Source organism: Eumetopias jubatus, unplaced genomic scaffold (assembly GCF_037043125.1).
Source record: "Eumetopias jubatus isolate StellerSeaLion01/CBP00866 unplaced genomic scaffold, mEumJub1_p1.0 scaffold_3, whole genome shotgun sequence".
NCBI classification, from domain to species: domain Eukaryota; kingdom Metazoa; phylum Chordata; class Mammalia; order Carnivora; family Otariidae; genus Eumetopias; species Eumetopias jubatus.
The window spans coordinates 118643894-119764595 of record NW_028274809.1 but is presented as its reverse complement, the minus strand read 5'-3'; the positions used below and the strand labels follow the sequence as shown (position 1 = coordinate 119764595).

Below are 1120702 nucleotides of genomic sequence, written 5' to 3'. Positions count from 1 at the left end.
TTATGACCCTCGTTGGTTTGTGTTCCAAACAATGTGCAAATAATGCTCGTGCTTTTCATAAATGTGGTTTTATTTACATTCTAAATTTAACATCTCCAGTCTTAACATGCCTCCCAAACACCAGCCCCACATTTCAACTCCTCCTGTTCAGCCTAAGGGAATATTCTGCTGTCATCTCAAACTTAAAATTTCTGAAAATGATCATTCCGTACCCCAAACGTCCCAAATCCAGTGAATAGCAATGCCAAGAGACAGACATTCTGTTGTTTTACTGCCAATCCTAGGAGTTCAGGCCTTCATTAGCTGCACATTGTCCTTCATACTCATGCCAAATATTCTTTTGTCTGGCCTGTCCTCAGAGGCTGGTTGCTTCCTCATACCATCTCTGACCTTTGCAGTCCTACCCATCCTCCAAGGTACAACTCAAATGCCTAACTTAGTTATGAAGCTTTTCCTGGTTCTTACAACTGAATATGAACCCCCTCCTTTTTTTTTTTTTTTTTTTTTTTACTCCAGCCCTGGTGCCATTATACTTTATTTGTAACTCATGTAGAAACATCACAGCTACTTTGTATTTTAGTCATTTCTTTTATGTACTTAAAAAAATACGTCCTTTAATGAACACCTTAATGGCTGAGTCTCTGACTTACTCATCTCTGTATCTCTTAAAGTGCCCAGAACATAGTTTGCATAATTATATTTGATTAGCATGTGTTGAATAGATTGATTCCTATAAAGGTTGAAATGGACCTTAAGTTGGGGGGGGGGGGACAGTCATTTTAAAACATTTAACATCTTACCTCTGTCTTGCCTCTGAATGTGTATTTTTTTGCAGTGTGGAAAAGAATTTGGTGCTATATATATCATGATGTATTGATGTGAAAGCCCAAGTGGGTCTTCTCAGAGTTGCTCACTTCTCAATCCCTACCACTTTTGTTTTCTCGCTCGATATTAGAGTGTGCTTTAAGCAGAAAGTTTCTAACCTTCCTTTCTGCAGGTGGAATATTCATCATCTTCATCATCAAAAAGCACATATTAAACATCTACATTTGAGTAGTGTTATACACAAGAAAGAACAGGTTAGGTCAATCAACACTCTAGCCTTTTAAATTTTTTCAAAGAAAATACTGATGCAAAATTTCTCAGTTAACCCCATATGCATCCAGAATATAATTTTAAAACTTGGAAACAACCAGAACCAAAAAGCACTTTCAAAAGTAACTTTCTTTCTCCCCTTCATCATATGAATGTTATTTGTTCTTATAGACTCATTTTCACATGACTGGAAAGATTACCACGAACAGTTGCTGAATTTGGCATCAGACACCTATCGTTAGAGAAGAATTGACTCTGTTTCTCAACTCCGGTTCTAAAAATCACAGGAAGAGCTCTGATCCAGCTAGGTCAGGGGCCCATTCCTGGATCCATGAAGTGTGCCCATGGGGGCAGGGTCATATAAGAATATGAGAGCTCCTTCATTCAGGGGGATGAGGAAGATGGGGTGGGGACTCACAGGAGAAGGGAGAAAGCTCTAAGTACCATGGAGGCTCTGAGACAAAGCAATGTGATAGAAAATGAGCCCGAAGGAGATTACTTCAGATTGGGTGGCTGGTCAAGGATTCTCTGAGGTAATGCTTAAGTGAGACCTGAATGATGAGGAGAAAAACCTGCTAAGGTGGGAGCTCAGGGTAATCCACGTGGTGTATGGTGTACAGCAAGTGCAAAGACTTTAAGCTAGGAAAGGAGTCTTGTTTGATAGGAGTGTCACGAGTAAGGGGGGAGGTTGTGTGAGATGAATACAAAGAGGTAGGCAGGGACCAGATTATACAGGGCCTTTCAGACCATAGTAAGGGCTTAGATTTTATTTTTAGGACAACAGGAAGTCATTGGTAGGTTGTAAGCAAGGGAGCCACCAGATGTGATCTATACCTTAAAAAGAATATCCTGGCTGCTATGTTAACAATGGATTGCAGGAGACAAGATTGAAAGAGAGATTGACAGACAGATGGACAAGTAGGTATGGGACTTGCTGCTCAGTTGGATGGGAAGAAAAGGAAGGAATCAAGATGACTCCTGAAGATGGTACCACTTACCGAGATGGGAACGACTTTGAGAGGAATGAGTTTAGGTCAAAGCAAGATATAAGACCAGCCCAGATTCAAAGAGGGGCAAGTATACTCCACTTCTCAGTAATAGGAAGAGTAAAATACTGTGGCCATGTTTTTCAGTTCTTTCATGGGTACATCTGAATCTGTGGATTTGGTGAAAGTTGAAAGAGTTCCTTCTCAAATGGCTTTGGTTTTCTCTGTAAGGTGCAAGACAAGTTTATCTCTGTGAGTGAGGAGACAGGAGTGGAAGGAGAAAGCAGTGAGATCTTTTCATGTCTGAAAAGACTACCGGTTTAAAACACGCTTTGGGCAGAATGAAAGAGATAGCTGGCAGGACATCATCGTGGGACTTCTAGCCAAAGTTGCAGGTCCATTTGCAGGTGCAGCCATGCATTTATATCAATATCTATCTGCCCTGTTGTGAGATTTTCATCACCAGCACTCAACAGCCCAGGTGGAGGCCTGGCAAAGACAGATGTTAGATTCATCCAGGGTTAGAGCGTTGCCAGCTGGGTTTAATGAAAAGAAGATGAGGCGACAGAGGTTAGAATTATTGGCAATAGAGTAGTTAAAATGACAGACCATGACATTTACGCCGGGGAAGGAGGAAAATGAGAACAGGATCCCTTTTACAACATAACGGTAGCTTGAAATTTTTTAACTAAATTTTTTGTAGGATAATTTAAAAAAGAATTACCCTCATTCCTGGCTTCTTTAACATCTATATATGGTAGCAAGACCCCATCAAATACACACTAAGTAAAACAGCTGAAGAAATAATATAAATAACAGGTTAAAAATGATTTCTTCTTTCCTTAGCTAATAGATTCCCATTACAGAGACTGATAAGGGCATCCCAGACGGAAAATGTCTCATATTTGTCAATGATGAATTCTGCTCTTGTATTCTATAAGTATTAAGGAAAATTTACCTCTTTAAATTGATAAACAATATTATCTTTTTTTTAAGATTTTATTTATTTATTTGACAGAGAGAGACACAGCGAGAGAGGGAACACAAGCAGAGGGAGTGGGAGAGGGAGAAGCAGGCTTCCCGCAGAGCAGGGAGCCCGACGTGGGGCTCGATCCCAGGACCCTGGGATCATGACCTGAGCCGAAGGCAGACGCTTAATGACTGAGCCACCCAGGCTCCCCAACAATATTATAGTCTTGTCCTTTTTTCTTCTATTGGATGCCTTTTTTCTTGGAATAAGCATAGTACTTCCTGTTTTTCAGTTCAAAATATATTTTGCTACACAATGGTGTAGCAAGTAATCTATAGGAACACAGTTTAGTTTGTGTTCAGCTTTTCAAGGCCTAAAATATTATTCTGGCTTCTCATTCCAATATGCTTCACCCTCTAGCTAGTTAGACTGTTACTCAGGCCCACTCACCAGAAAAGCCAAGTTTCTTCTGGCTGGTTCCTGTACAAACATGGCTCTCCTGTGAGCCACATAGCTCCCTTTCTCACACATAAACATGGTTAGGTCACCTCTGCAACCACCTGATACTTGATACCCGAGGCTATTTGTTTCCATGCAACTCCATGCTCAGAACCTCTGGAACTTTTTCCCCTTTAGTAGCCCTTCCCCCTACCAGCCAAGGTCAAGTTCCATCAGATATTGTCCTCCTTGCTCTAAAACTCTACATCCTGTTTAAATTTTACAATGTTGTTTTATTTACATCATTCTTGTGCTCAAAAATCTTCAAGGACCCTGCGTGACCTTTCATTGCCGATAGCATAAAGTTCAAACTCCTTCATCTAATGTTCCAGGCTCTGTATTTACTTTTGCCTGACTTAGGAAAATGCTTTAAGGCAGCTTGCAATAGAAATCTTAGAGTGAGATTGAAATAATTAGCTCCACATAGCCAAAATTTCCACAATCTGAGCTCTTCTGTATCTCTAGTATAGCTCCTAGCCAGTTTCTCGTAAGCTGTTTCCTAGCCAATTTAAAGCAATGGTCCTTAGCCTTGGGTGTCCATTGGAAATACCTGGGGAATCACCCCAGCAATTCTGACGTAATTGATCTGGGCTACAGCTGGGTATTGGGACTTTTAAATCTCCCTGGTGATTCTAATGAGCATTCAAGGTTTAGAACTACCACATTAGAACAAGTTTATTGATTCTCCCTGAAACATTCATCATTCCACTCCTTTCCTCATCAACACCCCCCGCTTTTTTTCTTTACTTGTCTACACTCTACCCACTCTTTAAGATACAACTGAGGTACTACTAGCATCTTTCCTTGTCACCCAAAGCCGATATACTCGTAGCCAGTACCTTGTTTACACTTATTTGGCATTTAGCACACACTTCTTATACCTTTGTGTATTTATACTGTGCTTCAGAAGAAATCTAATGTGTAGAGGGACAGGGACTGTTTTTTTTTTTTATCCCCAGAACATGACACAGTGCCTTTTAAACTATATACAATTGTGTATCTTATGGGAGGTAGTGATGATGATGATGATGATGATAATGATGTTGTAGCAGATGCCAAGTGAAGCAGATGACCTTATCCTTTCAGAGCACTGACTTGGGGCTATATGTGGGGCTACTCTTAGGCTACTGGAACCCATCTTACTTTTCACATGCAAAGCTGAAGTACCTGGGAATTAAGCCACCCCCACCTTAACTTAATAACTATAGGTGCAAGTATGAATGCTCTAGCTCTCATAGCCTCTGACTGGGACAGTGCTGAGATGACCTACATTGTCTCCTGTGTCCTCTATGAATTTAGGTCAAAGTTGAAATACCATCCCTTCCTTAAGCTCCTTTCATTCCCAGTTTCACTCCCCTATTCCCTTACTGGTTTTTCCAGGGAACACTTCCTAAATAAAGTATTTTTACATGAATCCTTATCTAAGGTTTTCTGTTTTCTGTGGGGGGTGGGGGGGCATAACCCACCATAGACAGACAATAATATGATCATAGAAGTAGCAGCTATTATTTATTGAATATTTTCTGTGTGCAAGACATGAATTCATTTAATCCTCAGAATTAATTAGGTCCTACGGTTATCCTCATTTTACAGTTTAGGACATGGAGCCGTATAGAAATTAAGTAATTGGCCCAAGGTCACAGATGTAAAAGAAGAGGACTGAAAAAAAAGAGATGAATAAGCTTACAGGGCAAGGACAGTAGGGGAATCAAATCAAATTTTAAAAAATTAATTTCAACAATTTACCAGTTAAGCTCTGTGGGTAAACCACCATGTATACTTTTTTTTTATGAAATGAGTTCTGAGTTCTGATAAACAATTTACAAATTTTCAAACGCAATCAATTTTTATTTTTTTAACTTTATTTTATTATGTTATGTTAGTCACCATACAGTACATCATTAGTTTTTGATGTGGTGATCCACGATCCATTGTTTTTGTATACCACCCAGTGCTCCATGCAGTACGTGCCCTCCTTAATACCCATCACCGGGCTAACCCATCCCCCCTCCCCCCTCCCCTCTAAAACTCTGTTTGTTTCTCAGAGTCCATGGTCTCTCATGGTTCGTCTCTCCCTCTGATTCCCCCCTTCATTTTTCCCTTCCTTCTCCTAATGTCCTCCATGTTATTCCTTATGTTCCTCAAATAAGTGAAACCATATGATAATTGACTTTCTCTGCTTGACTTATTTCACTTAGCATCATCTCCTCCAGTCCCACCCATGTGGATGCAAAAGTTGGGTATTCATCCTTTCTGATGGCTGAGTAATATTCCATTGTATCTATGGACCACATCTTCTTCATCCATTCATCTGTCGAAGGGCATCTCGGCTCTTCCCACAGTTTGGCTATTGCGGACATTGCTGCTATAAACATTGGGGTGCAGGTGCCCCTTCGTTTCACTACATCTGTGTCTTTGGGGTAAATCCCAGTAGTGCAATTGCTGGGTCATAGGGTAGCTCTGCTTTTAATTTTTTGAGGAACCTCCTCACTGTTTTCCAAAGTGACTGTACCAACTTGCATTCCCACCAACAGTGTAGGAGGGTTCCCCTTTCTCCACAACCTCTCCAACATTTGTTGTTTCTTGCCTTGTCAATTTTAAACGTAGTCAATTTTTAGATTAGAAACTTCATTTCTGGGGCACCTGGGTGGGTCAGTCAGTTAAGCATCTGCCTTCGGCTCAGGTCATGATCTCAGGGTCCTGGGATTGAGACCCGCATCAGGCTCCCTGCTCAGCAGGGAGTCTGCTTCTCTCTCTCTCGCTCCCCTTGCCCCACCCCCCCACTCATGCTGTCTCTCTCATTCACTCTCTATCAAATAAATAAGTAAAATCTTAAAAAAAAAAACAACTTCATTTTTAAGTGAAGGTCAGAATATCCCCTTCTTCTCCCCACTTCTCTCCCTGCGATACTTTATGGTATGTACATCTGATCACAGGAGGTAAAACCCATATTTGGACAATTAATAATTTAGATCCATTACAGACTAAATGTGTATTTTTGGACTAGGCTGGGAATTACCATGCATGCTTTCTCTAGAATATGCATTCTGAATCATAAACAATGCTTATTGAAATGAAGCACTTCCAGATTTAAGTTCTTGTCTCCTATTCTCCTTATTCCCAGCCCAGTTCATTATAGTTCTTTCCAGATATGACGTCGTTCATATCTTAAAGATTGATTTATTTTAAAGAGGGAGGGAGGTGCAGAGGGAGTGAGGGAATTTTGAGCAGACTCCTTACTGAGCTCAGAGCCTGATGCAGGCCTCCATTTCACAACCCTGAGATCATGACCTGCGCCAAAATCAAGAGGCAGACACTTAACTGACTGAGCCACCCAGGGGTTCCCTTCATATTTTAAAAAGACAGTTCTCAACAGCGCATGTGTGGACTATTTCTTACACAGGAGTCATTCCCCCTCCCACCTACCCTGTGCTCCATCCTCCCTCCATTACTCCTCTGACAATATTTACTGAGCTCCTATTGTATGCTGTGCCCTTCTGGCTGCTATGAAAACAGCTACTGTGGTGTCTGGAACATGGTGGGTACTCAAAAATGTTTATTTCCTTTCCCACTGACATTGACCTTCTTATGAACTTGTCCATCCCTGTGCTCTTGCCTCTTCCAGTAAAATAGATATGCTTTAATCTTCCACTTGTTTGCCAAAGCTGTCTTTTTATAAGCCTGAGTAGAATTTGGTAACTTTTAACCTCTTCTGGGGATATTTGTGACCACAGGAATGGAAAGTTTGCTTAGGTCAACTTTATTTATAAATGTGATTTAATCTTGTTAAATGTCAGTTTGTGTCATAAATAGGGAAGAAATTGCACTTATCTCTCTACTCTTTTCAATCATTCATTCATTTATTCAATATTAGCGTATGGCTTCCACAGATACTGAGGTAGACCCTGGAAATATCAAGAGGAATAGGACCAGAAGCCTGCCCCATACACATCATAGTCTAGTTCAGTGCTTCTCAATCCTAATTGCACATTACAATAATCTGAGAGCTTTAAAAAGAAATCACTGATGGGGCGCCTTGGTGGCTCATTCGGTTAAGTGTCTGCCTTCGGCTCAGGTCATGATCCCAGGGTCCTGGGATCCAGCCCCGCATCGGGCTCCCTGCTCAGCGGGGAGCCTGCTTCTCCCTCTCCCTTGCCTGCCACTCCCTCTGCCTGTACTCTCTCTCTCTCTCTCTCTGTCTCTCTCAAATAAATAAATAAAATCTTTAAAAAATAAAAATTAAAAAAACCACTGATGCCCAGATCTAATCCTAGACTAATTAAATCTGAATGTTTTGGCAGATTTTAATCTGCCATACCAAAAATTTTAATAGCTCCTTAGAGGAATCTAATTTTAGCCAGAATTGAGAACCGCTGGGCTAGTGGATATGAGGGGATTTAAGGTAGAACTATAAATATATCCTAATCACTTGGAGAGTTAAATGTATGTATGTATGATATGAGATATGTATATTACATACCTATATCTATTCTTACCTACCCCCCCTCACCCTAAGGCAATATTAAGACCCTCAGAGAGAGGAGTACCACGGGTGTTTTGAAAAGTGCTTTTGTTTTCTCTTCCTCAAACAAGTAGGAAGACAATTATGTGATAAGTCACTATGGGTTACTATCAGATCACATGGAAGGAAAACATAACCAAGGTCAAAGAGTCAGTGAATTTTCTCCAGAAGTGGAGATGTCAGAGCTTATGAGTCCTAAAAGAGTTAGCCTGGTAGAGAGAGATAGGATTAATTTTTCCCAAATGAAAGAACCAAGCTAGGCTAGACATTAGCCCATCTTTGCTCAACTTTTCTCCCTTTCCTGTCTTTCTTCCCTCACCACTGAAAGGTTTTTCCTGGAGAATACTCCATCAATAAATCACTGACTCTTGCTCTGTTGCTAGGGAATCCAACCTAAGATAGTTGATAGCTGGAGGAATCCCAATAAGTAAGGATGACCTTTTGGAGCTGCCATCGTCTGCTAAGGGACTGGCCACAAAGCCCTTAGTGGAGTTTTGACAGTCCTGGCACATGAAAGAGTGCAGCAGCTAAGGTTTTGCCCTGTGGGGAGTTGGTGTGTATTGCAGGTGGAAGAGAATGCCCTGGCTGGTTGTCCGGTATTTGAGAGGTATGGAGGAGGTAGTTATTATAAGGGCTGTGGAATGGGATGGCTAGTGCTGGGCACCACTGATGAACCGAGGAAAGAAAATGGAAGGTGCAAGTCACTTGATCATGAATTAAAAGTGAAATGTGAGAGTCAGAGGCCACTCCCTGACAGCAGGTTTAGGTCTAACTTGCGGGAGCAGCAGAACTGCAGGGAAGGCTCAATGCTTGGTCAAGGCAGATCTGTTCTGAGAGGAAGGGAGTGGAACTCTGAGGATACAGATCTCATACAGACATAGCATGTGAACCCCCACCCTCCCCCTGAATTAATGGGCCTGCAGAAGTAGTTCTCACCCCTTGCTAGGAAGGTTCTATCTCCTACCTTCCTTCTCTTGCTGTGCAGGAATCTCAGATGAAGGCAAGGATTTTCCACTGCCCACTTCTGGATACCAGACCAAAAACCTGGGGTCACATTTCACCATGATTCAATTAGGGATGTGCTTGTTGTGCTATAAGTAGAGAGTAATTGGACCTAAATAACTTTTCATCAGCAACAATAGGGAGAAAATGTCTAGGAGGGGACCACAATTGTGCTTGAGCAAAGCAGGTAGACCAAAAAGCTGGAGAAAAGAGGATTTGTCAGTATAGGGGCATTTCCCCATGAAATAGGATTGAATTCCTTGGAAAGCACCTCGTTTCTGTTATGCTGTTGAATGGCTCTTGGAAACTTGGAAGAAACAGTGGTTTACATTAAATGCAGTAGAAACGCCAGAATTGCCATGAAAGGCTGTGGAGGAAGAGATCAAAAGGCTCAGAGAAGTGGGCATGTGTCTCAGTCAGCTCGGGCTTCTATAGCAAAATACCACAGACTGGGTAGCTTATAAGCAACAGATATTTATTTCTTACAGTTCTGGAAGTTGGAAGTCTGGGATTAGGGTGCCAGCATAGTCGGGTTCTAATGAGGAGCCTCTTGTGGGTTGCAGAATGCTGACTTCTTGTATACACATGGCAGAAAGATAATAAACTAGCTCTCTAGCTTTTTCTTATTAGGGCACTAATCCCATTCATGAGGGCTCTACTTGGTGACCTAATCCTCTTCCAATGGCCCCGCATCCTAATACTCCCACGGTGGGGGGCGGGGTTTGATTTCAACATACGAATTTTGGAGGAACACAAATAGTCCATAACACCATGATAGAATGGATCTACTATAGAAGATCAGAAAGCCCACCAGCTGATTATTTTTTCTCAAGAGGTCCCAGGGAAAACTAAGGCAATAAGAAATTCACAGGTAAAAGGGCTACCAGCATCCTCGAGAGACCATTCTCTGGAGGCTGAGGCTGATAATAAGAGATGGTGTTACAGAACTGGGCTTCCTGGTAGCAAAGGGGATTAGAGAATTCCAGAACAGCAGAGGCCAGGTGACAGCACTTAGCCATCAGAAGCACTAGTCCATGGCCTCAGTTACTTCCCTGGTTCCCAAATGTATCATCAGAATTAGAATGCTTAGCTGTTGGCAGAATCCTCACATTGGTTCCTTGAGCTACTATCGTAGGAAACTCCAAGGAGTAGTCCCTAAAACCACCCCTCTTCCACCAAGATAGTAAATAAAAACCTGTACTCCAGGCCAGGGGAGATGGCAGAGATTAGTACCATCCATGAAGACTTTTTAAATGAAGATATGTTGCTCCTTGTCGTAGCCCTATTTAATTTGTGAATCTGACCTTTGCAAAAACTTGATGGATCATGACATAGGACAGTGGAGTACCACAAACTTAACCAAGTATTGGCCCCACTGCAGCTGCTTATATATATATATATATATATATATATATATATATATATATATATATATATATTTACTAGAGTCTATTAATACAGCCTTGGTACATGTATTCAACTATTAATCTGTAGATATGTTCTTTTCTATATTCACCAGGAAGAAGGATCAGAGGCAGGTGGCAACCACATGGCATGAACACAGGAGACCCTTGCCCCAGGTCAATGTTAATTATCCTGCTCTCTGTTATAATAGAGTTCAAAGGGACCCAGACAACCTGGACATCCAGAAGAATATTACGTTGATCTTCTACATTGATGATACCATGTTATTAGAACTTAGAAGCAAGAAATGGCAAGTACTCTGCATGCCTTGGTAATATATATTCGCAACAGAAGGTGGGAGATAAAGCCTACAAAGAGTCAGGGGTCTGCCACATCAGTGAAGGTTTTAGGGGTCCAGTGGTCTGGGCATGCTAAAACGTCTCTAAAGTATAGGGCAAATTATTAGACTGTGCATTCTTACTGCTAGGAAAACAGCAGAATGCTCAGAGGTCTCTTTGGGTTTGGGAGGCAGCACATTCATTACACTTGGGAATATATTTATCAAGTGACTTAAAAGGTTGTTATCTTTTAGTAAGGCCAGGGCAATAAAGGGTTCTATAGTAGGTACAAGCAGCCCTCCCACTGGGGCCATTTGAGCCAGCAGATCCCATGGTGCTAGAGGTATCTGTTGTAGAGAAAAATGCTGTTTGGTTGCTCCTGGCAAGCCCCAATAGGCGAATCACAGCACAGCCCCTGGGTTTTTGGAGCCAGGCCATGCCATCTGCAGCACAGAAGTATTCAGCATTTGAAAAGCAGCTCCTGTCATGCTACTGGGCTCTGGCAGAAACTAAGCATCTAACATGGGATGCCAAGTGGCCATGAGACACCAAGTGATCCTAAGTTGGGTTCTGCCAGACTTACTGGGTCAGAGGGTGGTCTGATGGTTGTAGCAGCAATGTGGTGTAAAGCCATTTCATACATCTGGGATTAGGCTCAAACAAGTCCAGAGAGCACAAGTGAGCTGTGTAACAGGTGGCTGGGAACCCCATGTCACCTACCACTGTTGTACCAATGCTTCTCCCTCAACACATAGCCATGGCCTCAGGGTGGGGAGGAGGGTCCCTGTGACCAGCTGACACAGAAGGAAAAACCTAAGCTTGGTTCATGGATGGGTCATCTTTGTATGGTTATAAGCTGAAAATATCTGCTACCGTGATTTAGCCCAACACGGGGGTGGTTCTGAAAGGGAGTGGTGAAGGGAAATCTTCCCAGTTGGTGGAGTTTCAGGCAGTGCATTTAGTCAGCAACTTTGTTTGGAGACAGAGTGGCCAGGGTAAGGGTGTACTCTATAGTGACAAATGTTAGCTCAGCTTATTGGTCAGGAGTTGGAAGAAGAAAGATTGGGGAAGGTTGGGGAAGAGACAGATGGCTGGATCTATGGGAGGGCACAGGATGTGAAGATCTTTTATAGCACATAATGCCCACTATAGAGTGTCCACTGCAGAAGAGGCACTAACCAACCCACCAGATAGGTTGAGTAGGCTAGCAGATGTCGGTCAGCCTATGTCAGTGGCCACCCAATTCTCACACAGCAGGCTAATGGATGGAGCAGCCATGGTGGCAGAGATGGAGGGACGCACGAACCCAACAACTTGTACTCTCTCTCCAAAGCCAACATAACTACTGCTGCTACTAAATACCTATCAACAGCAGAGACCAACGCTGAGCTTTTAAGGAGGCCAAACAGCTGCTGAGTGGCAAGTTGGTTACACCAGGCCTTCCTGATGTAGAGTAATATTTCATCCTGACTGGGTTTGACCTGTATTCCAAGTATGGGTCTGCTTTTTCTGCCCACAGCCCTTCATCTGGCACCACTATCCGAGGACTCTGACATGGAATCTCATATAATACAGCCTCAGATCAAAGTCTGATATTCTGACATGGGATCTCACATAATGCTGCCTCCAACCAAGGGGCTCACTTTACAGCAAGAGGGTGTGGTGGCGGGCACTCCGCCAGGGGCTCCACTGGTCATAACACATCTCACACACCACACTGCGAGGGAGCTGTCAGATTGATGGAGTGGACCTATGGCTGGTGAAGGCACAGCTGAGGCTCTAGGTTTGAAATGACCCCTTGTGAGGTTGGAGCATTATCCTTCAGGATGCAGTATACTTCCTAAAGCAATGGCCATAATATGGGTCGGTGTCCCTAGTAGGTAGAATACATGGGTCCAAAGATCAAGAGATAAAAGTAGGAGTCGCCTGCTTGCCATAACTCCCAGGGATCCATTTGAAGACTGTGTTTCCTGTCTGCAACCTCAGGCCCTGCTAGCCTAGAGGTCAGATGTGGGACGCTTCCTCCGGCAAAAGTCCCACTAAACTTAAAGCTATGGTTGCTCTCTGGTCACTTGGGGCTCCTAATGCCAGAAGACTGACAAATCATCAGGAGTTGGGGCTACTGCTACATAATGGAGATGGAGAGGTATGGTGCTTGGCACTCAGGAGGTCCACTGGGGGCATTTCTTGGTATTCCCATGCCTGGTTGTAAATATAAACAGATAAGTACAGCAACCGCAGCCTGATAAGAACATGATAACCAGGATATGAAACCACTTAGGGAGCAGTGCCTGGGTTAATCCATCAGTCAGACCACCTATACTAACAGAAATGATAGCCGAAGTGGAGGGAAATCTAGAAATGGTGGTGGAGGAGGAAGATAATGACTCTCATTTGTGAACTTGAGATCAACTACAGCAGTAGGGACTGTAGTTTGTCCCATTACCCTCTTCTTATAAAATTCCCCAGAAATTGTGACGCATAAGAATTCTGGAAAAAATTGTGCTTGGATGGAGTAACTTAATGGGAAAAGTAAGGGATCTACGCATTACAAAGGGCAGACTAGAGTGAATTCTGTGTGTGCTTTGCCCAAATCCACTTTATAAGATATTTCATCTATATTTCAGCTTCTCTGAATGTTGGATAACAATTCAGGATGCCACCTTCCCTAGAGGATTGTTGACCTCCCCTGCAAACCTCATGCAATGGCATGGGGACACACAACAAAAATTGGTCTTCTTGGATAACACTTGCTGGTGAATTTTGTGGGGGATCAGTTGAGGTTCATTCTTATTTCTCTGTCTTCCTGGCCAGTCCTGCTTCCTTCACTCCAGAGAGCACTTCCCTAATAAATCACTTGAACAAGAATCTTTGTCCCAGGCTCTATTTCTAGAGAACCTGAACCAGGACACAATCTCTGGCCTAATTGGATAGGTGAAATTGATAAGACTAGTCCTGAATACCTTGGATTTCCTTGCTCAACCTCCATTCTTTCCTCCTTCTAGCATGCCATCTTGTACAAAGGCAGGAACACTAAGAGTAACCTCACCCAGACTTTTCTACAACTACAGTTCTAATGCAAATTGGATTCTGCCAATTAAAATGTATTCACCAAGATGTGGAAAATGGAGCCAAAGCAAAGGCCATATTTCAACCTACTTGGGGCTGTTTTTCTGACGGTAAGCAAGGTATAGAGAAAGGAGGATTTTCTGCAGTAGGATTCAGCACCCAGTTACCAGCTTTGATGGTGTTAAGAGACAACCGATGGTTGTGGTGGCAGATGTTTTTGGATGTTGGCTTCCAGACCACTGTACTGCAGCAGTGGACGCAGTACCTTCTTGACTCAGGACTTTCAGGGGCAGCCTGAGAGGTGGTAGCTCTCCTCTTCAGTAGGTTCTGTACGAAATGCTCCTTCCATAAGTACTTCAAGTGTTGGATTTAATGCCTTCAGTGAATCCTTAAATAATAATGTTAAAATTAATTGTAAAAATTTATATGATGATCCTGAATTTCTCTTAGTTGTTCCCATACTGTCTATAAACTAAGTAAGATTTCAACCAAAACTTAGATATCTAAATCAACTATTCACTTTTGCTTTTTAAATTTCAATTAAGGCTGCCATTGTAAGAAGCCAAAATCATTTAAACATTATAAGAACACAAAACACCAAATATACAGAGGACCTTTTTAATGTCATGGTTTAAATTCTCTTAACACTATTTTTTTTAAGATTTTATTTATTTATTTGTCAGAGAGAGAGAGAAAGAGAGAGATGGAGAGAGAGAGCGCAAGCAGGGGGAGCGGCAGGCAGAAGGAGAAGCAGGCTCCCTGCTGAGCAAGGAACCCTACGGGACTCCATCCCAGGACCCTGGGATCATAACCTGAGCCAAGGGCAGACGCTTAACCGACTGAGCCACCTAGACATCCCTGCACCTTTTTATTCTTAATAAGGGCGCCTGGGTGGCTCAGTCGGTTAAGCGACTGCCTTCGGCTCAGGTCATGATCCTGGAGTCCCAAGATCGAGTCCCCCATCGGGCTCCCTGCTCAGCAGGGAGTCTGCTTCTCCCTCTAGGGCACCTGGGTGGCTCAGTTGGTTAAGCGACTGCCTTCGGCTCAGGTCATGATCCTGGAGTCCCAGGATCGAGTCCCACATCAGGCTCCCTGCTCAGCAGGGAGTCTGCTTCTCCCTCTGCCCCTCTTCCCTCTTGTGCTCTCTGTCTCTCATTCTCTCTCTCTCTCTCTCTCAAATAAATAAATAAAATCTTTTTTTTTTGTTTTTTTGTTTTTTTTTTTTAAGATTTTATTTATTTATTCATGAGAGACACAGAGAGAGAGAGAGAGAGAGAGAGGCAGAGGAGAAGCAGGCTCCCAAGGAGCAGGGAGCCCGATGCGGGACTCGATCCCAGGACTCTGGGATCATGACCTGAGCCGAAGGCAGACGCTTAACCATCTGAGCCACCCAGGCGCCCATAAATAAAATCTTTAAAAAAATATATTCTTAATTGTAAAAAGTCCTGGAGTTAAAAGATGTATACACACTAAAAAGGCCAGGTGCCATTTCAGTAAACTCAGACTCATTAGAACAGAGATTTTGGCAGGTTATGAGACCTGGAATGAAGATGTCCAGAATGATTTGTCTCTCTGTCCCAATTACCATATCTCATCCCCCTTTATAGTCACTTTGTCTTGGGCTATAAAAACTGAAGGAAAGTGTTGGATTCGGGTTATATACATTATCCGTTTACTCACAAAAATCTGCAGCTTCCCACCAGCTAAATCACTTGACTGGATTTTACATTTTTTGACTATTAGGATATATACATGTCTTTCAGTTTAAAGGTATTTGCACTTGATGGACTAGTACTCTTTTTAAAAACTCGGTAGATATTTCAAATGATTTCTGCTTGAATTCTGGCCATCTCACCTGTGGCTTTCTCTGACTTGTACTCACAGTTTCTGAGGTCATTGTACTAACATGCATTAATCCTGTTTGCAGAAAGTTTGCATTTTTCTCTGCTCATCCATGCAGTAAGCTGAGGACAATGTGCCAGGAGCTGCGCTGAATTCTGGGAGTATAAAAATAATAAAACTATTTGTTCAAATTTATGGATTTTAGAATCTTGGAGGAGATGCATAAATTAACAGAAAATCATTGTGAGTACTTGCTCAGTGGCTGTCTTTTTCCATTGAAAAGGAGGGCAAGGACCTTGTTTTATCCTCTGCTGTTATCACTAGCACTTAGTACATATGGCACCCCATATTTGTCAAGTAAATGAATATATGCTAAAGTAGAGTTATATGGAGGGAGCTATGGGAGCCCTCAAAGGGACATCTGCCTGGTTTTATGTGTGAATTTTGGGCTGGAGGGTGGAGTGAGGGTGTCACTTCAGAGATGTCAGAAAAAGTTCCTTAAGATGGGGAATGAGCTGGGTCTTGGGACTGCATTATTTATATATTTCCATCTTAGTATCTATATGATTTTTTTTTTAACTTATCTACCCCTACTAAAGCCATAGCTCGTCCATGCTTAAGACTACATCTTCTACCGAGGTGCTCACATAATTGCTGGCAATAGACTAGCTCTTCAAAAATTAAGGCAGGAATGAATGAATGAGTTAATGAACGAGCGAATGAAGAGTAACAGCAGTGTGAGCACTGTGCAATGATTAAGTCTTCTGGATGGTAGGGTTGTTCGGAAAGGAACCTACACCAGGTTGGGCAGAGCCCTACTCAAAGGCTTAATTAATGGTGAAGTGAGTTTGGTTAAGTGTCACGTCTCAGCAGTAAAACTAGGGACATGTAAGCGGGGAGTTTCCAAGTGCATTCCTATCGGGAAAGTGAAGAAATACAAATAAAATCACTTTAGAATGATGGGGATTTGTAGTTTCCAGGTGCCCGTGAGCAATAAAGGGAAGAGCTTGGCTGATTAGTTACGTGGTACCCGGGCAGTAAAGAGATAGGAACAGACTGCTGCTGGGTTGCATGCACTCCGTAGCCAGGCTCGGCAAACAGGCCACAAGAAAGAACAGAGTAGGTGCTACTGCTTCCCAAGGGTGGAAAGCAGGCTGTCCCCAGAACTATGCAGCTGCAGGAGCGCTGAGCGGCCCGGTACTTGGCGCTCCAGAAGGAGGCCCTGGGACTATCAGCCCTGGCCGCGAGCACTGACGGGACGGAACGCGGAACGCTAGTATCCTAGATCCCGCCGGACGCAATTTTTAGTAACACCGGCGAGCGCCCAGCTGGCTGTGCCGCGTCTCCGCTCGTTCGAGGGGGGACCTGGCTGTGAGAAAAAGGACTGGGGCATTCGTCCCTCCTCCGGGGCCGCCAGACCAGCTGGACGACCCCAAGCTGAAGCACGGGCTTCCGGCTTCTCCCTTCAGCAAACGATTAGAGGGTGCAGTGGCCCCTCCTGCCCGTGGGTCACAGCCTTCCAGGACCCCAGAGGAGCGCCACCCGCCACAGACTTTCCTCCGGGGAGTAGGAGGACGGCCCGACTCCCGACGAGGTGAGCTGCGGGTAAGGCGCCGAGCCCGGCCACTACTTCCGGGAGACGCTGAGGAAAGCCAACCCTCCTTGGCCCCCGTCTCTTTTCCGATTGGTTAACTGCTCTCTGAATGCGCCCCCCCCAACTGGTGATTGGCTCAGATGCGCCGTCTGTCACCTGCCTCCCTGTGGGAATCCAGGTCGCTAAGGGAAGCGTTACTTGAGGCTCGGTTGGGAAGAGGTTGGTTTGGCCCTTGAGCCCAGTTTGTTTATTGGAGTGCGAACCGTACTCCGGCGCGAGCTCCTGTCGCAACGGCCAGGAAAGGAACCAGTAGCGGGACGGAGGGCGGGGGTGGCAAGAAAGTGAAGGTTCAGAAGTAAACTGGAGACACCTAACCCTGGTAACATCTGAATGGGAGCAGGCTAGGAAGGAAGGCCTTTGAGAGGGGAGTTGTAATCCCAGGAGCTGTGACAGTGTAGGAGGGAAGGCCTAGTTTCTGTTGTGGGAGAAAAGGGCCTTGTGGGAGGTTTTAATGACCTAATTGTTTGGGGATCTAATTTTCTAGGTGAGTGTCTAACAAAATCCCCCGAAGATTTTTGCTTTGACTTTGCAGCAGAGCTTTGACTTTGCTAGCCATTCCTGTCCTTCAAAGAGACAATTTATTTAATAATTCCGTTCTCTCTTACTGCTTCAGATGGGCCGCTCTCAAAAAAAGCACAAACAATTGAAGGATGGATACCATTGCACATATTAAAAGCATGTTGAAAGGAAAATAAGGTACTCACTTTGTTTAATTGTGGTTAATTGTATAAGAAAATCACCTTTGAGGTGAAGCTCCTAAAGTTTTGAATAATGGTAGGGTAGCTTGATTTTATTATAGCTTTCAATTTTTATGATTGTTTAGTACAAAAATCATATTACTGCTGTACCTACCAAATGTGCTCCTTGCTAATGATGGTCTAGTCCTGTTTATTCTGAAAATGGACAGAAATCTTGAGTTTTTAGTAACGTTAATTTGTGTTTGGGTAGTGCTACTAAATCTTTCCTTTAAAAAACTGTAATAATCACTGTAATAAAATCCTTGAATGTATAACCTAATGTTAGAATGTAAGTGAAATTGAATAGTTGCTTACTCGTACATAGTTTAGACTTGTAGACTAATGTATTTTGTATTTAAAGTAGTTTGCTTAAACACTGAGTCAGAGTTGCAACAATTGCTTCACTGGTCACCAGGCTATTTGATCCTCCAGCCTCCATTAAGTCATGTGCTATATTACACATACCCTTCATTAACATCCAGAAATTGTCAAGGAATAGTTTATTTCATCCACAGAATACCCGAATTAGCTCTTAAAGATAGACCTGGGCCCTACCTTGGAAAATTCTGATTTAGGATTGGAGATGAGATCTGGGCATCTGTATTTTTAAAAATTTCCTCAAGTGGAACTAGAGGGTATTATGCTAAGCAAAATAAGTCAATCAGAGAAAACCAATTATATGATCTCACTCATATGTGGAATTTAAGAAACAAAATAGGATCATAGGGGAAGAGAGGAAGAAAAAAGATGAAATCAGAGAGGGAGACAAACCATTAAGAGACTCTTAATCATAGGAAACAAACTGAGGGTTGCTGGAGGGGAGGTGGGTGGGGGAGTGGGGTAACTGGGTGATGGGCATTAAGGAGGGCACGTGATATAATGAGCACTGGGTATTATATAAGACTGATGAATCACTGAACTCTACCTCTGAAACTAATAGTACATTATATATTAATTAATTGAATTTAAATTTTAAAAAAAATTAAAAATGTCCTCAAGTAAGTTTGTGCATTCCCAAGTGAGAAATGTTAACTCACTAATACAGGTGTTTAAGAAATTCTAAAATATTTATGAAACAAATAATTTTCTCCGTTGATTTCTTTATAGTTTAAAAATAAGCCTCTAAGGAATGATGTTTAAGTATAATCCAAAAATAAGGTTTGCCTAGGCAAGGTCAGAAAGTTTCACTGGTACTCAAAAATCTCTGGGACTAACCATTCCAGGCCTAAGGATGAGATTTGCTATGGGAAGACACAGAGTGCTCTGCTGTACATTCACAGTCCTCAGAGCCATGTGTTGAGTACTGTTTCCTGTTAGGTTTAAGAAGAGACCAACTCCAAGTCTGTTCAGTAGATGTAGTCGGTTAAATTATTTTTACCTCAACAAAGTACAATGGAGGGTAATATTACAAATAAATGAGTTTTATTTTGGAAAGAATACATTTGCTGGAAATAAATGTAAATCATAGCCTCCCAGTAGCTCTTTGCTTATTAAGTCAGCTTAAAATTTGTATGCTAACATCAAGTACCCAGATATTTGAAACATCAGTGAGGGCTTTCTGATCAACTTTACCAGAGAGTGAAAGAGGTTAAAAAAAAAAAAAAAAAAAGTGAGATAATCACTTTGGTATTCAGGAATTAGAAATGAGTGATGAAACCAGATCCAGTCTGACTTAAACAATGGCTTTGAGCAAAGAAGTAGGTCCGGTTATAGTCTTATCTCCTAGAAGCTCTTTTTCATTTTATATGTGAGTTCTTCACCGCAAGATTTGGCATATGAAATATATGAGTAGAGGACGAAATTTATTTTATTTTATTTTATTTTTTAAGATTTTATTTATTTGAGAGAGAAAGAGAGAGCACCGGAGAGGGGGGAGGTCAGAGGGAGAAGCAGACTCCCCGCCGAGCAGGGAGCCTGACATGGGACTCAATCCCAGGACTCCAGGATCACGACCCGAGCCGAAGGCAGCCGCCCAACCAACTGAGCCACCCAGGCACCCGAGGACGAAATTTAAACTGAAAATAAAGAGGGTGCCTGGGTGGCTCAGTTGGTTAAGAGACTGCCTTTGGCTCAGGTCATGATCCTGGAGTCCTGGGATCGAGTCCCGCATCAGGCTCCCTGCTCGGCGGGGAGTCTGCTTTTCCCTCTGACCCTCCCCCCCCCCCATGCTCTGTCATTCTCTCTCTCTAAAATAAATAAAATCTTTAAAAAAAAATGAAAATAAACATGAGTTAAAAACAGGAAGCCATGTGTAGTCCATTGACTAACAGCTTGAATCTAATGTATATTGTTTGAACAGAAAGCGAGGAATCTCAGTATGAATCCCTCTAGATCTAGATCGCATGATGGTAGTGAAGAAGTCTCATCTCAGGACCATAATCATCGTGAAAATGAGAGAAGATGGCAGCAAGAGCGTCTCCACAGAGAAGAAGCCTATTATCAGTTTATTAATGAGCTCAATGATGAAGATTATAGACTAATGAGAGACCACAATCTTTTAGGCACCCCTGGTAAGAGATGGGTGAAAGAGGAAACACCTTTTTTATCATTATAAGAGGAGTTTCAAAATAAGGAGGGTTTTTTCCCCTTCTTCCCTCTCCCAAAATATAATGCACTATTTATTAAATTTAAGAACTTTTTAATATAACAAAATAGAAAATCATTGGCTTACTTCTGTATTTGATAAGTAAGTATGAATCTTGGACATGGAGCACTGTTATACAAATGCCAAGCTAACAAATAGCTTAATGTACATAATAGTGTCAAATATTTACATATATGGTCCTATTTCTCTTTTAAGTAATATTTGTACAAATAAAATATTATTTAGAACCCAATTTTAACTCATTTGAGGTATTATAATTTATTTATTTAGCTGAATTAATAATACTCCAAAAGTCCAGTGTGCTTCATGAATTTTGTACAGTCATTTCACAAATGAATTAATTAAAACTTGTATGTTTGTACAGTATATATTCGTATATTGCATATTTGCACATTGTATATTGATAACCCATATAGTGAACTACTGAGGTAAAATTCAAACAAAGATTCAAAGTTCTCTCTAGAAATCCAACCTTTTAAATTTCTTTTTATCTCTGACAAAAATCTATGAACTAGAGCTTCTAGATTCCTAAGTGTATCAATTGAGAGGACCTTTTAAATTTTTCAAATTAAATCTTATTTTTTATTTACTAAAACATAAATGAAACACAACAAAAATGATACATACCTGTGTCAATTAAATATTTTTAACTGTCTTCAGTTTAACAGAACGTGAAAATGATAGAATGTCTTCTACAGATTGCTGAAGATTAGTCTTACCCTTCATGAGTTCTCATAAAACAATAGTTTAAAATATTTACTTTCAGTGAGCAATTTTTTATTGTTTTAGGAGAAATAACATCCGAAGAACTACAACAGCGGTTAGATGGAGTGAAGGAACAACTAGCATCTCAGCCTGACTTGAGAAATGGGACAAATACCAGAGGTACTGTGGACTCCTTTCCATTTGAAGCAGGTTTGATTGGAGCAATTGCGAATATGAACTTACTGTATCTTGTATAATATGTTTGTTTTTAATGTTTTCCAGTTTTAATGTGATGTTCAGATAGCATTTACCCATTATATGCAAAGCAGCATACTTAGGCAGCATAGGACAGGGGTTGAATACAAAGACGTTTTTACACACAGATTGCCTTTGGGGAGCTCATAGTATACAATTAAGTTAATTACCAGCATAGTTCTTTTTAATCTTAGAATGTACACACTACTTTTTTTTAAAGTAATGGAAATTTATACCAAGCGATACAGAAGGACTGAATGAGGAGACCTGCTTTATTGTTTTTAGTTTTTTTGTGTTTATCATTTTATTGAACAAACACTAAGTCATAGTATAAGAAGTTTTTAAGAAAAAAAAGTATAAAAAAAGAAAATTCAAACTAAAGAGAAGTATACAGAATTAAAAGTAAAGCCAACTTAATGTAGCCCTTACCAGTTCCATTTCCTTCCCCAGTGATATTTATTATTGGTAGTTTCACTTTTTTTGGGGGGGGGGTAGTTTCACATATTATATTTAAGATTATTGTATCAGTTAGGGCAAAGACTATTAAAAACTCAAAAATGTAATGGTTCAATAAGATAGAAATTTATTTTTCTTTCGTGTTAACAGTCCAGGGAAGATAGGCAAATTTTACTCCATAATCCTCCTGGAACCCAGCCAGCCAGCAGAGTAGTTCTACAACTGTGCCATCCAGTGCAGGAGCTACTGACCACGTGTGACCATTTAAACATAAATTAGGTAAAATTAAGTAACATTTAAAATTCACTTCTTCACTCCTATTAGCCACATTCAAGTGTTCAGTAGTCACTGCACATGGTTAGTGACTTCTATATGAGACAGCACAGATGTAGAATATCTCCACTACTGCAGAAAGTTTCACTGGACATTGCTGCTCCAGTGTTGTTTTTATGATCATGTTAAGTCACAACCACATCTAGGTTCTACCTGGCAGGTCTAGGTTCCAGAAGGAGGTTCAGGCACCAGCCCGGAAGTGAGATACATCACTTCCATTCCCATTCCATTGATGAGAGTTTAGTCACATGGCCACACCCAACTGCCAGGCTGTTCATGTGACCATTACAATGCATTTACAATGGGAGAAGGGCAGGACAGGTTTTGTTAGATAATTAGTGAACTCTTTTACGTATACACATCATCACTATATTCTAGTAATTAAAGAAGGAAGTATCCTTTAGAATGCTTTTTACCTGCCTTTTACTCCTGTCTCTTTCCAAATTAAAATGGAAATTGGATATTAACCCTTTCTCCTCTCTATATGTAGGTATGAGAGTTGTACTATATTGTTATAGCTGGTAATACTTATCCTTTTATTATGTCTTAGCTTGTATCTTTAGATATGGCTAAAGTTGCTCTTTATTTTATTGACACCAGAAGCTGATTAATAGCTTTAACATATAAAAAAAGGTTTTTATAAGAGATTGCAGTATGAAATGAAATCAAAGCAATCTCATTTAACAGCCGTTTTTGTGTTGAATAAATGTTAAGGTTAAAGTCTGTGTAGTTCACGTGCATTAGAATGCTTTTCATTGAGTTTTGCCCTGTATATATTCCAGTGGTTAAAAATGGAAAACAAGCTTCCCATAGTAACAGAATTGTCACCAAAAAAGTTTATCAGGGGCACATTTACTTCTAAATTGATTCATTCAACAATATTGGGAGTCTGATTTGTACCAGATACTGTTTTAGAGGTTGGGGATTTAACAGTAAATAAAACAAGACAAAACCCTTCATCTTCAACAGAACTTACATTCTAAATGAACAGAAAATATGTTATGCGTAATGGCTAACAATTATTGAATTCTTCTATGTGCCAGGTATTGTACTAATCATTTTATATGCAGTAACTTATTTTATTCTCATGATAACCCTATGGCATTTATACTTTTATTATCTCCAGTTTATAGATAAGGTTACAGTCATTAAGTAACATGCCTAAACTTTCCCAGCTTCACATAAAGACATGATGTAGTTCTAATATTGTATTCAGAAAGCCGTATTTCTTGAGATACACATTTTTGGCAGTTCCTGAGAAATAGGATAAAATTCCCAAGGTTACAAAAACATGTAATTGCAAAAATGCTGAGTTACCTTTACCAGAAGGATTCCACGAATTCAAGGCGAATTATATATAAGTTTTGCCACTATATTTTATTGATTTTACCATATGAATAAAGCATTTTAAATGTACAATTTTAGTATTGGATCTGTTCCTCATTTGCCTTAATATTTGCCAGTAACAGGCATATAGAAAGTAAAAGTGAGGATTTCTTCAGGGCTTTGCATAAACAGTATTTATATTTTTATAATACATAAGAATGTATTATAATATGCTTATAGTATGTACCTTTCTTTGAGAAAGTTCAGTTTTTTTGCCATTTTTGATTCCTTAAAATGCAGATCCTCTTAAATATAACTTAATTTAAGAAAAACTTTTATCTTGTAAGCTTTTAATAAAAGTCAAACCATAGATTTTAGGAATTGATCTTAAGTTGATTTGGTTTGCTTTCCAGACTCAGAAGTCCCTAGAGAAAATTCAAATGAAGATTCTCTGCTAGAATGGTTGAACACCTTTCGACGCACAGGAAATGCAACTCGAAGTGGCCAAAATGGGAACCAAACTTGGAGAGCTGTGAGTCGAACAAACCCAAACAGTGGAGAGTTTCGGTTTAGTCTGGAAATACACATAAATCATGAGAATAGAGGAATTGAAATTCATGGTGAAGATCATACAGGCATTCCACTTTCAGACATTAGCAGAGATCATACTACAAGTAGGCAACAAAGATCAGCTAGTCCTGTGGCTAGGCGAACAAGAAGCCAAACCTCAATGAATTTCAATGGTAGTAGTTCCAATATCCCAAGGACTAGGCTTGGTTCAAGGGGGCAGAATTCAGTAGAAGGCTCTTTCTCAACATTGGGAAGATTAAGAAATGGAATTGGGGGAGCAGCTGGCATTCCTAGAACTAATGCTCCACGCGCTAATTTCAGTGGTCACACAAACCAGTCGGGTGGTAGTGAACTCAGGCAAAGGGAGGGGCAGCGGTTTGGAGCAGCACATATTTGGGAAAATGGGGCTAGAACTAATGTTACAGTGAGGAATACAAACCAAAGATTAGAACCAATTAGATTACGGTCTACTTTTAGTAGTCGAAGCCGTTCACCAATTCAGAGACAAAGTGGCACTGTTTATCGTAATTCACAGAGGGAAAGTAGACCTTTACAGCAAAACATGAGAAGGTCTGTTAGGAGGCGAGGTATAACACGTGTCTTTTTAGAGCAAGATAGGGAACGTAGAGGTACTGCCTATGCTCCATTCTCTAACTCAAGACTTGTGTCAAGAATAACAGTAGAAGAAGGAGAAGAATCCAGCAGATCCTCAACTGCTGCACGACGACATCCAACAATCACACTGGACCTCCAAGTGAGAAGGATTCGTCCCGGAGAAAACAGAGATCGGGATAGTATTGCAAGTAGGACTCGATCTAGGGTAGGGCTGGCAGAAAATACAGTCACTATTGAAAGCAATAGTGGGGGCTTTCGCCGAACTATCTCTCGTTTAGAGCGGTCGGGTATTCAAACCTATGTTAGTACTATCACCGTTCCTCTTCGTAGGATTTCTGAGAATGAGCTTGTTGAACCGTCATCAGTGGCTCTTCGGTCAATTTTAAGGCAGATCATGACTGGATTTGGAGAATTGAGTTCTTTAATGGAGGCCGAATCTGAGTCAGAAATTCAGAGACATGGTCAGCATTTACCAGAGAGGCACTCAGATCTGAGTAACGTAGGTGCAGTTAATGACATCAGCCAGCGCAGTGAGGGTGCCTCTCAAAACAGGCGGGCCCAGGAAGACAGCACTGCAGTGCATGGCGAAAACCAGACCACCCAGCCTCCTGCCCGAAGCAGTGATAATAGAGGTGGCAGGCAGTTGCGAAATTCAAATAACGTAGTTGAAACTGGAACGCTACCTATCCTTCGCCTTGCTCACTTCTTTTTACTAAATGAAGGTGATGATGATGATCACATTCGTGGTTTAACCAAAGAACAGATTGACAATCTTTCCACCCGGAACTATGAGCATAACAGTATCGATAGTGAACTAGGGAAAATCTGTAGTGTGTGTATCAGCGACTATGTAACTGGAAACAAGCTCAGGCAGTTACCTTGCATGCACGAATTTCACATTCATTGTATTGACCGATGGCTCTCAGAGAATTGCACTTGCCCCATCTGTCGGCAGCCTGTTTTAGGGTCCAGCATAACAAACGATGGGTGAAGTGTTGGGTCTATTCAAATAGTACATTTTAGTAGAGCTGAGTATTTAAGCGCTCTTTTGTTGAATCATTTGTGATGAGCTAACCAGGATGAAAAAGAACAGATTATTATAGTTTGAACTATTTTTTGTGTGCTTTTTTAACTTGTTAAAAAGAAAATTTATATAAAACTTAAAATGGCAAATGTTAAATTATACACAAGTACAGAATAGTTAATATTGCTAGAACCAAATAATCTTTAAAATGTTTTTATTTTGGTAATTTTGTCATGCTAAGCACTTTTGTATCTGCACAATTCAGTAGGTTAAAAGTCAATCTTTTCTTAATAGCACAGCAGACGTTACTTGGACTTTCATGTTCCATAGGCTTAGTACCATGTGCAGACATTGGTGTCTAAATAAGCCTTTCATTCACTTTTTGTTCTAAGGACAATATCTTTTCACGAAAGTGTGTTTGGCTGAATGTTTCCTAAATATATTTAAGTTACTTGAAATGTTAAATTTAATATGCAGCATACCATATATGTATATATAGATATATAATTTTAAGGTTAAACTATTCAGTCTAAAAACTACAGTGTGGTTCCTATTTAAGCTTTTGGCCTATTACTGCATATGGCACAATGTTTAACATTTACAGAATCATCTCTGGGAGGAAGTAGATTAAGATATTTAAAAATAGAGATAATTTACTGAAGCGTCTCTGACAATCTTACTAGACAGTAAGCAATATGTAATACTGAACAAGTATTTCTTCACTCAGAAATGGAACATGGACATTTTAGTACATATAGATTATTTAACTTGAGTTCAGCCTTTTTGTGACTTTTTTGAACGTGCAGACAGTTCTTTGGATTATATTAAGTAAGGTATACAATATGCATGGTTCCTTAAATTTTCTTTTAAAATCTAAAAAAAAAAATGTCTATGAAGAATCAAATGCATAGATAATATGTTAAGTTCACTTGGAGGCCAAAAAACTCCACATAATACAAAAAAAAAAGAATGTAGAATTTATATAAACACAAAGTATGCATTGAAGATTTATTTCTACCAATAAATATTAAAACTAAAGCTGTATGTGAACTATTCTTTTCTATTGGTCCCCTGTGGTTTATTTACTCAAAAAAAAAAATTTTTTTTTGCACCTACAAGGTGCAGGCAGTGTTAAAGGTGTTGAGGATTTAGCTGAGGACAAAGTTCCTATCTTCATAGGCAAGAGGATATTTGCTCTTAGAAACTGAAAATCAGTTGATAAAATGAATTACTGAATTACATGACTTCTGTGTTTGTTTGTTTTTTAAAGATTTTATTTATTTATTTGAGAGAGAGAATGAGATAGAGAGAGAGAGAGAGCGCGAGATCCAAGAGGGTCAGAGGGAGAAGCAGACTCCCTGCTGAGCAGGGAGCCCGATGCAGGAATCGATCCCGGGACTCCAGGATCATGACCTGAGCCGAAGGCAGTCGCTTAACCAACTGAGCCACCCAGGCGCCCAACTTCTGTGTTTGTTTATGAATATCTGACAATAGTTCAAATCCTGTGGTGATACTGCTTGGGCAAAATCACAAAAACAAATACCTCAAGACCAGATTCTGTGAGATTTACATGTATCTCAAGATTTAGTTTTACTTTCTGATTAGTAACTGTATTCAATTCATCATGTAAGATGCATACACAGGAATTTTTAGGGAGTGCATTTAACACCTGGAGTGAAAGGTTTAGTAAGAGTCATGACTTTGTCTGGAGTAAGTGGTTTATATAGTTCATTTATGGGGCATGGGACTGGGATGTTTGAAGGCTTTAAATACCAGACTAAGGAATTTTGCTTTACCTTACAGACTTTAGATGTCTCTTGATGAATTTTAGTGGTGAATGGTAAGACCATCTTTCATGTTCCAGGAAAATTGGTGTGGTGTAGTGTTCAGAACACAATGGAATGGGGGAGGAGAGCAAAAGAAATAATAAAGGAATTGTCATTTTTATTATCAGTTATCATCATCCTCAGTTCTCTAACCTAGGGCAATGGCAATGAAACTGGAAAGAAAGAGAAGGGAGAAAAATGTTGGGGAAAAGGACATTATTTGGTTTCTTGTTCAGTATGAAAAAGTGGGAGAGTGATATATTCACAGATGGAAAATCACCCGAATAGAAGAGGGAGAGGTGTTACAAGCTATGCCTATTTATCTCAAATATAGCCTTATTTGTGTATCTCACTCATTTCAGTGTTACCATTTGTTCCCAGTATGACAAGAGACTAAATCCAGTATTTATTGCTCATATGGAATATTCTTCAGGAAGTTCTACCTCCCCTGGGAAATGAAAACAAAAAGGGGGGGGGGATAAAGAAGAAAAAGTAAAAGCACATTGATTCTTTGTTTGACTTACTCCTTTGCAGGACATGGTAGGACCAGCATGTAAAGGGATCCCAAATAGGCATTTGAAATAGAACCAAATCCTATACTATGTGGAAAATTCCCTGAAAGCAGCAGGAAAGCTTAATGTATTTTGTAAATTGGTATCCTAGTTGGGAACAAAGAAGTGTCTTCTTTAATATTTTCATTCGTTTCCCAGTAAACGAGGCTGATGACAAATACAAAGGCTTTTTATTTATAGCCTCTATTTAGCAATGATTGTACCCCTTATGGTTCCAATATAGAAAGGAACAAATAGTTTGAAACTCTTCATTTGAATATTATGTTCCATGTCATGTCCTTAGAGCTTGTTTTTTTATAGTATGGATGTCTTGCAAACTTCTATTTCAAAACTGTCAGCTTCCCAGCTGCTTTCCCTCTTGCATCCCAGATTTTTATCATTTCAACTAGCATTGACCCATACTTGACTATCTTTTATTCATTCTGGGGTTATTTTTCTTTCAGTATTTAAAATGAATTTATAATTTAAGCCTCCCAAGATCTCCTTGAAGTATTACTGCCACTTAACATAGTGGCAGAGTTTAGAGTCAATCACAGGACCATTTTCCTCCAAAGCTTCTGCTCTTCCCACTCAATTCCATTTTGGAAAGCAGAAATGTTTTGAGAAGTTTTCAGTCTAATTTACTCCTTCCTAAAGATATTTTTCTGATTTTCTGACTTTGTGATAGCATGTCTTTGTGATTACTCTAATTTCCATGTGCAAATACATCCTTTCTGTCTCACAAATGATGAGAGGACTGCTCCTGAAAGTTATAAAGCAGAATCTGTATTGTAAGGATGGATCCAGAAAAGAGGTGAATGAGGCATCTCTGTTAAGGAGCATGGTTAATAAGCTGAGTTTGAGGCTTTTTCATGAATATTACTCATAGACAAGAACTTCTAATGAATTTCCAATCTTCTTGCACCTCTCCATTTGAATAATGTCTGGCCAGAGGAGCAAGAAATTGTGTAGAAGTAGTGCTCCACATGAAGGGGGTAATTATTCCCTTTGCAGTGGCAGTAGGCTTATTTGGGGTCTCTTCTTCAATCCTGTGTCAAATTGGAAGTCAGAGAGCTGGTCTATCTGTTAATACAGAAGATGGTTTCCCAGCAAGCCAGAGCCATCCATCACTGAGAAGTCCAAATGTTTGATGTTCCAGAGGACATGACAGCAAGTGTCAGTGGTGACTGTTTCCTCACTCTCTACAGGCAGGTTGTGAGTTCTTTTCAGTTACTATGGAGGTATTAGACCCTGAACATCCCTGCCCTTATGATAATTAGGGATCAATTACAATAATTACTCTCAGCGAGTTTTTTGTTTTATTTTGAGCATTAAATCTGAAGACTCTGAGTTGGCCCCTATACTTTTCTTTTTCTTTCCTCCTTTTTTTTCTTTTATAATAATATCCTATATCTTCTGCAAAGTAAAAAACACTTTCAGGTGTATTTTTTCTCTATTGTATTAATGTCTCATTTGAAGACCAAGAAAGCTCTTGGTTGCCCAGTATATATGGACCCTTCCTTCTCACACATTTAACCGAAAAAAGTGCCCCTACTTAACCATAATCAAACTGTCTTCTATGCAATTGCAAAACATTTTCACATTCTCCCCAGTGGGAAATACTCCAAATTCATATATAGTTTCTGTATTGTGAAGTGACACAATTCAGCCACTCTTACGTGTTCAGCTTCCCTGCATGGTGTCCATTCTTCCATTAGCTTGGATTTGATCAGGTTTAATTGTGATCCCTTACCATCCAGCTTATGGGATAAATGATAAACATAGCTTCTATCTACCTGATAGAGTGAAGTGGAATAAAAAACTAAAAAGCCGGGAAGACGTGTCCTTGATTACATTGATTACTGGTAGAGAATGTACACACATCTTGCTGAACAAGCTTAGTAGGATGAGTGATAGAAATACTGAGTCTTGTAAACATCTCTTTGTTGACTCCCTTATCAGAATGTAGAGTAAGTTATTTGGTCAACCAATTTGGCTGGCCCTGATGCTGAATTAGGGCCACTTTCAGAGAGACATCCAGAGAGAATTTCCCTATTGGTGCTGGGAGTGAGTGTGGGTGGTGGCTCAGAGGTTTGAGGAGATACTAGTGACCAGCTTTGATCTTAGCACTTTGATGTGAGTACTTGGTTCAGGGACTGCTATAATGTTGAACAGTCCCGAGTCTTTGTATAACAGGTTAGGGGCTTTTTAGACAACTTCCTTAGAACTTTAATCAGCTCCTTAACAATTTCATTTGGGGTCTTGTATCACATGCCAGAAATCTTGTATCTTTGATTTGCTAGAGGGAATAGCCATGGCCCTTAAAGCACTTTTAGGGAATCTTACCGCTCTAACTCTTAGCAAAATAGATGTTGCTTCTGGCGTAGTTGGGAGCTTTTCTTTTTTTTTTTTTAATTTAATTTTATTATGTTATGTTAATCTCCATACATTACATCATTAGTTTTTGATGTAGTGTTCCATGATTCATTGTTTGCGTATAACACCCAGTGCTCCATGCAGTACGTGCCCTCTTTAATACCCATCACCAGGGTAACCCATCTTCCCCACACCCCTCCCCTCTAGAACCCTCAGTTTGTTTCTCAGAGTCCATATTCTCTCATGGTTTGTCTCCCCCTCCGATTTCCCCCCCTTCATTTTTCCCTTCCTACTATTTTTTTTTTAACATATAATGTATTATTTGTTTCAGAGGTACAGGTCTGTGATTCATCAGTCCTACACAATTCACAGCACTCACCATAGCACATACCCTCCCCAATGTCTATCACCCAGCCACCCCATCCCTCCCACCTCCCACCTCCCACCAACCCAGCAACCCTCAGTTTGTTTCCTAATCTTCCCTTGAGTGTTACCTTGTCCCTTTGCTGCACTTCAGACAGTGTGCTTTACAATAGGAAGGAGACATGTTCATTTTTGTCTGTAGGATGAGGCAGCGTGACCATTCCACTCTGACCAGTTGGGGTCAGGTCACATGGCCAGTCCACTGCAAGCATGTAGCTTGGGAGGGGTTTAATTCTATTTTGAGTCCCAGCATTGAAGTACCCAGTGTTCCTGATAACTGTGTTGGAAGATCCCAAGACCATCCCCAGGTTAGACTCAAGGGATTCCACATATATAGTTGTGCTCACAGCTAAGATTTACGATAAGGGAAGGAGACAAATCAAAGGGAAAAGGCACATAGGATGAAGTCTGGAGGAAACCAGGCAAGCTTCCAAGAGTCCTATCCCAGTGGAATCACTCAAGACACACATTCCTCCAGCACCAAATGGGACATGGGAGAAGTGTTGTCTGTGAGGGAAGCTCATTACAGACTCAGTGCCCAAGGTTTTTACTGGGGGTTGGTCACATAGGCACTTCAGCCTGGCATGTTCCAAAATTCCAGACTTCCAGAAGGAAATGTTAAGCATAAAGCACACTACACAGTTTAGGCACATTGAGACACTTTTAGCAGTAAGGGAATGGTAGAAGCAGTCCCCGAATCAAGTGCCTAGATGCCAACCAAGAGTCAATCTTGCCTGCAGACCTTTCTGAGGATAGCCTAAGGCTATCTTTTCTGCACACACCCACATCTCCATCCATAGCTCAGAACATTCTCCTGAATTCTAGGATCACATTTGTGTGTTTTAATTTCTTTTAAAATCAGAAAAAAAAAATCCAAACTCTATTATATTTATCTTTAATCATAGTAATAGAATATAATTTTAATATTTTTTATGGAGGAAGGGGCCGCCAAGGCAAAAGTGCTAAGAGCCCATGAAAGTAATGATGTGGCCCCGCTCATCTCCCCATTATGCACTTCAGCTACACTATGTCTTCTGCAAAGAACTGTGAGTTCCTTGAAGTTATCCTTAGCACCTGACATGATGCCTGGTACATACAGTAGGTCACTCAGTATATTTAATAAGTAAGTGAATAAAAGTTCCATATATAGGTGGGCTCTGGCTTACAAACAGCTCTTACATTAAAAGCCTGTAAGATTTTTTTTTTTTTTTGAAACTCAGAACACATTTACTGTATACAATATCGTATGTTTGTGGTTTGAGGCAAGAGGGGAAAGGTTCCCAGGCAATCCCACAAAAATCTACATTACCCAGAGTGTTTCTGAAATATGATTTAAGTATAGCCAAAAGCAGAAAAACCCAATATTCCTGCAAGTTAACAAAGAGAACAAGAATGAAATTGAAGAAATATTCTAAAAATTTATCTTGAATGGTGGTGCTTGAGACTCCATAAAGGATGCCTTCCTCTTTTTTTCTTTTACTTTTTTTTTTTTTAATGAAAGCTCTACATCCAAGTGGGGCTTGAACTCATGACCCCAAGATCAAGAGTCACAAGCTGTACAGATTGTGCCAGCTAAGTGTCCTAAGGATGACTTTCTCTAATTTCAAGTTGCCCTTTCCTCATTGGCCTGTAGCAGATACTCTGTTTACTTACCACAGTGGCTAAACCAGGCCCCAATTTCTGCCTTGGGCCACCTGCTCTGTAAATGGTGGCTTTAGTTTTGTGTGCTCTGCTTTTCTTGTCTCTCACTACTTCCATCTTCTCTCTCTCCTGACTCCCATCCCCAAAAACCAGGAGAGGGCAAAGGGCCCTCCAGCCGAAGAGCAGGCAGACAGGCTGGGCATTTGGACTGTGGGGAGAACCACACAGCCAAGTGGAAGAGGGGCTTGGTGGTTGCCAGTGCCTTAGTAGAACAGGTTGACCCTTTTACAGCTTAATTCTGAATGTGTCTCACCATTTTCTGTACTCAGATTTTTTTTTTCCTTGCAAAGAAAAAGGTTTTGGGTTTAATCTTAAAGAGTGTTTATTCTGTGTGACTGTTTGTATCTTGGGAACTGATGATAGCAAACACCTTCTTATTCAATATAACATTATCATGTTTAAAAACAGTTTGTTCAGGTAAGAATAAAGGTTTAACCTTCTCAACTCAGTATACAGAGAGGGATAATTACCACATCCTCCTAAGGGAAGTGTACTATATCCCTATGAAAAGGCATTTTCTGAAATGGCCAGTCCTCATGAGAAACAAAGAATAACCTTAACCTCTTAATAGGGGGTGAGGATTACAACTTCAGTGATTTTATAATGTTGGATCCCCAACATGCAGAATCTGTGTGTGTGTGTGTGTGTGTGTGTGTGTGTGTGTGTGTGTGTGTGTGTGTGTGTGTGTGTGAGATCTGGACAGATTAAATAATTTATCCAAGGTCACACAGGTTGTTAGAAGCAAGACATAATAGCCTTGTAACTTTAAAAATGTCTTACTTTATTACGAAGAATTATTCAAAGCGCTAACCCCATATATTCACTGCCAAAATATGTTTAACTATGAGTCTTACAAGGCTAATGACTCAATATAGGGAAAGGCCTCTCCTAACCTAGTCAGGACAAATGCTGAGCCATGGGCTATCTGACTCTTTGGGACTTTGGGGAAGTTTGAGCTGAGTCATGCTGCTCCAGGGATTCAGTAGAGTTCCAAAGCTGGTTTTTGAGGGCTCAAGCCTCAGATCTGCAGCCGTCTGTTACTAATGAGTATTGTTTTCGATTAATTTTATTAATTTTAATAGCATCTGTTAGAGCAGTGCAGATTTCAGATCACAGATGGTGACAGGTGCAATGAAGATGTCATTTCAGGCATTTCTCATAATCATTCTGATAATACCTTAAGGTCATAATTCTTACTTTCATAATGCAGTGAATTTTTTTTTTAAATAAAGCTGAGAACATTCAGCCTGTTCTATTTATGCCCCAAATACAGACTCATAGAATTTTAGGCCTAGGAGAAGACGGACCATCTTCTAAGCACATCCTCTTTGGGCCCTGGGAGCCTGTACTTAAAATTTCTCAGTCACTAGTTGCCACGCTTGCTTTTAAAGACAAAGGTATTATTTCCCTTTCACTACACACTCAATATTGTATCAGTTTGGGTCTCTGAGTAGTGAACACCAACACAGGATTATATGCAAGGGATTTACTGCAGAAACACCTGTTCAGGAGAAAGGGGAGGGAGCAGGAGTAGGTGAGGAGAACCTCCAGGCTGGGATATAGGTATGCTACCTAACAAAGGAGCGGGGTTGAAGGAGGCTTAGGGAGGAGAAGCTTCAGACTGCAGTGGAGTTCTGAGACTCTCAGGTGGGAAGTCCAGGCTGATAGGGGAGGAATGAGCCAGTTCTTGTACCTCTTTGGGCTCGGTCATTGGCTAGGGGCAGCCTGGGGGAAGCATGGCATGGGCCTGAGTGCCAGGGCAGACCCAAAAGTGCGACACCTGGAGGCTGTCAGTCACTTATGCTCCCCACACCAGCTTCTATTGAGTGGTGCATCTTCGTGACTGCCACAAATTCTTAATACTCTTCACTTCTAGAAACCGTCACGATTTAATCCTGGTTTTCTCTGACTTCTTTGCTCTCCAAAACCACCCATACTGGTTTTCCATTCCTTGATCCCAGTTGCCATCAGATAAGTTTACATTGCCCTGGATCATATCTTAGCTTTTCTCCAGATTAAATAATCGTATTCCTTTCACTGCTATCCTTTGAATCCTCATAAGGTTTGCCAAGCGCCTTTGCCAAAGCCCAGAACTGCCACCCGTGCTCTAGTGTTCTGTGTGAGCAGCGTGCTCTTTGGGAGTCGATTTACAATACTGGGATTAGAAACACAGAATTTGGTGACAGATATCAGCTCAAGTCTCAGATTTGCTACATAAGGGCCAGGAAAACTTGTGGAAATACTTTAACTTTCTGGTCATCATTTTCTTCATCCGTGAGATTGAATAAGAATCACACCTACCCAGTGGGATTAAATGCATGTATACACTAAGAGTCCATGGCATATAGCAAGTGCTTCATAAACATTAGGATAAAATATTAGCATTGTATTCAGTCTTGAGCTTTACTAATAAAAGGACTTGGGTTGCTGACTCATATCCAATTTGTGATCCATTTGGCTAAGCCTTGGTGTACTTTGGTTCATTATTTATTCTCAGTATCTGCCAGTGTGATAATGAGGTCTCTATTTTTCCTTTCCAAATGTACCATACTATTTTTATTCTTGCTCGCTGACCCTCTCTCTCCTCCAGCTTTTCTGCAAAGTCTGTGCTTCTGGGAATCAGTTAAAGGTTTTCATTTCTGTTTTTGTTTTTGTTTTAGTTATGCTGTGAGGTAAGAAGCTGCCTTGCATCACTGTTAAAAAATCTATCTCTGAGTTTTAACAACTAATGCTTCTTCTGGATTCATAGCAGTTCCTGGGTTTTCAAGAAGCTGGCATAGCCATAGAACTCTTTGATCCTTGTTTCATGAATAGCAACATATTGAAAGGTCATTCTCTAAATCCAAACATGATCCTTATTTGATCCTCTCCCATTGCCAATAATCAAGGGGAGGGTGCCAGCCCCACGCTCTAGTGCTACTAATAATAAGTAGCACATCATCGTAATTTTCTATGACATTTCATTTTCCCAAAGAGATTTCATGCTTATTATCTCATTTTATATATGAACCAACCTGAGAATAGGTTGGGTAAGAATAACTTATGCTTATTTGGGAAGAAACTGAAGTATAGAGAAGTGAATAATTTTCCCAAGTCAACCAAAAAGCCAGTGGCAGTGCCAAAAACAGATCTTCGTTCTCCAAACTTACAATGGAGGCGCTTCAGTTTGGGCCAGACTGCTACGCATGGCAGGATAGAGCTACACCCTCAGAATAAGGGCCGAAGGACACTCTTTCTTCCACCATGCGTGGGTCTAGTACCACACACCTCCATAGGCAGCTTGTCTTTGTCCTCCCAGTAGGGGATAAGTAGTCCGTCCCCAAAGCTTCTAGACAGGTCCCACAGTTGGGTCACTGGGTATCAGTCAGCTGGCTCTCAAGGTATGAAACCAAACTTCTGGGTAGCAACATAAAATCTCAGGCACTTAATGGGCCTCATATGAATTATGAATTACTATTTTAGGAATCTGAGCCCAAGCCTGCCTCTTAGTTACACTACTCTTAGGCACAATCATTAATAACTCTGTAGTCCTAGGGACCAGTGGCCCATATGTGTTTGATCCATGTTTGGTTGCCTCAGGTGTAATTTACAAGCAATTCTTTGCAGAAACCAGTCATTTTTCTAGATAGTGTCTTAATATAGGCTTAAATCCAAGAAAGGATTGAATCAAAGCAGGAACCTGAAATCTGAGCCCTGCCATCTATAATAGAATATTCTCACTTTTCTCTCATTTTCTGCCTCCATTATTTTTGCTTGCTCAGCATCCCTTCTCCGTTCTTCTAGGGGAATTACTCTCTCTCCATTCTATGTGTTACTGGTAGGGCTGCCGATCATAAGATCTCATTCACTTTCTTCAGAAGGGTACAAATGTCTTCAACTTAGCCACCTTCTCTTTCCAGGTCATGTAGTAAATTCATGGCTGACTTTACAAAAAGTCATCAAATTGTTTTCCAAAATGGTCACACCATCTACATTTCTACCAGAAATGTATAAGCCAGAGCCAGCTGCATAATTTGCTGGATCCAGTGCAAATCAAAATATGTGGTTCACTGTTCAAAAAGCAGGAAATATAAAGCTCTTTTCTTCTACAATCTCTCTCTTGTCATGGTGGTTTTTATTTTTTGCTCATGTTATTAATTATTAGCATAAAGTTTACTGCTATTTCATCTTTATGTTGTATAATGTCAAGGGATTTAATATATATATGGAAAATGTTCTTTGTATTGTGATGTTTGGACATCTCAAAAGCCTTTCTGGCTGGGGAAAGACTGCTCCCTCTTAGGCTAGCCAATTTATACTCTTCCAGGACCCATTAACCATAGACTATCCCCTGGGCCAGGCACCTGCCATCTGACATGAACGTAAACTTCCACAAATACAAAAACAAAACACAAAACACTGTTAAGTCTTGATCTTATTACTTCTGGTCTGGGTGCTTTCACTCATTTACACTCCAGTAAACATTTGTTTCAACCAAATGTGCCAAATGCTGAGACCCATATCAACTCCAGTAAGTACCCACTTGAGAAGAATGCCCCAGTCCCACATCCCTGACCCAGGAGCTCACTGCTGGAGATGACATCACCTCAGATGACATGGTCTCTACCCAAGACTCGCCACTGGAGACGACTTCGGCCACTGTGTGTGAGAGATACTTCACCCTGGATACTAAGATCGCCACCCGAACAATGCCCCTGGACTACCTCTCCTTAGACACAAATTGGACGCAAGGCATGTTTGTTTTTCTTCCTTTGATAGTAGGAATTCTATTATGTTTCTGAGCTCACTGCTTAGCCCATGATCCTGGTATATTCCTTGCTCTCTTCTCAAATGTGCATCCCTACATTCCCATGCCTAATGAGGAATCTGGTAGAAGTTATTGCTATCTGTGCCATCCTAAAAATTAATGGACATTATTGTTTTCCCCAGGAGGCATTTGCCTCATATTAGTCAACACTTTGACCTTCCCACTGCCTTCTACTATACACCTCCAGCTTCCCACCACGATCTCCTACCTTGCGTCTCAGACCCTGACCACCAAACCACTGTTTCCCCTTGGTTAGAACCGTAAGTCTTAATATATACTAACTTATCATTTCATACCCTTTTACAACATTAACTGCTAGACCTGCCACCTTCATCTGAACATATTTCTAACAAACTTTATAACTCCTCCAAGATATTATTTAAAAACTTTAAAATTTTGGATCTGTTTTTCTTGGCTAATGTGTTGATGGGAAATGTAGTTATGGACCAGCCTGTGGAGACTCCTTGTACTTCTACTTCTGTTCCTCCTCTCTACTCTCATAATAAAATGTTTTCTATGCTGTTTGGGGCAACTTATGCCCCTAGTCTAAAAATCTCCATTACTATCACCCCAGACTTTCCTTAATATCATGTTAAAACATCAGAAGACCAATTGCATTGTGTGTGTGTATGTGTGTGTGTGTGTATTTTCCCCCTGTACATTATCACATTTTGACATCTTAAAAATACTTTCTGACTAGGGAGAGCATGCCCTCCTGGGCTAGCCAATTCTTAAAGGTAGCAAGGAATTCAGCCTCAGCCTGCTGTTGATACACAAGCTGTCCAATCCAGAGCCATAGCTCCTCTTCCTGGCCCATGCACCCCCAGTAGGCTATATTTCTCTGACTTTATCATCCCAGGTATTCAGGTAACTAGGGACCACCCCTGTAGTCTAAAGCCCGTAGAAATTATTCAGATTAGTCTATCCTATGTTGTTTTCTTGCCATGTCTTGACTTCTCCAAGGAAACACCAATAAAGACCATGGTCTAAGTGCACCGTTCCCGGCCCCACCCCTGCCAGCACATATAACTGCTCCTACTCCTGTTTTCTGTCTCTTGACCACTCTGGTGTCTTTCCCATATGGCCTTGTGTGCCTCCTGTCTCTAGGACCTGTTAGTATAATTACCATTGTTTTGTCTTGAGCCTCTCCTCTGTCTTCTCTTGTGTCTGCACCTGACTGATGGTCTCATAAAAGAATCCAAAACCACCAGTTTTAGGTGCAAATACAAGAGCTTTTAGCTTGTATGTGGAATCACTGAAATTACACAATTCATAGCTCATACATTTATTTAGCTTTTAGGAAAACAATAGAAATACTGCACAAAACTAACTCAGCTGTGTCTATTTCTCTTCTCGACACATGTACGTTGTAGCAAGTCTACTTTAGGCTTACTGATGACTAAGGAAGAGCTGAAAGGAACAGGAACTCTAGGTTGCCTGATCTTTTTTGTTCCTTTTATGTCTCAGGTCTTTATTCTCAGTGTAAGTAGTTGGCTAACACAGGGGTAACACAAGTGAAAAAGGAAATGGTGGCATTCTTTGGTGTTTCATGTTTCTTGGAATGCTATTGCCACTTTCTTCATTCAAAGCAAGTTCTGGTTCAAACGGCAAGTGTGGCCTCTTGAGTAGGATTGCCAGTTTTAGCAAATAAAAATCTGATATGAGCAATTAAATCTAGGTCTCAGACAAACTGCCAATCATTTCTATAGTACGAGTACATCCCAAATCCTGCATGGGACGTACTGGATTTTACCTGGCAACTCTGTATCTTAGGGCTATCAGTGCCCCCTGCTTCCTCAGTCATACATGTAACATAATTACTTTTTAAAAACTGGTAAAATCCATGGAATCATTAAGCATTTTTAAGCGTCCATTCAGTGGCAGTAAGTACACTTAAATTGTTGTGCAACTGTCACCCACGGAACCCTTTTCATCTTGCAAAATGGAAACTCTGTACCTTTAAACACAAACTCTTCATTTCCCTCTTGTCCCCCCAGCCCCTTGGCACCCACCATTCTACTTTCTGTCTCTATGAACTTAGCTGCACTAAGTACTTCAAATGAGTGGGATCATGTAGTATTTTTTTCTTTTTACAGCATTTTAAAGCCCTTTTGCAACTGGCTATTTCACTTAGCATAGTGTCTTCAGGGTTCATCCATGTTGTACCATGTATCAGAATTTCCTTCCTTTTTAAGGCTGAATAATATTCCATTGTACATACATGCCACATTTTGTTTATCCAGTCATCCATTGATTGATACTTGTGTTTTTTCTACATTTTAGATATTGCAGATAATGCCGCTATGAACATGGGTGTACAAAGTCTCTGCTTTCATTTCTTTTGGGGTATATACCCAGAATGGGATTGTTAGATCGTATGATAATCCTATTTTTAATTTTCTGAAGAACAACATGATTAGTTTTTATCTGCTTTGTGTCTTGCTGAATACCCATGCATTGTGCTCAGCAGAATTCTGTGCTCATGGGACACTGCAAACACCATATCTATAAGAGGTGGCAAGGAACAAACAGGCATATTATGAGCATCTCCTCTGCTCACATGCATTTTCCATCGTTTCATTGGACTTCACTTAAAAAACACTAGTTCAAAGGTAAAATTGTTATCAAGAATGTCAGGACAGTGACAGCAGAGCATTATTAATTCAAGTGTGGAGCCCTTCTGAGCATGGTGCCCAGGAAACCAGTCTTGTATGAGAGTTCCAGTTGCTCCATATTCTCCTTCACATCACTCTTGTCAGGCTCTTTGATTTTAGCCATTGTACAGTTGTGAAATGGTATCTCATTGTAGTTTTAATTTGAATTTCCATGATGGTTAATGATGTTGACCATCTTTTTCTGTACTTGTTTGCTTTTTATACATCTTTTAGTTCTGTCTTTATATAATTATATATGTTTGCCCATCCCCCCCAATTGGTTTATCTTGTTATTATTGAGTTGTAAGAGTTCTTTATGTATTATGAGTATCAGTCATTTGTGATCCATATCTATGTATGTGATACTAGATACATAGATACTACATGTGTATTGACATACATACATACTATATACAGATATATACACATTATAGATGTTTTTCCTCCTAGTGTCTGACTTGCCTTTTCATTTTCTTAATGGCATCTTTGAAGGAGAATGTTTTTAATTTTGATGAAGTCCAAGTTATCAATGTTTGTCTTTTATCGTTTATGCTTTTTGTGTCTTACCTAAGAAGCTTTGCCTAATCCAAAATCACAGAGATTTCTTTCCTCCTCCTTCTCCTCTTGTAATTTGTCTTCCTCCCCCAACCCCCTTCTCTTTCTTTTGTCTTCTTTAGCTGTTATATTTAAATATGATCCATTTTGGGCTTATTTTTTAGTGTGGTGGAAGGTAAGAATCCAGGTTAATTTTTTTGTTTGTTTTTTAATATGGATACTCTCTTGTTTCAACACCATATGCTGAAAAGACTATCCTTCCCATTGAACTCTTTGGTGAAAATTAGTTGAATGTGTATGTGTGAGTCTACTGCTAGGTTTTCTATTGTGTTGTTCTATATATCTATTTTTATGCCATTATACACTCTTTGGCTATTTTAGATCCTTTGTGTTGCATATAAATTTTATAATCAGCTTGTTAATTTCTATGTAAAAGAATGTTGTGGGATGGAGGGACACCTGGCTGGCTCAGTCAGGAGAGTATCTGACTCTTGATCTCGGGGCCATGAGTTCAAGCCCCAAGTTGGGTGTAAAAATTACTTAAATAAAAAACTTTTAAGGGCGCCTGGGTGGTTCAGTTGTTAAGCAACTGCCTTCGGCTCAGGTCATGGTCCCAGGGTCTGGGATCGAGTCCCACATTGGACTCTCTGCTCCGCGGGAAGCCTGCTTCTCCCTCTCCCACTCCCCCTTGCTTGTGTTCCCTCTCTCACTGTGTCTCTCTCTGTCAAATAAATAAATAAAATCTTTAAAAAAAACCCAAACAAACAAAAAAGACTTTCAAGTCCCTCTTCCCCAAGGATGTCGGCATTTTGATTGGGAATGCATTTGAATCTATAGATTAATTTGGGGAGAAATGAATCTTAAATAATATTGTATCTTTCAATCTATCAAATTTGTATATATCTCCATTTATTTATTTTTTTTTAAATATCAGCAATGATTTGTATTTTTTGAGTGTATTTTGTATATTTTGTTAAATTTATGCCTAAGTATTTCAGGTTATTTGAAGTAATTGTAAATGTTATTTTTGTACAATTTTAATTTCTAGTTCCTCATTACTAGCATATAGAAATGCAATTGGTTTTGTGTATTTTGAGCTTATATTCTCTGATTTTGCTAACCTCACTTATTCTAGTAGCTTTTTAAAGATTCTTAATTATATTCTGTATACCAATCATTTCGTATGCAAATAAAGTTTTTTTTTCCCTTTTCGATATGTATGCCTTTTTTTTTCCCTTGCCTTGTAACACTTTGGGATCCCCATTACTTTTAGTTATCTGAAAATATTTTATTTCTCCCCTATTTCTGAAAGATCCTTTCTCTGGACATAACATTCTGGATTGATAAAGTTTCCCTTTCAGCACTTTGGAGATTTTGTATCTTTGACTTCTGGCCCTACCTATATTGTTTCTCATCAGAAACAATGTATGTTTGTGCTATCTTCTTTCTCTTGCTGCTTTCAAGAGATTTTCTTTATCTTTGGTTCTCAGCAGTGTGACTACAATGTACCTAGGTAGTTTTATTTGAATTTATTTTATTTGGTGTTCAGTGAACTTTTTGGGTCTGTGAGCTTTAATCAAATTTTGGAAAATTTTGGTCACTGTATCTTTAAATAGATAGATATCTATTTAAAGATAGATATCTAAATAGAATCTCATTCTAATTCTCTTCTTCTGGGTCTCCTATTATATATATGTTAATCTGTTTGGTATTTTCCCCCACAGGATCCTGGGTTTATCTCATCAGGATTTGACTGAAAAGAATAACTCATATAACATTTCCAAGGAAAATTAAGTTCAAATAAATAAGGTCATCTTTAGAGAAATTACAAAAGATGGTCCTGTATATGAGTGTGTGTGTGTGTGTGTGTATGTGTGTGTAACAGGGGCGATGATGGGGGTTTGCATATCACCCCACGATGGTACAGTGGTTTGGACTATTAGCTCTAGAGACAGACACACTGGTTTTAAATTGTGATTTTGCAACTGAATAATTGTGTGACCTTGAGCAAGTTACTTAGCCTCTTGAAGCCTCAGTTTCTTCATCTATAAAATGGGGACAGTATTAATATAGGCATACCTCAGGGGGAGATATTGTGGGTTCAGTTCCAGACCACTACAATAAAGCTAATATTGCTATAATTATAATATTGCAATGAGTCAAATGAATTCTTCGGTTTCACAGTGCATATAAAAATTATGTTTACACTATGCTGCAGTCTATTAAGTGTGTAATAGCATTATGTCTAAAAAAACAATGTACATATCTTAATTAAAAATACTTTATTGCTAAAAAATGCTAACCATCATCTTTCAGTGAGTCATAATCACTGATCACAGATTACCATAACAAATATAATAATGAAGGAGTTTGAAATATTGCAAGAATTACCAAAATGTGACAGAGACACAAAATGAGCAAATGCTGTTGGAAAAATGATACTGACATACTTACTTGATGCAGGATTGCCACAAACCTTCAATTTATAAAAATTGCAATATCTACGAAGTGTAATAAAATGAGGTATGCACGTACCTACTTTATGGAGTCATAAGAAGGAAAAAAGGCATTTTGTTGTTTCAATTAGCATTTTTTTTAAATCAGGCTAAGCATCTTTTAATGTATTTTTAGGTCATATTTTTCCATGTGAATTGCCTGCTTGTATTGTTGTGCATTTACATATATTCATTGAGTTAATATTCATTGGGTTATGAGTTTTTTCTCATTACTTTAGATATATTATGAAGTTAAAATATTAGGATGTATTATTGTAACTATTATCTTACTCATATTACTATTTTGTCGATTATATGTGTTATAAATTCTTATTCCTAGTTGAATTTTTAAAAACTTTATTTTTTTCTAAAGAAATTTTAAATTATTATAAAATAAAACCTGACAATATTTCTCTTTATAGCTAGCTGTTGGACTGAGGGCCTCCATTCCCAGCTAGCAATTGGCCAGAGGTCACCCTCGGTCCCTTGCCACATGGGCCTCTCCAACATGGTGGCTTAGTTCATCAAAGCTTGCAAGCTAAGAAGGTAATAGAGAGAGTCCGCTAATAAGAAAGAAGTTACAATATTATGTAATCTCCTCAGGGAAGTAACATCCCATCATCTTTGTTATCTTCTATTGATTTGAAGCAGACCACTGGATCTAGCCCACTCTCAAGAGGAGGGGATTACAAAAGGGTATGATTACCAGGAGGCACGGGTACTTCTCTTTTTCTTTTGCCAGCATATCCAACCCATCCCCACAAATCCTATTAGCTCTGCCTTCCTTATATTCAGAAACAACCACTTCTCACCGGTTTCACTGCTACCACCCTGGTCTGAGCTATTGCTCTCTTTCAGCTGGAATACTGCAATAGCCTTCTAACAGGTCTCCCTGCCCCTGACTTTGCCTTCATTAAGTCTATTTTCAAAACAAAAATTAGAGAGATTCCATTAAAATTAGATCATGCTACTTCCTATCTGACTTGAAAAAGCCAAAGTTCTTATAATGGCCATCAACCTTTGGTCCCTGGCTACCTCTCTGGCCTCCTTTCCTATTATTCTCCCCCCACTCACTGCACATCAGCCACTCCTTGCTATTTCTGAAACAAGTATGCTCCCATTTTAGGGCTTTGTATTAAATGCTACCTCTGCCTGAATGTCCCCCCACCATAACTACATGGCAACCTTCCCACCTTATTTAAGTCTTTACCCAAATGTCATCTTTGTAGTGTTGCTTTCCCTAAACATCCTATTTGAAATTGCAAACTCCTATTCCCTATTCCCATTGCTTGCTTTGTTTTTCTGATAACACATATTCCTACTAATATGCTTACTGTCTGTCACTCCACAGTAGAATGTAGCCTCCATGAGAACCAAGATTCTTTTTTTTTTTTAAGATTTATTTATTTTAGAGAGAGAAAGCACATGCATGCACACAAGTGAGGGAGAGGGAAAGGGAGAGAATCTCAAGCAGGCTCTATGCCCAGTGCAGAGCCCATGCAGGGCTTGATCCCATGACCCTGAGATCATGACCTGTGCCAAAACCAAGAGTTGGATGCTCAATTGACTGAGCCACCCAGGCATCCCAAGAACCGAGATTCTTGTCTGGTTTACTGCTGTATCTATAGCAACTTGACCATGGTAATGTTTTAATACATATTTGTTTAGTGAGTGAGTATATTTACATATTTAATCCACCTGGACTTTTGATGAATGTTTGGAGTTAAGACTGTACTTTAATCATTCCCCCCCCCAAACAGGGCCAATTATTCCAACATCTTGTATTTAATAATCTATCCCATATACCACCCCTTCCCCCCGGCTTGAAATAGTCTAAATAGAGCATAATGTTCCATAGAATATTATCTATTTCTCTACCAGCTTTTTAATATTCTAGCTTTAGGGCATCCTTTAATGAGGCTTGGCCTCATGAACACTGGAGCTAGATAATGATTCTGTATTCTCAGAAAGAATTTGTAGATTTTCACTCTAGTTCTCTGACATTTCAAATGACTCAATCCCCCTTTGGATTTCTGGATTTTTCCGTTTCATGCTAAATGAACAATGAATCAAAATGTTGGTGATGATGGTGATGGTGATAATGAAGAAGAACCCATGAATCCACCAGCCATGAAGTGGTGAACAATGACAAATCAGATAAAATTGACAATAGTAAACCATTTCATACAGCCCTTACTTTCACCAGCTAGTGCATGATTTCCAGCTCCTCTCAAAGTCTTCCTGCTTCTTTCTGTGAGACTCCTCAGAGTATCTCACATGTGCTTACAAACAAGTTCTCTCAGCTTCCACCTACTGTCAGTAAGGATCTGATATTGTAGAGATCATCTCTTAGATCTGTCAATCCTGGAGCTGCCCCCAAGAAATAACTTCCTGTATAAGAGTAGACTTTGAGGTTTGGAATATTTTCCATGGTATTTGTAGACATTAAGTAAGCAGAGCTTGGTTTGCTCAAATTGTCTCAAACATGTACATCTTTAAACAGCTAAACCTCTGTACAAATAAGGAAATAAACTGAGTCATAGTTGGCTGCCCCAGCAAGATGACACTTCGCCTCACAGGAATGGGAACCACTGATCTTTGCTACTAGTTGTGCCCAAGTTCCCAGGGGTGATACAGGTAGTAACAGAATGGAGTGACCAGAGTTTTCCAGAACCTTGTCAAGAACCAAAAAAGGATAAGATGCCAGTGTCATACCACTATTTACTCAGACACTGAATAAGGTAGCCAGCACTGTACTACCCTTTCTTATTTTAGACCCTGCGCACTTATAGTGGAATTTTTAGTTTCAAGTGAGCATACCCTCTTAGGGACCCAACAAAATTTAAAAATAAGAAACACTGAGAACAAGATTATCATCACAGGATACAAATTTGGTCCCAACAAAAACAATGCCAGAAACACTTCCAGCAATCATTAAGAAGGTCTTCAGAACTATGACTGATGTCATTCAGTAGCCAAACAAAAGTCAGAATTCTTCTGAGTCTTAAAGGCAGACATGCCAAAATGAATACACAAACTTAAACAATCATTTAGCAACAAAGCATTCTAAAAGAAAGCTAAATTGAAGGAGAGACCTCAAATGTTAATTACAAAATGCATCACTTTCCCAACAATGGAGAAGTTGTGTCATCAGATAACTCAGTCCAGTGAACTTTCAATATTATCGAGTCAACAGCAGAGCCTCTGGGAAAGCCAAATTGAAAATAAACAGATTTTTTTTTCATTTTCTATGTCAGGAAATTTGAATGAAAATTGGTTAGGTTTATTTTCATTATTTCAGTTACATCTAGAAACAGCAGCACAGCATATGAGTAGAAATGGCATGTTCCTATTACCAGCTCCGAGAATGCATGTGGAGAGGCTGAATTAGATGAAGAGAAAAGAGTAAAATTTAAGTTAAATGAATAAGAACAAATGCCTTGATGACCTCACCCATTGGAGCATCCTCTAGCTTTTGCTTTACAGGTTGTCACAGCCTGGAGTTCTGAGTGACTCAGGTAAACTCAACCACAGCAAGCTAAAGGTACTTAGATCTGGATTTTGTAGACTGTAGAGAGGGACACAGCATGAAATGGCTCTTGTGCTCCAAACACCTTCACATTATTTCTAAAGAGCCCATTGGTAGGCTCAAGTGACCTTCCTTTTGAGCACTACAGAGTCAGACTTCCCCATTCTGATGTGTTGCCGATCATGTGAGAAAATATCCTCCGACTGGGGAGTCCAACCTCCCAAGTGCCTTGCTTATCCTCCATGTCTGACTTTTGGTTCTTTCTTCCTTTACAGGATCTTTACAGATAGTATGGGGAAATGCCAGAACTGTGCTATCCCATTGCCACTGAATTCCTAGTCTTCTCTGGAAAACATCCAGATTATGCCCTATCCTCAGCCATATGTCCAAACTAAAAGGCTTATCTGCCCTGATTCTCCCTCTCATCTGGCTGCCTTGGTGTAAGTACAAATCTACAGAATGTCTCTCTGCTAGTCTTTGCTTATTGAAATCTTGGAAGGTCATCTTGGAAGGCTCTACTTTTTCCAGGAAGCCATCTTTGCTAATTCTAATAGAAACTGTTCTGCCTCATTTATAATTGTTTCTCCCTCAAGGCTAGAGTAAGATCTTCAGAGGACCATGGCTCTGAAAAGGTTTTGGTATTCTTCCATTATTCAAAATGTAAACAATTCTAAAATATAAAATGTATATAAAGGTCTAACCAGTTCTACCCACCCCCTCCATAATTGCTTGACAGGAGATTTTTTTGGGGGGTAGAGGAGCAGAGGGGGAGAGAGAGAGAGAGAGAGAATCTTAAGCAGGCCCCATGCCCAGCACAGAGCCTGATGTGGGGCTCAGTCTCACAACCCTGAGTTCATGACCCGAGCTGAAATCAAGAGTTGGACACTTAACTGACTGAGCCACCCAGGTGCCCCAACAGGTGATTTTTAAAACACACATAAAATTCGTTCAAAAATTATTTTGGTCCCCCTGATTTGGTGGTATTCAAGGTGATGCTACGGCTGTCTATTGGATTATCCACCTGTTTCCTTCACTAGAAGAAATGCATTATGAGACTGGGGACTTTGGCTGATTAATCACTATATCTCTGAAGCCTAGAATAGCATCCACATACAATTGGTGTTCAATTTGTTCAACTAATGAATAAAAGGAAAATCTTCTGGCTGTTTTCAAATATATTAAGAACTTCATGTGGGGGATGCGTAGGTGGGGGTACCAGTTTAGGTTTTCTCCTGTGCTTCTTAAGACAAGGACCTATGCATGGGCCGTACTGGGACTGAACATTAGAATTCTGTGACATTTAGAGTTGGTCAACATTACCCTTTTGTGGCCTTGTGAAGTAATAACCTCCCCATCAGTGGAAGTACTAAGATTAGAGGAACATCTATCAGGGAATTCCTTCTTCTAGAAAGGAGCTGGAAGAGATGCCTGTGATATATGTGGAATGATGACCCCCGATGACGTCTATGTCCTAATCCCTAGAACCTTTGAGTGTTATCTTACAGGGTGGAAGGCATTTTATACATGTGAAGAAAGTAAGGACCTTAAAATGGGGAGATTATTCTGGATTACGGGGGGGGGGGAGACAATCTACGTGTCCTTAAAATCAGACGTTTCCTGGCTGACATCGCAAGGGATGATATGAAGAACAGTCAGAGAGGTGCTATGTTGCTGGCTTTGAAGAAGGAGGAAGTGGGCCACAAACCAAGGAATACGGTTAGCCTCTAAAAGGTAGAAAAGGCAAGAAAAGAGTCCCCTGCCCCTACCACACATAGCCTCCAAAAAGGAACACAGCCCAGCTATCACTTTGATTTTTATGACTTGTGTTGAGTTTTTGACTTCTTTTGGAACTCTAATGTACAGAACTGTAAAATAATAAATTTGTGTTTTAATCCATCAAGTCTGTTGGAAAACTAATACAACAACCTTTAAGGTTGTTTTCCAGATCTAAGTTTCCATAATGCTGAATTGTTGGAGGAGGACCTGGATTAGAACCAGGAAAGCAATTCCAAAGGTGAGGGTTTTTAAGCATGGAGGTGGTTTATCAGTAGATTGTGAAATCCCTATTTCCCATGAGCTTAAAGATCTGAATGGGTGAATGTGATCTGTCTAGAACTCAGTCTAAAGTTCTATTACCCAAGAGTTCTGGGATAAGCTAGATGAATTCCTACTCCCTGGAGTCTGTAAAAGGGCTCAGAAGTGAAAATGTAGGCTTTCTATAAGATTGGGGCAAACTGCATTCATTCATTCACCCATTCATTCATTCATTCATTCATTCAAATGGCCTTTAAATAGAATTTCCCTTCTGAATGCTTTGGGTTTTAGGTAAAAATGTCCAAACTGAAGCAATTTTAAAATCTCTATTTCCTATTTGGAATGAGATATAAAATTTCACCTGAACATATACATAAGTAACACAGCCATTGATACTATGTTCAAATGAGCCTGCCATTTGATTTTGAGTGATTGAGCAAACCTGCTTATTTCCATACAAAGGTCTGTTACAATAGGAACCATTTTGATTATATCTTACATTTAAGAAGACTCCCTTTGGCCTCAGGGGAGTGCAAGCCTTTGAGCCTGCAAATTAATTTTCACACAACCAGAACCCTCTCCAGGAATCTGTTCTGACTTGCCAACTAAGGTCCCCACGGAGAGGGAGAAAATAGCTGCAGATTCCACTTAAAACTCCCCCAGTCTGGGGCGCCTGGGTGGCTCAGTTGGTTAAGCGACTGCCTTCGGCTCGGGTCATGATCCTGGAGTCCCGGGATCGAGTCCCACATCGGGCTCCCTGCTCGGTGGGGAGTCTGCTTCTCCCTCTGACCCTCTTCCCTCTCGTGCTTTCTCTCTCTCATTCTCTCTCTCTCTGAAATAAATAAATTAAATAAATGTGTGGCTTGAAAAAAAAAATGAAATAAATAAATTAAAAAAAAAAAACAACTCCCCCAGTCTGTGCTTTTCATGTGACACTGGCCTCTGGCTTCAAGGAAGTCAGCAAGCATACCTTAAGCAGTTCCTGCTCTTTTTTGAACAGTTGCATTTGTTTTGGAAAGTGAAATGTAAATTGAGCTGGACTGTTGATAATTCCAGGAGGTACTCAGCCATATGTGATGTGAGGGATCTCTCTGAAACTTATAAGTGGCATTTGGACTACAGGTCACTGTCTCCAGAATCAGCCTCCCTTACCCATGTGGCACAGTTAAGTTCTTGTCCATGTCTGTTTGAAGGGAGGCGGAGAGGGAGTGGATGTAGGTGGCAGCTAGTGTCATAATTGCCTCCTTTGCACCCTCAACATTTCTCATCTGTCCTTGTGCACCAACCAGTTTAGTGGTAGGAATCTAGTTTTGCATCAGCGATCATGAGGCCACTTCACCTAGGAGCAGCTGCATCTGGGCTTGAAAATCTGTCAGCCAGGAGACATCATTATGATGGGCTGGATGTGGCTTTCAAATGACCAGTTACACTCCCTAGAATTCCAAGACCTTGGACATTAACCCCATTTCATCCAGAGGAAACTGAAGACCAGAGAACTATAGAGTCTTGTTTCAGGCCACTTCTGACTTGCAGTCAGTGTGCTTTATGCTTCATAGCACTGTGACCCAAACTGGTTTCAAAGAGGGGTGAGGCTAAACATTTCATAAAGAGATATAGCATCTTGGTTGAGAGTACAGCCTCTGGAGACCAGGATATCTGGGTGTGAATCCTGCCACTTACTGGCAGTGTGATCTTGGGTAAGTTACTAAACAGTGAATTTATCCAGCAAGTCAGAATTTGGCCTAACCCCTGGTAAGGGGACTGGGGTAATTTTTATTTCTTAACCAGCCCATTCGATGGGGGCAGGTGGATGTGGTTCAGAGGAGTCAGAAATTGACTGAGACCCAGAAAATCAAGAGGCGTGACGTTTCTTGCTTACCAGAGTTCCCTGGCTGACATTCTTACCCGCCGCTACACCACAAAACCCCAATAATTCTCACTTCTCCGCTATCCCAAAGGTTATTAGCCCGGTCCGACCATCAAACAATCACCCTTCTTGAGCCGGCTTGAGTTTCCAGGCCTTTTTCTGTCCCGTTGTCTCCTGCCGGCTTTCCAGTCCGAAGGCTGGATCTCCCACGCTGCCAGGGCCAGAGGAGCCCACGGTGGCCGGACAAGCCATGGCTCCGCGGGCTGCAGAGACAGAAGGCACGGAGACCTCGCCGTCCCGGAACTTCACCCCAGGCAAGGCTCTGGAGCCCAAGGGCGGGCGAAAAAGGAGGGCTCAAGGGACAGAAAACTGATTCTTCCGCCCCCTCCCCGCGGTGGGCAAGCTGCGATCCTGGGATGGATCGTCAGCACACCCAGCGCGCTGCGCATGTTTGGGAGCGAGGCGCCACGATACCAGTGACAAGCCGGGGACCACAGAGCGGGCGACGGCGGCCGAGGAGGCCCAAGCCCAAGGCTTCGGCAGATCAGGGTCCGCACTGACGGGTGTGCGCGTGAGCGCCTACGTATAGTCCCGGATCCAAAGCTCGGGAGCTGTGGGCGCGTCTGTGGCATGCGTGGGCGAGGCCCCGAGCCGGATTGGGGTGGCACTGGGCGCAGTCCCGGAGCCTGCGGTGCGGTGCGAAGCCAGGCTGCGGGACCCGGGTAGCCCACGTCGGCCGTGGGCGCGCGCGGCTCTCCAGCTCTGCATTCCAATTAGCCAACTAGTGCCAACTGCGAGCACTCTGCGGACAAACGCGGGCGCGCGAGGTAGTGGCTGGGCACTGTGGGGACCGAGCAGAGCTGGCCAGACCGCTTCAAGCCCTGTGACTGGCCAAGGCCCTTCTGGCACGCGCTTCATCTGTTAGCGGGGCATAGTGCTAGCACTCCCCTCACGGGGGTGTGGCGAGGGCTGGATGAAGAGCGAGAAGCAAAGAGGATGTCTTTCTACATCACCTGCAACTGGGAAAAGCAACCCCTGCATTCTTGTGGCAGCTCGTGTTGTTGGCGCTTCATCTCCCTCTTTGGAGGGTCAGCTTCTGGAAGGTTGTGTTGGGGACAGCTTTACTTTCCCAGAGGCCAGTCATTTACGAGATGTGCTCTGTTCTTTTAAGCTACACATTTCAAAAACATTTCTTCCTAAGGCTGTATACTGTTTATAATGTATTATTTTCACTAATTACTATGCTAGAGGAAAGGAAGGTAATCAAAGATATGTATGTGTATATATATATGTATATATATATATACATATATATATATATGAAGACTCTTCAGGGAAGTGTCGGGCCAGAAGGCAACTCACCAGACAGCCAGCATTGTTGCATGAAGAACCATGGGAGCAAACATTAGACTCTTTTAGGGATCATGGTTGGGTTTTCAGGCATTTCCTGTTAAATCATGGTAAAGAATATATACTTGTGAAAAGAGGGGCCCATTTTATGTCTTAAAAACAAGCCCAATGGAGTACCTGGATATCATCTTTTAGGAAGTATGAGCCCATTGTGGTAGGCTGAAAATGCACCCACCCCCAAGATATCCACATCCTAATGCCTGGAACCTGTGAATGTTACCTCATTTGGAAAAAAGTTTGCAGCTGTGATTAAATAAGGATCTCCAAATGGAGAGGTTTTCTTGGATTAGCTGAGTGGGCCCTAAATGCAATCACAGGTGTCCTTAACTAGAGAGAGGCAAAGAGAGATTGGACACGGGAAAAAGAGAAGGAGGTCATGGGAAGATGAAAGCAGAGATTGGAGTTTTATGGCCACAAGCCAAGGAATGTTGGCAGCCATCAGAAGCTGGATGGGGTGAGGACGGGATTCTTCCTTCGAGCCTCCAGAAGGAGCAAGGTGCTTTGTGGACACCTTGATTTTTTTTTCTTTTTTAAAGATTTGTGCATTTATTTTAGAGAGAGCGAGTAAGTGGTGGCAGGGGGAGGGGCAGAGGGAGAGAGAGAATCTCAGACTCCCTGCTAAATGCAGAGCCCATGGTGGGGTGGGACTGGATCCCAGAACCCTGGGATCATGACCTGAGCCAAAATCAAGATTTGGTTGCTTAACCGACTGAGCCACCCAGGTACCCCATGGACACCTCGATTCACTAGAACTAATTTTGGATTTCTGACCTCAAGAGCTGTGGTAGACTACATTTCTGTTTTAAGCCACCAAGTTTGTGATATTTTGTTACTGTAGCCACAGGAAACTAATACTCATTATTAATTCAGAGAACTAATAGATCTCCAAGTCCATATAACATGGAATTCATTGATACTAGCTTTGTCCTATTTTCCCTCTGTGGAATATCTTGACTTTGTGGTTAATGATATAGAGAATGACTGGGTGACCTTGAGTAGGGTGGCTTTAGCCCACCTATCCGGGTGTTTTCATTTGGTGTTGGTTGCCAGGGATAGCAATATAAACCATAATGTCCCTATCAAGGCCACAAGGTCAACATTAGCCTGTCAATGTCCATGTTGGCTTCAGAATGTTGAAGTTAATTGCTCACCGTGGCTCTCCATGCACTGTGAGACTTGGATAAGCCTCACAATCTCTGTGTGGTTATAAGGTGAGCCAAGTGAAAAGAAACAAAAAGGAAAAAAAAATACTTGGCTGTTTATATTTAGCATTGTGAGCAAATTTATGTTGTACTGGGTTTATAAATCATAACCCTTAAACAAATCCATGAAGTCAAGATTGATTCAGGAGCCCAGGCTCCAGTTCTAGCTCTTCTTTAGGCAATTTACTTAACCTTTCTGGAGAGATGAAATGGCATGAGACATAATAACAATACATATTATTTAACAAGCACATGTATCAGAAACTGGGCTAAATGATATGCATATACAATCTTATTTCATCTTTGTAACAACCCATTGCAATAACTTATCTTTATTATATAGATGAAGAAATTGAGTTTCAGAAAAAACTAAGAAAACTTGCCCAAAGCTGCAAAATCAGTGGCTGAGCTGGGATTTGGACACAGAGATGTGTTATTCCCAAGTACATACTGTTAATCACCATTGAGTAGTTCTTAAGTGTAGAGACAGTGGAAAGGTGCCTCATTATGCATTATAAGTTAGAGTCTTTATTGATGTCATTATGATTTTAATTTCAGAGCATCAAATGTCCACACAAACTCTAGATTCTGTTGCTCCTAGAATCAGTGTTGGATGTCCTTGCTCTGAGTGGCCCCAGTAAACCAGTGAGGAGGATTTCTGGGAGTCAGGGCTTTGATAGTATATTTATTTTGGGAAAACAAGCTCAAATCCCACTCTATCAGTGAAGGATTCTCTCCTCACTACTTAATGTAATGATCTCTCATGACCTGAGGATTGCTATAACCGCAGCCCACAGGTTTGGAAACCAAGGAAGTTTCATTCACTATGATTATCCTAAATATGTTATAATTTCTTATTTAATTTCTCATTTAATGCAAGTTACCCAGGAATACATTTTAAAGTTTCTGAGCATTTGAATTTATTTTAAGCTGCAAATCTTAACAGAGCTCTAAATGTGGATTTCCCGCCCCCCCCCCGCCAAAGATTTACAGATCCAACTGCTAAAACCACTGGGTAACAGCTCTGAAAGCATGAGTGAGGGGCAGGGATGATGTGACCATGACAGTGAGGAAGAGCCAGTATAACAATGTGGTCTGAAAATCACTACTGTGGCCAGTGGGAGTTCAATTCCACTGGCAATGTTCCAGATGTTTTCTAGAACTACTTGTTTGAAGGACGGGAACCTGCTTTCTGCCAGTGGTATAGGTTTGCCCTTAGCAGGGGTGTGGAGAGGGGTGTGGGGAGCAGAGGAAACAGCAATCACTCTCCCATATTTCTGGGCAGAGCTCAAACAGGCCAGTGACCTTCCACTGCTTCAGCTTCTGAGAAGGCTCTGAGGCAGGACACCTACAGACGAAAGCACGCTCATTCCTGTATTTCACAAGTGTTGAATACCTGCAAATTTCAGGCATTGGAGATAGAATGTTGAATTAGATATGGTTCTTGTCCTTATGGGAATTACAATCTAGTGAGATATCATGTACCAGAGTTTATATAGTCAAGGAAGTGACTTGAGCGTGTAGGGACCAAAAAGTTGTTCAATATTCAATCTAATTGGAACATAGATGGTGAGGGGCAAGACTAAATAACTAGGGGTCAGGTAATAGAACACTCTTGTTAAGAAGCTTGGGCTCCATTTTAAGGGCAGTCGTGTTTTTAAGCAGAGAGTGACATCATCATATTTGTATTTTGAAAAGAAACAAGCATTGTGGAGCAGGACATGACTAGAGGTAGCAGGATCTTGCAACAGTGCCGGTGAGAAACAGGTGGCTCACAGGAGCCTTTTGGCAATAGTGGTGGTTGGGGGGGAAGGTATTTAAGAGGAAATTGTTTATCAGTTGGATGTGGAGAGTAAGAGAATAAGCTGAAGTTTGGTTTCTGGCGGCAGGGTAGATTGTAAAACTATTGCTCAAGTTATAGAAAATATAAGGTGGAATAGGTTTGGGGTGATTAGAATTTGGGCCTCTCTCATGGCTATGATTATCACCTGGGTGTTGAAGAATGGATGGACTCTCATACCGAGAGGGCTTCAAACAAGAAAAGAAAGGAACCAGGACAGAGTTCTGCTGCCCACTGATGTTTAGGAAGTGGGAAGAGGAAGAGAATGCTGCCAGGAAGTGACACGGGGGTCTAAGAAGAGTCTGTTGGAGCAGTTGACAAGCAGGACATTGGTGATCTTTGCGAGCAGTTTTCGTGCAGTAGTAGTAGCCAGATTTCATCAAGTTGAATGGTTAATGGGTATTGATAGAGGGTCTGCTGGTGTAGACACTACTTCCAGGAGGTTTGTCTTTATATCAATTCCTTAGAGCTGCTCTATCCAGAAGTTTTCTGTCAGTTTCTTAGAGCAAAACAAACCAGGTGGCTTAAAACGACAGAAATGTATTCTCACAGTTCTGGAGGATACAAGTCTGAGATCAAGGTATCTGTAGAGCTGGGCTCCATCTGAGGTTTTGAGTAGAATCCTTTCTTGCCTCTTCCTAGTTTTTGGCAGTGGCTGTCAATTCTTGGTGTTCCCTTGCCGGTAGACACATCACTCCAATCTCTTTGTCCATCATCATATGGCATTCTTTTGGTGTGTTTCTTTCTTTTTTTTTTAAGATTTTATTTATTTATCTGATGGAGAGAGAGAGAGAGCACAAGCAGGGGGAGCAGCAGAGGAAGAAAGAGAAGCAGACTCTCTGCAGAGCAGGAGCTCGATTCCAGGACCTTGGGATCATGACCGAAGCCAAAGGCAGACGCTTACCTGACTGAGCCACCCAGGCGCCCCCTCTTGGTGTGTTTCTGTCTTTACACGGCACTTTCTTATAAGGACACCAGTCCTATTGGATTAAGATCCACCTAATGACATCTTCTCAGCTTGGCTACATTTACAAAGACCCTATTTCAAATAAGGGCACATTCCCAGATACCAGGGATTAGGGCATCAACATATCTTTTTGGGGGACACAGTCCAATCCATAGCAGTCTTTCAAGGGGAGGCTGGGAAGAGCGTCCTTAAAGTAGAAGTATAGACTAGAGAATACCAGGAAATGAAGACAAGTTTCCCTACATGACAATGGCCAGTCTTTTTTTTTTTTTAATTTTTAATTTTTAAAAAAATTTTTTTGAGCGAAGAAGAGAGAGAGATTTGGGGGACAGAGGGAGAGGGAGAGAGAGAATTCCAAGCAGGCTCCACACCCAGCGCATAGCCCGACGTGGGGTTCGATCTCATGACCCTGAGATCGTGACCTGAGCCTAAATCAAGAGTCAGACGCTTTACCGACTGAACCACCCAGGCGCCCCAACAATGGCCAGTCTCGAACAGAAAGGTGGAATTTCAGTTCAGAGTTTACTAGCCAACCCTTCTTTCTGTGTCACATCAGGCCTCCCAACCCAGACAGCCATCATTGCCCTTCAGTGATTTCACCTCCTCTTGGTCAGATCTTTGTTTCACTTCTAAAGAGTTGACAGACAATTTTGTGTCCTAAGACTGATGGGTTTGTCCAGAGCAAGTCCGCCACTGGCTTTCCCTGGAATATGAGAATACTGTGTTCCTACCTTTTCCTGGTCAAACACATAGACACTATGCCTTGAGAAGCGTAAGTTTTAAAAAAGTGTGAGAGGACTATAAGAAATCTAGCATTTTTGTTGTTTCCCATGCACATTTTCTTTTTTTTTAAGATTTTATTTATTTATTTGAGAGAGAGAAAGAAACAGCATGAGAGGGGAAAGGGTCAGAGGGAGAAGCAGGCTCCCCGCTGAGCCGGGAGCCCGATGTGGGACTCGATCCCAGGACTCCGGGATCATGACCTGAGCCGAAGGCAGTCGCTTAACCAACTGAGCCACCCAGGCGCCCTCCCATGCACATTTTCAAATTGGAAATTGCCTTGCATCCTGCTATAACTTGGAAGTGCACACTTCCATACAGGGAGGTCAGTGCAAAAGTGAAGGGGTGGCAGATTAGTTTCTGGCCCACCCTCTCTGACTCCCTCATGGCACCTTCTGATTCTCCCACCCTCCCCAGTGTTCCTCACTTTCAGGCTGCTCATGGCCTGCAAACAAGGTACATCTGTACATACTTTATTAGGACGCCAGGAGCTGTAATGGTAATCAGGGCACCAAAGATGAATAAGCCAAGTTTTATCTTAGGGAGGGCAATGTGATAAGCCCTAAGGATATCCTGGAGAAGAGGAGTTGATGAGTATGCCTGGGGCCCGGGGACTGGAGAAGGAAGCTCCTTATTCTCTGGGTCAGGGTATTCTCTTGAAATACACCTGATTCAGAAAATGAGCACCTTGGGGCGCCTGGGTGGCTCAGTTGGTTAAGCGTCTGCCTTTAGCTCAGGTCATGATCCCAGAGTCCTTGGATCGAGCCCCACATCGGGCTCCTGGCTCAGCAGGGAGCCTGCTTCTCCCTCTCCCTCTGCCTGCTGCTCTGCCTACTTGTGCTCTTTCTGTCAAATTAATAAATAAAATCTTAAAAAGAAAATTAAAAAAAAAAGAAAAGAAAATGAGCACCTCGGTTGGTACTCAACCCCTTGGCTGCTAAAACATCGAGAGGCACCTGATTGTGAGCAAGACCTTTTGGAAATTGTTATGGATGGAATTATGTCTCCTCAAAAAGTCGTATATTGAAGTCCTAATCTCTAGTGCCTCAGAATGTGACTGTATTTGGAAACAGGGCCTTTAAAGAGGTAATTAAATTTAAATGAGGCCTTTAGAGTGGGCCTTAATCCGATATGACTGGTATCCTTTTAGAAGAGATTAGAATCCACAGAGAGCCTCCAGGGATGTGTGTCTACAGAGGAAAGACCACGTGAGAGCACAGCAAGAAGGTGACCATCCGCAAGGCAAGGAAAGAGGTCTCAGAAGAAACCTACCCTGCCGGTACCTTGATCTTCTAACCTCCAGAACTGTGAGAAAATGGATTTATATCATGTAGTCATGTAGTTTGTGGCATTTTGTTTGGGCAGTTCTACCAAACTAATATGAGAATGGGCACTATTAATTCTCCTGGTTTCTTTATACTGTGACCCATCATCTGATGGTAGCATCCTATGGAGAGCTGGTAAGGGGCTCTAAGCTGGGTGCGGTAGGGAGAAGCAAATAAGGTTGAGCAGACTTACCTCTTCTTGCCCAGTGTGTTCAAGGAGTTGCTTTCTGCCACCTGGGCTTATGTTACACTTCATCCAGTTAACATCTTTGCCACTTTAAAAATACAGGGTTAGGGGAGGGAGGCTAACTCTGTTTTAAGTGCTGATTTCCAAGTACAATGAACTCATGAGATGTTCCCTTTTCAGATTCATCCAGGGAAGCAAACCTTCTACATTTCAGATGATAATAGTGAATCAGAAGCAAGCTGTTTCATGGCACATGAAGCACAGACATCACTTCACCAACTGATATTCTTATTTATTTATTTATTTATTTGAGAGAGAGAGAGAGAGAGAGAGAGAGAGAGAGATACAGGGCTCCATCCCAGGACCCTGAGATCATGACCTAAGCTGAAGGCAGGTGTTTAACAGACTGAACCACCCAGGTGCCCCACCAACTGATATTCTAATAACTTAAATGTGGTGGTAGGAAGAAATTAAAAGTGTATATGCACATGTGTGGAATTTACCTGGGAATGATGAGGCACAGGAAGAGAAGGATGAAAAATAAACCACCTATTTATTTTTGTTTTATTTTGTTTCGTCTTTTTTTTTAGAAGGGCTGTAAAAATTCTCCTGTCCATCTGTGGCAGACAGCCTTACAGAGTAATCCATCCTTGGATTTCTCCCTCTCACGAGCAGTCTTTCTTCATCTGTCTGCATTTCCATACTTCTCACTCGCTTATATATTTAATGTTTGTCCCCCACCCAAGCCATCTTGCCTATTTTGAATATATTTCCTTGAAAAACTATATAATAATAGTTATTTTGTATACATTTTAAAATTTTATGTAAAGGATACTGTGCCATAAATCTCATTCTGCTTTCATAAAATGTTAGGTCTTCAGGACCTATTCATGTTACTTTATATGACATGCTTCTGTTTGGCACATATTACTCTATTGCATTCCCATAACATAGCTCTTTTCCTGTACTCATACTTAGGTTATTCCCAACTGTTCCTGCTTCTATGAACTTTTACGTGGTTTCTAATGAACCTGCCCTGTAGTGGTGTTTTTTTTGGGGGGGGGCGGGGTGGGTACATATGTCCTAGAGTAGATGTCAGAGGTTTTGGGCTTATGTATTTCATTTCAGTAAGTAATGCTGGATTGTTCTCAGAAATGGTTGTACAAGTGTAATTTCTAATGGTAAATATTAGTAGTAGATATAAGCTACATAAACGAAGTTCCTTAGGTTCTTTGATACTTTTTAAGTCTGAAGCATTCCTGAGACCCTACATTTTGAAAGCCAATGATTTAGTCTACAAAAGTATTGGTAAAAATCATCAATTATCAAATCTACATTAAGTTCATGTTTCCAGGGGTGCCTGGGTGGCTCAATCGGTGAAGCATCTGGCTTCGGCTCATGTTGTGATCTTGGGGTCCTGAGATCAAGCCCCTGCATCGGGCTTCCCTGCTCAGTGGGGAGCATGCTTCTCCCTCTGCCTCTGCGACATTCCCCCTGCTTGTGCTCTCTCTCTCAAATAAATAAATAAATAAATAAATAAATAAATAAATAAATAAAATCTTAAAAAAAGAGAGACATTACTGTTAAAAAAAAAAAGCTCATGTTTCCAGTGAGGTATTGTCTTATCTTCAAGTGTTCACCTATTAGTAAGCATGTTACCTACTTTTTTTCACCATTTGGAAGAAAAGCAAATTAGCTCCCAAGTGTGAAAGGTCTCTTTTATCCTTCTAGGCTGGGTTGAAAGGAGGGAGGTACTTCGGAGGGCAAGGAAAGCAGGCTTGGTGAGTGTGGAAGGACAGGAAGTGTGGCAAGCCCCATCCCAGGAGCACAGTGTGAGGGCAGTGCTGAGGCCTCAACTGTCAGAACTTCCAGAGGCAAGCTGGGAAGGTTTCCGCTCATTCCAGGCCAGGACCAGGGGCCACCGTCGGGACTAGGGCTTTTGGTGTTGAGTGAAGACACTCAGGATATTAACCATAACAGGTCATTTTCCAGTCAAATGTGGTGTCCCCAGCCTGACTGGTGAGTAACTAGGAAGCCCTCTGTTTCAGTGTGTGGTCCCTTTAAGCAGCAGCTGTGTAACTGTTCCAGTAACTGAACTGGGGTCCATTCTCAGGTGTCCAAGGCTCACCCAGGGAGCCTGTCCTTTTTCATTCCAGGGTCTGACCCTTGAAATTTTGTGGAACACGTGTCAAGAGGCTGGAATCAGTGCCCTGTACCCTAAATGGCCAGAGAAATAATAAACCAAAACAATAGATTCATATCTCATTTACCAATTGCCTAAAAACTTTCTAGTAGTTTGGACTGTCACTGTTTGGTGGGTGCCTATGCAGTCACTCTGTGTGATGTGTGTCAGTGCACGTGACTAAAAGTCAACAAACACACACACAAAAACATGTTCACCATACAGAGAAAACAACCTTTATATATATGTATATATATGTATATCTATATTTTGTTATATTTCTTGTTTCTAAACATTTTATGTTTTTAAGTTTTTATTTAATTTTAATTTAATTTTTTTCCTTTTTCTTTCTTTCTTTCTTTCTTTTTTTTTTTTTTAAGAAATCATTGGAGATAAGGCAAAGCAAAAATCACCTTTAACATTACCTCCAGGCTCGGGTGCCTGGGTGGCTCAGTTGGTTAAGCGACTGCCTTCGGCTCAGGTCATGATCCTGGGGTCCCGGGATCGAATCCCGCATCAGGCTCCCTGCTGAGCAGGGAGTCTGCTTCTCCCTCTGACCTTCCTCCTCCTCATGCTCTCTCTCTACCATTCTCTCTCTCTCTCAATAAATAAATAAAAATCTTTAAAAAAAAAAAAACATTACCTCCAGGCTCAATCCCCCGTCTCCCTCCCTTGGGCCCTGCTCCAGGCAATTACTATGCTGAGTGCGTTGTGTATGATTTCAGTCGTTTAGTCTAGTTAGCATCTGTCAGCACACATAGTTACAAATTTTTTTCTTGTGATGGGAACTTTTAAGATTTACTCTTAGCAACTTTCAAGTATGTAATACAGTATTATTAACTATAGTCACCATGCTATATGTTATATCCCCAGGATTATTTATTTTGTAACCAGAAGTTTGTACATTTTGACCTTCTTTACAATTTTGCCCACTTCCCATCCGTACCTCTGACAATCACCAGTCTGTTCTCTGGATCTATGAACTTGTTTTTTTTGTTTGTTTATTGTGATTCCCACATTTAAGTGAGATCATAAGGTATTTGTCTTTCTCTGCATTAATTCAGTTAGCATACTGTCCTCATGGTCCATCCATGTTGCCACTGGCAAGATTTTCTTCTTTTTTTATAGCTGAATAATATTTAATTGTATATATATATATATATATACACCAGGTTTTCTTTATTATTCATTCACCAGTGGACACTTAGGTTGTTTCCATATATTGACGATTGTAAATAATGCTGCAATGAAATGGCTGTATATCTTTTAAAGTTAGTGTTTTCATTTCCTGATTGGTACATAGGCCCTCATGTGGCAGTTTTTAATGTATACAAATATGTATAGTCTTTCAGGACCCTGAAGTTAAGCCCCACTGGCTACCAGAGCCAGGCAATCTAGAGGTGTCCCCTGGGCAACAGTCACAAAAATCAGGGTGCCTAGATGAGGGTGCCAGCTCCTGTCTGGGAATACTGGCAACCCAGAATGAGGTAGAGGGAGAGCACACAGCTAGTATCCACTGGCATCCATCCCTAGAGAATACTCCAACAGCCGTTAGTGTGCCTGCCCCTCAGGCTGAAGCTCCAGGACCAGCTAATAGGCCTCTTCCACAGAAAGACTCAGGGGTGTTTCAGTCGGCTGTCTGTGACATGCCCTGCGGGTGGTGCTGGCCAAGAACCAGCTCTCTGATTGTTGCAGTCCCATCCCACCAGACCCAGGAAAGTGAGCCCCACTGGCCCCCAGAGCCACGCAAGCAAGCAGCGTCCCCTGAGTGGCAGCCATAAAAACTGGGGCATCAGCTGAGTGTAAAGGCTCCCCTCTGGGAGATCCTGGTGCTCTGGTGGCAGAGTACAAAGACAGTGCCCACCTTCCAAGGTTTCTGGAGAGTATGACTGAGGGCCTTCAGATGTGTGTTTGACTAGAAGCCTGCTCCTTAGGTCAAGCCTGTGAAGATAAGTTAATTGGCCTTCTTCATAGAGAGCCTGGGCTCCTCAGTCTGTTGCGTCTCTGCTCTGCCCCATAGAGGGGGGTGCAAGCTGGATGAAAACTCTTTCTCCGTTGGTTAGATTCCAGTGGGACTACAGAGCATAAGCCCTGTCAGCTGCAAAATCAGGTCACTAGATGGGGGTACAAGCTCCACTCCAGGAGATACCAGAGGGCTGGAGGGAGGCATAGGGGAGTGCAAAGATGGCGCCCACAGGCCTCCGTGTTTGGAGAGAATTTCCGCAGATCCCTAGATGTGCATTAATGTAGATGCCAGGCCCTCAGGCCAGTGCTTTAACATGAGAAAATAAGTCTCTTTCACAGAAAGTCTGGGTAGGCACTTTTCAGTTGGCTGCCTCTGTGCTCAGTCCTGGGGTAGGTGCATTTGCATGTGAACCCTTTAAGAACAACTTCTCAGTTCACCATAGTCTTGTGAGTCTTGTGGATGCAAGCCCCATTAGATGTTTTGGGGGCTCATTTCTAAGATGCAGGTAAAAGTCGGGGTGCCACATGTGGGGTCAAAACCCTGCACTCCTCGGAGAGAAGCTCAGGGTTTTGAGTTCCCTCCTGATTGGGGGTTGCCACACCTCTGGTGGGGTTCACACCTCTGGTGAGACTGAGTCCGCCTCTCGTACCACTCTGATGTGGGTTTTTTTCATTTTTATGTGTAGGAGTTGCTCAGCTAGTTTTTAGCCTCCCCTTTCCCGCCCCTGGAAATTGTTCCATATGTAGCTGTGGATTCAGTGTGTATTTTGGTATCCCTAGAGACTCCTTCTTAAATAGGTTATTAGTTGGTTCTTTCAGCTGTACTTAATTCCCTCTTACTGTGCAGGAACCGTATTCATGTTGTGGTAAGTGCAGGAGAGGGCAAGTGTTCTATAATCCTCTGATTTGGTTTTGTTCTTCACAAGGACTTTTTAGGTTGTTTTTGTTTTTGTTTTCCTGTTAAGTGAGACAGGAAGACTAAGACTAGAATGAGCTAAAGTTAGGCATTTCCTTTCTTCCACGTTGATGAGGCTCTGGTAAAATACTTTTCCTTGAGAGCAGGCCTTTGTTGAGGGGAACAGAATGTGCTGAACATATTTTCTAATGGTCCCTTTCCCCAATCTCTTGCTGGAAGCATGAGGGGCCTTTTCTCTGATTTTCACCCTGAGAACCTGGTGGTGTTCCTTAAGGTCCCCCTCTTGGGCCATGTCCCCCAGAGATTTTTATCTCAAAGCTAGTGCATGGTTCAGCCTTCTGCAATTAGTCAATTACCCTCTGCATGTTTCTACCAGTTGCTGGCTCCAGAGATAAATTGTGATTCTCTGTATTCACCCAACTCTTCAGTTTTTGGGGACACAATTCGCCTTGTGACCTGAATTCTCTGATGGATCTAAGAAGAGTTGTAGATTTTCAGTTTAATCAGTTTTTTTCTCTTTATGAGGATGGGAGTCTTAATCTCCAATTATTTTTACATGTTACACCAGAGCAGTTTTTTAAAATAGGTTCTTTGAGAGTATTTTACATTGGCAATCATGTAGTTTGTGAATAGAGTTCTATTTCTTTCTTTTCTCTTTGCTTTTTGTTTATTTGTCTTGCCTTATTGCAAGAACAAAACCCCCAGTGCAATATTGTATACACGTGGTGAGTAAGGACAGCCTGCATTGTTGCCAGTCTTAGGAAGAAAGCATTTGGTCTTTTGCAATTAAGTCTGATATTTGCTGCAGGTTTTTCATAGATATCCTTCATCAGGTGGAAGAACTTACCCTATTTTCTTGGCTTGCTGAGAGTTTTTATCAATTGATGTTGAAATTTGTTAAATGCTTTTGTATCTATTGAGATTATCATAGGGCTTTTTTTTTTCCTTTTATCTTTTGAGATGACAAATTGCATCATTTTATTTCCAAATGATGAGTCAAACTTCCTTTCCTGGAATAAACCCACTAGATTATTATCAGTTTCCTGGGGTTATGATAGGAAACCACTACAAACTGGGTGACTTAGAACAACAGAAACCTATTGTCTCAGAACGCTCAAGGATAGAAGTCTGAAATCAAGGTGTCAGCACGGCCATGCTTTATTTGCAATCTGTGGGTGAAGGATCATTCTTTGCCTTCCCCAGCTTCTGGGAGCTCCAGATGTTCCTTGGTTTGTAGCAGCACGGTTCCATTCTGTATCTCCATCTTCAGGCATTTCCCCTGTCTCTTCACACTGTCTTCCCTCTATATGTGTATCTGTCTCTGTGATCAAATTTCCCGTTTTCATAAGGACGGCAGTCATATTGGATTAGGGCCCACCCTTTGACATTATCTTAACTTAGTTAACTCTGCAGGGAACTTAAGCTATGGTCTGAATGTTTGTGTCCCTCTCCCCCAATCCATGTGCTGAAATCCTAACCACCAATGGTGAGGTTATTAGTAGGTGGAGCCTTTGGGAGTTGCTTAGGCATGCAGGTGGAGCCCTCACAAATGGGATCAGTGCTGTATAAAAGAGGGCCCGGAGCTCTCCTTAGCCCCTTCCACTATGTGAGGACATGATGAGAATGCACCAGCTGTGAACCAGGAAGATGACCCTCACCAAAACCACCATGCCGGTGCCTTGACCTTGGACTTCCCAGCCTTCGAAACTGTGAGAAATAAATTTGTTGTTTAGGAGCTACCTAGTCCGTGGTATTTTATTAGAGCAGCCTGAACAGACTAAGACAGCTTATTTCGAAATAAGGTCACATTCTGAGGTACTGGGGGTTAGGACATCAATGTATCTTCTTTTGTGTGAAGATGCAATTCAGCCCATAAAAGTCACGATGTGTGATCATTTTAAATATTGGTAGATTTGAGTTTGAGTATTTTGCTAAGGATTTTTGTAATCGTGTTTATAAAGGATTTTAATTTGTACTATTTTTTTTCTTTTAATGACTTTGGTTTTGGTGTCATAATGTGGTTTCATAAAATATTTTGGGAAGAGTTCCTTCCTCTTCTTTTTTCTGACTGCTTTTAAGATTTCCTCTTTGTCTTTTGTTTTCTGCATATTCATTATAAATCTAAGTGTGATTTTATTTTTTATTTACCTTGTTTGAGATTTACTCGTTTTCTTGCCTTTGTGAAAAATTCATAGCCATCGTCTTTTCACATGTTGCTTTTGTCCTATTTCTCCCTCCCCGCTTCCTCCCCCTCCCTCCCTCTCCCCCTCCCTCCCCCCTCCCTCCCTCCCTCCCCCTCTTCCTGCCTCCCTCCCTCTCCCCCTCTCCCTGCCTCCCTCCCTCTCCCCCTCTCCCTCCCTCCCTCCTTCCCTCTCTCCCTCCTTTCCTCTCCCCCTCCCTCCCTCCCCCTCTCCCCCCTCCCCATCTCCCCCCTCCCCCTCTCCCTCCCTCCCCCCCTCCCTCGCTCCCTCTCCCCCTCTTCCTCCCTCCCTCCCTCTCCCCCTCTCCCTCCCTCCCTCCTTCCCTCTCTCCCTCCTTTCCTCTCCCCCTCCCTCCCTCCCCCTCTCCCCCCTCCTTCCCTCTCCCCCTCTCCCCCTCTCCCCCTCTCCCCCTCTTCCTCCCTCCCCCCCTCCCCCCTCCCTCCCTCCTTCCCTCTCCCCCTCTCCCCCTCTCCCCCTCTTCCTCCCTCCCTCCCTCCCCCTCTCCCTTCCTCCTTCCCTCTCCCCCTCTCCCCTTCTCCCCCCTCCCTCCCTCTCCCCCTCTTCCTCCCTCCCTCCCCCCTCTCCCTCCCTCCCTCCCTCCCTCCTTCCCTCTCTCCCTCCTTTCCTCTCCCCCTCTCCCCCTCTCCCCCTCTCCCCCTCTCCCCCTCTCCCTCCCCCCCTCTCCCCCTCTCCCTCCCCCCCTCTCCCCCTCTCCCCCTCTCCCCCTCTCCCCCTCTCCCCCTCTCCCCCTCTCCCCCTCTCCCCCCTCCTTCCCTCTCTCCCTCCCTCCTTCCCTCTCTCCCTCCCTCCTTCCCTCTCTCCCTCCTTTCCTCTCCCCCTCCCTCCCTCCTTCCCTCCCCCTCTCCCTCCCTCTTTCCCTTTCCCCCCTCTCCCTCCCTCCTTCTCTTTCTCTCCCTCCATCTCTCTTTTGTTCTCTCTCTCGTTCTCTCTCTCTCCCCCTCCCTCCCTCTTTCTCTGTCTCTCTCCCTCTCATTCTCTCATCCTCTCTCTCTCTCTCTCTCTCTCTCTCTCTCTCCCCCCCCCCCCGCCATCAGGACTCAGTTGAAATTTTGCTAGATCTTCTCACTTCGTTTACTTGATCTCTTAAGCTCTTTTATGGATATTCTGTTTTCCTGCTTCCCCGTGCTGTATTTTGGGTAATTTCTATCACTATTATTTTCCCTCTCAGCAGCATCCTATCTGCTGCCAAATCTGTCCATTGAATTTTTTTTAAGATTTTATTTATTTGTCAGAGAGAAAGAGAGAGTGAGCACAAGCAGAGAGAGAAGCAGGCAGAATGAAAAGCAGTCTCCCCACCAAACAAGGAGCCCAATGTGGGACTTGATTCTAGCACCCTGGGATCATGACAGGAGCCGAAGGCAGATGCTTAACCGACTGAGCCACCCAGGCATCCCTGCCCATTGAATTTTTAAGTTTCATTAGGACTTACCCCATTTTAGAGATTTTATCTGGTTCTATTTCAAATTTCTGGGTCACTTCCCATAGTTTCTCTCCATATAGTTACTTTATTTTACTTTTTTAAAAGATTTTATTTATTTGACAGAGACAGACACAGTGAGAGAGGGAACACAAGCAGGGGGAGTGGGAGAGGGAGAAGCAGGCTCCCCGCTGAGCAGGGAGCCTGATGCAGGGCTCGATCCCAGGACCCTGGAATCATGACCTGAGCCGAAGGCAGACGCTTAATGACTGAGCCACCCAGGAGCCCCTCCATGTAGCTATTTTAAAGCATGTTTTTCTTCATACATAATAAACATGTTTATTTTCTTTTAAAGAAATCTATAGTGGGTATTTTTGGTAGTCTTTTGTTTGTAATGGTTCTTACAATTTTTGTTTCTTTTGTATAGTACTTCTTTCCTTTGATAATAATTTTTGGGGGTTCCTTGAGGCCTAGGATGAAGGGATTTTTCTTTGGAGAGGATTCATATTTGCTTTTACCTCTAGCACTACCAATTCTGTACCATTTTGAACTGACAATGCTTGAGATTTCTTGGACAACTCTGGTGATGCCAATTTGGGTCATTCTGCTAGAAACCTCCCTCCTTCCCATCATTCTGCCTCTCATTCTGCGTCTCTATGTCTGTCTCTCATTCTGCCTCTCTGTCTGTCTGCCTCTCATTCTGTCTCTCTCCTCTCCTTCCTCAGAATGATACCAAGGCAACTTTCTCCAAAGCCCTGTGGGAGTGGCTGAAGGATAATGGAGCAGCATTCTTTCTACTTCACTCTGGCCCTGAGATGAATCTGTTTGACTATGGGGTTTCTCAGAGTCTCCGTCTTGGGCACAACCTGAGCCTTTACTTAAATACCACCTGTTTCCCCACAGCTAACTTTAGTATTAATTGGCAAATTTCTTCAGGAGAAAAGTGCTTTTTGAATTTTTTGCCTACTTCTCTTGACTTTTGTTTTAGACTTGATAATAGCTACTATCTTGCCTAATGAATTTAAAAAGCTTTTTTTTCCCTTAAAAGTCAGCATTTGAAGCTATTTCAACAGAGTTTGGTCACAATAAGATGGCCTACCATTACCTAAATCCTTATTTTTATATCCAGAGAAATCACTGCTTTCTACATCTCATTTATCAGCTTTTCATTCATTTCTTGATAGGATATCTGGGTCTCCTGCTTCTAGCTTGAATACTTCAATGGTGACATCTGAGTGTGGCCCCAATATTCCCTCTCTCTCCAACCTTCCAAAGTGATTTGATTTGTCTAATAATGATTTTTTTCATTATTCTTAAAGTCCAATAAACTTTGTCAAGAAGTGTCTTGGCATTTATTTTGTGTCAGATCTTTCTTAGTCATGTTCTCATTAAAGAAAGCTCTATTTTACCAATATTTTTATTTATTTTATTCTTTATTTCTTCCTCAAGGACAACAAATATACATATATTGGATATCCTTTGTCCCACATCTATACTTTTTCTCCAGTTCTTTATCTTCTGTGCTCTTTTTCATTTCATTTTGCTTAGTTTTTTTTTTTTTTTTTTAAAGCTTTTATTTATTTGAGAGGCCTGGGTGGCTCAGTTGTTAGGCGTCTGCCTTCGGCTCAGGTCATGGTCCCAGGGTCTTGGGAACGCCCAAAAATTATTTATCAAAGGAAAGAAGTACTATACAAAAGAAGAAACAAAAATTGTAAGAACCATTACAAACAAAAGACTACCGAAAATACCCACTATAGATTTCTTTAAAAGAAAATAAACATGTTTATTATGTATGAAGAAAAACATGCTTTAAAATAACTATATGGAGGGGCGCCTGGGTGGCTCAGTCATTAAGCATCTGCCTTCGGCTCAGGTCATGATCCCAGGTTCCTGGGATCGAGCCCCACATCGGACTCCCTGCTCAGCGGGAGGCCTGCTTCTCCCTCTCCCACTCACCCTGCTTGTGTTCCCTCTCTTGCTGTGTCTCTCTCTGTCAAAAATTAATAAATAAAATCTTAAAAAAAATAAAGATTTTATTTATTTGAGAGAGCGAGCACACAAGCAGAGGGAGCGGCAGGTAGAGGGAGAGGGAGAAGCAGGCTTCCCGCTGAGCAGGGAGCCCGAAATGGGGAGGTGGAGGGGTGGGGTTCAATCCCAGGACCCTGGGATCCTAAGGAAGCTGCTTAACCAACTGAGGCACACAGGTGCCCCGCATTTTGCTTAGTTTTCTACAGTCTGTGCAGGTTATCCCTCTTTTCAGCTGTCTGTTGTGTAGTTGCTTCTAATGTGGCTTTCCTTTTTCTTAATGTATTTCTCTTTCATTTCTTTTCTAAGCTCTTTCAGATCACGTTAAAAATTCTTCTGCAGTTTTATTATGTTAAAAATATTTTTGTATTTCTTTTTTTGACCTCTTGTTTCATAATGGCCATATTTAATTTCTTTTACAGGAAATGCATTTTCTCTGTGTTTTGTAACAATTCTTTTGATGTGCAAACAAGAATTTCCTTTGTCTTTTGTTCCTTATACTGTGTCATTTTTTTGGGCAAATGGCTGCATACTTTTTCATAGATTCTGTGCTGGCTCATTTTTTACTATTACTCAATTTAAGGGACCCACTCTAACAGACCAGTTATTTGCTGAAGAGACATGTTGGTGTAGCGGGAGACACCTAGTGTGTGAGCTGGGACATTAGCTTAGGCCTTAAAACTGGGATTCTTGGTCACCGGCACTCTTCTCTCAGGTAGCTGGTTAGCAGGTAGCCTTGAAGATCACAGGTCTCTAGTCAGGTGATTTGAGCTTTATTTATTTTCATCAGCAGCTCCTTAGTTAACTATCACTCACCTTTTGTTTCTTCACCCTCACACATGGATGGGTTGTTAGGGAAATGCTTGAAGAGAAATAGCTAAACTAAACATAAATGATGGTGGGAAAGTTCCTTTACTCCAGAATCTGAATATCCATGTCAATCCTGCACTACAGGACTTTTGGCAAGTCTGAGGAAATTTGAGCACGTGGACTGGCACAAAGATGCTTGTTACTGTTGAGAGCATACTAGCCTCTATTTCTCATCAGAAACAAATGGGACTTTCCTTGGCCTCTTGGTCAAAAACCTTATTCATTTTTGGGTTAGGAGATATCAAAGCAAACATTGCCTGGGCAAAGTTAACCAGGCAAGGAATACTTGATTAAAGACTATTGCAATAGGGAGAGAAACTGAACTCACCTCAGCTGAAACAAAAGATGGGAGAGTTTATAAGAGCTGGGGTGGGGAACGTGGGGATTGTCATTGGCCATTTGTGTCTGCTAATTGGCCTTGCCCAAAGAATAAGTACATTTTCTCTTATCTTCATGACAGGAAGGAGTTTTATACTTGGAGCAAGGCACCCCCTGAAGTTAGGCTCCTACCTTACCATGGAGATCTTCTCTGATGATTACATTTCAGAGACATCCCAGGTCCTTGAGAAAGGCATTCCCTGGATCTTAAAGCTGGCAAGGGGCTTTTAAGGAGGTTTATATACATTTCAAAGGGAGTAGAGTTAAGAATTTATGGTTAGCAGTTCGTATTTGTGTTACGTGTCGCTGGCGTCTGAGCCGTTGGCTGGCAGGCATCATGGATCAGGTGTTTTGTATTTGTAAATTAAAACAATTCAAAATAAACTTATCTTTTTTCCATCATAAAAAAAAAGAATTTATGGTTAGGTATTCTAAGGTAAATGTTTTATGTTAGCAAAAAGGAAAGGGAGTTCAGGGGTCTATGGATAAGACATCTGTTTAAAATTAAGTCGAACTGAGGGGAGTGTTAAGGCCATCATGGCCAGGGGGTGCTCTCTGGTCAGGAAATTATTGCTCTTCAGCCAAGACACTCTCCCCTCCCTGTCCCCCAGCCCTCTTCACCTTCTCCCCTCCCCCTCCTCTTTCTGACCCAGCTGCTGGATCCTATATCACTGCTTGGTTCCCAGTGTCCTCCCTGGGCAGAGTGTCAGTGCCCACCCAGAGCCTCTGGGGCTGGGGAGGGGAGGGGAGCAGGGTGTGGGAGCTGTGAAGGAAGTAGAGCTGCCTCCCCCAATGCAAGGTGGCAGGGGAGGTCTAGGGGGCCCAATCCCTGGAGAAGTGGATTGGGTAGATGAGGAGCTGGGGGCTAAGAAAGCAGTCTGCCTCCAGGGGACTCACAGAGGCTGAAGTGCCCAACCAGAATACACAGTGCACTTGTACTGTCCCTGGAGTCTGACTTCATTTGCATTTCTGTGTAACATCCCTGTGCCTTCTTGATGTAGGACCTGTCGATTTCTCTTTGGGCTGTCAGAAGGTGGAGGAAAAGATGGGCTGGCAACAATCTCTGCAAGAATCAGATGTGTCCAAAGTCCGCACCATTTACCTCAATGAACCCCTTAGGAACAGTTTCTGCAAAAACTCAATCAGGTGAGAAGTGTGTGTAGCTGGGAGGAGAGGAAGGAGGAAGATGTGGTCCTCACCTGCAAGAAACAATTGGTGTGGATGCTTCAGGCTATAACAGTTGTCTCAGGCCTTGAGAAACTTTGAATTCTCAAGTTCACCACCAAGAATAGGCTGTGTTTTCATCTCACGTTCAAGGTTTCTTTCTGAGTTGGCCTCTCCTCTCACTTGTGCCTGTTCATGGCAATACCAAGCAGCACACTGCCATTTGGGAGCTCTCTTTAGTAATACCTACCTATGACGTAAAGTGCTTTCCAGTGGAATCTCACCGATCTGCTGAATTGTCCACCAATATCCTATATTAGGGAATTGAGCATTTGGCTTCTTTTTTGTTGTTGTTGTTGAAGTTTAGTTAACATACAGAGTTATATTAATTTCAGGATTACAATATAGTGATTCAACAGTTCTATACATTACTCAGTGCTCATCAAGATAACTGTACTCTTAATCCCCTTTACCTATTTCACCACCCCCCCCATTCACCTCCCTTTGGACAACCACCAGTTCATTCTCTGCATTTGAGTCTGTCTCTTTTTGTTTCTTTTTGAAATTCCCATATGACTGCAATCATATAGTATTTGTCCTTCTCTGACTGACTTATTTCACTTAGCATTATACCCTCTAGGTCCATCCATGTTGTTGCAAATAGAAAGATTTCATTCTCTTTTATGACTGAGTAATATCCTGTTGTATATATGTGTTATACCTTTACCCATTGAACTATGGATGGACACTTGGGTTGCTTCCATATCTTGTAAATAATGCTGCAGTAAATATAGGCGTGCATGATCTTTGTGAATTTAGGTTTTCGTTTTCTTTGGATAAATATCCAAAGTGAATTACTAGATCATATGGTAATTATATTTTTAATTTTTCAAGGAACCTCCATAGTGTTTTCCACAGGGGCTGCACCAATCTGCATTCCTACCAACAGTGTGCAAGGGTTCCTTTATCTCCATATCCTTGTTATTTCTTGTTTTTATTTATTTTTTTATTTTAGCCATTCTGACAGGTGTAAGGTGATATTTCATTGTGATTTTAATTTGCATTTCCCTGATGATTAGTGATGTTGAGCATCTTTTTGTGTATCTGTTGGCCATCTGTATGTCTTCTTTGGAAAAATGTCTAGGTCGTCTGCCCATTTTTAATCAAGATTAATTGTGGGGAGGTGTTAAGTTCAATATTTTGGATGTTAACCTCTAATTGGATATATCATTTGCAAATATCTTCTCCCACTCAGTAGGGTGCCTGTTTGTTTTGTTTATGGTTTCCTTCACTGTGCAAAAGCTTTTTATTTTAGTGTAGTCCTGATAGTTTAATTTTGCTTTTGTTTCTCTTGCCAGAGAAGACATATCTAGAAAAATATTTCTACAACCAATGCCAAAGAAATAACTGCTTAGGAGTTTTATTATTTCAGGTCTCACATTTAGATATTTAATCCATTTTGAGGGTTTTTGTGTGTGTGTGTGTAGTGTAAGAAAGTGGTCCAGTTTCATTCTTTTGCATTTAGCTGTCCAATTTTTCCAGTACCATTTCTTAAAGAAACTCTTTTCCTCATTGTATATTCTTGCCTCCTATGTCATAGATTAAGTGATTGTATGTGTGGGTTTATTTCTGAGTTCTCTATTCTGTTCTATTAATCTATGTGTCTATTTTTGTGCCAGTATCATACTGTTTTGATTACTATAGGTTTATTGTAAATCTTAATCTGGGACTGTGATATGTCTAGCTTTGTTCTTCTTTCTCAAGACTGCTTTGGCTACTTGGGGTCTTTTGCAGCTTCATACAAATCTGAAGACTATTCTAGTCCTATGAAAAATGTTGGTATTTTGATAGGTATTGCTTTGGGTAGTATGGAAATTTAAAAAATATTGATTCTTCCAAACCATGGGCATGAAATATCTTGCTATTTGTTGGTGTCATCTTCAGTTTTTTTCATCACTGTTTTAGAGTTTTCAGAGTACAGGTCTTTCACCTCCTTGATGATTAAAGTTTATTCCTAGGTATTTTATTTTGGTGCAATTGTGAATGGGATTTTTTTTCTTGATTTCTCTTTCTGTAACTTCGTAATTAGTGTATAGAAACACAACAGATTTCTGTATATTAACTTTGAATTCTGCAACTTTACTAAATTCATTTCTCAGTCCTAATAGTCTTTTGGTGGAGCTTTAAGGGTTTTTCATATATCATCATGAAACTGCAACTAGTGACAGCTTTTCTTCTTCCTTATCAATTTGGATACCCCCCCCTTTTTTTTTTGAATTGCTGTGGCTAGGACTTGGCGGTACTATTTTGAATAAAATTGGTGAGAGTTGACACCCTTTTCTTGTTTTTGATCTTCGAGGAAAAGCTCTCAGTTTTTCACTGTTGAGTGTAGTGTTAGCTGTGGGTTTTTCATATAAAACCTTTAGTATGTTGAGGTACGTTTCCTCCAAACCTATTTTGTTGAGAGTTTTTATTAAGAATGGATGTTATATTTTGTCAATTGCTTTTTCTGCACCTATTAGGATGATCATATGTTTTTATCCTTTTTCTTATTGATATGATATATCACACTAATTGATTTGCAAATATTGAACCACATTTGCATCTCTGGAATAAATCTTACTTGATCCTGGTGAATGATTCTTTTAATGTATTGTTGGATTCAGTTTGGTACTATTTTGTTGAGGATTTTTGAATCTATTCTCATCAGGGATATTGGCCTGTCATTTTCTTTTTTGCAGTGTCTTTATTTGGTTTTGGTATTAGGGTAATGCTGGCCTTGTAGAATGAATTTGGAAGTTTTCCTTCCTCCTCTTCTTCTTCTTTCTTTTCTTTTCTTTTCTTTTTTTTTTTTTTTGGAATAGTTTGAGAAGACTCTTTTTCAAAAGTTTGGCAGAATTCACCCGTGGAACTATCTGGTCCTGGACTTTTGTTTGGAGTTTCTTGGTTACCAGTTCAATTTCAATATTAGCAATCTGTGTGTTCAAATTTTCTATTTCTTCCTGCTTCAGTTTTGGAATATTGTATGTTTTTAGGAATTTATCCATTTCTTCTAGGTTGTCCAGTTTTTGGCATGTAATTTTTTCATAATATTCTCTTATAATCCTTTGTATTTCTGTGGTGTTGGTTATTTCTCCTCCTTCATTTCTGATTTTATTTGAGTCATTTTTTCCTTGATGACTCTGGTTAGAATTTATCGATTTTTATCTTTTTTAAAGAACCATTCTTCGTTTCATTTGTTTTTTCTAATGTTTTAGTCTCATTTTATTTATTTCTAATCTAATCTTTATTGTCTCCTTCTACTAGCTTTGGACTTCATTCATTCTTCTTTTTCTAGCTCCTTTAGGTGTAAGGTTAGGTTGTTTGAGATTTTTTTTTAATTTCTTGAAGTAGGCCTATATCACTATAAACTTCCTTCCTTAGGTTTTACTGTGTCCCAAAGATTTTGGACCACTGTGTTTCCAGTTTCATTTGTCTCCATGTATTTTTTGATTTCTTCATTGATTAGGTGCATGTTATTTAGTTTCCATGTGCTTGTGTTTGCTTTTTTTTTTAAGATTTTATTTATTTATTTGACAGAGAATGAGCACGAGTGGGGAGGAGGGGGAGAGGGTGAAGCAGGCTCCCTGCTGAGCAGGGAGTCAGACAAGGGGCTCAGTCCCAGGACCCTGGGATCATGACCTAAGCCAAAGGCAGAAGAGTAACCGACTGAGCCACCCAGACACCCCATATTTGTGTTTTTTACAGTTTTTTTTTTTTTTTTTTGTAAGTGATTTCTAGCTTCATATCATTTTGGTCAGAAAAGATGCTTGATACTTTTTTTTGCAAATATTAGCATTTTGCCACATTTGTCTTATTATTCCTTCTGTCTCATACATATAAAATTTTTTCTCTATGTAGTCTCTTTCTCATACACACATACATATATATCACACATTTTTTTCTGAACACTTTGAGATTGGATTGCAAATACGCCTATTTACATCAGTGTGTATTTCCTGAAAATAAGACCATTTTCCCTTATAGACATAGTATAATTATAAAAATCAAGACAGTAACAATTTGATATTATTATCTAATCTATAGACCTTATTCAAATTTTACTAATTACTCTACTAATGTCTTTTTTATGTTGTGTTAATCACCATACATTACATCATTAGTTTTTGATGTAGTGTCCCATGATTCATTGTTTGCCTATAACACCCAGTGCTCCATTCAGTATGTGCCCTCTTTAATACCCATCACCAGGCTAACCCATCCCCCATCCCCCCCCCCAGAACCCTCAGTTTGTTTCTCAGAGTCCATAGTCTCTCATGGTTTGTCTCCCCCTCCGATTTCCCCAATCTTCTAAATTTACAAAGACTTGTTTTATGGCCTAACATATGATTTACTCTAGAGAATGTTCTATGTGCACTCGAAAAGAATGTGTATTCTGCTGTTTTGGATGGAATATCCTGTTTATATCAGGTCCTTCTGGTCTAATCTGGTTCACAGCTACTGTTTCCTTGATTTTCTCTCTGGATCATCCATCCATTGATGTAAGTGGAGTGTTGAAGTCCTTTACTATTAGCTGTATCACTGTCAGTTTCTTCCTTTATTACTGTTAATGTTTGCTTTTTGTGTTTAGGTGCTCCTAGGTTGAGTGCATAGATATTTACAATTATTATATCCTCTTGTTGGATTAATCCCTTTATCATTGTGTAGTGTATTGTCTCTTGCTATAGTCTTTGTTTTAAGGTCTATTTAGTCTAAGTATTGCTACCCCAGCTTTTTTTTTTTTTTTTTTTTTTTTTTTTTTTAGCTCCCATTTGCTTGGTATGTTTTTTCATCTCTTCACTTTCTGGTCTTTAGGTCTGGAGTGAGTAACTTATAAGCAGCTTATGGATTATGTTTGTTTATTATTGTTTGTTTTTATCTATTCAGTACCCTATGTATTTTGATTTGAGCATTTAGTCCATTTACATTTAATTATTGATAGGTATTTACTTCCTGTCATTTTTTCCCAATTGTTTCTGGTTGTTTTCTGTTCTTCTCTGTTCCTTTCTTTTCTTGCTCTTTTTCTTTGTGGTTTGATGGCTTTCTTTAGTGTTATGCTTGGATTTCTTTCTCTTTATTTTTTGTGTAACTATTATAGGTTTTTGATCTATGGTTACCATCAGGATCATCTATATGAAATCTTATGTATTTAGCACTCTATGTTAAGTTGATAGTCACTTAAGTTCAAACACATTTTAAAAGCACTAAATTTTTACTTCCCCCTCTGTTTTATTATATGATGTCATATTTTATGTCTTTTTATTTTGACCAGTTTTTTTGGAAGGTAATTTTACTACTTTTGTCTTTTTTTTTTTATAAAGTATATATTTATTTATTTTATTTATTTATTTGAGAGAGAGAATGAGATAGAGCATGAGAGGGGGGAGGGTCCGAGGGAGAAGCAGACTCCCTGCTGAGCAGGGACCCCCCCCCCCCGATGCGGGACTCGATCCCGGGACTCCAGGATCATGACCCGAGCTGAAGGCAGTTGCTTAACCAACTGAGCCACCCAGTCATCCCCTTTTGTCTCTTTTTAATAAAGATTTTATTTATTTGAGAGATAGAGATAGAGAGGAAGCACAAGCAGGGGGAGGGGCAGAGGGAGAGAGAGAGAGAGAGAGAGAAGGAGAAGCAGACTCCCCAGAGCCTGACGTGGGGCTCAATACCAGGACCCTGAGATCATGACCTGAGTCGAAGTCCAATGCTTAACCAACTGAGCCACCCAGGCGCCCCACTACTTTTGTCCTTTAACCTTCATAGTCACTTTATAAGTGACTACCTTTACTATGACATAGTAAAGGTAGCTTTACTATGTTTGCTTTTACCTGTGAAATTTTTTCCTTTCATATTTTTAATTACGGCCTTTTCTTTCCACTTAAGGAATTTCCTTACACATTTCTTGTAAGACTGCTTTAGTGGAGATGAACTCCTTTAACTTTTGTTTGTCTGGGAAACTCCTTACCTCTTTTTCTATTCTGAATGGTAAAACTTGCTGGATAGAATATTCTTAGTTGTAGGGTTTTGTTTGTTTGTTTGTTTTAGCATTCTGAACTTTTGGTCTGCAGTTTCTGCTGAAAAATCACCTTATAGCTCTTTATGGGGTTTTCCTTGTATGTAACTCTCTGCTTGTCTCTTGCTTTTTAAAAACTTCTCTTTATCATTACTCTTTGGCATTTTAATTATTATATGTCTTGGTGTAGATATCGTTAGGTTCATCTTGTTAGGGACTCTCTCTGCTTCCTATATCTTGATGTCCCCAGATTAGAGTCATCTTCAGCTATTTCTTCACATAAATTTTTTGCCCCCTTCTCTTTCTCTTCTTTTTCTTTCCTTTTTTTTTTTTTTTTTAAGATTTTATTTATTTATTAGAAAGAGAGAGCAAGCACAAGCAGCGGGAGTGGCAGGCAGAGGGAGAAGCAGGCTCCTCGCTGAGCAAGGAGCCCAATGAGGGACTTGATCCCAGGGCCCTGGGATCATGACCTGAGCTGAAGGCAGATGCTTAACCAACTGAGCCACCCAGACGTCCCTCTTTCTCTTCTTTTTCTAGGATCCCTATAATGCGAATGTTATTACACTTGATGATGCCAGAGTCCCCTTAACCTGTTTTCATTTTTTATTATTGATTTTTCTTTTTTTTTTTTTTTAAAGATTTTATTTATTTAACAGAGAGAGACACAGCGAGAGAGGAAACACAAGCAGGGGGAGTGGGAGAGGGAGAAGCAGGCTTCCCGCGGATCGGGGAGCCCGATGTGGGGCTTGATCCCAGGACCCTGGGACCATGGCCTGAGCTGAAGGCAGACACTTAACGACTGAACCACCCACGTGCCCCATTATTGATTTTTCTTTTTGCTGTTCAGCTTGGTTGCTTTCCATTACCCTGTCTTTGAGATTGCTAATCTGTTCTTCTGCATCCTCTAATATGCTTGTGGTTCCCTCTAGTGTATTTTTTATTTCTGTTATTGAATTCTTCAGCTCTCACTGGTTTTTTAATTTTTTCTGTCACTTTGTTGAAGTTATCATTGAGTTCATCCACTCTTTTCTCAAGTCCCATGGGTATCTTTATGATCAGTACTTTGAATTTTTTTTATCAGGCATATTATTTTTTTTTATTAATTTTTTTTATTGTTATGTTAATCACCATATATTACATCATTAGTTTTTGGTGCAGTGTTCCATGATTCATTGTTTGTTCATAACACCCAGTGCTCCATGCAGAACGTGCCCTCCTCAATACCCATCACCAGGCTAACCCATCCCCCTAACCCCCTCCCCTCTAGAACCCTCACTTTGTTTTTCAGAGTCCATCATCTCTCATGGTTCGTCTCCCCCTCTGACATACTCCCTTTTTCTTCCTCTCCTGTTATCTTCTTCTTTTTCTTTTTTCTTAAAATATGTTGCGTTATTTGTTTCAGAAGTACAGAACTGTGATTCAACAGTCTTGCACAATTCACAGCGTTCACCGTAGCACATACCCTCCCCAATGTCTATCACCCAGCCACCCCATCCCTCCCACCCCAACCACTCCAGTAACACTCAGTTTCTTTCCTGAGATTAAGAATTCCTCATATCAGTGAGGTCATGTGATACATGTCTTTCTCTGATTGACTTATTTCACTCAGCATAACACCCTCCAGTTCCATCCACGTCGTTGCAAATGGCAAGATTTCATTCCTTTTGATGGCTGCATAATATTCCATTGTGTATATATACCACCTCTTTATCCATTCATCTGTCGATGGGCATCTTGGCTCTTTCCACAGTTTGGCTATGGTGGACATTGCTGCTATAAACATTGGGGTACACGTACCCCTTCGGGTCCCTACCTTTGTATCTTTGTGGTAAATACCCAGTAGTGCAATTGCTGGATCGAATGGTAGCTCTAATTTCAACTGTTTGAGGAACCTCCATACTGTTTTCCAGAGGGGTTGCACCAGCTTGCATTCCCACCAACAGTGTAGGAGGGTTCCCCTTTCTCCACATCCCCGCCAACATCTGTCGTTCCCTGACTTGTTAATTTTAGCCATTCTGACGGGTGTGAGGTGGTATCTCATTGAGGTTTTGATTTGGATTTCCCTGATGCCGAGCGATGTTGAGCACTTTTTCATGTGCCTGTTGGCCATTTGGATGTCTTCTTTGGAGAAATGTCTGTTCATGTCTTCTGCCCATTTCTTGATTGGATTATTTGTTCTTTGGGTGTTGAGTTTGATAAGTTCTTTATAGATTTTGGCTACTAGCCCTTTATCTGATATGTCATTTGCAAATATTTTCTCCCATTCTGTCGGTTGTCTTTTGGTTTTGTGGACTGTTTCTTTTGCTCTGCAAAAGCTTTTTATCTTGATGAAATCCCAATAGTTCATTTTTGCCCTGGCTTCCCGTGCCTTTGGCGATGTTTCTAAGAAGAAGTTGCTGCGGCTAAGGTCGAAAAGGTTGCTACCTGTGTTCTCCTTTAGGATTTTGATGGACTCCTGTCTCACGTTTAGGTCTTTCAACCATTTGGAGTCTATTTTTGTGTGTGGTGTAAGGAAATGGTCCAGTTTCATTCTTCTGCATGTGGCTGTCCAATTTTCCCAACACCATTTGTTGAAGAGACTGTCTTTTTGCCATTGGACATTCTTTCCTGCTTTGTCAAAGATAAGTTGACCATAGAGTTGAGGGTCCATTTCTGGGCTCTCGATTCTGTTCCATTGATCGATGTGTCTGTTTTTGTGCCAGTACCATACTGTCTTGATGATGACAGCTTTGTAATAGAGCTGGAAGTCCGGAATTGTGATGCCGCCAGCTTTGCTTTTCTTTTTCAACATTCCTCTGGCTATTCGGGGTCTCTTCTGGTTCCATACAAATTTTAGGATTATTTGTTCCATTTCTTTGAAAAAAGTGGATGGTATTTTGATGGGGATTGCATTGAATGTGTAGATTGCTCTAGGTAGCATTGACATCTTCACAATGTTGATTCTCCCAATCCATGAGCATGGAACGTTTTTCCATTTCTTTGTGTCTTCTTCAATTTCTTTCATGAGTATTTTATAGTTTTCTGAGTACAGATCCTTTGCCTCTTTGGTTAGATTTATTCCTAGGTATCTTATGGTTTTGGGTGCAATTGTGAATGGGATCGACTCCTTGATTTGTCTCTCTTCTGTCTTGTTGTTGGTGTATAGGAATGCCACTGATTTCTGTGCATTGATTTTATATCCTGCTACTTGACTGAATTCCTGTATGAGTTCTAGCAGTTTTGGGGTGGAGTCTTTTGGGTTTTCCACATACAGTATCATATCATCTGCAAAGAGTGAGAGTTTGACTTCCTCTTTGCCGATTTGGATGCCTTTGATTTCTTTTTGTTGTCTGATTGCTGTGGCTAGGACTTCTAATACTATGTTGAATAGCAGTGGTGAGAGTGGACATCCCTGCCGCGTTCCTGACCTTAGGGGAAAAGCTCTCAGCCTTTCCCCATTGAGAATGATATTCGCTGTAGGTTTTTCATAGATGGCTTTTATGATATTGAGGTATGTACCCTCTATCCCTATACTCTGAAGAGTTTTGATCAAGAAAGGATGCTGTACTTTGTCAAATGCTTTTTCTGCATCTATTGAGAGGATCATAGGATTCTTGCTCTTTCTTTTGTTAATGTATTGTATCACGTTGATTGATTCGCGGATGTTGAACCAGCCTTGCAGCCCAGGAATAAATCCCACTTGGTCCTGGTGAATAATCCTTTTAATGTACTGTTGGATCCTATTGGCTAGTATTTTGGTGAGAATTTTTACATCCATGTTCATCAAGGATATTGGTCTGTAATTCTCTTTTTTGATGGGGTCTTTGTCTGGTTTTGGGATCAAGGTAATGCTGGCCTCATAAAATGAGTTTGGAAGTTTCCCTTCCATTTCTATTTTTTTGGAACAGTTTCAGGAGAATAGGTATTAATTCTTCTTTGAATGTCTGATAGAATTCCCCTGGGAAGCCATCTGGCCCTGGGCTTTTGTTTCTTGGGAGATTTTTGATGACTGTTTCAATTTCCTTAGTGGTTATAGGTCTGTTCAGGTTTTCTATTTCTTCCTGGTTCAATTTTGGTAGTTGATACCTCTCTAGGAATGCACCCATTTCTTCCAGGTTATCTAATTTGCTGGCATAGAGTTGCTCATAATATGTTCTTATAATTCTTTGTATTTCTTTGGTGTTGGTTGTGATCTCTCCTCTTTCATTCATGATTTTGTTGATTTGGGTCATTTCTCTTTTCTTTTTGATCAGTCTGGCCAGGGGTTTATCAATCTTGTTAATTCTTTCAAAGAACCAGCTCCTAGTTTCGTTGATCTGTTCTACTGTTCTTTTGGTTTCTAGTTCATTGATTTCTGCTCTGATCTTTATGATTTCTCTTCTCCCGCTGGGTTTAGGCTTTATTTGCTGTTCTTTCTCCAGCTCCTTTAGGTGTAGGGTTAGGTTGTGTATTTGAGACCTTTCTTGTTTCTTGAGAAAGGCTTGTATTGCTATATACTTTCCTCTCAGGACTGCCTTTGCTGTATCCCAAAGATTTTGAACAGTTGTGTTTTCATTTTCATTGGTTTCCATGAATTTTTTTAATTCTTCTTTAATTTCCTGGTTGACCCATTCATTCTTTAGTAGGATGCTCTTTAGCCTCCATGTATTTGAGTTCTTTCCGACTTTCCTCTTGTGATTGAGTTCTAGTTTCAAAGCATTGTGGTCTGAACATATGCAGGGAATGATCCCAATCTTTTGGTACCGATTGAGACCTGATTTGTTACCTAGGATGTGATCAATTCTGGAGAATGTTCCATGGGCACTAGAGAAGAATGTGTATTCCTTTGCTTTGGGATGGAATGTTCTAAATATGTCTGTGAAGTCCATTTGGTCCAGTGTGTCATTTAAAGTCTTTATTTCCTTGTTGATCTTTTGCTTAGATGATCTGTCCATTTCAATCAGGGGGGTGTTAAAGTCCCCCACTATTATTGTATTGCTGTCAATGTGTTTCTTTGCTTTTGTTATTAATTGCCTTATATAATTGGCTGCTCCCATGTTCGGGGCATAGATATTTACAATTGTTAGATCTTCTTGTTGGATAGACCCTTTAAGTAGGATATAGTGTCCTTCCTCATCTCTTATTACAGTCTTTGTTTTAAAATCTAGTTTGTCTGATATAAGGATTGCCACCCCAGCTTTCTTTTGGTGTCCATTAGCATGGTAAATGGTTTTCCACCCCCTCACTTTCAATCTGGGGGTGTCTTTGGGTCTAAAATGAGTCTCTTGCAGACAGCATATGGATGGGTCTTGTTTTTTAATCCAATCTGATAGCCTGTGTCTTTTGATTGGGGCATTGAGCCCATTTACATTCAGGGTAACTATTGAAAGGTATGAATTTAGTGCCATTGTATTACCTGTAAGGTGACTGTTAACTGTCTGTTGTCTGTGTTCGTTTCTGCTCTTTGCTGCTTTTAGGTTCTCTCTTTGCTTAGAGGACCCCTCTCAATATTTCTTGGAGGGCTGGTTTCGTGTTTGCAAATTCCTTTAGTTTTCGTTTGTTCTGGAAGCTTTTTATCTCTCCTTCTATTTTCAATGATAGCCTAGCTGGATATAGTATTCTTGGCTGCATATTTTTCTCGTTTAGTGCTCTGAAGATATCTTGCCAGTCCTTTCTGGCCTGCCAGGTCTCTGTGGATAGGTCTGTTGCCAATCTAATGTTTCTACCATTGTAGGTTACATATCTCTTCTCCCGAGCTGCTTTCAGGATTTTCTCTTTGTCTCTGAGACTCATAAGTTTTACTATTAGATGTCGGGGTGTTGACCTATTATTATTGATTTTGAGAGAGGTTCTCTGTGCCTCCTGGATTTTAATGCCTGTTTCCTTCCTCACATTAGGGAAGTTCTCTGCTATAATTTGCTCCAATATACCTTCTGCCCCTCTCTCTCTCTCTTCTTCTGGGATCCCAATTATTCTAATGTTGTTTCGTCTTATCGTATCACTTATCTCTCGAATTCTGCCCTCGTGATCCTGTAGTTGTTTCTCTCTCTTTTTCTCAGCCTCTTTATTTTCCATCATTTGGTCTTCTATATCGCTGATTCTCTCTTCTGCCTCATTTATCCTAGCATTTAGTGCCCCCATTTTTGATTGCACCTCATCAATAGCCTTTTTGATTTCGATTTGGTTAGATTTTAGTTCTTTTATTTCTCCAGAAAGTGTTTCTCTAATAACTTCCACGCTTTTTTCAAGCCCAGCTAGTATCTTTAAAGTCATGATTCTGAACTCTAGGTCCGACATCGTACTAATGTCCGTATTGAGTAGGTCCCTGGCTGACGGTACTACCTCTTGTTCTTTTTGCTGAGGTGATTTCTTTCGTCTTGTCATTTTGTCCAGAGGAGAATAGATGAATGAGAGAACAAAATGCTAACAGGTTTACAACATCCCCAGCAAATATACTGTATACAAATCAGAAAAGACCTGAAACCAGGGGAAAAGAAAGGGAAAGAAAGAAAAAAGAAAGAGAAAAAGAAAAAAAAAAAGAGAAAAAAAAAGATAAAAACAAAAACAAAACAATACAAAAAAGGCAGAATATGATCAAATATGATCAGGCTAGTGCATAGATCAGTGCCACACACTAGATTTTGGGCGTATTTTGGTCTGTTAGAAAAAAGTGCCTCCTAAAATTTTAAAGGAAGAAAGACATATATGTACAAAATAAGGGTTGATACAATGAAGGGATGGAAGATGACTGTAAAGATGAAAATTATAAAAGATTTTATAAAAGGACTTGGTAAGATAAGTTGTTTGAAAAAAGAAAGAAGATTTAAGAAAAAAAAAAAAAGGAAAAGGGAGAGAATGTGATCAGGCAGGAGACTAGAACAAAGCCATACACTAGTGATTTAGGGTATATTTTGATCTGTTAGAAGAAACTGTACCTCAAAATTTTAAAGAGAGAACAACTTATATATATATGCCAAAAATAAGGGTAACTTACTATGAAGGGATAAAATATGACTCTAAAAATAAAAAATGTTTTTTTTTTTTTTAAAAAGGGATTTATAAGATGTTGGTTGAAAAAGGGAAAAAGAAAAATAAAAAAAAAAACAGTCAACAAAAATTAACTTTGATGAAATAAGGAATCATGGTAAAAAAAAAAAAAAAAAAGCCATGAATCTATGTGCAGTATTCCCCTAGCGCTGGAGTTCTCCTATTCTCCTTGATTGATCAACTTGGTCTTGGCTTGCTGGCTGTTTGTGCTGATCTTCTGGGGGAGGGGCCTGTTGCTGTGGTTTCCAAATGTCTTTGCCGGAGGCGGAATTGCCCCGCCCTTGTTGGTCCGGGCTAAGGAAGCTGCTCCGGTTTGCTCTCAGGAGCTTTTGTTCCCTGCAAGCTCTCAGTACAGCTTTGGAGGACCAGGGCAGAAATGGTGGCCTCCCAATCTCCACTCGGAGGAGCTGAGAACTCGGGGCCCCGCTCCTCAGTGCGCCCCCAGAGAAAAGCAGTCACTCCCGTGTCCCCGGTCTCCGGCCGCACTCCGTGCTCACCCGGCCTGTGACTGAGCGTTTCTATCTCTGGCACCCGACCCCGCGCGGAGTCTCCAAACCCAGCAGATCCCTGCAGTGCGTTCCCGCACCGCTCCTCCCCGGGAAGGAAGGGGAGTCTCCCCGGATCTGCTGCTTGTTGGGTCCCTGCTGGGGGAGCCGTGCCCCGACTGGGCCACAGATCACAGTTTATGGCAACCCCGAGCTGAGAGCCCGCGACTCTGCTCCGTATCTGCAGCCGGCTTCCCTGCTCTGATACCTGGGAGCTCTGGCGCACTCAGGCATCCCCGGTCTCTCTGTGACCCCCAAGGGTCCTGAGACCACACTGTCCCGGGAGGATTCCACCCCCCGCTTAGCCACTGCAGCGACGTCCCTCCGCCGAGCCAACTTCTAAAAGGTCCGATTTTGTGCTCCGCGGCTCTATCACTTGCCAGAAGCCGCCGACGGAGGCCCCTCCCCCGCCGTCTCTCCTCCTGAATATCGCCTCGGATTCACTTCTCCGCACGCCCTACCTTCCAGTAAGTGGTCGCTTCTCTGTTCAGAGAGTTTTTGCTACTCTCCTGTTCGATCTCCTGTTGAGTTCGTAGGTGTTCAGAATGGTTTGATCCCTATTCAGCTGAATTCCTGAGACCAGACGAAATCTAGGTCTCCTACTCCTCCGCCATCTTGCTCCGCCTCCCTATCAGGCATATTATTTTTGTTTCATTTTGGTCTTTTCCTGTGGCTTTTGTCTTGGTCTTTCATTTGTGACATATTCTTCTGTCTCCTCATTTTGTCTAACTCTGTGTCTCTATCTATGTATTAGGTAGGTTGCTTACATCTCCTGGACTTGAACATACTGGCCTCTGTAGAAGAGTGGTGCCCTATAGTGCAATCTCCCTTGGTCACCAGAGCCACATCCTCCAGGGTTGTCCCCTTTGTGGGCTACTTGCACCCTCCTCTTATGGTTGGGCCTCAGTTACCCTTAGTTCAGCCAGCTGCAATGACCCACCTTTCCTTCTGTTTGTGCACAGGACAGGGTTTGCTCCCTGTACTGTGGAGAGACCTGTCTGTGGCTACTGTGGGCTTGCTGGTGGGCAGGGCCAGAAGTCAGCCTAGCTGTCTGCAAATAGACTCTCTGACACAGCTGCAGATGCACAGTAGGGCAGGGCTTGCTTTCTGCATAGCCAGCTAAGAGGCCTGGCTGCAGAAACTGTGGGCATGTTGGTATGTGGGGTTATCTCTCCCTCTTTCCAGAGCAGGAGTCACTTTGAAGTGGTTCTGGTCCCTGTGGGAGTTGCTTGCAGGGTGTGGTGGGGTAGGAGCTGTTTTGGCAGGATGCCTGCTGAGGAATCAAGCAGGTTGGATGGGGTGGGTCCACAGGGGAATGCTGGGGTGGGGCATCCTAATGCTAGCAAGGTAGATGAAGAGTATTTCTAGCTCCCACAAACATCTGGCTATCTAGGCTGAGGAAGGGAAAGAGAAATGGCCTCTGCCAGCACTCTTGTTCCTAGAAAAATCTCATGCAGCCTCCTGCTCCTCCAGCACACATTTTAACATTAGTAAATAAATCTTTTCCTGTATACCCCATGTGCTTTTCAAACTGCTGCTTCTGTGTTGGGTCTTGGGCTGAGTTTAGTATACTGGCTCTTTAAGGGCAGGAACTCAGCTTTCTCTCAGTCTCTGGCTCTCCCACAGTTATGCTTGCCGAGTTTTACAGCTCTTGGATTGAAGCCCTGCTGGTTTTCAAAGCCAGATTTTTGGGGACTCATCAGTGTGAGTCCCCAAGTCTGGGGGTGCCCTGTGTGGGATCAGATCCTCCTGCTTCTTGGGACTTGTGCTGCCCCCCCCCCCCCGTTTGTGGTTAGTTGTACCAGGAATTTGGTTCCCAACTGCAACTCTGCCCCTCCTGCCCTTTTTGGTGTGGCTTCTCTGTGATGGAGCTGTTATCTTGGTGTGTTTGTGGGACAAGTTGAACTCTGGATCCTCCTATTCTGTTGTCTTCCCAAAACTCCTGGTCTTTCTGATTTTAAAATATAGTAGATTCATTAGAAAACAAGAAACACACCTGTGTCTATGATGTGGCATAGGCATTGGGGGGGGGTTGATGGATTTAAGATAACTTAGTGATAAAGAACCTGTGAGGGAGAGAAGGGAGAAAAATGGGTGACTCTTATTATCCTTGAACTCTAAGATGAATGTTTAGAAATTTTGTTACAAGAATTACAGGCCATTAGAAAATGTGGAATACATCTTGCTTATCTACTATATTCATAGTACTTAGTTCCTGAAATGGGGAAAATTCTTTCTTTATCCTGACATTGTTTTCAGATAATAATGTTTTTAAAAATAGCAAAAAAATCTTTAGAAAGAGTCAGTGTTTTATAACAATATTTTATCTACTTCTGGGTTTTCCTTTGGTGTTTTTAGAGTTCACAGTGTTAACTGATAATGACATTTTTCTTTTTACTTACAGCACAGCCAAGTACAGCATGTGGTCATTCCTCCCTCGATATTTGTATCTGCAGTTTAGCAAAGCTGCTAATGCTTTCTTCCTGTTCATTACTATATTGCAGGTAATATTTCTGAACACATTATTAGAGTAAGCTTTTTAGAAAAGAAAATATAAAAAGCTCATTTAGCTGAAATAAGAATTTGATGTAGAGAATAAATTCAAACACTGTTAAGAAGAGAATTCTCTTCTTATAATATTTAAGTTACTCAGTAAGACCCATTTTGGGGCTGAAAAACATGTTTATGCCCAATATATGATTTGGTCCACAGTTCTTCCTGATTTAGATCACTAATGAGATATTATTGGACCAACTTCTATAATTTATGCCGCTTCCATGATAGGATAATTTTAATATATTTAAAGGAATAGTTTAAAGAAAGTCCAAATGCTAGTTTAAAATAGCTAATTTTCTTTTCTTTTCTTTTCTTTTTTTTTGTATTTCAGTAAGAACACTTAATGTGAGATCTACCCCCTTAACAATTTTAAGTATACAATATAGCAGTGTTAACCATAGACATCTGTTGTACAGCAGATCTCTAGGACTTATTAATTTTGCATAACTGAAACTTTATGCTCATTGAATAACAACTCCTCATCTCTCCCTCTCTCTAGCCCCTGACACCACCATTTTACTCTGATTCCATGAATCTGACCATGTTAGATGTCTCATATAAGTGGACTTATGCAGGATTTGTCATTCTGTGGGTAGTTCATTTCACTTAGCATGATGTCCTCAAAGTTCATCCATGTTGTTATGTATGGCAGGATTTCCATCTTTTTGAAGTCTAAATAATATCCCATTGTATATATGCCACACTTTCTTTATCCAGTCATCCATTGACAGACATTGAGGTTATTCCCATATCTTGGCTATGGTGAAAAAATTATGAACATGGGAGTGCTGCTATGTCTCCAAGATCCTGATTTCAACTCTTTTGGATAAATACCCAGAAGTGGGATTGCTGATCCATATGGTAGTTCTATTTTTAATTTTTTGTAAAAGCTTCATATTACTTTCTATAACAGCAGCACCATTTTCTATTCCCACCAGAAGTATACAAGGGTTCCAATCTTTTCACATCCTCACCAACACTTGTTATTTTTTTGTGTTTTGCTAATAGCCATCCTAACATGTGTGCAGTGATATCTGACTGTGATTTGGAATTTCATTTGCATGATGATTAGTGTGATGTTGAGCACCTTTTCATGTACCTCTTGGCCATTTGCATGTTGTCTTTAGAGAAATGTCTATTCAGGTCATTTGCCCATTTTGATTGGATTATTTTTTTTTCCTATTGAGTTGGAGTTCCTTATATATCCTTATCAGATGGGGGGGCTTCAAATATTTTCTCCTATTCTGTAGGTTGCCTTTTCATTTTATTGATGGTTCCCCTTGCTGTGCAGAAGCTTTTCAGTTTGATGTAGTCCCACTTGTCTATTTTTGCTTTTGTTGTCTGTGCTTTTGGCGTCATATCCAAGAAATCATTGCCAAGACCAATGTCTAGAAGCTTTCCCTCTGTTTTCTTTTAGGAATAACATCTTCTCAAAACAGTTAAATTCAAGACTTTCCATATTTTGGTTTATTCCTGTTTATTCAAACTTATTTTCATCATGAACCCTACAATCCAGCACAACCCAAGAGGCAAGCCTCCTCACAATTCCCCAATTTTCTTCCTATCTCTAGACCTTGGTTCATTATATTACCTAACCCAGAAGACACTCATCTGGCTATAATCTATCCATTCTCTTAAAGGCGCAGCTCAAAAATAACCTTCCTTCAAACTTCACGAAATTCCATGCTCCATCTTCATCTTCTGTAGCAGTGATCTGTGCTGTATGTTATAACTGATTTTATTTTTCCTGGAAAACTGAAAATTCCTTGAATAGAAATAGTGCCTTCAAAGTGGCCAAGCTTTGGGATAAAAATTTAGTGAATTTGTTGAATTGAACTTAAACAGAAGACTGGCATTAGTGAACATTTATAGAGGTCAACATAAGTGTGTACCAAAATTTGTGCATGGAATTAAGAATTCAAGGATGAATTATTAGACCTAGCTCCTACCTTTGGAGAGCTGGTAGTCTTAACATACAAATACTTTAAGAAATATTTATAAAGTGTTAGGGGAACACACCATCCTTTGGGCTTGAGGGTGAGTGGTTCAGGAAAAGCTAGTGAAAAAGATGACCTTTGAGCCAAAGATTAGAGGAGGAGGAGTCTAACAGTAAGCAGAGAGGCAGCAGAAGGAGAGAGGCCTTTCAGGCACAGGAGACTGTGTGAGCAAAGGCACAAACAGGAAGCACTGGTTGCCTTTTATAGGAAACAGGGACAAAGAAGGGGGGAGGGAAAGAGGTAGAATTTTCTCTGAGAACATTTTATGTATTTTGAATTGTGAAAATTGCAAGTATTAAGATTTTTTCTAGTGTATGAAATGTTCTATGAAACAGCAAAATTTTTGTTTGGAGCATAGGGTAGAAAAGAAGCTAAAGATGTCAGCTGAGATCAGGTTATAAGAAGCTTAGTGTGCTACATTCAGAAGCTTGGACTGTATTCTAGGGATAGGAAAAAGGCAGTGACAGTCAGGAGCTAGAGTGAAGTGACCAGCTCTGGTTAGGCTTAACTGAGGGAGAGACGAGAGAGGCCTGCGAATGACAAGACTGGCTTGGAGGGGCCCTGCAGAGAGAGATGGAGAGGAGGGGCAGATAGGAGTTATAGGAAAGAGATTTAATTGATAGCCTAAGCAATCCTAAAATTTCTCCCCTTCCTCTTCTGGTTCTCGAATTGTATTGCATTGTATGTATTTTATTTATTTTGTTTATTTTTATTTTATTAATTTAATTTTTATTATGTATTTTTATTGTGTATGTATGTAATTTTATTTCTTAATGTATTTGTTTATGTAATTTTTAATGTATTTATGTAATTTTATTTCTTATGTATTGATGTAATTTTATTTTTTATGTATTGATGTAATTTTATTTAATTTTAACTTATTTTTATTATTTTTTAGAGATTGTATTTATTTACTTGAGAGAGAGAGGGAAAGAGCATGAGCAGGGGGAGGAGCAGAGGGAGAGGGAAAAACAGGCTCCCCGCTGAGCAGGGAGCCCCACTCTGGACTCATCCTAGGACCTGAGATCATGACCTGAGCCAAAGGCAGATGATTAACCAACTGAGCCGCCCAGGTGCCCTCTCAGATTGCTTTTAAAGTAACTATAAGAATCATCGAGAGTTTCAAAATAAACACTATTTTGCTACACAGAGAGATAAGCAGGAAATAAGGCAGCATAGAGAGTACACACAGGCCCAAGTCTGGAAATACAGGGCTAAGAACTGGTCTAAATCTGGAAAACTAAAGGGGCCAATCTAGGACCTCACCTACCCTTCTGTCCATCAGGAAACTGCCACGGCCTGTTTATCACTTTATTTCTCATTTTATTTATTTAGAGAGTGTGAGCAGGGGTGAGGGGGGCAAGAGGGGGGCAGAGAGAGAGAGAGAATCTAAAGGCAGGCTCCACGCTCAGTGCGGAGCCGCATGCAGGGCTCAATCTCACAACACTGAGATCATGACCTGAGGCGAAATCAAGAGCCAGACACTTAACTGAGCCACCCAGGCGCCCCACTTTATTTCTCATATTTTAAACAGTAGTGGGTAGACCCAGGGTGCTTTCCACCGGAAATTATAAGAAATGTTATTCGCCTGTGCCTCCAAAAAAATTTTCTCTTTTGCCTCAAAAAGAAGATTCAGTTAACTGACCTTCTGGATTTAACTATTTTGAGAGGATGGTATTTTAGACATTTTAAGTTTTGAACTATTCTCTTCAAAATGTAACAAAAGTATTATATTGGAAAGGTGACATAATGACCAAAGTGTTAAGAAGTTGCACTTTTGCATAATGTAATGTTTAGTGTCCTGCTTCAGGGAGGGTTTTGATATGCTAAGAGTCTCCCTCCTCTTTTTATTTAACACTGTGGGTTGTTCTTATGTCCCGGGTATGCCACTAGTAGCCTGACTTTTAGTGTTAAGCAAAATATAAGAGTCATCATAAGATTCATGGTCACTCTGTTTTTGCAGCAAATTCCAGATGTGTCTCCAACGGGAAAATATACAACTCTCTTGCCTTTGATGATGATTCTTATGGTTTCAGGCATCAAAGAGATTGTAGAAGATTATGTAAGTTTACTGTTAGTGAAATGTTCTCAAAACTACTCCCTTGAGTAGAAGAGACATAGTTGTTGTTGTTTTCAAGCTTCTTGTTGGAACTGGTATAATTTTTTAAATCTGTAATTGATGTGAAAAATCAAATTAAGGTTTTAAGATTTCAAATCTTAAATTGTGTGTGTGTGTGTGTGTGTGTGTGTGTGTGTATTTGAGAAACCAGTAGGACTTAATTGTGGTCATAAGATATATCTTTGAGGCTATAATGGAACCAGAAAATCCTAACGGGCTAAAAAGTTCAGGAATTGTGCAGTGACTTCATTTCTCCTTTAACCTTATCACAGATACAATTTCTTTCTTTTTTTTTTCCTCAAGATTTTATTTATTTGTTAGAGAGAGAGAGAGCACAAGCAGGGGGAGGGGCAGAGCAAGCAGAGGGAGAAGCCGACTCCCGGCTGAGCAAGGAGCACAACGTGGGATTCGATCCCATGACCCTGAGATCATGATCTGAGCTGAAGACAGATGCTTAACCGCTTAATCTGGCTCAGACAGACTGAGCCACCCGGGTGACCCCACAGATAGAATTTCACATGAGCTTACATATTTCAGCAGTGAAGGAAAAGAAGAGAGATATTTAATATTTTCTGTTTGTTCTTACCCAACCTGCTACAGCTGGGGTCACTCTAGTAGAGTCCCCTTCCTCCTCACTCACAATCCTAATGCTCATTTTCCAAAATTGCTAGCTATTGTTAGTCCTATGATTCTGCCTCATTCCTTCATATCTTGAAAAGATAGGTCATCAGTAAGATCTATTTGGTTGCTGGTCTTTTGATTGCTTTATAAGATGAAAGAATTTTTCAAACTTAATCAAAAGCCTTGAGCTAAATTGGGGCATAATTCAAGATTAATTATGTGTTTAACTAGAAAGATAGTCATTGAAAGCAATGTATAATATGCTGACATTTTAAGTAGCACTTCACTGTGTAGGAGGCCCTGTATTGTATGTATTTGTATGCGTGTGTGTGTGTGTATTCAATTACACTGAGGCACATACTGGTCCGTGACCTGACATGGCTACATTCATAAGAGGCAGAGCTGGAATGTCAACCAAAGTAAGCTGTCTCTAGGGACCACATGCTTAACCACTTTGCTATACTCCTTCCCTTAGATCACATCTTAATTTAGAGAGTCGGATAAGAGCAAAACAAAATTGAAATTAGTTATAGCCAAAAAAACCCCCACAAAAAAACAACCCCCCCAAAAACAAACAAACAAAAAACCCAAAATCCTTTACAATCAGGTTTACTGCCTCTATTCTTTCCTAAACCTCCTATGACTTGTATTATGATGTGGATTATTCACTTTGAACTTTTAACATAATGGATTTTTTTCTATAACAGAAACGACATATGGCAGACAAATTAGTTAACACAAAGACCACGATAGGTAAGATATTAGATTAAGCTTTTATTCCCTTTCACTATAAAAAATATCCAAATTGACCAAATAGATATACGTACTATGTTTCATAATGTTTCATTATTTAAAGAAATATAGAAAACAAAGAACAACCATTAGGAAACTGTTTTCTATATGTGACAATCATCAATTATGTTAATTAGAATAAAATAAACAAAATTGGAATATTTGGGATATGAGCAATTCTTATGTCCATAAAAAAGATCTGGGTGTTACATAGTCTCTCTCAGTCCTAGTTTTGATATGTGTTATCTTTGTAATTGATTAGAAATATATAATGTTGCTTTCGGGCTATCAGCCAGTATTTTAGCATGTAACAGCAAACTGTTTTCTCTTTAGGATCGGAAGTAACTTAACATAGCTTTACCTAACAGTCATCTATCTATCCTTATGTTAAGTTACATTATATTATACATATTGCTCTATTTTGGTGCAGTGATGTGAACACAGTTTACATATTTTTCCAGTTTATATCAAGGTTAAATTAATAAAGACAGTACTTTATAAAGAAACACATTTAGTTTTTTGGAAAAATATCTTCTATTATTTTGGAATTTACCTAATGCAATTGTTACAGTTAATACATAGTTCTGTGTTTTCCAGTGTTAAGAGAGAATGCGTGGAAAATGATTATGTGGAAAGAGGTAAGAATGTATTTTAAGTTAGTAATAAGCACCTACCATATTTAGAGTTACAGATTTTTATCTCTGAAACATGTCTTCAAGAACTGTCAAATTATCCTATTTTGTAGATGAGGAAGGAAGTAGAGGGTCAAAGGGAATAACTATTTTGCTCAAGCTCACACAGCCTAAAAGTGGTGAAAATAGGCTTTGAATTTAAGTCTGTTTGGTTGGAAGTCTACATGCTTTCTAATGTGCCTCAGTGTTACTTTTGTGTCATTGACTGGAATATTTAAAGATGATGCTTCACAAACTGTTGCTCAGGGTACAAGGCAACCTTTATATGGAGACTACCTCAGGGAATATTTTCATGTATATTTGCCCTTGGGATAGAGGTTAAAGGCATAGTGGGTTAAAGGCAAAGTATCAAAAGCATTGATACTTTGTCTTCATCAATAATTCATTACTGACCAGTGTAAAATTCCTTTGAACACTAGTTGTAAGAGTGTTTTGATTTCTAAGTATTATCAGTATGTCTTTCCCTGAAAGAGCTAGAGCGGGTGAGTCAACCATGATTACGTTTTGCTCTTCTCATTGGGACTAAGAGGAAAAAGTCCCTGAGAGATCCACTCCATTCCTGGTTGGCAGAGTCTCAGGGGAGACGGAGACGGTTGGTGAGAGACAAGAGGAGAGGAGTGAGGCGGCAGCAGGGGGAGGGGGGCTTCTTTCTGTGCAGAGGTGATTGCATGATCTGAGCTTTAATTTACTTACCCCCAGTGTCTTCCACTGGAAGAACGAGCCAAACAGCTAGAGCCAAGGACCAGGAATTCTTATCCCTCTGACTCATTTTACCACCTGTACAAGCAAACAGAGCACATTGCACATCAGGTGCTTACAAAAGGAAAAGGGAGTTGATTTGGGGGTCCTTTGGGCAAAAGAGAAAAAGAGTTTGTAAGAGATGTGCTGGTCATGAGCACCCTTAGAGTAACGACTGCCTGCTATCAGTTCCCTGGGTGCATAATCTGCATCAGTATTGTTTCTTGGTGGGAAGTCTAGTTTTAATTACAAAGTCTCAAACTTATCTCATTCTAGTCATTGTTAAATCTTGCTGTAAGTTAGTTGTTTATATAAGTTACAAACCCTTTATCGTTCGCTGCATTGTGACCTTGATATAAGTTGTGAATGTTTAATTGTCAATCCTTTTTTCTCCCCTACTGTTGCACGTGTTCTCAGCATTTATAGACACTTAAATAGCATTTAATGTTCTCTCCTCACTTTTATCCAGAAGTATTTAATTAAACTTTGTTCAATTAATGAAGATAGAAATGATCTGTATAATCATATTATATATAAAAAAAATAGTCTCCTTGTTCTCTTCCTCCTCCTCAGAAATTTTTTCAATATATGTCCAGAAATTGGTTTAGGAAAGAATTTTTACCCCCAACCTACCCGCCGATCCCACTTTTCTAGCTGCCCAGGAGGGTCCTGCCAATTTTAAGTGTCCTCAATACCTAGCATGGTGTAAATGCTCAAGGGGTTTGTTAAAGAAAAAGTACACAGGAAGAAAGCATCAGAAACTCATATTGCTGTCTTCAGGTATTGTTCCTAGTATTTACATCTCTCTTAGTTATAAGTTAGAATTCATTCATACATTCAGTCAACAAATTTTGATTGATTGATTGATGGAGGGAGATGGGCATTTTTTCTGTTCTACATGGACCTCACAGAGCAGCAGAGAAAAGCCCACCATTAAGCAAGTGATTACAGCGTGATAGTGTATGAACAGCACACAATTGCAAAAATAGTACTACCAATAGGTCTGTTCGGATTTCTCAACCTCGGCACTATTTACATTTTGGGCCAGAAAATTATTTGTTGTGGGGGGCTGTCCTGTGCATTGTGGACTGTTTAGCAGCATCCCTGGCCTCCATCCACTTGATGCCAGTAGCATCATCCCCTAAAACCCCAATGCAAGTTGTGACAACCAAAAGTGTTTCCGGACATTGCCAAATGTCCCTGGTGGGAGGGGAGGGCAAAGTAGCCCCCGGTTAAGAATAACCATTTTAGAGGGATGATTCCCTCCAAAAATAAAATTGTTCTAATGTAGCTGAAGTTTCTTAGCATGGCTCCAGGATTTTCACATCATAATTTTTCTTAAGAATATTTGACACATTTTGACTCTATTTTTGCTTTTTTTTAAAATTCATGCTTCTGTGATTTCTCTCCTGGTCTTATAGGTAATTGTGGGCGACATTGTGAAGGCTTCAAATGGACAGTTCCTTCCTGCAGACATGGTTCTGATTTCTTCTAGGTTGGTTATGATAGTGGGCATTTAAAGAACTTTTTTTTTAGATTTATTTATTTTAGAGTGTGTGGGGGAGGGTGGCAGACTGGGAGGGAGAGTCTCAAGCAGACTCTGCGTGGAGCCCCACTCAGGGCTTGATCTCACGACCCTGAGATCACAAGCTGAGCCGAAACCATGAGTCGGGAGTTTAACAGACTGTACCACCCAAGCTCCCCCACTTAAGGAACTTCTATTCTGAATTAGAAATTTTAAGAAAACCAAAGGCCTACCCTTCTCACCGCTTTCTGCATCCCTCTCTCTCTTATTATAGATCAGCAAAGTTTTACTGCAAAGTAAAGTTGCAAAACCTGCAGTTTTACTGTGAAAGGACTGATAGTAAATATTTTCAGCTTTGCAGGCCATGCAGTCTCTGTTGTAGCATCAGAAGCCACCATAGGCAACATGTAAGCAAATAGGTGTGGCTGTGTTCCAATGAAACTTTATTTGTAAAAAGAGGATTTAGCCTGGATTTAGCCTGTGGGCCATAGTTTGCTGACTGTTAGTCTATACTTTTATTATCTTTTCTTTAATTTCCCTGGACATATTTTCTTCTAGCCTAATTGTTAGATTAATTCTATCCCTCCTGTAATTTCTACAGACATTCAGCAAAATTAAAAAAGTATGCTTATTATCATATTTTAATCTCATGGCAATTCTGAGATGTTCCCATTCTATAAATAAAGTGACTCACACAAGAGTAAGTGATCTTTTCAGTACCATTAGGTGGGCTCATGTGAGGCCCAAGTTTAAAAACACAGCTTCTGTTCTTTTTGTAGAACTATATTGCTTTATTCATTGGCCATTTTAGAGGAAACTTACACAGAGACTCCCTACAATGGGTATTTCCTTTCCATTAGGTCATGTCTGACCACCTCTCCATATGCTTCTATGTTGGGCCCCCTGGGGAGCTCAGCTGTCCCCTCCTTCATGTTCTCTGTAAGGAGAACATAGTCTTGGGCATCTGTGGGTAAGGGTGGCTATAGTCATGAACACAGCTGCATTTGACATGTTGGGTAAACTGTTTCCCTAGATCAAGTCATAATCATCTCCAAGTGATAAAAATGTTCCTAGCCTTCTGGACACACATCATCTTGGAGCATGGAGAGATTTACTGGGAAGAGATATTTGTTCTAGAGCCATTGTCTGAGCTGGAAAAGCAATAATGCCAACACTAGCTCTTATTCCTACCAGATGCACTTTGTTCTTTTGCCATCAGTGCATTAACCCATTGGACAAAGGAACTTACTGTTGCTGATAGGTTTCTCTCGGGTTTGGTTAGGAGTATGGGGTTGACCACAGGAGCCAGAGATGTACCATAAAGGGCTTTGTTTTTACAACCTCTACATCATTTGTATGTGTGACTTTCTTTGCCTCTTTCTCTCAAAAAAGTACTACTTATATGGAAACCAATCTTTTTTTTGGAGTAGGAGAGAAGTAAGGGGGAGATTAAAAAAATCATTGTTCTTGGACTTTTTTCTGGCAGTTTTACAGATATTTTCTAAGTTTTCACCCTGCCCCCACTAAACAGCTTAGATACAAACACACACACACACCAATGCTTATTTGATTGGGCATAAAAGTAAGAAAACCACACTGAGTCCCAGAATGAAGTGAGATCCTAAGAACACTAAAAGGTAATACTGTGTCAGTATAGGCTTTTTCCCTGAGTGTTTCTGCCAAACCCCGAAGACCATAAGCTTCTATTTCATTGAGCATAGGAAGTAGGCGATTCTTGCATAAAGCTGAGAACTACACCCTTAATTAAGGGAGAATGAAGAGTAAAAACCACCATGCTGTAGGGGGCAATAGAGAAATGTGCTTGTCTTGACTTTGGCATAGGGTGGAGGGAAAACTGAGATTCGAGTTGGCTCATGCAGATGTGATCTCTGAATTCAACTTGCCTGTGTGCTGAAAAGAATTTTAAGCAGAGAATTTAATGTGATCCTGGAAAATAAAGAAGAAACCTCTAATTAGAAAGAGATAAAACAGACAATGGAAAAGGTAACAGTCCAAAAGAAAATGGCTGACATTTTCTCAGAATTTTTGGAAGTCCGTCCCTTAGATTCATTGGGTTTCCTGGATCTGCAGCTAGAACTAAATAATAGGGAACATCAGAGTAATTTTGAATGTGATAATCAGAACTATACCAAAGGTGTTCATATTGTTCAGAATGAGAGTGAAGATATCGATTGGTTAGAAACCTTAAACTCTGGATATTTGTCTAAAAATTTACTTTAATATCTAAATGATTAGACATAGAATATATAGCTTCCAGCCATATCATGGGGGAAAATTATTTGAGAAAAAGGAAAAGCCCTCACAAGTAACTAAAAATAGAAAAAAGGCAAAAAGAGGGAGAAATAGAATGCACTTAATCAGGTAGTAGAATAAATAAAAATACATCAATAACAAAGCAAATAGATTTCAGAAGTTAAAGAGAGAAGATTATAAAATTGTCCAGCTATATGTTGTTTACAAGAATTTCACAAAACACAAGTGCTCAGGAAGATGGAAATGAAAAAATACATACAGAAATAGTAAAGAAAATAAGTCCAGAAGAGATGGTATCACCATTAGATAAAATAGACTTTGAGGCAAAAAGCATTATTTGAGATAAAGTGTCATTGAAGAAAAAGAAAAAAAGCCATTTCATAATAACAGTTTTAATTGTTATTAAATGATATGGGTTAAACATAAAGAAAAAACTTAAACATCTACAAGAAATTTATAAACCTAACATCATACTGGGATGTTTCAGTGTTTGCTTTCAGGAATTGATCAAATGGAGAAAAAAGTCAGTATGGAGGTAGATTTGAAAAGTACAATGCCAACCTTGAAATAATGGCATGTATAGAAATTTTTGGTGTATTGTACCAAAAAGCAATATATACATACTCTTCAAGCACAATTAGGAACATTTGTCAAAATTGTTAGGACATAAGAAAGAAAAGATTCTAAGGGACTGGTATTCCACAGGCCACTTGCTCTGACCATAATGCTATGAAGTTTGAAATCAATAATAAAAAGATAACTAGGAACTTTATAAGTTGGAAATAAAACATGCCTCTAAACAATTCGTGGGTCAAGGAGGCAATCATAATGGAAGTTGGAAAATACTTAGGTTTTAGTAGTTATGAGAATACATAAAATCTCCTATGATACAGCTAAGTTGATAGACATTTTTAGCTTAAAATGCTTTCATTAAAAAAGAAACGCCAAAAAAATAAGCTAAGAATCTAGTCTAAGAAGTTAGCTCAGTACAAAAGAATAAACTAAAATCAGGCATAAGGAAATAATAAAGAGAAGTAGAAATTAATGAAAAAACAATGGAGAAGGTCAAAATGGGGAAAACTTGCTTCTTAGAAAAAGACAAATTAAAGTTCTGGTAAGATTAATCAGGGAAGAAAAGGAAAGTCACCAATACACAATACTACAAAATTGAAAAGTTGATATAAGTATAAATGCATCAGAGATTAAAGAAATGAGAGGATCTTATGAAAGTTTTATAATCACATTTTAGCATTTAAATGAAGTGCATAAATCCATAGAAAAATATAACTTACCAGAACTTATTCTAGAAGAAATATAGAACCTGAATGGTCCTATAATCATTAAAGATACTATGTAGGTAGTAAAAAAAAAAAAATCCCACAAACAGACTCTCAGGACCAGGCATCGTAACTGTCAAATTCTATCACACTTAATGTAGAGAAAATACCAATCTTCCAATAAACTGCTCAAAGAAACAAAGAATACCCTCTGATTAATTTTCTGAGGCTGGTGTAATCTTGACACAAAAAATTAAAGACAGAATGATAAAGGAAATTTACAAGCCCATTTTGTTAATTTAATTTTTATTTTTTAAAAGATTTTATTTATTTGACAGAGACATAGTGAGAGCAGGAACACAAGCAGGGGGAGTGGGAGAGGGAGAAGCAGGCTTCCCGCTGAGCAGGGAGCCCGATGTGGGGCTCGATCCCAGGGCCCTGGGATCATGACCTGAGCCAAAGGCAGCCACCCAACCAACTGAGCCACCCAGGCGCCCCTGTTGTTAATTTTAGTATAAAAATTTTAAAACCTGGCAATATTTAAGATGGTAATATGATCAAATGGGGTTCATCACAGGAGTGTAATTTGTTTTTATAATAAGGAGTCGGACTCCATTTTTGGATGTTTGCTGACAAATTTTAAACCTCCCCTTCTCTTCCCCTCCTGCCACACATCTGGGCTGGTTGACAGGAAAGCCTCGGTGTTCCCTCCTTTGGCACCTTGTAAATAATAAACCTTCCCCCTCTTTTGGTGTGTTTGTAGCATCATCAGTTTTGACACTCAAAATCTTGGGTTGGGGGGGTAGCTTGATCCTGCTTCTGAAGGGTGACCACAACAGTTTCATTATTAGGAAATGAAAGGATTGCACTTTAGTGCATTTTCACTTTGGTAGATTAAAAGGTAGAAAACATGATCATATCAATAGAAGCATTTCAAAATATACAACATTTGTGATAAAAACGCCTAGAAAAGGGAGAGCCTGGGTGGCTCAGTCATTAAGCATCTGCCTTCGGCTCAGGCCATGATCCCAGAGTCCTGGGATCGAGCCCCACATCGGGCTCCCTGCTCTGCAGGAAGCCTGCTTCTCCCTCTCCCACTCCCCTGCTTGTGTTCCCTCTCTCGCTGTATCTCTCTGTCAAATAAATAAAATCTTAAAAAAAACCTCCTAGAAAACTACCAATAAAAGGGAACTATCTTAACCCAATCAAAGGAAAAAACTGGTATATAAGGAGTAAAAAAATTCTCATTATTTGGAGATGACATTATTGTATACAAACCCCCCCAATTTTTAGATTATAAGTGACCAATATATTGCTTAGTGATACACACAAATGTAGTAATGAAATTATAAAGAGAAGGGAATGATTATCACAAATATTAATATAGTAGTTATCTCTGGGAGGAAGAGAAGAAAATGCAATTGGGGGGCCTTTCAGGTACTATAAATAGTCAATTTCTTCTCTTGTAATATATATAGCAATAAAACAGTATTTTGTTCTCAAAATATAAACATTCATTATATAAACTCTTGGATATATATTTCCCACAAAATATAAAATTTTGTTATCTTTCAAATCTGTAAGAGATACATATAAAATTTACTAAAATTCACTGTTTGAAAAATTAGTCTTCTGTATTAAAAATAATTTAAAAGTGGGAACCACCTTTATGGTATGAATATCATCAAATTTAGAGACAATTTTTTTAAATAGGGGCTATTGATCTAATGGAAAAGCTTTATCATTTGGAACAGATCTTTTCTATTTGTGTTCTTGGTTCACACTTCTCTCAGGGAAAGAAAAAAGCTTATGATTCCCACATGGTAGTTGTAAAAATAGAAAGATAAGAAGAGTGAAAATATGCTTTGAAAGTAGAAACACCAATATAAAGTTCTAAGCCAGTTGGGGCTTGAACAAGATCATGGTAATATGATTGCTATACTGAGTACATTTGAGTATTTCAGATTTGGAAGAGGAGTTTCACAGGCTCTTAAAAATTAATTTTTTAGAATAGCTAATTCACATATGTGTTTCAAGTTTTAAAACGTAAGAAAAGACATCCAGTGACATCTCCTTCCCTCCTGTTTCCCTGCCATCGGACACTCAATGCTATTATTATGTTCCCGTGTATACTTCCAGGGATCTTTTATGTTTATAGACAAATACATCTACCTGTGCCCCCCTCCTTGTATTCTGAAAACTTTAAGTTTTCTTTATAAGTGTATCTAAAATATCTTCTTTTCCTAGCTTTTTAAGGTGTAAAGTTATTAACTTGAGATTTTTCTTCTTAATTTTTTAAAAATGTAGACATTTACAGTTATAAATTAGACTCTAAGCACTGTTTTAGTTGCATCCCATAGGTCTTGGTATGTGGTATCTTAACTCTCATCCACCTCAGAGTATTTTTTAACTTCCCTTTTTAGTTCTTTTTGATCCATTGGTTATTTAGTAGTGTGTTCTTTAAATTCCACTTATTTGGGAGTTCCCCAAATTTATTTCCCTATTAATTTCCAACTTCATCCTATTGTGATCAAAGAACATACTTTCATGATTTCAGTTCTTTAAATTTATTGAGGCTTATTGTATGGTTTAGCATATGATCAATCCTGGAGAGTGTTCAATAGGCACTTGAAAAGAATGTGTATTTTTCCAGTGCTTTGAATATATCATCCTCATGCCTTCTTTCCTACAAAGTTTTTTTTTTTTTTTTTTTAAGATTTATTTATTAGAGAGAGAGAGAGAGCAGGGGAAGGGGCAGAGAGAGGCAGAGAGAATCTCAAGCAGACTCTGCGCTGAGTGCAAAACCCAATGTGGAGCTCGATTTCATGACCCTGAGATCATGATCTGAGCTGAAACCAAGAGTTGGATGCTTAACTGACTGCGCCACCCAGGCACTCTGATCCTCCAAGGTTTCTGCTGAGGAATGATATATAGTCTTATTTAGCATTTCTTGAAAGTGGTGAATAACTTTTCCCTCTTGCTTTCCAGATTTTCTCTTTGGCTTTAACTTTTAACGGTTTGATTGTCTAGGTGTGGTTTCTTTGAGAATATTTTACTTGAAGGCTTATTTTGTTGAGCTTCTTGGATGTGTAGATTAACGCTCTTCATCAAATTTGGGAAGTTTTGGGGAATCATTTCTTTAAATATTTTTTTCTGCCCCTTTCTCAATTCTCCTTTTGGGACTCCCATTATATGTATGTTGGTATGTTTGTTCGTGTCCCACAGGTCTCAGGCTCTGTTTATTTTTCTTTATTCTTTTACATTTTTGTTTCTCAGACTGAGTTATCCCAATTGACCTATCTTCAAGTTTGAGTCTTTCTTCTGCCTGCTCAAATTTGAGCAATGAATTTTTCATTTCAGTTATTATACTTTTCAAGCCAGAATTTCTGTTTGGTTTCTTTTTTATCATTTCTATTTCTTTCTTGATGTTCTCTATTTGATGGGATATGTTCAAATATGTTATTTCTTTCAACATAGTTTCCTTTAGCTATTTGCATATATTTAGCATATCTGATTTACATCTTTGTCTAGTAAAGTCAATGTCTGGATTTGCTCAGGGACACTTTCTATTGATTGCTTTTTAATATGTGTATGGGTCATACTTACTTGCTTCTCATGGTTTTCATGTCTCATGGTTTTTGTTGAAAATTGAACATCTTAAGAATATAATGTGGCATCTCTGGGAATCAGATTCTCTCTCCTCCTCAGGATTTATTTAAAAAAAATTTTTTAAAGTAGATTCCCTGCCCAGCATGGAGCCCAATGCAGGGCTTGAACTCATGACCCTGAAATGAAGACCTGAAGTGAGGTCAAGATTTGGAGGCTTAACCGACTGAGCCACCCAGGCACCCCACCCAGGATTTATGTTTGTTGCTTTTCATTACAAGTTTTTCTTTTAGGCCTTTTGGTTAGTCTATTGTTTCCCCTAACTATTATACATCACCTCAGACAACTGCAATGTTCAAACACTTTCCTGTAAATGTTCTCAACAAATCCACACCACTGTTTACCCAGGATTTTAGCACTGGGTAAGCTCTGGGTCAGGTCAAATAAAAACAAACCCTTTAAGTGGGACCTTCCAGAGAACCATCAGATAGGTGAAATAATGACTATGGGAACAAGGCTTTGAATGAGGTCTTGCTCTTTTATGCTCCCTCCAGTACTGGGATTGTGGACTATTATTTTTTAAAGCTGTCACTGAGCCAAAAGCAGGAAGTGGGAGTAGGGCAAGTTAAAATATTACAAAGCTCACTTTTTTAAAAACCAGTATTCAGCTTTTTTTTCTTGAATAAAATCTCCCTGGGTTGATTTAAGTATTTAGTTAATTTTTAAGAGTTCTGAAAAAGTTGATTCTCATAATTTTTTCCGGTTATCTCATTGTTTTATAGAAGAGAAAGTTTTTGGACATTCTTACTTTGTTATCTCACTGCATCTTTAATGAAGATATATATTTATTTTGGGGGTATATGGTCTTGGCTGGCAAGATTGATACAGATTGTTTTACCTTAAACTTGTTATTCAGTAAATGAGATACAGTCAAAAGAGTAAGACTAAAATCAAGACTAAACTTTAATGACAATTTTTGTTATTCTTTGTGGCATTTCCCCCTAAACAATTAATTTTCATGAGTAAATTGCATTTGACATGCAGTAAAATCTGGCAAGGCAAATGTTCATTAATTCAGTGTCTTGATTTCTTAACTGGTGAGGTTAGATAGAAATAGAGAAGCCCAAGTGTAGTGTTTGTCTGAGAGCCTCTGCTCTGTCCAGAGTTATCCTGAAGATTTTATTCTCATTATAAAGGCCATAGAGGGGCACCCAGGTGGCTCAGTCAGTTAAGCATCTGCCTTTGACTCAGGTCATGGTCCCAGGGTCCTGGGATCGCGCCCCATATTGGGCTCCCTGCTCAGTGGACAGCCTGCTTCTCCCTCTCCCACTGCCCCTACCCCCCCAGCTCATGCTTTCTCTCTTAAATAAATAAATAAATAAAATCTTAAAAAAAAAATGAAGGCCACAGAACCTGAGCCATTGGGAACTACAATGGACCCATTTTAGAAAATAACAGAATTTTAGGTTTGACTTGTTGTGACACTGTTTGTTCTGAGCTATATAACATCTTCTATTCACCCTCAGCCATTTCTCCTTTTGGGATTAAAGAATAAACACACAGCTTTGTCAGGGTAGTTTTCTACTACAAGATGAATTTTAGGCTGGTAGTATCAGACTGCTAATTTCTCCTGAAAAAGTAATTGTAGTTCTTTTAGTTTTGAACAGTCCTTTCAGCTGTTGATTTAGATCCCATTTCATTGTTAACATTATTGGGAAATTAATTTTTGGAGAGATATTAATTCAGTGTTATTTGCTTTATCTTCCTTAGTGAACCTCAAGTAACCTGTTATGTTGCAACCTCTAATCTGGATGGGGAGACAAATCTAAAAATACGGCAGGTAAAGACACATTTTTAAATCCTAATTTTGTGTCTAAGCTCACAATGTCAAAGTTTTGTCAGGTACCAGTTATTATTATTTTTTTCATGAAGAAAAGTATGTCACTACTGTTATATAGAAGTAATTCATCCTCACCAGTTATTTAGAGGGTACTTTAAAAAAAATAAGTAGGAACTAGATGATACAGTACTAGTGTAAGAAAAAAAATGTCCTATAAAATTCAGGTCATATAAAGGATAACATGCCTTTGTGCATATTATTTTGAGGATATTTTTGTTAGTGCTTTGGTGATAAAACTACTGTCATGATAAATATCATAACTAGATCAAAGGGGTATAAAGGAGCTCTGAGTATATACCACTGCTTTTTATTTATTTATTAAAAAAATTTTTTTATACCACTGCTTTTTAAACTATCATTTGAATTTCAGAGTAACTTGTGATTGTGAATGGAAGGAGAGAGTTTTCCAATTAACTTCCTATTAATGGAAAAAAGACAATCTTTACGATAATTGACTCTTTGCTTTATCACTTTGCTTCAGTAAGGAAGTCCCTGAATTTACATTTGACTATTTATATGTCTGCTAATCTTTTTTTGCAAACTTTAATTTGATTGAAAATGAAAAAAAAATATTTAGAATTTATTGAAGTAATATATTATCTTCATAAAAGCAATATAAGTAATACAGAAACTTATTAAACCTTATCCCCACCTCCCAAATCCCACCTTTATTCCCAGTACTAATTGTTGTAATAGCTTGGTGGTACCTTCTTATTTTTAAAAATGCAATTGTAGACTTCTTCAGGGGAAATGAAGTAGACATACTTTCTTCTATTTTTCCTGCTAAGTACAACTAAAATGTTTGGTCATTATATAGGAAAACAAATATGAGAAGACACTGAAAGAGTGATAGAAGAAGGTAGATTGTGGGACCCTGGAACCCAGGGAACAACATGGTGGTGAGTTCCCTGGGTTTTCCTTTTGTCATATATACCAGACTTGGAACTGAAGAAGTCAAAAACCCAGAAAAACCAATGGACACAGACCAAAAAATGCCCCAACAAAAGCCTCCTTTCTTTAGTCAAAGGACCAGGAAAGGGGCAGCCAGCAAGACAGGAAGTTTGAGACGATGGCCACTCCATCCCAGCCAAACACCAGAGTAAAAATTTGGCCCCACTCCCACTGATACCAGCAAAGGTTGAGTGTGGAGCCTAGAATTCCACCCTTACCCAGCTGTGATGAGGCACCCAAATCCCCAACAAGGATGGTGTCAGAGAAACCAAGCAAGAAGCCAAGACTGTCATTTTGTAATAAGGATGGTAATAAGGCCCTCCTCTCTTTTTGCTGTGTCAGTGAAGACTACATGGACAGCAGCACTCCAACCCTTTAGTCCAGGGAGGTAATGATGGAGGCCTACAGGGGAGCCAGAACTCCCACTCCTGCCCAGCTGTAACAAGGAGCCCCTCCATTTGGTTGTCAACAGAGGCCAAGTGTGCAACTTGCCTCTCTGTCCGCCATCTTGCAGTAATGAGGCCACACCGGCTTCCCTTGTCAGACTAGTGTCAGAGGAAGGCACCTAACACAGAAAGTTTAGTGATGTCCAGATCTTATATTACCCCAAATATCCAGATTCCAATAAAAAGTGATTCATTATGCCAAAAACCAGGAGGATCTCAAACTCAGTGAAAAAAGACAATCAACTAATGCTAAGATGAAGATAATGAGATGTTAGAATTATCTGACAGAGATTTTAAAGGCTCCATCAGGAAAAGAGCTTCACTGAGCAACTATACACATGCTTGAAACAAATGAAAATACAAAAGTTCTCAGCAAAGCAATAGAAGATGTAAAGATGATCCAAATGGAAACTTTAGAACTTAAAAGTACAGTAAGTACTTAAGGCATCAAAAACTCTCAGGGGATGAGCTCAACAGCAGAATAGAAGGGACAGAGGAAAGAATCCATGAACTGAAAGATAAAACAATAGGAACTTCCCAACTTGAAAGCAGAGATAATAGGCTGAAAAGGAAATGGACAGAGCTCCAGACACCTGTGGGAATATAACAAAAGATCTAACATTCATGACATGAGATGCTGGAAGGAGAAGGGAGGAACTGAAAAACTACTAGAAGAAACGGTTGCTAAAACTTCACAAATTTGCCAGAAGACATAAACTACAAATTTAAGAAGCTGAGCAAGCCAAAAAAGATAGACCCAAAGAATCCATACCAAGACACATTATAGTAAAACTTCTGAAAACAAAGAAAAAACTATTTTAAAGCAGTGAGAGAAAAAGGACCCTACCTCTAGGGGAAAGACCCTTTGTGTAATAGCAGATCTCTCGTTAAAACCCATGGAGGTCAGAAAGAAATGGCATAACATTTTTAAAATGCTGATAGGGAAGAATTGTCAGTCCAGAATCATGTATCCAGCAAACGCCTTTTTCAAGAGAGAAGAGAGAATTAAAATACTCTCAATTGAAGGAAAAATAACAAGTTGTTGCCACAAGGCCCACTGTCAAAGAATGGCTAAAGGAAGGTCTTGAAACAGAAAGGAAACCATAAAAAAGGAATGAACATAAGGAAGAAGGAACATGATAAGCAAAAATAAGGCTAAATACAGTAAGCTTTTTTCCTTTTGAGTTTCCTAAATTACGTCTGATGGTTGAAGCAAAAATCATAAGATCTAATATGGTTCTAAATGTGTGAGAGAAAATATTTAAGATATATAACAGGGGAGAGTAAAGAGACATAAGAGGAAGCAAGGCTTCTATATTTAAATTTGTAAAATGATGATACAAATAAACTGTGAGAAGTTGCTTATAAATAATGTAATGCCTGGAGCAACCACTACAATAGTTATACAAATGAAGATACTAAAAAACACTATCAATAAACCAAAATGGAATCCTAAAAAATGTCCAAGTAACCCAAAGGAAAGCAGGAAAAAGCAAAAAGCAAAACCAGAGAGGACAAAAAAAAAAATCAATAATTCTATTAAATGTAAATGGTATTAATATGCCATTAAGTTTTGGATTAAAGTAATATCTAATGGATTAAAAACATGATCCAACTATATGCTGTCTATTCAAAACTCATTTTACTTATAATGGTATAGGCAGGTTAGAAGTAAAAAGATGGCACGTGGGTGGCTCAGTCGGTTAAGCGTCTGCCTTTGACTCAGGTCATGATCCCAGGGTCTAGGATCCAGCCCTACGTGGGGCTCCCTGCTCAGTTGGGAGCCTGCTTCTCCCTCTCCCTCTGCCTCTCTCCCCTATTCATGCTCTGTCTCTCTCAAACTCTCTCTCTCTCTCAAATAAAATCTTTAAAAAAAAGTAAAAAGATGGAAAAAGATATATCATGTAAAGATTAATTAAAAGAAATCAGGAGTGGCTATATTAATATCAAGTAGACATGAGAGCAAATGAAATTGCTAGAGACAGAAAGGAATATTTTTTTCTTATCATTATACAATGATAAGAGAGTCAATCCACCAATAAGACATAGCAATGCTACTGTGTGTATACATCAAAAAATAGAACTGCCAATATGTGAAGCTAAAAGTGATAGAACTTAAAAGATAGACAAATCCACATTTATAGTTGCAGACTTCAGCAACCCCCTCTTGTTAATTGACAGAACAACTAGATCAAAAATTCTTCAAGATACAGAACTATATGCCATTAATCAACAGGATCTGTTTGATAGTTATACAACATTCAACAATACCCAACAAAAGAAAAACACACGTTCTTTTCAGTGTGCAAGGAACACACACCAAGATAGACCATACCTGTGTCATAAAACAAGCCTCATAAAATTAGAAGAATTGAAACCATGGAGAATGTGTTCTCCAACCACGGTGGAATAAAGCTGGAAATCAGTGACAAAGATAACAGACAAACCTACAAACACCTGAAAAAGGTAAACTGAATAGCTCAGTAACTACTAAGGAAGTTGAATTTATAATTTAAAAACTCCCCGAAAAGAAATCTCAAATCTCAGGCCCAGGTGGTTTCACTGGAGATTTCTAACAAACACAAAAGAAAAATTAAGATCAATTATACACAGTCTCCTCCAGAAAACAGAAGAGAGGGACTACTTCCTGACCAAGCTTTTATTACCCTGATACCCAAGCCAGACAGAGACAGTGGAAAAAAACAAAACCAAACAGTCCAATATTCCTCATGGGTATAGACACCCGAATTCTTTAAAAGTATTAATAAGTGGAATTCAGCAATATATGAAAAGAATTATAAAGGTTTATTCCATGTACTCAAGGCTTGTTTAATAATTGAAAAATCTATCCATGTAATCCACTATTTTAGGCTAAAGAAGAAAAATCACATAATATTAATAAATGCAGGAAAACATCTGACAAAATTCAGTGTCGATTCATGACAAAAACTTAGAGAAATGTAGAAATAGAGGGGAACATTCTCAACTTGGTAAAGAACATCTACAAAAAAACTTAGAGCTAATATTAAAATATATGTGGTGAAATATAAGTGGTAAAGACTAAATGCATTCCTCCGAGACAGGAAACGGGCAAGGATATCTGCTCTCACTATTCTTGTTCACATAGCACTGGAAGAGTTAAAAAATACAATGAGAGGAAAACAAGACATACAGATTGGAAGGGAAGTAATAAGACTCTCTATTTGATTTTGACATAGTTGTTTACATAGAAAAGTTGTCTACCTAGATTCCCAAGGAATCTAAAATAAAATGAAAAAATGTGTTTTTAGCAAGGATATAGGATACCAGATAAATATACAAGCCACTTTTTTTTTTTAAAGATTTTATTATTTGACAGAGAGAGACAGCGAGAGAGGGAACACAAGCAGGGGAAGTGGCAGAGGGAGAAGCAGGCTTCCCACTGAGTAGGGAGCCTGATGTGGGGCTTGATCCCAGGACCCCAGGATCACCACCTGAGCTGAAGGCAGATGCTTAATGACTGAGCCACCCAGGTGCCCCTACAAAAGCACTTTTATTTCTGTATAGTAGCAATAAATGTGTGGACCCTGAAATTAAAAATACAGTATCGGGGCACCTGGGTGGTTCGGTCGGTTAAGTTTCTGCTTTCAGCTCAGGTCATGATCCTGGGATTGAGCCCCACATCAGGCTTCCTGCTCAGCAGGGATTCTGCTTCTCCCTCTCCCTCTGCTCCTCCCCCTCTCCTGCCCCTGCACATAAAATCTTTAAAAAAATACAGTATCATTTATAAGTGCTCAAAATGTGAATTAGAGGGCACCTGGGTGGTACAGTTGATTAAGCATCTGATCTTGGTTTCAGCTCAGGTCATGATCTTGGGGTTTTGAGATCAAACCCTGCATAGGGTTCTGCACTTGGCGCAGAGTCTGCTTGAGACTCTGTCCCTCTCTGCCCCTACACTTTCTCTCTCTCTCTCTCTCTCTCAAATAAATAAATCTTTAAAAAATATGAGTTAGGTGTAAATCTAACAAGATAGACAGGATCTGTATGCTGAAAATTTCATTATAATGTTGATGAAAGAAAAAAGATCTAGATAAATGGAGAGAAAAACAGTGTTCATGGATTGGAAGACTCAATACAGTAAGGATGTTAATTCTCCCCAAATTGACATACAGGTTTAATGTGACTCCTGTGAAAATACCAGCAAGGTCTTTTGTAGAGATAGATGAGCTTATCCTAAAATATGTACGGAAAGGCAAAGAAACTATAATAGCTAAAACAATTTTGAAAAAGCAGCATAAAATGGAAGGAATCAATCTACCTGATTTCAAGTCATTTTTTAACTACATTAATCAAGAGTATGTAGTTTTGGTAAGGGACAGGCACACAGCTCAATGCAGCAGAATAGAAAACCCAGAAATAGATCTACACAGATAGGCCCAAATGACTTCGTCAAAGGAGCAAAAACAATTCATTGGAGAAAAGATAAACTTTTCAACAAATGGTGCTGGAGCAATTGTATGTTCATAGCAAAAAAACAAATTAAAAAACCCTTGACCTAAGTCTCATACTTTATACAAAAGTTAACTAATAATTTATCATAACTTAAATGTAAAACTATAAAACTTTTAGGAAAAAAAACTGGAAAAAAATCTTCAGAATTTAGAGTAGGCCAAGATTTTCAGAGTCAATACTAAAAATGTGATCCAGAAAAGGAAAAATTGATAAATTGGACCTCATCAAAATGAAAAGCTTTTGCTTTTGAATAATATGAAAAGATAAGCTGAAAACTGGGAGAAAATATTTGCAAACCACATATCTGACAAAGGATTGGTATTTCAAATATATAAAGAACTCTCAAAACTCTACAGAAAAAAAAAATAGCCAAACCAAACAATTCAATTAGAACATGGGCAAAAAGAGACAGTTCATAGAACAGGATATAAAAATGGCAAATAAGCACATGAAGATATTTTCTACATCATTAGCCATTAGGGAAATGCAAATTAAAATCAAAGTGAAATGTTACTACATACCTATCAGAATGGCCAAAATTAAAAATAGTTCCAACACCAAATGCAGGTAAGGATGGGGAGAAACTGGATCAATCAAACACACTGAATGGGAATATAAAATGATACAGCCACTTGGGAAAACATTTTGGTGGTTTTGTATAAAATTAAACATGCAAATATTATATGACCCAGTAATTGTACTATCCCAGAGAGATGAAAACCTATGTTCACAGGACAGACAAACTTTATGCAAATATTTATAGCAGCTTCATTAGCAATAGCCAGCTATCTTCTAGTGGATGAATGTTTAACTGTGATACATCTATACTTATTTTTGTTTATTGATCTTAAATTCAGATACCTTACTAAACTCTCTTATACATTTTTATGATTTTTAAGTCAAGCAGATAGGATTTTTGCGGTAACAAATTCTTTCTATAAAGTTGGTTCATTTCTGGTGCTTACTTTTCAGTAATCATACTTAGTTTCTTTTTTCCCCAGTCTTATGGTATTACCCAGAAACTCCTGAGCATTTGCAAATAAATTTGATGATAGAACCTAGTCTCTTCTTGATCCTGACTAACATGGAAATGCTTTAACATTTTATAGTTAAGTGTGGATAGTTGCTTTTTGTTTGCTTTTATCAAATTTGTGAAGTCTTGCTAAGAATTTTTTTTTCTAGAATGCATGTTAAGCTCTTTACTATTTTTTCTGCCTCTATTGATAGGATAATGCTTTTTCTTTTTTAATTCATTAATATATCACTCTTGAGCATCTATTTTTGAGCGTACTGGTAATACATATTTTCTTTTTTGGGAAAATATTTGTTCATGTTGTTTGTTCATTTTTCTATTGGGATATTTATATTTTTATTGGTTTATAGGATTTCTTAACATATTTTTCTTACTAATTATTTGTCAGTTATATGTATTATAAATGTCTAGAAGACATTTACCCAGTTGGTAACTTGGTCTTACACTTTATTTAAGGCATCTTTTGATTAACAGAAGTTCATCCCAAACTGTTTTGATGTAGGTTTCTGAGTGTCAAAACTTCCAAGACATCGTTTGCATGCCTGAAAATATTTGCGTTAAACTTTCACATTTGTTTGATATTTGGGAAATTTAAAGGTCTAAATTTAAAGGTCTTCTATTTAGATAACTAAAAATAAAAATTCACTGTCTTCCTATATCTTGTATTGTTGTTAAAAAGACTGATGACAATTTGATTCTTTTTTTTTTTAAAGATTTTATTTATTTATTTGAGAGAGAGAGAGAGCACGAGGTGGGGGAAGGTCAGAGGGAGAAGCCGACTCCCTGCTGAGCAGGGAGCCGCATGTGGGATTGGATCCTGGGACTCCAGGATCATGACCTGAGCCGAAGGCAGTCGCTTAACCAACTGAGCCAAACAGGTGCCCTGACAATTTGATTCTTGTTCTCCTGAAGATGATCCGCTTTTTCTCTCTGGAAAGTTGAGATCATCTTATCACAATGAGCCATTCTCTAGATCAATGTTTCTCCAAGTGTGATCCCTGGACCAGCACCATCACCATTCTTTTGGAAATACAAATTCTAGTGACCCACCCCAGACCTACTGAAAACAAAAAACAAAAAACAAACAAACCCCTCAGGGTACATCTCAGCAGTCTGTATTTAAAGACTTCCAGGTGAATCTGATGCATGCAAATCAGGTGATGCATGGAATCACTATTCTAGATCCTTGCTACTCTAAATGTGGGCCAGAGTTCAGCATCATCAGCTACATCTGTAAATGTATCAAACATGACATGATGTTTGGTTACAGTGACTACACTTTCAAAAACATTATTTTCATATCGAGATGATGAAAACTTAACTTTCCTACATCTTTCAACCTTATTAAAATTATTTGCCAAATGCTGTCCTGGCAAAGTTTTCTAACAAAGTTTATGTTAAAGTTTCATGTGCATTATTTGTTACCTGATAAGTGCAGTACATTTTTAGACCCTGATTTTCATAATTTTCTTTTATTAACTACTAGAGACATTGAACTTTGCTATTAAAATTTAATTTTCATATTTTTTAACTTTGCCTTTATTTTACAGGCTTTGTTAGAAACAGCTGAAATGCAAACAGAAAAACAATTATCAAGCCTATCAGGAAAAATAGAATGTGAAGGACCTAATCGTCATTTCAATACCTTCATTGGAACCTTGTATCTAAATGGTAAAAGGTATCATCTTTCACTTCTCAAACCTTTTTTTTTCTTAATGGAACTTTAAAAAATGGCAGTTTTTATTCTCTTGGTTGATAACATTTTAAACCTTTATACTTTTTCATTTTTTACTTGATTTTGAAATACCTGAGGCATCAATATATTGTTTTTAAAAAAAGGAATTCTTAAGTATAGGAGGAAAGTGTATGACATTTTCTTAATCAGTTTACTTGCAAATGGAAGGACTAGAGAAGTCAGGTCCAAGTTCCCATTGCAGACAAGCACTTAGCACATCCCTTAGGGTAAATTAGTGGAAAGAACAGATTTTGAATGTCATCCAGGGAGAGAAGCCACTAAGGATTTAGTTTGATAACGATGAAGGATTTTTCCTAATTTCTACTCCATTTCTACTTAGCTTCTACTTTAGACTTCCACAAAAACATCTTTTATATGGTGAGTTGGGCTGTGCTGGAGGGGACAAGTAAATATGGCAGACTGATCTTGCTTTGTATACTCTGAATGACCACATGTAGTCTTTTCTATAGATTACCAAATTGGCACACAGGTATTTATTCCTCCACCTAATCTTTCTTGACAATAAGATTTATAGTCACCCTAGGTATCAGAGATATTTTCTCTCCAAAATTTTAGTCAGCATACTTTTTTGGGTTAGTGAGAAATGGATGATAAAACATTGTTTTTCCATGCTCATTTAGAAGGAGGTACTTTCTATGAAGACACATTTGTTTTTATTGCTATTTCCCCCCAGTGTTGAACTTGACAAAAGGAAATATATATAAGGTGAAAGCTTAGGCTTGCTTTACGTTGTGAAAAGAAAAGAGAAAACTTTTTGGTTAATTTATAAATGCTCTCCTTTATTTTTAGCCCTGTTCCAATTGGGCCTGATCAGATCTTGCTAAGAGGCACACAACTTAAAAATACTCAGTGGATCCTTGGCATAGTTGTTTACACTGGATTTGAAACCAAATTCATGCAGGTAAAATAATTTGTGATGACAGATAGTATTGCCTCTGGTTTTTTCTTCTTTTAGGAGGTGAGGGATTTAGTATTTATCTCTTGAATTTAGGAAGCTTATTTCTGGGGGCACCTGGGTGGCTCAGTTGGTTAAGTGTCTGCCTTTGGCTCAGGTCATGATCCCAGAGTCCTGGGATCAAGTCCCACACTGGGCTCCCTGCTCAGCGGGAAGTCTGCTTCTCCTTCTCCTTCTGCCCCTCCTCCTGCTCCTGCTCTCTCTCTTAAATAAATAAATAAAATATTTTTTTTAAAAGGAAGCTTATTTCTGTTTATTAGCCTGAAGTTTGGAAGGGAGGTCCATATTTCATTTTAGTCTATATGGCTCCCATTTATGGTAAAATTATTTTGGCCAAATGACATCAGAAATTCTATGTAAATTCTTACTCTCATGTACCATTCCTCTCAATCATCTTTCTTTCTTTTTTGAAATTCTATAATGAACAAATATTTAATAATACGTGTACAGACATACATATAAACGTGCAGAAAACATTTTGTGTTGGCAAAAATGGTATCAATCTGTACAGACTATTATATGAATTGCTATTTAAGACTTGAAATTACATTCTATGTTAACATATGGAGGGGTGCCCGGGTGGCTCAGTCGGTTGAGCATTGGACTCTTGATTTCGGCTCAGGTTATGATCTCGGGGACGTGGTGGGATTGAGCCCTATACCGGGCTCCACGCTTAGAGCAGAGTCTGCTTGAGGTTCTCTCTCTCTCTCCCTCTATCCTTCCTCCCACTTGTGTGCTTGCTCTGTCTTAAATAAATAAATAAATCTTTAACATGTGGAAATGACATAGTTACATTAGAGAGTCTAGGGGAGAGAAACTATTATAAATATTGCTGCAGTGAACATGGATAGTTGCTTATTTTTTTCACAGAAGAAAAAGCTCTAGCATTGAAATTGTTGAAACAAAAGGCGGCATATTTTTTAAAAGTTTTTATTTAAATTCCAGTTGGGGAGAGCTGGTTGGGGGGATGGGTTGAATAGGTGATAGGGATTAAGTGTTGTGATGAGCACCAGCTGTTGTGTAGAAGTGCTGAATCACTAAAATGTATGCCTGAAAATCAATCGCCGTCTTTGTTTTGGAGTAGGAATTTTTGCATGTTTATTATTCATGAGAAGTAACTTAACAGTAAGTCTACCCATTATACCATCTGCTAAAATACAACATTTGGCTTTGACTATTCCTTCTACAAATATCTCTTTAGTACTTATGTAATGCCAGACACTGTGCTAAGACCTTGGGGTGTAGTAGGCCTGTTGCCTGTCCTTGAGTTACTTGCAGTGTGTGAAGGAAGACAGTCAAGGTAACGTAATAGCAAGAGGTCACTCAGGAGGGGTAAGTATAGGATGCTCCATGTCTGCAGAGGCGCTCCATCCAACCCGATGCTGAGGCTGTTGTGGGGAAGTAGCATGTAAAGCAAGGCCTGAAGGCTGAGTGGAATACATGGGAGTGTCAAGGGTTTGGGGAGGTTCAGAAAGAAAGGGAGGCAGGTGGGACAGCGCCAGGCCAAGAATTGGCATGAGCCCTACTGGGCAGTGCAACTCCGCGTGACTGAGAGCAGAGAGAGAACGCATGGAATGGTGACAGACTAGTCTGAGGAAAGTTGGAGGCTGTACGACTGAAGACCTGGGTACGTTTTCTTGCAAAGCTATGACCGGTCTGTGACATTCCCCTGTGTTTGCTTCCCAATTTCTTGTCTCACTTTTCTTTTACCTCTCATTCTTCCTGCCCTGGGATTGTACCCTGCAATAACGCCTTAATGGGTAAGATTTCCTTACACTCTGTATACTAGAAACCCCAGACTAAGACAGCGATATAAACACAGCCTATCCCCAAATAGAAGTTTGTATTTGGACAGGGAACCAAGGGCAACGTAGAACACACATAATCATGACCCATGATTCAGTTGTAAACTGCTCCACCCTCAAACAGTACACTTCAAATGATCGTGCTGGCTTACTTAATTGTCCACCTGGTAATACAACACTGCATCTCAGATTTCACTGTCTACTGTTAATGGAAAAAGCCCACTCCATTACCCCCCAGTATGGCTTGTCTGTGCTGCAGCTCATTGGAAAGTGCATCCTTCTTTATGATATTTTGTGGATGTAAATCACTGCACAAGTTGATTATACATGTTGATTGTGTCATTTAAGAATAACAGAAATCTCCAGGAGAGGAAGAATGAAGGGGAGTAAGTCAGAGGGGGAGACGAACCAGGAGAGACGATGGACTCTGAAAAACAAACTGAGGGTTCTAGAGGGGAGGAGGGTGGGGGATGGGTTAGCCTGGTGATGGGTATTAAAGAGGGCACATTCTGCATGGAGCACTGGGTGTTATGAACAAACAATCATGGAACACTACACCAAAACAAATTATGTAATATATGGTGATTAACATAACAATAAGAAATTAAAAGATTAAAAAAAAAGAATAACAGAAATCTCAAAGAGTGCTTTTTCATGACTTCAGAAAAGAAAGAACTAGTAAATGTCAGTATTTCCTTATTGAAAGATTTTAAGTACAACACCCTTAGCTGAAAACTGTTTTATATTGTATAACATTTGAAGACATTACTTATACAGGTTAACAAAAGAGAAGGAATGACATGATTGCTTTGGAGATATTATACATAAGTATATATATATTTATATATATGTATATATATATATATAAATTATGTGCACACACACACGGACGTTCTCTAATACTAGGCTTAATGCAGTTAAACCTAGATTTTAAAAAAATCTTATTCATATGCTTTGTAAAAAAGTTGAGTAATTTAGAGTACTAACTCATATTTTCATAACTTGTAGACTTCAAGAATTTATGCTTCTACATTTAAAAAAATGTAGAAATGGTAAACTTAATCTGTCAAAGTGTGATTGAAAAGTTAAATATCTATATCTACCTATATCTGTATATATCTATATGCTTGCCAATTATATATGTTATATATTAAAAAATTAAATACACACATATTTGCCAATATTTCAGTAGACCTCAGCAGACAATTATCAGAAATTTATGGGCAATTCTGAAATGCTAATAGAAAATTATTATTTGAAACTCTCACTGTATCCCTAACCCAGAGCTTTGGTTTCCCTAAAATATGCATGTGTCAGAACAATTATTGTACTGGTAAAATCTTGAATATTTTCCCAACAGACTCAGATGAAAGGTATCTTCCTATGGTTTTTAAACCAGAAGTAATTCAATAACTATAAATAGTAAAACCAACAAATTAGTACGGTTTTTTATTGGGGGGTTCTGTACAGAAGATCACCTAGACTGATTTACCACATTGGATTTTTTTTTTAAAACCCTAGAACGCTGGGGTGATAGATCATCTGTGTGAATATGTTCTTTGTGAATTAGTAAAAAATGCTTCAAGGACCGAAGTGGAAAAGCCATATCATTCAACAATATGGCACACTTTTAGTCTTGGTAGTTATTTGGCAAAAAAAAAAAGTGTGCTATTTTTCAGCTGTTGGGATTTTTGACCTCTTCTTGCCATTAGAGTATTCATGAGTTATAATTCCTTTGATTGTTTTTCATTCTTTTTGGTGTGTGTGCATGTGCTATTATGCAGAATTCTATCAAATTGCCTCTCAAGAGATCAAATGTTGAGAAGGTGACCAATGTGCAGATCCTGGTGTTGTTCCTGCTGCTCCTGGCCATGTCCTTGGTGAGCTGTTTGGGAGCCATACTCTGGAATGACTGGTACAGAAAAGGCATTTGGTACATCAGGACAAAGGGTAAGTGTCCAAGGGTGGTAAGAAGCTACCATTTTGGGAGCTGTAATGCTGTAACCCTGAGGGTTAATGAGTTTAGAAACAATGTTTCCTTCTTAAGATTGTTCTGCCCGTTCCGCATAATCTTGGCATTCCAGAAAAAAGGAGAGGGAGGAGTCAAGGCAGAGGAATGAGACTGTGAGCCAGACAGATAAGGCCCACATCTCTGCCTCTACCACCTAGTCACCAGGAGAAGTTGGACAAGGCTTTTTACTTGTCTGGGCTTCTCTTTTTACTTCTTCTTCCCTCATTTGAAAATAGCGATAATACCCACCTCACTGGGTTAGTACAGTGCTCTGTGGACAATGAATGATGCCAAGAAAATGATGACAAGGGGCCCCCCCGAAGGGGATTCAGTGGTTAAATTGACCAGAAGGTCAGTAAGAGATTTAAAGGTAAACTATCCTTGGCATTAAAAGTTCAGTCTTTTTTTTTTTTTTTTGGCTTATGTCTTTCCATGTTTTCAGAATTAGCTGTCGTACATCCTTCTGCCTTTTCTCATCTATCAGCTGAGGATTTTAAAAATTTTTCTAACTTCCTTTGAGAGGATCTGTCTGGGAGCATCTTAAAAATAAAGAAGCTAAGATAAAGACTTTGTAGATTGGATAAAAAAAAATCAAAGATTCATTCTCACGCAATCTGGATTTCTAGATATACCTATTCAGTTTTTATCTCAAGCTTTTAGATTTTCAATGATTTCAAAAAAGTAATCTCAATTTAAATGTGCTTGTTTAATTTGTCCAAGCCCGGGGCTGTGAATATTATATTTTGAAACAGACATAAATTCTTACAGAAGTCACTGATATTTTGTTGCGGATAAAATGTGTCAAGTTCTACATACCCTACAAATGACCTGTTCTTTCCTTCTTGATCAGATTTCTTGAAAGAAGAGACAACCCTCATTGTTTCTATTTTCTTGCATCCTGGTCACTCTTGGATCCATTTCCATCTGCTGTCCACTTCAACCAGTCCACTGGAATTGTGGCTCAAGGGAAGGATCAATTCCTAATTGCCAAACCCAGTGGTCATTTTTTTAAGTGGGATCTAACTGGACCCCTGCCACCCTCTTCTGATATTTTTTTTAAACCATCTCTTCCCTATTTGATTCATAGAAACTTTGATCCACCTTTTAAAGGCTGGTATTTTTCAGGACCCTAGGTTCACCAGGAATGTCTCAACTTGAGTCCATAAATCCTAAAAATTTTGTGAGAACTTCATTCATATATGTATATGTGCATGTTGTTTTCCTGCAGAAGGGCCTTCACTGGCTCCTTAGGGATTACCTTGTCCAAGAAAATCCTTCTAAGAGAGCTCACTTGCTCTAATAATTTCACCTGTCATCCATCAGTTGATGTCTTCTACCTGTTTGCCTCAAGCTCAGATCACTCTCTGAATTATTAACTCATTGTTGTCTGGACATTGCTTTGCAGGTATCATGTAGACTTCTTTTTTTTTCAATTTAATTTAATTTTATTATGTTATGTTAGTCACCATACAGTACATCATTAGTTTTTGATGTAGTGTTCCATGATTCATTGTTTGCGTATAACACCCAGTGCTCCATGCAGTACGTGCCCTCCTTGATACCCATCACCAGGCTAACCCATCCCCCCACCTCCCCTCCCCTCTAAAACCCTCAGTTTGTTTCTCGGAGTCCATAGTCTCTCATGGTTCATCTCTCCCTCTGATTTCACCCCTTCATTTTTCCCTTCCTTCTTCTGATGTCCTCCAAGCTATTCCTTATGTTCCACAAATAAGTGAAACCATACGATAATTGACTTTCTCTGCTTGACTTCTTAATTCAGCACGTACAAAATTAAATGCATCTTTTTTCCCCAAACCATTGTCTTTTTTCAGTATTCTCCATGTAAATTGTAGGTACTCCATCCAACCATCATCCAAGCTAGAAACATAAAGGTCACTCTTAGTCCTCCTTCTCAGCTTCCTCCTCTTTTCCCGACTCCTACCCCTATGGCCTTCATCATCCAATCAGTCCCAAAGTCTTATTCATTCCACCTTTTCAGTATTTTCTCTGTGTGTACTCTCTTTTTCATCCCTGGACAACTGTCACAGTTTTCCAACTGGTTGCCCAGCCCTCAGTCAAGTTCTACTCCAATTCATTCTTCATACAGTTTCCAGAGAGATGCAGATAAAAAATAGGAATACATGCAGTAGCTTCAGTGTATCCTGTTGTTTATACTGGCATGGTAGACTACTGCCTGATGGCCCACTGCTTGTTTTTGTAAATAAAGTTTTATCGGAGCACAGCCATACTTATTTATTTATGTATTATCTGTGATTTATTTCAGTGCTACAATAGCAGAGTTGAGTAATTGAAACAGAGACTATGTCCTGCAAAACCTAAAATATTTACCCTCTGGCTGTAAACTCCTGGCCTACAGGGTCAAGATAAATCTCCTTTAGCATGGTATATCAGGACTTTTATAATCTGGTCCTATCTCCATCACCTGATACCTCCCCACTTCTTCCTGAGCACTTGGTCTCTATTCACAGAAGATTGACTTTTGTTCTATTTCATGATCCTTCCATCCACCAGTTGCTTCAGCATCCCCAGGCCTTTCATTTTGTGCTCCTTTCTTCTGCTTCAAATGCATCTCTGGTCCCTTCTTGACTGGATACCTGTCACTTCTCATTTCGGTCCAAGATGAGGTATTACCTTCTCCAGTAGCATTTCCTATATCTTATCTTCCTCTTTTCATTTAATGAGGAGCCCTCTTGGCTCTATAATGATATCCTGAATAGACATCATTCCATTTCCATGTTTTACAATTATTGTTTGTCCCTCCCCCCAGCTAGACTGTGAATTTTTGAAAATTGTGAATTTTGGGGAATCACTGTATCTTTAACTCCAAGAACAGTGCCTTTTCATAATAGGAACTCAGTAATTTTTTGGCTAAAAGAAATAATTTTATATTTAGAAACAGAACTATATAGTTTTCTAGTCCAGCCCCTTGTTTTATGAAAGTGAAGCAGATTCTGTATATTTCCCAAAAAGCACAGAGGAACTTAGTGGCTTATTTGGAATGAGAATCCATAATTGGCTCTAGACTACTACACCACTCTACCAGGATATTCTAGTCCAAAAGAAGAAAAAGGTATTGGGTAATTAAAGTATAACTGTATTTTTAATAATTAATAAATATATCAAAGCACTTGATCTTGTCTCCACTTCTCTGTCCATCAAATGGTCATAATAATATCTGCCTCTAGTATTCCTAAAAGAATAATTTATGACCACAAAGTAGTACAGTAAGTATAAAAGTATAAATATGGCAAATAGGGGAAAGTTCATAAACTGAATGGTGACAAGAGTTTGAATAGATATGATAGCGAATTAAACTTGACTTTTGTTTTTATTTTTTTATTTTTTTAAAGGCTTTGTTTGTTTATTTGACAGAGAGATAGAGAGCACAAGTAGGCAGAGTGGCAGGCAGAGGGAGAGGGAGAAGCAGGCTTCCCACCAAGCAGGGAGCCCAATGCGGGGCTTGATCCCAGGACCCCGGGGCCACAACCTGAGCTGAAGGCAGCTGCTTGACCGACTGAGCCACCAGGCGCCCCAAACATGACTTTTAAATTGATGGAATTTAGAAATCTAGATTTAACTACTGTTCTAAATTACAAGTGTGCTCCCTTTTTAGGAAAAATGGATATAAAGTTTTAACTTAAAATTATTATTTAATTTTGAATTTATATATACATATTTGTGTTTAATTACACTTTACAAATCAATTTGTGTTTAGTTCTTTTCAGTTATAACCCCACCTCCCATAACTCAACATATAAATTTAATATTTAAGGTTGAGATGTAAGTTTTGAGAAAGACATGTATAAAGCAGCATGTATATATCCCCTGAATACCTTCTAGATATTTTTCAGTGCATTTCTGTGAAATTAGATTGAATTTTTATTGGAAAATTACTCTCTCAAATGTATCCATCTCTTTAAAAAGGAGGATATCAGGGGCGCCTGGGTGGCTCCTGGGTGGCAGGTTAAGTGGCTGCCTTTGGCTCGGGTCATGATCCCAGGGCCCTGGGATCGAGTCCCGCATAGGGTTCCCTGCTCAGCAGGGAGCCTGCTTCTCCCTCTCCCACTCCCCCTGCTTGTGTTCCCTCTCTCGCTGTGTCTCTCTGTCAAATAAATAAATAAAATCTTAAAAAAAAATAAAAAAATAAAAAGGAGGATATCACTAGGTTTTACAAAGTATATTCATTTTCTTTTCTTTTCCTTTTGGCTTCACTTTCCTTCTTTCCCTGAGTTTTAAAAATCATTCATTATTTGTCTTCAAGCCATGTAGTTCCTGCTAAATAAGATGTCATCCCCATTCTCTTCCCCTCATCTTCTCCATTTAACAAACTCCCTTCTTCAAACTTTGCTGCACCCTCTTTCTGGGCCCTCCACTTTGTGCTGTTGTTGTGACTCTCCGTGGTCAGTGCTAGCACGGAATTCATCACGCCGTGCTTCCTGACTCATCTTCCCTTCTCAAGCTGCATCCAAAGCTCCCTGAGGCCGGGGTCTATCTCTTGCTAGATCTTGTACTTTGATACTTGCCATCCACCCTATTACACGGTTGGTGCTTCACTGATTCTTTAAAACCCATTTTGATGTGTCCATTTTCGTTATACTTTTAAGAAGTTTCATGCAGAAATGTTCACAATTGTAAAAAGTAATAATGCAAACAAAGATGAAAGCTATTGCCTGAAGCTGTGACATGATTCCTCTGCTCTTCTTCCGCAGATTACAGCTCCCACAGTTTAGGGTTTGACTTATTGGTGTTCATCATCCTGTACCACAATCTCATCCCCATTAGCCTGCTGGTCACTCTGGAAATTGTGAAATGTGTGCAGGCCATGTTTATAAACTGGGTGAGTATTGAAATCAGAATGTTTAAAAAACAGTTCTCTCTTGATCTGTAGCTTTGGTTTTGAAAATCAGCATAGCAGTTCTCACCATGGTGCTAGTACGTGGGCCAGTTGTGCTTCTGACAGGAAAGCCAAACATTGGTGTCAGCCTGACTCCAACATGCCTGGGCCTCTCTGTGTCACTCTTGAGGACACCACTGTTTCATATGTTTATTCTAACTGAAAGGGAAGATTTAAGAGTTAGTGGCTTAGTAGCAACTGTGAAGAGATAGCCCATTAAGAGAGAACCCATTCAGCGGGAAGCCTGCTTCTCCCTCTCCCACTCCCCCTGCTTGTGTTCCCTCTCTCGCTTTGTCTCTCTCTGTCAAATAAATAAATAAATAAAACTTAAGAAAAAAATATAAGATCCTCGAGAGGAGTCCAGTAGACTTATAATAGATTTACATATCTTGGCAAGAGTGACAGAAACAGCTATTTCAGAATCATTTCACATTAAGGAAAAGATATCTTAAGTGAAAGCCATGCATTCACTTAAGTAAATACTTAATAACATGTGACTGAATGAATTTTCCAACTTGAATGTATGGTTGCAATTTTCAGTTCTGTTTTAAAAGATTTTTCCTGGAAGTAAGATTTTTGCTAGATATCTCATTAAAATGATCTCCCTATGCCAATAAATTACCACCACTTGAAGGGTACTGTTATTTTTAACAACCACAAAATGAGACAGAGTGCTTTTAAATGTATTCCCATAATTTTCATAGGAATGCTGGGAGATCAGTGTTATTGCTCCCATTTTACAGATGTAGTAGCTGCAAAGCACCCTCAGGATCCCACAGAGTGAGAGCCTGAGGCAGAGCTGGGATTTGGAAGCCAAGTCTTCCAGTACCAAACCAACGATACACTGACATTTGTTTCTATATAGCATTGCCTCTCCTGAATCAGCTCTGCCAACGTATGTGAGACACTAGCACCCGAGACTCTCCAAGTATTCTAGACTCGCCATTTTGAATTCTTTCTCATGTCAGCCATGTCAGAAGACCAGTGGCGGTACAGTCGACCTGAAGAAATTTTGAGCCTAGTTCTGACTGTGTGTCTCGGCTATTTTGTTCATGTCTTGCAGGATGAAGATATGCATTGTAAAGGAAATAATGTCTATGCCATGGCCAGAACATCCAATCTTAATGAAGAGCTTGGGCAGGTGAGGGCCCCTTCAGGGACTGGGTACGTGACAGGAACTTTGAAGAAGGTGGATCTAGGGAGAGGGTGAGCAAAGCCGGAAGTGCTGAATTCAGCCACAGGCTGTAGTTAATATGATACCTATATGGAGCTTCAAAAGTAGGATTTGTTAAAAATATTGATAATGCATCCTGGGTTGCAACCTAATACAGGTTATTAATGTGCTTAGGAAGAGGCAGGTAGGGAAAGCTTCAGTTAGCTCTCAAGTTTTCACTTAGCTTTTAGGGAGTCACAGGAGCTTGGAGACCTGCTACATGTGGCCATGCTCCTGCTTCCCTAAGGCAGATGACCCTTGGGGAAGCTTCTGGAGCTGCTGTAAAATTTTCCACCTGCCTAACCCGTGTACCCTCAGGCCTTTAGTCCCTGCAATACACTACAAAGGGGCAGAAATGATGCCAGGTTACCAACAGACAGTTGGTTACCTTCTAAATGACAGTGGCGTGGTTACAAGTAGAAATTGTTTTTAAAAACTCCCACAGTTATTTGTCAGTTATACCACAGGACAGCTGGAAGAACCCAACGAACTCCCACGGTTGTGTGGTACCTGACAGGAGGAAGACTTCTGATTGTTATTTTTCTGTAATTACTTTTTGTTCTTAATATATTTTTTTACAAGATTATAATTTTCCCATCTTTCAATTAATTGGAGGCAATATGTAAATTATGGTAAAAGCAGAATTTTGGAGTTAAGCTTCCTGGGAGTGAACCCTGATTTCACCCATTTATAAGCAAAGTCACCATGGGCTTCTTAGGTAACTTGTTGGCCTTCATTCCTCATCTGTAAATCAGGAGAGATGATAGCATCTACTTCAGAAAGTTGTTCGGGGGATTGAATAAGATAATGTATTTGTGGGATGCCTGGGTGGCTCAATCAGTTGAGTCTGCCTTTGGCTCAGGTCATGATCCCAGGGTCCTGGAATCGAGCCCCGCATCTGGCTCCCTGCTCAGCGGGGAGCCTGCTTCTCCCTCTCCCTCTGCGTGCCGCTCTGCCTACTTGTGCTCTCTCTCTGTCAAATAAATAAATAAAATCTTTAAAAAAAAAGATAATGTATTTTTGATATACTCAGCATAGTACCTAGTATGAAGAAGGGATTTAATTAATGCTAATAATTATAACCAGCAATTTGCATATATGCTTTCTAATTTAGGGTCACCTTGTATAGTATCATTTGAATAGAGAGTTCCCAGTAAATAATTATTTTAGAAGGTTTCTGGTGCCTGGAAATGCCTGATAAGAGAACATGAACAGCATTTTTACCTTGGACAAGTAAAGAAGGAGGATGGAATCATCAGCATTCTAGCAACTTTTCTGCTTATGAAAATCTGATTACTTGCTAATCCTCTAAACATATGTTTTCTGTTGACAGTTAGGAAAAGATTCCTTTATCTACCTTGCCTTGTCAGTTGACTCTAGCCTCTTTAGGGTGGTAATTAAATATAATAAAACTGGCTGTGGAACTCAAGCTTTAAAAATTAATTATATTGTTTATGTAGGTAATACATAAAGATAAGGGCAGAAATCAATGAAATTGAATATTGTCTTATTAATTAATTAATTAAACCCTATAGAGGGTTTAATATTCAGAATATATCAAAAAACTACAACTCAATTGCAAACCACAAATAACCCAATTCAAGAATTGGCAAGGGATTTTAATAGGCATTTCTCCAAAGAATATATATAAATGGACAATAAGCACATGAAAAGTGGTCAACATTACTAATATTTAGGGAAAAGCAAATTAAGACCTCATTGAGACACCATTTCATGCCCACTAGGATGGCTACTATAAAACAATAATACCAACAGAGAGCAACAAGTGTTCATGAGGACGTGGAGAGAATGGAACCCTTGTGCACTCCTGGTGAAACTATAAAATGATGCAGCCACTGTGGAAAACAGTATGGGGAAACCTCGAAAAATTAAACTGAGGATTACCATATGTTCCAGCAATCCAACTTTTGGGTATTTTCATGAAATAATTGAGAGTAGGGACTCAAAAACTGTATGCAGGTGTTTTTAGCAGCCTTACTTACAATAGCCAAATGGTGGAAACAACTGAAATTCCCATCAATAGGTAAATGGTTAAACAAAATGTGGTATATACATGAAATGGAATATCATTCAGCCCCGAAAATGATTGAAATTCAGAAACATGCTACAACATGGATGGACCTTGAATCTCACACTAAATGAAACATGCCAGACACAAAAGGACAAGTAGTATATGATTCCACTTATATGAGGTACCTGGAATAGTCAGACTCACACAGAAACAGCATAGTGGTTACCTGGGGCCACGGGACAGGAGAGAATGAAGGGTTAACTATATCGTTGAGGTGATAAGAGGTTTCAGTTTGGGATGATGAAAAAGTTCTGGAGGTGGATGGTGGTGATGGTTGCACAATTATGTGAATGTGCTCAATAACATTTAAAAATGGTTAAAATGGCAAATTTTATCTAGGTACATTTTACCACAATAATAAAAAATGCTTTAACACTGCCTCTTTCCCTTTTTTACTGAGCTATAATTGACACATAGGATTATATTAGTTTCAGGTGTACAGCATAATGGTTTGATATTTGTAAATATTGCAAAATGACCATCACGATACATCTAGTTAACATCTGTCACCATATATAGTTACAGAGTTTTGGTGATGAGAACTTTTGAATTTGCAATAGAGTATTTTTTTTTGAAAATGCAATATAGTATTATTAACTGTAATCACCATGCTCAGGATTTATTTTATAACTGGAAGTTTGTACCTTTTGACCCCCTTTGCCCATTTTGCTCACCCAACACTCCCTGCCTCTGGCAACAACCAATTTTTTCTCTGTAGCTATGAGTTTAGTTATTTTTTTCAGATCACACATGTGAGATCATGTGGCATTTGTCTCTTTGTCCGACTTATTTCAGGTAGCATAATGCCCTTAAAGTCTTTTAATGTTATACAAACGGCAAGATCTTCTTTCTTATGGCTGAATTGTGTGTGTGTGTGCACGTGTGTGCATAATTATGTATCATTATATATACACCACATTTTCTTTATCCGTTCATCCATTGACAGACACTCAAGTTGTTTCATCTTGACTATTGTAGATAATGCTGCCATGAACATGGGGGTACTTACATTTTTTCAAATTAGTTTTTTCATTTTCTTCAGATAAATACCCAGAAATGGAATTGCTCGTAGTTCTATTTTTAATTTTTTGAGGAGCTTCCATGCTGTTTTCCATAGTGGTTGCCTCAATTTACATTCCCACCAACAGTGCACCAAGGGTTCCCTTTTCTCCACATCCTCACCAACACTTGTTATTTTTTGTCTTTTGGTAATCGCCATTCTAAGGTGTGAAAGTGATATCTCATTATGGTTCTGATTTGTAGTTCACTGATGATTAGTGATGCTGAGCATCTTTTCATGTGTCTGGTGGCCATTTGTATGTCTTCTTTGGAAAAACATCTGTTGAGATCCTCTCCTCGTTTTTTAAGTTGGATTGCTATTTTGCTGTTGCATCATATGAGTTCTTTATATATTCCGGATACTAACCCCCCTCACCAAATATATGATTTGCAAATATTTTCTCCCATTCGTTGTGTTGCCTTTTTATTTTGTTGGTGGTTTGCTTTGCTTTACAGAAGCTTTTTAATTTAATGTAGTCCCACTTCTTTATTTTTGCTTTTGTTGTCTTAGTTTTTAGTGTCAAATCCAAAAAAATTCTCACCAAGACTGATATCAAAGATCTTACTACCTATGTTTTCTTCTAGAGATTTTATTGTTTCAGTTTCTTCTGTTCAAGTCTTTAGTCCGTTTTGAGTTACTTTTTCATATGGTGTAAGAAAGTGGTCCAGTTTCATTTTTTTGCATGTAGTTATCCAGTTTATTGAAGAGACTGTCATTTATTTATTGAATACCATTTTTTGAAGAGGCTGTCCTTCACCTAATGTGTATTTTTGGCTCCTTTGTTATAAATTAATTGATGATAGGTGTGTTCGTTATTTCTGAGTTCTCTATTCTGTTCCATTGATCTGTGTGTCTGTTCTTATGCCAGTACCATACCTTTGGATTGCTATAGCTTTGTAATGGAGTTTGAAATCAGGAAGCATGATGCCTCCAGCTTTGTTCTTTTTCAAGATCGCCTTGGTTATTTGGGGTCTTTTGTCATTCCATACACATTTTAGGATTGTTTGTTCTAAATCTGTGAAAAATGCCATTAGAATCTTGATGGGGGTTACTTTGAATCTGTAGTTGGCTTTGCGTAGTATGGACATTTTAACAATGTTGATTCCTCCAATGCGTGAATGTGGAGTATCTTTCCATTTGTTTGTGTCTTTTTCACTTTTTTTTTTATCAGTGTATAGGTCTTTCCCTTCCTTGCTTAAATTTATTCCTAGGTATTTTATTCTTTTTAATGCAATTGTAAATGAAATTGTTAATTTCTCTTTTTCTGGTAATTCATTATTGTATAGAAATGCAGTATTACACCATATGTTAACTAACTAGAATTTAAATAAAAATTTTTAAAAAATTAAAATTAAAAAGAGTGAACCATAACGTAAACTATGGACTTCAGTAATAATGATAAGGCAGTGTAGGTTTTTTGACTGTGACAGATGTACCACTCTGGGGCAGGATGTCAATAGTGGGAGAGGCTAATCATGTGCTGGAGCAGAAGATATATGAGAATGCTATACTTTCCACTAAATTTTGCTGTTAACTTAAAACTGCTCTAAAAAATAAAGTCTATTTTAAAAAAACTCAAATAAAAAAAATTAAAAAGAAAACAAATGCAATAGATTTTTGTATGTTGACTTTATATCCTGTAACTTTACTGAATCCATTGATTCTAACAGGTTTTTGGTGCAGTCTTTAGGGTTTTCTATATATGAAATGTCCTCTGCAAATAGTGACAGTTTTACTTCTTCTTTTTTAATTTGGATGCCTTTCATTTATCTTGCCTAATTGTTCTGGCCAGGATTTCCAATGCTATGTTGAATAAAGTGGTGAGGGGAGGCACCCCTTCTTGTTTCTGATCTTAGAGGAAAAGCCTTCAGCTTTTCACCGTTGACCATTGGTGTTAGCAGCAGGCTTGTCACATTGACCTTTATTATGGTGAGGTTTGTTCCTTTAACCCCACTTCATTGAGAGTTTTTATCATAAATGGATATTGAATTTTGTAAAATATTTTTTCAGCCTCTATTGAGATGGTTGTATGATTTTTGTCCTTTATTTTGTTAATGTGGTATATCACATTGATTGATTTAACTATTCTTATATCCCTAGAATAAATTCTACTTGATTATGTTGTGTAATCCTTTCAATGTACTGCTGAATTCAATTTGCTAATGTGTTGTTAAGTATTTTTGCATCTATGTTCATCAGGGATATTGGCCTGTAATTTTTTTTCTTGTGGTGTCTTTGTTTGGTTTTGGGGTGTGTGTGTGTGTCTATATATCTATTTAATGTTTTCTAGAGACTTTTGATGAGATTTCTTGTGGCAAAAAAATGAACTTGGACTTCTGATTTTCTTAGGTTTGATGGCTTGAAATTTACTTTGCTTATTAGCATAGAAATTTCCCTGCAGTGTAAAACAAAGAAAAGAGAATCTCTGAAAGAAGTATAAATATTAAAGGTAGAATTTTTATAAACTGAACTTCCTGTTTCCTAAAAGTCCAAAGATTTTGAGGATTTGAAGAGAAAGAACTTGATTTTGTCTTTGTTCTCTAAATATAGTTTATGTTGTTTATCATGTTTGTTTTTTCTTTGTTTAGGTAAAATACTTATTTTCTGATAAAACAGGAACCCTCACTTGCAATATTATGACATTTAAGAAGTGTACCATCGCAGGTATAATTTATGGGTAAGTGTTCTTATTGCCATACTCTGTTGAAAATTCTCGTTTTTGTCTTAAATTAATTAGCCTTTATTTACTTCAAAACTTATATGAATTTCTAATAACATAGCTATATCTGAATGAGATGCCTGGGTGATAGACATTGGGGAAGGTATGTGCTATGGTGAGTGCTGTGAATTGTGTAAGACTGATGAATCACAGACCTGTACCCCTGAAACAAATAATACATTATATGTTAAAATAGTAGGAAGGGAAAAATGAAGGGGGGGGAATCGGAGGGGGAGATGAACCATGAAAGACTATGGACTCTGAGAAACAAACTGAGGGTTCTAGAGGGGAGGAGGTGGGGGGATGGGTTAGCCTGGTGATGGGTATTAAAGATGGCACATACTGAATGGAGCACTGGGTGTTATATGCAAACAATGAATCATGGGACACTACATCATCAAAAACTAATGATGTAATGTATGGTGATTAACATAACATAATAAAAATAAATAAAACTTACTATAACCCAAATGAAAATTTGCAGTTGTTAAAAAAATAAGGTTTATATTTACTTTTATATGCGCTTAGAATTCCTAAAGCATTTTATATCTATAGTCTTAAAACCATTATATTTCCTCCCTCATTTTCCCTCAGAAATCAGTCAGACAGAAGTGATATCAATTTGGAAAAGTTAAGGTAACTAGACAACATTCTTTTCTACTTTGTCCTTGCTCCTCCCTTCCCGCGCCCCCCCATGGACTTTTTATCAGTATTGGAGTTCTGATATATGATAACACAGCTGTCCCTTGTCAAGACCTACAAAGGCAGTTCCCAGAAATCTCCCCTGGATAGATCTTTCCCATGTGATATTCAAAGAACCCAGAATCCAGGCTTTGATTTGTTGCTTTTATAGTTACTCTGTCTTAAATTCTGTATAACTATATGGAATTTCACAAAAATTTAGGCATTTTCTAATGCCATTTTGCAACCTGAGTCCTGATAGGATTATAATTTGATAGAACTTTAAATATTTACTATATAGTTTACCCTTGAACAACACAGAGGATAGGGGTGCTGACCGTCCCCACGCAGCTGAAAATCCGTGTATAGCTTTTACCTCCCCAATTAACTACTAAAAGCCTACTGTTGGACCAGAAACCTTACTGATAATATAAACAGTTGATTAACACACATTTTGTATGTGTATTATATAGGGTGCTCTTACAATAAAGCTAGAGAAAAGAAAATGATAACTAAGAAAATTACAAGGAAGACAAAATACATTGACTGTATGAGAAAAATCTGTGTATAAGTGGATCTGCACAGTTGATACCCATGTTATTCAAGCTCTACAAACTTGATACTGTAACTTACTGAAAACGTGTTCACTTGAGGTCCATTTGATTGCTGACTGGCCCCATCAGGAATTTTAGTTACAACAAATCTTCTCTGTTCTTCCTCAGTCTGTCACCCTCTGTCATCACAGAGTCCTGTGAATTTAATGACCCAAAATTACTGCAGAACTTTGAAAATGACCATGTAAGTCTGCTATTTTCACTTAAAGCCAACAGGGGTAATGCTACATAACTTTAAAAAATATATATGGTTTATTAAAAGGTATAATTTTCTCAGCCAGGACAGAGTCTTGAAATTTTTTTTTGATGTTAATAAACAGTGGACTTCATACTGATATTAGGAGGAGTGTGCTACACTTGTTAGTGTCAATGAATCCAAACATTAAGAAAGAATATTTTACTATGTAGCAATCTATGTAAGAAAATCTCTAAATGCTTCTAAGCTATTTGGTTCTATTGTATGTTACCAATATCTTCACTTACCAGTTTTAAGATACTGATCTACTTGATTTGAAATCTTGATCTTCTCAAAAATAAAAGTGATCTTTTAAAACATAAAGCTGTACATGCCCTTCCTTTGCTTAAAAACCTTCAGTGAACTGACACCCCCTCTTAAGATAAAATCCTAATTCATTACTGTGACTTTCTCTCCATCCTCATTCTGTGTCATTGTTCTCCTTGTTCAAGATGCTGGAGTCACACTTGTCTTGAAGTTCACAAACCTATGAATCTGTTTCCTGACTCAGGGCCTTTGAAAGTGCTATTCCCTTTGCCTAGTATGTACCACAGTCACATGTCAGTGAACACAGCTAACTAACCTTTCCATTTAGGTCTTAATTTAAATATTATCTCCTCGATGTATTCCCCCCCCATCACCTCCCTAAAATAGGTCCCTCTATTCTCTGTAACAACCCCTATTTTTTCCTCCAGCTTTGAGAAACCTCTTTCCCCAGTGAGACTAGAAGCTCCAAGAGAGCAGGGTCATCTTCACTGAGGTCTCCCCAGCCCTGCACTGTCTCTACCTCGGTGGCCACTCCACAAACACATTTTGAATGCATGATATGGTTTTTAGTCAGTGCCTGACTCTGTGTACCTGAAGTGAAACCACAGTTGATACAAATTGCAGACTATATATTAAGTCTTATGTCACTGGTCTTGGAAGAGACTCATTAGCTCTGTGCCTTTTTTATAGCCCACGAAAGATTATATAAAGGAATTTCTTACCCTGTTATGTGTGTGCCACACTGTTGTTCCTGAGAGAGACGGAAAGAATATAATCTACCAGGCTTCCTCCCCAGGTAGGTGCTGTGTGCCCCTAGAGCTCCTGGTAGGTGATGAGCCTTGAGAAGAGGCAATATACTCCTGCTGATCCCTGGATTGCTCCTGTGTTTCTCCTTCCCCAGACTTCTCACGGGTCAGGGGTACTCATGGTACTGGGTAGTTACTGGGGCTCTTCCCTACACCCCCAAAGACTGCCATAAGGAGGCTGGTCAGGAGGGCTCTCTGAGCTGGGGTTCAATAGAACATTTACTTATAACCAGTAACAAGGCAGGAGTAAGGTTAAGGCACTGCACCATGTTGTGGAGATTCTCTTAATGGCTTTAGAACAAAACCATAATGAGTACTAGGAAAGAACTATATCTGAACCCCCCTAAAAAAGGCCTATTTAACCAAATTTCCTCTTTTATGAATGCCTTCTGGTACCTAGATAAGTGCATTTGGATCAAAAAAAAAAAAAAGGCCAAGTTTAAAAAAATATTCATGGTGTTTTAGTACTGGAGAATGGAAATCTGTTTCAATTAAATTCGGTATTAACGTATTTGCTCCATCTCCATTAATAGACTTTTTATTGACAGATGAAGCAGCTTTAGTGAAGGGAGTGAAGAAGCTTGGCTTTGTTTTTACTACAAGAACGCCAACCTCTGTCACTGTAGAAGCTGTGAGTAACGTCTTACATACTTTCTCATGGTTTACACGCCCCTTCCAGAGAGACAGAAGTAGAGTAGTTGAGCGGAGAAGCTCTGGAATCTCAGAGCCTGGGATTCCCACCTGGACCCACACTTTTTCAGCCATATTCTCAGGCATGTTCCTTAACTTCTGTGTTTGCCCCAATCTTCTTATCACGCATGTCATAGGGTTTTTGTGAGGATTAAATGAGTTAATATATGTAAAGCAATTGGAATTAGTGCTTGGAGCAGAGAGAGTGCTCAATAAAAGTGAGCTATTTAAAAAAGAATCATCAGATCTTCAAGAAATATACTATTTTTTAACGAAAAATTAAAAATTTTCAAACTTTTTTGGTGAGTTCTCTTGTGTTGATTTGTTCATTATATGTAATATATGTTATGTATCTGTTTTTCTTGTTTTGTCTTGATGACCACTTACCACAAGCCTTTGATACTATGGGGAAGAATTGAAGCAATGTGAACATGGTGCCCAACACACTCAGTTTTTTTCCTAGTAGTTAAGGATGCCTACTAGACATTCAGTCCTTAGAATGGACTGACTGATTCATCTTTATATCTGTAGTATGTGCCACATGGACAACTCTCAAATTATTTGAAATTCTGAATTGCCTTATTGGTGAATTGATCATGGCTACAGGAAGTCAAGAGGCTGTAACTGGAAAAATTTAGAAAAGAAAGCAAGTTTAATTGATATAGAATTTTATAGCATGCCATCTCTTTCCCTGGGTACCTCTTCAAATTAACGATTAAGGATTTTGTTTGATCTGTGCAATTTTATGAAAAGACTTGTTTTCCCATTTCTGCTGTTGATTGTCTCACTTACTCCATATAACCTTGCAACATGAGAGTATTCATAAAATGTTTCTAGTAGTGCTGATTTTATATTGAAAGAGGTGTTTTAGTCTTAAATCTGCCCTTTGAGAAGTATTTTTGCCAATAGTCCCCCAGTTTGCAAACAATGTTCTTGCCAGAAGAGGGCACCATTATTTCATCAGGTTTGCAAGGAAATGTGTTATTTTGAAAAAGATGTGTAGTTGTAGGGTAGGTAAAACTTTTTTCTGATTGGGAGAATGAGCTCTTTTGCAGGATGAGTACTTTTTTTTTCCCCCCTCGGGTAAGAAGATGTTGTCTTATCTTCCTGTAGATGGGAGAAAACTTCACATTTGAAATTCTTAATGTCCTGGAGTTTTCTAGGTAAGATACCTTTTCATTCTGTTCATGTATCCCCCGGGGCTCCTTCTGTGACTCTTCAGTTAAGATTTGGTAATGCAAATCAAAACTTTGATATAGAATCACAAAATTCTAGTTAGCTTCCATCCACTCTTTAATCTGAGCCTGGTGCTCCCTTCTTTGGGTATCATTAGGCCAAATCCCTTTTTGTAGCTGAGAGGAGGTCCCATACCTCTCCTTCCTAGCACTTGTCAGAATCAGACTTGAGGTTTACATCTGGGTTACTACTTACTGACTGTGTTGCCAACTCGACTCTCAGTTCCAGGAGGGCGGGAGTCACCTTCTGTGGAAGTAAGTGCTCAATAAATATTTGATGAATGGATGAACATTGGATATTATTTTTCCAAATAAACCCAACACTATTTCTTTAAAAAGAGATAGTGAATTAATTCCTTTTTGTCTCCCCCAAAGGAAACAATGTGCATACAAATCCTTCTCTCCCCGGAGACTTCAGAGGGCCTCCTGGTCCAGCCGCTGTGGCCTGATCCCCAAAGCCTAGCGGGGGAATATTGGTGATGATTTTATTTTCATTGCCCTGTTTTGAAGATTCACAAAGTCTCATCTCTTAGACCATCTGAGCATTTCTAATGTAGAATCTGAAAAGTTAGAAAAGGAAATGCTAGAAATTTAGAAAAGGAATAATTCATTCTTTTCAAAGCCAGATGACTTTTTTAAATCATGTTTTTTTAATGCCTTGTTGGCCAATGACACATTAAAAAAAAAAAAAACGCTTTGAACCTCAGTAAAGTTGTTGTCAGCTTCTCTTTTCTCTAGGAAAGCTTTTTCTCAAAACTTTTTTTTATAAGAAAATGTATCTTAATGTTCATTTTAGCTTTCCCTACTACTGGAACACTCGTTTCCTGTCCTTAAAATAATGAGCTCCTAGTTAGGTGACACTTAAATAACTCAATTGCCTTGAGTAGTGTTCTAACAGCTAAGTAGGTAAAGCAATTGCTAGTCCCTGTCCCTTTTGACAAGTACTTTCTAGCTCAAGGGCTCAGGTGTAGGATTACTCACTGGGATCCTCCTTGGATCGTACAACACATAGAGTTGTGGGATATGACGATTATCTGAGAAGGTGCTGAGTGACTGTTTGGGTCTCTTAAAAAGTGGTTATAGGCCATGGAGAGCCATTCAAGGGTTATGGTCAGGGAGTGACAAGATGTGGAAGAAGGCAAAAAAAAAAAAAAAGAAAAAAAAAGAAACCAAACCTGATTGAGCCCCACATCGGGGGCGCCCCCTGCTTGTGCTCTCTCTCTCTGTCAAATAAGTAAATAAATCATTTATTTGACAGAGAGAGACAGCGAGAGAGGGAACACAAGCAGGCAGAGGGAGAGGGAAAAGCAGCCTCCCCGCTGAGCAAGGAGCCTGATGCGGGGCTCGATCCCAGGATGCTGGGATCATGACCTGAGCCAAAGGCAGATGCTTAATGACTGAGCCACCCAGGCGCCCCTCTTTTTTTTTTTTTTTTTTTTTTAAAGAATCTCAGTTTAAAATGTAGGTAAATCAGAAAAGGAGAAAGAAACACATTGGCCTTTTCACTAACGGTCAGCTGAGGACTTGTAAATTTGGTTTTGTGTGTGTGCCTTAGCACCATGTACTGAGGAACATAGAAGCTAATAATAATTCTTATATTGTTTTAGTAATAGAAAAAGGATGTCTGTAATTGTCCGAACTCCTACAGGAAATCTCCGGCTCTACTGCAAAGGGGCTGTGAGTATAGGGATTCATTATTCATATTAACTCCTTCCCTCTGTTTCAACAACTTGTAGGAAGCCTTTTACAACTTCACAATATTTTTAAATGGTGTTACTTTGTGTCTGCTGTTGGGCTGGTTGTTGAGAGATTTATCCAAGACTGAAACAGAGTAGCCCCAAAGCTTCCCCAACAGTCAAGCCCATTGAAATTTATGGTGGTTCACACCAGAGTGTTTATTAAGCTTTAATGTCAGTGACAAATTTGTTGTCACTCAGTTGTTCTGTGGAGAACTAATGGTTAGATTGTTGAGGCTAAGGGTTTATTAGCAGGAATTTTGATCCCAGTTTCCAGCCCAAAGTGTTTGGATTTGGTAAATCTCAGGAAATGGCTTAACCTCCGTAAAAACCTTTTTTTTTTTAAGAACTTATATATTTGTTCACAGCCATAGGCAATTAAAAGAAAAACAGCTTTATTCAGGTAAAAGTGACATAAAATAAACTGCACATATTTAAAGTGTACATTTTGATAAGTTTTGACACCAATGTGCTTTTTGTCACTCTAGACTCATTTGCGTTTACTAAATTTTATATAAAGTCACGTAGGATATATGGCTTTTTGTCTGGCTTTTTTTTACTCATAATTATTTTAAAATTCATTCATGTTGTAGCTCATATTAATAGTTCATTTCTTCATATTGCTGAGTGGTGTTCCATTGTATGGATATATCAGTTTGTTCATCCATCACCTGTTAATGGACTTTTTGTTTGCAGTTTTGTCTACTACAAACAATGCTCCTATAAACATTTGTGTACAAGTCCTTGTATGGGCACATAGTTTCATTTCTCTTTGGTAAATATCTAGCAGTAAAATGGCTAGATCAATGGTAGGTGTATTTTAACTTTTTAAAAAACCACCAAACTGTGGTCACATTTCTACCAGCCATTGTCACCAGCACTTGGCATGGTTAGTCTCTTTAATTTTAGCCATTCTCATAGGTGTGTATCTCATTGCGATTTTAATTTACATTTCCATGCCATGACTGATGATAGTGAGCATCTTTTCATGTTCTTATTTGCCATCTGTGTTGGGGGTTCTCAAGATTACCCATATGTTTTTAGTGGATCTCTAAAAGGATTCATGATTATATGCATGGCTAAGATGTATTATAGTAATGTAGCAAGGACACACAACCAGATTATAAGGGAAAAAGACAGGCAGAGTCTGGAGGAATCCATGTGCAGGCTTCCCATGGGTGTTATACAGGGAAAGTTTCTATCAGCTCAAAGAATTGAATACCAGCCAAGTCCCTTAGATGCTATCCAAGAACCAACCTTGTAAGGAGGTCTTTCTAAGGATAACATTCTCTGACCTGCTTTGGTAACTCTTTTCTGTGCACCATCCACTTATTTTCTTTGGTGAAATGTCTGCTTAAATATTTGTCCCTGTTTTTATAACTGTTTGTGTTTCTTTGTATTGAGTTTTGAGAGTTCTTTTTTAATTTTTGGATATAAGTTCCTTATTAGATACATGATCTGCAAATATCTGTGGCTTTTTTCATTCTCTTAACAGGTCTCTGAAGAACAGGAATTTGTAATTTTGATGAAGTCCGATTTAACAATTTGTTCCTTTATGGGTCATGCTTTTAGTGTCCTAGCTAACAAATTTTTGCCTAATTCAAGGTCACAAAGATTTCCTCCTGTTTTATCCTCCTTTTATAGTTTTAGGTTTTACACTTACTTCTGGGATCCATCTTGAGTGATTTTGGGATATGGTATGAGACATGAGTAGGAGTTCTTTTTTACAGATGAATATCTAATTTCACAGCACCATTTATTAAACTGTTTATTCGTCCTTCACTGAATTGCCTTTGCACTTTTGTAAAAAATGAACTGTTTATATATATGTGGGTCTATTTCTGGACTTTCTGTTTTCTATCATTGTTTCGTTGGTTATCTTTACACCAATACCACAGTATCTTGATTATATTACTTTATAATAAGTCTTAAAATCAGATATCATGAATTTTCCAACTTTGTTCTTTTTCAAAGTTGTTTTGAATGTTCTGGAACCTTTGCATTTCCATATGAGTTTCATACTTTTTTTGAAGATGCTTTTTATCATATTAAGGAAATTTCCTCCAATTCCTAGTTGGCTGAGATTTTAAAAAAATCAGTAATGGATGTTAAATTTTGTCAAATAGTTTTCTTGATTTGATTGAGATACTAATATGATTTTGTGCCTGTTAATATGGTAAATTACATTGAATTGATTTTTTAATGTTAAACCTATCTTGTATTCCTGAGATAAGCCCCATTTGTTCATGATATATTATCCTTTTTCTGTATAGTTGGATTCACTTTCCTAAAGTTTTATTTAGAATTTTTGCATCTACTTTCAAAAGGGATAGTGATCTTTAATTTTCCTTTCTTGTAATGTCTTTGATTTTTAATGCTGACCCTATGAAATTAACGGGGAGGACTCTTTCCTTTTCAGTTTTCTGGAAAAGTGTGCATGGAATTGAGATTGTTCTTTAAATGTTTGCTAGAATTTACCAGAAAGCCATCTGGACCTGAGGGTAGGCTAGCTAGACAGTTATTAGTTTTATTTATTTTTTCACTTATAGGTTTTATTGATCTCCCTAAAGAAATTGCTTTCAGATTTGATTTTTCTTGAATGTTTCTCTGTCTTCTGTTTCATTAATTTCTACTCTTTATTATTCCCATTCTTTTGCCTACTTGTGGTTTGATTTGCTCCTCTTTTTCTAGCTTCTTAAGGCAGAACTTGATTTGAGATCTTTCTTTTTAATACAAATGTTTAGTGCTATAAATATCCTCCAAATCTTTGCTTTAGCAGCATGTCACAAATTTTGATATGCTGCATTTTCATCTTCATTCAGTTCAAAATATTCTAATATTCTAAGTTTTCTTTTGATTTCTTCTTTGGCTCATGGGTTATCTTGAAGTGGGTTAGTTTTCAAATATTTAGGAATTTTCTGGAAATATTCCTTTGATTTATAACATAATTTGATTTTATTAGAGAACACACTTTATATGACGTGAATTTTTAATTTAATTGGGACTTGTTTTATGGCTCACATTGTGACTTATCTAATGTTAAATGTTTTGCATGCACCTAAAAAGCCTGAATATTCTGCTGTTTTGAGGTAAAGTAGTTTATAACTATCTGTTAAGTCAAGTTGATTGATAGTGTTGTTCAAATCTATATCCTTAATGATGCTTCGTTTACTTGTTCTATCAATTATTGATAGATAATTGATAGGGGGATATTGAAATCCCCACTGTCATTGTGGATTTATGATTTTCATCTTGAAGTTCTGTTAGTTTTTACGACATTGCATTTACTTCTATTAGTTTAGCTTCATTTTGAAACTGATTTATTAGATGCATAAGCATTCGGAATTACTAGTTCCTCTTGATGAATTGACCCTTCTGTCATTCCAAAATGATTTTCCTTATCCCTGGCAATTCTCTTTACTCTGAAATCTCTATTGTCTGGTTATAATATTGCCATTCCAGGCTACTTTTGATTAGTGTTGGGTAGGGTATATCTTTTTCTTCCTCTTTAACCCATTTGTGTCTTTATATGTAAAGTGTGATTCTTCCAGGGAGCATGTAGTTGGTTTGTGTTTTGGAAATCTCTGCCTTTTAACTGGATGTTTAGACCATTTACATGTGTGCTTACTGATACAGCTAGGTTTAAATACATCATCCTTCAATTTATTTTCTATTTGTCCCAGTTCTTTTTTCCTTTATTCCAAGAATTACTTGAGTATTTTATAATTCCAATTTCTTCCTTTTAAAAAAAAATTTAGTGGTTGTTAGTAGGCACCTTCAATTTATTACTTTCTATTTTCAAGTGGTAATATACTATTTCATGTGTAGTATAAGAATTACAATTCTGAACTTCTATCTGTCTCCTCCCAATCTTTGTGCTCTTGTCAGACATTTTAATTTTACAAATGTTATAAACTTCACACTACATTAAGTTTGTTCAAGCAGTTATCCTTTTTTAATAAAATATATAACAAGAAAAATATTGTATATATATCCGTATACGTATATATGTGTATATATACACACATAGACTCATGTCATTACCATTTTCAATGCTCTTCAGACTCATATTTCCATTTGCTATAATTTCCTTCTGTCTGATGGATTCCCTTTACCATATCTTATAGCATGGATCTGTTGGTGATAAGTTTTTTCAGACTGTTTATGTCTGAAAAGATTTTTTTTTCATCTTTATTTTCTCTTGCATTCATTTTGAAATTTTTGCTGAATATAGGATTCTAGGTTGACAATTTTTTTCTTTCAGTTTTTTAAAGCTTGTGCTTCACTTGCATTCTCAATGAGCAATCTGTTATCTCTGTTCCTCTGTATGTAATGTATCCTTTTTGGAATTGTGCCTTCCCTGGGGCTTTTTGGGTTCCTTCATATCTATTAGATATAACAATAAAAATATAATGCAGTATTTAGAATTTGGATTGTTAGGCTTAGGTAAGATATTGGTCACAAGAACTTTTTTTTTTTTTTTCCGGATAGGATACAGTGATTTATGAGAGACTTTCAGAAGATTCTCGCTTTATGAAGGAGACATTAACCCACCTGGAATATTTTGCCAAAGAAGGTAAGTGAACATTGTTTAGAATCTTGTTTCTTTTTGAAATGCTATTCTTAAATATTAAAATTGTAACCTGAATGCATGTCACTGATGCTTGGCCCATAGGTGGGCAAGGGGAGCTCATTCCTATATGTGACTTTGTAATGCCTTCTGTTTGCTTAAAAAATAAATGGTTCCTCAAACACACCCTGTTGAGATATTATTTTTCCTTTCTTCCTCTCTCCACCAGCAAATGTTGAAAAGTATGTTTTTACTGTGTAGTTCTTCCTTCATTCCAAAAACAGTGTCTTCAAAGACATCTATTTTCTGTTTCTATTTGTTGTAGTAGGAACTTGGCCCCTAATGGAAAAAGAGAGGTTTTTCCAGTATGTGTTGTATATTTCAAAGTTAATTACTTTGTGCATATAACTCAGAAACCTGACATAGTTGATGTTTTCCTGTCATTCTCTTCTTATCCTTCTGATTTTGACTTGTCACCCACCTCAAGAAATAAAATTCCATGAGTGAGTTTTGAATAAGAACAACACTCACTAAAAAAGTTTATAGAAGTTTTGAAAAATTGAGGTGTAATATCACATAAAAGTAAAGCTAATAATACCTGGAAGCAGTCGCTCACTTTGTCCTTCCAGTTTGTAAGCTGCTGGATATTTTGCAAGGCTGCACTTTGGGCCTTTTGCTGCCATCTTAAAATATAAGTGAGCTGTAGGCAGGTTACAACAGGTAGAAGCATATAGGAACTGTATTGTAACGGAGCTCAAAACAGAATAACAACTTCTATAGCTTATCTGTAGAGCTTTAATTTCTAGGGGAACCTCAACTATTTGAATGTTTTGCAGGAGTTAGTCTAAAATATTAGGATACAATATAATTTCTAAAATTTTTTCTTTGCAAAAATGGGACTTAAATTAATTTTCTGTTATTTTAATGATAATTTGGCTTACTTTGAAATTGAAAAACTAAAGCCTTATTCAATTCTTTCCTTCCTCCAACAAATAATTATTGAGTATTTATTGAGTGCTGTGCACTGTTCTAAGCTTCTAGGACAGAAGTGAACAAAACATAGCTCATACCCTGAAGAAATTAGCCAATAATAGATAATGTCAGGGGGTGATAAGTGCTATGGAGAAAAATTAAACAGGATAAGGGGAACAGAGTATGATGGGGGTGCTATCTCTATAGGGTGAGTTAGAGACTAAAGGAAGAGAAGGAGAATACCAGGTGAAAGTATTCCAGGTCAAGGGCAGAACAAGTTCAAGAGTCTAGAAGCAAGAGGATCAGCAGAGACAGGACCGTAAGCAATGAGGAGGTGGCAGGTGGTGGGGGGAGTAAGATCAGCAAGGTAGCCGGGGACAGAGCAGGTAAGGCTGTGTGAAGGACTTCACATTCCCATGACCTCTACACTTTTGGATTTTGTTTTCAAATTCTGTACTCCTCTCTGATCACTGGTGGCTTGATCAGTTTACATTCCATTCTTTCTTACAGGGCTGAGAACTCTCTGTGTTGCCTATGCAGATTTAACTGAGGAAGAATATCAGCAGTGGTTGACGCAGTATGAAAAAGCTAGTACAGTTATCCAAGACAGAATGCGGAGTTTGGAAGAATGTTATGATAATATTGAAAAGGTAACATACCCGATATGTATTCTACATGCCTAGTTAAATATGTGAAAACATACACTTAGCAATGTTTTCATATCTTGATGTCATTTTAAAAAACTCAGTTAAAATGGGGCGCCTGGGTGGCTCAGTTGGTTGTGTCTGCCTTCAGCTCAGGTCATGATCCCAGGTTCCTGGGATCGAGTCCTGTTGCCCGATCGGGCTCCCAGCTTAATGGGGAGTCTGCTTCTCCCTCTCTCCCTGCTTGTGCGCTCTCTCTCTCTCTCTCTCTCACTCACTCTCAAATAAATAAAATCTTAACCAAAAAAAGCTCAGTTAAATTGTTTTTTTTTCCTTCAGAAGTATAAAGCTATCTTATACTGAAAATTCATAAAATGGGTTTTTTAAAATATTCAAAATATTTCTTTCATTTCTGAATCATATCCTAATCACTTCAGTTTTGTTACCCCTTTTTATAACTTTTCCCATCCAAAAGAAATACATGTTTATCACACAAAACTAAGCCAGAATAGTAAATAATAATCATCTGTAATATTGGGCTAATGACTAAATTCTGGTGTATAATCCTCCAACGTCTTTCTTCATATATGTGTATTGTCTATGTAGTATTCCATTGTAGGTTTTTAATACACATACATACATTTTTCCCATAAAAATTTAAAAATCTCCCCCCACCCAAAATCTCTGTCAAATGTTCCCTATAAAAACACTGCTCAGATCATAAAATTTTTCACTCTGCAATAAATTGGTAATATTTTCCATATCACTGAATATTTTTCTGTTAATTGCATAGATTAGTCATGGTATTTCATTACTTTTATTGTGCTATTCTCTGGTGCTTACTGTCCCAGGGGATCTCGTGCCCCCTAGACTATTGTCGTTGGAAGGTCATTGTGAATTTGTTTGTGGTGGCCTCAGGGATCTTGTGGCTCCTGGGCCAATTCTTATCTTAGTTTCTTGGCTTGGGTTCTTTTGTCATTTGCTTCCATGAACTCTGCATTTCATTTCTGCAGGAACATGGCCAGAACAGATTTAGACTGGGGGATTTTCTTTTCTTTTTTAAGATTTTATTTATTTATTTGAGTGAGAGAGAGAGAGCATGAGGTAGGGAGAGAGGGAGAAGCAGACTCCTTGCTGAGCAGGGAGCCCGATGCGGGGCTCAATCCCAGGACCCTGGGACCATGACCTGAACCAAACTCAGATGCTTAACTGACTGAGCCACAGGTGCCCTGATAGACTGGGGGATTTTCTTGACATCATGGGGTTCATCTTTTTTTTCAAAGTCATCTTGTTGAGAAATTAGGAACCTAACCTAGCTTCACACCAAGTGCAGGAAGATGCTGCAGGAGCCCTCATGGGTGATTATTCAGCATCTGTTGACACAGCACAGCGAAGGGACAGACTGATTTATGTAACCCTCCTCTTCCTCATGTTCCCAGCAGGTTGTTTGTGAAGAAATTTGGGCAATGGAAAATTGGCCTCTAGGGGCGCCTGGGTGGCTCAGTGGGTTAAGCTTCTGACTCCTGGTTTTGGCTCAGGTCATGATGTCGGGACTCTGAGGTCGACCTCACATCAGGCTCCAAACTCAGCGCAGAGCCTGATTGAGCCCTCTCCCTCTGCTCCGCCTCCCCCCCACCGCCACACACCCTCTCTCTCTCTCAGAAATAAAATCTTAAAAAGGAAAAAAAAGCAAGAAAGGGAAACTGGCCTCTGGAACTTGAAAGATTGTATAGTTCCTTTTCAATCAAACTGATATATTTTATATTTTAGTTTTAAGTTTTAATCTGGAAGTCATAGGTGATAAGGAAGTCAAAGAGTAAGTACGTTTGCCTTTGCCAGGTCATGTGGGTGGTGGCAAGGGCAGGGCATGGCATGGCCTTAAGCTGACTGGTTCATTCATCAGTTGAATGCTAGTCTCCAGCATGTACACAGTGCCTGGCACACAGTTGGCGTTCAGCAAGTATTAATTGAATAGATGAATGAAATATTGGGGTTGAATGTTTTAAGATCCTCTGCTTTCCAAGGAAGGTAGATAACTATGTATAATTGGCAGGGCTTGATGTTGATTCTTTTTCTTCAACTTCAAAGAGCAGTCATAAACGGTAGAAGGGCTATCATGGGCCAGTTTTTCCTATCTGGTCTTAGAGGTTTTTGACCTGGGTGAGTGCCACATTACAGATTGTCTGTATAGTCAGAGTGAGTAATGAGCAGCATACAGTGCTTGGAAGGTCTGAATGGAAATCTAATCAGTTTTAGATACTTTAACAAAGTACTATTGTACTGTTTAATAAACTACTGCATTTTCTCTCCATGACTATGAGGTTAAAATTGCAGGCATCAAAATACTCAGTGTCTGTGTTTAGTGTGACTAGGATATCTCTTTAGCCTTTGTCATTTATGCAAATGACAGGCTCTGTGATGTTAAAATCACATTGAAAATTGTCAAATATATTCATTGGTGTCCCTTTCCCCCACAGGATGTTTTCCAGTTCACCCAGGAGCGATGAGCTCCTGGGTGTTGAATCACGTGGGCCAGACTTCTGGGGGGCTGGGGACTAGACCTTGCTATTCATTACAACTCTGTCAGGGGAGACCTATCTTGAGAACTAGGTACCCCACTGAAGAAGGGTACTTCATGAAAAATGGACCCATTAGGAGGGCAAATGATACATGAGAGGATTGTTGTACATAGGTTTTGATCAGAGGGAATTGGATTTTTTTTAAAAAGCTGTATCTCTCAAGCTGTAATGGCCTGAAAGAATTTTGTTCTTCACTTTTTTTCTTTTCTTTTCCTTAAGTCTATGTCATCAATTCTAGTTTTCTGGGCTTGGAACAACTGTATGCCACCTAGAAAAACTTGTCCTTCCAGTTGTCCTTCAACTGTTATTTTTCTTACTTTATATTAGCCACCAGAGCATCTAATCTTCTGCTTCATGACTTGTGTTAATTTCCACAGTTCTAGCTGATGTTGTATTAGTTATAACTATTGTTGCAGTTAAATGGCTATTCTCTGCAGACTGTTAGGTAAATATTGGAATCTGACACCAAAGACGGGTCAGGGTCAACTAATTCTGTGAAATGATTCTTATAGATAATTCCATGTACGTTGTTATGATCCTACTTGTTTTCAGTTCTAGGGAGGTATTTTCTGATCATCTTAGATCTTGAGGCCAGGAGTACTTCTTTATCTCTTGAATATATTTCCTTTGGACACTCATAGATTTAAGTTTCTTTCCTATTGGGTAAGAGTAAGAAAGACAATGTCTACATTTGTATCAATAGTCATTAAGTACATCATAACTTAGAGCATAACTGCTAAAGTAATTAACTTACTTTTTTTTAAGATTTTTTATTTATTTATTTGAGAGAGAGAATGAGATAGAGAGCATGAGAGGGGAGAGGGTCAGAGGGAGAAGCGACTCCCTGCTGAGCAGGGAGCCCGATGCCGGACTCGATCCTGGGACTCCAGAATCATGACCTGAGCCGAAGGCAGTCGCTTAACCAACTGAGCCACTTTCATGTTGCCAGGGTCACTCTATTGGTAAAACATAAATTTGACATACTGGCTGATTGAATTAGACTTTGAAGCATTCCTTGTTTATTTTTTTTTCTTAATACAACAGCTTTATTGAGAGATAATTCACATACCCTACAATTCTCCCATTTAAAGTATATAAGCTACAGTTTTTAGTATATTCAGAGAATTGTAAGACCGTCACCACAGTTAACACGGAATATTTTAAACATACCCCCCCCAAGCCCTATATCCATTAGTCTTCACTCTTTGTTACCCTCCTATTCTCTCCCCCAGCCCTATGCAGCCACTAATTTACTTCTAGTCTCTATAGATTCACCTTCTCTGGATATTTCATATAAATAGAATCATAAAATAGGTGGTCATTAGTGACTTGCTTCTTTCACTTAGCTTAATGTTTTCAGGATTCACCCATATTGTAGCATGTACCAGTGTTTCATTACTTTTCATTGCTAAATAGTATTCCATTGCATAGATACCTGATTGTTTATCCATTCTTCTTTTGAAGGACATTTGGATTGTTTCCACTTGGTTATTGTGAATAATGCTTCCATAAGTAATCATACAAGTTTTCATGTGGACACATTCTTTAATTTATCTTATGCATATACCTGGGCGTGAAATTGCTGGGTCATATGGCAACTCTATATAACCATTTGGGAAGCTGCCAGACTAGTTTTCCAAAGTGGCTGCACCATTCTACATTCCTACCACCAGTGTTTGAGGGTTCCATTTTTTTCACATCCTTGTCAACACTTGTTACTATCTGTAACTTATTATAACCATCCTAGTGGGTATGAAGGAGTATCTCATTGTGATTTTAATTCACATTTCTTTAATGGTTAATGATGTTGAACATCTTTTCATGTGTTTTTAGATTATTTGTATATCTTCTTTTGGAGAAGTGTTGGCCATTTTTCAATTAATATATTAATATATACCTATAATAGTACATTCATCTATTTCTCTTTGCTGTTCCATGAGTTCTTGTCTAATATATTTTGATGCTCTGTTGTTAGGTGCACTGAAGATTGTTACATCTTCTTAGAAAACTGACTCCTTTATTATCATGCAATGCCTCTTTTTATTCCTAGTAATTTTCCTTCATCTGAATTCAGTTTTGTGTGAAATTAATATAGCTACTCCAGCTTCTTTTATTAGTCTTAGTATGTGTATCTTTCTCCATCCCTCTATATTTTTAATTTTTATTTATTTAAATTCAATTAGCCAACTCCATCCTTTTATTTTAATCTATCTGTGTCTTCATATTTAATGTGTGCTTCTTATGACAACATAGAGTTGTCTTTTTTTTTAATCCACTCATACAGTGTCTGTCCTTTAATTGGTATATTTAGATCATACATTTTTACAGTTATTACTAGTTTAATACCTTTCATACTTGTAACTATTTTCTATTTGTACCCTTTCTTATGTTTTTTCTTTGTCTTCCACTTTTTTTTCCTGCCTTGTCTGGTTTTTAACTGATCTATTTTCTCTCCTTTCTTAGCATTTCAATTATACCTCTTTTAAAAATGTTTTTAGTGGTTGTCTTAGAGTTCGCAATTTACATTTACCACTAAATTGTCCACTGTCATATAATACTATACCATGTCATGGGTAGGACAGTTACCTTACAACAGTATTTCCACTTCCTCTCTCCAATCTCTTATATTGCTGTCATACATTGCATTTGTCCATAGCCCATAATCACCTAACACATCATTGCTATTATATTTTGAAAAAACCATATCTGTTAAACCAATAAGAAAAATAAAATATATCATTTAATCCTTATTCATTCCTTCTTTAATGTTATTCCTTTCTCTTCTCTATGTATATCTGAGTTATTAATCTACATTATTTTACTTCTCTTGAAGAACTTTTAACATTTCTTGCAAGGCAGGTGTGAGAGCAACAAATTTCCTCAATTTTTGTTTGTCTGAGAAAGCATTTATTTCTCCTTTACACTTGGAGAATAATTTCACTGGATACAAAATTCTAGCTTGGTGTTTTTTTCCTTTTAACTCTTTAAGTATTTCACTCCACTCTGTTCTTGCTTTCATAGTTTTGAAAAAGAAGTCCAATGTAGTTATTATCCTTGTTCCTGTAGAGGTGAGGGTGTTTTTGTTTTTGTTTTTTTTTATCCTCTCTGGCTTCTTTCAAGATTTTCTTTTGAAAACAGTTTTCACAGGAAATGCCTAGGTGTAGATTTTTGGGATTTATCATGATTGGTGTTTTTTGAGGTCTGGGTCTAATTTTGATGTCTGTGATTAATATTGGAAAATTCTCACCAATAATTATTTCACGGATTTTCTGTTCCTTTCTCTCTTCTATTTCTGGTATTCCCAATCCATGTATGTTATACCTTTTATAATTGCCCCACAGTTCTTGGTATTTTATTTTATTTTTTTCATTCTTTTATCTCTTTGTTTTTCATTTTGGGAAGTTTTTATTGACATATCTTCACATTCACTAGTTATTTCCTTGGGGATGTTCAGACAACTGATGAGCTCATCAGAAGCATTCCTTATTTATGTTACGGTGTTTTTTTTATTGCTAACATTTCCTTCTGATTCTTTCTTAGAGTTTCTATCTCTCTGCTTCCATTGTCCATCTGTAAAAAGTAAACATGTCATTTACTTTTACCACTAGAATCTTTAGCATATTAATCATAGTTATTTCAAATTTCTAGTCAGGACATTCCCAAATTTCTGTCATATCTGAGTCTGAGTCTGATTCTGATGCTTGCTCTGTCTGTTCAGACTGTGATTTTTGTCTTGAGCTCCCCTGTAACTTTTTGTTGAATGCCACACACGATGTTTTGGATAAAAGGAATGAGGCAAATTGGCCTTTTGGGTGAGGTTTCATGTCTCTCTGACTAGAAATGAGGCTGTGTTTACTATTTGCTGTAGCTGTGATATTAGAGGCTAAAATTGCATCTAGTATTCTTGTTTTCATCCTCCGGCTATCTTCAGGTTTCCCTAGAAACTCCTTCTTAAACAGGGTCTGAGCCTTACACTTCTTTCATCAGCAATCCCTTATATTCATGCAAGAGACAGACCGATGTGGTAAGGTGAGGGAGAGGAGATCTATGGTTTAGCCCTTGATTAGATCTCAATCTTCTATGAGTCTGAGTTCTGTATTTGTCTTCCCCCATGTCGAAAACTAGAAGGTGCTGGAGATGAGTATTTCCCTTCCCTCAGATTGACAGGCTCTGGTAAGTCCAAGTTGATAAGCCTCTGATAAGATAGTTTCCTTTGAGTACAGGCTTTTGTGAGAGAGCAGAATAATCTGGGACTATTTCAAATGTTTACTTTCCCCCTCCTCTTGACATAATCAGGAAGGGATCCCTTCTATTCCTAGTTAGCTGTGTGTTTTTATCATGAAAATGTTTAAAGCATTCTTTTAAAAATCCATGTTTCATACCCAGAAACATAAATCATTATTGAAAATACTTTTTGCTAGCTGTGGGAAATTTTACATTAAAATCCAAAGTTTTAATACAGAAATATCTTGAAAGTATTATAGTAGAAATAGCCCAAAAATAGAATAATGAAGATAAAGAATGTCTAATAAGATTGATATACTTGAATATTTAGCACTTAAAAATTCAGCTGGTCATTGAGAAGACTAAAAATTTTATGGTTATTTTAAAGTTTAATTTATAGTTTATATATGATAGTATCTCAAATTATTTCAATTCTAATTATCAGCACAGAATCAGCTTACTTTATATCTTAATTTCATTTTAACAACTAATAGCAATGTAAAAAACCCTTGAATGTTTAGGTTGTTCTGGCTTCTGGGAAACAACTTATGCTTTATAGAAACCTTTTTATCTACCATAGAGCTTCTGCTTGAATCTCCACAGTGATAGGGAAATAATTCACATTAGGAACAAAAACTATAAACTATCTGATGCTATGAAATTTATGGAGAAAATATGAAATTTCTTGTAAGGACTTACATAAGTGGATAGGTGTATTCAATATATAGAAAACCGCAGTATAATAAATGTGGCAATTCTCCTCAAAGTCATTTATAAATTCAGTGTAATACAGGAAATAATAAAGGAAATGCATATAATTCCCAACAGGATTTTTATAGAACTTGAGCAGTTTGTTCTAAAATTCACACAGAAGTAGGAGGAAGCTGAGAATTATCATGATACTTTTTTAAGAATAATAAAGGAAGGGGGCTTACCTCTCTAGATTTAATTGCCTAATTATAATCTGCTAGATACTCTTTTTTAAGATTTTATTTATTTATTAGAGAGGGAGGGTGGGGTGAGTAGGGTGGGGAGGGGTAGAGGGAGAGGGACAAGCAGACTCCTTGCTGAGCAGGGAGCCTGATGCAGGGCTGGATCCCAGGATCCCGGGATCATGACCTGAGCAGAAGGCAGACGCTTAACCAACTGAACCACCCAGGCACCCCCATGAGCCTATACTCTTTAACTATCATGCTACACTGCCTCATGCTGTAGCAAAATAGGGACAAATAGACCAGTGGAAGAGACTAGGAAGAAAGTGTGTGTGTGTGCGTGTGTGTGTGTGTGTGTGTGAGACATGTATGGGACTTTACATAATAAGTAGACTGCATAACATTTGTCAAAATTTGCCCATTTATGCCATATTAAAATGTTTTTTATCTTTTTTTTTAAAGATTTTATTTATTTATTTGACAGAGAGACACAGCGAGAGAGGGGACATAAGCAGGGGGAGTGGAAGAGGGAGAAGCAGGCTTCCCATGGAGCAGGAGCCTGATGTGGGCTTGATCCCAGGACCCTGGGACAATGACCTGAGCTGAAGGCAGACGCTTAACGACTGAGCCACCCAGGCGCCCCATTTTTTTTTATCTTAACTAGTAATAAAAAATATCTCTTTCAAAAATATATCTAGAAATTTCTGCTTCTTGGAGCCACAGCCATTGAAGATCGCCTTCAAGCACGTGTTCCAGAAACAATAACAACTTTACTGAAAGCAAACATAAGAATATGGGTTTTGACAGGAGATAAACGAGAAACTACAATTAACATAGGTAATAGATATAAAGTTTTAGAAAATCTGTTTGGACAGGTATTCTAAATATATCCTGGTATCAAGAATGAATGATTGAACTTCCTTCAAGTAGTTGTTTTATATGCCTTTGGGTAAATGGAGTGCAAAGGAATCTTGCCATCACATGGCAGGAAATTTGAGCAAACTAAGCAAAGCAAAGAGTCTGTCTCCTTCACACTGTTGAAATATAGACTGCAGAATGCTTACATGAGTAATATGTATGTTTCTTGTTCCTTTCCTTTGATATTTGAAGTTATGGCATATTTTCCCTATAATGTATATACCTATATTTGTATTATGTATGTTTATTCATAAACATTTTGATTATTAGTGAGAATATTCAATTGTTTTTTTCTTTTTAAATTTAAATTCAATTAACCAACCTGTAGTACATCATTAGTTTCAAGTGTAGTGTTCAATAATTTATCAGTTGCATATAACACCCAGTGCTCATCACATCATGTGCCCTCCTTAATGCCCATCAACAAATTACCTCTTCCCTCCACCCCCTTCTCCCTCCAGCAACCCTCAGTTTGTTCCCTACAGTTAAGAGTCTCTCATGGTGGGTTGCTGGAGTGGTGGGGGGTGGGAGGGATGGGGTGGCTGTGTGATAGACATTAGGGAGGGTATGTGCTATGGTGAATGCTGTGAATAGTGCAAGACTGTTGAATCACAGACCTGTACCTCTGAAGCAAATAATACATTATATGTAAAAAAAAAAGATAACAGGAGGCGAAGAATGAAGGGGGGGAAATCGGAGGGCGAGATGAACCATGAGAGACTATGGACTCTGAGAAACAAACTGAGGGTTCTAGAGGGGAGGGGGGTGGGAGGATGGGTTAGCCTGGTGATGAGTATTAAAGAGGGAACGTTCTGCATGGAGCACTGGGTGTTACACGCAAACAATGAATCATGGAACACTACATCAAAAACTAATGATGTAATGTATGGTGATTAACATAACATAATTAAAAATATATATATAAAGAGTCTCTCATGGGGGGAAAACTGAATGGGAAGTCATCAGAGAGGGAAAAAAAGCAATTGTTTTTTTTCAATGTCTTTTTTTTTTTTTTGCCTTTTTTCCCCTTTTACTGTATGATTGTATCTTAGAGTTGAGATGTGCAGAATAGGAGTTGAAAAGTCAATTGTTAGCTGTGAATATTCATGTTTTGATGGTGAGAAGGAATTGAAATTATTATGTTTTTCATAATCATCATGGTAGTCAGCTCCAGTTAGACTAACATATATGATAAAACAAGTCTGTATGTGCCAGACACCACCTTTAAATGTTGTCTCCACTCATTTGTTTATTCTACATTCATTCATTTAGTGAATATTGATCACTTGCTAGGTACCAGGAAAATCTAGGAGCTGGGAATGAAAACCTGAGTAATAGTCTCTGTCCTTATGAAACTTATATCCAAGTAGAAAAGATAAAATTAATAAGCAGATCACTGTGTTTTGTAATATTGCAATCAGTGCTAAGAATAAAAACACAGCAAGGCATAGCAAGAGGTAGACAAGCTAATCACATAGAACACCTCTAAAGAAGGTGACTTTTGAAGCAGAGACCCAAATGGAAAGAGGGAGCAAGCATTGAAAGGATCTCTGGGATGAGTGTTCCAGGCAAAGATTATAGTGAGCACATTGGCCCTGGTGTGGGGATGTGCATATTCGAGGAACAAATGAAAGGCCGGAGTGGTTGGAATATGGGGAGGAAAGCAAAGAAGATAGGAAATGAAAGCTTGTCAGGCCACAATAAGAAATGTGTATGGTTTTAAGCAAGAGAGTAATATGATCTAGTTTATATTTTAAAAACAATCTCTTGGTTCTTGTATGGAGACTAGGCTGAATGGAAGTCAGGAGATCAGGTAGGAAGCCTTCATAAAAGTCTAGACAAGAGATGCTGGTGACTTGTACTAGGATGTGATGGGGCATGTGAGAGAAGGACTAAATTTGGGGTCCATTTGGTAGGTTGATCTGTCAACCCTCACTGATGAGGGTGTAGTGAGTGCAGATGAGTCTTTCAGAATTTTGCTGTGAAGGGGAGCAGAGAAATAGGGTGTAGCTGGAAGAAAACAGTCAGTGAAGGGTTGGCTATTTTTGAAGGATCTGCTTAACCTCTCTAAACATCAATTTTCTTGTCTGTAAAATGGGGATAATAATAGTTTTGGCCTCATATCACTGTTGTAAGGACACCTTGAGGTAATCCCTGTAAAGAGCTTAGCTTGGTGTGAAGCACTTACAAGTCCTTCATGAATGCTAGATGTTAACATAACTATTAAGGACTCACCAAAGGAGTCCAACCATGATGTAGTCACTCATTTATCCCCCTGGCAAATTTTGAGAGCATACCATGCTCCTTTTGCCAGCTCTCCCCTATTTCGGCTTTAGTGTGACTTGCTATGCTTCTTGGTAATCATGAACTCAGCAACCACTGTAACTTGGTGTATATCCTGTGAAGGGGCTCAGTGGACAGAGCACCACAGAGGAGGATGATTGCTCTCTCATCACCTTCCTAAATTGCTCCCAATCCCTTTTTCCAGACCCACAAGCAGAGGATTGTTTTTCCTGAGCCTCTGGCTGTCTCCTCAGCTGGGGACTGAAACCCAACCTAGATGAGACACAGCCATTGTTGTTGGTAGGGGAATTTTTATCCTTATTGAATGAGACCTATTTTTGTTAGTAGAAGTCTCTAATTCACTTGAAGGATTCTTTGCTGAGAATAACTGGATTCTTAGATAACTGCTATATCTAATTGCACTCATTAAAAAAAATTGTTTAGTAACTGTGGTGGACTTGAAGGAAGAAAGGAAACAATCTCTCCAGTTTCTTAAAGCAGGGCTTGCAAACATCTGGGAGAACCAGGCAGGACAAGAGTGAAGGGCAATGTCCACAAGGGGATGCTGGTCCCTGAAGGGGCAGCCAGTACATCCTTGCCTTTTGGAAATGTCTGCAATTGGCACAGGGTTTTTTTTTTTTTAATTTTTTAAAAAAATTTAGGGTGTAGGGGGCAGAGAGAGAGAGGGAGAGAGAGAATCCTAAACAGGCTCCACACTGGGCGTGGGGCCTGAGGTGGGGCTCAATCTCACAACCCTGAGATCATGATCTGAATGGAAATTGAAAGATGGACACTTGACTGATTGAGGCCCAGGCAACCTAGGTTTTTAGTTTTTAAGAGATAATTGGGAATTCTGTCTCTGATATGAAATATCCTGATGCACAGATGTTGACTTAAATGTATAAAACTTTGTAAGGGCAAAGCAAAACATGTCTGTTGGCTGAAGGCAGCCCACAGTCCCCTGACCTCTTTTGAATACTGGGTCCCAGCTTAAATTTTATCATCACCCCTTAGAGGCTACGCCTGCAGAGACCAGCTAAAAGATGGAGTCCATGAACTTAGTATAAACTGAAGACCGTGCTGACATAATTTGTTTTCTTAGAAGCTCTCTGAGCTCTAGCTTTTTCCAAGAAAAACAATAGCCTTTGGTTAGAGAGCTCTCATGTTACTTTCATGGTTCAAATGTCTGGGGAATGGATTCAAAAATAAAAAGATTGAGCTGTGTCTGAGAGCTGACATCTTTATATCTTTGGAAGACAATGTAGAGCACAGTGGTTGAAAATCAGACTGTAGAGTTACCAAGGACCCTGTTGTGAGCCTGAATCTCCTGCCTCTATATTTATGAGCTTGCGCTTTTGTGGGCTTTTCTAACCCTCAATTTTCTCACTAATGAAATGGAGATAACCATGATAACTCTGGTGGTTGTGATGATTAAGTGAGATATGTATGTGAAGTTCTCTCTAAAGTACTGGACACAGTAAGGGCTTTGAAAAGTTGGCTGCTGCCTTTATGAATGTGGTGACAGTTATTATCATCAGCTCTCCTGGAGCTCAAGTTGGCTAATGTTTTTGTGGCTAAAAGACTAAACATAGTCTTGATTCTGATTACAAAATTTGACTAAGGATTTGGCAGGAGGGTGACTTTTAGCAATCAGTATGTCAAGACTGGTTTTTGACAATGGTCACTAGTGACTATATAAGGACCACTGTCACATTTTTGCCTATTTTCTAAGACTACTAGTTCTATTAACTTCTGAAACTTTCTGACAACATGATTCAACATGATCTGCTGCTTCTTGACCTCAGCAGCATTTATACTATTATATTTCACTTACCAATATGCTGGGTTTTTTTTCTTTTTTGCATTAGCTTTGATTCCTTAGGTTTTAGAGGCTTATCATATATCTGTTGTAAATCTTCATTTGCACCCAACATAATGCTGGGTACGAGCAAGCACTCAGTGCTTGCATAGTGACTGGATTTTCATCATAATATATGGAGACCTTTGGCTTTGTCTATAGAGAGCCAGCAGCAGCAACAACAGCTTCAGGAGAAAGGAAGTTTCCTCGTGGGGGCAGCTCGAGAACCCACAGTGGGCTGGCTTGTCTGTGTCCAGCACAAATATGAACTCTCCAACCTGGGGGTTGGTAGAGAAACTGCCAACCTTAGACAGTTAACTTTGTCAGTAACTTACCACAAAATGAAGGTGGACACATGAACATTGCAATAAAACATATCAGGAAATCTTTAGAATTCTTTGAAAAGTTTAGAATCTCTGGTTTTGAAAAACCACTGCAATAGGGCAAAAAAAATCCACAGGCTTTGAAATAGAAATTAAATTTAAAGACCAGTACATTCTGGGGGCAGGGGACACTGTTTAAATAGGAAGCATCAGATGAACCAATAATTGATGAAGAAGACCATTTAAAAAGTGATTATCTCCTGTAATTGGATAGACTGCAATAGAATACATAAATAGGTATTTTGAATTATATAAAAATCATGAAGCTACTTTTGCTTTTCTGTATGATGTCCACAAGTTTCAGGAAATTTCAAAGGAAATATTAAAATGATAGTGTATAAATTTACATTTAAATTAAATTCCAATTTACATGAAACTGATTTATATGAACAGTTAGTTTTAGAAAATTTGTTCCATAGGAATCATCAGTTACAATTGTACAAAAATTTAATTTTCAAAATAATATATCAGAAATTCATCATAATATCCTCACAGCCTATAAAAAAATCTTAAAAGCTCTAGTAATAGTTACATCAGAAAGATGATGCTCAAAATTAAAAATGGTCAAAAATTACTGACAATCTTACATTTTCCAAGAGTGACAAACATTGCTTTCAATTACATATATTGTTTGAAAATAAAGTTGCTAAAAGTATAAGTTTTGATGATCGAATAAATGAATTTGCAGAAGTGTAAGAGAAAAATCTAATGATCCAACAAGATATCACATTAATAAAGTTTTATTTTTATCGCATTATATAAGATTATGGCACCAAAACTATATATTTTTTGCAATTTGTAAGTTTATGTTGTTTTTTGTCTATCACCATTACCCCTGTTACATTTTCTAAGTATAAAATATTTTTAGAGAAAAACTTTCTATTTTAGAATCTATAATGGCATTCTGTCCTCCCCCTCCCCCTGGTTTTTGAATAAGGGACCCCATACTTCCATTTTGCTGAGAGGATGGCTGGGGTGAGAGAGGAGAAGATGAACCAGCACTCTGGAGAGCAGGTCTCCTGGACTTGTGGACAGATGCCGAATTAAACACCCACGCGCTATCTTCTTAGGACAACCATTAGTTCTCAGAGACAAAAACTGAACCTGTAAGAAGGAAGAAAAATACTATCCTAACTCACTCAACATTTGCAGGGCTCTCTTCTTACACTCAAATCACTACTTCCTATTATTTTCACAGTGGGGTTAATTCCTTTCATTTATCCAGCAGCCTTCCTACTGTGCCCCTTTGAGCCTATAGGAGGAAAAGAAAGTGACATTTTTGGACTGTTAGTAGATGTTTCCTCAGCTTCATAGAATTTAAAATGACTGCTTTTACAAAGACTCAAACTTTTTTGATAAGGGTTCATCTATCTCAGAGATAGTTTCATTCTTGTAGATACAGATGTGATTTTCTATTTGCGCCCTCATAGGCTAATCCCGTATTTACAAAAATATTCTCAGTCTAATTTCTAAAGTGAGAATGACTTAGTTTTCAAACTGGAAAATGCTCTCTGAGGTGTCTCACTGGATCATCACATTGAACGTTATTATGAGCATTGGGTGAGTTTATTTCCTTCAATCCTACCTAGGATTTTATGAGTACGGTAGACATAATGCTGTTGATATAGCAGCTTGATACAACAAAACTTGATACAGCAGTCTTCCTCAAGCCTTGGAATTGTTATAAAGCATGAATTGAATCTCATGTCATATAAAGATAATAAAAATAAAAATCCACAGACATTTAAAAGTACAGAGTTAGCCATTAGTTATATGCACCTTCCCAACCATTTCTATTTAGGTTGCCAATTAAGATTAAATGAAGCAATGTTTCAACTTTTTCAATCTACAACCTTTTGCTCAGTATTTGAGATGAGCTACTAGGCTTTGACCTAGTCATAAAGCAGAGATTCTGATGAAGAAAATGTATAAATAGATGTCTTACTCTAAAAAATGAACTCATGGAAGGCATTGAGTCTTCAGATATGTGACATGTTTATTTCTCTCTTGATAGCATATTCCTGTAAACTGCTATCAGCTCACATGCCTCATATTCAATTGAATTCAAACTCATTTGAGGTAAGTGATTTTTAAAAATTTGATTTAATATGAGTGTAACCAATTTGTTACTTCAGTGTTCCCCCATACCTTAAAATCTACATAAGTTGCCTTGAACTCTCAAGTCCATTAGAACATTACCTCTGGTCCCCATTTCTTGCCTCATTCTTAGGCTAGTCCTTTATCACCCCTGCTTCTGACATCATACCAAATCCAACACTCAAATCTTTGATTTTAAAAATGCAAAAAAAAAAAATATGTGTAAATAGCAGTCTTTATCAAAAGTTTGAGTAGATAGGTGGCATTTACATTGAAGGAATGAAAGGATTTTGTAATCCAATATTGAACCTCCTTGCCCTTAAAAATTAAATGGTTACAGCCATTTATTTTCTGTTAAATATTTTTTACTGTGTAATTTTCTTATCATTTAAAAAATTTTAAATAGATTTCATCTATTCCTTTTCAGTCTTCTTTTTTAAAATGTAGATCTCAGTTTCTGACATATATCATAATTATTCTCCATGAAAAACTTTAAAAATATTTCTTATGGGGCAGATCAGCTGGCATTGAATTTCCTCAGTTTTTGTCTGAGAAAAATCTTTATTTCTCTTTCACATTTGAAGGATAATTACACTGGATATAGAATTCTAGGTTGGTGTCTCTTGTTCCTTCAACACTTTCTTCTCAACTGTATGGTTTCTGATGAGAAGCTTGCTGTTTTTTACTTTATTCTTCCCTTTAGCTTCTTTCAACATTTCTTCTGCCTTTGATTTTGTGGTTTGAATATGATATGCATAGGTGTAAATTTTTTGGTATTTATCCTGCTTGGTGTTTTCTAAGTTTCCTGGGTCTGTAGTTATGTGTTTGCTATTAGTTTGGGAACATTCTTAGTCATTTGTACTTAAAATTTTCCTTCTGTTCTCTTTCTCCTCTCCTTCTGATATTCCAATTAGCTGTATGTTAGACCTTTTAAATTGTCCCACAGTTCTTGAATATTCCATTCTGGGATTTTTTTTTCTAATTCTTTTTTTTCCCCTTTATATTTCAGTTTGGGAAATTTCTGTTGATTTATCTTTAAGCTCATTAATTTTTAGACTTTGTGCAGTCTATTGTTGGGCCCAATAAGGGCACTCTTCATTTCTGTTAAGTGTTTTTTTCTTTTTTATTTCTAGCATTTCATTTTTATTCTTTCTTAAGTGTTTCTCTCTGCTTATCTTCCCCATTTGTTCTTTTATGTTGTCTATTTTTCCATTAGAGTCCTTAACATGTTAATCATAGCTTATTTTAAATTCACTGTCTGATACTTCAAAAATGTGTGTTATCTTTGAATCTGGTTCAGATGCTTGCTTTAGCTCTTCAGACAGTGATTTTTCTTGCCTTTTAGCAAGTCTTGTAATTTTTGTTGAAAGCTGAATGTGATGAATGTGGTAAGAGAAATTGTGGTAAAGGCCTTTAATGTGAAGTCTTATGGTAATCTGGCTGTATTTAATGTTTGCTGCAGCTATACACATGAGAAGCTCCAAATTCCTCTAGTGTCGTTGTTTAGTCCCCCTTGTTGTCTTTGGGTTTCCCTAAGAACTCCTCCTTAAATAGATCCGCACCTCACAGTTCTTTCATGTGTAATGCACTGTTACTATACTGGGACCCCATTGGTGTGTGGTAAGGTGTGTGGGAAGAGAAGTGATCTTATGATTAAATCTCAGTCTTTTAGTGAGCCTGTGCCCCTGTGTCTTTATAAGCATTTCTTAGCATCTTTCTCCCCTTGGGTGAGACAGGGAGGTTAGAGGAGGCTAGAATTGGGTAAATACCCTTCCCTTTAGGTGGGATAAGACTCTGGTAAAGTTTTTAACTTTGGAGACTAGGCTTTCATTATGGAGAATGCTCTGAACATATATCAAAATGGTCGCTTTCCCCCTCCTGCCTGAACCATGAGGGGAATTTTTCTTGGCTTTTCTCCATAAGAACCTGGTGAGGTTTCTAGAAGTAAATCCACAAAAATGTGAGTCTTTACCCATCAAGATTGCAACCCAAGGAGTGTCTCATTTTCGTGATAACCCATACTCAGCCTACATCAGTTCCTCAAAATTACCAGTTAAGTGTTCCTACCAGTTTTTGACTCTAGTATTACCTTCTGCTCCAGTTAAACAGAGCTCAGCTGTGATTCTCTGTATTCCCTTGTCTCTTCAGATTTCTGGTGGAAGTTTGTCATGTGATCTCACCTATCTCTGATAGGTCCAAAGAAGGTTGGTTTTCACTTTGTTCAGCTTTTTTCTATAAGGATGAGAGTGGTGAATCCAAGCTCTTTATGTGTCATTGTTGAAATTTCAGTGCCTTTGACTAACTTTTGACTTTTAAGTTTGTACAAGGGACAGTACTCAAGTTTTTGAGAGGAATAAATTTGCATAAGTAATTAGATGAATGAGTTAGAATTTTCCAGAAGCTAGTCTTGTTAGTGAAGCTTACTATGGAAAACTCTGTCACTTACATATTGTGATTTACCTAGTGATCCTGGTACATTGTTTCTCTAAGATTTTCTCTATGTTTTAAGTTCCTGTTAACTTTAGAGTCATGTCATTTTCAAAACTCATTATTCTTAAATAATCATTACTTAGTTACTGATAGACTTGTTTTACATATGAAGCATATAATGCAATTTTCCCATATAATGTGCTACAAGTTGTGCTGCAGGATTTTACATAATTAATGTTGGCAAATGACTCAGGTACTCATGTTCTAGAGTGAACCATGTTGGAAGAATTACCTTTACCTTCTGTTAACATTGGCAACAGAAGGACTGGTAAAGAGAACCAATTTAGGAGTAGAAGAAAAAAATAAGACATTAAACTAATAGCTTTAGCTCCAAGCATTTACTTGTTTTAAGAAGCTGTAAAATTGAAAACAATATATTAGCTAGAAAAGCACCAAGTTTTGTGTTCACTAACCAAATGAAATATGAGAAGAATTATTAAAGTGAGGAAAACTTCAATTTTGCCAGATTATTTTGGGGCAACAAAATAGTCACTTGAGATCATTGATGGGATATGCAGTCCACTGTGTAGAAAAAGCAGAAGTAGAAATGTTTAATATGATATATATATATCACATATATTATACACACACACACACACACATATATGTAATACCTCATAGTTCCTACACAGCATGAACTCAAATTTAAAGTGTTTGAATTCCATCTGTTATTAGACCTTCAGGTTTATAAAGCCTTCAGTAATTCAAGGATTATTAAAGTAACTTTATTTTTGGGAAAAACAGTTATTTCATTTGAGTAATGAGTATTGAGTAATGAAGACCTTCTGAGAAAAATAGGGAGGAGGATTTTTTCATTAAAGGTTTTGGTGCTTGATGCCTGTTATGCTTTAAAAATTTTCCCCAGGTGGCACATTTTCTTAAAATTTCATTTATTAATATGTTTAGGGGAGATCATAAAAAAAATCTCTGATTTCTGTAGATCATTGAATATACCTGAAAATTATAGTTAAATAAAATAAATAAGCTTTTAAATATGATTTAGTATTTTATGGCATTCATTTCACACAGTCATAGAAGTAAAACAGAGTTGGTAAGAATCAAGATATATTTTGGCAAACTTATTATTTCCCTAATGTTTCAATAGAAAATGGTAACTGATATATTTTATTTTACTTGTATTTGATGAAGAAATTTTTTTTAGCATTAATCTATATAACTTAAAATTTTATTACATATTTTCCTTAAAATTCCTGAATTTTCCACTCTGCTACTGGCATGAGGAGTCATTTCTCTAAAATTTTGAGCTTCCAACAGTTTATGTGAATTATGAAGGAAGGAAAATTTGGGTGAGGAAAATAAGCTAAGGGAGGTGATGCCCACACATCTTAAATTGAGTGATGAGTCTTTACAACTTCTTTATTTCTCCCTTAGGAGGCTGAGACTCAGTTTTGTAGAGTACACTCATTATTTTGTTCCCACCTTTGACATTTTTCTCAAAAATTTTCTGAACTTTCTGATATGCTATTAACATCCATCCATATTTTCCAACTGATATGAATTCACTCTTCTGTACCTTTTAAAAAACAGCTTTATTGAGATATAATCCACATCACATAAAATTTGTTTAATGTGTACAATTCAATCTGTTTTAGTATTTTCACTTATATATGCAACCGTCACCACAGTCAACTTTTAGAACACTTTCATCAACTCTAAAAGAATCTCCCTGCTTTTTTAAAAATTTTTTATTGTTATGTTAATCACCATACATTACATCACTAGTTTTTGATGTAGTGTTCCATGATTCTTTTTTTTTTTAAGATTTTATTTTATTTATTTGAGAGAGAGAATGAGAGATAGCACGAGAGGGAAGAGGGTCAGAGGGAGAAGCAGACTCCCCGCTGAGCAGGGAGCCTGATGCGGGACTCGATCCTGGGACTCCAGGATCATGACCTGAGCTGAAGGCATTCGCTTAACCAACTGAGCCACCCAGGCGCCCTAGTGTTCCATGATTCATTGTTTGTGCATAACACCCAGTGCTCCACGCAGAACGTGTCCTCTTTAATACCCATCACCAGGCTAACCCCCACCCCCCTTCCCCTCTAGAAACCTGTTTGTTTTTCAGAGTCCATCGTCTTTCATGGTTCGTCTCCCGCTCCGACTTACTCCCCTTCATTCTTCCCCTCTTGCTATCTTCTTTTTGTACAGATCTGTGATTCAACAGTCTTGCACAATTCACAGCGCTCACCATAGCACATACCCTCCCCAATGTCTATCACCCAGCCACCCCATCCCTCCCACCCCCCACCACTCCAGCAACCCTCAGTTTGTTTCCTGAGGTTAAAAATTCCTCATATCAGCGAGGTCATATGATACATGTCTTTCTCTGATAAGAATCTCCCTACTCTTTAGTTAATCATCTCTCTCATCCTCCTTCCCCCACCCTGAACAAACACTAATCTATTTTTTGTCTCTATGGGTTTGTTTATTCTCAACTTTCATGTGAATTGAATCATAATAGCATACAGATTTTGTGACTGGCTTCTTTAGTTACCACATTTTCAAGGTTCCTTCATGTCGTAGCATGCATTAATACCTCATAACCTTTTTATAGCCAAAGAATATTCCATTATATGGATATACCATATTTTGTTTATCCATTCATTAGGTTGTTATAACTTTTAGGCAGTTGTGAATAGTGCTGCTATAAACATACAAGTTTTGTGTAGACGCTTGTTTTCATTTGTCTTGGGTATATATATGTATGAGTGGAATTGCTGGGTCATGGGTAAACTCCATGTTTACCCATCTGTGGAACTGTCAGACTATTTTCCAAGGTGGCTACACCATTTTACCTTCCCAACAGCAGTGTATGGGAATTTTGCATTTCTCTATATCCCAATCAACACTTATTATCTCACTTTTTGATTCTAGTCATGTTAATGGATATGAAGTATTATCTCATTGTGGTTTCAATTGGCATTTCACTGATGACAAATGATGTCAATCTTCTTTTCATGTTATTTACTTTTTAATTTCAGTGAGCTATTTGAAGGAAAGAATGAGGTAAAAATATGCCTCAGTTTACCATCTTGATTCAGAAAGTGTTTTCATTTATATTTAAAATGAGAAAAATAAAGTTATTCCCTCCCCCCACCTTTGTTTTAGGCAACACAACAAGCAGTTACTCAGAACTGTGAAGCTCTTGGAACCCGGCTAGGTAAAGAAAATGACCTGGCCCTCATCATTGATGGTGAAACACTGAAGTATGCCCTCCATTCTGAAATTAAGAGGAGCTTCCTCAATTTGGCCCTCTCATGTAGAGCAGTATTATGCTGTAGGTAAGGATATATTCACTGTTCTTTTTCCCTCCCTGCTATCTTTAACACTGTTTATATAAAGAAAATGTGGACATGGAAATACAAGTTTTTGTAGAAGCAAAGTTACTTATTAGTAAAATATATGCTGAAATTGAAGAGAGATATCTGAATTTAATTTTAATTGTCAGGCTTAAGATGTTACTAGAAAGCAGATTATAATTTTTCAGTGATAAATTGTTTAGTGATGTATTGACCAGATGAAAGATGTCTTTAGTAAGAACAAAAGCCCTCTATTTATAGTGAGGGGCAAATCTGAAAAAAATCCACCGATGTCTAGAGGAAAATGAAATTATCAGTATTAGTGCAAGTTAAAACATCAATTTAAAAAGGCAAAACATGTACAAGAAAGTTGGCTGGAACTAAGAAAATAATGAAACTAGGTACAGAATAGTTGTTTCTTGCTCCTGAATGAAAATATTAAATGGACCAATTATTAAAACATCTTGATGCTTTGAACTTCTAAGTATTAATATAGATTTGCTCCTCAATCGAGTTCCTTATATGCTTCAAATGTTTCCCTTAGATGTCCTCCTGCGTTCACATTCATTCAGCATCTGCTACAAAAATTCAGCACCTTCTGTTCTTCACTCCACCCTCACTTGTCATGACTGTAGTTTAGCCTTTAGGATTCTTTGTGATTTAGTCTTCCATCAGTTAGAACTGAAAAAAAAAAAATAATGGATAACTGAATTCAAGTCCAGCTTGGGCAAAAAGGGAATTTATTGGCTCGCATAACTGAAAATTCTATAGGTAAAGCTGACTTCAAGGGAAGCAAGAAAATTCATCAATAGTCAATTCACCAAATTTTTTGTTTCTTTTAACTATTTAGATTTAATTGCCCAGTTTTCATTTTGCATCATACCAATATTTTAAGGAATGCTCACTTTTTCTTACTCAAACTTCCTACTCATGCTGGAGGAAGCAATGAGAGGACCTACTGAAGAAACAGAGAGGAGAGAACATTTTGCCACCAAGGATGGATATTCCAGCAGTTGGCTTGCAATGAACTATTAGTGGTTTGTCCTAAATCTGGCTTTACTTGTGGTTTGATGTAGAGTTCAAATGGTGTCTCCCTTTTGATTCACCTGGTGCAGGCTTTATCCCCAGGCCAGATACCCTTTTGGCAGCAAGTTGGGGGTTGAGAGACCCAAGCTTCACAACCTCAAATGATTGCATGCAGGAGAAGATTCACATATGCTTTTTCCCAGAAATCTCAGCAAATGGGACATCATGTTTGGCTCTGAAAGATACTTGCTTTCAGGAGCCCAAGAGGAAAACAAAGGGATTATATACATGCTGGTAACAGTGGAAAGAGCCGATATACCCCTAGGTCCAAAGGGATCGGAGGAGGGAAGTAGTCACTGTAGCTGCAAAGAGAGAACCCTGCAGAGGGGACTGCTTCTAGAGGAGCCTCGAGCTGTGGTCGATAGACATAGCCCCCTGGAGAAGACATGGCAGGGAGGAGCAGGGAAATGTCCAACTTGACCTCACTCTCCTCCCTGTCCAGCTTCTGCAGGGGTCACTCATTGGCCAACCATGACAGCAACTCTCAATGATCCAGGTTTAAGTGGTTCATTGCCTTAGTTTCTCCACTTAGTCACTTCATCCCTTTAAGTCATTAAAGGGACTGTTCATCCCATTAGATGAACAGTAAACATAAATGAATACAAAACTGAAGTCTGTTGACTGAGCTATATCCTGAACTGAGGAAAGCAATTTGGTATGGAACTGGTTGAAACTGTAACTTACAAAGGGAGTGGTGGTAGGGGAGGAGAGCAGAGTCTGTTTCTAACATTCTTCATGGCTTCAAAATTTTATGAATTTTATTTTTATTTCTTTTTTTTAAGATTTTATTTATTTGAGAGAGAAAGAGAGAAAGGGCAAGCACAAGCCGGGGGATGGGCAGAGGGAGAAGCAGACTCCCTGCTGAGCAGGGAGTCTGACCCCAGCCTCAATCCCAGGATCCCATAGATTGTGATATCTCAATCTCAATCTCAACACATTTGGGTCTTTCCTATATCCCTTTCTCTTACTGATTTCTAAGTTAAAGCTATTTTCAAATAAAATACTAGGTTTATTTTTTTTTTCCCCTTGGTACTTTGTCATTCTGTTGTCTTCTGGCTTCCTTGTTTCTGATGAGAAGTTTGCACTGTTGTTACCCTGTATGTGACGAATCATTTTCCTCTTCCTTCTTTCCAGATACTTTCTTTGTTACTTGGTTTCAGTTGTTTGGCAATGCTGGCTCTATACATGGTTCTTATTATATTTGTTCTCCTTTGGATTCAGGGGATCCCTAAATTAACGTTTTGTTTTGTTTTTACTAGATTGGAAAATTTCAATCATTATTTTTTCAAGGTTTTTTTTCTTTCTACTTTTGATTTCCTTTACTTTCGGGACTCCGATCATATACATGAGTGAATGATTGATGTTGACTTGTGGCACCGCCACTGCATTTTTCTTTAATTTTCCCTCTTTTCTTTTTGTATTGCATATTTTCTATTGATGTGACTTCAAATTCACTGATTCCTTCCACTATCTCAGATCTGATGTTAAGTTCATGAAGTACATTTTTCATTTCATCCCTAGAATTTCTATTTTTTAATATAGTTTCCATTCTTCTGCTGGGATATGCTGTTTGTTGACTCATAATTGTTACAATTTTCTTTGATTCTTCGGACGTATTTTATTTCAATTCTATGAACATATTTATAATGCTGCTTTGAAGTTTTTGTCTGCAGAGTTGAGTCTTCACCCAATTACTTGGACAAGTTTGTGCCTCAACAATTCAAACTCTAAGACTTCTACCTCTGCTGCCAGGGCTATATGTGGTTGGAGCAATGCTTTCAGAAGTCTAACAGGTTGCAGCCTCTCTAGGCTGTTCCCTGCATATCCTTAATTTAGTGGTCCATCCAGAATATGTAGAAAGTTTATTATCTCAATGCTCCCATGATTCTTTTGTTGCAAAAATCTCCCTGTTAGATTTCTATCTGATTTTTTGCCCTCCCTGAACTAAGAGAGCCACCCCAGTTGATAAAGATGTGGGTGATCATCATCTGCTCCAAACCATATCCACCATGTCCAGATAGTAAATCTGCAGATTCTTGCCCCACTCCCAGGTCAGGGGAATACAAACACCTCCAGGAAAGGAGGTCACAAACTTGCTGCACTTACCTGATACAGTAATATCTTTTCATGAATAAACATGTCTCAAGTTCTTTTCCACCTTTGGTCATTTTTCTGGTGAGATGAAATACTTGCTTTTAATCATTTTTTCCAGTTCCACACTTGTTTTCTTATTGAAGGAAATTGTCCAGTGTCCTTATATGCCTTATATTAACAGGTATAGAAAGTTTTCTTAAAAATTTAACCAACAATTTGCTTACTGAATGTCACTTAGAAATAAAAAAGTTTAGATAGTTGGAGGGTGTCATACAGTATTTGTTATAATTGCTTCATCAGTGGCACTCAGGTGAACATAATTAAAAGAGAAAAATTATTTTTTAAAAGTCAATTTATGAAGCTGTAGACTTATTTTCCCCATAATTTTTATCACTATATGCCATAATTTTTGTTTTACTTACTTGGTTTATTGTCTGTCTCCTCTCCACTGCAATGTAAACTTCATGAAGGCAGGGATATTTATATATTTTATTTTCTGCTCTATCTTCTCTATCAAGGATTGTGCCTAGCTCATAGTAGGGACATAAATATTTGTTGAATAAATAATAATTGCTGAATATGAGGTTACCTTTAAGTAGCTTACTCAGCAAATTGCAAGCACAAATATAGCAAAAACACTTGTTTATATATCTAAGAAAACATCTGTGCCGTACAATATGTTGAATCTATTTTACAATTTTTAAAAGGCTTTTATTTAAATTCTAGTTAGTTAACATATAGTGTAATACAGTTTCAGACGTACAATATAGTGATTCAACCCTCCCATACATCAGCCGGTGCTCATCACCTGTGCACTCCTTAATCTTCGTCACCTATTTAACCCAAATTTTGAGTGGAAACCATTTTATTTTTTATTCCTCACACTGATTATATTGATAAAGAAGTCAATAGTATGTGCCCATGGAAAAACCATGACATTATTCCAGCCAATTTGTTTATTTATCTCTGTATATTTTTAATCCATGAAAATAGATGATAAAAGTACTGCAATTTTTGAATTACTCAAATGGGACTCGAGTATTTTATAGGTTGGAATCTATTATGTGTTCTTTATAAATTATTGTTGAATTTGTTATTTGGTTCCATGTTATAGATTAAAAATCAAAATGAGAGTTGACATGTAAAATACTATTTTTGGAAAGTAAAGATGTCCATTCGGATGAGAAGAGTAGAAATGAACTGTTTAATGTCTGTTTTGAATTCCTAAAACTATTTTTTAGGGCTGTGTTTTCTTATCACTTTTGTGCTCTGAAACAGCATATTGACTTTTTTCCTATCCTGAGTAGATTTCTCCCCTTTCAATTTTTGTGACTAGATGGCTATGGGACTTCTATGTTGTTTCAGTCAATAGAATGACAAGATGAATTTGGCCAGACATGAGTGTAAATACCATCAATTGGATATAACCCTAAAATTTCAGGATTAGGGAAATTTGTCTTAATGCCCATACATGGACACATGACCTAAAGTGTTTTATTAATTGGAGCTCAATTAACAGATGGTTATTAAAAGACTAATATTATTTTAGGATTTATTTTCATATATGGTTGGGGAGGACCCAAAATCAGAATAGTGATGATCCACTTCTGTTCTTAACTGGTCAGAACTGACTTGGAGCTTTGGTGAAAGGCCTAGAACCACATTACCAAAGGACTGAAGGACTCAGTGATGTTTAGCAAGGGGAGAAGAAGGTTTAGTGGGTCCCTGACAGTTCTTTTCTTATATTTTGGAGAGCTTGGTTGGCCCAGAGGATAGAATTAGGATTTGAAAGTCTAAAGAGTGAAATTTGGGATTAATATGAGGTAGTTTTTCTTTTTTCCACAAATATCGCAGTCTGAATATAAAAGTAGTTGCCAGACTAAATGGTGAAATTATTATCATTGTCAGCATTCCAGCAAAACAACCAGCATCTCTTGATGGAAACGAAACATACAAATGGTTTCTGGAACATCCTCTACTTCAGTAACTTTTCATACTGTGACGACAAAGTAATGTTAATTCATTATATTTTCTTCATTATGAAGCAAAAGTTTTTCCATCTGTGCTTCTGTCTTAAAATTTGGAGTGTGAGCTAGTCAAGGAAGCCTATCTCCTCAGTTTTTAATAATCTCACCTAAAATTTGAAAGGTTTAAATTTAAATTAGTTTGTAGGAGCTGTTTTGTGGGAAGGGGGATGATCATTCAATTACTAGAAAACAAAACCTTTGTGTGTCTCTTATTTTTTGGATAGAGATGTGTATCCAATTAATTTAGTGGATGAATACATAAGTGATGAATAAGAGATAAAAATTTTTGCTTCTCTTTCCTTGATATATCTGTAAGTATTTTGTGTAGACAGGGTCTGTTAGCCTGAAATATTTTAGGAATACTAAATTTGCTTTTGTAAGCTCATCTGAGGGGGGGAAAAGGATCAACAGTATTCTCATTTATTGGACACATACAATGGAAAGAAACAAACATCTGTTATGTTAGGTTACTTTGCTTTTGTTTGTTGTTACCACAGACTCGCCTGACTGACACCTTCATGTTTTTACATCTCCTTGTATTTTTCAAGTTCACTTGAAGGTACTTTGATTTTCATAGGCTAGTCTACAGGCTATCCTTTGGGTAAATGCCTTCATATAGTTTCAGAAATCTTCACTTCTTGCTCTCGTTTAGGTAGATGATATAAATTAATAGAGCAGACCAGTGTTAGGCAACAGGGAGTGATGGGGAGAAAGGCAAACTGAAGAGTTTATCTCCATGTAAACTGGGCAACTGCTATTGTGTATTTCTTTTGGATGTTAAAGAAGTTACTGTGTGGTTTCTTTGCTTTTCTTTTTATTTTGGGTACGGGTGGGAGGGAACTTTTTAGGAAAAATGGAGTGTAGTTGACACACAATGTTACATTAGTTTCAGGAGTAGGACACCGTAATTGGACATCTCTATATGTTATGCGATGCTCACCACGAGTGGAGCTCCCGTCTGTCACCAGACAACACTATTACAGTTTCACTGCCTGTATTCCCTGGGCTGTGCCTTTTATCCCTACGACTTACTCATTGCATAACTGAAAGCCTGTACCTCCAGGTCCTCCTCACCCATTTTGCGCATTCCTCCATTCCCTCCCCCTCCGGCAGCCATCAGTTTGTTCTTTGCATTTGTAATTCTGATTCTGCTTTTTGTTTGTTCATTTGTTTTTTTCGATTGGTGGGTGGAACATATTTATATATGTAAAAAGCTTAATTAATGACTTGGGAAATGTACCGGTAACTGATATTTAAAGGTGGTTACGTGTAGATCATTGTTGACTCCTTGTTAAAGACTTTGTGAACAAAAACAAAACAGTAAAAAAATGGTGGTTTCTGTCTTCTTTTTCAGGTTATCTCCCCTCCAGAAGGCAGAAATAGTGAACTTGGTTAAGAAGCATGTAGGGGCCATCACTCTTGCCATTGGGGATGGTGCTAATGATGTTGGGATGATCCAGATGGCCCACGTGGGTGTGGGAATCAGTGGGAATGAGGGCGTGCTGGCCACCAACAACTCAGATTATTCCATTGCACAGGTCAGTAGTGTGGGCATGAGATTATTGGAATATCTTGAGTCTATCCCCGAGGCCTACCCCGCTCTTTAAGCTGCTTTTCATATGAAACTACCAACACATTTGGGGTTTTCTTTCGTTTTGTCCTTATGCACTTTGCAGCAAAAAAAGTTTTCCTTGAGCAGTTATGGAGTTGGTCATACTGATGCCACCAAGAATCTATAGCTCTGCTAATACAATCTCTAAATCCCCAGTCTCCTTAGTCTGTAATGTGTGCTTTTCTTTGTGGTGTCTCTCAATGGAGATTTCTTAAAGACTTATAATCTCCCCATTTCTGCTTTTTAAAAAGTAGGCATTGCCTCTTGGCAGGCATTTAAAAAAAATAGACTGTATTTTAGAGCAATTATAGCTTCACAACAAAATTGAGCAGAAAATATAGAGTTGCCATATATTCCCTGCCTTCCTCCACAAACTCCCCCATCATCAACATCCCCCACCAGAGCAGTATATTTGTTATAACTGATGAACCTACATTGACACATCATTATCATCACCCAAAGTCCACAGTTTACATTAGGGCTCACTCTTAGTGTTGTATATTCTATGGGTTTGGAGAAATGTATATTGACAAGTATCCACCATCACAGTATCATACACAGTAGTTTTACTGCCTTAAAAATCCTCTGCACTCTGCCTATTCTTCATTCTCTCCATGCATGAACCCTTGGCAACCACTGATTTTTGTACTATCTCCATGGTTTTGTCTTTTCCAGAATGTCATATTCATATAGTATGTCTTCTTTCACTTAGTAATATGCATTGGAGTGTCCTCCACGTCTTTTATGGCTTGATAGCTCATTTCTATTTAGTGATGAGTAATATTCCACTTTCTGGACATACTTTATCCATTCGTCTACTGAAAAATATCTTGATTATTTCCAAGTTTGGGCAATTATTAATAAAGCTGTTATAAATATCCATATGCAGGTTTTTTTGTGTGGACATGAGTTTTCAACTTTGGATTTATACCACAGAATGTAATTGCTAGATCATATAGTAAAAATATAAAAGTATGTCTAGTTTTGTAAGAAACTGCCAAACTGCCTTCCACAGTAGCTGTACCATTTATTGGAAGGCATTTAAGCAGTGTGTGTGGTCTGTGATTTACAGCCTTTGTATATTTATGTAATATCCTAGGCTGTTTAACAAGAATACCTCCTCCTTCTACATATTAATATTTTGACTTTTGAAGAATATTTTAATCAGTAATTTAAGATTAGCTTTTAATGGATCTAGTATTTTATCACAGTTGAACAACTAAGAATAACACTTTTCAATTTTGCTGAATTCAGGAGCCACCTGTAATTCTTGAACATTCCTTAGGAATAATCCCATACGCTGAGTAGGCCTTCCCTGCTGGGGCTATTCTTATGGTGGCTGTCCCTGAGGGGCTAGATGATTTAGTACCCTGTCCACAGGTAAACAGATGCCTGAAATTGGAGTGGTAACAAAATGGATTCCTAGGATTTTACAGCATAGATGAAGAGCATATTACCCCAGTGTTTGAATCAGATCCATTCTGAGACCCTTCTTCTTACTTACAGGTTAAGTGTTCTGGTTTTATAGCAGGGAAAACTAAGGCTCCTCTGTGCTAGAGTATTTGTGTTGGGTGGGGAGAGTGTCAGTAAACCATGATCAGAGCACCTGTGTCTGTAAATAAGCAAATGGCCACCAAATTCACCTAATTGTGTCCTAAACTGCTACATGCTATTAGGATACATACTTCCAGTGATCTCAGCAATTATATGTGACATAAGCCTTGAACTACTAAACACTGTAGACACACCAAGCTGGCCAGTATCAGGAGTCCTGGGGATCCAGAAAAACATTTCTGGCTTTTTTGTTTGTTTTTTTAGATTCCACATTAGAAGTGAAATCAAATGGTAGTAATCTTTTTCTGTTGGACTTACTTTACTGAGCACAATATCTACTAGGTCCATTCATGTTGTCGCAAAAAGCAAGATTTCATTCTTTTTTATGGCCAATATTCCATTACACACACACACACACACACACACACAATCTTCTTTATCCATTCACCTATTGATGGACACCGAGGTTGCTTCCATATCTTGGCTATTGTCAGTAATGCTTCAGTAAACATAAAGGTGCAATAATACCTTTTCAAGTTAGTGTTTTTGTTTTCTTTGGGTAAATACACAGTAGTGGAATTACAAGATTATTCGGTATTTTTAATATTTCAAGGAACCTGAATACTGTTTTCCTCAGTGGCTGTACCAGTTTGTATTCCCACCAAAGTGCACGAGGGTTCCTTTTTCCCCACAGCCTCACCAACACCTGGTATTTCTTGTCTTTTTGATTCTAGCCATTCTGACAGGTGTGAGGTGATATTTTATTTTGGTTTTGATTAGCATTTCCCAGCAAATTAGGTGATGTTTGGTGCAAATTAGGTGATTGGTGATGTTGAGAATATTTTCATGTGTTTGTTTGCCATCTGTGTATCTTCTTCGGAAAAATATCTATTCATGTCCTCTCCCCATTTTTTAAAGTTTTTATATGAATTCCAGTTAGTTAACATACAGTGTAATATTAGTCTCAGGAGTACAACATAGTGATTCAACACTTCCATAAAATACCCAATGTTCATCACAAGTGCACTCCCTAATCCCCATCACCTATTAAACCCACCTCCCCCAAACCTCTGCCTTTTTAAATTGGATTATTTACAGTTTTGGGGTGCTCAGTTGAATAGCTTCATTATATATTTTTAATATTATCCCTTATCAAATATATAATTTTCTTTTTTTTTAAGATTTTATTTATTTGACAGAGAGAGACACAGTGAGAGAAGGAACACAAGCAGGGGGAGTGGGAGAGGGAGAAGCAGGCTCCCTGCTGAGCAGGGAGCCCGATGCCGGACTCAATCCCAGGACCCTGAGATCATGACGTGAGCTGAAGGCAGACGCCCATCGACTGAGCCACCCAGTTGCCCCATCAAATATATAATTTTCAAATGTCTTCTCCCACTCAGTCAGTTGGTTGCCTTTTCATTTTGTTGATGGTTTCCTTAGCTGTGTAAAAGATTTTTGTTTTGATGTAGTCCCCATAATTTATTTTTACTTTTGTTTTCCTTGCCTGAGGACATATATATAGAAAAGTGTTGCTAAAGGTCAATGTCCAGGAGATTGCTGCCTTTTTTTTCCTTTTTCAAGTTTTTATTTAAATACAGTTAGTTAACATACAGTGTAATATTAGTTTCAGGTGTAGAATTTAGTGATTCATCCCCTACAACACCCAGTGCTCATCACAAGTGCCCTGGAATTCAGGTCTCACATTTAGGTCATTAATTCATTTTGAGTTTACTTTTCTGTATTATATAAGAAAGTAGTCCAGTTTCATTCTTTTGCAGGTGGCTTTCCAATTTTCCCAACATCTTTTTTGAAGAGACTTTTTCCCCATTGTATATTCTTGCCTCCTTTGCTGTAAATTAATTGGCCATGTAAGTGTGGGATATTTCTCAGCTCTCTATTCTTTTTTTTATTATTATTAACATACAATGTATTATTTGTTTCAGGGGTACAGGTCTGTGATTCATCAGTTTTTTTTTAATTATGTTAATCACCATATATTACATCATTTGTTTTTGATGCACTGTTCCATGATTCATCGTCTGCGTACAACACCCAGTGCTCCATGCAGTACGTACCCTCCTTAATACCTATCACCAGGCTAACCCATCCCCCCACCCCCCTCCCCTCTAGAATCCTCAGTTTGTTTTACAGAGTCCATAGTCTCTCATGGTTCGTCTCCCCCTCTGATTTCCCCCCCTTCATTTTTCCGTTCCTGCTAGCTGCTGCTGTTTTTTTGTTTTTTTTGTTTTTTTTTTTTAACATATAACGTATTATTTGTTTCAGAGGTACTGGTCTGTGATTCAACAGTCTTACACAATTCACAGTGCTTACACATAGCACATACCCTCCCCAATGTCTATCACCCAGCCACCCCATCCTCCCACAACCCCAACCCTCCAGCAACCCTCAATTTGTTTCCTGAGATTAAGAGTCTCTTATGGTTTGTCTCCCTCTCTGGTTTCATCTTGTTTCATTTTTTTCTCTCTTCCCCTATAATCCTCTGCCTTGTTTCTTAAATTCCGCATATCAGTGAGATCATACTAAAATTGTCTTTCTCTGACTGACTTATTTCCCTTAGCATAATACCCTTTAGGTTCCATCCACATTGCTGCAAATGGCGAGATTTCATTTTTGATGGCTGCATAATATTCCATTGTATATATATACTACATCTTCTTTATCCATTCATCTGTTGATGGACATCTAGGCTCTTTCCATAGTTTGGCTATTGTGGACATTGCTGCTATAAACATTGGGGTGCATGTGCCCCTTTGGATCCCTACATTTGTATCTTTGGTGTAAATATCCAGTAGTGCAATTGCTAGGTCGTAGGGTAGCTCTATTTTCAATTTTTTGAGGAAACTCCATACTGTTTTCCAGAGTGGCTGCACCAGCTTGCATTCCCACCAACAGTGTAGGAGGGTTCCCCCTTCTCTGCATCCTTGCCAACATCTGTTGTTTCTTGACTTGTTAATTTTAGTCATTCTGACTGGTGTGAGGTGGTATCTCATTGAGGTTTTGATTTGTATTTCCCTGATGCCAAGGGATGTTGAGCATCTTTTTATGTGTTTGTTGGTCATTTGTGTGTCTTCTTTGGAGAAATGTCTGTTCATGTCTTCTGCCCATTTCTTGATTGGATTATTTGTTCTTTGGGTGTTGAGTTTGATAAGTTCTTTATAGATTATGGATACTAGCCCTTTATCTGATATGTCATTTGCAAATATCTTCTCCCATTTTGTCAGTTGTTTTTTGGTTTTGTTGATTGTTTCCTTTGCTGTGCAGAAGCTTTTTTATTTAATGGATTCCCAATAGTTCATTTTTGCCCTTCCCTTGCCTTTGGAGATGTGTCTAGCAAGAAGTTGCTGCAGCTGAGGTCAAAGAGGTTGCTCCCTGTGTTCTCCTCAAGGATTTTGATGGATTCCTGTCTCACATTTAGGTCTTTCATCTGTTTTGAGTCTATTTTTGTGTATGGTGTAAGGAAACGGTCCAATTTCATTCTTCTGCATGTGGCTGTCCAATTTTCCCAATACCATTTGCTGAAGAGACTGTCTTTTTTCCATTAGACATTCTTTCCTGCTTTGTTGAAGATTAGTTGACCATAGAGTTGAGGGTCAATTTCTGAGTTCTCTACTCTGTTCCATTGATCTGTGTGTCTGTTTTTGTGCCAGTACCATACTGTCTTGATGATTATAGCTTTGTAATAGAGCTTGAAGTCCGAAATTGTGATGCCACTAGCTTTGCTTTTCTTTTTCTTTTTTCTTTTTTAAAGATTTTATTTATTCATGAGAGACAGAGAGGGAGAAGCAGGCTCCCTGCTGAGCAGGGAGCCCAATGTGGGACTCGATCCCAGGACCCTGGGATCATGACCTGAGCCGAAGGCAGACGCTTAACCAGCTGAGCCACTCAGGTGCCCCTTTGCTTTTCTTTTTCAACATTCCTTTGGCTATTAGGGGTCTTTTCTGGTTCCATACAAATTTTAGGATTTGTTCCAGTTCTGTGAAAAAAGTTGATGGTATTTTGACAGCTCTCTATTCTGTTCCATTGATCTATGTGTCTGTTTTTGTGCCAGTATCACACTGTTTTGATTATTATAGCTTTGTACTATATCTTGAAATCTGGGATTGTGATACCTCTGGCATTTTTCTTCTTAAGATTGCTTTGGCTACTTGGGATCTTTCGTGGTTCCATACTAATTTTAGAATTATTCTATTTCTATGAAAAATATTGTTATTTTGACAGGAATTGCATTGAGCCTATAGATTACTTGGGGTAGTATGGACATTTTAACAATATTAATTTTTCCAATCCATGAGTATGGAACGTTTTTCCATTTCTTTGTGTCTTCCTCAATTTCTTTCATGAGTGTTCTATAGTTCTATAGTTTCCTTTGCCTTTTTGGTTAGGTTTATTCCTAGGTATCTTATGGTTTTTGGTGCAATTGTAAATGGGATCGACTCCTTAATTTCTCTTTTTCCTGTTAGTGTATAAAAATGCAACTGATTTCTGTGCATTGATTTTATATCCTGCCACTTTGCTGAATTCCTATATGAGTTCTAGCAAGTTTGGGGTGGAATCTTTTCCACATAGAGTATCATATCTGTGAAGAATGAGAGTTTGACTTCTTCTTTGCCAATTTGGATGTCTTTTATTTCTTTTCATTGTCTGATTGCTGAGGCTAAGATTTCTAATACTATATTGAACAACAGTTGTGTTCCTGACCTTAGGGGAAAAGCTCAGTTTTTCCCCATTGAGAATGATATTCACTGTGGGCTCTTTGTATATGGCTTTTGTGATATTGAGGTATGTTCCCTCTATCCCTACACTTTGAAGAGTTTTAATCAAGAAAGGATGCTGTACTTTGTCAAATGCTTTATCTCTACTGAGAGGATCATATGGTTCTTGTTCTTTCTTTTATTAATGTAGTGCATCACATTGATTGATTTGCAGACACTGAACCATCCTTGCAACCCAGGAATAAATCCCATTTGGTCATGGTGAATAATCCTTTTAATGTACTGTTGGATCCTATTGACTAGTATCTTGGTGAGAATTTTTGCATACATGTTCATCAGGGATATTGGTGTGTAGTTCTCCTTTATGGTGGGGTCTTTGGTTTGGGGATCAAGGTAATGTTGGCCTCATAGATTTTAGAAGTTTTCCTTCCATTTCTCTTTTTTGAAAGAGCTTCACAAGAATAGGTATTAATTCTTCTTTAAATGTTTGGTAGAATTCCCCTGGCAAGCCATCTGGCCCTGGACTGTTGTTTATTGGGAGATTTTTGATTAGTTTCAATTTCCTTGCTGGTGATGGTTCTGTTCAGGTTTTCTATTTTTTCCTGTTTCAGTTTTGGTAGTTTGTGTTTCTAGGAATGCATCCATTTCTTCCAGATTGCCTAATTTGTTGGCATATAGTTGCTCATAATATGTTCTTATAATTATTTGTATTTCTTTGGTGTTGGTTGTGATCTCTCCTCTTTTATTCATGATTTTATTTATTTGTGTCCTTTCTCTTTTCTTTTTGATAAGCCTGGCCAGGGGTTTATAAATCTTACTAAATCTTTCAAAGAACCAGCTCCTAGTTTTGTTGATCTGTTCTACTGTTCTTTTGGTTTCTATTTCATTGATTTCTGCTCTAATCTTCTGATTATCTGATTATCTTCTATCTGATTACCATCTATCTATCTATCTAATTATCTTCTGATGATCTCCAATATGTCTTCTTTTATTATTTCTCTTCTCCTGCTGGATTTAGGCTATATTTGCTGTTCTTTTTCTAGCTCCTTTAAGTGTAAGGTTAGGTTGTGTATTTGAGACGTTTCTTGTTTCTTGAGAAAGGCCTGTATATACTTCCCTCTTATGACCGCCTTTGCTGCAGTCCAATGGTGTTGAACAGTTGTGTTTTCATTTGTTTCCATAAATTTTCTAAATTCTTCCTTAATGTCCTGGTTAACCCATTCATTCTTTAGTAGGATGTTCTTTAGCTTTCACGTATTTGAGTTCTTTCCGACTTTCCTCTTATGATTGAGTTCAAGTTTCAAAGCATTGTGGTCTGAAAATATGTAGGGAATGATCCCAATCTTTTTGTACCAGTTGAGGCCTGATTTGTGGCCCAGTATGTGATCTATTCTGGAGAATGTTCCATGTGCACTTGAGAAGAATGTGTATTCTGTTGCTTTAGGATGGAATGCTTTGAATATATCTGTGAATTCCATCTGGTCCAGTGTGTCATTCAAAGCCCTTGTTTCCTTGTTGATCTAATGCTTAGATGATCTATCCATTGCAGTGAGTGGGGTGTTGAAGTCCCTTACTATTATTTTATTATTATAATGTGTTTCTTTCATTTTGTTATTGACTGGTTTATATAGTTGGCTACTCTCATGTTGGGGGCATAAATATTTGCAATTGTTATATCTTCTTGTGTATAGACCCTTTAATTATGATGTAGTGTCCTTCCTCATCTTTTATTATAGTCTTTGGTTTAAAATCTAATTTGTCTGATATAAGGATTGCTACCTCAGATTTCTTTTGATGCCCATTAGCATGATAAATGGTTTTACACCCCCTCACTTTCAATCAGGAGGTGTCTTTGGGTCTAAAATGAGTCTTGTAGACAGCATATGGACAGGTCTTGTTTTTTTGTTTGTTTTTAGTTTTTTTGTTTTTTTATCCAATCTGATTCCTCCTTTTGACTGGAGCATTTAGTCCATTTACATTCAGAGTAATTATTGAAGATATGAATTTGGTGCCATTGTATTACCTGTAAAGTCACTGTTTCTGTATACTGTCTCTGTTCCTTTCTGGTCTATGTTACTTTTGGGCTTTCTCTTTGCTTAAAGGATCCCCTGTAATATTTCTTGCAGGGCTGGTTTAGTGATCACAAATTCTTTTAGTTTCTGTTTGTCCTGGAAGCTTTTTATCTCTCCTATTTTGAATGACCCTTTCTGGATAAAGTATTCTTGGCTGCATATTTTTCTCATTTAGTACCCTGAATATATCATGCCAGTCCTTTCTGGCCTGGCAGATCTCTGTGGATAGGTCTGCTGCCAGTCTGATGTTTCTACCCTTTTAGGTTATGGACCTCTTGTCCCAAGCTGCTTTCAGGATTTTCTCTTTGTCTCTGAGATTTGCAAGTTTCACTATTATATGTTGAGGTGTTGAGCTATTTTTATTAATTTTGAAGGGGATTCTCTGTGCCTCCTGGATTTTGATGCCTGTTTCCTTTCCCAGATTAGGAAGTTCTCCACTATAATTTGCTCCAATATACCTTCTGCCCCCCTCCTTTCCTCTTCTTGGATTCTAATTGTTCTAACATTGTTTCTCTTTATGGTATCACTTATCTCTCAAATTCTCCCCTCATGATCCAGTAGTTGTTTATCTCTTTTTCTCAGCTTCTTTATTCTCCATCATTTTGTCTTCTGTATCACTAATTCTTTCTTTTGCCTCATTTATCCTCGCAGTTAGAGCCTCCATTTTTTATTGCATCTCATTAATAGCTTTTTTGATTTTGACTTGATTAGATTTTAGTTCTTTTATGTCTCCAGAAAGGGATTCTCTAGTGTCTACTATGCTTTTTTTTCAAGCCCAGCTAGTATCTTTGTAACCACTATTCTGAACTCTAGTTCTGATATCTTATTTACATCCATACTGATTAGGTCCCTGGCAGTCAGTACTGCTCCTTGTTCTCTTTTTTTTTTTCTTGTTCTCTTTTTTGAGGTGAGTTTTTCTGTCTTGTCATTCTTGCAGAATGTGGTAGCTTTTCTATTTGTAGAGTTTCAGCTAATCTTTTCTCAGATCTCTGATTGAGTTCGCAGGTGTTCAGAATGATTTGATAGCTATCTAGCTGAATTCCTGGGACCAGACAATACTAAGATCTTCTACTCCTCTGTTATCTTGGACTATCTCCTCCATGTATTTTTTAATTTCTTATTTGATTTCTTCATTGACCCAGTGGCTGTTTAGTGCCATATTGTTTAGTCTCCACATGTTTGTGCTTTTTCTGTTTTTTTCCTTGTAATTGATGTCTAGCTTCATTCATACCAGTTGTAGTCAAAAAAGATGCTTGGTATGATTTTAATCTTCTGAAATTTATTTAGGCTTCTTTTGTGGCCCAACATGATGTATCCTGGAGAATGTTCCATGTGCACTTGAAAAGAATGTGTATTCTGTTGTTTTTGGATGGTATTTTCTGTATATGTCAAGTCCATCTGGTCTAATGTGTTGTTCAAAGACGCTGTTTCCTTACTCACTTTCTACCTGGATGATCTATTCATTGATATGAGTGGGGTGTTATAGTCCCCTACTATTTATCATATTGCTATCAAGTTTTCCCTTTGTGTCTATTAATATTTGCTTTATTTAGGTGCTCCTATGTTGGGTACATAGATAACTACAATTATATCCTCTTGTCTATTGATCTCTTTATCATTGCTGGTCCATTCTTCTGCATCCTCTAATCTACCTTCAATTCCCTCTAGTGTATTCTTTATTTCAATTATTGTATTTTTTTTCTAGTTTTTTTTTTTTTGTATTCTTCAACCCTGATTGGTTCTTTTTTTATATTTTCTTTGTTGAAGGTCTCACTGAGTTTATCCACTCTTTTCTCTAGTCTGGTAAACATCTTTATGACCATTACTTTAAACCCTTTATCAGGTAGGTTGGTTATCTGTTTTGTTTAGTTCTTTCTCTCTTTTAGGTTTTTGTCTTGTTCTTTCATATTCCTCTGTCTTCTCATTTTACTTGGTTCTCTGTGTTTGTTTTTATGAATTAGGGAGAACAGCTGCTTCTCCTAAACTTAAGGAAATGATCTTGTGTATGGTTGTCCCTTATGTAGACTATGTGTGCCTGGTCACTTTGGCTGCCTGGCTGGAGCTGTGCCTGGCGTGGGATGGGATTCCCAAGGCATTCTTTGCTAGAGCTACCCTGGTGGGATGGCCTGAGCTGAACTAGGCATGTAAGAGGATGTTCCTAAGTCTCTCTATGCTGAGGGTGTCCTGGAAGGACAGCTGAAGCTGAAGTGCGTATAAGCTGGCTGTCTTTGGGTACTCCACACAGGGAGCACCCTGGCAGGTAGCTGGTGCAAATGCAGGCTCAAGCTATAGGTTCCTAGGCTTTCTGTGTAGGGTGGTTGGAGCTGAGGTGTGTATGGCCCAAGGGGTTCTCAGGGCACTCTGCTCAGGGTATACCCTGGTGAGTGGTGCAGAACCAAACTGGTGTGGGCCAGGAGTGTTCTGGGGTGCTTTGCTCCTGTGTCACCTTGGTGTGATGGCTGGCATTGTAGTGAGTGCTGACCTGGGTTGTCCCGGTGTGTGCCATGCTGGAGCCACCTTGGTAGGACAGTTGGGCTGATGTGGGCTAGGGGCCTAGGGCTCACTGAGGTCGTAGACTGGCTAGGGCACCCAAAGTATTCTCCCATCTACACTATCAAGGTGGAAAGGGAACAAACTGTGGCACTCAGCAGTCCCTCCAACTTAGAGTTTTCTAGCAGCTCCCCACACTATTTGTCAGAGTTTTAGGGTTGGCTCTTTTATATTCTAGTTGCTCTTTTAAACTGTGGCTTTTTTTTTTCCCCACACAAACGATGGTATTCATTAGCCCTTCTAACTTGGAGAGAGTTCTAGGGGCTCCTCTGCTGTTTGGGAGGGTTCTGGGGCTGGTTCCTTTATATTCTAGTTACCTTTTTAGACTGTGGCTTTTTTCCTGCACCCCAGGGCAGATGAATCCACTCATGGTCCTTAAGTACTGCTGTTGCTCCCCACTGCCGTTTGCAGTGTCAGGGGTGGGGATTCTTTTTCGTACCGTGTCTCCATCTTTTGTGGTGCAGAAGCTATTCAGTCAGCCCTCCGGAGGAATTCCTATGTAAATAGGTGTAAATTTGGTGTGTCTATGAAGGAGGTCTGAGTTGAGAGTCTTCCTGTGTCACCGTCTTGGAACAGACCTTCCAAGTTTTCTCTTCTTCCTTCCACCCACCCCTAAAGTGCCACACCAAGACAGCTACTAATGCAGGAGATTGATTTGATTTGACCCAAGAGCAGCTTTGACTGTAGAGGGGGAGAAGGTATTCTGCCAGTGATGTGTGCCACCTTATACTTTTGCAGAATGAATCTTATTCCCAGAACTGTAAGTGGAAATTTTCCCATTTCTGCCCCATCTGCCTCCAGCCTTTCATATGTATTCTGCAGCAGTGGTCAAACAAATGTCTTTTACTCTGCTCTTTCTGGGTAATGAAGAAATTTCCCTTTTCAGAGTATATCAGTATAACATTCTACTCATAACCCGGATCATTTTATTCTCTGAAAAGTGTAAATTATTCACTTCCTTCTCCAAATTTCTTAATATTTTTAAGTCATCCCAAGAAATGGAACTCTGACCTTCAACCACTGCAAAGCTAAACACTGAGGCAATAGGAATGTTTTCTATAGTGACTCAAGTTTAATGTCAAGTTCTGGTTATAAACGAACAAAAACCTTTCTTTAATTCACTGAGCATCTTCTTCCCTATCCTGCTCTCTCATGATCCAAAATCTTAAGTGCTCTTTTTTTGAAAGTTTAAGGTTTTTCATATGTACTACCTGGTGCCACTTTGAAGTGAGTATTTAATTCCAGGAGTCATTAAATTACTGAATTACTTCATTTTGTGGAATAACTCTCCTGAACAGTCATTCAAAAAAATGTTCACTGAGCGAATACCATATTTTGGGCATGTTTCTGGGTGTTTAGGATTCATCAGTAAAGTCAACAATGAGACCTACTCTCTCAGAGCTTCCATTGTAGGAAACAAAAATATACAGTAGTGCCTGTCGTTTCTTAGAAGGTAATAACTGCTATGAAAGTATGTATGTAGATGAGGGTAAGGAGGTTCACAACACTGCAGAAGCTGCATGTAACCTTCATTTTTAATTTTAACTTTTTATTTATTATACGAAGTGGGGAACTGATTCCTGTAAGACTTTGTTACTTACACCTGATCACACATTAAAAAAAAAAAAGATGAGTGATTTAGCCTGAGTTCTTGTTTCTAATAGGATGTTCCTTTCATTAAATAAGTCTGTCCCATTACTATGATTAAAGTCCCAGATGTGCATCAGATTAAAAGTCTTGCATGTTCCAAGTGAAAATCTAAGCGGCATTTACTGGGCAAAAAAATATGTTAAAAAGATTTGTTTTAGTGATAAGAGAGGTGAATTTTATAAAGCTTTAAACAAATTTCTTTATAGAGAACTGCCATGTCAGGTTGTGAAACTGGTTTCACTCTTCTTCCTTCTGTGTTATATTTTCTAGAGTGGAAACTGAAATGTGAAATGCTGAGAAAATGACGTTTTGTGGGTTTTGTCACTAACTGGTAGGTCCCTTTGAACTTGCAAATGACTGTTGTTTCCTTCTTTTAGTTTAGCTACTTGGAGAAGCTTCTGTTGGTTCATGGAGCTTGGAATCATTTTCGAGTGACGAAATGCATATTGTATTGTTTCTACAAAAATGTAGTGTTATACATTATTGAGGTAAGAAAAGAGATACACCTTCTTTCATGGAAAAGTTAGGTCTTTCTTTGACATCAGGCTTGGTAGTTTAGGGTTTTTTTCCCCCATATTTGTATCACTTAAATTACCATTACCTAATTCTGTTTTAGGTTTTCACTCTAAGTTATTCAGTAAATTTGAATCTTCTAACCCCACCATCCTGACTTAAAAAATACTTGTTAAGCCTTTAATTTGGCTATGGAAATATATTTTTAAATATTTTATTTTGAAATAATTATAGATTCAAAGGAAGTTACAAAAATATTTTTAGGAGGTCCTGTGAAACATTCACCCAATTTTCCCTAAAGAACACCTTGAATAACTCCAGGACAATACCAAAACCAGGATATAACCAACAGAGTTTTTTCATATTTCACCAGCTTTACACATACTTGTGTGTGTGATTCTGTGTACTTTTATACACACGTAGACTGATGTAAACACCATAGAAATCAAGGCAGAGGCCTCTTGCCCTCCCCAACCCTCCCCCAATGATATAGACCTGTTCCCTCACCACAAGGATCCCCCTCATGCTATCCCTTTATAGCCACATCCATCCCTAACCCTGACAGTGACTAATCTGTTCCCTATCCTGGTAAGTTTGTTCTTTCAAGAATGTTATGAAAGTGGAATCATGTAGTATATAACCTTTTGAGATCGGATTTTTTCAGTCAGTATAATTCCCTTGAGATCGATACAAGTTATTCCCTGTATCATTTGTTCCCTTACCATAACATTTATCATCCACCTGTTGAAGAGCATTTGTGTGTAGGTTTTGTGCAAACACAAGTTTTCACTTACTTAGGACAAATATCCAAGAGTACAATTGCTGGTTCATATGGGAAGTGCATGTTTAGTTTTAAAAGAAACTCCCAACTATTTTCCAGAGGGACTTTACCATTTTCAGTTCCCACCAGCAAAGCATCTGTTATCTTGTTTCTCTGGATCTTTACCAGCACTTGATGTTATCACTATTTTTTTAGCCATTCTGATAGATGGGTAGTGATACGTCATTGTGGTTTTAAACTGCATTTCCGTAGGGGCTAATGATGTTGAACATCTTCTCATGTACTTATTTGCTATCTTCATATCTTCTTCTGTCGTCTCAATAGTCTTTCAGAGTACAAAAGTTTTTAATTTTGATGTGGTCTGATTTATATATTTTCCTTTTATGGATCATGCTTTTGGTTCTATGTCAAAAAACTCTTTGCCTAGCTCTAGATTCCAAAGATTTTCCTCTATGTAGTTCTCTAAAAGTGTTTTACACTTAATGTCATGGTTCATTTTCAGTTAATTTTTGTGTGCAGTGGAGGGTTTAGATTGTCTAGTTATTTTGCCTATGTAGATCCAATTACTTCAGTACTATTTAATGAAAAGGTTATCCTTCCATTAAATTGATTTTCCACCTTTGTCAAAAATCAGCTGGGCAAATAATGAAGAAATAGAAAATATGAACAGACTATAGTAAGGAGATGAGATCAGTAATCAAACACCTCCCTGGAAAATTATACCAATCATTCAAAGAAAAATTAACACCAATCTTCCTCAAACTCTTCCAAAAAGTAACACTTACAAACTCAAATCCATCCATGCTGTTGCAAATGGTGGAATCTCATACTTTCATTGGAGATATACATATATATATGTGAGTGTATGTAACCTCATTATCCATTCTTCTATTGATGAACACCTAGGTTGCTTCCATATTTTTGCTATTGTAAATAATGCTGCAATAAACATAGAGGGGCATAGATCTTTTTGAATTAGGAGGTCTCCTTTCTTTGGCTGGGCCATTTACAAATATTATTAGTTGCAGATGCTACAATTTGCTGAAGCCATAGACAAAATCATTCTGAACCTTTACAACTCAGTATCATTCTTTACTGAAGCAATGCATTATTGGACAATGAGATCTAAATATTTCATTGAAATTATTTTTTGATAGAGACAGTACAGTAACAAAGAATGAAATAAAAATTCTAAAATAAATGGACTGGCTTTCTGTTAGGCTCAAATACTCAAGCTTGATTTTGTTTACATTTTGGTAAAATCCCATTTGATGACATGGAAAAAAAATGATAAAGTACTTCAGTGAATGGAAACACTTAGGTCAATATAAAACTTCTTGAACTTTCTTCTCTTTCAGCTTTGGTTTGCCTTTGTTAATGGATTTTCTGGGCAGATTATATTTGAACATTGGTGCATAAGCTTGTACAATGTGGTAAGCATTCTCCATCTTTATTTGATAGCATGCTGTTTATGTCTGGGAAGTGTATCTAAGTCAATCATCTGCACATAGCAGGCAGCACAAATACATCTTTAGAGCCTTTGTTGCTACAACACATCTTGCAGAAGCCCATACTCTCCACACATGGTTTCAATCATAGGAGATCATTCTATAGCAACTACATTAAATTTCTATACAATGCATTTTGATAATATGTCCAAAACCTCCTTACTATATGCCTGTACAATGTTTTTAGGCTTTTAAGCCAAGTAATTATTATTGAACTCTACTTCTTTCCATTCTACTTAATACATATAATACATTTATTTATATCTGTGTATGTGGGTGTGTGTTTATAGTGTAGTTCCCCAGCCTTTTAAACCTCCTGGTAGAAAATTTGTCCTTTTGTAAATATTTTAACCCTGTGTTTGTAGGAAATGATGAATTTTGATATGAAGTCCTATAATAAATAAATGGAATCTTCTGAAACTAACAATCCCATACCATTACTTAACTCATTTTAAATTAAAAAACTAGAAATAAACAGTATGGTTAAATGGTTTTTTAATTCACCTTTAAATTTTTTGTTTGTTTATTATTCCAGTTTAAAGATTAGAGGTCAGGGAAACCTAGCATAAAAATTAGGCTCCCAGTGAATGTATCATGACCTTTCTTTTGTACTGCATTATCTTAACATATTAGAATCTGGATCCATAACATTCTGTCTTCTAGCAGCTTGAATTCTGAAACAGCACAGACAAGTCATTGAGTGTCCAATAATATAAAAATGTCTAGTGCTATGAATAGTTACAGTTGTGTACATGTCAATTCTAGACATATTTGCCTAGAGCACTATATCAGTGAACCTGAGGTCATACACATATTTGTCTCTACCAGGTGACAATACTCAATTTTTTTTTTTTTTAAGTTTCCTGGGCTGGCAGAATCTGTGTGTGAGAAAATTCACTATGAATGCATAGGCCACAGGTATTGGTCAATAGAATTTTATATATACATATATATATATATATATATATATATATGCAGTAAATGATGGCTTCAGTGGGAAACTTAAAATTGTGGACATTTTAGGATAATATGATGACTTAATATCCACTGACTTATTAAATCTTATCTCATTACATATATATTTTACAGATGGGAGAAAGATGAAGCCTCGGACATCAAATAGTTACTGGCCATAAGAGAGCTAGATTGCTTATTTAATAACTACATTTAAATAGGTATTCATACTGTTTCTGGAGGTCCTGCATTATTTCTGCTTCTGCCCATGCATGACTAACTGCTATAGGAATTACCCTCCTACCAGAAATAACCTACAGTGTCAGCCAAAATATATAAAACAATGGTTTTCAAAAATTAAACAAAAGGCTGCTCATGGCTGTGATCCTTGAGAGAAGGACTATTTCCAAGCCACAGTGCAAGAAGATGGATCCAAAAGAAAGCCCAGGTGTCTTAATGAGTTGAAGACACAGAGGTTGGAGCTCAGTGGGCCCAGGTAGCTAGAATGTCAAAGAGGAAACTGTACTGAGAGAGAGACAGAAAGAATGACTGAAGATCTATAGAGAGCCCCCTTGAGACTTTGGTTCTAGTTTGTGTATGCATGAGAAAAATCTACCCAAAGCTAGGGAAAGAACTACCAGAAAGCATTAGGATGAATTCTTGGAGTTAATTCAGGGCTAGGAATAACTAGTTACATATGATATTGGGAAAACTTAATCAAGTTACACTTTTAAAAATAAGGATAAATTAGACCTATAATAAACACTATTCTGGGCCCATCATAAGAAAACTTAAAAGCAACCTTAAAAAAACCATCAAACTAATTTGCAAGTCACTTACCTGCAAATCAGACACAGGCAAACAGTATTTAAAGAGCTGAGCTGTCCTTCAACAGGTGATGGATAAAGAAGATGTGGTTCATATATACAATGGAATATTACTCAGCCATCAGAAAGGATGAAAACCCACCATTTGCATCGACATGGATGGAACTGGAGGGGATGATGCTAAGTGAAATAAGTCAAGCAGAGGAAGTCAATTATCAGATGGTTTCACTCATATGTGGAACATAAGGAATAGCATGGAGGACCACAGGGGAAGGGAGGGAAAACTAAATGGGAAGGAATCAGAGAGGGAGATAAACCATGAGAGACTCTGGACTCCAGGAACCAAACTGAGGGTTACAGAAGGGAGCGGAGTGGGGGGATGGGGTAATCGGGTGATGGGTATTAAGGAGGGCACATGTGGTGATGAGCACTGGGTGTTATATGCAACTAATGAATTGTTGAACACTACATCAAAAACTAATGATGTACTATATGTTGGCTAATTGAACATAAAAAATAAAAATAAATAAAAAAGAAAAAAAAGAAATAGAGGCTAAGGGGGCTCCAAAGCCACAGAAAATATCTAATATATACAAATAAAGAACAAAATTAAGTACTCAAGAACACAGAATTCATAGTTGTGCATCCAATAAAAGATATCGGTCATGCAAGAAATAGGAAAATAAGATCCATAATGTGAAAAATAAGTCAATGAGAGCAGATACAAAAATTGTTGTTGGAAAGAGTAGGTAAGAACTTAAAACAGGTATTTTAAATCTTATAAACATGTGCAAGAATATAAAGGAAGAAATGAACATAATGAGAAAAACAGAAGATATAGAAAAGAACCAAATAGAACCTTATGATGAAAAATACAATAGAAAATGGACATTTTTCTGGATGGGATTAAGAGCAAATTAGAAACTTCAGAAATAGGATCAGTAAATATGAAGACATAGCAATTATAGAAGCACAGAGAGAAAAATCAGAAAAACACACAAATGTTCTTCTTAACCTAATTGTTGCAAATCTGTGACCAAGAGAATAATCTTTAAATCAACCAGGTAAATATTATGTATAGAAAATAAATGTAGGAGTAAAAGCAGATTTCTCATTGAAAACCATGCAGGGCAGAAGACAATGGAATATCTTTAAAGATCTTAAAGAAAGAAAAATCCATTAACCCCAAATTCTATATCCAGCTAAAATGTCTTTTGAAAATAAACCAAGAAAATGAAAATATATCACCAGAAGACCTATAATACTTGAAATGTTAAAGGAAGCTCTTCAAACAAAAGGAAAAGTATACCAGGATGAAATTTGGATCTATCCAAAGAAATAAAGAGGAACAGAAATGTTAATTATATGGGAATTAATAAAAGACTTACCCTTTTCCCCTCATTTTCAGTCATGATGACAGATAACTGTTAAAGCAAAATTCATTATGTATTCTGGGATTTGTCATTAATTTAGAATAAAAATGTCTGATAAGTATAGCACAAAGAATGGGAGGAGGGATTTGAGAATGTACTATTATTTGAATTTTGTGATACATTGCATATATATATACTGTAAACCTTAAAGAACTAAAACCCCCAAAAGTTATGGCTAATGAATAATGGAGATAAAATCTTAATATTTCAATTACTTCAAAAGAAGTCAGTAAATAAGGTAGAGAGGAAGATGAAATGCAACAAATAGAAAAAATAGGAAGATGGGAGATTTAAATCCAACCACATTTATAATTACACTGAAATGTAAGTGGTCTAAATATTTAATTAAAAGGCAGATATTGTCAGATTGGATTAACAAAATCAAAACCTACTTCAAATATAAAGGCACAGATAGGTAAAAAGGAAAAGGATGGGAAAAGATTTACTTTGTAAACAATAATTTAAAAAAAAAGCCAAAGTGGCTATATTAATAACAGAAATAATAGCCTTCAGAAAAATAAATATGGCTAGTGATGAAGATTGATATTTCTTAATTATAAAGTGTTAACTTGTTGATAACACAGAATTCTATGTAAGAATAACATAGCTTATTAGAAACTAATTAGAAATGAAGCAGATATTGATATAATTAAATGGCAAGTTAAGTAAATCAACACTTACATTCAGAGACTTAAACTCTCTTTAATGAACAGGGTCTGGGTGTCCTAGCCAACCTACCACCTCCACGAGCCCTGGGACCCCAATCTACACCAGCACCAGCCATTGGTTTCTGATGAGCACTAAGTGCTTCTATGAAAAACCTACAGCTAACATCATACCTAATGGCAAAGCCTGTTCCCTTAAGATGAAGAACAGGAGAAGAATGTATGTTCTTACCACTTCTATTCAACATCATCCTTAGGTCCTAGCCAGTGTAATAAGACCAAAAAAAAAAAAAAAAAAGGATTGACAAAGAATAATGCTTGCTTTAGTTGCTGTCAACATTCTGTATAAAATTCTAGAAAATCTACATAGGTCATATGTTGTGTTAGATTGTTATAATAAAGTCCCCCAATTTGTCCATGCCCTTCTGTATCCACATTTTTGGTGTACCCACTCACACTGACTCTGAGTTTGGTCATGTGATCGATTTAGCCAATGAGACAACAGCAGATACAAGAAGCCCAAAGATGTGAAAAATGCTTGCTCATTGAAGCTTGCACCATCTTGTTGCTCTTTGTGAAGAATCCCTGGTTAAACTGCCATAGAAACAGAAACAATATGGAGCAGAAATATGTCACTTCTATCTTCCTGCTATTTTCCTCTCATTTTCTCTCCCCTCTCCTCCTTTCCCCTTCTTTCTCCTTTTTTAACTTCTCCCTTACTTCACCATTTTTTTTCTATTATTATACCTACTATTACAAGGTTCCCTCCTTGACAAGGTCCAGAGGGAACTTGGATCTTAAAGGTTCATGTATTTTTCATTTAATATGGTTGCTAGCATAATGATTGTTAGTAAAATATTTGAAGAGTAAATGAGTAGGAAACATCCCTTTGTTTCTGATAATAATTATCAAGATAAAGAATTCTTGTGTATTTTTTTTTAATCTAACATTCACAACACTATTTACTGAGTAACTACTACCTGCCAAGACCTGGCAAGTGAACTAGCTTATAAAACCAACTGGTTCTTATGAGGGATACAGATATCATTATTGGTAGATATATTGGTCAGTACCATGCCTATTATTTAAATATCTAGATATTCAATTTATTTTTATGCTCATTAAATAGAAGAAATTTATTCATTTTATGCTCATAAAGCAACATTTACAGTTTCAAATCAGAAAATTTAAGTCATGATTTGTTAAATGTGTTTAAATCTATGTGACTCATTAATATCGTCTTTGTAAATAATTTTTGTTTTTAAATAGCATAAGACTTACCAGAATATGCAAAAACAGTTCTGTGTACCCTTCAACCAGTTTCCCCCATAATGATATCTTAATAGTTGTAATACATTATCAAAGTCAGGAAACTGACATTGCTACAATATTAACTCCATTACAGACTAAAAGTTCTTTTTACTAAATCCTTGTTTTCTATGTAGATTTTCACTTCATTACCCCCTTTTACTCTGGGGATCTTTGAACAGTGTTGCAGTCAGAAGAGCCTGCTTACACATCCACAGCTCTACAGGATTTCTCAGGCAGGGAATACTTTCAACACAAAGGTAAACAGAAGATTTATTGCAGGCCTTTCATCTCAACGCCAAAGTTACCTTTGGTCTTTTCCTTTTCTGATGCTTAAAAAAATAATTTACAAACCAAGGGATGCAGCCCTGTGCAATCATTTACCTTGTAGTTTAGTTTATCCAGGAAATTGAGGTTTAAATAATAATATGTGGGGAAGAGAAGCCTTAAAGAGAAAGAAGCAAGGCACCATGTATGGTCCCACAAATTGTGCACTGAGCAGCTTCAGGAGGCATGTTGTGCAATGGGGCAGTCCTGGAAAATACTTTTCTTCGTCTTTTTAGATGAGACAAGTGATTCTTTTGGAATGATTTCTTCCTGGGATCATGGAGTTGAGATTTAACAGGGGAATTAAAGGGATTTTATAGGCCATAAGAGTAAACCTAATTGCATCTCAATCATTAGTGAAGCTTTAAAAAAATATAGACACCTGCAAGTATCTTTTCAAATTAGTGTTTTTGTTTTCTTTGGCTAAATACCCAGTAGTGCCATACTAGATCACATGATCATTATATTTTTAACTTTTTGAGGAACTTCTATACTGTTTTCCATAGTGGGTGTAGCAATTTGCATTCCTACCAACAGTACACAAGGGTTCCTTTTTCTCTACATTCTTACCAACACTTGTTATTTCTTGTATTTTTTATTTCAGCCATTTTGACAGGTGTAAACTGATATTTCATTGTGGTTTTAATTTACATTTCCATGATGATTGATGTTGAGCATCTTTTGATGTGTCAGTTAATCATCTGTTAGGTCTTCTTTGGAAAAACGTCTATTCAGGTCCTCTGCCCATTTTAAATCACATTGTTTTGGGGTTTTTTTGGTTATTGTTTATTTTGTTCTTTATATATTTTGTTCTTTATATATTTTGCATATTAATCCCTATGCACTCCTGTATTTATTGCATCATCTGCAATAGCCAAAATATGGAAGTAACCCAAGTGTCCACCAATAGATGAATGGATAAAGAAGATGTGGTATATACATATATACAATGGAATATTACTCAGCAATAAAAGGAATGAAATCTTGCCATTTGCAATAACATGGATGGACTTAGAGGGTATAATGCTAATTGAAATAAGTTAGAGAAAGACAAGTACCATATGATTTCACTCATATGTGGAATTTAAGAAACAAACAAGTGAACAACAACAAAAAGAGTAAAAAAGTAGACTCTTAAAAACAGGGAACAAACTGGTGTTGCCAGATGAGAGCTGGATAGGAGGATGGGTGAAATAAAAGGAATCAAGAGCACACTTATCATGATGAGCACTGAGTAATGTTTAGAATTATTAAATCATTATATTGTGTGCCTGAAACTAATATAACACTGAATGTTAATTTTACTTTGATAAAAAAATATAGACACCTGGAAAAAACATGGGCCTTTTAAATATATTGCTTCATGGCTCAGAATATGGTCTATCTTATAAATATTTTATCTTTGTACAGAATGATTAAATTAGGTCAAATTCTTATTTTCTGTCCATTTATTCTATCAATTATGGAAAGGAACTAAAATCTCCCAACTGAAAGTATGGATTCATCTCTATCTCTTTGACGTTCTATCAGTTTTGCTTCACATACTTTGAAGTACTCTTATTAGGTGTATAGATGTTTAGGATTGTTACATTGTCTTGATTGATCGCTTTTTCACTAAGAAATTACCTTTTTAAAATCTGTTTTGTCTGATACTAGCATGACCGCTTCAGCTTTTTTAACTGTTTCTGTATCTTTTTCCATCCCTATAACCTATTTGTGTCTTCATATTTAAAGTGTATTTCTTGTAGGCAGTTTATAGTCTTGCTTTGTTATCCAATCTGATAATATCTGTCTTTATACTGAGTGTTTAAAGCATTTATATTTAATGTGTTTATTGATGTGTTTTGGTGTAAACTTACCATCTTTCTATATATTTTCCATTTTTCCTAATAAAATTTGTTTCCTTGTTTTCTGTTGTTCTGATTTCTTTTGGAATAATTTTTGTGAATTCTATTTCATCTCCTTGTTGGCTTCTTAGGTTTAATTCTTTTTTTTTTTAAGAATTTGTTTAGGTTTTATACATCTTCAGGTTAGTATAGTCGACCTTCAAGTGATATACTAATTCACACACAGTATAAAAAACTTAATGGTATACTTCCATATCTCTCCTTCTGACTTTTGGACTGTCATACATGTTACTTTTACACCCCATACTATATTCACATTTGTGTTTGAACATTTTTAAAAGTGATTTAAATAGCAAAATAAATACTTTTGGGGTTTTTTTTAAAGATTTTTGTTTATTTATTTGTCAGAGAGAGACTGAGCAAGCAGGTGGAGCGGCAGGCAGAGAGAGAAGCAGGTTCCCTGATGCAGGACTCGATCCCAGAACCCTGGGATCATGACCTGAGCCAAAGGCAGACGCTCAACCAACTGAGCCACCCAGGTGTCACAGCAAGAGAAACACTTAAATCTTTACCCATATATTTATTATTTCCAGTGATCTTCTATCCTTTGTGTAGATTCACATTATTATTTGTTGTAATTTCCTTTCTGCCTGAAGGACTTCCTTTAAAATTTCTTGTAGTGCTAATCTGCTGGTGATGAACTCTTTCAGCTTTTATATATCTCAAAAAAATCTTCATTTTACTTTTACTTTTTAAAAATTTTTTATTGTTATGTTAATCACCATACACCATTAGTTTTTGATGTAGTGTTCCATGATTCATTGTTTGTGCATAACACCCAGTGCTCCATGCAGAACGTGCCCTATTTAATACCCATCACCAGGCTAACCCATCCCCCCAAACCTGTTTGTTTTTCAGAGTCCATGGTCTCTCATGGTTCGTCTCCCCCTCCGACTTACTCCCCTTCATTCTTCCCCTCCTGCTATCTTTTTTTTTCTTAACATATATTGCATTATTTGTTTCAGAAGTACTGATCTGTGATTCAACAGTCTTGCACAATTCACAGCACTCACCATAGCACATACCCTCCCCAATGTCTATCACCCAGCCACCTCATCTTTCCAACCCTCCACCACTCCAGCAACCCTCAGTTTGTTTCCTGAGGTTAAAAATTCCTCATATCAGCGAGGTCATATGATACATGTCTTTCTCTGATTGACTTATTTCACTCAGCATAACACCCTCCAGTTCCATCCATGTCGTTGCAAATGGCAAGATCTCATTCCTTTTTATGGATGCATAATATTCCATCGTGTATATATACCACCTCTTCTTTATCCATTCATCTGTTGATGGACATCTTGGCTCTTTCCACAGTTTGGCTATTGTGGACATTGCTGCCATAAACATTGGGGTGCACGTACCCCTTCAGATCCCTACATTTGTACCTTTGGGGTAAATACCCAGTAGTGCAATTGCTAGATCAGATGGTAGCTCTATTTTCAACCTTTTGAGGAACCACCATACTGTTTTCCAGAGTAGTTGTACAAGCTTGCATTCCCACCAACAGTGTAGGAGGGTTCCCCTTTCTCCACATCCCTGCCAACATCTGTCATTTCCTGACTTGTTAATTCTAGCCATTCTGACTGGTGTGAGGTGGTATGTCATTGAGGTTTTGATTTGGATTTCCCTGATGCCGGGTGATGTTGAGCACTTTTTCATGTGCCTGTTGGCCATTTGGATGTCTTCTTTGGAAAAATGTCTGTTCATGTCTTCTGCCCATTTCTTGATTGCATTATTTGTTCTTTGGGTGTTGAGTTTGATAAGTTCTTTATAGATTTTGGATACTAGCCTTTTATCTGATATGTCATTTGCAAATATTTTCTCCCATTCTGTCTGTTGTCTTTTGGTTCTGTGGACTGTTTCTTTTGCTGTGCAAAAGCTTTTTATCTTGATGAAATCCCAATAGTTCATTTTTGCCCTTGCTTCCCTTGCCTTTGGCGATGTTTCTAGGAAGAAGTTGCTGTGGCTGAGGTCGAAGAGGTTGCTACCTGTGTTCTCCTTTAGGATTTTGATGGACTCCTGTCTCACGTTTAGGTTTTTCAACCATTTGGAGTCTATTTTTGTGTGTGGTGTAAGAAAATGGTCCGGTTTCATTCTTCTGCATGTGGCTGTCCAATTTTCCCAACACCATTTGTTGAAGAGACTGTCTTTATTCCACTGGACATTCTTTCCTGCTTTGTCGAAGATTAGTTGACCATAGAGTTGAGGTCCATTTCTGGGCTCCCTATTCTGTTCCATTGATCTATGTGTCTGTTTTTGTGCCAGTACCATACGGTCTTGATGATGACAGCTTTGTAATAGAGCTGGAAGTCCGGAATTGTGATGCCGCCAGCTTTGCTTTTCTTTTTCAATATTCCTCTGGCTATTTGGGGTCTCTTCCGGTTCCATACAAATTTTAGGATTATTTGTTCCATTTCTTTGAAAAAAGTGGATGGTATTTTGATGGGGATTGCACTGAATGTGTAGATTGCTCTAGGTAGCATTGACATCTTCACAATGTTTGTTCTTCCAATCCATGAGCATGGAAAGTTTTTCCATTTCTTTGTGGCTTCTTCAATTTCTTTCATGAGTATTTTATAGTTTTCTGAGTACAGATCCTTTGCCTCTTTGGTTAAATTTATTCCTAGGTATCTTATGGTTTTGGGTGCAATTGTGAATGGGATCGACCCCTTGATTTGTCTCTCTTCTGTCTTGTTGTTGGTGTATAGGAATGCCACTGATTTCTGTGCATTGATTTTATATCCTTCTACTTTACTGAATTCCTGTATGAGTTCTAGCAGTTTTGGGATGGAGTCTTTTGGGTTTTCACATACAGAATCATATCATCTGCAAAGAGTGAGAGTTTGACTTCTTCTTTGCTGATTTGGATGCCTTTGATTTCTTTTTGTTGTCTGATTGCTGTGGCTAGGACTTCTAATACTATGTTGAATAGCAGTGGTGAGAGTGGATATCCCTGCCGCGTTCCTGACCTTAGGGAAAAAGCTCTCAGCTTTTCCCCATTGAGAATGATATTTGCTGTAGGTTTTTCATAGATTGGCTTTTATGATATTGAGGTATGTACCCTCTATCCCTATACTCTGAAGAGTTTTGATCAAGAAAGGATGCTGTGCTTTGTCAAATGCTTTTTCTGCATCTATTGAGAGGATCATATGACTTTTTCTTTCTTTTGTTAATGTATTGTATCACGTTGATTGATTTGCGGATGTTGAACCAACCTTGCAGCCCAGGGATAAATCCCACTTGATCATGGTGAATAATTCTTTGAATGTACCGTTGGATCCTATTGGCTAGTATTTTGGTGAGAATTTTTGCATCCATGTTCATCAAGGATATTGGATTGTAATTCTCCTTTTTGATGGGGTCCTTGTCTGGTTTGGAGATCAAGGTAATGGTGGCCTCATAAAATGAGTTTGGAAGTTTTCCTTCCATTTCTATTTTTTGGAACAGTTTCAGGAGAATAGGTATTAGTTCTTTAAATGTTTGATAGAATTCCCCTGGGAAGCCATCTGGCCTTGGGCTTTTGTTTGTTGGGAGATTTTTGATGACTGCTTCAATTTCCTTAGTAGTTATAGGTCTGTTCAGGTTTTCTATTTCTTCCTGGTTCAGTTTTGGTAGTTGATACCTCTCTAGGAATGCACCCATTTCTTCCAGGTTATCTAATTTGCTAGCATAGAGTTGCTCATAATATGTTCTTATAATTGTTTGTATTTCTTTGGTGTTGGTTGTGATCTCTCCTCTTTCATTCATGATTTTGTTGATTTGGGTCATTTCTCTTTTCTTTTTGATAAGTCTGGCCAGCGGTTTATCAATCTTGTTAATTCTTTCAAAAAACCAGCTCCTAGTTTCGTTGATCTGTTCTACTGTTCTTTTGGTTTCTAGTTCATTGATTTCTGCTCTGATCTTTATTATTTCTCTTCTCCTGCTGGGTTTAGGCTTTATTTGCTGTTCTTTCTCTAGCTCCTTTAGGTGTAGGGTTAGGTTGTGTATTTGAGACCTTTCTTGTTTCTTGAGAAAGGCTTGTTTGTATTGCTATATACTTTCCTCTCAGGACTGCCTTTGCTGTATCCCAAAGATTTTGAACAGTTGTGTTTTCATTTTCATTGGTTTCCATGAATTTTTTTAATTCTTCTTTAATTTCCTGGTTGACCCATTCATTCTTCAGTAGGATGCTCTTTAGCCTCCATGTATTTGAGTTCTTTCCGACTTTCCTCTTGTGATTCAGTTCTACTTTCAAAGCACTGTGGTCTGAAAATATGCAAGGAATAATCCCAATCTTTTGGTATCGGTTGAGACCTGATTTGTGACCTAGGATGTGATCAATTCTGGAGAATGTTCCATGGGCACTAGAGAAGAATGTGTATTCCATTGCTTTGGGATGAAATGTTCTGAATATGTCTGTGAAGTCCATTTGGTCCAGTGTGTCATTTAAAGTCTTTATATCCTTGTTGATCTTTGGCTTAGATGATCTGTCCATTTCAGTTAGGGGGGTGTTAAAGTCCCCCACTATTATTGTATTGTTGTCAATGGGTTTCTTTGCTTTTGTTATTAATTGCCTTATAAAAGTGGCTGCTCCCATGTTAGGGGCATAGATATTTACTATTGTTAGATCTTCTTGTTGGATAGACCCTTTAAGTAAGATATAGTGTCCTTCTTCATCTCTTATTACAGTCTTTGTTTTAAAATCTAATTTGTCTGATATAAGAATTGCCACCCCAGCTTTCTTTTGGTGTCCATTAGCATGGTAAATGGTTTTCCATCCCCTCACTTTCAATCTGGGGGTGTCTTTGGGTCTAAAATGAGTCTCTTGCAGACAGCATATTGATGGGTCTTGTTTTTTAATCCAATTTGATAGCCTGTGTCTTTTGATTGGGGCATTTAGCCATTTACATTCAGGGTAACTATTGAAAGGTATGAATTTAGTGCCATTGTATTGCCTGTAAGGTGACTGTGACTGTATATCGTCTGTGTTCCTTTCTGATCTATGCTGCTTTTAGGCTCTCTCTTTACTTAGAGGACCCCTTTCAATATTTCTTTTAGGGCTGGTTTTGTGTTTGCAAATTCCTTTAGTTTTGTTTGTCCTGGAAGCTTTTTACCTCTCCTTCTATTTTCAATGACAGCCTTGCTGGATATAGTATTCTTGGCTGCATATTTTTCTCATTTAGTGCTCTAAAGATATCATGCCAGTCCTTTCTGGCCTGCCAGGTCTCTGTGGATAGGTCTGTTGCCAATCTAATGTTTCTACCATTGTAGGTTACATATCTCTTCTCCCGAGCTGCTTTCAGGATTTTCTCTTTGTCTCTGAGACTCGTAAGTTTTACTATTAGATGTCAGGATGTTGACCTCTTTTTATTGATTTTGAGAGGGGTTCTCTGTGCCTCCTGGATTTTGATGCCTGTTTCCTTCCCCAAATTAGGGAAGTTCTCTGCTATAATTTGCTCCAATATTCCTTCTGCCCCCCTCTCTCTTCTTCTTCTGGAATCCCAATTATTCTAATGTTGTTTCGTCTTATGGTATCACTTATCTCTCGAATTCTGCCCTCGTGATCCTGTAGTTGTTTCTCTCTCTTTTTCTCAGCCTCTTTATTTTCCATCATTTGGTCTTCTATATCACTGATTCTCTCTTCTGCCTCATTTATCCTAGCAGTTAGTGCCCCCATTTTTGATTGCACCTAATAGCCTTTTTGATTTCGTCTTGGTTAGATTCTAGTTCTTTTATTTCTCCAGAAAGGTTTCTCTAATAATTTCCACGCTTTTTTCAAGCCCAGCTAGTATCTTAAAGTCATGATTCTGAACTCTAGGTCCGACATCGTACTAATGTCAGTATTGAGTAGGTCCCTGGTTAACAATGTCCCCAGCAAATATACTCTATACAAATCAGAAAAGACCTGAAACCAGGGGAAAAGAAAGGGAAAGAAAGGAAAAAGAAAGAAAAAAAAAACAGAACAAAACAAAAAAACAGAATATGATCAAATATGATCAGGCTAGTGCATAGATCAGTGCCACACACTAGATTTTGGGTGTATTTTGGTCTGTTAGAAGAAAGTGCCTCCTAAAATTTTAAAGGAAGAAAGACTTATATATGTACAAAATAAGGGTTGATACAATGAAGGGATGGAAGATGACTGTAAAGATGAAACTTATAAAAGGTTTTATAAACGGAATTGATAAGAAGTTGAAAGAAGAAAGAAGATTTAAAAAAAAGAAAAAAATGGGAGAGACTGTGATCAGGAAGGAGACTAGAACAAAGCCATACACTAGTGATTTAGGGTATATTTTGATCTGTTAGAGGAAACTGTATATCAAAATTTTAAAGAGAGAACAACTTATATATATATGCCAAAAATAAGGGTAACTACTATGAAGGGATAAAATATGACTCTAAAAATGAAAAATAAAAAAATTTTTTTAAAAAAGGGATTGATAAGATGTTGGTTGAAAAAGGGAAAAAGAAAAATTCAAAAAAAAAAACAGTTAAAAAATTAACTTTGAAAAACTAATGAATCATGGTAAAAAAGCCATGAATTCTATGTGCAGTATTCCCCTAGCGCTGGAGTTCTCCCGTTCTCCTTGATGGGTAAACTTGGTCTTGGCTTGCTGGCTGTTCGTGCTGATTTTCTGGGGGAGGGGTCTGTTGCCGTGGTTCCCAAATGTCTTTGCTGGAGGCTGAATTGCCCTGCCCTTTTCGGTCTGGGCTAAGCAAGCTGCTTGGGTTTGCTCTCAGGAGATTTTGTTCCCTGCAAGCTCTCGGTACAGCTTTGGAGGACCAGGGTGAAAATGGTGGCCTCCCACTCTCTGCCCGGAGGAGCTGAGAACTCAGGGCCCCGCTCCTCAGTGCGCCCCAGAGAAAAGCAGTCAATCACTCCCATCTCCTCGGTCTCCGGCCACACTCCGCACTCACCCAGCCTGTGACCGAGCGTTTCTATCTCTGGCACCCGACCCCGTGTGGAGTCTCCAAACCCAGCAGATCCCTGCGGTGCACTCCTGCGCCGCTCCTCCTGGGGGAGGGAGGGGAGTCTCCCTGCTCTGCTGCTTGTTGGGTCCCTGCTGGAGGCGCAATGGCCCAAGTGGGCCGGGGATCACAGTTTATGGCAACCCCGAGCTGCAAGCCCGCGCCTCGGCTCCGTCTCTGCAGCCGGCTTCCCCGCTCCGATACCTGGGAGCTCTGCTGCACTCAGGCACCCCCCGTCTTTCTGTGACCCTGAGGGTCCTGAGTCCACACTGTACCGCGAGGTTTCCACCCCCCCGCTTAGCCACTGGAGTGACGTCCCTCAGCGGAGCCGACTTCTAAAAGTTCCGATTTTGTGCTCCGTGTCTCTATCACTTGCCGGTAGTGGCCGACGGAGGCCCCCTCCCCTGCCATCTATCCTCCCGAATATCGCCTCGGATTCACTTCTCCGCACGTCCTACCTTCCAGTGAGTGGTCGCTTCTCTGTTCAGAGAGTTGTTGCTACTCTCCTCTTTGATCTCCTGTTGAGTTCGTAGGCGTTCAGAATGGTTTGATCCCTATTCAACTGAATTTCTGAGACCAGACGAAATCCAGGTCTCCTACTCCTCCGCCATCTTGCTCCGCCACCCATTTTACCTTTACTTTTGAAAGTTATTTTTGCTTGGCATAAAATTTTAGGTTGATAGTTTATTTCAGCAATTTCCATTATCTTCTTACTTGCCTTGTTTTAATGTAGAATTACTGTTATCTTCATCTTTATGACTTTAATATGTCTTTTTTCATCTGGCTGCTTTGAAGATCTTTTTCTTTATTACCAAATTTGAGCAATTTGATTGTGATGTCTCATTTCTTCATGGTTCTTGTGCTTGGGGTACTTTGAGCTTCTTGGATCTGTAGGTTGATAGTAAGAAGATCAGCAAACTATGGTCTATAGGCCAAATCTAGTCCTCTGCCTGCTTTTATAAACTTTTATTGGGAAGTAGCCATGCCCATTCACTTAAAAATTCCCTGTGATTACCTTAAAGTTACAAGAGCAGAATTGAATAGTTGCAATGGAGATCAATGTGGACCCCAAAGAATATAAAATATTTTCCATTTTGTCCCTTACAAGAAAAGTTTCCTGGTTTATAGTCTACATCAAATATAGAAAATTTTTAGCCATTGTTTTTTCAAATATTTTTTTCTGGTTGACCTCCCCTCCTTCTGTTGCTTCCAATTATACATATATTAGATCACTTGAAGTTATCCAAAACCTCAATGAATCTATATTTTTGTTTCATACATTTTCTTCTCTGTTAAATTTTGGGTATTTTTAGAAATTATTTTGTCTTCAATTTAATTCTGCATATCTATGTCATTAATTTTTCCTTTTGCAGTGTTGAATCTGCATTACTGCCATCTAGTAAATTTATTATCTCAAAAATTGTAGCTTTTAATCCATAGAATTTCTATTTGGAAATTTTTTATATCTTCTATTTACCTACTTACCATTTGAACATAAAGAATAGAGTTATACTTTTCAACATCCTTATCTGCAAATTCTAACATTTATGTTGGTTGTGGGTTGGATTTAATTGATTTATTTACTTCCTTATTTTGGGTAGTATTTTTCTGTTTTTGCATGCCTGGTAATTCTGGATTGGATGTCCAATATCATGAAATTTACCTAGGTGATGGATATTTTTATAACTATGAATATTTTTTCTTTACATTTACTTTTAAAAAACTTTTTAGTGAAGTAGTTGACACACAATGCTACATTATTTCAAGTGTAAAACATAGTGATTCAACAAATTTATACATTATGCTATGCTCACAAGTGTAGCTACCATTAGTCACCATACAACACTATTACAATACCATTGACTATATTCCCTATGCTGTACCTTTTATCCCCATGACTTATTCATTCCACAACTGGAAGCCTGTATCTCTCATACCCCTTCACCCACTTTGCCCATCCCCCTACCCCCCACCCCTCTGGAAAACTTCAGTGTGTTCTCCGTATTGATGGGTCTGTTTCTGCTTTTTGTTCATCTATTTTTTAGATTCCACATATAAGTGAAATCATATGGTATTTGTCATTCTCTGCCTGACCTATTTCACTTAGCATAATACCCTCTCAGTCCATCCATATTGTTGTCAATGGTGGATCACATACTTTTGTTTATAGCTGAGTAATATTTCATTGTGTGTGTGTGTGTGACACACACACACACACACCTTTTTTATCCATTTTTCTATGGATGGACAGTTGGATTGCTTCCATGTCTTGGCTGTTGTAAATAATGCTGCAGTAAACATAGGGGTGAATATATCTGTTTGAATTAGTGTTTTTGTTTTCTTTGGGTAAATACCCAGTAGTGGAATTATTAGATTATACGGTATTTCTATGCTTAATTTTTTGAGAAACCTCCATACTGTTTTCTACAGTGGCTGCACCACTTTGCATTGCCACCAACAGTGCACAAGTTTCCTTTTTCTTCATATCCTCTTCTACACTTGTTTTTGTGTGTGTGTGTTTATGATTTTAGCCATTCTGATAGATATAAAACGATATTGTGATTTTGATTTGCATTTCCATGATGATTAGTGATATTGAGCACCTTTTCGTGTGTTAGTTGGCCATTTGTATGTCTTCCCATTTCTAATCAGATTATTTTTTTGGTGTTGAGTTGTAGAAGTTTTTAAATGTATTTTGGATATTTACTCCTTATTGGATGTATCATTTGCAAATATCTTCTCCCATTCAGTAGGTTGCTTTTATGTTTTGTTGATGGCTTCCTTTGCTGTGCTTAAAAGCTTTTTACTTTGTATTACCATGACTGTTCTTGAATTTTGTTCTGGAAAACAAGCAAGTTAACTGGAAACAATTTAATCCTCGTGGATCTTCATCTTAATATTAGGAAGAACAGGAGTTGTGCTAAGTCCAAGGATAATTTTTCTCCAGTACCAAGACAAAAACTTCTATGTATTCTACCCAGTGTTCCATGAGTCTTGAGGTTTTCCAATTTGGCATTAGCTGCGTTTTTAAACCAGTTTCTTACATTCTTTCCTAAAAACAGCTTTACTCCAGGAAATTTAGGTCACAGGACAAAATATGCTTTTTCCACATTTTTTTCTTCTCTAGTCCTTTATCTGTAAGTCTTCCTGGCAAGCATAAAAATAACTGATATATTTAGAACCAAAAGAACAAAGATTTGTTTTTGTTGTTCAACCATCTCCTAACCCCAAGGTGTACCTTTTTTTGACCCTAGGGATTTTATATTATTAAGATTTCCTCTAAGAAAATTGTATGTGGTTTATTAAAATTTATTTTGACTAGAGTCTGGGTGGAGATGTAAAGATGCAGAGTTTATCATATGAAATAAGGTATGAAATTATATTTAAAATACTACAACCTAAGTATTGAAAATATTTTTATTTCTTTTAAAAATTGCTTCTGGTTCTTTTTCATTGGATAATTTTGGTCTTTATAATTTTTTATAACAAATATTCTATATTTGAGTTCTACACATTTATATTTAATGAGTTTTCTTTTCAAATAATATCCCATACTTTCACAGTCATTTCTTTTAGAAGTAGAAGAAATGGAATTTTTCCATCTCTAGGAAAACATTTTGGCTTTATAACTGTTTCAAACTACAAGCATATTTCATAATGTCACGTTTTTAGGTTTAGAACAATGTACTATCATAACTTTCTTGCCTTGCTTTCTTCTAGGTGTTTTGGTTTCAATGTTTAAATGCTTTGATCCATTCCTTCATTCTCTTCTGGATGCCCATGAAAATGCTGGAGCATGGTAATGGCTTCATTGTTTCATATATTCAACAAAGAGCATGTTTTTCTCACTGGGGCCAATATTTCTGTGTTTGTGTGTGTGTGTGTGTTTATGTGTTTGTCTCCACAGAAAGAACTCAAGGCAAAAAAAAAAAAAAAAAAAAAAGGAATTTAAAAATATTTACCTATATGTAATATTACAATTTAGTTGAGATTTAACGGTTAATCTTTAGAACACATTTTCTTTGTCTTTGACATATATAAATTGAAAATTAGTGCTTTTGTTGTTAATTTGTAATAAATATTTGAGTCAGAAGGTTTGATGGAAAACACAACAGTTCTAATGAATTATAGATACCTTCTGTAAGTTTGAAATTTATGTCTATTTCTTGTTTCACTTCCCAAACTTAACACTTCAATTTAGACTATTACACAAGTTCAGTATACTTTATTATTAGACCAAGTCTCCTTTTCCTGATGTACAATTAAAAAAAAAACAAACATTATGTGTGAAGTTTTTCTACAGACTGATCTGGGTCTAACACATCTAAATGTAGGAGACATACTTCTGAAGTATGCTATTGCTGTATAATGGGTTCACAGCCACAAATTAAGGTATAAAGTGTAATTATTTTTCTTTAATCAGATTTAATTTTCATTGGGTATTACTAGCGATATGTCCTTTATTGTGGACATATTTTTTTAAACATTGAGTTTGAGTTGCATGTGTTTGTGTTTGTTGGTATTTAAAAGAATGGATCTGCCATTAATATAGCTAAAGCCCTTCCTTGTAAAGAAAACGGGCAAAACTTTCAAATGATGACAAATACAGCAAATCACAAGCTTACAAAAAGTTCCTTTTGGTATGGAAGTGTGTGGGGCTCTTTGGATCTGCTCTCCACCCAAATAAGCCAAACTGGTCAAAACTACAAAAGCACAACTCTGGATATTGTCCTAAAGACAAATGAAGAAACATTTATTCAAGCGAATCTACTGCAACTCAGTAAGAATGTCAAAAGCCTGTGGCATTGTAGCCATGACCTACTCCTTCTCTCTCTTACTCACAACCTGCTTGATGGAAACTCCACTGCAGGCAGATGTGGTAAGGGTGTAGGACTACTAGTCTTCTCAATTATCAATCAGGGTTACCATATCTCACAGGAGGGGCAGGCTACCAGCATTTCTCATACCCCCAAATCTGAGGTAAAGAGGCAAAATTCCTGATGAGTGTGTCCAGGAGGTTAGAACTCCCCTTTGCCAATCAACTTATATCCATCTCTACCACAGGCATTACAGGCTAAGAATATTGGGTTCCTGATCACTTTCACCACAGCTTGCTTGTAAGGCAGAGAATCTCTAAGAGATTGTTGGGAAGGCAAGCCAAGAAGACCAGTGACTACAACTTCACTATCACCAAGAGTAGTGGCAGTAAGATTTTGCCTATGGTGAGAGGTAGTACATAAGAAGAGAGAGCTCCAAAACTCTTCCCAAAGGAAGTGACTATTTGAAACAGACTAGGGGGAGAGTTCAAGTCTAGGGATGTTCTCAAAAATACCAACTCTTCCTCGTTGAGACTGATAAGCTAAATCATAGGCCTACTAATTTACTAGAATGAAACAGAGACAGAGACATAAAAATAGCTCTCCTGAGGTGGGAACAAACCTCAAAGACTTGTGTCAAAATTATCCAAGCCTGAATTTAATTGTCTCAGCCTGATGTACAATTTATGCCCCAGAACACTGTCAAAAACCATAGACTAACCCCTGGGTAATTAGTGGACCTTAACAACTGGTGTAATGCCAAATGAGTCAGATAGCTTAATGGAGAAATCAGCAAAAAACAGTCAGGACAGACCAGATAACGCCAAGGGGGCTTTGCTTGCCCAGCACTGCACCTTCCAAGGTGCAGTACCAAGGTTTAGCCCTGGGGAAACAGACTTCACTAAAATAGCCAGCCGAATCACAAAACAAATAAACAAGCATCAAAGCAAATATACGCCTTAAAGGGAGGGGGGGATTAGTATCCAGAGTAGCTATAATATATTGTGTAAAATTTCCAGTTTTCAACAACAACCAAAAAGTACAAGACACACAAAGAGACAGGACTGCATGAGCCACACACCAAGAAGCAGGTAAAAGAAACTACTTGTGAGAGGCTCTACATGTCAGATTTAACAAAGAGTTTAAATTAGCCAATATAAACATGTTCAAAGAGCCAAAAGAAATGCATAAAGGTATGAAGGCATGGAGGCACATCAAAGATTGCCAATTAAGAGAGAGAAATTTAATAACCAAATGAAAATTCTGGGGTTGAAAATTTTAATTAAAAAAATTCATTAGAGTGACTCAATGGTAGATTTGAACTGGAAGAAGAAATTATGAAACCTGATCTTACATTAATAGAAAGTATTCAATTTGAAGACCAGAGAGAAAGCAGAATGAAGAAACATGAACACAGACTCAAAAAATGTGAGAAGCCTTTAAACACACCAATCTAGGCATATGGGAGTATAAGAACAAGAGCAGAAAAAGAATGAAATAGAAAAAATATTCATGGAAATGGTAGCTAAAGAGCTTCAAATTAGCTTAACAACATTAATGTGTACATCCAAGGGGGCTCAGTGAACTTTAAATGAGATAATTGCAAAGAGATCTATATCCAGACACATTGTAGCAAAAATGTTGAAAGCCAGAAACAATGGGATAATAGTGAAAGCAGCAAAAGAAAAATGACTCAGGTACAAAGGAGCTCCAAAAAGATTTTCAGATGACTTCTCATTACACACACAAAAAATGGAGGCCAGAAGGCAGTGGGATGACAAATTCAAAGTGCTTAGAGAAAAAAATACCTGTCAACCAAGAAACTTAAGCCCAGCAAAATAATCTTTCAAAAATGAAGGCAAAATAAAGACATTTCCATATAAACAGAAAAATGAGAGGATTTCTTACTATAATACAAACTTTTCAGGAAATATTAAAAGGAAGTTCTTCAGATTAAAAATAAGTAAACCAGTCCACAAAGAGCCTTGGCAAAAATCTTCATCAAAATATCAACATACCAAAACTAGAAATATATATAAGGTTATATATAAACACCAGATGGCATTATGCCAAGAATGCAAAATTGGCTTAACATCCAAAAATAATGTAATACATCATAACAGTAAAGGATAGAAACTACATGATCATCTCTATAAATTCAGAAAAAGCATTTGACAAAAGCCAACACATCTTCAGGATAAAAGCAGTCAACACCATAGGAATAGAATGGATCTTCCTCAACTGATTAAAAAAAATCTACAAAAAACACAGTTAACATTTTGCTTAGTGGTGAAAGACTGAATGCTTTCCCCTAAAATCAGGAACAGGACAAAAATATCATTTCCAACATTCCTATTCACTATTGTACTGGAAATTTTAGACAGTGCAGTTGGGCATGAAAATGCAATAAAAATCATCCAGATTAGAAAAGTAAAAGTAAAATGATCTCTATTTGCATATGACATGATATATATATATATATATATATATAAAATGCTGAAATTATATGTTATATATATAAAATGCTAAAATTAAAATACTATTAGAAGTAATAAATTAAGGTTTCAGGGTACAAGATTAATATACAAAAATCCATTTTATTTCTTTTTTTTAAGATTTTTATTTATTGAGAGAGAGAATGGTAGAGAGAGAGCAGGAGAGGGAGGAAGGTCAGAGGGAGAAGCAGACTCCCTGCTGAGCAGGGAGCCCGATGTGGGACTCGATCCCGGGACTCCAGGATCATGACCTGAGCTGAAGGCAGTCGCCCAACCAACTGAGCCACCCAGGTGCCCTTAAAATCCATTTTATTTCTATACAACAGAAATAAGACAGAAAATGACATTAAGAAAACAATTATATTAACTACTGAAGAAAAATGAAGAAAATACTTAGAAATAAATTTAACAAAAGTGCAAAATGTATACTTTGAAAATTGCAAAACATTGTTGGAAGACGAAAGAAGGCTTAAATGAATGTAAAGATAGCCCATGTTTGTGGATTGGATGATGTGATAATGATAAGCTGGCAATACTTCTCAAATCAATCTAGAGGCCCAATTAAATTCTTTTCAAAGTTCCAGCTGACTTTTTAGAAAGGAACAAGCTGATTCTAAAATTTGTATGAAAACATAAGTGACTCAGAATAGCTAAACAACCTTTAAAAAGAAAAACAAAGTTGTAGAACTCACACTTCTTGATTTCAAAACTTACTCCAAAGCTGCAATAATCAAGACAATGCAATATTGGTATAAATGTGGGTATATTTTATATATATATATATATCTCCCAATGAATAAAATTGAGAAATAAACCCTCGTATTTATTAAGTGATATTTAGCAAGTACAACAGTGCAATTCAATGGAGGGTGGGAAAGAATAGTCTTTTTGAAAAATTGTTCTGAGATAAGTGGATATTCATTTACAAAAGAATAAATCTGGATGTGTACCAGACACAAAACACAAAAGTAAACTCAAAATAGATTATAGAACTAAATGTAAGAGCTAAAAGTATAAATATATCTTAGAAGAATGTATAGGGATGAACATTTTTTACTTTGGTTAGATGAAGATGCTTAGATGTATGACACCACAACACAAACAACACAAAAATAAGTAAATGGGACTTAAAACAAAACAAAACAAACGTGCATCAGAAGACACCATTAAGAAAGTAAAAATATAGACAAAATCAATGAAATCAAGAGCTGGTTCTTTGAAAAGATAAACAAAATGGATAAACCTTTAGCCACTCTTTAAGAAAAAAAATGAGAGCACTCAAAGTCCAAAATGGAGAAATACCACCACCACCACACAAATACAAAAATGTGAGATTATGAAATATTATATACCAACAAATTGGACAACCTAGAATAAATGGATAAAGTCCTAGAAATATACAGTCTTCCAAACTGAATCTAGAATAGAAAATTTAAACAGACCCATTACTTGTAAAGAAATTAAATCAATAATCAAAAATCTCTCAACAAAAAAAAAGTCCAGGACCAGACAGCTTCACAAGAGAATTGTACCCAATAAAGAAGAGTTAATACCTATTTTTTAAAAAGATTTTATTTCTTTATTTGACAGAGAGAGAGAACACAAGCAGGGGGAGTGGCAGGCAGAGGCAGAGAGAGAAGCAGGCTACCTGCTGAGCAGGGAGTCCAATGTGGGACTCGATCCCAGGACCCCAGGATCATGACCTGAGCCGAAGGCAGTCGTTTAACCAACTGAGCCACCCAGGGGCCCTAATACCTATTTTTGTACCCAATATTTAAAGAAGAGTTAATACCTATTTCTCAAAATAGTCCAAAAAAATAGAGGAATAAAACTTCCAAATTCATTCTATGAAGTCAGTATTGCCCTGATACCAAAACCAGAAAAACACACTACAAAAAAAGAAAACTACATAACAATAGTAACCATCAACAAAAGGCAACCTAGTAAATGGGAGAAGGTATTTGCAAATGATGTATCTGAAAAGTAGTTAATATCCAAAAAATATAAAGAATTTATGCAACTCAACATAAAAAAAAGCAATCTGATTAAAAACAGGCAGAAGACCTAAATAGACATTTTTCCAAAGAAGACATACAAATGGCCGACTGACACATTAAAAGATGCTCAACATCACTAATCATCAGGGAAATGTAAATCAAAACCACAATGAGCTATCGCTTCATACCAATCAGAATGGCTAATCCCCAAAAGACAAAATATAAGTGTTGGTGAGGATATGGTAAAAAGGGAGCCCTATGCACTGTTGATGGGAATGTAAATTGGTGCCAGTGTGGAAAGCAGTATGGAGGTTCCTCAAAAACTAAACATATAAATACCATATGACACAGTTTTTCCACTACTGGGTATTTACCCAAAGAAAACAAAAACACTAATTTGAAAAGATATATGCACCTTTATGATTATTGCAGCATTACTTATAATAGCCAAGATGTAGAAGCAACCCAAGTGTCCATTCATAGGTGACTAAAGAAGATGTGGTACACTTACGTACACACAATGGAATATAACTCAACCATAAAAAAAGAACAAAATCTTGCCATTTGTGACATCTGGATGGACATAGAGGGTGTTATGCTAAATGAAATAAGTCAGAGAAAGACAAATACTAGACGATTTCACTTACATGTGGAATCTAAAAACAAAACAACTGGACAAAGAAACAAAAAAGCAGACAAATACAGAAAATAAATTCGTGGTTGCCAGATGGGAGGAAGATGGGGGATGGGTGAAATAGATGAAAGGTGTTTAAAAGGTTCAAACTTCCATTTATAAAATAAGTCATAAAGGTGAAATATACAGCATAAAGAATATAGTCAATAATACTGTAATAACCTTGTATTGTGACAGATGGTGACTAACCCTTATCATGGTGAGCAGTGAGTAATGGACAGATTTGTCTAATGTTTTATACCTGAAACTAATAAAACATTGTATGTTAATTATATTTCAATTAAAAATGAAAATACAACCCACGGAATGGAACAAAGCATTTGCTCATTATATTTATAACAAAGATTTCTATCTGGGATATATAAAGAATGCTTACAACTTAACAGTAAAAAGACAAAAAGACCCAATTTTTTAAAACATACAAAAGATTTGAATAGACATTTCCCCCCAAAGGATATACAAATAACTAATAAATACATGAAAAGATGCTCATCATTAATCATTAAACAAATGTAAATTAAAACCACAATGAGGTACTACTTCCTGTCCATTAGGATGGCTATAATCAAAATGACACATAGCAATAAGTACTGGCAAGGATGTGGGGACTGGAACCCTCATACACAGCTGGCAGGAACGTGTGGCCGCTTTGGGAAACAGTCTGGCACTTCCTGTAATGGGTAAGCATTGAGTTACCATATTATCCATCAATTACACTAAGTACATGCCCAAGAAAAATTAAAATCTATGCCCACAGAAAAATTTGTAAACATAGCAGCATTAATCATAACAGCCCAGATGTTCATTAATCAATGAATGGATATACAGTTGATGTGTGCTACATCCATACAATGGAATAGTGTTAGTTAATAAAAAGGAATGAAGTACCGATCATGCTACAACAGTGATGAATCTTGAAAACATTACACTAAATGAAAGAAGCCAGTCACAAGGACCACGTAATGTGTGAGTCTATTTACAGGAAATGTCCAGAACAGGCAAATATATAGAGACAGAAAATAGATTAGTGTTCACCTAAGGCTGGGGGGATGGAGGGATGGGCAGTGACAGCTGAGGGGTCTGGGGTTTCTTTCTGTGGGGGAATGAAAGTGTTCCAAAATTGATTATGCTGATAGTTGCAAGACTCTGTTAATATACTAAAAGCCATTGACCTGTACATTTTAAGTGTGTGGATTTATGGTATGTAAATTATATCTCAATAAATCTGGTAAAAAAAAATGAAGACTTAACTTCATACTATATCAAAGAGTCCAGAGAAAAGAATGCTCACTATACAATAAATAAAATATATTTGGGGGATCATAGATCATCCTCAAAATATAGAATGGGATCTGAACCACTGTAGTAATAATGAATGCAAATCCAGAACCAGAAATACCATGGTTTTACTAAATTAGTATTTTACAGAAATTGTTGTTAATGTCAAGTATTAAACAAGCTAATTCTTTTTAAGACATTCATTTTTTAGCATTTTTCTCTGAGATTCATGAAAATTTTCCATCTCATGACACTTAACATGTTCCCCAGTGCACACACACACATGCGACACCCTCATATTCTCTATAAGGAATAAACAATTACTGATTATTTGTGCTTTCTGGGTGGGACAGAGAACTAATTTAAATAATCTTTGCCAATTTCCTTAAAAGTTAATGGGACTGAATTATTTAACTGCTCACAACACCTGGTGCAGTTTTTTTTGGCACTAACAGGTTTAACACATGTTCAAATTTAAAGGTATTTTCTACACAACAGGCAAGCAAACTACATAATCACAAACTCTCAGTCACCATTGTGAAGTTATGTGAAGTGACAACCAGTGTTTCCAGGTTCCTACTTTGTAAATTCAGCCTAAATGTGTCATACTAAATGTGACTGACCAGGTATACGTTATCTACATAGTGTTCTTTATGTTATAACTTGTATCACATGAAATCTGTTAATACAAGACATTAATAATGAGAGAGAGAGAGAGAGAAAATCCATCTTCCTTACCATTTTCTACTAATTACAGCAGTTCCCAAACTTATCTGTATGTTAGAATGGGTGGAAGATTTTTTTTTTTTTTTTTTAATTCCAAAGCTCAGACCATCCCCAAACCAACTGAATCACAATCTCTGTGGTTAGGCCACAGGCATCAGTAGCTTATGAAGCTCACCAGAATATTCCAAAGTACAGACAAGTTTGGGAATTACTGCTCTAGTACAAGTGCAAACAGGCAAGGAATGATGATTTTCCATATTTCAAAAATGTTCATTTTTTTAATGCTTTACTATGCTTTGTATTCTATAGTATTAATTATATTTCTGGTGATTTATAGCTAATGAAAATTTTATTCTAAAAGGTCATTACAATTATTTAAAATTTAGGATGTATTTTCCATTTTTAATTTACTTATAACGGTGTCACTGACCTGTTCAATATCACATTTTTTTTTTTTTTTTTTTTTTTTACCCTCTTTGAGTTCTCAGAGATTGAGGTGGTCTTATGCAAGTTGCAGCTGGGTATCTTCTCCAGCAGCTGTGGTAGTATAGGCTCTTAGGGCAGGAAAATAGGAGTGGTGATGGGGGCAGGGATCAAGACCCAGGCACGAGATCCTCACAGAAGTGTCTTGGAAAAAGGTTCTGTTGCCATAGAAGCCCATTATATAGGGAGGCCATTTGCAACTTGGGTATATATAAATCAGGGCCTGTAATTTTACTTGTACGATGGTTTCTTATCAAATAATCTAAAATTAGAAATTCAGTGTGAATAAGTTTACCCCATTTTATCCTGTATCACTGTTTACATCACTAAAATATTTATACACTAGCTCTTTATTTTATTTTGCATTCTTCTGATGACTAATGATATAGACCCTCTCTCATGTGATCGTTTGTCATTTGTATACCCTCTCTGAAGGAGTTTTTTTAATTCCTTTGCCCCCTTCTTAATTGAATTATTTTCTTAGGGAGTTGCAAGAGTTCTTTCTAAATAAGAGTCCTTTTTCATGTGTACATTGTAAGTTTTTCCCTTAATCTATGCCTTGACTAATATTATTAAAATCAGAAGTATTAAATTTTGAGTACAATTTACTGAAACATTTTTATGGTCTGTGCTTTTCTTTTTGTCCTAAGAAATCTTTGCCCACCCCAAGGTTACAAAGACTAATGCTGTTTTCTTTTAGAAGTTTTCTCTTTTTAGGTTTTATGTTTAGTTTTCTAATCTATTTTAATTTTTGTTTATGGTTTGATGTCAAAGTTGAGATTTATTTGTTGCATATTGATGTCCAGTTGTTACAGTACCTTTTGTTGAAAAGATTATGCTTTTCTCATGAAATTATGTTGGCATCTTTGAAACTGTATGTATGGATCTATATCTGAAATCTGTTTCACTGATCTAGATGTCTATTTCATTGATCAACATGTCTATTTTTGGACCATACTGTCTTGATAACTGCACTTTATATTTAAATCCTGAACCAGGTAGTATAACTTCTCTGAAAAAAATTTGGCTATTCCATGTCCTTTGAATTTCAATATAAATTATTAAAAATCAGCTTTTCAAATTCTAATTAAAAATACTGGGATTTGGATTGCAATTGCATTTAATCTATAGTTTAACATCAGGAGAATTGGAAAATTGACATTTCTAACATTATTGAGTCTTCCAGTTCATAAATATAGTATATCTCTCCAATGATTTAAGTTGTCTTTCATTTCTCTCAGGAATGTTTTGGAGTTTTTAATGTACAGTCTTGGCACATCTTTTGTTAAACTTATCCATCAGTATTCAAGTTTTGAATGCTACTATAAATGGCATTTTTAGATCTTATTTTCCAATTTTTCAATGTTACTATATAGAAATACCTTTTATTTCTTACAATAACTTGCATCCTGTGTCCTTGCTAAATTCACTATTTGTTCTAGTAGCTATTTTTTTTTGCTTTATTGGGATTTTCTATATATAAAACCATGTTGTCTGTGAATAAAGAGAGGTTTACTTCCTTTCCTTTCATTTATTTTTCTTGCACTGATGCAGAATCTACAACCTCCAGAACAATGTCAAATCAAAGTAGTGAGTGTGGACATGTTTGCTTTTTTCCTCTTAGGAGAAAAAAAAAATTTTTTACCATTAATCATGATGTTAGCTTTTTCATAAATGTCTTTTTCCTCTCTTCTGGGACTCCAACTACACATCTGTTGACACTTTTGATATTTTCCCACCTCTCTGTTCATTTATACCATCTTTGTTTTCTCTTTTGGTTCATTTTTAGTTTCTTTTGCCATGTCTTTAAGTTCACTGATCTTTTATTTAACAGTCTCTCTGAAGGTAATATCAAACCAGTGACATTTTCCTTCCATATGTTAATACTCTTCATCTCTAGAAATTCTAATTAGTTCTTCTTTACCTCTTTCCTTTCTCTTTTTTTTTCAAATGCCTGAGTGTAATTGTGATACTTATAATAGCTATCTTAGAGATTTTTCTGCTAATTCCAACATGTCTGTTATTTCTGTGTTGGTTCTATTACCAATTTTCCCCTGCTATGGGTCAAAATTTTGCTTCTTCATATATCATAATTTTATAATGGAGACTGGGCATTGTGAATTTTATGCTGCTGAATGTTTTTTTGTGGTATACATTTAAATATTGACTTTGTTTTGGCCAGCAGTTACATTCCCTATGAACAGTTTGATCCTTCTAAGATCTGTTTTTCTTGAGTCTTGTAGAGTATCTTTTACTATAGAAGTAATTTAGTTCCTCTACAAAGGTTCTCTCTTCTTGGGTGTCTACTGAATGCTTCATATATTAATGATGTCTCTTTATTTTGGCCCATGGAAATTTGAGTAAACCCTAGCTTTATATTAGATCTGGCAATTTTCAACTTGCAGTTCTGTGGTAATTTGGTTTTCCACAGTAATTGCTTGTTGGTGACCTTGTGAAATTTCTCAGTACACGTATGCAGATTGGCATTCAGCCACTTATGAAGATCCCATGTGACTTTCTGGAGCTCATTCTCAGCATTGTTCTCTCATTTCCAGTGTTCACTTCTGCAAATTCCAGCCATCTTGGCCTGTCTAAAGTCCAATCTCTTTCTCATCACCAGAAATTGCCTCCAAGTATGAAGCAAGGGCAGTGGTAGGTCTCACCTAATTGTTTACCCTTCTCTCAGGGATCACAACCCTGTGCTTTTTAGCCAGTGTCTGAAAAAAATATTTCATATGTTTTGTTCAACTTTCTAATTGATTATAGCAAGAGGAAAATTACTGTTGCTTCTTCATAGGTAAAAGAAAAAGTCCTGATCTTTCTAATTTTTTTTCTTTTGTCACTAGTCTGTCATGTACTGAGAAAGGTAAGGTAAAGTCTACTACTACTAACATATTTGTTTCCCTTTTAATTTCTCATAATTTATAGTTTAGAAATGTATGTTATTTGTTGCACCAGTATTTCTAGTTGTTTCATATTCATTGCAACCTGTACCATTTGGCATTACAAAGTTCTCTTCTTTGTCTGGCTTCGTTCTTTTCAGCCTCAATTTCTTAATATTAATATCATTTTTGTGCTTTGAATTTGTATTTTTCATGCCTGTAATTTACTTTTCAAACTTTATGAATTACTTTTTTTAGGTCTGTTGCTTGTATACAGCATAGAATTGGGTTTTGTTTTTGAGACACAATTGGAGAGTCATTTTTTAAAAAATGGGTTTTTGTTTGCAATATCTCATTTGACTTTGCATTTCCTGTTTTAATATACTTTTCTAATCTTTATGTGCCTGGCTTTCTTTGTGGGTTTTTTGTGTGTTGTCTTGTGGTATCCAGGAAGGTTTGAATTTTTTTCCTTATGCTTATTTTTATTATAAGTTTATATAGACAGTGCTGTTTCTTTGGACAAATCCATTGGTTTCCAAGTATGATAAAATTATGTTTCCCATCTTTCCATCTCCCTTCCCTCTAGCAACCCATTATCTTGAACATGGCATACTTGTATACTTTATATAAACTTATAATTCCATTACTTGTTAGCTTTGAATATTTTTTAGACTCCCAATTATAGATGAGAAAATCTGCAAACTTACTCTACTTCCCATCTAAATAACCTGTATCCCTGGATCTTATAAAAATTGCATCATTCCCACAGTGTCTGGCATTGAATAATTATAATCAGATTGATCGTTTTAGCACCGTATTTTTTGTTTTTGCTTTATTTTAATTCTATAGTTAAATATATAAAATGCTCACAATAAGTCTTTTTGCTCTGACTTCTCCAATCATTTCTTTGTTGGCTAGTTGTAATAGTTTTTTTTTTTAATCCCTTGGTGAGTATACTTTATCTAATAAGTTTTGGTGCTCTTCTTTTAATTTGCTTTCAAACAATTTTTTTTCAGTTTAAAGATTTTATTTATTTATTTATTTATAGCATGGATGGGGGAGGGGCAGGGGGAGAGGGAGAGAGAGAATCTCAGGCAGACTCTGTGCTGAGTGCAAAGCCCAATGTGGGGCTCCATCTCACGACCCTGAGATCATAACCTGAGCTGAAATCAACAGTGGGATGCTAAACTGACTGGGCCACCCAGGAGCCCCTGATTTCAAACCAATTTCAAACACATACATTAGGCAAATTTATAGTGTAGTGAACAGTAACCACACAAATCACATAGAATAGAATACCCTGCCTTTTTTCCTATAGTCTCTTTTTATGGATGCTGTGCCTACTTTTATATTATTCCTCAAGAAATTAGATTTTTATTTCCCAGCTACTGGAGGAAGGTTCTTTCAAGGAGAGTATTTTTGCTGATATTTCTGAGGTCTGCTACCATCAGCCAGCTTGGTATTTGCTTTGCCCTGGTGCTTTTATCATCACCAAGCATAGTTTCTGCTCACCTTAGCTGCTTGGAAGCCCTCATTAGCTTTCTGAGACTGTGGATTTTTTGTCTCATAGTTTCCCTGACACAGATTCTGTGGAGGTTTTCTCTGTTTGCATCATTGATTTTGCACAATATCCGGAAGGAAAAGAATTTGTTTCACATCACCATGTGTAAACTGGAAGTTTCCCTTTTGTCCCAACAAAGCTTATAATTTCTCTCTTCCCTTTGAGAATATGCATCTGGACAACATAACTCACTACTATGGGCTTTCTATGCAGTTTTCTCCCTGTTTCTAGTCAATTGCAAGATTGTTCTCATCTATACTATCACTCTGTTCCCATTAAAACTCAGCAAGTTAAGTCTGTACACAATTCAGGCTCTTGATTGTCACTTCCCTAGCTGGTCTAACCTGGCCCACATATTTACCTATAGTTTCTGGCAATGAGATGCCTTAATATTCCACTGCAGATAAGTTTAAGAAAGAGTATGAGCTTTGTGTATTTTAGTGGGCTCTAAATCAAGAGAAAATGGAATATGTGAGCTTCTGAATTGGTATTAGGATCAGGAATTTGCACCCCCACATTTCCATATCAACCAGGACCAGAAGCACAAGTATATATTTGAGAATTTTAAAAAGTGAAAATAAGTGAAAAAATCATCCTAATCTTGAGATAGTTTTCACCCTTTATACAGAATGAAATTCATAAGTTATAGCAGACTTAGCAATAATAGAATATGAAATTCCATTGTAAATTTAAATTATCTGTTAGGTTGATTATTTTAGTAATCCTGGAAAAGAAAAAGAGTGAAAAGTGTGATTTTAAAATGCTTAGAATCCTAACCTTGTTTCCTAGCATCACTCACGAGATTGTTTGGGCTTTCAATTTGCCAGATGGTTTATATGCATGTAAAACTAGGTTTCATAATCACATTCATGTACTCCTTGTAATTTATTTACTCATTTTTTGCTCAGTATGTCTTTGGAGAGAGTAAGAAATAGAAAAATGTCACAATTGTGACAGGCAAAGCAAGCATTGTTGTCACTTTAGAAATATGACCAATTATTGAGAAACATTTTTGGTGGCCAGTATGGGTTCCTTTGATAAAAATAAATTCAAATCTATGTTTCAGACTCTATAAAGACAAAAAAATGACTTTTTCCATTTTTCAGATATGGTCTTACAAGGGGGTCACACTACAGACTATTTGTTTCTTGGAAATTTTATTTATACGGTAAGATCACCCATATGATTCAATCACTTTTTCTAGTTTTTAATTGAAAAATTCAAGCATTATAAGAATTTCATAAATTTTAATTCTGCCTCATGCTCCAATACCTTTTCCAAGAAGGAACTATTACAGTGGTTGTATATGCATGTGTGTATATGTGTGGGAGTATATGTATAATTTCTAGAAATATGAAATACATTTAACAAATGTATATGTCCTCCCTTTTTTGTACAGGTAGGGAGGTGCCTTCTATATCTTGTTTTTTCACTATACAATATGCCTTGGTGATGGCTTCAAGCCAGCCCATAAATATCTATTTCATTCTTTCAGGTCTGCTTATATGACTAACTCACCACTATTTATTTAGCCAGTCTCCTATTAGTGGACCTTGAGATTGTTTGGGGTCCTTTGCCATTGCCAACAATGCTGCAAAGATTATCCTTTATGCCCATGAGTAAGTATATCTGTAGGATAAATTTCTAGAAGTGTAATTGCTGGATCAGAGAGTATTGTGAATTTTGAAAATCATTACTAAATTATCCCCTAGAGAGGTTCTTCTTATAACAACTAGTTATAAGAATATCAGTTTCCCTAAGCCCCTATGGGTGTAGTCTTATCACACTTTTTGATCTAGTAGGTAAAATGGTATTCTATCACAGTTTTTGCCTTGAAGAAAAGCATATTTTCATGAAAAACCACTTTCATTTCTTCTTTTGTGAAGGCTTATTGAATTACTTTAGCAGTCCTATTATTTTGTTGGTCTTTTTATTATTATTAGTAGATATTTATACGTTAAGGATGTTAATTTTTTTCCTCACATTTGTTACAAAAATATATTCTGTTTTACATTTTCACTTTTCATGGCATTTTTGTCACACATATATTCTTCCGATTAGTTTTCTGTAGTTAAATTTATTGATATTTTGCTTTATGGCTTCTGAGTTTTGTGTCTGCCACTAATTTTTTAACTCATAATTCCTAAAATTATAGATGTGTATTTAACTGTATGTTATCCCTTTTGTATGCAAGTAGAAACATATTCCTCTGCATGTTATTCCTTTTCATTTAACAACATATGTTGGAACAAGAAAACTACAAACCATTTTTCCTCATGTTTTCTTCTATGTAAGAAGCAATTTATTGGCATATTGCCTCTTTTCACTTTAGCTGGTTGTCTTTATTATTTCATGTCATTGGGTGTGGCTTTTAACTCTATATTATATAGTCCTAAACATCAAATGTGGTTAGATAGTAGTGTCTTATTTATTTGGACATACTCATACAGCAAATTTCTTTCTTTTCGGACCTCCTCACATACAGACATGCATGCATATATACAAATGTACAAGATAGTCAAGATGCCAGAGTAAATTGATCTCATGGAATCTCTATCTCCCAAGGCAAAAAAAAAAGTATAGATAGTAAAACCACCACCAACAAATTACAGCAAAATAAATTTAGCGTAGCAATTAAAGAAGGAAAGGGGACTAGACCAATGCTAAATATGAGATGCCAAAGGAGAGATGGTAGAGTTGGCAGGGTCAGCATGGTGAGGTCATTAACTCAGCCTTCATGATACACTGTTCCCAGTGCCAGTGGGTTTGAGGAAGTACTAGGCCCAAAGATAGTGCCTGGAGGAATACAGTAAACCTCCAGGGAGGTAGAGTCCACCCTAATGCTTTCAGAGAATTAAAGAAGGCCAATGGAACTAGAGCACAGTGTGAACGTGTGTTGGGCAAGGGAGGTTCAGGATAATGGCGAAGATGAACTTGGAGCAGTAGGTAGAGGCCAGTGCTTGGGCACCTTTAAGGTTTTGGAATAGTTTAGATGAGATGATGGAGGCTAGCTGGGATGCTGAATCTAGAGCTAGGGAGTGGACATAAAGTCTGCTTCAAAAGTAGGACTTTAAACACTCAGTGTATGTCACACATCTGTTGCACAGGAACCCACACTGTGACAAAATCATACTTAATGAAACACTTAGAGCTTTTTTTTTTTTTTTGAGATTAAGAAAGTTGCTCAGTATTACCGCCTCTCTCCAACACTGTGGAGGAGTTACTAACCAACACAATAAGAAGATGAGAAAAGGAGCACAAGTCTTAGCAAGGGGAAAAATTGGTTTTAAATCAGAGGTGATACAAGTGTACACAAAAAATACAAAAAATTCTACAAATAAAATATCACAATTAATAAAAGAGGTTGGCAATTTGCTGGATATTGGCCAATGTTTTAAAAAACCAATTATATTTCAACATACCAGCAGCAAATATTTAGAAAATAAAAAAATTTATATACTATTTTACCATAGTATCCAACAAAGGAAAAACATAAACAAATTTAACAAATGATGTCCAAGACCTCTGAGGAAAATTAGAAGACTTTATTGGAGACATTAAGAACATCTAAATGGAGAAATATACCATGCTCATTAGTTGGAATACTCAATACTATGAGGAAGTCAGCTCTCCTCAAATTGATTTATAGATTCATTATAATCCCAGTCAAAAGCCCCAAGTGCCTGACGGGCTATTTCTAAAATATGTATATATGAAATGCAAAAGGCCAAGAATAGCCAAAATGTTCTTTATGATGATTTCAATCTACCCTGTTCAACTGTGCTTTTTATCAATAGCACTTGGATTTCTAATGAGAAAGAAATCTTCCGTGCTATTTATAAAAAATATAAATATATATATGATATAAACATGATTTTTGTCATATGTTAAAAGGGCTTCTAAATATGAAACATTTATTGAAAAGTACTACATTCTGTCCTCAATTAAAACCTAGCAAAACCTATGAAACCGGAATTCACTGGACATGGAGAACAGGGATGGATGGGAGGAATCAGGAAGGGAGTGAGGTAACATGGATTCTAGTGGAAATTTTAACACATTTTTCCAATCTGTTTCCCCTTCTCATCTCCGTGCACAGTATGTAATTGTTACTGTCTGTCTGAAAGCTGGTTTGGAGACACTATCTTGGAATAAAGTGAGTATTCTTGAGGGTATTTCCTTAATCCAGTATAGTTGTTTGCATGTTGATTTACTTTTAAGGTTTAGAAAAGTAGTAAGCATTTTTTTTCCTGGTCTTCATATTTTACCTTCTTTTGTTTTGCATATTCAAGTGATTTAAACTGGATGGTGGCATATTAGCAATCTAATGTCTTTAAAATATTCATTTCCCTGCCTTACATCTTAGAAATAGATTCAATTTATCATGACATTAGAGATTCTTACGTTATCATTACATGAGATCCTTAATTCATTGTTATTATCAAGGAACAAAATTATAATGGAAAATTTAGCAAAAACAGAAAAAGAAAGAAATACAAATTACCCATACCTTTCTGTATCAGTGACATGGACATTTTAGTTTTTGTTCTATTCTTTCAGCCTTTGTTTTACATGTGCTTGGTTTGGTTTTCTTTTCATAAAAAGAGAATTCTAAGGTACCTAATATTTTGTAATTTGCTTTTTTCACTTAATACTAGATCTTTAACATTTTTCTATATCTTTAATATTTATATCTCACTATATAATATTTTATCACCTGGATGCTTATTATTTACATTACTTTTAGAATAATTGTTTTAATTTCTGTTACTATAAATAATATATAATCAGTACTGTTATGAACACAAATATGCGTGTACTTACAGACATGAGTAATAATTTCCCTAGGATACTATTAAAAGTAGAACTTCTGATAAGTAGAATGTTTTTATGAACTGCTGAATAATTTAAGTGAATCTGTATGTAAGTACATATACACACATATACCCATAAAAATAAGTTGTTTTCCAAGTTGTACTCAAAAGTTTATGAGACAAAATGAATTTTTATCAGCCTGTCACCTTTGGAGAGCTTAGATTACGTAGCATATCGTGTATTTCTTCTCCAATGAATAGAGTTCTCACTGTCCCTCTCCCTAATGCAACATCAACACAATGTTGGGACTGAAGCATTCTGAACAAAAACATTTTATTAGCAATACATAAGACACACCAGTTGTGTGTATTATACTGCCTTAAGGTAACATAAACGATGATTTTCTATTCCTTTTAATTATTGTTAAATTCTCTTCGGTAAGAGTGTTTGATCCATGATCACCTACACAATCTGCATATGGTGAATCTCATTTATGAATAAGGTAGTATTTTAAGGCCAAAACAGACTTAACAAAACTCTTCTGGCCTATGAGCTACCAGGCTCCTGCCCTCCAGCTCACATGCTGGTTAGGAAGGAACCTGGGAACTGGGGCAGGAAAGAAAAGGGACTGGTTTTCAATTTTGGTCATAGGCTACTCTACCCCATGGGGAAGGTCAAGGAGGGAGCCCGTACTTCTTCACTGGAGAAGAGTGCTGGCAGCCACTGTTTAGTTCAGAGAATGAGCCAGGGCAGAGAGAGATAACAAAATATATCTCAGAGCAGCAATGGTGGCTTGCTGCTGCCCCCAAGGTGATGGTCCTGACGGAAACCGACCTGAAAATTCTTTTTAAGCCGCAAAAAATGCCTTGCATTGCAGCCCATGTGTTAATACCAACAATAAGGGAATGGTTACATGAAAATACACTGAAGTGCTTGAAAAATTTAAAGCTCACAGTCTTGAGCTGATTCTCTTCTCCATCATCTCCTGCATGATCACAAGAAAGAGCCCTCAGGAGACCAGTTCTATTTAATGAGAGAGAAATCCTCTAAGAGATTCTTTTTTTATTATTATGTTATGTTAATCACCATACATTACATCATTAGTTTTTGATGTAGTGTTCCATGATTAAGAGATTATTTCTAAAGAGTATAAAAAACTGCCTTTGAAAATGACTCATAAAGAAGTAAAAATAAATACTCTGAGAAAATAGCAGATCGCGTTTTTTTCCTCCATATTTTTGTTTTTCAGATAGGATTAAGTAATGAGCAGTACCTAACAGGATGAGAGCACTTGAGCTCTTAAGAAATCATCTTGTCTCTCAAATCACTGATTTATACACAGATGGTAACAATGAGGTGCCCAGCACAGCCAGGTTTAGAACAGAGGTCTCCTATTCATTTTCCTTATGATTCCTCTGCTAACACAAATCGTACAAGGCAACAGATCAGATCAACAGAAGGACCTACCTCCTTAGCATTAACCATTAAGAATTTGTCACAGTTCCCAGCCCCAGGCACAGACAGTGATCCTTCAGCCAACACCCTCAATCTGAATGATATACACACTTGATATGCACAGAAAACCTTCCAGTTTCAAACTAAGAGTCACAACTTCTGCCATTGTCCCAGAATTATTCATGCAGAACAGATACGATAGGGTTAAATTTTTAGCCCTCTTAATGATTTCTGTTCAAACTTTTTTTTCTGAAGAGATCTTTGTTTTAATAAGTGGGCAGAAGCAGAAGTCTCTTTGAATAACCTATCAATTGTATGAACCAATTCTGATTGAGAGTTGACAGTTTCACTGAAGACACTAAATATCACTTGGCTTAGGTGACAAGGTACAGTTGTTTTAGATACTTTAAACAATGGCTCCTTGAATCCACAGCAAAATATTCTGAGAAGGATGTTAGAAAGGAAGTCTCAAGTATCAAGAAATCAAAAGATTATAATTTTCTTCATCTGAATACATATGGCCTAGACAAATGATTTTGTCAGTTGATAGTTATTTTTTTCTTTTAAATGGAAAAGCTTGAAGTGTTTCTGTAATATTTTTCTTTCTGCAGTTTAGTCACTTGGCCATTTGGGGAAGCATACTTATATGGCTGGTGTTTTTGGCAATTTACTCTTTCGTATGGCCCACCATTCCTATTGCTCCTGAAATGAGAGGACAGGTTAGTTTTATTAATTGTCAGTGGTGAGTATACTATACATCCCTTTTGAAAACTTACGTTTGTTAATAGTAAAAGCTTATGTTATCTGCTCTCAGAGTGATTTGGAAAGAGAAGAAAAAAATCAACGCAATTAGAAATAGTTGGTGATCCAGCTAAATTCTGGTTGATGTTTTAAGTATTATTTTATCTAAAATCTCATTACCTCAAACTATATATGTTAACCATGGTTTCCAAACTTTTTATCTTTTGTGCATAACTGATAAAAGCTATAATCACTTCAGGATCATCCAAAATAGCTAATACTGTAATTATATTTTTTATGTAATGTGCTATGTGCTATTTGGTACTTGGAAAGGACACATGACAAATAAGAAAACATTTTTTTTAAGATTTTATTTGTTTGTTTGACAGAGAGATAGAGAGCACAAGTAGGCAGAGCGGCAGGCAGAGGGAGAGAGAGAAGGGAGCAGGGAGCCCAATGCAGGACTCATTCCCAGGACCCCGGGATCATAACCTGAGCCAAAGGCAGACGCTTAACTGACTGAGCCACCCAGGCACCCATGAAAACATTTTTATTTGAAATGTTTAACCAGAATTCACATTCCTTGGAGCTCCAGAAGCTCCAGCTTCTAAATATTTAGTTTCATGAAACTGTTACTTTGCTTATATCAAACCTCAGAAGTGATATAGTTTTTAGACTTTTACAATTTTTTACATATTTCTAAATTCTACTTTGTCTATACTTATAATGGAGGATTAGGCCTGTGATGCTTAGATATGAATCACAGAATCACATGATTGTAGGACTAGAAATAACCTTGGTCCAAAGTCAGTCAGTTACTAACTAGAGAAACGTAGGTCCAGAGTTGCCCAGTTCAATCCCTGTCTGTCTGCCTATCTGTCATACTGTCTTTCTCTGTGGAAATAAGAGATGATCCTTGTACCCCTGGCCTGTGTCAGCCCAATTCTCAGGAAATAAGAATTTTAAGAGACTTCCTGTTTCAGCCACGACTAAGTGTCTAGTATTGGAAAATCCTGACAAAAACAGCTCTAAAAACTAGAATATTTCTTCAAATAAGAATTATTTGAAGACATTGGCTAGCAACCAACAGAGGTAATACTTGAGGATATGATTCTTGAATGAAGGGAAGCCTTTCCCTTCCTTATCTTGGCATCTTCCCTATGAGTATTTCTCAACTTGCAGTACAAGAAAAGGAGCCCAAAGTTAATGCAGTGATCTTACTGGGAGGAGGAGGTAGAATTTAGAGTTTCAGGCTGCTGAAATGCCTGTACTTGAGGGACAAAACCCTCAAGAAGATGTAGCCATAGAGAAGTGAGAGGCGTAGGCACAGAACCAGGGAAAGACTTTGATAGGGCCAAGGGTAGTTTGAAGCTTGGTTTTGCCCTTAACTATCATGGCCTTATTCCAGGGTGTAGTACTTTCTTCTAATTTGAGGCATTTAGTTCTAGGGCATGGCTTTTCTGGGATCTCAAGTAGACTGGATATTTACCAAGAGCATTCCCACCTGACAAGATTTAAACTACAATCTCTATCTCCCCAACATTGGGTGGGCACCAAATCTTGCTTGGTTTTTCAACCTGCTATCTGTTTTCTGCTGAGTCTCTGAAAGTCTCAACATACTCATGCACTGCTTAAAAGTCAGTCCAGGGGTGCCTGGGTGGTTCAGTCAGTTAAGCATCTGCCTTCAGCTCAGGTTATAATTCCAGGGTCCTGGGATCAAGCCCCATGTTGGGCTCCCTGCTCAGCAGGGAGCCTGCTTCTTCCTCTTCCTCTGCCTGTTGCTCCCCCTGCTTCTGCGCGCGCTCTCCCTCTCTCTTTCAAATAAAGAAAATCCTTTAAAAAATTTAAAAGTCAGTCCAGGAGTTAAGGGCAATTGCCATACTTCATTTATATGTCAGAGAGGAAATTGGACATTATGAACTAAATGAAAATGAAAACATGATGTATCAAAATTTATAAGATGCAGCTGATGTACTTAGAGGGAAATTTTTAGCACTATATCTGTAAAAAAGAATGTTTTCAAATAAACAGCTCTAGCTTCCACATTAAGGAACTAGAAAAAGGACAAATGAAACCCAACTGAGAAGAAGAAAGTAAATAATAAAGATAAAATGACCAAAGTATACAATGGGCAAAATATTCAAATAGATACTTCACCAAAGAATATATATGAATAACAAAGCAAATGAAAAGATGCTCAACATCATTAGTTATGAGGTAAATACAAATTAAAACCAAAATGAGATAACAACATGCAACTATTAGCATGGCTAAAATTATAAAAATGTCAACACCAAATGTTGCTGAGGATGTGGAGCAATCGCAACTCTCATATGCTGCTCATAAGAATGTAAAATGGTACAACTGATTTGGAAAGCAGTTCGGCAGTTTCATAAAGGTGTAACGTACATGTACATAAGACCCTGTCATTCCACTTCCTGTGAAGGCATATGTCCACACAAAGACTTGAACATGAATATTCATAGCAACTTTGTTTGCAATGGCCAAAACTAGAAACAACCCAAAAGTGCATTGACAGGTGAATGAAAAGACAAATCACCATACAATAGACTATTATTCAGCAATAAAAAGGAAACAAAAAAAACTATTGACCCATACAACGACATGGATGGCTCTCAAAATAATTATGTTAAGAGAAATAAACCAGGCCAAAAAGTTTGCAAACTGTATGGATCTGTTTATAAAAATTCCCAACAAATTTATAGTGGCACAAAGCAGACCAGTGGTTAACTGGAGACAGGGTGGTGGGTGGTATGTGGCAGGGAAGGGCAGGAAGGAATGCTCACATTGCAGGATAAGGAGACTCCTGGGGTGCTAGATATATTCTTGATTGTGGTAATGATCTTATTAGCATAATGTATGTCAAACATGTCAAATTGTTCACTTTAATTTGACATGTTTGTCAAATTTTATGTTCAGTATATTGTAAGCCAATTATGCCTTGCTAAGCTTCTTTAAATAATATTTAAATGAGCCCTAATTCATAAATGTGGTGAAGTAAGTACTCTAGTAAGGGAATGGTGATAAGCTCATTTTGTTCCTATTTTAGGAGAGAATATTTATATTGTCATAAATTCTGCATTAAAATTGAGAATTTTAGTGAAAAACAGAGCTTTTTCCCTAAGATCAGGAATAAGACAAGCATATCCACTCTCACCACTTCTATTCAACATAGTACTGGAAGGCCTAGCCACAGCAATCAGACAAGAAAAATAAAAGACACACAAATTGGTAAGGAAGAAGTAAAACTGTCACTATTTGCAAATGACATGATACTATATATAGAATACCCTGAGGACTCCACCAAAAAAAACTACTGGAACAGGTAAATGAATTCAGTAAGGTCACAGGATACAAAATTAATATACAGAAATCAGTTGCATTTCTATATGCTAATAATGAAGTAGCAGAAAGAGAAATTAAGAAAACAATCCATTTACAATTGCACCAAAAATAATACCTAGGAATAAACTTAACCAAGGAGGTGACAGGTCTGTACTCTGAAAACTATATAACATTGATGAAAGAAATTGAAGATGACAAACAAATGGGAAGATATTCCGTGCTCATGGATTGGGAGAACAAATACTGTTAAAATGTATCACCCAAAACAATCAGCACATTTAGTGCAATCCCTAACAAAATAGCAACAGTATTTTTCACAGAACTACAACAAATAATCCTAAAATTTGTATGGAACCAGGAAAGACTCTGAATAGCCAAAGCAATATTGAAAAGGAAGAACAGGGCTACCTGGGTGGCTCAGTTCGTTAAGCGTCTGGCTCTTGATTTCATCTCAGGTCATGATCTCACAGTTGTGAAATCAAGCCCCATGTCGGGCTCCACACTTGGTTGTGGAACCTGCTTAAGATTTTCTCACTCCCTCTCCCTCCCCCCCAGCTCTCTGTCTTTCTCTCTCAAGAAAAAGAAGAACAAACCCAGAAGTATCACAATCCCAGATTTCAAGATACTACAAATCTATAGTAATCACAGCAGTACGGTACTGGCACAAAAATAGACACATATATCAATGGAACAGAACAGAGAACCCAGAAATAAACTCATGATTACCTGGTCAATTATTAATCTTCAACAAAGGAGGCAAGAATATGCAATGTGAAAAAAGACACTCACTTCAACAAATGTTGTTGGGAAAATTGGATGGCTACATGCAAAAGAATGAAACTGGACCACTTTTTACACCATACACAAAAATAAACTAAAATTGACTAATTTATTTATTTATTTATTTATTTTTAAAGGTTATTTTTTCTTTTGAATGGGCCACACTTTCCTATTTCTTTGTATGTCTTATGAATTTTTTGTTGAACACTGAAAATTTAAATCTAATAATGTGGTAACTCTGGAAATAAAATTTTCCCTTCTCCCCAAGTTTTGCTGGGTTTTGTTATTTTTGTTTGTTTATTGTAGGCTGCCTCTGTGCTGAGGATCAACTTGAGGCATACATTTACTGTCCTCTTAGGTCTTTTCTAGACTTCTCCCTGGGCATAAGTGGTCACTTTTTAATTTTACTTGTATATATAGCTATTTTTGAATGTCCTAGTTTTAAATATGTCTGGCTCCTAAAAGGGGAAAAATGAAAAAAATGGAGTGGAAAAAGAGTTCTGGTGCTTTAAGGCCCTCTGAAGTCACTTCAGCCAGAGGGGAGGGGCTTGGAACAATGCAGGGATGTACAACACTTGCTGTCTGCCTCTTTGCACCTCTGTGATCAGAAGCAGCAATCAGTGATCAAAGACCTCCAATATTTGGATAACAGCTTCCTTTCCCCCAGCCAGCTTCCCCTAACCTGTATGCAAGATGCTCCAGAAATATGTGACTGGGAGTATATGATGGGTAGCTGCTACTACTGGGTAGTGCTAAGAGCTGAAATTGACCAAAGCTAAACACAATTTACCATGCAAGTCACCCCCTGGAATATGCCAGCCTTCAACGGATTTCAGAGTCCAAAAACAGACACATTCTAGGAGTGCAGTTTTGTTGTCTAGGGGGGAGACAGATCCCTGTTGCTGCTTATTCTGCCATCATCCTAGAATACTGTTACATTTATTTCTGCTCTGGTATTTATTATTGCCTTCCTTTTGGCTGTGGGCTTAGTTGTTCTTGTTTTTCTAGTTCCTTAAGTTGTTAAGTTAGATTGTTTGAGATCTCTTTTTTCTTGATATAAACATTTATTGCTATAAACTTCTTTCTTAAAATTGCTTTTATCATATCCCAATTTTGATACATTGTGTTCTCATTTTTGTTTGTCTAAAGATACTTTCCAATTTCCTTTTCTGTTTCTCAACTATTTTTGTTGAGCTTTGTTTTTTAATTAAAGTATAATTAACCTACAGTGTTATATTAATTTCAAGTGTATAACATAGTGATTCAACAACTCTATATGTTATGCTATGCTCACTTCCAAGTGTAACTACCATCTATCACCATACAATGCTATTATGATATCCTTGACTATATTCACTGTGGTATACCTTTAATACCATGACTTATTCATTCCATTAGTGGAATTACTGGATCATATAGTGTTTCTTTTTTAATTTTTGAAGGACCTCCATACTGTTTTCCACAGTGGCTTGCACCAATTTACATTCCTGACATTGCATGAGGATTCCTTTTTCTCCACATCCTCACCAACATTTGTTATTTTTTGTTTTAATTCTAGCCATTCTGACAGGTATAAGGTGTGGTTTTGACCTGCCATTTCTCTGATGATTAGGGATGTTGGGCATCCTTTCATGTGTCTATTGACTGTCTCCAAATCTTCCTTAGAAAAATGTCTATTTGGGTCCTCTGCCAATTTTTAGTTGAAATATTTGTTTCTTTTCTTTTTTTTGGTGTTGACTTCTATAAGCTCTTTATGTATTTTGGATTTTAATTTCTGATTGGATATATGATTTGCAAATATCTCCCATTCAGTAGGTTGTCTTTTTGCTTTGTGGCCCAAGATGTGATCTATCCTGTAGAGTGTTCCATGTGCACTGGAAAGGAATGTGTATTCTTGTGCTGTTGGATCAAATGTTCTGTATGTGTCTATAAGGTCCATCTTGTCTATTTTGTTATTCAGGTAAGCTGTTTCCTTATTGAGTTTTCCGTCCAAATGATCTAGCCATTGTTAAAAGTGAAGTATTGAATTCCTACTATTATTATATTGCTCTGACTTTGCCCCTTCAGTTTTGTTAGTATCTGGTTTAAATATTTAGGTGCACCAATGTTAGGTGCAAAAAAATTTACAATTCTTATATCCTCTTAACGAATTGACCCTCATACTATACAGTGACCTTCTTTGTCTCTTATGACCAATTTGGCCTGAATGTCATTTTAGCTAATATGTATAGTCACTCTTGCTCTCTTTTGGTTACCATTTACTTGTAATATATTTTTCAATAACTTTACTTTGTGCCTAAGTGTCCTTAAAGCTGAAGTGAGTCTCTTATCAGCAGCATACTGTTAGATCTTATTTTTGTTTTTAGATTTTATTTATTTGAGAGAACATGCATAAGCTGGGGGTGGGGAGGGGCAGAGGGAGAAACAGATTCCCCACTGAACAGGGAGCCCAATGCAGGGCTTGTTCCCAGGACCCTGGATCATGACTTGAGCTGAAGGCAGATGCTTAGCTGACCGAGCCACCCAGGCACACCTGGATCTTATTTTTTTATCCATTCAGTCACTCTGGGTCTTTTGATTGGAGAATTTAATCCATTTACATTTGAAGTAATTACAGATAGGTAAGGACTTACTATTGCCATTTTAACAAAATTTATCATTTTCACAGTTCCTAAAGATAAAGCACAGAATGCCACATAGGGCCACAAGGGAAAGATAGCAGGGTGGTCAGGAGGCAGAACACAGGAGCTGGGGAGCACTTAGGCCTTGCCTTTATTGGGGTTTCCATCAGAAAAGCAAGGCAGAGCAGGGTAAACAACCCAGGAATGGCTAGTTTGAGTGATTTTTGCAGGATTTGGGCTAGAGGTGGTTTCTAGTTGCCTGGTCCCTGGTTCTGGGATGATTACGGCAGAGGAATATTGCCTCCTGGGGTGTATGGGCCAGTTAGAGGAGATAGGGCTGTGGATTTAGCCCTTGAGTTTGCAGATCAAAAGCATCCTCCCAGTTAAGATCTTACTATCTCTAAGAACAGACTAGCCCTGGGAGGGGCAGTCTCCAGATAGAAAGGTTTTTTAAGATGTTGAAATATTAGAATATACAGAAAATTAAAAATATATAAATAGTACAGAGCCTTACCCAGTCTCAAGTCAGTACAGTTCTTATTGAATTAAAGTGATCTGTTAGTTACCAATTTGTCAGGCAGAGAGAAGAGTGAATTTTTTCAGGGGACTATAATGGCAGAATTGCCTTACACACAATGTCTGGAAGTTAAAGTTGTATTGCTAGGGAATATTGCTAGGTAATACTCTTGCATTCCTGAGATATGACTTATTTGATCAAAATATTTAGTTGGTTGTTTACAGAATATACTATTAAATTAAGCTAGCTAATACTATAGTTAGGCTTTATGTACTCACATTGGTTTAGTAGTTCTAGACTCTTTGACTGCATCCATACCTGCATCTCCAGGTTTTTGTGGAGGAGAAGGTAAACTGAAATTTGCACTTTCTACACAATACTGACAAACTAAAAGATTCCTATTTAGATATTCTTTATTTCTGTTTATTTGCAGGTCAATATGGTCCTGGTTTGTCCACACTTCTGGCTGGGTTTTTTCATAGTCCCCATTGTGTGCCTGATTCTAAATTTAATATGGAAATTGTAAGTTGAAAAATGAAGTAGTAACCAAAAGATACGTTGTCATGGTTAATTGTCCTTTTCCAATTATACGGTTTTCAAGTTAAAGTAAATTTAAAAATCTGTCATTTTATGAATATTAAAAATCATGGAACTTTTAGAGGAAGTAAATGCCCTCTGCCTTTGCCACTGACTTACCAGCAATCAATTTAGGGGGAAAAAAAAAGATGGAATCAAAATTCACAAGAGGTAAAATTTGTAGTGATATTACCTCGTTTGTGATTTTTTTCTGAAAGGTCATCCATTTACTGTTTAGAAGTGGGAATTATATAACTTCTCTCCACTTTAGAGGAACCAAAACCTGATATCAGAGGATCATAGATTAAAAGCTAATAATAAGAAATAGGAGGGAGATATTCTAATTAGAAAGACATTCTTCACTTTTTAAAAACATTTGGAATAAGAATCTGTCAAATATCGTTCTCCCAGAATATGTAACTATTAGGTTACAGAATTCTCCCACTTTTTTTTTTTTTAACAAATCCAACAGGAAAAAAAAGCTTTAAACTAAGGTGCTAGAAATCCCTGCAATCCCTAATGTGGGACAAAAAATCCATGAAATTACAAGATTTCAAATCAGAAATAACTTACATAAGATCATTGTACATAATCTGCAACATAAACAGAGATCTGAAACATTACAAATTTCAAACTAAGAAGCAGAGAAAGGAATTTCTAGAAGGGATAAAATTAATTTTGCTTTTTAATGTCCAATTCTTCCTTAATCCTTCTATGTATCAGGGCAAACACAATTATTTGAGAAAATGTGCCCTTAGATCCAAAAAGATGTACAAATGAGCATTTGGACATAATTTGTTTAGAAATTGGGTACCACCTCCATGAATTTAAATGGATTCCTCTGGAAGTGAGGGCTGAGATGCATCTGCCACTACTGTTTTCCAGGAAACTTTGCCTAGTAAATTCCATAGTTATGTAAGGATACCAAATTTTTGCTTGATAATGTGTAACTGTGAGATGGCAAAAATTTAATACTAATATCCCTGAAAAATTTTTGGAAAGTGATCCATGTTATTGAATGAAGGTCTTAACTTGGATCTTTTAAAACCTATGGTCTCGCTCATATGTGGAACATAAGGAACAGCATGGAAAACCACAGGGGAAGGGAGGGGAAACTGAAGGGGAAAACAGAGAGGGAGACACACCATGAGAGACTCTGGACTCTAGGGAAACAAACAGGGTTTTAGAGGGGAAGGGGGTTGAAGGGATGGGGTAACCTGGTTATGGTTATTAAGGAGGGCATTTGTGGTGATGAGCACTGGGTGTTATTGTCAACTAATGAATCATTGAACACTACGTCAAAAACTAATGATGTTATTATAGCCACCACTAACTGAAGATAATAAAAATAAATAAATAAAAATAAAATTGGGGGGGAGGAGCAAGATGGCAGAGGAGTAGGAGACCTAAATTTCGTTCTGGTCCCAGGAATTCAGCTAGATAGGGATCAAACCATTCTGAACACCTACAAACTCAATAGGAGATTGAAGAAAAGAACAGCAGCAACTCTCTGAAAAAAGCGATCACTTTCTGGAAGGTAGGACATGCGGAGAAGTGAATCCAGGCGATATTTGGGAGGATAGACAGCAGGGAGGGGACCTCCGTCAGTTGCTACCAGCAAGTGATAGAGCAGTGGAGCACAAAGTTGGAACTTTTAGAAGTCGGCTCCGCTGAGGGACGTTGCTCCAGTGGCTAAGCAGGGGGTGGAACCCTCACGGGACAGTGTGGTCTCAGGACCCTCGGGGTCACAGAAAGACGGGGGTGCCTGAGTGCGGCAGAGCACCCAGGTATCGGAGCAGGGAAGCCAGCTGCAGAGACAGAGCCAAGGAGTGGGCTCTCAGCTTGGGGTTGCCATAAACTGTGATTCGCGACACAGTCGGGCCATTGCTCCTCCAGGAGGGACCCAACAAGCGGCAGATCCGGGGAGACTCTCCCTCCTCCCCTGGGAGGAGCGGCGCAGAAGCGGGCCGCAGGGATCTGCTCGGTTTGGAGACTCCACACGGGGTCGTGTGCCAGAGATAGAAACTCTCAGTCACAGGCCAGGTGAGCACGGGGTGCGGCCAGAGACCAGGGAGATGGGAGTGACTGACTGCTTTTCTCTGGGGCTCACTGAAGAGCGGGGCCAAGTTTTGGCTCCTCCAGGCGGAGATTGGGAGGCTGCCATTTTCACTCTCGTCCTCCAAAGCTGTACGGAAAGCTTGCAGGGAACAAAAGCTCCTGAGAGCAAACCCAAGCAGATTACTTAGCCCAGACTGGCAAGGGAGGGACAATTCGGCCTCCAGCAAAGACATTTGGGAACCATGGCAACAGGCCCCTCCCCCAGAAGATCAGCAAGAACAGCCAGCGAAGATCTAGTTTACCAATCAATGAGAATGGCAGAACTCCAGCAGTAGAGGAATACTGCACATAGAATCGATGGCTTTTTTCCCATGATTCTTTAGTCCCTCAAAGTTAACTTTTTTAATTTTCTTTTTTTAATTTTTCTTTTTCCCTTTTTCAACCAACATCTTATCAATCCCTTTTTTAAAAATCTTTTTTATTTTTCATTTTTAGAGTCATATTCTATCCCTTCATCGTAGTTAACCTTATTTTTGGTATATAGGTAAGTTGTTCTCTCTTTAAAATTTTGGGATACAATTTTTTCTAACAGACCAAAATATACCCTAAATCTCTAGTGTATGGCTTTGTTCTGGTCTCCTGCCTGATCACATTCTCTCCCCCCACCCTTTTTTTAAATTCCTTTTCTTTCTTTTTCAAACCAACTTCTTATTAATTTCTTTTATAAAATCTTTTATACTTTTTATCTTTATAGTCATATTCCATCCCTTCATCGTATTTACCCTTATTTTTGTACATATATAAGTTTTTCTTTAAAACTTTAGGAGGTACTTTGTTCTAACAGACGAAAATACACCCAAAATCTAGTGTGTGGCACTGATCTTATGCACCAGCCTGATCATATTTGATCATATTCTTTTTTTTTAAACTTTTTTCTTTTTCTTTCTTTCTTTCCCTTTCTTTTCCCCTGGCTTCAGGTCTCTTCTGATTTGTTTAGTGTATATTTTTCTGGGGTCATTGTTACCCTGTTAGCATTTTGTTCTCTCATTCATCTATTGTCCTCTGGACAAAATGACAAGAAGGAAAAAATCACCTCAACAAAAAGAACAAGGGGAAGTACCGACTGCCAGGGACCTAACCAATACGGACATTAGTAAGATGTCAGAACTAGAGTTCAGAATGACGATTTTAAAAATACCAGCTGGGCTTGAAAACATGGAAGATATTAGAGAAACCCTTTCTGGAGAAATAAAAGAACTGAAATCTAACCAAGTTGAAATTAAAAAGGCTATTAATGAGGTGCAATAAAAAATGGAGACTCTAACTGCTAGGATAAATGAAGCAGAAGAGAGAATTAGTGATATAGAAAACCAAATGATGGAAAATAAAGAGGCTGAGAATAAGAGAGATAAACAACTACTGGATCATGAAGGCAGAATTCGAGAGATAAGTGATACCATAAGACAAAACAATATTAGAATAATGGGGATCCCAGAAGAAGAAGAAAGAGAGAGAGGGGCAGAAGGTATATTGGAGCAAATTATAGCAGAGAACTTCCCTAATTTGGGGAAGGAAACAGGCATCAAAATCCAGGAGGCACAGAGAACCCCTCTCAAAATCAGTAAAAATAGGTCAACACCCCAACATCTAATAGTAAAACGTACGAGTCTCAGAGACAAAGAGAAAATCCTGAAAGCAGCTTGGGACAAGAGATCTGTAACCTACAATGGTAGAAACATTAGATTGGCAATGGACCTATCCACAGAGACCTGGCTGGCCTGAAAGGATGGGCATGATATATTCAGAGCACTTAATGAGAAAAATATGCAGTCAAGAATACTGTATCCAGCTAGGCTGTCATTGAAAATAGAAGGAGAGAGAAAAAGCTTCCAGGACAAACAAAAACTAAAGGAATTTGCAAACACAAAGCCAGCCCTACAAGAAATATTGAAAGTGGTCCTCTAAGCAAAGAGAGAGGCTAAAAGTACCATAGACCAGAAAGGAACACAGAGAATATACAGTAACAGTCACCTTACAGGCAATACAATGGCACTAAATTCATATCTTTCAATAGTTACCCTGAATGTAAATGGGCTAAATGCCCCAGTCAAAAGACACAAGACCCATTGATATGCTGTCTGCAAGAGACTCATTTTAGACCCAAAGACACCTCCAGATTGAAAGTGAGGGGGTGGAAAACCATTTACCATGCTAATGGACACCAAAAGAAAGCTGAGGTGGCAATCCTTCTATCAGACAAATTAGATTTTAAACCAAAGACTGTAATAAGGGATGAGGAAGGACACTATATCCTACTTAAAGCATCTATCCAACAAGATCTAACAATTGTAAATATCTATGCCCCTAACATGGGAGCAGCCAATTATATAAGCCAATTAATAACAAAAGCAAAGAAACACATTGACAACAATACAATAATAGCGGGGGACTTTAACAACCCCTGACTGCAATGGACAGATCATCTAAGCAAAAGATCAACAAGGATATAAAGACTTTAAATGACACACTGGACCAAATGGACTTCACAGATATATTCAGAACATTCCATCCCAAAGCAACAGAATACACATTCTTCTCTAGTGTCCAGGAACATTCTCCAGAATAGATCACATCCTAGGTCACAAATCAGGTGTCAACCGGTACCAAAATATTTGGATCATTCCTGAATATTTTCGGACCACAATGCTTTGAAACTAGAACTCATCACAAGAGGAAAGTCGGAAAGAACTCAAATACATGGAGGTTAAAGAGCATCCTACTGAAGAATGAATGGGTCAACCAGGAAATTAAAGAAGAATTTTAAAAATTCATGGAAATAAATGAAAATGAAAACACAACTGTTCAAAATCTTTGGGATGCAGCAAAGGCAGTCCTGAGAGGAAAGTATATAGCAATACAAGCCTTTCTCAAGAAACAAGATCTCAAATACACAACCTAACCCTACACCTAAAGGAGCTGGAGTAAGAACAGCAAATAAAGCCTAAACCCAGCAGAAGAAGAGAAATAATAAAGATCACAGCAGAAATCAATGAAATAGAAACAAAAAGAACAGTAGAACAGATCAACGAAACTAGGAGCTGGTTCTTTGAAAGAATTAACAAGATTGATAAACCGCTGGCCAGACTTATCAAAAAGAAAAGACTAAGGACCCAAGTAAATAAAACCATGAATGAAAGAGGAGAGATCACAACCAACACCAAAGAAATACAAAGAATTATAAGAACATATTATGAGCAACTCTATGCCAGCAAATTAGATAATCTGGAGGAAATGGATGCATTCCTAGAGATGTATCAACTACCAAAACTGAACCAGGAAGAAATAGAAAACCTGAACAGACCCATAACCAGTAAAGAAATTGAAGCAGTAATCAAAAATCTCCCAAACACAAAAGCCCAGGGCCAGGTGGCTTCCCAGGGGAATTCTACGGAACATTTAAAGAAGAATTAGTACCTATTCTTCTGAAACTGTTCCAAAAAATAGAAATGGAAGGAAAACTTCCAAACTCGTTTTATGAAGCCACCTTGATCCCAAAACCCGACAAAGACCCCATCAAAAAGGAGAATTACAGACCAATATCCTTGATGAACATGGATGCAAAAATTCTCACCAAGATACTAGCGAATAGGATCCAACAGTACATTCAAAGGATTATTCACCATGACCAGGTAGGATTTATCCCTGGGCTGCAAGGTTGGTTCAACATCCGCAAATCAATCAATGTGATACAATCCATTAATAAAAGAAAGAACAAGAACCATATGATCCTCTCAATAGATGCAGAAAAAGCATTTGACAAAGTACAGCATCCTCTCTTGATCAAAACTCTTCAGGGTATAGGGATAGACGGTACATACCTCAATATCATAAAAGCCATCTATGAAAAACCCACAGTGAATATCATTCTCAATGGGGAAAAACTGAGAGTTTTCCCCCTAAGGTCAGGAACACAGCAGGGATGTCCACTATCACCACTGCTATTCAACATAGTATTAGAAGTCCTAGCCACAGCAATCAGACAACAAAAAGAAAGAAAAGGTCTCCAAATCAGCAAAGAAGTCAAACTCTCACTCTTTGCAGATGATATGGTACTTTATGTAGATAACCCAAAAGACTCCACCCCAAAACTGCTAGAACTCATACAGGAATTCAGTCAAGTGGCAGGATATAAAATCAATGCACAGAAATCAGTGGCATTCCTATACACCAACAACAAGACAGAAGAAAGAGAAATTAAGGAGTCAATTCCTTTTACAATTGCACCCAAAACCATGAGATACCTAGGAATAAATCTAACCAAAGAGGCAAAGGATCTATACTCAGAAAACTACAAAATACTCATGAAAGAAATTGAGGAAGACACACACAAAAAAAATGGAAAAACATTCCATGCTCATGGATTAGAACAAATATTGTGAAGATGTCAATGCTACCCAGAGCAATCTACACATTTAATGTAATCCCTATCAAAATACCATCCACTTTTTTCAAAGAAATGGAACAAATAATCTTAAAATTTGTATGGAACCATAAGAGACCCTGAATAGCCAGAGGATTGTTGTAAAAGAAAAGCAAAGCTGGTAGCATCACAATTCTGAACTTCAAGCTCTATTACAAAGCTGTCATCATCAAGACAGTATGGTACTGGCACAAAAACAGACACATAGATCAATGGAACAGAATTGAGAGCCCAGAAATGGACCCTCAACTCTATGGTCAACTAATCTTCAACAAAGCAGGAAAGCATGTCCAATGGAAAAAAGACAGTTTCTTCAACAAACATGTTGGGAAAATTGGACAGCCACATGCAGAAGAATGAAACTGGACCATTTCCTTACACCACACACAAAAATAGACTCCAAATGGTTGAAAGACCTAAATGTGAGACAGGAGTCCATCAAAATCCTAAAGGAGAACACAGGTAGCAACCTCTTCGACCTCAGCCGCAGCAACTTCTTCCTAGAAACATTGCCAAAGGCAAGGGAAGCAAGGGCAAAAATGAACTACTGGGACTTCATCAGGATAAAAAGCTTTTGCACAGCAAAAGAAACAGTCAACAAAACCAAAAGACAACCGACAGAATGGGAGAAGATATTTGCAAATGACATATCACATAATGGGCTAGTATCCAAAATCTATACAGAACTTATCAAACTCAACAGCCAAAGAACAAATGATCCAATCAAGAAATGGACAGAAGACATGAACAGACATTTTTCCAAAGAAGACATCCTAATGGCCAACAGACACATGAAAAAGTGCTCAACATCGCCCGGCATCAGGGAAATCCAAATGAAAACCTCAATGAGATACCACCTCACACCCGTCAGAATGGCTAAAATTAACAAGTCAGGAAACGACAGATGTTGGCGGGGATGCAGAGAAAGGGGAACCCTCCTACACTGTTGGTGGGAATGCAAGCTGTTGCAGCTACTCTGGAAAACAGTGTGGTGGTTCCTCAAAAGGTTGAAAATAGAGCTACCCTATGATCTAGCAATTGCACTACTGGGTATTTACCCCAAAGATACAAATGTAGGGATCCAGAGGGGCCATGCACCCCAATGTTTATAGTGGCAATGTCCACAACAGCCAAACTGTGGAAAGAGCCAAGATGTCCATTGACAGATGAATGGATAAAGAAGATGTGGTGTATGTGTGTATACACACACACACACACACACACACACACACACACACACACACACACACCCAACGGAATATTATGCAGCCATCAAAAGGAATGAAATCTTGCCATTTGCAATGACGTGGATGGAACTGGAGGGTATTATGCTGAGTGAAATAAGTCAATCAGAGAAAGACATGTATCATATTTTTTCACTGATATGAGGAATTCTTAATCTCAGGAAACAAACTGAGGGTTGCTGGAGTGGTGGGGGGTGGGAGGGATGGGATGGCTATTATTTTGGCTATAGATAGACATTGGGGAAGGTATGTGCTATGGCGAGCGCTGTGAATTGTGTAAGACTGTTGAATCACAGACCTGTACCTCTGAAACAAATCATACATTATATGTTAAAAGAAGAAGATAGTAGGAAGGGAAAAATCAAGGGGGGTGGGGAATCAGACGGGGAGATGAACCATGAGAGACTATGGACTCTGAGAAACAAACTGAAGGTTCTAGAGGGGAGGGGGGTGGGGGGATGGGCTAGCCCGGTGATGGGTATTAAAGAGGGCATGTATTGAATGGAGCACTGGGTGTTATACGCAAACAATGAATCATGGAACACTACATCAAAAACTAATGATGTAATGTATGGTGGTTAACATAATAAAATAAAATAAATAAAATCTGTGGCTTCTCTGAATTGATTCCTCAGTGATCTTCATCTAGGTGTAGAGTCCAGATTTCCAAAAAGAGATAATGGTGCACTGGGTATTGAGGGGCTTATGTTAGAATCATCCTATCAGTATGTTAGCATCTTCTACGTAACAGTATAGCCAAGGTTGTCTGCAAGTTCCCAACTGCATTTTCAAGGCAAGTAATAATAATCTTGAATTTTTTGTTGTCTTTGTAATTACGTGAGACCTCTTTTTTCCTGTGAGTAAAGATAATTTAGTACACCACTTTTTTTGTTTTTGTTTTGTTTTATAGTATGGTAAATAGAGGTGTGAAAATTTGTAAGTCAAGGGGGACTGTGAAATCTTTGAAATTTATACTTTGGTGTAAGTGCTATGTAGCTCAAAAAAAGTATTTTAGTAGTATGTACAGTCTTTTAAAATCCAAGTCACATGTACATTTGAATTATTTCATATTTTTTAAGTTCAATTAGCCAACATATAGTACATCTTTAGTTTTTGATGTAGTGTTCAATGATTCATTAGTTGCGTATAACACCCAGTGCTCATTACATCACATGCCCTACTTTAAATACCCATCACCCAGTTATCCCATCCCCCACCCACTTCCCCTCCAGCAACCCTCAGTTTGTTTCCTATGGTTAAGAATCTTATGGTTTTTCTCTCTCTGATGACTTCCCATTCAGTTTTCCCTCCCTTCCCCTATGCAATATTTCTTATAGTCCACATATGAGTGAAAACATTTGGTTGTCTTTCTCTGACATATTTCACTGAATTATTTCACATTTTTGCTTAATTTTCACTTAAGTGTCTTCCTGGGATTGTACCAAGATTTTTAAATCATTCTAGATCATAGAATATTTTATAAGCAGGAAGTAGATTAGTAAAGGAAACAGATATATTGAGGCTAAAAACAAAATAGAATTGAAAGAACTGCCCCTCAAAGGCCAGTGGCTTTCGAGGTAGCATTTTACAGCAACTTTAACAAATGAACTTGGTTGTGCTGTGAGTATATGGCAGTTCATTTAAAAATGCCACCTCAGATAAATAATTCAACATTACTTCAGCTATGTGGGGTCTTTTCCGGTTGTATACAGATTTTAGGATTGTTTGTTCTAGCTCTGTGAAAAAATGGTGGTATTTTGATAGGGATTGCATTTAATGTGTAAATTGCTTTGTAGTATAGACATTTGAACAATATTTGTTTTCCAATCCATGAGCATTGAATATTTTTTCCGTTTCTTTGTGTCATTTTCAATTTCTTTTATAAGTGTTCTATAGTTTTCAGAGTACAGATCTTTTTACCACTTTGGTTAGCTTTACTCCTGGGTATCTTATGGTTTTTGGTGCAATAGTGAATGGGATCAATTCCTTGATTTCTCTTTCTGCTGTTTCATTATTGGTGTATAGAAATGCAACAGATTTCTGTGCATTGGTTTTATATTCTGTGACTTTCCTGAATTCATGTATCAGTTCTAGCAACTTTTTGGTGGAGTTTTCCAGGTTTTCCACATAGAGTATCATATTGTTTGCAAATAGTGAAAGTTTTACTTCTTCCTTGCCAATTTGAATGCCTTTTATTTATTTCTGTTGTATGATTGCTGAGGCTAGGACTTCCAGTACTAGGTTAAATAACAATGGTGAGAGTGGACATCCATGTCTTATTCCTGACTGTAGAGGAAAAGCTCTCAGTTTTTCCCCATTGAGGATGATATCAGCTGTGGTTCTTTCATATATAGCCTTTATGATGTTAAAGTATGTCTCATCTATCCCTACTTTGTTGAGGGTTTTTATCAAGAATGCTTGCTGTATTTTGTCAAATGCTTTTTCTGAATCTTTTGAGAGGATCACATAATTCTTATCCTTTCTTTTATTAATGTGGTGTATCATATTGATTGATTTGTGAATATTGAACCAGCTCTGCAGCCCAGAAATAAATCCCACTTGATTGTGGTAAATAATTCCTTTAATACACTGTTGGATTCAATTTGCTAGTATCTTGTTGAGAATTATTGCATCCATGTTCATCAGGGATATCGGCCTATATTTCTCCTTTATAGTGGAGTCTTTGTCTAGTTTTGGAATCAAGGTAACACTCATCTCATAAAATGAGTTTGGAAATTTTCCTTCCATTTCTATTTTTTGGAACAGTTTGAGAAGAATAGGTATTAACTCTTCTTTAGATGTCTGGAAGAATCCCCCTGGGAAGCCATCTGGCCCTGGACTCTTGTTTGTTGGGAGATTTTTGATTACTGATTCAATTTCTTTGCTGGTTATAGGTCTGTTCAAATTTTCTATTTCCTCCTGTTTCTGTTTTGGTAGTTTATATGTTTCTAGGAATTTATCTATTTCTTCCAGATTGCCCAATTTGTTGGCATATAATTATTCATAATATTATTTTATAATTGTTTGTATTTCTCTGGTGTTGGTTGTGATCTCTCCTCTTTCATTTGTGATTTTATTTATTTGGGTCCTTTCTCTTCTCTTTTTGCTAAGTCTGGGTAGGAGTTTATTAATTTTATTAATTCTTTCAAAGAACCAGCTCTTAGATTCATTGGTCTGTTTTTCTGGGGGGGTTGTTTGTTTGTTTCTATATCATTTATTTCTGCTCTAATATTTATTATTTTCCTCCTTCTGTTGGCTTTAGGCTTTATTTGCTGTTCTTTCTCCAGCTCCTTTAGGTGTAAGGTTAGGTTGTGTATTTGAGATTTTTCTTGCTTCTTGAGGTAGGCCTGTATTGCTAAGTACTTCCCTCTTATGGTCACCTTTGCTGCATCCCAAAGGTGCTGGACTGTTTTCATTTTCATTTGCCTCCATGTATTTTTTTTTTATTTCTTCTTTACTGTCTTAGTTAACCCATTCATTCTTTAGTAGGATGTTCTTTAATCTTCATGTATAAGTGGTCTTTCCAATTTTTTTCTTGTGGTTGACTTCAAGTTTCATAGTGTTGTGGTCTGAAAATATGCATGGTATGACCTCAATCTTTTTGTGCTAGTTGAGGCCTGATTTGTGACCCAGTATGTGATCTATTCTGGGGAATGTTCCATGTGCATTCAAAAAGAATGTGTATTCAGCTGCTTTGGGATAAAATGTTCTGAATATATCTTTTAAGTCCATCTGGTCTAGTGTGTCATTCAAAGCCATTGTTTCCTTGTTGATTTTCTGCTTAGATGATCTGTCCATTGCTGTGAGTGGGGTGTTAAATTTCCCTATTATTGTATTATTATCAATAAGTTTATGTTTGTTATTGATTTATATATTTGAGTGTTCCCAAGTTGGGGGCATAGATATTTACAATTGTTACATTTTTTTTGGATATACCCCTTTATTATGATTTATTATGATATAGTGCCCGTCTTCATCTCTTGTTACAGTCTTTGGTTTAAAATCTAGTTTGTCTGATATAAATATGGCTACACCGGTTTTCTTTTGATGTCCATTAACATGATAGATGGTTCTCCATCCCCTCACTTTCTATCTGGAGGTGGCTTTAGGTCTAAAATGATTCTCTTGGGCCTCCTGGGTGGCTCACTTGGTTAAATGTCTGCCTTTAGCTTGGGTCATGATCCCAGGGTCCTGAGATCAAGCCCTGTGTTGGGCTCCCTGTACCGTGGGAGCCTGCTTCTCCCCCACCCCACCCCCTGGCTCATGCTCTCTCTCACTCACTCTGCGCTCTCAAATAAAATCTTTTAAAAAGTAAAATAAAATGATTCTCTTGCTGGCAGCATATAGAGGGGTCTTGGTTTTTTTATTTCTTTTAACATGATGACCCCATGTCTTTTGACTGGAGCATTTAGTCCATTTACATTTAGAGCAATTATTGATAGGAATTTAGTGCCATTATATTACCTATAAAGTAATTGTTTCTGGAGGTTTTCCCTGTTCCTTTCTAGTCTTTGGTGCTTTTGGTCTTTCTTTCCCAGAGTTCCCTTTAATATTTCTTGCAGGGCTGGTTTAGTGGTCATGAACTCTTAGTTTTTGTTTATCTGGGAAACTCTCTCTCTCCTTCTATTGTGAATGACAGCCTTGCTGGATAAAGTATTCTTGGCTGCATATTTTTCCCCTTCAGCACATTGAATAGATCATGTCACTCTCTTCTGGCCTGCTAGATTTCTATGGAGAGATCTGCTGCTAACCTGATTTGTCTTCCCTTGTAGTTTAGAGATCTCCTTTCCCTTGCTGCTTTCTTTCCTTATCTCTGTGTTTTGCAAATTTTACTATGATATGTCTTGGTGTTGGCTGGCTTTTGTTGATTTTGATGGGAATTTTCTGTCTCTCCTGAGTTTGGATGTCTGCTGCTTTCCCCAGATTAGGAAAGTTTTTAGCTATAATTTACTCAAATAAACCTGCCCCTTTTCTCTCTCTTCTTCTGAGACTCCTATGGCATTAATATTATTACATACTATGGAGTCACTGACTTCTTTAAGTCTACATTCATGATCCAATATTTATCTTTCCATCTTCTTTTCAGCTTCATTATCTTCCATAATTCTATCTTCTCTATCACTTATTCTATCCTCTTTTTTTTTTCTATCCTCTGCTTCTTGTGGTTATTACATCCAGTTGGTTTTGCATTTTGGTTATAGCATTTTTCATTTCAGCCTGACTAGTTTTTAGGTGTTTTACCTCTGCAGTAAGGGTCTCTATGGTTTCTTCTATGCTTCTCTCAAGCCCAGCTAGTATTGTTATGATTGTTGTTTTAAATTCTGGTTCAGGCATATTACTTATATCTATTTTGATTAGCTCCCTGTCTGTAACCTCTTCTTGTTCTTCCTTTTGGGATTATTTCCTCCATCTTGGCATTTTGTCTAGGTCTCTTTCTTTGTGTGTTAGGAAAGCCTGTGCTTGGCTTTATTTCCCCTAGAGTTAAAGCTTTGCGGCACTCTGATCAGGTGACCTGGTGCATGGGGTGGGGGGGGGGTGCTGGCTGATCCCTGCCTTCACCTTGTCTGTGTCCACGCCATCTGCCTGCCTTGCAGTGCTCCTGTGTTTTATCTCAGGCATGCAGATAGGTTTCAAAACTCCAAATTTTTGGGACCAGGCACAGTGCGGACCTCACTGATCCTCTCGGGGAGGCTCTTGCCAGGCTGTGGTTGGTGCTGGTTTGTTTCACAAAAGCAGTCCCACTACCAAGTAGGGGCTTGGGTTTTATGGTGAAGCATAGCAAAAAGCCAGCATCCAGTTAGCTGCCCTCAGGTGTCTCTACTCATATGCTAATGAATAGGACAGCTCAATGGTGCCTGCTGGCTCTTTTGTCCCTGAGAAGCAGTGTTACCTCTCCCAAATGCACTCCAAGAAGGGGAACTGTCTCTCCCAGCATGATCCAGGGGATCCTCAGAGCACAATGTCTGCTCCTGGGCCTCTGCCCTCCTTCTCCACAATAACACTGCTATGCCCACCAGGCTCAAACCTGGCGATGGCACAGACTTCTAAAACTTCAGATTTTCAGCTCTACTGCTTATAAAAACTTGTGATAATTAGCCCCTCTAATTTTCCCCATCAGTGGTTTTGGGTAAGTGTTTTTCTTGTGTAATCCCCGGTGTACTGCTCTCTCTCTCTCTGATAGGGCTCCCTGCCCTCTACAGAACCTATGATTCTTTTCTCCCCCAAGTCACATCACCACACCTCCTACCTTCCACAATGTGGCCACTTTCCTCCCTCTAGGTGTGGAGATGGACTTTCTGGGTGTTCAAAATGATTTGATAATTATCTAGCTGTGTTTAAGGGACAAGGCAAACATAAGGTCCTCGTACTACTCCAGCATCTTACCTCCTCCCTGATAGCTTCCTGTTTTTAGGGAGCAACTTAGAAAATTCCTAAATTGAAGCATACCACTTAGATAAATGTGTTTTTCTTCAGGTGCATGTTAGAATTTAGGCTTATTAATTCTTTTATAATGCAATTTTGAAGTGTGTGGCATCACATTTTTTTACTTTTTGTTCTAAAATTTGACCACTGACTTCTCTAATAATTTCTGCCAATCACCCAATCTTCTTCCCATAATTTTCTGTCTCAGCCAGCCTAAAATTTGTAAACCAAGTCTTACTATCATCTTAAACTCTTTTGCACTTTTTTATTGTACGTACCTGGGGGTAAAAGCAGTCATGATTAACCAAAAGCCCGTGAGCTGTCCTCTGTGCCACTTCTTAACACCTGCCAAATCCCTCCAGTCCATCTCTCTTACCTCTCTCAGACCATGCTCACTGTGCCTCCCCTCACTACAGGGCTCTCCCGTAGGAAGTTTCTTCTGTCCAGAATGTTCTCCAACACCCCCCTTTACTTACTTCCTTCTCCTTTACCCCAGCTCAGACTCCACTTTCCTAGAGGAGCCTTCACTAAGACTCTTAACAAGCTTCTACCTCTGCCTCATACTGTAATGCTGCCATCTAGGGACCCTTGAATCATACCTATTTCCTTCTGACATGGCTCATTCGTTTACTTGTCTGTCGTCTCTCTATATATGTTGGAAGTTTTATGAAAGTAGAGATAATGTCTGTGTCTTTGACACCTAATTGTGTCTCAAAAAAATTTAAGGAATACATGAGTGGATGAATGATGAGTGCCTGAATATAGATAGTGATAGAGACCCCAATGAAAATAAGTTGCCACAGAAATGGAGAGCATCTGTCTGGGTTGCTTTGCATGTTTCAAGTCAAATATGCACACCTGATACATGAAGCTCTGACACATCCCCTCTGCCATTATAACTGCTATAAATGGCACAGTTAGTCCTAGATCTCTCTGACTAAAGTGAAGATTAGAGGTAGCACACAGCTGAAAATTTAAGAATCCAGATTGTGGAATAGTGACCATGGTAGAAAAAGTCATACAGAATCATGTTAGTCCTATGAATCTTTAACTGTCTAGCTGCATTCATGCAGATTGACTCTTTCAGGGTCAGGGCCCTCTGTGGCTTAGACACTCAGATCTACAGACATGGAAGTCTGTGTTTGGGGTGGCTGGCTACTAATGGGCACTACCCGGCTCTGTCCAGTATCCTCTCTGGTAATGCTTCATAGCTACTAGGAAAACAGAGTCTGGTTTCACATGGAGACTGGGTCTGCTGCATTGCATCCCCTCATATGGCCTGTAGGTAAGGGATGTCCAGAGTTATCCAAGAGGGGAGAAATTGTTGCTTAGAGTGTGTAATGCTCATGTGTTATGCTCTATCTTTCCCACATAATACAGGATTATAAATACCTGCAACAGAACATTACTAGAGGAGATTCGGGAGCTGGAAAGTAGCAGAGCTCAAGGACTTTATCCTCCTAAAATGTTTAAAAGGAGGTGAGGCTGTTCCCTTTATCCTGACTTTTGTTAAAAAGCTGTTCTCCTCATTCTTTTTTTTTTTTTTTTTAAGATCTATTTATTTATTCCAGAGAAAGGGAGAATGAGCAAGTGGGGGAGGGGCAGAGGGACAGACTCCCCAAGCAGACCCCCTCCACCCACTGCCACTGAGCGTGGAGCCTGATGCTGGGCTCCGTCCTATGACCCATGAGATCATGACCTGAGCTGAAACCAAGAGTTAGATGCTTAACCGACTGAGCCCCCCAGGTGCTCCTGTTCTCCTTGTTCTTCCCACCTTTCCCTCCCAGGTACTTCCATACTTTCCATGATTTCTCCAAGCTTATTAAGCACATGTCAACCAGGCATCTTGAACTTCATATCCCCAGCAGCACAGGCCCCTATTCTGCCACACCAGCTTCCCCTAAGTTCCTCCTTTCAGTGGATGGCAACTTCATTCTTCCAGTTTCTCAGGCCAAAAATCTTGAGGTCACTCTCACATCTTCTTTCTGCTATCCCATACCCATGTCATTAAATCCTATTGTTCCTACCTCAAAGTAAAACTGAGAATTAGATCACTACTAACAATCTGTACCATCTTGCCCTGGTCCAGCCCCTATCATCTTTCGTCTGGATTATTTCAGTAGCCTCTTAACAGATATCTCTGCTTCTGGCCCTTCCCATAGCAATCAGAGAGAGGACACTTCGGCAGTATAAATTAGACATCACTCCCCGCTCTCCACCTTCCCATTACCTCCCCTTTCACTCAGAGAAAGATAAGACCCTTTCAGTGGCTTAGAGTGCCCTACACACTGTCCCTTCATACACACCCACACACAACCAGTTTGAGATATCTTATTGTTTTCTTTACCAATTTTTTTTAAATGACTCATTTTGGAAAATCATGTTTCCATTTCACCTCACATGTTTTTAAAGAAAGCTTTGTCCTTTTCACAACCTTCCTTGCTATTATTTTAACAGATGGCGCATCAAGTTTGTATATCCTAACTTTATATTAACTTCTGGTGGTTGGTGGACAGACACCCAAATATCTGTCTTGGGCCAGAGAATCTGCTAATTTCTGCCACTTTTTCCTGCAGATTCTTGCAAAAAGGTTTAGATATGCAGGGTCTGTGTCCTCCCCACTAGATGAAGCTATGGCTACTGGAGGTCAGGGAAGTGCACTGCAGGAGAAAAGGACCAGGGCTTCTTCTAGAATTGCTCCCTTTCTCCCACTGCCTTGGAAGAAGACAACAAATTACATTGTTTACTTTCACAGTTGCTGCCTTGTTCCCACTGGTCCTGATCTGATGGCTTTGAGAGAAGAATAGGCCAAATGCTAGAAATTAATGTGTATTAATATTTTTAATCTCTATACCCAAACTATCTCCAGGAAGAGGTCATCTCCAATGGTCTGCCATAACCTGGGTGTTCTTCTGAGTGAAAGAGCCATGCTCCTTCTCAGTAACAACAGACTTCTATTTCAGACACTTATATGAAGCCTGGTATGTCCTGAGGTTTTAAGCGGGCTTTATCTGGATCTGGACTATTTATACAGGAATTATAAGGCAAAGAATCAGTCTTTAACTATATTGAATGCCTGCTATATTTGGAGTACTTTGTTAACCATGAAGGAAAGGGTCAAAAGCAACTGATGGTGTGACCTGGGTAAAGAGGCCCAAAGGTACTTTTTAAAATTTAAATTGGAAGCATGGGCAAATCTAAAGTAAATGAATGGATTAATTATCACCCCCATATTTGGCACCTACTGAGTACTCAGCACTGACAGTACCAAGTGTTGGCAAGGATGAAGAGCAACTATAACTCTTGAACAATCAGTCTGGGCAACTGACCATTTCTAATCAGTTTAAAGAAATGCTTATCCCCATGACCCAACAATTCCATTTCAGGTATTTACCCAAGAGACTTTAAAATATGTGTCCACACATCCAGGTACATGATGCTAAAGGATTCCCAAGTCAGGTACAACCCAAAGAAGACTTCAACAAGATACATTATAATGAAACTGTCAAAAATCAAAGACAAAGAATCTTGAAAGCAACACAATAAAAGAAGCTAATCACACACAAGGGAATTCTATGAACAGATTTCTCAGAACAAACCTTGTAGGTCAAGAGTGGGTAGGATGCTATATTAAAAATGCTACAGGAAAAACAACCACCAACCAAGAATACTGTATCCAGCAAAGCTGGAACTGAAAATTTTCCAGACAAACAAAAGGTAAAGAAGTTCATCACCACTGACCTGCCCTTACAAGAAATGTTAAAGGGACTTCTTTAAACTGAAATGAAAGGACGCTAATCAGTAACAGAAAAACATGAAAGTATAAATTTCATTGGTAAAGGTAAATTATAGTAAAGTTCAGAATCTAATATTGTAAAGGTGATGGATAAATCACTTATAAAGCTAATATGAAGCTTAAAAGACAAAAGTAGTAAAAATAACTATAGTTGCAATCATTTGTTAAGATACACAAGATAAAAAATATAAATTGTGACATCAAAAACAGAGTGGTGAGGAGGGTAAAAATTCCAACCTTTAGATTGCATTTGAACTTTAGTTGTTATCAACTTAAAATAGACCTAAAATATAATTTTATGTAAGTTTCATGGTAACCACAGAGCAAAAACCTATAGTAAATACACACAAAAAATAAGTAAAGAGAAAGGACTCTAAACATACCACTGCAGAAAATCATCAAATCATAAAGAGAAGAAATGAAGGAACAAAGCAATTACTAAACAGCCAGGAAACAATGAACAAAATGGCAATAAGTATACACAGGCATATCTTGTTTTATTGTGCTTTTCCTTATGGTACTTCACAGATACTGCTTTCTTTTTTTCCCTTTTCTTTTCTTTCTACAAATTGAAGGTTTGTGGTATACCGTGTCCACAAATCTGTTGGTGCCATTTTTCCAACAACATTTGCTCACTTCATGTCTCTGTCACATTTTGGTAATTTGCACAATATTGCAAACTTCTTCCTTATTATTTTTTATGGTGATCTGTGAAGAGTGATTGTGACATGCTGAAAGTTCAGGTGGTGGCAGGCATACATTAACAATAAATTATTTTTAATTAAGGTATGTACATTGTTCTTTTTAGGCATAATGCAATGATACACTTGAGAGACTACAGTATAGTGGAAACATAACTTTTATATGCACTGGGAAAGCAAAAAATCCACTTGACTCGATTTACTGCAATATTAGCTATATTGTGATAGTCTGAAACCAAGCCTGCAGTATTACTGAGGTATGCCTATGCTGATGAGTAATTTCTTTAAAGGTGAATAGATTAAACTATCCAATTAAAAGACAGAGTGGCTAAATGGATTAAAAAACAAAACCCATCTATATGTTGCCTACAGGAGACTCACTTTAGATGTAAGGACATGCAGAGAATGAAGGTAAAGGAATGGAAAATGATATTCTATGCAAATGGAAACCAAAAGAAATCTAGGGTAGCTATACTTATATCAGACAAAGTAGACTTTAAAATAAAAACAAGAGAGAAAGAAAGTCATTACATAATGATAAACGGGTCAGTCCAATAAGAGGATATGACATTTGTAAATATTTATGCACCCAACATAAGAGTACTACATGTATAAAGCAAATATTAACAGACCCAAAAGGAGAAATAAACAGCAATATAATAACAGTAAGGGACTTTAATATCCTACTTTTTTTTTTAAAGATTTTATTTATTTACTTGAGAGAGAGAATGAGAGAGAGAGAGAGAGAGAGAGCACATGAGAGGGGGGCGGGACAGAGGGAGAAACAGACTCCCTGCTGAGCAGGGAGCCCACTGCAGGACTCCATCCCAGGACTCCAGGATCATGCCCTGAGCAGAAGGCAGTCGCTTAACCAACTGAGCCACCCAGGTGCCCAATATCCTACTTTCATCAATGGATAGGTCTCCTAGATAGAAAATTAATAAGGAATACTGTCCTTAAATGCTTCATTAGACAATTGGCTTAACAGATACATGCAGAACATTCCAACCCAAAGCAAGAGAATATACATTCTTCTCAAGAGCACATGGAACAATCTCCAAGATAGATCATACATTAAGCCCCAAAACAAGTCTTAGTAAATTTAAGAAGACTGAAATAATATCATGCATCTTTTCTAACCACAATGGTATGAAACTGGAAATCAATTACAAGAAGAAAACTGGAAAATTCACAATGTGTGGAGATTAAACAACATACTACTGAACAACCAATGGATCAAAAAAGAAACTGAAAAAGAAATAAAAATACATCTGGAGACAAATGAAAATGGGAGGGCAACAATGGGGTGCAGCAAAAGCAGCTCTATGGAGGGAAGTTCATTACAATAAATGCCAACATTGAGATACAAAAGACATCTCAAATAAAAAACCTAATCTTACACTTTAAGGAACTAGGAAAAGAAGAACTAAGCCTCAAGGTAGCAGAAGGAAGGAAATAACTAAGAGCAGAAATAAATGAAATAGAGACGAAAACACAGTAGAAAACATCAATTAACAGCTGTGGTTTTTCAAAAAATAGACAAAGTAGACAAACTTTTGGTTAGACTCATGAAGAAAAAAAGAGGACTCAAATCAGAAACAAAAGAGGAGACATTACAGCTGATAACACAGACATACAAAGGATCATAAAGCACTACTACAGAACCAAAGCAATCTTGAAGAACAAAGCTGGAGGCATCACACTTTCTGATTTCAAACTATATTACAAAGCTATTCTATTACATTTTACTATAAAGCTAATATATATTGCTGTAGCAATCCAAACAGTATGGTACTGGTATAAAAAACAGATCTGGGAGATTGATACATAGGTAAATAGGTCTGTTAAAATTCATCACACTGTACTTTTAAGATCTATGCATTTTATCACATGCAAAATGAACCTCGGTAATAAGAAACCAAACCAAAAATATAAACAGTATAAATTGTACAAAAAGAAAATTCACATAACAAAGTGCTAGCCTCCCAAAAAGATAAATTGTTTCCAGAAATCAGCAAGACCAAACACCCAAGCAATAGAAAAATAGGCAAAGTATAAACACACAGTTCACAGAAAAGGAAATACTAAAGATTCTTAAACATATGAAAATATTCTCAACTTTATTCATAGTAAGAAATGAAAATGCTAAGCACACAGGCAGGATATTTTTCATCTATCATTGTTGGCCACCCTTGGCTGGTGAAAATATGGGAAAGGAAAGAATTATGGTAGTTAATTTGGCAATATCTATCAGAAATACAATTGCGTATGGCCTTTGACTCAGTAATTCCATTTCTGGGAATGTACCATCCCCTCTCATCCCCCAAAAACTCACATATGTCCCAGTGTTAGGGACTGCAGCAGTATTTGGAACTGCCAACGTTTAGGAACAACCTTACTTGTGTGGTACATTCACGCACTCCAGTACTCTCTAGCTGTGAAAAGCAGTCAGGAAGCTGTGTACTGAGGTGCAAATGATTCCAGGATATGTTAACAGAAAAAATCAGATGTTGAACCCTTTGTACAATATGCAACCTTTAGTGCAAAAGGGCAGGAATAATAATATGCAAGCACTTTTTCTTATAAAGCACCTCTGCAAAATTAGCTAAGAAACCACTATGAGTGATTACTGGTAGAGAACAGAGGTGAGGAACAAGGAAGTTGGGAAAAGGAAGTCGAATGTTTATTCTCCATCTTTACATATTTTCTCTTTAAATTTTTAACCATGTAAGTGATTTATCTGTGAAAAATTTAACAGAAAAAGAGGAAGAGGGAGAGAGGGAGAAAAAAGGAGGGAATGCAAATGAGTAAATGGATTCTGGAAAGCCCAGAGCCAAATGTTCTTCAGCTCCTGGATATACAAGCAAAAGTAAAATCCTAATCTGAGTCTTTCAAACGCTTTGGAAAACCTCAACCTTTTTTTTTTTATGATTAACTTTTTTTTTGTTCTGGTTCAGAACATTAGCAATGGGTCACTTTCATTCCGGGGAGCAATGGAGAGAGGGAAGTCAGTAGTCAGTTATTCCCAAGGCCACGCCCCTTGTGTAATAACCTTTGAGCCGCACCAACTCAGGAACTGTTCCTTCAGGCAGTCCTTAGAAAACGTCCTCTGAGCCACCAAAGGGAAGCCTTCCCACAGGAGGGCATGGTATAGGGGTACAGTTGTGGTTGTTGAAAGCAACTGCAGTTTGTCACACCAGCTGTGAGCCCCTCAGATCTCTGGAAATACCAGGATACATGGCGAATCCCAAAACAGCAAAAGGCTCCTATAGCCTGGTGACATCTTAGAAGTGAGAAAACAGAGCAGGTTAGGCTGCATGGGTTTTTGTTTTGTTTTAACCCTATTTTCAGGCTTATAGAGAGAAAAAAAGAAGAAACAACCATGGACTTCCCTAATTATGCTGCTGTGTTTACCCACAATGGCCCCACACTCTTTGAAATTTAGAAAGTATTGAACTTGGGGCGTCCAGTGTGGTCCCCTTGGGGTTTAGAGAAGGTGTCTCTTGTGCTTAGAGCTGACCCTTCCTGATGCACGGTATTCAGAGTCTTGAACCAGGAAATTGAGACAAAGATTTTTAAAATACACACCATAAAATCTCTAAGGTGCTCTGGGAGGCCAGAGGACTGACAGGACATGCATTGTTCCATTCAGCTCCTGGGGAGGGACAGTTAGGAGGGCCGTATGTAAGAAATGTTCACAAGCAAAACCCCTATTTTAGAAGAAGCACCTTGTTGAGTATCTGGATAATATCAATTTTATTTTAAATATACAAACAGTCCCTAAAACATGAAGACTTTTTTCTTTTACCTTGCAACTTCTTTTTTGTCCCAATAAATTTCTTTGAAATCTGTTCCAATGAACTAAAGTGAGGCTATGATTGATTTATTCACAGAGTGGAGGCAACAAAACTCAGAATGTCCGTAGCCAGCACACTGCACAAGATTGTCTTCCCAAATGAATCTTTTGATCAAAGCATCCCACGTAAGTAACATGCTGTAAAGTAGGCCACAAACTGAGACTCCACCTACTGACATGAAAGATGAGCAATTCAATGTCAGGTGCTTCTTGAAGAGATTAGGCCAAGTGAAATGAGCCAGACACAAAAAGACAAGGACTCTACGATTCCACTGATATGAGGTACTTAGTCAAATTCATAGCGACAGAAAGGAGAATGGGGGTTTCCAGGGGGTGGAGGTGGGGGGTGATGGGAGAATGGGCACTTGGTGTTTAATGGGTATGCAGTTTCAGTTTGGGAAGATGGAGAGGTCTGCAGATGGATGCTGGTAATGGTTCCACAGCACAGTGAATGTACTTAATGTCCCTGAACTGTACACTTAAACACCATTAAGTGGTATATTTTATGTTACATGTATTTTACCACAATTTTTTTAAAAGGAAACTACCTGTGGTATTTTATATATATTTTTTAAAAGGTAAGGTAGTTCTCATAGGGCAGGAAGGCTCACCTGGATTCATCAAATTAATGTTCTTGGCCTAAAGCAAGTGCAGTTTCAAAGACCGCAATTCCTGGTCAACCATTCCTGAATGATAACCTCCTTAAATCTAACATCCTCACGTTTTCAAGATCCTCTTACAGACTCCCAACATGCCATTTAAGATGGAAAAGTGGTATTTGGCTCCAAATAATTTTTACCCTTAGAAAACTTGTGTACACTTTTTGGGGGTATGATGTTAACATAGCCCATGTTGGACATGGAAAACCTTTAAAAGTTATTTCATTTTCCTGTCCTTTAATAAGAAATGCATCCGAGAAGTGCCTAGATGAAAGATTTAGGTCCTATGTGATTCATGTCTGATAATGTGAGTGCTGATTACTATCCTGAGAAAGGAAATGAGTCAAACATAAAGGTAGTACAAACAAAGGAACGTGGGATATTTGCATGGAATGAGAGCTAACTGTCCCTCTTTTCTGACCAAGGTATTCACTGAAAGTTGTAGAATTTTAAAAATTCTAGATTCTTTTATTGTCTTTTTTTCATATCTCTGAGATTTGTGTGTCTCTGGATTGATCGCTAGTTCTCCTTTGCACACACACACAGTTACTTCTTCCTGTCCTGTGCCCAGCACTTTGGTTTTCCCCCCTCCCTAGATATATTTAAGCAGAAGCAGCGGAAAGGTAACCAAAGGTAAAAAAAATGAACCAGGACAAGAAAATAAAAAGTACAACAGATGTCTTAAGGATTTGGATTAACATCTCTCCGATCTTCTTTCCCAAATGATGACCTTGATTTCTACATCCCAGAGAAAAATGGGCCAAAAATGAACTTTCAGTCACTCTCTCCACCACCTCACCTGTCAGCTACTTCCACCCACACACTCTGTCTTCCCACTTATTTCCACAGACTGGCTCTTGTGCCAGTGAGTGGCCACTGACTCCATTTGCTCTTGTGCACCCGAGAATCTCATTCCCATCTTTTCTTTGTCTCCTAGGTCACCACTTTTTCACTCTCCGCTACTAGATCATTCTCACCAGCACACAAAAGTAGAACTTTCTCTGGACCGTCCATTACCCATTAGAATGTGCTTCATTTCATTGAACTCCTTTGCAGGAACAGTTCTTGGTCAAATGGTCTGTATCCATTTTCTCAAATCCCCTTCTTTCATTCTCCCTTAAACTCACTCCCCATCAAGTCTTCACGCCTACCACCTAACTGACATTTCTCCAGTCAAAGCCACCAATGATGTCCAAAACTGAGCCCCTGGTCTCCTCTCCCACCAAGCCTGCTCCACCTACAGCCTTCACTTGAAGACAACTGCATGCTTTCAGTTGCTCAAGCCAAAATCCTTGCAGTCCTTCCAGTTCCTCTAACATATTAGATGGCTCTGCCATCACATTATATTCAGAGACTGACCACTTCTCACTCAAACCCCTGTTGGCACCCTGCTTTGGACCACCACCACCACCACCTGTCTGAATTTCTGCAACAATCTCTTAACAAGTCTCCTGCTTCTACCCTTGACTCTTGTACAGCAGCCAAAGTGATGCATTTAAGATCATGTCAGCACAAGCATATCAATTTTCTGCTCAAAATTCTTCAACAGCTATCTATCACATTCAATATAAAAGCCTTACAATGGCCAAAAAAGACTTATCTGGACCCTGTTACTTTCCTGATGTCATCTAATCTTCTTCCTCCTTCATTCCACTCCAACCTCTGTGCTCTTCTTATATCAAGAATGCTCCTGCCCCGGGGCCTTTGCACTGGATGACACTTCAGCCTAGAAAGCAAATCTTTCATATATCTGTGCTGCTCAATCTCTCACTTCCTTCAAGGCTTTGCCCAAATATTACCTTCTCAATGAACCCTACCTTGACCACTCTACAGCTACACAACCCCACCCCTGATTTCAGTTTTTTCTTTTGTTCATAGCTCTTTAGTATACTCTTGGATACTATGATTAACTCTTTGTTTTGTGCTTATTATCTTCATATGCTTACATAATTCATCTTTATTGCTAGAATGTAAGCTCTGTAAGAACAAGGATTTTTGCTTTGCTAATTTATTCCAAGAACACATGTACATAGTGGACACTCAGTACAAATCTTATGGAATGAACTAATTGACTAATGAAGTGTCCAGGCAGAATTATGTATATTAACAAATAGCCATTTCTTCTTCCAACTGTCCAACGTCAACCATTGGAAATGGACAAAATGGAACCAATATTTATTGAGCACATACCGTGATCTTGGCCACTGTTAAAACACTGGGTCTTTATTGCACTAAATATCTGAAACCACTATGTAGAGACAGTTATTAAATATTTGTTGAACAACAAGTTAACTGAATGAATCCTCATTTTGCAGGGAAGGAAATGGTTCAGCAAATTTCATCACTTGCCTTAGATTATATAATTAGAAACGGGTGGAAGACAGACTGGAACTTCAGTATGTCACATTCCAAAGTGCCACATAGTTCAGCTCCATGGGAATTCGGTTGATACACAGGAATCCGATGGTCAACTGCATCCCAGCTTTGCCTCTTGACTTGCTATGCGACCCTAGGCATGTCACTTATCATCTCTGAGCTGCACTATCTCTATCTTTTTGGTACTTCATGCTATTGGGGTCACTGTAGATAATATGGAGTGTTAAAGGACATATGTAACTGGATTCAAATAGAGGGATAAGTGCTTTATGCAGGAATCACATGCTCCTGAAACCACTACCAAACATTTCGTTAATATATGAGGATATGAATGACTTTAAAATATCATTGAATATATATGAGAAATAGAAAAGTATATTTCAGTTACTTTAAAAATATTTTTAAAATATTGTATAGAAAGAAATTATTTTCATGACTCACTTTTTAAAAACGTTAAAATAGAGAATACTATTGGAGGGTTAGAAATCGTATAGGATTACAAGAGATTCTAAGGTGTGTTCTCTATGACATTATCTTTTGTTGCTGGAGGTGAAGTGCCTCAGCCAGTTTGGAGGTTTTGGGGTCCTGTATGTTTTTCTGCATTTCACCACAATGTTAACTTGAATTTGTAAAGTGCTCTGAGCTCCTCAAATAAGAAATAGACAGGGAGGTTCTCTGTTAATTGCAACTAACAACTCTTTCTTGAGCCAGAAAATTCTGACTTTAAGATGTTATCAGACTCCCAAATTTATAATGAAGTGAATTAAATGAGACAGTTATGCCAAAATAATGAGAAATGACATGGTTGATTCTGAAATCTGCTAAACGTTTTACCAGGTTGAAGAAAAAAAATGACTTGGAAATTCCTTCATCCTTCACCTCTACCCCCCTCCCCTTACCTCCCTTGCCTCTGTCCCCCATCCTCCCGGATTCTGGCTGCAGCTGAGCATTTAGGAAGCAGATGCACTGGGAAACCAACCCGGGGAAGTTCAGGAGTTGGGTCCATGGACGGCTTTCCCCAGGCCCCCATCATTACTTTGTGGCTGTCAGGACTTCCTGAAAGATGAATGAAAGTGGGAAAGGCTAAGAACTGGAAGCTTCCCCTTAGCTCCCCATTTGGATGCAAATGGCAGCTAAATGTTCATCAGGCAGAAACGGGTGACCTGATGGTGTATCTTTGTCAGGCTGAGGGGTGTAGGCTGGACAGGTGGAGGGTCATGGTCCAGGTTGTCCCTCTTCAGCTCTCACTCCTCCCTGAGAACACTGCAGATAGGAAAACCAGCCCAGATTTCCAAAAAGATACCATTTATCTCTGAGTAGCAGTAGAATCCTGGTTTTCTGAGGCCAGATCTTTATACAATTTGGGGGACCTTTTTAGGAAAATTAGGTTTAAACACAAATATTTAGATGAGTAAAAAAATAAAATCACAACAAATTACTAGTATACAAAAGAAAATTCTAAAACCTTACCCACCCTTGAATGGGGGTAATGTGGCTGAAACTTCATCAGCTCACAAAAGATCTTCTCTGTGTACATGTCTTATAAGAACTAAGGAGAAATATTTTTTCAGGCCATATCTGAAATATTGTTTTCAGACCCACCTGCTCCCTGGAGGTTAAGGCAAGAATTAAAAACAGAGGGGGAAAAAAAAAGGTTTTATGTCTCCATTTGAGCAGGGAAGAGACAATTTAAAATGCTAACACATCTTCCATTTAAAAAGAAGGTGGGGGGCAGTAAATAAAGAGGGCGGGGCTATGTTTTATTTGTTCATTTACAGCCCTCCTTGTTTTTATGATTAGAACATTTAATATAAAAATGAATGGACAGCTGTTTTTCCACCTTTGGTTGTTTGCGTGGCCGACATGAAGTGGGCCCACTCTCTAAAAGAGGCGGTCTCTGAATGCTCAGAAATCCTGCCTCTGGGTTTTCCTGCCACACCTGCAGGCCCTGTCCTGCAGTATTATGTTCTTCATAGCCACTCAGAGCATCCATGGATACACATGAGAAACATTTGGGTGGTTCTAAAAAATGCGAAAGTTTCACCTTGAGATTATGATCTACTTCCTCCAAGTGGGAAGGAAAGAGATAGAAGGACATCGTGAGGGGTTGAAAGCTATTGATACCAGCATCTACCCACAGGTTGTGGTTCAATTGGCCTAAACAGTGGTTCTCCATGCCTTGTATTTAGGCCAGCAGCAGGCGCATCAGCCACGAAGTTATTAGAAATGTCAGTTCTTGATCCCCTATGGCAGATTTACTAAGCCAGAAATTCTGGAGATGGGGCCAGTGGTCGCCAAGTGAATTCTGGTGCCCACTGAAGTGTGAGAACCACCGGTCCAGTGTTGGTACCGGATCCTGGGATTTTACCAGGTTTCAGGTGATGCTACTGAGGAGAGAAGTCTGGGACCACTTGTCTTTCCTTCCACACAGAAGCACTGCAGTAAATCCAATATAATCAGTATATACCACATAGATAGAAGTTACTTTCCTTCTTTCAGTTGCGGCCCCAGAAATGGGTATGTTTAAAGGGCTCCCCTAAGTCGTTCTTTAATACCGCCAAACATGCAAGGTGTTCCATTACCATTCTCTCAACATACCTCACCACTTTCCCCTACCTCTGTCACTGGCCTGGCTGATGTGGCCAATGCGTCTCAGTTGGATAGGACTCTTGCTTTCAGTCAGCAGAATGCTCCCTGTACGTCAGTGCTCCTAACAGATTCCCCCGTCCTTTATTTACTCTTTCAGATGGGTACGCATTTTCTCAAGTAGAACAAGCTGTGATTACTCAGGAAGAACTAGTCCGTTCTTATAACACTACTAAAAGCAAAAGCAGTAAGATAAGTTTGGACTCTTCTGACTCCAGATAGGAGTGAGGTTTGGACGACATCCTGTGTTCTCATGTCCTTCCCCAAGGCTGCAGAACATGCCAACACCCCCGAACACTCATTTCTTGTGGCTCTGGGCAGACAGTTTGTTATTTATGTATCAATTGAGTCAATCCTTGGATATAAATAATGGGGGAAGCCTATTTTTCTTAATTTGTCTTTAATGTTTTACCTAACCTGTTTACTTTTCTGTTGTTTTGAGATAATTTATCAGTTCAGTCTAAAGTATAAAATTAAAAACATTTTGTTTCACCAAAATTTAAGCTTTGGTACAAGTTGTTTTGGGAGAAAAGGTAAAGAAGGTCATGATGCATAACAAGCCTATCTTAGTTGAAAAGGAGTCACACAGAAACTTTGTATTTTGAAAACTCACAGATTAAGGCAGGCATATAAAGGCAACATATAAAATATTTTTCTAAGTAGGCTGTCCTGTCACTTTGAATCATACCTTATTTGTAGGAAATTTGCACAGTATTCTTGATTTTTTAATGAATTCACATAATAGGTGTAATATACTATAATCTCAGGTTTCAAAATCAGTGTGCAAAAATCAACATATCTCCTTATTTTCTGTACATTGATTTATTCTCCATTCTGATTCCCCCATGCATTAGGACTTAGTGGGAAATTCAGCCACAGTCATTCTTGGGACTGTGCTTTAGGCTTATACTAACTTCCCTGGGTTTCACACAATGCATAGCATTGGGGCACCATCTATTCTTCTGTCATCTTCCCACACAGGTCACCACTAAAACAAATGATTTATTTTGGTCACTTTATGACGCTTCTGTACCAGGTAGGGGAAACTGGAACCTCTAGGGAGGTTGGAAATCCCCATGCCTATTAATGATTCTGGGTCACTAATTCTGATGTATGGGAGGGTTTTTCCCCATACATACAAAGAATTCTCAGACACCAGCTGGGTGCCCTACAATTCAACTCAATTCTGACACTATCTACCTGAAGATAGCATCAGACCCCACAGGTTAAGGACTCAGTCCCACAAGACTGCCCCCCATCCCCACATACACAGTTCAGATGCCAATCCTGGGCCCAGATTGTCACCCGTGCTTCTGACCAACTGATTATAAGTCAAAGGTTCCCATGACACCCTCCTTGGATTCAATTAATTAGCTCGAGCAGCTCACAGAACTCCGGAAACCCATTTACTCATTAAATTACCAATTTATTACAAAGGATATTAAATAATATGAAAGAATATGATTCAACAGCCAGATGAAGAGATACACAGGGCAAGGTCCCAAACAAAGCAGCTTCTGTCCCAGTGGAGTTTGGGCCCAGCATGGTAACACATGGAAACATTCTGGTTCACCAACACAGCTTTCTAAAACCCTTCCTTTTGGTTGGTTATGGAGGCTTCATTACATAGGCATGACTGATGAAATCTTTGGCTGTTGGTGACTGATTCAACTCCACTCCTTCACCCTCCCCAGAAAGGGGTGGGTGGGACTCAAAGTGCCAACCCTCTATTTATTGGTGGTTCCCTTGGTAACCAGGTCCCATCCTAAGTTTTTTTTTCCTAAAAGTTACCTCATTAACATAAATCCAATTGGGGTAGAAAGGGACTTAATAGGAATAAAAATATAGCATTTCACCTTTATGTGTCTGAAGCATTTTCAGGTACTGAAGACAAGAAACCAAATATTATAACAAAAGATGTTCTCATTGCTCTTATCACCCAGGGAATTCCAAGGGTTTTTGTTGCTGTGAGCCTGGAACCATGGAAAAAACCAAACATATATGAGAAGTATTTTGGTCATTCAGATGACCTTCTTGACCAAATATAGATTTCTTATAAATCACAATATTGTACCTGTGGTCTAACATTGCCAGGAAAGCCATTCCTCTCCTGGAACACATCATCATCCCAGTGTACAGTGAGGGGATGAGGAGATAGTTTTTGAATTCCTTCTGTAGTCTGAAGTCCCCTTTCTTACACCCATTCTACTTAGTTTTTTAAAGCAAAAGTAAGAATTCTTGAAGACAGAATCCTCTATTTTGTCCTTTTTTTAAAAAAAAGATTTTATTTATTTATTTGACAGAGAGAGACACAGCGAGAGAGGGAACACAAGTGGGGGCGGGGGTGGGAAAGGGAGAAGCAGGCTTTCCGTGAAGCAGGGAGCCTGATGCAGGGCTTGATCCCAGGACCCTGGGATCATGACCTGAGCCGAAGGCAGATGCTTAATGATTGAGTCACCCAGGCGCCCCTATTTTCTGTCCTTCTATCCAAATGACTCCTCTGAGGAAATAACCCCAAAAGCCTGATAACTGTTTGGAGATAAAGCAACGAGAAAAACATGGGGGAAGAAAAACCTAATCAATTAAGATAAAAATGTAATGATCCAAACGGGCACATGCACCCCAAAGTTTATAGCAGCAATGGCCACAATAGCCAAATTATGGAAAGAGTTGAAATCTCCATTGACAGATGAATGGATAAAGAAGATGTGGTATATATATACAATGGAATATTACTCAGCCATCAGAAAGGATGAATACTTATCATTTACATCCATGTGGATAGAACTGGAGGGTATTATGCTGAGCGAAATAAGTCAAGCAGGGAAAGACAATTATCATATGGTTTCATTAATTGGTGGAATATAAGAAACAGTACAGAGGATCATAGGGGAAGGGAGGGAAAACTGAATGGGAAGTCATCAGAGAGGGATACAACCCATGAGAGACTCTTAACTATAGGATACAAACTGAGGGTTGCTGGAGGGGAAGTGGGTGGAGGGTGGGGTGGGCATTAGGAGGGCACATCATGTTATGAGCACTGGGTGTTATATACAACTGATCAATTATTGAACACTACATCTGAAACTAATGATGTACTCTGTTGGTTAATTGAATTTAATTAAAAAAAGAATGCAAGCCTAAAAAAAAAAAAATCCCAAATGTATCCATGAATGGAAAAACAAAATGTGGTATGTCCACACAATGGAGTATTATCTGACCATAACAAGTAATTAAATACTGATATATGCACAACATGGATGAACCTTAAAAACTATGCTAAGTTAAAAAAAAAAAAAGCCAGTTATTAAAGGCCACATATAATATGATTTCATTGGGGAAGTTCATAAGCAAAACTATAGATATATAAAGATTAGTAGTTGCTTAGGGTTGGTGGGAAGATGAAGGGCAAAGGTTTAATATGTAAAGGGTACAGGGCTTCTTTTTGAGGTGATGAACATATTCTAAAGTTGACTGCATTAATAGTTGCACATATTTGTGAATATATTTAAAAAAACATTGAGTTGTGTACTTTAAATGGATGAATTGGTGACTTAAATCTCAATAAAGCTATTTTCAAAAATTTTCCAGGTGAATTCTACTTCTAATCATAATGTACTAGACGTGCCCTCCTGCTTAAAACTATTAGAAAACTGGAAAAATATATGAAAAAAATATTTTCAGATATTGAACAAAGGGCAGCATAGGAATATAATCCCCAAGAGAAAAGAATTAAAGTAAGTCATACTATTTCCCAGGCTTTCTTCCTAGAGGCACTTTCCAGGCCATGGTGCAGAAAAGTAGCACCCAAGCAAAGTAGTCTTGTCAGTGAACTGGGGAGACTAAGCTAAAAGTTTGGGGAGGCTGAGGCAGCTGATATTTGCTGGGTATAGTACCATTGAGAAAGGAGCTGTACATGGAGTTCTAGACATTTATTTAGGGATATTCTAGAGTAAATAGCTAGATGTTAACCTACATATATGTGGAATGAAACTCAATGAAGTTGGGCAAATCCAACTACCAGAGACATGTAAGCTGGACAATTCACAGAACTTTCACAGGATACAATATTTAACCAAATAGGGTGGAAAGGGTTTGATGAATACTTGAGATATTCCATAGAGACCCCAAAAGACCCATACCTTAATAGTATGGCTAAGCTAGCACTATAGCAAGAACTACTCTAGACTCATGATCTTATTTTAGCAAAGCTTATTTTAGCAAAGCTTGAAAAGAAGTATCCAAAGCATCAAGGGGATCCATAGTTAATTTAGCCGCCTGTAGGAAAAAAACAAGCCCTCTAACAGAAGAAAACAAATCCAGACACTTCAGTGTAATAATAACAATGTCCAACATCTAGTAAAAAAATACTCAGAGATTCAAAGCAGCAAAACTGAATCCATAAGCAAAATAAAAGTCAATGGAACAATCCAGAACTGACAGAGATGATGGAATTAACAGACAAGAACTTTAAAAACTTTAAAACAATTATTACAAATATGTTTAATGAGTTAAGGACAACATGAACACATTGAGGAAAAAAATGAAAACCATAAACAAAGAAAGAAATGAAACTTCTAGACCTGAAAAAACTACGCTAAATGAAAATTTTATTGAATAAGTTTAGCATATTGGACACTGCAGAATAAAAAATAACCTTGAACATAGCGGGAGAAACAATCCAAACTGAAACACAAAGAAAAAGGCTGAACAAAAACTGAAAAGCACCAATTACCTGGGAGACAAGATCAAGCAGTTTTATATGCATTCTTTTGAGTTGCAGATAGAGAAAGTAATAGAAAAAAAAATCACTGAAGAAACAAAGGCAGAACATTTTCCAAAAATTATCTGAGAAGCATAGCCAACCCAGAGTAGGCTAACCCACACCCCTCCCCCAGCACAACACACACACAGCATAATCAATTTGCTGAAAATCAAGGATCAGGAAACAAATCTTAAAATTAGCCAGAAGGTAAACACACACACACACACACACACACATACACACACACAAAATGATGTTAAGAAAAAGCAAATTGAAAATGACCACTAATTTCTCAGAAAAGACAAAAGGAAATTTGCTGAAAGAAAAATATTTTCAACCTGAAGTCTATAGCTAATGAAAATATCCTCCAAGATGAAAGGGGAAGATAAGGCATTTTTCAGACAAATATTGCAACAGTTTACCACTAATAATCCTGAACTAAAAGAAGATATTTTTTTTCTTTTTTTTTAAATTTTTTTATTGTTATGTTAATCACCATATATTACATAATTTGTTTTGGTGTAGTGTTCCATGATTCATTGTTTGTTCATAACACCCAGTGCTCCATGCAGAATGTGCCCTCTTTAATACCCATCACCAGGCTAACCCATCCCCCTACCCTCCTCCCCTCTAGAAACCTCAGTTTGTTTTTCAGAGTCCATCATCTCTCCTGGTTCATCTCCCCCTCTGACTTACTCCCCTTCATTCTTCCTCTCCTGCTATCTTCTTCTTTTTCTTTTTTCTTAAAATATGTTGCGTTATTTGTTTCAGAACTACAGATCTGTGATTCAACAGTCTTACACAATTCACAGCGCTCACTGTAGCACATATCTTCCCCAATGTCTATCACCCAGCCACCCCATCCCTCCCACCCCCGACCACTCCAGCAACCCTCAGTTTGTTCCTGAGATTAAGAATTCCTCATATCAGTGAGGTCCTATGATACATGTCTTTCTCTGATTGACTTATTTCACTCAGCATAACACCCTCCAGTTCCATCCACGTCGTTGCAAATGGCAAGATCTCATTCCTTTTGATGGCTGCATAATATTCCATTGTGTATATATACCACCTCTTCTTTATCCATTCATCTGTCGATGGACATCTTGGCTCTTTCCACAGTTTGGCTATTGTGGACATTGCCACTATAAACATTGGGGTGCACGTACCCCTTCGGGTCCCTACATTTGTATCTTTGTGGTAAATACCCAGTAGTGCAGTTGCTGGATCGAATGGTAGCTCTAATTTCAACTGTTTGAGGAACCTCCATACTGTTTTCCAGAGTGGTTGCACCAGCTTGCATTCCCACCAACAGTGTAGGAGGGTTCCCCTTTCTCCACATCCCCGCCAACATCTGTCATTCCCTGACTTGTTAATTTTAGCCATTCTGATGGGTGTGAGGTGGTATCTCATTGAGGTTTTGATTTGGATTTCCCTGATGCCGAGCGATGTTGAGCACTTTTTCATGGGCCTGTTGGCCATTTGGATGTCTTCTTTGGAAAAATGTCTGTTCATGTCTTCTGCCCATTTCTTGATTGCATTATTTGTTCTTTGGGTGTTGAGTTTGATAAGTTCTTTATAGATTTTGGATACTAGCCCTTTATCTGATATGTCATTTGCAAATATTTTCTCCCATTCTGTCGGTTGTCTTTTGGTTTTGTGGACTGTTGCTTTTGCTGTGCAAAAGCTTTTTATCTTGATGAAATCCCAACAGTTCATTTTTGCCCTGGCTTCCTGTGCCTTTGGTGATGTTTCTAGGAAGAAGTTGCTGTGGCTGAGGTCGAAGAGGTTGCTACCTGTGTTCTCCTTTAGGATTTGGATGGACTCCTGTCTCACGTTTAGGTCTTTCAACCATTTGGAGTCTATTTTTGTGTGTGGTGTAAGGTAATGGTCCAGTTTCATTCTTCTGCATGTGGCTGTCCAATTTTCCCAACACCATTTGTTGAAGAGACTGTCTTTTTTCCACTGGACATTCTTTCCTGCTTTGTCAAAGATAAGTTGACCATAGAGTTGAGGGTCCATTTCAGGCTCTCGATTCTGTTCCATTGATCTACGTGTCTGTTTTTGTGCCAGTACCATACTGTCTTGATGATGACAGCTTTGTAATAGAGCTGGAAGTCCGGAATTGTGATGCCGCCAGCTTTGCTTTTCTTTTTCAATATTCCTCTGGCTATTCGGGGTCTCTTCTGGTTCCATACAAATTTTAGGATTATTTGTTCCATTTCTTTGAAAAAAGTGGATGGTATTTTGATGGGGATTGCATTGAATGTGTAGATTGCTCTAGGTAGCATTGACATCTTCACAATATTGGTTCTTCTAATCCATGAGCATGGAATGTTTTTCCATTTCTTTGTGTCTTCTTCAATTTCTTTCATGAGTATTTTATAGTTTTCTGAGTACAGATCCTTTGCCTCTTTGGTTAGATTTTTTCCTAGGTATCTAATGGTTTTGGGTGCAATTGTAAATGGGATCGACTCCTTGATTTGTCTCTCTTCTGTCTTGTTGTTGGTGTATAGGAATGCCACTGATTTCTGTGCATTGATTTTATAGCCTGCTACTTGACTGAATTCCTGTATGAGTTCTAGCAGTTTTGGGGTGGAGTCTTTTGGGTTTTCCACATACAGTATCATATCATCTGCAAAGAGTGAGAGTTTGACTTCCTCTTTGCCGATTTGGATGCCTTTGATTTCTTTTTGTTGTCTGACTGCTGTGGCTAGGACTTCTAATACTATGTTGAATAGCAGTGGTGAGAGTGGACATCCCTGCCGCGTTCCTGACCTTAGGGGAAAAGCTCTCAGCTTTTCCCCATTGAGAATGATATTCGCTGTAGGTTTTTCATAGATGGCTTTTATGATATTGAGGTATGTACCCTCTATCCCTATACTCTGAAGAGTTTTGATCAAGAAAGGATGCTGTACTTTGTCAAATGCTTTTTCTGCATCTATTGAGAGGATCATAGGATTCTTGTTCTTTCTTTTGTTAATGTATTGTATCACGTTGATTGATTTGCGGATGTTGAACCAGCCTTGCAGCCCAGGGATAAATCCCACTTGGTCGTGGTGAATAATCCTTTTAATGTACTGTTGGATCCTATTGGCTAGTATTTTGGTGAGAATTTTTACATCCATGTTCATCAAGGATATTGGCCTGTAATTCTCCTTTTTGATGGGATCTTTGTCTGGTTTTGGGATCAAGGTAATGGTGGCCTCATAAAATGAATTTGGAAGTTTTCCTTCCATTTCTGTTTTTTGGAACAGTTTCAGGAGAATAGGTATTAATTCTTCTTTAAATGTCTGATAGAATTCCCCTGGGAAGCCATCTGGCCCTGGGCTTTTGTTTCTTGGGAGATTTTTGATGACTGCTTCAATTTCCTTAGTGGTTATAGGTCTGTTTAGGTTTTCTATTTCTTCCTGGTTCAGTTTTGGTAGTTGATACCTCTCTAGGAATGCACCCATTTCTTCCAGGTTATCTAATTTGCTGGCATAGAGTTGCTCATAATATGTTCTTATCATTGTTTGTATTTCTTTGGTGTTGGTTGTGATCTCTCCTCTTTCATTCATGATTTTGTTGATTTGGGTCATTTCTCTTTTCTTTTTGATCAGTCTGGCCAGGGGTTTATCAATCTTGTTAATTCTTTCAAAGAACCAGCTCCTAGTTTCGTTGATCTGTTCTACTGTTCTTTTGGTTTCTAGTTCATTGATTTCTGCTCTGATCTTTATTATTTCTCTTCTCCTGCTGGGTTTAGGCTTTATTTGCTGTTCTTTCTCCAGCTCCTTTAGGTGTAGGGTTAGATTGTGTATTTGAGACCTTTCTTGTTTCTTGAGAAAGGCTTGTATTGCTATATACTTTCCTCTCAGGACTGCCTTTGCTGTATCCCAAAGATTTTGGACAGTTGTGTTTTCATTTTCATTGGTTTCCATGAATTTTTTTAATTCTTCTTTAATTTCCTGGTTGACCCATTCATTCTTTAGTAGGATGCTCTTTAGCCTCCATGTATTTGAGTTCTTTCCGACTTTCCTCTTGTGATTGAGTTCTAGTTTCAAAGAATTGTGATCTGAAAATATGCAAGGAGTAATCCCAATCTTTTGGTACCAGTTGAGACCTGATTTGTGACCTAGGATGTGATCAATTCTGGAGAATGTTCCATGGGCACTAGAGAAGAATGTGTATTCCGTTGCTTTGGGATGGAATGTTCTGAATATGTCTGTGAAGTCCATTTGGTCCAGTGTGTCATTTAAAGTCTTTATTTCCTTGTTGATCTTTTGCTTAGATGATCTGTCCATTTCAGTCAGGGGGATGTTAAAGTCCCCCACTATTATTGTATTGTTGTCAATGTGTTTCTTTGCTTTTGTTATTAATTGCCTTATATAATTGGCTGCTCCCATGTTAGGGGCATAGATATTTACAATTGTTAGATCTTCTTGTTGGATAGACCCTTTAAGTAAGATATAGTGTCCTTCCTCATCTCTTATTACAGTCTTTGTTTTAAAATCTAGTTTGTCTGATACAAGGATTGCCACCCCAGCTTTCTTTTGGTGTCCATTAGCATGGTAAATGGTTTTCCATCCCCTCACTTTCAATCTGGGGGTGTCTTTGGGTCTAAAATGAGTCTCTTGCAGACAGCATATGGATGGGTCTTGTTTTTTAATCCAATCTGATAGCCTGTGTCTTTTGATTGGGGCATTGAGCCCATTTACATTCAGGGTAACTATTGAAAGGTATGAATTTAGTGCCATTATATTGCCTGTAAGGTGACTGTTACTGGATGTTGTCTGTGTTCCTTTCTGATCTTTGCTGCTTTTAGGCTCTCTCTTTGCTTAGAGGACCCTTTTCAATATTTCTTGGAGGGCTGGTTTCGTGTTTGCAAATTCCTTTAGTTTTTGTTTGTTCTGGAAGCTTTTGATCTCTCCTTCTATTTTCAATGACAGCCTAGCTGGATATAGTATTCTTGGCTGCATACTTTTCTCGTTTAGTGCTCTGAAGATATCTTGCCAGTCCTTTCTGGCCTGCCAGGTCTCTGTGGATGGGTCTGTTGCCAATCTAATATTTTTACCATTGTAGGTTACATATCTCTTCTCCCGAGCTGCTTTCAGGATTTTCTCTTTGTCTCTGAGACTCGTAAGTTTTACTATTAGATGTCGGGGTGTTGACATATTTTTATTGATTTTGAGAGGGGTTCTCTGTGCCTCCTGGATTTTGATGCCTGTTTCCTTCCTCACATTAGGGAAGTTCTCTGCTATTATTTGCTCCAATATACCTTCTGCCCCTCTCTCTTTCTTCTTCTTCTGGGATCCCAATTATTCTAATGTTGTTTCATCTTATCGAATCACTTATCTCTCGAATTCTACCCTCGTGATCCTGTAGTTGTTTCTCCCTCTTTTTCTTACCCTCTTTACTTTCCATCATTTGGTCTTCTATATCACTGATTCTCTCTTCTGCCTCATTTATCCTAGCAGTTAGTGCCCCCATTTTTGATTGTACCTCTTCAATAGCCTTTTTGATTTCGACTTGGTTAGATTTTAGTTCTTTTATTTCTCCAGAAAGGGTTTCTCTAATAACTTCCACGCTTTTTTCAAGCCCAGCTAGTATCTTTAAAGTCATGATTCTGAACTCTAGGTCCGACATCGTACTAATGTCCGTATTGAGTAGGTCCCTGGCTGACGGTACTACCTCTTGTTCTTTTTGCTGAGGTGATTTTTTTCGTCTTGTCATTTTGTCCAGAGGAGAATAGATGAATGAGAGAACAAAATGCTAATAGGTTTACAACGTCCCCAGCAAATATACTGTATACAAATCAGAAAAGACCTGAAACCAGGAGAAAAGAAAGGGAAAGAAAGAAAAAAGAAAGAGAAAAAGAAAAAAAAAGATAAAAACAAAAACAGAACAATACAAAAAAAGCAGAATGTGATCAAATATGATCAGGCTAGTGCATAGATCAGTGCCACACACTAGATTTTGGGCGTATTTTGGTCTGTTAGAAAAAAGTGCCTCCTAAAATTTTAGAGGAAGGAAGACATATATGTACAAAATAAGGGTTGATACAATGAAGGGATGGAAGATGACTGTAAAGATGAAAATTATAAAAGATTTTATAAAAGGACTTGATAAGATAAGAAGTGGTTTGAAAAAAGAAAGAAGATTTAAAAAAAAAAATGGGAGAGAATGTGATCAGGCAGGAGACTAGAACAGAACCATACACTAGTGATTTAGGGTATATTTTTATCTGTTAGAAGAAACTGTATCTCAGAATTTTAAAGAGAGAACTTATATATATATGCCAAAAATAAGGGTAACTACTATGAAGGGATAAAATATGACTCTAAAAATGAAAAATAAAAAAAATTTTTTTTAAAAAGAGATTGATAAGATGTTGGTTGAAAAAGGGAAAAAGAAAAAGAAAAAAAAAACAAAAAACAGTTAACAAAATTTAACTTTGATGAACTAATGAATCATGGTAAAAAAAAAAGCCATGAATTCTATGTGCAGTATTCCCCTAGCGCTGGAGTTCTCCCGTTCTCCTTGACCGGTAAACTTGGTCTTGGCTTGCTGGCTGTTCGTGCTGATCTTCTGGGGGAGGGGCCTGTTGCTGCGGTTTCCAAATGTCTTTGCCGGAGGCTGAATTGCCCCGCCCTTGTCGGTCCGGGCTAAGCAAGCTGCTCGGGTTTGATCTCAGGAGCTTTTGTTCCCTGCAAGCTCTCCGTACAGCCTTGGAGGACCAGGGCAAAAATGGTGGCCTCTCAATCTCCACCCGGAGGAGGTGAGAACTGGGGGCCCCTCTCCTCAGTGCGCCCCCAGAGAAAAGCAGTCACTCCCTTGTCCCTGGTCTCCGGCCACTCTCCGTGCTCACCCGGCCTGTGACCAAGCGTTTGTATCTCTGGCGCCTGACCCCGTGTGGAGTCTCCAAACCTAGCAGATCCCTGTGGTGCGTTCCCGCGCCGCTCCTCCCCGGGAAGGAAGGGGAGTCTCCCCGGATCTGCCACCTGTTGGGTCCCTGCTGCAGGGGCAGTGGCCCGACTGGGCCGCAGATCACAGTTTATGGCCACCCCAAGCTGAGAGCCCGCGCCTCAGCTCCGTCTCTGCAGCCGGCTTCCCCGCTCTGATACCTGGGAGCTCTGGCGCACTCAGGCTCCCCAGGCCTTTCTGTGACCCCAAGGGTCCTGAGACCCCACTGTCCCACGAGGGTTCCACCCCCTCTTAGCCACTGGAGCGACGTCCCTCAGCGGAGCCGACTTCTAAAAGGTCCGATTTTGTGCTCCGCGGCTCTAGTACTTGCCAGAAGCGGCCGACGGAGGCCCCCTCCCCTGCCGTCTAACCTCCAGAATATCGCCTTGGATTCACTTCTCCGCACGTCCTACCTTCCAGTAAGTGGTCGCTTTTCTGTTCAGAGAGTTGTTGCTATTCTTATCTTCGATCTCCTGTTGAGTTCGTAGGTGTTCAGAATGGTTTGATCCCTATTCAGCTGAATTCCTGAGACCAGACAAAATCTAGGTCTCCTACTCCTCCGCCATCTTGCTCCGCCCCCCCAAAAGAAGATATTTAAAGGAAGTTGTTTAGGTGGAAAGAACATGATAAGAGATGGAAAATCTGGTCTACAAAAATTTCAAAAATGGTAATTCTTGGAGAAATATAAAAGAACTTTATTTTCTAATTAAAAAATGTTTCTATTAATGCAAAATTAGTAACAATGTATTGCAGGGTTTATAATATATGTAGAATAAAATATATGTCCACAGTAGCACAAAGGAAAGGAGTGAGGGAAGGAAAGAATTATACAGTTTTTACATTATATGTTATATGATTTACTATTGTTTAAATGTAGTCTGTGGTACATTAAGGAGGTATACTATAAATTGTATACAACCGCTAAAAACTTAAATCAAATGGTATGTCTAATAAACCAGTTTATGGGATAAAAATAGAATACCAAAAATAATTAACAGAGAGGGAGGCAAACCATAAGAGACTCTTAAATACAGAGAATAAACTGAGGGTTGCTGGAGGGGAGGTGGGTGGAGGATGGGCTGGGTGGGGGATGGGCATTAAGGAGGGTACTTGTTGGGATGAGCACCAGGTGTTACATATTATAAGTGATGAATCACTAAATTTTACTCCTGAAACCAATACCTCACTATGTTAACTAATTTGAATTAAAAAAGAAAGGCGCAAGAGAAGTGGGAAAAATAGAAAATAAAAAGAATAAAAAATAAATAGAAAGCTGGTAGGTTTAAACCCAATTATATTGATAATTACATTAAATATAAATGGTTTAAATACTCCAAATAAAAGTCAGAGGTTGTCAGACTCAACAAAGAAGCAAGATCCAACAATATGGTGTTGGCAAGAAATGCACTTTGAATATAAATACATAAGATGAAAAACTTCTAGAGATTTGTTGCACACTGAATACACTTAACACTACTGAACTGTACACTTTAAAATGGTAAATTTGGGGTGGCTGGGTGTTCAGTTGATTGAGTGTCCGACTCCTAATTTTTGCCTCAGGTCATGATCTCGAGGTCATGAGATCGAGTTCTGCATTGGGCTCCATGCTGAACATGAAGTCTGCTTGGAATTCTCTCTCTCCCTCTCTCTCTGCACCCCCTCTCCCCGCTGGCCCACTCGCTTTCTCTCAAAAAAAAAAGGGGGTAAATTTAATGTTATGTGGCATTTTTTACCACAAGAAATATGTACATTAGTAGTTTAAAAGGATAGAAACACACCTAAACCATGGAAACACTAATAGAAAAGGTAGGCTGCCTATATTAATATCAGAAAATTTAGCGTTAAGGTTGATTAACACTAATAGAGAGAAGGTACATGTCATAAGGATAAAAGGGTCAATTTATCAAGAAAATTAGCAATCCTAAGTGTATATGCACATAATTACAAGTCTCCAAATACATAAAGTGAAAATTGGTAAAACTGAAAGGAGAAATAGACAAATGCACAGTTATAACTGGAGACTTCAGCACTCCTCTCTTAGATTATAAAATAAGTAGAAAGTAAAGATATAGAGGATTTAACCAATACTACCAGTTAAAGTTGATCTAACTGAAATTTATAGAATACTAGTTACACCAACAAGACACAGATTCTTTTCAAGTGCGCATGGAATATTCACCAATATAAAATATACGCTCAGTTGTAAAATAAGCCTCAATAAATTTAAAAGGCTTGAAATTATATAGAATATCTTCTCTGGTATTAAATTACCAATCTCACTTGAAAGACAGATAATCTAGCTGTAATCCCCTAGATATTTGGAGGTTAAATACACATATTACTAACTCATGAGTTAAATAAGAAAAAAATATTTTTAATAGCATGATTGTGAAAAGACAACATATTAAAATTTTGTGGGATGCAGCTAAGGGGTGCTTAGAAGGAAATTTATAGCTATAAATGTAAATGATACATGAGATAAGAAGTCTAAAATCATGAATGAAGTTTCCCAGGAAAAAAAGAGCAAATTAAAGTTGATTAGAAGTTTGTTAAAATAGAAAATGGAAAAATGTAATATAAGTACCTAACATTAAGCTTTAGATTGACAAGGCATCCATTTCAAAAGATGTTCATCTTGAGTAAACATTGTCAGCTACTAGCAAAACAACCAGATAAAGAATTAGGTTGCCCCCATGCATGAAATTCCCTTTTTCAGAAAGCCCAGATAACCTATACAACTAACTACTTGAGTGACTCCACTTCTCACTTTCTGTGCTCTAATTCCCACTTTTATGTTTTAAATTAGCCAATAAAGATTGAACCCTCAAAACCTAGACATGCCACCCTCAACCCTAATAAAGGCAGAACCTCAGATCCTTTCTCTCTCTCTCTCTCTCTCTCTACACATGACCTCAGTGTGTGGCCCTTGGTCATGCTGTGTACCCTCCAGGACTTGTGAGTAATAAATCTTGTTCCTCAAAGTTCCCTGATGGTTTTTGCTGTTTTGCATCCCACAATCACAATAAGAACCACTAGGGCTGATCCAACCACATTTGCCTGGGTTGGGGAAATGTCTGTGGGGGTTCACTGTGGGTAATACAGGCAAGTGCCTCAGGCATTCCTAGCTGATAGCATCACTATCAATAGGCTGGAACTGGCACAACACAGCAATAGAAAAAATAAACAAAAAACCTAGATCATTGAAAACATCAATGAAATAAATGCCTAGTTTGACTAAGAAAAAAGTGAAGACACTAATTGTCAATATCAGAAATGAAAGAGGGGACATCAGTACAGATCCTACAAACTTTATAATGATAATAAAGAAATATTAACAATGTTAAGCTGGTAAATCCGAAAACCTAGATAAAATTGATAAATTACTGGAATAAAACATTACCAAAATATGCACAAAATAAAAATCTTAATGGTCTTTTATCTGTTAAATAACTTGAAATTGAATTTATAGTTTGAAACCTTCCCCTAGAGAAAATTCTAGGTCCAAGTAGTTTTACTGATGGAAATATATAAAATATTTAAGGAATAAATATCAATTCTACACAAACCCTTTCTAAAAATAACAGAGTGGGGGTACCTGGGTGGCTCAGTTGGTTAAGCATCTGCCTTTGGATCAGGTCATGATCTCAGGGTCCTGGGATGTATCCCCATGTCAGGCTCCTTGCTTAGTGAGGAGTCTGCTTGTCCCTCTCCTTCTCTCTCTCTGCCCCTCACCACTACTCATGCTCTTTCTCTCTCAAACTCTCTCTCTTTCTCAAATAAATAGAATCTTGTAAAAGAAAAAAGTAAAAATAAAAGAGAAAGGAACTCTCCCCAACTTATTTTATGAGAACAGTATTTTCCTGATTCTCAAACCAAAGAAAGAAATAATAAAACTATAGGCTAATATCTTTCAAAATTATAAATACAAAAGTCCCTGACAAAATATTAAATTCAGCAAAATATAAAAAGTAAAATACATCATGAGCAACTGAAATTTAATTCAGGAAGGCAAAGTTGAAAATCATCACTCTAGTTCATCATTTTAACAGACTCAAGGAGAAAAAGCATATGAACATTTCTAAAAATGCAGAAAAGTCTTTTCACAAAATTCAACAACATTCATGACCCCCCCAAAACTTTAAACAAAGAAAAAACTTCTCAAACTGATTTAAAAAATCTATAAAAATCCCACAGCTAACAATAAATAGAAAAAGGCCGAACTCTTTTCCCCTGAGATCAGCTACAAAACAGCAATGTCTGATCTCACAGCTTCTAAGCAACATTGTTCTGGATGTTCTAGCCAGTGCAATAGGAGGGGAAAGAAAAATACAGACTGAAAGAAAAAAGTGCAATTGTCTTTATTTTCAGATAATGGTGTATTTACAAATCCCAAGAAGTATGGCAAAAAGCTACTAGATCATAAAAAGAAATGAAATACTGACAGATGTTACAAAATGGATTAACTTTTAAAACACCAAGGTAAGTGAAAGAAGCCAAACAGAAAAGGCCACACTTGTGCCTTGTGATCCCACTTATATAAAATAACCAGAATAGGTGAATCTGTAAACATAAAGTAAATCAGTTGTTGCCTAAGGCTGGGGGAGGGGAGGTTGAAATGTAATGAAGAATAACTGTTAATGAACAGTGTTTCTTTTGAGAATGATAAAAATGTTCTAAATTTAGATAGTGACAGTTGAACAATTCAGTGACTATAGTAAAAACCACTGATTTGCACACCTTAAAAGGGTGAATTTTATGGTATGTGAACTGTATCTCAATAAACCTGCTAAGTTTTAAAAAATCACTTAAGATATTAATAAGTGAATTCAGAAAATTTGAAGCAACACAGTCCATACACAAAAATCAATTGTATTTTTATATGCTAGCAATAAACAATTAGAAAATGAAATTTCTTTTAAGATAACATTTACAATAGCACAAAATGACAGAAAATAAGTAGAAATCCAAAAGATGTGTAAGATCTGTATGCTGAAAAATTAAACACTCATGAGAAAAAATTAGGAAGACAATAAATGAAGGGATATCATGTTCATGGATTGGAAAACTCACTATTGTTAAGACATCAGTCTCCCCCCCGCCAACTGATCAACAGGTTCAACACAATCCTAATCAAAATCATAAATAACAATACAATTTAAAATAGGGATCTACCTTTAGGTAAATTTAGGAATAAATTAAAGTGCTTCTGAATACTGCACATTATAAAATATTGCTGAGAGAAATTGGAGATGATCTTAATAGATATACCATGTTCATGAACTGGTTAATTCTTACTAAAAATCATTAAGATGTCAAGAGAAAGAGACAAACCAATAATTCACCATAATTCTAAATAACACTCCATCCAGTTTTTGTTGTTTTTTTGTTTTTTTAGGAAAAGTTGATGGCTAATTCTAAAATTTTTATGGAATATCAAAGACCTAGAACAGTGAAAACAATTTGGGGAAAAAAGAATAAGTCTGAAGAACATACATTACCTAATTTCAAAACTTACTCTAAAGCCACATACAGTAATCAAATATAGTGTATATACTTAGACATATAGATCAATGGAACAGAAGAATCCAAATATAGACCCACAAAATATATATATATAAGGTCAATTGATATTTGACAAACATTTTGAGGTAACCCCATACAAAAAATGAGTAACCCATTAAGGATTACCTTTAAATGCTTTCAGTAAATCTTGCTGAAACAACTAAATACCCATATGTAAAAAATCTGAATTTCAACCTCTACCTCATATCAAATGTGAAATTAATTTGAAAAGTAGACAGACATAAAGGCAAAAGCTAATCTATAAAATTTCTAGAAAACATTATAAGAAGGAAGGAAGGACCCATGATTTATAATAATATTTGCAATTAACAGGGAAAATAAACCTTAAACTCATCAGGAAAATTAGATTTGAAGAGACACGAGAGGAAAGCAGGATAATGAAATGAATGAGTAAGGCTGAAGAAACTTTCCCTCCTTTTCATCCTATCCTAGAAAAGAGCAAGTTTGGTCTGTTGGTTGGTTTTAATGCTAAGTAATTAATAGCCATTGGGTCAGGCAATTTGCTGATCATTTAGAAACATCTGTTAACACTTTTGTAGAGAAATTATAATATATTCACGGTCAACAATAAATCAACATGTGTATTTATATGCATATGCATATTCTAGAGCTGTATTAAACATATTTACGTGAGAAAACAAATTGTAACAAAGATCTTAAAAGTCTACTTTTGGAGATATTTTTAGCACTGTAAATATTTTATTTCATTTGTGGATCCAAACCATTTGAAAAGTGAGCCAAAATTCGATTCTTTTTCAGACACTCAGCTATTTTCAGAACTTGATTCTGACCAAGATAAATCCACAAATCAAACTTTTTATACTCCTTACTGCAGTTCTTTTTTTCCTTATTTTTCAGGGGTTGTACTCACCTGTTAGAGTGAGTTCCAGTACTTGCTGTGATGAAATTCCACAGTCATTGGGCCATTAAAAAGCTGAAGGCTGATTTTGTGTCGATTTTTCCTCCAAAACATTTGATTGATGTAATTTTCTTTTCTGACAAAGTCCTGTTTCCTATTAATGCAAAATGAAAACAAATTTGTGGGAGACCATAAATTAAATTAAAAGGCAAATTGAAGTTGGGTAAAAGATAAGTTATGATAAATAATTAGAAAAGCAATACCTCACTAGATAAAAGGGGAACAAAGAACATAAATGATTTACAGATGCAGGAAAACACAAATGACCCTTAAAAATGAAAAATTAAAAAGTTAACTTCACTTGTAATCAATGGGAAAACAAGTGAGAATGACAGTGAGCCACGACTTTTCACTTAACTGGAAATGGCTGACAAAGGAAAGCCAGTGTTTATGAGTGTGATAAACCAAACAATTTTATTCACTACTCATGAAACAGCAGAGCAAAATGTCTAAGTACGTCAGAAGTTTCAAAACTGTACTTTCCCTTTTAACTATTTAATGTACATGTTTACTCTGACCATATAATCAAATTTGCCGGTAAAAATCCAAGTACAAGGATGCTCAGTTGAAAATAGTGTAAAGAAACAGAAATTGGAGAAAGATCTAAATGTCCTGCAGTAGATCATTGATTAAATAAGTTATAATATATCTTATGTTAAATACCCAGAAATCATTTAAAATCATGTTATAAAAGAATATTTACCCACATGGGAAAATGTTCATATTTTATAAGGTAGGGGAAGAAAATGAGCTTCCAAAATAGCATGTTTACTATGATCCTGTTTATGCGTATGTGAGCACCTATACATCTGTGGATACATCAGACAAGACTGGAATAACATGTCCCAGACGTTAACATTGAAAGGTTAACAATATTTACTTTGGGACGGTGAAAATACAAGCAAATTTTAGTATTGTCCATATTTTCTACACGTTCAATATGATTCACATTAGTAAGACACTCGAGTATGAGCATTTCAGTATTGGTGTATGTTATGACTATAATTCTCTTTTTATAAGTTCAAGTTCAAATTTTTGCCAGCCATCAAAAGATCTTATAATGTTGGACTTTTATATTTTCTATTATCAAAGACTATTCTCAGAGGCATAATGATGCTTCCCTTCTAGTACCTCAGGGTAAACTGTCACAGGTTTATCTAAAGAATTGCCAAGATAACAGGGACATACTCTTACCCTGGCCCCAACCCTAACCCTAGATCTGAAGGGGAAAAAAAAAAAAGTGCTGTGTGTGTGTGTGTGTGTGTGTTTAATGGAATATTACTCAGCCATAAGAAAGAATGAATCTTGCCATTTGCAATGACATGGTTGGAGCTAGAGAGTATTAAGCTAAGTGAAGTAGGTCAGTCAGAGAAAGACAAATACCACATGATTTCACTCATATGTGCAATTTAAGAAACAAAACAAATGAGCAAAGGAAAAAGAGAAAGAGACAAACCAAGAAAGAGATTCTTAACTATAGAGAACAAACTGATGGTTACCAGAAGGGAAGTTGGGGGAGGAATGGGTGAAATAGGTGATAGAGATGAAGGAGTGCACTTGCTGTGTTAAGCACCAAGTGTTGTATGGAAGTGTTGAATCACTGTATTGTACACCTGAAACTAATATTATACTGCATATTAACTAACTGGAATTTAAATAAAAACTTAAAAAGAATTGCTAAGAAAGAGTATAATGTGCCCAGATGGGTTATTTTTAACTGCAAAAGAAATCATATTTTTCAGAGTAAATGCTCCCACCCATTTTAAATTATGTGACATTTTGTCAAATAATACTTTTAGTGATCATTCTTAGAAAGGCAAAATTACTTGTTTGCCATCTTGAATGGCATTTTTATATAAATGGCTGCTGTATCAGTCCCTTTTATATTGCTACAACTCACTTTTGGAAAATAACATTAGTCAAAACTTACCGAATTTTTTAGGTGATTAAAAAGAAAGGCCAATCCCCTTATATAAATAAGTCCTGCGGATATAATGTACATGATATAGTTAATATTGTGTATTTGAAAGTTGCTAAGAGAGTAGACCTTAAGAGATCTTATCAGGGGCACCTGGGGGGCTCAGTCAGTTAAGTGTCTGCCTTCAGCTCAGGTCATGATCCCAGGGTCCTGGTATGGAGCCCTCAGCAGGGAGCCTCCTTCTCTCTCTCCCTCTGCCCTCCCCACCCCACCCCCCACCCCTGCTCATGCTCTCTCTCAAATAAAACCTTAAAGAAAAAAAAAAGAATTCCTATCACACAAAAAATTGTAGCCATGTGTGGTGATGGATATTAACTGACTAATAAGTCAAAATAATGGTGATCATTCTGCACTATGTATAAATACTGAGTCATTATGTTGTACACTTGAAACTAATATGATGTTAGGTCAATTATATCTCAACTTGGAAAAAGGAACAGGATTTAGATGTCTCCAGTTATTTGAACATCTATAATTTTATTTTCTCATTACAGGAACGTTTATTGGACTTCCAAATTGGAATAAATAAGAGCAATCTTACTCCAACAAGTTTATGCCTCTAAAACAGAATAAAAATCTTAAACCCAGAAAGGACATTGATAAGCCAACTTAGTCACTATTTTGTTTGTTTGCCTTAAGGTGAAACAACACCAAATCCTTCTTAGAAAAATTAATCCTTCTCCTTCTGTATGTGTCATTTGTATTTAGAAAGTTGTAATTTTCCTTGTTAAGGAGAACAAGTGGAGTGTAAACCCCCATGCTGAGCCAGGCAGGGAAGCTGCTCAGATGCTGGTCCACCTGACCTTGCCTTTCCAAATCTGTTCTGGGCACGAGCGACAGGGACTCCATAAAGCTCATGCATCTGCAATGCTTCCAGGAGGAGACCACCCCTTCAGGTATATCAGTTTTTTCTGCTGACAAGAGGCCCAAATCTGTGGCCATGGCCATAGGAGGCCCCTACTCATGGACCTTGGATGATGGAAGAAGGGAGGGAGTGCCACTGTGTTTTCCATCTCACTGCTCAAGGTTATAGTCCTGGGTGCTCTCACCTCCTCCAGCTGCTCAAATCCTTCCTTCCTCTGATATTCACAAAAAAGCGGCAGAATTCACAGCCAACTATGGAAAACCCAGCATCCTTCTTCAATTTGTCTAAGGATTCTCAGATCTTATGTTTCTCCTATTCATCTCAGCTCCAATTTCCTACCTCAAGTAGATCCTTGATTTCTTTTTCTTCACCTTGAAGCTGTTTCCTTCTCTCTACCTTTCCTCAACTTAAACTTGGAACACAGCCTTTTTGTTCTGATTTGCTTAAACACCCCGAATACAAAACAATTATGGCTTTTTTTTTTTTTTTTTTTTTTTTACTGAGTATTTGAAATGAGGAGTGAAGATGGGTAAAGAAGGTGAATTATATTTGCACAAATGGTAGGATGACCAACTATCCCAGTCTACCTGGGACTGAGGTTTTTTCCTGGGATGTGGGACTTCAGGAGAATTCTGGGTAAAGTGGGATGAAATGATCATCCTAACCAAGTTTGACTGCTAAAGAGACAGGACTCAACATGACAAAGCTTTTGCATTTACAGTTTATTGCATGAAAAGGATGTACTCTAACAAAAGCACTAAAGTAAGGTGATACATCACAGTCAGATGTTACCCCAAGCAACAGGGTCACAGAGGCCAGGCATCAGCTCCCAGAGTCCTCCTGCTGTGAGGGCCGGTGCAGACACCCTTTCTCTGTCTCGGTTCAGGAACCACTGACCTATGCATGGAATACCTCAGAACCAGAGTCCAAAGTGTAATCTCAGCTGTTTCTTATACCCTCTAGGCATTTTCTTGTTATATAACCAATCTAAATGGCAAGGCACCCTAGGGTCAAGAGGGTCTCATTGAGACAAAGTGCAGATCATCATTCTTACTGTTATCCATCAACAATGCTGACAAGCTGGTACAAACTCAGCAGATCTACGGTTACAAAGAAACACTATCACTCAGTACATTCCCCCATACATTGACCAGGGGTTAATGCCTTGCATGGAATTAGTAAAACAGTTCAGGTCAATTCCAGGTCTGCTGGAGTAAACCCTCACAGTTCATATCAAATCAGCGAAAGAAGAGACTTAAAATAGAAGGGAAGGTGCTTTTATCATTATAAGTCTTTTGGCTTTTCCTGCCAAAGGAAGCTTCCATTTGGCCTCTTCTTGGGCTCCTGCTTCCTTACCCGCAAACTCGGCCCAGTTTGTCTTCACTTCTCATTTCCAACCCAGCCTTCCTTTTTACTCTACTACTCAGGATGCTGCACAAACTAAAAATTCTTCATATTTTACTTTGCAAAGCAATTTGCTTCACTTTGCTGTACTCCAAGTTCTCACAAGCAGTGGCCCACCTCTTCATCCTCCTCATCATCATGATTATAATTACTACAACATCAACAGGAGTGGCAGTAGCAATGCTTAATATAGGCCTTACTCTGTCCCAGGCCCTAAGCATCTTACACATACTATCATATTTAATCATCACAACAGTGTTGCTAAGTAAGGAGTATTAATACGCCCATTTTACAAATGAAGAAAGTGAAACAAAGAAGTTCAATAATTTTCCCAAGGTCACTCAAATTGTAAATGATGAAGTCAGAATTCTAAGCCAGGCACTCGGACTGCCACATCTGTGCTTTACTTCACTGTACTCTCCAGAATGGCCCATCAGGCAATTTCACAGGCATTTCTCTCCAGTAGTATCCTGCCACTTGTAATTAGTATTTTGGAAAATCAACAGCATAGAATACAAAGTTTTTAATAAAATCACTTCTAAAAATACACCAATTAGGGCGCCTGGGTGGCTCAGATGGTTAAGTGTCTGCCTTCGGCTCAGGTCATGATCCCAGGGTCCTAGGATCAAGTCCCGTGTCGGGCTCCCTGCTCCTTGGGAGCCTGCTTCTGCCTCTGCCTCTCTCTCTTTCATGAATAAATAAATAAAATCTTTAAAAGAAAAAAAATAAAAATACACCAATAACTAGCAAAATAAAACTTTTTTTTTTTTACAAAAAACTGGTAATTATATATTCAGATATTTTTGAGAACACATCCATAAAACAAGAAAAGAGTGCTATGAAAACGACAAATCAAAGAACATGAAAGTGTTCTTAACAATTACAAATATTGCTAACATAAAATAAAACACACCCTCCAAAAGGGATTTATAAAGTTTGGACAGTGTCCTAGAATGTAGAGGAAAAGGAAGAATCAAATTATGAAAGAAGAGATAGAAGATACAGAGAATTAATCTAGAATGTCCAACATCCAACTAAGAGGAGTACAAGAAGGAAGAGACAGGACAATGAAGATGGGGAATCTAGAAAAAGCCATTTGGAAGAATATCAAAGCTGGAAGAAAAGCACAATCTTCACTGAAAACAACTTACTAATAGAGATCAAGATGAAAAAGAAAAGACAGTTGTATACACTACTTCACACATTAAAGAATAAAGAAAAGATGCTGAAAGCATCCAGAGAGGAAAAAGAGGTCATCAAGAAATAACTGTTAGAGTGGCACCACCATGTGACCTAACTAGTTAATCTCTCTGTGCCTCAGTCTCCTGATCTGTAAAAGGAGGATAAAATAGTATTTTCCTCAAAAAAGTGTTGTGAATATTAGCAAGAATTTTGGGAAGATGACAAAATAGAAGGATCCTTACCCCATCCCACAAACATACCAAAATAACAGCTACATGTCGGTAACCACTCTAAAGACAACCTGAAGACTATCCAAACAGACCTTCCTTAGCTAATCATGGAGAGGAGGCCACATACCAAAGGGGTGGTGGGGCAGAGACATGGTTGAGAACTAAACCACCCAGTGAGACCAACCACAAATGGGAGGGACATTACAAGCATGAAGAGGTGAGAGTGCATCTCAGCACTGGAGACCTGCACTGGGAAGACAAGTCCCCATAATGTCTGGCTTTGAAAACCAGAAAGACTTAGGGAGTTTTTAAAATCAGCAGGGCTTAACTCTGGGTATTTTAATATCAATGGGCTTAACTCTGGGAAAGCCAGAGGGCAACAGGAAATGGAGTCCCAACCCTGAAAGAGCCAGGATACAAAATAACTCAGCCTGAGACATAGCACAGAAGCACTAGTTTCAAAATGCCTGGAGTATACATGAAAGAGATTTATTGAGTAATCTTAGAACATGTTCTGGAGGGGCAAGTAATCTTAGAACATCTATGGGAAATTTTTCCAGAAACAAAAGTGCTGGTGAGTGCCATTTCTCTTCCCCTCCTCCCAGTCTAGGTAGCTGGACACTTGTGGGAGACAACACCATACTCTCCATCTACCCTGCTAGCACTACATGCCTGCCAAACATTCCCCTGTGGACCTGCCCCACCAACCCCACCTGACTCTGGAGGTTTCCTTCCAAAACAACTTCTCCCTGCCATACCCAGCAGGAGCCACAGCCAGAACCAGTGCCACTCCAAAGTGACTCCCGCCTAAGGGAGGGGGAGGGATACAGCCCCACAGCTAGGCCTCTTGGCTGGCTATGCAGAAAGTGAGTTTTGCCTTTCAGTGCACCTGTAGCTGTGGCAGAAAGGCTAACTGTAGACAGCTAGGCTGGCTGACCACTGGCCCACCAAAGAGATGACAGTGGCTGCAGACAGGCTTCTCAACAGCATAGGAAGCAAACCCTGCCTATACACCCACAGCAGGAAAAATGGGACATTGCAGTCAGCTGTGCTGTAGGCAATCACAGCCCAGTCACAACAGGAGGGTGTGTGCTGCCCATACAGGGGGCACCCTGGAGCACCTGGCTCTGGTGATAGGATTGTGTTATAGGGCATCACATGACCTCTTCTACACAAGGACACTACTTTTAATACCAGCTGTAGCTGACCTACCTAATACATAGAAACACAGAGTTAGACAAATTAAAAACATAGAAGAATGTGTCCCAAATGAAAGAAAAAGAAAATCACAGTAAAAGAGCTAAATAAAATGAAGATAAGCAATATGCCTGATAAAGAATTTAAAAGTAGCAGCCATAAAAATATTCACGGGACTTAAGAAGAGTGGATAAATTCAGTGAAAATTTCAAGAGAAAAAAATATTAAAAAGAACCCAGCTGAGCTGAAGAATTCAAACATTGAAAAAAACAAACACACTAGAGGAAATCAACAGCAGATTAGAGGATGCAGAAGAATGTATCAGTGACCTGGAAGACAGGGTAATGGAAAGCAACCCAGCTGAACATCAAAAAGAAAAAATAAAAAATGAGAATAGGTTAAGGGAACTCTGTGACATCATCAAGCATACTAATATTCATAGTTTACGGATCCCAGAAGGAGAAAAAAGAGAAGGGGGCAGAAGACTTATATGAGGAAATAATAGCTGAAAACTTCCCTAATCTGGGAAAGGAAATGAACATTCAGGTCCAGGAAGGAAAGAGGGGGCCTTAACAAAATAAAACCAAGGAGGATCCACATTGAAACATAATAATAAAAATGGCAAAAAGTAATGGTAAAGAGAGAATTTTTTGAAAAGATTATTTGAGAGAGAGAGAGAGCATGTGTGCATACGAGCAGGGAGAGTTGTAGTGGGGAAGGAAAGGGAGAGGTAGAGGTAAAGTATCTCAAGTAGACTCCCTGATGAATGTGGAGCTGATGCAGGGCTCAATCCCAGGACCCTGAGATCATGACCTAAGTTGAAATCAAGAGTCACTCAACTGACTGTGCCACCCAGGCACTCCAATAAAGAGAGAATGTTAAAAGCAGCAAGAGAAAACAGTTACATACAAGGGAAACCCCATAAGGCTACCAGCTGATTTTTCAGCAAAAATTTTGCAGGCCAAAGGGGAGTGACATGATATATTCAAAATGCTGAAAGGAAAAAAAACCCTACACCAAGAATACACTACATAAAGTTATCATTTGGAATAGAAGGAGAGATAAAGAGTTTCCCAGATAAAGTTAAAAGAATTCATCAAAACTAAACCAGCCTTACAAGAAATGTTAAAGGAATTCTTTAAGTGGAAATAAAAGGCCATAATTAGAAGAAAGTTATGAAAGAAAAAATTTCACAGGTAAAAGCAAACATATAGTAGAGGTACTAGATTAATCACTTATAAAGCCGGTATGGAGGTTAAAACACAAAAGTAGTAAAATCAGTTATATCTACAAAAATCAATCAAGGGATACACAAAATATAAAGATGTAAAATATTACATCATATATATAAAATGTGGAGGGGGGAGTAAAAATTGAGTGCTTTTAGAATGTATTCAAACTTCAGTGACCATCAACTTGATATAGACTGCTATGCACATAAGATGTTATATATGAACCTCATGGTAACTACAAATCAAAAACCAATAATAGATACACACAAAAAGAGAAAGGAATCCGAGCATAACACTAAAGGGAGCCATTAAACCACAAGGGATGAGAGCAAGAAAGGAACAGAGACCTATAAAAACAATCATAAAACAAAATGGCCATAAGTATACACCTTTTAATAATTACTTTAAATGTACATTGCCTAAATGCTCCAATCAGAAGACATAGTATGACAGAATGGATAAAAAACAAGACTCATCTATATGCTGTCTAAAAGAGACTCACTTCAGACTTAAAGACACAGACAGACAGAAAGAGAAAGGATGGGAAAATATATGCTATGCAAAAGGAAGCAAAAAAAAGAAGTGGGGTAGCAATACTTAAATAAAATAGACTTTAAAACAAAGACTGTAGCAAGAAACAAAGAAGGTCACTACATAATAATAAAGTGATTAATCCAACAAGACTGTAGCAAGAGACAAAGAAGGTCACTACATAATAATAAAGTGATTAATCCAACAAGAGGATAGAACAGTTTAGATGCCTATGCACCCAACACAAGAGCACCTAAACACATAAGCAAATATTAACAGACATAATGGTAGAAATTGACAGTAATACAATAATAGTAGGGAACTTCATCATTCCATTTACATCAATGGATAGGTCATCCAGACAGAATGTCAGCAACTGTGTCATGACTATGAATGACACATTAGACCAGAGGGATTTAACCAATATATAGTCCATCGAAAAGCAGAATACACATTCTTTTCAAGTGCACATGAAACATTCTCCAGAATAGATCACATTTTGGACCATGAAACAAGTCTCAATACATTTAAGAGGACTGAAATCATATCAAGTACTTTTCCCAACCATGATGGTATGAAACTAGAAGTCAAACACAAGAACAAAACTGGAAGAAACACAAACACATGAAGACTAAACAACATACCTACTGAACTACCAATGGCTCAGTGAAGAAATCAAAGAGGAAATAAGACTCATAACTATAGAGAACAAACTGATGGTCACCAAAGAGGAGTTGGGGTGGGAGGGATGAGTCAGGTAGGTGATGGGGATTAAGGAGTGCACTTGCTGTGATGAGCAGCAGGTGTTGTATGGAAGTGTTGAATCACTATGTTGTACACAAATGAAATTAATATTACACTGTATGTTAACTGGAATTTAAATAAAAACTTAAAATTTAAAAAGATGAAATAAAAAAATACAGGGAGACACATGAAAATGAAAACACAATGGTTTAAAATCTTTGGGGTGCATCAAAAGCAGTTCTAAGAGGAAATTTTATAGCAATATGGGCCTACCCCAAGAGAAAAGAAAAATCTCAAACAGCCTTATATCTGAAGGAAATAAAAAGAAGAAATAAAGCCCAAAGCTAGTAGAAGAAATAAAAAGTATTAGAGTGGAAATAAAGGAAATAGAGACTAAAAAAAATGATAGGAAAAAAAATCACCCATTTACAATCACACCAAAACCAGGAGGTGGGTCTTTGAAAAGGTAAACAAAATTGATAAACCTTTAGCCAGACTCATCAAGAAAAAGAGGATTCAAATAAAGTCAGAAGTAAACACAGAAATACCAAAACCACAGAAATACAAAGGGCATACTCCTTTTGTTATTTCAATACTATTTATTTTGAATCCTTATTTGAAAAATTATATGCCAGCAAACTGGACAACCTAGATGAAATTGATAATTTTCTAGAAACATACAATTTTTCAAAACTGAATCAGAAAGATATAGAAAATTTGACCATATTGATGACTAGTAATGAAATTAAATCAGTAATCAAAAACCTCCCAACAAACAAAAGTCCGGGACCAGATAGCTTCACAGATGAATTCTACTAAGCATTTAAAGAAAAGTTAATACCTAGTCTTCTCAAACTATTCCAAACAATAGAAGAGGAAGAAAACTTCCAAATTCACTCTATGAGGCCAGCATTACTCTGATACCCAAATGAGATAAAGATACTACAAAAAAAGATACAGGATAATATCTCTGATGAACATGGATGCAAAAATCCTCAACATAATATTAGCAAACTGAATTCAACAATTCCTTAAAAAAATCATTCACCATTATCAAATGGATTTATTCCAGGGATGCAAAGATGGTTTAATATTTGCAAATCAATGTCATACCTCACATTAAGAGGAAGGATAAAAACTGATCATCTCAATAGATGCAGGTAAAACACTGAAAAATTCAACACCCATTCATGATAAAAGCTCTCAACAAAGTGAGGTTAAAGAGACTATAGCTCAACATAATAAAGGCCATATAGGAAAAACCCACAATTAACCTCGTACTCAGTGGTGAAAAACTGGAAGCTTTTCCTCTAAGATCAGGGACAAGACAAGGATGTCCACTCCTACCACTTTTATTCAACACAGCACTGGAAGTCCTAACCACAGCAATCAGACAAGGAAAAGAAATAAAAGGCATCCAAAGCAATAAGGAAAAAGTAAAACTTTCACTAATATGCAGATAACATGATACTATATAGAGAAAACTCCAAAGACTGCACCAAAACATGACTAGAACTGATAAATGAATTCAGTAAAGTTGCAGGATACAAATTTAACATAGAGAAATCTGTTACATTTCTATACATTAATAATGAAGCAGAAAGAGAAAGTAAGAAAACAATCACCTTTACAATCACACCAAAAAGAATACCTAGGAATAAATTTAACCAAGGAGGTGAAAGAACTGTACTCTGTAAACTATAAGACACTGATGAAAGTAACTGAATACAACACAAACAAAATGGAAAGCTTTTTCATGCTTATGGACTGGGAGAATAAATATTGTTAAATGTCCATACTACCCAAAGCAACGTACAGATTTAATGTAATCCCTATCAAAATGCCAACAACTTTTTTACAGAACTAGAACAAATAATCCTAACACTTGTATGGAACCACAAAAGACCCTGAACAGCCAAAACAATCTTGAGAAAGAAGAACAAAGCTAGAGGTAATGTAATCCCAGATTTCAAGACATACTACAAAGCTATGATAATCAAAACAGTATGGTAATAGCACATAGATAGGTACATAGATCAACAGAACAGACTCCCAGAAATAAATCCAAGCTTATATGGTCAATTAACCTACAACAAAGGAGGCAAGAATATACAGTGGTGAAAGTAAAGTCTCTTTAACAAATGGTGCTTGGACAACTGAACAGATATATGCAAAAGAATGAAATTGGACCACTTTCTTACACCATACACTCAAAATGGATTAAAGACCTAAGTGTGAGACCTGAAACCATAAAACTCTTAGAAAACATAAGCAGTAATTTCTTTAAGCAACATTTTTCTAGATATGTCTCCTAAGGCAAGGGAAACATGCAAAAATAAACTGTTGGGACTACACTAAAATAAAAGGCTTTTGCACAACAAAGGAGACCATTAACAAAACAAAAAACCTAGTGAATGGGAGATGATATTCACAAATAATATATCTAATAAGGGTTTAATATCCAAAACATATAAACAAGAACTTATACAGCTCTACACCAAATAATAATAATCCTACTAAAAATGGCAGAGGTCCTGAATATACATTTTTCCAAAGACAATATATAGATGGCCAGCCGACACATTAAAATATATTCAACATCACTATTCATCAGCAAAAATGCAAACCAATACCACCTGTTAGAATGAGTAAAATCAAAAACAAGAAATAACAAGTGTTGGAGAGGATATGGACAAAAAGGAACACTTGTGCACTGTTAGTGGGACTGCAAACTGGTGCAGCCACTGTGGAAAACAGTATAGAGGTTCCTCAAAAAGTTAAAAATAACATTACCATATAATCCAGTAATTCTACTACTGTGTATTTACCCAAAGAAAATAAAAGCACTAATTCAAAAAGACATATGCATCACTACATTTATTGCAGCATTATTTACAAAAGCCAAGCTATGGAAGCAACCCAACTCTCCACTGATAGATGAACTGATAAAGATGATGCAGTATATATGTACAGCGGGATATTACCCAGCCATAAAAAAGAATGAGATTTTGCCATTTGCAACAGCATAAATGCACGTAGAGAGTATAATGCTAAGAGAAATAGTCAGAGATAGACAAATACATGACTTCATTCATATGTGGAATTTAACAAAACAAAACAAAGAAAGACAAAAAAATAGACTCTTAAATATAGAGAAGAAACTGCTGTTTGCCATAGGGAAGGTGGATGGGGAATGGGGATTAAGAGTGCACCTATGTTATTTAATAGTGTTGTATGGTGACGTGTGGTGGCTACACTTGTGGTGAGCATAACATAGTGTATAAACTTGCCAAATCACTATGTTGTACACCTGAAACTAATGGAATATTGTCAATCAACAGTGCTCAAGTAAAAAATTCAATTAAAGGTAAAAAAATATACTTATCTTCATGAACACTGAATAATGTATAGAATTATTGAATCATATCGTACACCTGAAACTAATATAATGTATTTTAATTTACTTCATTGAAAAAGAAAAAGACAAAAACTAGTTAACTATATCTAAAGCAGAACAAAAATGTGAATGACCACAAATTTGATAAATCTGAAACCCTGATGGAGTCCTAAGTGAGGCAGCACAATATTTTTCAAGGGCTGAAAGAACTCTACAATCAGGGAAAATATCCTTCAGGGATAAAGGTGAAATAAATTCCAATGTGCATGCTCTAGTCAGAGCTCTTACAGGTGGATTTTCTCTAAGCAGGGACCCAAAGATCCAGGATCCTTCCATCTTATGAGACACCTTCAACATGTGTGATCTAGCCCTGGGTATATATTCTTACTATTCAAAATATGTGGTCCATAGACCAGGAGCATTAGCTTACCTGGGAGCCTCTTAGAAATGCTTCTGAGAAATCTGAGGCCCTACCCACACTTACTGAGTCCAAATTTGATTATTAGCAAGATCTCCAGATCATTTTATGCACATGTCACTTAGAAGCACTACTGTGTATCAGTTTATCACCCCTGCCACCATTCAATTTTGGCCAGACTGATTATTTGGCACTACCTAAATGGACTATGTAGGCTCTTGAAATGTAGTCCATGTCTATGGCTAGGAGGAAAACAAAACAATTTTGTGAACACATAATACTGAACCATTTTGTTCTTTTTCCTACACAGAGAATACACTTGCTTCTCCTCAGAGGAGAGGACTCAACTACATCCACCGATATTAGTTTTCTCCAAGTGTTCAACTTACTACAATAAGTATAGTAGGCAATGTTCAGTTTCCTCCATCAGTTCCAGACATGGCCCCATCCTGCTATGGTCACCATACTGTTAATTGGATCTTTGCCATGAGGCTCAGTCACTCTGTACAGCCAAAAAATCTCACTAAGTCCATGCCAATTGAAGACTTTTAAATCCCATGTCTCACCACTCAAAGTTAGCTTTCCAGTCCTTTAAGATCCTTATAATCTTTGCATCTCATTTCTCTTTCATATCTGCTTGCAAAATGGCCAATTTACTCTGAACTCCTCTCTTTCTTGCAATACCTTGCCAAATGCATCAATGACAATATTATTCTTTCCAGTCACATCCTCTAGAGCCATTGGCTTACCAAGCCCATGACCTGCTTGCAAAATTATTACCGGTGACACCTCTGTCAGACATGCACAACATGAGCCTCCATCTTCTCACAGCCTGGTATCAGTTTTCTTGCAGCTCACAAGTTGACCATTGAGCCAGTGCTGCACGTGTTAGCCTGCAGTACTATTTTGCAGCACCGATCTCTGAACTAGTCAGGATTGGCAACTGCTGTATCCAACAACTTCCAAAAACCATAACATTCATTTCTCAGTCACACAAAGTTCATGATCCCAGGGTCATTGAGCCCAGGTAGCTTTTGTACAACTTGCTTCTCAAAGCTCAAAGATCTAGACCTCTTACATCTTGTGACACCACCTTCAACACAGGGCTTCCAAGGCTGTCGTGGAAGATGACCATGTGTAGGAATTCCATTTGGACTACAGGAGGAAATGGTGTATATCACATCTGCCCACGTTTACCAAAACGAGTCACACTGGCCAAAACTAGATGCAAAGAAGCTAGGTGTAAAAACAGCTGCAGGAAGCACGGGAAATTAAAAAGCAGCAGCAGCTTGGAAAATATCATCTTCCCTCGTAACAAGGATAAAACTCACACAGTATGATGGACAAACTCACACAGTCTGTATTAGCTTTCCCAAAGCAGATACAGATTGGAGCAGGAGGTCATAATGTTCTGAAAATCAAGACTTAAAGAATTAAGAGGATTTCATACAGTAGATACTATGATTGAGAAGTGGGATTACATTGAAGACATGAAAAAGGCATGTATTTCTTCTATTAAGAAAAAAAGAAAGGCAATTAGAAGCCTCCAGAAAACCCAAAAGCTATAGAAGAAAATTATGCTCTAAATATGAAGGAAAATTAAAAGTTGTATGACCTTGAACAGTTGATGGCATATAAAAAGAGATGGAAAGAATAGAGAGAATATGTTTGTCCTCAAAGCCTGTCAGTCATTAAGGAAGACACAAGGCCAGTGAAATTGAACACAGAGAACTGTAGAGAAGAAAAGTTAATCCTAGAATATGACTTGGTTCGGTAGGGAACGTATAGAATAAAAAGAATGTAAATACTGTTCATTGGCTTTCAATGTACAGACTCAACTTGCAATGAAGCACACAATGCTTAGAATACAAATATTAACAGCTATGAAAATGCAAAGCAAAGGTGTAGTTAATAGAAGAGGAGATAGGTATAGTGAGAAAAAGGTAAAGATATATAGCTAATAGAAGGAGGAAAATACAGAAGCATTCATTTATACAGTAGAGTTGCTATGGACTGAATTGTTTCCCTAAAATTCATATGTTGAAACCCTAACCCCTGGTGTGACTGTATCTGGTTAGGGTTTTTAGGGAGATAATTAATGTTAAAGGAGTTCAGAAGGGTGGGGCCTTAATCTGATAGGGCTGGTGTCCTCATAAGAGGAAGAGACCCCACAGATCTCTGTGCACAGAGAAGAGGTCATGGGAAGACACAGTGAGGAGGTGGCCATCAATAAGCCAGAAGAAAAAACTTCATCAGAAACCAAACCTGACAGAACCTTGATTATGGACTTCCAGCTTCTGCAACTGTGAGAAAATTAATTTCTGTTGTTTGAGCTTCCCAGTCTGTGGTATTTGGTTACGGCAGCTCAAGCAGACTAACATAGGAGTCAAGAGACTAAAGTTGATGGAAGAAGAGTAGAGGTTTAAAAAAGTTATGATGAATCCACTAAATTATACTCCTGAAACAAATATTACACTATATATTAACTAACTAGAATTTAAATCAAATTTTGGGAAAATAATAAATATAAAGTTACGAAGGTAGGTAACCAAGAGAAAACTTTTAAATAATATAATTATCAAAAATGAGACCAAAAAAGAGGGATAAGTATCAAAATGCATGCTTATCTCAAGTAGGCAGAAGAAAATGCCTTAGGAGGGAGAAGAATAATTGGTCCTGCTCTTGGGCAAATTCCTCAGAGCTCTGCAAGGAAATGGGGTCCGTGCATCCTCGCCCAAGACAGACATGGTGATTGGCAACTTCTAAGGTGTTATGCAGTTGTCCCTGCTTCCTGGTATTCATGTACTTGTGTAAATTTACCCCTTTGAGTATAGGCTGCAGCTAGCACCTTGCTTCTAATAGAATATGGTCAAAGGTACGTGGGATGTCATGAGGTTAAGTGACAAAGACTCCAAATTTCATCTGGCCATCTTTCTGGTTCTCTCTTACTTGCTCTGATCAATGCCAGCTACCATGTTGTGAGCTACCCTATGGGAACAGTCAGTCAGAAGGTTGCGAAGGGGGGCCTCTAGCCAACTGCCAGCAAGGACTTGTGTCTTTAAATCTGATGGTGTGTGAGGAACTGAATCCAGAGAACAAGCACACGAGTGACACATCCTTCTCTGATTGAGCCTTCAGATGGGATGCAACCCTAAACGACGCTCATCTTGATTGCAACCTCATGAGAGACTTTAATCCAGCTAAAGCACACCGAATTCTTGCCCCACAGATTCTGAGATAATAAATGTTTGTTGGTTTTAAGTCTCTAATATTTGGAGTAAATTGTTATATGGCAATAGGTAACTAATAAAAATTTATCATTTGTAAACTTAAAATTTGATATACTTTTCTCATCCAGAGTTGTGGCCAAAATCACTGCACGATACTCTAACATCTGTGGCAGAGACTGCCACTTGTCTACCAACAATCACTTTCCTCATGTACCCTATTAACAGTCTGATTATATTTATCACATTTCCTAGCTTCCTTTGAAGATGTCTTCAATTTAGGCTAAATAATCTAAAAGCAGATTAGGGGAGGGGGCAATCCAGGATAGACCCTTAAGAGAGGACCATACCCAATTGGCACATCTGTTTTACTGCTTGCCCTTTCTTGCTTCATTCCCACATGGGCCTGATGTTGGAGTCACAGCAGCCATGATGTACCATGAGGCAACAAGCACATCCTATAAATGAATGAGCGGAAAGACAGGACTCCAAACTGCAATGGCATCCTGGAAATATATACCAGCCCTGATCTGAATACTATAAAGCTACTAACTTTGTTAAGCCACTGTTTGCCAGCTTTAAGTTACTTGCAGCCAAACTTAGTTCCTAACTCATACACAGGTTGTCATGACTGCTGCTGAGATATACATACTGCAGCCTGAGCTCACCATTTAAAAGCATTCCCTATGCCATACATAACAAATCCATGGTTATCTACTGATATCCCATATGAAAGAGGATTTGTCTCAGAAGAAACTTATTTTCTATTTTTCCCAAATTCCTGTTTATAATAAAAAGCATGATTATTCTAGAACATTTAGTATAGGGGAAAATAATAGACTCATGGACCATCAGCGTACTGTAGCACAATATAACACCCATTATAGTCCTTAGCCAATAATTAATAAAGGATTAAATTATTTCAATACATATCAATACACATGTATCAATACACACACACACACACATATATATATATAAACCTTCAGCACAGCAACTCCCCTTGCACTTTTAACCTAAGGAAATAATTTGGTAAGCAGAAAACACAGGTGCTATCAGGGAAGTTTTCAGATAAGCCATGGGAATTCCAAAAGACCTTTTGAACTTCTGTTTGACTTAGAATAGCCTTATTCTGCTTAAAATCTTTGACAACTTCCTATTGCATTTAGGAATAAATACAAATCCCTACACTAGTTTCCAATCACAGTCATGGGGTCCAGCTCCTCCTTTTCTCCCCACTTCGTCTCTTTTCTACTCTTCCCCACTCAAAAGTTCCTATTCATTTCTTATACACAGCAGAACCATCTCCTTGTTTATGGTCTCTTTTGAGCTTCCCAGTCCGTGGTATTTGGTTACGGCAGCTCAGGCAGACTAACATAGGAGTCAAGAGACTAAAGTTGATGGAAGAAGAGTAGAGGTTTAAAAAAGTTATGATGAATCCACTAAATTATAACTCCTGAAACAAATATTACACTATATATTAACTAACTAGAATTTAAATAAAAATTTGGGAAAATAACAAAGTTATGAAGGTAGGTAACCAAGAGAAAATTTTTATATAATATAATTATCAAAAATGAGACCAAAAAAGAGGGATAAGTATCAAAATGCCATCAAATCTTCACCTTCCACCACCAAGATATTATTTACCTCTCTTTTTATGGGTGCCAGCTATTCATTTTTTGTCCTACTGCAGTTCCTAAGGTAACCCTGTTGGTGGATGTATCATGCCATTCTTTCTTATTCAGAAATACTAAGTCCAAGCTCTTCAGGATGGTATTCAAGTTCTTTCACCACCTGACCCAACTCACCTTTCTAGGTAGGCTCATGGCTGTTGTTAAATTAACCTTAATGTAAGCAGTTTGAAGTGCTGATTTCTATGTGCTTTTTCTAGTTATAAGGAAGAAAACCATGAATATGTGGGTGTGTTGGGAAATGTGATCGCCAACTGACCCATGAGCTGGACTGGGGCACTCAGAGGCTCCTCACGCCTTCCCCTGTCCTTGGAATGTGGGTTCCACTTGTCTTTCCCACTGCCAGAGGTTGCTCCAAGGACAGAGCCTTGAGATGGTGATGTGATGTTGAAAACACCTGCATGGTATACGTGACCGAGCCCAGTTAGCGCCTGTTTTTAAGCTTTCAAAATTTGGAGGCAGGTGCGGGGATCCATTCATCTTGCTGCCACCAAAGACAAGCCTTGAATGTATGTTCCCTGTGCTATTATTAAAACCGCCACTGACCAAGCTGGAGTGGCCCACCTCTTTGGTCTCTCCTGCCCTCTGTGTATGGGAGGTTTCAGATTACCCCAGGAAAGCTCCCAAGAGGGCTGTGAAGCTACAGATGCAGAACCCTCACGGGCCCACCATGCCAATGTGCCCGAGCACACAAATCATCCTCAGGTTAAGGTATATCTCAACAGTGGCCAGGATCATTCTCGCTAACTCTTCAGACTTGTATTCACTATTAACATAGACAACAACAAATCTAACCAATGTTGATCACTCCCCTCTCTCTATATATATATATTCCTGGAAAATGCTGTAAAAAGATGTGATGAAGGGAGCCAACCAGAAACCAAGAAATGGCAGAACATATTGAAAAGGGATTCACCTTTTGTCACAACCTACTGAACTCCCTCAGTTGTTGCCATGGCTGCAACCTCACAAGCAGCCAGAGCCTACAAGGGTCCGGGCACATTCCAGCAATAACTCACTATTTCAGGTTTTGCCAAAGATACACTAAGTATGAGGAGCCTTTTACAACAGTCAAAAGGAGCTTTAAGGGAAGCAGCTGAGCACACAGGAGCGCTGAGAAAAGGGGCTTCAGGTGGAGATCTAATCTGGTCCATGGTCTCCATGGAGATAGAAGATCTTGCTTAGGGGACAGCGGAGTGAAAAGAGAAGGAAGCTGAGCCCTGCATCTCCAGGGGGATCTTAACTTACTGTCTCAACCCCCAAATCTTGAGTAAATGTCTCAAACACACTACTACCTTACTAGTGTTTGGGGAGTCAGGTGCAAATGCCTCGGTTCTGTCTTGGGGTCGGCACACACAGAGTGACTTTAAGTGGAAAGGAAACTTGTTCAAGATCAGCAAGAACACCTCACTGAAATCTCTGAAAGGGGGGCCGTGCTCCCAGCAGGAGGTGGGGGGGGCGGGAGGATGGGAGAGGATTGAGTCAATGTGAACTAAATGCCAACAAGTACGGAAGGTGCCCCCAGCTGCCATGGGGGTTACACGGGTGATTTTCAGGAATGCTGGACTCATCAATGCTTTTACATGCCTTTGTAGTAAATATTTATTATGCAGCCCCAACCGGACACCCATTTTCCTTGGCCCTAGGGTGACAGCAGGCAACCTGAAAAGCCAGTTGGCTGACATCATACAGGTCACTATCTGGTTAGGGAAAAATTATTAAATACCTGATTGACAGTCTTGCCTATTCCCTAAAAACTATCTTTTCCCAGCCGCTGAGGCTCATTGAGAAAAGATTTTCTGACATACAAACTAGCCCAGCTGTGTACCACCCTATGTAAATCATTTGGGAACATTTTGTGTCCCAAAGCTCCCTGTTAAAATCTCATTTCCACTCAGGACATCTTTTTTGGAGGCTTTCTTGTGTAAAGGAACTTATGAGAGGCATCTGCGGTCTCTTGCCAGACTGCATCTCTCAAGGCTGATTGCTCAGACTTTCTGTCTGCTGTTGATTGGTTTAAGAAATAGGACACTAGGTGGAACCTGTGTTCTGTCCATGTCCTCACAAAACAGGCTGGCCACAGCTACATGTGGCTTCCCGTGTTCCACCTGCTTCCAGTCCACTACTGGCCCCTAACCTAGATAGAATGAAATGCAATATTCACCAAGAAATAGACGATAGCACATAAATGATAAAGTTTTCCCTGCATTCATTTTATCCCTTAAGTCAGGGTTTTGTCCTGTTATCCTAAAGATTCTATTTGTGCCACCTTGTCCAGAGAGATCAGCCACACCTAATGCTTTGAAAGCTAAAAACAGGGGCACCTGGCTGGCTCAGTTGGAAGGGTGTGCCACTCGATCTCTACGCCATGTTGGGCGTAGAGATTACTCAAATAAATAGAACTTAAAAAAATACCAAAGGCAAACAAAAACTGATGAAGATACCCTTAGACAAGGCTCTTTTCAAGAATTTTGTCTCAGGGGCGCTCGGGTGGGCTCAGTCAGTTAAGCGTCTGCCTTCGGCTCAGGTCATGATCCCGGAGTCCTGGAATCGAGCCCCACATCGTACTCCCTGCTCAGCGGGAAGCCTGCTTCTCCCTCTCCGTCTGCCTCTCCTCCCCGCTTATTCTCTCTCTCTCTCTCTCTCGAATAAATAAAATCTTTAAATAAATAAAGGTAAAAATCTTCTGAAAGGTATAATAGAACTTGCTTGATTCTGTAGATTTGGTTTACTGGGGACACCTGGGCAGCTCAGCTGGTTGAGCGTCTGCTTCGGCTCAGGTCATGATCCCAGGGTCCTGGGATCGAGTTCCGCATCAGGCTCCCTGCTCCGCGGGGAGTCTGCTTCTCCCTCTCCTTCTGCCTCTGCCCCTCCCCCTGCTCACTCTCTCTAGCTTGCTCTCTCTCAAGTAAATAAAATCTTAAACAAAACAAAACAAGAATTGTGTCTCTCCGCCCCTAGGGTCTCTTGGAGTTTTACCATCTAGGAATCTACATTTCAGTGCAGATAGGCGTGGGCTCTGGAGAGACACCGGACCCCTGAACCTGGGGACATACAGCCACAACCAGGAGCCCGCGCAGCACCTACCAGGGTGTGTGTGTGAGCTGGGCCGAGGAAGAAGGGAAGCTGGCCTGACGAGGAAGGTGGTCCTCTACGGATATAGAATCAAGGACCATTTCCTTCGTGCTGAAGCGTCCTTCAAGCGTACGTGATTTCCTCCACTCAGGCTACCTGTCAAACAGCCCGAGAAGCTGAATACCACACCCAAGGGGAAGGAGCAAGCCTCCTGAAGCGCCCCCAGAGCTCAGGGCAGGTTGAGCCCCCGAAAGCACCCACTACCCCAGCTGCTGCCAGGCCACCAGAGTGCGCGGTTCCCACTCCTTTTAAAGATCCTGTGTTCCTCTCCGACCCTCCGGCCAGTGCGGGTCTGAGTGAGGACGGAGCCGGACCAAGGCGGGGCTCAGGGGGGAGGGGCAGGGCAGCGCTGAGGCTGGGCTCGGGCGGAGGCGGCTGGGCGCAGGTGGGGAGGGGAGGGGCAGAGCAGGGCCTGGGGGGGCTCGGCGGGGCGCGGGTCCAGAGGGAAGTGCGGGGCTTGGGCGGGACGCAGGTGGAGAGGGGCAGGGCGGGGGTGCCAGGCGCCGGGAGGCGCCCTCGCTCCACGTCGTCCTTGCATCTCTGGTGGGAAGGTCCACAGTGGGGCGCCAGGGTGAGCTTAGGTGAGTTTGGCGCCTGCGTGGGCTTAGGTGTTTGCGCCGTGCCTGCCAGTCAATCCGCTAAGGAGAGGAAAGTGCCCGAGAACGCCGCTGCGCACCGTTTGCTCCTGGCAGCCTGGGGATGGGTCAGCTCTGTGCAGAGGGTTGCCTCGGAGCTCAAAGGGAGATGAAGCGTCACGGGGAATGTTCTAGACACATCCAACCTTCTCCTTCCTCACCCATCCAACCAGCTCCTCAAAAATTGCCTCACGCAGCCGTTCTCAGGGCGGGCTCCAGGGTGGCCAGGGAACTTGTTAGAAACGCAAGTTCTTAGCCCCACCGCAGATCTACAGAATCGGACTCTGGCGGTTGACTCTCCCACCCGATCTATTTTATTCAAGGTCTCCAGGTGATTCTTAGGCACGCTGGGAGCGCAAACCGGCGCCCACAGGGACCCACCTTGGGGTTTTATCGCTACATGCAGAGAACACACGCAGGGACTTCAAATACGGACCCACAAACTGGTCACACCTTTATGTATTTCGCTATTTACCAGTTTAACCAGCTATTTAGATGGAAGTCCAGATCTTGCTGAGCTGTGAGTGTACAGAGCCATGCCCTAGAAACCCCTTTTCCCAGAAACTTGGATAATGAAAAACTCGAAAAGAGAATTCTTATGTCTCCAATCACTGTACAGGAGATTTGGCTTTCAAGGCAACAGGTAAACCAATAGAGTCACCGAGCCAAGTGTTCTATTTCCTCCCCCGCCAAAAATCACATGCCTGAAAAATATTTTTCCAAACCCTGTTGTCTGGTCTTTGATTCGTTCATGTTCTTTAGATATTTAAATTTTTTAAACAAATGTCTGAAGATTCTAAGTACAACTGGTAGGAGCAAATGTATATAAACCACTTTCTTCACTTGTTTGATCACATTATTTTGATTATTTCTCTGAAATGGGATTTCTTCCCCCCCATGGCCACTTTTTGTTTTGATAGATGTTTATTTGATTGTCTATCTTAGATCCAAATTAGATTGGAGCAACATTCAAAATTCCAATCCCTTCATGTTTTTCTTCCTCCCGTGGTCTAGTCTGTGTTTGTACTTTCCACAAAATTCCTAACTCGGGTTCTCCTCTTGTAGTCGTGATTTTATTCCTTGGCTATGGTCCCTTTGCTTGACAAACTTTATTGCTTTTTATAGCCACTCAGTCCTCGTCCCTGTCCCCTGCTAGTAATTACTTCAGACATGTGTTCAGTGTTGGCAGCCATCTGGAGGACCTCATGCTCTTAGCATTCTTATTTAGCCCCATTTTATAGCTGGAGTAAACTCAGTAACAGTCATCAGCAAACACAGGGCCTTCCTTTCTCTCATATTTAGATAGATATTTGAATTACTTTTATAGATAATAAAGTCTCACATAAATAAAAACAGGGACTCAGAATTCATTCACTGTGATGTGAATTTTTCTGCATTAGGAGACAATCTACAGGAATCTTTTCCGCTGAAATACTCAGTCAAGAACTCTGGAATACTGCAAGTCCCAGCAGAAGACACCAGGGAGCGTGAGAGACTTTTTGTTCCCCTCTGGTCAGCTCAGTCACCTAGTTTATGAAGAAAGATCACACTTCCCTCCAATGCTATGTTTGTAGCTTTTCCACCTAGGAGACCTGTATTTGTGTTTTTTTCATAGTTTATATATTTTCCTATTATGAATCTTGCTTCCCTCCCCCCCCCCCACACACACACCCTGCCCAGTGTAATAATCTATCTGGCTACATATTAACTGAAAATAAAATATCTGGGCCAATAGATTAGTATTTGTCTGTTTCACATAACTTATTCCCAAAGCAGTAGCTGAGGCCCAGGCATACATTCTCTCCTGTATCAGGCAACATCCTTCTACTTCAGCATATTAGGATGTTCAAAAGGTGCTTTAGGGAAAAAAAAATAAGGTAGTCTTACTCATGGAGTAGGAGGTTTTTCCTAGAAAATAATGGGAAAATAATTCCACCAGCAACTAAAACAAAATGTAAATGACAGGCATTATATGGTTTTCAATAAATATTAGTTACCTGGATGCATTTGTAAGAGGTGTTTTAGGATCAGTAGTATTCAACATTTTGAACCACATATACCCTAGGATTAAAAATAATTTTTCTGTCCTTTCCTGAAGGATATTGGAAAATTTCAAAAGTGATGTGTTTGTTTCATTTTCCAAATTGTCAGTGCTCTTATGAGTTTTTTTTTTTTAAGATTTTATTTATTTGACAGAGAGAGACACAGCGAGAGAAGGGAACACAAGCAGGGGGAGTGGGAGAGGGAGAAGCAGGCCTCCCGCTGAGCAGGGAGCCCGATGCCGGGCTCGATCCCAGGACCCTGCGGTCATGACCTGAGCCGAAGGCAGATGCTTAACGACGGAGCCACCCAGGCGCCCCAACAATGAGTTTTATACCTGCCCCCTCCAGAGACTCTGAAGTTCTTCCTGCTTTGGTCAGGGAAGTATCAGCTTAGGTAGTTAGAGCAGCTAGGATGTATCACGTAACGAATAGGAGACAAATGACAAATGTTCCATTCGCTTCTGTTTTCATCTCAGATCAAACTCTCTGCCCTCTTTATCCACCTGCCCAGGTGGTCTTCGGACTTCTGGTAGAGTTATCGATCTTCTAACTAACCTTGGCGAACTATGGGGGTGGCGGTTGAATTCCCTTGCCCCACCTGCAGAATCCATCCCACCTGACCGCTCCTCCTTGCCCCAGTCCCCAGCACCCCTCCTCATGCTCTTCCAGGCACAAGGCCTTCTCATAGGCTGTTTTCAGACAGGTTTGCCTTCTCAGAGTCTTGTCTTCCCGCCTGAAATATCCACTGCCTCTTCTTCGCTCAGCTGAGAAGCCTTCTCTCCAGTGTCCTCATTGGCTTTCTCTTCTGAGATCCACTGAGCAAGATTTGTTTCAGCATTTAGCACATCTTATCTGCATCCTCTAGACTGACTTCTACTTTTCCATTCCCAGTGCTTCATGCATGCCTTCCACATGATAGAGCCTCGATAAACACTTGCTAGGTAAATGAAATGATGGCTATATTAATGGAATCGTTCATGGCTGAACTTTCCCATAGGTTTAGTATCCTTACATCCCATGAATGGTTCACAGCATTTAACTGGACCTTTACAACTCGTTCTTACACAGAGCCATGAATTTAAAGGGAAGAATTCCAGATCTGAGTAATCACTTGAATCCATCATGTCTATTATATAAGGTGCTTTTGATTTCTGTCCCATATTTTGGACAGTGTTCCTGAATACATGCACGCACTTCACTCCAGCCAAGCATTCAGCAAGGAGCACACCTTTCTAGAATCTGCACCGGCTGATTTTTCATCTTCTAATTCCACAAGCTCTCAAGTACATACAAGCTAAATTTCTTGAGACTGATTTCAGAAGTAGCTTTGTAACAATTAACTAAAAATTATTCCAACAAAAAACTCCAACACAGACATTAAAATTACGTTGCATTTCTTCTACTGGATGTGTCATTCCTGACCTTCAGGAGAAAAGGGTATCTTAAAACTTTTTTCCTGTCCATAATACATAATTTTGTCCTCCCTCATAAACTCTTTTCTTCTGCAGTTTCAAAATAGCAACTACAGCTGCTAATAGAGATTCTTCCTCTGGGATTTTGAGGCCGCTACTCAATTTCACAGCTGGAGGCAAAGCACTTGGCTGGGAAATATTTTTTGCATGACATACAAAGTGCTCTGACCTTGTGGGGCAGCCAGAGGGTTAAGCTTAAGGAGTAAGGGAAGCTGGAGCAGAGTGAGGAGGCCACAGGTGGGCTGGGGCTCCTCTCTTAGTTGCCTTTCCCCTGCCTCCGTTCATTGTTCACCAACCGAGCTGGTGAACAAGGAGACTCCAGTGCCTCCAGCAGCCTCAGGGAGCAGAGAGCCAGGAGGGTCAGAGCTGCCTGATTCCACCTCTCTGAACTATGTGCAAGACCCAAGCTTAAAGTGTATAAGGAAGAAAAACCCTCCTTTTGAATGACACCTTCCTATTCTCTGGTGGTTCTTCACCTTCAGTGGGCATCAGAACCACCTAAATGGTTTGTTGAAACCAAAGACCCGAGGATGGGCAGTTCTAAAACATTCTCCAATGATGCCAAGGCTGCTCACCCTGCAGCCACCTTGCTCTTCTCTGTCCAAGTGATATACTGTCTTTCCCTCAAATATTTACTCACAAGAGAGTTTCCTGCTCTGTGTTTCTCCTACAAACACACTGCTTCACTCCCAACATCTTTCTTCAAATGTCAGTTTCGTCCAATCGGAGGAGGGAGGTAGACTAACCAGGCATATGGTCAAATAATTGGTCTTGCCTAATTTCGGAGTAAATGTGTCAGGAGAATAACAGAAAGGACTGTAATATAAAATCATAATTTTAACAGATTTCCTTTCTTTAGGCTGCAAAACATATTTCACCGATAAGGAAATTTCATGAACTCAGTACACTTTTACTGAGCATCTGTGCCAGTCTGTGGTGGGTTTACGGCATTTCCTTCCATCCAGACTCTCTTTTCCCAGAAAATCAAGTTTGTTTTCATGCACAGATATCAGTTCCCAAATGGAAGGGGACTTCTTCATTTCCTACCCAGGATAAATCGTCATCGGGCCATAGGTTGACTCCTGTGAGTGAACATCTCCATTCTTGCTGAGCTCATCCCAGGCACTGTGCAACTCAGTGGTTAAGAACACCGTCTGGAGGCAGATAGATCTGACTTGGACCTGAGAAATCTTCCAAACCCTTGGTTGTGTGCGTGTGGGGCTTTTAAGTTACACATTGGAGATGATAATTCTTAACTCAGGGAGAAACATCAAATCCATACTTTGGTTGAATATTCTTTATGGCCAGGTCACTGAAGCCAAATCCAAATATCACCATCATAACATGGATTTCTAGAATAAAAGTAACATTAACAGTGTCAGTCATGCATTGTCATAACATGGCTGTGCAACCACAAACTTCAGTGGCATACAATAATAAACATTCATCTTTCACCACCATTCTGTCAGTCAGCTGGGTTGCTGTGCTGCCCCGGGTCAGACCCAGACGATCTCAGCCAGGTTCTGCTGAGTGTGAGTCTGAGTGTGAGTCTGCTCACTCACACGGCTGCAGTCACCTGGCAGGTCAGCTAGGAGCTGACGGGTCTAGGCTGCCATCCCCTCTGACAACCAGTCTCTGCTCTCAGTGGTCTCTCCTATTCCCAGTAGACAACTGAGCCAGTTCTCAGGGCACAGCAGGGTTCAAAGAGTGAGAGCCAAAGCATGCAAACCAATGAGGTCTCTAGAGATTAAGCTTAGAGCTGGCATTATCAGTCACTTCTGCTGTGTTCTGTTGGCTAATATAAATCACAAAGCTGCTCAGATTCAGAGTGGGAAAACAGACTCCCCCTCTTCAAGGGAGGGTCTTCAAAGTTACATTGCAAAGGCTAGCTATGAATAAATGTTGGGGTAGAGAATTATTCTTTTTTTTTCAGTCAATATACTACATTAACAAGTTTTATTAATAAGATTTTATCAGTCAAATGTTATACATTTTTTTTTTAAGATTTTATCTATCTAGAGAAAGAGAGCACACATGACAGGGTGTCGGCCAGAAGGAGAGGGAGAGAGAATCTCAAGTGGACTTTGCGCTGAGCACAGGGCCCAATGCAGAGTTTGATCTCATGACCCTAAGATCCTGATCTGAGCTGAAACCAAGAGTCAGAGCTTAAGCCACCCAGGTGCCCAAATGTTATAAATTTAACATTATGGGAAACAATTTCTTCACTGTCAACTACTAGATTTCTGGTAGCTTCCTACGTTTTTTAAAAAAGATTTTATTTATCTGAGAGAGAGAGAGAGAGAAAGCGCACACAAGCAGCGGGGAGGGACCGGGGAGAAGGAGAAGCAGACTCCCTGCTGAGCAGGGAGCCTGCCCCGGGGCTCCATCCCAAGACCCTGGGATCATGACCCAAGCTGAAGGCAGACATTTAACCAACTGAACCACCCAGGTGCCCCTAACTACCTACATTTTTCAATACTAGATAGAACCCATTTTCACCTTTGACTGGTAAAGAAGCGAAGTATTTTTGGTCATTTTTTTAAAAAAAAGATTTTATTATTTGAGAGAGAGAGAGAGAGAATGAGAGAGAGAGCACATGGGGGGGAGGGTCAGAGGGAGAAGCAGACTCCCCACTGAGCAGGGAGCCTGATGCGGGGCTCGATTCCGGGACTCCAGGATCATGACCTGAGCCTAAGGCAGACGCTTAACCAACTGAGCCACCCAGGCACCCCTGAGCAGCTCATTTTTAAGTAAATATTCTGTTCTTCTTCCTTTAGTTTTTACTATGTCTAGATCAGAGATGATTTATCCTGGATGTCGCTGTAGAGTAATTTAAGTGATTTAGGAGTTTTTCCTGTGAAATTTTTAGTGGTAAGGTTAACATGCTGATTTTAAAGCATCCATAAAAAGGTTGAATTTCTAAATAGTATTTTTCCTTAAAAGGATCATGGCTTACATAGAATGTAAAGAAATGAAAAAAGAAATACAGTTCTTACTTGTCACTTTATTTAATTTTAAGAATGCTAGTACACAAAAACAATTCTACAAATCTACAATTATGATATAATTGATAACCCTTATTATTCTGCCTCATATTATCATTTCAATTTGCGCGAACATTTGTTGACTCAAAAAAGGATGTATCTAGAAGCTAACATACTTTCTTTTACATAATCTTTGTGATTTCCATACTCAGCATAGTCTTACTATAATAAACATAATTTTATACTTCAACTGACTGATAGAATTCCAAACTCTAAACGCACAAAAGTGATTTTCGGTCAAGTTTCATGTAGAAACACTTACCTATATTTGAAAGTAAGTGCTGTATTTCAATATTAACAACTCATCCAAATGCCACACCATGTTTGCTTTTCTACAAACATGTTATGATGATTAGATATGATGGTAGCTTATGCAAGAAGATGACCACTGACCGTACAAGTTCAGGGATGCTGGAGAGACTGTCGAAGCAAGCTCCCGAAGCTGACCCCAGAGGCAAATGGTAGATTTCAGCTGGACAAGGAGGCCAAAGCTGAGCTCTGTGTGTAACTATGCTCCCAAATGGGTTTTGGGAGTGTAAATGAGACAACATATACGAACAATCTATGGCACACAGGAGGTCTTCAATAAATGACATATTATTTTCCACGCTTTGTGCCTTTCGTTGGAACTATACTATTGCACCGTATTTTGACCCCGAGGGAAACTTACCGGCAAGCCTTCTTAAATCAAAGCAGACACGAAGTTAAGAATGGGGGATGTTTGTGTAAAAAAGATCTGGTCCCTTGGAGATTTTAATTTAATGTTGTATAAAAGGCTGTCTCCATGTTGCCTTAGTTAACCAACGCCTCCATGTTTCACTCTGGTGTGACTGTCAGTACACGGCATTATGACAATTATTTTGCCTGTTTTAGGGATATGTTGCAAATATGATTAAACCCAGAACAGGCTTTCAAAGGGTATGGGATCTGTAGATGGGACCTGTAGAATTATTTATGATCATGTTCCAAGCCCAAACGGATATTGATTTTGGATGTAAAGTATACACCTTTCATAGCCCATTCCAAGTCGAGAATATTAGGATTCTAAGTAGAAAATTAGTTTCTGGTTGGATTGAAATTGAAAAAATGACTAAATAGGTATATATAACTTTGGCTACAGAAAAGCTATTAGTTCCTAGATATTTTGCTATTGTGTACTGTAATAATCTATTACTTGAATATTTGTATTTCAGATTAAAACTTTAACAGCATGCCTGCATGTATTAAACAAAAGCAAAGAAATTAGTTTACCATTCTTCACTCATCCGACAAGAAAATCTACAGTCTATGGATGATACAAAGGTAAACTGGACTCGGTTCTTGCCTTCAAAGGGTTTAGATTTCAGAGCAGTGACTTGGAGAAAAGTTACCCAAAATTTAAAGTAAAATCATGATGATCAGCTGATTGTTCCCCATGCCTGTTGTCCGTACTTCCTTCTCCCCTACCTTCATCGTGCACTGGGTCCTCAAACCCTGGAGTGGGTTTCTGGGATTGACATTCCAGGTAAGCAGGGGTGCCATTTCAACCGGTAGTCATCTTCTTTCTTATGTATTGCTGTTTTTCCTGTGGATTCAGTACATTTTTGCTGGCACAGTATCAGTGTTTCTCTTTTGGTTTAATCTTGTGCCACAGAGGCTCTGGGCTAGGCAATTGATTGTAACGGTTGGTGTGCTCAACTCAACTGTCTCACAGCCAACTTTTAGCCAGAAGATGGAGTGCAAGAGGCAAAGACAGGAAATCCTGGGACATGTATGGCTGTCACAGATTTTCCTCTGTACTGAAAGGCTTGAAATGATATTCTTCGCTGTGACACTTAGAGCCCAAAATTTAGCATCGTGATACATGTAAAGTTAGGCAAGCTGTTAGGGGCGGGCTACCCAAATAAGTGTGTTTTAAGAAGCATATCATTTGGATTTAATAATTTGTTAACAAGGGGGGGCATGTATAAATCAAAGACCAGCATCAGGGAATGGTTTTGGTTTTGTTTTAACAAGCAAGGTACAATTAGTACTGTTCGTGCTTTTGTCTACATGTCTGTAGGACAGAGAGTCCCAAATCAGAAGAAGCAGGGTTAAGCCATTTTTATGAGTCATTGTTTGGACATTAAACAGATTTCCCAAATGTTAACAATTGACGAACATTGTGAAGGGGTACACGGGAATTCTCTATATGATTCTTACCCTCGCGACCCTTTCTCCAAGTCTGAAATTGCTTACAAGTCAAAAGTAAAAACAAAAACCTCCCAGATTTCATAGTTTATTCAGTCAACCAGACATGGCATGATTTTATCAGCTGGTTAAAAACAATTCTTACATTGCCTGATCCTACCTCTTAGGGAAAAAATAGTCAAATACCGGAGTTTGCCAACATCTACAGCCAATTGTGAAATTAAACACAATGAACATTAATTAAGGGAGTTGGAAGATTTGATGGGTCAATTATCAGAATACCAAGTTTTCATTATCCTAGGAATCTTGGAATCTCCAGTGAGCTGGAGACATCGCAAATAGTGTCAAAATACCTCCATAGAGAGGGAGTGTTCACTTTCTGTGACACGTGGAAAGGGTGAGGAGACTGCTATTGGACTTCTCTGCTCGTGTTTTAGAAAGAATCTTCGGTTTAGTGAGCTTGCTCTATGTTCATGACTCAGCCCCTGTAATGTTGGCGTGTGTCAGAAGACCCTGCTCCTCGCACTGGAACTCAACAAGTGGGGGGCTGTGCTTCTTATATTTATTCCAACACTCAGACTTTAAAGTAAACCAAGGCCTGATCTTCAGCATCTCCTTCCAACACTACCAAAACAGGACCCACCATAATGAAAAAAACAGCAGTGAGTGCTGTTTCTTGGAACCAGTTACCCATTTTTTTTTTTTTTTTTATTACTTGGAGGCTGGCTTAATCCTTCTCTTCCTATCAAGCAACATGTGGATTATATTTTCCCCCAAATTAGGCAGAGTTTGGCAGCCTCATATAAATTCTGGAAATGTATGAATGAGTTTAAAAGGAAGTGTTTTTTGTTTTGTTTTGTTTTGTTTTTTGCTTGTTTGGTTGCATTTTTTGTTTTGTTTTGTCTTGTGTCTTAGCACTTTTATTCATTCTCTACCAAGAGGATATTGAATAGTCAAGTGCATCTGAAATAGTACTACAGAAGTTGAAAGTTCGATTTAAAGAGCTGAGTTCACCTCTCCTGTGGTTTTAGCACTCAATATCATGACCACGCATTCAATCCGGTTGGCAGGATTTCTCGAAGTGAAGTGAGAGATATGGGTTTTACTGCACTCTATAAATATAACCATTTATTGGCCCCAGCATATTTATGTTCCCATTCATTCAGTACTCACTTAAACTGTCGAATTTGCTTGACCCAGTCTATAAATGTAAATTGCCTACATCTGAAACTCACCCCGGATGGCTTTTGAGTGTGCAGGGGTTGGAACCGTGTGACTTCCACAGACCAGACCAGGTCTCAAGGTAACCTGCAGGCAGCAAGTCACTCCCCGCCCCCCGCTCTCCCTTTCCTCCTGCTCAGAAGCACTAAAATGCATATTATTCCAGACCTTTAAAATATTATTGGAAGGTAATACATTAATAGAGGCAATAATCTTGTCTTGTTTTAAAATATTTTATTTGCTTGAGGAAGTCAGGAAGCTTGGTCAATGTCAAAAAGAGCAAATGTGAACCTTGTTTGCTGTTTCCTTTATTATAAGCCTAAAAGTTTTATGTGGCATGGTAAGATTCAAGGAAGACTAGTAAGGAATCTCAAGAATTTAACTAGTCCTGGCTGTGTCCATCGGCACAGTTATCCTGAGACACCCCTCCTTCTTCCAAGGCTCCAGTTTATCGAACAGGTTCCTAGGGAAATAGGGGTTGGGAGTTTCCATTACTTCCTTCATCATCCACATTACAGCTTCTTCATCCACGCTGGTTAGAGAGTGCTCTTTAAAAATCACTTTCTGAAATGTGACTCCACTCCCCCTGGTCTGTCTTCTCTGTACTGGAGGGCTAAGCGCCCTCCTGAAATAATCATTCACATTGAAGGATTTTTGAAACAACCTCCTTCACCTTATTTCTTTAGGCATAATATCCTCATCATCTTGGACCTTCCTGTACTTTTCTACTTTCTATTTTTCTAATATTTTCTTCTCGGCCTCGTATCTCCAAAGTAAACTGACCTACTTCCAGAAATAAAATAAAAATATGCGCACCTTATAAAATCAAACCACCATGTGCCAAAAAGGAAATTGGTAACAAATTAAGAATGCCAGTGATTTGTGTATTTTTTCTAAGACATTTCATCTCATTTGTGTAACATTAGAAGTGGGATCATTGAAAATAAAAGCTGGGAAAGGAATACTAACAGTGCTTGTATTAAAATTAATTGGATGACATTCTGCATAGGCTTTCTTTTTTTAACTCATTAGGAAATTTAGAAAGGTGGATGAATTTAAACCTTTTTAGCTTATTAATAACATATTCATTAGAAGAGACACTATAATGGTATCAAAGAATTTAGCACAATACCTGTGGCACATACCAGACGCTCAATAAGCAGTAGTTATTAACTGATTCGGCTTCAGTCTTAGAGCTATTCAAGCATATTTCCTGACATGAAAACATTTGAAAAAAAAAAAAAACAACCTTTCCTTTTAATTAAGTAATGAAGACTAGTAAACTGGAGACCCTCCAGATAACTGTTACATTGTATAAGAACTTATAATTTCAAGCAAGAAGTATCTGAATGTCGTAAAGCTCTGAAGTGGCCCAAAATACTTAAACAAGTCTTAAGGTGTTATCAGAACGCTAACATTTTTAGGAGATGGAATTCATTACACATTTTTCTGCTCATTTGAATACTACACAATGCAGAACGTTCTTTCTTTCTTCTTTCAGTGGAGACGTCTTGAGGAACTGCAGATGTGAGGCACTACCCAAGGACTTTTAAACAAATATTAAGTTTAATTCAATTGTTTCCTGAGAGATTGACTTTTGCAAAAGCCAAAGAAAATCTCTTACTAATCCAAAAGTTACAAAAAGAAGGTTGAAACCATAAAACGGGGGAGGGCTTGGTTCAGAAAAGTTAAAGTCTTTGGACAGGGATAATTACCAGGAGGCTGCGCTGTGAATTCCGTCATTCCACTTCTGTTAAAATAAGCAGCACAATGGTCCTTTTATCTTTTTATGTTTTTACCAGGAGACTGGTGAGGCAGCTTTGATGAAAGAAATTCCTATTTACATCAAATCTAAACACCCGGGATAAATGGGCTTTTTTTTCCCCCCTATGACCGGGTCATAAAAACGATGATCTTCAATAATGTGAAATCCTAAAGAACCTGTGATCTAAAGTGTCTTCTGAATTATTTTCATAAATAATATGAAACTAGATTCAAGGAATCTAGTTTCTTAGACTGGATGTGAAACAACATAATTCCTTACTAGGTAACAAGATTAGACATTTCTCCACCCTCTCTTGCTCTGCGGGGAGGAGCCCCACCCCACTCAGAAATTCCTCTTAGTTGTGAGAATCCCCCCAGAGTGTCCTCTTCTCAGGCTCATTCTTCTGGTGCCCACGAGGCTGGTGCTGTTGACTTGCGTCTCCTCTAGCTCTCAGCCATGCCGCCTCATATGCTGGGGACAGAAGTGATACCCTCAGTGCCTGCAGAAGGTGCTGGCAATGACATTGTCCCGACCAAACCAGGCACTGAGGCAAAGTCAAGACCACCGATGGAGGCACAATGGAGCTTCTCCTGCCATGCACAGACCAAAGCTGCCGGCACAATTCTGTGCGTGGCTTACGTGTTGATTTTCACATGGTGACATCCAGAAACAGCCTGTTCCTTTCTTGCATCTTCTCTCATCGCAAAACATCTCTCACCTTAAGTCTCAAATGAAGGTCCGTGCGGGTGGGGCCGGGGGAGGCTCTGACTCGGAATTATTCCCTCCCTCTGAACTCACTCACTGTCCAAGGATTTCTTCCTAGGCACCACTTTTTTTTTTTTAAGCCTAATCTTACCAGATATTTTATATCCAAGCTTTGATACTCAGAATGGCTTTAATGTTTAGGTAAGTTTTATAGGTTGTATTTTGGTTTTAAAGATTTTATTTATTTGAGAGAGAGAGCGAGTGAGAGTGCATGAGCAAGGGGAGAAGCAGAGGGAGAAGCCGACTCCCCGCTGGGCAGGGAGCCTGATGCAGGGCTTGATCCCAGGACCCTGGGATCATGACCTGAGCCGAAGGCAGATGCTTCATCGACTGAGGCACCCAGGTGCTCCAAGTTTTATTGGTTTTAAATTCCTTACAATTAACACTTCAATTCAATACTGAGTATTTTTGTGCCTGGCACATACACATGCCCAATAAATGTTTATTGACTGGGTAGCCTGAGCCCCCTCTATGTCCCACACTGTGGGGACTCAAAGATGAGTAAGATTTGATTTCTGCCCTCAAGGATTTATTTCTAGAAAAGAAGGTGAAAGGAATCATAATTCCAGTTAGATCAATAGAGAATAAATAAAATGTTTTGGGGGTAAATTGAACATGGATCTGTGGGATAGGCCACTTTCAGCAATCAGTTAACTAATACTCCACCTTCCAACCATTTTGAATCAGCACACATTTACCGTATCTTATTCTAGATGGACATGCAATTTTCTCAAACTGTTTCTAGCACATATCCCTGTCACCTCGAGCCACCCCTCTCTGGTCCAGAGATAGAGCTCTTACCCAAGCTGCCTCGCATTTTAAGGAAGACCTCACAGTTGTCTTAGGGCATTCCTGTTGTTAGTCAGTTGGAGGGAGGTGGGGGGAGCAGGGTATATTAGTATGCTCCGGCTACCACAACAACATACCACAGACTGGGAGGCTTAAACAACAGGAATGTATTTCTCACAGTTCTGGGGGCTGGAAGCTTGAGGTCAAGAGCTGGCTGGATTGAAACCTCTCTCCTTGGCTTGCTGATAGCCGCCTTCTTGCTGTGTCTTCACATGGTCATGCCTCTGTGCACACCTATCCCTGGTGTCTCTTCCTCCTTCTATAAGGACACCAGTCCTATTGGATTAGGGCCCCCCCCTCTTGTGAACTTTAATTATCTCCCTAAAAGCCCTATCTCTAACTACAGTCACATTGGGATTAAGGCTTCAACCTATGAACTTGAAGGAGCGAGGATGCCATTCAGTCGGTAACAGAGGATTTGCAACATTAATTTAAGGGCTTGGAATTACACTCAAAAGTACCTGGCCATGTCACAGGTCTTCTTAACTGATAATCTTTCAGTACTATTCATTTCTAAGAGAATAGAGACTTGACATTGATGTACCTGCTTCAGGATCTTTGTGTGACATCACGGGCAGATGACTAGTTTCACAGATGGAGGCTTTTTTCTTTTAGTTCTAGATTCTTTCTTTCTTTCTTTTTTTTTAAAGATTTTATTTATTTATTTGACACACAGAGAGAGCGAGAGAGAGAGAGAGAGAGAGGGAGAGAGCACAAGCAGGGGGAGCGGCAGGCAGAGGGAGAAGCAGACTTCCTGCATGAGCAGGGAGCCCGATGTGGGGCTCGATCCCAGGACCCTGGGATCATGACCTGAGCTGAAGGCAGCGGTTTAACCAACTGAGCCACCCAGGCGCCCCAGTTCTAGATTCTTTCTTACTGTGGTAAAATACACATAACATAAATTTTACCACTAGTGACATTTGGTGCATACACAGTGTCATGCAACTATCACTAACATCTAGTTCCAGAACATCTTCAACCCTGGAGGAAAATTCGTACCCATTAAGCAGTCACTCTCTTCCTTCCCCCACCCCACCCAGCCCCGGCAACCACGAATCTACTTTCTGTCTCTGTGGATTTCCCTATTCTGGACATTTCCTAGAAATGCAATCATACAATATGTGCCTTTTGTGTTTGGCTTCCTTAACTTAGCATAATACTTTCAAGATTCATTCCGGTTGTAGCAAGTGTCAGTTCTTCATTCCTTTTTGTGGCTGAATAACAATTCCAATTGCACGGATACACCACGCGTTTATCTGTTCATCAGTTGATGGACATTGGATTGTTTCCACTTTTTGGCTATTATGAATAGTGCTGCCATGAGCATTTGTGTACAGATATATACAGGGACATAGGTTTTCTTTCTTTTTTTAAAATATTTTATGTATTTATTTGAGAGAGAGAGAGAGAGCATGCTAGTGGGGGTAAGGGAAGAAGGAGAGGGAGAGGGAGAATCTCAAGCCAACTCCTTGTTGAGTGCAGAGGCCAACATGGGGCTCTATCCCACGACTCTGAGATCATGACCTGAGCTGAAATCAAGAGTTGGACACCTAACTGACTGAACCATCCAGGCGCCCCCAGAGACAGGGCCATATGTTTTCAATTCTTCTGGGTATATTATTTTGAGAAACTGTCAGGCTATTTTGTACAGTGGTTGCACCATTTTATATTCCCACTAGCAATGTGCAAGGGCTCCCATATCTCCATATCCTCTCCAATCCTTATTTTCCGATTATTATTGTTTTTATTATTGCCATCCTAGCAGGTGTGACATGGTAACTCATGTTGAGTATCTCTTCATGTGTTTGTTGGTTGTTGGAGAAATATTTATTCAAGCCCTTTGCCTGTTTTTTAATTGGGTGGTTTGTCTTTTTGTTGTTGATTTGTATATATACTCTGGATACTAAACTCTTATCAGTTATGTGATTTGCAGATATTTGCTGTAGGATTTTGGTGCCCGGTTGATTTTGTTTATGCTACCCTTTTAGATATTCCAGACTTACTGGAAGAAGTCCTGGCTGGCTTGTAACTCTATATTTCCAAAAAGAAAATATAACAATAGTAAACATCAAAATCAACATAAAAAATGGTTCATTAAAACTCTGGACTTAGGGGTGAGGATGGGGGAGGGAGAGAAGTATGTCAAATGTTTAAAGTCAATGGTAGATGAGAAAAAAACATATTTTTAAAAGATTTATTTATTTGTTTATTTATTTGAGAGAAAGGGAGAGCATGAGCCCGGGTGGGGTGGGCAGAGAGAGAAGGAGAAGGAGAGAAGCAGACTCCCTGCTGAGTGTGGAGCCCTGATACGATGCAGGGCTGGAGGCAGGTCTCAGTCTCACAACCTTGAGATCATGACCTGAGCCAAAATCAAGAGTTTGTCACTTAACCAACTGAGCCACCCAGGTGCCCCGAGAAAAAAAGAATTTAAAATACAGAAATTACTTGGCTGAAAGTCAGTATATTAATTACAAGGAAGAAAACCAGGAGGATGAAAGATGAGAAATTTAAAAGCAACAAGAAAGATTTTTTTTTTCAAAATTTTATGACCATTTTTATTTTCGGATGAGGTTAGGTAACCACGAGGCAAAATTAAAAGAAATGTAAATTAGCATATTTGTTTGGGTTTGAGGTCTCATTTGTTAACGCAAACACTTTAACTTAAAAGAACTTCTGGTAAACCAAATGTGAATTTTCAATACTACTCCTATTTATAAAAGAGGAAGGAAAAAAATGAATGAACCCAGCAAAAGCCATTCTTCCTACAGACTGCCGACTGGTGTACAGATGGTAAGAACCTTCTGCTCTTGCTGAAGCTTGCAGAACAACACTGTAGATCTTGAATCGTTTAGAACTGCCAGCCAAATGAAATATGATTACCTCCATACGATTTGTGTCAACTCCAGTTAGCAAAGGTATAAGTAATCATTTCTTTAGTTATAGGACTTTCTACTTGTACTTTTGAAGATATGTCAGCAGTTTGCATTTAAATCAATTGCATTTTATTCATATACACAGGCACAGACTGAAAGACAAAATTACCTGAAAATGTACTTTGCAATGAATGTCTATAGAATTAAGCTTTTTGAAAGGGAAGAGGGCACTCTTTCCTATGTGTTTAAATATGTTTTGGCAGACTGCCTGACATTTAGTTTTGATTATAATAAATTATTATTACCACTACTACCTATATGTTATGATTTCTAGTTACAGTTTCTCAGAAGAGACTAGTAAAATTAGTTTAGGCTGTCTGTTAAGGAAAGCAAGGGAATTTCTTTTTATTTCTTATCGAAGGAACAAGACCAACTCAATATCTCTCAGCAGCATCTCCCATAGAGAAGCTCAATAAGTATTTGGCAACTTATTTTATAAAATTTTAATACAACATACTAGAGACACAAGTTAAAAGTTAAAACAAGCCAGAGAAGAACAGAGTGATTTAAAGGATCTGAACCTTGATGACAATCAAATCAACCACCACAAGAAACAGGCCTTTCCTTAAATTTTTTTTAAAGATTTCACTTATTTATTTATTAGAGAGAGAACATGAGAGAGCACAAATGGGGAGGGGGAGGAGCAGGGTGGAAGGGAGAAGGGAGGGGAGAAAGAATCTCAAGCAGACTCCTGGCTGAGCACAGAGCCCAACACGGGGCTCGATCTCATGACAAGGAGATCAGGACCCAGAAGTCAGGACCTGAGCCGAAACCAGGAGTCGGAAGCTCAACCGACTGAGCCAGTCAGGTGCCCCAGGCCTCTCCTTAATTTTCAAGGAATAAAGGAACACAGCAATAAAAAAGAAAATGAATTTGTTATGAACTCTGCACTTCTAAGTTTACTAACAGTGACTAAATTGTGAACTGTTTGGGAAGAATGTATTGTGTTGACACTGTGGCACTACTGGGTCCACCCAGTCAATTCTAATATGAAAATGCTCAACGTTGCTTTGTCTTAAACGCTGGCAAACTGTCGGTGTCTTGGAGAAGAGGATAAATGGGTGATGGAAGAAGAGTATGGTACCGGTACTGTTTGGAGGTATGTACAATCGTTTTGCATTCGTTTTTTTCCCCCTTTGTATTAGCCCTCTAGACACCACCCTAATCAATTTATGGTGCCGTAGAAAAATAATGATACCTAAGCATCTGGTGATTGGCATAGAGTTCACAGTTAATCCTAGGCTTGCTGCAGTGGAGATTGTGGGGACTGGCAGTGTGCTGCAGTGGGCCAGAACTTGGTGCAGTCCAGGCAAATTGACAATTTCTATCTACATGAATTGAGCAAGTTATCCTCACTAGTAAAATGGAATAGTGACTATGTCTTTTTCATAGGGTTGTTGAGAGGATTCCAAGAGACTATGCATGTAAACCTCAGCACAGGGCCTGGTACAGAATAAGCCCTCAGTAAACTTAGCTAATAGGATTTTTTAAGAAAATGACTCAACCCGAGGGGCACCTGGGTGGCTCAGATGGTTAAGCGTCTGCCTTCGGCTCAGGTCATGGTCCCAGGGTCCTGGGATGGAGCCCCGCATCGGGCTCCCTGCTCAGCGGGGAGTCTGCTTCTCCCTCTTCCACTCCCCCTGCTTGTGTTCCCTCTCTCGCTGTGTCTCTCTCTGTCAAATAAATAAACAAAATCTTAAAAAAAGATAAGAAAATGACTCAACCTGAAATAAATGGGTCTTCCCTCACTTTCTTCTGGTCTAATTTAATGCCATTCTTCTGATGATATTTCTGACCTCCCCACCCTCCTCACCCCCAGGTTATGTGCTTAAATTGACCCAGTACACCACCAGTCACAGCTTTTATCAGACTTATATCATCTTTGTTTATTCAACTCTTTGTCTTTCTGTCCAATTTGTTTTACCCCAGAGACCTTGAGCTCTCTTTGAAGGGAATGTCCATGCTGTTTGGATTCTTGATGAATCCCCAGTACCCCACACAGAGTACAGTATACTTACTGTAAGACTTCAACATGTGTTTGTTGAATGAATAATTTGACACTGAAATTTTGTTAACATACTGGGTTAAGAACACTTGGTGGCTGATGCATTTAAAATACATAATTTTATGAAGCTGAAAATAACCCCCCAAAAGCCATGAAATTAAGTGCAATCCTTGGAGAGAGGCTTAGTGAAAAGAATGAGGTGTTCATTGGGGGTGGAGAAGAAGATAGGTTTTTTTCTTTTGATTTGATTTTGTTGGGCTGAGTGGAAGACTATCAACCACGTCTGAGTCTATGCATTTACCAGGCATACACAAGTGCTCAGTGGTTGTTTGAACAGCAGTGTCTTTGCTGGGAACGCAATTGCCTTGTGTTCTACAGTTCTACAGTTAAGGACTTGGAAGGGACCTTACTGGTCATCACATCCCAGACTCCACCTTAAAGAGGAAGAGAAGGGGTGGCTGGGTGATAGACATTGGGGAGGGTATGTGCTATGGTGAGCGCTGTGAATTGTGCAAGACTTGAATCACAGATCTGTACCTCTGAAACAATACAATATATGTTAAGAAAAAAAAAAGAAGAAGCTAGCAGGAGGGGAAGAATGAAGGAGGGGGCTATCGGAGGGGGAGACGAACCATGAGAGACGATGGACTCTGAAAAACAAACTGAGGGTAATAGAGGAGAGGGGGTGGGGGGATGGGTTAGCCTGGTGATGGGTATTAAAGAGGGCACGTACTGAATGGAGCACTGGGTGTTATGCACAATGAATCATGGACCACTACATCACAAACCAATGATGTAATGTATGGTGATTAACATAACAATAAAAAAAATTAAAGAAAAGAGTAAAAAAAGAGGAAGAAGAAACCGAGGCCAACAAAATGCAGTACTTCTTTCCTGATGGGGCTGGGCCGAGATATCAGGTCCGCTGACTTCCAGACCGTGTCGGAAGGGTCACTAGTTCTTTTAAAAATAATCACTGCTGCTTTAATAGCATCAGCACCTGTTGTTTTAGCTTCCGCAAGGGAGAAGCTATTAATTTCTCCTTCATCAAAGCCGCATTTCGGGTCTGTCTGAACCTTGTTTGCTTCCTCACTGCAGCTGTCTGCACCCGTAAGGCCAAATGTTGAACGGAGGCACCTTTCTGCTTAAACCCAGTAAATCGCCACGGCCAAATATGGAAAGAAAAAATTCGACACACATCATCTAGACAGTGGCCAAATTTATAAGGTTTTTCCTGAAGTCTCTCCATTCATTCCACCTGGCAGAAGCCCGCAGCCCACCAGACGCAGCCCCTGGCGCGCGAACCCTTCCACAAGCATCCTCGTTTGTGGTCTGTGACCAGCCGTGGCCAGGGCACGAGCTGGTGGAAGCTGAAAGAGGCAGTTAATCTGAGTGGCAATTTCACTGTCTGTAAAATGGGAAGTAATTATAATCCTTCCTTGGGGAAGTTTTGAGAATCAAATCGAATGCCGAGGATCTTCCATAAGCCAGCTTAGTTCGCTTTGATTACCATTACTACCGTTCTTGTGTTAGCAAGGCCCAGATCGTTTGAGTTCTGTTTTCTCCCGCGCCTATCCCAGCTGGCGGCCCGCTGCCCCAAGGGCGTCGGAAAGCGAAGGGCTCCGGGCGTCTCCGGGCGTCCCGAGGAGGAGGGAAAGCCCGCGCAGCGCGCATGCGCATCCTAGGAGCCGCCAGCCCCCTAATAAGAGCGCCGCGCAGCGCGGGGGCAAGCCCAGTCGGAGCTGGCTTGGTACTGGGCGCCGGTAGTGTGCGGGCGGCTGCAGCGCTCGGCTTCTTACGCAGCCCCGAGGACTGAAACTTCCGTGGGAGGCTCCCATCGGTGCGCCCATCCCGGGGGAAGCGGCGGCCAAGGCGAGAGGGAGAGCCGGACGGACGCTGCCCGGCGCCCGTGGGAGCGAGCTGCAGCCGGAGAGGCGGAGCAGGGTAGCCCGGGGCGAGCGGCCCGCCTGGACCCGCGCCCAGCAGCAGCCGCGGCCGCCGCCAGCCAGGCAGGCTCCCGGGGCTGCGGCGGGGGCGCGCCGGACCGTCGCTCGCGTCCCGGACGCCGGCGTGCGCTGGGAGGATTGGCTGTCAGCCCCGCGGAGGGCAGCGCTGCCCGGGCGGCGCGGCCGGAGCCATGCGGACCGAGTTCGGAGCTGGGGAGGCTGAGCACGGCCGGCCGCTGCACTTGCTGCCCGGAGCCCTGTGCGCGCTGCCCGCCTTCTTGGCCCCTTCTCGCCGCCCGAGAGGGGAATAAAGGAGGGGAGACGCCCCCCGACTCGTGCGCGGGACCCCGAGGCTTAAACTCCGCGGCCGCGACCTGGCTTCAGGTCGGCAGCGGGAGTGAGCGTCCCCTCGGGGATGCGCAGGGAGGCTCCTGTCGTGGGTGAAGCCTCCAGGGGCTGCGGGCCAGCAGCTCCGGCGCCCCTCTGACTCTGCGCCCAGAGAGTTCCATCAGCGACGCTCTCCAGGCAGCCCCATGAGGGACCGGGCCGCCCGGCCGAGGGAGGGATGGCTTAGGACCCCTGCCCCGGCAGCCCAGCGTCGTCAGCTCCTGGACGTCGCGGCAGAGAGCAGAGGCAGGCTTGGAGAGCGCCGCGGAAGGGACACTCGGGCGTCCAAGTCCCGGCCTCCGCACCACCGGGAGCCGGGTCGACGGGTCGTCGGGACCCCGACTTCCCGGAGACCGCTCTGCGCCCCCTGGAGCCGCGCCGCCCGCGCCCAGGGTGGTGCCATGTGGGGCGGACGCCGCTCGCCCGCCGCCTCTCCTCGGAACGCCGCTTCGCTCCTGCAGCTGCTGCTGGCCGCGCTGCTGGCGGCGGGGGCGCGGGCCAGCGGCGAGTACTGCCACGGCTGGCTGGACGCGCAGGGCGTCTGGCGCATCGGCTTCCAGTGCCCCGAGCGCTTCGACGGCGGCGACGCCACCATCTGCTGCGGCAGCTGCGCGCTGCGCTACTGCTGCTCCAGCGCCGAGGCGCGCCTGGACCAGGGCGGCTGCGACAACGACCGCCAGCAGGGCGCCGGCGAGCCTGGCCGGGCGGACAAAGACGGCCCAGACGGCTCGGCAGGTAGGGCAGGCGGGTCCGGGCGCGACGGGGCAGGAGGGTTAGCTTTGCCTGGGAGCCTGGAGACGGGAGAGGAATCAGGAGCACTGGAATTTCAGAAAAGGGCTTGGACCAGGAGGTGGTGTCTGCACCCTGGCCCAGCTGTTAACTTGTGCTAAGTGGAGCGCCACTTCACTGCCCCGAGCCTCAGTTCCCCCATCTGTCACCTAAAGAGTGGGTTGGCTTGGATTTATTTTCCGAAGAAAACCACATATGTAAGGCAGTGTGGGGTGCAGACAGTCCCACATTCCTCCTGGCCAGGGAACCTCTGTTTCCCCTCCCACACCTCCTGTCTCCGCGGGTCTAACTTCTAGTAAGGGTGAATGTCTTGATGGTACCCCAGGAAGCCGTGAGGCGCGACCCCAGCGAGAGGGTTGGCGGGGGGTGCTTTCGTCCATAAAGGCTCCGCAGAAGGCGGGCATCTCCTCGGGGCCTTCCCGTGGGTGATGCACTCTTCCAGACCCCGAGGCATTCTCATCGTCTGGAACATTTGGCTGCACGGCCTCTCTGGTTTTTGGACGGTTCTCCTGACCACGTCAGACTTAGGAGGTGTGACATTAGAGCCATGCCCAAGCTTGCTCTTTGTGGCTTTGATTTTTTTTTTTTTGATTATATTTTTTTCAAGTTGCCAAAGCCAGAGCTGGAAACATAACCAAATCCAGGAACGAATTTGATAGGTTCCATTTCCTCCGTTCTTCAGAAACCTCACAGACCTCCTCCCTTGAGGGTCTACACCAATGTGTGTACGGGAGGGAGATGTATCACCCAGCTGGGAATAGAGGTCAAATGGCAAACATGTCACAGAATGGCTGTCTCCTCCTTCTGCAGCTGGTTGTGTTAAGGAGAGGACTGTTTACCAGCACCTTGAGCCAGGGCTTAAGCTACCTGAGCTTTGGCACTGAGTGTTTACAGAACTGTCTCCCGGGCCTGGTAAGAGGCAGCTCTCTTCAGTGCCGTTCCCTTTGCCGGCAGGCGTTTTATGAGTAAGCTACTCCTGTTGTTCCGCTGCCTTGAATCTTGAAGAATGGACAACTGAGGGTAATAATTCCAGAAGAGGTGCCATCTTAAAGCTCGAGCTCGTGGCTGCAGGGGTGTGTGTGGACTAAGGCCTTGAGAAATGAGCCAAAGACGGAACTGCTTCCTTGATGTATCTGCTAAGTTGGGCTCATTAGTGATCTCTAAAAAGTTGGGTTGACTTTGGACAAATCCTCATGGGGCCGTGTGATGTGCATGGGTGCCTTCTTCACTCTACCTTTAAATCTTTTTTCCTAAAAATTCTCTTCCCTCTCACTTCTCTTCTGCAGTCAAGAAGGACCACGTGCCTAATCAGGCAGTGGGGAGAGTTTACGGGAGCACAACATTCTTTACTTCTGTGTGGTTATTTACCTTCCCAATTAAAAACCTGGAAGAACGGTTTTCTCCCAGAAACTCCTTCTGTGGACTTATCTTGCTTTCGGCTAGTTTCTGCTATAATGTTTGGAGTATTTTTTTTTTTTTTACACTTGTTTACATCCTAATGACATATTTAGGGCTGGTATCTTAATTTAGAGAATGAAGTATTTATCACCTGCATCCACTGTTCCAGTACGTTGTCTCTCCCCCGTTATTAGAACAGTCCCATCATCTGAAGACCCGCTGAGCTCACCGCAGGCTCTGGAACAAGTGTTCCTACCCGCTAACAGGCACCATGTAAATATAGTATTTATTCTTCAGCAGTGAAGGTTTAGGAAACCTTCAAATGTCAGCCTTTGGTGAAATGCCTATAAAGTATGTTTTACTTCACAAGGCCTGATTCTTCCAGGTCTCCATGTGGCACTGTAGTCTAACACCCCTGCCATCAGGAATATCAGAGCCGTGGACAGGAGCATAATTAGAAAGGCCACTGCTCTAGCAGATAGTCCAAGGGTTTTTCACAAATTTGACCTCAGAGGTGAGGTCAAGGTCTCCCTCAGGGGGAGAACTGGGCTTTTTCCCCAAGTGCTGCCCTGTACCACTGCGCTGGCCCTGGGCTTGGCCAGGACTGGGGAGCCCTAGTTCCTGTCCTTACATATTTTCCAATCAGATAGTCAAGGCAACAGGCAGGAGCACATCAAAGAACCCGTTCTTGGTAACATGGGGTGGAAGTCCCCAGAAGTGGCTCTGAGGCATTCTGCAGCCTCCTCTCCCCCCATTCTTTGTCCCCATCAGCCAGTGTATCTAGCTCCTGAAAGCCCTAGAGTGCCAGCCCCATGGCTTCCAGAAGCTTAAGTAACACTGTGTAAAAATGGAACCACTACCAACTAGAGGAGAGTCGTTCTTTTCATCTTTCACGTTATTTTTCAGAATATACCTCACTTGTTAAAGATGATGCCCACTGCTTAATGGTCTGCAGGCTTTCCCTGTAGTTCTGCACACAGAACCCAGTGTTAAGTCCAGGTGTAACTGCCACACCCCAGCCACCCTCGGCCCACCTGGGGGCCTTCTTGAACACTGGAGGCTGCTCTTCTTCCTGGAACAAATGTCTGGTTGCTCCCAACATTTGTTCTTCTTGATACCTTGCTTCATGCTGACCTGCGGCCTGGAATAGCTTCCCTTTTCATAAGTCACTTCATCTCTCCACCATCCAGTGTGTGGGGTGGGCCCGAGGTCCAGCCCTCAGCTAAGCAAGTCAGTGTAGAGGTGGTTTTTTATCTTTTTTTCACCCTTTTTTGACCTTTGTGTCTTATATTACAGATTTGGAAATGGTCATGGCTAGATCTAAATTTTTGGGTTTTTTTTTTCAAAGATTTTATCTAAGAGCGAGAGAGAGAGAGGGAGAGAGAGAGCGCACAAGCTGGGGGCGGGAGGGGCAGAGGGAGAGGGAGAAGCAGACTCCCAATTGAGCAGAGAGCCCTATGCGGGGCTCAGTCCCAGGACCCTGAGATCACGACCTGAGCTGAAGGCAGACGCTTAACATACTGAGCCACCCAGGCGCCCCTCAATTTTTTATTTATTGGCCTGTGAAAAAAAGAAGAGTTCAAAAGTGGCAAAAGAATATCATTTTCAGGGGGAAAAAAGACTCTTAAATCATGTAATTCACTTAGATGCAGATCCTACAACTATCCATTAGGGCAGACTTAAGTTCAGGCAGTTCGGAATCTTAGAAGTCTCAAAACATTAAATTCATATTTTTGCTAAATCGGACATTTATCTCAGCCAGTGTTGCAGTTGGCAAGCCTAGCTGTGAATGTTAACCGTTTTGCTTTGGGGGCGCTGATCCGCCCTGCCTAGAGGGCCCTAGCACCCTTCCTAAGTGCCTGATAAAGGACAGTGCATGCTGTGGGCTGCTAATAAGCGCACAAACCTGTCCAGCAATGCGAGGCCCGAAATTGGTCCTTCAGTCCAGGCGTGGGCGTCGCTCACTTACGGATCTCCACTGCCAAGCACGGATTTTTCACTGCATTCTGAGAGTAAATCCTAATGATGTGTTTTCATCCTTTAGTCCCCATTTACGTGCCATTCCTCATCGTTGGGTCCGTCTTTGTCGCCTTCATCATTTTGGGGTCGCTCGTGGCCGCTTGTTGCTGCAGATGTCTCCGGCCCAAGCAGGAGCCCCAGCAGAGCCGCGCCCCGGGAGGGAACCGCTTGATGGAGACCATCCCCATGATCCCCAGCGCCAGCACTTCGCGAGGGTCGTCCTCCCGCCAGTCCAGCACAGCAGCCAGCTCCAGCTCCAGCGCCAACTCAGGGGCCCGGGCGCCCCCAACAAGGTCCCAGACCAACTGTTGCTTGCCCGAGGGGACCATGAACAACGTGTATGTCAACATGCCCACAAATTTCTCCGTGCTGAACTGTCAGCAGGCCACCCAGATTGTGCCCCATCAGGGACAGTACCTGCACCCCCCATATGTGGGGTACACGGTGCAGCACGACTCCGTGCCTATGACTCCCGTGCCCCCTTTCCTGGACAGCTTGCAGACGGGCTACCGGCAGATCCAGGCCCCCTTCCCTCACACTAACAGCGAGCAGAAGATGTACCCAGCTGTGACTGTGTAACCTGGGGTGCTGGCCGGGTCCCTTTACGAGACCCAGGAGCCCAGGGAAGCTCTGGACTTGGAAAGGATTCTCTAAGAGGAAGTCTGCCCGCCTTGCTGGTGCAGACAGCCCCGTTGTTTTGGATGGCTTCCTTTGGCCCCCAAGTGTATGAAAACATTTCTTCCCGATTTAGCCTTTCTGGATATGTTTCATCCCACTGCATGATCGATTTATGATGGGGAAAAAAGCATCATCTGGAGATGACTGTGTTGTTGCCCCTGGTTGTGTGACAAATGCTTGAGGCCTTAAGTGCTCTTGAGGTATGGCTGTCAGGGGAATTTTGTAACCGGGTAGACTAAAGGTTTTTATTATATCCTTATTAGTGTTTCTTTTTTGTTTTTTTACTGTGCAAGATCAGAATACCTGTTCCCTCCCTTGGACCTGGAAGAGTTTTATAAGCATCCAAGGTTCAGGGGAAGACGTAAAGAAACAACTATGATGAAAGGAAATCCAGTTGGAACTCCCTGAGATTAGTCCTTGATCTCATTGTTTCCCAGGCACATCTTAATTTCATTGTAAAAAAGTATATATATTTTGTCTATTTTTGTGTTTTTTTTTTTTTTTTTGGTCTATTTTGTGCTTTTTTACCTTGTGTAGAGATCTTATTACAAAGTGATTTTCTACATTAAAAAGAGACTGAAAGAAATTGTATAGTTAACTAATGATATTTCAGAACTCTGGGATTATTTTAAGCTTGGAAGTAGCAGGTGGTGTAGTAATACAACCATTCATCTCATTTCTCGATCATATCGTCTAATTTGCTGACTTTACAGTGACATCTGAGAAGAAGCAATTAGAATGTTTTTATATTGAAATCGTAAACTGTCACCTGCTCCTTCTCCAGGTTACTTTGAATTTTACCATGTGGTATGGCTTGGCATTCGTTCTGTTCGGCTTTCAGATCCCCATGTCTATGTAGTACCATGTGCAGGTAATTACTGTTATAAATGAAGGTCAGCATTTCGGCCTAGATCTGATAAAACATTTTCTTGTTTTCCTATAAAAATTCGAAGAAATGCTTTACAAAGATACTTCATCCAGCTTCTCAGCCATAATCTGAGATTTGGGATGAAATTTAAACCACAAATAGAGTTTACTTTGCAAATCATAAGGCTTTTTATACTCCTCTTATCAAAATGGCTTATTTTTCAGGCAGTGAGGACTGTTGAGTCAAGAGAAAAGCTTTTCAAAGAGATATTGCCTTTCTTCCCCCACAAGGTTAGTTTTTGTTTTCCTCTCTCTTTTAGTCCTCAACAAGCACTGTATTCATTACTAATGTTCTGAATTATGAAATGCAAGTGAGCCTGTATTGTTTACTTAAAAGAAGTAAGCCTAAATATGTGCAAGCAAATTTGCAACTGCTGACAACACCGAGGTTTACAATTAAACATTGTAAGGTGCAGTCTTTCACACGTTTGTGTCTATAGTTTATTTATCCACCCACCCATTCATCATCTGTCTACCCTAGTCTCCTCGCCCCTCCCTACATCTACCCATCATCTCCCTCTCTCTCATGACTGAATGATGTAAAAGCATTGTTGGCAAGTGGTATCAACGAAGATGCTCAGATTTTTTAAATAGCAAAGGCAGGGGAAATCATTTTACTTATTAATAAATATTTTATGGTATGAATTCCAAGGGAGTTGGGTTTTTTTCATTTTTGTTTTACTTGGTAACTTTGCAGATGGTCTATTAAGCCTGTTAGTGTCATAAAATTGCGAAAAATGGTAAATATCGCTTTCTAGAACCAAAAGCCTACCTTTAAAAGTAATCCATACCTGGGAAGTTTATGTGTATATTCTAGGAATGAGTATTATTTTACGTATTCCATGGGAAGTGTTGACAACATGAAAGAGACAGTCTTTGGGGATTATTGTATTATGTGGCTAATGCATGTTCCATGCCTTCTCTTTGAGGGAGGATCCTGGGTTATCTAAAGAAGTAAAATTCCTAGAAATGTGGAGGTGAAAAGGACCTCAGAGATCACTCAGCCTAGAGACTGGCAAACTTTTTTTTGGCTTTTTTCCCCTTGGAAGGAGCCAGAGAGTAAATATTTTAGGTCTTGCAGGCCAGATGGTCTCCACCAGCTATGCAACTCTGCCATTGTCACACAGAAGCCACCACAGGGGCTACAAATGAGTACAGCCGTGTTCCACTAACACCTTACTGGTGGACACTGATGTTTGAATTTCACACAATTTTCACATGTCACAAAATACTTGATGTTTTTTCTCAACGATTTCAAAATGTAAAAACCATTCTGAACTCTTGGGCCATAAAAACCAGGCAGTGGGCCAGATTTGCCCATTGGTCTTAGCTCACCCATCCCTAATCTAGTCCATCCTTACCTGATGCAGGAGTCCCTCTGTGACATTTTTCACAGCCTTTTCTTAAACATGGAGGGATGGGGAGTGCTTGTTTCTCTAAGACTAACTTTTCCTTCTTTTCTATGTGGTATTAAATATCACGATTAAAGCAAAAGTGCACTTTAATAAATGAGTTCTTCACTTTAGTGCTACCTGGTCTTTCCAAAAGTATAAATAACATCACTGGAAGTACCCTCAGACCTTTTTAGTTTTGGTAAAAACTCGAGAAGTTGAGCTGTCAAAGTAAAAGGTCAGACAGCTGGTTTAAGGGTATCTTCCTTACTATCGCGAAATCAGAATCTGTATGGTGTAGTATGCACCCAGTAGGAAAATTTTAAAGTCTGCTAGAAAAAAAAAAAAAACAGTTACAGATAGGAAAATAGTTTGCTGCTGTACATTTTCTTCTGTATCTAAATCTTTGGTTCATGATGGTTCTGGGGATTTCTGAATCCCTCTGTGTGGGACAGAAAGACCCTCTGATTGTAAGGAAGAAGAAATTAACCAGCTCTTTCTGTCCATTTAAGGGCCCCGGGGAAGCAAAGCATCTCCTTTCATTTCTGCTGTGGCTGGAAAAGTTACAATTAATTACACAATAATACCAACATCCAAAGTGGCAAGAAGACCATTAAGACAAACACGCGTGGGTCTGGCATATTTACTCTGCAATACTCCTGGTTTCAGGCTAGCATTCCATTTTTGATTATGTTCCTAGATGCTTGACTAATATTTTCTATATTAAATTTACCTTGAGCTCGTTTTTCTCAGACTGCATGGTTTTATTTCGTGAATTTTATGGCTGATCTTTTCTCCTTGTTTGGATACATATTCGGATTTCAGTTACCTTCAGAAGTATTTTCTGAAGAAACCATGACCATCAGAACTAAGTTGGCGAGGAAAGTTAGGGCAGATGTCTGCAAATGGACTGGACACAGAGGAGAAAAGTTTCAGAGGTGCTCACAATTGGGACAGGGAAGGGTTTGGCCCCTGCCTGGTAACAGCACTCACACTACTCCCTATCTGCATCAGAGGCTTTCTGCAAATTCACATTCTGTCTCGCTACCACGCAGACCCTCAGTGACTCATTTAAAAGCCATTTAAATGAATGAGCTGCATGCTGGCTTTCCACTGCTTCAGCTTTTCAAATGCTTAAAAGGAATACGTTTGTTTCTCTTTAAGGGATTTCGGTGGACTTCTCACTAACTTAGCCTGGGCTCCCTCAGTCAGAACTGCCCCGTTAAAATGTGTAATGTGTATTTTCCTACACTGTCCACTGCAGACCTCTGTTTGAGCTATGTGCTTGGCAGAGCTTGGCGGAACTTGGCGGAATTTGGGGAGAGGGGTTATTATGAGCAGACAGAGAAATCTAACTCTGTCGGTCATTGGGATGGACAAGGAGTGGCCCAGGAACCCGCCCGCCCTCCTTGACCTGCTGAGTTCCTGCTAAGTAAGTAATGGATCAGCGGTAACGGCTAAGGGAACTTTCTAGGATTTTAAAACCTGTGATCCCTTCCCCATCCCGCTTCTTTCCCTTGCTTCTTGAGCAGGAGACAAATCAAACCATCCGAGCAGGCTGTACGATCTTGAATGGAGAAAGCTCACGGCAGGCAGGAGGACAGTGGCTTTAACAACCCTGGTGTGCGGGCTCCCCGGGGCCTGCCTAGGGAAGGGCCCAGGAGCCCAGCAGTGAGTCTGGACCTGGCCACTGGGGAAGGCACACCCTTTGCGTTCAACTTTTAGAGCGCCTTTCATTTTTAAAAGGAGCAGCCTAAATATTGCAGGAAGAATAAATCATGCATACAAATGAGAACACCATTCCTCATCACTCAACCTTAATCCTACTTTTCTTTTTCTTAGATGCTAGAGCCTTGAGGACATTTCCACCCTGTTACCCCTCGCCCTTTCTCTCTGTTTTTTTTAAGAGCCGGAGATCAGCTCTTTTCATTCAGGCTATTCATTCCAAAATACTTATATAGAAAATTTCTTTGCCTTCTGAAATTTTTCTCTTAATTGAAAACATGAATGTTACTGGGCTTCAAGTGCCTTGAAAGGGTTGAGTGGGGAGAGAGGACAAAGAGTTAGAAATTGTTAACTCTTTCCCTGAAAATTAAAGATAACGTTAGGTAAACATTGTTTAGCGCATGATTTGCATTTGCTTTTCCTTGCCCTCTGTTCTTCCGGATAGAATCCTTTATCAGTGAGAAATGGGAGAATAAAATCCTAGAGAAAGAGTGACTCCTGCCCAAGAAGTTCAGTATTTTTGACTGTTAACTATAACGCCAGGGCACCATGACAGCATGACTTTGAGATAACATTACAGTTTTACGGAGGGAGTTGGCGGTGAGCATCCTTGTGCTTTTCACAGTGACATCTTCAGAATGCCTTCAACATTTATTCCCCAAATTGAAGGAACCAGACTCAAATCAAGAATAAGAAATTTAAAATTAATGCTTAAAAAAAAAAGCTTTTAAATGAGGGATGATAAAAGGGGTAAAAAGTGTATGGTGGCAGCCTTAAGATGGATTTTAAACAGAAAACTTGCATCTCAGTTTCAACCATCTTGAAGTGTAGGTCTTTTCATTTAGAAAAATCATAGGTTACACAAGACATTATTTACTCAGTAGACATAATAGCTGTGGAAGACTATTGCCATCTGTAACATGTATATAAAATTACCACGTGTGTATACGTATGTGTGCCAAATGATCACAGGAAAATTTGAAACAGAAATAACTTATTGTATGAGGCTATCTCATCCAAGACTCTGTTCTCAATTCTTGACTGATTTTTTCAAACTGGAGCTGGTTTGCAGCCCTCAGCTCTGCTCATCTCAGCTGTAACTGGTTCTAGTGGACTTCCTCTGGAGTTGGATGGGCCCAAGTTAGAAGTCATCTCTACCACTGATGGTGTGGCCTTCAATGTGAACTTTCATGTCTGAACCTCAGCATGCCCTCTGGGAAAGGACATCGTCTACACCTACCTCCTCCGGTTAGTGTGGAGATAAAAAACCTACCACAGTGCTAGTGGCATCTGATAGGTTTTTATAATACATACAGAATTTAATTTCTTTTCAGATATTTTTAACCTGCCCAATTCAAAGAAATACAAAATTTATATTGACAAAATATGTCAAATATAGATAGATAGATCCTTAGAACTACATTAGGAGGTTCTCCTTATTTTTGTTTCAATAACCAGTTTTACCTGGGTTAGTCTACATTTCTAGTGTTTTCAGGTTGCCTAAGAGACTTGCACAGAATTGGCTTTCTCTGACCCTCAAATCAATACCACTCTTGGTGATGCCCTAAGTGGCCTGATTTCTCTGCGCTGTTACTTTGAAAAGTCACAGGATTTCTCTCCTCCCTCTGTCGCCCCTAGGTTTGGCTTATCCTACGGAGCCTTTCTAGTCTGCCAGTTGGCATCTCTCTGAACCAACTGGGCTTCGGTCAGAAACACACACTGAATCATCTTACACACACAGGAAAGCACACAAATCTTAAATGTACAGCTCAATAAACCATCATCAAGGTCAAGAGACAGAAACAATCCTGTTGATAGTTCCCTTCAAAGAGAGGGGCTCTGCTGATCTCTCTCACCATAGATTAGCTTTGCCTGGTTTTGAACTTCACACAAATGGGATTACACAACACGGACTCTTGTGCCCGGCTTCTCTCACTCCGTTTTGTGACTGCTACCGAAGGGAGCTGCAGCCCCTTTTCATCGCTGTGTAGTAGTCCATCATAGAAAAGTACCACAAATGGACCGTATTTATCCACTCAACTGTTGGCAGACATTTGGGTTACTCTCAGGTTGGGGCTGTTAGGAATGATTCTAAACGTGTTTTGGTGAACACAAGCACTCAGCTCTCTTGGGTGGAATTCCAGGAGAGGAGCTGCTGTATCCAAGGCTATGTGGGTGTTTGCCTTAGTAGATTATGGCCACTGTAACAGAGAATTTGTGAAAAGAATTGGTTAAACAGGTGTTAGGGAACTGAAACAGCAAAAGGGGAAACAGGCAATGCAGAGCTAGTGATTACCTGAGGCAGTTACTACCCCTAGGGCCAAAGGAACAAAGGGGGGCGTTAGAATCCAGATGCCTGAAGTAAAGGCCCTGTCATGCTCAGAGAGGGGGCACCTGCTGACCGGGACCCCAGGGGGACACAATGTGGTTGGTTCTGGGAATGCCAATTTTTTTTCAAAGCTGGAAACTGGTGCCAACTGCCACCAGGGTGAAGGCTGTGTCTTTGGACACAGACAGGTCAGGGGACAGACAGGACCTTGCCCTTCTACTCCCTCAGCCTCTTGGGCTCCCTGTAGCGCCCCCTGTTGGCAGAACCAGCAGGCAAAGGGTAAGGTGCTTGGCTGCCCCACCACAGCATCACAGGGCAGGGTTGGAAGGGTGGGGTTGGAAGTCAATAACTGGCATCTTTCAAGCTGACACTGTGATTTGTGACCCGAATGGCTCTTAGGATTTTCCTCATCTTTCTGACGTGTATGTTGCAAATGTATTGATCTACTTAGGACAGCTGTGTACCAAGTCGGTGACTGAACTCGGGAGTATTTCGTATGTCTCATTTCAAGGCAAAAATAAAAACTAAATGTTCCATCAGAGTGGGGTTTAAGAGCATTCCCTGGGCAGCTGCATTGGTGGGGCCTTTGCAGGCGTCCTTTGGAGACCTACTTTAGCACAGTCCTTTGAGGTAAATAAAGCATGGCCTTGGGAGGAGGTGGAGGAGTTGGATTCGAGGTCCTCTTCCAGCCCTAACAAGTGTGTGACAAATCGAGACACCTCTCGGAGCTTCACTTGGTCAAAATGGGACTCACCATCACTTCTGCTCCCAGGGCAGTTGTGTGGCGTAAGTGACAAACTATGACAGTGATGGCTACCTCAGCTTTCTCCCAACATGGCATTGCTTTCCAGCAGCTCTGGTTTTATGGAAGTGAGCGTTTTTTGGCTAAATGTTAAACTATCTTTAAAACCTCACCTAGCCGCACTCTTTGTTGATCCTTTGTTGTTCCTCTGTTCTCACGTTACCCAATATTCCTGAGATTGGCCTAAGGGAACCAAGAGCAGTAGAGACCGGGGAGGGGGCAGTGCTGTTCTCTGCTCCTTTCACACACTGGGTGTGATACCCCTTTGTTCTCTACAGCACTCGCTGCACCCTTGGTGTGCTGCTTGGTGCCATGTTGAATCGTGTACATATACCCTTAGATGCCGAGTTTCTCAAGGATTGAAACCAAGACTTCAGCTCTCAATGACGCCTTGGCACCTAGCACAATGCCTGCGTACAGTACGTGTAGGTGTGCAGTTAACCTCTGTGGAGGTAGAAAATGTATTTGGACATAAAGATTTTAAGTATTTCAAAAGGAATCTAATAAGAGACGTCCTTAGGCCAAGGCAATGCCACATTTCCCGAAAAGTGGCATCCAATAAACTTGACATTATGTGGACTAGCACACAGATTTTTCTTCGCTTACAAAAATTTTCAAATAGCCATTCAGTTAACGATGCCCGAGACAGAATAGAACTTTAATCCTGTTTGCTTTGTTCTCGGACCCTTCTCCTGGTGACCTCTGCAAGAATGACATTTGCTGCTTCTGTCTAGAGTTTTGTCACAGGTTGACTCCAAATATTTGGCCCAACAGAACTATGTGAGGATGGCAAAAGTGTGAAATTACTAGAGCCATCTTAAAGCAATTTCTCCTGATAACTAATTAGAAGACTAAGAGCGATCTGAAGTGATCACTCTTATTATTAAGTTTTCATTTTCTTCTTTTTTAACCAGTCCAGTATTTCTGTATTAGTTTTAATTTTAAGAAACTTTATATCTAATGAAAGGTGTCTTGGAACAGAAAGTCGCCTTTGTTGAATACCTAAGGATCAATATTCATTCAGGAGTCCTTTACTGAGAAGTCTCAGGAACTCATGAGATTCAGTGACTCCTCTTCTTCACAATGTGAAGGTAGCATTCAATGTCAACAACTCTAATAACAACTGCTGGGACAGACCCTGCCAATTCACAGGTCTGGCCAAGGCTGTGGCTCTCAGGGCCCCTGTGCAGCTTTCTCGAAACTTCCATCATTCTGTGGTCTAAAGTCAAGGAGAGTGCAGTTGCTAGAAGAGGTAAATCGCTGAAGGTAGAGCTTTGGGACCCACCCTCAGGAAACATAAGTCATTTTAGTTATGTGTATGGCCTATTTCAAGTAAATGAAAACTTAATGTTTGTGAGCTGCACTGTGTGGGTTTGGTGTTTCTAGCCTTCGTGGGTGAAGGGATTTTATTTTGTCCTCTTTCGGAAAATATGAAGTCCAGACCTCACCTGTAGTCCCAGTTACAGCAACAGCTGGCTTTTCAACAATTGCTGGAAAGTTCCCTTGAAAGATTCATATGTGGTGGGATGCCTGGGTGGCTCAGTTGGTTGGGCGGCTGCCTTTGGCTCAGGTCATGATCCCAGGATGCCTGCTCGACGGGGAGCCTGCTTCTCCCTCTGCCTGCCACTCCTCCTGCTTGTGCTCTTTCTCTCTCTCTCTGACAAATAAATAAAATCTTTTTTTTTTTAAAAAAAGATTCATACATGGAATGGAATGTAGGCAGAAGATTAGAGGCTAGAGTGGGCTCCTGTTGTGTGCCCTGTTGCTTTGATATACATTTCAGTCCTTCACATTCAATATGTCTCTTACACAAACATGTTGAAAATAAATAGTGGAATCTGAATGATTTTTCAAAGTAGCCAGAGTCTTTGTCACAGGGAAAACTATTCTAAAGAGTATTGCTGTAGGCAGAAATGTAGGGTCTGCTCTGTCTTCTGCTAATGGCCTCTCAATGATTCGAGTTTATTCTGGTGAGCACAAGTGAAGGATGACATTTCAAAAAAAATCACTGTAGGGGTACCTGGGTGGCTCAGTTGGTTAAGCATCTGCCTTTGGCTCAGGTCATGATCCCGGGGTCCTAGGATCGAGCCCCGCATCTGGCTCCCTGCTCAGCGGGAAGCCTGCTTCTCCCTCTCCCACTCCCCCTGCTTGTGTTTCCTCTCTCGCTGTGTCTCTCGCTGTCAAATAAATAAATAAAATCTTTAAAAAAAAAATCACTGTAGCAGCAAAGGCAGAGTTGTAGACACGACCAAGAAACAGCACAGGTTTGGAATAGAACACCTTGCTCTTGACTGTATTAAATCATTTTCAGTTTTGCATGATTTAAGAAAAATAAGTCCAGGCCTATGGAGAGCAGAAGGAAGTCCTTCCCCGTTCTGCCCTAAGCTGCGGAGCTCTGCCTGGAATGAGGCCCGGCCTCCTGTCCCTGCCCTTGCCTGGGGATGTAGCTACCAAGGTCGTGACTGCGCTATCCTGGCCAAATTCAGCTGTGATCTGACTATCTGGGAGGAATCAGAGTCGGCTCTGGGAATCTGCAGTAAATCTGAAGTGGGCCGTTAAGAGGCTTTGGGGCTCCAGACAGGGGCCTCTGCAGGGAACGATCTCTCGCAGGCTTTCTTTCCTTCCTGTTCTCCACCCCCAGAGTCACTCCTCACTGTGCACGGCTGAAGTGTAGAGCTGCCCACACAAAGCCAGGCAAGCAGGTGATACACCGAGCCTGAGGCTGGTTTCCCCTGCCTCCGTGCTTCCCAGGCCAACGTCCGGGCCCTCCAGCTCCCGCTTTACCCCAGGCTCAATGTGGTCTCTGCCGTGTGACTTGTGCATCCCAGGGAACCTCGAGGCAGTGGATGCTTACCTAAATGTGACTTAGGGTACCTACAGGGAATGGGAGGGTGATTCTTACTCTCTTTAAAATAACATAAGGGAGAAGAAACTTCCTTCTTTCTACCCTCTGAGGTTCTGTGGCTGGCCTAAGAGTTTAACTGACACAAGACAAACAGGAGAAAAGCATACAAGTTTATTTAATATTTTTACATGTACGTGGAAATCTTCAGAAGGAAGATGAAGACCCCAAGAAGCCATTAGATCCAGAAGCTTATAGTCCTTTTTACACAAAGAGAGATAAATTGGGAATGGGACCGGACAAAGGCGATTGGGCTGGGGCAGTAAACTGTGGGGCAGTCCTTGGGAAAGATACAGGGGAAACGAATGGAAGGTCAGGGTTATTTCAGTAGGTTTGTTTGTACCGGTCCATTCCAGCACCCACCCCCAGTCTCCAATGATAAGAACATTCTCTTCCCAGTATGGGGAAGGTACTTTTCTCAGTGGCAATGTTATGACCTGCTTTTAGGTAGAAGGGGGAGGTCAGAGAGCCTTCCCTGCATCTGCTGTTTCTCAATGGCCTTCAGTTCACAACAATCAGTATGTCAGAGTGGCATCCTTTGGGGTGGAGTGTTCGGCACCCCTTCAATGACGGTCCTGTCATCTCATGCGTGACAATAGAATTTGAACTTTTCACATCTCAGTTTGCAGGGAAACTGAGATAAACCAAGGGGAATACAGTAATCAATGGGGGAAGCCCTTCGATGCACAGTTCTTTCCATTGTGTGATCCATCCAAACTCAGTGTGGCCTCCTGGACTCTGCTCTCATGAAGGGGCCCTGGACTGGCGGAGCTCATGTTAATCTACAATTCAGATTCTCCTGAGCTCCTGCCACTGAGCAGCGTTTCCTTGGCCATCAGCTCTTGGGGCAGAGCGTATACATAGCCTGTACCTGCTGACACAACCTCTGTATTATTGTCCCAAGTCCCTATGGCAGCAACTGCCTATTAGTGCAAGAGAAAATTCCAAAATAAAACACGGTCCAATCATTTACTTTAACAAAAGATTTATTTGAAACAGGTTTGTGTAGACATATACCAGTCAACAGGATTGATCAAAGCCACAAATCACTACATTTTCCAAAACCTCTAAAAATACAAGTAAATGCCCTTCATTTGTATTCACTCCAGGAGGGAACCCAGCTCTGCTATAATGTGCGGCTGTAATTTAACAACCAGAGGACATTAATAGGACATGAAAATGGTAACACTTCTAGAGGGAGGGAACAAAAACCCCACACTCCATAGACATGCTCACTACTCTGCTGGGAGCCAATTAAACGTGCCCCCACAGCCCCGCTTCCCTCTGCATAACCAGATTAAAACCTCCCTGTCGCAAACAATATTTAAGCAATCGGAGCACAGATGTGACAGCAGACAGGAGGGCACATGGCTTTGCTGGCATGAGAAAGACACCGCAAAGATGGTGCATTCAAACAGCAATTCAGTGACCTGCAGGAAAGAGGACACATGCAGGCTGCAGACCTAGCTGCTCCTGGCGGAGCCCCCGGGGCCCCACCCCTGCAGCGGCAGGGCTGCAGCTGGTAGCAGGGCCCTTCAGAGGGAGGCTTCCTAGGGAAGCAGTGGGCACACTTCTGAACTCAGCAATCACCGGCAACGTGAGAGAAGGAAGGCGGAGGAATGCACATGTCAGCACACACACTGACTTTATTAATGAAAAGCCCGCCAAGTATCCACTTGTGCAGGGATCCTGTGGGAAGGACAGAAGTCCTAGAACAGGGCGGATTTTCTTTTTCCACTTTTTAATTGGTGTTTACTGATCGACCTGTAGTTGTGTGGCGGTCTTCGGGGGTGACTGAATCCAACGCCGTCGGAAGTGGGTTCACATTCCCACCTTCAGGCTGTCCCCCCTCCTTCTGGCCCCTTCTCTGCGGCACAGAAGAGCTTGCCTATAAAAGGCTCTTGATAAGCTCTCTTGACCCCTCAGTTTCCTGGGCAAGGTTATTTGGATAGCGCTATTACCTCAACTTTCTTCTTCCTATTTCTGTCATAAATCAAAGCCACCTGACACTTTGTTCCTGACTTTTAAAAGGAACAGGTCTCCTTTCTTTCGTTAGCCAGGTCAGAAGAAATGCCGATGGGCTAATCTTGGGAGCATATTTTTCTTGGTCTGGAGCCTGAGAGAAAGAGCAGAGTGGATGTCTCTAAGGCAACCAGGGCAAGAGATTGTCATTGACAATGAGCCAGCCCAGTGTAAAAGAATCACTCTTTTGTCTCCCCTCAGTGAGGGGAGCAGAGGTGTTGGTCAGAGTTAACAGCTATGGATTATGCTTGGGGTGGGGTAACAGGGTGAGCTCGCCCCTCTTTTCTGCCCCCTTTTGCTTCACAGCTTCTGAACACTATGTTGGCTCAGTAGCCTTTTCTTCCCGTTAAAGACTGCATGCTGGTTGGTCACACTCAGACCCCACAAGCTAAGAGAGAACTTTCCACACAGTGCCAGTGGAACCTTGGCATTCAATGAAGCTCTTGTAATGTCAAAGGAAATGTGTACTGTGGGACAATATGGGATGCTGAGAAAAAAAATAAATGAGGAGTACAACACATCAAAGTAGAGTATTTCAGGTCTATTCCTTTCAGGGATACTTATTAATATATTCTGGGGGACCTTGGACTCTCACCTCTACGACCCACTGGAAACCCTTCTCACCAACCTCTTCGCCTCTGAGGATGGGAAAGTGTCCAGGATGAGGCTAAACAATCTCCCCCGAGGCTATACTGAGACCAACAACTGTCTTGAACCAGTGGAGAACCAGCAACAAAGCCAGCTGATGTATGCTTTCCCTTTGAAGGGGGATGGCTGTCTTTTCACTATCTCCATCATTACTAAATTTGCTAATACAAGCATTGGCATGATGAAAGTATTTAACGAATATGATGGGGGATGCCATCTTTTACCTTGACCTGATAAACTCATTTCTTTGCCAGGTTATTATTTCGGGCTCTGCTTAACCACAGTTTCCCTGTTTCCATTTTTTTATGGATCCCTGGAGATGAAGTCTACATTTCAAATGCTGAGACTGAATTGCTCCTTGAATTACCTTGGGACAATGACCCTTGGTAATAAGCCAAATGCCAGCTGAAATGTGTGCACTTTCTTCCCATGTTCAAGACGAAAGACCACCTTGTCCTCTTGCAGAGTTTTGCAAACATTCTATTCAACTTACGGTCTAAGACATAAACCCCTAGGAACAGAAATAGGATTAAAAATTCTCTTCAAAAAATGAGATAAAGGGTCATTGTTATAGCAAACGGATTACAGACTCTAGCTTTCTTTAAAAAAATTCAGTCGTAAAGCCTGTAATATATACATCTATATGCATTTTCAGACATTAGTTACTCATATTCACTTCTTTTTTTCATTATTCACTGCTTCTTGACAAGTTATCACTGATTTTCACTGCCAGCTCCCTACAGCAAGACCTGAAGCCTTGTCAAGGAAAAGAAAATGTCAACAGAGTTCCCAGCCATGCTTTGCTAAAACTCAGGTTCACGTTTTAGGGTATTACCCCACGGATGTTAAAGCAACAGCATCTCCTTTCTCCAAAGGAAGGTTTTGTATGCTCTACTGATCCTCCCCCCCCCAAATGATCACATGTGTGCTGGGAGATGGGAGAACATAACACTGGTCAAGAAGTCCTGAATATTCCACAGAGAGGCAGGATGGACACATCAGCCACACCCCAAAATTATTACCAAGCCCATTCTGATCAGCAATGAAGTGCTAATCTGGACAACCAGGCAGAAATGGTTGGTTTATTCTGTTCTCCTATCCCGCCTTTTCAATGGGCACTTTCCCCAGCCCCCCTTGCTGGTCCGTGCTGGTGTGTAGTGGAACTCAGAGCTAATGCATGGAAGGGCTGCTCTTTGCCTTCTGCAGACTCAGCCAGAACAGAACACACACTCGTAAGTAAGAGTCGGCAGTCTGTGTACGACAGCAGACCAAGGCTGGCCCTCAGTGGATTCTGCTACTTTAGCCCAATCCAGAGTCCGGCCCTATAGCGCTGACCAAGTATGACCTGTCAGACTGTATGTCACTTACCATGTGGCCGAGTGACAAGTCCAATGTGGCATTTCCACTGAGCTGACAGCCAGAGTACACAACTTACTCCAGCCCACCCTGCTCCCTGGGGAGGGGCCTGTGTGACACTCTGACCTCAATTTGAAGATAGGACAAATGACACAGCCCCTGAGCTGGCCATGGCTAAATATCATACATCACTCATGGTGACAGCTTCTCCTCCTCGAAGCCCAATTTAGTCATTTGGCCACCAGATAGCTTGATCGCATACGACAATTAATAGACTAGAAACGTTTCCCATCTAATGTTTCTTCTGAGTGCACATTTCATTATTGCAAACACTGTTCAGTTGTCAAAAGAATCAGAAAATATACTTAAATCTCAGAAAATGTGAACTGCACTTTAACCTAAAACATAAAATAAAAAATGAAAAGCCCAAAACAAAACATACACACACTGTAATTCACAAATCTAATTCAGAAGACTTCAAGTTTAAGAAAGAGCTAAGTGTCTGACAAAGAATAAGCCTGAGTTCCCCTTTCCAGAGGCTTAGTTCCAAATGGAACCAAGGAGTCAGGATGCCAAATGCACACTCGATTCAAATTTTCATTTCTCCTCTATACTTAGGACATCATCTCTCTGGGTGTCCAATAAAGACCTATACCTCAGTCTGTTATGGTAATTCCAGGCACATTTGTAGGGGGGAGGGGTGTTGTAATTCCTGCATTCAGACAGTCCTTTAGGGACTCATCTCACTGGGCGCTCTAATATTTAACAATGGTTTTCCACCTCGGGGAGGAAGGAATGGCAATTTTCTAAGCCTCACCTGTTCACTGCATTGTTCTGCTTCCCCTTAAGTCCTCCCTGGATCCTGGTCACGTCATAAGCAAAGGATTAGTTTTGTCAATGCAAATCATACTTTAAGTTATTACAATGCCCAATTAAATGTGGATGCTCCAAAAATAAAGGATAAGGAAGCAAAGTGCACTATTGTTTTAGTTCCCAATTTAGCGCAGCCAACCCTCAGAAGAACGGTGCCATTTTAAGCAGTAACAGCTGCCCAGAAGTATTTATGTTAAGCCATCCAAAAATCTGGTTTGGCAACAAAAGTCAAGAGGAGAGAACGTGCCTCCAGGCTGGCCATTTATTAAGGGCTCCAGGTGCTCATATTCATGCCCGAGGGCACGCAAGTTCCGTCCAAATTTAGAAGGTGGGACTCCACAGTTTGGAAAGTCAGTGACGAAGCACTTCTCCTTAGAGTCAGGACACTTTCTTTTCAGAGGTGCCTGTGTCTACCACCGACTGGATTAGGACGGAAACCTCACCCATATAGAAAAGGGCATTTCCGTAAATGTTTGGAATTCTTGCTGATAAAAACTGCATGTCAATATCTTGTTTAGCCTCCTGCATGCATTACCACAACTGTCTGGGCTTCCAGGCTTGATTTCGGTGTCTACTGAGCAGATTTGGCTAACCCGTCCTCTCTGCCTCCTCCCCGGGGCTCTGTGCTCCTTGCCTCTTGCTGTCCCCTTTGATGGTGATCTTCCTCCACTAGCCTCAGGGGCTCCCTACTCTCCCACCGGGTTCACTCATCCTGCCTGATTTTAGAGTTACAAAGTGACAGGCGTGTCCCTCCGTGGGACGACATGCTATACATTCACTTGTTTCCCAGCAGTGAAAGTCCAAAATGGGCTCCGAACTCCCGAGAAAATACATGAGGGTCTCACTGAAGTGAATGCCCAAGGTCCAATACTCATTGGGGAATGAGTATTGAGAACCTGACCAGAGCAGGAGTGCCAAAGCATTCTACCACACACGGACCTGCAGGCTTCCCTGTCATTGGAATGCGGCAGAGAAACATTTAGAAAATAGCTATGCTTCTTTTTTTTAGTTCTAGGAGGTGAAGGGTGGTGGCAGAGGGGATTTCTTGAATCCATATCTGAATGTGTGCCAGGACAAGAAATAGTGCACATTTGGGTTGGTTGCCCACCAGCTGCCATGCGCTGAGCACAGCGGTCAGCCATGCAGAAGGTTTGAGATGAGAGAAGCCCGGACAGCCCAGAAGGCACCTGGGAAGAGTGCAGGAGAATGCTAGAAGACCGACCTGCCTGCCTTGCTGGGAGTGTGGCTAAGAGGTTCAGAGAAGCGTTCTCAGGGTCACCACCCTGATGATAGACATTTTTGTGATTTCACTGCAATCAAGAAGCTTATGCCCACTTCATACAAACAAGATAGGAATCAAAACAAGACATAAACCTACCTACAATGAAGTTTACATGCTGCCTGGTGGACTTCATCTGTGAGTGAACAAAAGAAGAAGGAAGCGTGCCCCCGCTCCAATTCCACAAGATGGGTTTCTCACGCAACATAAAACTCTCTTAACTTTCTCCCAGAACTAGTCCTGATGTTTAAATATTGGTGAAACATAACGTTTTTAATTTCACACCTCACAGAGCACAGTTGAATGCTTCAGAACAAGGTAAACAGAAGTTAGGCCAAGCACTGCGGATGAACTGAAAGGGAACAAAATGGCTTCCCCTGCGGTATCTACTCCAGGTTTGCGAGGGAATGTGGAACTAACAAACTGGTTGGCTAAGGCCACAGAAATGGGTTTTATGGTGTTTTGGCTGCTGACACCAGTCTCTTCTGACAGAGATGTGTTAACACTGGGTGCAACAAACTGCATCTCTTTCCTGGGACCAATCAAGACGACTCACGTCTTATTTCTTCCTCGATTTCTTTTTGGTGGTGTCATAAGCACGGACAATTTCTTCCTGAGTAACAGCTCCATGCTCTTCTTGAGAGAAGGCATACCCATCTGCAAGAGGAGCACACACAGGGATCAGTGAGGAGGAGAATCAGGGTAGCATGCTGGATTTAGAAGAAAAGGCCTTTGTGGGAGACAGCAGCTGACCTTTGCCACACTGGGCTCGCCAGCCTCAGGCAGGTGGGGCACCCGGATGGACAGACCTGTGGCTTGGAAGGGAAACGTGGGCAGAGTGTGGGGTGGGGTGGGACAGGGCCTGACCAGTCCTGGCTGCTGATGCCGAGGCTGGGATGTGAGGGGCTGGGGAGGCGGGGGAGGGTGGCCTCCCTGCAGCTGAGCTCAGCCTGGGAAGCATAAACAGTGGGTCACTGGTCCATGTCTGCACTTTCCCAGCGCCAATCAAGAGGAAAGGCAACTTGCTCAGCTCCAGAAGTGTCCCAGGCTGCCCAACACAGCAGGCTGGCTGGGTAATTTATAGCTGTAAACAGGCCGGGGAACACACACACAATGCTAGTAGGCAAAACTGGCCATGTGCGCGTGGATGCTTGTGGCATTCCTGCGCTTATATGGGACTGATATGGACTGGTAATCAGAAATTACAGTGGGTTCATTTTTGTGGAAATAAAGGAAAAGATCACAAGATAAAGTCAAGAGGCCACAGGAAGACCGGGTCTTATCAACAGTTCCAACAAGAATAATGCTAGCAGCAGGCGCAACAAAATCAGATGCTATGTGTATGGGGCCTGTTCTATGTACTACACACAAACAGCTCATTCATTACCCCAGCAGCCCCATGAGGCAGGTGATAGTATTCTCCCCATTTCTCAGATGGGGAAACTGAGGCACAGGGTGATTTTTTTTTTTTTTCCCCCATGACTTGCCCAAGGTCACAGACCTAGTGAGTAGTATAGCTGGGAGCCCAACCCAGGCAGTGGTTCTGCAGGACCCACACTCTCCCTGCATCTCCAGTTCTAGAGAGAGATTCAGCATTTAAAAGCCCACAGTAGGGCCCTCCTTCCTAACTGGTCCTCCCCGCCGAAGGAGCATTTATAAGACTCTCTCTCTCTCTGTTGGCTTACCTTTCTGGGTCAGGGGTACGGAAAAGTCTCACAGCTGGATTAGACATTCTGGCCCAAAGACAACAACAGTAAAATGTCTGACAAGGGTGACTCCCATCCATGTGTATATATGACTTGTCAACAGACATGTTTGTTCACTGTCACGTTCTTTAAAGGGGAAAATGAAATCAGAAATTGTGCCCATGTACCACCTCCTGGATTGCTAATTATTTTACTCAGACCCCTGGCTTACAAAGGAAAGTTTCTGAACTATAAAGACATAGAACAGCAACGTATCTGGTGGGGATGGTGAGGAAGGCGCTCCGCTAGAGGATGCTCAGGGTGACTTCGTACTCTGCCTGTGCTCATAAGCCAGAGTCTCTGCCCCTGGGCTGGCGTCCCAGCTCCCCTGGCCCCCGCCTGAGGAAACTCCAGGGCTCAGGAGAGCCAACCTGGGAGGTGAGGCCTTGTCTGCACGGGTGGCCTGGGAGGCAGTGACGGCCCCGGGCTAGGTAGCGGGGCGGGTGGGAGCTAAGGAAGGACTAGTGAAGGATAGGACAGAAAGGAGTCTTCCCCAGGGAGATGTCCATCCACTGGCTCACCTCCGTCTCTAACAAAACCAAATCCAGTGACCAAAAAGCAGCCGGGGCACAGCAGCCCCCAGGCCGGCGCGGGCCCCATCTGGCCGCGTCCGGGAGCGGGCAGTGTCCCTGGGCTGCCCTGCGGGAATAGGCCCAGGGAGGGAGGCCCTGGGGGTGCTGGGTGCAGGGCACTTGAAGTCCTCGTCATGGCTTTCCACACAAGGAGCCTTCAGAGGCCTCACAGGATCTGAGGAGGAAATGCCTCTCCTCCATTCCTCTGAGAGCTTTTAGACTTTCCCCGCATGAGCTGCTTGATCAGTGAGGCCCCAGGGACGAGGAGCCGTCCTCTGTCCAGCTTCGGAGGGGCGGCTCCCTCCCTCGCCTGTGCTGTGGTGGCCCCTCTAGGACAAGGTGCCCTTTGTGCAGCTTTCTGAATGCCATCCGAGACCAGATGCCTTTCCCTGGGATGGTTCAAAGCAGAATCTAGCAAACGACACTGTCTCCTCCAGTCACAAGGCTGTGTTCTGTGGTCGACGTGGATAATCTCTATTCTCCGGTCTTTAAAGGTAACATTTCTAGTAAACAACTGATGTTTTCCCGTGGGAGCCACACAGTGGTCGTCTGTGGCCTGCCGTGCCACCCCAGGTGGACGCTTCTCAACCTGGCAGAGTGTGGCTCTGATCCCAAGCAGTGGGGGGCCCTTCTAAGTGCTCTCCATGAGCCGTTCTGGCGGCAGGCTGATGACTAGGGAGCTTTCCACCCTGAAGGCGGCTTTCTTTGCCTGCTCTGCTTTCATCTTGGATCCGGGGCCCAGGGCCTGAGGCAAGAAGGATGCTTCTAATCCTTGCCTGGCAGTAACTTGGCCACAGGACCATGGTTTCTTTAAGTTCTCTGGGTCTTCTTCATTTACTGTTCTGTGAAATAAAGGGCCTGGACCAGGTGGGGTCCAAGTTCCAGCAGAGCTCCCACCCTCCCAATGGGCTCCAGGCTTTTCCATGGCCAACTATACCCAGGCCACAGAATCCTCTCCTTCATTCAGGGCCAATTCACACTCAGCACCAACGGAGGAAGCCTCTACCTCCATACCAGAGAAGAAAGGAACCTGTCGCAACAACCCATCCAAAAAGAACAGCTGCAACTTGTCTTTTTTGGTGAGCTTTTTGGAGGGGGCTCCCGGGGGAGAGGAAGAAATGAAGGGGACTCGTTGAGACAAAAAAAGCAAACATTGTTTGGGAGTGTCCTTGGGAAAGGTAGCTTAGCATCTGGAATTGTCTACTCCTTGGTCAAGTGGAAGGAACAAAAGCCTTGTCTTCCTTTTTCTGTTTTTCATGCACACCCTGCCTATGCCTACTGGGACAGAACCATAGCTGAGAGCTGTGAGGCATCCGTGGCTTGTATTTGACTCACTGGCACGAGGGCCTTCCACTGGGATTACTCAGCCACTCCAGACTGCGAAGGGCTTCCAGGTGTCCACTTGAGAGGACCTTCCCAAGCAAATCTCGTCTCAGGGTAAGTTGAGACCCAGAGGTCATGACCAAAGGGCTTGTCCAGCAGTTCCCATGTTTGCAGAATGTTACACATTAAGATTTCCCTCACTAGACTTTCTTAGCCTCCGCAGAGACTTGAACTCTGCAACTCAAGAAGGGAAAGGAGGATGGCTTGGTAGGGTTATCCTGGGGCAGGGGTGTCTCCCTGGTTCAGATATAATATTTTCCTCTCAGAAACCAGGCCTGGTGGGAGATAGGGCTGTAATGGGAAAAGTTTTAGTGGGGCAAAAGAGGCTATGACCACCCAACTAGCCTTTGCCTGTCCAGCCTACATCCCTCAGCCTGACAAAGATGCACCATCAGGGCACCAGCTTCTGCCTGATGAACATTTAGCTGCCATTTGCATCCAAATGGGGAGCTCAGAGGAAGCCTCCAGCTCTTAGCCTTTCCCACTTTCATTCATCTTTCAGGAAGTCCTGACAGCCACAAAGTAATGATGGGGGCTTGGGGAAAGCCGTCCATGGACCCAACTCCTGCACTTCCCCGGGCTGGCTTCCAGGGAAGCATCTGCTTCCTAAATGCTCAGCTGCAGCCAGAATCTGGGGGCAGAATAGGGTAGGTGAAAAGGGATGGAAGGGGAGGGGAGTGTCTAAGTTGTTTTGTATTCTCCTGATAGAACATTTGGTGAAGTCCATAAAATCATGTCATTTTTTTTCATTATTTTGGAATAAAACTCCCCTTAAATAGCTCTGATAACATCTTCATGAGAGTAGAAGTTTCCTGTCTGGAAAAAGATTCCTAAAAGCAACAGAAGTGGGGACAACCATGAGGACGACAAGGAATTAAGACTGTAGGAAATGCTGATCTCAGTTATACATACTGTGTGTTGGTGTCCTGGTGTCCTGCAAGGGACTAAAAATGCGGCCAAGGTGAGAGTTGTCCTTCCGGTTTTCTGGGAAGACAGGCCCAGAACAGTGGAAGGACAGATCCAGGAGGGAGAGCTATGCTGGAGGCTGACAGAAGAATGCAGAACTTCTCACAGGCCACGACCACTTCCGGTCTCCCCATGGCCTTCTCTAGTTACTGACAGAACGTTTGGTTATCGATCGGTTTCTCACTATTAGTTGCTGGGTGTTTTTAAAATGTGGTGTGATTTTAGAGGCTTTTTTATCTCTTGTACTTGCTCATTCTAATTTTCTTTTGTCCTTCAAAATCCCAAGTTAAGAAAATTTTTTTAGTAGTTTTGAGACATTTTATGACTCTCCTGTAAAAGTTTTTACTCGGTCTTTGATCTCAATATATGTATCCTATATATTCTTCCTAGGGTTATTGTGAAATATTTATTAGAGAAGCAGCAGGGCTCCATGGCATGAACCCCACTGTTTACAGAATCAGTACTCATTTTCTCTGTGTCTGCTAGAAAGAAGGTGCTTTATATACATCGTCCTAAAGCCTCACAAAGACTGTGTAAGATGTGTATTATTTTTTTTCCCTCTTAGATGTATATTATTAGATTTCTTTTTTCCCCTCAGTGGAGGAAACAGAAGTTTAGAGAAATATGTACATCCCCCAAAGTTACTCAACTAGTGGCAGAAAAAACCTGGTAATACCTCACATTTTTTGGACTCCATATCATCAGGTGCTATTCCAGGCTCTTCGTATAAATGATCAAATTTAATTCTCCCCCCAAACCCAGTTCTTAGATCATCTCCATTTTACAGATATAGAAATGGAGAGGTTAACTTACCTAAGTGCACAAAAAAGTGACAGAGCTGGAACAGGACCCCCAGGCAGCCCAGCTCCAGAAGTGGGGCCCCACAGACCTCACTCCCTGGACTGTACCATCAAGCCTCCTGACCGGACCTCTCTCCTGGCTCAGAGAGACCACGGCTGACCCAGATCATTGGGGCCTTGCTGGGCCAGTTACTATACTACACTGGCCTGAGCCTCTGCCACGTGCTCTTGGGGCTGACAGCACCTACTCCCTGGGACAGGACGCGAAGCAGGTGAGGTGCCACATGGGCTTGGTCTCTGCCATGTTGGTATCCCACGTGGGAAAGTGAGGGGAGGGAGTCCTTCCTTTCCTTCTGTTAGAAGATCTGTGACAATCTGTTGATGGGTGGAGCTCAACCGAGCCTGACACAGACCCCTCAATACCTGTATTATGGATACAAGGATTCTTCACTTCTAAACCACTCTAGTTTCCTTCTGAACACGTCAGGGAGAGAAAGGGAAGCAGGAAGCAGTGTTGTTGAAGAGATGCGAAGTGCACGTGCAAGAGAGGGGGTTCTGGAAAAAGAGGTGGGATTTGGAGGGGCAGAAGCAGGTGACAGGCCACGACATGCCAACAGGCCTCACCTTGGGGAAGGCAGAGATAACCCCCTCCCGAAGGAAACCAGTGCTAACAATGCCCCTCAGTGGGGAGTCAAGTGGCTTAATTGCTGAAATAGCCCCACAACCCCCATTAGCTCTGCTACCCATCTTTCTTTCATGGCCTCCTGCCCCCTCCCCTGGGGTCTGGCACATCCCCACTGACCCCGGCTTAGGTTTGGTCCTTTCAACAGAAACCAGGCCTGGCCTCTGGTGTTGAGTGGGGCACCAATGCTAGATGCGGGGCAGCCTTCCTGGGAAAAGTACAGAGACTTTTTCCCCAGTGATTGTCATTGTTTTAATTAATAAGCTAATATTAACGAACTATCTTTGTGGGCAATAATCCAAAAGTAAGATCATTTCAGCCTTAGAACAAAATCCTACTGGGAGGCTGACAGAAGGATCTCGACCACATCAGGATTTTAAGTTTTAGGATTTTGTCATTCAGGCATTTGATTGGGTCCCAGGGAATTACCTGCACTCAAGCTATGCTTGCCTGGGGCCAAATACACAAATTCCACTTCCAAATGTGGGGCTCCGGCTTGGCAGTGGTCTCCAGACATATCAGCACCAGCATGCTTTAACGAAGCCACTGCCTTCCCTGCGTGGCCGGGGCTACTTACGGGGGACACACTGCTGGATGGAGCCTCCCCGGAAGAGAGTGGGGGGTGTCTTCCTGCTGAGCCTCTTCAGTAGGCGGTCACGTTCATTCATCCTGCAGGTAGATCAAATGCAGTCAGTCCTGGTTCATAGAAACACCTCTCAAAGGGCCTCACCCAGTGACTTGAGGTTGCAAAAATAAAACGGACAGGGGAAAAAGGCTTCCTCATGTCAGGAAAAACGTCCAGGTTGGCAAGCAGCTCTATTATTTACAGTAGATGCTATCTCGACACCTTGAGTGCACTGCTCCCTCTTCTAAAAGGTGCTCTGTTTCCAGTCTGTCCTGTCCGTAACGCCTCTCAATGCGGCCTTCCTCTTAACTGAAGCACACTACAAGTGCCCTTTCATACCAGGCTCACCCTTGGCTTTCCAGATTGCTTATGCAAGCAGTGATTTGTTTCTAGGGAAATGTCTTAAAGCCTCCGTTCCACCTGCAGCCGCCTCTCCCCGAGCCAATAAACTCTACCAAGGGCGAGAGCCTCCCCAGGGGCCTTGGGTCCCCAGCAAGAGACTGATTTCTTTTTGCACAACCTGATTGTTATTTTGAAACAGTGAAAACCAAGGTGAGTTTTCTTGGAAAACACAAGGATTAGGAGCTCTTCTTGCCTTCCCTGAAATGATTGCCTCCAAGTCTGGCATCTCTGTAAGGAAATATGGAGCACAGCTGATGTTCATTCCTATAAAGCAAAAGGGGGATGCTTTAAAATTGCCCAGGTAGGCAAGAGGGCTTTGATTTCTTATCATTACAATGTCACTTTGCTTGCCCCAGGAGATTCCTGGTGTGTGGGAGTTTGCCAATGCCCTCTGATATGGGCTGAACTGTGTTCCCCACAGATGCATATGGTGAAGTCCTAACTCCCCAGTTACCTCGAAATGGGACTGTATTTGGAGACGGGATCTTTAAAGAGGTCATTAGGGTGGCTCTTAATCCAAGATGACTGGTGTCTTCTTGAGGAGAGGAGATTAGGACACAGACACCCACAGAAGGAAGTCCATATGAAGACAAAGAAGACAGCCATCTACCAGGCTCAGAAGGAACCAACACTGCCAGCACCTTGATCTTGGACTGCCAGCCTCCAGAAGTGTGAGAAAATAAACCCTGCTAAGTCACTCAGTCTGCGGTACTTTGCGATGGCAGCGTAGCAGACAAATCCCCTGCAGATCTGCTGTTTGTGGGAACGTGAGGCACAGAAGCTGCAGCTGCCTGCCGTCCCGAGCACATCCCCCACCATGTCTGTGGGCCTTGAGCCTGAGGAGGCTGATCTCCTGATCACAGTCCACTTCACAGCGACCTCAAGGGCCTCAAAAGAACGGGGCCCAAGGTATTCTCAATAGTTCTCTGAGCTGAAGTTCATTTTGCCCTTGAGTTTCCAGAAGAGAATATTTTCTGATTATGTCAGTTGAAAGGACAATGTTTAATTCATCACCAATTAAAGGTGAGCCTCAGCTAGCTAAGCTTGGCAAAATGTCTGATGGCTGTTGAGGAAAAACACTTTTTCTATCCCTTCACAGGCTTTCCCTTCTCTGTCATGTCTTTTTCTTCCCTGGGCCAAATTAATCTCACTGGGCCCTGCTGAGTGACTGCCCCGGCCAGCAGCCGACAGGAGCAGACGACCGAGGAGGAGCCTGTGAGTGTGCTGGGTGCCGTCCGGCTGGTAGCTCGCTCCCTGCTGACAGTCTGCGGTTCCCTGTGCTGGCTGCTTTCAGGACAGATGGAGGGTAATGAAGGGCTGTCCTCCTGTGTGAGCCAGCACTGGCCAGGATGCCTCCATGGAAGGCACTGCCAGGCTCTGCCCAGGGCATGTGTGAAGATGGGGCACCTGAGGGCTGGGCTGCAGCTCCCTAGGGCAGGCTCTCCAGCCAGGTTGTGGCAAGGAAAAGGCACTCCCTCCCCAGGAACCTAGTGGACAGACTCAGCCTATGCTCCGCCAGCACACCCGACCTCTGCCCTGGCCATCCCTGTGCCTCCACACTCAGGTCCAGAAGCTCTGCCAGCGGTGGGGCGAATGAGAACTTCACAGGACCACACAAGTGGGAAATCCCACATCTTGGTCTCTCACAGGGCAGGTGAGGAGACTCGGCTGTACCAAACACAAAGGTCACAGGATGCATTACTGGCACTGTTCCTGCCCCTGCCTTTGCGCCGTGCAGGCATCCCTAATTCCCTCGTGAAATGGTGTATGCTTCTTTTTTATAACGAAACACTCCAAACGCATAGAAACTAATACGGTGAATGTCCACCAACCTGCTCAGCTTTAGCAAATGGTAGCTCCGCCGCTTGACCCCTTGTTTCAGAGGGACCCACTCTGTCCTGCAGCCCTTCCTTCCAGGTGGCAAAGGCTCCATAGGGCCAAGGAGACATGTCCACCCAGAGCCCATGCCTGTCCCCCAGCCCAGGTATTTGGGACACCAGAAGTCCCTGTTGAGTGACACCTCTCCAAGCTGGCATCCAAAGCCAACTTGACCTCCTCACTATCTTCCTAAGAGCAAGACCCTATAGCCAGTGTGCACTCTCCTAGGCCTGTGGGTGGCCAAGGAGTGGTTTTTTGCAAGGGATATGTATGGATGGGGATGTCCAAACACATGTGTGCAAACTCCTTCACAGTTTAGGACAGAGCTGGGGTCTGCTAACTCTTCTCCATGCCACCACTTTCTGGCTCCAACCCCCAAAGAATCTGGGAATCACAAAGCACCACAGTCTTTTGGAAGGTATATTAATCAAGGTATATGGCTATTTGTTAGCTTGACTTATAACTTTCACATACCCAGACATGGTACTTGGTCTCCATTTGCACTCTCACACCAAGTCCTGTCCTGCTTGTGAGAACTACTTCAAAAAAAATTTTTAAGTGGATTTATTATTATTATTATTATTATAATCTCTACACCCAATGTGTGGCTTGAACTCACAACCTTGAGATCAAGTGTCACATGCTCCTCCGACTGAACCAACCAGCCCCACCGACTTCAATTTTAACAAAATGATAAAATCTCAAATATAAAGTCCCTTATATTCCTCCCAGATCCCATTCTTTTTCCTTCTAGTATAATAAGGTTAGAAATAATCTTCCATCTATATGTCATACTTTTGTTTTACATATATATGCAACACAACTAATACTTAATCATGTTCTAAAATACGTCTAAATAGTGTCATTTATTTTATCCTTCTCTTGTATCACATTTTTCTTTGCTCCTTTTCTTCTTATATTCTTTTTAATTATCTACTCATTTAGAGGAACTAATTCTTTGCAGGTAATCTTTTTCCTTCTAGATACTTTTATAATTACTCTGTCTTTGGTGCTGCAGTTTTGTTACAACACTTAGTATGACTAGGTGTAGATTTGGTTGTATATCCCGCTCGGTTACTCAGGCCTGGAAAGCCACTATAACTCGAAAGTTTACCTTCGTGTATGGAAAACACTTTGAATACTGCCTGTCCCCAGTTCTCTGTTTTTTCTTATTCAGGGGCTTCTTACATATATAATTCTATCTTCCACATCTCTACATCTCCTCTACATTTTCCATTTCCTTTCTTTCTTTGGCTTTATCTAAACTATGATTCAGCTGACTGGCATGCTTTAATTTCAATTAGGACCCTTTTCATGTTTATCTTCCAGACCCACCTGGTTTTACATTTTTGCATACTGTCTTACTCTTGGTTTTTGATTTCTGTATCTTCTTTCTTCAGTACTTTATAGATCCTTTCAGATAGTCCTTGCATCTCCCATTCTTGGGGGGATGGGAGGTGGACTAATAAATGTCTGCAGTATTCCACAACTCGCCTTCACTGTGGTTCATTTACTGTGTGTGCTCTAGTTATGAAATCATTCTTCAGAATGATTTTCTTTTGCCTCTGCCAGGATCCTATGGTTTACATCAATTTTTATATTATCTTAGCTTAGTTCCTATAGCATTGGGAATAGTCTAAAATTGGACCTCATACATAAGCATGGGCTTCCAGTTTCTAGTGGGTAATTCTTTCCTCCGCATTGCTGCTTTGTCAATCTAGTGAGTAAAATGTTTCTAGTTTCTATTTCATTAAAATAGCAGCCCTACCAAATTTGCAGCTTTATGCATAGTGTTCTCTTCTATCTCACATGGGACTGAGGTTTTATCTTCTCTCCTTACATTAATCTCTGAACCGTCAGTCCCTGAGCCTCTTATGCGGTCTGATGTCCCTTCTTCAGCTTCATCTCCTTCTTAGCCTACTGGCTTTTGTGTCTCTCCATTTTTGGCACCTAGGTTTCTGTGTGCTTCTTTTGAACTCAATTACGTATTAAAAGCCTTTCTTTGTTCATATTTCACTGAGCATATCTATGCATCTGGAAAAGTTCGAGTCAGCTCAGTCTACCATATTGACTTTATCTGGTTTCTGTGAATAATTTATGTTCCCCTGACCCAATTACTGGAAAACATTATGGCTACAAAACAAAGTCATAGAACTGTTCTTTCTCAAGTCCTGCCATCCTCAGAAACAACCTTTTCTGGAGACCCTTAAAATAGCAACATGTTTGACAAAGCTTTGGGTAATGAAAAGGGTCCTAGAGCTTATAAAACACTCTAGTGGAGATGTTTGAGCCACTGACTTCTCTATGTGCTCCAATGTCGAAAATGCAAAGGAATATTATATTCCCAATTTCCCTTTTTCTTCTCTGTGGAAGAAAAAAAGTGTTATGAATGAATATTATTAAAATTTTTCATGAACGATAATATTGAAAAAGCTCAAGATAGAAAGGGGTGATAATAACATTTGCCCTTCATAGTATTCTGTCATCTACATATGTCTTGGAAGCTATCTACTCACAAAGACATAGGAAAGAAGGTGAAGGAAACACAAAACAAATATTTGGTTAATTTTGAATAATGAGAAGAAGAGAAAAAAGGAGTACAAATTAGCACAGCGGAGGACAATTTAAGTCTATGAGATTTTGGTTTAAAAAAGGAGAGAGAATCCTCAAGAAAATACTGGCAAACTGAATTCAGCAGTATAATAAAAGGATTACACACCATGACCAAATGGCATTTATCCCAGCAATGCAAGGATGGCTCAACATACAGAAATCAATCAATGTAATGTACCACACATTAACAGAATGAAGGAAAACATCACATGATCATCTCAATTGATGCAGAAAAAGCATTTGACAAAATCCAGCACTCTTTCATGATAAAAATACTCAGCAAACAAGGGATAGAAGTGAAATTCCTCAACATAGCACAGGTCATTTATGAAAGACCCATAGCTAACATCTTACTCAGTGGTGAAAGACTGAAAGTTACATCTCTATAATCAGGAAGAAGAAAAGGAAGCCTGCTTTCACCACTTCTATTTGATGAATTTGTTGGAAGTTTCAATCAAAGCAGTTAGACAAAATTCCAAGTCTTTTTTTATAAAAATGGAAAAACTTATCCTAAGATTCATAGGGAACTGCAAGAGACCCCCAAATTGCCAAAATAATCTTGAAAAAAGAACAAAGTTATAGGACTCACTTTACTGATTTCAAAACTTAATATAAAGCTATGGTAATAAGAACAGTGTGGCACTGGCATAAAGATAGACATATCAATCAATGTAATGCAATTAAGAGCCTAGAAATAAACTCATATATATCTATGGCCAATTTATTTTTGGTTAGGTTGCCAAAATCATACAAAAATTAACCAAATTTGGATAAAAGACTTAAATATAAGAGTTGAAACTATATAAATCTTAGAAGAAAACAAAGGCGTTGTTTAATGTTTATAAACAACTATACATCTTTATAACCTTGGATTTGGTAATGGTTTCAAAAATATGAAGCCCAAAGCACAGGCAACAGAAGAAAAAATAAACTGGATTTCATCAAAATTAAAAACTTTTTCTCATCAAAGGACATAATCAAGAAATAGAAAGGCAACCATAAAATGAGAGAAAGTATTTGCAAGTCACATATCTGATAAGGGTCTAGTATCCAGAATATATCAATAATCCCCAAAACTTAACAACAAAAAAGACAAACAACCCAGTTCAAAAATGGGCAAAGGACTTAAATAGACATTTATCCAAAGAATAAATACGATGGCCAACAAGGACATGAAAAGATATTCAACATCATTAGTCATTAGGGAAATACAATTAAAACCCACAAAGCGACAGCACTTAACATCTACTAGGATGGCTATAATTAAAAAACAAACAGAAAACAGAAAATAACAAGTATTGGAGAGGATGTAGGGAACTTGGAAGCCCAGCACATTATTGGTGGGATTATAAAATGGTGCAGCCACTGTTCTTCAATAAATTCCACACAGAATATCGCATCACCCAGCCATTCCACTCCAAGGTAAAGATCCAAAAAGAAAGGAAAATGGTCTCAAATAGATACTTGTACACCAGTATCTATAGCAGCATTATTCACAACAGCCAAAAGATCAAAACAATCCAGATGCCTATCAACTGATGAATGGAAATAAAATGTGTATATTCTATACGGTGGACTATTACTCAGCCATGAAAAGGAACCAAGTACCGAGACATGCTACAACATGGACAAGCCTTGAAAATATTATGGTAAGTGAAAGAAGCCAAACCCCAGAGGCCATTTATTGCATGATTATATGAAATGTCCAGAATCGACAAATACATAAATAGGAAAAAGAGTAGTGGATACCAGGAATACAGGGTGGGTAGGTGGAGGAGAGAAATGGGAAATGACTGCTTAAAGCATATGAGGTTTCCTATGGGGAAGTGAAAATGTTCTGGAAGTAGACAGTGGCAATGGTGGTACAATACTGTAAATGTACTAAATGCCACCGAATTGTACACTTTAAAATGGTAAGTGTGGGGCGCCTAGCTGGTTCAGTTGGTAGGGATGTGACTCTTGATATCGGGATTGTAAGTTCGAGCCCCACACTGGGTGTAGAGATTATGTAAAATAATAAGTTTCACACTATGTGAATTTTACCACAATTTAAATGAAAGAAAACTCAATTAAACAGAAAGGAGAGGGAATGGGTTCTGAATTGAAGAAAATTCCCTCCCATAGCCTGAACTGTTGCTAATGATGCCATCTTCACATTTTACTTCTCTAATGGTGGGAGATGCTGGAGCTAATGTGTTATCTTTGATTGTGTCCTATCCTAGATGAAGTATACACGCCGACCGTGACTTACCGATATGAAAGTTGTATATAACATACATTCACCAAATGTACGTGCACTCTCAGTGCCTCCCCAGTAATGATGGTGAAACCTAATGTCATGCAAATCCATACAAGCAGGCTCTATTTAGAAGCTGACATATCCTAGGGGCGCCTGGGTGACTCAGTTGGTTAAGCGACTGCCTTCGGCTCAGGTCATGATCCTGGAGTCCCGGGATCGAGTTCCACATCGGGCTCCCTGCTCAGCGGGGAGTCTGCTTCTCCCTCTGACCCTCCCCCCTCTCATGCTCTATCTCATTCTCTCAGATAAATAAATAAATAAATCTTTAGAAGCTGATATATCCTAGAGGTGGTGGTGTGTTCCTATCTCAAAAAATGAGCAGTTTAGGAAGGAGCAGGGAGCTGAGAAGCATTATGTTGGGGAATAACAAACTCATGTCCACATTTCTGTCAGGCTATTCCTGCAAAAATCACATGAGCATAACTGCCAAAGAGCAGGAACATGGAGAATATAGCAAATAATTGCAAGTCTGTTTTTAGATCTTGTCAGTAGTTACAGCTGCTAGGAATCATAGCTGACATACAAAGCCAAAAACAAATAGGTATTTTTAGAAACTTATTTTTCAATTACTGCTGGACCATATTCAAAACATAAATCTGACAGGTTCCTCAATAAAAAAGCTAGTCCAAAGTTACTTTTCCTTCAGGTAAGGCTAAACATCTACCAATCTATCAGACTACTGAAATTCTAACCTATTTTTAAGGATCCCTAGAGAATGAGATTTCATAGCCTCAATTGGTAACTTATTTTACGCCTTATAATCTGAACATCAGAAACTGAGAAGCTTGTAGGCTCAAGTGCATTCCAGACCTACCTAGGCCTTTGTAGGATCAAAAACCTTGCCTTAGTTAAACAGACTAATGAAATGAGGGAAAATAACAAGAATAAAAACAAAATAGGTTTTCTAGACTAAGATTCCAATAAGATAGGAGTTATGACCCTGGAGCTAGGAGCCCTTCATAAATTCTGTTCCATTAGATGGTAGTAAATTATTCTCCTGTTTCCTTTCTGCCAATCCATACACATCCTGCTTTTAAAACATGACTTCCTTTCATTGAGCAATTATGTTATATGTGAGATCCAGTGCTGTTCCTGCCCTTATGAAGCTCACAGTCTCTGAGGTGATCTCGCGGTGCAGACACATATCATGGCAAGGGTGATGAGTGCCATAATGGAGATTACATGGGCCTCCAAAGTGGTAAAACTGAGGAGTGAGAACTCGGAGAAAGCTCAGGAAGGCTTCAAGAAAAATCGTCACTGAAGCTGCATCTTGAACAATGGATAACTCCTTGTTGATCATCCAGATGTAAACACAGAAGAACAGGGTTAGTGGGAAAGACAATGAGTCCAGTTTTGGATGTGAGGCTTCACATTGCCTCTGAGACATTCAGAAGGCCATGGGATATTGGGGTCTAGAGAGGTCCAAGCCAGAGATGCCACTTTGGATTCCTCAGCCTGTGTAAATCCACAGAGACCAGGCAGGATGAGGAGGTACCATGAGGAATGATTCCTCGAAGCACCAACATGTTGTCTGAGGGTTCAACCAGAGGGTCTGTTCTCTCAGGGACCAAGTCATACTGTCTCTGCATTCTTCATAGTACCCACCCTGGGCTGAGAACAGAGGACGTGGTTACATACATAAAATTGCATTTGTGCTCTGTATTTACTGATTCGGGATGTCTTATTCTATCTTATTCTCATGTGTCTCCACAGCCTGATTCTGCCATCATTTGTCTCTGTATCTGTCCCAATGCCTAACACTGGGCTAGGACACAGTGGACTTTCTAATAGCAGCCAAGATGAATTCCTTTGTATTATTCTCTACAGATGACAGAATAGGGACATCATCCCAATTCTCTTCCAGAGGAGAAAAGCCCCCCTCCAAACTCTAGAAGAGACTGTGAGAAACAAGACCTAACAAAACAACTCTGTGGCCTTTATAGAGATAGGACATTGTATTTTGTTAAGAATTCAGATTACATGGAACAGTTGAAAGACAGTCTGGCTGAGGACTCAAGGTTAACTAACTTAATACAAATTCCATTAAATAATAAAAGGATAGATCCCTCCTGTCCTCCCTGGTCTCAAGTCTCCTCTGACCATCACAACTGGGAACTGGAAGGAAGAAAGGTTCATACTAGCAAGGTGCTTTATCTGTCCAAAGTTTTGGAAAGTGGACTGTTCTGGGTGTTGGAAGAAATGCCATTTTTTTACAATGTGGATTAGTTGATTTCCTATCAAAAAGACAACTTTGTCCTCTGAGGAGTTGTAGTACCAAATTAAGTAGTGAATTTGCAAGAGGAAACAGCAGATTTGCCACCTCCAGATAGATGGGATCTGTCTGTTGACAACCACCCCGGGTTAGAACACAGGTGATGCACAAAGCCAACCCTGCTGATGGGCAGAACTGCAAGTCTTTAACAAAAAGAGGGGCAGCTGACATTGAAAAGATTTAAAAGCAAAGACAGATAACATGTGATCCTTTTCTAACGTGTCTGCTAGTAGGAGTGAGAACTTAAATAAACCAATGCAGTTGGAAGGAAAGTTCAAGAAGAAATAGAAACTAGCAGCTGGCAACCACATTGTCCTTTCACTTGAAACAGCAACTTGGATGAAATTGGTAAAAATGGCTTCTCCTGAAAATTAGTACTGCATTACCATATCCCACTGACTTTTAAAAAGTAAAAAAACGAAAACAAACAAAAAAATCCATTTAAAAGACATTTCTGTCCAGAGAGACTTCTGCTTTTAGAAAGATGAAATAGATGTATTTTCCCTGTTCCTTTTGCTAAGCACAGCTGACAACCCATTATATATAAAATTAGATATATAAAACAATTATACATACAAAACAAATTATATATATAATTATGTATGAATATACATATACATATAAAACAATTATATATATAAAACATTATATATAAAACAAATAGAAAACACTAAAAAGTGGAGAGAAGAAGGAACCTCAGAGCATGAGAAACCTCAGTTTTCTTTTGGCCTCACAGATCCCAGACTTGGAGCTGAAAAGCCTGGCAACCCAGAAATGCCACTGGGTGCAACCAAAAAAGCCCAGAAAAAAGCCTGTTTTCTCTAGCCAGAGGAACAGGAAAGGGGCAGGCTAGCAAGACAGAAAACTTTTAGACCATAATCACACAACCCCACCCTAACACCACAGGAAGGAAAAAACAACAAGTGTGGCTCCACCCCCACTCATGCCAGCAAAGACCAAGTGGTAAGCCTAGACTTCCACCCTTATGAGGCTGCAAAAAGGCACCTTATGGCCCTACTGAGGTGGTGACAGAGGAGGCCAAGTAGGGACCTGGGATTTGCATCCTTGCCAGCTGATAATGAAGTCTCTGGCCCCCTGTAGTGTCCGCAGAGACAACATGGGAAGAATGATCTTCTACCCTGCCCCCACCACCCAGCAAAAGGAGGCATTCCTTCTCCTCCTCCTTTGCGTGGTATCAGAAGAGGCCTAATAGAGAATCAGGACTTTCATCACTCCCCAGTAGTAACAAGGGCATACCCCTGCCTCCTCCCCTGTGCCCCACCTGCCTACCCTTAGCAGTGTCAGTGGAGATTGTGTGGACAGCAGGAACTCCCATCCCCACCTAGCAGGTTTCAGTGGAGATCAAGTCGGGGATCTGGATGACTTCTACTTGGCAGGATCCAGAGTCAGATAACATAACACCTAAGATGTCCACATTTCATTTGAAAGTGACTTGTCATATGAAGAACCAGGAAGATGTCCAAATGAATGAAAAAATTCAACTGATGCCAACACTGAGATGACAGAGATGGTGGTATCATCTGACAAAATATTAAAGCAGCCATGATTAAAAATGCTTCTATGTGCAGTTAGGAATATGCTTAAAACAAATGAAAACAAAAGAAGCAAGCCTCAAAAAAGAAATGGGAGATATAAAGAAGAACCAGTTATAAATTTTAGAACTCAAAAATACAGTAACAAATAAAGAGCTTGGTGGATGAGCTCAATAGCAGGATGGAGAGGATAGAAGAAACAATTAGTAATCAGGAAGACAGAACAGTGGCAATGACTGAATCTGAACAACAGACAAAACAGACTGAGGAAAAAACTAACAGGGTCTCAGGGACTTGTGGGAATAAAAGAAGATATAACACTCATGTCTTCAGAGTCGCAGAAGGAGAGAAGAAAGAAAAAGCACTCAAAGAAATAAAGGCTGAACTTCCCAAATTGGTGACAGACATAAACCTATAGATTCAAGAAGCTGCACAAATTCTAAATATGCTAAGCCCAAAGAAATCCAGCCCAAGATAGATCATAATTAAATTTCTGGAAGCTAAAGACAAAGAAAAGATCTCAAAAGCAGCCAACAATAAATGATACTTTACCTATAGGGAAAACCAATTGGAATGACAGTGGATTTCTCATCAGAAACTACGGAGGCCAGAAGAGGCATAATATTTTTCAAGTGTTGAAAGAACTGTCTACTTGGTGGAAATATCTTTCTGGAATGAAGAACTCAAGAGATTTTCAAATGGAAGGAACTAAGACTTTGTCACCATCAGAAGTACCCTACAAGAATAGCTAACAGAAGTTTTAGAAACAAAAAGGACATGATGAAAGAAAGAATCTTGGGACATCAGGAAGAAAGAACGAACATGGGAAGCAAAAATATACATTGGTACATACAATGGGCTTTTCTTTTCCTCTTGAAGTCCCCAAATTATGGCTAAGTTAAAGCAAAAATTATACACTGTCTGATGTGGTTCTAAATGTATATAGAGAAAATATTTAAGAAAAGTTTATTATAAGTGGGCATGGGTAAAGAAATGTAAAAGGAGGTAAGTTTTCTATACTTCACTCAGGCTGGTAAAATAACAAAAGCACTAGACTATGATTAGTTATGTATATATAACATATAGAACAACAGTAAAGAAAGCTATACTGTGAGGCACATTAAAAAATACAATAGATAAATCAAAATGGAACTCTAAAAAATGTACACATAACCCACAAGAAGGAAAGAAAAACAAAACAGAGAAACGAAAACCAGAACAAATAGAAAACAAAAGATAAAATGGAGAATTCTACTGGATTCTATTCTCCCTGGATAATTCTATCAAATATATTTAAAGAAGACTTAACACCAATTCTACACAATCTTTCCCGAAAATCGAAGAAGAAAGGATATTTTCCAATTCATTTATTAAACTAGTATTTCTGTGACAGCAAAACCATTTAAAGACATTTAAAAAAAGAAAAAAGAAAGAAGAAAACCATTGCCAATACTCATGAATATAGATGCAGAATTTCTGAATAAAATATTAGTAAATGCAATTCAACAATAGATAATGATAGCAACACCACACGAACAAGTGGGTTTTATTCCAGGGATGCAACACTGGTTCAATATACAAAAATCAATCAATGTAATCCACCGTATTAACAGGCTAAAGAGGGGGGAAAAAGCACGTGATCCTATCAGTTGCTACAGTAAAACACTTTACAAGATTCAACACCCATTCATGATTTAAAAAACAAAGTAAAACCTCCTAGTAAATTAGGAATAAAGGGGAACTTCCTCAACCTGACAAAGAATATCTATGAAAACCCCACAGCTAACACCATACTTTGTTATAAAAGACTGATACTTTCCCCCTAAGATAGGGAACAAGGCAAGGTTGTCCATTCCCACCACTCTTATTTGGCATAGTGCTGAAAGTTATAGCCAGTGCAATATGGCAAGAAAAGGAAATAAAAGAAATATGGATCAGAAAGGAAGTAATAAAAATGTTTCCATTTGCAGATGATGTGATGATCCAGAAAATCCCAAGAAATATAAATATAAATAAGAAAGTACCAACACGGGGCGCCTGGGTGGCTCAGTCATTAAGTGTCTGCCTTCAGCTCGGGTCATGATCCCAGGGTCCTGGGATTTAGCCCCACGTCAGGATCCCTGCTCAGCGGGAAGCCTGCTTCTCCCTCTCCCATTTCCCCTGCTTGTGTTCCCTCTCTTGCAGTGTCTCTCTCTGTCAAATAAATAAATAAAATTTAAAAAAAAGTACCAACACACATATATAAATGCATATAAAACTCCCAGAACTAAGACGTGAGCTCAGCAAGGCTGCATGCTATGCATGCTATAAGACCAACATACAAAAGTCAGTTGTATTTCTATGTACTAGCAATGAACACATGAATCCTGAAATGAAAAATATGATGCAATTTATGATTGCTCAAAAATACGAAATAGGTGTAAATCTAGCAAAATATATACAGGACTTATACACTGAAAAGTACACAATGTTGACAAAAGAAAGATCTAAATAAATGGAGAGACATGTCATTTTCATGGATTGGAAGACTCAACATAATAAAAATACTAATTCTTCCCAAATTAATATATAAGTTTAAAGCAATTCCTATCAAAATCCCAAGAAGATATTTTGTAGGTATAGACAAGATTACCTAAAAAATATATAGAGAAGCAAAGGAGCTACAGTAGCTAAAACCAATTTTGAAAAAGAAGAATAAAATGGAACAGATCAGTCCACCTGATTTCAAGACCTACTGTAATCAAGACAGTATGCCATTGGTTGGGGAAAAAGACACATAGATTAATAGACTAGATTAGAATAGAGAACCCAGGAAAAAGACCACAAAAACCTACCTAATTTTGGACGAAGGTGTGAAAGCAATTCAGTAAAAGATATTCTTTTCCACAAATGATGCAGGAGCAACTATGCATATGTAGGGAAAAAGCAAACTCTCTATATAAGTCTCCCACCTTATATAAAAATCAACTCAGTGTGAATCACAGACTTAAAAGCAAAATATACAAATATATAACTTGTAGAAAAAAAATCAGACAACATATTTGGGATCTAGGACTACGCAAAGAGTTCTTGGATGACACCAAAAGCAAAAATCCATAAAGAAAAATTCATTTGGGCTTAAAAACTTTTTTTTTTTTTCCTGAGAAAGATTCTCTTCCAGAAGCCGAAAGGACATACTACAGAGTGGGAGAAAATATTTGTCAACTATATATCTGACAAAGGACTAAAAGTCTAGAGTATATAAAGAACTCTCAAAACTCAGCAGGAAAAAAACCCAAGGAATCCAATTAGAAAATGGGCAAAAGACACAAAGAGACATTTCATCAGAAAGGATATACAGATGGCAAATAAGCACATGAAAAGATGTTTAGCATCATTAGCAATTAGGGAAATGCAAATTAAAACCACAACGAGCTACTACTACACACTTACCACAATGGCTAACATAAAAAAAATAGTGACAACAAATGCTGGTGAGGATGTGGAAAAATTGGATCACTCTTACATTACTGGTGGAAATATAAAATGGTATGGCCACTCTAAAAAACAGTTTGGCATTTCCTTAAAAAACCAAACACATCACAACCTTGTGAATACACTAAAAACCACTGAGCTATATACTTTAGAAAGGTAAAGTTTCTGTATTTGAATTATATGTAAAAAGAAAAAAAAAAAGATCAGATAAACCTGAGCTAATGTGCAGCCCAAATTATCACCCCACAGAATGGAAGCTAAAAAATGGTTCTTATTTTAAAAAACAAACAAACAAAAACCCTACCTAAATATGCAGTGACCACAAACCCAGCAGTTGCACTCCTGAACATTTATCCCAGAGAAATAAGGACTTACGTTCACAGAAAAACCTGTAAACACGTGTTTACAGGAGCTTTACTCACAATAGCCCCAAGCCGGAAACCCAAATATCCTTCAACAGGTGAATGCTTTAACAAAGTGTGGTATACCCATGCCATGAAATATTACTCAGCAAGAAAGAGAAAGAAACCATTGATACTATGCAAGAACCTGGATGAGTCCCCAGAGAATTATGCCAAGCGAGAAAAGGTCACTACACCTTGTATGACTCATGTATATGACATTCTTGAAATGACAAAATTATGGAAATAGAGAACAGATTAACAGCTGCCCAGAGCTAAGGAGAGGGCAGAAGGTAGATGTGGCTATAAAAAGATATGAAGATCCTTGTGGTGACAAAATGTTTCCTATCTTGACTGCATCAGTGTCGATTCCCTGGCCATGATACTGTTCTTATAGTTTTGCAAGATGTCCCCAGAGGGGGAAACTGAGTAAAGGCTATAACAGGATCTCTCCGTACTATCTCTTACAACCACATGTGAAGCTGCCAATGATCTCAAAATAAAAAGTTTAAACAAACCCCCCAAAATGTATGCATTTCCTTCTATTTTGTGCTCCTCTGCAGGGTGAGGAAATGCTCCCTCGCTGAGCTCCTCACAAGGGGGTGGGAGACTCTCATCCATCTCCTGCAGCCGCCTACCCCAGGGAGAGCCGTCCGGCCTCATTAGCAGAGCAGGCGAAGTGCAATTTGAGTGACAGCCCCGGCACATATGGAAACCATTACCTCATTTCGCGACTTGTAACAAGGTAGTGAGGCTCCCCTTCTACAAGGCTGAGTTCCGTGGTCCAGTCAGAAAGCCTATGTAAAGGTCAGGTGGGAGTCACAGGGCTGTTAGGAACAGATAAATTAGCAGGGCACCTGGCTGACCCCGCGCGGCCTCGGTGAAATGCCATGCGGGGGGCTGAAAAGCCCCCAGCGTGCGGCAGTGAGCGAGTAGTTTAGGCTCCGTGCGTTTCCTGATGGGGCGTTTGGGAAAGGACAAGGCAAAAGAACTTGGGGGTGAGGCACCATGCCGGCCAGGAAGAGGCAGCTTTCCAGGCATCGAGTTCTGTGAAAGTTCTATTTCTACCCATTGGCCCGTGCCATCTCCCCACTCAAAAGCATACACTAAATGCAAGGCCCTGGCTTCCTCTGAAGCCCAGTCCCCTACTATGCTTCCCCCGGCCCCAGCCACATGGCCTTTCTTGTTTCTTGCCATTGCTGGAACACTACAAATTTCCCACATCAGGGTCTTTGCACTTGGTGGTCTCTCTGTCTGGGATGTTCTTCCCACGGTAGCTCTCTCCTTCAGAGCAGCCTCCCTCAGAGGAGCTTGCTGTAAAACCTCCCTGCCTCTTCACTCCCTACCCCTAAACCTTGCTTTATTTTTCTTCATCTCCCTTTTCACTCCAGAGTTTGTGTTTACTTTCAGTGCCCCCCCCCCCCCCAGAAGGTATGTTCTCGGAGGGTCAGTTCTATCCATGTCTTTCGTTCACCGAAACCAGTGCCCAGGACAAGGAAGATGCTCAAGGATTGTTTGTGAAAGGATTGGAGCAATGAAGAGATGAAGAATAAATGCAGGTGGGCCAAAGTACAAAAGCAAAGGCAAAGATGAAAAGGGCCAGGCCCCAAGGCCCTCTGGTCTTCTCCTTCCAAAGGCTGTGCAGGCACGTCACCGTCCTGGGGGAGGGGAGGAGCTGACATGACCGGTCAGGAGCTCATCACAGGGAGATTCTCTGTAAAGAAGAGCATTTCCAGGCCCACAGCACTACCAAGTCGACATTCTCATTCTGCCAAAGAAGGGTCAACACTTCTCAGACGGACACAGACTGGCTAAGAGTTACTTGCTTGTACAATGGAAACGGTGCATTTCAGCGCAGGTCCAAAGTTCACCCTCACGTGAAGTCTGAAAACAATGGCCTCATTTAAGGGTGTTAAATTAGTGAAACAAGGAGGCCCTTAGACTGATGTGGTTTTAATGCCATGGTGGCCTATGTAGGCAAACCAAAGTCTGGGCTTGTAAATACCTCACAGTTATGAAATTGAAACCCAAGGACAACCAATCACAAACCCAACTAGGCTTTAGGCGATAGCCCATCCAGAATATCCTTCATTTGCAGGGCCTTTTCTCTATGAAACTCTCTCCCTGAGCTCCTTCCTGTTGGTGGAGCGCTCCTAAAACCATGTCTGGTCTGTTGCTTCTGATTCAAATAGACTTTTGCTCAAATAGACTCAATTTTTTAATATGCCTCAGTTTATCTTTTAACAAGGGGCAAGTGGCGAAGGAGGGAAGACACGCACTTGGGAGGGTGGAAAGAATAAATAAAGAACAAAAAAGCAATGATGATTTTTAAAGGGCTTGATTCTTATAGATAACAGCTGGAAATAGCACAGGGTGCTGGGAAGAAGCAGAGGAAAATTTAAGGCAGGTATTAAGGACAGTTTTTGAACAATGAAGCCTACTGGGCGAGAGTATAGTTAGCAGCTTTATCACATAAAAGACTGAAAATCAGCTGTGACTTGACAGAGCATCTAATATACGAAGGGAGAGACATGGGGGTAATGACTTAACAGTATTTTAATCTATTAAATTCCTTGAATGTGAACTTGCCTTTACATGTAAAATGACACAAGTTTGCCTATTTGAGCTGAAGAAGATTTGGGTCAAGTTTGAAACCATTGAGACTATTCATGAATGTTAGTTTCTTTTTAAAATAGCAAACTTTCTAGTAAGCCCATTAAGCTGCAAATTAATTACAGTAAAAGTAACTGTCCCCATACTTTGCTCCTCCTCTCCTAGGACCCTTCCTAGGACACAGTGTCTGGAACTGGGCAATAAACATCTGACTTTACAAATTCAAGTAAGAATCCAAACAAACAATTCAAAGTTGGCCCCAGGGTCCCCCTGACTCAATTGTCAAAGTAAGGAAAGGTAAGCTTCACTACTGATTAACCTCCTAAACACTAATTAAAGATAATGAGGGATCAAGGTACCTGGCACAGCCTGACCTCTGTGTCCTCCCAGAATTCACAAGAGTCTGATGGTCCGTGTGAGACTCACAGAGGGAAAAAGGATAAAGTGGAAGCAGGTGCCTGCATCATACGGTCTCCTTGGGAAAAACACACGGCCCCATCAATGGGGAATACAATAAACTCTCTTTATGAGACTTACATAGAGCAGAATGTGCAGATCTTAGCCGAGGGTATTTGTTGATAGGACTTCAGACCATAAGTGAGTCACTAAGTTTGGACCAGTCCTTGGAGAGAGCTAGAGGCCTTCAACAAATTATCTTTTAAACTAGAACACTTGATTCATGTTTTTGAGGGCCTTAAAGTCCATTCTGGAACAAGGTGCGGTGTAAGACTTTATAAGGGGGTGAATGAACTCACAGTTGTGCATACTCTGGAGTCCAGCCATGCCACCACCAATATTTGGAAGTATTCTTCTCTACCTTCTTCTACCTCATCCCACATGGAGCAGTGTAATATCAATTAAGTCCTAGGTAAAGCCAGACAAAGCCATTGGAAAAAGTAATCTGTGTGTATCCGAGCTTCCTTCCCTTTTCCAGTGAACTTGTTATGACTAGGATGTAGCACAGGGCCTAGCCCTTCCTACCTGTGTGTGGCTGCCATTCTCATCACTTGTGAGTCAATGCCTTTTCCCAGCTCCGCATGCAGGCACTGGGGTCCACTGTCTTCATTCTCATGGCAGAGATGGAAAATGAGTCATGGGACACTGAGGGACAGGCGGACAACACAGCCCCCTGAGGCTGACACACACGCTGAGTTAGCCGGGGCTGGAGACACAGGAGGTTCAGCTGAGCTCTCAGTCACTAACCTGAATCAGGTCCCCATTAACTAGCTGGATTGCTTTGGAGTTGGAACTAAAATCTCATTTTCCATAATCTTGTATGTATACTTACAATTCTGTTTCCTGTGGCCAAGTAGCTGGGCTAAGTACCTGAAAGTGTCTCTTGAAAAATGTCTGCTTCATCCAAAAAAAAAAAAAAAAAAACCCCACATTCTTCGGCAGAAAGTGACTATACACAGTGGGTTTTCAAATCCGCAATTTCAAGAGAACAAGTGTGCAATAATTGTTCAAGGGAGGCCACACCTGCGGGAAAATTCTATGTGCAACAAGCAGGAACCATACCACAGCTACCTTTTAAAATTTGTGTGTTGATTGTTAAGGTAAACAGAAAAGGAAAATTAACATTCAGTTATCTGGTGTCCTTTGAAGGCTGTCCAGATTGAGAACCAGACCTGGGCTACAGAGGGCTGGGAAATGTGACCCCCAACTCTACTTGGCTGGTGGCCACAGATGGTCTTGGCAACTCATCGAATCCTCTCTGGGTCTCCTCTTTTAAAGAAGCATCTTCAGGGTGAACGTGGGGAGGGAGGCAACATGATGCAGACTTTGCCAGGGTCTTCTTTCATTACTTCTAAAGCAGGATTTACTGAAAACTGATAAGCACATGGATAGACAAGGCTCAGGGGCTCTTCAGGGGGCTCTCCAGGGGTCAGGTCCTTGCCTTCTTCCAAGTAGAACAGCTGCTAAAGCTGCCTGGTATTTCTGGCAAACCATTTCTTTTCAAATTTCAAAATAAGGCGATTGTCCACATCATTGCTTGCTCATGTTTTCCAGGTTAGAGAAGAGCTCTCGTTGAAAAGGCTCACCCAGATCCCACACTGTGTGGCTGCTCTGACGGGTCTGGCCAAATCACCTTACTTTTGGTTCCTAGCAGTCCGTGGAAAGATTCATGGCAACGGATGTGGGGATAGCGTTAGAAAAGATGTGGTAGAAAATAAAACTACCTGGGGCACAGGACAGGGAAAACACGTTTTTCTTCTCATTCCCAGTGGAAAAAAACCTTTGGGTTATGAATTTCTTAAAGAATGAATTGGATGTTTGCAATGAATTATTCATATGTTATTACTTGGCCTCTCTCTGGGTCATCCATGAAAATTGTGAAATAGTGAATTAAAACCACAATTTAACTCCAGTGTTAGATGGTGTACTTTCAGAATGGAGAAAGCATACAGGTCAATGCTAACATCTAAGAGAAAGACGCATCTCTGCTCTGGAAGCGATGCAATTTTTCTGAGATGAAGAACAACAGTCTTCAGGAGGTTAGTGAATCCCCTAAAAACCGAACGCAAAATGGACACAGGGAGGGACGGAGCATAGCTTTCATCAGATGATCAGAGGCCTGAAGTGGACTTGCTACTGTTTCCACCAACATCCACCACGTGTTTCCTCCCCTGCTGAGAAGACACCTTGACAGAGCGACACCCTGCTACCCCGACATTCCTACATGGATGGATTCTGCTAATCCAACCCTAAACCAAGCCTCTATGGCATTTCTCCGACTGCCAGGATTTGCACAGGATGGCTCCTTCCCCTTCCAGAAAAATAGAAACTTGTGAACTGCTGGTCAGGGGCAAACTCTCCTTCCAATGGTTGTGAACAAGGTTCATGTAGGGGTGACCTCCCTGGGATCATGACAGGGGCTGGAGCAGACTTCATATCAAGTGTTGGAGCAAAGTGAAAAGGCGGAAAGACTCTGGGTCCTGGTGACATTCCTGGCCAGGGATCCATCAACCATGACTGCTCTCCAGCAGGAGGTTCAAATTATTGGATAAGCTGGGACCTCTCATGACCTGAAGGGTGGTTTGAATTGGAGCCTGTCTTATTTGCAACGGGAAGCAGCCTCTACGGATACAAGACTTCTTGTTCCAAAACAATTATGAGCCATTGGCACAAGGACAGACTTTAAGGAACCAAGAGCGTATGCCCAGGAGAGCAACAGGGAGAGTAACCTGAGAAGGTATACAGAGGACAACATGGGACTTGGCTATTTATTCTTGGCCTTGTGGCCTCGAGGTATACTTTGGAGTTATTTGTTGAAGAACAGTTTTTAGATATAATTCATAACAGTAATCTAGGTTTTATCATCTTTTTCATTCTTATAACCAGCATATGTCACTTATAGCTGGTATGTTATAGGACAAATAAATCTATGTTATATAAACAGCTGCCCATTAGGTCTTGTGTGAGAAACTGCATTCCCCACATCAGCAGTGCCAGGAAGTCCCCGGGGCTGGAGGTCAGCCCAAGGGGACATTACCCTAAATTTGCATATTTGGTTGCTTGGTGCTTATCTGCCAGGCAGTTAGTAACCTACAAATTCCTTTTCTCCTCAAAAAGGCTGTGAAACCACTACAAGAAAGCTTTCTTATAATGTAAATTATTCTAGAGCAGGGTATCAAATATGCATGTCCTGACACAGCCCTGTATCACAGAGGAATTCTGGGGACAGCTATACCTCGTTTTTGCCTGGACAACTGTAGAGACCTTGGTGAAGAAAGGTCAAGTGGTTCTTTTTAATATTCTCTACTCATGAGATCTCATTCGATAGCTATTTCTAATTAGTGAGGCTTTTAATGGCTCCCTGTGGCTCATAGAATAAATCCCCAGCCTCATCACGGGTCATATGATTTGGTCCTTATCTATTTGTGCAACCTAACCTTTCACCACCATGCTGGACTCCCGGCCCGTCATACTGAACTTCTCATTGTGCTGGGAGAACTCTGCAGAGTTATTCTTACAGCCAGAATCCCCTTCCCCTGCTTCACTCCCTGTGAACAAATTCTAATTTGCACTGGGCTCCCCCCTCCCATCATTCTCTTAAAGCACTTTGCACACTGTATTCCCATTCTCTATCTGCTCATCTGACATCATCACTTTACTCTTTTCCTATTCATCACCTAGCATGATCTCTGGCAAAATGCAAGGCTCAATACATACTCTTGCCTGGATTAGCATCACCACAAAGGATGACAACACTGGCATCTCTGAGTGAGTGAATACGTATGAGCAACCATGTGTGGAAAATTCTCAGAAACTCCACTTTTATCCAGGCTGACCCCTGAAGCTTAGGAAGAGAATGCACCAAGAATCTGTCAGAGAAATCTACTTTTATAACGTGACCTTCAACAACAGGATATGCACACTCACAGACATTTAAAAAAGTCATGATACTACTTGTCAGCAGGAGTTTTATACAAAATATAAGAGTTTGGATATAAATGGATAATGATTTATAGAAAAAAAAAAAGAGGGGCAGTTGGGTGGCTCAGTCAGTTAAGTGTCCGACTCTTGGTTTCAGCTCAGGTTGTGATCTCCTGGGTCCTGGGATCAAGCCCTGTGTCGGGCTCCGTGCTCAGCGGGAGTCTGCTTGAAGATTCTCTGTCTTTCCCTCTCTGCTCCTCCCCCGACTTGCAAGCATGCATGTGCGCACTCTAAGTCAAAATAAGTCTCTCTCACTAAAATAAACAAATCCTTAATAAAACAAAACAAAAAGAAGGAAAAAAAAAAGAAAGTAGCATCATGTCCTCACAGATGGGTGGAAACAGTTTTGGGAGAACAAATGATAAACTTCACTATAAATTCAATGATCAGGTTTTTCTTTTGTTGTGACTTCATTTTCTTTTGTTGTTCTTCTAAATGGCAGGTGTTCCTTTGTTGTTATAAGTGGTAGAAGCGGATGAGAAATGCTGTGCGCGCGCGCGCGCACACACACACACACACACACACATTATACACACACATCTCAGTTGTTAGAAAGGTGAAAATATTTGCTGCAGACACTAACATGAATAGCGGCACAGAAAATCAAGATGGATAAACAGAAGGTGCATTTCAGAGCCTGTACATTTCTAATGATGTCATAAGTTGGACGTGTTCCAACAGAGCTATAAAAGAACAAAAGTCGGAAAACACGAAATCTATGCATGGTTTAAGTATAAGCTGCTGTCTTCAAGAAAGAAATTAATGCAAGGAATCCAGCAGTGACAGAACAATGAAGTAAACTTGATGGAATGATGTGGTTATGTCCTTTGAGAATACTACATAAAAAGGAAGAAGAAAAAGTCGCCTAAAGGAACAATAAGAACCGAGCATCTAAAGTACATAAATGAGGATGTCTGCTGGGCCTAATGGAAGAAATCCCTGAAGATCCTCAAGAAAACTATCTGGAATCAGACGGTGCACTTTTCCCAGAGACATTCCTCACAAAACAGCACAAATACAAATCAATTGTTTTTGAGGCTGCAAGTGTATTTTCATTTCCCGATACTGAAGAAACTAAAGTGAAAACTTTGAGGGAGAGCAACAATGGGGTCTTCAGCTAGTTGACCTAGGACTGCACAGTTTGTGGGTATAAAAAAACAGAGGCCAGAATGGAGTAGAAACACGTGGCTGCAGCATTTCTCTGGGTGATCCAAGAAGCTCCCTGGGTTTCTACTCTGAAAAGTCACTGTATCTCCAGCGCTCCAGCACCCAAAGTATCTGTAGATGGCTGGTCAAAGAATACAACCAATTTGTCCAGCAATATGGCAGCAACCAGTCTGCTCGCGATCCGGCCCCATGCCTCTTTGCTCTCCCTGAGTGCCTCAGTGTCTTTGACCTTCTGCAGCTGGTGAAAGACACTGCATGAACGGGGAGCATGCACACAGCTTTGTCTCCAGCCTGTGGGCAACTTGGATATTTCTTCAGTTTTCAATAGATGTGTGAGTGTGGCAGAAAGATGACAGCATGGACAATGATCCTGAAGTTGCACGTGACAAAAGTGCTGTCAGCAAGTTCCTGTCCTTACCTCTTTTCAGAAAAGCAAATGCTTTCTGAACAGGTAGGATAGAGTCAGGATGACAAAAGGTCTGGGTGACATACCAACGACATACCAACGCTTTAATAAACAAAACAACTATCATTCTAGAAATACATGGAATATCTAAAATTTTTCCCATCAGAAATCTTGAGTATTTGTGATTAACTGGAAAAAAATCTATCGCAGAATTGGAAATTTTTTATTCCACCAGTGATGGAAAGTTCTATTTACCCATAAATTTAAAGAGGGCATGTAAAACTCCTAAGTTATACTTCTAAATTTAAATGCCAAAAATTAAGTTATTCATTTTATATTCCCTAAACTAGATGGTAAGTGATATTAAAATAACTACACGTGTTTTACTTTCTCTGAAATGTATATTCTTACCAAAGTCTTCAAATTTTTTGATGCATGTATGCATCTGGATATTGTGACTAAATTGAAATACAGGGATAATGTATGCTTTTAAGGTTACAGCACTGTTTACTAATTTTCAACCACTAGTTTTTAAAGATTTTACTTATTTATTTGAGAGACAGCGAGTGAGCGAGCGAAGGGAGGAGCAGAGGGAGAGGGACAAGCAAATTCCCCGCTGAGAGCAGAGCCCAACATGTGGCAAGATCTCAGGACTCTGAGATCATGACCTAAGCCGAAATCAAGAGTCAGACACTCAACTGACTGAACCACCCAGGCGCCCCCGTGAAACACTATTAATGTGGCAACTGACCTTTATACATCAGGGCTTTTCTCAATACATCCAAAAGAAAACAGAAAAAATTTGGATAAGACATCTGTCCTCCCTAACACTTATTTTAAATTTCTGTCATTTTAAAAAATCATCTCACTGTTACTACTAATTGGCTTTAAAACAAGTGTGCTAATTTTAACTGTTATAATACATTCATACTAAAAAAATACTTTCTTTTTTACTTTTTTTGTACCTTCACTTTTATATATATATAGCTTTTACTCAACTTTTGAAGAATGGGATTCTATGGCTTTCAAATGGCATGGCAATCACGTATTTTATAATATTGGGTCATGCATTTCTCTTGCTTAAGCCCTTTCCATGGCTCCTGGTGGCTGAAATCCTGACCTCCATCCTTATGGCAAATTTTCACGTGAGCTGGCCCCTCGGGTGACTTTGCCCTGTACTTCGTAGACACCAGCCAGACCACCAGCTCTTCTGGCTGTCTGCGATGCATCTTCCCCAGATCTTGGTTGGGTTGGCTATGTGTTTTATTTAGGTCTCTTAAGTGACATTTTGAGAGGCTTTCCTGACACGCAAACCCATTTATTCCCCCATGACAAACCTCTGTTCCATGTTCCTCACAGTGGTCATCACTGATTCTCTTGTTTATTCGCTGTTTGTTCGCTGTCTGTTACCCTCACTGGAATGTGAGCTCGAACACGGTGGGGCCCCGTCTGTTTCATCCTACGCCACACCCTGGCCTGGCACATCCTCGGTTTTCAATAAATGTCTGTTGCATGATGAGTAAATGACTTGTCCCGTATTAAGCCAAACACTGATTCTATTTGCTATGAAGCCAACATGTTTACTCATTAGCAAGTGTGAATTCCCAATTACCACCACCTAAGGTGCCTTGAGCCAATCCTAATTGCTAGGGCAAGAGAATAAACACTGAATAACCATATTATCACTGCCTTGTTAGAAAGGGAAGACGTAATTGCAACTCACTGAATGGCTAAACCACCAACGCTCTAACATAAGTAGCCATTCCCAAGTCCTGGCCTACAGAGGGATTTACTCTTTTGTGCACTAGAGAGACACATTCGTTTTCTTCTGCTCTTATTAGTACAGAAATCCCTCCAAAAGTTCAACATATCTATTACTAAACGCAGCAGTTGCCATTACAATGATCATCTCTGAGCAATAACTTTTACAAAGTCTCTGAGTTCTCGACTACAAGGTCAATGATGTCATATTCACCTGTGGCCAAATGGCCCTTAACTGGCTTTCCAGGTGCCAGGCACAGAGATGGCAACCACTGTGCCTTACCACAAAGACCACACCTGGCCCCTGGGTGTGTGTATGTTCAGAGTAGCGCTGGGTACAAAAACACACCAAAAATAAACAAAAAATGTCCAACACTGCCTCTCAAGTTTTTTTCCTCTAAAAGTCTAATACATCCAGGGGATTCAGTAATTCTCTTAAATGCACTACAGAAGCAACTTTGCAGCTGTACTTTTGGGATGCTAGAAGGTCTACACTGCTTTCCTCAGCCTCCCTAAGGATTTAGGAACAGCCCATGAGAAATGAGCAAAGGAATCTGGCGGTTCCTGGATTATGTTTAAATTGTAACTCGATTTCAGAATGGATGTTCCTGGTCATCCGTTTTCTGCTGGCTGGAATGCTTTACCATCACAGTTGGAGGGAGGGAGGAAAAGGGAGTCACAGTGAAAAGCAGACACTCACTGATAATGAAGTAGAAAAGCGATTAGCCAAGATCTTCTCAAAACCTCCTGAAGAACTAATCTCTGCTTGGAATGTGAAATATCGCTATTTAAATGATAAGACCTACACCATGAAAAAAATTATTTAAAAATTTACCTCTGCATGTTTCTATTGTTGTTCAAATGGGTGAAATAAAACTGACTTTCAAAAAAAAGGGATTAGAATATTTCATACTGCTTTACAAGGCATACAGTGAGCCATCAGCACTAGTTACTGACATTAACCTCTCAAGTAAAAACGATTTTTGAAAAGGGGCCTTGTTGGCAAATAGAGAAAGCTGACATTGAACGAACCTAAGCCCTGATGGGAAAAAATAAATTTACTCCAGTCATCCCGGAAACAGAGGCTAAGGACGCGTTACCAGCACACCGAGGTCTGACACTAAGTTGCCTCCACGCCCATCGGCTCACCTCGCTGCAACACACGTCAGACCACAGTTTCTCCATTCTCTTCCAGAGACTGCATAAAGATTCTGCAATCCTTCCATTACAGCAACGGCCAGTGGCTCGGCTCCTGGGAAGTCTAGTACAGCTAATGAGCCCCTTAAAGGGGAACAAGAAGGCCTTTGCTTGCTCCCTAACAAATGACAAAAGGTATTTATAAAAGTTTTCTTCAATTATTAAACACCCGTCCATAACAACAACAACAACAATCCCAAAGGCACTCAGGATTTACCATCCGTAAAATAACAGAGAACCAATTATTTTCTGTTCACACAGGAGGCTTAGGCATTAAGTAAATGCTAATTAGGTGTTTTACTTCCTTAGGAGTTGATTTCCCTCATCCTCTCTCTTTCCTTTGCCCAGGATGCAAACAGTCACCAGAAATCCCCATTTGGGTAATCCAGTGAGCCTTTCTCTAATTTCCTGCACCGTTTACTCCCTTTGTTCTACTCATGCATTTCCTCACCTGTTCTATTTGTCAGCAAGGTGGCAGGTCTCACTGGGCTTGCGTGGGGGTGCGGTGGACTCTCCCACGGTTCTACGAACCTCTCCCTGTGGTCTCAACCGCCATGGGTGCCGTCTTAGGTCTTACCCTGGGTTCTTCCCTACACAGGATTAAATCCACTCAATTAGTTTCTTTCATAGACCATCCTAGTCTCCATTCAGGTGATTCTGGCTGGAAATCATCTTCCTCAATAAGGCTTCTCTTTTCTGAATCCTGTCAAAGCAGCTGAGTGCCTTCGTGAACTCCTTTGCTCTTATTTGCTCTGAAGTTGACCGACCGTTTGGTTTCCGTATTCCTGTAGGGGAGGGCAGAGTCTCTATGTTCTCTTCACATTTAGGGATGCATAAGGCACCAATGTGCAACTATTATTTTCCCGTTTCCTTGGAGTTCTGCAAAGGGAAGTTATCAAACTGGCACATTTTGACCTTTTCCCGAAGCTTCCAATCAGATTCCTGCTCTCAGGAAGCCAGCCCTCCTGGTCTCTCTGGGGGCTCCACTGCTTTCCACACAAGCCAACTGAGACACAATTGGAAATGCAAGCACTTGGGTAGCTCTCAAAACCCTGGCTTTGTGGAAGGAAGCCTGGAGTCAAAGAGGAGGGTCTGGCCTCTGACTTTGCTTGGGTGATGCTGGGGGGAGGGGGTGACCCCACCTCCTTGAGGCTGAGCCCCCTTTTCTGCATAGGAGCACACTCATTCACAGCATGTGGTGATAATCATTTTGAGACAAAGAAAATGGGGCATAACTCCTGTTAAGCCCATGGCATTAAAAACAAGGAAGAGAGGGGGTGGAGGGTGGGGGGGCACTTCTCGGGATTAAAAGAAACTTAAAAACACAGCAACCAAAGGTTACATGTGGCCTTTGCCTTGATCCTCATGCAAACCTAATCCCTAAAAAGAGGGTTGGTAGGACTCAGAAAATCTGTTTATGGACCGGGTATCAACTAATAACAAGGAATTATTGATTTTTTATATGTGGTAACAGGCATTGCAGTTACGCTGTTTACATGTAATAGAATAAACAAGTGTAACATGTATTAACAAATAATACATGTTAAACTGTACGATGTGATATTTAGAGCTACATCCTTAAGTGTGTGAGGGTGAAATGTGAGGTCGAGGATTTGCTTTATATGCTTCAGCGAAACCCAAACGTGGCCAAAAAGGAGCTAGATGAAGCGGTTGTGGCAAAATCTTGGTAAGTGTTAAAAAATCTGGGCAGCGAGGATACGGGAGTTCTTTGTACTAGTTGCTCTACTGTTGTGTATGCTGAATATTTGAATCACAGAAAAAAGTTTCAAAATGAATACATTAAAAGCAGCCCAGGCTGACATTATCCTAGTGGCGAGAAGTCAGACAACTTAGTCACGTCAGAGAGTGTGTCCTCAGGACTGCAGGTCCCTCCAGGACAAGAGTCTGCCTCAACTGTCCCTGAGGACCCAGACCTTGACCCAGTACCGACACTGTCGTCTAAAAAGAGCCAACAGAGAAGGGCCAAGGGGCAGCACCAGCCACAGAAACGCATGACCCATCCCAGAAAAGCCTGGGAGGGCAAAGGGAGGTGGAAGGCCAAAAGAGGGAGAGCAGGCAGAAATCACTGTGTGGCCCGAGTCTGCACGTGGTTGGACAGCTGATGGGAAAGGTTCTAGACCAGGGAGTGGTGGGAGGAGGGCTGTGCTTTGGAAACAGGCTCGGCTGGGTGGAGGGTGGAGCGAGGCCAGAAGGCACCACAGCAGGGAGACCAGTCAGGGGGACTGCACGGCAAAGAAGCCACTGACCCCGGGAACGGTGCTGTCCCGGGGGCTGCAAAGGTGGCCTATTTCGGAGTCCTGGTGTCCTGCTGCATGCGGCAGCAAACGGGGGACAGAATGATGCTGGGAGAGGGTGAGGTACTGGAGCACCTTATCACTGATGGGGGCAGAGAACTCCGAAGGAAGGGCTGGTCCTCAGGGGCAGATGGCCAGCTCGGGCAGAGACGTGCTGAGCACAGACAGTCTGGATGTGGGAGGCAGCCTGGCTGGGAGCACGCTCTTCTTTGCAGCGTAGAGTCAGTGGAAGCAGAAATCCAAGGCTGACTTGGGCAACTGACAGGATTGTGAACTCTCCCCCACGCCCCTGACCCCAAACTCACTGTGGCTTCCTCGCGCTGCTCTGGTGTGTCTAGGGCTCGGCAGGGTCCATGCCCTTCACCCCAGCCAGGGGCGCGTACCCTGATGACGCAAACTGGAGAGTGTGCTGGACTCACGCTCTGAGAGCTCTGGGAAAAACCCACGTGCGTTAAAATGGCCAGTGAAACTTGGTATTCAGCTTATATGTTAGGGAACAACATGCTGTCAACACTTGCCCAACGTCTCCATATGCTATAGATTTAACATGTGTTATTTCCCTTAAACCTCCAAGTCTCATGATGGTGAGAAAGCTGAAGGTCAGAGAAGTTAATAACCCAGCCAAGGTCACACAGCTCAGTGAGTGGCAGGGCTTGGAGCCCGACTCAGGTCCGTCTGTCTCTACACTTTGTGCGCTTTCCTCTGCTTCATGACACAGTCATGGAAAAAATGCAGCTGGAAGTGAAATAAATCCTAACCAGGTGTTGGGAGCAGACATTTGCCACCTGGCCTGGAGAGGTTTGCTAAAATGATGCCATAATTTCCTAGCCTTTTAGCTAATAAAAAACACTTTCGGGAGGAAAAGTGTGGGGAAGGGAAACAAAGGGAAGACAGAGACGTGCTGCCAATAACCAAAACTAGGAGGAAAAACTATTCTTCCTGAAATGATTTAAAGTCTATATTGGGGAAATAATATACGATCAAGCCGGTGTACCTCCTGTTTTGAGGCTTGCTTGCACTCATCTTTGACTCAGCAGTTATACAATTTTGACTTGGGAGGTGTGAAAACACCAAAGAGCCTTTAAACATTATTTTAAAGGCCAAAGGATCTCTCCTTAAAGCTCAAAGCATAGTGGCTATTTTTTGAGTTGAGTACTCACCTCAAAATGTATTGGGGAATTTTTGTTTTTTAATATAATTGGGTTTTAAAAGAGCACCCAGGTGAGTGTCGCCTGGAGTGGACGAAAAAATAATATTTGGTGTGTCTGAAAATGGTGCTGATGTGTTTCAGGCTCTGGCCTCTATTTTCCACTGATAACACTCCATTAGGATTCCCAGATGGCTCGCTTGGACCCGTGCCCTGCCTATCTGCACAAGGGAGCCTTGATGACACGGATGCTGTGAGAGCACAGGCTGTGGCACCCAGACACAGTGAACCACATTTCCCTCCTGAAACCCCAAGAGGCAGACAGGCTGTCTAGATTACCCTGTGTGTGCCAGCTCGGCCCCGGGGTCACAGAGCCCATGTATCAGCATTCACAAGGACATAAAACCAAATAAGAGATTCAGTGATCGCTCACCATAAGGCAAAGACCAGTCATCCGGCTACCTTTACCAAGGGCACAGAGTAAATTATACTCCAGGGAGGCACTTAAGTGAAAGAGAATCCCACCCCCTTGCTGGTGAAAGCCAAGGGTAGCAACCAGAACTCCTTGACCTTGAAACTGGAGAAAATCAGCCCAGGGCCTACCCTACCGCCCCCCCCCCACCCCCACCCCCCGGCAACTGTGATGAACAGAAAGAAATTCTAAAACAAAACAAGGGTCTCCTTGTGGTTTAGTCAGATTAAGTATAACTGGAAAACTAGATGTTTTCATCAAATATATTCACCTTGCTTCTTGACTGCTGTAATACCCAGAACATCCGAACACCCTCTTACCTTGCACCAAGGAAGAAAAACAATTTAAGGGGAAAAAATTTAGTTTGCCACCCATACATGACATCTTAGGCATTTTTAAAAATTATATTTGTAAAGGTAAATGACCACCGGTAGATTTTCTTCCACCAGAGGGAAAAAATTTGCTTGAGTTACATTTTAGGAATAAAGAGGGAGAGGGAGAAAATATTACCAAAACATTGAAAGAAAGAATTCTTCCCTTTAGCTCATTTTTTTAGACACCCGCAAAGTACTGACATGCCTGACAGATTTTATTCCACACACAGAACAGTAGGGATATCTCTTGGTCAAGATTTTGGGGAAGATGGTTTGGGGAAAGGTATTCTGAACAATATAAATACTAACAAGTGTCTAGTGTTTGTGAGGTACACAGACAACATATCAAGAAAAATTGTGTCATCAGAAAGAGACAAAATAAAAGACAAAATAAAAACATTTCTGTTAGCCACCTGAAGCATTTTCTTATTTCCCTGTACTTTCTGGATATCTCATTTGCAGATCTTGTCTTTTCTCTTTATCAGCTTGTTTTCTCTAAGTCATGAGCACAGGTTTAATTATGCATAAATGACCCATTCATTTTGGAAGACAAGTTTTACTAACACAAAAGTGCAGGAGCAAGCTAATCAAATTTTCATGTTTACCAAAAATAATGTAAGAGTTTGGGGCTTCGACAAGATCAATAAAATGGTAAGTTGAAGTGTTTTATTGAATGGATAAAGGGCGTAGAGGGACACTTAGAATTTCTAGCTACCGTTTCAAAATTGTAATTGTAAATTTGGCACGAAAGGGCTTTTTTTTTAGATTAATGCATAAAATTTTTGTTCTTTTTCTTAGGAGTACATTCCTGAGAAAAACTGCTTGAACATTTGCCAGTGACTTGGACCCAGGTTTTATGACTTGGCAGAGTATCCTGAAGGGGCCTTTAGGAAGGCTTTCAGCATTGAGCCGTGTAGCTGTCCTGTGGTTAGGGATGTTGAGGACACCTGGCGAGCAGAGGCCCTGGAAGGCAGGACGGGTGGGAGGACCAGCTCCCAGCCTACTCATCTTTGCATGGGTAGGCGATGCTGACGTCCCACACGTCTGTCCATCTGTGACTCTGTTAGCTCTATTCCGAAGCCATGACTTAAAGGGCCCCCTCATGACAGGGCCGCCTGCAACTCTGAGCATCTCTCTGTGGTTACTCTCTGCGTGAGCCGACGCAACGGGCACGGATAATGCAGGTTAACCCTCCCTTCCTCACCACCAACTCACTGAGCTTTTGCAGTTCCCGTCGGTCAACAAATATTTACAGAGCTTTCACCGTGTGCCAGCCTAACAGCTAAAGAGAGATGCACAAGCACACGGAAATATTCGGTGGGGGTGGGGAATAAGGAGCAGGGAGGTGTGAGAAGAGAGAAGTACTCAGGCTCCCTCAACAAGGGCGTCTCTAAATCCTTACGCTGCTGAAGAAACCTCCGTCCCCCTCCCCCACCCCATCCCTGGGCTTACCCTCCCCCACCCCTCACCAGCACCAGGGGTGCACAGGAATCCAGGCAGGTGTGAAAGAAGCAAACAAAGGTGATAAACGAACAGTTGTGAGGCCAAGCAGGACAAAAATCAGAGCAGCCAGTCGCCACTATCTAGTTTGCAAAGGGACCACCCGGAAAATCCGGAGCAATTAGGAGGGAGAAAAAAAACAAATGGTGGTGGTGGTGGCTGGGTGCTCCGAGGACGTGGGGAGAAGGGGACCACACAAGTAGGGCAGGACACTGGGGCTAGAGGAGACCCAGTCACAGGGTGGGGGGGCACACTCACATTCACGTGCCATTAGTACAACTAGGAAGTCGCGACACTTACAAAGCGATCAGAAAACAGATTTTAAAATGCAGAGGGAAGGAAACCACATTTAAACTCTATCTTCTGATACTCATTGGAACATTGAAAAGTGAATTTTGAACAGGATACATGAGTTTTAAAAATTCCATTCTTTTTCTCAACATCAAGGAGGGCTCACACCCCCTCCGGCCAAACTGAAGACCAGCAGCTGACACTGCACTCCGGCCACGGGTCAGGCAATATGCCGTGCTGTGCGCATTGTTTCATGAGCCCCAGCCCCCCTCCCCCAACTCATATAGTCTTCTCACTCTATGAAATAGCTTGTCCAAGGTCACATGGCTAAGCAGTAGCTGAGCCAGAATTCAAACACAGGCTCCAGATCCCTCGCGGGGATTGCACCACGGCACACAACCCCACCGGTGCCTCTGCACAGGCTGCTCCCTCTGCTGGAAACACACACTCATCATTTCCATCTACTCACCTCCTCCAAGCCCTCTCTTCCATCCTCTCTCCCACGTGAAGCCCTTCATCTCTCAAGCCAGATGTGGCTTGCTGCCTCCTCTGAACGCCTCCACGCTACCCAGCCCATGTCCGGCCCTGTTTTAACCTCCGGGGCCAGAACCAGACCCTGACCCATATCAGATCAAACACGGTAAAGCACATTCTTATACCACGTGAGGGGCAAGGTTTTCCTGTCCAATGTTGGAGAAGAGTTTTAGAATTTGGCTTTGAAATTCTCATTTTACTTAGAAATTACCCATGATCTCTCAGCAGCTACTGTGTGTATGTGAGCATTCTTGAGATCTAAGAGGCCCTGGGAGTTGTTTTCAAAGATGCTAAAACTCGGTGTGTTTAATAAGCCTAACACTTACTAAAACTGATCTGCATTTTGTAGAGTTTTAAGTCTTTATGAATTTCAATTTGCAGAGGCTTCTCCCTATTTTTAGAGCCTATGAACACTTTTTTTCCTCAGGTCTCAGAGTTTTGTAAGTCCTTGAAAATCTAGTAGGTGCTAAGCACTGTGCCTAAAGAATCTAACGGATAGCGCAGGCCTTCGCCATGAGCTGCCCTGTGTAATGGTTATATATAGCTCTGCTTCAAGCTCCGCCGCTGTCCCCACACACTCGTGGCTTTCAGCTTATTGAAGACAGTGATTTTTGTCCTGTTGACAGATTATTTTTTAGAGTGACAAGCACAGCTGCCATGTAATGGATGCTAATGGACTCACTTGTTAAAAAATGTCATAAACAAACACAAAAACCACAGCTTCAACTATGTACTCTACCACCCCTTTCCTAAAACATCTGCAGTTAAAGTTATATTCCTAATGCTTCTCAAAATTTGGATTCTCTTTCCCTAAGAAAAATGCTTTGTCTTCATTGCTTTGAAAGACAGTTATGAATAAACAGAATACAAACAAGACACATAGTAGGAATCTCTAAAAGTATTCAACTTGTAGATCTCTGTTTCCCTGGCAGTTAGCTACAGATTTCCTTTGAAGCATTTATAGGAGAGTTGTACTCATAATTTTCCAGACATGCCATGTGTCTAAGACAGCAATGCTTAAACTGTTCTTGGGTCCAGGTAGACTTTCTTTGGTCATATATGGGCTTCAACTCAATGCAATCTAATAACATTATAACAAAAATGATTAACCAAAAGCTTTTCACATGCCCAACTTTTAGGGACGGGGAAGAGGCGGCTGAGGTTCTACCACAAGGAAGGGGAGGGAATGACGGCATTTGTTTCTGTGAACTAGCCCGTATGTCACATGATCGTTTTCACCACACCAGCAGAAAATCATGATTCATGAAAAGGAAAACAAAAAGGCCCAGGTATACTTGCTGTGAACCGCAACAAGATTTACATGAATAACAGGCGTTATTTGGCACACAAACCTTCATGGTAGATACTCATCCTTTAGTATAATAATTGGCCCTGATATCAAAAGGCCTAGCTTTTAAATACTCTTTGGTAATATAACCAAAACAGAACTCTTCCACATCAGGATAGTGTTGCTACTATTTCCTACATGGAAGTAGTATGGGTTGTTTTACCTGGACCCAATAAAAACCCCAGCTTTACCCAGGGACAGGCCAGATTTCATGTGGCCACTGAGAAAATGTAATTTAAATCTCCCTATGACAGTATTCTTAGAGAATAACCAAAGTGCTTAAAACTGAGCAGGTCATGCTCGCATGGAAAACCGAGAAGAGAAAAAGAAAGCCAGGAAGGAAAGGTAGGGGGAAGGGCCGGGAGGACTTGTGCTCCCCACACACTCGGCCAGAGCTGGCCTACCTCTTTCCATTACTGTCCCGAAGCATCGCCTTCCCCATCACTCTGGACTTCGTCTCCAGCTCCTGCACCTCCTCCAGCAACGTTTTTTTGCAGGTATGCTTGGCCCTGTGTCACAAGGAAAAGACAAAAAACACATGACACATGAACCTTACACAGCTGTAGAGACCAGTCGCTCCCTTTGGGGCCACATCTTGATGCCCTTTGAGGCCGAGGCTGTGGCTTTGGACATCATGGAACACTCACTGTCCTGGTGTATGGCCAGGGTTCCACTTTCATAACTTGGGAAGTATCCCAAGTCTTGCAGAACACACTTGAACCATGAACCTCTGAAGTTACCCCACATCCCCCAAAGAACACCGCTTGTTGCTGAAAGCCTGGGGATCTGGCTGAGGACCCGTGCCATTCAGACCAAGGACCGGGGTTCACAGATATTCATGGGTCTATCTCTAAAGCTTCTCACTGCAGGACCTAAGAACCCAGAAGACACCTTAAAATCCTTACCTAGTGGATGTATGCAGGTCCCCAGGCCCTGGCCCCTACTGTGATCCCAGAGCCCCAAGTGAGCAGTTTGTTCTCTTTTTTAGCGAGGAAAGAGCCACTATCAGAGCAGGAATGGGAATTACAATGCTAGAGTTCATGCTCTTCAAGCCAAACCCTGCACCTGAAATTTAGGGTCAACACAAATATCCAGGCACAGCTTCTCCACCCGTCTCTTGCAGAGACTTACCACCAGGGCCCATATTCATGGGCCCGCACAGAGTAAAGCAACTGAGGGAGTAACAAAAACAAGTTGGCCTCTCCACCACAGCCGAAACCTCAGCCTGGCCCTGTCACTCCCCTTGAACTGTAGGAAGAGCTGCCTGCACTCTTTTTCTGGTTAACGAAAAATACCTTACAACGAACGTTCAAATAAGCGGCTGAGCTAGGATCTTCCTAAAATTGAGACTACACACAGAGCTACTGGTTGGAAAGGATCCAGTTGAAGAAAGGCAGTTGGCTAGACACGGGTATGAAATGGGAAAAGAAAAACTCAAGAAGAAAAAAAGGCTCCGAACTTAGCAATACAGGGCCGTTTTCCTTATTAGGAAAAGCTTTTCATTTGTTTCAGTGTAAACAGATGTGAAGATCCTGCTAAGGACCAGGACTCCAAGACAGAATACGAACAAACACGGAGCATCTCTGCAAGGAAGTGAGAACAGTGTAGTAGGAACATTCGTGAGCAGTTTCAGAATGACCTACTCCCGCCCACCCCCCACCTTCAAGGGAAGAAAGTCTGTTAAGATAATACCCAGTCATCCCCTAACACTCCAAGTTAATCTATAATGGAGTATTAGTCCTAAGACACTGTATATGTGCCTGCCATTCCTTTCCCCCAAAGTAAACACAAGAACTTAGCCGCACAGGTTTTAACACATAATACCTTAATTACATCAAGCCGAGTCCAGGGACTCAGTAGTGATAACAATACCGCAGTTCAAAGCAGAGGCTGTGGAATTTTAATTTAAACAAGAAATGAGAAAACATTTAACGTTTTGCTGGAGACAGTCAAAAAGAATGTTAAAATTTACACTGTTCCGTATTATCGAATATGTTGGGCCCCCAACTTTCATTTTCATCTCATGGGCTCACGGGGCTAGAATGGTAACAAGACAACCGAGGGGCAAGCCCCACTCCAGCAGGATTCACCCCGGATATACAGGCCCCAGGAGAACACGTGTGCCGGCCCTGAGGATGAGTGTGTGCTCTGTTTGAGACCCTCCTCCCTCTACCACTGTCCTCCCCTCCTTCCCCTTCCTCCCCACACGGAGCAAGCAGAGCTCACTAACCTCTGGAACAGCCCTCGGACTTCTTTTCTGGGCTGGGTGACAGAAGCATCATCAAGAAGGAGACTAGGAACAGGAAGCCGGGCCAGTGGGTGCAGGGCACTGGAAAGCTATACCTTAGCCCAAGCGAGAAAGAATCTGGCCCACTGCATCAAAACTGCTGGTTTGGGCTCATACATAAAATCACCTCAGAAGGAAAGGATCTGAGGATGCTGATGCCCCCAGGCACTGTGCATGTTCTCAGTGGACGAAATTCATCTGTATCTAAGAGTTACTCAGCAATTTCTTAGAATTTCCACTAGGCTAGCTCCCGTGAGGTAGCCTGGGGACTTGACCACTATTTGAGAACGCTGGGTGGCAACGCTGGGGAGGATTCTGTGAGTCTTTCTGCATGTGGCACTGAGGTAGAAGCAATGTTAGCAATGCAAAAGTGCTTTCTCAACAGCCTTTACCTAATAAAGCCTTAATTAGATAAATGATTCCCCCTGGCCCCGTCCACCTGTGAAAAGCCAGTCTTTAAGCATTAGCCACCGGCATGCAATTTAGGTCTCACCAGGAGCTGGGGTTTGGCTTGCTCTCAGTCACAGCTGTGACAGAGTGAACCCCAAATCCATGAGTTGCTTATCTCCAGTGGCGCGGGGCTGCTCCATCTAACCCCACACCAAGAAACCAGATGATTGCAGAAGAGGCAACATGGGGTTGCTTGGCCACTGTCAGAGTGCGAGAGTCATCTGTGAGCCTCCAGGGATAGCTGTGAGCAACTCCAGGTTATGAGGGACTTTTAAAATAAATAGATTGGCTTAGATTTTCATTTTTTTTTTTTCTGGAAACTTTTTTCCTGGACTCTTTCTTTTGCATGGAAAAGTAGCAAGTCAGAAGGATACATTAAATTCTAAATGTGGATGAAAATGTAGGTACAATGTGCTTCATATGAGCTTAGTTCAGGTAGAAAGTTTTTTGTTTTTTTTTTTAAATCAAGACTCATTTGTATACAGAAATTTCTTATTACCTTTTATTTCCATTTAACTGCCTGTCTGGGATTATAATAAGGAAATGAAGTCATTCTGGAATTGCTGAACGTATTGTGTGCTGACTGGTAAAGTATGAGATACAGTTAGATAAAAGGAGACTGGTTCCTGTGTTCAGTGGCCTTGAGCTTTATATTATTTTTATAAAGCAACTAACAGATTTCTCCTAAATGAGAATAAGTACATAGCAGCTTACCTAAGAATGCTGTCATGGGTAAACATTTTGGAAGTGTGTAAGCTAAAGGATATTAAAATAGTTCTGGGCAATTTAAACTTTATGCTCATAATAAAAATACTCATTAGCCAGGTATCACATATAATCAATCAATTATTTTAGTAAAAGATGTGTTAGTTTTGGTCCCTCATGAAAATTATGGTTAACAGGATAACAGAGTAGGTACTTTATGGCGTCCAAATCTGACTTAAGATAGTCTAGTAATGGATCTTCAAGCAGAAAGCTAACAGACTTCATGGAAAAAATGACTAAATTACCTCATGCTGAGTTTCTTTTTTTTAAGTTTTCTTTTTTCTTCTTTTTCCCTGACTCTGAACAGTCTGGGTCCTAAAATGGCAGAGAGGGACTGGGCAAAGTAAGGGGGCAGAGGGATGCAGAAAGAGACCAGTTCACTTTACTAAGCACTCCTAGAAAGACACATGAAAAGGTGGGCCTGCATTCTGCTGGGATTTAAAAGCTCTTTTCAAAATAGAGTCAACCACTAAAATTCAAAACAAAACAAGAGATCTGTAAGATTGGCCCAAGGCAAGATGAGAGAATGCAACCGCCCTGCAAACATTGCCCCACGTCCCTGTCACGGCACAGGCTCTTCGTGGACCCGGGATTCCGGTTCACTTCATTCAAAACTCTCCTTGGAAGTCCAAGGAGAGCCATAGCACATCATGTTTCAATAAAGAGTTGACAATTGGAACCAAATGAAGGGTGGCTGTGGACAATCAGGGCTCATGTTTTTGTCCAGTGTGCAGGAAGGGAAAACAGAACACATTCTGGGAGGCAGAAGCTCAGAAAGAAATCACAGTCCCATACGGTGGCCTCACTGGAGGCGAGCAACTCATAGTCTGCTTCCACGTCCTGGAGAAACCTCTGAATTTACTGGATCCAACAACATCTATTTCAGGCAGGGAGTATAATATAAGATAAAACCCGAGCCCCGTGATCTCAGGGAAAATTCCCAAATAAGCTTGCCAAATGCTTGTCTTTGAGGAGGGAGGTGACTGTAGTTTAGACATTAAATGTGTATTACAAATTGCGCATGTACTTTGGGCAAATACTGTGGGGGGAGGGGCGGGGAGAGCCAATATATACCATTCTCCCTGGCTTCCCCGAATAAAACCAGACAAAAGTACATTTCTGTAAGTGCCTCTGGTATTCAGTAGGAGCCTTTCCAGCTCAGCCCAAAGCTGAAGTGCTGTCTGCTCCTGGGAAGGGCTGTTTTCTGGGCCTGTCCTGGGCAGGAGGCAGCAGGTAGGACAATGCCCGGGGTCTGCCTCTGCTGGTCCCCCGACCAGCACCTCCTTCGTAGTGCATGGGCCCTTCTACCTGGCTGGCAAGCTTCTCGGAAATAAGTGACTTTTACTTTTTCCATATGGTGGAGCTGGAGGCAGTGTCCTTTGATTTATCCTTGCTAAAATGTAAATGGTGCTAATTTTATAGTGCCGGGGGAAACCAAAAACAAGTCCTGTTTGAAGGAATAATTTGCTTCATTGGTGACTGGTAACTTTTACTTGGAATGGATGGGAAAAGATCCAGAAGACTGGGGAGGAGGTAGAGACATTGTAATCTGCAACCACTTTTTGAAATAGTAGAAAGATACTTCTGCTAAAGTCTCACTCGGCAAGTACACAGACTCCGCATTTTTTTTTCATGACGTTAATCAAGATAGTTGAATTAAAACAGGCTGAGATTAATTTATAATCACATTCCTATTCTCAATCACTATAAATTGTAAAGTGATCTGATGTAGCCAGGATCATGTTGTATTTACCTAAAACTAACCTGTCATGTAAAATTGAAGAGATTTAGCAAGGTAATATAGCATGCCACAACTGGGCTATGTGCTATAAGAACAAATAATAGAACTAGCATTTTGTTTCAGCATTTATTAGATTAAGAACACATCTTTCCTGGCTATAATAATTTCATTTCCAAGGATTCTAATTCAGCTATTTATAGAATACAGTTTTAGCAGATAAAAGGGAAGTAGTGGAAATCAAGGCATTTAATAGAGTTATTTAATTTTTACTAATAGTTGCAAAACTCAGTGAAAAGAAAAAACACCCAAAATATGTGCTATACAATTCTCTCTCTTCCTCTCTCTCTCTGCATTAGGCATCACCGGTTGTCAAGATAATGCCAAAATGAAGACTTTTTCAAAAGACATCCTTAACTGTCAGGCGAGAACAGTTCTCCTTGAATGTGGGAGGAAGGGGAGATAAAAATGAAATCTGATGTCTTTTCCTGAAAGGTTTGGATTAAAGTCTCAATTCTCTACCTCAGGGCCCCAAAATAATTATGCTTTGCCGAAAGTAAAACCAATCCAATTTTCAGGGAAGTTGGCAACTATTTGTAGGAGGAATCAGCCTACCCCAAACAAAAATCAATATTACCTCTTTTGAAATCTTCCATCTCTTTCTCATGGATGAAATTAAAATTAACATTATCTTGGAACTTAGTTGCTTAGTTTACCTTGTGCACAAGATATTTCGGAAACAATATATTTTGAAACATACAAGCAAAACTGAGCATGAATTATTTCCTACTTAACCTACATTATAATTTCATCTTTGTGATTAATCTCATAGATTTGTACACTGACACTCTAAATAAATTATGTCTGAAGGATTCCTACTGTGAATTATTGGAAAAATGAAGAATACTTCATTCCAAGTTATTTTCTAACTTGAAATGGCTTACATATACACAATTTTTGTTTAAGTCTGGGATTTAAAGCCAGGTTATATTTGTGATTGCTTAGGCATAGATTTTTTAGATACAAGGAGAAGTGAGTTTTGAGTTATGCTTCCTAAACCTGATGGAATGAATCTGTACTTAGAAACCCTCCGTTAAAATCACGTACAAGCACCATACCTACTGACCTTCACACAGCCTGTCTTGGGACTCCTTTTTGTCTATATTCTCCTATCAAGGTGAAGCACAGGTTAAAAGAAGAAAAGAAAACCACAAGAAACCAAAACCGCCAACATCCCTTATAAACATCTGTTGCTGGCAGGTAGCAGGAGACCTGTTCTTTCTGAAGTCCTACAGCATGAAATACCCTGTGGCCAGGGTTCATGACAGGTGACTGCAAGGACAGATAAGCAAGACTTAGGGTGACTACGTCACTCTTCACTTACGCTCTCCATGCTACATCTTCCATCAAACACGCTGTGGGCACCAGAAATAATCCCAGCCAGAAGTGTGCGGAGCTCAGGACCATTGTTGCCTGCAAGAAACAGAAGTGACACGTGTGTTAATACTTGTTCTTTCAAAAGCAGATGTAATTGAATCAATGTGAAACATTCCATGACACAAACACAACAGAAAGCATTAAATTCAACCACAGTGAAAACATTCACCTAGGAAGGATGTCCAGGGGACCTGATGTGGTGAGTGCCTCTCTGTTGATCTCCATCAGCTTTCGCCTCCTTTTATTTTAACAAATGTTGTTGTCTCCTTCTGTCTATAAAGTGCTTTTAAGCCCCCTTCTGGTCAGAATGTTGACCATAAAGCCCTCCTTCAGAGAAAGCTGGAGCCAGACTCCTACCAAATGAATTTTTCTCTACTAGGCTCCTCACATCCGCTTCCCCTATCCATGAGTTCATGTTCCTTCACTGCTCATTCATTCACAGAACCAGTACCTTAGCGCAAGGCCCGGTGATTCTCAACACCCAGAAGAGGAAAAGGGATGGTTATAGACTTTGCTTCAAGGAACCTATAATTATAAGTATGCACGCGCACACACACACACACACACACACACACACACACACACACACCATTGTGCGGTATAATCTACAGATTTTCCTTGACTTATGATGGGGTCACATCCTAATAAACCCAACATAAATTGAAAATATCCTAAGTCAAAAATGCATTTAATAACCTAACCTACTGAACATCATACAGTTGGGCAATACCATCTATTATAAGATAGATATTATTATAAAAATGGAAGTGCCTCAGAAAATTAAAAATAGAAATACCATATGATCCAGTAATTTCACTACTGGGTATTTACCCACAGAAAATAAAACACTAATTTGAAAGGTATATGCACCCTTATGTTTATTGTAGCATTATTTACAATAGTCAAGAAATGGAAACAACCTAAGTGTCCATCCACAGATGAATGGATAAAGAAGATATTGTGTGTACATACACACACAATCACTCACACATAATGAAATATTACTTGGCCATAAAAAAGAATGAGATTTTTGCCATTTCTGACAACATGGATGGACCTAGAAGATGTGCTAAGTGAAATAAGCCAGATAGAGAAAGACAAATACCATAAGAGCAAACTAGTATGTGGAATCTAAAAAAACAAATGAACAAACAAAAAAAAAGCAAAAAAAAAAAGGACTCATAAATACAGAGAACAAACTGGTAGTTGCCAGGGGGTGGGGGGTGGGGGGATGGGCACAACAGGTAAAGGGGAGAGGGAGATACAGGCTTCCAGTGACGGAATGACTAAGTCATGGAGATGAAATGCACAGCATAGGGAATATAGTCAGTGGTACAGTAACAGTTGTTGTCCAGTGACACATGGTAGCTACACTATGAATCAACTTCTCAAATCACTCTGTTGTACACCTGAAAATAACGTAACGTGTGTCACCCATATTTCAATAATAAAGAAACAGAAAACAAGATTGAAAATATAATAAAGTGTCGAGTATCTCATGTAATGTATCGAATACTGCACTAGAAGTGACAAACACATGGTTGTCTGGGTGCAGAATGGTTGTCAGGGTGTTGGTTATTTACACTCGTGGTGATGTGGCTGGCTGGGAGTGGCCAGTGCCCAGCATCATGAAAGAGGACTGTGCCACAAACTGCTAGACTAGGAAGAGATCCACATCCAAAATTCCAAATATGGTTTCTACTGAATGCATATCACTCTCACGCCATCATAAAGTTGAAAAATCCTAAGTTGAAAGTCCATCCGACATCAGGGACCATCTGTCCACTAGACACAGTGGAATATAATAAGGATCATGATCACATTCTACGGGGTTTCAGAAGGCTAGAAGGCTGGTAAGGCTTCTTAAAGCAGACAGAAGGTGGTGAGATGTGTCCAGAAAGATAAACAGGATTTCCAGAGCTAAAGAGGGGCAGAGAGAGAGAGCAATTCCAAGGGGAAGGCTGAATGACAGGGACAGGCAGTGAGGAGCGCAGCCTTTGATGAGATTTACTTGTTCCTGGCATGCTGAGTCACAGACAGTTTTGGGCAGAGGGTTTTAAGGAATAGAGTTGCAACGCCGAGTTAAATGTCAGGCGAGGAGCTGAAAAGAAAATTTAGGGCAAAAGCAGAGGGAGGGATAAGTTTGCTCTGAATGGAAACAGGGGCTGGGGAGTCCAGAGTCCTCGGAGTTTGGTTTCCAGGGAGCATGGCCAGGAGCATGGAGCTGGCTGGCCACTGGCAAGCTGGCCTAGGAGGGTGGGCTACTTAGAAAAGGGATCAAAGTGACAGAACCCTTTTACATTCATCGGTTTGCTTTTTCTGGAGGCCTCACCATGTGGTTCTACTGGAATAGACAGGTTTTGCCACAACTCATTACAAAGTGGCACGAGGCTTTCCAAGGGCAGGCGGGCAGTGGGGTGGCTGAGGCACATGTAGGGTGGGGGACACTTTGAGAATCAAGGAGGGCTCAGGGCAGCTCTCTTCAAGTGCTAGAGGGTGGGGTTCACCCTGACCCCAGTGTGGCATACAAGCTTCAACTCATTCTGTTCTGGGGGGCCGGCCACTCCCGCTGAGGCCCTTCTTGCTCCATCTGACTACACCTGAGAAGGGCTTCTGTCTCTGTGCCTGTCCTCCCAGTTTCTCTGTCTACACCCCGAATCTCTGGCAGCCCTGGCAAAGCCCATGCCTGACTACACCTGTCTTGCCTCTGAACTCTGGCACATCACTCTGTGTGGTACTAGGGACTTGATGACAATGAATCTGAGAAGCAGTGAGGTCTGGGGTAGAGCCGAACTCTACCCTGGCATTGGAGGACCTGCTTTCATTTTCTAAAACAAGAGTGCCAGCTTTCTGAAAGAATAGTTTTGAACCTCAAAACCATGTGAGTACATTGTGCCCCATCAATTTTATCTCTCCAAGTTCATCCTAAGGAAGTAAGAAAACATCAGAAGTAGCAAGTACAAGAATATCCACGTAGTGCTACCAAAGAAAGTAAGAAAGAAATGTCCAAGAACAGGACTTAACTCTACAGTGGGACGTACACACAATGGGCCTCTGTACAGCAACGGAAGTGATCGAGAATTATATTTGTTGACGTAGAGAAAGATAATGTTATACTCCTGAGGAAAGCTCTAGGTCCTGACACCTCTTACAACAGACCTACCATGGCAATGTGCGGGGGCGGGGGGGGGGGGAGAAAAAGCATAATTAGGCCAAATCTCGAAATTGAACTTGAGATGCCATGTCCTGATGCAATCCACTGCAAGTTATCGTGTCTTTAAGTGTTAAGCATTATACACATATCTATATCTATGTATCAATATAGACTCTAATTTTTGTAAGTCCTGCTTTAGGATTTCCTCACCTTTCACAGACAACATTCTGGGACTTCAAAAACAGTGAGTGGTCCCAGCCTCCCTGGACTTCAGACTGACTACCACCCCCTTTCATATGTGCGTGCTTACATGTTCAGGAATAACACACGGAACAGCACAGCAGAAGGAGTATGACTGCTGATTATTGTTTGCATATCTCTTTGGCTATCTCGAGTTCCTCTTTTTTTCTACAGAAAACACATCTTCCTCATATGAAAGAAACACTTAACTCAAGCCCACTCTCCATCCCCCTAGCGCACTTCAGGAAGGAGCGGATTAGCCAGCTCCCTTGGCAAGTCCAGCCTCCCCCCACCCCCGACAGACAGCCCTCTTGCCTCTGGGCCCGGCCCTGTGGCCAGTCCAGTCACAGTGCTGAGCTGGCTCGTTGGGGTTTGCTCTCCACTCTGCATGCTTAGGGTGGGGCATGGCCCCGGAAGGTGGACTCCTTCGAGCTATACTTACAGGGTTACATCCTGGATCATCTGCCTGGTATATTTATCAAAGCGTAGGGTCATTTAAAACTAACACTACAGGGGCGCCTGGGTGGCTCAGTTGGTTAAGCGACCGCCTTCGGCTCAGGTCATGATCCTGGAGTCCCGGGATTGAGTCCCGCATCCGGCTCCCTGCTCCCCAGGGAGTCTGCTTCTCCCTCTGACCCTCCCCCCTCTCATGCTCTCTTTCTCTCCCTCTCAAATAAACAAAATCTTTAAAAAAAACCTAACAGTTTACAACAACAAGGTGCTATTTAAAACAGATTATGAAACTAAGAATTTTAGTTGCTGAGGGAAGTCAGGACAATGAACTTTGCATTGCCCTGTTGGAAATAGGAAGCCCCCTCTCAAATGAATAAAAGTTAGACAGAAATTTGCAACTATTGTTTTGTCGTTGGTTTTTAAAACTTGGAGCTGGGAAGATTTCTTGTATATAACCTAAAGGTGGGTCTCCAGAAAGGTTTCTACATATTTTTACAGAATGACCGAGATCCAAAGTCCTGAAAGCTTCTCTAAGGCCACAGCTTTTGTTATTTAAATTTAATTACATTTTTCTTGTTCTTAGCATAGCAAAAAAAAAGTTTATTGAGGAAAAAAAAAAGTGACTTAAATTACCCTCTGTCCTCACCCCTCCTAAATACTGTTGAGTGAGGTTTTAAAAGCATCCTTTTGATGTGCTGTCTATTGGGAAGAATGACCCCTCAGTTAACATATCTTTACTAGCACTGGCTGAACAACTCAGGTGCCAAATGCATAGGAACCCACTGCAGGTAAACTGAGGCGTAGGTGGGTGAAATGAGTTGACACATTACGGCATAAACAGGTGAGAGCCCTGACGGGACTGGAGGCTTGACTGATTGTAATGAGCTGCCCAGCTCAGCTGTGGAGTTAGACCAGTAGTATTAACCAGGGACACCCGTAATGGGAGTGATCAGGGATTAGTACATTCATTTGCTTCAGCGTGCTACTACTTATCACACACACACACACACACATACACACACACGGTCTAGCCACCCAAGACAGTGGTGATAAATGAGAAGTTTCTGCATTGGTGTTTTTTTTTTTTTAATTTTATTTATTTATTTTTGAGAGAGAGAGCACAGAGGGAGAAGGAGAGGGAGAAGCAGGCTCCCCGCTAAGCAGGGAACCCGATGCGGGACTCAATCCAAGGACTCCGAGATCATGACCTGAGCCCAAGGCAGACGCTTCACCGACTGAGCCACCCAGGCGCCCAGGAAGTTTTTAAAAGGGAAGCAGAAGTAACCAGAGCCAGGTGAGGGCAGTTTAAGATCCCAGTGTGGGGCGCAGGGGAAACAATGCTGACAGTGGAGAAGGGGACAGCTCAACTGCCCCAGAGAAGGAACTAGGATTTCTCTGCACATCGCTAAGTGCCAGGCCTTCCCATTTAATCCTTCACAGTTCCCATTTCACAGACGAAAATTTAAGTCTGCAACTCTCCCCCCCTCCCCCGCCCAGGACTTGCTGCCAGATTCAAACACACGTTGCTTGGTCCCAAACCCTCCTCCCTCTCCCCAGCATGAGCAATGAGGAGCTTCCTTCTTCCCCTGCCAGCCTGTCCCGGGGCAGGCGAGAGCATTTTCAAGTACAGACAGGGTACCACACTCCAGGCACGAGTCTGATTTCGATTTAACACCAGAAACCCAGGGCACCAAATTGAAAATGGAAGTAAAAGAAAATCTGAACAGCTTGCAATGTCACAAAAACAGAACCAAAGAAAAGCCACCCCAATCCCTGCCCCCCCACCGGGCCACAACAACAACAAAATTTATCCAAAACTTAAGGCCCATCAGCCTGGTAGAACAGTTGTCCTTGCAATCCCTAGCTCCTCTTTTGACTCTTGCTTAATTTATTTTTTCTTCCATTCAAAGGCCAAGGGAGCCCCAGTTTTGCTTGTGAGCTCTGACTTTTTGAAAACCTTGTTTTCCATGACGGTGCAGAAGTTCAATCTGCTTTTCTCCCAACAGGAGCCCTTTTCAGAAAGGCGGCAGTGTATGTTTGAATGCTGTTTGCTCTGGGCGACCGTACAACAGTGGACGTGTTTGAGAGTTGCACACCCCTCCCAAGCCTGGGCTGGGAGGCAGGTGTGCTGCACAAATCCATCCTCCACAGGGAATTCTCGGAGCATGCGGAACCCAGACAGGTGTGGACTCTGCAGTGCAGCAGGAAAGAATTTCCCATGGCCCCATAAAGGACTGAGTGGGACTGTATTCACTTGCCACAGGAGGGAGGATGCGAATTCTGAAATAGGGTTCCTCTCCTGACATTGTGCATACCCACTCGTCCCCTGTATAAGGTGCCAATGACCTGGTGCCAATTTTAAGCTTAGATGTACTGAAAAGGGGAAGACATCTCTCAGTTGTCTTCCATGGAACATCCTCTGAAGATTACCCTACCAAGCACTCTGTAATTGCAAATGCATTTTTAGAAAAACCACCAAGTGATCCCAGAAGTACCTCCATATCTGTGCTAACTCAAACTTTCCCACATGCCTGATCCTAATATTTAACTGCCAATCCAGTGGTATTTCCAGGTCCACCTTCACAAAAGGGGATTTGAAGCCATAACCTCCAGCCCAAAAATCTGCTGCCTCAGCCTCCCTCTGATCTGCCCCTGACGGCAGGAGAGAATAAGCAACCACCTAAAAATATCAGTCCTACAAATGTAGGGTCATTCAAAACAGAACATATAACTAACACTCTCTTTTTGACAGTGGGCTTCATTATTATTATTATTATCATTTTGTCACCGAAGCATAACATTGCCTTATCAAAGGATACTACTATTTTGAAACCCTGAAGTTAGTGGTGGATGATTACCATAGTCACATGATACGGGTTTTTCAAAAGCATCCCCTTATGCTCTTGAGAAAGTTATTCACCCTCCAGGAGGATAAAGGAATGCTTTCAGGGGGGTTATAACTTAAATACATTCAAATGCACAAATCTTAAGGATTTAGTTCAAAGAGTTGTGACAATTGTCTACATCTGAATAATGACATCTGTATGCATAAACGGAATGTGCAATGCCTGTCCAGATTCGGCACTACGTTTTGCCTATTTTAGAATTTCATCTAGCCCACCATCTGGCCCCGTGGACCCACGAACTGCCTGATCCACACACGAACGAATCTGCCCGCTCTTGAGACCGCCATGTCTGGTTCCTCCAGCGTCACTGCTATGAAGAAAGTGGTTCAACAGCTCAGGCTGGAAGCCGGGCTCGACCGCGTGAAGGTTTCCCAGGCAGCTGCAGATTTGAAACAATTCTGTCTGCAGAATGCCCAGCACGAACCCCTGCTAACTGGTGTATCTTCAAGTGCGAATCCCACCAGACCCCAAAAATTCTGTTCCTTTTTATAGCAAAATGAATCTTTGGATGGTTTTCTAAACCACTTTTCATGAACCAGTGAATATTCAAAGGAGAACTGAATTTGAAGCCTGTACAAAACTTTATTATCCCTATAACACGTGCCATACTATATAAACTTCTACTTTTGTCAGTCCTTAACATCTACCTCTGAATTTTCATAAATTTCTATTTCACAAAGGTAATTATTTTATATACACTAGCAGCAGCATACAATAAAATACTTAGTGTAAAAAAAAAGAATTTCATCTAAATGGGAAAGTATTCATATTTTCGAATCTGGCTTCTTTTTCACCCAACATGATGCCTTGAGATTCATTCATGTTCTTGCATGTACCTATAACTCACTTTTTATTTTTTTTAAAGATTTTATTTATTTATTTGACAGAGAGAGACAGCGAGAGAAAGAACACAAGCAGGGGGAGTGGGAGAGGGAAAAGCAGGCTTCCCGCTGAGCAGGAAGCCCGATGTGGGACTTGATCCCAGGACCCTGGAATCATGACCTGAGCCGAAGGCAGATGCTTAACGACTGAGCCACCCAGGCACCCTAAAACTCGCTTTTTAAAAATTTTTTTGAGTAGTATTCTGTCATGCGAATATATCACAATTTGTTTAACTAGTCTCCTATGAATGGACATTTGGGTTATTTCTAGTTTGGGGCTATTATTAAGAATAAGGCTGCTCTCCACATGTGTTTGTACAAGTCATTTTGTGTACATATGTTTCTGTTTCTGTGGGGTACACACTTGGGAGTGGGGTTGCTCTGTCATATGGAAAGTGAAGGCAGACCTCAGAGATATTGTGGGTTCGGTTCCAGACCACTGCCATAAAGCAAATATCGCAATAAAGCAAGTCAAATGAAATTGGTTTCCCAGTGTATATAAAAGTTATGTATACACTTACTGTAGTCTGTTAAGTGTACAATAGCATTATGTCTTAAAAAACAATGCACATACCTTAATTTAAAAATACTTATTGCTAAGAAATGATCACTGATCTGAGTTTTCAGCAAGTTGTAATCTTTCTGCTGGCTGAGCGGCTCGCCTCCATGTAGGTGGCTGCTGACCGACCAGGGTGGTTGTTGCTGAAGGCTGGGGTGGCAGGAGGAGTTTCTTAGAAGACAACAGGGAAGTTTGCTGCATTGAGTGACTCTTCCTTTCCCGAACGATTTCTCTGTAGCTTGTGATGCTGTTTGATAGCATTTCACTCACAGTGGAACTTCTTTCAAAACTGTAGTCAATCCTCTCAAACCCTACTGCTGATTTATCAGCTAAGTTGTTGTAAGATTCTAAATCCTTTGTGGTCAACAGTCTTCACAGCATCTCCACCAGGAGCAGATTGCATCTCAAGAAACCACTTTCTTGGCTCATCCATGAGAAGCAGCTCCTTAACTGTTCAAGTTTGATCATGAGATTGCAGCAACGTGGTCCCATCTTCAGGCTCCACTTCTAATTCCAGTTTTCTTGCTGTTTCCACCACCTCTGCAGTGACTGCCCCCGCTGATGTCCTGAACCCCTCCAACTCCTCCATGTGTGTGGGAACCAACCTCTCCCAAACTCCTGTGAATGTGGAGATTTTGACCTCTTCCCATGAATCATGGATGTTCTTAAAGGCATCTAGAATGGTGAATCCTTTTCAGAAGGTTTTCAATTGACTTTGCCCAGGCCCATTAGAGGAATCACTTTCTATGGCAGTGAGAGCCTTTCGACATGTATTTCTTCAATAATAAGACTTGAGAGTTGCAATTATTCTCTGATCTGTGAGCTGCCATATCAATACTGTGTCAGCGGGCATGAAAACAACATTCATCTCATTGTACATCTCTGTCGGAGCTCTTGGATGACCGGGTGCATTGTCAATGAGCAGCAAAATTTTGATAAGAATCTTTTTTTTCCAAGCACTAGGTCTCAACAGTGGGTTTAAAATATTCAGTAAACCATGTTGTAAACAGAAGCGCTATCAGACGTGCTGTCTGACAGGCTTTCTTTTTCCATTTATAAAGCATGGGCACAGTGGATTGAACATCATTCTGAAGGGCCCTAAGATTTTCAGAATGGCCAGTGAGCACTTTGCTGACTTCAAGTCACCAGCTACATTAGTCCCTAACAAGAGAGTCAGCCTGTCCTTTGGAGCTTAGAAGCCAGGCACTGACTTCTCTGTATCTCTGAAAGTCCTTGATGGCATCTTCTTCCAGTAGAAGGCTGTCCCATCTACACTGAAAGTCTGTCTTGGAGTGTAGCCACCTGCATTGCTGTTGTAGCTGGACCTTCTGGAGAACTTGCTGCAGCTTCTCCACCAGCCCTCGCTGCTTCACCTTGTGCTTTCTGTTGTGGAGCTGGCTTCTTTCCTTCAACCTCGTGAACCAACCTCTGCCGGCTTCAGACTTTCCTTCTGCGGACTTCTCACTTCTCTCAGCCTTCCTAAATTGAAGAGAATTAGTGGCTTGCTCTGGATTAGCCTCTGCCTTGAGAATGTTGTGGCTGGTTTCATCTTCTGCCCAGACCACTCAAAACTACTCCATATCTGCAATAAGGCCGTTTCACTTTCTCATCATTTGTGTGTTCACTGGAGTTGCAATTTTACCTCCCTTCCAGAACATTTTCTTTGCATTCACAGCTTGGCTGTTTGGTGCAAAAGGGCTACTTTTTGGCCTGGCTCAGCTTTTGGCATGCCTTCCTCACTAAGCTTAATCATGTCTAGGTTTTGATTTAAAGGGAGAGACATGTGCCAATCTTCCTTTCACCTGAACACTCAGAGGCCATGGTAGGGTTATTCATTTGCCTAACTTCAATATTGTGTCTCGGGGAACAGGGAGACACCCAAGGAGAGGGAGAGAGACAGGGGAACATTTGGTTGATAGAGCAGTCAGATTTATGGATTAAGTTCATGGTCTTACGTGGGTGTGGTTTGTGGTGCCTCCAAACAATTACAAGAGTAACATCAAAGATCACTGACCACAGATCCCCATAACAAATGTAATCACGACGAAAAAGTTTAGAATATTGTGAGAACTACGAAAATGTGACACAGACAGACACCAAATAAGCAAATGTTGTTGGAAAAATGGCACCCATAGGCTTGCTCAAGCCAGGGTTGCCACAGACCTTCAGTTTGTAAAAGGTGCAGTATCTGTGAAGCATCACAAAAGGTGGGCTTGTATATGATTACCCTTTAAGAAATGGCCTAAGTGTCCACCGAGGCAGTTGTATGAGTGAAGTGAATGGATGAGCATTCCTCTTGTTCCACGTGTTCACCACATTTGGTATTGTCAGTAATTTCTATTTGAGCCGTTCAAGTGGCTTAGAGGCTCACTGTGGTAATGACATTGTGCCTGTGGGGTCTACTCTGACAAACATTATTATCATCACGTGAACTACTTATGACAGAAGCCACAGGACTGAGGGCCTTTCCCCACTGACTGGAGGGGCAGCTGTGACAAAGTTAAAAGCTCCAGAAAGAAAACTTGGAAGCCAACACAGACTCCCTTCACCACACTCCACCCCCACCCAAGGGAGGGCATGCTTGTTTCAGGGCATGTAGAATGGGGTGATTTTTAAAAACCTTGTGGCAACATTTAAACTCTTATTTACTCCCCACCTGGTGAAGAAACACCATCTCCCAGTTTTCCCAAACAGGCTGTTTGGGAAAGAGAGAAAGGTGAGGCTTGACATCCCTTGGATTATTAACTTATCCTTTTCCAGGTCATTTTGATTTCCAATTTTGCTCTTTAGCACAGCATTTTATTTTATTTAAAGATTTATTTATTTATTTATTTGTCAGAGAGAGAGAGAGAGAGAGAGGGAGAGGGAGAGGGAGAGGCACAAGCAGAGGAAGAGGCGGGGAGCCCGATGTGGGGCTCGATCTCAGGACCCTGGGACCATGACCTGAGCCAAAGGCAGACGCTTAACCAACTGAGCCACCCAGGCGTCCCAGCACCCCATTTTAGAGACCACTGATTTCCTGAGATGGTTTTTTGGATGAGAAGACAATTCTTACCACTCTTCACAGGGCCTGCTACATGAAATGAAGGCAAGGAAATCGGTTATCGCTGCTCAGAAATGTGGGACTCACGTCCAAGGTAAGAAGAGGTCAGGTTTAAAACTGGTTGTGTATAATTTAAAAAATATGCAGTCTGTACTCTCTTCTACCTTCAAGAACAAAAGAAGTGACATTCACTGAAGACATACATGTAGCCTCTGTCTTCTGTGTCTTGGGGCAGCTGTCCTGCAGGGGGTTGGGGAGGGCTGTGGGGACACCGCGGTCCCAGCTCTGACTCTCCTCCCATAGAGGTGGGCCTGCTGGCTTCCAGAAATCATGCTGTGGACCTGAGTGTCTGAGGCACAGTGTTTATTTTATGCGTGTATAAACAATTTCAAAAATTACTATTTCTAGATTGCGATTCTCGTGTGGTTGCACAGAAAGCCAAAAGGGTCACAGAAAGTTATCCATTTTCCTGAAATATTAGATGCCTCACAGTTGCAACAACTATGGTAATTTAGAACATTAGGTTCAATGTTAAAGCACAGTGTTTAGGACAGATGCCAGTAAAAATGGCCCATCTCACCAATTCACCATCTGAGGGACGAGCCCCTAGAAGAGAGATGATTATGACTAGCTGGCCCCTGACTCTAGAAGGTTCAGAGACACAGGGACTGGCTCCAGGTACAGCTAAAGCTGCCCTCCTGCCCCCACAGAGCCCAGGGCTCTGGAACAGAGAAGTGCTTCTTTCGCTTCATTCATTCCTTGGCTGCTATGGTGTCAGAATACACACCCTTGTGGCGCAGCCTATGGGTCACCTGCTCTTCCTACGGTAGAATAAGGAGGTGTTTCACTCACTGCTCCTCCCACAGAGGTGGATGAAATCAAGGTCTCGAATCAAGAGCTTGGCAGAGGCACTGCTGAAAAAGGACATCTGAAAGACCAAAAAGAGCGAGCAGCAATGTTTCTTGAAAAGCTGAGGGTCTGTGAGGGCTTCTATGGGGGGCTAGACTGCACAGTCTTCAAGAGCACTGTCTGTCAGCTTGAGCTGCCATAACAGCGTGCCAGTGACTATGGGCTCAGACCACAGATGTGCGTCCTCATAGTTCTGGAGGCTGGACATCCGGGACATGGGTGCCAGGGAGGTGCCCATAGAAGGCTGCCTTCTCGCTGTGCTCACATGACGTGTGTGTGTGTGTGTGTGTGTGTGTGTGTGTGTGTGTGTGTACATATGCATGCAAGGAGGGAGGGGGAGGGGGAGAGAGAGGGAGCAAGCTCTCTGACGCCTCCTCTTACAAGGGCCCTGCTCCCATCACGAGAGCCCCCACCCCCGCCACATGACCTCATCTAAACCTAATCACCTCTCAAAGGCCCCATCTCCAAATGTCATTACATTAACGGTGAGGGCTTCAATATATGAATTTTGGGGGTACACATTCAGTCCATAACAAGCATAGACAGCCTGCCAAAACGCCAATTCCACCTCTGACACTTACTCTTACTTAAGTACCATGCCTCAGTTTCTTCCTCTGTAAAATGGTAAAAATAGAATACTTACCTCATTAGGGATACCCTGAGGCCTAAATGAATTCATAAATGTAAAGCACTATAAAAAGTGCCTGGCACGTGGTAAGTACTATACACATTCCTATAACTACCTAATTTTTCTGTGCTATTGATATAAGCCCAAATCTTACTTGGATATCCCAAAAGTGGCCAGTAGTGATGCAGACTGATTCCTGAGTCAGCATTTAAGGGCGAGCTGGGTGATGAGATTCTGCTCCAGCTATCAGGAGGTGTACCCACCACTGCTCTCTGGTGGGTGGACAGGTTGAGCTGCATGATGCAGAATTCCCAAATTCTATTGCAAATAGGTTGCTTACTGGTGACGGGCAGCAAGTGTTCCCAGTAAAAATAGCTAAAGAGTGAAATAACCAAATTCTATTCTTTCTACTCAGCTATAAGCACTGCTCATTTGTGTTTACTGCCGATAGGGTGCCTTCTATTTTTAACTGATCAAGGTGAACTTCCTATCATTATAGCAGGCCAAGCACTGCTCTCATCTCTACAGAACACCACTCAGAGCACGGACTCAGCTGTCACTCTACAATGATGAAAGATGTCCACTCATAACTTTGTGCCCAAGTAGAAAAAAGAATAGCTGTTAATTGTTCATGAAAAATGTTCTCCAGGTGGATGCATGTCAGAAGGCTAACTATGGTGCCTGCCTGAGTCCTGGCCCAGGAAGCTGGAGGAAAATTTTCAACCCAGACTCTGTCAAAGAGCCTAAGCCACGTCCACAGGGCTAAGGAGTGAGTGAGGTCTCCCCAGTCACACAGAATTGAACGCTATAGAATAAACAGCCCACAATCATCTTAGTGCAGATGGCAAGGAATTCAGAGCTGGAAGATCCTGGAGATCCTGCAGGCTTTTAGGTTTTTCTGTAGGCTCCTTGGTGGCAGGAACCACAAACTAAATACATAAAATCATTGTTTTGGGTGATGATAAAAACTTCCACCCTAGAAGACGGCCTTACAGGTACATAAGGTTGGCAGCCACTCATGTGACCTGACAGGAGTGACCCTAGGAAGGACTGTCTCCCCAGCTTTTGTACTTGAAATTAATGAAGAGGTAGACAATGGGAACTGCATAATTAATAGAATGTATACACTCTCACACACATATCCTAAATATGAGACATTTTATCTCACTGAAAAGTCCTCATTAATCACTCCTTTGTGCATTTAGAATACCTTTAAAAATGCTAATATGACCTGGAAGATTTGTGTAGTCTAAATTGGAGTAAAAACCACAGGGAAAACAAGATACATCATCCTAGATCTTCAATCTCACCTAAAGATTTGAAAAATAGATCATTTCATGTTAAAACCAAGAAAAGAGGGTAAGGGGAAGATGGTGGCAGAGTAGGAGGACCTTAGGTTTGTCTCATCCCACAAATACAACTAGATAACTACGAAATCATCCTAAATACCCCAGAAATTGACCTAAACACTGGCAGGACAAACTCCACAACTAAAGGTAGAGAAGAGGCCACATAGAAGAAGCTAGGAAGTACAGAGACATGGCTTGGGAGGGAAACAGCTTGTGGCCACTGTGGTGGGGAGGGAGGCATAGTTGCAGAGAAGGGCAAGACACAGACTAGCCCACAGGGGAATGAGCACACGGGGAAAATGAATCCCCATAGCAACTGGCTTGGAAAGCTAGAGGGTCGGAATGTCATGAGTTCCTGTAACCAACAGGGCTTAAAGCTTGGGGTTTTAAAGATCAGCAGGCTTGGTTCTGGGAGAGCTCAGAGGGCACTGTGCTGCTCTTGGAGAGAAGGCAGGGCAACAGCCCACAGACATACTGGAAACAGGGATCTGAAGAGTCCCTGGGGCACACAGTGGGGAGATTATTCACTCATCTTGGAGCACATCCCAGAGAGACAAGCATTCATGGAGACACTGCTCAGAGAACAAAGGAACTGGCCAATGCCATTTCCTTCCCCCACCCCTCAGCATAAGCCTTGGGCCACATGCAGGAACCAGCAGAGTGCTGACTCTCAATATACTCTGGTGGAATACCCCCTCCCAGTCATGCTTGTCTCAGTCCCAGCATGGTGGGGGGCCCTCCCCCAGAAGACTGGCCTAAACTCCAGCCAATACCACATCTCTCAACCAGGGAGTTTTGCAAGGCCTCAGTTCCCAGGACAGTGAAGACAGGTCTCATTTCCCAAGCAGACCAGAACACACCTAGTTAAAACATACCACATTCAAGCCAGGGAGGAAATACTGCCCATAACAGGCAAAGAGAGCCTCTGGAGATGACTATCTTGAAGAATAAAGTGGCCAGGTCACAATAGCAGAGTGCACGCAGCACACACTGGAGATACTCTCAGAAGCATCAGGCCCTAGGGAACAAGGGACATTACACAGCAGGGCAGTACAGGACCTCTTCTTCATAAAGCCTCTACCCTCAAAAACAGGAGACTTAGCCGACTTTCCTAACACCCAGAAATAGGCACAGAGACTTAGACAAAATGAAAAGAGAAAGGGATTTGTCTCAAATGAAAGAACAGGACAAGGCCATGGATGGAGACCTAAGTGCAACAGATATAAATAACATGCCTGACGGAGAATTTAAAACATTGGACTTGAGAAAAGAGTGGAGGACATCAGTGAGACAATTAACACAGAGATAAGGAATAACATAGCAGAGAGGATAAAGGGCTCAGTAGTGAAATGAGAAACACACTTGATGGAAGGAATAGGAGGCTGGAAGAAGCAGAACAATTAATGACCTAGAAGATGAAGTAGTGGAGAGTAAGCAAGCTGAACAAAAGAGAAAAAAAGAATTATGCAAATGAGAATAGACTTAGGGAAGTCAGTGACTCCACCAAATGTACGAACATTCATATTATAGGAGTCCCAGAAGAAGAAGAAGAGATAAAAGGGGCCAGAGAATTTATTTGAAGAAATAATAACAAAACTTTCCTAATCTGTGGAAGGAAACAGATATCCAGACCCAGGAGGCACAGAGAATTCCCAACAGAATCAATAAAAGCAGATCCACACCAAGACATATTGTAATTAAAATGGCAAAATATAGTGATAAAAAAATATTAAACACAACAAAAAGATAGTTACATACAAAGGAAACCCCATAAGACTATCAGCAGATTTTTCAACAGAAACTTTGCAAGCCAGAAGTGGCATGATATATTCGGAGTGCTGAATAGGAAAAACCTGCAGCCAAGAATACTCTATCCAGCCAGGCGATCATTCAAAATAGAAGGAGAGATAGTTTCCCAGACAAACGGAAACTAAAGGAGTTCATGACCATTAAACCAGCCCTGCATGAAATATTAGAAGGGGTCTCTCTGAATGGGGGGAAAGGCCAAAAATGACAGTATGAAGGTAAGAAACACAAAAGCAGTAAAAATGAGTATTTCTGTGTATGCCTGGGTGGCTCAGTCAGTTACGTGTCTGCCTTTGGCTTAGGTCATTATCCCAGAGTCCTGGGATCCAGTTCCGCATCAGGCTCCTTGCTCGGCAGGGAGCCTGCTTCTCCCTCTGCCTGCCACTTCCCCTGCTTGTGCTCTCTCTCTGACAAATAAGTAAGTAAGTAAGTAAGTAAGTAAGTAAGTAAGTAAATAAATAAATAAATCTTTAAAGAATTAGTATTTCTGTAAAATATCTGTCAAGGAACTCACAAAATAAAAGGATATAAAATATGACACCATATACCTAAAATGTGGGGAGTACAAGAGTAAAGAATGGGTTCAAACTCAAATGACCATCAACTTAATATAGAATGTTATATGCAGAAGATGCTATATACAAACCTAATGGTAACCACAAATAAAAAACCACTAATAAATATGCAAAGAATAAAGAGAAAGAAATCCAAATATATTGCTAAAGAATTTCAGCAAACCATGAAAGAGAGAAAGAAAGGATCAGAGAAAATATTCAGAAATACCCACAAAACAAATAATAAAATGGCAGTAAGTACATATCTATCAAGAATTACTCTGGATGTAAATGGACTAAACACTCTAATCAAAAGACATAGGATGTCAGAATGGATATAAAAACAAGACCCATCTATATGCTGCCTACAGGAGACTGATTTCAGACCTAAAGACACCTGCATACTGAAAGTGAGGGAATGGAGAAACATCTATCATGCAAATGAATTATCAAAAGAAATCAGCATAGCAATACTTACATTGGACAAAACAGACTTTAGAACAAAGACTGTAACAAAAGTCAAAGAATGACACTAGATAATAATAAAGGGAACAACCCAACAAGAAGATAAACGATTGTAAATATTTATGCTCCTAACATAAAAGCACCCAGATCTATAAAGCAATTAAAAACAAACATAAAAGAACTAATTGATAATCATACAACAGTAGTAGGAGACTTTAACCTCCACTTACATCAATGGACAGATCATCTAAACAGAAAATCAACAAGAAAACCATGGCTTTGCATCAAAAGGAATGAGATCTTGCCATTTGCAACAACGTGGATGGAACTGGAGGGTGTTATGCTGAGTGAAATAAGTCAATCAGAGAAAGACATGTATCACATGACCTCACTGATATGAGGAATTCTTAATCTCAGGAAAGAAACTGAGTGTTACTGGAGTGGTTGGGGGTGGGAGGGATGGGGTGGCTGGGTGATAGACATTGGGGAGGGTATGTGCTATGGTGAGCGCTGTGAATTGTGCAAGACTGTTGAATCACAGTTCTGTACTTCTGAAACAAATAACGCAACATATTTTAAGAAAAAAGAAAAAGAAGAAGATAACAGGAGAGGAAGAAAAGGGGAGTATGTCAGAGGGGGAGACGAACCATGAGAGATGATGGACTCTGAAAAACAAACTGAGGGTTCTAGAGGGGAGGGGGGTAGGGGGATGGGTTAGCCTGGTGATGGGTATTGAGGAGGGCACGTTCTGCATGGAGCACTGGGTGTTATGAACAAACAATGAATCATGGAACACTGCACCAAAAACTAATGATGTAATATATGGTGATTAACATAACAATAAAAAAATAAAAAAAAAAAAAGAAAACCATGGCTTTGAATGACACACTGGACCAGATGGATTTAACAGATATATTCAGAACATTCCACCCCAGAACAGCAGATTACACATTCTTTTCAAATACACCTGGAACATTCTCTAGAACAGATCACATATTAGCCCACAAAACAATTCTCAACGAGTTCAGGAAAATCAAAGTCATACCATGCACCTTTTCTGACCACAACACTATGAAACTAGAAGTCAACAAGAAAAACTCTGGAAAGATCACAAATACATGAAGGTTAAATAACATGCTACTAAACAGTGAATGGGTCAACCAGGAAATAAAAGAAGAAATTTAAAAGTACATGGAAGCAAATAAAAATGGAGGTGAAAACATAATGGTCCAAAACCTTTGGGATGCTGCAAAAGCAGTTCTAAGAGGGAAGTTTATAGCAATACAGACCTATCTCAAGAAGCAAGAAAAATCTCATATAACCTAAGTTTATGTTTAAAGGAGCTAGAAAAAGAACAAATGAAGACAGAAACCAGCAGAAAGAAGGAAACAATAAAGATTAGAGCAGAATTAAAGGATATAGAAAATAAAATCAAGAACATTTTTACAATAAAATTGGATGGTTTTTTTCCCTAAAGCCAGAGTCTTCAAGTCAATATCATTTTTGAGATGCAATGCCACAGGATATATCCCCAGGCTTCCCTGGGGAATGCTTGCCTTCTCTTTCCTCCACTGTCAGGGGTGTCCCCTGAACAAGTTTAAGGAAAATGTAGTGAACAGTCACAAAAACATATCTAGGTTTGCAAAGAATTTGTACATTAGATGGCCAATCAGTAGGCACGGGACATTCCCAGGAGCTGTAAGCAGGAGCTTACTGGGGGTGGGAGCAAAGGTGGGGGCAGACATGGAAAGCCCTTGAATCACCAAGATTTAACTATATCACACTTTTTTTGCTCAGATCCAGGCTTCGAGTGGCTCTTGATCACTGCTGTGGATCGAGGTCTCTCTGCTTCCTACCCTGTTGGGGTAGTCCTTGGGCTGCTTCTCAATCTATTTCCCAGAATGGAGATCCACGACCAGAAGGATTCTCAGGAGGAGAGTGACATTCCCCTGGGGATACAGGCACTCTGCTCCATTGCCTCACAGTCACAGTGAACATCTACTGAAGCAGTAGAGTTCTAGAACCCAGTGTAGCAGCCTTGGGCTAACTCCTTACTGCTCCTGCAGGAATCTTCCTGGCCACTGAATACGGTAGTGAAGAATGAGGACTTTGGATTCAGGGGGACCTGGGATAGAACTGTGCCTCTAAGCTTCAGACCATGACACTTACACAGGGTTAGTTAACCTCTCCATGCCTCAGTTTCCTCCGCTGTAGAACCAAGAGGGCTGCAGCACTTCCCTCCCGGGGCTGTTGTGCCCAGCACCCAGTTAGCTGGGTTCATCCACAGTTCATTTCACCTAAATCCCCAAGAAGCCCTGGGCTTACCCTTCAAAACTACCTATGGACTTCTTCCTTCCTTCCACTCTGCCTTGTTTCCCCCACCCCCAAACATGGGCACAGTGTCTTGTGCTCATCCTGAAGCAGCTCTGACTGTAAAAGTTACCCGAGGTGGAGCAAATGAGCTCAATGGCTGGTGCATGGCACCCGGTCATCAGAGCCCCTGCCAGTTGGCTTCGGTGCCCCCCCCAGCTGTCCTTCTTACAGCACAACAATCCGAGGAACCCTCCATGAGACATTTTCTCCAGTGTTTTCTTTAACTCTGACAACTGCAACTGAAATTTAGCAGCAGCGTGTAGTCCCCCAGGGACGCCTTCTGCATATTTCTCTCTCTCTTTCTTGTTCACTCTTGCTGTTACTTTTTACTGCTCCTCTACACCAAAGTTCAGATTTCCTTTTTTTTTTTAATAGAAAAAAATGTTCTTGCAGGGGAGAAAGGACTTGATTTAATCAAGTTTCATGGTAAGCAAATGAGTATTGCAAAATACCCACCCCAAGTACAAAATGAAGAAATTAAAATAATGCTGCCTACTCTTCAATTGGATTTCTTTCTTTCTTTCCTTTTTTTTTTTTTTAAAGATTTTATTTATTTATTTTGACAGAGGGAGAGACAGTGAAAGGGGGAACATAAGCAGGGGGAGTGGGAGAGGGAGAAGCAGGCTTCCCGCCAAGCAGGGAGCCTGATGCAGGGCTCGATCCCAGGACCCTGGGATCATGACCTGAGCTGAAGGCAGATGCTTAAGGATTGAGTCACCCAGGTGCCCCAATGGATTTCTTTCTTTCACGAAACTAGGAGCTTCACAGCAACACCCAACCTGCCTTCCTCCCTCCAGCAGTTTTTGAGCACTCATTCTGTGTTAACCTCTCTGCTACCCACTAGAGATAGAAAGATGAAGGGAGCATGCTCCTCCAAGGTTACATCCACAGGCATCTACACACAAGGACAGAATGCAGTGCATTTGGTTAAACTCTGTATTCATCTCTATGCATACACTGCTGGGTGCCCTTATGGGCTCAGAAGCACAACCTGCAATACCTCCAAACTCCCAGCGAGGGTAACCCAAACAACATAAATATATGTTATTACTCTAAAACCAACCCTCACTTCTTCCCAACTCTTCCCTAGCATTTTCTGTCTTCCTTAAAGACACCACTGGCCTCAGGCCCAAGTGGGAGGTGGGTCTTTATTTGAGCTTCTCCTCTCTTCCATGGAACATCTCTTCCTGGGTACTCCCAACTATATTATTTCTAAGCCCCCCAAAAACACCTGCAAGAGAGAAACTAATTGTTCCCCTTTTACAGATGATGCAACTAAGACTCAGTGGTTAAGCAACCAATTCCAGGTCACATGGTAAGCGTCTGAGTCGGAATTTGAATCCATGTCTCTCTGACTCTAGAGCCAGGGCCTGCCTGTCTCATGGTATGAGAGCCATATTCTTAACAGACAGTGGCTGTGCTGTCTATTCATACTTGACTAATATTTTATTATGATTTGTTCGCATTTCAATAACTTTCCTTTTAATAAATTGCAAGGCTTTATGTTTGTATAATCCAGCTTCATTTTTAGCTCAGAAATCCTATCCTGACTTTACATAATTCTTTCATTACATTTCTGACCCTTCCCTTTTTCTATTCTGCTTAAAATGTAACATTTTAAAATGATAAGTTTAAATAAGTAGATAATTGAATTATTTCATGGGAATGTTTTCATTTCCCAGGCACAGGGCAGTCACGCTGAGCAAGCAGTCACATGTCTTCACTCAATAAAACAAAAGTTGCCATGTCTTGGTGCTCAGTAACAAACAACATGGTGCACGTCTGTTAATGGATGGCCCACAATCTACATAGGCTGCAGGAGCCTGGCTGGCTCAGTCAGCGGAGCGTGAGGCTCTTGATCTCAGGGTTGTGAGTTCGAGGCCCATATTAGGTGTAGAGATTACTTAAATCAAACAAACAAGCAATAAATAGGCTGAAGGATCTGTTGGGATTCCATGGTTCCTCACTATTTCTCAGTAGGACAAGTCTTATAACATTGATACCTATGAAACAAAAATAATATCTTGGCCTTCAAAGCATTCCAGAGGGCATCAAAGGATTAGAAAATAATCATTTTTATAAAATGGAAGTAATATGAGTGAGGAGAGGAGGCCTCCAGTTGATGGCCCAGCAGTTCTCCAGAGATTTCCGGCCTAACTATACCGGAGGTCTTATTACTCTGAGGCTCTCCATAGAGACAGTCTCCAGTGCAGGGGTTGTGGAGCATCTCAGATGCTCTCTATGTTCAAACCCATTTGCCTGGAGGCACATGCTCATGTTCCTCTAAGTGTGACTAGCAGGATATCCCCAGCCCCACTCTACTCAGACCCTGCCCCTGAGATGAAACACGGGAGGGGCTGGACATGAAGAATCCCACATGACAATACTAGAGACCTAGCGGTAGAGTATCCTGTGCACAGAGTACCCTGTGGGGGAGGGCTCACCAGGGCGGGGCCCTGCGTATCAAGTTGCAAAACATCCAATTGTCCCTGCTTCCCACCACAGGCACACGTCACTCCCAAGGTGACAAGCAAAACTTTAAAACTTGTAGAAAATGTGGAAGAATACCCTTATGACCTTGACTATCTTTTAGAAAATGATACAAAACAGCAGAAACCATGAAGGAAGGAGATGAGTTTGACTGCATTACAATGGAAAACTTTGCATTAAAAGACACAAGTTTCAAGAAAAGCCACAGGTTGAGAGATTCCCAATGTACATTCCATTCCTGATTATATACTCCAGGGAAACTCATATGTGTCCACAAATACAGACAGGAGAAGTTTGCTATGGTATTTTCGGAAATGGCGAAAAAAAAAGTAACTTAAATGTTTATCAATAGGAGAATAAATGTTGGCATATTTATGTAACTGTAAACAGCATTAAAATGAATGAACTACAATTATATCACTATGGATAAACATCAAAAGCAGTTTTGAGAGAAACCCCAAAACAACCCAGTGTTGAAGAGAAGGGTATATATGATAACAATCTATATGAAGTTTCAAAACCCTGCACAACTCAACACTGTGTATTATTTTTTTTTAAGATTTTATTTATTTATTTGAGAGAGAGAGAATGAGAGATAGAGAGCACGAGAGGGAAGAGGGTCAGAGGGAGAAGCAGACTCCCCGCTGAGCAGGGAGCCCGATGTGGGACTTGATCCTGGGACTCCAGGATCATGACCTGAGCTGAAGGCAGTCGCTTAACCAACTGAGCCACCCAGGTGCCCAACACTGCGTATCATTTATATTTTCTATAGGTTTATACATACATAATACATGCATGAAAACAGTAAACATTAAAGTCACAAGAGTATTTCTATCTCAAGGTGAACGAGATGGGGAGGGCCACCAGGGGCACTCAACAATATGGCTAACATTTTGTTTCTTTTCAAAAAGAGATGAAGCAAGTGGTATGTTAATACTTAAGTAGGCTGGGTATTTGATTCCATGATTTGTCCCTACACAGGAAAGTTGTCACAATGTTGAAAATTCCATTTTTAGGCCACAGTGGCAGCAGCGTAAGGCACAGCTGTGTGTTAGATTTAAGTGCTAGATTTAAAGGCGGGTGTTGCGGGGTTGGGGGGAGGTTGTCCAGGTAGGAATTCACAAAGTTCATTTCCGTGTGTGATGCTGCTAGGCCTGCATGGGGAGCAAGAGGGATGGGCCTGTCCTCTAGCAGCTTCTGGTTGGCAGAGGAGAAGATAAGGTATGTCTAAGGCAAAGTAGAGTAGTCTATAAGAGGCATGCTTGTGTGGGGTTCACTGGGATTCTATTTAGTTACAAGGAATGAGAAACCCTCCAGCCACAAGAAGAGCTGGGATAAAGACCTAAGTTGGGAGTGATGAGAGCATATTCTGCAAGAGAAAAATGTGCCTGGGTTTGGGCCATGTGTAGGGAGGCTGGCCTGAATGTTGGCCTGAGGGGTTTAGATTTAATTCCAGAGACTAGAAAAAGTCACAGAAGGCGTTTGGAACAGGAAACGTTAATCAAGGCACTAGTTTATAGGAGCCATCAAAGTGAGCGCAGAACATGCAAGGCCAAAACAGGGCCTCTGAAGTAGCCCAGGAGACAAAGGAGAGCCTCCAGGGTAGGAGGCACAACAGAGGAGGTAGAAGCTTCTGGAGCGTGGGAAGCCACAGAAGCCAGCAAGAAGGGGAAGGTGGGACCCATGGTTCTGAGGCTGACTGGCTCTCACTGGTTTTTGAGGGAGGCTGAGGAAACGAGGCTGTGCGGCTTACAGTAAGATTAACGCATGGACACTGATGAGGATGACCATGACGATGAGAGAAAACCTACAATTACTCTGTGCTTGCCGTGTGCCCAGCAATGGCCTCAGCCCTCTCCACAAAGTGGCGCATTCCATCCTCCAACAACCCCGCCGGGGAGGCACTATTGTCATTCCTGTCTTACAGGTGAGGTAACTCAGGCGAGAAAGGTCATGTGCCCCAGCCAGGGTCATGCAGCTGCCATGTGGCGAGCCAGGGTTTGAACCCAGCCGTCTGACCCCAGAGCCCAGGCTCTGTTGCAAGAGAGGTGGGCAAGCCTTATGTATTGAGGTGTCCCTTGTACCCCCATGATGGGCAAATGCCGTGATTTCTGGGTAGTAAGAAGACTGAAGAAACTGATAGGAAATGACCTCAATCTCTATAAGCAGGTGGAGGCATATGTATAGAACAAAGCAGTCTGGGGCTACAGAGAGCAAGAAACATTAGAAAATGCTGCTTGGAGAATGGGAATTCAGATAAACAGATCTTACAATACCAATGAGAGTCAACTATTAGCACAAACAGATGAATTTGATGAGGATACAACCCATCTGACTTTTTCTAAAACCGTTGAGAACCCTAAGAGCACAGAGCTAAGCAAGCAGATGGTGAGGAGGGACAAGTGGAACCATCAGAACAAAAGAGGGCACAGAAATTAAGGACAGCAATGTACAAAACACTTAAATACTTGATTCTGGAGCCCAGCTGGGAAAAAGAAAGATGAAGTCTGGGGGAATCGGTAGGAGAACATGCATGGAGTTTTTAACTACAAGGTTGAGAGATTGATAATGACAGTGAAGGTGGACAGCAGGGTCAGTGGGAATGAGGGCCCATAGGCAGCAGAAAAACAAGGGCTCGCTGTGAGCTCAGGGGAATTAGATGTTAAGATCTTGGAGAAGACACAGATTTCAGGGACCAGGTCATAGAGGTGTAGCAAGGCCAAGGAAAGGGAAGGTGGCCATGGAGAAGCTCCAGGCATTGAGGAGGTCAGAAGATTATGAAGACCTGATAAATAGAAGAATCATCTACATAAGTAGAAAACTTCCCAATGATGAAGCCAAAGTCAGGAGTGAAAAATCAGGGTGTGGCTATGATGAGGGTAGAAGATGCTAAAAGGAGACACACGAAGGGGAAGAGAAATGGCCTGTACAATGCTTCAGGAAGAAATATGTAGACCCCTCCATCCTGGTCCTACGTCTGAAGGGAGAGATGTATTGGAATATACAGCATATGAGTTGACTGGAACTTTTTAAAAAAGCAAACAACTAAAAAAAAAAAAAAAGCAAAAGCAAACAACAACTAGATCGGTAGGTTGGATGCTTTAAAAGGAAAACACTGTTATTTTAGCTCCCGTAATGAGCCCAGTAAGAGAAGAGATTTATAGAGAGAGAAAATGGATGGTAATCGGGCAAAAAAATAGGGGCACAAGGAGTATATTAGAGAGATATGGAGTAGTTTACATGAGGCAAGCAAAAGGAAAGGAGAAATTAGAGTAGAGTCACATTAAATCCAATGTGTCGTCTTGGGAAGGTACTATAGACTTCCTTCCGCGTACCCAGGACACTCATGACTTCTTTACAACTGTTAAGAAATGCGTGTATCTTCCCAGTGCCTTTGCTGAACAACTGGACTTTGAATCAAAGCCTGACTCCTCCTCCACTCTACTCCAAGGCGCATGACCCGCCCGGGCTTCAGTGCTCCTGGGTGACTTGTGAAAGGAGCAGGCAATCCATTACGTGTCCTGTTTGCACCTTTGTTCCCATTACAACCGTAATTCAGACGAAACACACACACACGCCTGCATGCTTAGGCGTGAAAGTTAACACCATATACAGTAATATGAAATACTACATATGTGCACTGGGGTTAATTTACAGTTACTGCGGGATCCATAACTTTGTAATTTCCTGGCTTTGGTCTGTATAGTTTTTCAGACTCAACATTTTATTAACTTTTTCTTTAAACCAGCTATCTGTCTTTTGGCTGGTATTCCCCAGCGTATTAGCTTGCATATTTCCAAGCTGAATATCATGTTGTAAAAGTCTGTCTATTTCCCCTCATCTCTCTCAGTCCATCTGTATTTTTTTACATCTAACCTCCTGGGTCTTTGCCTTTTTTGGCTCTGTGAATTTAATTAATGTACTTTTGACTTTCTTTACCAGGTCACTGTTGAAAATTTACATAAAACAGATCCAATTTTTTTTTTATCATACCCTAATAGAAGCACTTCAGCTACATTTTCCTTTCCCATATATCTCAATTTATCTTTTCAATACAGCTTCCCTCACTTAAGCATTCTTAGATGCAATCAAACATGAACACTTTTGACTGTTCTTTCTACAGAGAGCCCAGTACATTTGTGGCATTTTCCCATGTTAAAATCAGTTGATATGTAAATAACATTTGATGTCATAATGCTCTTCATAAAATCATCCAGCCCTTCTTTTCGTCTTTGTTCTTCTTGATATTGAAGTGTCTGAGGGATTTCTTCGCTTTGATAGAATTGTTTCCTTATATTTCTCTTGATTTGGGAGAAATGAAGATGTTTTCAGAGGAGAAACAAAATATAGGTATTAGCCTTCTTTCGCATTTTCTCAAAAACAAAACCAACGAGGTTATTTTGAGTTGCTAATAAAAAACAAACGAACAAAAAGCCCTCCTATCTGACTGAATGAACAAATTCTAAAGCATTTGAGATTTTGAATCTTAGAATGTTAATTGCAAGGATCCATTATGTTTTTCCTCATATTTTTGCTTGCTTGTTCACTACGACATTTAATGCCAATGATCTACAAATTTATGTCTCTTTTATCTCTTTTTTTCTTTAAAAACATTCACTGGTAAGCTATGGTCAGTTTCTTTGTTCTCCATATTAACAATGTGCTTTCTTGCTAGCAGAAACATTTTTATGTCTACACCATAGAAATCAACATTTATGCTACATTCTTGGAAAAGACAACTCAAATCAACTCTAAGGCAGTAACATCTGAGCTCCCATTTTTGCCTGTAAGTCTTTAAAAAAATTTTTTTTAAAGATTTTATTTATTTATTTGACAGAGAGAGATACAGCGAGAGAGGGAACACAAGCAGGGGGAGTAGGAGAGGAAGAAGCAGGCTTCTTGCCGAGCAGGGAGCCCGATGTGGGGCCCGATCCCAGGACCCTGGGATCATGACCTGAGCTGAAGGCAGATGCTTAACCACTGACCCACCCAGGTGCCCCTAAAATTTTTTTTATTAACATATAATGTATTATTTGTTTCAGGGGTACAGGTCTGTGATTCATCAGTCTTGCACAATTCACAGCGCTCACCATAGCACATACCCTCCCCAGTGTCCATCACCCAGGCACCCCATCCCTCCCACCCCCCTCCACTCCAGCAACCCTCAGTTTGTTTCCTAATTCTTACTGCTGATATTCTTAACACATTATAAATAAGTTGGCAATGAAACCAATAAAAGTGAGAATGCTGAATTCTATTCTTCTTAGAAACCCTGTTTAAATACTTCACCTGATTTCCAAATTTTTCTTTGATGACCCTTACTAGTTGGAACAATTTTAATCGTATCATCACTTTCTTTTTGGCTCTTTAAACCATCTGATATCTTAACCAATAGCACACAGACTAAAATGTACCAACGAATACAGCTTCTCATTGCCATGGAAGGATCAAACTGAATTAAATATATGGAATGCTATCCGGAAAGACTTAAGAAAAAAGGGAGTTACCTTCTGGTTAGCTTTCTACAGAGCACTGCTCCAGTCAGAGCTGAGGATCACAGTGCTCCTATCATAACCTACAGCCTTCTACGGTTTGGACCTCTGACTCAGAGGGTCTTGGACAGTGAGCTGAGCGTTGGACACCAGGGGGGCTAGCTAGACGAAGAAACTCCAGGACAGCCAGAAATGGCCAGGAAGAAATAGCCTCGTGTTCTATGGGGGTAAATTGAGCCCAGCCGTGAAGGAATGTTCCTGGAAGGTGGGGTGGGATGGGGGTGGGGGGCAGCCAACCTTCCAGCACTTTCCAGCACTCTGCAAATGGTCTTCCAACGCTTTACCGTGGGGTCCATCAGAGGATTCTACTCTGATGCTTCAGTGTCCTGATCCCACTAAGTAATTCATAGATGAGAACATAAGTGAAAATTTGTGGGATTAGGTTGCTTCCCTACTCCATTTAAAGATGATTTATTATTTTTCTTTTAATTAAACGACCCCAGGAAAACATTTGTTTTGAGTCCTGATACACAGGCCCACCGAGACTTATTTCATAGAACTTCTCACTGAAGGTTCAGCAGGTCCTGTCTGCATCTCTACAATGTATTACTTCCGTGGACACTCGGGCCCACAGCCTCCCCGAATCCTTCCTCATAATCCCCAACATCTGTTCTATGTCCAGTGCTGACCAATGTGGGAATCGGCAAGTATTGGCTGTCAGCATTGACACAGATGAGCAAACATGCTCACAGAGCGTCAGCTGGCCCTGTGATTTCAGCTGAACACGCCGGACATATGCTAGGCTCTAGTTTAAACCATTTGTGACATAGAGGAAACACCTGTTTACAGGTCATCCAAAATAAATGGTGTTGAGTAATTTGAGGGGTTAAGGTTGATAGAGCAGTTCAGACTGCAGAGCTCTGGGTACTTGGGTGCATCATATACCCCAAATCCCTAGGGTTGAGGCTAACATGTACTTCTCCAGTGTTTGGAGTGAGGATGGTCTATTTAATGTTGGGGTGAATCTTATTCCTTTTTGGGTGACACACAGAATTTTATGAAATCCATAGCTTCAACCTCAACCAAACGTCTCATCTTCCCTTATTTTGGACTCAAGCCTAATACCTTTCATAAAAAAATTAAATCATAATGTGCTGCTTTTAATAGAATGCTTGATTTGTTTGGGGAGAACAATGTGACCCAAAGGAAAAGCTGGATCTTTGTATAGTAGTGAATTACACTGGACTGTGAGCCACGTCTCCCTTCTACCTAATCAATTGCCCAGCTGGAGAAAGTGACCCAACTCACTCAAGTGTGATCAGTGGAGGCATTCTAGAGGCACTGTGGTGTTGCTTTGTTCCAAAGGTATCCAGGGTGGAATGACAAAGAATATGAAACAAAAAGAAAAATAAGGCAACACAATTTAACATGAAATACCAAATGAGACATGTCCTTCAGATACGCAACCTGCCTAACTCACTGGAAGCTAATATGGTGAGTTCAATGATTAAGTAACAATCTCCTTGAGTCCAAGTTTGCCCATCTACAAAATGGGGCCATCTTATCCTTGCAGGGTGGTTGCTGGGCAGCCAATAAAAATAAATGGCCTAGGATGGTACTTGGCACTGGAATTTTTAGTACACTGCAAACTTTGGCAAAATCTAACTCTCTGGCATGGAATGTGAGGCTGTTCGTGGTCTGGCTCCTATCTATCATCAAGAACCCGCTCTTGGTCTTTCATCACCAGCACCCCAGCCATGCTGAACTGTCTGCATGTCTCCCAGTCCTCAATATTCTTTTTTTTCTTTCTCTTGGCCTTTGCCCATCTCATTCTTTGCCCAGCTGACAATGCCCCATTCTGCCATTGCTCTGACTTGGAGAATTCTTCTTCCTCCCTCAAGATTCAGTTCAAATATCACTTCCTCAGCTTCTCCAGGCAGGATTATATACTTCCATTTTTTTTTTTTTTTTTTTTGCATGGCTACCATCTGTCAGGCACTGGACTAGTAACTTGCCTTCCTCTCATTTAGCACACAAAAATCACATTATCTTCCATCTTACAGATGCGAAAGTTTGGTTCAGAGAGGTCACATGATCTTTCTAAGGTCATGCTGCTGGCCAGAGGTCAGAATCACTGTTTGCTCCAGGTCCATCAACCGCAGAGTGCCTGCTCTTTCCACTGTACCCTGCGATCCTGCATTATGTGCAATGCTCTGCTTCTTTGTTTAGCCATCTTCATTAGACTGAAAGCCTCCTAATGGTAGGGACGTGTTCTATCCAACTGAGCAGCTGGTTTGTCCCAGGCAGCCACTTATTAACAGATTCACTAGAGACAATGAAGGGGAACCCATTTTCTGCCCAGGCTATCCATACATACTCTACATTTGATACTGGCCTTCTTTGTCGGGTATAAACATCTGGAAAGGAAGCGAAAGCCTCGCACATGAGTACCATCCAGGGAACACCTGTTTGAAAATCTTTAGCAATGGACACTAAATGTTTTTGTCTGGATTCTTAATGGTTCTTGGATCAACATCAGGTAAACCTTCCCTCTTGGGTGGCTTTCCAGCAGTTAGATTCTAGGGTCGGCTCTCAGCACATGGGTCTATTTTAAGCCGATTAGCTAGAAGCATACACTCTATGAAGTGCAGTGTGCCCACAGTCAGGCCAGCCCGCCTCAGCCCTAGGAGATATGGCTGCCTGCCTTTATTGCCACGGCCATGATCCTGGCAACAAATTCCCCTGGAGACCTGACTATGAGTGGTATCTTCAGAGCAAGAGTCCCATAGTATAATGACAAAGTGGCTCAGGTTTAACTTACTGTTAGTAGTCCCTGTCACTTCCATGACTGCTGGGAAAGCTGGTCACACGACAGACACTCCACTGACCTTAGCTGTGTGTACAATCTCTCACGTGACCTCTGAGGCCTCTCAGACCAGGCCTGCTCATAGCATAGCAGCTGGGTCTAGCTACTCCCTGCCTCTGGGAGGGGTCTACGTGCACAGTGCTTCCGTCTTCCTTCGCCCACTGGTCGCAGCTAATGGAGACGTGTCTGTCTATGTCCTGGGACAGTCGTGGTAATTGTTGCCATTTACTGAACACTCATCTTGAGCCAGGCATGGCGCTAAGTGCATTACCATGAATTATTTTATCGAATTAACACAGTAAACAGTAAACGCAGTGCAGTTTCCCCCACCTGGATCTCCCTTTTGTAGATGATATAAAAATGCAGGAAGAGATCAGGTGACTTGTCCAAGGCCACATGGACAGGAAGTGGTCTAGCTGGAGATCCTGTGCTCCGAACTGCCACGCTGCACTGCCTCTCAGGCAACCCTGGGTCTTCTTAAAGGGATCCAAGAACACGACTGCCAAACCAGGCAGGAAAACTGGGCTGGCCCTGCCGTGTAATCTGGTATCAGGGGAAGAAGCTGAGTAAACAGAAGTCAGAGTAGGAGTTCATGTACAGCTCACAATAACGCACTGGTAATGGGAAACCTAAATAAGAAGATAAAAAGTGAAATTTGGGGGGCATTAAATATGGTTCTTTTCAGGTCTAAACCCCATGACTGACTTCCCCAGCAGGCTTTGAGCAATCAAAACACCCAAGACAAATCCCATAAGCATACCTAATTGAATAATCCAGATTCTGTTTGCTTGGGTTTTTGAAGCATCAAAACAGTTCCTTTATATGCTGACTTTGGCTCCCCTGCAGTTTTAATTAAGCCTCCCAAGGCTCCCAAGGCTCCCAAGCATATTAAAATGAGGCGGAAAGAAAGCCTGCGGCCTTTGATGCCAATGACCACAAGGTGCAAGAATTCTGGTTTGATCTGTGCTAGAGCAGCTACGGCTGATGCTCAGAGCTGACCCAAAGGGAGAGTTTATTTTCCTTTGTGGGGAGAGGGCGGTGATTACTCAAGTGATGAAAAGATTTCTTTCTTGTGGGAAGCTGCAACAAAACAGGCACCAGGGAATCCCCAGGCAGACGGGCGGTTCTGTTCTGACCAATCCCAAGAGACTAGAGATGGGCGCTCATCAGTCAAGGACCACACCAGGGCTTTTCCCTTGTTGGGCCTCTCTGAGATCCATGTTCAGCACCACATCCGCTCAGCCAATAGATTTTAGTGCTTTTTTCCTGCTTTAGGGGAATGAAGTCACGTCACGCCCACCCCTTCTGGGTACGTTTATTACAAAACCCTAAGCTCTCTGGCTCTACCTTATCTTGAATGTCGCTCAGGACTTCTTATCAAGTATCTTCTCTGGGGCTGGCTAACAACCTAACCTGAGTTAGGTTCATGTGTTTCCAACAGATAACTCAGCTTGCTCTCCCTGCCTCGATGGAACGTGTAGCACCACTGCCCCAGCCCACCTGTTTATCCAGCAGGCTGACCAACCAGGCTCTGTGCTCAGAAGCGTGCTGGGTGCTGAGACCAATGGGACACATTCTTCTCTAGCATCTTACATGCTAGCTCAAGAGAGAAAAAAACACAGACCATTTCTGTCTAGCACAGGATAAGCTCAGAAATGATGATACAGCCATGTACTCTGGGAAAGCAAGGGTGGCAGAGACCACTTCTGGTTGGGGACAAATCCAAAATGCATCATAAAGTGACACGTACTGAACTAGTAAAGAATGGGTAGGGTTGCTATATAAAAAGTGGCAATGGGAGGGACATTCAGGTGGAGGACAAGGAGCAACAAAGAGATGCAGGCAGCAGTGAAGGGTTCAATTTGCTCAATCACACATCACATACATGGGCGTTGTGAGGGAAGAGGCGGGAAAGGCTAGTGGAAGTCAGGCTCTAGAGGCCCTAGAGCAAGAAGCTGAGGAACTGAGATTTTATTTGATAGACAGTGAGACAACCTTCATTTGTTATTCACACAAAGAGTATTTTTGAGCCCATGTTATGAGTAAGACACTAAGCTAGTTGCTGGGCACACAATGAAGAAAAAATAAAGGATATTTCCTCAACTCAAGGTGCTGACATTCTAGGGGTGGGAGGAATAGAATATTAAACAAATAACACAACTGACGTTCCTGTCATTCATGGCAATGAAGGAAAATATTTTGATGTAATTACAAAGAATAATGAGGGGTCCTAGGGTTTCTCTTAAGAAGTACCATTTGAGCTAAGCCCAAAAGAAGGGTTAGAAATTTCCAGGAGAATTTGGGCAAGGGGTTTGGAGTACTGAACATGGAAAGAACAGCACATGCAAAGGCCCTGAGCAGGAAAGACCTTAGTCAGTGTGAAGAACTGAAAGATGAGCCATACCACCGGACAGACAGTGTTTCAGGAGGAAGCTGGCAAGACTTGCAGGGCTAGGTCAGGCTGGGCCTTGTCTGCCATGTAAAAGAGTTTGGCTCTACACAAAATTCTAAATCATTAAAGGGTTTGAAAAGGGGGAAGAGCATAATTTCACACTGTTAAGAGAACATTCCAGTTGCAGTGCAGAAAATAGAGAGGAACAAGACGAGAAGCAAAGAGCTAAGCCAAAGGTAGTGGCCTGTGCCAGGGTGATGGCATGAAAGTGAGGGTAAAGGGACAGAATGGGAAGATATTTGGGAGGAAGAATGGACAGGACTTAGTGACGGATTAAGTGTGAGTTAGGGTGAGGGAGATGCCAAGGAGGTGATCAGATAGGTAGGCTAGACTCACACAAATAAACCAATGAAGATATTCCTACACTTACAGGCCGCCATCAGGAGGGCAGTGCTAGAAATATAAACTGCAGGAAACGTGTGAGAAAATTTTGCTGAGGGAAAATGGGTAAGATTTGATGTTTGAATAGAGTTTGTGGGAAGAGGATGAGGAAGATTCTAGGGTGACTTGAAGTAAAGATCTATAATCTAGCAGTTGGAAACAGAGACTACTTCCAACACTGGGCCAAAGTGGGACAGATTTGAGACACAGTCACAGAAATAATACAGGAAGCTGGGTTTAGAGTAGAAGAGACCGGCAGGGGAGAGAGGGGAGGGAGAAGAGAAATGAGAAGTGCAATGGAATGTTGAGGGACCTCTGTATCTCAGGGAACAAAGAAAGACAAGAGCCAGAGGAAGACCAGAGAGTCAGAGGAGAGCTTCAACACGGCGGGAGAAGACAACAGTGTCAAACGTTGAAAAAGTCTGAGGAACGGCAAGACTAAGACCCATAGTTCCAGGGACTAGAAAGACATTCATGACCTGTGAGAGAAAAGGTTAAGTGAGTGCCAGGAGTAAAGGAATGTGAGGGACACAGGAGGGCGCGTATAGGTTACTCTTTCACCAAGCTTGGGAGGGAAATAGAGCACAGAGTACTTTAAGGGGGGAAAACCAAGGACGAGGAAGGTGTTTGGGGAGCTCATGTTAGGGAAAAAGCCAGGGAACATAGAGAAATTAAAAATGTATAAGAAGTCCCAGGATTAGGCAAAGTATTTATATTTGCTTTGTTTTGGGGGAGAAGGGAGTACCCACTAGGTTGTACTTGTCCACGGGTAACTAAAAATTCAACAAACAGTGCTCAAACAACAAACAGTTGCCGACTGTTCTCCCAAAATAATTCTGGACAAAGGTCCTTGCTCCTCTGTGCTATCAAGTCCCCAGGCTTTTCCTGCCCTGCAGCAGGACCACCCTCAGTGTAGGCTTTCTGTTCCCTTGCTTCTGGCCTCACAGTTCCCAAATGGCTGTGGAGGCCAGGCATCCTATCTGCCTTCCAGGAAGGAAGAGAAGGTAGCCCTATCCAGCTCCACTCTCACGAAGGAAGTCTGTGGCCAACTTTCCCTAGTGCTTGCCCGCCACTTCCTGCTCATGTGGCACCGTGTCACTACAAGGGAAGCTGGGGACCCAAATGTTTGTCTTTTCAGCACCCTTCATAGGCAGTGGTAGGAAGCAAAGATTTGTTAATGGCATCTGAGTTAGCCATAGAGATGCAGACTACGATCTGGGGAAGAGGTAGTTAGGCTTAACACATAGAGAAAGTACAGTTCCTGAGAAGGGAAGAGAAGACAGGGGATACAGAGGTGTCTTGAGAAAGCAAACCACGAAACCAGAGGTGGGTGAGATGGGTGGGTCATCAGTGTGGGATGTGGGACTGTCCTCTCAGCGAGCATGAGGGAGGGAGGAAGAGCAGGGTTACACAGTCCGGAGAGAATTGCAGGACACGGGAATCTCACCTGGGGCAACACAACCGCGAGTCAGCAGAATGGGGAACCCCCAGGGGCTTGGCCGGCTCCAGCATGGGAAGCCTAGAACAATGTTCTGTCAACGAAACACCACTGCCAGATATCAGTTTTCTTTGTATAAATTATCAACAACCATTTTATTTTTCTTAAAAGGTTGGCTCTTAAGGTTGGTTCTAAAAGGTTGGCTATATTCCTGAAAATATTTAAGGGACTGGTTGAGCCACTTCTAGAGAAGGAAATATCAATCACTACAGGCCTAACGTAAAGTAGGGAGAGAAAACGGAGGAAAATGGGTCAACGATTTTCATCTGAACACAGAGAAATAAATGGAATAAATAATTCTTCACATTCTTCAATGACAGAAATTATGTAATTTTGAATCAATTGAAAGGATTCTAATATCTCTTATTCCAAAGGGAGTCTTTAAACATGCACGTCTGCCGACTCTTTGCCTCTTCTTTAAAGCAGGGCCCCCGGCCATCTGCTCTGGGGCGCCCGGAAGTGTTGGGCAGGTTGTTACTTCTGCCGAGCGGGATCTACCTTCTAACTGACAGACAGAAAATGTGGGCTTGTAGAACGTAGCGACTGTTTTCTCTGGGGTTTGAAACCATAACATTTCCATTCAGAGGAAACAGTCTAGGATGTTTATTTTTTCAGACTTCATGAATATTAAAAGCCCCATAACTGAAGCCAAAACATAAGGAAAATGAGTGCAGTGATACCAAATGTGGGTGTTCTGCCTTCAAAGTAGTCTTCATCCATGTAAAATGTTTGAAGCAAAAGAAGATAAATGGTATACATATACAGCTACATTAAATAGAGTTCTGGAGACGAAGTGATCACAATTTTATCTGGGCTTTTGCCACACCCCGTGATGGAAGGCAGCATGAGTAAGAAACGTGCTGTTAATGTGAGTGCACCACAGAGAAACAGCAGACCCCTCTTGGAAATTCAGTGTGCCATTTCCCTTCTCAAAGGTTCAGATTTATTCAGCCCGCATATACCATGAACCTCTGAGGATTTACATATCTTTAATTTAATGTGAAGAACTAATAACCAGTGAGGGGCTTAGATAAGAGACCTTATGAATATTCAAGCCTTTTAAATCTCCCAGTGCCAAGACACACATTTCTCAACATGAACCCGTGCACTACCACGTGTCATATTATTTCTTGCTCGATGTTGCTGGTACAAGAGCAGAGGCCCATGGTTGGAGAAACACTCTGGCACTGAGACAAAAACAGTTCAGAATGCCGACTTAGACAGCCAGCAGCCTACTTGGGGATTGAGAATGATTCAGGTTCTGCAAAAAAAGTCAATGTTTTTTTTTTTAAGAGAAAAACCAAACACTAAATCACTTCTGAAATGAAGGAGCCATTAAAATTCATTCAATAAAGGTGATAAAATGCAGAATTCTAACTTCTTTTTTTTTTTTTTTTAAATTAAATGCTTTCCCCAGTGTGTTGAGTAGTACGGGAAGGCTGTAGGATTCCCCATGCAAAGACCAGCCATGCAGTTGGGGTGGAGGGAACAATACTGACCTAGGGTTTATGCACTTGCGTGAGAACCAACTGTGTAGCTGACACCCAGGAAAGGAAAGAGGGAGTGGGCAGGAGGAAAAGAAAATACCAAAGAAGCACACAAAGGAGAGACGAGGAGAAGGAAGCCCAGGAGAATCTAGGGAGTGCATGTCTCCTGCTGTTCCCATGGTCCTCCATGGTTTTCTGGCCTCAAGGCAGGTACTGACCACCTCGTTTTTCCATTCATTGGTTCATTCTTTCAAACATTTCTGAGAGTTAACTAAATACAAACTATATTAGTTTTGCAAAAATTTAAAATTTAGCTTTTCTTGTGTGACTGGTCATGAATACTTGATTTTTTATTTTCTATATTTATACTTATTTTGGGGACATGACCACATGAGAAACACAATTATGTGTTTCTCATTCACTCATTTGGCAAAACATCCATGGAAGACCTGCCGTGTGCCAGGTATACTACCGTAGGCCAAGGACATGGTGGGCTGTAAGGGAGACACAGTTTATGCCCTCCAGAGCCTCCTGTCTACTGGAAAAGAAAGATATTCAGGGAACAAATGTCATGGAAGTAACAACAGGGATGACACCATGCTCTGGGAGGTGACAGCAGCTGAGGCAGGAGTAGGGAGCCATCAGGAACCCCCTCCAATAAGCCACTTTTCGGCAGAAGCTTGAAGGAGGAGGAGGAGTGGATCAGGTATCGGGGGAAGGCATGCCACTGGAAGGAACAGAGGGCCCTGTTCCAGGCCTGGGCAGAGCCCCAGATGCTGGAGAGAGCTGGAACATTCCAGGGGCTAATACAGAGGAGCAGAGAGAGTAAGGGAGAGCTGACGCAAAGAGAAATTAGATTGTGGAGGGTCTTTAAATCTTGTTAAGTATCCTGGACTACATCAAAATGTCAAGATGAAGCTATTTGGGGTTTTAAGCAGCAAAATGACACACTCCAATTTACATTTAAGAAAGATGATTTAGCCGTGGAAATTTCCTGTAACCATTGAGCACTTTAGCTTGAAATCTTCAACTCTAAATCTTTTTTATACTATTAAATGTAACCTACAATCACACCCTTATTAACTATTTTCAGTTTAATCTTAGACCCAAGGTGTTTCTCTTCTTGTCCAAAGCCACTGTTTTGTCCTGAACTCTTGATTCCACTTTTCTCTCTTGAGTCCATTCATTACTCTTGCCACGAGCCCCTGCCTCCCCTCCTTTATCTTCCATCCCTCTGGTCCTAGAACAGTTTGTTCTCACGGAAATGCTTTCCCACTTCTTAAATGTGGGGGCAGGGGGATGAATCTCTATTTTCCTTCAGGAACTTGCTGAGGGGAGTCATGGTTATCCCTAAGAGTCCCCATAATTCTTTAACCGCACCTCAATGTTGACCTTGTCCTTGTGTAGCTTGAGTTCATTACTTCCATGTACACACTTCATTCATTACACAGAACATATTGTACTATTTGTGTTCTTCACTCACTCTTTGAGGACAATAACCACACATTTTTATATTCTCAGCACCAAGCTCAAAGCCTGACAGAAAGAAGACCTGCTATTTTTTTCACTTGAATTTAGTAAAAACAGCAAGCATTTGAAAGTCCTTGTGACTCCCCAGACCTAGATGAGAGATGATTCTTCTGTGAAAAAGAAGGGCTACACAATTTATAAAACAAGCACAATCCCATCTTTACCTGCTTAGTACTTAGTGAGAATTATTTTATGTAGGAGGAACCCAAAATACTTCAATGAAAAATCAATTTATGATAGTGTTGTAGGTTGAATTATCTCCCTCCCAAATTCTTAAGTTAAAGTCCTAAAACCTGGTACTTCAGAATGTGACTTCATTTGGAAATAGGTCATTGCAGATGTAATTAGTTAAGATGAGATCATTGGGGTGGGCCCTTAATCCTGTGACTGGTTATAAAAAGGAGAAATCTGAACACAGACATGAACGCAGGGAGGAAAGCAGGGGCCAGGGTGATGCTTGGGCAAGCCAAGGAACATCAAAGATTGCCAGATACCACTAGGAGACAGACACATGGAAAGATTCTCCTTCACAGCTCTGGACACCTTGACTGACGACACTCAACTGACACCTTAACTGACACCTTAACCGACACTCAGCCAACACCTTGACCTCAGACTTCCAGCTTCCAGCTCTGAGAGACAAATTCTGTTAAGCCACCCAGTTTGTGGTACTTTCTTACAGCAGCCCTAGGAAATGAGTGCAGATATTAGTAGGTGGTCAACTATTCATAGTGGAATGGCCCTGGCCAAGCCTTCAGTCACTGTGCTCTGAATGGGAGAGGCACAGCAGAGAACAGTGAAGGGAGGGTAGAAACTGTTTTATGGGATGTACCCCTGGGACATTATCAATCCATCATCAACATTATCACCTGAGTCTTGCAAAGACAAGGGAAAGTAAGTTGAAGGGCACCTTACTGGCTAGTATTTACTTCCCCTGTCCACATCAGCCATTTGGAAAAGAATCATCCTTTGACAATGACACAAATCCATCAGTTAAAAAGCCAGACACTGAAACTATACCAACAATTTCTGTAGTGTTATGCAGCCAGAGAACAACTTCATGGCAAAAGCTAAAATTATATAATCGTATCTAGATGATATTCCCAGAAAAATAAAGCTGTTGTTCAACCCTCCATGTACAGAAAGAAATATTCCATCATGGATGTGGGTGGCGCCATTAATGAGAATACAGCACAGGACCACCATCTCCATTAGTATGGTAACTTCCAGGGACAACGGGACTGAGGATCATCCCGTGAAGGAAAGTCCAGACCAGAGTTTGTGTTATCCCAGGCTACCATGTCGGTAGATGGTAGGACGGGCTCTGGACCCGATCACTCGGACTTCAGTCTGAATCATTTTCCTAAAATAAATGTTATCTGGATGGACATCAACATGGAGAGTCATTTTTCTTAAAAATGGTAATGGTAAAAAACAGAAAAAGATTTCATGCAATGTGCATTTCGTGCTCTTTAGCACTTGGACAGGCCCCCGGTGGCCGCAGACCACGGCTTACCCTCGCTGTCTGCAGGGCCCAGTGACACGCTGGCTTGTAGTAGGCGAACAGAATAAACGTTCACAGCGAGTGCAATCAAAGACTTTAATAAAATACCCTTTTAGAAGACTCCATGGGCTGGCAAGAGCACTGCTGCCTGCTCTTGGCAGGACTGTGCTGGTGGGTCTGGTTATGGGAAAAGTTACTACACTGTTCAGCCAAATATGATAACTGCCCAACCTTTTCTGATGTGAGGAGGGGCACTACTTTTCACTCTGTGTTCCTACCCAGACATGTGTTTCTAGGTTGCTCCCTTGCTTTCTAAAGTAAACAGGGTAGCTGAGTCTGGATCTGTTTAACCCCACCTGTCCTTTCCCTTCAAGTTGATAATAAAAAGAGGAGATCCCAGTTCAGATCTAGCCCAACACGGCACAGAGCCCAAGACTGGTTCCCTATAAAAGAAGGCGTTCCCTGGGCTTTCTAACAGGCAAGGCTCTGTGTACAATTATGGGAACGAGGTTACAAGGATTAGAATTAGTGCATGTCACAGTCGGAAAGTGTGGCTGGCTGGCAGTTGCCTGAGATGCTAACAGATGAGCAGCAAATATGTGTAGCAGACCAAATCTCCCCCTTTTTGGGAAGCCACACCCCAGCGAGGGATATCTGGACACATGCAGGCATATTAGATGTGGCGTACTAATTCTAATAGCAGACCAAAAAAAGAATATGAGGATTTGCTAACCCTTCTGCTTAATGCTTTCTGAAGGGGCTCCAATAATTGCTTATTTATAACCTCTGAGCACTTGGTGGCCTTCCATGGACGCGGCAAGCAGCTGCCTATAGGAAACCAACTGCCCTGCCCACTGACTGGAAACACACTCTCCTTTCTGTCATCTTGGGGAATAGTTGCAATTCCATAATGTGATGGCTGTCAACTTGTTTCCTTCTATTGGTGGTTCACTGAAACTTCAGGATCTAAAGGTCTCATCATCCTGTCACCAGCCCCTATGAATGCCTGAAACAATGTTGCAATAATAAGACCAACCAGACTTACTCTTGTAAAATCATCCCTTTATTCTAATCTCCTACAAATTCACATGGGGCCCCTGCTCAGGCTCACTCAAGATACCCAGACTCTGGGTGTTAGAATAAAATTCTGAACGTTTAGAATAAAAACTCTTAATGAGCACAATGAACTGACCACAGAGATTTTTTTTTTTTTAAATTGCATGTCACTGATTAGGATGATGGACCCATTAGAATTTTAGAGTGGAAGAACTTTTATTGATCATGTGGCACACTTCTACTTTCTTATTTTATATATCTGATATAGCAATCACTGTGCCAGGATTTTCCTATTCCAGTCTACAACTCTGAAAATGCAGCTAATTCTTACTCTTCACACTTTGGAGAGCAAGTTAATTCTTACTCTCTAAAATTGACAAGACAAACTTGACAAACTCTTCTTAGATTTCAAAAGTCTTAAGAAATCAAATTGTAGAAGGAAAGATATTCTCTACCTCAATAAATTATTTAACTTATTGGGGCATCTGGGTGGCCATTCGGTTGGGTGTCTGACTCTTGGTTTTGATTCAGGTCATGATCTCAGCATCCTGAGACCAAGCCCAGCATCAGCCTTTGTGCTCAGCGAGGAGGCGACTTGGGGATTCTCTCCCTCCACCACTCCCTCCACTCACGCGCACGTACTCTCTCTCTAATAAATAAACAAATCTTTAAAAAAGATTATTTAACTTACTAACTTATTTCTAGCTTAGAAATACTGTGAAATACTTTTCACTTTTACACACATTTGATCAAATAAACACCAAAAACTGTACTTCAAACTATAGATATTGTGTTGTTTTATAATATGTACTCAATCAAAACAGCATATCTTGGCTTTTAGGCTTAAATCTTTCATGCCAGCACAAGATTTTATAGGTAAATAAATTATATGGAACACATAAATAGGAATTTACCTTCAGTTTTTCAAATATCTGATAATCTTTCATACATTTTAAAGGGGGAAAAAGGCTCAAAGCATGTTTTCCGTGATACTCACACTAGCTTATTCTGTTGGAGGTGAAGTCTTTTAGCCTTGCTGTTGAAATTTTTCAGATCTTCTTCATTAGACATTGCTTTTTATGGGCATGTGGAGAGGCCAAACAGGATAGAGTTACTTCTTGGGATACAAGGGAGGCAGACAGAGTTTCTGTCCTCTGGATCCTTACAGTTTTGTTCTGAGCACAAATAAGTAAAAGTAAAATAAGAAAACGTTGGGAATATTCAGGAAAAGGAGTCTGTTAAAAGGCAGAGAGAGGAAGGGCATGGCAAATCGAGAAGGTGGGGCCAATGGCCAAGCTGTAGGACAGGGCCTCCTGTGTCCACCGCATTGGCCAGAGACAATGAGATGCCAATGAGGCCATGCAGAGTAGAATGCAGGGAGACTTGGCAAAGTTTCAGAGGTGGAATTACCAGACGTGGTGATTGACGAGCCTGGCAAGAGGGAGGATTCTAGCTCCTGGCTATGTGAGCTGGTAGATGGTGGTGCCATTTACAGAGGCAGAAACATAGACAGCCGAGGGGGCGTGCAGGGGAATGTGAAGATGTCTTATACATGCTCAGCTCAGGATGTGTGCGTGTGTGTGTGTGTGTGTGTGTGTGCGCGCGTGCGCGTGCACCATCCAAGTTGGGAAGTCTGGAAGGCTCTGGGTCACTGAGTCTGGCACTTAGACCAGTGATTTCACCTTTCAGAGATTTAGTCTTGGAGCTCCCAAGTCCATAGGTATTAGTGGAAGTCAGATGAGTAGAAGAGACCATTCAAGAAGAATGAGCCAGTGGCTAAGGACAGAACTTTGGCAAACTGCAGCATGTCAGTTACCAAGGAGGAAAGGGTGTTTAGAATGGAGAAGCGAAGTGCTGGCTGGAGTATAGACAGAGTCCCAGGGAAGATGGCTTTAAAGAAAAAAAAAAATAGAAGCGAGTTTTATTTTTACTTTTTTTTGAGAGAGAGAGAGTGCACGCACACACACATAAGCGTGGGGGTGGGAGGAGGGGGAAGGGGCAGAGGTGAGGGAGAGGGAGAGAGAGAATCTTAAGTAGGCTCCATGCTCAGCATGAGCCTGACACCAGGGCTCAATCTCACAACCCTGGGATCGTGCCCTGAGACAACATCAAGAGTCAGACACTTAACCAACTGAGCCACCCAGGCACTCCCAAAGGAGTGAGTTTTAAAAAGAAAACACAAGGGTGCCTGGGTGGCTCAGTTGGTTAAGCATCTGCTTTCGGCTCAGGTCATGATCCCAGGGTCCTGGAATCGAGCCCCACATCGGGCTCCCTGCTCAGTGGGGAGCCTGCTTCTCCCTCTGCCTGCAGCTCCCCCTGCTTGTGCTCTCTCTCTCTCTCAGTGTCAAATAAATAAATAAAAATCTTTAAAAAAAAATGAAAACCCAACAAACTACAGAAAGGTGTGTAAGAAAGAGAGAGAAAATATTCTTTGGAGTTGTAATTAAGAACTGGTTACAAACTGGTGAGAACGGTTTCATAGGAATGATGAGGGGAGTAGTCCATTCTGACAGGTTAAGGGCTGAATTGAAAGTGAGAAAATGGGTTGAATAAGGATGAATCTCCTCTAACAGCATGGAGTCTCTTAGGACTAGGGGGAGGGGGTGTAGAGAACCCGGAGGGCTACCCCACCTCCCCACACTTCCTAACTTAGAGCTTAGAGAATGCACCTCTCTACTGGACCATTTTCCTCAGCACAGAAATATATTAATTTTTTTTATATCCTAAAACAAACATAAAACCCAAATACCTCAAATCTCCCGGGCATAGTGATCACAATATAGTTAAAAAGGAGGTGGTACACCTCAGCTAAGAATCACGCCAACCATAAATGTAAAAAGTTGTTATTCTTGGCCAATGGCTTTACTGTAATTTGTATAATATGTAATATACATATTATAACAAGTGCACTTAAGTATTTGAAAGAAAAATATTTTAAAACTGAAATTCAAAATATAGTAAAAGTTTGCAATCAAATTGCAATCATAATAATAACCAAATAAAGTTTCATATTTAAAAATTAACCCCTAGTCAATTAAACTGTAAGCACAGAGCTTTGCAAATAGCAGATATGCAATAAATGTTTACTGACGTGCATTCTAGGACACCATTGTAATTGTGGGCAAAGCTCTGAGTCCTCAAGCTATTTCTAGTATCATACCAACAGGCTAGGGAGCAAGACTTCCTGGGGCGTACAGGAAGCCAACCTCACAGGGATGACTACCTTTTATGAATATCTATAAAGGCATTGGTAGTCCCAGGAAACAGACTAGCTCTAGCTTTCCTGCACCTTACTAAAGGGTGTGTGTATCTAACAATATATGTGTATGTGCATATGTGTGTGTACAGTATTCGTCAGATACAACTTTTAGAATATCTAGCAAGAGTTCGATGTCATGATGTGCCTACAGTCTCCGATCCTATAGTTTACACTTGAAAAGCATTCACAAGCTCTTTTTTCTACCTCTTAGCTCAAGGATCAAATACAGGGAATCAAAAAAAGGATGATGAGTCATTTGCCATAATGCCGAATGCCTCAGCCAAGACTTCTTGTGTGTTTTTTGCCTACATCTAAGTCCTAACCATGAGATCACCTGAACATTTCCAGTAAAAATGACAATGTATAATTTTGGAGGAGAATACTTTAAAACATGAATGGCTTCATATCTGGAAAAAATATGCATTTCTTTAAGTGTGAATTTCATTTACTTTCCAGGGAGCATTTAGTCCAGTTTTAAAAAGCAAAGTCATTATTTCTGATCTTAGCCAGCTCTGTCCTCTAATTCAGTCACTGTGTAAGGTCTCAAGCAACACAGGTGCCCATACTGACTTTCAGGACTCACATGTATTAATATCCTTGCCTGAGAGGAATAGTATTTTGAACCTCTTCCTCCTGCTGCTTAGCCTCCATTCCAGTGCCAAATCCTAGATAGTAATTTGCTTTCTTAAATAATTCTTTTAAGAAGAAAACAAGGGAAGTCAATTTAAAATCATTGCAGTAACAAATACAATACCCCCTAACATCGCGTTACAAGTGGGGTCCAAAATGAAATGAAATGTTTGGGGACAGGCTGCTGGGATGGATGGGAGTCAAATGCTGATCACAATACTAGAATTCATGCTATTCTTGCTTTCACTGTGCCCAAATCTTCCGTGAGATGATTCATTAATTTGGGGGGGGGTTCTCAAACTTTCACAAATTAGAACAAATCTTTAAAATAAACCATTGTAATATTTTATCACGTAAACTTGTGCTCATCCCCTTCAGATTTGAGAGTGGACTCTCCTTTCTAGGTTTCCCTTTGATGCCACAGGCAACAGACATAGTTTTCACACTGTTGAATGCTCTGCACCACATTGGTCTTTTCCGCCTGTGGATCTGGCTCCTTGTGCAACAATGTAGTCACCAGGAAAAAGTAACTTTATAATTGGAACATCACATAGTTGGAAGGATACATAGTCCAATCAACAAATGTAACATTTTGGCTTCCTCATTTCCTGTTACAGATTTCTCTCTCTCCTATTTTAGTGATTGATGTTCTTCCCAAGAAAACCTCCTATCTATCACTCACGAACCTCTAGCATCTTGAAGTATTTTGTATGTATCGGAATGTATTGGGAAACCTATCCTTCAGGCTCTACCAGTGCCTTTTCATTTCTAGAACATTCCTTATCTGGCAGTCAGTTCAAGTCCATTTATGTGGTTTGGCCAGGATTTCCACTTCATAAAAGATGAATTCACTGAATCTAAAAACATATGTCCTCCTACAGATAATTATTTTCTTTAAACATCCGCCTTCTCTTTCTCTCATCTTATTTCTTCATGGTCAACAATTTTTGGAGGGGCCCCTAATACTCAAAGGTTAAAAATGTATTCTGTGATATTAAAGAAATTTTAGAATTAAATAAGTTATCTTGTTCTATTACGGCCCATTGCAATGAAATATCAACTAACACTTTACAATAATATGCCCTATTGTGAAGAAATTATTTTTATACTTACTGGGGGGAAAAGGACACATGTTTCTTTAGATATTTACCAGCAGAATAGAAGCCATGCTATTTTTAAGCTTTGCCAAGACAGAATTTTCTAACAAATAATTTATGTCAACATTAATTAGTGATTGTTTCTGAAATTATAGTGATTTATATGAATTCTGATTGGTGTAGCCACCAGTTAATCCTATGTATCATAATACTGTATAGTGATAACATAGTCATGAGCAGGTCTAAAATCAGTCAGACCTGGGACTGAACCACAGCTGTGCATTTAATATCTCTGTGATACTGGGTAGGTTACTTAATCTCTCTCTCTCTCTCTCTCTCTCTCTCTCAATTTCTTCACAAAGTACAGAAACTAAAACTGGTGCTGCAGGGTTACTGTGAGGAACAGATATAATCAATGTAAAACAACTAGTAGAGTATTTGGCTTGAATTTGACATCTACTAATTTAACCTGAAGAATTAGAGTTAAAATCAGTTCTCTGCAGGTATAGGAACGTCTTTCCATGGGGAGAAAGGAAAGGAAGAGAAGAAACAGGAAGGAAGTAAATGAGGGTACCATAATGTCATCATACTAAACATGTGGGGTCAGATTTGACGAACCGCATCCATCCTGCTGTCTGGGATAGAGGAGACCACCGCTCTGGCCAAGAGCTGAATCGGATGACAATCTCAAAGACACAGAAATTCTACCTACACATAGAGTTTGGTACCAGGTGTGGGTGGCTAGATACAACCTCCGAGCTGAGTACAATCTGTTCCTGCAGTAAGGAGTCAGAGTGAGTATGGGACTTAAGGAGTTGGGGGTGAGAGCAACTGGACTGAGGGAAGGACACAGGTGCTGGAGAAAACAGGAAATGAGAACCCAGGACATTGTCTGGAGCCCAGCAAGTGTTCCATATATGGTCTCGGAGTCCAAAACTAAAATAAGCTAATAAAAGGGGGATACAGAAAAAATGAGTACATCTTAATTAGAAATAAGGGGAGACACAGAGAAAGTGCAAACGCAAATTAATTCACTAACATGGACAATGACAACACTGCAACATTCTGTCCAAGGGTAGGGTTTCAAACAACTTCTGGAGCTTGTATGGCAAAAGAAAAACAACTGTGGGCGAGGGACGGCATGGGGCACCTTCTAGGCCCCATAAGCTGCCATCAAGTTACCGGCTGTGAGCAACTGTCAAACTTGGAGCTTCAGTTTCCTCACGTGGAAACAAAGGGCTTTGGATGTTCTCTAAGATCTCCTCTGACCCTGCGTGGCCACATGCCTTGAATACTAGATCCCAGGACATATTCAAAGTCCCAACCCTGTGTCCAGCCCATCTGATCTATAGAATTTTGCAGCAGGCAGGCGTCACCAGAAGAGTAAGGCTAGAAGCTGCTTCTTAAGCAAGAGTGTGACCTCTGAAAGTGCATGCATCTGAATGCCATGACCACGGGTGCTGCTGTGGGGACAGCCTTTCTTCTTTGGAACTTCTCCTCTGAGGGAAATCAAGACAACTTAAGAAGGGAGGCTGGAATTGGCTACCCAGCCTTCCACCTCAGACCTGCTATGCTCTGCCCATGGTGATTGCTCTCCACTACTGAAGCTCTGTTCTGAGGGGCGCAGGGGAGCCTGGCCAAGACCAGGGGAGGAGCCTGTTCAAAGGCACATTTAGGATGAGTTATGTGAAAATTGCCCACAACAACATTTTTTTTCTTTTTCTCTCACATTGTTAGCATTTATTAAGTCATTGTCTCCATTTCCCTTCCTGTATTTTAATCTGACTCACAGTTGGTGGAAAAGGTTTTAAAACCAACCCAGAGCTGATAAATAGCACTGGCTTCATGTTAATAAAGGAACAGGGTTGAGATTGAACTGAGGCATGGGTTTAAGTAAATAATTACACAAAATCTATGATTTTATAAAGAAAAATTTCACGGAAATGTTTCATGTTTTTGTTTCAACATTGTGATAAATGGAGGTAATGCACTGGTAGTGAAAGCATAATTTTAGTCTTGGAAGGAAACTTTAGAGTTCATTTCAATTCACTAAATACTTATTAAACCTTTGTTCGTGCTAGGCACTCTGGTTACAAAAGCAAGTCAGAAGTGTCTGTTTTTAAGCAACTCTATATATATTAAGGAGACAAGATACAACCTGTGCCCATGCTTGGTCTCTCCTGCACTCAAATCCCTTCCGCATGGCCCTGCTCTGCTCTGTGTCACAGGCCTGACCCCTGCAGGCTGCAAGTTCTGGTCGCCCCAACTGGGTTCTGCCATGGGAGCTTCTAGCAAGAGATTAGAGGGTGGGAAGAAGGGATAAGCCACGATTTCTCCCCTCTGCCTGAAGGTCTCCAGAAGTGGTCATGTTTCCCTCTGGGATTTTGCTCCAGCTGGACAGATCCCTCAGGATTCCCACTCTGCAGGGTCTCCTGGCTCCTAGGCTGATACCACTGCTCCTTCCCTTTGGCCTTCCAGCCTAGGGTGGTGGGGACCTCCTATTGTGGGTCACCTCTGGGCTCTCTCTCAGATCCTATATTACTTCTACAACCAAGTCTTTGAATTAGAATATACCATTTTTAATTTTTTTTAAAAAAGATTTTATTTATTTGACAGAGAGAGAGAGAGCACAAGCAGGGGGAGCAGAAGGCTCCCCGCTGAGCAGGGAGCTCAATCCCAGGACCCTGGAATCGTGACCTGAGCAGAAGGCAGATGCTCAACTGACTGAGCCACCCAGGCGCCCCAAAATACGCTACTTTAATTAGTCCGGCTTCTATATTCCTGGTTAGACCCTGATATACAACCCCTTAATGACAACAAAGCATGACAGACTTTCTTCCAACAGAAACACTTAAGAACTATGAGTAGGCATGGAGAAAAAGATGAATTTTGCTGGGAGGTCTGGAAAACTCCACTCAGGTAGAAATTCCTGTCATGGCGAAACACTGACTAATGATAAGGGTTTGGTCCTTGAAAGGTGAGCCAAATCTTAACAGTTGAGGGAGGAGGAAGAAGGGCATTCCATAGGGAAAAGAGCATAACCCGAATTTTGGAAATGTATAGCATGTTTCTACCCAGGGTATCGTGAAAAAAGAAGTAGTGAACAGGGTACAGAAAGGCTCCATTATGAGGCTCCTGAAAGCCCTTCCAAGGAGTCTGAAGTCAACCCGTAGGTAACTACGACCCTTAACAAGTTTCTAAGCAGTGACAAGTTTGCATTCCATGGTAAAGCATGGAGTAAAGGAGGTTATGACATAGGGATCATCCAGGGTAACATCTAGAGTTGAACAGAAGGTGAGGAGGGCCACAGTCATCATGATAGCAGTTGAGAAGTGGATTTGCAAGACGTACTGGTGAAGAGAAGGATGGGATTGGGAAAAGATGGATGTGTAGGTCAGGGAGTAGCAAGAGTATAAGAAAAATCCCATGTTCCATGTTTAAGCACAGAGATGAATAATGATGTGTTAAGCACACAGGTTGTAGGCAATGAGTTTGATTTTTGAGTATGTTGAATCTTAGGTGACCATATGAACACAGAGAGGGCAATGTGAGAGGTCCTTATAAATGCAAGTCTGGTACTCATGAAGAGGTGAGGATTAGGGATTTATATTTGCAACGTAAATATTTATATTTGGTTGGAGCACAGCAATGGAAGAGATGGCCACAGGAAGTGATAAGAAGTCATGAAGGATGCAACTGAACTCTAAGGAACACCCCACATAATGGCCAGAAAGGAAAAGAAGACCCAGCAAATGAAGTGGAAAGACATGGATAGGAAATTAGGCAAGAGAGATAATTTGGGTGTCAAGAGAGAAGAGTTTTAAGAAGTAGAAGGTGGCCATGAATATATAATAGCATAAATATCAAGTGAGATGAGGACTGGAACGTCTTTTGGTCTGGTGCTGTGATAGTTATTTTACGGGTCAACTTGAGTTTTAGGAGGTCATCTTGTTCTATCCCTTCATTTTACAGTTGAGGGAACAGACCCTGGGGTGACTGGCTAAACTGCCCAAGGACTCAGAACTGCAGAACAGTAAAGCTGGACCAGAACTTTGGCTTTTGCTGACCAGTCGGAATGTTCCCCACCCAGGAGCCTACTCTCCGTGAGAAAAACCAAGGTTTCTCATGGAGAATCTCAGAAAGACTTGATACTCTACATCAGCTCCCTAACTCAAGTCACTTCAAGAAATTCAGGTGCTTTTGTTATTGTTGTTTTATTTGTTGGTCATGTCTTATATTTATCTACAGAACCTAAGAGAATTTAATTCTTAAAGACTGAACCTATTCACCAGATCAAACATCCAAACGAATACAAAATCAACCTCTAATTGAGGCATTTCAAATTAAAAGATCCTTTCTATCACGTTCAGGCATTAGCATGTGCCCATGAAGTCTGTTTAGAAATTGTACAGACAGTTATCTTGAGAACCAGCAATTAATACTCTGCTTAAATGTTTTCCTCTCCCTGATAGAAACTTGCTAGAAATAAATGAATTTCTAGTTCTATGAAAGGAAAATAGTTTCCTGACCAAGACGAGAATGTACTTACAAATTTTTGGTTAAATTTAACATTTTTCTCTCTTCTCCTGTTTTTAAAGATGAGAGCAAGCATTGCTATTTTATTTTTCACCATTTTCAAAGCAGTATAGTCACATTTTCTCTTAAACTCTAGGGATGGATTAACAATGGGGCATCCTGGAAAAGCAGAGGCTTTACGAGTCAAACAGCAGTCCGTATGGTCTGTATCTCCATCGTTCCCTGGCTTCGCAATCTTGGGGCGATAATTCTAACAGATGGCACAGTGGGTGCTACTGCTTACCTGGCGCCATATTGAATAAAATAATAGATGTGCTCATTTACTCTACCTCTGCAATTACTTTACAAGGTATGCATTTTACTCCCATTTTAAGGCTGAAACTTAAGTTTGGGCATTTTAGGAACTTGTTTAAAGGTCGCACTCGTTGACGGTAGCTCAGTTAAGATTAGGACCCAGTTCTGACTGACCTCAAAGGTGACAGGACCCAGCTATGGCATTTCAGGGGTCTCACAAACACTCCTGCTTAGACTGAGCTGTTACAATCACTACACAAAAGCTCCATGTGAAGCGCCAAGCACAAGGCAGGGTCCGGAGGGTATTATAAAGGGGATAAGGGGATGCTAATTTAAAATCTAACCTTGATTAGAATTAGGACACAAACTGCAAAGCAGGATTTTCTTAGGTAGTGTATACCATATCATTCCATCCCATCCTGATAGTTAATTTAAAAAACAAATTCTCCAACGACCTCAGTACAAAATTACTTGTAAGATAGCTGACGATTTATGATCATAGAGCATGAGGTGACCCCAAGTTTTGGGACTCATTTGACCCAACATTTGAAATCAAAATGTCCCTTTTTATAAAGGGGGAGGGGGACTGAAGTATGGGCTGGAAATGAACCTTCACGTGTAGAAGCTTTGGAATATTTCCACCCGCGCTGGGGCCCTTTGCCCTACATCTTCTCACTGACCACATGAGTCCTCAACTGCCAAGCTACTAACTAATTTCTTTCAAACTACTAACTCATTCCTTTCAAACTCCTAACTCATTCCTTTATGCACTCCTTTATGATTCCGAAGATAAATTCTAATGGCGCCCAGCACATTGCCTCCTCAGTAAGCCCAAATTAGTCCCCTCTCTCAGACTCCCACTGGGCTCTCTTTGGTCCTTCACAGAACGCTGGCTGAGAAAATCTCTTTTCAGTCCCTACAAATCACCCTAGTACCTGCTACTCTGACTAGGCCTGTGCCATTATTTATTACAGAATAAGTGCTGGCTGTTGAGGGTCAATTATTCCATTGACCAGGCATTACAATAATTCCTGGTAATTAAAAGAGGTACTTAATGTGAATCTGGGTGCATATTGAAAGAAACATTAGTCCTTTTGTCATCTTGGCAAGTCTATTGTTCTGAGCCAGGCCCAACCAATTAACATCTTTTGCCAATCCCTGTCAGCTGGAGCTTAAAAAAGGAGAGGAGGGGGGTCAGTCAGATGCTAATTTAGATACAATTGTGTCAGGGCTGTTTGGAGGGGACTGGCTCTAAAGAAGCCACCAGGGTTTAATGAAGCAAACAGCTTGGGTCCCAGTGACCCTGCAGGGGTAATTTTAAAAAGACCCCTCTGTGTTCCTGTGCCAAATAGCAGAGGGGCATCACAAGAAGTCCTTCCTTTAAAAAAAATGAAGAGAGGGATAATCATCCGTTTAATCTGCTCATTAAACAAATCTCTCAGGCGGACTTAACATGAATTAGCACTTCTCTAAAAAGGTAAAATGTGACATACAGCAGACAGTTCAGATAATTTGAAAGGTCACAATTTTTTATTATAAGCTCAGTTGTTAATGGATTAATATTCGATGATACTGAGCAAAAGACTGCCACCTTCATTCAACCTTGGGAGCAAAACACTTATGTTTTCCTGACTGGAAGACAACAACAAAAAACACATTCATCAGGCCCCAGTACAGATCTAAGCACCAGCTATGTACAGAAGACACGTTTGGTTCCATGTTTTTCAAACACAGGAATCAAGAGGAAAAGAAATGGGAGTCTGTTGACTCCCTCCACTAGCTTTCCACCTCACTCGGGCTAGGCTCACATATGTGTGCTAGGAAGGTGATAGTCGGGTTTCAACGAGACATCGAACCTCAGAGGGCTAGGGCACACGTTTCAGGGGCCACCTGGTCTAGAGCACCCCAGCCTGGACACAGTGATTCAAGGGGCCGAGGCCCCCAGGGAGATCCATGACTGGCAGTGCCTGGGAGGCAAACTTCCTGGAAAACAGGGGAATCTTTTGTCCACAAACAAGACACCACACTGACATAAGCAGCTCTCTCACAAACCTCCCAGCGTTATCTGAGGGGGATAATTAGTCTTCTCTTCATATTTACTTAATTGTGCCTAGGTGACGTGAATGGCCCTGTGATCAAGTTAAGATGGTGTTTACAAGGAGGCATGAAGACTCACACAGTTCTCTAACTAGTCAACCTAAACCTTCACACAGGAAGTTGAGGCCCGCTGAATTGTTATTTCATTTGTAAAGAACAAAAAGGTCAATCCCGGACCACTTTTGGAAGAAATATTTAGTATGTCCTATCATAAGGAAAAGAGTAAGGCACATTTCAAAATAAACTGACCCTAAAACAGAACCTTGCACACCAGTGTTATTCCCAATGGCCAAAAAGTAGAAACAACACAAATGTTCACCAATGGATGAATTAATACATAAAATGTGATACACAGTCATGGGGTTCAAGACATGCTGCCCTGAAAACATGGCATCGAGGCATATTAAATATTTGAAGCTGAAGGAGTTTGAGAAAATGGCAGAAGAGAGGTTCTTTCTGACTTCCTCGCACCCTTCTCCCCTGAAGCAGGTCATAAGACTCTCAGGTAAGAGGTGTCCTCCCTGTACTCAGAGTAAAGAATCATGGACACACTGGGAAGAGCCCAAACACACAGGTCTTGCTAAATATCCCCCAGTTTATTCCACTTAGCTTATACTCTGTGTCCCATCGTATCTTTCCGACCTCCCACTCTTCATCAAACCTAGCATAGAAACATTCAGGTTTAATCATTTCTTTGGGTCTTTATGTCCTTACGCCAGCTCCCATGTGACATCAAATTCACATAAATAAATTTGTATGCTTTTCTCCTGTTAATCTTTCCGTTTAATTTTCAGACACAGCCAAGGACCCTAAGAAGATCAAGGAAAACTTGTTTCCTCTTCTACAAAACATTCAGTGGAGTAATGTTATTCAGTCTTAAAAAGGAAAGTGATTCTTGACACGTGCTACAACATGGATGAGCCTTGGAATCATCGTGCCAAGTGAAATCAGCAAGACACAAAAAACCGCTATTGTAGAATTGGACTTTATATATGAGGTACCTAAGTCTCAGCAAATTCTGAGAGGCACAAAGTATAATAGGATCTGGGGACAAGCGGGAATAAGGAATTATTGTTTCATACATACAGATTTTCTGATTGGGATGATGAAAAAATTCTGGAGATAGACAGTGGTGACAGTTGTACGTTATAAATATACTTAATGTCAATGAATTGTATACTTAAGAAATGGTTAAAATGATTAGAATACAAAATAAAATATGACATGGATAGTCAGTCATAATTATATTTTTTGTTAGCTACATTATTCTGGGAACTCATGTCATTAAGTTTCCTGGAGTAATTATTATTATCATAACATCAACATGTATTCAGAGTTTTCTTTTAAATAAACTAAGTAAACTATAAAATAAGTCAACAACTCCAATGTATATTTGCAATGCTTTCATACTCAGCTAACACGTATCAGATTTAAATAAAGATTTAATATACAGATATTACTGGTAAAGAAATAGCCTCACAGCTCAAGGCAAGCCATGAATAAGATATTTAGTTTTTAAAACACTCTTTAACACCATTTGCTCCTCTTCTTATCCAAATAATATTTTCTACTTTATTGGCTTGTTATTTAAAAGTTAACCATCACACACAAAAAATCAAAATCATTGAGTCAAATGTCCCCACTACGAAAGGGCCAAGAACCTAAAATGCTGTCCAAGTAAATGGAACCAGGATCATGATTGCCTGGAAGAGCTGTTCCTCTAAAGTCAATTTCCTTGGAAGAAAGCAGCAGTCAGTTGGCATTTGAAATGTTTTCTCTCTTTGGAAATTGTTGCCTGAACAGTAAGTCATGTCAGCTTTGACTCTGTCCTCTTGAGGCCTGAACCAAGTGAAGCCTGAAGTCACCATTAAGCAACTGCCGCAGCCATGGGGCGTCTGGAATTTGTTGAGTGCACTGAGCCTTAAAACAGAACAGCTGTTGTGGAATGCTGTTACAAGACACCTACGGGGGACTTGAGGCCTCGGGGACACCCTTGTCTATTCTGAATAGGGAGGCCAATCACTGCTTCATTACTTCCTAGTGAGACAAGAAGTTGCAGAGATGAAAGTACCCAAGCACAGGCCTGGACAAGACAACTTGATGAGTGAAACTATGTTCAACATACCTAAGTCACGGTTACCACAGCCCCATGTGCTCAGAATAGAGCTGCACATGCTGCAAGCCCACAGCAGTTGCTGACTTTCAGAAATCATCGAAACCATGACATGAAAAGATCTGCTGTAATAGACACAGGAGCAAATATGGTGTATCTCAGCAGGAAGCCATCCAGCATGGAAGGATTACCTCTAAATGAGATTTCTCAGGTTGATCTCAAATCATGGTATTTATATAAATTATTTCAATTATGAGGGTCTGATAGGGGACATACTAGACCATAGAGCTGATTTGTTATCACAGAACTTTAATCTGAAAAAAAATCTGCCAAGGATATAGAAATAAGTCAAAGTCTTAGAATAAAAAAGCAATGCAATAGGACAGTTTAATTCCTGGAAAGAACTGGTAAGATCCTACTTCTCCATTAAAAGCTGGCTCTATCATTTCATGCTTTGGTCAATCACAGAACTCAGACAAAATCTCTGCTGGCTCTGTATTCTATTGCGCTTGTTTAAAAGTGTAGTGTGATGTATGATGGCTGAAAGCACAGGGGCCTAGCCTTGGGTTAGACATAAAGTTAGGGTTTAAAAAAGGGGGGGTGAGGGTATAAAGAAAGACTGTAATGGCAAAAAGAAAATTGGAAAAGAAAATCTCTGAGGGGCCTGCTAATCAAGTGAGGTCTTTGTATTCAGAAAATGTCATTGCTCTTGTACAGCTGAAAGGGCCCTTAAAATCAACACATCCCCATCGTAGGGATTCATGAAATGATTGCTGATTGGCTGAGTCAATAAACTCTTATACTGTACAAATAAAAAAAAAAGCAAGAAATAGAAATCTAAGACCTCTGTCATGGAGAAACCCACTGAGGTGGCCAAGATTCCAGATGATTGTTAGTAAATGGTTATCAAACTGGCAGTCTGATTGTAATTTACCTCCTTTCCAAAGTTATCATTTGTTGGAATGCAACAATATACCAGTTCCTTGAATGTTTTCTACCTGTTTAGACTGCTTGTCTAAAAATTAAACATATTTATTAAGGACCCTGGGAGAGAAACAGAGAAAGATCTGAGGCGGGGTCAGGGAAGTGCGCAGGACCCTCAGGTCACAGAAGAGAGCCTATCCTAAGGTTCTCATTTTGAAATCTCGATAATGAAGTAGAAAAAGCACCGGGAAAGCAAAGACCTGTAGAGGAAGTACTCACAAAGGAACAAGAGGGAGAAGAAAAGGGCAGCTGAGGGGAGGTGCAGAGAAGGAGGGAGGGGATTTTATACGGGAAGAACAAAAGCATTCATAAGAAGGCAGAGAAGAACCCAGGGGAAGGAGACCCCACTGCTGGGGCAGCAGGGTACTGGGGAACCTCTAACATGGGACAGGCTGTGGAGAGCCTAGAACTGGGGAGAGTTACTAGAAGAAAAACAAGGGAATCACTGCGACCGAGGGACAACAGGATCTTAAAAAAGGCGGCTGTCTTTGTCTGCACCACCAAAGGAGAGGCTGAAGACAGGAGGATGGAAGCCATAAAGGATATGAAGGTTACAGTGGGGGGAGGGGAGGAAAGTCAATGAGGTGCGGAGACTGATCACCTGTGAAGGGCAAACAGGGGAGGGGGCCACCGAGATGATCAAAGGCTTGGGACACCAGTCAGAAGAGGAAGGACAAGAGCAGAGACATGAGGAGGGATCTATTTGGGAGGGGGTGAGGGAGAGAGGAGATAAGGTTTAGACGTGCAAAGCTGAAGGTTACAACACATCAGGCATGTGGCTGGGAAGCAGAGAGAGCGAGCTGGGGTAACTGTCACCTTTTGAGAGAGAGGGTTCCCTGAGGAGTGGTAAACAAGGAACAAAGAGGAAAGGACTGAGGCTTGGGAACAAGACACAGGAGCGTGCCGAGCCCTGAGGTCGCCGCAGGCTTTCTTGCCAGGGCTGTCATCCATCGTCCAGCAGCCCGGCAGGGGAGGGAGGACTGGCACAGGGAACGTGGTGGGGGAGGCGGAAAGGGGCAGGGAAAAGGGCAGCACGGCCTCACAGGAGCCTCTCCGGTGCCCTTCAGCGAAGCAGAAGGCAAGAGGCTGAGGCTGCGTGCCAAGGGGTGGGGGAGGACCAGGACGGCGACGGGTGCCGAGTCTGCCGAGTCTGGGGCTCCATGGCAGCTGGTGACTTCTGCACTGCGAGTCGTGAGGAAGCAGAGGCAACAAGCAGAAGCTCGGTGCTCACAGCTGATGAAGGCCAAGTGGCAGAGGGAAGAAAGAGCAGGCAGGGCTCAGCACAGGGGATCAGGCAGGGTTTTTTTTTTTTTTTTTTTAACTGTTCTTATTTTTTGAATGGTAGGAGAGACCAAAATATTAAAAGACAAAAGGAGAGACAGAGACAGACCCTGAGACACAGAGATGAGAGAGAGAGAAAGAGCATGAATGGGGATTAAAACAGAATCAAGGTCCACCAAGAAGTGACAGAAGACAGAATCAGAGAACAGGAAGAAAAGTTAAGTCTAGAGAGGAAGAGAAAATCTTATCTGTTTAGAAATAAGTACAGAAGAGATAACACTTAGAAAGTCTTTGTTTAAAAATTTTTTTAAGTGGGGCACCTGGGTGGCCCAGTCGGTTAAGTGTCCAACTCTTGATCTCAGCTCAGGTCTCAATCTCAGGGTCATGAGTTCAAGCCCCAGGTTGGGCTCCATGCTGGGTGTGGAGCCTTACTTAAAAAAACTGAATGGGGCGCCTGGGTGGCTCAGTTGGTTAAGTGACTGCCTTTGGCTCAGGTCATGATCCTGGAGTCCTGGGATCGAGTCCCACATCAGGCTCCTTGCTCGGTGGGGAGTCTGCTTCTCCCTCTGACCCTACCCCCTCTTGCGCTCTCTCTCTCAAAAAGAAAAAAAAAAAACTGAATGAATGAATGAATGAATAAACATTTTAAGTGCCTAAGGATGTCATCTGCTGAAAGAGAGTAGTTAGAGATTAACTTGGGGGCAAGAGAAGGTGGTAAACTGGCAGCAACAGAACAGGACCAAGGGACCAGGACTGGACACACACACATCTGCTTAGATGTGTCTGTGTGTTTTCCTGCAGGTATCTAGCTACTGAATACTCAAGAAAACCCAAAAAAGGTATCTCAAAACATTAAGATAATTTTTGTTTAGGTACACGAAGGAATTGTATCTAATAATTTGCTAGATGTTAAGGATAAAACAAAGGATGTCCCTGTAATCTTTTAGGAGTTTAGAGTCTCCTGAGGAACAGTCCAGGGTTTTTTTAAGTTTTATTCATTTAAGTAATCTCTACACCTAACATGGGACTCGAACTCACAACCCTGAGATCAAGAGTTGTGCATTCCTCCGACTGAGACGGCCAGGCGCCCCAAGAAGCAGTCCAATTCTAACAGAGTATGATACAGTAAGATAGACAATGTGCTGTAAAAGTGACCTATAATTATTGGGACAGTTATGGAGAAGTGAGGGTATAAGGGAAAATTATACTTAACTGCTGACATTTGAATCAAAACATAACCATGAGCAATTCACCCGATAAAGAGTGTGAAAAAAGTACTTCAGCGGAGAAAAGATACATGAAGCATGTGAAATAAGGTGACATGCTAGGGAAGACACAAAAGTCTCCATTTGAAAAGTCCCCCAGGGGTTGGATTGACACAGGGTCTTGAACGGCACCTCAAGGAGTCTGGGCATGCCTCCAGAGGAAAATGGAATGCTGTGGAGGACTTGAAGCTGGGGCCATTTGTGGTTTAAACAATCTCTCTGGCAGCAATGGCTCCCAACCTGGGTTGGGCACTGGATCGCCTGAGGACCTTGTACAAATATTAACTTCTGGACTGCACACCCTGAGGTTCTGATTCAATAGGTCTGAGGTAGAATTTGCACAACAGTGTTTTTAAATGCTTCCTGGATGATTCTCATTCATTTATTTTGAAACCATCTATTTAATTTCTATTATTTTAAGCTGATAATGCATCAAGGAATAAAATAGACAAAAATTGCAGAGCCATAGGACTTGTATATGTGGGAAGTCAAATCAAAGACATGTGTACATTGTAAGGTATACCAGAAGGTGAGCAGAGCCATGAATAAGAAGCATGGGAAGAAGGATAGGTGGGTGTGTTGCACAACATGCCTACTGTGCTGTCGAGAAGGGCACTGGTGAGAATTTGAGTAACGACGGAAGGGGTGACAGTGGGGGGACACTCATTTCTGAGAAAGAGGGCTGTTAGCAAAGGAACCAGCAAGTTCACAAGCCTGAGGCTGGAAGATTCCTCAGATAGTTGAATAATGAGACCAGTGTGGTAGAGAAAAATGTGTGAGGGGGGCAGTGGCAGAGGATGGTCATGAATGGCCTTATAGACCATGGCAAGGACTTACCACGAATGAGGTGAGAAGCCACCAGAGGCTTCTGAAGAGGGGAATTGCATGAGTGATTCAGGTTTTTAAAGGACCAATTGGGTTGCTGTGTTGAGAACAGATGGAGAGGGGCCAGGATGGAAGCAGGGAGATGGAGTGGGTAGCGGCAGAGTTGGCGAGAAGTGATGGAAACTGGATACGTATGCAGGGAAGGCTGAGATGAAGGGAAGGAAGAGGGAAGCAGCCAGACCAGTCGCGAGGTCAGTGCTATGGTTGAGGAGGACACTGACAAGGGTGGTAGGAAGGGAAGACTCGTCAGAAAGCAACATCAGGGTTAACACTGCCATGCTTGATGACCACTTGCACAGACGGTGACGGGTCAAGAATGAGTGTTGGGTTCCTGGTTTGAGTTACTTGAAACCAAGACAGGATTTACAGCAGGAGAAACAAGTTTCAGTTCTGCTGTGACCCCCACCCCCACCCCAACTCTGGTGCACACGTGCATGTGTGAATGTGTGAATGCGTGTTTGGGAGGTGCATAAAGTTAGTGAATAATTTGGTATGTTGATTTTTGAGAGGCCTAGAGAACAGGAGATATTAAGGAGGAAATGGCCAGTTGAAAAAGCTGAAAATTCATTCCACAAACATGGGCCTGCAGCTTGAGAGGTCTGAGCTGGACACGGGATTGGGGTCACTATCTAAGAGCACTGGTTGACTGCATAAGAATAAGCAGAGGGACAGAAGAAATTGAAGACCAGCACCCTGGGGACATCAACATTCGAGGGAAAATGGAGGAAGAGGACCTTTTGTTAGCATGATGCAAAATGCCTATAGAAACACACACACACTTTGGAAAATCTTTTTTTTTTTTTTAATGGATACTCTATAGCTATGATGTGAGAAAGCCTTTCAAACAAATGGTTATGAGTGATTATTTCAAATACTCATGATCCAAAATATAAGTATCCAGACGCATAGGATTTATTCTTTATTCTCCCCACCAGATATGGGGATTCCTATGGATAGAAGCTGGATTTCCTATTTCAAAAATGCTGGTCATTCGAACAAATAACCCAATCTGCTTATACAGAGTAATGTCCAATGTCCCCCAAAGCTTTGGGGAATGGAGTAAAGATATTATTGAAGCTTCATTGCAAGTAAAAAAAGACCAGATAGACCATTAGTATCTCACGCCACAGTCAGATGATGTCTTCTGGCTGGAATTGCATTTGACTTTTGAAATGTAGAGATGATGGTGGGAAAAATGGTTTCCTGCAGATCTGTTGAGCAATCTTTCCTTCCTGCTCAGTGAAATTTTCATTGTCCTTTTTTTTAAACCCCATGCTCTTGTTTCATTTGATTGCCAAGAATTTTTTATTTTGTTATCCTTTTTCATAAATACTAGTCTAGTTACTGAATAGATCCCTAATCTACATAACTAAATTATTGTGAATTATCTTTACTTAGGAATCTTCTGATTTGGTAGATCAGCTAGTATTTATAGGCTTGTAAATATGATATTTTCATTCAAATTGTCTTTATATGCATGTTTTAAAGGAGCTGTTCCCCTGAGCACCCAGTGATGAGCTACTGTCAGCAGAGCAATGATCATTTACAAATAATCACTATATCCTGTTTGGAGATAGTTTCCCAGCTAACAGGCTATGGAGTGACTGTAGCTTAGCTAATAAACTCAGGAGTGAAATCTAATCTAATTTCGAAACCTCAGCCCTCCGTGGCAGGTTCTTTAGCATCATGGCAATTTAAAGCATGCCTATTTACACCTCCCAGAAACTGACTTCTGAAACTACTGTTCCTGCTTCTAAGATTTGTATATGAAATTAATGGAAAAATAATTAAAAATTCAAATTTGTCCTTTCTAGTTGATTTAGTTTCTTCTAAAAATCACATTTTAATTTGTGTATATATTTATGAGTTTGTATTCATAGCTACGATAAATTTTTACATTAAAATATATGCATCTATGGAGTATAAAATTTAACTCCTTTAAAGGCACATACATGCATATAACACTTCTCAACCCCAAGTACTATGGGATTTTCTTTTTTCTTTTGCAGGTACACAGCAGCAGCTGGAGCTCCTTACTTAAGAAAAATTCTCTAATCCCATGAAACTCCCAAGGCCCTTTCAGTTTGGGCCATTTTCCCTTTTCCTCCTCTTCAAACTAACTCTTGGCCTCCCTTACCCCAATTCTACTTACAAAATTCTTGGCCCAGTGCCATTCTTCAGCACCACCCAGGCTGGCAGAATCATGCATAAGAGTTTCTTCTCCCAAGTCTGGTGTTTTCAGTAAAGCTTAGCCTCAGTGAGTCGCCCACCTCAGATAGTTCTGTGCAATCCCAGCATTGTCTCCATTACCATATCTCCCTTCGCCCGTCTGCTTCTCCTTCTTCGCTGCACTTGGGGCCACCTCCAAATACGATACTAACTAAACTACCCATTTGACTCTATGATGGGTCATGCCTTAGACATATATCAAATGGGTAGACATTTGATAGACTTAGACATGCCTTAGTCCTACATCACATGGGTAGTTAGCCCTTTCTCCCAGCCAGATTCAAACTCCATGAAGACTCACTGATTCTCTTGCTTCTTCTGTATACCTCCTACATTAGCAGCTAACATGGCCAGAAGAGAGGAGTTGATTTCCCCCACAAACCCCCTCTTCTTGCAGTGTTTCCTGTTTTCCTAAACAGCACTGCACTGTCTCCTCCTTGCTCAGATGAAATATCTAGAAGGTATCTTGGATTCTTCCCTTTCTCTAAGCCTCTCATCCAATCCCTGTGCAAGCTCTACATGCCCTGAATACATTTCTCTCACCTCCACCCACCACTCTACTCTAAGTTCTCACTATTGAAACTGAACTGTCTCGGAGGCCTCCCTGCCTCTTCTCTTTCCACTGAACCACCTACTTCCTACATAGCAGCAAGATGACCTTTTAAAATGTATGTCAGATTGTGCAATTTTCCTGCTTAAAACTCTTCAGAGACTTTCCATCCCATTTACAGTAAAATCCAAGTTTCTTATTTTGTCCTTTACAAAGGCCCCCATGGTCTGGCCACTGCTCACCCCATGCTCTCCTTTCCTGCCACCCTCCCCTATTCCCAGTCCAACCAAACTGACCACTGCTCTGTACTTAGAGCACACCACTCTCTGCACATTCTAATTGGTGCCTCTCTCCTGCCTTGGGCACCATGGGCTCCTGCTTCCTGGTCAGATCCCAACCAAGATGGCAGCTCCCCTGAGATGCCTCCATTACCACCCTATCTGAAGGAAGTACACAGTCACTTGTTGTAATTCTCTGCATAACTATGATACATTTTTTTTCCCTGTTTATACATTATCCATTAGTTTCTGCCTGACATCACCAGAATGGAAGCTCCATGAGAACAGGGGCCCTTAGTCTTCATCCTGATTATATCTCCAGGTCCTACAACAGTATCTGGTATATAATAGGCATAAATGAATTTGTGCTGAATGGCTACATACAGAGTGTTTGACAAAAAAAAAAAAAAAAAAAAAAAAATGCTCCAAAACTATTTCTGACAGGTTGACACTAGAAAGAGAGAAGAGTCCCATAAGTGTCATTTACCAAGCAACTGTCACAGGGACTTTACCAGATACCTTCATGTGTTATCTCACAAAATCCTTAATAAATTGAGTTCTGAATCCTCCATTTGTCAGACATGCCCAGGAGGTTAAGTACATTGTGGAATGTCCCACAGCAAGGGGCAGCTTCCCGAGCAGGGCTAAAATGGTGGCCCCTCCTTACACAGGCTTCCAGTGGCATGTCAGTGGGCCAACCCAGAGATGTCTTGGCTCTATGGAGCTCCAACATTTAGATGAGGAACTGAGGAAAGTGAGCATCATGCTTATCAGTAATAAGCTTCTGCAGATCTATACGAAGGCAATATCTGATTAAGATGTCCAACATGTTTGATGGAAAAGTCCCAAACCAGGGCCTACCTAATTTGAACTACCACTTAATACTTAGTGCTTAATACTCAATGCTTTCAGCCCTGGGTAGTGTTTGAAGAATACTTTCAATTAGAAGTCACTTAATGACCTAGCCCTCATTTTTATGCCAAATACAACCAGCACACAAAACAATATCTCTGTGCTTCACACACAGGCAACCTAGCCTGCGACCCTGTATAAGTCACCCGTGGCATTGAATATGCCACTGCAGAGGACAGGAGAGCTTCCAGCCCTCAAGGAGAGAGATCTCTGCACCAGGCATGCACAGAACTTGCCTGAGTATCTCAATAATGCAGGTGGAAGAAAGAAGAAGAGTCACTAAGGGGTGCATGTATGAAAACAAAGTTTTCAGTCATTGTTTCCATTGCCTTTAACTTATTTTCCACAGGCTTCAAGAAAATTCCATCCCTAAAGCCAAAATGAATATCACATAACCAAGGAGATGCCACACCATGCCAGGATAGGCTCTGCATGGTAGGCCACCCAAAGCAACACAGCCTACTAATAAAAATAAGAGAAAGATTTTAAAAGGCCACACACCTCTGTTTTTCAAAAGGATGTGAAGCCTCAACATTGAGCAAACAACAACAAAATGCCAGATCAAAATCAATGTTAGACAGGTTACCTTGGGATTTTTTTTTTTAATGTCTTTTTGCTTTTTTGTCCTTTTCCCCAGCATGGTACATGTTGGCTCTACCTGGAGAAATGCTCATACACTTCAGTACAGAGACAGAGACTGCGGTGTGTCCCCTCCACAGTTAGAACCCACCAGAGAGAGCCCCGAATGTAAATTATGTATATATGTGTGTGTGTGTGTGTGTGTGTGTGTGTGTGTGTGTGTGTATATATATATATATATATATATATAATTTGTAACTCCTAGAGGTAACAGTGGGTAGTAGCAGGGATCAAATGGTTCAGATCTAAGCAGCAACCCAATTTCACTCAGTTCTGAATTCTGTAGGCTTTAACACGACCTTTCTTGAGTGATATAACTTGGCCTTAAAGAAACTTCAAATACACTTTGAAGAAAAACCACAGGTTTTCTTGAGTGAGAGCAATGTACAGGATCTATTAAGACACATTTTCATTAAATAAAAGTAAATCTCAAAGACAACATAGCTTGCATTTTCCGTTTCACTCTTTGGCTTTACTCAGTCAACTCAGGAAGAGAAGCAGGCTACTTCTCAAGCAATGGGAGTACATTTCCCCTTCCCCGGCCCGTTGCATAACGAGAGCACTCTCTATCGCTGCAGACCCTCAACCGGGGAGCTCTGTCTGCTGAGTTGTCAAAATGTGTTCCAGGTTGTAACTTGGCAAACATGACTTAACCTGAGAGAAATGCTTTAAAACAAATTTTCATAACATCTGCCATGTCATTTTTAAGCAATACCTTCTGTTTCCACAGAACTTAAACACAGTTTTGTTTTTAAAAGCTAAATTTCATAGGACTTTCTTCAGCTCTATGGGATATTCACTTCTGGCTATAAAAGGCTCCCACTAGGAAAAAAAAAAAAGGTTCTCAAATGTTTTAGCATTTCTGCTCAATGGACTTATGTTCAAAATCATTCTGTCCCACAAGAATCAGGGAAAAAGAAATTCTGCAAAGTGTCATCTCAATCCCCAAAATGCACTTCCACAAGAAGTTTGAAGTTTGATATGCCTCTTTAACTAAAAATGCACCAGTTGTGAGGGGGGCCTGCTGATCATCACAACAGAAGCATCAGGGAGAGGAAATAACTATATTCGTTCTCCCGGTACACATCATTGTTTGAGGGCTATTTCATTAGAATGAAATCACAAAACTGAACACAGAAATTTAGAAACTTTATGGTTGTGAGCATGCTTCTCATCCATCTAATACGTATTATGTACCAGGTAGTCCATTATGTATTTAAAGAGATACAGAAGATATAAAGATCTGTCTCCATTTTCCAAGTAAATTGAGTTGTAGACAACTATAAAGTGTTGGCCTAAAGATATATAGTTGGAAGTTGATTATTTTTAGCTGGAAATGAACCCTTTGGTATATATGATGTAACATAGGGAGAAAGTTAAAAAAAAAAGGTTAGCAAAGAATCCTTAAAACCAATTACATTTAAGGGATAGGACATGGAGTAAGACAGACCAAGGAAATAAAGTCACAGTCAGGAGAGATAGGAAAGCATTATGTTTCAGAAGCCAAAAGGCAGAATTTCTAGAAGCAATGAGTGTTGAGTGTTGCCAGATCAACCACTCTGAAGGTGAAGAAGAGGTTACTGAATTAGGGAGGAAGGATTTGAAGTGGTATTGATAATATCCAACAGGAAAAGAGCTAAGGTTTGCATAAAAACCCATGCTGAGCCTAAAATAATAGTTCTTCTTAAAGAATATTTTATTAATCTGCCATTGAGCCTTGAGCAAGTGTGAAGAGAGTTATGATCAGACCACATCTCAAAGACTTTTTATAAGAGAAGTGAAGTCATTTCTTAAAGAGTCCTGTAGCCAAGACCTGGGGGAGGGGGTGCGGGGATGGTGATTTAAACAAAACTTATTCATACAATGCTTTCCCCCAGGGAATTTTCAACTTTCTGAAATCTAGAGACCTTTTATTATTTTTAAAGAAATCATTCAAGGGGCACCTGGGTGGCTCAGATGGTTAAGTGTCTGCCTTCGGCTCAGATCATGATCCCGGGGTCCAGGGATCGAGCCCCGCATCGGGCTCCTGGCTGGCAAGGAGCCTCCCTCTCCCTCTCCCTCTGCCTCTTCCCCTGCTCATGCTCCCTCTCTCTGTGTGTCTCTGTGTCTCAAATGAATAAAAAAAAAAATATTCAAATTGTATGTATGACGAATGATGATAAAATAAATTTAACAGCAATGAATAGACAGACACTAGTCTTAGCTGGGAAATGGGGAAGAAGACCAGAATTGAAGCAACAATAAAACAACAACGAAACAGTAAAATCAATTATTGTCTGAAGATGGTATACAAATAACACTTAATTATTTATAAAAAGGAAGTCTCTCTTATGTGGTCAACTTGAATTGTTTGCTTCCTGGCAATAGTGCTCGATAGGTCATAGAAAAAATGCCATGTTAAAGTGAAGGAAAAGAAAGCTTCAGAAGTAGTATTTTCACATAAAATTAAACATGCGGAAAGAGATGCACCTATGACAATAAACTTTCCATCTATAAGAAAGACCCCATGAGTCTACACACTTTATACACCCCCTGGTTGACCAGCCTGGCACCAACACTTGAATGCACTGTGTGCACCAAGCGGTGACCCTTTAGACTCCGTCCTGCACACTGTGCCCATATGTGGTTGCTTTCCCTTTTGTTTTTAGCTTTTTCTGAGCTGGGTAAAGAAAGAATAAAGATATTTTCCTTGTAAGTTTCAGAAAGTGTATACAAAATATCGATGGGCACATTGTAAAAATTCTTTAGTGAGGAAAACTGCAGTGGTGCTAACTTGTTAGTTTGGGTACTGGTTTGGTTCTGACCGAAAATTTCAGGACAAGGAATTTTAAAGCAGCCCAAAGCTATCTCACTTTAAAATATATATATATATTTTATTTATTTATTTGAAAGAGAGAAAGCGTGTGCGTACATGAGCAAGGGGTGGGGGGGCAGAGGGAGAGAGAGCAGACCCCCCGTTGAGCAGGGAGCCCCACCCCGGGCTTGATCTCAGGACCCTGAGATCATGACCTGAGCTAAAGTCAGATGCTTCACTGACTGAGCCACCCAGACGCCCTAAAGCTATTTCACTTTTTAAAGAGAAAACAAGATTGAATCCTTCAGGCAGTCTTTATAGAGTGATCACTGTATTCTGCATAGTTCACTTATGCTACCTTTGGTGAGCAGAAGGCTGTTTACCTGCCCTGTAGATGCCAATATGCCCCGGGGGCTTGGGCCTCAGTTCCTTTTTTTTTTTTTAAACTCTTTGCCCACCTACTCTGGGCAGTACCCATCTACTTCCATGACTCTAACTACCATCCAAATAGCGGCAATTTCCAAGTCAGTATAGTAAAATAAATGTTTTACATTTTGTACATTTTACATGTTTTACATTCTACATTACTCAATGCATAAGCAGCAATGGAAATATTTATTCAAAAGTGTTCTACTGAGATTCAAAACATATTGATATAGTTACCATTATTCTGTTAAAAAAATCAAACTAAAAAAGCAAACTGGGAACCCCCAATAGACAAGTCAAAACTTAAGGAGAAGAGTTATTAAAAGCAAAGCCCTGCTTGGCTGGCTCAGTTGATTGGGCGTGTAACTCCTGATCTTGGGGTTGTGAATTCGAATCCCACGTTGGGTGTAAAGATTACTTAAAAATAAGATCTTAAAAAAAAGTGAAGTCTTCACAGGGCAGATGGGAAGCAAGTTCCTATCTTAGGGGGCTGCCCACTTTGACTTGTGGCCACCTTCTCGTTTCTTTTGACTGAATTTATTAATAATGAATGCTAGATTGAGGAAAGTCTTTCCTTATGTACTTATCATATTTGTAAATGTAAACTTTTTATCGAAGTAAAATATATACACAACAGCAAGGTGCACACCTCATAGGTGTACATCTCAAATGACTTTTAATTTTCACACAACGAATACCTGGACAGAGCACTCAGATGAAAACCCAAACCCAAACCCAAATCAAACCACCCAGAAGCTTAGCAGAAACCTCCTCATGCCCTTTCCACTTCTACTCATCTTCCCTGCACTCAACGGGAACTACCATCCTGACCTCTAATCACTATAAATTATTTTGCAAGTTTTTGAACTTCCTATAGATGCAATCACACAATGTGGATGTTTCTAGTGACCTCTTAGACATTATGGAGAATTGATGAGTATATGGAAAAATGTTCTGTGTCTGCTAGTTGACTAGATGTTCTCAATGTGTGCGTAAGTTGACTCCCCTTTTCTTTGTAAATTTGATTCTAGAATGAAACACCAGCAATACCATATACACAAAGTCTAGGGAACACTAAGGGGTTAGAAACTGGAAGGCTCATCATATTTTTCTCATAATTTTCCACTCCCATGGCAGTAACTCTGACAGTCCCTCTGGAGAAGGTCCTGAGTCTCAGAATGTTTGTCCTACATGCCACTCAACAGCTACCAGATGGCACACAGGCTCTGGGCTGCCGTTTGGCATGGTGTTCCCTGGAGTGGTCCAAGGAGGCACTCCGCCGTGTGAGGGTGAGCCCTCAGGGCCTTCCCTCTCTTGCTGCTGGCATTCAGCACATGTGGAGCGTATGCGGCCATGCGTGGCATCAGCTGTACGTCACGCCACTAGTCTGGAATTAGTGACCTGTTTACAAAAGGCAGACTGCGCTTGCAGATGTGACAAAAAATAGGGAGGCCAAAAGGGTGGGCAACATGTGACAGGCACTGTATATAAAGCAGAGGCACAGAATCCCCTTCTAATTATAAAGACACACAAAACATGTGCAGCCAAATCCAGCTCAAGCCAAATGCCACCATTTCCACACTAAGAATCTTCCAGAAAAAGAGCTGATTTAGATTTATGACCTAATCCCAGCGACAAATGCTTTACTCCACCATCACCATCCCCCACATTCCAACTTCTGTTGTGGGGGAGCGGGTCCCACACTAGGTAGTTTGGAAATCTCAATGTCATTATTGATTAGTTACAGGTACATAAAAACATACCCTTTACCTAGGAGGTGATATAACATTGCCAGCTAATTTCAGAACTAGCTACTATGATATTCTCAGAGGAAAAACTTCCCTCAGACCAAGTGTAGCTTTCAAACAATCATGAATGAGCAGAGATAGCGAGCGATGTGCTACCTTGGAAGACTGCCCTCTTAATTCAGTTCTTTTCCCACATCCTCTTTGGCAGGGTTTTAATTCAGAGTTTCTCTCAGGAATTTTCAACCTGCGATTCCCTTTGCTTTTCTTTGAAACACCCCTTCCTTCAACAGGCATCCTGGTTATTACAAGTTAATATTGGATTATTAGAGGGCAAGAGAGAATTGTGTGGGTCGAGGTAAATAAACATATCATTAAGGAGTAATGCATGGAAACAATCCCTGTGACTCAGTAAAAGGCCAACTTTAAAAGAGAAAAAAAAATGCCTTGACTCAACAAATTGCCTGCTCTGGTCGAATTCCCCTCCTATCAGGTCGTGACTGCTTTACTGTAAGAGAAACCAGACTAACAGAATGAACAGGAAGAAAATGGCACCATGAGAAACAGTGGGCCACTAAGATTGTTCTGGGTCAGGACTGATGACTCTGCTACCAGCCCCCACCGTCTGTTCTGTTAACGAGCTGGCAAGGGCAAGCAATATCCCTTAGACAATTACCTCAGACCCAGTACTGGCCTTTACATCCCCCTCATGAAGGAGCATGGTTCTCACACGGGGTGGAAGCGTGGAATGACGGAAGGGTGGAAGGATGGAAGGGCAGGGTCCGGGAAAGAAACACAGGAGAAAAAGCGCAAGTGAAAGGAGGCCCGGCCGTAAGTTGGGGTGAGGAAGGGAGCCCTGGGTGAAGCAGGAAGTGGAAGCAAGAGCGGGAGAGCGTGGCCTGCTCCAATGTCCTTGCTGCAAAGACCAGGGCCCGGGAGAGACAGAAAGGCAAAGGCCACAGTGCCAAGTCCCTTTCCTTTCCTCAGAAAGTTCTCTTGGTCTCGAGGAGTAAACAGTCAGCAGGGCGGGGAGAGGGGTATAAGCAGACATAAGAGGAGAAGAAGAAGGGGCCCGGGGACTTGAGAAGGCTCAAGGGCGGAGGTCAGCAGGGAAGAGAGAAGCAGGGGCATTAGGGCAATCGAGTTCTGTTCACCCGGCTGCTCTGACTTGGGCCCTGTTCCTCAAACATCGGGCTTCTCAACACAGGCTCAGGACTTCCTCAGACCCAGGTGAGGAGCAAGAAGTTGGAAGTGAAAGTAGCCATGTCACCTGAGGAAACACGCACAGAGAGAAGGGGTGCACCACGGCCCCAGCTCAGGTGAGCCGCTCACAAGATCCTGCTCCCTTCCCAAGGAAGCCGACTTGAAGTGTGAGCCAAAGCAAACACTGGTTTAGAATCATCTTCCTGCTTCTTTCCATTGTCTGCTTTCTGAGAGCCTGCTAACGAGCAGAAAAGGCTGGAAGAGACAGGCGGCAGAGAGTGGGCGCAGAAACAGGGGAATGGCACTTCTCCACAAATACATCAGTCCCTGAATACTGGGGAGCTGGGCATGTGGGTGATGAGTGACAGAGAGTGAAATCCCGAGATGATATTTTTTTCCTCCAACACTGTTCAGTTGCCATCCTCAAGCCCCAAGGACGGGTGTGATTTGTAGAGTCCCTTTGCAACACTGCGGTGATGGCCAAGGGAGCAGAGACCAACCCAACTTCAACTAGGACTGTCTGCCGAAGGCCACCCACCCGCCCAGAGGTGGCTACTCACATCAGGCAAGGGCAAGACGCCCACAGCCCTCTTCTTAACCAGTCTCCCACGATGCTGTGCAAGTTAGAATACTGAGGGTGGGCTAGACAGACAGGCCTGAAGAACTTGATTGCTCATCTTTTCTGCCTCCGCTCTCTCCCCCTCCCAAGGGAAAGGCCCGTCGTGTGTACAAACCCGAGGAAATAACCAGAAATGAAAACTCCTTGCTTTGTTTCCTGTCACTCTCAGCCAGAGTTTAAATCCATCCTAAGCTAAAAGCAGTATGTCTGCCAAGACTGTCAATCAAGGCCTCAAGGACTTGGCGATATTTTTGTGTGCGTTCCCTTGACTTACACATGCAGGCTGCGTCCACGTTAATGGGACTTCCATGTGGGTACGGCAGACCATGAGGTGGTCTCTGGTTTTACCTGCAGTTGCCTATAGGGGAGGATTTTTCTCTAGCCTTTTAAAGAAGGGATATAAAGCCAAGAGACAAGGGTTCTCCACTCTTACCCAGAATGTCATTCAGTGTTGGTAAAGCCCAATGACCTGTTAAGTCCCCTTATGGGACCAGAGCAAGGTGCAGGACTGAAGACACTGGCCTGTCAGCATTCGGGAGGAATTAATTTCTGTTCATGAGGGCCTAGTCTATGCCAGTCCCTTCTCTAAGGTTCCCAAAGATCCAGTGGGTGAGAGACTTGTGTACACATTAGTTTATAATAATAATAAAAAATGTTTTTTCATAACAAATCATGCAGAAGCCTCTAAGAGCACAGAGAAGACATGTAGCACTCAGGGGATGGCGTGCTGGGGGCAATTCAAAGAGAGGGTACTGCTGTGGACTGAGGGGTGAATGGCTGCTCTGAGGAGCCCCCACGGCAGCCTGAGGTCAAATCCCGGGTCCCCTCCTGCACCCGTGACCATGGGTCACGGTTCCTCAACTTTGCCAGGACTTGGTTTCACATCTACAAAATAGGAATTGTACTGAAGAGTAAACATACAAAGCATTCGGTAAAGCGCCCAGCACTTGGTTAGCGATTCTTATTATCATCAGCATCAGCCTAAGCACAGAGGCATTAAGGAAAACATTTCTAGATAAAATTAAAGAATATGACTCTTCTCAGTATAGCCATTCCTTCAGTGAATAGGGACGAGGGACTCGTGGCTGACTTTTAAGCTGTAAAGCAGATGTTTCTTGGGCATAAATAACATTCAATGAGCTCCTAAAAATGACAGTATGCAAACCATCTTTTAATGGCTAGGCAAGCATCTTCACCCAGCACACCACATGGGGTTTAGTAAATATTAATCAGAGATTATTGCTCAGTCCCACGAAACAGTTAACGAACACGAAGTGCCAAAAATCAAACCTGTGAACATTTTACAGGTTTGGGGTACACAGGATTGCTCTTATCCTAGAGAACTCGATTTTCCCTTCCCTGTTTCTCAGGGAGTCAGTTTTGAAGGGGAAAGGTGGCCGTGAACAGGTTATTTATTTGGAAAGGCGGACAGGCTGCGTAGGACTGTGGCACTGTCCTTCTCATTTAACCCTTTTGGAAATCTGATCCGGTCGGATTTAAAGAAAGGAGGAGGGAACAGTCAGGCATGCTTAACCTTTTCAAATAATTAAGATTTTTATCTATGCCTCACACAGCCTCTCCTGTTCCACTCGGTTTGGCACTTAACTCCGCATTTAAAACCTCCCTAATACGATAACGATAATGCCTTCTTTTCCGTCATTATCTCGCGGCTGCAGGGCTATCTGACCGATCCCCAGTCAGGTTTTTGCGGCCACTGGCCCCTGCATTCCTGCCTGAGCCCCGCAGGAAACAGAGCCTCTGCAGCTGCCAACGTTTATTTACACACATTCCTGCCTCAAATTGAATTAATGAGCATAATTTAACTCAGGCGATGTCCTCCCCAGCTCTCCTTCCTCTTTGCCCCGCTGCCCGGCCTGTTTTCTCCCTCGAGCCCTCCCGTGGAGATCTTACTGGAATGGACTCAGGCAGTCTGCTGCAAAGGACAGGACTCCCAACTTTCCCCCTTCAATGTCCTCTGAGCCACGTGGGGCTCAGGTTAAAATGCAGATTCTCATCCAGCAGCTCCACTTTGGGGCCTGAGACTCAGCATTCACACAAGCCCTCTCTGGTGATAACGAGGCTGCCTGTCTAGGGGCCACACCAGGAGTAGCCGCCTTACCCAAGGACTCCCCTGCACTGAATAGAATAAGCCAGGTCCTTAATGAGTAATCGAAAGGCAAATGCTAACTTCTGATCTTCCCGATCAGTCTGATGGCCCAGAAGGTTTACTGAAAGCATCCCCATAGGGGATCTGTTTACCTTGTTTCCCCTTCCCGTGTGTGCACAAAGAAAACAAAGTCAAACCACAAGTCCCATTAACTCTTAAATGCAGCCCTACACAAATTCCAAACCTAGGAGCTAAAGAAAGTGTAGATTGGAATCTTGGGACCCTTAACTTCTACACAAAAAGCAAAAGTAACCCCACCTAAGAAACTGCAGCGTGGATGTGGTTAGATGCAGGAGGTCTGTTTATTGCATTGGGGAGACCAACGAGGAATTTCCTGCACACTATGCCAAAGTCGGAGTGCAAGGAACTTTCTCTGAAGTCTGTGCAATGAAACCAGCAGATCTCCTGTGTATTCACACACTGTATACCTTTGCTAGTTATCCCTGGCAAAAATCCTTCTAAATTCTACCAAGTGTGGAAAAGGATTAAAAAGGGAAGGAGAAAAACATTCCCTCTAAAACAAAAGAAAGTAAATGAATATATTTGAAAACCACTGTTGATGGGTTGGATTTTGTTCTTCCTGGATACGAATATATGTAATACCTCCGGCAATAAATATCCTTAACCTTGGACCCAAAACTGTTTGCCCAGGTCCACACAACTCCGTATTTGGCTGCTTCCAGAGAGAAAGGCCTTCACATCGAATTTTGCACAGAAAAGTAGATTTGGGGAATTTTTTTTTTTTTGAGGAAAGATTGAATTTATCATGAAACATTTTTCACTGGGAAACCAGTAAAATGAACCACCTTTTTACCCAAACCACAAAGACTGCAAATTCCTTTGCTAGAAAACTTGGCTGCTTCTGTTGAAAAGATTAACTTATGCTGAATAGCTTCTGGGGGCATGCAGGGATAGATGGGGTTGTGCTTTCCATTTAGGGGGACATAACTTGTAATGACAAATAATAGCTCCTGCGAGAGGAAAAATGGTTAGCTTATCAATACTATTGCCTTACTGTAAAGGTTCTTCCAGCAGATGTACAGATATTAATTGGAATGTATTCCAGAAATATCTTCACAATGCCTAAATTCTGCAAAAACAAAGCTCATCTGAAACTTTTCATTACCACTTACAGCCTCACTGTCAGGATTATAAGTGGGGTAGCAACTTCCCTTGGTTTCAGTAACTATGTCGCTTAAGCCAAAACTGCCACAGTGTTTTAATTAATACAACGAAATAAGGCTAATCACATTTTTTCTCTTCTCTCTTTCTCTCTCTCTCTCTTTTTTTTTTTTTGGTTGCTCCTGACTTGACAGTAACCTGAGAAAGAAATTACACCTTTTAACCTGATGGAATGTTTAGCTATTTCACACGAAGCCAGTGTGCCAAGAAGCAACCCTCTGCAGATCAGCTACTGGGTTTTCTTGATGCCCAAGGAAAAGGAAAATTGTTATCTGAATTGTCACAGACAATGGCCAGTTACAGGTAATTATCTATCTGTACATCATTAATTTCTGATTTTAGGATTATCTGAGATCCGATTATCCAGCACAGCCCCTCTGCCCCAAACAGGTCACGCCATGGACTGTCCCTTGCCCCTGCAGCTTCTGTCCCGGATGCCGCCTCCTCTTTACCATCTACATTTTTTTTTTAAGATTTTTTTTATTTATTTACTTGAGAGAGAGAGTGCACATGAGAGAGCACAGTGGGAGTAGGAGAAGTAGACTCCCCACCGAGCAGGGAGCCTGATGCGGGCCTCAATCCCAGGACCCCGGGATCATGACCTGAGCTGAAGGCAGATGCTTAACTGACTGAGCCACCCAGGTGCACCCACCATCTACATTTTTAAGCATACGAAGCTCAGGGATGCCTTTCCCGAAACTCTAGTCTTCTTTAAGTTTTCTTACAGGGGAGACTCTTGCTTTGTCTCTGCTCATTACTGAGTATGATATAGTGTGACCGTACTTCTCAAACGTATTCCAATTACCTGTTAAGTTAGGCAAATTTATCTTCTCACTGAGAGAAGCTGTTCCAGAAAAGGTCTAGGATTCTCTTCTCTCCTTCCCCATATGGAAGCCTAATGGAAAAGATGTTTCTCCCTCCTGTTATCTTCAGGAGAAGGTGGGCACTGCCAGGATCGTTATAAAACACATTTGGGTCAGTTGATAATAAATCTGCTAGAGAAACCATCCACAGAAAAGAAATTGCTGGTGCAAGGCAGGAGACTGGGGGCTGGTCCATCACATGCTCCTGCCTGTACTTTGGGGGACCTCAAGGATTATTTACAGGAGTGGAGTCCAGAGTCTGTCACTAGCAGAAGCACACAGCTAATGGTCATGGTGCTGGGCTGTGTCCTGACCACACCGTGGTAAGAAAGCCTTCCCATACATCTTGTGGGCTGCATCATTTCCTTCCATATATTCCTTTTCTGTTTATCAAGTCAAAGCTGGTTTTCTTTTCCTTTGTTCACTGCAACCAATGACCCTGACTGGTATAATTAATAAAAAAAAGTTGAGCATGTTTGGGTTATAGCCCCAAGCAGGCAAAGTCAAGGCTAATGGCCGATAGAACAGCCTGCTCTCCATCAGAAGACTTCATGTAGTGCCACCATTGGAGATATTTTCCTGGGCGTTCAGCGAAGAATTTCTAAAAAACAGACACCAGTAGGGAATAAGAGTTTAGGTTTTAAGATTTTTTTCTCCATGGAAATAAGCCACAACAAAAGACAATATCCAGAGTCCTGATTCTTTGAGTTTACTTAAAATCTTGTCTTCAATGCCAAATCCTCTCTCTTCTTCTGCCACTTCAACATGTCCTATAGACCAAGTACGTGTACAGACTATCTGTGCTCTATTGGAGCAAATCACATAAAATATCTGCCATGAGACTGGTGGGACAAGGCTACAGACCCCGGACCACAAGCCCACCGGCACAAGTGAAAATTAATGATGGGACTGCAGGGAAGGGAGCTTAAAGGCCACAGCCTGTGTGACCGTGGTGGATGGTGACAGCCCCGGAGAGGGGGAGCACGAGGGAGCCCATGAGAGCCAGAGGAAGTCAGTGAGGACTTCAGAGGCCAAGCGTGGGGATGACACAGACCTAGGCAAAATTATTTAGTTCACCACATGGTTAGTACATCCTACTATTCGTTAGTTTTGATACAAATTGTACAACAAATAACAAGTAACCCAGCACATCTGAGGGAGCCTGCTTGGCGATGACTGGGGAGGGGGCAGCTCATCTGGCTTATATTCTAGCCATCCCCTCCCACCTCAATCATCTGTCCCCTCAACACTTACTGAATCGTCTTCTACAGGCCAATGAGTGTGCTGTCCTCAAGAAGTTTTCCATCCCAAGGGAAGAACTGAAAACGCAGTTTTCTCCGTGCTGAGTGGAAGTGAGTGGTTCAACTCTCAACCTTTTGCTTACAATCTATTTACCAAATTATTTTCTCAGGTGATCTTCTAAGACTGACACATATTTCAGTTCTCGAGGGCTGTCTCTCCGTGTACAGTACGGGCTCTGTTAGGAAGCCATCAGAAAAGGAGCATTTCCCCTTTGATAGCAATTGCACATAGTGAATAGTGTCTTCATGAGCTCTTAATGAACAAAACTACTTTCCAAGCTACATCTGAAGGGTTGAGGGACTTGTAAAAAAGGCTTCAGAATTCACGGAGATAGTGATTTGAGTAGTAAACAGTCTGAGAAAGGCTCTCTTGGCAAAACTGTGATCAATAAACGACAATGTAAACTTAAGCCATTATAGCAGTGGACAAAAACTTAGAAAAACCCTTGCTCTAAGGAACAGGAGAAAAGATATCCTGGAGGAAACTCATACTGAAAGGGAACTTGAGTTAAGAGACAGGGAAGAGCAGGGGGTGGAAATGACAAGAGAACATCAGAAGAAAAACAGTCAAGAACTAGCTTTAAAGAAGGCAAAATATATATAAAACTAATGAAGATAAGCAACTCTCTATGAAATTGAAAGCAAAATGACATGGAGAATTCCAAAATAATACAGCTTCAAACACATCACTTTATTAGATGTTCAACATTTAAAGTTCTGAGTTTTGGAAGCTCATTTCACCCCACCCAGTTCAGAGGTTGAAGAGTTGGGCTCTGGAGAACACCTGAACACAAACTGCAATTTTCTAGAATGACAACCACCCAGTGTTGGCAGGGACATAAACAACATGAGGAATAAAGGAGTGATTCTATTTCTTCAAGAGAAAAAAATGTTGTTTTTTGGGAGAAAGTGTTCCTAAAATGGCATCTATCACTAGTAGGTGGTGATTGATCACTAAGACCTATGTCAGAAGGACTTCAAAAAGGCTTGAACAGAATTCACGTTCATGCCGTATATGAGAATACTATCTTCATTAGGTTATCCCACTACATCTGAACCATCAAAAACACTGGGGAAGAGAAGGATTAGTTTTTCTTTTAACAAAATGGACAAATCCCCAAGTAGACAATTACACTAGTTATTTAAAATTGCTTCTTGATTTTATATTTCCTGTTCAAAACAAACTATTCTGACATAATAAGTTGTCTAAAATCATGGCCATCTCAGATTTTAAAAATCTCATTTAGAATCAACAAGTTTATATTACAGAAAACTACTATCATGCCCTAATGCAATTCTCTTTGAGTGATGGAAGAATTCAGTGTGTGTGTGTGTGTGTGTGTGTGTGTGTGTGTGTGTGTGTGTTGTGTGTTTTACCACCCAGACAAGGGCTTTTTTTTTTAGTTCATTTTAAATGATTTAGTTGTCAGATAGGTTAACACAAAATAACACTCATATGTCCTCTATTTCCTTTTGTATCTAAGAATTACTTTTCCCACATTAATCATAAAAAGGTAAGATTCTGACTTACTGTCTTACAGGACCTTTATTCATGGTCAATTTTTCTTTCTTGAGAAAGGAAACTTTCTCAACAACCTTACGGTATCCTTCAGTGAAATGTGAAAACCCTCTTCCTCCAGGCTCCCTTGCCCCACCTGGCCTTCTCCGTCACGTTAAGACTTCTGGTGCTCCCTGTTATCAATCACATTTCCCTCCCTCATTCTCTTCCTCCGCTCTGCTTCTTCTGGCTTTACTGGGTGTAGAATCACTTTACTTACTGCTTTTCTTTCCTTTAATTATGATGTTGTGTTGGAGACAGAAAACTTTCAAATCATATGCTTTTCCTTTTCGTGTAGTATCACTTTACTTGACGCTAAAATTTTATGCCCCAACTCGGCTCTTGGTGCCAGATCCACTCGTGCTTTAAATTTCTCTTCTAAGGTAATCCAGGAACCTGGAATGTTCCACCATCTGGCTGAGGACCAGTTCCCCCAGAGAAGGTCTATTTCTTCCATGAAATCATCCCAGATTTATCAGAGGCCAGCTGCCACCTAAACTCTCCCTAACCTTGACATTTTTTTTTTGACCAAAATCTCCTCTTCAAATATGCACTTATATTTATTACTCCAAACACATCAGTCCCTTCAATATAATAATGAAAATGCCATCCAATGATGCAGTGGGTTAGAGAACTTACATTTCTGCCAGATGCACTGTCTTCATCAGCTTTATCTCCCATAATAAGACCACTGGATAACGATTAGCTTAGCACTTCCTTAAATTATGTACTCAAGAATCTATCTTTATTCCATTTTTGCCTTTCCTTTACTAGCAGTTCCAAAACAAACACCTGTCATGAAGCAATTTGACCTTACTATCAACCCTTTACAAATACCGATATCAACAAATACTATAAACCAGATATCACCCATGTACTAAAGTAGCTCGACTACAATTTTAACTGGAAATGTTCTAAAAATCTTTAAACTGGAAATCATTCTTTGGGTGGGAAAAATGCATGGTTTGTGCTACTGGTTTTTAGCACACTTAAGAAAAAATCCTAAATTCATTAATCTACCCATCACTTATTATGTGCAGACCCTTGCTAGGTGATTCCCAAATGTTTGAGTATGTGGCACCTGCTTTCGTTATCAGTTCAGCAAACAGATATTATGAACCTATTGCACAAAGCCAAATCCATTCCCTAATTCTATATGAGAGGTGCTTCTTTTAATTTTATTAATTCACTAATTTAAATATTTACTGAATGCTAGGGAAGAGGGGAGATAGGTATCAAGGGTATATTGAAGATATTCACTTTCCTTTTACAGCTTCCAGTTTAGAGGAAGAAATTGATATAAATTATGAAATCACATAAATGTATTTAAAATACATTTTTAAAAACTGTGATAAAAAAACACATAACAAAATGTATCATCTTAACCATTTTTCAGTATGTAGTTGAGCAGCATTAACTGTGTTCACATTGTTGGGCAATACATCCCAAACTTTGTCATCTTGCAAAACTGACACCGCTATACCCATTATGCACTCCTTCCTCATTTGCCCTTGCCATCCAGACTCTGGCAACCACCGTTCCACCTTCTGTCTCTATAAACTTGACTTCTCTAGGTACCCCATGTAAGTGGCACCATACTGTATTAGCCCTTTTGTGTCTGGCTTATTTCACTTAGAATGATGTCAAGCCTCAACTGTATTATAGGACATGACAGGACTTCATTCTTTTGAAAGGCTGCATAATATTCCTTCATATGTATAGATCTCCTTTTGGTTATCCATTCACTTATCAGCAGACATTTGGGTTGTTCCTCTTTCTTGGCTGTTGTGAATACTGCTGCTATGAACAAGAATGTGCAAATAGCTCTTCAAGAGCCTGCTTCACATTCTTGTGGGTATATGCCCAGAAGTGGAATTGCTGAGTCATACAGTAATTCTGTGTTTAATTTTTTTTAAGTTTATTTATTTAAGCAATTTCTACACCCTATGTGGGGCTCGAACTCACAACCCTGAGATCAAGAGTTGCATGCTCTACTGACGAAGCCAGCCAGGTGCCGCACTGTGTTTAATTTTTTGAGGAACCTCCATACCACTTTCCACAGTGATATACCATTTTACATTCCCACCAACAAGGATTTCATTTTTTTACCTTTTCATAACACGTGTCATTTTTGTTTTTTAAATAGTGGTCATCTTAATGGGTGTAAGGTGTTACCTTGTATTCACATGTAAATTTTTAACTGTGGTAAATGCAACAAAGGAGAGGTAAGTCATGTTAAGGGCACATGTGCTAGGAGGATTTAACCTGGTCAGGAATGCAAGAAAAGGCACCCTCAGGAAGTAATGACTCATGTGAGGTCTGAAAACTATGTACACATTAGCTAGGTGGAAGGCGGAGACCAGGCCATGCAGGAAGTGAGGGGACCAGGTGCAAATGCACTGTGAGAGTACGACTGGGCACGCCAGGAAGCAAGACAAGACCAGTGTGGGCAGGGTGAGGAGTGAGGAGTGAGGAAGAGTACTACAGGAGAAGAGGTCAGGGCTTGGCAGGGCCTCAGAGACCAGGAAAGTAACCTGGAACTTTCTCCTGAGGGCAACAGGAAGCCAGGGGGACAACTACATCAGATTTGTGTTCTGAAAGACTGCTTTGACTACAGTACAGCAATGGATCCAGACAGACTGTAGCTGGTCAGGTGGCTACTGCAATGGTCCAGGCAAAAAAAAAAAAAAATGCTACAGCACCAACTAACCAGACAGGATCAGAACTGGAGAGAGGAAGATATATGTAGGAGGTAAAACTGACAAAGGGCTTGTATTAAGCATCATGATGGAGAGAAGGGGCCTGGAACTCTAGAAGGAAAAAAGGACAAAGGGTTCACATGATCTTAGAAATGACATAATAATCCTACTTAGAAATTGCCACTTATTGAACACATTAACCATTTGTTAGGAACAGATCTAATTTATTTTTGGTGCCACAGGTTATTATTGCCCAGGTGGTTGCAGCATGACATAAATGTGACCGAAGTCCTGGATCCTGACCCCTTCCCTCCCACATTCAGGAAATGTCTGGGGTATTAGCCAACACTTTGGAAAAACTACTTAAAATCAGACCCACACTTTATAAATCATGGTTTATAAACTCTGCTTAAAGCAATTAATAAGCATAGATTAACAGCTGAGTTGTCTGTGATTTTATTTTTTAGGGAAAGCCTTGTGTAAGAGCCAAGACCCTTTGAAGTGCAGGCGACTGAAATGAAAGTCAGGGAGGCCCCACCCTGGATGCAGAGAAGGGACCTGGAGGACCAAGCTTCTCCCAGGTCCCAAACCAATCTGAGGCTGGGTTTCCTTACCTCTTAATCTTGCTTGCACTAAATTTAGCTTTGGAGAATGAGTCTGGGTTTCCAAATCTCTGTTGGTCAAGAGCTATGCCATCCAGTAAAGGGGCTGCTGGCCAGAGATGGCTACTGAGCCCTTGCAGTAGGTCTGGTCTGACTTGAGATGCGCCGTAAATCTAACACACACACTGGATTTCAAAGATTTAGTACAAAAACACCATAAATTATCTCACTAATAATTTCTTTTAATGTTGATCACAAGTTGGGCTAAATAGATTAATAACACTAATTTTTTTAAACTTTCTTTAATGGAGCCACTAGAAAATTGAACGTTATCCATGTGTCTCCCATTATATTTCTATCGGACGGCACTGCTCAGGACCATTCGATGCTGACATTTTGAATTGTTGGCTGCCAAGGGAAAGAGGCCTCTCTCAGAAAAGCTTCCATTTCTTAACACCCCTGTTTCAAACAATTAGTTCTACCCAAGCCTGTCTTCTTGCTCTTGGGTGGGGGGCAGGGGGGAGAAGGAGGGGAGGAAGGCTACGGAAAGTAGGCAATGTCCCTTGGCACTCAACTTGGAGACACAATAGGAAGAGTTCACCAGCTGCTTTTCTACAACACAACAATGCCGATTTTCTACAAGGATAGGAGAGTTCTGTCTTCACTTGACCCAGTCAGTTTTACCTCTTGTGTCTGTGACTTAGCAATTTCTTCATTTTTAGAAGTAACAGAAATCCAACTTGAACGGTCTTAAGCAAAAATGGGAATATATCGATTTATGTGTTATCTAAACGTTCAGAGAGAGCCCTAGCTTCAGGCAGAGCTGGATCCAGCAGTGCATCCCATGCTTCCTGCCCCCCACCCCCGCCCCACTCTGTTCATCCTTAGCTGGGCTCTCTCTCTGTGGTAGACACTGGCAGCTCCAGGCTGACATTATCCCTATATACCAGCAAGAGTGCTTTCCCCTTCCCCTATTAGTTTCTATTAAAAAAAAAAAAAAATCCCTGAGGGGCGCCTGGGTGGCTCAGTCGGTTAAGTGTCTGCTTTCGGCTCTGGTCATGATCCCGGGGTCTTGGGATAGAGTCCCACATCAGGCTCCCTGCTCAGTGGGGAGTCTGCTTCTCCCTCTGCCTGCCGTTCCCCTGCCTGTGCTCTCTGACAAATAAATAAAATCCTTAAAAAAAATCCTTGAACTGTCCCTAAGTGGCCTGGTGTGGGTCACCATGCCTGTTTCTGAATCAGTCACCATGGACCACAATATGAGCATCCTGGTTGACTAGTCCTGGGGGGCAGGTCCAGACCCAGAGGTGGAGCTGAGGCAGAACCAGCACCATCTAAATACGTGTTCTGGAAGAGGGGAAGGGATTTAGGGGCTGAGACTGGAAAAACAGGAAATGGATGTAGGGCAGGTGGTTGGTGACAAGATGCTCTTGAACCCAGGATGCAAGACGGGTGTTCACTGCTGCTGAGCCAAGTACTTCACGGCACGCCCAGAAGTCTACACACTTAAACGTGTCCTCTTTGTTTCTATCCTTTGTTACAATCAGGTTGCAGTAATTAAAAGACTAAAATAAAACACTACAGGCACAGACGCAGGTAACCTACATTTCTCTTTTCCTGTCTTTAGCTGAAGGAATGCCAAATGCTTACGACAGCTGGTTAATCGCGGTTCAAAAAGCATACGATCGCCTGGATGGATTCTGATATTTTATGATGCCAATGGCCACAAGAGTCACTGAAGAAAGAGCTAACCTACTTTAAATCCTTTCACTATTTTGGTCTTCTTGGATTCTGGCAACAGCAGGTTTGCATCACTGTTTATACAAAATAGGAAAGGCCTGGCATAGGCCTAACAGCATGCTGTGACTCTGTGTAGTCTAACCTACCCTTTCTTGCCAGGTTATCTTTCCTTGCACAAATCCTTAATCTGTTGGCCTTTCTCAGGCAGCTCTCCACCTCCTAAATCGAACATGCCTAAAGAAAGATGTCTCTGTGCGGGAGGACTACGGTCTCCCACTGAGGTCACCAGACAAATCCATTTTCCTCTGCAGATGTCAGGGAAGTAAACCCTTGCATAGACTCTCTCAACCCCAGTGCCGCACATACACATTTCCACATGTTTGGAGAAAGGAAAAGTTCAAAACCACATCAAACATACTCTGTGACCACGGAGTATAAATATTACAAACAAACAAAATCAGCATGTAATGTGTACTTTAATTTGCTGACAGATATTTAAAAAAATTAACATCTGAATAAATGGCAAATGCCAACACCACAACAAAACCTTTCACTGAAGAGAAAAATAACTCACAATCAAAGCCGCCTGGCCTCTAATTAGCACACAGCATCCTTGAAAGGCCAAAATAAACTAAACTGCCAAAAGAAAGAGAACGGTGGTGGGTGGGTGGGTGGGTGTTTGGGGGTGGGGTGCAGGAACTAAAAAATTAGGGCTTTCCATGATATACTTAAAAAAAAAAAAAGACATTGTCTGAAACCTACCTTCCTGGGGTTCAAGGCCAGAAGATTGCAGCTCAAACACAAAGTACGTGTATGCTTCTGACTCTATAGTTATGTTTTAAAATTTCTTTCTTTTAAGATTTTATTTATTTATTTGACAGAGTGAGCACAAGCAGTGGGGAGAGGCAGGGGGAGAGGCAGAGGGAGAGGGAGACTCCCAGCTGAGCAAGGAGCCTGATGCAGGACAGGATCCCAGGACCCTGAGATCATGACTTGAGCCAAAGGCGGAAGCTTAACCAACTGAGCCACCCAGGGGCCCTGTTTTAAAAATTCTACTACACTGCAGGGTAGGTGTCTTCAGATGCAACTTAATAAATGCAAAATTTTAAGGAGATTCGACTGACACTGACTCGACACCTGGCTTGTACCAAGCATCACCTTGGGGGCTTTTCATAGTGACCAAGTGTGGGCATCCATACCCTGCAGTCTGGCCAACTTGGAAAGTCCCAGCTACTCCAGTCCAGAGCCTGACCAACGTGTTGCTTCTTTCTTCCTAAGCCTCTGTACCCTCCTATGGCTGGCAGATTATCGGGTGAACTAATGCCTGATCCACTGTGTAAGTGCAAATGTACAGCATATTTATATGAAGGTACATTTGTCTGAGACATAGTAAGTGCTCAATAAAAAGTACCTCCTATTATTTACATGCCTTCTTTTCTTCAATCTCCCTATTAATTCCAAAGATAGATACTATCTTCTCCATATACCTGACAAAACTGTCGCTCAGAATAACAGTCACAGAGATGACGTACAATGGACTCAACTTTATGTATTTTTTTTTTTTTAAGATTTTATTTATTTACTTGACAGAGAGAAAGAGAGAGAGCACAAGCAGGGGGAGTGGCAGGCAAGGGAGAGGGAAAAGTAGGCTTCCTGCTGAGCAGGGAGCCCGATGCGGGGCTCAATCCCAGGACCCTGGATTCATGACCTGAGCCGAAGGCAGATGCTTAACCGACTGAGCCACGCAGGCGCCCCTCAACTTTATGTATTTCTTAGGTGTTAGGTTAACTGGGTTCAAATCCCACTTTCAGTGTCAGGATTTGCACTGAAGAGGAGAGAGGTTTGATTCTGGTCACTTGAACCCAGACCACGTCTGTGGATCCCGCCAGGCCTGGCACAGAAGCAAGCAGGAGAAAGAGGTGCTGGCCCCATTACTGCCTGTAGAAAGAATCTGAAATTGCTTTAAGGAGCTCACACATTTTTAAAAATATACTTTCCCTCTTGTTCGGAAATCAGGGAAAGGCAAACAAAAACAACTTGGCATGACATGTAACAACTATGAAGGCCATATTCTGAGGGAGCTGTTATCCGATGCCTGAATTTTATGATTTTAGAGCCCAAATATTTATAGGCCTGGGAGAAATTCATCTTGATATCCCTAATCAAGCAAAGGTTTGTTTTTCTTTTCATTATCAATAAAGAATCTTTGGTTGTAGTTCTAAAGCTTTTCCATTCTAGTGGTTGCCTCCGACAAGGATTAGTGTGCGGTGCCTTTAAGGATGGCAAATACACACGAATGGGGGAAACCCTGGGTGTGGGTGACAAGACTTAGAGATACAGGAGAAACCCGGAGTCCTCCTTAATTTTGCTCATATTGATATTTATTCAGATAACAATGTCATCCAGAAACACAGCAAGTCAATCTTATTATTACACAAAATGTACAAGTTTAAAGGCCAAAATGAAAATTGGACTTCAGCAAATAATTTGGCCAAATTCAATAAACAAGAAAATTATACAAAGAAGATGCCAGAAAGTTATTTTAAGCCAAGAGGCAAGTCTCTATTGACGGGGCTTTCTACCTTATCAGGCTGACCACTTTTCACATAAGCTAGGCCACCGACTTGGGAAGTACATTATTTGAGGAAAATATGCTGTATTAAAGATAACTCCAATAAGCTTACAGTATTCATGTTAGGTGTTTCTGGGATGTTATTACCTAAAACACTAATAATTATGACATTAAAGTAATTCTTTACCAAATATTTATTTATTTATTCATTATTTATTTAAATTTTACTTAGTTAACGTTCAGTGCAATATTGGTTTCTGGAGACTTCAGTGATTCATCATTTACATACAACACCCAGTGCCCAACATAACAAGTGCCCTCCTTAATACCCATTACCCATCTAGCTCATCCCCCACCCACCTCCCTCTATCAACCCTCAGTTTATATTGTTAAGAGTCTCTTATGGTTTATTTTCTCTCTCCCCTCCCCCCTTCCCATTTGTTCATCTGTATTCTTTCTTAAATTCTGCATATGAGAAAGAACATATGGTATTTGTCTTCCTATGACTGACTTATTTCACTTATATAATACACTCTAGCTCCATCCATGTCCCTGAAAATGGCAAGATTTCACTCTTTTTGATGGCTGAGTAATAGTTCATTGTGCACGTGCGTGCGTGCACGCGCACGCGCGCGTGTGTGTGTGTGTGTGTATGTATACCACCTCTTCTTTATCCATCAGGTCGATGGACATTTGGGCTCTCTCCATAGTTTGGTTATTGTGGACATTGCTGCTATAAACATCGGGGGGCATGTACCCCTTTGAATCTCTATTTTTGTATCCTTTGGGTAAATATCTAGTAGTGCAATTGCTGGGTCATAGGGTATTTCTATCTTTAACTTTTTGGGGAACCTCCATACTGTTCTCCAGAGTGGCTGCACCAGTTTGCATTCCCACCAATAGTGCAAGAGGGTTCCCCTTTCTCTGCATCCTCACCAACACCTGTTGTTTCCTGTGTTCTTAATTTTAGCCATTCTGACAGGTTTGAGGTAGTATCTCATTGTGGTTTTGATTTGTATTTCCCTAATGCTGAGTGATGCTGAGCATCTTCTCATGTGTCTGTTAGCCGTCTGGTTGTCTTCTTTTGAAAAGTCTCTATTCATGTCTTCTGCCCATTTCTTAACTGGATTATTTGTTTTTTGGGTGTTGAGTTTGATAAGTTCTTTATAGAGTTTGGATAATAATTCTTTATCCAATAGTTGTTTGCAAAAATCTTCTCCCATTCCACAGGCTGCCTTTTAGTTTTGTTGATTGTTTCTTTCACTGAAGTTTTTTATGTTGAGGAAGTCCCAATAGTTCATTTTTGCTTTTGATTCCCTTGCCTCCAGCAATGTGTCCAGTAAGAAATTGCTACAGCCAAGGCCAAAGAGGTTGCTGCCTGTGTTCTCCTCTAGGATTTTGATGGTTTCCTGTCTCACATTTAGGTCTTTCATCCATTTTGAATTTATTTTTGTGTATAGTGAAAGAAAGTGGTCCAGTTTCATTCTTCTGCATGTGGCTGTCCAATTTTTCCCAACACCATTTGTTGAAGAGACTATCTTTTTCCATTGGATACTTTTTCCTGCCTTGTTGAAGATTAGTAGACCATAGAGTTGTGGGTCCATTTCTGGGTTCTCTAGTCTGTTCCATTCATCTATGTGTCTGTTTTTGTGCCAGTACCATTCTGTCTTGATGATTACAGCTTTGTAATAGAGCTTGAGGTCTGGAATTGTGATGCCTCCAGTTCTCTTTCTCTTTTTCAGTATTGCTTTGGCTACTCAGGGTCTTTTGTGGTTCCATACAAATTTTAGGATTGTTTGTTCTAGTTTTGTGAAGAATGCTGGTGGTATTTTGATATGGATTGCATTAAATGTGTAGATTGCTTTGGGTAGTATAGACATTTTAATGATGTTTGTTCTTCCAATCCATGAGCATGGAACGTTTTTCCACTTCTTTATGTCTTCTTTAATTTCTTTCATAAGTGTTCTAAAGTTTTTGGAGTACAGATCTTTTACCTCTTTAATTAGGTTTATTGCTAGGTGTCTTTTTTTTTTTTTACCAAATCTTTAAATAAATCTATAAGCACCCAACTTCGAATATCGTATAATATGTAATGTTAAGCCTTAAGCCTGTTTTTTTAAAGCACCTATTTCCTTGATTGACTATATGCTGATGACTATAAAAGAAACATCCTAACATCTACGTGTGGGTGGGGTGCCTTTAGAGGACAGGCAGCACACGCAGGGGATGCTCCTTGGAAAGCTAGCATGGGTGCGGGGTGGAAGGGACTTTGAGGCTGGCTTCATTTGGTGGCTCAACAATCACACAAGAGACTCTGGTTGTTTTTTGTCTTTAGATCACACCTTTCATGGCGGCAGCAGGATTCTGGAGGTGGCTTCCCTCCCACTGGTTGAACAGCTCCGTGCAGCACAGTAGCAGTTACCTCACACACAAGAGAAGGCCGTATCTTTGATGGATTTCTTTCCAGAGCAAACATGCTTCCATCTCAGAAGCCCCCAGCGAATGTCTCCTGTGTCTCCTGCAGGGTTTTTGAATCACTTACTATAGCAGGGGCTGGGATCAAGCTCTCCCCTGGAGTCAGGGGTGGAAATGACTCTCCAAAGGTGCTGGGCATCTTACACAAGGTCTGGTATTCGCCTACGAAACTGGGCCCCTTCAGAAAGGGTGGTGGAGGATGGATGCTGGGGGTGAAACAACCCTGTCCCACACTGGGAAAGTGAACCCATGCACATGTCCGCTCCTGGCCCTTGGGCCAGTCTCTACCCTACAGCGATGTTCTGGAACCCCAGCTGAGCAAAGATGGTGGCCGATGGGGCTGTGACCCTCCTGCCTCACTTATCTCCCAGAGCACATGCCACTTGGAGACAAAACCCCCTCTTTTTACATTTGGTGTGGAAAATACCTGGGCCTGAGATCTTACCCGGCTGTGAAGTCCAGCAGAAACCAGTCACTTAGGGAAGATGAGTAGTGGATCGCTTTGACCAAGCGGCAACCACTCCTCCTTCTGTGTACTTTTCGTCTATTGGGATCTGCACTGTGTATACACAAGTGTGGGTATAAAACTCTAATGTAAACCCATTCCTGTCTTTAGGATAAAAAAAAAAAAGCCTGTCATACGCCAGAAACTGGCTGGAGCCTGGAGCTTGGCACTGCAGACAGAGTTAACAGTTTGTAGGCTTTGAAGTGAAAAATTTTCCCCCTCTTTTACTAGCAATGAAAAGAACGTTAAAGGAAAAGCACCAAAGTTGATGAGGACTATTTTTCCATGGTGAACGATGTAATGTCTTTCAGTATAATTCTCTATGTAGAAAGCGAGTTACCTTAAAGCAGCTACACTGGCAATACCTGCCGAGTCTTACATAACCACTGCCCGGGAGACATACATCAACTGTGATACTTTAAATATACCATCTTCTCCTGGAACACCCTGCGTGACTCAAACACTGTGAGGTCTCCCTCACAGTTTTAGGGGTTTTGGAGCAGTGGTTCTCAAACGTTTAAGGAGGAATAGCTTGCAGGTTTATTAAAATTCAGAGGCTGTGGCTATGCACCCCAGGACTGTGGTTCTGTGTGTGTGTGTGTGTGTGTGCGCATGCACGTGTGTGTGTGTGTGTGTGTGTGTTGCAAGAATATATTTTCTGGGTGGGGAGGAGGTTGTTTTTTAACAAGTAACCCAGATGATTCAGATGCAGGTGGTCCCTGGACCTTACTGAGAAATATCACATCTAGAACCTATAAAATGTTAAAATTCTTTGGCCTAAAAGAATTAGAAGTTGAAGTCACACTATTTCTATTTATAAAAGTTAAAAAATAAATGGTTACTCCAGGAAAAAGAGCAGGCGTGTTTTCCATTTCCCTTGGGTTTTCTTCTTATATCTGTACCACATTCCTCTGAGATAATGAGGGTGGGTAATATTATTCTGATTTTGCCAATAAGGAAATTAACACAGGCTGAGTGATTCACCAAAGGTGACAGAGCTAGTTGGGGCAGGTCTCTTTGGCCTTTTACACAGACATCAAATGAGATAGCATCCCCTCAGATACTCCCCAAATCAAGAAGTCTTGAGAAACACGTGAAGAAAATGAAAGGACATTTCCTGATCCGGTTTTAGATAAAGTTTTCCTCATCTCTCTAATTGAAAGCTCTCCTTCAGCAGACAACTCTGAGCTAAATGACGTTTGTAGTTTTCCACCTTCAAGCACTGGCTTTGGGGACCCATTATGGAGATTCTTGTAACCCATGGTTATGCTACTGGGAGAAAGAAAAACAGACGGTCCCCTATGGAAAAACATCAGCACATATTTTCCCTGGTAGGGGACTTGGGCTTTAACCAGGATAGACACAACTTGAGTTTTTAATTCGCTTTAGATCTAGCTTGGTCCTAGAAAAATGGAAAAACAAAGTGTCCCTTAAAATCCCACAAATGTTGCGTATTTTCAGGAGGGACTCCACAGATGACTTCTTTGATTTCAGAAACTTCCACTGGGACATCCTGGTCACTGTCTGGTTGGGTCTTGTGTATCATATCATGAGGTGCTGGAGGGAAGATAAAGACCCTTTGACAGTGGAAAATCACTCTCATCTAGAGCCTTCTCCTCCTTTGCCCTCGAGGGAAAACCTGCCTTCTCCCTCATGAGAAAAACTCCAGATATAATGGACGAGACAAAGAAATATTTAACCAAATCCATTAGGAAACCCCAGCAGAAACAATGCATCTTTTCAACAGTTGAAGATGTTATGCATAGACAGAATGTTTTGTGTGGGGCATCTGTCTCAGGCTCCCAAGTGAGAAATGCCGTTTGCCATTAGACACTAGTTTAATTCCAAAGTTCAAAAGAACCGTGTTCATTTGCCAAAATCCTACTGCTCTGTGAACTACAAAAAATGGTTTATACAAATCACTAGAAACATCCAATAATAGTAATAATAATAAGAAGAAGAAGAAGAAGAATAAAAAGAGTCTTTCCTCAGAGTACCCCTCACTCCTAAGCATTCACCAACTGTTTTAGTTCAGGCTGCTATAACAAAATACCATAGACTGGGTGGCTTATCAGCCAGAGACATTTATTTCTCACGGTGCTGGAGGCTGGACGTCTGAAATCAGGGTGCCAACATGGTGGTGAGGACGCTCTTTTGGGTGCAGATAACTAACTTTTCATTGTATTGTCAACAAGGCAGAAAACGAGTGAGCTAGCTCTCCGGCCCCTTCTTACAAGAGCACCCTTCTTATAAGGGCACCAATCCTCTTGATGACCTAATTACTTCCCAAATACCCTACCTCCAAATACCATCACACTGGGGGTTAGGGCCTCAACACGAGAATCTGGGGTGGGGACACAAACCCTGAGTCCATAAGACCAACCTAGAACCAAAGGGATGACCATGGCTTGGGCATATTCTCAGTAGTAGCCCCAAGGAGCCCTGTTCCTGCCTGTACCTGAGCCCAGGTCCCGTCTTTCTTCATGATAGCCTGTAATTCCTTCTGAGGCAGCAAGAAGTCTTTGGGAGACCTCCAGCTAGTTTTGGCCACTCTCCACGTAAGGTCTTCTTCAAAAGTGTTCAAAGAATGAACAAACTGCTGGGCAGCAGACACCAGGTCAAAGACTGTTAGGTTGGCTCTGACATTGTTTTCTGACACCCTGTCCCCACTAAGAGGTCTCCCCTGGAGGAAGACTAGTGATCACAAACAGCTCTTCACACACAGACAGCAGAATACCCACTCGGAAGTCCTGTGCATGAAAAGCACGTATTAACCATCTCATTCAACGTCTAATGAGAACCTCAGCTTCAGCCAGCTATGTTTGATTTCAAAACAACATCATTTGCCTCATGCAAACCAACCAACCAACAAAAAAGCGAGAATGACAGGGAATATGTAAAAAATTAAAAAAAAATTATACCAAAGTGATTTGTGATTTGATATTATGATTTCTTTGCTTTGGGATGGTAGGAATACCTCATTAAATGTGTTTGAAAAGTCCCCAATGACAGAAATTTCACCATTAGGCTGAGCCCTCACACCACACAGACCAGCATCCAACTTGGATACTTGACTACGTGGCATGTTAGTAGTGTCTGCCTGGCAGATGTGGTCTCTCTGCCCTTGGAAAGTAACTTACTGCTTGGAGTGAGTCAGAAACCAGCCTAGCTCGTGCACCTCTGACCTGGAGTTGCTGCTGCAAATGCACACAGAGGGGCGCACCAGAGCATCTGGTGGGGGGCTTCCAAAAGAATGGGTTTTGTTGGCTGGTCACACATGGACTGATTCCATTCTGCCAGCTTTCTCTCCTCTCACCTAAGAAACTCTCTGCATCCATCAGCTGCTGTCCTGCACCGTAAAATCCCCTGAAAGAAACAGTCATGAGGCCACACCTGCTCTTGCCCAGAAGGAAGAGAACATGAAGCAGATATTCTAGGCACCACCACCTTACCAACTGATCATCGTTGTTGTGAATACTTGTCTTGGTTTGTTTTTTGGGGAATGATTCACATTGCTTTAAAATATAACTGATTTCTTTAAATGCTCCACAATCTTCTTAATTCATTCAATGCGCTGTGATTTCGGCCATCACTTGTGTTTGGAAAAGAACTGCCATGTGTGTTATGGGTTTGTCCTCAATCCTTACAGACAGTGTAGATGCATTAGGGGACATACACGGCTACTTCTGTAGCACATGTCTGTCCTGCTTAGCACCCACACTCGAGGAGGTCTGACACACCCTGGGGTATACGTCAGCTACTGATTCGCCAAGGGAACAAGGCACACAGTGCTAGCCCTGGGTTATCTCACATGACACAGCTGCTGCCCATATATTTAGAGTTGGGTAGACCCAGGAGTTTGGGCTTATTTCTGCAGAGGAAGTGAGGCTAAGATAGTAGCCAGATGTGGCATGCACAGGCCTGGCCCTAAAATATGCATTCCTGGGGCAGGAACACCAGTGGAAGCACCTGACCCATAGGCCTTCTCTTCTCATCCTTGGTTCTGTTCTATAGCATGAGCGTCCTCATGCAAATCGGGGTGGCTATATAGATTCTAACATTCAATTGGCCCAAAGTATGTGTCTTACAACTAGCTGCCTCTTGGGCCAAGGGTATTCACAAAGGCTTGGATCTGGGGAGAGGACCAGGCAGGCCTGGGAAATGGGCTTTTGTGGCTATTGGGGAAGGAAATTCAAGATCCTGGGAACCTAGGGGATGGACTAGAAGTAGGGTTCTGTCTCTGTGTACCATGGGCTTCTCACCCTATGAAGAGGAACAGATCCAGCCAAGGCTGGCCAGTTCAGAGGCTTCCAAAGCACAGAGCCTGGGGCAGCCACTTGCTGGGATCTTAGGGCAGTGCTGGATATGGGCAGACCCCAAAATGGGGGTCTATGGGGTGAGCCTGGAGTGTCTGGGCCTATGCAGCTTCATCTGTAAACTGAGGTGGTTCAGAACCTGGAATTGTCAAACTCCTCTCCAGAGCCAATACTATAGGGTTCTAAGATCCAGCTTGTCATTGTTGATGGCTTAGTCTCAAACACTGGATAAAAATAATACAAAAGAAAAGAAAATACTAAACAAATTTAAATGAGTATATAGGTCTTCAATCTCAGCCTCTCTAGTTCAAGAGAACAATGAGATATTCTGGTTAATCAATGATCTGGCTAATGGAGTTGTTAGATTTCTCTTTCACAGGTGACTAATAATCAGATCATTGTAGTACACTTAATCTCACGATGACCATCCACATCATCACTGGATGGTGAACGACTCAGAACATCTCCAGTTTTCCAAGGGCCATGAACTACCTGGACACATCAGGACTGTGTGTAATTAATACACAATTCATTATGGAAATGTGGACATGCCAGGTAGGCCAGCAGATTTAAGTTGACAATCTCCAATACGTAATAAAATAAAATTTTAAAAAAATTTCAAATGCCATTTCTGTGGACAAGGCAACCTCTTCCAGGTTCTCTGATTTGGTCTGTTTCCCTCCTGATGAATGCTGACGGAAGCAGGCCGCACCAACCTCTCCTGAAGTTCATCAGTGTCATGAGACATAGAGAGCCCACACACGGAAAGCATTGTTGTCATGAGACAGGGAAAGCCCACTCACAGTTAGGAGCACTGACCTGTCCTTTCATATCTGGAGCAATGGGAATGGTGGGCCAGATGGTTGAGTAGACACCAAAAAACACCAGCCAGATCAGCATGCTTCCCCAGACAGCCAGATGACTGAACTGCAAAGGAAACACAGACTCAGGTGGGGCTTCTCTGCTGGCAAAGGAGAGCCACCCGAACCCCACCTGCAGCAGAACCCCTGTGTCCAGGCCAGCTTTCTTCATGGAAACGTTTTGACTAGTCATCCGTCATTGGAAAGTGCCGTCTCGTAATTATCTTGTCTCAGAATGTTACACAGTGAATTCAAGGAACTGGTGGCCCCAAACTACCCTGAAGATCAAGGTGCTTTCCCTGCCTCAGCGGACTTTCTCCTAGACCCATTGCACAGTTTTAGCTGGACCCTGGCTGATCCTCACCAGTATTTGCTCCAGCTTGGAGCTACACAGGCCAGTTCACCTTAATCCAGTAAGAAAGCACCAGATGGACAAAAAGAACAAGATGTTCTTACTTATTGTTTTGAGACTTTGATTATTCTTCTCATTTTCCAAAGAATTTTTTACAAATCTGGGTTGGATATTACATCTTAACAATCCTTTAAGCATCTGCTGAGTTGTTAGCCTTTTCTCCTTTGTCTTAATATGACGACCCTTGACTTCTTCCTTACTTCCAGACTCCATGATATAATCCATCATCAAAGTCTGTTAGCTTTTCAAAAATAATACTTCTGGAATCTGACCATTGCTCACTACCTCCCCCTGTAAGAGCCCAGGCCAAGCCTCTTGTCTGGATTAATTACCATTGTCACTTGATGGATTCCCCACAAGCATCTCCAACCTCCTCCCTCATTTTCCCAGCACAGGATTAGGAGCCTATTTATACAACAGTGATAAATAAACACGAAACATGGGTTATGTTCCCAAAATGTGGTACATCACCAAAATGTCTAAAATTGGGGAATGATTAAATGATGGGATATTGATCAAACTTAATACTCTTTAATCATGAACAAAGATTTTGTAGAAGTAAATTTAAGGTGTGGAAAAAAGGATCACAAAACTATATGCTCTATAATGCATTATCTTATTAAAAATATAAACGTGGAACGTCTGTAAGGTTATCCAGAAAAGTGTTAACAGTAACTGTCTCTTGTTCATAAAGTTATGGAAATTAGAAATTCTCCTTTTTGTCTTTCTGTATTTTCTGTGTGCATATACATTTGAAATGAGAGGACTGTTAATAGCTTAGAGCTGTTAGTAAGTACCAAGCAAATGAATCATCAGAAAACTTTGGATTTGCAAATTTGCCCTGATAAAGATCAAATGACAACTTTTACATGCAAAATCTAAATAAGATAGCTAGATCCTGCTGATTGGTTTCCCAAAGCTTAAAAAAAGATCCATGCCATTAAAATATCTGTAGTGGATAGTGCAACAGTTCCAGAGAAAACTTACTTTAGTCCATGCTGTGGTCTCCAAACCAGCTTTCAGACACACAGTGACAACAACATACTGTGAAAACAAACAGGAATTGGGGAAAATGTATTATCCTCAGTGACTTATTATTACTTTCCAGGAGAAATCCCAAGTCTCCCCTCCAGAGGTGGTGGGAGTCACTTTTGTGCTTTTCTTAGCTTGGAGAGATTTGGGGAAAATCACCTTCTTCAGTGCTGCCTTTTTCACAGCTAGATGTGAAACTGTCATTTGAAGAACGGGGTGACCTGGTAATCACCTGTCTAGAAATCTTGACTCTGCAAAATCTCCGTTAGGAAATGAGGTAAGCATTTCACAACCATTTTGAGCTTTAAGGAATCTACACTATAGAGTTGAAAGATTTAAAACAAATCATATGAAGAAAGGCCTTATATAAAGGGCTTCCAGAGGCAGCGCCCACACGTATGCCACTTAAGAACAGTTCCGTAAACAGAGAGATAAACTTACCGTGTAAACAATATTTCCAACAAACAAATAGTCTGTGGCCTGGCCACTGGCCAATGCAGTATCTGAAAAACAAAGAAGTTATTACTAACTTCTGGGGAAGAGCACTGCAATCTGTTTTGTTCAGAACATAAAAACAGAACTTTAGAAACATTTATCAAATGGTAAGGGAATTTCAAAAATTGCATCATCTGTGATTCTAATGCCTACTCTTTCTGTGAATTTTTTTCATCTTATATTTTCTCCAAATGAAGCAAACAAACAAAATCAGGTTTCTAACAAACTGAACCAAACACTTGATCTGTATTGAAATTTACATTTTTATAAAGATTAAAATCTCCCTTTGTGAGGTTAAACAAAGGGAAGAGTAAGAACATAATAATATCTTTATTAAGAGCAGCATTAGACTTTTTATGAGTGCTCTTTTACTATTTATTTTTAATTTTTGCAAATTGGAACTATGGACCAATAAAGGAAGATAACTACGTGAGTACAAATCAATTCATAATTACTGAACTCAGAGAATCTTGGGGGATATTCACTACTCATGTTCTCATATGTAATTGCATGAACTTCTGAAGTCTATAAATTGGGGGAATGCAAGCAATCCAATGAGAGACATCCAGACAATACAACTAGGATTTTGAAGCTTTAATTTTCTTATCTTTTCTACTTTTTTCCTTTTTATGGATGACTATTACAATGTATAAAACAATCACTAAGGCTGAAAACTCTAAAGAATTGTCTAACTTCCATCAGCTAGCCTGTTGTGAAAAGTCTGGTTATTATCCTGAGGGGTCAAAGCCTGTTTCAACATCAGGAATGGTTTCTTTGGATGGCACTGCTAATCTCCTTTTATTCCCTTTTATACTCAAATTCAGATCTTTGGCTGACAGACCAAGTATTATAGGGATTTTTGTGTTCAAATTTCCAATCCAGTAGCTGCCATACACACATATTTGGGTTGGCTGATTTACCCATCTGCTTATTGAGGAATCTGACTTTTATTAAATATTCAAGATCTGTTTAGTTTTCTAAAACACCAAAATGACCAAGTAGCATCATAGGCAGAATCTGGTCATTGTGGGGCCATAGATCGAGCTCCAGGGTGTGGCCTTTATCCTGATTCTAGATAAGTATATTTGTGGATAGAAGGAAAGAAGAACTACAAAGTGACATTATGGGCTATATTAACTATACACCTAAACTAAGGGACTGCTGCTGGGGAACATAAGAATTATCCTATGAGAACACAGAGAGATGGCCACGACTTACAAAGGAATGATCTGGAAATTTAGAGGAGACACTTGAAACTTAGGCAGAATTTCATTAAAAGGAAAGGAAGGAAAAAGTTCAAAACACCTATTCTTCCATTCTTGAGCAATAAATAGGAATGAAACACTGAAACATGCTGTAACATGGGTGAACCTTGAAAATCTTGTGCTAAGTGAAAGAAGCCAGTCAAAAAGGCGATCTATTGTAGGATTCTACTTCTTGAACTGTTCAGAAGAGGCAAATCTACAGAGACAGAAAGTAGACTAGAGATCATCAGGAGGTGGGAGTTTTTGGGGGGCGGGGCCAGAATGGGAAGTAACTGCTCGTGGTTATGGGGTTTCTTTTGGGGGCAATGAAAATGCTCAAACACTGATTAACTGATATAAGGTGACAGTTGCACAATTACATGATATATACCATAGAATTGTACCCTTTAAATGAGTGGATTTTAGGGTATGTAAATTATGTATTGATAAAGCTGATATAAAAAAATTCAGTTCCTCAGTCACACTTAGTCACATTTCAAACACTCAATGGCCACAGGTGGCTAGTGACTACTATATAGGACACCACGGATACAGAACATCTCCATTGTCACAGAAAGTTCTACTGGACATTGCAGGCCAGAGCAGCTATGCTGAAGGTGGAAAGAAGTGGTAGGAATTGGCACATATTTTGAAGATGTTAGGATTTAGGATTTGGATGTGGGGTGGAAAAAAATGCGAGGAATCAAGGGTGATTTAAGGTTTTTGCCTGAGTACCTAGGTGAACAGTGATATCATTTACCAGATTCTGGTCATATTAATACAGGAATATTGATTAAAAGAGTGACACATTAAAACCTGGTACTGAGTGGTCAATATTTTAAATTCACAATAGGAAGAACAGGTAACAAAGAAGCATGATGCTATTAAGAGAGAAACAAAAGCATACAGAGGAAAATGAGGTGGTGAGGAGTCAGGTTAGTGGGGAACAAAAATCACAGCAATGAGCATTAGAAGACCATATTCCAGCCCTGCTCTCTTGTTCCAGCTCTACCATTATTTAGTTCCTTAAAATGTTCAGTTCTAAGTCTCTTTCCACATCTCTAAGATGGGGATTTTATACTAGATACAGATGATGATGGTTGAATTATCACTAAGGTTCCTCTAAGAAAATTCTGAGATGATAAGGTCTGCGTTCTTCATTGCTACATCAGCCCCAGGTGTGTAATGGTAGAAACTGGAGCGTTTCAGATCTTCTTCCTGTTCAATTTAGCTCAGGGGGGTTTTCCTAGTCTCAGCCTATGTTCCTGAAAGGAGAACAATGACATGAGTGCCCTGAAGTACCCACACTAAGCCCTAATGGAGTCCAGAGTCAACGCTGACCAGATGCAAGAGTTAGAAGGGGTATGAGACCAAACTGAAAATCAGAGTTCACAGTCATGGTTTGACAACTTTTTGAATTTCCTTTTAGTACTAATATTTCAAATGTTTGCTGATGCACATACTAAAAGAAATGAACTATACAAGGCATTTGTCTAATATGAAGGGCTTAGAATATGTTTCAGATTTTATGGCCATAAACAGAAAATTGCTAAGCATTGTAAGAAATTTTACATTCAAAAGAGAGCATGTGATTCTATGACTCACTCTATGAGCACTTTACGTATATTTGTATGCTTATTAACAGATGTAATACTAGTGTATTATTTCAGTTACTAATATGCAATAATAGTATACGTAATACTCCTTTGCTATTCTAACTATATGAAAACAGTATTATTATCTGCATAATCCAGATGAGAAAACTAGGGCAGCAAAGAGAAGTCAAATGACATGAAAAAGGTCATGCACTTAGTAACGAACTGTAAATGAGGGTTTGTTTTCATTACTGACCTAGAAAAATGGATCCCAAAGAAAAAAAGAAAACTCCAAGAAGAAAAAAAAATATATTAAAATGTACTCCTTTGAAATACCAACACCTAATGGGAAAGAACTTCCAGGAGAGAATTAAGGAGGACAGGTAATTAGGTTCCTGTGACAGAGATTCTGGGCCACATAGGAAGTAAATGTAATGCACCGACCTGGTGAGCAGCAGATACCCCCTGGAACCTGAGTTAGGTGGGCACAGCAGCAGTCCCGAGTTTCTCAACCTTGGCACTGCTGACATTTTTCCAGATAACTCTTTGTTGTGCGCGACTGTCCTGTGCATTGCCGGATGTTTGGCAGCACCCCTGCCTCCACCCGGCGAATGCCAGGAGTCCCCACTCACTAGCTGTGACAATGAAAACTTTCTCCAGACGTTGCCAAATGTGTCCTGGGGGCCAAATTGCCCTGTCTGAGAACCACAGCTTTGGAGGTAAGACAAAAGAGGAACTGGAATATACAGAAGCGTACAGAATATACTGACGTGAGAGTGTCTAATGTAAGAAGGGAACCCTCTTCACTCCCGTCAGACTAGGAGAGAACGCAGTGACCCCCAGTTGTCCCACGATCAATCGATCGATCGACAGGAAGAAACAGCAGGAGGCTTTAGTACAAAGTGATGCAACTCACAACACCAGATGGCCTTTAGAAGGGGGCAAACTCCGGGATTACCTGTGGGACTGAGAACTCATTTATGAGGCCAGGACCTCTGTGACTACTGAACGCTCTGTGGACAACTTGGTGTGGAGAGAAAATAGGGAAGACTAAAAGACATTTTCCAACCGTAGCTTTTAGAATCTTATAATGCATTAATTTCTACCTTATCAAGAGAGTAAAATGCTCACTGGCATTAAATACAATGTTTATACGTGAGGTAATCTGAACATGCTTAAAGTAACTTTTAGAGAAGACAGGATAAACCTTTTATTTCTGTTCATCGTTTTGGGAGGATAACTCAGCACTGCGTCTTCGCTTTCTGCTGAGGAAAGAGTATCTCCTGCCCCACTCCAAACTCAGACCATCTGGAAAGAATTTACTCCTTGAAGGAGAAACTCCTAAACCAACTTGAGATTCTGGGACACGCCAAAAGTCTCAAAAAGATAGCATCCTTTAGACAAGTCACAAGTCATCACTCTGTACACCCCATTAGGGAAATTCCCACAGAATGGATTGTTCCCTTACGGTTATATTTCAACTGCTTTAGAAGCAAATACCTGTGGGCATCATCTTTGTTAAATCCTGCCAATAACATACTACTGAAGGAAAGATCAGAAGTCCTAAGAAATCATTTGTGAATGAATGCAGCAATATGCTACAGCTTGCTGATAATTCAAGTGTGGAAAAGCCCATTAGACTGTCCAGTGTATTCCTGAAGCACGCTGCTGACAAATTCTTTCTTCCCACTTTACTTAAACGTAATAAATAGCACTGTTACAATTCCGGCGATCCACTCAGGAAAACATCTTTCTTGTAGTTTAGCTGTTTTTATTTTAGTCAGATATTTAAAATCACAAGTGTTTTTTTTTTGAAAGGGAAAAAGTAACCCCCAAACCCAGGTGAGTGGTTCGAGTTCTGCAAGCCAGCCTTCAGAACATTATTTAACTGCCATCTGTGTAAATGAGAGTGAGAACATTACTTCACACAAAGCAGCAAGGGGTGGTAGAGATGGCTATTTGGGTGGAAGGGGGCAGTGAGAAGGGAAGGGACAATTCAGGCAAAAAAGGAAATCAGCCTGCAGAGAGGTATGGAGGGGAACGCCCCTCCCCCGCTGGGTCGAGGGTTGAGCTATGGGACCCTGGTGGTGTGTGGGTAGGTGCCAAACCGTGCAAGGCTCTCGAGAGGTCCCTCATAAGAGAGATCCATCAAAAGGGCATGTGGAGAGATGTGATCTCACCAAACCTTTGTTGTCCTATCTTAACCAGCAGGACGCTGAGCACTTCCTAACAGAAGCCCATCATTAGCACACAAAGGCTTGACTGAACAGGAGGAGAGAGGTCAGGGGGATTAAGCTGCCTATTGCACCAAACAGCTGCTGTTTACCCCAAATGGGACCAGTAGGCCTTTTGCAAATCGAGGATCAAATTCACCCAGATGAGAGATGAAATGAGAGAGGAGGGCACTGCCTCTCCCAAAAGTCCATAGGAAGATTTCCATAGAGTGAAGAACTTAAAGAGTAGGAAAAATTCCCCCATCTACTTCGATAAGACAGAGCCATGTTTAGAATAATACAATGGCTCCATGTGATGTAAAACCCAGTATAAGGATGGTGTTTCCTATGGACATCAAAAGTGTTAAACAAAGTGACAGAGGTGGGGACACTCTCCCAGGTAGTCCGCTCATTCTCTTAGAGGCCAATATCATGCTGGGGCTTTAGGCTCCACTGACCCACAGCAGTGGGTGCCACTGTTCTTCCAGACTTATATTGTTTGCAAAATCTGCTTGGATCCAGGGGCCAACATAAAGTAGGATTAGCCAAATGTGGTTTAGAAATAGTCACTCAAACAGACTATTGTGAACAACTGGGACAAAACCACATGGACCCTCCACATTAGTAGTGACAGCCCAAAATGGTTGCATGCAAAAACCTCTCTGAAAATATTTGTGGGAAAACCCACAATTTGTAAGGAAAGTATGTCTCATTTTCTAAGCAGATGGAATGATCAAGGAACTTACTTCAGAATATTCCAAAGGGCTAGGTTGGTGACATTTTATAAAGATGCCATTTCAATTAAATCCTCATTAAAAGCATTACATCATTACCCAACTAAACCACAAGAATGCATCCAGAAATGGCTCTGACAAAAAGCAAAATCTGAAGACAAAGTTATAGCATGGTCCTGTACGGTTAGAGAAGACAGGATTTAATAATCAAGAAAACAGATGGGGTGAATTTATATGTGCATTTTTAATGAAGTAAGAATCCACGGAACACCTGAATTACAAATCACAAGCACCTCACTCACATATGACTCAGGAGGGAGAACTGAGGTGGAGGCGCACCATTCCCTTGACATCCAGGCACCTGCCAAGAATTCTGGCTGCAGAGCAGATGCCAAGTTTCTCCTGCTTTCCTGTTCCCACCCTTTGGCTTCAGAGTTCTCAGCAGCTTTGGTTGAGAGCAGCCCTTACTCCAGAATATGCACAGGGTGTCTCTTCCCCATCTTACTCTCTGGGCCTCTCAAGACTGCAGATGTTTGAAGGAGGTACTATGCCAACCAGGTACTACTGGATTAATATCAGGAGTGAAGAGGTATTCTAAGTTCCAAGTAACTCATTTACAAACAAACTTTTACAACTCACCCTGCTCAAACGCCTGGACTGCCTGGACTATAACTGAAACTATTCTTTTTGCTTCCAATGCTATGTATTCACCAAGAGAAAATTTATTTTTTCCTTTCTCTGTAAAGAGTGGTATAAAATATTGGAAAGAGTTTATAGGAGGTAGAGTTTATACAAGTGTTAGTGATTATAATTACATTCATAACCAGTGCTGGGTTAAGTTCCTGGTTATATAAGCCTTTTTGCTGGATTTTCTCCTCTCTACTGCCATTATTGATGACAAAGTGAAGGATACAAAACTCAAATTTCAATCTGCTTTTTTTTTCCACTTTTGTTTACTAAAAATGGATTTTAAAAAGGTAGTTTAAAAAAAGGTGGTAACAATGATGAAAAGTGAACTTGATGGCCAATGTCCAACAGCCACCTGTGTAGCCATAGACTCTTGTTCTTGGGTACATAGCTAAGTAATGTTCCCTAGCTCCTTGTACCCAGGTGGGGCCCTGTGACCAGTCTTTGCCAATCGGACATGAGCAGAAGTGATGGATCATCTCCCAGAGATGGTCAAGAGCAACCACTCCTTCTCCTGGTTCTGTCCCCTATTAATGTGAAGGCTGAGAGTGCACTCAGGGGTCATGCATGAAATGGAGCCCCACTGTATTGAAATGGACCCAGAATTCATTTTCATGAGGTATGGTAAGATACACAGACATGGAAATGATTGTCGTGAAGGACAAAGTTTATACATAGAGATCCCTAGAAACAGGAGGCGTGGATGCCATGCAAGCCCACAAGGGAAAGCACCGGGGTCAGTAAGGAGGAAGAAGAGGAAAAGGGAGAACATGGTCCAGAGCCTTTACTGGGGTTTTCAGGGGATGGAATGGACAAAGCAGGGTAGGTATGCTGTGTAAGTTTAGGATTGGATGGTGTGAATAATTTCAGCAGGCTCTGGGTTATAGGAGTGATCTCTAGTTGTCTGGTATCTGGCCCCAGGGTGATTTAGGGCAGGGAGAATATTGCGTTGGTGCATGACAGTTCAGAGAGGAGATGGTTGGGGGTGTGGCCTCCAGGCTGGTTGATATGAGTATCAGAGACATTCTTGCAGGGGAATCCTTCGCTCTCTCTAGGAATGAAGTAGCCCTGGGAGGGGCAGTCTCTCCAGGATCAAGGCCCCAATTATCAGAGCATCAAAAATGTGGGTAAAAAAATACGGAACATAAGAAAATATGCTCAATGCACTCTTCCAATTGACAGTGACATGAGTAAGAAATTAGCTTTTATTGGGATATGTTCCAAGATTTGGGGGTTGTTTGTTACAGATTAGTCCCACCCTGGCTAATGCACCTCAATTCAACTTCCTGATAAAGTTATAAGGGTTAGTGAAATCGGGGAACTCTGGCTCACGCCTCTTAAAGCGTTACACTGAACCTGTTTCAAATATGCGTAACACGGGGCTTATTAAAAGAGACACTGAAACCTAATAGATATTTAACTGAATGAAAACAATGGGCCTCCAGCCCAATTCTGTTTCCAAACACCCGCACTACAGATTTGTGAGGCAGAACACAATGTCCGAGCTTTCCCTCAAGAGGTCATTGTGTTTAAAACAAGCTCAAATAAAACAAAAAGTGTTCTGAATTTGGAAACTTGGGTTTAATTTAAGTATACTACAATGGGGTTAGTAATGAGATATTTAGATTTATAAGCTGTAGTTTCATTTGTACAAAAATCTAAAAAACTTCCAAAGTATTCCATCTTTCTAGTTTTTAGTGAACAAGCCCCGTTCACTTCACCTACATGCTTCGGGGTCTTGGGAAGATCCTGCACTACACTCTGTCTTTTCAGCAGGGGTTCCAGATGGCGGAGGCCACATGGAGTAATCACCCCCCTTTCTGTCCCATTTACCTTTTAATGTTCATCCCTAGATTGTTTCCATGGATTTCAGATCTTTTCAAATATGGGCACAGTAGGGTAGTGACTTGTAAAGGGGAACGAAACGTTGGCTTACTTGAAAATACAGCACTTTGTTGGGAAACTCTGTGGCTGCAATCGCACATTCTCCTGGCAGGCCCAAGCGCTACAGCCATCAAGTAGGTTCGGGCCGTATTCACCCACGCAATATGGGCTCCCTATGGGATGCTCAGAAGCCGGTGTTGGCCTGGCACAGAGAACAGACTCATTTAGCTTTTCCTTTTTAATGAATACATAACTGAGTTTAAGAAGTTGCAGTCTCAGAGAACAATGGCAGTCTTGCCCAAACTTAGCTGAATGTGAAGCAAGGCAAGTCATTAGGATTTATGTGATATAAAATAGCTAAATTTTCAGTACCAGGTACGGATCAGAAGTAGTTCAAGCTCAGATGACCGAATAATGCCATAAGCAGAGACAAGCAGGCTATGTTTCATCTTATACATGTGCACAGTTTACAAAACTGGTCTTCTAGAAGCACATTTATTAAAAAGTATGAAACAGCCTTTTCCAGAAACCTCAAAAGACCTTGCTGCTTAATTAGTGCCAATAAAATAAGTATCCATATGGTAATTTTCCTTCTGAAAAGGGGTGGGAATGATTTCCAGGGTGTGGACTATGAAGAATGGAGAAACAAATGTTTTGAGGAATTTTTCTCTGCTGCTAAGTATATTCTCTTTCTCCTCACCTCCCTCTTAAATTTCATCAAGAAAAATCTGAAAGTTTCCTTTTTTTAAGTCAAAACTGATTCTACTTTCTTTTGCCAATAACCACATTCCACTTCAAGGATGATTACTCAAATATGCAGACTGGATACCACCAATGGAAAACCTGAGTGGCCTGACACAAAGGGTCTTGATGAATTTTGGTCCCTGCAAAGGTGACATCTCTGGTTTTAACCTAGACTCACTTTCAGATCAAAGGGTGGGAGCTGCAGACAGGCTTTGGGGACTGAGCGTAAGGTTGTGATGGTTGGAAGAAATCTGATTTGCTGAATTGCTTGAGTGGAAAAATTTATTTTGAAACTTGAAATGAATCATCACAAACTCCATCAGCAAAGGAGTGCTTTGAAAGGTCTATCCAAAACCACGCAAAAATAAGCAAAGCAAAATACTTGGAACCTTTCTAAGGAATGAATGACGGGCTCACACCTTCTCAAAAATATTTCTTCCCGACAATTATGTGCCCAAAGTGAACAACACTGGTATGTAAGCCTCTAAGCCTCTCTTCATGGATAGTGGAGAGGGAAGCCCCTAGTAAAATTCACCATCTTTGTGACATAATCCACAAAGTGTGGAACAATGAAATGAAGGACTCTAGGGACCTTAGCCCATCAGGCAAAACTCCTTTAGGGCCCTGGGTGTGGGTTAGAGTCTGGGGGACACCTTCAGGTGGGACTTGGGGGTGGATAGAGACACTCCTCTGTTAGATCAGGGTCCCCCAGGCCTTGAAAGTGTCTCAGTTCCTCTCAAATCAGTGCCATGTTCCTGCATTTCTTTGGGGGTGGGGTGATACACCATTTTAAATGGTGATTCAAAGTGTAGCAGGAACTCATTTATAGTTAAGACAGTAAATCAGCACATATAAACAAGTAATCCAATCAGCTGCCATATCCCTGTCTTCTCAAACTTGCAATCTTTCTCGATTTCCACCACTGACTTTCTTTCTCCCTCCCACCACCCCCCCAAAAAAAATTCATGCTCTTGCCAAACATTATGTGTTTTTCTACACACCAGTCTTCCTACCTCCAACCTCTCACTGAGAAAAGTCCGCACCTGGGTTTTCCCGATATGACCCTTACCTAACCCTAACCTTCCACCCTCCTTTCCAGCCACTCCCGACTGCAGGTGCCATTGCTGACCCAGGGGATGTTGGGAATATGTGAAGACATGTTTTGATCTATTATAGTTGCACAAGGATAGGGAAAGAAGGAGGGAAGGTTACCAACATTTTGCTGTCCAGCATCCTGAAATGCTCATCAGGGAGCCCAGCGAAGTCTGGAATCCAGGTAACCTCCAGCCCCACATTGGGAAATACTGCCCATGGTGTCTTCAGGTTTGTGTGCTTGCCTGGTTGGTCCAGGAATGCTCTCGCTCCCCAACTTTTCCCACCCCTGTCCTGCCCCATTTGATCAGCCCCTCCTCATCTTTCAAGAACATAAATGTCACTTCCTTGGAGAAGCCTCTTCCTTGACCCACTGGACTGGGCTGTGTCCCCACAGCACACAGCACACTGGCCATGAAGCCGTGATATACACACCTCCTGATCATCAGCTCTGACCTCCCAGAAGCTGCCAGGGGCGGGGAGGGGAGAGGAAGCATTTTGACGTGTGCTCTCCTCTCAGGGTCTGGCACATCACAGATATGCTGTGACTCTGCTAAATCAAGAGGTTCTAAAAACATGCTCCTTCCTCTTCAAGCACATTCCCATTTCCTGGGTGTAACTCTCCTTACACGCTCCCTGTAATACCCGGACACACAACTAGTGTTCTTGCCTCTAGTTCTCCTTCTACCATTCACCTTACCAGACATGATACATTCAGTCCCTCAAATGCCTCTGATCATGGTAGTCTCATTGATCTAAAATCTAGGCTGGGGGCACTTGGGTGGCTCCGATGGTTAAGCATCTGCCTTCGGCTCAGGTCATGATCTCCGGGTCCTGGGATCAAGCCCTGCATCAGGCTCCCTGCTTGGCGGGGAGCCTGCTTCTCCCTCTCCCTCTGCTATTCTCTTCACCTAACTCTTCACCTAACAACTTAAGTCCTGACCTCTTAACATCACATTCAAAACCCTGTGCTGTCCAGCTTTCACCCACCTTCTCAAACCTCTTCCTGTCTTCCACCTTGAAGGGATCAACTCCTCGCAGCATTCCACATCTGCCCTGAAATTCCCCACTTCGTTTGGCTCTTCCTTCCATTCTTACACATCTCGATCCTACTTGGACTTCCAGGCTAAGCCTGGATATTACCTCTTCTAATAAGTCATTAATAATCCCAGATGAAAGGCAGTTTTCTCTCAGCCCTCTGAAATCCCACAGCACATTATCTGTATTTTACTTGAGGCAATTATTTTCTACTTTGTACTAGAAGTTGCCATGCATGAATCTAGTTTCCCTACCAGACTACAAACTCTTTGACAGTAAGGCCCACATTGATTCATTCACTTTTCACCCTTAGAATCCACAGTGCCTTAGACATAAATATTGCATGAATAAAGTTAATGAGCAATGATGCAATCATCGTTGCTACACATTAATAGTGAGAATTTAGAAATTAATTCTAAAATATTCATTTGCTGGAGGAAGCCAACTAATGAACAAGCACACCAATGGCCTTCTATAATTCTCTGCCAAATATAATTAATATTTGCAATTTATTTCATCTTACACATTTTCACTCAATAGGTTAACGTTTACAACATAATTAAAAGAAAATCTCTACGCCGAAGCCTTAATACATACAATGAAATAATGGCATTGATGATGATAGTGATAATACAAACTGGAAAAACTCATGCTATGGGCTGGCTATATTGCCAAATTTGAGGGACATGGATAAGGGTGGCAGAAATGGACTTGAAATTCACTTGGTGTTATCTCTCAGGTAAATTAGTAACTTTTGGGAGTCTGTCTGCTTTTAAACACAGGCTATTTCAGGTGAATGAACAGATTTACATAGTGGCACCTAGGGAGACTATAGCAATTCCACCATAAACAGCAAGCTGTAATTTCAAAGCGCATAATCCTAACTCCAGGATTGGAAAACCATTTCCTCTACTGCAGAATTGGCCACGTTAGTAGCAATTCAATGACCATCTTATAAATCTTCTGAGAATCCAAAGGCAAGCACTTTGGAGTTAGGACCAGAGTGCAATGTCTAGATAAGAAGGGTAAGGGGCCTGGCGATGGTACTTGTGGTCCAGTCCATGCTGGTCCCCGTGTCTTCCTGAGTACGGGCTCAGGGATAAGAGGGCAGCTGTCCAAATTGTCCTTAAGCTCATCAGACAAACTGCTTCACATCCCCAGTCCATCCTGCTACAGTGATGGCAGCTTATATCACCAAACTGGCGGAGCTTCTAAAACAAACCACATTCAACACTCTTCTATTTGTAGCCCCTACTCACTCAAAATACATAAAAATCCACACTGAGTAAAGATGAATCACAGGAAAGCTTTAGAGTTCAAAGGACACGATTTTGCTAGAATGGCCCATGTTGCGGGGGCGGTTAGAAGCAGAACATTTTATTTCCTGATCTAGAGACTTAGGGACCCTTGAAGGAAAAGGAGGTCGGATGAAACTCAAAGAACAGGTCACAGGGTGTAATAAATTGGCTGTGCATGCATTTTCTCTGTCGGTATTTAATAGGTTAAAGAATATCAGTGAGGATGAATCATTTCTGTTTGAAGCACAAAACAGATTGACATAGAAACAAAGAGGCTTGGAAGCTTTATATTCTCTGGTTCTCTGAACAATAAAAGGCCTTGTCTAGTCAACATTTGGAGTAATTTTTCCCAAGGGGATTATTACTATTTGAGAGGGATGAAAGAGTAGCATTCTCATGATCCATTTCCCTTTTCTGAGACTAAAAGGTGCGTCTCGTTAGGAGGCAACATTTTGGATGTATTCAGGAGTGTGAGCAAATACAGGCAGCCACGTTTCTCACACGTTCTTTTCCAGCTGGAGGAAAGACTAAAACCAGCGGAGAGAATCAGGCCTCAAAATTTAAAAGGTTGCTTGAAAAGTGTATGTCAAGGAAAGGAGACTTTTTCAAGAAACTAGGTGTAAGGTTAGACTTTCACAAGATTTGAGTGCTTCTGCATAGAGGTATATGAGGTTGGAAAATGAAAGCCCAAGAAATTAACAGAAAATGTCAAACTCGTGGACGAGGGGCATCAATGTTTCATTACAGTACAGTGCTTTGCTTCAAGATCCTCGACTCAGTTATTAAAAATACAGTTTAGAATTTCTAGCCTTTAAACTCTCCAGGCAACTGGAAAGAAAATGGGCTCTCAGAGCCAGAATGGATGAAACCTACAGGCTATAAACTGAGCCTGAGCTCTCATTAGATTTTAGGTATGTTTTTCTTCTAAAATGTGTTCTTGTGATCTCTCGGTCTGCAGACCTGGGAAAAAAAAATTGTGAACAACTGGCACCAGAGGGACTGCAGAGCTACTTGCTGACAGTTGAAATCATGAAGCCGTTACCATGCTCCAGCGCTTTCATGGGAAACCAGAAGAGGATGAGGGAGTGGACCAAGGCGTTGATGCAGTGACCCCAGAAAACCTAAGGGAAAACAAACCAAGGGAGTCAGGAGCTGCCCACAACTCTTGACCTCTGTGCAACTCAACAAATGCCTCATTGTGAAGGATACTGGCAGTGGGCTGCATCGCTCCAGAAGTAGCGTATTATTCTTGAAGTTAAAAAAATACTGATTTCCTCATTTTTACATACAAATGACTGGACTGTCTCCAGATAACATTACCGTGCTGCAAAGACCTAAATATATATGCACATATACATGGACCAATATACAATCTGTCCACATCCAAAAAATGAATTATAATCCTTTTTTTTTTTAGGATCATAAAAAGACAACAGACTTTTACAATCACCTAGAAAGAGAAAGGTATTAGGTCAAAATTGTTACCAAGAGACAGGAACTGTGGACTTTTTGAAAGCATTAAAAACACTTTAAATGTAGATTCCTACATGGTGCTCTTGCTCTTTTGTTTTGCTTTTTAAAATCTCTCCCGAGCAACTTGTTAATTTCTAGGAGTTTGGTTAATATCATGCACGTTTAAAAATTCTCTTTAACACTTCAAAGGTCACACAAAAGAACACAAAGTTTAGTTTCTTCTAAATTAAGTTTTTATAAATGCATTTCAATGATCTTTTTAACTACTGAGATGACAGAACTACTATACTGAAGCCAGCTTGAATTTATTTTTAAAAATCTAGATTGTTCTGGGGATTGTCATATAGTTTGATCCTAAGTAGTGGTGGGGAAACAGAAAAATGAAAAAAATTGTAAGACAATGGGATTTTCCCATTTTTAAATGTTCATTTTTTTTCTTCCTTCTCCCTAACCTCTTCACCTACGCCTTCAAAAAACAAACAAACAAACAAACAAAAACTCCAAAGTGTCTGCAAATAAGTCTCAGAGCATTCTCAGCTCTACTACCTTTTAAGTGGCTCCATTCCCGACTTACTTCCCATCTTACAGGGCCTTTGAACTCAAGCTCTATAAAAAACAGATTTATAAAAAGAATGCAGAACCAACAGGCCCTGCTTCCCATTGATAAAATCATAGTAAACATGGACTGATACAATTATTCATCCAAGTCTTCCTGTGTATGGAAGACACTAGGACCAATAGGATCCATTTTGTTTTTTCCAGGCTTGGATGTGCCTGTTATGCTTTCCTCAAAATAAGGCAGCTCTGAAAGAAGACTATCAAGTAATACCTGGCTCAAAACAAAAGCTTCAGAGATTGTTCTCTTATGGAGGACTCCCCTTCGCATCCTTACCGAGGCCCGGGGGGCTACCCAAGCAAATCATGCACACAACTGGTGTCCAGTAATTTCACTGACCTCTGTTAAAAGGTTTCAATGAACCTCTGTTTCAACTTCCTAATCTCCCCTCCTGCACAAACATCTAAGACAGAAACATGGCAATACAGGTGACCTGCACCAAGCCAGGCACAGGTCTTCCCTCCTGGCTGGTGGCCCTCAACCACTCTTCCAGTTAGCTAAGACTGACAGACCCCATGATGTCCCCTTTTGCCCATCCTGACTGCAGAATCCTGGCAACACCTAACCCAGCTTCTGCTTGGCCCTTCACAGGATTATTTACACCTTTCAGGTCTAGGGGCTTTCTCTCTTCTGATTCTCCAGTCTGAAAAAAAAGATACCTATGACTGACTTGATTCCTGTGTTGACATCTGGCCAATTTTTCTCACTAGCTAAAGAAGCATTTTCTTTTAAAGGAAAAACCAAGCCATGGTGGCGAGAAGGCTCTGTTAGGCAAGCTCCCAGCCCGCCTCAATGCAGGGCTTTATGAAGGGTAAGGGGAGCCTCTGTAGCTGATCCTAAAGGCGCCAGGGCCATGGGTGCTGCTGGCCACATGTGGACAAGAGGAAAGCAGTCAACAAACAGGAACTGAACTTGCAGCACGGAAGCTTCCTTTCTGAGCTGGCATCTTGAATTCACTGGCTTGCTACACTGGGAGAGGGCAGGGGTCTCACCTCTTCTCGAATGTTCTCTCTAATGCATTAGCTCCTCACAGGGCAGATAACTAGAGCTGGAAGACATACAGCAGTGCTTATGCCCTTCTGAGGTGACAATTCTGCAATAACACTGTGTACCTTTGTGTTGAAGCCTTCCGCATTCTGGGTGATTTTGTAGAGCTGTGGGAACCTGAGCATGCTCTCCTGGGTGCAAGACCTCTCGAAGATTCCCAGAGTGAAGGGTGGTAGTGCGGTGAAAATCTGTATGGAGAACAATGAGCCATTAAAAGAGGACATTCCGATTCACCTGGCTTAGGTGTTTCCGTTCTGTGGAATGATGACTTAATTTTAAGTCAAGTCCGAACCTGAGATTCAATGATTCACAACTCGCCAGACACCCTCCAAACAAAGAGAGTGCATGGAAGACCGTTTTTAATTGTTACTTAATCAGCATAAAATGAATCCACTGGACATTAAAAACAACACCATAAATATTTGATTAGCTAAGAAATCATGTTAAATTAACAACTACCTTCCTATGTCAAATGAGCGGTGATTTAGGTGGCTTTGTGAAGTGTCGTGCTTTCTGTGAGCATCGGCTAAGACACAACTTTACAACTTCCCATCCTGATCTTATACTCAGATTTCAGGAAGCACAATGTGCTTCATCCATTTATGCATCTGACAGACATTTACTGGGAATGAATTATGGGCCAGACACTGTGATAAGCACCAGGAATAGGTACGGAGATTTAAAGACAGAAGAAGAAGGAAAAGAAGCAGGTCCCTGACCTCCAGGAACTCTGTCTACTGCAGAGGTGGAGACGGGCAGCCAGCAGCAGGCATATAAATAAACACAGAAAACACAGCGCTCTGCAAAACTCATGGGGGAGAGGGTGGAGAAGGAGAAGGGAGAGTCAAGAAAGGACTCTGGGACCAGACTGCCTGACCTGTAAGGTACTGGACCTATGGGATTTGGCAGGAGGAAAAGGTGTGTTGGGGAGAGGGGCACAGAAGGAAGGACTCCCCTGAAACAGGCACCCCTCACAAAGCTTCAGGTCTGAACACATGTGGTACATTTGGGGGTGGGGGTTGGACTTGTAAGACATCCAGGGTGCTGGCTGGCTGAGGACAGGGCATAAGACAGGGCTGGGAAGGAGACCGCAAGCTCCCATGACAATGAGTTTCTTGGGCAGATGGTGCCTTCTGAGACTTTTAACTTTACCTGTAATCTATAGGAGGCGGACACACTCATATTTGTGTTTTGGAAAGAGAAAGCCAGATCCTGAAGAAGAGGTTTGGAATAAAGACGTCATTCCAGCCCAGAGAGCACAGCAGTCCTGCAGGCCATTCTCTTCCTTGGTTCTGGGAATGGCTCACATACTGGGTCACTCACTGCTAAGCATCAGCATCGAGCAATTCCATACCCGCAGACCCAGCAAGCTCTCAAGCCCGTGGGAACTGGACGTGTGCCTCTGAGAACACTGTGTACACAAGTTACTGGGGGCCTGAGTCCAGATAAATAAGCCTTTTCTAAATCTCTTAGGATAAAGCAATCAGAGATATGGTGGAGGAAGGCCAATAAAACTTGCAGGCTCCTCTTTCAACCTGGAGCAGAAAGGAAAACAGCCCTGGGATGTCAGTGTTCTCCAGATTTCAAGGATAAAAGGCAAGAGTGGTCGTACTCGTCCCTTTCACAGGAATACAAGTTGTCTGTTTAAGGGAGATGCTCCTAACAGACATCTCAGAAGTTTTGCACATTCTTAGTACATCAACTCACCCTTGTGGTTTTGCTTAAATGTGCTATCATGCACACTTGATACTGCCATCTTGCTTTTTGTTTTTGTTTTTGTTTTCTTTTTTACTTGACTTTCTACCCACTTCAAAGCGTCCTACCCTTCACCAATGGCCAACTACCCGGTAGGGCCTACCATATGTTTCACCCTGCTTACAACATACCACGTACACATACATATACTGTTTGGGGATCATTCTTTGTTGTTACAGAAACCAGACATTATTACACATTTTTCTTCATCATATTTCTCTCACAAAACAATGCATTATGGGATGTCCTTCAAGTCCCCTGGGCTTGACACTAATGCAATCTTTTGCATGCCTACATAGTAATTCATAGTATGAATGCACTGTATTTTTTAAGCTATTCACCTACAGATAGGCATTCATTTCTTTCCACTTCTTTGTTCCACAAACATTATATAAAAAACATCTACAATATATTATAATATATATACTTTATCTTTTATTTCTATGGGAAAGTTTCTCAGAAACAGGGTGGTGGGGTAAAAAGATACATTTATTTTAAATTTTATAAGATGCTGCTTGGTTGCGTTCACAAGAGTTTACCTTTCCCTTCACAAAGGACAACAGTAATCTTGTTGCTGCTTCCCTATCAGCAATGGGTGTTATATTTAATGTTCTCCAGACTAAAAAACTGGAGATATTAACTCTTACTTTAAAAAATTTACATTTCTGGGGCACCTGGGTGGTGCAGTTGGTTGATCGTCCAACTCTTGGTTTTAGTTCAGTTTGTGATCTCAGGGTCCTGGGATTGAGCCCCGAGCCGGGCTCTGTGCTCAGCGTGGAGTTTGCTTAGAGTTTCTCTATTTCTCTCTCCCTCTGCCTCCCCACCCCCTGCACTTGCTTGTCCTCTCTCTCTCTCTCCCCCCTCTAAAATAAAAAAATAAATCTTAAAAAATTTACATTTCCCTGACAATCGGTGCGTTTGAGCATGTTTTTATTTGTTGGACATTTGGACTTGCAATTTTGTGAATGGTCTAGTCAGGTCCTTTGTCTGTTTTCTATTTGTGGTTTATCCACTTTTCTAAGGATTCTTGGAGTATAACAGATATCCATTCTGTCTTTATATTATAAAGTTTCATCCAAATGCACTCTGTCTCCTGGCTTTCTTTATGGTTTCTCTTGCCGTATAAAAGTGTTTAATTTTTATATGGTCAAGAATAGCTTTGAGAGTCCAATTATGGTTATGAAGTTTTCAGGAGTTTCCTGCAGGAAGCTTACAGTTTCCATTTTTCACATGTAAGCCTTAACATATCTGGAATTTATTTATCTATGTGGTAAAGACAGAAGTCTAATTTTATTTTTTCCAAATAAAGAGCCAGTTGTTAGAACACAATTAATCCAAACATTTCCCATTAACCTAAAATAGCACCTTTGACATTTATTAAATTCTTACATACTACAGATCTGGAATCCAAAACTGGAATTTACTTCTGGATTCCTTAACTTATTAGTCCAGTTTCATGTCAGCATCACATTGACTTGGTTACAACAGGTTTATAGTATAGAATGATGTTTAGTAGAGAGAAGTTGACCCTTACAATTGTTCTTTTTTGTACTTTACATCTTTATTCTCAGGTATGTGTTAATTCCATTTATACTTCAATATCATTTCATGCAACTCCCTCCCCCCCCACCAAACAATCACTGGGATTCTATTTGGAATACATAAATTTATATATCAATTTAGAGGAGTTTTTTTTATGATACCATCTTCTCACACGAAAGAAAGGCTTTCTATCTGTTCAACTCTATTTTGTATACTTCAATAAGATTTTGGATTTTTTTTTTCTATTTGGTACCGCAAAAATTATTCCTATGCAATGTATATGAAAGTAATTATTATACCTTTGCATTTCTAAGTGCTCATTGCTAGAGTTAAAAAAAAAAGCTATTGATTGCTAGGATAGAAAAAAGCTGTTGGTCCTTATATATTTATTATGAGTCTAGTAGCCTTATAAATTCTCTTATAATTCTAGAATTTCTTTACTGGTATCTTTTGGGTTTTCTGATATACAGCCATTTATGAACACATTCAAAAGGCCACTTTTTGTGTGCATATTTGTATAAACACAGAAATCATTTTTTTCTAGTATTTGTAATAGTTAATTTTCTTGGCAGGTGCTGAAAATTCCAAAAACAAAGCTGAATTATATAGTGATTTCAGGCATCCCTGACTAATTTCTTATTTAAAATGAAATCATTTAAGAATTTTGCCATTTATGGCAATACGCTGTTTTTTGTTGTTTTTTGGTTTTTTGTTTTTTATAAATAGTCTAGATTAGGTTAATTGGCTTCTTTCTTTCCTATTTTACTTAGAGTTCTTATTTTGGGAATGGCAGCTGACTTGTCTCAAATACTTTCTCAGCAACCACTGATGAGATCAGGTTTTTCTTTTTTCTTTCGTTGATATAATGATATATAGAAATATTTAAAAAGTGTGAACCTCCTATATTCCTGAAATAAGCCCTACTTGGTCAAATATTTTACTCTTTTGATACATTGTTGAACTCTATTTGCTGCTATTTTATTTAGATTTTTTATAATGCTGTTTACAACTGAGGCTGGCTCACAGTTTTTTCTTCAAATTATTCTGACTTGATAAGATTAAAAGGGATAAATTTTTGAAACAGTTTAAAACACATTAAGAGTTATCTCTTAATAAAATAAGGATGAAATCTAACTGAAATCCATCTGATCATGGTGGTTCTAGTAACCATAAAATAAAATGATGGAGAAATTTGATTATGGATATAATGAGAATCCAATGGGATGACATTCATTCATTATTCTGAGAGATTTAAGAGTTTCAAGTTAGTTTTAATGCTATTTAATCTGCTACGAGAAATGATGACTCGCTACTTTAGCTGGCCTGGGGAATCAAATATAAATATAAAGAGTAAATACAGAAGAAGAAAAAGCAACACAAGCAAGACAGAAATGCTGTTTGGAGAAAATGGCAAGAGGAAATCCAGCCCAGAAGAGGGATCACTAGTGAACATCTCAGATGTCCCAAACTGCCTCTTGTACCATACTGTACTCTGGGCAGTGCGGCTAGAGGGGGGAAAACCTACTAAATAGGCATTATTGGAACAGCCATGGCAAAACTGGAATATGGACTAATATGGATCAGATAATAGTATTGTATCCATGCTTATTTTTAGACTTCAGTCATTATACTGTGGTTATATAAGACTGTGGTCTTAGCATCTATGCACCAAAGTAAGGGGGCCTGATGTCTTCAGTTATTTTCAAGTGGTTCAGAAATGAGTGTATTGGTGTGTGTGTGCCACGAGCGCCCACGAGGGGTGTGCACACACATGCACGTGTGCAGACAGACAATGCAAATGAGGACAAAATGCTAATAACTGAGGAATCTAATACAGGAGTTCTTTGTACTCTTTTTGCAATATTTCTCTGAGTTTCAATTTATTTCAAACAAAATTCACCAAAATAATTTCTACGGGGACAGACTTCCATGTTCTCAAAAGGTTTGGCCCTTTCAGCATGAATGACTTCTGGAGGCCAACACCTTTCTGAGACCACTTCACAGATCCTTGAGAGTCCCAACTCTGCCACCACTGGTTGGTGACTCACTCTAACACCTGTACTGTGTACCTGTAGTGACATGGGCCATTTCACCTGGAAATTCACTTCTCTCCTGCAATATTCTCTTTTCTATAGTCTGGGGGACACAAAGAGCATACCACACATTCCCAACTCTAGGGATCAAAGATCATCGTGGGTCCTAAACTTTCATATGCACAACCATTCCTAAAAAAAATGTATTTAACATTTTGTTTTGTTTCTCAGTATCTCTGAGAAACTCTGATGGGGCTTAGGAATCTGCATCTTCAAACGAATCCTAGTTATTCTAATGTAAGTGGTGTGTGGACCCTATTTTGACCAACCCTGTCCTATAGCCTATCAGCATCTTAAGCATAGCAGGCCCTCAGTACAAGTTTGTTGGATTAATTTCAATTGCCCAAGGCTGCACAGAGCTAAGAAAAGAATCCAGCTGTCATGCCTGAGCACAAAAGTAGGGCTAGCTTCCATGCCTCGTGTGACCAGGGGACTTGTATTCCAGTCCTTAGCTCTAAAGCACAGGTTCACAGGTCTCAGCTTCCCATTTATAAATACGTGTATGGGTATGGATTTGGCCCTTTCTGGCACTAAATCATTATGGAGCAGTCAGCATAATTTTCATCTACTCAAAACAGTTTTAAATTCTGCAAAGTTAACAATCTGTCCGAGGGGAGGTCCTTGAGCCTCTATCCATGTGATAAGTGAGTTAGAGTAGCTGTTAGGGCACAGGTGATGAACAGGCACTGATTCAGCCCTGCTCTCACTACGGTCACCTTTGCCTTTTGAGCCTAAGTATTAGTAATAAATGTGCTAGCGTACAGTTCCTAACTGACCAATGCTGTTTAAACTCAAGATATGAACTCAGGCTTAGTGGTAGCTTAGTCTATCTATTTGAGCCTCTTCACCTGTCAAGCTACATAGGGCTGGGGCAACCTGTCATATGCGGCATTTTATACCCAGCACCTAGCATGGTAGCTACTAAAAAAGAAAAAGACTGAGTGGAGATGACTTGAACATCCAGCCACATATGTATATACAAACTAAATATTTATAGCACCACAATGTATACTGTATGTCTGGTAACTGCCATCTATATCTACCTATGATGGCTGCTTCTGACTATAAACTCCCATAGGGCAGGCAACGTCAGAGTTAGTGTCCAAAAGACATGGGAAAGTGCAACTCAAAATGTCGCATGCTGGGGTCTCTAAAGCACCAGGCTATGAGCCCCTTAGTTCTCACCACCAAACAAAAAGCCAAGTAGCTACACTTTGTCATTTTTGGCTTGTAGTTCATATTTATTTCTAGCTTTTGAATCCACAATAGTGAAGTAATGAAAAAAGAACTCTAAAATCATGCAAAATATGGAACAAGCTGATTACCATTCACCATGGGAGCTGGAAGTCAGCATTCATTATTTTAGCACTAGCAGTGGAAGAAAACATTCTTCCACAAGGACAGATACTCTTTTAAGAAGGACAAAAAGGACACTAGATTATGTGCTATATATGTGTGTCTATGTTTAGGAATTCAGATATAAAATTATGAAGTGGAATAGGTTGAGATGTAGCTCAGAAATTTTTACTTGAGCTAAAAACATGGAAATGTTGTGCAGGCATTTAGTAAGGAGGTAACAAGGGTCTATTATCAAGATATATGGGTTAATAATTTCATGGGGTTATTCAAGAATGATCTGCTATGATTGAAACCATGTGTGGAGAGCTTGGGCTTCTGCAGGATGTGTCCCAGCAACAAAGGCTCTAAAGATGTATTTGTGCTGCCTGCTATGTATACAGATGATTGACTTAGATACACTTCCCAGACATAAACAGTAAAGGAATGTCACTGAAGTTCTGCATGCTATCTGATAGAGATGGAGAATGCTTACCACATTGTACAAGCCGATGCACCAACGTTCAAATAAAATCTGCCCAGAAAATCCATTAACAAAGGCGAACCAAAGCTGAAAGAGAAGAAAGTTCAAGAAGTTTTATATCAATATTGACCTAAATGTTTCCATTCACTGAAGAAGTAGCAGGGGAATGTGGACCACCAGCTGGACCCAGCTGCTGAGGGATAAAGAGCCACAGGACGTGGCGGTCTTTCTTTCATAAAATATAAGGTCCCAGTATCACATGTACCGATATTTTAAAGGAAATTTATACTGAACGCATACATCAATTTGGTAATGTGCACATATTTACAGAAAAGCACCTTATGTTTAACTTATATCAAATCTGTTTTGTGGCAATGCTTTCTCATTGACTGGAAGAGTCTCAAATTCATGCTTTTTCCCTATAAAGTTGATTTGGTAAATATGATTGATCCTTGTAGGACTTTCGAACAGATAAAAACCATAAATAAAAAACAACAGAAACTCCTTTATTGGTCATTTGTGTGCTTAGCTCACAAAATATCACCCTCCCCCCCCTTAATCGGACATCCACCACTTCAGCCAAGGTCAAAACACAGTAATATGGAAGGAACATGCTCAAGTCATCTTCAGGAGTAACATGGGATGTATAAATAAATAAAATGTAGACGATTATTTATGTCTTCAAGTGGACTATAATTCTAATTGATTAAGCAAGACTGACATAAAAAACAACTGTGGAGCAAAATGTCAGGGAATAAAAATATTTCAGAGAAGGAGCCATCAGGCAGGCATAATTAGGAGAAGATGTGGAGCAGTAAGAGTGCATTAGAAGAGAGGCGAGCCATCACGAGGCTGGCGGAAAACCTGGTCTAGAAGGATGTGAATATGGATAAATGAAATACAAAATGCTGCTGCTTAAAAGTCATCTAAATTTATGGGACACAACAGGATTCCAGTGATTTGGAGGTAAATTTTAAAGCATCCTGTGTAAATCATAGAATCCACCTAAGTGGTAAAAACCATGACAGACTGAATCTGCTGTTAGAGTAGAACTACAACGGCAACACAGAACAGCTACCCCGTGATGATAAGAGTTGAGGTCAACTCCGCTATTGAAATTTTACTGAGTCAGATTTTTCCAAATCAGTTTCTTAAATCCACCAGACTAAGCTTCTTGCAAAAGGAACTGTTCCCTACACTGCACAACTGTACTGAGTGGGATACCTAGTACAAAGGACTCACCGAGCCCCAGTGGGATCAAATGAAATCACCTCAATTCAATTGCCAGATGAAGTTTTCTTAAACACAGCTTTCATTATCTCATCCCCTGGTTCAAAAAACTACTACGGATCTCTCCTAAACCTAAGATAAGCTTGCTGACCTTCAAAAATCCTTCTACATGCCAACTCACTCTTAAATCCAACTGTCTCCTGAGAGGTCCCCATGAGGCATGGCTGTTCTCAGCCAAGAAATATTGATGGGGGACTAAGAATCAGAAATTGGTGCCATGTTCTGCACTCCAAATATTTTTTACAACACCTGTTCAAATATTAGCTGTCCCTAAAACAATATTTCCAATTGCACTGCTTTCTAACCACTGGAGGCCCTGACAATCAATACTTCAACCAAGCTTTTAGTGCAATGAGAGCCTGGATCCACATCTGACTCAAGCATATTTGTAAATTGTTTCAAGAGTTGTAACTTTATTTCCCCAAGATTGTGCTATACTTCTATATTCTCCTATTCAAACAAGTGAGCGAACACGGATAAATATCTAGTGAACACTTAACTATTTTATTGCTTAATTCAGTTAACTCGTCATCTTTTGTCGAAGGTAGAGTAGTGATATTTCTATAGCTATTCCCCCTTCCCTACTATCAAGTGAAAACAGCAAAAATAATTGAAAATAGAAAATAGCTATTTTCAGTGAAAGTATGGGATAGCCTTTATTAAAAGACAGATGACACAGACGGAAATAACAAATGCGACAAGATTAGCTCAAACAAGGGGGACTGCTGATAGCAGACAAAACCTACAGAGTATAAAGTTTTCTAGGAAACAGGGGGAACAATCCAAAAAAGAGCTGAACCACCTCTTATTTAAAGGGTGAAATCTAGAAGCAGGGCAAGTCATGGCTGAGGTCCCTTGCCCCATTCAGCATAGCAAGCAAACTGAGGTTGAGGGGCAATGTAAATACATATGCTGTTTCCCCCCAAGAAGCAATGAGGAGGATGGCAGGGTAAAGTAGGGAGCATAAATGGCCATCAACTGGTCAGACACTGATGGAGGAACCTGAAAAGAAATTAATGCAAACTCATTTAACAGAAAACCCATAACATACAGACATTTAGTGTGAGACACATGGCCCTCCAACTCCCCGAAGGAGAAGAAATGGCGGTGAGGGAGGTGCATTTTGCTGCAAAGAGACAGGTGACCAGTGTGCAAGAAGCAGACCATTTGATTGAGAAAGTGTTCTGAGACAATTTTGTAGCCCCTCTTCCCTAGACATTATCAGAAAATAACAAGGAAAACATAAATAAATAAATATGTATATGAAATAATATGATAGATGAATAAATGACAATAACATGAAATAATCTCTACAGAAAGAACCAGGTCACAGAGCAGAAGAATATCTTGAATGCTCTCGACAAGCACAGAAGAGCTCAAGAAAATGTGGCTTTTCATTGAAACAAGAGCTAAAGTAAGATGTCTAAGATATCAAAGAAGATAATAAATAAGAAAGAGTCAATGTTGCAGATAAAAGGCATATAAAGGGGGATAGCTCCCAGAACTGATACTGCTGATGCCACATTTAGGGGTAGGGAGGGAGGGCTTGGGAAAATAAATGTCAAACAAAGCATAAAAGGTTAACATTCATTTTAAGAGAAACTGATAGCCTCTCAAAGATAACCAAAAAGTTCCTAAAAGGTGTACCTTAAAGAAAAAAGAACAAGTAGAATAGAAAAAAAAATGTCCAAAGATATAATAAAAGAAAAATTCTGAAATATTCTTAATACCTTACTCAGCCAATAGGGAGAGCACCGTTTGTCTCCAGGAAACAAAACCACAGAAAAAGAAAGATTAACATGTACCCATATCCTGATATGTGAGTTAATGAGTTAAAATTTTATAAGATCGCTTCTTTAATATATTCTAGCAGAAAAAGCAGCTAACCTACAAGGGGAAAGATCAATCGGCTTCACATTTCTCCCCAGCGGTATACAATACCAGAGGCCAGTGGGAATGTTTACAAGTCCTTAGGGAAGTAACGCAGGACAAGAATTTTGACAAAAGATAGAAACCAAGGAAACATTAAGAGCTAAAAACATGACAGAAATGTAATGATGGAAATAATAGAGTGTCTGTTGTATAAATAATACAGAAAATTTAAAATGTTCAATGGATTAAAAAAATTAAAATATATTTTATATAGAGAGAAACATGTGAAACCAACATGAAAAAGAAACACTACTTGAATAAGATCAAATTCACAACTCTGACTTACAAAGCCCTGCAGAGCAGCTCCTCGCCTGCTGTCCAGACAGCACTGCTTCTCCTTCACTGAGTTATAACAGCCCTCTCTTGGTTCTTTGCAAGCACCAAGTATGGATCTAGCTTTATTATTTTGCACTCAAATATGAGGCAATTTTGTCAGCAGCATGATATGATATTTAGAAAAAATTATATGGTATTTTGGTCTCACTCCATATACTCAAGTGAATTATAGATGGCTTGAATAGTTGAACATAAAAAACAACTCAAAGCAATAGAAGAAAATAGGGGGGAAGAAAGCATTTTTGTATGTAAAACTCTGTAGACGTCAAATTCAGAAATTGTACCAAAAGAGAGTTAAATTTGAAATAATTCATTTCAACAGAGAAAAATATTAATAAAATTGAAATAAAATAAGTAGTACCAACATATTTGTAACATCTAAGATGACAGAGGACTAATTTCCTTAAAATACAAAGAGTTCCTACAAATGAGAAAGAAAATGCCCAATAAACTGTTAGGGAAATAGGCAAAGAATATACACAGTGCTATGGTGAGCACTGTGAATTGTGCAGGACTGCTGAATCACAGATCTGTACCTCTGAAACAAATAATACATTATATGTTAAAAAAAAAAAAAAGCAAGAAGAAGAAGAAGATAGCAGGAGGGGAAGAATGAAGTGGGGGAAATCGGAGGGGGAGATGAACCATGAGAGACTGTGGACTCTGAAAAACAAACTGAGGGTTCTAGAGGGGAGGGGGGTGGGGGGATGGGTTAGCCTGGTGATGGGTATTAAAGACGGCACGTACTGAATGGAGCACTGGGTGTTATACACAAACAATGAATCATGGAACACTACATCAAAAACTAATGATGTAATGTATGGTGATTAACATAATAATTAAAAAAAGATAAAAAAAGAATATACACAGTGTGGTCACAGGGGAAAAAAACAACTTATAAATACAGGAAATCTCACTTTTTATGAAATACACACACACGGGATATCATGAGCAAAGACTTAAAGTTTGATAACCCGGGGAAATGGCTACCCTCATACATAGAGGCTAGTGTAACACTGTTTACAAATATGTTTAATGTACTTTTACTTTGGTCTAGTGATTCCATTTTTAGGGAATACTCTAAATGATATAGTTGTAATCACATAGTATTCAACATGAAAATACAAGGATGTTTACCATGGTATTCAGAAGGATAAAAAAAATTAGGACCCACATGTACACTGACTAGCTAAATGAATTATGGTTCATCCGTAACAATGCAACACTGTGCAGACATTGAAAAGAGTAATATGAAACTGTAAGCATCATAATACAAAAGTCTCACAGATCTGTTAAAATGAAAAATATCAAAAAAATTTAAAAAAAAGAAAAAAATGAAAAATATCAAGGTATATGTTGAATGGTCATGACTGTGCAGAATAGATACCATTTTACATGGTAACTTTCTGGAAGACATATAAGAAACTCAATATTCATTATCCTTAGGCAGCAGAAGTGTTCTTCAGGAGGCAGTATGGAGTCTCTCACCTCTTGTTCATGTTTTATTTACATAACTACTTCAAGCAGTAATTCTCCACTAGGGTTGGTTTTCCCTCTGAGGACACTGACAATGTCTAGAGACCTTTGCGAGGTTGCTATTGGCATCTCGCGCATAGAGGCCAAAGATTTGGCCCTACGTATCCTACACCACCCAGGACAGCTCCCTACAACAGGGAATTATCTGGTCCAAAATGTCAATCAATGCTGCCACTATTGGGTGCAAAATAAATTTATTAGGTCAACCTGATAAAACTTAGAAATCTCGGCATAACAGATGGTTATTATAAGCAAAAGAATGGTATGTGACCAATTGCATGAAGGCATGCTTCCTTTGTGTTTACAGGCTGTGGGTTAGGAAAGCCTCACTTCTTTTTGAGTACCTCCCCCCTGGCCTGACCTCATTCGTAGAACCACAGCTCTAGTCTTTAGAGGCCATGGTGGCACCAGATATGAACCCAGAACTTCACAAATTTAGATCCTTAAATCAGAAACATAGCTTTAAAAATTGTTAATGAGAAATTATTCTAAAGACTGAGTTAATTTCATGTAACTAAGACACTCACATTGTGGAAAAAATCCTAAGAAATCAACCATTTCTTTCCCAGCATTAACCTTTGCTCCAAGCAATCCTGAACCATGTAAAATATTTTAATCTTTACTTCAGATTAACATCCTTGATTAGCTGAATGTTGGGATATTTCCTCCAAGCAGCCAGTGCTCTGATTCTGTCCAAGTTGGCACTGGCTTGACTACATGTCTCTTTAAAGATTTTTGGTATGTTTGTACTAATTTTTATCAGTTGCAGGTGGTGTTGCAGCTTTTTGAAAAGTATAAACAAGCTCGTTCTCAACATTTCCAATTCAATTTCAATCTTCATTCAAATGATCCATCATTAGACGATCAGACCTGTTTATTTCATTGGAAATATTTGTAGAGGAAAAAAATGAAAACCCAAATAAATGAAACAAACAAACAAACAAAAAATCCATCTCCTAATTTTAAAATCCACAAGCTGGTTTTCTCTTACCTTGTAAAAACTCAAACTTGATTTCATTTTGGCAAGAGTTCCATAGGTGAAATGGAAAAAGTATGAGAACACACAATTTTTAAAAAAATTTATACAAACATACTTAGTTTTTTTTATTTATTCATGAGACAGGTACACAATGGCTCCCTGACACACTATAAAATCAGACTTTTCACATTGGGTAGCCATATACAAATGTATATACATTTATATACATTTGTATATATATATAATATATATATATTTAATTTACATATACATTATATACATTAAATACATTTATTTGTGTATGTATATACATCATATACAAAAAAGAAAGCACTGCCCAATTCCTAAACACAAATGTCATTTTCGGTGGACCACAAGCTCCAAGCTGTATTCAACCAACACACAGCCCTCAATGCAAACAGACACCCTGTTCCCCACCAGTGGAGTTACTCGGACCATGGCTTGCTTAGAGCCACCACATTTTACTCTTCTGGATTAATGGGGAGAAAGATTCCTCAGCCTTCACTTTCTTGTTAACTAGGAATGCTCTTAAATGAGTACAGTCAAAGCGGAGGGAGCCAAGTTCTGCCTGGTCGGCCTCAGACTTGGTGAGTTGGTGGGAAGACCTGCCAAGCACTGATGACTTGCCAAGCTCCTGGGGTTTTGGGTCCTCAAGTGTAGTGCTGTTATGAGCAAACGGACTCAAACTTATTAAATGGCTTTTCCTTCTTGGAAAAAGATCTTTCTTTGCTTTAACTGCTGCTTCCCTGCCAAAAACGCTGTAACCGTCTTGGCTAATTGCACAGACTCCCGTCTAGAGGTCCTGGCCGCACTGCACAATCTCAGCAGGCTGTACCTGCTGCCACTCAGGTTCTCAACTAACAGCCGACATACTTAGATGATTGCCTCATTTGGGAAAGGGAGGCTCTGTTCCTCGATTGACTCTGTGCTTCCAAGACCCAGGGTAGAGGACTGAGGTGGGAAAGTACCCTATAGGGAATAATTAAATAAATTAGCCATCTGGTTTCTTACTGAAGTGGCAATAACATCATGATCTACTGATCTGCACGTTAGGTCTGAACTGATTAACTGGCATTACAGATACCTGTTTAAAAGTCAAAGTGCTACAGTCTTTCTGGAATTTGATCTGGCAATGTGTATTCGGATAAAAAATGAGCGTATACTGCATCGAAAAGTCCTATTTTTAGAAATTCATTCTCATAAATAAAAGCACTTGTGTGTAAAAAATCTACCTTGTTTTTCAGTATGGGTAATAGTGGGAAACAAAAATAAAACAAAGCAAAAAGCACAGGGAAAGAAGCCCCTAAAGTTCTTTATTAAGGGGTGAAGGTAGCAAGTCTGTAAAATAGTAAGCACTCATCTTTTGAAATGTTAAATTTATAGGCATGTAAACAAAGGAATGTATGCCAAAGAAATAGTGCTAGATTGACAGAAGACAGGCAAACTAGGTAAGTCAGTAGGTAGGTAGGCAGGAAATCAAGGGAAAAAAAATCAGGGGCGCTATTCTAGAGCAAGGGTTGTCAGAAATAATAATGGTAGTAATAATAATAACGGTAATAACAGCAAGATACTCTAAAAACTTCCCCCTCAAGTGTCTTCAGTCCAATAAATTATGGGATTGAGTCAGCGTTAAATAGTGACTATTGTAATAAATGGGCAGGGCTTCAGCTCTAAAATCTTTGGAGAATTTTCTCTGAGTTGGTCCTGGACAGGTACGATGCTCGCAGCAAACACCACATACTTATAAAACTGGTAAGGACTTTTTAAGGCAAACAAACAAAAAGAAAGTTAGGGAGGAATGTGTATAGGATCCATTTTTAAAAATTAATTATTTTTTAAGTAAGCTCCACACCCAAAGTGGGGCTTAAACTCACACCGTGAGATCAAGAGTAGCATGCTCTACCAACATAAAATCTATTTTTTTGGTAAAACCACACAAAAAATGCCATACATTTATTTTATATGTATTTGTATTAGTGCAAACAGCTAGCCTGTTCCTATTGATTACCTGGACGGGAATGGAGGCAGATGAGGAGAAATTCTTTTTCTATCTCTATTATTATTGTTACAAGAAATCAGCATTACATTAAAGAATTAGGTAGAAGAAAAGGCCTTGTTGTTCTCTATCACCGCAGCAGGCTCGTTTCTCTGTTAGCTTGTCATATTTATAATTTTTGTTGCACTGCTTGCTGCCTGTCTACCCCACCGCTTGTTAAGATGTACATAGCCTGAGATTATAAAGATTTTGCTCACTATTACATACTCAGAATCTAGTGCAGTCCATGCTCAATAAATGAATACATACAGAATATTAGCATTTAACATTAAAAAGGAAAAGTCACCCAAATAGAGCACAGGACAGATCATGGAATTGGCTACACACATTTCATCCTAGTTTGAGCACTTAATTGCTACATGAACATAGGCACACTTCCTTAACCCCCAGCTTCATTTTTTTTTTAAAAATGAAAAAATGGAAAGAAAGCCACATACTGCAGAATGGTCACCTTGGTACTTTATTTTTTAAAGATTTTATTTTATTTTAATTTATTTGAGAGAGAGAGAATGAGAGATAGCATGAAGGGAAGAGGGTCAGAGGGAGAAGCAGACTCCCTGCCAAGCAGGGAGCCCAATGCGGGACTCGATCCTGGGACTCCAGGATCATGACCTGAGCCAAAGGCAGTCAGTCGCTTAACCAACTGAGCCACCCAGGCGCCCATCACCTTGGTACTTTTGATGAAGATAAAAGCTAACATACATCCTGTGCCAAGAATCTTCACAACATTCCAAATGAGTATCTCATTTAAATCTCATAGCAATCTTAACAAGTAGGCATGGTCCCCATTACACAAATGAGGAAGTCAGGGCACAAGGAAGATCACAGATATTATGGCTGGTACCAAATAGGTAGTTGTTAACAGCAGACCCTATATAACACGTGATCTTTTAAAAAATCGAAGTTCAGGCAATTCAGAATAGAATCAACATTAATGGCTACTAATTTACAACACTGATGTTTTAAGATTGTAATGTGAACAAAATATTTTACAACTATGAGCACATAAGCAGATCAAAAAACTTAAGAAAATGACCCAAATCTTAAGCCCCTAATGCCATGTAAGGAAGCTAACGGATCCTTTTTACATTAGGGTATAAAGTATTTTTGGAAAACAGGCTGCAAAATCTTCCCCATTTTGCATAATAAAATGCAATCACTCTGGTTTGAAACAGTTTCCTGTAATATTGTGAACTAAAATATTATGATCTTTAGCTAATACAGTTGAAACCAGGCTATTAGACAATCAAAAGCAAACCTCTTGTTTTCATTATCCAAATTCTTTGAATAAAAAGACAACACAAGGGGCGCCTGGGTGGCTCAGTCGTTAAGCGTCTGCCTTCGGCTCAGGTCGTGATCCCAGGGTCCTGGGATCGAGCCCCATGTCGGGCTCCTTGCTCCGCAGGAAGCCTGCTTCTCCCTCTCCTGCTCCCCATGCTTGTGTTCTTGCTGTGTCTCTGTCAAATAAATAAAATCTTAAAAAAAAAAAAAGACAACACAAATACTAACGTGACAGTCTGTCTTGTTTAATGGAACTAGAGTTTCAAAAATATGATAGAATTGTTCATGAAAATAAATGTAGCAAATGATGTGCACATACACATTTCTTACTGTCTTTTCCATTAAAATCCTAAATGATACAAAATATTAAATCTTATAGCTCAAAAGTCACAAGAGTTTAAATAAAGGAAAGTCTAGTAAACACTTTTAAAGTTTTTTTAATTATTAATTTTTCAGTGCTACAAAAATTCTCCCCCTTTTTATGAAATGACATCTTATCCAATAGAACATCAGGTAAATACAAAATTGTGGTTCCCTCCCATAAAAGACCATAATACCGACCAGATGGTATATGCACAATGAAATTGATTTTTAATCAGGAATTCTTGGCACAATAGAATGTAATCACTCCAAATTATGTCAAGGACTACTTACATTTTTTTATAGTTCAAGGCTTAAACTGTTCAGTCTAAATTCTGTGCTACAGTGTTAGGGAACAAAACAGCTCTGGAGACCAGTAATGAAATAATGAGCCTTTCATCTGGAGGTCATTGGTTAGGATCTGGTATCGTTCATTAATGACACAGTTGTTTCCAAACTGTGGGGTTGGAACAGCGGCAGGGGGTTTATTATGGAAGGAGTAGCAGAAATATGTATAAGATCATTTCATTTATGGACAAAACCTATGGCAAATATTCAAAAACATGTGTTTTATAACCAATAAAGTAATGCTCTTAACATATTGACAATAAGATTTAGTGCCTGGCTCCACAGGCCTGGGCTGTAAGAAGGCAGATTTTTGATAGTTTCTCCACCCCCATCAGCCACCTGACGCCTGTAGCCTGAGCAAGGTGTGACATTTTCTTATTTTCTTGTTCTGGAAAGTGGGGTGAAGGTCTACCTTCTCTCTCAGAGGAGAATTATGAGGAAATAATCATACATATTCTTAAAAATTCAGTTATTGAACTATTTACTAAGATCCTGCTTCAAATTATGCTCTGTGCTATGTATCGGAGTCACAGAGATGAGGCATATACCATTCTTGCCCTTAAAGAATTCAGTCTGGTTGAGGACAGGTTTGGAATGCATCAGAGGTATGAAAGAGTTCTTTGGAAACACAATAGAGGGAGAAATGGGTTCTCTCTATAGGAGTCACACAGCTTTTCCAAAGGTGGTAGGTATTGGAGTATCAGATTCCATTAATCAATTTGGTGTGTGAGGGGGGAATGAGCATTACAGATTGAGGAACAACTTGTACATAATTATAGCAGATGTGGACTTCCAGGTGGCTAAAACAAAGAAAATGAAGTGAGGGAGAGGGCTGGGTCCAGACTGTGAAGGACACCAGACAGGTGTTCAAATACATGAACAGCTACGCATGTATTGCCTAAATGTACCTCCAAATCTGAACAACTCTCTCAATAAATTTTTATTTATTTTGCTGTGACAAAATATACATAACTTAAAATTTACCATTTTTACCATTTTTAAGTGTAAAGTTCAGTGGTATTAAGCAGATTCACTCTGTTGTAAAACCATCACCACTATCTCTAGAATTTTTTCATCATCCCAAACTAAAACTCTTCCCATAAACAGCTCTCCATTTTCCCTACCTCTTGCCTCTGGTAACCCCTCCTCTACTTTCTGTTTCTGTGCGTGTAACTATTCTAGTCATTTTGGGTAAGTGGAATCCTGCAGTATTTGTCCTTTTATGTCTGCCTTGTATCTCTCAACATAATGTTTTCAAGACTCATTCACCTTGTAGCATTCCTTTTTAAGGCCACATAATATTTCATTGCACATACAGATCACATTTTGCTTAGCTATTCATCCATTGATGGCTACTTGGGTTGCTTCTATCTTTTGGCTACTGTAAATAATGTACCTATGAACCCTGGTGTTAAAGTATTTGTTTGAGTCCTTGTTTTCAATTATTTTGGGGATATATCCAGAGGTAGAGTTGCTGGACTATAAGGCAGTTCTATGCTCAACTTTTTGAGGACCTCCATACTGTCTTCCACAGTGGCTCTACCCTTTTACTTTCCCACTTGCAAGGCACAAATATTCAATTTCTCTACATCTTCACCAACACTCATTATTTTCCTTCTTTCTTTCTTTCTTTCTTTCTTTCTTTCTTTCTTTCTTTCTTTCTTTCTTTCTTTCTTTCTTTCTTTCTTTTCTTAATAGTAGTGGGTATGGATTGGCATGTCATTGTGGTTCTGATTTGCATTTCCTTAATAGATAGAAATGTTGAGCATTTTTTCATATGCTTCTTGGCCATTTGTATACCTTCTTTGGAAAAATGCCTATTCAAGTCCTTTACTGATTTTTGAATTGGGTATTCTTGTTGCTGAGTTGTCAGGTTCTTTATATATACTGGCTATTAATCCCTTATCAGATACATGATTTACAAATATTTTCTCCCATTCTGTGGGCTGCCTTTTCACTCTATTGGTAGTATTTTCCAATGCACAAAAATTTTAATTTTAAAGAAGTCCAATTTATCTGTATTTTCTTTTGTTGCCTGTGCTTTTGGTGCTGCATTCAAGAAATCATTGCCGGGCGCCTGGGTGGCTCAGTTGGTTAAGCGATTGCCTTCGGCTCAGGTCATGATCCTGGAGTCCTGGGATCGAGTCCCGCATCGGGCTCCCTGCTCAGCAGGGAGTCTGCTTCTCCCTCCGACCCTCCCCCCTCTCATGTGCTCTCTTTCTCTCTCATTCTCTCTCTTTCAAATAAATAAATCTTTAAAAAAAAAAGAAATCATTGCCAAATGCAATGTCATGCTTCCCCTCTATGTATTCTTTTAAGAGTTTTATAGTTTTAACTCTCATATTTAGGTCTTTGATCCACTTTGAGTTAATCTTCCTATATGGTATAAGGTAAGGGTTCAATTTTCTTTTGCATGTGGAATATCCAGCACCATTTGTTGAACAGACAATACTTTCCTCATTGAAAGGTTTTGTCATCCTTGTCAAAAATCATTTGGCCATATATGTAGGGGTTTATTTCTGGGCTCTCTATTCCATTGCTCTGTATGACTATCTTTATGGCAGTACTACACTATTTTGATTACTGTAGCTTTGTAGCAAGGTATGAAATCAGGAAGTGTGATTCCTCCAACTTTGTCCTTCCTTTTCAAGATTGTTTGGGCTATTTAAGGTGCCCTTAGATTCCATAAGAATTTTAGGGTGGGTTTTTCTACTTCTGCAAAAACTGTCATTAGGATTTTTTTTAAAGATTTTATTTTTATTTATTTGACAGAGAGAGAGAGAGAGCACAAGCAGGGAGAGTGGCAGGCAGAGGGAGAGGGAGAAGAAGACTCCCCACTGAGCAAGGAGCCTAACACAGGGCTCGATCCCAGGACTCTAGGATCATGACCTGAGCTGAAGGCAGTTGCTTAACGAACTGAGCCACCCAGGTAACCCTGTCACTAGGATTTTGATAGAGACTGCATTGACTGCAAAGTGCTTTGGTCTCAATATATTTTTAAGGTAATGTAATTTTTTTAATGATAAGGAAAAGTAGTTGCAAAGGATATAATTTCTGGCATAATGTAAATATTGACATTTTAAGATAAATTTCATCATTCTGTTAATGTTTCCAATGGATTCTAAATACTACAAGTGGATGTCCATTATAACCCACTTTAAGAAAGCCATGAACAAATACCTAACAGTCAGAAAGTTTATATCACCCTTTTTGTCTTGAACTTGTTTTCCATTACACTTGACTCAGATATAATTTAACCCTAATTTTATGTGTTTTTGTTTGAAAGTCTTATATTGATCACCCTATCATACTGTACAAGAGTGGAAATTAAAATTAATTTTCTTTTAATTTCTTATGGTTGTATAGCTCTAAGTGCTAAAAAGTTCTGGATTCAGTATTCATTACAGTTATTAGTCATATACAATTGATAAAAAATATACATTTTGATAATCATTAAATAATAAATAAAATTTTTGTTGGAAATACATCTTTTAATAAGATAGATGGAGCCAAATATTCCTTCTGCCCATGAGTTTATGTAACTGTGGAAGAATATTACCTATTGCTAGACTGAGACAGGGTTCAGTGTCATTTCTATTCTATAGATTTAAGTCCTGAGAAATCTAATTCACATAATAAATGAGAATATAAAGTTTTATTAGAGCAATATCCTTCAATACTTGGGATCTCTGAGCCATTTGCCAAAAAAAAAAAAAATACAGTGTTCTAATACTAAAGTTACTGGAAATAATCTACCTGCTGACATTTTGATTAGGTCCTTTTTTAAAGTTTTCTGAGAGCAAAGAAACAAAACACAATGACTTGCAAAATGTTCTGTTAACTATTCACCAGAATAATTTACTTTCTTAACTTCTAGGAAGTATACCTAAAGGCTATACCAAGAATTTTCAAGTAACTTTTAATATTCCTGCTATGTTTTCATTTAGATACACCCTTTTCACCTAATACAATCAGAAAATTTGGGGGAAAATAAAAACATTTTTCATTTTTAATATACTATTGCTATTACATTATTGCTCGCTAACAGTTTCCTCTTATACCTTACATTGCATTCTCTGCAATGAGGTCCTCTGAGTGTGTGACACCATCACCCTTTATCACATGCTTTAAGTATTCTTCCAAACCTTATAGTTGGAGATTTAGCTGATTCAAGCTTTGGAAGATTTCTGCTATAAAATCTAATTGGCAACACCTAACTTCACTTTTTAACTAATTGGTTAAATCAGAAAAAATTCTGGCTTCAATTTTCAATTAAAATATACATGTTAATATTCATATCTCCATGATGACCATGTCACTCCTGAGCTTCCACGCACAGACACAGATCAACGGGATGAACAGAGCCTTGCCATGAATATGGTATCTACATGAAATATGGGACAGCTGCCTCAGTTTCTCACTGAGATTCTCTCTGGACAGTTCCTCAGGAGCCATGTGTCACTGACCATTGTGTGGGGTAGAAAAGGTAGGGTTTTAATTTTTCAATAAATGCTGTCTCCTTGGTTTGTTTCTGACATCTTTTTATACCATGAGGCATGCCCCATAGTGAGATTCAGAAGAGGTGAGATGTATGCTTTTCTTTCATAAAGTAGGAAATGTTGACTATGGAGAGGGAGGTGGGGAAGGAGAGTGTCCTGGAAGTGACCTCTGGGAACGGACTCCCAAGGCAAGTCTTCATATGCTCCCAGGAGTACTTTCTGCTCTAAAACGTACTTTCTCAGGGCAACTAGGAGGCCGGGCAACTGCATTTTGGCAGGAATGTGGCACAAGCCATTCACCTTTCTGGAAGTTTACCTAATAGAAAAGTATAGGAGGCAGACTTGAGAGTCATGAAGGGAAGGAATCACCGTTGGGCGCAGTCTTAGAGAGAGATCTTGAGAGGTCCTGTTTGATGGAATTAATATGGAGTGGCAGCCACAGAGGATTCTGAGAGTCCCCTGAAGGAGACTGGAGCCACAGTCATGATCATGAGTAGAGGTGAAGCTTGGTGATGAGAGGGCAGTAGATGAGCTCATTTTGGGGGCATGTGAAGTGGGCAGTACCTGTGGGCTCTCCAGGAAGAAATTCAAAATGCAAGGCTGATGCTCACAGGAGTGTTTTAGATAAGAAAAATGTATGCAACATTAGTAAACAGACAATAATCACATCAACGGGAATGAAGTCATCCAGTGAGGGAACCCGTGCAAGCAAGACTGAAGGAAGAAACATTTTTAGGACGGGCCAAAGAAAAGGCATTTTGCATTACATTTTAAATAGTTCATTTACTTTAACCCTAAGTAAATATTTATTCATGGTCCAGGCATGTCTGGAAGTCCATCCAGAGACTTCTACTTACACATGATGACCAGAACAAGGTCACACAGCCACCTCCGGAACAATCACTGAGAGTGGCTACAGGAAAGGAGGTTACAGAAAATGTCAAGCTAGTCCGACAACCCTGTCTGTCCCATCAGAGCAAAACGACATAACACAATAAAAGTTAAAACCATGCCATACTTTTGTAAAAGCACTCACTCACTCAGCCCTTTTTCCTAGGAGTTACATGGAATGTTTCTGGCCATGAACTCTGGCCCTTAGAAATGGCAGATTCTTCAAAGGCCCCAGATTGAGAGCTGCTTCAGTAGGCTTAGCTGTATAATCCCTGAATGAATTAAAATGGGAAACAACAGCAGGAGCAACACTTCTTCTCCATTAGCACCACCAAACTGTCCCAGGCCTTACAAAGTTGCCAATATAAGGCAGAATGATGTTAGTCAACTAAACTTAGGGATTCATGTGGAAAACCATCCTTTAACACTTTTTCCTTTCTCTTCCCCCTTTTCTTTGCTCTCAGCTTTTATTTTCGGAATGAACAAGTAATATTTCATTAGTAAATTCATAGCAATCAAGCTACTACAGTGGTCATTTTATTGCCCTATGCCCAATTATGGCATTATTAATATTTAGAATAGAACATTATTTATTTAATATAATTTTAAGGTATTGATACAGCTAACTTGTCCATTTTAAGTGTATATATTTATGATTTCAGATATTAACTACCAGCAGAAATATATTTTCAATCTTGCCAAAAAGCCTAGAATACTAATATAGACAGAGTATCAGCAGTTGCTGTAGGCACTAATTACTGCATGGTACATATTTTACGAGGAGTTAAATTCTCAAAATATCCTTTCTTGCAGCAGAAACTTGTCAATCTTAGACTTCCACTAAATAAGCTAATACATAATTTAACCTGAACATTATATACAACACAATTAATTATTAACATCTGGGAAAAATTCCAGAATTCATTCCAGAGAAGGTTCTCTTAGTTATCCTAGTCAGTATGAACATATATAGTATTAATTATGTGTTCTTTATACTTGGATGGTGTAAAACTCTCTTTCACAATAGAATCTGAAGAAGTAGGCACAGTGCCTGCCATTGTCTAGATGTGCTAAAAAGTTTGCTATTATTTTCATGACTTTTTTGGGAAATTCTTCCAGGAGAGGAAAAGTAAATGTGATAAACATTGGGAAAGTTTTCACTCAGCCAAATTACTATAAGCACACATAAATTTTATTAAAATCTGAAATGTATTAACTATTCAGTATTTCAATGTTTGCATTATCAGTTGAATGTTAAAACATGTAAATAACAAATAAAAGAGCTAAATGCAGAAAGACTAAAAGTACACATTGGAGTATCTAAGAAGAACTCTCAAAAAAAGAAACCCAGATAAAATGGAGAAAATATGGGGGAAAATGAGAACTTCAAATCAATTTTATTTTATATCCTCAAAGAGATCTAATAAGATATTACATCCACAGACTAAGATTAGAATGTTACCATAAAAATAGGGAGAAAAAATAAAATAAAGGACTTGCAAATTAAAAAGAAAAAAAAAACATTAAAAAAAAAAAACCCCAAAGCCTCAATAGTGAGTGGTTAGAGGTAAGTCAAGGAATCCTTAAGAGGGCAAAAGAGTTAAATTACAGGAAATATAAGGAGACTGGGTGATAAATCCAGAAGGTTCAATACATGACTTAGCTGTAGAAAGACAAAATGCAGAAAATAAAAAGGAGGATATTACAAAACTATATCTATAAGAAAATTTCCCAAAGAAAACCAGACTCTAGGTTGAAAAGGTACATAAAGAAAAGCACACACACACATATCTTTGCAAATTTTGGAACACTAAACAAAGACAAAAATATTCTGGAGTGTAAATACAAAGGATTAAGAATCAGAATTGCATTGAGTTTCTCTTCAGCTGATCAGAAGGAGGCTAAAGGACAGAGAGCATTCAGAGAGAAGAAAAAAGAATGTCAGCCTAGAATTTTATACCCAGCCAATCTGCCAACCAAATATATTCATAGGATAAAGATATCCAATGTCTCAAATATACTGCTCATGTAACACTTCAAGGATCCACTGATGTATAAGCTTCAAGAGCATGAGTGAAGAAGTCAAGAATAATGACAAGGAATCCAGGAGGCAAATTTCAGCATCAGGAAGAAAGCCTAGAGAATAGGCAGTCCAGATGGGGTGGGAGGGAGAGGGGGCTTCATAGGGGAGGGGGAGGGGAAGAGGAGGTTCAAGAAAATAATACATAACATAATAGAACTTCTGGAGAATATTAAAAGTATGTGGAATTCTGTTAGGACAAGAGACAAAAAGGAAGCTTTCTTGAAACTACAGGAAAAATGGAAATCTATGTAAGAAAGGAAAAATAATCATACCTTTGGCTCTTCAGTGAACATTATTTACATATTGTTAAAAAGGTTAACATAGGTCCCTGAATTAATTAAAATGATAGCTGTAACTATATTGGAAGGGAGTAGGAAAGAGGTCAGACAGTAATATATAGGAGGGAAATCCTTACCCACCAAAACAGGAAGTTGAAAGATAATGTCTGAAATAGAGAAATCAACACATAGCACAAGGCACATTACTTAGAGATAAGCAGATAGCTTCCAGAAGAAACATCTAAAAAGGGTTTTCTTTTGGGATTATGACTAGAGATACAAGTAGAGGTAAGGATTACTATTTTTAATGGTATGAAAATATATACATACACATAAGGTATAAACATATGTGTGTGTGCACAGACACACACACACACATACACACTATGCCTCCAGGTCCTAGTACTTTTAAATAAGCTACATATTTTGTTTTGATTAAAAAATTTAATGTAATTGACTGTATTTCCCAAAATATTTTATCAAATTATTGACTATCTGGTCCTGGTTTTATTTCTGCACTGACATTTAGATTATATTTATATTTTTCTATTGCCAAGGTTATGCCACTGATATTGCTGTATATTTCACTGCCAAATGCCTTCCACACACTAATTATCAATTTAAACTCATGTTATTACATCCCACTCAGCATAGCTTATATAATTAAGAGGGAAAAGAGCTGCCTCTTAATTAAGATGACAGAGCTTTTTAATATAGTACAGACATTCTTTCTTTTAGGGGAGGCAAATAGCAAAAATTTTGTATAACTCTCTATTAAATTCATCCCTGAAGATCCTTAATTATAACATCGTGTACAAAATTTATAGGACAAACTGAAAACAAAATGATGAAATAAAATGTAAACATGAGCATAATTCTATCCCTTAATATTTACTTTCCAAAGATTTGGCAAAATTCATCAACAATTTAATGGTATTAATATACCATAATCACTTCAATAATTGTCTTCAAAAAATCAAATGGTCAACCCAGGAAGAAAATGACCTGTTTGCAATTCTGCAATTGAAAGTTAAACCTGGCTTCTCCAGCAAGTGTGCATTACCCTGTTCCTCTCATTGAGCCTTTCATTTATGTCCCTGTATTTGAGGTTTCTAGAAATTTACTTAATATTACAAAGTCACGTATTATGGCTGCTGGAAAGTGGATTCATGAATCAGAGATATCAGTATTTTAAAGCTGGTTAATTGATTCAACTTATTTTACTGAATGCTTCCTAGAGATACAGGTGTTTAAAAAAAAAGACCATCATGTTCTCTGGCTTCCAAGAATTTTTAGACTGGGACTGGGTCCAACTAATTTTGTTACCACTAATTTTGTTATCTGGAATGTGATAAATGCTGTGAAGGACAGTAAAGGCTGCTAAGGACCCAAAAAAAGCTTCCTTGAGGAAAGACCACGTGAGCTGAGGTTTGAGAGGTAGGTGGTAGTCAGCTGCAAGAATCAATAAGGAGGGTGAGTGCTCTCCATTCAAATTGCAATTTCTTACTTGCTATCTAAAGAAATAGAATCTTGTGTAAGTTAATTAGTAATAAGATCAAAAATAGGCATAAATCCAGAAACAAGAGGAAGCCTCATTCAGAGAAGGTGCTTTTCCATAATAGTTCATACTGAATGAAGGTCACAGCCTATAGGAGTGGAATGGAAGTGGTTACAATTACATTTCTGGGGTTCAAAGCCCAGTGAAAAAACACAACCAAAGAAAACAAAAACAATTTTTTCCTTTACTGCATTCAAATGGTTGAAGATGCCATTAAGTAGACTCCCCCTTGGAAATGAGTTTAGATAGCCCACTCTGTGGCAATATACTAATTATGGTTCTACACATATGCACGTCCTCTCAGAGTCTCCAGGGTTTTTTGATTCTGGTTACAATTCACTACTGTTTGATCTGATCATTTATTGGACACATATTTATGGGGCACCAACTGGGTACTAGGCTCTACTCCAGGTACTGGAGATTTAGGGGGAAAGATAAAAAGATCTTTGCCTCTAAAGCAATTATGGACCAGTGGGGGACACAGGTAATGCAGAAGCAAACATACAAATTAGAACATCAGGGCTATGAAGAAAATAAGCAGGGTGATGTGAGCTGGAGGTGAGAACAACCAGCCTTTCAAAGGGGGATGGAATGGCTCAGAGAGAAAGGAAAGTTTGGTTTATTCACATAACGGTAAAGAGGGCACGTGGGCTGAAGCTCAATAAGTAACTGGGAGAATGGCACAAACAGGTTGAAACATTTGTAAGGTCAGATCACAAGGGAAGGGGAGAGGGGGAACAAGAATAGGTTCTGAGGAGAAAGAATCAACAGCTGTCTTTTGGAATGTCAGATTTGAGAACGCAAAGCAATGTAGATTTTAAATAGGTGATGGGGATTAAGGAGGGCACTTGTGATGAGCACTGGGTGTTGTATGTAGTAATGGATCAATATATTGTACACCTGAAACTAATATTACACTGTATGTTAGCTAACTGGAATTTAAATAAAAACTTTAAAAAGAAAAATAGTATTTTTAAATAAGAAACTTCATTTTAAAAAGCAGTATTCCACTGCCTAATAATTTTTAAAATTTTAATTTCAGTATAGTTAATATACAGTGTTACATTACTTTCAGGTGTACAATACAGTGATTCAACAATTCTATACATTATTCAGTGCTCATCATAATACGTGTGCACTTAATCCCCTTCACCTATTTCAACCACTCCTCCTCTGGGGACCATCAGTTTGTTCTCTATAGTTAAGAGAAGTTAACTGGTTTTTTTGTCTCTTTCACTGTCTAATACTTTTAAAGCTAATATTATTTCATATACAAGCCAAGTCATTGTCAAAATATGGTAATTTACAATGTAGCACATGAATATTCTCGGGAACCATAAATTTTTGAAATATTACATGTTTTTCATGCCTCGCTCTGACCTAGGACACAATCCTTCCTTCTGAGATTTCAATTCCTTAGATCTCTTTCAACTTTCTGGAAAATCTCTGGGCTCTCAGAAAATACGGATTCCCAGTTTGGTTCTCAAAAGATCTCTTTGTTTATAAGGTCACAGAGGTTTCTAAAAGTTAAATCATGGGAAATTAAAGTATAGATATCTGAAGGATTTTTTTTTTTAATTTCAAGTAGAAATACGCTTTAAATAGATATTTCAGGTATAAAAAAAGTCTTTGGGGAGCAAAGAAACCAGTCTGAACTTGGGTTCAAAAAAGGTTTATGTTTTGTTCAGAATGTTCTTTCCTTGCTCTTAAATTAAGGTAACTTGTGATTCACAGTTCTCATGGAAGTATTTATAAAAGTGCACTCATGTGCACAGCTGCTGTTGAGCCTCAGGACCGCACTCTGTAAATCAGTGGCTTAGAGTAGAAACAGGGACAACAAAATACAAAATATTAAAAGGAAATTTAACCTTTACCTCTTCCTCTATGCATGTGTGTAAAGTGATTTTAGGGGTCCTGCTGCTTTGCCCATGCCTTGTCTTCTGTCATCTGCAGTATATGGGAAAAGAAATGAGCAGTGCGAGCAGAGGTTTTTTTTTTTTTAAAGGAAAGAATAACAATTGTAAAGGAATTAAATGGTCTAAGTCTCGCTCAAGGGAAATATGGCAAAACATTTACAGTGAGAGGTAATAGATAACTTTTCCATTCTCTGTTTTCCACATGGATTTATTAATATGACTAAGTTAATTGTCTCACTATTTGTTTTTAAAGATTTTTAGTTGAAACATATAGATCAATAGAATACAGAGTCCAGAAATAAACCACCTTATGTTCAATTGGTTTTCAACAAGGGTACCAAGACATTCAATGATGGAGAGAACAGTCTTTTCAATAAATAATGCTGATGCAACTTGATATCTATATGCAAAAAAATGAAGTTGGACACCTACCTTACATCATATACAAAAACTAATTCAAAATGGACAATAGTCCTAAATTTAAGAACTAAACCTACAGAACACCTAGAAGAAAACATAGGAATACATTTTTGTGACCTTGGGTTAGGTAACAGTTTTTAGATAGGACACCAAAAACATAAAAGACAAAAGAAGAAAAAGCTGGACTATATGAAAATTAGAAACTAAGTTTCAAAGGATACCATCAAGAAGGTGAAAAGACAACTCACAGATAGGAAGAAATATTTTAAAATAGGGATTTGTATTCAGAATAAATAAAGAACTCTTACAACTCAAGAATAAAAAAAAAAAACACAAAAACCTAAGTAATCCAATTGGCAAAGAAAAAAGGCAAAGGATCTAAATAGACATTGCTCCAAAGAAGACATACAGATGGGCAACAAGCACATGCTCAACATTAGTCATTAGAAAAATGCACACCCAGACCACAGTGAGGTACCCCTTCACACCCACTAGGATGGCTATAACCCAAAAGAAGGATAGTAAGTGTTGGTGAGAGTGTGGTGAAATTGGAACCCTTGTCCATTGCTGGTAGGAATGTAAAACAGTACAGCTAATTTGGAAAACAATTTGGCAGTTCCTCAAAAAGTTAAACAGAGAGTTACTTCATATATGATTCAGCAATTCCATTCCTAGGTATATACCAAGAGAACTGAACATATAGCTTTATACAAAAACCTGTATATGAGTGTTCATAGCAGTATTACTCATAATATACAAAATGTGGAAACATTCCAAATGGCTCTCAATGGACAAATGGATTAAAAAATGTGGTAGATCCATACAATGGAGTATTATTTTGCCATAAAAAGAAATGAAGTACTAATACATGCTACAACACGGATGAACTCTTGAAAACCTTATGCTAAGTGAAAGAAGCTGGACACAAATGCAAGATATTACATGATTCCATGTATATGAAATGTCTGGAATAGACAAGTCCATAGAGACAGAAGGTAGATTAGAGATTGCCAGAGGCATTTGGTGGCAGTGCTGGTGGGGCTGAGGGGTGATTAATGACTGTTAATAGGTTTGGGGTTTCTTTTTGGAGTGATAAAAGTGTTCTGGAATTATATAGTGGTGATAGTTGCACAAATCTGTCAATATACTAAAACCCCTCAATTGTATACTTTAAGGGGCAAATTTTATGATATGTGATTATATTTCAATCTACAGTTGTCTACCAGACATCTCATCAGAGCAGCTCAAATTTTGCATAGCTGCAGTGATGGAGAAGGAGAAATACAAGACTTGCCTGAGAGAAGACTCCTGGAATGGTCTTGATTCTGAAGAGCCATGTGACTTCAGGCAATCTACAGAACCATTCTCTATGCCACTCTCCTTTGAAACAGGAATGGGTTGGGCCTGATAATTTCTATGGGATCTTTTGAATTAAAAATGATGTCTCTATGCAATATATTCAGATCACTTTACTGTGGGGGACTTCAAATGTAAATGCTTCAAAACTTCATCTTAACCATGCTCCATTTGGCCCAACATCTCAAACACCAAGCAACTGTCAGGTGGGTTGAACTCTTACTTTATTAAAGACATAGAGATGATATAACTTTAATCTCCCCATCTAGTTTCTTTGTAACCCCAAGTATCTGATGGCAGGCACACTAAACCACCTTATATATTTTTCTGTTTCATCCATTTTCCAATTCCTTCCGGTTTCTGGGCTACTTCTTGATAATCAAGTTCTTGGGTCCATTTCCATCTTTTTCTACCATTTCAAATGTCCAGCCTCTACCAGAATTTTGGCTCTTTAGCCTCTTCCTGTAAATACAACTTCTTCCAGAGATTGTTAATTAATTAATTAGGTTTTTAATGACATTTATCACTTAAACATTTTTTAAAAAATATCTAGGTAGGTTTTCCTTCTTTCTTAATACAACCAATGATTTAATATATGTTCTTTGTGCATATTTCATTGTGTTTTGGGCTTAGTATTATTATTGTAGGACTTTGTAAAATTGTTAGTTTTTCAAAAATTTAATTTCATTTTAATTCCAGTATAGTTAATATACAGTGTTATATTAGCTTCAAGTATACATTGACTTGATACCCATACATCACTCAGAGATCATGGGAAGTACACCCTTAATCCCCTTCACCTATTCACCCATACTCTTTTCCACAGTGGCTGCACCAGTTTGCATTCCCACCACAGATCTTAAAAAATAAGAACTGTTCCTCAGCTCTCTAAAAGGAAAGCCGTTTCCTTCCTAAAAGGAACCTATATTGTAGCTTCCAGATCAACTGAGTCTTAACCTCTACAACCCAAATGTAACTAGGATGCTATTAAAACTACTCTCTCTGACCAGTTCCTTCCCACCTAATCATTAGATTTTTTTTTTATTTATTTATTTGAGAGAGAGAGAGAATGAGAGATAGAAAGCACGAGAGGGAAGAGGGTCAGAGGGAGAAGCAGACTCCCCGCCGAGCAGGAAGCCCGATGCGGGACTCGATCCCGGGACTCCAGGATCATGACCCGAGCCGAAGGCAGTCGCTCAACCAACTGAGCCACCCAGGTGCCCCTAATCATTAGATTTTAATGGCCATTTTAAGTCCTCATTATCCTTTACCTCTTTGGAACATCAGTACTCACTTTCTGGGGTCATGTCCTTCTCGGCGGCTGCGCTGTGATGTGATACTTGTCCTCCTCTAATTTTTTTTTTTTTTTTTTTTTAGTGTCATTCCATTCTGGTCATCGCTATTTCCTTGTCATAAGGCAGACCCCCACCTACATGGGAATATCATTGCAAGGCTGGGTGCTGGGCCTTCATGTCTTTCCTTTCATCATTCCCTATTAGAGCTCATCTACCCCTGAAGCCCCGGAAGTTCCTCTATATTGATATCCTTCAAACTGTTTTCTGACATCAATACTTCACTACCCCAAGGCTGCTGACCGTCTTCAGGTATCACTGCAGTTTTAAAAAATAATTAATAGACCTAATGGTGTAGAAAAATTTAGATTACAGAAAAAATGAGCAGAAAGCCCAGAAGTCCCATACTACCCACACATACCCAACACAGTTTCCCTTATTATCTTCTACCAGTGTGGTACATCTGTTGCAACTGATGAGCCAATACTGATAATATAATTATCTACTAAAGTCCCTGGTTTAAACTAGGGAACACTCTTTGTATTATACAGTTCTGTGGGTTTTGACAAATCCAAGATACCACATAACATCCCGGTATCACACAGAATACTTTTATTGCCCTGAAAAGCCCGTGTTCCACCTCTTCATTTCATCCCAGTTCCCACCCCAACACACTGCAATTTTAACATCTCTAAAGTCAACTTGTCCCTTTTTACCCAATCAGATTTCTCTCTAGATGTCCCCACTGGAAGGCTTAAAATCTCGAGTTCAAGACGTCTCTCCTTGCTTCCTTCTCATTTATTCTCTTGGTGGTGTGTCTTTTGTTTCCTCTTCCTTCGATTTTCTTTATTGTTCTATTCTAAATTGTGAGATTTGATTCAAGCAGGGAATTTGTTCCACCTGTTTGTAGAGCAGGTATTTCTAGAGTCTGAAATAAAGTCAGTCTTTAAACAAATGAAAAATGACCTCCCCTTGCATCACCAGGAGCTTGATCTTGTGATCTGTTCTCCAAAGGAGCAAGGGCCACATTACAGTAAGAGCATATTGCCACTGTTTTTGAGGTTAAAGTATTTACATTTTTTTCCACTTTCTTGTAAGTATTAAGATATATGTACAGTGGAATAAATAGTCCAGAAAAATGAATCCCTATAGTCCCAATCACTTAGCATCTATGAATGCCTTCAAATCAATGTTAAGAACTCAAGGTTGTAAGAGCTGTAGCCTTCATCAAGACAGTAAATATTTCCACAGTTTCAAAATTAAGCACCATATGCCATTTTATAAACATACTTTGTACTTAATTTCTGAAATGCCAGTATGGTTTTTCACTATGGAATACCTGTGGAGACTGTATCTATATGCATAGCTTAAGATTTCAAACATGTGAAGAAAAAAAAGGTTTCAAGCATGTAGAAATTTCATTTTTTTAAAGATTTATTTATTTATTTGAAAGAGAGAGAATGAGACAGAGAGAGAGCACATGAGAGGGGGGAGGGTCAGAGGGAGAAGCAGACTCCCCGCTGAGCAGGGAGACCAATGCGGGACTCGATCCCGGGACTCCAGGATCATGACCTGAGCTGAAGGCAGTCGCCCAACCAGCTGAGCCACCCAGGCGCCCTGTAGAAATTTCAAAAGCAAACTTGCTTTTGAATAAATTATACATATCACAGTTATTTTACAACCAAATAAAAGGTATTACCTCATTATCCTTAAACAAGGGTAAATAAGAAAAAATAAGCTATCTCTAACTATCTACCTCTAAAGCAAAGTCGGAATTTGCAGAAAAATGAATTAAAACAAGAAAAGATATTTTAACGAAATCCTTAGTCAAACACCTAAAACACATGGACTGAACATTAACAATCAAGAAAACAGGGGCACCTGGTGGTTCCATCGTTAAGCATCTGCCTTCGGCTCTGGTCATGATTCCAGGGTCCTGGGATCGAGCCCCACCCACATCAGGCTCCCTGCTAGGCAGGAAGCCTGCTTCTCCCTCTCCCACTCCCCCTGCTTGTGTTCCCTCTCTCTGTCTCTCTCTGTCAAATAAATAAATAAAATCTTAAAAAAAAGAAAAGAAAAGAAAACAGAAGCTGGCAACTGAATGTTTAATGTCCATGAGTTGGATAACTGTTACATTCTGGACCTAAGATCTGAATAATTTGGAACTATTAATCAATGTTAAAAATCTGATGGCAGTGTCTAACTGTTTAACACCTCATTTTTCTCCTAAATAAACATCTTATACCTCCACTAGCTTCTGTTTTTTCTTTATGGTAGAAGTTCCCTTGGGTAAAGGCTATGATTTTAAGATCATGGAATCCATTTTTCTACACACACAGTGAGGAAGTCATTTAACAGGGCCACCAAATCCAGACTGTGGCAGCTTGATGGTAAGGCCACATTCCGTTCAGAGTATTTCTCCCTAAGAAGCCCCCTTTATAGTAAAGAAAAATGCTGGCCAACAGAATTTTTGCCTTAGAGGAAAAAGGAGAAAAGTTCATTTTTAAAGATACTTTTAGATTTAGAATGTGTTTACAGAAAGTTCTTGATAGTTTTTGGGACCCAATAATAATGAAGAAGCTAGCCACATGCTAGCTAGTCTCCTATAAATGGAGACACAGCATTTTTATTTCACTGTTAGATCAATACAGTTACAAAGCCACAAAACTTACCATGTGAAATTGGCTAATACCATAGAAGATTAAACTCCAAAACACATGGAGCTTAGAGTGCAAAGTTAAAATTAGCATCCCCATCTCTTGTTAGAGCAGGTAGCTTCTGAATTTTATAGCTTTCCAAGTAGGTACCACTTCTTTCCTTTTTTAAAAAAAAAATTTTATTGTTATGTTAATCACCATACATTACATAATTAGTTTTTGATGTAGTGTTCCATGATTCACTGTGTATAACACCCAGTGCTCCATGCAGAACGTGCCCTCTTTAATGCCCATCACCAGGCTAACCCATCCTCCCACACCCTTCCCCTCTAGAACCCTCAGTTTGTTTTTCAGAGTCCATCATCTTTCATCTTTCATGGTTCGTCTCCCCCTCCGATTTCCCCTCCTCATTCTTCCCCTCCTATCTTTTTTTTTTTAACATATAATGTATTATTTGTTTCAGAGGTACAGGTCTGTGATTCAACAGTCTTACACAATTCACAGCACTCACCATAGCACATAACCTCCCCAGTGTCTATCACCCAGCCACCCCATCCCTCCCACCCCCCACTACTCCCGCAACACTCAGTTTGTTTCCTGAGATTAAGAATTCCTCATATCAGTGAGGTCATATAATACATGTCTTTCTCTGATTGACTTATTTTGCTCAGCATAACATCCTCCAGTTCCATCCACGTCATTGCAAATGGCAAGATTTCATTCCTTTTGATGGCTGCATAATATTCTGGTGTGTGTGTGTGTGTGTGTGTGTGTGTGTGTGTGTGTGTGTGTGTGTGTGTGTGTGTGTGTATCTCACATCTTCTTTATCCATTCATCTGTCAATGGACATCTTGGCTCTTTCCACAGTTTGGCTATTGTGGACATTGCCGCTATAAACATTGGGGTGCATGGCCCCTCTGGATCCCTACATTTGTATCTTTGGGGTAAATACCCAGTAGTGCAATTGCTAGATCAGATGGTAGCTCTATTTTCAACCTTTTGAGGAACCACCATACTGTTTTCCAGAGTAGCTGCACCAGCTTGCATTCCCACCAACAGTGTAGGAGGGTTCCCCTTTCTCCACATCCCCGCCAACATCTGTCGTTTCCTGACTTGTTAATTCTAGCCATTCTGACTGGTATGAGGTGGTATCTCATTGAGGTTTTGATTTGGATTTCCCTGATGCCGAGTGATGCTGAGCACTTTTTCATGTGTCTGTTGGCCATTGGGATGTCTTCTTTGGAAAAATGTCCGTTCATGTCTTCTGCCCAATTCTTGATTGGATTATTTGTTCTTTGGGTGTTGAGTTTAATAAGTTCATTATAGATTTTAGACACTAGCCCTTTATCTTTATATATAGCCACAGTGATCAGACAACAAAAAGAAATAAAAGGCATCCAAATCAGCAAAGAAGTCAAACTCTCACTCTTTGCAGATGATATGATACTTTATGTGGAAAACCCAAAAGACTCCACCCCAAAACTGCTAGAACTCATACAGGAATTCAGTAAAGTGGCAGGATAGAAAATCAATGCACAGAAATCAGTGGCATTCCTATACACCAACAAGACAGAAGAAAGAGAACTTAAGGAGTAGATCCCATTTACAATGGCACCCAAAACCATAAGATACCTAGGAATAAATCTCACCAAAGGGGCAAAGAATCTGTACTCAGAAAACTATAAAATACTCATGAAAGAAGTTGAGGAAGACACAAAGAAATGGAAAAAAGTTTCCATGCTCATGGATTGGAAGAACAAATATTGTGAAGATGTCAATGCTACCTAGAGCAATCTACACATTCAATGCAATCCCCATCAAAATACCATCCACTTTTTTCAAAGAAATGGAACAAATAATCCTAAAATTTGTATGGAACCAGAAAAGACCCCGAATAGCCAGAAGAATGTTGAAAAAGAAAAGCAAAGCTGGTGGCATCACAATTCTGGACTTCCAGCTCTATTACAAAGCTGTCATCATCAAGACCGTATGGTACTGGCACAAAAACAGACATATAGACCAATGGAACAGAATACAGAGCCCAGAAATGGACCCTCAACTCTATGGTCAACTAATCTTCGACAAAGCAGGAAAGAATGTCCAATGGAAAAAAGACAGTCTCTTCAACAAATGGTGTTGGGAAAATTGGAAAGCCACATGCAGAAGAATGAAACTGGACCATTTCCTTACACCACACACAAAAATAGACTCAAAATGGTTGAAAGACCTAAATGTGAGACAGGAGTCCATCAACATCCTAAAGGAGAACACGGGCAGCACCCTCTTCGACCTCAGCTGCAGCAACTTCTTCCTGGAAACATTGCCAAAGGCAAGGGAAGCAAGGGCAAAAATGAACTACTGAGACCTCATCGAGATAAAAAGCTTTTGCACAGCAAAAGAAACAGTCAACAAAACCAAAAGACAACTGACAGAATGGGAGAAGATATTTGCAAATGACATAGCAGATAAAGGTACCACTTCTTTCTATCTTCACACTTTTAGTATAAATTGTAATAGTTACTAACAGTATTTTCCAACCAACAATCTTCTCTATGTTAATATCATTCGAGTGATCATTCCTCATGCCCCCCAGAAAATGATTATAAGTTAAGACAAGCATTTTTTAATATCCTAGCAAAACCTGAAAGTCTCGCTAAGTTTAAACGTTTCGCCAAAGTATATAGTGCACTACACATATAGGCAGTCACTTCTCCAAGAGAATATTAATAATGTGTTTTCCCCTCAAAAATGTATGTTTATGCTTGCTGTGGATAATTATCTATTATCTCTTCTGATACGTAAATGGAAGTTCTTGCTGCTCCTCACAGTATTGTTGGTGCAAAAGTACCAATGACAGTGTGCAGAACAACAGGAGATTTGACTGCATCCAGACAAACACACACACAGAACGAGTACATCATCACTAACAGGATTCCAAAAATCATAGTACCAGTACCAACTCTAAGGAAAACAGTAGGTAGTACTGCAATGTATTATCAACAAACACGTTTCAGGAGTCTACCACAGCTCCACATGAAGAACCTAGGAAAGCCTTTAGGTAAAAAGTAATGTTGGAGCTGGCTTCTGAATGATGGTAGAATTTCAATACTAAGGTAGAAGAGGCAAGTGGCATTTTGGGTTCAGATGCTGATATAGACAAAAACATGAGAGCAAAGCAGCATATATAATCTATGTGATAATTATTCAGTGAAGGACTGCAGCTAAATAAAACTAAATAAAACTGGGCCATGTCTTCACAAATATACTGTTTAGTAATATACATATATACATTTATATAGTACAGGATATCCCATAAAATGACAGCATGAACCTCCATTAAATTACTGTGTTATATACTTGTACCCCAAACCCTGAAGTGTAATTTTTTAAAAAGATTTTATTTATTTATTTGAGAGAGAGAGCAAGAGAGAAGGGGGAGGAGCAGAGAGAGACAGGGACAAGTAGACTCCAAGCTGAGTGTGGAGCCTGATGCAGGGCTGGATCCCATGACCCTGAGATCATGACCTGAGCAGACATCAAGAGTCAGATGCTTAACCAACTGAGCCACCCAGGCACCCCTGAAGTGTAATTTTGATATTCAGTTTCAATTATATTATGAAGCTCATTTCAGCAATCTATTCCAATCCCATCATCTGATTTAGCTGAGGCCTGCAGGAAGTCAATTAATTAAAAAATTAGTCAAGCCTGATAAATAAATATTTTACTTCGAATATATAAATGTCATTTCCTTCACCAAAACTTGATTCCACAGTCAAGAATGGCTCTCCTGGTTCAAGTTCCATTTTCTCCATCACACTTAAGATACTACAAACTATCAATAATATTCAATTACAAAATGCCCAATTTCAGGGTTTTTTAAGTGAAGGGAAAACTTGAGAGGCCCTTTGAGTGTAAATCATGATTTTTTTTTTAAATTTGTCAGTTTTTCATTTGTCTTCTAATTGGTTTTAAAAAAAAACCCTCACCTGTGAGTCTTTCCAAAACATACAAATAGTTTTCATTAAAACAACACAACTCCCTGACTTTCTGCACATGTATCTCATCACTTCCTATAATAGTTTATACTATATGGTTATAACCACTCACACTACTACTAAAGAAGGAACCACTGAAGGGACACATGGAACGAAAGGGAAACACAACTTCATTCTTCTTCTTCACAACTGGAAGAGACACAATTTCTGTGTGGAAGCCAAGTTTGGGGCACCTGGGTGGCTCAGCCTGCTAAGGGTTTGACTTTGGCTCCGGTCATGAGCTTGTGGGTCCTGGAATCCAGCCTGCATCAGGCTCTGCGCTCAGCAGGGAGTCTGCTTCTCCATCTGCCCCTCCCCCTGCTCGTACTCTCTCTCTCAAATAAATAAAATCTTAAAAAAAAAAGCCAAGTTTCAGATTTATCTATTGCTAAGTTAATATCTAGCATCTAAGCCTTCTATTTGATGGATAAAAATCACAACTGGCCCACACTGGATAACAGAATTCCAGTGGTTACATTTTTCTATTACTTCTCAGTCTGCTGTTTTCAATCTGACTTGAGAAAAAGTTCTCCAGTACAATTAGTCCTCCTGTGCCTTTGCCTACTCCGGAGGGAAGGATACAGATGGGAGTTGCTGGGCTGCAAGGTCTCTGGGAAGCTGCCGCTACAGAAACTGTGCTCAAGCACTGCATGTTGATCCCTTGTTTTGTTTCACTGCAATTATTCATCGTGTATATTTGTAAAGACAAGTTCTAAAATGACGTATGCTTATTTTTAATAATAGCAAGTGTCTCCAGCGCGAGGCAAAAGTTTCAAAAGTTCTATTATCCAAAGAATGAACCTGTAATTAATGTAGGTCACCATGTGGATGGCACTTGTTAATATCTGAATAGTCAAGTAACGTTTGTTTGCATCCAGCTACTTAATTATCTTCAAATTTAAAATAATTTTTTTTTTTTTTTTTAAATCCAAGTACTCTGGCAAGGGGAAGAAAGAATATCCAGAAGCAATTCCTCTCTGATTGTTCTGGAACTCTTTGCCATCTTCACGAGAGTCCCACACACAGACAGGGATGTGGGAGGTAGATTATAAGAGCAGCACTGGGTAAAGCTTACCTATATGAGCTTCCAAAAGAGTTATGTGTTTGGCCAATAGGTTAGAACAATGGAGCAATACCGAAGCCTTAAGGAATTTGGCTCGAAACTGAGAAACAAGGGGATTTTTATTCGGGTCAGAACACTAACGCATTCTAGGTGAACATGTCTGGACAGCCTACCAGACATGGAGGACATCCTAGAAAGGGATGCCCTGGACTCCATAGCCATCCCAGAAGACAGAGCACAGATTCCATATGAACCTAGAAAAGTAGGCATTGTCCAAAGGTGGAACACCCAGAGAGGCAAAATCCCATCCAACAAACTGTAGTTCTCTCTCCACAAGACAGATCCCTTTCCTGGTTGTAACTATATGTACCTGATGGATACAATAGCCCAAAGGGCTCCTATAGACAGACATCAGAAAACCAAGCAAGATTAGGGCTCAGATTTAGGTTTCATGGCTAATGGGAGTATAGTTTCACCCAGAGTCAAAATCTCAGTAATTCTTGGTCCTGAAAGATGCTCTTTGCTGCATTTGCTCAGGATTAATACAGATTTGGGCAACTGACGGTTTTTATGGAAACTCTTAGAATCAGGAGTACTTGTGGCTGCTGGAACCATGTCCTAGTAACACTCTATGGTTATTCTTGCTGTTGCTTTCTGAGAATTTTACAAAGGTTAAATTTTTCCAGCCTAGATGGAGATGGGGAGGCAGACAAAACATGGCTTGGAGGTGGAAAAGCACAATGCAACTGTGACAGCTGGGGCACTCTTTCTTAGCACTGAGACACACACACATTCTTTGTGAAATGCTCAGCTCCTCAGCTCAGCAGTCTCCTCCTTGATGACAAGTTGTTAGGGGAAAAAATCCATATAGTGCTTCTAGGTGCTCAGAAACCTTCTATACAACCCTTCTGAAGTCAAAATGAGTAGCTGTACCTTAAATCATATGCAAGATTTTGGAAAATCACTGGAAAAAAGATTGTATCAGACACCAGGGCCTGATTCAAGTGACTACGTGGTAAATTCCAGTGTGTCTTTTGCTTGACTTCTTAGGATTGACCTGTGATCCAATTTGAGATTTTATAATCCTGTACCTGTGTTTGTTAACTGTCTTTATTATCCTTGCCTTTAGTAAACAGTAGACCTGAGCTTTGCTTGGACCAGGTCAGTGCAGATGCCTGGTCCTCATTCCTACTGTATTGAGAAATATTTGGTATAGATAGGAGTCAGTGCTACAGAATCAGAATGCCTGATTTAAAATGTTGGCTTGGCCATTGTTTGACCATGAACAAGTTACTTACATGCCTTGGTTTCCTCATGGAAAATGGGCATAACGGTAGTAAACATCTAAAAGGGGTTGATAAAGCACTTAAAACAGTGGATGGTACATGAAAAGACTCAGTAAATGTTAGCTACTATTGTGACTGTAATTACCATAGAATATAGTATAGTCATCAGATAATATTTCACCTTTTTAACTCCCTTTAGAGAATGTATTACATTTTCCTAAAGATCTGGAGGCTCTAACTGAAAATGTCCAGATTTTGTTTTTATGCAGAAGGGTCACTCAAAGGAGAAGAGTGGTAATTTACCTCTTAAGAACATTCTCGTGCCCTAAAATGGCTTCATCTGGCATCAGTAAGAGCAGCTGAAATCCTTGAATTGGAGAGTTTGATCGAAAGGAGTCCTTAAAAATACATTCAGAGAAAAAGTCCCTTGTTATTCTGAATATAGTTGTGGTTGGGAGCAACTCACATGGATTCCCCTGTGTGGGCTCCTCTTTGTCCACATCTACCCTCCAACGGGGCAGACTGGTTTAAAATTATTTTCAAGTGATGAATGTCCATCATACCTAATATAGTCATCCACCAAAATGACTCTGTTTAGGAGGGGAGTGCGTTTAGGTACTTAGACTCTGGAAAGAGCTCATTTGCTATTACAAGTGAATGGCCACAACTCTCCTAAGAGGTTGGTTAAGTCCCATTTTTATAACTAGGACACTGAAGGGTAGAGAGATTACACAACTGGAGTCTGAGTCAGAAATCATGCCTCCCAGCCTCTCCCTTCTAAAGACCAGCCTTTACAATACCCCTTCCAAATCCTGTCTTTAACACACAGAAATTTGATATTATTTTCTAAGCATTTAAAACTGCATGAAATACTCTTTCTTCACTGAGGATTGGACACTCAGTTTTTAAAAAATGTATAAAAAGAAACCTTTACCTTCTGTGGGCCAGGTAGACAAGAGTCACATCAAAGTACATGATTGCTTCACGGCTGTGTGCACCAAATCACCAAATGTAGATACCTCCCACCATGTTCCTCTGCCTCACCCTGAAATATTCACAGAAAGCTGAAGAAGTTCTTAGAGAACCAGGTGACATTTTCCACAAATAATAGATGTTTCCCTGAGGGAGTTTCAGAGTTACGTGAACTGCTGATCATTCTGTGATAAGTGTCTTCACAGGAGAATAACTACTATTGAAACAAACGCGGTTTGAGATTAGTCTGGAAGCATGTTCCATGACACATGGTGGCCAACAGTCATGTCTACTGACTGGAGATTCTCAAGGGTGAAAGCAGCTTGTGCTGAGGGTAGTGTAGTCTTGGCAAAATTAAACAGGGAAAATAACACAGGTGCTAAAGAATTCTTGAAATGAAATTAACCATGGAACAAAAAAAGGGATTTGTTACTATTGGATATAGATCCAGTCTGCATAAATTAAGCATCTACGGCTCATTCATCTCTACATGGGTCAGATTTACCAGAGTATCCTTCCCATGGATAACCATTCGTACTTCAACAGGATCAGTTTGTCAATGCTACACTGTTTTTCCCTTTTGAATGTACTCAAGTATCAAGACTAATTTTTTATGAATGCAGCGTAGAATGTTTAACAAAACCTCAACACTTCAAAAATGTGCCATTATGAGTGGCACTGAAACAGCTAACAGCCCTTGGAAATTGTACCCATAAACAGTCATGCCATCAAATAAAACTAATTTGGCCCCTCCAAAACTTAAAGATACAGTAGAAAATAGAACCTAAACTGAATAAAACCTATAGTAATAAGGCAACATATACACCAAATTCCTAAAAAAAAAAAGTGCACGTGTACTTGATAGAATAGTCTATATAGTTGCAGAAGAAATAGTTTCCTTCAAGTTAGTTAATGCAAAGCTTTATTTGGATTAAAGCTTCTCTTAAACACGCCAGTTACGATGATCAATTACCGTTCAAGTATACATTTTTCAGTACACATTTTTAAACCCAAAAGGAACAAATTAATATAGAAAAACTCAATAAAATACAACCCGTCTGACTGCAATGGGAACTAAACTGTTCCAGGTTCGATGTCCATATCTGATGAGCACTGTGTCTGAAGCTCAAAGAGTGAAATATGAAATTTGTGACTAAAACAGATTTTACCTCAGTGGCTGTTTTGTTTATCCTGCATCATGGTAAGTTTCTATTATCATCTGGGTGTGTTCAGAACTCAGCTCATGCAGAGGTATAAACTACCTAGTGTCCACTAAGACTCTTGAAGCGATAGTTCATAAAGCCCTGCTAAGCAGGGTGCCATTTTAGAAAACTACTTATTATTTATCTTTCAGGGAGGACTATTTGTAATAATATGTCCTATTGCTAGCGAAAGGTATTATAATAATGTAAGATTCCCTAAGTGATGCTTTTCCTATAATATCCTGATTTTTGTCGCAATGGCCTAACTTTTGTTTCTATGGGTTTTCTGGGTGATTTTCGTTTTTAATATGCATGTCGACTCTAACTTCTAGTTGTCTTTTTCCTAAGCCCGGTCATTATAGCATCTACTCACACGTGTATAACTTGACATTTTTTGCATATAAAATCAACATATCATTTTAGAACATTTAAAAATATCTATAAAACACATAGAACAAAATCATCTATACATTTACTGACTCAAATATAAGTATGAATATATCAGGTTTGTTCTTCTAGTCTGTTTTATATGCCCATATATTTGCATAGCTGAGTTTATGTGGTATAAAACACTGTCACTATTTACCCCAACAAAGCTTTCTCTTGGTCATTAAACATGTTCGGTAATCAGATTTTTAAATACAGATTTATAGTGACCCAGTAACTGCACATCAAGTTGCAAAATGCTTTCTACCCACATTATTCTTCACCCTCAAAAGGATTTGACACAAGCTGAGACTGAGGGCACAATTTGGCCAAGGGGCACAGTTTTAGGGTCAGAAGTGAAGCTGTGAATAAGCACTTGAATCCATCCACAAGTGTGTTTTAGTAGCTTTATTTTTGTATTCTTTTTGGATTTATTATCATCATTATTTACACTACCACACTAGCCCTTTTATCCCTATGGCTGGTTATGGTAATAATGCCTTGGGGCCTCCTTCCATTAGGAGGAGGAAAAAAACCTCCCGTTTTGACAGCCAGGTGAGGCTCGGGATGGTGTGGGACAGCTATAAGGAGACCTGAAACCTCGTGGGTACAGCTCAGCCACCCAGGGTTAGAATTCTATGGAAACAGATTTACCTTCCCACAGGACATTTGTGGATTCACCTGAAAAAAAACTCCACTAATGATCACACCAAGGAAACTGTACTGTTTGTAAGCGCTTGAAGGACTGATGGTCCGGTTCCTTAGCAGTTGTTAATTATTTTCCAGAGAAAAATTAAAGCTGCTTTCTTTTATAATAAGATTTACTTTCTTCATTAGTTTAATAGAGTTTTCTTCCTCCCTGGCTCCATGTCTTTAAAGATTTCTCCTTGAAAATCTTCCCAGTTTAAAAGGAATCAAGGCAGGCCAGGCTGTTGTGTGGTACAATGGCCATTCAAAGTGAGTATGAAGAAATATATCTCTTTGGGCCAGTGCTGAAGATTTAGGAGAGAGACAGTCGCCTAGGAAGCCAGGCCTATTCTCCCAGTCTGAGAACAGCTCTTCCCCACTAGGTCCTTGACTAATTTTATCCCCTGGGAACTAATGTGGGCATTCCTCATATTAAAAGTGATTTAACATGTATCCCGCTCTCCTATCTCAAGTCCTCAGGGCTCATACAATAAAGAGATGGTCCCAAATGTTTAGAGGCAGAAAGAAACACACACCTTCTTATTGAGCGATTTCTGGTACCTCCAGGGAGTAACTAGGTCACAAGCACACAAGTTAGCCTCTGATTCTAATAAAGTATTCGTAAGAAACCAGGATCTCATTAACTGATCATAGTTCTTACATATGTTAGGGAAACACTGTCCTGTGAACTCCAGATTCTAGTTCAATTTCACAAGTAAATGTAGAGAAATGCCATTTCTATCTACCAAGTTTTGATCAGTCCCTTTTCCCAAACATTATCTAAGTAATAAAACACAACAAAGAACCAGAAACAGTTATAAACTATTTTAAATTATTTTTTTCTCTATCTTGGGCCAAGAAGATTGAGATAATTTCCTTTCTTATTTATTAATGTGTCTATTCTAGTAAATGTTAGAATATTTTTTAGCAAGCTCCAATTTTTCTGTTTTATAAAATACTTGTTAATAATTATGAATTAGGTTGACCACAACCAACAAGGAAAAACAATTCTATAGGTTTGACACTTAGAATAACAGTTCTTCTCCCTATTATATCTCTTAGAAAAGCTCACCTAAAAAAAAAAAAAAAGAAAAGCTCACCTAAAAATCTTTCATTCCCACTAAAAATATACATCTAACACAATCTGTGTCAATATGCTGACAATCTGTCATCCCAAAGTAATTCCTTCAGCTGTCACTGAGCGGATATGGGAAAGAAATTGACTATATTAAATGTGGGCACAGAAGGTGTTTGCATTTTTTAATTGTGGTTTATGATTTACTCTAATATTCATATTTGAAGGTTAAGGAAATGTACAGAAACACAAGCATTTTAATTATATTCTTACAACTCAGAAATAATGAGGAATATGAGGCTCTGACAGCCCAGTGATATGTAAAATAAATTTCTGCCCCCACACCTTTGAGCTGTCTAACCTTGCAGGAATGAGAAAACAGAGTGGGAGAAAACTCCTTGCTGCTGTTCACATATGCACACATAATGTGCATGCGCGACTTTTCCAGGCTTGAGGGTCTCGAGGGAGACTAAGTTTAGTTTTGTCAAATATTCCCCAAGTCTCTACAGTATAGAACTGATATTCTGATCACAGCCCTACTTGCTGAATCAAAACTTGGGCATAGATGTATGGATCACCTTTAGCAGGCCTACCCAAAAACTATATTATAAAAAAGTGTGGGATTACGAGAGAGAGGATATGTGTGTATGGGGAGGGGGGTAGAGCAAAGAAGGAAAGGGAGAAGTTCAATATAAACAAAAGACTCTTCTGATAGATGTGGCACTAGGCCTGATTCAAATATCTAAGAGCAATAACTAGAATATCTGCTTATTAAGATATATATTAAGATATAAGTTGTATACAGTAAAATTCACCCTTTTTAGTGTACAGTTCTAGGAGTTTTGACAACTGCATGTACTTGTGGGCAACAGGAAAATCTGATACTTCTCTGTATTCAGAAAACTAATAGTTTTAGTGTCATGGTCAGGTCCAGGGGGAAAACGACACCAGTGCAGGGAGAGTAGACTGTTCATTGCATTGGGCAGTGTGCTTGGTGCGTCATCATTAAACCTCATGGTGACAAGGTCCTTGAAACTAGGTCTCTTTCCAATGACTTTATCATCCATACAAAAAACTCTTCCACATCCCCAAAAGTGACTGCCTCAAAGGAACATGACCCAAAAGACAGAGAAACTTGTTGGCCTGATGGGACATTCATCAATTTGCTTGAAATAAAAATTGGTGTAAGTATTTGTGGTGGGGATTATGGTGATTTAACAAGTTACCCCCATACCCCCAAACTTAGTGATTCAAAACTAATGACACCATTGATTCTGCTCACAGATCTAGAATGGAGCAGGGCTCAGCAGGGATCACGCCCCTCTGCCCCACTGCTATCAGCTAGAAGACTGGGGGCTGGAGTCTTCTGAGGTTTGCACACTCACACAGCTGGCCGCTGAGATCTTGGAGAGCCTGTTGGCCACAGAGTTTCATGTGGCTTCCGCATGTGGCCTAGTCTTCCTACAACAGGTTAGCTGGGTTCCAAAGGAACCTACCTTTGGAAGTCACCCGGTGTCTACTGCTTGAGGCTGTTACAAAGGTCCATCCAGATGCAAGGGAAGGGAACACAGCCCCCACTGTTCAGTTGGAAAAGTGTCAGAAGCACTTTGTATGAAGAGCATGGGACTTAAAAGACGTATTGGTGTAGCCATCTTTGGAAGATATAATCTGTGGCTCTTTTATGAGCCACCAAGATGAACAGCAACAAGAATGATCTTTCAGAAGTGCAAGTATCATCACATCACTACTACTGTGCTTAAAATGCCATGACTCACACATATCCAAGGCTTAACTGATGTCATCCCAATTTTCTCTCCCACACTTCCCATACCCAACTTTCAACCATTCAGAGCTACTTGCAATTTCACAGAATCACTTGTATACCCTCTTCCTAGAGAAAACTTCCTTCTTTGTTTTTGTTTACTCTCACTCATTTCTTTAGAAACCACTTCTCCTGAGCCATGGCCTTCTGTAGGATGCTCTCCTTGGAAGAAGCGGCCTGCACCTGCGTTATGCCAAGAACAGGGATCTGTGTTCTTACCCTGGCTTTGGCCCCTGGCCAGTTGTCTGACCTAGGGTTCATTCATTTACCTGAGCCACAGTTTCTTTGTGCTTCCATTCCCTCCCCTTGATAGATGTTGATCTAAAGGTTACTCCTTAACAAAATCCCTTATGTTAAACTCCAGCTGAGTCTCCTTCCCAGGGAACCCAACCTGCAGTGAACAGTTTGGAAGGATCCCAAGCAAGTAAAATGCTTGCAACTCATGCCACTGACAATGGGCTAATCTCCCCCAATATATAAAGAACTCCTAGAAATTAAAAAAAAAAAGAGGGGAAATGGCAGTACTTATCAAAATTATTAATGCATTTACCCTTTGACATGGAAGTCCCACTTCTGGGAATTTATTCAACACTGCAGCAGAATTTGTTGAAGGAAAATGTTGAAGTTGGAAATAACCCAAGTGTCCATCAATAGGGGACTGGTTAAATAAACTATTTACCTAACTGAAGTCTCCACAGTTGCAATAAGAATGAGGAGGCCCTCAACATTAATGTGGAAAGAACCCTGGGATATATTTTTAGGGCACAAAAGGAAGGGGCAGAACAGGAGCCTAGAATGCAATCTTTTGAGTAAGAAAGAAGGTCATGATGAATGATCACACAAGCTGGTGTCTGCATGAACAAATGCTGAAAGATGTATCAGGGAAGGGAAGGGGGCAATGATGAGGACAGACCCAGAGATAGGAGATTTTATTATGTTTAATTTTTACTGGGGTTTTAAAGTCTAGAACCATGTGAAGGCATTACCTTTTCACAACATGGAGGGTTTGTGATTGTTTTTCTTTTTTTTTTTTCCTTTCTTTCTTTTTTTTTTCTTAGAAAAGAACAACCAAATAAAAACAAACCTCAGATCCATTTGTAATTAATTTCGGTGGAAAGAGTAAAGTAAGAATTACAAATCCAATGTAATATTTTTTCCAAATGACCCTCTGTTTCCCTTCACCATTTATGTACAGTATCTTTTACCCACTCACTTCAAATGCCAGTTTAATCATAAACTAAAGATCCAGCTGTATTTGGACTGGGTTTTGCATTCGCTACTTGATTCTACTAATCTGTCTGTGCACAGTCCTAGACTGTTTTTACTGTTACACCTTTGTACCATGTGTAACATCTGGCATGACAAATCCTCTTAGTACTTTTACTTTTAAGATTTCCAGGCTATTTTTTCATATATTTCCTTATGATCTTCAGCATTTCCTTGTTTAAATAATCACTTTGATGCTTGTATGTGTTATATATGCATGCGTATGTCTCTGTGTGTACAGATTTCTTCCTATCCTATCCTACCCCTGTGAGACAGGTCTTGTTATTTAGTCACATTGACTTTTACAGTGGAACTTTTCTTATTATAATTATTATAACTATAACTATTATAATTATTTAAGTTCACTTTCAGTATTTTTGGTTAATATTTAAATTAAAAGTCTTTTCTGACTCATGATAGGCAGAAAAACTTGCTTTTAATTATTACTTTAATTTTGTCTTTCAGAATTCACTACCAACTTAATTAGCGACAATAAAGACTTGGTTGTTTTAAGGAAAATTCAGGGTTTCCCCCCATTTATGCTTATTGTTTAGAAACTATGGATTAGCATTTCTTGATAGGGGCAGATATCACTTGTGAGATTAACGTTGTGACAAATGCTATAGAAGCAGGAAGAAAAGGAGAAGCAGCAGCAGGATCCATCATGACTCCTAGCTGTGTGGACTCCAGCTAGAGGCAGGTGAACCGTGGCGCTGGCTAGAGTTACAAGAGCAGCCGACAAGGAGAGGGAGGCCGGCAGAGACATCCTGTGAGAGCTCCTTTGGGAGGCACCCCAGGTATTTCCACCACAGACAGATTTCTATCGAACCACACAAACAGAAAAAGGAAAGAAAAACAAAACCCCAAGAGCATGTGTACATACATGGTTCCTGTAAGTATATGGCAGTGCTGAGTCCAGGAAGCATTACTAGAAAGATGAGGGTCCCAGGAGACAAGGCTAAAAAAAAGGCCATCTGCTTGGGGGGGAAGAAAAGTCCATAGCTGCTATAGAACTTCCCTGTAGTGAGTATTCCACCAATCTTTTCAGATGCATTTAGAATTAATGCAACATATTAGGAATATGTAATGTGAGCTTTTAAAATTTCCAGCAAGAATGACCAAGCCAAATGCATATTTTGCATTAGCTAATGATACTATGAACAGATCAAGAACAAGAGAGAGATACCAAATAGCAAAGACATTTTTCATTGGGTAATTTTCTCTGGCTAATCCCCCCCCCAAAAAAAAAAAAAAAAAAGATAGCATATACAAAATGCACCCAGCTTTTATAGATTCAAAATAATCTCAGGGACAGAAACGGCAGTGAGTTCAGGAAATCTTACTTTCCATTTTCATATCAACACATACTAGCGGCCAGGATATATTGCATTGTTGTTTGTTCTTATGGTGGAGTATTCCAAAGCAGGTGAATTTCAAGGCACCCTGAAGGCCCGGTGTAATTGACAGAACTCCTGGATCCTTGAAGGCTATAGTTTGCCCAGGTTAAAAATACCCAAGATCAGCACAGCACTTTACCCACCTGAAAGTTATGACATTATCTTTGTGGACAGCACAATTCCCACCTGTACACATGCAGACAGAAACTTGTGTTTTCAGGCAACCAGCAGGCACCTGGAGGAGGTGATCTTTTTGGATTCTAACACAGGCATATGTCTTGGTCCAGCGCAGCCTGGAGGACTAGTTCCAGTCAACATGAGATGGTTTGGCTTTTAAAGAAACTAGCAAAACTCATATTCTGGGAGAAGAAACTCTCTCACATGGATTCCTTTCAGCAAACTCCAACAGAGTGCACTGTTTAGGGGCTGGAGTCTTAAGGAACAAGTACGTCAGTTTCAGTGTTTCATTTAAATGCTTTTGATGGAACTCAGGCAAAGTGTGAGAGCATCAAGGAGTCTGGGCTAATTTACGAAATCTGTAAATGCCACCCTGGGTCAGGGGAGAACATCAGGCAATGTTAGAAAAATTGTTTCTCAGTTAAAAACAGATGACCGCATTACTGGAATACAATTACTTATTAGCACCTGAATTGTTAGCAATACACAGACAGGAGGCAAGCAAACTTCATTAATCTAGCAGATTGAATCATGGTTATTTTGCTCTATAATGATCCTATACAGTTGCAGTGTATAAGAGGAGCTACATTTAAGGTAGAACTGTCTAAAGAAGTAGTAAAAGGGAGACTTACCTCATCTTCAAAGGTTCCCAGCAGAGGGTGGACTGGATGACTGTCTGCTATTGTAGGACAGAATCCTATTCTGGGAGGAAGGATGAATTGGAAAATCCTCAAGCCCACAACACTATAGTCAAAAGACTGGTCAAATAAATACCTTAAAATAAAGCTAACGGGCTAATTTGAGGACTCTATATGGTTTGGCCCCATGCTGAAGGCTTTCCTGTGTGGTTTTACTTAATCCTCACAAACCCTTTGATGTATGTACTTAATATTATCTTCGTTTTACAAGGAAGGACACTGAGGCTAGGAGTGGCCAGGAGGCAAGCCCAGATTTGCAGGGCTGGAGCTGGAAGCAAAGCCCCCAAGCCGCCTGACTGCAGAGCTTCACCCCGCCCTAACACGGCCGCCGTCGGCTCACGGCAACAGCCAGTGAGACCACAGATAGAAGAGTGATGGTAAGAAGACAAGTCTATGGGCTCCTGGCCCTTCTCCTCCCCAGAAAGGTTAGCAGAAAGTGTTCCCCAGGCCAACTCACCCCTCCACCACCACCATCTTGCGTTGTTATGATCAGTGTTGTTCCCGTCAAATTTTATTCACGCTCTTCCTGAAACTATGATGTTACTTGCAGTGCAGTAACTTCCTGGTCCCTAGTTCACAAGCCCCTGGTACTGGGCTTCCAGAACTCCCCAACCATGGGAAACCCTCTTTCCAGAATGGAATACTACTCAGCACTAAAAAGAAGAAACCACTGATACAACAACATGGATGAATTGCAAATGCATTATGCTGAAGACCATATTCTGGTATAATTCCACCCACAGGACCTTCTCAGAAAACAGACCAGTCATTGCTAGGGACTGGGTGTAGGGCTCAGGTAGGGACTACAAAGGGGCTGAGGGAGTGTTTCTGAGTGCTGGCGCTGCTCTATAACAGAGCGGAGTGGCATCGACGCTATTGTATGCCTTTGTTGAGACTCAGACTGTACACGAGAAAGGCCTTATTTTATTGCATGTAAATTATACCTCACACAAAAAGAAAGTGGTATACCAGTATACCATATTAATCAATACCTTCAGAGGAATAAAGAAAACCAATAAGGCAAGGCTAACAGGAGGTAAAAGTTCCTAGTTAGTACCTAATGTTACAAAGAAGCAAGTTTCAGGTTGACAAGTGATTGACAAAAAGATTATCAAAACAACATGCAGCTTAGTTAAGGAGCAATAATAAACCTCATCCTATAATCCCTGGATAAAGGAGGTCAACATTTTAATCAATATTCTTTTATTGGCATGCTCAGGAGGTACAAGCAGTACTTAATAACACTAATCTACTTTGCCTCCCCTCACTTTGAAAGATGAGGCAAGAAAGCATATGCATCACTTCTTGAGCCTTCTTTAAATAGTCCACTTGATCTGCCAGCACACGGGAATGAAGAAACGAAGGGCACTCTAAACTCCCAGAACACCTGTTGGAAAACCAGTATAGTGGCTCAAATGAAAACCAATATACTGGCGCCAATGAGTTATCAGAAGGCAATGAAGATTATTTACCACTTAAAAGTACAAGCATTTACTAGATGAGAGATGAGCTTTCTGATGTGATACTTATTCACAGAAGCTATTTTAACTGAAGGTCAAATCCAAAAGACTCGTAAGTCCAAGAAAAAGAATGATGAATTTCATTTTCATAATCACATTTTACTTGCTTGTCAAAAAGTATTTTAGAACTATAGGTCAAAATCTATTTCTCTTTCCTCAGTCAGGCTGACCAATTTAGAAAAAAGGAGAAGAGAAGTTACCCTGCTCCTGATCCTCTCAAAGCAAATGGAGGCTTGTCCAAAAAAAGGCGATCATTTTCCATCATTGGAGCGCTACGTTATGAATTCCCTTTTCCTCTTCCTACTATCTTCTCCTTCACCTGCTATAGAAGGTATTCTTTCTGTTGTCACCTTATCTTTTCCACAGCCTGTAACTGAAGTCTCTGTTCTCAATCTTGGACTCTCAACCACCCTTAATCAAATGTCCCTGAAATTTACTTGCTCAGAATGGTGCTACGCAGGTGTATAGAGATGAAAATGGATAGATGGGCATGATTGGAGAATTTGTGCTTAGACACTTTCCCAAAATTAATTTTAAGAATTAAAGGATATCTGATTTCAAAACTCTTAGGAAAGCTGGTCTCTACTAGCAGAAAAAAGGGCAGGAAGAAATACAGGAGAGCAACACAGAGTAAAATGACAAAAAAAAAATCTCTAATTGGTAAAATCAACTTCACTAGAGTGAAAATCTAAGAGTTTCAGCTGAAATAAAAGGTAGTCTAAGGTAGGAATGTGTTTAAAGAATGCAATCAAAGGGACGCCTGGGTGGCCCAGTTGGTTAAGTAAGTGTTTGCCTTAGGTTCAGGACTCGATCCCAGTCTGACTTCAGGCTCCTTGCTCATCAGGAAGCCTGTTTCTCCCTCTGCCCCTCCTGCCTACTCACACATTCTCTCTCTCTCTATCTCTCTGACAAATAAAGAAAGAAAGAAAGAATCTTAAAAAAAAAGAATGCAATCAAAAGTATATTTTATTCTCTCTCAAAAGATGAGGTTAAACAAATTCTAAATCTGAATTAATCTTCTAATTCTTAGAGGGTATAGTTCTCTGTTTGAAAATTCCACCAGGAAAGATTTAAGTTAGACCAGAAGGGTTTCTAAAAAGGAAGCAGAAATATAATATGCTACTTAAGTAATCTCTCTCTTATATTCTAAACACACACACACAAAGTCCAATAGATTCTGATGTGTCAGCTGCTACTGAAATGCGTTCAATTGATTATCTGTTTATTGAGCATGGTGCATTCAGTCCTGTTTGGGGGCAAAGTCAGAAAGAAAGGGTCCCTGCCCTTAGGGAAGTCAGAAGCAATTTGGTAAACAGAAATAACATTCACTGTGACAAGTGCAAGTACTAAATTATGCAGGCGCTATGTCTGAATGCAATAGGACCTAAAGGAATGGAATAAGTTGGAATAAATGAGCCTTAATGCATGCGGTGATGAGCTGACCCCTCGCCTTCGCTTCTGCCATAGCACCAGGAGGGGAGGAAAGAGCAGGCACCCTAGAATAAGGCCCAGCTTTGCACACAGCAGACCTCTCAAAGTTCACATCACCCCTGGAGTCCTTTGCATTGATTTGTTTTTGGACCTGCACTTTTTCTCCCCCCTCAGGGAGGTTTTATGGAGTTAGAGACTCAATTTTTAAAACATCAATGCCTAAGTACATTTTTTTAGAATGTAGGCTCTTTATAATGAGCCTTTCAGGTAAAACAGCTGCAAAAACATCATTAAAAAAGCATATATTGTCACATGTAAAAGGCAGCAAGCAAGAGTCTATTTTTATAAAGTTCAAAGTGATGGTATATCTTGTAGGGGATCCCTCCAGACTGTGAATACTTCTCTGGCTTTAGAACAACTCCTCCCTGTCACCCCTCCCCCCCAACACACCTTTTGCTGATAAACTCCCAGCTCCATAAATGGGCAGCAACCATCTAGGCTTTGAGAGAACATTCCTAAGCCCATGTGCAGCCAGTTCTGCAGCCATCTTCCTACTGAAACATAAAACCCGGCAAACTACACTTCTTCCCTGTTGTTTACTAAGGGCCTGGTGACTTCTGACATTTATCATGGAGCTGGAATAAACAGAGAGGGTTACGTGGGACAGACAGGTGCAGGCCTCCCTCTGGTACGCCTACCTAACCCTCTCCTCCAGGCCCCCTCACTTGATTGGCTCCTAATCATCCTTTAGGGCTTAGGTCAGGTCATCCTGGAAAGCTGAGGCTCCCATAGCAGTAAAGAACCACTTCTGAGAGTCCTCGTTGCGCACACACACTGTCTTCCTGCAAAGCCAGCCCCGGCAAGCGGCACTGTAACTATGCGAGTCTTGTCTTCATCCCCTACTCACTTCCAAGGGTGGAGGCTCAGTCTGGCTCCTTCATCTGGATCCTACGACCCCAGAGTGCTTGACTTGGGAGAATGCAGATGCCTGAGGTGGGGAAAGTACTCTTCAGAATGTTCCTACTTCTAGTTAATTCCTATTTGCAAACTGCCCACTGGGAAGCCATTCTCGAAATAGTTTTCCTTCCACCATATTAAAATTGTAATTATTGCTCAACAACTATCAGCCCCCAATAGGAACCACCCAGGTAATCACTAACTCAACAAGCTGGGACGTTCTTGGAAAGGGTTTGGCACCAGACTTGTGCATACAACTATCAGAACACTTCTCACACTGCGCACGTCGCCAACACCCCCCATCAAATGGGGAGTTTTGCAGAGCTTATCCCAGGGCCCCCGGTCCTAGCATTCCACCTGTCACAGAGTAGGTGGGCAACACCTGCTTAAAGCTTTTACTAGAAAATGGATGGCTTCATATTTGATGACGTCAAGTCTCTACAGATAGGTCCATATATTGACTGTGCTTTTCAATTCACCTTCACCTATTAACAAGTTACCATTAAGCTCACGACTCCAATCGAGCCCCTCAAATAAGGACTCTATCAGGAAATAGAAAGCTGCCTCTGACAACAAAGATGCACAGGACAGAAGAGAGAAAGAAGCTTAGCTATCAGGAATTTTGTCTTCTACCATAAAGAGATCTCTTACGTGTCAAGAATGAAATATGTTTCTTCTTGAGATGTACTTCAGTTGTGCATTATAAGCAAAAAGGGGAAAATTTATTGGATAGTATTTTAAAGTTTTAAAACATCTATTCTTCATTGATTCTAACATTTAAAGCAAAATCTACCCAAAGCTAGTGCTTTCTTTCCCTGTTTACAATGCAGTCTGGGTTACTCTCAGGACATAGATGCCAGTTTGGAATATGGCTGAACAAATCCACAGCATCTTTGTACATTCACATATTTAAATTAGGCCTCCACAAATAAGAAGCTAGTCAGACAGTAAATGAAAGAAGGGGCTGCCTACATGTAATTTACATATAATTATTTTCAAACAATTAATGATCTGAAAAATGGAGGGAAAAAACCCCAAAACCTCTCAGAGGTCCAACAACAAAAAACTGTAACACAACTAAAAAGATTACGTAAATGTTTTCAGAAAAAATAAATTCCAAGTACTTCTCTGAGAATATTTTGGATTAGAATGGCAGTTTATGCAGGAACCATAATTCATTTTACTGTTTTAGTTTTAAGACACTGGAAACGAAATGCTGGTAAACCCGAGTATTCTAGAGCACAGGCTTTCGTTTGTTTTTTTAGGCTTGTCAGATATTGATAAGTCTTAAGTAGCGTTCAGTGAAATTCTGTTGTTTGGGTTGCATTTGGTCTCAAATTGCTGTGGTTTAAATCTCTGTCTCATTCAGTGATATTTCCAGACTTCCATGTGAAATATGCATCCCAGTTCCTGGCCAGTATCCCATAACAGTTTAATGACCCCAAGAAAACATTAGTATTTCTTACATATGGTGCCAAAAATAAGTAGACACTCTAAGTGGTATAAAATTCCCATTTTTTCACATCAATACTTATATGTTATCGTTATTCTCTAAACTAGGAGCCACCAATGAATCATCATGAAAATTTCAAAGTCTCGTCTCTGTTTCAAAGATGATTTGGTGTCTTTTCTTCACGTTATACCAAAGTTGATAAGGGATGTGTATCATAATTTTTTGAAATGCACGTTAAATTCAAGTAACTTCCCTATTGTTTTCCTATTTGCATTTTATTACCACTAAAAATTTTCTCCATTCCAAATAACCTTTTCCTAGGGGCACAGAAAGTCTGTGGACAAACACACACCTAGTAAATGCTTAACATGCTGAGGCTGTTATACTTTGAAACTCTTTATTACGCTTTGTACTCTATTCAGGAAATTCTGAATAACAAATGCCTAGTTCGTTAAATAGCGTAGGAACTTTAAAGAATTTAATTGACCCTCTCTCTTTGGGCATTATCACAGAGCAGTCACATGAGGACCTCAAAAATGTGTAAGAATATTTTTCCAATCTTTACATTTAAGGTAAATTCCTCCCATTGTCAAAATCAAAGAGTTTTTAAAAATCAGTCATTCCTTTCTGATTATAAATTATGCTGGGAAATGGTTACATAATGGTCATGATTTATACCCCAGGTTAAAACTACAAAATTACATTAAAGGTCTATGCTTACCATCTGTCCTACATACTGACATACACATTTTCTGAAATTGCTTTTACTGTGTCACTTGCCTATTCCAGAATGAAAAAGGATTCCCAGCTTCCAATAGCAACATCTAGTTATTTAGATCCCCTTCCTCGGCCACTTACATATTCCTTCCAGCCCTATCTCCTTGCCTTCACTAACTTTATTCCTTTTCCTGCCTCCCACCTCGGACACACCAGGAATGTACCCCCTCTAACTGGCTGACCCCATCCACCCCACAGGCTATGACATTATGCATGGTCTAGCCCACAAAAGAATTTTACCTTCTGAGAAATATGGTCTATCTGGTCACAGCCACAAAACATAGCATTTAATCACTAATACAAAACAAAACTACATGTGAAGTTTATTTTTCAAACCTTCAGTGAGATCTCCAAAGCATATGGTCTGGCTACACATTTTTGTTTCCCTCCACGTGACTAAAGCCCCAAAGTGCTTGTGATACTCTTGTTAAAATGTTTTTAGCATTTTTTTTATTGTGGTAAAATACACACAACATAAAGTTTACCATCCTAATCATTTTTAAGTGTACATTCACACTGTTGGGCAACCATCTGTGTTACCCGTCCCCAGAAACTCTTTGTGACATTCTTGTCATCTATGGGAGGCAGGCAGAAAACTGCCAGTTAGTTTCTAATTATAAAATCCAGCTTTAATTTATAGAACTCTAGGCCTAATAAAGGTGTATCTAACTGTGTATTAATTGTACTTCAATAGCACTGATTAAAAACAGAATGAGGAGGGATGCAGTGGGAGATGAGGCTGGTGACAGTCGGGATCCAGACCACGAGGGGCAGGGGCATGAAGGGGGACACAGGGATTTCATCAGGAGCCACAGGAACCTTGAAGAGTCCTGGGAGGATGGTGGCACTCACTGCCAACATTATTGAGCACCTAGTTCCAGAAGCTGCCAGCCACTGGAATTAATCACATGAGTGTTCAGGAAGCTCATCCCAGTTGCATTATGGATGGTTGATGGGGCAAAGCTAGTGGTCTTTCCTATCAAGCAGATAAGAAGTACTAGATTAAGGCAGCAGTGGAGGGAATGGAGAGCCAAGGTTTATGTATTTTTCGTTTTGCCTATTGATAGGGTGACCACGAAATCACAGATTCCATCATTTTGTTCTAATTTTTAATCACTTGAACCAATGGCTACTTCAGCCTGAATAAATTTTATGTGACACATCAAATAGCATGAAGGTCAGTCAGCAACAAGGAACACAAGGTACAGATAATAATACATAAATCTGATCATGTGTTATATTCAAGGCACTGTGGTAGTAATGCTTGCATTAGATCACTGTCATTTTGGTAGAATAATTATGGCTGCTTAGAGGGACAACTATTACTCCACAAGGCTCTTTGTGGGTAAAAAGGGAGATGACTTGAACATTTATCAATATAGGAATGGTTAAATAGATTGTAAGAAAACATACTGTGAAACACCAGGCAATGAACCCAGATGTAGTCACGGGGATGATCCCCCAACTACACTGGTAAGTATCACATCAACTGCAGAACATATTACAAAGTATGAGGACATTTATGTAAAAACATTGATTTGTTTGTATATGTAAACGGCTCTATAAACACAGGAAAAGGTCATAAAAGAATATACCTAAGGGGGCTTGGGGATGAGAGTAGAGGGAGCTTTCAGTTGGCCTTCCGTATTGCAGTGAGGATAGAGCCACGTATTCCTTCCACAGAAAACTCAAGTTTTATAGGTCAGTGTACCAAGTGAGTAGATTGTATTAGTTACGGGCTCATAGGTCTTCCATACAATCTTTACTGGTTATTCAAATCATAATGATCCTCATAATAATGGCCAACACGCTATTAGTATGTGTGTACACACGCCCACTTGTGCATCTTTTTTTAATCTGCCAAACTGCTCTTAGACTGCATTTGTAAATGACCAATAGTTACCTAATCAGAGGACATTTGAGATGAGGACATACTGGCTTTTGCAAAGGGTTTCTCCTTGAGTTACAAGAAAACCATTTAAGAATACAACTTAGGGGCACCTGGGAGGCTCAGATGGTTGAGCGTCTGCCTTCGGCTCGGGTCATGATCCCAGGGTCCTGGGATCAAGCCCCACATTGGGCTCCTGGCTCAGTGGGGAGCCTGCTTCTCCTTCTCCCTCTGCCTCTCCCGCTGCTCATGCTCTCTTTCTCTCTCTCTCTCTCTCTCTCTCTCTCTGTCTCAAATGAATAAATAAAAAATCTTAAAAAAAATAAGAATACAATTTATTCTCAATTAGTTACAAGGTAACCTTTAGAGTACAAAACTATTCATTGCAAAGGAGCAAATCAAATTATAACAATCTTTGATCTTTTGGTTCAAAACACACTAAAATACCATCCAGGTAGAACTTTCCTGTTTTTAAAGTTATATTTGAAGTACATGTTGATGCCACAGAGGTTGGGCAGTCACTGAGTCAATGCTCTTTCTGGGCTCAGTTGAAGATTTTGTTTTTTCTTGATTTTCAAATTAAATCTCCTTGAAATACTAAGTAGAAGACTGAGACCAGAGTGGTGGAGACTTTACTTAATTTTTTAAATTTTATCAGGAATGTTTTTAAAGGCTGTTTACAAAAGACCATGTACAGCTGTGGTTCAGCTACAATTGAAAAATTAAGGAACTCACATGGCATTTTCAGGGCCTCATTCCAAATGGAATTTTCCAGACAGACAAAAATTGTACTCTTCCGTCCTTAGCCCTCTTGAAGTTTAAAAAAAGGGGGGAGCAAGATAGGAAGTGTAAATGATGAAGGAGGGCCCCGGAGGAAGCTCTGGAAAGCTAAAGGGGTCGGAGCTTCATGTAAAATGTCTTGATAAGAAGTCTAGACTATCTGTAGTTTGCTGATTTTGAGGAAAACCAGATTATTAAGAAATCCTGTGAAGCCAACCCTACAGTAAGAGCTGAAAATGCATGTGGGACTTGGGATGGCATGTGGGAGCAGGGATTCCCACACTCCTTGAGTCCACAGCACTGATTATCTATGACCCCAAGTGACATTCAGGAGTGACTGCTATCACAGAGGGGGGCAAAAAAAGCCACAGAAACAGAAGGACAAATATATTTAAGTGCCAAAAAAAGAGAAAAAATTGTAAAAATGCAGACAGGAGGAAGATAGAAACTATAAAATCCGTTACATGTAACATCTAGAAGTTCTTACTTGGAGCAGACAGTTGAGTATCATAGCATGAGCAGACAAGGCAAGTAGGACGCCCTTTGTGCAAATTAGTACAATGTACAACTTGCAAAACTCAGGAAAACTATTCATTAGTAGTTTTGTTACAAACTCAATAATGTGAACCTTTATGTTTCACCTGAATATTCAATAGGATAGAGTAGACAACTGGGTAAAGAAATGTTTAGTCATGGTTACATTAGCAAACCACTTGTTAAATTCCCTGAGCTGCATATTTTAAGGGACCACATGAGATAAAATTGATCTATGTCTTGGTTCTTATTTCTGCCAAGAGTTGAGACATCAGACACAAAATAACTCATAACAGACTGAGATATTAACACCAAATGCAATTAACATTGCTTTTCTATTTCTCCACAGTGACCACCTGCTTCCTCTTTTCTCAACACACTTGGAAATCTATTAGTCACATTGGCCTTAAAAGCCACACCTTTGCAGCAGAGCTGTCCTTAAAAAGGAGGAAAGAGGCAGCTGGTCCTCCCACTGAGTTCAAACAGAAAGTGCCCATTCCGTTTTTTCCTGGGCCCACCCCTCTCCTGCTCTAGTCCCTCTAATAAGGAAAATAAATGTGCTTGCAATTGAATCAACATCCTGAAAACCAGCTTGACAACTCAAGAAGTTCACGGAGATATTTTTAATTATCTTATTTGTTCACTCCCCACTTACTCCCACACCTTCTCCCATTTAAATAGTATCATCCAAATATCCCAGAGGCGATGAATCAATGCTTGGGTAACTTGCAGATGCCATGAGAAATAGAGCAAGAAATCAAGCTCTTTCATTCCAGGAAAGAAAAGAACGACCAGGTTGCCTGGAAATGTCCCCGTGCCCACCAAGAAACGTGGGAGCATCTGCTGCCCAGGCTCTGAGCCCCTGGGAGGAGCAGGGTGTGAGTGACAACAGTCACCAGGCCTCCCCACATTGGTTCCTTGGCATGAGGACCTCAATCTGCGAGGTGTCCCCCATATCACAGAGGTTATGTGTGTCACAGATTCCAGTCTGTCCCATTCAGGACCTTTTAATTTTACAGTAACAAAATCCTTTCTTGCAATTACCTTAAATATGTGAAGATGCCCTCTGCAAAAGCCCCCCCCACCCCAAGGACAAAGTTGGCCCGGCTCACCTCAATAATGTAGAGGACCACATTCTTATAGAAACAGTACAGGATGCACTTGGTCACCCGATTGTAGCTCCAGGCGCCATGGACCAGCAGCAGCTTCTCCAAGTAGGAAAACTGAGGGGGAAACAATGGCAAAGTTCAGGAGCGCCCATCCTTTAGGAACAAAAGTCACAAAATGTTCTTCAGGGACAGAGAAGGTCATCGACGAAGCCAGATTCTGCAGAGAACCTGAGAAAACCATTCACTTCTGGAAACCAAAGGTAGATCTTTCAGGTCCGGTGAGGACAACTAACCTCTCCTCTTAAATCTACATAGCTAATATTTTCCCCAAATGCCACTTTGAACCTCTCATTGTTATTCTTGTGAATTCTGTTTACACAAATACTTTTTTAGGGTCTTAACTCTTAGGAGAAGGTGACCTCTTGAACTGAAAGAAAAGAAAAGCACAGTGGCAACCAGACGCTTCTATTCAATCCGATTTGATGGTGACCAGGAGCAAGGGACAGGAACACTCGTGCATCAGTATCCTCTTTTAAAAAGGGATGCACATAGAGACACGACCTATTTCCACTGTCAGTCCGCACGTTAAAAGCAACTGCACATTCACAGAGACACAGAGACACTCGGGTGCAAACACACAGCCTTACCAGCCACACCCATTTTGTTCTCCTTTTTTGCTTCCAACTAGTACAGAGTACCTCTTGCTAGAGTGCTATGCAGTCAAGAAAAACAAAAAACCAACAAGTGGCTAACTGATACTAAGGTGACAGTGATGGAACAGATCTTGCAGTCTGAAATACTGAACAGTATTCAGTAAAATCCCTGAATCCTCTTTGGGGCAGGGGGGTCTTCGGGCCCCACTTGAATCCTATCCCCTCAGCCTCCTCTTAGCTTGGCTCTGCTTTCTGTGGCCTACTTCACAAAGGTCCCCAAAAATGTGAAGATGAGCTGGAGGGAGGGAAATGAGTGTTTTTTTGTTGTTATTTTGTTCTGTGGACTATGATGTGCCCTGGCATGAAGGCACCATTAGGGGTGATCCTGTTTGAATTCACGATTTCTATACATTGATTAGCCTCGTACCACACTGAAATGCCCCTTGGTTGCCTTGAACTAAAACCTACCCTGTTCCAAGTCACAGGGCAGTCCTCGGGCTCATTCTCCCAGAAGAGATAATCAGGCTGTATTGAGAACATCCATAAACTTCAGAAATTCTTTTGCTATTGCAAACTTCCTATTAATTTCTGATTACTTCTGAAATTAAATTTAACTATAAGTAGAAAAAAAAAACTCTGACTGGAAATGTAATTTTCTTTCAGGAGGAAGCCACGTAATAATTTCCATTAGCCCTGAAGAAGGGAGCTTGATCTGACATGACATCACATTTCATGAGAGATCTACCCAGGAGATGGGGGTAAGGATGTCACTCAACTGCATACTCCAAAAGCTATATGGCCGCTTCAAAATGGCAGGAGTAGGTGCATATGGAAAAATAAAACTCTCCATAAAAGCTCATTAAGGTTTCCAAAGGGGAATAGGGAATCATAAAATAACTGGCTAAACAAATAAAAAGGAAGTTTGCATTTGACCCAGACCCCCTGCTGTTAAACTTCAGTGGGCACACAGAACATCTGCTGGAGTCATCCGGAATGACTCAACGTTAGCGCTACAGTGATTTGTGTTCAGGGGGAAAAAAATACATATAACCTAAATCAAAATGCTATTTTCAGGAGGTCGATCAAAAAATGTTAAGGAGGTAGGGGGCAGGAATGATCGCCCGCTGAGGAGAAGAGGCAGCTGGGGCCAGAGGTGCTGTGCCCTAGGCCGGTGCACGTTGCCCACGGGCAAGGCAGCAGATCAGCGAGTGGCTGGCAGTCCCAGGGGCTGCACTGTGGGCGAAAGCACAGGCAACCAGGGAAGAAGTACAACCAGAGCTCTGCCCATTTCATCATTTTTCCCAAGGACTGGGAGCTAGTTTTTTCTTCCGTATATAACCTTCCAGGGCACTGCCTCAAAAACCCAAGCAAAAATGTATTCATCCACATGCAATAAAGAGACAAAGCCCAAGATATTGACTTCAACCAGAGACATTTATCATTTCACTGGGGGCAAAAGGATACGTAAAATTGCGGCCTTTCTTGCTTCTAATTGAAGTCGGGGAGAGAAGGTGTAAGGCAAAGAGCAATGCTCCCCTGAAGCCACAGGACCTCTCCCTGATCGTGGGCAGGACCACGGACAGGAGAAATGAAGACCCACAGACACGTGCGGCCCCTCGTCACTTCCTCTGGCAGTGAACACTGTTACAGCGGTGGGGCAAGAAAACCCCTAACTCTAACTCTAACTCTACCTCTACCTCTAACTCTCCTCCTCCGAATGCTTTGATGCTTTTAATTTGAAGAAAGCAATTGCTCCAGATTCCACAGCCTATTAGTATGCAGTTTTAATAAAGCAGGTCATGGAATCTCCCTTCCCCAGACATTTTAAAGAAAAAGACAGACAAATATTTGCCTGGAACTCCTAGGAAACCTCTAAAGATCCCTTCCAGCCACATGATGCTATAACTCAAGTATTTAATAATGCTGGGGTGTATAACATCTACAGCTGCTGACAGACTACAGGAAGCGAGAGTCCCACAGGCCTCGGAGTGGTTGACTCAGGAAAGTGAATGGGCAGGTGTGCGGGGCTGGTCCCCAAGGTCACGTACAGGTCTGGCGTTCTCTGACCCTGGATGCTCGGGCCTGAGGCTGGTCACCCAGTGTGAAGGAGCCCCAGTGTTCCCACCTGTACAATCAGAATTCCTTCCCCTACCTATTTTAGCATTTATCTTGAGGATTTAGTTGAAATCAACAGAGAAACAAGATTGATTTCATGTACTTTCTGGAGCTATGAGGATTTTGTAATTCCTCCCTGTGTTTGCAGAACCACCGGCTGGGAGGGAATCGGAGAGGTGATCTAATGCAGAACCCCCTCTGGGGAGGTGGACCCCAAAGCTGCACAGGACCAGCCTGCAGCCCTGGGGTTGTTGGAAGCTCTTTCACAGTTCATACACAGCCCCTGATCTCAGCTTGAAGGGATAAAAAGCCATTACTACCTGTGTTCATGTGATTAAGGTTAACACATTCTTCAAATGACTAAGCACTGGAAGGACATGAGGAAACCCTAGCTAACCACCATATGAGCAGACATTTTATCATGACATACTGCAATCTGTAGACAGGAGGAAACGATCGGTGCCCATTATGAGGTCTAGATTTTCTGGATAATCAAGCAGGCCAAATGATCTAGATATGTCACCTAAGGTCAGGAGGTTGGCTATTTTCCTTCACTTTTGGCTTTCTACCATTGAGGAGTCGGCAATTCTTTCATCCTTAGGCCATCTGTTCAGTAACTACAAAGTGCACCAGGAACCCTTGCATGCAACATCTGATCCAGAAAGGAATGGGCTGATCTTGGCCTAATAGCAGGAGGACGTTTGCTACTGACCGTGGGTTACGGCTACCGCACCCTGGTTATGGCTACAGAGAGGGTAGCCATTGTAAACTACCACTTTCCCTGACCTTGAATGCCTAAGGAGAGAGTATTCTAGCACCTTCTGAAAAGAGGACAGATTCTGGGGTCAGGATGGTAAAGAAAAGATATAATGAACACAGCCATTCTTTAGCATGGGACGGCACAAGGAAAAGCCCATGCAGCAGACGTGGGAGTTGAGGGTGGGAGACCATCTTAGCAGGATCAGAGACCTATCTGTCAGGAATGACGCCCTGCCTGGAGGACAGAAAGCTCGGCCAACCTCACAGCTAGCAAAAACCACCACAACAACCAGCAGTACAGGGCCTTTCAACTGTACAAGATCAAGGCCACCGGGAAATCTGAATACTCTGGTGGTTTTGTCTAGACACAACCTCAAAAGGGTGGCAGAGTTCTTGGGGCTGGACTGAAGGTCAAGCACCAATCAGACCTTCATGCCCAGTGGACACCTCTGTCAACAGGATGGGACAGCTGGTCAACCATGCCTCTGACCTGAGCAATGGCATAATCCGAGTTGTTGGTCGCCTGCATGCCTTCATTCCCACTGATTCCTACACCCACGTGAGCTGTCTGGATCATCCCAACGTCGTTGGCACCATCCCCAATGGCGAGGGTGATGGCCTTTACCCGCTTCTTAACCACATCCACTATCTCAGACTTCTGCAGAGGAGACACCCTGTAAGAGAAGAAAGAAATGATGACTATATGCATCTTTCCAGAGGAAACAGCTGTAATCTACATTTAGCTACATTGAAAGGGCAGTTATTGGACAATTTCCAAATCCAATACATACATTTTATGCTCATGTGCAAAGAAGCTTTCAGAAAACAGTAGCTTGTGGCTTTCAAGTATTTGCCAACTTCACAGATGAAATACACAAGTCAAAACTAACTTAAAACACAGCCCATTTGTAATCGCTCTGCCCAGTGGGAACCGTACATGCAAACTCCTAAGGGGCACATGTGCCCCCGTGAATGATAAAGGCAAGGAAGCTAGTCACAGAGGTCTTAGGAAATGTCTTCCGAACAAATCAGAAAACTAGCAAAGACCCCATTTTTGCTTTGCTGTTCATCATATACAACCTAGGGCTGGCGAGGGAATTTTCTGTAAAATCTGCTTTCACAGAAGGGAAAGAAAATTGGCAGGGGCTTGAGAAGTGCAGAAAGAGAACCAGAGTGAGAGAGAAGAAAGCCTTCCCCTTTTCCACCTCAGAAATGGAGGCAGTGTCTGAAGGGCAGCCACAGCAGAAGGATTTAAGAAGGGGGCAGGGGGTGTCACAGGGATAGAAGGTCTACCAAAGCTCAACTGTGCAGAAGCACAGCCCAAAGGGGGAAGATAAGATTACATTTGCCAAAGGGGGACTGTTTCTGCAAGGGAGGAAAGAATGTGGGCTATTTTTCATAAGCCCTCAAGTCATCTGGGAAGAAGACCCAGTATAAATCTATGGGGTCTAAAGCACAGCAATGTTAATTATAATGAAGTCTTTGTTCAGAGTATAAGACCAGATAATACAATGACTTGAGAAAACTACTAGTACCTCAGGACTGATTTATTTTAAATTCCGAAATGGTGAGCTGATAGTTACTTTGGGAAATTGACAGGTAAACTCCTTCTGAATGACTAAAACACACACGCGCACATACACTACATGCATGTGCGTGCACACACACACACAGTAAAATGCCTGTCCAGGTTTCCCAGAGATACACTGGTTGCACCCACATATGTACTGTACTTGTAAACTAGAATAAACACTTAAAGGCTTTCTCAGTAGAACTAGGACCTCCCATATGGCCTCTGACCTTCAAAACATCAGTTTCCAACAAAAAACTTAAAATGTACACATTTAATTTTACCAACACAGAGACCTATCTGTGTTTGGGGAGACAGCAAACTGGATTTAAAGCACAGTTACTCTGAAAGTCTTTGCTCAATGAAATGAAAATTAGCAAGTTAGAAAAACAGAATCTACAGGTTGAAAGGCCTTTAGGACCCAGGTTGTATGATCTACTGTCTCTTTTATCATTTTCACAGTGATTTTCAATAATGGGAATTTACTGCCTCCCAGGGCAACTGCAACCACTAAAAATTATTATTACTTTTTTGTGGTTGATAAGCTATGCGTACTTCAAAACACTAACTCTGTCCTCTGGGTTAGACTAGAACAAGTATAACTCCTCTTTCAAATATTAGGAAGGCTGAACTACAAAGATACCTATCACATCCTTCCTCCCAAAGTTCAGTGTCTGCTAGCTAAACAGTCCCAGATTCTTCACCCATGATTTAACAGGCATGCTTCAGAATTTACAAATAACTTCCAAGTATGATCTTCCAGACAGCTACAAGCAGAGCAGAACAAAATCACTATCTCCCTGGAGCAGATTACTAGACCTACGACAATATATATATATATATATCCTAACATGAAATCACTGGAAGCTTTACTCTCTCCAACACTGACCCTCCAGGCACCTAAATGTAAGCAATTTTCATGGACAAGGATATAAGCTGTAGCTCTTCCTTCCACATTTGTGCAAGGACTACTTGGAGCCCAGGGCTGACCTTGACATTCCTCTCTCTTTAAACTCCTGATTGGCAGACACAGCTCTCACAATTCTCATCTGCTACACAAATGTGATTTCCTGTTTCATCTCTAAGCGCAATAGAAGCAGAGATCAAATATGGTATGTAGGATTCGAAGTTAAATTAGTGAGCATAACCTTCTCCTGTTCCCTATACTATTTAAACAGCGGAAATAATTCTGAGTTCTTGTCTTTCCATCAGTAAAAATGGGAAAATGAGAGCCAACCACCTCATGAGATGGTTGATATATTTATGTGAAATCATTATGTTAACTTGCCAGTGTGAAACAAATGTTATCTCCTCCCCTACCTGCAAAACTTTGGTTGCTGGAAAAAGAAAACTGGCCATGTCTGAGAGCTGCACACCATCTAACCCATGATCCCCTGTTAAGTATTCTGGGGTGCTGCAGTGGGAAATTATTGATTTTCAAGGAAAAGACAGCAACATCTCTCAGATAGTAGTACGACATACTAGCTTGAAGTAGCTCACAGCTTCGATATTAGATCATGCCACATTCCTTTTTTATAAGATTTTATGTATTTATTTGAGAGAGAGAGAGTGAATGCACACAGGGGAGGGGCAGAGGAAGATGGAGAGAATCTCAAGCAGACTCCCCGCTGAACATGGACACCCCCCCCCAACACAGGCCTCAATTTCATGACCCTTGGGATCACGACCTGAGCTGAAATCAAGAGTCAGATGCTTAACCAACTGAGCCACCCCGGCACCCTGCTACATTCCTTTTTATGACATATCTATGTGAAGCTGAGTTTTCACGGCTGCTGTGATAAAAAGCAAATAGCTTGTGAAAAATCAATGTGGAACAGGAAATGAGGGATGCAGCATTCATGCTTTCTCCAAGGTTTGAGAAGGTGTACAAAGCGCAACAGGTGTGCATATCATAGCACTGGCAAGTGATTATGGTTATTTAAGGATGAAAGAAAGTATTATTTCTTTCCAGCTATGTGCATTAGTGTTTCAAATGTCTGCTAAGTCGTTAGGACATAAATACTTCTTAAATTGTTTGACCCTCCCTTCCTAACAGTTAGAACTGTTTGGTGTTCTTTCTTGGCCTATGGGCTTTGCTGAGGAACTACGGAGACACTAGGGCATGGTGAATGCAGAGAATCTGGGAACCTCTGCGTTGATCATTTCCCTCCATGGTCACATCGATCACTCTTCGAGTACAGTCATTCACTCACTGAAGTAGAACTTCACCACCGTTTAATCTCAAACTCTTCTTCTGCGTCCATGAACGTATTATAGGAGCACACTGGACAGACCCTTAAACAGCACTGGGCTGCTTGAGACTGAGACTCCTTGAGATTCCACATGCCACCCAAGTAATCGAGTAAGCTGGTCTCTTTATCAGCTGACCTGAAGTGATGCAGAGCCAAATGAGGTCTACAGGGCAAAAGGGGAATCTGTAGGGCAGAAAGCTTAACCACACAAACATGGTGCTGTGGGAGGCAGGAAGGGCTGTGGTGGGAAGCTCCTACACAAATCCATGGCTTTCTTCGAGGTTAAAGTTGTTGCTTTTGTGTCAAGGGGTTTAGCAATAAGCCAGCCAACAAGCAGGTAGCAAGTCAAATATACTCACTACATTTGCCACTCTGGGATTTGAATCTCCAACAAATCAAGTCATGATTGTGATGACTTTAAGCAAAATCTATGAAAGTCCAACAGCTGCCTTTTCCCAAAAAGCAAGAATAAAGAGAGAACCTGACTGGGGTATATAAACCAAGTCATACTCCAGCATTTTAGAAGCATGAAATTCTCATCAAGGATTTATTATGCCCTCGGCTGTGATGCCTTGAGAAAATATAATTCTAGCACACACGAGGGGTTCAAAACAGATGTCAAACAGCTAATTTCTACAGAACTGAGCAGGCACCATTACACTTCAGCCATACAAACTATTTTAGTATGCCAAATTGCCACGAAGCACAAACCAGCTCTTTTTTAATCTTAATTTGTAACATGGAATCACATGCCACACTTAAGTATTCCCAGCATATAGTACATTCAACCTATAAAATAAGAATTCCAGACCACATCTGAGCTAAGCTAGGCACTTGGGACAGTCCTATAACCTATTTTGGTGCCTTATGAATAAAAATACAAAATCAAAGATCTTTAATCAACTGGAGAGATATTCTACCTACTTTTTTGGCTAACACAATAGATTCTAAAATAAAAACGTTTTCCTTTTGAGACTTAAAAAAATTCAGTATCCTGGAGTATCTAATTTTATGGGATATGTGTTCTTAAAATATTTTTAAAGATTTATTTATTTATTTGAGGGAGGGAGAGAGAGAGAGAGAAAGAGAACGTGTGGTGGGGGGAGGGACAGAGGAAGAGGGAGAGAGAATATTAAGCAGGCTCCATGCTGAGAGTGGAGCACCACATGGGGATCAATCTCATGACCCTGAGATCACCAACTGAGCTGAAACCAAGAGTTGGACACTTAACCAACTGAGCCACCCAGGCACCCCTGTGTTCCTGAAATTATAGAACTTACTTTCTAAAATTATTTCAAATATAATGCTTAAGTAGAACCTTCGGTAACTGCTTTTCTAGAATTAATGATCATGCATTAAATTTATCTGATCTACAAAAGCCCTGGCCTCAGAATGAGTTTCTACATTCTGAATTCCAATATCATCTAGCAAACTTAAACAAATCCCTTCCCTTCTCAGAGCTCAGAGGTCTCATCTGTCAAAGAGGGAAAGACCTCTATTACTGACTTGTAGACTGAACTCAGTTGAGCCTAGGGAGTCACAAGACACTCCCCTCCAGGGGCACGCAAGAGAACTTCAACTAAAGCCACAACACTTACTCATTAACCAGATTCACTAAATGCTTTTACTAATTGGACTCTCAAACTTCTTTATCCCATATAGAAAGTCCTTATGACAGAAAAGGAAGTTTGAAGACCACTGGTGTAGATCAATATGTCTCAAATTTTAAGTGAATATCAGAATCACCTAGGGAGCTTGTGAAAATAGAGGTTTTGATTCAGAAGTGTGCATTTAACAAGCTCCCAGGTGATGTCGATGCTGCTTGTGTTTGGACAGCACTGATGTAGTTAGCACTGACCTGGACAAGATCACAGATCTCTCTGGTTCAGATGTTTTAATTAGCTAGGCTTACACTTCCATAGCACAAGATACATGTAAAATTTTCATAAAGTGACATTTAACAATTAGCAGGAACACTGAATCTTATCCCCTTCTTTCAAGCTTTGTATATATAGGCTCTTCTTTGCTTTTAACCCCCAAATAGTGAGTACAAAATAGGGCTGGAATTTCATTTAAAATACTCTTCCAATCTGAGTGTCTCACATAATAGGCTGAGAGAGAGGAAATACTAACCAAAAATATGGTCTACAGGACTTTGTAAGTTTTTTTTAATGATGCAGAAACCAAAGACTAGGATTTAATTTATGAAAATTTCCATTTTCCCATTAACTTAAAGATAATATCCTTATGAAAGCGATTCTTTCCTTAAAAAAATTAAAATATTATACCTTATTTCTCATAGCAGCCAGTAATCCTAAATATTTCAGAAATTGCAACATCTTAAAAAAATACTCAGTTTGCAGATAAATGAACACCTAAATAGAGGTCTAAAAATCTAAAAACAATTAAACTATCCTATGTATCTGTTTAATAAGTGCTTCCATGGCTGACCAACACCTGTTCTGACACCTGTGTTCTTTCCTTAGATGGATTTAGTGCATTGACGCAGGGCCAGTTGTCCAGGCCTCCTGGATAGTTTACCCTTCTGGAACATTCCATCCCTGTGCTCTGACCCAAAATGTGTGACTCTCTCAAATTTAATCTCATGTCTCAGTTCTTAGTTCATCTCACCATAGCCCTTAGCTCCAAAAGCAGATAATGTTGGCAGCTTGGGACAGTCCCTAGAGCAGAGTGGCAGATGGGAGGCTTCAGGGGAGAGGGGGTGGCAGGAAGGAGTGTCTGGGCAAACCCAGTAGGTACCTGAGGCTTGTTAATGCGTAGGTACAAAGAAGTGAAATTTAAACTCCCTCACTCAGTGGTTCTCAAGTAGACTTAAGTGCCCCCTCATTATAAAAATGTACACATAGAAAAGGAGCTATCTTCTACATGAGGAAGCCATAAGAGATGGTGTCTCAATACCTCACAAAGATGTAATTGAAGATGTGGTTCAGGTTTTATTTAAAAAATTCAGTGCCTGTTTTTTTTTTTTTTAACATATAATGTATTATTTGTTTCAGAGGTGCAGGTCTGTGATTCAACAATCTTGCACAATTAACAGCGCTCACCATAGCACATACCCTCCCCAATGTCCATCACCCAGCCACCCCATCCCTCCCACCCCCTACCACTCCAGCAACCTTCAGTTTGTTTCCTGAGATTAAGAATATAGTAGGAAGGGAAAAATGAAGGGGGGGAGAATCGGAGGGGGAGAGGAACCATGAGAGAATATGGACTCAGAAACAAACTGATGGTTCTAGAGGGGAGGGCGGTGGGGGGATGGGTTAGCCTGGTGATGGGTATTAAAGAGGGCACGTATTGAATGGAGCACTGCGTGTTATACGCAAACAATGAATCATGGAACACTACATCAAAACCTAATGATGTAATATATGGTGATTAATATAACATAATAAAATTAAATTAAAAAAAAGAAAAAAATTTCAGTGCCTGACCAAGAGGCAGCCGCTTAGGGTTGGGGCTGGAGCAGAACACATTCTCAAAAGCAGAATGAGTGCTTACAGAGCAAAAAGCCATCCAAGAGATAATGGGTTTGAGCACCATACACCTAGTTGTTAAATGAGCAACATACACAGACTTTCAGGGATGAGCGTCTCTGGCTTTGGTTGCTTTGGCAGTAAAGGGTTCTATTCTATCCCAGCATTTCCTCCAAAAATTGAGATGTTTTGGAGGCCCTCCTGTGGAAGGATTTTTCTCCATCCTTAAAAAGTTCAAACCACATTTGACTGCCAATATAAAAGATAGGGTTTCCTACAAAATGCCATATGACTGAAGTTACTATTCTCTCAATAACCTTATAAAAAAGCTGCCTCATAAAAGAGCAGACAGGATGACAGACCACAGGTGGGAATATCATGGACACCAATGTTTCAAGAATTGACCCTGGAATTATTTAACAGGTACACCCCTTTCAATTAACTCAATGTATGCAATGTAATCATTACACCCATTATGGGGGATGCGTTTATCTCCCTCACCTTCCCCTTCCCCTCCTTTTCCATCCTTCCCTCTCCACACCCCACCCTAAATGCCAACCCAGTCATTTATATGGCGGATGTTCAATAGTAACTAAATACCAAAGTCATGATTCTAAGACGAATTATATCTCTAATCATAATTATGAAGAATAGGAAAAACCACAATTCTACTTAAAAATACATTAACTTTCTTTCTTTTGTTTTTGAAGATTTTATATTTATTTTAAAGAGAGTACAAGCAGTGGGGCGTGACAGACAGAGGGAGAAGCAGATTGCCCCCTGAGCAGAGAGCCCGACGTGGGACTCAATCCCAGGACCCTGGGATCATGACCTGACCGGAAGCCAGATGCTTAACCAACGGAGCCACCCAGGCGCCCTCATTAACTTTCCTATAAATGGGAACATGCTATTGGTGTATAATTCTGAAAGACTACTTCTACTCACAGATGGAGACAAGGAAAGCAATATAAAAACAGTGGTGCACCTCTGTGAGATCTGTTTATCACCCATGGAAAGGAGTTAGAAACAGTCCACTATTACTGTGGTCTAGGGATGGATACTGTTTGCAAATTTTCTGACCAAATATGCCAGTGGCCTTGATTCTGATTTCTACTAATATCCTTAAAAACATTATAGGCTTATTATAGGCTTTTTGTGACAGCTCTTAATGACATGTAGCAGACAACACTCCTTAGCTTCATATAGGGTTCTCCTGGGAAGGGCTACCACATAAGCCTGGGCATCCCCCCCACACCCTCCCCCCACCGCCTCCTTTGAGTGTCATGCTTTGACTTACAATAAGCCAACAGTTAGCTCCTGAGTATCATCTTGCATAAGCACTCTGAGGGCTTAACACACACTGGCTTACCAAGTCTTTTCAAATGGTCTCAGGGATGGCGGGCAAAGCAAATCATCCAAACAAAGTCTTCATGTTTAAGCACCTCGCCAGGTATTTGCTCCTTGCACAGTGATTTCAGTCTTAAATCACCTTCTATCACAATCTCGAATACCTACACACCTTTGCCCTATTAGTCACTTTCCAACACTGTGCCTAGTAGAATAAGCATTTAACTTGCTGGCTGAGTAAAATGAGGGACCTATATCTCACTATTAGTGATACAAATCTGCATGAAATAGCTATGAACCCTGATATGATCCAGCCACCCTTGAGAAATACAGGCCAATATGCCACGCAATCTGCTAAGCAACTAATCAAAGAGCCCAGATGTCCTGACGGTATTGCTTATTTGGGGATGTTCTGATGACGTTCCCCGTGTGAAGGCTGGCTCCCTTCGCTTATACCACAGGCCCAATAAAGGCGTTGGCACAATGTGACAGCCATGCCACCATCCTGCTTTACATCATGGTCATGGAATTCCATTTGAGGAATTTAACACATATATTTGGTCATATATTAAATTCAAATTGCAGAAAGCTTAAAATTTCCATAGCATCCTAAAAGTGCAAATACTATTTTCAACATGGTATAAAAATTCATTTTTTTTTTCAAAAATACCACGGTTAAATGTTTCCACACTCCAGAAGAGACCTCAGCTTTCAGAAACAGGAGATGAGCTCTCCTTCACACTCTATCAAAAAGGGGAGGAGAACGGAGGGGCAGCCAAGAAGGCTGGAAGCAAGAGAGGATGTGAGAGCTTTTTGAAACTATTTGTACAAATGGGCCACTCTACTAACAGTTGATAGGAATAATTTCCTTATTGTTTAAAAGGTTCACTTGACTCATCCAATATTTAATACTATGGCCTTATGGGGTCACTGATTATCTCAGTATTACACACACTCAAACACACACATACTGCACAAAATGTGGTCTTGATTCTCCTACCTTTTAGTATCAAACCTTGAAAAACTACCTTGCTAGTGTCTTAAAGTATTCTACGCTTTTACGTTGAATGCATTACCCAGGGGGGTTTAAATATGAATAACTTTATGACTAGATACTAGTCCCCCGAAGTCACCCTTATATGGCCCCTAAATCTTGATTTCAAAATCCAAAAAACTTCTCAACAAACAAGAATTCTCAAGGGGGGAAACAAATCCTAATGACTGATTTGGGGATGAGGCTCTATATTTATCACTGATCTTAATTACTACTTGACTAGTGACTGCCTTCACTGTCCTGTGAGCCTTCTCTTCTATCCAACCTAGGAGGCAGAGATCAACCATCGTACAGTTGTGAGCTGTGAGGGAACCTGATATTCTTTATTCACTGAAAAAAAACCTTATAACCTGATCCTGCCTGCACTTTGGCCATAAATGCTGCCCGCGCAGCTGAGGCTTTCGGAACGGCTCTCTCTGGGAAAGGGAGGACACCCTGTCTGCCTGAGATCAGTTTACTCCACAACTAGAAAGGGCTCACTTTGAAATAAGTATCCCCTGCTTGGAGGTTCAGAATTTATGCATCTGTACTTGTGTCCACGACAACTTTATTGCATGTCCAGGAAACAGAACAGTTAAAGTGGTGCTCCTGCAGGAGTCTAGCTTCTGAAAACCTAACATCTCCACTAAATGATACAGAATAGAGTAAGATCTGGGCAACCACATTTGATGTAAAAAATTAATAGGTCGTATGTTGTGAATTACATACGGGTTTATATTCACTGAAGTCAACTGGCTGTAGTCTGTTTCTTCCTGTACTAGGCTGAAAAGAAGGGCCCAGACGAGGAAGGCTGGGATTTAAATAAAAGATATTAGATCCTTCTGTTCCCAGGCTGAAACAGGGATTAGAATAACACATTTAAATACCTTAATGTTTTTAGCACAAAAAGCATTAATTCGATACTCTGCTTCCTTGAAATCCTTTATTAAAGTCCCCCAAACTCTCTCAGGAGTGTCTGCCTTCCTTGGAGTTAACATACATTTATTGTTCTCCACTGCAAATTTCACTAGTATTTCAGAACAGCATGCCTGGCCTCTGTTGTGGGGACGGTGGGAATAGGAAATAGAACCAGGAGGAAACCTGAGAAGGCTTTGAGTTTTGACATTTCAGAGCAAGCTGATGGCTCCTTCAGGACCAGGGATCATGAGCTCATACACCACTGAAAATAAATGACAACCAAGACGCTTAATAGAATGATTTTAATTAGACCTGCCCTTCACCTGTCACAAAGGTCACCTGATTACCAATCCAATAAATAAGCCAAACTGTAACTACCTATACTATGGAAAAAGTGGGGCAGCCTCTCTGCCTCTCGACCTTCAGCCCAGGCCTGATCCAAGCAACCCAGAGCCTTAGAGAGCCACAGGAATGGCAGTGACTGACACCATGTGCACCCATTGTCTCAAATTTGAAAATCTGAGAATGGAATTTGTTGGGTGGAAATGCAGAGAAGTTAGACAAAGCTCTTTCTTCCAGGAATCATATACCCCTTCTCAAATCTAAAGCCTATATTTAATAAGCCACTAATTCTTGATCTCAACAGCAGGAACTGATAATGCTTTCTGGAGGTACATTTGTCCAATCCCATAGAATATACACCAAGAGTGAACTCTAATGTAAACTATGGACTCCAAGTGATAAGGATGTGTCAGTGTGGGTTCATCGATTGTAACAAATGTACCACTGTTGGTGTGGGGGGGGTGGATGTTGATAGTGGGAGAGGTTCTGCATGTCGTGAAAATCTCTGTACCTTCCACTCAATTTTGCTGTGAACCTAAAACTGTTCTAAAACATAAAGTTTATTGGGGGTGGGTGGGGAAGCAGCAGCATTCTACCAGTACCAAAGCAGAACATGAAAATGACTCCTACTGGTTCGATACATCTGCTAAAGTCCTGGAAAGTGACAGAGAAAGATGGAGAGACATCAGACTGATGGGTCAGGAGGGCCTGGAGGCATGAGGATGGGCACAGTGACCAACCATAGGAAGGTCTGTGTAAAGAGAGAACATGAGCCCCAAGACACTGTGTGCCCACAGAAGAAATCAATTATAACAGCTAAGTATAAGAGTAGTCAACTTAATCTACTGCAAGCTGAATTTGTAACTTGCTCTTCTAATTGATTAAGACTATCATAATAGCACTTCTTTGGACAAAGTCTGGTCTGAAATATAGTTGGCTGTGTATTTCTGTCTCCATAATTAGGCTATTATCTACCTGGTCTTAGGGATTTCTTTTGCTCTTCTTTAAAACCTGTAGCACCAAATACAATAGGTAACAAACAAATGTCTGTTGAATTAACCATTTTTCAGTGATTGTTTTGGACTTTAAACACAGGTCTCCTTGTCCTCCTTCTTAATTTTGTTTTCTTTTCATGCTCAAGAATATACTTATCATACTAAATGAGTAATGATCATCTTTCAGTTTTAATCAAAGAAAAAAAAAGATTAAAGTACTTGTTCATTACAACGCCTGTTCAGAGAAGCCCAAATCTCAACCTTCAAGTCCACCTGGTAGCTACACTTTTCAGAGTAAATTAATACACCGACAACCACATTCATCAAGTTACCGCTTCCTGTAAGCAGCAGCCACCACCTAAAAATCAAGTTTGCCCTTTATGTGGTTTGATAGGCAGGGTGAGTGCTACCAACACCTGCCCGGTTCACCTTGGCTGGCAGCTGCAGTGGACAAGTGAGCAAGATCACACTGCTGTCAGGGCAGAGAGCCTGATGCTGAGCTTGGCAAGGAGATCAAGACCAGAGCTAGCTACATAGATGCCTGCTTGCATTAGGGCTGCAACCAGAGAGGAGTTCAGAATGAAGAAAGTTCCAAGAAACCTGAGAAGTCGAGGGGATGTATCAGGAGCACTTGAGCAGAGGCTCCCAGCTTTATGCATTTTACTTCTCATCCTGTAAGAGTCTAGAAATACAATGCAAAAGGTGAGAAATGCCTAAATCTTGCAATTATACCCACCTCACAGTTGAGAATGGGAGTCATCAACCAAACTGAGCCTCAAATAAGGGAATGTATTAAGAGAGGCTAAAGCAGTGTCATAGCAAGCAAAGTTAGGGTGAATGCCCTCTTTTTCTTTTATTTCTCTCACATAAATACGTAGTATCTCATTAAATTGAATTGATATATACTCTAGATAGAATGTAAAGCAGTGATACCTTTGGTGTTACAATTTTTTTGGCCACGTAACAAAATGACCTGTCACCCACTTAGAATGACCCCGTTTCAAAGGCAAAGTGACAAGTGCATGCCAGAACTTCAGGGACACACAGATGATAAAAACATGCACTGTGCCCAAAGAAGCCTGCTTTTTTTCCCAGTCATATAGCCTATACCAAGATTCTGTGACCTGAGGTCCAAGGTATTCCTAACCTACATGTGGGGAAAGCCTTTATGATCCTGTGGGTTGCTAAGAAAATCCTACCCCCTCTTACAAGAGCCCCCACTTCCCCATCCCTCGGAGAGTCTGTTCTCTTCCAGGTTTTGAGTGCACTCCGTGTTCAGGCTGTGGAGGAGGGAGGACATAAGTCAGGTGAGGACCACGTAGGAGCAGATGAACAAGGAGGGATCCTGGGGAATGCTTCACATGAGAGGAATCCACAGATGGGGCAGAGCTGGCATCCTTGCCTCCACTCATCCAGACGACCCCCCCAGTTCTGTGTTCTCGCCTCTGTGACCAACAGTGAGGGTTTCTAATGTTTCTTAAGCTCTAAAACCTATGCTGTTTTTGTTTTGTTTTTTTTAAATGGAATGCTTCACAAATTTGTGTGTCATCCTTGTGCAGGGACCATGCTAATCTTCCCTGTATCTTCCCTGTATTTTTCCAATTTTAGTATATGTGCTGCCAAAGCAAGCATTAAAACTTACACTTTTAAGTTGAAAGCAAACATATTTTATTATTTTATGATAATAATCATAATCACAAAGGAGCAACAGCAAGTGATGATTTAACACACACTACTTATTCATCAGTAATGGAGCTAAGTGCCCTCCACACACTGGGCAATTCAATCCTCACTGCAACTCTGAGCTAAGTGCCCTCCACACACTGGGCAATTCAATCCTCACTGCAAATCAGGAGTGTCACCCTGACCAACGCGAGGGTGAGAAAACTGGGCTCAAAGAGGTTGATACAATGTGCCCAAGGTCACAGAACCTAACGAGTGGCCAAGATAGGACCTAACCACAGCTGTCTCACCTGAGGTCTGCCTGCTCAGCCACCCTGCTCCTTTCCTGGCCACCGTGCAAATACCCACTCGAGAAGCTTCACCAAGTTCTGCCAAGTAATTGGGCAGGGCCGGGCTGGGGGACAGAGTGCAGGCAAGGGATCATCTGCGCCCAGCACTCTGACAGCCCCACAAAGTTACCTGATCCCGAGTCTCCATTCTTGCTTTTGACTTGGGGGTGTCCCCACTGCCACACGCCTCATGAAGACTGAATACATGCTAAAGGTTAGTAAGCATTTTGAAAGATGGGGGAGAAAACCCCACATCATAGCTTCTACCTGAGTCTTGGGTTAAGTGCCCACTACCCTTCATCACCTCTCTGTTGAGGATGCCATCCAGACTCCATGCTAGTCCTGGCTAGGAAGGCCCTCCCCTAAGTTCCTGGCTTCCGGGACCCCCAGGGTTTCTGGTTGGAGGTGGGATGAGAAACAGCAGAGAAGAAAATTTTGGCTAATGTGTCCTTATTTGAATTTATCACCCACTCCCTTAAAGTCCTGTATCTGATTGCTTTCATGTATAACTTTACATAATTTCTTTATATACCAACCCATTAAATTGCATACTAATTCACACTAATATTCATACATGCTGAATATGAATGTATGTAAACACAGATAAGACTGTGAGTTCTTGCAGGGTAAAGATTATGTCCTCAGTTTTTCATTGTCCGTACATCCAACGAAGTGCTTGGCACACCATGGCAGCTGCCAAGTTTCCCTCCACAGATCACGTTGCAGAAATAATAGAAGCAGTCCTGCTAGACCCTGTGAGGGAAATGGAGCACGTGGAGGTTTGGAGCAGTGAGCAAATGGGAACAAAGAACAAACAATGGTCAGCACACCTCTCTCAGAAGCTTTGTCCCTGGGTGAAGTTGGCAGTTAAAGTGGGGAAAGCCTGCCTCTGCAGATGGAATTGTAATAATATCACTTTTTCTTGAATGATTAGAACTGTGTAATTAGCTCAGTCTGTCTTCATACCCTAAAATCATGTCAGCTGTTCATTAGAACACATTACAAACACAAAAAAATGTGCAACCACCACAAGCGTGATCTCCCCATGATCAAATATGGAAGCATGATTCTTTTTCATTCATGTACTAGAAATAGTTTTTCCTCTTACTCTTGTCTCCTAAAGTGAAACGAAACAGCAAATAACCCAAAAGGGATACAATTAATAAAACGGAAGTCCATAATCCATTTTACTCTTCCCAAAGAAAAGGGACAGAAATTGATATAAGATAAATTTCAAACAAGCCCAACTATGTAAAATAACACCAACGATAAGTCAAACACAGAACCACCCCCTCCAGGGTGCCCGGGTGACTCAGTTGGTTAACTGACTGTCTTCGGCTCAGGTCATGATCCCAGGGTTCTGAGATCGAGTCCTGTATCAGCCTCCCTGCTCAGCGGGGAGCCTGCTTCTCCCTCTTCTGCTCCCCCTGCTTGTGCTCCGTCAAATAAATAAAATCTTTAAAAAAAAAAAGAACTACCCCCTCCAATAGATGACCATTTCAGTTATCCTAAAAATTGATGTAAGAGAATTACACAATGAAATGTGTAATTCTCTTACATCACAGATGATCTGTTGCTATAGTAAAAAATAAAATCTAAAAAGCACTTTATCTCTGAAATGATTAAATATTATTTAAAAAGTTAAATTAAAATATGAACTTGTTTATATTTGATCTGAACAAATTTTAAAGCTAAGACCTCTCTGCCTACTTTAGACATCAGACAATTCTCCAGGACACTTTACTTACCCGGGGCCTTAGGTGAGCCTCAAACCTCTAGGTAAAGTTCTTTTAAAATTGAAGATATTAATTTTTACTCAAAGAAAAATATTTTTCAACATATTGAAAAGATAGTTTTGGCTGGTTTTTACAAAGCTAGCTATATATAGCCCATTAAATTAGATTAGTAAAAGCTCAAAAAAAATCACATAGGGTTTCTTCCATTTGAAATGAAAACCACTGTTTCCTGGAAAGATAACAGTCTGATGGGTCTGAGCAGTAAGCACAGCAATGAGCACGTTCTGTCTGACTTGCTCCCTGATAATCCGAGCAGTAGTAAAGCAGACGTCAGGCCAGTCAGTTTAATAAGCCACCAATACTCTTTGTCAGCTTTCTTTGTACATTCTGGAACTCTTTATTGGCAGGTAATGAAGTTCAGGTCATTAACAGAACAAAGAAAAATATATTCAATAATCCAGCCACATAGACTGTAGCAAACTAGCTAACCAATACAAATGTGTCGGGCAATTAAGTTAGATTTGTAATGATAGTCTGACACTTTTGAGGTGCTACAGTGATAAGGCGGGGCTCTCAATCTCAACCGAGTCATATGGTATCGGCAGTGTGCCTAACCGCTCTTAGAACAAGTCATATACACATGATGCTAAGTGCAATGGGAGTAATTTCTTTTTTCAAGTCCTTGAGTGAATGAAGGAGAGAAAAGTATGCATGAAGGCTGGCTTAATGCACTTTAATGGTCATTAGGAAATAGGCATTCTCTATTTCTTCCAGATGCTCTGTCAACCAAGGAAACAGACTTTTCTTTAACTCTGAGGGCTAAGTTTTGACACACATGGTGCTTCTCTCTTTCTCTCTTTTCTTTTTTCTGTGTGTGTGTGTGTGTGTGTGTGTGTGTGTGTGTGTGTGTGCGCGCACATCCACCCACCAAGCACAGTGGCAAAGGAGACCCTTCCCACAGTCAGGGAGATGCTACTCTCCAGAACATTATTCCATGAGTCTTGTGGGGCTGATAGTTCTCATGACAACACGTCTCCAAGACAGAAGCTGGGAAACATCATCACAGACATGGAGAGACTATCCCTCCATGATGAGGATAATTTTTCCTCTGTGGTCCCCCCACGAAGGCCAGCACCACAATATACCCCAATGTTCACCTCAATACCTGGCCTATGGCTTGCGCTCAGAGAATATTTGTGGACCCTCTTCCCCCACTAGAATGAGTCTCCAAATTTACAGTGACACACCACGGCTCTAAAAAGCAGAGCGCTGCATTCATTAAAGGGAAGGGAAGTGAATTACCACACAACCTGAGTGTCTGGCCAATACTCATATGAGTCAGCACTGAGCTGGGTGGCTGAATAAGCTAATGATGGTTTTCTAAATGTGTGTGTGGGTTGAGCCAGAGGCAGCTATGGGACCAGGCCCCTGGGCATTATCATTCGGGCTGCAAGTCCCAATGTGCATCCTCCAGGTCTGTTTGTGATGCCACTTCCCAGATTTACCTGCTTTTTTGCCCATATGGTGTTCTTAAACATGCTGTGGCCAGCACTGGCTGTCCCAATAAGGGGGCTAAAACCTATTTATGCACCACTCCAGCCAACTGCACTTCAGGTGAAGACTGATGGAACCCGAGCGAGCAGCCAAAGACATGGTGGAGGGCCTTGAGTCCACCAAAAAAATAAATAAATAAAATAAGGTAGAAATCATAGCTGTCTTTGCGCTAGTTCTGAGAGAACGGAAGGAGATGGCAGGCTAAAACCGACCAAAGAACAGCCCAGGAGAAGGGAACAGCTTGAACAGAGTTTGTCAAAAAAAACTAAATACACTAAAAATACACAAGTTGATGTGTGGGTAAATAAGCACCCTAATCTACTACAACAGTACATATAACTTCTGAACAGGCAATTTAACTGCAAGAATGTATGCTAAGAAAGTAACCAGATCAATAGATCAGGTGCTGGGCCTAAGACAGCCCCAAGAGCACCATCCGTAAGTACCACGCCGTCAAGAACACCATACATCTAAAGTGTGTCCCAGTGGAACAGCGAGACGTACGTCCGTGGTGTACCACTGCATGAAGACAGCAAGCTGAGAGACTGCCTGTCCAGTGGCGTCCAGCTTGGGACAAGCAGTAGGTAGACACACACGTGGACATGCAGAGATAAAAGTGCAGGAGAAAACAACTGAGAAAGTGGTTATCTCTGACAAGCACGGATTTAAGTGAATTATTCCTTCCTTTTTGTTCTCTGTGTTTCACACTGAAAATAGGTACTATTATTATCATGAAAAAGCAAATAAGTTCTTAAAACACAAGCTGATTAAATACCCTTTGAGACCTTATTCAATTGTACTCCTCTTTAAAAACTTTCATGGCCACCTTTGCCCTTGAGCGTAGCCATTTGAGTTATATTACACTGTAGGATATTTACAGACTCATGTAGATACGTCTCAACATTCTAAATACCAAAACATATGAAAAAGTCCCACAAAACAAGAGGCTGATGTTTCTTTGCACCCTGCCTCTATGCCTCCCACTCTGGGCACCATCTTTTACCTACAGTCTCAGCCTCACTAAACATCTGCTGATGAGGCTGAATTCAAAATAAGCCAAGGGTGTGGGATTAACTTAGTTCCCTTCAAATAAACACAGAGAAGGTTGTAGAAGACTCAGGAAACCCCTCTCTCCCAAATAAATCACATGTACACAGAAGGCTACATTTCACCAGGAAAATGTGGAGTTTGCACCCTGAAGAGAGCAGAGCTGGCTGTGAGCTCACCAGCACCCCGATACACAATGCACCCGAGCCTCTCTCTGTTTTCCAGTATGCTGTGACACAGTCCAAAAGCTCACTTTAATTTTAGACCCTGTACAAACAGAACAACAAATTCTCAGGCTTCAAAAACAGATACATTGCTCTACATTACATTACCGAACTACCAATGTAATCCCAGAAGGACTTCTTTGTTTTTCCAGAGCAACTCTTTCAAAATAGATATTTTATCTATACGAGTGGGAGCTCTCTACACACAAAGAATTATTTTTAAAGTAAACTTAGATGTCACTGATCAGGAGACAGTATTACAGTTATCTCAAGTAGTTCTTTCTTCTCAATAATGACCGGAACTTCCGGTTTTAATTTCCTTTTCATTTTTAAAGAAAAGCTGCAGAAACCCCATGGGTTTGTTGCCCTCCACTTCTGTCCACACTGCACCCTTGCCCTACTCAAAAGGCCATTCCTCCTGCTGCACTTTCTTGAATTCCTCAGGGTCCCCACTCCAAGAACCAGCCTAAGCTTAGTAGATCACCATTCCAGAAGCTTCCTGATCACATTTTAGGAGGTGATGGGTATATGTCCGTTACTTTGACTGCGGTGATGGTTTCATGGGTATTTGCATTTGTCCAAACATCAAACTGTATACATTAAGTACGCACCGTTTTTGTATCCGCACTATACCTCAACAAAGCTGCTAAAAACATGTAATAGTAATGGACTCTGAGGGGAGCATTATGTCTATATCCCAAATTGTCTGTCTTCCTGTGTATGGCTAAGTTCTATTTTCTGGTTTTCTGAGTCTCTTCCATATTTGGGCTGCAAATTAAACTAATATTTCAAAGACATAATTTCCCCTTTATTTCTCCGAACTCAGACCACTATATTAAATTTACAATAAATCTTTTTTTTTAAAGAGGTTTCCTGAGCACCCCGTGCCTAATGAGGCTCCTTTCCTGACATTGCCTCCCCGACAATGCCCACGCCCCATCCCCTCCCCACCCACAGTCCTGCTGCCCTGCTTTTCCTCCTGACAAATCTGCTCCTCCAACTCCCTATCTCCCCCGTCCACTAACTTCTACTCCATTTTGAAGACCGGCTTCAATGTCACCTCCTCCTTGGGAGAGGTCTCTGCCAACCCCAACAACCTAACCTAGCCAGTCTCCTCTATGTTCTGGAGCCCCTGGTAAATCCTTCAATCAGCACACTCACCTTATCACCCTGAAACGACCATTTACGTGTCTGTCTTTCTCAAGGAACTAATTGCTGGAAGGCAAATACTGTTTTCTTTTGTATCCTTGGTGCCTAGTTCAATGCATGGCACAAATAGCACCGATGATAATAAGAGTGTCAACTTCTATCTCATGGAAACAAAAAACCCAACCACAATTTTCTGTTCATCAGATCTGCTCTTAGAACTTCTATCTCAATTGGCATTATCATTCCATTGTCCTCTAATGACAAACACCAGTTGCTCCACATAGTTTAGATTTCAAACTTCATAGAAATTTTGGCATAAGACCTAACTGGGTTTCCGTATTCTGATTTCCACATACTGAGACGGAAATGCCTATGGGATGTATGTGTGGTGATGATGGTAGGGGTGGCTCTTTGCAAATGCTAAAAACATTAAAATAAAAAGAGAAGAAAAAACATTCTGAAAATGCTACAACCCAAACCAGAATAGTTGCTAATACAAACAGGCCCCTTCCCAAATGTAAGCGGGTCACAAGTAATGGCTCACCTCAAAGCAGCCGCAACCATACTGTTTACTCTCCATTTGGGGCTTAAAAGCATTTTCGTTGATGAACAGGCCCCGAAGCAGAAACATCTAAACCCATGCTAATGCCCAGCAGAGCAGTAACTTCTTTTGATTAATTTACCAGTACTGAAAGCACAAGAAAGAGATCAAACCATGTTCTGTACTAAACAATTAAACAAGCAGCCGATGCCTCCAGGATGGTGTATGTCAGGATGAAAGCCAGTTGGGGTCGAATGAAAAAGCAACAAATATCTTACATTGATTAATGCTTATAGGATTTTTTCCCCTTCAATGTCATAACATTTCATCAATGGTCAAACCGAAGAGTTTATATAACATTGAAAACAGAAAGAAGTTCCAAAAGCTTAAGAAAATTCAGATGTGCAGTGAGGAGAAAAATCAGGTCAGTTCTTCAAAACCTCCAAAACCATTTGGCGGAACTCTGAGCAGTCTACTCAAAAATCTTCCCCATGAAATAGCATGGGGGAAAAATCTCATCACCTCCTTTCGTCGAAAAATAACTTCCCTACTGCGAGATTTTCTTAATTTACATTATCTAGCCCATTCACAATGTTCAATACTATCTATACAGACTGTTCTGAAAACAGAGCCAAAATATAGTACAAATGTATCTCTACTTAATTTTTTTAATTGGAATTTAAACCAAACTGATTCTCAAATCAGAATGAACAACAAATATGTTAGTAGTTAACCCTCAGATTTTCTGAATTAGCTGAATCAATTTTTTAAAACCCAATGAATTTCTTTGTAAGAAGCAGAACTGATTTATATCCTTGTAGAAAAATAACTGAACCAGGCCAGCTAAAAATGTCATCTTGCTGAAAAGTCAGAATTTTTTAATTTTAGATCCCCAAGGAACATTTCTTAGGTAATTCAGTATTATCTTAATGAATTTACTGGTGTGTTTGGGGGCTACTCCCTACTTCTTTTTCCTAATCTATAAAATGGGGATGATGATGCATGCCTTGCAGGAGTTTAAGATTAAATGGTGTACTAATATATAAAGCATAAATCTTTAAACTCTATCATATTCTCTCCCTCCACATACACTCAATACCAGTCTATGCTAGATTATTTGCAGAGCATTCCCTCTGCTTAGAATGCAACACTTTGGGGCTAATTCCCCCGCACGTTTGGGGCTCGCCTCCTCTGTTTTCACACAGAACTCATGTCTCAGAAGGGCTCTTTCACAGGCAGCCTTCAGGGCAAAGATTGTTCAGCAAAGGTTCTCTGGTATGTGGAAGACATTATGATACCCTTTACTACTTCTGTTGAAAAATTAAAACTGAATCCCTTTGCATTTTTAAATTATGTGAAAACACCACAAAATTTGGAGATACAAACCTAAAAGCTGACTCTTCTACTGACCTTCCCACAATTCTTTCCCTCTTACGAAGATATATGAGCCCAAAGAGCACGGACATCTAGGCATGTTTTCCTACTCACACAGTCTAACTCTAATGGGCTCCGATCCCTTATTACTACTAATGGAGAAAATAAATGGGTTGTAGTTGAAGTGAATATAAGATTCTACTGATCCCCATTTCTGATCTCTTATATGTGTACAGAAACACAAAAACTACTATTCTAAGTCTTCTCAAAGATGGTAACATCCTCCCTCAAAAAATACTTGAAAAACTCCTGGGTGAGATCAGGAAACACAAGGAAGAAGGGTCTCATTTTACAGGGGAAGTAGAGGACTGTAGCACAGACTGAACATGATTCTCAGTGGGCTCTGGGATTCCCCCAGCTGGAACTAAATGCATCCTATCTAAGAAGCTCTGGTCACAGGGGTATTTTGAACGCACAGGCAGAAAAGCTGGAGATGATATCACAATGTTGAAGTATAGAATTAAGAAATACATGTGAATTATTCCACAGTGATTTTGACTCTGGTTGTAAAAAAAAAAAAAAAAAACGCTTTCACTCAGACTTGTTTATACAGCTCAGTCTTAAATGTACTTCTCTCTAAATACTCTTCAGCTGGAATGGTCAGATTTTTAGCTATTGATGAACTGTTTCACTGCTATTGTTATGGAGGCATATATAACATCTGTCCAGGAGAGAGGATGTGCTGATAAAGTTCCCTTTCAGTACCTGATCATCAGGATCTCCAACAAGTGAACGGGGAACATTATAGACTCAACCTGGGTTAATTTTTTTCTAACTATAATGAAATTTCACAAATATTTGAGCACCTATAGTACACAAAGTGACCTCAAATACTTTAAATAATAAATACTAAAAAGATCATTATGTATACAAAAAGGGACTGTAAACAAGCCCTAGTTCAGATTCAAATTCTTTTAACAGCTTCATTACTTTATTTGCCTGTGTGCTACCCCCTTCTTATTTCCCAGGTTAAATAACCAAGAAAGATGCTTAGGCCCTGTCATCCATTCTGCGTTAAGTTGATGTCAGTATGCAAATTCCTACAGCCTCAATGCTCTGTACAAGTCTTCCTTGTTATCACTGGAGTTGTTTGTTTTTACGGTTTTAGTCGTGAGTGGGCCTTTACCATTAATTCATCGAGAATGTCATTAAGCATGTCAATTTCAGCTGGAAAAATGAGGAATACGAATGGCACCATCTGGATTTTAAAGTCTTTTCTGAAGAATATTTGCTGTGGAGGATCCTCTTGGGTACTGAAGGGCATTTTTACAAAGGTTTATGGCAAAAGAATGAGAAGTCACCCCTAAGGAATCCAGAGTATGGTGAAAACAATATAGGGGACAAACATAGGATTTAGTCAGCCTTATGCGTGGCATTCTGTCAAACCCGGGGATATCTATTCTTACACTATTTCTTTTTTACTAAAATATCCTTTTTGGCATGGGTGCGTGCGCGCGCACGCGCGCACACACACACACACACTAACCCTAGGAAACAACTAGAGGATGAAACTCAGGTTATGTATTTGTTTGCTTAAAAACAATCTTATTTTTAAAAGCATAAGCAATAAAGTTCTACTAGCGTTAGAAATTAATCCTGGCACTAACTTATTTCATTCATGTGACATTCACCTCATTCCGGAAATATCATCCCATTACCCTATCTCTGTGTCAGCTATATCTTGGCTGAATTCATATTTACCTCTATGTGGAAACACCCCTTTACATCCCCAATCACCAGGAAAATTCCACACTCAGTCACAGAGCAGAAATGGGAGTTCAGAGCAGAGATGGACTTAGATGAAGCAAATGAGATATTCTAAGTCCTTGTGAGATAGTCCTGAAAATGATGTCAGCTCAAATGCAAGCATCTCCTGTCTGATTTTTAGAACCCAAACAAAATATAAATAAAGACAAGTTAATTGTACAATTTGCCTTAAATTCTAGGCTGGCTTCCTGTCACTGAGCATGACACTTCCCATTGACATCCATCAGCTTGCAGCATAACACACATGGCTCATCATTAGCCTCAGGAGAACAAGTGGGGAAGTGAATTATGTACTATCAACACTCCCACCTAATCCCTACAATTCCCAAGCCAACTCAGAGCAGGTGGGTCCCTTACCTTAGTGCTGTCCTACAGATACATACTCCTCTCGAATATATAACACAACCAGAAAATCACTATAGCTTTCTCCAAAGGTGTTAATTTCCCTTTCCCCCATCCAGCTTTACTGATATAATTGACACATAACACTGCATAAGTTTAAGGCAGACAACAGGCAACATGTTGATTTGGTACACTGATATACAGCAGAATGATTACCGTCATTGTGTTAGCTAACAATTGCATCATATCACAAAACTGCTATTTCTTTTCTGTGGAGAGAACATTTAAAATCCACTCTTTTAGCAACTTTCAAGTATCTAATACATTACTGTTAACTCTAATGACCATGCTGGACATTAGATCCCCAGAACTTACTCAGCTTACAAATGCAAGTTTCTACTCTCTGACCAACACCTCCCCTTCTCCCTACTCCCCAGCTGCTGGTCATCGTCATTTTAGTCTCTCTTTCTAGGAATTCAGCTTTCTCAGATTCCACGTATAAGTGATATCATACGGTATTTGTCTTTCTCTGACTTCACGATTTCCCTTTGTATGGTCTGCAGGACATGGAACCATATTCTTCAAAAATATATCTAAAGTTCTTTCCTTTGAAAATGCAACCTAGCAAAGATAAGAAAACTCCAGTATTTCCCTCTGGATGAACTCACTTTTGGTTTTATGGCATGCCTTGTAAGGAGCTTGTTATTACAAATACTGTCTGGGGCACGTTACTCTCAACCACAGTGGCTTTTGAGATTTCTAACCGAGGTCACATAACAAGGACACAGCTGAGTTGGGATCAGTAATGCCATCTGGATTCTCAGTCTAATTATCAGCCTGTTAATATCAGTGATGGAACTGAAGTGATCTTATAATCTCAAAATATGGAACCATGTGTATAAAAATGGAAGTTCTGCCCTTCCTCCAACTTAGTCCTTTCGAAAGGGCCAAGGAAAGGGCGTTCTAAATGAAATGTCCAGAAACACATTTGTTTGTCCAGCGTGCACTTCCCACTAGCATCCCTGACCCCACAAACCTGCATATCTGGCTGATGCACACATCTAGGGGAGGCAGGTAAGAGCAGGCAGGAGGGCGAATGCAAGTCTCACCATTTAGTTTACTATGGATGAAAACAGATGAGAATGAAGAAAAATATTCTGCCCCCAGCTTTGGGGCTAAATCACATCTACTGCCTTCACAGCAGTTTATTAGCTGAAGAACCAGAAAGAATTGGGCAGTTGCCCGAAAAAATTCATACTTGGGGTGAATGGACTGCAGGCTTTTCCCTCTCACAGGATCAAGGCACATATTGGAGGATGTTGGTTTACAAAAATTACTAAACCAGAGCCACAGTAGGAGATAACTAATGACTTTAAAAGTTTCTGCTATTCTAAAAGACAGTATATACTTTTTCTTTCATAAGTAATAGATGTAGTCACAGGATTAACTTACATCCTACAACATTTCAAAAACTTGCCTTATAATCTGCAGTATGCAGATTAAGAATGCAGGACATTCCATCAATGAATAAATCAACTGTTAACTGATGGTGTACATGTTCCTCAGAGGACCTTCACCTCATTCATCCATATAGGTTTTCATAACTAATTAGCATTCTTGCTAAGGTTCAGAAAACTCAGCAACAGGTGAAGTGGATGAAATTGATCAGCGTGCTGAAAGCCTCAGAACAAATCACCGCAGAACTCTTTCAATGGTGCTGCTTGACACCTCAAGACACATTTGTCTGATGTTTCTTTAAGCTTTTCCAGTCCCACATCTGCCAGAACCTGATGCAACTTCCGCCATTACAAATGAAAAATGTGACTGGTAAATTCCATATGTAAAAGCGAAGCAATGTTCCCAGATTCTGTGGCCACCCACAATGGGAGCAAGTCCTGTTATCTCCTCTATATCATCAAGCTTATTCTCTGTGTTTCCTTTCATGTGACCAGACCATCCACGACTCCGTTAGAATCCTACAGGAATTTCTCCTTCGTGACACCATCTCCTTTCGTTATTACTCTCCTAGGGCTGCCACCACAAAATGCCATAAACTGGTTGGCTTAAAACAGAGAAATGTATTGTCTCGCAGTTCTGGAGGCTAGAAGTCTTAGGTCAAGGGCTGGGTAGGTTCCTTTTGAGCACTGTGAGGGAGAACCTGTTCCATACCTCTCTCTCGGCTCCTGGTGGTTTGGTAGCAATCTGTGGCATTCCTTGGCTTGTGGAAACCTTACCCTGATTCCTCCCTTCATCTTTACATGGTGTTCTCCCTGTGTGTCTGGGTTCAAGTTTCCCCTTTATAAAAGAGGAGTCCTATTAGATGAGAGACACAATTCAATCCATTACACCCCTACATCTTCCATCTCTTTGGAAATCTTCTACCTCCCAAAATGGAACCTGCCTCCCCCAGGAAAGCCCCCCTCCGTTCTCATGTGCACTACACCTCATCTCACATTCCAGATCCTTGAGACTGAGAAGGACAGCAGTGGCCTTCTCTTAAACCTCCAAAGGCCATTTCCAAACCAATGCTTCTTCCACCTGCTCTAAAAATCCCGGGTTATGAGGTCCCGATGCATATTCCTCAGAGTAAATGTCTAAAAAGATTCACCACCAATAAGAAAAGCCGGGGGGATTCAAATAAGTCAAAGCCTTGGTTTCTAATTAGTCCCCACCTTGTCAGGCAATTATCTGGTAATGAAACACGTGTGTGTCCCTCTTTGTTATCTGCTTTAGTCACATGGTCGTTGCTGACATTAACAATGTATTTTACATAGGTACCTCATCTTATATACCTCATATGCACATCGAGGAATTTGACTCTTAGAAATACCTCTAACAAAGGTTGCTGAGATTTCTGTTGATAATCATCTAGACCTCCTGAGTGTCTACAACAAAAAAATGAGAGGAAGGCAGGCACCAGCCCTCAGGTATAGTGGACCTGGGTTCAGGCATCTCCAGAGCCTTGGCAAAACTCACACATCCAATGGGGCAGATCCAGCCTCAGAATACAATTCTCCTGATTCCTGGGTCCAGTGCCCTTCCTGGCATGGACATGTCATGACATTGAGCTCTCAGTTCATAAAAGTTGCATTTTACTTGAATCAATAATTAAACTTTCCTAAGCTTTTAAATTTAAGAACTAAAATTTTGCTTGAGTGGATGTTTCAGCTATTTTACTTCTATTCTGGACACTCTGCTCATTAACTGCTAATTACTACCAAGGGAGAGCATCACTCCCAGTATTTTGAGACACTAAGCAACAATCTGATTTCAACTTCACACAACATCAGCATTCTTAGAATGTTAAATTTATATCCAGTACTCATCCAAATTTCCATGATTTTCTAGAATTAGTTGATTTTTAAACTATTTTTTCAGACAAACTAAAATATGAGAACTCATTTTATTCTTTAAAGAAGTTATTTTCTTATGTAGTTCTAAAAAATGGTATGTGTTCTTAACTCTGATTTTTAAAATAGATTTACGATAGCTATATTTAAGAAAGGTGAATAAGCGCAGTCTTATGGACAGAAAGGAATACTTAAATATTGGCTTTCTTGTTTTGGCCAAAGTGTCTGAGAATCTCACATTTCTCAGCCTTCTAGGATAAAATCTAAAGGTCTACACGATATAATTACTAGACATTTTATATCAATCACTGACACACCAAATTAGCTTACAGATTAATCCAGTTGGACTAAACATCTACTTGTATACTAGAAACTCCTATAGCTGAATATCTCTTTAGCCAAATCAACAAATAGGAGATTCCTTGTCTTTCCTGCCAACTTGGACTTGCTTGCTATAATCCCTCTTGTGGGTATTACAATGACCACCCACTCCACCAAGCCCCACACTGAAGCCATCTACAACTTCTCCTGCCTCTGCCTTGGATCTTCAACCTGATTTTGTCTCCTAGATTTCCTTGAGGTCCATCTATTTTGATCAACCCCATTATCATAATAGTATCAATTCAGACCTTCCTCACCTCTGCTGTTACATCCCCATCCTCCTTGGTGCTATATCGCTTTCTACCAATGACCACCTTCTGGTCTCCTTAGCTCTTCAACAGTGAAATTTGGAAACCAAAACAAACACTTCTGGTTATCTTTTCTGCAAAACAAACCATCTCTTTATTGAGGATGAGCAACGTAGGTGGCCCCTAATGGTCTGTCCATTGTAGTATACTGCGGGGGTCCAGTGGATACTTCCAAATGTTACTATTCTTTGGCACTTTAGTACACATTTCTTCTGTTCACTTGGATTCTGCATTTCACATTATTTTTCCCCAGTTGCACTGAGTGTGCATTTTCCAGGCTGTATCTCATTTTGTTATTTCCTGCCCATATTTTTAATCTCCTGAAGGTATAATTATAATATTTCTGTCCTTCCAGGTTTTTAAAATCTCCTCTGATTTGGGATCATCTGCCAACTTCATTAACATGAAGTTTATTTCTCCTAAAATAAAATGGGATACAGCATACAAATCCCAATAACATCAAGCTACAAGTGGTAACCTTGCCATTTATGTTACATTTTATTTACTGTCTCTCTACTATTTTCCATCTGTGTGGCTCTTCTCCAAGCCAAGTTGGACTTGTTTTGCAGTGGAAAAGGGTCAAAAAGTACTGTAAAAAAATAAGAAAACCTCCTTCCACACTATACAAAGGCTCTTCTCAACTAGTTTACCTAGTTATAGAGCAAGAAGATAACAGCTATAGGTTCTGTTCCCATTTTAATATAATTTGACTGAGGGAGAAAATAATTTCTCTTGCAAGTGAGCCCATAAGGTCAAGAAGCTCCATTTAGGTGGGATGGGGTGAAGGCCTCTGATGGGCAAGCAGCAGTCGCTCCCATTGCATCCCTAATGCACCACCAAGATGCCTGGAAACCCGTGGTAGCAAGCACCGCGGAGGAGAGGCACTCCTGCATTCAGGTTCCGACCAGGAAAGCATCATTCAGACATTTGAGAGAAACTCCAGGCGATTTACTTCCCCTCTCTTAAATGCGTGACGCGACTCTCCTGCTCCAGAAGTTCAAGAGAAAAGGCAGAGTTTTTACTCGCCAATTCTCTCTTTCCCTCCCGTGCTCACCAGCCAGGTAAGAAGTCTACTTGCCATGATGAGTCCAATTGCCAGCTCGCTCATTTACACTAGTTTTGGACCTCAAAATTTTGTGTTTTCATGCTTCTTTTTAAAAAGGAAACCAATATTCACATATCCTGTGCTGAACAGCTGTAACAGATGCAGCCTTATCTTGCCACCTCATTAGGAGAAACAAACAACTATAAATCTTGTATCACATCCAGAAAGTTGTCAGCTTGAAACAAAAGCTGGCAGGGATCCAAGTGGCATGCGCCCTTGATTCCAGTCTTTTGCCTCTAGTTCTTACATATGTAAATTGAGAAACTGTTAGCAGAAGCAAGCCAGCTAAAAACAGATGTGTTTAGGGTACACAGACACATTCAAGGGGCCCTCCAGGCCCGGCCCCCTCCCCACCCTTCACCACAAATCCCTTCTCCTTCCTATTCCGTGTCCTCCCCCCACACCCACACCCTCTGCCTCCCCACCTTCCTCCCAACACAACACATTTTTATCATTTACTCCTGGCTAAGTTCCCATGCCCCGCCATGGTGGTAGACCTCAGAATGAAAATACAGGATATAACAAAATGCCACAGCCCTACAACCTTCCTAAAGATTAAACCATCGCAACTATCAGAAAAAGAGATGGTGGAGGAGGAACAGAAGACTGTAGGATCAGACAAGGCAATAGGGACATCATGCCTGTGTTCCAGATTTGCAGCCAGTGCCCTTCTACTTGAGAGAAATCTCTGGGATATGGGAGTTTAAATCCCAGCTCCCTGCTTACTCTGGGCTGGGAGGGGTGGGGGTCATCTTGGACTCTACTTGGCTTTTCTCATGGATAAGATGGAAACATACTTCTGAAATCAGAGGACTGATCCACAGATTAAATGGGCCAGCACGCCTGATGCTCTTGGCCCAGGGTAAGACACAGTCCTCAGATTCAGCAAGTGGTACCACTATTTAGGGAAAGTGTTGTCTGGTCTCTGCAAGTGAACGTGATGGTCCCTAGGGGCAGAGTCCGAGGTGGGTTACTTCTAGAAAGGAGGTTCTACCTGCGTACTGGTAGACCAACAGCTAACTCATTCTTCTTGGTCAAACCAGAAAGGATTCTCTTAACTTGGGATTTTACAAAATAACCAAGAGAATTGGCTTGGGCCCAGGTGGGTATAGTTTTTAAAAACTGCACACAAGTACAAGATGCGATTTCTTGGGTGAGTTTTGGCTCAGGCTTGAGTAATCTGCATTACCTTTGTGAGAGTCTGTTTCCTCATATTTCAGCTTGGGGTAAAAACCCACACCCTTCCTTGCTCACCCTTTTTTCACTCTTCAAAGTGCTTCTGCCCCTACCACATACCAAAACTTCCCTCCTGCCTGATGGACACCATGACATCACTACTCCAGCACTTAGGTTATCTCAGTGGACTTTGACCCACACCTCTAAACACTGAAAACTTCTCCCCACTTTGCCTTGATGGGGGATCTCATTTGCTGGTTTGTCTTCCTTAACACTTGCTAGTCTGCATTCCCTGGCACTCTAGGTCAGGCATATCTACACAGCATACACTCTGATCCACTTCTATGATCAACTACAGTCTCCATGTTGAGAACCACCTAGACAAGGGGTCAAAAGACCCATGGGTCAAATCCAGCCCACTGCCCATTCTCATGACTAAGTCGTACTGGAACACAGCCACCTGTATGGCACCCGGAGAACTGACATGTGGAGAGACCGTGAAGCCTGGGATATTTACAGTCTGGCCCTTCACGGAAAACGTTTGGCAGCCCTTAACGCAGATTGTGTCCCCAGTCACACCTGTATTTGTGACTCCAGCTCATCATGCAGACTATGTCTCACAGGCCACTCTCCAAGTGTTTCCAAATGACCACTCCACCTATAAGCATCTCACCCTCGTGTTGCACTCACAGCTAATGGAAACAGGACCCACACCCGAAAACACGGGTTGCATCCTGAAAGGGGCCTTCTTTAACCACATCCATCTATGACAGTTAGGCCATCCTTGCTCCTGCTCTCAAAATCCCTAGCCCGGCCCTGAGCCCACTGTTGTCCAGCCATCGCCCAGGCTACCATTCACCCCCCCTTGGAAGAATGCACATATTTTCTGTTTTCCTTGCTTTCCTCACTCACCTCCTCTCATGCATCCTCCCCCTCCCAACAGTTATCTTCCGAAATGAAAAATTTCCAACTTTTATTTCTCACTCAGTGTCTTCTAAGACATGGCCCCTAACTCTTCAGGGACATCTAAACGTGTGTCTCCCTTCACATCCAACGCTCTAGCTAGCTAGCAACCAGCAACCTAGGATTTCCAAGAGGGAAGATCCAATTCCCACCTTCTAGTGGGGGAATGAAACTACATAACTCAGTAAATGAAATTACATTTTAGGTGTCGGGCTAAAACCAGGTCAACCACATTTTCTTGAGGCTCCCTTGACCATCAGAAAGAACCAATCACTCGTTCTTTTCTGCCACCACTGCACCTTGATCTGACCCCTGTTAGAAAGCTTATCACAATGGCTCATGATGATTTGTTACATTCTGTCCCCTCGACTGGGCTGTGAATTCTCTGAGGGTAAGAGCTGCTTTAAGCAATCCTGAGGCTCCCATATCTCACCCATTGGTAGCATGTAGTAGGTGCTCAATAAATGTGAAGACCCCACATGCTTTGTAAACAGCAAAGTACTACATGAGTACCAGCTGGAAAAGAGACAAACCTACGCTCCTTAATGTCTTATGTTCAGTTTACTCTCCACTTCCAATCCTACAGGCACCGAAAAAAGGGGGGAAAAGCCCTTGGCTAAGAACTTCATCGAGTTCTCACAGATAGGCTTTCCAAGTGTTAGTTCAGCAATGGGCCTGGTTCCTAGTCCCAGCTGGACACAGAGGCCTTTCCAAGTAGTACTAAGCAGGAACAGAAACGGGGACCAGGATGGGGAGAAGAGAATTAGGAAGGAAGGTGATGCTTCATGTACACAGCAACTCACAACCAATATTGAAGTTTATCCAATCAAACTTCATTTCTGAATGTGCACCACATGTTGGGCGTTCTGTTTTGGGCTTCAAAGTAAGCCTGGTAAAAGAGGACTAAAAGAAGAAATTTAACGTGAAAAGAAAGTTAGAGGGTAACTTGATCTTGTTTGTTCATTGGGAAAAGGCAATGTTACAAAAGAGGTAACCGGCTGCTCCCCATCTCCAGTGGAGAAAAATCAAAAGGGAAAGGGGTTAAGCTGTGCCATAAGGTACTGAAATTAGGTAGAAGGAATAATTTGCTGACATCAAAGGGTATCAAACACTATTCGCGGTTTACAATTTTATTGTCAGGAGGTCCTTAAACAGAGAGCATCTGGGCAGTGGTAGCTGAAGAAAGGAGATGGAACAGGTAAATTCTCAAGCTACTTCTTTGAACCATAACTGATATATATATATTTTTTAAATGGGCCCATGGACAAAACAGATTGACTCAACACCCACAACTACTATACACCATACACTTTGAAAAAAAACTATTAAAATCCAGTAAGTGAGAGGGTTGACAAAGTATGAAGAACAGAACAAATAACTACTAAATTAGCATGAATTAAAAGGTAAAGATTCCTCATGGAAAGAATATAAGTTTGGAGTCCTGCCCTAGGCTTTCTGGTCTGCACTTGCCATTTATGACCTATCTGACTTTGTGAAAAATGCAAGATACACACAGAGTACATCACAAAAAATAAAACACGTGCAGGCACATATAGGTACATGCAAATAATAAGTGTTATAAGGAAATAACAATAGTTGTTTGAGAATGGTGACAACATTAGTGACTTCTATTTCCTTTTTTTCTTTTTCAAATTCAATAATATATACTACTTTTACAGGGGTGGGGAGAGGAAATTGCTCCCTGCCCCCCACCAAAATCTGTCTTGGTTTTCTGGGCAATATAATCTTTCATACCATTCTTTATTATGCTATAAACTAACTTCTCTGTTAATCAAAACACCTGCTGTTAGTCCGGTTATTTCCTTATTAGGCATTGAAGCCTTCCATGACACACATCTCCCACTGTCCATATATCATTGTAAAGGCATGTATACTATTTTTCATAGATCCAACCCATTTAATCTTCTCACATGTGGGGAAATTACACCTCTGAGATAGAAGAAAAATCATAGTCAACTACAATAATTCTACATTTGGGATGGGAACAAAGGAAGGGTGGAAGTTTGTACTACATTTTCAATAAATTTTCAATAACTTCCAAATGTTTATGCTTTCCAGGTTTCTTGACACCTGTGGGACAAATCAGCATAATACAATAATACAGGGCATATTTTTTCAGCCATAAGTTACTCCTTTTACTGGAATTATGTATTTTTTCATAATTTTCATCCCTTTGAGACCTGACTGATTGATCCATAAAACACAATATCCATTCTGTTATCACTTAGTTTGTTAGACCAACTCAGCTCCTAGACACACTGGAATCCACTGAAAGGACACAATGAAAAGTAAAACATTTCAAGTAAAATACAGTCCCACAGAAAATAAAATAACACTTCTTTAAATGCTTCATTTACATCAGTGAATATTCTTGGCCATGAACGACATATTAAAAAATAAATTCAGGAGACATTTCATTTATTTATCTTATGTATTACTACTTAAATAACATCTAGACTTTTGGAACAACAGCAAACAATACTTTGGAGATCATGTAGCCTATCCCTCTGATTTCATAAACAGGAAATGGGGGCCTCAAGTGTGAACAGTTTGCTCAATGTACTGTAGGTGGGCCAGTGACGGAATCACTGTGTGGCCACCACGTCTTCTGAGTTCCAGTTACGGATGCTTTCCCATCATGCAACACTGCTCACCTCTGCCGTGACATTGGAAGGAAGTGCTGGCAAGGGACGATCAGTACTTCCATTTCCAAACACTATTTTGGGGGGAAAATTTGCTTCATTTCTCTAAGCCCAATGATTGGGAGTAGGGGTTTCTTTCCCCTTGGAAAAGCCCAGCTCTTTGGGCTTGGAAACAAAAAAACTTGGTTTTATCCTGACATGAGGGAGATAGAGCAGGATGTCTGAGGTGTGTGGGCAGACGAGGGAAAGGAAGGAGGCTGGCAGGTGAAAAGCCAGGAGCCCGGAGAAGTGGAATATGGAGCTGGAGACCTCCCAAGGACAGCAGAGCTGGGAGGATACGCCGCCCACCTATGAAGAAAGTCTAGTTTCCGGTTTTACGTTGTCACCCACAAATCAATCACTTTTATTTTCAGAGCCTAAGGTTTTCTCAGCCTCTGATATAACTGAAATCAAGCTTCAGATGTAGATGTTCACAGTTCTGCGGTATACTCTCCTCTGAGTAGAAAGGACGAATTGGTTGCTGTACACCTAACAATGTGTTTTCCCAGTTGTAAGTGACACTTTCGTATGAGTCACCTAATGAGCCCCACTTCTCATGTGTATGTGTGTCTTATGTGAGATTCTGCCACTCATCCCTCCACTTTTTAAGAAATACCTGATCAGAGCGTTATATGCTACTTTTTGTGAGTTTGATTACACCAACAGGGATATTCCACTAACCATCTGGGTGATGTAAATATCTTACATCGGCTCTCAAGGACTTAGTAACTTTACCCAGAAAAATGAAAATACAAAACTGGACAGGGATCCCTCCAGATAAAAATCACTCTATGGCCAAAAAAGTCTGGGAAGAGGATGAGGAAAACCACAGGCACAAGGATCCAACTGGATAATATTTTAACTATTATGGCTTCAACCAATTAAACAATAAAAATCCAAGAACTCCTCAAATCTCACCTTACATAGTAAGCTTTCCCCAGATCGGGAAATTGAGCAGGGAGTTACAGTTGGCCTTCTTTACAGCATTCATGTTAGGTCTATTAAACCTGAAAAACTGCAAAGTAAGAATATAGAACAAAGTAAAAAAGCTCAGGCCATAAAGAGAAATTAGCACTGGGTACTATTTGCGAGTCTGCGAGGTAGCGTACCAGCCGAGGCTATAAATTCTGAGAAGGGAAGAAGCTACTATGTGAGCCCTCTTTCACTCATTTACTACATTATAAACACCAGCAGTAAAAGCAGAGAACACCAGTATAAGAGCAGGTAATCCTGACACACACTTGTAAGCCTACCTGACACTTGAGAACCACGATTCCCTTTTATCCTTCAAAACTAAAAGCAATTTGATGGAGCTGAAGACAAATCTGCCTTAATCTTGATTTTGCTTTCTAATAATTTAAGTTAGATGTGGGCAGACAAAAATAAGTGCGCAAAGTGCCCGTATACTATATTCCCTTCTGACATTATGCACGTAAGCACATTAAAGACTCAGGGAAAAAAGCCACTGAATTTAATACTTTCTTTCTCATTGCCATTATTAGCATCCTGAACAATTTTTCCTTCAACGTAATTTATGAAGTGCAAAGTAGGATGAGTACCTAAGTCTCTTGTAGGTCTTTTATCATCAATTCTAACTTTTTCAGTTTAACAAAGTCCTCTAAAAGCAAAGGGAACAAAACAAATCAAACAAGACAAGCCAAACAAGTGTAGGACAGGACCAACTTCATCCAAGCCTTGCTAGGGCGGTGACAATAATAATAGTAATAATAATACCGAACCAAGAAAAAGATCCAGGTGTCACAACAGATTCAATGTAATGATGCAGTAAGGTGGACTCAGACCTGAATTCTGATCCTGAACTGTCTACATGTTAAATAGCAGACAAAGTACTTACTCCAGCTCAGTGGGAATATCGAGGCCTGCGCTGAGGGATGCTAATTGGGGTCAAATGAGAAACAAGAAAGCACCTCCACAGTGCCTGGTCTGGCCACACTGCAGGCATCTCACCCCTTCCCTTCCCAGTTTTCTATAGGACAGAGGCGCCAAGAGGCACGGGGAGAGTGAGAGAACAGAGCAGAAATCAAAGCAAGGTCACCTTGATCCTGCCTTACAAGGTAATAAGTAAGTATGCTTAGTTTATAGTCCTAACACAGAAAGAGGAGATGAGGAAGAGCATGGGGGAACCAAGAGAAGCAATTCAAGGGCATGGTCTTGTAAGGGGAGCTCAAACCGAATGAAATCTTGTGTAAGGTCTGCATGGAGGGTATATGAATGCAACAGGAAGAGCCCCCATGTGACAGGGCCCAAAACAAAGTGACATTTGCATTCTGAGGGTTTTCCGAGGTAGTATTAACAGCAGTCGCCTCCCACGGAGAATGCAATCACAACTAACTGAACAAGATTCAGGCACGTGCTTCTTTGCTCACACGTATGTGCTAATCACAACCTTCCCCAATATTCACTGAGGTAAATGCAGTGGGGATGTCTACTTGAAAACCCACAGGTGTGGAGAGAGCCCAAGACAGAAGACAGGACAGAAGTGGCTCCGTTCACACAAAGCCGGGGTACTCGGGACACAGCAGACCCCTTCTCAGACGCTCAGATGCTGCACCCACATGGTTTTCAGATGATCATCTCAGATGTGTGCTAGCAACAGTGTGATGTAATCCTGACCACACAAAATGTCCATTTTCTCCCTTAGGAACAGACATTTTCTCTGTCCATCTTGCGGATCAAAGAAATAGCCTAAATTATCCTGGAAAGTAATATGGCTCTTAAGTATTGGTGGCTTCTACTCAGGATGGAAGCCCCAGCATAGATAAAATAGAAAGGACACTGATGTTCCTGTTACTTCTGTTATTAACCAGGTAATGTTATTAGCCAGGTACTGCATTAAGCACCTGACATTTGCATGGGTATGTCCATGAGGTAGATGTCCCCACTTCATATAGGAAAAAATGCATGATTCTATCCAATTCCTTGATGAAGGCCCATAGCTGGTAAGTGGTAGAGGTCAGATTCAAAGCCAGGAGTGTTTCACTTCAAAATCTTGTTCTTTTTCATCACTATAGTTTCAAAGTTTGTTCACATCAGGAATTTAGATATTGTGAAATTCTAAATAAGAAATTATTAGTGATTAGTTTATTAATAAATAGGTTAAATAAATTAATAAATAAGAAATAGTATTCCACGTTTTGATGTTTCATAAAGACGGTAAAAACAGGTTTTCGTCTTAACGAAATCCAGCATGTGGTTCTATTACAGCTGACCTAAGAGCAGGAAAGAGCCTTGTGGATGACCAAACCCTCATCACGCCCTGGGGACAGAACTGCAAGGCACAGGAAGCCACGCTTGGCGAGCAGGCCACACATACTACGGGTGGGCCTCAATGCTGGACCAGAGCACAGAGGTCTCAACTCCAGATTCAGGGTCTGGCCAATTTAAGATTTCCGTCTGGGGCAGTTTCCCATACACAGACTTTGCAGAGTTAATGTTCTATCCATAACTGGGGCAAATCGGTAGGAAATTACAAAGGGGAGCATATTCCCAGTGCTTTGTCATACTTGAGGAAATGAAAGGATTTAAGCATATCTGGCTTGAATAAATATTTTCTCTATAAAAGTTAATCTACAATTACACTTAATGTGAAATATTATATAGAAAAACATCCCACGTGTTTTTGTTGCTGGAGGACTCTTTATAGTTTGTGTTTTATTAGCGGTCCCCCATGTAAGTCTGAAGAATTCCCTCTGGGGAAGTTTATTCCGGATAATGGCTGACTCTAGCCATGAGCATTTCCAATCAGCCAGGACACAGGTTCTCAAGTTGTCTAAAGGCCTGTGCTATTTGCTTTTCAGTGTTGCAAATACAGCTCTTACCATGTTGTGGATGCTTTGGCTTTGACAAGAGAGAATATAAATAATGACAATGACAAAATCACTTCCTTGGTTGTCCACAGCACTGTGTAGTGACTAATGTTTCTGCAAAACTAAACATAACCAAAAACAAACAAAAACAAAAACAAAAAACTCCAAAGTTCTTCCTGTAACGTTCCAATAAACAATGTTTCTCAGACTACAGAAGTTTGTCATGTAAGGGTTAAGCTTGAATATTTTCCAAGTTTAATGGTTTATCTTGAGAATTCGGGTGACCTTTACGCTCTCCATCACACCACAGAGTTAGGCTAATTGAGGTATAAATGCTTTTCTCTGAGATCTGAGGGGAAGATGTGCCCCAGATTTCGTGGCTTTGCTTACCCCAGGTCTGCACACATGTATTGTACTCACTGTGCCCCAGCTGGAGGAGGATGGGGGTGACATGTTAAAGATACCAGTTTACTGCACTGAAAATCAACACAAAGAGAAAGAAAATCAAGATACACACATGAAGCCATGCCACCCTCCTCCACCTCAGGGCCATTCTCCATGGCTTTTCCTTGGAGAGCCTCCCAACACTCCTGCCTGGTGGCTGGGATGTCCTCCAGAGCCCTGAAGCCCTTGCTTTCCCATGAAAAGGACTCCTTGCAAGTGATCAATTGCTACGTGCTCTCAAGCTGAAGAGTAGCCTCCTAAATATGTCCACATCCGAAACCCCAGAACCTGTAAATGTTACCTTATCCAGCAAAAAGGAATTTTGCAGATATAACTAAGGATCTTGAGACAGAGAGATTTTCTGGGGTTATCTGGGTGGCTCTAAATGTCATCACAAATGTCCATAGAGGGTAATTTTACTTCAGAAGAGGAGGTGACATGATGACAGAAGCAGAGGGTGGAGTGATATATTGTGAAGGTGGAAGAAGGGGCCACAAGTCAAGGAACTTATTATTTAGAGAAATCCTTTAGAATTCAGCATCTACCAGAACCTGCAAAAGGCAAGGAAATGGATTCTCTCCCCTGGAGCCTCCGGGACTGTAAGAGAATAGATTTGTGTTGTTTCCAGCTACTCGGTTTGTGGCAGTTGGCAACTGTGACCACCTCCCAGGCGTCGCTCTGCCTGTCCCCCAGCCCCCCAGCCCCCCAGCCCCCAAGCCCCGTTTCAAACACCAAGTTCCAGAGACACCCTCTGCTGTTCTCGTCTACCTTCTCAAGCACAAGGGTATTTCTGCTTATGTACACAAAACATTATAATCTATTTTACACAAATCTGAAAATTATTCTCTTTGGAAAATAATTCTCATTGAAGGATTTAAGTAATAAACACCACTGATGACATTGAGATAAATAAGGCTACAATATTTTACCTTAGCTTTCTAGTAAGTGTATTTCTATCTATACCCCAAGGGTAAACATGTTCAGCAATAGTATTTGCTTGTCAAGTTATTCTTCCTGAGTTTCAGTTTTCTTACCAGAAAATTGGTGTTGCCATGTGAATGAAATAAACACCACATATAAAACTCCTAGTATAATTCCTGGTACATAATAAGTGCCAATATGTGCACAGCAAGTGACATTTAGCCATGAGGTCCTCGGGCTGATCTTCTGTGCTCTTTATGGAGATAGGACTTAAGTCAGAAAGCAAATCAGTCTGATTTCTTTCTAGTGTTACCACACATGGACTTATGCTTTTTTCCCCCTTGGGCTAGTTACTTCTTTGTGCCATGAGAAACAAAAAAGTCATTTACGATGCAGGAACTCAAACAGGAATGAGGACCTGTGGGTATTGTGAACATCAGGAGTAAAACCAGGGTGGAGTGAACGATAGTGAGACAAAGATAAAGCGAGGTTGGGAGCAGTGTCCAGAAGTTAACTGAGCAGAAGCACAGCATGCCAGTAATAAACTCAGAAAAGCATTCAACGAGGCAGGTCCAGAATGTCCAGAGCTAGGGCCAGCTAAAGCACCAGGCCGTTTGACAGTTCTGGTCAAGCCAAAGGTCACCAGACTGGTCGACCCAGATTTGTCTGGGAGTCATTCCCAGGAGGAGCCTGGCTGCCTCAGTCAGACCCTCAGTTGTCTGCCCACAGCACAAAGAGACAAGAGGTGTTGAGATCTGGCTCGCTTTTTCTCCCTCTCTCACACCCATGTGAGAGAAAGTTCACTGGTGGCCTTGCCACTGGTCTTCGGTCCCTTGGGTCTGGGATTGCCCACCTCAAGCATCAGCGTCTACACAGATTGAACCTTGGGCCTAAAAAGGAACTGAGATCCCCACCCTGATCAACTGTCACTCTCACCCTGGTCTGTAAGATCGGCTTGTAGCTCCTCACTCAGAGTTTGCTGCACACATCTGGGTCCATCCTCTGCATCAAGGGCAGAGCCTTGTGGGATGATCTCCCAGACGCGTCCAAGGATGACAAGAAGTAGAGCGCAAAATAGTTAAGAAAAATTCGAGGGTTTTAGGCAGAGGTTTTGTTCCTGTGTTTTCTCCTGTTCGCAGAAGAGGAGTGTTTCTCCAGGGGGACAATGGCCCTCCAAGAAGTGGCATAACACAGAAGGCAGCACATTGCACGGCTTCTGCTAGAAACTGGTATGTACACTGCCCAGCCTGAGAGATGCTGCGCTCGGGGAGGGCAGGGGAACCGCCTGTATTGGGTGACACTTAACCTCCAGGTGCTAGCACAAAGGCTGCTGGATAATTAGTACTTCCATCATTTGTTCATTCTGAGAACACCTATTTATTTAAGACAACTAGAAATCAGGACAGTTGATTATTTCCTGGGCTTGGTATAGGATGAAATTCATCTGAACTTTACATCAATGGTCCTTATGTTGGTTACCTGACTGTCCAGACCCTTTGTATACCCGCCCTCCCATCATCATCCTAGGATACCAAAGGGCACAGGTCTGGTTTTCCTATTTTTGTCCATTCTTAACGTAAGATATTCCTGCCAAAGGGAGATCAATAACAGGCATTTGTTTCTCTTCCCACTCCCAGGAAATGACCTGTGGACAAGGCAGCAGTCTGTATCTGCTGTGGGACCATAAGAAACCAATGTGAATTTTTTAAATGGAGAAATGACAGCAGGTGAGATCACCTTGTATTTCTGAAAGTGGTTAGTACATATGTGCTCAGCTCATAAGGCCATTACAACTTACCAACAAGACAAAGCTTACACAGGTTTTGTAACTTACATTGCTCTGAGCTCTACCTCTTCACCCAACAGACCCTCATTCACAATTCAACAGTGGGAAATGAGAGTGCTGCCCAAGGTGCTCTGTTCAGCCACTCTTTACCTATTCGCTGTCTTTCCGACTGACCACATTTACCCTCACATTTCTATAGCAACAGTTGTAAATCTATCCCCAGGCTAAATCTTTCTCTCAAATACAGGTTGATTCCCAATTACCTTCTGGAAATGCCTGAACGCTGTTCCGAAGCTCTCTCAAATGCAACATGACTGTATTAGTTTTCTACTGCTGTATAACAAATCCTTACAAACTTAGCTGCTTACAAGAGCACCCGTTTAGTAACTCACAGTTGTATAGGGGTCAGAAGTCCAGGTCCACCATGACTGGATTCTCTGTGCAGGGTCTCCTAAGGCTAAAATCAAGAGATCAGCCAGGCTGGGTTCTCCTTTGGAGCTCAGGATCTTCTTCTAACCTCATGTGTCTGTGGCAAACTCAGTTCCTTGCAGTTGTGGGAATGAGGTCCACATCTCTCCACTGGCTGCATCTGGGGCTACTCCCAGCTCCTGGAGGTTTCCTATATTCCTTGCTAGGTGGTCCCCCTCTAACTACAAGCAAATGCCCATCAAATCCTACTCAGATTTTAAACTTCTCTGACTGCCCCATCTCTGACATTTAGAACCACATTTAAAATGCACACATGATATAGGTCAGGCCCACTCAGATAATCTCTGTCTTAAAGTTGACTGTGACACAGCAAAAGAAACAGTCAACAAAACCAAAAGACAACCGACAGAATGGGAGAAGATATTTGCAAATGACATATCAGATAAAGGGCTAATATCCAAAATCTATAAAGAACTTACTAAACTCAACACCCAAAGAACAAATGATCCAATCAAGAAATGGGCAGAAGACATGAACAGACATTGTTCCAAAGAAGACATCCCAATGGCCAACAGACACATGAAAAAGTGCTCAGCATTACTTAGCATCAGGGAAATCCAAATCAAAACCTCAATGAGATATCACCTCACACCCATCAGAATGGCTAACATTAACAAGTCAGGAAATGATAGATGTTGGCAGGGATGCGGAGAAAGGGAAACCCTCCTACACTGTTGGTGGGAATGCAAGCTGGGGCAGCCACTCTGGAAAACAGTATGGATGTTCCTCAGAAAGTTGAAAATAGAGCTACCATACAATCCAGCAATTGCACTACTGGGTGTTTACCCCAAAGATACAAATGTAGGGATCCGAAGGGGTACATGCACCCCAATGTTTATAGCAGCAATGTCCACAATAGCCAAACTGTGGAAAGAGCCAAGATGTCCATCGACAGATGAATGGATAAAGAAGATGTGGTGTGTGTGTGTGTGTGTGTGCGCGCGCGCGCACACACACACACACACACACACACACACACAATGGAATATTATGCAGCCATCAAAAGGAATGAAATCTTGCCATTTGCAACGACGTGGATGGAACTGGAGGGTATTATGCTGAGCAAAATAAGTCAATCAGAGAAAGACATGTATCATATGACCTCTCTGATATGAGGAATTCTTAATCTCAGGAAACAAACTGAGTGTTGCTGGAGTGGTGGGGGGTGGGAGGGATGGGGTGGCTGGGTGATAGACACTGGGGAGGGTATGTGCTATGGTGAGTGCTGTGAATTGTGTAAGACTGTTGAATCATAGACCTGTACCTCATAAACAAATAATACATTAAAAAAAAAAGTAGAAGATAGCAGGAGGGGAAGAACGAAGGGGGGGAATTGGAGGGGGGGATGACCCATGAGAGACTATGGACTCTGAAAAACAAAGTGAGGGTTCTAGAGGGGAGGAGGGTGGGGGGATGGGTTAGCCTGGTGATGGGTATTAAAGAGGGCACGTTCTGTGTGGAGCACTGGGTGTTATACACAAACAATGAATCATGGATCACTACATCAAAAACTAATGATGTAATGTATGGCGATTAACATAATAATAATAAAAAAAAGTTGACTGTGCCAAAAAGCATAACCGAATCATGGAAATAAAACCGTTATATTCCCAGTCTTGGGAATTATGCACGGGTGTCCACCAGAGGGTGGAGAATCCTGGGGCCATCTTGGAATGCTGCCTTGCACAATGGCCACATGCAAACTCATTTCTCCCGTTATTCATGAACCCCAAACAACAATCAATCACCACAGCCTCTGTGGAAATGGGACAAAATTCTCGAGCTACACAGACCCTCCAACTGGAGTTAGGAACAAAAAACTAACAAAACTCAGCTAGATGATGTTTTTAAAAGAATACAGAAAAGCCAAAAGTAAAAAGACAGAAAAAGATATACTAGGTCAATGTTAACTAAAAGAAACACATCATAGCCAAATTAATTCAAAAAGAGACTAAGGCAAAAAAGCATGACTAACAATAAAGTCCTCTCATTAGCAAGTGAGAAACTATGAAAGTGAAACAAGGAGATAAGCCATTTCACATTTGCAAGGTTGGTAAGATTAAAATACCTTAAAAATAGAGGTCTTGGTCAAGATGGAGATCAGGGAAGACTTTTATAAACTGTTAGCAGTTCACTTAAGAATATAATTTTGCATTATTTAGTGAAGTTGAAAATGCACATTTCCCGTACCAAGCAATTCTACTCCCAAGTATTATACCCTAGAAAAATATTTGCACATGTGCACAAGTAGACATTTACTATTTTCTCAGTCACATTGTGGGTAGTAGTAAAAATCTGGCCACAAGCCAAATGCCTATTGACATGAGAATAATAAAATAAGTTGTGGTAATATTCATACAATGGAACTTCATGTAGCAGTGAGAATGAACACACTAAGGCCACATGAATTAACGTGGATAAATTTAAACAGCCTTGAACAAACTAAACAATATCGCAGGACACTTCCATTTGCTCTATATTCAAATACATGTATAGGAAAACAATATGAATCACAGATGGGTAGAAACTATGAAAGAAAGCAAGTGAATGACAAAACAAAATTGATGAGAGTAATCACCTCTGTGGGATAGAAGAGGTGACATGATCCCAGGTATAGAGGAGTCTTCAACGGTTTGGTTTCTCAACCAGGGAGTGAAATAGTGGCATTTATTGTGGCTGTTATATGTGATATGCATTTTTGGTATGTACAGACAAAAACCCAAATAGTTAACAAATGCCAAGCAATAAATTAGTGCAAGTGTATGTTGGTAATAATAAATGCTGAAGGGACCTGGAAGAAATCCATTCCATCTGGCAGAGGCAGAGGGGGTCTCATGGAAGAGAAGAATTACAGGAACAAAGGATCAGAAGTATGAACATACTTAGCACCGGCAGGTTATAATAAATACACCAGCCTCATTAGTTAGACAGTCTCCACTCTGCCTAAAAGAAGAGTGGAATGCAAGGCTGAGGTCAACAACGGTGTGTTTGCAACCCCCAAAGAAACGCAGACAGCACCCTGGTCCGGGAAGCTTTTAGGACCAAACGGTACTTAGTAAGGCTCTGGGAGGGCAGCCTGGATGGAGCGCTGGGAGGCAAAAGGGACTCCCGTGACCATCATGGAAGAAGGGGACGTGAGCACTGCCGGGGGTTCAGAGCCCATGGCCCCCACAGGGCCGCACCACTCATGCCCGCTGGGTTGGCTGCAGCAACAAAGTCAAAGTGGAAGCACACGGCTGGCAGGGATGTCAAATGGTGTGGCCACTATGGAAAGCATTCTGACATAGGCTTGAAGAGGTTACCACACAGTGACTCCACCAGTACAATCCCAGAGAAGCGACAAGAGATATCCACATAAGAGCTTGTATATGGATAGCAGCATTATCCGTCATAGCAAAAAAGGTGGAAACAGCCCAAATATCCGTCCACCGACGAATGGATAAACAAAACGGGGTGTATCCATCCAATGCACTATGACTGCACCATACAAAGTACACAGTGATATGTGCTCTGACATGATAAACCTCGAAAGCATTCTAGGTGAACGGAGCCAGTCACAAAAGACCTCGTGTTGTACAATTTTGTCTACATGAAATGTCTAGAATAGGCAAATCTAGAGGGACGGAGAGTAGACTAGTGGCTGCTTAGGCAGGGGCTGGGGTTTCAAGTATACAGGATTTCTTTTTGAGGGTTTGAAAATGTTTGCAAATTGGCTGTAATGCTGGTTGTATGTATCTGTGAATATACCCACTGAACGATGTGCCTACAAGGCTGAATTGTTTGGTACAGAAGTCAGAGCTGGGCTCCTGCTCCCAGCTCCAGGACCAGGGCCAGCCCTGGAACTCCACAGGGTTAGGATGAGGATTTTGTAAGAGAAGGTTCATACGCTTCTGAGGGGAGGCCGTGGCACAGTTTGCTGAAGCCTGAATGAATAGAGAAGAAAAGTTAGATTTAAAAGGAAAAACTTAACAAGAATCAAGAATTGCTAATGCGGAATTGTTAAGGGGCATGAGAAGGAGAAACACAAAACACTGAGGACTCACATGGCGGATGGGGAAAATGAGACTGTCGTCAGCAACATCTTAAAATTACAACAGCTAAAATCAGTGAGGTGGTAGATGTTCTTAGAATGCTTTCCCAGGAATTCTTTATCTGTCCGTCTTTCTACCTATGTAACCTACCAGTTTTTTTCCAACTGAAGAGGCATGTCCATCTCACCCTCAGAGCTGCTCGGCCAGTTCCTCTCACTGACTGTCCACATAGACCCAGGCAGGCTGGGGCCCCTAGGAAAACCCACTCCCTGGGTTTGAGAAAGTCAATCATGCCAAACAAACAAACAACAACAACAACAAACAGTTCATCTGATTTTCCTTCTCCTGCATGAATGGACTAATTAAAATGTTTGTGGCCAACTCTGAAGGAGAACGAGCAGCTGTCCAACCAGCACAGCACTGCTTTCTTTTGGAAGAAATGAAATGGGAGGACATTCAAAATTAAAGCTTAGAGCCAAATCATGAAGCCTTTCTCTGGCACTGAATTGGATTCACAAAATAAGTGCTTAGCTGAGGAAGTCCAGGCTGAAAAGCATTCACAGAAACTGACCTCTGAGCTTTACACACAAGTTCAAATTCAAAAAGGCAGAACAAGGCGAAAGTCTTTTAAAACCCTGCAATATACAGCAAATGTCACTGGGCATTCGTGTGCAGGCACGTATGTTTTACGTGCATGATGGCCCATTCCCTTGGAGTCCCACTGCCATTTTGCACCAACTTTGTCCATCTGTTCATTTGTTCATTCATTCACTCATTCATTCATTCAGTGAGTTCTAACCAATGCCAAAAGCGAGTTAAAACAGAACAAACAATGCCAAATTTCATTTGTCACTAGATAAAATGGTACATATTTGTAAGGCTTCACTTCCAAACAACTTTCAAAAAGTCAATTTAAACCAATTTGCTGGTGTTTTGATCTTTCATTGTTATTCTTGGCTTTAAAAAACCAAACCAAACCTGGTTTTCTTTTTCTGCTTCATATTGTCTCAGGAGGCTGAGCCTATGTATTGGTGTTCTTGGCAGATGTTTCCTAAATGGTTGCTGGACTTTTAGCAGTATCTCTCTCTCTCTCTCTCTCTTTCTTAGTACATATCAATTTTTGTAGCTCATTGGGCAAAGAAAAATCCATATTCCAGACATAACAGATTGGCATAAAAATAACAAATAGGCTCTCAGTTTTGTGCACCAGCTGGCATCCATAACCACAAAAGTGATAAACAGGGGTGCCTGGGTGGCTCAGCTGTTAAGCGTCTGCCTTCAGCTCAGGTCATGATCCCAGGGTCCTAGGATCGAGCCCTGCATCCGGCTCCCTGCTCCATGGGAAGCCTGCTTCTCCCTCTCCCACTCCCCCTGCTTGTGTTCCCTCTCTCGCTGTGTCTCTCTCTGTCAAATAAATAAATAAAATCTTTTTTTAAAAAAGTGATAAACAGATAAGAACCACAAGATTCAGAATAATAGGTCAATAAAAAAGAAACAAAAGTTTAAAAAATTGTAAAGGAAAGACTCTTATTTATATGTCTAGTCATTTATAATTTTTCTGACCCTAGTCTCAGATATTAAAATGTTTCTTAATATATTTTATAATTTGAGACTAACTCCAACTCAAGGAATTACACAAATGTCAGTTTTAAAAATAGTTGCTGTCTTTCACTATTATGACAAAAGAGTGATCTCGATCCAACTTTCCTAATGTCATTATCCTGCTCTAAAAAATAGCACAACACCACATAAATTAAAATCCAACGACCTAACTAGTTCCAACTTCAAGGGAGTAAAGTGACGGGACACATGTGACAAAACTTACGAATAGGCAGCATGCACCACACCCCAGAGTCCTCCTGTTGTCTATCGCACACAAACCCAGGTATTACTGATGATACTGTCTCCTTTTTCTCGTTACCCTGGACTTTTAAGCACTATAATAAAAAACATACACCATGTACTAAGAAAAAGGAATTAAAATGCGAAAGATAAGCAAGGTTAAGCTCAATTCTTAAATCCAACTTCTGTGTATCAGGCACTCACCACACCGTAAGGACCTGTCCATCGAGCACATGCTACAAGACTAGGATCAATTATACAAAGAGTAGTGTTCAGATTAGGGTTTCTCTCTCAAAAAGGAAGTATATCCACCAAAAGATAGTCATTCATGTATAAAGTCAGTGAGATTATGGGAAATTTAAGTTCTTTGATCAGTTTTTCCTTGGAATTTTCTTTGTTAAATATTTAATTAGGACTATTACATATTTTTTCATTCAATCTTCAGATACTTTTTGAAAAGAGCTTGACAAAGTAAGAGTACATGATAGTAGTAAAAGGCACCATTATTTATCAAGTTTCATAGTTTTGTGATCCCAGGCAAGTGACTTTATCTCCCTAAACCTTGGTTTCGTCTTCCGGTGATAGTAGTAGGTACCTAACTTGGAAGGGGTTTTTGAGCACCACATGAAACAATGCCTGGAAAGTGCTTAATAGCCAGTCCGTTCTCAGCATTCAGTAGCTATCATCACCATGAAAATACTGAGTCCCTGATCCCGTTCTTGACAATTCCCTCTTCTTCACTCTTATCTTCCAGACTTGATTACAAAGTCCTCTCCATTTACATCTAGACCTTCCTCAGATGTGTCTGTTTCTCTTCACCTCCTTAATCCCAGCTACCCTGATCTAATATAGATGAATGAATGAAAGAGTGGTCATTCTTTCAGTCTGTCAGTCTGGCAATGCCGCCAGCAGTTGGATACACACATTAAGTAAAACTCAGAGGGGAAAGTAGCACGCAGGCTGCAATCACACTAAAGACATCTTTCTTTCCACAGGAGACTATTCACCCAACTCCATTCTACCCGACTTGCGTGACTTGGCATGTTCAACCCAAGTGTTCTCAAACATCTGAAATTGAAGGGAAAAAAACAAACAAGAAATTCACATTTTATGAATTCAATAGCCACATAATTTGTGTGTACAACATCCCTGTTTCTTCTTTCACAATTTATCATCATCTCATTTGCTTTAGTCTTTTTCCTGTTAGATTTGCATCCTTGTCCTCAGTACCAGCACGAGGCTGGGCTACATCTGATCACTTGTTTATCACCACAGTTCCAGTGCCTAGAAAGAATGTTTAACACAGAATAAGAGCTAAACAAGTATTTGTCCAGTTGATCTCCCTTCCTCTACTCTTACCCCTCCTTTAAACCACACTGCCGCCATTTTGAGTGTACTTCTAAAAGTAGAAATCTGGCCCAGACCATTCAGTGGGGAACAGTCTGTCCAATATGTGATGCTGGAAGAACTGGATAGCCATGTGAGAAAGAAAGAAACTGGACCTTACCTCACACCATATACAAAAACTAACTCAAATGGATCAAAGACTTAAATGTAACAGCTAAACTGTAGCTCTTACTAGACAACATAGGTGTAAATATTCATGACCTTGGATCAGGCCATACCTTCTCAGACATGACCAAAAGCATTCGTGACAAGAGATGAAGTTGAACAATTGGGCTTCATCAAATTTATAAATGTTTATGCTGCAAACAATGCCATCCAGAAAGTGAAAAGACAACATACAGAGTGGTAGAAAATATCTGCAAATCATATATCTCATAAGATACTTGTATCCAGACTATATAAAGAATACTTACAACTCAATAATAAAAAGACAACCCAATTTAAAAGTGGGGAAAGGATTGAAATAGATATTTCTCAAGGAAGACATACAAATGGCCAGTAAGCACATGAAAAGATGTTCAACATCACTCATCATCATGGAAATACAAAGCAAAACCACAATGAGATACCACCTCACATCTACTAGGATGGCTATAATTAAAAAGCCTGATAACAATTTTGGCAAAGATGTGGTGAAATTGAAGTCTCATACATTGCTAGTGGGAATATAAAATGATATAGTCACCTGAGAAAACAATCTGGAAGTTCCTTTATTTTAGGAAACAGATTTACCATATGACCCAGCAATTCCACTCATAGGTATATATTCAAGACTACTGGAAACATACATTCATACAAAAACTTGTAGATCAATGTCCACAGAAGCATTATTCATAACATAACCCAAATGTCCACCAACTAATGAATGGATAAACAACATGTGATATATCCATCCTAAGAAGTAAAATGCCACAGCATAGATGACCCTTGAAAACTTTATGCTTAGTGACAGAAGCCAGTCACAAAAGACCACATATTATATAATTCCATTTATATGGAACATCCAGAATAGGCAAATATATAGAGACGGAAAGTAGACTAGCAGTTGCCTAAGGCTAAGGGTGGAGGGGAATTGAGAGTGATGAACAGGTGATGAAAATTTTGGGGGTGGTGATAATGTCTTAAAATGGACCCTGGTGATAGCTGCACAATTCTGAATATTCCAAAAGGATTAAATTGTATGCTTCAAAGGTGTGAATTGTACCACATGTGAATTATATCTTAGTAAAGCGGTTATTTAAAAGTACATATCAGAGCACCTGGGTGGCTCAGTCAGTTAAATGTCCAACTCCTGATTTCGGCTCAGGTCATGATCTCAGGATGGTGAGATTGAGCCCCACATCGGGCTCAGTCCTGGGCATGGAGCCTGCTTAAGATTTTCTCTTTGGATTTCCCTCTGCCCCTTCCCCACTCCCGCTCTAAAAACAAAAACAACAACAACAAAAAAAACCCATATCTGACCACATCATTCCTTAGTTAAAAATTTTCAAGGTTGCACACTGTGCTGAGGATCAAGTACAAATCCCAACGTGATTGACAGATCCATGTGACTGTGTCCCGATTTGCTTCTCCAGCCTCATCTTGCCTCACTTTTCTCAACAGTGCAGGCACCTAATAGCTGCTCAATAAACTTTAGCCTAAAGAACCAATTTTATCGTAGCAGTCAGTGGTACCAGCTGTCAATGAAGTCAACTTTGCCCTTAAGAAGTCACATGAACATGAGGAAGGGAAAAATAAGGTATGTAATTTCCAAAGAAGCATTTATTCACATGTCCAGTCAATGCTTTTTTTTTTTCTATTTCTAGTGCCCAAGTGGAGATCCTATGAGCATGCTGAACTCAGAACTACATGCTAATTCAGATACAAAGGCTCTTTGTTTTCTCCAAGGGCTTTTACATTCTCTTATGTTGACATCTTTCTTCTGTACTCACGTAGGTGGACCAGCTAAACAGGCGCCCCTGAATTGGAAAACTAATGGAAGGAGAAGAGAGTTGACTCTGACACCGTAAATATTTTCTTTTCATTGTTACATTATCAGTGTTCTCAATGTCACTTCAGCAACTGTTAGGAGGAGGGAGTCGGCTGCCTCCCAGAAAATAAAGGTTTAGGGAGGGTATCACACTGTTCATTCATTCACAAATATCTACTGGGCACTATGTGCTGGGCATCATTTCAGGCGCTGTGGAACGGAGGGCAAAAGACAAAAGAAAAAAAAATCCCGGCTTTAAGGGAACTTACATTCTGTTGGGTGGAGAGAGAGTATCGATAATTAAAAGTACAGTCAGGTAGCGATAAATGCTATCTAGCAAAATAAAGCTAAGGAAAGAGGGAGGGGCACTAATTTAGCCAGGTATTCAAGGACACCCTCACAGAAAAGCTAGTATTTGGGTGGACACCTGAGTCAAGGGAGTGTGTTTGCCATGTGGCATCTGGGGTGAGGGCTTTACAAGCAAAGAGAACAGAGCCCGTAACGGTCATGAGCCAGTGGCCTGCTCAGACTGCAGACGGACAGAAAGGAGTCCCACATGGCTGGGCCATGGTAAGCAAGGGGGAAGCAGTATCCCATTGAGGCCTTTTATTCTCAGAGATGAGAAGCCTCTTGAAGGTTTTTGTTTTAGCAGGAGCATATAGCTTTTCTTTTCACCACACTTCGGGCCAATCAAAGCTGATCATTAAGGGTAGCCACAGATTCTACGTTGGCCTACAGCATTAGAGAAGCTGGTGTATTTAAGAATTCAATCTACCGGGGCGCCTGGGTGGCTCAGTCGATTAAGCAACTGCCTTCAGCTCAGGTCATGATCCCACGGTCCTGGGATCCAGCACCATATCGGGCTCCCTGCTCAGCAGAGAGCCTGCTTCTCCCTCTCCCTCTGCCTGCCACTCTGCCTACTTGTGCTCTCTCTCTCTGTGTCAAATAAAAAAAAAAAAAAAAAGAATTCAATCTACCTAAGATCTAAAGCTGCTCTATACTGAAATACAAGAGACAAAGTAATAAATTCAGAATTGTACAATCCGCACAGTTTTTACTGTCCAGCCCTTCTTCCTCTAGACCGTGAGTGCCACAGAGACGGGGGGCTATGCTCTTCTCATTCCCCATGGTATAATTATATCCCCAGGACAAACCAGGAGCTCACGCAAGTATCTGACAGGAAACATTTTTGTCACACATACCTTTAATTCATTCAGCATATATGCAGATTTCATTTTGATTTTCATTTCAAGAAGCACAATGTGACCTACATTTGAAATAATCCTTAGGAGACTTTGCAATTTGCTGGAATAGCAGCAGAGAAAGTACCAAGGCCTAAACAGGAAAATTTACAAATCGCCAACAGCTACTAGGTTCAGGTTGGGCTTTTCTAGAATCGTGACTGAGAATCTCCATTTAGGGCAATGAGGACCTTTAATTTTTTCTACAGAATATCTACATGAAGGCTGTAGCCCTCACAGTAATACTGGTTAAATTCAGGATTTTCAGCAGTGGGTTAATATGAATGTGTTCTAAATCACTCTCCTTTCATATATAAAGACACGCTTAAACAGCACAATGCATGAACACTGGTAAATATTTCTAAGCTAATAAAACTTGCCTCTTCGTCCTATCTGAAACAACAGACTTAGTGAGAATGATGAAATTTGTTACACGTAATTGTAAAAATGGCTTTCAAGTTGAAAAAAGAAGCAATGTCTGCTTTTTAAAACTTACACCAAAACTGAAATATGCAATGAACAAGGCTGGGAAGTTAATGAAAGAGAAGCAGACATCATTTTGGAAAAAGGGAATTCTGTACAATGGTCACCATCTATATTTTTAGGGATTAATTTGCTAAACTTACCTTAAAACAAAATGAGGCTAATCCTACGATAGTTTTAAGGGAAGATTGGTGCAGTAAACTCAACACAATATTACACTTTTAGCTCCGCGAAGATATTCCTTATTTTTGCTTTTACCATGTAAAATGACTCATCCTTTGTGGGAAGGGCATAATTGTAAATACAGAGCATTCCCAAGCTTATTTTGCGAGGAAATAGTCTTAAGCCCATCATCTCCTACTCATGCAATTCTTCCCACCTGTCACTCGCTGCCCCCCTTTCCAATCCTTTTGGATTCCAAGCTCAGCATTCATTAAGACAATTCCAGCTGATTAAAAAGAAGTGAAGATTTTATTAATTAGCTTGGGCAATGTAGAAACAAACCTAAGCTTGTGTATTAGTCAGCTCAGGCAGGCATAACAAAGTAGCACAGCCTGGGGGGCTTAAATAAGAGAAATTTATTTTCTCAGCTCTGGAGGCTGGAGATCCAAGACCAAGATGCTGGTCAATTTGGTTTCTGGTTTCTCCTTTTTGGCTTATAGATGGCTGCCTTCTTACTGTGTATTCACATGGCAGAGAGCTCTCTGGTGTCTTTTATTATAAGGACAATGATCCTATAGGATTGGGACCCCATCATTAAGACCTCATTTTATTTTAATTACCCTCTTAAAGGCTCTATTTCTAAATACAGCCACATTGGGGGTTAGGACTGCATATAAATTTGGGGAGGACACAATTAAGTCTATAGCACTTAGTATCAGGTTTGCTTTCACTGTGTTTTTTGTCTTGGGCAAGCACTAAGGGAGTCACTTAGATCCTTTCTTTCAGTATCAACTAGACCCTTTGAGTCCTCAGAGCTTTAGCAAACAAATGGGATTGGCCTTGCTATGGGTAGCATATGGATCCTACCCGATACTACTCAAGCAAGTCTGACCTCACCCAAAGCCCCGCCTCTCAGTCACCGTGACTGAGGGACTAAGTTAATGCAGAAACCTTCACCTTCCTCAGCATTTTTTTTTTCCTGTTCTGAATGTGTCCCTAGAAAGAGGGATTTCCTACAAGGCCAGTAGTCCTCCCGGCTCTGGAGTTCTAGAAGCCACAGTGCTAACCAATGAAGATCATCTCAACACGCTGAAGGTGAAGACCTACATGGTCTGTCCAAACCAAGAGGAGTTCAAGAATCTTGTTCTCATGGGGGAACTGCTCACAAAACCCTGGCTCAGAAACCTAATATTAAACAGCAGCCTAGTCTACACATCCTATTGAAGCAAAATAAGCTGACAGAGGAGAGCATGTATTTTGAGTGGCTGCTTGAAGGTACCATTTCATACCTCATGAAAATTAACACGGAAAGGAAGTGCCTCCTCAAAATCAACCACAAAACATTCACATTTTCCTTTTGTGGTTTAGAAAAAGGGGGGGAACAAATGTGTTCTATAAATGAAGATGACCACTTCGTCTAGTGTCCCAAAAGGACATGTTATCCAGTCTCCTAGATTGCTGCAGTTGTGATAGTTACATTCTTCTAAAGTCTTGCCCTTCTCAAATCCAGCCTGGTTCATCTACGAGGCAAGGGTTTGCCTCGTCCCATGTTTGAAAGGTTCTATCCCATCTGCAAAAGGCAAAGAGAGCTCGCCTTCATTGGAAAATGTCCCCTGATTAGACAAATTCCGATAATAAATAATGGAACTTACAGCTTTATAGTATCTAACTTTCAATCAGTTCTTGTCTTCTGCATGTGTGGTTTTATGTAGTTTCTAAAGGCATATTACTTTCTTCCACAAGAACCATAAGCTAAGGGAGACCATAAGCTAAGTATCTCCGACTCTTTCTCATTTTCCCCCCGCAGCAGCACAAACTATAGTGACTGATCATGGAATGGTCATTCCATAAATGCTGGCTAGAAAGCAAATAGCCAAGAAGGCATTTTCTATAGCTTTGGACAGATCAACAGACTGTCACCGCGGGGATCCGGACTCGGCGGACACCCACCTGCACTAGACCTGAACCCTCGACAGCTGCTGGAGATTATACAGCACCTTGAAATGCTGGAAATTAATTCCTCCTCTGGTATCCCCTCTAATGTGGCCTGTCTTACAGCAGGTCTTAACGTTTCCCCATCCTTCCAGCCCCAACTACATTCACCCGCTCACTAGGAGTTACCGATTCTAATTCCTTAATGACTGTTAATATGGATCACAGTCCCTTCCAGAAAATCTAGAAATTTAGTCCCACAGTTGGTTGAATGCCTACTTTGTGTCAGAGACATAGGCTACCACCCCCCTATTTGAGGTCCCCACTATCGCCAAGTTGAAGAATTGAAAGGGCCTCCTTCCTCGCATCCACAGTCTCCATTGGCCTTCGTATTGTTGTCTTCCCTAAACACATGTGAGCTCTGCTCATCTGCACAAAACACTTCAGCTCCTCACCATCATCTTTAGAGTAGTTTTCCAGCATTGACTCTGGAGTGAGGTTGCCGGGGTTCAACTGACTGGTTATAGCTATGGGATTCAGGCTAAGGTGCTCAGCCCCCTGTGTCTGTGTTCTCCAAGCTATAAGGGAAGGATCCTAAGTTTCCTCTCTGTGGGACTGCTTTAAGGATGCTCCAAAGTAGATGTTAAATGCTTCCAGACAATCTGGACACAGTGACAACTTGAGTGCTAGCACCAACAATCATCAGTATTTCCCACCAGATAGCCAGCCCTTGAGCTAATGACGCCCCCTCGTCTTCCTAGATTTGACTTTTACAGCACCTCACACTGTGATCTGTGCTACCATTTGTCCTTTACAGGCTGCCCCCCCCCCCATACTGAGTCCCCTTGGCAGGCAGAGGTTGTGCTATTTGCATTTACTCATCCATCTTCATCAGTGGACACATCCTCGGTCAGGCCACAGTGCGGAGCGTGGGCAGGCAGCGAGCTGATTGGGGGCAATGCAGTTACCTAGGCCATCACCCTGAAACCAGCTTATTCCCCCCAAATAATGGGATCCAATACATCAAAATAAATCTTAAAATAGGCCTGGAAGATGTGGGAAAAGTCCTCTTTTTCTCCACAATTTATCTAAACACGCTCAACGCTTAATCTGAAGAAATCTTTGACTTGAGGCAGTCTTGAGCATAAATGGAGAAAGGCAAGACACCCAACAATGGACTCACACCGGAGACTCTCTGCAGCAGTATTCCAACAAAGGAAACACGAGCAGAACCACAGCAAACCCGTACCTTATTTCTTTCACTTCCCTGATTATAAATATTTTCAGACTTGATGAGACGTTGGTATTAGCACTAAAGCATCCATCATTTATTATTCTTTAAGTAGCTATGTTTATACTTACATGTGTTAACATACAATTACAGCCACATAAAATATAAACTCAGACCCCGAGTGTTGTTTAAGTAAATGAACATCACTCAGCACTTATTTGTTTTCCATTTCTAAAAAGGCTTCATGTTAATCTTCTATTTGTTCCCAGATTTGATCATTCAAAATTCATAGTTTGACGTGAGTGAAGAGTTTGAAAAAACACTGAACATATCCCTATACCCAGATACTCAAATTATCTACAGGTAAACATGTATCCCTCTTGTTATTTTCCGCTTGAGAAAAAAAAATTCAATGTATATTCATCATGATTTTACAAAGAGAAAACACAAACCCAAGGTTCAGTTATCTGTGAACTGGCAAAATACTGTGATAACAGAGGCCTGCTAATTTCTCAAGCTCCAATATTTTCAAACAACACCTATCCACTAAAACAAATAAAAGTAAGGAAAAAATGCACAAATGATTGACAGATGGTTTTAAGTTGGCACTTGTATATTTGAGAAAGGATTATCTTAAGCTGGTATATTTACTCTGGTCTTTAAAGACTGCTATGTCCAAGTGGTGAAAGGACACTGCTATGAATACTTGCTTAGCAGGAGAAAAATGCTGGCTCTGTGTTTCTCAAGTGACCCAGGTGTCAAGATTTTGATGGAATAGTGGGGGAGGGGGTAGCTGTCTGTTTGTCCCTCCATCTGCTTGCCTCTTCTCATTTGCTGGCCTATCAGGGACGAAGCCACTGAAGCCTGCTCGGCCGCAGAACTGCAACAGAGCTCAGTTAGCTGATTAACAAGAAACAACAGAAACCATATCTTTCAGCAGAAGCTCTTAGTCTCTGCTGACCCAGCAAAGCTGTGCTGATGACAGTGGTAATAAAGTTCAGGAATCGCCAACGATAAAACTCAAATCAAGCCCAGCTTCTAAAATTTGGCAACTTCAGTTGGCTCCATCATTCTGACATATATCTTGCTGTTGACAATTTACCTGTTGCCCTAAATGGGGCTAAATATAAAATTTAAGGATTCAGAGAAACAAAAGATGAAAGCATTCCTCTCTTGTCATTTGTTTTCTCTTTAAAGTTAAACAAGTGAGAAGCTGAATCAGAGACATTTCGAGCACAGCAGCCCTCCTACAATTGTGACAGCATGGATGGACCTGGAAGACATTATGCTGAGTGAACTAAGTCAGTCACAGGAAGACAAATACTTCATGATTCCATTTATACGGCCGAAGGAATAGAAGTAGACAAATGGTGGTCACCAGGGCAGGGGGGAGGAGAACTGGGGAGCTGCTGCTCAATGGGTAGAAGTGTACAGTGACACCAGAGTAAGTTCCAGAGATCTGCTGTGCAACACACTGCCTACTGTTGATACTAGAGTGTTGTGCCCTTAAAAAGTTAAGAGGGTGGATCTCATGCTGAGTGTTCTTACTGCATCCAAACACAAAACAAAGCAAAACAAAACCCAAAAACAAAAACGCAAAACACTACCCAAACCAAAGGGACACAAGGGAACTTTTGGAGGTGATGGCTATGGTCATTACGTGGATTGTGGTGATGGTAACAAGAGTGTATATATATGTTCAAACTCAAATTGTATATGTTAATTATATGCAATTTTTTGTAAATCAATTCTACCTCAATACAGCTGGAAAAACAAACAAACAAAAAAAAAAACCAGAGAAGGCTTCGGTCTGTGTGTAGTTGCTAACTATAATCCCGGGGCTCCCTGTTCAAACTGGAGGACAGCAAAGCTTCCGGGGTGGAGGATTCCTGATGGTCTTCAAAGTCATAGGGGGAATCCTCAGATGGTTGAAATCAGGAAAGGGAAAGCATCGATAATTCAGCAGGTACTAATGAGGGAAAGTGTCAGATGTATAGACAGGAAACTGGAAAACATAATTTTCTTTGGGACCAATTAACGCAAGAGCTACTTTGCATACTCTCAATCAGAAAGATGTCAACGTTGTCAGAAGAAGTGAATTTTTTCCTAATGAAAGTTAACGTGACACTTGTATTAATGAAACACGTTCTGAACTACTTCACAGGAAAAAGAAAAAAAGCACCTTAAGTACAAATACTATCACAAGGCAAGACTTGGGGATATAAATATTCATGACATATTCCATATGTTTAGTTAGGCTCTATTCTTGACTTCTTTTTTCATGGTTTGTTTTTCTAGTAGGAAAGATGCCAAATATTATGAGCTTCTACTTCAGAATTTTGGACCCCAGTTTGACCTAACATCACCTTGTTTCATTTGGCAAGCACTATTGTCAAAAATTACACGCACTGATGAATTAATCATTCACAAAAAGAGGAAGAGGAAGAGGCACAGGAAAAAACTTGAAAAGTGATGTGTCTATGAGCTCTTCTGGCATCTCATGTGGGTTCCAGTGTGTTGAAAGCAGCTGAGTGGATGGATGGGAGATCACGCAGACCCTATTACCGTAATTCCTAGACTACTGCCTTCCAAGGAGAAAGGGCCTTATTACTTCTGTTGTCCATTTTGTATCTGGGCTTCTGTATCAACCACACACTAGTGTGAAGATCATCAACCCAAGGGAACTTCTACCACAGAAACCACTTCTCCGCATTGTACAGAATGACAGCTCTACTACGGGAGAAAAGTGGTATGATAACACCAATTTTATAACCAAAAAAACATTTCCTAAGAGATGTGTTCCCAATTATACAACATATTATTATATATCAAACCATATTACAAAATTCCCCTGGTAGAGATTTCTGTCTTGCTAACATGCCACAAGTGCTAGCTTTTAATTTGGATTACTTAACAATGGATTTTCTTAAAGAAGAGCTTTCTTATTCTCAATCTTACACTAAAATATGTGCCCGCATTTTATCACATGTACGGTATTCCCCGCCAAAGTATTTTGCTAGTTTGTGGCACAAGCAACAAAGGTGACAGGTTAATTTATTTTTCTATTTCTCACCTGCAGGAGTTATATATAAATAGTGATAATATGTAACTTTTAAAAGGCTGGAGAAAAAACAAAAATATCAGAAATCCTTAATAGTCAAGCATTGATATTCTAGAGTGATTGGTATAAATTATTTCCTGCAAGAGTTATTTAAGATGAAAATAGTCCTCCATGTCTAAACATAAGTCATCATCAAAATTGGCTTTGATTCCAAAAAGCTTAATAAAATGTTTTTTTCTAAGCTAAGATGAATTACTTAGAAAGAGATCCCTTGTTCTACTTTGTATTAATACTGCAAAGCCTCTAAATATGCCACTCTATACAATGATTAAGTAAGCTCTTTCTACACAGTACAGAATCTACATCAATCTAATTTTCATTCTGAATAAATAGTGGTCGAACCTGTGGATGGAAAAACACCTTTTAAACTGTGGGCTTTTGGATATTGTTTTTACTCAACACAATGCTGAGGAGCCATTACTTCTGAGCATACTGACTTTTAGCAGAGAAACAACAAGGCCAGTTAGGTCTAAATAAAATTGCTGCAATCATTTAAATAATAGCATTCATTTTAGAGCTAAATGAAAGTAAAAGAAAAAAAACTCTTAAGACTGAATTCTACCTTAATTGCATTTAATCAACAAATGGGCAAACATGCTAAGCTGTAATCCAAATAACCCACGGATAGGTTTACAACCTCAACAAGTTAATAATGTTCTCTGGAATAAAACGTCAATGGAGGAAGCTGACTTATAACTAAACATGTATGATGCGGAGAAATCATATCATGAAAGAAACTGAAGTTTTATTTTTGCAAGCATATGATTGGACCCCTTACCAATGCAGAGGCCAACCAAAACACAATTGGTGGTACAATTCTAATTAGTGTGTCTGAACTCTGTTTTGATACCATTCTTGTGTGTGGTTCACAGGCTGAAAGATACCACACATAAAATGCATAATGTTCTAAGATTTCTTATTATCCATCATGCCTCATTAATGTAAAAAGCTAAGCTAGAGAGGAGAACAAATTAGAAGAGCCAGTTCTTTTCTACTCTAAGTTGTCTGAAGGTAAGACTGATGTACAGGTTTTTGGATGCAGGCTACGTGAGTCACCAGCTTAAGAGAGTCCAGAAAATGAGTATAGGAGTGAGCAAGCTATGGAAATGATATACCGTCAGTGTATAAAAATGCTGTGCTGATTTCTTTTCAGATTGTACTCCTATACGTATCCTGTCACAAAGTAATCTCTTAACTGCTCCCTCTTCTTAGTGAAGATAATAAACCCCAGACTTTGCTGACTAAATGGAGGAGAACACATTTGTCCCTGCAGGGAGTGAGCTACTGACCACAGCTCTCTCACTCCAAATCAAATAACTTCACTTTTTTAGGTAAAGGGTACAAACACTTCTGCCAATTTCTACGTGGCTTGCTCTTGAATCCATTATTATTTTAAGGAAATCATCAAACGTCTTTGCAAAGATTTAGCTATAAAAATCTTATTAGTGATATTTTATTTTTTATTATGTTATGTTAATCACCATACATTACATCATTAGTTTTTGATGTAGTGTTCCATGATTCACTGTTTGTGTATAACACCCAGTGCTCCATTCAGTGCGTGCCCTCCCCAATACCCATCAGCGGGCTAACCCATCCCCCCACCCTCCTTCCCTCTAGAACCCTCAGTTTGTTTCTCAGAGTCCACAGTCTCTCATGGTTTGTCTCCCCCTCCGAATCCCCCCCTTCATTTTTTAGTGATATTTATAATAGTAAAAAAATAACCTGTTAACCCAAATATCCAACAACTAGGAATAGATTAATCATTGTGTTTTTAAATAACAGAATACTAGCAAGCTTTTTAAAAACATTTTATATTGCTCTTTGACATAGAAAGTAAACCTTTATAACCTTTTTTTTCAAGATTTATTTATTTGAGAGAGAGTGAGTGAGCGAGAGCATGAGCTTGAGTGGAGGGGATGGCAGAGGGAGAGAGAGAATCTTAAGCAGATTCCCTGCTGAGCATGGAGCCTGGTGTGGGGCTTGATCCCATGACCCTAGCCCTAAGATCATGATCTGAGCCAAAATCAAGAGTCAGATCTTAACTGGCTTAACTACCCAGGCTCCCCCTATAACCTCTTTAAAGGTTTATACCCTTTTTCATTTCACATATTGTGAATAAGCTAACCCATTTCCAATAAAAAGTATTTTAACTGAAAGAGATCTAGATTTAAATACCAATTAAGTCATGAACTCTAGTTGGTGGGATTGTGAATTCTGTTTTCTTTCTTCTTGCTTATCTGAATTTTCTAATTTTTTCTACAAGAAATATAAATCACTCTTAAAGTTAGAAAAATAAGCCCAAAACGTTTTTAGAAACATTCATTGTGTCCATTCTGTTTTCTTCTCTTGACTGTATTTCTATCATATTACAGTAGGTTCACACATGTTTATCTTTGAATCTGCCCTGAAAGACAGAAGTCAAAACACATCCAAGAAAATAAATGATGTCTTCTGAAACCCTTCATTTGCACAGCCAGTGGAAATCCCTGCTGTGGTGTTTTCCTCCCATTCCATCTCCTGCCCAGAGACAAACAGCCATAAATCATGTCTGCTAATATGGCGGCACTGGGGACAATGAGCATCACCTGTGTTTGCAGGGAACTGTGGCAGGGCCCTCAACCAACTTCCTCACAAGGGGAACCCTGATGATTCTTTGATGACTCTTTTCCTGACGATACACCTTAACTTCTAAAATTTCTGAATGTTCTCAAGAGGTCAAAGACAGCCCCCTCCAGCCCCCGCCATCCCAAGTCTGTGCCTATAAAATTTATCTCCATTTTGACAAAACTAAAGAACTTCAAAGAAAAAGGAAAAATGAGAAAACATGAAAGATGGTAGTTCCAAGGATACAGGGAAGAGAGAACAGAGAATCCCTTCTTGAACATATAAAAATGGTTTACACATTTTCTACATGACTTCTTAGAGAAAGGCAGATCCTAGATACTAAACAGGTTTAACCAAAATCTACAGTTTGAAAATAAGTTAAAAGCAAAAACTTCACATAAAACTCAAGTACTAACAGTAATAAACACGTGACTATAAATTAGCTGCCGCGGCCTGGTACTGCTCCTATCTAGGATAAACTGATTACTAGGTGAGACAATGTAATCTTACTGAGGCCTTTATTTCTTCATTTATAAAAACAAAGACAACATTTACCAAGGATCAACAAATTAAGAGAGTGCAATTTCTGACTCAATATAATAATTTACTCATATGATTTAGTCTCTTACAGGCTCCTTAAATACAAAATCATGCCTATTACGCTACCAAAAGGCTCTGGCAGCTGTGTGGTGCATGCTACCATCATCTGAGACAGTAAACTAATGGAGAAGACCAGAAGGAATGAAGAGGTGCCCAGATGAGGGCACTGTGACTAATTCAGTTTATACATTTTGAATTTAAGGTGTCAAAAGAATGTCACTGTGAAAAAGTCTCAGATGTAGGTGGGGCTACAGATCTGTGGCTCATTCAATTGTCCTGGGAATCAGAGGGTTTTTTGTTTCTTTCCACAAAGATTTCATTCAAATGAATGAAGCTTTCATTCAACCTTCCATTTTGTTCATTCAACAAACATTTCATTTACATGGATGAACTCTTTTATTCACTTGTTTTTTGTTTTTAAGATTTTATTTATGGGATACCTGGGTGGCTCAGTCGGTTAAGTGTCTGCCTTCAGCTCAGATCATGTCAGAATTAAGCCCCGCATCAGCATCAGGCTCCTTGCTCAGCAGGGAGTCTGCTTCTCCCTCTGCCTCTGCCCCCAACTCATGCTCACTCTCTCTCTCACAAAAATAAATAAATAAAATCTTTAAAAATTCTTTTTCATTTATTTATTTGAGAGAAAGAGAGAGCACAAGCAGGGGGAGTGGCAGAGGGATAGGGAGAAGCAGGCTCCCCACATCACATAAAACTAGCCATTTTTAAGTGTATCAGCTCAGTGCCATCTAGTATATTCACAATGTTGTGCAACCACCATCTTTATCTACTTCCAAATCATTTCCATCATCCCAGAAGGAAACCCAGTACCCATTAAACAGTCACTCCCCATTCCTCCTCCCTTAGCCCCTGGAAACCACTAATCTGCCTTCTGTCTGTATGGATTTACTTATTCTGATTATTTTATGAATGGAATAATTTAATATGTGATCTTCTGTGACAGTTTCTTTCACTAAGTATGTGTCTGAGCTTCATCCATCCATATTGTTGCATGTGTGTCTCTGTGCTTTTTCCTCTTTGTGTCCAAATAATATCCCACTGTATGGATATACCATACTTTATTCATCCATTCATCCATTAATGGACACTTGGGTTGCTTCTGCCTTTTTGCTGTTGTGAATAGTGCTGCTATGAACATGAACATGCAAGTATTTGTCTGATTACCCGTTTTTAATTCTGTGGGTTATACATCTAGCAGTGGGATTGCTGGGTCATATGACAATCCCATATTTAAATATTTGAAGAAAACAAGTTGTTTAAGTTCTCTAGATGATTCAGTGTAAACCTAGAGTCGAGAATCACTAATGCAGAAGGTGAATGAAGCCATGAAGATAAATGGAAGGCACCAGGAAGAAGATATGGGTGGGAATATGATAAGGCCAAAGGCAAAACCTTGGAAATATATTTCAAAGGTTGTTGAAAAGATCCCATAAAGAAGACACATATGTAGGAGGAAAAAGAAGTGTCACAGAAATAGATGAGAATCCAGTGGGGGGAGCCACTGACATCAGCTGCTGAGGAGGAATCAAGAAAGAAATTGAGAGTCTATCACGTACGGCAAGATGGAGGTCACTGGAGTCTGGGGATGTGCTAGCTTCCCTGAAGCCCTGCTTTCAAGGAGGTGAGGCCCACATGAGACGCAAAGTAGAAAAGAGGGGAGTACTGTAATACGCTCTTATTCACTATTCCATGACACCCAGGAACATACGGGACAAATATCAAGCCTACCACAAAAATTTTATTAGGTCAATCAGTTTATACCTCAACAAATAATGTGGCGCTGTCCCTGGCAGCTACAGCAGTAAGCCAAGTAGAGTACAGACCTGTACATGTTTTGCTGACCTTTTTATGACCTTTCTAGGATTTTAACTACATGGAAAATATTTGGGTATAATAATATATAATTAGCTAAATTGTTTGAGTCTAACATCAGCAAAATATTTAACAAATTCTTACATTATTTCCATTTTCTGCCTAAAACATTGTTTTAGCTTAAAAGTATTTCAGTTTTTATAAAACATTCACCAGTCTCTGAATCAATATTGATGGCCAACAGAGCTTCATGATTTCACTTGTTATTTTCCAAAAGAAATTATTTTCTTCTATTATTAGAGAAGAGGGTAAACTTTATAATGATTGCATTTTAAAGATGAAAAGTGAGAATTAAGGTCAACCTTATGTTTGAAGTCACATTAAATGTAACTTAGGTTTAAATTCTCAATGAGTAGTAAGCAACATCTGAAGTACACGAGTGCTTTTATTAAAAAAAGAAAAAAAGGTATGTGTTGATTTTTTTTTTTTTAAATCTTGAGTGTGAGACCAGCCAAGAAATCTCCTGGAGCGGTAAAGTAGTACACTATCCTAGATTCCTTTTTTCAATTAGTGCTTCTATTCTGTAGACAGTAACAGTATTTAATTTGAAATTTCCTCTTTCTGGGCCAATTCCAGTTTGCACTCCTTCCTGGGAAGCCTTTGAGTGTACAGCTTTATGTGACACACAAAGCTCTCTGAAAGCAGCCAAAGAAAGAAGGGGAAAAAGATGTTTTTCTTTAGTATCAAGCACCTGGCAAGCAAAGAACTTGTTCCTGTAAAGCCTTGAAGGCATTCCTGCTCTCCCCGGAGAATCCAGACAGACTCGTTTGGATTTCCCTTTGAAAAACCATGAAGTGAGAGCACGTTTGCTTTGATTTACAGTTTACCAGACTTTTCCATGTTGTTTCTTGTTGCTTGTTTCTGTTCACCAACAAGTCAGGCTGATGGCCTCTTGACCAACTCACAGTTGGCGGGGAGAGGGACTCCTTTACCTTGACTTCTGGCCCTGGCCCTGGCCCACAACCTCGAGTGCTGAGGACCTCACAGAAATCAGGGACCTACTCAGCGGCGTTATAACACAGACACAAAGAGGAAATTACGGGAAAAGAGCATTTCACCACAACTCCTCCCCTTATTGCCATTTGCATGTCTCTGAGCTAAACTACCCAAATGGAGCCCAGGAAAGAAAGCATAGTATCAGCTACTTAAAAAAGGGAGCCACTGGCTAGGACACCAAAGCACAGGATGAAAGAATAAACAGACACATCAGACTTGATCAAAATTAAAATCTTTTGTGCTGTCAACAATACTTCCAAGAAGATGAAAAGACAGCCAACAGAATGGGAGAAAATATTTGTAAACCACATTTTTTTTTTTAAGATTTTATTTATTTGGCAGAGAGAGACACAGCGAGAGAGGGGACACAAGCAGAGGGAGAAGCAGACTCCCCGTGGAGCAGGGAGCCCGATGCGGGGCTCGATCCCAGGACCCTGGGATCATGACCCGAGCCGAAGGCAGACGCCCAACGAATGAGCCACCAGGCGCCCCATGTAAACCATATTTCTGATAAGATACTTGTATCCAGCATACATAAAGAACACCTACAATTCAATAATAAAAACACAAACAATCCAATTTAAAATGGACTTGAACAGACATTTCTCCAAAGAATATATACAAATGTGGGCACCCGGGTGGCTCAGTCAGTTAAGCATCTGCCTTCAGCTCAGGTCATGATCTGAGGGTTCTGGGATCGAGCCCTGAGTCGGGCTCCTTGCTCAGTGGGGAGTCTGCCTCTCCCTCTTCCTCTGTGTGCTGTCGCACTCTCTCTCTCTCTCACTCTTTCTCAAGTAAATAAATAAAATCTTTTTTTAAAAAACGAATATATATAAAAGGCCAGTAAGGACATGAAAGGATGCTCAACATCATTAACCATCAGGGAAATGCAATCAAAACTATGAGATACCACTTTACAACTACTAGGCTAAACAATGAAAAAGACAGATAATAATCAATGGATAGATGTGGCCAAGCTAGAACACTCACAAACTGCTGGTGGGAATATAAAAGGGTGTAGCCACTTTGGAAACCAGTCTGACAGTTCTTCAAGACATTAAACATAGACTTACCAGCTGACCCAGCATTTCTACTCCTTGGTATATACCCAAAAGAAATGAAAACGGATGTCCATACAAAAATTTGTATGTGAATCCTCACAGTGGCATTACTCATAATGGTCAAAAACTATAAACAATCCAAATGCTAACCAAGATGGATGACTAACAATGGTATATCCATACCATTGGAATATTATTCAGCTGGGAAAAGGAATGAGGTACTGATATATTCTACAACATGGATGAACCTTGTAAACATTATGCTGAGTGAAAGAAATCAGAAAAAGACCACATCTTATGTAACTGCATTCATATGAAATGTCCCTAATGGGTAAATCTGTACAGATAAGAAAGCAGATTCGTGGCTGTTTAGTACTGAGGGAGGTTAGGGGAGGGTGAAGGAGGATGGGGATTGATTAATAATAGATAAGAGGGTTTCTTTTGGGGGTGATTAAAATATTCTAAAATTGGTTGTGGTGATGGTTACAAAACTCACTGAATATACTAAAAGCCATTGAACTATACACTCTAAATGGGTGAATTGTATGATATGTGAATTATATCTCAATAAAGTTGTTTAAAAAAGAAAAGAAAAGACGGGAGATCATCATAAAACCAAGAAGCATGGCCGTTCATTTCCAAATGCTCTGGTCATCCCTCACTATCTCAGGTCCCTTTCAGCTGCACCGAGTTTCCTGACTTAGAGGCAACACCAAGTTCTCATTCACTGTTTCAGACACATTTGAACTCTTCCTCCCCCAGCATCCTGGGGTCCTTGAACAGCCTACAACCACAGCACAACAGCTACATTCTCTTCCACCATGGAGCCTCCACCAGCTGCCACCCCAGTCCTCCTTGGCCTTTGAGGCCATGTTCCAAATTACAGAAAGGGACCAAGAGAGCAGGATAAAGCGAGAGAGAGCTACCATCGCGGGGAGACGGTTCAGGGTGCTGAGCAGGGACGTGTACTCACGGGGGAATGGCAATAAACTCTTGGTCTCAGGTAAGAACCCCTGGGAGTGGGGAGCAAGGCTGGGGAGACAAGGGAGAGATTTTCCTAATAGCTTTCTCCCAGACTTACTGGCCATCCCAAATATGAGAGGTCCGGGTGGAGAGGACTGGCAGATGATCTCACCAGGGGCTTTCAGTAAGGCAGAAACAGCAAGACCATCTTGTCAGTGTGACAACCATGATCGAAGCCCCAACTGGCGTTCTTCAAGGAGTATTGCAGTGAGGAATTTAAAAGCATCCTGATAACTGACTTCTGACAAAATACCCAAGAAAACAATGTACAAAACTATGTAACCATAAAATATAAGAGCAAGCATAAATGAGATTATTAATCCAATGATATGGATTATGCCTTTAACCGTGTACCAGGTACTGCCCACGCACAGTGTTTTCAGAAGAGAGAAGCTCTCCTCTCACCTTTCAAGTCGTTGGCTGCACAGTCATGGTGGTGCTGCTCATCTTTCTAGCAGCTTATTTTCTTTATCATTCTGACTCTCAAATCTCTATCAGAACTGGACCTCACATGGCCAGTAGTCAGTGGAATGTAGCAAAGCCCACCCTCAAAAACCTTGCCAGATTTCATGAAAAAACAACAAGAGTCCTTCACCTGAAACTAATATAACATTGTATGTTAAGTAGCTGGAATTAAAAACAAAAACAAACAAACAAAAAAACGAACAAAGTTATCTGGTTAGATCCTAACACAAAAATTGGTATGGCATGGACCCAACCAAGCTCCTTACTGACTGAATAGAAATATCCACTATATATCCCACAGGTCTTGGAAGTTGAGCTCAGATATCCAGAACCAAGGACCCACGTACATAGGGCTCTTCTAACTTATTCCAGTTAATCTCCCAGGAGAGAGGCTCTGGCTCTTCTTTTATCTTCTCAGAAGACAATAAACAAAATTGTAAAAACCACTAACTGTTTCCCCCCAAATCTGTGAACGGACAGTTAAACTAGTATTTTTGTTTTGCTTGTTTTTTAAATGAAACTTTACCCCTATAAATTCTATGCATAGTCTTTTTTAATAAAAGCACAGGAGATAGCCACGTTGGAATGTGAACCACGCACAGCCTGTGCATGCCTACCTGCAGCATATGACCGCTTTACAGGAGAGCGCCAAATCCAGGAAGCTTCTCCTGACTTCAAAGGAGAGCGCATATTTCAGAGTGTGGCCATCGATGATGAGGGCCACGTCATTCTCCTTGCCCAACAGATTCCCAAGGTCAGTGCAGTGCTGCGTAATGGCTGCCCTTGTTGCCTGAAACAAGAGGGGGGGGGGTGTCATGTTTTTATGTGTTCAATATATCAAAAACAGAACTTAAGAAAAAAATCAAAAGTTCCTGAAAGTGAGGACAGGCCCATTCTAATGTAAAACATACAGAGTTTAATTTGATGTGAGTATACATAAATGTACATTAAAATTCCATTGAACTGCCTGCTAGGTCTGTTTTATGGGTGAAAACATCCCCTTTAATGATATTTACATTTGATATTTACAATAACCTACTCTGGTTGCAGTCTAGGCTGAACCAGAGCATCCAAATTCTTCTCCATTGGAACTTTAATTGTTAAGGTTCTTATGACTGTTTTTCTTCCTCCTCCTTTATACTACATATATATTATTCTTGGTGCCTCTAGAATGGGAAACTCCATATAAACCAAAGTGTGATGTTGTTTTTTTGTTTTTTTTGTTTTTTTTGTTTTCAAAAGATAAAGTTGCTAAAACTTAAATGGCAAACATTTCTCAGTTTGCACAGATAATCTTTAAAGCCTCCAAAAGGTATTAGGGGATATACATAAAAGATTAATTTCTATCCTCTGCTGAAATCTTCAAATTAAAATTTCTCCCCATGGGTCATTAGAAGAAGACACAAACTGATCATTTTTTCATGTTACAGAAAATATCTAATCAAATTAAACATTTTAAAACAGTACTTTTTAAGACATCACTACCAGCCGAAATAAGTGCCTTGGTGTGATGTCTTAATCAGATGCAATTAAAGCACAGCATCTTTCTTCAGATTTAAAAAAAAAAAAAGTATGTCTGACTTCCCAGTTGAATTTATGACTATGATTAGGATATCTGGTTCAAATATAAGAATGAAATCTTCGGCTCATAATAAAAAATATGGTTTAAGTTAATGAGGGGAGCACAAAAGTCTGCTGAAATTATCTGTCTGGACAACTGTCCTTTGGCTATTAAACTACATTTATATATAATTTATCCACCTGATAACATAAATTACCACCTTAAAGAAATATGTTGAATGGACAGGAATCTTTCTACCTCTAGTTAAACTGAGGATCAGCTACCATCACAAAGGGCGGCACAAGTTCTATTGTCTCACTGCTCCCTTTTCATTCTTGACAAGAGACTTGAGACAACACTTATCAGAAAGATGTATTTGACATAGATCAATGGAACAGAATCGAGAGCCCAGAAATGGACCCTCAACTCTATGGTCAACTCATCTTTGACAAAGCAGGAAAGAATGTCCAGTGGAAAAAAGATAGTCTCTTCAACAAATGGTGTTGGGAAAATTGGACAGCCACATGCAGAAGAATGAAACTGGACCATTTCCTTACACCACACACAAAAATAGACTCCAAATGGTTGAAAGACCTAAACGTGAGACAGGAGTCCATCCAAATCCTAAAGGAGAACACAGGTAGCAACCTCTTTGACCTCAGCCGCAGCAACTTCTTCCTAGAAACATCACCAAAGGCATGGGAAGCCAGGGCAAAAATGAACTATTGGGATTTCATCAAGATAAAAAGCTTTTGCATAGCAAAAGAAACAGTCCACAAAACCAAAAGACAACTGACAGAATGGGAGAAAATATTTGCAAATGACATATCAGATAAAGGGCTAGTATCCAAAATCTATAAAGAACTTATCAAACTCAACACCCAAAGAACAAATAATCCAATCAAGAAATGGGCAGAAGACATGAACAGACATTTCTCCAAAGAAGACATCCAAATGGCCAACAGGCACATGAAAAAGTGCTCAACATCGCTCGGCATCAGGGAAATCCAAAACAAAACCTCAATGAGATACCACCCCACACCCGTCAGAATGGCTAAATTTAACAAGTCAGGGAACGACAGATGTTGGCGGGGATGTGGAGAAAGGGGAACCCTCCTACACTGTTGGTGGGAATGCAAGCTGGTGCAACCCCTCTGGAAAACAGTATGGAGGTTCCTCAAACAGTTGAAATTAGAGCTACCATTCAATCCAGCAATTGCACTACTGGGTATTTACCACAAAGATACAAATGTAGGGACCCGAAGGGGTACGTGCACCCCAATGTTTATAGCAGCAATGTCCACAATAGCCAAACTGTGGAAAGAGCCAAGATGTCCATCGACAGATGAATGGATAAAGAAGAGGTGGTATATATACACAATGGAATATTATGCAGCCATCAAAAGGAATGAGATCTTGCCATTTGCAACGCCGTGGATGGAACTGGAGGGTGTTATGCTGAGTGAAACAAGTCAATCAGAGAAAGACATGTATCATATGACCTCACTGATATGAGGAATTCTTAATCTCAGGAACAAACTGAGGGTTGCTGGAGTGGTCGGGGGTGGGAGGGATGGGGTGGCTGGGTGATAGACATTGGGGAAGATATGTGCTACGGTGAGTGCTGTGAATTGTGTAAGACTGTTGAATCACAGATCTGTACTTCTGAAACAAATAACGCAACATATTTTAAGAAAAAAGAAAAAGAAGAAGATAGCAGGAGAGGAAGAATGAAGGGGAGTAAGTCAGAGGGGGAGACGAACCAGGAGAGATGATGGACTCTGAAAAACAAACTGAGGTTTCTGGAGGGGAGGAGGGTGGGGGGATGGGTTAGCCTGGTGATGGGTATTGAGGAGGGCACATTCTGCATGGAGCACTGGGTGTTATGAACAAACAATGAATCATGGAACACTACACCAAAACAAATTATGTAATATATGGTGATTAACATAACAATAAAAAATTAAAAAAAAAAAAGAAAGATGTATTTGAGGCATAACTGTGGTCTAGAGTCCCGTTCTGTGCTCAGATGGCTCAGGGTCTGGTCTCAACTCTCTATTTATTACCTCTGTGACCTTGGGCAAGTTACTTGGCCTCTTTAAACAGCAATTCTTTAGTGTAAAACAGAGCTAATAGGTAACCTCATAGCACTTTTGTTACAAACAAATGAGCTAATTGGTGCCACCTGCTTAACACTGGGCTTGGCACATAATAAGCACTCAATGAAGCCCATTCTTCCTCTGGTTACTATTTATGCACTAAGAATTTCCTACATCTAGGAAAATACACAGTGGTACTACTTGAGGCGGGGAATAAATGCCATCACTGACAATGCCTTCTTTGTCAAGGTAATAACAGAAGCATAATTGATAGAAGAGTATCCTAAGAATAAAAGTTGACTTTTAGTAAAAATAAAGGAAACTTTATACTTTTTCATTCTTCATTAGTTGCATAATTCTGAATCTCAAACAAAACATCTATGTTTACCTTATCTGTGCAAACAGCCTGCCCTTTAGAATCTGGGTAGAAAAACTCCCACCCACTCAGGGAAATCCCGGTGTGGCGGCCTGGGTGTGCTCACCGGGGAGCTCAGACAAGTCTGGGCAATTCTGAGGAGTGTGCTTGCCAGGGGTCGATGCGTGGTGGACAGAAAAACCTCCTGGGAAATATTTTACTCAAAGGGATGAGGCAAGCTCTGCAGATCTCGTCTGTGGCCAACATGCCAATACTACCGTGGAGGCACAGTCTAGCCCAGTGCCCTTTCCTCCCATTGCCACCCCCTCCCCATGGATTTATGGAGGAAAAGGTTGAAAAATACAAACCCCTGAGATAAGGAGACCCCTGCCTGTGGCATTTTTGTAAGGGGGCACGTACAAATGAAGATATGCAGTGGTAGTAGTATTATAAAGGGTACTTTCTCCACGTGGGAGTATTTCTGGCCCACTCAGGAAGACAGACTGGACCCTCCTTCCTCAGCCTGAGTGTCAGCAGCTGACCACCTGTCGGGGTGTGAGGCTCTGGGCCATGAGCAGGGAGGGTGCCCAACACTGGGACTGTGAATGGCAGAAAGGTGGTTACTGCATGTAAATCTTCCCCGCCCCCCCCAGTCAGTCAATCCATCAACTGTGTAGGGAAGGACCTGAAAGGGAGCTGGAGTTTCAACATTGGCAGGCAGGGACACAGAGTCGCCCACGTGGCCCCTCTTCCTGAGGGCCTCCTATGCCACAGCCTGCAGTGGCCTGGGGAACACGGATGATACTACATTGAAATGTTTTCAGGTTGAACCGCGCAAAGTGCTATGGACTTTGGTATCCCCTGAAATGGGGTTGGTATCCCCTGAAAATTCAGACATTGAAACCCTAATCCCCAGTGTGATGGTATTTGAAGGTGGGGGCCTTTGGGAGGTCATTAGGTCACAGGGGCAAGCACTCACAATGAGATTAGTGCCCTTAACAAGAAGCTACAAGAGAGTTTCTTCCTTCTCTCCCTTTCTCTCTCCCCGCCCCACCCCACTCTGCCCCTTTGGCCACAGGAGGACACAGCATGAAGGCAGCCAGTCCATAAACCCGGAAGAGGGCCACTGTCAGACAATGGATCTGCGGGCACCTTGATCTTAGACTTCCCAGCCTTCAGAACCACGAGGAATGGATTTGTGTTGTGGAAGTCACCCAGGCTATGGTATTTTTAGTACAGCGGACTGAGCAAAGACAAAGACAACTCCCTGAGCCCACTGGTAATGCAGCACTACTACTCTTGGCATAATGGATAAGAGATGAAAAGACATGGCTTGTGACCAAGACAACGTGAGGGCACACAGACTGAGCACGCAACAACTGCTCTCATGCTTCTTGTCTAATAAAATGTAGTAACTGCACAACAGATACGTGCGTAGTACCGAACATGGAAGAGAAGGCTACTAGTACACAGACGGGGTGGGAGGGCAGCCCCTGGCGTCCTGGAGCAGGAGATGCCCAATGGGAGTGAATGATGCCCCCGAGGCTGTGCCAAACTGCAGACTGTTAGAAACATGGCAGCCATGCTCTCCGGGTGTAGAGAGAGTGCCAAACGTTACTGTTACTATGTGGGCCATTCTGTCTTCCTGGTACATTTTGCATTACATTTTCCTTTCCTTTTTTCTTTTTTTCAAGCTTTTATTTAAATTCCAGTTAGTTAACATACAGTGTAATATTAACTCAGGCGTAGAACCGGGTGATTCATCACTTCCATACAACAGCCGGTGCTCATCACATGCCCTCCTTAATCCCCATCACCCATTTCCCCCACCCCCCACCTCCCCTCCAGCAGCCCTCAGTTTGTTCTCCAGAGTTAAGAGTCTATTTTCTGGCTGATCCTTCTTTTCTTTGCATCTTACTCCTTTTGCTTGCAATGTTCTCTACTTCTCACCTCCGTTTCTACCTGAACCGTTCTGTTCTCTCACTTCATCTGTGCAGAATCACACCTTTGCCTGTGAGACTGAACACCTTCCTTACCACTAAAACCTCTCCAGATGCATCCTCCTAACTCCACCCTTGACTTGTCTCCAGCCTCTACTTTTGTTTTAATTCCTCAGCTTCCAGTGCCCACTCGCAATAATCTCTGATCAAACCCAGACTAGCTGGGTTCACTGCACATGTGTGGCAGAATATAGGTCCCTTCTGTGCAGTTCTCAAGCAAGCCAATCGAAGGTATTACTATCACAAACAGTTCCTTATTCTCAAATGGACTATGATTCAAAAGTCTATTTGTAAGTTAGTTATTGGGCACTTAGAATCTATTTTCCCAAAGGAACGATGTTACAAATTGTGGTTGGATCCCAGGGCCTGTTAATGCCTATTTAGCCTAGTCGCTAAAATTTATACTGCAGTCTCTTATTTTAATAAAAAACCAATTACTGAAAGTTACAATGGACTTAGCTGTTATGAGGGGCATAGGGAGTTGGTACCAGGAGTTTCATTCCCAGAAAGATACAGAACATTCCAAACTCCTTCATGAGAATTTGCCTATTAGGCATTAATATAAAAAAATCTATTTCCAAGTTTTCATATGTGTTCTACAATTTTATTTTCCTTCACAATTAAAAACATGCGCAATTTACAGCCAAAGCAAGCAAGTGCAACTACAGATTGTTCCCGTAGGCACGCCAAACACTCTCTCCTCTCCCTTGCTTGTGCTGTACTGGGAACCCTGCATTTCTTACCAGCAAGCTCAGCACTTGCCTTTGCATTCCCAGCTTTTTAAACAAAATCATGTAAACACCATAGACAGTGCCACCCTTGAGCTTGGGAAATGGCTGTCTGTCTGGTCACAGATCAGAGGTTCACCTGAGGTACAGTTGAAATTCAACCTGCTCAACTTACGCGCAGATGGGATCTGCAAGATGGTTCTACCGTGAGTTACTCTGGATTTAATAAACTGGGAAAGATGAAGATCTCTAGAATCTGGATGCCTGTCTACCAATTTGCAGGTAGCAGGAATCTTTCCTCAAAATAAAACCATTCCAGCAACACTGAAATCTGTCAAGGCAGGTAACCCTCCCTCTCCACGAGCTTGGCAGTGTCATAAGGAATTTCTTAGACACTGAGCTAGCAGCAGCTGCCTCAGAGCCCACTTTGATGTTCTGCAAATTCCAACGGGCTCAGAGCTGATGATGCTGAAAGCCGGACGGTTCAAGTTTCATGAGTGGCAATTCAGCCAAATCTTACTTCGCCTTCAGGAGCAAACTCCCCTCTCCTGAATTAACCATGAGCTAATGAGTATTTAACCATAATGCCCATCCTCTAGACCATGGGTTCAAAATGGTTTTGTTGTTCTTCCATTCCAGCCAGCCATCTATTTTTCTTGTCCCTTGCCAACCATCAGATGCGCCTTCTCTCACCACTGCGTCCTACCACTCTTCCTGTCATTCCCACTGCCCAGCCTCCCAGACCAGCCACGGTGGCATTCTCCTTATTCCAGCCACTTCCATTTTTGTACTATCATTTTCCTTTCCAATACAATTACTCCTGTTTCCTGACAGCATTAACACTCTCAATACTTTTGCCCTTATAAACTCTAATGGATGCAAAATTTGTGAAGCTAAAGACAAAGCACAAATCTAGCAAACCCATTATAGGCAAATAAAGGTAAAGTCTGAAAACAAGATAATTCCTCATGGCCCCTACTGGCAGCTGTAGGGGCTGCTCTAGACGTTGCTTTGTTCTAATCTATGAATATCTCTAAACTTAAGTTCATTAGAAAGAAGAATCTGTTAAATGTGTAATGTTTCAAAGATTTCCTGTGATACTAATAATTTCAGGGAATATGGGATGCTATCTCACAGGCATGGAGCAAACATTCTTAAGAGATAATCTGGCCTCTTGCCACCAAGCACCCATGTAACTTGTTTGGTACCCTCAGGTCACCTTTCCCTGCCACCCCCATCAGGCACTCTCTACACTGGCTGTCTCCACCTCCCACAAAATGTTTCTATTTCTGATTTAAAAAAAAAATTGTTTATCTTCTCAGATTGCCAATTTACTGAGTTCTCAGTAACATATAATACTCTACAGAAGTTATGTTTTTGTTAATCACCTTGAGTTATAGCTAACATACAATAAAGTTGAGCCATTTTAAGTGTACAATTCAATGCATTTTGGTAAAGATATGCAGTCACATAACCTCCTGCATAACCAAAACACAGAACATTTCCATTGCCTCCAAACATTCCTTCCTGCCATCCAGCATGCAATCCTATCCCCCCCACTCCCCCAGACCTGGCCCCTGGCAATCATCGATCCACTCTGCCACTATAGTTTTGCCTTTTCTAGACTGCCATATAAATAGAATCAGACTTTACAGTCTTTTCTGTCTGGCCTATTCCCTTAGCCTAAGGCTTTGAGATCTGTCGGGTGTTTCTGTGCCCAATTCCCTTTTGTTCCTGACTGGTAGTCCACTGTATGAGTATACCACAATTTGTTTAATTCACTCACTCATTATCACACATCTGGGTTGTTTCCAGTTTTAGGATATTATGAATAATTCTATAAATATTTATATACTGGTCTTTGCGTGGACATATGCTCCTATATCTCCTGGGTAGACACCTAAGATTGGAATTACTCTGTCATGCCTCCAACAGACACGCAGAGCAAGTGTACATCTAACTTTACAGAGACAGTGAGGCTGTTTCCAACAGAAAGACATGGTTGTGGCATTTTGCTTTCTTACCAGTCCTGTGTGCACACTTTGGTTGCTCCTCATCCTTGTCAACACTGGCAAACCGTCAGTCTTTTCAATTCTAGCCATCCCCATGGGTGTGCAGTGTTAGATTTGGTAGTTTGCATTTGCATTTCCCAAGTGACTAATGGTGTTGAGTATTTCCTAATGCTTATAAATTAAATGAATTTGTTTGCTGGGATTTTAAGACATACAAGTAAGCAAAGTAAAATAATGCAGATAGTATACAGGGGGCATTCTTGTGCAGGGTGATAACCACTGTGTACATAGGCGAGCCCCAAGATCCTCTCCTCAGGAGAGCTGCGGTATCCTATTTTTCAACTTCTTTTTAACATCTCATATCTCTAAAAGATCTACGTTTTCCTGAAAAGGCATCCCAGCAGTGTGAGAAGAGTGATTCAGGAGGTGGGGAATATGGAAGAAAACTGGCAGCAGCTGTTAATGAGCAAGTATCATTTATTGGAAAAAAAGAAAAGAGAGAGAGAGACCTATTTATTCACATAGCCTTCAGAGCCCAGAAAAAGTCTGAAAACATGCAATCACTGTTATCTATTGAAAGACAATCTGACTAACAGTTGTGACTGAGCTCAAGTCATTAAGGTCAAAAAATTCCCTGAAAATATGTACTTTCCTTTTCATGAAGGATATTAAATAGCAAAGCTACTAGGCTTACTTTATTTTCTTTCTTTAAAAACTAGATTTTTATTTTAGCACTAGAAATCCTCTTACATGCTAAACAAATATATTCTTGAATAGCTGTATACAAGATCTCAAAAATAATTTATATGCTTTAAGAAGCATTGCTATTCCAATCTTGACTGGGAATCTTTTTTTTTTTTGCAATTTTTTAAAAATGTGGAATTCTTCTTAAAGTACATAACCCTTTTTCTATAAGAAAATGATTTTGCAGTGTAACCTTCCTGCAAGAAGAAAGCAAAATCAACATTTGTAAGTGATCAGTCAGCTGCTGTATAAAGTGACCCTCTGTAATTCCACGGAACAGTTGCTGGTCACACATTTGTCCAGACTGGATCTCTGGGAGTCACCGTATACTTCAGAGGCACAAGGAATCATAGCCACGGTTGATATCACACTAACTAGGAATAATGTGACTATGAACATAACCACTTTAGCTTAATTAATTTTCTGACCTTTTGGGATTTAAATTTTTAACTTCGGACGTATCAATGAGATAGCCACTGCACTATTTTTAAAATCTGCTTGGTTCCTGGAGTTATTACAAAGTGCCAGACCAAACACAATGGTGACCAAGTTTATAAATTTAAAAAGAAACAACTGCAGAAAATAATCTCTAGACAATTAAAATTTGCTGAGTGTTTTTAACGCACTACGTGATGAGGTATGTCATATAAACTTTAGCAAAGGAATATAGAGTGCTACTGATCTCACAGAGAAAGAACTACCAGCTGCAAATCAAAGATCTACATTTGGCTCACAGTGACAAATGCTGGTATCTGTCATGTCAGCATAGAAAGCATAGCATAAGTAATGCAAAGTCATTGCAATTCCTGAACTACTTATTTGCTTAATGATAAAACCAGTTTCTTAAAAAATATGCTCACTTTTTGAACAAACCCTTACAGATGCCATGTAAAAAAATAAATATAATAATCTTAATTAGTTAATTTCCTGCCCTTAAGGACTTAAAGTTTTAACATTTCAATAATACAGCCACTGCACTGACTCCTAAAGTTTTCTCGACTCTTAGAGGAATTAAAACATGCCTAGACTGTGTTTAACTTCTGCAAACAGCAAATGAAAAAAAAAAAAGTTCTAGGGGCACATGGATGGCTCAGTCAGTTAAGCATCTGCTTTTGGCTCCGGTCATGATCTAAGGTCCTGGGATCGAGCCCCGCATTGGGCTCCCTGCTCAGCGGGAAGCCTGCTTCTCCCTCTCCCACTCCCTCTGCTTGTGTTCCCTCTCTCGCTGTGTTTCTCTCTGTCAAATAAATAAATAAAATTTTTAAAAAAAGTTCTAAAAGACACAGCGAAGGCAGATCATAAAAAAAAAAAAAAAAATCCCAAATCCATGTGTGGCAGCTGCAGGCTGTGTGAGGGAGTAACAGGGCATAGGGAAGGTTGTAGCCATGTGAAGAAATTGCGATCTTGGGCTCCCCACTAGTACCTACTGAAGCAAAAAGACTGCACACGAAGGGCTGAGACTGGCCGCCACCCACAGCTCCCAGGCTGCAGCTGAGCCACCATGGGCAGGCTCTGGAAAGCACCTGCCAGTGGGACCTTCTCAATTATCCTTGAATCAGTAGGGGTAGGGGGTACAGAAAGAGTTATGTGAGAGGAAAAGAACAGCTGTATACAAATCCTCTGCTATGTTAGGAAAAAATGTCATGTTTATGTGGAACACTGTTAGTACATTTAAAACTGGGAATACTTTCTAAATGACAGTCTCTAGTCAGTAAAGCCAGTGGCATACGTTATTACATAGATAAAGATTTTAAAAATAAAACCAAATAAATAAGCAAGAAATGTAGAAAAAGTTCCATTTCCACCGGAAACCACCACACTGATGGATGAGCAAGGAGGAACTCTCAGCACATACAACCAGCCAGAAGTCTCCCCCAAATGTGCAGAATCCATAACCAACTAGGATAGGAGAGGGCAGGCTGGGGGTCAGGCCGGAATGCACCTCACAATTCTCTTCTCTACACAGACTGGCAAGGATTCAAGGTTATGGAGATAGAGGTTTACATCAAAATACAGAGCCAAAAAAAAAAAAAAATCCTTTACTTAATCTTTAGCCATTAAGAGCCTATTATGTGCAGAGGTTTCTAGGGGTGGAGAGGCCCCCAGGGAAGGAAAGAGCTCCAGGGAGAAGAGCACACAGTAGCCCGAGGCCTGGCACACAGCGGTGATACCTTAGCAGGTGCTGATGCCGCCCAGAAGGCGTGAGGAAGCCCAGGCACAGCTCGGAAAGTGCTGGGGGTGGGGAGGCTGGGCGGACAGCAGACAGGACAGAAAGCATTTGCACGTCCTGCCAGAGCTCAGAGGGAGCCAGCAGAAGCTTCCATGTATACAAATACCGCACTCAGGTGTTCATATGTGGAAGCTCACCCACCAACAGCAGAGATAATGAATTGGACAGGGAAACAGACCAGCAAGAAGCCTTCAGATGATGAGAGTCTACCCTTTGACTGGGACAAGGGAGACAAAACCAAGAAACGCATTTCAGAAGAAGGAGACGCAGTGCCTGGTGAGCGGTCAGAGGGTGAGGGAGGGTACGGGGATAAGTGGTGTCGGGCCTGGGAGGTAAAGGAGGCCAGTTCCTCGGAAAGAGACAGAGGAGGACTGGGGGAGGGGCGGGAGCCTGTGTTTGGGGGGTCACAAGAGATTTCATTTGGACTTTATGTACAGAGCGTTGGCTCTGTGGTTCAAGAGCAACCTACCATTCCCTGCGAGACTAGTGAGGAGACCTGGAGGGACAGTAGGGGATTAGGGGCCCCGGACCACCTGGCGCTGCTCTCTAGGGACACTGCTCCTCAGAAGTCCCTCTGCCTCCTGCGCCCCCATCAACGTCTGCAGAGCTCTGAGTGAACATCCGGCAGCCATCCCTTGTCCTTTGTGGATCATATAACCTCTCAATCAATGCTGCTTAAAGAATGGAAAAAGAAACCATTTGGGTAGTTTCCTCACCACTCCCTCTGGGTGAAAAAAGCAAACAAACAAATCACTCAGCATACAGCAGGTGCTGAGAAAATGCTTGCCACCCCTTGTTTGGGGAATATTTGCTGCTTCCTGAACTCCTGACCCTGGCCAGAACAATCGCTCACTGTCTGTGGTGAGTCATCTCTTCTCTGCTTCTGCTGGTCCCTTCTGCACATCACTGTACTCGCCTTGTGACAAGGTCCTTCTATTCATATTTTGTAAAGTGTCTGAGGCCTCAGCGTGGTGGACCACTCACACAGTAAGTAGCCGTGGGACGCCAACAGCAAGGATGCAGCCATGCACAGAACGGCAAAGGCCCTCTCTCGAGCAGCTTACGTGTTAGTGAGGAGACAGGCAGGAAGCAAACAGACACCCAACAGGTGCCGTGTGGTATGTGCCATGGAGGAAAGGCAGATAGGGTTTAGCAGGAGTCCGTCAGGACCTGGACAGGACGGCTCTCAGAGAGGAAGACCAAGACTGGCTTTCGGGCAGAAGTATTAACAGTTTATGCTTAAGCAGACAAAAGTTCCCAACAGTCGATTTGAGCGGCCAGGAAATAAAATCAATAGGTTGAGTTTAGGTAATTCATCCCATATTTAAAAAAAAAAAAATTTTTTTTGAAGCCAAAATTGAAAAGCCAGGTGATTTCACATGAAAACTTTGATACCCAGCTTCTCTTAAAAAGTTACAGTACCTGGGAACCTTAGACCCGTGTTCCTGCAAAGCAACACCCAGCTACCCCTAACAAATACATGCTGGCCATAGCATCCCTATCCCCTCGCCAGTACTGGAAGGCCCAGCATCACTGGTCACCGGGTATGTGCTGCTCTGTGGCCCTGACCCACCCATCCATTAAAGTGGGGGAAAAAATTACTAGGGCAGGCCAGAGCTTCCTGGTGAGGGGGACACAGAGCTCCATTAGCATTCCCACCCTGTCCCTGGTCCTGCAGGTCTGTGCCATAGCCTCCCAGCTTGGTGAGCGCAGCATTCCTAAATTTCTAATGGGACACAAATCGGAGTCCTACCAGGGCTCTGCCCAGATTCTCATTAGGGTTGTCATGGACTGTTGCTAATACAGGCATGGAGCCAGACCCTTTATTTTACCTAGCTGATGAGGGTTCAGTCCCTAAAATTAAACTCCTAATACTGAGAAAACATACAGATTCCTAGATTTAAGACCCAAAATCTATCCAGAGGAATGAGGATTTCCCAAAGCCTCTTAAATTGCTTTCTGTAGAGATTTCACCTTTAACGCACACACACACACACACATACACAATTTTCCAGACGGCTAGCATTTCTAACAGGAAAAATAAGTGTCAGCTTTAGTATTGAAAATGTTGAATAAGATGGCACATTGGATGGAGTTAAAAACTTTGAATGTGCCTATGAGAACCTCTTTCTTCATATACACATTTTTGGGCTCCTAAGCCTCAGTGCTAAATGCTTGAGAGGAGAAATGAAAAGTTATTGAGGAAAAAAATACATATATACACACACGCACATATATATACATACACATACACACACTATATATTTGACATACTAGAGAAAAGGCATAAAATATGCAAAATATTTATTATAAAATATGTATTATATACTTTACCAAATATGTGAATATGTGTGTATACCTATATATATAATACATACATATATATATGCATGTGTATAATATAAAACAGAAGCCACTTTTGTGAACCTTAAGAAACCATACTCAATTCTACAAACTCTATGCTGTTATATGCAGGTGATATTCAAAGTACTGGGGACAAAAAGATGGAGAACCCCCTTGCCTTCCACCCCAGGCACACATGAACAAAAACCATCCTAAGTACTATTATGGAGGACTGTGAAGAAAAGAACAATACAAGATGGAGAGCAGGGAAAACTACCAAAATGCTTAGCGGAGGTTAGGGATGGACCAAAGGGCACTCTGTCAAAGAAGACAACTCTGAAAATTAAAAAAAAAAAAAAAAAAACAACTCTGCAAAAGAACTGCAGCTTGACAATTGTTCTCACCTGTCGGTATAGGTAAGCGGAACACCTAGAGACGCTCAGGACAGCTGGGCTGGGGCCAAGGGGGAAATCCTGCATTAAGAAAGCTGAATTTCTGAACCCTATAAGAAAAATGATTCAGGGCTCAGTCCAAGGACGTTTCCTACCTGTATCTTTGGGGATCTCAGCTGGTCTTATGTCCTTAAATATGTTAGATTCACAAATGTGTATCTCCAGGTAGAACCTCCCCGTCAAATTCCAAACCCGAATATTCACCACCTAAGTTGGTATCTCCAGTTGGTTGTCTTATAAGGCACTGCAAACACATCATCACTGGCATCTTGGTGTTACTCAAACACGCCCTCCTGCTACCTTCCAGCCCTTAATACTGGAATGTTTATCGGAAGCAATACATTTCCAGTGGCTCCTCCCCTCTTCCCGATGAGATCCTTCTCAGTGACCCTACTTAAAATAACACTCCCCTGGGCACACGCATTTCCCTCTCCTGCTTTATTTCCCTCAGGGCACTTATTTGTCCAAATCTTTCTTGAGGAAAAGGCCACGGGGAGCTGAGGGACAAGTTCAGACACCATGCCAATACCCACATCTACGGTGAGGCCTGCACTAATGAAGCGACAGGATTGAAGACTTTTCAGGAGTAGAATGTACAGGGGGTTCGGTAACAACGTGAGGGCCGTGGGTGGGGGCTAGTAATATGGGCAAAGCTTGACAACCTTCATGAAGATGGACAAGGCCAGAGGGATGAGGGAAGGGGACGGAGAGCAAGGGTAGACACAGCAGTTCAATTTCTGAGCATGTTAATTAAATAAGGCACATTAACATATGCATTAATATATCCTTCTTGATACAGCTCAAAGCCTAATAAACTCCTCCAAGACAACTGCTAAGGTTTAAGTTACTCCTAAATTTCATAAGCCCAAAGACTCACAAGGGCTCAAAGTCACTAGGTATAAAGGCTCCATCCTCCAGAACAAAAAAAAATTTACAAACACCAGAAAAATGTGGGAAATGATGATTTGCAGAAGACCAGAGTATCCCTAGTGCTTGAAACTATGTAGAGAATAAAAAAAGAAGTGGCTCTGTTCTCCAGACTTATATTTAATAGGTTCTAAATCCAGCACAGATTTGACCTTTGCTTTAAATAGCTTTTCTTAGAGAAGAGGGAAGAAAACATTGATTCATCCGAGACTCCTGAACGACCTACTGTTCACGTTACTTGAAATAAAGTCTGCTTTAAATCAGAATTCTTGAGACACAGAAATAAATATACCAAAAGGTTTCTAATTCTATGCTTTCGCCAGCTGATTATTTTCATTCACAACAGTGGACGAACTCGATATGGTCTTTCCAGAAGAAGGCCCATGGCCACAGAGAGAGTACACAGAGGAATCAATCAGATCAATGCCATCCAGGCTCAGACTTCAGCTTGTCTTGCGATCAACACTTTCAATAGAGCAAATACGAGAAGTATGTGAAATCGAGATGAATTTTCGGGGGTTTCTAAAGCCCATGTTAATTTAGCAACATTTGAGGAGTAAGGGAAACCTAGGAGCAAAAATGTTTCCAGTGAAACTGAAAAAGGTTAAACCAAAATCATTCAATACCAGGATTGTTCACTCAGGAAACTGGAAACATGCAAGCTTTCCCACACTGCTAAACTCAGTCATCAAGATCAATGCCACAGATTTAAGGGCTAATTAGGCAGCTAATATCTAATCCTGGTCCTAAACCTTCTTAATCTATTTGTTAGCAAATCTGAGTGTTTCCTTGCTCATTTTAAGCCATTACCAGAGACAGTTGGAGAGACAAAACACAAATCTACATCAAATAGAGGTATGCCTTACTATCTATTTGCTTCTGTTTGAGGAAGAATTTGAAAATGTGCTTTGGGTACCAGGTAGATAAATGACCTCAGGGCACCAGACAGGTAATAAAGGTACATCAACAACATTAAGGAGTGGTGGGGTCTGTAGCCAACGGGGAAGTGTCTGTCCCACCTACCAATATTCACAGTGCTCTCCAAGCTCAACACTAACTGCAGGCTGCGTTTGGCCCACCGACTATCAATTTGACACAAAATTCAAGCATGATCAGAGACTCACAATTTAAAGAGGAAATGATGATTCATATGGCATTTTCCCAAAATGGTGACCATTTCTTTTTTTCCTCCTACAAAAGCTAGTGTGTCTTATTTTTTAAGTTTTAAATTTTAATTCTAGCAAAGCTAACACACAGAGCTATATTAGTTTTAGGTGTACAGTATAGTGACTCAACAATTCTACACATTAGTCAGTGCTCATCATAATAAGTGTATTCATTTTTTTCTGAACAGTGAACATCAAAGCATGCTTTCCCAGATGCCACCACTTGTGATCGCATGTCACCCTCTTACCGATTATAGGAAAGGAATTCTTTCTGGGCAATTCATTTGGGGTGAGGACTCATGCCTACAGTCATTTCAAAGCTCTAATGACAAGAATCAAATACAAATCTGTAGACTGAAACAATGAGTAAAGACACAAACTGACACACACACACATACACACAAAAGTACACACTAAATCCAGCAGAAGTATATTATTCTCCTACCAAATCAAACATTTTGAGAATCTTATGTGTAGAGAAGCCAACACAAGGACCAACTGTGGCCCATACACCCAGGCCTGATGTAGAGAAGTAGAAATCACTCACGTACTCTCTCAACCAGAGCCTCACCTTGGACGTTGCAGTGCCCACAAGCTTCATGCCAAAGGGCAATGTGTTCACACAGAGCCTCCCTCCTTATCTTTTCTTTGTCTACTTCACCCTACACACATTACTAAAATAACCTCAAATTTCACCATTAGCACATCATTTTTCTGTTTGTGGTCTTTTGCTCTCAATTTATGTCCTATCAAATGAAATTATTTGGAGATCAATTTAGTGCTTCCTCCTCTTGCTTGTTTTATGGTTTATAGTATTAGAGCTTCCAACGTTTTACAGCAAATAACCACACAATCTTTCTCTCATTGCATTAAGAATGTCTCCTTTAAAACCAAGGAAAGACTATTAGGTATAAAAGAAAGTCATAAATGCATGTGAAACCAGCCAGAAGGGACCCAGCCCGTACCACCGGCCAATCCTAAGCTCCTGGCCCCGTGAGAGCACTACCTCATATTCCTTAAGTAACTTACCCATCTACTGTGGGGAGAAAGCTTTAATGTTGCTGAAAACCAATACACACATGTGAATCCTCAAAGCAGGCCTCGCAGTACAAGAACTTTCGTGAAAGACATCCTGCAGCTGAGAACCAAGTTCCACATTCCTTAGAGTGTAACTCAATCGGTCAGCCTGCACAAACTCACCAAAGGACTGCTTGCTGAAGCAAGCAAGCAGAGGAGCATACCAGAGGGCACAGGCCTAATCACCCGCAGTGTGCCCCACAGAGAGAAAATAACCCGCAATAAAGAAGGTGGGGAAAATTACTCTTGTATGAGTTTTAAGAGTTTGCATGACAGATGAAGAGAACTGTTGCCAATTAAAGCAGCAATACAACTAAGAAAAACAACTGCTGGCCGGCGTGCCAGGCTGCTCCAGTCACTCCTTCTGGAAGGTGATGAGGGTCCCAGAGCCAGACTATGGGAAAGGATTTTGTTCCTGATTACCGCCTTTCAAAACCATAAGGTGTTTGGAGAAAACTATGGAGGAAGGATCCAACTGACAATAAGGGCCCACAGGAGGGTTGAGAAGAAACAGACTCTGGAAATGGAGTGTGACTGATACCAGCTCTTCACTAAATCTTCTAGCATCTTCACTAAAGCTCTATGGCATGTCTTACTAATAGAGTTTAAGTTACAAAGAGTGGCAATCATTTTTTTTTTTCAAATTTCACTTTCCTTTAGCTATAGCTACACACATATAGCTTCACACGGAAACTGGTATGTGGTAATTTTGCTTCATTTTGATGTCTTTCTTCTAAAGGCTAGCCAAAGAGTGTTCTTTTGGTCCTGGATTATATCCAAACAGCACTTGGTAAAGACCCATTCTTCTATCAGAAGGTGAACCAGATCACATCCCAAGCAGTCAGTCCAGAGTTTTCCTCCATTCCCATCTGTTTTAAAAGGTATACAAGAATGCAACCACTGAGGTTTCCTTTTTCCAACCTCTTAGATTACTGTTTTCATACATCTTCAGCAAATAAATAATTTTGAGTTGTTCTCAAAGACTTGTTTGCTTTGTTTTGATAAGGGGTAGGAGGGAGGTAAAAAGCAAAAAATTAAATACTTGTATCCAAGGAGGAGGAGGAAACAAACCCGTCCACAAGTTCACATTGGCACTATTGCTCTTTTCCTCTAGGAGCCAACTGCCATTCCTATAACACCACTGGAAACTGCACGAAGGGCTCCCTGTAGGCTTCCTTCCCTGGCAATGGGCTGAGCAACAGGAACCACTGCCCTGAACCCCAGAGCAGTCAGGACTCGAGGAATACATACAGGTCATGCCACTACCCAAAATTATGTACCTGTCAATCTCTGCAAAAATTAGGAGTGTGGAAATACCAAAGTAAACACTAAGTGAGGGGTGCACAAACATTTCATTCTGCCTCCAATATGGGAAAAGTCTTCTAAAACATTAGCACTAATCCCAAATTCATTTCTGATGCAAGAGCTCTAGGATAACAGATTAAAGACATTCATTTTCCTTGTACCCAAACTGTTCAGAGTCTTGGGAGACAAAGGCAACCGAACCCTGCAGGGCCTTCTGCCACCCCTCTGCCCTCAATATTTGTTAAGTTTGGCACAGCTTTTTTTTTCTTTTTAAAATTTTTCCCCGGTTTCCCAATCTTCAAAGACTCTTTTCTCCAGAAATCAGTCTAGCATTCCCAGTTTTCATGGACACCCTTGCAAAAGGAGTCAGTCACTTCAATACCAACCGTTTCCCTCTCTTCAGAAATATGTACTAGGGCATACTGCTTGATTGCATTCTCTGCAATGAGAATTTAGGCAAAGAGTGGTTGGCACATTGAACCCATTCAACCTGAAGACCACAGTCCTATTTAGATGCACAGAGCCCCTTTTATAATACCTGCAAAAGAAATCAAATGTCCATACCAAGTGTAGCATAAACCCAAATGGCCAGGAAATAACAGACCTAGACTGAGATGGATAAAACCTGGAATGTAGATGGTGCCTCATGATGATGGTGAAAGTCCCTTACTTTACTTCAAAGAAACTGAGGTACAGAGAGCTCATTGTGACATGACCAGTTAGCTGTGGAGGCTACAGAACACTCCCCTTATCTAGAGGCTTTTAGCGTTCAACACTTTTTTTTCACTCCATCTCTCTCTACTGTTCTCCAAATCATGAGCACTGCAACCATATCTGATACCACCTTGGTTTCCATGACCTTCATTTTCACTTCCCTTTGGCCACTATCAGTCTCCCAGGGCTGCCATAACTGACTATAAATGAGGTGACTGAAAACAACAACAATAAAATCATCTCAGTTCTCAGGGCTAGAAGTCTGAATGGAAGGTGTCAGCAGGGCCATGTTCTCTCTGAAACCTGTACGGAAGAATAATTCCTAGCCCCAGCCCCTTCCTACCTTCTGGTGGGTTGCAATTCGGGCTTGCAGCTATGGTGACTTCTGTCTCTGCCACTACTCCCTCCCTTATGTGCATGTATCTTGTCTCTTCTTTTAAGGATACCAGTCATTGCACAGGGCCTGCTTGACTCTAATATGACCTCATTTTAACTAATTACATCTGCAATGAACCTGTTTACAAACAAGGTCACATTCTAAGGCCCGGGGGATTAAGACTTCAACATATCTTCTGGGGGGACACAACTTAAACCATTAAAGCCACAAAATTAGCACAGTCATACCCAAGAAACTGTACATGAAATTTCCCTTGTCTTCCCTCTTACTCAATTTCTTCTACCCCCTTCAACACTGCCTGCCTTGTTTTCAAAATGAGTTTTGTTCCATAAACCACCGAGGACTCACTCTCTCAGGTCTTTTCTGGCTTGGCCTACCTGTCCAGCTACCCTGGATTTCACAGATACTGATGCTGTCCTGATACCCTTGACCTTCTGTTATTCCTACATTTCCTGATCTACCATCAACAATCTATATTCTCAACTCACATTGTCAATCCACAGAGCATCAAAGGAGAAAGACACTAGCAACATCAACTGGTCCTGTTGAATATCACTTGACCTGGAATGGGCCCAGGATGGTAACCTTGAGCCAGGCCTCCCGTGATCTTCCTTCACAATGACCTTAGTTTCAGAACATTCATTCATTCAAAAGAATATTTACAAATACTTACTGTATGCATCTAGGCATTTAAACTTATGTTCAAGACCAATAGTACACAAGATAAATACAATCCCTCCCTCCCAGAATTAAGTGTATATCAGGAATATGAACAAGTAAACATGCAGTGCTAAGTGCCATGATACAGGCAGGTAAGAAAGCTACAGATGCCTCAAGGAAGACCTGACACCAAAGGAAGTTAAATCCCATTATCTCCCCGAATTATCTGGCCTTCTTCTGATACTTCTGCCTTGGTGATGGCATTCAATTCCAAAACTGCCAACACTTCTTCTAGTGGTCAGCACCCAACTCCAGCCTCCATTTTTCCTCTGTGCTTCCAACTAGACTTCTCCTGGCTGTTTCTAGCAGGATGCTCCAGCAGTACCTGGAATTCAGTAAGCGTGACACAAAGACCATCCCCTCGATTGTCAGTCTTTCCCTGCACTACTATCTCACTAGCACTATGGTTTCAGTCATTCAAACTCAGAATCCTGGTACCCTCCTTCTCTTTCATCCTGCTGCCTCACCCCAGTGCTTAACTGGCTTCCAAGTGCAAGTTTTAAATTCTTACTATAAAATTTTACATCCGGGAACACCTGGGTGGGTCGGTCAGTTAAGGGTCTGCCTCCGGCTCAGGTCATGATCCCAGAGTCCTGGGATTGAGCCCCGCATCGGGCTCCCTGCTCAGTGGGGAGCCTGCTTCTCCCTCTCCCTCTGCCACTCCCCCTACTTGTGCTCTCTCTTTCTCTCTCACAAATAAATATTTTTTAAAAAAAGAAAACTTTACATCCTTTTTTTGTGTTTCTTTTTACTTTTTTTAATTTTATTATGTTAATCACCATACATTACATCATTAGTTTTTGATGTAGTGATCCATGATACATTGTTTGCATGTAACACCCAGTGCTCCATGCAGTACGTGCCCTCTTTAATACCGTTTTCTTTTTCTTTCTTTCTTCCTCTCTCTCTCTCTTTCTTTCTTTTTCATTGCCATAGCCTGGGCTCATGTTCTCAATTCATTATAATTATTGCAAAGATAGCTTCACCAGATTTCCTTTGCTCAGATCTCTACCCAATGCAATCCAATTTACAAGTACCTTGATGTTAGAGCTTATAAAATGCTTTCACAAAACTTGCTTTTCATCCCCACTTCAGCCTACACTGATAGACAGTGTAAGAATTACTTCTCTCAGAAATGACCCGAGAGGTTAAGCGACTTGCCCAAGAGCAAGCAGTGGCAGTGCAATCAGTCATTCAATACTGATTCCAAATGCAGAGCTCACCAGCCACAGTGATGCCAAAGTCATTTTCCTAAAGATATTTCTGATACTCTCCATAAAGCATGTGCTCAAAAGCCAGCCACCCCCGGGAGATGTCTTCCAGAAATGGCTACAGCGGCCCTCATCTCTACTTGGTTCCACCAGTCCTGGCCTCCTGCCTCAGGAGAACCCCTTCCACTGGAGCTGCTCTCGGGCCAGAGCCAGGGCTGGGACAGAAGTGCCAATAGCTGAACCAGCAATGTTTACTTTGGCACCTTGGGTCTAGGTAACTCAATAAACTCAGCCACTCTCCAGTGGGGCCTTTTAATTCTATAAACTCAGCAGTGCTGCCAGCCACATACTCGCCCTGCTGTCAGCCCAATCACTAAGGACTTCTACCTTTCTCCCCGACCTCCTTCATTGGTTGCTGAAATTACCATCCTAGGCATGGATATCTGTTTTGCACCATACTCCACGACTACTCAGTTTGGTGACACCAACCTTCCCCACACAGGTAACAAACATTTAAGAGCAATCCAGTAATCATCAAGTGCTTTGCAGGTGCTAGGGACACAAAATTGAGGGCCAAGTTCTTGACACCATGAACTACCTGTTCCTCCATTTCCCTATCCACTGCAACCTGTGGAACCTGGGCTGCTGTAGGTAATCTTCCACTCACCCAAAATTTCTTAAATCCCTGCATTATGATCATGATTAAAATCTGACTTTCCCTCAAGGCATCACTTGCCTCATACCCTTGTATCATTTTCTGTCTCTCCTGCACGTCCTCTCTCCTTTGCAACAGATCAGCGTAGGGATCCTTCCAGAATGGATCTCTAAACCTCCATCATCATCTGTCCTTTTCAAGCACACGTTTGTCCACTAACACCCTTGTCCCCCATCTTCTTTGCAATTATTGAATCAACTGTTTCATGTTCTCTCTTTGAAGACAGAGGAAATTAAAGATGGTTCAATTCAAACACTGGCCAAAGACCATGGGAAGACACTTTCCTATATAAATCCCTAACAGAGGATACAGGCCACCTGTCTCTCACTTGCTTCCTTATATTCACCTTATCCTTCACCAGACAGAGATCCTCTACACTTCCCAAATGACCTTCACATTCACATTATTTTCCCAGAACCTTCTACCACCTCTTGCCTGTTGGAGCACCATTCATTCTTCAAAAAGGAATAAAATGTCTCTCCTCTTCCACCAAGCCTCCCCTGAGCACAAGGATTTTTCTAACAACCTTCCAATCAATTATATTCAATCTGTACAGAAAAGCAAGATTTGGGGAAGCTTGGAAGCCAGGCTAAGGGGTTTACATTTAAGCCTTAAGAAAGAGGAAACTCTTAGTGGTATTAGACCAGCACTGCCCAATAGAACTTTCTGTGATGATGCAAATGTTCCTCTGTACTGTCCACATGTGGCTCCAGAGCACTTGAAATGTGGCTAGTGCAAAAAAGAAACAAAAATTTTAATTTTATTTAAATTAATTTAAATAGCCACATGTGGCTAGTGGCAACCATAGTGAGCAGATTTCTAGACTAAATTGATGCCATTATAGTAGAGTTTTTAGAAAGGTAAGTCTGATGTAGTAGGGCTGGAAGAGAGTGTGCTGAGGGCACAGCAAGGGAAACTAGCTAGAAATCCCTGGCAGCAATCTGGGTGGGAGACTTCCCATTCGCTAGAAAGGAGAAGAAATACATGACTCTGCCCTATCACCAGAGCAGGGATCTGGGTGGGAGACTTCCCTTTCACTAGAAAGGAGAAGAAATACATGACTCAGCCCTATCACCAAAACATTAGGAAAAGAAAAGCACCAAAAAAAAAAAAAAAAAAAAAAGTTAGAGGCTTTCTAAATCCCATTAAAAAAATAAAACTACAGAAGGCCCTTTTTTTTTTTTGCAAGTTTTAACTTGTCAAATTGGGTTTCCTATTGAATATTTACCAATAAGAAGTTCACAGTTTCATCAAGTCAAATACAAAAATAATTATTTTCTAGAGAAAAACACATAAAATGTAAAAATAATCACTTCATGTGCTATCTACTTTTTCCTTTTCACCTTGGCAAAATTCAAACTTTTTGTTCAGGTACACATAAAACAATAGGTATCTGATGAAGCACAGTGAGGTTGGGGAGAGATGGTAGGCTGTTAAGATATGCTCACATTAAATAAACCTGTTGCCAGGGAAATGATTAGAATGTCCTAAGGTAGAATTCACGTGTGGTCTCTGAACAAGATTAGATCTCACACTTCTGAACAGAGCCCTGAAATGACTTGCTGATTTCCTTTCCATCCTCCACCTCACACAGAGGTCCGTACCTTTCCAACACAACTCAACTCAGAGGGAGAGCTACTGAGTAGAGCCAATTTAGAAGTAGCTAAGCCAGGAAAAAAAAAAAAAAACTTGCTCATCCTTCCTCAGATACCTGTGAAACTTAAGGACATTTTAAGATATGTTTAATTTCTCAAGTTAGAAACATGTTCTTTAATTTGAAATTTCAATCCTCTGATCTGTACTGCCAATCAGATTATCTTGTAATCGTTACCTACTTGTCAGAATACTTATCATCCAAGGCACTACTGATTTTTTAAATACATAGGTAGGTTAATTAATCATATCAATTTGCTTTATATAATATAAATCAAAGGGAAAAAGCAGTAATTGGGGGATTTCCACTTAAAATGTTCTTTTTTTTGATGAAAGATTCAGCATAGGGAATACAGTCAATGGTATTATAATAGTGTTATATGATGACAGATGGGAGTGTAACATAAGGTGTAGACTTGTCCAATTGCTATGTTGTATACCTGAAACTAATGCAGCATTGTGTGTCAACTACACTTTAATGAAATAAAAATAAATGACAAAATAAAATAAAATGTTCTTTTCTGAGGCCTATCGATCCACTGGAAGCACCTGGCCCACCTGCCTCCTAGAGGTGAGCTTATCCAACTCATAAACTGCAGCAGAGCCTGGGGAACTATTTCCAATACTCTTCCAAACACCTTCACTCTCTCAAATATACTCATCAGAACAAAATTATTGCCCACATCTTCTATAATTTGTGTGTATGATATTCTTCTTCCATAATCCTGCCCTCCTGAGAGGGGAATGATTTCACATTCTATCAAAAACACACAAGATGTTAACTAGAAAAGGTTGTGTCATCATATTTCCCAAAATATTAAAATGAGAAAGCTACTTCATAAGACACATAGCTTCCACATAGTTGCCAGCATCTGAAAATAATTGGAGGTATTTCCCAAGGTACTGCTCTGCACCTGGTCTGATTTGTTTCTGTCTGTCCTGTTCTACAACTCTCCTATCGACCAGGCTTGATTTCAACAGCATAAACGTGTAAACACAGGATGCCCTCTGGAAAGGAAGAATGTTAGACATTTTTAAGCATTTGAGATTGACAACTGCGGTACAGTGGCCCCGGAGAAATTTAACTTGGCTCCTGCTCAGCCACCTGGCATCACAGGTCACACAGTGCAAATCCTAAGGACAAAGCCAACATGACAGACATGTACATTGTTGCCATTCCCAAAATTCTGTCCCACTAGGGCCTCTCTGTCACCTCAAGAGGACCGTGTCTCCCCTTCATACATTCACCTTTTCTTATAAAACCTGAACGCTAACAAGCTGGCAAGCACATTTCAGGGGAACGATCAGAATTTAGGGACAGAGAAATGAGAAAAACAGGATCACACCATTTAGTTACAGAATACTCCCATGAAAACTGAGAACTAAGAGAAAAGAGAAAGAATAAAGCATCCTTTAAGGCTGCCTTGTATTCACTTGGTGACTGCAATTTGCTTTTCAGTTACTCAGAAGAATAATTTGTGAATCTGGTATGTTCAAAGCTCACTAGTGGGGCGCCTGGGTGGTTCAGTCAGTTAAGCATCCAACTCTTGATTTTGGCTCAAGTCATGATCTCAGGATTGTGGGATCAAGCCCCGCATCAGGCTCTGAGCTCAGCAGAGTCTGCTTGAGATTCTCTCTCTCCCTCTGCCCCTGCCCAACCCCCAGTCCCTGCCTACCCCCTACCCCCCACTCGCGTGCACACACACACACACACACACACTCTCTCTCTCTCTCTCTCTCTCTCTCTCTCAAATAAATGAATGAATGAATGAATGAATAAATAACTTAAAAAAAAAAAAGCTCACAAGTATGATTACCTTCTGGAGGCCAGAGGGAAACAATGTAGACATGATTTAAGCCCACAACCAACTGTTGGCTTCACCAGGGCTCCCAGCTCAATTCTATTTGCTATTGTAGTCACACTGTAATTTTGAAAAATTATTCAAGTTTCATTTTCTTGAAAGCCAATACATGGGAAGAAATGTCCTGGTGAGGACTTGGGGGTGGGGAGAACAGGTCAATCAACACTCTTCCTCATGAAGTTTCACTCTTGTTTTGCTCGCCAAGTCTGTTGGGAATTTTATAATTTTGGAGACATAACAAATAAGAAACTCAAGTCTGTTGCAGGGATTGTAAAGTGACAAATACACTACCTACTCAGGGAGAAAGAAACGAGAGGACAACTGTGGCAGGGAGCCCATTCCAATCTTCACATGCTGCAAAATGTGGGCCAAGAGGCATCAGAGATACTTCAAAACCAATTTGTTTCAAACAGTTCGGGACCTAATGACTTGATTTGGGGGCATAAAACTGACTGCAATGGAAACAACATACTATTTGAGGTGGCTTCATTTGTAAAAATGCCAAATTTGCATGCTTTATCCCATGCATGACTAAAGACAGAAGAAAGTGCCCTAGGTCCTCATAGAACAGATAGTTTCTTGGGGGCACAAATCTGGACACTCAGTGGGAACCCTGGCAAGACACCATGAGCAGGACAAACTTGTTTACACTGACCCAAAAAGAGACAGACGTCTGGTGGCTTCTCTGAGTGCAGAAATATTACTTTAGGCAGAAAATGGAGATGTTCTAATGGCTGGGTTGTAACTTAAGACATCAACATCACAAAAATTTCTAAACCATTCCTAAGATCCATTCTTATGGGGGGATATAGCTGCGGTGGAACCAAAGCCAAATGTGATTCCGTACTGCAGTCAAGCTCCTGACTATTATCTGCTGAACTGCAGAAAAACAAGTTGTTTCAAAAACGTAAGCTTAATGATGACACAACAGCATATGGACTATATCATTTTCAACCAAATGTTCTGTACCATCTTTTACTTTTTTCCCCTAAAATCCTTTTCATCTTTTTCTCCTGTCCCTGTGTGAAACCAAATATAACTAGGACCACACGAGCAAATAAATATACATTTTGGATTATGGGGTTTTTTTCTAAGTTAGTTCAGTAGCCATTTTTCTTTTTCTAAACTCCACTGTGTGAGTCATCCTTTATCAGACTAAACCATTCTCTCTACTCACTGACAGCTGTTTTGATGAGGTAGACGGAGGGGCAAGATTAAATTAGTGTCTGGGGTAAGAAGTGAACTTACTAGTGGAACAAGCAGTGTAGACAGGGAGCAATAAATGCTAATTTGTAAAATATCACGAAATTAGGGTAAATTAGTCAGTAAGGTTGCAGGACTTTCGGTATCACGTTTGTTGGATTTTTTTTTTTACTTCGAGCCCTGTAATTACATCGGTATTATGCAAGACAGGATTAGAGCAATGACACTCGATTTCCTGTGTGGAATATGGAAACCAGAGTCACTGTTTTGCAGCTACAGCAATTGGTCTCACTGGCCACATCATGGTAATCTTGTAACCCATCCAGAATCTGCGTGAAGTTAAACAACAATTATCACGTAGAATCCCATGCAAATGTATAGAAGGCCATCAGCGCATACCTGGGAATAACTCCTACCGAACTCTGCTAACAGGGCAGCCTGGAAGCCACGGGGCAGCCAGAGAGAGAGAGAAGAATGCCTTCTGCCCCTTCTCCCTCTCCTTGCCTCTTCCGTCCTGGTGGCAGAGGCAGGACTGGGATGGAAAGGCTGTACTAATGCAGGAATTCTGGGCTTTTTCAATCTAAAACACTCTTCATATTTTCATTCTGAAGAAGGAACCTGCAGAAATTATTTTCAGAGAATACTGATCATAAAAACTACCAGATGAACAAACATTTTTTGCTCTGCCCTGCTCCTTTCATCTTTTCCAGCAATGCCTTCTATTATCTGCGTCTCCCAGAGTCTCCCAAACCACTCAAGTCTGTCCACTCCTACTCTGTAATTGCCTCCTTCTTCCTCTGTGACCTGGGCTTTTCCGGTCTTAAATAAGCATGTTCACAGTCTTGAAATGTTTTAATAGCTATCATATGCAAGGGAAATTAGATTGAATATATTAGCTTAAAGAGGCAGAACCGAGACCTACTGGTACAGATTTTGACCCTGTCCTAGAGTCAACTTTATCTTGAATAAAACCAGTGCCTAGCACCCACTATAGGCAGCTCCAGAACTGCCACAAAACAAACTTAGAAAATGAAGAAAATAAATGGGAGCCAGAGGTAAAAGTTTGGAAGTGAGGAAAACAAAGGCATACATTAAAAAAAATGAATTTCTTATACTTTTGGATTTAACTTCCCTTGCTAAAGGTGTTAGAGAAAACCATCTTCCTACCCTCAATTTCATCCTCAAAGAGAAATGGAAAGACTTTGCTAGCACAGCAACACATAAAGGCGATGCCATGAGAGGTATCCAATACTTAAGAAAAAGGTTTATGATGCTACAGTCTGAAAAACAAAAGACCTAAGATGCCTTTTCTAGGGTGTCTTATAAGAACAGCTGAAATGGAATCAGTATTCTTGGATATCTTGTATTACCCCTCTAGGAAAAAACTAGAATCCTCAAACAAGACAAAAGCATGCAAAGAAGCAAAGAAAGAGATGAGAGACAGACAGACAGGCAGACATTAGCTCCTAGTACATACCCATGCAAGGTGGATGCTATGGCTTACAAGGTCCCCCAGTGGACAACACTGCACCATGCTCCTTGGTACCTCTCCAGAGGCTGAAGCACAGCTAAGGCATGACATGTGATAGAATGGTGAATAAGAAATGAAGTTAAAAAAAAAAAAAAAAACCTTTCAGTAATGAAATGGACAAGGCAACAGCACCATGATTTCACATATGGTCCAAGCCTTCAGTGTTAGGGACCCAATGCAAGTTGGCAAACCATCAGGTTGTGATTCCAGGTAAATCCTTTAGATAAAATAATGCATCTAAGCACATAGCTAGACTGTGAGGAAATCTATAAGTTTCTAATTAAAGTATCAGTAGGAACATCCCTGAAAACACTGAGAGTTGCTACCTACCAGGTTTTTCCCTCAGGAAGTCAAAGAAACCAAACTAAGAGCTCTCCCAGTGAGGCTCAGCAAATTTATTTAAATTTGAAATCACATCATTGGCCAGATTGGTTTAACAGCTGAAAAATGGTAACACAATCTGCCAAAAGTAGTTTCGTTTTATATAGCTAAACTAAAATACTCATCTATTTGTCAAATAATAGTAAACCTTTAAAACAGTAGGGCACTATGCCAAGATTTTCAGAGAATGTCAAATGAACCAATCTATGCTATCTTCATATATCTTAAAGTCTAAGAGAAGAGTTAGAATATATGCCAAAAATAACTATAATACAAGGTACTAAAGTATTAAGGGCCAAAAAGTAGTAAAGGTAAGTAATAAGGATTTTTTAAAAATAGATATTAACTTTAACAAAGTCTTTGCATCTGGGCTACGTTTTAAGAGAGAGGTAGATCATGGGCACACGAAGAAAAGGAGGTGAGGAAGGGGGAAACTGGCATAAAAGAAACCACAAAGTGAGCATCCTCTATTTCTATACCAGGAATGGTCACTCTCTTCATTTATAGGGAATAGAAAGAAATATAATGGGAATTGGTGGGCAAATAAGACCAGGTTAGAATATTGGAGCATCTTGAAGGTGAGCCCCAGAAGTTGAAGCTTCCTTCTGAAGTTATTAAAATGTATCTAAAAAGTCACCAGATTGAAGTAGTGCTTAAAAAATATTAGATGGGTCAAAACACTGAACAGTAGAATCGAAGAATGGAGAAGCCAGGGGCCTGAAGCTACAGTGACAACACAGGAGAGGCTGAGGGAAGCTAAGGAACCAGCAGCAAGAGGGAAGGAAAAGAGCACATTTCCTCTCCAACTCAATCCACACAGCTGTGGGGCCTTGACAGTGGGGTAAGAGGCTGCTGTGCAGAAAAGCTTATTTAATAACTCCCAGGCAGGAAAAGATTCCCAGGCTCTGAAAGGCTGCTTTAATAACAGCATGTTTAGATAAAAATATTACTATTCAGATTTGTATGAAGTGGGAATATCATCCTTCAAAAAGTAATTATGTGCACTTATTAGAATGGCCAAAATCTGGAATGCTGACAACATCAACTGCTGGTGAGAATTTAGAGCAACAGGAACTCTCGTTTATTGCTGGTAGGAATACAAAATGGCGCAGCCAATTTGGAAGACAGTTTGGCAGTTTCTTATAAAACTAAACATACTTCTACATAAAATCCAGCAATTGCATTCCTGGGTATTTACCCAATAAGAACTGAAAACTTATGTCCACACAGAAACCTGCACCTGGATGTTTATAGTAGCTTTATTTGTAACTGCTAAAGCAGTTATGGAAGGAACCAAGATGTCCTTCAGTAGGTAAATGGATAAATTGATACCTTCAGACAAAGGAATATTATTCGGTGATAAAAAGAAATTAGTTACTGGCCATGAAAAGACATGGAGGAATCTTAAGTGAAAGAAGGCAATCTGAGAATCCTACATACTATGTGATTCCAACTATATGACATCCAGAAAGATTGAAAACTAAGGAGACAAGAAAACAAACCAACAAACAAACAACAGTGTTTACCAGGGTTTGGGGAAGGCAGGGAAGAATAGGTGGAACACAAAGCACCTTTAGGGCAGCAAAACTATATGATCCTGTAAAGGTGGATACCTGACATTATACATTGGTCCAAACCCATAGAATGTACACCAAGAGTGAACCCTAACATAACTATGGGCTTTGGTGACAAGGATGAATCACTGTGGATTCACTGACTGTAACAAATTCAGCGCTCTGGTGGGAGATGGTGAGAGTGGGGGACACTCTGCATGTGTAGGACGAGGGGATATATAGGAAATCTGTACCTTTCCCTCAATTCACCTGTGAACCACAAACTGCTCTAAAAGAAATTAAGTATCAGTTTTAAAAAATGACCAAAGAAGAAAGTAAGTCCCAAGTTATCTACCAGAAAAACGTGGAATAGGGTGTTCAGAGAAACAGTTCCTCCACTGAAGCAATGATTAAAATGAAAATACTGACACAATCAACTTTTTGGAACTCTGGGATTTAATTTAAAAACCAACAATAACTAAGGGAGTGCTTAGTGAAGAGCCCACATGGGGTAAGGGACAGCAAAGGAGGCAAGCACCAGACAGACCCAAAAGCCTGGGAAGCAAAAAGCTAAGGAGGAAGTCTCTTGAATAAGTAAGGGCTTGGAAGGGCCACCCGGGACTGATGCACATTCAGAAAAGACCTTAGAGGGCCTAGACTTGTACTTCTAGCAGTTCTGTCAGTGCTGCACAAACAGGAGATACAGGTTAAAGCAGAGTTGTAGATAACCTAGCTTCCACATCAGAGTACCCCAGCTCATGGCTAAGCTAGAAAGACAGGGAAAATATTTATTTTCTTTTTGGCTCCAGACATTCAAGGAAATCTGACAGGTCACTGGATGACCAGTGAGAAAACAGAGCAGAGACTTCAGTAACCACACATCAACAGAAGAGAGACTTCGGTGATGACACATGAGAAGGAATACAGTCTTTGAAAAATGGGTTGGCAAACTCACTAAACAAAAGGCAGTACTCAACAGTTAACAACTAACCCCAGTTATGCAGAGAATCTGATTTCCAGTCTATCACATTATAATATTTAAAATAACCAGTTGTAGATGACAACAGCAACAAAAATTACAAGGCACACAAAGAAACAAGAGAGAATGTCCCATTCAGAGGGAAAAAGTAAATTGAAAGAAATCATCCCAGAGGAAGCCCAAACACTGAACTTACTAGACAAAGACTTTAATTCAACTGTCTTTTTTTTTTTAAGATTTTATTTATTTATTTGACAGAGAGAGACAGCGAAAGAGGGAACACAAGCAGAGGGAGTGGGAGAGGGAGAAGCAGGCTTCCCGCTGAGCAGGGAGCCTGATGTGGGACTCGATCCCAGGACCCTGGGATCATGACCTGAGCCGAAGGCAGACGCTTAACGACTGAGCCACCCAGGCGCCCCTAATTCAACTGTCTTAAATATGCTCAAACTACTAAAGGAAACATGGACAAAAAAATAGAGGAAATCAGGAAAGAGTATGACAAATGGAGAATATCAGTAAAGAGATAGGAATTACAATAAGAAACCAAATAGAAACTGGAGCTGAAAACTATAGTAGCTGAAATTAAAAATTCACTAAAAGGGTTTGACAGTAGATTTGAACAAGCAGGAAAAAGATTCAGCAATCCTGAAAATAGGTCAACTAAAATTACACGGACTGAGGAACAAAAAGAAAAAAGAATGAATAAAAATAGAGCCAGGGGACATGCAGGATACCACGAAGCATAGCAGCATACACTTTTGAGAGTCTCAGAAGAGAGGAATAAAGAAGAAAAAAAATATTTGAAGAAAAATGACTGAAAACTCCCAATGTCCATAAAGCTCAACAAACTCCAAACAGGATAAACTCAGATATGTACATTAACACACATTATAATCAAACTGTCAAAGACAAAAAAAAAAAAAAAAAGAGAGAGAGAGAGAGAGAGAGAATCTTGAGAACAGCCAAAGAGAAGCTACTCATCATGTAAAACGCATCTTCAGTAAAACTGCCAATTGTTTATTGGAAACTATGGATGCCAAAAGGCAGTAGAATGACTGTATTTAAAGGGCTGAAAGAAAGAACCTGACAAACCAAGAATCCTATATTCGGCAAAAGTACCATTAAAAAATGCAGGGAAAGGGGTGCCTGGTGGGCTCAGTTGGTAAAGCATGCAACTGTTGATCTTGGGGTTGTGAGTTCAAGCCCCACTTTGGGTGTAGAGATTACTGAAAACAAACAGAAAACCAGAAAAATGAAGACATCCCCAGATAAACAAAATGTGAATTCATCACTAGACCTGTCCCAAAAGAAATACTAACGAAGAGTGCTTCAAGCTGAAATGAAAGGACACTAGACAATAACTTGAAGCTCTAGGAAGAAGAGCTCCAACAAAGACAACTACACAGGTAAAACATAAAATCCAATATTAGTGTATTTTTGATTTGCAGCTTTTTGTTTCCTATTAAAAGATAAATGCAGAAAATAATTATTAACCTGTATTAATGGGTATACAGTGTCCAGAGATGAAATGTGTGATAAGAACAATATAAATGGGAGGCAGAACTATAGAGGAATAATTTTTATATGCTATTGAATTTAAATTGCTATCAATTTAAATTGGACTGTTATAAATTTATGATGTTGGTTGTAATCCCCACAGTAGTCACTAAGTAAAATAAGAAATATATGGAAAAGGAAATGAGACATGTCTTTGTCTGCTCAGGCTGTTGTAACAAAATATAATAGACTGAGCAGCTTATTAAATAGCAGAATTTATTTCTCAGAGTTCTGGAGGCTGAAAGTCCAAGATCAGGGTGCCCACATGGTTAGCTGAAGGCCTTTGGGTCCAATGGTGAGGGCTCCACCCTCAGGACCAAATCACCTCCCAAAGGCCCACCTTTTTATACCATTACCTTGAGAATTAGGATTTCAACATATCCTATGGTGGGGAGGCCTGGGGTGGGTGGAGGGAAGGAGGACACAAACATGCAGACCAAAGCAGGGATATGATCAAAAAGGTACACTAGAAAAAAATCAAACACAAAAGAAGGCAGCACTGGTTACTAAGAAAAAGAGAGACAGAAAGCCAACTTACCACAGGCAGGGGATGGGGGGGGGTAGTAGATCCTTAATGAGCACAAGGTTTTATTTTGGGGTGATAAAAATAATTTGGATCTGGACAGAGGTGACAGTTGCACAACACTGTGAATATACTAAATACTACTGAATTATTCACGTTAAAATGGTTAATTTTGTGTGAATTTCACCTCAATGGGAAAAAAGTCAGCAGGAAAAAGAAAAATACCTCTAATTTTGTTTTCATTCTGCCAGTACTAAAAAGCAACCAACCAAAGTTTATCCCTTGTAAGAACAGACTGAACAAAATGGTGTCTCTAAAGAATGAGACACCAGTAGTAATTTTAGAATAACCTCAGCCTTGTCTCTACCCAGAGAACCTTAATCTAGTTGCAAATCCATTTGGAAGTTTTACCCCTTTGCCCTCATCTCCCTGAAAGCAACGTTAAAATGCATGTTTCTTTGTCATACTGAAGCTTACTGTCATCAAAAGGCTGAGAGTTTCACATACACAACAATGGAAAGAGGGAAAATACCAAAAATACCCCCTCTTAAGCCTCCAAATTCAAATAATTACTATAAAAAAAACCAATATTTCAGATAGCAAAATTTAACCTGAAGTCATTAATTTAAAAACCGTTTTTAAAGATTCAACAATTAAAATGTGCCAAGAAAAAGCTTCTTCCCGTTACGTTTAAAACCAATGTCATACCATGTAAATATTTAGAAACATAAAGGCAAAGAAGCCTTGGCCGGGATAAACATTTTATAAGTTTGGCTTGCAATCCCTTGATGCCTTTCCCATTGGCCAATAAAAAGAAAAGGACAGAAACACCCATTTATAATCTTAAAACCTCTGGCACACATTTTATGAATATATAAGGCTTAAAAACCTAGCTTTGGATTAAAGAACCTCGCCAACATTGTTATTGTGTGCAACTTTAAAATCCATGATTTCTGGAATTCAAGACTGAATGACAGAAGGTATGAATGGATTCAGATTAAGCCCTTACCTGGCATGAGCACGACTGTGCAAACACATTAGTGTTCTTCCCCATGAGCCCCATAACGCTGTCCATGTTTCACACATACGGCTAAGGTCAGAATCAAAGTTAAGCACCAGCAAATGAAAGTTTGCACGTAGCATCTCTACGACTGATAAAAACAATAAATTGTCCCAATTCTGACCTATGTATCCTAAAATACTCAAAAGAGTTGAATGAGCTATCACAATTTCTAGGTATAATGACAATCCTGAAGAGCTGAATATTAACTTGGAAAAGTCAATGCTTACCAGAAAACAGTTGTCCTGCCCTGAGAGGGAAAATGCTGTTTCCCACGAGGCTGTCCCTCACTGAGCACAGGGACTTCTGCCACCCAGGACTCTGCCGGAGCCAGAAACGGGGGGCAGCAACAGGAATGTGGATAAACCTTTCGCTGCTTTTTGATGGTATTTCTGGTTCTCTCTGGAGGTCTTTCTGTATCTACCTGATCAACTGGTTCTCTCCACCCTCCCCTACCAACCCACCCAGTTTTGGCTTCACGGGACCCATCATAGCCAAATTGATCCACACTTTATTTGGCTTTCCAGCTCCACCAACCCCTGCCCCCTGGCAACTGCACTCTCTGTTTTGAACAGTTTCTTGGGGCATTCTTTTCTTTCCCTCTCAACTTTACTGAGGAATGATTGACAAATATAAGTGTATACATTTAAAGTGTACAACATGATTTGATATACATACACATGTGAAGTGATTACCAAGATCAAGATAGCGAACACATCCATCACCTCACGCAGTTAACTTTTTAATTTATTTTTGTGTGTACAGATGCTTAAGATCTCAGCAACCTTCAAGTATATAACACCATCTTAACTACAGTCGCCATGCTGTACATTAGATCCTCAGGAAGTTACTCTTGTAACTGAAAAGTCTGTATGTCGGGGCATTCTTGTTGGTATAGCCCATTCTTGAGTCAGTCCACGTCAGAACCCATAAAGCAGGACTCCAGACACCTCCTGACAGTGACGTCCAAGATCCCACCGGCTACGAGGACAGAGTCATGCGACTCACTGCCACACTGGGAGAGGTGAGGGTGGGGAAGGCAGCAATAGAATCTCAAATATTACCACCATCCTAATTTCATATTCTCTCCTATTACCTAATCAGTATTTCAGGCCTTTCACTCAGCATGCAAGAAAGTAAATTCTATTTTAATCATTCATCTTGTAACTTCTACAGTTTCTAATTAAATTTCAGAATTTCCAGGGCGCCTGGGTGGCTCAGTCGTTAAGCATCTGCCTTCGGCTCAGGTCATGATCCCAGGGTTCTGGGCTCGAGCCCCGCATTGGGCTCCCTGCTTGGCGGGAGCATGTGATTTATAATATAATATTATATTATAATTTATAATATATTTATAATATTTATAAAATTTATATTATAAATAAATAAAAATCTTAAAATAAATAAACTTCAGAATTTCCAACCCCCCCTTCTGCTATGGTAATTCCCAAAAGTTACAGGTTTGACAAAGGTTTTCAATCATCTGTGGTTAGCAAAGATTCCTATTTCAGGAGACCTCCAAAAATGTCTTCGACCTTGAGCAAAGGGCTAGAATAGAGGCAAAATTCATATTAGTTCTATACATAATGCGTTGCAATAAAGTCCTATTGCCAGATACTAACCAGGTCAAACATGCTTTATCTCTTTATATTGTCAAATAATGGGTCTAGAACAAGGAGGATTCTAGTCCTGAAAAAGAAGCTTGTCTGCAATCCTTGAAATAGAGAATTTAGGACGCAACTCTGGAGATTAAGGGATAAAAGCCAGTAGCCCAATTTGTCTTCAGTGAAACATAAAAGAAAGTGGATTACAAGGCTATTTGAATATTACATCAGATAATGAGGTTAAATTGAGACATTCTTCCTCTACTCCATTTCTATTGCAAAGGTGACTTGAAGAATACCGCTCCCTATCTACAAACTCATAAATGAGACTTGCTCAGTAATAGAAAAAAACGTTCAATCCAAATTTTATGAATATAATGAACCTGAAATAATGCATAAGGAAAAACTGAATTAATATTGATGTAAAAGTCCCATCTGCACCAAATTAACTTTTGGAGGCATTAGTCGACTATTATTAAACCCACATATTCAGGAACTTCATCAACTTTGGAGTTGAATTTGAATCCTGACTCTGCCACTTACTGCTTGTTATCTTGACCAAGAGACTTATCTCCTCTGAGCCTCAATTTCTTCAATAGGCCAAACAGAGACAGCACGTCCTATTTTGGATGCTGTGCACGTTCATTGGGATGACCACCTACACCCAGCACAAAGCACAAGCCAGCGCAAGTAGTTAAATGCCCACCTGGCTCCCTGCCTGTTTAAGTTCTTAGAGGATCTCTTTTCCTTTGTATTTGGTCTGCTGCCCTCTGTTCCCTGACATGGTGCTTAGAAGTAAGTTAATATCTGTGCCTGAGGATTTTCTTCTGTATTATAAGAGGATGTTGCATGCAAATATTACACTGTACCAGAATACAACCTTAGCACAGACCCAGATTTCTTTAAGATTTTCAAGTGCACCTAGTTTAATCCACTAGCTAATAGTTTTAAGGGACAGTTGCAGCCTAAGCCTAAACACAACTACACATAAATATCTTGATGCGTAAGGTCTATTTGTTGCCAAGGGCTCATTTTCTTTTTCTAGTGATTAGATTAATCACTAATTCACTTTATTTGTGAACTCCTGCTTCCCAGAATAATTGTTTCAGTCTGCAGTGGCTCACTGTTAATTTCCAGTCAGGTTTTTGTCAGTTACACAGAGCATCTCAAGAACGTTCTTATTTTTATACCCAAGAAGCTAAAAATTAGTTAAGTCCTCTCTCCTGTTCAATAAAATTAAGAAAAAAAAATTTAGTAGGTAAAGCTAGAAAACAATGAAGTTAATCAGGGAATCAGAATCCCGTATAGAGGTGGTCAGAATTGTGGCTTACATCAATCATATGCTAGGCCTATAAATTCTTTCTTTCTAAAAAACAAGGAACCATTTTGGGGCACTTACTAAACTTTGCCAAGGATGTAGCCCCAAAATAACTTCATCTCTGATGCTGTGAGCCTCCTCTGTGTCCTAGTAAACTTTTGTTCATTAATCCTAGCAAGTGATGGTAAACAACATCTACGGTTTTTACAATATTCTATGCATTCTTTTAATGTGGGTATCTTAACTCACTTTAATCCTCACGATAATCCTATGAGATAGATGTTATTATTAACACCATTTTATAGTCAGGAAAGCCGAGACACAGAGTTTAAATGATTTGCCCCAGGTCACAGAGAGAGGAAGCAGAAGAACCAAGATTCAAATCCAGGCATTCAAGCTTCAGAATGCTTGTGTTAAACACAGCCCTGTGCTGCCTCAAGTGTCCTGGAAACAAGGATGCTCAAGGCACATATCCTCATTGTTTGCACTCCTTGTCACCACCCACCAAAGAAATGATTCCATGCATGTAAATCACAGCTTCACACAATCACTCAGTTAATATCTGATCCTTCCTTTTTACTTTAAAATCTGATGCCTTATTTTCTTTAAATTATCTTTATACAAACAACAAAATGACTCATCACCCCTAAAGAATGTGCTTACTCAACTTCCAGTGCCCATGAGGGTGTTAGAAATAGGTACTGGAGGGAGGCCCCACTATTCGCAATTTAGATATTAGGTCTCACATCTTTTAAATTTTGCTTTACACAAATGACACAGGGAAAGATGATCTCTCCAGAGCTATGCAAATTGATTTAATCCTGCTTAAGCTCCTAATCATTTTTCCACTGTTTTCTTAAGGCAAAGTTCACTTATTTAGTATATAATTGATACATCACAAGCTAATGAGCAAGAGAAAAGATAAATCTTGTGTTCCACTCAATGATCGATATGAGTAATTATTCAAAACCAAAGATTGTGTATCTATCCTAACCAGGACCAAAAGACCAATCAATGAAAATGAAACAAACAAACAAACCAAACCAAACAAACAAATAAAAAAAACAGAGAGGAAGGCAAACCAAGAAATAGACTCAGCCACAGAGAACAAACTGCTGGTTACCAGAGGGGAGGCGGGCTGGGGGAATGGGGGAAACAGGTGATGGGGATTAAGGAGTACATTTGTTGTGATGAGCACCGGGCTTATTATTGAAGTGTTGAATCACTATACTGTACACCTGAAACTAATATTACGCTGTATGATAGCTCACTGGAACTTAAATGATGAAATTTAAAAACACAGAAATATATATAAATAAAAAATGAATGCATATCATCTGAATCACAGAAGATACTGGTAGAAAAATAATTTTAACCCTTAATGCCATGCATTCTTTTCAGCCTTTATAGCTACCTAGACTAGGTGGGGGTAGCCCTAGGCAGCAGCAGATTTTTTCAGAAAGAGTAAAACACATGGTTCCTATAGTCAGTATCTGATAGGTAGGCCAGGTTATACTCTCCTGTCAGAGAACCTGAGTACCATAATATTCTTAAACTTCCAGGAACTCACATTCCAGCAAAGGAATGTAAACACTATACATATATATAAAGTTAACTCTCCCCATATCTCCCAGACCCATGTATGCACATAAATTTGCTATCACTACAAATCTCTTGTTAACATATATTCAAAAATGCAACATCACATACATTTGCAATGAGGAAAGATAATTCTTTTCAAAAGTACCCAGCATGCTGTAAGCACTTAACAAATCACATCCATTATTATAACAGGGTCATTACCATCAACCTGAGAAATACATAGAGTAATACACTTATTGCTGGGGTCAAAGACTTTCTATTGGTTAAAATGCATGTCTAATCATATATTATAAGTCTACTGTTTGCCCCAATTTGCTGAAAATATGCTGAAGGGATTTTTCTTTAAAAGCATCCATAAGGGGCACCTGGGTGGCTCAGTCGTTAGCATCTGCCTTCGGCTCAGGTCATGATCCCGGGATCCTGGGATCAAGCCCCGTGTCAGGCTCCCTGCTCATCGGGAGGCCTGCTTCTCCCTCTCCCACTCCCCCTGCTTGTGTTCCCTCTCTCACTGTGTCTCTCTCTCTGTCAAATAAATAAATAAAATCTTTAAAAAAATAAAAATAAAAAAAGCATCCATAATGTAATCACCCTAGCACATTAAAAAAAAAATTGTACATTTTCTTACACATCCACACAGGCTAGTTCATACACTGCCACTTACATTTATAGCAATCATTAACCTACCTTAGCAAATGTGTGGGCTTTTACTAAGTAGGTATGTTAGGTGCCAGAAATCAAAAGACGACCTGACAGGCTCAGCTCTCCAAGAGGCCTTGTTACAATAAGGGAATATTTCTGGATTTGTGACTTGACGTATTGCTTCAACCTGAGCGTACTATCTTTTTATTTTCTACTACGTTTCCTACAGTTTGAGCATTTGTCATCTTTAATCTGGAGCACGCTTTTTATTTGTTTTAGGTTTATAGTGTGGGATCTAAATGTTGGCTCCAAATTGCCCTTTATCTATGCCAACACCATTCATGAACAATTCTGGGGTCTTACTCAGGAGCATTACTGGAAGTAAACTTGACCCACTTTGCTAGCTAGTGATTCTCCACTGCCCTCTGGGTTTCTATTATTTTACATCAGCCCCAGCACCGTATCACCATAAGGACTAATGTTTTAAGTTGAGTTCTAGTATCTGATGGGCTCAACCCTTTCCCCAGATCTGCTGCTACAGCATATGCTATTGGACTTCTTGGCCCACTTATTTTCTGCATCAATTTTAGAATCATGTCATTTCAATGAAGATTTAGGTTTCATCTTAGGGAAGAAAACTCAAGCATGTGGAGTCACCCAGACATAAAGGTAGTAACATAACGGATTTTCCCAGTCAACACTAAGAACATAAAGAACTGGATACCTTGCAGAAGCCTTAAAATGCCAACATTTAGAAGAGCAAAACGAGTCTAAAATAAAGGGCCTGATAGTAAAAGATGCTGAGTTCCTTTCTTACTGCATACTGTGAAACAACTGGCTCTGACTTGTTCTAGTTCATTAAAAATAAAAGGGAAAAAATGGCTAATAGCAAATTCAAGAGGGTAGCTTGGCTCTTGGTAATTTAATTCTAAATGTAATAACATGCTTATTAAAAATGGAAGGTCACTCTTCCAAAAATTTCCCTAAAGGCACAGCTGCCAAATTGACTTCTGATCTAGTCTTTACAACATTAATTCAATGACATAATCAAACTGGCAAGGGAAAGCTTCATGTCTGCCTCACAAAGGGAGAGTGCAGCGCCTGAGAGAGACCTTTGCATGTTTCCTAGAAAAGTGACCTGAAAAAATAAGTCAGCTTACATTGTTGTTGTTGTTTTAACTGTCCTGATAAAGGATGGAAAATGTTTTTTCTCTCACTTTTAGGAAAAGCCTAGCAAACTGGAACCCCTACTTCTCCTGCCTTATATGCTTTGTGTTGCGTTAATGTGTTAGCAGCAAAGCAGTCTGTACCCAGTGGCATAGAGATAGCTTATCCCAGGGCAAGCCCCAGGGATTTGGTCTAATAAGTCAGCTGGCCTGGAGAAAAAGCAGAGCCTCCTTGCGGGTTCTCCACAGCTCAGGCTGAAGACCGTAGAAAGGCACCTGGCTTGGAAGTCGGACTCCAAACCATGACTTGGCAGCAAACTCCAATTAAATGAAACTTGACTGCAAAATGCTTGTTGATCTTAAATCATCTAAAGTTCCAGACTTGGTCGGACAGCAGGTTGAAGCCTGCTAGCATCATAATCAGCACAATCTATAGCTTTTGGAAAGAGCTTATTCTAACTAGGTTTCAAAGGGTCATGTCCTCCTATCTGCAACATGAATCATACTTTGTCTGCCCATAGACACTGGCGGGCTTTCCCACATGCCTTAGCAGTATCATACACCCCACCTTGAAAGGGAGACAATTTGTGAAACAGCTTTTATTCAAGTGGATCAGTCAGTCTTTAACATTAACCCTCCTTTATAAACTATCCTATGTCTTCTGCCTTTAATTTTTATAAGTACCAGAAAGTAAATAACTGTGTAATATTATCGTGAAATCTTACATAGGTATCAATACCCTTCATCCACAGGTCACCAGGATGGACTGCCGGCCCACGCTGGGTTTACTGGCTTGCTGCAATCAGGGAACCAGGCTGTGGGGGACTGTGGGCTGGCTTGTTACCGATTTGGGTTCTGTTAGGTGATCTTAAGAAAGGTTCACTGAAGCATCATTTGCTCTGGGTTAGGAACTGTCAGAACGCAGGGAAAAACCTGTGGTTGGGCGTCTTGGTAATTTTATCTGGAAGCTGGGAAGACCACACAAAAGTTCAGTTGTTGATGGGTAAAGAAGCAGCAGTCATCAGATCATCTGGGAAAGGAGGATGTCCAGTCATTTCTGTGGTTTGGACATAGGTAACTCTAGAAGTATATCTGCCTATATGGTAAACTTGCAAATTCGTAGAACTTCTGCAAGTACTACGACTTAAGGAATCTGCTACAAACACCAAAGAGTTGTCACTGAAGCAGCCGCTCAGCAGTTGGACACAGAAGACAACAGGCACGTCCACCCCAGCAGGCGAGATGCCAGGGGTCCAACAGATTCTGCTGTCTCTATTAGTTCCTAAAGCTTCCTGAACTCCAGACTGAGCCACAAACCCAACGTTGTTTAGGAGATGACACTACCATTTGAAAGTGAAAGAAGAGAAGAACCAGAAGTAATGTTTCCTTTATGAAACTAACAGCCCCTAAAAGGCAAAAGATGACCATTCCAAATATTTTACGGGATGGCAACCTGCAGCTTCTGGGACAAGTTAGACCTGCAGCAACTGTTCACTCTAAAGTAGGTAGGGACTCGAACAGTATGTATGCCCTGAATAGCTGAATCCAGACATTGTACAGCAATCTTAATTAGTCCACCAGATATCATCTTACTCAGAGATGCCAGTAAAATTACCTGTTATCTTCAATACTGGTGTGCTACATGTATCACAAACATTTTCTTCTCATTTCAGAGATTGAAAGCTAGGGGCCGTAAGCCTGGATCTAATCTAAGGACAGGACTTATTTGGGCCACACAGAACTCTTAAAACATTGGTTTCCAACGTGTCAAAATCTGAGATTTTATATAAAAATCTGGATTTCTGTCTTCTCTTGTCCCAGCCCACTGCAGGCATGTAGTTTGCCCATCTTGCTCTGGATGCCCTCTGAACATGTGAACTCCCACTTTGCAGAAAGGGACACGGAGGTACAAAGTCAGTTTCTAGGATGGGAGGGAGAAGATTCTCCAGTGTGTTGCAGTTGTGCTCATTAAATCATGCTGCTTCTAGGACTTCCCTGTTCTCAGCACCCCACACGTCTCCAGATCAAGCATCTGGAAGAGAGGTATTTCTTCCTCCTGTGTTCACACCTTGCTTTCCTAACCTGAATGCCAAGGATCAATCCCCAATTCACTTTATATGGCTCTCTGGAGTTAAAAGCAAGTACAGCTCCTATGTCAAAGCTTTTCCCCAACCTCCTTGGACACTTGATATCCTAAATTAATGAATAAAACCTACTTAAATAACAGATTATGGATTTTAGAGATCTGAATCCACTAGAACTTTTAAGGAAAACATAATCAAAATTTAAATAGTATAATTCACTAAGAATCACTTCATTTAAGTTAGCATTCTGGTCATTAAGTGAGAGCTACATTTTAGGAATGACTTCATAATAATGTAAGTTAACATTTCAGTGTTCATGCTTTGTCAGATACAATTCTTCATGCTTTTCCATGCATGAACTTATGTAGTCCTCATAACTTTCCTGGGGTACCATTATTATCCCCATTTTACAAAAAAAAGGAAACTGAGGCACAGAACATTAGAGTAATGGGCCCCAAGTTACACAGGATGGAGTCAGGATTTCAGCCTAGGCACTGACTCTGCCTGCAATTTCCTGCTATTTGCTATTCCATTTGTCGAAAGACTCTTAGAAATTAGCAAGTGGTGTGGCACTTGGAAGAAGGGCCTGTTTATAACATTCCTTGAAATCAAGTGACCTAAACAGTGACATCTGATGAGCTGGCAAAATGGCCAACACTCCCAATTCATCCTGCATGTTTGTATACAAGTATTTCCAGAACAAAATATAAATCCTACAGGGTGCATACCACATTGACTACAATAAAGTTTAACATTTAAACTACAAAAAAAATGGATAGTCAAATAATTATGTTGCAAGTTCTAATACAGTTGATTATTTCCTTTAGTGATATGTTTGGGGCCATCAAGTTGGGAAGCAACACGCTGATGCTTTGGTTTGGCTCTAAGGAATCTAAGGGGTCTTTTTCAAGTCAGAAGTATTTGACAGCTGCTCAGCCACGCCCCAGCCGTGCCTCACCTGTCTACCATTAGGGATAATTGCAGCGGGGGAGCATTTCAACTGTAGAACATCACTATCTCCCACCCCCCTAGGCCTGCTGGCGTGAGCTGCAACAGTAATATTGTAATGATGTTGGGAACTCCACTGAGGAAGCAAGGAAATTAGACACATCACTGGTAATAGCACATTTCACCAATGGAGAATGAGAAGCTTTTCCAATTCTTCCCTCACCTCAGACACCACCTATAAAACACTTAGGTTCACAGAGAGGTTAATCCTGGCCTTCTTCCAGCCATTTTCATTACTGTCTGTAAACCAGGCAATTCGTGTAAACCTGAACAAATTTTGGAGGCTTCTCTTGAACATGGTGGGGTGCCAAAAGGTACCCTAAATAGGGCAGATATCTGTTGAAAACTCCTCAGGGTCATAGGATCATCAAAACCACATCACTGATGAGGATTTCAATGAACTACCCACGGAATGTCACTTGCAGAGAGACTTGAAAGTGAACCCCAGTGAGAAAGACAATGAAAAGAAAGAGAGACACCCTTCTATGCCTATAATCCACAGGCACAGATGAGGGGCAGAAACAAGCTCTCTCATTCAAAGACCCACCCACCCAAAAGAAAACCATACATTAGCTGGGGTCTGAAGATAGAATTCCCACATTTTCTATTTTGTAAGGCCAAAGGACAGCCTAGAGATTTAGTACAGTCGCTTAACATCATAAGAACTATTTTCAAAATGCTGTCACAGTCTTTATTTTTTTAATTAATTTATTTATTTGAGAGAGAATGAGTGCACATGCACATGTGAGCAGGGGGAGGGGCAAAGGGAGAGGGAGAGAGAGAGAGAGAGAATCCTCAAGCGACTCCCCGTCGAGTGGGGAGCCCAACTCGGGACTGGACCCCTTAGCCCTAAGCTCATGACCTGAACTGAAATCAAGAGCTGGACGCTCAACTGACTGAGTCACCCAGACATCCAAAACACTGTCACAGTCTTTAAAAGCAGTTCACTAGAAAGCACAAATGAGCAAAACAGAACTGCTCTCTATTTGTACCTTAAAACCATTTTGTTAGATTTTGAGGCAAACAATAATTTCTTTTTTATTTTTTTTAAAGATTTTATTTATTTATTTGACAGAGAGACACAGCGAGAGCAGGAACACAAGCAGGGGGAGTGGGAGAGGGAGAAGCAGGCTTCCCGCGGAGCAAGGAGCCCGATGTGGGGCTCGATCCCAGGACCCTGGGATCATGACCTGAGCCGAAGGCAGCTGCTTAACCGACTGAGCCACCCAGGCGCCCCGGCAAACAACAATTTCTAAAATGCGCCCCTTCATGCCTTATCTTCAGGGTATATGGGGAGAAAGCAGATATCACCACCTTTCCCTCACCTTTCTCTGCATGGCCAGTTTCTCTGCAGGTACCCCAATTCACCCAGCTCTCCTACACCTGCACCTAACTGGCACTGAAATGTCAATCACACCTTTTCACTCTGAAATCTAATCTTGATTCTCCATTCCAAGTAAGTCCACCTAAAGTTCACACTCCCCTCTGTCTGGAAAACTGCAGCAGACCTTCCCAGGCTTCCTGACATTCTCCCTCCTCTTCCACTACAGTGTCCACGTTGCCAGATGGATGCCGCTGAAACACAGATCCATGCATTAATTTAACCAACGTATCGAGTGCCCACCATGTGCATGATGTGTCGGGAGACAGCAGCAAAAAGACTAGATGCTCCCTGGCCCTCAAGGAGCTACAGTCTAGCAGGGATAAGTGCAGAAGATGGGCTGTGACGAAGTATACGGCAGAGGACAGAAGCTAGTGAAAGGCTCCAGGATGACATCCTAGGGGAAGTGACAGCACAGCTGAAATTTAGAGCTTGGGGAATAATTAGGAGTGAGCGTGGGGGAAGCAGTGGAGAGGACCACATATACAAGGAACCACGGCACAATTCAAGGACAAGTGACACAGTTCGGGAACTAAAAGAAGTCCAAAGGAGCCAAAATGCAGCGTGTGCTTTAACCACTCTGCTGAAAGGGACACGAGGGCTTTCCTAGGCACCAATAATAGCCAGTTGAAATCAGGAAAATGTCATTCTTTTCACAAACTCAAAGAGAAAATGAAAGAAAATTCCATGACAATGAAAACCCACACACAGAAGAATTAATCTTAACAAGAAAGGGATGAAAATTACACAAAAAAAGATGATAATGTATAACAGACCCTGTTTTGAGTGACATGTTTAAATGGGAGCAAATACTACATTATTCTGAGTGCAGAGATGAGAACTGTTTTTAAAAGTAAGAGTAAGGAAGAGGGCAGATCAGCCTCATCTGACAGGCAAATGTGTTCTAGAGCTCTCCTCCTTTCGTCTGTGATGTTGGCGTAAGATCACACTGCAAACAGAGCCCCACAACGGTTCCTAGACACCCTGGAGTTTAACACACTGTCAGGGAGGAATCTTAAACCAGCAATGAAGGAAAAGTCTGCTCTGTAATTGTTGCTGGAACAACAAAATACACCTTTATCTGGAAAAATATAGTTAATCAGTCGTCCCCACCGCTGCTTGCACATCACAGACTATCTGTGATATTGTCAGGAAACAAACATTATGAGATCTCACCACCCCACCCCATCCCCAAATTTAGATTCAATTAAGTCTAGAAGAGAATTGGGTGAAGTTCGTTATAGGAAGAACTTCAGGGAATTTGATAATGAAGCTGGAACTTTGAATCATTGTTTAGTCTTATTTCACATCAAAGGTCAGATTAAAATTCAAAATAGAGTTTTATTAGAAATACCATAGAATTAAGTGAGAAGAAATTTTTAAATCTTTAATTTCTTGGTAGAAGATGGTTTTCTAAGTTTAAAAACAATGAAAGACATTACAAAAAATATGACTAAAATAAAAATGAAAGATAACCAGAGAAAATCACTTACAACCAAGTTGTCAGTTAGATGATGAATATCTTCCATACATAAAGACACAACTTGTAAGAAATGATAAGAAAAATACTTGCATCATAATTGACAAGAGAGAAGTGGACATGTACAATTTAACCCCAAAATGGCTTTTAGATAAAGCCAAAAGCTTGTTCTTTAAAAAGTCTAACAAATTCTCTCACAAGGTAATACTATTATATTAAACAAGATCTCAAATAAACAAACAATAAATCAAATGAAAATGAGAGGTGCTACCATCATAAAGCCGAGAATCATAGCTTTGAACAACTTCAAGCCAATTTTGTTGAAAATTTAATGATATAAATAAACCTGGAGGGGGTGGAGAAAGTATAGCCTAATAACCTGACTTCCAAAGAAAGAGAAACCTGAATAATCTTATAATGATTAAGGACATTGACTCAATAGTTTAAATCTTTCCACAAAGAAATTTCCAGGTGAGTTCTAGGAAGAAATAATCCCAGCTTTATCCAAACTAAGTCAGAGCAGACTAAAACAGGGAAGATGTTCCTAAGCCATTGTGAGTTATAGAACTCTGATGTCATAACCCAATAAGGACAACACAGGAAAACAAAAATTATAGACAAATTATACTCAAAGATAGGTATACTATTCTAAATATTTACACACAAAAGTCAATAATGAATAAAAAAAAGTAATTCATCATGACCAAGTTGAATATTTCCAAAAATGCCAGATTGGTTCAGTATTGGAAAACAAGTAAATGTAACTCAAATATCAAAAGATTTTTAAAAATTATATAAAAAATCTACAATAAGCATCACTTGTAAAAGTAAAACATGAGAAGAATTCAGATCAGAGAAAAGCAAAAGTAGCCCCATGACTACTTCTATATGGCAGTGTGCAGGAGTGCCCTAGTCCACAGAGTAAGTCAGGAAAGGGAAATAAACCACCAGGACTGGAAAGATGTACCCAAATACCATTCTAAGGTTGTATTATTATTTACTTTTAAAATTCCAAAGGAATCTACATATTAAAATTAATATTACAGTATAGCAAGATTCCTAGATTACAAAATAAAATACTAAAATTCTATTTAGAAATACCAGCAATGTACATGTAGAAAATAAAATTCTTGAAAAGTTATCATCTATCATAGCATATAAATACAAAGTATCCGGAAAGAAATCTAAAACTATATAGGTGCCCTTTAAGGAGAAATTAAAAATTTCATTAGAAAGACATTAAGGAAATACTAAATATTTAGATGATGTCATGGATTATACAACTTTAATATCAAAGATGTCATTTCTTTGGAAAATGACCTACAGATTAAGTGCAATTTTACGCGAAATCTCAACAGAGTACTTATATAAGAGACAAGTGTCAATGAAAAGAACAGAAATGTCAAACGTATGCACACATATGGGTGCTTCACTGATAAGAATGGCCTTTATGATAATCAGGGAAAGAACAGATAACCATTCAACTAATGGTATTCATACAATTTCATAAAATTGCTTGTGCCCATAGAATAAAATCAGGCTGCATCTTCACATCCTGTACAAAAATCAATTCAATACTTAGGTGTGAAAGACAAAACCACCAAAAACAATGTATAAAACTACTTTTATGATCTCAAGGAAAGGGTTTCTTTTTTTTTAATGTTATATTAATCACCATACATTACATCATTAGTTTTTGATGTAGTGTTCCATGATTCATTGTTTGCGTATAACACCCAGTGCTCCATTCAGTACGTGCCCTCTTTAATACCCATCAACAGGCTAACACATCCCCCCACACCCCCCAGAACCCTCAGTTTGTTTCTCAGAGTCTTCTGAGAGTATTCTAATATTCAAAATATATAAAAGAATCTCTACATATTGGTAAGAAAATTATAAACAACCCAATAGAAAGACAGTAACAAGCACTTCACAAAGGAGGCCGCCAAATGCAGACTGGCAAAAATTAAGTCATCTTAGGAGACCGAGGGCTGGAGAGAAGAAGCAACAGAAACTCTAACACAGGAAAGTATATAAATTGCTACCTCTGCTCTGAAAAACAGCTAGCATCATCTCATGAAGTTGAATATGCTTGAACATGATGACCCAGCAATTGCACTCATGGGCTTACACAGAGAAACCTGCACACAGCAAGGGCCGCATACAAGGATGCTCAGGAAAACACTGTTTGTAACAGCAAAAAACTGCAAGCACCCCAAATGTCCATCGCAGGAGAAAGGGTGAAAACATTATCCTCCAATGTAATATTATTCAGCAGGGAAAAGGAACTACACCTTTATTAAAACATGGCTACATTTTTCAGCATAACTTTGAGTGGTAATGAGCGAAGCCCAGAAGAGTACATGCAACTTATTTTGTAAAGCTCACAAACAAGCAAGACATATCTAATGTGGCTAAAACTGTTATTCTTCAGCTTTTAAAAACAAACACAAAGTTGAGGCTAGGGGCTGGAAGACAGGAGGAGAAGGGGTGGGGAACACCACACAGGTGGATTCGGAAGGAGCCTCATCTTGGTGCTGGGTTCATGGCTGCATACACCTCACCACTTGCCATATTGACTTGTGCCCACTGATATCATAATTTAAGAAACAGTAAGATGGTATCTTCAGGAAAATGAAGAACACTGGATAAATTCAAGAGAGCCAAGAATTCACAAACCTTACATGTGGCTTGGTGGGAGCAACAAGCATACTCACCGTGGCACTCTTAGGAGGTTTGCGACAAGCATCTCAATACACTAACGTTACTCATGTGAAATGAAAGTAGTCATGGATACGAGGTAGCATCAGGGCCCTGTACATTATAAAATATAATTTAATCAATCAATTCATATTTCTTGACATCTATTCGGTGCCACACAGCATCTAGTGGAGACACAGCAGGGAAGTTTAAAAAGGCCCTGCTCCAAGTGAGAGTATTTGATAATAAGTTGCTCAAGACCAAAAGCTTTCAGAACTGCAAGATACTCCTTCTCTATCCTCCAAATCCACTCCCCAGATCCCTCTCCCTCTTTCCCACCAATCCTTGAGGTCTTAGCACTGGACCTCCATCATTTGGTGATCTTGGCACCACCGGTGCCCCTGCCCACAACCCTCCTGCTCTGATCCTGCCTCCAGGCCTGCAAATCCAGACAGGAAGCTTCATGGAATCCCCACAGAACACTAGGGAGCATTCTCTTTGTTTAAAGAATCATGCAAAAGCTCCATTTACAGCAAACGATCCCAGTCTCCAGATAGCTTGCATTGCGGACTCTCCATTCAGCTGGGAGTCCCTGGAGGGTATCAAGAGGCCAGCCACTTCCTTTTCGGTCTCTCCAAAGCAGAAAGCCTCTGAGTAATTACAGCATTCTGTTTCTGATAGGGGATGTGAAGACACTAACATTTTTACACAAAGGAAAAATTCAAAATTAGAGTGTGGCCTGGAAGACTTCCTATTGTCTGGCCTGGGCCAAGTCTTGCAGCCCCTCATACACCAGCAGCAGATAGTGCTTCCTGAGCCACTGAAGAGAAATCATTCTGTGGAGTAGCACAAGGATTCCATGCACAACTAAATTTAGAAAATGCTGTACTAAATCAGTGTAAGCTGATTTCTTGGCAAGGGGACGCCTCAGAGACTTTTAAAGGGCTATGTGCTCTGAACATCTCCAAAAGGGGAATTGGATATGTTTCACCATCAAGCTCACTTAGCCACAACTACCCTTTCACTAGAACACATATTTACAGCCTGCAGAGCAAAAATATCTAGCAAAACACTCCCCAATTGTCTCCATATCCTCTAAGGAATGGTTTCTCGTTCCTCATTTTTCCCCATATGCTTCTCTCCAATTTATTTTGTCAGGCTTAACCTTCCCCAATTTTAGCATGCTCCTGTCCTGAATTCCCCCTTCATTCCCATAGCACTCTAAATATCTGGTTATGAGTTTTCACTTTTTAAAACGTTATGTGTGTCCTCCTCCCTTCGACTGAACTGTTAAGTGGGCTGATTCTGGTTTTGCACCCTAGCACGGAGCAAAGTTCCTGGCACATAGCATGAGTTGTCACAAACTAGTGACACTGAAACAGCACACACACATTAATGCAAATTCACATTTTTTCCTAGTTTTGCTCCTGTGCTTCTTTTAAATTAGAAGGGACATTCCTCAAAGCAATTTCAGGAGACATTTTTCAGCCTCTCTTAAAAAAAAAAAAAAGTGCTCACTAATGACCTAATGATGGTTTTTATGGCTTCTAAACCAATTGCTAACGATTATGGTTAAGTGTCAAGGAGAATAGCCCTCATGGTCGTAACCTTCAGGGAGGCCCAAGCGTGGTCAGAGACCAGAGAGTTCCACAGGCAATCCTGAATCAACTTAAACCAACTTAGAGGAGGCAAATGATAGAAATGTTTGGTACAGAGCTTCTTTCAGATGTCGTTCACTGACAACAAACCAACCAACCAACCGCCACCACCACAGGAGGCAAGGTCAAAACAAAGATGTGTAGACTTATTACAAAGATGTATAGACTTATTTCCAACATCACCATTTGGCACAGGAGAATTTAAAAGAAAACATCAGTTTACACTTCCTACGGGACTCTTAAGAGATCATCTCAGTCATAATTTAAAAGCCTTAAGACAAACTATGACTCATTACATTTTGAATTTTTGTATAGCTTACTTTTAGGATGCGTGTAGGACATGCTAGAACTTTATCTGTGAATGATCACTTTCTGGGCCGGACAACACACACACACTCTAACAGCACTTACAGAGCATAATACCCCATTTTAAAGGGCTAGTGATGTTGAGTTACTAGGTATTTACTTTTAAGAAATCATTAATATTCATGGGTCCAATTTATTTGATGCCTACTCCATCAGGAGCACAGTTCCTGATCGTAGCAAGAGTCCCTCAAGAGAACCTGACGGCTTTTCTGACAACTCATTTTGAGATGCTGTCTCCTGAAACAACCAACTAAAAGTAGAGACAACTCATGTGTGTGTCAAGCTTGACTGAGTTAATCTACTTTAAATTCTTACATTTTCTGGTGAAATTTTCAGTAGATTTGTAGATATAGCATTAAAGTTCATTTTTTCCCTACCCACTTTTAATATACAGGTCGTTTTTCCATTAACAAAAATAATATTTGCAAGGTACTCTTGATTTCACTCTGATCTTGATTTAGGTGGCTTCATTACATCCACATTCCCTCACACCTAAACTCCCAGGATACAAGCTTTCCCACAGACACGCCTGTATAAAGTGGCTGTTACATCATCATCATTGTCATTGTCATGGTTATTTTCTTGTGGTTGAAAGGGCATGGTAATAAATTAAGTTTGATGCCCATAGGTAAGACTTCTAAAAAGACAAAGAGCTGATCTCATGCACACTCCCTGGTGCATTCTCTTTTTCTTTTTGAAGGAAAAAAAAAAAAACAAGGCTGTAGTTTAAATGAGGTATTCTGAGACTGATGATGCATATTATCCACCCTTAGATTCTTAGAAATCATACTATAAGATGAATCCCCTTAAAAACATACTCATGAAGAGTGAATATGGAATATATAATGAATCCTCCAGGAAGGAAGGAATTTCTTTACATGCCATTCTGAAAGAGCAATAATTGCTTACTTGCTGTGTATAATCTTGATCTGTAAAACAGAGCATACTTGGCCAGATCTACATCACTCTCTGAAGGTTATTATAAAGGCTATCACCATGCTCAAGAGAAATCTAACTTCATTTTTCTTTGCTAATGGGAAGAAGTGCAGGCTTGAACAAATCATCAGGATCTTCTTCTTCTGTACTTTGGGAATCAGTGAAACATTCTTAAATACTGATTATATTCCCATGACTCAGTGCTTTCATTTAAAAGGTTGAATTATAAATAGCTTATCACTCAGGCATAACAGCATAAGCAAGCTACTGATAGTAAATAAGCTGTGTGGCTCTCAGGGTGCCTTCCAGAGCTTGAGCTTCCTCACTGAGGAAGTGACAAAACACTTGGAGGGGTGAGCAGAGCACCTCTTTGCTCCTGTACTTCCCAGCTGAGGTGGAGAATTAATAAGGTGCCTCATTACAGAAGACACAGGCTCCCACTCTTCTTCTGACTCTCTGCTAAATTAAAGATGCTCTCCCACCAGGTACCCCACATAGCGGCTCGGGATTCTACCTTTCATGTAACTCCTGCCCTACCCAATGAGTTACTCTTGTGCTATGATCTTATTCACAGCCTACAAAAGTCAACCAAGTAAAACACAGCATGAAGGATGGCAGCTTTAGGGCAAAAACCAGGTTAGTTAAGAACACTACATAAAGCTGAAAGTAGAGGAATGACTCCTATGTTGATGGTAGCAGTATTTTTAAGATACCTTCAAAAACACTAATAATGGGGCACCTGGATGGTTCAGTGGGTTGAGTGTCTCTTGATTTCGGCTCAGGTCCTGGGATGGAGCCCCATATCAGGCTCTGCACTCAGTGGGGTATCTACTTGAGGATTTCTCTCTCTCTTCTTCTGCCCCTCCCCCTGTTCATGCTCCCTTGCTTGCTCTCAAATAAATAAATAAATCCTTTAAAAAAATCACTAATAATGTCTCATGGGTCACTCTCGGGTAAATTAGCATCAGCTGAGAAATTATAATGCCTAATGCAGACACAGCATTTGTACTCTTGATCTTCTGAATGAAGCTGGAGACCACCAATTATTTTTCACATATAAGCAGCAAGCATTTTCTTCTAGGGTCAATGTAATCATCAACCAGCAATTGACAAGATGATATTGCATCAGTACAAAGTTTAGATGACTCCCAAAACATAAGCCTTTTCTCAAATCAACTTAAGACCACAAATACAAACATCTGGAGAGGAGTTAAGTACACGAAATTTATTCTGAACCATCAGGTAGAATAGTCTTCAGTCTTCAAGAAATATTCTAAATCGATACTGTCCAATATGGTAGCTGCCAGCCACATGGGGCCAGTTACAATTAAATTTAAATTTAATAAAAAATGTAGTTTCTCAGTTATACTAGCTACATGTGACAAGAGGTTGCTGTCTTAAAGAGCACAACTGAACATTTCCATTATTGCAGAATGTCCTATTGGACAGCAGTGTTTTAAGTTCTGAAGACTAGTTTTCAACATGCAGAAAACCCAAGTAAAGTTTTCTCTTATCTAACAATTATTTGCTTGCTTGGTAAAAGTTATCCGTTTGCTTGGTCAGAAACTGAAAAGCAAATCTCTCTCAAAGTCTCAGACAACGCACAGTCAACAATTCAAGATGCAAATAATGTAATTAAGCTATGACAGCAGAGGCACCCTGGCATTTCACAGGTGAAGCCTATAGCCTCTGGCACAGCCAAAGGCCTTTGAATCAGACATAATCCCCAGAAAATACTTCAAGTCAGTCCCAGAAGCAAGCACTGCTTTTGTAAATTAAAATGAAGGATGAGAAATAGGGCTCTAAGGACTTTTTTTTTTCAATAGATGATGCAGTTTCCTTTGGTATGTCCAGAGTATTAATAGAGAATAAACATCCTGTTCATTAACCAATCACATTGCTCAAGATATCAGTCAACACTCCATTTATCTGATTATCATGAACATGTATTATTAAGAAGCATATTTTACATGTATCAACATAAGAGCTGTCTCAAGATTTCCTGTAGAACCATTCCCTCAAGGAAATATTTGGGAGATCTTTCTATTCATAACTGAACATAAGCAGCAGCTAGCCACATTTAGCAAACCACAGCTCTGTCACTTAAATTGTTAGCCTGCAGCCAAGCTTCATCAATGAGGGGATGAACACTGATGCATGTGAAATGAGGATTAGGGCTGAGCATATTGGCAGGGAAAATTGACACTGCGAACTAAGTGTCATGCCAAATAAATGCTGTCATATGAACAAGGGAAAGAGCTTAGTCTCAATTGATTAGTCATCTCTATGGAGATCTGCCACTTCTCTTGGATACATGACAGCACCTGGAGTGGGCTTATTTGCCAATGGGTCTGAGTTACAAATTGTTCTATGAACACATTATTTGCCACTAATTGCAAGCAAAACTAGAAACATTTCAAGGCCACAAAATTAAATCTCTGAAGCACCTAGCTTTGGGTTTATATGACCATATGGTCTCAATTCACTTAGAAATAAAACATTAGAAGCAAGCACAAAAATCCCTAGGCCTGGTTTTCCCTCCCTGTCCCCTGCTCAGGGAAGGTTTAAAAAAAAAAAAGTATCTTTAACAGCATGAGGGTGGTGTGCATGTCTATGATAGAATAATAAGAATCGCTTTCTTTGAAAGATGTTGCCAACACAAAGCTTTCAGTGTTATAAATACGTCACCATTTCTAAAGTCATTGATTTTGCCATAAAATTAAACTGTGGCTGCCATATGAACTGCAATATTACCCCATCCTCCCCACATCTTAAGTTCTCTCTCAATTATAAAAATAAAAGTATTAATATAAAGTTGTCATGGAAAATGGACCAATTTATGCTGTGTGTTAAACCAGCATTTATTCCTTTGAGGTCAGGGGTTTTATACTAGAAAATTGAAGCCACACCGGCCTCAGCAGAGACAGAAAGCAGGGGAAAGCGGGTGGGTGGGAGAGGGGTTGGGTGATCACTGAGGAGAGGCAAGAACATAGGTGGACACTTGGATGGGCCCTCTTACTAGTTTATACCATCTCATTCACACTGGAACAGTCTCCAAAACCCATTGTGGTTTTCCACATATTATATGGATCAGGTAGCCTAATAGAAAATATTTGACAGCTCTTCAAATATCAGATGAAATAAGATATTTTGAACTATTATTTCAAAATGAAAGAATATTCTTAAAGAAGATTGGAAGAAAGGTATTTCTGAAGACTATGTACAAGATTAAATGACTGATTAAAGAAAATAACTTAGAAGGAAAAAGTAAAAGGATCCAAATCAAAAAGGGAGAAGTTATATTGTCACTATGTGCAGAGGACATGATACTATATACAGAGAACCCTAAACACTCCACTAAAAAATTGTTACGATAAACAAATTCAGAAAAGTTCCAAAAAATACAAAAACAGTGTTTCTATGCACTAATAAAGAACTATCAAAAAGAGAAATTAAGAAAATAATTTATAATTACAATTTACAATTACATCAAAAAGAATAAGATACCTAGGAAAAAATTAACAAAGGAGGGGAAAGACCTGTACGCTGAAAACTACAAGACAGCAATAAAGAAATTGAAGATGACACAAATAAAGGGAAAGATATCCATGCTCACGGATTGGAAGAATATTGTTAAAGTGTCCATAATACAAAGCAATGCACCGATTCAATGCAATCCCTGCCAAAATTCCAATGGTATGTTTCACAGAAATAGAACAATCCTAAAATTTGTATGGAACCACAAGAGACCCCCAAAAAGCCAACATAGTATTGAGAAACAAGAACAAACCTGGACAACAAAGCTTCCTGATTTCAAACTATACTACAAAGCTACAGTAATCAAAACAGTATGGCATGGCACAAAAATAGACACATAGATCAATGAAACAGAATAAAGAGCCTAGAAATAAACCCACGCACATATGGTCAATTACTTCATGACAAAGGAGCCAAGAACATACAACGGGGAAGAGGGTCTCTTCAATAAATGGTGTTAAGAAGACAGGACAGCCACATGCAAAAGAACAAAACTGGACCATTTTCTTACACCATACATGAAAACTAACTCAGAATGGATTAAAGGCTTGAATATAAGACCTGAAACCATAAAACTCCTAGAGGAAAACATAGGTGATAAGCTCCTCCACATCAATCTTGGTGATGATTTTTTTGGATCTGACACCAAAAGCAAAGGTAACAAAAGCAAAAATAAGCAAGTGGGACTACATTAAGCTGAAAAGCTGCTGCACAGCAAAGACAACCATCAACAAAATGAAAAGGCAACATACTCAATGGGAGAAAATATTTGCAAATCACATATATGATAAGGAATTAATATCCAAGATATATTTAAAAACCCATATAATTCAATAGCAAAAAACAATCTAGTTAAAAAATATGCAAAGGACCTGATTGACATTTTTCCAAAGATGACATCCAGAGGGCCAACAGACACATGAAAAGATGCTCAACATCATGCATCATCAGGGAAATGCAAATCAAAACCACAATGAGATAGCACCTACCACCTGTTAGAGCGGCTACTATCAAAAAGATAACAACAAGTGCTCACAAAGATGCAGAGACAAAGGAACTCTTGTGCACTGTTGGTGGGAATGTTAATTGGTGCAGCCACTGTGGAAAACAGTATTAACATTCCTCTAAAAGTTAAAAACAGAACTACCACATGACCCAGCTATCCACCTCTGGGAATCTATCTAAAGAAAACAAAATCACTATCTCGAGAGGATATCTGCATCCTCATGTTCAATGCAGTATCCACTGCATTGCTATTATTTATAATAGACAAGACATGGAAGCAACCTAAATGTCCATTCATGAATGATGGAAATGTGTGTGCATGTGTACATGCATGTGCTTACGTGCACATATCATGGAATATTACTCAACCATAACAAAGGAAATCTTGCCATCTGCAAAAACATAGAGGGACCTTGAGGCTTGGAGGGCATTTCGCTAAGTGAATTAAGTTGCATAGAGAAAGACAAATACTCTATGATCTCACTTATGTGTGGAAGTAAAAACAAAGAATGAAAAATATGAGCTCACAGATTCAGAGAACAGACTGGTGCTTTCTAGAGGTGTGGAGTAAGGGGTGAATGAGATGGGTCAAAAGGTAAAAACTTCCAGTTACAAAATTAATAAGTCATGGAGATGTGATGTACAGAATGGTAACTATAATTAATAATACTGTATTATATATTTGAAAGTTGCTAAGAAAATAGATCTTAAAAGTTCTCAACACAAGAAAAAATATTTTTGTAACTATTTATGGTAATGCATGTTAACTAGACGAACTGCAGCAATAATTTCACGAGAAAAAATAGATCTAGGGGCGCCTCGGTGGCTCAGTTGGTTAAGCGTCCAACTCTTGATTTCGGCTAAAGTCATGATCTCAGGGTCATGAGATCAAGCCCCGTGTCGGGCTCCATGCTCAGCATGGAGCCTGCTTAAAATTCTCCCTCTCCCTCTGTCCCTTTGCAGAGGTAATCACAAGGGGACCCTAATCCAAAATGACTGGTGTCCTTATGAAAACGGAAAATCTGAACACAGACACAGAGGGAAAACATTGTGAAGACACAGCGAGAGAATGGCCATCTACAAGCCAAGGAGTCCCTGAGGCCACCAGAAGCTAGGAGAAAAGCTGAGAACAGATTCTCCTTCAGAATCCCCAGAAGGAACCAACCCTACTGACACCTTGATCTTGGACTTCCGGCTTCCAGAAATGCAAGACAAATTTCTGTTGTTTAAACCCCCCAGTCTGTGGTACTTTGTTACAGCAGCTGGAGCAGATTGATGCACGCAGTGTGGCTCCAACTGAGTTGGACAGAAGGAAAGGGTATTCACACACAGGGATCAGGATGAACAAAGGCAGGAAAAAATTAAAACAAGGCAGTGTATTGCAAGTGTGGACTACAGAAAAAGAGCCTTAGAGTGGTGATTGGGAGGTTGGAGAGAGACTCTAGAACTTGAAAATGCAGTATGATTCATTAACATAAATGATCAAAGCAAAGCTGTGTGACATTATATTAGAGAATGAACAGCTCCCAGGCCAGTGGGCTTTGACAATAATTTGACTGAAGGAATTAACAAGGAAGAAAACACTGTGGATCAGAAAAATGTTGGACTAAAGAAAAGGACTATAATGATCATTTGAGCCCAATAGCATGGGTGCCTAATCAACAAGGTTGGGAGCCCTAGAAGCGTCCAGCCAGGCTTTGCAGGAGTTTCACAGAGACCTAGCCACACCATGAAATGCTTTAAGACATTTAAATTTTAGGATAAGTACCCTTCTATCTGGAGTCCAAGTTCACTCAGCAACTTCCGATAGATATGGCATCTCAGATACTTTGGTCAGCACAAGCCATATACTCCGTTCACTTCACAAAGAGAATGGTTTTTTAAGTTTTTATTTTAACTGCAGTTAGTTAACATACAGTGTTATATTAGTTTCCTATGTACAATATCGTGATTCAACAATTCCATACATCAGCTGGTGCTCATCACAAGTGCCCTCCTTAATCCCCATCACCTGTATCACCCATCCCCCGACCCATGTCCCCTCTGGTAACCATCAGCTTTTTCTCTATAATTAAGAATCTGTTTCTTAGGGGACGAGCAAGATGTCAGAGGAATAGGAGACCTATATTTCGCCTGGTCCCAGGAATTCAGCTAGACAGGGCTCAAACCATTCTGAACACCTACGAACTCAACAGGAGATCGAAGAACAGAATAGCAGCAAATCTCTGAACAGAAAAGCGACCACTTTCTGGAAGGTAGGACATGCAGAGAAGTGAATCCGAGGTGATATTCAGGAGGATAGACAGTGGGGGAGAAGGCCTCTGTTGTGGCTTCTGGCAAGTGATAGAGCAGTGGAGCACAAAATCGGAACGTTTAGAAGTTGGCTTTGCTGAGGAATGTCGCTCCAGTGCCTAAGCGGGGGATGGAACCCTCACGGGGACAGTGTGGTCTCAGGACCCTGGGGGTCACAGGAAGACCGGGAGTAACTGACTGCGGCAGAGTTCCCAGGTATCAGAGCGGGGAAGCCAGCTGCAGAGACAGAGCCGAGGTGCGGGCTCTCAGCTCCGGGTTGCCATAAACTGTGATCCACGGCACAGTCAGGCCACTGCTCTTCCGGCAGGAACCCAAGAAGCGGCAGATCTGGGGAGACTCCCCTTCCTCCCCCGGGAGGAGTGGCACGGGAGCACACCGCAGGGATCTGCTGGGTTTGGAGACTCCATACGGGATCGTGTGCCAGAGATAGAAATGCTCAGTCACAGGCCGGGTGAGCATGGAGTGCAGCCAGAGACCGGGGAGATGGGAGTGACTGACTGCTTTTCTCTGGGGACACACTGAGGAGTGGGTTCCCAAGTTCTCGGCTCCTCCGGGGTGGAGAGTGGGAGGCCGCCATTTTCACTCTCATCCTCCAAAGCTGTACGGAAAGCTTGCAAGGAACAAAAGCTCCCTAGTAAAAACCTGAGCAAACCCGACTTAGCCCTGACGGGCAAGGGCGGGGCAATTCCACCTCTGGCAAAGACATTTGGGAACCACGGCAACAGGCCTCTCCCCCAAAAGATCAGCAAGAACAGCCAGCCAAGACCAAGTTTACGGATCAATGAGAACGGCAGAACTCCAGCTCTAGGGAAATACAGCACATAGAATTCATTCATGTAATTTTTCCCATGACTCTATAGTCTTTCAAAGTTAATTTTTAACTTTTTAATTTTTCTTTTTCCCTTTTTCAACCAACATCTGATCAATCCCTTTTTTAAAAATCTTTTTTATTTTTCGTTTTTAGCATCATATTCTATCCCTTCATAGTGGTTAACCTTATTTTTGGTATATGTATATATACAAGTTGTTCTCTCTTAAAAATTTTGGGATACAGTTTCTTCTAACAGACCAAAATATACCCTAAATCTCTAGTGTATGCCTTTGTTCTAGTCTACTGCCTGATCACATTCTCTCCCTTTTATTTTCTAAAGCCTCTTCTTTCTTTTTTCAACCAACTTCTTATCAATTCCTTTTATAAAATCATTTATAATTTTCATCTTTACAGTCATATTCCATCCCTTCATCATCTTTACCCTTATTTTTGTACATATATAAGTTTTTCTTTCCTTAAAATTTTGGGAGGCACTTTCTTCTAACAGACCAAAATACGCCCAAAATCTAGTGTGTGGCACTGATCTATGCACCAGCCTGATCATATTTCATCATATTCTGTTTTGTTTTGTTTGTTTGTTTTTATCTCTTTTTCTTTTTTTTTCTCTTTTTTTCTTTCTTTCCCTTTCATTTCCCCCGGTTTCAGGTCTCTTCTGATTTGTTTAGTGTATATTTTTCTGCTGTTGTTGTTACCCTGTTAGCATTTTGTTCTCTCATTCATCTATTCTCCACTGGACAAAATGACAAGACATAAAAAAATCACCTCAACAAAAAGAACAAGAGGCAGTACCGACTGCCAGGGACATAATCAATACTGACATTAGTAAGATATCGGAACTAGAGTTCAGAATGACGATTTTAAAGATACTAGCTGGGCTTGAAAAAAGTATGGAAGATATTAGAGAAACCCTTTCTGGAGAAATAAAAGAACTAAAATTTAACCAAGTCTAAATCAGAAAGGCCATTAATGAGGTGCAATCAAAAATGGAGGCTCTAACTGCTAGGATAAATGAGGCAGAAGACAGAATTAGTGATATAGAAGACCAAATGATGAAAAATAAAGAAGGTGAGGGAAAGAGAGATAAAGGGCAGAATTCAAGAGATAAGTGATACCATAAGATGAAACAATATTAGAATAATTGAGATCCCAGAAGAAGGGGGGGCAGAAGGTATATTGGAGCAAATTATAGCAGAGAACGTACCTAATTTGGAGAAGGAAACAGGCATCAAAATCCAGGAGGCACAGAGAACCATCCTCAAGACCAATAAATATAGATCAACACCCCGACATCTAATAGTAAAACTTACAAGTCTCAGCAACAAAGAGAAAATCCTGAAAGCAGCTCGGGACAAGAGATCTGTAACCTACAATGGTAGAAACATTAGATTGGCAACAGATCTATCCACAGACATCTGGCAGGCCAGAAAGGATGGGCATGATATATTCAGAGCACTAAAAAGAAAAATATGCAGCCAAGAATACTATATCCAGCTAGGCTGTCATTGAAAATAGAAGGAGAGATAAAAAGCTTCCAAGACAAACAAAAACTAAAGGAATTTGCAAACACAAAACCAGCCCTCCAAGAAATATTGAAAGGGGTCCTCTAAGCAAAGAGAGAGCCTAAAAGTAACATAGACCAGAAAGGAACACAGACAATATACAGTAACAGTCACCTTACAGGCAATACAATTGCACTAAATTCATATCTTTCAATAGTTACCCTGAATGTAAATGGGCTAAATGCCCCAATCAAAAGACACAGGCTATCAGATTGGATTAAAAAAACAAGACCCATCGATATGCTGTCTGCAATAGACTCATTTTAGACCCAGAGACACCCCCACATTGAAAGTGAAGGGGTGGAAAACCATTTACCATGCTAATGGACACCAAAAGAAAGCTGGGGTGGCAATCCTTATATCAGACAAATTAGATTTTAAACCAAAGACCTTAATAAGAGATGAGGAAGGACACTATATCCTACTTAAAGGGTCTGTTCAACAAGAAGACCTAACAATTGTAAATGTCTATGCCCCTAACATAGGAGCAACCAATTATACAAGCCAATTAATTACAAAAGCAAAGAAACACATCGACAACAATACAATAATAGTGGGGGACTTTAACACCCCCCTGACTGAAATGGACAGATCATCTAAGCAAAAGATCAACAAGGAAATAAAGACTTTAAATGACACACTGGACCAAATGGACTTCACAGCCATATTCAGAACATTCCATCACAAAGCAACAGAATACACATTCTTCTCTAGTGCCCATGGAACATTCTCAAGAATAGATCATATCCTAGGTCACAAATCAGGTCTCAACTGGTACCAAAAGACTGGGATCATTCCCTGCATATTTTCAGACCACAATGCTTTGAAACTAGAACTCAATCACAGAGAAGAAAATCAGAAAGAACTCAAATACATGGAGGCTAACGAGCATCCTACTAAAGAATGAATGGGTCAACCAGGAAATTAAAGAAGAATTTTAAAAATTTCATGGAAACAAATAAAAATGAAAACACAACTGTTCAAAATCTTTGGGATGCAGCAAAGGCAGTCCTAAGAGGAAAGTATGTAGCAATACAAGCCTTTCTCAAGAAACAAGAAAGGTCTCAAATACACAACCTAACCCTACACCTAAAGGAGCTGGAGAAAGAACAGCAAATAAAGCCTAAACCCAGCAGGAGAAGAGAAATAATAAAGATCAGAGCAGAAATCAATGAAATAGAAACCAAAAGAACAGTAGAACGGATCAACAAAACTAGATGTTTCTTTGAAAGAATTGACAAGATTGATAAACCCCTGGCCAGACTTATCAAAAATAAAAGAGAAAGGACCCAAATAAAAAAAAATCATGAATGATAGAGGAGAGATCACAACCAACACCAAAGAAATACAAACAATTAAAAGAACATATTATGAGCAACTATATACCAGCAAATTAGATAATCTGGAAGAAATGGATGCAATCCTAGAGATAAATAAACTACCAAAACTGAACCAGGAAGAAATAGAAAACCTGAACAGAACTATAACCACTAAGGAAATTGAAGCAGTCATCAAAACTCTCCCAAAAAACAAAAGCCCAGGGGCAGATGGCATCCCAGGGGAATTCTACCAAACATTTAAAGAAGAATTAATACTTATTCTTCTGAAACTCTTCCAAAAAACAGAAATGGAAGGAAAACTTCCGAACTTGTTTTAGGAGGCCACCATTACCTTGATCCCAAAACCAGACGAAGACCCTATCAAAAAGGAGAATTACAGACCAATATCCTTGATGAACATGGATGCAAAAAGTCTCACCAAAATACTAGCCAGTAGGATCCAACAGTACATTAAAAGGATTATTCACCACGACCAAGTGGGATTTATCCCTGGGCTGCAAGGTTGGTTCAACATCTGCATATCAATCAATGTGATACAATCCATTAATAAAAGAAAGAACAAGAACCATATGATCCTGTCAATAGATGCAGAAAAAGCATTTGACAAAGTACAGCATCCTTTCTTAATCAAAACTCTTCAGAGTATAGGCATAGAGGGTACATACCTCAATATCATAAAAGCCATCTATGAAAAACCCACAGTGAATATCGTTCTCAATGGGGAAAAACTGAGAGCTTTCCCCCTAAGGTCAGGAACAGGGCAGGGATATCCACTATCACCACTGCTATTCAACATAATATTAGAAGTCCTAGCCACAGCAATCAGACAACAAAAAGAAAGAAAAGCCCTCTAAATCGGCAAAAAAGTCAAACTCTCACTCTTTGCAGATGATATGGTACTTTATGTGGAAAACCCAAAAGACTCCACCCCAAAACTGCAAGAACTCACACAGGAATTCAGTAAAGTGGCAGGATAGAAAATCAATGCACAGAAATCAGTGGCATTCCTATACACCAACAACAAGACAGAAGAGAGACAAATCAAGGAGTCGATCCCATTTACAATGGCACCCAAAACCATAAGATACCTAGAAATAAATCTCACCAAAGAGGCAAAGGATCTGTACTCAGAAAACTATAAAATACTCATGAAAGAAATTGAGGAAGACACAAAGAAATGGAAAAACGTTCCATGCTCATGGACTGGAAGAACAAATATTGTGAAGATGTCAATGCTACCTAGAGCAATCTATATATTCAATGCAATCCCCATCAAAATACCATCCACTTTTCCCAATGAAATGGAATAATCTAAAATTTGTATGGAACCAGAAAAGACCCCAAATAGCCAAAGGAATGTTGAAAAAGAAAAGCAAAGCTGGTGGCATCACAATTCCGAACTTCAAGCTCTATTACAAAGCTGTCATCATCAAGACAGTATGGTACTGGCACAAAAACAGACACATAGATCAATGGAACAGAATAGAGAGCCTAGATATGGACCCTCAACTCTATGGTCAACTAATCTTCGACAAAGCAGGAAAGAATGTCCAGTGGAAAAAAGACAGTCTCTTCAACAAATGGTGTTGGGAAAATTGGAAAGCCACATGCAGAAGAATGAAACTGGACCATTTCCTTACACCACACACAAAAATAGACTCAAAATGGTTGAAAGACCTAAACGTGAGACAGGAGTCCATCAACATCCTAAAGGAGAACACAGGCAGCACCCTCTTCGACCTCAGCCACAGCAACTTCTTCCTAGAAATATCACCAAAGGCAAGGGAAGCAAGGACAAAAATGAACTATTGGGACTTCATCAAGATAAAAAGCTTTTGCACAGCAAAAGAAACAGTCAACAAAACCAAAAGACAACCGACAGAATGGGAGAAGATATTTGCAAATGACATATCAGATAAAGGGCTAGTATCCAAAATCTATAAAGAACTCATTGAACTCAACAGCCAAAGAACAAATGATCCAATCAAGAAATGGGCAGAAGACATGAACAGACATTTTTCCAAAGAAGACATCCAAATGGCCAACAGGCACATGAAAAAGTGCTCAACATCACTTGGCATCAGAGAAATCCAAATCAAAACCTCAATGAGATACCACCTCATACCAGTCAGAATGGCTAAAATTAACAAGTCAGGAAACGACAGATGTTGGCGGGGATGCAGAGAAAGGAGAACGCTCCTACACTGTTGGTAGGAATGCGGGCTGGTGCAGCCACTCTGGAAAACAGTATGGAGGTTCCTCAAAAAGTTGAAAATAGAGCTACCATACGATCCAGCAATTGCACTACTGGGTATTTACCCCAAAGATACAAATGTAGGGATCCGAAGGGGTACATGCCCCCGATGTTTATAGCAGCAATGTCCACAATAGCCAAACTGTGGAAAGAGCCAAGATGTCCATCGACAATGAATGGATAAAGAAGATGTGGTATATATGTATACAATGGAATATTATGCAGCCATCAAAAGGAATGAAATCTTGCCATTTGCAACGATGTGGATGGAACTGGAGGGTATTATTATGAGCGAAATAAGTGAATCAAAGATATGTATCATATGACCTCACTGATATGAGGAATTCTTAATCTCAGGAAACAAACAGGGTTGCTGGAGTGGTGGGGGGTGGGAGGGATGGGGTGGCTGGGTGATAGACATTGGGGAGGATATGTGCTATGGTGAGTGCTGTGAATTGTATAAGACTGTTGAATCACAGTCCTATACCTCTGAAACAAATAATTCATTATATGTTAAAAAAAAATTAAAAAATAGAAGATAGCAGGAAGGAAAAATGAAGGGGGGGAATTGGAGCAGGAGATGAACCATGAGAGACTATGGACTCTGGAAAACAAACTGAGGGTTCTAGAGGGGACGGGGTGGGGTGATGGGTTAGCCTGGTGATGGGTATTAAGGAGGGCACGTACTGAATGGAGCACTGGGTGTTATGCACAAACAATGAATCATGGAACACTACATAAAAAAATAATGATGTAATGTATGGTGATTAACATAATAAAAAAAAAGAATCTGTTTCTTAATTCCTCTCTCTTTTCTCCCCTTTTCTTGTTTCTTAAATTCCACATGAGTGAAATCATATGGTATTTGTCTTTCTCCGACTTATTTTGCTTAGCATTATACTTTCTAATTCCATCTATGTCCTTGCAAATGGCAAGATTTCATTATTTTTTATGTCTGAATAATATTCTGATGTGTGTGTATGTATATATGTAGGGGTATTTACCCCATCTTCTTTGTCCATTTATCTTTTGATGGACATCTGTGCTGCTTCCATACCTTGGCTACTGTAAATAATGCTGCTATAAAAATTGGGGTGCATGTATCCCTTCGAATTAGTATTTTTTTATTCTTTGGGTAAATATCCAGTAGTGCAATTGCTGTATCATAGGATAGTTCTATTTTTAACTTCTGAGGTACCTCCATACTGTTTTCCAAAGTGGCTGCACCAGTTTGCATTCCCACCAACAGTGCAAGAGGGTTCCCCTTTCCCCACATCCTCACCAATATGTGTTGTTGATTTTAGCCATTCTGACAGGTGTGAGGTGATATCTCATGGAAGTTCTGATTTGCATTTCCCTGATGATTAGTGATGATGAGCACCTTCTCATGTGTTTGCTGGTCTTCTATAAGTTCTCTCTAGAGAAATGTCTATTCATATCTTCTGCCCACTTTTTAATTGGATTATTTGGGTTTTGGGTGTTAAGTTTTGTAAGTTCTTTATATATTTTGGGTACTAACCCTTTATTGGTATGTCATTTGCAAGAATCTTCTCCCATTTTGTAGGCTAACTTTTAGTTTTGTTGTTTCCTTCATTGTGCAGAGCTTTTTATTTTGATGTAGTCCCAATAGTTTATTTTTTATTTTGTTTTTCTTGCCTCAGGAGACATATCTAGTAAGTTGCTACAGCCCATGTCACAGAAATACTGTCTGTTCTCTTCTAGGATTTTTATGGCTTCAGGTCTCACAGTTAGGTCTTTACTCCATTTTGAATTTATTTTTGTGTATGGTGTAAGAAAGTGGTCCAGTTTCTTTTGCACATTGTTCTCCAGTTTTCCCAATACCTTTTGTTGAAAAGACGGTCCTTTTCCCCTTGGATATTCTTTTCTGCTTTGTCAAAGATTAACTGACCATATACTTGTGAATTCATTTCTGGGTTTACTATTCTGTTCTATTGGTCTATGTGTCTATTTACCATACTGTTTTGATCACTACAGCTTTGTAATATAACTTGAAGTCCAGAATTGTGATGCCTCCAGCTTTGCTTTTCTTTTTAAGGTCTTTTGTGGTTCCATACAAATTTTAGAATTGTTTGTTCTAGCTCTGTGAAAAGTGCTCTTGGTATTTTGATAGGGATTGCATTAAACGTGTAGATTGCTTTGGGCAGTTCAGACATTTTAGTGACATTTGTTCTTCCAATCCATGAGAATGGAATGTCTTTCCATTTATGTCATCTTCAATTTCTTTCATCAGTGTTTTATAGTTTTCAGAATACAGATCTTTCACCTCTTTGGTTAGGTTTAATCCTAGGTATCTTATTATTTTTGGTGCAACTGTAAATGGGATTGTTTTAATTTCTCTTTCTGCTGCTTCATTACTGGTGAATAGAAATGCCACAGATTTCTTTACATTGATTTTGTATTCTGTGACTTCTGAATTTGTTTATCAGTTCTAGCGGATTTTTGGTGGAGTTTTTCAGATTTTTCTCTATATAGTACCATGTCATCTACAAATAGTGAAAGTTTTACTTCTTCCTTACTGATTTGGATGCCTTTTACTTCCTTTTGTTGTCTGACTGCTGTGGCTGGGACTTCCAGTACTACATTGAATAGAAATGGTGAGAGTGGACATCTTGTCTTGTTCCTGACCTTAAGGGAAAAGCTCTGCTTTTCTCCACTGAGGATGTTAGCTGTGGGTTTTCATATATGGCCTTTATTATGTTGAGGTATGTTCCCCCTAAACCTTCTTTGTTGAGAGTTTTTATCATGAATGGATGTTGTACATTGTCAGATGCTTTTTCTGTGTCTACTGAGATGATCGTATTGTTTTTTTAATTATGTTATATTAATCACCATACATTACATCATTAGTTTTTGATGTAGTGTTCCATGATTCATTGTTTGCATATAACACCCAGTGCTCCATTCAACACGTGCCCTCTTTAATACCCATCAGCAGGCTAACCCATCCCCCCACCCCCCTCCCCTCTAGAACCCTCAGTTTGTTTCTCAGAGTCCATAGTCTCTCATGGTTCATCTCCCCCTCCGACTCCCCCCCCTTCATTTTTCCCTTCCTACTCTCTTTTTCTTTTTTTTAACATATAATGAATTATTTGTTTCAGAGGTACAGGTCTGTGATTCAACAATCTTACACAATTCACAGCACTCTTATCCTTTCTCTTATTGATGTGACATATCACGTTGTTAGATTTGCAAATATTGAACCACCCTTGCAACCCAGGAATAAGTCCCACTTGATTGTGGTGAATGATTTTTTAAATGTATTGTTGGATTCAGTTTGCTAGTATTTTACTGAGGATTTTGCATCCGTGTTCATCAGGGATATTGGACTGTAATTCTCTTCTTAGTGCTACCTTTATCTGGTTTTGGTATCAGGGTAATGCTGGTCTCATAGAATGAATTTAGAAGTTATCCCTCCCTTTGCATTTTTTTGGAATAGTTTAAGAATAGGTATTAACTCTTCTTTAAATGTTTGGTAGAATTCACCTATGAAGACATCCGGACCTGGACTTTTGTCTGTTGGGAGTTTGATTACTGATTCGATTTCCTTACTGGTCATTGGTCTGTTCAAATTTTCTATTTCTTCCTGTTTCAATTTTGCTGGTTTATATGTTTCTAGGAACTCATCCATTTCTTCTAGGTTGTCCAATTTGTTGGCTTTGTAATATAACTTGAAGTCCAGAATTGTGATGTCTTATTTCTGTGGTGTTGGTTGTCAATTTCTCCTCTCTCATTTATGATTTTATTTGAGTCCTTTCCCTTTTTTTCTTGATAAGTCTTGCCAGAAGTTTATCAATTTTATTGATATTTTTCAAAGAACCAGCTCCTGGTTTCACTGATGGTGTTCTATAGTTTTTTTTATTGCTACTCCAGTTTTCTTTTGACATATATTTGCATGATAAATGTTTCTCTATCCCCTCACTTTCAATCTGCAGGTTTAGGTCTAAAATGAGTCTTTAGGTCTAAATGACTAAAGGTCTAAAATGAGTCTCTTGTGGGCAGCATATAGATGGGGCTTAATTTTTAATACATTCTGTCATCCTATGTCTTTGGAGCATTTAGTCCATTTACATTCAAAGTAATTACTGATAGGTATGTATTTTATATCATTTTACTATTTGTTTTGTGGTTGTTCCTGAAGATTTACTCTGATCCTTTCTTGTCTTTCATGTTTGGATTTTCTTTAGTGATATATTTGGATTTCTTTTCTCATTCAACAAAGAGAATTTTTCACTAACAAATAATCCACTTGCATCCTGGCTCAGAGAACTTGTGAGCCATGGTCATCTCTGAACCCAACAGGACAGAGTATATATCAGTACACTGAGGTCTAAACATTCAGCCAGAGTGGCCAAAGGAGATAACGCATTACCCACCCACCCCCAGCAACTTCCCCATCTCAGTAAATGGCAGTACCTGTCCATTAGAAGCCACATTGCATCTAGAATCGTCTAGCTTCCTTCCAAGTCCTATAGTACCCTGTATTATGTACTCTTCCCTCACATGCTTCTTGACCTCCTCCAGCATTAGGAGGTCTTGCTCACTAGGCTCTGCCTCACCACAGCCTCTGTGTTCTGCCATTGCACTATCTGGAGCAGGGAGGATTTCACGGGCCATTTCCCTGTACCCCTCTGCCCTGGCCCCACCTCATCACCACTGGTTCTCAGGCCAAAGGTCACCTCCTTACAGAGAGTCCTTGATCACTGTTTCAGAAGGTGCTCTCCTTTATCCCCCAAATCACTCCATAATACACCAGCCTGTTACTTGTCCTTCAAGGCACCTAGGCTATTCTGGTTGATTCATTTTTTTTATTTGTCTACATCTCTCCAGTGAAACTGGGAGTTCCACTTAAGGGACCATCCATGTCTTTTTTAAGCCCTTACTCCCAGTTGCCTGTAGGTGTGCTTAGTACCCAGCAGGTGCTCAATACATTTGTTGAACCAAAGAATAAAACCTACAGTGTCCAATGTAGGTTTAATGAGTGTCCAATCTTTATTCCTGGAGCTTGGAATGACAAATCAAAATAACTTTAGATACGATTTTGACTATAAAATATCTGAAACATCAAAACTGCTCAGATACACTAAAAAACAAACGTTCAGAGCCAGCAGAGTTCGTCTCAGCAATTCTACTAATTTCTGTGGCCTCTGATAAGTCATTTCCGAGCCCAACAGATCTACGTGTGCAATGGAGACAGAGCCAGTCATGTCATAAGCTCTGGTGAGCATTAAATAAAAATATCTGAGTTATGGACCAATGAATGTCTTCAGTTCACAACTTTATCTAATTTCTAGTTATTCAGAGATCAACACAAAACACAATACTGTTGAGTGATGCAAGAGATCTCTACTTTTTTAAACATCCTTTGGAATGAAGAGTTAACAAAATCTCCAGTCTTAGGAAGGAGCAAAAACCCATCAGAGCTCTGCAGTTGCGAAGCTGTAATGAGACACCCATCACCCCTGCTTCCCTGAAGACCTTCGCCACCCACTGCTCCAATGCATTAGTGTGGGTTCCCACAAGAAGGTGTAATTTAATAATCTTTGAATTGCTGAGGCCTGTGTATTTTTAAACCTGACGGCTCAATTAGCAGCTGCAGTTCAATCACTATAGTAGCACTTGTAATTTTAAACAATTACTTCATACTGTGTAGAAAACTGCAGATGTAAAGAGCATATATTTTAAGTCACTTCTGCACGACTGCATTTCTGCACCCTTTTCTGAACACTTGATGTTTTCAAAGATGCATTTGTCCTTCCTCAAAAAGGGAGCTGATAGAGTAAAAAGTTTGCCCTTATTACATGACACTTCTCATGTCTCTTGATTCCTGGACTCCAGCTTATGTGTCCCTCCTGACAAACAGTGTCTCCAATTCTCTGCCTGCTGAAGCAAGGACCATCTTTGGATCTATAACTGATCTTTTTCCTTCCACCACTAAATGTACATTTTCTCATTGCCCACGCTTGCCTACCTAGAGTTCTTGTCCCCCAAAATGCGGTACCTATAATAGACTGCACACAATCCATTGTTGTTGTCGAGTCTTCCTTGTACCATTAAATAAAAACGTAACCTTTTCATGGTTTAAGAGATGGGTAAAATGCAAAAACCTTACAAACCTCAGCTGATTTAAGTATGCCATAAGCAACACATTACTGCAAATGGAAGGGACTTCTTTTAAAATGATATAGTTGTAAAATTTCCAGGAGCTGAAAGAAGTGAAAAACTTAGCAGGGTGGTCATCAGGAAAATTGTACTAATCACTTTATTTGGGTAAATTGACTATTTCTGGAAAGCAGCTCACACTGGCAAGACCACCCCTGGGCAAATGTAATTCACACAACTTGTACTTACCCAACTAATGGCCAATCACCAACATGATAAACACGTAATTACATACATACTTCAATTGCCTTTAGTACATATAATTTGGGGAAATATTATAATTTGTGCTTGGAAAGTACATCATTCAACTTTCATTCAATACTCCACAATACAGGTGCCATTGAAAATACGTAGAAAGACTAACATTCGGTATCTTGTTAAAGTTAACTGGGTCTCCTAACAACAAAGCAAAATACAAACTGAGATGAAATTTAAAAAGGTAAAGTACTTGCCTACGGTTACAAAAATCAGAGACTTAAGGTTATAACTCAATCAGCCTGAGGCATTCGATAATTAAATTTCCTCCAAATTTCTCTCCTTTTTCTCTTCTGTATTCTTAAACCATGAGCTGTAAGTAGGTGGTAAAGGAACTCTAGCCCTTTGGCCTGTGATCTCTTTCAAAGCCTTAAATGCCATATATCAGGGACTCACACAGACCAGCAAGGAAAGAAACATGAAGGATATATGAGTTATTCAAGTAGAGAAAATTTTCCATTAGACAATGTGCTTCTGAGGGATTTCAACTCAGTGTGTGTCTTAAGCACCACTTATGTGCAAACTATTTTAAAGTTCTCTAATACCAAAAAATGATGTCTTCAGCTTACAGCCCAGGGAAAGGAATGAAGCAAGATCTCCACTCTATCATTAATAGAGGGCAGAATACACCCCCTAAGATAAATACATGGAGATCTAAATCTAGTTGAGGAGATGGGGAGAAATAGCAAAATAAGTCAGGAAGAAATGATATTTCCCACGAGCAGGATTAGGGCTAGTGTTTTAGAAGAATCAGAGGACAGAACTTACAAAGTGATAAATCCAGCTTTCAATCTATGGAGTACCTAACCATCATGTTAGGCAGTGTGCTAGATGCTGAGGATATACTATATAGCATATTATATATATATATATTACAAATATATAATATTCTCTGAAAGCCTTAACTTATAAAAATAATGCATGGCTCAATGTATGATTGAATTATATCCACAGGACAAAATTCAAGGCCCACTGTAGATTTTAAAGACATCAAACTTTGGGGCAAATTTGCTCAAGACTCAGTGCAAATTTGTTTTCTACCATTTCTGATTTTGACTACAACCCTCAATACTTCAAAACAAACAAGCAAAAAACCAATCTTCACATTCCTAGAGGGGAATCCACTGTCACATAAGCAAATCTACCTTCCCTCTACCCCCATTGCCAATTTTCTTGGTGATATCAAGACTGGATTTGGTAAATATCAAGCTAGGATGAGGCTAGAACAAAGAAAAATGGGCTCACTCCAAAAAAGTAGGATGGTTTGGGACCTCACATACACACAAAAAAATCTATGAAAATCTATAAAGAATACCTCTGGCTGGGAAAAACACAGAGATAAGATATATAAGATATTTTGGATCACTTACTCATTGCCATTAGTCTAAAACAAACTCAGAACTAGAAATGACCTAGTAAGTTTCCTATAGGAAAGCACACAAAGCAAATATATTTTGTCCCATGAACTGAACTCATAGTTAATGAGTATTTGCCACATGCATGCAATTGAAAACAAAATCTACAAGATTAGAGAAAGAAGAATTGCCCCTTTTTGGAACTTTTAAACATAAACCTAAAACTCCAAATGCACACAGGTCTTCTAATATAAGAATAAAAATGCATTATGGTAAATTTACTGTTTGTGAATTATATTTCAGCAAAAAATAAGAGTACATTAAATAAAACCCAAGAAAACTGTACTCAAGAGAAAGGAGCTGACCTCTCAGCTCTGTAAGGTATCTCAAGAACTTCCAAGATCAACATCTGCAAGGGCACCTGGTGGCTCAGTTGGTTAAGTGTTTGCCTTTGGCTCAAGTCATGTTCCCAGGGTCCTGGGATCGAGCCCCGCATTGGGCTCGCTTCTTCCTCTCCCTGCCACTTCTCCTCTCTCTCTCTCTGTCATATAAATAAATAAAATCTAAAAAAAAAGATTTACAGGTATTATCAGCCTCAGATAATACTTTAAAATAAGCATGTTTAACTTTTACCATCACAAGATGATAAGAAAACACCAAGTAGCAGAAAAGGTTGAGGAAAATAAAAATAGAGCAATGGACAGATTCAATCAAAAATAGGCCAATCTCATGGCTAATTTGTCCTCCTGTGTCTCCACCAACACTTTGCCCAGTGAGTAAGAAATCTGACATTTGACACACGTATGTAGATTTCATACTTACTAATGTATAAAAGTTATACAAAGAACGTCTTTCCTAATTATGAAGTAAACATCTCCTGACATATCTCAAGGTACCTTCTCGTGCCCTGGAGAAGACCGCAGATGGGAGAGGACCAGGAAAGGGTAACTACCCCAGATGCTGAGTCTAGTGGGGAAGACACTGGGACCAAGAATTCTAACAGCAAGAGAGATGCTACAACAGATGCCAGTCAGCAATGTCAATCACCTTCTGTTCTCATCGGCAAGCACACTGCTCAATTCTCAACTCAACCTCCCTCAAACCAACTTATGATCATAATGACCTGTTGAGGTTTTCGCTGTTAATTTTAGGTCTCTTTTCCCTCTGTGGTTTCATATAACTTTACTGAAAACAGTAAAATGGTATGATTGGTTCACTCATTTCCCTTTTTTCCTCTTGATTACAGGAATCAAGCAATACTTATTTCTAACATTTTATTCTATTATTCTATCAAAAATGGAGTAGTTTTTAGTCTTAAGATTCCTACCAACTGTAAAGCTGTTTGTGCTTGAAAACTATTTCTAAACATGAGGATTTTAAACACCTATTTCCCACTCTCCTCCACTTGTAGGCTATTGTTGTACTATACTCCAAATCGATTTCACTGCCTCCTACAGATAGTGTTGAATACATTCAATTTTAATCTAGGTTTTATCACATATTTAACACTTTCTTTGCCTTTTTGTTTCTTTACTCAACTCAGGTGTTCCACCCAGGATCATTTTCTTTCTCCGTAAAATGCAACCTTATAATTTCCTTTAGTAAGGGTCAGCTGGTGGCACACTCTCAGCTCTGTTTCTGTGTTTTGATTTTAAATCATTCTTGAAAGATTTTTCTGTCTTTACAACTCTCAGTTAGCAGGTGTTTCCCGCCAGCACTGAAAATACCATTCCACTGTGTTCCAGCTCCACTGTTGCTAGTGGGACGTCACCTGTCTCTCCTAAAGAGTAATCTCTACCGTTCCCCTAACGCCCCCTCCTGCTTTCAAAATCTTGCTTTGTCCTTGGTGTCTGGAAATACCAAATGGTGTTTGGTAGTTTCACAATGATGTATCCTGGTGAGGATGTTTTTGCTTCTTGTTTAGGATTTACTGGGCTTTTCAAATCTATGGAAAGATACCTTTATCGCTTCTAGAAAATTCCTAGCTATTATTTCCTCAGATACTTCCTCTGGCCTATTATTTCTCTTCTTTCTTCTAGGACTGATTAAGCATATGGCAAACTTTCTCCTTCTGTCCTTTATGCCTCAGCCTCTTCCGTATTTTCTCTCGGTCCTCCTCTCTACGCTGTATTCTAGATTGGAGCCAAGGAGGAAGGGCCCGTGGGCCTAACCCATCCCATGGCCTGTTTCTAGTATGGCTTGTAATCTAAAATTTTTTTTACATTTTTAAAGACTAAAAGAAACGAAAATAAAGAAGAACATGCAACAGAGACTGTACGTGGTCCACAAAGCCTAAAATATTTACTACCTGGTCCTTTACAGAAAAAAACTGCTGACTCCTTCTATTCTAGATCACTTCTTACCTAACTCTTGCTTCACTAACTCATGCTAGAGTTTTAACTAATATACTGTTTAACCCTTAGAATTTTTCATTTTCTCATTCCAGAAATTTTATGGTTATTCTATTTCTCCAGTTATATTTAATGCTCCAGTTGTTGTATTTTTCATTTCCAGAAATTCTATTCAAACATTTCTCATATTTGCTGTTATCTTTTACAGTTTACTGTTCCCTACAGATATCTTTAGGCTTACTGTCTTTTTTCTTATAAAATAGCATGGCTGTTTCATATTCTATATCTGATTATTCTATTACCTTTAATCTTGGTAGCTTGTTTCTAGGATTTTTGTGCTAATTGCGTGAGGTGCTTTATGATTTCTGACAGTGGACTCATTGTTTTGCAGGAGTTAGACTATCCGCCTACGAAAAACATGTGACTTTGTTGCTGGGAGATGCACGACTTGAGGGCCCCTGGACCATACAGGTGAGAAGAACCTGGTGTCAAATCCACAGGAAGCCAGTTTTACATGTGGTTCACTCTCATCCTGGGGCTGTGGCCCTCCAAGGCCCCCAGCACAAAGCAGCTTCATCGTTCCAGCACTCCTCATGCCTCTCTGGGTTCCCGCAATCCCTTCGGTTTTTCCTGAGATTCCCTTACTGTTTTGTCTTCTCTTCAGTACTTTTTAAAATGTGGTTTTTTTATACTTTATTCAATTATACTTGTTTTTTATTTTTTTATTTTATTTTTTTAATTTTATTTAATTTTATTCAATCATACTTGTTTTCAGTATGAGAGCTGGTTAGGTTAACCTCACCTACCATTACTGGAAAATAAACCTGAGTTCAAGTCTTTAATTACATTGCTGCCATTTAGAGAATTGGGAGTTCTTTCCATTTCAATGCTAAGAGTTAAGCAAGCTCCTTCTCATCATTCAAGAACCTAATAAAAATGCATGTTGGATGTAGTCCAGGAGAATGCTTTCCCACATGTTCCTGCAAGGTCTTAAGGCACCTACTGACTACCACCAGGCATCACCTATTTACCAGCAGCATGAAATCTCCCTGTCTCACATAGGGAATCCTGCTGAAAAAGGATATTTTAACTACTAACAAAACCTTAAATCCTATAAGTTCTAAAGAAGGACATGATCTCCCTTTTCGAACAAATTTTATTGTCATTAATGTAATTCTCCATTGCTCTAGAGCTTTAAGCAAACAAATTTCCTAATGAAATTGTTTTCAAGAATCCTAAACAAGTATACTCCCAAGGTAAACATAAAGCTAGCCAACATTTGCCAATTGCATGCCACCTTCCTGCCTGATACCCATTCCAGCACACTCCCTCCCCCAGGATGACAAATCCTTCCAGATAGCATCAAGGTGGTCTTGGAGCAGTAACAACATCTTGCATGAAGAACCACCTACGCCAGTGTCTTCTCCCAACATTGTCCCCCCAGATTCCTCAGCTCACTATTCAGAGGACAGCTCACATAATTATGCTCACACATGTAAAAGCATATGCTCCTAACCAACCCTGGGCCAGTTATGAAAGTCACTCTCAACCCTTCCTGTTCTATTTTAACATTTAAAATTACTGAAGTCCTAGAGTGTAGATCAATGCCACTGATGCCCAGGTACTGAGGGACAAAATCAGAAATCTAAGTGAAATTAAATATAGGGACTTAAGCCATCAATATCTTGAGTATATTGAGAAATCTTTCAAAAATCTGTAAATATCTATGCACGCTCATGTGGTCTTTCAGCTCCTAAAGCAGTTTTTATAGGGTCAGCACCTAGCCACAAATTCTAACACTGCCCTCATGAACTTAACATGCTTATTTGCTAAGGACTTGCTCATAACTTGCACATAACTTACAAGCCAATAATCCATTTCTATATGATTTAAGTTGATAAAAGAAACATGGCAACCCTTAAGTTAGCTAATGTAAACAATGTGTCATGAGGAACTGGTAGATTAAATGGATAAAAAAAAGGCTTGGCATATTAAATTCGAAACACACATATCACCAATTGCTATCCTGCAAAAATGTAAGAAGCCCTCTCCTCTCCTTTCCTCTATGGGTCATTCATCTATTGTGTGTGTTTTAAGTGTAGATATTGTGACTAATGAGGGCAAGCCCAGAAGGAAAAATAAAACAGGAAGGGTGTTTCTTAAAACATTCTTCTCAGGACTGCTCTTATCTTTCCAATTCTGCAGGAATGAAAGGAAACCATGGAAAAATATAAGTAATTCAGTAAATTCTATAATGGAATTCTAACAAAAGTAAATTCAAGAAATTCCCAAGAAAATCACCATCAAACACAAAGTCAAGGTCACACCAAGTAAAAATTGAGTCTGCAAGGTCAGTATCTAAGTCCTCTTCTCTGCCCCCTGAGTGTTTTTTGTCAGATAAATCAGAGTTTAGTTTTATTCTGCCAAACTTTTCAAGTCATTTCCCACACACAAAACTGTCCTGCCAATTCTCAAAGGAGAGGACTGAAATAACAAAAACTCTAATTCATGGATTCAACAAAACAGAAAAATCCCCAAATTTAAATAGATATAAAAATAACCCCTAAAACTAAAATCTAATATCTAAGTTATATAAATGCCCACGTGAATAACAAGACCTTCAAACTCTCTTAGACAATGATAAAGAAGTTGTATACCATGAAATAAAAACTTGCCATGCAATTATAATCAAAAAAATTAACTCCCAGGAAATGAAACTTTTTATATTCAGCTTGGCATGACAGCTTTTGTCATTTCCACATAAATGCAGCAGGCGTTTTAGGCCGACTTGAATCTCTTTGTGGAGATTTATCAATTCAGTCTTGTCTGCTACTAAAACTATAATTAAACTGAACAGTAAGCTATTTATATGTCTGCAATGATTTCCTTTTCAAGATACCCCAGACTTCAGTTTCATTTTCAGTTACATATTTAATCTCTTGTGTTATTGCTTAAATTACGCGTGCACCACCCTCCAGCTCAGATCCTGGCTGCGTTCTCTGGCAGCCACTGCCACGCATGTCAAAGGCTTATTATGCTCAATAGGAGCCACATGCGCCGGGCGGCCACAGCAGTTCGTACCCTAGGAGCTAATTCAATCTATCAGAGTTTGCTAATGTTTTGTTCAAGGAACAAAGCGTGATCCCTAGTATTCATGACTCAGAAACAAAATAAATGTTCCAGAAGTGAGGCATCCTGGAAGTAGCACTTTCTCTTGAGATCCCAAAACGGGTACCTATTTAGGGACTTGGAGAATCTGACAAGATCAGCCATACCAAATATGACTGCTCTGAAAATCTAGATTTCATGAAGTCATCACTAAAGAACAGAAGACAAGAACAAACTGATGGTTGTCAGAGGAGAGGTTGGTGGGGGGGCGAGGATTGGGTGTACCAGGTGATGGGGATTAAGGAGGGCACTTGTGATGAGCACCAGGTGATGTATGGAAGTGTTGAATCACTAACCTGTACACCTGAAACTAATAGTACACTGTATGTTTAACTGGAATTTAAATTAAAAAAAAGAACAGAAAACAAAAAAAAGGATTCATGTTCATGCATTTGGGGGGAAAAAAGGTTGCTCTAGAACAATCTTACCCACAAAAAAGGAGGGAAAGGCCACCAAAAAGTTACAGGGCCTACTGTGTTCAAGACCCATAAGAAGAAAATATTTCAAACACTGATATCCATTCTTCACACAGGTGCGAGTAGACTTCTGGTAAGTCAGGGTGAAGTAACCTGCTGCAGATTTTTCTCCCAAGTAGCCAACAAGCAGGAGGAGTAAGTTTCATTAAAAACTGACCCTCAGTCAGAAGTTCTTAGACTATTAACCAAATTTTTATTTTTTTTAATTTTTTATTGTTATGTTAATCACCATATATTACATAATTTGTTTTGGTGCCCTCTTTAATACCCATCACCAGGCTAACCCATCCCCCTAACCTCCTCCCCTCTAGAAACCTCAGTTTATTAACCAAATTTTTAATTGTAACTCTTTGGGTAGTGGGATTCCAAGCAATTTAATTTGGGGGGGGTGTCATTTATATCTATTTTTTTCTACACTGAATGCACTGATTCTAGAAAGGGAATAAATGAGGTTTAAAACTATTAGATTGCCATAAAATCTGTATTATCTTCAGAACAAACGGTGATGGTTACACTCCCACTAATCAGGTGAACTTCATCAAAGGTTCTGTCTTAGATACATCTTGGAAGTCATTCCAAACAAAACATGCTCAGGTCTACCTAAGTTACCTCCTACAAGAACAACAGTGCTTAGAAACCTGACACAGAATCAACTTTGTTGATGAAGGAATTTGACAGACTTAAGCCTCTGATTTTTCCTCCTGATACCCTGGCTGCATTGTCACAGCAAAGAAGGTTGTTCTCTCAGGCTAAGAACTGCCATCATTAAGCATTTGTCACGATATACCTTTATGATACACCATGCAATTACCAATTATCTTCTCTTAGGCAGTCAGCAGTGGTAAGAGCCATCAAGCTCCTTGACAGGTTATGCCTTCCTGTTCTCTATGCTGTTGATGCTTTCAAGGATACCATTAGCAGTAGAGGTGGACAAAGCCTTCTAATTCACCCCTACCAAGGCTGGATTCTATAGACATACATGTTCATTAATAAACCCATTGGATGGGAATGATTTTTGACATAACTACAGTAGAACAAAAGAATACTACCAGCTCTATTCTGTAAAAAAGTAGGTTTAAAGTTCTGATTGATTCAATTATTTCAAGACCATCTCTGACAAATATCCACCACTTTCCCTTAAACAGAAAATGTTAAAAGAATATCCTTTTTATTGCTAGAGTTTATTTTTAAAAATCACACTTTATGATACATTAATAGAAGAATAAATTACCCATGAACTTGCTTATCAGAATAAGGAAAGAAGTTACCACACTAACCAAAGATCTGTCAAAAGTTCCAGTAAAACTCATAGAAATCTCTATACATTTTTTCTCCCATTCTTCTCCAGCCAACTCTTTGAACCCTTTCCAATCAGGCATTCATCTCTGCAACATCCCCCAAACAACCCTTGAATGGTCACTGTTGACCTCCACATTGCTGAATCCAGTAATAAATTCTCAGACCTCATCTTACTGGACCTATAAAGCAGCAACTGATACAGTTGTTTCTCCTTCTTGAAGACCTAATTCTATATTTGGTTTTCAAGATACCAACCTCTTGTTTCTCTTCCTACTTCAATGGACACACCCACTTGGTCTCCTTTGCTAGCTCTCTTCTCCTAATCTGTTACACAATTAAGTTCCCCCAGAGCTTAATTCTTTTTTTAAAGATTTTATTTATTTATTTATTTATTTATTCATTTCTTTATTGAGAAAGACAGAGAGAGAAAGTACATGCAAGCGGCGGGGGGGCAGAGGGAGAGGGACAAGCAGACTCTGTGCTGAGCATGGAGCCCGATGCAGGGCTTGATCCCATGACCCTGAGATCATAATCTGAGCCAAAATCAAGAGTCAGACGCTTCACCGACTGAGCCGCCCAGGTGCCCCCCACCCCAGAGCTTAATTCTTAACCTCTTTGCCATCTCTAATCAATCCTGGGGGTCCCATCAAGTCTCACAGTTTAAAACGGTACATTGACTACTCCCAAGAACCTCTCTCGATCCTACACCTGTTCCCTGAATCCCAGACTTGTATGTTCAACTGCCTGGCAATATCTCATTGCCACGTCAACCCTAACACACCCAAAAAGACTTCTGATTCCCCCAACCACGCTTGCTCCTCCCACAGTCTTCATCTCAGAAATGGCAACTCAATCTTTCTAGTTGCTCAGATCTGAACCCCAAGTCCTACCCTTCTTATATCCCACATCGATAGATTAGCAAATCCTGTCAGCTTTACTGTGAAAATACTCTACACCCAGAATCTCACCACCTCCCATCACCAAGACGGCCAAGACTCAGATCCAACTTTCCCCATCACCTCCTACCCGGCTTAGCACAACAGCCTGCTAACTGGGCAATCTGCTTCTGCTCTCACCTCCCTTTAGGTCTTAATCCACTCCAGCAGCCAGATATCATTAAAAAGCAAATCATATCGTATCACTCTGCTGCTCAGACTTTGCCAATGACCCCCCATTTCACTCAGAATAAAAGCCAAGTCATAACAACAACCTACACAAGTACAGGGTGAAGTTCTTGCTATTTCTCTGACTCCCTCATCCACTCCACTGCAGCCACTTGAGGCTCAACAGAGTAGAAAGGCATTATCAGTCTTGGGACTTGGCACTTGGTGAACCACCTTCTGGAACACTAGTACCCCCAGATATAGAGTGATGATGATATGACAGGACAATAGGTATACACTAAGACTATCCCAAAGTGAGATGTGCGGTCCCCTGTCCAGACAGCACCCTGGCTCCCACCCACCACGTCTGCCCAAATACCATCCTATCAGAGAGAATTTCTCCAAACAACCTATGTAACAGAGTAACCTCTGCCCTTTCTGTTTTTCGTGTCCCCTTCATCCTGCTTTATAGTCCTCAATAAACACTTAACAGTCTTTCCGCCCTTTAAATGTTAAGTACCTTCAAATAATTAAAATAATTATTAATTGAACATGCCTAAATCGAATCGGGAAAAAACTTGCTCAAGCAACATTTCTAGTATACCACAAAAAGATGTCGAAGAACAAATGTAGTTACAAGGTGATCATACCAAGTAGGTAAGCATTATCAGGATGGCAGGGGGAAAAAACGATAAAGGAATATTTTTTTAAATATCAACACCACTCTTAATAAAAAAAAAAAAGAGTTTCACTACCTCTGAGAATTGCTAGGAAGTTTAAGAGCAAGAACTCACATTACTTCACGAAGAAGCACTCAACACACATGAGCTTTTGTTAATGGAGAAGCTATTTAGCCCACAGCTTAAGAGATGCAACCCACATTTTCTGCATTGTAAGCATTTCTAAACATATCTTTCTCAAGTGTTTTCTAGAGAGCAAAAAAAAAAAAAAAAACCGTCAGCATATCACACATTAAAACATCACCTTCATCTTTATTTATTATTGAAGTATAATTGACGTACAATGCTGTGTTAGCTTCAGGTGTACCACACTGGTTCCACAATTCTGTGCATTACTCAGAGCTCACCATGGTAAGTGTAGTCACCATCTGTCACCAAACATTATTACAATATTAACTATATCCCTTATGCTATTTCTCTGACTTTTCATCTCTGTGATGAAAATCTCATTTACAGATGGCCAACAGACACATGAAAAGGTGCTCAACATCACTCATCATCAGAGAAATGCAAATCAAAATCACAATGAGATATCACCTCACACCTGTCAGAACAGCTAGTATCAAAAAGACAGAGGTATTTGTAAGGATGTGGAGAAAAGAGAACCCTTGTGCACCCCTGGTGGGGATGAAATTGGTACAATCACTGTAGAAAAGAGTATGGAGGTTCCTCAAAAAAGCAAAAACTGAAACACCATGATCCAATAATTCCACTACTAGGTATTTACCCAAAGAAAACGAAAACACTAATTCAAAGGGATACATGCACCCCTATGTTTACTGCAGCATTATTTACAATAGCCAAGATATGGAAGCAACCCAGGTGTCCATCAACAGATAAACGGATAAAGAAAATGTGGCCCATACACACACACACACACACACACACACACACACACACAAATATTACTCAGCCAATTAAAAAGAACACAATCTCCCTTTCATCTGGAAGCAACAAATGACAGTATACTTGTGGGTATGAATAATAAAATGTGCTTACATATTGTAAACGTATCTTAGGTAACTTACCAGGGAGTCACCTGTCACTAGAGAAAAGACCAAATTAGAAAAGTGGGCTTTTGTAAAAGAAAAATAGAAAACACATAGTAACTGTGACTTACTAGGAGAATTCATTGTGAGTCAAAGACTTTTCTAAGCATAAACATCAGGATTTGAATGTGGCCAGGCATTCCTGAGCCTGCTTCCTTAACCACTTAATCACTTAACCTGAACTCTCCTTCATCGCCATTAAGGCTGACAACTGTTCAGTGCTTTGCCATGAGAAAAACAACAGAAACAAACTTCTGAGTGGTACACGAAATGTTCATGGTGACTCTACATGTCACTACAAAGTAAAGAATCTACTGTATGTTAAAGACCTAACTTTTATAAAATCAACCACATCAGTGAGATCCTATAGCATCCTGTGTACTCCTGATTCCCACTTCTTGCCTACGAATTTGCCAATACTAGATACTGTTTGCTGACGGATTCTCACTATTTCCATCCTCTTCTATGTTTTTCTCTATCTGGCAAGGCCTGCAAAGCTAAAAACAGCATTTCCCAGACTCCCTTATTAACAGGATTCAGGGTGGATTCTATCAAAAAGACACATTTCTGTAAGATTTGGAAGACAGAAGGAAGAGAGCTATTCCTTTTCATCAGAGGAAGTAGTCCACATTCTACCACCTTGTACCAGTTTCACAGGTGTAGGAAGCTGGAAGCTCAGCAATGATTTCCTCAAGTCTCCTGGGATAGCAACAACAGTATCCTGACCTTGAGAATAAATGTATGGATGCATGAACTGGAAACCCACCTAGGACACACAGACATCTGTCCCTTCAGCTTTTCCAGTAATTTTGCAAGCATCTAATTTACTGTTTTAACTATCTTTATACTTGAAATTAGTTTCTGAGCCAGTTATTGAGTTCACAACTCTCAGCCTCAAGCCTACCCTGCTATATGCAGTTTGGGATCCTAGAGAAGGAACTCTACAAACCATACTCCTTCCTGATTTGCCAGAGGGCTCCATGCTAGGCTCTGCCAGTAGGTGGTGCAAGAGGAGAGAGGCTGCCAATCTGGAGATGAACTTGCTCCTTCCTATGTGTCTCCTGTGTGTTTCCTGTGGGCTTGCAATGCCCTTGAGAGTTGCTTCTTCACCCTGACAAGCACAGTTCCTTCCAACAGCAGAAGATGAATCCAGTTTTCAGATTTCGGCAACACTTGGAAAACTATCTTCATTGTCTTCTACCCCAAAGGAAGAGACACTAGACCAGCCAGGCATCTCCCCCTCTTCAGATATCAAAGTATCAGCTTTGAGAGACCCCTCTCTGAAGTTTAAAAGTATTAATAATTCCAATATTTTTCCCTGTGTTCCCTCAGCCCTAGGTGTGGCCGCTGCTTCCTTCAGTTTCCACTACAAGGTACCTTAGGACAGGCGAACTACGCTAAAAAGGACAAGATAGTAAATACTCTAGGATTTGTGTGCCAAAAGTCTCTAACGTAGTCTCTAACTAATCGACTCTACCACTACAGTATGAAAGCAGCCATGGGCAATTTGGCAATGAATGGGGATGCTGGTGTTCAAGAAAACTTCACTTGCAAAAAGTGTCGGCTCCGACTTTTCCTAAGGGTTGTTACTTGCCCTAGAATTCTCTTTTTATGCTTTTTGTTATCTAATTAAGAACTCCACACTTAATTCAGAGTTTTGTTTATTAAAATCACTCTGTTCAACTAACATGCAGGGTATTTATCTCCTGATCAGACCTGACTGTCACTATTTCCTGCACTGAATCTTGACTATTCCTGTATTAGGTATCAGAAGCAGTTCTAAGAAACAGTCCAAAGATGGGAAACTGGGATTAATTATTTCACTTGCTTGGGTTTCAAGGCAGTGATGATGATTCTTATCACCAGTGGGGAAAAAAATGCTAGTTGTCCATGACAAGCAGTACCAAAACATTATTTAAATTATCATCTATGATATACTTTCTTTGATTTTCCAGCCATCCTCTTGCTTCTTCCCTGGAACCCAGAGGTCATATCAACACTCTTCTTTTCTTTTCTCCTGAACCAGCTGTTTCCCTAGAGTGCTCAAAATCAGAGACAACTGGCCAAGCTCTAGGAGCAGCAAAGAAAAATCCAAGTGGTGCAGACCTTTAAACTTGAAATTAGTATTTCTCAAAGATGACCTGACAGAGGCAGAAGTAGATCGAGCAAATTCTGCTTCTAGGCATATAAAGTAACTGAGACACCAGACTTGTAAACAACTAGAGAATTGGAAACAAAAAGATGAAACACTGGACAATAGGTAACTCAGGACTAGAATCCTTTTAAGAAGTGAAGTGAATGAGATGAGCTTCCACTTATATGTGAGATGAAGTAAGGGAAGCTAGACCCAATGCTTTTAATTCTGGGGCCATTTCCTTTGTTCCTCTCTTGTCTGCTTCAACCTCAGAGCTCTGCAACCTGAAATCTCAACTTTGGAGCTCCACAGAGATCTACTCTATACCTAATTTATTACCCTAGCACTCTGCTTTTATTCCACGCCTACCAAATGAAACATTTTGAGAAAGGAATGCCTTCAACCCGACTAAAGAATGAGGCGGATGGAACAAGGTGAAAGGGGAGGATAGGGAGGGGAAAGAGGAGAAATACGGACTCTAGTCAGAAATACAGAATGCCCCTTGGAGTATGGATCAAAAAAAATCCATAGAAATTGCACCTCTGTTCAGCAGATACTAGTATGTAAAAGTCGTTATACTAAAAGATGATGTTCAACACTGGTTAGGAAGAAGAATTCTCAACAGGTTGCCAAGGAAAGCCAGACACATTCTGTGAAACTTGTTTGGCTTCACAAATCATTCCATGATCTAGGGTCAACCAAAAGTCCCAAGTTGTACTTGCAGCCTTAGACTGCTATGTAGAGTCAAAAGTCCATCTCTTGATTCCAGAGAACACATGGCATAAAAGGAAAATATAGCCTCACTTCTGAGTTACCACCACTTAAGAGGCTTAGTTTAAGATTGTGGATGCCTCGGATCTAGAAGATCGTCAGCAAACAAGGAAACTCTTGGCACAGACATTCTGGGTGTGCTCACAGACTATGTGGATTTGTCTGAGGGTGAAGCTCCCAAGCCATGGAGCAGTATCTTGCCAACGGTGTCTTGGAGGCACAGAGACTCACCCCGACTCATGCCTTTGGAGTCCTGAAGAGGTACAGTGTGTGTTGCCCATCATAGTTTTTAGGGCTTCCCTGATCTGCAAGTATAAATGTCTCTGTACTATATCTTATCCTTTTTACTAACCCTGTCATCTGCTCCTATAAGAGGCTTTAAATATACTGCATGAAGGGTAGCCTTAGGTTCCAAGCAGTAATAAGCCCTTGTTACAAGTCCCGACAAATGGAATCTCATTGCTCAGCTGATATCTTCACATCAAACTACTTCTCAGGTCACTGGTTAACCTCACATCAGTTCCTACCCCTGGTCTCATCAAAGGCTTCAGGCTGTGATGGGGTGGGTACAGGTCTATAAAATGCTCAGAGAACCATGCTGTTCAATCCTCCATGAGCTGGGGTGGCATTAGAATGTCAAGGGAACTAAGTGCTTATGTAGCCTATTCCTATATAAATTCAAACAACTCCTGTATTATCTTTATGTTAAAGTTCGTACTAGAAAGAAAATCCTACAAGTCTCCTTAGTAACCTACTCTGGAGTGAACCATCACCACTTAGCAAATCAAAATAGGTCCCATTAACATTTTAAATGCACAATTCTAGATAAATAAAGGAAAGCATCATGAAGCAGTGTTCCAAATTTACTATTTTGGTGTTTAAAGATAGGAATTTATGACATCTGTTCATAAATAACAAAATACACAGAATAGTTTTAGAGTTATTTTTTAGAAAAAAAAACCCTTATTATCAGTTATAGTAAAAATAAATAAATGAAGAGTTTAATACAGTAATAACAAATACAACTTTTGAAAAACTACTTACATCCAAAGAATCTTCCTTCAACAGGATAAGGGCCATATTTTGTGATACCAACCGGCAGGAATATCCTAGAGTAGAGGAAAGAGCAACACAACTGAGTTAACCATTCCTTCCATGAACTCATTGCTTTCCAATAACTATTTAAATTGTCTCCCTTCTTATGTCTTCCATATTACCTTTTTAAGTCTGCTGGGGAAGACAGAGGAAGTGGACAAGCGTGTGGGGTAGGAAAAGTAAGTTATTTAAGCATATTTTGATTCTTGCAGACAGCCTGAATAGAACTGTTTGGGGAGGTCTTCATAACTAATGGCTAAAATAAATATTGGTCAGTTTTCCGTGGATTTTTCTTTATGCTTGTATAACATCAGGATAAGCCTTGGATTATCTTTAAAAAACAGCTAACACTTTAGAAAGACACATGGAATGTGATGGTGCTTCCAAATCAGCATAAACGAGCCTACCCTACTATCAAGATCCCTCATTTGCTTGTTTAAAAAGTAGGTAATTCTCACAACAGATTTCAAAGGAATACTATCATATGTTGAGGGAATCACTTTTCCTACCCAAGTTCAAAGCAATCCCCATTTCAAGAATTAAACCTGAGTTAAAAAAAAAAAGTTTGTTTAGAACAAAAGAAATGTCATCCAAAACCCTTTCTTATCAATAATTTCCATCACATTTTAAAATAGTTACCGCTATAGACTAAGCAAGATACTCTTCTACTCTCCTCCCAGAAGGTGAACCTGATTTCTCTGAATCATTTTCCTACTCAGGCTTTGCAGTCCACGCCAAAACATCTGGAGATACTCGGTGACACCACAGAGCAGGAGGAGAGCTCTCCTCCCCACTCAAATCCACACACTCAGGGAAAGAGCAGCTCCAGCCAATCCTGTCTGTCAGGACTCTACTCTTTCCTTTCAAGCTACCCTCCACCCTCTGAGTGTCCCTTGAGAGAGCGCTTTCACCAACCACCAATCTCAATTTATCTCATTGAGAAAAGGTAAGAAAAGAATCCTTCCACCTAGAAAGTTGTTTCTTTTTCCTCAGCACCTGAATATAAAAGATTAATGATCACAGAAACATGAAACAAATCATCAGCATGGAGAATTACAACCTTCGAGCAAGTACCTGGGTGACAATCTCAAGGAAGGGGCTTAACCAATGCTGTTCCTAAAACAAGGAGGAGCCTGGATTCTCCTCCACAGAACAGCTAAAATATCCATCCCATTCTGGCAGATGCTATATTTAAGTGAAAAAGGAGACAGGCATTTAACTAATGGGCAAGTCTCAGAACTACTGCATTTACATGACAAATCTACTCAGCAGGGCTTCTCTCCCCCACCTCCCTCCAACCCCCTGCTGAGAAAACCCTATTAAAAGGCACCAAATAGACTTCAAGACACACAAAAATTAAGACCAAGAAAAACCTTGTTCTGTTGTGTTGTTTAGGAAGGAGAGAGACACTAAATATTTGTTTATTTTGGAATGTACAAAGTATTATCCTTCACTAACTATTGTCATTTCAGCATATTTTGTAGATCACCTCAGAACACAAGCCTTCAAGCACAAACTTATGGCTTTTAATCCAAATATTTTTTATTTTTTTTATTTTTTTAAATTTTTTATTGTTATGTTAATCACTATATATTACATCATTTGTTTTGGTGTAGTGTTCCATGATTCATTGTTTGTTCATAACACCCAGTGCTCCATGCAGAATGTGCCCTCTTTAATACCCATCACCAGGCTAACACATCCCCCTACCCTCCTCCCCTCTAGAAACCTCAGTTTGTTTTTCAGAGTCCATCATCTCTCCTGGTTCATCTCCCCCTCTGACTTACTCCCCTTCATTCTTCCTCTCCTGCTATCTTCTTCTTTTTCTTTTTTCTTAAAATATGTTGCGTTATTTGTTTCAGAAGTACAGATCTGTGATTCAAAGTCTTGCACAATTCACAGCGCTCACCATAGCACATACCCTCCCCAATGTCTATCACCCAGCCACCCCATCCCTCCCACCCCCGACCACTCCAGCAACCCTCAGTTTGTTCCTGAGATTAAGAATTCCTCATATCAGTGAGGTCATATAATACATGTCTTTCTCTGATTGACTTATTTCACTAAGCAAAACACCCTCCAGTTCCATCCACATCGTTGCAAATGGCAAGATCTCATTCCTTTTGAAGGCTGCATAATATTCCATTGTGTATATATACCACCTCTTCTTTATCCATTCATCTGTCGATGGACATCTTGGCTCTTTCCACAGTTTGGCTATTGTGGACATTGCTGCTATAAACATTGGGGTGCACGTACCCCTTCGGGTCCCTACATTTGTATCTTTGTGGTAAATACCCAGTAGTGCAATTGCTGGATCGAATGGCAGCTCTAATTTCAACTGTTTGAGGAACCTCCATACTGTTTTCCAGAGGGGTTGCACCAGCTTGCATTCCCACCAACAGTGTAGGAGGATTCCCCTTTCTCCACATCCCCGCCAACATCTGTCATTCCCTGACTTGTTAATTTTAGCCATTCTGACGGGTGTGAGGTGGTATCTCATTGAGGTTTTGATTTGGATTTCTCTGATGCCGAGCGATGTTGAGCACTTTTTCATGTGCCTCTTGGCCATTTGGATGTCTTCTTTGGAAAAATGTCTGTTCATGTCTTCTGCCCATTTCTTGATTGGATCATTTGTTCTTTGGGTGTTGAGTTTGATAAGTTCTTTATAGATTTTGGATACTAGCCCTTTATCTGATATGTCATTTGCAAATATTTTCTCCCATTCTGTCGGTTGTCTTTTGGTTTTGTGGACTGTTGCTTTTGCTGTGCAAAAGCTTTTTATCTTGATGAAATCCCAATAGTTCATTTTTGCCCTGGCTTCCCGTGCCTTTGGTGATGTTTCTAGGAAGAAGTTGCTGCGGCTGAGGTTGAAGAGGTTGCTACCTGTGTTCTCCTTTAGGATTTGGATGGACTCCTGTCTCACGTTTAGGTCTTTCAACCATTTTGAGTCTATTTTTGTGTGTGGTGTAAGGAAATGGTCCAGTTTCATTCTTCTGCATGTGGCTGTCCAATTTTCCCAACACCATTTGTTGAAGAGACTGTCTTTTTTCCATTGGACATTCTTTCCTGCTTTGTCGAAGATAAGTTGACCATAGAGTTGAGGGTCCATTTCTGGGCTCTTGATTCTGTTCCATTGATCTATGTGTCTGTTTTTGTGCCAGTACCATACTGTCTTGATGATGACAGCTTTGTAAAAGAGCTGGAAGTCCGGAATTGTGATGCCGCCAGCTTTGCTTTTCTTTTTCAATATTCCTCTGGCTATTTGGGGTCTCTTCTGGTTCCATACAAATTTTAGGATTATTTGTTCCATTTCTTTGAAAAAAGTGGATGGTATTTTGATGGGGATTGCATTGAATGTGTAGATTGCTCTAGGTAGCATTGACATCTTCACAGTGTTGGTTCTCCCAATCCATGAGCATGGAACGTTTTTCCATTTCTTTGTGTCTTCTTCAATTTCTTTCCTGAGTATTTTACAGTTTTCTGAGTACAGATCCTTTGCCTCTTTGGTTAAATTTATTCCTAGGTATCCTATGGTTTTGGGTGCAATTGTGAATGGGATCGACTCCTTGATTTGTCTCTCTTCTGTCTTGTTGTTGGTGTATAGGAATGCCACTGATTTCTGTGCACTGATTTTATAGCCTGCTACTTGACTGAATTCCTGTATGAGTTCTAGCAGTTTTGGGGTGGAGTCTTTTGGGTTTTCCACATAAAGTATCATATCATCTGCAAAGAGTGAGAGTTTGACTTCCTCTTTGCCGATTTGGATGCCTTTGATTTCCTTTTGTTGTCTGATTGCTGTGGCTAGGACTTCTAATACTATGTTGAATAGCAGTGGTGAGAGTGGACATCCCTGCCGCGTTCCTGACCTTAGGGGAAAAGCTCTCAGCTTTTGCTCATTGAGAATGATATTCGCTGTAGGTTTTTCGTAGATGGCTTTTATGATATTGAGGTATGTACCCTCTATCCCTATACTCTGAAGAGTTTTGATCAAGAAAGGATGCTGTACTTTGTCAAATGCTTTTTCTGCATCTATTGAGAGGATCACATGATTCTTGTTCTTTCTTTTGTTAATGTATTGTATCACGTTGATTGATTTGCGGATGTTGAACCAGCCTTGCGGCCCAGGGATAAATCCCACTTGGTCGTGGTGAATAATCCTTTTAATGTACTGTTGGATCCTATTGGCTAGTATTTTGGTGAGAATTTTTGCATCCATGTTCATCAAGGATATTGGTCTGTAATTCTCCTTTTTGATGGGGTCTTTGTCTGGTTTTGGGATCAAGGTAATGGTGGCCTCATAAAATGAGTTTGGAAGTTTTCCTTCCATTTCTATTTTTTGGAACAGTTTCAGGAGAATAGGTATTAATTCTTCTTTAAATGTCTGATAGAATTCCCCTGGGAAGCCATCTGGCCCTGGGGTTTGTTTGTTGGGAGATTTTTGATGACTGCTTCAATTTCCTTAGTGGTTATAGGTCTGTTCAGGTTTTCTATTTCTTCCTGGTTCAGTTTTGGTAGTTGATACATCTCTAGGAATGCACCCATTTCTTCCAGGTTCTCTAATTTGCTGGCATAGAGTTGCTCCTAATATGTTCTTATAATTGTTTGTATTTCTTTGGTGTTGGTTGTGATCTCTCCTCTTTCATTCATGATTTTGTTGATTTGGGTCATTTCTCTTTTCTTTTTGATCAGTCTGGCCAGGGGTTTATCAATCTTGTTAATTCTTTCAAAGAACCAGCTCCTAGTTTCGTTGATCGGTTCTACTGTTCTTTTGGTTTCTATTTCATTGATTTCTGCTCTGATCTTTATTATTTCTCTTCTCCTGCTGGGTTTAGGCTTTATTTGCTGTTCTTTCTCCAGCTCCTTTAGGTGTAGGGTTAGGTTGTGTATTTCAGACCTTTCTTGTTTCTTAAGAAAGGCTTGTATTGCTATATACTTTCCTCTCAGGACTGCCTTTGCTGTATCCCAAAGATTTTGGACAGTTGTGTTTTCATTTTCATTAGTTTCCATGAATTTTTTTAATTCTTCTTTAATTTCCTGGTTGACCCATTCATTCCTTAGTAGGATGCTCTTTAGCCTCCATGTATTTGAGTTCTTTCCAACTTTCCTCTTGTGATTGAGTTCTAGTTTCAAAGCATTGTGGTCTGAAAATATGCAGGGAATGATCCCAATCTTTTGGTACCTGATTTGTGACCTAGGATGTGATCAATTCTGGAGAATGTTCCATGGGCACTAGAGAAGAATGTGTATTCCGTTGCTTTGGGATGGAATGTTCTGAATATGTCTGTGAAGTCCATTTGGTCCAGTGTGTCATTTAAAGTCTTTATTTCCTTGTTGATCTTTTGCTTAGATGATCTGTCCATTTCAGTCAGGGGGGTGTTAAAGTCCCCCACTATTATTGTATTGTTGTCAATGTGTTTCTTCGCTTTTGTTATTAATTGCCTTATATAATTGGCTGCTCCCATGTTAGGGGCATAGATATTTACAATTGTTAGATCTTCTTGTTGGATAGACCCTTTAAGTAGGATATAGTGTCCTTCCTCATCTCTTATTACAGTCTTTGTTTTAAAATCTAGTTTGTCTGATCTAAGGATTGCCACCCCACCTTTCTTTTGGTGTCCACTAGCATGGTAAATGGTTTTCCACCCCCTCACTTTCAATCTGGGGGTGTCTTTGGGTCTAAAATGAGTCTCTTGCAGACAGCATATTGATGGGTCTTGTTTTTTAATCCAATCTGATAGCCTGTGTCTTTTGATTGGGGCATTGAGCCCATTTACATTCAGGGTAACTATTGAAAGGTATGAATTTAGTGCCATTGTATTGCCTGTAAGGTGACTGTTACTGTATGTTGTCTGTGTTCCTTTCTGATCTTTGCTGCTTTTAGGCTCTCTCTTTGCTTAGAGGACCCCTTTCAATATTTCTTGGAAGGCTGGTTTCGTGTTTGCAAATTCCTTTAGTTTTTGTTTGTTCTGGAAGCTTTTGATCTCTCCTTCTATTTTCAATGACAGCCTAGCTGGATATAGTATTCTTGGCTGCATATTTTTCTCGTTTAGTGCTCTGAAGATATCTTGCCAGTCCTTTCTGGCCTGCCAGGTCTCTGTGGATAGGTCTGTTGCCAATCTAATATTTTTACCATTGTAGGTTACATATCTCTTCTCCCGAGCTGCTTTCAGGATTTTCTCTTTGTCTCTGAGACTCGTAAGTTTTACTATTAGATGTCGGGGTGTTGACCTATTATTATTGATTTTGAGAGGGGTTCTCTGTGCCTCCTGGATTTTGATGCCTGTTTCCTTCCTCACATTAGGGAAGTTCTCTGCTATTATTTGCTCCAATATACCTTCTGTCCCTCTCTTTCTTCTTCTTCTGGGATCCCAATTATTCTAATGTTGTTTCGTCTTATCGTATCACTTATCTCTCGAATTCTGCCCTCATGATCCTGTAGTTGTTTCTCCCTCTTTTTCTCAGCCTCTTTATTTTCCATCATTTGGTCTTCTATATCACTGATTCTCTCTTCTGCCTCATTTATCCTAGCAGTTAGTGCCCCCATTTTTGATTGCACCTCATCAATAGCCTTTTTGATTTCGACTTGGTTAGATTTTAGTTCTTTTATTTCTCCAGAAAGGGTTTCTCTAATAACTTCCACGCTTTTTTCAAGCCCAGCTAGTATCTTTAAAGTCATGATTCTGAACTCTAGGTCCGACATCATACTAATGTCCGTATTGAGTTGGTCCCTGGCTGACGGTACTACCTCTTGTTCTTTTTACTGAGGTGATTTTTTTCATCTTGTCATTTTGTCCAGAGAATAGATGAATGAGAGAACAAAATGCTAACAGGTTTACAACGTCCCCAGCAAATATACTGTATAGAAATCAGAAAAGACCTGAAACCAGCGAAAAGAAAGGGAAAGAAAAAAAAAGAAAGAGAAAGAAAAAAGAAAAAAAGATAAAAACAAAAACAGAACAATACAAAAAAAGCAGAATGTGATCAAATATGATCAGGCTAGTGCATAGATCAGTGCCACACACTAGATTTTGGGCATATTTTGGTCTGTTAGAAAAAAGTGCCTCCTAAAATTTTAAAGGAAGAAAGACATATATGTACAAAATAAGGGTTGATACAATGAAGGGATAGAAGATGACTGTAAAGATGAAAATTATAAAAGATTTTATAAAAGGACTCGATAAGATAAGAAGTTGTTTGAAAAAAGAAAGAAGATTTAAAAAAAAAAAGGGAGAGAATGTGATCAGGCAGGAGAGTAGAACAGAGCCATACACTAGTGATTTAGGGTATATTTTTATCTGTTAGAAGAAACTGTATCTCAAAATTTTAAAGAGAGAACAACTTATATATATATGCCAAAAATAAGGGTAACTACTATGAAGGGATAAAATATGACTCTAAAAATGAAAAATAAAAAATGTTTTTTTTTTTAAAAAAAGAGATTGATAAGATGTTGGTTGAAAAAGGGAAAAAGAAAAAAAAAACAGTTAACAAAAATTAACTTTGATGAACTAATGAATCATGGTAAAAAAAAGCCATGAATTCTATGTGCAGTATTCCCCTAGCGCTGGAGTTCTCCCATTCTCCTTGATCGGTAAACTTGGTCTTGGCTTGCTGGCTGTTCCTGCTGATCTTCTGGGGGAGGGGCCTGTTGCTGCGGTTTCCAAATGTCTTTGCCGGAGGCTGAATTGCCCCGCCCTTGTCGGTCCGGGCTAAGCAAGCTGCTCGGGTTTGATCTCAGGAGCTTTTGTTCCCTGCAAGCTCTCCGTACAGCCTTGGAGGACCAGGGCAAAAATGGTGGCCTCCCAATCTCCACCCGGAGGAGCTGAGAACTCGGGGCCCCGCTCCTCAGTGCGCCCCCAGAGAAAAGCAGTCACTCCCTTGTCCCTGGTCTCTGGCCAGTCTCCGTGCTCACCCGGCCTGTGACGGAGCGTTGCTATCTCTGGCACCCGACCCCCTGTGGAGTCTCCAAACCCAGCAGATCCCTGCGGTGCGTTCCCGCGCCACTCCTCCCCGGGAAGGAAGGGGAGTCTCCCCGGATCTGCCACCTGTTGGGTCCCTGCTGGAGGAGCAGTGGACCGACTGGGCTGCGGATCACACTTTATGGCAACCCCGAGCTGAGAGCCCGCGCCTCGGCTCCGTCTCTGCAGCCGGCTTCCCCGCTCTGATACCTGGGAGCTCTGCTGCACTCAGACACCCCCGGTCTTTCTGTGACCCCGAGAGTCCTGAGACCACACTGTCCCGGGAGGATTCCACCCCCTGCTTAGCCACTGCAGCGACGTCCCTCAGCAGAGCCGACTTCTAAAAGGTCCGATTTTGTGCTCCGTGGCTCTATCACTTGCCAGAAGCGGCCGACGGAGGCCCCCTCCCCCGCCGTCTATCCTCCCGAATATCGCCTCGGATTCACTTCTCCGCACGTCCTACCTTCCAGTAAGTCGTCGCTTCTCTGTTCAGATAGTTGTTGCTACTCTCCTCTTTGATCTCCTGTTGAGTTCGTAGGTGTTCAGAATGATTTGATCCCTATTCAGCTGAATTCCTGAGACCAGACGAAATCTAGGTCTCCTACTCCTCCGCCATCTTGCTCTGCCCCCCCAAATATTTTTTAAAGCAATACCATAAAGATATAGTCCAGACAGTTAACAATAGTTACCTCAAGGGAATGAGATTATTTTACTTGCTAAAACTACTACGTATTATTTTAAAAACGAGAACAAACTGAATAATTTAAAATCATAATACTACACGGGCAAATACCTGTTTAACCTCTAAGACAAAAAACAAAAGGAGGAAACATGAAACAATTTTCTATACATTTTCAAATTTGTTCAAGTCTGTATTTTAACAATAGTGATGAGTAAAAATAAGACTTTCCCAGAATGCCATTCAAAGTTCTGTCTGATAGGATTGACATAATTGAAGTTTTGGTTTCCCATTAAAATTTCACAAATGTATTCTTCTTTCCTATAAATTCTTAGATCAGGTCCAGAAGCGAGGTCTACACTTTATTTTCATTTACAAAAGGGGATGTTGCAATTTTAATTATTTCCCACTATGGGAGGCTTGCTCTTTCTTTTTTTTTTTTTTTTAAAGATTTTATTTATTTATTTCAGAGAGAGAGAGAATGAGAGATAGAAAGCACGAGAGGGAAGAGGGTCAGAGGGAGAAGCAGACTCCCTGCTGAGCAGAGAGCCCGATGTGGGACTCGATCCCGGGACTCCAGGATCATGACCTGAGCCGAAGGCAGTCGCTTAACCAACTGAGCCACCCAGGCGCCCGGCTTGCTCTTTCTTTATATCCCCAGAGGCTTCCAGCAACTTCATGCAACATAGACTGTTACAAATTTAGTATAACTAATGCAAAAGGATTTGCTGGTAGTTTTTGATTTGAACAACAGCTGCAGAAGCAAGCTATAATTTTTAAGCCTTAGCTTGCTGCTTTATTTTATATTTTTCAGTTTAAGCAAAATGCTGCTTGACAACTGAATCTACACAAAGATATTATGGAAAAACTCTTAAGTATTTTTTTAGCCATTGCAGGGACAGGGCAAGAAATAAAACCATGGACGCTTCCATGAATTTCAATATACAAAACTAAAGGTTTCTGGAAATAGCTTTTGTTGTTTGTTTGCTTGTTTTAATTTGGAAAATGAAGTGAGGTTCTGCTTAGAGAATTATCACACAGAACACCTGCACTATAGTTTAACACAAGTTACTTGTGACTTAGCAAATGCAGCAAATTAAATTATGTCAACCCCAGTTTGGTGTGCTTGATTTCTAATGTTTGTGGATAAAATGAGATCAACTCTTGGAGAAGAGCCAGGTATGAAATGTCAATCCATGGTTGAAAATTGAGGTCTAGTTTTTTAATCTTGCAATCTAACAAAACGCCCATAAAATCACCGAGAAGAGAACCTCTGGGATTTCACTTTTTACATCTGAGATTAACAGCACACTACAAAAACGTTTAGTCTTTCTACTACCTGAATATAATCAACATTCAAAGAAATCAAAATATTACAGACTCTATGGTACTTAGAGCAGGACTTCATTTTAAGAAAATAATTATCCATGCTAGAAAGTATCACCAAACCAAATCTCTCAGATCTTGCAATCATTCTCTCTCTCTTTTGAGATAAACTCACATTGTCAAAGATACCCAAATCCAGATTTCTTTGGAGACATTTCTGCAAGGGTTAGAGACAGTTTATCCTTACTAACCACGTATCTTAAGATCAGATTAATAAAGCTACCCAACACTAGGATTCAGCATGTTTCCAAACCCTCAGTAAGTTTGTTGGTCCTAAATATTTTTCAGAGAGAGTCTGATCAATATTTGAGTATGAATGTATGAAACACACTGCCAGACATCAGGAATGGATAATGAAAGATGGTATTCTTAGTCTATTCCAGATGGGGTCAAAGTCCTTCATCATCCAGAGAACAGGAAGCTAAGGACTCATCCACAGAAACACACACCTGGGCACCTTTCCCTCCAGTTCCTTCTCAGGAAGGCTCCATCGCATGTAAAAGCACATGGCCTCAGCCTTGCCTTACGAACCCCTCCCCTCCCCCAAACTGGGCTGTCCTGATCCATTCTATGTGCAGAATTTGTTTTAAATTCAATTAGCCAACATACAGTACATCATCAACTTCAGATGTAGAGTTAAATAATTCATTAGTTGCATATAACACCCAGTGCTCATACATCACATGCCGTCCTTAATGCCTTTTTTTTTCTTTTTAACAAATTCATAAAGGCTCAAGTTTTAAACCTATGTCACCCACGAAGCTTCCCCGGTCTTTTCTAGGAAGTGAATATCAACTGTCACAGGTACATGCTCAGATTTTCGGCACCTTCACAGTCTCTGTGACCTAGGCTGAGTTGCTTGGTATTTCTGTGCCTCAGTTCTATCTTTAAAGGGATGATGGCTATCTGCAAGGAATCAAATATAAAACTGACAGACAGGATTCAGCACAGTATTTGGCATATTCTAGCTAACATTCACTCAGTAACTATTATTTTTTTTTAAAGATTTTATTTATTTGAGAGAATGAGATAGAGAGAGAGCATGAGAGGGGGGAGGGTCAGTAACTATTATTAACACCAGTCATACTTAATATCTATCCTGCACAATTAGTACTTTCTCATCTGTTACTCTCGGCTTTGTCTCAGAATTAACTCATGCTCCAATTAGGGGATGTAAGTTCCCCCAGCCTAGAGTAGAGCATCTGGCAATAATGCTAGTTGCAGGTAATCAAAAAATAACATGTCTGGCTTTTTTCTGAAAAACAACACTCAGATTGAGACCACCACCAATGTCCCAGCTTCACTGAAAACAGAAACTGGTCTTCCTTTCGACAGGCAAGGCAAATTATAGGCAATAATAGGAGGATCAGGCACCATATTCGCTCACTTTTAAAAATTAAACTTCTAAAACTGTAAGAAGTGGTTTAAAAGTATTGAATGATGAGTCACAACAACTTAGAAATGGTTTAATGAAAGCTATTGCCCACTTAATGACTATTTTTTTAAAGATTTTATTTATTTATTTGAGAGAGCAAGAATGAGAGAGAGAGAGAGCACATGAGAGGGGGGAGGGTCAGAGGGAGAAGCAGACTCCCTGCTGAGCAGGGAGCCCAATGTAGGACTCGATCCCAGGACTCCAGGATCATGACCTGAGCCGAAGGCAGTCGCCCAACCAACTGAGCCACCAAGGCACCCTCACTTAATGACTTTAAAATGGATTTTGTTCTCACTCATCCTGCATCCATTAGAAAAAAACAATTACAGATTCTGTAGCCTTCATATCTGTTGTCTATCCATTTAATAGATGTCTTACCCAGTGGTAATAAGGAAATGACACGATTCACAAAGGCTATAACTGAAATTTCACTTCAGACTAACGGATGCCAAATCTTTAAGCTGAGAAAGAAAACTGCCAACTCCTTGAAACACAGCTAGTTAGCATAAATTCAAGCCCAGCACAGTAGGATTCTGGCATTAGGCCAGTTCCAAACTACCTAAAACCCACAGGCAAGAAGACTGTCTATATAGTACTCATCGGCTCCTAAGAGACACAAATACCCTGGAACTTTAAGGTATGAACTAAAAGTTACATTTTACCAATGCTTCTTTTTTTTAAGATTTCATTTATTTATTTGTCAGAGACAACACAAGCAGAGGTGCGGCAAGCAGAGGGAGAAGCAGACTCTCTGCTGAGCAGGAAGTCCGATGTGGGACTTGACCCCAGGACCCTAAGATCCTTGACCTGAGCCAAAGGCAGATGCTTAACCGGCTGAGCCACCCAGGCGTCCCTTACAAACACTTCTTAAACTATGATAGATAAACCCAATGCTGAGGAGAGCCAACAACCCCAAACATACCAACTGTTGCCTCTAAAGGTGAACTGTTACCATAAGTACCACTAAGACGATGTGATTAAATGGTAAGAGTCAACAGTTATAAGACATCCCAATTTCAGGGACGTTGACATGGGACAACATGGTGCATCCTGGAATGGCTGAAACACAGGACCATTGTCCCCCAGTCTTCCAATTTCAGAGAACAGTTTTATGAAAGCTATGTGAATCTGGTTAAAGGGAGCCCCGCACCAGAAGTGAAGAGCCCTGGGACCTCACACCAGAGTGGTCATGAAACAGAACATAACCTTTATAAACACTGACTTTCCCCCCTTGAGTGGTAAGACTGTTCGTATGTAAAGACTGAAGACAGAATTTAGAAGGCACTCAGCAGGTATTCCATTTGTTTGCTCTCTTGTCCTTCCTTCACAGAGAAGTAGAATTGCTAGACACTTGCTCTTCCTCCCAAATATCTTCTGAGTGCCCAAAAATGTACACAGAATACACTACCATGTACAGAATATCCAGTATAATGGAAGACAGATCAATGATGGCTCACATTACCAGGAGGATGAGGAACACAGAATGGGTAAACAGTCATACAATCCATACTGCATCTGGGGCACGACCTCATGCTGCATATAGCTGTCACCTGTGGTCTGGCATGGACAAGTCTGATACAATGTCTGGACGTCTACACTTTCCTGAGCCTTCTGCATCATTTGCAGGCTCGACAGATATCCTAAATCAGAAAATGACATTTAATCCCTTGACACTGCCCAGGATTACCAGTAAGTTTTGAATGCAAAGTGAAAAAGTAATCCAGACAGAGCTCTTTCAAAGAATATCAGTTCCCTGGCTGTTGGGTGCATACTGAATAACACCAAAGATATGTTTGAATTCTGATACACTAGAAAAAAAATGGGAGTAGAAAAAAGGCTTCAGAAGACAAGATTTCGCCAGTCATCAGCTTTTATATAAGCAGGAAGCATCAACTCATTGCGGTCTTGCAGAGTAGTTGCTAAGAAAGATCAATTTTAAAATATCTAATGGCTATGAATGCTTCTGGTACCAAAACTACAAATGTTGCTATACTCTCTTTGAAAAAAAGCACAAAGTAATATAACCATTATTTTTACAAACTCTTCGGACGAGCATCAATTATACTGTAAGGCTCAGAGAAGACTCGCAGCATTCAAGTCAAGCTTTCCTTTATGAATTATAACCCATTTGTGTTTTCTGGGTTGATTTTCAAACCTTTGCTTTCATTTGCGTTTATTCCAAACTCCTCCAGACCCTGATACACTCAGGTATGACGAAAGGAACAAGCCAGAAAAGGGATGAGTGTGCTGCCCAAGGGCAGGGTGATCTGGTGGAGAGGCCATGAGAGGGACAGTGGCCTTCTTCCAGCTAGCACAGTGCCAGCAAAGTCACACTCACTTCTTACAGCAAACACAAGAAAGCACTTAAGGAAGGTGTCTGGGGCTAGGAGCATAGAAAGGTCAATAGTCCAGCAGGAACACTCAAGCTCTGTTTTCCAGATCTTATCATTATCGTGCAATTTTAACTCGAGGGGTTACTCCCTTCTTTGATACTGCTCCAAGAGAGCAGAAAGCGTTCCCTAAATTGCCAGCATTTCAGGGCAGTAGCCCTACATGAACCACAGGCCACATATCAGGAGCAGGTGTTTTAGCCCAGATTTATATGAGAAATCATACCTGAAGGGACAACATATATACATAGAGGGACAGTATACCAAAAGCAAGTGTTTACCTTCATTTTACAAAATATTGCTGACATCACCAAAGGGCTACACACTCTGGGTTTTTATTTTCCAGTAGTAGTGAGAGATCCACACAGAAACGTCATCCGACTTTTGTCCAGAAACATGCATTTGAAAGACAACACAAATCCACAAAGTCTGTACCTGAAGCTTCCAAGACTGTTTATGAATCACATGTCACTCACCTGTGACTTTGATTTCATTTGTGTGGGAGTCCAAATTGCATGTGACTAGCTACAACCTTGCTAAGAAATGATTAAATGACTCTTGTCTATTAAACCAAAAACAACATTCACTTCAGAGAGGAGGTATTTGTCTACTACTGGGGTTATCGGAGAGAGTTGTTTTGAAAGAGAAGGCTTAAGGAAAGGGGCACCTCTGGATTCAACTGATAATATTCCAAGGAGACTGCTCCAAATAGGGCAACAGTCACTTAAATTTGGAGGTTCTAGAGTGTTCTTCCTAAAGGGAGCTGTGACATGGTCTACTTCCATAAATACATTGTAAGTCATGCAGTCCTTACACACTCATCTGATCACATATGCACCAGGGCTTCTTATGCCATAATGGTGCTAAGAGCACCAGGTAACTTGAAAGTAACTTCAGTAACCAAAATTAGATCTTTTAAAATTAGCCATTTCAACTCCTTTCAAACTCAAAATGTTCCTCTTTAACATTAATGTAAGTTATCTGGACTTAAAATTCCCTTTCTTCAATTTTCATTTCCATGATATTTAGCAAGCAAAGAGGTTACCAACCCAGACAGTGAAGGGAAAGAAAGAGACAACACTCTTAGAAGACCCATCAGTTGGTAAAATCATTCAAGTGGTTATAACTATTTAAAACTATAAGGCATATTAGGGGTGCCTGGGTAGCTCAGATGGTTAAGTGTCTGCCTTCAGCTCAGGTCATGATCCCAGGACCCCGGGATCGAGCCCCGCATCAGGCTCCCTGCTCAGTGGGAAGCCTGCTTCTCCCTCTCCCTCTACTGCTCCCCCTGCTTGTGCTCTCTCACTCTCTCTGTCAAATAAATAAATAAAATCTTTAAAAAAATAAAATAAAATTATAATGCACATTAAACTTAGCAAAAAGATGATCTTAGCCTCAGACTACAATTTTGTGAAGGAAGCAGTACGAAAAAGTTGTCAAATCTTGAATTCTGTATCCTATATAAGTGTGTTTAATACAATTCAGGGAGATATAATAGTTTTAATGTTTATTATAGGCAGATAAAGCTCATAAAAGCATCTTCATTTAATTTAGGTAAACTTTTCTTGGCCTTAAAACATCATCTGTCAATGCATTTGAGGAAGCCTTAGGCACGTCTACAAGATACTTTAAAAACAATACAAAACCAACATCGGGAAATTTTAAAATTAGTTACCTATATTAATTGCAGTTTCTTGTTTATCTCCTGTCAACACCCAGATTTTAATTTCTGCCTTCAATAGAGTTGCTATGGTTTCTGGAACACCTGCCTGAAGGCGATCTTCTATGGCCGTGGCTCCAAGTAACAGTAAATTCTAGATTGAAAAAGAACTTCGATTATAGATTGGTACATACTTAAGAGCAGCATCAATGACAAAACTGACCCCAAAAGGCAGTCAAAATGTTCTGAGAGTTCTCCTATTTCCTTCACATTAAACCTTCATTTGCAGATAATTAATGATACCTTGACGTGGGGCATTTTGAAACTATCTGCAATGTTAGAACCACTTGAAACACATAGGCAACCCAGCATCCATCATTTATTTCTTGGACCATGGGCATGTTAGAATAGAAATCACCTAGCAGTAAAGCATATGGGCAAGTTATCCTGTAGATATTCACAGGAGGTGAGCCTTCTCTCACTCCACTGATGAATAACGTACATATTATATTATGGTTAACACAGGAGAAAACCTGATTCTTGACGATGCAAGACTGATGCTAACATTTCAACAGCCAGAGAAGAAAATATCAAAGTATCTTAAGATTAAGGATTATCAAATGTTGCCTCTGTTAAACTTATTCCAGGCCCACAGAGCCCAGTTCACAGTGAGGATGGGTGTGGATGCATGGGGAGATAAAGACCCATCAGCAGCCCGTACCTTGCCTGCTGACCTGGCAGATTCCAGAGCCCCAGCACACAGCACCTACCTCCCCTGAATCCCTCCATGATAGGGCACCGTAACTTGATTACCCGACTGTGGGAAAAGAGAACTACCCCTGCTTGGTGCCACATGGGCCCATCACCTATGTAATCATTTTCTGATTCTAAAAGTAATTTTGCTTATTTCCAGTAAAGCAGAGCAAATGAACACTTGAATTCTGTTCTACTCCTACCAAATTCCACTAAAGTGACAAACAAGTAAATATAAAACTCAAACAAAAACGGAGAATTAAAAAAGCCAAGAGTAATTTTAAAAAACACAAAGAATGAGAAAAGCTAAGGACTTCAGAGTTCCAGAAACTGTTAAATGAATGGGCCAATGGATGCTGACATGAAACAGAAAAAAGTGAAATCTAGCTGCCAGATTGAGGGAATCCAATACCTAGAAATCTACCTAATGCTTTTGGATACACTGCAAAGACCAGCACCAACAACAAAAGCCAAAGGAGGCAATATGGAGTAGCAATGGCAAAGGTAGCTATTATTAGAATAAGTGTGAAAATGCTTAGAATGAATAATGTCCAACCAGCCCACGTACTCGGAATGCTCCTATAACTCAACAGGGTGAGCAATCTCATTAACCCTAATCTTAGGTAAACCCCAAGAGTCATTGACACTGTTTTTGACCTGATACTTCTTAAGATACCATTAACGCTTAGCTAAATGTGGTTCAACATTTCAGGTAGCCCATAAAAACTAAGTGTTTCTTAAAGCAAAGAAAGACCTCGTTAAAAGCTAATGGTTAAGATATGTACAGGAAAAGGGAACATGGCTATATAGTGAAACGATTCCTGTCCAGAGACTTTGTTCAATACTCGGTGGAGCCCCTCAGTGGGCATGCAACAACTGTCTCACGTGTAATCACCTTCTCTATGATCTCATAGCACTCTTCCAACCGTTGAGCTCTGTCTTTCAGTATGGTGCTGGCTTCTTGATAGACTTTCAGCCACTCCTCATACTCATGCTCAGAGAGGTCGGCATAAGCCACACAGAGAGTCCTCAAGCCTGCAAAACAGCCACAGTGTATCCAGTGACGGGAGCAAGCAGGATACCCTCCCTCCTAGGTGACATCATGGGGCTCCATTTTAAACCAGCATGCTCAAAAAAATTAAAGAAACCATCAGCTTTTTAGGTCACTCTAATTCAACTTTCACACATCTAAAAAGGGAACTGAAGAACAACTCTAGTGCATTTTGCTGTAAGGCACCTCATGTAAAAATTTGAGAGTACATGGAAGCTGCAGAGCGAACTCCCCACGGCAGAGAAGTGCAGGAGCTGGGTATCCTCCTTATGCGCATGTGCAGTGGGCAGGCATCAGCAAATAGAGGAGGCGCTGGGTACATTTCAAGACAGCAATAAAAGCCCAACGTGCCATCATGTGGAAGAGCCGGGCTTTCTGGCAGACACACGTGTGCGCAAACACACACATGCACACACACACGTGTGCACGTGGCCGTAGGAATGAACGAAGGTGAAAACGCAGCAGTCAGCACTTCAGCCGGCTCCAGCTTCCATCACATTCCCTTGCTGGAAACCCTGACATCAGTGCTATTTGAGGCCTTTCAGAGAACTCCTTTCCTAGCCTCTATGGGCTCAATGAATTATTGTTTCCTCAAGTGATGGATAAGCCAGTGTCATAAGGATAACAAAAGGAAGACAGGGAAATAACCTCATGAATTTTCTGAGAAGAGCAATAATAACTACAAAATGATTCTACATGTTGTGAACTGGCCTGACTGTTCCTTCTCTACTCCTGGTGAAGAGTCAGCAGAGTCCCGGACAGGTAGCTGAGTGTGGACTCTGGCGCACATCTTGTCACTGCCATAGGCACAGAACGCGGAGGGAGGGGGCCGGGGGTGGCACTAGAAAAGTGTATCTTGTGAAGCAAGCCAAGGACCTCACAAAACACACGTGTCCATTCAGAACACGATTGCTCCCCCCAAGCATCAGCCACAAACACATGAAAGTACAACTTCGATGGTTAAAAACATTTCCAAATTTCACTTACCTTCTGTGGCAAAATATTCCAGGTGGCACAGTGTTTCCTCCATATATTTTGAATCTTTTGAGAGTCTCTCAAAAATGACATTATCCTATAAAGTAGAGAAACACTGTGACTGGCAATCCCTTCAGTAAACCTTCCAGTCAGCATTCTAAACCTAGCTCTGCTTTAATGCTTATCCAGCGTGCATGAGAATACTTGAGTGGGCAAGAAGAAATACAGTCTTGGCCAGATTCAGTCATGAGCTTTGGAAAACAAATCGGGTATAGATGTGTCCAAACAAACACTTTTTGGGGAGAATGGTAAGTGTCAAGAGAATTATCAGGGACACAATGGTACCGACATTTACCCAAATTTGCAAAATACATGCCCACGTTTATAACACCTCTGTGCAGAAGTAGAAAGAGTAACAGGCACATCCTAAATTACTCAAATACCCTCTTGTTTCCTGACCCTGCAGGAGCTCCTAGACAGGGAGTGCACAGCCCACTAGGCACTGAACCCAGTTCCACTAAGAAACACTGAGGAACACAACTCAGAAAAGCTCTCTGTGACGACAAACCAACCGCAACAACTAAGAATAGCTGCTAGCGAACACACACACACACACACACACACAAAATCTCAGAGTACTTAAAAGATGATCACAGGTCAATATGAATTATTCTATCTTCCCAAAGTCAGAACCCACTGGTGGTGAAATGAGAATCAGAAGTCAAGCTGCAAGGACTTTGCACGACACAGAGAACTGCTGTTTCTGAAACTATTGGCTAAAAGCAAGCTTTTCATGGGCCATTATTGCCACACTGGCCTGAACCACTGCTATCTTCAGTGGGCTGTTACTAGCAAGTCAATTTTATGGCCAATCTGAAAGAGCCCTTCAACCTTGGGCAAACTCAGGGTAGCCACCAAGGGCGCCTTACTATACAAGACACTTCGCCAGTACTTACAGCCCCCTTACAGTAGAGCCGAAGTTGGCCTGAAGGAGTTCGAACAATTACAGACATTCTTTTTCTGTCACTGTAGGGGTAAGGAAGAAAGAAAAAGTCATCATTGGTCTGTATGATAGGACCCATGCCCTATGGTTAAGCACCCAACAAATCAAAAGATGATCTGAGAGCCCTAAAAGTGGCAAAGCTCCATTTTCCTTATTTTTTCCTTCAGAGTTGGACTTTAATTGTATATCCACTACTCTTTTTATTTATATATAATGGACATAAATCTATTTTTCCCTGCCATGGAAACTCACTAGTACAACTACAGCAGGAGAACAGAAATGGAAAATTTGACCACCTATTATGCACATTTAATTTACTTCTGATAATATTCTGTAAAAGTGCTATTTTACAGCTCAGAATATTAGTCATCTGCCCAGTAAGCAGCAGAGTGGAAGATTCAATATAAATCCAGTTAGTCCAAAAGCCCCTTGTTGTGTCTTCTGTTAACTGAAGTAGAAAAAAAATAGAAATTCATAGAACACTCCTGATTCAGCACTGAGGTGTGCCTTATTACTGCCCTCCCCACTCCAACATGGACACTTCTGCACTCTTCTTTCATCGTGACCCACGCTCACTCATGGAGCCTTCAATGGCTCCCCACTATCTATAGATTCCAGTTCTTGCTGACGTCCACTCACCTCCACAGCCCGGCCTCACCCCCCTCATCTCTCTCACCTGCAGGCCTCCCACACACCAGAAGACACACCACGCTGCTTCTCTACACCTTCTGTTCCATGCCTTTTGCAGACATTTCATCCTCCTGAAACACATCCCAATCACAGTGGGTCCCTGACCACCCACCCCTGTAAGTGGATTCCCAATGGACTCTTAGTTCCTAAGACTGAGGGATATTCTCTCTCCAGCTTTGTGTAAATTCCCACATCCTAACCCACAGCACTGGGTCTGACCTGGATTTGAATTCTCTCTCAGCTACCTAGTAGCCAGGGACTCTCAGCAAAGTTGTTTACCCAGCATCTCAGTTTCTAAATGTATAAAGCAGGGCTGCCACCAAGTCCTGCGAAGGAGTGTTGTCAGGATTTATGGCATCTGGAAAAAGAGGAGTCAACTAAAATGAAATAGAACCACAGCTATGGCTACAAACAACCTTTTTACTCGCTCGTATTCTCCCAGAAGTTTTTAATTCATCCTTGGGTCTCTATCCATATTCACCTGTTTTAACCAAATTCCCTTTCCTCCTTCTTGTCCCTGTAATAACTGCTGGTCCCAGTCACCACAGCCACATAACAGCACAGTTTCTAGGACATCCACAAGAGATGGTGCACAAAAGTCCAGAGCAATGTTTAGTGTGTTCCTTATCTCCACACACGGGGACTCTGGCCCCTACTCCCCTATATAAACCACTACTGTTATCAACCATCATTCTTTCCCTCTGAATGCCCATCCCCAAGGGCTCTTGACCCACCAAAGTTCAAGTTTGCAGTCCTAAAACCAAAGACTAGGGCTGGAAAGCATTTTCCACAAGAGGGTTAAAAATTGATCTTTTTCAAATAGCTTATAAAGCAGACAGAGAAAATGTGTGAATCATTTAACAAAGGTTATTTAAAAAAAAACAATTTTACTATGGGAAAACATGCTTTTGAGGTAGCAACAGAACCTTGCTCTAGTATTGACATCAAGTTCAATGTTAAGAAGGAAGGAAACAAAACATTAAGATTTTTTTTAATGACAAGGGAAGCAAATGATCCAACAAATATTCCTGGCTCTTAAATTAAATAAACCAAGTTGGGGAAGAATGAGCTGGAATATATACAGCAGAACTGCCCAACTCAGACAAAGCCTCTGACAGGATGGACTGATCTTGTCGGCCTCTGCTCATCAGTTTCCCAGGCCTGGCAAGAGAGCACTCAGGATGGAGCCTGAGGCTCAACCTCATGGGACGTGGGAAAAACCAACAGAAATAGGGCCCTCATCACATACTCCAAACTATGCAGACATGTCTGCAGCTGCTGATGCCAGAACAGCAGGTCTGGAAATCTAAAGAAAGAGGAGGATATGGGAGCATAAGGTTTCATTCGGAAAAAAAAGAAAAATGGCCTACTTCACTTTCTTTAATGAAAGTCACAAATTCCAGAGAGGAGAGGGCTTGTGGAGATATATTTACTAAACTTAATACTTAGGTACTGCATTTAACCATATTATACAATCCTGCAAATACTGGGATGACGTTGTTAAATATATATGGAAGTATTTTATTTCAAGTGCATGAAAGAGAAACATACCTAGAAAATTCCAGGACGTTAAGGATTCCAAATGTCTGTTCCTGTCCCATCTAAAGGAAGAAAAGCAGGCTCTTACATAAGGTGCAAAGTATTAAAATCTCAAAACAGTCTCCCCAAACATAAACCTCTGTACACACATCTCCCCATCCCTCCAGCATTTTCTCTCTCTGTATGTAATACACATACACGTATGTCCCTCTCTCCCTCTCTCTATAACACATACACATACGTACACCTACATTCCCTCTCCCACTCTTCCTCCTCATCACCTCATTCTCTCTTTCTATCACCCTGCAAAGGTCTTTTCAACAGCTACGGGTTTCCCACAAGCCAGTCCTGTGGGGTCATAGCTCCCCCTTCTGGTAGAAGCTTCTCCTTCTTCTCCAGGCTGTCCTAACAGGGGCTGACAGTCCCTTCCAAGACTGGAGAACACAGGACACAAGCTACACAGGCCCGCCTGAAACCCTGGGGCAGGTCATACTTCAGAATTCAGAATTTTACACATTTTATAAAAATGCACACATACAATTATGTGCCATAATTAGCCCCAGGGGGGTCTGGGGCAACACCCTATAATCCAACTCATCAATTTTCTACAGCAAAATGTAGGACCATTCACACTGAGATTCTTAAGACCACAAACCACTGCATGTCAGTTCTGGTTACATTTTGCTGCCAAATGCCTAAGTCCCCAAATATTGGGGAAAACTTTTAGAATTCAAAGCTTCTTGAATTTTGGATTTGGGATTTAGAAATAAGGATTATGGATCTGCATAAGATTTTAGGGCAATTAATCAAATGTTATTTTTCTTCAGGTTCTTCAAAGTTGGAACCTCAATATTCTCAATTTTTTCCAGAAGATTCTAGACTATGTGTGTACCATTTTCAAACTCCTTGATCAAACCTGCTATTTCCCCAATACATCACAGTGGAAAGAATGTGGGCTTTGGAGTTCCTTGTGAATTTGAATCCTATGCCTGCCACTAAGTGTGTGGCTTCCTTAGGAATGGTGGTAGCACCTGTCCCCAAGGTTTGAGAGAAGTAATGAATGAAGCAACATGCAAATTACCAAGTGCACAACTGACACAGTGGTGCCAACCCATCATTACTGCCTTGTCCACAAGTCCCCACCCCTTCTCTTCTCATCCTGAAATACAATCAGGGACCTACCTCATCCAGCCTTCACCGACCTTTATTCCCCTCCTTCTGCAACTACCAGCTCCTTCTCCTCAGCTTGTCCCAACTTGGTCAGATGTCCATTCAGAAATGTGCCCACTGGTACCCCACAAATTGGCACGAGCGCTGTGACTGCCAGGAGTCCACCCCTTTGCTATCCCATCAACCGCCGTGCAACCATGTGCAGCCCACAGACTCGGCCGTTAAGATGATCGTAGGGCCACTTCATGTAAATAGCCAGTAACCAACTCGAGAACGTGTGGTTTGAGGATACTCTGGTATTTACGGTTAAATAGGATTTTAAAGTTATTATTATGAACCTTAACTAGTCAGGTAGTCTCATTTACTCTCAAAAGTAGAGAGGTTAATAAAAAGATGAAGAGGTGCCAATCTACAGCATCTACCACCATGATGACAACGCCAGTCGGCTCTCTCTCTAGCTCTCCATATTTGTCCGGTACTGTGAGCAAAGCAGAAGCAGCCCGGCTCTCCTCATCTCTCCCACTTGTGTCCCATCAGTCCACACCCGCTCCCAGTCCCCATCACTGCAACACAGATAAAACAGCAGCACCCATACGACAGAAAACTCCACAGCAAACGTTACAAGTCTCATCAAACTGAAGGGGGTAAAGACTTCATTTATGAGAAGCTTCTATGAAGGAAATTCGATACTCAGTTACTTTGTTCTACTTTAAAGTAAAAAATAATTATGATTTGATCTCTGTACTCCAGAAGACAAGAACCTGAAAGTGCCAAGAAATGAGTGCACTGTAGAAGGTCTGATATTTTCTAGGTTTTGCATATAAGTACAAGAAAAATGGAGTACTGCCAAGTCAGGAATAACAACTTATTAGATAAATTAGAAGTGAATTTCAAATGCACTAACAAGGCCTAGAGATACAAGGATGAATGAAGGCAAAAGCTGTTACAATCCATGAAACCTCCCCAAATTGAGGGGTGGAGGAAGGCAGGGGAGAAAGAAGGCAGTAACTGCTTCCAAGCCCTCATCAACCCCTCCTGCAGCCCTAGAGGGTCAGCATTAAACACACCAGTGCCTGGCCAGTCCTAACCAACAATTTACCCTGTTGCCCACCTCAAGGGTCCTTATTGGATGTTATTCTTGATTTACACTTTTTCCTATCACCGAATTTCTCTCTCAGGCTTCCTGAGCAGGGTAACTCAAAAATCAATCATAAAATAAATAAACCCCCTTGACCTTAGGGAAAAGAAAAACTCCTACAGATGACAAAGATCTTCAGTGTCAACTCACTTCTCCCCCAGCCGGGGAGACTGAAGCCAGTGCACCGAGGGGTGCAAATTCTCCAGGTGCCAAGGCTGCAAAGACAGAGCCAAAGATCCTGCCCTCAAGACGAGTGGGCCATGTGGTTATTCCCCTGACTGTTGCAGAACAAAGAGCAGGCTTGCTAGCTGCTGTACTACAAATCGCTCTAGCGTATGAAACAATTGTGGAGAAGCATCTCCAAGAGAGAAAAATGCCTGCAACACAAACATGAATAAGCCGAGAGAATCACGTGATACCCGCAGCTTCGCAACGGATCTAGTTTCTCACAGGAAAAAAAAACCAGAAATGTAGCTATCATGTTTCCATCAGACATGCTATTTCAAACATAGAGTCTTCAAAAAAGTAGGTGATGTACAAGGTGAAGAGGTGTCCAGGCTTGTCACTTACTGCTTCTATGATGACCGAGTATGGCGTTCTGGCCGTGAAGACAAAGCCCAGCTTCCTCGCTCCCTTCACCAATGCAGCTTCATCTGTGAATAGAGTTGAGGAGGCACTGACTCATCCCAGCTAATGGTAGAATTCTGTTGAGCATGTGTTATTTTTCAAACTAACCAAGCCCACAGCCATTGGAGAGGACTGGCCTCTGTGCACAGTGGTAAGGACTCAGGGTTTAGGAGGCACTCGCTCACTCCCAGCACCAGGGTCCTGAGGGCAACACTTCTGTTAGGTGGGAAGACAGGAGTGACAGCATGCCTACTATTCTCGGTGGGGATCAAGTGCCTCCTAAGGAACCTAAGTAACATTCCCATGACTTTCTGACTAAACATCTTCTCTGAGGGAGGCAGAGTTTCAGTTCTAGTATGGTGGGATTCAGAGCTCCAGGAAGTGGGTTCAAGAGTTAGTACCCAGCTTAGTTCCATCAGCAGTTGGAAAATCTATGAACAAAGAAGCCAGTCCTCCCTCCCCTGCGAGTTTTGTCTAGTACAGGGTCTTCTGCTAGGAGATGTAAGATGGCCTAGGGTCTCGCCCTGCTGTCACAGTGTTACAGAGTCAGGAGGACTCAGCACCACCTTTCTGCAGCTTTATCACTTGTCACCATAACCTGTAAACCGCATGAGGTTAGAGGCAAAGAGTGGGGTCTTTGTGGGGCACGGGGCCCCACCACACCACCCACAAGTAACTGCAAACACCCGAGTCTCCAGAGAAGGGGACAGCGGGGCACTCCCAGCCCGGAGCCCTCACCTGGGGAAGAGGCCTGGTAGATGATGTTATCTCCATCCTTCTCGGGGACCACGGTGTGGCACACGGCCAGGAGGGTGAGGAACTCCTGTATGCACGGAGCTGTGGGCTACAGACATATGGGCAAGATCATCTGGTAAAACACTGTAGTTAGATTCAGACATCCTCTGCTCAGAACCCTGTACTGGCTTCCCACCCCCTTTAGAATGAAGTCGAGATCCTGCAGGGACACCGTGTCCCCTGGGATCTGGCAGCTGCTCACCATCCAGTGTCGGCCCTTCCTGCCTCTTCCCTCCTGCATGCTCCACCCACTGCTCCAGTCTGTAGTCCCTCAGACAAGGCTCCACCTGTCCTAAGTCTCATCACCACCCTCCACCCACCTGCAGCCAATTATCACTCATCCTCCAGGATGTAATTAAACAGTTGCTCCACCTGCGAAATCCACTATCACCCGGTCTTGGAACATCATTCTTGACGGGCGAACCCTGAGGTCAGGTGAGAACAAAGAGGCATGCGCCCTTCCCAGGGCTCCCCCAGTGCCTGCCCCCCTTGTTCCAACACTTCAAACACTCCTGCTGTTCACATGCTTCCCCCCATGTCCATGAGATCTAGGAGCGCTAGCAGGTCATCTGCCTTCCTCAACAGTGTAACCCTGGGCCCCACAGACAGAAGGCACTCAAATCTATGTTGGATCCAAACACTGAGAATGGACTCACCAAACAGGTGAGCCTTGTTCTTTCTCTTCCATTGTCCTGGCACTTACTCTACACCATGTCTGTTCTTTAACTTAATAATTGCTTAAAATGGGGGTGCCTGGGTGGCTCAGTCAGTTGGGTGTCTGCCTTCGGCTCAAGTCATGGTCCCGGGATCCTGGGATCAAGCCCCATGTTGGGCTCCCTGCTTAGTGGGGAGTCTACTTCTCCCTCTTTCTCTGTCCCTCCCCCCTCCCCCGCTCATGCTCTCTCTCACTCTCTCTCTCTCAAATAAATAAAATATTTCAAAAAATAATAATTGCTTAAAACCTGTAAGGCAGTGCATCCCATGCCTATTACTTAAAAACAAAAAAAAGAACAATCCTGGATATCTATTTAATATATTTCTCCCATCCTACACACACACTCCTTATAGTTTTCATTGGGATTAGACTAGGACATCTTAATACTGTTTACCCATCTAAGAATACAGAATGCCTTCCTATTTATTAAAGGCTTTTAAAACTTCTAAATATATGTCCTGGCATATTTTCTTCTTAACTAATTTTTTATTCATTCAAAAAATATCTACATGTCTACCATATGTGAGGCACTGCACTGGGCATTTTATCTACTGCTTTCTATATCATGAATAGAATCTTATTTCTATTATATTTCACAAGTGTCCATTCAGATATAAGTAAAAACACTGAATTTGATCAATGAATTTCATGTCCAATTGTAATTAACCTCTTGCTGGCTCCCCAAGTTTCAGTGGACTCTCCTGGGTTTTAAGGCAGCCAATTATTGTATCATCCACAGATGATGACGTTTTCCTTTTCTTTTCTAACATATACACTTGAGTTCTTACTTGCCCACTTGGGCTAGCGCTTTCAGGAGGATGTTCAAAGCCAGGGGTGACACCAGGCCTCCTTGTCCTTGGGTTATTTTAGTGCCAAGGTCTTTAATTTTTCACTGTTTGATAGGCAGCTGGCTATGCATTCAAGAGAGATTTGTATTTGCACATTCAGGAAACAACTCTGTGTTTTCTAATTTTTGCAGAGTTTTCGTCTTGGCTTTTTAGTCACAAATGGACAGTGACTGATATTTTAAAACATTCGTAGTTTCTCCTCCTACCTGTTAATGTGACTTAAGAGCAGATGTATGGAAGAAAATAACTGTTCACATGGCTACTTCTTATCAGTCTTCAGGAAAAGGACATGCACAATTATAGTTCAGTGAAATCAAATAAGTTAGGGGATTTACCGGTTCCCCAAGGTCTATACTACAAAAATGTTAAGAAATTTTACCCAAAAGCACTGTGATGATTGGGCTTTGATTCCAGATTGCCTTCCCCACCTGCAAACCTCTCCTCATATATCACTGGCAAAAACTGTGTCAGGCTCCACACCCCTGACCTAAGCACTGTTACTGGAACCAAGTCCCCAAACCACCTAACCGCATCTCATCCAACAGGGTGCTGGAAATCAACCACGGTGACATCAGGTAATGGAATCTTTTGCTGAAGTGAAAAATAACCATCTCTAGGAATATTAGTTATTAGCGTTTAGGGGATATACTTACAACATGTTAATTTCTTGAGAAGGCAGGATAAAAAAAATTATATACAGTATAATCTCATTATCTGCAGTGTGTTTTTATGTGAGTGTTCCCATGTATGGAAAGGAATAAATTGAAATCTTAACAGTAATTTGCAGCAAAGGACAAAAAGGAATTTAGGGGATTAAAAAAATATTTCTCTTTATATCAGAGTTTTCTGCAGTGAAAATAAATTGCTTTTTATGGAGAGGCCACCACTCCTTCCAAGTTTCTGAGAGTCATCACAGCAGCTTAAGAGAACTGGCCCTCCAAGAGAGGCATTCTGTTGACTGCCAACAACAGAAGAGTCCCGTGTTCCAGCACACTCTCCCTTGTGCTGCTTTCTGTCACGCCTCGCTCTCAGGCACGCTCTCCCAGTCCTTGCTGGTGCGGATTACCAGGCCCTACCGTCCCTTCAGTGAATAATCCCTCTTCCAAACTGGCAGGGCCATCTTTGGCCCTGTTTGCCATGCTGAAATTGGTCCCCAGTCTTCATCTAGGGGCTAAGGTGGGAGGTGGGGACAGACCTTGAGGAAGATACGCAGTCTCTGGCAAGACATCTGCTTTAGCTGAGACCTGGTCATGGGATCACGGGGAAGCTACCATCTTCTATGAAGGGCCTTAGACCACTTCTGCAGGCCCACATGTTCCAGAAGAATCTGGGGGTCTCAGGTTCTCAGGTGCATCTACCCAGGAGACCCCAACCCTAGTCCCAGGGTCTCCTTCCTACTGGACTTCGGTGCAGATGATTTTGTGAAGCTGCCAATTCTGCCCTTCTAAGAAGTTCTGCCAATTTTACAATTAGGTCTTGGGCGTGCTCTTTGGCAGTATTGGCCTCAGCGTCAGGGGTTGAAGGAAATATTGAAAGACTGCCAAGGACGAGTCTGACTTCCATTCAGGGCCTTACATTGGTAATTCATTGACCTGGGATTATTGTTCTCTCTCTCTGATGTAAATGGTGATCAGCAACAACCAGTTCCACAGGCAATTCAATGAGATAGAAACACATATTTAAAAATGTCGTATGTGGAAAGGAAAAAAAAAGATTGCTTTCTCCTGCATCTGTGAACTATGAAGTCCAGCACATCACCTCATCCCATAGTGAAACATGAAAGAGGATCTTTGATTTCATAGCAAATAGTAAAATATTTCTGAGAGCTATAAAAAGGAGTTGCACACACTCTCTAATTAAGTTTCCACTTGGAGTGGTAGGCCAGACACCATTCCTAAAGATAAAAAGAAAATCCCTAAGACAAAGCCATTCTAACATTGGTTCTCTAGTTCACCTGACATTCTATAATAAATTAGAGAAAGGAGACAAACTCCATTTGCAGCCTATGGATGTCTGTAATCTATTTTAAACAAGTGCTCCGTGTTGGAAAATAATTTTTTTTCTGTAACTTCTGAGAAAAGCCTTTATATTTATAACTTCAAAGAACTGATTGTTGAAGACTGTATACATGTATGTATGCATATATATGTATATATATATATCTTTTTAGAAGTTAAAGATTTTATGTGTTGAAAAATATACATACACTCATTTGAACCATCTGTAAGTGCATGATTCAGGGGCATTAAAAACATTCACATTGCTGTGTAGCCACCAATATATCTATACCCAAAACTTCCATCTTCCCAATAAACTCTGTACCCATCAAAGAGTAACTCCCTGTTCTCACTGTCCCCTAGCCTCTAATAACCTCTATTCTGCTCTGTCTCTATGAATTTGCCTATTTTAGGTACCTCATAATCATAAAATATTTGTCTTCAATTTAACAGATTTTAATCTGCACAAAATGCTTTATATATCTAGAAATGAGTATTTTTTATTTGATAAATATAAAAATAGAAAACTAGGAATGTACAAAATTGGCACACCAAATCACAGCTATAAAGTATTTAAATGTACATATACAAACAATTTCTTCTTGAAGACTCAACTCAAAAGTTCCAGGCATAAGGATTCAAAAAAAAAAAAAAGTTGTATGATCTCTCTTGGTAAATCTTTGGGAAATTATCCCACAAATAGGAAGTCATGGGTTAGCAATGTAATCAAAGGACCACATGAACCATTCCTTGAAATTTTCCATAGGTTGATTCTTTAATAGGCAAATTCCATCTTGGCTATCAGCCCACACAAAGCTTAAAACACAGTCCTAAAGGACCCAGAAAATCAAAAATGATGACCCAGGAAAAACAAAAATTCTGTAGCAGATGGAAGTACTCTCTTGGGAGGAAAGTAAAGGTTTTCTTGGTCCAAATGCTTTAATTTTAGTCAATGGTCCCAAGACAATTAAGAATGTGGGATATCCATAGGCTAAAATCCTGAAATGTTTCTTCCCTTTCCTCAGCCATATTTTGGCAAAATAACCAAGTGATCTAACAAGCTCTGTATTTAAAAATGTTTTAAAAATCCATTAGGTACACTTAATCCAATCTCACATTTTCTGAAAGAAAAATATTAGAGCCTACGGTCTTCATTACTTATAGTTGAGCTAGATGTTAAATGTCAATGGGATAATTCACACAGTAGCCAAGATGAAGAACACTTCAGAAGGCTTCAAATGAACATAGCTTTAAAAAACGTTGAACTTAGGCAAGTAGGCTTTTCCTAAAAAATTAGAAAATAAATTCTCCAATCCATGGCCACATTATGCACTTAATGAACTGTGAGTGTCCAGATGATTAAAATAGCCTTTAAAGTCTTCATGTTTTCATTGATGCTTATGATAACCTAAGTCAGGGCTTCCTTTTCATAAGGGCTGCATCTGCCCCTACTCTCAATGGCCTTCCCACTGGAATAAAAAGGAAATTTGGCTCAGGAGAGTAGAAGGTGAGGAGGAAAAGGAAGAAAAAATGAGCTCACTAACTTCTCTAAGAGTGGGGTTCCTTCCAAAAACACCTGCCATTGTCCATGGGACAGGAAATGCCCACTAGAGGATCCTGATCCAAGCTCAGATGTCTACTCAAAGGTCAAGAGAGGACAGGCTAGAGAAGAGCATGTGATCAGCGGTCAAAAACCCAGCACACACACACATGGGTTCAGCTTTGAAGAGAACATCTTGTATGTGTATATAAATTAACTGAGCTCAGTATTTCAAGATTCCAAAAATGGGGATCTCAGCAGCAAATAGAGTGTGTCTCCCAATGATCTCTTCTCCAAATGAGATTTGTCCCCTGTCCACTGGTTTTCTATACCAGCCCACATGTTAGGTCAGTGCAAATACCATCCAGTGTGGGTGCCCACAATGCCCACATTGCAACAATTATGTTAGCCCTAAAACCCACCAAAGAGATAAGACTCCTTTATCTACACAAAACAAAATCACTTTCTCAGGGAGTGGTACCATACCTATTCCTATGATGCAAAGGTATACAATGGCGCCTAGTGATTTTACATGTTTCCCCGATTAGCAGAAATCCCTTGAGTGTTTTTTATTCATCTCTTTCCCTAGTTCCTACAAAGGTGACTGATATAAACTACCAAGATGAATGAATAGACAAGTGAGTCTCTTATTTGAACAGGGATCCACTCATGTCCTGCTGTTCCTGAGCCCACACTGGGATCCCAAGGTATTCCATGCACTAGGCTCACCTTACTTCCTCTGCTGCTTTCTCACCTACTGATCTGGGCCAGGAAAACAAACTTCCTGAAAGAAGACTAACAGCAGTTTCTTAAGCCTCTAGGACACCCTTCCACCTTCTTACCCATTTACCACCCCAACCCGAACAGACACATTTAGGCAACCTAAACACTCTCTGAGTACTATTTGAGAATACCTGAGCCCTCTTTTCTGAAAGCAAGTCCTCACAGGGCTGATGTGTCATCTGACATCCTTGATTAAAGCTACCCTCCTCCACAGAAGTTTCTTCTGAGATGCCACTCTTCTGCTTAGAGAACCTCTACCCTAGTAGTTGGACCCACCTCTAACATCGAAATTCAAAAAAAAAGACCACATCCATGCCTGTGAGTATGACACAGAGCATGGACTTCAGCAGCACCCACTGTGTGGTCTGGGACCACTACAGCAGCATCACAGGGGGCTGAAGCAGAATGTCTGCATCCCAGCCTGTGGACGTGGGTACCTTACACACTCACATTTGAGAACCATGACTGGGAAGGTTCTAGCATCAACAAATGGGCAAGTGCAGGGGAGAAGAGGAAATTTCCTCACTGTGAATTCAGAGAAAGTCTTAAAAATATTTGTACCTTAACAAAACTTTGGAATGATAAAGTTTTAATTTTATTCACGTGTACCTAACTTTAAATTTTTTTCAGAAAAAAATATCGTATCTAATCTATACTGATTAAACCGGTTACAAAATGCTTCAATCATTAAATACTTTTCTAAGTCAGTATTTTTCAGAGTAGCTTTTAAAACGAATTTAGGCTATCCTATAGTTAATCCTGATTTGTTGGAATAGTTGAGATAATGTGATGTCACAGTTAAGAATCCAACAGACTAAGGTTCTGAGTCTCATTTCTAGATTTGTTTGCTGGTAATTCTTGGCCAACTCAGTATTTTCACACAGCTTCCTATCACCTCTCTGGGGTGACTCAAGTGTTAAAGGAAATACACATCAAATATTTGGCACACAGTAGGATGCTATAAGTGCTACATGTTGTTCTGCCTTACTTTCCTTCCCTAAATTATCCTGGTCCAAGCATACTGAGATTGTTTTCCAAAATGCATGACCTCTTAGATTCACAACTGTGAAGAAATAGTACTACAGAAATCTTAAAAATCAAAAGAAATCCACAATGTTAGAGAATTCCATGGTAAGACTCATCTCAATCTTGATGTGCAACTTTCTATCTTCACCACATATTTAATTCAGCTTTTCATTAACTTATCCAGAGTGTTAACCACATACCATTTATTTAAGATCACTTCCCTGAATACTAACACCAGAAAAGTAAAACTGCATCTCTTCCCCAACGTCTAAAATTGCAAATTTCAAGACACTACACATACACATAAATAGAAGTGCACCATAAGCTATGTAATGTCCTAGAAGCAAAATGGTGGCCTTACGTGATGATCTTCGATGTTCTTCAAGAGCCTGGGGTCATCAAAGTCACATGAGTCACTAGGGGGAGGAGGCATCCGGCTGTGAGAGAGACAAGAAAATATTTATTCAGTTCAGAAGTTCCTTTAAAATTAGCCCAAACCTAGTAAGAATCTGTCTTCAAGAAGAACTACATCTAAAAAGCCTATAGATTTATATTAAACTTTTAAAGATTTGGAATACTGTATATTATTTCAAAACTTGAGACAGAAAAATTTAGCCCTCCTATAAGCAAAATATTTTATACGTTGTTATAAACAATGACATAGTTACAAGGAGAAGAAACAGGCAGGGATCAACACTTTGTCACTTTGGTTGGTCTGCTTAACTCTGACCACGGAAAACTTCAGAGTATCTGCTAAAAGTAGGTATAATAAGAGTAATGATTGCATTGCATCTGTGCAGTCATTTATGGCCAGAGCTCATATGTAGGAAAGAGAAGGAGGCAAATAATTGTGAGGGAGGAAGCTTGAAATGATGGCTTTGTGCTATCACACTGAAGAAAGTATGAATGGCTAAGTATATTCCTGTATCCCCACTTCCTCCCGAATCTCCTTCTTCAGGACAAAGACAATGGAAGAAGTGGCCACAGTCAAGGTGATGTCAGTCTGAACTCTGGTTGTCAGTTTTAGTACAGCAGAAACCAGCAGCTTACAAGGGGAAGCGCCTAGAATGCAAGCTGATGCCCCCAGCGGAACCTTGGGAATGCTGAGGAAATGGCAGCCAGAGGTCCCTGTCTGATAAGGGGAACATGGGAAGCAGGAGGGGTTCCAAGTCCATCTGAGGAAGAGTCAGCCTGCAGGAACCCTCCCTCATCCCCTGCAGCCAGGTAACTAAACCTTTTGCACCCAGCAAGCCATGGAAGCTTTATCATTTAGAGTAAACAGTCAGTCCTGGCTGATCATCCCATAGGGAAACCAGTCAGACATCAACTACACTGTCTCCCCTACACACACAGCCCTGCCAATCAGCTTTGTTAGTATATAAATCTTAAAATATGAGCATACATCATCACTAATCCTAAGAGAAATGCAAATCAAAACCAAAATGAGATGCCACTTTACACCCACTGGGATGGCTATTGTGATATAGTGAAGAAACATGAATTAACAAGTGTCATGAGGATTTGGGAAAACTCTGTGTTACCGACAGGAATGTAAATGGTGCAACTGCTGTGGAAAACAGTTTGGCAGTTCCTCAAAAAGTTAAAAATTACCACACAACCTACCAATCCCACTTCTAGGTATATAACCATAAGAACTGAAAGCAGAGATTCAGATACTTCTATACCAAAGTTCGTAACAGCATTATTCATACTAGAAAAGGTAGAAAAAGTCCAAATTCCCATCACTAGATGAATACATACACAAAATGTGGTAAACACACACAATGAAATATTATTCAGCCTTTAATGAGAATAAAATTCTGGTCTATGCTACAATATGTATGTTACAACTTTGAAGACATTATGCTAAGAAGTGGGGAGTGAGCTAGAAGTACTAAACGAAGGACTTGCTATTTTTTGTTAAATCCCTGTAGTTCCACTACACTTTTAACACCATATTCATGTTTAAAATTTTAATTTGGTTCTCTCTTGGAATAACAAATATGAAAATTTTGTTTACAAAATATTCAGATAAAAATGTAATACAGAATTAATTGTTCCTTCTCACTAAAGCATCAAGAAGTGCTAGAATCTACTTACCAAAAATCATCTGATGATGGTTCTCTTGTCAATTCTGGAAAATGACTACCAGAAAGAGGGAAATAGAGTGGTCACAAAACTGTAATCAAAAGAGGTACTCACACAAAAACATTCTCCAGGATAGATCATAGATAGGCCATGAAATAGTCTTCATAAATTTAAGAAAACTGAAGTCCTATCAAGCATAATTTCCAACTATAACGGTATGACTAGAAAACAATTACCAGAATGAAACTGAAAATTCACAAATATGTGGGGACTAAACAATATGCTTCTGAACAACCAATGGGTCAAAGAAGAAATCAAAAGAGAAATCAGAAAATATGTTGAGACAAAAGAAAAATGGAAATACAACATAGTAAAATGTACGTAGCAAAATCAGTTCTAAGAAGAAAGTTCATAGTGACAAATGCCTACATCAAAAGTCAAGAAAAATCTCAACCTAATTTTACACCTCAAAAAATTAGAAAAGAAGAACAAATGAAGCCCAAAGTTAGTATAAGGAAGAAAGTAATAAAGATTAGAGCAGAAATAAATGAAATAGAGGGGGGAAAGACAATAGAAAAGATCAATGAAACTAAGAGCTTGTACTTGGAAAAGATATACAAAATTGACAAATCTTTAGCTAGATTCACCAAGAAAAAAAGAGGACTCAAAATCAGAAATAAAGGAAGAGAAATTAAACTGATAACACAGAAATACAATGGATCATAAGACACTACTATGAACAATTTATACCAACAAATTGGACAACCTATAAGAAATGGATAAATTCCTAGAAACATACAACAGACGAAGACTGAATCATGATGAAACAGAAAATCTTAGATTGATTACTGGTAAGGAGATTAAGGCAGTAATCAATAACCTCCCAACAATCAAAAGTCAGGTTCAGACAGCTTCAATGGTGATTTCTCCCAAACATTCAAAGAAGAATACCAATCCTTATCAAACTCTTACCAACAATAGGAGAGAAACCCAAACTCATTTTACAAGGTCAGCATTACCCTGATACCAAAATCAGACAAGGGCACCACAAGAAAAGAAAATTAGAGGCCAATACACCTGATGAACACAGATGCAAAAATCCTCAGCAAAGTAATAGCAAACTGAATTCAACAATACATTTTAAAAAAATCATACACCATGATCCACTGAGATTTATTCCAGGGATACAGCAATGGTTCAACATCTGCACTCAATCAATATGACACACCACATTAACACAATGAAGGATAAAAATCATATGATCATTACACTAGCTCCAGAAAAAGCATTAGACAAAATTCAACATCCATTTATGATAAAAACTCTCAACAATTTGGGTATAGAGGGAACATACATCAACATAATAAAGGCCATATATGACAAGCCCACAGCTAACATCATACCCATTAGTGAAAAGCTAAAAGCTTTTCCTCAAAGATCAGGAACAAAAAGATGCCCACTCTTGCCACTTTTATTCAACATACCACTGGATGTCTTAGCCACAGCAATTAGGAAAGAAAAATGAAATGCTCCCAAACCAGACACAAGTAAAATTGTCACTATTTAGAGATAACATGACACTATATATATAGAAAACCCTAAAGAATACACCAAATAACTGTTAGAATAAATGAATTTAGTACAGCTGCCAGATACAAAATCAATGCAGAAAGGTCTGTTGTATTTCTGTACATTAATAATGAACTATTGGAAATTTTAAAAATCCCATTTACAATTGCATCAAAAAAAATGCCTAGGAATAAATTCAACCAAGGAGGTGAAAAACCTGTATACTGCAAACTGTAAGACATGAAAGAAATTGAAGATAAAATAAATGGATAAAGGGCTAGTATCCAAAATCTATAAAGAACTTATTAAACTCAACACCCAAAGAACAAATGATCCAATCAAGAAATGGGCAGAAGACATGAACAGACATTTTTCCAAAGAAGACATCCAAATGGCCAACAGGCACATGAAAAAGTGCTCACCATCGCTCAGCATCAGGGAAATCCAAATCAAAACCTCAATGAGATACCACCTCATACCCGTCAGAATGGCTAAAATTAACAAGTCAGGAAACGACAGATGTTGGCGGGGATGCAGAAAAAGGGGAACCCTCCTACACTGTTGGTGGGAATGCAAGCTGGTGCAACCACTCTGGAAAACAGTATGGAGGTTCCTCAAACAGTTGAAAATAGAGCTACCATATGATCCAGCAATTGCACTACTGGGTATTTACCACAAAGATACAAATGTAGGGATCTGAAGGGCTATGTGCGCCCCGATGTTTATAGCAGCAATGTCCACAATAGCCAAACTATGGAAAGAGCCAAGATGTCCCTCGACAGTTGAATGGATAAAGAAGATGTGGTATGTATATATACAATGGAATATTATGCAGCCATCAAAAGGAATGAAATCTTGCCATTTGCAACAACGTGGATGGAACTGGAGGGTATTATGCTGAGCAAAATAAGTCAATCAGAGAAAGACATGCATCATATGACCTCACTGAGATGAGGAATTCTTAATCTCAGGAAACAAACTGAGGGTTGCTGGAGTGGTCGGGGGTGGGAGGGATGGGGTGGCTGGGTGATAGACACTGGGAAGGGTATGTGCTATGGTGAGTGCTGTGAATTGTGTAAGACTGTTGAATCACAGACCTGTACCTCTGAAACAAATAATACATTATATGTAAAAAGATAGCAGGAAGGGAAGAATGAAGGGGGGAAATTGGAGGGGGAGATGAACCATGAGAGACTACGGACTCTGAGAAACAAACTGAGGGTTCTAGAGGGGCGGGGGATGGGGGGATGGGTTAGCCTGGTGATGGGTATTAAAGAGGGCACATACTGCATGGAGCACTGGGTGTTATATGCAAACAATGAATCATGAAACACTACATCAAAAACTAATGATGTAATGTATGGTGATTAACGTAACATAATTTAAATAAATAAATAAATAAATGGAAAGATACTCATGCTTGTAGACTAGAAGAATTTATATTGTTAAAATGTCCATACCACCCAAAGCAATCTACAGTCAATCCAATCCCTATCAAAATTCCAACAGCATTTTTCACAGAAATAGAACAAACAGTTCTAATTTATATGGAACAACAAAGACCCAAATTGCCAAAGGATTCTTGAGAAACAAAAACAAATCTAGGGGCATCACACACTCTGATTTCAGACTATATTACAAAGCTATACTAATCAAAATGGTACAGTATTGGCATAAAAACAGACTCCTATAGATCAATGGAACAGAAAACAGAGCCCGAAATTAAATCCACACATTTAGGGTCAGTTAATTTCTGACAAAAGTGCCAAGAATATTTAATGGGAAAGAAACAATCTCTTCAATAAATGAGAAAACTGACCAGCTACATGCAAAATAATCAAACTGGACCACTATCTTATACCATATACAAAAATTAACTCAAGATGGACTAAAGACTTGAATGTTAGACCTGAAAGCATAAGAATCCTAGAAGAAAATGTAGGCAGTAAGCTCCTTAAAACTGGTCTTGGTAATGATTTTTTTGATCTGACATCAAAAGCAAGGCAGCAAAAGCAAAAATACATAAGTGTGGGACCACATCAAACTAAAATGCTTCTGCACAGCAAAGGAAATCATCAACAAAATGAAAAGGCAACCTACCTATGGGAGAAAATACTTGTAGATCCTATACCTGGGAAGGGGTTAATATCATATATATATATATATATATGTATAATATATATGTATCTATGTATCTCCCCATACTACTCAATAGCAAAAAAAAAAAAAAATCTGATTAAAAATGGGCAGATCTGAGTAAACATTTTTCCAAAGAAGACATACAGATGACCAAGAGATACATGTAGATGTGTTCAACATCACTAATCATCAGGGAAATGAAAATCAAAACCATAATGAAAGATCACCTACTACCTGTTAAAATGGTTAGAAGAAATAACAAGTGTTTCCAAAGATGTGGAACTCTTGTATGCTACTGGTGGGAATATAAATTGGTACAGCTACTATGAAAAACCGTATGGAGGTTCCTCAAAAAATTAAAAATAGAGCTACCATATAACCCAGCAATTCCAATTTGGGGTATTTATCCAAAGAAAATGAAAATATTAACTCAAGGATATATGCATCCCATGTTCACTGCAACATTATTTATAATAGTCAAGCTATAGAAACAACCTCAGTCTATCAATGGATGAATGGATAAAGAAAATATGGCACATATACACAATGGAATATGATTCAGCCATTAAAAGGAAATCTTGCCGTTTGGGACAACATGGATGGACCTTGAGGCTATTATGCTAAGTGAAATAAGTCAGACAAAGACAAATACCACATAATCTTACTTATACGTGCACTCAAAAAAAAAAAAAAGCAGCAGCAGCTCATAGATACAGAGCACAGGTTAGTGGTTGCCAGAGGCACGGGGTAGGGAGTGGTCAAAATGGGTGAAAGGGGCAAAAGGTACAAACTTCCCTTTATAAAATAAATAAGTCATGGGAATTTAACATACAACATTAAGATTGTAGTTAATAATAAATACTATATTGCATATTTGAAAGTTGTTAAAAGAATAGACCTTAAATGCTGCATCACAAGAAAAAATAAATTCTACTAGATTTATTGTGGTGAACATTTTGCAGTATATACCAACACTGAATCATTATGTTGTACATCTGAATCAACTAATAACGTTACATATCAATTAAACACCAATAAAAAAAGACAGGTATTCAGATCAAAATATGAGTAAGACATTTATAATTATTAGGTTATAAATATAAATTTATAGAATAAAGTTTTAAAATTAAATTTATAGCATTAAGTCCAGGGATTTCTCACTAGGTAAATATTTGCAGAATAAACTGGTTAAGTGTTCAAAGTTGGGACCCATTAAATATTAAATACGTTCAGTAGTAATTACATATCTAAATCCCTTATAAATATCCTTTGAAAATATCAAGAAGGCATTTGGTTAAGCAGCTAAAAATAAATGTTGGAAGAATACAAATCAAATTTTTAGTAAGTGATAAACATACTTACCCATAGGTTACTCCAGCAATGCTACACTTCTTGAAGTTCATGATATTGCATGTAAGAGTTCCAGTTTTATCAGAAAATAGGTATTTCACCTAAATCAAAGAATAGAGGAAACATACATCAACAATGTAGCTAAGATGCAGAGACCAATAGATCATGCCTCCCCTTCTATATTTTTCAAAATCTCTATTAATTTTATTTTTATTTTATTTTATTATGTTATGTTAGTCACCATACATCATTAGTTTTTGATGTAGTGATCCACAATTCATTGTTTTCGTATAACACCCAGTGCTCCGTGCAGAGCGTGCCCTCTTTAATACCCATCACCAGGATAACCCATCCCCCCACCCCTCCCCTCTAGAACCCTCAGTTTGTGACTGGAGGAGATTATGCTAAGTGAAATAAGTCAAGCAGAGAAAGTCAAAAATCTCTATTAATTGTAAATGGTAAATATCCTTACAGTAAAATATATTTTATAATTATATACAATTATATATTATTATAAAATTAATATATTTTCATGCTTAGACCACTTAAAAACCTTTTCCACTAACCAAGCCTAGAATTGAATTCTGCGGAAATGTGCAAAGGAGGCTTCAGTAACAGCCTGGAGCCCTGTCGATCTATAAGCCTAAGCACTAAGTTCTACCATTAGGCATCTCAAAGACACAGATCACTCTCCAACCTATTCCCACAATCTCATACAGCACTCCAGTCTAGTGTTCAATATATCAAGACAACAAGCTCAAACTTTGGCAACCCTCAAATATTTTTTAATCACTCCACTCCTAGTTGAATTAGGAAGGCATATTCTGAAACAACACAGAACAAACAAATCTTCCTCCATCACAGTAACAATTAAGATTACATGAAGGCAGCATAGGACTGCTATAGATTATATATAACTTTCTGAGATACAAAATTTTACAGACTTAATACACGAAGCTCTCAATATACAAAGGTGAAAAGATAAAATTTCTGGAGGTCAATTTTGACATAATTAACTGGATGCAAAAGAGATGAACTCCACATGCACAGGTGTTGTGTTCCTCCACACTGCTGTTCCCTCCAGTGGATCACGTGATGAGCAAGAAGGAAAAGAGTTCAAGATCAAAGGAGGATAGTAGCCCAGTTCAGGCTCTGGATACTAACTAGTCATGTGGACTCTAGAAAAGTCACCTCATCCTTCTCGGCCCCGATTTCCACATCTATGAAACAAAGAGTTTGGCCAGAATATACGGAACATCATTTTATGTGTAACATACTGGAAAATTACGTCATGGATTGGTTGAAGGGAGAGTAACTAACAGAATTGTCTCCAGTAAAAATTCCAGTTTCTCAGGCCATGATTGCTGCTGGATGCTGGATGTACTCCAGGAATCACAAGGGGAAGCCATGCTTTATTGTTTTATGGAAGAGGGATTAATACTGTGAATTATTTATTCTGTACTTTTTCTTAATGATACAATATAGGCAAATACACTATGAATTATTTTTAAAGCAATCAAAGGGCTGTCAAGTAAAGGAAAATTATTAATGTTCCTAAAGAAATCAAATATTACGTAGAAACAAAAATATTAGTAAGGTATGGGTAATTCATGCTCCAACTATAAGTAAGTCTAGGGGTATAAAAAATTCAGTAGAATCAGCCTTCCAATGAAGTGTTTCTTTCTGCCCCTTTTTTTAAAAAATTAAAAGATTATATGAAAATGTTAAAAAATGAAAAATTTCTAATAAGGAATTATCCAGATTTGCTCTCATTCTCCTATTGAATTTTAACTTATCCTTAAGTTCCAACTCAAAACTTTTTGAGCAAGCAAACTTTTCCCATATTCCCAGTTAGGATGAATTATTATCCTGGATACAACTTGAGCACTTTTAATACTTCAATTACTAGGATCCAGTTAATGGGTCCTGAGAACAATGGGATATTGAGCACTATGCTAGACTGACCAAGGCAACCAAAGACCTCATCCCAGACACATCCACACCCTCGAATGGGCTCAAAAGGCTCAAGATGGAAACAGATACCACCATCACTATCATGTCTCTCACTTTACTGCGTTCATAATTGGAGAGACTGTTATGGGGACGTAGAAGAAAGATCAATTAACTTTACCTGAAAAACTGTAAAAGGGTTCAAAGAGGAGGCAAATTTAGTCTGACATATATACCATCCACCCCCTAGGGCTGTTGGGAGGTTTAAATAAGATGTATAAGATGAAATTATAATCTTTAATTGCAATGCATTCAAAAGAGGGTATTCCTTACAGTAATTTCAACATAAGATGAAGATATAATGCAAAACACAACTCATTAAAGGCAATAGGAGTCTCAAGGGTGATGGCAGAAAAGAAACTCATTCCCTGGAATGTTCCAGAAACAAAATCTAAGAAGTGTGAGAAATTTAATAGATTTATTTCCTTCAAATTAGCTGCCCCATGTTTTGTAAGATTACCCAATACCTGTATATCTGAATCACTGTTTTCACTATCATTTATTCCTGATAAACAATTTTAATGTCCAGAGTAATGCTGCAGTATATTTTTTGTATTATTTTTCTTGCAGGCACCTTCTAGATAATAAAATATATTGATGCCTCAAAAAGCAGGTCAAAGCCAACTAACATTTCTATTTCACAATACTTTCAAATGCTGTATATATAGCTCTTCAGACATCAAAACCATGTTCACAGACAACAATTTTTCTGAAATCTCGCATGGTTCTAGCACTGGTCTCCCCTGATGCTGGAGTCACCACTACCCAAGTTCCCAAAGAGGCTCTCACCTGCCCAAGCTCTTCATTAAGGTTTGATGTCCTGGCCATTGCAGGAGTGTCATTTCCTAGATAATACATGTCTGTGTCCTGAGAGAGAAGGGGTGGAGGGCACTTCAGAAAATATATACCATTAATCCTTCATTTAGACTAACACAGAAAAGAAGCTACAACAGATAACTTAATATTAGTGCTCATTTTTAATTTGGGGGTGAAAGTACAGTGGCTATTAGTATAGAGAAACACTATGCTAGAGAAATAAAACAAGCAATTTATATACAGAAGGTTTGGTTTTGAGATGATCATTGCATGACCTAGACTAACCCATACTTCTGAGGAGCCAATCCCTCCTTCATGGGATTATTGTGAAGATCAAATAAAAATGCACATGAAAGCACCCAGTCTACAAATACTGGCTGCTGAAGTCTAGTGCTTCATGGCATGGCAGTTGCTTTAAAATTACACCTCTCCACTCTTGCACCAGAATCCAAGTTTATGGTCCCCATGACCTTTGACATGCAATGCACACTGAAATAGATACACCTATGAGACCTTTCATGCAGTACTAATTAGACTGTAAAAGCAGGAGCAGAATTTGCAGCCATTTCATCCCCACTCACCAGGAGGCATGCACCTGCTCAGCTCTCTGTCTCTATGATCTCCCTTAATCCTCACAAGAACCCCTGGAATAAACAGGCACCAACGTCTTCCAGTTTCATAGACTAGGAAGCTGAGGTGTCAGGTAACCAGTTATTGCCATCACCGACTCAGGGACAGCCTTGCCAGAGATCCCTTGCCAGTTCTCTGGCCAGACCCAATCATAAAGGAACCAGATTTGTCCTTTTCTGGCGGCTCAGCTGAAGGACTGATGCTCTGAGAGAGTATGAGAAAATACTGATTGACGTTGCTCCAGCAGCTCAGCTTTGAGACTGCTGTGATACTCACCCAGTTTATAAAAAGGGCTTGAGTGTATTTCACAACCTCAAGGGTCACCAACAGACTGATGGGAATAAGATTGTTGTATAAGATGATGAACGTCAACAAGTTATATCCGAAATTATCTGAGGTCGTGTCTGTGGACGAAAACCAAAGTACCTGTATCACTTTAGTTCATCTCGTTCAGTTTCCTTCTACCTTATTATTGTGGACTTTTTCTAAAGATGTTCACCAAAAAAGTCTACAGGCTTATGTATAAATTTAGAGATTTGAGTTAAAACAGTTATGGAGCACTTACTATATGGTATGAACTGTGAACACAAAAACTATTAATACAATCTCTTCTAGTAAAGGGCTGGCTTCTAACAGGAGGTTGTAGGGGAGGGGAGTGAGCAGGAGTGAGCAGGAGCAAGCATGCCCCTTCCTGACCATGCAGCAGCATACATCTGCTGAGGAGGAGTTCACAGGGCATTGCTGAAACTAGGAGAGGTTTATTTTAATGGGAAGGCATGGTCACTGAAGGCCATCCAGAAGAACAGAGGCTTTAGTTAAGTTTTAGCAGAAAGAGAGAAGACAGCTAACTAAAAAGGATGTAGAAAAGAAGACAGGCATGTCAAATGGCTGTAAGGAATATCTACAACCTTACTAAGGTAAGAGTCCATCTGGGATACTCCAAAGAGTTTGTAAGATATAAAAAATTATCAATGGTAGCAGGCAAAAAGAGGGAAGCAGGAAGACTGGAGCTATTTATTGAAGATAACAAAAGAAAATCTTAACAGAAGAGGACCCCTAATGATGGATCAAGACCCCTAGGGGACAGAATCCAAAGCAGAAGTAGGGTCAGCTTAGACAAGAAGAGGAACCAGGAGAGAGAAAAGAGGTACAAGGTCAAGTTCTTTCCTGATGACCATGATACCCTGGTTGAAGGAAAGAGTAGTAAGAGCTTAACTTGGCAAGAGGTGAGGAAAGGTTGCAGCAGGCTAAAGTTTTGACTGGTATCAAAGACGCCTCTTGAGGGGAAGTGGTATTTCAAGATAGCAAAAGGCTAGGACTGGAGATTAGTAATTTATAAGGACTTCAAAACACACTTGAGCTTTTCCCCCAGGAAATTAGTCAAATGGTAGTGGTTTGACTCAGCCTGCGAGTTCTGGAGGGTACGATGGCAGCATAAGGGGCTGGTTAAGGGTAACAGGGAGTAGGCACAAGCTAGTCAGTAGTTTCACCTTCCTACCATCCCTTCATTTTCTTCTCTATGGCTTCTGTTTTTCCTGTCGATTGCTTCTTTTCTTTCCGACATGTTACTTTGCAACCTTGTTCCTTTGAACTAAGTAGTTGCTAAATAGGATCTCTAAGCACCAATAGTTAACAAATGTCTCTGAGGTATAATTTCCTTAGGAAGAAATATCTTCCAATTAGAATTATGTATTAAGAAATTTAAAATGTCAGGTTTGAATACATGCCAAAAGCAACTTTGAGTCATCATATATATTATCAATAAGCAGAGCACATTCGGGGAAGACCCTATGTATAAAAGTTCATTCAGCCAAACAAAAACAATCAAGTGGAGATGAGTGAGGACAGAATCTGATAGAAATTAAGGTCAAAGCTCCAACAGTGACAATGTAAATGTGAAGTCTGATGGCTTTTAAAAGAGCTACTCCAACTTTTCCATAAGAGAACAAAGCAGACAGCATTATGGATGGGACACAAAAACTATTCTTCCATCATGAATCATACAGCTAGTACTGGAGTTTGAAATTAGGCAATTTAAATGCCAGCTTCCACAAAACCTGTATACCAAGATTGTGCCAATGCTGTTTATTTACCCAGATCATGACATTTTGAAACTATATATGTACACAAAGATTCAATCTTCATATTTGAAGCTAGACATATCCAAATTTTAAGAACCAAAACCAAGAGTTTTGACTCCACCTACAACTCGAGTCCCAGTCATATTTGTAAAGTGGCAACAATAGTTCTCCTGGGCATTCAAAAGTGTTTGATTTTTCTGCATGAGATAATTAGAAAAGGAAAAAATGTTTTATCAGTTTAACCAAAATATATTTAAAGAATAACCAAAACTTCAAAGATTCCAAAGTTTTAAAATTCAGATTTATTTTTTAAAATATTTTGTCATTAAATTTTATTTATTTTTGGAATTGCTATGTAAGGAGATTGGCAAATCTCTCAAAAAAAGGAAGCAATAAAACTGATGAAAATTATCAAAAACAAACATTTAAAGTGCTTGGAAATTGACCACAGTGCATACAAAAAATTCAAAAGCATGTATTCAAAAATTCTACTTAATCTAAGTGGAAACCTTAGGCATTTAAGTCAGAAGCTATTTCCCTCTCCTTTCCCCTTGAGCCATGATGTTTAAATTCTGTTCTGGCTGGGTGGTTGGGACTGACAGCTTGAATCCCCTCTACCACATGCCCCCAGCTCCATATTGAAGAAATTCTGTCCCAGGGTGAGGCAGGCTGGTACTCTAGAGTAAGGCAGGTTTTCAGGACAGGAACAGCCTGAGGAAGATGACATTATTTGGAACACAGCATGAAAAAAGCCACACCGAGGGCACTGTCAAAACCAATAGAGATTCCAGTGGCTAATAATCAGGGAAGACAAATATCTCACAATACTAGTAGGAGCAAACAAACCAGAAGACTAGCCAAAAATTAAACAAAGATATCCATGGAAAGAAATGGCCAAAGAAACCTTGGTAAGATCACACTCAACCCTGGTGGTCCAGAAGGTCATGTCCATGCATAAGGCTGTACCTGCTTAGGAGAGACCAGAGAGGGTACTTGTGAGCTACTAGTCCCTGACTGAATGTGGGCAGACTTTAAATTCCCCAAACACTGAAGGCATTCTACAAGCCACACATAAGTCAAACAACCTCTCACCAATCACTGGCTAACCTCTAAGCTATGCTGACCTCTAGGAATCCAGGCTTGAAAATAAAAACAAGGAGAAGAATGATGGCTAATGAAGATAGGGTTTCTTTCTGTGGTGATGAAAATGTTCTAAAGTTAGGTAAGATGTAAAGGTTGCACAATCTGTGAATATACTACAAACCACTATATATCTTAAACTATACATTTGAAAAGCAATAAAAAGTCAGAACATGGAAATAAAACTGAGCAGTAACAGCAGAGGCTATACACTGCAGGAGAATAGACTTCACAGAATCTTTCCAGGCAAGTCACTAAACAGATAAAAAAACAGCAACAAGCTCCAGGAGGAAAAGGAAACAGAATCCAGAACTGCCCCAACATATTATCTAAAGCACCCAGTTTTCAACAACAAAGAAATACGAAACTACAAAGAAACAGGAAAAAAAGCAATAGAAACTGCCTTTGAGGGGGGACCCAGATGATGGACCAAAGACTTCAAAGAAGCTGTTATAAATATATTTAAAGAACTAAAAGAAACCATTTAAAGAATTAAAAGAAAGTATGATGACAAAGATTGTTTAATCAGAGAACATTAAGAAAGAGATAAAAGAAAGAACCCAGTGGAAATTATGAAACTGAAAAGTATGATAATTAAAATGAAAAATATCACTAGTGGAGCTGAAGAGTAGATGTGAGCTAGCAGAAGAGAGAAACAAACTTCAATGTAGATCAATAGAGCTTACCCAATCTCAAAGAGAGAAAGAAAACAAAATAAGGAAAAATTAACAGAGCCTAAGGTCACATTATTTGGACCAACATGTACATAATGGAATTACCAGAAAGAGAAGTGAGTGAAGATGTGGCAGAAACAATATTTGAATAAATAATAGCTGAAAACTTCCCAAATTTGATGAAAATTATTAACATACACATCCAAAAAGCTCAACAAACTCCAAACAAAATAAACTCGAAAATCAAGGACAATTTTGAAAGCAGCAATAGAAAATGACTCACATACAAGGGGAAAAGTAAGATTAACAGCTGACTTCCCATCAGTACAATGGAGGCCAGAAGGCAGTGGGATGGGATATGCAAAGTACTGAAAGGAAAAGAACATAACCAAGAATTCTACAAGAATCCTGTATCAACAAAACTGTGCTTCAAAAACCAAGGAGAAATTAACACATTCCAAGATAAAAACAGAGAATTTGTTGCTCTCCAATCTGCCTTACAAGAAATTCTCCAGGATGAAAGGAAATGACACCAGACAGGAATTGAATCCACATAAACAAAGGATATCAGTAAAGGTAATAACACAACAGGTGTTATGTTATATATATAATTGTCTTATAAAAGACAATTACATATTTTTTATCCTTTCTTTTGGACTTAAAAAAACATGGCAAAAATGATTATAAAAGTGCATCACTGGCCTTATACACAGCTGTAATATATATATATATATGACAGCCCAAAGGAATGAGAGGATAAAGCTACATGAAGCAAAGAAATAACACAAGCTGGTAACTCAAATCTGTGGAAGAGATGAAGAGTACTAGAAATGGTAAATAAGTAGGTTCATGTAAAACAACTCTGTAAGTGTATTTTCTTTTTGCTTAATTGATATTAAATAATATAAAGCAACAATTATAACACTGGATTACTGTGTTGATAACATAGACGTAATATATATGATAATAGCACAACGCAGGGCGAGAAATGAATCTATACTGGAGTAAAATTTCTGTATTTTACTGGAATTTAGTATTAATCTGAAGCAAATGCTGATTAACTAAGACATTTATTGTAATCCCTAGAGCAACCACTAAGAAAATAACTCAAAAAATAGTTAAAAATACAATCATTTGAATATAAAACAATCCCCACATGTGTCCATCCTTCATTTCATCACATGACTCCTAATCTTTCAAGAAGGCTGGCCTTTTATAGAGTAGCCAAAAGAATGAAGGATGGCATGGCCACCACACATAAACCACACTTGTAAGGGTTTTCCAAAGTGGTTTCGTTCTACTTCAACAAGCACTCCATCCTGACACTTACCCATCTTCTTGATGTACCAGTTCTTTCCACCTTGAGACCCATTCCAGTACAGGGCCCCCACTGAGCTCACCAAGGCCATGACCAAGAGGATGCCAAACAACACCAGGATCTGCACATTAGTCACTTTTTCAACATTCGATCTTTTGAGGGGTGCTTTTGTGGAATTCTATACAACAGCATTGAAAAATGTGTAAGAGTCACAGAACAGGCTTGGGGTTAAGGAGTGGGGAGAAAAGGAGGTAAGTTAACCAAATTCAACAAGTAAAAATAAAAGACTGTATTTTTGCCAAATAACCAATGAAATTAAAAAGTGTACCATACTCCTGAATCAACAGCTAGTTTTAAATAATAACACATTTTGACTCATAATTCAATCTGTACTTATGATTACATTTTAGTATAAAATGAGCTACTTTTGCAATCTTAGAAAACAAGTTCTAAATCACTTAAAATCAGTTTAAAAGAAATCAAGATGCCATTAATTCAAGAGAAACTTAAAGATTCTGTACCATAAAAATCTAGACTGAATCTTCAAGGTAATAATAGAGCTCTATAATTAATATACAAAGAACTATTTTTGCAGTATATATTTTCCCCTCAAAATTGAGGAAAAAAAGACATACACAGACACATACACATCCAAAATGCAAAATAGGTGTAGACATCAATAGGTATCAAAATAAATGAATGGACAGAGTTCATTTGGAAAACTGAACAAGAAAAAAGCAGGAAAGTCAGGAAAGCTCTAGTGGCCGTGAGAAATCTGAGTGCAGTTTTGAGTCATAAACAGAATGTAGACAGGAAAGTAAAACAAAAGTGGAATACAGCCTCGCAATCTATAAACATGCATGGTCTGATTTCTCACTGCAGGTGGGGAAACCATTCCAGCTCGAACAGAAGCCAGTGTTGGCAAGTGAGTTCAGAAAGATTCATTAAAGCCAGATTCAAGGACCTCTACACATAGGTGAAAAATTTGGAACTATATTCTCTCAGCATTGGAAAAGTCAATAGAACTATTTGCACCAGACATTTATGCACCTGAAGTCATTTTACTAAAAATGTTCTGATTGTAATTGTGGTGGGAAAAATAATGGTTTCCCCAGTGACGTCCATGCCCTGATACCTGGACCCTGTAAATACATTATTTTATGTGATAAAAGGGGTTTTGCTTACATGATTAAATTAAAGATATGACTGGGATGTCTGGGTGGCTCAGCTGGTTGAGCGTCTGACTCTTAGTTTTGGCTCAGGTCATGATCTCAGGATCCTGGGATCTTGCAAGCCCTGTTTTGGGCTCCACACTCAGCATGGAGTTTGCTTGTCCCTCTCCCTCTGCTCTCCTCCCCCACCCCTGACTGTCTCTCTCTCTCTCTCATAAATAAAAAAGCTTAAATTTTAAAAAATTAAGGCTATGACTTGGGGAAATATTCTTGGATTATACAAGCAGGTCCAGTTTAATCACATCGGCCCTTAAAAACAGAAAATGAAGAGATCTTTTCCTGGCTACAGTCAGAGGGAAATGTGACTACACAAGAATAGCCCAAGAAATGCAATACTGCCAACTGTGACAATGGAAAAAGGGGCTCATGAGCCAAGAAATTTGGGCAGCGCTAGAAGGCAGGAAAAGGCAAGGAACAGATTCTCCTCTAGAACCCCCTAGAGTGTACTAGAAAGGAATGCTGCCCTGCAGCCTTCGTGACATGGATGAGACCCATACCAGACTTCTGACCTACAGAACTGTAACGTGACAACTTCGTGTTACTTTAAGCTACTAAATTTGTATAATTTGTTATGGCAGCAATAGGAAACTAATACAGTAACCCAGAAGATGTTAATAATCCATTCCTGGAGGTGAGCAGAGCCTGGGTTAGACCGGAAGCCAGGAATTAGATAGGGGCAGATGGACACAGGAGCTTCAGTCTACAGGTCTCCCTCCATGAGTCACAAGCTTGGTCTTTCTACTGGCAACACCGATTTGCAAAAATCAGGTGATCTGAAAGCTTGAAAGGCATTAACTGGCCATAAAAATGGTGCGTTATACAAAACTTAAGTCAGTACTCTTCACTGTTTTCATCTGATCATTAAAAGAGTTAGGATGAAAATGTCTCCAAAAAGAAGAATATGAATAAAACCACAGCATAAAAATAAAATCAAATGAAAACAGAGAGCAATTCATCCCTAAGTTCCCTAGAGAAGCTCATACCACAACATCACTGAAATGGTTACCTGAATTCTATCACCAAACCCACAAATACTACCATCATGGCCTGGTCTTCTGCAGGGTAGGGAGGTAGGGAATCAGTTTACTGGCCGTTTTGAAATGTTTCAGTATTTAAACAGCACAGCAACAACTTCCTTTATATTCTCTTTTCTCCCTTTCACTTCAGTTCTCTGAATTGTCCTTTACAGACTTAAAAAAAAAAAGTCCTTTAAATTTCTAAATGGAAATCTATTAGTGAAGGCTGACCCGTTGATCAAATCCCATCTACAGGTTGATGGGGACAACATATCACCTCTGGTCTTATGGAAGAAGCCAACAGACCAGTTCCAAGGCTGTCTATCCCCATCTTTTAAAACTCATGATCTTATCATTCTGAACATTCACTGGAGCACAGGGAGAAAAGAAATTTACAATAAGCATCATTTCTATGACTCCATTAGTTTATTGGCTTCTGATTTTTTCCAATGGTTCAGTTGTGGCCAATTAACAGGGTTAGGAAAAGTTTTCTTTCATCCAGTACAAGAGCGCCAAACTTCATCACACACACTTTGTGGAAAGTCAGGCTCTGCCTATTCACTCCCACTCCCTGAACATTTCAACTTACAATGATGAGCTTGTAATGTTAAATTCTGACTAGCATTTTAAACTCTTCCATAAAATTCTTAGAAAATACTTCTGCTTTTGAACAATGGAGTTCTTAATAGAAATAAGCATCTTTCAACTAACATCTTTCAGGAAGATGTTAGTGATTATGTGAATCTATACACATGTTAAAACACATAGAATTGTAGAGCAAAAAAGTTATTTTTATGGTTTGTTAATTCAACAAAATTTTAATAGTGATAAAAATAATAAAAACTTGAATTAAGTGGCTATATATAATTCCAGAACCATCTCTATTGTCATTTACATTTCTTAGAATGTTTTGCTATTAAAAACAACTATGAAACTAGTGCTGATAAATGTATTTAATAAAAATTTTACTTATAGGGCACCTGTGTGGCTCAGTTGGTTAGGCGACTGCCTTCAGCTCAGGTCATGATCCTGGAGTCCCCGGGATCAAGTCCGGCATCGGGCTCCCTGCTCAGCGGGGAGTCTGCTTCTTCCTCTGACCCTCCCCCCCTCATGCTCTCTATCTCATTCTCTCTCTCAAATGAATAAATAAATAAATCTAAAAAAAATTTTACTTACAGTAATTTAAAAAAAAGCCAAAATGTCAGAGTTTGAAAAGTTTATAATTGACCTGAATTTTATATACTTTCTGCCCTCCTAAGAAAGTAGTCAGTAGAGTAACTAGTGAGAACATGGACTCAGGAGCCAAACTGCATAGGTTTGAATCCCAAATCTCTCTCTTACTGGGTGGGTGTGTAACTTCAGTAACTATTAGACACTGGGTCTCATTGTCCTCATCTAGAAAATGGGCACAATAATAGTATCTTCCTCATAGGGCCATTATGAGGAATAAATGAGTTAATACATGCAAATTGCTTAGAACAATGCATGTGGGCACTAAGTATTTGCTGTAATTAATGTGATGATACCTCCTTCCCATTAAATCAACCAATAGAAATAGTAATATTGAAAATATTTCCACATGTAACTACACTGAACTTGAAACAAGGGAACTCTGAAGAGAAGACACTGAGGCAAGATTTACAGAGCAAACAAAAAAGTAGAAGAACCCTAAAGTAATTGTTTTTCCCCTCTGTGGTCAAGCAGCACAAGTCCACACAAAAAAAATGTTATTTCACAAATAAGATGGCTTCCAGCTATAGGTGTTATATTATATTCCTCTTGAAAGCTAATTATTTTTACTTGTTGTTGCAGTCCTAAAGGCACAGCAAGTCTAGTGCAGATGTTTCTGGGTCTTTCCACCATTCTGTACTAGAACACTCAATACATAATAAGCCTTGCACGGGCTTATCAAACGTAGGTGCAAGGAGAAGCGCCTGTCTCACTCACAAGAGCAAACTTCATGAGGTAACTGTGCACACCTTGCTCACTGAAAAGATGATAAGATCATTTTTAGGTATAACTCGATGATCTCTTACACCTTAGCTACAAAACTGTATTACCAATGTCACCCTGAAAAAAACAACTGGTATACAAGGAATCTTGGAGGGTGGTTAAATTTGTAATATGCACAATCTAAAAACAGGTGTTGGGGTCCCATCTAAATATGAGCTAAGTCTTTGTCATCTCTGTCTCTTTATCATAAAAACAGAAGTGATCTGTGGTCAGTAGAGCTCCCAGTGGTAGGTGTGGCTGCTGGCACTGGACTGGGAAGTCAGAGGATACTTAGTAGGTGGTGGAGCACTAAACCGTTCATCAAAGTAAAGTCTCCACATAACAGGCTATTCAGAACTAACAAACTTTAAACTTTCTAATCAGTTCTGAACCGGTGAGGACCTAGCAGGAAGGACAGATAAAACACATCTCAGATACACTGAATAATCTTGATCCATCCAAGAGGGGCCTCAGCATTCACCAACTATTTGTTCTCTCAGCTGCCATGGATCCCCACCCTCGTGCACACACTCCCACTGCAGCCATTCCAACACACCCTACCATCCCAGGGACAAAACTTTTCCATGTCCTCATCCTCCTTTGGGAGCTTTTCTTACCCAGCTGAGGGCACTCCTTCCCTGAAGCTCCTCAAAGCAGAGGATGCTCCAGTGAAGACTCACATGCCTTGGTATCTGAAGCCAATAGTACTTCTGACCCTTATGACTCAAATGCCATGTTAAAACACTCACCTGTGAAACTCATGCCATTTGGCTACACTGTCTTCTGCCTCTTCCCTCAACAAATCCACCAACCTCTCAGGCACGTCCCTCACTCTCTAAAGAGGTGAGCAGTTGGCTTATGGTATCCATCTTGGCCCCAGCCCTGCCATTATCCTGTCTTCAAAATCACAGCACAGAGCACCAGATGCATTATCTCTCAGTCCTCACTACATACTGATCAGCTGGTTGAGCGGCAACTGCAACAGTCTTCAATGTCACGAGACTCTGAAGCCTTATCATGCCCACCATCTCCTCCACTCCCTGCCACCCCGTCTCCATTGCATTTCTCAGCTGGGGTGGACATGGGGTCTATCACCTCATCTGTTCTAATCAATATTTAACTCTCTCCTCCCCCATCATCTGACCTCAAACAGTCAGCCAACACAAGAGTCCCCCCCCCCGATCTAAAATGGGTTTCTAGTATCTAGTCAACTAACAGCCCCAATCCTGGGTTGCTTGGCCTTTCTGTAGACACCTAGAGCACTTTGTAATGATAATACTACAGCAATTCTCATTCTACCTGGTAATTCTGTATTACTCCTTAGTCTGTGTGGCTCCCAGAGGGTGAGCTGGGCCTTTCACTATTGTATCCACACAGCCTACTTCAAGACTTGGTGCATGGTGGCCACTGAATAATTTTGAACTAAGAAATACAGTCATATACATGCTTTGGAAGTGATACAAAAGAACAGACAAGCTGAAAAGCTGATTCTTGCGAACAGCAACCATTCGCAAAGTAAGATCCAAAAGATATCAAAGAAATATAAGAAATGACACATTGGGACACTGATTTATACAGAATTTCAAAAGCTGTCTGGCAAAATACACCATAATACAAATGCAGGCTGCTGTAAATTCACAAATACTTTGAAAATCATTAACAGGGAGAAAGAGTAAAATCATTTTAACTTAATTCTTTTGGTGTATGAAGAATAAATATTAGTTCAAAAATAACTGATTTTAAATTGCCAAGGATTTAATTTAAAGTACAATTTACTATTAAATCCTAATTCATGAGGCGAGGAAGAGAAGTAGAGATATAAGAAAATTAGAATGAATCTCTGCTTAAGTCCAGAAGATAAAATAAGTTAGAACTGATCATCCCCCTAAATCTGGAAAAAACAAAGCCCATCGATATTTCAAGCAAGAGGTAACAAACATCTGAGAAAATAACGGAAATCCAGGAAAAACTACCCAAGGAACCAGAAATAAAAGGTACTTCCTTTCTAAATTTAGGTTCACAAATTCGAGGCCCTAAATGCAACATTTGCATTTGCACTCTCTACTCCATAAAAGTGGACAGAAAAAAAAAGACTGAAATCAGCATTGTTTTTCAGCATAGAAATGTTTTACCTGCATGAGTTTGGTGTCGTGTCCAGTATAAACAACTATGCCAAAGACCCACTGAGTATTTCTAAGCTGTGTACCTCTTAATAAGATCTGGTCAGGCCCAAGGGGAACAGGGCTAAAAATAAGAAACAACATTTATATTTAATGATAGTTTGACAAATAAGCATGAGCTTTCCCCCTTAAACATAAACACACAATTAATCAATTAATTCGATTGTTTCTTTTATTCAAATTTGAACTATTTCACTGAGAGGAGCAATGAAAGTTACCACTGCCTTCATCTACAAAAAAAAGAAAAAAGAGATCCACAAAAAAGTTTTATCCTATCCATTCATCACTACAAGAAAACTATGTATTTTTCTTATAAAATGTTAGAGGGAATTGTATTCTCTTAAAACCCGGGCATGTGGGCGCCTGGGTGGCTCAGTTGGTTAGGCCACTGCCTTCGGCTCAGGTCATGATCCCGGAGTCCCGGGATCGAGTCCCGCATCGGACTCCCCCTTCTCTGTGGGGAGCCTGCTTCTCCCTCTGCCTCTGACTGCCACTCCCCCTGCTTGTGCTCACTCTGTCTCTCTCTCTCTCTATGTCAAATAAATAAATAAAATATTTAAAAAAAAAAAAAACCCGGGCATGAAACTATACACCCAAAAAGGAAATTGCTAAAATAACCAGAAGCTTATTCATTGGGAAACCCAGTTTATTTTACAGACTCTAAAGCTAGAATATCAAATTTGTCAAGAATGACTTAATGGTTAAATAAAAGGCTGAGTGATAATGTAGAAATTCAAAAGGGGGAGCTGACTGAATGTCTCTGCATGCTAAATGAAAACTAAGAAAGCAGTCACAGTTGTGATAGTTATTTTGGGTTGATTCCCACAATTAGGTCCTTCCCTCTGAGTCTGTTCAAAATACAAATGTGGGAAGCATTGGTAAGGAGCATGCAGATTAAAGATGGGCAGAAGGGAGAAACTGCACCCCAACATGATGACAAAAATGACTCTCCAACAATCAAACAAATGCCAAGAGACAAAGACAACGGAATATAGACAACAGGGCAGTGAATATTCTAAAGGAAGAGTAATTGCTGTTCCTTCCACTTGATAAGAACAAATCCTACTTAGAAGAATGCTAGTCAAAAAAAAAAAAAAAAAGGATGTTTCTCTAATAAATAGATTAGCCCTTATACACCTGATATGCTTCCCTTCTGCTCTTCTGGACAATTTTATGCAGCCCAAACCACCTCTCCTTCCTGGTAAGTAAGACACACAGAAAAACAGCCAGTACTTTTAATCTCATTTCAGACCCTGGGGATGTTTTTCTTGACAAAAATCAGTTCTTTCCTTAAACTTAAGGGAAGGAAGGTTTATATTGACTGAAATTGTGCTTCAGGAAAAGCTCAGTCTCTCATATCTAAGCTAAACATAAGAAATCTCATGGTTTAAAATATTTCAAAACCAAAAAAACAAGCTGATATTTTACCAATTCCAGTAATTCTTAGTCCCATTTAAGAACAAAAAAATAAAATAAAATAAAAACTAAGAAAAGCAAAAGTGATACCTTTTCCCATCTATGTGCAAGTTTCCAGTGAAGTCATAGAGATGGCGGTTGGGTCCTTCACATTCTATAGTTCCAGATAACTTCATCAATACTTCCCTTGTTTGCATGTCAGCAGTGTGACTCAGACCCTAAAATGTTAAACCAAAAGAGGAAACTGAATACAATCTTCCAGGTTTGGGGACAACATTCAGCATCCCCATTGTTAATCCAAAGGAAATAATGAATCATCTAAAATGGAGTCACTGGGGAGGCTAACAAGTCAAGCTACCAGCCCCTCAAGATAGACTTCCCAGGCAGCCTTTGCCATAGCAACCTAATGCAAAAGTTTCCAAAGAATTCAATGAAGTGCAGGGTAAGATTCTCCCATTGTGCTGGGAAGATCCATGTTCAAGTAACCACATACTCAAGCACCTTGCAGAGAGCACTCTATTAGCTCACTTTAATATAAGTCATAAAAACAGAATAAAGCATTCTTTTAATATAATGTTTCATTAGTGTTATATCTAGTACTCAGCAACACTTCTTTAAACAGAAAAAAAAATACCCTACTTAAATCAAATATCTAAGATAGAAAAGAAAGACAGGCGGATAGAATTATCAAATTCAACTTTATGCAACAGAAAATTTGAGTATCAAATGCTTAAAATTTGTGTTACAGTAAAGACCATTTTTCATTCTAGAATTAAAATATATGGTAAGAACAACTTTGAGGCATAGAAATTTTGTATCTGATGTATTACTTTCTAGAATTAAAGTGTCAGTTAAAACAACCATGTAAAGTAAGGTACCCAGAGCTTGCCTACTGCATCTCTCCATATAGAAGATGCCCTTTCCACCATGTGGCTCAACCTAACTGACAGGATATCTTTCCACCTGCACTAACAGACATAGATCTAAGATATAAATTAAGGCAAGATACTCTTCATGATCCATACCTGGATGAAGCTCACTTTTTCTAACTCCACTGTCTCTCTCAAGGGGTTCCCTTCATAATAAAAGCCAAGTTCTTCCCATGGGTTCCATTAGGGTTAAGGCATAACCCTATCTAGCAGAACATTTTTCTCTAGAAAATACACTGATTGGTATAGTGAATCAAATTTGCAATTTGGGTCTCCATGACAACACAAGTCATAAAAGATTACTTTACCTGACGTATTTTAAGGTTCGTCTCCCCATCTAGATTAGCTGTTTCAACATAACACATTGCCTGAGGTTCACTATGGAGAGAGAAATTTAAAAAGCCAAAGTTTAGTAAGATCCCCTCCACAAATTCACAGCTTATAAAGTCTCTACCATGGAAACTGTGTCTGCTGACTGGCCCTTCAACCACTTTAGTCCTAACTGACCAGAAAGACACTCCTCTTTGAGGCTCAACACCAACGCAAAGGTGTTTGCCCAATGATCCATACTTACAGACCCCACATAATGCTGCTTGACCTTAAGTAGCAGAAATAACTGAAGTAGAATGAGAAGAGGACTTGTAGATTAAGAGAAACACAATATTTTCCAGCGAAGACCCCACCACTGTGTTTGGATGACCCTTAGAGTCTGAGTATTGGCCTGCTCCTGACCAAAAGAGCCACCCTAGACACAGCCAGTACAAACACAGCTTTTGAAGAACATTACAGCCAGAGTTCACCAATCAAGTTTGGCAAGCCTTTTCTTCCCTGTACCTTTTACTATGTCAACAGGTAACTTTTTAATCAAAACATCCAATTTTAAGGACAGAACACTCGAAGAATAACAATAAGCATGGCAGGGCTGCCTGGGTGGCTCAGTTGGTTAAGCGTCTGCCTTCGGCTCTAGTCATGATCCATGGTCCTGGGATCCAGCCCTGTCAGGCTTCCTGCTCAGTGGGGAAACTGCTTCTCCCTCTCCCTCTGCCCCTCCCCCTGCTCGTGCTCTCTCTCTCTCAAATAAATAAATAAAATCTTAAAAACAAAAAACAATAATCCTGGTAGATACTGTATTCCTATTTCTAATCATTGGGGTTAGCTGCATAGTTAGTGGTCAAGAGAATGGAATCTGCAACCCACTGGCTAAGTTAAAATCTCCTACTGCTACCTTTGTGGGCTGTGTGGACTTAGAAGTTGTTTAATCTCTGTTTCTGTGTTTTCTCATGTATGAAGTAGGGATACCAAGGGTTTGGGGGAAGATTAAATGGGATAATGTACTCAGTAGACTGCTTAGCATAATGTACAGACTCAAACAGGAATGAGTCTCCTAGAAATATGTTGTCAGCTCAGACAAACCATCTCATATTAAAACCAGGTTTTTTGAGGGTTACGGTGAAAATTCATACCCCAAACTGTCAAGTGATCCACATTTCCCTATTTCTCTTGTTACCAATCAATAGGGACAAATATGAGTCCTGCCCTATATATATGGTGCTCTTCCTTCTCTATGGGCCTGGGATCCTATTTTTAAACATTTTATCTCGAGCAGAAAATTCATGCTAAGGCTTAGAATCCAATGTATGATCAAATCCAATAAAAGCAACACTGTCTGCATTCAAAGAAAATGCCAACAGTGTATCTAGGATTCCCTGCAGCACATAAAACATAGAAGTTTCAGTCTTATCATAGAATTAAACTTGAACTCATGAAAAGGAGTTTATTTATATCCTAATTGTAGCATTCCATCTTTGATATATACTTTTATGTATCAAACCAAGGAAAAGTCAAGGACTGCATGGTCCATTATTCATGTCACTTAGTGACTGGTGATACCTTTCCAGCATGAAACTACCTGGAGAACATGACAGTGGCACTTGGGCAGATAGGGGGACACAACATGGACGAATGAAGGGGCAACACCAACTGCAGGTCATGTCTATGCTGCGAACGTGGGCCAGATCTCTGAGCACCTAGTAAAGGAGGCCCTGGCTTTACGGGAAGACTCCCTGGACCCACCAGGAGACTGGTTCTCAAGCCTCAGAGAGGCTGCAATCTTCGTGTTATTGATGGAATCACTCCACTGCTCTGGAGCATCTCCTATGAATACGAAATAGCCCAGAACTGCTATGAGACTAAAATGAAGCAATACATCTAAAAGAATTCTACAAAAGTACAAGGGAATGAAGGGAGAAAGAAAATTTAGGATTAAGGCAGGAACAAAAAAAGGCAAATGACAAGTAACTGAAGAAGAGGCTGGAGAGAGAAGGCTGGTGCCTCCGGGGGTGGAAGGGAAAGGGTGGCTTGTGATACCTGTAGTCACCACTTTATGCTTTATTGTTCACATTTATTTCAAACAATGTGCCCACTTGCACACCTGACCTGGAGGATAGCAGGGCCATGTCTGCTGGGAGGTACTGCCCATTGATGACCTTCACAATGTCTCCCACCGCCACCTAGAAAACCAGGGACAAGGACAGAGAAGCATGAAAGACAGGAAAGCACAAACAGTCATTAAGGTGGTTAAATATTTGAAGAAAAAATTACTATATAATTATGCCATGAAGCTTAAGACAGAAGCCCAAATTATTTTCCTTGACAAGAACAGAACAAAAATCTTTTGGTACAAATGGTAATATTGCCTTTCTGCAGTGATGCCAAATGAAAAAAAAATAATAAAACATAAAAGGAGAGTAAGAAAAGAGAAGAGTCAGAACAACTAGCAAGGTCTCATTTTCTTTCAATTATTCCATCCACTTGCTAATTCCACTCTTGCACTCTGGTACAATCCCACAGCTGTACATAGTAGGGGAGAATAGTTAAATATACAGGTCCAGAGCCAGCCAGAATGCTGGGCTCAAATCCCCCGGCTGGATTCCTTGCTAGACCTGAGTAACCCGGAGCAAGTTATGTAAACTCTGTGTGCATCAGTCTTCACATCTATATATATAATGGGGTTGAGAGCACGTATATCATGGGGTTATTGCAAGGATCAACTGAGTTAATAAATTTTCTCCATTTTACAAATGGGGAAACTGAGGTTCAAAGAAAAATAACTTGATCAAGGTCACACAGACAGTGAGTGTTAGACCCAAGATTCAAAACTGAGCAACTGGCCAGTGGTCTGATTACAAAGCAATACTGATTTCACCCATGAACAGTGCATCTAAGAGGTCCCCTGGAAACATACCACTTAAAACAGAGATTTGTGTAGCTCAAGAACTTCAACAAAAAAAGAGTCACAGCCAAAGTCAGAGACCACCTAGGGTGATAGATTCCACCAGACACAAGACCCCAAGCTAAAGAAAAAGGCCTTAATCTGCTGACCATGGGGCACCATGGCCAAGGGTTTGTATATCCTTTAAATGAGGTCACAGAAACACCCAGCTGGGTAGAATATGGGCTTTCAAGTCAGGCAGGCTGAGGTTCAGATCCGAGCTTCACAGACACACTAGCCCTGGGATCTTGGCAAGTTCTTCACCTCAGTGAGCTCTAGCATCCTCACTTATAAAATGGAGAAAGATCAACACTTACCTTGTAGGGCTGATGCAATGATTAAGAAAGTATATGCAAGTGCCAGGCCTGAAACAGGCATGTGCTAGTCTCTACCAGCAGGAGTGCAACCAAATGGACACTATGAGGATGAAAGTCAGACAGGCCACGATTCTCAGACAGCACAAGAACAAAGGCTATTCTCAGCACACGTGAGTAAGTTCAAAACGCAAAATGGGCACTATGCCTTACTTCTTATTCTAATGCACATTACTGTTCTCTTAGAAATCAAGAATTTCAAACAGAATACTTCTGAAATATTTATGAAACTAATATTTATGAAAGACTCCTGGATCTTGCGAACTAGGAGAATGGCCCTGGCAGGGGCCTATATTTAACTTTTTTTTTTTAAGATTTTACTTATTTATTCATGAGACACAGAGAGAGAGAGAGAGAGAGAGAGGCAGAGGGAGAAGCAGGCTCCCAAGGAGCAAGGAGCCCGATGCGGGACCCAACCCCAGGACTCTGGGATCATGACCTGAGCCGAAGGCAGACACTTAACCATCTGAGTCACCCGGGCACCCAATATATTGAACTTTTTATTAGGAAAAAGGAGGGTTTACTAAAAACATGTCCTGCTAGTGTTTTGAGTCAAAGCACTATCAAAGCATGTGGGGAAGTAGGGAATCAGGCCCAATGTGTGTGGGGGGGGGGGGTGGTAAAAATTAAATTCCAGAACCACTGTATATTTGAAGTTAGTATCAACGTAAAGCCAAAAGGAAGGCCTACATGTATATTCTATATTCCACAATAAAGAGAATATCAAAGAACAGGTACTACTGAGCTATTTAAACAACCATCAGTACAACAGCAAGGAATGCTTATGAAAATTGAAAAAGTTTCTAAATGTAAAAGTATTTTATGTGAATAGTTTAATTACGTAGAAAAAAATCAGAAGAAGCTATTAGAAACTAGAAAGGAAAATTGGTCATGTTTTCAAAAGAAAAAAGGCGGTGGATTTTTTCTTAATTCAGTGGGAGGACAAGGGAAATTATGGTTTTCTCCCACCTTAGTTATTTAAATAAAGAAACATTCATATCCCAGTAACAAAGTACTAAGAAGTTCCATGCACATGGAAAACTACTTAAGTTGGAAATGTGTTTGAAAATGGTTTTCTATTTGGTGTTTATGCATGATTGTCCCTTGAGTGTGTCAAGTTTCCCAAATGAGAATTCTTAAGGTGAGAAAGAGCCCCCTCTAGATCCCTGAATCCACTCTAGCCTCAGAGGATTCCTCAAGCTTCTTAATTTTGAAGAATAAGCTCAAAGGCCTTCTCAAAGTCAACCAAAGCTATTGAGTTGCACCGAAGAGCTGCCTCCCAGCATTCTATTCTGCTACAGCCCAGGGGATTGCCAACTCAAGCTCAGCATTTCAGATTAGAGTTGTATTGCTTTGGGAAGCTTAAAGAGAGCCAGGTCCACCTTGCCTGACATCTCTGGCATTTGGTACCTCTTATCGCCTATCTTGTCCCATGTTTTCATCACTGTTCCTTGAGCCACTCATCCTCATCTTTGTTCTGAGCTGCTCTGCAGATGTGCCTGAATTTCCTTCCCATACAACTGAGACTTTCATCCAGTTCCCTCTGTCTTGAACAGCATTTCCCTCTTAAAATAATTACCTCTCATTCATCCTTCAAAAGAACACCAGAACATCACACGAGGGATGTCTTTGCTCATCTGAATTAATGGGTCTAGATAGACTGATCATCCATCCCTCCCATATGTTCCAGAAGCACCTGAAGCATGCCCCTACACAGAGCTCAGCACTAACACTGCATTCTATCCAGCTGCCTGGCCCTCCCATGACACCCGTGGTTCGGGGCCAGCAGCGTTAGCCTCACCTGGGAACTTGTTACAAATGCAAATTCTAGGGCCCAGTGGAATTCCCAAAACGGAAATTCTGAGAGTGCAGCCTGTGCGGCACTCGGTGTTAGACCAGCCAGGCAAGCAGACTGATGCCCCCTGAAGGCTGAGAATCATGGTAGGCAGCTTCTTAAGGGCAGGGGCCGTGCTTTATTCTTACTTGCATCCCCAATGCCTAACACCATCTCTGGGACATCCTAAGAGCTCCATTTAAACAAACAAAAGCATTTTAATTGAAATAAATATATTTGCAGCAAAGCATATAACAGGTATTTGGTTTGGGATTTTTTTTTTTTTTTTTAACTTCAAATGTGTGTAGGAAATGGTAAGGAACTTTAGGAGTCTGTGAGGCCATCAACTCCTGGACCCAGAATTCAGAGATCATCTCTCCATTTACTGTTTCAAGCAGTGCAAACATCCCAAATCCAAATCATTCCTCACTCCAGCCACTGTTCCGAACTTTCACGGGGGCGCGGTGGGGGGGGGGGGGCGGGTTGTCAGGAAGCACTTAGAGAAACAGAGGCCATTCCTAAGTGCAGTGAGAATCCTTGAACCCCCATAGCACTGGGAGCATTTCTAACCTCTCTGAGGTCAAGAATTTCCAACCACTTGACAAAGAACCACAGACTTCCAAATAAGAGGGAGGTCAATTAGTATTGGCATTACAGGACTTCTAGATTGCTACCAAGGTTAAGGTGTTATCACAAAACACTGTAAAGAGACTTCACAGTTCTCTTATAATGAAGTAAACAAAACACAAACTAAACTGAGGGCTACAGTTACTGTATCACAGGCATTTTGCAGAGTTAAAGATCATAGAAGCATTTTTAAACACTGCTTACTAAATGGTTAGCAAGAGAAACTATTGTTAACCTTCTAAAAAGTAGTTTTCTTTTGAAATCATGTTAATCATCTTCAAATATTGAAGTCATGAGAGTCATCCCCCACAAAAACCATCTTGTGACCATTAAGAAGGTCCAGGTAAAACAGAGGTTCACTTAAAAAGCTAACTTTATCAGATACAAGGATACCCAGATGGCACAGCATATTTCTTCTACATTTTCTATTCATCACTATAAACAACCAAAAAACCCTCACCATCCGCAAACCCTCCCAACCTCATGTTTCCAGGGACATGGAGGCAAACCCTCTCACTATTGTAAAGTTAAGAGCAGTGACTGCTGGTCCTGACAACCAAGTTCAGGATCAAAACAGGCTGGCCTCCAACCCCCACTCCACCTCTGTTTACATTTCACAGTAAAATCTTAAACCCAAAACTCTTCCCACCAAAAACATTAGAAGTGAGATTCTCCAAAGTTAGAAAATCTTAAAAACAAAACAAAACAAACAAACAAACAAAAAAAACTGGATTTAGGTTAGGAGAACAGAAGCCCAGGGAAGAGGTTTCTTGGATTGGAGTTGGAAACCAGAGGATGCTTTAGTATTTCAGAAGCATCCATCAGGAGCAATGAATTTCATAACTGTGAACTGACACAGTGAGCAGTTCCCAGAAGAAGCAGGAACTGAGTCAACAGGCAGCGGTTCTAAGGAAATCTCATGGGAAACTCCACAATATAAAACTTACATTAGAGATGACCGATGTCTTAACCCAAACTTTACCCACTGCAATTAATACTAGCAATTAATTACAAGTCCCCAAACCAGTACTTTCTGGCAGATCTTTATAAAATTAGGGTTTTTAAAATTTTTTATTTAAATTCATTTAGCCAACATATGGTACATCATTACTTTCTGATATCGTGTTCAATAATTTATCAGTTGCCTATAACACCCAGTGCTCATCACATCACTTGTCCTCCTTAATGCCCATCACCCAGTTACGCCATCCCCCCCTCCTATCCCCCCCAGCAACCCTCAATTTGTTTCCTATAGTTTTTACCTCTTTCCACATAATGGTATGCCACATACCATTTCTTAACACTGAAAAAGAAAAAACAATGTACCAGTTAATACTGATGATAATCAAAATAAAATCAGCTTTTCAAAATCTAAAAGGTTCCTTTCAAAATTCCACTTATTAATTCCAACCTTATCTTTAGACATAAAGGCATACCACACCACTCCTCAAAATGGAGCCCCAATCCACATACCATATATATATATATTAATGCATACATATAAATATAAATACATGCATATAAGTTAAAACCAGCCATTTTATCCCAGAAGAAAAATATCACCCTGTTGTTACGAGATTAAACACACACACACACACACACACAATACAGACCTAATGTTCTAGAAATCAATACAATAAAAATAAGAGAGGTAGGGAGCAAGTATAAACCAAGGATGTGAATGCTTGGACTTTTTATAGACCTAACATATGTCTAGCTCCTAAAAATTACCACCTTTTCTAAGCTTCTAAAATACACAAATTCTGTTCAAATCTTACTAGCCAGGACTCCCATTTTATTAGATTGGTTTGTAATTTTGCTATTTCTTTTTAAATATTTTATAGATCCTTTCCCTCCACTTAACATCAATACCATCAGCTACTTATTTTCCATGCCTTAGATGGGGGTCTGACGTTTTCTAGCTGAGAACGTGACTCAGCCTGGTGTCTTACCTATCGTTTTCTTTTTGTTCACTGCATTGTCTGCCTTATGCCGCTTCTGTTACCAGAAAGAAAAGAAAGTTCTTAGATTCAAAAGTTCCAAATGCATCATTGCAACAGCAACAATGGATCAGGAGAGAAACAGGGCTCCAGGAAACGGACTGGCGGCGATGTGAATATTGTGAAACTCAGCCCAGAGGTCTGTGACCCGGCAGCAGTCATCAAATTCAGCAGACAAATGTCGCAAACGTGGCTGCAGTCTACTCTGGGGTCAGCCACGATATTTCGGCTCCAACAAGGAACGAGCACTCTGAAGTACGAGATTTCTCACGCCTCGTTTCTTTTAGATCAGACTAAAAGAACTATTCAGGATGATACACCCAACAACAATTGAATTCATTTTACTGGTAAAGAATTTAGGGAGCAAAGTACCTCTGATTTGTATTCCATTTGTTTGTTTACCTGATCCCAGAAAAATGTACATAATGTGTGTGAGTGTATGTGTGAGCATGAGAAAAAGAGACAGAGGGGTGGGGGAGGAAGGGGGGGTGAGGGAGGGAGGGGTGGAGAGGAAGACCCCGGAGGCAAGACCACAGAGGGAGAAAAGGGGACAAAGCATGAATATGGTTGTAGCCACTGAACCTGGAGATACACCGAGGGAGGTAAGTCTGAGGAGAGAGAAGATTCATAAAATTACCTCAGGCACAGCCAGCCCAATGCTGCTATACTAGGCAGCAATCCATCCTTTTGCTACCCAAATTAGGAAGCTCTAAAGCAGGATTTAAGGAACATCAGTGATAAAAATCAAAGAGAGTTCACAGAGCTAACATTAGAAAACACAGTTTGACCTACTTCTGTGTATAGGTATTTAAGACATTGTGTGTACACATTCCCTCCCCAAAAATACCATCATGAGCCTTGAAAGGTTACTTAGGCTACGGACCAAATTCCTATCTTCAACAAAGAAAAACAGAGCAACAAATAAATTACAAGTTATATTCAATACAAGGTTTTTATTATATGAAAGCAAAAACTTACAAAATCTTCTACAATCTCTTTGATGCCTGCAATTGTTAAAATAATGATCAATGGCACCAGGGTGGTATATCTTCCTGTTGGAGATACATCTGGAATTTGCTGTAAGACAAGAGACCAAAAGAGGGAAGTTGACAAATTAAAATTTTAAAATCAAAATCCTCTCTACAAAAAAGAAAATATGACACTCACCACTCACTCTTTTGAAGTTCTGTTCCATTTCTGTTATACCAAAGTGATTACCTTCTTTTAAAAACTAGCTATGTGTTTTACATATTTTAAAATTTTTATCTAACATGGCTATGTGTTTAGAACTGAAAAGGGGTTAAAAGTATGACTCTCGGGCCATTTTTCAATGCCTCTTTTAGTAACTACAATTATTCTTAAGGCAATATCTAAAAAAGTCTGCCTTTATGCAGAGATCATGTCTGTGCATGAAAACGATGATCAGATGAGGGGACAAATTACATTCAAGTATTATGACACTTTTTCAGTTAAGTGACCTTTTAGCAAAATCTCATTTTGCATGTAATTAACATTATGAATTTTAAATCACTTTTTAAAAAGTGTTACCTGTAATAAGGCAATGAAGAGGAAGAAGGCATTAGCAGCTCTTCTAATCTGCTCATACAAGAATCGAGGTAGAAACGTCAACACGCTGTACTTGGCCGTACTACAAGTAAAAAGAAAAATGCTCCCGTCAGCTACAGATGTAAATTCTACAAAGAAAATGAAAAGTTGCGAGAATTTTACAAGTGGTTTTAAAAATAAAATACTTCAGAATTTAGGACAAGAAAATTGCTGTACTGGCCCTGCCCCACAAAGATTTTGTAAAAGGACACACGTGACAAGAAAATCTTCTAATGTGATCTTTGTTTACATACTTAGATATATTTACTATTCACACAGCATAAGCAGAGAGATTTACCTGCTTTCTAGGAGCTACAGTAAACACATCAAGAATATTTGTTGGGGCGCCTGGGTGGCTCAGTCAGTTGAGCATCCAACTCTTGGTTTTGGCTCAGGTCATGATCTCATGGGTCGTGAGATCAAGCCCCGCATGGGGCTCTGTGATCAGTGGGGAGTCTGCTTGAGATTCTCTCTCTCTCTCCCTCTCCCTCTGCCCCTCCCCCTGCTCCCACTCTCTCTCTTTCTCTCTCTAAAATAAATAGATAAATCTTTAACCAAAAAAAAGAGTATTTGTTAAAGGAAGATATGTTTCAAGGATCCCAAAACAGAAGAGGTACACATTCCAAATACAGCAAAAGACATGAACTCTGAAATAAAGAGTGAGATAGAAACACCAATTGAGGGATCCACACAAGCGAGTAGAATTATCCCAGGATTTGTGATGCCTGACAATTCTTAATATAAAGCCACTGATTCAAGGTAGCAAGTTAACTTCATAAAGGATGCCCTGGGTCCCAGGCATGTGTATAACACGTCAATGTGTCCCTCTGGATACCTATCACGGGTGTTTTTTTGTTCAACCACACCCAGATAAACTCCATTCCTATCATACCCTTTATTTGGCCACCTTTGCTCATGCTTGTTTGGATTATTTTTTCCAGTTTTATTGAGGAATAATTGACATACATCACTGTATAACTTCAGGCATATGGCAGGATGTTCTGATTTACATATATTGTGAAATGGTTACCACAGCAGGTTCTGCTAGCATCCATCTTCTCATATGGGTACAAGAAAAAAGGGAAAAAACATTAACTTTCATATATATCACACAGCAGTGGCAGCTACTCCATCATGTCGTATATTATGCTCCTTGTACATATTCATCTTACAACTGGAGCTTGTACTTTGCACCACCTTCTCTAATTTCCTCCCCCCCCAATTCTGGTAATCACAAGTCTTATCTTTTTCTATGAGTCTGGGTTTGTTTTGTTTTGTTTCTTTAGATTCCATGTGTGAGATCACATGTCTTTCTTTTCTGATTTACTTGGCATGCCTTCAAGGTCTACCCATGTCACAAATGGTAGGATTCCCTCATTTTCTGTGGCTGAGTAATATTCCACTTTATGTATATTACCACAACCTCTTCATCCATCAGTGGACACTTAGGCTGGTCTTGGCTATTGTAAACAATGCTGCTATGAATGTGGTGGTAGAGATATCTTTTTTTTAAGTTAGTGTTTTCAATTCCTTTGGATATATTCCCAAAAGTTGAGCTGCTGAATCATAGAGTAATTCTGTTTAACTTTTTGAGGAAACTCCATACTGGTTCTCATAGTGGCTGCACAGTCCCACCAACAGGGTTCCCTTTTCTATCAATGCCAGCATTTGTTATCTCTTTATTTTTTTGATGATGACTATTCAAACTGGTATAATGTGATAGGACCTTATGGTTTTAATTTGCATTTCTCTAATGACTAGTGATGCTGGGCATCTTTTCATGTGCCTGTTGGTTTTACATATATCTTCTTTGGAAAAATGTTCAGGTACTTTGCCCATTTTACAATTGCGTTATTATTTTTTGCTATTGAGCTGTATGAGTTCTTTATATATATTACATATTAGCCCCCTATCAGATATATGGTTTGCAAATATTTTTTTCCATTCCAAAGGTTCTATTTGCACTTTATTGATAATTTCTTTTGCTGTGCAGAAGCTTTTTATTTTGTTGCTTGTGCTTTAGATGTCACCCAAAAAATCATCACCAAAACCTGTGTCAAGGAGCTTTGTTCCTATGTTTTCTTCTAGGAGTTTCATGGCTTCGAGTCTTATATTTTAGTCTTTAATCTATTTCAAATTAAGTTTTGTAAGTGGTATAAAATAAGGGTCCAGTTTCATTCTTTTACATGTGAAAATCCAATCATCCCAGCACCATTTATTGAAGAGACTATCTTTTCTCCCTTGAGGATTCTTGGCTCCCTCTCCAAGTATCAGGGAACCATATATGCTTGGGTTTATTTCAGGGCTCTTGATTATGTTCTGTTGGCCTATTTGTTTTTATGCCAATACCATACTGTTGTGAGGACTATGGCTTTACAGCATAGCTTGAAATCAGGAATACCTCCCACTTTGTTCTTCTTTCTCAGAATTTCTTTGGCTATTTGGGGTCTTTAGTGGTTCCACATAATTTTAGCAGTGTTTTTTCTACTTCTGTAAAAAAAATGCCATTAGAATTTCAATTTAATTTGTGTTGAATCTATAGATGCTCACATTGTTGCTTCCACCTGGGACATCCTCTCTCATCCACATGGTCTCTCCATAACTAAACTGCCCTTCCCATCTTACTCTCCCATTCAAACTTATATCTTCCATTAAGTTTGATCAAATCACAAAGATTCTTCTTCCTCCAAGCCCACAGGATGGTGTTTACACCTACATTATACAGTCTCTGCTTTGTTTTATATTTTATTTATCTATCCCCAGAATAGATTCTGGGAACATTAAGAATGCTTACTTCAACTTTGTATGTTCCCACCACATAGCAGATAATCAATGAACAAGGAAATAATCCAAGGCATAAACTGAGAAGCTGAAGGGGCAAAATGAACCATTCCTCTTTTGGCTGCTTGAAGATTTATCCATAAAAGTACCTGCTTGACTTCTAACTTGCCTTCTGAAGACATGATTCTGAGCCAACTCTTAAATGAAATATATTATAGCAAGATTATCTAACACGTTTCAAATACACAATAAATTAGAAGCATCAAAAGAGAAAAGCAAAGGGTCTTCTTTTGCTTAAGGTATTAAATATACATATTAAAAAGTATATGAAAACCACTTTTAAGACAGTTCAAACTTAAGGTTTCTGACACTTGAGACGATATCACTGAACTAGCTAGAAAATGTGCTTGCATGGAGCCCCCTACTCACTTATGTAGCCCTTTGGGGTATAGGATGTCACTGTAAATTTTTGCCAGACAGAACAAACTAGCTCAAATCAAGCTTATTAAAGCATAGGGAAAATATATTAAACACATGCACATGATAAGCTCATGGTACAAAATTCTCTTAATTGCAGTTTAGAGGACAAATTCAAACAGAACACCATGCATTCCTTTATGGTGTACTGACCATTGAAATAAAGCAAACAACATTATCATAAAGGGAACATGAACATTCACACACTCTAAGACTAGAAAGCATCTTATAAGGTAGTCTAACTATAACATTTGAACCCCAGATTCCATCTGTATGAAACAGACACACATACACAGTTGGCATATGACCCTGTCTTTGTATGAAACTTTCCCACTCGAGTAAAATACTAAGTATGCTTAAGGGGACCCACATGTCTCTGAAATGCCATAAAGTAGAGGACTGGAGCAGAAAAAGATCCCATTTATGTGAGAAAACCAAAGATAAGATGGGGAAGCAAAGCAGACTTTTATTCTAGTCAAAATAGAAAAGTGAGTCTAAAATATCTTCAGACTGAAATAGAATGAGCATAATCAATAATTCAGAGAAACTGACATTCATCCAAGAGATGGATACTGTGTAGTAGTAAAATAATTATCTTGATATACAACCTGATGTGTCCTGTTACAGATTTAAACACATAAAACTACAATCAGCTAAAGGCAGCACCCATCAAAATCATTCTACCAGAAGAGTTTAGGGTAGAGTTTTCAAACTTAGAGATGCATACAAATCACCTGGGGATCTTGTTAAAATGTATTAGTAAGGGTTCTCTAGAGAAACAGAACCAACAAGAGGGTATAGAGAGAGAGATTCATTTTAAGGAATTGGTTTACACAATTGTGGAGGCTTGACAAGTCTAAAATCTGCAGGGTGGGCTAGCAGACTACAGACCCAGAGGAAGATCTAATGTTGTCGTTCAAGTCTAAAGGCTGTCTGATGGCAGAATTCCTTCTTGTCCTAGAAAGTCAGACTTTGTTCTATTCAGGTCTTCAACTGACTGGATGAGGCCCACCCACATTAGAGGGTCATCTGCTGCATTCAAAGTCTACCAGTTTAAATGTTCATCTCATTCAAAAACATCTTCACAGAAACATCTACAATGTTTGACCAAACATTTGGGCACCATGGCCCAGTCAAGTTGCACATGAAATTAACCATTACATGCCTATTCTGATTCAGTGGGTCTAGAGTGGGCCTGAGATTTTGATTCGATTTCTAAAGAGTTCCAAGTGAGACCAATGCTACTGGTCCAAGGACCACAGCTTCCACACCATGACCGGCAACCACGCTTGAACAGGTAGATTTGTTCAAATCTCCTATTTGAAGTCAAAACAGCTGAACACTATAAGACATAAAAGGATAAGAGACATTTGCCACCCACTGTAGCAGGGGAAAGAACAATCCACAGGGTGAAACAGGTCAGTGAAGGAGGTTCCCAACAGAAGAGTTTGTTCACCCAGATGAATGAACCACCCCTAAAAGATTCCCACTCAGACCACATGTGTCAGCACACCTGCCGGGACGGCTGTTCACAGCAAGGACTGATCCTGGCTGCAAGTGGTCCTAGGTATTTAGCGCATCTTAGAGCCTGGGGAATGGGGACAAATGACCAGGAGAAAACAAGAGTTTCCTGTGGTTCACTGAGATTCCCTTTAAACATGTTAGACCAGTGTTTCCTGAAATTGGGTAGCATGAAGAATGATCAGGGGCTTGTCAAAATCCATCCAGCCTTCCTTCAACAGATATTTACTGAGCCCCACCTATGTACTAGGCACTGTGCCAGGCACTGCAGGGAACCAACTGGTCAAAAATGCATACCCTCAAGGGAATTACATTCTAGAGGAAAAATCAGCATGAAAGAAATATACAACAGGATACATGTGATAAATACTATGGAGGAAAAATCAATCCGGGAAGGAGGATACAGAGGGGTACACAGGTGGGAGCCGGGGGAAGGGGCATGATTCCCAATGGCATGATCAGGGAATATTTCACTAAGAAGGTGATGGGCGTGCTGAGCCCTGGAGGAGGTGAATCAGCAGAAACATCCACATGGGTACACAGGGGAAGAGTGTCACAGAGGGAGAGAACAGCAAACACAAGTGCAGAGTGGGACAGCTCATGTTATTTCTTCTGTGGGAGGGGCAGGAAGGGACCAATGTGGGTGGAGCCATGTGGAGAAGTATAAAGAGACCCGCATGGCTACATGCTGGCTTTCTCTTCTCAGGAACAGGAAGCCTCTGGATTCTAAGAAGACAAGATCTGACAACAGCAGCAACCTGCAAACCCCCTCCCCTGGTAGACATGCTCCTCTTGGACATTCAGGATCTGGCGAATATGGGAACCAACCTATACAGAAAATAGGGCCTGGCAAAAACATGGGTCTGGGGCTATGCCTGCCACAAATCACAAAGCACTGCGGAAGTCTGATCTCCAGAATGCGGCACAAAGCAAGAATCCAGACATGATGCTTGAGTACAATTTTCTAGCTATGAGAATAACCCAATGGGTGCCTGGGTAGCTCAGTCGGTTAAGCGTCTGCCTTCCATTCAGGTCATGATCCCAAAGTCCTGGGATGGAGCCCTGTATTGGGCTCCTTACTCAGTAGGGAGCCTGCTTCTCCCTCTGCCTCTGCTGCTCTCCCGAATGCTTGTGCTCTCTCTCTTTCTTTCTCTCTGTCTCTGTGCCAAATAAATAAATAAAATCTAAAAAAAAAAAAAAAAAACCCGTTGACAACTGTTCTCCAAAGGCAAACCTAAAATGCAGTAACTGCTCAAAGTACAACTTCCCCCTAAAACAAGCCTCCAGAAACTCAGAAATGAAACTAGCTTAACACTCATCTTTGAAATGCAAGCAGTAAATCCACCTGAGGTATACATACAGCCAAAAGCAAGCATTGTTTTTATTCTCCTGCATTACATGGACAGTACATTCTCTTGTGTGTGCCTAATGTACAGTAAGTGTTCAATATTAACTGAAAGAGAAGAGGGCCCTTTTAAATAACTCCACAGGAGGCTGACTGTGAGCTAAACCAGTGCTCCATGATCATGTTCTGGAAACCTTCCATTCCACCCAGGTCCTGTAAGATGCCATTCACCTTTCTCCTCTCAAAATATACACTCAGCAAGGAGCTCTGGATTATTAGAGGTGGAAGACAAGAAAATACAGCGTCCTAAGAAAGTTGTTCATGTCTTCATAAACAGCTTAATTCATTTATCACTTAGTGTATTCAACTAACTCACAGAAAAGACCAAGAGTGAGTGGGACACTAAATGCAAAGGTCAGCGGACCCCCTGCCATTCCTGCTGACAATGGACATCAGGGCACAGCCAGGAGTCGCCCGAGAGGGCATGCCAATGGACAGCAAAGCCTACGGCCCTCCCCATTTAGCACAGGCTCCTGGTGCTTTGCCAACCAACCCCCCCCAAATTATATTCTGGAAATCCTCTCCAATATAGAAACTCCTGCTGATAAACAGGGATAGGACCACTTCACTAGAAATTTTCACTTCATTTGCCTGAGCTACTCTGATTTAACCAGTTGCAAATAAAGGTTAAGAAACTCACTTGAAAACAATGATATTTCTATTTTTAACACTTTTTCTATTTCTTAGTCTACAGCTGGGGAAAAATACTGCCTTATCTCATAGATTGTTCTCAGAATATAGTAACTGGACCTGGACTGGTGCTATTAGTAATATACTTCTTCATAGTACTTTATTATGGCTTACATAGACCTTTTTGCATATTCTTTATAATACACATCCAATGAGAAACGGGAGCTGAGTTCTAATCAATCAACTTATATACACCTGTGAACATAACTGCATCAATTAGAGATTCCCTTTAATTCCTACTAAACCGTGTGAGTGTCCTGTTCCTATCATATTTTCAAATCTGTTCTACTATACATAATGCATTATTCAATAAATAGCTCTGGACACAAAGCATTTATTTCAATACTTCTATGGAAATGTGGACAGGAAAGAAGTGAAGAGAGAGACAATAACATTTTGAGGACAAAGCATGCTGCCAGGGGAACCTTCTACCATGGATGACTCTTAGACAAGCAGTTCTAAAATGCAAGACACATTGGGTGTTTATGGCTACTATCTTTATATGTGGCACCTCTGAAAAGTAGGTTTTGTACAAGACCTGTGAACTTTAGGATATAAAATCAACTGGGGCGCCTGGGTGGCTCAGTCGGGTGAGCATCTGCCTTCGGCTCAGGTCATGATCCCGGGGTCCTGGGATGGAGCCCTGCATCTGGCTCCCTACTCTTTGGGGAGCCTGCTTCTCCCTCTCCCTCTGCCTGCTGCTCCCCCTGCTTGTGTGCGCCATCTCTCTGTCAAATAAATAAAATCTTTTTTAAAAAAAAGGATATCAAATCACTGAAAAGGAGTTATGAGACTCCCACTCAAAGCAAAGCAAAAAGGACCAATTCCAATGAGATTCTATCTTCAATAAAAAGAAACAACCAATATTATGAGAATGTCTGACCTAAAGGCAAACAAGTACCAGAGTCACAAATGTAGCCCAATCCTGCCACTGCCCCGGAAGAAGCAAAACAGGACAAAGTCTATTGCATTTAATTATACCTTTGGTCTTTCATTCAGAATTCAATATATTCTTTCCGAACACAGGAAAATAAACCCAGTCAAAAGGTTTAAGGCTGTCCTGGGGGCTGACAGACTGACAAGTCAAACAAGGTGTGACAGGACTCTGAAACAGAGTCATCAAGGTAGAAGCGCCTAAATCCTGTTTATACTCCAGAGTGGCTGCTCTGAAGCCACTCTGGAGTATAAACTCCAGAGGAGACAGGGGTACTGCTGGTTGCAAGGGAAGATTGAAACTTGTCAAGAAACCTCATGTCCCAAGCAGGCAGAGCCAAGAAGTCCATTAATGAGCCAGATCTACATGGAATGCTAGCCAAAGCAGACAACCTGGGAAACTAGCAGGAGGTGTGGAGTTTACCAGTGTGGAATACACAAAAATTTCATTTAGATCTGGATACAAACCAAAACTCTGTGAGTCCTGTGTGCTACAAAGAGTCCAAGGAGTTTATGGATATCAAAGCCCCAGGTCAGCAGTATCATTTTTAATAATCGCACACAATTGCCAAACTTTAGTCAAATGTTTAATTTTAATTCAAGTTTTTTCTGCTAGGTTTTCTGCCTGGTTTTCAGTATGCATGAGGAATGAAGTACATGGCTCAACTTTTCATAAAGTGAACACACCCATGTAGTTGTCCACTTGAAATTTCACATAGAGACATGAGGAACATAGGATTTTATCTGTGGGGCTCTGATAGCAATAAAGTCCCAATCTAAAAAATACCTGGCTTCTGACTCACAACTGTAAAATGGACACTCACATTTATCATCTTTGTCCACTCAGGGACCATAAATTAGTAGAAAGGAATGTAAAAACATACAGCCATGGTTTTAAAAACGAGGAACAGAATCATCAGCCAAGGAGATTTGTCCCCCCTAAAATAGACTCCTTTCTGCGTTTGTGCATGAGAGTTGTGCAGGTTTCTCTAAGGCACCTTCTGAATAGGAGCTACAGTGAGAGAAAATCTCCAGAGGGGACCATCACCTGGGGAAAGGCCCTGCACTGAGGGAGAAGAACAGGTTCTACTCTCAGAACTGTTTTCTGAGAAGATAAGTCAATCCATTTTTAAGAGAGTAATTCAGCTCTAGAAAGAGGGTCACTGCATTTGTCAGGACTGTCCAGAGAAACAGAACCAACAGAATGTGGTTGTAGGAGAGAGTGAGACTATAAATTTTTCACACAATTATAGATTCTGACAAGTCCCAAGATCCACAGTCAGTGAGCGGGAGAACCAGTGGTGTAGTTCCAGTCCAAAGGCAGGAGAAAGGACGCTGTCCCAGCTCAAAGGCTGTCAGGCAGGAGGGGTTCCCTCTTACTCAGCCTTTTTGTTCGACTGACTGGAGGAAGCCCACCCACACTGGACAGGGCAATCTGCTTTACTCTGGGATTCAAATGTTAATATAACCCAAAAGCATCCTCACAGAAACACCCATTGACCAAATATCTGGGCACTCCATGGCATATACATAAAATGAATGATCGCCATCACTTATCAGGCAGGGCAGAAGCAGGCACACCCCAGTGTGTCAGAGGGAGCTAAGGACAGGAAGAGAGAGATGTTGGCCTACAAAACAGAGGTGGCTCAGGAGGAGGAGACACCAATGATGGAGAAAGGATGGAGGCAGGAGGGAAAGCAAGGGGACCCAAGCCAGGAGATCACGGTTAAGAGTTTGGAGAAACTTCAGGAGATAAACTATAAAGGGCTAAAAGCAGAGGCTTAAGAAAAGCAGACTATTTTTCTCTCATAAGCCCCACTCTTTTGGCTGCACAGAAACTTCACACAGCCAGACTTCCTACACCCATGGCCCTGAGCAAATGCTGAAACTCTCAAGGAAGACAGAAAAAAATCTTCCACACACTCACATTCAAAGTCCTTCACCTAAAGTCAAGCTTGCTATCTGACCCATGCTCACAGAGCTCCCCTCAGTCTTCTGTGCTCTTTGGAAAATTACCAGATATGTGCAGAAAGTTCCCATTATGAAAAAGAGATTCAAAAATGAAAATGGAAAAAAAATGACTAGAGGAAACACAATGCCACAAACTTTAAAAAGAATAAAATGCTCACATCCTCAGAATTATCAGAGGATAATACATTCATACAAAACCAGGATAAGATGCTATTTTTAAAATGTAACGAGAGAAGAGCTATTAGGAATTAGAAGTACGACAGTCTAAGATAATCCAATCATTGAAGTGAAAAATAAAAGTAAACCTCCCAAAAAGTAGAACAAAAATAACAAAAGATGAAAAGTAGAGCCCTAACAATACTGTTATGAGTCAATATCCAACCATTAAGAGCTCTACAAAAGTCAGAGAAAGAACACATTTTTAAAAAATATACGAGAAAATTCCTCATAATTCTAACATAGGTTTCTGATTGAAAGGCTTCACCAAGTACCCAAAACAAGAGACTAATACCAAAATTTAAAATTATAGAATATCAAATATTTTTTTAAATGCAAGATCGTAAAAGAGCTTATTTATAAAGGGGAAAAAATATCACTGTTGAACTTAACTTTAGATTTCTATACCTAGCCAAACTATCAGATCCTCAAATTTACTTTTCATGTAAGCTTTCTTATGAAATTGCTTACTGAAAGATGGGCTTCAACAACATTAGAGATTAATCAATAAATAAAACACACACACTCACACAATATCCAAAAAACAGGGAATTCAACTCGACAAAAGAGCAAAACAATTCTAGCATGATCACTTTACAAAACATCCACACAACAGCCACTTTACCTGGGAAGGATGACACTAGGGGAAAAACATAGAACTGAGACACTATTTTGAGATATTTCTTTTAAAATATAGAGAGAGTTTGATAATAGATAGTGATCTGACGGGAGAAATAAGGATACGTGAAAAAATGTTCTAGTAGAAAAATGATGCAGAAAAAGCAAGTTACACTAGGAAAGAAACAAACATGATATACCATGTCAGTACTTGGCACCAAAGTCAAGAAGTTAAATCTTCATCTACAAGAGAATTCAGAAAGATCATTTCTAAACCTCATTTAGAAATATGATGGAAACCACAAAAGAATTAAAAACAGAATGACTTCAATGTCAAATGCCTTTGGTAGAACAGAACCAGAATGGGAGAGATGGGGAGGGAGGCTACTGATTTTAATGGCAAACTTCCACACTATTTCAACTTTTAACAACTCACATGTATTACTTTAATAATAACTTAATATTTTAAATTAAAATTAGTAGGATCCAGATGTAACTGTCAAGGGACCATCAGTTCTTTCATTTTTAGCTAATTTCAGGAATGGCATACATAAGGACCTATTTATTAGAACATAAAATTAGGCTAAAGACCTAATTTACTCCTACACTATTTCCCACCACAAATGTTGTAGTAACCACTCATATCTGATATTAATCCCTACAGTCACTGCCTCCTGCCAGCAACAACCGGGCCCTACATTAAAGAAGGAAATTCTAAACAACCCAACTTGAATCTAACAAGAAACAAACATCAGTACTACACTCAGAGTATAAAACTTTTACACAGTCGTCCTTTGGGAAGAGCACTCTGGCTTTCAGCACAAGCTGTAAGTACCTCAGCCCGCAGAAAAATGAGAGTAAAGTTCCTGCCCCATAAACAGAAATCACTTTATGGTGAAGAGTATTAGATTTTTAAGTTCTCTTGCTTCCTTTAATCCCCTGCCAAATTCCTAGAACATCTTTCTTTCCTCTCTTCATCAAACCACATCCTTCTCTACTTCTGAGCCAACAGCCCAAGGTCATCTTCCCTAGCAAGCCTTTCCCTAACCATGTCTACCCAATGCACAGTCTGTAATACACGTATTTCAACACTCAGTCTCTCTCATGCATGAGAGAGAGAGAAAGCAGGACCGGGGGCAGGAAGAGAAAAAGCCATTTCTTCGCCTCTTACACACATACACACAGAGCTCTGGAGGGCCACATCAAATATTTATTCTCTTAACCACCTCTATGGGCCTTGTAGGCAGCGCTCACCGCACACCTAGACTGACAACATGGCGCCCCCTGCTGGCCAGGCCTCATAGCAATGTTTTCTGCAATGAAAACTTCCCTGGAAGGACACCTTGGGGCCAGAGGAAGGTAAGTTCCTCAGTAATTTTCTAAGGCAAATCGTCAGAGAAGCAGTGTTTAAGGAAGAATTTTAAAGCTGTAGTTCAGTTTAACAATTGGTCCTTGTGGGCATTTAATATAAAAACACAATGCACATAGGGGCTCCTGGGTGGCTCAGTGGGTTGAGTGGATGGCTCTTGGTTTCTGCTCAGACCATGATCTCATGGGTCATGGGACTGAGGCCCAGAGCCAGCTCGGCGCTCAGCGGGGAGTCTGCTTGAAGATTCTCTCCCTCTGCCCCCTCCCCCCCTTCTCAAATAAATCTTAAAAAAAAAAAAAAACCATAATGTACTATAGTTCATTCCTAAGTAATCCTAAAATGTTTTCTCGTCTTTTCATTTAGTTTACTCATTATATACCCACAGTTAGACCCAGGCTTAATGGGGCCTGGATACAATTTGTATACAACATGCATACAATTTGGGGATCTCACTTTAAGAAAAATACAAAATGACAAAAACAAAATAGAATATTTATTTAGAATGAGGGGAGAAATCACAACATAATTCATAAAACCTGAAATACACTGCATTGCAACTTCCAGAAAACATAGTATTTTTTATTATCTATCTGATATTTTATAATACTTTCTCCCTTGTATTTCTTTTCTGTCATTTGCTTAGATCACTTCTTATAGGACAATTAATAGTTTTTATATTCATTCTTTCCTCTATGGTTGAGAAGTTATTTTTCACTGATCTTTTGATACTGTTTCTTCCACTTCACTATTCATGAACAGCAGTAATGTCACAAAAATGTTTATGATTGTTGTCAAATTCAGAGAAACTGCTATCAAATTTCTTTTATGAATGAAAATTAAAATCTGGAAGATTTTTCTACAGACTAGCTTCTGGCCCCATACATTTCAAACATTGTTCCTGCAATATGACCCACACACTTTTGTGTAATTCTGATCCTTCTAACTCTACACTACCCTCCCACAACCCCAGGTGAGGTGGTGGCAGTAAGAGCATTTCTGATACTTACTTCTATGCTGGGATATTTAATAATTCATTTACAAAAGTGACTGCACGCCACATAAATCTATCTCTAAACCCACACAAAATGTTATTTCCTACTCTTCTTTTCCCAGATCACTACAGTGCCACTCCATTGCCATCTAACAAAAGAGGAAATGTCATAAAGGGTGAAGTCCAACTGAAAAGAGACAGTGGCCTTACCTGATCAGGGTTCAAATCTATTTCTTACACAAAAACCAACGACCATGTAAACATATGGTAGGCTCCCTCCTGAGGCCTTGGGAATGAGCAGATGTCCTGAAGCTTAAGCTCCATTAGCTTCAAGTAAATCTGCTCTCTGGATATATACATAATCCAATACAAAATGTAAGCAATCTACACATGGTTATTTAAATAACAACCTATATACCCTTCCATAATTTTCTCCAGGTTTATAAAATCCTACACATACATGGATACATATCCACACATATACAGTTGCCCATGTTTCACAAAAATCAGACAATATGCCATTTTCTGAATTTTGCTTTTCTCAACACTGTAAAATCCCTTCAAGTCAAGGGTACAGCTCTAATTCATTTTTTTAAAGATTTATTTATTTGAGAGAGAGAGGGCTCATGAGCAGGGGGAGGGGCAGAGGGAGAGAGAGAGAGAGAATCCTAAGCCAACTCTGCGTGGAGTCAGACACAGGGCTTGATCCCACAACCCTGAGACCACAACTGGAGCCAAAACCAAGAGTCAGATACTTAACCGACTGAGCCACCCAGGCGCCCCTGCTCTGATTCATTTTTAATGACTATACAATATTCTTCAAATTATTTATTCATTCTATGATGAGCATTTACTTTATCTCCCGACTTTCATACCCTAAAATATATCATGGTAAATAGCCGTGTTCACATACCCATGATTGCTGATGAGTTTATTGCTATGAGAAAGATTACCTTAAGCGAGATTAAGAATCTAAGGATCACGTAGCTTTTAAAAATTATTAACCAAAGCCCACACTTCAGATTTCCTAAGTTGCTACCTAATGTGCTTTTTCTGTTCCAAGAGGATCATAAATTTTTAATTTTAATAGATGGCAAATTATTTCCCAAAAGCATTTTAAAATTCACATTTCTACCAGTAATATACAGGAATATTCTTTATCTTCACATCCCTGCCAATAACAGGTATCAACAGTCAATTTTACAGCATTCAGACTTCTGTCAAATAACATAGCATTGTTGGATTTATGTGCACTTCCTCAATTATAACAAAGTTGAACATACTTTCATACATTTGTGGGCCACATGGCTTTGCTCCATTATCACTTCCTTAAATACTTGGCCCATTTCCCTATTAGTCTGGTGATCTTTTCAGTGTCCACTTGTAATAATTCTTGGTATAAACTAACTCATTTACATAAAATAGATTTCTAGACCACTCATTTATATAGTGAGTTTTTTAAATGGTATTTCTGACTTATAAAGAGGTACCAGACAATGCAAATGTTCCCAAAAAATTTACAGCACCTTGGTTTAGTATTAAGAAATTCTTCCAGAAAAAAAAAGAAAGAAATCCTTCCTCATCCTTCCATTACATACATGTAGTCTCCAAGATTCTCTTTATAGATATTTTTAATGTCAGTCTTTCATTTTTGCAATCAGGATTTATTTTTACATATGATGCAGGAAGGAGCTCAATTTTGTCTTTATCCTGACAGACAGGCATATTATTTAAGAAATGATACCAGCACAGGGGCACCTGGGTGGCTCAGATGGTTAAGCATCTGCCTTCGGCTCGGGTCATGATCCCAGGGTCCTGGGATCAAGCCCCATGTCCAGCTCCTGGCTCAGCAGGGAGCCTGCTTCTCCCTCTTCCTCTCCCCCTTCTGGTGCTCTCTCTCTCTCTCTCTCTAACTCTGTGTCTCAAATGAATAAATAAAATCTTTTAAAAAAATGATACCAGCACAATGATTTTTTCCACCTAATGGAAATATCACTTTGTAATACATTGGCATGTATTTAGTTCCACACATATCTTTATCAGTTCCCATGCCAGTACCATTTTGATTTACAGTAGTTTTGTATAGGTTCTGACTTTTGCGAAGGTAATTCCTCCCCTGATATTCTTCTTTTCCAAACTTGTCTTGTTCTCCATAGGAAACTAACACCACAAACAGAAATGCATTAGGAAAGATGCAAAAGGAAAAGCATTAGTTTTCCTATCTGTTTTTAAAAATGGTTATTGCAGATTTGAACATGATCACCTGATGAAATAATAAAGTGACTCCATCTTAAGTGCCTCTAATGATTTTTTTCAAGTCATACATATATGTGCTTTATGCTAGAGTACAAATTCCCAGATGGGGACTTGGTTTCCTGATCTGTTTAAGTCATCATTTTAAGGAAATGCACCTGCATTTTTCTAGAATTTTTTGCACCATTAACAATTTCAATTAGTAGTAATATTTTGATAAATAGAACACATTTTGGGGGATGGACATTATTATGACCGAGTGGCAAGAGTCACATGATTGTGGTAATAAAACAAAAAGTCAATCTAAAACTGATCCACAATATTTATACAATATTATGGCCAATTTCTCAATCTTGCAAATTTTCAAGTGTTAAGCACATTATATGCCATTACTAAGAGAACCCTTTTTATTGAAAGCCAAGGAGAATGGAAGGACAACTGCGAAAAAAGATTTTTTGAAAGGCAAACATGAATACATGTGAATTCTCAGAAAAGGAGCAGATACTTTGGTTAGAATAAAATTAGAAATTGAATTCTGCTCCTTGTAGCAAAAATTCATCTAAAGCCACCTAAGCCACCTGAGGGAGAGGGGGTCTTTTCCTCTTAGAACAGAAATTCCAGAGGTAGGCAATCCAGTGCTGATGCAGCAGCTCCACAAATGTCAACACCCTGGGTGTCCTCTCATATTGTGCCACACTATCGTCACAAAAGAGCTGCTCCCCCTTCCGATTCACAGCTGTGCCCCACACAGGAGAAAAGCTCTGCGCCTCTGTCGAGAAGTGAAACGTCCCCGGATCCCCTCAGTCCATGGCTCATTGGCCAGAGCTGCATCTCACAGCCATTCCTACTTCCAAGTATTCATACACACCTGGAATAAAATTGGTCGGTGGTATCATCTGAATGCCATTTTCTGAGGTAAGCAAATGTCTGAGACATTTTGTGGCCTCTTGGTTTTATAAATGTAGTTTGGCCATGTGGCGCATACCCCCAGTCCATGCTTTAAATATTAAATATTTAATTTAAGGTAGTCAGCAGGGACTGCGGTTTGGAATTGAACTGAGACTATTCAATATATTGATTAGATTAGGAAAGAGTAGACATACTAGTGATTTGTGTTTGGGGCATGACAAAGATCTTTTGCCCATTAAGTTATCCATACTATGAACTCAGGGGTGAAAAGAGATGTCAGATACCCTCAAATGAGTACTGAACTAGAAAATAACCAACTTTCAGTGATGAAAGCAGGAAAGGCTCTAGACATCAATATTAGGTATTATCTACAATAAACACAAAATTAGAGTTTAAAAACAGCTAAGAGCCATTGTCCTTTATACTGAAAAGTCATCAAGCATTTGTTAGATCTAGTTTCCTCTGAATAATAAAGGAGAAAAAGGCCCAGTCAGGGAATATGAAAAGCTGGTTTCTAATACCAGCTCCAGCTAGTAGAAGCCACTTGACCTTTCTACACTCGTAAGACTATTTTTTCTCCTTTCTATGTCACAGGTCTTAGAAAGATATGGCCAGTCTATAATTCTAAGGCAAGAAAGAACACCTGTGGAGGAGAAGAGAAAGAAAAATAAGAGTATGTCTGATATTAGTAACAATACCTTAATATTATATGATATTATGTAGTATATATTATATAGAATAATACTATTAAGATCTGATGGAAGCTGACTGGCACCAGCTCTGAAAAGGATATAAATGGACAGGCTCTTATCATGAACAAGGTTCACCAGACCTAAGGAGCTAAGAGCCAGAAAATCATATATTGCAGACAAAGTATCTCTAGATTAGATATACTGAAAGCAAAAAATATAAAGAGCTGAGAATGAACTAAAAAGGTAAAGTATTCATAGCAGGGTGTATTTTAAGAAGTCTGAGGTACAATCACATGTGTGAGAGTGTCTTTGACACACATTACCAGCTGTACGATGCAACATGGTTTTACTACGCAGACTTTATAACTCACTCCAGACATTAAGGTTACATAATGGAAACCAAGCCGGCAAACAACGGTCTTATGAGGAAAAATAAATCAAGGCAGTGTATGTGGCTTTGACAAAAGAAACTGAAAGAAAGAGGAAAAGGTATATGTCAATAGGTCTCTTAAAACAGAGAGAAAGAGATACAGACAGCCATTTCCAGTGATGAGAAAATAACTGTGACCCAAAAAAAGGAGAAAAATTCTGGCTAATAAACCTAAAGAAAATAAGTCTTATCATCTGCAAGCTTGAGACCAGGGGTGAAGCAGACAGTCTCAGACACATTCAATCCAATCATACTAAAACTGACACACACTGTTCTTGGTGAGATGACTACCACATAGGGGAAGATAGAGAAGCTTCCTTAATAACTAACCAGCAGTCCTCATTCACAGTGTCATTCTGAGAACACACGCCAAAGTTAACGGCTTTGGATGGCTTCACAGCTGCCAACCCAAGCAAAGATTTTACAAGTAATGAAAACAGTTGGATTTCTGAGCATGCACTTACTAACAAGTGGCCTTTCCCATTACATTATAAAGTGACAGTCTGAATATCACATATTTTTTTAAAAGGAAAGAAAATTAAAATTTGTTCTTAATGAATAATACCCCATAACTACAACTTTAAAAAAGTATGGAATAAATGTCAGATGAAAAAGAATTTTTTTAAGATTTTATTTATTTATTTATTTATTTATTTGACAGAAAGAGAGAGAGAGAGAGTACAAGTAAGGGAGGCGGCAAGCAGAGGGAGAGGGAGAAGCAGGCTCCCTGCTGAGCAAGGAGCCCAATGCAGGGCTCGATCCCAGGACCCTGGGATCATGACCTGAGCCGAAAGCAGACGCTTAACTGACTGAATCACCCAGGCGCCCCTGAAGAAGAATTCTAAAAGAATAGAGTACCAGTTCAGTTGTGCCCTTTCAAAATCCTATGCCAATCCTTGAAAAATTCTACCAAAATTGAATCCTTATACCTTTCATATACACAATACTGAATAGTGACAATATTCAGTCTGAAACCTGACTAGGAGGGAGGTGGTTAGACACACAAAAAATACCATTGAGCAACATTCCATTGGCATGAAGCAGAGGAAAGTGACCACAAATACCCATCAGATGCTTCTAACATGCTTTCCAGTATATAGGATAACTGTGTGCACTATGGAGTCATCTTCTCTTACAGCGTGACAAATTTATGATCTCAATATCTTATTTGAGAAGATTTTTTTAAAAGATCTACACACCTTATTTGGTCTTCTGTGCCCAGTATGCATATACCTGCTCATCTTCATGTTAATATTTGCTGAATGCTAGCCACAGACTCACAGCTGCATGGCACCCTAAACTAGTAAGTATTCAGTCTCCATCCTTGTGGCTTGATTTTTTTAACTGAGGTCTTTAATTTTCTTCAAAATTTACTGTATAACTATCCATTTCAGCCATTATAGGGTGCATGGCAAACATTCAAATGCAGAAAGATCCACAAGAGAAGGTACCCAGAGTGTTTAATTATTTTTCTGACATCCTTCTACTTCCAGGAGGAAGTTATTTCTTTCTACTGAGCAAATGAGGCCTTGTCCTGGCCCTGTGTGGAAACAGATGCTTAGTTCTTATGGATTTGGGTCCAACTACCTAAGGACAGAAACAATGCCGAGTATTTTATCCAAAAAGCCAACATCTACTTCAGCATAACTCTTAAAACCGGAAAGCTCTTTATGAATACTATTTCATAGCTCATTTGTTATCACCATGTTGACTTCCTTCTCCAACCTTACAGCTGGTAAGATTATTTCTCTTTTTATTCAGCTCCCTAGCAGGCTACCCCACTTGAATATATCACCAATTTGACCTCAACCAGTACCCAGTCCGGGAGACACTACACAGAGCAGCCAGGCGAGGTCTGGTTGAACTGTCATGCAGTCGTCACATCAGTTTGGGACATTATCTTAGTCACACAATCTCTGTTTCAACTGTACAAGGCAAGGTGGGGGTGGAGCTAGGTGGCACCTTACATCTCTCTAGCCCTGATACCAGAGAATGGCTTCCACCCGGACAGAACACAGACCCACACACGTCGTCCTCAACATCACAGCCTTGCCTGGTTGACTCTGTGACAGTACACTCACCTGCCAAAGCAGCCCAGCCCTCACCTCCAAATGCTCAGTCAAGTTGCCCTGAGCGGTCTCTTCTCCAAACTAGTAAACTAAAACCTCACCATTCAGGTTCCTCAACTGTGCCTCCTTACATGGAATGGCCAAACAACATCCATGAAACACTATGTCTACACTATCATCCTGAACACGACGCTGGTCTAGAGACAGTGGCCGACAGGCAATCACACAATGACAAGTACCACGGCCATGAAAACATCCAACACAACACAGTCACACAGAGAGAGACACCTGAGCCCAGAGGACCCACAGGAGGGGGTTAGTCAGTGTTTCAGTTTTCATAACCTCTTGAGTCTGACTGCCCTCTTCTGAATATTATAAGAGTTACTATTGGCAGCTTAAGGTTAATTTGTCCTTTATCACCGCCTCCCCCCAAATGGCAGAGGTAGGATTCAAACACAGATTCGCCCAGCCCCAGACTCTGAATTACTCTTGTTGGGTTCTAACCACCTTGGGGAATTGGATGGTGGCGACAGAACCCCCTCAGTAGAAAATGAGCACATGCCCATTTGCAGCATTTTAGACTTCAGTCTTTGACGGTAAGTTCATTTTGCCAATAACATTATGATGATATTACAGTGAAGCTCAAAGCCAAAGTTCTTTTCTGGATAAATTAGTATAGCCAAATGTCTCCCATCATTTTCTTTTTCCACTCCCAAGCCACGATAGCCTACTGGTAAGCCCTCATCACTTCACACCTGCTAACCAGTGCCCCAGAATTTATCCCATACAAGGATACCTGACTGCTTTCTGACATACCACATGTCATATTCAAAAACACCCCAGGATCCAAATAACCACCAGTATTTGAAAACAGTTAAAGGGCTTTGCTTTTGAGCAGTAGCATCAGGAAGCCATGTCAGGGGCATGGGGTCTGGACTTGCACTGCTGACAAACTCATAATGCTCCCCAGCCTGGAACTAAAAGGGTCCAACAGGTCTTTCTACCACTGATCTCTCTCCAGTGCAAGCCCCTTCTTCAGACATGCTTGTCATCCCTTTCCCCTGAACTCACCATGCTCATTTCTCTTCTCTTCTCCTTTAATCATGCTTCCTTCTGAAACCCTTGGCTGTTCTATCCATCCTTCAGGACCTCTCCTCAGAGCCCAGGGGAAAAATGACCCCTTCCCTCAAGTCTGAGGAAGTTCAGCTCATCCCTTCAGCCCTGGACCTTACATTCTGCTCTATTACAAGTTATTCACGTCTGTGGGTCCTGTCTCAGTTTGATTAGAGATAACTAAAGGTTTCCCATTATGTATCAGCTATATTTTCTTATTCTGTATCCATGATGCTCTGACATGTGGGGTATCACTGGCCAGGGAGGACTTTCCCTCTCAGAGTTAGCTAATTCCCAGAGACAGCAAGCCGCTTTCCCAGGACTATGTCCTGCATATACAAACCAACCAACCATATACATACCCGCCAACTACTTGCTTTACTGAACTGCCACACATCAAGACTGGCCTGGTGTCCTCCCAGAGTCAGCTACCAGGCAACCAGGGGCAGCCCCCATGTCCCAGCGCCTACTGAAATCACCCCAACTATCCCATCCTACACCTGCTTACCATGCCTTGTCTTGCCTTACCACAGTAAAAGCTGTTGCCCACATTTTCCCTTCATTCCCTCTGCCACATGAATGACACCAGTGTCTCCCTGTGTGGCCCGGCATGCACACCCCGTCTCCTGCTTCTTGGGAACTGTGAGTACAAACTTCTTCCTTCTGACACCATTTCTGTGTCTGCCTGTCTCCCTATACCTAATTAAAACACATAAATTATATCACTTTTAGGACTCCCCCTTCCTACCCAAAAAACTAAAAGTGTCAGAGTAGGAGTCAAATATGTCAAAGGAATACAAACACGGATCTGAGGCAAAAGACTTGAAGGTTTAAGTTTCCAGATGTGAAAAATACCTAAAGCATACAAATCAAAGATGGCATATGGAATGTATCTATGCCTCAAAAGAATCAAAATACAAAGATTTCAAGCCAATATTTTATAGTGGGCCTCAAGTATCATGTGTTATTCTCATGTCTATTTCCACTTTAGTTTGCTTCTCTAGAGCTGCATGAACCCACCACAGAAACAATCTCACAGAGCTGATCTGCACACACAGTGTTAACACCAAGGACTTTTCTGAGTTTGACTAAGCCATTTAAATCTCTTTGGCAAGTTTAAAGGTGTTTTTTAAATGAGATTGAGCTTCTATGCATATCCTCTCATGTTACACCTGAGTATTTCAATTACACCTTCAGAAAAGCTCTATTGAAATATAACTAAACTCACTTGGCTTCTCTATGGGAACAAGGGGCTTAGACACTCTAGTAAATTTGTAATGACTCATGTGGCATCTCATTCACTCTACTGTGCCTTCTCTTCAAGTTCAAGGAAAAGGGAATCTTATTTTTACCATACTGCAAAGTAATATAGCACTAGGCAGTACATTTTTGGAGAGCACCTTGATATCTTTAAAAGGAAGGGTTTGTAAGGAAATAATTCACTCTTCCCCACTAGGATGGATACACCTTGGTGAACTGAGGGATTGTCACACTAGGGAGTCCCAGCTATCCTGCCCTAGGACCGTGGGGGTGAGAACACATTGCTGTGAACAGCTGGGGCAACCCTGAAGGTGACGGTGGCTCCTCAGCTCCCTGCCCTTCGCCTACTCCCCCCAGGTGCAGCTGCTCCATTTTCTGCTCCCACCCTCTACTCAGTATCCTCCCCACCGCTCTTCTCTAGGTGGTTGGTCCTTTCTCTTCCCCATTTATCCTCTCCCATGTGGTGCTATTATTTTATTGTCAAAAGTAAGGGATCTTGGTCTGATTTTCCTTAGGCAAAGTGTCCATGTTCTCATGTTCTAATTTGAACAAAATATCAGAATTACCTGCATGTGAATTCTCTCTGGATACAGGACTCAGTATTATTCCAGTAATGGATATGGCATGTGGCTAAAGCATGAGCTCTGGAGCCAGACAGCTGGGTTTGCTATGAAGGAAAGCAGAATACATGACCTCAAAATATGCCATTTGGGCATATAGATTATTTTGAGCTGAAGGCAATCAAGAAAAATCTTTCTCTCTCCCTTAACTACCTAAAAGAATTTAGATAAGGGGCCAAGCTCAGAGAGAGAACTATTACTAGAGATAACTTTTATCTGAATGGCCTATTTGTATGGCAGGGCAAACATCGAATTACCAAAGATCTGCCCTTATTGTCCTATGGATTACCCTCCTCTCCTTTGAAGCCCCAAGCTCCTATCCCATCCCTCAGCTCGGGATGGTATATAAGCCTCAACAGGCTGACTTACACTTGAGCACCATATTTTTATGGGTCTCCCATAAGTACAAAATTAATTTTTTTTCCTGTTAATCTAATTATGTCAACTTAATTAGACCAGCCAAATAAACTAGAAGAGTAGAAGTAAAATTTTTCCTCCCCAACACTAAGAGAACCCTAAGCCAGTTATTTGATTACTCTGTGCCTCAGTTTCATCATCTATAAAATAGCAAAGTTAAACACAATAGAAATTGTGTTTGGCATGCAATAAGTTCTCAATAAATGTTAGCTCTTACTATTACTACTATTCTCCAAAACCTCTACCTTCAAATTTTTACTCCAACACACCTGCAGGGAAAGAAAAAACCTTTTGAAGCTAGCTTCATTCACCTAACATTATCTTCTGAACTTGGCCAAGCTTTATTATTAACAAAGCCAGCATTATCCACATCAGCCAATCCTATAACCAAAAAGGAAAGTGTTATACAGAAGCTTAACTGTCAAGCACATCATCAGTACAAGAAAAAATTAGGGCACCTGGGTGGCTCAGTTGGTTAAGCTACTGCCTTCAGCTCAGGTCATGATCCTGGAGTGCCAGGATCAAGTCCTGCATTGGGCTCCCTGCTCAGTGGGGAGTCTGCTTTTCCCTCTGAACCTCCCCCCTCTCATGTGCTCTCTCTCGCTCATTCTCTCTCTCTCAAATAAATAAATAAAATCTTTTTAAAAAATTAGAATCCATGTCTGAGAGAGTGAACCTGTAGTTTGAGAATTTATGATTACCAGAAACACTCATATATAGAAAAAGAACATTTTGCGAGAAGGATGATTATTGAAGGAATAGAGTCCTTTTACAAATAACAAAGCTTACTGATTTATATGATGAGAAATTTTAAAGATAAAATTTCAAATTCTATTAATGAAAGTCTGCCATCTAAAATTCCAGTCAGGCACACAAATATCACTACTATATTTGCTGACCTCCTACTGATACTCTTCTCACAAATATCCATCACACCATAGCTGAAGCATCTGCTTCTCTCTCCTGCCATGCCAGTCCCAACCTATTGACCTTTGGATCCAAAACAGAGCAATTTGCCTGGCCACAGTGGGCACCCAACATTCAGTGTGCATATCCGTATGTATGGGTATACAGCTTATGAGTCAGGTAAAATAGGCAACAATTACGGGGCACCTGGGTGGCTCAGATGGTTAAGCGTCTGCCTTTGGCTCAGGTCATGATCCCGGGGTCCTGGGATCGAGTCCCGCATCGGGCTCCCTGCTAGGCGGGGAGCCTGCTTCTCCCTCTGCCTCTGCTTCTCTCTCTCTCTCTCTCTCTCTCTCTCTGACTCTCATGAATAAATAAATAAAACATTAAAAAAAAACAATTATGATGCACAAGTACCAGAGAATAAAAGTTTTATTTTTATGTCACTATCTTCAAGAGGGAAAGCAGACCAGGAAAAAACAATGGCCTAAATTATAGATATTAACTTGCGTTGGCTTAACATACCCATAAATTTTCCCATTAAAGGAAAAATATCATAAAATCAAAAATATTCCTAAGAATTTATCTGAAAAGAAAATTTTATTCTCCCTTTAAATCTGAATAAACTTGTGTCTAAACCAAATTAGGCATTATAAATTCAATTTTCATTCAGCAGTTCAAACTTCTTTTCCTAGTCAGAAATTCAGTAGGCAATGATTAGTCCTAAAACCAACCATTATTTTGAATGTCTAAACCAAACCTAAAAAGTGGTAAGTTTAGTTACTCTATATGTAATTCAGTCTAAATGGGTGTTACAATGAAACGTGAAGCTTGTAATCTTCACAAGAAGTAAAAGCTCATTCATTGTCTTTAATCACACATAATATTCCCCTCCACCTTTTTCTGATATTAACGGCCTGCCTTGGACTTCAAAGAATTTCTCAAAGCAGGCAATTAATCTGTGTTGATTTATCTCTAAAATCTAATAAAAGCTGAGCCTCCTTTTGTCTCTTCAGACTTGCATATGTTTTTATCCATAGTTTGCTTGTCCTGAATTACAATTCCTCTGCTATTCCTAAAATAAACTCATTTTGCTAATAAAATAACTATTGTTATTAAAATAAATAAAATAAAATAAAAATGTTTTTAAGGTTGACAGAAACATTTCTCAAAAATGGAATTTTGTTCAAAGGGCTGCTAGTGGTCCTATCACATGACAATCACCAAGCTCCCATCACCTCCCATTTTACCAATAACAATAAAGACAGCGTTGACTGAAAATCCCAAGTGTCCCAGGCACTATTCCTTGTGCATGTTGTGGGGGGGGGGGCTGTGCATCATGTATTTAGTCTTTAAAAATCCCTTCACAGGTAAGATCAATTTCATTTTCTCTAGTGAGGAAGTTGAGGTCCATTTAGATTAAGTTGCCTTTATTTTTTTTTTCAAATTTCTTTAACGAAAAACTGTTCCTGTCAGGAGCTAACTAATGTGAGAACAAAATATTTTCTTTCATGCCGGGCTTTGAAATAAGTCAGAATCAATAGGAAAACTATCCATTCATCTAACAATCAAGGGGGAGATGGTAAAGAATTAGCAGGTCCAGAGAAACAGAGGCCAACTGGACTGCACAAATTACTCAACTGGTTCCATTTTCGAAGATGTTTTCAATCTTTTTTCCCCCCACACAGTCTCCTCTTCAACAACTATTCATTTGGAGGACACCATGCAACTGCATTAAGTCTTTAATTGTAGAATTAGCCTTTTGCAATAAAACTTAAAATAGTCTAGTAAAAAAAAAGCTGACACTCTTTTACTGCAGCTTTACAATAGCTAAGATAAGGAGAAGCTCAAGTGTCCATCCATAAATGAATGGATAAAGATGTGGTATGCATACACACACGCATGCACGCGCGCGCACACACACACACACACACACATACTGGAGTATGACCCAGCCATAAAAAGGGAAGTCCTGCCATCTGCAACAACATGGATGAACCTAGAGGGTATTATGCTACGTGAAATAAGTCAGAGAAAGACAAATACCATACGGTTTCACCTCTATAAGGAATCTAAAAAAACAAAACAACAACAAAAAACAAAATCAGACTCAGATACAGAGAACGAATTGGTGGTTGCCAGAGATGGGTGTGAGGGGGATTGGCAAAATAGGTGAAAAGGATCAAGAGGTACAAACTTCCCATTATCAAATAATTAATTCATGGGGATGCCATGTACAGCATAGAGAATACAGACAATAATATTAACATATAAGCCCATCGGTGTTAGGTGTGGGAAACAGCTCAAGAGAAATCTGAGGAAACACCTGACTCACTTTGTGAACAGGAACAGTAAACAGACAGGAGAGGTGAAGCTCTGAAAAGAAAGAAGGCTGACCCCAGGGATGCTAGTTAGCGAAGACTGCTAGGGGACTGGAAGAACATGGTGGCACTTATATGCTAAACCCATAGGCCCATGTGTTTGCTGACATCACTGCTAAAATTATCAGTGTCAACCTTACTTACCGCTAGAAGGATTCAGACAGAAGATGTCCAAAAAAGTAAATAGGAAGATAAAGTTAACTGTGCTTAAGAACAATTATAAAAGTATCAGAAACTTCAGATCAATTTTTAGCCTTATGTTTTCAGTTTTTTAAACACAGATGAAGGTCCAGTGAGTCCCAGAACAGCTATTCTAAAAACCAGCAGATACCAAGCATTGCGCTTAAAAACAAAACAAATAATCAGCTGTGTTCCTTACATTCTCCCCGTCTTATCATAAATCCTTCCTGCATTCATCTCTGCCGAACAAGCTTTTATTCCCTTTGCAGCATGGTTTTGCTCCTAGGAAACTTAGTAAAATATTTATAAATGATTCAATATTGGCAGCAAGAATCCTCTGCAATGGCAGAAAGGTCAAAGCTTTCACACAGACCCCAATATACACAAAGTCCCCACTTGGAAATTATACTTACAATACACAAAAAAGCAACAGATTCAAACTGATTCCATGTGATATTTCCCCCCAACAAAAGATTTAAAAACTAAAGTATATTATTCGACAAAGCAAAATTAAGTGGGTCCCTTCACATAAAGTAACCTATGTGTGTTTTCCAACATCACCTACATTCCCTGTGCCATGGAGCCTGGATAGCTCCCTCTCCCAAGCACTACTGGCTGATCCAACCCTTCCATTTCCTCAAACTCTCTACCTTACCCCAACACCCTCACTTTAAGGCTGTGCCCTCCATGTCTGGGGTCCACAGAAGCTGATAATTGGATTTGACTCACCTTGCTCCCCAGAGCACACAACCTGCCTGCACATCCAGCCTTAGCCCCTTCCATCCTATCTTTGTTTCGTTTTATTTTTAAAGATTTTGTTTATTTGAGAGAGAGAGAGAACATGAGTGGGGAGGGGACAGAGGGAAAGAATCTCAAGCAGACTCCACACCAAAGGCAGAGCCCGATGTGCGGCTCGATCTCATAACCCATGAGATCGTGACCTGAGCCAAAATCAAGAGTCAGACGCTCAACTGACTGAGCCACCCAGGCACCTCCCATCCTATCTTTGAAAGGGAACAAGTACACCTCTGCACCTGAGCTCAGGATCTGATATCCCAGGCCCAATATCCATAGCCTATCCCACCTCCCTTTTCCACCACTTTCCACAAGACAGTTCTTAAAATCCCTCCCTTTTCCCCTTCTTTCAGCCTTTCCTCATCTCCCTTCACTGCCAACTTCATTCAAGAAAACAATTCTACCCTGCCATGCTCCCCACCTCCCACTTAGCCTTTAACCTACCACTACCTGGCCTCTGACACTCTCGTTAACAGAAATTGCTCAATGACCTGACTGTCACAGTGGAGGGATTCTTGCCCACATCTGACACCATTAGTTCCCTCCTTGAGGGGCCATCCTGGGCTTCTGCAGCCCTCTATTTCTAGTCACCACCTCTACCCTGGATGACTCCTTTTCTTTCACTGCTAGATCCTTGAACAGGGGATCTTCCCTAAGGTTCTGCCCTTGGCCTTATTCAACATCCCAAACCATCTTTTCCACTTCCACAGTTCAAATTACCACCACTGGGCCCACGGTCACCAAATCCACCTCCAGCCCTAACCACAGCCCTCTCTGGACACACCTGCCTGCCTATCCCACAGACTGCAAGGTCAATGTGGCCAAAATGGATGGCTCTGCCCCCAGTTTCTTCCATTTGTTTAGTAATTCCACATTGAATTTCATCAACCAAGCCCAAGAGTCAAGGAAAAGGTAAGCAAACAAAAATAACAAAATTATCAAGAAGTCATAAAAATAGGTCAAGTGCCCCTCCTGAATGGAAAAAGAATCTCTGAGGGGATTCTGTTATTCAACACAGAAAAATCTGTGAGGAAAACCAAACAACACAAACATGAGCAAAAAGCAAGCAAAGGCTGTAATATTAACATAAAATCAAGTTTAAGACCAAAATAACAAACAAAGGCCAAAATACTAATTACAGCTATGTTACCACCAGTGGGACAAATTCCATGTATTAAATGATGCAGCAGGAAAAGGATGTAAAACAAAAATGATAAGCAAAATGACCAAAAACTTTGTAACGAGAGACTAATGCTATTACCAGACTAATTGGATAGACTAAGAATATAGACTTGAAAAATGTAATTAAGAAGTCTCAACAAATGAACTTTGGATCCTATAGAGAATACATCTTCCTTCCCAGTGCAGAGGGAAACCTAGAATAACTCCCCCACTCCTAGTCTCATAGACTAAAGCAGCACGGAATAGATGACCATGTCCATGGACTAACTTGAACTTCTGCCAGTGGGCAAGAGAAACTGAATCCCAGTGCACTGGGCCCTGGGAAGAGCAGGAGTGGGGGCGTGTCACAGCAATAACTGGCCAACAGGTCAACCCAAACACTGTTCTGCCTAGGCCAGGTCCCCAGCTTAGGTTCCATTCAACCACAGGATTTCACAACTGGAAGAGACCTTGAAAAGGCCTGGAAGAAACCAAGGCCTGGAAGATAGGGTGCTACATCTACATACATTGACACAGGGTCAGGAGAAACTGCAGCTCCATGGTCAGGGACACTCTGAGAGTCCAGAGCCAGGTCAAGTTTGGCTCACCATGATGCCAGCTGCAGGTGGTGACCCACTCACCCAGTGTGTCTGACACCCAGAGGAGAGTGGTTTGGTTTGGTTTGGTTTTAAGACAGTCCCCTCCTTAATTTATAAAATTACTTGTAATAACAATCATGAAATAAAAACAAAACTGACCAGGAAAAAGAGACCCAACAGCAAAACATTGTCTTTATTCAATTTTATGTAATCATGTCAATAAATTTTTATTGTAGTATCAAAACAGCACAACTATTTATTCAAACATTTTTATACCGTAACAATTCAAACTTTAATCCTTTGGTCATAGGCTGCTAGGATATTTATGTCAGTAACTGTCAAGAAACTAGTAAGTGAAATTTAACAAAACCAAAATGTCTACAAAAGGTGTACTTAGACAACTACTAAATAATACCACTAATGTTACATTTTATTGCCCTCATTGAGTCTTCGGTTTTAAGACCATGAAGAGGGGCGCCTGGGTGGCTCAGTGGGTTAAGCGTCCGACTCCTGATTTCGGCTCAGGTCATGATCTCAGGGTCATGAAATTGAGCCCCACCTCAGGTTCCATGCTGAGCATGGACCCTGCTTAAGATTCTCTCTCTCTCTCCCTCTGGCCCTTTGCCCCCCTCTAAAAAAAATAAAACAAAACCATAATTATGAAAAAATTCAATTTTAAGATTATAATTTTTTAAAGATTTTATTTATTTGAGAGAGAGAGCATGAAGAAGGGGGCAGGGAGGGGAAGAGGGAGAAGCAGGCTTCCCGCTGGGCAGGAGCCTGATGTGGGGCTCAGTCCCAGGACACTGGGATCATGACCTGAGCAGAAGGCAGATGCTTAAGCAAGCGACTGAGCCACCCAGATGCCCCAATTTTAAGATTATTATTAATCTAGTCTATGTACACTGGGGGTCAGAGGGTTACCTGGACATGCTAAATGTCTTCTATCTAGAGTACAGTACTTATTTAAAATAAAAATATGCTCATTTGAAGCATATATATGTGTATGTTATATACAAACTTATAAAATCTTTCAGATTAAATAATAACCACGGCAATTGTTTAGAACTTAGTTCAACTGAAGACTTTTTGAGGGAAAGGATCTTTACTGCCAACATTGCTTGCAGTTGCTGGTGCCCACGGATAAAAAAAGGCAGGCTGACTTTCAGACGGTTTCATGGCTTGCGCCTCAGGCGGGTCACTCCTGGGTCCTGGGCAGCCTATGGGAACTTGGGCAAGTCACGTAACCTTTTCTTGTTAGTTTCCTCATCTGGGACGTGAGAGCACCAGCTGGTAGCAGTAGCTCTGCCTGCCCCATGCCTCACTTCTGACCTCTCCTTAGGGGGCGCAGGTGCAGATGTGGGAGCCCTGGCTCTCTAGCCTGAGGGCTATTTGCACCCCAAAGTGAGCCTAAGAGGAAGTGCCATGGAAATGAAAGTATAAATGGGACAACCCCTTGCGGGATGACATGCCCCACTTATGGGTGGGGAGAACACACCTGAACGCTGCTCTGACTCTCTCTCCTGGAGCTCCCCTTTATTTTTTCTTTCTCTTTTTTTTTTTTTTTTTTTAGAATTTATGTATTAATCTGAGAGAGAGAGAGAGCATGCACGCAATGCAAGAGAGAGCACGAGGAGGGGGGAGCGGCAGAGGAAGAGGGAGAAGCAAGCTCCCCGCTAAGCAGGGAGCCTGTTGCAGGACTCGATCCCAGGACCCTGGGATCATGACCGACCCAGGCCAAAGGCAGGCACCCAACTGACTGAGCCACCCAGGCACCCAGTAGCTCCGCTTTTAAGAGGCTGAGGACCTGGGCCCAAAAGCAGAGGGGTTATACCTGTGTTCCCTAAGTCCTCTTTCTCAAACCTACCCAAAAAGCTAAAGAGAACTATGGGGAAAGAGGAGGAAAAGTTAATAACAAGAGAATTAGAATCATAAATGCAGTGGCCTTGTTTTCCCACCACCGCATCCCCAATACCAAGCATGATGACTGGTGTGTACTGGGTACTAAAAATAAATTTGATGAATGAACAAATTTTAAACTTCAACTGATATAAATGACTAAGCATGCCAGCAATCACATTAAGTCCCAAAGGCACCTGCATTTGAGGGCAGACATCAATCTGTTAAATCTGAAGAATTGACATTAAAAGCATTTAACTCAGCAGCCCCCTTGCAAGAGTACTTTATATATAAAAGCACATCAAAACCACACATAACATCAATTTTTGAGGCTTAAGTAACTGCTTTGGGGGTTCTGCTTTGTTCAATAAGCAATTAAGTGTGAAGGCAAATCTTAGAACAACACATTAGGGCAAGTTCTATTTTCTGTGCAATTCTGACCTTCACCTGTAGAGCAAAGTCATTCAAGCCAAGATTTTCCACTTCCTATTGGCCAGAACTGTGCTCAGTGCTGGGAGAACACAGCATAAAACAGACAGACTTTGCCATCAAGGATGATACAGCAGAGCTGGAGAGTCAGAGACGCAAAAATAGATACGGTGCACCGTGCTAAGTTCCACAACAGAAGGGTCTGTGCAAGGTTGTGGCGTAGGCAGGGGCAGCTCAACCTGTAAAGGGTGGGGATGGAGGACAAAGGAGAACATGCTTAAGAGGTAGGAGACCTGAACCTTAAGAGACAGAACTGACTAGGAGGAAAAGCTTCTGTAGAAAAAGAGAGCACTCTAGGGAAAGTACTGAGTCAAGGCCCAGGAGTACTCCCTTCCGCCAGAATGCAGGATGAGCAGGGATGTGGGGAACTGGGACAGTCAACCTGGGAGAGAAGGAGAACAGCCTCATGTGTCTCACCAAGACAAAACAGAAGTAGCAACGGCCACTGAACAGGGATTAGCATAGCGCCTTGACTGCTTGTGGACCAGTCACCTCCAATAATCTAGATGGGAGGGAAATGGGTGTGGAGGCCAGAGGTCATGGTTGAAGTGAAGAAGGCAGAGGCTGAAGCAGTGCCATAGAAACCACCTACTTGACAAACCTGACCCGGCTAAAAACCCCATGCCAATCCCCCCATGTTCCCTCTTCAGCCCTCCGGTTCTCCATCCTGGTCCCGGAATCTCCCACCTTCCCCAGGATCATCAGGGAAGGATGGGCAGGATAAAGTCAACCACACTGCAGAAGTGGGGGAAGAAAAAAAAATCATGTGAATTTCCTTTAAACCTTTCGATCTATTTTTTTTAATGGTGTTCGCTGTGGTACACAGCAAGCCAGGAGCTAAATCCAACAAGAATTAAAGGATAGAAACTGACCACTTGATAGAGAACCAGAACACCCCATAGTGGAGGAGAGCTGCAATCTCAGAGAGCAGTAAGACTATTGCATGAGGTACCCAGGGTATCAGGCTCATAGAGACCAAAAGGAGAATGGTGGTTGCCAGGAGCCAGGGAAGTAGAGGAACAGGGACTTGTTTCATGGACATTAAGTCTCACTCTGGGAAGATGAAGTGGGTTCTGGAGATTGGTAACACAACAATGTGAATGTATTTAACACTATTGAGCTCTACACTCAAAAATGGTTAAGATGGTAACTTTTACGTTATGTGTTATTCATCACCATGAAAAAAAGAGCAATAAGCCTGACAGGTTACAGAAGATGGGATATACAATATCCATGGTGCATTACATTCTAGACATTTTCACATTAAAACCTCACTTGGCTACATGACAAGCAGTCAAGGAAGTATGCTTCCCACCCGACAACTGAGGAAACACAGGCTCGGAGAAATTATGGGTGAAAAGTCATTCAGCCAGTCACTGGTGGAGGCAAGACTTCTAGACCAATTTTCCTTTGCCCTTTTTACTTGACCTAATTACATTCCCTCTCTGGCAATCCAAAAACAAACAAACAAAAACATAGTTTACACTGCTAGTTGTTCCATTACCATTTTTCCAGTAAATACTTAATAATTTAAAATTATCCATGATAACCTCAGGCAGACACTAAAGTTAATCTTAATCAGGTTGCTGCAAAAAGAGAATGTTTGTGTTTGTTCCTTAAATACACTCATCCTACTCAATTTGCACATTATTTTTTAAATCCTCTGAATGCAATTCAAAACCTGGTTGTTTTTAACTCAAGTGATACGTAACAAGTTTGGTGGGAGAGTTACTGCCAAACATATAATCTAAAATGCAAGCGACAGTAACATCAAAATCCATAAAGCACCCAGCCAGGCACTGTTTAAAGTGCTTTATACACACTAACTCACTTAACTAATCTTCACAATAATCCTATGAAATATGCACTGTAGGATGGGGATGACCATAAATGAGGACCACCTTCAATCAAAATCCCCTAGAGTGTTAGTTTCAAACAGAAATCAGCTTGCCCCAGATGAAATAAACCTAGATTTTTCTTACACAATGTAAGGTTTAGAAAAAGTGAGCCATAGATTGGGGTCTCACCAACCAAGTAACCTTTATACGCATGCAACAGGAAAGAAGAAGCTCAGCACAGCCTGTGGCATGCAAACATGACAAGAATGACAAATTGAGGACAAAAGTAAATATCAGCACAGAGAGTATTTTGCGAGGATTCCACAAAAATGCACTGGATGGTTTTTAGGTACATAAACCTTGGCAAAAAGATTTTAAGACAATTCACTTTTTAGTCAGAGACTATCTTTGGTCTCACAAACAATCGAAGTTACTACAAAGGTACAGCACTCCTACAGAACTCAACAACAGCTCTTCTCTTATAAACATTATTCCGTGGATGTATGTGGACCCAGCTGTATGCTGTTCCAGTTTTTTAAATACTCAATGTATTTTTCAGAAAATAAATAGCATAAGAGTTTCTTTAAAAAGGCTAGATATTATTTTTTTTAAAGATTTTATTTTTAAGTAATCTCTACACCCAACACGGGGCTTGAACTTACAACCCGGAGATTAAGAGTCTCATGCTCTACTGACTGAGCCAGCCAGGCACCCCAGTTATTATATTTTTTCTATTTGAGATATGATAATATCTCAAAATATCAAAATTCATGAGGTCCCTTAGTATAATAGTTCAAAAAACAACTTATCTTCAACTGCTACATGAGAAAACATTTGACTGCAAAGAATGTTAAATCAATATTTTTCAACTATTTACATAAGTATTAGGATTTAAAATCAAAATCTGCTAAGTTTCTTATAAAATAGTCAATAATTCTAAAATCCTTAAATATAATGGGTTGATTTCTATAAGACACTTTATTCTCGAGCAAATGCCAACACTGTATTAAAAACAGCTTATCTAATTAACTGTATGACATATGATAAAGTATTTTTTGAAACATTGTGGTGTGCCCATGTGTCATCTAAAGAAAATACCAGCAAATGGACCACAAAACTTGGTCCCAAGATATTGGAAGAGAAACGCATGAAAATATTGTCAGTTGCTGACTGATCACCTCCAGCTGTCTCAGCATCTTCTCAAAATTCATATGATACTAAAAACCTTATCTCTACAAATGAGTCTATGACTATTGCACTAAACATTAAGGGAACTATTAAATGCATGACAGTTCATCAATACTAATTCAAATGTGATATCAGAATATTTTGTTATAGTGACTAAAACTATTTATGGCTGCGTATGGGCCAGTTGCTGCTTTTTCTATGTGGGAATCATAAGAAGCCTCAGTGTAAAGGAAGAACTGCCCCATCAAGTAAGCATGGCCTAGACTGGTTTACCAGGTGAATTAATGAGTTCCCAATATAGACACATGTTCATGTGTAGGACGAATGAATTATAAGAAGAATTTCAGGGTATGCATATGTGTGAATACATTTACACAAAGTGGTGGAAGAAAACTGGTCAAGGCATCAGTAAGAATCTCCCATTAGGTTATTTTTTGCTTTGGAGCTCCACGACTTTATAATCTCTACAATGCTTGGCTTACAAATACGGCTAACCCAAGTCAAGACCTCCATGTAGAGAATACCAGTCATATGGTACACACACACACTCACTCCCTCCTGTATTTCTCTTGTAATGTCTAGGCTTATGTAGTGAACAAAACTTTATAAAAATACAAGTGGCCATGAAACCAACAACTGGTAACAGGCAAAACAGTAATACTGAGAAAAGTAAATGTCTCTGTCTGCCCTTGGCATAGTCATTATATGAAATACTTAAATTCACTGATACACCAACACTAGAATTAGATTAAGGAACTCTAATTTGTAAAAGTAACATTAAAAATTAATATGAGGCAGTTTTAATGAAGATGAAATACTAGGGAATTAATTACGATACGACTCAGCAAATAACCTTACTGTCTCAAAATAAAGAGCTCTATTTTTAAACTGTCAGGGCTTTGGTAACACATTTCATATACTAGACAGTAATACTTTCAAGACCTCCCCCTCTCCTGGAATACAAACAAAGGAGTAATATTTTTGATTGGATAAGAATACTCCTTTATATAACTGAATCTACAATGATGTATTCAAATTAAATATCATGCACAGTATTTCTTAGGGAGAGTCAAAAGAGAGTCCGAATAGCTGAAAAGCTGACCGTCCAGAACGAGAAAGGAAAGGAAGGAAGTGGGTAAGAAAGAGGGAGGGAGAGAAAGATACAGACTCAACATTCACAACTCGATAACATTCTAGTTCTCCATTTGGACCAAGGATAAGGTTTTCACCATTCTGTGGTCAAGAATCTTCACTGGTGTTTGGTTGCCGGGGGAGGTCTCAGTGAGTTTGGTGTGAACTTAAACCTGACTGTCCTCCCCATACAGCCAAAAGCAGCTGCCCATTTCTGATGTAACGATGATACAGACACACACTTGAACACATCTCAGTTATGCTCTCAGTACAGCGAGCTTGCCTGTAGAAGTTGCAGACTAGAAAAAATATACAAAAGCCCCTAACACCCAAAATCTACTTTGTTATTCTTTAATCTGCATATTCACTCCTCCGGTACTCTCAGTACCTTGCACAGGGTAGTACTCAAGGAACTTTCCTCCCCCTCCCCCCACCCCCAGTTAGAGCATATCAACTAAATGTTCTAGCTCCCAAATAACTGGGTAGTGAGCAACATGAGTTGCATAAAAGAACATTAGTGATAACTAGGACAGATTTTCAGCTACCCTTTGGACACAGTATAACTAATACCACACCTTGGGTTATACACATAATCTCATCAAACTCCTACCAGTCTATGAGGTACAGTACTATAGTGTCTGCTTACTGAGTCAAACATCTTGGAATCAAACATTATCTCAAGGTAGAAAAAGATCTGTCAGAAGCTGGGGTGACTCTCTGGTAGAGCTGGGTTGCTCCCACCTTGCTGGAAGAGGGAGACAAAAAGCTCCATGCCTTCACAACTCAGCCAAAAGAGGTCACCACATACACCTCTGATCCCCTGGGGTGGGGTAATACTAAGGTAAAGGGAAGTTTGTGCTATTTTGAGGTCAATGACCTTGCCCTAACTCACTGGTCAGTAGAGCTAAAAAAACAAATCCTCAGGAATATGAGAAACAGTGTCACCCCCTTCTCTGTCCCCAAAAGTGGACCCTGAGGACCATGTTTTCTATTCCTCCACCACTCACAACTTCCCATCTAACCACCCCTAGTGACTTGTGCTTCTACAATGCTACAGCCTCCACAACTCATCTTGGACAATTACAACAACTAAATTCTGCTTTAAATAGCAGAGTGTGCTAGAAGGTTCTCAAACACAGATACTGTTACTTGTGCTTTACAAAGCTTCTCCTGGCTACAGTAGCCTAGCCCTCTCACAGCATAGCTTCTCCAGTAACCTAGCTCCAGTAGCCTAGCTTCTCATAGCATATCATCCATCATCCCTGCTTGCTTCCACATCCTTGCTGGAAAGACACACACTAGGCTTTTCTACTCCTCTGCACCTTCACTTGTGCCATTCCCCATGCCAAGAACGCCCTCCCCCCATGAACCACACGAACCACACCTTGTCTTTCAGGCTGACCTCTAACTCCTCTTCCAACCCAGCTCACTGATCACCCACCTGCAAGCTTTCCCCCTTTCTGGCTGCCTCATCCTGCAGCGCAGCCAAGCACCCACCCCCAATTCAGCAGGTTTGATAAAAGGTGACTGAAGTGCACTTCTAGTATATATCAAATGCAGGGTTAGAGATGGTGCTAAGTCTCATTGCTGCGATCAGTCTCAGTGCTGCTGAGGTCTGAAGTCAAAACTGGAATGGGTCAGACCAGGTAGACACTCTTCTTTGGAGAAAACCTAAAGCTGGTGGTTCCAAAGTAGAAGGTAGGAAGAGGTCATCAGCTTATATGTATATGCACCTCCAAACAAGAGAGATTTAATAACCTTTATTGAATGGATTGGCACTGGTGCCCCCACATGGTCCTACATAATATGGTTTGAGGGAAAGCTCCCTAAGGAGGAGAAAGGGAGTTGGAGGTGCAATGAACTAAACTGTGTCCCCTGAAAATTGATGTGGAAGCCCTGCCCCCCAGTGTGATGGCACTTGGAGATGGGGTCTCTGTGAGGTTCTCAAGTGGAGATGAGGTCATGAGCATGGGGGCCCATGACGGGCTTCGTGCCCTTATCAGAAGGACACCAGAGAGCTAGGTCACTCACTTCTCCATGTATGCACACAGCAAGGCAGCGGCTATTGTAAGCCAGGGAGAGGGCACACACCAGAGCCTGACCATGCTGCCACTAATGGTCCTGGGCTTCCAGCCCCTATAACTACAGGAAAATCGTGCCTGTTATCATCTAAGCCGCCTATGCTGTGTATATTCACGGTGGCCTGAGAGGACTGCCGAGGGAAGGACAGCAGTACCCTCTCCCGTCTGTTTGCTCCGCTTATTACTATATATTTCCATTTCTGTGTCCAGTTAGGTGCATTTATGGAGAAATTTAGCTCATTTCAGCTCCACCAACCCTCCCAAGAACAAGTGGCTTGAGAATCATGCAACAAAACCAACCACAGATTGAAAGTAAGCAAATGACAAGCAAAAAAGCTGAACTGACTCTTCTTTTCCTAACAAAAGCTCTTCAAATCCATTTTACTAGGTTAAACATTAGGATAATTTCATCAAATCAGATGAAGTCAACCAAAAGTATTCAAAACAATCAAAACTATTAACATGAGTTGACCTCCAATTGTTAACTGAGAACCTTGGTAAATACATGTTGAGTCTTGAGATAATAACTAATGATAGTTAATATATATACAGTTACTTAATATACATATTAAAGTTTCATGGTAAAGTGTTTTACTGATGGGACATGCGATCAAAACAGTCTGGAGACCACGGATATAAATCTCGAACTTCTATGAGTGCACTAAGCCCACTCTCAATTGGATGTCTTCTCTCAGACAGTCCTGAAACTGAAACCAGTCAGCGCTCCTTCGAGAGTGACAGTTTATATAGCAAATCCCAAAGATATATAGAATAATTCTGAGAATAACGAACAACATCCCAAATTCAACCCCAAATCCTTTTATAACTGTATCTAATATAAAACAGTAAGGGTAGCTAAAAACCTATGATTCAAGTTTTGAAGAGCTGGCTTTAAGAGAAAAGGGTAGATCAGCATTTAAATGATCAAACCCAACCTCATGGATTTCAGGAAATTTCTTTGTAAAACATCCCTGCATTTCTGACCCCAACAACAGTCAGACCTCTCCCTTTGTTCTCTGTAAGCATTGTCCCTCTTGAAAGGGATGCTGATTAGCATTTCTGAGTAAGCTTTTGCCGTCTGCTGAGTGATTCAGCCATGAGTGGAATACACACTTAGATGCTACTTTCTAGAGAACTATACAAAAGCCCACGTGACTAAACTCTGACCACAGAATTTTCTGCATTTACTTTGCTACCTACTTTTCAACTCCTGTACAAGTAGGTCAGATGTTATGCAGACTCTCAGTGAGGCAATGTTGCCTGATACCCAAGGAGTAAGTATTCTGCCATCTAATTAGCACAACAAACATGTCAAGAGATGGTTCCAGTCTCCTCTGACCATCATCCCTTCAAAACCATGTCTGTCTCCAATAAAGGACCCAAACATTTCCCAAAGCACCAACACAAAGACAGGAGTGTAGTAGACATTTCCTATTCTCCCAGACACTTCTGGTTTTTCAAATATTTTGAGGTAAGTTTGTCCTTACAGAGGAGTCGCAAAAAATAGTACAAAGAGTTGCCATATGCCCTTCACCCAGTTTCCCCACGATGTTAATATGACCATAGCATAAGGATCAAAGCTATTAACATTGGATGTCACCTACCTCAAAAAAATTACTAAAGCAAATATGAAAATAACACTGACACAATACTAATCCAGCTACACCGTTTATTCAATTTTTCCACTAATGTACTTTTTCTGTTCCAAGATCTGATTCAGAACTCACACTACATTTAGTTGTCCTAGGTCCTTAGTTTCCTCTAATTCTGGTTCAATTTTAAGTTGTTTTTCACAAATCCTCATACTCAATTCTTTTTGTCAGTAAGAAGGAGAAATGCCCCCAAGCTCACAGAAGACAGTAAGACTTAATAAAATTTGGGAGTAAGGGAGAAGGGAAATAAGTTACTAAAACTCTCAAGCCAAATGCCTTTACCTATTTTCATCAATGAGAATGGCACAGATGTGTCTTTGATCGAATTCAAGATATGCTCCATATCCACCCATACAAGGGTCAACTTGATAAAGAAATTACCATGTGAGTCTGTTCTCCTAGATATTTGCTGTTTCTGTAGAAACATCAAATACAAAACTGGCCCAAGGCTGGCATGCTTTTCTGTCTCTAAAAATACACTTCAGGAAAGCTCATGCTTTCAATGGTTACCTGAAATACAGTGTTAAAGGTCTCCCAATTTGAATATTTTTATCTGCACCATGCCTCAAAAGCCTCATCCAAGGGTGTAAACCTGATAATGTTCTAATTACAAGAATCTTCTATGGCATTAGTTGCTGCTGGTATGTTCAAATTAAGGACTCCCAACATGCAGTGACATTCGTGTGCAGAAAATACAGAGCCTGGTTTGGAGATTAACCAAGTGTATCTACCTCTAAACTAAATCATGAAGAAACGAATGAGTGAATGGTCACTAAGTGAGGAGATGAGATTAGCTTGACTAATCATCTCACTATGCATACACACATCAAATCATGTCGTACATCTTCAATATATGCAAATTAAAAATATATAAATAGATCAATAAAAGCAGCTTACACAGAACATCTTGAAGCGGTTTCGAGGTAGGTAACGGGAAAGCTTTCAACAGAAATTACTTTTTTTTTAAAGATTTTATTTATTTATTTATTAGGGAGAGAAATAGTAAAAAGAGAGCATGAGAGCATGAGTGGGGGAGGGGTTGGAGAGGGAGAAGCAGGGGGCTCGATCCCAGGACCCTGAGATCATGACCTGAGCCGAAGGCAGACGCTTAACTGACTGAGCCAGCCAGGCACCCCAGAAATTACTCTTGATGAGGATTTCTATATATATTTACCTTTGCCAAACTTGACAGAAATAGCTGTCTCAGATATGTAAACTTTGGTTTTTCAAACAATCATCTTTACATGAATCAAAGGGAAGTTATGATTCTTACCAGGGCCTCGGTATTGTTTCTGTTACGCTTTAAGCAGCTTATGTGCTACGACCAGATGCTACCTAAATTCCTCAAGCTTTGGAAGAGAATCATGCATCCTTTCAGCACTCAGTAATATTAGATCTAGAACAATATATGTCATCTATCACCGCTATTCATGCACAAACTGGCATCTGAAGATTTTGTGCCCTTCATTCCTTAAGACAAACATGCGCCCTCAGACGTTAGGATTCCAGCACAATACTGTAAAACTTCCATACTGTCAAACCTACCACCCAGTGCTCAATTCCTTTTTCTAGAAAGGCAAAATTCTATTTTAAACTTAGCTTAGCAAAAACAATATTAAGCAATTTTCCTTTAAGATAAACCAAGAAGAAATGCATTAACTTGACAAAGCTCAAGTTATTGCTTTAATGAAGATTTTTGTTAGCTAGAACTCCCACCTGAAATGACTCATTCAAAAGAGTATCTGTAAACATTCCCAACTTGCTCTGAAGACCTCATTTCAAACTGCCTCACAGCCTTGAAACTCACTATTCCAAATGGCAGGCTGATAATCACATAAAGAATGCATACACCTGAGCTCGATTGAATCCATTTGCTCATTCCTTTGATCAGTAAATTTCAAGGTATTTTCTGGAAAAAAAATTTTAACTTTAAACATTTTTTTTTTAAATTAAAGATTAGGGGCGCCTGGGTGGCTCAGTCATTAAGCGTCTGCCTTCGGCTCAGGTCGTGATCCCAGGTTCCTGGGATCGAGCCAGCATCGGGCTCCATGCTCGGTGGGAAGCCTGCTTCTCCCTCTGCCTCTGCCCCTGCTTGTGTTCTCTCTCTGCTGTGTCTCTCTGTCAAATAAATACATATAATCTTAAAAAAAAAAAATTAAAGATTCACCACCAGGTCGCTCTAAATAGCAAGCTTTCCATAAGCATTTAATATTTAAGTTAAGACACTGAAGAGGAAATGATATCATTCATACGAAATGTCCAGAACAGGGAATCTACAGAGATAGAAAGGAAATGAGTGGTTGCTCAGGGCTGGCGGAAGAAGAGGTAGAAAGAGGACAGCTAAAGGGTATGGATTTCTTCTGAAAGTAATGAGAATGTTCTAAAATTGACTGTGGTGATGGCTGTACAACTCTGAATATACTAAAAAACATTAAATTGTGTACTTTAGGTAGACGAATTAGATGGTATATAAAGTATATCTCAATAAAGCTATTAAAAATATTTAAGAGGAGACTGTACACCAGAAAAAAGATCCCCACCAGTTAGGTGGACATATACACAATACATGTGTATGTATGTACATTACAATATCCCATTAATTACTTCTCATTTCTAGAGAGTGAAGAAGAGGGTGACTGTCTTCATAATTAAGGCCCTAGAAAAATCAGCGCTTAGGGGAAAAAGACCATGTCCTATTTCTTCATGATTACAATAATCCAAATTCACTGGCTTCAATAATGTTCTAAAATTGACTTACACCTACTACAGCTTCAAATCAATCACTGGTGTTATTTTCAGTGTTGAGAACAAGAACAAGGTTTAGAGAGACATCTACTGACATGGGGCAGACCCTCCCAGAATTTCAAGAAATTGCTTGGGATTTGGAGTTACCACGTCAGGCACTCCCCTAGGGGTGCCAAGGCCATAGTCAACTCCAGCATGACCTTACTCGTACTCACCAGGCCCAGCCTCTCTATTGGATACATTAGTTGAAACATTAACCTTAGATTTTCATTGCCTGTCCTGAATTGTACCATTCAACCCCTCACCAACCTTCCCCACTACCTGACAACCATGTCCCTCCTTAGCAAACTCTGATCCCTTTTCTGAAGTCAAAATGCCAGGTACCCACAAAGACAGTCACAGTGCAACTACCATGATCCGAGGCTCCAAGCCAGAGGGGGCCTGGAGTAGGGAAGGCCAGGGAGAACACCAGCCTCCTGAGGTGTATAGCAGCCACAAAATCAATACCCTTGACTCCTGGGTCTGTCCCACCTGGTCTCTTCTTTTCAAAAACTGACTTAGAAGCAAACAATCTGGGATAAATACTCTATACTCCTGCCTCCAAAAAACAAACAAACAAAAAACCCTTTCTCAAAAAAAATTAAGAAAAAAAAATAATTTATCAACTCCATCAAGTCCCTTTTATGAAAATATTCCTTTGAATAGTTTTATCAACTTTTAGCAAATTGTCATGGCCAAGAAAAAAAGTTTAATTAAAAGAATATCTTTATAAGACTTGACTTCAGCAATATTAAAGTATGAAAATAATGTGGCTCAACATTTTGTAAAATCCTTAAGCTTTAATGCCAAGAAGTTTTATAATCAGTTCCTTAATGAACAAAAATTCACATTACCACTAGTAATTCCCCTAAATATAGGGTAGAGGTGAAGCAAATACTCAAAAGCCATTTTATAAAATAGCAAGGGTCACATTTTAATTTCTTCAACCCTATTCAGTGTATGCTGAAACATATTCACAGGATAAGCCATGAACTCAGAAATTGTATGAATTTTAATATTTAAGATATTTCAACTAATGCAATTATATTCTTATACAAGACTTAAATAGAATATTTGGTATCTATCTATTTTATTCCTAGCCAACCCCACCGTATATTCCCATACTTATTCTTCCCCTGACTCCAGAAAAGTACAAGTGAAACCGTACAACAGGTAGCCACTTGAAAAATCAAATAATAAAATCAGCCTCAAAATTCAGCTTTGCATCTTGATTGCAGAAAGAATATTGAAGCCACATTAACAAGGCTATTAAAAATCTTCACCTTCCATATAATAGAAAATTTAAACAAAACAAAGACCCTTAATTTCCCAACTTTAAGAATGCATAAATGGATACCAAAGTCAAAGAAACTAAGAGGAATTAAGCAAAAATACTACTCAAAAACATCCTAAGATTTAAAAAGAAAATTCTTCAATTTTAGATCCTTATATTGCGTATGTGTGTGTATTAGCCTAACACATTTACTATCTAAAGTATATCATATAGTGAAATATATAGTATAGTACTTTATATAGGAATTTCTTAAACCCCAAAATCAAGCAAAGAAAAAAGAGACTGGATATAATCTTTTTTCAAAGTAATCTTTCCATCTTTTTAAAAGCAATTGAATAGAAACACATATAAGGTATGAAGAAATGGAACTGTATCAGCAATAAAGGATTCCAAATATACTTAAAACCAAATTTTAAGTATATTCACAGAGTTGTGCAATCACCACCTCAGAATGAAACCCCACGTACATTAGCAGTCACTCCCATTTCTCAACCTCTTCCTGCTTCCCTAGCCCTAGAAGTCACTAATCTATGTCTCAATGGATTTGCCTCTTCTAGACATTTCCTGTAAGTGGAATAAGGCCTTCTGTGTCTAACTTCTTTCATTTAGCATAATTTTTAAGTCTCACCCCTTTTGTAGTATGTATCTATATTTTGTTCCTTTTTATGGCCAGTGGTATTTCACTATATGGATAAACCATATTTTATTTATTCATTCACCAGTTGATAGATATTTGAGTTGTTCCACTTTGGGGCTATTGTGAATAATGCTGCTCTGATCATTTGTGTACATGTGTTTATGTGCACATAGGTTTTCCTTGATCTTGGGTGGATACTCCTAGGAGGACTGGTGGGTCACATGGTAATTTTACATTTAACCTTTTGAGGAACTGCCAAACTGTGTTCTAAAGTAGCTGCACCATTATTCATTCCCATCATCAGTGTATGGAGGGCTCCAATTTTTCCACATCCACACCAAGACCCAATGCCTGTTATCTTTTTGATTAGAGCCATGTGAGTGTGTGAAGTAATAACTCATTGTAGCTGATGCCCTGTATTTTTTTTAATTTTTTTAAATAATTTTTATTGTTATGTTAATCACCATACATTACATCATTAGTTTTTGATGTAGTGTTCCATGATTCATTGTTTGTGCATAACACCCAGTGCTCCAGGCAGAATGTGCCCTCTTTAATACCCATCACCAGGCTAACCCATGCCCCCACCCCCTCCCCTCTAGAACCCTCAGTTTGTTTTTCAGAGTCCATTGTCTCTCATGGTTCGTCTCCCCCTCCGACTTACTCCCCTTCATTCTTCCCCTCCTGCTATCTTCTTCTTCTTTTTTTTTCCTTAACATGTATTGCATTATTTGTTTCAGAAGTACAGATCCGTGATTCATCAGTCTTATACAATTCACAGTGCTCACCATAGCACATACCCTCCCCAATGTCTATCACCCAGCCACCCCATCCCTCCCACCCCCCACCACTCCAGCAACCCTCAGTTTGTTTCCTGAGATTAAGAATTCCTCATATCAGTGAGGTCATATGATACATGTCTTTCTCTGATTGACTTATTTCACTCAGCATAACACCCTCCAGTTCCATCCACGTCGTTGCAAATGGCAAGATCTCATTCCTTTTGATGGCTGCATAATATTCCATTGTATATATATACCACATCTTCTTTATCCATTCATCTGTCGATGGACATCTTGATGCCCTGTATTTTAAACCAAGCCCACTCATTCTTGAATGGGACCTCAGCTACTCTTCTAGGTTACTCTTTTAGGTAAAGAATATGCCCCAATGGTCATTCTTAAAACCCAAAATAAAGCCAAGATAATCTAACACTCCTTTAATAAGTGAAGGTATCACCTCCATATAAAATGCACCATTATTCTACCACAAACTCTATCAAGCTATAATCATGCCCAACAGCCAAACCTTTTTCAAAAGATGTCAGGCTAAGCAGCCTATGTAAGCACTAATGCTGTAATGGAATACTTAAACATGCAACGGAGGTTTAACCAGAGCTTTACAGAAACACTGGATTGGAATTCAAGCTTTTCAATAATCTATGTGTAACCTGATCATTTAACTTGTCTACACCTGAGCATGAGTTCCGAGACACTCACAGAACTACATCCTCTGAAGTCACTCACATAAAGTTGTCTGAGTCTGAAAGTTTAATGAAATTTTAAAAAGTACTAACACGCATGCCTAAAGATCTAGCTTTGCACTGCAGAAAGTGAGCTACAGGAGTCAGAGAAGGCGGGTGCTACGTGCAGCTCTATCGATTAGTAGCTGTATCACCACAGGTACATTATTTAACATCTTTCTATCTCAGTTTCCTGATCTGAAGGTAATGCCTTCAAGAGGTTATGAGGATTCCTTGATCTAGTACAGCTAAAGCATCTATCAGTAGCCAGCAAACAAGTAGACACTTAAATGTTAGCGGAAAGATGGATGAAAGCTAACTCTGGGCAAAGTTTCCCAGCAAATAAAGACCTTATAACCAATGTTGGGGACCACTTAGGGCCGAATGCGAGTCCTTGTGACCTGTGGGATTCCTTTATAAAGCACTTCCCCACATTATGGTCGGCAAATTGATAAGGAGAGCTATCATATGGCTTAAAACAGGACTAGGAGGAATTCTTGGAAGGGAGCCCAAGGATGAAAAGATAAGAGACCTCATTTTTGTCAGGGACAAAAGAATAAAAACTTCCTCAGGGCTCACAGAGAGCCTGAGCACAGAACAGATCCTACAGAGAGAAAGGTAAAGGCTGTATTCACATGACTCCATTGGAAGCTCAGGTAGAGACTGCCAGGCTCTAGGGGGACGGGGCGGCGGGGGGGGGGGGGGGGGGCCGGGGAGAGCGGGGACTGGCGGAGGAGAGAGGGGTGGGGGCTGGCTAGGTGTGTGGAAAAGCTGCCAAGAGGAAGACGAACCCCATCCCAGCTGTGAATTAACTGTCCTTGCGTCTCTCAGCCGCCTTCCCCTACCTGATCTGGTTGTCACGGAATTTGTTGAGATGCGGTTGGTTGAGGTAAATGGTGCGGGCTGGTGCCTCCAGCTGGTCTCCAACAGACGTGGCCCGGGACATCTCATCCTCTGCCTTCTTGTAGCCCGAAGAAGGACGAACAGGTCCTGCAGAGACGGGGCGAGGGCAGAAAACACAAAGAAGTCACGCCAGGCAAGAGGCAGCGAACACGGGCTGCGGGCTGGCGGGCGGGGACCAGCTGGGAAGGATGCTCTGGGCGCTGCTGGGCCCGCCTATGTACCTTGGCTCCCCCTGGAGACCTGCCGCCGCAGCTGCTCACGGCTCCGCCCCGCCCCCTCCCGCGCCCCACCCCCGCCCTGGTCCCCCCGGCGCCGAGGAGGGAGTCTCTGCCGCCGCCGACTCCGCCCTGCCCCCTCCCGCGGCGGCTGCAGCGTGAGGCCCGGCTGCCAGAGGCACCGCTGCCGGCTGCAGGGGCGGGGAGGGGCCGCGGGAACAGTGGGGCCGGGGCCTCCCCCCACCTTCCCGCGGTAAGCTCCCTCTGCGGGCCCACGGACTGCGCTCAGGGTCTCGGTTTTCTGGGCTGCTTTGATTGTGCTTAGGACAAAGATACCAGCAAAGGGGATGTGCCCTGCGTTCAGTCACCGCATAAAAGGATGGTGAAAGCACATCTCCATGCCCTACAAACGAAATTCCCAACCCTCCGGGTGATGGGCTTGGCTACCTCATGAGCCTGAACGCACCAGCTGCCTTTCTCCCCAGAAGTGCCCGGCAACCTGAGTGTGGTAGCTTTACCAATCCCAGCTCGCGGAGGGATGCATGATCTTTCATTTCATAGCTCCAGTTAGGTTTCTGTGGTTAAGACACAAGCAAGCCTGTCGCTTTAAGAGTTGATTTCAGTCCTATAGTCAAGCCTCTCTGTGAGCTCAACCTCCCCATAACCTTCACATAGGGAGGTGTCAGCATGGAGAATATGCCCATTAGTCACACTGCTACACCTGAGCACACACAGCCAGTCAACCCCGTCTCCAACTCATCACAAGGGGCAACCCACCTCAAGAAGGGACCTTCAAGGAGGGGTGCCTGCAGCAAAGGATCACAGAAAAATAAATGCCCTACAAATGCAGCCTTCTCTCTTTCTCCTTACATATATTTTCACTCTAGTATCTGCCATGCTTTCCACCTATCAAAGAGATGAATGATGTATCCTGTTTAGGAAACGGACATCTCATTTCAGTCAACATCTACTTCACAGCTACAACAAATATTCACTGACAGAAAAAATCTTGAAACAGAAAGTTCCCGCTATTGAAGTGTGTCATTTTTTAAGTGATTATAATCCTATTATAATCTTTATCACAAGCGGAGGACAATCAAAACGTGTAATCGGTTGAGAGCTGACATATCCCGAAGGGTATTCATAGCTGGGTCCCTGGTCATAGCAACCTGGCTGTTCCCCATTAAGGGACTCCATCCTCAGATCCTCACTCCCTGCCTCTGCCTCCACTCTCCCGGTTTCCTCGGGCTTGGGGTGGGGGCAGGGGGAGGGGGACTACTCTGTCCTCTGCTTATGGACAAGGGGCAGCAGAGAGCAAAAGTCCCTACTCCAATACTCACTTGCCTGAGAGCTTAGGCTCCCACACTTCAGTCAGAGAAGGCTAGCTTTTAAAGCATTTGTTGATTTAAGGCAGATAGGCTAGTTTCAAAAATATTCCCTATAGAGAAATATTGCTTTTCTCTTGGCCCACTTACCCTGCTTTATCTCCAGCATTTATCATCATTACCTGGCATTATTCATCTATGGTCTGTCTTCCCATGGCCAAGCACAGAAGCTCCAGGACAATAGGACATGTTTTGTGCACTACAGTGATCTCAGCACCTACAACAGTGCCTGGCACATAATGGGCATTCATATTTGCTAGTCAAATAAATCATTCTCTTATAAAGCGTCGCTTTGAATTCTCCAGGCAGAGATGCAGTGATATGCACAGAGGGCTCAATGGCCATATACTCCTATGGGTCAGAGTAGTTCATTGCTTAGATTGTATTCACTCAGTGGCTCTTGATCCTTGCTGCACATTATCACCACAAAGGGAGCTCCCACAATTAACTAGACCCTGGGCCCAACCCTCACAGATTCCGACTTGTTTTACTCTGTTTTAAAGTAACTTAAGAGAGGTGGGCCTGGGTGGATCAGTCAGTTAGGCACTGACTCTTAATCTCAACTTCGGTCTTGATCTCAGGGTTGTGAGTTCAAGCCCCATGTAGGGCTCCATGCTGGGCATGGAGCCTACTTGAATAACAATAACGATAATAATAAAGCAACTTAAGGGATATGAGTGGGCAGCCACAGTTGAGAATCACTTGTTATATGCTGCTGGGAACACAAAAAACAAAAGATCTGGCTCCTGCTCTCAAAAATTTTAACCAGTTTAAGGTGCTAAGGTATAACCATGGTTACCAGTAAGCCACAGTTTATGATAAGTGACTAAGAGTGGGCTTGAAAGTGCTAAGGAGGGTCAGGAGTCAGCAGCCTGTTTGTGCTTGAGGGGAGCCAGTCAGAACAGGTATATATATATATGTAGGACAGATATAAAAGACAACGTATGGGTAAGATTTCTATTAGGAAAGAGGAAGACAGGGACATTTGGGGGAAGAATAAGAAAAAGCTTAGGCAAAGGCCCAAATAGACAAGATGTATATGAAGCCAATTAAACCAAACAAACAAAAACCAGCCCTGAGAGTCCAAGTGGGAAACAGAAAGCTTCTGTGGTGGGCGGGGGGAGTGTGGAGGGGTAAAAGACTGGGGAGGATTTAAATGCCAGGCAAAGAAGCTTAAACTTCATCCTGAAGGTCATATGAAGCCACAGTTTCTAAGCAGGAGAGAAATATAATTGGCAGCGATATACAAGTAGGAGCAGAAAGAGGGGAGAATTTGTAGATGAGGAGATCAGACAGGAAATTAATTCTACCTCTAGAAGCAAGGCGTTAAAAAGCAAAAATTAAATGGAGAATGGGTAAAAAACATGGACAGAAGAACCATCTCAAAAGAATACCCTGCAAGACTTTTTTTGGACTTAGTGTGTGGGCCAGAAAAAAAAAAAAAAAAGACGATTGGGTAATTGGGATTTGAAGAAGAGAAGATTGGGACAAAAAAAAGCACTACTGATAGAAATGAGAATGGAGGGGCACCTGGGTGGCTCAGTCGTTAAGCGTCTGCCTTCGGCTCAGGTCATGATCCCAGGGTCCTGGGATCGAGCCCCGCATCTGGCACCCTGCTCAGCGGGAAGCCTGCTTCTCCCTCTCCTGCTCCCCCTGCTTCTGTTCCCTCTCTCACTGTGTCACATAAATAAAATCTTAAAAGAAAAAAGAAATGAGAACGGAAACAGTTTTCCCAAACAAGAAGGATGTAAGTGTTGGATAACAAATATTGGGGTGCAAAACAATTACACCATGAGTGATAGAACTACATGAAATAATGTCTCCCAAGCACCTACCATGCATGAGGCCAGCTCACCTTTCTACACTACAACAGGGCCAGCCCTAGAATTTTATTCTGGGTAGCAATCATTATAGTTTCCCCCTACCTAAGACTCTGATGACTTTCTTCTACCTCAGTGGCTTCATCTTGACCCAATCCTGCTTTGGAGAAAAACATTAATCTTTTCAAAATATCCCACATCTGTTGAAAATGTATCACCCAAAGAAAACACTATACCATATACAGTAAAGCACATTATGACTAAGGTTTCAAATTCAGACTCATGAGATGAATCCTGAGCTAACGCATTTTGAAAATACCACCATGCAAAATTAGAGTAGATGCTTACAACTCCCCCTTATAAACAAGCACGGTGTCAGCAGACAGTGGGAGTTCAATAAATAACTGTTGAGAAAGAAACCAAAGTAAAAAGGATAAAGAGAAACAAGAGTAGGCAAATGGGCAAGCACCAAGCTTGCCTACTACAAAATGGAAATGCAGACGACACAGCTGACGGCCAAGGGCACGAGGGCAGGGACTTTGTCTTGCTCATGGTTCTAGCGCCATCATCCTGAATGATGCCAAGCACACAGCAGGCAGTCTGTAAACACAGACAAATAAAGGGCTAGTGTAGCAGGTGCTTTTTGAGGACGCCTACCCAGCTGCTGAACCCCAGACTCCCTTGTCTGGTAACTGCACCTTTCCCCTCCCACACACAGGCCAGGGAGCCTACAGACAGGCCTATAAAATGCAATGCCCTTCATCCATCACAGCTCTCTGCCCTGGGGACAGTTACTTGGTCCAAGTTGGACTGTTAGGAGTCTTCTGGAAACTGACAGGGGACCTAAGGAAGATGGTTTCTGCATGTGGCTGCTCTATGAACATATACACTCCGGGTCTCTGGTGGCCCTCTCCTACCCCTGGAGTAGGCAGGGAAGGAAAGGGTTTCTTTGGGAATAAAGATGAAGCAGTTTCATGGAGAGCAACAGAAACTGTCCCAACAGCTTTCTGGATTCTGGGTAAAGTCCCCTCCTAGATGCCAGCTATATTAGGGTCTTTGGGTTCCATGACCCACCCTGAATAACCAGAAATGCCAACCAATACGGTAAGGGAGCACACAGAGAACCTATTTTTCCCTTTAAGACAGATGAGCAAGTAAGGTTAATGAGGAGGGAGAAATAACTCTTCACATAGAGATCACCCTGTTGAGGGGAGGCAAGGTTTTAGATGCCTCTGGCACAGGTGCCCTTAGATGCCACAACCCACACCCAGGGAAGCCAGATCTGACAGAGGAACGTCTGCATGGCAACATTTAGGTTGCCTGGTTTGGATAAAGCCCAGCAATAGCTGGAAGGTGATCAGCTAAATAAAGAAGCCCCTCCTCCTTTGAGACTTTCTGCCAGGATAGGAGAAAGAATTCTAAGAAACAGAGATAAATGACAGGCACAGTCTCCTGCTGGAGAGCATTCTCTAAGAGGACAGATAAAGAATAGGAAAGGGGCAGAGGAAAACAGGCTAGTTCTAGTGCACATGCCACTGACACCCACAACTCTGCCATGGGCCCCAGCCACACCGTGGCTCTAGCTTGCCTGTGAATCTCCTCCTACTCACTTTGTCCATGTCCTGGCCCAAATTTGTCACTCCACTCACACAACCTGTCTGTGGCAACAGGGAGGTGAAGTCACCAGCTAGGAAGCAGAGTCCCACTGGCAGGTGAGCAGACAGAAGTGAGGGCAATGCCTCATGTCTCCTCATTACATAAATTAATTCCATGGAGATTGTTCCGGGAAGAGAATGAAAAGTGTTAACAGGTTTCTGAAATTTGTTCCTATCTAATTAAGTATATATTATTTTATGACTATTAATATAATATACATATTAGTGTGAATGAAATTGGTCCAGGGAGTTAAGAACCTCAAAGACTTAAACACAAAAGGGGAGATAACGTAAGGCCAATTTTTACTAAGCATTTCATTGCCTTAAGCAACATAGAAATAAAATCCTTCACTCTGAACTGCAGTATTTTTCTCTAACTCAGAACTCCAGAAGATGCTGGTAAATTATCTAGTCCACATCCCTTGCAAAGAAATCTTACTATCTCACAGTAGAAATTCTTGGGAAAGAAATACTCTACTCTTCCTAAGTCAGAAACCTGTTAAAGTGGTGAGCCTTTTCCCAGAACCTCTGTAACTAGCTCTGTGGGAAGTCAGAAATTGGTTGGACATTGTTGTAGGAGAGAGAATTTGGCTGGTCTCTGTCCTGGCTTTCTGGGGAAGCTTCTAACCCCTTGGAACTATCCCAGTGACTGGACTGTATTTGTTATTCATGGTGGGGCCTTGGGACCACACCCAGTTTTATGCTAATGATGTGACCCTGGTGGGCCCCTAGACCATTTTAGAATGGGGGTTGATCATGTCAGAAAAACCAACCATGTGATTAGAGGGTTGGGGTCTGACCTCCCAACTCAGGGAGGAAAGGGGACTGGAGACTGGAATTCAATCATGTGGCCAATGATCCGATTAATAATGCCTATGTAATGAGGCCCCAGTAAAAATTACAGACACCAAAGCTCAGGTGACATGCCCTAAGGACATGGAAGCTTCGTATGTGGGACCCTCCCAGACCTCTCCCTGTGTCTCTCTCCATTTGGCTGGTCCTGATTTGTATCCTTTAGGATAAAACCTGTAATTCTGAGTATATTGCTTTTCTGAGTTCTCAGTTTTTCTAGCTTTTTACTGAAACTGAAGAGGTAATGGGAATCCTTGAATTTGTAACTATTTGGTCAGAAGTGCAAGTGGTCAAGGCATCCCAGAGCTTGCAGCTGCTGTCTGAAGTGAGGGAGGTCTTCTAGAAATTTGTGCCCTTAACCTGTGAGGTCTGAGCTAACTCTGGGTACTTAGTATTACAACTGAACTACAGATATTACTCTGTGAACTCTAGAATGACAGAACCAAAAGGGAGACTTTATGAACCATCACAGAAGTATATTAGGTCAAACACAAGATAGGATGAGAAGCCAGATCTGCAGAAACTTGAAGCCAATGCTCCTTCCATTAGGACAGGCTGCCTCTATGAGCTTCAGCAAATCAGGACACCATCTGAGCCCTGGTTTCTTCATCCGCAAAACAGAAATCAATGGTATAAATCAAGAGTTGGCAAACTTTCTGTAAAAGGTCAGACAGTAAATATTTTAGGCTTTGAGCTACATACGGCCTCTCTTTTTTAAATACAAAAATCTTAAAAATGTAACCACCATTCTTCACTCACAGGCCAGATTTGGCCCACAGGCCGTAGTTTGCTGACCCTTCATATAAACTAAGTTCTTTCACAGTTAACAAGCCAATTACATCCCAACTCCCACCTCAAGGAAATATTAAATATCTCCCATACCAACAAAACAGGACATAAAATTCCTAGTAAACAGGTTCTTCGGGCTTTTGTTCCTGGAGTTAAGTTGACTATGTATTTTCTCCTAATTTTGTATGTACTTTAAAAGTAGGTAAAAGATGGTTTTTGCCTCCAGAAAAATTTCCAGGAAAACAGTACAATCATCATAGAGCTTCATCACAAGAGGCATGTGTGTGTGTGTGTCTCCTCTGCTTCCCAAAAGGGTTTCAAGTTCAACTCTGGCCTCTACTCCTTGTTTCATAATCCTTCAGAACACAGACACAAAGCAGTCAGGCAGCTGGGGAAGCACTTGAGCTGGTTATTTCTCCTAATCAAACGAGCACAATGAAAATGCAGTGCAAATGTGGGATGTGATTATTCTAGCCCTGGCGGACACATTTTGGAGGCCTTTTCCAGACCCCACGTTGCACAAACCACATCTCTCCAAATATAGCACCTGTGATCCATTTCTACCCAAGAATTAAAAAGAAACACAAAGAGAGAGGGACACCTTTTACTGCCAATACTTATTGGCTTCTCTTTTCTCTTTTTCAGGGATAGAGAAAGCGAGAGGGGAGGTAACTGGCCCTGGACTATTTAGGATTTGAAATATTGCTGGGTGCTGAATTTATTTAAGCACATATTGGGCCCTTCCTAGATCTAAGGCATTTTGCCAAGTAGTGGGAGGGAAAAGTGTGCAGTTTAAGCCCTGGACTGACGCTTTAGTAGAAGCAACAGAAACAAATGAGACCAAGAAATAGGAGAACCCAGAGGGCAAAGATGACTGACAGTCTCATCTAGGGCCAAAGAACTGGGCAACTTCATGGAGGAAGCATTTGAACCAGGCTTACAAAAACGAGTATTATAGTCTAATTGGGTTGTGTGGAAAAAGAGCATCCCAGGAATAATGGCGTGTGAGCAAAGACACATGCCTGTGATACTTTATTTACAACCTAGTTGGCTCTGGCACCATGGGTGAAAGTGGGACCATGGTAATTTGAGGCTTTGTTTCCAATAAGTAGAGCAATACAAATCAGCCTTCTGTTCCTTGAAACCCATTTTTACACTTTAGATCATTTACTAATTCACAAATGATGAATTTTAATATAAGCAAAGGCAAATGTGTTTTTAAGGAAATATCTTTGATATATAAAAGCTAAAACAACCAAAAAGGAATGCTAGGTTTTACAATACTCAATTCAGAGGATTTTTCTATATGGACTGGACTGGCTGAGGCTTAAAATACAAGCCCAGTGGCTTCTCTGTAGCAACTCCTGTGTTGCTAGGAGAGATATTCATTACTCCTGAGGCCAGGAAACTGGGCGCAAGTTAAGGACACCAACCTTAAAAATCATGATTCAGGAAGCATGAATGCAGTCTTTGAACAGTGAATCCTAGGAGAGGTGCAGTTTTCTCTGAAAGGTGTTTTGCCTGTCCTCAGCATTTGGGAGACGTGTACACAACACCTTGGCCAGGTGTCTCACAGCCAGCCCACCTGTCCAGTGTCATTGGCGACCAATCCTTCTCTTGCTCATGGTCATCAGCCCCCTATCAGCAGCCCTGCCAGGATCAGCCCCTGGAAGGCCCCAGTAGCTTTTAAATCTGCTCCCAGACCACATGAAAAGTATAGGTAGGCAATTCAGGAAAATGAGACTTCGTCTTACTCCTCAGTTTTATCCTCAGTTTTATCCTCAGGTATGTCACATTCTCCCCTTTGATTGGGGAAACTTCCCCCAGAGAGAAAAAAATTAAGATGTTTCTTTTCAGATTGATTTCTTTTCTCTCCACTTCTCCCCCTTCCACCTCCTAAAGAGCAAAAGGACAGGCAAGCTTTTCCATGTATGTCCCTGACATCATTCTCTTTCTGGATCCCCAACAACCCTTTACAAACCCACTGAGGTAGCTCTTCTTCAACATAGAAAATGCTGACAGTCTGTTGTAAACACTACAAAAGGACGGAAAAATTAATCTACAAAATCTCCTCATAAACAAAAGGCTAGCTTGCCTATCACTGCTATTTTTGAAAGGTATAAGGTGAAGACACCTTGATATTTCTCTTGGCAGATCTTCTAAGCTTTCCCAGGGAGGTGGAGGCTCCAAGTGCATGGAAATCAAATGTCAAGTACAAGAGAAAGGCACATTCATTTACTCCAACTATCAAACCATTTCACATGTAAATCTGCCTGTCATGTTTGCTTTTTACCACTGGTCATATGAACCTAACACCTTTTATTTCTACCAACAATCTTAATGTAACCTTCAAAATTACACGCATTCAGAAAGAGTCAACCAGGAGGCCAACTTTATTCCCGATTCCACTGATACAACATATTCTTTTCCAGAGTGATGACTTTTCCTGACTTTCTTGTTGATGTGACATTTTGTGTATCACGTTTCTTCTCAGACACAGAAGTGAGAAAGTTCCAAATATGGAAAAATCTTTAAAGAGGAGCAATGCCAAAGAGATGCAGATGGAGTCCGTTAACTCCCCAGCATCCTCCACCGAGTTGCATTGCCAAACCAATTAGCTGCCTTGCCATGTCACTGAGAGGTCATAAATAGTTATGGTAAGAAGCACAGCTATCTTTTGTTGAGCCTGGTCTAAGCACTCCGTATGTATTAACCCACAGAATTCACAAAACAATCATGAGGAGCATGTTCATTTTGGAAATAATGAGAATGGAGTAATTTACCAACTAGCTTAGTAACTACAAGGTGAATTTCGTTCCTTATTACATGAGTCATCTATAGGACCTACATTATAAATAATTTGGGGGAGGGGCTTCAAGGAGTTTCCTAAAACAGACAAATATTTGTTGACTGTCTTTTATCCTATTAGGTTTCGGTTTATATATATATTTTTTAACTAAAAGTATATCCAAAAAAGGTATATCCCCAGAGTCTATACATAAAAAAAAAAAAAAACCCACAACTCCCACAAATGCCAGGCTCACAGGTACATGGTGGTGGCAACAGTGATTATGGGACTGGATGCTTAAACTAGGAAAGCCAAGTCTCTAGAGATTCAAGTGCCCCGAAGTCAGGAACATTTGGAAGAAATCAGTAAGTCAAGCAGGCAGGCAAAATGATTGAGGCAGACAGGAAGTCATTCATACATCCAAGGTTCAGAATATTCTATGTGCACAATGCCAAAGTCAAAACTCTCTCCCTGCATTCAGAGAGCTTGTAATCTGGTGAGGAAATAAATTGGTGCAGAGTAATATAGCGCAAAATGTGTAAGGTTTCCTTTCACCTGGATTTTCTTCCTTCTAGGGTGTTCTCCACCTGCCAACAAACTCATCCTTAGACCATAGCTCAGGTTATCTCTCCTCTGAGAAGTCTTCGCTCATCACACTTTCCCAGGTTGGGTTAGATGCCCCTCCTCTACTTACAGGACCCTCAGATATTGGCCAGGCAGGGAATTCCTCCAGGGGACATTTTTCTCAGTCTTACACAACCTACATAACCATATACAACTGTCCAGTCTATGCATCTTCCATGTCATAATTACTGTTTATGTGTCTTTTTAATTGTGTCTCCAACTGGAAAAGTATGGACTATGCCTTGTTGATCTTACTATCCTCAGCATCTGTGGGAGGGGAAGAAGGGACAGTGAATGCTATGGGTATGTGGGGTCTAAGAGAAAGACTAGTGCTTCCAGCTGGAGTAGAAAGGGGGATGGTAGTGGTTGGAGAGATTTAGGAGATCTCTCACTGTAAAGCCAGCAACTGAGCTCTATGTGAAGGGCTCTAAAGGGTAAAGATGGGGAAGGACATCCACAGAGCAAGACAAAACCGTGGACAAGTATGTGATGTGAACAGCTCTCACGCAGCCTTCTAGGATGTCCTCTGTCGTTCTTGTATATCTGTCTGGATGTGGAGGGGAGGAGAGCACAACAGCGACAAAAGCTCTTAGCTTTGCTTCCCTACACAACACTGCCTCTGAAGGCCAGAGCCAAGAATAGGGACTGCAAAGACCATTTTGATCGACAAGGTAGAAGAGGCCAGATGACCGAGTGGTGAAAACATGTACAAAACTACACAGGTGTAGAGTAAGAAATGCTGTGATAGAGCTACACATCAGGGAAGCTGCTCACACAAAGGAAGGGTCTCTAGCTGTAGGTTAAAGAGCCAGAAGGACAGCAGCTGATTTTAGAAGCAGATCAAAGGAATTAATGAACAAAGCCTGGCAGTTGACTGGCTGAGAGGGAGGGGGAAGACCAGAGGCTTGTCATTTTCTGATGCTCTTCCTTTACCTATGGATTTCTGATCATTTAAGCAATTAGTTCCCCCTTGAATGAAAGGATTTTCACAATGGACCAAGAAATTGTAAAGTTAATACAATCAAATACACAATCTGCATAGTCGGATATCCTTATGACCAATAATTCTATGAAGATGAGGGTATTTGAGGCCCAAATAATAAAAGCATTACATACTACTCTTGGACAAGAGTTCAATCTACCAAAGACACTACTTAAATGGACTGAGTATTACAAAGACCTGCCAAAATTATCCCAAGTTCTCAGTAACTTCTGACATACAATCCCGGCTCATAACTAAGTTTCTGCGGCATACTCCACTCTGCAAATCCTTTGCCGATACACTAGCAGCAAGGGTGGTCACAACCAGAGTCCTGAATTATTTCCAGAGCTTCCTTTTATTACCTTTTACTCTGCTGACAATCTGACTCAGTTCTACATAACTGTGGTTGAAAATGTTGGGGTAGAGGGAGAGAGCACTAGTCAAGGGACTATACCACACGGAATCTAGGGACCCCCTCTGAAATGGACCTCCTTGCAAGGAGATAAATGGACTTATAAAACGGAAAGAAAAAAAAAAACACACACACACAAAAACAGCCACTCCAGAAGATCAGTAAATGTGATGTTACTAAGACCAAAGTAGCTCCTAAAGTTCTGTGATTAGTCCAAGCCATTAAGATGGTGACGGGCCCGCAGGCTGGAACTCGCCAAGCCCAGTTCTAGAGGTTTCCACTGGACCAGCATTGCAGCCCAAGGCTCTGCCCGCCCAGCTCTACTGCCTTCCCTCTTTTCCCTGACAGGCAGCACATCAGCACTGCTGTAAGAAGGCTCTCTTGGCTCAATCCCACAGCACCCCATGCCCGCCTGCATCTTTCAGAGGCACTGCCTCTAAGAAAGCTCTCCTACTCCCTAAGCCTATCTCAGTGTCTGTGGTCCCTAGATCTAGTGTGCCCTGATTACAACGTGCATTTTCCCATTCACAGAAAGAACAGTTTCTGCTTTCATTTGAATAATCACAGTAACGGTTGAACTGCTATACAGTGGGTTGACCGATGTACCAACAACAAAGGGAAACGCACACAACCCTTGCAAAGAGATAGCCAAGCAACAAAGGATCAAGCAACAAAAATAAAAAGACCATACCATTTACTCCAGAGAGATACAATCCAGGGGATCCAGAAATGAAAAGATAAACCACCAGTGAAGCTCTCCAAGTGCTTAATGAAACCAATATCAGAAGTACACATTCCATGAGGAAATAATTCCATTTCAATCTTCAGCCCTTACACACATGGAAGGCTCTCATATTAGCTTCAAACACCAAAGCCGGGTGGCAGAGTGAGGGATGAGGTTATTTTAACTTATTTTCTTTAGACACATTTATTTTTTTTATTTAAATTCAATTAGCCAACATTTGGTACATTAGTTTCAGATGTAGTGTTCCATAATTCATCAGTTGCATGTAACACCCAGTGCTCATCACATCACATGTCCTCCTTAATCCCCATCACCCAGTTACCCCATCCCCCCACTCACCTCACCTCCAGCTCAGTTTGTTTCCTATAGTTAAGAGTCTCATGGTTTTTCTCTCTCTCTGATGACTTCCCATTCAGTTTTCCCTCCCTTCCCCTATGATCCTCTGCACTATTTCTTATATTCCACATATGAGTGAAACCATATGATAATTGTCTTTCTCTGACTGACATTCCGCTCGGCATTAATACCCTCCAGTTCCATCCATGTCGATGTAAATAGTAGGTATTCATCCTTTCTGATGGCTGAGTAATATTCCATTGTATATATGAACCACATCTCCTTTACCCATTCATCTCTTGAAGACCATCTCTGCTCCTTCCACAGTTTGGCTATTGTGGACATTGCTGCTATGAACATTGGGGTGCAGGTGCCCCTTCGTTTCACTACATCTGTGTCTTTGGGATAAATACCCAGTAGTGCAATTGCTGGGTCGTAGGGTAGCTCTATTTTTAACTTCTTGAGGAACTCCATACTGTTTTCCAGAGTGACTGCACCCCCTTGCATTCCCACCAATAGTGTAAGAGGGTTCCCCTTTCTCCACATCCTCGCCAGCATCCGTTGTTTCCTTTCTTAATTTCTTCCTTTGTTAATTTTAGCCATTCTGACTGGTGCAAGGTGGTATCTTATTGTGGTTTTGATTTGTATTTCCCTGATGCCAAGCAATGTGGAGCATTTTTTCATGTATCTGTTGGCCATTTTATATCTTCTTTGGAGAAATATCTGTTCATGTCTTCTGCCCATTTCTTGACTGGGTTATTTGTTTTAGGGGTGTTGAGTCTGATAAGTTCTTTACTGATCCTGAATACTAGCCCTTTATCTGATATGTCGTTTGCAAATATCTTCTTCCACTCTGTAGGTTGCCTTTTAGTTTTGTTGACTGTTTTCTTTGCTGTGCAGAAGCTATTTATCTTGATGAAGTGCCTATTTCTCAAGAAAAATGCAAATAAAGTACAAATGTTTTTCAAGTGCATGGTTTGAAACGTATTACCTCAAATCTTTGTAAGTAGAGATGCTTTATTTAAAACTCATTACCCAGAATATAACAAGTGTTGCTTAGATTCAAACATCTCTTCGTTCAGCCTCATCTCTTACTGCTCCGGCCATCGCTCAAACTTGAGACTTCTTGGACCAGTTGAAGCAGCTGAAAGAGCTCAGTTCTCTTTCTCACAGTGTGATACCTGTAGCTCCTACTTCTTTCTTCACTTGGGAAGTGACAGATAGGAGACAGCAGACACAGAAGGGCGCATGCTGGGACGCTGCCTCGCCACATTTCCCCAGCTCTTGCATTTGTGAGAGTGTCTTCCCATGCATGCTTACCTTTCCCACCTTTGCTTCTCTTCCTCTCTGGTCGCATTAATCTCTCAACAGATTGCTAGGTCCATCTTGATCTGTGCTTTCAGAAGACAGACAAATCTGGACCCAGGGACTTCCAGGCATTGAGGCAGAGCACACAGAAGAGGTCAGGGAGCCTAGCAGGTGACTGGAAGCATCACCCCAACCACAGCATATATACTGAAATTCTATGATGGCTGGTAATGCCTTTCTCCCTATGAAAACCTATTTTAGGGCAATCATGGCCTACACAGTTCAGGCCTAAGGTGGAAGCAAGGCAATAGCCTCAGCACATGAGCAGCCAGATACCAAAACTGTCAACGCAGGCACTGAATAAAAAACAAACTTGATCTTTTTATTCCTGATTAGATTTTATCACTTTCTGCTGAAACAATATAATTTGAAATCTAAGGGGGAAAGCTTGATTTACGTTAAATACTGTGAACTTTAATGACGTGGAAAGTACTTTTCAACTTTCTTTTTCTGAAATATTATTTATGTAAATTCCTTCTTTTTGCATATTTCGTAGGACATGCATCTCTGAGCTTTATCATTGCCAAGGTGTACAGATGATAAAAATACAAGTTTATGAATGTAAAAAAGAAGCCACATAATTCAAATAGGTAATGACGAGGATAATAAAAAGTAACTTCATTCTTCACTCCATGGACAATGGGGGAACACATTCATACAAGCCAACAGCACCCACCATGCTTCCTATTTATACCTCCCCCTGGATACTTTCTCTGCCAAAACGTTCTCCTCTGTTGGCTTTAATTCTCTCCTCCTCTTAGAGAATAACTTGAACTTTCCGAAAGTCCTGCTTTTGGGTCCTTGAAGTCAAGGACTATCTCATTTCCCTAGAATTTCTGGCATTTAAGATGTGCTCAAAGTGAATAAATGGATTGTCTTTATATTGTGGGAGGGCAGGGAACCCCTCCAGGAATGGCTGACCTGAATTAGAAGTAGTGCAGCATCCTCCCTTGCAATTACTTCCAAATATTTTGATTTATCTTCCCATCCCACATCCAGTCTGTCAGGAAGTACCATCAGTTCTACCCCCACTCCTACTCTGAACGGACCCCGAATCAGACTACTTCTCTCCCCATCGGCTGCTACTACCCCCGATCAACCCGTCGCCATTCCTCACCCGGACAACGCAGAACTTCCTCACCCACCCTCCTGCCTTCCACTCAAGAGGCAGGGCCATATTTTTAAACGTAACCCCAGATCTGGTAGATCAGTTTTCCACTATGCTTTGAATAGAGAGCAAACTCCCCAGCAGAGGCTAATAAGGCTCTATTCCAGACACACTGGCCTTTTCTTCTGTCCCCCATATATGTCCAGCTCATGTCCACCTCAACTCCTTAGCTCTTACTATTCCTTCTGCTTAGGAGTTCTCTAGAGCTGGAACTCCCTTCACTTCTCTGGTTTCTAATTGCTTGGGTCTCTGCTCAAATGTCCCATCTTCAAACCATTCTACTGTAACTGTGCTATCTACAGTCGTTCTTCCCTTTGGGCATTTGCTCTCCAGGCTTTCTTTACTTTAGAGCAGTGATAACTCTTATAAATAGCATTTATCCACACGTCATCTGTCTACCCCTCTAGAATGTAAACTGCGTGAGCTGAGCTTTTCTTTGTTTTCTTTGTTCTGCTCTCCCTCTGGTGCCCGGTACATGTGTTTGGTACTTGCCTTCTGAATGATTCCATGGATTCAATCTGCTTTAACACGTCTTAGAAAATAATCTGTTGCTAAACCCAACTCTGTTGCTAAGGTTCATTAATGACCTGGCATATATCAAAATTACCTATATCATCGCTTCTTTTCACTATGACCATAAGCAGACATTTTGTCCTTTGGTAGGCCAGGCTTTGAGCCCCATTTTACCAATTTCTCAAACCCACAATGTTTTACCTATAATTTAAAGCTTAATCTGTGAGATCTGACCTCTTTATCTGAGCGATGAAGATAATACCTACTTTGCCTAATAACTTTATAATGCTAAAACTGAGACCTTGGGTTTGAAAAAGGTAAGTAAACTACAAAGTTCTATAATAAAATAAGGAGGTTATTGTAAAATCACAGAATACAGTCATTAGTGGCTGTATGCTAATAATTAAACTTCCATTTCCTAAGACCTCCCCACCACTGCCAGAAGCTGTCCATACAAACTCACATATAATTCATAACCACCCTGTGAGAGTTATCATCACCCTTTAACAGATGAGAATACTGAGGACTTGTGAGGTTAAACCAAGGTCACTTAACTCATAGGTGATAATATCCGAAGTTCAGATCTAGGTCTGTCTGGTTTCACTGATCAGGCTTTGAAATTAGACAATATTGTCTTATAAAGATGTTCCATGGGACACCTGGGCAGTTCAATCAGTTAAGCATCTCCCTTTGGCTCAGGTCATGATCGAGTCCCGCATCAAGGTCGTTGCTCAGCGAGGACCCTGCTTCTCCCTCTGCCTGCTGCTCTCTCTCTGACAAATAAATAAATAAAATCTTTAAAAAAAAATGTTCCATAATATTAAGAACTCATCCAAGAATCTATATAATATTATTGACATGAGCAAACGGAAGAATTTTTTAATGTAAACACAATGACACAGTGAAAGAGTGTTCAAATCACAGAAGGCAGCCAAGGGAGTTCTGGTGTTCTGAGTGGTACCGTGGTACCCACCTGCATTTCTGGAACAGGCAGAAGACCATGCATTACCCATCAAAGCCATGAAGACCATAAAATGGATACTCGTGTCCAAATGTGGTCCAAATCTAAGAATATAGGGCAACCAAAAGTTCTGGCAACATGAAGAAATATGCTGAATAAGAAAACAAGGTTTGAAAAAGCAGCCACATTGCGACAAAGCTGCACATGTTTCAAGCTACTTGGCCAGCCAGGTCGAACAACTTACCCTCAGAGATTTTAAAAACATAATATCTGAAAATAAATGTGCTAGAACAGTGCTTGTTGGCATCTTAGTTGGCCTAAGTAACTTTCAAAATGAGACCTATTTACTTCCCATTTTGAATTCTATGATCACCTTGAGAACAATTTGAAATCTGAGATTTGCAAAAACATTAAGCAAACGTTCACAAGTCAAAAGCTATAGGAAGATAAAAATTATTAAAACCAATCCCACAAAAACAGAATTCCCTGAAGGTGATATAAAATGTAACTACATGAAACATACAACGACTCATCATCACAAGGGCCTTGCTCCACATCACATGTTTGCCCAACTCGGCGCTCTTGCTGTCCCTGCCACTGTGTGAAGGACACATCTGCCAAGTGACTGCTCCCCTAGGTTAGCAACTCAGTCTTAAAGCTACTCAACTCTATGGAAAGCCCACACACCTGACATTGACATTGTTAATACAATGATCTCATTAAAACAGCCGCACCAGGTGTTACTCAAGTCTAATCAAGAGTCCTAAATCAACCTCCAACTTGACAAAACCAAAGAACAGATCTCTCCGTCTTCCCAACCCCAAACACTGATACGCTCTCCTGAGAGGTGCTGGATACAGGTACCAAAGAGAATTTTGTAAGGACAAGGTTTTTCATTGAAGAGTCTATTAACTGATATGGTTGTAGTCATCAAACAGAAACATCACATGAGAACACTTGCTAAATACCTGAACATCAAACCCCGTACGTAATGCCTCAAATAAGGACTTTCTGTCAAGAGTCATTATTCCCAAGAACTTCTCCATATTTACTTAGTTTATATTCCAACCAGGAATTCTTCTAAGGTGGTCCACTTAGAGTCTCTCTTTTTTGTTTCAGAGCCCAAGGGCAATCCCCATGTTCACCCTTCCCTTCTAACAGTATCACTCCTGTACCTTAGAATTCTAGTTAAATCCCGTATTTTCCTTGACCAAAAAATCATTTGCACATTAACCCAGTAAACTCTTCTTTTTCTACCGTGCTTTTCACAGCTCATGTTGAAAATCTTTACTATGTTTAAGGTTGCCCTCAAGTTTTTATCATTTGAGAGGCACTGCATTGTAAAGATCCTCTGTTAATTACTCCAGCGGGTATAAACATCCTGACTAGAGTACTGATAAGTATAATTATGAATAACCAAAACACCAAAGATTATTTCATTATGGCTATCCGAAGTGCATTAAATATGGCTATTTCTGAATACTTTCCTTATACTGCAATTTGTGTGTGCATATTTAATTTTGAATAAGAACAATGTTGATCAGATAACAATCGGAGACTAACACTGTGCTGTCCAAAAAGGTAGCCACTAGCCCATGTGACTACTGAGTACTTGAAATATTGCTAGTCAGAACTGAGATATGCTATAAGTGGAAAATACACAGATTTTGATTATTTTATATTAAAAATGGACATAAAATGTCTCAACTTTTTATATTGACTACATGCTGAAATAACATTTGGGATATATGGAGTTAAATGAAATACACTGTTAAAGTATAAATATGCTCACATTAGATTTCTTTTTTTACAGCACTGGCTTAGCAGTTATAACTTCATTATTAACTTGCCTGTCAACATACCCCACAGCCCTCCCCACCCCTCAAACTCACAACTTGTATCTAAAGGAAGAAAAGTAATTTAAATACCAGCTTAAGGAAAACTTAACAGGGAAGATAGATCTATACCCAAAATCACTGCCCAAAGCTAGGTACAAGTCATTTACCTAGCTACAACTTAGCCTACTGGCAAACACCCCTCCAGCTGTGATTTAAGGACCCAAATGCCTGTCCGTAGAAAAACCCACATTGATATGAGTTTTTCACTAAAACCAAAACAGTTTTTTTATACAAGAACTTTAGTCCTGGCTTAGAGGTAAGCACATATTTTGTTTATCCTTGTTTCTAGGAAGATTAACAACCTAGACGTTCCCTTACCTCAGATTAGAGAAAATTAGAGGGGGAAAAAGATCATTACAGTCAGCCACACGTCAGTCAGAAGTGACTGTTCACAGCAAGGAAGGACAGAACTGCACAGGGCCCACAAGTGTACCAAGTATAACAACCCTGAGGCTATTTTGAGTCATTAAGAAAAGTCTGTATAACACTTTCCTAGGGGTCCTGATGCTTTGCCCAAAGTTATTTTTACTTCAAAACTTTCCTATTATGCTTTTATTTTTTACTTGAGAGAGAAAGAGAGAGGGAGAGAGAATCTAAAGCAGACTCCTCACTGAGCACAGAGCCTGACATGGGGCCCAGTCCCACAACCATGAGATGATGACCTGAGCTGAAACAAAGAGTTGGATGCTCAACCAACTGAGCCACCCAGGCACCCCTCCTATTACGCTTTGATAAATACTTTTCACAACAATGATAATTTATCAAAATTGCATTTTTAAACAACTTTAAGTACTTAATTTAGTATCTCAGATAAAGCTAAAGATACTTGCTGTTTGAAATATTTAAGATCTTCCTATAAATACAAAATGTTTAAAACAATATACGGCAGTGTAGCTTAAAAGCATCTGTCTATAAATACATTTATAGCCAGTGAATTACTACATACTTAATACAAACTTAAATAGCGGAGCGCCTGGGTGGCTCAGATGGTTAAGCGTCTGCCTTCGGCTTGGGTCATGATCCCAGGGTCCTGGGATCGAGCCCCACATCGGGCTCCTGGCTCAGCGGGGAGCCTATTTCTCCCTCTGCCTCTCTCCCTGCTCATGCTCTCTCTCAATCTATCTCTGTGTCTCAAATGAATAAATAAAATCTTAAAAAAAAAAAAACTTAAATAGCATATCAGTCTTTAATACCCCTTATCTTTAATAATTAACAATTATTTATTTAATCATTTAATAATTGACATCTTTAATACCTCAAGCATACTATATTGATATTTGATTTATACAAAAATGTCTCTAGCCAAGTGGACATAAAAACCAGTCATAAGATTATAAGGGAAGAAAAGCCCCTAACTAGAATTTAGTAGGAAAAAATCAAGATGATATTCTATGGTACACAAAGAATAGAATGTAACATCCTTTTTCTGCCCTCCATAGGGAAGGTGCCAGAGGTGACTGTGCAGCAGTCCCCCACTTTTCCACACCTCGTGTCATAGTAGTCACTCGTGTGACTTGTGTGACCACTTGAGCTAGGCTGCGAGCTTCCACTACGTTCTCCAACTAAAACTTAGGGACTTCTTAAATTCAGGAAGATGTTTAGAAGAGCTCTTCCCTTTTTAAACTCTACATTGAGATTTGGAAAACTGAAGCCAGCATGATGTCTGTGGTTTTGGTGGGGTGTGACTTCCCATGCCTGTAAGAACAACCCAAGTGAGAGGATGTCCAAGCAACTGGCTCCCTCAAACCATACCATGGTAAGCCCAGGAAGTCTAAGCTAATTTAGAAGATGAAAAGTACACATCAAAAACCAAATATAAATTAAAATGAGATCTTATCTCACAAATTGGTAGTTTCAAATACCCAACTGGGATTTCTGTTTCTGACCATGTGGGGTATAAGGTTCCACCAAATGATTAGAAAACTAGAGAGAAAATATAGGAAACAACTGTTTTCTGGTATCAAGTGACAAACGGTATAAGTAATCCTTGAGAGAAGAAAAACAAACCAGGGGAGCCCTGTGATCATACCTCTTTACCTGAAAACAATTTCTGGGCCAAAGTGTAATGAGCAGAGAATCCAGACAAAAACCTCACAGTCTCACCAAATTGAGGAGACAAAGATCTCAGTGTGAGGACACCAAAATGCTAAGAATTTACAAGGCAGAGAATGGAGAGGGGGAGAGCTATGCAAAACAGAAGCTCCAGAAATTTGCATTAAGTTCACCTTGAATCTTCAGCTAAATTCCAATCTGCACATACATATGGCAAAACTCATTAAGGCCAGGGAAGAATAATTACCAAGAAACTGTCAGAGGAACAATTTCCAGGGTTCACACAAAGCCAGGAAATTGTTGGAGGTGCCATGAGCCACAGTGGGGAGGCCTCACTGACTACATTGGGAGGCATGTCTGAGCTGTGAGACTAGAATACACCTATAAGAAAAGCTTCTCTAGACCCACTGCATAATAGCTTAAAAACTAGCCTAAATAGGATCAAATTAATCTACAAATAACTGAGCAGAACAAAGTCCAAAACTCCTGATAGGAATTAAAATCTAGCACTCAGTTCACAAGGTATGGTATTCAATAAAAAAATTACTAGACATGCAAAGAAACAGAAAACCTGAATGAAATAAATGATCCATAATCAGAAGATAATTCAGTAATGGAAACAGACCCATAAGTGAGAACAATGTGGAATTACCACTTAAAGATGTTAAAATAATGTAAGTAGACACAATATGTTCATGGATTTAGAGGGGGGAGAAAAGTATAATAAGAAACAAGATATAACAAATAGAACTTCTAGAGATGAGAACTAGAATATCTGAAATGAAAATGATGCTGGGTGAGGTTAAAATCCAATCAGGCACTGCAAAGGAAAGAATTCATGAAATTTGCTAATTTGAGGACACAGCCACAGACCTCTCCCAATTGAAGCACTGAGAAAAATAAATCAACAGAGCATCGATGACATGTGAGGCAATATCAGGGGTCTACAGTATATACAGTTGGAGTCCTAGGCACAAAAAGGGGCGGGGGGGGCAAGGAAGGAGAACACAGAAACAGTTGAAGACACAATTTGGAAAAACATTTCAGATTTAATGAAAACTATAAAACCAAAAGGTCCAGAAGCTCAATGAACCCCAAGCAGGGTAAACAAAAACACATCAAGGCATATCACATTCAAATGACAAAACCAGGAAGAAAGAAAAATATATTTAGCCAAGAAAGACATAGTGCATATTGAAGAACAAACATAAGAACTTTCTCAGACTTCTCATTAGAAACTATGAAAGTTTAAAGAAAATAGAATAACTTTGAGGTTTTTTTTAAATGTTAGTTTTGAATTCCCTATCAATCCATAATATCTTTCAATAATGAAGGTGAAATAAAGACTTTTTTCATATAAGCAAAAGCTGACGGAACTTATATACTACAAGTTAAAGGAAGTGCTGTAGGCTAAAGAAGACTATCAGATAGAAACTGATCCCATACAAAAACAAGGAAGGCCTAAAGTTGGAAATATATAGGTAAGTGAAATATTTCCTTTACAAACTCCTAAAAAATATTTGATAGTATAATAGTGTATTGTGGGAATTATACTTAGAACTAAGATGGATAGTGCAACAGATTAAAGGGGAGTGAATAAAAACATACTATAATAAGGTTCTTACTAGATATAAAACATTATATTGTTATCTGATAGAAAGCAACAAGTGAAAAGATGCACATAGGAGATCCTGGAGCAACCCTTAAAAATATAAAACAAAGAGCTACAGTTAATAAATCTAGAGTGGAGATAAAATAGAATAGCTCAAATGAACAATCAATACTTTTTTAAAAAGCAACAGAAGAGGAAAATAAAGGGCAAAGAAGAGACTGGACAAGTAGAAAGCAAGCAGCAAGATGAGAGACTTAAATCTAACCACAATGATAACTCCGTTAATTATAAATGGTCCACATACTCCAATTTATTCAATTGTCAGATTGATTAAAAAAGATCCAACTATAGGCCATCTACGAGAAATCCACCTTAAATATAAAACATAGGTTAAATGGGAAATGGGAAAAGTTATCACGCAGACCATCAAAAGAAAGGTACAGCATCACAGCATCAGACAAAACAGATTTTTAGAACAAGAGTATTACCAGGGTAAAAAGGCACATTTGATCATTACAAAAATGGCAATCACCAAGAGTACTTAATCCTAAACATTCATGCATCAAATAACAGATCTATGAAGCAAAACCATTAGACCTGCAAGTAGAAATAGATGAAGCCACAACTATACTTGGAGACTACAATACTTCTCAGTAGTTGATACAATAAAGAAAGAAAACCAATAATGAAATACAAGATGTGAACAACACTATAAAACAATCTGACAACACTTCTAGAACACTCCACCCAACAAATGAGAAACACAGGCCGTTCAACAAGATGAACTACAATCTATACAAGTCTCAACACATTTAAAAGAGCTAAAATGATATAAAATACATTCTGACCGCAATCAGAAATAATGGAGAGCTCTTTGAAAAATATCTAAATGTTTGAAAGTGAAACACACTTCTCAACTGTAGGTAAAAGAAGATATTAAAAGAAAAATCAGGAAATATTTTGAACTGAATAAAAATAAGGCTCTAGTTTGGGGCCAGGAGTCAGGGCAGCAGTCTGAGAAGTAGACACATGAAAATATTTAAAACGACTACTTCCCTCACTTCTCTCGGAATTATTTAGGAGAAAGGTAAGTGAGATATATAAAAATACATTCTGTGTTGCATTGTGAGCACCAAGACGTATGAAGAATGCGTTCAGCAATCGTACAGCTTGGCCTTCTATGCATGGTCAGGAGAAGACGAGGCAGCCATGGACATGTGGAGAAGGGAGGAAACAGGCAGAGGAGGCAGTCCAGCAAGAAGGAAAGTGAAACCAAAGCATCAGTAATACCAACACTGACATCTGGAGCACATATTGTGCTTTATATTCATAGCCTCTCATTTATAGCAGCTCCAGGAGGTAGGCATTAACTTCATTTTCTATACAGGAATCTTGTAAGCTGGTTAACTTGTTCAAGTTCACAATAGCTGTTAGAGCTGGGGAAGACGTCACAATCCAAGCGCCTCATCGCTGCCTACTTGAGAACCCAGAGATGGTTTTTCAGTGAGTGGACATCTCCAGCATCCCAGTCTTGTCCCATCAAGTCCACTAATCCACCAGCCACACTCATGCTTTTGCTCCTGCTCTGCCCAAATTCTTCCCTCCCCCAGCCATTCACAACGGGAGCCTTCTGCACTGAGACCAAAGGGTCTGCCTCTGTAACCTTTTCATGGCCCATTGAGAATTTAAATTGTCTTTCTCTTATACAGTCTCTATTTAAGGAGCACAGTGAGCGTTTATACCAAAATCTGAAGATGTGTATTTTAGGTAAAAGAAATTTGGGAAATACTTGACTAAAGTCAGCATACCTCAATTCCATCAGTACAACTAGTGCCCACTTGGGTTCAGAGCAATGTGGTGCACTCAGAACAAAGAGTAAGGAGGCAGACACTGCCCTTCATGGATCCCCCAGTTCAGGGGTAAAGGAACCCTGTACACAAATAACTTCCAAGGAGAATATCAAGTGCTACAAGGAGCTCAGGTACCTGGGCCCACGGAAGCACATCACGTGGCCTCCTAACCAAGTCAAAGAGGATAATACCAGAGTTCGCAGAGTGGGTAAATAGCTAGGCCCATATTTAAAGACAAACAACAGACAGGCTGCAACAAGATATTCTGGATAAAAGCAGCAATATATGTAATTCCTCCTAGGCTATAACAAATATGCAACATTATGTTCTGGAGGCTGCAAGAAGACCCATGTGGCTAGAACACAAGGTATGTGTCATACGGTGAAGGAAGAGGAGAGCAGTAAGTAGAAACCCAAATCTGGAGGGCCCCGAAAGCCATGTAAGGTCATCGAGATGTCAAAGGCCAACTGCGAGGTAATCACTGGAGAGGGGGAGAAAAGATGTGATCAGGCTTTTCGGCATTGAGCAACGTCACTGTGCTCAGGTCAGAGGGGGGAAGAGGGAAGCTGGGGAGGAGGAGGAGAGGTAGGTTAAATCACCGCGGTGACGAACCATGTAAGGGCCAGTGGCCCAGAAGAAGGCAGTGGCAGAACTGAAAGCAGCAGAGAATGTTGGAAAATCACTAAGTCACTGGGCTCAATAAGGTGACCACTTGAGAGAAGAAAGCAAGGCCAGGCAGGACACTGGTTGGGGGCATGCGCAACCGAGGTAGAGACCATCAACCACAGTGGAGAGAATGATGTCCGGGGTGTCTGGGTGAAAGGAACCCATGAGGGAGACATAAGAGGGAGTTTGTTGCCGTTTTCTGTTGTTGTTCAGACATGTTAAGTTTGTGGTTGCTGTGAAACCTTCAAGGGAGATATCTGGGATATATTTAGGCATTTGTGAACAGAGGTTGAAGTCGATCTGGAGGAGAGATCAAGGAATCATGAACATGGACAAAGGGTCCAAATGCCTGGGGGCATCAGTGGGGGCCATAATAAAAGGAGAAACTGCTAAATGAGAAAAACAAGACCAGTGTTGGATACGTAGCGTGCTGTGGCTTAGAGGGAATCTAAGCTTTAAATGCTAATGATATTAAAAAAGAAGAAAAGTCTAAAATGAGCTAAGCTTTTATCCTCAGAAGCTAGAAAGAGCAAATAAAACACAAAGTAGAGAAATAGAGAAGGGGGGAAAGCCCAACGAAATAGAAAGTAAACCATAACAAAGACCAACAAAAGATTTTTAACCCATATATCTGATCATGGGAATACAGAAAAAAAAAAGCCTACAAAGCAATAGCAAAAAGAAAATGTTTACAAATGGACACTTGTTTCTGAGAACAAAATCTTTGCCTATACCTGAACGTGACAAAGACAAAATTAAATATGATCTAGGAAAACAGAAAGTTCTCCCCAGTCACCCCTTTAAAAAGACATTGTACCAGGTAATTCACTTGAAAATACACTCAAAGCAGAAATACAGCCTCCAGAAAGAGCAATGGCATGGCTGCAAGGTGGCTTCCCTGTCTCACTGCATTTTAAGGAAGAAGCTCAACACTAGGAAAGTTTGGGAACAATGTCAATCGAACTCCGGTGTACAGCAACCTCACATTTTACCAGCCATTAATGGTTCACGGCAGGTGCCACATTCCAACACCCTGATAGGCTCTGGCATGAAGGCCACAGTCCCTGCCTCCTTCAGCTGCTGGGTTAACACAAAATGATAAAAGTTTATAAGAAAGTTCACGAAGGAAAGGGGAGAAGCAAACCGGAGAAGTTATGCCCAAAATTCGTGAAGGAGAGAGAAGACCAAGGTTCCAAGGCCAAGTTCAACAATGTACTCGCTCCCAAATCACCGTCCCCTTACTGTGGCCAATAGGCCACATTGTCTTAACGTTAGGCAAAACAAAGTTCAATTTAAAAAAAAAAAGTCTGTGCATGAGAAAGGCTATATAAAAAGAGGCCTTGTGTCTTAGTCTTATCCTTAAGAAAGATGTTTCGATTCTGTACTCGTATAAAATTAATTCTTCACCCCTTTCAAATGAGTGTCTAATTTGAGCTCATTTTATTGTGTTAACTGCATTAATGGCTTTAAAATCATTCCAGATAGGCAACGTTTTTTAAACAGAACACAAACAATAATCTTTGAGGTAACCTTGATCAATTTGACTTTATCAAAATTAAGAACTTTGATTTATTAAAAGATATTAGGAAATGGAAGAGGGCAAGACACAGACTGGAAAAGTATATTTGCACTATGTGTATCTGACAATAGACTTATGCCCAAAATAAAGAATGCATACAAAACAACAAGATGCAAAGACAAGATGAGCAAAAGACTTGAACAGGTATTTCACAGAGAATCCTCAAATGGCCAGTAAGCACATGAGCAGATGCTCAACCTCACTCATTAGAGGAATGAAAATTAAAACCACAGCGGATGCACTAGACATCCACAAGTGTGGCTTAAAAAGAGATGCAGGGGCTTCTGGGGGGCTCAGTCAGTTAAGCGTCCAACTCTTGATTTCAGCTCAGATCATGGTCTCATGGGTCGTGAGATCCAGCCCTGAGTCAGGCTCTGTGCTCAGCGTGGAGTCTGCTGGAGATTCTCTTTCTCCCTCTCTCTCTGACCCTCCCCACACTCACGTTTTCTCTCTCTCTCTCTCTCGCTCTCTCTCCCAAATAAATAAGATTTTGGGAGAGAGAGCGAGAGTGAGAGAGATCGCAGAGGGAGAGAGAGAAGCAGGCTCCCCGCTGAGCAGAGAGCCTGAGGTGGGACTTGATGCCAGGACCCTGAGATCATGACCTGAGGCGAAGGCAGGCACTTAACTGACTGAGCCACCCAGGTGCCCCTAAAATCTTTATTTTTTTTAAAGATTTTTATTTATTTATTTGACAGAAAGAGAGAGGATGAGAGAGCACAAGCAGGGGGAGCAGCAGAGGGAGAGGGAGAAGCAGGCTCCCCACCAAGCAGGGAGCCTGATGCAGGGCTCGGTCCCAGAACCCTGGGATCACAACCTGAGCTGAAAGCAGATGCTTAACCAACTGAGCCACCCATAAATAAAATATTTAAAAAAAGAGAGAGAGAGAGGCACTGTTCACCAGAATGGGGATCAATTGCTGTGAGAATGTCAATCACTTCCACCACCCTAGAAAACCATTTGGCAGTTTCTAAAGAAAGTATACGTCTATCATGTGAAGTAATTCAACTCCTATGTATTTTATCCAAGTTATGTCCACAGAAAATACATACAAGAATCGTATTCACAATAGCAAAAACAAAAACAAAAAACCCTCAGATGTCCATCAGCAAGGGAGTGGATAAACAAACAGTGATCTATCATACAGCAAAACACTCACATGGCTAAATCTCCCAGACATGCTGGCTGAAAGAAGCCAGACAAAAGAGTATATCCTATAAAATGCAATTTAACTGAAGCTCAAAGGCAAATAAATCTGTGGGTGATAGAAATTAAAACAGTGATTACATCCGGCAGGGAGGGGAGCGTCTGGAGGGGACACAAGGGATCTTCTAAGGTGGAAACAGTCTACATTTTTATTTGGGTATTGGCCACAGGCATATGGATACATGAATATTCATTGAGTTATATACTCCAGATTTGTATGCTTTATGTTAAATCTCAAAACGACATTACGATAAAATATCCCAAATGCATTTGTCCTTCAAGTGACTTATTTTACTTACAATATTTTATCACTCCACAGATATTTGCTGATCACCTACTATGTGCCAGGCACCCTTCTTGGCTAGACCTACAGCAAAGAACAAAACAGACAGAAGTCTGTGCCCTCGTGGAGCTTACACTCTAGAGGGAAAAGAGACAATGAAGAAAAGAAGTTGCATAGTATTCATAAAAAGGTAAGAGAGCAAAAAAAAGATTACAGATAGATAGATATGTATATGCACACACACATATAAGAGGATAAGGATAGGGAACAGTGGGGCAGATTATAATCTAGGCACTGACCGCATTAAACTAGTGCTTAAATCAAATCATGATGGACAGGCACATACAATAAATTACATGTATAGTCTTTTAACTGCAGTAAAACATTTATCTTAACCAGTTGTAAATGTGCCATTAGTAACATTAAGGACATTCACATTGTTGAACAGCCATCTTGCAAAACTAGAACTCTGTCCCCATTAAAGACTAAGTCCCAGTCCCTCCCCCCCACCCCCACACCAGCCCCTGGCCAGCACCCTTCTACTTTCTGTCTCTGTGACTGTAACGACTCCAGGCACCTCCTATAAACAGAATCCTACAGAACTTGTCTTTTGTGACGGCCTCTTTCACTTCATACAACGTCCTCAAGGCTCATCCAGGCTACAGCCTGTCAGAATCTCCTTCCTTTTGGAGGCTGAATAACATCCCACTGCATTATTTCTATTTTTAATTTTTTGAGGAACCTCCATACCGTTTTCCATAGTAGTTGCACCAATTTACCTTCCCACCAACAGTGCACGCGGGCTCCAATTTCTCCACATCCTTGCCAACACTTATTATTTTCTGTGGTTTTTTTTTAAATATGTTACAGTAGCCATCTTAAAGGATATGAGGGAGTATTGTTTCTTTAATTGCATTTCCACATCATCGGTGTGAAGTACAAACTCACATTCCTGGAAACGGCAACAGTCTGTCCTCCCAAGTTAGCTTACCTGAAATTTACTAACCCTCTCGCTTTTGTGAGAGTTTCTATTGTCTGCAAAGGCCTCAAGGGGGGAAAAAAATCCAATAAAGTTCCTATTTGCCCTTCAATAGATCTCAAGGAAATGACAGCATTTCAGCCTAAGAGACTTTTAATTTTAAAATAAATTTCCATCTGCATTTAAGATTAATCATGGTCTTTATAGCTTTAAGTTCTTAATTTCTGTTCAGTAGGTTTCATTTGTTACGCATAATAGTACAAGAAAAATAGCTACCTCAGAGTTATAAGGGTAAAATGGAACTGAAAAAGAAACAAATCTAGTCTAATCATTGAAAAAAATTATACATAAAGATGTTTTTTAGTGTTATTTGTTGACTATGGCAATTTTCCCATCATCCAACACTACTTATATAAAGTAAGTAGGAGGGGCACCTGGGTGGCTCTGTTGGTTAAGCATCTGCCTTGGGCTCAGGTCATGATCCCAGGGTCCTGGGACCGAGTCCGCCATCGGGCTCCCTGCTCAGCGGGGAGTGTGCTTCTCCTTCTGCCTCTCCCCCCCTGCTCGTGCTCTCCCTCTAATAAATTTTAAAAATCTTTTTAAAAAAATAAATAAATAAAATAAAGTAAATAGGAGAGGATCATAATTTGTGTCTAAGTTGCAAAAACCTGAGTCTCACATTGTAGTAGGTTTAAAACATGAATGAGGAGACAGGTCATGAGAAGACCAGACAAGTGAAGCGGGAAAGCTCCCAGAATGCTTCACAGCACAGCCGCACAGACTTCCTCACCACACACACCTGGCATCAAGCGGTCATTCTGTTGTGTTGACCACTCCTGTTCCGATTATCAGGTGGGGACAAAACCAGTCAATTGCCAAAAGCAACAGGTTTTGACAAACGATGCTTTAGATTCTTCTCCCGACTACAGTTTTCAGCAGTTGCAACTTTTACCAGTTAAAAGAAGTGGTCTAGAAAGTCAGAATCCAATTCGTGTTCTTTGGATTTGTATATTTTAGTAGCCATTACATCACTGTTCTCAAGTTGCAAAAGCAAAGTAAATACCTGACAATTCAGGATGATATTTAAACTCCTAGTCCAAAACCAAATTAAGAAAGAGTAATTTTTTAAAAAAGTGAATATCATGACCCCCAGTCAGGAGCTTATAGTTTTGAGTTCATGGTTTTCCTTTTTGGTGCCCACTGAGGTAAACAACCTATTCTAAGACAGAATATTATTAGACCATTTTCACATGTAATTTCTGGGTTTCTGGCTTCCTATATACCATCTAATTCATCTTAAGATTTCGCCTAAATATTTTTATTGCAAAAAAACTATTTTAAGGCTCTGAACATATTTAAAATATATTTGGCTAACATTTACAAAAAGAAAAAAGAATTCCTTGAATCGCCTAGGCTGTTTTTGCTTCTTTGTAAGCTATAGGACGAATGATCCATATCTCCAAGGCAGAGGACTGAAGAAATGCTAGCTACAGGCTAAGCGTCTGCTCACAGCATAGCTGCTCTTCTCACTGTCCTCCATCAGCCATGCCTTGGGTAGGCTGCACCTACATTAGAACAACTTTGTAAATGGAGTGTGTTACCTATGGTGTAACATCTCCTCCAGCCGCAGGTCAGGGGCATGGTGCTCAGTCCTTCACATGGGATGCGTGAAGACAAAAGCAGCCGTAACTGTTTGTAGATGTCTAGGTATTAAAAGCTCAAAGCTGATCCCCAAGATAATCTGAGAGAATTATATTATGCCCTGAAACTGTCCTGTTCTAATTCACCTGGCAGGAAGCATCGCTCTTGAGTACAAGAAATTTAGGATGGATAGCAGAAAGAGAAGTGGGAGCAATTTTTAATGGAAAAAAACTCTTTTTTTCAACTTTTTACCTACCACATTAGCAAAGGAAAATACTGAAGAATACTCATTGGTATATCTTGCTAGATTACAGTAAAAATTCTAGATGAACAGAAGCCTTCTTGGCTTGCTTTAATTCCAAGTCACATCTGAGGATTCATCTTTGAGGCTGTGAGCAAGTTAAAAGAGAAGAACCACAGCCAAGACTCAGGCTGCCCCAGCACCACGCTAGAGCTCTTTCCCTTCACTGCATCTCCACACAGAACTCAGCTACACCAAGGCAAGCACCACCATCACACCACTTAAGAAGGGGTCAAATAGGTGACACAAGCAAGCCACAAAACTTTTCCCTGGTTAACCTCCGCTCAAGAAACGGTTCTTGGATTTTTAATCCTCAAACTCCAAACGGCAAAGATTTCTCAATATGACAGCTTTTAGTGGATATATATATATGGAAGAAAACGTATGTAAGACCCAAAATTCAGTACACTTAACAAAACCCTATGCAAGATAGTTAAAATCCAAAAACAGGTAGGGAGAAAAAACTCAGAGTCACGTGACTCTGTGTATGTGGTATGTATTTTAGAATCATGTGACATTTTAAAAGCCCACCAAGTGGCAGAGGATGTGCAGAGGCAATGGCAAGGTTATCCTTGAATGGATTGCAAAAGAAGACTTTCTTCTACAAAATGGCCTGATGGATTCTACAGCCCCACATGGATAACATTTACGGAAATCAATAAGATGGTGAGTGGAGTTCCATTTTGTAATTTTTTTCCATTCTAAAGCACCTCCCACCTCCTCAGAAGTTTTAATGCTGTCTGCCCATTAGGGAACCCTGCAGCAGCACCCAGGCCTGCTAACAGTGCCCGGACCATTTTCCAGAATTGCCCCTGCCCAGTCTGGGCACGCAGTAGGTGCTGGGAGAGCTCACAACTGACTAGTGCATCTCCAGGCAACACATCACTACATTTGCTTTAGAGATGATGTGAAGGCTCTTGTCTCTCATTACAGCACCCTTTGGGATTCCTAAGAGAAATTCCAATCTGGACTCTACTGGACACTAATAGCTCAGTGTCTCCAGAGCAGAATTATTCCTCTAAAAGACACTAATTCTCATGACTGATCATACCTCCTGCTTGTTTTGGCTACTTAAAGGATGGGAGCCAAATACACTTGGACTTCTGATTTTGTCTTTTTCTTAGCTCTTATTTCCTCTTATCCCCTATTTTCGCACTTATTTCCAATTGTGAGACGCCATACCATGTTGCTATGTGGGCTAAATAATTCTTCCATAAAAGGGCTAATGAAATATAATTAGCAACACAGAAATAAAAGTCCAGCATAAAGGAGGCCAAGTTTGCTAACAAACTTGGTTCAAAACTGGGAGACTATATTTTCTAATTCATCTCTTATGATCTTTGATTTTTTTATAAAAGATAAAAATCCCTCTTTCTTAGAAGTCATCCAAAAAAGTTGATAACACCTTTAAAAGCTCTTTGGAAAACACAAATTTTTAGTGATGGGCATCTTTCTTAAAGATTTGCTGGACTTTGCTAGGTTGCAAATCTCCTACCCAGAACCTTCTTTATTTCTCATCTGTCCTCAGAGTTTAACTGTCCCACAGGTAAAAACCCACTAAGGATCACAGAATGCCTTAGAGACATTCATGGATCTAAGATTTTAAAAAATTGTGACTCTGAAAAATAACAAATATAACAAACGGGGAAAAGAATTAAGACTCTTCATATTTCCCAAGAGGATATACACCAAAATGTTAATAGTAGTTCTCTTCTTTGGACTTTAAGAATATAAAGGACTTGTTTCTTCTTTATTCCTATTCTGTTTGTTTGTTTGTTTGTTTTTAAGTAGGCTTCAAGCTCAGTGTGGAGCCCAACGCAGGGCTTGAACTCACGACCCTGAGATCAAGACCTGAGTTGAGATCAGGAGTTGGATGCTTAACTAACTGAGCCACCCGGGAGCCCCTTCTTTATTCCTGTTCTTATTCTCATTTTCTAAAATGAGAACATTTTATAATCAGAAAAAGATTAAAATAGGAAGGTTGTTTTCTTTACCATTTCCATATTTTTTTAAAAGCTGCCTTCTTAACATTGGATTAATAAATTAAGGCTGCCTTATCTCATCAAAAATAGTATTCCATATCTAAATGGGAGGTTGCCCAATGGTGAAGAATCCTTTTGGGAATTATGAAGATCCCCAAGTGTCCACTTGTTTGAAAGTTGCCTCAGTTTCCCTCTAAAGCAGAGTATACACTCCTTCAACCTCCTCTCCCCTAGCTATTCTTTTAGACCTCGAATAAAATAGAAGCTTCCCTTAATGTATTTTCTTCAAAATCCATTTGTAATCCTGACTAAAAAATACATAGCTCTCTAATCCTGTTTAATGGTGAGGTTTTTACCATCAAGAAACTGTTAGAAATGCTAAATACAAATCCCTAGCAATACCAGGAAAAGCTTCATTTTAAAAAGAGTGGCACTGATTTTATTTACACTATTTCCTAAAATACCACAGCTTCAAAAGCTTTGAAGACTAATTTTATAGGGCTTTGATCTGTTGAAAAGCCATCAGATTTCTTAGCATAAACATATCCCTGGGAGGAAAAAAAGCAAAATATGTAAACATCTGAGATTTTAAATTAAAACTAAAGCAGTTATTAGCAACGAGGTTTAGATGGTCAAAATATTGCTCTGAATCCAAATGACTAATTCTGATCCTAACTGGAAGGCAAAAATTTTCACGAGACCAGTTTAGCCTGTAATTTAAGATAAAATTAGGGGAAGAATAAATAAGATTCTGGCCAAATGGTAGTTCCAAAAATTAATAGTTTACATTTTATTTTCCATTTCTAATGCATGAGTGTTCTGTGTGCAACTAAGCACTGTGGCCAAAACTCAAGAATCAAGCGTGTGCACTTGACTGTCATATATTCAAGGAACACTTTAAGAACAGGCTAGAAACAGTGTAAACTGCAGGACACACCTGAAATTGTCAGGGGAACCCCACACCACTCCTTCCTCCTCTCCCTACCCATACACACCCAAGTCGAGGAATAAACATATTACAAAATGTCTTTTCCATGAAATTGTGGAAAGGTGTAGGGCAAAAGCTTAGGAACTCAGACCTTGCAACAACTCACAGATTAAAAACAAAAGGAAAAAAGAATTATAAGTCATTCTCCAGACTGGCTTAGATTTCTCCTGAACTGAAGAAGTACACGAGGAGCCTCATTAAAGCTGACTACTCCCCACTCCACGTAGAGCCAAGAAAATCCAGTGTTGGGGTGTTCCTCTTTAGATAACATGACTGCTAGATAACACAAACTGTCCCTGTCATTTACTGAGAAGGAAAATGTATATCTTTAGGGAAAAAAATATAAAACCAAGGATGTTAGGCTCTATGAAAGAATATTTACCCACCTGAGAACACGTAAATACCTAGAATCCCACTTAGTTATGAATCTTAAAGGAATTTTTCTGGGAGTGCTCCCTTTTGAGAAATGTAAACATGATAATGTCATCCACAGAAAAAGCGGACAGGAAGCAAATGAGCAGGCTAGACCACTTGTGCGAACCCCAGGGACATGACCTTGGTTGGCAGAAGCCTGGCTCCTAGCTGGGGTGTCCCTGGCCAGGAAGCTCCATCCCACCTCTGAGACCCCCTCCCTGATCAGCTCACATACATGTGACTGGATGCAGCCCCAAGATTTTGCTAGGAACCATCAAAGCTCCCAAACTAGTCACTGTTCACACCAACGGGGCGGGGGGGCGTAGTTTACTTCATGTTTATACAAATCTAAAGATCCCCAATGATGAAAGTCAACTGACACTTTGCATGGAGTTTCTGCTCCATCTCAGGGGCCCCAGAAACACCCTAGCCTGGGATCCACTGCAGAAAACCCCAAGCAATCCTGTGGCTGTGAGCACCTAAGCGTGCAGACACACAAGGGCCTCAAGGGTCAATCAGCAAAGGACCCTCAAGAGCCAAGTGATCTGGGCTAAGCTGATAGCACAGCTTCCATGTGGGCTCCTATGTGGTCCTTCATGCACAGAGCAAGCCCGAAGCTTTAAAAATTAAAACATTAAAAGTCAATCACGGGCATGGGTAAACAGAATGTGGTATATCCATACAATGGAATATTATTGGACCATAAGTAAATAACAGTCTAATTCATGCTAGAACACAGATGATCCCTGAAGATATCAAGCCAAGTAAAAGAAGTCAGACACAAAATATTGGATGATTCCATTTACAGGAAATTTCCACAATAGGCAAATCCACAGACACAGAAAATCGGTTAGTGATTGCTAGGGACTCTGGAAAAGGCAGAAATGGGAAGTGACTGCTGATTGAGTATGGAGGTGCTTTGGGGGCAGGGGGTAAAAATGTTCTGTTATTAGATAGTGGGGGTAGCTGCTTTGGAAAGGTATTAAAAACCCACTGAAGTGTACATTTTAAAGGAGTGAATTTGATGTATGATTGATAGTTCAGTAAAAAACAATCTTGCACTTTTCAGTATGTAGGTTATACTCAGTGAAGAATTAAACTTCAAAACATGCTACAAGTTCACATTTCACTAAGAAGCACCTCATACTAAAGCAAGATTATTGCTTAATTAGAAGAAATCAAGTTAGTACTAAAAACTGGATTTCAGATAACCTCAGGTTGTATTCTAGAGCTGGGGGTGTTGGGGGATGGAATCAATTCCCATTCCACTGTAACTCCATGGGATCTCCCTGCACCAAAGTAAAAAAATGCATATAAAATTAAGTTTGAGGCTTTCCAGTACATTCAAAGGCTTTTTTTTTTTATCAAAATAGGAGACAGGTTATAGATATATGTATACATCATATGTGTAATTTATATGTTATAGATGTGTATATATATGTATTGCATATGTATTACACATACAATGAATGCCTACTTTGTAAAATACATTTTAGGAGGGAATATACACTTACACAAGGAGATACAATACCAACTATTCCATTCCTGTTAAACATGTTAAATTTTATACCATCACCTCTACCTTATTCATCTCTCAGAACGTCTCGAACAATCCTCATGTCTAACCACCATTTCTCAACCCACTATCGTGGCTTCCTGCTACCATCTTCTGGAATCACTCTTCTAAGATCAAGAACAACCCCTTACCTACCAAATCCAGCTGTCCACATGCTAGTTCCCACAAACCCCTCTGCACCATTCAGCCTTATAAAGCAGTCCCCACCCCCTGCCCGCCATGTTGCAACAATCCCTGTTTGGGTTCCAGGAATCTGTGTGCCTGGCTATCCTTACAGTTGTTGTTTTCTTCTCTTTCCACACAGGTGCCCCCCTGACAATCCCCCACATGTGAGGTCTCCCCCAGTTCTGTGTGCAGCTCCCTCCCATGCTGCACACTCTCCCGAGGTTATGGCCTCCTCTTCCAAGCTGGCCTGGGTGCTAGACCATTCCCACAGACACGAGCTTCTCACATTTCCAGCTTCTCACCAGACATCTCCACCCAGAGGTCCCACATACTTCTCCAGCTCTCTAAAACCAAACTGAATGGGCTTTCCTCATTAAATCTGCTGTTTATCTCAGCTCTCCAACCACAAACGTCAGAGCCAACACTGATTTCCTGTCTTGGAGGCAACTCACTGGTTTCATCTCTACAAGCCCAGCCCCTCCCCGCAGTCTCCACAGCCATCCATCTCCAGGGCCTCTTCCCCCCAGTCTGGACCATTGGACACCTGCCCAGACTCTTGCCTAGACCATCTCCCTCAGCCCCAACACCTGACCCATCACTCCAGGCCTGTGATAGCGCCTCCCGCCTCCGTGGATCCTCCTGGCCTACAGAAGGGACCTGAACCGCTGTATGAAACACACAAGGTAAAGTGCCTTCTGCCTCAGCCGCCATTCCACCCAAGCATGTGAGCAGTGAATGAATCCCGAATGCACCAAGTTCCTGCATGACTCCAGCTTTTCACACAGTATTTGGCAGTCTGTTACCTTTACCAATTTCTTGAATAATTAATACACTTAAAATGGAAACACTCAAGGAGTACAAACGGCTGTAGCATAAAGAATAGCCCATCCATTCAGCTGCCTGGTTTCCCTCCTTGCTGGTGACAACCAGATCTGGAGGAATCCTTCCAAAGAATGAACATGCTTGATTTCTTCTTTAGACTCTAACTGGAATCGAAAAAAATTACAAATAGAAATACTATATGACCGAGTAATTCCACTTCTGGACATTTACCCAAAGAAAATGAAAGCACTAATTCGAAAAGACATATGCACCCCTATGTTTATTGCAGCATTATTTACAAGAGCTAAGACAAGGAAGCAGCCAAGGATCCACTGATAGATGCATGGATAGAGAAGAGGTCACACACACATACACACTGGATTATGTAGCCATGAAAAAGAAGAAAAATCTTGCCATTCATGACAACATGGATGGACCTAGAAAGTTATTATGCTAAGTAAAATAAGTCACAGAAAAAGAAATACCATATGATTTTGCTTATATGGGTAATGTAATAAGAAAAAAAAAAAAACTAGACTCAAATACAGAGAACAAACTAGTGGTTGCCAGTATGCCAACTCAAATGTCCCATTCTTTATCAAACACTTCCTTTCCAAGGAAATCTGAAGACTAAAATTCTCACTAACACATCCAACAAGAGGAGGGACCCTTGGGGGTTGGGAAAGCAACAAGCAAAAAGGAATTTTACCTATATACATAATTCTTTAGAGAGTCAAATTATATCCTCTACACACACCACAAATTTAAGACATTCAGGAGATTTAATAGAAAAAGATTAAAAATAAGAGATCCATTTTATTCAGTTTCAGTAATAAAGCTCAAATAGGGTGGGCATGGGGGTATAATAACAAAACACTATCAACTCTGACTTCAGTCCCAGGAGTCTGTCCAGCTTCTCACCCTCTATTAAACCACATCTCAACAGATCTCAGCAAGAAAGCACTCTGTGTCCCCCACAGACCTTTTTTTTTTTTTTTTTTAAGTCTCCAGCTTTAAAACAGAAAGATTGATCTTGGGCAAGAGTGGGAGGAAAGGTAAATGGGAAAAATGTATATTCAAAACACAGCAGTAATGGAACACAGACACAAATGCGCTAATGGTAACTGAAGGAAAGAGAAGCCCATTTGCAGACTTTCCCAGAGCATGTGTTTCAGGCTGTGTGCTTTAGTCAGACCCTTAATTTAAGAGATGTGTTGTGTTTGGAATTATCAAAAAAAAAAAAAACACCCATAGCTAGAAAAGAAGACGAGGGGCAACGATCATCACTGGAATGCACCAGGTCTATGAGGAAACAACTCAGGATGCATTTTTAAACACATAAGCCACTCAACAAAATGATTTGGTTTAAGTGAACTTGTTTCCAAAAAGAGCTTTAATTGAGTATTTTACAATTAAGTTTCAAAGAAATCCTGTGAGCACTTTAATCTGTTTTGCCATACACTTTATATTAAGAGTAATAGAAACCTGAATGTGTGCATATGACTGGAACATTCTGCCAGAAGTTCCTGCAGGAACCCAGCAACAGGGCACAGAGGACAGAAGAAAGTAATCACCAATCAAGTCCCTTCTAAATTGGAAGGTCGCTAAAATCCAAAACCACGTTGCTTGACGATGTGGTTATAGAGACCATAAGGTTCAAACTGCTTTTAGAACCATCAGCTCTAGAAGAAATGCCACAGGGACAGGACAAGTAAATGGCAGGTTCTAAAAACAAAGCAAAAATAAATAAATTACACAAAGAAAGGGACGGACCTGAAAGGGACAGGATGAGTCCCACCCTGAAAATGACGTGAAATTCTGAGATGTTCCCGAAGCCTTGGTTTAAAGGCTGTTCCTGTGACTGGGTTTTCCAAAGATGCTTTAATAAAAAAGCTGAGAACTCGGAGATGATGTAATTTACTCAGCCGATGCACCTGCGCACATGCACGCACGCGCTTGTCCATGAGTAATCTAGGATAGTCCTTCCTAGAACTAGTCACACACCTGCCTCAGTTCTTTGTTCCCATCAATTGGCACCAGAAGCTTAGCCAAGATGGCCCATTATCTGGATTGTTAAGAAGTCTGCACAGGGAACCAGGACACTTTCCTGACCAGCTACAGCGTTTATCCTTTATTGACGCTCCTTCACAGCACTGGATCCTGCTTTACTCTTGTAGTATTTCCTACTTGTTAAGCTTATATTTCCAATTAAATGTAATAAATATAAGTTCCCTAAAGCAAGAGATCATGTCTTAATGGTTCTTTAGAGGTCTGCCCGAGATCAGTGCTTATACTAAATACTCCGCAGCTGGTGGGGAAAAAACAAACTTACCAACGGTTCCCATTACTATTCCTTATTTGAATCCCAGGGCTTCCTCTAGTACTACAAACTCAGGGAGCGTAGTGAAAGAGCACCTGGGGTGTGGGTTACACCTTCTGGTAGTTTTGTGATTTGGACAATGTCGGGCCCCTCCTTTAGCCCCCACTCCTTAATGGTTGAGGATAAAGTCAGTGGGCCCAGGACAAAGGGCAGCAGAATGGCAGAAAACTCACCTTTGGAGAGCACCTGCTAAGTGCCAGGTACTTTATGTGTCATTTCATTTAAACTCTACAAGATCCTAGGAGGGAAGGATTGTTATCTCTGTTTGAAAGAGGCTTCTAGGGCTCAGAGAAGTGCGGCAATCTGTCCAGTTCGCACACTACAAGGAAGGAGAGCTAGAAGAGTCTCACTCTAGACCTTTGTGCTGTCTGCTCTCAGTAGTGAAGGACCAAAACCAACAGCAAGGACTGGGGAATAACCCACAAAATAATAAGCAGAAGAACAGCTAATGCTGCATATTATCACATGTAAAATACTTCAGTATGTGTTATCTGAGTTGATCCTCAAACAAATGTATGACAGGCACATCTTAGGTGAAGGTATCTATAGTTAAGTGATTGATCCAAAGCCCCCAAGGGGTGCAAGTAGTTCACTGGGACTAGAAATTGGGTCTCTAGGGACAGGCCACGAGTCATTGCTTTGACTGATAAGAATAAATGGGGACGTAAAGTGTCAGAGCAGTCCCGTATCTCAACAAGGGAGCGCTTTTCCAAAACACATACACACATGCACATGCGTGTGCACACACACACAGCCCTATAGGTGATTCTGATACAGCCCTCCCCTACCTTCATTCTCCTCCTTCCCCTCCCTGCCACCAAGTCAACTACCTGAAGGACCCCTCCCTTCATTAGCTGCCTTGCTCCTATTTTAATAGGAGAGCTTAGGTGAGGGAAATCTCAGAGCAGCCCAATTTAGCATAAATTGCCTTCTGCAAATTGACTGTTCAACATAAGTGCCTAAAGCCACAGTAGGCACAATTTGTCCTTCAATAGAAAACTATGAATTGTTGAGCTCATGTCTTTCCAGGTTATTTGATTTTCCCTTTTCATTGTCTTCCAGTTCTGTGAATTGTAGATAACTGAAGGCAATTCCAAGTAATTCTTGTTTGCAGACACGGAAATGCTGCCAGGTGGCAGACAGTTCAATTTATACCCCCCCATTTCTGCAGAAAATGCTAATTTTGCCTCCATATGCACATACACTTCAATATCCCTGATCTATAAATGTGTCTTCTTTGGATTATCCTTTGAATGGACTGTAACATAACATCTTCCTGGTTCTCTAACACTATCTGTATGGAGTCATGATTTAAATTAAAAACAAACAAAAATCCCTTAACAGGGTGAAGTGATAGATGAGGAGGCAGGCAGAGCGGATCTCCAGTCCCAAGGAGATCAGAGCTCCCACGTGGAGGGCTGGCAGCTGCAAGGCTGAAATCCTGTTCATTAACTCCTGTAGCGTTGACGTTTCTGCAGAGGCTTTTAAAGACTGCTGCCCCTCCGTGACACACAGCTTCCCTTGGTTCTATGCAAACTTTAGATATATTAATCCAGAGCAGTTGGGATCCCTTTATACAGTTCCCATTCCTCTACATTTGAGGGTCTGTATTCATATGCTGTGGGCCAGAGAGTACCTGGTTGGGGAAGGGGACGAGTTAGGACAGCACTGCAGACTCCACTTGAATGATGCTGCCTCGGACGGGAGCCTTAGCTGTGGAGGTGGTGAGAAGCAGCTCTATTTGGGACATTTCTGAAGTAGAATCCACAGGACTTGAGGATGGGTTCGAAGTGGGGTGTGCGAGAGAGCAGTCAAGGATCGCTCCAAGAATTTGTGCTCCATAACTAGATGAATGGTGGTGCCCTTTGTCAAGGAGAGCACATGCGGAAGTGGGGTGTGTTCAATTTAATATACACATGAGGCTTCCAGTGAGTTCATGTTCACAGACAAACATGACCATAACACTCCATGCTGCAGGATCTATGATGGTGGAAGTGTGAGTCTAATGAAAAAGCTTATAAACTATTAAAGCTGTTATATTCTGTTCGCTTAGCGCGTCAGTTTTCCCAGAAACCATCCATCTTTAGTATCTCCTTGATCTGCAAAAGCACCACGCTCTTTGGCTTCTTCCCTGGCAAATTTCAAGTATGTGCGCTCTCCTGGTTAATTATTTACACAGTACCTGCTTGACATGACCCTGTGCCACCAGAAACTGACAAAAGAACAAAGGAAGAGATGGAAGAACAGCTGGGTAGTGGCCAGGGCACAAAGGGAGGGAACGACAAAAAGGAATCAAGAGCAATGCTCAGAACAAAATGTACATTAGGTAATTAACCACAAATCAGGAAATGAAATTCAGCACCACGTGTGGTTCTGAGGCATGGAATTAATATTACAACTAGGGTTATTCATATGTAGGAAGCCTCAATTAGATAGATGGAAGCACTCAATTTATGGAAAAGAGGCATACAGAAGATGATCCGCGGACTGGTAAGGACATTTCACATTATGTCCTTGGCCAAAGACCAGACAGCTTAATCTCCTAAAACGTATTCTATTTCCCCTAGAGTTTAATACAATTGATACATTTGTTTGAAACACAGCCCTTGTGATAATAGAGTCACAGAATCTAGAGTCTCAGCTGCCCGTCACAGCTCTGATTTTTGACAAGCTATTTGGTCTTTATGGGTCTCCGATTCCCCCTGTGAAAGTGAAAGTCATGCCCAGTGATGACCAAGTCCCCTCTGGCTCTAACCATCAGTGGTTCTGCCATCGGTCATGATCATGCCACATGGCCAACCCTGACCCGTCCTCCCACTCACATCACTGCACCAATGAACGAGAAAGAGGACCCACTTTCAGAAAGATTTTCAGTCAACCTGTGGGAAAATGATAACCCTCATCAGTAATCAAAGAAATACCCATTAAAACAGAGAGTTATTGAGGAATAAAAACAGAGCAGCCGTCTGGGAAATGAAGTCTTTATTCTGAAATGGTGACCAGTTCTTTAGACGGCCCCAGGTGAGAAGTCCCGTCAGCCTCGACATGGCTGCTGACTTTGGGCCAGTCACAGAACACTCTGGCCTCCATTTTCTCGATTTAAAGAGTGAGTTGAACTCCATGCCACATTTTAGCTTAAATCAGAATCAGCAACAGTAACCAGACTCACTTAATTTTTAACTTAGATTATCACATTACCAAATCAGGTTGTAAATCTCTTGAAAAAGAAGTCTGACTGCAGGTATAAAAGGTATGCTCACAATAAACTACGTGATTGATTTACTAGAGAACTTCACATAAAATCAAGCATAAAGTTAAAGTTTGTGTTCGCTTACTGAATTGACAAGTAGGTCCGTTTGGCATTGTGAGGGTATGCCCACGTGTGTCCTGCCTGAACACTGTGGGCTCCAAGAGAGGACAGGCTGGTGGGGGACCAGTCAGCTCTGCTGGTCCCCTGGGGGTCTACTGTCCTCATCCTCCAGGCCTCTGGCTCCTTCTTGCTGGTGTAACGAGATCCACAACACCTCAAGTGGACCATCTCTGTCTCTCGCTCAAGTCCAAAGGCCTCAAGAAGCCATGAAGGCCGCTCTCATAAGCCTCCAGGAGCCACCTGGCCAGCAGCGGCTAGGGACAGTAAGAAGCTGGGAACTCCACTCCCCTTAAGTAGATTACTTTGGCACCTAATATATTCTGAGCACAGCCTGTGGCTGTGGAAGGCGGATGGTCTCTAAACAATCAAATCATGTCTCCATGGGAAATAAAGACATTGCTTAACAGGTGGATCCTTTTAGCTACCAGTCCCTAAATATTGTGGCTTAAGCTGTAGTTTTTGTAAACAATTCCTTCATTTTCAGCATAGCTTTATGCATACTAACTGTCCTGCAGGGGCCATCATGTAGACTACTGCCATCATGAAACGGCCCGGAGCTCGGCCCTGAAATACTCCACATGGAGCTGTGCTTTCTCCCGGTCCAACCAGCACCACCCAACCCACACCTGTAGCTGCCCTGCGGGCCGGCCCGTCTGTCTGGGGGAGACACACCACCCCCCCTCACCCCACCCCAGCCTGCTAATGCGCATTTGCAGTTTCCAAAGTAGCCTATATTTTAAGCTTCCCAGCATTCCTTGCAAATTTCACCAAAAAGAAATCTGTACGGTATGTTAGTCTAATGCAAGAAGAGAAAGAATTGTAGACAAAAAGCACATTTTATTTATATAGCATGAGGAGAACAAGAGTTTGGGTGGAAAGATTTATAGTGCTGTTTATTCATTTGTTTTAAATGCTGCAACAGAGAAGGCAGAGGTCACCCAGAATCCCAACATTTTGCAGAAATGTCGATACATGAAATGATCCCAAGCCTCCATTCTCACGCTGCAGTCACAGCTCTCCGTACCCCCTTGAAGGGCCTGCCCCATTTTCTATATGTGTGTATATACACGTGTGCATGTATACAAATAGACACACACACTTCTTTTACATAAACTAGAATTACGGGGTAACTCTTTAACAACACATTCTGAGCAGCTTCGCAGAGCCAGAACTATAGAGCTACAACTTGGCACCCTATTATGTGGATACACATCATTTGTTAAACTCGTTTCTCCCCGGTCTCCTAACAATGGTAGATGTTTTTGCTGACAAATAGGTGACACTTTCTGAGGGAGATGAGGATAATCAGCCCTGCTTTCTGTGTAAGAAAACTGAGGTTGAGGAGGTTAAGTGACTTGTCAGAAGTCACACGGCTGCTAAGCGGGGAGCAGGACACGGACATGAGAGTCTCCCTGTTAATCCCGGCGTCCTCCTGGCTCCTCTCACTAACCACTCACCACGTGAAAACATGCATCTGACAGTCTCCTTCTGACCAACCAGGACTCAGCGTGACCTGCAGCAGGAAAAACCTCAGTCTTTGCCAAAGCAGTCTCCCTCCTTAGAATTTAGGAGTGGTATGAAACTAAGAGGAGGGTTGTTGGTTTTTTTTTTTCTATTTATAAGCTTGACAACATTTAAATAAGCCCCTGTTTTTGGCTGATACTGTCCTAATGGGCAGCATGGAAGACAAAGGATAAAGGAAGAATCTAGGTCAGAAGATCAGGAGCCCAGAACACCAGGAACACAGTCAGCAGAAGAATCAGGGATAGTAAGAAGAAAGCAGAACTGGACGAACCTAGCAGGATCAGATAAACGAGAGTGCTAACAGCAAGAACGAAGGAAAATGACCAAAGGAGTGGTCATGAAAACTGGGAAACAAGTTGCAGGTCCAGAAGGAAGCCGAAGCCAGTTCAGGGAACTTCCTAAAGTGGAATCCCGGGGCTGATGTTAGCTCAGGGCACTGCCACGGGGAAGGGCCAGCTGTGCAGCCCATCATTGATGGAGCCCTTCCTTCTAGTCTTCACTGCAAGGCTGAGCAGAGCACATAACCCTCACACAGCACCTAACTCACAAGAGGTATTGAAAATGTATGTGTTATTTAGGAAATACACAGGGAAGGATTTAGGAGTAAAGGAACATGATGTATGCAACCTCCTCTCAAATTGTTTAGAAAAATATGATGCATATATGCATATATCTATGCCTATAAGATACACATATATAGACAGAATGAGAAAATGAATACACAAACTGTTAAAAGTTGGTGAACATGAATAAAGTATTCGGAGTTTCCTGCACCATTCTTGCAAAAAAAAAAAAAGAAAGAAAGAAAATCTATGTGTTGATTTAACATGATCTGCTATACCTGGGTATTAATCCTTTACTTTGTTTAAAACTAACTTATTTCTCCAGCAAATACTGTCTGAGGGCCCACCAGGTGCCAGACACTGTGTAGAGCATTGAGGAAACAAGAATAAGATACAGTCTTTGAGTTCGAGTAAGGTAAAATCCAAAGGGAGAGACAGGTGTATAAATGAAAATATATGACGGTGAATTTGACTTCTACATATAAACAGACAACAGTGCAGCAGAACTTTTAGCAAGACTTAACTCCTTTCCAACAAGACATAGAGGAAAAGCTCCACGGAGGAAACAGTATTTGACCAAGGTCCTGAATACAAACATGAATTCAATAATCAGAAACTGGAAGGAGAACATTTATCGGAAGTGGAGAAACCCACCCTAAGCCCCGTCTGTATAAATTCACTCGCCCTTGTAAGCGCCATGGCTGATGTGAGAAGCTAATAGCGTTTGTGTTGTGAACCAAACCACTGCAGCTGGAGCCACGGAGAAGACTGCACCTCGTATCTCATTAATTTTGGAAAAGCATGGTGCTAATGGGGTCAGCCTCTTCGGCCATTTGGAATCAGAAAATGCCTTAACCTCTGCGGCTTGCTGTAAAAATAACCAGGTACTGGGTGCCAGGGTGGCTCAGTTGGTTAAGCGTCTGCCTTCAGCTCAGGTCATGATCCCAGGGTCCTGGGATCGAGTCCCGATCTAGCCTGCTTCTCCCTCTGCCTCTGCCTCTCTCTGTCTCTCATGAAAAGATAAAATTTAAAAAAAATATTAATAACCAGGTGTCAGCGCAATATGAAAATTCCATTACCTCTACTGGCAAAACTTAAGGGCCTATAGTTTCTCCTGATGGTCAGGCAGTACATCCTGTTTCATGGCTGTACATTAGTTTTGTTCTTTTGCTTTTTCCATCTTTTTCCCTAGTTATCCTCGCTGATTCAAAGGCAGTACCACAATTTGACCTGAGCTTCATGGTGTCTGGCTTAGTGTTTCCTGTCTCTTTGAAGGTCATGATGCATCCTTACAAGAACCTGAAATAAAACATGATCATTCTCTTGAGTCACTTTTTCCATGTACTCTTCCAGGGTATAGATTTTACCATCTCTTTCCTATTTTGGCTTAGCTATTTGCTATGGTATTTGGGTTTTTTTAATCTTCGATTTTGAGCCCCAGATGTCCGAGATCTTATCTCTGTTTTACATTCGTCATGCTTCATAAAGATCATGCTGAGAGTGATATACAAATGTCCATAGCCATCTCCTTCCTTCCCAAAAGGAAATGAAGCGCCAATAAATTCTCTTCCTGTAAATAGACACAATAGACGTTATTACTAAGCCTGCAGACTTTAAGTCAATACTTCAGTAGACAGAGCGTATCATGGCAGAGGGGATGAAAGCCAGCCTGCTGGTCTAGCCGGTAGTGATGTTTCCAGAAACTGTTTACAGAAAAAGAGAGCTTTACAGGAAAATCAAAATAGAAAAGGGCATATACCAGTACAGGCAGGGAACAGAAAAGTAAAGAAGAAAGAGTTTTGAATAACAATTCCATGAGATGGCATATGAATTTGCAAACTATAACTGAAGATATTAAAATCAAGAATCACAACAACGCTTTATTTCTTCAAATGTTATTATAATTCTTTGCATGTTTGCAGAAAGCCCATTATTTCTATATTTGAACTGCTCCTTTTGAACAGTCCAAGAGAATCACAGTATTGTTCTGCATCTATAATCAGAAATTAAAATTATTAGATGTAAAATTAGTTTCCTTGAACTATCCAATCAAGGAGCCATGAGGGCTGTCCCAAAGCATAAGAGATAGGAGGATTCCCTGATTAAACAGTCTTTTAAAATAAAGCCGAGACTATTTTGGGAGAGACAAGAGTTTAAGGTAATCGCTTAATCTAGATAACCCATAAATAGAACTCATTAATAAGACACTCATAGTATACTTTAAATTTTTTATTTAAATTCAATTTAGTTAACATATACTGTATTATTAGTTTCAGAGGTAGAATTTAGTGATTCATCAATTGCATACAACACCCAGTGCTCATTACATCACATGCCCTCCTTAAAGCCCATCACCCAGGTACCCCATCCCCCCACCCACCTCCTCTCCTGCAACCCTCAGTTTGTTTCCTATAGTTAAGAGTCTCTTATGGTTTGCCTCCCTCTCTGTTTTCATCTTATTTTATTTTTCTTTCTCTTCCCCTATGTTCATCTGCAGAGCTAAAGAAGCAGTCAATAAAACTGGAAGGCAACCTACGGGGTGGGAGAAGATACTTTGCAAATGTCTTATCAAATAATGGGCTAGTATCCAAAATCTATAAAGAACTTATCAAACTCAACACCCAAAACCCAAAAAAATCCAGTCAAGAAATGGGCAGAAGACATGAACAGACACTTCTCCAAACAAGACACACAAATGACCAACAGACACATGAAAAAATGCTCCACATCACTCGGCACCAGGGAAATACAGATCAAAACCACAATAAGATACCACCTCACATTGGGCAGAATGGCTAAAATAAACAACTCAAGACACTAACAGTCTATCTTGAGAATTTTGACTTTGCTATTCTACAAACCTAGTCACCGAGTAAATATCCCCTGACTGCGGACTGGAAAAAAAATGTCTTTTAACAAGATTAATACATCAACACCAGTGTGCTGATCCCTCCACAAGAAACAGGAGCTCTGCGGCAGGAGTCTCCACAGCACCCTGTCCTGTCCCACCAGCATCCCCGAGAGCAGGGCCAACTTATTCTGGGAACCTGATCAAACGTTTTAAGACCCCAGGAATGAGGGCCCTCTCTGACTCCAGTGGGAGTGTTATCTTTGGCCACAAGAGACACCAGCTCCACAGCAGCCAGATTAAACAGATTACACCAACAGCATGACAGCAAACCCAGCCTGCATCCAGGCCAGCTCATCTCCTGGAACAGAGGCCACAGAGTGGCAGTGGGGTGCCCGACAGCAGCAGCTACAACAGGAGGGCCTTAGCAGCCAACACAGAAAGCAGGACTAGGGAGGGAGGAGTCTGCAGGGGGAGGCAAGCGTGGGAATGAGTTCCAGTCATTCTGCTGGTGGGCATTCAGAGCCTGAAACCAGGCAGAACTGTGCCAGGTTGCCACAAAGTTAGGACGATAGGGTCCTACAGTTAACAAGGAATTCATCAATCCATTCAAATAGGATTCGAAAAATTCAAAAATTTCGTAACAAGTGAAGCTTTAAAGGGATGAAGCTTCTCTCCAGGAGTGACTATCAAATTCAGGGTCCAGAAGACACTGACCCTCTAGATATCCCTATCTCCTTTACTTCTGTCTCTGTACCTCAAGGCATCCTGAGGATGCTCAGAAAAGTCTGAAAAAGAGGCTTGGATACTCTTTAGCACTAAAAAGAAAGGGGCTATCAGGCCAAGAAAAGACATGGAGGAACCTTCCACGCATATCACTAAATGAAAGAAGCCAATCTGAAACGGCTGCACATGGATGATTCCAACTATCTGACATTCTGGAAAAGGTAAAACTGGAGAATAAAAAATGGGTGGGTGCCAGGGTTATTTAAGGGGGAGGGAGTGATGAATAGGCAGCACACAGAGGAATTTTAGGGCAGGGACACTATTCTATGTGACACCATAATGGCAGATACATGTCACTACACGTTTGTTAAAACCCACAGAATGGACACCACCAAGACAGAACCCTAATGTAACCTTAGGGACTTTGGCCAACACTGAGGTGTCAGTGCTGGTTCATTGACTGTCAAAGACGTACCACTCTGGTGCAGGACGTTGATGGTGCGGGTAGCTGGGCTGGGGCAGGGGCAAGGAACTCTAGACTTTCGACCAATTTTGTTGTGAACTTGAAAAATAAAGTCTATTGAGAGAGAAGTGGGACTGGGGCCAGATCCAGAGCCCAGAGTATGCAGAAAAGGCTAAGGAGAGAGCTGGAGGAAAGGAGACTGGTGTGGTCAATGTGACCTGGGCCAATTACAAACTGTGGAGTCAAAGTGTTCCTTGGCTGCATTGATTTTTGAAAATCATTTTATATAAGAGTGATTCCTTCCCTCCACTGAATGGCCTTGAGAGATGATGCAGTCAATGCCCCTCAACCCAAGTCATTCCACACGCTGCCCTTTTGTGGTCCCACAGGTCAGAGACCCTGTCTAGGGTCACCCCACAGCACTGGCGTGATGCCTGCCACCAAATATATATTCCCATTAGTCGCAGAAGGAAGATTGCTGTCTTGCTTGGAAACCCACCTGGAGCTCCCAGCTTAGCACAAGCAGGAAGCCTTCCCTAATGGCAAACATCCTCTTCAATTTCAATCTGCTTTCTTCTAGGCCTTTCGGTTGTTTCCCTACTGTGAAATTTCTTAAGATCTGCTTATCATTTTCCTCTTAATGCCCTTGTCTAATTCTCCTCTAAATCAAGTAATCCCCACTTTCCAATCCCACACCCATTTCCCTAGACCTCAATATGAGGTAGAGGTGAAGGTGAAAATGCCTTTTCTCTCACTCCTCACTAACTCACTGGATATTTGGAGTATAAATTTCTGACCTAGATGACATTTCAGTATTACCATCACTAATTCTAATTGCATTTTCCAAAACACACAAAGTTGGAAGAGTCTGGCTTCTTAAATTTGCTTCCTCATTAGGTGGATTTTAACACTTAATAATGAATAAGGGTCTTCACAGGGAGCACAAAAGTCCACTAGCCTTCTCCCTCAAGCATCCGGGCACAGGGTGGGGAAGAAGTGAAGCCATGAGGCTCGCTTGTCTCTCTGGCCTGCCCCAGACAGCACAGCTTCCCTCCTTCCCCGCAACCCATGTGCTATCAGCTCATTCCCACACCTTCCTATCAAGTCAGTCAACTGATCTCCACTAAATGAGGACTGACGTTTTCCAGGTGTTTACATCGCACAGGGGACCTTAGATCTAAAAGAATGGTGAGATGAACCATAGTCTCTCCTCTACCCACACCTACCGCCTGATTATGACATCAACCTTGTCTGGACATCAGGGCTCCCCAGAGCTCCTTGGGAAGGAGAATGATGCCTCCTTACACAGGGACCAGTCCCTAAACCACCAGGGTGCAACCAGGCAAATAAGGCCTGCAAGAAAGAGCTAGAATTGCATCTGGAAGTGAAGAGAAAGATGTGGATTTCCCACCAACAGGGTGTCCTGGAATTACTTGAGGATGTATGATTTCCAGAGAGTTCCAGGTAGCAAAAATTAATTAAGCCTCCCCATAAAGACAGATTTGACCAAGTCCTAAAATGAGAAGAGTTAGAAACCACCAGCAGCCTGTTTATTGTCTGTACTTCTGTAGGTACTAACTGGAGAGGGGGTCCCCAGCCTTAATTCAAAAGCAAAAAAGTGCTATGATTACAGTAACCTTCACCTTTCAGGACAGTCTGACCACCACAATCAGAGGGAAACTCCATTCATTCTCTCATTTACCTAACAAAAGCGTACCGTGAGCCCCCTATATCCTAGAATGTGTAGGCTTACACATTATCCTTTGCAAAATTTGGTTTCCCATCTCACTGAGATGAATTTGTCTGAAATACAGTCTAGAAACAAAATCTTAACATCAGAATTCAAAGACATTCTTCCTTTAATCCGAAGAAGACTCTCAGAAAAAATGCCAAGGTTTTGTTTTCCCTAGAAATTACTCTTTAAATTATCTCACCAGGGGGCGCCTGGACGGCTCAGTCGGTTAAGCGCCTGACTCATGGTTTCGGCTCAGGTCAAGATCTCGGGGGTTGGGAGATCAAGCCCTGCGTCGGGCTCCATGCTGGGTATGGAGCCTGCTTAGGATTCTCTCCCTCTGCCCCTCTACCTTGCTTGCACACACACACTCTCTCTCTCTCTTCCTCTAAAAAAAATAGAATAAAAACAATTTCACCAAAAAGCATTCTTTCCCTCTCTCTCAAAAAATAAAATAAAAACAAATAAATAATCACGCCAAAAAAACATATCATCCAGTCAGGATTATGGGGTATCAGTTATCTTCTAAAGTTATCAACTTCCCCAGTTTAATTAGATTTAATGGTAGAGGCTTTTCTACAGTGAAACTCTGTATTGACACCGAGAACATTAGCATAACACTTGAAACACTTCTCTGTGGTTCTGAATTCAACCCAGTCGTGGTGTCTATAAGGGCCCTTACAGATCCCTGCTACCAGGCAAACGGTCCCTTCTCAACAATGCCGTCACTTGGCACACAGTCTGGCAGCGGCGGAAACAGGCTGAAACCAGTCAAGAGGGTGGCTCTGTCTGTGACATCTTCTGAGAGGCACGACTATCTGGCAGCCTGAAAACACATCCCACGTTGTTTGGTGGCATACACAGCATTGTTAAAATAAAAATATCTTACCTGGAGGATAGAATACATTTTCTAGGCAGGGTGACAAAACTGTCTCATCAACTCCTTAGCCTAGAATCTGACCCTCCAAGGATGAGATGGTTGCAGGGCAGGGAGATGGATTCGGGAGAGGCAGAGGGGATTCCAAGTATGGGCTCAGCTTGAACCACCTGGAGAAATCCAACTCTCCTCTCTGGGCTAGACTCAAATGCTGCCTCCTCCGGGAGGTCCTCCCTGCCCTTTGTATATTCCCAGGCGTTCTATGAAGTTTCCACTGCAGTGTGTGCTTGGTCTCATTAGAGCATTTGTCAGATTCCCCTCACGGAGCAAAAAAATCCCATTTTGCTCATCTTCATCTTTGAATCCTTAATGCCAATCACAGCCAGACACATAGATCCTCAAAATATTTTTGTTGAGGGAGAGAATGGATGAATGAGTGAGTCATGATCCAATGGGCCAGGGGCCAGTTGAGAGAAGCTAGGGGCAGGGGAAGCATGGCTAAAGGGAAGGAGGGAAGACCATGTGCCTGTGGGTAACACACCTTTTCCAGTTCCCCAGAACCTTCCCCACCCAGAATGTGCACTTGGAAGTACAAGTAACTACCCAACCTAAAAAACACAACAAAACATTGCATGTGACACTATATCCTGAGTTTGTTTTAATATATGATGTTTAGGATTCTGTCCATTTATTCGAAACTCATGATCCCAAAGGCGTGGCCCGGCACCGGCCTTATCTGTTGACGTGCCAGGCTCTCCAGGAGAAAGTAGCACAATGTCAAGCCTGGGCAGGGCCTCAGATCCAAAGGGGTGCAGGGGAGCAGCCCAGAAGCATGGCGTGCAAGGATGGGAAGCAGAGGCTGTGGGCTGGAGGTCTGAGCTAAGGGCGCCATCTGGAAGAAAGCTCAGAATTGGGCTGAAGAAGAGTGAATGAGGCAGATGGATTTTACTGATAAGGTCTATGTATTCCAACTTTAACTTGGCCTACAAGGTCACGACCAGTCTTTATGTGGTAGATAGCGTTCCTCTTTAAGCCTCCATTTTCTATATTTTACTCATCTGTCAACAGCTTCTTCCCAACCCTCCCTTGCAGATGAGTCTTCAAAAGCACTGTTTCTACTCGCCTATTGGCTCCTCCCCACTCCCTGTCCCCTTAGTGCCACTCTGCAGCTTGTCCCCGGCCCTTCACACAGCTGCTCCTTCAGGGTCTCCACAGTCTTGTGCTGCTGCAACAAACCTTTACAGCCCTTGCCTTAGCCCTGCTGACTGCTCTCTATCTGGGGCACTCCCAACCTGGTGCCTCTGGGAGGCCACACTCCCCGGCTTTCCTCCAACTTCCCTGCTCACTTCTCCATGGTACTCATAGCTTTCTCCTCCCCTACCTGCTCCTTTCATGCCGATGTTCAGGAATGTTCTCTTCAAGACACATTTTTGTCACCTCCCATAGGCACCTCATCATTCACTGAAGCATCAGGTCCCATGAGCACCCGTCGATGACTTGCATCTCTCACGTCCCAGGGCCATGCCCGTAGATCCAACTACCCACTAGACACCTGCTCTTTATCATTTTAAGGCCACTTCAAACCAATGTGGCCAAGAAATAAAAGCACTTATCTTCTCCTCCTCCCATATTCCTCATCCATCCAGTTGCCCAAGCAAGGAGCCTGAGGAGCACGCTTGCCTTTCTTTCTCCCTCAGCTCCACCTACCATCAAGTTTCTCCTGCGAGATCTGCCTCCCTCCCCCTTTACTACCACCCTCCCTGGGTTCACCCCCATTCCTCTCCCGTTGATGCTTCCTTAGCATAATCACTCTCATTTCCAAGCCACTCTCCAGTGAAACCAGAGTCAAAATTCTCTAGTGCAGATCTCACTGCAGCACTTCAAAATCCTTCAGAGGACTCTCCACCACCTCATCCTGAAATTCAAATTGTTTAACGAGGCCAGGCTCTCTGGCCAATTCTGTTTCCCTTCTCCAGTGCCAGCCAGACTGGAATACCCCCAGCCCTCCTCGCTTCAGTCCTCCCCTGGCTTCTGCCCACATTGTCCCCTTTGCCCCGAACACTCCTGACACCCCCAGCACCCTTCAATGCATGACTTAGTCTTCATTCGGTCGCAGACACTGCGTCCTCCAGGAAGCCTTCTCTGGCCACCATGACCCGGTGGGCGCTTTTTGCATGTGCCTCCTCTACCTTCCCAGCTGTCTCCTTTCCCACCATTCCAGAAAAGCCTGTCTACCTGTCTATGTCTTCCACTGGGCCAGAAGTTCACACTGTCCTCATCAGCACATCCCCAGCACCTAACTCAGTGCCTGGCACACTGCAAATAACCAATCAACACTCAAACAGATGGGTGAATGAATGGATTCTTTCAGCAGCCCCTCTGCATCCCTCATATTTTAGGATTTGTCTTACCCATGACGAATAAAGCACACTGATAACTTTCATGCAGATGACAGCAATCATACCACGGGATCTTCTCAGACCTCTCAACTTCAAGCTCTCCACTCTTCTAAACCCCCAAACTTCAAAGTGTCATGGCTGCAACTAGCAACCAAATGAATCAAATTAGTAGACCATATTCAATTAAAAAGAAATAGAGGTGGGGCGCCTGAGTGGCTCAGTCGGTTAAGCGGCTGCCTTCGGCTCAGGTCATGATCCCAGGGTCCTGGGATCGAGCCCCGCATCGGGCTCCCTGCTCGGCGGAGAACCTGCTTCTCCCTCTCCCTCTGTCTGCCGCTCTGCCTACTTGTGCTCTCTCTCTATCTCTGTTAAATAAATAAATAAAAATCTTAAAAAAAAAAAAAAAAGAAATAGAGGTCAGAAAAAAATATTTCCAGACTGTGTGTTCCTATTGGGTTCTGGGAAAATGTGGTTGCCACACATACAGAGGTAGCTCCCCAATCTCCCTGTGCAGAGAAGGCTGGCTTGGAGTGAAAACTCTGCATGCAGAGGAGTTGAAAACATATTCGAGATCACCCAGTAAGTTCCTGGCAAAGGCAGAGATAGAATTCTGTTTAGAGGGTTTTTTCCCCATACATTCTCCAGCACAGCTGGAGTTCAACCAGTGTCTTCTAAACTCAGTATTACCAGGCAAGACGGATCCCTCCACAGAACAAGAACCATCTCACCAAGGAAGCCCCTCTCCAGGCCTTTTAATTGGTACCCAGCCTGACTCAGCTACACCCTCCTGAAAGGCAAAGAAAAAATGAGATTAGACCATAAATCACACGCTTGCTGGGACGCAGACCCAGGACCCAGCACCATGGCAAACCAGCACAGAAAAAAAGCTATTTTTAAAGGGCAGCTTCAAATCAATCCTGTGCCGGGGTGCCTGGCTGGCTCAGTCAAAAGAGCAGGCAGCTCTTGGACTCAGGGTCATAAGTTCGAGCCCTACATTGGGTGTAGAGATTATTTAAATAAAACTTTAAAATATATATATTAATCCTATCCTTTCGCCCATGCAGAAAGACACACTGACCCTCAAACACAGAGGACTAGTGGCCACGAAGGCAGTTTGTGTCTGATAAACGTTGGCCTCATACCCACCCCAACCAAAAAGCACGTATCTTTGTCACTCACCATCTAGCCTAAACTGTCTTTGTCAATAAATAAAGAGCAGCCAGAAGCAAGAGAATAGCAATGAAAAAATGGTTATTGCGGGAGATTAAAGCTTTTGGCTGTCACTTAAAGAAAACAAGAGCCTCCGCACCCCATCCTGAGCAAGCGTTTATTAATAACATTGCTTCTAGCCCTTCTTTCAAGATTCAGTTTATAACTTGATAGATAAGAGCATTTGCTATAGGGTTACCAGGCTGAAACTAACTTGAGAAAATGCCACTTCTATGACAGCATCATGCCACTGATCCGGAGATCCTATTTCTAACACTTCCAATGAAAAAATAAATAATGATCCCCTTCATTTGTATAATACTTAACCATTTCAAAGAGCTTTTGCGGGGCGCCTGGGTGGCTCAGTCAGTCAAGCACTGGACTCTCCCTTTCCAGTCAGGTCATGATCTCTGAGTGGTGAGATCAAGCCCCAAGTCAGGCTCCATGCTCAGCAGCGAGTCTGCCTGAGATCCTCTCTCCCCCCTCCTGCTGCCCCTCCCCCTGCTCATGCACTCTCTCTAAATAAATCAATCTTTTAAAAGAGAGAGAGAGAGAGAGCTTTTGCATACTTTTTCATTTTATCCTCACTACTCTGCAATATCGGAAGGGCAAGAATGCCTTCAAATTTTCCCAAGAAAACACTGAGTCTCAGAAAAGTGAAGGACCCAGAGTAATTTCCAAGCTGAACAGCACACTCACTGTATGCCTGATTCATCTGTCTGAACCCAGAGTGCTTGGTAGTTGTTCAAAGAGTGCATCCAAGTTAACAATTAATGATGGCTAAGGACATACTAATAAGAAGAAAACACTAAATACTAAAACCAGCCTAGTAGTGAAGTGGGCAGTCACAGAACCCATATGTGTTCAGGGTTGATATGTATAGTACAACCCTACTGTTGTTAAAATATGGAAATGTTCCCATACCAACTGGTAAAATGCCACCCTCCCAAGCTCCTAAGTGGCCTTCTGCGGCTGGCCTCCTCTGACCCTCTCTCAGGTACCCTGGGGCCTCCCCATGAGCCAGGGACTGCCAGGTTAGGGCCTGCCAAAATGCAGGCATCCAGGACCCCTCTCCATTGGAGGACAGGAACCTGTGCTGACCGGAATGGCCCCTGCTGTTTGGTGTTGACTGGTTCAAATATCGCCCCTTTGCATGACTACACAGAACCATGATGGATGTTCATTACGACCGACATCGAGTCATCAAGACAGGGTCCAAGGGTGTTCAGAAACTTCTCTTGAGAAAGTAAAGAAATGCAGAATTCATTTTAGAAAGTGTTCCCTTCACATGATTTAAAGAAACAAAGGTCTGGCATTGGGAGAGAGAAGTTTTCATTCCCTGAGTAAGTCATTCATGTGGGACACCCTGTTCCTCAGAAGAGCCAAGAAATCAGGGGTGGTCTATCTTATACACCAGTGATTCTCCAAGTGTGGTCACAGACCCCACCACCAGCAGCAGCACCTGGGATGTGCTAGAAATACAACCTCTCAACCCCACCCCAGACCTGCCAAATCAGAACTTCTGAGGGTGAGGGGCCCAGCCGTGCACATTTCACCTAACCTCCAAGTGACTCCAGCGCACGCTTTCAGTTTGAGAATCCCTGCTCTCGGCCAGTGGCCCCCATCTTTGGCGGTATCAACCCCCCGGGGAGCTGGTTAGAAGTGCAGATTAGATACCCAGCTTCCCTCTCCCGGGACTCAGCCAGTCCACAAATTGGCATTTGGCGATCACTGCTGTAAACTGCAGCGAAATTTTCAAACAGAGGTGAAGACTTCTCACAGTAATGACATCTTATTATACATATTTATACAAATGCACAAAGCCCGGGGTTCATAATGTCTATCCCCTGCCTTATTTCTTTTCACATTCGTTACTTCAGTTAAGTAAGGACACTTTATAATAGCATTGCTTTCTCTTATGAAGTTTTCTTGATCTCTCCCAGCCCAGGCAGAATGCACACTCTTCCCTGTCCACCTCTCAAAATCACGCATATCTGTTAATAAAATTTATCACATTGTATGGAAAATATTCTATAAAAATCTTCCTCTTCTCCCGAGTTCCTCAAGAACAAGAACCAAGTCCCATTCCAAGTTGTATTTCTAGGACTTGCAGCATGGGCATTCAGTTAACAATGTTTATTAAGCATCTGCTGATACCAGGCACCAGGGACACAACAGTGAGGCAGAGGAGATGCGGGCCGTCCTCATGCACCTGTGGCCTACAGTGGTGGCCAAGAGAAAACCCCACTCAGGGAAATATAATGGCTTATTATAAAGGAAAATTCCAGGAGGTTATAAAAAGGAATCCCGATTGTTATGGACTGAAATGTTTGTGTCCCCCCAATATTCAGATCTTGAAGCCCTACCCTCCATGACGATGGTATTTGGAAGTGGGACCTTTGGGGGGTGAGTAGGTTTAAGGCGGTCATAAGAATGGTGCCTTTGTGATGGAATCAGTATCCTTATAAGAATAGGAAGAGGGGGAGGGGGAATAGGATGGGGGGGTTCGAATTAAAAAAAAAAAAGAAGAAGAAGAAGAAGAGGAAGAGAGACCAGAGCTCTCTCTCTCTCTCCATCATGTGAAGACACAGAAGACAGCTGTCTGCAAGTCAGGAAGCAGGCCCTCACTGGGGAACCAAATCAGTCAGCACCTTGATCTTGGACTTCTCAGCTCCCAGAACTGAGAGAAATACAGGTCTATTGTTTAATCCACCCAATCTATGATATTTTGTTGCATAAGTCCAAGCTGATGAATGAACACCAATGAAGAGAGAAACTGATTCCCAGAAGTGGGATATTGTAAGTTACCAGTCCTAGGGACTCCTGGGTGGCGCAGTTGGTTGAGCGTCTGACTCTTGGTTTCAGCTCAGGTCATGATCTTGGGATCATGAGATGGAGCAGTGCATCGGCTCCACACTCAGCAGGGAGTCTGTTGGAGAATTTCTCTCTCTCCCTCTGCCCCTCCCCCTGCACATGCGCAATCTCTCTCTCTCAAATAAATAAATCTTAAAAAAAAAAAGTTGCCAGTCCGAAAGTGTGAAACATGAGCTGAGTCCAGATGGACAAGGAGCAGTGAGGACGCCCCCCGCCAATACCCAATTAGGAAACTGCAGTCATCTTCAATGGCAGCAAAGCAAGCAGGTTGAAAGGTCCCTGTGCATCTCTGGATTTCTACCACCCATCCATACAGGCTGGCGCTTTAGGACTTAAAGAAAAGTATCAGGATGTTGGTGGTGTTGGCATCCTCTAGTGGATTTCAGTAAGGTCCTCCTATAAGAAACAGACAAGCTTTTTTCTCAGTTACCTGGTCTGAAAGTAGAAAGGAAAGGAAATGCAGCCTTGCTAGAGAAGCAAGGCTTTCCAACTACAGCTCCAGATCAGTGTTAAAAATACCAAGATAAGGTTAGTACTGTTAGGAGTTAGTTGGATAGTTAGGTAGTCAGGGCCAGGCTCCCCAACAGGAAAATATGGTGTCGGGACAGCTAAGACAAACCAGCACTAAAATCCTGTTTTGCAGCTTAGACGGGACTGCGCTAGCATTCTGTTTTGCAGCCTTTGGAAAAATGAGTTCTGTAAAACATCCTAAAATAAAACAATTAACCACAAAGCAATTGTCACTAACATGAGCCAGGGGCAGTTAAGACAGAAGCCCCCAGATGTCAGCCCAAAAAGACCATGAACACGTAAACATTAACCTAATAGGTAGACACACGCATAATGAAAGCCCTGATTGGCACAAATCAGCACACCCTGATTGCTTAAGATCATTCTGCAAATGAGCTCATAAAAATCCCTAAACTTAGAAACTCCAATAGCAACCCTCTCAGGTCCCCTCCCTCTTCAGGAGCTTGTACTATCACTCAGTAAACTTTGCTTTGCTGCCCACCACTCTTCATCTGGTCTACCTCTTCATTCTTTGAAGCAGTGTAACCAAGAACCACAGGCACTAAAGGAGTAGAAATCCTAGAACAGTACGAACACGAAGATATTAATGCATCCAAGAGCACCCTCATGGTCACTGGCCATCTGAGGTCAAGGACACATTAGCTCACCTTCCTAGATGTCCAGGCCAAGACAGGAGCCACTGAGCCAAGGGTGAGAATGACAAGTGGAGCCCCATGGCCTTCCTCTAAAAGACAGACTCCCTCAGACTGGAGATAAGATCTCTGCCTTTGACAACTAGCTTCTGGAGCGGACAAACTGTGGAGGGACCAGTGGTCTATATCGAGGTGGCCTGAAGAAATGTCAAGCCTGAGAAGCCTAGATCTTACCTGTGTCATCAACTTGGCCAGCAACTGCTCTCTGCAACCTCCTGCTTTCTGCTTACCAGCCTGTTCTGCCTGAGTCTCCCCCTCAGGCTGGTGGGGGGCAGGGAGTGGGGGCAGGGGCACAGGGTTAGCCTGCTTCATGCTGGTTGGGCTTGCAGTCTTCTTTTGTCTTGATTTTTGGTTTCCTTCTTTTTTTTTCTTTCTTTTTTTTGGGGGGGGGGCTTTTGTTTTCTATTGTAACATAAAATACAGATACCGAAAACCAGACAAAGCAAATGGATGGCTTAATGGCTTATCTGAAAGCAACACCCTTGTTGATGTCTGCCTGAGGCCAACTTCCCTGCATTGCCACTAATTTCTAATGAGCTAGGAGCTCCCCTCCCCTTGACTGTCCCCACTCCCCAGCCTACTTATGGCCAGATTAGGCCATGCCTGATCACATTACAGAGGATGCACCAACCCATCTGTGGCCCGTAAAGGTGACCCAGAAAACCAAAACCAACCACTAGAATCTTTCCAATCTCTTAAAGATGTACTTACCAGGTGATGACAACTATACTGATCACTCACTTAACTATCTGACAACAATCAAAACAATAAAAGCAGTTATTTATGGGGTAACCACCAAAAGCCAAGTGCTGTCTATATAGTCTAGTTGCTCTCAATGATCATGAGATAGTAGTCATACGTTTTAAGTTGATGGCCCGAGTCTAAAAAGTTTCATAGTTTTCCCAAAATCTCAGACCCAGACTCTGGGATTTCAACCTCAGTCTGCCAGATGTGGAAGCCTAGATTCTTCCCAGTTAACCCCATTGCCCTGTTAGTGAAGGGCAACAGAAAATACCACTGCAAAATATGCCCCTTTGGCATAAGGATTATTTTGAGTTGATTATTTTGCAAAACTGCAGACACAGGATAAACTCTGAAAACAGAATAGCAGTGACCCATTTGGAAGGGAAACTTACGTTAGAAATGGGGCCATACCAGGAAGAGAGCTATTGCCAGAAATAACTTCATCACCTGAGGGGTAGCCTTTGTTTGCCAAATATTTCCTCTCCTGCCTTCCTGTGAATCCCCTCCCCTCTTTGAAGCCCCAGACCTTTCCCAGTTCAGGAACTAGTCATCTGGCTGCCTTCTGAGCCTCCCATCTTTGTGGGGTTCCTGTGAGTACATATACATGCAATTAAAATTCACTGTTTACTTCTGTTAATTGATCTTTTATCATAAGGAGAGGGGTCTCAGTCAAGAACCTAATAGGGTAGAGGGAAAATTATTTTCTTTTCGATGAAATTTTTTTTAAAAGATTTATTTATTTGAGAGACAGAGTGTGAGCAGGGGAAGCGACAGAGGGAGAGGGAGAGAAGCAGACTCCACAGTGAGTGTGGAGCCCAATGCAGGCTCAGTTTCATGGCCCTGACAATCATGACTTGAGCCAAAATCAAGAGTTGGTCACTCAACCAACAGAGCCACCCAGGCACTCCTAGATGAGATTTTCAAAAATTGTGTACTGAGCATCTGTGGAGTCAAGACCCATACAAAATGTAAGGAATCCCAGATGAACCCCCTCAAGATGATGAAGTCAAATAGCAGGCTCAAAAAATGTCAGACGGAGAAACAAATACCATACGATTTCACTTACATGTGGAATCTAAAACACAAACAAACAAAAGACAAACAGAAACAGACTCATAAATGCAGAGAGCTGGTGGTTGCCAGAGGGTAGGGGTTGGGTGAAATAGATGAAGGGGATTAAGAGGTACAAACTTCCAGTTACAAAATAAATAAGTACAGCATGAGGAATATAGACCATAGTATTGCAATAACACTGTATGGTGACAGATGGTGACTACACTTACCGTGGTGAGCACAGAGTAATATACAGAATTGTTGAATCAGTGTTGTACACGTGAAACTAATATATGTCAACTATACTCCAATTCAAAAAACTGAGTAAGAAAACAAATGACCCGGGCGCCTGGGTGGCTCAGTTGGTTAAGCGACTGCCTTCGGCTCAGGTCATGATCCTGGAGTCCCAGGATCGAGTCTCGCATCGGGCTCCCTGCTCGGCAGGGAGTCTGCTTCTCCCTCTGACCCAACCCCCTCTCATGTGCTCTCTCTCTCTCTCATTCTTTCTCTCAAATAAATAAATAAAATCTTTTAAAAAAAAAAAAAGAAAACAAATGTCCCAATTTAAAAATGGGCAAAAGATCTAAAAAGACACCCCAGCAAATAAGATATATGGATGACAAAGAAACCTATGAAAAGATTGTCAACATCATGTCATTAGAAAAATGCAAATTAAAGTCACAAGGAGGTACCACTGCTCACCTACTGGAATGGCTAAAATCAACAACAAAACCAAATGCAACAGGGACTCTCACTGCTGGTGGAAATGCAAAATGCTGATCCCAGTCACTTCGGAAGACAGTTTGCAGTTTCTAATCATGGGAAAACACCAGACAAACCCAAATTGAAGGACATTGTATAAAATAACTGCTTAGTACTCTTCAAACCTGCTAAGTTCATAAAAAAATAAGGAAAGACAGAAATTGTCACAGATGAGAGAAGATGAAAAAGCCATGACCACTAAACACAATGTGGGATCCTGGGCAGGATCCTGGGGCAGAAAGAGGGCAGCAGGAAAAAAAACTGGTGAAATCCAAATAAAATGTGTAGTTTTGTTAATCAGTATGTTGACTAAGGCATCATGGTTATGTCAGATATTAAAATAAGGGAAGCTGGGTGAAGAATACAACTGTGAGCTCAAACCGCAGTAAGTGACTGAGGTCAGCCTCCTGCGACCCTCTCAAGTGACCTCAAGGAGAAACCAACAACAACAAGAACCAGAACACCAGTTGAGGGGAGACACACAGGCAATATTTTTGAACAATTAGATATGGAAGAAACATAATGTGTTAAGAGGACCTACGGGTCTTTCACGCATCTACATAGAAATCAGTAAGCCTTAATTTCCACAAGCGAGCAAACCCTGTGACGTGCAACCACGCTCTGGAGAACCGCAGACAAGCACATACACCCCTTTGGCTTTTTGTAAATAATCCCCTGTAAACCAACAAGCTTTGGAGCAGGTCTTACAGAGCAATCTGAGATACCGTCTCCTGGGCTATCGTCCTAGGAAAGATAGCGTATAAAGCATTTACTAACCTACTTTGAAGTTGGCTTTTATTTTCCAGTGGACATACCAAACCCTGTATTATCTTTGCAACTTTTCTGTAATTCTGAAATTATTCCAAAGTAAATAATTTATTAAGAAAAGAAACCCCAGGGGCTCCTGGCGGGCTCAGTCAGTAGAGCATACGACTCTATCTCAGGGTTGTAAATTCGAGCCCCACATTAGGTGGAGAGATTACTTAAAAAAATTTTTTTTACATCTTAAAAAAGAAAACGGAACCCCACAGTGAGAAACACACCCATGAAAGTGTCTAATAAAAAAAGTATGTAAATAATTCTGAGAAGGTTAAAAAAAAAGTATACAAGAATTCAAAAGTGGTGAGCATAAAATGCCAGGGTGGCTTAGGGAAAGAAAAGCTCATTCATCTTGATTAACCATGAAGGGCTCCATGGAGGAGGGGACATTTGGGTCTGGAGGGACCTGGGCAGATGTACAAAGGAAAGGCACAGTAGGTGGAAAAGCAATAGTATTTTCTTCTGACTGGAGTGTCCGACACCTGCCAGTGTGAGGCTTACCATCAATCACTGGAGCCACACCAACGCCCGCCATGGTGGGGCATAAGCCTAACTACACCTCCCACTGCCCGGGCTCAGCACTACATGAGTGAACCCGGGGACTTCCTGGTTGCCTTTGTCCATCCACCTCCATGCAATGGAATTTGATGGTTTTATTTTTTTTAACTCATGGGCTTAACTATTGTAATATTACGATAGACTGGCTCATTGGCATTTTTCAAACGATTTTCTCAGCCACAAATAGGTAGCAAGTAAAATATAACTGCTGTCAGCTGTGACTTTCCCTGAGCCCCACACCTGCTAAAACAGCCTGCTCAGGGTCCCCACCTGGGCCAAAGTTTCTTCTGTATGGCATCCTACAAGGGCAAAAACGTAAACATCGATACTGGTCGGTTCTGTCTCTTTCCCAAAGACCAAAACTAATCTAAACGGCTTCAACTATCTCAGGATATTCAAGGCTCCAAAATGGAGGGTAAGGTGATCTTCCTGCCCAAAAGGACCCACATCGAAAGTTAAATAACAATTGAAATCATTATATAAGTGTCTTTGCTAATTATTGATGTTCCTGTTATGTCCTCCACTAGACTAAGGACTTCCAGGGGGCAGGGGTTATGATTTTTAATTTGCTTAACCTGATCATAACTCAGTGCCTGGCACTTTGAAGGCTGAGTGATGAATGAACAGAATAAATAAATAGATGATGGGAGAATGGATGGATAAATGATGGATGGATGGATAGACAAATAGATGGGCAAAGATGGACAGAATAATAGGAGTCCCCGGCAGGGAGAAATTACTGCTACTTAGTTACAAAGGGGGAAGAAAGGCTTAAGCTGGACTTATCGATAATAAAAATGCAGATAGATCCTCCTATCAAGAGGCTTCCTCTCTGATTTACTGGTTCTGCCCAGACTCAGGATACAACTGAGAAACTCATTCTATTCTAACTCATGCCACTCTACCTCTGAGTTGCCCTGTCCTCTCCCCACTACCACCTCCATCTAGATCTGCCCGTCCTTTGAAACCTAACTCAAGGAAATGGGTAAAAGGATAAACAAATGGCGGTACATCCATACAATAAAATGCTAGTCAGCCATACAAAGGACATGGATGAAGCTCAAAAGCAGAAACCAAAAGAAGCCAAACACAAAAGAATGCAATACATATTATTCCATTTGTCTGACATCCTGAAAAAAGCAAAACTACAAGGACAGAAATCAGACCAGTGGCTGTCAGCAGCTGGGACCCGGGAGGGAACTGGCCACAAAAGGACAGGGGAGAAACTCGGGGGTGATGAAAATGGTCTGTCAAGACGGCACTCAGCTGTATGCACTTGTCAAAGTCATCAAGCCAGGCTACACACCTAAAAAGTGTGAATTTCACTGTATGGAAATCATACCTTAATTACTCTGACTTTTTTTTTTTAAGATTTTTTTTATTTATTTGACAGAGAGAGACACAGCGAGAGAGGGAACACAGCAGGGGGAGTGGGAGAGGGAGAAGCAGCCTCCCCGCCGAGCAGGGAGCCCGATGCGGGGTTCGATCCCAGGACCCTGGGATCATGACCTGAGCCAAAGGCAGACACTTAACGACTGAGCCACCCAGGCGCCCAATTACCCTGACTTTTAACAAAGCCAAAAAATAAAAAAACCTCACTCAAGTCCTGCTCTGAAAAGCTCTGCTTCAAGTGTCCATTTATCATCCTCATAACTCACTCATGCCCTATGGGCACCTCTTCTATTATTGTCTTGAAATATTATTTATTTTTATTACCTGCTTTTTACATGTCCAGGTCTTATCTCCCCAACCAGATGGTAAATTCCTTGGAAACAGAACTATGTAGTATCATGCCTCCTTCAGCCACAAAGTATCCAGATCACTGCTTGACACATTATAAGTGAGAAAGGTTCAATAATTATTTGTTGAGGGGCGCCTGGGTGGCTCAGTCATTGAGCGCCTGCCTTCGGCTCAGGTCATGATCCCAGGGTCCTGGGATCGAGCCCCGCATCGGGCTCTCTGCTCGGCGGGAGGCCTGCTTCTCCCTTGCCCACTCCCCCTACTTGTGTTCCTGCTCTCGCTGTCTCTGTCTCTGTCTCTGTCAAATAAATAAAATCTTTAAAAAATAATTATTATTATTATTTGTTGATTTCCAGTGAAAACCAGCTAGGTGAAGTAATTTTGTGGACTTCTTCGATCCAAACTTGAGTATGATAAAGAGGCTCACCGATGCCTATTTCTGTTCATCACCACTTTTCCCACAGCCGCTCAGATCTTCTACATCATTCGTATATTTCACCCCCAGGAGCTCTCTGGTTGATTCATCACTGACATAAGATAATGAGACCGAAGATTTCCACATGAACCTAGAGCAGGTGGAGGATGCTTCCCAGAAAGTGCTTGGACTAGGTGCTGCTACCTCCTTTCCCATGATTACTGACCTCAATTAAGCCCAGAGTTTATCAGACACTACAAAATCACATTCCTGTATTTGTAACATTACAAAATCCAACAATTTCTATTTCATTCTCCTTACATCTAAAATGCTGAGATTTCCAATTTCCAAACTTGCCTATTTTCAGTAACTGAAAATAAAACAATGGCCACTTCTCTCCCTGTATTCCCTCAAATTTCATGAAGAGCTGCTATCCTAATTAAATTGTCTTATCACACCCTTTTAAAGGGAATTAGTCTGTGATGGGAGGCAAGTAGTTTGTCCTGTGCTCATTTAACCCCACGTTAGCAGCAGAATGCTGTTCTTTCACATTGCAGAGCTTTGCCCTCGCTCTTTTTTTTTTTAAGATTTTATTTATTTATTTATTTATTTATTGGAGAGTGCGCACAAGCAGGGGGAGAGGGGCAGAGAGAGAGGGGGATCGTGACCTGAGCTGAAAGCAGAGGCTTAACCGACTGAGCCACCCTGGCGCCCCTGCCCTCACTCTTAACTGGTTTCCTCTCAGATCTCTCGTGGCCACCTCGGTGAATCTATTTCCCATCAAACAGGTAGAGCGGCATTTCCTTTAAGCACACTTCCCACGCTCACCTTTGTGGGCGCTTTTCCTTCCACCCAACCCCCGCCATGCAGCTGCTCCCGTGTCCAGGCCGCCCCTCCCCCTCTCCTACCCGCGGGGCACCACCTAGTCCTTGACCTACCCTCCAGCGAGTTTTCCACCTTGTCCCTGAGGCAGGACACTTTCTGCCGGCCTGCCTTCCCCTCTGCATTCTCACACTGAGAAAGATATCACAACAATGTCTCTACCAGAACAACTGGGACCACAAAAATATTTAATAATATTAATAAAGAGAAAAAAATTTTAATATAGAGAAACATTTACATTATATTTAATACATATAAATACTTTAAGGTTAAAGAAAAGAAGCATCTATTATTACATTTTTCTCATTTACAAAAACTTTTTCTTTTTTTTAAGATTTTATTTATTTATCTGACAGAGAGAGAGCACAAGTACGGGGAGTGGTGGGCAGAGGGAGAGGGAGAAGCAGACACCCTGCCCCCTTCCCCCCCAACTGAGCAGGGAGCCGGAAGCGGGACTCGATACCAGGACCCTGGAATCATGACCTGAGCCAAAGGCAGACGCTCAACCGACTGAGCCACCCAGGCGCTCTACAAAAACTTGTATAACTATAAAATTACCATTAGAGTTTTAGGAAGTTTTAGCTCTAAGTGCTGTTTCAGGTACTTCAGTAGTAACTTGGTGAAAAGGTTATTTATACTCATTTTAGAGAACAGTGACGTACCAAGGCTGTGAAGGTGTGCACAAACACTCAACGCCCACCCACCTGAAGCATGGTGAACACCCCCAGGGCTTGGCCCAACATCTCTCTCTCCACCTGCTCAGGGCTTCACCTCCCAGAGCAGAAAAGTGCTAAAGCCAATGTACAACGTACATGTGACCCACAGCCCACCACAGGGTGACCTACAAAAGCAGAGGCAAGTGTTTAGAAATGAATACATATAAACAAAAAAGGGAAAAGAAAAGTTTAAGATGTGGAAACAACAGGTTCATTTAGACTCTGCCACACAGAACCATCTGCACAATTTTAATTCCTGCTAAAACACACAGCTGGAGGTTCGTGGCGCTTACCCTCCCCTGAGAAATTCTCAGTGCTCTCTAGGCTCTGACCACCTCAGCAATGTTTTCTTGAGTTGTTCAGTGCCTTAGTTCCAAGCACAGAATGAGCCTGTTCTCTTTATTTCCAATGCTAAAGGAGTGGGAACATTTTCCCCTGAGAGTCCAGAGAAAAAGTGATTCAATGTTGTATTTACAAGATCAGCTGAGAAGCCAGAAGGTCCCGGAAAGATGTGCTCTGTGGCAGAAATCAAGGTTGAAAAAAAAAAAAAGAGACACCATTAAATTGTTTCAGAATCTGGAGTGTATGAGGTTGTCACACCTTCCATGTTTAGTGATGAGAGGAAATGACAATTTGGATTCCAAGAGAAAAACCATCCATCCTTATTAGTGCGCAAACTACTACTCAGCATAGCACAGTTTCAGTTAAGAAGTACAAGTCTGCAACGGTGCCAACTCGGCATGCCCATATCCCTTCCAGTGGCCAATGTGGGCACAGGGAGGTTGGGTAGCAGGGCTCTGCATGGTCACTATTCCTCTAAGTTTACCAAAGCACCCTCATCAGGCGGAAAATTGGCTTGTTTCACAAGAAGAGACAAATTCTCCAATGCATTTGCTGATATGAGAATTTTGTAATGCTCTTTAAAAATTAAGCCCACGATGGGGAAGCCTGGGTGGCTCAGTTGGTTAGGCGTCCGACTCTTGATTTCAGCTCAGGTCATGATCTCCTGTCAGGAGATGGAGCGCAGCATCAGGCTCCCCGCTGAGCAGGGAGCCTGCTTGAGATACTCTCTCTCCCTCTCCCTCTACCCCTCCCCCTGCTCATGAGCTCTCGCGCACTCTCTCTCTCTAAAATAAATATATCTTTATTTTTTTTAAAGATTTTATTTATTTATTCATGAGAGACAGAGAGAGAGAGAGAGAGAGAGGCAGAGGGAGAGGCAGGCTCCCAAGGAGCAGGGAGCCCGATGCGGGACTCGATCCCAGGCCCCTGGGATCATGACCTGAGCCGAAGGCAGACGCTTAATGACTGAGCCACCCAGGCGCCCTAAAATAAATATATCTTTAAAAAGAAAAAAATTAAGCCCACTACAACTGGCATTTGACTTTCCAGACAAAGACTTTGATATCCATATAGAGGTCATATTAAGTGGAGAAAAGTTAACAATCTACTTATGGACCAAATAAAATGGAGGAGGGTCAGAGCCCTATATCCCTAGCATATTACTCTCGAAATAATTACAGTAGCATTTTATGTCACTGTTTTTAATTATTAATTTTATAATAACTAATGAGTAACATTAAGTTTCAGATAGTGGTAGGTGCTCCCTAGGTTATCCTGTTCAAGGTCTCAGTAATCAGCAAGGTGGGTATTATGATCACCTGCATTTTATGGATGAGGAAAGAGGGGCTGATGGAGTCAGGTAACTAACTTCCCCATGGACACCCAGTGAGGATGTGTAAGGGTCAGAACTCAGAAGCAGGTCGGACTGGAGTCATCTGGGCTGCATCCCTGCCTGAAGTCGGGACTGGGTTCAGCCTAAACTACAGCACAGACCAAATGAAAATAGAGTACTGTGGTGGCTTCCCTTCAGCAGCAAAAGAAAGAGCACGATAGACAACTCGCCCAGCTACTGTGGTCCCGTAGGACACCTGGCGAGGGTTAAACCACGGACACATGGGCCCTTTGGAAACTGACCAATACTTTTTCTTTGGAGAGAGCCTCCCCTGTTCATGGGACACAGAGCTGTTCATGTGTAAAGAATGAGGAGCAAAGAGGCTCAGCACACCACCCACGGAGGCAGCCCACTTGGTAGCATGCGTGTGTGTGTGTGTGTGTGTTTGTGTGTGTGTGTGATGTGTCCTGCACTCACTGAAGACAGTGCAGACACTCCCTGCAGCTCTGCTTTGCCCCCTCCAGGGACCCTCAACTGAAAAAAAAAAAAAATGAGTTCTGGAATCACAAGGTACTTTAAGTGCATGAACAGCATGAAAAGGACAAAAAGAACTCACACTCCAATGATAAAACCATCAGAGAAAGACTGAAATGTGTAATTCACATCCTCCAGGAAAGGAGAGTGTTCAATATCTTATGTGATACTAGACTGTTCTGAAAAAAGAATCAGTTAGAGATCATGAAAGAAATCACATAGCTGTTGAAATAAAAAGTCCACAGATATTTAAACTAAGGAGAAAAAAGAAAAGCCAAAGCTGAAGAGTGCATTAGTGAACTAAAAGGTAACACCAAGCAATGATACCAAAATGGGGCATTAAGGGGTAAGGAGTATAAAACCAATTAAGGAACCTGCAGGGAGAGACAGAAGTGCCAACAGCCATGTGGAGGAAGTTGCGGGTAGGAAGGGGGAGGATGGGGATGGGGGGACACAGCAGGTGACTGACAGCACCAGATGAAAACCGTCCCCCAAAAGAAAGCCAGCATTCTCAGATGGAAAGGCCCTCCAGTGCTGAGCATTTGATGGGGAGAAGAAAATACTTAGACCATCACATTGAAACTTGAGAACATCAAGGACACATATATCATTAAAATCTAATCAAAAAGGAAAACAGCTTCGCGGCAAAGAACAAGAATCAGATGGACATAGATTCCCGTCAGCAAATCTGGGTACGGGAAGATAACGAAGCGATCTCCCTAAAGTGCTGAAGGAACAGAGTTTTGAGTCTAGAACTCTGTATTCAGCAAAACTATCGCTTAACAGGGAGGATGACATAAAAGCATTTTCGGGGACAGGAAGAATCCGTTTACACTCACAGATGGTCACTGGGAGATCCTAAGGGATCTACCCCAACATGCGGAATGGCACATAAGGAAGGCTGCTGAGCAAAGAAAGCAGTAAATACCACCGGTTAGCTACGCTCTGGAGCCAACACAGGGGATTTCAGCAGAGAAGGGAGTGGGGGAGGGAGTCAAACCGCCAAGGTTTTTGTCTTTTTTTTGTCCGCAGGCTCAGGGTGGAGAGGAAAAGGGTACAGGTGCCTCTGTCAGGGGGAAAAAAATAGTATGTGTAATTTGCAAATTAAAATACCCTCTAGAAAAATAAGTTTACACATAGTATGTTTCAAAAAGCTAAGGAAAAATATTGAGAGAAAACTTGAAACAAGAGCATAATCTATGAAAGTAAATATTGATAAGTTGGATTTTGTTAAAATTAAAGTGGTCTGGGAAAGACACTTAGAGAGTGAAAGACAAGACACAGACTGGGAGAAGATATTTGCAAAACATACCTGATAAAGAACTTGTATCAAAAATTTACAAAGAACTCTTCAAACTCAACAATAAGAAAACACATAACCTGAGTTACAAATGGGCAAAAGATGTGAATAGGAGCTTCACCAAAGAAGATATGCAGATAGTCAGATAAGCATATGAAAAAATGCTCCACATCATGTGTCATTAAGGATCTGCAAATTAAAACAGCAATTAGAATGGCTAGAATCCAAAACACTGAGGACACCAAATGCTGGTGAGGATGTGGAGCAGCAGGAACTCTTAGTCACTGCTGGTGAGAATGTAAAATGCTACCACCACTCTGGAAGACAGTTTGGCAGTTTCTTACAAAATTAAATATACTCTATATTTAATATAAATAAATAATATAAAATAAATAAACTAGATCATTATATGATCTAGTTTACCCAAAGAAGTTGAAAACTTATGTCCACACACAAACCTGCACACAGATGTTTACAGCAGGCTTATTCATAATTGCCAAAACTTGGAAGCAACCAAGATGTCTTTCAGTAGCTTAAAGGATAAATAAACTGTGGTACATCCAGACAACAGAATATTACTCAGGGATTAAAAAAAAAAAAATTAGCTATTAAGCCATGAAAAGGCATGGACGAATCTTACATGCATATCACTAAGTGAAAGAAGCCAATCTGAGAAGGCTACATCCTATAGGATTCCAACCAAATGATATTCTGGAAAAGGCAGAACTATGGAGACAGTAAAAAGATCAGCGGTAGCCAGGGGAGGAGTCAGGGGAGGACAAACCCTGTAAGGCAGTGACAGTACTGTGTGTCAGTGACAGATACTGTGATGGTGGGTGCATGCCATTATGCATTTGTCACGGTGCAACACTACAGAGCTGACCTCACGGTGTGACGTCACAGCACCAAGTTGAGAGTTGGCAGAGCCGTCACCACATCCAAGATGTCCTCTCCTCTGCCTCAGCACCATACTGCTGGCATTGCCCTGGTATATCCTGTCAATGAAAGAGCCTGAACGGCAGCCTTGGAACTATGGACTACCTCTCCTACCCAGGGTATCTTCAGTCATGCTCTCCAGCCATGCTCATAAAGCCAAGACCTCTACTGAAATATATCAGAGACGACAGACAACAGAGCTGTCCGTTACACAGACTCACAGACTGAGTCAAATCATACCCCTAGGCACACCTGGGTGGCTGAGCCAGTTAAGTGTCTGCCTTCTGCCCAGGTCATGATCCCAGGGTCCTGGGATCGAGCCCCACATCGGGCTCCCCGCTCAGCAAGGAGTCTGCTTCTCCCTCTCCCTCTGCTGCTCCCCCTGCTTGTGCTCTTTCTGTCAAATAAATAAATAAAAATCTTAAAAAAAAAATCTTACCCCTAAAGCAAAACAACCACACGCCACTGGTACAAGATAATCAGACTGCTAACAACACAAATATCATCTCAGTTACCAAGCCTGTATAGTATCACAGCCCATAATCTCATCAATGTTAAAAGAAATTCCTAAAAACTCAAAGTACAGGAACAATCTCAAAAGCCCAGCTTAATCCCCTGGTAATAAAACCTACTTTGTCTTCTCAACAAGACTCAGTGCCACTCATAGCCTAATGGTGTTTGAACACAGCCCTTGGATTATTTTTTTCTTTTGTGTTTACTTTCTCCATTTCTGGGGGACACCCTTTTGAGAAAGTTATGAAGAAAATATACACTAAGAGGGAAACATTTTTAAAATGTGTATCTTTAAAAAACTCAACTCTAATTACTGATTGGCCTCTGGGAAGAGGAGATCTATACTGAGAACGCCCACTGGTTGTAAAGGAGGCTGTCCTGCGGGCGGGTAAGATTTGCCAGCGGATCGCTCTAGACCGCGCAGCATGTGGCCAAAAGTTCATTTAATCATAAAGTGCAGGTGCGTAATATTTGAAGATCCTCTCTGCAAATACTGACTGATGATCTCAGATGACAAACACTCAAGCAAGTAGGTTTTATTAGACGTTAGGTTCAGAGAAATACAACAGAATTGTGCAGTACAGTAACCGCCCCCATCCACAAAGACATGTTCCAACACCTCCAGTGGATGCCTGAAACTGTGGATAGCACTGAGCCCTATGTATACTATGGTGTTCCTATACATACATACACCGTTGTGATAAGTTAAATTTATAAATTAGGCACAGTAAGAGATTAATAACTACTAATAAACAGACCAATGTAACAACAATATACTATAATAAAAGTGAGGGGAATGTGGCCTCTCCCTCAAAATATCTTCTTACACTGCACTCCCCCTTCTTCTTGTGATGACGTGGGATGATAAAATGCCCACATGATGAGACAAAGTGAGGTCGGTGACACAGGCGTTGTGACACAGGGTTAGGCTACTACTGACCCTCCGTCGATTGGCCAGAATGAGGATCATTGTTTCCAGAGGGCATTTTGACTGCTGGTGACTGAAATTACCCAAAGCAAAACTGAAGACATGGGCGGGGGGGGGGGGGGGGGGGGCGGCTACTGTACCATGAGCCAGTTAATTTTCAGAATAAACTTAAGGTGGACTGCATAGATTGTGTCCAAGAGAGATTTTCACCCAGTGTAAAAGAAAGACAAAATAACCCTGAAAAGAATATTGGAAGAGTGGAAAGACACAGGCTCTGGGCTGTCACTACCCCTGGAATGCTGGGCAAGTTGCAGAATGTAACCCTCCACAGCCTTGGTTTCCTCCCCTAGGAAGGAGGGTATTGGGCTCCTAGACAATTTTATTTCCAAAAGTCTGCAATTCTATGAATAGTCAATGGATGTCCAACATCACAAATGTTTGGACAACATCATCTATGCAGTCATCCAAGCTGTATACACTGTCTTTCATTTTCTAGTAGCCACACTAAAAAAAAGGTAAAAAGAAACAGAAAATAATTGGAATAATATATTTTATTTAACTTGACCTATCCAAAATATTATTTCAATATATAAAAAACATAAAGCATTACTAATGAGATGGCTCAGATTCTTTTTCCATAGTGAGTCTTCAAACTCCAGTGTGCTTTCTACACTTTCAGCACGGCTAAGTCTGACTCATACCTCGGGTGCTCAGTAGCCATCTGGGACCGCAGAAATCTAGAAAGTCACCTTCGACTTCAATAATGTCTGACTGACTGTTGCTGACTCTCTGCAAAGGATCTGGGCTCTAAAGGACAAATAGTGAGCAGCCAAAGATGGACAGACTTCTCCACTTGCCTGGTTCCATCTCTGCACCTTGTCGATTCCAACTCAGCTGCACTTCCCACAGTCAGTCCCTCTCTGGTGTTGCCCTGGCCCAGGCCCTCATTATTTCTCACCCAGAATATTCTAATAGCCCCTAACCGTGCACTGCATTTGCGATCTTTCCCTTGTGTTTACACCCAGCCCAATTTATTTTTACCGAAGTTCCTCTCAATCGCTGGCCCACACTGGTGCCTTCCCTTCCAGAACACTGGCCCACACCCGAACATCTGAAAATTAGACAGTGGAAGAGTTCAAGAGAGTTGAATAGACGCATTTCCAAGCATCAGGAAGGGTTAACACAAACATGAACGAGGAGAGGATCCAGAGAGCGTATTTCTAATATTCTCGCCAGCGCCGGTGCACAGCGCGGATAATCTGGGGAAGGGACTGGGAGGCAGGGGGCACAACAGAAACACTGCACGCTATCGTACACCCTTCACAATCTGGTCAGTTAAACTCAGCTGCTGAGCGAGGCTCCAGAGATTTCAGAGGACAAAAAAGGTCACTTCGTTTGCTAGATAAACAGTAACTACCTCTTTGGGGGTCCAAAGATAAAAATTCTGTAGTCGTAAAACCAAAGTTCTGTTTCCTCAGTGCCTTAGAATAAAGAAAACAAAAAGAAAATGGAAAAGAGCCTTAAATAAGGATAATCGTTATGTGGCTAAAAATAGTTCATAAGAGGCTGATCCTGTGGAGCACGAAGCCGAACAGCTCAGCAGCAGTCCATGGTTTTCTCCCTCTGAATGTGAATGAGCATCTCTGTGATATGCAGGCATCATTTAAGGCCAGTGAAGAAAGCCACGCTCCCTGAACTTAGGATCTGGAATGAGATTCCAAATGTCCGAGTAGAGAGGTCCTTCCTCCATGGAGTATTTGCTTACCCTCGTTTCCCATATGACCAGTCTCAGTAATGTACTTAAAATATTTACAGTAATCCTGGAGCCTCAGTGCTGATTGCAGCTAACACAGTATCTCCAGAGATAGAAGAGGGAGAAGCAGCACCCAAACACTTCACCAAAATGTGTGAAATGTGACATTTGCTTATTATTTGGCATACGATTACAAAAGACTGGAAAACTTCCTTGCAAATGTAAAACCTCTAAATCAAAGTTAATCAGGATTAGATCACTTTTTAGGGAGAAATGTGATGCTATATCAGATTCTGATTCTTACAGACAGTGAGCAAAGAGATGAGCTGTCAGAGCAAGAGACACACATAAACAGTATGTGCACACACACACAACACACATACACAACCATCTATGGTATATTGACACAGTGAGCCCTCCCCAATCACTGTGGATGAATGAACAATATTATTCATGCACTCTTATGAACACATCTTTGCAGGCAGACACAGGTATCCATGTGTGACTGTGTCCCTATGGGCTGTCAGGGTATTTTGCGTGAGCCACTAACCATCCCTGCTTCCTTGGTGCTCTATCCTGGCAAGGGCTCTCTCCCAGGTCTTGCTCCTGTGTTTGCCCTTAATGATGGGGAAAAACTCCCAGGGCATGGATATGAGATCACTTCTATTTTTAGTCTTTCTTAATGGTTGTTAACATTTGCCCTGTGCGCTTTTACTGGCCTAAGTGGATGTAAATAATATCTTGTACCCAGTGTTGTATTGACCAGGGGTTATATTTAGTAAATGTAAAGATCCAAGGAGGAAAGGCAGAAACTCATCTTTAAAGGTGTTCTATACACACCCTCCCATAACCATTTGAAAACGTTTTTAGAGAATAATTTTAATTTAACGCTTTGGTCTAGCCGGAACCTCTGTCAGAGAAGGGTTTAAGATGAAACATCCACTGTAAAAGGAAAACCAATTATTAAGCAAGCGAAGCCATCAACTGAGGGGCTTACTGGCTACCTGTAGGGTAAAAAAGGGCCTTGAAGGCAGGACAAATGAACCAAAGGTGAGAGCCTCCAGAGACACTGGAGGATGAATTCTCTATCATCAAAGCGTTTGGTGGGTGATCACATACACCTGGATAATGACATGCAAAGAATGTTTTAATGCTCCAATAATGACTCCGAGTTAGGCCTCCTCATGAGATTTAGAGGGGGGAAATAATGACAAGTGAAGTTTTCGCCAATCCTGCTGGCTTGCAGGGTAAGTATCTGGGTGCAGGAGTTTACTTTGAATGATGATGGGCAGCATGAGAAAGATCTGACATATTGTCAATATAAGTTTGATTACATCACAAAGTTCTCTTAATGTATCAAATAATTAATGCCCGCATTCTTATACACATTACTCACTAATCACAACCACCCCGTGAAGTACAAAATTGATTTTCATCCACATCTGTAATAGAAATAAAGGAAGCTTGCCAATGTCATACAGAATTGGATCCAATTCTCTCCAATCCCAAAGCTAGGTGTTTTAACCCTGATGTCTACCGCCAGAAAGAAACTTCCAAACATAATCTAGACCATTAGATCAAGTTCAAAAATTAATCCATGACAGAGCTCAGTCAGAGCTTTATTTATTGAGTACCCACAGGATAGATGCCACAGAAAACAGAAGCAGGGCAAATTTGGCCCAGCTCTTTATGTATTTCCATCTGAGGAACAGAAGACAAAAACAGAACGTGTTCCATTCAACTTGGGTGTGATTTTGAACCAGGTGCGTTGGAGGGGGCCCAAAGCACCCTGGGCTCGGGGATTCGCTGGTCCTGCTGGACACTAAGCAGCAAGCAAGGAATGTCTCTGAATTGTTTTCCTCCTCTGTGAAACTGGAGGATGAAGCCATTTCTGAGACGTCATCCAGCCCTTTGTGAGGACAAACACTTATGTTTCTGGGTTGCTGCCTAGGTATTTTACAGTATGACAAGCCGACTCGTACCCAGGCTCCGGGCATGTAGAGGTGGACTTGAGTTTAGGAAGGCACCATCAGTTCCCACTTTGCTTGTCCCAAGGTGCCTTTTAAAAATAACCACTTAGAGTTAAGGTCGGGAAAAGCTAGTGCCCTCCACCCCGACCACCTTTGAAATAAAAGGTGCTTGTACCCTGTTCTCTGTCTCCTGTTCACTCATGACCTGGGATAAAGGGCTGCCCCTCCCTGAGCTCACTGCACCCCAACCCCATTTCTGGGATTTGTAAGTAATACATCTTGTGACCACTTCCTTGTTTAAGTGTACTGAAAGTGCATCTTCAGTCAAAACGACCCCGAGGGTTTTCACGTTCCCACAGTGGGCACTCGGGTGCTGAAGGAGCTGCCTGCCAGCCTCAGGTGAGGGGCTCGTGCCTCCTCACTCAGCAGATCATGATCTGCATGTTCTGAGTTCCATACACCAGCTCTGACTTCCAACACACCTTCACGTTCTAACAGGAGAGCTCTTTCCACTTTCAACTGCCCTCCGTTTCCTACTTACCCCCTTGAAGCTTGGGGCACATTGTTGCCGGAAACCAAAGTCCGTGTAGGAACGCTTTTTAAACAAAACACCACGAAAAACACCTTTGCTGACCAGGAGAGGACAGAAGAGATGAATGGGCCCAACGTGGAATCTGGAGGAGGACACTAGGGACAGTTTCTGGCAGATGTGTTCTCCTCCGGGTTCTGTATTCGCTCTGTATGCTTACTGCCCACCAGCTCTTCATTGCTAATCTTGTATCATTTAAGCCAAACCCCTAAACTTAATAAGATAGGGAGGACGCTTCGTCCCGAGATACTGTTGACAACTATAGTCTATAAACAACAACTCCCCTTCCTTTCGGTCCTCTCTCCTTACCTCCACCCCCCCACACACCCACTTCACTGTTCATCTGTGTGCACTGTTCTGGAGCATCACCATCCACGAGTGTCACTGTCCATGAGTGTCAGAGCGAGTCAGGATAAGAGAGTTGAGAGCACTAACCCCGTGGCTTGTAACCAGCCGTGAGACCAAAGGCTCCACGAGGGTACACCTGCTCTGCTCGCCGCTCCTTCTCCAGCCCCAGGGGCAGTGCCTGGCACACAGGAGGCACTCAGCATATATTTGTCAAAGTCAACAACTCCAGTTCCTCCCTGTCTCCCTTCCTGGACTGAAAGGCTCGATCTTGAGCCAACCGTAAGCTCTGTATAGGCAGGGGGACCACCCCTTATTAGTCTTCTCATTCCCACCACCTGGTAAAATATCTGAGACACTAACACAGAATATATATTTGGAGAAAGGTAGAATTTGCAGAAGTACCACTGAACATCTAGATTAAGGAAGGAGTCAAAGATATCTCATAAGCAAAAAATAATAATCCCAGAAGTATTTGCCTAAATAGTATGCAGCTGAGCACATAATCTTGAGGCAGATGGTGGTCTTTGATCCTTTCACTGTGAGTTTATTAACAAAATGAGAATAATTTTAGGAAAATGCACCAAGGTCTGAGTTCACCCCTGCCCCAGACCCTACCAAGAGACATCAAACAGCAGCTAATGGGCCAAGCAAAAGCTTCTCAAACCAGAGGTTCTGCCGTGTTACAGAAACAGGTGGTAAACAATTTAATTGCTTTATCACTCAAATTATAATATTATCACTCAAATGTCTTGAACTGAGAGTACATTACCGACCTGAAATATGATGACTATTTTCTTTTGATAAAAATTACGATGGTTTAACTTTTTTTTCCCACTAAACTTTTTATTTTGAGATCATTTTAGATCCACATGCAGTTGTAAGAAAAGTAGATTTTGTGCACCCTTAACCCAGCTTCCCCCCATGGAAACGCCTTATAAAACTACAGCACAATATCACAACCAGGATACTGATGTTGGCTAAGTCAGGACACAGAACATCTCTATCCACACAAGGCTCCCTCGTGTCACCCACCTATCCTTCTCACCCCCACACCTCCTTCTCTCCTGGCAAGCACTAATTTGTTCTCCCTTTCTACAAGTTTGCCATTTCATGAATGTTGTATAAATAGGATAAGATGATGTGTAGCCTTTGGGATTGCACTTGGACTTTTTTTTTTTTTTTAACTCAGCACAACTCCCTGGAGACTCATCCAAGTTGTTGTGTACGCCAGTAGTTGGTTCCTTTTTATTTCTGAGTAGTATTCCATGGTGTGGATGTACCACAGCTTGTTTATCCTTTCAGCTATCAAAGGACATCCAAATTTTGGCTAAATGAATAGAGCTGCTACGGATATTCATGTATAAGTTTTTGTGTAAAGATACGTTTCCATTTCTCCAAAATCAGTGCTCAGGACTACAAATGCTGTATCAAATGACAGTTGCTGTTCAGCTTTCTAAGAAACTACCATACCCAAAATGTATGAAGAGTTTATACAATTCAACACCAAAAGAAGTCCAATTAAAAATGAGCAGAAGATATGAACAGACATTTTTCCAAAGAAAACATCCAGATGGCCAACAGACACATGAAAAGATGCTCAACATCACTCATCACAGGGAAATGCAAATCAAAACCACAATGAGATGTCACCTCACACCTGTCAGAATGGCTCATATAAAAAAGACAAGAACTAACAAGTGTTGGTGAGGATATGGAGAAAAGGGAGCTCTAGTGCACTGTTGGTGGGAATGTAGATTGGGGCAGCCCCTGTGGAAAAAAAGTATGAATGTTCCCCCCAAAATTAAAAATAGAAATGATATATGATCCAGTAATTTCACTACTGGGTATTCACCCAAAGAAAACAAAAACACTAATTCAAAAAGTTATAAGCACCCCCAGGTTCACTGCAACATTCCCAGGTTCACTGCAACATTATTTACAATGGTCAAGACATGGAAGCAACCTAATTGTCCATTGATAATTGTGCATGGATCATTGAAATGGATAAAGAAGATGTGGTCTATATACACAATGGAATATACTCAGCCATAAAATGAATGGAATCTTGCCATTTGCTACAACATCGATCGACCTAGAGGGTATTCGGCTCAGTGAAAGCAGTCAGACAAACACAAATACCATATTATCTTACTTAAATGTGGAATCTAAAAAACAAAACAAACAAAAACAGCAGAAACAGATCCTAAATCCAGAGAACAAACTGGTGATTGCCAGAGGGGAGGGGAGAGGAGAGGAGGGGAGGGGAGGGGAGTGGGAGAGGAGGGGAGGGGAGGGGGAGATGGACAAAATGGATGAGGTACAGGCTTCCAGTTATGGAATGAATAAGTCGGGGGGACAAGAGGTACAGCATAGGGAATAGAGTGTGTAGCACTGAATGCTGACAGTCGGTAGCCACACTTGTGGTGAGCACAGCATAACATTCAGAAATGGCCAATCACTATGTTGTACACACAAAACTAATGGAACACTGGGTCAACATTACTTCAATTTAGAAAAAAGAAAAGAAAAGAAAAAAGAAAGAAAAGAAAAGAAAAGAAAAAAAACTGCCAAACCTTCCCGAGTGGCTGTGCCATTTTACATTCCCAGCAACCACGCAGGAGTGATCCAGCTTTCTGCATCCTTGCAAGCATTTGCTGATGTCACTAGTTTTTATTAATAGCCATTCTGATGCATGGGCTGCAATTCACTTTTAATGAACACAAAAATCCAGAGAGGAAAGGGAAAGACCTGACAACTACCCAGGTATCTTTAAGTATTTTGCTGGTCCCTTATGATTATCTTAATATGCACAATAAATCCGCCTCTGCCCTAAATGAAGAACTGGGTAGGAAGAGCACAGTGCTTCCTTAGAGTAATACAGAGCAGGTACCAACTGCAACAGCAAATATCACCCTGCACATGAAATCCTGGAAGCATTCCCTTTAATATTCTAGGAGCAAAGCAAGAACGGCACTCTGGTTAAACTTTTTATTGGCAGTACTAGCAAATATCATCAAATAAGAAAAATATTATGAGGTATAACAATTATAGAGGAAGAAATGAAATTATTATTTGCAGATGAGGATGTCTACACAAAAAAAATTAAGAGAATCCTAAACTTTGAAAATTTATGACAGTTCACTAGGTTGTTGATACACAACATAAAAATTCAATAGCTTTCCTAGACATCAGCAACAACCCAACTAAAAATGTAATTTTTAATAACCCCATTCATTCTAATAACAGAAGTATCTAGGAATAAACCTTTTAAAATGCATAGAAATCTATGGAGAAAATTATACCTCTTTAATAAAAGACCTAAAAGAAGACACATAGAAATGATGAGAAATAACCACATTTATGGTTAAAAGGACATTTTTTTAAATGTCTACTCTCTCCAGGCCAATCTGTAAATTTAATGCAAATTTAACCAAAATTCTAAAAGGATGTTGTTTTGTTTCATTTTAAAACAGGTTCTTTTAAAAATACACATGGAGGGGCGTCTGGGTGGCTCAGTCGTTGGGCGTCTGCCTTCTGCTCATGTGTAGCAGAAGGTCATGATCCCGGGGTCCTGGGATCGAGCCCCGCATCGGGCTCCCTACTCGGCGGGAGGCCTGCTTCTCCCTCTCCCACTCCCCGCGCTTGTGTTCCCTCTCTCGACGTCTCTCTCTGTCAAATAAATAAATCAAAAATCTAAAAAAAAAAAAAAATACATGTGGAGAAGTAAAGGACCAAAAGGAGTGAAGCCATTTTGCAGAATGGGTGACAAAGGTACCCAAAGCTTTGAGCGCTGGTTGTGCTGATGGCAACGTCCCACTCGTGATGGCAGCACAGGTCTGTCAACTGGAAAGAAGTGGTTTCGGAGCTCGGGACACTCCTGGGCCATCCCTCCAGCACCGACCAGCCCTCCCCTCACCATACCCCCAGTCCCAGCACTTCCATCTGCCCTGGTCCTCGTCCAAACAGCCTATCAGTCCCTTCATCCTCATTCACAGGAGTGTCCCCACGAAGCCCACATTATCCAGGTCCCCCTTCTTCCTCACACCGTATGCAAATTCTTCACAGAGACTCCACCTCTTAGAACCTTCCTGTCTTCTGGAACTTGCCGCCTTTCAGCAGCAAATGCCCCATCTCCTCCACCTCTGGACTTCTTACCTTCACTGCTCTGCTTCGATGACCCTGCTCCTCCTTGTTGATCTCAGATCATTGTCCCTCCTTTCTCCCTAAAAACCCCTTACTTTGACACTCACACCATCGACTGAATGATTGTAATACTAGTTTTATTTTATTTTTTTAAAGATTTTTATTTATTTATTCGACAGAGAGAGACACAGCGAGAGAGGGAACACAAGCAGGGGGAGTGGGAGAGGGAGAAGCAGGCTTGCGGCGGAGCGGGGAGCCCGATGCGGGGCTCGATGCGGGGCTCGATGCGGGGCTCGATCCAGGACCCTGGGAATCATGACCTGAGCCAAAGGCAGACGCTTAACGACTGAGCCACCCAGGCGCCCCTGTAATACTAGTTTTAATATAGAACAACCTCTCTGGAACTCACATCTTCCCTTCCAGCTACCACTCAATTTGCTCTCTCCCCCTTTGCTACAGAATTCACCCAAAAGAGTTTTCTGGACTTGCGGTTTCCGATATCCTCTTACGTCTCTCCTGCTCTGAAGCTGTTCTATAGACATTCTTGCCCACGCTCACACAAAAACAGCTCTCTGCAAGGCCACCTGCGCCCTCCCATGAGGGACTCTTCTCAGGTCTCGCTGTTCCCGAGCTCCCCGCAGCACTGGGCACAGATAAGCCCCCCTGCTTTCTGAACAGTGGGCTCACTGAGCTTCAGGACACTGCTCTGGGCTTTTCCTCCGACCTCGCTGGCCATTCTCTCAGCCCCGGGGCTGTCGCCTTAACCTCCCTGACCCTGAAATGTCCAGTACCCAGGCCTCTGTCCAAGAACCTTTCTCTTCTGGGCCACGTCTGTACACACTGGTTACAAAATTGGCAGGTCGCACTGCAAAATGAAAATGCAGGCCCCTCATTCAAAAATTATTAACCGTTCTGTCACAGAGCCACCGAGCTGAGGACTCTTGAATTTATATCTCTGCTGTAGACCACTCCCCTGAACTCCAGGCTCAGAGATGTAAACATCTCTACTGGGCCCTCTCGCAGGCACTTCAAAACCAAATTCCTGCCCCCCCCGCCCCCCCAAATGAGAGCCCTGGTCTTTCTGCAGTTTTCCCCATCTCGGTGAGCGAGACACGTTCTTCGACTTTCTTTTTCCTCCTAGCCGCCCCCCCCCCCCCCCCCCCGCTTTGATTCTTTTACTGAAACCTCACATCCAAATCATGAACAAATGCTGTTGGGTCTACCTTCAAACATATGGAGGACATGCCCACTCCCGCCCCCCCCCCCACCGTCCACCCTAGCATTGCCACAGGTACCATCTGGCACCTGGATTAGAGCTGTCCCCTCTCAGTTGGTCTCCCTGCTTCTGCCCGCACTCCCCACAGGGTAGCCTCAGCCCTCAGTCCCGCGATCCTTTCACACTGGGATTCTCCTCGGGTGGATCTGAAGGTGCCCTGACGTTACTCAGAAACACTGGTCGTTGAAATGACCTGATAGCTCTTTCCATGTCACATGACTCAACTACAGAAATAGAAAGTCGTTTATTTTCATATGCCTATTTTATCAAAACAACAGAAATCTCACAAACATTACAAGTGCCCCATCCCCAAATTGCAAACCCTGTCCCTTCCTCCCATCGAAGATGATCTACAAACTTGCAGGCAGTTCCGAAATGGGAAGCGAATCATTCCTCAAGTTCCCTTTCCATGTTTCATTATCTAAGGGTCTAGGTAACCCGTCGTGGATCATAATCACAGAACATCCAGCTTAACATGATTTGGGTTTCTAAATATTTCTGTACGAAACAAAATGCAAGTGTCTAGACGTGAGGGGCCGCGGGGCTGCGTCTGAAGCACGGGGGTGTTTGGCTTTAGAGGTTTGGCGTCCCTGCGCGCGGGCGCTTGAGTGCAGTGTGGGGTGTGCGGTGGCTGTGCGTGCGGTCGCGAGCAAGGCCCGCGGGCCCAGCTAGCGACAAACGTTCCTGCCACCCTTTGGCTCCCTAGGGCTCTGCAGCAAACACCGCGCGGGGCCAGGGCACACGCCAGACGGTCTCTGAGCCCACCGAGCGGAGGCCGGGGCACCCCCGCGTGGAGGCGGCCGGGCATGCGCGCCGCGGCTTGCACGCACACGCACACACACCGAGCGCGCGCACACACACCCCGGCCCGGCGGGCGGACTGGGGTCTCCTACGCCCCCGCTCCCTCCCGGCGGCGCAGGTGTTGGGCCGCCCCGCCCCTCAGGTGCGGGCCGCTGCGGAGCCGCGGGAACCTGCGGCCACCGACAGGCCCCCGCGGCGGGAGACGGACGGAGGGCGGGGCGGTGGCTCCCCTCCGCGCGCCCGCGCCCTCGCCCCGCCGACCCCCCCCCCGCCGGGCGCCCCTCCCCTCTCACCAACGGACGAGCGGATCCTCGACCTTCGGGGCAGGGACATCTTAAGAGCTCTGTCCAGGCCGGAGGTGTTCGGCATCGCGCTCCAGTCGGGGGCTAGGCGGCCCCCGGGCGATTGGCGTTGGCTGCGCGCAGGGCTGGGCGCAGGGGCGACGGCCCGAGGGCCATGGGTGGGCGCACTCCTGGACCGGACTGCGGGGCCGCCGTGAGCGCCGGCGCCTGTGCCTGTGCCGCGGCCGCCGCCCGGGGAGGCTGCGCCGTCCGTGCCGCAGCCGCCGGCCAATGCGGCAGCGCCCGCGAACGCCAGCGCTGCGGGCCCCGCTGGCCGGGTGGCGGCGGCGGGGGAGGGGTCCGGCCCTCCGGCGGGGAGCCGAGCGGGAGGAGGAGCGGGCTGCGGCCGCGGCTGGGAGAATCTGGACCGTTAAGCGGGACTGGGGGCTTTTAGGTGGCGGAGAAGGCGGGGAGGAGGAGGGGGCATGGATCGGTGCTCTAGGGGGCTCTCCTAGGAGACGGGTGCGCTTTGGGGTACCCTTTTCTGTCTGTGCCAGTCTGCTACCTATTTTACCTGTCACTTGTCATGCGGTGCAAGTGTTCCGTGAAAACCGTTCAGAAACTTGCCTTTCTTTTCTCGGTTTCTGTTCTGTGTCTGTTTTGGTGGGATCTGTATCGGTTCTTCAAGGAACAGGTATTTCTAAGGTGTAGGGCCTGGAACGAAAAGAAATCCAGACTCCTAACCCCCAGCCCGCCTAGAATTCTAATTAGTGGCATGTTAAAACTGTAAGAAGCCCCTAGGAATACTTAGCTCGCGACACACACACACACACACACACACACACACACACACACACATACACCTTCTTCCATAGGAAACAAAATCAATGAGAGGTGAGGTGACTTGTCCAAGGTCACTTGATCCATTTTTTTATTGTTTTTACTCATCAGTGTTTAAACTGCGCTTGGTCTTTCTGGGCACAGTTCCACAAAGGGGGGGGAAGCTGAATCTATTTAATATCTGATGAAATTCTGACCTCAGAATGAAAAGAGAAAAATGATTCAAGTAGAGTCTGAACTTACATTTATTGATGTGATCATTCACTAAATTTAGCATAAATACCAGAGGCTGAGGAAAAGAACAGAGTTCAGCAGGAAGAATTGGTGCCCCATGAGGAAACACCATGCAGCCCCTCAAGCTCCTACTGGCTAGTCTTTGCTCCAGATTTTCTTAGAAAAAAAATGCGGAAGGGATGGACAGTAGACTGGCAACTTTAGCTTCAAGTAGGATTCCCTGCCTGTTTCTTCTGGGCCCTCAAAAAAAAAAAAAGTGTTTCTGATAAGAAATGAGTCTTCAGCAGGATGTTGAGGAAAAAGAAAATTTTCAAAATTGTTGATCTGAGCTTCAGGGTGGGAGATGTTTTCTCAGTGGGTCTTCATAGCTGCTGAGGGTGAACTTAAAGCCACTTCATCCTAGCAGTGAGTTTGTCAAAAAAGTTGTCACTAATGATTCAATTTTCTATCAATGACAAGGCTAAGCAGAACTGAAAAGGACTTGAGTGAAAAATATGATTTTTTTCAACCCCAAATTTTAAGATGAAAAATGTTTCCACCATAACCAGATGGGAAAAGAAAGAGTAGATAGACGTTATTTTTAATTTTTAAGAAGTTGAGTATGTTAAATATAGAACATTGCCTTGCTCACCATAGACTGACCCAGTGCATTATTACCCTGATTTTGTGCTTCCTTATCATGAAATGGATGGGGGGTAGGGGATACTTCTGTTTCTGTATTCATCTTCTGATAACCAAAACTGTTCTAACAACCTGGTACAGTGTTGAGGTTCAGTTGATCCACTTTGAAGGTGTGCAAGGAGCCATAGATGGGTGACTCACTTGAACTTGCATTTTCTCATTGACTGCCATGGCTAATTTCCCTGATCTGACTGGCTGGTATCTCTCCTGGGAAGTTAGTTAAGTATGGGCTTTGAGCACAGAATCTAGACCTAAATCCCATCTTTGAGGTCTTCTAAAGAAACACATGCACAAAGGGTAAAAGCTAGCTGATGACCATTATTTACTATTAGTCTTGGAATCCAAATGTCAATATGGATCATTCAATAACCTGTGCTTGACCTCTCAGAGAAATGCTTTCACCCTTGCCAGAGGCAACCTAGGCTAGAACCAAAGAAGACCCCAGAAGCCTGTATAAAGAAGGGACAATGCAAAATCAGAGCAACAGGGATAGTCAGAGAAATGTATTTTGTCTCTACCCTACCCTACCCTATTTTGTCTCTACCCTATAGTACTCAAGAACTTCTTAAGAAAGAGCATTTGTCTCAATTCTCTAGAGTCACCACCCCAGGCACTCACAAGTCAGGTGACAGAGGCAGCCTGCAGAAGAAAATATCCCTCAAAAGACAGGCTGAGCAGGATGCACCAAGCCCCTAGCACGGATTGATAAATATCATTGAGCTAAGTCAGAGTAGCCCTTTTTGTCCTAAGGGATGATGTAGAAGAAAAAAGGGGGGATTAGAGTTTTCTTTCCCTGAAAGCCAGCTGTCTCCATCGTCTCTATTCTGTGTGGCCCCTCCCTAAGCAGTGAGATCAGCCAAAACAGACCCAGTCTCCCAGAGAGAGAACCCACCCCCCTCATGGTGTGACTGCAGAAAGGCTGACCATGTTTTCCCCTAAGATTTCCAAGGAAGGAAAACTGCACTTCTCTCAGCAGCACACTTCAATGCTAAGGAACTAGGGTTTTCAAGCAGTTCTTCCCTATGACCATCTTAAATTCCATTTTAACTTAAGCCCATTCTTATTTAATCTTCATGGTTCCAGAGAACAACCAGTTTGCATCCTTCTCAAGAAGTTCTTTCAAACAAATGAAGACTTTGAGTCATTTCTTAAGTCCCTTCAAACTAAAACCACATTTCCTTTTAAAATGTTTATACATGAAAAAATGTTCATGCATGTATACATATATGTATATCTCTTATATGTGTACATATATGTCTATACATAGATATTTTTAAAAGGGAAATGGCATATACACGCCATATAAAAAGGTATACATATGCATATGGCATTCATCTGTGTACCTGCTCCCCAGGTTAGGGAATAATACAGACAGAGTGGAAGCCACTACTAATCCCAAACCCATTTCCTTTCCATTGGTCCCCAGGTCCTCTTTCCCTGTTATTTACAAACAGGCTAAAAGGCAACCCTGATAGTACTGGGCAAAGACTCCAGGGAGAAAAATGATTTCATAGAAAACTTTATTCTCTGCGGTCTCATGCAGCATTCTGTAAATGCATTCTGATGACTCCAAATTCCTCTCATTTTTACACATTTTACACAGTGTCCCACATTGGACATAGAAGAGGAAATATTCAGAACAGTCAATATCTATCTCCCTAATTACCAAAGGGCAGGTACCCCAGACCCCTGCCCCTCAATTACTCATTAGCACTCGTGTCTAGCATGTGATGCTGGCTGCAGCTGGACTCTTAGCTGGGGCTGTCATCTGGTATACTTCATCGTGTCCTCTCCAGGTAGCCTGGGCTTCCTCACAGCATGGCGGCTGGCTTCCAAGAGTTCCAGGGGACAGAGCCGGGTGGAGGCTCTGTCACTTTTTCTAACCTAGGCTCAGGAATCATGCAGTATTACTCCCACCACAACCTGTTATGGCAGTCACAAAGGCCCAGTCAGTTCAAGAGGACAGGAAATAGACTCTAGCTCTTGCTAGATTCTGCTAGAACATAAGGATTGGAAACACTGTTGCAGCCATTTTTGAAACTACATCAAAGCTAGCAACAAATTTTAATTTTAATAAAACATAATTGCACCCAAGTCATAAAATATTTATGGAAATATTAAGGAAAGACATGCAAGATGTTTACATTGAAAATAAGGGACCCAAAGAACAAAATGGAAGGACATACATTATCTGATGTCAAATCTTACCATACTACCAATGTTGGTCAAGACAGTGTAGTGTAGACACATGAATAGATCACTGAAACAGAGTCCAGAAATAGGTCCATGTATATATGGTTAAATAATTTTGACAAAGGCATCAAAACAACTCAATAGGGAAAATATAGTCATTTCAATAGATAGTGCTATAACAGGGGTTCCTGGGTGTCTCATTCAGTCTCAGGTCATGATCTCAAGGTCCTGGGATTGAGCCCTGTGTTGGGCTCCCTGCTGAGCAGGGAGTCTATTTCTCCCTCTCCATTTGCCCCTCCCCCTGCTCATGCTCTCTCTCAAATAAAATCTTTAAAAGAAAAATAGTGCTCTAACAACTTGTTGTTCATATGGAAAAAAAATTAAATAAGCCTTGACACTTAACCATACACAATAATTAACTCAAAATGGATCATAAGCTTAAACTGTAAAAAAGTAACCATATAAAGCTTCCAGAGGAAACCGTAGGAGAAAATATTTCTTACACAAGACATAGAAAGGAGGAAAGCGAAAAGATGGTGGAAGAGTAGGGCACCCTATTTCAACTGGTCCCCGGAATTGAGCTGGATATCTACCAGACCACTCTGAGCACCCACAAAACCAGCCTGAGATGTAAGAAGATCTGGATCTCTACAAACAGAATATTGCAGGCGGTTGGTTTCCAGGTACAAAGCAGGGAACCTTGATTCCGCGGGCAGATAACTGAGGATAAATGGCAGCGGGAGGGAGCCTGGCCATGGGGATCCTACACCGCCAGTGAGCGACAGCCTCGCTCCCTGGGGACAAGACACAGACTTGCAGACCGGTAGCAGCGGGGAAAGGACTTTACGGCAGCCCCCGGGGCGGAAACCCGGAGCGGCGGGGTCGCGCGGGCGAACTGGGGGGGCTGGCGGATTTAGAAGCACAGAGGGCAGAGACATGCTCCGACCTGGAGGCAGGACTGGGGGCGCTGCAGAGGGGCGCACAACAAGGCCGCTGCAGGTTATAGCAGCACGGACAGAAACGGAGACGGTGTGGCCTGGAGAGCTCACTGAAAAACAGACTGCGGTCTCTCTGCTCTGAGGCACAGGGTTGGAAACGGTCTCTTCTGCTCTGACTCGCGGAAGAGATGCGGAAAGCCACCAGGGAAAGCCACCAGAGAACAAAAGCCCCCAAAACTGATTCCCGCTGATCCCATCCCCCGCCAGAGGGGGGCAGGGCAACTCCGCCCAAACAGGGCTGCCTGAGTAACGGCGCGGCAGGCCCCTCCCCCAGAAGAGAGGCTGGGAAAACAAGAGGCCAGCAACCCTAAGGTCCCAGGAAAACAGGCGCATCTTGCTTGGGTTCTAGTCAATAATTTGGACTCTATACATTCCCTCAAACACCCATCAACAGAATGACTAGGAGGAGGAGCCCCCAAAATAGAAAAGACTCAGAGATTATGACTTATGCTGCAGATTTACAAATGGATGCAGATATAACCAAGATGTCGGAGATGGAATTCAGGCGAGCAATTGTGAAGGCAATAGCTAGAATGGAGAAATCAATTAATGGCAACATACAGTCTCTAAGGGCAGAAATGAGAGCTGAACTGGCAGAACCTAAAAATGCTATCAGTGAGATCCAATCCAATCTAGTTAATCTAACAGCTAGGGTAACTGAGGCAGAAGAACGAATAAGCGACCTGGAAGACAATATAAGAGATAAAAAGGGAAAAGACGAGGCCAGGGAAAAACAACACAGAATCCATTAAAATAGAATCAGAGAAATGAGTGACACCATGCAGCGTTCCAATGTCAGAACAATTGGAATCCCGGAGGGAGTGGAGAGAGAGAGAGGACTAGAAGATGTATTTGAGCAAATCGTAGCTGAGAACTTCCCTAATCTGGGGAAGGAAACAAACATTCGCGTCCTAGAGGCAGAGAGGACCCCTCCCAAGATCAAGGAAAACAGGCCAACACCCCGGCATGTAATAGTAAAACTTGCAAATCTTAGAACCAAGAAAACCATTTTAAGGGCAGTTAGGGGGAAGAGATTCCTTACTTGCAGAGGGAGGAACATCAGAATAACGTCAGACCTATCCACAGAGACCTGGCAAGCCAGAAAGGCCTGGCAAGACATATTCAGGGTACTAAATGAGAAGAACATGCAGCCAAGAATACTTTATCCGGCAAGCCTTTCATTTAGAATGGATGGAGAGATGCAGAGCTTCCAAGACCGGCAGAAACTGGAAGAATATGTGACCACTAAGCCGGCCCTGCAAGAAATATTAAGGGGGGTTCTATAAAAGGAGAAAGACCCCAAGAGTGATATACAACAGAAATTTACAGGGACAATCTATAAAAACAACGTCTTCACAGGCAACATGATGACAATTAATTCATATCTTTCAATAATCACTCTCAACGTGAATGGAATAAGGCTCCCATAAAACGGCACAGGCTTGCAGATTGGATAAAAAGACAGGACCCATCCGTATGTTGTCTACAAGAGACTCATTTTGAACCTAAAGATACATCCAGACTGAAAGTGAAGGGATGGAGATCCATCTTCCATGCCAGCAGACCTCAAAAGAAAGCTGGGGTAGCAATTCTTATATCAGACAAATTAGATTTTAAACTAAAGTCTGTAGTTAGAGACACAGAAGGACACTATATCATTCTTCAAGGGTCTATCCAACAAGAAGATCTAACAATTGTAAATATCTATGCCCCCAACACGGGAGTAGCCATCTACATAAGCCAACTGTTAACCAAAATAAAGAGTCATATTGATAACAATACGTTAATTGTAGGAGACCTCAATACTCCACTCTCAGCAATGGACAGATCATCTAAGCAGAAAATCAACAAGGAAACAAGAGCTTTGAATGATACACTGGACTAGATGGACCTCATAGATATTTACAGAACATTCCACCCTAAAACAACAGAATACTCATTCTTCTCGAGCGCCCATGGAACTTTCTCCAGAATAGACCACATACTGGGTCACAAGTCAGGTCTCGACTGATACCAAAAGATTGAGATTATTTCCTGCATATTCTCAGACCACAATGCTTTAAAACTGGAACTCAATCACAAGAAAAAATTTGGCAGAAATTCAAACACTTGGAAGCTAAAGACCACTCTGCTCAAGAATGTTTGGGTCAACCAGGAAATCAAAGAAGAACTTAAACAATTCATGGAAATCAATGAGAACGAAAACACATTGGTCCAAAACCTATGGGATACTGCAAAGGCGGCCCTAAGGGGGAACTACAAAGCCATCCAAGCCTCACTCAAAAAAATAGAAAAATCCCAAATTCACCAACTAACTCTACACCTTAAAGAACTAGAGGAAGAGCAACAAACGATGCCTAAGCCACCCATTAGAAGAGAAATAATTAAAATTAGAGCAGAGATCAGTGAATTAGAAACCAGAAACACAGTAGATCAGCTCAACGAAACTAGAAGTTGGTTCTTTGAAAGAATTAATAAGATCGATAAACCACTGGCCAGACTTATCGAAAAGAAAAGAGAAAGGACCCAAATTAATAAAATTATGAATGAAAGGGGAGAGATCACGACTAACACCAAGGAAATAGAAACAATTATTAGAAATTATTATCAACAACTATATGCCAATAAGCCGAGCAATCTGGATGAAATGGAGGCCTTCCTGGAAACCTATAAGCTGCCAAAACTGAAACAGGAAGAAATTGACAACCTGAATAGGCCAATACCCAGAAACGAGATTGAAGCACTGATCCAAAACCTCCCAAAAAACAAGAGTCCAGGGCCTGATGGATTCCCTGGGGAATTCTACCCAACATTCAAAGAAGAAATAATACCTATTCTACTGAAGCTGTTTCAAAAAATAGAAACAGAAGGAAAACTTCCAAACTCATTCTATGAGGCCAGCATTACCTTAATCCCCAAACCAGGCAAAGACCCCATCAAAAAGGAGAATTTCAGACCGATATCCCTGATGAATATGGATTCCAAAATCCTCAGCATAATCCTAGCTAATAGGATCCAACAATACCTTAAAAGGATCACCCACCACGACCAAGTGGGATTTATCCCCGGGATGCAAGGGTGGTTCAACATTCGCAAATCAATCAATGTGATAGAACACATTAATAAGAGGAGGGGGGAGGACCATATGGTCCTCTCAATTGATGCAGAAAAAGCATTTGACAAAATACAACATCCTTTCCTGATTAAAACTCTTCAGAGTATAGGGATAGAGGGAACATTCCTCAAGTTCATAAAATCCATCTATGAAAACCCACAGCGAATATCATCCTCAATGGGGAAAAGCTGAGAGCCTTTCCCTTAAGATCAAGAACACGTCAAGGATGCCCACTCTCGCCACTGTTGTTCAACATAGTACTAGAAGTCCTAGCAACAGCAATCAGACAACAAAAAGAAATAAGAGGTATTCAAATTGGCAAAGAAGACGTCAAACTCTCTCTTTTCACAGACGACATGATACTTTATGTGGAAAACCCAAAAGACTCCACCCCCAAGTTACTAGAACACACACAGCAATTCAGTAATGTGGCAGGATACAAAATCAACGCACAGAAGTCAGTTGCTTTCTTGTACACTAACAAGGCAACTGTAGAAAGAGAAATTAGAGAAACGATTCCATTTACAATAGCACCAAAAACCATAAGATACCTCGGAGTGAGCTTAACCAAAGAGGTAAAGGATCTATACTCTAGGAACTACAGAACACTCATGAAAGACATTGAAGAAGACACAAAAAGAGGGAAAAATATTCCATGCTCATGGATCGGAAGAATAAACATTGTTAAAATGTCTATGCTACCCAGAGCAATCTATACCTTCAATGCCATCCAGATCAAAATTCCAATGACGTTTTTCAAAGTGCTGGAACAAACAATCCTAAAATTTGTATGGAATCAGAAAAGACCCCGAATCGCCAAGGAAATGTTGAAAAAGGAAAACAGAGCTGGGGACACCACGTTGCCCGATTTCAAGCCACATTACAAAGCTGTGATCACCAGGACAGCATGGTACTGGCACAAAAACAGACATACAGACCAGTGGAACGGAATAGAGAACCCAGATATGGACGCTCAATTCTATGGTCAAACAATCTTTGACAAAGCAGGAGAAAACATGCAATGGAAAAAAGACAGTCTCTTCAATAAATGGTGCTGGGAAAATTGGACAGCCACATGCAGAAGAATGAAACTCGACCGTTCTCTAACACCACACACAAAGATAAACCCAAAATGGACGAAAGACCTCAATGTGAGACAGGAATCCATCAAAATCCTAGAGGAGAACATAGGCAGTCACCTCTTTGACATCGGCCACAGCAACTTCTTTCAAGATACATCTCCAAAAGCTAGTGAAACAAAAGCAAAAATGAACTTTTGGGAAAAGCTTCTGCACAGCAAAGGAAACAGTCAACAAAACGAAGAGGCAACCCACAGAATGGGAGAAGATATTTGCAAATGACACTACAGATAAAGGGCTGGTATCCAAGATCTATAAAGAACTTCTCAAACTCAACACCCAAAAATCAAATAATCAAGTCAAAAAGCGGGCAGCAGATATGAAAAGACACTTCTCTGAAGAAGACATACAAATGGCTAGCAGACACATGAAAAAATGTTCATCATCATTAGCCATCAGGGAAATTCAAATCAAAACCACATTGAGATACCACCTTACACCAGTTACAATGGCAAAAATGGACAGGGAAAGAAACAACAAATGTTGGAGACGTTGTGGAGAGAGGGGAACCCTCTTACACTGTTGGTGGGAATGCAAGTTGGTACAGCCACTTTGGAAAACAGTGTGGAGGTTCCCCAAAATTTAAAAATAGAGCTACCCTATGACCCAGCAATTGCAGTCCTGGGTATTTACCCCAAAGACACAGATGTAGTGAAAAGAAGGGCCACATGCACCCCGATGTTCATAGCAGCAATGTCCGCAATAGCCCAACTGTGGAAAGAGCCGAGATGCCCTTCAACAGATGAATGGATTGAGAAGATGTGGTCCAAATATACAATGGAATATTACTCAGCCATCAGAAAGGATGAATACCCAACTTTTGCATCAACATGGATGGGACTGGAGGAGATTATGCTAAGTGAAATAAGTCAAGCAGAGAAAGTCCATTATCATATGGTTTCACTTATTTGTGGAACATAAGGAATAACATGGAGGACATTAGGAGAAGGAAGGGAAAAATGAAGGGAGGGAATTGGAGGGAGAGACGAACCGTGAGAGACTATGGACTCTGAGAAACAAACAGTGTTCTAGAGGGGAGGGGGGAGGGGGGATGGGGGGATAGGTTAGCCCGGTGATGGGTATTTTTTTTTTTTAAGATTTTATTTATTTATTTGAGAGAGAGAGAATGAGAGATAGAGAGCACGAGAGGGAAGAGGGTCAGAGGGAGAAGCAGACTCCCTGCTGAGCAGGGAGCCCGATGCGGGACTCGATCCCGGGACTCCAGGATCATGACCTGAGCCGAAGGCAGTCGCTTAACCAACTGAGCCACCCAGGCGCCCCCGGTGATGGGTATTAAGGAGGGCACGTACTGCATGGAGCAGTGGGTGATATACAAAAACAATGGATCGTGGATCACCACATCAAAAACTAATGATGTATTGTATGGTGACTAACATAATAAAATTAAAAAAAACCCCACAAGACATAGAAAGCACTAACCATAAAAGAAAAAAACTTATAAATTGGACATCATTAAAAAGAAAACTTCTGTTCATCAAGAAACAACACCAAGAGAACAAATATGTAAGCCACAGACAAGGAGAAAATGCATATGCATTTCACAATGCATACATCTGAAAAAGGACCTGTTCTAGAATATATAAGTAATTCCTACAATCAATTGTATAAAGACAAATTTGTTAATGATCAGGGAAATGCAAATTAAAACACAGTGACATTCCACTACACACCATGATGCTGAAATTAAGATTAACATCTCCAAGTACTATAGAAGATGGTGAACAACCAGAACTCATACTTGCTGGTGGGAGTGTAAAATGTTATGACCACTTTGAAAAAACTTGTAATTTCCGATATAGTTAAATGTATACCTTCCCTATGACCCAGAAATTCTGCCTCTAGGTATTTGCCCAAGAGAAATGTACACATATTTACAAGCAGACTTAAAAGAGAATATTAATAGCAGCTTTATTCTTAATAGCCTCAAACTGGAAACAACCCAAATACACATCAACAGGTAAATGGATCAACAAATTGCCATGTATTCATATAATGGACTATGACTTGGGAATAAAAAGGAATAAATTACCAATGTATACAACAATGTAGATGGATCTCAAAAACATTATGCTGAGTGAAAACAAGACACAAAAGAGTAGACAGTATAATCCCATTTGAAGTAACCAGATTAGGTCCAACTTGAAGTTCCTCATGCTAAGCCCCACATAAGCAAACCAAAACTTAAGTTACCATGCTCTGTGCTTGGCTCCCCCAGATAAGAAAGGCCTAGGCCAGCCAATCAGCACTCATCTGTCCAGCACAAATTACCTAACATGGTTCCAAAATGTCCCTTTGCTCCATATAAGGAAAGTAACCCTGCTTTAATCAGTCAGCAAATGCCCAGTAGAACGTCCTTGTTCCTGCTCACTTTAATTTATAAGAATGTCTTGCCAGGTGTTCAACATCACTAATGATCTGGGAAATGCAAATCAGAACCACATTGAGATAGCACCTCCCACCTCTTAGAACGGTTAGTATTAAAAAGACAAGGAACAACAAGCGTTGCTGAGGATGTGAAGAAAAGGGAACCCTCATGCACTGTTGCTGGGAATGTAAATTGGTTCAGCTACTATGGAAAATGTTATGGAGGTTCCTCAAAAAATGTAAAATAGAAATACCAGGGGCACATGGGTGGTTCCGTGGGCCAAGTGTCCTACTCTTGATTTCAGCTCAGGTCATGATCACAGGGTTGTGAGATGAGCCCCATGTAGGGCTCTATGCTCGGTGGGGAGTCTACTTGTCCCTTTCCCTCTGCTCCTCCCCCCACTCCTGCTTGCACGCTCTCTCTCTCAAATAAATAAAAAAAATTTTAAATAGAAATACCATATGATCCAGCAATTCCACTTCTGGGTATTCATCTGTAAGAAACAAAAATACTTACTCAAAAAGATATCTGTGCCAAGTTTATTGCAGCATTATTTACAATAGCCAAGATGTGGAAACAACCATTATATATATAATGGAATATTACCAAGCCATAAAAAAGAAGGAAATCTTGCCATTTATGACATGGATGGACCTTGATGGCATTATGCTAAGTGCAATAAGTCAGACTAGGAAGACCATATGAGCTCACTCATACAGGCATACATCAGAGATATTGCAGATTTGGTTCCAGACCACTGCAATAAAGCAAATATCCCAATAAAGTGAGTCAAATGAAATTTTAGGTTCCCCAGTGCATATAAAAGTTATGTTTACTCTATACTGTAGTCTGTTAAGTTTGCAATAGCATTATGTCTACATAAACATGCATACCTTAATTAAAAAACACTTTATTGCAAAAAAATGCTAACCATAATCTGAGCTTTTAGCAAATAGCAATCGTTGATCACAGTCTCACTGTAACAAATGTAATAATAATGAAAAAGTCTGAAACATTGCAAGAATTACCAAATGTGACCCAGAGACTAAAGGGAGCAAATGCTGTTGGGAAAATGGGGCCAATGGACTTGCTCCACTTGTAAGAAACGTGACTATCTGTGAAGAACACAGTAAAGGACAACGGAACAAGGTATACCTGTATATGGGGGCATGGAGTGGGGAGCAGAATGGGTGAAGGTGGTCAAAAGGCACAAACTTCCAGTTATAAAATAAATAAGCCCCAGGGATGTCATGTACAACCTGGTGACTATAGTTAACAATACTATGTTGTATATTTGTAAGTTGCTGAAAGAGTAGATCTTAAAGATCTTATCAAAGAACAAGTATTTATAACTGTGTATGGTAACAAATGTTAACTAGACTTCTTATGATCACTTCACAATATATACAAATATTGACTCATCATGTTGTACACCTGAAACTAATATGTTAGCTACCAAACATGCCTCAATAAAAAACAATCTCTTGCCTTTTACAACACTTTAAAGCTGCTTTCTAATCTCCTAGACTGAATGCTCCTTGACAAAAGCCTACTTGATCTAGTAAATGGATCTGCAGATCATCTGTGGGAAACTTTAACAATTCCCTTTAAATGAAGTTTAAGAAAAACCAAAAAAATTCTAACGGTCAGGTTGTAGAGATTCACCGAAAAGGAACTCAAGGGAACTTCCTGGGGTAATAGGAGATTTTTTTTTTTTTTTGACAAAGGAGTGGATATTGGGTGTGTGCATTTTTTCAAAACTCATCAAACCGTACAGTTAAGATCTGCACGTTTCACTGTAAACTATTCCTCAATGTTTGCAATATTAATAAAGGAAGTAAGTTTTTTCATTATGTTTACTAGCCAACATATAGTACATCATTAGTTTTTAAAGGAAGTGAGTTTTTTTTATTTTTTTATTGTTATGTTAACCACCATACATTACATCATTGGTTTTTGATGTAGTGTTCCATGATTCATTGTTTGTGCATAACACCCAGTGCTCCACGCAGCATGTGCCCTCTTTAATATCTATCACCAGGCTAACCCATCCCCCCACCCCCTCCCCTCTAGAACCCTCAGTTTGTTTTTCAGAGTCCATAGTCTCTCATGGTTCGTCTCCCCCTCCGACTTACTCCCCTTCATTCTTCCCCTCCTGCTATCTTCTTCTTTTTCTTTTTTCTTAACATATGTTGCATTATTTGTTTCAGAGGTACAGATCTGTGATTCAACAGTCTTGCACAATTCACAGCGCTCACCATAGCACATACCCTACCCAATGTCTGTCACCCAGCCGCCCCATCCCTCCCAACCCCCACCACTGTAGCAACACTCAGTTTGTTTCCTGAGATTAAGAATTCCTCATATCAGTGAGGTCATATGATACATGTCTTTCTCTGATTGACTTATTTCACTCAGCATAACACCCTCCAGTTCCATCCACATCATTGCAAATGGCAAGATCTCATTCCTTTTGATGGCTGCATAATATTCCATTGTATATATATACCACATCTTCTTTATCCATTCATCTGTCGATGGACATCTTGGCTCTTTCCACAGTTTGGCTATTGTGGACATTGCTGCTATAAACATTGGGGTGCACATACCCCTTCGGATCCCTACATTTGTATCTTTGTGGTAAATACCCAGTAGTGCAATTGCTGGATCATATGGTAGCTCAGGAAGTGAGTTTTTAAATGCTTGCCCTAAGATACTCATAATAATGTCTTTTATAAAAGCAAAAAGTTGGAAAACAAGCCTAATGACAAAAGAATGAGGAAGTAAGTTAAAATTCTTAAAAAAAAACTAAAATCTCTTTAAAAATAAAATGTTCAAAAAATATGTAATGGCTTGAGAAATTATAATGTTAAATGAACAAAGGGGAAATGTAAAACTGTATATACGTTGTCATCTGTTTTTAATATACATATATACACATATATAAAATATATCTCATACACACACACACACACATATCCCTATCTAGAGAGAGAGGTGTTAAAATGTAACCATAATCATCTCTGGATGATGATTTTTATTTCCATCTTATACTCTTTCAAACTTCTTACAATCATTCTCCTTAAATGAAGTGTAGGAATGTAGTGAGTTTATCAGCCTAAAGCTGTTGCTTTGCTACAATTCCAGTCGGCTGAACATGTGCAAAGGACGGATGTCAGAGCGATCAAAGCCAGTGTTGGTTGCCAGGCTGAACTGGGGGGGACCAGAGGGATGTCAGAATAACAGAGTAAAGCACTTCCTCGGGAAATGCAACACAGCTGCAGAATATTGGGGAATTCAACAGCCAACACAGAGACTTGACAAGTGAACAAGTCTAAAAGCAGATGAACTAGTTTTATAATAATGATAAAAATAGCTAGCATTGGGGCGCCGGGGTGTCTCAGTCATTAAGTGTCTGCCTTCGGCTCAGGTCATGGTCCCAGGGTCCTGGGATCGAGCCCCACATCGGGCTCCCTGCTCGGCGGGAAGCCTGCTTCTCCCTCTCCCACTCCCCCTGCTTGTGTTCCCTCTCTCGCTGTGTGTCTCTCTGTCAGATAAATAAATAAAATCTTAAAAAAGAATAGCTAGCATTGGGGCACCTGGGTGGCTCAGTCGGTGAAGCGTCTGCCTTCGGCTCAGGTCATGATCCCAGGGTCCTAGGATCGAGTCCCGCATCAGGCTCCCTGCTCGGTGGAGAGCCTGCTTCTCCCTCTGCCTCTGCTGGCTGCTCCCTCCCCCCGCTTGTGCTTTCTCTGTCAAATAAATAAATAAATAAAATCTTAAAAAAAAAAAATAGCTAGCCTTTTTAAGTGCTTACTCTGCACCAGGCAATAAGCTAAATTCTTGACTTGCACTTTCTCATGTAATTTTCAAAATAATATAAAGAGATAAGTACATGATTCTCCCCATTTCGTGGATGAGAAAACTCGGGGTTAGAAAAGTGCCGTCATTTCCCCAAGATCACACAGTTTGGTAGTAAGTGGAGCCAGAAGTTGAGCTGTCTAGTGGCCACATTCATAATTATGGTACCCTCCAAAGAGCTCTTTCAACAGAGGAGTAGAAGTTAAAAAAGAAAAGAAACAAAGTGTTTCTAGACAGTCATAATAACACAAACCCAAAGCATACTTTTATATAGACAGAAGGAAAGGCTTTAATCAAATTAGCTATATTTTTTCCACCAAAGGTAATTCAGATGCCCTCTCACATACAATATGAGTAAAAACTCATATTTTACTAAATTCTGGAGTTCATCAGATGAGCATCTGTTGCTTTGTCATGTTTTAGGACCTGCTATCTCTGCACAAGTGATTTGGAGGGAGAGAGCTAACAACGTCACCACCCACGCCCTCTGCCACTGCAGTGGCCGGAAGCGTCAGTCTCCCTGGAAACCACGCTTTATCTGCGCAGGAAAAGGTGATTCCGAGTAGGAAAAACCAGAGGGCCATGCCCTTTAGCAGTTCCTTAAAAAGGTAAACGTGGGGGGGGGGGGGCGCCTGGGTGGCTCAGTCGGTTGAGCGTCTGCCCTCCACTAGGGTCATGATCTCAGGGCTCTGAGATCGAGTCCCGCATCGGGCTCTCTGCTCTGCGGGGAGCCTGCTTCTCCCTCTCCCCCTGTTCCTCTCTCTGTGTCTGTCAAATAAATAAAATCTTTAAAAAAAAAAAGATAAACGTAAATTTACTCTATAACCCCCGCAATTTTGCTCCTAGGAATCCACCAAGAAAAATGAAAACATCCTTCCACAGAAAACTTGTACACAAATGTTTATAGCAGCATGGTTCATAATAGCCTCAAATCAGAAATAACTGAAATGTCCATCGACTGCTGAACAGATAAATGTGGTCTGTCCATACCTGTAATACTATTCAACAATGAAAAGGAAATAAGTTTTTTTTAAAGATTTTATTTATTTATTTATTTATTTATTTATTTATTTATTTGAGAGAGAGAGAGAGAGAGAGAGCATGCATGAGCGGGGGGCGGGGACGGTTGCAGAAGGAGAGGGAGAAAGCCGACTCCCCACTGAGCAGGGAGCCCCATGTGGGGCTCCACGGAGGGCTGGATCTGAGGACCCTGAGATCAGGACCTGAGCAGAAGGCACTTAACCCCCTGAGCCACGCAGGCGCCCTAAAAAAGGAAATAAGGATTAATACATGCTACCGTATGGATGAAACTCACTGACATCATCAGAACCGAAAAACACCCTCTTGGCAAACTGGCTACAGAATACTAGAGAATTACTTGCCTGGGCAGAACTTGAAGACAATGCTTTGAGAAGTTAACACTTAATATTTGGTTTGCTATCTGCTTTATCACCTCTATGGGCTGAGATACTTTAGAAACATTAATGCTCTCACATCACATTAAACACTCTTTCCTCACTGTTTTCTATTTTCTTGCTCTGCATTTAACAGGAGCGGCAAAGATAGATGAACGTTTTCTGAATTATTTAACAATCAGAACGCTTTAGGTTGCCTTTTGGCAGAGTAACAAAAGCACACTCAGGCCACTCCAAGCCACCGCCGTCAGGAAGGGGAGGAGCCGGCTCTCTGCAGGTGTGCTCCAGGCAGGAGGCAGGTGGAAAAGCTGGGACGGAGAGACCGACCCCTTGGGGCTATGGAAGGTCGGGAGCGGCAGGTGGCCTCCGCTGGAGGTGCTGGAGGTCTCCCCGCTGCGCTGCAGCCCAGCTGCGCCCCACTCCTGTGATGATTGAGGAGCACCGTTTACACCGCAGGTGGAGTATTCGCCAGTGTGCATCCTAGGACAACGGCAAGATACACCATTTCATTTATGACTGAACTTCGAAAAACAAGTCTCAAAAAAACCTAGCAAATATCCCCCCAGCTTATGGAGAATGAGGTGCACGTTTTATGAGCAGAATGTAGAACCCGGCGCCTAAGCATTATGACTGCCTCGGCGCCAATGTCCCTCATGCACAGGAGGTGGTCGTCTCTGCAGGCAGCTTTGCCAGAAACAGCCCACCGTGCTCAAGGAGGTGACCAGGCCTGGAGTCCCACGCGTGTCCGGAGCCAGGAGAGGAAATGAGCACAGACAGGGTATACGGAGAAGAGGAGGGGGAGGAAAGAGAGACATGGCAGGAGTTAGGGCAAAGGGAGCGGGTCTTTTCCCTTGCTCCCCCCTCACACACACACACCCTCCCCCTGCACCCTGATGCCCCCTCCAACCTGGAGCCGGAGCCTCCGCCTCTCCCGGGAGCTCCTCCCCCGCGGTGGGTGGGGGCTCTCCATTCCCACACCCGCAAGCTCTGGACTCATGCTCACCCTCCTCCTTGCGCACAGACACAAGCGCATGGACAGATGCACGCACGCCTTCATCCGCACCCGCCATCTCTCCCACTTGCCAGCCACCTGCCTGCCCCTACCGCCTGAATTGCCCTGGGGCTCTCTTCTTTCCTGGGACCCTTCCTTCTTGTCTGCCCCAGACCACCACCACCTCCAGCCCCGGGCAGTTCTTACCCCTTCCTTACCCAAGGCACCCCTGCAGGGCTGGCAGTTGTTACAGAGGTGGGCCCCAGTAAAACTCCAGAGAGAGAGCTTCGTTAGCAGCAGCAGGTGGAGGATGTGGTTCTAGAACGTGGACTGGTCGGAGAAGTGGGAGGCAGAGATGGAGGGAGCCCAGTGGAGGGGTCTGGCGGTGGGCCCTGGCAGGCTGAGCGCCCAGAGCAGATGTGCAGAGATCTCAGCTTAGCCTGGCTCCACAGCGTTCCCCACTCGAAGCCAGCCGGGTTCTTGCAGATCTCCCCTGTAGAGTGTGTCATAGCTTAGAGACCAAAGGAAGGCACACCCCCGGTCAATGGACAAGGCGTTGGAAAACAGAACCAAATACCCAGAAAGGTAAGGAAATAGAGATTTGAGCTTCGGAAAAGATTTCCTTGAAAGGTATCAACTGTTGGAAAATACAGCCTGTGGTTTACTCTGCCACCAGAAATTTTAGTATATGTGCTGCCGAAGCGAGCACAGCTCTGCCACCAGAAAAACCTAATAGATGTTAAATAGTTGATTTTTTTTAAGTTTGTATAGCTTTGCTTATTAGAAAGAGTAAACATCTTTTCGTGTATTTATTGGTAGTATTTTCCTTTTGTGAACTGGCCATTAATATTCTTTACTTATCTATAATGGCGCATTTATTCCTACTGTAAATATTTTCCCATTTTATTACTTTTTTTCAACTGGTTTAGCATGTTTTATGGGAGGAGGGGAGCAGAGTGAGTCAGGGGATGTTTTCCCCCAATCCAGATCTCCATTTGTTAAGAGTCCTCTGAGTGCAAACCATAAACACTGACTTCGGCTAACTTAAACAGAAATGGAACTCATAAAAGAACTGGGGCCCTCACAGAACCACAAGCAAACGGGAACACCGGAGCCTTGGGAAGTGAACACCCCTGGTGATCTGAGGTACAAGTGCTAGATGGTCTCCTCAGGGAACTACCGCCACTTTCAGACCCTGTGGACCCTGGCTCCAGATTCACAATTCTCAGACGGAGTCCGGAGTCCGAGTGGCCCAGACGTGGTCAAGCAGCCAAGAGGGCATGGACAAGCAATAAAAGGAATGTGGGTGGAAAGGGCTAGCCCACACAGGACAGCCACAGGACCCCTAGCATCCAAAGAGGGAAGGGATCATGGGAAGCAAGGCCGAGCTACCCTAGAAACAATGTTCAGGTAGTCAACTTCCTTATCATTTTTGCCCTTCAGCTTTCTGGATTTCATGACATTTTTTAAAAGCATTCCTCACCTCCAGATTAAACTTTTTTTTAAAAAATCCATTTATTTTCATATTTTTGTGTTTTCCTTTCTCATATTTGGTTCTCCATCCTACCTGAAATTTATTTTGCTTTCTGGAAAAAGGCAGGGGGTCCAGCTCTGTTGTTTTCTAAATGGCAAGCAGGAATGCACACACTGCTTATTAAACTAGCCATTTCTTTCACACTCATTGGAAATGCCACCTGTGGTGTGGATCTTTATTCTATACTAGATTCCCATAGAGACTTCTGTCTGTTTCTGAACACTATCTTTTAGACCATGGACAGAGCTCTGCAGGCTGGAAGACGCTGCAGCCTCTGGATGGGCAGAGAGAGGGACAGGGTCAAGGACAGAGCCTGGTTGCCCACCAGAACCCAGAACTCAGAGCTATGAGCACAAGGGACGGCAGGATGAAAGAACAACTGCAAACAGAGTTAGTGGAACCCTGAGTAGTCTACATGAACATGTGCATGCACAAAAATGTGTGCACACACCCCCACATGCATGGAACACATTCATACAGGCACATATGCATACATGTACATACACACAGAAGCACAGATACAAACCCTGACACAGACCCTGACACACATACAGACACATCTGCTTACTTGATGCAGAGAACACCCAGCAGGTGTTTGGAGAAAGAAGAGAGAAAGGATAGAGAATTAGAAAATTAATCTGGTTATTAATAGAAGTTCCAGAAAAAGAACACTGAGAAAATTAATAGATGGAAAATAGTTTTTTATATATTTTTAAAACAATATTTCTAGAGCTGTGTTCCACTGTTTTCTAATTTAAAAGATCAATAAAGGGGGCGCATGGGTGGCTCAGTCGGTTAAGTGTCTGCCTTCGGCTCACATCATGATCCGGGGGTCCTGGGATGGAGCACCATGTTGGGCTGCCTGCTCAGTGGGGAGTCTGTTTCTCTCTCTTCTTCTGCCCCTCCCACAGCTTGTGCTCTCTCTTACTCGCTTGCTTGCTCACTCTGTCTCTCAAATAAATAAATAAAAAAAAATCTTTTTTGTTGTTGCCTTTGTTGATGAATTTATTATTATTATTACATTTTTAATTAACTCCTGGTACATATTGATCTTCTATCCAGAAATCTTGCTAAATTTGTAGAGTAAAGAGTTTGTATATTGGGTTTTTTCTTTTTTTTTAATTTTATTATGTTATGTTAGTCACCATACATTACATCATTAGTGTTTGATGTGGTGATCCACGATCCATTGTTTTTGTATAACACCCACTGCTCCATGCAGTACGTGCCCTCCTTAATACCCATCACCGGGCTAACTCATCCCCCCTCCCCCCTCCCCTCTAGAACACTGTTTGTTTCTCAGAGTCCATGGTCTCTCATGGTTCATCTCTCCCTCCAATTCCGCCCCTTCATTTTTCCCTTCCTTCTCCTGATGTCCTCCATGTTATTCCTTATGTTCCACAAATAAGTGAAACCATATGATAATGGACTTTCTCTGCTTGACTTATTTCACTTAGCATAATCTCCTCCAGTCCCATCCATGTTGATGCAAAAGTTGGGTATTCATCCTTTCTGATGGCTGAGTAATATTCCATTGTATATTTGGACCACATCTTCTCAATCCATTCATCTGTTGAAGGGCATCTCGGCTCTTTCCACAGTTGGGCTATTGCGGACATTGCTGCTATGAACATCGGGGTGCATGTGGCCCTTCTTTTCACTACATCTGTGTCTTTGGGGTAAATACCCAGGACTGCAATTGCTGGGTCATAGGGTAGCTCTATTTTTAAATTTTGGGGAACCTCCACACTGTTTTCCAAAGTGGCTGTACCAACTTGCATTCCCACCAACAGTGTAAGAGGGTTCCCCTCTCTCCACAACGTCTCCAACATTTGTTGTTTCTTTCCCTGTCCATTTTTGCCATTGTAACTGGTGTAAGGTGGTATCTCAATGTGGTTTTGATTTGAATTTCCCTGATGGCTAATGATGATGAACATTTTTTCATGTGTCTGCTAGCCATTTGTATGTCTTCTTCAGAGAAGTGTCTTTTCATATCTGCTGCCCGCTTTTTGACTTGATTATTTGATTTTTGGGTGTTGAGTTTGAGAAGTTCTTTATAGATCTTGGATACCAGCCCTTTATCTGTAGTGTCATTTGCAAATATCTTCTCCCATTCTGTGGGTTGCCTCTTCGTTTTGTTGACTGTTTCCTTTGCTGTGCAGAAGCTTTTCCCAAAAGTTCATTTTTGCTTTTGTTTCACTAGCTTTTGGAGATGTATCTTGAAAGAAGTTGCTGTGGCCGATGTCAAAGAGGTGACTGCCTATGTTCTCCTCTAGGATTTTGATGGATTCCTGTCTCACATTGAGGTCTTTCGTCCATTTTGGGTTTATCTTTGTGTGTGGTGTTAGAGAACGGTCGAGTTTCATTCTTCTGCATGTGGCTGTCCAATTTTCCCAGCACCATTTATTGAAGAGACTGTCTTTTTTCCATTGCATGTTTTCTCCTGCTTTGTCAAAGATTGTTTGACCATAGAATTGAGCGTCCATATCTGGGTTCTCTATTCTGTTCCACTGGTCTGTATGTCTGTTTTTGTGCCAGTACCATGCTGTCCTGGTGATCACAGCTTTGTAATGTGGCTTGAAATCGGGCAACGTGGTGTCCCCAGCTCTGTTTTCCTTTTTCAACATTTCCTTGGCGATTCGGGGTCTTTTCTGATTCCATACAAATTTTAGGATTGTTTGTTCCCGCACTTTGAAAAACGTCATTGGAATTTTGATCTGGATGGCATTGAAGGTATAGATTGCTCTGGGTAGCATAGACATTTTAACAATGTTTATTCTTCCGATCCATGAGCATGGAATATTTTTCCCTCTTTTTGTGTCTTCTTCAATGTCTTTCATGAGTGTTCTGTAGTTCCTAGAGTATAGATCCTTTACCTCTTTGGTTAGGCTCACTCCGAGGTATCTTATGGTTTTTGATGCTATTGTAAATGGAATCGTTTCTCTAATTTCTCTTTCTACAGTTGCCTTGTTAGTGTACAAGAAAGCAACTGACTTCTGTGCGTTGATTTTGTATCCTGCCACATTACTGAATTGCTGTGTGTGTTCTAGTAACTTGGGGGTGGAGTCTTTTGGGTTTTCCACATAAAGTATCATGTCGTCTGTGAAAAGAGAGAGTTTGACGTCTTCTTTGCCAATTTGAATATCTTTTATTTCTTTTTGTTGTCTGATTGCTGTTGCTAGGACTTCTAGTACTATGTTGAACAATAGTGGCGAGAGTGGGCATCCTTAACGTGTTCTTGATCTTAAGGGAAAGGCTCTCAGCTTTTCCCCATTGAGGATGATATTCGCTGTGGGTTTTCATAGATGGATTTTATGAACTTGAGGAATGTTCCCTCTATCCCTATACTCTGAAGAGTTTTAATCAGGAAAGGATGTTGTATTTTGTCAAATGCTTTTTCTGCATCAATTGAGAGGACCATATGGTCCTCCCCCCTCCTCTTATTAATGTGTTCTATCACATTGATTGATTTGCGAATGTTGAACCACCCTTGCATCCCGGGGATAAATCCCACTTGGTCGTGGTGGGTGATCCTTTTAAGGTATTGTTGGATCCTATTAGCTAGGATTATGCTGAGGATTTTGGAATCCATATTCATCAGGGATATCGGTCTGAAATTCTCCTTTTTGATGGGGTCTTTGCCTGGTTTGGGGATTAAGGTAATGCTGGCCTCATAGAATGAGTTTGGAAGTTTTCCTTCTGTTTCTATTTTTTGAAACAGCTTCAGTAGAATAGGTATTATTTCTTCTTTGAATGTTGGGTAGAATTCCCCAGGGAATCCATCAGGCCCTGGACTCTTGTTTTTTGGGAGGTTTTGGATCAGTGCTTCAATCTCGTTTCTGGGTATTGGCCTATTCAGGTTGTCAATTTCTTCCTGTTTCAGTTTTGGCAGCTTATAGGTTTCCAGGAAGGCCTCCATTTCATCCAGATTGCTCGGCTTATTGGCATATAGTTGTTGATAATAATTTCTAATAATTGTTTCTATTTCCTTGGTGTTAGTCGTGATCTCTCCCCTTTCATTCATAATTTTATTAATTTGGGTCCTTTCTCTTTTCTTTTCGATAAGTCTGGCCAGTGGTTTATCGATCTTATTAATTCTTTCAAAGAACCAACTTCTAGTTTCGTTGAGCTGATCTACTGTGTTTCTGGTTTCTAATTCACTGATCTCTGCTCTAATTTTAATTATTTCTCTTCTAATGGGTGGCTTAGGCATCGTTTGTTGCTCTTCCTCTAGTTCTTTAAGGTGTAGAGTTAGTTGGTGAATTTGGGATTTTTCTATTTTTTTGAGTGAGGCTTGGATGGCTTTGTAGTTCCCCCTTAGGGCCGCCTTTGCAGTATCCCATAGGTTTTGGACCAATGTGTTTTCGTTCTCATTGATTTCCATGAATTGTTTAAGTTCTTCTTTGATTTCCTGGTTGACCCAAACATTCTTGAGCAGAGTGGTCTTTAGCTTCCAAGTGTTTGAATTTCTGCCAAATTTTTTCTTGTGATTGAGTTCCAGTTTTAAAGCATTGTGGTCTGAGAATATGCAGGAAATAATCTCAATCTTTTGGTATCAGTCGAGACCTGACTTGTGACCCAGTATGTGGTCTATTCTGGAGAAAGTTCCATGGGCGCTCGAGAAGAATGAGTATTCTGTTGTTTTAGGGTGGAATGTTCTGTAAATATCTATGAGGTCCATCTAGTCCAGTGTATCATTCAAAGCTCTTGTTTCCTTGTTGATTTTCTGCTTAGATGATCTGTCCATTGCTGAGAGTGGAGTATTGAGGTCTCCTACAATTAACGTATTGTTATCAATATGACTCTTTATTTTGGTTAACAGTTGGCTTATGTAGATGGCTACTCCCGTGTTGGGGGCATAGATATTTACAATTGTTAGATCTTCTTGTTGGATAGACCCTTGAAGAATGATATAGTGTCCTTCTGTGTCTCTAACTACAGACTTTAGTTTAAAATCTAATTTGTCTGATATAAGAATTGCTACCCCAGCTTTCTTTTGAGGTCTGCTGGCATGGAAGATGGATCTCCATCCCTTCACTTTCAGTCTGGATGTATCTTTAGGTTCAAAATGAGTCTCTTGTAGACAACATACGGATGGGTCCTGTCTTTTTATCCAATCTGCAAGCCTGTGCCGTTTTATGGGAGCCTTATTCCATTCACGTTGAGAGTGATTATTGAAAGATATGAATTAATTGTCATCATGTTGCCTGTGAAGACGTTGTTTTTATAGATTGTCCCTGTAAATTTCTGTTGTATATCACTCTTGGGGTCTTTCTCCTTTTATAGAACCCCCCTTAATATTTCTTGCAGGGCCGGCTTAGTGGTCACATATTCTTTCAGTTTCTGCCGGTCTTGGAAGCTCTGCATCTCTCCATCCATTCTAAATGAAAGGCTTGCCGGATAAAGTATTCTTGGCTGCATGTTCTTCTCATTTAGTACCCTGAATATGTCTTGCCAGGCCTTTCTGGCTTGCCAGGTCTCTGTGGATAGGTCTGACGTTATTCTGATGTTCCTCCCTCTGCAGGTAAGGAATCTCTTCCCCCTAACTGCCCTTAAAATGGTTTTCTTGGTTCTAAGATTTGCAAGTTTTACTATTACATGCCGGGGTGTTGGCCTGTTTTCCTTGATCTTGGGAGGGGTCCTCTCTGCCTCTAGGACGCGAATGTTTGTTTCCTTCCCCAGATTAGGGAAGTTCTCAGCTACGATTTGCTCAAATACATCTTCTAGTCCTCTCTCTCTCTCCACTCCCTCCGGGATTCCAATTGTTCTGACATTGGAACGCTGCATGGTGTCACTCATTTCTCTGATTCTATTTTAATGGATTCTGCGTTGTTTTTCCCTGGCCTCGTCTTTTCCCTTTTTATCTCTTATATTGTCTTCCAGGTCGCTTATTCGTTCTTCTGCCTCAGTTACCCTAGCTGTTAGATTATCTAGATTGGATTGGATCTCACTGATAGCATTTTTAGGTTCTGCCAGTTCAGCTCTCATTTCTGCCCTTAGAGACTGTATGTTGCCATTAATTGATTTCTCCATTCTAGCTATTGTCTTCACAATTGCTCGCCTGAATTCCATCTCCGACATCTTGGTTATATCTGCATCCATTTGTAAATCTGCAGCATAAGTCATAATCTCTGAGTCTTTTCTATTTTGGGGGCTCCTCCTCCTAGTCATTCTGTTGATGGGTGTTTGAGGGAATGTATAGAGTCCAAATTATTGACCAGAACCCAAGCAAGATGCGCCTGTTTTCTTGGGACCTTAGGGTTGCTGGCCTCTTGTTTTCCCAGCCTCTCTTCTGGGGGAGGGGCCTGCCGCGCCGTTACTCAGGCAGCCCTGTTTGGGCGGAGTTGCCCTGCCCCCCTGTGGTGGGGGATGGGATCAGCGGGAATCAGTTTTGGGGGCTTTTGTTCTCTGGTGGCTTTCCCTGGCGGCTTTCCGCATCTCCTCCGCGAGTCAGAGCAGAAGAGAACGTTTCCAGCCCTCTGCCTCAGAGCAGAGAGACCGCAGTCCGTTTTTCAGTGAGCTCTCCAGGCCACACCGTCTCCGTTTCTGTCCGTGCTGCTATAACCTGCAGCGGCCTTGTTGTGCGCCTCTCTGCAGCGCCCCCAGTCCTGCCTCCAGGTCAGAGCATGTCTCTGCCCTTTGTGCTTCTAGATCTGCCAGGCCCCCCAGTTCCCCAGCGCGACCCTGCTGCTCCGGGTTTCTGCCCCAGGGGCTGCCCTAAAGTCATTTCCCAGCCGCTATCGGTCTGCGAGTCTGCGCCCCGTCCCCAGGGAGTGAGGCTGTTGCTCACCAGCGGTGTAGGATCCCCATGGCCAGGCACCCTCCCGCTGCCGTTTATCCTCCGATATCTGCCGGAGGATTCACGGCTCCCTGCTTCGTATCTCAAAACCAACCGCCTGCGATATTCTGTTTGTAGAAATCCAGATCTTCTTACATCTCAGGCTGGTTTCGTGGGTGCTCAGAGTGGTCTGGTAGATATCCAGCTCAATTCCAGGAACCAGTTGAAATAGGGTCCCCTACTCCGCCATCTTTTTTCTCTTTTTTTTTTTTATTATGTTATGTTGGTCACCATACAGTATATCATTAGTTTTTTTTTTTGTTTTTACACATTTTTCATTATGTTATGTTAATCACCATACATTACATCATTACTTTTTGATGTAGTGTTCCATGATTCATTGTTTGCGTATAACACCCAGTGCTCCATGCAGTACATGCCCTCTTTAATACCCATTACCAGGCTAACCCATCCCCCCACCCCCTCCCCTCTAGAACCCTCAGTTTGTTTTTCAGAGTCCATAGTCTCTCAAGGTTCATCTCCCCCTCCGATTTTCCCCTGTTCATTTTTCCCTTCCTACTATCTTCTTCTTCTTTATTTTAACATATAATCTATTATTTGTTTCAGAGGTTCAAGTCTGTGATTCAACAGTCTTAGACAATTCACAGCGCTCACCATAGCACATACCCTCTCCAGTGTCTGTCACCCAGCCACCCCCTCCCTCCCACCTCCCACCACTCCAGCAACCCTCAGTTTGTTTCCTGAGATTAAGAATTCCTCATATCAGTGAGAGGACTTCCAAGGCAGAGTAGGAGGACCCTAAACTCTCCTCGTCCCATGAATACAGCTAGATAATACCCACATCAGTGTAAATAACCCAGAAAATAACCCAAAGACTGGCAGAACAGATTCTCTACAGCCAAATGTAGAGAAGAGGCCACATGGAAGAGGGTAAGAAGGGAGGAGATGTGGTCCAGAGTGAAACGGACCCATGTGACTGTCCCTGGGATGGAGGGATGCCAGAGACCCTGAGAGAGAAAGAAACAGACCCTCACACTGGGCACCCCAGGCACACAGAACCTGCACAGGGAAGACAAATCCCCATAACATTTGGCTCTGAAAACCAGAGGGGCATAATTTCATAAGTTCTTACTATCAGTAAGGCATAATACCTGGAATTGTAAAAATCAGCTGGTTTCGCTCTAGGGGAGCTGGGAGGGTGAGGGAAGACTTACTCCCCACCCTTAAAGAGACAACACAACAAACAGCCCCATGGAGATATAGCACAGAAGCAGCATTTTGTAAAATGCCTGGAGTATATGGGAGGGACATTTGTTCACTAATCTCAGAGTGTGGCCTGGAGAGGCAGGGATCATTGGGAGACTTCTCCAAGAACAAAAGAGCTGGCAGGTGCCATTTCCCTCTGCCACCCCTCAGCCTAGACCCAGGGACACGTGCACAAACTAGTACAGTGCCAACACGACCTAACTTGCTAACAGCATGCCCCGCCCCCATGTTCTGCCAACTGCCCCCGCCAGCCAAGCCTTGAGTTCAGATCCTCTCCCACAGCTGACCTACCCAGACATTGTTAACACTGCACCCTTCCTCCACATTCAGCAGACCTGCCCCCTTTACAAGGCCCTTGGCAAGAGCCCACCCAAAGCAGTGCCACAAGCCTGACAGTGGGCAAACAGCCCCAACAAGGATCAACATAACCTCAAAGTGACTCCTACCCCAGGGAGAGGGGAAAATAACCACACACACCAGTCTGACTGCAGCCCCAAGCAGTGGGCTGGGTAGACATCTGGTCTGACTACAGGCCCTGCCCACAAAAAAAGGCTTCTCAGGGGACAACACAGGGAAAGTGCCCTATAGTTCAGGACTACCCCATCTCTAGAAAATGCCTGGTCTGTCTCAACTCAAGCCCAGGACAGCCCCAGACTGACCAACTTAACAACACAGGGACCAAACTCTGTCCACAGGCAAACTCTGCCACAGGCAAAGAGAGCCACTGCTGACGACTGGACTGAAGGCAAATACACTCAGCTACAATAGTAGGGTGAAGGCAACAAACATAAGAGACACCCTTGAAACACGACCTCTTCATAAGGCCACTACTTTCAAGAGCAAGGAAAGTAGCTGATTTTAACACACAGAATGAGACACAGAGAATTAGACAAAATGAGGAGACAGAAGAATATGTCCTAAACAAAAAAGCAGGACAAAATCTCAGCAAGAAAGCTAAATAACAGAGATAAATCATACGTCTGATAAAGAATTAAAGTAATGGCCATAAAGATATTCACGTGACTTGAGAAAAGAGTGGAAGACCTCAGTGAGATCCTTAAGAAAGAGATAAAAAACATAAAAAAGAACCAATCAGAGATCAAGAACTCAATAAGTGAAATTGAAATACACTAGATGGAATGAATAGTAGATTAGAGGAAGCAGAAGACTGGATCAGCGGTCTGGAAAACAGTAATGAAAAGCAGTCATGCTGAACAGGAGATTAAAAATAATAATAAATGAAAATAGACTTAGGGAACTCAGCAACACTATTGAGTGTAGTAACATTTGCATTATAGGGATCCCAGAAGGAGAAGAGAAAGGGGGAGGGGGCAGAAAATATATTTGAAGAAATATTAACTGAAAACATCCTGAATTGGGGGAAGGAAACAGAAATCCAGATCCAGAAGTCATGGAGAGCCCCCAACAAAATCAACCCAAGGAGGTCCACACCTAGACACATAGCAATTAAAATGGCAAAAGTGGTAATAAAGAGAGGATTTTAAAGGCAGCAAGAGAAAAGAAAACAGTTACATACAAGGGGAACCTCATAAGGCTATCAGTGGATTTTACAGCAAAAACATTGCAAGACAGAAGGGAGTGCCATGATATATTCAAAGTACTAAAAGAAAAAAAATCTCAGCCAAGCTCTATCCATCAAGATTACCATTCAGAAGAGAAGGAAAGATAGTTTCCCAGACAAACAAAAGTTAAAGGAATTAATGACCACTAAACCAGCCCTACAAGAAATGTTAAAGGGGATGTTTTGAGTGGAAAAGAAAGACCATAGCAGGAGTAAGAAAATTAGGAAGCACAAAAGCAGTAATATAAGGTACATCTATAAAAATCAGTCAAGAGACTCTGTAAAGTATGACACCAGATACTTAAAATATGGTGGGGAGAGGAGTAAAGAATGAGTTCAAACTTAAGCAACCATCAACTTAATATAGACTGCTATATGCATAACATGTCATATATAAACTTAATAGCAACCACATATCAAAAAAAACTGGAAATATATATGCAAAAAATAGTGAAGAATCCATGTATATCACTAAAGGAAGCCAGCAAACCATGAGAAGAGAGCAAGAGAAGAAAGAAACAGAGAACTACAAAAACAACCATAAAACAAGTAACAAAATGGCAAGAAGCACATCTCTATCAGTAATTACTTTGAATATAAATGTACTAAACACTCCAATCAAAAGACATAGGGTGATGGAATGGATTAAAAAAAAAAGTAAGACCCATGTATATCTTCCTTATTTCAAACCTAAAGACACCTACAGATTGAAAGTGAGGGGATAGAGAACATCTATCATGCAAATGGAAGTAAAAGGAAAGCCAGAGTAGCAATACTTGTATCAGACAAAATAAACTTTAAAACAAAGACTGTAACAAGAGACAAAGAAGGATACTATATAATTATATAAGGAACAATCCAACAAGAAGTTATAACAATTGTAAATATTTATGCACCCAACATGGGAGCACCCAAATATGTAAAACAGTATATAACAAACATAAAGGAAGTAATTGATAGTAAAACAGTAATAGTAGGGGACTTTAACAGCCCACTTACTTCAATGGATAGATTATCCAAACAGAAAATCAACAAGGAAACAATGGTTTGAATGGCACATTGGACCCTATGGATCTAGCAGATATATTCAGAACACTCCATCCTAAAACAACAAAATACACATTCTTTTCAAGTGCACATGAAACATTCTCCAGAATAGATCACATATTAGGCCACAAAACAAGTCTCAACAAATTCAAAAAGATTGAAGTCATACCATGCATCTTTTCTGACCACAATGCCATGAAACAAGAAATCAACCACAAGAAAAAATCTGGAAAGAACACAAATACGTGGAGGTTAAGTAACATGTTACTAAACAATGAATGGGTCAACTAAGAAATCAAAGAGGAAATAAAAAAATACATGGAAACAAGTGAAAATGAATACACGACAGTCCAAAATATTTGGGGATGCAGCAAAAGCTATGTTAAGAGGGAAGTTAATAGCAATATACTCCTACCTCAAGAAGCAAAAAAAATCTCAAATAAACAACCTAACCTTATACCTAATGGAGCTAGAAAAAGAAAAACTAAGATAACCCAAAACCAGCAGAAGGAAGAAAATAATAAAGATTAGAGCAGAAATAAACAAAGTAGAAACTAAAAATACAATAGAACAGATCAATGAAAATAGGAGCTGGATCCTTGAAAAGATCAACAAAATTGTTAAACTTTTAGCCAGATTCATTGAGAGACAGAGAGAGGGAGAACTCAAATAAGTAAAATCAGAAATGAAAGAAGAGAAATAACAACCAACACCACAGAAACGCAAAGGATAGTAAGAGAATATTATGAAAAGCTATACACCAACAAATTGGATAAACTAGAAAAAATGGATAAATTCCTAGAAACATATAACTTCCCAAAACTGAATCAGGAAGAAATAGAAAATTTGAACAGACTGATTACTAGCAATGAAATTGAATCAGTAATCAAAAAACTCCCAACAAACAAAAGTCCAGGATCAGATGTTTTCACAGGTGAATCCTACCAAACATTTAAAGAGTTAATATCTAGTCTTCTCAAACTATTCCAAAAAATAGAAGAGGAAGGAAAGCCTCCAAATTCATTCTATAAGGCCATCATTACCCTGATACCAAAACCACATAAAGACACTACCAAAAAAAGAGGACTACAGGCCAATCTGATAATATCTCTGATGAACATAGATGCAAAAATCATGAACAACGAGGTGCCTGGGTGGCTCAGTTGGTTAGGCAACTGCCTTCGGCTCAGGTTATGATTCTGGAGGCCCAGGATCGAGTCCCACATCAGGCTCCCTGCTCAGTGGGGAGTCTGCTTCTCCCTCTGACCCTCTTCCCTCTCATGCTCTCTATCTCTCATTCTCTCTCTCTCTCAAATAAATAAATAAATCTTTTAAAAAAAATCATGAACAAAATATAAGCAAACCAAATCCAACAATACATTAAAAAGATCATTCACTATGATCAAGTGGGATTTATTCCTGGGTTACAAGTGTAGTTCAAAATTTGCAAATCAATCAATGTGATACACCACATAAGCAAGAGAAAGGATTAAAAACATGATCATTTCAGGGGCACCTGGGTGGCTCAGTCATTAAGCATCTGCCTTCCGCTCAGGTCATGATCCCAGGGTCCTGGGATTGAGCCCCGCATCGGGATCCCTGCTCAGCGGGAGGCCTGCTTCTCCCTCTCCCACTCCCCCTGCTTGTGTTCCCTCTCTCGCTGTGTCTTTCTCTGTCAAATACAAATGTATTTGTCAGAAAAAGCATCTGACAAAATACAACATCCATACATGATAAAAACTCTCAACAAAGTAGGTTTAGAGTGAACATACCTCAACATAATAAAAGCCATATACAAAAAACCCACAGCTAACATCATACTCAATGGTGAAACACTGAGAGCTTTTCTTCTAAGATCAGGAATAAGACAAGAATGTCCAGTTTCACCACTTTTATTCAACATAGTACTGGGAGTCATAGCCACAGAAATCAGACAAGAAAAAGAAATAAAAGGCATCCAAATTGGTAAGGAAGAAGTAAAACTTTCACTATTTGCAGATGACATGATACTATATATAGAAAATCCTAAAGACTCCATCAAAAACTACTAGAAGTGAAAAATAAAATTCAGTAAGGTCACAGGATATAGAAATCTGTGGCATTTCTATACACTAATAATAAAGTAACAGAAAGAGAAACTAAGAAAACAGTCCCATTTATAATAGCACCAAAAAGAATAAAATACCTAGGAATAAACCAAGGAGGTGAAAATATTGACCCCCCCAAAACTGTAAGACATTAATGAGAGAAATCGAAGACGACACAAATGGAAAGATATTACATGTTCATGGATTGGAAGAACAAATATTTTTAAACTGTCTATGCTACTCGAAGCAATCTACACAGTTAATGCAATCCTTTCAAAATATCAAGAGCATTTCTCACAGAACTACAACAAATAATCCTAAAATTTATAATGAACCACAAAAGACCCCAAATAGCCAAAGCAATCTTGAAAAAAAAGAAGAAAAATGGAAGTATCCCCAGATTTCAAAATATACTACAAAGCTATAGTAATCAAAATGGTATGGTACTGGCACAAAAATAGACACAGAGATCATGGAACAGAATAGAAAGCCCAGAAATAAACCCAAGATTATATGGTCAATGAATCTTTAACAAAGCAGGAAAACATTCTATTGGGAAAAAGTCTCTTCAACAAATGGTGCTGGGAAAACTGGACAGCAGCATGCAAAAGAATGAAACTGGACCACTTTCTTACACTATATATAAAAATAAACTCAAAATAGATTAAGGACCTAAATATGAGACCTGAAACCATAAAAATCCTAGAAGAGAGCACGGGCAGTACTATTTCTCTGAGATTGGCCATAGCAACATTTTTCTAGATGTTTCCTGAGGAAAGGAAAACAAAAGCAAAAATAAACTGTTGGGAATACATCAAAATAAAAAGCTTCCACACAGCAAAAGAAACAATCAACAAAACTAAAAGAAAACCTACTGAATGGGAAAAAATATTTGCAAATGACATATCTATCTGATAATGGGTTAATATCCAAAATATATAAGGAATTTACACAACTCAACACCAGAAAAACCACTAATCCAATTTAAAAATGGGCAAAAGACAAAACAGACATTTTTCCAAAGAAGACATACAGATGGCCAGTGGGAAGTGCAAATTAAAACCACAATGAGATAGCACATCACACCTGTCAGAATGGCGAAAATCAAAAACACAAGAAACAACAAATGTTGGTGAGGATGTGGAGAAAAAGAACCCCTTTTGCACTGTTGGTGGGAATGTAACTGGTGCAGCCATAGTGGAAAATATTATGGAGGTTCCTCAAAAAATTAAAAATAGAATTACCTTATGATCCAGTAATTCCACTACTGGGTATTTACCCAAAGAATATGAAAACTCTACTTCAAAAAGATAATATGCACCCCTATGATCATTGCAGCATTATTTGCCATAGCCAAATTATGGAAGCAACCCAAATATCCATCAATAGATGAATGGATAAAAAAGATGTGGTGTCTATATACAATGGAATATTACTCAGCCATAAAAAGAATGACATCTTGCCATTTACAGCATGAATGGATGTGAGAGTATAATGCTAAGTAAAACAAGTCAGTCAAAGAAAGACAAATACCATATGATTTCACTCATATGTGGAATTTAAGAAACAAAACAAATGAACAAAGAAAAAAAAAAGACAAACCAGAAACAGACTCTTAACCACAGAGAAGCAACTGATGGTTATCAGAGGGGAGGTAGGTGGGGGGATGGGTGAAATAGGTGAAGGGGATTAAGAGTACACTTACCAAGATGAACACTGAGTAATATATAGAATTGTTGGATCACTATATTGTATACTGAAACTAACATAACACTGTTAATTATCTTGGAATTAAAATTTTTTTAAATAATTATTTTTTAAAAAGACCAGTCAAGTGCCCAACATGGGGATTTAAAAAAAAAAACAACAAAAAAACTCTACACCTGGACAAAATACTGTGATATTTCAAGACACCAAGAAAAAAAGGGAAGATGCTACAGGCTCCTAGAAAGAAATAAACCAATTACTCTGAAAGAAATGCGACTCGGACAAGCAGAGATAACTTTCCTCTTCACTAACATAAAGCCAGAAAACAAATGAATGAAGCCTTCAAATTTCTAAGGCAAACTATTTTTATTTTATTTTTAAAAAGATTTTATTTATTTATTTGAGAGAGAGAATGAGAGAGAGCATGAGAGGGGGGAGGGTCATAGGGAGAAAAAGACTCCCCGCTGAGCAGGGAGCCCAATGCGGGACTTGATCCTGGGACCCCAGGATCATGACCTGAGCCGAAGGCAGTCGCTTCACCAACTGAGCCACCCAGGCACCCGGCAAACTATTTTTAACCTAAAATTTGTACACAATCAAACCTCTAAGTAAGTATGAATGAGAGTATAATAATTAAGAGTGTTTCTAATTTGTGTCCCTACTCTTTAATTTTTTTCCCTTTGTTTGTCTATTTTGTTTCTTAATTCCACATATGAGTGAAATCACATGGTATTTGTCTTTCAAACTGATGGTTATGGCAGGGGTGGGAGGGAGATGAATGAAATAGGTGATGGGGATTAAGGAGGGCACTGGTGATGAGCACCAGGTGATGTATAGAAGTGTTGAATCACTATATTGTAGACTTGAAACTAATATAACACGTGTGTTAACTAACTGGAATTACAATAAAAACTTAAATAAAAATAAGATGTGGAATAGATACACAATAGAATTTTACTCAGCCATTAAAAAGAATGAAATCTTGCCATTTGCAGTGAAATAAATGGAGCTAGAGTATATAATGCTAAGCAAAATAAATCAGAAAGACCTATAGAGTATCCTGGGAAAAAAATTCTAAAGATGAAATCCAACCAACCAGTAGAGGAATCTAAAGGGAACTCACAGCACCAAAGATTGGTGAAGTTCAAATGATTATAGAATTATGGATCAATAATTATGGAAACATTGTTTAAGAAAAGTAAGTGATATAAGCCATATCAACAGAAAAATAACAGTAGGACACAGGAATATAAAAATTGGGAATAGAAAGACAGGAAGTGAGAGAAATGATATGAAGTTACTTACCTGCTTTCATCACTTTCACATCAGGAAGTTAATACTTACTGTTTAAAATTATAGCATGAAGCAAAATATGTATATAAAGACTGTAGCCTCTCATTATATATTCCTACTTATTATTTCTTCATCTTAAAGAACTTGTTTAGAAAGCAGTGGTTCCTGTGTGAAGAAATACTGATTTGAGTTTCAGTATTTCTATTAGTTTCAATTTGGTTAGGTTTTTATCCCTATGAAACTTGAGGGAAATAAATAGTTTTCTTTCTTTTTTTAAGTATGCATTGTATGGCCTTATTTGTAGAAAATCTATTTTTTCTACCCAACAATTTTTTCTACCTACCTACCTATTTATATGTTAAAGAGATCTGTTTGGAAGTACGGCCAACATTAATGATGGTTATTTATGGTAGGATTGCGAGTAAGTTTCAACTTGTATCTTTGTAATTCCCCATATTTAAAAAAGATAGTAACTATGTGTTGTTTTTGTAAAACAATAGTCATTAAAACAAAATGAGAATGATAACAAAAGGGAATAATTCTCAGACGAAATTGAATTCAAGGACACACAATATTAAGTTGGACAAACAACTACTTTCTATTGATAAAAGTTTACAATCCTCTGAAAAGACAAAACAGTAAACATTATGTACATAATAGCATATGTTTTGTTTATTTTTCAGCTAATGTAAGGCTGTAGGATGACCTGAATAATACATTAAAAATTTTAACTGATTTATCTGATATTCACCAAAGGGGTTACCTCTAGAAAGGGGAAGGAATTAAGAATGAGAAGAGGCAGAGAGACACAAGTTTTCATTTTTATTCCACGTATTATACTTTTCATATTAAATTGTGCCCTCTAGAATGTTTTCCTATATTATTTGAATAATTTTTAAATAAGCAATATCATTTATATTTTTATCCCTTTGACTTATGAGTGTGGTAAGTTTTTTTAAATAGATTTCCTAGCAATGAATAATCCTCATCTTAGAATAGCTCCATCTGGTCAAGTTGTACCATTTATTAATGTTCTACTAAATTCTATTTGCTAATATTTTACTAGAATATTTGCATTAATTTCATGGTCGAGATTGTTCTGTGGTTTTCTTTTTGTGTACTGCTTTTACTAGACATTTAGATATTTTACTAGGTATTTATGTCTTTAAACAATAATTGGACAAGTTTCATTTTTCACTGTGATCTGGAATAGTTTGGGTAGCAGAGGGATGAGGTGGGATAGCATGGTGGTTGAGTGCAGCCTTTGGAGGCAGACTGCCTGGATTTGCATGCCAGATCTGTCATTTCCTAGTGGTGCGACATTGAGCAAAGAAATCATTTTGTGCCACAGTGTCCACATCTATAAAATAGGGGTGATGATGATATGATTTCATAGTGGTATTTTAAAAAATTCATATAAAGGACATAGTAAGTTTTCATAAGTTCCTTAAGTATTTGTAAAAATTCATTCATGAAATTGTCTGAGCCAGGTCCTTTTGGGGAGTATATCTCTTTGTAACTTTTCTCTTTAGACATAGTGATAATATAGATTAAACTGCCATCAAATATTACATGAAGATAGCACTACTATTTATCCATTTCTACTGATAGCCATTTTAGCTGTTTCTAGATTTCACTATTACAAACAATGCTGCATCAACATTTCCTGTGCTTCCTTACATATATAATGAGAATTTTCCTAGGGTCTACACCTAGGAGCCAAATTGCTGTGTCTTAGTATATGTGGATCATCAACTTTAGCAAATATTTCCAAATTCTTCTCAAAGTGTTACTTCTGTTCTTTTTTATTTTTTAGTTCTCTCTATATGCTTTTGCCTGTACTAAAACTTCCTGTTTTCACTCTGTCATTCATATTTTTGACTTCTAGAATTTAATGTTTATGATTACATTGCAAAACTCATGTTTGTTCAACATGATTGTTCATACTTTATATCTCAGTTGACTGGATTATGTCTACAAGTAGAGTTTTCAAGAAGAGAGCCTGGGCAATATACTTCTCTCAACTCTGGAGACCCGTCTGCCACATTCCTGAGTTGAAGCGGCAGCTGACTGTATCCCCCTCCGAGGTCTGAGCACCAAGTTTGTGGGTCTCCCTTTCAGATTTCTACATTTTCTATCTCTTCTTTTATGTCCCTCAATCCAGGCACGGTAGCTCCTTCCTGGAGATTTTACTGGCTTTGATTTTTGCTCTTTTAGCCCCTAGCACCTATGTAACCAATTCCTCACATTAAATCCCTTCTGTTGATACATCTTCTGTGTTTTTATGTGTTTTCTGACTATACTGTGTGGTCATGAGCTGAAGAAACATCGGTTGGATCCACATCTTCTTCCAATATGACCAAATTACATTTTGTCTGACTTACATTCTTTGGAATCCATAGCACGAATTTGAAGATTTTTTAAGTTTTAATATAAATATACATTTTCCTTTCTATTTATGTTTCTTTTTAAGATATATGTTAGCAAGTGAAGTTCTTTCTATAGAAAAAAGAATGAAAGAAAATATGCTGAAATTTTAAACAGTATTATCTCTGAGTGATGGGCTTTTTTGTGTGCTTTTAAATTGTTCACAATAGGTATGTATTACTTCTGTAAGCAGGAACTAAGAAATGTTAAATTTTTTTTGAGTAATTTTTGGTAAAAGCTATTCCCAAAAATAATGATGAGGGTGCCTGGGGGACTCAGTTGGTTAAACAGCCGATTCTTGATTTCAGCTCAGGTCATGATCTCAGAGTTGTGGGATCGAGCCCCATGTCGGGCTCCCTGCTCAGCAGGAGTCTGCTGGAGAGTCTCTCTCTCTCCCTCTCCCTTCATCCCTCCCCCACCCCCGTCAAATAAATAAATAAATCTTTAGAAAAATAAAAATAAAAATAATGATGTATATTCTGGATGGTGATCACTTAATGTACAAATTTTGTAGGTCAATTTCCTTCATGTATTCACTTAATCCATCTGCAAAAAAAAAAAAAAAGTTGTCCCCTTCTCACATAGGTGTTGGGGGTACAAATTAAACCAAAAAAAAAAAAATAAAACATGCCTGGAAATGTTATGAACTCTGCAAGAGAAATGTGATGGTATGTTTTTTTAAAGATTTTATTTATTTTAAAGAGAGAGAGTGGGCAGAGGGACAAGGAGAGAAGGAGAGAGAGAACCTCAAGCAGACTCTGGGCTAAGCATGAAGACTGACTCCGGGCTTGATCTCACAACCCTGAGATCATGATCTGAGCCAAAATCAAGGGTTGGATGCTCAACCGACTGAGCCACCCGGGCACCCCTGTGATGGTTTTATAAAGTGGAAGCATCTTGGTATTTTAAAGATTTGGTCCTTAGATAACATCCTATTTGCAGAGAGTAATTATGGAGCCATGAAATTAACACAAGGGCAGGTTTCTTCAGAATGTAAAATACTCAAACACTAAAAAGAGCTTATGGAAAATTCAAATCTTTCTCTAAAACTTGGGAACACAACAGCCACTGACAGCCATTATCTTGTCTTTTGGAAACTGGGCTGTTTGTTTGGCATTTTCGGTGACCGATGCGTCTGGCCTTCTTGGATAACAATCTAGCACAGACGGCCCTGCTCTTTGTTTTTCAGTGTTAAAACAAGATCGAAAAGGCACCCTCAATAAGTCAGCTGCCACCACCAAGTGAATTATAGCAATTCCCTCCACATGGAATGCTCTTTCTACACAATGTGTCCTCCTCTGGTTGGAGATCTCTCAAGCAGAGAAGGCAGGCAGCATTGATTAATATAAGCCTGGGGGCCATATGCATGAAAATGCACAATGGGCAGCTACCATTTCTGCATTTTCAGTCACCCTGTTTGTTTCTTTTCTGGGACCCTCTCTATGGTACAGAATCTGATTTGTATTTTTTAAGATTCTCTCCCCTCTTCCCTTATACCATAGAAAGGATACTTTTGCAAATCTTCAGACTCATTCTAAAGACACAGATCAGCCAATTTACCTTCAGTGAAAGATCTTTAGGGAAAAGCAGATTTATATAAAAAAGGACTCTCCCCCAACCCATCCAAAGCATTTCTCTAATTTTTCCAGTGTAGCCATGCAATGAGCACAACTATTAAAGAAGTACTGTCAGACATTTGAATGGCAGTGCTATATCCCAGCTTGTGAACTGGGACTAGTAACAAATTTCTCTCTCTCAGCACAGGACATTAATCATCCTATCTTGAAGGGAAATGGAAGGTTCAAATTATGAATATAATATTAAGGATAAAAGTTGATATAAATTATATCAACAAAAGGATAAAATTGGAAAACAAGCATTAGCTCAACCCTACATAAGATAAAATAACTCCCACTGTGATTTGGAAATGGAGGGTCAGTGGTAGATAGGTAAGACTGAAAGCTTATAAATGTAACTTAACAAAATGCCTACAGTCCAAAGAACAGGCTCTTAGGACCTAGTCTGAGGCTCAAAGGAAGAATTTAAAACATCTTCCATTATGGGCCAAAACAATAAAAGACACAATCATTGCTAGTAGAAATTATAAATAGATGATGAGCCTGTGTATTTGTCATCAACAATATTTACTAGGAAAACAAATGAACATATTAAGGAAAACTCTTCCTTATCCCCAAATGGGATCCTGGTGTAAAAATTAATTGAGTTTTGTTGCCACGTTCTCAGAGACATCCCATACAGGGCCTATTCTAGATTAATTTCCAACCCCTCTTGTCTCCCTCTTGGTCTCCCTCTTGTCATGTGTAATACTCACATAAACACTCATATAGCTAAAGTCTTTTACAATTGACTGTGTCTTTTTCCTACACTTCCCGATCAATTCCTTTTGCTCATCTTACCATTGTTTTGTGGCCAGGCTAGAGAAGGTGGAATTGTCTGGTGATAAAAGAAGGAATGAAAGATAAATGATGAGAACTTTAGGACCTTCAGCTGGAAACAAGTAGACACTGCCATCATCATACCTTTTAAAGCATTACTGAGTTCACATGGAAGCATCAAAAGCTACCAAAAAAGGTGGGATTGGGGGAAGGCTAGGGAGGAAAAAAAGGATAGAGAGCTGAAATGAGAATAGTAGTCAAGAAGCAAACAAACTTGTAAGATAGGATTTGCCCTGGAAGCAGCATCACCTCCTGAAGCCCACCACACAGTGGAAGAGTGAACCTTGGACTCCCCCTGTTAGCTGAGGCCTTCAAAGGGAAAAATTAAACGTGAAGCTGAAATGGCAATTTAAGATGAGAAAAGGAATTAATGAACAAATAAAAAAAATCCAGAATTACAGCATAGAGAGCAAGGAGATGGAACAAACTAAAAGAATCACAGGCAAGAGCAGAATTCTGGGGCACTGGGTTCATAGGGGTCATCTACACTGAATATCCCTGCATATCCTCCAGTGACATATACAGCACAAGGACAAAGTAGCCGGAATCCCATGCTGTCAGCATAACTAGAAGACAGAGATTACAAATTTTAGATCACCTGTGTGTGGAAAATAAACTATGCTTTCCAGAGAGATATACCTAAAATTCCTAGCACAAGATTTTGTGGAGAACTTTGGAGGTCCCCACAAAAGAGAAAATGAAGGAACAAAGGACTTACTATTCACCTAAAAGCTCCCAAAGACACAGAAACTCCACCCCAAGAATGACAATATTGAAAAAGCATCCTAGCACATCAGAGCATTGACTTAAGGCTTTGACAGGATTTAAGAGTCCGTTGAGCTCAAGGTGGCAGTCACATAAAAACATCACTTCTCTGGGAAAAAAAAATACTCAAAAAGATAAGCAAGGCCCCTTTGGAGATATAACAGTGAGGGGAAAAATAAACTAGAGGGAAAATTTTAGGATCTTCAAAGATAAAAGTGAACCAACGATACACACCCCCCCCAGCCTCCTTTATTCGTCTCAAAAATAAATAAATAAATAAATATAAAAAACAGTAGTTTCTTACATTTCCACTTCGCTACATAAAGAGGAGAGGGTTCTCTTGGAATTAGCAATTTTCTCTAGAGGTTATTCACAAAGATTGATGCAACAATTCCTCTTATCCATCTTCACATGCCCTTTGCAATGGGATTTAGCACTCTATTTCCCCTGTGCCTTGAATCTGGGCTAAGCTCATGATTTGCTTTGATTAGTAGAATGCAGTGGAAGTGACACTGGGTGGTATCTGAGCCCAGGCCTTGAGAGTCCGTGCAGTTCCCATGCTTACCCTCTTAGAACACTGTCTTCAGGCCATGTGCACCCCAGTGTTCATAGCAGCAAAGTCCGCAACAGCCAAACTGTGGAAAGAGCCGAGATGCCCTTCAACAGACGAATGGATAAAGAAGATGTGGTCCATATATACAATGGAATATTACTCAGCCATCAGAAAGGATGAATACCCAACTTTTACATCAACAGGGATGGGACTGGAGGAGATTATGCTAAGTGAAATAAGTGAAATAAGTCAAACAGAGAAAGTCAATTACCACATGGTTTCACTTATTTGTGGAACATAAGGAATAACATGGAGGACATCAGGAGAAGGAAAAGAAAAATGAAGGGGGGGGGAGATCAGAGGGGGAGACGAACCATGAGAGACTATGGACTCCAAGAAACAAACTGAGGGTTTTAGAGGGGAGGGTGGTGGGGGAGATGGGTTAGCCTGGCGATGGGTATTAAGGAGGGCATGTACTGCATGGAGCACTGGGTGTTATACGAAAAAAATGAGTCGTGGATCACTACATCAAAAACTGATGATGTATTGTATGGTGACTAACATAACATAATAAAATAAATTTTAAAAAAAGAACACTGCCTTCAGAATGAAAGACTCAGGATCAGAGTCCCAGCAGTCCACTCCAGCTAAGCCCACCCCAACCAGCTCATCAGCTAAATGTGACTGCATGGATGAGCCCACGTGAGACAACTGAAGAATCACCAGCAGTCAATACACACAAACCACTAAAGTTATGGTTTCAGGCCTGTAAGTTTTACAGTGCTTTGTTATACAGCAAAAGATAACTGATAACACACCATAATCAAACAACCTTGCCCCTAAAATGCATAGATATAAGCAGTCTTCCTTTATACATAACTACCGTAAGAGGAAAAAAATATCCGAAAGTAAGAATCAAAGCATTCAACTGATGAACTCAATGAACTGCTTTTCCTTGACAAAAGTGAACAGCAGAGGGAAAGTGTAACAATACTCCAAACAGAACTAAATCATCTCAAACAAGCATTTGGGAAAATGAAAAAATACCTTTAATGAGGAATTTTTATTTAAAAAAGAAGAAAGAAATGTATCCAAAAACCAAAAGAATTAAAACGAGGAAAGAAATGAAAGCGAAAGATAAGATCATATCAGAAATGAAGACTAAATTGCAAAGTTTCTGAGAGAGAATAGACTCAAATGGAAGCTTACTAAGGTGCATTGAAGAGATGCAAAAAATGAAAAAAAAAATGAGATGAGATTTAAAAAGAAAATGGTTGACACAGAACATGGGAAAAGAAGATCTAACGTGGGTATAAGTAGAGCCCCTCACTGAGGAAAATAGGGAAAATAGACACTGGATGAGGAGGAGGAACAGAAAGAGGACACGTGGGAGTAAAGGAGACAAAGACAAAGGGAAAGGGGTTGGTCGGGGAGGGACAAGGAAGAAGAGGAGAAGGAGAGCACACTAACGGACTCATCCATAGGCTGTACTCCAGGAGAACGCTCATGAAGTAGAAGAAGAGCTGAAGATACTTATTGAGAGGATCAATCAGATTTCTGGGAAAATTAAGAGAGCCTGGTAAAACTGTTAGAACTTTAAAGATAAAAAGAAAAAAAAATCCTCAGGGCCTCCAGGTAAAAAACTAAAATAACTTGTAAGGGCGAGAGAATTTGACTGCTAGCTAAAAGCAATATAGATGGGGAAATGACACAGCCACAGGCAAAGAATGAAAGTGGACCACTTCCTTACAACATACACAGAATTTAACTCAAAATGAATGAAAGACCTAAAAGTGAGACCTGAAACCATAAAACTCCTAAACACACACACACACACACACACACAAAGTAATCTCTTGGACGTTGGCCTCAGGAACATTTTTTGAGATATGTCTCCTCAGGTAAGGGAAACAAAAGCAAAAATAAATTACTAGGACAACACCAAATAGAAAGCTTCTGTACACCAAAGGAAAGCATCAATAAAACAAAAAGGCAATCTCCTGAATGGAAGAAGATATTTGCAAATGACATATTTGATAAGAGCTAATATCCAAAAATATATAAAGAACTTAGACAACTATGACACCAAAAAAATAAACAATCCAATTTAAAAAATGGGTAGAGGACCTGAATAGACATTTTTCTAAATAAGACATAGAAATGGCCAAAGGACACATGAAAAGATGTTCAGTATCACTCATCATCAGGGAAATGCAAATCAAAACCACAAGGAGATACCACCTCACACCTGTCAGACTGGCTCCTATCAAACAGATAAGAAATAACAAGTTGTTGGTGAAGATGTGGAGAAAAGGAAACCCTCAAGTGAAATCATATGGTGTTTGTTTTTCTCTGATTGACTTATTTTGTTTAACATTACACCTTCAAATACATCCATCTTGTTGCAAATGACAAGATCTCATCCTTTTTTGTGGCTGAATAATATTCCATTGTGTGTATGTACCACATCGTCTTTATCCATTCATCTGTCAGTGGACACTTGGGCTGCTTCCATATCTTGGCTATTGTAAATAATCCTGCAATAAACAAAGGGGTGCATTTATCTCTTCAAATTAGTGTTTTCATTTTCTTTGGGTCAACGTCCAGTAGTGAAATTACTGGATAATATGGTAATTCTATTTTTAATTTTTTGAGGAACCTCCATACTCTCTCCTGCAGTGGCTGCACCAGTTTGCATTTCCACCAACAGTGCATGAGGGTTCCTTTTTCTCCACAACCTCGCCAACATGTGCTGTTGCTTGTGTTTCTGATTTTAGCCATGCTGACAGGTGTGAGGTGGTAATCTCATGGGAGCAACATTTTAAAGAAATACAAAAAAACCCCACTATGAAAAAAAGTATATAAAGAAAATGTGAACCAATAATGATCTAAGCAAACTCTTTCAAGCTGAAGTCTTATGGAAAAACAATTTTAAAGATGCAAAGTACAGAAGATACAAGAAAAAATAGATATAAACACATTAATAATAGGAGATTTTAAGACACCACTCTTTGTACAAGTTAGGTCAAGTGGACAAAAAATAAAAATAATGAATACCTAAACAATATTACCGATAAAGTAGGACTTCTGGGATATACATAGAACTTCATACACTAATACTAGAGAATACATCTTTTTCTCAACTGCTCATGGAACATTCACAAAAATTCATCTTATGTTAGGTAATAAAGAAATATCAATAACTTCCATAAAATACAAATAACATGAATGATGCTCTGGTCACAGCATAATAACCATTAATTCATAACAAGCTTTTTTTTTTAGAAATATCACGATTTAATTGTGATACTAAATATGGCTATGAAAGCTAAAATATATGAACAGAATCTTTTTATTATTCAAGACACTAAATGCACATAAGTTAAGAGCATAGGCTTTGCCATTTATCAGCTCAGGTAGCTTAAGCAATTGCTCAATTATGATAACCTTCCTTTTCTTCATCTATAACACAGAATTAAAGGAATTAAATTAAATACATCACTGAGCTCACTGCCTGCATACTGTGAGCGCTCAGTGATTGTTAGCTCTAGCCATTATTAGGGGTTGATAGTGGTCTGTAAATCTCAAAAATGGAAAATTATAGATTTGAGGGGCGCCTGGGTGGCTCAGTCAGTTAAGCGTCTGCCTTCTGCTCAGGTCATGATCCCGGGGTCCTGGGATCGAGTCCCACATCGGGCTCCCTGCTCAGTGGGGAGCCTGCTTCTCCCTCTCCCGCTGCCATTCTTCCCTGCTCCTGCTCTCTCTCTCTTGCTTTCTCTCTCTTTCTCTCTAAGTAAATAAATAAAATCTTTTAAAAAAAGTATAGATTTGATAGAATCAGGACTTTAAAAAATCTTTTTAAGTGTAGGGAAATTGTACTCTGAAAAACAGAACTCAGTCTAAAGTCTAGGAAGTTTAGAATTTACATTGTGGCTAGCAGAGTTCTACTTCATAGTGAAAAATGGATGTGCCCCCAGGGAAACTCAAAACTACCATAAGATACCACCTTTCACCTGTCAGAATGGCTAAAATCAAAAACACAAGCGGGCGCCTGGGTGGCTCAGTCGTTAAGCGTCTGCCTTCGGCTCAGGTCATGATCCCAGGGTCCTGGGATTGAGTCCCACATCGGGCTCCCTGCTCAGCGGGAAGCCTGCTTCTCCCTCTCCCACTCCCCCTGCTTGTGTTCCTGCTCTCGCTGTCTCTCTCTGTCAAATAAATAAATAAAATCTTAAAAAAAAAAAAAAACAACACATATTGGTGAGAACGTGGAGAAAAAAGGAACCCTCATGCACTGTTGGTGGGAATGCAAATTTGTGCAGCCACTGTGGAAAACAGTATGGAGGTTCCTCAAAAAAGTAAACATAGAATTACCACATGATCCAGTAATTCCACTAGTGGATATTTACCCCAAAAATACAAAAACACTAATTTGAAGGGATACATGCGCCCTATGTTTACTGCAGTATTATTTCCAATAGCCAAATTATGGAAGCAGCCCAAGTGTCCATTGACTGATGAATGGATAAAGAAGTATATGTATATACAATGGAATATTATACATCCATAAAAAGAGTGAAATCTTGTGATTTGCAATGACACAGATGGAACTAGAGAGTATCATGCTAAGCGAAATAAGCCAGTCAGAGAAAGACAAATACCTTATGATCTCATTCATATGCAGAATTTAAGAAACAAAACAAATGAGCAAAAGAAAAAAAAGGGGGGGAGAGAGGGAGGCAAACCAAGAAACAGACTCTTAACTACAGAGAACAGAGCGTTACCAGAGGGGCAGTGGGGTAGGGGTGGATAAAGGATGGGGATTAAAGGGTATACTTATCATGATGAAAAAATTAAGTAAAATAAAATTTTAAAAAAAGAAAAGAAAATGGATGTGCCCCTAAAAGGATATTTGTGTTATTTTTAGCCAGGCTACAAATGAAGCTGAAGGTTAATTATGATTTTCCAGTGGAACTGGTGAGGTGACACTTTACAGGCCCTGGTGGAATCAACGTATACATTTTTTTTCCTCCTCTGAAAGTTTTATTGGGAGATTTGATGAATGTAGCATACCCAATAAATTAAAGTCAGATAGTGGGCTTGAATGTGTGTCTGCATGTTTCTTCTGCTTTAAAAAAGGCCTGGCAGAACAAACATATTTTAAAAAGTCCTTCCAGTGGAAATTTAAAACCTTGTATTTAACAACTCTCAGGTGAAAGGGCAATTTTTTAAATTAACAAAACCCCTACAGAATAAAGTTATTGAAAAGCCCTAGGTATCAGAATCTATGAGATACTTTTAAAGATAATGATAAAATTTATAGTCTTAAACATATATACCAATAAAAATGAAAAGTAAAATAAATTATTAAGCTAAATGCTATTTACAAGAGACAGGCCAAAAATATAAGGACACTGAAAGTTTGGAAGCAAAAGAACACAAAGGCTACATTATGCAGATATTAACAAAAAGGAAAGCAAGAGTGACTGTTAATAAGAGACAATAGTATAATATAATATATAACATAATACTATAATATAATAGTATAATAATGACAGATAATAGTAATATTACTAGAGACAAAAGGGTTCTGCCTAATGATGAAAGATTCAATTCACCTAATATAATAGCCTTAATGCGTATAATGAAAACTTGACAGAACATCACTGTGAAATTGACAGATACATCAGTACTGTGGGAGTTCTTGACACATGGTATAATGTAGCAATGAAGAGCTTGCATTCTGCAACCAGAGTGTCATGTGTGATTCCTTACTCTGGTACTTACTAGCTGTGTGATCTTGGACAAATTACTCAATTCCTTTCAGTTTCTCATTGGTAAAATGAAGGTACTGATAGTACTCACCTTAAAGAGTAGTCAGTTGGGCGTCTGCCTTTGGCTCGGGTTGTGATCCCAGGGTCCTGGGATCGAGCCCCGCATCAGGCTCCCTGCTCGGCGGGAGGCCTGCTTCTCCCTCCCCCACTCCCCCTGTTTGTGCTCCCTCTCTCGCTGTGTCTCTCTCTGTCAAATAAATAGATAAAATCTTTAAAGAAAAAAAATAAATAAAGGGTAGTTAAAATAATTACCTAATAACTAATGCAAAGAGCCTGGAACATCACCTGGTGCATAGCAAGCGCTACGTAATTGCTCATTATTTCATTGTCAAGGTCAAGTGTACCAAAAACAAACAAACAAATGTACAAAATGTAGAGGATTTAAACAACATAAATAAAAGTTTGATTTTTAATAGGCAATTGAAATCTTGCACTCAACAGAGAATATTCTTTTCAAGGACACATAAAAATGGAGCAAGTGCTATATCAAAGGCTTCAAGAAGAGTACAGACCACATTCTATGACCACAGTTCAAGTAAATTAGAAATCCATAACAAAAGTAAATATGTGTATTTTAAAGAATATAATTGGAAATGTAGAGACTCCGTGCTAAGTAACTCATGAGGCAAAGCAGAATGCATGCTGAACAAGAAATACTTAGAACTGAACATTAATAAAAATGATCAAAATTTGTGGGATAATGCTAAACTGACACAAGGAGATAAATTTAGAAACATCATGTTTATGTTAGAAAAACAAGAAATGAAAAATAACCCCAAAATTAATTAGTCTAATGTCCAGTTTTAGAAATTAGGAAAAGAGGAACAGACAAGATAGAAGATTCCAAGGATAGGAACAGAAATTAATGGAATAGGAAAGAAAGATATGATACAGAGTATCAACAAACTCAACAGTTTATGCCTTCAAAAAACTAATAAAATAGATAAACCACCAGTGGGATGGGGAGAGTGGCGGGGGGAGAGACAGAGAGAGACACAGAGACAGACAGAAAATAAGAAATAAGAAACGTTAATTGTTTTCTTTAAAAAGTGAATACCATTGGGCGCCTGGGTGGCTCAGATGGTTAAGCATCTGCCTTCGGCTCAGGTCATGATCCCGGGGTCCTGGGATCGAGTCCCGCATCGGGCTCCCTGCTCCTTGGGAGCCTGCTTCTCCCTCTGCCTCTCTCTCTCTCTCTCCGTCTCTTATGAATAAATAAATAAAATCTTAAAAAAAAAAAGTGAATACCATTTATAATAGCAATAAAAGTCTGTGAATAAATCTAACAAATAGTGTGCAGGTCCTATTATGGAAAAAGGTTATAAAATTTTATTAAAAGACATTAAAAAGACCTAAATAAATGGAACCTTATACCATACCCCTTGGTAGAAAAACTCAGTATTATATGATGTCATTATCCACAAATTAATCCATAGATTCAATAGAACTTAAGACAAGTTTCCAACAGGAATTTTCATGAAACTTGAGAAGCAGATTTTCATCTTCTTAGAAGAGGGCCAAGAATAAGCAAAATAGTCCAAAACAAAGAGCAAAGTAGGAGAACTTAACCTACTAGACATATTATGAAGTTATAGAAGGTAAGTTTGTAATTTAGTTTCTATAACAGTTAAATCAGTGCATAATTGATGCTGGAAGAGCTGCACAAACCAGTGGAGCAGCACAGCGAGAAAGAGGTGTGCGAGTACATGAGCCATGATCTATGCCAGAGGCTGTGCTCTGGGCAGTGGGAAAATAATAGATTTATTTTCCACGTGAGTTTCCACGTGAAAAAAATAAAATTGTGTCTCTCACACCACCCCTGAGTCAGTTCCAGGTGGAAAGAGCAAAGACTGTTATGACTTCTAAGTAAGGAAAGATTTTTAAAATAATCCCCCGCAAAAACCTATAAAAACATAAAGGAAAAAAATGAATAATTTTAACTACATTAAAACTAAGAACTTCCATGCATCAAAAAGCCCTCTAGATGAAAAAGACAAGCCACAAATTGTGACTAAACGTTTGCAACATGTGTAACCAACAAAGGATGGACAGCTAGAATTTATGAGTTAATAAGAAAAAGATAACCCAATAGAAAAAGAAATGAGCAAAGGATATCACTGATATTTAATTGGAAAGAAAAATATGAACGGCCCATTAACATATGAAAATATTCTCAACCTTATTAGTCATTTAGTAACTAAATATTGAAACCACCAGGAGATACCATTTAATACTAATTAGACTGACAAAAATTAAGGGATTTCTCATTATTATTGCTAGTGAGGATGCAGAAAGAGAGACTCACAAAAACTGCTGGTAGGAAGGTAAATTTATACAACTCCTGTGAAAAACAATTTGAACATTTGCATACTCAAATACTCCATAGAAGAATGGCTTTAAATCTTGTGACTATCAGCGGCAATAATATATTTTATATCCCAAACCAGCACAACAACATGCTTACAAGTGAAAATAGTGTTCTATGTGATATACTGATACTTTCTATTTTTTCATACAAAAGTGTTCATTTCTTTTAAACCAATCCTGCCATGAATTTATATAGAGTCAGTCCCAGCAGCGTAAACCTCTTACGTCAGGCCTTCATAAAGGTATTATGTTTACATAGAGCAGCCTGGTGTCCCAGTTGAACCCCATGCCTTTCTCGGTTGACTTCCATTTTTGTCTGAGCATTTTTCTTCATATTTCAGTAAACTCCCTCATTTTATTAGAGTGCTTATAACATGCACAAGTCACACATTACTTCTGGTAAATATCTTCTTTGATCCAACAATTTCAAAAGTGTGGTATTTGACATTCTAGATTCTTTCCAGGTTTGTCGCAGTAACGTTTGCAGGGCCTTCCTTTTAGAATAGGCTGTATCCCCTTGATGTCTGCAATATCAACTTTCTGGTGGATCCCCATGTATACAGCCAAAGGAACAACTCCATGGTTTCAACAAGGCCCAGGAAATGTGTACGAAGTCCCTCCCCTTTTTCCCTGCTCACCATCCTGGTAATCGCTAAAAGATAGCACTTCGGGTTGAAATCTGTAAATGCTGGTGGCATTCCAAAATTTGTTTTCATGACTTACTAATGAATTGTGACCGACTGTTTGGAAAACACTGCCCCAGAGAACTTCTTACATGGTGTGTCAGGAAACACACACAGAAATATGCATCACAACCATTTGCTCATAGTGGAAAACAATGTAGAAACTACTAAGTGCCCACTCTCAGGAGAAGGGATAGTTAATTTCACACAATAAATGTTTGTGCAGTCAGGAACATACCTAGATACACCTAGATACAATGTGTATAAATCTTGGAAATGTATTAAGTGAAAATAAGCAATTTGCAGACTACATATAGATACCATTTTTGTAATACTCAAAACAAGCAAAATACAATATTTAGGGAAATGTACATATGTGATAAAAACTATTTTTCAAACACCAAAGGAAAATTTAGAAATTTTATTTTTTTAAAGATTTTATTTATTTATTTGTTTGACAGAGAGAGAGAGAAAGAGAGAGCAGGAACACAAGCAGGGGGAGTGGGAGAGAGAGAAGCAGGCTTCCTGTGGAGCAGGGAGCCCAATGTGGGGTTCGATCCTCGGGATCATGACCCAAGCCGAAGGCAGCCGCTTAACTGACTGAGCCACCCAGGCACCCCAGCAATTTTTTTTTTTTTTGGAGAAAAAATGTTTTTAATTTTTTTTAAGATTTTATTTCTTTATTTGTCAGAGAGAGAGAGAAAGAGAGAGAGCACAAGCAGGGGTAGCTGCAGGCAGAGGGAGAAGCGGGCTCCCCGCTGAGCAAGGTGCACTATGCAGGACTCGATTCCAGGACACTGGGATCATGACCTGAGCCGAAGGCAGACGCTTAACTGACTGAGTCACCCAGGTGTCCCAAAATTTAGAAATTTTAGAAAATTTAGAGTAGTGGTAAGTTTTATGGGGACCCGGGAAGATGGGATTGGGTAAGAACACACAGGTAACTTCAACAATATTGATCATGTTCTGATTCTAAATTGGATGATGATTTCATGAGTGTCTATCATTACTACTCACAATTTATATCTATATTATTATACTTATTTGTTAGGTTTATTATGTGATCATTATTATATATTATATGCTTGTTATTATTAAACTTGTATTATGCCTAAACTTATTCCACATAACCCATACTTCCTTTTTTTATATGTATCAGATAGCATATAATGCAAATTTTTTAAAAAAAATTTACTTATTTGATAGAGAGAGAGCACACAAGCAGGGGGAGTGGCAGGCAGAGGGAGAAGGAGAAGCAGGCTCTCCGAGGAACAGGGAGCCCAATGCGGGGCTTGATTCCAGGACCCTGGGATCATGACCTGAGCAGAAGGCAGACGCTTAACGACTGAGCCACCCAGGCACCCTGCATACAATGCACTTTTAAAACGAAGAAGAAACCCAAACCTGTAGGTTTGGTCCAAGTTGCCATGTACAAGAGTCAAGAGTGCATCCCATACGCTCAGAGTAAGAACAGCTTTTCCTCAAGCCCCCAAATCTCCACTAACAGTCCCTAAGAGGAGGCACTAGAACTCTGCATGCTCCAGGCAAGATTCCCAGTTCACCTAAAACTCAACCCCACGGCTTTGACACCAACAGAACTAGGCTCATAATTACCTTTAACTGCATGTGAAATCCATACAACTCCAGAATTCCCCATTTGCCTCTCAATTCCCACATTCAAACTCCATAAAACTTTGCATAGAGTTGCAATCTCATCACTCACACTTCCTCGATTCTTAGATCCTGTGTCCTCTGCAAGGCAAGGTCAGTCATCAGCAAAATCCCCTATAGCCTCAAACTCTGAATACTCCTGTCATCTTCTTGCTATAATAGAAACCCACCTCTCTCCTAAGGACACTCCTTCCCTTGCTGCCTTCACATAGTGTTGCTGCCTTTTCTCATGTCCCTCATACACCTGGCCAGGAGATGGTGAAAATGCCCTTCCTTCTTCATTGCTACTTCCAGGCCATTCTCCCTCCTTCTCCAAAAAATCCCTGAGCTCTGAAACCCAGGCCATCCGACTATACCATTGGTTACCCCAGGTCATTCCTCCTTACCTCTTTCCTTGAAGACTTTAGCTCCTGATCGATTCCCACTCTTTCCAGTACTACTCCTGCTGTGATTCTTGGTGATTCCAGTGTCCATGTAAATGATCCATCCAGTACCCTGGTCTCAGGGTTCCTTAACTTCCTTTCCTCCAGTGATTTTTATCTTCGCAATATTAGCATTCATCCCCATGGTCACACACCCAGCACTGTCCAGTACATCTGTCTGTGAAGATGGAAATGTCCTATATCTGCACAGTTCAATGTGGTGGCCATCTGTCACATGTGGCTTTTCAAATTGGGCTAGTGCAACTGAAGAACTGAATTTTTTATTTTGTTTACTTTTAGTTAGTTTAAATTTAAATAGCCACTCAAAGCTAGTGGCTATCATATTGGAAAGCACAGCTCTAGATTATGTCAATACAAGCAACTGGAAAACTTCTCTCCAATTTGAATTTCAATCACCACATTTTCCTACCGTCTATTTTTCCACCACATTCCCTCGAACATCATCTATAATAATCTTTTCATCACCATAGGAGCTAAAGCCCACTGATTCTACAATTATTTCATTGACCCTCAATTAATTTCCCTCTTTACACAATTTGAATTCTGTAATCCCAAACCCCTTGGTATTCCCCAGCTTCATTTTTACCTGCTTGGCAAAACCTAAAACCTGATTCAATCCAAGTCTTTGCCTTCTACACACCAAATCTGACTATCTGAATGTGGAGAAGAAAAATGCCCAACTCTATGGACTGGACTTGTTGAGAGATTGTCAACCTCAAAAGGGTACTCAGTGAGTATTGCCTCACAATCTAATCTATTCACTTTCTGACCATCATAGGATGACAATTTTCGATCTTCTTTCTTCTCAACCTCTTCACCCGCATCAGCACACTCAGCTTTCCCAAGTTCCACCACCATATCTTCCCACAGGCCACATCTAGGCTCACAAGCTCTGCATTCCCTCGGGTTACAACGGATCATCTATCTCTGCTCTTATTTGAGACAGGTCCCTTCTCCCCTCACTCAGCTAAGGACATCTTTCCAATAATTCTCTCCTCTCTCTCTTGCCTCGCCAATTTTCCCCTCTCTATTGGGTCTTTTCTGTCAGTATACCAACATACCATTATTTCTAACATCTTAACTAATTCTTTATTCTAATTTTCCCTCAAATTCTAATTTTCCCTTAATCTAATATTCAACTATCTCCTCCAAAGTGTTGCCTTTACTTGCTGAAAATTCTGAATTTCTCTCTTCCCATTCTCTCGTTCACTTTTTTCTGTCTTCCCATTATCTCTTTCACTTTTTTGAAGTAAAACTGGTGTACAATAAACCACATACACTTAAAGTGTGCAATTAGATAAAGTTTGGTGTATGTATTCACCTGGGCACAATCAAATCAACAAACATTTTCTTCAATCCCATAAGCTTTGCTCTGTTCCCCTTGTGTGACTTCTCTTAAATATCTGAGCATATTCAGCATTCCATTTTAATTCATCTATTGGCATTGTGGCTATACCTCTCTGTATTTTTGTTGTTGGTTGGAGTGGTTGCTCTAGGGATTATAATATACATACTTAAACTTTCAAATCTGTTAACTGTAGAGATCTTGCAACCATTGAGATCCTGTTATTCTTCCCCCAATGCACTTGGTGATACAGTTACCACAAGTATTACACCCACATACATTTTCTTTCAACACTTGAAGGATGTTCTTCCATTCAATGTTGTCATGCTTGGTTTCTGATGAGAAATCCATGATTACTCAAACTGTCATTTTTCTATAGTTACTTTAAATTTTTCTTTATCTTTAATCTATGCAGTTTGACCGTGATATACGTAGGCACAGTATATTTTAATTTGTTGTGCTTGGACTTTGGTGAGCCTTTTGAATTTGTGAATGTATGCCTTTCATCAAATTTAGAAAATTTCTATTATTTCTTTAAATGTTGTCTCTACTCCATTTATCTCCTCTCCTTCTGGGACTCATGTTAGACATATGTTAAATTTTTTAAGATCATACCATATGTTCCTAGAGCTCCGTTCATCTTTTTTCAATCTTTCTTTTCCTCTGTTCTTCACATTTGATAATTTTTATTGTTCTCCAAGTTCACTATCTTTCCTATATTATTTTCATTTTGCTATCAATTTCAACAGCGAATTTTTTATTTCAGATGTAATTTTCAGTTATAAATTTTCATTTGGTTTTTCATTATAGTTTTTCTTTATTGAGGTTTCTCACCTTTTAGTCATCTCAAGTGAGTTTTCTTTTACTCTCTGGAGTATCTCGGCATTGTCTCTTCCCTTGGGAATGGGTCACATTTTTCTGGGTTCTTTGTATGTTGTGTAATTTTGTATTGTGTCCTGGACATTGCCAATATTAAGTCATATAGCCTCTGAGTTGTTTTAATGCTCTAGAGAATGTTGTTTTTATTTTTTACTTTATTTCTGTCCTGGTTAACCTCAGACCATAATTCCATTTTGCCTTTAGTGGTTCAAGTCTCAGTTCAGTTATCTAAGAGTTTGCAACATTGGATTGGGTCTGCCCTGCATGCATATGGTTCAGGGTTAATCTGAGACTTATGCAGGTTCATACACAGAGTTAAGGAATCCCCTTCTCTGTTTTGTTTTGTTTTTCTTTTTTCATTCTCAAATCTGTCCATCCCTTCACCACCACCACACTCACCAGACTACACACACTCTCTCTTTCCAGTTCATGGGGCTCCTTTACCTGAATCCTCTGGCCAGAAAGACTAGGGAGTTTCTACTGGAATTTTAGCCACCTGAAATGCACTGACAAGCTACTATGGCCTGCCCCTGGGGGCGAAGCACTGAGGGGAAAAAAAAATGGAAACTGGTCACTATTTGACAATCTGCCTTCTTTTGCATATTCCAACATCCTCATGTAGTGTTTTTGTGTTCTGTACAGAGTTTATATGTGTAATCAGCATGAAGAATGTGCTATCAGGGGAAAGAATATAATAACCAGACTAGGAACCTCCTCTTTCCCTTTGACCCCACTCCAGGCAGGTCTTCCTCCTCACCACTGCACCTAGTTGTCCTGCTAAAGGTGGCCAGAAATTTCCTCTTACTTGACAGTTAACTTCTTTCTCCTTCTACCTCACTGGCCATTCTTTTTCAGTCTCCTTGGCTGGTTCCTGCTCATCACTCTGACTTTTTTATGTTGGAAAGCCCAAGCTTGTTCCTTCTCTAACTCACTCTTTTGTTGATCACCTGTCCTCATAAAATTCCAAAATTTAGGGGCACCTGGGTGGTTCAGTTGGTTAAGTGACTGACTCTTGGTTTCGGCACAAGTCATGATCTCAGGGTCCTGGTATCAAGCCCCACATTGGGCTCTCCACTCAGCAAGAATCTGCTTGTCTCCCTCTCTCTCTCTGCCCCAACCCCCACTTGCACACTCTCTCTCTAAAATCAATAAATAAATCTTTAAAAGAGAAAAACTCCAAAATTGTTATCATCCTTCAAGACTCTTTTTAACTGCAGACTTGTGTTTCCAACTGCCTACTTACCATGTCCACTTGTATGCCTGAAGGCATAACAAAATTAAAATACCTGACTAGACCCATGATTCTACCACCACTTCCCCACCCACTCCTCCCTCAGTCTTATCCTTCCAATGAATGCCAACTCCTTTTTCCCCAAAATCCTTGAAGTCACTTTTGATTCTTCTCTTAGTCTTACCTCATAGTCCATCTGTCAACTCCAACTTCAAAATATATTCGGAATCATCAAGCTTCCTTATCACCCACACTGCCCCAGCCTGATTCAAATCACTCTCATTTCTTAGATTGCAGGAATAGTCTCTCAACTCACCTCCTGTTTCTTTGCACCAGTGTTTTCCAGCACACCTTTTATTGACATTTTGTACATCGCAAAATGTTTAGCACCCCTGGTCCCCAGTCATTGTGACAACTAATACCCCTTCACCCATGTGTTTGTACACAAGTGCATCTCTGAACATCCTGTTAAGATGGAGGTCATAGAAAGATATTTCATACTCATGAATTGGAAGAACTAATGTTAAAATGTCCATATTTCCGGGCACCTGGGTGGCTCAGATGGTTAAGCGTCTGCCTTCAGCTCAGGTCATGATCCCAGGGTCCTGGGATCGAGTCCCACATCAGGCTCCCTGCTCCTTGGGAGCCTGCTTCTCCCTCTGCTTCTCTCTCTCTCTCTCTCTCTCTCTGTCTCTCATGAATAAATAAATGAAATCTTTAAAAAAAATAAATAAATAAAAATAAAATGTCCGTATTTCCCAAAGCAATCTACAGATTCAATGCAACCTCTATCAAAATTCCAATGGCATTTTTCACAAAAATAGAAAAAACATTTCTAAAATTTGTATGGACCCACAGAAGACCCTGAATACCCAAAGCTACCTTGAAAAACAAGAACAAAGCTGAAGGCATCATGATTCTTGATTTCAAACTGTATTACAAAGCTATAGTAATCAAAACAGTATGGTATTGGCATAGAACAGACACAAAGCTCAATGGAACAGAAAAGAGAGTTCAGAAATAAACCTATGCATATATGGTCAATTAATTTACAACCAAAAAAAAGCCAAAAACATACAATAGGGAAAGGACAGTCTCTTCAATAAATGGTGTTTGGAAAATTGCAAAAAATGCAGTTTTCCACATGCAATAAATGAAACTGGACCACTCTTATATCACACACAAAAATTAAATCAAAGTGGATTAAAGATTGGAATGTAAGACCTGAAACCATAAAACTCCTAGAAGAAAACATAGGCAGTAAGCTCCTTGACATTGGTCTTGGTGATGATTTTTTTGAATTTGACTTCAAAAGCAAAGGCAACAAAAGGCAAAAAAAAAAAAAAAGTGAGACTACCTCAAACCAAAAAGCTTCACACAGCAAAGGAAACTATCAACAAAATGAAATGGCAACCTACTGAATGGGAGAAAATATTTGCAGATCATGTATCTGATAAGGGATTAATATCCAAAATGTATTTTAAAAAAAACCTCATACTACTCAATAGCAAACAAACAAATCAATTTAAAAATGGGCAGAGATTCTGAATAGATATTTTTCAAAGAAGACATGCAGATGACCAACAGGTACATGAAAATGTGCTCAACATTACTCACCATCAGGGAAATGAAAATCAAAACCACAAGGAGATATCACTTACACCTGTTGGAATAGCTATTATAAAAAGACAAGAAATAACAAGTATTGGGTGTTGGTGAGGATGTGGAGAGAAAGGAACTCTTGTGCACTGTTGGTGGGAATATAAGTTGATGCAGCCACTGTAGAAAAAAGTATGGCGATTCCTCAAAAAATTAAAAGTAGAACTACCAGATGAACTGACAATTCCATGTCTGGGTATTTATCCAAAGGAAATGAAAACACTAATTTGAAAGGATATGTGGCAACCCCATGTTCATTGCAGCATTTTTTACAACAGTCAAGACATGAAAGCAACTTGTCTATCAACAGATAAAGAAAATGTGGTGTATATATATATATACAATAGGATGTTATCCAGCTACAGAAAAGAAGGAAGTTTTGCCATTTGTGACAATATGGATGTACCTTGAGGGCATTATATTAAGTGAAATAAATCAGAGAAAGGCAAATACTATTTTCTATGTGAAATTTTAAAAATATAAGCAAACAGAACCTAATAGCTACAGAGAACAGATTAGTTGTTGCCAAAGGTGGGTGTGGGGAGATAGACAAAATTAGTAAAGTTGGTCAAAAGGTACAAACTTCCAATTATAAAATAGATAAGTCATGGAGATGTAATGGGCAGCATTAATGTGAAAGTTGCTAAGAGTAGATCTCAAAAGTTCTCATCACAAGGAACAAAAAATTGTAACTATGTGTAGTGATGGACGCTAACTTGACTTATTTTGGTGATCAATTCATAACATATACCGATACTGAATCATTAGTTGTATACCTGAAACTAATATGTCAATTATATCTCAATTAAAAAACCATTGCTCCTTGAACTTGCTAAAGTTTTCTCATAAGTAAGGTAATATCTCTCAAATATATCTTCTTCCTGGAATTTGCTAAATGTTTTACATATTTCATGCTTTATGATATGCAGCTGTATCTCATGGCCAAATTTTATGCATTCCAGGCTTTATGCTTTTCATAAAAATCTAAATCCAATCAAGTAAATTTCAGAGTGTTATTTTGTCCCAAGACCAAAAGTATAACTATTAATCATTTCTGATTTTATTAGGGTTCTCTAAATATTATAAAATTAATATTTTAAAAAAGGTAGAAGTCAGATCATGTACTCCTCTGTACAAATCCTCCAAAGACTTCCTATCTTACCCAGACAGAAAGCCAAAGCCCACATCATGGCTTACAAGACCCTACACAATCCGATGGCATTTTACCTCTAATCTTCCCATAGGGTTCCTACTCTCCTCCCTCTCTTTATTCCTGCCATACTGATGCTCTTTGAATGAGCCACTGAATCCTCTTGCCTCTGATACATTTGCGCTATTCCCCCGGTCTGCTCTTGCTCAAGTCTCTGCCTGGTTCCCTGCATCATCAGCTCTTAGCGTCACTCAGACCCAATCTTCTAGGGGAGGTCTTCTACAGTTACTTGTTCTAGCATTGTAAGCCTCACCCCCAGCACTCTCCATCCCTCTTTCCCACTTTATTTCTTCCATGCGTTTTATCACCACCTCACATTCTACATATTTACCTTGTTATTTTTTATATAATCTGCATCCCCCAACTAGAATATATATTCCACGAGGGCTGGAATTTTTGTTTGATGTATTTACTTACCTCTTCTGACACTTAGAAAGGTGTCCGGCACATAATAGTTTCTCAACAAATATTTGTTAATAGAATGAACACGGGAATGGTGTATGTTTCCAAAGAATGAAGTACATAATACACAGATGGCCAGCAAGCATATGAAAAGATGGTCAACATTTATGTCATTAGGGAAATTGAAATCAAACCCACAATGAGATACTACTTCACACCCACTAGGATGGCTATATTTTTTTAAAAAGACAATAACAAGATATGAAGAAATTGGAACCCTCATATATTGCTGGTGAGAATGTAAAATGGTGCAGCTACTTTGGAAAAGTTTGGCAATTCCTCAAAATGGTAAATAGTCACCATGTAATTCCTTCACTAGGTATACGCCCATGAGAATTGAAAACATACATCCACACAAAAACCTGTACATAAATATTCACAGCAGCATTATTCATAATAGCCAAAAAGTGGAAACAACCCAAATGTCCATTAATTGTTGAATGAATAAGCAAAATGCATTATATCCATGCAATTGAATATTATTCAGCAGTAAAAAGGAATGAAGTACTGCTATATCCTACAATATGGATGATCTTTGAACACATTATGCTAAGTGAAAGATGCCAGTCACACTTACAAGAAATGTCCAGAATAGGCAAGCATATATATATATATATGAACAAAAGGGAGATTAAAATTGGCTTAGGACTTGGGGTGGGAGTGGTGGTGGTGAGGGAGAAGGGGGAGTGAGTACTAATGTGTATGGGGTTTCCTTCTGGGGGGTCAAAAATATTCTAAAACTAGGTTGTGGCATTGCATAACTTTGTAAATACACTAAAAAACACTGAATGTACACTTCAAATGGATGAATTGTATGGTATATAAATTATTCTCAGTAAAGCTGTTTTTTTTTAAAAGGATGAGTTGCATAATTAAAGTTAACAAATATTTAATTCACTATACTTGGTCAATTGCATTTTGTAACAACTTTTCCTACTCCATCTGTAAATTTTCCACAATTCCTTATATTACATTGAATTAGTGGCCTAATTCCCAGTTTTGTAAAACACTCTCAGTAACTGGTTTATGATCCATTTGATCATCTTTAAATCAAAGGGCAAGTTTTCTTTACTGAATTCAAAACATCTTGACCAAACCCCCTCTAAGCGTTATAGTTCTATTCTTAAATAGTGAGGTTCATAAAATGATAATCAGAAGTTCCTCGCAAAGTAGATATTTGTTGATTCAATGACTGCTCAGAACTGGATTTTTCTTCCTACTTCATTGGTTTCTATAACACTGGGTTTTCGAAATCCAGTTAAAACCTGTGATTTGTTGCCTGAGAGAAAAAGAAAAATAGTTTAGACTGTATTGTGACAATTATAATTTTTAATATTTATTGCATGCTTAGCTTACACCAGGCACACACTGAAGCACGTCATATATCTTAACTCATTTTAATCCTCACAGTCAAACTGTAAAGTAGGTATTACTGTCTCTATTTCACTAATGAGTTACCTAAAAGACAGAAATAACTTGGCCAAGGTCAAATATTTACTAAGTGGTGAAGCAGAGATTCTAACCCCAGCCTCATGGTTCCAACACCTATGCAGAGAAAAGTCTGCAGTGAGTCACTGAATTAACCCTTTTCCCACTGCAGTATTCATTCAATTAATAAATATTTATGGAGTCCAATCAAATGAAGACATAAAAACAAAACAAAATAATAACGAGCCAGGGCTCTCGTTCTGGAATTACGCAATCTAATGTGGGAGACAAATACATTCTTCAGCAATTAAAATATAATATGATAAGTCTGTATCATAAGGTCCAAAGTCCAACCAGAGTGAAAGGTGCATATTAACTTCGCAGAAGATGGAGAAGGATGAGGAAAAATGGCACTGAGAGGCTGTTTATTCCAAACAAAAGAAGCAGAGGAGGCAAATGTAAAGTGGTATGAAAAGAACATAGTGTCCTGGAATGACCTTGGTGTGTGAAAGCAGCAGAAGAGGACTGGTAAAGTGGACACCTGGCTGTGAGTGACCCTGTATATTCTGCTAATGTGTTTGGAATAAAGAGCACCAAAGAGTATGGGCTTTACATAATCCCATTTGCGTTTTGAGGAGGTAACTAAGAATTCCAATCACTGACAAGGGTAGAGACAATGAAAGGGTAGAGACGGCAGACAGTAGGCTGTTGTAACAATTAATTTCTTACACTGTTGGTGGGAATGCAAGCTGGTGCAGTCACTCTGGAAAACAGTATGGAGGTTTCTCAAAACGTTCAAAATAGAGCTACCCTACAACCGAGCAATTGCACTACTGGGTATTTACCCCAAAGATACAAATGTAGTGATCCGAAGGGGCACTTGCACCCCAATGTTTATAGCAGCAATGTCCACAATAGCCAAACTGTGGAAAGAGCTGAGATGTCCATCGACAGATGAATGGATAAAGAAGACGTGGTCCATATATACACAATGGAGTATTACTCAGCCATCAGAAAGGATGCTTACCATTTACATCAATGTAGATGCTGAGTGAAATACGGAAGAGAAAGACAATTATCATCTGGTTTCACTCATATGTGGAACATAAGAAAGAGGGCAGAGGGTCATAGGGGAAGGGAGGGAAAACAGAATGGGAAGTCATCAGAGAGGGAGACAAAACATGAGAGACTCTTAACTATAGGAAACAAACTGAAGGTTGCTGGAGGGGAAATGGGTGTGAGGATGGGGTAACTGGGTGATGGGCATTAAGAAGGGCTCGTGATGCAAGGAGCACTGGGTGTTATATGAAACTGATAAATTATTGAACACTGTATCTGAATCTAATGATGTACTCTTTTAAGTTGGTTAGTTGAATTTAAATTTAAAAAATGCAAAAAAAAACCCCACCCACAATTGACACATATTTTTTTTTAAAAGAAACAATTAAAAGTTAGTAATTTATTTCTCTTTTTAGGTTTATGATAAGCCATTTGTGGTCCCAGGACCATGGTTAGTACTATCTAAAGCAGTACTGTCCAACAAATATAATGCAAGTCACATATGTAATTTAAATTTAAATTGAATCAAATTAAAATTTAGAAGCCCCATTAAAACAAGTAAGACAAACACATGAAATTAATATTTTATTTAACCCAATATATTAATCATCTCAATGTGAAATCAATATAAAATATTAATGAAATATTTTATTCCTTTTTTTGATGCCAAGTCTTCCAAATCCAGTGTGGGTTTTACACCTAAACAGTTCTCAAATGCTAAATTTGCTTTGGAACTACTTGATCTGCATGTAGATTTCATAAAATTTACAATCAAAAAGTAGACTCATATATCCAGGTTGTTCCAAACACACTTAAATGTTACCCAGTATTTAAATTGAATGTCCATTTTCAAATTTAATTTGATTCAAATGAAAATTTTTTTAAAGATATACTTATTTATCTTTTAGAGAGAGCACAAGCGGGAAGGGGAGAGAGAGAAAGAATCCCAAGCAGGCTCCACACCCAGCACAGAGCCCTATGCGGGGCTCCATCTCACAACCCTGAGATCACAGCCTGAGCCAAAACCAAGAGTCCAAGGTTTAACCGAAGGCACAAACCCAGGTGCCCCTCACTAATTATACGTCAAGGGCTCAGTACCCACACATGGCAAGTGGCTACCATTTTAGACAGTGCAGACTGAAGTACTAATTCTGAACCAAGGCAGAATGACTTACCACACACTCCTGCTTGGCTTACCATAGGTGTTCACTAAATATGTTTGTTACTATCAGAAAGCATAGGATTTAAAAAATAGAGACTCTGGGCTGCCTGGGTGGCTCAGTCAGTTAAGCGTCTGCCTTCAGCTCAGGTCATGATCTCAGGGTCCTGGGATGGAACCCCGCATCATCAGGGTCCTGGGATTGAGCCCCGCATCATCGGGCTCCCTGCTCAGTGGGGAGTCTGTTTCTCCTTCTGCCGCTGCCTTTCCCTCTGCTCATGCTCTCTCTCCCTCTCTCAAATAAAATAAAAAATCTTTAAAAAAAATAAAATAAAAAATACAGAATCACTAATTCTAAACTAACTGCAAATAAAGCCATGTATAAGATGGGAGGAATTCTTTTGGAAACCAAAAAGAATAAATGCTCAGCACATCATTGATTTTGGCTATTATTTAAAAGAACACTTTTCTTTAGACCAATCCTCTGTTCAGCTACATAGAAAATGTAAATTATGATTAGAAAGAATTATTGTGTTATTAATGTACCTACAAAGTAATACACACACACACACACACACACACACACACACACACACAGTCCCAACAGGTCAGGAAACTTACACTGTGCCTTGAATAATAGTACAAGAAACTAGCCTTCCTGCAGGAGGGAAGTCATCTCCCCTGCCCCCTGCTGTCGGCTGCCCTGCACTGCAGAGCTCCAATGCTGGACTCACTGCATTCAGTGATGACAGATGGCCAAAGGTTTCCCACAGCACTGAGAAATTTGCCAATGGTGAATACACTTTCCTTCCTAATGATGATTTGAGTGCCATCTCTGTGAGTAGGGAAGGCTAGGAGCCCAGCTCCCTATGAATTGGTTTCCCCACCAGTCATGGCACTAGTAAAGGAGAATGTAGAGAGGACTCCGATGACAGTTAAAGGAGAGAAAAGTAATGGACAAGGCCGGTGTGCAACAGAGCAAATGATGATATTGGCACACAAGGTCATTCAACAAGTGGTGTGGACGTAAGAGATGGCAGGGAGCAGTGGGGACTGGGGTAAATTGGAAGGTCAATGACAGCTCCGAAAAGACAGCTCCCTGAGTAGGTGGGGGGAGGGGGCAATCCCTGCTGCCGGATCTGCCCACTGTCTGTTCACAAGAGAAAGATTTGGGATTTCATGTAAAATCTGGTTTTTAAAAATCAGCAAACATCCTGTGGGCCAAACAGGTGTCCAGTTTACAACCTCTGAACATAAAGTCACAGAAGGTCAAAATAGGGGCGCCTGGGTGGCTCAGTCGGTGGAGTGCCCAACTCTTGATTTCGGCTCAGGTGATGATCTCATGGAATCGGTCCTGTGTGGGACTCCATGGTCGGTGGGAAGTCGGCTTCTCTCCCTCTCTCACTGTCCCTCCCCCTGCTCATGCTCTCTCTCTAAATAAAAAAAAATCTTAAAAAAAGAGAAAAGGTCAAAATAAAGAGCAACACCAGAAACAGAGTTAAAGTAAAAGCTATGTGAAAGATAGTTATTTTGAAGAAAGGATAATGCAAATTAGATCATAGACCAAAGAGAATAAAATCCCTGCTGGGATAGATGCAATCTAGGTCAGTTTACATCCATATCAGGAATAAGATAGATTAATAGACTAGGTACCCATAACAATTAAGTAAAGGCCTCCTCTCTAGAGCTATATTTGGGGGCGCCTGGATAGTGCAGTCAGTTAAGTATCTGACTCTTGGTTTTGGCTCAGGTCATGATCTCAGGGTTGTGAGATCAATCCCTGCATGGGGGTCCGTGCTCAGTGAGGTATCTGCTTGAAATTCTCTCTCCCTCTTTCTCTGCCCCTCCTGCTCATTCTCTCTCTCTCTCTCAAATAAATGAATAAATCTTAAAAAAAAGAAGAAAGAACTATATTTGGATTAGGTCTCCAAAAATACACTCCCACTACAAAACACCTGGAAATGTTGGGTAGAATTTTTTTTTATAAAGATTTTATTTATTTATTTGACAGAGAGACAGAGAGAGAGGGAACACAAGCAGGGGGAGTGAGAGAGGGAGAAGCAGACTTCCCGACGAGTAGGGAGCTCAATGCAGGGCTCGATCCCAGGACCTGGGACCTTGACCTGAGCCGAAGGTAGACGCCTAACGACTGAGACACCCAGGCACCCCTTAAACCCCAGTTTTGCCAAAAGTTTGGTTAAAGATGATTTTGTGAGCCTATTCTACCTGATGGGTAGAATTTTTTAAAACTTTTTTTTTTTTTAAGTAGGCTCTACGCCCAATGTGGAGCCTAAACTCACAACTCCAAGATCAAGAGTTCCATGCTCTAAGTGAGCCTGCTAGGCACCCCTGAAAACACCTTCTTTGCTGATAGCTGAGCTAGCAAGAAAAGGTAAATTCTTATAAGTCAAAAAATTGAAGTGAAAGCTTGAGGAAGGGGGAGAATGGAGGCTGGTAGCTGCCAAAGATCTAGAGGGTTTAGCAGCTGCTTAGGGGATAGGCCAAGGCTCAGGAGCCTGTGCAGTCTACCAGTTGTCCCCCAGAAAACATTGTCCCCTTCTTCTTTGCCAATAGGAACTTTAGTTCAGTGCCTGACCACCTACCAAAAGACATATCCCGACCTCATTTGTAGCTATGTGACCAGGTCCTGGCCACTGTGATGTGGGCAGAAGTGACATATGGAGATTCAGTGGAGCAAGATAGCGGAGGAGTAGCAGACCTGGATTTCGTCTGGTCTCAGGAATTCAGCTGAATAGGGATCAAACCATTCTGAACACCTACGAACTCAACAGGAGATCGAAGATAAGAATAGCAACAACTCTCTGAACAGAAAAGCGACCACTTACTGGAAGGTAGGACGTGCGGAGAAGTGAATCCAAGGCGATATTCGGGAGGTTAGACGGCAGGGGAGGGGGCCTCCGTCGGCCGCTTCTGGCAAGTGCTAGAGCCACGGAGCACAAAATCGGACCTTTTAGAAGTCGGCTCCGCTGAGGGACGTCGCTGCAGTGGCTAAGCGGGGGGTGGAACCCTCGCGGGACAGTGTGGTCTCAGGACCCTCGGGGTCACAGAAAGACCGGGGGTGCCTGAGTGCGGCAGAGCTCCCAGGTATCAGAGCTGGGAAAACGGCTGCAGAGACGGAGCCGAGGCGCGGGCTCCCAGCTCGGGGTGGCCATAAACTGTGATCTGCGGCCCAGTCGGGCCACTGCTCCTCCAGCAGGGACCCAACAAGCGGCAGAGCCGGGGAGATTCCCCTTCCTTCCCTGGGAGGAGCGGCGCAGGAACGCACCGCAGGGATCTGCTGGGTTTGGAGACTCCACACAGGGTCGGGTGCCAGAGATAGAAAGGATCGGTCACAGGCCATGTGAGCATGGAGTGCGGCCGGAGACCGAGGAGACGGGAGTGACTGACTGCTTTTCTCTGGGGGCGCATTGATGAGCGGAGCCCCAAGTTCTTGCCTCCTCTGGGGCAGAGATTGGGAGGCCGCCATTTTCACTGTCCTCCTCCAAAGCCGTCCAGAAAGCTTGCAGGGAACAAAAGCTCCTGAGAGCAAACCCGAGCAGCTTGCTTAGCTGGGACCGACAAGGGCGGGGCAATTCCGCCTCCGGCAAAGACATTTGGGAACCACGGCAACAGGCCCCTCCCCCAGAAGATCAGCATGAACAGCCAGCCAAGACCAAGTTTACCCATCAAGGAGAACGGGAGAACTCCAGCGCTAGGGGAATACTGCACATAGAATTCATGGCTTTTTTTTACCATGATTCATTAGTTTTTCAAAGTTAATTTTTTTAACTGTTTTTTTAATTTCTCTTTTTCCCTTTTTCAACCAACATCTTATCAATCCCTTTTTTTAAAAAAAACATTATTTTTCATTTTTAGAGTCATATTTTATCCCTTCATAGTAGTTACCCTTATTTTTGGCATATATATATAACTTGTTCTCTCTTTAAAATTTTGAGACACAGTTTCTCCTAACAGATCAAAATAGACCCTAAATCACTAGTGTATGGCTTTGTTCTAGTCTCCTGCCTGATCATATTCTCTCCCCCCTTTTTTTTTAAATCTTCTTTCTTTTTTCAAACTTCTTATCGTATCAATTCCTTTTATAAAATCTTTTATAATTTTCATCTTTACAGTCATCTTCCATCCCTTCATTGTATCAACCCTTATTTTGTACATATATAAGTCTTTCTTCCTTTAAAATTTTAGGAGGCACTTTTTCCTAACAGACCAAAATACGCCCAAAATCTAGTCTGTGGCACTGATCTATGCACTAGCCTGATCATATTTGATCATATTCGGTTTTTTTTGTATTGTTCTGTTTTTGTTTTTAATCTTTTTTTGGGGTTTTTTTTTCCTTCTTTTCTCTTTCTTTTTTCTTTCTTTCCCTTTCTTTTCCCCTGGTTTCAGGTCTTTTCTGATTTGTATAGAATATATTTGCTGGGGACGTTCTTAACCTGTTGGCATTTTGTTCTCTCATTCATCTATTCTCCTCTGGACAAAATGACAAGACAAAAAAATCACCTCAGCAAAAAGAACAAGAGATAGTACCGTCAGCCAGGGACCTACTTAATACGGACATTAGTACGATGTCGGACCTAGAGTTCAGAATCATGACTTTAAAGATACTAGCTGGGCTTGAAAAAAGCGTGGAAGTTATTAGAAAAACCCTTTCTGGAGAAATAAAAGAACTAAAATCTAACCAAGTCGAAATCAAAAAGGCTATTAATGAGGTGCAATAAAAAATGGGGGCACTAACTGCTGATAAATGAGGCAGAAGAGAGAATCAGCGAAGAAAATAAAGAGGCTGAGAAAAAGAAAGAGAAACAACTACAGGATCACGAGGGCAGAATTCGAGAGATAAGCGATACCATAAGACGAAACAACATTAGAATAATTGGGATCCCAGAAGAAGAAGAAAGAGAGAGAGGGGCAGAAGGTATACTGGAGCAAATTATAGCAGAGAACTTCCCTAATGTGGGGAAGGAAACAGGCATCAAAATCCAGGAGGCACAGAGAACCCCTCTCAAAATCAATAAAAATAGGTCAACACCCCGACATCTAATAGTAAAACTTACGAGTCTCAGAGACAAAGAGAAAATCCTGAAAGCAGCTCGGGAGAAGAGATCTGTAACCTACAATGGTAGAAACATTAGATTGGCAACAGACCTATCCACAGAGACCTGGCAGGCCAGAAAGGTCTGGAATATCTTCAGAGCACTAAATGAGAAAAATATGCAGCCGAGAATACTATATCCAGCTAGGCTTTCATTGAAAACTGAAGGAGAGATAAAAAGCTTCCAGGACAAACAAAAACTAAAGGAATTTGCAAACACGAAACCAGCCCTCCAAGAAATATTGAAAGGGGTCCTCTAAGCAAAGAGAGAGCCTAAAAGCAGCACAGATCAGAAAGGAACAGAGACAATATACAGTAACAGTCACCTTACAGGCAATACAATGGCACTAAATTCATACCTTTCAATAGTTACCCTGAATGTAAATCGGCTAAATGCCCCAATCAAAAGACACAGGCTATCAGATTGGATTAAAAAACAAGACCCATCAATATGCTGTCTGCAAGAGACTCATTTTAGACCCAAAGTCACCCCCACATTGAAAGTGAGGGGGTGGAAAACCATTTACCATGCTAATGGACACCAAAAGAAAGCTGGGGTGGCAATCCTTATATCATACAAATTAGATTTTAAAACAAAGACTGTAATAAGAGATGAGGAAGGACACTATATCCTACTTAAAGGGTCTATCCAACAAGAAGATCTAACAATTGTAAATATCTATGCCCCGAACATGGGAGCAGCCAATTATATAAGGCAATTAATAACAAAAGCAAAGAAACACATTGACAGCAATACAATAAGAGTGGGGGACTTTAACACCCCCCTGACTGAAATGGACAGATCATCTAAGCAAAAGATCAACAAGGAAATGAAGACTTTAAATGACACACTGGACCAAATGGACTTCACAGACATACTCAGAACATTCCATCCCAAAGCAATGGAATACACATTCTTCTCTAGTGCCCACGGAACATTCTCCAGAATAGATCACATCCTAGGTCACAAATCAGGTTTCAACTGGTACCAAAAGATTGGGATTATTCCCTGCATATTTTCAGACCACAGTGCTTTGAAACTAGAACTCAATCACAAGAGGAAAGTCGGAAAGAACTCAAATGCATGGAGGCTAAAGAGCACCCTACTAAGGAATGAATGGGTCAACCAGGAAATTAAAGAAGAATTAAAAAAATTCATGGAAACCAATGAAAATGAAAACACAACTGTTCAAAATCTTTGGGATACGGCAAAGGCAGTCCTGAGAGGAAAGTATATAGCAATACAAGCCTTTCTCAAGAAACAAGAAAGGTCTCAAACACACAACCTAACCCTACACCTAAAGGAGCTGGAGAAAGAACAGCAAAGAAAGCCTAAACCCAGCAGAAGAAGAGAAATAATAAAGATCAGAGCAGAAATCAATGAAATAGAAACCAAAAGAACAGTAGAACAGATCAACGAAACTAGGAGCTGGTTCTTTGAAAGAATTAACAAGATTGATAAACCCCCAGCCAGACTTATCAAAAAGAAAAGAGAAATGACCCAAATCAACAAAATCATGAATGAAAGAGGAAAGATCACAACCAACACCAAAGAAATACAAACAATTATAAAAACATATTATGAGCAACTCTATGCCAGCAAATTAGATAACCTAGAAGAAATGGGTGCATTCCTAGAGATGTATCAACTACCAAAATTGAACCAGGAAGAAATAGAAAACCTGAACAGACCTATAACCACTAAGGAAATTGAAGCAGTCATCAAAAATCTCCCAACAAACAAAAGGCCAGGGCCAGATGGCTTCCCAGGGGAATTCTATCAGACATTTAAAGAAGAATTAATACCTATCCTCCTGAAACTGTTCCAAAAACAGAAATAGAAGGAAAACTTCCAAACTCATTTTATGAGGCCACCATTACCTTGATCCCAAAACCAGACAAAGACCCCATCCAAAAGGAGAATTACAGACCAATATCCTTGATGAACATGGATGCAAAAATTCTCACCAAAATACTAGCCAATAGGATCCAACAGTACATTAAAAGGATTATTCACCATGACCAAGTGGGACTTATCCCTGGGCTGCAAGGCTGATTCAACATCCGCAGATCAATCAACGTGATACAATACATTAACAAAAGAATGAACAAGAATCATATGATCCTCTCAATAGATGCAGAAAAAGCATTTGACAAAGTACAGCATCCTTTCTTGATCAAAACTCTTCAGAGTATAGGGATAGAGGGTACATACCTCAATATCATAAAAGCCATCTACGAAAAACCTACAGCGAATATCATTCTCAATGGGCAAAAGCTGAGAGCTTTTCCCCTAAGGTCAGGAACGCGGCAGGGATGTCCACTCTCACCACTGCTATTCAACATAGTATTAGAAGTCCTAGCCACAGCAATCAGACAACAAAAAGAAATCAAAGGCATCCAAAACGGCAAAGAGGAAGTCAAACTCTCACTGTTTGCAGATGATATGATACTGTATGTGGAAAACCCAAAAGACTCCACCCCAAAACTGCTAGAACTCATACAGGAATTCAGTAAAGTAGCAGGATATAAAATCAATGCACAGAAATCAGTGGCATTCCTGTACACCAACAACAAGACAGAAGAGAGACAAATCAAGGAGTCAATCCCATTTACAATTGTACCCAAAACCATAAGATACCTAGGAATAAATTTAACCGAAGAGGCAAAGGATCTGTACTCAGAAAACTATAAAATACTCATGAAAGAAATTGAAGAAGACACAAAGAAATGGAAAAACGTTCCATGCTCATGGATTGGAAGAACAAACATTGTGAAGATGTCAATGCTACCTAGAGCAATCTACACATTCAATGCAATCCCCATCAAAATACCATCCACTTTTTTCAAAGAAATGGAACAAATAATCCTAAAATTTGTATGGAACCAGAAGAGACCCCGAATAGCCAGAGGAATATTGAAAAAGAAAAGCAAAGCTGGCGGCATCATAATTCCGGACTTCCAGCTCTATTACAAAGCTGTCATCATCAAGACAGTATGGTACTGGCACAAAAACAGACACACAGATCAATGGAACAGAATCGAGAGCCCAGAAATGGACCCTCAACTCTATGGTCAACTCATCTTTGACAAAGCAGGAAAGAATGTCCAATGGAAAAAAGACAGTCTCTTCAACAAATGCTGTTGGGAAAATTGGACAGCCACATGCAGAAAAATGAAACTGAACCATTTCCTTACACCACACACAAAAATAGACTCCAAATGGTTGAAAGACCTAAACGTGAGACAGGAGTCCATTCAAATCCTAAAGGAGAACACACACAGCAACCTCTTCGACCTCAGCCGCAGCAACTTATTCCTAGAAACATCACCAAAAGCAAGGGAAGCAAGGGCAAAAATGAACTATTGGGATTTCATCAAGATAAAAAGCTTTTGCACAGCAAAAGAAACAGTCCACAGAACCAAAAGACAACCGACAGAATGGGAGAAAATATTTGCAAATGACATATCAGATAAAGGGCTAGTATCCAAAATCTATAAAGAACTTATCAAACTCAACACCCAAAGAACAAATAATCCAATCAAGAAACGGGCAGAAGACATGAACAGACATTTTTCCAAAGAAGACATCCAAATGGCCAACAGACACATGAAAAAGTGCTCAACATCGCTCGGCATCAGGGAAATCTAAATCAAAACCTCAATGAGATACCACCTCACACCAGTCAGAATGGCTAGAATTAACAAGTCAGGAAACGACAGATGTTGGCGGGGATGTGGAGAAAGGGGAACCCTCCTACACTGTTGGTGGGAATGCAAGCTGGTGCAGCCACTCTGGAAAACAGTATGGAGGTTCCTCAAACAGTTGAAAATAGAGCTACCATACGATCCAGCAATTGCACTACTGGGTATTTACCACAAAGATACAAATGTAGGGATCCGAAGGGGTACGTGCACCCCAATGTTTATAGCAGCAATGTCCACAATAGCCAAACTGTGGAAAGAGCCAAGATGTCCATCGACAGATGAATGGATAAGAAGAAGTGGTATATATACACAATGGAATATTATGCAGCCATCAAAAGGAATGAGATCTTGCCATTTGCAACGACGTGGATGGAACTGGAGGGTGTTATGCTGAGTGAAACAAGTCAATCATAGAAAGACATGTATCATATGACCTCACTGATAATGAGTAATTCTTAATCTCAGGAAACAAACTGAGTGTTGGTGAGTGGTGGGGGGTGGGAGGGATGGGGTGGCTGGGTGATAGACATTGGGGAAGGTATGTGCTATGGTGAGCGCTGTGAATTGTGCAAGACTGTTGAATCACAGATCTGTACTTCTGAAACAAATAATGCAAGATATGTTAGGAAAAAAGAAAAAGAAGAAGAGAGCAGGAGGGGAAGAATGAAGGGGAGTAAGTCGGAGGGGGAGACGAACCATGAGAGACGATGGACTCTGAAAAACAAACTGAGGGTTCTAGAGGGGAGGGAGGTAGGGGGATGGGTTAGCCTGGTGATGGGTATTAAGGAGGGCACGTTCTGCGTGGAGCACCGGGTGTTATGCACAAACAACGAATCATGGAACACTACATCAAGAACTAATGATGTAATGTATGGTGATTAACATAACAATAAAAAATTTAAAAAAAAAAGAAGTGACATATGCAACTTCCAGATCACACTCTTAAAAGAAAAGAGGTGTCTTCTCTATGCTTTCCCTCTTCCCATGAGCTGGTATGCAAATATATTCCACTGTGCAGACAAGAACATTATTCTCCAAATAGCAGAACAACATATTAGGAGTCTGGGCCTCTGAGTCTGCTGAGCAGTCACATCAACCCTGGACTGCTGCTTGGACCATCATATGAAAGAGAAATAAACTATCTTTTTCAAGCCAATGCATTTTGCGGCCTCTTAATAAAGCAGCATTGCCTGTATCCAAAGTAATATGAGCCATACAAAGTAAAGAGATGACAGAACCCCCCACCTCATAGAACAGGGACACCAAACGTCTACTAGGAGCCACCCTTTTCATCTAATGGACCAGAAGACAGTGATTATTTTAGGCTTTGCAGGCTGTATGGCCTCTATGCCAGCTAGTTAACTCTGCCATTGCAGACCAGAAGCAGCCACAGACAATAAGTAAACAAATGGGTATGGCTGTGTTCCAATAAAATTACTTAAACAGTAAGTGGGCTTGATTTGGCCCAGAGGCTATCATTTGCCAACCCCTTGTCAACATATTATTAAATAAATAAATAAAGTGTCTAATAAAGAAAAGATTCCTGTTGTAGCCTTGGCTCTCTCAAGTGAAAGAAAATTCTACTGAGAATTCATTACTCAGAACTGACTCTCAGAAGCAACTATGGTTTCAAGTCACACTATATATGTGGTCTAAGAAAATCTTCAGAGTGAGATGTTATTTTGAAGTGGACCTGGGTCAGGGGCCTAACAAAAGCAAATGCAAATCCTCTGGAACACATCTTCAGCCTCAAAGAATTCCCAAAGATAAATTCCTATCAAGGATGAGCTCACACATAAAAATTATAAAACACACAAGGAGAAAGACAATCACTTTGAACAATTCAGCAGAAGAAAAAACAACAAAATCAGATTCTATTGACTTTAGATACCGGACTCATAAATGACAAACATAAAATGAGTGTATTGAATAATGTATAAAGAAAACAAAGTGTAAGTAAGGATAAGAGATTATCAAAAAGTGACCAGGCATAGTATTTAAAGGACAAATGAGAACTTCCACAAAGGAAAAAAAATTGAAGTTTAAAATTAAGTGAATTTTCAATAAAATTACCAAAATGATTAAAATTTTTAAAAGATGGTCTAAACACATGAAAAAATGGTCAACATCACTGGGCATCAGGGAAATACAAATCAAAACCACAATGAGATACCACCTCACACCAGTCAGAATGGCTAAAATTAACAAGTCAGGAAATGACAGATGTTGGCGGGGATGTGGAGAAAGGGGAACCCTCCTACACTGTTAGTGGGAATGCAAGCTGGTGCAGCCACTCTGGAGAACAGTATGGAGGTTCCTCAAAAAGTTGAAAATAGAGCTACCCTATGACCCAGTAATTGCACTACTAGGTATTTGCCCCAAAGATACAAATGTAGTAATTTGAAGGGGCACTTGCACCTCAATGTTTATAGCAGCAATGTCCACAATAGCCAAACCATGGAAAGAGCTGAGATGTCCATCAACAGATGAATGGATAAAGAAGATGTGGTATATATATATAACAGAATATTACTCAGCGATCAAAAAAATTGAAATCTTGCCATTTGCAACGACATGGTTGGAACTGGAGGGTATTATGCTGAATGAAATAAATCAATCAGAGAAAGACAATCATTATATGATCTCACTCATATGTGGAATTTAAGAAACAAAACAGGATCATAGGGGAAGGTAGGGAAACCAAAACAAGAAGAAATCAGAGAGGGAAACAAACCCTAAGAGACTCTTAATCATAGGAAACAAACTGAGGGTTGCTGGAGGGGAGGGGGCGGGGGAATGGGGTAACGGGGGATGGACATTAAGGATTAAGGAGGGCATGTGATGTAATGAGCACTGGGTATCATGTAACACTGATGAATCACTGACCTCTACCTCTGAAACTAATAATACACTATGTTAATTAATTGAATTTAAATTTTAAAAATAATGAATAAATAAAATAAAAATTAAAAAATAAAAGTCTAAAATCACAAAGACAATGAGAATAGGAAAAAAGTTAATAGCAAAGGAATTTTACGAACTGTAATGGAAAAGTAACTTAGCAGATTAAGAGGAAGGGGAGGGGCAGAGGGAGAGGGAGAATCTTAAGCAGGCTCTAAGCCCACCATGGAGGCCTGCTCCATCTCACAACCCTGAGATCATGACCTGAGCTGAAAGCAAGAGTTGGATGTTTAACTGACTGAGCCACCCAAGCGCCCCCTAGAAAGCTACTGATACTTCTGTAAGCAGGGGTGAAGATGGGACTGAAAACAGAATTGACTAAAAGCTTTAAGAGGTGAAAAACTGTCACTTCCAAATGGAGAAAAGGGAGACTGCTGCTTTTGTAACAAGGCTTATAGAAACAGTTGACTCTTTAAATTGTCATGTGATGTTGATAAAAAATAATTAAAAAATGAAAATAATTCTGCTATTTTCAAGAGTAAGAAATTCACTAATAATTCAGTTAGAGGGGCATAATATTGATAAACAAAAATATGTCTTTAAATGTTCATATATCATCAAAAATAGGGATGACTTTCAATGATACATTTGCAATCTTATTTATATACAAATGATTTTAATTGTATCTGTATACACACAGACACACACAGATACACACACCTCACATACAATTACAGTTTTAGGGGGAAAAAAGTACAAAAAGGCCACATCCACATAGGCTCAACACTACCTACATAAGGATTCTAAAAGTGGTAGTTTTTAAAAACTTAACAGATTATTTCAAAAATAAGATAAAATCATTCCATCAAACAAGTGCTCAGTCAAGAAGGTCCAATTAAAAGACAGTTTATTCCAGTTTCCACAGTGGCACCTACAGTTCGCCAAGTAAGGTAAGAATAGAATTTGTCACTCATGTTGTTTATCTAAGAGTTGGTGTCAGTGAATCAAGTTATCATGTCTATCTAGGAGAAAAATTTTTAGAAAGAAAAAAAAGCAGGGGCGCCTGGGTGGCTCAGTCGGTTGGGTGTCTGCCTTCAGCTCAGGTCATGATCTCAGGGTCCTGGGATCGAGCCCCACATCGGGCTCCCTGCTCCGAGGGAAGCCTGCTTCTCCCTCTCCCACTTCCCCTGCTTGTGCTCCCTCTCTTGCTGTGTCTCTGTCAAATAAATAAATAAAATCTTAAATAAAAAAAAGCATTGGCCACAGAGATTTAACTTTTCTTCTGCCTTCTCAATATATAACAATATAGAAGGCATTAAATTTGGAAATGACACTGAGCTGAAAGTACTATCATTTAATAATGGGTTTCTAAAAGACTTCACTAGAACACTTGGGATACTGAAGTTTGAATCTCTAGCATCATCACTTAGGACTTGTATCACTTTGAGCAAATTACTTAGTTTCTTCTCTCATCTCTAAAAGAGAAAGGATATCACCTACCTTAATGTTACTGGAATGCTCAAAAACTTCATGACTGTCAACGCACTCTAGAAAGTGGTACACATGAAGTCTCCTTTGAGTTCTGCGATTCTCTAATTACAACCTGGCACCAGCCACCTCACTGAGTCTTCTAAAGACAACTTCATACAATTATGAAGTTGCAATGGTAAATAAATACAAGACCATAAATTGTATAACTTAAAATGTCTTAATTCTTTTTTTCTTCTCATTGACTTCTCACTCATTCCCAGAAGTCATTAAAAAAGACATAAAAATTTAAAACTTCTCCACAGCAAAAACAAAAACAACCATAAATGGGTGAAAAGGTTAACTGTGAAACATTTGCAATACAGAAGAAATTATATAAAATATTAAGGACGCCTGGGTGGCTCAGTTGGTTAAGCGTCTGCCTTTGGCTCGGGTCATGATCCCAGGGTCCTGGGATCAAGTCCCCCATCAGGCTCCCTGCTCAGCGGGAAGCCTGCTTCTCCCTCTCCCTCTGCCTGCTGCTCCCTGATGCTTGCGCTCTCTCGCACTCTGACAAATAAATAAATAAAATCTTTGAAAAAAAATTATATAAAATATTAAGAAAGTTTGAAAGCAACATGAAGGGGGGATGATGACATAATTTTCATTTAAAAAAGTCACACGGATCCAAGACTAAAGGTTTAAAATTGTTAGTTTTTCCAAACATCTCTACAAATAGAAAGTGAATACCTCCAAAGAGCTCTTACAAGTAATTTTTTAAAAGACGGCTAATACCACACAAAAATGTTCAAAGTCCCTCATAATTTAAGAAATTAATAAAACTGGATGCCATTTTCACCTATCCTACTAGAATTATTTTTAATAGCAAAAAAAAAAGAACACACAATCTAAATATTCACCAAAACAAACTAGTTATTAAACAACAGTGTGGGCATATATGCTATGCAGCTATGAAGAAAAATAGTAGGTATCAGAATGAAATGTAACTGAAACTTCCTCTGGAAAGTGGGGTATTAGTTGCCTTTTATCCCTTTGTTGTTCAAATGCAAAATTATCTTTATTAAATAAACATGTGGTTCTTTAAATTCTAATTATTAATACGTCATTAAAAATAAATGATATTCTGGGGCACCTGGGTAGCTCAGACCATTGTGTCCGACTCTTCGTTTCCGCTCAGGTCATGATCTCAGGGTTGTGAGATCGAGCTCTACCTCGGGCCCCACACTCAGCACGGAGTCTGTTCAAGATTCTTTCTCCCTCTTCCCCTCCCCTTGCTCTCGTGCACTCTTTCTCTCAAATAAATAAAATCTTAAAAATAAATCACTCATTGCTCAAAGCCACCTACTATTACAATTTTTTTGGAGTTTCCCCAAGTCAAATTAGTATCACCTCTGTGCTCTCAATAATTTTCTTTGTATCTTTATCCTATCACCTTAATAAGAGGCTCGTATTGTATTATACTTATTTACATATAGTAAGAGTTAAAATCCTAGACTCTAGAAAAACAGCCTGGGCTTACTGGCCCATCTACTTACTAGTGACCATTAAAGATTACTTAACTTCTCTGCACCTATTTTCTCATTTGTAAAAAAGAAATAATAGTATCCACCTCCTAGGACTGAGGAATAAATGAGTTCATATACAGAAAGCTCTTAAGAGTAGGCCCTTGCCTCCACTAAGCACCAGATGTTAGCTGAATCTGAGCACAGAAAATACCCTACTCAGATTTATTTTCCTCTAAACTCCGAGCAGTGACTTGCATACAGCAAATACTAACAAATGTATACTGAATTAAACTGACTTGCTACCAGAGGATTCAAAGGGATTGAGGATGACAAAAACAAGGTCTCTGAAAGTTAAATTTACAGCCCACTCTTGAGCACTGCAACCTTTGTGAGCCTGGTAGGTTTTTTTGTTGTGCTTCACTGGCAGATTAGGTAGAAGAGGAAAAGTGCATTAGATTGAATAGGAAAAGGCAAAAAACAATTTGGACCATGACCAATTTTTCCAGTAATCCTTAATCTTTCCTCTATCTGCCATCTCTGAGCACCTGAGCTGCTTGCCCATTTCCATGGTCTCCTCAGGCCAGTTGAGGTTCATCTCTCTGTAAGGAGAGATCTAGTCTCACGCAGTCTGAGCATGTAGTGCTCTCTTGGGTTCCAGGAGTCAGGCAAACCTTCCTGGAAAGGCTTTCTTGCTAAACTTCTTACTGTCCTAAGAGTCAAATAGCCCAAACTGCTCCCCCTTACCATTTTCAAGGTGAGCAGAGCACCCCTCATGCTGGAATGACTGGCTTTTCTCTGAGCCTCTTCATAGGGAAGCAGTGGGAAAAGGTGGCTACGGGAGCGTGGCCCCTGCTTCTTCCTAACAACACTCTTTACACCCTCGATATGACTATTTACCAAGTCCCATAGCCCCTTGTACTTACCTTGCCTTGATCTACAGTTTATTGTATACTTGGAATTTTCCCCATCTAAATCATGTAATGTCATTACCCTCAGTGCCTTTGAGAGTTTAGGCATGGAAATCAGTGTGCTATTCCTGTTACCACAGAAAACCCCAGCTCCATGATTTGACAACCATGTGACATCCAGTAAACTGCTTAAATTAAACCTCAGTTTCTTCAACCAGAAATTGGGAGTTTTTTGCTTTATAGGATAATATTGAGATTAAACAGTGTATAAAAGTTGTTGTGTTAACACACACACACACACATATATATATAACAGCGTATAAAAGTTGTTGAGTGTGCCGCCCAGAAGAGACTACACACTCAATAAATGGGAGATACCCATAAGGCAAAGGTGCCTTTGTGAATGAGATTTAAACTAGGCCCTTCTGGCTCAGATTTTTCAGGACACTGACCCTATGTTACCAAGTCCCAAGGTTGCATCCCCTAAGTAATAACTTTGTGGTGTGACCTCCAAAAAATACAGTGCAGCCAGGTTTATACACAGTGAAACTGGAACAAGGCACAGAGGAAGGGGATGCCAAAGCAAATGTGATAAATCATTCAAAGCCAAATATTTCACACACAAAAATCCCATTACAATATTGCCAAAAGCACTATTCAAATTCCTTTGTTCCCAAAAAACACTATTTGAGATTATTTGGAAGACATTAACTTGGGTTTACCATACCATCACGGAACAGTTAATCTGCCTCTGTAATAATGCAAATGACCTTGTACCAACTGCAGGAAAAATCAGGATGCTGTTAGGAAAAACAATTAACCAAGTATCTAATAAACACTGTAAAACGTTGCTGAAAGAATAAGAGACCTAATAAATGCAAGTATCATGCTATCCATATTAAGATGTCAACTCTCCCCAGATCAAAATGTATTTTATTTGTATAAACCCAATCAAAATCCCAGTAAGATCTTTTAAAGAAAAATAATAGGTACTCGTTTATTTTAAAGAATAAGTGTCCTAAAATAGCCACCCCACACAAAAACAAAAACAAACAAAAAAAAGGAGTAAGATAGGGCAGCTTCCCTGTCAGGTACCAAAATAAAGCACCCAGCTCTAGTGATTACCAGCAGTGAGGTACTGGTGCAGAGCAAGAGCAGTGATGCTTGCAAAGTATCAGGGGCTCAATTCTATTATTAATACAACTACCCATCTTTATCAACCACATTTTTCAGATGATAAAGCTTAAGGTCTAGAAAAGTGAATAACTTGCCCAAGATCAACAGGTTCAAGGCAAGGGTCTGAACCCAGCTGACTCCAGGAGTCCAAACTACCTCACAAGAAAAATAATGTTCACTACCTACAGAGATCATTAAGAAAAAAAACCCTACTAAATAACCTGGTATAAAAATGGACAAAGGATATCAACATGCAATTACATTAACATGCAAATGGCTAAATATATATTAAAAAGCTCAACCTCACAAATATTATTAAGATTGATAATATCTAGGGTTACAGAGAATACTTGGAAATGGGTACTCATACATGCTGCATTAGTGTATTACTTATACAGCAATTTTGGAAGGCAAACTGGCATTAATAAATACAATTTGTATGCCTTTTCAGTAATTCCTCTTCAAACATCAGTCCCAAAGAAACATTAAACATAAGCACAGAGAGCCATGTACAGATATTCACTGCAGCTTTTTCTGCAAAACTGAAATACTGGAAAGAACTGAATTGCCCAACCACAGAGAATATGCTATGGGATGGTACATAAAAAGCAAATTACATGGACTGACATGGAAAACCATGGCGATCTATCATTAAAGGGGAAAAAAAGCAAATCATAGCGCATACAGATTTTTAACCCATTTGTTAGAAAAAAAAGGCTCTAAGAGAGAATGATAAAATATAAGAAAACGAGAGAGAGAAAATAAAAGGGAAAAGGAAAAAATGAACATTTGTACACGTTATATGGGAAACAGCATTTTTTAAAGGGGTCCAAAAGGATAGACACCAAAGTATGAACAGTATATACTCAGGGGAAGAAAGTGGGATTAGGGGCTGGGAGTTGAAGGGGACTTTCATGTTCTACCCAATATTCTTCTATATAACTGTGTTTTCGTAATCTTGAGAGGACAAAAGCAAGTGACAAAGAACTTACTATCTTGTGTTCACTCTATAATTTTTTAAAGAAGCAATATATTTAACCTGGTAAAAAGAAAACACTAAAAACTGACCAAAGAGAATAAAAGAGCAATAAAAAGAAAATTACATTTTAAGAACAACTACTGACACCTATAAAGATTCAAAGCAACTGACACAATAAATTTTATTGTTTACATAATGATAGGCTCTGGACAGAGTGAAGACAACGGCAACAATGACAACACATTTAAACTCCTATCACAAATTGATCTGTTACAAATTTCCAGTGCTTCAACATATTAAAATGTAAAATATATAAAGAAAAAAATAAGAAATATAAATACTCAGATTTTTGCAGCACAATGCAATGTCCTTTTAAAAAAAAGGTTTGCTGTAATTGGGTATTTAATTCTGACAGTAATTCAAAACACAAAAATCCCATATTTTCCTACCCTTCCCCAAAATCTGGATCTGGGGATTGCAGTATTAGAGAAGTATGCAAAAATAAAAACAACTTCAGTGCTCAGAAACAAAGCATTTTCCTTATTTTAATGCATCAAGGCGCAAAAGTTTCAATTCCAAAAAGCCAATCATTGCTATATGCGGATAAATAAAACAGATTTAACAACACTTTAATAATCAAACCCAACTAACATTATACTAAAAATATATGTGTGTGTATTTATATATATATGCAATACCTATTTTAGAAAAAAAGGTGTCTTGGTGAAAATGATTCTGAAAATATTCACTTGATGCACATTATGTACAAAACCTTCTATATAAAAAATTAAACTATTTTCAATGAAATTCCATGTTCACATCCCATTTGAAAACTGTACTTGAAAGATAAGTAGGTCTACCTAATGGTTTCTGTCTGAAATCATGGCTAAGGCAGTTCTCTTTCCAAGGGCCCTCTTTTTCACCCACTCTATGTCACTAATACTAATATAGACAAATATTACACAGATGAAATCTGACATGCCTATGTGTTATTACCTGGAATTCTGTTCACTGTTAAAACTGGATAGTTGCTACAAAGAATACATTTTTTTCTTAAAATATATTGTTTCTCTATTCCAAATTAAGCACTTACTTAAGACATTAAGAGGCTGATAAACCACTCCATTTGGTGTCAATATCAATAGCCCTATAAGAAAGAACTCTGTATTGGAATAGCTAGAAAAGTTTCCACTAAAGTAATAGTGCATCCTTCACCTGCATAGAATCAATTTGGCTTAATAGCTCTTTGCCCCCAGACACCAGTCTGGAGTTCAAATATGCTCTTGAAGGTTCATCTCAGATATGAGAAAACATCTCATATAGGCAATATGAGGGTATATGGAATAATAAAAGCTGTGAAAGTATGTTCAGTGATTCTTACAGCACTCCTCATTCAGAGTAGCTGTTAGAGGTTAAGGTGGAAACAAAAATGGAAAAGACTGGGGGGCAATGAAGCGGAGTTGGTCAAATATTTACACCAGTAATCATTTCACTAAATCTTTAAGCAAATAACTGCAATGACCTGGTACCTCTAAGCTCACCATTCTACAAGCACTGAGGATTTGAAGCTTAAAAGGTGAAAAATAGAATACCCTTAGAAAAGGGGAACAAGTCTGAGGCAAAAGTTGTAGGTCTGTAAATATATATTTTATATGAACACACAACTGTGTGTATTATTCTGCATATATTTACATATGTATTCACAAGATGCCCTGCAGTGTAGTTCAAAAGGCCTTTATCAAGGAACAAACTGATTCTACTATAGGACTCAGAGTTCATACCATCTGTATAAGAAACAAATGTGCATATATTCACTCATGTAAACCTTATCAACAAAAACATTGCTACAACACTAGGTTAAATAGGTTTTACTAATCAGTGATGTAAACAGAACATTTCTTACACTGACAATCAAAATAATGAAAAATACACAACTGGGTTTCAAATTCACAAGAAAAAAGATGTTTAGCATGGCAAACAAGAACAAAGTTCAGATTCCAGAGTAGGGAAAAATATCAAAACTTTATAAATCTCCTGGGATGCAATTTAATTACTGCATCGATTTTAGAAAAATAGACTCATAGAATGAACGATGCTGCTATGAATTCTCTCAACCACATCAACCCGTATGTTTATCTTTTTCCTCTTTTGTTTCCAGCTGGAGGTTTCTTCAACTGAAGGAGTTGTCCTCCTGTTCCAAAACCTGCAGAGGCAGGATTGGACACCCCAAATGTCAAACCAGCTGATGCCGTGATGCCAGGATTGCTGAAGTTAAACCCAGATGTACTTGAGCTGCCAAAGCCTTATGTTTAGGGAAGAAAATATTCATATCAGAAGTTAAATAACAAAAACAAATATAAAAAAATGGGGATGAGAGGTAAATTTCTAGCTAAAAGAATATATAATCTATAAAAATAACAAATATCTTAGAATCCTAACTTTGTAACATGGAATTTTACAGGAAAATAATTTAGCTAACAACTAAGAGGCACCTTTAAAGACAGAAATTTAGTGATCCAGGCCAAAAGAGAAACCTCAGCACAAATAACTGAACTCTACAGAAAACTTCAAGTTGTCATATACTTTCCTGTTAATTAAATATGCCATGGTGCCTTCCTCCTCAGTCCCTCTAGAAACATATTCTCAACATGTAGAAGAGAGACTTTACAACCTTTGGACCCATTCCTGTAATCCTAAGTCCTTCAAGAAGGCCTTAACCCACGATTTTCAGGGCAATGAACACACCAAAGAGTAGTACCAATTGTTCTGATTTTATAAGAACCCTTGCAAAATGAAGATCAAGAACTATCACTGCCTACTTAACTAGGAGTACCATATTTAGATTATAATTCTCAAACCACTGAATTCTACTGTAATTTTACTCTTTTGGAACTGCTGATTTTAAATACCACTTAATATTAAATGGAATTTCCTTAAAATTCCCTCAATTTAAACATAATTTAATAAGTATTATGTCATTATTTCAGACATGCTATTTATCCCTAAGCACTGCATGTTAAAACAAGCCATTATTTATGAACATAGAGAAAATGGAGAAGAGATCTGGAATTTTCTACTCAGAGTCAGAAGATTATATACCTATTTCAAATGAACAAAGAATCCAATTAATCATCATCTCTAAGCCTGGTGTTCTTAAAACCAAAGGGACTGATAACTAAAGAACATCTCTTTGGGAGAAAAATTATTCTCCTAAATAAATAATGATAAAAACTGGGTTAAAACCTTTATAATGATGGGTTATTTTTATAATAATGAAGAGACTCGTTTAACCATGAAACTAGTCTTTGGGTTTAAAAGACTCTCTACTTAGTTAAAAGAGGACATAGTTACTTATTATATCAAACTAGTAAGTCTTGTTAGAAATATTTCACAAACCTTTTAGTTTATAAGAGAGATAAAACTACATGATTTGTTAGGCTTGCATGCTTCATTCAGGGGGTAGAAACTGAATCAGGGATCATTTTTGGATACTGGAAATAACAATACTTATACTTTTAAATTAAATAATTTGCATCTTTAAATTTGCCTGAAATTCAGGCCAAAAACACACAAACCTGCACTAAGACTTCCTGAGGGTTTATTTGTTGTTCCAAATCCAAATGTGGAGGCCCCTGTGGTGCTGCATCCAAAACCAGAGCTAGTTCCAAATCCTAGTGGAAGGGTGATAGAGAAATATACAATGGTATGTAAAACATAGGTTAAAGGATACTGACAAGTAAAACCTAAAATTATCAAAGGTCTAATAAATACAGTGCTATTACAGAAACCTGCGATTTACTCTTTTGCATAAGGCTTTTTGGAAGAATCAGGTTAAATCTGAGATAAACATTTTTTTATGTACTTAGACTAAATTTATGACCCATCAGTAATTTTTAAAGAACAAAGCTATAAAGAACAAGATCATATTAGTATTTTCTCTCCCAAATGGACTAGAAATGTTAATGACCATTCAAATAAGATGTCAAACAGATATAAACATATCTACTTAGGGATATTTCATTAAAAAAAAAAAAAGACTGACTAAATTCATAAATAAGCATGACATGCACAACAATTTAAATGCCAAGTACCATAAGGTAACTTTACTCTGCTTTTTACCAAAACGTTTTCACCTACAAACTTTTACCATTGAAAACTTGCATAATTACAACTTAGTCAATCACGTTAAATCTACTCAGTAACGGTAGGCTCCTGTCACATACCAGCCGATGTTAACAATTGAGAAATTTAGAGCGGGAGCATCATGGTTTTTCTTTTAGTAATACTATTCACAATTTAAATAAAGAAATATTTTTCATTATATAAAGTTGAAGAGGTGATTCTGCTAAGTAAAGACTGTTTCCATTCTCTTAAAAGTCAAGTGCTTTAAAAATAAAATTCAAATTCTTAGGCTACTCTGCAACAGCTTATCTAAAATACTGAGTTTGACAGTATTATGGCCTATAACGCTAAGAAATATGATAGCAAACTGGATTATAGATCATAGGACATATGCTGTCTGCCAAAATTCTACTAATTCCAATAGAGTCTACTATATTAAGTAACCTTGACTGCTCACTGGCTTCCCTCTTATGATGATGTATTTTAGTGGAAATAAGGGAACCTTATTCATATATGACAATACACTTGTTACAATACACTCTACTTTCAAATACCCATACCAGGGAATTGTGAATATGTTTGTATTTAGCATGACGTCTTGTAGAAGACTTACCTTACTAGTTAGAATTAACTTATAAAACTATTAATTGCTACATATACAAGTATGCATAAAGGCAAATATGCCAAAAATGCTCAGGAAAAGACAGAAGCCGAGCTGTTCAATTATAAAAAAATTATTTCCCCATTTAAAGTGTCATTTACAGAAGAAGATAATGATTAGTAGGATGTATGTCCAGAAGTAGTTTGGACTCCAAAACAATGTTATTAAGACTACTGACTTTTTAAAGTTAATTAAATTTATTAAAACTAAGTAATTTTCAAGTTCACATTTTAGCATATTGCTTTGAAAATATGAAAATCCCTACCAATTAATTTTACTACTCTTTTGTACTTAATATTCACCAAAGATGAAATGATTTTTTTAAGTTCTAAATCTAATACCTTCTTAGAAAGCACTAACTATGTTTGGAGAACTGTTTTTGTCAGATGGAACCTTCACTTCCAAAACAGCAGACCCTCTTAGAAATTTTTTACAGGCTACTATCAATTCAAATGTATAATAGTCCATTGCAATATTAGAAAAGTGAAAGTGTACCTCCAAGGTTTGAAGAACCTAAGCCACTTGATTGCAAGCCAGTGCCAATACCTGAGCCGAATGGCGTTCCAAAACTAACTCCCAGAGATGGCTGTGGCCCTGGTATAACAAAACAAAACAAAAACAGAAACAAAACAAAACAAAACAAAAAATGGGGGGGGAAAAAAAACAAATTTGCCTTACTCTTTCAAGATTAAAGTTTCTTTATGAAATTATTTTTTAAATAGACAGTGATTAATTTTGACAAATGCTATTTGCTAAAACTCAATTTTCAGGATGTTTCCCCAGCCTTATTTATCTATCCTAACTGATTTACCTATCCAAAACAAAATTGTTTTTAAGTGACTTGTTTGTGCCATACAATTAAGAGGCTTACCACACTGAACGATGAATGTTAATTTACCCTACTAAATAATTTGAAATCTTTAATGTATTGTAAATTATAATTCTTTTAGTTTTACTTCTAGAATGGTTTTAGATCTCCCCACTTGTTTTCTGATGAAATTACTTGGTGTAATCAGTAAAGGTTTTTATTTTCTTTTCTTTTTAAAACAAGCTCCTTATCGTTAGAGTCAAGTCTCAACTGATCAAAGAGACTGACACTAACGTGGCAAAACTATCATGTTACTTCATAAGAGTAAGTACCAAAAAACTAGGCATCACTTTTTATATGAAATATAAATAATATATACAATAAATAGATAAAAAACAAGACAATGTTTAATTTTATTAAATTTATTGTTCATTTTAAAGCAAATCAATTACACAGTAACATGACAATTCCAACTTGTTCACAAAAAGTGATAACTGAGTTCTATTATTAAGCTCTGCTACATTACACCACTTATCACCTGATTAAATAAGATAGATAATGAACATTTACAAAGGCACCGCTGTGTACCTTGACAGATTCAATACATTCAAGATTTCAATTCAGAAGTTTCTTTCCAACATTTTGGAAAATGTACTCAGATGCAGAACAATTAATTAGTCATCCTTTTCCCGTCTGTCACTTTAAAGATTTTGGCTGAGTTTGTTTGGCAAGAATAGCATCAAACTTACTAGCCTCTCTTTTTAACTACTTTTTTTCTTTAACTAAGCAGAATACAAAAATCTAAAAATCTCTCATTTGATAAATAATTTATGAAAATTATTCAATAAATTTCATAGTACAATCTTCAGTCTTGTCTTTTTCAAGCACAGTGATCAGTGCATCTCAAAGTTGAGGGAACTGCCAAAGTAATATACAGTTTGAAATTTAAACTTTTCAAAAAAATCAAAGCCTTCAAGTTGTTCAATGAAGAATGAGGTTTGTATATTCAAAAGGTAGTGTAAAATTATAAAGCATTAAAAAAAAAAGAGGAAACTGCATTTTGCTACACTGGGACAGAAACTGGACTTTTCAAATAGCTTCTACCCAGAAAATAAAGAATAACAACTAATAGCAGCCAGAGTTCTTACACTATTATTAAAAAATAAATTAAAAAAGGATTTAAATTTTTACATCCAGTTTGAGATCAATTTGAGAATAAAATACCTGCCTAGCAGCTCTTTTGTAAAATGTTACTATAGGAAAAAGAAACTAAGCATATTACTCTCTTATTTCTAACAAAAATAATACGTAGAAAACACACGTCCAGTTTCTTGAACACTGAGAGACTTAAGTGTCACATGTTGATAGGAGGCACTGCTGGTGGAAGACCCTAAAGAATAATGCACACCACAGCCCTCAACCCTACAAGTCGTTAAAGAGTTACTCAAATAACATGCTTTTTGTTGTGTGTGGGTCTGTTTTTAAGAGTAACCCTAATCAATATTCAGGATATAGGTAATCAAGAACTCTGACAATGACAAGACTTTCCATTGCACAACAGGTACATGATACTTTGAGTTTTGTACCTTCACACAAATTCTGAAGGCAACATCATTTATAAAACTAGTAGGCAAATGTATAACATTTTTTAATATTAAAAACTCATGATAAATATCTCCCATGCCAAAGTATTAGCATATATTACACTCTGGCCACCATATAAATTAGTTTCACTATTAGAAAGCAGAATCTAAATCCTTCAGGCAAAAGTCACGTAAACAATTCAAGAAATCTGTTTCAAAATCTGAATAGTCAGTCATTCAATGAGAGGCTTAGTTCCATAAATAAAACCAAGTTAGTAGTAATATATCCCAATAATTGCCCAAAGTGAAATCTTCATGTAGAGTAACATTTTACAAAAGTTACCGTATAATATATTCACACACAACAAAATCAAGTTTAGCACTGTAATTCATATTTTCCAGAATAAATTCTACTTTCTTAAAAGTAAAACTGCATTCACAGGAAAAGGACTAAAGTGCTAAAATTTTTTAATAACTTTCAATAATACTCAAAATACCTACTGTAATTAGTATGATTATTCCTAAGTCATATTTTAAAAATAATTTTTCTTAGAAACAAAAAAATGCCTTTTCCCCAATTTGAAAAATTTTACTTACTGATTTAATGGGGAATGTTCCTTTGGTTGTTAAATACAACAAAACCACAAAACTACAAGAAACTAAAATGAAATACTTAAAGTCTCCTATTTAACACTACATCTTAAATGTCCAAACCTACACTAAAAGCTAGAAATTAGGAATTCCTAACAAAATGTCTCAGCTCTCCTTAAAAATAGCAGCTAAGTCACATGAGAATAGTCTTATTATGTAAACATCAAGAACTTTTAAAAGTGTCAAAACACAACAGCAAAACTTAATCCCAATACATTAGCTTAAAACAATCTATCCTAAGTTAAAATTATACTGATAACCCTAATGTAAATGTCTTAAGCTTTTTAAGAGGCTTCAAAAGCACTGATGGACAAGTGTACTCAAGATCTACTAATATGTCATTTACCCATGTATTGATGCTTATTTCACACATAATTAGCCTGCTGGTTTTTCATCAATTCTCTTCAGCCTTCAGAAGCAATAACCATAAATCATGCAGGCCTAATCTCTATTATATTTTTTCATTAAAAAACACCAAAGAAAAGTTAAGAAGTCACTTAAATCCATACCTCCACCTCCAAGAAAGACTACGTAGAAACCACCTTCAGAAGGTAGAAGCCTAAGAAGCTATCTGCACTTTTTACATTAATGAAGAACCCATATGCAACCAAAAGCAAAACCCCTGACAACTCAGATCTTGCACAGATCAACAGTGATGTATAAAAACAGCACACCAGCTTTACCTAACCGAATCTAGATGGTCTTTAAAATTTGTTATTGGCACTTAAAAAAAAAAAAAGAAAAAGATGTCCTCAAAGTCACAAGACAAAGAATAAGTCACTAAGTACAAAGCACAATGCAAGAATTTCTCAACAGGCTGTAACTCATGAAAGCAGTACGTATCTAAGAGACCTCATCCATCTCCCTGTAGTGGTGACATGACCAGAATAACTAACATTCTAAGATGCATAAAGGAATGCACTATGGAGCTGGGGAGGCCTTCAAAGAAACAAAAGGAAAAAGAGAAGACATAATGCAAAATTGTTATTACTACTGTTTAGCTTCTCAGTTCTAAAAATCCACACAACTCAAAATGAAAACAATGTAAGACTGTTTAAGGTTGATAAATTACAATCCTGCCAGCCGATGTGGAAGCCCTTATGTGGGTTTCAGAACTGCAGGGAACACAGAAAGCAGTCAAGTTTCCCTGAAGCGTGGCAAAAGTCACAATAAAATTAAATGAGCAAAGGCTCCTCAAGATGATTACTCTAAATCAAGCTAACCCTCTCCACCATGACGGAGAGCAAACACCATACTCAACTCGTATTGTTTACCTTTGTATCCTCGGAGCCTAGCACATAATAGGCACTCAAATGTACAGAACGAACATATATCTTCGTAAGTCCATGAGCCCAAAATGCATGACCTCTCAAGACTGTCTACATAAGAGAACTAAAAACAACAACGCTGACAAGTGGTTTTGCTTCAAATTTAGTTGTATACCACAGAATATAATTTAGACCATGACATTTTAAGTAACTGACCTTTCTCAAGTTGTATTTATTAAAATGGAAATCCCTTATATTTTAAAGCATACTTAACCCAAACCCATGCTTATCTGATCTATTGTAGGATTAATATTGGAGCTAAAAAGTAAATTGGTATTACGTTGGTTTGATTAGCTGGTTAAATAATCAGGAGAACTGATAATCACTAATTATGGGACCGATTCCTATACCGACTTGATAGGAATCAGCCACATAATGACTTTTTTCCCTCCATAACTTGAGAATGGAATTCTACACTCCAGCCAGCTAGAGAACTACTACAGAGTGCTACTGTGAGCCACTATTCACATGGGTCCAGCCATGGAATGTGGACGATTTGGCATAAACCAATCATCAGCCATTCACTGATGGTAAGTCAATTCTGTCATCTCCAAATGTGAAGAATAATTTTTAAACTGCCAGTACTGAAAACCAGAGAATGCTTCCCTAGTAGAGGCAGCCTGAATGCAATCTAGATATGCCTGTGTTTTACTCTTTTTGTACTATAATTTAATACTGGACTATATGGAACTCTCAGAAAGACACATGCTATAGGAATAAGCATTACTCAAAAATTTATGAATGAGTAAAGTAAAAAATCAATATCCATTAAAACTATATTTTCTATGTCATACTTCAAGCCTGACAAAAAAAGAGACTGCAGAAGTAAAGACAATAATTTCCAAAAGACACAGGACCAAACTCCATACTGCAGAACTAGACTACAAAAATGTTTCTCTTGTTAGAAGTGGAATTAAACCAAGGACTAAAATTATCTGCTTTCCAGTATCTCACCAATTATTTTCATCATCTGCCCAGCTTCCCAGTTCATACTTCTTAATGTGCAATCCAGAACATCTCAAAACATCTTTTTCCTGCTCTTGCTACTGTTCTGTTCATTCTGAAAAGGTACAAATAATTCTAGCATGTACTTTCTTCCAAATTTGGTTAAGACTGTTTCCAGTCATTATGCATAAAAACAACCAAGTGATCTTCAACACACCTTTAGTCATAACAATGTACTTCATCCTAAATGTGGGTACTCTGTAATCACTATGTATGAAGAAACGAGAATGCACCATCTATCAGTATCATATATGAAAAATGCAATGTATGGCTGGATTATCTCTGACTTTAAAACAATAAATGATACAATCACGATTTTAGAATCTAATATTCTTAAATGTAATTCGGTAGTGAAACACCATGTTCTAAAGGGCATTTATAGCAATACAGCAAGTAACATTAAGTAATTCACAATATTCAATATCCAATTGATGTATAATTATTGCTAAGACTACCCTGCATTTTTTTTATCAGGTATGTTTATAATTGTGTCCATCACAATTTTTAGATTGTATTGGAACAGCTACTCATATAAATTTCTTCAGTGCTAACACAAAAGGAAGACTTAGAAAAATGCACATCAATGTTCTGCATTTGAACAGTAAGAAGCTATAACTTGAATGCATTCAGACCTGTAGCAGGCTGTTGCTGCTGTGTAAGTGTTGCAGCCATGGCAACGGCTGCTGCATTTGGCATGCTGCTGAAAGGGGTGGGTCCAGTAGTAACTCTGGGTGCATTCTGCCACTTCTTGGCTTCTGCTCGCCTGGCTTCAAACACATCTACAGCATCTCCCAAGAACATTTTCCTATAGCCAAGGTACTGTTCTTTTAGCACCTAAACAAAAGAAAAAAGAGACAGTTAATTAAGTTCTTTGTTGCCTTTGGAAATATATGAATAATCTAACTAGGAAATAAGCAGACAGAGGAAAGACAGTGCCAATATTACACACTCGCCCTAAAGTGCAAATCAAAAGGAGGCATGGTGTGGTTTTCTTCCCTATTTTTGTCATATCTTTATAATAAACTGCCTAAAATATTCTGGCTCCATGACGCCCTCTTTAAAATGAGTTAGCAAAGCTTTTAAACAAGCAAAGTATTATCTAAAATTTCATTTTCAATATTCCAGTTTTTCACGTTTCCCCCTCCAACACCCAACCTTTTGATAGCTTTTACATTCAAAAGGCTAAAAACTAGTAAATGCCTTCTTTAAAAGGCCTGGGTGACACGGGTTAAAATAAGAGGTTACCTTAGCAGAGAGAGCTTGGAGGGTATAAAGAGAACTTTTACTTTATCAATATTATTTGACTATTTTACAATGAGAATGACTTATGTTGAGCTTGTGTCACCAAACCAGGGGGGTGGGGATAGTGAGCTTATAATTTCAGATTAAGAAAGGTAAATTACCAAATTCATAAAGTGGACTGGTTCAAGCAGTGCAACATCTGCCCTGATTAAGGCCATTAATGGGAGCAATCCTACTTCACATCAGAATTACTAAATACTTTCATTAAAGGTTTAATCTAACTTGGATCAGTTTCAAACAACTTTTTGAAGAGATGTCGAATTTTCAGATTTCCTACCATTCTCAGCAGAAATTAGTTAAGTATTAGTCTTTTTGGTCTTAACAGGTAGAGCATTTAGAAATCTATTATTTACAGTATTTAAAAGTTATCATCCCCTTTTGTGTGGACATCAGTATTTGATGTTCCAGTTCCAAACTTTCCTACCTCTATAATGTATTGAAGCAGGCCTGCCAAAAACTGAAAACTGCGGGAAATCCAGTCAGAAGTAGGGTATGTGATATCAGAAGAATGAATTTTATTAAAATTGATCTCCCCCTATTCCGTCCTCCCTTTTCTCTGTGCAACTGTGCAATTATATGCCCATACCCATGCAATGTTTAGCATCGATGGCCCATAAATTTTAGTTCTACTTCAGGTACTAGAAAATAATGACCTGCCTTAGAGACTGGAAAAACAACTGGTTTAAGGAAAGGGGAAAAAAAAAAAAAACCTGACCTCAGCCATGATTTATATAATTACTGATACAATGTCCAATTTTGTTAATGTCCATGAAGACTGGCTGGCTCAGGTAGTTTAAGCCTGTTTCAGCAGATTATCTCATGAAAAACAATACACAAGAAACAAAAATAAAAAAAAAAAACACTTCTTGTGAGATTTCTATAAGTAAGTAAATCTCGAAATTATAGTTTGCTCACTAAAAGCAGCTGAAAATAAATGGCAACACAGCGCATCTGCTCACAGATCATCCTTTGGTTCTTAGGAATGTGCATTACAAAAAAAAAGAGTAGGTCAAATTGTCATGTCAAGTTTATCCAAAATGATCAGAGGTGATTTTGTGTGAATCTGTCTCACTGTTTTATGGTCATGTTACTGAAAAGGGTAGTTTTCAAACCAGAGAGGAGAAAATGCCATTGAAAAAGCATGTATACTTACAAATGACATGTCTGGAATTTGCTTTAAAATATTCCAGGGGGGAAAAGCATCTCTGTGTGGAAAATTGATAAAGCAAGACCAGCAGAATCTTGATAATGGTTGAAGCTGAGTGGTGAGTAGCTGGGCATTCATTACAATAGTGCCCTACTTTCTGTGTGTGTGTATATTAGAAAACTTTCACAATAAAAATTAAGAAAAAAAAAATCTGTACAACACAGACTTCAAAGTATCAACAGGGAATCATCTTTAGCCCTTTAAAAAACTAAAGTAATATTTATTACAGACCTATAAATTTTAAGAAAATTCGATAAAAATTCCTTCTTTAAAACTAAATTATCTAAGCACCATTTTTCATGTGGGTGGAAGAAGTTGCTGTTTAGTTTTCATTTCCTCGTGGGATGCTGTAGAAATGTCTTCTGTACTGCTTCAGAGCTGGAGTTGAGGACGAGGAATATTGCTATATAAACCACAAGCTACTGCAAATAATGCTGCTTGCTATTAACATGGCTGTACAAATATCTCCTTGAGACCCTGCTTTCAACTCTCCTGGGTATATACCAGAAGTGGAATTGTTGGATCCTATGAGACTGGACAAAGACTCAGGGGAGTCTCCTGATCCCAGGACCCAACCGTGAAGCAGAGGCTCTCTGATTTCATTGCATAATGGCAAAGACACAGTTTTACAGGTTGAAACTAAATCACTGGGATAGAGATAGCTTGCAAAATTGCAGGGAGGGAAAGTTGCAGGGAAGGGAAGGAGACCCTGGAGAGAACGGGGACAGATGGGGGAGCTGAAGTAGAGGACAAGACAAGGGGGGTTCCAAACTATGGCAGGGGCGCCAGAATGGGGGAAAGCAGGAGGAGAATATAAACCCCAAGTATTACACAGTTTTATGAACAATGTACTGATGTGTACTGTTTCTAGCCCTCTCATCAACTTAATTCAAAGCAAAGGTCTCAAGGATGGAATTTTGGAATTATAGAACTGTGCCCAGTAAACAAAAAGTCAAAATCCATGGTTTTTCTCATTACATAAAATTGTCATATTAAAGTTACAAATGTTATCTCCAAAAAAAAAAAAAAACAACTAAATTATCTAAAAAATTTGGTTTGGAATTTTAAATATACTAAAGCAAAGGTCCAAAGTATCAAACATGGTATAATTTAAATGGTTAACTTTTTAAAAAATCTATTACCATGTACCAGATTAAAATAAAAATGAAAATAATGGTAATCTCAAACTGTATTCTACACAGTTACTAATTTATTTAGACTCAGGTTTGGATACTTTGAATTTTATTTCTGACTATATAACTCCAAGGAAGAATTTAATTATACTTGCCTAACTAGTTGGAAAAAGTATACTTACATTTAACATTTCACTTAAATTTTAAAAACTAATATTACACAAGGTATAAAATGTTCAGTGACATATTATTTTATTTATATTATTTAATAAACACAAATAGTTCCCTGTATTTAGAAGGGAAAAATGTAAGCATTTGATGACCAATAAGTATTTAAAAAATATGAAAAATTAAAGCAGTGCAAAATGATTTTGCTACTAAGAATGTTTATTTTCTGTAGTACTGCTTATAGCAGTAGAGATGGAAACAACCTGCGTGTCGAACAAGAGAGGCCTAAGGAAACTATGCATGTATATACAATGAAATCCTACATAACTACTAAAAATGATGCTGAAGAAATATACATATTAACACAGAAAGTTGTTTACAATATACTACTGAAAAAAGTTAAAACAGCTGATTGCATAGAATACTCGGATCTTTTTGGAAAAAAAAATAGATCACTAGTGAACTGGTAATGAAAACTTACCTTTACATTTTCATGAATAGACTGAAGTTGTGCAGCTAAAGCTACAAATGTTTGATAAATTTTCTGCATAGCCATTGACAAATCTATAAAAGAAAATTATATTATCACACAAATATCTATATAACACAATCGGTATTTTTCTATTACTTGAGTCCAATTTTTGGTACAGTTTAAAGCATAGGAGGAAAAAACTACATGAATATTTGCATGAATAATGAATGAGAAGACAGCACAGTGAGCACACTAAGAGCAGGGTGTCTGCATTAGTCATCAGGGGGAAGGGAGGAAGCCCTGAGACTTCTGTCCTGGTTAGCATAGTAAGAATTCATAATAAAGCACTTTCTACTTACAGAGAATAAATATCTAATCAAGGCCTTAAGGAAATTTTCTTATAGCAGCTTAAGACAACTACTACTAGTTATTTAGAATATCTATTATGTAATAACACCTTAATCTTTCTCACCAAAACACAGTGCTATCAAAAAAAAAAAAAAAATCACCGCAGAAAACATGTTACCTTGAGGGGTTATATGTGAGTTATTTGCTTGAGTGGCAAGATGGTTTTCTAGTTCTTCGATCTGCTGTCTGTACTGCTGAAGCTGTACCTCAAACTGCTGAACCAAGATTCTGAAGTAGCTACACAAAAACATTTACAAAGTCAGATCAAAGTTTTAAAAATATTCTTTTCCTTACATTCAAAATACCAAATAAATAAATATATGTCCCCATTTAAGTAGGCCTTTGATTTAGTCTGATGACCTAATGACATAGCACAGATATTATTGAAAGAAAAACTAAATAAGTTATCAAGGTATCAAAAATAGATCCACATCCTTACTCTAATCATGAAAAATCCCAACTAAGGGATAATCTACAAAATAGCTTTATACTCTTCAAAAGAATCAGGGTCATGAAACACAAATAAAGACTGAATGGGAGAGAAATAACAACTAAATGCAAAGTGAATAGGATCCTGGAATCGGAAAAGTACACTAGTACAAAACAGATCGGATCCTGGAAAATAAAAAGCACTTTAGTGGCAAAGTCAATAAAATTCAAGTAAGTTCTGTAGCTTGGTTAGTATCATATCTATGTTAAGGGAAGCAGGGTAAGGGATATAAGGAATTCTCTATACTACCATTTTTCAAATTTTCTTAAGGCCTAAATTAAGTTCAATGTAAAAAGTTTGTTTTTTTTTTTAAAGTGCAATTGTCAATCAGGTTTTACAAGCAAGTACTTAGGGTTCTTATATTTATAATATAAAAACACTATAGTGTTTACAGGGTTAACGTTAAGGGAAGCAGGGTAAGGGATATAAGGAAATTCTCTGTACTACCATTTTTCAAATTTTCTTAAGGTCTAAAATAAGTTCAATGTAAAAAGTTTTTGTTTTCTTTTTTTTTTTTTAAAGATTTATTTATCTGAGAGAGAGACAGAATGAGAGATAGAAAGCACAAGAGGGAAGAGGGTCAGAGGGAGAAGCAGACCCCCTGCTGAGCAGGAAGCCCGATGCGGGACTCGATCCCGGGACTCCAGGATCATGACCTGAGCCGAAGGCAGTCGCTTAACCAACTGAGCCACCCAGGCGCCCTTTGTTTTCTTTTTTTAAAGTGCAATTGTCAATCAGGTTTTACAAGCAAGTACTTAGGGTTCTTATATTTATAATCTAAAAACACTATAGTGTTTACAGAAAAAACATGTAATACTACTACTATTCTGATAAATTTAACTAGAGAATGCCAGAAAGATAAAAGGGACCTTGAATAGCATGCAAAGCATGCTGAATGTTATTCTGTAAGAAATGGAGAACTATGAAAGCTTTTTGCAGTGGAAAATGATACAATGCACCCATTTTAAAACCAGCTCTGATGGCAGCATGGAGAACAAGACAGAGGGATAAAATACTAGAGGAAGTCCAGTGAGGAAGCACAGACCATGCTAATCTGAGTAAGATAAGAGGAGCATCACTGTCTTTGTTAATTTTCTGATTTTGATCATTGAACTGTGGTTATGTAACAGAATATTACATTTAAAGAATACACACTGAAGTACTTTAGCATAAAGGACATCACGTCGCAAATAACTCAAACTGTTCAGGGGGGAAAATATGTATATACATATAGAGAGCAGGGAACAAAACAAATATAGTAAAAATATTAACATGTAAGGAAACTAGATAAAAGATATATGGGAATTCTTTGTTTTATTCTTGAAACTTCCCTATAAGCCTGAAATTATATCATAATAAAAAGTTAAAAGAAAAAAGAAAGTGAGGGACCAGGAATCAGACGGACCTATACCACTCACAAGCTCAGGGCTTCACCTCTTCATGCCTCAGGTTCCTCATCTCTAAGAATGGAATAGTAACAGCTGTAAAGGTTTTGTGGAAAATGAGATAAAGTATGTAAAGTGCTAAGCACACCGCTTGGCATATGGTAAGCATCTGATAAATATTAGCCATTATTCTATCTAGCAACACAAAAGGATATAAAGAAAAGAAACAAGACAGAGATCACATGGCAACTACACAAATACACAACCTACATGATGAGACTGCAGGTGGATTTTTTAAATTTTAACTTATCTACATCTTCTAATTGCTCTTCCTGAAAACTTATTACCTATATGAATAAAACTATGCAAGTAAGTAAAAGGGTTAAACTATTTCTAGAATGCCCTGTTTAAGGAAGGGATGATCATAAACTTATTTTTAAATTAAAAAGTCCTTATTGGTAAAAATGTAAGTTTCTACTATCTGCAAAATTTAATATAGTGGAATAGGCCCTGTACGTAACAGGCAAAATAAACTATAATTGCATAATAGTGGTTAAAAGCTCAGATCTTAGCTGTCACTTACCCTCCAATAAAATGAAGGTAAGAACTGCCTTCTTAGGGTTATTATGAGAATTAAATGGAGAAATACATGTTAAGTGCTTATTAACCCAGGTTTGCTACAGAGTAAACTAAAAATTCTTAGCCTGTGTATTGTACTGTTTTGCTTTCTTAAAGTGAGAAAATCTAGTAACTTACTCAGCAGGAGCTGTGTTTTCATGTTGGAGTCCAGGTGGTGTTTTCTGGGTTCTTAAAGCTATTTCAGCATTCTTTAACTCCTAATAGATCAATAGATCAGAGGATTAAAAAAAAAAAAAAAAAAGACCAGTTAAAAATACCAATCTTCTCTGGACTGAAATTTCAAACAATGCCACTCTTATGCTATGAGAACATGCTATGTTTAACCTGCTTTACAAGCTGCTAAAACCTCTTCCCAAAGAAGACAAAGTACATCTTTAAAAAACTTTATGATAAATTTATAATGAGCTGCTGATCTATTTTAAGAACTAGGGGGACTCAGGGCGCCTGGGTGGCTCAGTCGGTTACGCGGCTGCCTTTGGCTCAGGTCATGATCCCAGGGTTCTGGGATGGAGCCTTACCACAGGCTCCTTGCTCAGCAGGGAGCCTCCTTCTCTCTTGGCCTGCCACTCCCCCTGCTTGTGCTCTCTCTCTCTGACAAATAAATAAAATCTTAAAAAAAAAGAAGAAAAAGAACTATGGACTTCTGCAAAATTCATGAAGTTAATTCATCTACAGCAAAAGACTCTGCTATTATTTAAAAATCTTTAATATACAAATATAGAAAATGCTGTTTTAAAAAAGCAAGGTAGTAGCAGTAATAACGTTGAGGCTGATGCAGCAGCAGTTAACATTCCGGCAACTTACTAAGTACCAAGCACTATGCTAAAGGCCTTATGTGTATATGGTCCCATCCTCAGTAACAACCTTATAATGTATGTGACATCTCCCTTTATACCAATGAAGAGGGGAACTTACAAGGACATGAGGTAACTTGTCCAGACCCATGTAGCTGGAATACCTGACAACTGCATCAAAGCAGCCCCATTTTAAAGCTTACATACCTAACCATTCTTATATTGCCTTCTACTGTTCCTCAATGTCATTCCTCTCTTTTAGCCAGTGGTTTTTCAAGACTGATACTCTGGTTCTACCCCCTTACATCCCACACTGCTATTACCTCACTGATTTTCAACCTCTATTTAAGTTCTTATTTAAAAAAAAAAAAAAAAAAGTACCTTAACTTTATATTCCCTGCAGCAACCTCTTGCCCTCATCTTACTGCCAAACTAAGTCTCTAACAGTCTCTACCTGTTCTTTCCACTTCCTTTTCATTCTTCACCTCAGTCTTCCATCCTAACCCACTTCAGGACAAATGCCCTGGAGAGATCTGGACTATTAACTCTGAACCCTGCCTACCTCTTGCCAGGCCCAGACTCATAATCTATCTCCTATAATACTTAACTGCTTACAGATCCTCAAACGTGCCTATTTCATGGCTCCATGCCTCTGCTTGGTATTCTTTCTACCAGCCTGGTGAACACTCATTATGTTCAAGATTCAGCACAAAGGTATGCTACTCTTGACAGATGATAAAAGTGCCCACTTGAATTCTTTGTGCCTCTATCATACCTTGTACCTGGAACATGTTACCCAACTGATTTAACTCATTCTCCCTAGTATATTTTAAGTCTTTTGACCCCAAACACTTCTGTCGAAGTGCTCTGTGTATAACAGATGCTTAAAAATGCTCACTGACTGCATGTAACCTCAACAAACCATTGGCACCTGCCCTACCCAAAAAGAAAAGATTTAAATTCCTTTCTTATTTAAACTCTTGAGTTATGTAATCAAAAAAATGAAGGATTTAAGAGATTTTGCTTTCATAAGATTCTGGTCAATCACAACACTGCTCCTCAGAATTGCCTGCATTTCCCAAAAAGGCTTTCTTTGAAGAAAAGGTTTAGGGTTAAAGAAGACTGATAACTATTTCACTAAGGGAGTCAGAATATTTTCTCAACTGATAATTCACTAAACTGTTGGTAGAGCAATAATTCCTGAATTAGAAATAAGAATCTTAGATCAAATTTCTTTGATATCATCTACAAAATTTTCTAGACTTGACTTAGATGACTTTTCCTTACAGAAACTTTGACTCATCCCCTTCTTCATTTGCCACCTTTATACTCTACCCAATCTTTTATTATTTCATTTACACCACTAGTCTTTTAGTATCTTTGGGGTTGGGTCTTTATCTCTGAAAGACTATTAACAAGTCTGATACATAAAAGGTATTCTACAAATATTTATGAATGGAATCATCCAGTGCTAGAGTTACAGTGAATCCCATTATAGCATTCATTTCTCTTTTTCTTGAGTTTGCTTCCTCTATTACTGTGCTAATGACCCTTCCCATATAATTTCATATATTTCACTTATGAAATTTGTAATTTCATGTAATGTTTAATCGGAGTCTAAACATTCTCCACTGTCTAAAAGCGTAACTAACATTTCCTTCCTCCTAGAAAGATGATACATACATATCTGACGATGTATACAGAACGATAAGTGGAAAAAAAAATGGGAGAATATCTTAATCATATTTAACTAAAGAGTTTGTAGGCAACCAGGAAATCTGAAAGCAGACAATAAGGGCTTTGAATTCCTTTTAAACATCATAGTTTAGAATAGCTACTTTAGTAACACATTTTTATTAAAAATATCACAAAGTATTCTCTAATAGTTGACTTGAAGACACATAAGCACATACAAACTTCCAATTTTAAATCAAATAAGTCCTGGGGATTTAATGTACAGCATGGTGACTACAGTTAATAATACTGTATTGTGTATTTGCAAGTTGCTAAGACAGTAATCATGAAAGTTCTCATCTCAAGGGGAAACATTTTTTTAAGTATGGTGGTATATGTTAACCAGATTTGTTGTGGTCATTTTGCAATATATACAAATATTGAATCATTACATCGCACACCTAAAACTAATATAGTTTTATATGTAAATCATATTTCAATAATAAGGGATATATGAGCACCTTTAAAATTTTTACTTAAATTATTATCACTTTATGAAGAGCACAGCACTCTGATAAGCCCATGTTTTAAAAAGGCATATAACAGGGGCATCTGGGTGGCACACTCATCATGAGATCAAGCCCCTCATTGGGCGCCCTGCTGAGTATGAAGTCTGCTGGAGATTCTCTCCCCGTCTCCCTCTGCCCCTCCTGCTAGTAAGCGTGCACCCTCTCTCTCTAGTTTGCTCTAAAATAAATAAATCTTTAAAAAGGCATATCACATAAAGTTCATTAATAGATGAGGGAAAACTTTAGGGAAAGATTTCTAGACTGCCACGATCAGATGAAGCATATTTTATAACTGTGAAATATAAAACAAATCATCTACCATCATTCTTCCCCAACAATGTAGATAAGAACTATGTACTATATATTTTATATTATACCAAAGAAACAAAAAACAAGTACACGAGTGACAAAAAACATGAGCCTCATTAACATTTTTAACAAAGACATAAGACTAGCAAGTCATCAGAATTATTTATAAAGCACGATATAGTTTTTATTTAATCACTGACAGATTTTTAGAAACATATTTTTCTGCCCAGCTTGTATAATATAGCAATTTAGCCAGCAGGCACTCTTAGGAAGCAAACTAGTTAAGAGTATCACCTCTAGAGTTAGATTACCAGGGTCTGAATCCAAGGTCTTCCATTTATTAACAAAGCTCTCTGCCCATTTTCTTATTTATATAGATAAAAGTGCCTACCTCATAGACTTGTCATGAAAACTAAACTGGACTAATAAATATAAACTGCTTAAAATACTGCCTCATAAATAGCAAGCACTCAATACAAACTAGTAACTACTATTATTACAGCAACTTAAAAGTATACAAGCTATATGACTTTCTTATAGTATATCTGTATCAAGTCTTATAATCTATAAAAGAATGATCTCCACTTACATAAAACAAAACAAAACCCTACAATAAAATGACTGTAAGATAGTTTACCTGAGCAGTTTCTATTTTCAACTTGTCGATATTGAGGGTGTTTCTCTGTAACCCACTGGCAGCCAGTGACAGAAGCTGCTTCAGAGCTTTAATATCTTCTTGTACTTTAAGCATGGCTTTTGAAGACATTCTACTAATTTCTTCTTGTACCTGCTTTTGTTCCTTCACAAATTTCCTAAGAAGATATATAAAACTGACTTTAAAAAATACACTTTTGGTTTCCTACAGGAAAAAAGTACATTTACAACAGGTTGGTCAGAGTCCTAGTGTTTTAAGAAGGAAATATTAAAAATTCATCTACAGTTCACATGTTTTCAGAATGACAGTAAAAAAATTTTAATTCCTATTATTCTGCTTTCTCTGTTTATAAAAATATTAAAATTTTTACCCAAGTTAAAATGTTTAAGAGGAAGAAGAGATGTTCCCCCTAAAATTTATTCTAACGTTCTTCAACATGATTTATCTAATTATATTTTACACACTTACTGGAGATTTTCAACATCCTGGCAGATGACAGGAGGTAGATTTTCATCCTTCAGTGCTTTACTATCCCTAAGAAAAATGCCACAGATGTATTAAAGCCATTGAGATTATAAAAAGCTAACAGCTGAGTTCCACTAAAGTATGTGTTAAAGCAGAGGAAATAAAGCAAATATTGCCCATTTATAGCTTTCATGGTTGATTTCAAATCTCTTTATAAAAAACCGTAAGTTTCCTGACCTTTAAAGTAACTTTAACACTTCATTTGACAGGGAGATTTCTTTTCTAAAAAGAATGGCATCTATCATTAAGTACACATAAATGCATCTGATCAAATGTTTAAGAAAAAAATTAGAAAATACAACAGATTAGATTAAATATTGAACTAAGTTCCCCTGGCTCAAAAATTCTATGACTGACCTTTTATTCAGTTCAAAAATATTAAAGCATTCATTAAAGAAAGTCTGCAAAACTTCTCATGAGATGCTCAATCTATTTTAATAATTTCAATTTGTTCTTCAACAAAATAAAAACTTTATTTTTCAATAAAATATATTTTATTGAACTATATTTATCAAACTATATTTTCTTTCAATAAAAACTAGGAATAGGCTAAGGGAATCATAAATATTTAATGAGGATAGGAATAGGTGAAATTTGGCATGCTGTAATGTAATTATGAGTTAAATTTCAGTCACAGATCTGCTACTACTTCCTTGATATAACCCTAAGCAAACCTCAATCTCTCCCAGCTTTCTCATTTATGTAATAGGGCTAAAATATACACAAGATGTTTTGGAGGCATGAACTTGATCATTTATTTACAAATGTTTTATTTAATGTAATACAAATTAGGTGAGAAAATATAAGTGGTAGTAAAAATAGTGATCTTCAAACATACATGATGTATATGGAGGCTTTTCTCCCTCTTCATCAGAAGAAAATAAATGGCACTGGTATAGTAACTTACATATAAAAGGTATATATATGTAAAATTGAGCATAAAGCATTCTAGAAAGAATTGGTTACAAATTTTCCTAATAATTAAAAATTAAAGATTTGACCTTCCAAAATCTTTGCATATGTTTATTATTTTATTTTAGACAAAAACTGATTCAAAGAATTTTTCTTCTAAATGCCTATATGGTTTCATTTACTTCAACAATACCACCTGCCTATAAATTAACAAATAAAATTCTTCAATTAAAAATTGTAAACTTACTCTGGTCTTGTTCCTGTTTTATCACCTAGAAAATTCAAGAAGCTTCATGTAAGAACAGGTCATTTAACAATGTATTCCAAATTCAAGTTTTAATTTAACACAAACTAGGGTATAAATAGAAACTGCTATGCATTTTTTAGACTGCCTCTTATACACCATGTGAGGTCATGAGTTGTCATAAACTCCAAACAAAACATGTTATAGATACATGTTTGTGTACATATAAACAGACAGTTATGTAGCTGATTTGTATCTATTTCTTTCAAGGGCAAGAATCTTCCTCTTTCAACTATCTTCCATGAAAAATGTTCTTGCTTAGCGCAGTTTAACTCCTGAGAGTTTTACTTGATGCTTTCTTAGGTTCTATCAGTTTAGAATACTAAAATATGTCAGATTACCTGGACATCTCTAAATACAAAAGCAGCAATTTTTTTTAAAGATGTAGTTATTAATGTGTGCAGAAATATCAACTACTTTCTCACTAACACCTATTTAGTGGTTATCATTAATAGTATATGTCTGAAAGTAGAAAAGAAAAATTTTCTGTCAGGAAAATGCAGTGACTCCCTTTCTCCTTTTCCAAAATTTATTTCACACTACAAAATAAGACCTGCTTAATTAAGAAAATGCAGGCACACACAAAACTTCATCCCACCAGAGAACCTTAATGGTTCCTCTTATAAGCTATTTCTGCACTTACACACACATTTTTAAAAGCAATCAGGATAATTATGTTATGCTAACATATTTTCTCAGCATGTTGTAATTAAGTCTTTTCCAAGTCACTTAACATATTTTAAATGACCACAGAATACTGATGACATAGCTGTATCAGAACCTTTATGTCCAACCCTCTTATTAACATATGAGCATTCACTATATAAACAATGCTGCTATAGTCAATGTCTTTATCTCCAAATACTGGTGCATGACTTTATTTGTATTCCAAAAAAGAGTAATTTATAGGTCAAAGATTACATCAGGGAAGGCCTCTGACATCAAACTGATCCTTTCAAACAACTGTTCCACTTTATCTTCCCACCTACTATGAATAAGAGTACTTTATCCACCACATCCTCAACAACGAACATTTTTTTTTAAACAATCACTGCCAGTATACAGGTGAAAAATGCCGCTTCATTATAATCTAAATTCATATTTCTGACAGTACTAAGTAAAACATTTCAAATGTTAATTAGACAAGTACATTTCTCCTTTAGCGAATGGCCTATTCAGGCTATTTGTACATCTTTTAGGTATGTTTCTCACTGACTTCTAAGAGCTATTTCAACATTAAGCATATTAATTCTCTGTCTCATATATATATTTCATGTGTCTATTTCTAAAATCAGACCCTAATTTTAAGACACATCTCAATTTCAGATGTTAAAATGTTAAAAAATAAGCATCTAGAAATCAAGTACTTTTCTTCCAATTTGTCATTTACCTTTTGCCTTTGTCCATGGGGTTTCTTTTGTTTACCTCTTTAATCTAACTATAATTTATTTTTCCATATTTTGTATTTCACTGATTCTAAGATCTTTCTCTTTCATAGTTTAACATTTCTGAAATTGGTACCCATGTTCTACAGAAGGGGGTCTTTGACTGGATGAGACACAGTAATATAAAGTAGGGATTTAATTTTTTTTCCAAATAGTTCAACTTTTTTATTCATTAATGTACTATTTTGCTCTTTCCTTCATATTCCATTTTTATTATATTCACAGAAGTTTATACAGACAGACCTGTGTACATAAAACTTAGGCCTGTTTTTAGTCTACCGTGGGCCCTGACTAGTCTATCTAGCTTTGCATCTGTAACACCTGTGGACTGCTATAAAAGCTCCCTAACAGCACTCTGTATCTGTTCTTGCCCTCCTGCACATTTTCTTCCAAATGGCTGCCAGAATGCTCTTCAAAAATGTATCTCAGGGCGCCTGGGTGGCGCAGATGGTTAAGCGTCTGCCTTCGGCTCAGGTCGTGATCCCGGGGTCCTGGGATCAAGTCCCACGCTGGGCTCCCTGCTCAGCGGGGAGCCTGTTTCTCCCTCTGCCTCTGCCTCTCTGTCTCTGCCTCTCATGAATAAATAAATAATCTTAAAAAAATAAATAAATAAAAACGTATCTCATGTCACATTATCCACATCAAAATCCTAGCAGGTCTCAACTGTCCTCCATGTAATTACAAAACTCCTTTAAGTGGCACACACGGCCCTTCCCTTTATGACGTCTGGAATCTGATCTTCCCATGCTGTAGCTTGCTGGTCTTCCAGCAGTTCTTCAAAAAAGATCATCCTCATCTCTAGATCTTGCTCTATGCTGCCCCCACTTACAGAACATTGCTTCCTACCACTCTTCATCTATTAAACCCAATACTGTAGGTCCAGGCTAACTGATACAGCTACTAGAGAAACAGAGAAATCCTTTACATTAAAAAAAGAATCCCTTGACACGTATAGCAGGTTAAAGGGAACTGATGTGGTACAACAGGTCATGTATATTTATTCTACATATTCCTTTTGTTCAACTCTAAGGCATAACATGAGAGGAAGACAATTGGGGAAGGCGGGGGGGGGCAGGGAAAGAGGGGAGATTAACTCCTCATATTTCTCTTACTCCTTTGCCTCAATCAGCTCTTTCACATGGAACCTAAAAGCAATTACAATAAAAAGAGAAACAGTTTCACAATTAAAATCAAAGTAGTTGGAGGGTACCAGACTGCTCCAGCTGAGTAAAAAAATAAGCTGCTAAAACATCTAAGATAATTTTTCTAATTTTGAAGTTGCTACAAAGAAAACTAAGTAAAAACAAGAGAGACCCCTATGTTTAAAAATCAATTTTCATTCAAATAAAAATAATCCCAAATTTTCTAAGTTTAAAAGGATTTTAGGATAGCCAACTTTTAAAACAGTACTTCACCCTAGAATAATAACTGTATAATAAAAACCATGTCCAAAACAAAAAATTCTTATACAGATATATGGACACGGCATATTTTACACCTTCATCTATTACCTCATTCTAAGCTCTTCAGAGGGGTTCAACGCAATATGCATGTATATACCCTACTGAAACATGCTTTCACCAGAGGCATAAGAGACATTGCAAGACAAAACAAAAAATCATGCATAGGGACAACAAAACTAAAACACTTTTTTTTTTTTTTTTTAAAGATTTTACTTGTCAGAAAGAGAGAGAGAGCAGAAGCAGGGGGAACAGCAGAGACAGAAGCAGCAGCAGGCTCCCTGCTTAGCAGGGAGCCTGATGTGGGACTCGATTCCAGGATACTAGGATCATGACCTGAGCTAAGGGCAGACACTTAACCGACTTGAGCCACCCAGGCGTCCCTAAAACACTTTTCAAAATGAATCTAGATTGGCAATTTTTAAAAAGAATATTCAGCATGGCAAGGGCACAGTGAGAAGAGTATTTTCATACTGGCTGGTGGGAAACAGATTGGTAAAACCTTTCTGAAAAGTGATTTCACAATATATACCAAGAGTCTCCAAAACTGTCCCTTTCTTTAAGCCAATGATTCAGTTTCTAGGTATTTGTCTTAAAAAAATAACCAAAAATATGAATGAAAATTTGTAATAAAAGCAAACACCTAGACAGCACCTACTATGTGCCTGGCTCTGCTGAAGTCTTATAAATAGTAATCCTCAGACCAATGTTGTCAAGTAGGTACTACTATTTTCCCCCACTTTACATAAAGAAACTAAGGCACAGAGGGATAAATAACTTGAATAAGGTCACAGAGCTTGTAATAGTTCGGGGGATTTGAAGCCAGATGATTTCAGCTCAAGTCTACACCCTTAAACTACAATACTATTTTGCCTCCCTCTATAAAGATGCTCAATATGTTGAGCATTCTACTTCCTAGAATAAATGAACTGAAAACAAACACTAATAATAGAATGATGGTTGATTAATGATACACCGATTCATAAAGCTGATATTAAGCAGCAGAATACCCCTAAAAGAATTACTGAACTGACAAATACCTGTGATATAATACATGAGAAAGAACAGATTACAAAGCAATGCAGTTGACATTTGAACAATGCAGGGATTAGGGGTCCCAACCCCCCAGGCAGTTGAAAATCCGTGCATAATTTTTGATTCCCCAAAATCTTTACTAATAGCTTACTGCTGACCAGAAATTTTACTGATAATATAAAGTCAGTTAACACACACTTGGTATATGTACTATATACTGCATTCTTACAATAAAATAAGAGAAAATGTTTTAAGAAAATCATAAGGAAAACACATTTATAGTACTCCACTGTTATTTATTGGAAAAAATCCACATATAAGTAGAGCTAAACAGTTCAAAGCATGTCGTTCAAGGGTCAACTTGTATACCCTATATGTGTGCATGATCCCAACTTAAGAATATATATTAATACACACATTAAGATAACTACATAAGACATATGCACATACAAAACCCAGTTTTCTACAATAAAATCTTAAACACACAATACACACAAAATTTGTGAAATAGAAAGCAAACAAATTTAAAAGTAAAAACTTTACTACTGAATATATAACTAAAAATCTTGCTGACATAGGAATTTAAGTTACTGTTAGAATATAACATTACTTACTTTTTTTATCTGATGAGCTACAAAAATCTATACCACCAAGACCTTCATTGCCTGCAGTTGAAGTAGCTGCTGTGGTTCCCAAAGTCAAGCCTAAAGCATTCTGTCCAAGTCCTACAAATAAGCCAAATATAATTTACAAAGTTCACTGAAAGTCTTTATAATGATTTTCCCTTAATGACCAAAGCTCTCAAATGCTTTTAAGTTGGATCCCGTTTTTCTTCATACTTGATTTAAGTAAATAACAAGGAATAAGTCTGGAGCGAGTCAATGGTATATGTAGTTTGGATGATGTAATTTTAACTTTACTTTTTAGGTAATTTTTTTAAGTATAGTTGACACACAATGTCACCACACAATGTCACATTAGTGTACAAAAGTGATTTGACAGTCTACACATGCTATGTTCACAACTGTCATTACCCCATCTGTCACCATACAGCATTATAATAACATTGATTATATTCCCTAGGCTATACCTTTCATCCCTGTGACTTACTCATTCTATAACTGGAAGCCTGTACCAACCCCCTCCCCCTTCACCCATTTTGCCTGTCTTCCCTACCCTTTCTGGGAACCATCAGTTCTCTGTATTTATGGGTCTATCAATTTTTCTTTACTGAAAACGTCAGAGCGTATCTGTTAATTCAATAAATGTGAACATACTACCTATTGTTTTTTTAAACCCTCCTAAAAAAGCAGTTTTAGTTTGTGTATTTTCAGGTGAATACTTCTTGTCTTCCAGTCATGCTTTGGAATTGTATACTTTTAAAATAATCTAATACCGGATGTGTTAATTAACTTGATGGGAATTTACAATGTGCATGTATATATGAAATCATCATGCTCTACACTTTAAGTATCTTACAATTTTACTTCTCAATTATACCTCAATAAAGCTGGTGACAGATAAACAAATAAATAAGTAAAATAATCTACTAATGATTTATAAGATTTTAGTATAACATAAAGCAAATAGTTTTACTATTAATGAAATTTAAAGAGCTGAGAGTTGGAAGCCTTACAGTTCAAACATCATCAAAATTTTATACTCCTAAGTTTTCTTAACCAAAACTTTATGAAAGAAGTAGACTTCATTTATTTAAATTCTACCTCACTGACAAAAGGAACTGAAGGGACTAAATTATAGTTACTCTTAAGTCATTATTGTATGCTTGTGAATCAAGTAGCAAAATTTTAAAGACCATGCATTGGCAAATCATCTAAGTACATGCATTCCCAAGCTGACACAACTGTGGTTCTTTTTAGACAGATGTTATTTACTTTAGAAACAAAGGAAACGGTAGGATGTACTGGATAAGAGCATGGCATAACTGAAAACTGGATTTAAATACTGACAATGTGTGACAAAAAATATAGCTAAATAAAGGTCCATTTTTTAAAAACAATCAATGGCATCTTTAGGTTAGCATAACCATAAATCAAGCACTGACGTGGTAGTCTAGAGTCTAGTAAAAATTAGAAAAGGCCTAAAAACTCATCAGCAAGACACAAAAACAATCCTCCACCTCCCCTTTCTGCTATTTTTGTGTTTTGCTCTCATAGGAATCTTTGGGAGAGATGTTTAAATACTTATCCTGCAAAGAATGTATGTTATAGTCATCCAGTGATTTGGTTATTAGGAGACATTTTGAATACCTACAAGGTTAGACAATAGTGACAAAGATAAGTATTTGAAAGATCAACGCAAACTTAAATGCTACAAATTTTTAGATTATCTTCACCAACTCCTTTTTTCCCCTCCCACTGACCAAGAGTTTCTTCATTAAATTTAGTATCTGAATAGAGTACATGAAAGAACCGTTTAATAGCATGAATTATAAACTGAATTATAAAAAATATATTTGTTATATAATTATATATGATATATAATTATAAAAAATATAAAAAAATAAACTGTTTATTTATAAATAAACACTAGGTCATACTCCTTCATCTTTCCCACACAACCAAGTATTAGACACCTATAGGTGTTCAGTAAAACTTCTGAAATTAAATAGCCATTATAAATGAACATATGTATTATTGGAAATTCTGTGATTTCAACGTTTCAATGTTGAAAAACATGTTTTTCCTAACTCATAAATTGTTAAAGAGAAGTTCTTGATGTTCTATTGCTATGTGAGATAATCATACAATGTTTTCAAGTCAGAGGAAAGCTTTTCTCACTCTTACATTTTATTATATTATATACAGTATCATGTTTCCTCTATTATTCATTCCCAATATTCAAAACATCTGTAGAATCCTTAACATGAGGCTAATTTCAAAATAAACATGTAATGAAAAATCAATCCAAGATAAAAACGATTAGGTATTCTCTGCCAAGTGAACTGGTACTTTAGTATTTTGCCTATGATAAACTTAATACTTGTGTTCTAAAACGTTGTCTTCAAAGCATGCTAATACCCTTTCCTGATGTCTGTAATGGAAAGCTATGCTTAAAACCAGGGCTTAAAAGGTCAAGTTGTTTTACAATGAACTTAGATACTAAATGATCCAAAACTATGCAACTGCCATTTATTAAAAAGGTAAGTTTCTCTAGAATAGTTTACAGACTCCTTAAACAGGCCCTTCTTTGCTTCTTTATCTAGTCAGTCAATATTTTTTTTCAGCATTTATTTTATTTTTTTTAATTTTTATTTTTTTATTGTTATGTTAATCACCATATATTACATCATTAGTTTTTGATGAAGTGTTCCATGATTCATTGTGCATAACACCCAGTGCTCCATGCAGAACGTGCCCCCTTGAATACCCAGCACCAGGCTAACCCATCCCCCCACCCCCCTCCCCTCTAGAACCCTCAGTTTGTTTTTCAGAGTCCATCGTCTCTCATGGTTCGTTTCCCCCTCTGATTTACTCCCCCTCATTCTTCCCCTCCTGCTATTTTCTTCTTTTTCTTTTTTCTTAACATATGTTGCATTATTTGTCGCAGAAGTACAGATCTGCAACTCAACAGTCTTTATCTAGTCAGTCAATATTGAGAAGCAGAAGCAGATTTATTTCTATAATATGGCTAAGATATCCAATTATGTATGAAAAACATTATTTTATAATTCAGTTTTCATACCAAACAAAAAACACACAGGTTAAAGAGACAAAGTGGTCTGTTCAAAATGTCAAAATATATGATAAAGTAAATTTAAATATAAATACTATTTTGGAAAATGAGTATCATCAATTACCTGATGTCGCTGTATTTGAACTCTGGAAAAGCGAACCTCCCAAACCAGCTAAGGCTCCCCCTAAGGAAAGGCTTGTTGATGCGGTGGTAGTTGTGGCTGTTGTTCCACCCAAATTATTTAGGGTAAATCCTGTAGATGCTATAAAAAGTGAAACTGTAAGGCTTCACAAGGAAACATCATTTCTAAGAACACCAGAGAAAATGCAAAACATTTCCAAAAAAAAAAAAAAAAACCTCATGTCCATGAGGTTTAGGAAAAATTACTCACTAAAGATAAAATTATATATGCTTAAGAATAAAGACAAATAGTACCTTAAAGCAAAAACTAGTGACAGAAATAAGAGTTCTGGGTAATACTAGAATGGTATCAGGTAACTGATTCCAGACAGTGATAAAGAGTTTTCAACCCAGGACACCAACTTCGCCTTCAAAAGCCAGGCAAGGTTTAGGCAAACTCTTTATCCTTCCTTGTCACCAAAATGCTCCTTTACAAAAACTATTAATAGTTTTACATTTTACCTCTCACCCTGTCCCTGCTTTGCTCTGTAAATAGAGACCAACTTCCAGGATGACCCCTGTTGCTTTAAAGCCCAATGATGACCTTCACAAATCAGCAATTTTATAGGTCAAAACTGCTGATTAAAATAAAAACTTTCCAAAACTGAAGTTAGCTTTAAAAAGGTGGATACCTAAATTCACTAGCCAAAAACAAAATAAAATTCAACCACAAAACGTGACTTTTTCCATTCTGCCTCACCTGCTGGAGTTGATGTCAGAGCAGACGAAAGAGTAAGACCACTAGCTGAGGTAGAAGTAATAGGGAGAGCAAATGGTGTGGCAGATGCGGCAGGTTTAGTGAATCCTAAACTGAAACCTGTTGTAGACGTAGATGTAGTAGCTGGCGTTCCTGTGTCAAACAAACAAACAAACAAACCCTATTTTACCATAACTGTGTATGTATTATACCAGTTTCAGTCAGGATCCCTAAAAGTTTGTGATCCTACTTTTGTAGATAGAAGGATATTTGGATATATATGAAAAAGGAAAATATAGAAGTTGGAACCAAATCATGGTGAATACTTAAAAGAGGACCCTATGATTTAAGAAAAGCAAAAGAAAGTCCAATCAGTGTGGCAATATTGAAATCCAATTTCAGTTCTATCCCTGGATTTACCTAAAACAGCATTTATCCTTCCTTTTCTTTATACTCAACAGAAAAACATCCCTTCCCTCCAAGGCTATTTAAACCACCATTCTCTACTGCTTCTACTTCCTTCTGTGTTTCTGTCATCTCCCGCTACGCCTTTCAATCTGCTTTTGTCCATCTCCTTCCTCTGTTCACTTCTTAAATGATACTGCCTATGGCTCCAGACCTGCTCCCATACTTCCCAACTGCAGAATTTCCACTAGGGGAACATGGGTCTAAATCTACACCTACCGGAGTCTCCCCTGCTTAGTTCCACCTGGATGTCCCTTCCCTTTGTACCTCAACGTCTCCTTATACAAAAACGTTCCTAAATCCCCTGCCATGGTCCACTCGGTTGCTCAAGCCAGAAACCATAATCACCCCTGACGTTCCTTCTCTCTCCTGCATTCTACTAGTCACAAATCCTATTGATTCCACTACAGAAATATCCCTGGACTACAAGCATCCTCAAAACCCTTAGCTCAGGTCATCTCCCTCTCAAGAACAATTACAGTAACCTCTTAATTTGTTTTTGTGCTATCAGTCCTTCTAAACTTAATTCTTTGAATTACTTCAGTTACTTTAAAAATGAGAGAACACCACCAAAAAATAATACCCTGGTGATTCTCCCTGACGGAAGGCTCCCATTAGCTCTATACTACCTCTACACTAGAGTCAAAAGGCGTGGCACCCACCTGCTCCTCACACCCCCTCTCCCTACCACTCCCATTTCTGAATCCTAAACTGCAAGAACCGAGTACTTTTCCTAGTTCCCTGGATCCCTTTATGACTGGGCCTTTCCACTCCTCCATCAGGAATGATGTTTTCTGCCACCCCAGATAAACTCCTATTCTTATCTTCCTCTGCCTTCCTTGGTGCCTTTCACACCTATGTTAGAGCACTTACCAGATCACACAAGAACATATTACTGTAACTGCCAGTCACCTTCACCTCATAACCCACTGAATGCCTTGCTCATGCACTCAGCAACTGACATCATCAGTACCATCCTCCCCACCAGTACCATCACCACAACAACAGCTAATACTAAATGTTTAAAGCATTATGTATACCTAAGGCCACAGAGTTAGGAAGTAATAGCTGCTCAAAAATATTAAATAAAGAAATACATAATGACCTGCATTTTGGCTTCTCCTCAAGGCACTGAGAGAAGCAGCTGCCAGAAATTAAACTTCTGGATTGCCCTTACCACAACCAGAAATTCCTGCCAGAGTACAGTGCTTTGAAATCCTGTATGGGTTCTCCAATGTCAGAAAATAAGAGAATCCAACTGCTTGCCCTTGAAGCCAATCCTGTCCAAAAACTCTGGTAGTAAACAGATGTGTTACACCTTCTGCTGGTAACAGGTGAGTAGCATCCAAGTGAAGAAAGTCCACCAATCTTTAGTTTATTTAAACTTTTTATTTAATGTCAGTTCAATTAATAAATCTGAGTTTCCTCACTGTCCTCTCATTCATTCATTTCCTTTGACATTATTAACTGCTGTCCTACTTAACTCACATTCCCTTTGGCATATCATTACAGAGAACTATGATGTTTTTGAACTGGAAAGGAATCCAAAAACTTTTTAGTCCAATACACCCCTTTTATAGGTAACTAAAAGCTGCCAGATACTCTGACCACCTAAGACCTCACAATGATTTGGAGGTACAAGCAGGGTTTAATTTCAAGACTTCTGGCCTACAGTCTGTTGCTTTTTTTCACTAAAAGGATTCAAATGACTACAAAATTCAGTGTGAAATAAATCTCCACAGAAAAACCATATCTGTATTTAAGGGTTTTTTCCTGAATTAAAAAGTCATTGACTTTTTTAAAAACTCCAATACTGAAAGGTTCTGTGATGAGTGAGTGTCTGTGATCTATATTAGGTTCCTTACATGCTTCCTTCTATACCCCAGCTCTGTGAGATATTAAGAAAGAGAAGAATAGAAAACCACAGATCTGGGATCTTTCCTCAAAAATTCTTACCCAGAGTTAATCCTGTAGTTATAGTTGTTGCTATTCCTGGGGACAAAAAGAGAAATAAAATTTAATCATCAAGGGAAGATGACATTTTTTGGAGTTTATCACAAGGGCAAGACTTGGGAGTCATCCTCAGGGTGTGATACTACAACAACCAGTATCTTCCACCATAACCACTAAAACAAACATTTTTCCTATAGCACTGGTTTTCATATTACAGGCTGTATATAATTTGTTATATTAGGCAATAAAATTTATAAATGCAAACAACTATGGCTTATAACAACATTAGGCAAGAAGTAAAAAAGCTACTCCAAGCAAACACTGGCACACAGAGTTGTCTCAAGAAGTTCACTGGCTGCTCTCATATTTACTCCTGCAGTTCTTACATTTTCTATGTATGGCTGTGAAAAGTTGCACTCAAAGCTGGAAGGTCAATGCAAAAAGTGGTAACTGAGACCAAGAGGCCCTGAGGGTAGAGAATAAAGAGTAAGTAAAGAAGTAAACTTTTTAAATGGCAGCACCAGTGAAACATATTTTTAACTTAATAATAACCAAATGTCTGTAAGTATTAAAAAACAAACACCTTTTTATTATTGAAATGTCTACCAGAAACCTTGACTTCTTGCCCTTTTCCCATCGAAACAACTGTTTTAATAATACAAAAACCTAGGGCGCCTGGGTGGCTCAGTTGGTTGGGCAACTGCCTTCAGCTCAGGTCATGATGCTGGAGTCCCGGGATCGAGTCCCGCATCGAGTCCCTCCCTGCTCAGCAGGGAGCCCACTTCTCCCTCTAACCCTCCCCCCTCTCATGGTCTATCTCATTCTCTCTCTGAAATAAATAAATAAATAAAATCTTTAAAAAAAATAATACAAAAACTTAAAACATCTCTTAGGAAGGTAAATGATAATATTATAGCAAGACAGGATGCTGACTGTCCCACATATGTGACTAAACTAATTAATGTCCAAATTGGTAAACTGGCTTATCTTCACTAAGGTTAAACACTGCATTATATAATCTAATATAAAAATTAAATTAATTCATTATATTTAAAGAGGTGTATCTTCTTCGTGTCAAGTATATATTTAAAAAGTTATTTAAAAAAAGAGATCTTATTTCTTTAAATGTGTTTTCCTTCCTTTTTTTTAAGATTTATTTATTTATTTTTGAGAGAGCTCCAGTGTTGAGGGGGCAGGGGGCGCGGCAGGGGGACAGGGAGAAGAGAGAATCTCAAGCAGATTCCCTGAGGAGCCTGAGGCCCAAAGAGGGGCTCATTCTGCAACCATGAGATTATGACCTGAGAGGAAATCAAGAGCTGGACCCTTAACCAACTGAGCCACCCACCCAGGCACCCCTAAATGTGTGTTTTCCTTTACACTAAAATACATTATAACCAATGTTGGGCCTATCACTGGCCCTTAATTCCACATCCCTATATATTTTTTCATCTTAGTATTTACCATTTTTTAGGTCTATCACCAAAGACAATCCCTGTAAAGGGAAGAGATATAGAAAAGAACTTGAAAAAGAATATCCCATACCTATTCCCTGAAAATGTGACAATCCTCCTTACCTGTATTTGTTCCTCCTAGAGTGAACCCAGTGGTAGGTTTCGATCCAAAGAGCCCAGTGCCAAAACCACCTGAAGGAGCAGATGTAGTTGCAGGCGTTGCAGTGCTTCCAAGAGTTCCAAAATTGAGCCCCACAGAAGGGTTGCTTGTTTATAAAAAAACACAAAACAAAGTCTACTAGAGCCAGTATTTCCTTAAGAAAAATAAAAATTAACTCTTCAAGGTTAAGTACTTTCTTTCATTTAACATATTCAATATATCGCCATAGGATACAAAAGGAACTAACAATTTATTTTTAACAAACCAAATTCAAATATTTTCCTGTTCTCTTTTAAAGTCACCTACAAAAGATTTCAGATTCCAAGTAATCATAAACAGTATCACATATTCTACTTTTATAAGTTTTATTGAAAGCTATCATATTTTAAAATGGCCATAGAGAAATCCCATGAATATGGATCATTTTCCTCTTGAATGACTAACGTATAGTTCACATTTCTAAATACATTTGTTCTTCCCCAACTACTAATAACATAAAGAAAAATAAAACATACTCAGAAATAGAAAAGTTATTCTAAGTTGTCTTCACCACCTCTCTGTTGCTATATCACCATATTTATGGAGTTGGGCAGGGAGTGGGGGATGCAGTTAGTTTTCTTGCCACCAAAACAGCAATAAGAACTGGGGTCGGTGTGGGAAGAGGAAAAGGACTAAACATAACCTGGCAAGAGTAAAATACAAAGCAAAACTACCCACTATCCAGATTATGTGTTCGTTCATCAGCAGAAATCCTCTTCAGAGTTCTTGAAAGCTTAAAAAGAACAGCTGATAATAACAAGGGATGTGAACAAAGTTCACAAATTTCAACTGTTCTTATCAAAACTCAGGGGCTCATATTTGCTATCTATAGGTGGGAGAGCAAATTATAAAAATAAACAAAAAAATCTTAACGACTTGACACTCCAAAAATTGTGTAGGAGAGTTAAGAGAGATTATAACACATAACATAATGGGAGCTCCCACTCATTCTATATAGGTATCTTTATTCCATCTGCCTGCCCTTCCATACAGACACAATCACCATAAAAGCCAAGGTCAGTTTTTAAAAAGCTTAAAAGTCTGGGACATTTCAATTTAAGGAGGCAACAGTGTTATGGCTGGGTTCTAGTACCAGCTCCCCAACGTCCTGGGACTTGTGTGACATAACTTAGCCTTTTTGATCCTCTATTTCCTCAGATGCAAAATGGGAATAACAGTGCCCACTTAACAGTTTTGCAAAAGATTAAGAGATTGTGCATGGTGAATTAACCTCACTTAATAAATGTTGTTACTACTGTCATCAGTAGGAACTTAATAAATTCAACTAAACACATTATATACAAGGTATTATGCCAGCCCATCACCGTGAGGGGAACAGAACCTGAAATCAGGCATCAACACTGAGTAGGGGGGAAAAAGGGGAGTGTACCCTATATCTTAGTTTATCACTGATTTTAAAACGATCTCTAGGAGCATAGGTGTGTGAAGTACAGAGGGCTGGCAGAACAGGGTTGCAAGGTCTCACCAACAAAGCACAAATCTTTAAACACTTAATCAACTGAAATAAAAAGGTATCTTAATAAACATTATTGGCAAATTTTGAAGACCTCAAATTAAGAAAATGGTTATTATGCTCTCCTCCCTCCCAAATAATTCAGTGATCCCATTTGGTTTTACTGCTATTCCATAAATATACAAAAGATGTACAGTGAAATTATGTATTTTTAGACAAATTTCTTGACAACCTTAAGATAACTGAAGACACAATGAAGTGTTTCATAATTAAATGTGAAAACATTACCAAAGAAATACATCAAAGTGGTATCTTCTTACTCAAGAAAGCAAAAGAGAAATTTCTCGCAGGAGAGAAATTTACTTAGTTTAACAAAAGCTACCCCAGACAGGACCAAGTTTTGCCTCAAACCACTATTATCTGCCAATGACTCATCAGGATGTGTTACAGAAAAGCCAAGTTGTCTCCAACAGGTCAGGAATATTGTTTTAACTTCTCCAGCATGCCCTAATGTGGACTTAGAAAGTAACATTACTGAGCACTTACCAAGTGCCAGATATGATGCTAAGTACTTTACATGCTTTACCTCATTCAACAACTGTGTGAGGTAAATATATTATACCCCTTTTCCAGATGTGGGAACTGAGGCATGGAAAGTAACTTCACTAAAATGATTTACCTAAAGAGACCAAATCACCAGATGGCACTAGGGGAAGTCAGGTCTCCAAACCAGTACTCCACCAGACAAATGTTAGACTGTGTCTCCTTTCGTTCATTTATGTAAGCCCTTCTAAAGTTTATTTTCTTTATCTCTACACCCGGTGTGGGGCTTTCACCCATCCCGAGATCAAGTTTCATGCTGTTCTGACTGAACCAGCCAGGTGCCCCTTATCTAAGCCCTTCTAAAGACTGTGTACATGTTTCTAGCTGATCACTAATAATTCCTTTACTCAATTAACAAATATTTATTAAAGCCCTCTTTGTGTGCCAGGAACTGTCATAGGGACTGAGGATGGAGTGGTAAATAAGACTCAGATACAGTTCAGTAAGTTTCCAGTTAGTGAGAGAAAGAGATTAATCAATCATTCATTCATTCAAAAAATGTGTATTGAGCTCCACTATGTCTACTAAAAAAAAAAAACAGTATGAAAAGGTCTTCACTGTCATGGAGCTTCTATTCTATTGCTGGAATCAGAAAATAAGTCAACAAAAAACACAACGAACTGATTACAACTGTGATAAGTGCTATGTTACAGGGTATTATGAAGATGGAAACCTCCTGTACACTTGTAGATCTAAAAACTGCCTCTCTGGAGATGTTAACATTTGAGTCCCAAAAGTAGACACTAGCTTGGCATATGAGGCAGGAGGTAGTAGGGGAATTCCAATCAGAGGGAACTGCTCCCAAGTGGGAAGGGGTTTGGCTAAGCCTACCTGAGGAACTGAGAAAATGCCCAAGTTGCTACAGCAGTATTTTTCAAACTAAGATTAGGAGTATAAAATCAATTTAGTAGATCATAACTGGCATTTTAAAAAATGAAATAGAACAGAACAGAAAATATCAAAGAGCATCACATAAATTAAGGGTAAATATCTTCCTTTGAAACTTTCAGTTATTTCTTTGCCTTTAATTTTTTTCATAGTAGGTCTGTATCACTGAATTGTAGCAAACTGAAATGAGGAGTTGGGCTCAGGATGAGTCTGAAGAGGTTCCAGATTATTTGGATCTTGTGGATCATGGTAAGATTTATTTTTACTTCATTCCAAGGATAATGAAAAATCATTAAAGGAAGGCAATGGGAATTTTAAAAAATGCCTCTGATTATGTGTTAAAAAAAGGCTTGACATCAAAGTTGATTTTTCAAACAGCAATTGCGATTCCACTGAAGTAATCAAAGTAGGAGATGATGGGAATAGTTTTCATCAAATATGAGAAGGGTTACTGGTTGAAAACTTGGAAGAAATCCTAAGTATTTTCATAAGAATGTAAGCTTCAGGAGAGCAGGACCCTTATTTATCTCACCACCTAAAACAGAGTCTATTATATAGGAGTGTGTTCAATAAATATTTGTTCCATGAAAGACAAGAGCTTGCAACAGGATGGTGGCACTGGAAGTGAAGCAAATGGAAACTGAGAAATTAAAATTATCAGGCCTTGCTGATTAAAGGTGCAGAGAGAAAAGGAGGTATTAAGGGAAATTCCCAGATTTTTTACTTGACTATGTAGTCTGCCCCCCTCCTTTCGAATACAAGGAAGATATTTTTGCCTTTTTAATCTACAATCACATCCCTCAACTTCAGGAGATACCTTGTAACACCTTCTATGCACACTTCTTGATTTCATTAACTCCTTCACTTTTACATTTTTAAAAAGACTGAGTTCTAAACATTAAATCTCTCACCATGAAAATGACGTTTAACTATTTTGTCTCTTTCTGGACCTCTGCTAGCTGTATTTTGTCACCGCCTGAAGTGGTGGTTTAGCAGGTTGCACAAAAACGATAAATATGCTATACTTACATTTTTCAATGTAAGCAGAAGACAATGTGAGTCATTACAACACAACACTCACGTACACTAATTTGCACATACTGTTCAAAATTATCACCAATAAATTCTACAACACGTATTTAAAATAAGAAACTACAGTAACAAAGGATAGGGTTCCATGAGGTACAAAGATGTGAGCTCGTTTAAAATACCACTTAGTCATTAAAGCATTGGAATGTCCAAAACCATATATCCTGCAACTGAATCTGAATTATCAGAAATAAACTTGTAATTGTCCTCCTTAAAATTTTCTATTGTCTTTTTCTGAAACCCCAGAGTTGCCACAATGTCGTTCATTCGTTCTGTGCCTCAGATTGCCGCACTAAGAGGGCTCGGCGTGAAATCCCAGGCCCTTTCACCCAGCCAGACCCCACTCGGTAGGGACACTGTGTGAACCATCGTGGATTCTGGGGACCTCACAACCCTGTGACCATCCTCCCCATCAGGCCGCCAAACGGCAGGACTACGAGGCTGGCGCTGCGCAAGTATGTTTTTTTCCAGGCCCACCAGAAAGGAAGCCAGCGGGAAGAGAAAGGGACGGGCCCACCCACGGGAGTCTCGCTGGGAGGACCCGGGCCGGGAAGGCGAGGAAGCGCGGTTACCTAGATGCTCCCGTTCCGAAGGAGAAACCGCCGCCTGCCCCGGTCCCGCCGGCGGCTACGGTGGTGGAGCCCAGTGTGCTGGTTCCGAAGGAGAACCCCGTGGACATGGCTGCCGGGGCTCAGCGCCGTCAGGTAGCTGCAAGGGGTCTGGGACGCTCCTCTCTCCTCAAAACCAAGGCGGGCCGGGCAGCATCGCTCTCGCCCAGCCGCGACCTGGCGGGAACCTCAAGCCACCGTGGTTGCGAAGACGAGGCCGAAGTGGGTGGGGCAACCACCCGAGAGCACGTTCCGGCGCCCGCCGCGCGCACGTAACCCACCAAGAGCGAGCCCGCTGCGCAAGGCACTCTGGGATGGGGGTGGGTTGCGCGCCGCGCAAAGCGTCCTGGGAGGGAGTGAGCTGGGGGTGGGGCCGGTCCTCTTAAGGGGTAGTCGTCTAGCGTTGAAGACGAGTGAAACCGTTTTCTTTAGTTCTGTATTAGCATATGTGTTGACGTAATGTGTACTTTAAGGCTGTTGAATCTTAATTATTGCTTTACGTCTTTCCCTACTGCTAAAAGGGATGCGCGAAATCCCAGAGTGGGGAAGGCCCTACTGAGCAGTCCAAGCCCTGCTGCAGAAAAGGAGGCGCGCTCAGCCTTCGTTTGGCTGCCGTCCCTTCCCGGAGAGGGACAGGGAGCTTCTCTGCTCCCGGACGGTTCGGAAATCAGTCGATAATAATTCACCTCCACAGCGTTTGGAGCCCGTTAAGCGCAGTCATTGCGAGTTGCCACCCAGGAGGCTCAGAGAGCGGCCTTTGGTGGGGGGTGGCCGAACTTGGTGGTGGTGCCGTGCAAACCCCCTGGACGTCAAAGGATGTGGTCAAGTCCACGAAGTTTTGCAGCGTATCCTGCTGGGTAGGAGTTTGGGACCCCCGGCCCATCGCGGGAGGGCCCCCCCCATGGCTGCATTCTGGCTTTGGGCTTTGCATTGCTCTGACGCCCCTTTGCTGCCTACCAGAGGAACTGCAAAGTGGACGGGATTAAGTACAGAAACAAGCACAATATAGTGCGGAATTTAAGGGTTCCACGAGCAACCCCTAAACATAAGAAAAATGTAGATTTAAGGAAGAGATCCTGGCTTGTAGAAAGATCAGGAAAGGCTTCGTGTCTGTGGTGCATTGGGGTGCTGTCATCATAATGTGGGTCTTCATTCAGAGATTGTTACATCCCGCAAAAATGGTTTTCTTACCTGTGATTTCTTACAGTAAAATTCATCCCAAAAGCAACCACCAGATTTGCTTTCGTAAAACATAATTCTCACCACTGCACTGCCTTGATGGAACACCCAGTGGCTCTTTAGTCTAGCATTCATCCTCCATATGACAAATCTTTTTAAGCTCAGGTCGCACAACTCTAAATGCAGGACTTTCTCCTCTGTTGAGGTTGGGCATTGCTGCCTCCTGTAAACTGAATTGTGTCCCTCCAAAATTCATGTGTTAAAGCCTTAACCTCCAATGTGATGGTGTTTGAAAAGAGGGCCTGTGGAACGTAATCAGGGTTAGATGAGGTCATGAGGGTAGGGTCCTCATGATGGGATTAATTCCCTTCTAAGAAGAGATATGAGAGAACTCTTATTTCTCAACTTCTGAGGACACAGCTAAAAGGCAGCCTTCTTAGGCAAGAAGAGAGCTAATGGGCACCTTACCTTGAACTTCTCAGCCTCCAAAACTGAGAAGTAAATTTCTGTTGTTTAAGCCACCCAGTCTGTGGTATTTTGTCATGGCAGCCTGAGCACTTACACATCACCTCTGCTTGTTTAATTAAAAAACTAAATAGCATTTTAAATATTATGGAAGTCACCATAATAATAAAAAAGGGACATATTTGAACTGTAGTTTAAAGAAAAATTTCATAGTGATTGAACAGGAAAAGAAAAAATAAAATATTGAGGGTTTTAGAGCTTCAGTGATCTAGAGAATGCTATTATCAGTGATGATTTATAAGATGGTCAATAAGAGGACTATGGGGAAAAAAAATCTATGGTACTTTTGTCTGGAAAAGAAAAAGATGATTTTTGGAGGAAGATAGAATATGGCTCCCTACATCTTTTAATCCCATTGTGTATTCTTTCCAAAACTTTTGAAGAATATCAACCTAAAATTAGTAAGATCAAAATGCTTGGCACAGGGGCACCTGGGTGGCTCAGTGGGTTTAGCGTCTGCCTTCCACTCAGAGCCCCGAGTGGGGCTGTCTGCTCAGCAGGGAGCCTGCTTTTCCCTCTCCCTCTGCCTGCCATTCCCCCTGCTTGTGCTCTCTCTCACTCTCTCTCTCTGTCAAATAAATGAATAAAGTATTTTTTAAAAATAGTTGGCACATACAATTTATATGTTAATTAACAAAACATGTAAGATTAGCAAGAAGGAAAGAGGATGTAAAAATGTAGTAGGGACTAATAATATTTCGTAATAGGGGAAACTGATATGGGCTATATAGGAATTATCTTTGGAATCATTCTGTAAATCCAAAACAATTTTTTAAAAGTTTATAAGGGGCACCTGGCTGGCTTAGTTGGTAGAGCATGCAACTCTTGATTCTCAAGGTCATGAATTCAAGCCCCATGTTGGGTGTGGAGTCTACTTTTTAAAAACAAAATAAGTAAAATAAAAATAAGTTTATAAAAGAACGTAGTGAGAAATATGACTTAGATAAAAGTTTGTGTTTTGGGGGAGTCACTCAAATTGACAACCTATTCTTTTAACTTTATAAAAAGTTTTAGTATGGGGTGCCTGGGTGGCTCAGTTGGTTAAGCGACTGCCTTCGGCTCAGGTCATGATCCTGGAGTCCCGGGATTGAGTCCCGCATTGGGCTCCCTGCTCAGCAGGGAGTCTGCTTCTCCCTCTGACCCTCTTCCCTCTCATGCTCTCTATCTCTCATTCTCTCTCTCTCAAATAAATAAAATCTTTTTAAAAAATAAAATAAAATAAAAAAAAGTTTTAGTATGGCATTTTTGTCTTGTATCTGGCAGAGTAGTTTAAATTATGCAGCAGTAACCCCCAAGATGCCACAGAGAGGAACACTGCAGAGATGGAAAGTGGACTACTTAACGAACAGCAGTATTACAATCTATTACATGCCTCTAGATACACCGAGTGTAAAACCGGACCTCAAAGACCTCTTCTCATAGAGCTTCTTCTGTTTGTCCTATTAGCAAAAAGAAAACACTTCGCATCCTTTGTTCTACAGAAATAAAACTCCAAAGAAAGCAGTTACTATAAGCCAGTTATTTGGTTATTCAGTGGAAAGCTTGAAGTAAAATGTCAACATAAGCTTCATGCCTATTTAAGCCTAAAACCTATGCAGCCAGGCAAAACCATGCAGCACAGGTTTTTGGCTTAACCATCCTTATTTAGAGTAACACATTGTATTCCAAAGGATGTTTCAGATATTCCTCCTTGACATTGTGGGACCTGAACCCATGTATCAATTCTATGTGAATTACTGCTTTCCAAGAATGAAGCAAATTATTCAAATTCTAAATTATATAGCAAACCACTTTGTTTCCCCTTGTTTTTTATATTACGAGAATCATGCTAAGAAACCCTATCTTTTGCTGATTTACTGGCTGTATGGTGACATTGTTAATGTCACAATCAAACTGAATTATCTGAAAGGCAATAGCACTGTGAAAAATTTTAATTTTAACTTGCATTAAAATGTCTAAAGAGGCTTGTTTCCGTGGTATATTCAGATCAAGATAACTCTGAGAAGGAAATTGGAATCTTAAGTCTATTTAAGAGGAGCTGCAATATGTATGGTCTGATCCTCTGAAATATCCAAGAGAGAAGTTGTAATTTAGAGCCTATATATAACCAGATGACCTCTGTCTTGAATTTATTCCTGGGAATCTATTGACTTTAAAGATTTAGATAGTGTCCTTCCCTTTTAAAAATCCTATTAAATTTTCAAAAGATCCAACAACAACAAAATGTATGGAGAGATAGAGCAATAATGAAAATTTGACAAAATGTTAATAATTGGTGACTCTACAAGAAAGATACATGGATGTTCATTGTACTGTTCTCTCAGCTTCTCTATAGGTTTGAAATTTTTCATAATGAAAAGTTGGAGCCTAAAGCTGAAACAAAAGTTTCCAAGAATAGGTCCAGTAATGATCTGTTTCCTGATAGTTTTCACCCATCACCCAAGAAATGAAAAAAAATGAAAAGCAATATAGGGAGTTTTACATGAAGCTAATTTTATTTATTTATTTTTAAACATTTTATTTTTTTAAGTAATCTCTACACCCAACGTGGGGTTCAAACTCACAACCCCACAGTCAAGAATCACATGCTCTATTGACTGAACTAGCCAGGCATCCTGAAGCTAATTATATTTAAAGTGTAGTCATTTGTTTTGAAATTGTGTCCTTCCTATTGGTGAGTGTGGGTGATGGGACGGTTGTTTTCATGACCTGATAACAATAATGAATAAGATCAGGAAAAGAAACTTGGCAATGTCGGCATAAAATAAATGAGGGAAGCTATCTTGTTGCCATTCATTTTCATGCTTCTCTTTTTCCCTAAAAAAAAAAAAAAATCCCAATTTTGTTCAATGTGCACACATTTACCTGTGGCCAATTAGGTGTATGTGGGAGACTTGAGATGATACTCACCTCATGTATGAATATGGCTCATTTAAAGGAGTAGCTGCCGAACATCCCTTTTGCCATTGTCCTCCTTCTTTCCTGCTGCCTGGGACTTAGACACATGGCTGGGTCTCCCAATAGCCATCCTGGTCTGTGAGGAACTTAAGAATGAAAGTTATATGCTAAGGAGGGTGTAGCAGAAAAATAGTATCATAGAGTCATCATATCAGCCATGATTTGCCTACCTTCAGACTTCTTTTACTTTATTTATTTATTTATTTATTTATTTATTTATTTATTTATTTGAGAGAGAGAGAGAGAGAGAGAGAGAGAGAGCGTGCACAGAGGGGCAAAGGGAGAGGGAGAAGCGACTCTATCACTGAGCAGGGAGCCTGACACGGAGCTTGATCCCAAGACCCTGGGATCACGACCCAAGTTGAAGGCAGATGCTCAACCAACTAAGCCACCCAGGTGCCCCTTCAGACTTGTTTTAAATGGAAGAAAAAATCAACTTCTGTGTTAAGTTACCATAGTTGGGGCTCTGTTATTCATAGCTAAATTTTTTTTAAAAGATTTTATTTATTTATTTGACAGAGAGACACAGCAAGAGCAGGAACACAAGCAGGGGGAGTGGGAGAGGGAGAAGCAGGTCTCCAGTCGAGCAGGGAGCCTGATGTGGGACTCGATCCCAGGACCCTGGGATCATGACCTGAGCCGAAGGCAGACGCTTAATGACTGAGCCACCCAGGCGCCCCATAGCTAAATTTAATATACCAGTTTAAGTAGGAACCCACACTAAAATATAAATTTTACATGTGTTACTGAAGAAACAGGAAACATCCAAGATGAACCAAGGTCCAGATTATCTGTAGGACTGGAATATAGTGATAAAGGCAATGACAAAATATCCTGTTATCTAATTGTCTGGAAACATGATAGCAGAGGGCACAGTCAGGTTCTAGTCTCAAAAACATGGGAGCCAAAGAGGGAGAATGTATCTGCATTTACTGTTCTCATATTTTAAGGAAACAAGTCACTATACCTGATGGACTCAGTGTCCACTGTCATGAAGCTGAAATACATTCATAAGACTGTTCCATAGCATGCACAAAATTTCCCTCAATTCTCTTTGATCAGTTTGCCCATAGCTTGATTAGACCTCTTTTGATTACAAAGAATAGAAATCTGCTCAAAATAGTTTAAGCACAAGCGTGTATGTATGTGGGGGAGACGTGGGACTACAAAGTTACTACTGATAGGTCTTATTATTGAGACATAGGAGACAGACATGGGATACAGAGAAGTTTCAAATGAATCTAGAAGAAAAGGAATAGCCAGGCCTCAAGTATATCAGAAAGGAACAGCTAGCTCATAAGAAATGAACTGGAGAGGGTTGCACTTATTTCGGAGAACTAAGAAGATCTGGAGGTCCCAGAGGATGGGTGAAGGATTAACTAACTGATTGAGTGTCCAAGGGAGACAGAAGGGCGTTCAGGCATCTGCCACACAAGAATCTGAGACTCAACTCTGAAGGAGCAAAGGCTAGTAAGCAAGCAGGGAGAAAGTGAAACAAACTTGGCAAAACAGATCCCTCCCCCCACCCCATCCCCAACTCCAACCCCACTGTTACCAAACTAGGGAGGTATAGGGAAAAAGAAGCTTTGAATAGGATAAAGGGGCAAGTTTATATTTATGTTAAAAATCAAATTTTTCTAAACCCAGAGTAATCAGTACAAAATTATCAAGAGAGGTAAAGGGAGAGCCAACAAACAGCCTTAAAGGGTAACTGTGAAGAAAAACCTGCTGCCTGTTTCACACCATAAGAATCCAGCGTTCAATGAAGGGGTTACACAGAATAGAGCACAACCGACCACTGTATCAACCAATGTTAATAGCCAGTGTGAATGGACAGAAAGATCAGACATGGATACCACTTGGGTAAATCATCAAGATTTACTCATCTAAAGGATTCAGAGAGAAAGTCACACAATCAGGATACAGTGAAAAGTGATGAGTAATTTTCTTTAAGACAGAATGAGGAGCAAGCCTCCAAACCCTAAAAATGCTGAAAGAATGAGAGTCATACTAGCCTTCTGGAAATACAAATACTTCTCCCTCCCAGTATGAGACTGAGGCATATCAGCTAACTTGGCTATGTGCACTTTGCTGGGCCCGGTGCACGACCTCACCTTCAGTTATAGAATACATAATGTGATCACTTGCATACAGCGTACAGTCACTCAGATAAGAACAAATCTTTCCTCCATCGCCCATCCTTCTCAAATGAACACAGCCTGATCCAAATAAATTCCTAAACTCAATGCTGAAGAGTTAGAATGAGGATCAGCAGGCATGCAGATATCTCCAAGGATTCTGGGATGCATTCTTCTTAAAACACATGTGCACACACCTATTATTTGTTGAGCATTCATTGAGGTCAGCCACTAAGCTTGAGGATTCCTCTTTATTACTTCATTAACTAACACAAATAACTCAATGGAGAAGATGATGGTAAGTACTACCACTTACAGATAAGTAAACCAAGAGTTAGAGAAATAACTTTACTAAACTCACACAGATAATGAACAGCAGAAATGAGTTTTGAATTTAGATAACTTTGGTTCCAGAAAGAATTCTGATCATAGATTTCATCTTCTGCAAGAATATACCTAAAAATAAAAGCTAAGAAATGAGTCAGATGAAATATTCTTGTTCTTTTAATGACTTACGTTTATTTAAGAAGCACCCAAATTAAGAAGTATAATTGCTTTTACATCTCATTAGATGGCATATAGTAAACATAATTATAATTATAAAAGCATCAACATTTACTTTTAAAATATGAAATGTTATCTCACATGACAATCATAGTAGTATCAAGCACCTCTTACACATTTTGTAGGGGAATTAAGTGTTTTTTTTTTAACAGTGTAAAAACAAACATTAAGCATTAGGGAGAAATGAATGCAGGAGATTCTGATTCCTTATTATTTCAAAACATCATGATTGTTTATTTAATGCTTTGTTGTGTATTTGTTATTTTTGATGCAAAAACCACCATCTTTAAGTGGAAGTTCAATTAAGAAAATGCTATTTAATTAAAGTCATCAATAACTAGTCACATCACTATTGTAAGTGGTTTTTGTAGGTGCATATAAGGCAAATCTAGGTGTCCCCTAAAACTTGGATGAAAAAGGAAGTTAATAACTATACACATCAAAACAAAACTAATCAGGGGTGCCTGGGTGGCTCAGTCAGTTATGCGTCTGCCTTCGGCTCAGGTCATGATCCCAGGATCCTGGGATCAAGCCCCACATAGGGCTCCCTGCTCGGTGGGGAGTCTGCTTCTCCCTCTCCCTCTGCCTGCTGCTCCCCTGGCTTGTACTCTCTCTCCCTGTGTCAAATACATAAAAAAAAAAAAAAAAAAAAAAGCACAAACATTTAAGGACTCCATAGAAAGACAGCATGGTGTCTAGACCATATCTCGATATGAACTTAGTTGGCCGAATGGCATAAAGAAACAACAGGGCCCTCAGAAGGAGGCTTTTTCAGCAATAAAGCCTAAATTAGGGTTACTTGATATATCCCTATAATAATGAACCTTCAGGGCTGCCTCCAGAGGCTTCCCTGGCCCAGAAACACTACTATCTTGTCCTGCAGTTGATACATCCCAATAGGATTTACAGATGCAACAAGATTTTGACTAAGTGAGAACAGCCTAGCACAACGTTTTTTCCCTTGCTCTGAATTCATCCTGACTAAGCAAACTTCTCAACAGTAAAGTGTCTGTATAGCTTTATAGGAAGAGAATATGTTGACCTCATTACTGTCTGCTTTAAACTCTATTTCTCATGGTCAATGATTAAGTTGGTATTTTGATATTCACCAGTCTAACCCTAAGAAGCAGATTTCTCCTTGGCTGTCTGGTCTTCCTTCGGGTTAGCCTCAGTGGACTTCTTCATTGAAAACTGTTAACTGTTATAAGTGCCCTATTTGCATAAGCGATGAGATGAAGATAGCAGGAAATACTTAATCTGATTAATTTTATTGTGCTCCCACTTTTTTTAGGGAAAGAGAGGATTTAGGAACACTGGTGCACATTGAAGTCCTCTTAAACTGGACCATATGTTTGATGAACATTAATAAGAACAAAACACATCTAAATGAATGAAACTCTTCTCTTTTCTAGTGTCTCTTTATTTCCCTTGAGTGAACCACCCCTTTTTAGTGACAGAGGAATTGGGGCTCTTTGTTTCTTGTGGTAATCGCTGAGGGTAGAGCTACTGACAGAAAAGCAAATGGTCTAGATCCTTTGGAACCTGTGCATGGTGCCTAATTGGGGCTTCTACTCAGTTTCTGCTACTCCTGCTAACAAGACATCTGTTCCCAGACTTCCTTGTGCCCATTCAAATGCACAGTCCCTTCAAATAGTGATATGGGAGATCCCCAACAAAATGCTTGCCTCATCGTTCTATAGCTTGGCTTGCCAATTGTCAAACTCTCCTACAAAGATTGTTTCTAATTAACATTTTATTACTTGAAAGGTTGGTCAAAGATCATCAGATATTAAAGAAGAGTTGTGACATGAAAGTCAGAAACCAAAACAACAAACCTAGAGGGAATCTAGAGGGAATAGAGATAATTTGGGAAGCAAAATAAATAAATTAGTTTATTTTTATTGTATCTCATACCTAGAGATATGAGATCCACAAAATCAGAACTAGGTGCTACCAAAAAAAAATTGGAAAAAGGAAAATGTATATAACCAAATGAACCCTTAGCCTGGAAGGAACAATATTCCGGTAGCAATAGGCACACCTAGTGCTCAGATCTTGGATTCTAATATCATTCCAGGTAAAAGGATTAGATCTCTTTGGAGGAATGGTTAATTATAAGAGCTGGGGTGGAAAAGATGCAAGATGAGCCTGGAGCATATTATAGTGCCAGAAAGTAAGGAAGTGCTCAAAAACAAAAACAAAAAAAGCCCCACCTATGTTGATGAGATATGTCAAAGGGACATAGGAGCCAAGTGAAAGATTTCCTGATGGTCACAGCTGGAACAATTCAAGTAAGAAAATAAGGAATTCTCAGATTATAAACAAAAGTACCAAATGAACATCCATGAGTTCATACTGATGTAAACAAATGATAGAATGAATGAATGAATAAATAAATAGAGAAGAATAGAAAAATATCTTGTGCTGAAGAATTCCAAATAATTTATGTAGAAACACTGCCCTACAAGAGGGGAAAGAACAACTTCCTACTCTGTAAGTGTAGACTGTGAATAGTGATCTCTTTCAAAAGAGGACACTATAAGGATGCCTGGGTGGCTCAGTCGGTTAAGTGTCTGCCTTCAGCTCAGGTGACCATCCCAGGGTCCTGGGATCAAGTCCAGCATTGGGCTCCTTGCCCAGCGGGGAGCCTGCTTTTCTCTCTGCCTGCCACTCCCCCGGCTTGTGCTCTGTCTCTCTGACAAATAAATAAATAAAATTGTTAAAAAAAAAAAAGAGGACACTATAGAAATGGGGAGATAGTACCTTTATGGAGGAGAAACTTGACAAACATTACCTCAGTCAGGTGATTAAGGTGAACATCAGCAGCGATTAATCATGTTGGGTGTATGTACCCTTGACATGATGTTATAAAAATGGCACTTTATCTCTATGATCTTCCTCCTCTAAACCCTGAACCCTAGTTCAACTATGAGAAAAACGTTAGGCAAATTCCAGCACAAGGGCATTCTACAAAATACATGACCAGGACTCTGCAAAACTGTCAAGGTTATAAAAAAATCAAAGAAAATAAAAAACTGTCATAGTTGAGGGAGACATCACTCCTAAAAGTAATGTGATATCCTGAATAGAATTCTGGCACAGAAATAGGACATTAGATAAAAACTAAAGAAATCTGCATAAAATGTGAACTTTAGCTAATGATAATATATCCATATTGGCTCATTAATGTAACAAATATACTAATGTAAGATACTAATAATAGAAGAGACTAGCTATGAAGTATGTGGGAACTGTCTGCATTACCTTTTCAATTATTCTGTAAATCTAAAACTGTCCTAAAAATAAGGTCTATTTAAAATTTAAAAAGAGCTCTTGGAAATTAAAAATATAATTGCAGCAATTAAAAAATATTAGAAACAATGGACTATAAAGTTATAAGAATTTCCCAGAAAGTGTATTAGAAAGACAAAAGCCTAGAGAATAGAAATAAAAGGATAATAAAATTAGAGTCAGACCAGGAGTTTTCACATCTGATAAAAGAAAGAAAGGAGAAAGGGAGGGAAATAGGAAGGAAGAACAATGAGGAACAGAAGAAGAAAGGGAGGAAAAAGCAGAAAAAAAATAGAGAAAAAGGAAGAAAGAGTAATTATCTCAGAAATAATACAAGAAAATTTCCTAGAACCAAAGAAAATGTGTTATTAGATTAAAAGAGCTTAGCATGTGTGTAAACACTAGATGGGAATAAAGGAGAAAACCAAGTTTCCTTATTTTAAAATTTCAGATCATGGGGATAAAGAGATCCAAACAGCTTCCTGAGAAAATGAAGCAGGGATACCCACAGGGAAATGAGGAAGTCATCAGGTTTCTGAACAGGTACATTGGAAGATAGGATGTGTTTCTGGGAGCTCTCAAAATCCTAGGAGAATTTTTTTTCCAGCACAGGTAGACCCAACCAAACTATCCATCAAAGATTTGCCTTTCACCTTACTTCAGGAAGTCAACAAAGAATATACTCCACAAAAACAAAACAGAACAAAGTAAGCAAATCAAGAAGAATAAAACATAAGATCTAGGAATTCAACACAAAAGACTTATTAGGACATTTCCCCGGCTGATGGTGAAGGGGAGTCCCAAAGATAATATCTGTTTGGTAGGCCTAGAGAACAACTAGACCAGACTGGAACAAGAGAAGTAGAGGTTCCTAGAGATATCTAGGGACCTCTAGAAAGATGTCTCAAGGAAAAACAATGGACCTGAGAAATTATCTGCCAGTGTTAGCCATGAGGAATATTGTATCTAGTGTGAGACTAGTTAACATGAGAGTGAAAGAAGCCTAAGCAAACTACTCCAAGAGGCCACTGAGCCAGAAAAAAATTTTTAATTATATAAGAAAGGAAATGTAAGTAGTGTACTTAATTTGGATTAACAGTGAGCAGTATATAAGAATAATAATGACAATATGAATGGGCACTTAATTTTTTTAAAGTGTTAAAACTCTAGGAGGACAAGAGGAGGGAGAAATGTGAGTCTGGGAACAGGGAGGTTGCAAAATAGCAAAATTCTGACCTTCCATTAAGGAAGTAAACAGATGATCTAAAACTGAAAAAAAAAATCAAGAAAGAGTCCCATAACTATGTTACTTAGACATATGCAAGTAAAAACAGAAGAAATAGACAGAAATCAAGATGAGTGCTTTGGGGAAGTAGGAATAGTGATGAAGCATGGGATAACCAAATTTTGTCATAAGCTTTATGCTACTCTTGAACTTTTAAAACCAGTACATTATTTTGGAAAAATGTTCAAATTTCCTACTCATAGACTTTTCCCAATTGTGAAAATATCATACTTGGAGAAGAAGGCATAAAGTATGTAAGTACTGTTTACAAACTAGACACCCTCATCTCTAAACACCACATTGTAACTACCACTCACATCAAGAAACTGAGTCCTGCAAGCAATTTAGAAGTTAGAAGCCCTTCCTCAATCACACCCCAATGGTAACCATTATCCTTGCTATTGTAAGGATATATTCTTTACTTTTCTTTATAGATTTAACACCTACATGCTCACCCCTAAACACAGTTGAGTTTTGCCTATTTTTGAACTATGATATAAATGGAATCATACCATATGGATCATTTTGTGCCTTGAATTTTTTTTTAATTATTTTTTAAGTAGGCTCCACACCCAACATGGGGCCCAGAGCAGGGTTTGAACTCATGACCCTGAGATCAAGACCTGAGCTGAAATCAAGAATCAGATGCTTAACTGACTGAGCCATCCAGGTGCCCCTGTGCCTTGCATCTTTTGCTCAACCTTATGTTTAAATTTTCATCCTTGTTATATGTAACTGAAGATTGTTCCTTTCCATTGCTGCATAGTATTCCATTTTTTGACTATATCACCATTTATCTGTCTCTTTTACTGTTGCTATTGTTTATAGTTTTGGGCTATTAGAATGGGGCTGCTATAAACATTATTATACATGTATCCTATGCATATGCTTAAGATTCTCTAGAGTCCCCATTTAGGAGTGAGCTGATGGTTCCTAGGCTATGTACATGTTCCATTGGATAAGGGGATGATAAACTGTTTTTGAAAGGCTTTGTAACAAATTGCACTCCCACAGCAACCAACATCTGAGAGTCCATGCTGTTACATATCTTTGCCAAAATGTGTTACTATCAACATTTTTTAATTTTCCTGATTAATAATAAAGTTAAATACTTTTACATATATTTATTAAACTTTTGGCTATCCTATTTTAAGTCCTGTTCAAAGGTTTTTCCCATTTTTCTGTGGAGCCTCTGCCTTTTTCTAACTTATTTGTAGGAATTCTTTATATTTTCTGAATATGAATCCTTTTATATTATACATGTTAAAACTGTCTTACACTTGGGGCACCTGGGTGGCTCAGTTGGTTAAGCCTCCGACTCTTGACTTCAGGTGCAGTCATGATCTCAGGGTCTGGGACTGAGCCCCATGTGAGGCTCTGTGCTCGGCACAGAGCCTGCTTGTCCCTCTCCCTCTGTTCCTTCCTCCTACTTGCTCTCTTTCCCTTTCTCAAATAAATAAATGAAATATTTCTAAAAACTGCCTTACACTCTACGGTTTACCTTTGTACTGCCTTATTGTTGTCTTTTTTCTTTTTTAGGAATAGAAATGTACAATTTAAATATTGTTCAGTTTATTATCTACAATGTTTTTATGGTCTGTTTTAAATATTATTCTCTATAATAAAGTCATGAGAATATTCTCACCTACCCTCCAAAAGTTTATTATGCTGCTCTTCACATTTGGGTCTTTAATCAACATGGGAATACATAGTGTGGGGTAAAGATCAAATCTCATTTTTTGACTCATATAGATAGCAAATTTTCTCAGCCCCATTTACTGAAAAGAGAGTTTCCCCATACTGATCTGCAATATCACATTTTTCATAAATCAAATATCTACATATATGTGGTTTTATTTCTGGACTCACTCTGTTTGCCTATTCTTGCAAGACGCCACCTTACTTATTGTAAATTTATAAAGTCTCGAAAATTCCTTTGGGAAAATCTTGTCTTCTCATTCTTCCTCAGAATTATTCTTAGCCCTTTACATTACCATATATGTTGTAGAATCAGCTTATCACACATACATACTGACAACTCCCCTGCACCTCCAAAATATATACACACACCTATTAGCATAGTGATTGGGAATACATTGAATTTGTAGATAGATTAGTTTGGGAAGAATTGATATGTTTTAAAATTGAGTTTTCTATTCCATGAACATAGTGCATTCTTCCATTTATTTAAGTTTGTGTGTGTGTGTGTGTGTTGGGGGGAGAGAGAGAGAGATTGAGATTGATCTATCTCAATATATCTATCCATCCATCCATCCATTTATGGAGTTTTATAATATTCTCTATAAATATCTTACACATATTTTGTTAAATTTGTTCATTGACATCTGATATTCTTTTTGTGCTGTGGTAAATACATTTTTTTTAAATTCCATTTTCATCTTCTACTAAATTGGAACTTATATGCTGTTTCTATTATTTTAGCAGTTACCCTAGCAATTAAAACATATAAACACAACTTTTTTTTTTTGAGAGAGAGAGAAGGATGGGGGTGTGGGAGAAGGGGAAGAGGGAATGGGGGGAGAGAGAGAGAGAGAGAGAGAATCTTAAGTAGGATTGATCTCACAACCCCGAAATCATAACCTGAGCCAAAATCAAAAGTCAGAGGCGTAACTGACTGAGCCACCCAGGCAACCCTAAGCATTCCTACTCTTAACCAAGATGATGCAAGGATCCTAAGATACTTTATTTCATTCCTCACTCATGTATTTGAATTGTTTTTGCAACTTTACAGAACTTCATTATTATTGTTTTATGCAGTCAGTGTTTATTTACATTTACTCATTTCTTTACATTTAAAAAAATCTTCATTTCTTTTGTATCTTAGATCTTCCATCTGTGATCATTTTCCTTATTCTAAAGTATAATTTAGAATTTGCTTTAATATGGGTCATGGCAAACTCAGTCTTTTGTTTTGTTTTGTTTTTTGGAAAATGAGTTTTCCCCCCTACTCTCATTTTCTGAAAGATAGTTTTTTTCTGGGAAAAGTATTTTATTTATTTATTTATATTCATTTTTTAAAAGATTTTTTTCCTAAGTAATCTCTACACCCAACATGGGGCTCAAACTTACAACCTGGAGATCAGGTGTCACATGCTTTACCGACTGAGCTAGCCAGCTGCCCCTGGGAAAAGTATTTGAGATTGTCAGTTGTTTCTTTCTGTATATGGAAGATACCATTGCAATGTTACATGGCTTCTATTGCTGATAAGAAGTCAGCTGTAAGTTTAATTGTTGATCTACTGGAGGTAATTTGTACTTCTATTCTGGATGCTTTTAAGATCTCCCATTGTCTTTGGTGTTGCCATAGTGAATTCACCATAGTGAATCTGTAGTTCATTATTATGTGTCTGGAGATGGATTTCTTTTTATTTATCATACTTGGAATTTGTTGGCTGCTTTATACTGTGAATTGATGTCTTCCATGCATTCTGAAAAAAAATATATCAGGCATTATCTCTTCAAATATTATCTTTGCCCCAGTCGCTCTCTCTTATTCTTGTGAAACTGTGATCAGGTTTATTATAGATCTTTTGAGTCTATCCTTCATTTTTCTTAACCTCTTTTCATATAATCTTTTTGTCTCTCTGTATTCCTTTCCTTTGTGGATAGTTTTCTTTTAGTTATTTCTGGTTTTCTAATTCTTCTTATTTGTCTAACTTATTAAACCCATCCAATGAGCTTTCCATTCCAATTTTTATATTACATTTGTAGAAGTTACATTTGGTTCTTTTTCATATTTGCTATATCGTTCAAAAATCATTTTCCCATATACTGCAGACATTTTAAGTATCTTTCATTTCTTTAAACACAACAGCTGCTTTATAAACAAAGCCTGATAATTATAAAATCTTTTATTGCCATTATGTTGTAACTGCCAATGATCTCTTGAGAATTGTTTCCTTATGTACTAGTTATCCTTTGAAAACTAATTGTGAGAATTATTTGAAACCTATTGTAGAGGGATAGTCCAACCAAAAAGGGTTTGTATTTGCTGTAATAAGATTCCTAGGCACTACTAATTCCAAACACTTTCAACTATATTCACAGCTTGACATTTGGGGGAAGTTTTTTAGGTGGTAAGAATCTAGGCTGTAAATCCATCTATTAACTTTTTGTGGTTGCAATATATCCAAGACAGGCAATTTCTCAATATCAATGCAAATTTTCTGACGTATTCTAGGGGTTAGGTTGGTTGTGTTTCCATATAGCCCTGGCTTTATGTAGGAAGAGTACCTCATTAGACTCCCCACCTGGAATGGGCCCTAGATTTTAACTTCTGAATTTCATGTCCTGTAAGAAATGGAAATTGTCCTCTTGCCACAATTTCACTATCCTGCTTACCTCTCCAGGGATACACTTTCCCTTATAGTTTGCACTTGTACTTTCTCACTAAATTGTCAGTTACCTGGTGCTTTACAGAACTTGATTTCTACTTTGTTATTTTAGTTTTTTTAAGGCAGGGTCATTTCCTACCCTATTATATTATCATAAATGGAACTTCTATATGGATTTTGAAAAACAAATCAGTGTAGAATAGCTGTTAAGAAAACAGACTCTAGAGTCAGACCGTCTGGCTTTACATCATGGATCTAGGCTTTATCTTCTCTGCGATATTGGGCAAGATACTTAACTTCATTGTATTCCACTTTCCTCATCTTTAAACTGAGGAAAGGAATAATATTTTCCTCACAACACAGGCGATGTATTTGGTATAATTTCTGCCTCTTGATAATCACTTATTACCTCTCTATGAAAATTGGTGAGAGAGAAAAAAGTGAGAAATGACAAGAGAAAAGAGTGGGAAAGGATAACTTGGTATGTGAAGGCAAACTGTAGGGGAACAGGAAGTGGGAAAAATGACAAAAATGTGGGAGAAACAGTATACAAAGAGGTTTTATTTAAAAAGTCTTGATGTATGTTATTCAATATAATTCAGCCTATTTTGCTTTCTCAAAAGATCTTCAGTAAGGACCTACATTAGTTTCCAATGTGTGTTTTTTAAAACAGGATTTGTGTTTCTTTTGGATGTGATATTGTACCAAGACTGCTGTCTAGGTGGCTCGATCTTATTTTTATTTCATATATACCTGCAGGAGTAAGTAATTTCATCACAAAGACTGCTGTGTTAAATAAGCGCTTGCTTGCCAATCTGTCTGAAGCAGAGCAGGCATTAAAAAAAAAATCCCAAACCAAAACGAACCAGCACCAAGACAAGTTGAATTAAATAAATGAATGAAATGCTGGCAAATTTTTAATTAGAAAAGAAAACTTAAGATATTAGGCCTTTGTAGCACCAAACACAGCAAGAAAGATGATGTAAAGATGATGATGTTTTACAAAGAGCATTTTCTAGTTACAGTAAGTGAAACTGCTTAGTACAGAACCCCTGGGAAACATAAAGCAGGGTTCTCCACCTCTTCGCAGGTGACATGTTGGTCTGGATAATTCTTCACTGGGAGGTGTGTGTCCGGTGCACTGTAGGATGTTCAGCAGAAGAGCTAGCCTCTACCACTAGATGCCAGTAGCACTCTCCACACGTGCACCCAGTTGTGACCACCAAAAATATCTCCAGATATTGCCAAATATCCTCGGAGGGGCAAAATCACTTCAGACTGAGAACCACTGAAATAGAGGAATTACAAAAAATCATCCACAATCCTCCCACCAAGAAACATAAACTTTTTGTTTATATAAATAAAAATTACAAAACAGTGTCACATTGATCTTATTCTATAGCCAGCTTATTTTTCACTCAGTAAACAGCATCAACATTTTTGTTATATAATATTCCTCTGCAGCATAATTTTTTTGGTAGTGCAAGTACTTAATAACAAAATAATCCTAATTCCTCCTCCCTCCCTCCCATCCCTTGTATCACTGCTGTCCTTCCATTCATTTCACTTATAAACACATACACAAACACACATGCACACATGTGTGCACACATACATAATCAGATACATTATTGCTATTATTATTTTGAACAAAATGCTTTTTATTAGATCAATAAAGAATAAGGAAATGTTTTTATTTTACTTTCACTTATTCCTTCTCCAATACTCTTCTTTTCTTTACATAGATCCAAATTTCTGACCTATATCATTTTCCTTCTCTCTAAAGGACTTCTTTTAACATTTTTTTCCCAAGGCAACTGTACTGGCAACAAATTTGCTCAATTTTTGTTTATCTGAGAAAGGCTTTATTTCACTTTAGTCTTTTCTTGCTTGTGCAGCCTCCTCACAACTGAAGAGAAGTAAAATGTGATTGTTATCTTTGCTCTTCTATTGGTAGACTGTTTTTCCCCTCGGGCTTTTTCAGAATTTTTTCTTTATCTTTGACTTTGTATAGTTTGAGAATGATATGCAGTTTTCCTGACATCTATGCTGCTTAGTGTTCTCTGAGCTTACTGGGTCTGACTTTTGGTGTATGACATTAATTTGAGGGAATATCTCAGACATTATTATTCGAAATACTTGCTTATGTTCCTTTTTTTCTTCAGATATTCATTACGTGCGTGTGTTTCACCTTTTGTAGATGTCCAGCAGTTTTTGGATATTCTGCTCTGGCTTTGTTTTTGTTTGTTTTGTTTTTCAGGCTTTGTTTCCTTTGTTTTTCAGCTTTGGAGGTTTCTGTTGAGATATCTTCAAGCTCTCTGTGGATAAAGATCTCTTTCCTTAGCCATGTCCAGACTATTAATAACCCCACCAGAGGCATTCTTCATTTCTTTTGCAGTGTTTTTTTTTTTTTTATCTCTAGCATTTCTCTTCAGTTCTTTCTTAGGATTCCCATCTCTCTGTTTACATTGTCCATCTGTTCTAGCGTGTTGTCTCCTTTATCCAGATAAATTAGAGCCTTTAGTATATTAAATCCGAATTGTTTTAAATTTTCAATCTGATAATTCCAACATCCCTGTCATATCCAAGTCTTGGTTTTGGTGCTAGCTCTGTGTCTTCACATGTTTTCTGACCTTCAGTATGCCTTGTAAGTTTTCCTGGATTGTTGGACATAATGCACTTGGTAAAAGAAACTGCCCAGTACTGGCGCCCGGTAAGGCTGCTGCTTGTGGGTTTCTATTCCCTTACATTGTGTATTTTGCCTGCCCCTCTCTCTAATTCTGGGGGTAGCGGTTTTCCCTGTGACCTCAGGTTTCTTGCAGATCTAAGAAAAGTTGATGATTTTTCAGTTTGTTCAGCTTTTACTTGTTAGGATCTACTGCATATTATTATTATTATTATTATTATTATTATTATTTTGCCCATTGAACATTTATTTATTTAAGATCTACTCCATGATTTTTAATGGAAAACTGGTGTGTATGGACATAGTGCGCTTTTACATAACTAATTGTGGAGTATTGGGAATTTTGATTGTTTCAAATAAGGCTACAGTAAATGTATCTGATGATCGATCCTTAGAATAGATTCTTGGGGGGTGTTGGTGAGCCTCCACCAGCAGGCGGCGCTGTAGGACCTACGGCGGCCCGGGAAGAGCCAGACGCCGCTCTCCCTCGGAGGGCACTCTGCCCCGCCCGTCCTCTCCCCTCAGCGGTGGCGGGTTTGGGGAAGTGTTTCTAGGAGACGGCGCCCGCCGGCTGCGCCTGCGCGGTTGACGCTGCCAGGGGGCGGGCTGACGGGCCGCGGCGCTGGCCGGCTGGTAGTTCCTTTTGGGCCTGGGTCGTTGGGCCTGCCCGGGTTCTCTCGCTCCATGGTACGCCTGTGAGTCACGTTGCCGGCGGACGTCTCCTCGGGATGGAGCACATCCGTACGACCAAGGTAGTCGCGGAGAACAATTAGCCGCTGGCCATGGTCTGACCCAGCAGAGGTGGGGGGCGACGATAACTCGGCTGGCCGGACCAGGGCTGAGGACCGGCCGCGCGGGGGCCTGCCCGGGCCTAGTCTGGGAGGGCAGGGGCAGTTTGGGCCAGGGTGGGTGCGGAGGGCTCCTGTACCTATGGGAGTGGGAGTCCCGCTTTCAGCCCTTGGTGTTGGGGTGTGGATGATTTGGGCTGCTGGGGGTTGAGTCCCATGAATTGGGTCGCCGCCCTCTCAGCGCTACACTTTCTTGGGCAAAATTGGGGCTGCTTTAGCTTCAGCTGCTTTCAGGCATTCGCCTCCCCCAAAGACCTGAAAACGGGTGGGTCCTCAAATCAGCTTTGCAATATTGTGTAAGCTTTTCCTTGTTCACGTTGAATTGTCCCGTGTCACAAATTCTTGATGCAAGTTTTGGAGGCGCTGAGGTCAGCACTCTGCTCCACCTCACTTTGTTGTCTCGGTCTCCATCCAGTCATTTAGGTTTGGTACTCCGTCTCTTTGCTTCAAAACTTCAACTTCATTGTCTTTAGCGTCAATAGTTTAACAGAGGAGTTACGGAGAAGGAAAACATGTTATCCCATATTTTAAAGTGTCTGATGGAACTCTTTTTCAGTTGATCTTATTAAATCCCATGCTTAATTTTTGCATGCGAAAGGCATTTATTTTTAGGAACGAACAAGTATTCGTATAATTCCATTACAAATGTTGAAACTGAAGGAAATGGTATCAAAATATTACCAAGTTACGTTACCAGGAATTAAGTTCAGTTTCAACCTTGGGAGGGAGAAAACGTAAATCAAGACAAGAAGAATTGAATAACATAATTTTAAGATCGCCTGGAGCCTAACAAAATTAGGAAGAGGACCCACTGTGAATTTTGACTCCTCTGTTTTGCTAACTCCATCGCTCCATTGCCGCGCATCCTAAAATTACCGTTCATTTAGAAAAAATAGCGACATACGTTATCTTCATTTGTTCCATGGAGAATTTGAGGTCTATGTCATTAAAATTTTTCACGAACCTTTTTAAGGTGTTAGGGATTTTGTTAGAGCTTGTTTATAACATTGCATATACTATAATATTTGAAGATGCTAAAAACTAGTCCCTTTTTAAAAACCTTTTTTTTTTTTCCTTAAGGGAAGAATGGTAAAGAAACTGTTTAATTCTGGTTGCTGGCTCTTAAAGTTTGAAAATAGAAGGGTGGTTAAGTAAATAACCAAACTAGTAGAAGACGCAGAGATGGAAAAGAGGGCTAGAGCATGCATCAGATCAGGTTCTCGTCCTGGTTCCAGGGTTCCAAATGTGTATTATATAGTAGTTTTTCACAGTGGGCCTATCCTGATGGTTTAGTAAGGTCCTTTTATGACTTTTTAAGGAGCAGAAGATTTCTGAATAATTTTCTATTAAAATTACTTTTCAAGTTGTGCTCTTTTATTACTTTGAGTTATTTTTCTAGCATGGGATCACCAGTACTCTGAGATAATCATAAATGGCTATAGGTAGACTGCAATTAAACTAATACTTACTAGGTCCCAGTTATGTGCCAGGCATAGGACAGATACTGGCTGTAGAGCAGTGAGCACGATAGACATGGACCTCACTGTACATTCTGACAATTGTGTGAACTATATTTTCTTAAATTATGACTTAAAAGATTATTATGAACATAGCCTATTGCATTATTATACTACTTTGCATAACCTTCACTTGGACATGGTTAATTTACTGCAAAAATGATTGTATTTCAAAACTAAAAATGAATTGCTTTAAGTTTACTTAGCTGTTTTGAACTATGCAGTTTAGTCACTATGATCAAGAATTGACTGGAGTAGTTCTATGTAACTATTCTATGTGGAGACAGCTGTATTTGAGAAGTAATAATTACCAGTTCTTGAGCAACTCTGTGTCCGTGTAGCCAGCTGTGCAATATTACTTTACAATATTTACAGTTTCACAAGTATGCTAATTTATACACAGTTGTCACTAATTTCTTTTTTTTAAGATTTTATTTATTGATTTTGACAGAGAGTTGTCACTAATTTCTTAAATAACCCTGCCAGTTAGGTACATTATCGGCATTTGCAGATGAGAAGGAAATAGGCTTGGGGAGTTGAAGTAATCTGCCCAGTTATCTCATGAGGGATAGAGTTAAGATTTAAACCAAAGTTTGTCGTAATTTTTTTCGTTAATTCTCTAGTTTTAATCTGATTGTTAAAATGTATTAATCTTCAGAAATGAATCCTAATGAATTCTAAGAGCTTTTTTTCCTCTAAACCTCTTCTTGACATAAGTAAATAATATTTATGTGGTATTTTTTTGTATTGTTTATGGTCATTGTTTTTTTTTATTGTTTACAAACCAGAGATTTATCAGATAAAGTATTTTAGCTGAGTACTGATTAAATGGCTTTATAGTTATAAAATTCAGGAACAGATATACCATCCTGTTTTGGTCACATTTGGTTTACTTACTGCATAGCATCACTAAAGATGTCAAGTCTAGTCTGAATTTGAATTTCTGAAAGACTGTTTCCAAGCTCTGCCTATCACTTTGAGCTCTAATTTGGCCATAATGAGATAGTCTTGCCAAGAAACAATGGGAAATATGCAGAGACAGTTCTTCTTTATGCAGTCTTTCTCCTTTCCCTGCCAGGCTCCAGTGCTTTGGCTGACATCATCTGTTGATGTCAAACGATGTTGTGCTGTTTGTGAATGGAACTTTACAGAATGTAATGGAAGAATGTTTTCCTAAACTATATATGGAAGACTGCTTTCTACAGTTTGTTAAGGAATGGAATGTCCCAAGAAAATCTGACCCCATTAGGGCTCAAGTTGAATTATTCCAAAAGTAATGCCTACTTTGTTCTTAGCTTGCTACCCATTTTTGTCATTAGAATGTGTGATCATAGGTGTATGTACACAAATATGTGTAATCAGTTACAAAGAGGGAAAGAGATGCAAATAAGAACCAGTAGATTGTGGGGAGCACCTGAATGCTTTTCCTCCCATAAAGTGCTATTTTGACTCACTAATATTATTCCATTTTACAGGTGAGAAAACTGAAATTTGCAGAAATTAAATACCTTGTCCTGACTCAAACAGCTAGTTCTAATAAGGAAGAGATGGAGCTGGGAACTTGAATCCAGGTCTTTCTGATACTAGTCCTGTTCTCTTAACCATAGCACTCCTCTGCCTCACAGAGTAATTGTCTAATCAAGAGATTTGAGGGGCACCTGGGTGGCTCAGTTAAGTGCCTTCGGCTCAAGTCATGATCTCAGGGTCCAGGATCGAGCCCCACATCAAGCTCCCTGCTCAGTGGGGAGTCTGCTTCTCCCTCTCCCTCTGCCCACCCCCACTTGTGCACCCAGACACGCTCCCTTCTCCCCCTCTCTCTCAAGTAAATAAATAAAATCTTTTAAAAATTAATTAATTAATAGATTTGAATAGTGAGGTAGGTCAATGTGAGTAGGACTGGAAGGAAGGTAGGGGATGGAGGAGAGGAACTTAGGTGGTAGGATTTTGTCTAGTAGGTAACCTATTATGAGGGTGTAGGGTTAGGGAAAAGGTATGGTCCAGAAGAATAGATTTGGGAGTTGTCGGTGTTTAGGTAATCATTGATGTTTTCTTTTATGGATGAGTTTATGCAAGGAGTACACGTGTAGAGGCTCTTTGGAGAAGAGTGTGAAGGTTAGAGCCCTGGGAATACTTAGAAAGGGGCAAGCAGAGGAAGAGGAGTCAGAGAAAGAGTACTAGGGATATAATGGGAAGAGGTGAATCACAAGAAGGGAAGTCTTCCCTATTCTAATTTCCTTCTTTGCTCCCTCTTCCTCTGCTCTTTCCTTTTCTTGGGGCCTGGTACTGTTCTATGTACTGGAGAAATGGTGGTTCCCAGACAAAAGTCCCTGCCATTCCAAAACTTACTTTCTAGTTGGGGGAGACACAACAGTAAACAAAGTTAATAAGCCAAATAATAATATAGTAGATGGTAGTAAATGCTATGGAGAGTGCCAGGGTGAGATTGGGGGAGGACGGTTGTAAATAGGGTAGTTAGGGAAGTTCTTACAGAGATAGTGACAATTGAGTACAGACTGAAAGTGGTGAGGGAGCAAGCCATCTTCACAGGGGCAGGGGTTGGGGAGGAGTGGCTGGAAGAGTCCCAGCAGAGGGAACGGCAAGGGCAAAAGCCCTATGTTGGCCATGCCTGGTTTGTAGAAATCAGCAAGAGGACCAGTGTGGCTAGATCAGAGTGAGTGAAGGAGAGAGTGCAGTAGGAAATTAAAAGTTGCAGACAGCAGCAAGGCTTGAAGGCTAATGTGAATCTTTGGTTTTACTGAGTGAGACAGGAAGCCATTCATAGAAAGTCACCTGAATTCAGTGCTGCAGAAAAACAAAGTAAGATAGGACTGAAAAGTGTCCTTGGATTTATGATCTATTTTGTTTGGTGATTTATGCAGCCAGACGCTGTTGTAGGAACTTGGCATACACGAACAAAGAAAGATGAAAACCTCTGTCCTTTTGAGGGTTACTTTCCACTTCCCAAAGGCAACCTGATGCTCTTTTTTTTTTTTTTTTTTAAGATGTCAGTGCTGTAGAGTGTGGAATAATGATACTAAGAGTCGCGAATGAGTGCCTGGCTATAGGGGCAGCTCACAGCAAGTCAGAAAAGCCATGACAGTGTGTTTTCTACTTCAGTAGCCCTGTCATGTAGTTGTAAAGTACAACTGTTGGCTACAGAACATTGATTAAGATGGCCATTGGTCCTTTCTTGTCCCAGAGACCACTTGGTGTCCGAATTTTCTGGATGTAATACTGAATATTTGTGATATCCTCTGTTTTTTCATTTCCATTTGTAATCATTTCCTTTGTAATCAGCTGAAATTTGAACTTCCTGTTTAGAGTACCTTTTAGTGCAGGCCCAAAGTTGGCAACAACTCAACTAAATGGCCCTCAAAGTAATGTGTTGGCATTTCCCATCCTTACCATAATGACTACACCCTCCAATTCTCTTCTCCCTACTCTGTTTCTTCTTTGTTCTTTCTCTTCCCAAAACTTTGTCCTTCTTCCCCATTCTCTTTTTGCCTGTGATAATACCTATAATTAAAGGGTCCTGACACTATTTCCGTAGTGTCTCAGTGCTAGTGACCTGAAAGAGTCGTGATTGCTTCCTAAATACTTGACTTAAAACATTTCCAGGAAAGCACTGGGAAAAATATGTAGCAATATCTGTAAAGTATTTTCAGTTCCCTGGTGAAAAGGGGAAATATGAGGCAGTAGTTGGTGCTTGGAAATTGGCTAAGTCTCTGGTTTGAAATTTGTATGCTGATAATTTTAGCAAAGAAAAAGCTCTGCTTTCTTTTGTTTTTTACATTTATCTTAGGATTTGCAGCTAAGAACAGAATAATCAGTATACTCAGAACCTAAAGTTTTTCCAGAACCTAAAGTACTAAATGAATGTTTTGGAATAATTTTCAGATTAATTTTATTATCGGTCATATCCATATAGCGATTGCCATATTGAAGCAGTCATGTAATGATTTTTCTATTATATTTTCTTGATTTGAATATAATTTTCCATTTACTAAAGTAATAATCCTCAGTTTATTAAAGTCCTATATAGTCTCTTTTCTCTCAGATTTACATTTCTTTTTGTACCTTATCTTAGTGAATGGCAACCAGTCTGACAAGCTTAACATCTTCAAGAAGCCTCTATTTCTCCTTCCTTCTCACATCCATTTTGTCATCTCTAGATGGGCATCTGCTTTATCCTGTCTATTGCAACTTAATCTGGGCCTTTATCGTATCTCTCCAGGCACTCTTAGATTACTTTGTTAGCCTTTTACCTGGTTACCCACCTCCTGTCTCTACTCAACATTTTCTCCACATTGCCATTGGAAAGATCTTCTTAAAAACCATATCTAGTCATGGCTACTGTGCTTAAAATCTGCTGTATCCTTTTATCTGCAACACAGATACTCTACCTTAACAGGTGTTTCTTTTTCATCAAATATTATTGTCGCTCCCCTTTTGTGTTCTCTCTCTTCTGAGAATTCTGTATTTTCTGTGTTATAGTTAAGAAAATTTTGTTCAGCTTTGCTTTCAATATTATATTAGGAAAACAGTTTTTTCCAGCTGTAGGACACATTAGAATATTGAATTTGCTTTTAAAGTCCATGTGCCTCCTCCTTCCTTTCTCCATTTGAATTTGAACATTAGTTTAAGACAGAGGACTGTCAGGGCTCAACTTACCTCATCAGCTTACTGACTTACTAACAGTACTCATTTTTGCAAACATCTGAGCACTTTATTGCTTACTGTTTGTCAAGCAACCTTGGCGTCAAGTACCTACATTTATTATCCAGCCTTACTACAGCCCTCGAAGAAGAGACTGTTGTCCTTATTTTATAGATAAAGAAATGAGACCCAGACAATTTGGCCTTTAGTTGATAGCCAGTCAATTTCTGTGGAGTGAATCAGTAAACTGTCTTTCTTGAAAATGTCTATTTATGTGGATCTTTTCAAAAATGTGTGTGTGTGGGGGGGGGTGGGGTTTGCATACACCCATAATGCAGTTGTATATTTTAAAGGACCATAGTTGTAAGAAGCTCTTTTAAAAAGTGGGAGGACTGGGGCGCCTGGGCGGCTCAGTCAGTTAAGCGGCTGCCTTCGGCTCGGGTTGTGATCCCAGGGTCCTGGGATCGAGCCCCTCATCGGACTCCCTGCTCAGCAGGAAGCCTGCTTCTCCCTTTGCCTGCCATTTCCCCTGCTTGTGCTCTCTCTCTCTCTGTCAAATAAATAAATAAAATCTTAAAAAAAAAATACTACATTTCTCTCCAAATCTTAAAAAAAAAAAAGTGGGAGGACTACACAAACTGGAGCCTTAAACATTGGAGAAGAGCATAAAGATAGAGAAGGAACCTAGCCTAATGTGAGTTAAGAGCAAGAGGGATTAATTTGGAGTTGCATAAAAATGACCTGGTGAGCTTCTTAAAATACAGATCTTTGGGGGCGCCTACGTAGCTCAGTCAGTTAAGCGTCTGATCCCAGGGTCCTGCTCAGTGAGGAGTCTGCTTCTGCCTCTGCCCCTACCCCTGTGCACGTGCTCTCTCCCTCTCTCTAATAAATAAAAAACCTTTAAGAAAAATACAGATTTTTGGTCTCCATCTCCTGAGATGGCCGAGTGAAGTTGAGTGGGGCTTAGGATTTGTATTTATGCAGAGTTTTGGAGATGATTCAGATGAACAGCTAGGCTTTGGGACTTGAATGTAGGTAATCAGAATTAAAGATCTAATAAATGGGATTTCAGATAATTTTGGATTTAGAGATGGGGGAATCAAGAAATAGGCTTGGAGTGTTAGGATGAGTATTTTTAACTTGAATTTCCAATCTTGATAGACAACAAGCTCGAAAGAACTATGTAGTGTTATGCAGCTCTAGAGGAAGAGTGACTTTGTCTTAATTGGGTGATAGGGTGGGAATAGCAGACTGAGAGTTCACACGTGTATTTAAAAACAAGAAAAGCCAAACTATAACTGTACATTCTTAGTAATTTTTCTGCTTATTTTAAGTTTGTTCATTTATTTGTAAATTACTATTTACTGTTCACCTTCTATGTAGGGAGAAGGTGGCAGAGAGAAATGAGGGACAGTATAATGTTATAAAGAAGAACTTTATATAATAAATCTCTTGGATGATTTCAGCAAGAGACCACTGGTAAACTGTGGGCACCTTCTGTTTTCCCCTGTGGGAAGTGTTTCTATGGCCTTTCCCCCTAGTCCAACAAATATTTATTGTGTCAGATGCTATATTAGTCATTAGGTAGTCAAACATAAATAAGAGAGAGTTCTTGCCCTGGGGTATGTTGTAGCTTTAGTGGGAGAGATGGACACATGAACTTTATATGATGCTTTATAATGTAGAAACTACTCTAACAGTAGTGGAAGGTGCAGATTTTAAAAGTATTTAGGCTATAAAATTGATAGGAGTTAGTGATTAGTTGAATATTGGCGGTCAAGAGGAAGTCATAGGATGATTCCCAGATTTCTAATGTGGGTGATTGGATGAAGATGGAGTCATATTAATTCAAATCAGAAATATAGGATTAGGAACCTACTTGTGAGGGGTGAGGGAAAATCAGTTTCATTTTCTGTATGCTTAACATGAGTCTTAAGACATCCAAATAGAGCAGTATGCATGGTGGGAAGGTGTTCTACCTCAGGAATCAGACCTATGACATAGGGTTATTACTGTGCTGTTCCGCTTACTAGCTGTTACTAGCTGTGTGATGTTGGGACATTTAACATTTAACTTCTCTAAGTCTCAGTTTCCATACGAAATTAATAGTACTTACTACATAGGAATTGTTAAAATTAAAAGAAATAATGTATGTTAAGCACTTATCATAATACTGGGCATATAATAAGACCTCAATACTATGTCAGAAATTATTATTGTTATTATGTGTATAGCAGGCAGTGTGAACTCAGGAGAGCTCAGAGTTGGGCATTTAGTTTGGAGAGTCACTAAGGACAGTGGATAAGATGCCTATAGAGAATGGAGCCCCTGAATAAGAATAGTAATGAATAGGGGATGGACAGAGGGTTAAAATTCAAATGAAAGTAGTGTGATTGTTTTGCATGTAGATATTTGTGTGTAGAGTATTTGTGCCTTGTCAAAAAATTATTTATGGCTTGTGATTGAAGCATAACAAGAAATATTTATGACCTTTTGATTAAAAGACTTAATCAAACTGGGTGTTGTGTGTAAGTGATGAATCACTGAATTCTACTCCAGAAACCAATATTGCACTGTATGTTAACTAAATAATATTTAAATTAAAAAATATGTGGACTCTTGAATATGAAAACTGTTTATACCATGTGCCTCCTTCCTGTTCCCCTTAATATTTGTGTTATTTTTTTACAGAGTACCTTTATTGGTTGTATTTCTAACTCTAAACAGTACCTGTGTAACTTGTGGTTTACATATTCCCCAAGATGTGTGAAATTTAATGTTCAACATTAAATAAACTCATGTTTTTGAATAGAAAGAAGAGCTTTGAAAATGGTACATTTAAATCCTAGGATAACAAAGAATTTGTGTTACTTTTGAAATGAGAAATAACTTCTTTTTCTTTTTTTAGGTTGAGCAAGTGAAATTACTTGACCGATTCAGTACCAGCAACAAGTCACTAACAGGAACGCTCTATCTTACGGCCACACATCTATTATTTATAGACTCTCATCAGAAAGAAACCTGGGTAAGAAGGGCATCTTCTGTACTGCTTACCATACTTAGAGTAATGGCCTTGGCCTTTTGCTGTATTTCATTTTGATCATGTACAAAAAATTTAATCATTAGTTAACCTGTTTCAACAAAAAGTTTTTCAAAGTCACCTGATCACTTCTACCCTCCCTCCTAATAAAACAAGGATACAATGTAGAATGTGGAACTCTTTTAGAAGATATAGCAAGACTCTTTTTATCTGCATTAATAATTATAGAATACCTACTTGTTCCTTTTAATTTTTAAAAATGTAATATATGTACATGTTTAATATTTAATATTAAGTTCACATGGCATAGTCACAGTGTTTTTTTTTAAGATTTTATTTATTTATTTGAGAGAGAGAATGAGAGGGCACCTCATCCATGGTATTTTTATACAAAATTACAATTACAGTGTTTTTTTAATTGATTGTAGATCAAATAATACAGTAATGGATATTTTGTATATATTACTTCCTGTGTATGTGCCAGAGTTTCTCAGCGGTGTCTGCCTGGGGTAAAATTACTGGATCTTCTAGAGGGGAGGGGGGTAGGGGGAGGGGTTAGCCTGGTGATGGGTATTGAGGAGGGCACGTTCTGCATGGAGCACTGGGTGTTATGAACAAACAATGAATCATGGAACACTGCACCAAAAACTAATGATGTAATATATGGTGATTAACATAACAATAAAAAATTAAAAAAAATAAGTGCATATTTTCCTTCACTAAATATGGCCCCTTTCCAAAATAGTTGTCTCAAAATATTCTCAGTAGAAAGTGATACATTGTCCACCATTGTCGGCAACATTGATATTGTCAGCTTTAAAATTTTTGCCTCTTCGGTGGATGTGCAATTGTGATTTTAATTTGCTGATTACAAGGAAGTTGTCCTTTCAGATATTTTGGCCTTTAGATTTCCTTTTCTTTTTCTCTTGGGCTATTTGTCCTTTTTTTGACTTTATGAGTCTGGTTTTTAATGTTTTGTCAGGTATATGTGTTGTAAATAACTTCTCCCAGTGTGTGGCTTGTCTTGTGTGTATATACATCTTTGAATTAAAGTTTAAAATTTTAGTGTATTAGACTTTTCATTTTTTCTTTTATGGTTTATGCTGTATTCTGACTTAAGGGATTCTTTTTTTTTTTTAAGATTTTATTTTTTTATTTGAGAGAGAATGAGAGATGGAGAACACAAGAGGGAAGAGGGTTAGAGGGAGAAGCAGACTCCCTGCCGAGCAGGGAGCCCGATGTGGGACTCGATCCCAGGACTCCAGGATCATGACCTGAGCCGAAGGCAGTCGCTCAACCAACTGAGCCACCCAGGCGCCCTGACTTAAGGGATTCTTAAAGGCATAAAGATTCTCCTGTATTTTTTTCTAAAAGCTTACATTTTATATTTCAAGTATAAGTTGTTAACACATATGGGAAATATTTTGTTGGATGATATAACTTAGGGATTCACTTTTGTTTTTATTCTTTTCAGATGGATACTGGCGCCATTTATTGACAGTTTCAATGCATTAATGTATAGTATCAACTCTGTCATAAATAAAGTGAGGGTTTGCTTTTGACCTCTCTATTCTGTTCTTTTGATATATTGATTCCACTGTATAATAGCATACTGCTTTATTGACTCTAGCTTTTTAATATAGTCTCTCTTTTATTGTACTCTCTTGATTTCCGCAGGAAGGCCATCCAGTTGATAGGTGATTGCAATAAGTAAGTCAAGATACTTACCTGAGATGTTGATCTCGGGGAGTTGTATTCCTCGAGCACTGGAGCTCTTCCCCATCCAGTGTTGGCCCAGGAACTGTCAAGGGTTTTACCTAGCAGGGCCTTGTTAAATCATTAGTCACGTGATCATCCACTCTGTCTACCCTGCCTTTGTCCGTCTGACTTAATATCTTCTCAGTATGTTTTCCATCTCCTAGAGATAGACAGGGAAGTTTCCCATAGACCTCTTCTTGCATATATTATGAACATAGTTTGGGGAGCAGCAAAAAAAGATCTATGTTATTCTCTCCTATTGTTGTTTTATCAGTGTATTCCCATCTCTCTCTCCTGAATGAAATCTGTTTAGTATACTCGATCCATAGAAATGAACATTTTAGATCTAGAAGGGGACTTACTAACTTTTTTTTCTCATTTTACAGGTAATTCTTTTTTCAAGATCACGTAATTAGTGGCAGAGTCAGGTCTCTTCAACATTTTCTTCTTGCAAATGATTTTGGGTCTTAATTAGAATCATAAAAGTGATACATTATAGTAGCTTATTGTCTCTTATTCTCTATTTAGATGTTACTATTAGATCATTTTGAGTAACTTGGCACAGGCCTGCTAATATAAATGTTACTAGTGCTAAATCTTAGCCATAAGTTGGGCCATGTGTAGTGTATACTAAATATCTATGTTATGTATACTTTTAATGTCTGTAGAACAAGTTCTTATTAATCTTTTTTAAGCTTTTCTTGATGATTTTATGCATTTAATCTTGCATGTGAACTTTAGAAAATACATATAATATGATTAATATCAGCATTTAATATTATAATTACATAGTACATATGTATGATATAAATAATCATCCATCTCTTACCCTGCCACAGAAAAAGACAAAAAGCAGTTTGGAATTTTTTACTGAACTTGTATCAAAGTTTTAGATTAATTTGGGATGAACTGATTTCTTTCCATGATGGAGTTTTTATCATTCAGGAGCCTGCTATGACTCTAAGATCTTTGATTTTCTAGAAAAACTTTCTATAAATATTTTAAATTCATAGGAATGGTATTGAGAAAAAACTTTTTTTTTAGTAGCAAACAGAATATTAGAACTGGTATGAATGATAATCATATATTTAAAATGCCATCAAGTATTGAGTTTATAGTAGGACTTTCTATTCATTCAATAAACATTGTGATGGAGGTATAAGCAATGATACTTGTATTGCTGGTTTGGTCAAGTTTTAAGTTTGGATTTATAAGATACAACATTTGAAACTTTTTTTTTTTTTTTTAATTTGAGCAGGGTCATTATAATGCTCCAGATACTGGAGGTAGAATGGTGCTCGACTGAGCTGTAGTATTGCTCCCTACAAAGTTCCCAGCATCTGGCTGGAGAAATAGACATTCACCATACAAGGAATTACTCATGTTCTAAGTACTGTGAAGGAAAAGTATAGGCATAAGAAAATGGACAGGACCTAACTTACTTGGGAAGGGCCATGGGGGTTGTCAGGCTGTTCTTCTTGGTGATGATGTTTAAACAAAGGCCAGAAATAATACTAGGAGTTCCTAGATGAAGAAGTAGATCTATAATTTCCCAGTTAGTAAGAGCAACTCAGTGTGTGTAGAAGAGGTTGGTGCATTTGAGGAGCCAAAAGAGGACTCTGTCACTCGAACTTGATGTGGGGAGGGACTTGAAGTGAGTCTAGAGCCTAGAGTCTGGGAAATGACATGACATCACTTTTTTAAAAATCGCTTTTTAGTGGTCACTCAGCTGCCTTGTAGAAAATGGACTAGAGGGGGTCAAGAGTAGATATGGAGAGAGCTTTCCTAAAAGGCCACTTACAGTTACCTAGGTGAGAAACAGTGGGAGCATTGCAGCTAGGGGAGTGACAGCAGACATGGAGAGAAGTTGCAGAGATAGGTAGGAGATGCAGTTCTCGGGGTTTGATGATGTATTGAGTATGTGGAGTGATGGAGGAAGTATCAGAGAGCATAGTTCGGCTTAGGCATTCAGTCACACGTTTTGAGTACTTTGTTTGAAGAGGGCATTTCTAACATGTATTCTGGAAGAGAATATGATATTCAGTGCCCTTTGATGATGATGATGATCATGTTTTTTCCATGCTGTAGATATTGCACCACCATATTGCCTTAGTAGAGAAACTAGCTTTGACTACTTCTGGATGCCCACTGGTGATTCAGTGCAAGAACTTCAGGATTGTGCATTTCATTGTTCCCAGAGAAAGAGATTGCCATGATATTTACAATTCTTTGCTACAGCTGTCAAAACAAGGTACTGTTTTTAGAGACCAAAGCTTACTTAGTGTTGAGATGGATTATCTAAGATACTTAATATGCCATTGTTACTTTATACTTGAAGTTACTCTTAAGTTCTTGTGCACTCTATTCCAAAAAGTTTGACTTGGAAATAATTAGATGCTTCTGATCTGAATCGTAAGAATGGTTTCCAAAGAAGGAGTAAGAGTAAGGAAAAAGTTAAACATTTAGAGTACAGAGTTTAAAAACCATAGATTTTTATTAATGTTTTTAAAATTTGTTGGTAGCCAACAGCACAGCTTTTTTTTTTTTTTTAAGTGGGTATCCACAACCAAGGGGAATAACTTGGAAATTGATTGCTGAATGAAAAGTTAAGGAAGGTCAGGCTCCTCTGGTAGCAGTGGGACCAATGAATTTAACTGACCAGAGTGGAGCATAAGGGAGATGACCAGAGGGAAAAGAGAGGGTGAATCCTACTTTACTAGAGGTGGGAGTGAGAGGAGTGTAGGCCAGAAAGAGGAATCCTGTCACTATGCCTTTGGGATCTGGAGGCTTTCTTCCCCCAACTTGATTTGAATTATGTAGATCTCTCCAAGAGACAAAGCACACTGGTTACTGAATGTTACTTTGTTGTTGAACACCTGGACTGCAGTGGTCTAGGAGCAGGTGTACACCCTTCTCTCCTAACACATAAAGCCTAGGCAGTTATCCCCCATTGTCCCAAGTTAAGCCAGATCTTATAGTAAAGATGGTTCTGTCACTTTTGGGGACTTAATATTATTCAGGAGTAAGTGCTCTCTGGAGCTCTCTGCAGCCATTGCCAGTTTTGGTCAACACTGTCCTATAGGATTGTATATGCAATTTCAAGTTCTATATGCCACCTCTAATTTTTTATCACAACATTAATATTTCCATTTTATATCTCATTTGGGAAGTGTGAGTGAGAAGTGTCTGTGTCTGTGTCATTAAAACTTTAGTTTTAAGAAAAGGAGATACTACACTAGAGTATTTAATATCAAAGTATTGTTTATTAGCTTTTACTGATATAAATTGAATCTCAGATTGATATGTATGCCTTTAGATATGATCGTTTGAATTAAAGAACTGAGAACATAAATTGAATTCAAATATATTCAGATAATAGTTACCTCTTTGAAAATTTTAAAGAAAAAATGGAGGGATAAAGCTGAAAAATTACTATTATTTGTAGAGTGTTAAGTCCTAGAAGTTGCATTGTAACATTTATGTATTTTGTATACTATAGCAAAATATGAAGATCTCTATGCATTCTCTTATAATCCCAAACAAAATGATTCGGAACGACTACAGGGTTGGCAGCTCATTGACCTTGCCGAGGAATATAAGAGGATGGGAGTACCGAATTCAAACTGGCAGCTGTCTGATGCCAACCGAGAATACAAGGTAACTTTTTATTTACATTCCAGTTAGTTAACATAACATACATAACCTGTTAATTTCAGGTGTACAATATAGTGATTCAGCACTTCCATACAGCACCCGGTGCTCATCACAACAAGTGCGCTCTTTAATCCCCATCACCTGTTTCCCCCATCCCCACACCCACCTCCCTTCTGGTAACCATCAGTTTGTTATTTACGGTTAAGAGTCTGTTGGTTTGCCACCCTCTTTTTTTTTTACCCCCCTTTGCTCATTTGTTTTGTTTCTTAAATTCCACATATGAGTGAAATCACATGGTATTTGCCTTTCTCTGACTGACTTATTTCGACTTGGCAATTCTTTGGAGAAATTCAGAATTCATAGTAGCAAGTTGTCTACATATTGCTATGTACTCTTCTTGCATTTAATAAGTTTTAAAGTTTTTTAAAGGTGATTTTTAACCTCATAGTTTTTGAAATGTGAGTAGAATGGTTATGTTTTATTTGATTTTTACAGATTTGTGAAACTTATCCCAGAGAACTTTATGTTCCCCGAATAGCAAGCAAACCAATAATTGTTGGTAGTTCCAAGTTCCGGAGCAAGGGAAGATTCCCAGTTCTTTCCTATTATCATCAAAATAAAGAGGTAACAAGAGAAGATTTTCTTTTTTTATTTTACAAATGTGGTATAACACCTTTTCAGGTTTAAGTATCCAAATGAACACTCATTTATACGTAGGGAGGTCATTATAATGTTGCTGATAGAGAAGTGTTGGCTTTTCTCTTGATTACGTTTTTGAAATTTTAAAATTACCCTGACATATAGAAACTTTCATACTTGTCATCTTTCTTTCCTCCCACATCCTCCTTCAGTCTTTCTTTTCTTCTGGTAGGGACTTAAAAATAATGAGATTAGTGAACAAATAGGTTCTTCTTTCCTGTGGTTCTCTTTTGATACTGCTTATATTTAGGAAAACCAGATAGTTTTGACAAACCAACTATTGAGAAAAAGAAGAGAACCAAGGGTATTTCAGGCTCTCAATTTTTATAGAAAGCTCTTCCAATCAGAAGGATTTTGCAATACGAAGAGGTGGAGGAGACATCTTTATACTGAGATGCTGTAATAGGGATTACTCATTACAGCAAAATTTTCCTTTTGTAGCTTGTAACAGACCACAAGATCCTATGTGTTAGATGCTTTATATGCATGAAATCCCATGATAATTTTATAAGGTAGGCTCTGCTAATTTCTTGTAACTTTCAACCTGTAAAGAGAGGGTAAATCACCTTTCCTATATCTAACAGCTAGCAAGTTGTGGAGTTCCGTGCCAGTTCTGACTCCCACTGCTTTGTGACCTGATTTTTTCTCCTCAGGAAGCTTTTAGAATCTTTTCTCCCCAGTGTCCTGAAATTTCACAGTGAAGTGCCATGGCGTGTTTTTTTAAATCTATCTGGGAACTCACTTTTGGGAAATTACTTCTCTATTTCTGTGGTAACTTCTTCTCTTACTTTCCTTTGTACGTGTGTGTGTGTGTAGGTTGGCAAGTGGGCCTCTCTAAACCTCCGTTTTTCTTAATTTTCTCTCCTATTTTCCATCTCTTTCTAGTTTTTTAGAAGATTTCCTCAACTTTGTTTCCAGTCCACCTCTTTATTTTTGCTATACCGTTTTTAAAATCTAAGAACTCTTTCCTATTTTCTGAACTTTTTAGACACTTTTCTATTCTTGGCTATGATGACTGGGTTCTCTGAAGACATTAAGGATTTTTTTTAAAGAATTCTTTTGCTCCCCACATTAGTTGTCTGTTGCTCAGAGTTCCTTTTTTCTGTTTATTTTGTTTGTTTCTCATGTCTTTCAAATATCTGATTCTTGGCTGGCCTCTCATACTTAAAGAGTGAGGTACCACAAGCTTGTTTAGAAGTTTGTGTGCATGAGCTATCTCTATCTTTGGATTATTTCTGTTGTTAATTTTCATCCCAATATGTGTGTTAGTTCTGTCCAGGATTCAAGTGTGCGAAGGCGGATGGGAGGATCTCATATTTTGTTTTGTAGGCTTTACTTCATCCTCTTGTTGTGGGGGGTACAGGGCTTCGCTCCCACCCACATCTGTGCATATTGTCCAGAGTCTTCAGGTTAATCCTTTTCATAGAATAAACTTTGCCTTCAGGGCGAGGGAAGATCTGGGAGCCTTAATTAGCCCCTATATGGATATTCAACCAATTCTGTTTTCAGTTATACTCCAGCTCAGGCTTTCAAAGGTACCAAATCTTGAGCCTTTCTGGGATTTTGCTGCTCAAAATGCTTGCTTCTTGTTAACTCATAACAATTTGGCAACTTTCTTTGTTCTGGTAAATTGGTCATTACTAGCTTGTACAATCTGCTTTCATTTCCTGACATTAACATCTCTACTCTATTTTTCTCTCCTTTTCCATTCTCTTTGATCTTTTGATTTTATGCATTTCAGATATCTTTATTAGGACTTTAGTTGGGTTTTAGAAAGGAGCCAGAGGTAAAAAGTAAAACTTTAAACAAATTCCTAATCATAGTTAGGAATAACAAAATCATAGGGAGTTATGACTGGTTATGGCCTCTGTTTGACACACCCATGTTTGTATACATTGTTTATTGGAAAGCTGAACTCAAAATAGATATTCAGTGCCTAACTTAAATCAGAAAGTACGTCTGAAAAGAATTTTACAAAGCAATCCTCATTTTCTTCTATTTTATTAAATTCACATGGTTTTATTTTGTCTGTGAATTTAAAATGTGAATTTATGTATACTTTTTTTTCCTTAATGATACTATGGTTGGAATGATTGGGTAGAGTTAAGTTGGAGTTGGTATGGATGAGATTGGAGATAAAATATATGGGTCTAAATCTTCTAATCTTTTTTTAAGACTTGGAACAAAAGTAAATATCTAATCCACCATTCACTATTTCTTACAGATATTTTTACCCTCTTAGATTTATGTTTTAACTCAAATTTGAATTGAAGTTCATTTTTCCCATTTTGTGTCTCATTTTATATTGCTGATTTCTAGAGATCTGAAAGCTTTTGGAATATAAGAGCTCAGATGTTGCTATTTTTAAAAATCCTGTTCTATCTTTATTGATTAATCCCTTACTTGAACTTGAATTGAAAGTATCTTGTAATCTAGAGCATAGCATGCAAGTATCTTAGTAGGTTACATGGTAGAGAATTGACCAAGTGTTGCTTCTTAGGACTTAAGATTTTTGCATCAAACTATGTAAGGAGGCATTTCACTTTTTCAGAAGAGAATATTAGGAAAACTTATGTAACATCAAGATGTTCACATAGTGTTTAATTCAAATAGGATTTCAAGGTTAATGTCTTCTAATTATCCTGCCAACTTTTAAACAGATTACATGTTTGATTTTAACTTTTGTTTTTCTTTTAAGCATTTTTTTTTTAAGAAATGTTTTAGACATCTTTGGATAATCTGTTGTTTTCTGTCCTTTTAAAATTAGGCTGCCATTTGTCGATGTAGTCAACCACTATCAGGATTCAGTGCCAGGTGCCTGGAGGATGAACATTTGCTTCAAGCCATTAGTAAAGCTAATCCAGTCAATCGCTATATGTATGTCATGGATACCAGGCCCAAAGTATGTGTCTTGAATCTAGTACAGTCTGTTAGTTTAATTATCTTTGTTACTTTAATTAATGAGAGTTAATCAATTTGCCCATATTTAACCTATCTGAATCCTGGTTTTAAATTGACTGAGGCTAATGATAATGAGGAAAGCAATCTTTTAAAGGATACCAACTTAAGAGACCTGTTTCCCAGATGGTGATTTCTTATGTCTTCTGATTTATATATAAATTTAGAAAAACAGATTTTTATATTGGGAACTCTTGATGGTGTGGAAGACTTACATTATTGTGAAGAAATGTTAAATAGTGTGTGTGTTTGAAAAATTATGAAAATCTTACTAATTTTTTTGGTAGACTTTTTAATGGTCAAAACACTGTGTGTTTGTTAAAATAATGGGCCTTAATTTGAAATATACAAGAAAATAAGGAAAATAGTAAGTTAGGAAACATTGAACTAGAGAATTATAAATAGTGAACTGGTACATATATACGATGGAATATAACTCAGCCATCAGAAAGAATGAATACCCACCATTTGCATCGACATGGATGGAACTGGAGAGGATTATGCTAAGTGAAGTAAGTCAAGCAGAGAAAAAACAATTATCATGATTTCACTCATACATGGAACATAAACAATAATGCGGAGGACCATAGGGGAAGGAAGGAAAATCTGAAGGGGGAGAAATCAGAGAGGGAGATGAACCATGAGAGACTATGGACTACGGGAAACAAACTGAGAGTTTCAGAGGGGAGGAGGGTGGGAGGAGGTGTAATAGGTTGATGGGCATTTAGAAGGGCAAGTGTTACGATGAACACTGGGTGTTATATGGAACTAATGAATTATTGAACACTACATCAGAAACTAATGATGTACTTATAGTGGCTAACTGAACATAATAAAAAAAATCATTCTGTAAATACTAGTTGGAGTAGAGAAAATATATCATTTTATCCTCACTACATATTTGTTATACAATAAAAAGAGATCATTTTCACCAATTCAAAACAAAAAACAAAACCACACTGGATTTTGAAGACACAGTGCAAAAAACACTAAAATATTCTATAATATTTTAATATTGATTACATGCTGAAATGGTAATATTTTTTCTATTTGGAGTTAAATAAAATATATTACTAAAATTAAAAAAAAATAAATAGTGAAGAGGACATAGTTCTGTTAGGCATCTGTAATGTTAGGTTCAGTTTTTATCATTGAGACAAATGTCAGAATCCCTTTTTTTTTCTATAAACACAGTTAAGCAACTAATTCATATAGGATCCTGAAACTAAAGTAATTAAAATCCTCAAAGGTAATAGCTAACATTACTTTTAATTTTTATTATAGCATCGAATGCAGAGCTGGTGGGCTACCCAAAAGGACATTGGCAGAATTATAGTGAGGATTTCTTCAAAAATCTGGAATGATGAGAAAATAAGAGAAAGCGATGAGAAAAAGCGAGTGAGCGATATAGAGCACAATTTTAGGCAGCTTTGTTGAAAGGAATGGTAGCTGTTTAGAAGTTATTCTCATCATTATGCATTCTCACAAAAGATAATGGAGGAAACAGAAGATGGGATTAATATGAGTAAATTAAGTATTAAAAACTAGAAATTGATAATTTGATAATTTTTTATCTTGTTAACAAGAAAAGACTTTCTTAGAAGTCAAGAATGTTGGTGATATCTCTTGTAAGACAAATTTTATTTTTCTTCCTTGTTTAATCTGGGTGGATTCATTGGTCAGAATTACTTCTAGGTAATACTAGGTATAAAAGATGGTTCAAGAGTTTCTGAATATGAGGCCTGAGGGTGATCTGTTTCCCAGGACCTAGTACCTCTATTTGTATAATTGACTTCTACACAGAAAATAGGCCTTTCTTTGATTGTTTTGTTTGTACTATTTAAACTTCAACTTAACTAGTAGTAATGAAGCATTTTAATATCTAACTCTCACCTAAGTCATCATAGGTGCTGAATAACCAGTGAGTCAGTAGGTAGAATTGAACTGTTCTTTTTACCAACCTGGGCCCCTATCTACTGAATGAAAAGCTACTTTTTCTTCCAATTTAGGTTTTGTTTCATCCAAATTCATAAGAATATTTTGTAAACTGTAATAATGTGCAATATGAAATCCTAGTCTCAAAGAATTAAACATACCAAATCTGAAATGAACCTCTTGATAGCATTGGGCGTGGGCCTGCTGGCGGTCTGTCTTCCCCTTAGAGACCAATTTTGGCCCAATTCTTGGAGATATATCAAGCTAGTGGGTTATATGCCATATATACTGTGTGGGCCTCCAGTAATCTCCAATATGGAGGACCTCAAATAATCTGACGTGTATTTCAGATCTGATTTTTCAGGGTCCCTGTGGCTCTCTGAATGATCATGTGTTCCACAGGCTTGCTCTGAAGTGAATCTAACAGGTTCATTCTATAACCGGAAACTTCCCAGCTTGGCTCATCTCTGAATCATTTAGGATTCAGATAAGAGATACTTCTTTCTTTTTTACATTTTGAAATATTATACACATATGGAAAACTGACTAAAAACATAAGTGAATTAGTTTCATAAATTATTTGTGGTGGAACTTCTTGTCTGACCTTTCCATTATATAGCAGTCATGTTGTTACTTTATATAAAGTATTCTTCTTTACTCTTAATAACATATGTGACACTTTTACTTATTAAAAACGGTAGCATATTCAGTTTGGAAGAGTTCTTTAAACTCTGCTAAAATGTGGTTTATTTAGTATTTTCATGATGTTTTGGTAAACTAAGTTAAGAGATAAAACCAGTTTGTCTCTAAATTTCTAAAACTTTAAATTTTAGCTGAATGCAATGGCCAACAGAGCAGCTGGAAAAGGTTATGAAAATGAAGACAACTATTCTAACATTAGATTTCAGTTTGTTGGAATTGAAAATATTCATGTCATGCGGTCCAGCCTTCAGAAATTATTGGAAGGTATGGTTATATTTTGCCTTTGAGGCAACTTTGTCTAATAGAAATATAATGTCAGCACATTATAAAATTAAGGATTATGTAATTTAAAATTTTCCTATATCCACATTCAAAAAAGTAAAATAAAGTTGAAATTAATATATTTTGCATAATGTATTAAAAACATGTTAACATGTAATCAATATAAAAAATTAGTAATGACACATTTTAGGTTTTTTCCCTTAACTCTTAAAAATTGACTAGTTTGTATTTTACACTGTTACACCACATCTCAGTTTGGATTACCCACGTGTCAGTTTGGGTAGTGGCTACTGTATTGGACAGTACAGTTCTAATGGTTTTGCAAAAAAAAAATTCTTGCTTAGTCTGTACAGTGAAGATTAATTGATAATAATGCTCCATTTAAGTATTAAGGTATCTTTCCAGTTGTATGGAATTTTAAAAATTAAAATATCAAACTTTTAGCACTTCATAAAAAAAAAAAAATTAAGCACTTCATACACCAAATTTTTTTTTCTTAAAAGAGATTGGAGCTTTTTTTAAGCACAAGGAATGACAGTAAATTGTACCCAAAAAATCCAATATTGAGGTTCTGATAGCATCTTTTCATTTATAGAGTCTCGTTTTTTATTTTGTCCTCATCCTCCCAATTCACTCACTCAGAGCTTGAGTAGGAGAAGTGGAGACTCTAGCTGCATTCTAATGAAATGTTTTTTTCCCCTTTTTAGTCAATGGTACCAAAGGGCTTTCTGTCAGTGATTTCTACTCTGGTTTGGAGAGCTCAGGATGGCTTCGCCATATCAAAGCTGTTATGGACGCTGCAATCTTCTTAGCCAAGGTAACTCTTCTTCGTTCATATTTTGTTTGAGGATTTATAATGGTTGGGAAGGAATGCATTTATCCTGTTGGGTGCTGCTACCCTTTCCAGTCAGATAACTTTTATGTTTTACCTCTTTAATGAGGCTTCCTTTAATTTGAGCATTAAAAGATCATGTAGTACTTCGTGTAGGGATTTAAAAAGAAACCCCCAGACACTTTGGAAACAGCAATTTTGGTTTTGTTTTTTGTTTGCTTTGTGTTTTGTCTTGTTTTTTTGGAAATTATGCTGTGACAGCGTTATCATTACAGTCCTTGCTCTTCCTTGTAATGCAATACTTGCTAGTATAGTTTGAGTAAGTAGACCTTAATTGATGTACCTAAATTCTGCTATAATCTAAGTATGTGATCTTTCTTTTCAGGCAATAATGGTTGAAAATGCAAGTGTGTTGGTACATTGTTCTGATGGTTGGGATAGGACTTCCCAGGTTTGTTCCCTTGGCTCTCTTTTATTGGATTCCTACTACAGGACAATCAAAGGATTCATGGTAAGGAGTGATTTGGCTAGACCAGTGATTCTCAAATAGGAATGATTTTGTCCTCCCAGGAGACATTTGGCAATGTTAGGAGAGTTTTGGTTGTTACAAAGAAAAGGGTACAACTAGCACTTAGCTGGTAGAGGCCCAGGATACTGCTAATATTCTGTACCACAGAGGATAGCCCCTGCAATAAAGACCTAACTGGCCCAAACTGTATTTATTGCTGAGGTTGAAAAACCTTGAGTTAGACTGATTTCCATTTGTGCCATCTCTTTGACAACAAGTTTTGAATATAGAAGTTTTTTTTCTAAAATGTTATAGTAGAAATATTCAGTATTTTCCTCTCCATTTTTATACGACAAATGTGAATGATGTAAAACAAGGCAGAAATAGGAGTACTTAAAAATTACGTTCTAGAGGAAACTTTCTATTTAAAATTTCTAATTGAATGGATTTTTCTGCTTTGTGAAGCTAAAGCCCTGGCTCCTGTTTTTTGTTTGTCTTTTAACACAAGATCAGATTAACTTATGTTTTCAAAATTTACATCTTAATTCATGGCAAGTAAAGTAAGCGAAGAGACGGTAGAAAGTTTTCATTAGTTTAGAATAATTAAGTGCAGTGCCATCCTAAAGCAGGGGAAGGTTTAATATCACCAGATCCCTTTCAGCACCATTATTTGTTGGCACTAACATATTGAGTCTTGGACAGGCTGAATGGAAGTACTGCTGATAAAATTATGTGCAGCTTACCTTAAGGGTGTAAGATGAGGAATACTTTCTCTGCCATGTTTGGCTTTAATTGTTTGCTAGACATTCAAATGAAATCATGTAATAAATGCCCAGGGACAGTGTGAGAGCTTCCCAGGCAAAAGGAACAATGAAAACCAAAGCATAGCTCTGTTGGCTGAATGCAAGTGATGTGTGATGGCGGAGTTCAGGGTGTTAGCACGGGGAGCTTGGGTGCAGAAGGATATAGTGGGATGAAGGCCTCAGGAAGAGAAGACTGGAATTTGGCCTTTACCCTCTTGGGTAGTGAGAGCCATTGAAGAGCTTTAAGTAGAGGAAACAGTAACTTGCTTGGATCTGCTTTGTAAAAAGATGGCTTGGTGTCTTCCAGGTGGAGGGTAGTGGAAATGGAGGCTGGGAGACCAGTATGGAAACTGGAAAGATAACTCCGGAGAGAAAAGAGGGCTAGGAGTAAGGCAGTACCACACGAATGCAGAGGAGGTCATAGGTTCAACCTCCAAGGATGCTGAGAAGGTAGAATCAGTAGGAATTGTTCCTGGATTGGATGTGAGGAGAGGAGGCCTCTTCCAGGATGATTTCCTGTCTCTGGACTTAGTTGCTAGGATGGATGGTGCTGTTCTCTTGTTCTCTACTGAGAAAAGCAGAAGTCTAAGTTTAGTGAGAAAGACACTGAGTTAAGTTTTAGTTGTGGATGTGTAGAGGACCGGCAGAGGGCCTGCAGTAAAGTCTGGGGCTGCAGCCTGAAGACCACTTGCCTGAGGTCACGCAGGTGTGGAAGTGGCAAAGCTAGGATTTGGGCCCATGCAATATGGCTCCAGAAACTGTATCTTTCCCCGTCACATTATATGGCCTTCTGGAAAGATTTATAACAAAGAGAAGCTAAAGGTGGCTGTTTTTTTAAATCCCTGGCATTGAGTACTACCTCCCTCTCCCTCCCTCCCTTCTTTCTTTTGGCGTGTGTTTCTCCATCTCGTCATTTTGTACAGTAGGAATTTGACCTCCCTGTTCCAGAGTGTGCTCAGCTGAAAGTAAGGAACATGTTGCCTCTCGGTGCTTCTTCAGTGGGGCTTCTTCTTTCCCCTTAGTTGTGGAGTTTGTTCTGTCAGTCTTCAGGCCGATTTCTGGGGTATTCAGCATGATTTGATAATTATCTGTTTGTGTTTAACTGACAAGACCAGCCTGGGATCCTCCTACTCTGCCGCCATCTTAGCTTCCCCCACCAAAGGTGGCAGTTTTGACTGAAAAGAATGTACTTGGTGATTATATAATGAAATTATGAGATATATTAAATACTAAGAAGATAGGTTGTATAAATTAGACTGAAAAAATTAGAAGCCTATTACTTCAGTAGAGTTGTGACAGAGAAAACAGATAAAGACAGTCCATTCAAGAGGTTAGATATCACCATATGAATTTGAATATACACTTTTTATTGGTGTCTTTATCATTCTTTTTCTGTTAAGTACCGTATAAGTAATGTACTAGTAAGCCAGAAGGTTTAAAGCATACACCCCAGTCTACCACCTACAGTTCACACTGTTAACATTTTGATTTCCATTTTTATAGCCTTTTTTCTATGCAGATATCATCATTAGACATACAGAAATGTAAATGTGCTAGCGCTCTATAACATGTAGTTTTTACTTAAAATGTAATAAATACAACCTAAATGATTTAAGTCACAGGACTACCGTATTTCTTTTATGTGTCATTTTTACTCTTTGTTAAACCAGCCTCTAATCCAGGTTCTTGCTGTCTTTTGTCTATAATTAAACAAAAGTTTGTTTTGTTTTCAACCATAAGTTAAAAGGGTAAATGCTGTTAAGATAATAGGATTTAATCCATTTTAAACAAAAGAAATTGAAAATAGTTGTAAAATGGGTTTCACTTTTTCTCATTAAGGTTTTAATAGAAAAGGATTGGATCTCTTTTGGACATAAGTTTTCAGAGAGGTGAGTCATAGTTGTACATTTATATATTTTGTAAAATTAGTAAAACCATTTTAGAGTACCAGAATATTTCTGTTCTTCATGAATTCGCATATCCAGTGGTAGGTGAGAGTGCTGTCAGGTTTTTTGTATGAAAACTGATTTAATTTTTTTCTGTCATTTCTTTTAATTCTCATACCTTAGTTAAATTTTCATGGCAGTTTATTGCCTTCCTTTTTGTCTGGATTGTGGTACTTAGAAGGCAATAGATCCTTTAAAGTTGTGGTTGAAAAACATAGATTTAAATTGTTTTTAATAAAAACATTATGCCTTTTTTATGACAATAGAATAGTGTTTCAGGTTCATGTGTGTATGTTTAAATTTGATAATATGTGAATAATTGACTTCTTTCAGAGGCATTTTTAAAAGCTTGTACTTTCTCGGGGGTAGGTGTGGCCATTTGGATGGTGACCCAAAGGAAGTCTCACCGGTGTTTACTCAGTTCTTGGAGTGTGTGTGGCATTTGACTGAACAGTTCCCACAAGACTTTGAATTCAATGAAGCATTTCTTCTTCAGATCCATGAACATATTCACTCATGCCAATTTGGAAACTTCCTTGGAAATTGTCAGAAGGAAAGAGAAGAGCTCAAGTAAGACAGTTTGCATAAAATGGGCTCTTTTTTTCCTACTTGGTTGAGGTCTAACATAAATCATAGTGGAACATAATAAAATATCTTGACAGTATGTAATAGAATTGAATTTTGTTGTAAAGATTTTTTTGTCTATTTCTGAAGCTAAGTGCCCTCTCTCCCTCACATCCTCAGGTTAACAGTAAAAACACATTTTAAAGAATTTGTTTTGAAATGTAGCATACATATAGAAAAGTGCATATGGCATAAGTGCGAAGCTCAGTGAATCTGAAACTCATCCATCTGTGTAACCAGCACCCAGAACAAGAAACCTTACCAATACCCTGGAAACCGCCGTTCTACTCCTTTCTAATCTGAATATATATTTAGAGCAGAAAACTATTAACTTATTTCATTTCTTAGAAAGTATTGGTCACTAAGCTTTAAAGTTTGGTTAAAGATTTTTAAAAACTTTTGGTTTTAAGGTAAGATGAAGCCTTACAGTTTTCCTCCCATTTCTAAACAGATATTCTCTGGGGAAAATAGATCTGTGTTAGCTGTAGTGTGTCTGTCCCTGAGTTGGGTCTCGTACCTCTTCTTTCCTAACCAATCTTTGGGAGTAGGGGTTTCTGGCTAAATTTTGATGCAAAGAAAATGTGGGGTGAGGCTGTGAGAAGTGCTTAAATAAAAATTTTTTTTAGGTTGGGTTTCTGAGTTTAGAGTTCTTACAAGTCAATAAAGAGCAGTTATAGATTCTTGAATGTCCAAGTGACATATTAGAGAAGCTAAATCTGGTAGTAGTTTGAAGACAGCCACATACTCTCACTCTCAACAGAATTAAAGGCAGAACTGAGAGCACTTGGAAGATTCTAAAGACGTGTAAAGGGAATTACAAGTGAAATCAGAGTATGACAGAGGTGAACAAATCAAAGAGCATTCAGACTTTAGCTCTGTGCCATAGTAATTCACAGTAGTGTGTCATAATTTGGAGCAGGTGACTCTTAGAGTACAGAGCTCTTTTAGGAAAAACTGTTCTTCCCAGTTAGTGCCAAACATCCTCTTACAAAGGAAGATGGTAATAAAAGCACTTATTTCCTAGTAGTCTTTCTCTAAGAACTTACTTACTGGTCATCTTAGGGGTCATAGAAAAATGAGCAGACTCTCCATTTTTCCCCTGTATGTTTATTTGGTAAATATACTATCTAAACCATTCTACCCTTTATCCACTTATTTCACCTAACTTACTCTTAGAGTTGCAATATGATTGGCATCTTTTTACTGTTGAATAATGTCCTGATTTTTCCTAATTCCCTTTTTTTTTGCTACTCACATTTAAATTTGTCCCTGCTCTATAAGACATGTTATTACAGCCCAGATATAGGGCTAAGAGAATGAGGCCAAAGAGTGATACAAGTGTCTTTACTCTGTATACATGTGTATGGTGATGTGAAATAGGTATAACAGAGGCCATGTTTATGAAATTGTGTGAGTTGAAAGGAATCTCTTAACGTGTATGGTTGTGAGAGAAAATGGTAGACCTGTGTTGTGTTCAGAGAAACATGGTTTTATTTATTTCATGATTATAAGTGAAAGAAAAGGGAGAATACAGAATTCAGAGACAAGGTGAGGTTAGGTTGCGAAGAGAAGGAAAAATTAAAACTTAAATCTACTTGGGAAACAATTACCTGGTTTGTAAAAATGAGTATTAGCATCTGTGGGAAAGATCTTTGTTTTTCTCATTACATTAAGGTTAAAGGAAAAGACTTACTCCCTGTGGCCATTTCTCCTGGATGACCAAAAGAAGTACTTAAATCCTCTCTACAGTTCCAAATCTCCGAAATTTGCAGTTTTGGAGCCAAATACAGTATCTTTCAATTTTAAGTAAGTTGGCATCATTGAGGTACTTATACTTGATTTTTCTCAAACACAATTTATTGAGTTGTTGTTTTTTGTTTTTGTCATAAAGGTTTTGGAGAAACATGTACCACCAATTTGATCGAACATTGCATCCTAGACAGTCCGTGTTTAATATAATTATGAATATGAATGAGCAAAATAAGCAGTTAGAGAAAGATATTAAAGACTTAGAATCTGTAAGTATTCTGAAGTGTCTAATGTGATATATTTGAAATATTAAATTAGTGTATTTCCTTACTTATGTTCTCAGTGTAAATTAGTATATATAGAAACCTCATAAGTACACGACTGCTTCCAAATCAGATCTCCTCTACTTTCAGTATGTTAATTTGAATTGCTTTCCCTGAATTTTAACATTGAAGTATTTGAAGTACAGTTGACCTTTGAACAACATCGGTTTGAGTTGCACAGGTCCACTTACAAGTGGATTTTTTTTTTGATAAAAAAAAGTACAGTACTGTAAATGTATTTTCTCTTGTGATTTTCTTAGTAACACTTTTTTTCTCTAGCTTACTTTATTGTGAGAATATAGTATTAATACATACAACTTACAAAATATGTGTCAATTGAGTCTTTATGCTATTGGTAAGGTTTCCAGTCACGAGTAGACTATTAGTAATTACCTTTTGGGGGGAGTCAGAAGTTATATATGGATTTTTGATTGCATGGGGGTTTGGTTCCCCCAACCCCTGTGTTGTTCAGGGGTTAACTGTATATAGAAAGGTAGAGTTATGAACATAATAAATATCAGGGAATCCACCACCTAGCTTTGTGAGATTTTAACATTTATCATATTCGCTTCAGATCTTTCATGTTTTTGTTTTAAGAAATGAAACGTGATAGGTATATTTGAAGAAATATACTCCTCCTTAGCCCTCCCCACCTGCTTTGGGCTGAATTTGGGGTTAGTTGTTCCTGTGCATATTTTTGTACTTCTATATATGTTTTTATCCCCTATTTATAATATTGTTTTGTGTGATTTGAAATATTTTTATTTTATATTGAAGAAGTACAAAAGAATATATTTTTATAAGGCATAAAAGAGCAACAGAAACATCAAGGCACATGTACCCTTCACCGAGCTTAAGGAACTGCATGTTTTAAAGGTTGTTACACTGTCATGCTTCATTTTACTCAACATTGTTTTGAAATTTATCCATGTTGATACATGTAGCTTTAATTCTTGTGTTTTATTAATAACTACTGTATAACATTCTCTTATATGCATATATCACAGTCTATCCATTCAGCTACCGCAGAACATTTAACTTGTTCTCAGTTTTGGATTTCCATGATAACAAAGGAAGTTGAATGAGTTTGCATATATTTGCTGGCCATTTTGTTTTTCCTGTTCTCTGAATGGCCTATTCAAACCTCCACTTATTTTTCTGTTGGTATATTTGCCTTTTCCTTATTGATCTGTAAGATTCTTTATACACCAGACATTAGTTCTTTGTTAGATATCTGTCTGTCTATCTATCTATCTATCTATCTATCACAAGTGGCTTTGTTTAGTCTGTGTTCTCGTCTTTTTCATTTTATTTATGGTATGTTTTGTATAGATGTTTTGAATTTTAATGCAGTCAATTGCACTCTTTATGTTTTATGCCTTCTTTTGTATCTTGTTTAAGAAGTCTCTCTCGACCATAAGACTTTTTTGTAATCTTTTCTCTGTCATCACATATAAGCAAAAAGGATCGGTGAGTCCATACTTCAAAAATCCTAGACAGTTGGTATAACTCAGACTGTCGTGTCTGCCTCTCAAGCAGGACTGTTCCTTAGTCATCTCTCAGATACGGAGGTAACGATAGGAGGATGTGTAAGGAGAGAGGCAAATCCAAGACATAGGTAAATATCAGCAGAGTGGCCAGAGATCAGTCCGGGGATTAGAGAGCATGACACTCTGTCACAGAATACTTTTAAAATCTTATGTTCTGTTTGGGAAAAAAATTCTGTTGGAACACCTGGGGGTGGCTCGGTTGAGCGTCCAACTCTTGGTTTCAGTTCAGGTAATGATCTCAGGGTCATGAGATCAAGCAAGCCAAAGCTGGGAGTCTGCTTGAGATTCTCTCTTTCCCTCTTCCTCTGTTCCCTCCCCTGTTCTCCTGCTCTCTCTCTCTCAAAAATATATAAATAAATCTTAAAAAAAATTAAAAATATAAAAAAATTCTGTTGTGTTCTAAAGCTGGTTATGTTCACCTAACAAATCATTGTAGGGAAACCATGTAAGAAAGTTGTTTAGGTAAATAAGTGTGCGTTTGTTATATTATACAATTATGATTCAGGGTGACGTCTCATACACATTTCTTTTATTATAAAATGTTTACCTTTTATACTTCCCAAGTAATCTATGCCCTTTCAAATATGAAGGCTTGATCTTTTACAGTCAAGCATAATAACCATTTTCCACTGTAAAAGTTTTAAACAATTAGGATTCTCAACCATGTCTTACTCTTCTGCACTAGATTTTATTAATTTTTTTTTTAAAGATTTTATTTATTTGACAGAGAGAGACACAGCGAGAGCAGGAACACAAGCAGGGGGAGTGGGAGAGGGAGAAGCAGGTCTCCTGCTGAGCAGGGAGCCTGATGTGGGACTCGATCCCAGGACCCTGGGATCATGACCTGAGCCGAAGGCAGACGCTTAACGACTGAGCCGCCCAGGCGCCCGATTTTATTAATTTTTTGAGATCTTTGTATATTCATAAAGAGGACATTTACAAAAGGATGGTTTTTTCTTTCTTTTTTTTTTTAAAGATTTTATTTATTTATTTGAGAGAGAGAGAATGAGAGAGAGCACGAGAGGGAAAAGGGTCAGAGGGAGAAGCAGACTCCCCGCTGAGCAGGGAGCCCGATGCAGGACTCGATCCCGGGAATCCAGGATCATGACCTGAGCTGAAGGCAGTCGCTTAACCAACTGAGCCACCCAGGCACCCTGGTTTTTTCTTTCATCTAACCTGTATTGAACATGTAGTGTGTGTAATTAGTAATTTTTTTCAAATTTGGATTTGTTCTAGAAAATTAAGCAACGTAAAAATAGGCAAACAGATGGAATTCTCACCAAGGAATTGTTACATTCAGTTCATCCTGAATCACCTACCCTCAAAACTTCCTTGTGTTTTAAGGAGCAAACTCTGTTGCCTGTGAATCATGCTCTTCGAACTATAGAGGGCAGCAACCCAGCAGATAATCGTTACAGTGAATACGCTGAAGAATTCTCCAAGTCGGAACCTGGTGTGGTCAGCTTAGAGTATGGTGTGGCCAGAATGACCTGTTAGATCCGTAGAGTATTTTCTGGACTGACTAGTGCAAGAATTGGATTCTTGTGAGAATGATGTGCGCATGACCAAAAGGAATTTGTCAAATAATGATCTTAGAGTTTAATAGTTGAAGAAAGGATAATAACTGCTCTTGTGAGAGAAGTAAGTCCGTTTAATTGCATTTCCAGCAGGGAATGACTTTAAGTTCTTTAAGAAACGAGTGGTGTTGGCAGATTTATTCAAAACACAGTTTGTACTGTATACTAGTGAATTGACATTTCTGTATGATTTATATGTTAATTACAGCCAAACAATTCTGAATAACCTTCCTTAACTATAACTTAATTGCCAGGAAACAAAACTCGACAAAGTTCTCCCTTAATAATTGACATGGCATGTACTTTTGATTATATAACTCTGTAACTATGGATATTTACATATTTTGCCTATTAGTGATGTTTAATGTTGAAGTGCCATGAAAAATATTTTAAGAAAGCCTTAAAATTGCAACTTATTCTTAAGTTTCATAGCCAGGAGCAGGTTTTTGGGTTTTTTGGTTTTTTTTCTTTGGGTCAGCCTTGTTTTTATTTGTAAAGAATTGCACCATCATCACTGCAGGGCCTGCATGCTACAACAGTCCTGTATAAACAGATGTGCACGTACAGTGTTAAGTTCATGGTCAGCTGCTCCCACATCCATATTCAAAATTAATGAAACTGAAGGTTTTATCCTGATTACAGTTTGTACAGTGCTACATTTGATGACATTATTTACAACTTAGATTATTGACTTCTTGAATATGTGTAAACTTATTTGACTGTCTTTTATGTATGGATTACTGCATTCTTTTGATTCTTACTTTGTGGTTGGCTTTATTCCTTGGATAACTGTGTAACTTTAAAAAGCTAAGGCTCTAAAACTGTTCTTAGAAACAACGAAGAATGTGTATGTGTACACACACACACACATACTGTTTTCTCTCTCAATGAGTTGCTCTTCCTAGAACAGGCTTTCAGTTTCCCCCAAATTTTGGGGTTAAAAAAAAGGAAGTACAGATAGTTTAGATTTTGCTTGGTTGCATGAATTTTAAAGCAGCCATTTCTATGTGGAACATTTTTTCTTCTCCATTAACATAGGAATAAAAAAGGAAAATTAAGGATAGCCTAGTACAAAGTTAATGTTTAGCAGGAACAACTTAAATGCTAGGAAAAGTTTCATTTTGCCATGTTATATTAACTGTTCTGTGTGCTACTAACATATCTTTACATGACAAAAACAAAACAAAACAATTCACATGCAATTGATGGTATTACCCAGCTGGCTTTAAAATTGAAGGTTTAAGTAACATGACTGACAAGAGGTATGATTCAGGGGTAATAGGAAACCTGGATAGGATCCCTAATGCTTCTCTTTACTGTACTTATATCTATTATATTAGTTTTGAGCATAAATATCTTTTTCAAATGGAAAAAAAGCTTTATTGTATGAGAACTTATCTAATCCTGTTTATTTTTCCAATGCTTTTGTGTAATGCATTATGTAATAAGAAAAATACTGCTTTTTAAACAGTAACAGAAATGTACTATTAAATATAGTTTGTGATTTAGCCAAGCCTATTTCCATACTTAAGCGCTGGGACAGAAAACTTAATCTTTGTGACCACAAAGGGAAACTTTTGTGCCTTGTTCCTTGGTTCCAGTTACCGATTATGGTTTTGGAATCTTCCATGGCAGACTTCTTATATTCAAATGTTTTTTTGGTTTATTATTATCTTCAACTTCAGGCATATATATGTGTGTTTATGTGCTCACACATGGACTGAGAAATCAGTTAACATCTTAAGTGACCTACAGGGTATATGTTGGCAAAAAGCAGATTGTGTATATGTCTTACAAAATTTCAGTGTGTTTGGGAATGTATAGCATGTAAATTATTACATATTATTTAAAGGAAATTAAATGTTCATATTTTACTTTGGATGTTTTTCTTTTGGAAAAAAACAAATGGGATCAAGTTGTGATTGATTTTTTCTTTCCTCACTTAGGCAAATGGACCTGCACATTATACTGATGATAACACTATAAGGTTTGAGCAAGTCATTTTCCAAAAGGTTGATGATAAATTATAACTTACATATAAAAATAATTTCCAAAATATTTAAAATAGGCATAGTGGGCTAAAAGTTTCAGCAAATATAGTTGATAATGTCACTAATTTTGGTGGAAGGCAGTGTCCAGTGAATGTCTGCGGTGTGAAATGTCTCACCAAAGGCAGACCTAGGGATAAAGAGGACGATGAAAATGACTTGCGGGAGAGAGTTTGTATGGGCGTGTTCTGAGGGATTAGCCGGGACAGAAGTAGCTCAGGGAATCCTGACTGAATCAAGATGGAGGGAAGTCCTTTTTTTTTTTTTTAAGTTCTCTTTATTTGGTAGAGTAGCAGGGCAGGGGGGTCGTATCAGGAGCCGCCCCCCCCTTTTTTAAGATTCTTTTTTTAAGAGAAGTTTTAGGTTCACAGCAAAATTGAAAGAAAGGTCCAGAAATTTCTTATATACTCCACCAGAGTAGTACATTTGTTACAATTGATAAACCTGCACTGACACATCATAATCACCCCAAGTCCATAGTTTGCCTTAGGGTTCATTCTTGGTGGTGTATATTCTGTGGGTTTTGGACAAATGTATAATGACCATATAGGGTATTTTTCATGGTGCAAACAATCCACTATGCTCTGCCTATCAATCCCTCCCTATCCCCCCAACCCCTGGCAACCACTGATCTTTCTGTTGTCTCCATAGTTTTACCATTTCTAGAGTGTCACATAGTAGGGATCATACAGTGTGTGGCCTTTCAGATTGACGTCTTTAACTTAAGTGCATTTCAGGGTCTTCTATGTGTTTTCATGTCTTGATGGCTCATTTCTTTTTTAACACTGAATAATATTCCATTGTCTGGATGTACCAAGTTTATTCATTCACCTATTGAAGACACCTGGCTTGCTTCCAAGTCACAGCAATTGTGAATAAAGTTGGCTTTAAACATCCGTGTACAGGTTTTTGTGTGGACAGAAGTTTTCAGCTCCTTTGAGAATATACCAAGGAGTGTAATTACTGGGTTGTATATAGTAAGAGCATGTTTAATTTCATAAGAAATTGCCAAACTGTCTTCCAAAGTAGCTGCACCATTTCCCACCAGCAGTGAATGAGAGTGCCTGTTGCTCCACATCCTCACCAGCGTTCAGTATTGCCAGTGTTCTGCATTTTGGCCATTTGAATAGCCTTTTCTGACCTCTTTTTTTTTTTTTCTTCAGGTCAGCTTGAGAGTACTGAAAAATTTTCAGTTGGCATTCTAAGGTGTATGAAATTCTGTTCATTTATAAAACTATTGAGAGCAGTTGCAGACTTTTGTCAGTGATATCGATCCATTTTCTTTGGCCACGTTTTAGCTATTTTGTTGGCTTTTCCATGCAGTAATCCAAACGGCATTAACATGTTTTGGTTAAGTTAAAATGTAGAACCTATTTTTAAAAATACATATCTGTAAGCTTTAGAAATCTGTCTCTAGAAAAAGACCAACTGTAATCTAAAATCATTGAACGTCTGAAGAACAGGATATATACTATGGTACTTCTCAGAAAATAAAACACTGATTTCTGCCATTTTTATGAACACTATTGTTGCTTTAGTTATTTCTAAGCAAGGAAAATATCCTTTTGCACAGCAACTTTTGTAAAGTAGTGGAATGTGTAACTGAAAGCAAATTTCAGAAGTGTGCATTTAACAATATTTTGGAGCTTCTGTTGCAGAATGATAGGAGTATCACACTCTAAACCACCTACCCCAATCAGTAAGCATCTCTCTTGTTCTGAAAGGAAATGCACAATTACTCTGCTACACAACAGGGCGGGGAGAAACCTTTGTTTTAGGCCACTGAGAGTTTAGGTTGTTTGTTACTGTAGCATAACCTAGTTCATCCTGAACGATGAAACCATTAGCACATCCAAGAAGCTAATATCCTCTGATTTCGTCTAAATTCAGTCTTTCATTGACTCCACATGGGCTTTTCCTTATTTTTGCACTCCTACCCAGTTAAGGTTCATGCATGGCATTTGCTTTTAGCTCTTTAGTCTCCTTTTGAACAGTCCCCTCACCTTCCTTTGCACTGATGTCTTGAACCAGACCAGATATAGAGTATCTTACCACTTCCTGCATTTGCCCAGTTGTTTCCTCATGGTGTAGTTTAACTTGTTCCTCTATCTGCTGTACCTCCTATAAAGTAGGCATTAAATGAGATTCAGATCAAGCATTTTAGGAAAGATGCTTTGCACTTCATATTGAATTACTCAGGAGGGTATAATATCAGGCTGTTCCAACTTATTTTGATAAGTTTGATCACTTGGTTGATCTCTCCTTATAAAGGAGAGGTCTCCTTTCAGTTGGTTTCTCTCCTTTGCACTTAGCAAATGCTCAGCCAGGTGTTATTTTGACATCAAAATGAATATCCCATTCCCTAACAACCTGCGCATTGATGATAATTGCCTGAATCACTTATTTCATTCGGTGTTCCAAAATGGCAATTTTCCAATTTGCCTTTAGATTTACATTTATTTGGTGGTATTCTTTAAAGAAGTGCTTTCAGGGGCACCTGGGTGGCTCAGTCGTTAAGCAGCTGCCTTCAGCTCAGGTCATGATCCTGGGGTCTTGGGATCGAGCCCCACTCCGGCTTCCTGCTCAGCGGAGAGCCTGTTTCTCCCTCTCCATCTGCCTGCCCCTCTGCCTACTTGTGCTCTCTCTCTCTGTCAATTAAATAAAATCTTTAAAAAAAAAAATCTCAAGTGATTTCGCTCATCAAATCGGGAAATTCCTCTAAAAAAAGGCATGATAAAAGTTTAAATCTTCCCCTTTAATCACTAGTTTTCAGAATAAGGAGTTGTAATGGTCACCTCCAAACACTAGTTTTCTCTCTGTAGGGACGTGTATTTTTATAATCAATTACAGTAAATGCTCTTTTTGCTCAAACTGTTCTTAGTCTGTCCAGAAGAGCTCCAAGGTCCTTTCATATCCTTTTCGTGTACCAGTTAGTTTTGAGCACATTTTCGGTTTCTAACATGAGCAGATGTCCCAGGCTCATCTTGTGCTTTCTTTACTCCAGTTTTGGAATCAGCCATTTCTTGTTCCTGTTAGTGGGGAATGATATTTAAAACCAAACTCTGGACATAAGATGTGCTCATTGCTACTGGACCATTATTGCTTCCAGGTCCTTTCAATGGACAGAACTAGAAAATGTATTTTTAAAAATAATGAGTTTAAACAATATTAACCAAGTTATTATTACCACAGTGTTTTCTTCTTTGATGTGTATCTCTATTTCCCTTATACTAAAAATTTTGGTTTCTTGCAGTGCCTGCGTGGCTCAGGCGGTTAAGTGTCCCAACTCTTCATTTCAGCTCAGGTCATGATCACAGGGTTGTGAGATTGAGCCCCATGTTGGACTCTGCTGGGCATGGAGTCTGCTTAAGATTCTCTTTCCCTCTCCCTCTGCCCCTCCTCCCCCTCTAAAAAATACATAAAAAATAAAAATCTTAGTTTCTAATGGCATGTGCAAATTGACATTTTTTGCTTTATACTACAATATTCAAAATATAGTTTCAAAATTATAATTAGTACTACTACTAATAGGAATACTGAGTAAAATATAAGATTTCTTTGCATCCTACCAAGGATGTACAAAATACTATATTCAGGAGTCACTTGAAATAATTTCTCTGTATGCATTATAGGCATACCTCAGAGATACTGGGGTTTGATCCCGGACCGCTGCAATGGAGTGAATATCTCAATAAAGTCAGTCAAATGAATTTTCTGGTTTCCAGTGCTTATAAAAGTTATTTTTACACTATATTATAGTATATTAAGTGTGCAATAGAATTATGCCAAAAAAACAATGTACATACCTTAATAATACTTTTTTGCTAAAAAATGCTCACCATCATCTGAGCTTTCAGTGAGTCATAATCACTGATCACAGCTCACCATAACAAATATAATAATGAAAAAGTTTGAAACATTGCAAGAATTACCAAAATGCAACACAGAGATATGAAGTGAACAAATGCTGTTGGATAAATGGTGCCAGTAGACTTACTCGGTGTAGGGTTGCCACAAACCTTCAATTTGTAAAAAAATTAATAAAAAGTATCTATGAAGTGCAATAAAACAAGGTATGTCTGTACTAATTTGAAATACAACAGATATTTTGTTTTCAAATTTAGGATTTGCTAATTTTCTTTTTGATTTAGTGGATTTTTAAATAGGCAAAACATAGTTCAAAATTCAAATTTATATTAAAAGGTATATGCAGAAGTCTTGCTTTCATTACCTTCCCTTCCACCTTGTTTTTTTTCCACGACTCTTCCATCCTCCCCACCATAGGTAGCCGCTTTTACTGGTTTCTCTTACCCTTCCAATGTTTCTCTTTGTAAATATATATGCATACTTATACTATGTATATACGTATATATATTTATTCCCTTTTTTCTTGAACAAAGAATACATACTGCATATACTATTCTATATCTTGCTTTTTTTTTTTACTTAACTGAATCTTGGCGATTACTTCTATCATTACAAATTGAGCTTGCTCATTGCTTGTTTATGGCTGCATCATACTTCATTGTATAGAGTTTATTAAACTAGTTAATTCAAGTCCTTCCTATTTTTTTAACTTTTTATCATGCAAATGCCCAAAAGTTAAAAAATAGGAGTAATATAATGAACCTCCTTGTATCCTCTAGAATCAATTATTAATAACACTTTGCTAATCACATGTGATTGATACTTTACCGTTTTTTGTTGTTGGCATATATGAAAACAGATTTCAGACATGCCATTTTACCCAAATAGTTCAAAGTGTGTGTGTGTGTGTGTGTGTGTGTGTGTGTGTGTGTGTTAGGAAGGTCTGGTAAAGATACTGTAGGTTGATGGATAAAGCATCAATATATTTTTTTCTTTTTCATATATTTAAGACCATTTGCACTTCTCTGTGAATTGTGTGTTCATGTCTTTTGCCCATTTTTTTTTTCTGAACAGGTTCTATTTTGTCTTTACTTAAGAGCTTTTTATATTTTAGGGAGACCAACTCTCTATGATATAATGTGCCAAATATAGTCTCCTTGTTTGTCATTTGCTTCTGGTGCTTTTTGCCATGCAAGAGACTTTTATATTTTGGCGGTGGAATTCTATTAATCTTACATTGCTTCTTGTTTTGAGTTATAGTTAGACTTTCTAATTCTAGGCTATAAAAGAATTCACCCATGTTCTTTTAGTACTTACTTACAGGGTTGTTTTTTTTTGTTTTTTTTTCTTGTCCCATTTGACTCTGATTGATTTGGAGTTTGTTCTGGTATATAAAAACAAATATGGATCCAAATTTATCTTTTCCCAAATGGTTATCTGGTTGTTTCAGTCATTTATTAGTAAATTCATCTTGTCAGTGATTTGAGACATTACGTCTATGTACTTCTAGATTCTCTTCGTTAGCATTCATGTGTCTATTCATGTACCAAAGCCATACAGCTGTATTTATCAAGGCTATATGGTAAAGCTAATCCTGCCTTGTCACTTTTCTTTCTCAGGGTGTTCTTATTATTTTTGTTATTTATTTTGAGACAATCTCAACTATTCAGAAAAGTTGCAAGTACAGAAGGAACTTTTTTCCTGAGCCGCTTTGATAGTAAGATGCTGACATGTTGTCCTATCTCCTTTAGGCACTTAGTGTATTTTCCCTACAAAGACATTTTTATATAACCACAATGCAGCCATCAAAATCAGAAAGTTAACATAACCACTCTATAATCCTCAGACCCCCGTTCAAATTTTCCAGCTGTCCCCTATCTGAAAAGACAATCCAGCTGTTGAATCCACTTGTTGAATTTGGTTCTCCAGTCTCTTTAGCTTCTTCAATCAGGAACAGTTTCTCAGTGTTTCCTTGAATTTCATGATGAGTTATTTTGTACTATCAGGTGAAATCAGTTTATTCTGCCACCGGTGATCTTCATTATGATACCTTGATTAAAGTGGTATGTCCCAGGGCATCTGGGTGGCTCAGTCACTGAGGCTCTGACTCTTGGTTTCGGCTCAGGTCATAATCTCAGGGTTTTGAGATCAAGCCCCACATTAGGCTTCATTCTGGTGTGGAGTCTACTTCAGATTCTCTCTCTCTCCCTCTCCCTTTGCCCTCCCCTGCTTGCTCTCACTCTCTAAATAAATAAATAAATAAATAAATAAATAAATAAATAAATAAATAAAATCTTTAAAAAAATTATCTCCCTCTGCTCCCTTTCTCTCTCTAAAAATAAATAAATAAATAAATAAATAAAAACTTTACAGGTTGTATGTCCCAGGTTTCTTCAGTGTAAAATTACTTTTTCTCTTTAAAACTAATTATATTAGTATTTTGTGGAAAGGTACTTTGAGCCTATGTAAACAATCCTTTTTATCATCATATTTTCAATTCATTTATTTATATTAACATGGACTCATCTTTGGTGTTAGCATTGCCATAATTTATTACTTTGTTGTGTGTGCATTTACTGCAACTTTCTACATTTACTGTATCTTTTTACTATGTAGTCTTTTTAAAAACATTTTTAAACATTTCTTTTAGTAATTACATATTTGGACTTGTATTCAAGTGGTTGCCTTTTTAGTGATACTTTATATGATGCATCTAGTTCATTTTTTACCTTACTTAGGTTTCTGATTTTTGATTGTCCTCTATATTTAATAATCCTTGGCTCTCATCTGTTCCTTACGTGTCAATCAATGAGTTGATTCTACTCTTGCCTTTCTCTCTCACTTCTCCAACCTTGTTCGGCTATGTTTTATTTCCACTTTGTCAGAGCATATAACATTACCAAAATATCCTTCCACTCTTATCCTCAGTTTTGTTGTGCTCTGGAATTTTTCACTAAATATCTTAGATGCTCAACACCAGTCTTTTGCCAAAGTTTCCCCAGTGGAGCTTATCCCCTAGAAGAGTCTTCAAAAGGGCTTGCCAGTACAATCTTTCTGTAGTTCTTGTGTTTCAAATTCTTTAAGGGTAGCATGGCTGGATATAAAATCCTTTGCTCACACTATCCTGGAGTTTCTTGAAAATGTTGCTTACTTTACTTACTGTTGAGAAGTCTGATGTCAGCCAGATTTATTTTCTTTATAAGTGACTTGGTCCTTTCCCTGGAGGTCCAGTGCGTTTATTTTTTTTCTTTTTATTAAAGTCAAGTCATTTTATAAACTTATGTCTTGTAGTTACCTCCTCTAGGTCAGTTTTTCCAGGTACACTAGGGCCCAGCTCAACATAGAGATTCAGGTCTTCTATTTCAGCAAAGTTTTCTTGAATCATCTTTTAAATATTAGTTTTATTGTTTTATTTTACTTCTTCAGTCAAATTTCCTAAGTGTTGGATCTTTTTAGTTTTCTGTATCTATCAGTTTCTCTTTTTACCATTTTTGTTCATTTCTGTTTAATTTTTTGCATTTTTTTATTTCTTTCCTCTATGCTGCTTTTGTGGTTTTAGTTATTCATATTTTCCTTTTGGAAACTTAAAATTTAATCTTTCTTTCTGGAATTGTTTTCTTTTGCTTCAGTTTCTTTTTCAAGTTCGTTAATACTTGTTTCACATCTTTTTGTCCATTTCTATTCTGAGATTTTGAATTTGTGATTAGTAGTTGTTTATCTTATCAGCACTTTTTAAAATTATATTTTAATGCATGTTTTAATGCAGTTTGCCTTTACTTGTAGCCTTTCTCTTTGGGGTTTCATCTACTGAAAAGTTTTAATTCTCATCTTTGTTTTCCTCTTATAATAACTTCACATGGATGCTTGTTTTTTGTTTTCATAAGTATTTGTGTAGAATTTTCTTGGAACAGTTGTAGCAGGTGATCCAATGAAGAAGAATGGAAGAATTAGCATGTCTTACTAGGTTTCTTAGTTCAAGAACTTCCTCTTCTGTTGCTGTAGTGATGTACAGTTTCTTCAGTAAATGTGCCTTTGTTGTCTGTCCTCTGATCTATTTATATTATGTTGTCTCAGTAGAAGGCTTATCTTTAGTTGTCTTCTTCTTTCCCAGTATCTCCACCTTTCAAAATGCTTTCTTTCCCTGAGAGGTAACATCGTCCTAAGATCACCACAACATACGTTCTAAGCCCCTTCTTTTTGACTCTATAGTTTCAGATATGCTGTCAATATTTCTTCACTTAGAGAGGGATTCTCTGTCTATGGAAAAGAACTGTAGTTGGTGTTAACTGTCCCATCACCACCGAAACCTCATTGCACTCTCTCTTGTTCATTTTCCATCTGACTCTCCACTTTTGGTGTGGACTGTGGAAACTGGAACCAACGCTGCTGGTCTCAGATCTTTATTTCCCCAGTCACATTTAAATTGAAATCTATAAAATTCTCTTAGTCATGCCGCAAGTGAGTGCCAAGAGGGACTTAATTAGTCCTCCCTGTTGATCTTTACAGTTACACGGATGAATATGTGGAAGTTCTAATGGAAGTAATTGTATCTAAGGGTGGCAGGGGTCAAGTGGCTGCATTCAACAGCCAAAGGCAAGGTGGATATTGTTACTTGAATGGACAGCAGACTCAAAACAGCAATCAGAATAGTCTGGCTCATAAAGACCTATGGCATTGGCTATTGATAACGGTGTTTCTAGAAGTCAAATAGATAGGAAACCTACTAAATTCTTACTTGATCTGTATAAACAGGAAAGCTGATGCTCACTGGTCTTGTCATGTTCCCTACCATCCTGAAACAGCTGGTTTGACAGAACAAAGGAATGGCCCTTTGAAGATTCAGTTGCAGTGCCAGCCAGGTAGCAATACCTTGCAGGCTGGGACAAGGTTCTCCAGAAGGCTGTATATGCTCTGAATCAGTGTCCAATAGCAGAAATCAAGGGGGTTAGTGCTTTTTCAGTTGTATGCAGGAGAGTTGTATCATGTTAGACATAATTATGATTCAGTTATTTATTTGGAGATTAAGTATGGTTTAAGGAGATTTGTATGGGTGCCAAGTTGACAAGGGGGTGGGCTTGTGGTGGTTAGTTTTATGTGTCAATGTTACTGGGTCATGGATACCCAGATATTTGGCTGAACATTATTCTAGGTGTTCTGTGTTGGCGTTTGTGGATGAGATTAGCATTTGAATTGGTCGACTCAGTAAAGCAGGTTGCCCTCCCCAACATGGGTGGGCATCTTCCCATCCACTGAAGGCCTGAGTAGAATGAAATGTGGAGGAAGAGAGAATTTACCTTCTTCTACTGCCTGAGTGATTTAGCTAGGACACTGGTCTTCTCCAGCCCTAGGACTGGGGTTTATACCATTGGGTCCCCCTGATTCTCAGGCCTTCAGGCTTGGACTAAATTATATCACTGGCTTTCCTTGGGTCTCCAGTTTGCAGATGGTTGATTGTGGGACTTCTCAGCCTCCATAATCATGTGAGCCAATTCCTCATAATAAATCTCTTTCTCTGTGTATATCCTCTTGGTTCTGTTTCTCTGTAGAACCCAACTAATAGAGGTAGCTACAGTTAGCCTGTGGGAACCCAGGAATCCCCCATTTCTTCTTTTTATGTTATTATTGTGATAAAGTATACATAACATTGAATTTACCATTTCGGTTGTTTTTAAATGTACAATTCAGTGGCATTAAGTACATTCACAATGTTGTGAAATTCATCACCCCTGTCCATTTGAAGAACTCTTTAATCATCCCAAACAGAAACTGTACGCATTAATCAATAACTCCCCAGTGCCTCTGGCAGCCATTCTTCTACTTTCTGTCTCTATAAATTTGACTATTCTAGTTACCTCGTGTAAGTATAATCATGCAATTTATGTCCTGTTGTGTCTGGTAGAGTTCATTCAGCATATTTTTTATTTTGATCCATTTTGAGTGAATTTTTGTATATGGTAAGAGAAGAGTTCAACTTCATTATTTTGCATGTGGATACCCAGTTTTCCCAGCATTGTTTGTTGAAAAAAAAAACCTGTCCTTTCCCCATTGAACAGTCTTGGCACTCTTATTGAAAATCTAGTGACCATATATGTGAGGATTTATTTCTTTGTTCCTGGGCTCTATATTTTATCCCAGTAGTCCACATTTTGCCTTTATGCTAGTACAACACTCTTGATTATTGTAGTGTTGGAGTAATTTTTGAAATCAGAGAGTGTGAGTCCTCTAACTTGGTTCTTTTTTCAAGGTTGTTTGGTTATTAGGGTCCTTGAAATTCCATGGGAATTTTTGGATGTGCTTTTCCATTTCTGCAAAAAATGTTGTGGGATTTTTGATAGGCATTTTATTGAACCAATAGATTCCTTTGGCTAGTATTGACATTAGTAGATCTTCTGATCCATGAACATGGGATGTCTTTCCATTTATTTTTTTCTTTAATTTCTTTTTTTTCCAGGTTGAATATGCTTTACTATTATTTTCTTTTTTATTAACATATATTGTATTATTTGTTTCAGGGGTACAGGTCTTACCTGTACCCCTGAAACAAATTTTTATCTTGATGAAGTCCACTTTTTATCTTGATGAAGTCCCAAGACTGTGATTCATCAGTCTTACACAATTCACAGCGCTCACCATTGCACATACCCTCTCCAATGTCCATGACCCAGCCACCCCATCCCTCCCACCCCCCTCCACTCCAGCAACCCTCAGTTTGTTTCCTGAGATTAAAAGTCTCTTATGCTTTGTCTCCCTCTCTGGTTTCCTCTTGTTTCATTTTTCCCTCCCTTCCCCTATGATCCTCTGTCTTGTTTCTCAAAGTCCTCATATCAGTGAATCATATGATACTTGTCTTTCTCTGATTGACTTATTTCGCTTATCATAATACACGCTAGTTCCATCCACGTCATTGCAAATGGCAAGATTTCATTTTGTTGATGGCTGCATAATATTCCATTGTATATATATACCACATCTTCTTTATCCGTTCATCTGTTGATGGACATCTAGGCTCTTTAGACAGTTTAGCTATTGTGGACATTGCTACTATAAACATTGGGGTGCCCGTGCCCCTTTGAATCAAAATGTTTGTATCTTTGCAGTAAATACCCAGTAGTGCAATTGCTGGGTCGTAGGGTAGCTCTATTTTCAACTGTTTGAGGAACTTCCATACTGTTTTCCAGAGTGGCTGCACCAGCTTGCATTCCCACCAACAGTGTAGGAGGGTTCCCCTTTCTCCGCATCCCCGCCAACATCTGTCATTTCCTGACTTGTTAATTTTAGCCATTCTGACTGGTGTGAGGTGGTATCTCATTGAGGTTTTGATTTGTATTTCCCTGATGCCGAGTGATGTTGAGCACTTTTTCATGTGTCTGTTAGTCATTTGGATGTCTTCTTTGCAGAAATGTCTGTTCATGTCTTCTGCCCATTTCTTGATTGGATTATTTGTTCTTTGGGTGTTGAGTTTAATAAATTTTTTATAAATTTTGGATACTAGCCCTTTTTCTGAAATGTCATTTGCAAATATCTTCCCCCATTCTGTTGGTTGTCTTTCGGTTTTGTTGACTGTTTCCTTTGCTGTGCGAAAGCTTTTTATCTTGATGAAATCCCAATAGTTCATTTTTACCCTTGCTTCCCTTGCCTTTGGCAATGTTTCTAGGAAGAAGTTGCTGCAGCTGAGGTCGAAGAGGTTGCTGCTTGTGTTCTTCTCAAGGATTTTGATGGATTCCTGCCTCACACTTAGGTCTTGCATACATTTTGGGTCTGTTTTTGTGTGTGGTGTAAGGAAATGGTCCAGTTTCATTCTTCTGCATGTGGCTGTCCAATTTTCCCAACACCATTTATAGAAGAGACTATCTTTTTTCCACTGGACATTCTTTCTTCCTTTGTCGAAGATTACTTAACCATAGAGTTGAGGGTCCATTTCTGAGCTCTCTATTCTGTTCCACTGATCTATGTGTCTGTTTTTGTGCCAGTACCATCTGTCTTGATGATAACAGCTTTGTAATAGAGCTGGAAGTCTGGAATTGTGATGCTACCAGCTTTGCTTTTCTTTTTCAACATTCCTCTGGCTATTCGGGTCTTTTCTGGTTCCATACAAATTTTAGGGTTATTTGTTCAATTTCTTTGAAAAAAGTTGATGGTATTTTGATAGGGATTGCATTAAATGTGTAGATTGCTCTAGGTAACATAGACATTTTCACAATATTTGTTCTTCCAAGCCATGAGCATGAAATATTTTTCTATTTCTTTGTGTCTTCCTCAATTTCTTTCATGAGTATTCTATAGTTTTCTGAGTACAGATTCTTTGCCTCTTTGGTGAGATTTATTCCTAGGTATTTTATGGTTTTGGGTGCAATTGTAAATGGGATCGACTCCTTAATTTCTCTTTCTTCTGTCTTGTTGGTGTATAGAAATGCAACTGATTTCTGTGCATTTATTTTATATCCTGCCACTTTACTGAATTCCTGTATTAGTTCCAGCAGTTTTGGGGTGGAGACTTCTGGGTTTTCCACATAAAGTATCATATCATCTGCAAAGAGAGTTTTCTTTAATTTCTTTCGGCGACATTTATAGTTTTCAATGTACAAGTCTTTTACCTCCTTGGTTTAAGTTTATTTCTAAGTATTTTGTTCTTTTTGATACTATTTTGAATGGAATTGTTTTCTTTTCTTTTTTTAAAGATTTTATTTATTTATTAACAGGGAGAGAGAGAGAATGAGTGGGGGGAGGGGCAGAGAGAGAAGCAGACTCCCTGCTGAGCAGGGAGCCAGATGTGGGGCTCGATCCCAGAACCCTGGGATCATGACCTGAACTGAAGGCAGACGCTTAACCGACTGAGCCACCCAGGTGCCCCAAATGGAATTGTTTTCTCAATTTCCTTTTTAGACTGTTCATTGCTAGCATATAGAAACCCAACTGATTTTTGTGTTTTTCATCTTGCAACTTTGCTACATTCATTTATTAGCTCTAACAGGTTTTTTTTTTTGTGTGTAGAATCTTTAGGGTTTTATACATATAAGATCATGTCATCTGTGAACAGAGATAATTTTACTTCTTTCTTTCCAATTTGGATACCTTTTGTTTCTTTTTCTTGCCTAATCGCTCTGGCTAGAACTTCCAGTACTATGTTGAATATAAATGGCGAAAACAGGTATCCTTGTATTGTATAGGAGAAAAGCTTTCTGTCTTTCACCATTGAGTATGGTGTTGGCTATGGGTTTTTCATATATGGCCTTCATAATATTGAGGAAATTTCCTTCTATTCCTAGTTTGTTCAGTGTTTTTATCACGAAAGGGCGTTGAAATTTGTCAAGTGAATTTTCTGCATCAATTGAGATGATCATGTGGTTTTCTTCCCTTTTTGTTAATGTGGTGTATTGCATTGATTGATTTTTTTGAACCATCTTTTCATTCCAAGAATAAATCCCACTTGGTCATGGTCTATAATCTTTTTAATGTGCTGTTGAACCAGTTTGCTAGTATTTTGTTGAGGATTTTTGCATTAATGTTCATAAGGCATTTTCCTCTCTAGTTTTCTTTTCTTATGGTGTCTTTGGCTTTGGCCCAGCCATTCTCTGGTGTTGGCTTGGTATAGGTTGAAAAACTAGAGAAAGAGTAGCCCCATGAAAAGCTGACACCTCAGCAAGGAAGAAGAGAGAAAAGCACATTTCTCAGCTGCATTAACTTAAGCCATCATCCTTCAACTCATCTTAAATTTTTGTTTTGATATGGTTATCAAAAATATGAAAATTAAAATAATAAACATGGCTAAAAGGATCATGTAAAATATATGAGAAATTCTAGACTCATAACCATCTGAAAGCAAACACAGAATATTGTAAAGTAACCTGAAGTTGGAGACAAGTTGAATAGCACATGTGAGTGTGAAATTGGGTGAGTGAGAAGCTGCTATTTAAGTTACCAGATCATCCAATGTTATTATTAGAGGGTATTCTTGTGGTAAAGTCATGAATGAGAAACAGTTGTGAGGAAAGTCCAGATTAATTCTCTTCTATAGAAGGGTGCCTGGCTCAGTTTGTTAAGTATCTGACCCTTGATTTTGGTTTAGGTCATGATCTCAGGGTTGGGGGATCAAGCTCCAAGGTGGGCCTTGCATCGAGCCCTGCGTGGAGCCACAGGTCGGGCTCTGCACTCAGTGGAGTCTGCTTGAGATTCTCTTCCTCTCCTTCTTCCTCTGCCCCTCCCCCCTGCTCACACTCTCTCTCTTAAATAAATAAATAAATCTTTAAAAAATTTTAAAAATACTCTTCTATTGAAATATAATGCAAGCCATATATGTAACTTTAAAATATTCTAGGATCCACATTTAAAAAAGTAAAAAGAAACAGATGAAATTAATTTTAATGATATATTTTGTTTAATCCAATACATCTAAAATATTATTTTAACAAGTAATTGATATAAAATTATAAATGTGATATTTAACATATATTTTGTACTAGTCTTCCAAATCTGGTATATACATTTACAGCACATATCAACTTGGACTCACCACATTTTACAAGCTCAGTAGCCACATGTGCCTACCATATTGGGCAGTAAAAATCTAAACAGTGGGGTCTCACTTATCCAGATCTGTTCATCAGTTTAATTTTCCAGAGTTTGACAGATGAAAATGTTAGCTTTTCTTCTCTCTGTTCTTAACAGATCCAACTGTATGCTCTTCTACAAGGTGGTTCTGTAGGAAGGTATCAATCCTGAAGTCTTTATCTAATGACGTAATCTTTAGAAAAAGCTGACATTGGACAGATTGTCAAGAAACAAGTCCTTGGCAAGCAATCTTGGCATGTGTGGAGGGGAAAAGGGGTCTGGTGGCTAAGTAGTTGTGGCAGGTGAGGGCCTAGGGAATTTGTTGAGGATTTTAGGCTCACTGGATCCAGCAGGAGGTAGATTTCTTGAGCAGTTGGTAGATAAGGGAACAAGACATCAGGGAGATTGGGAACAAAAATTGAGTGGGCAAAGAAGTTGGCCTTTCTTCCCTCTTTTTGTGCCCATGTGTGAGTATGAGGGAGATGTGTGTACATGAGAGTGCAGTCTGTAGGACCATGGGCGTCTGGATGCCAAGTACATAACAGCAGCAACTCACACAGGTCCCTGTCTTGAGCTGTTTCCCTTTCACCTCACTTATGTTCCACTCCCCAAAACATCCATTCAGAGTGTTTAATGGGTGTCATTCTTGTCCTTAAAATTTGTGTGTGTTTTACATTTATGTAAATGTGTTGAGTGCTTCTTCCTGCCCATTCTTCCTACTTTGTCTCACTTGTGCTGCCTTCTCACTATCCTTTATTTTGATGCTTTTCCCACTTCAGTGCTTTTCCCCATTTCTTTTCTTTCAGGCATTTGGCATTAGCTGAGTGTCTAGTGCATGCCAGGTAGGATGCTGGATACATCGTTTCATTAAAGTCTCTCAGTAACCCTGCAAGGATGGTGATATTTTCCTCATTTTGTGAAGGGACCAGCTTGGAGCAGTTAGGTGACATGCCCACTATCAGACAGCTAGCGATCTGGATTCACACTTCACCTTTCTGATTCCAAAATCAACACTCTTTCTGCTGTTCCAAAACCCTTCTTATTCTTTGGAGAAAAAATGTACACATCCCTCTCTTAAATGAAGGAAAACAATACAATTTGGCTATCTCTTGGGATGTAGGGAAACTAGCTATTTGCAGAGTTGGCGATAAGAGCAGCTAACATTACTCAGTGCTATGGAAGGTGGTATAGAACAGGGATTAAGTGCACAGACTCTGGAGCCTGGCTGATCCCAGCTCTGCCCCCAAGCCCCTAAGTATCTGTAGACTTTGGGCTGATTATCAAGCCCTCCCTGGAGGAAGAAGCCAAATTCTATGTGGTAGAAAGAGTACATAGTAAGAAAATAGATGTTTGCCTGTTTTTCATTTATTCATCCATTTGGCAAACATTTGACAGGTCTACCATGTACTAGAGATTACTCTAGGATTATTCTAGGAGCTGGGGATATAGAAGAGAACAAAGTATAATAAATCCCTGCCCTTGAGAAGTTTACCTTTTAGCAGCAGCAAGCAGGAAGGCTGATACTAAAGGAGGGATGGGGACCTCAGCTGGAGGAGGAAACAGTAATAGGCAGTAACTGCTGTCATGTGCTAGAGCCTGCTTCTGACCAAATTCCATTCCCTAAGGATAAGATTTCATTGTTTACCAGCTTTATTGAGGCATAATTTACATACTCTAAAATTCAACCATCTTAAGTATGCAATGATTTTGAATAAGTTTATAGAGTTGTGCAACCCTCACTTAATCCAGCTTTAGAACATCCTCATCAATCCATAAAGCTCCTTCTTACTAAGAACAAGGTGTTTCTGTTTTCTTGATAAATGAAGGGAGGCAGTCTCGTGTGTGGAAGAAGAACTGACCCAAGAGCCAGGAGAAGCAGGCCCTCATCCTAGCTCTGCCACTGTGCCCCCAGGCAAGACTCTTCCCCACAGAGTCTCACTTTCCTCACTGCATTCTGCAGAATGTAAAGGGCAATGCTTACTAGGTCTTCTTACAGTTCTAAGATCTTACAATTTTATTTAAGAAAGATCTGAATATCTGTGGCAGTTAGAGAAGGGATTAGAGAAGAGATATAAAATATAACAGGAAAGGGAATTTCTGTAATTTATTTCTAATAAATCTCTGATCAACATCAGAAATATATGGTTTACACATCACATGACTTGTTTTTATTGAGATATAATTAACATAGAGTATTATATTTGTTTCAGTTGTACAGCACAATTCACTCCATATCAGAAATATACGGTTTACACATAGTTTTCTGATCAACATCAGAAAATTATTAGAAGGCATTCATGTGGGGGTACAGTGGGGATTAAGTAGCTCAACTTTTCTTTCAGCACTTTGTCCAATGACATTAGAATCAACCAACCAATGTTGTTGTATGCCTTAGTTTTCCAAAAATGTTCTAAAGTATCATCTACAGAGTCGTTTAGTGTCTTACTTCTTATAATTGGTTAATCAGGAGATCTAATGCAGCTATTTTGCATCTTTCTATAGATGGTTCATACCATGGACTATCAGTGCTCTCTTCACTACTGGAAATAGACTCATTAGCATCTTTAAACCTAATCAAACTAGAAAGCCAATTCCCCAAACCCAAGAACCAATTCAGAACACTCATCCCTAAAATTCTGTTCCTCTAGAACCACTTTTGGTACCAAAATCTGTGAGTGTTAGGGTTCTCCAGAGACACAGAACCAACAGGACATACAGGCATACCTCACTTTAGTGCACTTTGCTTTATTGTTTTGCAGATACTGTGTTTTTTTATACTGAAGGTTTGTGGCAACCCGTGTCAAGCAATTCTATTGGCACCAACAGCATTTCCTCACTTTGTGTCTATGGGTCAAGTTTTGGTAATTCTTGCATTGTCTCAAACTTTTTCATTATTATAACTATTACGGTGATCTGTGATCAGTGATTGTTGATGTTACTATTGTAATTTGTAACATGCCCATAGAAGACAGCAACCTTAATCTATAAATGTTAATCTATAAATCTAACTGCTCCACTGGCTGGCCTTTCCTCCATCTCTTTCCCTCTCCTTGGGCCTCCCTGTTACCTGAGACACAACAATATTGAAATCAGGCCAGTTAGTAACCCTACAGTGGCCTCTAAGTGTTCAAGTTAAAGGAAGAGTTGCACACCTCTCACTTTAGATCAAAAGCTAGAAATGATTAAGCTTAGTGAGGAAGGCAAGTTGAAAGCCATGGCAGGCTGAAAATGAGGCCTCTTGTGCCAAACAGTAAGCCAAGTTGTGAATGCCTAGGAAAAGTTCTTGCAGGAAATTAAAAGTGCTGCTCCAGTGAACACATGAGAGATAAGAAAGAGAAACAGCCTTACTGATGAGGTGGAGAAAGTTCAAGTAGTCTGGAGATGAGAGCAAACCAGCCCCAGCATTCCCTTAAGCCAAAGCCTAATCCAGAGCAAGGCCCTAGCTAGCTCTCTGTAATTCTGTGAGGGCTGAGAGAGGTGAGGAGGCTGCAGAAGGAAAGTTTGAAGCCGGCAGAGGTTGGTTCACGAGGTTGAAGGAAAGAAGCCAGCTCCACAACAGAAAGCACAAGGTGAAGCTGTGAGGGCTGGTGGAGAAGCTGCAGCAAGTTCTCCAGAAGGTCCAGCTACAATAGCAATGCAGGTGGCTACACTCCACGACAGGCTTTCAGTGTAGATGGGACAGCCTTCTACTGGAAAAAAATGCCATCGAGGACCCTCATGCCTAGACAGGAGAGGTCAATGCCTGGCTTCAAAGCTTCAAAAGACAGGCTGTCTATCTCATTAGGAGCTAACGCAGCCGGTGACTTTGAGTTGAAGCCAAACTCATCAACCATTCCCCAAACCCTAGGGCCCATAAGAATTATGCTCAATCTATTCTGTCTATGCTCTATAAATGGAATGATGAACCCTGATGACAGCACATCCACTTACAACATGGTTTACTGAATATTTTAAGCCCACTATTGAGATCTATTGCTCAGAAAAAAAAGATTCCTTTCAAAATATTACTGCTCGTTGACAATACACCTCACCCAAGAGCTCTGATGAAGATGTACAGTGAGATGAATGTTGTCTTCATGCCTGCTGACACAATAGCCATCCTGCATTTCATAATAAAATAATAAAAATAATAAAATAAATTTCATAAGGCTATATGGGTGCCATAGAGAGTGATTCCTCTGATGGATGTGAGCAAAGTCAATTGAATCCTTCCTGGAAATGGGATGTCGTTACAAACAATTGGAAGAGGTCAACATCTCCACATTCACAGGAATTTAGGAGAGGTTGGTTCCCACCCTCACAGAGGACTTGGAGGGGTTCAAGACATCAGTGGGGGCAGTCACTGCAGAGGTGGTGGAAACAGCAAGAGAACTGGAATTAGAAGTCGGACCTGAAGATGGGACCACATTGCTGCAATCTCATGATCAAACTTGAATGCGTGAGGAGTTGCTTCTCATGGATGACCAAAGAAAGTGGTTTCTTGAGATGGAATCTGCTCCTGGTGGAGATGCCTATTGAAATGACCACAGAGGATTTAGAATCTTACATCAACTTAGTAGATAAAAGAACAGCAGAGTTTGAGAGGATTGATTCCCATTTTGAAAGAAGTTCTACTATGGGTGAAGTGTTGTCAAATAGCATTGCAAGCTACAGAGAAATCATTCATGATAGGAAGAGCCACTCGATGCAGCAAACTCCATTGTTGTCTTATTTTAAGAGATTGCCACAACCACCCCAGCCTTCAGAATCACCACCCTGATCAGTCATCAGCAGCCATCAACATCAAGGCAAGACTTTCCCCCAGCAAAAAGATTGCAATTCACTGAAAACTCAGATGATGGTTAACATTTTTTAGCAGTATATTTTTTTAAAGATTTTTTATTTATTTATTTGACAGAGAGAGACACAGCGAGAAAGGGAACACAAGCAGGGGGAGTGGGAGAGGGAGAAGCAGGCTTCCCGCGGAGCAGGGAGCCCAATGTGGTGCTCGATCCCAGGACACTGGGATCATGACCTGAGCTGAAGGCAGATGCTTAATGGCTGAGCCACCCAGGCGCTCCTAGCAATATTTTTAAATTAAGGTATGTACATGTTTTTTTAAGATAATGCTATTGTCCACTTAAAAGACTATAGGATAGTGTAAACATAACTTTTATATGCACTGAGAAACCAAAAAATTCATTTGACTTACATTGTGTTATTCACTTTATTACAATGGTCTAGAATTGAACCTGTAATATCTCTGAACTATGCCTGTGTGTGTTTATATATATAGATATAAATTTATATGAATATGGAAATTTATTATGGGAATCAGCTCATGCAGTAGAGGAGGCCAAGAAGCCCCACAGTCTGCTGTCTTCTAGTTGTTTAACCAGGAAAGTTGGTGCTGTAATTCAGATGAGTCCAAAGATGTGAGAAAGTGGGAGAGGGCGGCTGATGGTGTGATCAGTATGAAAGCTCAAGCTGATGGAGAAGACAGATGTCTCAGGTCAAGAAAGGAGAGTAAATTCCCTCTTCTTCTGCCTTTTTGTTCTATTTGGGTCCACAATGGACTGGGCGATGCCCACCCACGTGGGGGAGGAACATCTGCTTTACTCAGTCCACCAACTGAAATGCTAATTTTTTCTGGAAATACCTTCACAGACACACTCAGAAATAATGTTTTACCAGCTATCTGGGCATCTCTTAGCCCAGTCAAGTAGGCACATAAAATTAACCATCACAAGAGGCAGGACTCTTGAAGGCCTTCAAATCCAGGTCAAGGATTTAATTCAGTTGAGTGTCGTGGGGACACCACTGAAACTTTTAGTTATTGCTTTCATATATCAGTGAATGATTGAAAATATGGTATCCTGGAACAAGGCCCAAACTTAAATCCTATCATTTGTAGCTGTGAATTTGATCAAATTAAGTTCCACAACCTTCTATTTCTTTATCTATAGATAATACCAACCTTACCAAGCTTAAGAGAATTGACAGGTATGTGTGAAGCACATAATTGTGTTTGGTGCCAAGTACTTGTTGTTTTAAAATTATAAAAGTTACTTTATGAATATTAATTTGGTGGCAATGTATTGAGTCAACTGATGAGAAGCCAGTTCAATGTTCAGTGTTTTCCAAAATATGGTTCCTAGATCAACTGTGTCAGAATCAGTTTGAGTATTTTGTTAAAAATGTAGATTCCTGATCCCAGCCCCAAATCTGATGAATCTGCATATTGGAATGAGCTTTGGAGACCATCATTTTAACATTCCCAGGTGATTCTTATACACATTTAGATTTGAGAACCACTGTGACTGGTTTGCCCTCAGTAAATATTAGATGTTGTTTTATTTTTGCTGCTGCTGTAAGTTATTACCATCATAGCATGGAGAAATCCTAGCCCAGCTTGGGGAGGGGCCATCAAAGGCTTCCTTTTGAACTGTTTGCATGAATGAATAAGCTTGGTATGGATATATAGGCTTTGGCCAGGTAAAAAAAAGGGGGGGGAATGTTATCTATTTAGAATAAAGGCACAGAAATATGGGAGAAAATGGCTTTTGCAGGGAACCCCAAATAGTTCAGAATATGATCATAATGAAAAGTGTTACTAGAGAGTAGTAAGAGTTGATATTGGATGTTATGTTGAAGAAGATGGAAAGGCAATTGGAAGTTTTGGTTTTACATAAGAATGATGTAAGTTCAGATTTGTGTTTTAGAAGGATTGCTCTGGACTGGAGGGGGTCAAAAGAGGTTGCTGAGATAACCCAAGAGAGAAGTTATGGAGGCCTGAAATAAGATTTTGATAAAGGATATGGTGGGACCTGAATAGAGAGAGAGCTAGAATAGACTGGGTTTGCTGACAAATACATTGCCGAGGGCCTGAGTGTGTGCATAAGCACAAGTCAGTGACGACTTCCAGATTTGTCTAGAAGGGTAACTGGGATGGGTGGGACTACCCTTCACCTAGGTGGGGAAGAAAAGAGGAGAATCAGGTATGTGGGGAAAAGATGCTCATGGGCTTAGTTATGTTACACTGGAGATGTTAATGGGACATCTAAGTGAAGATATTTTTTAAATATGGGAATTTGAGGCTGGTATTAAGAGGAGAGACCTCAGAAAAGGAAAGTCTGGAAGCCACCAGGATTAAGATATGGGTGTGCATAAAATTTATCAAGAGGTCTTAGAATAAGATAAGAGATTGGCGATTGAGACCTTGAAAAGGAGGCAAAAGAAGAGAAGCCCAAGAAAAAAATTACAAGACACAGAGAGAGCACTGGAAAACCAAAGAGTCAGATAGGCTCCAGGGAAGAAGAACCTGAGAAAGTTATTTACTATGTCAAATGCCATAGAGGTCATTTAATTTAAAGAGTAGAAATTGTCTATGTCCTTGTCATTTGGCAAGAACAATTTCAATATGAGATCATGGAGGCAGAAATCAGATTTCGGTGGCTTTATGGCTGAACGGGAGGTGAGCTAATAGAGACAGTGACTAGAGAATATACTTATAATTGGGAGAAAAAAGTTTTTATCTATATAACTCTTTAAAAAATCAAAGTATACTAAAGATCATAGATTTAAAAAAACCGGAATGAACATATCCTATGGAACATACATGGAAAAAGAGAAAAAATGTCTCATAGGGGATTTTGGTCCTGGACTACAAGTCTTTCGATAACAAAGAGTGTCTTCATCCTTTTATCCACAACCTGTGAGCATCTTGCCAGGCACCCAGCAATTGTGCAGGAGAGCTTTATGGATTGGATGGGTGGGTGAATACAAAGGCCCAGAATTAATTAATTAGTTAGTTAGTTAATTTTATAGGCCCAGAAGTTTTAAGGTTATTTTTTTCTAATTTCAGTTGGAGTTAAAAGAAAGGGAACTAAAAGGAACCATGTTAAAATATTAATACATACCAAGAATGATGCTTTTAATTTTCAAATAATCTATTTCTTTTTTGCAGTTTGCCAGAATTGCTCTCTCTCTCTCTCTTCTAATAAGCAATCTTTTCACTTCCTCATAATTCCATGTGAGTATTTAATCCAAATATTTTAGTATGGGGCGCCTGGGTGGCTCAATCGTTAAGTGTCTGCCTTCGCTCAGGTCATGATCCTGGGGTCCTGGGATCGAGCCCCGCATCGGACTCCCTGCTCAGCAGGGAGACTGCTTCTCCCTCTCCCTCTGCTGCTCCCCCTGCTTGTGCTCTCTCTCTCCCTGACAAATAAATAAATAAAATCTTTAAAAAATATTTTAGTATCTTCTAGAGCTTGGAAGTAAGTTAGGATATTAAAATTTGTATGTTACTACTGGACGGTAAGAACATCGGATCCTAGCGGGGATAGAGCTAACGCTGCTCGGAGCCCTGTGCCTTCAGCGGAGATTCCGCTTAGAAGGCTCGTGTGGTCTGAAGCCAGCCTCCTAGCAGGCAGCGCTGGGGCCACTGCTCCAGGAGTCAGGCCAGGTGGCTCTTGGCCAAATGGTTTCTGAAAATGGGCAATATTAATAAATGTTTAATGCTCCTCCTTCCCATGCAGCTGCTACAAAGTGCTTGTGTTTGGCGCTGTTTTCCCTGATGGTTCTCACGGAATGTTTTCATCCAGTTTCTTATTCTGCATCGCCATTGTCTCCATTTGCCCTCTTCCCGTGCTGCATTGGCGGAAATGGGTAGATGGGAGGGGAGGTCAGGAAGGCTGTGGTGGCCAGATCATGCAGGCTGTATACTCTATTCTAATGGGTATGGGTGCTGTGTTGTAAGCTCACTTAACTGGAGGATTTTAAGCAAGGGGGTTACATAATTTTATTCTAGAAAGACATTTTAAAGAAAGGTGGGTTCAATAGGGCAGGTGTCAGATATCTCCGGTACCTGGCCCCACACCCCTTCACCTTGGCTCCTAGGTGTAGGAGATTTAACATGCTTGTAGTGAGGAATGGGAGCCAGAGGCTAAATGCTTCTTCTGGTCTCTCCTCAGTGAATAATTCCGAGGGGAAATCTGCATGTGTCTGTGAATGGGATCAAGCCCCTGCTACCCACAGAGGTGATCTTAGTCGGTCATCCTTATATTGGCTTTTACTCCCACCACTCTCCCAGCTCCCTCATTCCTGCTGCGTTGAGTAGGTTCTAATCAAGCTCTACATTAGAGGAGGAAGGGGGACACCCAGGCTGCGATGGAAGGTAACCAAAGAGGAAGCTCTTGCAGGAGTTCAGGTGAGGACGATAAAGGATCAAAGCGAAATATTAATTGCTGGGACGTCAAATAGGAGAAGGAGTGGAGAGGGTTGTAGGAGGGAGAATGGAAAGGTCTTGATGGCCAATTCAATGTGTGGGGTGGAGAAGAAGGGGGGATTTCTGATGCCTCTTGGATTGCTGAGGATGATAGTATCATTAACCAAGTTGAGAAATAAAGCAGGTGTATGTGGGGGAAAATGTGGGTTCTACTTTCCATGCGAAGAATTCAAGGCACTGGGAAACACAGGCAGAGATGGTTATTAAGAAGTTGGATGCAAGAGTCTGGAGCTCAGGAAAGAGGTCTGTGCCTGGCAGTTTTGTGAATCATGAGCATACAGGAAGGAGAGGACACCAACATTTATTGAGGGTCTAGTATCAGTTAAATGTAGCTCTTTCCCCAGACTTTGAGAGGAAAGGGCAGGGTATGGCTGAGTGCCCTGAAAGTACCCCTATTTTCTGCATCCCATTGGTTTAACTTCCTGTCACGTCACTGTTTTGGTTTTGTTTTGTTTTACTAAGACAGTATTCATTTGTTAAAAGTTATGTTATCATAGTTTTCTATTTAAATTTTGTCTTCCGAAGAAAGGGACTCATGATAAAGTCCCTTGATCACATTTTTGAGAGCAGTGAAGGAGAGAAAGGAGGGCAGAGAGGCAGGTTCACAGGTTAGGTGCTTGGGTTTTATTCCAGCTTTGCTGGGAAGTCACTGGAGAATGCAGTCATCCAAGGATGGTGCATGCTGGGGAACTGAGACCTGCCTGGAATTGGGGGAGTTTATTGGCTCTGCCAGTGTAACCCTTGTCCTTACTCCCCCTTGTCATTCTTCTTGGCTAACTTCTCATCCTTCAGATTTCCTCTGAGGCCAGTGAACCCTTGAACTCATGATCAAACAGGAGTGGTTCACCTGTGACCCCCCAGCAATTCAGATAAATCCGTGTATATCTTCAGCACAGCACTGGGTAGTGAAAATGTTTGTATGTCTGCCTCAAGTATATTATAAGCTCCTTGAGGACAGGGGCCAAGGCTTATTTCATCTCTGTATCCTTAATGTCCACATATCTAACATATCACAGGCACAAAATCATTGTTGAAAAGAACCAAGTATGACACCCAAGGGAATATGTAAGGTATGGGTAGGACAAGAGATACTGGAGGAGACTCAGAAGGAGCTGCTAAGGGAGGAAGGAGGCAGTCAATAAACTATAACCACTGAAAGTAATTTGTAGTGTAGGGTAAAAACTGGTAAGAGTTATGAAAAAAAATACGGCTTAGGAGGAGGGTTGCATAGGTGATAATGGTGGGCCTCCTTGAGGAGGTGGCATGGGAGCAAAGATGGGCAGGGGATGAGGAGTTGGCTGTCAGAGAGAAAGGCCCTGGGGCAGGAGCTGCCTGGCAGGCCTGAGGAACAAGGGTGAGGGTGGGTACGAGCAGACACTGGTTTCTCTGGGCCCCCCAAAGTGCCCATCCTTTCGATCCATTTGCAGCACAGCTGTCTTAAACTCTCAGGTAGCTCCCTTGAATATATCTGCTCCATGAAGACAGGGATGTTCATGTAGGTGACGTAACTCAGGGGCTTAGTGTAGTGTGGACACTCTGGGATTTGTCCAATTAAAGAGTGAATACAAGAAGTCAAGAGGGGTCAAGGTTTGGAAAGGAGAATGATCCACAATGTGAAATGCAACGGAATGGCAAAAGAAAATACGCCATGAAAAGAACCTTTGACTTTGGTAACCTCTCCATGATGATAGGTTACTATAAAGAAAAAAAACTTCTTAATATAAGGCAAATTTTCTGTGTGATTCTAAAATTAATCCTTCTTCATCCTCCTCTGGCCACTTTATTTACTTGTGAAAGGCTGTATCTTTGGGCTTCTGTCTCTTGATTTAATATGGGCCCTGTTAAATTTAAAGCTATAGGTCGGGGGAGCAAGATGGCGGAGGAGTAGGAGACCTGGATTTTGTCTGCTCTCAGGAATTCAGCTGAATAGGGATCAAACCATTCTGAACACCTACGAACTCAACAGGAGATCAAAGAAGAGAGTAGCAACAACTCTCTGAACAGAGAAGCGACCACTTACTGGAAGGTAGGACGTGCGGAGAAGTGAATCCGAGGCGATATTCGGGAGGATAGACGGCGGGGGAGGGGGCCTCCGTCGGCCGCTTCTGGCAAGTGCTAGAGCCGCGGAGCACAAAATCGGATCTTTTAGAAGTCGGCTCCGCTGAGGGATGTCGCTCCAGTGGCTAAGCGGGGGGTGGAACCCTCGCGGGACAGTGTGGTCTCAGGACTCTCGGGGTCACAGAAAGACCGGGGGTGCCTGAGGGCGGCAGAGCTCCCAGGTATCGGAGCGGGGAAGCCGGCTGCAGAGACGGAGCCGAGGCGCGGGCTCTCAGCTCAGGGTTGCCATAAACTGTGATCCGTGGCCCAGTCGGGCCGCTGCTCCTCCAGCAGGGACCCAACAAGCGGCAGATCCGGGGAGACTCCCCTCCCTCCCCCGGGAGGAGCGGCGCGGGAGCGCACCGCAGGGATCTGCTGGGTTTGGAGACTCCACACGGGGTCGGGTGCCAGAGATAGAAAGGATCGGTCACAGGCCAGGTGAACACGGAGTGCGGCCGGAGACCGGGGAGACGGGTCTTTGGGGCGCACTGAGGAGCGGGGCCCCGAGTTCTCAGCTCCTCCGGGGCAGAGATTGGGAGGCCGCCATTTTCACTGTCGTCCTCCAAAGCTGTATGGAGAGCTTGCAGGGAACAAAAGCTCCGAGAGCAAACCCGAGCAGATTGCTCAGCCCGGACGGGCAAGGGCGGGGCAATTCCGCCTCCGGCAAAGACATTTGGGAACCACGGCAACAGGCCCCTCCCCCAGAAGATCAGCACGAACAGCCAGCCAAGACCAAGTTTACCGATCAAGGAGAACGGGAGAACTCCAGCGCTAGGGGAATACTGCACATAGGATTCATGGCTTTTTTACCATGATTCATTAGTCTTTCAAAGTTAATTTTTTTAACTGTTTTTTTTATATTTCTTTTTCCCTTTTTCAACCAACATCTTATCAATCCCTTTTTTAAAAAATTTTTTTATTTTTCATTTTTAGAGTCATATTCTATCCCTTCATAGTAGTTACCCTAACTTTTGGCAGATATATATATAAGTTGTTCTCTCTTTAAAATTTTGAGATACAGTTTCTTCTAACATATCAAAATATACCCTAAATCTCTACTGTATGGCTTTGTTCTAGTCTCCTGCCTGATCACATTCTCTCCCCGCCCTTTTATTTTTCTTTCTTTCTTTCCTTTTTTTTAATCCTCTTCTTTCTTTTTTCAAACATTTTCTTATCAATTCCTTTTTTAAAATTTTTTATAATTTTCATCTTTACAGTCATATTCCATCCCTTCATCGTATCAACCCTTATTTTGTACATATATAAGCCTTTCTTTAAAATTTTAGGAGGCACTTTCTTCTAACAGACTAAAATACACCCAAAATCTAGTGTGTGGCACTGATCTATGCACCAGCCTGATCATATTTGATCATATTCTGTTTTTTTTGTTGTTTTGTTCTGTTTTTGTTTGTTTTTATCTTTTTCTATTTCTTTTCTTTTTTCTCTTTCTTTTTTCTTTCTTTCCCTTTCTTTTCCCCTGGTTTCAGGTCTTTTCTGATTTGATTAGAGTATATTTTCTGGGGACATTTTTAACCTGTTAGCATTTTGTTCTCTCATTCATCTCTTCTCCTCTGGACAAAATGACAAGACGAAAAAATCACCTCAGCAAAAAGAACAAGAGGTAGTACCATCTGCCAGGGACCTACTTAATATGGACATTACTGCGATGTCAGACCTAGAGTTCAGAATCATGACTTTAAAGATACTAGCTGGGCTTGAAAAAAGCATGGAAGTTGGTAGAGAAATGCTTTCTGGAGAAATAAAAGAACTAAAATCTAACCAAGTCGAAATCAAAAAGGCTATTAATGAGGTGCAATCAAAAATGGGGGCACTAACTGCTAGGATAAATGAGGCAGAAAAGAGAAGCAGCGATATAGAAGACCAAGTGATGGAAAATAAAGAAGCTGAGAAAAAGAGAGATAAACAACTACTGGATCACGAGGGCAGAATTCGAGAGATAAGCGATACCATAAGACGAAACAACATTAGAATAATTGGGATCCCAGAAGAAGAAGAAAGAGAGAGAGGGGCAGAAGGTATATTGGAGCAAATTATAGCAGAGAACTTCCCTAATGTGGGGAAGGAAACAGGCATCAAAATCCAGGAGGCACAGAGAACCCCTCTCAAAATCAATAAAAATAGGTCGACACCCCGACATCTAATAGTAAAACTTACGAGTCTCAGAGACAAAGAGAAAATCCTGAAAGCAGCTCGGGAGAAGAGATCTGTAACCTACAATGGTAGAAACATTAGATTGGCAACAGACCTATCCACAGAGATCTGGCAGGCCAGAAAGGACTGGCATGATATATTCAGAGCACTAAACGAGAAAAATATGCAGCCGAGAATACTATATCCAGCTAGGCTCTCATTGAAAATAGAAGGAGAGATAAAAATCTTCCAGGACAAACAAAAACTAAAGGAATTTGCAAACACAAAACCAGCCCTCCAAGAAATATTGAAAGGGGTCCTCTAAGCAAAGAGAGAGCCTAAAAGCAGCATGGACCAGAAAGGAATACAGACAATATACAGTAACAATCACTTTACAGGCAATACAGTGGCACTAAATTCATATCTTTCAATAGTTATCCTGAATGTAAATGGGCTAAATGCCCCAATCAAAAGACACAGGCTATCAGATTGGATTAAACAACAAGACCCATCGATATGCTGTCTGCAAGAGACTCATTTTAGACCCAAAGACACCCCCACATTGAAAGTGAAGGGGTGGAAAACCATTTACCATGCTAATGGACACCAAAAGAAAGCTGGGGTGGCAATCCTTATATCAGACAAATTAGATTTTAAAACAAAGACTGTAATAAGAGATGAGGAAGGACACTATGTCCTAATTAAAGGGTCTATCCAACAAGAAGATCTAACAATTGTAAATATCTATGCCCCTAACGTGGGAGCAGACAATTATATAAGGCAATTAATAACAAAAGCAAAGACACACATTGACAACAATACAATAATACTGGGGGACTTTAACACCCCCCGACTGAAATGGACAGATCATCTAAGCAAAAGATCAACAAGGAAATACAGACTTTAAATGACACACTGGACCAAATGGACTTCACAGACATATTCAGAACTTTCCATCCCAAAGCAACAGAATACACATTCTTCTCTAGTGCCCATGGAACATTCTCCAGAATAGATCACATCCTAGGTCACAAATCAGGTCTCAACCGGTACCAAAATATTGGGATTATTCCCTGCATATTATCAGACGACAATGCTTTGAAACTAGAACTCAATCACAACAGGAAAGTCGGAAAGAACTCAAATACATGGAGGCTAAAGGGCATCCTACTAAAGAATGAATGGGTCAACCAGGAAATTAAAGAAGAATTTAAAAAATTCATGGAAACCAATGAAAATGAAAACATAACTGTTCAAAATCTTTGGGATGCAGCAAAGGCAGTCCTGAGAGGAAAGTATATAGCAATACAAACCTTTCTCAAGAAACAAGAAAGGTCTCAAATACACAACCTAACCCTACACCTAAAGGAGCTAGAGAAAAAACAGCAAATAAAGCATAAACCCAGCAGGAGAAGAGAAATAATAAAGATCAGAGCAGAAATCAATGAAATAGAAACCAAAAGAACAGTAGAACAGACCAACGAAACTAGGAGCTGGTTCTTTGAAAGAATTAACAAGATTGATAAACCCCTGGCCAGACTTATCAAAAAGAAAAGAGAAATGACCCAAATCAACAAAATCATGAACGAAAGAGGCGAGATCACAACCAACACCAAAGAAATACAAACAATAATAAGAACATATTATGAGCAACTCTATGCCAGCAAATTAGATAACCTGGAAGAAATGGATTCATTCCTAGAGATGTATCAACTACCAAAATTGAACCAGGAAGAAATAGAAAACCTAAACAGACCTATAACCACTAAGGAAATTGAAGCAGTCATCAAAAATCTCCCAACAAACAAAAGCCCAGAGCCAGATGGCTTCCCAGGGGAATTCTACCAAACCTTTAAAGAAGAATTAATACCTATCCTCCTGAAACTGTTCCAAAAAATAGAAATGGAAGGAAAACTTCCAAACTCATTTTATGAGGCCACCATTACCTTGATGTCCAAGCCAGACAAAGACCCCATCAAAAAGGAGAATTACAGACCAATATCCTTGATGAACACGGATGTAAAAATTCTCACTAAAATACCAGCCAATAGGATCCAACAGTACATTAAAAGGATTATTCACCATGACCAAGTGGGATTTATCCCTGGGCTGCAAGGTTGGTTCAATATCTGCAAATTAATCAACGTGATACAATACATTAACAAAAGAAAGAACAAGAATCATATGATCCTCTCAATAGATGCAGAAA

The 1120702-nt window shown here is 40.0% G+C and overlaps 6 protein-coding genes and 2 pseudogenes across 12 annotated transcripts; 5 read left to right on the top strand and 3 right to left on the bottom strand.

The window, feature by feature from the left end:
- Positions 1–17051: 17051 nt before the first annotated feature.
- Positions 17052–27015, top strand: RNF6 (ring finger protein 6). Of its 4 annotated transcripts, none has more exons than XM_028107670.2 (5): positions 17052–17320; positions 17994–18076; positions 20417–20627; positions 21512–21607; positions 24211–27015. In XM_028107670.2, the coding sequence occupies exons 3-5, from the start codon at positions 20435–20437 to the stop codon at positions 25971–25973; spliced, it is 2052 nt and encodes a 683-aa protein (XP_027963471.2). In that variant the 5' UTR covers positions 17052–17320; positions 17994–18076; positions 20417–20434; the 3' UTR covers positions 25974–27015. The 4 variants fall into 4 exon arrangements, with proteins under 4 accessions (XP_027963471.2, XP_027963507.2, XP_027963479.2 ...); XM_028107706.2 differs by having other exon boundaries at positions 17052–17331; XM_028107678.2 differs by lacking the exon at positions 17052–17320 and adding an exon at positions 17470–17539.
- Positions 27016–71519: 44504 nt separating this feature from the next.
- On the top strand, positions 71520–301137 carry LOC114211960 (phospholipid-transporting ATPase IB-like). Its single transcript, XM_088021973.1, has 38 exons — positions 71520–71656; positions 87678–87777; positions 91790–91888; positions 93274–93319; positions 93956–93996; positions 96210–96283; positions 105241–105310; positions 113842–113969; positions 114837–114948; positions 118592–118757; positions 123549–123676; positions 124797–124874; positions 130687–130775; positions 131412–131453; positions 132221–132296; positions 133305–133410; positions 133969–134051; positions 135224–135273; positions 136953–137022; positions 141573–141657; positions 143134–143273; positions 151701–151839; positions 158459–158523; positions 164161–164333; positions 170913–171096; positions 184107–184217; positions 186382–186456; positions 191856–191978; positions 204624–204702; positions 218943–219004; positions 221936–221992; positions 224718–224825; positions 232565–232653; positions 248293–248391; positions 255303–255391; positions 261047–261133; positions 300216–300397; positions 300481–301137. Exons 1-38 carry the CDS (start codon positions 71556–71558, stop codon positions 301135–301137), a joined length of 4263 nt encoding a protein of 1420 aa, XP_087878099.1. The 5' UTR covers positions 71520–71555.
- A 20886-nt stretch (positions 301138–322023) lies between these two features.
- Positions 322024–326525, top strand: SHISA2 (shisa family member 2). Its single transcript, XM_028103212.1, has 2 exons — positions 322024–322357; positions 325854–326525. The coding sequence occupies exons 1-2, from the start codon at positions 322024–322026 to the stop codon at positions 326405–326407; spliced, it is 888 nt and encodes a 295-aa protein (XP_027959013.1). The 3' UTR covers positions 326408–326525.
- A 16794-nt stretch (positions 326526–343319) lies between these two features.
- Positions 343320–916742, bottom strand: LOC114212219 (phospholipid-transporting ATPase IB). 2 transcript variants are annotated; one of them, XM_028106999.2, is made up of 37 exons: positions 916667–916742; positions 833049–833193; positions 786875–786974; positions 786305–786403; positions 785279–785324; positions 784589–784629; positions 779657–779730; positions 777529–777598; positions 776382–776509; positions 774828–774939; positions 768468–768633; positions 763519–763646; positions 762586–762663; positions 759799–759887; positions 754741–754785; positions 753002–753077; positions 745675–745780; positions 744880–744962; positions 742014–742063; positions 739726–739795; positions 738782–738866; positions 737639–737778; positions 736006–736144; positions 720429–720493; positions 633284–633456; positions 565890–566073; positions 561876–561986; positions 508242–508316; positions 501086–501208; positions 498927–499005; positions 485302–485363; positions 484816–484872; positions 483376–483483; positions 390612–390700; positions 384392–384496; positions 349486–349577; positions 343320–343417 (listed from the first exon to the last, which is right to left on the bottom strand). In XM_028106999.2, the coding sequence occupies exons 1-37, from the start codon at positions 916740–916742 to the stop codon at positions 343320–343322; spliced, it is 3567 nt and encodes a 1188-aa protein (XP_027962800.1). The 2 variants fall into 2 exon arrangements, with proteins under 2 accessions (XP_027962800.1, XP_087878305.1); XM_088022179.1 differs by lacking the exon at positions 508242–508316.
- Positions 397703–397909, top strand: LOC114212225 (guanine nucleotide-binding protein G(I)/G(S)/G(O) subunit gamma-5 pseudogene; annotated as a pseudogene).
- On the bottom strand, positions 578865–578982 carry LOC114213176 (U6 spliceosomal RNA; annotated as a pseudogene).
- An 80650-nt stretch (positions 916743–997392) lies between the features above and the next one.
- NUP58 (nucleoporin 58) lies at positions 997393–1037825 on the bottom strand. Of its 3 annotated transcripts, none has more exons than XM_028106861.1 (16): positions 1037540–1037825; positions 1032838–1032980; positions 1031267–1031302; positions 1028849–1028998; positions 1028093–1028230; positions 1024887–1024997; positions 1020276–1020300; positions 1019060–1019125; positions 1018574–1018748; positions 1014708–1014787; positions 1012195–1012313; positions 1011678–1011760; positions 1008019–1008220; positions 1002507–1002605; positions 1000804–1000899; positions 997393–999530 (listed from the first exon to the last, which is right to left on the bottom strand). In XM_028106861.1, the coding sequence occupies exons 1-16, from the start codon at positions 1037644–1037646 to the stop codon at positions 999361–999363; spliced, it is 1800 nt and encodes a 599-aa protein (XP_027962662.1). In that variant the 5' UTR covers positions 1037647–1037825; the 3' UTR covers positions 997393–999360. The 3 variants fall into 3 exon arrangements, with proteins under 3 accessions (XP_027962662.1, XP_027962672.1, XP_027962680.1); XM_028106871.1 differs by having other exon boundaries at positions 1028093–1028221; XM_028106879.1 differs by lacking the exon at positions 1031267–1031302.
- Positions 1037826–1057151: 19326 nt separating this feature from the next.
- On the top strand, positions 1057152–1091457 carry MTMR6 (myotubularin related protein 6). Its single transcript, XM_028106223.2, has 14 exons — positions 1057152–1057308; positions 1066486–1066602; positions 1070464–1070626; positions 1071875–1072032; positions 1072525–1072653; positions 1075496–1075630; positions 1078455–1078587; positions 1079313–1079422; positions 1079823–1079948; positions 1082588–1082637; positions 1083064–1083264; positions 1084993–1085124; positions 1085210–1085336; positions 1088177–1091457. The coding sequence occupies exons 1-14, from the start codon at positions 1057285–1057287 to the stop codon at positions 1088435–1088437; spliced, it is 1866 nt and encodes a 621-aa protein (XP_027962024.1). The 5' UTR covers positions 1057152–1057284; the 3' UTR covers positions 1088438–1091457.
- The last annotated feature ends 29245 nt before the right edge of the window (positions 1091458–1120702 follow it).

Coding starts and splice junctions, on each gene's coding strand:
- RNF6 (XM_028107670.2), top strand. CDS start 20,435: ATGAATCCCTCTAGATCTAGATCGCATGATGGTAGTGAAGAAGTCTCA. Junction 20,628..21,511: donor CAATCTTTTAGGCACCCCTG/GTAAGAGATGGG, acceptor TTATTGTTTTAG/GAGAAATAACATCCGAAGAA. Junction 21,608..24,210: donor AAATGGGACAAATACCAGAG/GTACTGTGGACT, acceptor TTTGCTTTCCAG/ACTCAGAAGTCCCTAGAGAA.
- LOC114211960 (XM_088021973.1), top strand. CDS start 71,556: ATGGGCTGGCAACAATCTCTGCAAGAATCAGATGTGTCCAAAGTCCGC. Junction 143,274..151,700: donor GTTATGATAATATTGAAAAG/GTAACATACCCG, acceptor AAATATATCTAG/AAATTTCTGCTTCTTGGAGC. Junction 248,392..255,302: donor CCTAAAATGTTTAAAAGGAG/GTGAGGCTGTTC, acceptor ATTTATTCACAG/AGTGGAGGCAACAAAACTCA.
- SHISA2 (XM_028103212.1), top strand. CDS start 322,024: ATGTGGGGCGGACGCCGCTCGCCCGCCGCCTCTCCTCGGAACGCCGCT. Junction 322,358..325,853: donor CGGCCCAGACGGCTCGGCAG/GTAGGGCAGGCG, acceptor TTCATCCTTTAG/TCCCCATTTACGTGCCATTC.
- LOC114212219 (XM_028106999.2), bottom strand. CDS start 916,742: ATGCCGAACACCTCCGGCCTGGACAGAGCTCTTAAGATGTCCCTGCCC. Junction 744,963..745,674: donor CTACCAGGCCTCTTCCCCAG/GTGAGGGCTCCG, acceptor CTCTATTCACAG/ATGAAGCTGCATTGGTGAAG. Junction 561,987..565,889: donor CGGATTATGCCATTGCTCAG/GTCAGAGGCATG, acceptor TTTCCCCCTCAG/TTTTCCTACTTGGAGAAGCT.
- NUP58 (XM_028106861.1), bottom strand. CDS start 1,037,646: ATGTCCACGGGGTTCTCCTTCGGAACCAGCACACTGGGCTCCACCACC. Junction 1,028,231..1,028,848: donor TCTGACATCAACTCCAGCAG/GTGAGGCAGAAT, acceptor CACTTTTTATAG/CATCTACAGGATTTACCCTA. Junction 1,011,761..1,012,194: donor CTCACATATAACCCCTCAAG/GTAACATGTTTT, acceptor TTTCTTTTATAG/ATTTGTCAATGGCTATGCAG.
- MTMR6 (XM_028106223.2), top strand. CDS start 1,057,285: ATGGAGCACATCCGTACGACCAAG. Junction 1,070,627..1,071,874: donor GCTACAGCTGTCAAAACAAG/GTACTGTTTTTA, acceptor TGTATACTATAG/CAAAATATGAAGATCTCTAT. Junction 1,085,125..1,085,209: donor ACAGTATCTTTCAATTTTAA/GTAAGTTGGCAT, acceptor TTTGTCATAAAG/GTTTTGGAGAAACATGTACC.